This window comes from Podarcis tiliguerta (genome assembly GCF_965153285.1).
Source record: "Podarcis tiliguerta genome assembly, chromosome: 13".
Classification (NCBI taxonomy): Eukaryota; Metazoa; Chordata; class Lepidosauria; order Squamata; family Lacertidae; genus Podarcis; species Podarcis tiliguerta.
Window position 1 is genome coordinate 5,534,578 of NC_139546.1, and position 1,153,433 is coordinate 6,688,010.

At 44.3% G+C, this 1,153,433-nt stretch overlaps 2 protein-coding genes, 1 long non-coding RNA gene and 1 pseudogene across 13 annotated transcripts; 3 read left to right on the forward strand and 1 right to left on the reverse strand.

Annotated features, from left to right (window-relative positions):
- Positions 1-25,882: 25,882 nt before the first annotated feature.
- Positions 25,883-677,235, reverse strand: LOC310661666. The gene is made up of 4 exons (XR_014504023.1): positions 676,625-677,235; positions 674,311-675,828; positions 138,339-138,443; positions 25,883-26,538 (listed from the first exon to the last, which is right to left on the reverse strand). It is a non-coding gene; the product is annotated as an uncharacterized lncRNA (long non-coding RNA).
- EPHA5 (EPH receptor A5) lies at positions 279,397-525,101 on the forward strand. 10 transcript variants are annotated; one of them, XM_083407520.1, is made up of 17 exons: positions 279,397-279,497; positions 302,632-302,696; positions 336,120-336,783; positions 414,893-415,048; positions 426,526-426,861; positions 456,305-456,429; positions 464,830-464,989; positions 472,972-473,077; positions 481,883-481,950; positions 484,977-485,102; positions 486,240-486,425; positions 492,129-492,190; positions 496,002-496,211; positions 497,771-497,920; positions 509,319-509,512; positions 510,419-510,574; positions 523,505-525,101. In XM_083407520.1, exons 1-17 carry the CDS (start codon positions 279,401-279,403, stop codon positions 523,608-523,610), a joined length of 2,967 nt encoding a protein of 988 aa, XP_083263646.1. In that variant the 5' UTR covers positions 279,397-279,400; the 3' UTR covers positions 523,611-525,101. The 10 variants fall into 10 exon arrangements, with proteins under 10 accessions (XP_083263646.1, XP_083263648.1, XP_083263649.1 ...); XM_083407522.1 differs by having other exon boundaries at positions 472,975-473,077; XM_083407523.1 differs by lacking the exon at positions 523,505-525,101 and adding an exon at positions 516,921-518,354.
- Positions 653,041-690,177, forward strand: TECRL (trans-2,3-enoyl-CoA reductase like). The gene is made up of 12 exons (XM_083407925.1): positions 653,041-653,383; positions 654,922-654,973; positions 660,423-660,467; positions 661,845-661,948; positions 669,423-669,538; positions 671,890-671,995; positions 679,686-679,758; positions 682,451-682,494; positions 684,080-684,137; positions 685,761-685,846; positions 688,364-688,409; positions 689,988-690,177. The coding sequence occupies exons 1-12, from the start codon at positions 653,165-653,167 to the stop codon at positions 690,113-690,115; spliced, it is 1,077 nt and encodes a 358-aa protein (XP_083264051.1). The 5' UTR covers positions 653,041-653,164; the 3' UTR covers positions 690,116-690,177.
- Positions 690,178-704,841: 14,664 nt separating this feature from the next.
- On the forward strand, positions 704,842-706,862 carry LOC310661592 (annotated as a pseudogene). Its single transcript, XR_014515500.1, has 3 exons — positions 704,842-705,377; positions 705,564-705,618; positions 705,752-706,862. The product of XR_014515500.1 is annotated as an uncharacterized misc_RNA (transcript).
- Positions 706,863-1,153,433: the final 446,571 nt, after the last annotated feature.

A 1,153,433-nucleotide genomic window follows, 5' to 3' on the forward strand; every position in this document is an offset into this window, starting at 1 on the left:
GCAGAGGCTTGACAACCATATGTCAGGAGTGCTCTGATGTGTTTCCTGCTTGGCAGGGGGTTGGACTCGATGGCCCTTGTGGTCTCTTCCAACTCTATGATTCTATGAAATGAAAGAAGCTCTATGATGTTTGCGTTATTCCTTCAGAGAAGCTGAGTACAGCTGGTTGAAACTGGTTCTCTTATCTCTTTCTGTCAAGGTCATGTTGACTATAATAGTGAGGCTAGAAGGAGCCTGGGTTTCTCTCTCTCTCTTTCTTTCTTTCTTTCTTTCTTTCTTTCTTTCTTTCTTTCTGTATGTGGTGTTAGGTTTTAGACTTATTGTAAGTTTTTATAAGTTTGAGTTAAGTCTGCTGCAATTGGATTTCCTATGGAAAGTGCCAGTACTGAATGTATTGAATTTGTAACCATTTTGCTCCTTATAGTGCCTCGAGGTACCACTGTACTCAAATTGATGTGTCACAAAAACATTGAATAACAGAGTAAACACACCCCTTCCTAGCTGGCTGATATGGTATTGCCCACACTTGTCTTACTTCAGCTTATTGGCTGGTAGCTTCCCTTCTTGATTGGCTCCTCATCCCCATTCTGAAGGAGCCCCCACCCACCCCAGACACCTGCCTCTCGCTGTTTCTGATTGGTAAAATGTTCACTCTTTCATCAGCTATTATTCTGTGGCTGCAGCCTGTTGCCTTTCTGGGCTGGCTCAGAAGGCCTGCCAGTATACTGCAGGGTTCACGTGCCCAATCTTGCAGCGATACTTTGGCTTTTTTTAAATGTATGTGGGCAGCCTAGCAATGTTGGCTTTTCTGGGTGGAATCTACACACCTTTTTTTAAAAAAAAGGTGAGACCAGGGAGAAGAGTTGGTGGAAGAAGATTGGAAGAAATTTAAAGATTATCTACAGAAATATTGTAAAATTAATGAATGTTAGAATGATGTTGGATTGAGGTTAAGGGTTTTTTAGTAATAATATTATGAAGGAATATGAAAAAATGGATTGTTAACAGGTGAAAATTTAAAGTTAAAATATATTAAGACCAAGATAAGGATAAAGGTAAAGAGGGAAAGGATTTGCTGAATAAATAAATTGAACTGGAATACAAAGAGGGGAGGTGTGGGGAGGTCTGGGAAACAAGCAAATACAAGATATGTTATGAAAGATTGAATTGTTTTTAATTGTTTTTTATTTTTTTATTTTTATTTTTTATTTTTTTGATGCTATGGAAAATCTTAATAAAATATTATTTAAAAAAAAAGAAAATGCTTTTTTAAAAAAAGGTTTTGACAAATACTTTGCATTTTGCATAGCTCACTGTCGCCATCTAGTGTCCCATTTGTATATTGCACTTTACAACAAATTGAAAACGTTTTATGTGCAGCTGTATAGCTGAGTCCCTGTGTGCTTTGTGGCACTGGCGTTGTCATCGCTCCCCACAGTTCTCTGGGGCACATACATCCAAGGCAGGGAGGGCAGTGCAAGATGGCTGTGGTGCAAAGAAGGGGCCAAGAAAAGTGCCTGAACTGTGTTCCGGTGGATTCGGCCAGAAAAAAAAGCGCTACTTGCCCCACTCCATAAAAAACTGGCACATCAGAGAGGCGGCTAAACAGTTTGAGTTCATGCATTATTTGAGAAAGTGTAAATTAGGTGTTTTCACCTTTAAATGAGAACTGCATCAAATTTCTCCTCCATCCCTAGTTGATAGAAGTGAAATCAAGGAGGAAAGTAATCGTTGGTTACTGAGCAACCATGTTTGGGGCCCCAGGATTATGATATTTGCTGTGATATCTCACAGCAGATTTGTTATCTACTGGAGAGTGGCTCATAGCTGCTGGCAAATGCTTTACCAGTAATATTTATAAGGACAAATTGAGAAACTCACTCTAGGGAGTTTATCAATGTGGGAGATGCAGCTAGCGAGTAGATGAGCCTTGGCATCTGCCACAGAACCCAGGTGTCCTGTGGAGTTTCATTCTCGATAGATCAACCTTGGTGCTTATGAGTTGGATAAACACAGCACAGCTCCTTTGTCAGTTCAGTAAACCAGAAAATGAGATAAGATCAAAACAATAGTCCGCGCTGGCTTTAAACCAGAGGTAATGGCTGGTGAGGTGGTTTATTTTTTGAAAACCCCCCGAAAAACCTCCAGATAGAAGAATGCAATTATTATCAATGGACAAAGATGATAACATCAATGGCACCTAATATTTGAGAGTGGAAATAATGGGGAAATCTATTTATTTGAAAAGTAGGGCAGCTCTTACGGTGTTGGAATATGGTGTTGCATTTGTCCTCAAATTATCCTTTTAAAATGTCATGAAAGATACTGAAATGTGATTTGTTCTTGCAATAGCATGGGCTTGCTCTCTCAAAATCCCAGGATAAGCATGCATAGTTCCCATTTCGGGGCATCGAGGGGATGGTTGTATCTGCAGGAATCATACTGTAAAGGTTTTGCTAGCAGGTGGAGGAGTCATGTGCCAGCAAAAAAGGACGGTTTAAGTGAAATTCCCCTACAGGAGGAAGTGAGGAGAGCCTAGTCCAGGGGTCTGCAACCTTTAAGACAAAAAGAGCCACTTGGACCCGTTTCCGAAGAAAAAACAACTGGGAGCCGCAAAACTTGTCATTATAAAAATAACTTTTTTGTCACTTTTTTATTATTTCTTTGTTTGACCCCTCAGAATTACTCCTCCTCATAGAAATAAATGTTAAATTAACAAGTTACCTTTGTGTGTGTGTGTGTTCTTCACTCCCCTTCAAAACAGTGACCCGCGTACATGCCCCTTTCAATGCAGTGACCAGCGTACATGCCCTTTACAATGTAGCGGGCGGGCGGGCGGGAAGGTGACGTCGGGACAGTGCGTGACTAACGCACGCACCGCCCCCATGCGACGTCACAGCCAGTACAGCGCCCGCCACAGTGGGGAGTGTCGGGGCGCACAATGCGCCTCCTCCCCTCGTTAGTATCCGCCCCGGAGCCGCGGCAAAGGTGTAAAAGAGCCACATGTGGCTCCGGAGCCGCGGGATGCAGACCCCTGGCCTAGTCCTCAAAACTCAGATCCACACTCACCTGCCATCTCAGTTGGCAAAAGCCCATTCCAGAGGCTCCAGAATGGTGTTTGGAATAGGGATAACTTATGCCCAGGGGCATTGCAAGGGGTGTGTGGGGGTGTGTGGGATACCCTGGGTGTCATGCCTGGGGGATGACAAAATCCCCCTGGGCAGATTGGTGTGGCAGCACTCGCACCCCTGGAGGGTGGATTTTCGCGATTGGTACGATCATCGTTGTGAAAATCCGCCAGCTGATCATGGAAATACACCCAGCAATCAGTCTGGCACCCCCTGGCTGGTGACGTTGACACTCCTCAGCAGGCGGCACTCACATCCCTGGCAGGCGGTTTTATGCAATCGGCAGTCGGACTTTCACAATTGGCAGGCGGTGCTGGCACCCCCGGCTGGCGGCACTTACAGTTCCGGGGTGCAGTTGGTCAGTCAGATTAGCGTGATCTGCAGGAACTTTGGGGTACCCTAAAAAATCTAAACAACTCTGAGCAATGTTCCCCCAAAATTGCAATGTGTGTGTGGGGGGGGGTGACAATTTTTTTTTGTACCAGGTACCACCTGAGTTCAGCCTACACTCATGTAGGTCCCTGGCAGAGACACATGCCCAACTGGTGTGTCCTCTTCCTCCTGGTCGTTCGTTTGGGAGCTTCAAAAGCTTTCTTCAGCCCAAACATCACAGCGACCGATGCCAACCGACAGCGGCACACTTAGGGATCCGCAGAGTTTGCGCAGTTGCGTAACAGAACCCCAGCAACTCAGCATTTTGGCTAATCTACTTTATTTACATATAAACACACACGGAGCACTGAAACATGTCTCTCTCTCTCTCTAGCATCAGACAGCAAAGAGAAAAAGAACAAAGGACAATCGTCCCACTTCACGGAACACAGTAACACAAACACCCTGTCTCCATCACTTCCCACTCTGTGGAGTCAAAACATATACCGTCATGTGAAAGACAACAATCCCATGACTGCAATCGTGGAGCAGGAATTCTAACGCTGACCTTGCTATGCCTCTGCTTATGCCCGGTTACTATAGTTAGGACCGCTCTGTCAGAGACAGACCTATGATTCCTGTTTGGTCTCTGACATGAGCTCACTAGGTAGCTTTCGGAAGGCCATGTGCTCTCACTGCTCCATGTGAGCAAAGGACTTGGGAAGCTCTAATATCTCTGTAAACAGAATCCCTCATTAATATGCTTTTGCATGGAGCTATCTGACTTCCTTTAGGCAACCACAGTGTTAATTTTTTTTTTTAAAAAAAAGAGGTTTGATTTACACATATGGATTTGATTTATTGCCAGCATATGCTTAGTAGCCACTTTCTAAATTATCCTCTTGCTTATTTGAATTATTACAAATAAGAGTGTGTGAAATGTCAATTGATTGTTCAGCTGTAATCAATAGCAAGGAGAGGGGAGCAATTTTTTTGCTGGCTAGCAGCAAATGACTCATTCCACACTCTGGGGGTTCATATCAGTGCCATTGCAGTTAGGGGAAAATGTGTCACTAGTCAGAACCACCACAAAGGTGTCAAGAATTAAAATATAAAGGTAGGAACTCCTTGATTGTGTTCAATTGTGTTATAATAGGGTGTTTCATTTGGAGGAGATTTTTTTGGGGGGGGGCAAATTTCTATAGCAAGGAGTCTTAAAAATATGCTTTGGGGTGTGAAGAATTCAAAGCTGCTATTATTTTTGCGATTGGACAACATTTAGTTTGGTAAGTCTATGTTTGGTGAACAAGCACGAAAACTGCTTTCAGAAAACGAGAGAATTATAATTTTACCTTCTGAAAATGCCAGGTAGTGCTAGATGATGATGATGATGATAATAATAATAATAATAATAATAATAAATAAATAAATAAATAAATAAATAAATAATATTAATATAGAATATAGCTGCAAGTGCTTGGCAATCTATTTTTTTATGATTTCTATGCAATTTTACACACATTTTCTTCCCAAGCAAAACTAAACTATATTAACTTAACCAAAATATGTTTTGAATTCCCAAGTCACTTTCCAACCTTTTAACACCCCTCATTTTGGAAATTTAAAAGTTTAGAAATTCAGCATGAGCTAGAATTATAGCGCCCTGTGAGAAAACTGCTAGCATGTCACAGAAAATAATTAAAGCTCCCCGGCTGCCCAAATCATTTCTCTTTCCAAATCATTTCTCTTGAAGCTGCTGTGGCCTTGCTTCACCCCACTGATCCTCTGCTGGGGAACGGTGATTCTGATGTGTCTGAGTGCCTTGGTCATGAATGGGTCATTCAACCATTCTTGCTGCAGAGACCTACCTGAATTCCCTGCTCACAAAGGATGCTACCCTTTGTGTGTCTCTTCATGAGTTGCTGCTCTGTGTTTGTTGCCTTCTCTCTCTCTTTTTTTAAAAAAATAATTTTTATTAACCGGCCAATCAAATCAAATTAAATCACATCACATAAATTCCGAATTACAAAGCCAAATTTTAAATTTTGTTGGAGGGACCCATATTTCAAGATCCGAAGGGGGATTCTGATCATCTTCTTGCTACTGCGTTAATGTCCAAATCAGTCCAAACAGAGTTCATAATTCTATCCAGTCTTATCTTGCTGTTTCCACATCACATCTTGTTCATATATTTTCTCTTTTTTCTTTATGATCTCTTCTGATAGTCTCCTTAAGCCGATAAACACCAATAATATGCCTGTGTGATTTTTCCGTTCTTCCAATCCTCAAATCGAGATGGTTTCCATATATCATTGCCTTCATATAATTTGGTATCTAATTTGGTATCTGAATGATTGGTATTAGTAATTGTTTTATAATTTGGCATTGTTATAATGAGGTTATTATTGGACTGTGATTGAAAACTAATAAAAATAATTATCCAAAAAATCATTTTCCAATTAATAAAAATCATTATCCAAAAAAAGGGGGGAAAGAGTGAATGTGTGCTCCAAGAGTAATAAAAGTCTATTTTCTGATTATTATTTAGGGACAATTGTCCCCCTATCCACTCAGAGTGGGTCTATCCCCTGCAGACCATTGAATCAACAGTTGGTGGTGCTGTGGCCTAAATCACTGAGCCTCTTGGGCTTGCCAATCAGAAAGTCGGTGGTTCGAATCCCCACGACAGGGTGAGCTCCTGTTGTTTGGTCCCAGCTCCTGCCCACCTAGCAGTTTGAAAGCACGTCAAAGTGCAAGTAGATAAATAGGTACCGCTCAGGCGGGAAGGTAAACGGCATTTCCGTGCACTGCTCTGGTTCACCAGAAGCAGCTTGGTCATGCTGGCCACATGTACCAGAAAAACTGTCTGCGGATAAACACTGGCTCCCTCAGCCTATAGAGCGAGATGAGCGCGCAACCCCAGAATTGTCCGTGACTGGACCTAACGGTCAGGGGTACCTTTACCTTTACCTTTACCTCCAGAATATTCTGAGATAGGCAAAAATGCTTCCAAATTATGATGTGAGGGAGTGACTAGAAACATGAAGATTGAAAATGTGTTTTATGTCAGATAGGGCTACTCTGTCCTGTGTTTCTGACCCTGCGGTCCCACAGCACTCTGAGGAAGAGTAAGGTTCTTAGTGTGGGATGTAAGAATCAGATGCAGTCAAACACAACATTGCTAGAGTAGACATGAAGGTTGTCTCAGTCCTCCAGCCGGAACTTTCTGCTTTCCAGGACTGAGACGAAACTTCCTATGTGTAACTTGAGAAGGCCGTGGCCTCTCCTGAAGTAGAAAGAACCAGAACCACAGGCTGGCAACCACTCTATCGATGTCATCTTAACAACAGCACTACAGTGGTGCCTCGGGTTAAGTACTTACCGTATTTTTCGCTCTATAAGACGCACCAGACCACAAGACGCACCTAGTTTTTGGAGGAGGAAAACAAGAAAAAAAATATTCTGAATCTCAGAAGCCAGAACAGCAAGAGGGATCGCTATGCAGTGAAAGCAGCAATCCCTCTTGCTGTTCTGGCTTCTGTGATAGCTGCACAGCCTGCATTTGCTCCATAAGACGCACACACATTTCCCCTTACTTTTTAGGAGGGAAAAAGTGAGTCTTATAGAGCAAAAAATACGGTAATTCGTTCCGGAGGTCCGTTCTTAACCTGAAACTGTTCTTAACCTGAAGCACCACTTTAGCTAATGGGGCCTCCCGCTGTTGCCGTGCCGCCGGAGCACGATTTCTGTTCTCATCCCTAAGCAAAGTTCTTAACCCAAGGTATTATTTCTGGGTTAGCGGAGTCTATAACCTGAAGCGTATGTAACCTGAAGCATATGTAACCCAAGGTACCACTGTACTAAAATGCACCCTTGGCTCCAGGCCAAGAAAAGAAAAGAAAAGAAAAGAAAAGAAAAGAAAAGAAAAGGAGGCTTTCTCTCATAAGGCGATAGTCACCACATTTAAACTATGTTCTAACCTTTTAAGTCTGCCTTCTGGGAACCTTTGTGTGAACAGATGATTACTTGTGAGTAAACATTTTATACTTTACAGAAGACTGTGTAGCGTCTTATTTTAGGAGGGATTAAACGGGGAAAATACCAGGAAATATTTACAGAGACTCTAACGAGTCTGAGCAAGCTATCTGCTGTGCGTGTGTTTAAAAAGGGGGAATGTTAACTCTGCTGATTTTGTTGAACTTGTAAAGAAAAGTTGAGATAGGATATCTTAAACAATACAGTGGTGCCCCGCAAGACGAACGCCTCGCAAGACGGAAAACCCGCTAGACGAAAGGGTTTTCCGTTTTCAGAGGTGCTTCGCAGGACGAATTTCTCTATGGGCTTGCTTCGCAAGAGGAAAATGTCTTGCGATTCTTGCAATTTTTTTCCGCTCCCTACCCCCTTTTTCTAAGGCACTAAGCTGCTAATAGCCTTTTTGGCAGCTAATCCGCTAATCCCTTAAACCTTTAATAGCCGCTAATAGCCTTTTAGCAGCTAATCCGCTAATCCCTTAAGCCTTTAATAGCCGCTAATAGCCGCTAAACCGCTAATAGCGCTAATAGCGCTAATCCGCTAATAGGGTTGCTTCGCAAGACGAAAAAACCGCTAGATGAAGAGACTCGTGGAACGGATTAATTTCGTCTTGCGAGGCACCACTGTATATCCTTCCCCGCATCCCTAAACATTCCCACACTTAGGACTTATGAGGTATTGGTTTGGGACACTTTCCCCTGGGAAGAACCTTCACTAGCTTATCCTAAGCCTGCCCAGCCAGAGGACATGGTCCTACCATCAGCATTGGACTTTGAGGACAAGTCTTCAGTAGCCTGCCCACTTCCTAGACCTTACAGAAGCAGAAGATCACAGGAAGCTGCCTTATTTTAATCAGACCATTGAGGCATTCCCAGTCCTACCTGAAGATGCTGGGGATCTTCTGCATACAAAGCGAGTGCTCTGTCACTCAGCTATTGCCCTTCCCCAAGGATGTAGAACCAGGCAAGGGTCCTTTAAGGAGCACAGCTGGATTCTTCAAGGAGGCAGGGCTTAATAAGGAGCAGGTATTGTCAGTATAAGGCTTCTCTGGTTCCCTGTTGAGGCAGCATTTCTTTGCAAGGTGCCCAGCAGGACCAGCAGGGAGCTATCCAGGGTGCTGATTTCATCCCAGGCTGGATGAGACAAGCTTGCTTGCTTTCTCTTGCTCAGCCTCCCTGAGAACCACAAACCCCTGAAGAACAAGGTATATATGGGAATGTTCCTCAAACCTATGATTATGAAACTGCCACAAATGGAGTCCAGTCATGAACTCAGTAGCATCTGCCCTATTTAGGAGAGGCTCTCCAAGATTCTTTTAAATTGGAAAATAGATGCTGTGGATTCAACCTGCTAGGACTATTCGCATACAGCTTTAACTGGAAATGCTGGAGATTTGACCAGCATATTGAGGTAGGAGAAGCTTCAACGACTGACTTCCCATCACTCTACCATTTAGCTGTTTGGGTGGGGAGGGGGACCACCACCACCACCACACCACCATCATTTTTAATTTGTATACCGCCTTTCTATCTTACAATACAATGCTCTTCTGGAAGGACGACCCACCCCCCAACTTGCACAGAGACACCGCAAATCACCTTCTCAGAGGGCAGGTCAGTTTGCTACCTCTTTGTGCTCTGTGCATGTAATTGGATCATTCAGTCGCTCTCGGTGCAAAATGATGCAGCCTTGAAAAACATTTCTTATGACTTCAGCCAAATAGCAGATGACAGTGCTGGAATGCTTTATTTCATCATTCATCCCCAACGTGAATCCCCCACCTTAGAATAATTACTTGGTCCGGAGAGTGGAATGACTTGTGAGAATTGGATTTGTTAACTGGACATAAATCAATGGGAGCCTTAACTCAGGTTTATCCATAGGCAAGAAACAATCAATGGTATAGGAAGGTTTGATCCCCAGGAGCAAGTTAAACTATTCTGATAGCAACATCTGTACAAAAGTAAACATTGAAGCTAAGCATTTTTTCTGACTCATTTTACCCTTCTCTCTCTCTCTCTCTCTCTCTCTGGCTATGTACACACCATACATTTGACACACAGGACTTCCCACAAACAACCTTCAGAACTGTAGCTCTGTGAGGGATAAACTACAGTTCCTAGGGTACTATGAGGGAAGACATGTGCTTTAAATGTATGGTGTGTTCTCAGCTCCTCTTCCTCCCTCTCTCCCTCCTGACTCCGCTTATTCCAGTTCTCCAATTCTCTATCCATTTCACCTCCTGCTTTTCACCCATCTATCAGTGGAGGCCTGGTTTGCTTTCTTGCAGAGGCCTCCCCTTCCTTCGTCTGCCTGTTTCAGCTTTCACACTCGTGCTCCCCTCAATCTGCCTCTGGTTCCAGCAGGCATGTCAAAACAAAGTTCATGTTTTTGTATGGCTTTTACGGCTATTTTTATTTTTATTTATTTATGGTTTGTTTTATGGATGCTGCTTAGAAATGCTAATGGTTAAGCAGTATATAAATACCATAAATAAGGGACGTGGGTGGCGCTGTGGTCTAAACCACAGAGCCTAGGACTTGCCGATCAGAAGGTCGGCGGTTCAAATCCCCGCGACGTCTTATTCCATACCCTCCAATATTTCTCCAATGAAAATTGGGATGTTCTGTTGTTACATCTATATTGCAACTTACCCCTGACGAGCTCAATGTGTCATATAGGTTCTCCCCCTCTCCATTCACAACAACTTGTGACTGTAGTCTCCAAATACCTGACGGGCTACAGGCTCCTCATCCCTGCTCTAAAGCAAGGGGACCTTTCCTTTCTTTGCTGCTGCAGGAAGGGCCAACTCACGCACCCAAACTGTCATGTTGCAAATTTGAATGGCGTTGATCCATGCCGTAGTGAAGCAGTCATTTAGCTGCTTAACCACATGCCCACTTTGCAACTTCTGGAATTGCATGCAGCCTAATGGCTCATAGTTAAAGCTCTCTTGGGCCCATCTGCCATCTGGAAACCACGAGAAGGCCCTTCTTTCCGACTCTTGCTCTGCTAATTATCTAACACTGCAGATCCACACTGGGCAGCCCTCGACTCTGCAGTATCTTCAGTTTGTTATTTGTTGGCTCTCCTGCTCTTTTGTTCCAAAACTTTGTCCCCGATAGTTTACTTTTCCTGCCCGCAGTCCCTTGCATTTTTCAAGGCAGAGGTGAGGAAAGGAGGTAAGACAATTGTTGGCATTCATCTGTCTCAAAAGACGATGGAGTGCGCCTCCAAGGGCGAAGTCAAACCGCTGGAGAATCACAGCACCTGCTGTGGCTGTAGGGACCACTAAATTGTAACTGCCGCCTCTCACATTGCTTTTGCTGCATTAACAGCACTGAAGTGACCTTCCCAAGGCGCAAGCCTGGGCAGTGTGTAAGGAGGTTTTGGGCTGCCCAGATGACAAGACCCCGCTCTCAGCTTCGTTGATGTGGTCCAAAGCAAAGCAAAGCAATACATGGGCAGCAGCATGGCTGCAGGAGTTGCGGAAGGAGGCGTACAAAGTGGCATCCAACTCCACTGCAGATTTGTTTGCTCCTTAGCCTTTTCTTTTCCCAAAGATGTCCCACGAGGCAGTGAGTAAGACAATGCAGTTTTCAAAATGGCACCCTACTTGAGTAACAAAAGGACAGACTAGCAGAGGTGCTGTGCTGGGGCCGGGGGTAACCCGAGAAACACGGTCCAGGTCCGGTCCAGGATCCGAAGGTTCTGGTAGGAGTCAGTCTGACAGGGCCAAGGCAGGACACGAGGCAGGAAACCAGGCAAGGACAGGTATATCAGGCAGGATCTGGTATACAGCAATGTTGCTCCCGCAACCTGGGGCGGGGTCCGAAAGACTTTTATCTTTGTTGGGGTAATGGCCGGTCCTGATCCCCTGGCCACTCACCTCCCTGTCTCGCCCGAAGGCGAGCACTCCTCCTGTGAGTACTCAGGTCTCTCTTTCTCTCAGACCTTAGTCTCTGCAGCTCGCAAGACGATGTTGGGTTACTCATAGTGGAGCAGCTGTAAGCGATGGCCCAGCTGAAGGCAATGAGGTCATCCCCGCATCTGGAGCCAGGGCAGGCTCAGGCCCCTGACTCAGCCCAGCTGGTGTTTGTTGCAGGGGAACCTGTGCAGATGGGGACTCTTCAGGATCAGGCCTCAGACTTGGTTCAGATTATGCCTGAGGCAAAGGATCTGGTGCAGCCTGAGACTAGGTTCCGAGCCCGAGCCCGAGTCCCAGGCCATCACAGGTGCCATTTCTTTAAACCACTCTCGCGCCTTTAACCACAACTTAGCACTGCAGAAAAAACATCCGCCACTTTCCCCCTTCACTTTGGCAACTTTGTCCAAATTGGCAGTTCGGTTTTGTCTGGCTTAATCACACTATATTTATCTTGCTATATAACATGCAAGAAAACAGTCGTCATGCTGCAGCTTGTGTGACTGACAGGAGGCAGTCTGGTTGGCACAGTGAGCAAGGAGGCAGGTGATTGGCCCAGGTAAGCAGTGCCATACTCCTTCTGTTGTCACTACTGTCACTCACCTGGACACTTGCTCACTTGTTCGTGCACAAGAGGGTGAGGGACGAGTCTGGGGTTTGAGTGGATAGCTCAGCTGAGTGAGTGAGCAAAGGGGTGGGTGGTCTGGCAGAGTGAGTGACCACTCAGTCAGGTGGGCAGCCCAGGAAGGCCTTCTCATGCCCCATACTGTTGCCCCCACTGCCATGAATTGAACCCTTCTCCCCTTAGTCTGCCGCTACTAGCAGGAAGCATGCATTTAAATTTTGGGGGTAAACTGTGAGGGAGGGGGAGTTTGGAGCAAACTGTGGGGGGAATGAAGATTGGCAATGGGGTGGGTATAGGCAGGAATGGGGGGTTAACAGAACTGTGAAGGGTTGGCATGGGGTTGGTGGGGTTGGCAAGCAATGGGAGCAGGGGTGGTAGCCCCTATTAATAATAAAAACTTCTATTGATTTGTAATTGCTTAAAAAGTAAGCACTTCCTTGAGCACATAAAAATGCAGACCCTGCCCAAGGGGCTTAGGTCTAACAGACTAAATTGGACTGTCTAATTTAGACCAATCCTGTAGAGAATTAACAGGATTAGGAAATCTATTTTTTGACTTGCTATTTCCAAGTGTGTGTAGTTATTGTTGGCAATGGTGTGTTGCTGGCAATGAATAATTTGGAGGTGGTTTGGAGGCATTTTCTTACAGGTAGATCATATGATTCTGACTCGTTCTGGTTCAGATGTCTCTTTCACTCTTCTGAGGCTGTTGGTAAAGGAGCAGAACCACGGTCAATTAAAAAAAAAATGTATCAGCCCTGACAACTGGCTGCAAAGGAAAGTGGAAGTGCTGTAGCTTTAAAAATGGTGTGGTGATAAATTGAGCGGGTGCAGGTTATAATGAGAAAAGGCATGCTTTGTAAAACTTCCCCTTCTACACAACTATTAACGTAGTGGTCCCCAAACTTTTTGTCCCATGGACCACTTTAAAATTGCTAAGAGTCTTGGTGGACCAAATAATAATAATAATAATAATAATAATAATAATAATATTTTTTTATTTATACCCCGCCCTCCCCGGCCAAGACCGGGCTCAGGGTGGCTAACACTGAATATAAATACAGTAAAAATGTTTAAAAAAACACAAAACACAACAAAACCAAACAGTTGATTAACATATAAGTTAGAATACAGGTTAAAATGCAGCTCATTTTAGTGGTAGCCTATAGATCAAAGCCATAAGGGGAGAAAATGTCAAATATTCACCGGAGCCAACTATCCATGCTGGTCCTACATGGGCCAGCAAAAAGAGTCGAGAGAAAATTTATATACAAATCCCATATAAGGGGTTCCATCAAAAAATAAAATAAAATAAAATAAAATAAAATAAAATAAAATAAAATGGGGGGGGGGGTTAGACTGAGTCCAGCCCAAAGTCCAGGTGGAACAGCTCCATCTTACAGGCCCTGTGGAAAGATGTCAAATCCCACAGGGCCCTGATCTCCTGCGGTAGGGCTTTCTATCAGGCTGGGGCCAGAGCTAAAAAGGCCCTGGTCCTGGTTGAGGCCAATCTAACCTCCTTGGGGCTCAGGACTTCCAAAGTGTTGTTATTTATGGACCTTAAGGTCCTCCATGGGGCATAACAGGAGAGGCGGTCCCATAGGTACAAGGTTCAGAAATCAGAATGATTTTTCTGCTTGCTGTGGCAGGTGTAATGCACAATGCTAGATGCTGTAGGGTTCTAAATTATATTTTTTCAGTCAAACAGACCACCAGAATGAAACTTGTGGACCACCAGTGGTCTACCAGTGGTCCACAGACCAGAGTTTGAGAACCCTTGTGTTAAAGTGGCTGGATCCCTGTCCTCCTTGTTGTTTTGACATATTAGGTGAGTTTTATCATATAACTTCAAGTGAATAGAAGCAAAGATTCTTCAAAAGAACAGGCAAACTTTTAGGTTCAAAGTGCTGAGGTTCTGCATATTGAGATGGCTTTTTCTATAGCTGACGATATCTCTACAGTTAGCACAAATAAAATATGCTTGCTTTAGTTGAGATCCCTGCATTGCAGAGGGTTCAACCCTCAGGATTCCTTCCAACCCTACAATTCTATGATTCGATGAAATGATCCTAGCTGGCTACTGGCTACCATGGTGTAGTGGCTAAGAGCAGTGGACTCGTAATCTGGGGAACCGGGTTCGCGTCTCCGCTCCTCCACATGCAGCTGCTGGGTGACCTTGGGCCAGTCACACTTCTCTGAAGTCTCTCAGCCTCACTCACCTCACAGAGTGTTTGTTGTGGGGGAGAAAGGGAAAGGAGATTGTTAGCCCCTTTGAGACTCCTTAAGGGGAGTGAAAAAGTAGAGACATCACCTTGCCAACAAAGGTCCATATAGTAAAAGCTATGGTTTTCCCAGTAGTGATGTATGGAAGTGAGAGCTGGACCATAAAGAAGGCTGATCGCCGAATAATTGATGCTTTTGAATTATGGTGCTGGAGGAGACTCTTGAGAGTCCCATGGACTGCAAGAAGATCAAACCTATCCATTCTGAAGGAAATCAGCCCTGAGTGCTCACTGGAAGGACAGATCGTGAAGCTGAGGCTCCAATACTTTCGCCACCTCATGAGAAGAGAAGACTCCCTGGAAAAGACCCTGCTGTTGGGAAAGATGGAGGGCACAAGGAGAAGGGGATGACAGAAGACGAGATGGTTGGATAGTGTTCTCGAAGCTACAAACATGAGCCTGACCAAACTGTGGGAGGCAGTGGAAGACAGAAGTGCCTGGCGTGCTCTGGTCCATGGGGTCACGAAGAGTCGGACACGACTAAACAACTAAACAACAACAACAAGGGGAGTGAAAGGCGGGATATCAAGTCCAAACTCTTCTCCTTCTCCTTCTCCTTCTTCTTCATCTTCATCGTCACTGGGCTAAGAGTTGGAACATATGAACCAACAATGGAAAGGCCCTGAATTTTTGCAGATGGCTGACAAGGAGGAGCTCAAGGGGAACTGCAAGATTCTGCTCTCAAGTTGAACACTGACTTCAAAGGTGCTTGCCTTTCTGCTTGCTAGTTTGTATATTTATAAACAGCTATTTGAAAAAAATACCCCAAGTCTAGTACAATGGTACCTTGGTTTTCGAACTTAATCCGTTCTGGAAATCCGTTCCAAAAGCAAAGCGTTCCAAAACCAAGGCGCACTTTCCCATAGAAAGTAATGCAAAATGGATTAATTCATTCCAGACTTTTAAAAACAGCAATTTAACATGGATTTTTACTATCTAACGAAACCATTGGATCCACAAAATGAAAGCAATAAACAATGTACTTCAGCCACACAGTCAATCAGTAGCTGAACTGGGTTCCACGCAGTCACAAAAACAAAACAAACCCCCCCACAAAAACAACAAAATAAATAGCAAAAACAGAGCTCAGCATAACACTCAAAACGGAAGAGTAACACTCAAAACGGAGGACGTTTGGCTTCCAAAAAAAGTTTGCAAACCGGAACACTTCCAGGTTTGCCATGTTTGGGTTCTAAGTTGTTTGAGTACCAGGGCGTTTGAGAACCAAGGTAGCACTGTATTTTTTCAAGGAAATTCACCCAGTAAAAAGCTGTCCCTCTAATGTCCCAATGACTTGGACAACATGGGAGGAAATAAAATTTTTGGAGGGCAGGAAGGGAAGCACAGGCTCACGACCCAGTATTTTCTCAGTCGGATGCTTAACAGAAGAAGCCCTGCTCTGGGAATAAAACCTATAAGGCCCATTAGGCACATTACTGTCAACAGATGATCTGCCCCACGCTTGGGCTGGTTGCTGGAGGCAAATATTTATAGGGCATCATTATCCTGATTAGGGAGCTGGTCTGCTCAGGATTGCTGAGAGCTGGAAATGGCTTCATTGAGATGCCACTGGAGCACTAATTGAGGCAGCCTTTTAATTAGCGACGATGCGAGAGCAGGTGGAGAGCAGTCAGCAGCAAATCTGCTTCAGGAAGAATTGAGCGGGTGGCCAGCTGCACCTGCAAGCGGAGGAGAGCAACCGAGGAAGCTCAGGTCACAGTGCAAATGGAGAATTCCCTGGGACCTCTGCTAAAATTTGCCTTCAGCCCTGTTTCATTTAACTTGGAAAGCAGGAGGTGAAACTAGAGATGGGTGGGGTGAAGCCCCTACAGATTGCTTTCTCCCCTTGATCATAGTTAAGGAATTGGATAGCAGCAGCATTTGCTTTTATATGCCTGTTGTCTTCGTCCATGGAGTTTTCTTGGCAGGGATACTGGAGTGGCTTGCCGGTTCCTCCTCCAGGTGGATCACGTTTGGTCAAAACTCTCCACTATGACCTGTTCATCTTGGGTGCCCTGCTCGGCATAGTTCATAGCTTCTCTGAGTTATTTGAGCCCCTTTGCCACGGCAAAGCAGTGATCCATGAAAGGGAGAAAAGCAACGACAAACCTAGACAGCATCTTAAAAAGTAGAGACATCATCTTGCCAACAAAGGTCCGTATAGTAAAAGCTATGGTTTTCCAAGTAGTGATGTATGGAAGTGAGAGCTGGACCATAAAGAAGGCTGATCACCGAAGAATTGATGCTTTTGAATTCTGGTGCTGGAGGAGACTCTTGAGAGTCCCATGGACTGCAAGAAGATCAAACCTATCCATTCTGAAGGAAATCAGCCCTGAGTGCTCACTGGAAGGACAGATCGTGAAGCTGAGGCTCCAATACTTTGGCCACCTCATGAGAAGAGAAGACTCCCCGGAAAAGACCCTGATGTTGGGAAAGATGGAGGGCACAAGGAGAAGGGGACGACAGAGGACGAGATGGTGGGACAGTGTTCTCGAAGCTACCAGGATGAGTTTGACCAAACTGTGGGAGGCAGTGGAAGACAGAAGCGCCTGGCGTGCTCTGGTCCAGGGGGTCACGAAGATTCGGACATGACTAAATGACTAAACAACAACAACAAGCATTTGCTTAGCTATTTTAATTTTCTTGAGTCTCTTCTCCCAACATTCTTTCTGTTCACACTGCCTATTTTTCTGCCTTTATCCTCTGAGCCAGTTCACCCTTGCCCAGCCAGTGACCTTTGGTGCTTTCCCTCTTCATTGGCATTTGATTCTTCTGCCCACCATCTGGGCTTCATGCCTCCTTGTACACATGTTCTTTAGGGCAGGAATGTCTCTCTGGTCCCAGGCAGCTTGCTAGTCCTCAATGCATCTGGGGTTCAAACTCTTGCTTGCTTTTCTCTGGGCAAAGGCTTCTCTAAGGCATGGAAGTCAGCATCTGTAAGCTTGGCCCCCCCCTTCTTTAGCCTTGCCTAGTAATATGGAGGGGACGCGGGTGGCACTGTGGGTTAAACCACAGAGCCTAGGACTTGCTGATCAGAAGGTCGGCGGTTCGAATCCCCGCGACAGGGTGAGCTCCCGTTTCTCAGTCCCTGCTCCTGCCAACCTAGCATTTCGAAAGCACATCGCAGTGCAATTAGATAAATAGGTACCGCTCCAGCAGGAAGGTAAACGGTGTTTCCGTGCACTGCTCCGGTTCGCCAGAAGCGGCTTAGTCCTGCTGGCCACATGACCTGGAAGCTGTACGCCGGTTCCCTTGGCCAATGAAGCGAGATGTGCGCCGCAACCCCAGAGTTGGTCACGACTGGACCTAATGGTCAGGGGTCCCATTTACCCTTTACCTAGTAATATGGAATCTAATAAAAAGGGGGGGGGGTGTTCGCCAAATGCTTTACTGACCTGCTTTGGAAAGTTAATTTTCCCCATTAGTAATGCTTGGCTGTATTCAGAAATGAGCACAATCCCCCCCGAAAAAGTGTCTGATTGTAATCTGAGCCAGTGCAGTTCCTCCCCTGGAGCCTAGAACGTTGCCATGGTAGCATTGTCACATGTCGGAGAGCCTTAGAAACTAAGTTCTCCGGGCTGCCTGAATCCATATTACGGGCATCAAGCACTCTGAAAATTACATGTCCCAGAGCTCCTAGTGCTTGGGGTGCTGAAGAGCATGCCATCAGCAGCAGAGCAAGAGCCGATTGGGCACCTGGGCCTCCTTGGGGACTCCAAGGAGTCTGCCTGCCTCCTCCCATTCAGCTGCCCTACAGCTGAGGGTGGGGGGCGGTGGGTGGACCATTTGGGGCTGTGCGAAGAGTGCGGGTGCCCAAGCCACAGCATCACTCCCAGCAGAGATGCGTGGCTTGGGCACGCTGCAGGCCCCGCGGTGAGTGCCACCTGGCATTTTGCCACCCCCTCAGTTGTGGCACCCAGGTTGGACTGCCCTCACCCCTGCATTAGATGGCAACATTCCAGCGAGCAAGGAGGAGAGACTTCGCAGAAGGGTCCATATTGTTACGATATAGAAACAATGCTGCTGGGAGCTGCTTGCTCGAAAACATCACACGATGTTGGGACTGTCCGTGGGAAACAGAGGGCACCGGAATTAGCTCAGAGTGTAATATGAGCTGTACAGGAAGTGTTTGTTTCTCTCGACTGCTGGAGCTTGAAGAGAGCAGTCATGTTTTTTGTAACGCTGCAAAGACAGAAATAAGGTAAAGGTAAAGGTACCCCTGCCCGTACAGGCCAGTCTCGATAGACTCTAGGGTTGTGCGCCCATCTCACTCAAAGAGGCCAAGGGCCAGCGCTGTCCGAAGACACTTCCGGGTCACGTGGCCAGCGTGACATCGCTGCTCTGGCAAGCCAGAGCCGCACACGGAAACGCCGTTTACCTTCCCGCTAGTAAGCGGTCCCTATTTATCTACTTGCACCCAGGGGTGCTTTCGAACTGCTAGGTTGGCAGGCGCTGGGACCGAACAGCGGGAGCGCACCCCGCCGTGGGGATTCAAACCGCCAACCTTTCGATCGGCAAGCCCTAGGCACTGAGGCTTTAACCCACAGCGCCACCCACGTCCCTTTTAAAGACAGAAATAAAGGCATGTAAATACGTTTCTGTCTATCTCTTTCCCCTGCCGGGGGGGGGGGGCAGGAAAGAGGGGGTGTGTTCTTCTCACACTGAGAAGGATCGCCTATCGCGACCTCTGCCTGGATCTTGCCGGGAAAGCAGACAGGGAGGTCAACAGGAGACCAAGCCGGGTGCCTGGGAGAGTTGCCAGTTTCTCCTGATAAAGGTTTGATTTCTAACACATATCACCTCCATATTGCTGCTGCCAGGAAAACTGGGGAGGAGTAGAAGACTCAGAGGGCACTTTAGGTGGAGATGTGAAGGCCCAGGAAAGGAAAAGAAATTGAGGGGAAACCCTCAGTCACACCCAATTTCCCCCCCTGTCTTTTCCTATGGGTTTTTATATCTCTGGGTTTAGTGCAGGGCTGGGGAAGCTGTGGTCTTCTAGCTGTCATTGGACTACAAATCCCATGAGCCTCAGCCAGTATGGCGCATCCTCAGGGATGATGCGAGTTGCAGTCCAACAGATTCCGGGAGGCCATGGTTCCCCCCATCTTTGGGTTAGGGGGCTGGGAACTGCAGAGGGCTTGGGAGAGGCATTTGGAGCTCCTCATGACATCATGGCATATGAATTCGTGCCCTAAAGAGAAAAGTCCGTCTCTAATTTCTTTCTTTCTTTCTTTCTTTCTTTCTTTCTTTCTTTCTTTCTTTCTTTCTTAAAAAGAGATAACATGGTTTGCTGAACCCAATTCTGAATCAAGTTGAGTGTCGTTTGCCCATCACTCAAATGGCACTAAGTATTACCGTATTATTCGCACCATAGGACAGACTGGACAATAGGACGCACCTTGTTTTATAGGGGGGAGAACAATAAAAAAAATTCTCCCCCTCTCTGCCCAGCGCCCCTTCAGCGAAGCGGCAGGAGGCGCTGCGCAGAGAGGGGGAGAACTTTCCCCCTCTTGTTTTCCAGCTCTAAAACAAGGTGCCATTTAAGGTGCATTCAGATGGCTACCTTGGAAGCCTGGAGAGCGAGAGGGGTCGGTGTGCACTGACCCCTCTCGCTCTCCAGGCTTCAGGTTCCTTTCAACCTGCTCTTTGGGGCTGGCGGGGGGAAGCCCACCACCAGCCCCAAAGAGCAGGTCAGGGAGCAGCGGAAAGGGGCAGCGGAGAGGCTCCTTCCATAGCCGCGCATCACCTCTCCAGCCGGGAGAGGGTCGCGGGGCTATGGCGTCTTCGCTCCATAGGACGCACACACATTTCCCCTTCATTTTTGAAGGAAAAAAAGCGCATCCTATAGAGCAAAAAATACGGTACAATACATTTTTTTTTTGGGGGGGGAGGCTTGGCTTACCGATTCAGGTGATCTTTGGTCTGCTAGCTCAGCACTGGCTCCTACACTGTCAAACAATAGCACTCTAGGGTTTCAGGCAAGAATCTTTCCCAGCTCTACTCAGAGATGCCAGGATTAGACCTGGGCCCCTCTGCCTGCAAGCTGTCCCTGGGCTACAGTCCTTCCCCAAAGTGTTTGCTCCTGGCTGATGGAACTGCCCCTCCCCTTTTAACCACATGGGAGCTCAACCAGTTGTATTAGCATTAGTCTCAGCTGTTTATGGCTTTCAGACAGTGTCGGATTTACGTATAAGCTAAACAAGCTATGGCTTAGGGCCCCACTCTCTTGGGAGGTGCCCCCCAAAAATTTAAAGGGGAGAAAACCTAGATGTACATTTCTAAAATATAAGATTATATACCACTACCGAGAAGGCCCTCTGTCTGGTTCCCTGTAACTTGGCTTCTTGCAGCGAGGGAACCGCCAGAAGGCCCTTGGCACTGGACCTCAGTGTCCAGGCAGAACAATGGGGGTGGAGACACTCCTTCAGGTATACAGGACCAAGGCCGTTTATGGCTTTAAAGGTCAGCACCAACACTTTGAACTATGCTTGGAAATGTACTGGGAGCCAATGTAGGTCTTTCAAGACCAGTGTTATGTGGTCTCGGTGGACGCTCCAAGTCACCAGTCTAGCTGCCGCATTCTGGATTAGTTGTACAGTGGTGCCTCGCAAGACGAAAGGAATCCGTTCTGTGAGTCTCTTCGTCTAGCGGTTTTTTTCGTCTTGCGAAGCAAGCCCATTAGCGGATTAGTGCTATTAGCGGTTTAGCGGCTATTAGCGGCTATTAAAGGCTTAAGGGATTAGCGGATTAGCTGCTAAAAGGCTATTAGCAGCTTAGTGCCTTAGAAAAAGGGGGTGGCGAGCAAAAAAACCCCCCAGGAATCGCAAGACATTTTTGTCTTGCGAAGCAAGCCCATAGAGAAATTCGTCCTGCGAAGCACCTCCAAAACGGAAAACCCTTTCGTCTAGCGGGTTTTCCGTCTTGCGAGGCATTCGTCTTGCGGGGCACCACTGTAGTTCCTGCGTCACCTTCAAAGGTAGCCCCATGTAGAGCACATTGCAGTAGTCCAAGTGAGAGATAACTAGAGCATGCACCACTCTGGCGAGACTGTCCTCGGGCAGATAGTGTCTCAGACCCAACCCCATAGTCGCCTTTGACTGAACTGGACTAGACTGGACTTAACCATCCAGGGGTCCTTTACCTTTTTACCTTTTATATCCTAATAGTAACACCTTGAATTTAGCCCAGTAGCAAATCCACAGAGAAACAGGGAGGTCCATGCCTGGTCCAGCAAGTGTGTGTTTTGCACTACAACAGTTGTTTGACCTGTGGAATATAAGTTGTGTGTATTGTTTTAATATAGTTGCAATTAGTTGACTGTGGTTCTATGCTGCCTCTACAGTTGTGGCAGAGAATGCAGCACAGTATATGAAATTAATAGATAAGTGAATCTACTTAACATAGCGCTTCATAGAATCATAGAATCATAGAATTGGAAGAGACCACAAGGGCCATCGAGTCCAACCTCCTGCCAAGCAGGAAACACCATCAGAGCACTCCTGACATATGGTTGTCAAGCCTCTGCTTAAAGACCTCCAAAGAAGGAGACTCCACCACACTCCTTGGCAGCAAATTCCACTGTCAAACAGCTCTTACTGTCAGGAAGTTCTTCCTAATGTTTAGGTGGAATCTTCTTTCTTGTAGTTTGGATCCATTGCTCCGTGTCTGCTTCTCTGGAGCAGTAGAAAACAACCTTTCTCCCTCCTCTATGTGGCATCCTTTTATATATTTGAACATGGCTATCATATCACCCCTTAACCTCCTCTTCTCCAGGCTAAACATGCCCAGCTCCCTTATAAATTGTGTGTATTGTTTTAATATAGTTGCAATGAGTTGACTGTGGTTCTATGCTGCCTCTACAGTTGTGGCAGAGAAGGCAGCAGAGTATATGAAATTAATAGATAAGTGAATCTACTTAACATAGCGCTTCATATGCATCACCTTGCCATCCAAAACAACCCAGCACGGCAGGCCAGCATTATAAACCTTGTCCTTTCGAGAGAACCTTGTGAGACTTTAACTGGCGAGATTTGCAGCTCCGTTTGGGTCACTCGGCTACCCCAGCTTTTATGTAACGTTACACCTGGGCACATGCGATCCATAACGGTGAAGGCTTTATGGCAAGATGATGCCAGCTTTATTAAGCAGCCTGACCGTTTGCCAGGGAGGGTCAGACACGCTGCTGGAGAATAGATTGGGCCCCCCTGAATTCACAGAAGGTGGCCATCTCTGGGATAGCTGAAATAATAATAAAAGTAGAGAAATTTATGATCGTTCAGAATCAGTGCGACAAAAGCATTAAGTAGAAAGAGCAGTGATATACAGTATGAGGATACAGAGGTATTCTAGGTAAGGATGCGAAGATTCCCCCACTGCCTCTGAAAGCAGCCTCAGAAATTTCAGTTCGTTTTGCCTCCCCCCCCCCATCAGTTTATCCCTGTGCATAAACACTCTCCTTTTAAGACGAGGAATAAATCCCTGTCATGCAGAGCAGCTTGCATTCTGAGAGCAGGCTTTGCACAATTGATAGAACCTTCAATTTGCCATGTGACAGATTATTGCTATCGGGCGACTGCCTGTTTGAGTGCGAAGCCATTGTCGGAGATACTTTTATTTTCCCAAATGCCTTTTTCTTCCTATATTTATACCTACGGGACCGTCTCTCCTGGTGTGCCCCGTGGAGGACCTCAAGGTCCACAAATGACAACACTTTAGGTCCCAAGTCGCAAGGTGGTTAGATTGGTCTCAACTAGGGCTAGGGCCTTTTCAGTACTGGCCCCGACTTGGTGGAACGCTTTGTCACAAGAGACTAGGGCCCTGCGGGACTTGACACCTTTCCGCAGGGCCTGCAAGACAGAGCTGTTCCACTTGGCCTTTGGTTTGGACTCTGACTCTTATGCTTCCCTCCCCTTATGGTTTTGATCTATGGGCTATTATTAAAATGAGGCTGCATTTTAAATGGTATTTTAACCCGTATTTTAAATTGGGTTTTCTTTTCTTTTCTCCCCCACCCCCCATTATGTTTTTATTGTAATTTTACTGGTGTTAGCCTCCCTGAGCCCAGCTCTGGCCAGGGAGGGCAGGGTATAATATTATTATTATTATTATTATTATTATTATTATTATTATTATTATTATTATTATTATTTCAACTTCTCTCCCTCTGTTAGGTGCTGCAGCCAACACAATATAACATACGCTGCCTTGTCACCATTAAAACCTGTGGATAAATAAGTAAATGTCTAAAGGCTGCCACTCATCACGGTGCAAAGTGCAGTTGCTATCATGTTAACTGATCATATTGTTATACGTTTGGGGTGGGAAGACGCCCCACCGAACCAAAAAAATTAAAGGGAAGTCAAAATCTAAATAATGTTTGGGATAGGAAGGGAAAATGCAAGCTACAGAACTGTGCTAGACAAGGAATCCCTGGGGCAGCTTCTGCAAACCAGCCTGGCTGATTAAATGCAAGCCATGATGAAACAGTGAGGTGACAGGAAGAAGTGTCATTCTGCAAGAGGCTTGGGTTTTTGATGACAGGTGGGCAGGAAAGAAGAACAAAAGGCTCCATTAGCTGCTGGGCAGGCCAGAACCATCTTGGCTGGAAGAAGCTTCACTAAGAGACTACACGCATATAAAAAATGCTGCGAAAATGCTTTTTTTAACAAAACGTTTTGAAAAATTCATTAAATTTGGCATAGCTCTCTGTCGCCATCTAGTGTCACATGTGTATATTGCACTTTACAACGCATTAAAAACGTTTCATTTGCAGCTGTGTAGCTGAGTCCTGGGAGCCATGGTGGGATCTAGAAGCGTTTCGGTTTAAAGCACTGTAAATTTAAACAGGGAAAAGAGGTAGAGAAAAATGGGACTCCACATCGCCATCTGGTGGTACAATGTTATATTGCATGTACAACACATATAAATCACTTTTTCTGTACCAGTCTAGCTGAATCCACCAACAGATTGCTGCTTTGGCCCCAAGCTTATGGAAGGAATGATGACAGGGGGAATAATGTTCTGCACTCTCCCCATGTACACTTCCAGGTGTAAATACATGTTAATAAACCATATTTCTTAAATCACTTGTTTCCACTTTGCCTCGATCTTCCCAAAGGAAACAGAACCCTCAGGAGTGTCTAGAACTCCTGGAATCTTGCACCACTCATGGAGATTAGCATTTAACAATAGGGTCGCTGCTTTGCAGTCAGGGCCGCAGATAGGTGACCTGGAGCAAAACATAGTTTTGGTCCCAATTTCTTGCAAACTGCTCCTCCTTCCCTCGCTTTTCAGTAGACAGCATTATGTGTTTGTTGTTGTTGTTTAGTCATTCAGTCGTGTCCGACTCTTCATGACCCCATGGACCAGAGCACGCCAGGCGCTCCTGTCTTCCACTGCCACCCGCAGTTTGGTCAGATTCATGTTGGTAGCTTGGGGAAAACACTGTCCTACCATCTCATCCTCTGTCGTCCCCTTCTCCCTGTGCCCTCCATCTTTCCCAACATCAGGGTCTTTTCCAGGGAGTCTTCTCTTCTCATGAGGTGGCCAAAGTATTGGAGCCTCAGCTTCACGATCTGTCCTTCCAGTGAGCACTCAGGGCTGATTTCCTTCAGAATGGATAGGTTTGATCTTCTTGCAGTCCATGGGACTCTCAAGAGTCTCCTCCAGCACCATAATTCAAAAGCGTCAAGTGTTTAGGTACATGTAATCTTGAGATAACAAATGTATAACATAGTTTAGTCAGTAGGGTATTTAACGATGACAAATTCGTAATTAACCATGAATATGGATTCACAAGATAGGCAAATGGCCTGCCTATTCTGTACAGAATTGGCATTGATGGTTATTAATGAATTTATCTATGTATTTATTTTTACTTTGCTCAAATACAAAAAGGAACATTTTTACAGTCTTGGGAAATTGTAAATCATCATAGAATCATTTATAAACACGGCTTACAAATTACTGAAACGAAGAGCAGAAATTATCACCGGACAATTACCACAAGGCCTCTAATTTGTCATTTTGGGGCAAGTTATTGAAGTGGGCTATGGCCTTGCCGCTCCAGACAATCTTGGATGCTGAATATTTAGATTTATCTTGTTCTGGCTTAAGGCAGGGCTATGGGACAGAAATGGACTTTGTCACCCTGGTGGATAGGTTTATGCCATTCCAGTTAGCGTATCTCAATAATGATGGGAAATCTGGACTCTACATGACAAAGTGAGAAGCCGTGATGGCTTAAGGGTTTTTGTGATGGTCCCAGCAATTTGGGGGCAGTTGGAGACCATGCACCATTATTATGCATCTTCCAATATCAAAGAAGCTGTTGAACCTTTAAGATAGGGGCAAGCTAACTGAGGCTAAATCCAAGCAATGGATCCAAGCGATATATTTGAGATGCATGGTTTTTTTGTTGTTGTTTTCCAAATTTTTTTTATTGGTTTTCCAATTTATAACATACAAAAAAATAAAAAATAAACAAAAAACAGACAGACAGACAGACAGACAGACAGACAAACATTTATCTTTGCTATAATGATTCCACTTTTGTTAACATTGTTGAATGACTTCCTTGAATCCCCCTAGTTGAGTTTCCCTATACTCCATTGTAACGGTTTTCCGAAACTATTTCCCCATAAAGTTTACTTAGTCAATTTACATCTTTCTTTCTTCTCATTTTGACATTATCATAGTGTTTTACAACATCACAAATTTAAATCCTAGGCCTATTTGGTGCTCGCAAGTAATTCTATTTATGTTATCTTAACATATTTAGCTAAATAATCTTTAAATTTCTTTCAATCCTCTTGGTACTCCTCCTCCCTCTGTTCACAGACTCTTCTGGTCAGGTTGGCTAGCTCCCAAAAATCCATCATCTTCATCTGCCATTCCTCCACTGCTGGTACTTCTTGAAGTTGCCAATTTTTGGCCAACAAAATTCTAGTTGCAGTTGTGACATACAAAAACCATCTAACATCTTTCTTGGGCAATTCCAAACCTATTATTCCAAGTAGAAAGTCTTCTGGTTTCTTAATAAATGTATATTTCAACATTTTTTTGCAATTCATTATAAATCTTTTCCCAGAAGTCTTTCACTTTGGGGCAGGTCCACCACATGTGGTAAAAAGTACCTTCTTTTTCTTTGCATTTCCAACATAGATTATGATAAATCTTTGCTAGTTTTACAGGGGTTAAGTACCATCTATACATCATTTTGAGATGCATGTTTTTAGGGCCCACCCAATTTTGTGATTGTAAGTAATTTTTAATATTGTATTTTAAATTATTGTACCCTGCCCTGGGACCATGGGGTGAAGGGTGAGTAAGAAATCAAACTAATAATGATAACATTTAAGGCTGAAGAGAATGCTTGACTGATCATTAAGTATCCCTTATCAAGAATCTGTCAGTGCAGGTGGCTTCGTTATTTTGCTGCTGCCTTCCTTTGTGATTTTGAAGAATTCATTTAATAATTGCCATCATCTCCTTTCCCTTGTTGACTTACACCCAGCTCCATCTAAATCCTTCAAAAACAGAAGCCGTCCATTAGGCTGCAACTTGTAGGTCCCAATGGGTCATGTCTGAGGTTACAGAGTAAAAGCTTTGTAGATTTCACCCTTCAGTCGAAGTTACTTTAAATCATTTGCATCCCTACATTTTTCTTATATGCGACACCCGCAACAAGAATCCTGGTGGCTAAGTATCGGAAAGGGAATCAGTTACCCACTAGGGGAGAGTGGTTATGTAAGCTTTCAGAATACAGTGGTGCCTCGCAAGACGAAATTAATTCGTTCTGCGAGTTTTTTCGTCTTGTGAATTTTTCGTCTTGCGAAGCACGGTTTCCCATACGAAATGCATTGACGGTTTCCCATAGGAATGCATTGACGAATGCTCAAGACGTTTTTGTCTTGCAAAGCAAGCCCATAAGGAAATTTGTCTTGCGAAGCAACTCAAAAAAACAAAAACAAAAACTCTTTCGTCTTGCAAGTTTTTCGTCTTGCGAGGTACCACTGTACTTAGAATTAGCCAAATTGACAGACATAATAAGACAAAAACCAAAAAATGAAGTAAAAAAAGAATGGGAGTGCCTAAATGAATATCTTAAAAGTCAAGGTTCGACGACAGAAATCTGGTTGAGTCTGGAATAACCTTGTGAAGTGAAAGGAAAAGGAAGAGGGATTTATATTTAGGATAGAGATGATAAGGAAAACAGGAAGACACAATGAGAGATAAAGGAGGTGCTGTGGGATTGGTGGAAATCAATGTTTGCTTTTCTTTTTAGTGTTTATATTATTAACTTGTAAGATATGGATTTGTTTTTTGAATGTTGGTTTTTGTGTTTTGTGTATTGTTATTTTTCAATATTTTTCGTGTTGTTGTGTGGAAAATACTAATAAAATTTATATTTTTAAAAAATCATTTGCATCCCACTTTTTTTTCTTTAAAAAAACCCTCCAAAGTGGGTAATTTGAAGATATACTGCTTTGCTCCTCAAAATCATACTGCATGAATTTTGAGAAAGATTATTCTCCAGATAGTCTCTAAATAATCAAATTGCTGCAAAACACAGCACATTTGGCATTGTATGCACTTGATTTCAATATTAGTTATTATACAGTTGGTATTTCACAGTGTTTGATCTCTAACATTCCATGAAAATGTGCTAAGTGATGTACAATATTTAGTATCAGACAGACTTTGGCTGGCATGCAGTGACATTCAGTATCTGACAGCTTCCAGCTAGTTTTTATATCATAAGTCTGCCAGATCAATAAAAAGTTGCCAGCAAGTCTGAAGCAACTGAATCTCAGAGTGTAGAAATTTTATATGCAAAATTTCATTGGCAAAATTGGCAAATGTTGAATATTTGAAAATACCTATCTCAGTGCTATCTCCATATTGTCCTCTAAAATATGGTACAGTGGTTCTCCAACTTAATCCGTTACGAGAGTCTGTTCCAAAACCAAAGCGTTCCAAAACCAAGGCGCGCTTTCCCATAGAAAGTAATGCAAAATAGATTAATCTGTTCTAAACAATGCAGTGCAAAAATAGATTAATCTGCAATAAACAAATGGATTAATCTGCAATTAAAAATGGATTAATCTGCAATAAACAATGTACTGCAGCCACACAATCAATCAGTAGCTGAACTGGGCTCCACACAGTCACAAAAACGAATTAACCGAAAAAGCCTCAAAAACAAAAACACAAAATAAATAGCAAAACCAAAATTGCCAAATACAGTGGTACCTTGGTTCTTGAACTTAATCCATTCCGGAAGTCCGTTTGACTTCCGAAATGTTCAAAAACCAAGGCGCAGCTTCTGATTGGTGCAGGGGCCCCGGAAACAATAGCCGACAGCTGCATTGGACGTTCGGCTTCCGAAAAACGTTTGAAAACTGAAACACTTACTTCTGGGTTTTTGGTGTTTGGGAACCAAGGCGTTTGAGAACCAAGGTACCAATGTACTATGGTACAGTGGTACCTCGGGTTAAGAACTTAATTCATTCTGGGGGTCCGTTCTTAACCTGAAACTGTTCTCCCGCTGCCGCCACACGATTTCTGTTCTCATCCTGAAGCAAAGTTCTTAACCCGAGGTAATATTTCTGGGTTAGTGGAGTCTGTAACCTGAAGCGTCTGTAACCCAAGGTACGACTGTACTATGACCCACTCTTCCCCAAGCTACAGGCCTCTTTTCCATTTCATTCCTGACCTCCTACCACTTGAAGGTTTCCTGACATCCTAAGGAAACTCAGTAGATCTCTCTTGCTGCCTTTTCTAACCCTGCAACCAGTGCTTTTTTTCTGGGGAGACGCAGTGGGATGCATACCCCTAAACATTTTGTGAATCGAAGTTTGGCCTCATTGAGGGGAAGTATTTGAATCCCTGCGATGGGGTGAGCTTCTGTTGCTCTGTTCCAGCTCCTGTCCACCTAGCAGTTCGAAAGCACACTAGTGCAAGTAGATAAACAGGTTCCACTGTGGCGGCAAGGTAAATGGCATTTCAATGCACTCTGGTTTCCGTCACGGTGTCCCGTTGCACCAGAAGCAGTATAGTCATGCTGGCCACATGACCCGGAAAGCTGTCTGTGGACAAATGCTGGCTCCCTTGGCCTGGAAGTGAGATGATCACCACAACCCCATAGTCGCCTTTGACTGGACTTAACCACCCAAGGATCCTTTACCTTTACCTACCTTTATTTCGTGGGACGCAGCTGGCTCTGTGGGTTAAACCACAGAGCCTAGGGCTTGCCGATCGGAAGGTCGGCGGTTCGAATCCCCGCGACGGGGTGCTCGGTCCCTGCTCCTGCCAACCTAACAGTTCGAAAGTACGTCAAAGTGCAAGTAGATAAATAGGTACTGCTCCGGCGGGAAGGTAAACAGCATTTCTGTGCGCTGCCCTGGTTCGCCAGAAGCGGCTTAGTCATGCTGGCCACATGACCCGGAAGCTGTACACTGGCTCCCTCAGCCAATAAAGCGAGATGAGGGCCACAACCCCAGAGTTGTCCGCGACTGGACCTAATGGTCAGGGGTCCCGTTACCATTATCTTTATTTCAGTATGAGTAGGAAAATGAGAGTACCCCTAAACATTTTTTTTTAGAAAAAACGCATGCCTGGAACCTCCTCCTGAACATTTTGCCTCCTTCAAATCTCTCCCCCAAATCTCTAGTTGGCCATAGGTAGCATACGTAGAGCCAGTGTCGTGTAGTGGTTAAGAGCGGTAGACTCGTAATCTGGGGAACCGGGTTCGATTCCCTGCTCCTCCACATGCAGCTGCTGGGTGACCTTGGGCCAGTCACACTTCTCTGAAGTCTCTCAGCCCCACTCACCTCACAGAGTGTTTGTTGTGGAGGAGGAAGGGAAAGGAGAATGTTAGCCGCTTTGAGACTCCTTAAAGGGAGTGAAAGGGGGGATATCAAATCCAAACTCCCCTTCTTCTTCTTCTTCTTCTTCTTCTTCTTCTTCTTCTTCTTCTTCTTCTTCTTCTTTTTCCAGGTTGCCGGCAGGAGTGAGGTCTCGCACCTCACTTCTGGGATACTGACTCGCACCTCACTTCTGGGATACTGACTCATGCATGAACCAACCCCAAGAAGATCTGGCAGTGATCCCTGGAAGAGCTTCCTTTCGAAAGAACTAGCCAGAAGAGCCTGTGTTGTCACACAACACCCAGGCGCTGTGCGAGAGAAGGAGAGAACTAGCACATTCATAATAGGCTTACTATTCCCTTTGGGTTGTTATAAACAAAATCAATCTGCACTAATGACTGCAGCAATAAATTTAATCCTCTGTCATCTGGTAACAATCTGCACTTACCCAGTTGCAGCTCTGACAGAGAATAATAGAATTTGCCCTTTTGAAGTTGTAAATTACTAAGAAAATGCTGAGCCTTACATTCCGGGTTGTTTTTAAGCTGAGGAAATATTGGTAATACTTTCACTAAGCATACTATTAAAATAAATAAACAGTATTTATGGCTGCGGCTGGAGTCGGAAACGCAGGCCGCCTATTTGTCATGCATGACGCATCGCCGCCCCCCACCCGATATCTGCCGAGAGCAAGGAAAGATCATCAGTAGCTCATTTCTTATGTGGTTCCTGTTCATTTTGGGGGGTAGCCGAGAAGAAAATAGATACAAAATAGAGGCTGCCTTCAAAAAGGGCTCAGAAATTTCAACTGGCTCCAAGAGCTGCAGCCAGATTGCTGTCTGGGACTGGCTAGAACAGCTCCTTTGGTTATGGTTGGTTTTTTGTTTTTTTTAAATTCTTTTTATTGAGTTTCTCTTAAGAAAGAAAAAAAAGAAAAAGATCAAAAAGAAAAAGAACAAACAAAACAAATCAACAGATTAATAAGCAATATCCGTACATAACACAGGAATGACATTCATTACCGTTTTTGTCCTTTTCCTTAAAACATTATGTTTTTAAATATTTAAACCTTTTCCTTACACCTCCCTTGACCTCCTACCCTCCCGTTTTCGGGTTTCTTAATAAGAAGTTCTTTCTTTTTTCTGCAGCTATTAATTGTTACTTGTTTGCGCGTCGTAAGACTTATATCAGACCTGCTATAGTTTTTAAGTCTCTGTGGTTACCTTCAATGTATACCATAAATTTGTTCCAATCATTAATAAACTTTGTATTTTTTGGTTTCTAATTTTTTGTGTCATTTTTGCTGACTCAACATACTCATATAATTTTGCTTGCCAATCTCTGATCGTTGGGATATTTGGGCTTTTCCAATTTTGTGCAATTAATATTCTAGCGGCAGCCGTAGCATATTGGAAAAACGTCTTATCTTCTTTTTTGATTTCGTCCCCAATTATTCCTAGTAAGAAGGCCTCTGGCTTTTTAGGGAAGGTGTATTTAAGTATTTTTTTTAACTCATTATAAATAAGTGCCCAAAATTTCTTCATTGTTTCACAGGTCCACCACATATGGTAGAAATTACCTTCTTTGATTTTACACTTCCAGCAAGCCTTGTTTCCTGTTTTGTATATTTTCCCTAGTTTTGCCGGTGTGATGTACCACCTATACATCATCTTTTCCAAATTTTCTCTAAGTAAAAAAAAAATTAAAAAAAATTATGGTTGCTTTCTAAGCATAATTCAAAGTGCTGGCTATGACCTATAAAGCCCGATATGGCTTAGGCCCAAGCAGTCTATATTCCCTCATACAAACTTGCCCACATTTTGAGATCTTCGGGGAAGGCCCTTCTTTTGGTCCCACCACCCTCCCAGTCATGCTTGGTGGGGATGTGGGACAGGGCCTTCTTGGTGGCCGCTCCCAGACTCTGGAACTCCCTTCCAGGCTTTGTGTCCTTCCACTGGCAGGTGAAGGACTTCCTTGTTCCAACAGGCTTTGGGGAACTGACTGCTTTTAATAAGATGGTTGGTGCCATGCTATTTTTTATTGCACTTATCTGTATGCCTTTAATAAATGAGAGAGAATTTTAATTCTATTAATGTTTAATGGGATTTTAAAATGATTTCCCCCCATACGTGTTTCCCCTCTTCTTATTTTTATCTATAAGTCACCTTGAGTGGGGGAAAAGGTGGGGTATATTAGAATAATAATAATAATAATAATAATAATAATAATAGCAACAATAATTCTTCCAGAAGAACTAATAAGCCTAAAATATTACGAACTGCACTCAGGAATCATCAGAAGAAATGTCCTATTTTGCAGAGGACAGTCCTCTGTTTGGAGTACTGTACTTTTCCGTGTATAAGACGAGGTTTCTTTTATTCTAAAATAGGCTTCCTGAAACTTGGCCCTCTAGATGTTTTTGGCCTACGACTCCCATGATCCCTAGCTAGTGGAAGGTGTTATGTACTGAAGTTCTTACCCTGGGCCAGCAGGGGGATACTGTAGATAGTTATGCAAATAAGGGATCGAAAGTGACGTTCAGTGATTGGATAGTTTTAGAAAGTTGTTACAGTAATGTTGTACTGGAGCTCTATATAAGCCGGCTGACTGAACCCTTCAGTTCAGTTCTGTCCTGGCCTGTGAATAAACAAGAGCTGTTTGAAGAATCACTGTGTCGTCTGATATGTTCACCCACAACTTAACAGAAGGGTCTGTTGGTGACTGGCTGTCGCTGTGGGAAGTGGGCAATCAATTGGCGGCTGCTGGCGATAGTCAACGTCAGAACTGTGGGTGAGCAATTTTCGGCGAACAGGGCAGATGTGACCTGACATGGCGGGACAATGTGATAAGCAAGGACGCAAGAGCACTGAGAAATGGACAGCTTCCTGGAACATGTCCTGAAACATCTTTTGGACTTTAGTTCTGACTATGGAGTATGGGCTGACCTGTCGAGAAGGAATAAAGGAACTGTCAAGATGGAGTTCCCCCGGGACCTACTCCTTGGTACCAAAGGAAGGAAACTAAGAACAAGCTCAGCAGAAGATAAAGTAAAATGTACGCATAAATATGAAGAAGACCTGCAGAAGGGACATGGAGAAGAGTTAAGAGCCTCGGATAGAAGATCACCAGGTTGATGGGCTATATAGAACTGATAGAAAGGACTGACAGAATCCGAGACCAAGGAGAAGAGACGGTGGAAGAAGATTGGAAAAAATAAAATAAAAATCTATTTAGAGAAATATTGTAAAATTAATGAATGTTAGGAAATGTTGGAATGAAATTACATGACTTTAGTAGAAATATTATAAGGAGTTAAGTATAAATAAATTTTAAGGTTTTGATGGTAAGATAAGGTTAAAATAAATTAAGATAACTAAATGATAGAAAGCAGTGAAAGATGGAAAGGATTTGCTGATACAGTTAATAACTGGAATACAAAAAAGGGAGGTGTGAGGAGGTCGAGGAAATAAGTTAATGAAAGATATTGGATAATATTGGATGTGTTTTTAATTGTTTTTGTGTTTCTTTGTGTTTTGATGTATTGTGGTTTTTTTTGGTCTCTTTTTATGTAATTTTTTTACTCTTTTTTCTCTTTTCTTTTTTTCCTTTTTTGTGCATTTTTCTGTAATGTTTAAACTTCCAATAAATATTATTTTTAAAAAAGAAAAGAAATGGACATCTTCCTCCCAGCACTAATGAACCCCATGAGACCATAGGATTCAACCAGTAGGATATGGCTGGGCATGGGGCAGGAAGGGATGTGTGCTATGGTTTTTTCCTGGGATTCCATACTTTTCCTGCCACTGTGTTGGGAAGGTAAAGCATGTTCTCCCTCGTGGAGAGCACGAGTTGCGGTTGGGGCTGGCGAGACACCTCACTGTTGCTAGGCAAAAGGTTGGCCATCTTCTAAGCAGGGGCGGGCTGTTACAGGGGAAAGTTATATGTTGCCATTTAGTGATTGACAGCCCTATTTGTTAAATACATTGCACACAGCGGCAAACTTCCTCTTTTCGCTGCTTACTTTGGATCACCCACCCTCCCTTCCCTAATTTTAGACTGTTTGCTTGACCTTGCTATGCCTGTCATGGGGTCATCTGCTTTTGGGACAGGGGCCCGGTAGGAATTTTGTCCATTTGGCTGATTGGCTGGTGCCACTTGGTTTTTGCCTACTGCGTAGCAAATCGTCACAACTTGTAAAGTTGCGGTTAGGCATTGGTTTGGGAATTGGTTGGTGAAGGGTATGGATTTGGCTGTGCCTGCCCCTCCAAAATGCTGCTGCTGCTGCTGCTGCTGCTGCTGCTGCTGCTGCTTCAAGGGTTTTCCATTAAAGGAACCCAGGGGCTCCCCATGCTTTTGTCCGAAACCCCCTGGCAAGGGGCTAGGGCCACGCAAGCCCCTGGGAGCATTCTGGGGAGAGGTGAGGCATGGTTCCCAGTCCTGTCTCTCCCCAGGTGACTTACCCCTCCTGACTTCGCGGGGGGTGCGAATGTCAGAGCTGTCCCCGTGCAGGGTCAGTTAGTGCTACCAATGCCTAAGCAACCACTCCCATTGCTGTAATTTGAATAAAGTTGTGGCCAAAATTATGCCAAAAACCTTAAACAAAAATTAAATGTCATTGTGTTTTTATTTGGCGTGTCTTGGGGACCTCAACGCGCAATGCATAAAGACTTGTATTAATATTTTTCGCATGCCGCTATGTGAGTTTTTCAACCTAAAAAGTAGTCTATGAATATCTAAAATGTATTTATTTTAAATATTTGAATGCTATCCTATACAGTGGTACCTTGGTACTCAAACAACTTGGAACCAAAACACTGCAAACCTGGATGTAAGTGTTCCGGTTTGCGAACTTTTTTCAGAAGCCGAATGTGCTCTGTTTTGAGTGTTACTCTTCCATTTTGAGTGTTATGCTGAGGTCTGTCTGTTTTTGCTATTTATTTTGCTACTGATTGATTGTGCGGCTGCAGTACATTGTTTATTACTTTCATTTTATGGATCAATGGTCTCGTTAGATAGTAAAATTCATGATAAATTGCTGTTTTAGGGGCTGTTTTTAAAATTCTGGAACGGATTAATCCATTTTGCATTACCTTCTATGGGAAAGTGCACCTTGGTTTTGGAATGGACTTCTGGAACAGATTAAGTTTGAGAACCAAGGTACTACTGTAACCATGTTCTAATAAAGCATGTTCTCCCTAAAATGAGAGCGCGTGTTGTGGTGGGGGCTACCAGCCAGCCCTCTGTTGCCAGGCAGGTTAATGGTTATTGCCTGGCGCAGCGATTGGCTAACCGGGTTCCTGGGGCAAACTGTATGTAACAAATTGGGTGGATGGGACCATAGGTTTTAAATATTGGGGCTCACTGCTTCTCCTTTCTCTTTCGCAGTGAGCATCGGTTCACCCGCCCGCCCGCCCTGTGTTCTGGTTGACCTTGCTTTGCCTATCATGGGGTCGTCTGCCTTGGGGCAGGGGCCTAGTAGGAATTTTGCCATTTGGCTGATTGGCTGGTGCCATCTGGTTTTTGCCTACTACTTAGCAATTCGTCACAACTTGTAAGGTTGCAGTTAGGCATTGGTTATAAAAATTGGTGGTGGAGGGGTCAGGATAGGCTGTGCCTGCCCCTCCAATGGTGCTGGAAGGGAATTCAGTTAAAGGAATCCTGGTGCTTGCCACGATTTCGTCCAATCCCAGAAATGGGACCAGGGCCGGCAAGCCTTGGGGAGCAGATTGGGTGAGCGGTGAGGGACTGTCGCTCAGCTCAACTGATCCCCAACATTGTTTCCCCTTCACTGGCGTCCGATGGAGTTCGAATAGTCAGTTCTATCCCAGGCGGGGGGGACAGATAGTCATAACCAATGCCTAAGCAACCACTCACAGATTTTGTATTTTAATAAAATTGTGGCCAAAATAGTGCCAAAAACCTTAAACTAAAATTATGTGTGAGTTGTGAATTATTTTGAGGGGGGTGGCTTGGGGACCTCCACACGCATCAGCAATAATAAAAACCCCGCTTGCATTCTAAGGGGAAATGGACAATTCTGGTCTGTGATCTGCTATTTGTGTGATCTGCTCACAAACTCTCTCTCTGTGTGTGCATTTGTCCTTTCCTTCTTTTAAAAAGCAGTTGTAAAATTTTAAATATGGTTACTGCACTAAATTACATTTTACATAAAGCAATCTGAGTAGCAACTCACAGAGGGGTGCCATATTAGTAAAATTATTTATCTACATCTGTAAGACATGTAATCTTTTTAAAAAATTAATTATACACAGTATAAATGAATGGATACTATTTTGTTTTGTTTTTAAGAGCCTAAAATTATGAAAGGGTCTTTCCCCTTTCCTATAAATCATTAGGTGATTCACACAGTCATTTAAATAATGCTCTAGTTAATATACGGTATCATCTGCAACCCATTAATTCTTTTCTACTCTGAATGTGAAATATATACAGGTTGCTCTTGCGAGTGTTTTAATATTTCTGTGGCTCAGAGTTGCTAATATTCCTCTGCAGTCTGGGTGCATTAGCAAAGTGGCACAAATGTGACCGTGTTCTCCCATGAACCAAGCTTAGAATTATTCATACTCAGGACTGCTTCCTCATGAGATCTGCACCATATGCACTTTTCTTCATAAATAAAAGACTTGCTGCATACAGAGGGGGCAGCGAATTCCAAGGAAAGTAGCTTGAGGATGGAGGCAACTGGACTGAATGGAAAGACACATGAGGAAAGTGGATCTAAGTCACGGGTAGGCAAACGAAGGCCTGGGGCTGGATCCGTCCCAATCGCCTTCTAAATCCGGCCCACAGATGGTCCGGGAATCAGCGTGTTTTTACAGGAGAAGAATGTGTCCTTTTATTTAAAATGCATCTCTGGGTTATTTGTGGGGCATAGGAATTCGTTCATTCCCCACCTTCAAAATATAGTCCAGCCCTGAAATATACTCAGAGTCGAGAGTGGATTTCATGCTCTTTATTCAGCTCATAGTGGTGAAGAGGAATCGAAGTTCCCCCAGAATGTCTGTTTTATATCCATTATTTACACAATGGGCCCCACGTGATTGGCTAATTCTGGGATTCACCTGTAGGCCAATCAGGTTGCGGATTCACTTCCACCTGGAGCTGGATTGGGTGGCTCCTGTGGACCAATCAGACTGCTGAATTCTGGGCCCTATTGTTCTAGGACCAATCAGACTGCTGCATTCTGAATCCTATTGTTCTAGGACCAATCAGACTGCTGTATTCTGAATCCTATTGTTCTAGGACCAATCAGACTGCTGCCTTTTGGATCCTATTCAACTCAGTACATAACAAGCCCCCTCAAGGTCTGAGGGACAGTGGACTGGCTCCCTGCTGAAAAAGTTTGCTGGCCCCTGATTTAAGTGTTTCCAGCGTGAGGCAAGTTACAACCCCAGCTGGAGGGATGCTGCATGTCTCCAGTGGGACAAAATATAGCCGGTTCGGTTCCCTCCCCTCCAGGTAGGGCTTTATTTAGGGTGTTTGGAGCAAACAGAAAATTCCAGCATGAGCGAATGGCCAGTAAAATGACAAATGTAGTTCAGCATAAGCAAGTCAGAGCAAAATAAAATTTTAATTTCACATGTACAGGGTCTGAACTGGTGGTGAACTACCAGGAACGAGACCTTGTGGTTGTAGCTCAGTGACTCTCTCAGTGAAGGCACACACCCAGTGTGCAGCAGTTGTGAAAAAGGCAAATTCAGAGCCAGGGCTCATCCGGAAATGAAATGAAAATAAAACTCCCCATATAATGCCATTGTAGAAATCTGTGATGCAGCTGTGCATGGAATACCGTGTACAGTTCTGGTCCCCTCACCTCAGAAAGGATACTGTAAGGATCATGGCCACTGGTCCCATCACCTCCTGGCAAATAGAAGGAGAAGAAATGGAGGCAGTGAGAGATTTTACTTTCTTGGGCTCCATGATCACTGCAGATGGTGACAACAGTCACGAAATTAAAAGACGCCTGCTTCTTGGGAGAAAAGAGATGACAAATCTAGACAGCATCTTAAAAAGCAGAGACATCACCTTGCTGACAAAGGTCCGTATAGTTAAAGCTATGGTTTTCCCATTAGTGATGTATAGAAGTGAGAGCTGGACCATAAAGAAGGCTGATCGCCGAAGAATTGATGCTTTTGAATTATGGTGCTGGAGGAGACTCTTGAGAGTCCCATGGACTGCAAGAAGATCAAACGTATCCATTCTTAAGGAAATCAGCCCTGAGTGCTCGCTGGAAGGATAGATCATGAAGCTGAGGCTCCAATACTTTGGCCACCTCATGAGAAGAGAGGACTCCCTGGAAAAGACCCTGATGTTGGGAAAGATGGAGGGCACAAGGAGAAGGGGACGACAGAGGACAAGATGGCTGGACAGTGTTATAGAAGCGACCAACATGGATTTGACAAAACTCCTAGAGGCAGTGGAAGACAGGAGTGCCTGGCGTGCTCTGGTCCATGGGATCACAAAGAGTCGGACATGACTACATAACTAAACAACAACAACAAGAAGGATTGGAAAGGTTCAGAAAATGGCAACCAAAAATGATCAAGCAGGGTAGGAAGGACACAACATTTGCAGCTTTTCAGTCTAGGAGAAGGCAAGTGAGGCAGAACATGATAGCATGAAATTATGCATGGTTTGGACAGAACTAATAGGGAGACATTGTTCTCTAAAAACCTTCGAACTTGGGGGCATTTAATGAGGTTGAAATGCTGGAAGCTTCAGCACAGACAAAAGAAAGCATTTCTTCATTCAGCACATCAGTATGAATGGGGAAGTATTTTATCTTGCTTATGCTATGTTGTTCTGCTTAAAGATGCCTTTACCCCTTTCTAATCTGTATTCAAGGCTGCTCCTTAATAAAAGCACCAAACCGCTCTCCACTGCTGCTGTTATTGCCACTGAATCTGAAATAATCCTTGCATTTAGCAAAAAAGTCACAACCAGCGCTGTTTCTATTCTGCTGCACTTTCGCTTCTGCCAAATCCTACTGTATTCATCTTGCTGCTCACTACTTCATGTTAGGTGTGTAACTTGTGTAACTGTTGACATACATCCATTGCAATGTAAAGGACATGCCAAATTATGTGTTTCATTGTGGACTTTAAAAACAGCCGTGATGACACGAGGTGAACACACAAACTGCAGCAATTTCTGCCTCCTTTTCTGCTTCCGTTGGATTTCTGCAGCACCCCCCAATTCCCCCTCAAATAACAAAAATAGTGAGCAAGTGGCCGCCCAGGTTATCATCTACTCCAAGGCAGCCTGGAAAAATTCTGCCTAGGGATGGGCGCAGCATTACATTTCGTAAAACAATAAGATGCATTCATATTCTGATGGAAGCTGCTAGCGAGGCCTCTGTTAATTTCTCTAGTTTATTAGCAAATTCATAACAAAGCATGTTATTTATGCAGGGTGTATTCAAAGATTTATCTTCTCGGTAATATATGAAATTAGAGCAGCAGCATTAGTGATGTAGATAAATGCATTAGCATTTCTCCTCCAGCTCAGGGTCAGGATTATATCACAAAAGAAATTAGTTTTGTGGTCTCATTGCAAGCCCACATTAGGCCCTGCCCTTCACCAACTCACTGTCAATCACAATCGCAAGGAAAGAGTTGTGATTATGCCATTTTGTAGTCTCATTTACATAGAGCTGTTTTAAAAGGGAAGGAAGAAGGGGGAAAAAAACGAGGCCCCAGGAACTTCATTGTTTAGCAGAGTCTATGTAAGAAGCCCTGTTTTCTGTACTGAAATATACAGTGGATTTCATGTTCTTTATTCAGCTCATAGTGGTGAGGGGGAATCGAAGTTCCCTCAGAATGTCTGCTTTATATACATTATTACATCTTTATATACATCTTGCAGGCCCTGTAGAAAGATGTCAAATCCCGCAGGGCCCTGGTCTCTTGCGGGAGAGCATTCCACCAGGCCGGGGCCACGGCCAAAAAGGCCCTGGCTCTAGTCGAGGCCAGTCTAACCTCCTTGAGGCCTGGGATCTTCAAGGTGTTGTTGTTAGCAGACCGTAAGGTCCTCCATGGGGCATAGCAGAAGAGGCGGTCCTGTGGGTACGACATGTAACAGCAATAATATAATAAAGTAATCATGAGACAGTCAGAAGATTGTTCATAAAATTTTCTTCCTCCCCCTCCCCCCTGGATCTCTGTCTTCTTCCTTTCCCTCTTTTCATATTGGGTGATGGAGTTTAGAAACCTTTACTTTAAATGTTATACATTTGGATTGGGTTTTCTCTTCAACGTGTGATTTTTAAAGTCTACAGGACTGCCTATGTGTTGTGGCTTCTCTGCAGTTTCCAGGCTATTGATTGCTATGTGCTCCATGTCAAAAAATCCCCCAGTGACAAATATTCAGCAGTAATGACCTTGTTCTCTAACAGAAACAAGGGGCAGCTGGAGAGAATAATGAGAATCAAAGGCGTCAGATCACCTGAGACTTAACGCAAGACAACATCAGCTGACAGCAACATTCACTTCCACACCAGGCAACCACTGCAATTGACGTTTTGTTCAATTTTGGCAATTTCTTGGCCTGGACGTATACGACGCCTAGATGATCAATATATTCCAGTCTGCATCTCTTAAGAAAGGTTGTTACAACAAGGTCAGCTCCATAGGTGCTGTAAAATCACTAAGCACTGTCAGGCTGTCATCTAATTAATTTGTCTTCAACACTTTGATAAGGATAAATCTGTACTGACATGCAGAATGCAGAAGGGGCAAGATTCAGCGTGAATGACAAGAGACAGAAGGAAGGGGGAGTGCACAAGAATAACTGAAAAGAAAGAACAGCGTGTTTCTTTTACAGAAAATAATAATGGAACAATAATCTCTTGCCTGGAAGGGTGTCACCTACAGGTACATTTCACATATTTTATGCAAAGCCAAGCTTTAGTTTGCTATCATGCAAGCAGTCAACCGGCTTCCAACAATCTGTAAGGCACAGTGGTCTGGTTTGCACAATACAGTAAGATGATGCATGGTGTACTGGGACTGTGTGAACATGTGGGTACCCAGAGAGGATCAGACATTCACAGGGAAACCCAAATGCTTGTTTACAAATCTATTGTACTACCAACCTTGCTGTATGCTTGTGAAACGTGGACCACTTATAAACGCCATCTCCAACTCCTTGAAAGATTCCGTCAATGGTGTCTCCAAAAAATGGTGTCTCCAAAAAAATGTACACATCATTTGGGAAGAACCAATGCCAGTGTGCTGGAAAAAGCAAAGATCACTAATGTCAAAGCAATGATTCTTCAACATCAACTTCGTTGGACTGGCCATGTTGTGTGGATGTCTGATTATCATTTTCCAAAGCAACTACTCTATTCTGAACTTAAAAATGGAAAGTGTAATGCTGGTGGTCAACAAAAGAGGTTTAAAGACTTTCTCAAGGCAAATCTTTAAAAAGGTAGTATAAACATCAACAACTGGGAAACACTGGCCTGCAAGCGCTCCAATTGGAGAACAGCCTTTACCAAAGGTGTCGTGGGTTTGAAGATGCTTGAACTCAGGACAAAAGGGAGAAACGTGCTAAGAGGAAGGCACGCTTGGCAAACCCGCACCATGATCAACTCCTGCCCAGAAACCTATGTCCCCACTGTGGAAGGACGTGTGGATCCAGAATTGGTCTCCACAGTCACTTACGGACTCACTGTTAAGACCATGTTTATGGAAGACAATCTTACTCGGCTACAAGGGATCACCAAAGAAGAATAAGAAGACACTTCACATTAGTATATGGGGTAAATTAGTATTCAGACAAAGATTAAGCTAAGAATGAAAAAACAAAACCAGAGTTTTATTACAGAGACATTGATTAATATGCAGGTTGCTACACAGTTAAAGAAGGTTGGTGAAGAAATTTGAGCTGGGGCATCTGAGGTAGGAAGAGATGGCAGTCTGACATGTGGTAGCTAATTGGTATGAAGATAAACTTAGAAACAAAAAGGAAGAAGGAGAAAGGAAAGCACCAATATTATAGAATCATAGAGTTGGAAGAGACCACAAGGGCCATCGAGTCCAACCCCCTGCCAAGCAGGAAACACCATCAGAGCACTCCTGACATATGGTTGTCAAGCCTCTGCTTAAAGACCTCCAAAGAAGGAGACTCCACCACACTCCTTGGCAGCAAATTCCACTGTCAAACAGCTCTCAGAGCTGTATCTCAGAGCCTGAGAAAACGAGGCAGGGGCTACTCAGAGATCCTCCTTGGTGCCAGACTGTCAAGGCTTGTCTCCTGGGGTTGGTGAGTTTCAGAGGCTGCCCATTAGTTCAGGCTGGCTGAGCCTTCCTGAGATTCCCAAAGCCTGTAGCATCGTGAGGGTTCCTGGAATGGAGCGTGGAAGCGAGGCATGTAGCCGTGTATTCTTTGGGCTTTCCTAACTGAACTTAGTTCAAACCTGTTGAAATCGGGGAAAGGTTGAAAGCAGGGAAGGAAGGGAAGGGAGCCAAAGTTAGCTAAAGAAAAGGTTGCCCCGACATTCGTTTCTTCAAATTAACCACCTCCTAGACCCACAAAATGGGCCCTTGGAGAGTTTGCACAGGACGGAACACAGAGACCTCACGGAAGATTCCTCTTATAGGACCAGCATACCTTGAGGGTTTCCCCCCTACATGGTGAAGGAGAGAAACAGCCGTATGGCCAACCAGGACTGCCATGGTTGTGGAATGAATAGAGAAACTGATGGTGATTCAATGCAACTGGTCACGTAGAGGACCAATCTCGGGGTTTGTTTTCAGATGGTTTGGTTAAGTTGTGGTTCGATGACCCGATTCCCGCTTAGTGGAATGAAAACACAAGGACACGTGAAATAAGGTTAATGGCCAAGAAAAGGCCACAACTTTATTGATTATAATGAAAAGGTATTGGCTTAGGCACTGGATGTCCAAAACAAAGGGGGTTGATTCACCAGTAGGTGGAGCCTGTTGATGCTAATCGAACTATAGGCTCTCCCCTGATGTCACCAAGGGCCGTGCCATGGCCTCCCGCCAAGCAGGCATCGGACAGAATACACGGCCGCCGGATTCCTTTAACGGAATACACAAAATTGAAGGTGCAGGCGATGGCCACACCTAGCCCTTCGACACACCACAACACATTATTCCAATGCCTAACCTACCCACCAATACCCCGAAAGTTGTGACGATTGCTACGAGGTAGGCGAAAAAACCAAAAAGCCTAATGCCAAATGGAAAAATTCCTACCAGGCCCCCCGGACAACCAGGGCGACCAACCTAAGGTCCATAGCAAGGCCAAAAGAAAGCTGAGACCCTGAGCTGTAAGGGAGTGGAGGGTGGGTGACTCGCGACGGGACGACAAAAAGTGAGGCCAGAAGGCTGTTGCCGCAGCAATTTAGGCTGCTAAACACGCCCCCTCGCAGGCACCTGGTTGGGTGCCTGCCCGTGGGCGTGGGCACCAGCCAGGTGAGTGGGAGGCAGGGGGCTAACTTCCCCTGCTTGAGGCGGAGTCCGGCTCCCGACCACAACCACTCCCCTCTCTCCAGGAGGAGAGTCTTTGTGAATCAGATAATGAGAAGCTTGGCACCTGTGTGTCCAGAATTCTCGTGTGATAATGCAAAGCTTCCTTGCCTGGGCTGCCCCTACGCTTCATGTCTGAGTCAGCCTTTCCTAAGCAAAAATCAGAAGAACTACATTTTAGGTGCTTAGAAGCAGAGCGTTCGTGTGGGTGCTTAACCCTTTCCTTGCCCGGCTCCTCTTCCCCTCGATAGCAGAGGTTCGATCCAGAATTTTCTCCTGTAAAAGTGCATTTGGAATACTGCAAGAGAGAAAAGTAGTTTGAGGAGGGGGAAGGTTTCAGATCAGAAAAGCAGGGAGAAGACAAAGGGCAAACCGTCCCTGCTACTTTTCGGTTCCTAATTCTGCCCCCCCCCTATTTCTGCTAACTGCTGCCGGGCAGCTGCATCTCTCTGGCAAGATGGCTGCAAAAAGCGCATAACAGGAAAATTTGTATATGTAGTATGTTACAGAGGGCCATCTAAGGACTCTGTCTGATTTCTGTGGCTGGCATGAGACCCCAGCATCAACCCTACTCTTGGTAGCTTTGATCAATCTCTCTGTGCGGGACAACAATACAGTGGTACCTCGGGTTACAGATGCTTCAGGTTACAGATGCTTCAGGTTACAGACTCTGCTAACCCAGAAATAGTACCTCAGGTTAAGAACTTTGCTTCAGGATGAGAATAGAAATTGTGCGGCGGCAGCGGGAGGTCCCATTAGCTAAAGTGGTGTCTCAGGTTAAGAACAGTTACAGGTTAAGAACGGACCTCTGGAACGAATTAAGTTCTTAACCCGAGGTACAACTGTACTGGGAGTGGCCTGGGCCTACAAACAATGTTAAGGATTTCATAGAATCATAGAATCATAGAGTTGGAATAGACCACAAGGGCCATCGAGTCCAACCCCCTGCCAAGCAGGAAACACCATCAGAGCACTCCTGACATATGGTTGTCAAGCCTCTGCTTAAAGACCTCCAAAGAAGGAGACTCCACCACACTCCTTGGCAGCAAATTCCACTGTTGAACAGCTCTTACTGTCAGGAAGTTCTTCCTAATGTTTAGGTGGAATCTTCTTTCTTGTAGTTTGGATCCATTGCTCTGTGTCCGCTTCTCTGGAGCAGCAGAAAACAACCTTTCTCCCTCCTCTATGTGACATCCTTTCATATATTTGAACATGGCTATCATATCACCCCTTAACCTCCTCTTCTCCAGGCTAAACATGCCCAGCTCCCTTAGCCGTTCCTCATAAGGCATCATTTCCAGGCCTTTGACCATTTTGGTCACCCTCCTCTGGACACGTTCCAGTTTGTCAGTGTCCTTCTTGAACTGTGATGCCCAGAACTGGACACAGTACTCCAGGTGAGGTCTGACCAGAGCAGAATACAGTGGCACTATTACTTCCCTTGATCTAGATGCTATACTGCTATTGATGCAGCCCAGAATTGCATTGGCTTTTTTAGCTGCCGCGTCACACTGTTGGCTCATGTCAAGTTTGTGGTCAACCAAGATTCCTAGATCCTTTTCACATGTACTGCTCTCAAGCCAGGTGTCACCCATCTTGTATTTGTGCCTCTCATTTTTTTTGCCCAAGTGCAATACTTTACATTTCTCCCTGTTAAAGTTCATCTTGTTTGTTTGATTTCTGCCATATGAGCAAAAAAGGCTAACATCATTATCCATTTCACTATGAAATCTGAAAGGTGACACTGGGTAATAGCCCACATATTCTTTCTTTTTTTTTTTTTTTTGCATCTTTTTCGCAGGGATGTTTACTCTCTTCGTTTTGACTGTGATTTGGACATAATGAGAGACCATGGCTTTTGCATGCTTTCCCCTGGCAAAGAGAGTGCCTAATTGAGTCTTATTAGAATGTCGATGGACCTTCAAAATGGATAATCACATCTCAAAAATGCTTGCTGCTGGGCCATGCGGAAGAAAGCAATTCTCTTTCTCTTCCGTATATGTGTAATATGTATGCATGGGTTGAAATATAATCCTTTAATCAGAACCTTTCAAAGCCTGGATGGAAAACAGGCAGGCTCGTGCTATCAACTTCCCCATAAATTATATCCTTCATTGAGCTCAATGGCATGATCAATTTGGTCATTGGGAGTGGATGGATTTCAAATGAGTCGGGTGACAGGAATTCATTCGGTGCCCTGGGAATCACCAAAGAGCTTGCAGCCAAATGTTGACAATGGGGCGAATTTAAACATGGTGGAAGGATGAGGCAGAAATTGTGTAAGGAAACATTGGGGGGGGGGAGGGGGAACAGAGACATGCCAAGGCCTTCAAGCTGTCCTATCAAAACCCACACGTTATAGTTAATTAATCACCTCAGCTGACAGCTGCATATGGCAAACTGCTGTGGAATCGTTGACTTTGTCCGATAGCACGTTTCTCATTGCCTGCATTTTGGTATGAAATGCAGTGCTTCAGGGATCCTCACCTAATTTAGCAATTGTTTTATTTACATAAAATCCATGAATGGCATCTGCGTGGAACATTTTGAATTACCTGCGAAATTGTGCCCAAAGAGGAAAGGTCGAATGAATTTGAAACATTGAAATTTGGGTGAAACATAAAATGAAAAATGAAAAATAGGGAAAGCCAACTGCTCCTGCCAACCTAGCAGTTCGAAAGCACACAGTGCAAGTAGATAAAAAGGTACCACTCCAGCAGGAAGGTAAATGGCGTTTCCGTGTGCTGCTCTGGTTCGCCAGAAGCAGCCTAGTCATGCTGGCCACGTGACCCGGACGTTGTACGCCGGCTCCCTTGGCCAATAAAGCGAGATGAGCGCCGCAACCCCAGAGTCAGCCATGACTGGACCTAATGGTCAGGGGTCCCTTTACCTTTTTAGGCAAAATGAGGCCTGGGGGTCGGATCCTGCCCAATCGCCTTCTAAATCCAGCCCACGGATGGTCCAGGAATCAGCATGTTTTTACATAAGTTGAATGTGTCCTTTTATTTAAAATGCATCTCTGGGTTATTTGTGGGGCATAGGAATTCATTCTTTTCTCTCCCCCCCCCAAAAAAAAATATAGTTCGTCTCCTCACAAGGTCTGAGGGGCAGTGGACCGGCCCCCTGCTGAAAAAGTTTGCTGTCCCCTACATTAGAGCTTGTGATGTTGAAGTCACATATGTGCTTTGTATGGGATGGGGCTGGGTCCTGTCCCAGTTGGCTCCTCCGTGACTGAGTGACATGGGGGCATTCCTGCTGCAACAGATTAATAATAATAATAATAATAATAAAAAAAAAATAAAAAAATACCCCACCCATCTAGCTGGGTTTCTCCAGCCGCTCTGGGCAGCCATCCCTTGAAGGCACCTCTTTAAATTTAACCAACTCCTGGTGATTCTCATTATGCAATGATGTGGTGCAGTGGGTTACCATAGGCAGACACAAAGGTGCATAAGATCCATATTTTAGGGTTACCATACAGAGGTACCTCGGTTGATGAACTTAATCCGTTCCGGAAGTCTGTTCTTAATCCAAAACCGTTCTTTCCCTAACGAGGTGCCCTTCCACCGTTCAGATTCCGTTCTTAGATCGAGGTAAAGTTCGCAAACGGGGACATTATTTCTGGTTTTGCGGAGTTCGTAAACTGAATTGTTCATAGACAGGGCTGTTCTTAAACCAAGGTACCACTGTATCCCCCAAAGTGAAAATCAAGACAGTTGTTGATGATTCAGCATAAATCTGCCCAGAGGCCATTTTGCAGCCCAATTCCCGGATAAGTCTGGGAAAACCCGGAAATATGGAGGCCCTACATATCTAGGAGAATCAAAGAAACAGGAATGGCATGCAAATCAGGTGAAAGGGTGAGAATCCAATCACCTACTAGCAAGTGCAGTTTGCTCCATTATAGTTGATTGGGAGGTCTTGTGTAAGAAACCCACATACCCTAAAGACCAGACTTCCTGAGATGAGGAAAGTGAAGCAGAAATGTACCGGGAAAGTGGAGGTGGGGGTTAACACTTACTATGATGCAACATTGTGTAACCTCCCCAGTAACAACAACAGTTTCTTACTTATACCCCTCCCATCTGGTTGGGTATCCCCCAGAGTCTGGGCGGCTCCCAACAGAATATTAAAAACATGATAGAACATCAAACATTAAAAACTTCCCTAAACAGGGTTGCCTTCAGATGTCTTCTAAAAGTCAGGTAGTTGTTTATTTCCTTGACATCTGATGGGAGGGCGTTCCACAGGGCGGGCGCCAATACTGAGAAGGCCCTCTGCCTGGTTGCCTGTAACCTCACAGTGAGGGAACCTCCAAAAGGCCCTCGGAGCTGGACCTCAGTGTCTGGGCTGAAAGATGGGGGTGGAGATGCTCCTTCGGGTAGACTGGGCCGAGGCCGTTTAGGGCTTTAAAGGTCAGCACCATCACTTTGAATTGTGCTCGGAAACATACTGGGAGCCAATACAGGTCTTTCAGGACCATGGTTATATGGTCTCGGCAGCCACTCCCAGTCACCAGTCTAACTGCTGCATTCTTAATTAATTGTAGTTTCTGGGTCACCTTCAAAGGTAGCCCCACATAGAGCTCATTGCAATAGTCCAAGTGGGAGAGAAAACCAGAATGGATCTTCATTCAATAGCCAAAGGTGTCTGATTAGGCTTTAAAGGTCAGCACCAACACTTTGAATTGTGAATCATTTCTACTGTCGTGGATGCTGGGGGCATCCTATCATTGTGGCACCACTGTTTTTGGAGAGAGCGTCTTCCTGGGCTGAGTGCATACCAAAAATGGCCCCCACTGCCCTGGCAGTATGGTACCACATCCCTCCCACCCACGTATATTTCATGTACTGGGTTTCACTGGCAGTTCAGCACCCATTCCAATAGGTTTCATGAGTGGCCAAGTGCTTACCTGGCTCAGAACAAGGCTCTCACAGAAATTCCTACCATGCCAATTAAAAGGTAAAGGTACCCCTGCCCGTTCGGGCCAGTCTTGCCAGACTCTAGGGTTGTGCGCCCATCTCACTCAAGAGGCCAGGACCCAGCGCTGTCCAAAGACACTTCCGGGTCACGTGGCCAGCATGATGAAGCTACTCTGGCAAGCCAGAGCAGCACATGGAACGCCGTTTACCTTCCCGCTGCTAAGCGGTCCCTATTTATCTACTTGCACCCGAAGGTGCTTTCGAACTGCTAGGTTGGCAGGCGCTGGGACCGAACGACGGGAGCGCACCCCGCCGCGGGGATTTGAACCGCCGACCGTGTGATCGGCAAGTCCTAGGCGCTGAGGTTTTACCCACAGCGCCACCCGCGTCCCTGCGCCACCCGCGTCCCTGCCAACTAACCATGCCAATTAATCCTGCTCAAATTGTGCTGCATTGCTGTACATGCGATCTAAATTAAATGTCTGAAACAGTTCTCTAATCGAGTTTCAATATTCCTCTTGCAATATTGCTTGGAAGTACCACCAACCAGCTTGTGAGGTAAGATATTTATTTGATTCCCCAAAGCGTTCATACTTGGTTTCTTCCCTCCTCCGGACAAAAACTGATAAAAGGCTCTTAGAGAAAGGAAGAATAATGGTGGTGGTGGGGGACATTTTAGCAATGGTAACTGCTTCTCGCCTGTGAGGCTATCCATCAAATTATTTTAAGGTGTCAGTCACAATAAATTGCGCTTTGGTGACACTGTCTTTGGCAGACAGCCACAGACCTCTTCTAAAATTGGCTTGAGGAATACACATTTTTTCCTGCCTTTGGAGAAACAAAGTAATTAAGGAGGTGAACGTCTACCCCCTCTCCAAAAAACCCCCCCACCTCTGATTCCACCCCTGTAGAAATATACACATTTCTTTGATACACATTTACCTGGGATTCTTCTTTCATTCATTTCATGTACAGAAGTGTTATGATTTCTACTGAAATTATTCACTGCAGTAAACTTCTGATGCTTAAAAAGAACTGTACCCATCCGAGACCAGGGAGAAGAGTTGGTGGAAGAAGATTGGAAGAAATTTAAAGATTACCTACAGAAACACTGCAAAATTAATGAATGATAGAATGATGTTGGATTGAGGCTAAGGGGTTTTTAGCAATAATGTTTGAAAGAATATGTAAAAATGGAATGTTAACAGATGGAAAGGTAAAGTTAAAATATATTAAGATCAAATTAAGATAAAGGTAAAGAGGGAAAGGATTTGCTGAACAAACAATCGAATTGGAATACAAAGGGGGGAGGTGTGGGGAAGTCCGAGAAACAAGCAAATGTAAGATATGTTCTGAAAGATGGAATTGTTTTTAATTGTTTCTTATTTTTTGTATTTTTTGTACTTTTTCCTTTTTTTTTGTTTTTTTCTGTTATTTTGTGAAAATCTTAATAAAATATTATAAAAAGATAAATAAAAAGAACTGTACCCAAATATTCTCCAGTTTTAATCAATAGCAACTCACAATTTGGGTGGAACATTTCCCCTAAAGAACAGCTCGCACAAGGTTTCAATTAAACCCCCCCCAAAGAAAACGTATTCAGCGCCATTCCCCCCCAATTACCAGAGGCAGATTTAGGGGAGCACAACTAGGTTGGCCACACTGGGTGTAGAGTGGGGGGGAGGCGCAGGACCCACTGCAACTGTGAGGTAGAATGGGAGGCAGGAAGCGGTGTGGGGAGAACCGAATTTTGGAGTCATTGAGGGTGCCACAGAAGTTTGAGACTCCCAAGGTCCGCCACTAACTGGAACAGTCGCAATGTTGATGCCCTCCTATCAGAAATCACACAATGAAAGGGAAGGTGTCATAATATTATGCAACTGAATGGATTTGGTTGAAACACGGAGAGAAAGAGAATACTGTCACAAGGAGTGCTAAAAAAAAATTGCCGAAGCGCAGAGGTACACTCCTGGGCAGCGCACCCAGAGTTCGTCGCTCTGAGTGAGGCCCCTGCTGGTCCTACCTCAGAGTGAAACAAGGAGGGGAAGATGGAAGGGGCAGCAGAGACCCTCACTGGGTGGGTAGGCAGCCCTGCAAGCAGCAGCAGGACTGGTAGCCAATAATAAGGAGAGCGAGGGATCTGGGGACACACCAGTTAATGACTCCCCACTGCTCCCTGATTGAGACAAAGGTCTCCTTCTCAACCAGGCTGGCTCTGAAAGGAGTGTACTGCTATAATATAATAATTTATTATTTATATCCCGCCCATCTGGCTGAGTTTCCCCAGCTACTCTGGGCAGCTCCCAACCGAGTGTTAAATACAGCATTAAATATTAAAAACTTCCCTAAACATGGCTGCCTTCAGATGTCTTTTAAGAATAAGATAGCTGTTTATTTCCTTGACATCTGATGGGAGGGCGTTCCACAGGGCGGGCGCCACTACTGAGAAGGCCCTCTGCCTGGTTCCCTGTAACCTTACTTCTCGCAGTGAGGGAACCGCCAGAAGGCCCTCGGCGCTGGATCTCAGTGTCCGGGCTGAACGATGGAGGTGGAGATACTCCTTCATATAAGAAAAAATGCATATGATTACAACGTCATACTATATTATTTTCTTATTTTTCTTATTTAGCTTTTGAAGGTTCAAATACTCTACGTACAGAAGTATTAAGAGAGGCAATCTGTTTCGAACAAAGCAGCATCTGAAAGGTTTATCTGGAGGGGGAAGGCAGCAGAGGTGTCTTCGTTGTTTCCCAAAATCATCACGTGATTTGCATCATAGGAAAATTACCGTACTTTCCCGTGTATAAGCTGAGCTTTTTGACTATAAAAGAATGTTCAAAACCGGGGCTCATCTTATACATGGATAGTGCAGAGGGGGAACGGGCGATTGGTTGCAGCCACGAGCAGGAGGTTGCCAGCGGTGATTGGGTGGGTGATTGGTGGCTGCGGCAAGGGCTGCCTTGGACTGGCTGCCGTGGTGGCAATTTGGTTGGCAATTGTTCGATGCGGCAAGGTCTTCTTTGGACTGGGTGCTGCTGCATCCATTGTGTTGTTGATTGGTGGCTGCAGCAAAGGCTGCCGTGGATTGGCTTCCGCTGCGGCAGTTGTGCGTGTGCTGATGGCGATCGAGCAGACACTTTTTTGACCCGTACGATCGACAGCATTTGTCAGTCTGGTGAGTGATTTTTGGCATTCCCCCCCAAAAATGAAGCTCCACAACTATGGGCAATTCCTCCCCCCAAAAAGCTCAACCACTCTGGGCAATCCCCCCAATTTTCTTAAATTGGAGTCCCCCAAAATACATGGGGGGGCATGTTATACACGGAAAAATACAGTAGTCTGCCTGGATTGTGAGCCAAAATAAGGTGAGAGTCCCCAGGCCTTGCAGTTGATTCTACCTAACACCTGAAAAGGTTGGGTGCAATATATCTCCAATTCTATTATTCCCTGACTCTATGAACTCCAAGGCGTTGAGCCCTCATATCTAACCCTGGATTCAGGCAGCCCTATGGAGGCATAGGAATAACGAATATAACCATAGTTTTAATTCCTTTCCAAGTCATGTAATTACAGTGGTACCTCAGGTTAAGAACTTAATTCATTCTGGAGGTCCATTCTTAACCTGAGGTACCACTTTAGCTAATGGGGCTTCCTGCTGCCGCCGCGCCACCGGCGTACGATTTCTTTCCCCTCATTTTTTAAATTAATTTCCAGATTTATAACAAACATAAAAGAAAAACATTACCTTACAATATAAAAAAGAAAAAAGAAAACAAACAAACATTTATCCTAACTGTTAAAATACCATTTTTTTCCCTTGTCATTGTTAGATGACTTCCTCAAATCCCCCTAGCTGAGTTTCCATATAACTCATTGTAGCAGTTTTCCAATACTACTTTCAAATGAGATTAACTTAATCAATTAACATCTGTTCTCATCCTGAAGCAAAGTTCTTAACCCGAGGGTACTACTTCCGGGTTAGCGGAGTCTGTTACCCAAAGTGCTTATAACCTGAAGCGTCTGTAACCTGAGGTACCGCTGTATACTGAAGGCCTCAAGAAGTTCTAGAGACTTCTTAAGGACAGTACAAGCTGAAATGGCTAGAATTTCAGCTGTGTCATAAAACTTGAGTACTCTTAAGGACTGAGGTGGGGCTGGAGTCCCTTTCCAACATTGTGGTTTTATAGCTGTAAGAATCGAGCCTGCAGAGAACCAGGTTTCCTCCCCGTCCCCAGGTCATTCTAGTTCTTTTGTAAAATAGATAGTCTGGCACTAGATTAGGTTGTTGCACAACTAAAGGTTGGGCAAGTGCAGGCGATTTTTTACCATAGGAGCCAATGGCTGGAGACTCTTTTGGGCAGAGGTGATGGTGCATCGGAAAGAGAACAAAAGAGGCTGATGGACTACATGGAAATGGCGGAAATGACCGGCAGAATCCGAGACCAGGGAGAAGAGTCGATGGAAGAAGATTGGAAAAAATTTAAAGTATATTTACAGAAATATTGCAAAATTAATGAATGTTAGAAGAATATTGGAATGAAGTTACATGGTTTTAGCAGAAGTGTTATTAAGAATTATACAAAAATTAATTGTCAACGTGTTAAAGTGGAAAATTTAAAGTTAAACGGTGTTAGGATAAAATTATAGAACAAAAATTGAGAAAGAGGGAAAGGATTTGTTGAACCAGCTAATTTGAACTAGAATACAAAAAAGGGAGGCGCGAGGAAGTCGAGGAAACAAGCATATGAAAGATAAAGAAATGAAATTTGGATGTGTTTTTAAATATTTTAGTTTTTTCTTGTTCTGTGGCATTGTTTTTTCTTTTTCTTTTTGATGTATTGTCTGTTACATTTTTTATTGTTTCTTCTTTTCTTTTTTATTCTTTTTCTTTTTGTAACTATTAAACATTTAATAAATATCATTTTAAAAAGAGAGAGAGAGACTGGCAGCTTGAGGACTGGAGCTGGAAAGAGAGAGTGACCTGGCGATCACACAGGGTCCCCGGACATTTCACTGTCTGTTGATCCCTGTGCCACCACTTTATTTCTCGCTTCCACCACCCAGGCCCTACCTGGTTCAATACTGAGTCCAGTCAGGGTTAAATTGGAACATAAACTTCTGTTTATTTGTTGCAGTTTAACAAGTGTGTGGTTTCATAAACGGTATCGGTCAATTACAATCATGGGTTGCCTATCCAGACCTATAACTTCCGCTACCTGCTCTCACTCACTAAACCACCTCTCAGATATTTACTTGCCCCTAACTGTTCCTGACTCAGCTTATTTCGCTACTCTAACTCAACCTACCCCTAGACTCTATCCCAATTCACTCCCACTCCAATCAACCACCCAGCAAACTCCTCCCTTCGCCCCTCCCAGAGCTGGTTTTATAATAGTCCCTCTGACTCCACCCCCTGGGTTCTGATTGGATAACCTGTTTAACTATTTCACCTCCAGCACTCTCATATGTTAACGTCACACACGTGTCTCCTCTTTTCTTGAAATCTGACGGGGGAGAAGGTTCCATTGGAGTATTAATGCTGTGAGCCTTCCTATTCAGCCTGAATATATGAGTAAAGCCATCAGTCTCCCTTGACCTTCTGTCTCAAGGAAACAAAGCACAAGGATCCACATATCTGAAACCTCTCACGCCTGTGAAATTGGGGTGCAGATAAGGGGATATGGATTCAAAGTCCTCTCATAATGGCTCCCATCCTTCCTTGAGGAAGTGATGATTATTGGTTCTGTAATTAAGAGAAAGCTACTTACAAGAGCCCTATTCGTATCCGTTATGATCTTCCCCTGGGATCATTTAACTGACTGATCTGGACAGCCCAGACAACAAATGAAGACTAGTTCTCCTCTTCTCCTACAACCCTTGTAAACACAATCCCCAATTGATTGGTCTCTAATACTTTAGACCCAAATGAAAAATTAATTAGATTGGCTGCAGCCCCACAGCGAGCACTTTAGCACTCTGTTGTTTTGGCCATTGGATCCTTTGATTTATGGGCAAAGTGCAGGAGATTGGGGGGGGGGGATTAGCACTGGGTGCTCACAGGCTCCAGCTAGTTTGCTAGAAATGAAATGTAAGTGGGGGTGGAGAGGTCTCTGTTAAACATGGGGAGAAAGCTCTAATAAGCTTTTGAGTGATTTTAGTAGTGTTGAGTTGGATATTCTCCAGGTCTGATATTCAACAGTGATGGGATAAAAAAAGACACCCTCCCAAACGCTCAAACTTACCTCCTCCTTGGCTGTTTTCTTCCTCTGTAGCTATTTGTTGGCCATTTCCCCCATTTTGCTACACCTTGAATCATCCCAGGCAACCAGGGATTTGGAGGATAACCGGGCTCATATAACCAACTTGCCTAAGACTAATTAATCTGTGAAGGGGTTAAAACCATAGAGTAAGCTGTCCTGCCAGGCTTAGCTATGTCACTTCCCCTTACTGTGTAGTTAATGTAAGGAATAAAGACTTTGTACATACAGTGGTACCTTGGTTTACGAAGTTAATCTGTTCCAGAAGTCCGTTCTTAAACCAAAGTGTGCTTTCCCATCGCAGCAGGGGACTCAATTTACAAACAGAACACACTCAACAGGAAGTGAAACATGTTCTTATTCCAAGGCAAAGTTCACAAACCAAAACCAAAACAGGAAAGAAGTTATATCGTTTTAGTAGAAATGTTATAAAGAATTAAGCAAAAATTGATTGTTAATGGGCCAAAGTGGAAAATTTAAAGTTAGATTGTGTTAAGATAAACTATAGGACAAAAAATTGAGAAAGATGGAAAGGATTTGCTGAAATAGCTAATTGAACTAGAATACAAAAAAGGGAGGTGTGAGGAGGTCAATGAAACAAGTAAATGAAAGATAAAGATATGGAAATTGGATGCGTTTTTCAATGTTTTTGTTTTTTCTTGTTGTTTTGATGTATTGTTTTTCTGTTTTATTTTTTTATTTTTGATGTATTGTTTGTTAAATTCTTTGTTGTTGTTTTTTCTTTTTTCTGTAACTATTAAACTTTTAATAAATATTATTTAAAACAAAACAAAACAAAACAAAACACCTACTTCCTGGTTTGCAGCATTCTTAATCCAAGTTGTTCATAAACTAAGCTGTTCTTAATCAATGTACCACTGTAGTCGTATATTGTGCTTGCTTACAAGTTTGACTCCAAAAACTCCCACTTTTCATCCTCTTTCAGCCTCAGTTCTCATATGCTGCAGGCTGGTGCCAACAATGAATATAGCACATGCTGAAATGAATGAAATAGAATGCCAATGGAAAAGCATAGCTGCAACAGCAAAGGCATGCATATTCTAATATACAGGGTGGATTTTTAAACAATAAAAACATGCAAACAGTTTCTGCCATAGGAAATATGACTTGCGACTAACCAGAAATTAAAATGGCCTGGCCTGTTTTTGTGCTTTGGTGACAGAGTATTATACTCTGCTAATCTCTGCTATTACTCTGCTATTATACAATGCTAATCTCCATGCCAGGGAAAACATCTTCATCTGATTAAGACTGGATAAAAAGGTGTAGAAACAGGCCAAGCTCTTTTCCCTGGGACAAATCCTATCCATAGTTAACAGCACCAAACAACAGCCTAATATTTCCTATTCAGATGACAGACTAATAAGTGTACAAGCTATGGCTCCATTTTTGAATGTTCATATTCCACTGCAAAGTTAGCCCATATTTAAGACTATTCATTTCAATGGGATTAAAAGTGCAAGACACTCTGTGTTTGGTTGTGGCTGAAGTATGCATTGACCTTGGCAAATTCAAGTATCAGTCTACTGAAACACTGACAGTATTTTTCTTTGCTTGCTATTGCTTTGGTACAAGATGTGCCTGAACTACGTACAAATCCAGCAGATATTGCGATTAGTGAGTTTCGGGAAAGGGAGAGAGAGAATGAAGGACTATGGCAATAATTATTTTTGCATCACTGCCTTGAATAAAGATATTGCCAGGTTACAATTCAATGGCAAGAAGCCATTACTGATCTTATTGACCCTGTAGGACCCTCTGAGTACATTATAGTGGTCCTGTCTCATTAATGCTTTAGAGTTTTTGTCAGCTTTCTCTCTTAATAGGTTTAATTATAGGAAACCAAAGCAGTGCCTATTCCCTTTTCCTCATATAAACTGCTACTTTAAAAAAAATCTTCTGAAAATGTTTGCATGGATTCGGTAGCACATGAGTATCTGGCTCTCTTTGGACAGTTTTGATTTCATTCTGGAGAAAATTAACAATCCTGGAACATGCAGTGTGTATAATTTCTGCCAGGCCTATGTTTTAAGTCATTGTCACAATAAAGCTAGTCAAACATATTACCAGACAAGTTGCAAATTACTGTGATTTGCAACTGACCATTATTTTAGGCTGACAGGTGAAATGATGTTCTGACAGGTGGTGGGTGTTAGGGCCAGAGAAGCTAGTGAACTTCAAAGCCAGCCCAACAGAAGGGCCAGGTTTTGCCACTGGAGACTGGTGTTTTCATTTTGCTTTAATCAAAAGTTATCAACCCTTCTTGTTCTCAACGAACCAGTGCGCTCAGCTACACTTTTACCTCATGACTCAAGAAATTCAAGTACAACTAGGGTGGCAATGATAAAAAGAAAAGGAAGAAGATCAAACTCCTGCGCCTTTAATAGGTGTCAATAAATTTTAAGCAGGTATTTCTTGTCATCTGAGTGCTCGTTTTGCCAATTAACACTGCAGGTTCTTTAGAGGATCTTTGGTAAACAATATAGGAGGGGGGAAATATTTTTATTTGAACGGAATAGGAAAACCTCCTCAAACAGCAACCAAAATGTTAGAATATTTACATCTAGCAAAACTGACGGGAAGAGTTAGAGGAGTCTTGAACCAGAAAATATTTGGAGAATGGAGAATATTTAAGGATTATATAAGATCACATTGTACCAACCACACCATATTAGCAGAACTTGAGTGATACTTGTAAACACAACAAATACCGTTTGTGGAGTAGACGGGAACAATATTAAAAAATCTAAAACTGTGTGAAAAAAGCGATAGTATAAACGGCAAGAATTCTTTTAGCCCCAAAATGGAAACAACAACAAGTACCAACGAAAGAAGAATGGCAGATGAAGATGGTGGACTTTGCAGAATTGGCGAAGCTGACAGGAAAAATCCGAAACCAGAATGATCAAGTATTCCAAAAGGACTGGAGTAAATTTATACGATATCTGAAAGATTCTTGTGAGCAATTAACATCACTAGCAGGGTTATCTGAAGACTTGTAATGAGACATTTTCTACCTTTCTATATTTATTTAAATTTTGAGTTATTTTGTAATGAGTGCAATTAGAAATGGAAAATGCACAAAATGCAATGATATAAAGGTTAATTTTGAAAGCCATGAGGCAGGAGGGAAGTCAATAGGCTCTAAAGAGCCAGGAAGGTAAAGTGGATAATAATGATCTGAATGTATATTATTAAATGGAAAATAAATAAAAATTATATATGTAGAAAACCCCAGGCGCTGCTTACACACTGCAGAGTGGCATTGGGAGATGGCTATTAGCTGTTCCTCTTCACACATAATTTCTCCCCTGCAACTCCCCATCAACTTTCTCCAGGGCTGGGGTTCCAGAAGTGTGTTTGTCATCCCGAAAGTGAAAGGTCATTGTCAGGGAACTGCCATTGGAGCTGGAGGCGGAGAGGAGGCTCCAGAGGGATGGCGGAGAGGGTCCCAGTAGGGAGAGAGGTAGCCCATCCGCTGGGGAAGGAAATCAGCGTAACACCAGTGGAGAAGGGGGGCAGATGGGGGAATCGGAGAGGGGGCTCCAGGACTCCTCGCCGGAGACCAGCGGAGAGGGCACAAGTACTCCGCTGCCCACACCCTCTCTGCGCAGAAGACTTCTGCGCAGGCAGAGTAGGAGGAGACTGGGTGTCAAACAGCTTCTATGCTGGAAGAGGTTCAAGAAACGCCCACTGACGGAGTCTGCCAGCGACTGAGGCAGCCACGAAACTTGAGGCTGTCCGGACAGAAAGGGTTCAACCAGGCAACCTAGCCAGGAGTAACGGCAACTTACGCACGAGCAACCCCTAGAACCATTACAGTCATGTACCTTTAAGAGTTACACAAGAGGTAGAATTTCCCCAAGTACAGCTTTCCCACATCACAATACTGCACAGGCACCTGCACAATACTGCACCTTGTATAATTCTCCCTTCTACGCCACCCTTAAAGAAATAGGAGGCCTTGCAGAATATGAATCTTGCACTTGCATCCTTAAGTAAGATCATGGCCTTCTTGTGGGGACTGTGTCCTATTCCGGGTTCTGTACGGCGCCTATAACTCTGTTGGCATTACAGAAGTTTCACCATTGCAATAATAGTTGTAACCTTTTGCATGCAACACCATTAACCTATGACTCCAGTGCTTGTTAAGCATGAAATACTTTTGCAAGACATTAAAGCACTAAATTTCCTCAAGTCTGGTTGCAAATGAGGCAAAAATGGTAATGCTAGCGAGTGGCCCCAACCGTTTGACTGTAGAGAATTTTAAAATACTGCCATGGAGCTCTTTTTTCTGCAATATTTCATCATTTTGGCCCAACATGGAGATTTTAACATCGCCGTCTCTTGGAACAGGCGGGTGAATTGTGTCTCACTCCATTTTAAGTAGTCCATGGAAATAAATTCTTTCTTGGATCTGGAAAGAAAACTGGAATTCTATGTTGTGCCTCACATCAAAGTTTGAGGAAGTCAATTAAGAACTTGGCATTGAACTGAGAGCTAAACTCCACAGTAGAATCACATCTGTTGCTGGATTGTATTACGTCACACTGTGTGTGGGATATCAGACGCTTGATGACTCCTTGTTATCCAAAACCCCCTCTGCTGTACATACAAGACTAGCATCAGGGCAAAACTAGATGCTACACAGAAGAATCAGAATCAGAACTTTATTAGCAAAGCCAACAGGCCACAGCTATGCAAGAATTAAAAATAAAATAAACTGAGAATAAAAGGAGGATAAGAGCAAACAGAAGGAGGTCCGTCAGATGAACAAGTCTTTCACTCAGATGGTGGCCCTCAATTTCATAGCTCTCTCGATGTACCTCGCGACCTTCTCTGTTGTCTGACTATCCGTATCAGATAAGAGAGAAAACAGTATAATGTCCTGTGAGCGGCCAGGATTGGGGAGAATGAGTGGAGTAATAATCTCATTCCTTAGGTCTTTGTAAAGGGGGCAGGATAGGAGGACGTGGGACACTGTTTCCGTGTTACCATCTCTACATGGGCAGAGTCGTTTTTCAAATGGAGTCTTTTGGTAACGACCTTCGAGTACGGCAGAGGGAAGAACATCCCATCTAGCCAATGTAAAGGCACGTCTGTATTTTGGGATGGTTAATTTAAACAAATATGAAGCTGGAAAGTCAAAATGGGAAGGGTGATAGTAGGTATACCATGGGCACAGTTTCTTTAAGATAGTCAGGTTGTTTTGCCGTTCAATGTCTTTCAGGCGCTGGCCTATTAGACTCTTTGCTTTAATGAGGCCCATTGATAATAGGGATTGCGAATGCAGACCGCATGTAAGGAGTTTTTGATGCACAGTTTTGAACCACATGCTTTTATGAGGGTCTTGCATTACTAGAGGCAGTAGACCAGATGGATTTAAATTAAGACGAAGCCAATAGTTGAGTGTTCTTTGCCAGGTCTGAGTTTCTACAGATGGAAGGCAGGCCTCGAGTCGTAAAGCAGCGTTTGGAACACAGGAGGGGACGCCGAATATCTGCCTTAGGAATTTAGACTGAACAGTTTCAAGACTGGAGCAGTGGTTCCCCGTCCAGATTTGTGCCCCATACAGTAACTGCGCCAGAGGTTTTGCTTGGAAGACTTCAAAGGCTGCTGGGATGTATCTGCCCCCCTTCGTGTAGAAAAAGCGCGACAGCATCTTAATACTTTGAGCTGCTTTTTCTTTGGCATATTTTTGATGGGCATCCCAGGACCCGGTCGACTGGAAAACGATACCCAGATATTTGAAGGCTTTAACCTGTTCAATTATCTGGTCATCCATCCTCCAGCTGTACTGTCTGCATTTCCTTGCAAAAACCATGGTTTTGGTTTTCTGATAATTTATTGCCAGTTGCTCTCTCCTACAGTATGCTGAAAATTCACCTATGAGCCTATTTAAGCCTATTCTTGTTCGAGATAGGAGTATCGCATCATCAGCATACAAAAGCACGGATATTGATTTGTCAGCCAGTTTGGGGGCATGGAAGTCCGGAGATGACAAACAGTTGACCATATCATTGATGTAAAAGTTGAATAGAACTGGGGCCAGGATGCAACCTTGCTTGACCCCCTTGCTGACAGGAACTGGTCCTATAAGGTGGCCGTTTAACGAAGTTCTTACATGCAGCACCGTGTCTTTATATAAACAGCTGATCAGAAATAATAGTCTTTTGTCTATACTTGATGTGCTCAATTTGTCCCAGAGTCTTGCACGTGGAATTGAATCGAAGGCAGCCTTTAGATCAATAAAGGCTGCGTATAGCACCCCACGGGATTTTTTGGCATATTTGTCAATTAAATAGGCTAGGGTGAAGCAATGGTCTATAGTGGATCTGCCCTGCCTGAAACCCGCTTGCTCTTCCGCTAGAATAGCTTCGGTTTCCAGCCAGCTAGTTAGCTTAATATGAAGATGTTTGGCATATAGTTTGCTGGGTATAGGCAGAAGGCTGATTGGTCTATAGCTCGCCGGGTCTGGCATGGGTCCTTTTTTGTAGATTGGAATAACTATTGCCTCTGTCCAACCATCTGGAAGTAGACCCGTTGAGTCAATCCAAGAAAATAAAGAGGCCAGCAGGGGGGCCCACCAGCCCATATTGGACTTCAGAAGTTCGGCAGGGATGTAATCATTCCCTGGGGCCTTATTGTTCTTTAATTGTGCGATTAAGTTCTCAACTTCCTTTACAGTTACTGGTGGCCAATGAGGTAGGTCCTCCAATTGGATGCATAGTTTGTAATGTTGGACTTCCTGGTCATAGAACAAAGATTGAAAATGGCGCAACCACTCCATTGGTTCCACTGTGCAGATGGAATTAGTGCGCTCCTGGTCCAGTAGACCAGATATGGTTCGCCAAAAGCAAGTAGTATCTTTCTCGTGCGATGCCTTAACCAAACTTTGCCATGCGGCTCGTTCAGCTTCCAACTTCTTTCTCCTTAATAATTGTTTGTAGGACCGTCTCAGATAAATATAAGCATTAAGTAGAATGGCAGTCCCTGATTTCCTATATCTCTGGTAGGCTGATCTCGTTTGTCTCCTTGTTTGCCTGCACTCCAAGTCAAACCAGCTAGCTCCGTTCTTTGCCCTCTTTGTAGCGGAGCTATGTATCGCTGTTGTTAAATTGGATTTCAGTCTTTCCATAAGTAATTTAAAGCGTTCCATAATCGCATCTACTGAATTGCCTGTCACAATAGCGGATCGAATAAGCTTTAACTCCGCTGACTGAAGGAGGAGGGTTAGATTTTCATTCAATATTGGGGACCATTTGAGTCTTTTGGGAGCAAGTATACCCAAATTTACAGAGGGTATATATTGTGGCTCGGCAATGGAATAGTCAAAAGGCCGACCTGCAAGCTCTAGGATTAGAGGTAGGTGGTCACTCAGAGTATTGTGGCCTACTTGGAGCTTCCTTACAAAGCTGTGGGCAAATCTTGAAATTAGAATATAATCTATAACGCTTCCCCCTGCCTTGGAAAAATGAGTATATTCCCCGGGACGATCCCCCTCTATGTTGCCGTTTAATATCAGCAGTTCCCTCCGTCTGGCAGCCTGCACTAGGCAGAGACCTGAAAAATTACTTCTGCTATCTTTGGACAGTCGTGTCGCACCAATATCCGTCTGTTCTTCAGGGTCCATAAATAGGTTGAAGTGAGTGTATAGACTGATGTCATCTGTTCCTATACGAGCGTTAAAATCTCCACACACAATAGTCAGGGCAGACGGGTAAGTAGATTCAAGAGGTTCTAAAAACGCCTCTAGTTCAGCCCATGTAGCCTTGACAACGGGTTTTTTTTGGCCTGGGGGAATATAGACATTGACCAGCAAAAAGGTAGTTCTCTTGAGGCTAAGTAGGGCGGCTGTTGCTAAAGAATTGCAGCTGGGTAGGGCTGTTACAGAATGCGCCAGCTCCGTAGAAATAAAGCAAGCTAGGCCGCCACTAGATCTGCCGCCCTTTAGAGATGGAGAGGCAGGCAGGTAGTGGCAGTTATACCCATTGAGAAATATGGGGTCGTTCTGCCATGTCTCCTGAAAGAAGATGATGTCAAATTGCTTAAGGTAGCACATAAATTGTTGGTTATTTTTCTTGGCGTGCCAACCCGCAATGTTCCAAGACAGCACTTTTAGGCCCCGGGCCCTTCGGGGAGCTGGATCTATGTCACCACCACGTCCAGCAGTTCTTTGGTGTCTAAAAAAACACACCCATTGGCTCTTTTCGAGGATGACTGCTTGGAGAGAGTGTATTGATCCTCTCTTCTTGGTGAATTGGGGCTAGATTTTGGAGTTGGGGGGGAAGCTAATTCATTCGGAGACAGTTTAAGGTAGCTGTGCCAGGAGCTTTGAGATTTCACACATTGATTAGGTTTTACTTTATTGTACATCACAGGGGGCTCAGATTGTAATTCCACGTCTACACATTTGAAGGTGCCTCCCACTGTCTTCTTATCCACTAGACATTTGGGAGATATGGGCTGCACATAAGGGTCCTTCATTGTCTCACCTTGGTCATCCTTTTTTACTAGTCTGCTTCTAAGTAAATCAAGTCTTTTCAAGATCTCAGTTTGAGCTGGAGAATGCAGTGACCAGAAACGCTTTATCAGCGAGAGTTCTTCCTCCCAAGCGGAGTCCTCACTGTCACACGTGAGAGGCCAGGCGCCAGTTGGATGTGGGGCTTCCTTTTTTTCATTTGGTTCTGTTTGATGGAGATGATCCTGCTGGAACTTATGCTTTCTATTTTGATGGTTTTGATGGTTGGTTTTTTCCCTTTTGTGAACTTCCATTCCTATGCCCTTGGGCCCCATCAGAGAGGTTAAAGGAGCTCTGTTTTCAAATGTTCTTAATAGGACTATTCTTTCTTTTTTGAATAGGTTTTTAGCTCTAAACATAAAACTGGCCAGATTGTGGTCTAAAAAAGTAATCAATGCTCGTACCGAGCAATCATCTTGATGTAAATACTCTATAGCGGCTATGTCAGTTGCTTTTACTACCCCCGGTAAAATGCCACTTATAATGGACAAGAAATGGTTTATACGGTCCGACCCTACATAAAATCTGGGCGGTTTGGGGTAATTAGCAAAGACGAGCTTTTGAGGGGTTAGGACTAAACTCCATTCTCTTTTGGGACACAACATCTGTCGAACTTGAGAGGAGTGGTTCCCCTTAATAGTTTGGGTCGCCAGCGCACCTCTGTCTGCAGATTCTGTGCTGGCCATAAGAGGACTCTGAGGCGGTATAACTGTAGATGGATTAGGTCCTTTGTCCCAGCTCGGAGTTAATTCTTCAAGACTTGGTTTAGATTCTTTTATGGATGTATTTACTTTACGTGTCTCATTGGTGGCACTCGAGTTAGATTTGTTTGTTCCACTTGTGGAGAGGGATGGGAGAAAGTTAAAGAGCTTCTGCCAATATTTTTTACAAGTACAGTGAGTTGTCTTAGGCCGCCTTAGGTTTTTCATATTTTTGCTTCTCTTCGTCTTACGCTCAGCTTTTTTCCTCCGGGGTTTGGTGGACAATGGTGGATCCGGGCTGGCTAGGGGATTTGTAATCTGGTCTGAAGCGCTCACATGTTGTTTGAAATTATCCACTAGAGTCAGGAGGAGCCCGTTTGTTATTGCTAAAAATTTTTTGACGTTAAGGAGATCCGTAGAGATCTGGCGTATCTGCTCCCGAAGATAATCACCTCGCGTTTCTGTTCCATTGTCATTGGCTTTCAACCAATAGGTTGAAAGGTTACTTCCAAGTTCCCGCGATGGCAAATGCGGATTAGCATCAGGTGTGTTGGCTGTATTAGCCTTTGTAGCATTCTCTGCTATGGCAAGTTCTTGGGCCAGATTTGTTGAATAGTTTGTCCTCTTGTTGTTTGTTTGCAAGTCCTTTAGCTGTGTTGACCAATCCAGCACTGTGGGTGGCAAAGGCATAGCTACATCTAGAATACTCTCCTTCTGAGTTCTCCTACCCGAGTCTTCTTGGGGAAAGTAGCTGATAATTTTACTTTGTCTCTCTCGGCGCTCCATCGGGCTCTGTGGTGAGTTAGGCAAAATTCCTTGGTCCTTGTATTTTTTCCTAGTGAGGACCATAGTGGATATATGAGTATATATGGGTATATGGTAGAGGGTGCTTACTTGTCGGCGATTTATCTTTTGTTCTAAGCTGGAGTAAATAATAGCAGAGATGCCGGTTTGTGGAAGTTACCTCCTAAACCTCTCCAACCTCACCAACTTGCTAATTTCTCCAGCAATTTACATCGGGGCTTGTGAGGTGTCAGTCATTTAAGATGTTAGAAAATATTGCTGGTCCTAGGCTTTCATACTATAACTCCTTTCTTTCTCCCTCATTCAGCAGCCTCACGACGTAACCAGTAAAGTAGCTAGGCAGTATAACAAAGAGAAAAGCCCCCTTGGAATGATTATCGAGTTAAACTTGCCTTATGTTTCTTGGGGTTGTAGCTGCTTCAGTTCCTTCCTTTTTTTTTTTTAGATGAAAAGCTCGGCGTCCTTCCAGAGGAGTAGCTGGCCTCCCCGTCTGTTAATTACCGTCTTGAGTTTTTTCCTTTCCAGTGACGGGGGATCCCTTCACGGCAGGGGAATCAGGCCAGACCTCTTCCCTTCCCCACTCACTCGTTTCAGGAGATTACTCAGCTCCACAGCACCAGATGCACAGCGGGGGGTGCGGCAAGGCAGCAAAGCTGAGGCTCGAATCAGGTGATAAAACAATAAAACAATAAAAGCCCAGAGGGGTTTGAAAACTACTTAAAACTACTTGGAACTTAATCTAAAACAATAAAACAATAAAAGCCCAGAGGGGGTTTTTTTTAAAAAAGACTACTTAAAACTACTTAAAACTTAATCTAAAAACAGACGAAGTTAACTAGGCTACTACCTCCGTCGCCATCTCAGTCCAGGCCACCCTACACAGAAGATATGAACTGAAAACTGCCCAGCAACTGCAGTTAATCCTTAGTCCAGCAGCTCAGCTCTTGACAGTGTCAGTTTACATTTCTTAGTGCAGTAAGTATTGATCTAATGTGTAGAGATCTTTTCTATTCCAATTAATTCAAGAGGGGTCTGGAAGCTTCTCTGTGTGAAAGAAACAAGCAGAAGGTTCATGATGTTTGGGTTATTCCTTCAGAGAAGCTGAGCACAGCTGGCTTAAACTGGTTCTGTTATCTCTTCTGTAAAGTTCATACTGACTATAATAGTAAGGCCAGAAGGAGCCTGGGTTTCACTTTTTCTTTTCCTCCTGGTGTGGTGTTCTGTACATAGTACGCTTAGCGTTAAGGTTTAGACTTACTATAAGTTATTGTAAGTTTAGGTTAAGTCTGTTGCAACTGGATTTCTTATGGACAGTGCCAATCCTGAATGTATTGACCTATTGACAGGTCTTAAATGTACAGTACAATACTTACTTCGGGACACAGGTGGCGCTGTGGGTTAAACCACAGAGCCTAGGACTTGCTGATCGGAAGGTCGGTGGTTCGAATCTCCATGATGGGGTGAGCTCCCATTGCTCAGTCCCTGCTCCTGCCCATACTTACTTAGTCAGAAGTGAGTCGCACTGTGCTCACAGGGGCTTACACATTAATAAATGTGTGTAGGGCTGCAGCCTAAGTTAATGGCTAGCTCATTTCCAAGCAGAGTTGTGGCGCTAACCTTTCAAGCTTTTGAGATCTGGGCACCTGAAGGATTGCTTCGTTTGGCATAAACACACTTGCATGTGATAAGGGTCGAATCTGTCCATTTCAGTTTCTCTGAACCGACAGTCTTACGTTCAGTCTTCACCATGTACATCATTTGTGGACAGCTTTTTTACCAGCTGCAGTTAACTATTATTAAATACTTTTGCACCGTGACCTAATCAGGATTTAAACTCAATTCAGTAAAGGTAAACGATACTGATTGACTTGTTAAGACCACCATCTGTCGATGAAGCAGACCAACTTGTTTTTTGCTAGAGAATCCTTTCCCTTCAGTCTTGTGATAGGAAAGATCTGACTTGGAGGCCAATTCATTCTTCTTACGTAAGCGATGGTTGTTTTTCCTTTTTCCAGCTGGAGGTTAGTTGGTAATAACATCAAATTTTCCAAGGCAGATAAAAGCAGAACGTCATTAACGATGTAGTATTTCAAATTCAGATTTCACATCCCATTCTCCACTGTTGTGCAGCTTTCCAAGGCTGCTTATATAAAGCAGGGAACAAAAGGTGCAGAGATTATTATTAACTGAACAAGAAGAAAAAACTGAAAGTTTCTCTTTTTCCATCAAAGATATAAATCTTGACATACTATAAAGTGCAGATAAAAGAAAAAAATACTTAAAGTGTGTGTGTGTGTATACATAGTATACATGCCTGTATACATACCTGTATACCTGTATACATACATAGTATATATACCTGACTTTTTTTTTTAATTCTCAGTTTCCTTTCCTTTCCTTAATTATCTTGAATAATTAATTCCAGCATGAAAAACATAGCTGTTTAAAAGAAAAGCTCAGGCACTTACAAATTAACTTCTACACAAAAAATAATAATAGAAATTATTAGTAAATGGTTCTGCCTAAATGCCTACATTATGTTACAAATAAATGCTTTATACAACCTTACGTAACTTAAGGTCAATGCATGTCAATGGATTTACTCTAACTAGTTGGCTATCGCCCTTAGAAATGAGTGTGTACTTGTACTTTTCTTTGGTCTTAAAATCTCACTGCTGGGCTCAGGGGATGCACCCAGGTAGATTTTCTATGGATATAGCTTCCCCAATAACTTGCATACAGAATGATTGCCTGTCTGAAATAAGTAACGGACATATTCTTTGTCTACCAGTCTCTGTAAATCAAAATAATTATAATCTCTAATACATCAAACAAAAGAAGTCTAAAATACTCGAGGGAAAAGCCATTCTTTTCACACGGATGCAAATTCTGCAAGTTGCAAAGCATCATTGGGTTCCCATTGCCAGCTCTTCAAAGCAAGAATTCTGACAGCTTGGCAAGGCCTGGAGAATGAAGCCCTATGGCTCGAGGCATGTAGCCCAATGGCTGTGGTTGGATGCTCAAAGAGGCCTGGTAGTTTGGAGGAACCCAGCAGAAAATGCACATCAGTTGCGCACCAAAATATTTTTGTCAGCAAAAACGACCACCACTAACCCAGCTAGGCCATCTTTTTTTTCTGGTCACACAGCAACCTTCATTGTTTTTCCAACTTTCCATCAGGTCCTCATTAAACCACAGCCATGAGAGCTGGAATCTTGCCTTTTCTGATGAAACGTTCATTTCCCCAGGAATATGGGAGCTCACAGCCACACATAAATGCCCTGGGGCTGCTCATTTTTGTTATATCAAGAGAGAGACAAGGAAAACACAACAACTGCTCTTGGGTGAATTTAGCCGGTGGTGAACCATGTCAGATATTCTTCCAGACATGAAATAATTGGGGTTTTCTTTTTTTTTTTGAAGGGACAAATAACAACTTTTGTTTTATATTCTCTTAATGGGCATGCAGCAGAGAGACACCGAGATATTGTGCACACACAAAATGTGTCCAAACACTAAGTGGGAACGTATCAGCCTTGTCTCCTGGACTTTCTTTCCTCTTTCATTTCTAACATGGCTCTTTCTCACCCGAGACAAAATGGCCTCACAGTATTTGTGTGTTCATTGGCCTGTTCTTAGATTATGAATTATAAATCTAAGGAGAGGGAGAGACAGCTTGATGGAACCCAAATTATGTTACAATAGATAGTAATGAATGTCCTCTTTCAGTGGGATAATAGGATTCCTGTTTGCTGGCAGTTGTTCAGCCGTCGCAGTTTCTCCGTTTCTTCCACTGGCCTTGACTCTAATCCAGGGACTGCAAATCCCTGGCTGCTCTTTTCAGCTGTCTCATTAGTGGCACTCCATTGGGCAGCTCCCACAACAGCCGTCCAATGGCATGAAAGTGGCACAGGGCAAAGGACTGTGACTGATTGGCAAGCGTTAAGCTGAATTACAAGGCAGGGCTAGGAAGCAGAAAGGGGAAGGGGTGTTTGGAAAGAGCAGCAACAACTAAGGAGTCTTAAGTGCATGCCTTCGCTTCTGCAGGTCCCACTGTAAGAAAACGCTCGTCTAACACGTGAGCAACCGAAGATACGATCTTTTTACGTCTAAACACTGCATAAAGGAAAACCAATGGGCAATAGCCAACGCTAGTCATACAGTGGTACCTCTGGTTGCGAACGGGATCTGTTCCGGAGGTCCGGCCTTATCCTGAAGTTTTTGCAACTGGAGATGTTAGGATATTTCCGTTCCACCTTAAAAGGGAGCAGGATGTTTGTGTCACAGCCTGCATATTTTCCTGTTTCACAGGATGTTTCTGTTGTGTCTTTGCTTTCGTTTCTCTCCCTCTCTGCCGGAGACATTGAAGCAGGCAGTCATGTTTTTCTTTGTTCTGGTCAACGCAGAAATAAACTTGTAAATAATGCTCTCCTGAGTGCATCTTTCGCTGTGTGCTTTATCTGCTGATAGAGCATGCACGGCTCTGGAATGTGGCAAGCTATTTCTGGAGCTCGTGTCGCTAATTGCTGATACTGCGTGTCTACGGGAGATCGATGGACGTCCGGAGACGACATGGAGTCATGATGGACTTTGTCTCCCTGGCAGTATCCCAACAGGAGAAGCCACTTCTGCGCATCTGAGAGCAGCAAAACACTTCCAGGTTTACTGCTTTCGCAACCCGAAGTTTATGTTACCCGAGGGTAACATAACCCGAGGTTCGACTGTACTTGTAGTGGCCCCATTGCAGAGGGTCTACTCTATGACTAATGTTGAATATCAGCCGATTCAAACACAGATAGATCTGCATCGTTCGACTTTAGAAACCAAATGTAAAGTGGTCAAAAACAAACAGAAAGTGGTTGTTTCCTGTGCTAATGGAGGCTAGTCACTTTTGTGACTAAATTTAATAATAATAATAATAATAATAATAATAATAATGTGCTTTAGAACTCTATGTATAGTTCTAAATCACTTCTACTAGCCTTTATTGGCATAAATTAAAACAGTAAAATAATGAAATCAGTCAAAGTCATCCAAATGCATAAAATAAAAAAGACTAGATAGCTGCCACTGAATAAATCAGGCAACTTTAGCTTTAGCTTTAAAGATCTCGGCTAAGTACCCTGTGACAATCTTGGTAGTATCATCCCTCAACAAATACTGGATTACAGTTCTAAATCATGTGGGGAGGAATGCTCTCCTGCTCCCCACCCCACTTGTTTGCATATAGATAACTATAATGAATGCCTAAATAGCATCAAGACATTTGACTCGGTCAGCTCCCCATTCATGCCAATGGAAGAGCTGCTCCACAACACCCTGAAGGAGAAACATTTGCACACCAGGCCACAGGTGCCGCCTTGGCTCAGCACGAATTGGCTACTATTTCATCCTTTACATTTTAGCCTTTTCTTCTGTTTATGTTGTTTGTCCACCAGTCAAGAATTCTAGGATTTCAAGGCCATGGAATTGTGGCGAGTTTGAGGTGGGTGGGAGCAGGATTTACGTGTCAGTCCTTCTGATTCCTGGATCCAGCACAGATTCAATTGTTGGAACAGCCAGGCTAGCTTCTTGGTAAATGACCAGAGGGCAACTGACTGGCAGTCAGAAGGACAAAATGCAGGCTGTCAGCAAGCACTGAGAGACATACTTGATTTCTGCTTGAATCAAAGGCTGTGGCTATGGGAGAAGCAAGACCTTCTTGGGGGGTTAATGCTGTGAGCCCTCCATCATAGGCCCAGGTTGTATATATGGGTAAATAAGCTATATACCCTAATGGCACCACAGTCTCCATGGTGCTTCATTTCCAAAAGAAAAAATGAACTCTGGGTAAGCACCTTGAACCCTGGAATCTCACACTGCTCAGAGATTAGAGTTAAGCCACTTCCGCCCTGCAGAGGAGGTGGGATTGCGGGTGTCACGGCCCCACCATGCGCGTGGCAGCTGCAGCTCAGCCCTGCGCGATTGGGGGAATCCCCGGCAGCGTCATCCCCTGGCCAGCCAATCGGTAGTCTAATAAAGGATTCCGGGGGGCATGGCCCTGTTCGAAGCCTATGGAGGTGAGGGCCTAAGGCACGCCCCCGAGCAGTGAACCTGGTGGAGTTCCTAGTTGATGTGCATCAGCAGGACTCCCCCTACTGTTGGTTGGCCCTTGTGGTCTCTTCCAACTCTATGATTCTATGATTCTATTTTGGAGGTCTTTAAGCAGAGGCTTGACAACCATATGTCAGGAGTGCTCTGATGGTGTTTCCTGATTGGCAGGTGGTTGGACTCGATGGCCCTTGTGGTCTCTTCCAACTCTATGATTCTATGATTCTAACCCTTCCCAGACTTCAAGCAGGTGGGCTGAAGTCGGATATAGTCAGTTAGGACCAATGCCTAAGCCAATACCGCTCATCACCTGTAACCAATAAAGTTGTGGCCTTATGTAGCCCATGAACCTTAAAAAATGTGTTATGTGTCTTTATTTCCACTTGGGGAGGGGGGCGCAATGTATGCTAGCTGCCCCAAACTCTACACCACAGCCTTAAACTGAATGTTGCTGGACTGCAATTCTCATTAGCTTTCTTAGGGGATGCGGCAAAATCCTGCTTGACAGTTTAGGTTGCAGGAGGCAGCAGCTGACTGGACTACTGGTCCAATACCATATAACACTCTGACTGTTCAAAAATCAGTTTTCAACTTAAGTTTTTGTTGTTACTGCTGAACTTCCAGGGACGCATCCAAGGCTCGCATTTCTGATGATGGTGACAGATAGCCTTTGCATGACTTGCTGCAGGTGTTGCTTCTGCTTTTCAAGGCTGCCTGCTTCTTGGACAAAAAGCAACACGAAGGTTGCATTGGGCCAAAATGTTCTATAAAACAGTTTCCCACTAGACCTTGTTCCTGTGCCTCCAATATAGCAAGTGGAGCTCCATGCCACGCCAACAGAAGTCAGCCCTGCTGCTGCCCTGGATCCTGAAAAGCTACTGAGCAAATCCACAGCTCTAGCACAACTAGGTTGCAAGGGAAGACCACATAGAAGCTCCTCAACAAGAGATGCTGGTGCCAAAGCAGCAAGAGAAGACCATCACCTCCATTCTCTGCTTGTCAGGTGTCCTGTTGGTTGGTGGTTGTGACAATCAAAGATGCTGGAGTGTAGACGGACCTCTTGTGTGATCCAGCAGTCCCCTTCTTTTGTACTCATCAGAGAAGTAGGGGAGCCTGAAAACGTATACAGTACATGAGAAAACACAGCATGTTTGCTGGGTATAAAGGTAAAGGGACCCCTGACCATTAGGTCCAGTCGTGACCAACTCTGGGGTTGCAGCACTCATCTCGCTATATTGGCTGGGGAGCCAGCGTACAGCTTCCGAGTCATGTGGCCAGCATGACTAAGCCGCTTCTGGTGAACCAGAGCAGCGCATGGAAACGCCGTTTACCTTCCCGCCGCAGCAGTACCTATTTATCTACTTGCACTTTGACTTTCGAACTGCTAGGTTGGCAGGAGCAGGGACCGAGCAACAGGAGGTCACCCCGTCGCGGGGATTCAAACCGCCCACCTTCTGATCAGCAAGTCCTAGGCTCTGTGGTTTAACCCACAGCATCACCCACGTCCCAGTTACTGGGTTTAAAGACCTCTAAATACCTATTCCAATTGCAAAGTGATTCATTGTACCAGTTCTGTTTCACGGTTACGTATTGCCCCGCTCACACATGCCCCCCACAATGACTCTCTCAGTAGTCTTTGTTTCTTTACATATGATTCCCTCATCTAGTTGGCTAAGTCCCCACCCCCCGCAATGATCTGCAGCAGACACTATTTCCCCCAATTCATCAGTGACAAACATTTTATCCAACTGCTATGATGTATCATAACTCTGGAGCCTTGCCACATTTATAGCACGCTAATTGACGATGGATAGCACCCAAGTTGAAATCAACAAATGGATATGTTTGTCATGTTGTTAAAATTCAATCTGCCTGACTATGACTGAGAGCTTCAGAACTCACCCCCACCCCCCAAAAATGATAAGCAAACTGTCAAGGTTCTATCTCTCTCTCTCTCTATATATATGTGTGTGTGTGTGTGTGTGTGTGTAATCACACCTTTGATTGAACATATTTTCCTCAAAAAACATTTCTAAAGGAGCAATTGCACTATCCAGTAGCGAATGCATGTGTTTGAAATTGAGAGCGTTTTGAGAGGGATCGTTTAATTCCTTGCCTATGAACAAATCTCAGTCTTTCACTCCTGTTTGTGAACGTCTCTGTTCAGCAATAGAAAAAAAAAGAGAGGAATAGATAGAGAGATGTTCAGACAGATACCTGTGTAAGGAGTAGCAATAAGTGTCCTTTCTTAGGTTTATGAAGATGATGGTAAAACTGTGTGAGATGGAATGGGGGTAGGGGTGGGTGGAACACCAAGATCAAAGTGGAAATTGAAAAGACCTCACACCATTTCAGAGTAATTATGTAATTTGTTTTAACAGAATAAGTTCAAATAGATTCTTTCCTCCTCCCCAGCAGGGCTTTCAAACCTGCATCTGCAACAGACATCAAAGGCACCTGTGCTGCCTCTGGACATCAAAGTGCTAGGGGAGCCACTCAGAGGCTGGACCCCATAGGGCTGACTCCACATGGACCACAGGGAAATGCGATGCGCTCCTTATCCGGCGCTTCCCTTTTGAACTAGATCTGCAGCCACGCTAGACATAGCAGTTGCATTTGTTAATTTTGAGATATTTAACACTAACGATGGGCAAAACCTGCCAGTCACACTTCAGAAAGGGGCCGAGCGGTTTCTAGCGTGCTTGGAGAACTCCCAAAGAAAGGTTCAGAAACAGTCTGCGGACGCATTCATGATTTAAAACACAACAAGGTCATTCCTGCCGCAATATGCATTTGCACATTGGTGTACAGTGGTGCCTCGCAAGACGAAAAGAATCCGTTCCGCGGGTCTTTTCGTCTTGCGTTTTTTTTGTCTTGTGAAGCAAGCCCATTGACTGAGTAGCGCTATTAGCGCTATTGACATTTTAAGGGCTAAAAACGGCTTTTTAAGGGGTGGGGGATTAGCGGTTTTGCTGCTAAAATGCTTTTAGCAGCTTAGCGCTTCAGGAAAAGGGGTTTTGGGGTGGGCGGAAAAAAAATTCAATTTTTTTCGTCATTTTTCGTCTTGCGAAGCAAGCCCATAGGGAAATTCGTCTTGCAAAGCGCCTCTGCAGACGGAAAACCCTTTCGTCTTGCGGGTTTTGCGTCTTGCGAGGCATTCGTCTTGCGGGGCACTACTGTACACATCAGAGAGGTGGGGTGGGAATATATTCACCAGATGCACATTATCCATTTCACTTGCCTGCCCCTGCAATCTCCCATGCTCCCGTTCATGAATCTGTCATCTGTGCATGCGCTGTCATCCGCGCATGTGCAACAACTGTGTCAAATGTCCACACCTCAGCTTCAATGTTAAGTGGATGTGGCTTACGTTTCTAAATCAGATGGAGGCCATTTTGGTGGGGGAAATATTAACATTGAGATCTGTTGCCTCTGTGGATCATGCCGCTTGAGGCAGTCGCCTCACCTTGCCTCATGGGTGGGCTGGCCCCAAGGGCCAGAGTAAATGGAAATGTGTACACAGCCCAAAACGTGGAAAAACCCAGACCAAGAGGGTTTCTCTGTCCCTGCCAGCCCTCACCCAGAGCTCCCTAACCGAGTGGAATAAAGGCGTTCCCTTCAGCAATGGATACATCAACCAAACTCTGAATGTCCTAATGCAGTCAGAAAGCTTAAGAAACTTAGAAAAAGCCCTCAGCTTTTGACAGTTAGGAATTGTGTTGGCTGAGACAAAAAGCGTCAGGCTAGAGAATTTTTCCTTCTTTGTACATTAGACATATTCACCCGGCAGATATGCCATACATTTAACTAAAGAAATTCATGAAGGTATCTCTTTTGGCTTTTTGTTTGCTTGCCAAGGGCTGAGACCTCTGGGTATAGGGCAGTATATAAATTCAATTAATAAAATAATTGTGTAAAGTCAAACCTCGGTTGTCGAACGTAATTCGTTCTGGAAGCCCATTCAATTTCTGAAATGTTCGACAACCGAGGCACAGTTTCCAATTTGCTGCAGGAGCTTCCTACACTCAGTTGGAAGCTGTGTTGGACATTCGGCTTCCGAAAAATGTTCAATAACTGGAACACTTACTTCTGCGTTTTCGGCATTTGGGAGCCAAAATGTATGGTAAAGGAGGCGTTCAAGAACTGAGGTTTGACTGTACACATTATGGTCATAGCATGAAAAGCAGCCTTTCACCATCCATTGCTTCTGCCATTCTTTCCTTATCATTCCTTTAGTGGATTACTTTCCTTTCGAGAAGGGTGCAGCAGAGGGAACGAGCTGGTAAAAGAGAAATATAATTAGCTGGTGAAGGAAAAAATGGCGACAACAATAACTTATTAGTTGCTTGCTGCACAGAAAAGGCCTCCAAGCGACTTACAGCTTTTTAAAGGCCATAAAACACAAGTAATGGAACGCATGAAAATAAAAACAAGCAAATATAGACAACCAATGGAGAAACATGCCCAGAACTGCTACAATCCCTTTTCTATCTGCCTTTGAGGGCCACTTCAGAATTGACTAAAGTCTGAGCCTGGTTTACACAATGGGACAAATCTGCCCCATAGATTGAAAGTACTCTTATACCCCTTCAACAGACACAGTGTCCTCTAAAGACTCGTGGAAACTGTAGTTTGCTATGGGTGCTGGGAAGTGTCGTTCTGTGAGGGGTGTCCTACCAACTCTCTGCACACTTAAACTACAGGTCCCAAGATCCTTTGGGGAAGCCATACATGTATGGTGTGGATTACACCGTGGCTATTTTTGGGGTGACGGGTGGAATGTGTGGTCAGGCTCTCTTCACAAACAGCCTCACTCACCCACCCCCAGGTTCTCATACTTTTTCGTCTCTTTCCCCCTTATCAATGCTTTAGAAGATGTGATAGATTCTCATTTACAAAGTCCTTGCTCAGGTCATTTTAAAATGAATGAGTTGGAAAATATCCATGATGAATAGCCCAAGGGGACGTAACCTCCCTGCTCACCAAGGGTTTCTAGTGAGCTATGAAAATTGAGCAATTACCTCAGGAAATGCTTTGCAAAGCTATGACCTCTGTCCTTTGTAGTATCCATGGAGACCAGCAGTAAAGTAAATCTTATGCACTGGATGGAGATAAGCAGGTTCCGATATAGGAGAAACATCTGCAGAAGTGCCCTTCATGTGCTTTCCCCTTTTTTCTTATTTAATTATTTCCAAAATTTCTCCCCTCCCTTTCTGTGGGACAGTCAAGGTGGCCTTTACACCATGATGAATAAAGAATAGCAATTACTATGCAGATTACCAAACCCAAACAGGCTAAAGGCTGTGAAGGCCCGTTGAACTCAAAGGGACTTACTTCGGAGCGGACATTCAGTGTGCAATAGTCAAGGAAACAGAGTTGGTATGGGGATGTTGTTGTTGTTGTTTAGTCGTTCAGTCGTGTCCGACTCTTCGTGACCCCATGGACCAGAGCACGCCAGGCACTCCTGTCTTCCACTGCCTCCTGCAGTTTGGTCAGATTCATGTTTGTAGCTTCGAGAACACTGTCTAACCATCTCGTCCTCTGTCGTCCCCTTCTCCTTGTGCCCTCCATCTTTCCCAACATCAGGGTCTTTTCCAGGGAGTCTTCTCTTCTCATGAGGTGGCCAAAGTATTGGAGCCTCAGCTTCAGGATCTGTCCTTCCAGTGAGCACTCAGGGCTGATTTCGTTAAGAATGGATGCGTTTGATCTTCTTGCAGTCCATGGGACTCTCAAGAGTCTCCTCCAGCACCATAATTCAAAAGCATCAATTCTTCGGCGATCAGCCTTCTTTATGGTCCAGCTCTCACTTCCATACATCACTACTGGGAAAACCATAGCTTTTACTATACGGACCTTTGTTGGCAAGGTGATGTCTCTACTTTTTAAAATGCTGTCTAGGTTTGCCATTGCTTTCCTCCCAAGAAGCAGGCGTCTCTTAATTTCGTGTCTGCTGTCACCATCTGCAGTGATCATGGAGCCCAAGAAAGTAAAACTCCATGGACAAAGACAACAGGCATGGGGATGTTAGGAATTAATAAATGGTACAATTTAGATTTGTTGGCATCCGTCTGTCTCAAGAGACATTGGGGTGCACCTCTGGGAGGTGACGTCAACCGCTACATTAGCAGAACTGAAGTGATATTTCTGGGGTGCAAGCCTGGGCAGTGTGCATGGAGGTCCTTGGCTGACCAGACAAGAAGACACCCCCTCATCCTTGCTGATGGTGTCCAAGGGAAAGCAGAGTAATATGTCGGGCACAAGCTTGACTGCAGGAATTGCTGGAAGGTGTACAAGGTGCCATCCAACCGTCTTAAGGACTCCACTCTGGATTTGTGTAGACCAGGGGTAGGCCTGTGTCAGGGAACTGCCATCGGAGCCAGAGGGAGAGGGAGGGCTCTAGAGGGATTCCGGAGAGCGTCCCGGGAGGGAGAGAAGCAGCACATCTTCTGGGGAAGGAAATCAGCGTAGCACCAGTGGAGGAGGGGGGCAGAAGGGGGAATCGGCAAGGTGGCTCCAAGACTCTTCGCCGGGGACCAGCGGGGAGAGCACGGGTCCTCCGATGCCCACACCCTCCCTGCGCAGAAGGCTTCCGCGCAGGGAGAGTAGGCGAAGACTAGGCGTCAAAGAACTTTTATGCTGGAAGAAGTTCAAGAAACGCCCACTGACGGATTCTGCCAGCGATTGAGACAGCCACGGGTGAGTGGCCGTCCGGACAGGAAAGGTTCACTCAGGCAACCCAGCCAGGTGTTGGCACCGATTTTACGCACGAGCAACCCCTAGAACCATTACAGCTGGGAATCAGTATGTTTTTACATGAGTAGAATGTGTCCTTTTATTTAAAATGCATCTCTGGGTTATTTGTGGGGCCTGCCTGGTGTTTTTACATGAGTAGAATGTCTGCTTCTATTTAAAATGCATCTCTGGGTTATTTGTGGGGCATTGGAATTCGTTCATATTTTTTTTCCAAAACATAGTCCAGCCCCCCACAAAGTCTGAGGGACGGTGGACCGGCCCACAGCTGGAAAAGGCTACTAACCCCTGGTGTAGACTTTACTCCTTAGTCTTTTCTTCTATTGAAGATATCCTGCAAGGCAGCAGAGATTTAGGATCAGGGTTTCCTTTCGCCTAGATGGGCTACCTTCCATGGTTGATGGATGGTTGATCTGCCCCTCAGGATTTAGATTATATTGGGATACTGAAGGGAAGATATAGGACCACAGCAGTTCCCCTGAACTGTGCCAAACATGGAAATTCCTGGGTTTGGCCTATGCAAACTAGCCTGGTTGGGCTGGTTGAATAGAAGCCATGATGAAACCATGGCCAGGTTTCATATGAAATAAGGTGTTTCAGTTTCTGCAAACAGGGGGTGTCAAGGTGACAGGGAGGGCCCTGATGCCATACAGGAAAATGGAAGAGGTGGGGGCAATGAAACGAAAGGGGAGGTGTTGCATTTGACTAGGTATTCTGGGAAGGAAGAGAAAAAAATGGAGTCCATCTTGTGGGGGCTGCAGGGCTGCAGCCAGTACAGTGGTACCTCGGGTTACATACACTTCAGGTTACAGACTCCGCTAACCCAGAAATAGTACCTCGGTTTAAGAACTTTGCTTCAGGATGAGAACAGCGGTGGCGGCAGTGGGAGGCCCCAATCTTCCAAGAAGATTGGGAAAAAAATTAAAAATCTATTTAGAGAAATATTGTAAAATTAATGAATGTTAGGAAATGTTGGAATGAAATTACATGACTTTAGTAGAAATATTATAAGGAGTTAAGTATAAATAAATTTTAAGGTTTTGATGGTAAGATATTGTTACAATAAATTAAGATAATTAAATGATAGAAAGCAGTGAAAAGAGGGAAAGGATTTGCAGATATAGTTAATAACTGGAATACAAAAAGGGGAGGTGTGAGGAGGTCGAGGAAATAAGTTAATGAAAGGTAAGGATAAATATTGGATGTGTTTTTAATTGTGTTTTTTTGTGTGTGTGTTTTGATGTGTTTTTTGTTCTCTTTTTTCTCCCCCCCCCCTTTTTCTCTCTCTCCTTTTTTGTGCTTTTTTCTCTGTAACTTTTAAACTTCTAATAAATATTATAAAAATAAAATAAAGTGGTGCTTCAGGTTAAGAACAGTTTCAGGTTAAGAACAGAACTCCAGAACGAATTAAGTTCTTAACCTGAGGTACCACTGTATTGCTGACTGGGAAGGAGCAATGAAGGGATGGTGTTTAGGATAGCTCTGTCTGCAATGCTGGGTTGCTATGAAGAATATGCCCTCTTTTTCCAGGACATGAACTCTTTTCCACAGGCAGAGCAATCCATAGTTAAAAGTAGAAGTTGTCAAATGTGTTCTCTTTTTCGCTCTTCAAAATATGACAACCCTAGAGTGACAGTGCTGTAAGCTCTACAGCCCCTTCATCTACACTTAGGTGTAAATATGTGTAATTAAACCATATTTCTCAAAAGACACAGTACAGCCTCTGCCGTGTCTCGATTCTCAATGGAAACACGACTCTTTGTGGTCTTTGATATGGGAGATAACAGGATGCACCATAGGCACTTAGGCCAGTCAAACCACTCTTCGGATGCTCTTTCAGATTTTGATGACCAAACAGCTCCTGCATCAGTATCTAACTGACATGTACCTTAGAAGCAGGGTCTCAGAAATGGAAATGTGATCTTAGGCAGACCATTTTTGAAACAAAGTTGTGCTGCCTATTTTTTTCTTGCTGCTGTATAGAAAAGCACGTGAATCTGACCTTTGAAGAGTTTGTAAGTAAACTTACCAAAAGTGTGCTATCTTTCTATGCTAAGGAAAGCGGGAAATTTTGGAAACGACTTAGAAGGAGATATTTTAAAAGTCTAAAAGGTAAAGGGTAAAGGGACTCCTGACGGTTAGGTCCAGTCGCGGACGACTCTGGGCTTGTGGCGCTCATCTCGCTTTATTGGCCGAGGGAGCCGGCGTACAGCTTCCGGGTCATGTGGCCAGCATGACTAAGCCGCTTCTGGCGAACCAGAGCAGCGCACGGAAATGTCGTTTACCTTCCCGCCGGAGCGGTACTGATTTATCTACTTGCACTTTGACGTGCTTTCGAACTGTTAGGTTGGCAGGACCAGGGACCGAGTAACGGGAGCTCACACTGTCGCAGGGATTCAAACCAACCTTCCGATCGGCAAGTCCTAGGCTCTGTGGTTTAACCCACAGCGCCACCCGCATCCCTATTTTAAAAGTCTAGCAGCCTATATTTCCACGTTTTGCTATATATTTAGTGATTTTAGATCTTTGCTAGGCTCTCTCACGCAAGAGTATTTGCCCCAAACCTTGCTCTAGGCATCCAGGGAATTCTCCTTTTTCCTTTTAACCAAAGTACCAAAACCCCAACAAACCTAGAGCCATACAGCTCTATTTCTTAGTCTTTCTGCTGTGCTACCTCCTCATTCCTACTTGTGATTGTGATTTGCTAATGTGCTCTGATGAAAATTGGTCCCTAAAGATCAACACCACAGGAATCATTTGTTTGGAACAGTTTATCAATACACTCCAGGCACATTCAATATTGCTTCATTTTACAAGGTATTACTAGAAGTTGCCAGCTTCTTTTATCTTGATGTGTTTTCACAGTGCATTAGAGAAATGATATCACTCTCTGCGATATTACTGTTAACTGGTCAAGTTAATCAGTTCACCCTCTTGATAAGGCTAATGCAAACACAACAGATGTTATAGACATTGCTTATGTAAACAGAAAAAAATATTTCCTGTGCTGTTTATTTTCATAATACTCTCAGGACATTATCTGTAATGGTTCTTAACGATAATTTAGCTCCAGGGTAGAGAAAAAGGCATACTGGGCTTACCTTTTGCCTCACTCTTTCCAGACAAAGGCCTGTGATTTAACACTCCATGTCCAAGTGTTGTTTTTTCGGTTTCTTTCTTTGCTTGTTTGTCCTGAGCTTTCTCTGAGAAAACCTGCTCTTTAAAGCTGAATTGGAGCAAAGAGCAATTCCAGTTTCCCATGGATTGGTATTTGCACACCCTCCGACAGTTACCCAATGAAAACTGGGACATCCTATTCTACACCAGAAAGTTTCTCCTGTGTTGGATCTCACCACACACATAGAATTCATAGACACATCTACATTGGTTGCCTTGAGCCAATTACAACCTACCTCGCAGGATTGTTGTAAAGAAAAAATGTGTGAGGGAAGAGATCATGCCCAACACCTTCAACAAATAAATAGAATGAAAGAAAATTTTAGCTGTAAGCTGCCTTGAGTTCCTCTCGGGGAGAAAGGTGGAATACAATAATGGTAATAATGGAAACTGTGAGAATGATCAGGAACATACCAGAGAGTAAATCCTATTGAACGCAGTGGGACTTACTTCTGAGCAAAAATGCTTAAGACTGCAGTGTAAGGCTGTGCAGTCTTTACCCAGTTGCCTGTGAGCAAACTCCATTGAATACAGCGGGACTTACTTCTCAGTAGAGAGTGTAAGGCTCCATTTACAATAAAGGAATAAACATTCAATGTGTTTCCTAAAAAATTGCTGGTGCTGAAGCATTGCAGTTAAATAATTTAAAATGGATTGGTGACATTTCCCTTCAAAATTATAGGAAGGGCTCCACCATTTCCTTCATTTGGCGCAGGAATTTGATTTACAGCATAAACAGGATTCCGCTTTTGCACCTAAACGCACCATTTTCATTGTTCTCTCAGATGTGGTGGTAAGGAAAAGCGAGACATTCCAGGATCAACTCAGAAACCGGGATGGCTTCTGTAATTCCAGGACTGTCTCTGGAAAATAGGTATGCAAAGAGCTCTGACTGAGCTATAAAGAGCAGGTTTCCATGGGAAAATCTCTGGAGAAAAAAGAAGAAGAAAAGGCTCTTGGACATGGAGCTATTAATCATGGACCATGTCTGGAAAAACTGGAGGAAAGGTACTTGTGGATAAGCCCTCTTTCTGCTACTGAGAGCATGTGGTGTTTTCTTTCAGTGCATGAACAATGCTGAAATGTACATTGTTGGAAAAACGCCCGGGAAGGCCACCACCTTCCCAAGACACCAGGGCGTCTCTCTGGTGGTCACGCTCTGGCTGTAAATCTTCCTCAGTCCAGAGAGACCGGTGATAAGTGACCCCTCCCTCCTAGAGGAGCACACTTGTCTTCTGGCATCTCATTGCAGAAGAAAAAGTCAATCAGCATGTGCTGGTCCCGGGCGGGAGGGGTTACCGTGCGGCATGGTCTGAGTCCGGTCCTAGGTCGAGGGCATGGAGGCTGTCTGTCAAGGGCGAAGCAGGGTCCAAGGCAAGGAGCCAGGCGTGGTCAGGAACTCTGGAAGATCAGGATAGGGTGCTGGCAGGAACAGGTTACCAGTGATGTTGCTCCCGCAACCTGGGACTGGGCTGACTGGCCTTTATCTCCTCTGAGGCCTAGGGCGGTCCCAGCCCATAGGTGACCCGCCTCTCCTGGCCTTAAGGTGAGCACTCCTCCTGTGAGAACTTAGTTCCCTCCGCCTCTCTGCCCTGAGCCTCTACAGCTCTGGAGAGGCTAGAGGGTTACTGGACCCAGAGGCAACCTCACCTTCCCCTGACAGGGCTGGGAGAGGAGCACCTGCAGGCAATGGGTCCTCCATCACCTCAGGAGCCAGAGCAGACTCAGCTGATGCCTGCTCCTGAGGATCCGGTACAGGTGACGGCCCTTCAGGTTCAAGCCCCTGCCCCAGCTCAGCTGGCCCTAAAAGCGGGGACTCCTGTGCAGGCTGGGATTCCTCAGGTTCAGCCTCTGAATCAGATTCCCAGGCCATCACACTGTAGCTCTAAAACTACTTTATTTACAGTCTATATACAAAGAATCCATCAGCATGTCTGTGCTCTCTGAGCACCAGTACAGAACCAGCATAACACAGAGAAGTGAAAGTAACTTCTCCAACAGTACAGTGGTACCTCAGGTTACATACGCTTCAGGTTACAGACTCCGCTAACCCAGAAATAGTGCTTCAGGTTAGGAACTTTGCTTCAGGATGAGAACAGAAATCGGGCTCCAGCGGCGCGGGGGCAGCAGAAGGCCCCATTAGCTAAAGTGGTGCTTCAGGTTAAGAACAGTTTCAGGTTAAGTACGGACCTCCGGAACGAATTAAGTACTTAACCTGAGGTACCACTGTACTGAGACTTCCTGTCTCACACTCTCAGACACTCACATGATATAAACAACATAGTGCTACTTGCTTAGCAGCACGGCGGATAAAAATCCTAACATACATATGCACATGAGGTGGAACCCGGGGTGTAGGAAGGGGGGTGCAGGGGAGCAGTCCGCCCTGGGTGTCACCCTGAGGGGGTGTGTGACAAAATGGCGGGTGGCACTCACCGCGGGGCCTGCAGCGCACCCAAGCCACTTGTCTCTGGTGCCTGCAGGCTCTGCGCTGTCCGCCCGCTGCCTCTCCCCAGCTGTAGAGCGGCTGAGGCCCCATGTGTTGCGTTCGCAAAGTAAAGGAAGGATTGGACCCTGATTAAAAGCAAGACACGAGGCTTTGACCAGCAAGGCTCTCGGAGAAAGCGCGTACACCACACCCCTCGCCAGGCCATTTTATTAGCAAAAGAATCTTTTACACAGTGCTCGTAAGAACCAATCATATTTCCTCTGAGCATTTCATCAAACCCCACGTGGGGGAAAAGTTACACTACAACACTAATTAGCATGCATATATTTTGGGGTAAATATGTTGAGAACTACAAAGGGGTAGTAAATAGTTGAGAACTACAAAGAAGAGCGTCTGGCAACCCCGAGGTAATAAACAAGCAGTACATATGATCAGAAGGATGGCCAGGAGGACAGTGACCATTATCCCCCCAATGTGAGATCTGTTTCCTGGCCCTAAGATTAACATCCTACATCAAATAAACTTGCCCACTATCTTTGATGACCCAGGACGCCTGCCTGTCTAAGCAACTGGGCTGTGTACGTGACAAGAGAAATGGGCAGCAGAGGCAAAAGGGCATGGAAAGGACATGAATGTAGAATCTTACGGGATTTAATCAGAAATTATCGTCAATATATCAAACCCAGTCAACACAATGTCTTCATCGTGGACATGATGGCTTGATGTATATTTTATAATTCCTCATGGTAATCCCATCTGATCCCTACACCATGCCACGTCTCGTCTCTATGGGCGGTTCACCCCATCCATGAGGCACCCAAGAGGCTTCCTTCGCCGCTGGGTGGAATAAGGCAAGGAGAAATCTACGAACAGCAAAACTAGGTCCTTTGAACACCTGGATCTACAAGTCTAACCCAGAAGCCTTTAGAGGAGTTATGGTGTTATGTACTGAAGTTCTCAACCTGGGCCAGCAGGGGGATACTGTTGATAGTTTTCACTCAGGTACGCATATGCAAATAAGGAATTGAAAGTGACGTTCAGTGATTGGATAGTTACAGAAAGTTGTTACTGTTGCTTTGTACTTGAGCTCTATATAAGCAGGTTGGCTAAACCCTTCAGTTCAGTTCTGTTCTGGCCTGTGAATAAACAAGAGCTGCCTGAAGAATCGCTGTGTCGTCTGATATGTTCACCCACAACTTAACACATGGAGTATTCGTTGACTTGAGTTAGCTAACTGCTTTAAAAGTTCCTTAGTTGGTGTGGCAGAAGTCTCCCTGCAGGGTCCTTTTTTTACCATGAACTGGGGGTGGGGAGTGGCAACACCCATACTGAATTTTCACCAGACATGCCTCTCGCTGCAGGCTCAAGTCCAGTAACTTTTTCTTTTAATGTATTTTCACAGCGTTTCATTGGATGAGACAAAATCTGTCTTGCAGTGCACCTCTGTGACTAAGCAGTGTTCACCTACTGACATGACTCTGTATAAGCCAACCACAATCTTAGCAGAACGGCCAGTGGCTTGCTTTGTTTTCATAGCTAATGAAGCTGGGCACCCCGTTTTCTTTTTTAGATTTATTTAATCATTTTTCCGATACAAACAGCAACCACAAAAGACACATACAACAAAAACCCTAATGATACTAATAACACAATTTGACAATTCAGAATTGAATACACTGATAATACCTATGACTACACCTTTTAAACAATATTTCCCCATCACTCTCTCCTCCCCCTACTTCCCACCACTATCCTCATTATCGCTTAAATATTCATTCCAGATTTTCTCATATTTATCCATTCTTAATTTGTGTTGACATGCAATTCGTTCGTATGTAGCTAATCTGTCCACATTATCAATCCATGTGCTCAATGGAGTCTTTTTGCGGCTCTTCCAATTCATCAAAACAAATTTTTTTGCTTCTAATATAGCGCAGTAATATAGCACCCCTTTTTCTTTAAATCTCCCAGTGTTCACATCAAAAAGCTTTGCCAAATTCAAGAGTGATTTTCTTAGGGGGAGGTGCGTCCTTGCAAAACCTGCTATGCCATACAAAACCACATGGATGGCATCTTGTTCTTTCGTGGAATCTCTTTTCCACACCATGAAATGGGGTCGGCAAACAGTCTGAGGCAGATGGAGTTAAATGCATTTAGACCTTGCAGCAAATACTGAATTGTATTTAAGAGCAAATCTACCACTTGCAAACTATTGTCTGTTTAACTGTATTTAAACGACAATTAACAAGCTATATCTTGCTCATGTGAGTTAATTAAGGCACTCACAACTATTAAAAATGACTGAAATGTGATAAATAAGAACCTAGTTCAGTGTGTAATTATGGAAATTTGCATAAGATAAACATGGATATTGCCTTTTCCCCATAAAAAAAAGTATTGCATTAAAACAAGGACAGAGCCATTTAATTAGCATTATAGGATAGATAGAGCAAATTAATTATATGTAATTTCCTTTAAATAATTGTAGACCGTACGGGACGCCAAAATGGCTTTTGCGCCCTTTGTCAAGAAGGCTGGTTTGCCTGCCTGCCTTCGGTTAACGCTTTCAATCCAAAGAGCATACAGTGGCTGCTACATCATGGTTTGAATGTGAATCAGAAGTCTGTTGTTTAGTAAAGGGCTATTTTGCTTGCAGTCCTGCATTCCATGTGAGAATTGGTAGTCTGGCAGCAGAACAGTTACACCCATCATGCTATAATCCTCCTATCTTTCTCGGGTTGAAGCAAAACTTCCTTCTTAAAATGAAAAAAAAGAGAAAACTGGATAGCACATGGATTGATTCCAGTGCAACACGTATTTTACATCAGGGCTAAGAGCTGATAGCCAAGAATTCATAAGGCTCCCATGCAGAAAGATAAGCAGAAGAATCTAGCTACCTTTCCTTCTCTATTTGTTGTTGAACAATCTTGTCTCTCCTTTGGTTGCTAGTTGCGTGGCAAGGTCCCAGACCCTCCTGGGAAGTGGAATAAAGACACATGAAACAGTATTTTAGGTTAATGGGCGAAAAAGGCCACAACTTTATTGATTACAGAATGTGAGTGGTATTGGCTTAGGCATTGGAAACAACACGACTATACAGTGGTACCTCGGGTTACATACGCTTCAGGTTACAGACTCTGCTAACCCAGAAATAGTACCTTGGATTAAGAACTTTGCTTCAGGATGAGAACAGAAATCGTGCTCCCGTGGCGCGGCGGCAGCGGGAGGCCCCATTAGATAAAGTGGTGCTTCAGGTTAAGAACAGTTTCAGGTTAAGAACTGATCTCCAGAACAAATTAAGTTCTTAAAACTGTACAGTGGTACCTTGGATTAAGTACTTAATTCGTTCCGCAGGTCCGTTCTTAACCTGAAACTGTTCTTAACCTGAAGCACCACTTTAGCTAATGGGGCCTCCTGCTGTCGCCACACCACCGGAGCACGATTTCTCTTCTCATCCTGAAGCAAAGTTCTTAACCTGAGGTACTATTTCTCGGTTAGCGGAGTCTGTAACCTGAAGCGTCTGTAACCTGAAGCGTCTGTAACCCGAGGTACCACTGTATCTGACTCCTGTCAGTCTGCAGGAGTCTGGGAAGGGTTAACCACCAGAAAGGGGGGGGGGGGGCTGCTGATGCACATCAACTAGGAACTCTCCTGGGGTCACCGCTAGGGGTCGTGCCATGGCCCTAGCCCCCCATGTGGGGCTTTGTACAGAGATCACGTCCCTCAAATTCCTTTAGCGGAATACCCTTGAAATAGGAATGGTAGATGATGGCCACTACCTCCCCTCACCTTCAACCTAATACTCCAATGCCCAACTGCCAAACCTTACTAAGTTGTGACGATTTGCTACGAGATAGGTGAAAAATCAAATGGCCCTTGCCAATTTGCCAAGTGGAAAAAAATTCCTACCGGGCCCCTGTTAAGGAACATGTCCTTGGCTGTGGGCAGTTTAAATAGCCTGCGCCACGCCCTCGGACCATCCGGATTGGACAGTCTTGGAAAGACGTGGCTGAGGACCAACCAATGGCGCAGGTGCTATGCTGCCCCATGCGTGTGGGGAGGGCTTGCTCCCAGCCTGCAAAGTCATCTCCCTTAGGACGGGAAATGGCTTTGTCCCTGCTCCTTTCTCTGATGGCAGCCTGTGAAAATTAACCACTAAAGGGAGATGGATAGAGAAACGTGGACAGGGATTCCTGCTTTTGCTTCAATCAGGATGCACAGGAATGTCTTGGGGGATGCTTCAGAATTCTCAGCAGTGTGAGCCTGCCTTATGATGAATGTCAAAAGCGGGTAACCTGCAGCTCACGCAAGAGTTTGGTTCTGGGGGTCCATGCGCAAATGCAAAGTCATGTAAAGTGTCCCCTCCCCAGCAGAGGGCGGGAGGCTCCTTGTCAACAAGACTTCCATCTTCTGTGGAAGCCGAGGCCTTCTGGTTGATGTCAGAACAAAGTTTTCCTTCACAAGCTGAAGAGCTTGTGACCAGAAGTAACCAGAATAAATATTAATGTGCAGCACTAAACAGAGAGAGAGAAAGAGAGAGAGAGAGAGGATAGCACAAGTATCGGTCACTGTTTGTCGTCATAGAACAAATTGGGCCAATGAAACCAAGTCTTGGAGTGTTCTGACTCAAATATAACTAAATTCAATGCAAATAAAGGCCAGCTAAGTTAAATGTAAACACACATTCAAATATTATGTAATTTTGTAGGACTTGTTGATAACAGGACCCATGCATGCTCATGTGTCTCTGGCACTATTAGTGTTACAGCTAAAACAAATTCCTACATTTCTTCTTTAACTGGTGGCGCTGTGGTGTAAACCACTGAGCCTTGGGCTTGCCGATCGGAAGGTCAGCGGTTCGAATCCCCGCAAGGGGATGAGCTCCCATTGTTCAGTCCCTGCTCCTGCCAACCCAGCAATTCGAAAGCACACCAAAAAGTGCAAGTAGATAAATAGGTACCACTCCGTCGGGAAGGTAATTGGTGTTTCCGTGTGCTGCTCTGGTTTGCCAGAAGCGGCTTAGTCATGCTGGCCACATGACCCAGAAAAGCTGTCTGTGGACAAACGCCGGCTCCTTCGGCCAGTAAAGCGAGATGAGTGCTGCAACCCTAGAGTCGTCCGCAACTGGACTTAAAGGTCAGGAGTCCTTTACACAGGAGTCCTATTCCATTAATAATAACAATAATAATAATAATTATATATATATATATATATATTATACCCTGCTCATCTGACTTGGTTGCCCTAGCCACTCTGGGCAGCTTCCAACATATATAATAAAACATTTAAACATTTTAAAACTTCCCTATATAGGACTGCCTTCAGATGTCTTCTAAAGGCTGTGTATTTACTAATCTCCTTGGCTCGGGGGTCGCATAACTCTATACTCTTCAACATTTCTGCAAAGAAAACAGGGACATTTAAGGAAAAGTGGGACTTTTGGGAATCAAATCAGAAACCAGGACAGCTTCTGTAAATTTTGGACTGTCCCTTGAAAATAGGGACACTTTGAGGGACTGCATTAGAAGCTTAAAACACAACAAGGTTGTTTCCCACCCCACCAGTGTTGTGGGTCCATTCTGGGCAATTGTCCACATGCGGAGGTTAGACAGGCATCCTTCTTGCTGAACTGGCAAAGACTTTCTTATTCCAAAGGGCCTTTTGAGGTACCGTTTTGGTTTTATGATGTCTTTATATTGTTTTATTCTCTGTGTGGTTAACTTGGATGTATACCATTTAGAAATCCTAACGATTAACTGGTATACAAATGCTTTAAATAATATATAATATATGCAACAGTAATAAATCTTTAATAGTCCAAATCCTGTACAGTGCATTATAGCGTAAGCCAAACACATTTTGACACAGAGAGGTCTTCCGCAGCGGCCCAATATAACATCCAAAAACCTATGCTTAGCAAATCAGTAGAAAATAAGTACATTTGAAGGTCGGCACAGCAGCAACCATGTATACAAAACAACAGCCAATATTTCATCAATATAGACTTTGACTCTTGGATATGAAACTTCAAAAGGGAAATGCAAAACAATTACTTCAAATCTCCAGTATAAACAGCCCTCCTGGATAAACTGATAATTTTCAATATCCCTAAGTAAAATAATAGAAAAATCCACCTTCACAAACCCCAAGCCACAAAATTAACCTTCTCAAAGCTTACTGAATTGTTATTTGTCAATACAAACAATCCCAGGCCTATTAGTATTAGCCTACAACTTCCATACAAATTTATCTTCTTTCTGCAGACTCAAAGCCTCTGGTGAGTATACGTGAAGCCCTTCTCTGCTTCAGTCATTATTAAGTTTCTATCAAGGCTGTGTTGTTTTCTTACAACAGCTGTGGACTCAAACCGATTCACTTAACTGCTTCTGTTCCAAATTCAACCAAGGTGTTGCACCTTCAGTAAGTACTAATGCAGGACTAATAACAACAGAATCCAACTGCAATGGCTAAAAACAACAACAACAAACAACAACAACAGAACTTGAAGCAGATGGGCAAATAATCCAAAATCCCACATAGAGAAATCACAATAGAGGAGTTCATTTCAGTTCGTTGTTGAGGCCATCAGGTGATTTCAAGGAACCAATCTCTCTCTCCTTTTAAATTTTGCTCCAGTGATGTTTTCAAGACTCCAGATATTTCTCACTGGTCTGGTTCACGTGTCACAGTAAGTCAAACTATTCCATCCCAGAATGAAGGTTTGTACCATTCTTGAAGTCAAACTATGGTTTCCCAGGACTGCACAAACAGGTCATACCTGCCAACATTTCCCTGATGAAAATAGGGGTGTTCTTAGTAGTAGTAATAATAATAATAATAATAATAATAATAATAATAATAAAATATTAATAATTAGTGAAGACCTTACTTAGAAAATCAATACAACCCAGGTGATTAAGAAAGCCCAACAGAGACTCCATCTCCTCAGAGTATTGTGAAAGAACGATGTCAATCAACATTTTATGCTCACCTTCTACTGGTCCACAATAGAAAGTGTCCTTTCATACTGCATCACGGTGTGGTACGCTGGTTTGACATCAACTGATAGGAAGTGCCTACAGAGGGTGGTGAATACAGCACAAGATATTATGGGCTGTCCCGTGAATCCGCTGGATGAGATCTCGGAAGAACGTTGCCTCAGGAGAGTGAGGAAAATTCTCAGGGATGATTCACACCCTGGCCGGCACTTTCTTGATCTCCTGCCCTCGGACAGAAGATATAGAAGCATGATCAGTCGCACCAACAGGGTAAAGAACAGCTTCTATCTGTGGGCTGTTAGGCTGCTGAAATGATAACAACAAGGCAACTGACTTTCGGGTTTGGTGGGTGTGCGTCAGTAAACGAGGGGAATTAAGACTAGGAGAACTGAGTGGGGGGTGCTTGTGTAATCTCACTGGATACAAGTTGTACAAGTGACAATAAAGTATTTCAATTTCAGTTTCAATAATAATAATAATAATAATAATAATAATAATAATAATAGTACCCCGCCCATCTGGGTTGCCCCAGACACTCTGGGCAGCTTCCAACCTACAGTGGTACCTTGGGTTACATAAGCTTCAGGTTACATACACTTCAGGTTACAGCCTCCGCTAACCCAGAAATAGCACCTTGGGTTAAGAACTTTGCTTCAGGATGAGAACAGAAATTGTGCGGTGGCAGCGCGGTGGCGGCGGGAGACCCCATTAAAGTGGTGCTTCAGGTTAAGAACAGTTTCAGGTTAAGAACAGACCTCCGGAATGAATTAAGTACTTAACCTGAGGTTTACAGTATGTTTACATACTGTCCTCCTTCTGAACGCTTCGGGTAACGAACTCAGCTAACCCGGAAGTAGGTCTCTTGGAAGTGAACTTTGCCTCTGGATGCGAGCGGAAGTTGTGCGCCAGAGGCATGTGTGCAGCGGGAGGCCCCGTTAGCGAAAGCGTGCCTCGTGTTAAGAACGATTTCAGGATAAGAACGGACCTCCAGAACGAATTAAGTTTGTAACTGGAGGTACCACTGTATATAAAAACATAATAAAACATTAAACATTAAAAAAAAATCCCTATACAGGGCTGCCTTCATATGTCTTCCAAAGGTTGTATAGTTACTTATCTCCTTGGCTCAGGGTTGCATAACTCCCTACCCTCCAACATTTCTCTGATGAATATAAGGACGTCCTAAGGAAAAGCTGGACTTTCCGGGATCAAATCAGAAACCGGGATGGCTGCTGTAAATCTGTGACTGTCACTGGAAAACAGGGATATTTGGAGGGTCGGGCATGTGATCTCCTAGGGAAGGAAATTGCAGCTGCCTGGTTTCCACCAGGTCTTTTATATTGTTGGTTTAGCTGAGCTAAACCAAGGTATGGCTTAGAGTGTTGTCCAAACCTGGCTCCCACCTAACTAACGTTGGTCTGCCCGCGAACCTGCTGTTCTCACATGAAACGATACGATATCTTTATTGTCATTGTCCCATACAGAACAATGAAATTGAACTGCAACTCTGAGACAACATATCTCTCAAATCAGAGGCAGAAAAGGGGACCTTTCTTTACACCTAGGAAACAGGGTGGTTTTCGGTTTGTATCAGAAAATGTTCTGATGGAATCCATGCAGCTGCAAGTGATCTAAGTTGGCACTGTATTTTACTTGTATTTAGTCAACCAAGCTTAGAACTTTGAAACTGCCAAGTTTCTCTAGTATTGTATTTGCAACTGACATCCCATTCATTGTTGCTAATGAACTTACTGAATTTACCACAGAACAAAAGAGGATCAGGAAAATTTGCGTGCCACATCACTGCTTGAAATTCCTTACATTAAATGCCAATCCTTCAATATCTTTGGATGTATCCGTTACATCAATCAAATATGAGTAGAACCACAATCCTATTTTCACTTTCCTTATTAACTTGGGATTTTAGAAAAGTTATTCTTTTTTTACCCCTTTGGCTTTTTACATGTGCTCTTTATACAAGGCTAGCTCCAGTAGTCCCTGTTCTGAAGTTGTTTTATCAATATTTTTGATTCTCTGTAAAAATCAAATACCACCACAATTTCCCCTTGGCCTTATCATTTCAGCGTATGGCATTTTTTTCCTTATATGTTTTGGATGGAAGCAGTCACGGGCTGAAAAAGAATTAGCAACTATTGGTTTCCTAAAGACAGCAGTATTGATGCGTTCGTCAATACTACATCATCCAAAAAATGTATTTTACAATTATCCTAACTGATGTTAAACTTAGTAGTATCGTGTTTACTTGTGGATATACTCTCTAAACTCCAATAAAGATTTTTCAGCTACATATTTCTAAGATACATAGCTATCAGGTAAATATTTCTGATAGGTTCCTGTATATTTAAGAAACTCATTGTTCCCATTGATAACATTTATTAGTTCAATCCATAAATAGATTTGACAGCTCTAGATCAAATTTGCAACCTATAGCTGTGCCAGGTATCTGTTGGTGCATTGCATAGCACAGATAACTGCAGTTTTTTCCACCCTGGGCTGATTTGGGAGGGCAGGATAAAAAAATTAATAAATAACATTATAGTTACCAGTCCTGAAATTGAAGCATTTTTCTTTACTGTCACTTCGTCTGGAGACCACATATATTTGGATTTAACAAATCCTGTCTTATTTAATGAATTTTCATATCTCCACAGCCTTTTCTTGAGGTACACTGTTATACAATTATACCACATCCATGGTTACTATATATTTTTTTAAAAACCACCTATATCATTCACAAAGGATTGTTCCTGAAGGATAAATGGTTTTTAAAAAATGGACCACAGATTCTGATATAGGTTCTGAACCACAGTCAGATATATTTGGGACACTTGGCAGTGGAGAGACTCTTTTGTGAATGTTGGTTTAAAAAGACAAAACACTGGTGTTCTTCCCTGAGTCTAATAAGAAAATCGCATGTCTTTCTATTTAGATCTCCTTCTTTCAGTTATCAACATTCTTCCCCTACTTCTGTTTTCACCAGCTGTGATAAATCACCTTAATTCCAAAGATAATGTGTTTTGGTTTCCATTTTCTACCACAGCAAGACTTGTGTCCTAAATAAACCACTCACTCAGTGGCGTAGCGTGGGGGGTGCAGGGGGGGCCGGCCGCACCGGGCGCAACATCTGGGGGTTAGGGTTAGGGGGCGCAAATTACTTGCCTTGCCCCGGGTGCTGACAACCCACGCTACGCCACTGCGCTCACTCCTTTAGTCTGCTGGCTTAAAGACTAGATCTTCTTGCCTCCTCAAACCTGCCTCCTTGACCCTTGCCCATCTTGGATTCTTAGCCGAGGTGGTGGACTTTTGGGGGGGGGGATGGAGGGGGGGCAATGTTGCAGGAGTGATTCATGCATCCCCTGTAATGCCTGAGAAATTTCTACACAACTCTGCATGGCAGCCAGCAGAGGGAGCTCAGTGTGTCCACTGGGGAAGTAGAAAGAATTTCTCCTTTCCTTTGCTAAGATCTGTTGCTAAAGCTGTGGCACACCGCCTCCAATGTTGAATGGCTCTTTCCTCGCCTGCCCTTTTTTATCCCAAAGCTTCCCAGGCAGTCTGTGGCTGAGGAGAGCAAATGAGGAGATGCTCTGGTTGTGCTTGGGCTCAAACGCTTAGCACTAGGAAGTGTGTGTGTGAGGTTTTTAGAAGTTAGCCAGAATTTTAAGAAACGAAAAAGGATGTTCTTTGTTAGCAACTCATGCATAGCTAGTTCCTTACAAGTTTAAAGTTATTCAGAGAAGCAGCAAGGAAGAACAATCTCTACTTTCATCAGGCCTTCTCTGGCTTGGCCTCTTTCAGCTGCTTGAAAAGGAGGCAGGAGTCCTGGTGTGCTTTTTAACGCTGCGTTTTCTAGGAATGTGCTATTTGCTTCACGATTCTCTCACCTGGTGGAGAAAGTTTCAAAGAAGCAGCACTGGGGTGCTGCAATGGGGACAAAATAATAATAACAGAGCACAATCAGGTTCCTGTTGCGTGGACAGGCGGAGTCTCCCCAACCCCAGGAAACCCCCGAGCGGAATAATGACTCAAGACAACGTGCTATGGGATTAAAATTGGCCACAACTTTATTAAGCTTCAGATGTAGGGAGACCTTGGCTCAGGCATTGGGCGTTTATCCTTCCCAGTCCCCAGCCGGGGATCTGGGAGACATCAGGGTTATCCAGAATGTGTGGGGATTGGGCTGGCTCTGGAGAACAGATGTTCAAGCAGAGAGCCCGCCCCCGTTTTGCCGCCATTGGAGGGGAGAGCAATGACAACCTCTTGGCATATGGCCAATGCCTCCCCTCAAGACCCCTTTAACGGGGAATCCTGGGATCACCCCCGCAAGGGGGGCGTGGGTTACCGCTACACACCCACCCCCATTTAGGGAAGATAGACTAAAGGATTCCGCCCAAGGCCTGAAAACGCCAAAGTTGTGATGTTTTGCTACGGGGAAGGCAAAACCTGCCAATGCAGGGAAATTCCTTCCCGGTCCTTTAACAGCAGTTTTGTTAATACTTTCAATTAAGTGACTTACCTTGGTTCAGAAAGGTCACAATCAAAGTCACAGTTTTTAATTTTTATTAATTTTTCATTAATAACAATGCAATATGGGCCACATTAATACAATACCAAATCATAATACAATTAAAAGAGCCAATTATTCCATTCCAAACTAAACATTTTTGGAATGTTTTCAGTGTGGGTTTAGTCACAGTTTTTAGTGTGGGTTCATGCTGAAGAAACTCTACATTACCACTGAATTGCATGGGATCGCACCCTACTAAATATGTACGCATTTGCAGTCTGAATTGGTTTTTCTTAAAGGTGGACCACACACAATTATTAACAAGGGACCCTACAAATTTACAGACCTAAGGAAAAGATTATTCCCCTTCCCCATCTTATTCTCTTTTTTGCATCTCCCTCCGCCCAAGAATGTGAAATAAGGTGGAGGGATATTAAATGGACTAGGATCGGGATATAAATTATGCAGCTAAATGCACAGAGGCATTAATAAAACATGCAGGTTTTTAAAGTGTAATAATACAGATTTGTATTTATTTTCATGTAATGAACACTAATATATATATAAAAGGCCCAGTGTTTTTTGAAACAAAACAGAAATGATTATCCCAAGCACATTTTGAACAGCACACATTAATTTTACTCACGGAATGTTCTTCTCTAGTCTTTCTCTGCAGCTTGGGAACGTTAAGTAAAATGGCATCTATTGTTGGGAAAGGCTCTCCCAGACAAGCTGCCTAGCCTTGGTTGTTTGCAGACCTTCTGAATGATATTTACTCAACTCTAATCAAAAATGTTGATGTGCTATTTATTTACACTTTATTTTCTCCCACAGACATCTCCCCCCCCCCCACCCCTGTAGCTATCTGCTTCCCTCGGCTGCTCAAGTTGTTGCATGTGCTTAATAAATGACTTTCTCATCCATTCCAGATTTTCTTACAAAGGGCAAGGAACCGCTGGGTAAGTCACACAAAGCAAAATGGCCGACATTAGCTGATGGGAACGTTTGTGGAGGGAAGGAGGGCAATTTGTTTAAACCAAAAGAAAAAGAGACAACATTGTCTCTCCAGCCTCTGAAATTTGTTTAGTGCCCTGCCTATCAACTGTGTATTTGAACAGGTTTCATTACCTAAAAAAAAGAGTGCAAAACCCTTGAGCGCTGTTAAAAATATGCTAATCCTTTCTTAAGCAGAAAATGAGGGAAGCTCGTTAACTGTTTTATTCATTTTCCAAGTGGGTGGATGAGCCTTTTGCGGGAACATAAATATAAGGAAACCCACCTTTAACATTAAGCGACGCTAACTTTTCATGCTATCCATAACAATGTTTAACATTTGTCACCTGCACATCCCCAGCATGAGGATTGTTGTTGTTTAGTCATTTAGTCGTGTCCGACTCTTCGTGACCCCCTGGACCAGAGCATGCCAGGCACTCCTGTCTTCCACTGCCTCCCGCAGTTTGGTCAAACTCATGCTGGTAGCTTCAAGAACACTGTCCAACCATCCCGTCCTCTGTCATCCCCTTCTCCTTGTGCCCTCCATCTTTCCCAACATCAGGGTCTTTTCCAGGGAGTCTTCTCTTCTCATGAGGTGACCAAAGTATTGGAGCCTCAGTTTCAGGATCTGTCCTTCCAGTGAGCACTCAGGGCTGATTTCCTTCAGAATGGATAGGTTTGATCTTCTTGCAGTCCATGGGACTCTCAAGAGTCTCCTCCAACACCATAATTCAAAAGCATCAATTCTTTGGTGATCAGCCTTCTTTATGGTCCAGCTCTCACTTCCATACATCACTACTGGGAAAACCATGGCTTTAACTGTATGGACCTTTGTTGGCAAGATGATGTCTCTGCTTTTTAAGATGCTGTCTAGGTTTGTCATTGCTTTTCTAGTATGAGGATACTAAGGAGTAAATTGGTTGAATATGAGATGCAGCTCATATTCTTATCTCATTAAAGCCCACCATGCCAAACTTGGTATACTTGCTACCAAGGTGAGGTTTGGGAACTGCAGGTCACCCTCGAGGAGAGACATCCTTTTGGCTTCAAACACTGGATCACAAAAACAACGGACCTTTGTTCTTTGCTACCCACCTACCCAAGAGATGGGCAGAGGAGGCTCTGTTGCAACCTCAAACCCTGAGCTAATAAACCTTGGAGTTTATAAGGCCATTAGGACCCCAAGGGAATCCCCATGGGGTCTTCTTGGGCTCCATGATCACTGCAGATGGTGATAGCAGTCACAAAATTAAAAAATGCCCGTTTCTTGGGAGAAAAGTGATGACAAACCTAGACAGCATCTTAAAAAGCAGAGACATCACCTTGTCGACAAAGGTCCGTATAGTTAAAGCTATGGTTTTCCCAGTAGTGATGTATGGAAGTGAAAGCTGGACCATAAAGAAGGCTGATCACCAAAGAACTGATGCTTTTGAATTATGACATTTTGAGCAAGACCCACAGTTAAACTTCCTTGCATGCAGCTTGCCTGGTTTTCATAGGCAATACAATGACAATGGCTTATCGGAGCACTGTTTTTTCCCCATTCTTTCACCTTCAGGTGACCCTTCCACATTGGCTTATCAACAGAGGAATCCATGGCCTAAAAAAACCCCCCACCATGCCAAAATCTGTCATGTCAACCGAAAATGAAGGAGCCAGATGAGGAAGTTCAGAAGAAGAGTACTCTTCAGCTGGCTGAGAGAGCCATGGAAATGGAGCAGTGATGTGACAAATGATGCTACTGGGTGAAGAAAATCATAATTGCTAATGCCCTTATAGGATTGCGAGAGGACACTGGGAGTTTTGTCCATTGGTCCTGAGACTCTCATTAGTTCTGGATTAGAACTGCAAATGTACAGTCATACCTCGGGTTGAAGTTGCTTCAGGTTGAGTGCTTTCGGGTGGCGCTGTGCGGCAACCCGGAAGTAACAGAATGCGTTACTTCTGGGTTTCGCTGCTCGCGCATGTGCAGACGGTCAAAATGACATCACGCGCATTCGCAGAAGCAGCAAATCGTGACCCACGCATGTGCAGATGCGCAGATGCGGGTTGTGCATTTGCTTCTGGATGCGAACGGGGCTCCGGAACGGATCCCGTTCATATCCAGAGGTACCACTGTAGTAGGGGAGGGGCAGGAAAAATGCCAGAAAGTGAAGATTGCAGGATTTTCAGAGCCCAGCATAATGAGTGTGGTTTTACTGGTTGTTTGGGCCAGTGCCCCATTCTCGATGCACCCCTTCTCTCTATGGGAAGCTGGAAGTAAAAGGATAACCTCACACCATTAATAAAACACGAGAGATGATCCAATGAGGAACCCTTCGCCTTCACAATATTCTCAGAAGCTGCAGGGATGTTTGCCTTTCATTTCCGTTCTCTCCCCTTGCTTGCTCGCTCCCTCCTTTCGTCCCTTTCTTTCTAGAGAATTCCCCCGCCTGTCTGCCTTCACTTCTCTACAAACGGCTTCGCTGAAGGCACTCGGTTCTCCTTCCAGGCTCCGGTGCGCCTGCATGCTTCCGACCCTTGATCTGTGCTTAATGTATCCTCCCAGAGCCTGGCCACTGGGACCGAATTTCAAGGCATATCCATATTAGATTATTGTGATGTTTTTATCTTTCCGTGATTGGGAACCATTCTCTGCAGCCAAAACAGACACTTCTCCGAGGGTGCTGAGTGAATTTTTAGCTCTCCTCTGAGGAGTTAGCTTCAATAAAACATGAGGCCAGTACCAACGCTGAAGGGCTTGAGTGATGTAACATCTCATGCGGTTCATGCATTTCTCTGTAAGTTTACACTAGTGTGAACATTAGCCTTGCCAGCCTGTGTTGCTTTAAGTGAAGGTTTGCACGCAAACATGGCCTCCACAAAAGCTACCTCAGGCTAAAGCACTCCCGTCATCGACAAAATTAAGTATTACACTGGGTCTCTGGTGGGCAACTCGGTTTGTGATTGGACCGTCTCGCATGTTTTATTAATGGTGCGAGATTGTCCTTTTATTTCCAGGTTCCCACAGCAGGTGAGCTTGTCATATCCACTAAAGAAAAACCAGAGCAGATTGCCAGCCACTTGCGTGCACTGTTTCGACAGTTCTTAATTTCTGTTGAGAGGCACGCAATATAAACAAAGTTTTGCTTAAGTGCTGGAACATTTGTCTAAGGTTTGATACACGCAAAGCTCCACTTCTGCACCATGAAAACAGACAATTTCCCCCCTTCTGTTAACTCAGTGGGTGCTGAAGCTAATTTGGTGCTGGGATAACAAAGCAGGTTCATCTAAAGCAGCAGCAACGTTAACCTAATACCATGCATAGGATGTTCAGGGCAAATGAGGGTAAAAGCGAGCCTGAGCATCAAATCAGGAAGTCCCTGGTTTGAAGCTTCCCTCTTATTGTGAGTTCAGCAGATGACCTTATCCTAGCCACTACCTCTCAGTATAGCCCCCAATCATTAGCATGTTGATAATAATACTAGCGTACCTTACAGGGCTGTTGTAATCCTATTTGAAGTGTTTAAAATGCTTTAAAATGCCATATAAATGCTAACCATTATCATTAAAAAGAGGGGACACGGGTGGTGCTGTGGGTTAAACCACAGAGCCTAGGGCTTGCCGATCAGAAGGTTGGCAGTTCGAATTCCCGTGACAGGGTGAGCTCCCATTGCTCAGTCCCTGCTCCTGCCAACCTAGCAGTTCGAAAGCACGTCAAAGTGCGAGTAGATAAATAGGTACCACTCCAGCGGGAAGGTAAACTGCATTTCCGTGCGCTGCTCTGGTTCACCAGAAGCGGCTTAGTCATGCTGGCCACATGACCCGGAAGCTGTACGCCGGCTTCCTCGGCCTATAAAGCGAGATGAGCGCCGCAAGCCCAGAGTCGGCCACTACTAGACCTAATGGTCAGGGTCCCTTTACCTTTAACTTTAAAGGAAGAAGAGACACATGGACATAAAAAGGGTAAATGATAACAGCATCATAGAACTTTAGAGGTGGAATTGGGCCTGAAATGGAATTTTATGTCTAATCCAACCCTCTGCAATGCAGGAGTCTCTGGGTGGACTCAAACCACCAACCTTCTGGTTAACAGCCAGACCTACTGCACCATCTCACTCTCTGAATATATCACGCTAAGAAGCTATTTTAAAGAAGGCTGAGCATGCCCCGTGGGCACGGAATGCAGAGCGACTGAGTGAGAGGGAAATCAATCAGGTGGGAGGCGGAATGGAATGGAAAATTGTGGCATGGCTGACTGACTGAATAGGAGCATTCAAAGCTGCAACATTTTGTTGCAGGTCCCACTTGCACATCTATTGTTGTTGTCTAGTTGTGTTTGACTCTCTTAGTTGTGTTTGACTCTTTGTGACCCCATGGACAAGAGCACGCCAGGCACTCCTGTCTTCCACTGCCTCCCGCAGTTTGGTCAAACTCATGCTGGTAGCTTCGAGAACACTGTCCAACCATCTCGTCCTCTGTCGTCCCCTTCTCCTTGTGCCCTCCATCTTTCCCAACATCAGGGAGTCTTCTCTTCTCATGAGGTGGCCAAAGTATTGGAGCCTCAGCTTCATGATCTGTCCTTCCAGTGGCTAATTTCCTTAAGAATGGATGTGTTTGATCTTCTTGCAGTCCATGGGACTCTCAAGAGTCTCCTCCAACACCATAATTCAAAAGCATCAATTCTTCGGCGATCAGCCTTTTTTATTGTCCAGCTCTCACTTCCATACATGTATAAACACAATCAAATTACCAGGAAGTCAATCCTTCTATCAGTCTAAGTGGGAAGGTATCAATTGTAGCTAGCATACTGTCATAGGTGACTGTGGTATTATGTGTTATTTGAGTGCGCATATTCATTATTCTGTGTATGAAATGGATGAGTTGGCAGACCTCCCACTGAGTCTTCAGCACACTCATGAACTGACGCTCATGCATAAGTTTGTACTGAATGGATTAGATGACAGGTCTCCTGATGAGTTTTCAGCTTCCATATATTATGATCATGTACATTTGTGTGAATTGATTATATACATCACAAGATTAGATTCTGTAAGTGGTGATAGTGTATTTTATTTTTACAGTTCTTATGACTGCCATTTTCTTCTTATCAAGATTTGATCCTGAGATATTGATTGTGATTTAATGTAGTTATAATCCTAACTATGGGGTGCTTTTTTTTTGGTTCTGTTCTGCGCACGCTGCTTTCATAAAAATACATTGGAAAATGTATTGGAAAATATGAGCTGTGAGATTTCATGTGGCTGTTTTCTAAAAGTGATCTTGATGGACCAATAGTTTCATCATATAAATAAAAAAATAAAAAATAAAAAATTAAGGAGTAGTTTGACAGCACTTTCCCACGGGGCCATTGAGTAAAATTAGCAAACTCAAACCCAGTGACTTTTTCTGTTCAAGAAGTAGTCTCAACGGAATATTAATTGCAATGCTAATTAGGGTGATGCAGCCATAGCAAGTCTAAATGCTACCACTGAAGACATGATGATTGCATCTTGCTAGCAGCCTTCAAAAAGTGACATATTTTAAAATCTTTCTGCCCCCCCCAACAGCTAGAGCTGCCCAACAAGAATAATCAAACTTGGGAATGATAATGAGAGGGTGGGGGAAGGAGAAGATATAAAGCTGTTGCTTTTACAGTCTGAAAACCTATCTACAAGACAAACCAAGCTTCCAGGCTCAATGTCCAGCTAAGCATTTTCAACTCACTGACTTCACTGCGATTCAATGACTTGTAACATCCTAATTTACTGGTCAAATCCCACCAAGTTCTAGTGTGATCAAAAACAGCACCTAGAAGGGTAACAGAAAGCTGGAGTGGCTCCCCTGTGTATTTCTGGAGAGTCAGGTACCCTCCCTTGGCTCCAGCATCCCTTTTGAAGCATCCTTCTCCTTGATGCCTCTGGGTGCCAATCCTTGTCCCCAGCATCTGGTACCCAATGAGATATTGCCTTTGAGAATTGAGGTTCCCCTTAGTTATCAATGGCTGTTGGAGGAATCCTGTGCCTTCCTCCTTGGAAGTAAGTCCCACTATGTTTACAGGGGTTTACTCCCAAGTAAGCACGTGCATGGTTTTCCCAGTAGTGATGTATGGAAGTGAGAGCTGGACCATAAAGAAGGCTGATCGCCGAAGAATTGATGCTTTTGAATTATGGTGCTGGAGGAGACTCTTGAGAGTCCCATGGACTGCAAGAAGATCAAACCTATCCATTCTTAAGGGAATCATCCCTGAGTGCTCACTGGAAGGACAGATCCTGAAGCTGAGGCTCCAATACTTTGGCCACCTCATGAGAAGAGAAGACTCCCTGGAAAAGACCCTGATGCTGGGAAAGATGGAGGGCACAAGGAGAAGGGGACGACAGAGGACGAGATGGTTGGATGGTGTTCTCGAAGCTACCAGCATGAGTTTGACCAAACTGCGGGAGGTAGTGGAAGACAGGAGGGCCTGGCGTGCTCTGGTCCATGGGGTCATGAAGAGTCGGACATGACTAAACGACTAAATGACTAAAGAACAACAACAACAAAGCATGTGCAGGATTGTGCTGCTTTTCTCCATAATTTTGTCTCTTCCATTTATAAACACTTTTCTTTGTACAGTACTAAGGAGGGAAAACATGTACATGTGCCGATCATGGCGAGCACTAGGACATTGCCACCTGTGTAGGGGGAGGACATAGGCCAGTGGTAGAAGCATGTGCTGGGCATGCAGAAGGCCCTAGATTCAACCCCTGGGGAACAGTCCAAATCTGAAACCCTTGCAAGCTGCTCCCAGTTAGTGTGGACAACACTGAGGGGTCCTCCTAACAACCTATTGAGCATTCATACTGATCTGCCTACACAAAGCTTATGCAGAGGTTAGATTGCATCCAGTCTTTATTCAGCATTCATTCTGATTTGTTTGAGGGAAGATTATATGACAAGAAGATGCTATTTTATGATGCTGACTGTAATGGTTCTAGGGGTTGCTTGTGCGTAGGTTGCCGCCACTCCTGGCTAGGTTACCTGGTTGAACCCTTTCTGTCTGGACAGCCTCAAGTTTCGTGGCTGCCTCAGTCGCTGGCAGAATCCGTCAGTGGGCGTTTCTTGAACCTCTTCCAGCATAAAAGCTGTTTGACGCCCAGTCTCTTCCTACTCTCCCTGCGCGGAAGTCTTCTGCACAGGGAGGGTGTGGGCAGCGGAGTACCCGTACTCTCTCCGCTGGTCTCCGGCGAGGAGTCCTGGAGCCACCTCTCCGATTCCCCCATCTGCCCCCCTTCTCCACTGGTGTTACGCTGATTTCCTTCCCCAGCGGATGGGCTGCCTCTCTCCCTACTGGGACCCTCTCCAGCATCCCTCTGGAGCCTTCTCTCCGCTTCCAGCTCCGATGGCAGTTCCCTGACACTGACATTTAGACTTTATAGACATTTCGGGGGTTCTAATCCAGGGTCCTTGTGCACATAAACCATTTTTGCAGTTGCAGCCACATTGCAGCAGCATCAAATTCAGGTTGTGACCAACTACAGCAGGTACGTCCAACAGGTATATTGTGATCTACCGGCAGACCACTGGACGTCTGCGGTAGATCACTGGTAGATCACAAGCTCCCCCAAAGAAGCTCAAGAAGTTTGGTTCTCCTAAAAAAAGCTCAACATTTTTGCCTTTGTTGTTGTTTAGTCGTTTAGTCGTGTCCGACTCTTCGTGACCCCGTGGACCAGAACACGCCAGGTACTCCTGCCTTCATGGATCACTTTTGCCTTGCACCCTCCAAAAATATGGGGCTCCCTAAAACAAAGCTCAATAACTTGAATGTCCATTAAACTTTCATTAGTTTAATGTTAAGTAAACGTCCAGTGCGCTTCCAACGCCATAAATCTTATCTCAACAGAGAATTTCGTGCAGCGGTTGAAGAAGGCAGGAGAGTCAGTACCTTTCAATGAAGAATCCTGGAGCAAGCACTTTGGAACTTAGGAAAAAACTTTATTTACAAAAGAAAAACCCTGGCGATAAAGCACACATGCTTTTATCTCCGGCATAAAGAAAACTTTACTCTAAACTTAACTCATATCAGCAAACACGCCCATGGCCACAAACTGAGTCTGCGAGTCAGGTCAAAAAGAGGGCGGAGAAAAACACATGGGTGAACTGACTATTTATACAAACTAACTCACATTCCTGGATGCTTAATGACTTCCAGCTGCTCAGTGATTACAGCGACTTGTTACCTCTTAACCCTTTAGTACCAACATTGCCAGTTTTTAACACTGAGTAGATCACAGTCTCTTGGGAGTTGTCCACCCCTGAACTACAAGTTTGATCTCCATTTCACGTGTACAACTGTCAAACCAGGACCCCCCCTTCCCATACTTTAATTTTGGGGGGGGCATAAATACAAAACTTTGCATAGGCTGTCCAAGCACATTTTGAGCCATTCTGGCTCCATTGACCTTCACTACATGGTCACAGCACCATCTCACGGACTTCCATGTGACTTTCTCCCAGTTAGGAACAAAGGAAGGATGCTGTATGCTGAGGTAGGCCATTGGCACATTTCGCTCACTATTGTACCATACTACTGTATAAAGATAAGTAAAGAATGTTCGAGGTATATTTTACAGCAAACCTAGGTGGTGTTTTGTTTTGTTTTTAAAGTTGGGCAGCTATTTCTCTCTACACAAGGCAGCATCCTTGGGTTAGCATCCCCTGACCTTACTCAATTTCTCCTTTGGTCCAGTGGCTGAATAAGGGCAATGGAGTTCAAAGCTTTCTGTGTTTCTTGAATCTGGGGTGGGGGGAAACAGGGCAGTGCATTTTGGGCCAAGAAAAGGTTAAAACACACCAGATTGTGGTATAATTATCAAATTACAGCATCTAATTTGTAGTTCTAACTTGCTAATTATGTGTGACAAATGTGTGGCCAAGGGTGAATTGTGAGTGAACAAATCCAGTCTTTTGTCTTTGAAAATTCAATGTGATACTTAAATGGAACAAAAAACAACAACAATCTGTCAAATAATATTGTCTCCCTTTTTATAGATTAAATATGCATTGAAAAAGAACGGCTATTCTTTACCCAGAGAAAAATAAAGTTTTGGAATCATTCTCTCTGGGAAAAATCATAGGCCTCTTTGAGTCCATGTAGCCTGCTCTTTGTATTGTCCCAACCCTCTCTGCTGTGATTGGTTGTTGCACTTTCCTGTTGGAATTCTGGAATCCAAGACCCAAGTCAGGGGCAAGTATTCGTTGGTGAGAGAACCAACACTGGAGATTCAACATGGCAAAACATGCAGCAAAGAAAAGCATGGAAATAGAGGCTGTGAAACCTTAAAAATGTGCCATTCCAGTGAGTCCCAGCATGTCCACTTTTAAAAGCTCTTTCCAAGCTATCTCACTTCCCTAACATAGAGTCAGACCACCCATTCGGTAAGTCATAAAGTGGTTTACTTACAAAGCCCTTCAAAGGTCAAATTCATGCACCTTCCCACACAGCAGTCAGAAAAGATGCTCAGGCATCTTAAAACATTACTTAGTTACAAAAGGTAAAGGTTTCTAAACTCCTGACAGGGAAAAAACCACTAACTTCATACTCTGTTCTGGTCTGAAATAAAAAAGGCTGGTTAAAGCCATGAGGCTGGAGGGACCAGCTCAGAGTTCTCTATATACTGAATCGGTATAGAGAGTGAGAGCTTTCCTCACGGTGCAAAGTGATAGCATAGGCTAAGCCTGGCAGGACAGCTTACTCTATGGTTTAACCCCTTCACGCGCTAATCAGATTCAAACATGCTAGAGTTATATGAGGCTAGAACTCTATAATTTCTCCTTTCTATTAGCAGAATATCAGCAGTCGTAAGTTAGTATTATTTATTTCTTTACTGTAATTTAATTCTGCTTTTCAGACAATTATTTTCTTCCAAAGCAGCTCAAGTACAGTGGTACCTCAGGTTACATACGCTTCAGGTTACAGACTCCGCTAACCCAGAAATAGTACCTTTGTTTCAGGATGAGAACAGAAATTGTGTGGCGGCAGCAGGAGGCCCCATTAGCTAAAGTGGTGCTTCAGGTTAAGAACAGTTTCAGATTAAGAACAGACCTCCAGAACGAATTAAGTTCTTAACCCAAGGTACCACTGTGTATATACATATATATATATTAAGATAGGCCCTTCTATCAGGCTTAGAAACACAGGTAGGCAAGAAAAGGTGAGTGGAGGTGAAAGCTGGAGGGAGATCAGTTCTTCAAGGCCAGAACAAAGTGTTGAACTTAAATGGGGGCATTTATATCCGGTTCAGGCCAAGCTGACCTTTCTTTGCTGGTCCTCTTGTTTTAGTTGCAGTTGGTGACTCTTCTTCCCTTGGCCTACAGATGAGGCAAAAGCCCCAAATACTGTAATGGTTCCACTCTGCTTCTTACCTGCATCATGATCATGTCAATAGGTCATTAGTACTTGGTCTTTTTCTGAAATTGAGCAAGCTGTACCTACTGCCTCTTTTCAGTTTGCTACGTTTATTGAGGTGCCTGATCCTATGCAGAGCTTAGACACACCAATAGAAATTTGTGTGCTCAAACATGTCTAAACTGTAACTTTGGGCTACAACCCTATACATATTTTCTAGGAGGTAGCCCCACTGAACACAGTGGGACTTACTTCTGAGCAAATATGTACAGTGGTTACAGATGTTTCAAGTTACAGACACTTCAGGTTACAGACTCCGCTAACCCAGAAATAGTACCTCGGGCTAAGAACTTTGCTTCAGGATGAGAACAGAAATCGCACGGCGGCAGCAGGAGGCCCCATTAGCTAAAGTGGTACCTCAGGTTAAGAACGGTTTCAGGTTAAGAACGGACCTCCAGAACGAATTAAGTACTTAACCCGAGGTACCACTGTATAGGATTGCACCATGTCAGCATATTAAAATCCCTTGTCTGAAGCCTTGGTATAAAAGAGGGAGGATTTCCTGGCAACTTTCAGAGCCATGCAGTTCAGTCAGCTGGATTTTTCTGTTTTCTAATTTTTCTGTGTGTTTTTTTAATGCGATTAAAAACCTGTTTGGGATCAGAAGAATGGATGGCTTTAATTCTGTTAATTGTAAAATGGAAATTGGAAGAAATCAATCAATTGATCCTACATTCATTGATCTTAAAAGCTGGCAGGGGGAGGATGAGATAATCCTCTTGGTAATTAAACAAATTTTGTTTGAGTTGGGGGTGGCATGAGGGAGGGGAGGTCTTTATGAATACAGCCCCATATTAAAAGGTAAAGGTACCCCTGCCTGTACGGGCCAGTCGTATCCGACTCTAGGGTTGTGCGCCCATCTCACTTAAGAGGCCGGGGGCCAGCGCTGTCCGGAGACACTTCCGGGTCACGTGGCCAGCGTGACATCGCTGCTCTGGCGAGCCAGAGCCACACACGGAAACGCTGTTTACCTTCCCGCTAGTAAGCAGTCCCTATTTATCTACTTGCACCCGGGAGTGCTTTCGAACTGCTAGGTTGGCAGGCGCTGGGACCGAACGACGGGAGCTCACCCCGCCGCGGGGATTCGAACCGCCGAACATATGATCGGCAGGTCCTAGGCACTGAGGTTTTACCCATAGCGCCACCCACATCCCACAGCCCCATATTAAGTATAGGGAAAATAAGGCTATCATTGAACTGTGCGACTGGAGCTGTAGAACCACCTCCTCCTAAACCTCTTCCTTGATTCCACAGGATTTTTTTTAAAAAAGAACAGGATTATTCGATAGGAAAACTTGTCCTTGGTTGAGCATTATGGATAATCCTTGCTCCTTGCAAGTAAGTTTGAGGTTCCTTTTTCAGGTTGTCTAGTGTAGGTAGGAATGAATGGAACTGCTTGTTAAATGGTTGCTTCCTGTCTTAGTTAGAGGTGGGTTTTTAAAAAAACAAACAAAAAACAAACAGAGAGTCACAAGGAGGTTCAACATTCAATCCAGAAAGCTGAACCTTATGGGGAAAAGGAAACCTAAAGATGTAAAGGGGAGGACAGAACTCTGAGAAAGTAACTGTAAATTGAACTTTCCTGCTCTTCCAATTGATCAACAGGATGGGAAAGGAGTAGAAATCATGTAAAGTTAGTACACTCGTACCTTGGTTTCTGAATGCCTTGGTACTTGGACGTTTTGGCTCCTGAACACCGCAAACCCGGAGGTGAGTGTTCCGGTTTGCGAACATTTTTCAGAAGCCAAACGTCCGACATGGCTTCCAATTGAGTTCAGGAAGCTCCTGCAGCCAATAGGAAGCCGCGCCTTAGTTTTTAAATGTTTTGCGAATCGGACGGACACCTGGAACGGATTGAGTTCAACAACCAAGTTACGACTGTAAAGGGAATCAGAGTGCAGATGGAGAAAGAAGAAAGAGCCAAAATCAAAAGGAAGATGTCCGAGAGTTATGGTGGATCTGAACTACTACGAAGAATTGGCTTCGGTATAGTGACAATGTAGACTAGAGGCATGCTTCAACTTTTAACTGAAGCTACCATGCTGAAGGGACGCAGGTGGTGCTGTGGGTTAAACCACAGAGCCTAGGATTTGCTGATCAGAAGGTCGGCGGTTCGAATCCCCATGATGGGGTGAGCTCCCGTTGCTCGGTCGCTGCTCCTGCCCACCTAGCAGTTCAAAAGCATGTCAAAGTGCAAGTAGATAAATAGGTATTGCTCTGGCGGGAAGGTAAACGGCATTTCCGTGCGCTGCTCTGGTTCGCCAGAAGTGGCTTAGTCATGCTGGCCACATGACCTGCAAGCTGTACGCCGGCTCCCTCGGCCAATAAAGCGAGATGAGTGCTGCAACCCCAGTCGGTCACGACTGGACCTAATGGTCAGGGGTCCCTTTACCTTTACCATGCTTAAAGTATGGGAGGAGCCCATAACCCTGTGGGCCCCGGATCATGGGCTGGAGTCTGCTTGCATTCAAGCAAATGCAACTACAAGTCCCTTGCAGCCTTGACCTATGCAACACAGTGGGGTGAAATCTGTGTGGGGAACGTATAGGGCAGGGTTTGCATGTGTCCCCTTATCTCCGCCCACACTTCCAGCATTTCAGTGTCCAAACGCCTTAAGTTTAGCTGGATGTTTTTTCTCGTGTGTTAATTTCATTTTGTTGTTACGGTTAGCCGTTCAAACTGTTGTGAAGTTATGCGGATTCCCCACCCACCCCTATTAAAATGGAAGAGCTGTTTTGGCGGCATTGCATTCTTCTTCCCATCCCAGGCTGCAGCCCATGCTGCTACTGTAGCTTATTTAGCATAACCTGTTTGTTTCTTTTTATGCTATCAATCTGTTTTCCCTCTTGTCGTCTGCAACTCAATGCCAAATCTTAATAAAGCCGTTAATTAGAAGCATTTTCTGCATATCTTTTTTTGACAACCCAAGGATCTGTCTCCATCATGCCATATTGCGGTTTGCAGGCAAAGGACCGTGTCTCAGTGGTGGAGCATCTGCTCTGCATTGCAAAAGGTCCTAGGTTCAATCTGTGGCGTCTCCAGGTAGTGGTAGGAAGGACTCCTGCCTTAAACCCTGGAGAACAGCTGCCAGACAGCATTGAAAACACTCAGGTAGACCGGCATGATAATACAGCTACCTGTGCTTCTGTGCTTTGACCTATGGGAACTAAGGGGGAAAGAGGATGGACTGGCTCAGCTATGACTGCAGAATTTGTGGGTGGTTTCCCCTTCGCAGGCTGAAAATTAGCTTTCAGGAGCTACACTGAATGGAATGGTGGCGGCAGATGTAAGGGGATGTCAGAGGCTGGCAGCGCCTTCAAGGCAGTTGGGCATTTCTCCCAGTGTGGGGCTAACATGAAGTCAGGTTTCAGCATCGTGGCAAGTTGCAAATATGTACAAAAGGGATGATCCGTAGGAAATGTTGATTTAATTCACACAGAAATGAAAAATGCATTTATTAATCAAGTTTTAAAACAGAAAATGGCTAAATGTGTATTGCTAACATTGGTTGTTGTTGTTTTTCCACAGTAGTTTTTCTAAGGGACTCTAAGCTCCCAAATGGGTTAATGATTACCTGTTGATTGCTTTATGTTACTCAGTCTAAACTGTTGTAACCTTAGATCAGGTGACAAAGGTATTGAGCTGCAAATCCACCATCTTGAAAGGGTGGTGGCTGCTAGTCATCTCTCTGATTATACAGAGAGAATGATGCATGTACATGGCTCCAATTCCTGATTGGCTGGGGAGAAATTAATGAAGCAGAAGTAGAATGCCGTTGGGGATCAGTAGCTATCAGAACTTGCAAAGAGCCATGAAAAGGTAGGATTACATTTTGGAGAGGTGGGCAGTGTCGCCAGTGGCACCAGACTCTCTAAAAACATTATATTCAAGATAAAATTTGAACCTAGGGAACATTTGCTTTGCCACTGCCTAATATCTTTTCCAGTTGTTGGCTGGAATGTTGTGCAGGTGCTGAGAGACAACATGATAGCCAAGCAGCACATGGGAACTACTTCCAATGCCCTAGGAAATAAAAGTTCAATCTTAAAAGAGCTCCAATAAAGCAGCAGCCAAACTTTTCAGCGATATGTAAGAGCAGAAAATAGAAAAACTCATCGTGCTGATATCACTTTTGCAGAACAAGGCTGGTCTGCCTTCCTTTTTTCTTTTTTTAAAAAAAGGCCACTTCAAATGTGGAGGCAATTTGCATTAATTAAATTTCAATCTGTAGGCTTTATTTTTTATTTTTTTTAATGAAGCATCAATTTTAGCAACATTTGCCAAAGACAAGCTGGATGGTTTCACACCATATGGGGCAGTGCTAAAGATATATGCTGCTCAAATGGTGTTAATTGCACAAAGCCTCTTGCATCCACTTTCACACCTGGTGAATGAGAGGGAATTTTTATTGAGAGATATGGACAGATCTTGCCAGATCAGAAAAGGCTTTGGAAACAATCCAATCCCATGCAAACAAAAAGTGCCTTCCTAGCTTTACGTAGCTGAAAATGATCAGTGGTAGGATAGGGTGGGACTTTGTACTTGTGAATATAGATACTCAGTGGAGAGAAACCATTGGCCTGTGAAGGATATAAATACTGTGGGTAATTGATGTGCCCAGTAACTGCAGTGGAACAGGCTCAAAGGCCTCAATTATTCATGAAAGATGCATCCCATAATTAAAGATATACAGTTTAATATTCATTAAATGTAATATTTGTCTGGATTGTGTTTAAAAGGCAAAGTATAGACAGTTGCATTAAGCAGGAGGTTTCACTCTGGCAAACGCGGCAGAAAAGGTTGGATGTTTTCGTTCCAGTAAGGTTGATTGATAAATCATCTAAGCAGCAGCAGCAGCAGTAGACACTAAGCTCTGTAATGATGAGCAAGCAAGTTGCTTAAGATCTCTGTCTTTCTAGGACCAGAGAGAAGAAAGTTTATTGAACTGTTTTAAGGACTTGAAGAAGACGAGATTGCATTGCTTGTTAAAAAGCAATGTGTTACTTTGTATCTTGTAATGTTTGTAACTATTCTAAGACTGTTTCCATCTTTGAAACTCATTCTTGTGTTGGAGAGCCTTCGTGTTGGAGAGCCTTCATTTCTACTCTGCACAAGGTCCAGATCAGGGATTTCATTGCAGCAACTCTTAACACCCTTTATATAATCAAACCAGCCATCATGCCCACAGCTGCACAGAGCCCACTATGAATATTCTTGGCCTTGTCTATTTTCAGTTTTATGCTGAAGTGTTATAGAAACAAACATGTTGGTTTTTAGCACCTTTTTTTCCTTTTTTCCTTTTTACTTGAGGGACACATATTCAACTTTGCCTTCTCATAGCTGTTTTCATCGTTCAGTATTGCCTCTAGCATTCTATTCCAGACATGAAACATTTTTGACCACTGGAAATTCTCCTGTTAGCTGCAAAGTGAAGTGAGGTGTGTGTGTGAAGTTTAAAGAAGCCATTTCGGATAACAATTATAATTGTCCGTAAAAAGCCTCACACCACACACTCTCTCTCATAATGTATAGTCCAAAAAAAAGAAGAGCATCTGTGACAGAAATATCCATTTTAATTTTTCTTCATACTGTATAGTTGTAGCTTCCAGACATCCAAGCCACAGTGCATATTGATGCATAAGTAAATCTCACCATGTTAGCATGTCCCGGCAAGTAGGCATAGGATTGTAACCTAACTGGAGTGCACCCTTCTGAAATGTTACAAAATATTTTCTGGGCTTGCAAAAAGAGAGAGAGAGAGAGAAGAAAGAAAGAAAAAAGTCCCAGAATGGGAGGTACCATGTGATGGTGGACTTCTGATCAGTTTCGAGTTGAATGTAATTTTACTTTAATTTGTTTATATTAGAGGCAATGGCCACCCCTGCCTACCTGCCAACCCTATCAATGCACCTCCCTTTAAAAAGGTAAAAAAAGGTAAAGGTAATATTTTGTTGGAAGCCGCTCAGAGTGGCTGGTATAAATAAATAAATTATTATTATTATTATTATTATTATTAATTTCAATTGAAATGTTTTAGATTTCCATTGCTTTCTGCAACCCCAGAACTGGTGGAAGCAGAATTGTCTACATCAAGATTGCCATTCCTGGCAAGAACCTTCCCAAACCACCACCAGATTTAGGGCGGTGTGGTGCTTCTTCTGCAGAGGCCGCCAAGCCAAGGGGCTGGATGGTGATGATGATGATGATGATGCCTATATTTATACTGGTAGCTACTGAGAAGAGCCATAGAAAAAGCAACTGCACCGAAAGGAATTATTGTGAAAATAAGAAATATTGGGGTGAGGGAGCTGCCAAATTTTGTCCTTGCCCAGGGAGCCATATTACCAAAGACTGCACCTGCCCCAAGAGTTACTCTGCTTTGCAGTTTCAACTACATGTTAACTAGTTTTAGCCCAGATTCTCTGCCCAGCACGTTGCTTCTAAACAGATGCTCTCCGAAGCCATGTTTATTCCACATTCTTTTCCCCGTAAGGTCTTTATCAGCACAACAATATGAAATATTCAATAAGAGGTTATTGCAGTGGCTAAATAGATAAAAGATGAAAAGGCCTCCCAACTCTCTGTTGCTAGGGAGGGGAGGGGGCATTATTCAGAAGGCACAGCGTCACTTATTGAGGTGGTCAGATCTCATCGCAGCTTTGCTGGTGCAAAATTCAGCACAGCTTGGTCAGTATCGTATGCATTCCCAGCCACACAGCTGAGGAGAAAACGAGAGCACACGGTGCTCTACCGACTGAGCTATTGTTAGGAGTCCAGTCCCCGGCTTGATAACACAGTGAGTGTGGTTAATTAAAAATGATGTTTTATTGTTAAAACAAACAGATAGCTCCGGACAGCTTTAACATAGCCTCCACCCTCATCCATCAAGATGACCCTTCTGAAGACTGCTTCCGGCGTGGACAGAAGCAACTGAACTTTCGCTTCATACGCCTTTTGTTTTGCTTCCTATCTTGCAGCCTTCCCATTCGCCGAGACCTCAGACTGAGTGGGTCTGCTCCCTCCTCTTCCCCATTCTCTGAGAGGCTGTCTCTTAACTCTTTCCCACCTGTTTGTGCTTCCGGCGAGCTTTGACTGTGTTCTAGCTTGCTCCCCACCATAACCTTATCAGTCAGCATTCCAAGGGGCGGGGGAGTTGGCACTAATCGATGCTCATCCTGCATGGCAGTTAACCCTCTCTGTTCTTGGCTGCTTTTTTCAGTTGGCAGCAACCTTTCCCTGGGAGCTGGCTCATTCATGACAGCTATCCAGTAAGGGAAACTTCTAAGCAATTTCTATGAGATGATGAGCTAGCCTTGCTGTTCCTGCATTTCTCTAAGGTGCTCAAGAGCTGCTTCCTTTTATTTTATTTTCTGCTTCTGTCTCATTTTGTAGTCCTTGGAATCTCCAACAGTCCCAGAGACTTCATTTCCCACCATCTTCTGTTGCCCTGCCTGCCATCTTTCCCATGGTGGGTTCATCTGAGATCAGGTACTTCTAGGAAGTTATTTTGGTGCAAATGCTACTACACAATAAGTGTGGGTGGATGTTAAAGGACATCCACCCCCCAAAAACAACAACCAGAAAATGAAAAATGTGAAATTGGCAAGAGGCTTGTGCATCTTACTGGGCTTCTGGGAGGGCTGGGTCACCAGAGTTTTAGAAGCAGCTCCGCAACTTATCTTAGTTTTTGTTAGTATTTTAATACTTTACAACTTTTGTTTTCAAATGTCTGGGCATGTTACCTGTATGTAGGAGCTAAGGTAAAGGTAAAAAAACCCATGGACTGTTAAGTCCAGTTGAATTCAACTCTGGGCTGCAACGCTCATCTCCAGACACTCATAAAGAATTTGCCATGTAGTTAAGTTACAGTAAAATGATAATTATTTTCATTTTCAGTTTTAGCAATCATATTGCTAACGAGTTTCTGCATTTATACAAAATGACACACAGTAGCGTGTGGTGGTGTTTTCCTTCATTAAAAAAGAGTAAAGTAACCCAGCAAATATTTCTCTCCACATCAGATTTTGATTTGCCTCAAGGAATATATGATCTTCTGGGACAATATTATTTCTTCTTTTTTTTTGGATCAGATTTAATAATGCAAATTGCAAACAGCAACAATACATTTTATTAGATCTCAGCACTTGCTATCTGTCTGTCAAAATGTTATGAAGTCCTGTAATGATTAATAACTTTGCTGTAATATCCACAAGAGGGGTGGCCTTGAATAACTGATTCCCCTTCCATAGGACGGCTGTTTGGCATCCTTGGATCAACTCGGTATGGACCTTGTGCAGATCTATGTGCCAGTAAGCTTCCAGCTGCAAGGACTTATCATGGGGTGGACATGGCTGGAACACTGACCACAGAGCTATGGAATTTAGCATATGTGTCTGTGGAAAGAAGCCAAGAAAATCCAACACAGCCACAGCTAATTTCAAAAGGGAATCTTTGCAACAAGGAGGGGGAAATTTGAATGGGAGAATCAAGGTGTTCAAATCTCTCCAAATGTTTGAAGATTTCTTAAAACTATGATAACAGATGCTTAGCTAGAACATACAGCACTGTCAGGGACTGGATGGACACCAAGGATTGGTGGCAAGATACTGCTGAGTGGTAACTTGAAGAAGGAGGGGTTGGAGACAGACTTGGAAGAAGGGGTCCATGAACTGGGGGAGCCTGTAACAGCCAGGAGACAAGAGTCATAGTGTGATGGCCTGGGATTCGGACTGGGATGCTGAACCTGAGGGATCCCAGCCTGCACAGGATTCCCCGCCTCCAGAACCAGCTGAGCCGGGGCTGGGGCATGAGCCTGAAGGGTCCTCACCTGTGCTGGATCCTCAGGTGCATGCACCAGCTGAGTCTGCTCTGGCTCCTGAGGTGATGGAGGACCCATTGCCTGCAGGTGCTCCACTCTCAGCCCCGTCATAGGAAGCCAAGGTTGCCTCTGGGTCAGGTAACCTTCCAGCCTCTTCTGAGCTGCAGAGGCTCAGGGCAGAGAGGTGGAGGGAACTAAGTTCCCGCAGGAGGAGTGCTCGCCTCCAGGCCAGGAGAGGTGAGTCACCAGAAGATCGGGGTCACCCGATGCCTCGGGGCAGATAAAAGCCAGCCAGCCCCAGTCCCAAGTTGCGGGACCATATAACACCGGTCTTGAAAGACCTACATTGGCTCCCAGTACGTTTCCGAGCACAATTCAAAGTGTTGGTGCTGACCTTGAAAGCCCTAAATGGCCTCGGTCCAGTATATCTGAAGGAGCGTCTCCACCCCCATCGTTCTGCCCGGAGGTCCCGCTCCGAGGGCCTTCTGGCGGTTCCCTCACTGCGAGAGGCCAAGTTACAGGGAACCAGGCAGAGGGCCTTCTCGGTAGTGGCGCCCGCCCTGTGGAACGCCCTCCCATCAGATGCCAAAGCGATAAACAACTACCTGACATTCAGAAGACATCTGAAGGCAGCCCTGTTCAGGGAAGTTTTTAATATGTGACATTTTAGTGTATTTTTCATCTTTGTTTGAAGCCGCCCAGAGTGGCTGGGGAAACCCAGCCAGATGGGCGGGGTACAAATAATAAATTATTATTATTATTATTATTATTATTATTATTATTATTATTATTTGCTAGTTCCTGCCTGAGCTCCTGACCCACCCTGGCTCCCTGCTTGCATGCCTGTTCCTGACTTCACCCAACTCCCTACCCTGCACCCAGCTTCAGCTACTACTGACTGCCTCCACGTTGCGCCTTTGACCACGGACCGGACTTGGACCTCCCCTCTCGGGTAACCCACGAGACCAGCACACATAGGCAGGAGAAGATGCTGGATTGGAAAGTGAAGAACAGCCACATGAGGAGGGATAGAGATATCTACTGTCTCCCTGTACCAGAAAAAAAACATTGCAGCTAGAGGAGCAGATACTTAAACTGAGGGTCGGGATTGGGACCTCTCTACTGCTGCAACTGCTAGTCATCAGGTGTGCACCTAGGAGTAGCTGACAGAGGTAGGGCTGGTGTACATGCCTTTTCCTAACTTGCAAGCATACTTCTGACAATAAAACGTAGATTCCTCACACTGGACATTCCGTGTCTGACACCACAGATTGGAAAGGTGTCAATATGTCTAAGATCAGGGACAAGGAATCTGTCACCTTTCAGATATTATTGCTCTCCAGTTCCCGTCAACCTGGCCATTGGTCATAATGGTTGGGGCTGATGAAAGTTGGAATCCAGTGGCCTCTAGAGGGCTACAGGTACCCTGTCTTTGACCAAGATCAAATGGTTAATAAGCAGAGTCAAGGGAGATATGAAAGATAAGGAAACTTCTGCAAGAAAATGGAAGCCTTGTCCAAATAAGGAGAACACAAAGGAACAGGGACTCGGATGACAGCTACCACCACAACACAGGAAGCTGACAGTAAATGGACACAAAAAGTGTATATAGTAACAAGACTGGAAGAAATTTAAAGACTATTTAAAGACTATTTGAATAAATATTGTAACATTAATAATTAGAAGTTACCTGAAAGTACTAAATAGGCCTAGGATTAAATTAGGATTTAATTAAATAAATGAGATTTAGAATGTTAAGAAATTTGACTATAATTGGAATATTATTTTTGAATAATGATATTGAAAAACTGCTACATTCAGTTACAAGGAAATTCAGATGGGAGGGACTAGAGGAAGTCAAGCAATATGTTTATGTGTGTGTTGTTATATCTTTTGTTGTTACTCATTTTGTTTTATTTCCTTTTTTATTTTTGTTTCTTCTGTTTTACAGTATGTGTTATATTTGTATGAAACTCAATAAATATTATTGTAAAAAAAAAGTGTATATAGTAACAAAAGAATCTGACAACAGAAAAGAAGATGCTATGGAATTGGTTTACCACTATAGTCTTTGTAACAAGGCTTGTAACTGGAACAGAAACCTTCACATTTTCTTCTCTTGTATGGGTTGGTTGCATTGTTTCTGCAATATTTCAAAAAGCAATAAACTGTGGAGTTCTGTCATCGTGCCGGAAGGGCTCTGTGAGTAAAGGGTTCTGTAAAGAGAAAATTTGCATTTGCAGACATGAATAATAAGCAGATGTATCTGTTGTTTTTTTAAAAAAACACACACCAAAAACTCTGGGAGGAATCCACAAGAGGAGACCAACTTTTGAAGCCAACACAGAACAGTGTGCGGCTTAAAAAATGCTGGACCCAAGTATTAGGCCAGCCATATTTCACTAGCTTACAAAGGGGAAATGACCTTTCTGCTTCTTTAAGCAGTGCCTTATTGTTCCTGGACAGTGTGTGGTCCATTGAGGAAGCCAATATTATTATTATTATTATTATTATTATTATTATTATTATTATTATTATTTCTTATTTGCCCTTCACCATAAAGTTCCAGGGCATGTTACAGCAATTTAAAATACAATATTTTAAATCACAATACTTTACATTATTAAATCAGTTTAAAACAAACTGCTTTTGAAGTGGAAGTGAAACCAAATCAGTCCAGGGCAAGACAGAGTAACTAACTCTCCTGGAACTGCTTTCCCCTGAAAACTTCATTAAATGCCTCAGCATCACCTTTTGTTCAGCAGCACAGCTGGAACTCACCATGTTAATTCTTGCTTAGAGGTGTCCCTAGGGCCAGCCCATCCATGAGGCAAGGTGAGGCTACTGCCTCAGGCAGCAGGACCCACAGGGGCAGCAGATCTGGCCTCCAAGGAACACACCACCTGCAAAGTCTACAGAGACACAGGCCTCTCCCCATGCCACCCTGCAAAGCTGAGGTCATCCATGCAATCTTGTGATGTCAGGTAAGAAGTATGGAAAGATCAGCAGAACAACCTTTGAATCCTAAGCAATGAGTTCACAAGTTCAGCAACATGCCCTGTGACTTGGATTGTATTTATGGCTTCAGCAGTTATCTTTCACCATGTCAGTCTCTTTAGTAAAAATCTCTTCATGCTCATGATGATGACTACCAATCCATCCTCCCTAAAAAAAGCTCAACAACCTTGGTCATTCTCCCCTAAAAAAAGCTCTGGGCAAGGCAATGACAATGGGTAGATCACTGCCAGTGTTATTATTTATTATACCGGGAGTAGATCACAGTCTCCAGAGAGTTGGACATGCCTGCCATAGGGGGATGAAACCTGCAAAGACTCTCCTCCTGCAAGAGAGGGGAGTGGTTTTGGCCGGGAGCTGGACTCCGCCTCCCACTCACATGGCTGGTGCCCACGCCCATGGGCAGGCACCCAACCAGGTGCCTGCGAGGGGGCGTGTTTAGCAGCCTAAATTGCTGCGGCGCCAGCCTTCTGGCCTCACTTTTTGTCGTCCCGTTGCGAGTCACCCACCCTCCACTCCCTTAGAGCTCAGGGTCTCAGCTTTCTTTTGGCCTTGCTATGGACCTTAGGTTGGTCGCCCTGGTTGTCCGGGGGGCCTGGTAGGAATTTTTCCATTTGGCATTAGGCTTTTTGGTTTTTTCGCCTACCTCGTAGCAATCGTCACAACTTTCGGGGTATTGGTGGGTAGGTTAGGCATTGGAATAATGTGTTGTGGTGTGTCGAAGGGCTAGGTGTGGCCATCGCCTGCGCCTTCAATTTTGGGTATTCCGTTAAAGGAATCTGGCGGTCGTGTATTCTGTCTGATGCCTGCTTGGCGGGAGGCCATGGCACGACCCTCGGTGACATCAGGGGAGAGCCTATAGTTGGATTAGCATCAACAGGCTCCACCTACTGGTGAATCAACCCCCTTTGTTTTGGACATCCAATGCCTAAGCCAATACCTTTTCACTGCTGTAATCAATAAAGTTGTGGCCTTTTCTTGCCCATTAACCTTATATCACGTGTCCTTGTGTTTTCATTCCACTACGCGGGGATCGGGTCCTCGAACCACAAACATGACATTACTAGCTGTTAGATTATGCATCTTCAAACAGCCAAGTGCTTGTCAACCAGACTTCCATCTTCTGTGGAGGCCGAGGCCTTCTGGTTGATGTCAGAACAAAGTTTTCCTTCACAAGCTGAAGAGCATGTTAAAGTAACCAAAATAAATATTAATGTGCAGCACTAAACAGAGAGAGAGAGAGAGAGAGAGAGAGAGAGAGAGAGAGAGAGAGAAGAACACAAGTGTCGGCAGCTGTTTGTCATCATAGAAGAAATTGGGCCAATGAAACCAAGTCTTGGAATGTTCTGACTCAAATATAACTAAATTCAATGCAAATAAAGCCCAGCTAAGTTAAATGTAATCACACATTCAAATATTATGTAATTTTGTAGGACTTGTCGATAACAGGACCCATGCATGCTCATGTGTCTCTGGCACTATTAGTGTTACAGCTAAAACAAATTCCTACATTTCTTCTTTAACTGGTGGTGCTGTGGTCTAAACCACTGAGCCTAAGGCTTGCTGATTGGAAGGTCAGCGGTTCGAATCCCCGCAACAGGGTGAGCTCCCATTGCTCGGTCCCAGCTCCTGCCAACCTAGCAGTTCGAAAGCACATCAAAGTGCAAGTAGATTAATAGGTACCACTCTGGTGGGAAAGTAAATGGCATCTCCTTGCGCTGCTCTGGTTTTGCCAGAAGCGGCTTAGTCATGCTGGCCACATGACCCAGAAGCTGTCTGCGGACAAACGTCGGCTCCCTCGGCCAGTAAAGCAAGATGAGAGTCTGCAACCCCAGAATCGTTCGTGACTGGACTTAACTGTCAGGGATCCTTTACCTTTATGACCTGGGGCAATGCATCTGGGGAGGAGAAGGAAAGGTACTCAGGAAGTCTTTTCATTCTCTGTTGGAATTGGATGCATCCTTGCACCTTTGACTTAAAATTGCAATCCTATATACATTTGTCTAAGTGTCCGACCGAACTCAGCAGCACTTTTGAATAAGTGACGCTTTGTGGATGTCTGATTTAATCTGCACCTCCATTGCAGCAGCATATAATATTCAGATAATTAATTCTGAATGACCCAGACTCCCCACACTCTTTCTTTTACTTAAAATTCAGCCAGGAACCAACACACCTCCCCAATACACATACACAGACTCCTTGGCTGACTTCCCTAAATTATTTGCTGATCAAGGAGTAAAGCACATGTCTAATTAACGCTCAGCTAGCGTATAAAACAATGTTGGCTCTTTTGAAAACTGCTGTCCTTAATTAGGCTATTTCTTTCTAACTGCTTGAAAATAGTTCAAATTAGAATAGAGAGAACGACTATCATACCCAAAAAGCCATTATTAAAATCTGAAAAAGCCCCATCCATTGCAAAAGATCATTAGACTGAATTGCAGTTCGTTTGCAAAGATGGCACTTTGAGATTGTTCCTTACAAAAGCCATTCTAAACTAGAACAAGGATGCAATCTAATAAAGAGGATTAACAAAGCCTTGAAGAAATGTAGAAATCATCTTGCAGCTCATCAAACAGGAAATTGTTATTCCTTGACATAAAAGAAAGATTACACATTAGGAGCCTGTTGGAGGAGGGGATGTCCTATTGTGTGAGGGCAAGAACGCAGGATTTTTTCATTGATAATGATAATAGCATCCTCTTAGTACATATAACTAGTCTGCAATCCTAGGCACTTACCGGTATGCTTGAGAAGAAACTCCCGTGAGCTGTGTGGTACTTGCTTTCAACTATACAAACATTTGAGTTGGACAATACACTTGGCAGCCACATCAAAGCTTATAATTTTATCTGTTTCAGTTTATACAGCACCTTTGCTCCCATTATGGTTCATATTATAAGATACTGTAAATATAATATTAAAAGTAAAGGGACCCCTGACCATTAGGTCCAGTCACGGACGACTCTGGGGTTGCGGTGCTCATCTCGCTTTATTGGCCGTGGGAGCCAGCGTACAACTTCCGGATCATGTGGCCAGCATGACTAAGCCGCTTCTGGCGAACCAGAGCAGCGCACGGAAACGCCGTTTACCTTCCCGCTGGAGCGGTACCTATTTATCTACTTGCACTTTGTGCTTTCAAACTGCTAGGTTGGCAGGAGCAGGGACTGAGCAATGGGAGCTCACCCCGTCGTGGGGATTTGAACCAACAACCTTCTGATCGGCAAGCCCTAGGCTCTGTGGTTTAACCCACAGTGCCACCCGCGTCCCTCAAATATAGTATTAAAGCAAGTATTAAAACAATAGTGTGACTTGGTGCAACAGATTTATCTGTTAAGGATATCTTAAGGCAGTCATAGGCAAACTCTGGCCCTCCAGCTGTTTGGGACTACAATTCCCATCATACCTAGCTAACAGGACCCGTAGTCAGGGATGATGGGAATTGTAGTCCCAAACATCTGGAGGGCCGGAGTTTGTCTTAAGGTGATAGAATCCTAGCCCCTTTCATTTGTTACTCAAGGGAAGGGCGTCTACATGATGAAAAGTGCCACAACTCCAGGACCCCAGTATCATAAATGATGACTAGACTTTATATGCACAGAAATGGAAAGATAAAGAGACTCTAACTAAGGGAGAATGGCTTATAAAACTGATGGACTATGCAGAAATTGTGAAACTGACTGCTAAAATAAGGGGACAAAATGATGATCTTTTCATCACTGGAGGCCATTGGTGGACTACCTATCAAATTATTATTCTTATATGAAATAATGTGGAGGATTTGAGATATGAGCAATGGAAGAATGTATAGAATGAATTTGGGGGGGGGGGCTTAGAAAATAAATGTAAATGTATTTAATGCAGCTATTAAGGGAAATTTAAAAAACAAAGAACAAAAACACACATCAGGGAAGGATGGACAAGAAGTCCAAAAGAAAATGTGTAACAACCCCCCCCCCCCGATATATATGATGGTGTTATGTAATAATTTGGAAGATTTAATAAAAATCATGGTAAAAAATTACTACCCCCCCCCCCATGTTTATGTGTTAGGCATTGATGTTTGTTGTGGAGAAAACTACATTCCTAGACTTCCAAGTGATGTGGAGAATTCATAGTGTAAGATAAGCAGCAAAGCTCTGTGCTCCTTCTACACATGCAACCCTTTAATGGGATTAATAATAATAATTTATTATTTATACCTTTCCCCAGCCACTCTGGGCAGCTCCCAACAGAATATTAAAAACATGATAAAATATCAAACATTAAAAACTTCCCTAAACAGGGCTGCCTTCAGATGTCTTCTAAAAGTCAAATAGTTGTTTATTTCCTTGACATCTGGTGGGAGGGCGTTCCACAGGGCGGGAGCCACCACCACGAAGCCCCTCTGTCTGGTTCCCTGTAACCTAACATCTTGCAATGAGGAAACCACCAGAAGGCCCTTGGAGCTGGACCTCAGTGTCCGGGCAGAACGATGGGGGTGGAGAAGCTCCTTCAGGTATACGTAAGACAATCCAAGACTCATAGATGGAGCTGTGCCATTAAACATACCAGCACTTAGAATGCTGCCAAGGCCAGTCATGTGGTTAGTCAAAGTCAGTCACCTGCCTCATGTCTCAGTCAGCAGATGATGGGGCCCACAATCATCCCAGCTTCTCTACTTGGCCACCTGCATACTCCAGGCCTTTACTGGTAGCAAATAGCCTTCCTTACCTCCCAGCCCTCTCTGTTTTTATCGTCAGATTTGCAGCCGTGTCCCTGAATTTGCCAATAGCTAGAATTCTGCCTGTTGTCTTTGTCCATGGAGTTTTATTGGCAGGGATACTGGAGTGGCTTGCCAGTTCCTGCTCCAGGTGAATCACGTTTGGTCAAAACTCCCCACTATGACTTGTCCATCTTGGGTGCCCTGCTCGGCATAGTTCATAGCTTCTCTGAGTTATTCAAGCCCCTTCGCCACGGCAAGGCAGTGAAGCTATGGTTTTCCCAATTGTGATGTATGGAAGTGAGAGCTGGACTATAAAGAAGGCTGATCACTGAAGAATTGATGCATTTGAATTATGGTGCTGGAGGAGACTCTTGAGAGTCCCATGGACTGCAAGAAGATCAAACCTATCCATTCAGAAGGAAATCAGCCCTGAGTGCTCGCTGGAAGGACAGATCCTGAAGCTGAGGCTCCAATACTTTGGCCACCTCATGAGAAGAGAAGACTCCCTGGAAAAGACCCTGATGTTGGGAAAGATGGAGGGCACAAGGAGAAGGGGACGGCAGAGGATGAGATGGTTGGACAGTGTTCTCGAAGCTACAAACATGAGTCTGACCAAACTGCGGGTGGCAGTGGAAGACAGGAGTACCTGGCGTGCTCTGGTCCAGGGGGTCACGAAGAGTTGGACACGACTAAACGACTAAACAACAACAACAAGAAGAATTCTGCATTTGTGCCAAGGGGTATTATCTGTCTTAATCATCTATAAAATCTTTGTCGGTTAATTCACTGCATTCAGATTAAGAGCTAAGGCAGTCAAAGACCTGAACTTGCTACTGAAACAAATTCCTATTTGCCTTCACTGGCATGGCACCAGCAGACTCTCTGTTTTACTTTACTTTAAATCTGTTTTCCGAGCACTCGTAGTAAACTAAAAATTAAGTTTAGAATGAATCTAAATGTTTCAGCTAACTTTGCAGAAAGTTCACAGTGCACTTACATATTGCCTAATGTTTCAGAATAAATGTCAGACCTTTTGTTATTTTCTTAGTGCTTTGTTAACCATTCTGTGATAAGGAAAATTAGAGAAGGGTTACATTTTCCTGTCAATGAAAACATGCATTGCCTTTATTGCTTTTTTACCCAGAGAGTGAAAGAATCACTCACACACGCACAAAGTTAATAAATAAAAATAATAAACAAACAAACAAACAAATAAAGCTAATTAGCTATTGCATTCTCTTCCCACACAAATAAAACCCCAATCCTTGTTTCTGTCACACTGGAGTGCAAGGGTAAGAAACAGGTGGACCTCCAGGCATTAATAATAATAATAATAATAATAATAATAATAATAATACTCTGGGCAGCTTCCAACAGAATATTAAAAAAACATGATAAAACATCAAACATTAAAAACTTCCCTAAACAGGGCTGCCTTCAGATGTCTTCTAAAAGTCAGATAGTTGTTCATTTCCTTAACATCTGATGAGAGGGTGTTCCATAGGGTGGGTGCCACTACCAAGAAGGCCCTCTGCCTGGTTCCCTGCAACATCACTTCTCAGAGGGAGGGAACCGCCAGAAGGCCCTTAGAGCTGGACCTCAGGGTCCGGGCTGAACGATGGGGGTGGAGATGCTCCTACTGGACCGAGGCCATTTAGGGCTTTAAAGATCAGCACCAACACTTTGAATTGTGCTCGGAAACGTACTGGGAGCCAATGTAGGTCTTTCAGGACCAGTGTTATATGGTCTCAGCAGCTGCTCCCAGTCACCAGTCTAGTCATCCCTGACTAAGGCTGAGGAGAGGTGGAGTCCACCATCTGGGGGGCCACGCTCTCTTAGCCCCACTCTAGTATGACCAGGTCATGGTGCATTTCTGCCAATGAAGGGGAACTGTGGGTTCTGTGGGGCACAATTCAGATGGGAGGGATCTGTCCCTTCCTAACCCAAGGCCATAAGTTTCATCCTCAACTCCTCAGTTGCACACTCCTTTATTTCTTCTGTGTCGGTGAATGTCTACCCTTTGGGAGAAAGCAAAGCAGCATCCCTGGGGAGAAGATTATGGCGGCCGCAAACCTGCTAAGCACCCCTTATCAGGAAGCTTAGCATCCAGAGAAAGAGACTTCCTAGGTGGTTGGGGGGGGGGAGGGGAGTCCCTGCTATATACATGCCATCTCACCTGTCATAATGACATCCACTTTGCTAATTTAAGCATCCGCAAGCCTGAAAAGAACTTAATGCGTTTGGATTATATTAAAAAAAAACAACACAACCCAAACCCCCCAACAACTAATAAAATAAAGGAGGGAAATCTGCTAATGGCCAATTGCAAAGTACAGAGAGGCATGATTACATTACGGCTAATGCACATAAAGCATCTCCCATTGAAAAAGGTTGGCGGCTTTATATCCTATTAAACATATCAAAGTTGTGCTTCTATCACAAATCCTTTTATACACGGGTTTTAACAAATATGTCCTCTAATGGAGTGTAACAGCTGCTTTCAAAATGCTATGTGCATGTGGTGCAAAACATAAAGGGAAATCGCCAAATATAGAGCAGGAAAGACAATTTTGTCTGGGGCCTGATGGTTGGAGGAATTGATTTCAATATTTGTGTTCCTGAGGCAAGAGTTGACTAGGCATTCATCTGAATAGCTGGAATGTAATAGTATTGCACAAGCTGTAAATGTTAAGAGTATGTTCCCTGACTTGAGGGCTGCAGTTTATTGTACTCTTTGATGTTTCCGAACTCAGTTGTACCTTTTTGACAACATCAGTATAGAAATAAAAAAAGAGCAGCTCCTGCATTCTAGTAAAATCAAAACCCGCAATGCAGAACAATGATACACTGACGAAGGTGCCAGCCAGGGTCGCCATTGGGGGGTGGGGGTGGGGGCAGTGCTCCCCAAAAGATTTTCAAGGAGGGGGCTGGGCCCCCTCAATATTTCATGGAAACTGTGCACATGCCATGCGACTGTCAGGAGCTCATCCTACACTCGAGTAGGACCCTGGCAGAGATACATGCCCAGCTGACATGTCCTTTCCCTCCTGGTCATTCATTCGGGAGTTTCAAAAGCTTTCTTCAGCCCGAACATCACAGCAACTGGTGCCAACAGACACTGGCACACTTAGGGATCCACAGAGACTTTGCAGCTTGAATAACAGACCTCAGCAACTCAGCATTTTGGCTAATCTACTTTATTTACATATAAACACACACGGAGCACTGCAACATGGCTCCCTCTCTCTCTAGCATCAGACAGCAAAAAGAGAAAGAACAAAGGACAATAGTCCCATTTCAAGGAACACGGTAACACAAACATCCTGTCTCCGTCACTTCCCACTCTGTGGAGTCAAAACATACACTATCATGTGATAGACAACAATCTCATGACTGCAGTCACGGAGCAGGAATTCTAACAGCAACATGTGTGCGGTATGTGCATCACACAGCGCATCATGCAGTGTGCGTAAGTGTTGTCAGTGAGCTGAATTTGATACCTATTTGAAAGAGCACCAGTGCGTCTGGTTCCCCTGTGGGGCTGGACTTGAGGGCCATTCCCTTCTCCCACTCGGAGTCCCCAGCCTCATCCCCTGAAGAGCAGGGTCTAAACGCAGGGTCACAACAATCCTAATCACCACCTCCAAAGAAGAAAACAGAAAGGTGTTCTGGAGAAGGTGTTCTGCAACCATGGCACTGCCGCAGATAAGTCTTGCTCTCCAGCTGGCACTCACCTAACCTCTAAAGGCTAGGGATTGGGTGCCTGGATAATGAATTTCAAAGATTTCAATGACTGGGCAGATTTAAGGCTAGGAGTGGTGGGGTTGGCAAGGGGTAGGAATGGGGGCACTGGCAAGGTGTGTGCTGGGTTTTGGTGAGGGGTTTTTGGCGAGGGGGTAGGCATGGTTGGGGAATGAAGGGGTTAGTGGGGGGGATGAGGGTTGTCAAGATGTGAAGCCTTTGGTGAAGAAATAAGATCGTGTTTCCTTAAAAGTGTCCCTTTACCAAACATCCTTAGGAAAAGAGAGGCCGTGAATGGCTGATATTTAAATTACCACCTCTGCCACCTCCTTGTGTTTGATATTTTATGTGAACCACCCTGAGACCTTCGGGTGTAGGGCGGTATAGTAAACAAACAAACAAACAAACAAAATTTGCAGTAAATAAAATGATACATGGTAGAGGTGTCTCAGAGTGGTGGCTAGCCTTTGTAAGGTAAAAGGTACCCCTGCCCGTACGGGCCAGTCGTGTCCGACTCTAGAGTTGTGCGCCCATCTCACTTAAGAGGCCGGAGGCCAGCACTGTCCGGAGACACTTCCGGGTCACGTGGCCAGTGTGACGAAGCTGCTCTGGCGAGCCGGCACCAGCGCAGCACACAGAAACGCTGTTTACCTTCCCGCTATAAAGCGATACCTATTTATCTACTTGCACTTAGGGGTGCTTTCGAACTGCTAGGTGGGCAGGAGCTGGGACCGAAAGACGGGAGCTCACCCCGCCACGGGGATTCGAACCGCCGACCATACGATCGGCAAGTCCTAGGCACTGAGGTTTTATCCACAGCGCCACCCGTGTCCCTACAGCCTTTGTAAAGGATGAGAGAAAAGTGTAAGCATTTTTAAAAGGAGAATCATTATGCTGTTTACATGAAAGGAAGGCTTTGTGACAAAACCTTGATCGCATCTCAAGTGCTTTTCTGTGCCACCCCGCTAAGTTAGTCCTGCCATTAGGCAGAGAGAGGTGCTCTCCCTCATGTGGCAGGTTTTGAGTATGATGAAAGGCCAGTAGCAGCAAATGATCAATGATTCAGTTTTTGGTTATTTTCATACCACCACCGTGGGGGTTGGCACTTGAATTTTCTGCCTAAGGCATCACCGTTCCTCAGGCATCACAATTCCTTCTTTTGCCCCCCCCCCCCTCGCAAAGTCAGAAAGTGCTGGGAATTAACAAAGAGAGCACTTTGTTCCAAGATGAGGGAGAAAAGGCAACTTGAGAAATGTCTTTTGTCTTGATCTCTCATTCTGGAAGGAGATTTACAAAGGGCCTTGCAAAGGACATGTTTAATTTTTCCTTGGGATCTGTTTCTTGTGATTTTTTCCAAAATGCCTCATTCTTTTGCTGTATGGCAGTTCTCAGCATTAAATCAGTCGCAGCAGATGGCTCAATGAATAGTAGATATTATTACCATGTATGATCATAGATTATAATTCTCATCTCATGTAAACATGCACCCATCCAAAATGCAGAGCAGGGGGGGAAAGCCGTCCTTAAGTAGTGCGGGTCCTAATGTTAACTCAGCCAATCTTTAACATCAGCAGATGCAGAGTTCCTGAGTCTGTTCTATATTAGACTGTAGGTCAGTGAACTGCATGTTTGAATGTTTTCCTACATATGTTTCTTCGCCTTTGCCAGCAGGTGTTGTTGATGTGGAGAAGGGATGGGGAAAGGCTAACATAACGATGTAAGTTCATGGAGGTAAATTCAACCAGATGCTATTGAGGAGGGAAGTTTGCAACTAAGCAATAGGCTCCACTCTAGCTGAAAAATGGAAATGTTTTTCCATTTCAGGAGGTTTAGGCTATCTGATGCATCATCCTGGATCATCCTGAATCACCATTCAAGCAAGAACTTGGATATCAGCTTCAGCTTCAAACATCCTGTGCCAGCAGGAAGTTGAAACCTGAAAAGCTCAGCATCTCTGTGCTGTGGGAAGCCAGCAGAGAGACAGTCAGCTCAGCGTGTTTGGAGAAGGAGCTTCTAACATAAGGGAGCCTCTCTCTGGGATCAGAGAAAGGTTCCTGGGTTGTATTAAAGGACTTAAAGGACTGAACCACGTTGCCTGCTACTTGAGTGCAATGTGTTACTTTGTATTTTGCTCTTAGTGATATTCATATGTAACTAATTTTAAGACAGCAGAGACATCACCTTGCCTTGCCGACAAAGGTCCGTATAGTTAAAGCTATGGTTTTCCCAGTAGTGATGTATGGAAGTGAGAGCTGGACCATAAAGAAGGTGATCGTCGAAGAATTGACGCTTTTGAATTATGGTGCTGGAGGAGACTCTTGAGAGTCCCATGGACTGCAAGAAGATCAAACCTATCCATTCTGAAGGAAATCAGCCCTGAGTGCTCACTGGAAGGACAGATCCTGAAGCTGAGGCTCCAATACTTTGACCACCTCATGGGAAGAGAAGACTCACTGGAAAAGACCCTGATGTTGGGAAAGATTGAGGGCACAAGGAGAAGGGGACGACAAAGGACAAGATGGCTGGACAATGTTCTCGAAGCTACCAGCATGAGTTTGACCAAACTGCGGGAAGACAGGAGGGCCTGGCGTGCTCTGGTCCATGGGGTCACGAAAAGCCGGACACAACTAAACAACAACAATTTTAAGACTGGAAAGCTTTAAAACGTATTGTTGGGGTGGAAAGCACATTTATATCCACGCAAGGTCCAGATCAGGGATTCCACTGAACAAATCTATTCTCCTAGTGGCACAGTAATAAATCTGCTAGCACATTTGCAAAACTAAGCAAGGTCCGATATGGCTTTGAATTTGATGGGGGACTGTGAGTTGAGATTCCTGCATTGTAGGGAGTTGGACTAGATTATCCTCAGTGTCGCTTCCAACTCTCCAATTCTATGATCCTATAAGCTTCAACTCTTGTGTTCCAACTTGCCCCATTCAAACTGAGCACCTGAAGAGGGCTAATAGAACAGGGTTATATACTCCACTTCCTGAAATTCTGCCTGTAGAGAGTGCAAAGGAAAGCTCATGGTCTGAATCATAGAATCATAGAGTCCAAGGGCCATCGAGTCCAACCCCCTGCCAAGCAGGAAACACCATCAGAGCACTCCTGACATATGGTTGTCAAGCCTCTGCTTAAAGACCTCCAAAGAAGGAGACTCCACCACACTCCTTGGCAGCAAATTCCACTGTCGAACGGCTCTTACTGTCAGGAAGTTCTTCCTAATGTTTAGGTGGAATCTTCTTTCTTGTAGTTTGGATCCATTGCTCCGTGTCCACTTCTCTGGAGCAGCAGAAAACAACCTTTCTTCCTCCTCTATGTGACATCCTTTTATATATTTGAACATGGCTATCATATCCCTTAACCTCCTCTTCTCCAGGCTAAACATGCCCAGCTCCCTTAGCCGTTCCTCATAAGGCATCGTTTCCAGGCCTTTGACCATTTTGGTTGCCCTCCTCTGGACACGTTCCAGTTTGTCAGTGTCCTTCTTGAACTGAGATTAGTTCAGTCCTGGTTCTAAAAAATGAATCAATGGATGTCTTGAAATTATATCATACTGCAGACATGGACTTCCAGCATGTCTTCACAGATATTTTCTCTCTTTCCCCTTTAACAGAGAGCCTTAGAAGAGTCAGTGATGGAAGTCAAAAAACAAGTCTCTCTCTCTCTGTGTCTCTCTCTCTCCCTCTCTGTCCTAATAAAGAAACACTCTGAAGCCCCTTTTCATATAATGTTTTCTGCCATAAATCCCTGATTCATCAGCCTGGAATCCCTGATTCTTTTTTAAACTCCAGACTTAATTCCATGGGGGGGGGTCCATAACCTATTTCCCCCTTCTTATGCCATTGCAGTAAGAGAACACAACTTGTTCTCTTATTTTATTTGTCTCCAACTTAAAATTTTTTAGAAATTACTGGAAATTACTTCATTGTCTTAAACCTCCCCCTCCCCCAACCCTCCTGAAAATAATTGCCATTTTATTGAAGAGCTGTAGCAGTAAATTAAAGCTAATCTACGTCAGCAGATGTACAGGTTATTGGGTTCACACAACTCACGCAAATTATTTATATAATGGATTGCATGTCATCCTCACAGAATGGTTAATATTTAATACCCTTAAATTAAAATTAAGGCCAAATATAGTATCATTATGGAACTTGCTTGTTTAAATATTACAAATATTTTCGAGAATTTCTACTAAACTCTGCCTCAGTCATAGGATTTTGTACACAAATCTTTTCCTATTTCAACACCCCCTCTCCCTTTTCACTGAGGCTACAAAAGATATGAGAATATCATATTTCTAGTGTGCACAGAAAATTGCAACTGAGTTTTGTACAATTAAAGCTTTTGCATATTACAATGCTAATGTAATAGAAAAACAATGACTCAGATTTGGTTCTATTTTCCTTGACATTTTCTTACTTTAGGGCTGTCCCATGGCTGTCTCCCTTGAAAATTCTCCAGAATTAAACTCCATCTGCTGCATTTGTCCTTTGTGGCCAAAAACAAAACCAACAAACCAACAAGTTGTATATTTCTCTCTGTGTGTGCATGGGGAATAACTTGCAGACAAGTGAGAAGATGCTTTGCAATTTCTACAGCTGCAGCAGCTTTCTGTGATTAGGTGGCCAATTACTTTGAAGTCCACATTTTATACTTTTAACTAAAAAGGAGGACTCAGTCAAATGCTACCCTGAAGTTCACCATTCCATTCGCAGGCTGAGAAGTTGGGTGTTCATTTTGGCAATTGGTATGGAAAGCAAACGGGCAATTATTTTACTCGGCTTAGCGCTTCTGTCTTCACTCTTCCTTCAGTTGTTGCTGATAATTTTCTTAAAAGGAAAAAAAGGCTGGTGACTTCTATCCTGATGCCAAATCAGAGTGACGGCATTATCTGGAAAGAGTGCTTTTTGTTGAGGATATTCTGTGTGTAAGATGGTGAAGCTAGACTTGGGTCTTACCTGGTCTTTGCTTAAAAGAGCTTCTGTTGGACCAGAGTTGATTCAAGTCTGATTCGACTGGTCAGCAACTTAACAACTTTCTGGATCAAAGAACCACTCACTCAAAAAGCCTGCACCTTGCCAGGATTCAGACCCAGTGTACTAAATAATTATTATTATTATTATATATATATATATATATATATATATATAAAATAGTATTATAATATGCCCCCATGCAGCCCGCTACTGTATCCAGTGTCAGGGACTGGGCACAGGAGGAATGGTGGAGACCACCTCCCCAGCCTGACCCTTCCAGAGAAGAAGAAAACAGTTTAGATTTACAACAGGAGTTTGAAGGAGGTCACAGCTCAGAGGCAGATGAGGGGGAAAGCTTGGAAATAATGGGAGAGGAGGAGGAAGAGGAAGTACCAGGGGAATGACAGCTGATGGACACAGTGTCTTTAGATAGCATTCCAAACCCTCCCTCTCCCAGAACCTGGTGAGCCTTGAAAGTAGGAGAGCAAAGAGCTCAAAGACAGAGGGCTCTTCTCAGCACCCATAGAGGAGGTGATGAGGATGACAAATAAGGAAGTGGGAGAGACGGAGGGGGTGGAGATTCACTCGGGACAACATCATTATCCAAGAGGCTGGGTTCTAAAGCCTCTCTCTGTAAATAGTGAATAAAAAGTGGGTGCTAAGAAAATTCCTTGTCTTTGTACATTCCTGGGCAACCAGCCATGGGAGTTGCTGGCAGCATCCTGACACCCAGGACTTTCTCAGCCATTCCTTATTCAGATGTTACAGAGAAATAGAGTTGGGTATCATCAGCATACTTATAACACCTTGCTTCAAAACTCCTGATGACCACTCCCAACAGCTTCAAGTAGATGCAATAGCACCAGAGGCGATATACTGCCCTGCATCACCCCACAGCTTAAGAGCCACGGGGCTGAGAAGCATTCATCCAATGCTATCTTCTGGAATTGTTCCTGGAGATAAAACCAGAACCATTGCAGAACAGTGCCCTCCAATACCCATCTCCCATAGATAGACCAGGAGGACACTATGTCAACGGTAGCAAAAGCTGATGAGAGATCTAGTGAGACCACAGTTGCACTCCCCATCCCTCTCCCAATAGTGTGACCAAGCAGATTCTGTCCCAAACCCAGATCTCAACCCAGAGTGGAATAGGTCTAGATAATCCATTTCCTCCAGGAAGGACTCCTTCAAATACTTTGCCAAAAAAGGATATTTGCAATAGGGTGGTTGTCCAGGGTGGTTTCTTTCAGGAGTGGCCACACTGCCTCTTTAAAGGCAGCCAGGTGGGGGGCATGTCTGAAAGGGTTCAGAGTTTGAATGCATCCAGAGATGCCCTCCTGGCTAACTTTAATTAGTCATGGACAGGAACATCATCAGACTGCAAAAACTGAAACTGACCCCACAAAATATGGCTTGATGTAGCATTGGAAACCTCGCATGCAACCACAGTTCAAGAAGGACACTGACAAACTGGAACGTGTCCAGAGGAGGGCAACCAAAGTGGTCAAAGGCCTGGAAACGATGCCTTATGAGGAACCGCTAAGGGAGCTGGGCATGTTTAGCCTGGAGAAGAGGAGGTTAAGGGGTGATATGATAGCCATGTTCAAATATATCAAAGGATGTCACATAGAGGAGGGAGAAAGGTTGTTTTCTGCTGCTCCAGAGAAGCGGACACGGAGCAATGGATCCAAACTACAAGAAAGAAGATTCCACCTAAACATTAGGAAGAACTTCCTGACAGTAAGAGCTGTTTGACAGTGGAATTTGCTGCCAAGGAGTGTGGTGGGGTCTCCTTCTTTGGAGGTCTTTAAGCAGAGGCTTGACAACCATCTGTCAGGAGTGCTCTGATGGTGTTTCCTGCTTGGCAGGGGGTTGGACTCGATGGCCCTTGTGGTCTCTTCCAACTCTATGATTCTATGATTCCTCAGTCACAGCATCTAGCTTGCTACAGAGACAAACAACTTTGTCCTTTAAGTATCCATCAAGCAACTCACAGAGGGGCTCTGAGGTGTGCCATGCTCCATCCACTCATATAGGCATCAATGGCCTACAGACTGCCCTGAAAAGCTCTGCTGGCCAATTTCTCAAGGACTCAATGGAAGCAGCAAAGGAGACCTTCTTCGCTGCTTCCACAACCATGCAGTAGGCGCAGTTTGCAGCGGGATCTCCCCCACCTGCGCTCTAGCTGTTGCCTGGCCTTTATTTATTAAGGTTAACAGATTCTTACAGATTCATAAAAATGGCAGCAATAATACTTTACAGTGTGAGCTGCAGTTCCGACTGTGGGGACTGGATTCTGCTTGCAGTCACCTGACAAATCCTCACTTTGACCACATGCCTCACAGGCACAATATGCACATGAGCAAAGAGCACAGCCGTTTGGAGTTTTCAAATAGAAAAATGCAAATAAATAAATAAATGCCGCCACTGTGCATTTGAGACTTTAGGTCGGGCCATAGCCATGCCTATGCTTGATGTCACCCAGCCAAAACAGGATGGACAAGAATGAAACCCCATTTGCCCACTGGAGTGATCAGAGCCTTTCAGTATTATAAGAACTGATAAATAGTCCATGTGTCAGACATTTCATTTGCTTAATCAAAATTCCTAGTCTGCTAAATTAATCACCCCCCGGGGCTACAGGAACAGATTTCCAATTTAGCTGCAAAGCATTATTAATAATGAAAAGTTCTGGAAGCACTTCTTGATTCAAGTCTCCTTTTGTTGATCAGGCAGGTTTAATGTGACAGGACCGGAGGGGAGCAGGCGCTGGGTCCCTTTGGACATTGCTAATAAATATAAAATAGTTCTTGATGTCATAGCATTCAGATGTCTCTTTTTATTGAAAATTACAACCCACATATCAGCGGTAGCACCATGTAGTATGCACACATCCCCACGCAGCGTCTGGGCTAGAGATTATTTCCGCTGCCTCCCCTAAAAGTTTCTAATTACAGGCAAGCAGGAATGGAGCGGAAATTATAAAACGGTATGCAGTGTATACATAAGTGGTCAACAGGGATGGGTTATTTGTTCACTCATTTTTTACATTTCTATCCTGGTTTTCAATTAAAAAGTTTGATATGGCAAAGAACGTAGAGAGAGAGAGAGAGAGAGAGAGAGAGAGAGAGAGAGAGAGACAGATGAAAACTATATATCCAGCAAGTCAAAATTCAGAATCCTGCCCGCACAGTAGACTTTGCTCCCTCTCACCAAACATCTAGCTACAATTCTTGCTTTGACTTAGTAAACGGTAAAAGGTAAAGGACCCATGGATGGTTAAGTCCAGTTGCGGAAGACTCTGGGGTTGCGGCGCTCAACTCACTTTCAGGCCAAGGGAGCTGGTGTTTGTCCACAGACAGCTTTCTGGGTCATGTGACCAGCAGGACTAAACCGCTTCTGGTGCAACAGGACACCGTGATGGAAACCAGAGTGCACAGAAACACTATTTACCTTCCCGCCAGAGCGGTACCTATTTATCTACTTGCACTTTGACGTGCTTTTGAACTGCTAGGTTGGCAGTAGCTGGGACAGACCAACGGGAGCTCACCCCGTCGCAGGGATTTGAACCGCTGACCTTCTGATTGGCAAGCCTAAGAGACTCAGTGGTTTAGATCACAGTGCCGCCCGCGGAATGACACCTTATAATGGTCCATCTGCCTCAGCATAGCCAACGCAGACCCATAGTGGCTTCTCAAGGTTTCCAGTTGGGTCCTCTCCCAGTCCTACCTGGAGATGCTGGGGACTGAAACAGGGACCTTCTGCATCCAAAGTAGATGCTCTGCCACTGAGCCAGTGTGGTGTAGTCGTTAAGAGTGGTAGACTCGTAATCTGGGGAACCAGGTTCGCGTCTCCGCTCCTCCACATGCAGCTGCTGGGTGACCTTGGGCTAGTCACACTTCTCTGAAGTCTCTCAGCCCCACTCACCTCACAGAGTGTTTGTTGTGGGGGAGGAAGGGAAAGGAGATTGTTAGCCGCTTTGAGACTCCTTAAGAGGAGTGAAAGGTGGGATATCAAATCCAAATTCTTCTTCTTCTTCTTCTTCTTCTTCTTCTTCTTCTTCTTCTTCTTCTTCTTCTTCTTCTTCCTCCTCCTCTTCTTCTTCTGCCTTTCCCCTTCAATTAGTTTAAGACCACTCTGTACATTAACCCTACTGTATGTTCAATGGCTCCTAAAAGTTCCTTATAAGCAATATAAACTATTTTAGAGGTCTCGGTCTCCATGGACTTACACTGGCAAATACTAGTGTTAACCATGCTTCTGGAAGCATGGGTGCATTTGCATGCGTTCTTGCATTTCTTTTAAAGTGAAGGGGATCTTTGAGCTTGGATTTTGTTTTTAGATAGAGATTGCTTTCTGATCCCAGCCAATTAGGGATCATACAGAGAATGTGTTGATGTTATCTCATCAGGCATTAAGATCCATCTACGTGACGACATCAAGAAGGCAGTACATCCAGTCTTCACTCTGAATAGGCATACATTTTCACGCAGACCCATGACAAACTGACCAACAGAGCTTCCCCTTCTTTTCGCTCAGCTGGAGAAGCAGCTGAATACTTTTTAAAAGCCCGTTAGCTTAGCTTCTTCAACAGAGTCTGTGCTGTCAACTGTTTGCAGCAAAAAATAGCATGGACTCAGTATGCGTGTGAGTAAAAGAAGTGAGACACCTCCCCTGCCGGAAAACAACGGCTCCATCCTTTGCAAATTAATTTTAATAACTGTGGCTAGTTTGCTGTGAGTCAAAGAGTTTTGCATGAACACACACAATTAAATTAATATGCAAATGTCCCGGTTCCTCTGAGAGCACAAAGAGGCATTCTTTGTAACACATGTGATGAGAATTGGGGGTTGGGGGAGAAAAGAAAATACATCTGTTGCCAGACTCTTTCCATTTTGTTCCCGTACTTCCGATCGCCTGTTGGTAGTTGTCAAGAACAGCAAAGGCTACCGGCGGATAACGGTGAGAGGACGCAACTCACCCTGCATTTAAATGGTACAGAGTGCTTCCCCTCTTTCTTTTTTCCTTTCTCCTCCTGTGATGGAACTCCTATTTGGGGACTTCCCTGGCTTTTTTCTGGCCCATGTAGGACCAGTCTGGATAGTTAGCCTTGGTGAAGATTTGACGTTTTCATCCCCCAAAAAGTTTTGATTTGAGTTTCCATTGAAATGAGGCTGCATTTTAATGTTTTAATGTTGTATTTTAATCTTGTTTTTTAGGTTGTATTTCAATCAACTTGTTTTTATATCGGTTGTTAGCTGCCCTGAGTCTTGGCTGGGGAGGGCGGGGTATAAATACATTTATTATTATTATTATTATTATTATTATTATTATTATTATTATTATTTATTATAGGTGCTAGGGGTGCAGGGCACCCGGGCGCCGGACTCTCAGAGGTGCCAGGTCGAGAGTCTGGGGCCCAAGAGTTGAGTCTGGGGAAGAGCCTGCCCATCGGTCGGAGAGCCGTGGTCGGTTCTTCTGCTGCGTGTGGCTCTCTGCCACGAGTTTGGGGGCGACCGAGCCAGCGAGATGCTGAGGCAGCCAGTTGGCTCTGCCCTACTGCACACCTGGGACTGGGCAACCTGGGAGGGGGGGGACCAGACAGATCTTTGCACCCTGGCACCACATATGCTTAAGACAGCCCTAACCATGGAACACCCAGAGGCATGCTAAGCCAATCTCCTCCCCATCCTCTAGCAAACAGGGCCATACTTCAGCTCTCCAGTTGTTAAGGACATTCCAAGTACAGTGGTATCTCGGGTTACACATGCTTAAGGTTACATACGCTTCAGGTTACAAACTCCGCTAACCCAGAAATAGTACCTTGGGTTAAGAACTTTGCTTCAGGATGAGAATGGAAATCACGCAGCCGCAGCATGGCAGCAGCGGGAGGCCCCGTTAGCTAAAGGTTAAGAACAGTTTCAGGTTAAGAACAGACCTCTGGAACGAATTAAGTACTTAACCTGAGGTATCACTGTATGAATATTGTGCAGGAACATTGGGCCCTTGAGCCCTGCACTTGACATTGCATAGTTCAGTCCAGCTTGAACTATCCTTTTGATATAATTTTTATTCAGTTTACAAATAAGACAAATTAATACAATTCATACAATTTTTTAAAACCATTCTCACTTTTTGACTTCCCTCAACTTGGCTGGTACTCCTTCCCTTCTTAATTTCCCACACATTTCTGAAATCTCATCTAATTTGCAAATAAAATCTTGTTTCACTCCAATTTTAATCTTTCTTTTTTACAAAGCTTCATTAAAAGTTACAAGCGTTATTTGTTTTTCACTTAAATTATGCATGTATTCTGAAAATTTTTCCCATTCTTCAGTAAATCTCTCGATTTCGAATTCTCCCTGTCATTCTATCAAGTTCTGCAAAGTCCATCATCTTCATTCTCCATTCTTCCAGTGTTGGTAATTCTTCTTGCTTCCATTTCTGAGCTATCAATATTCTTGCTGCTGTTACTGCGTACAAAAATAGTTTCCTATCTTTCTTATTTATCTCATTCCCTACAATACCAAGTAGGAGTGCTTCTGGTTTCTTAACAAAGGTATATTTAAACATTTTTTTTCAATTCATTATATATCATTTCCCAATATTTTTTTACTTTCTTGCATTCCCACCACATATGGTAAAATGTACCTTCTTTATCTTTGCATTTCCAACATTTGTTACATCCCTTGTACATCTTTGCTAATTTCACAGGTGTTAAATACCATCGATACATCATTTTCATCACATTTTCTTTTATAGTTGTACATGCAGTAAATCTTAAACCTTCTTTCCACAATTTCTCCCAATCCTCCATTTGAATGTTATATCCAAAATCTTTAGCCCAGTCAATCATAACTGATCAGTCCAGCTTGAACTATCCAGATTCTTAATTGCACAAGGAACCTCCACAACCATTGCCCTAGTACACAGGAAAGCCATCTCACATCATGTGGTGACTTGGTGGGGCTAGGTGGTCTTTTCTACTTGTGTTGCACCTTCATTGTTGCAACACCTGAATTGCATTTCTGCTGCTCAGCCATTGGCAATACTAAACAGCCTGTGCACGGTTGTGACTTCTCCAATGGTTCAGCCATCAAGTGTCTGCGACTCCCTTCTCAGGATTTGGCCCTAATGCTTCCACTCCCTGGACAGGTTGCAAGTGAGGAGGCAGGCTGGCTGAGGGCACACAAGATGTTGGTGGGGCAATGCCCCCTTTCCCCTAATGGGCTGGCCTCTACTGGTTTCAAGGTGATGGATGGGTGGAATCAGAGCTGACAGGATGTGCTGTGTGGGGCTGTCTGAAGATGGGGAAGGGAGGTGGACAGGCTAAAGTCCAAGGATACAGGATGAAGCCAATAGTTTCTGCCGGCAGCAAGTTGCTGAAACCAAAGAAGACAGTGGATATGATACTTGCTGGTGGCACCATGTTGGCTGTGCGGTATCTCCTAGCTTCTAGTTGTCCCTGCCTTATGCTTTCATCCCCCTTTGATCTGGCTGCAATTTGATTAGAACAGTGGAAGGGTGCTTAACCTTTTCCCCGGAGGGCTGTTTTTCTTATCAAAACCCATCCTCCTAGGTGCTTTCCCCCCTGTCGAGGACAAGATACAATTTCTGTCCACCTTTTTACACTCAGGGAGAACGGCAGCTTGGTCAGTGTGGTTTTCAGAGAGCAAATCGCCCACAGGAAGAGAGCTACACTCTCCCTTTAATCATAACCAGTTTCTCTACAGTTCTGTTATTTATTTATTTTAAAAAAGCTTTCTTGACTTATGCTTCGTGTGCCCAGTCATGACTCTTTTGGCCCACAAAGTAGCAAATCACAAAGTTTGTCTCTCTGTCATCTTTTGTTCAGGCTGCAGAATGCTCTAAAAACATTGAGGCTGCAGAATTAATAAATTTCAGCAGAAACCATCTGTTTCGCCTTCAACTGCACTGTGACTGCCTCTGGTAAATAATACATAAAGGGCATTAGTCTCTAGAAATGTAGTCCTGGCGGTGGAGAAGGAGGAAGAGGAAGAGGAAGAGGAAGAGGAAGGACTATTTCCTAACTGGGCAATCAATGTAGGGGGGAAAACATAGACCAGCAAAACAAAAGGTTACTGGCTAGAAGGCAGATAGGAATAAGAGAGAGAAAATCTGGGGAGAGTCTCCCCCTCCCCTTTATTTTTGGCAGGGTGTTGAAGACAGTATTTTGACAGAAGCATCATTGCCCATGGTGTATGCACTCATCATAGTGTTGTTAAGAGGCTGCAAAAACTGCTTGAGTGGAAATGACAAAAGATGTGTGCGTCCTCCCAAGGCAATGATGCATCTCTTTCCACTTTCAACTAGGGATGAAATGGATATCTGCAATCCCCCCCCCACACCACCACCAGCAGAAATTGTGTATTTGAATATGCTGGGAATCATTACCAAACAGGCACCGAAGGCTTTACACATCGTTTCATGGATTCATGGAATAGAGCACAAGGTGCCAATAGGTGCTTAGAGATTGTGCGAACTGACGAATAGCTTTGAAAGAGACAGCGACTGAGTTTGATCCTGCATTTTGCTAATAACCAGAAATGACTGTTCCAAAAACTCCAAAGTCCTCCGTGGTCTTAAGTGTCCTGTAGGAATGTTAATGGGATGTGCGTGGTGCTGTGGGTTAAACCACAGAGCCGAGGACTTGCCAATCAGAAGGTTGGCGGTTCAAATCCCCGCGACGGGGTGAGCTCCCGTTGCTCGGTCCCAGCTCTTGCCAACCTAGCAGTTCAAAAGCACGTCAAAGTGCAAGTAGATAAATAGGTACCGCTCAGGTGGGAAGGTAAACGGCATTTCCGTGCGCTGCTCTGGTTTGCCAGAAGCGGCTTAGTCATGCTGGCCACATGACCCAGAAGCTGTATGCCAGCTCCCTCGGCCAATAAAGCAAGATGAGCGCCTCAACCCCAGAGTCGGTCACGACTGGACCTAATGGTCAGGGGTCCCTTTACCTTTTACCTTAGGAATGTTAAGCATTCCCTTTCCAAATACATTACGGTGGTATCTCTGGTTGCGAACGGGATCCGTTCAGGAGGCCCGTTCGCAACCTGAAAGGAACGCAACCCGTGTCTGCACAAGCGCGGGTCGTGATTTGCCGCTTCTGCGCATGCGCGTGACATCATTTTGCGCGTCTGCGCATGCACGAGCAGTGAAACCCGGAAGTAACCCTTTCTGGAACTTCCGGGTCGCCGCGGGACACAACCTGAAAAGACCTGAACTGAACATAACAAGAGGTATGACTGTACTAGCAAGAGGTAGGGTACAGACATATCCTTGAAAACTTTCTATCCATTCATCCTCATATTCCTGCGACTCAGCCATGAAGTTCACTGGGTGACCTGGTGCTGGTCACCATTGCTCAGCCTAGTCTACATTACAGGGTTCAGGTGAAGTAAAACGTTAGGGGAGAACATTAGTTATGCTGCATTCCTTGGAAGAATGGGGGATTAACATGCAATAAACAAAAAACAGAGATTTTCTGTTTCCCAGTGCTGTCTTGGGAGTCTTGGGAGCCTCTTAAGGCTACAAGAAAGGACACTCCAGCTAAACACCAGGAAAAACTTTCTGATGGAAAGAGCTGTTTGACAGTCAAGTGGACTTTTTCAGGAGATGGTGGACTCTCCTTCCCTGGAAGTTTTTAAGCAGAGGTTGGATGGCCATCTGTCATGGATGCTTCAGCTGAGATTCCTGCATTGCAGGGGGTTGGACTAGATGACCCTCAGGGTCCCTTTCAACTCTACAATTCTATGATTCTATGAGAGGGACTGTGAGCAACATCGTGGGACAGGTGCTTCTAAGACTAGGGTGAAACTGTGAAGCTCCCTTGTTATTTTTGCTGCTGGGTGCTGCATGCTGCCTAAGTAATGGTGTTATATTTTTAGTACTGAAGTGTGGCTTTTTGTTGTTAATTTTATTTTTCTGACATTGTTTTTGTAGTACTAGTTTGAAATGCATCCCTGTTTCTTTTTTGCAAGCCGCTTTGAGCTTGGTTTTTGTGTGGAAAAGTGGCAAACAAAAGTGTCCCTTGTCCTCTAGCAGAAATTACCCTGGAAGTTGTATCCTGCAATAATCTTCTATCTAAAACTTTCATGGTGCATAATAGAACTTGGGGGGGGGGGGAGGCAATTTTTGCACCATCCACCATGTTAGTGAAGAATTGCAAGTTGTTTCAGCCCAGTCCAATTAAAAAACTATAGTCTTTCCCCCACCACTGTGTCTGTAACACGATGCAAATGATTAATTTGGGTTGTACACATCTTAGATTTCAATGTTTTACGAGTATGTGACTAAAGAAACATGCTCCTCTTAAATTATCATTCCCCTGTTACCAGGACCGGATTTAGGTTTGATGAGGCCCTGAGCTACTGAAGGTAATGGGGACCTTTATATGTCCAGTTGTCCTTTGTCAACAACAAATTGTCACTGTTTTGGAAATGTACATCCAGGTTTTCTTCCTTTAATTTTTTTTGGGGGGCCCCCAAGAGAGTGGGGCCCTAAGCTATAGCTTGTTTAGCTTATACGTAAATCTGACACTGCCTGTTACCCTGCTCCCAAGTAATCCAGTCTTAAAGCCAACTGTATTTACTAAGAAATCTCATTGATTTCAATGGGTTTTGCATTCAATGAATTTTGTTTAGAGCTTTTCCTCCAATGTGTTGCTTCTTTTGGCTGCAAAAGCCCTCAGATACTATAATTCCCTTTTCTTAACCACTGTCTTCTGCCCCTGCGTTTTCGACTAACGTGTGTGTGTGTGTACATTTGTATTTATTTCGAATAGACCTTAGCCAGAACAGGCTCTCGAAACAGCTATTAAAACTTTTAAAATTCATACATGCAAATTTTCAAGGTACAATAAAACCGGCACTTAAACAAATGAAGTACCAGAAGAGCAAAATGCGACAGAAGCAGTAAAACATGAAACTTGGCTCCAGCAGCACTTTAAAATTAGCATCAGGTACCAGTGTTTAATGAAGATAAACACAATTCTAAAAGTAAAGCTCTTCACCACTGTGAGAAACCTGCTCTGACCAAAGGAACCTCCCATAGAAAGGTATCCCATAGATTGGGTGCCTGTACGGAACTAGGGTACAAGCTAGTTCCCTCCCTATCTATTTGTCCCCAAACCAAACTGAGCGCCACTGTAGTTAGGGATGGGCACATACAGTGGTGCCCCGCAAGACGAATGCCTCGCAAGACGGAAAACCCGCTAGACGAAAGGGTTTTCCGTTTTGGAGGTGCTTCGCAAAACGAATTTGCTATGGGCTTGCTTCGCAAGACGAAAATGTCTTGCGATTCCTGGGTTTCCCCCCCCCCAGCCTTTTTCCCAAGCCCCTAAGCCGCTTAACAGCTGATCTAAGCCGCTTATCAGCTGATCTAAGACGCTAATAGCCTTTTAGCAGCTAATCCGCTAATCCCTTAAACCTTTAATAGCCGCTAATAGCCTTTCAGCAGCTAATCCGCTAATCCCTTAAGCCTTTAATAGCCGCTAATAGCCGCTAAACCGCTAATAGCGCTAATAGCGCTAATACGCTAATGGGCTTGCTTCGCAAGACGAAAAAAGAGACTCGCGGAATGGATTCTTTTCGTCTTGCGAGGCACCACTGTATCCCATTATTTTCTCTCTCTCAGTTTCTCCACATTTCCATATAAGTTTGTGATTTTATTTTTAAAAGAACTTTATTTGAAAAAGATTTGTATGCATTTCAATAATTTTACAAAAAAATTTGAAATGTATACAAATGAAAACTATAAATAAAAATAAAAAGGCTAAAAGCAAAAAAACAAAAACCCAACCTCACAATTATGGATAACAAAGCAGCAGCCGAGGCTTTATACAATATGATCTTCTACAAAAAAATTTCCCAGCTATCCTGGGGTGAACGTGTGTTAGCTGATGAAGAAGATATTTCTTTTGGGAAGGATGTCCAGATCAATTTTGTTAACAATTAATTGTGCTGATGATAAATAGTATCTAAGTGTTTTGCCATAGGGTCATCTTCTAAAAGACAGAACAAAACAGAGTGTGCCTGCTCTGAAGGATGTCCCACGGAGCCCAATGGACATGATCCCAGGTAAACACATATTGGATTCCGGCCTTAAGCTCAATCCTAAAGATATCTTCTCGGACATCTTCCCCATTGAGTTCAATGTGGCTTGCTTCCAGCACAATCCTATACATGTCTTCTCAGAAGTAAATGCCATAAACAGGGCTGGATTTAGGTTTGATGAGGCCCTCAGCTACTGAAGGTAATGGGGCCCTTTATATGTCCAGCTGTCCTTTGTCAACAACAAATTGCCGCTGTTTTTTGTGTTGAATATATGCTATATGGACCATGCAACCAGTCCATGCAGAATGTAGGCACCCTATATACAGAAATGAGCAAACCAGTGATATTTTAGTGAGCAGGCTAGCAGGCGGGGCCCATTACTTACATCACAGGAGCCTACACAACACAAAACATTGTTGCTGTATGTAGGTTTTATTTGTTTCTTATCTTATATTTTGGAAATGTACATCCGGGTTTTTTTCCCTTTAAATTTTTTGGGGGCCCCCAAGAGAGTGGGGCCCTTAGCTGTAGCTTGTTTAGCTTATACATAAATCCGGCACTGGCCATCAAGTTCCACTGTACTTACTCGCAGCTTGAGTGTGCCACTGCCATCAGTTGTTTTGAATTATTTGCCATGACGTGATAAAATAGTTTGGATTTGGATTTGATATACTGAAAGGCAGTATACAAATTAAAAATGATGATGATGATGATGGGCACCCTAGCCACTGCGTCACTCCCAGGAGAGATGTGTGACTCAGGCATGCTGCAGGCCCTGCAGTGAGTGCCGCCCGACATTTTGCCACCCCCCTCAGTGGTGACACCTGGGGCGGACCACCCCTACCACACCCCCTTCCTCCGCCCCTGCTCCTTGCTTCTGCAGCAGCACTGTGCATGATGACAATGAAAGCACCATCCCTTCAGAGTTCACCGCCTGAGGCAGCTGCTTCAGTCCACCTCATGGATGGGCCAGCCCTGACTCTATAACTGTGATGGCCTGGGATTCGGACTCGGATGCTGAACCTGAGGGATCCGAGCCTGCACAGGATTCCCCGCCTCCAGAACCAGCTGAGCCGGTTCTTTAATTTGCGGCCATTGGCCCATATCGAAAACAATACATCAAAACTTATCCATAAACAATACAATTTAAACAGTTCCAAGTTAAAACACCCATATAAAACCAATTTTACTTCAGTTAAGTAAACACTGTACACAATAAGCTCCCTCTATGTAAACCGCAATTCAAATCCATCAGATTTTGGGGGTATGCCCAGATTTTGGGGGTCTTAGTTCTGGCACTTATTGATGGTTCTTAAGTTTAGCTAAGCTGTCAGAGTCATACAGTGATCCATTTCTCCTCTTTTGAAATAAAACATTAATCAGGTATCTAGCGACAGCAAGGGATCTACTTGTATCTTCGTCGTTTAATAAGTATATTATTTGGGCTTCCTGAGGTCCGTCAGCAATTCTCGATAAATATGGGGCCAGAAACTTGGACTGTGAGGCCGAATGTAATGGACAACAGAAGATTATAGCCTTTTAGCAGCTAATCCGCTAATCCCTTAAGCCTTTAATAGCCGCTAATAGCTGCTAAACCGCTAATAACGCTAATCCGCTAATGGGCTTGCTTCGCAAGACGAAAAAACCGCTAGACGAAGAGACTCACGGAATGGATTCTTTTCGTCTTGCGAGGCACCACTGTACATCCTAACCAGTTTTTGTACATTGCCTTTGGAGGGCTTTCCTAGAATGGCATAAACTCTTGCAGCAGGTTAGTGTGTCAGAACATCCGGTCCTCTAAGCCTGCCTACTTAAATGGAGCCCATTGCTATGAAGCAATCAATGTGATCCACAGCTCAGCTAATGGCTGCTATCCTTCCAGCCTCACAGTGACCTGTCTGGACATGCCAACTGTAACCACTGTTTCATTTACTGGCCAGGAGGCAAAGGCGAGTCAATACTTTGCTCCCAAAACATTTTGACATAGCTTTACTGTGCACGCCTATGCATGTTCACTCGGAAATCAGTTCCATTGTGGCCAACAAGGCTAAACTCCCTAGTGAGTAGGTTTAGAACTGTAGCTTCAGAGCACTGCTTTATCTGCTAACTCAGCCTTCACCTATAGACTTTCACGTCAAAACATTTCAGCACGACGCAAAATACAGCTGAGACTAAGCTGTGTGATTTGGGAAGAAATGCATTAGTTTGCGAGCGGAATGCAGTTTCTCTAACTGTATGTTTCCTAGTGAATAACATGTCCCGTTAAAAATGATCATTGGCTGGAAGCAGAAGTCACCATTGATTTGACTGAGCGGGCTAGGAGAAGCCACGAGTTTTCCATTTCAATTAAACGCTTGTTGGGAATGCAGAAAGGCAGACGGATAATCTATCGCTCTGTAGCGGATCAAATGAAGGCAGCATGACATCTCCAAAGTAAGTTTGCAAAGCGGTGCTTATAACCTCTTTAAAGTTTAAATTGTGCCGTCATGTTGTTGTAGTATATCTTATGCTTGCTGCTTTGTGGAGATACGTTCCCAAGAAGGAATCATTTTAAAAATTCAAATAAATAAATAAATATAAACAAATTGCCTGATATTCAAGTCTACAACAAAATTCATGACTAAATTAAACATAACGAAGTCCTCTGAACAACAACAAAAAATCAAGACATAGTCTGCATATGTACTAGATCTTGAAAGCACATTCACAGCACATTTTTCGCTGCGAATTCTGGACACTGGCGTTGGTAAGGGTTGATGAGAATTGTAACTCTGTGAGGGGTAAAATACAGAATTCCCTGAGGGGAAGAATATGCTTTGAATGTACTTTAATGATACAGTGTGTACAGAAGAAGAAGAGTTTGGATTTGATATCCCGCTTTATCACTACCCGAAGGAGTCTCAAAGCGGCTAACATTCTCCTTTCCCTTCCTCCCCCACAACAAACACTCTGTGAGGTGAGTGGGGCTGAGAGACTTCAAAGAAGTGTGACTAGCCCAAGGTCACCCAGCAGCTGCATGTGGAGGAGCAGGGAATCGAACCCGGTTCCCCAGATTGCAAGACTACCACTCTTAACCACTATACCACACTACAAAACCAAAGAGTGCATTCTCATAGACTCACAATTAACCAACCTCTAGATTAGGGTTGCCAACTTTCTTCCCTATTCCCCCTTTTAACTAGCCTGGCCTGTTTCTCTGGTTTCAGTCCGGTTTTGGAGAAGATGCTTTGCTTTTGGTGGAGAAGCTGGTCCCCCTGTCTCTATTTATGTGTTGGCTGGTATGGCAGAGGCAGGCCCAGTGTAAGATACAGGAGTCCATTTGCATACTGCGTGTACCCAGTTTAAGGAGGTTGCTGGGCCCAGTCTGAGGCAGCTAATGGAGTTCCTTGTGATACTGGGCCCACTGTGGCCCCAGCCCATCTCAGCCTATCAGATGCTGAGATATATCAATCACTACCTAAGTCCCAGGAAAGCAGATGGCACTGTGCAATACTGTGACAATGGCCTGCCCTGCCTGCTGAGTAATGATTTCCATACATAAATTCTTTGGCTTGTTACCACTGTGTGACGTTAAAACCTAATTGTCATAGAATCATAGAGTTGGAAGAGACCACAAGGGCCATCGAGTCCAACCCCCTGCCAAGCAGGAAACACCATCAGAGCACTCCTGACATATGGTTGTCAAGCCTCTGCTTAAAGACCTCCAAAGAAGGAGACTCCACCACACTCCTTGGCAGCAAATTCCACTGTCGAACAGCTCTTACTGTCAGGAAGTTCTTCCTAATGTTTAGGTGGAATCTTCTTTCTTGTAGTTTGGATCCATTGCTCTGTGTCCGCTTCTCTGGAGCAGCAGAAAACAACCTTTCTCCCTCCTCTATGTGACATCCTCTTATATATTTGAACATGGCTATCATATCACCCCTTAACCTCCTCTTCTCCAGGCTAAACATGCCCAGCTCCCTTAGCCGTTCCTCATAAGGCATCGTTTCCAGGCCTTTGACCATTTTGGTTGCCCTCCTCTGGACACGTTTCAGTTTGTCAGTGTCCTTCTTGAACTGTGGTGCCCAGAACTGGACACAGTACTCCAGGTGAGGTCTGACCAGAGCAGAATACAGTGGCACTATTACTTCCCTTGATCTAGATGCTATACTCCTATTGATGCAGCTATTGTGTTTGAGGCTTGTTCAGGTACTATGACACTTGAACAGTGGTATTTAATTTCCTATTGTCATTCAAACATATAAATGTCTTTGTATAAATACATATACAAATTTAATTAAATAATAATAATAATAATAATAATAATGGCTACAATTAACAAGATCACATGGAAGAGCTAATCTCTTCACTGGAGGCTTAATTTGGTCTGGTCTGAATGACAGTGGAAGCAGACAGCTTCCTGATTCATGGTCTAATGTTATGTGTTTTGAACATGTTGCACATTTAAGATAAGGTTTTGGTCAACATTATAGATCCTAAAAAATGAGGAAGTCTTTGAGAAGGGGGACAGACTTTAGTAATTTGGAGTTTCCATTTTCTTGTTTCCAAAGCAATAATAGAACATAAAGCAGAAAAATGACGGTTCCTTCTGGATTTTCCTTGCCAGCAGATGCCAAAAATCACATTTTCACTGTTCTGGGTGCATTGAAGTTGATTGGGTTAGCAATCCTGCCAGAAGTTGTCACATTCAGGAAGTTCATAACCTGCCTGCTTGTAATGATACTTTTAATCTTTTCTGATGCTCTTCCAGCCTTCTATCTATTTCTTTGCTACCTCTCCAGTTTGGTCATTTCTTGAGAGGCAACTGATCTGAGCCACAAAGGAAGTGTTGTGATTCACTGGGTGTTGATCCAGGGATGCCTTTTTGAGAACTTGCTATATTGTTTGTAAGGACTTCTAGCCAAGAACCCCAGCCGAGGACTGCAGTGCTAAGAGAGAAGGAGAAAGAATAAGGAAGTTAGAGAACATAATAACAAGCATTTCTATATAGCCTTTGCAAATGTTTAGAGCGCTTCACTTTTTAATTTATTCGAAATTTCACTTCATGCAAAGTCAGATGATAACTCCAGCCAAGGGCAGTAGGAAGGAAATGAGATGGGAAACTGCCCACAAACAGCTACAATTGATACATCTTCATCTTTTGTACTTAATACCTGTAATGGTTCTAGGGGTTGATCGTGCGTAAGTTGTCGCCACTCCTGGCTAGGTTACCTGGTTGAACCCTTTCTGTCTGGACAGCCTCAAGTTTCGTGGCTGCCTCAGTCGCTGGCAGAATCCGTCAGTGGGTGTTTCTTGAACCTTTTCCAGCATAGAAGCTGTTTGACGCCCAGTCTTTTCCTACTCTCCCTGCGCGGAAGTCTTCTGCACAGGGAGGGTGTGGGCAGCGGAGTACTCGTGCCCTCTCCGCTGGTCTCCGGCGAGGAGTCCTGGAGCCACCTCTCCGATTCCCCCATCTGCCCCCCTTCTCCACTGGTGTTACGCTGATTTCCTTCCCCAGCGGATGGGCTGCCTCTCTCCCTACTGGGACCCTCCCCGGCATCCCTCTGGAGCCTCCTCTCCGCCTCCAGCTCCGATGGCAGTTCCCTGACAAAACCCCAACCCCAGCTCCATGTCTAGAGTTGAGTGAATCTGTCAATTTCAGTTTCTCTATGTTCTCCGTTTTTGAATAGAGTTCTCCATATTTCCATATCTGTTTGCTATTTTAAAAAAGTTCTCATGAAAATTCATCAGGGTTTTTTATATTTTTTTGGTAGGAATCCCTCCTAATATAAACATTTTTGCAAAGCAATTCTTCCTAATGCTATGCATTTATATACATTTTTTCACTAATATATGCATTTTTTTGCCAACAGTATATGCAATATATGCATTTGTATTCCAGTATATGTATTTTTGTACAGGTTAATTGACTGAAGAACTGCATTGCAAAATTCAGATGTGTGAATTTCTAAGGGTGACTGGGTTCAGATATTAGATGAATTAGGTAGAGTCACCTCTAATTGTGAACTGAATTGATTTCCCTTCCCCCTTTTCCTGTTCCTGTTACACCACAGGTGCACACACAAAACAAAAGTTCTTTGCTGAGCTTGCATTCTTTACAAATCTTCACAAATCTTTAGTTTCCCCGTAGAATGCTTGCAGGCCTGTAAAAATGAGATATGTGATCTGGCACGATATGGAATAAAGTTTTATTGAGAGTGGCATCTTTAAAATGAAACTAATGTAACCTGAATTGTACAGTGAAGCCTTTATGCAAGTTAAAACCGGGACAAGGGTGACGCTGTGGTCTAAACCACAGAGCCTCTTGGACTTGCCAGTTAGAGGTTGGCAGTTCGAATCCCCATGACGGGGTGAGTTCCCGTTGCTCTGTCCCAGCTCCTGCCAACCTAACAGTTTGGAAGCATGCCAGTGCAAGTAGATAAATAGGTACCACTGAAGCAGGAAGGTGAACAGCGTTTTCGTGCGCTCTGGTTTCTGTCACGGTGTTCCGTTGCACCAGTAGCGGTTTAGTCATGCTGGCTACATGACCGGGTCAGCTGTCTGTGGTCGGCTCCCTCAACCTAAAAGTGAGCGCCGCAACCCCATAGTCACCTTTGACTGACAGGGGTCCTTTACCTTTTACCTTACCTTGCTACAGCACCCCCAAAATAAAAGAATAATTCCAGTTAGATGAAAAGAGAAATGAATTTCTAACAACACAGGCTGTTCTTAGACAGGAGACTTTGGTATTGCATATGTTTGCACATGTATTTAATGTGAAAAATGGGACTGTGCACTTGATTCGGCCAAACCCCAAACCAAATTCAAATGGAATCCAGGAAAACCTGTGGCAGTATGAGCTTTTAAGCTCTCTACGTTACTTACCAGGCAAGGCCCACTCAGCTTGTCGGCTCTGGGATGCTTTCGCTAGATCTCACTGGGCCCTCCCCGGGCTTCCAGAGCTGGTGCGCTGAGAGCGCCAGGCCCAGTAAGCAAAGTGGAAAGCTTGAAAGCTCATTTTGCACCAGGAAAAGACCTTGAGGGTATTTAATTTGTGAAATCGCAACTGGCTGGCCTTCAACCGCACAAGTTTGAAATTGCACAAGTTAAATGCGCATAAAATACGATCACACTCAGTCCCCCAGAAAACATTCAGTGAAATGGTTTTCCCAGTTTCCTCATCTGTAAATTTTGAACACATCTAAAGATCCAGTTGTAGCATTGCTTAATATTATTTTAATATAATTGAAGGAAGCTCCTACCCCTTCTGGTCCTCCTCTCTTAGCTAATTGCTTCCTTCATCCACCAATATGAATTAACAACAGAGTTTCATTCAACATTAACAGTGAAATTCTAAATAAGTCTACTCAGAAGAAAGCTCAATTGACTTCAATGGGGCTTATTCCCAGTGGATATAAGATTGCAGCCTAAGTGAGCTGATTTTTTTTAAAAAAATGCTTATTTTATTGGTTAGCACTTCCTGGGTTATTGGATGAATTCATCTTCTGCTGTAAATATTTGGTGAAATACCTGTCTCTCAATTTTACCACCCACAAACCATATGAAGAATTGTAGGGCATTATTTCAACCCTGGGGTGGAGGGGAAGTTTTAATTTCGGGACTGAGCCTTCCCTTCTCTGCCAGAAGACCTCTTGCGTTCAGAAATATTCAAGGACATAAATCTATTATGGCAGATGGGGAACTCATCAGCTCAGCAATGTACATCTCCTTCTCAGTAATTATGCATGATAAACATCCTGATTTATTATAAGACGTCTCATTCAACGGCATGATCTCTTCACAGGGACACGCTACCAGCTTACTGATCGAACCAGCCTGTTCCCAGCTTTCCGAAGGTACTATTTTCAAAACACACATGCTTCGTTCCCTTCAAGATGCTTGATAGGGCTGTATTTTGAATACTGAGAGCATCATTTACATTCAATTAAAACTTTCAGCCTCTTCCTCTAGATACAAGCTTGAAGCTCCCAGCAAGCACTCATTTTGCATGTAAGATTGGAGAAGTGTCATTAAGTCCCACCATCTTGCCCCAGTGCCAGGATCACAAAGATTATATTTTATTTCATTTGGGATCGTCTCCCCCCCCCATTCTAAAGCTATATTTGATGACTCCTGGCACATAAGGGCCTTCCTTCATGAGACACTCACATCCATTTCTGTAACATTTCATTCAAAGCTAATTGCTGCAGGGCAATAGCATGAAATGCAGATTAAGTTTAAATCATACAAGGAGCATTCAGTAATTCAGGTGAATTATTTTTTAAAAAAATGCCATTCCATGAAAATCTATATTCACACGAATATCGGGAAAGTGGAGCCACAGGGGTGAATCAGAGAAGGGAAATCATTGATTTCCCAGCCTCAGTTGCCCACTCCCAACATGGTGCTTCTATAACCACCACCACCAACAAAAAGGGTCAGGACCCTAGTATGCATTAAGTGATGCCTACAGCCAACCCCCTCTACCATAAGTCACGCCGAGGGCCTTCTGACGGTTCCCTCACTGCGAGAAGCCAAGTTACAGGGAACCAGGCAGAGGGACTTCTCGGTGGTGGCGCCCGCCCTGTGAAATGCCCTCCCACCAGATGTCAAAGAGAACAAATGCCAGACTTTTAGAAGACATCTGAAGGCAGCCATGTTTAGGGAGGCTTTTAATGTTTGATGCATTACTGTATTTAAATATTTTGTTGGAAGCCGCCCAGAGTGGCGGGGGGAAGCCCAGCCAGATGGGCGGAGTATAAATTATATAGTATTATTATTATTAGGATAAAATTCAGAGTTTCCACTAGTTTTCATCTAAAGCGGAACTTGAGGCAAATTTGTAGAATACTGACCAGCAGAACCATATCTAAGAATTTTTTGGGGGGAGGAATAATAACAAATAAAGATCAGGAACGGTTGTTAGGCAAGTGTTACACTTTTCTCGGGGTTCTTAACCATGGGTCTCCTCAGGGGAAAAGGCAGGGTATGACATTAGAAACACATTACAAAGCATGAATGATCAAAACATGCTAAAAAGCATACTGACAGACTGCCTAATAGTAAAACAATCATCATAATAACAGTCTTCTCCCTTGTACTTCTACAGGCTCTCTAGAGAGAGCATTCCACAATAGGGGAGCCACCACTGAAAAGGCCCATTCCCTTTTTGCCACCCTCCGAACCTCTCTGGGAGGGGGGAAATAGAGTTGTCATGGGGAGGGCTTGTAGGCTAATCGGGTCCAACTTGATGCAGGAAATCCAGAGCTAGAGATGTCTACTTAAAGGCCTCCAGGAAGGAGGAGGCCACAAAATGCTTGCAATTGGCTCCATTGTCAAACTGCTCTCACAGTTAAGAAGCGTCTCCTAATGTTCAACCGAAACCTACTCTCATGTAACTTAAGCTGACTATACTGAATTGTGCCTTCTGGGGCAGCCCTTTGCTTTCCAGACTTTGCCCTCCATTCCTGCAACACTTTCGCTATGCATGGGTCTCGCTTGAATCTGACAACTTACCCTGTATCACACTGGAACAAAATTAGCCTTTCTCCAGTAAAGTTGTTGTCCATTAAACTTTAATTAGTTTAATGTTAAGTAAACGTCCAGTGCGCTTCCAACGCCATAAATCTTATCTCAGCAGAGAATTTCGTGCAGCAGTTGAAGAAGGCAGGAGAGTCAGTACCTTTCAATGAAGAATCATGGCGCAAGCACTTTGGAACTCAGGGAAAAAAAACTTTATTTACAAAAGAAAAACCCTGGCGATAAAGCACACATGCTTTTATCTCCGGCATAAAGAAAACTTTACTCTAAACTTAACTCATATCAGCAAACACGCCCATGGCCACAAACTGTCTGCGAGTCAGGTCAAAAAGGGGGCAGAGGAAAACACACGGGTGAACTGACTATTTATACAAAATAACTCACATTCCTGGATGCTTAATGACTTCCAGCTGCTCAGTGATTAGAGCGACTTGTTACCTCTTAACACTTTAGTACCAACAGTTGTTTTATGATTAAATATTTTTGTTCTTGTCAGTTTCCTTTAGTCTATAGCAGGGGTCAGCAAACTTACTGTGCCTCGGGCCGGTGTCTCCAGCGCTGATTGTGCGGCGGGCCGGAGGGCAGAGGAGCACGTGCCCATATGTGTGCACACACTATTTCTGGCGCACTTCCGGGTCGGAGGAACACTGGAAATAGCTTGTGTGCATGTGCACTAGCCTCCTCCGACCCGGATGTGCACCAGAAATAACACTTGCACATGCACAAATAACGCATGCACAAATAACGCATGCGCAAATAACTTGTGCATGCACACAAGTTATTTCCAGTGCTCCTCTGACCTGGAAGTGGGCAGCCACGCACTGCAGTGCCGGTAAGAGCGGGCGGTGGCAGCAGGTGACAGGGGTTGCCACAGGCCGGATAAACAAGTCCCTTGGGCCTTATCTGGCCCGCGGGGCTTAGTTTGGCGACCCTTGGTCTATAGGTTGGTCTCTGGCAATCTCTCACTGTATTCCGGTTAGCAGAACATCGTCATCCTTTTCTTTTGAACTAATGAAGCTGTCTTATCCTGCATGAAATATACTCAGAGTCGCAAAGTGATTTCATGCTCTTTATTCAGCTCATAGTGGTGAGGAGGAATGAATGAATGTCCCCTCAAAGTATCTGCCTTATATACATTATTTACACAATGGGCTGCACATGATTGGCTAATTCCGGAATTCTACTGTAAGCCAATCAGGTTGTGGATTCACTTCTATCTGGAGCATGATTGGGTGGTTCCTGCCAACCAATCATACTGCTGCATTGTTCTAGGACCAATCAGACTGCTGCATTCTGAATCCTATTGTTCTAGGACCAATCAGACTGCTGCATTTGGATCCTATTCAACTCAGTACATAACACTGCATCAGACCATTGGTCCATCTGCCTCTGTTTTTGTCTATGTGCACTGGTGGCAGCTCTCGAGATTCTCTGATAGGGGCAATACCTAGCCCTGTCTGGAGATGCTCAGGATTTAACCTGGCTCCTTTCTATGGGAAAAGCATGTGCTCCTCAGTTTCCTTTATGTAGTTGCATCTAGAGCTTCTTTGGTTTCCTTTCCGTCTACATTTCTGTTCAGTTGCCTCTTCATTTCTTAGTCCTTCAGTTCTTAGAATGTGCTCTGCCGTACCAGATTGCCCATGACAACTCTGGGAGGAATGATTACGTACAAAGAAAAATTGGAGTTTGTATGGTGGGGAATGGAAAATCAATAGCAAGACATCCTTTTGGTATGAATTGGAAGAAGAAAGTTAAGATATAATTCTACTTTACGAGAAAAGTCAACATTGAACATTCTCATTATGCTTGGCCGGGTCAAAGCTCTGCTCCTCACCCTGTGACTCCTTAGTTTAATTTAATAGCTGTTTCTCAGCCAAGGTAGAAAGGGAAATACGCTGGAGGAGGCAAGACAAAAATAACCACGCTGAAAGGTTTCCTAATCTAGATGTATTGGACGAGGGACACAGAGAATTAGCAAAAATCCAATGCGATGGATGCATTTTGGTGTTGATAGCATTGTGCAATTTCTCCTCTCCGCAAGGGCTTAAGAGGAGAGAATTACTGAGTGGGAGGAAGGGAGGGAGGAAACTTGCTGATCACAGCACTTACATTAATCTCATTTAGAGGCTGAATTGCCCTGAACAATATTACAGTGGGCTAAGAAATGGTCATTACAGGAAGGTGAGGGTGGCAGCAAGCACACAAGGAACCTCAACTTCAATTCACTGGAGGAAAGGAATAAAATTAGTCTCGTTATGTATGACTGATCACACACACACACACACACACACACACACACACACACTGTACCAGTGGGGCAGTCTCAAGCCAGATTTCCAGTAGTCGGATCCCAAGAGGTCATCTCCTAGGTCTCCTTTGATTAGCTTTTTTAAAGCCTGGAATACCAAGCTCTGTGGTTCAAGACCGCCATCTAGACTGCAGTACTAGCCTGGAAGGACCTAGGACCAGCCCCTATCTACCTGCCTCAGAGCTTGTTCTCAGTCTGAACAACGCCGTGTCTGGTGTGTGAGGACGCTATCTGGGTTCTTCTCCTTGGTAGTTGCTGTGGGATCTCAACAGCTGCCTAGTTTTGATCTTGCTGTGGCTTCCATCTGATTTTCTGCTGCTTCCAGCTCTTGGCCTTTGTTTGATTTTGACTCTGCCCTGCTCACCTACCCCCCAATCTTTGCTGGCTGCTCTAGAACTCAACTCCTGCCTGTTGGGGTCCATGTACCCACTTGTGGCTGAACTGGGCTGACAACCAACTCGCCTGGGTGCTAGACCCTGATGTCTTGGTGCCCGACCCTTGCTGAGACCTCACTGTCCATGGCATGACTGACTTGTCAAGAAGTAAACATGGCTGAGATGGATGCAGTCACCACTGCGCAGCGGTCCTGAATATGGAACAGTCCTATTTGGAATCACAATGGCTTTTCCAGGACTGAGTGTCAGGGACTGGGCAGAGGAGAAATGGTGGAGACTGCCTGCCCAGCCTGACCCTTCCAGAGAAGAAGAAGACAGTTCAGAATTACAACAGAGGTTTGAGGGAAGTCACAGCTCAGAGGCAGATGAGGGAGAAAGCTGGGAAATAATGGGAGAGGAGGAGGATGAAGAGGAAGTACCAGGAGGGCAACAGCTGATGGACACAGTGTCTTTAGAAAGCATCCAGACCTACCCCTCTCCCAGAACCTGGCGAGCCTTGAAAGTAGTAGAGCAAAGAGCTCAGAAGTGGGAGTTGCTTACTGCCGCTTGACACTGAGCAAGGAGAGATAGTTGAGGTGGAGAGAATTATGTAGGCAGAAGGAGAGATCTACCAGGACCTCAATCACCTGCCTCACAGAAGAGAATCTTGGGTCACCAGTATTTATGGTGACCATGTGTCCTACTACTTAATAAAGGACAGTCCTCTATATAGGGGTGGTCAGTTGGGGTGGGGGTACCATCTCCTCTGTTGCGGCTGCTTACCAGGAAGTAAGTCGGAGTGGTGATGTAATAGCAAAGTCTACATGATGCATGGGCATTTGCACCAGATTAGCTCCACCGATGCCTGCTTGGCGGGAGGCCATGGCACGACCCTCGGTGACATCAGGGGAGAGCCTATAGTTGGATTGGCATCAACAGGCTCCACCTACTGGTGAATAAACCCCCTTTGTTTTAGATATCCAATGCCTAAGCCAATACCTTTTCACTGCTGTAATCAATAAAGTTGTGGCCTTTCCTGCCCATAAACCTTATATCACGTGTCCTTGTGTATTCATTCCACATCGCGGGGGTCGGGTCCTCGAACCCACAACCTGGATAGCTGACTGAGCAGGCACACAGGTTACTTGCTCACAGTCTTCCCTCACTGTGGCAAAAGGTATTGCATTTCTATTTAAATTATAATAATTATTTCCTATTTGCATCACTACATATAAATCAGTGCGTGCAAATTTTATGCAAATCTGTGCCCCCTTTCTTTGATGATGACCAATTCAATTGGGTTAAGAACTAATTCCTGGCAATCTTTTTCTACCGCATCTCTAATATAATCAAACATGAGAATTCTAGGTTTAAGGGATATAGCGTGACTTCTACAACTTCCTCCAGACACCCCACTTTCCTCCCTGAACTTCATTTTTCTTTCGCCTTTATTTCATCCTTCTTGTTTTTCATTCCCACTCACTTCTGCATTGTTGTTTCCCAACTGCCAAGGCTGACAGAAGAGTCCAGAGAAATCCCTGAACATTCCCTCAGGACTGTATCCCCTTGACAATCCAGTCTCCACCAGGTCTGTGAACAATTGCAAACTCCCCACAAACACTCAATGGTGAGTCACCAGCTGACACAAATGGACACACTGAAGATCTGTGCTAATTAGAAGAACTTTCTGAAGAATTTCAGAGAGGGGAGGGAGAGGGGATAATCTCTTTGCTATATATTTGTGCTATCACGTGCTATCACCTCTTCGAATCCCTGTGACAGGGTGAGCTCCCGTTGCTCGGTCCCTGCTCCTGCCAGCCTAGCACATCAAAGTGCAAGTAGATAAATAGGTACCGCTCTGGCGGGAAGGTAAACGGTGTTTCTGCTCTGGTTCGTCAGAAGCGGCGTAGTCATGCTGGCCACATGACCCGGAAGCTGTCTGTGGACAAGCTCCGGCTCCCTCGGCCAGTAAAGCGAGATGAGCACCGCAACCCCAGAGTCATCCGAGACTGGACTTAACGGTCAGAGGTCCCTTTACCTTTATCACCACTAAACAGGTGGCATCAAAATGAAATAGAACCAGGGTGGATTAGTAGTGGTCCTTGTGGTCAGACAGAGCATGACATGGAAGCTCACAGCAGCCTATAGTTTGGCTCATGCACTGGATTAAGAAGTTGGCAAGACCATTGTGGCATGCCAGGATCGCCTCCTCTTTGACCCTTACACTCTTGTGTTGAGAGACCAGGCCACCTGACTCTGGGGTGCAATAGGGTAGAAATTAATAAGGACTGAAGGCCCTTTACTGAAGAGTTTATCAAACCCCCAACAGGCTTCTTTCTGCCAGATACAAATGCCACTGTGGCATAAATTAAATTAGGGATAAGGGCATATCTGAGTGAGCAGAACACTACGTGTTTACTTCAGGTTCCCTGAAAAACCAGAAATCAACATCAAGCACAGCAGATAGTCAAGATAGGACTCTCAAGACACATCTTAAAGGGAATTTCTAACCTTTTTGAATCTTCCTGTCTTCTAAAAGACTCTTACACTTCTTTATTCCCAACTACATCACCATACCTGTCCCTCTTTCCATCCACATCTAGGAGACCACAAATCCTAGACACTGCAACCCCTTCTGCTATCTACTGGACACCACATGTCAAGGAACATCTCAATGCAACATTGGATCAAGATGATTAGTTAAAGAATTCTGTTGCCGCATTGTGATTCAGAACACCTGCTCCTGGCTTCTGGTTTTGACTCTGGCACACCTGCAGAACTTTACTCTCTGTCTACTCTTCTGGCATTTCCACACCAAATGAGTGTGCTTCCACCCTTTTTCTTTTTTCTATTAGTATTAATAGATTTTCCTTTTTAAAGAGGGTGGTTGTTGTTTTTTAAGTGTTTCAGGTTATGAATGTATTATGGTATTAAATATTCTTGTGATTTAATACCTATGTGTTGCACCACATTAATCAATTCAAGATTGAAGCTTTCTTCCACTTTGTGGTAATAAATAAACGCTTCTCTGATTCCACTTGGATTCTTCTTGTGGATGTGAATTTCTGGGTTTAAACTACCTTCTCGGCGCAGCGCAAAGTTGACTTGCATTGAAGATCCCACCTCTCTAGTAAATGCACACACTTGCAGGTTCTTAGAGACACATGTAACAAGAGCCATGGAACCAGAAGTCCAACACCAGTGGCGCTGTATCCTATCTGGAGTAGGACAAAGTAAGGGCTATGTGAATGTACCAAACCTCCTGCTGTGAGGGGAGAGACTCCATCAGGCAAGGTCTCTTTCTACTTGCCTTGCCCCACCCTCTAACCCTCCCTCGAGGTGCGGAGCCCACACCCACTGCCGCTGCCCAGCGAACCCATACCCGGCGTATAAGACGACCCCCGACTTTTTAGAGGATTTTCCGGGATTAAAAAGTCGTCTTATATGCCGGAATCTATGGTACTGTGGCTTGCTGTTGTTTTATTGATTATAGTTTAGAAATAATTTATTGTAACTGTTGAGTGGATTTCTGTTTAACTTTTATATGTTATTATTATTTAATACTATTCAATGATTGTTGAATGTTACTTTTTTGATGTAGGTTGCCTATTTTAAAGTTTTATTATCACATTTTTGTATTGCATTAGATTGTTATAAGATGTCCATCTTTTTGTTTCTTCAGCTTGTAAACCGCCTTGAGTATTGTAAGATAGAAAGATGGTACAGTGGTACCTCGGGTTAAGAACTTAATTCGTTCCGGAGCTCCGTTCTTAACCTGAAACTGTTTTTAACCTGAAGCACCACTTTAGCTAATGGGGCCTCCCACTGCCACTGCGCCACCAGAGCACGATTTCTGTTCTCATCCTGAAGCAAAGTTCTTAAACTGAAGCACTATTTCTGGGTTAGCGGAGTCTGTAACCTGAAGCATTTGTAACCTGAAGCGTATGTAACCCAAACTACCACTGTATACAAATTAAAAAATGATGATGATGATGATGGTATCTTAATACAGCCCTGATCTTTCTATTTTGCCCCATGTAAGTAAGCTGCAGTTGGGAGGGTGGGTCTACCCCACCACGCAGGCCATTACTGGGGTGGATAGTGCAGTCTCCCTCAATCTGGTGCCCTCTAGATATGGACCACATATCTCATCAGCCCTGACTGTTGGCCATGCTGGCTGGGGCTCATCAGAGTTACACTCCAAAATATCTGGAAGTTGCCAGGTTGGGTAAGGCTAGGGTAGAGTCTTGGTCCTAGGTCAGGGAAAAGCTAGAACTGTGTTTTCAGCCATGAAGCCCATTCAGAAGCCTCCAGAATGTTGTACTGTTTAAGTGCAACCTGTGTTACAGCACTGTTGTGACTAATTTAAATCCCATTGATTTAATGGGATTTAAGCACTGTGAGTTTTATCCGAACCGGGGTCAGTTACTAAATCTACCTGACCATGTGTTGCTCAGTCACCAGCTTCAGAACAGAATCATGCATAGAGTGTTGAAGCTGTTGGGATTTGATTAGATGCTAAGAGAGGATATATTTATTAGATCTTATCCTTCCTTCCTCACATTAGTAAGTTCAGCAGAGTGCTTTCCTTTGCATCTTAAAAGGGAGTTGGATAGGCTGCTTTTAGTAATCCAGGATGCTTTTTGGCAGACTGGATTTTCCTGGTATTTCCTTCCTTTTCTCCCACTCAAAATAATACCGTATTGGCCCGAATATAAGCCACACTTTTTTCCAAATTCCAATCGTGGAAAGTTATAGTGCGGCTTATATTTGTGACCTTACGGTGCCTCAAAGTGGTGCAGCTACCCCCCCCCCCAGGTAGTAGCCCAGGAGCATGGGGCAACAGCACCCAGCCTGCCCGCCACTCCCAAGCCACCAGATTTTAAAGGTGCAGCTTATTTGTGGGTGCGGCTTATATTCGGGCCAATATGGTAACTGCACACAAACAGTTTAGTTAGAAAGTAAAAATAACATTTACTCAGTTTACGTCTTCAAGAATAACAGATACAGCAGCATGATGTAGGCAGGTTGAAAATGCTAATTAAGTTACTAAAGTCTAGCTTAAAAATGGAGTCTGAGCTGGAGCTCAGATACAGTGGTACCCCGCAAGACGAATGCCTCGCAAGACAGAAAACCCGCTAGACGAAAGGGTTTTCCGTTTTTCGATGCGCTTCGCAGGACGAATTTCCCTATGGGCTTGCTTTGCAAGACGAAAATGTCTTGCGAGTATTGAGATTTTTTTCCGCTCCCCACCCCCTTTTTCTAAGCCGCTAAACCGCTAATAGCCTTTTAGCAGCTAATCCGCTAATCCCTTAAACCTTTAATAGCCGCTAATAGCCGCTAAACCGCTAATAGCGCTAATCTGCTAATAGGGTTGCTTCGCAAGACGAAAAAACCGCTAGACGAAGAGACTCGCAGAACGGATTAATTTCGTCTTGCGAGGCACCACTGTGTACAGAAGCTCTCACATTGCAGACATGGTGGAAACGAGAGTGTGCCCAGGCAGGGAGGTGCGTATTAAATTATGCCTCTTCCTGTCAGAACACAAAAGGGAAGTGAACTTACAGAGTCCTTTTAATAAGTACCACAGGAAAACCCTATGAGCATCAGCCCCTATTATGTGCCTATCTAGCAACACATGAATTGTTGATTTGACTGCAGCAAATATCCCACGGAAGCTGGAACAGGGAGCGGTATTAGTTCAAATGCCACCTCAGTTCACTGAGGAGCTCGTTGCTCTGATGGCAAAATGAGAAGGGGTGAGTGTGCTGTCTTCAGCACCTTGGAGGAAGGTGGGGAGATAAAAATGGAGTCAGTAATAATACAGTCGTACCTTGGAAGTCGAATGGAATCCGTTCCGGAAGTCCGGTTGACTTCCAAAACGTTCAGAAACCAAAGTGCGGCTTCTGATTGGCTGCAGGAAGCTCCTGTAGCCAATTGGAAGACTCAGAAGCCCTGTTGGACGTTCGGCTTCCAAAAATAGTTCGCAAACCGGAACAGTCACTCCCGGGTGTGCAGCTTTCAGGAGTCAAAACGTCCGAGTACTAAGGTGTTTGGGATTTAAGGTATGACTGTATCTCAGTACATTTTCCAGGTTGGTCTCAGCAATCATAAAAGCCAGAAATCTGTTTTTTAACCAGCAACAACAAAATAAGATGAGTTTCTTAAGTTACCGAATTCTGGGCAAGATTCCAAATTCTATACTTGTATGGTATGGTGTTCTAGATTTACCAACACACCCACTCTGCTTATATCTTAGGACGAAACAACATGTTAAACTGTCTGCAGCGATGCATAATATTGTGTTTATTTAAAGAAAAACCATTGCTTATTATTGGTGATAATAGTAGCAGTATTTTGTTCACGTAACACTTCATTGGCAAAGTGGCTTCTAAGATGGTTACTAAACCAATTAGAAAAAGATACACACCCAAAATTCAAACACACAATAAAGCAATCCAATCAAAATGTTAAAATAAACACCAACAATTAAAAGGTGCAATAACACGAGCCCATTAAAATTCCAATTCAAGCAAGTGGTTTGGGTTGGGAGATCACAGAAATGCTTGTCTAGATAGGTGCTCTTTTGAACACATGCACAACCCCAAAAAGGGTCAGATATACATGGGAATCGAGTAGCTAAGTGTATAAATGGAAGCCATTTATTTGACATATAGCCTGATGACCACTCTCCCATCCCAAAATATCTTCAAGATGGAAAAAAATTTGCAACAATGATGCAGTGGCGGAGAGTATTTGACCCCCCCCCCAGGTTCCAAGTATTTTAATTCTCAACCCCCATAGGTAAGGGGGAGTTTCAGGAGAAAGTGTGTGGCATTAAGCACATTCACGCACGCACACACACACGCAGCTACTTTGCTGAAAATTTACTTCCAAAGGATACTTTGGAATGAAAAAGTGACCAGGAGGATAAAGTTGCAAGTGGCTGCAGTGTACAAAGTAATGGCCAGTGCAAGTAGAGAAATAGGTAAACGGCGTTTCCGTGTGCTGCTCTAGTTTGCCAGAAGCGGCTTAGTCATGCTGGCCACATGACCCGGAAGCTGTATGCCAGCTCCCTCGGCCAATAAAGCGAGATGAGTGCTGCAACCCGAGAGTCGGCCACGACTGGACCTGACAGTCAGGGGTCCCTTTACCTTTACCTTTAATGGCTAGTTATTTGACAGCGGGTGGCGCTGTGGGTAAAAGCCTCAGCGCCTAGGGCTTGCTGATCGAAAGGTCGGCGGTTCAAATCCCCGCGGCGGGGTGCGCTCCCGTTGTTCGGTCCCAGCGCCTGCCAACCTAGCAGTTCGAAAGAACCCCGGGTGCAAGTAGATAAATAGGGACCGCTTACTAGCGGGAAGGTAAACGGCGTTTCCGTGTGCGGCTCTGGCTCGCCAGAGCAGCGATGTCACGCTGGCCACGTAACCCGGAAGTGTCTCCGGACAGCGCTTGCCCCTGGCCTCTTGAGTGAGATGGGCGCACAACCCTAGAGTCTGTCAAGACTGGCCCGTACGGGCAGGGGTACATTTACCTTTACCCTATATGACAGGAGTGCCTGGCGTGCTCTGGTCCATGGGGTCGCAAAGAGTCAGACACTACTAAACAACTAAATAACAACAACAATGGCTAGTTATATAATAAGAGTTAAGGCATAGATAGGCAAACTAAGGCCCAGGGGCTGGATGCGGTCAAATTGCCTTCTAAATCTGGCCCGTGGATGGTCCGGGAATCAGCATGTTTTTACATGAGTAAAATGTGTCCTTTTATTTAAAATGCATCTCTGGGTTATTTGTGGGGCATAGGAATTCGTTCATATATCCCCCCCCCCAAAATATAGTCGTCGTCCCCCCCAAGATCTGAGGGACAGTGGACCGGCCCCCTGCTGAAAAAGTTTGCTGAGCCCTGAGTTAAGGGATAATTTACTTGGAACTAACAGTGGGCCATCTCTAGGATAACACAATGGCAAAATACCTTACTTTCCTTGGAGACAGACACCACCCATATGTTTTGCATACAATGGTACCTCGGTTGTCGAACGTAATACATTCCAGAAGACCATTTGACTTCCAAAACGTTCGACAACCAAGGCACAAAGCGCGGTCGACAAAGTCAACTGAGAATTTTTTTTTTAAATGCAGTGGAAGCCGTTTGACTTCCGAAAAGCATTTGAAAATGGAAGCAATTGCTTCCAGGTTTTTGGTGTTCGAAAATCAAAACGTTCAGCTTCCAAGATGCTCAAAAACTGAGGTACCATTGTATATGTTCTTTCGAACTTGGTTATTATTTTTCAGTACTATTCAATATTACCTGGCACTGCACATCTCTAAAATACTACCTGGCGCAGTCTATTCTTTTTATTTGCATGTATGTTAGATTTTCAATATATATTGTCTTTCTTGCATCAGTTTTACAGTGAAATGTCCTTTTGTATAGCATATTCAAATGACGTGCTCTGCTGGCTTCAGTTGCTCAAGCTCAAAAACCTGATTTAATGTCAGCATTAAAGTCCTTAAAAAGCAGACAGATGTAATGACACAAGCTGGCGTTGGCCCTGCATCTAAATTCCTGCGCCTCTTTTTAAGGGAGACGGATGGGGCTCGCACAATGCAGTAGTGGGAAAATGAGAGGTTTAAGCAAAGGAGCTATTTAGATGAGAAAATTATAGCCGCATGCTAGCACATCTGCACCTTGACAATCAAATACATGAGCGCATGATAATTTTCATGAATTATGCAAAATGCTAATTAAAAAGTCTAATTTACTAATCATCTCTCAGGGTCATAACTGGAACTGAATTTTATTAAGGACAGTTTTGTAAAGGGATCCAACATCATGCATTGCTATTGGGGAAAGGGAGGCAGATGGCTTTCTCAAAGGGCGATGACTTGCTCAGCAGTCCTGAACCAACACTACTGCATGGAGGAGATTTCACAGGTATCTTTGCCCCTCTCAGAATGTACCCACATTTTCAGAGATACATCAGTGGCACTTGTATGGATGAAAAAATGTCCAGGGGGAGACATGCTTCCTCCCCCAGCCTTGTCAAATGTGCTACTGCTCCCTACTGTATCATATAAGAAAAACGTGGCAGCGTAGCACAGTGGTACCTTGGTTCTCAAACTTAATCCGTTCTGGAAGTCCGTTCCAAAACCAAAGTGTTCCAAAACCAAGGCATGCTTTCCCATAGAAAGTAATGCAAAATGGATCAATCCATTCCAGACTTTTAAAAACAATGCCTAAAACAACAATTGAACATGTATTTTACTATCTAACGAGACCATTGATCCATAAAAGGAAAGCAATAAACAATGTACTGCAGTCACACAATCAATCAATCAATAGCTGAACTGGGTTCCCACATAGTCACAAAAGCAAAACAAAAAGAGCCGCAGAAACAAAAACGCAAAATGAATAGCAAAAACAGACAGACCTCAGTGTAACGCTCAAATCGGAAGCGTAAGACTCAAAACAGAAGCATAACACTCAAAACGGAAGTGTGGCACTCAAATCAGAAGCGTAACACTCAAAATGGAGCACTTTCGGCTTCTGAAAAATGTTCACAAACTGGAACACTTACTTATGGGTTTGCAGTGTTTGGGTTCTGAGTTGCTTGAGTGCCAAGGCATTTGAGAACCAAGGTACCACCGTATAGCAAAATGGGAACATCAGCCCAGATGAGCATTTTGATCTGCATCAAAATGCACATGGTATTACATACCTGTGTGCAGGAACATTCCAATGGGCATTCAGGCAAGGTTGTGACAGCAACGGTTTGCCCTCAGTGATGTAACCACATTGCCAACTCTGGATGAGAATTTTGTGCCAGGGCATCAACATGTTTGCTGATTGTTAGGGACTACGTTGTAAAGGAAAAAATAAGCCTGAAAAAACTTGGGGAAAATGGGTTTCATGACAGAAGCAAATCGTGCTGTGAAAAGAAGATGAAACATCTTAGAGAATTCAAATAACATTTCAGCTGTTCAAAATCACATTTTTCATCTCGATATTGGTTTCAGGTGAAAGTTTGGAGCGTCGCTATTGCTTAGACAGGTGACAGCATGTGGATTTCACAAAAAAGGGGATGTACACAAACGTGAGCCATGTCTGCGTGGTCCCCCGATGCATAAAACTTTTAAGTATGAACTATGAAATGTGAGAAGATCCTACTCCCACATCCCAGCAAATCTTTCCCAAGCAGCATGCAACAGAAATATCAAAAGAATAACATATGTTGTAAAAATTAAGTGGGTACAAAAGTCTAAAAAGTGGATCTTAATAGCACTTGAAGATTTCACATGTTGTTGTTGTTGTTTAGTCGTTTAGTCGTGTCCGACTCTTCGTGACCCCATGGACCAGAGCACGCCAGGCACTTCTGTCTTCCACTGCCTCCCACAGTTTGCTCAAACTTATACTGGTAGCTTCGAGAACACTGTCTAACCATCACGTCCTCTGTCGTCCCCTTCTCCTTGTGCCCTCCATCTTTCCCAACATCAGGGTCTTTTCTAGGGAGTCTTCTCTTCTCATGAGGTGGCCAAAGTATTGGAGCCTCAGCTTCAGGATCTGTCCTTCCAGTGAGCCCTCAGGGCTGATTTCCTTAAGAATGGATAGGTTTGATCTTCTTGCAGTCCATGGGACTCTCAAGAGTCTCCTCCAGCACCATAATTCAAAAGCGTCAGTTCTTCGGCGATCAGCCTTCTTTATGGTCCAGCTCTCACTTCCATACATCACTACTGGGAAAACCATAGCTTTTACTATATGGACCTTTGTTGGCAAGGTGATGTCTCTACTTTAAAAAGTAGAGACAAAAGATTTCACATAGTAGACATTATAAAATGGCTGAGTAACTCTTCAGGAAAAGCCTTCTTAAAATGGGTGTGTGTGGAGGTTTTCAATAGTTGCCTTAAAGCAAAATTGCCAGTTCACCAGGAAGCTGATACACAGTGCATGTGTGGCACTTTGAAAGCTACTATATTTATATCTACAGTATATTTATAATAGGGACGTGGGTGGGGCTGTGGGTAAAACCTCAGTGCCTAGGGCTTGCCGATCGCATGGTCGGCTGTTCGAATCCCCGCGGCGGGGTGAGCTCCCGTCTTTCGGTCCCAGCGCCTGCCAACCTAGCAGTTCGAAAGCACCCCTAAGCGCAAGTAGATAAATAGGTACCGCCTTATAGCAGGAAGGTAAACGGCGTTTCCGTGTGCTGCGCTGGTGCTGGCTCGCCAGAGCAGCTTCGTCACGCTGGCCACGTGACCCGGAAGTGTCTCCGGACAGCGCTGGCCCCTGACCTCTTAAGTGAGGTGGGCGCACAACCCTAGAGTCGGACACGACTGGCCCGTACGGGCAGGGGTACCTTTACCTTTTATATTTATAATATTATTACGGATTCTGAACAGAATGGAAAAGCACAAAGGGCTTTGGTATGTATGGGTGTGCTTCTATTGGGCAAGTGTTTCCGTATTACTTAGCTAGCAGATGTTCCCAGAAACAGGTTTGCCCGGATGTGAACTCACCAAGTATACTGAAGAGGTTGTTTTGATGGGGCCAGGCCCCGGACCCCTTGAAGCTTTAATGCAGGGGCATGTTTGAGAAAAGCCAATAATAATAGCAAAATCTCCTATTTACTGGCAGGCTTGATAAGCTTCCTGAGCTGTCAGTATTTTAATTTGAGTTTCTCCTACTGCAGTAGTTCATTGATTATTAGTTACCATGTATTAGTTTGAAGGCAGAAGGTTCCATTATGCCTGTCAAAGGATTTAATGTAAGACTCATCCTGAAACCCAATGACATCTTTCTGCGTCCTGGGGCTGATGGATAAATAAATTGCCTGCTTTCAAGACAGCCGGATGAATGTGAAATAAGGAATGGGAATCTTAAGTTGTCACTAGTCTTAAGTGCAGGACACAGAGGAGCTTGCAAAGTTATGTTCTTTCCGTAACCTTCTGAGATGGAATCCAGCAAAGGAACAAGAGTTCATTGTCTTTCCTCGCAAGCTCTTCAGAAGTGCTTTCTCTAATCAAGGAAAGGGGAAAGAAAAATAATCAAAGTAGATTGTGGCTTGAGAATTCATGAAAACTAAGCAATAATTATTCATTCAAGCAGCCCTACGTTTGTTGCAGGAAGCAGCAGTGTTTTCTGTAACACACTGTAGGTATGGGAGCAAGGTACCTGTGGTATGTGGCCTTTGACACCCATCAGTTGCTGCTTTTCCAGGTGCATTTATGCGCCGCACATAAGATTTAGCTTGTATCTGTATGTTTGGGAAATCTGTATGTTTGGGAGCTGCTCTGCGCCTGTTCCAATTCAGGAACCAAATCAGATGTGTTTAAAATGAGCCTCTGTCCCCAGCCCACCCCAGAATCCACTACAATGGGGGATCTAAACATGGCTATAATGACCAGTGGTTTTTTTCTGGGGGTACTCAAGGAGAGGGTGGTTTTCTGTTTTCTCCCCATGGATTTTTGTGGATACAGTCCCTTCTCCTGGGAAGCTGTGGTTGTGGAAAACAAACACAGTTTTTCATCCATCCCCCAAATCACTGAGATTAAACCTAGACCTGTCTACCAAAATGAGAGACGCCCCCCCACCTCATTCCCGACTTGAGCTCAGGGTGTTTTCCTAATCAGTTTGGTTTCTTTTTTCCCCCTTTGTTAAAAAACAAATGCAGTTGCAGTTGCTGCTTTAAAAATATAGCATTTGTGGGGCATCACAAAGTGAATAATAATAATAATAATAATAATAATAATAATAATAATAATTTATTATTTATTACTTATACCCTGCCCATCTGGTTGAGTTTCCCCAGCCACTCTGTGTGGCTCACAATCGAGTGTTAAAAACAATACAGCATTAAATATTAAAAACTTCCCTAAACAGGGCTGCCTTCAGATGTCTTTTAAAGATAGGATAGCTGCTTATTTCCTTCACATCTGAAGGGAGGGTGTTCCACTGGGCGGGCGCCACTACCAAGAAGGCCCTCTGCCTGGTTCCCTGTAATCTCACTTCTCGTAATGAGGGAACCGCCAGAAGGCCCTTGGTGCTGGATCTGAGTGTCTGGGCTGAACGATGGGGGTGGAGACGCTCCTTCAGGTATACAGGACTGAGGCTGTTTAGGGCTTTAAAGGTCAGCACCAACACTTTGAATTGTGCTCGGAAACGTACTGGGAACCAATGGACCACTGGTGTTATGTGGTCCAGATGGCCACTCCCAGTCACCAGCCTAGATTTAGGATTTTAAGGAGCCCCTGATCTGACTCCTTCTTAACTGGGCAATCTCATTCAGGAGTGTGAAGATCTCATCTGAATCACCCCTATTTGTGGGTTCAAACCCAGAGACCTCCCCCCTAAATAAAGACACACTTGACTCAAATTTTAGTTTTGGTTTTTGGCAGAATTTAGGCCACAACTTGCTTGATTACAGAAGTTGAGTGGTTGCATAGGCTCTGGTTCGACTAGCTCCCTGCACCCTTGCAGGCAGCGCTGAGCCAGGGCACCAGCATAGGTCAGCCAAGGGTGAACACCTGAGGCAGGTGAAAAACCTGGGAACAGACTCTGTTCACTCCCCAGATGCCCCTTGGACTCAGGTATGGACACAACCCTCTCTCAGCGGTTCACCAAACCATCGAGTCCCTGGATTCCTTTAACGCAATACCCTTCACATAGGGTTGGCGAGAGTGTTCTCCCGTCCCTATCACCTAAACCAGAGCCTATCCGCAACCTTACAAGTTGTGACGATTTGCTACGCGGAAGGCGAAACCCAAATGGCAACAGCCAGTCAGCCACGTGGGGAAAATTCTTGCCGTGCCCCTGTCCCAACGACAGACGACACACAACAGCATAGCAAGGTCAAGCGCGAAATGCCCTAAAATTAGGGAGAGGTGGGCAGGTGTTCTGATGCACAAGCCGAAAGAGGAAGCTTTGGGTCACGTGCATGGGCATAAATAGGTCCCTCGATCCATTTAGACTGCACCCCATTGGCCAGATTAAACCCAGCAATGAGGGACCTACCAATTGGGTGTTGTGGCTATCCGATAGACCCACCTACAACCAGGAGGTCAGTCTCCAGGTCTCACCACAACACGTGCCCTTTTTTAGGGAAGCACGCAGAATCACTGCCCCTTTACATGCATATTTTGCTGTTATATACAGTGTTAGCTGCAGAAAACATTGGTATTTTATGTAATAATCATTTGGCGGTTTGCTGCTTTCAGCTCTCTTGGTGGAAATGTAGCCCTCCTAACATGGTAAAGCAGTGAGAGAAAAATAGGTGCACCAGCTCAGAATAAATCAATAGGAGCCTGATTGCTGCTCATGTAAAAGTCAAAGTGGGAGATGGAGGGGAGATGCATGTATCTCTCGACCTTGAGCTCTAGGAGATAGATGTTGGTTCATGGGGGCATCTCTGATCTGAAAAAAAAGGTGTCTATTTTGGCACAGAAAGGGAGTAATTCAACAGGTGCAGTTCGGGAAGAGGAAACAACTTCGCAAGGACGAGCATTGGAGAAGAGGATGGAACAATCAAAACCGGTTCTGTTTTTGCAAGAGAAATTTCATGTGGAAGCCCCAGTAATAGAGCCTCAAATTGATGGATATAAATTTAAGTCTGAGGTTATGGAGGTTGAAGGACAGACTTGGAGAGGCAGTGCCCCACGTGGATTGAGTGAAGCAAGAGGGGTGGTCTATATGTTGGAGGGTGGCACTGCGGGAAAGTTTGGAAAAATGGATTTCCACAACCCCAAAAAGAGAGGGGAGTATGCTTTGGAATATTTTTTGGCCTACAAGTTGAAATATGGAGTTTGGGCAAGCGTGCTGAAGAGGATTAAAGGAGACGTCGGGAAAGAAGTTCTTTGGGACTCAATTTTAGGCTTGGAAAGAAACTTGCACTCAGTCCAGGGAGATGATTTGAGGGCCTCGGATATAAGGGAACCGGGTTGAGGGAATTAATTGGTGACAGGAAAGACTGTTAAAATTTGTAAAAAAGACTGGCAGAATCCGAAACCAGGGGGAAGAGATGGTGGGGAAAATTGGGAATTTTTAAAAATAGTATTTAGCATAATATTGTATGATTAAGAACTTTTGGGAGATGGCGGAATGATTCTATCTGGCTCTAGTAAAAACAACATAAAGATTTGAGATACTAGGATTTAAGGGTATAAGATTTAAGGTTTCTTCTTTTCTTTTTGTTTCTTTTTCTATCTCCATTTAGCTGGTTGGGGTTGGGACAATCTTTTCTTTGTCTTTTTTTAGATGCTGATGGGAGATTAAAGTTTAAATGGATTAAGGTACATAAGTGAATAAGCAATAAGTGGTAAGCAGTGAAAGATGGAAAGAATTTGCTGATTTGATTAATAACTGGAATACAAAAAGGGAGGTGGGAGGAGGCCAAAGAAATAAGTTATTGAAAGATGGAATTTGAAAAATAGAAATTTTTTCTTTTTGAATGTTTTTTCTTTTTTGTTCCTTTTTTGTGTTGGTGGGGTGGAGGGAGGGTGTTTTTTATGTACCTTTGGGTTTTTGCTTTTTTCCCTTCTTCTTTTTTCTATTTTGTGGTATTTTGTCCTTTTTGTCTTTGTAACTTTGTTTTTGGTATTTGTGGAAAATCTAATAAATATTATTTTTTTAAAAAAATATAGATGTTGGTTCATGGGATGGAATGGCACTTCCCTTTAAGAATCAGGGTTGCAGCTTGGAGGATATTCCTAGATCTAGGGTTTCTCCAACATCTTCAGATGGCAGCCGTGAGCCTGAGTGCCTTTCTGCAAGTCCTGATCCTGCCAAAACCGTTACCTTTTTTTCAATTAATTTTCCAAAAAAAATTAAGACAAACAAACAAACATACATCCTAGTTATAATTAAACCAATCTTAATAACATTGTTAAGTGACTTCCTCAACTCCCCCTGGTTGAATTTCATTGTATATCATTTTAACAGTTTTCCAAAATCAATCTTCTCAAAAAATTATCTTGATCACTTAACATCTTTCATTCTTTCTAATTCCTATCCTTACATATTTAAATCCTAAGCCTATCTACTATTTGCAAGCTCTTCCAATTAAGTTATCTTAACATATTTAGCTAAGTAGTCTTTAAATTTTATCCATTCTTCCTGGTACTCCTCCTCCTTCAGGTCGTGGACTCTTCCCGTCAGGTCGGCTAGCTCCGAAAAATCCAATGATCCTGCCAAAAACTTTACTCTCCCGGTATGCCCCACGGAGAGCCTCATGGTCCATAAATAGCAACACCCTAGTGGTCCCGGGCCCTAAGGACGTTAGACTAGCTTCAACCAGAGCCAGGGCCTTCTCAACATTGGCTCCGGCCTGGTGGAACGCTCTGCCTCATGAGGATCTGATTTCTTTCCGCGGGGCCTGTAAGACAGAGTTGTTCCGCCTGGCCTTTGGCTTGGAGCCAATTTGATTCCCTCCCCCTCTTTCTTTTTTTCTTTTTCCTTTCTCCTCCTGTGATTAGGCTGCATTTTAATATTTTAATGTTTCAGTATTTTAATTGCTGTATTTTAATCTTGTTTTTAAGGTGTATTCATTCAACTTGTTTTTATTATTTCTTATTAGCCGCCCTGAGCCCGGCCTTGGCTGGAGAGGGCGGGGTATAAATAAAATTTATTATTATTATTATTATTATTATTATTATTATTGCTAAAATGCAGGTTATAATACTCCATTTTATCATTTTATCCACTCAACACACAACAGCAAGGATTCTTTCTGGGGCCTAGTCCCAATTTCATTTTGTTTGTTTTTTTAAATAATATTTATTAAATATTTAGTAGTTACAAACAGAAAAAAGATAAAAAGAAAAGAAAAAAACAATAAATTTTTTTAACTAACAATACATCAAAAATAGAAAGAAAAAACAGTACAGCAAAACAACAAGAAAAAGAAGAAAAAAGAAAAAACTAAGACATTTTAAAACACATCCAAATTTCATTTCTTTATCTTTCATATGCTTGTTTCCTCGACTTCCTCACGCCTCCCTTTTTTGTATTCCCGTTCAAATTAGCTGGTTCAGCAAATCCTTTCCCTGTTTCTCAATTTTTGTTCTATAATTTATCTTAACACAGTTTAACTTTACATTTTCCATTTTAACCCATTAACTATTATTTTTTATATAATTCTTAATAACACTTCCCAATTTCATTTTGGGTGCAGTTCAAAACTGCTGTTGGAGTCCCCTCTTGGTGATGATGCAGATGAAAGCTTTATCGATTCCAAACTTTTGAGACAAACATGTAGTTGTAAGAAATGCACAGGACTCCATGTCACTGTGGAGATAAGCTGATTTTCCTCGGAGGAGAAATGTTTCCCTCCTATCAAGGCTGTAGCATGACTTACAGCAGCAGAAGACCATGTTTTTTATCATGCAAATATCTCTCGATATATGCAAAATTTAAAATAGGAGGGAGGGGGAATGTAATATTCGGAACAAAAATTATAGCCATTTCTGGGCTTTTCAAGATCTGCACATGTGCAACGCACAAGGGATTTGTCTGTCTTCATGAACATTTCCGCCTCTGTCAGCTAAATCAGAAATTCCAATGCAAAATGTGGTCCTTAGGAAAATTATGTAAGTTTGCAGCACTCCCTGGGGGGCCTTTGGGTCCATAAAGCAATGAATGGCAGATAATGAGACATAAATATAGTACTTTCATCTGTGACAGATAATCTTGCTGCCCTATTCATGCAATGTAAAGAATAACTATGCAGGCTTTCTTCAGCCCAGCAATCTGGATTTTCAAAGGAGGGGGAGCTTGCATGTGCATGAATATGATGAAGTCTCAAAGGGACAATGAGTTTGGCAAAATTTTAGTTCTTGCGGGTGGAGGGATGGGGAATAGATGCCATCATCTTTTGAATACTTTCTCAACCCCATGCGCTCACAAACGCACTGCGAGGAAAGGCGCTTATTCAAAACCAGCAATAGGCTAGAAGTGTTTAGCACAAAATATGTGCTAATTTGAGACAGCCCACTGGTTCACATAAAGGCTGAGAAGAGATAAAGCCAGATTTTTTTAATATATAGAAACCCCTCCAAACCAGAATGTTGGAGTCTAACATCCGTTTTATCTCCTCCACAAGCCATATTGTCTTTTTCAAATTGGTGCTGCATGAACTGAAATACTGTACTAAAGATGGAATACTACTAGAACTGAGCTCATTGTTTGCCCGTTTTGACTTTGATTTTATCTTGCCCAAGGCAACCCCAACAACTGACAACCAACCAACCAACCAACCCATCCTCCCATAGATACATTAAAACCAAGTGGTAGAATGCATTAAAAACTTCCCACCTACAGTGGTGCCCCGCAAGACGAAATTAATTCATTCTGCGAGTTTTTTCGTTCTACGAGTTTTTTTTGTCTTGCGAAGCACCAATGTGTATTGACGGTTTCCCATAGGAATGCATTGGTGGTTAAAAAAAAAAGGCACAAGACGTTTCATCTTGCAAAGCAAGCCCTTGGGGAAATCCGTCTTCTGAAGCAACTCAGAAAATGGAAAACTCTTTCATCTTGCGAGTTTTTCGTCTTCCGAGGCATTCGTCTTGTGGGGCACCACTGTACTTCTAAAAGGCCACAGATAGTTAAAGACCAACAGCCTGGTTACAGAGGAAAGCTTTTGCAGGGCGCATAAAGATGTATAATGATGGTGTCAGGTGAGCCTCCCTTGGAGAGCATTCCACAAATGAGGAGCCACAGCAGAAAAGGCCCAGGTGGGCATTGAGGGTAGTAGAACAGAGAGCTCAGCGACAGCAGGCTCAGATCAGCCGATGCAGGACTGATGTAGAATAGCTCACTCGCTGGATCATCATCTCGTTGTGGTGAGTGGGCTTGCATGTTCTTATGACCCTTGTGAGCGAAGCCATCGGGAATCTCGTACTCCCAGCAGGGTCACCCAAGTCTGGAAATTTAGCCTTGGTGAAAACCTGAGGTTTTTATCCCCCAAACAGTTTTTGATTTGAGTTTCCATTGAAATAAGGCTGTATTTTAATATTTTAATCTTGTATTTTAATCTTGTTTTTAAGTTGTATTTCAATCAATTTGTTTTTATATTGGGTGTTAGCCGCCCTGAGCCTGGTCTTGGCTGGGGAGGGTGGGGCAAAAATAAAAATTATTATTATTATTATTATTATTATTATGGTCAAAGGGAAGGAGCTAGACAAGGAATGATTCAAGAAGTCCTCAACAGCAGAACAGGTGGATTATAACAAGCGGTATGTTACAACGGTTGTGAAGGCGGATGAAGACTGCAGCAGATAGGATCTACTGGTTTGTCATGACTACTCATGCCATCAGAACAGAACCCTACTGCGAAGACTGTGCATTGATCAGCGTGCACTGATCTACACACATAAAACAAATTCACACACAGGCATCTTCCAAAAACCCAACCCAACCCCCCAAAGTTCCATGGCGATCGGCAAATGGTAACGGAGGCAGGACCTTGAAATCTGGAAGCCCCTAGTCATGAACCGGCGCATGGGCGGTGGATACAGATTCAGTCGTTCTGACTCAAGGAATGAGGCAGTTGAGCAGCTCAGCAGCTGTATCCATGACAGAGCAGCCCTTTTTAGGATCCACTCTGCTCACCCTGAAAAGGGGGAGGGGCTAGAAAAGGTGCCCTGAACATAATTTGCCTCCCTTTCCCCCTGACTGGATTACCGCGCCCAGTGGGGTCACCACCTAGCGGTCGTAAAAGACAATTGAACTTTGGAACATGGAATATATGGACTTTGTCCGGTTCCTGTGTTTATGGAAGACAATCTTACTCGGCTATGAGTGATTGCCAAAGAAGGAGAAGGAGAAGGAAAAGCAGAAGCAGAAGGAGAAGCAGAAGGAGGAGGAGGAGGAGAAAAGAAGAAGAAGAAGAAGAAGAACAAGAAGAAGAAGAAGAAGAAGAAGAAGAATAGGGAAGGTGAAGGGAGGTGGGACTTTACTTGGAGCAAGGCCATTTCTAGAGAAATACCACATTCCTTTGTCTCTCACTGTGATTATTGAATAAACTAATTGGTAAGAACGCTTCTTTTTTAATCTGCTTCTCTGCTGCCACTGGGGGAGGGATCTGATTCCCGGAAGCCCGACGGTGTGTGACTGTTGAATTTCCTCTTGGGTTTTAAAAAGTAAAAATTGTTTGTTAGTAGCAGAGCTGACAGCTTGGAAGCTGAATCTACCCATCCCTCCAACACCTGTTTTGCCTCATTCACACACCACTAGCATTGCTTGAGTAAATAAAACACACAGAGGCCCCATCTTCAGATATCTCAAGGGCTGTCGCATGGAAGATGTAGCAAGGCAAGCTTGTTTTCTCCTGCCCAAACCGATGGAGTTTACAAGAAAGGAGATTCCAGCTAAAAATCAAGAAGAACTTTCTGACAGCAAGAGCTGTTTGACAGTGGAACAGTCTCCTTCAGGAGGTTGGGGAATCTCCTTGATTTGATATTTTTAAGCAGAGGTCAGATATCAATCTGTCATGGATGCTTTAGCTGAGATTCTTGCATTGTAGGGGGTGGACAAGATGACCCCCAGGATCCCTTCCAACTCTACAATTCCATGGTTATAAGACACCAACAGACGCGGGTGGTGCTGTGGGTTAAACCACAGAGCCTAGGACTTGCCAATCCGAAGGTCGGCACTTTGAGTCCCCGCGACAGGGTGAGCTCCCGTTGCTCAGTCCCAGCTCCTGCCAACCTAGCAGTTCAAAAGCACATCAAAGTGCAAGTAGATAAATAGGTATCATTCCAGCGGGAAGGTAAACGGTGTTTCCGTGCGCTGCTCTGGTTTTGCCAGAAGCGGCTTAGTCATGCTGGCAACATGACCCAGAAGCTGTACGCCGGCTCCCTCGGCCAATAAAGCAAGATGAGCGCCGCAACCCCAGAGTTGTCTATGACTGGACCTAATGGTCAGGGGTCCCTTTACCTTTACCTAAGACATCAACAGTGTTTTATGGACTCTTCCCCCTAGAATGCTTCGAATGGCATCTGAATGGCATTCACTAGCACTGATCATGCATACTTGGATGGAAACTCTTTTGAAATCAATTTGAGAAGGCCCATAGCTTAGCGGGTAGAGAGCATCTGCCTTGCAAGCTGAAGGTCTCAGGTTCAATCCCCAATGGCATTTCCAGGTAGGGCTGGAAAAGACTTCTGCCTGAAATCCTGCACAGCTGATGCCATCAACCAGTGTAGACAATACTGAGTGACCAATGGCAACCTAGAATCATAGAATTGTAGAGTTGGAAGGGGACCCTTCGACTTCCTATGTTCCTAAAGTGTGGTATTTTCCAGAAAACATGTCTCAGATCGTGGTTTAAGCTGACTGCAGAATGAATACATGCATTAAGAAAGAGAGAGAGAGAGAGAAGGCTGTTCTAGCATTACATGTGTGGTAAACTGCTTGCACAAATGTCCCTCTGTGTTCCCATAGTCCAACAAAAAGTCCTCCTCTATGAGAGCTTGGTCTTAGCAAAGCAGCCAGACCCAAAGATGCTTCAGGCTTGGCTTTAATAAAGCTGTCAAGGTTGACATGCTCAGGATCCATTGCTTCTCTCCCCCTTCCTCCATCAACCCAGTCGGACGGATTATGCAGATGAGCTTTCTCATTGTGTCTGGCTCAGGAATATTGTCCTCCACGCTTGGCGTAGCCTGGGTCCCAGTTTTTTTTTATACCCTTGAATACCCCCCCTCCCCTCAACTGCCTCAAAGGGATAAATACCTTAACAAAGCTGTTGAAGGGACACACTAAATGATCCTGGCAGGCGCAAACATCATCACAAATACGAGGGGGTTCCCCCACCCAGGTTATTCCAACCCCCCTTTCCTTTTCTCCCTTCGTGTCTTTTGAAGTCTGATTCATGCTGCAGACAGAACTTAGGCACTCAACTGAAAGCTCGCAGCCTCTTAAACTGACACTGTCCCTTTCTCTAAGCCACCAATTTCAGAACCTATTATAAAGCCTCTTCTGTTTCCTGGCTGCACAATGAACCATTCAGGTGTTTTCTTTAAGGCTTTGTGCTTGGGAGAGATGCATTTCCTCGCAAGCTCCAGCGTAGTCGATCCATCCGCTTCTTGAGCTACAGTCATTGATGCTCTCACTGCCCCCTCCACCAATCTGTCTTGGTGTGGGGCCTACAGGCCCTGACACACCATCTTTGAGCCTTTGCATCTTAAGTTTGTTAAGGATATAGGGAATTTTAGGGCAGGGAAAGACTACAGTTCCCAGGCTTGCTTTGGAGGGAAATGTGATTTAAATGTATCGCAGGTTTCTTCTTCTGGTCCTAGTTGTTATTAGCTTAGTTTGCAAAATTCAAATGCTCGCCATGTCCTCACCAGACATTTAAAGCACTACTATACTGCTCCAAAGAAGCATAGCTTCCCTCACAAAGAATGCTGGGAACTGTAGCCTGCCGAGAGCTGGCGCTGTGGTCTAAACCACTGAGCCTCTTGGGTTTGCTGATCAGAAGGTCAGTGGTTCGAATCCCCACAATGGGGTGAGCTCCCGTTGTTCAGTCCCAGCTCCTGCCAACCTAGCAGTTGAAAAGCACGTCAAAGTGCAAGTACAGTGGTACCTCGGGTTAAGTACTTAATTTGTTCCGGAGGTCTGTTCTGCTGCTGCCACACCGCCGGAGCATGATTTCTGTTCTCATCCTGAAGCAAAGTTCTTAACCCGAGGTACTATTTCTGGGTTAGCGGAGTCTGTAACCTGAAGCGTATTTAACCTGAAGTACCACTGTAGATAAATAGGTACTGCTCCGGCGGGAAGGTAAAAGGCGTTTCCGTGCGCAGCTCTGGTTTCGCCAGAAGCGGTTTAGTCATGAAACCACATGACCCGGAAAAACTGTCTGCGGACAAATGCCGGCTCCCTTGGCCTGTAAAGCGAGATGAGCACCGCAACCCCAGAGTTGTCTGCAACTGGACTTAACTGTCCAGGAGTCCTTTACCTTTATCTTTATTCCCCTCACAGAGCCTGCTCAGTAGATATATACACCAAATGCCTGGTTCAGAGGAGCAGAAACCTGTCTTTTGCTTATGTTACTCGGTGCACAACATTTGTGGACTTCATCAGGCATGCCAAAGGAACAAGTCCCTTTGTTTGGCTGTGGATTATAACATTTTTTAAAGTATCACATGCTTTTAGAAAACGCTGCCTTTTTGCTTTTTAATCCTGAATATATCCAAGAACAAGCCTTGACACATTGCTGTGAATGCATTTAAAATTGATGCCCCTCTGAACCCAGCCTCTCTCCTGCACCCCACCTTCTTGTGATTTGCATTTTGCAGGGAAGCAAAAGCATTAGCAACAAATATTTGCTAATCTGTGCCAATGTTTACCCGTACAGCTTCTCCTCCCTTGACTCTCAGAATCTATTTTAGATGGTAGCTGGTGTACATCGGCTGCCCCATCGAGCTGGCTGATGATATTAGCAATCTGTCCATTGCTTCTCTGTTCCTGACTAAATGGGCTCAGGGCACAGAGGGGAAGATAGAATGGTTATGACCTTGGCTACAGCGAAGCTGTAATAGATATAGAATTAATTAGGGGGCTGCCATCTGCAAAATGGTGCTTTTTCCACCCTCACCTGCAAAGGCCCCCAGATCTTGCTGTGCAAAAACAGAGTGCTCCAAACTAGTCAGCAGCGAGAGCTCCCACCCCTGTAAATTATATTTTCTCCTCTCTCTGTTGCATATATTTAAATTTAATAAGAATAAAAAATGTAGATGCTGGAGATTTGCGGTTGCTTTTTGGTGCCAGCACTAGCATAGTCCAAATTGACACTGCATCAATGGATTGGGAGTTCACCATCCTCTTGAAGCTCTGCAGATACAGAGCTGTAACAAAATTCTCCTGCAAAAAGACCTGGGGAAATTCATTGCTAGGGGATCTCCTTTATTAGATTCTTGCGCACATTGTATCAGTACCAAAACATTGGCCATTGCGGGAGGCAAGCAAAAGCAGGCATGTTTCAGAAGTACCAGTATACTGCTGGTGTGGGTGGGTGTGTATGTTCTGCTTCCTTGGGGGTCCTTAGGGTTTGGGGAGAAAGTGTGGAGCACACTCAGAGGCACTAAGGCTTCACCGGATTCCTGCCCGTCATCAGTATGCTTCTGCTGAAGTTCCTTTTGATACTGCAGCAAGTGGTTCCCCAGAAAGGGTAGTGCCCACAGCAGGTTCCACCTGTCTGAGTAGCTGTGGTACATCCCATCAAAGGATCCCTTCCCCCCTGCAGGAAATTGTGACATTGGACCCTCCCATGAAGGTCCATTTCTGCTCTGGTCAGACCTCACCTGGAGTACTGTGTCCAGTTCTGGGCACCACAGTTCAAGAAGGACACTGACAAACTGGAACGTGTCCAGAGGAGGGCAACCAAAATGGTCAAAGGCCTGGAAACGATGCCTTATGAGGAACGGCTAAGGGAGCTGGGCATGTTTAGCCTGGAGAAGAGGAGGTTAAGGGGTGATATGATAGCCATGTTCAAATATATAAAAGGATGTCACATAGAGGAGGGAGAAAGGTTGTTTTCTGCTGCTCCAGAGAAGCGGACACGGAGCAATGGATCCAAACTACAAGAAAGAAGATTCCACCTAAACATTAGGAAGAACTTCCTGACAGTAAGAGCTGTTCGACAGTGGAATTTGCTGCCAAGGAGTGTGGTGGAGTCTCCTTCTTTGGAGGTCTTTAAGCAGAGGCTTGACAACCATATATCAGGAGTGCTCCGATGGTGTTTCCTGCTTGGCAGGGGGTTGGACTCGATGGCCCTTGTGGTCTCTTCCAACTCTATGATTCTATGATTCTATGATTTCCTGCAGTGGATGGAGGGGATGCTACACACCCTCACTGATGTGATCCAAAGGAAAGCACAGCAATGCATTTGTCACCAGCTTGGCTGCAGGAGTTGCTGGAAGGAGGCATACAAGGCGCCATCCAACCGTCTTAGGGACTCTGCTCCGTATTTGTCCAGGGTTTACTCCTTAGCCTTTTCTTCTCCCGGAGATATTCTGCAAGGCAGCAGAAGTTTAGGATCAGAGTTTTCCTTCTCCCTTCCCAAGCGGATGAGCCCCATCTGCCCCTCACTTCCCTCTACAGCACATACAGAAACTGCCCTCTTGACCATTGGACCCACTCTTGGTCTTGTCTGCTCAATCCTCCTCACCCCTGGCTTTGCCCCCAAACCCCCTTAGACTTGACAGAGCGTGTCCTCCCTAAAAGAGGGCAAGTGTTGCGGTGAGACCTGGAGACTGACCTCCTGGTTGCAGGTGGGTATATTGGTCAGCCACAACACCCGATTGGTAGGTCCCTCGTTGCTGGGTTTAATATGGCCAATGGGGTGCAGTCTAAATGGATCGAGGGACCTACATATACCCATGCACGTGACCCAAAGCTTCCTCTTCGGCTGGTGCATCAGAACACCCGCCGACCTCTCCCTATATTTAGGGCATTTTGCGCTTGACCTTGCTATGCCGTTGTGTGTCGTCTGTCGTTGGGACAGGGGCACGGCAGGAATTTTCCCCACTTGGTTGATTGGCTGGTGCCATTTGGGTTTTGTCTGCCGCATAGTAAATTGTCAAAACTTGTAAGGTTGCGGATAGGCTCTGGTTCAGGTGATAGGGATGGGAGAACGCTCTCGCCATCCCTATGTGAAGGGTATTCTATTAAAGGCATCCAGGGACTGAACTGGTTTGGTCAACCCCCAAGAGGGGGTTGTGCCCATGCCTGAGTCCAGGGGAGCATCTGGGGAGTGAACAGAGTCTGTTCCCGGGCTTTCAACCCACCTCAGGTGTTCACCCTTGGCTGACCTATGATAGAGCTCTGGGCCAGCACTACCTGCAAGGGTGCAGGGAGCTAGTCAAACCAGAGCCTATGCAACCACTTACGTTCTGTAATCAATAAATTTGTGGCCTAAATTCTGCCAAAAACCAAAACTAAAATTTGAGTCAAATGTGTGTTTATTTAGGGGGGAGGTCTCTGGGTCTGAACACGCAACATTCAAATCCATGCTAAAACCTTCATAGTTTCCCAGCAGAAATGCTGGCTAGCAGCCTCGTGTGTGTTGACATAGCTCCTAGAGGGAAACTCCACATCTCTGCCAGGGCGAAAAGGCACTGAAATACCCAGACGAAAAGTCAATGCATCACTCTGGACAGGCATAAACCTTTGCTGTGGTCTGTCTCTTTTATCTCTCCCTGGTACTCTCAATCAGGAGAGGGAGATGACTGGCGATTCCAGATTGACCATGACATTAATGGAATTGTGAGCTGTGTCAGGAAGCATAAAAATGCCATTTGTTAAGCTTGCCATGTTAATAATTGTAACCATGCCTGGCACTCAGTAGACTGAGAGGCCCTTCCTGCTATCGCAGTGACCATGGGCTCCATTTCCCTTATTTGCCCTGGGAACTCTCGTGATCCTTTTTGTGAAGAGTCAGCATATACAGTGGTACCTCAGGTTACATACGCTTTAGGTTACATACGCTTCAGGTTACAGACTCCGCTAACCCAGAAATAGTGCTTCAGGTTAAGAACTTTGCTTCAGGTTGAGAACAGAAATCGGGCTCCGGTGGCACGGATATGATTTTATCAGATTTTATGTTGTTAATTGCCCCGAGAACCCTTTGGGGTGGGGAGAAGGGGGAATATAAATGTTATTTAGGGACGCAGGTGGCGCTGTGGTCTAAACCACTGAGCCTCTTGGGCTTGCTGATCAGAAGGTCTGCGGTTTGAATCCCCGCAACGGGGTGAGCTCCTGTTGCTCGGTCCCAGCTCCTGCCAACCTAGCAGTTCGAAAGCATGCCAGTGTGAGTAGATAAATAGGTACCACTGCGGCGGGAAGGTAAATGGCATTTCCATGCACTCTGGTTTCTGTCACGGTGTTCCATTGCACCAGAAGCAGTTTAGACATGTTGGCCACATGACCTGGAAAGCTGTCTGTGGACAAATGCTGGCTCCCTTGGCCTGAAAGCGAGATGAGCGCCACAACCCCATCGCTGCCTTTGACAGGACTTAACTGTCCAGGGGTTCTTTACCTTTACCTTTTACCTAAATGTTATTTGAAAAAAGTAAATGTATGCAAGTAGAAGAAGAGTTTGGATTTGATATCCCGCTTTATCACTACCCTGAGGAGTCTCAAAGCGGCTAACATTCTCTTTTCCCTTCCTCCCTCACAACAAACACTCTGTGAGGTGAGTGGGGCTGAGAGACTTCAGAGAAGTGTGACTGGCCCAAGGTCACCCAGCAGCTGCATGTGGAGGAGCGGGGAAGCGAACCCGGTTCACCAGATCACGAGTCCACCGCTCTTAACCACGACACCACACTGGCTCTCTCCAGTGTCTGAGCTACACAATGGTAGTTAATTGAAACTGGTATTTTACTTAATGCAGTATTTTGCTTAATGCAGCATTTTGAAACTCTTTGGTGTCTCTGGCTATATTGGGGTTTTTGGGTCCTGTGCTCCCTGAAACTGACACCTTAATTCATCCAGCAAAACAGAAGGGCTGGATTGTCTCACTGCACTTGAATATTTGAGGCAAAGCTGATCCATCACTGAGATATAAATATATTAAATTAAAGCGGCGTTACTTAACAGCAAGCCAGGCATCTCAGCGTGTTCAATTATGTGCCAAACAGCCCGGCTCTTTTGCCTTGGTGCTTAGAGGATTACTGCAGCTATGTTTCAAGCAGTCACTCATATTTTTTGTGTGGCACTCCAATAACATGTTATGCTTCCCGAAGACAAGAGGCAATAATAGTTTGATTCAGCCGGGCTTGAATGCTTGGTTAATAACTGTGCAATGGGCTTATCTAGTCAGACAAAGTGTCCCCCTTTCATGTCTGTTCAATTAGCGATAATAGTTGAGGGCATTATTCACACTCCTCTGTCCCCCTCCCCTTCCCCACCAAACTTCCCTCGGCTAAAGATACCCTTGCGAAGGACGCAGCCCAGCGCACATCCGACACCATGCGTTGCCATGGCTCTGGCAGGGCTACACTCTGAAAGGCAGGACACAATCAGCACCCAGACAATGGGGGGATTTTCATATTTAATGGGATGGGGGGGTGGGGTAGGGGTGGGTGTTTTTTGGTCTTTTCAAAGTCTGCAGCGGCAAACTCAATGGCTGTGACCCTCGCCCGACCTTGCCCTTGCTACTCCGCTGAAACATGTCGGAAAGGTCTAAATCCCAGGGATACTGACAGGGAGAAATAAGAAACGGAGAAGCCTTTTTGAGCCATTCCAGTCGACAGCAAAACAGTTTACTGTTAGCTATTTATTACTGGGGGGTTTTTTGGGGGGGCAAGGGGCTATTCTAGCCTCTTCCTTCTGGAGGGTTTGAAAGAACAGGATCCTGGCTGATAACAAGAGACTTAATAATAATAATAATAATAATAATAATAATAATAATAATAATAATGCTTCCTAGCCCTTCAGGGACATTTGACCCAGATTGCAGTGAGTAGCAGGGTGTCAGGGAACTGCCATCAGCTTAGAGACGAGAGATGGAAGGACAGTTGTGTTATAGGGAGCCTCCGAAAATCTTGCAAAGCAGTTCCTCTTTCGGAAAGGAGGAAAGCCCCGCCTCCAGTGGAGAAGAAGTGCAGGGGCCAGAGGATGCTAGTGAGAGCCTTAACACTGAGCCTGAGCAAGCCGGAGAGGCGGGAAAGCGCACCCTTGCCAGCGCCCATTCTGCGCAGTAGTCTCTGGCGCAGGGATGGGCAGAAAAGGCTGGGGGTGACACGACTTTTATGCTGGGGGAGGTACAAAAACCGACCACTCCCAGATTCTGCTAGCGATTGAGACAGACATGGACTTACAACGCTCTTCACTGTAAATAGTTTGCACCAAGAATAAAGTCTTGCCTGGTTACTCTTGAGCAACCACCACAGCCACGTGACACAGGGATTGGGCTGGTGTCACTTTTCCTGGTTGGGGGGGGATAACAATGTGAGCTTTGATCCAGGGGATCCCCATTTCAGGGGGGGTCCCTCACCTCTGCAATGAGTCACTAGGTGGGTTTTGGAAAGCCACTATATGGGCATCACATGGCAGGGCAGAGTCTCAAAGATGTGCTCTCCCCGGCATGTTCACACTTCTGTCTCAGCGAAACCTATGCTGGCTTGCTCATGCAGAGTGGAAGATGGCATGATCCCCAAGGATGTACTCTGTGGGGAGCTGGCTTCACACGCCAGGCCTGCTGGCTGACCAACTCTGCAATATAAAGATGTCTGCAAACGTGACATGAATATACAGGCGTCTGGATGCAATTTTGCCCAACACACACATTTTTTGCAAAGCGATCTCCCCGAATGTCTTGCCTGATCTCACTGTGATCAGGCTTAGTTTGGTAGCCGCAAGAGAAGCCACTGGCTGCAGGTACACCAGTCTCAAGGCAAAGCTGTGTGATGGCCTGGGACTCAGGCTCGGACTCGGAACCAGAGGAGTCTCATTTCACACCGGATCCTTTGCCTCAGGTGGGATCTGAACCTAGTCTGGGGCCTGATTCTGAAGAGCCCCAGTCTGCACAGGTTCCCCTGCAACAAGCACCAGCTGAGCCGAGTCAGGGGCCTGAGCCTGCCCTGGCTCCAGATGCAGGGATTACCTTGTTGCCTTCAGCTGGGCCATCACTTACAGCTGCTCCACAACCGGTTTGGTCAGGGGAGGCTGAGGCGGCCCCTGGGTCTAGTAACCCACCGACATCTCCCGAGCTGCAGAGACTAAGGTCCGAGCGAAGGAGAGACCTGAGTACTCACAGGAGGAGTGCTTGGCTTCCGGCGAGACAGGGAGGTGAATCACCGGCCATTACCCCGACGAAGATAAAAGGCTGTCGGACCCCGCCCCAGGATGCGGGAGCAACATTGCTGTTTGCTAAAACCTGCCTGAGGCCCTGTGCCTGACCTTGCCTGGTTTCCTGCCTCGTGTCCTGCCTTGGCCCTGTCGGACTGACTCCTCGCGGAACCCTTGGATTCGGGACCGGACCTGGACCGCGTTGCTCGGGTTAAACCCCCCGGGCCCAGCACAAGCTGTGACATCAATTGTGCCTGTTTCATACCAAGATTTTTAGGAGGAAGCAAGGCTTCTTGTGGCTGTAGGTCCTACCTCAGAATCAGCCATTCATTCCAATTACAGAGCCATGCTGGAAAATTGCATCTTCCTCTTTTCATTTAATGATGCCAATTAATGATCATGCACTGGTCATATATGAATTGTGGTGGGGTGAAAGAGGAGAATATACAGTAATTACTCCATGTTTTGGTAGGAGATGAAAGGGATAATTAGTGCTACCACTGAAACCATTCCAGATATTTGTGGGGGACCGGGGGAAGGAGGTGTGAATGCCTATAGAAAAGACCAAGCCATATCCTTCTCTCTTCCCCTTCCCCTTCCATCATCCCCAGTAAATCTCATCTTGGATGAATGGTCATGTTAAGAACATTTACACTGAAATTTAAAATGTAGCTGAAACAAAATCACATCCGACAAATCACATTGGACAAGGTAGGCAAACATAGATAAGTTGGCACACAACGGGCCAGTCAACATTGATTAGGATTTTGTCCAAACAGATTTACAATGCAGATAAATGGGAGAGTACAGAGGTAAACCGATATGTGCACCTTTGTAGTGCAAGATGCTTCAATTTGGCTGACAACGCCATTCCACAGAAGTAATAGTGAAGTATCTACCGGCTTCGGCTCTTACATCAGGTTGCAATAAATGTGGTGAAAGTACTCAATTTCATGAGCATAGCAGCAAGCTCAAAAAGTTCAGCTGAGCCACATAATCATGTGGCAATTTGTACAAGTGCATTGGGGTGCCATGAGGCAGCCAGTGGCAAAGGCCCAGGAATAGAGTAGATCTCTGATGTCTAGTTGAAAGAAAGAAAGAAAGAAAGAAAGAAAGAAAGAAAGAAAGAAAACAAAAGCTTCCATCACTCACACCCCTTGTGTATGATTGGCATTGTCGTTAACTCGTTCCATTTATGAATCACCACCTAGGAAGCATCGTGAAGTGATTTCGCCATGCAATAAAAACATATATAAAACAGTTGCATAGAGGAAAACAGCTTAGCAAAAATAGCTTCTCGAGTTCAGTGATAGGAAGGGTCTACAAGCAGCAGGGAACTATTTCCACCCACGTACAATTAGCAGCAACTGCATGCTCTGCCCATCCTGGTTGCCATTCATCCCATCCCATTTTTGCTACTAATGTGGCACTTGGAATAGTCATGGCTACCTCCCCCCACCAAAGGATGCTGAGAACTGTCACTTGCTAAGAGTGCTGATAGTGGTTGAAAAGGTAAAGGGACCCCTGACCATTAGGTCCAGTCATAACCGACTCTAGGGTTGCGGCGCTCATCTCGCTTTACGGGACGAGGGAGCCAGTGTAAAGCTTCCCGATCATGTGGCCAGCATGACAAAGCTGCTTCTGGAGAACCAGAGCAGCACACAGAAACTCCGTTTACCTTCCCACTGGAGTGGTACCTATTTATCTACTTGCACTTCGTGCTTTCGAACTGCTAGGTTGGCAGGAGCAGGGACCGAGCAACGGGAGCTCACCCCATCGCGGGGATTCGAACTGCCGACTCTTCATCGGCAAGCCCTAGGCTCTGTGGTTTAACCTATTCCCCTCACAGAGCTACAACTTCTAGAGTGGTTTTACAATCTGTTTCTTTTCTCAGGGAATGCTTGGGATTGTAGCTCTCTGGGAGGAATTAGGGTGTCCTAACGATTCTCAGCACTCTATAACATAGTACAGGGAAGCTTTTAATGTTTAATAGACTATTGTATTTTAATATTCTGTTGGAAGCCGCCCAGAGTAGCTGGGGAAATCCAACCAGATAGGCGGGGTGTAAATAATAAATTATTATTATTATTATTATTATTATTATTATTATTATTATTACTACTACTACTACTACTATAGTTCCTGGGATTCTTTAGGGAAAGCCATGACTATTTAAAGTGGCATGATACTGCTTTGAATGCATAGTGCATGTGAAGTGCTCAGAGCACTTTGAAAGAGCCACACAAATGCTAAGTATGGTTATGATTGCTTTGGTGTTGTCCTAACGAGGCCATACACACATGTTGGGGTTGGCAATGAGTATGAGGAGACCTCACCCTCATTCACACAACCTGCAACGTTCATTGACTCAGCCATGCTTTCCATCATCACTAGCAACTGTGTGTGCATCAGCCAACTCATGTAGCATCATTCATCATTCAATTTGAAACACAAACACTGGCGCTAAACACTTACATGCAGAAAAGCTGCTGGTGGAGGGAAAATGCCATAGATCATCCCTGAAGTCAGGTCATTAGGATAAATGGTTAATTAAGGGGGTAAAGAACAAAACGATCTCAATTCTCATTAAACTTTGAGCTTTGAAAGGTAACAGGATGGGATTTTTCCAACCTTGGTGCTAGCTCTGTTGGATTCTTTATCAAAGAGCCATTCCACATAGTTACACAGAATTCTGGATTTACAACATCTCAGGGTGACAGTGAGGGCTGTATTTTGAATGCATATATATATATATTTGGGTCCTTAGAAAGTTAGTGTTATGATAGCTCAGTCGGCAGAGAATGAGACTCTTAATCTCAGGGTCATGAGTCATGGGCATCAGCCCCACAGGCAAAATATTCCTGCATTGCAGGTGGCCCTCGTGGTCCCTTCCAACTCTGCAATTATATGATTCTAAAGTTTGCTGAGAAAGGAAAGTCTTCAACAGGTAGTGCAAAGGCAACATGGCCAGCATCTATCTGATATGTAATGGGAGGGGATTCCAAAGGGACCACTGCAATAAAGCCCAATTCCAACATTGCGCAAAATGGACCTCCTGATAAGAGGCTATCTGTGAAATCCCCTTTCTTGCAGAGCACACACATCAGTTGGCTCTATAAGGAATGAATTATCATTTAGGTAGAATCATAGAATCATAGAGTTGGAAGAGACCACAAGGGCCATCGAGTCCAACCCCCTGCCAAGCAGGAAACACCATCAGAGCACTCCTGACATATGGTTGTCAAGCCTCTGCTTAAAGACCTCCAAAGAAGGAGACTCCACCACACTCCTTGGCAGCAAATTCCACTGTCAAACAGCTCTTACTGTCAGGAAGTTCTTCCTAATGTTTAGGTGGAATCTTCTTTCTTGTAGTTTCTGGTCCCCTAGGTCCCTTGTAGTTTCTGGTCCCAAGCTAGGTGAGGAGTGGGTGGCCTCTCATCTCCTTCAAATGGTTTGCGTCTCCAAGAGGCAGAGAAGTAAGTCAATGTGATTCCTTCTAGCTGGCCAGGAGTTCGTTTTCCTACAGGGCCTTCTCCTGGCGGTAGGTCTGTGCATGCATACTTCTGCTCTGAACAGGCTGATGTGTCTTCCACTGAACTCTCCTTGGTCCTGAAAGGAGAAGGACAAGTTGGAATTTGAAGTCCCACCCTATCTTCCCCCAAGTTCCTCCCCAGTTTCCATGCCTAGTTCCTGTGGTCACGGCAAGACCTTTCTCCCCTAGGGATGAGCAAGCTTCCCATGTGAGAATTTGTAACGTGCTCATTAATGAATGAATCCCATGGTAGAAGCTTAGACAAAACTTCTGGTTTTTGCTCATGCAAAGCCAAGAGTGAAATTGAACAAGGAGATGAAAGGATGGAGTGGGGTTACTCCTGTTAGTCTCTCCATCTCACTCCTTTTTTTTTAAAAAAAAGTTTTGCCACTACCTCAGTGGCAGTGGCACTGCCAATTCCTCCTCAGAGGGAGACATTTTGGGCGAGGGAAGGGAGAATGCATGCTCTGAGTTTGCTTTTGCCATGGCAACTAGAAATTCTGTTTAAAATTAGTCAAATGTTTGCAGTTACTTTAAATAGATACATTTATTGATCCAGTTAACAGACCTCCCAATAAAGTGTGTTCATTGGCCAGCATCCAAAAATCAGATACAAAATTATTGACTATCTCTGTTAACAAACAGGGAAAGATCCCTTCCTCAGAGTGAGGCATGGGGATACGGCAGGTGGTCTGGAGAGACCTGAAAGAGCCTTGCCAGGTGGGTGGGTGGGTGGGTAGTGGCAACAACAGCAGTGGCTATCAAGCATTGACTGGGCAGGCAGGTATGTGTGCACAGAACCAACATATTAACTGTGAATCATAGTTTGAATTATGGAAATATTTAAGTTTGTTACACAACCAGGCTCTGCACTCATCTGGAAAATTCCTTCCAGATTTGACCTACAAATTACTGTACCTGTTTCTGAACTTTGGTGGCATAACCTGTTCTCCCCTGATTTTGCTACGAAGCTATGGGTCAGATCAATGGAAAACTGTGGAACCTGTGTCAATACAGGCAACTTCCCACTTATGCAGAGGTTATGTTCCAGTCCTCCCCCCCCCCTAAATAAAATCACATAAAGTGAGGAGCACCCTCTAAACACCCTCTCTGCCACTCTCTCTCCAGTCCGTACGAGAAATACTGTCCAAATTGCGTGACAAGGTCCCAAACCTTTCCGGGATGTTGGAATAAAGACACATGAAACAGTATTGTGGGTTAATGGGCGAAAAAGGCCACAACTTTATTGGTTACAGAATGTGAGTGGTATTGGCTTAGGTATTGGAAACCACACAACTATATCTGACTCCTGCTGTCCGCAGGAAGTCTTGGAAGGGTTAACCAGAAGAGGGAGTCCTGCTGATGCACATCAACTAGGAACTCCCCCAGGGACACCGCTAGGGGTCATGCCATGGACCTAGCCCCCTGTCTGGGGCTTCGGACAGAGACCACGCCCCTCAGATTCCTTTAACAGGGTACCCTTGAATTAGGAGGGGTAGATGATGGCCACTACATCCCCTCCCCTTCAACCAAATACTCCAATGCCTAACCGCCAAACCTTACAAAGTTGTGACGATCTGCTACGAGGTAGGCGAAAAACCAAATGGCCGGTGCCAATTTGCCAAGTGGAAAAAATTCCTACCAGGCCCCTTGGACAGGAGACCAACCGAGGGCCATAGCAAGGTCAAGAGATAATGAGCCTAACCTAAGGGAGGGAGGGCAGGAGAAGTGAGTGAGCAGGAATAAAAGGGGACAGTTTAAATAGCCTGTAACAGCAGCGAGAATATTGATAGCTCAGAAATGGAAGCAAGAAGAGTTACCAACACTTGAAGAATGGAGAATGAAGATGATGGACTTTGCAGAACTTGACAGAATGACAGGAAGAATTCGAAATCGACGAGATCAGAGATTTACTGAAGAATGGGAAAAATTTTCAGAATATATGCATAATTTAAGTGAAAAACAAATAACGCTTGTAACCTTTAATGAAGCTTTGTAAATAAGGAAAATTAAAATTTGGGGTGAAACTAGATTTAATTTATACATTAGATGAGATTTCAGAAATGTGTGGGAAAGTAAGACGGGAAGGAGTACCAGCCTAGTTGAGGGAAGTCAAAAAATGAGAATGGTTTTAAAAATTGTATGAATTGTACTAATTTGTTTTATTTGTAAACTGAATAAAAATTATATTTAAAAAATATGGTCGGCCAGGGATGACTCCCCGTGCGCGTGGGTAGGGCTTGCTCCCAGCCCGCAACGTCATTTCCCCGGGAATGGGAAATGGCTTCATCCACAACTAGAACTGAAGCTCTGGGGCTGGCAGGAAAGTGGCTTTTTTCTCTTAGGTGGGGAGGCTGAGCAGTGTAAACAAAGCCCTGCTGCACCTCCAGTCGCTTTGGGGCTTCTTCCACCCTCACTTGACCTCTTTGGGTTCCAGGGACGGTCTCCTCATGACTCTTCAGCTCTCTCCCATCATTTCCACATTTGAATTGTATGATTTAATATTTCCCTGTGCTGCATGTATGCAAGGTTGATTGCATGGGTTGATTGCATGTAAGGGGGGGGGGGGAGGGATGCGGATGGCGCTGTGGGTTAAACCACAGAGCCTAGGACTTGCCCATCAGAAGGTCAGCAGTTCGAATCCCTGTGACAGGGTGAGCTCCCGTTGCTCGGTCCCTGCTCCTGTCAACCGAAAGCACGTCAAAGTGCAAGTAGATAAATAGGTACCGCTCTGGCAAGAAGGTAAACAGCATTTCCATGCTCTGATCTGGTTAGCCAGAAGTGGCTTAGTCAGGCTGGCCACATGACCTGGAAGCTGTACGCCGGCTCCCTTGGCCAATAAAGCGAGATGAGAGCGCAACCCCAGAGTTGGCCACAACTGGACCTAATGGTCAGTGGTCCCTTTACCTTTACCTTTGGGGGGGCAGCTGTATTGTCTTTGACCAGTTAGCTAAGAAGAAGAAGCTTATCTGATTTAGTTGTCAAGGCAAAGCCTGCCATTGGACACAGAGAGATTGACACTGGGGGCACATTCAGACTAGGACTGAGCTGAAATTTCTCAAAAAATATATATTTTTTTAGCTCTTCCTGAATTGTTGGAGAATTGCAGTCATCTCCTGCAGATATTTGGTGAAATGACTTCCCGAGTTTCACCACCTGAGAATAAGGTGGATAAGGTACATTCTTTCACTTTTGGTGGATGTGCCCAGGTATTAAGACATTCTGGGAGATAATTTACAATGAAATGAAAAAGGTATTCAAATATACCTTTCTGAAGAAACCAGAGGCCTTTCTCCTGGGCATGGTCGGCCAATTGGTGTTAAAGAAGGACAGAACTTTCTTTATGTATGCAACAACAGCAGCAATAATACTTATCGCAAAGTATTGGAAGACACAAGATCTACCCACCCGGGAAGAATGGCAGATGAAGCTGATGGACTATATGGAACTGCCGGAAATGACTGGCAGAATCCGAGACGAGGGAGAAGAGTCAGTGGAAGAAGACTGGAAAAAGTTTAAAGATTATTTACAGAAATACTGCAAAATTAATGAATGTTAAAATGTTGGAATGAAGTTATATGGCTTTAGTAGAAATGTTATAAGGATTTAAGTATAAATAGATTAATGGAATTTTAAAGGTAAAATAAGGTTAGAATGTGTTAAGATAATTATATGACAGATAACAGAGGAAGATGGAAAGGAATTGCTGAAACATTTGACAGAAGTGGAATACAAAAAGCGAGGTGTGAGGAGGTCGGTGAAATAAGTGAATGAAAGATAAGATATTGAAATTGTTTGAGTGTTTTAATTTGTTTTTGTTTGGTTTTGTTAGTTTAATGTGTTTAGTGTTATGTAGTGTCTTTATATTGTATTGTATTGTTTTTTGTTTTTTCTGTTTTTGTTTGGTTTTGTAGTGTTTAAATTGTTCAAAAAGCAATAAATATTTTTTTAAAAAAGAAAAAGAGAATAAGGTGGATAATTTTGGATCCAGTTTTTATAATGTTGAATATTATATTCATATTGTTGAAGAAAGGAATGGCCACCCATTCTTTCCAGATCACCCCCATTAGCTGATTGCTTCCTTTAACCCACTACTAGGAACTAACAACAGAGTTTCATTCAACAGTGAACCAAAATTTCTCAGAGGGGAGGTTTTTGAAAAAAAACTGTTGGAGAATTTCACTTCTCCAAGAATATCTGGTGACATTCTTCCCCCAATTTCACCACCCACAAGAAGCATGGAGAATTTTAGGAGTTCATTTTTGCTCAGCCCAAATTAAACACAAGGTCCTCTGCCTGATACAGTCTTGAGTTCTCTTTACAGGACAGTTGCTATAAAACTATCCTGCCAGCATTGCTCATGAATTCTACAAAAATAAAAGGGCATTTCTGAAATGTTCAATCCATGTGTCAAGTGAAAGCCTTGATGCACGAGCCTTTTCAGATCTTAAGTGAAGCCAGAAATGTAGCTTGCATGGAACTTCCCTTCTGTATGTTCCCATTAGATTCAGATAACGAGGAGCACCAAGAAAAACATAAGAGCAATACCTGAAACATGTTTAGGATTGGAGTCCCTGGCAGATTTGGTTTTGACCTTGGCAGTTTGACCTGATCTGTTTGTCCCACTCTCTATTTCCTTCCTTCCTTCCTTCCTTCCTTCCTTCCTTCCTTCCTTCCTTCCTTCCTTCCTTCCTTCCTGTCTTCTCTCTCATTTCTGCATTGTCCTTCTTTATGTTTGCCCTTTGAGATTGTCAATCTCTGGGGTGGGGGTGCTTCCATGTCCTTTTCTTTAAAAAATAATAATTGGACAGCCACTAGTAGCCTCTGGAAATATAATACAGTGGTACCTTGGTTTGCAAACAGTCTGGTTTGCAAACGTTTTGGATTACAAACATGTCAAACCCGGAAGTGCGTGTCCCGGTTTGCAAACTTTTTTTGGATTACAACCCATTTTGGGGGGGATTATGAACAATTTTTTTGGGAGGCCCCACTGGTGAAAGCGCGCTTTGGGTTACAATCTGTTTTGGTTTACAAAGAGACCTCCGGAACGGATTATGGTTGTAAACCAAGGTACCACTGTATTATTTATCTATAATCTATCTATCTATCTATCTATCTATCTATCTATCTATCTATCTGTCTATCTATCTATCATCTATATCTATCATCATCTATCTATCTATCTATCATCTATCTATCTATCTATCTATCTATCTATCTATCATCTATCATCTATCTATATCTATCTTTCATCTGTCTGTCTGTCTATCATCTATCTATTGATCTATCAATCTATCATCTTCTCATTCATTTTTTCCTTGTTAATCCAGGCGCAAATCTGGAGGATTATTTGATGCTGACAGTGTGTTCTTTTAATGAATAGCAATGGGTCTCTCTCTCTCTCTCTCTCTCTCTCTCTCTCTCTCTCTCTCTCTCTCTCTCTCGTGTTCTAATTTAAACCATTAGCATGGCCAGTGGTTAGATGTCATTATGTTGCTAATGGATCTATGGCAGAATATGACACCAGTTATATAATCCGCTGGGACTTCGAGACATATAATACATGTGTTTATTTCAACTCTTATGAGGCTGTACTAATGGCTTCGGTCCTTTTCTGTTAAGTAATCAGTACTTTCCACCACCATCACCACTCACCCCCAGCAAGGAATCAGGATGTAACACAATCCAGGTTTCCCTGAGATAATTGGTCCTTTGGTCCTCAGCAAGACAGTGCTTCTGCAGAGAGGCTATATACAGGAGAGGTGTAATACATCCTGATATACAGTCTGAGCTCCTGGTGGTGAATAGGGTCCAGTTTCTTCAGAACTGATGGTGTTGCAGAATTTTATACTGCAGAGCCATAGTCCAATTTGGCGTGAACCAATGCCCTGTAGATTTGCAACACAGATGCATGCTCTACTCTGTGACGTGAGTTTCAGAGCTCTGTTTCTTTTGCAAGGCTGGGCTTTAAGTGCACCATTGAGAATGCATTTTCAACCAGCCTGAGCATCGAGTCTGCCAGCCCTCAAGAGCCTATATTTATCTACCAGACCCTATAAGCATCTGGCCTCAAAGCTTGCTACAGTCTGTTCAACTTGTCTCTAGTATGATGATAGGACCAAGTGCCCGTTCTTAGATTTTGACTTGCCTCTTTTCTTTAAGGCTTGCTTGAAGTTGCCTTGGATCTTGACCCCTACCTAGGCTTGACTATGCATCTGCTTTTGACACCTTTGATCTTTATTTGTTGCATGGGAACTCTCAGCCCCTGCCTGTTCTGCCCTCAGGAGTGTTCTGATGGTGTTTCCTGCTTGGCAGGGGGTTGGACTCGATGGCCCTTGTGGTCTCTTCCAACTCTATGATTCTATGATTCTATGATTCTATGATTCTCAGCACCTGGTTTTGACCCACTTGGACTGACATTCAGCTGCCCCAGGTCTTGGAACACACCTGCCTGGGCTTTGACCCTGCAGAGACCTGGGAGCAGCCCACATCTTTCCCTTCAGAACTTTCCCCCCTTTTGAATATTGAGTGAATCAGGCTGGACGAGTGCATCTGTGGAACTTCATTTCTTTAGAAAAACAAGCAAATAAAATCCACAGATGCCATTTCCAGGAGGGGAAAGTCTGCTGATGGAAATGTGCAGGATTCACTTTCGGATAAAATAGAGAGGAGAAAGGGGAATAAATTGAAAAGATAATGAAATGAGAAGAGTGCTGATGAGTCTCCTCGCTGCAAAACGAGTTGCTGAGGATGAAGAGCAGCCCCAAAGCTATTGCTTCACAAAGCCATGTGGATCTTTATAATAATAATAATAATCGGAGGCTTCAGATGACCCACACAAACAATGAAAGAATGTGTGAGAGGGGTCACAGGGCAGTGTGGGCTGGCACTTTTTCCTAGAATTGTACAGTGGTACCTTGGGTTAAGAACTTAATTCGTTCCGGAGGTCCGTTCTTATCATGAAACTGTTCTTAACCTGAAGCACCACTTTAGCTAATGGGGACTCCTGCTGCCAGAGCCCGATTTCTGTTCTCATCCTGAAGCAAAGTTCTTAACCCGAGGTACTATTTCTAGGTTAGCGGAGTCTGTAACCTGAAGCGTCTGTAACCTGAGGTACCACTGTAGAGGTGGAAGGGACCCCATTGGCAGGGCCATCTTAAGCATATCCAACATTGTGGTACAAAGATCCCTCCGGCGCCCCTCCCCCTTTCCCAGAGTTGTCGACCTTTTTTTAGGGTTGGAGGGAAACTGTACGTGCAGCTACTCACACAGAGTCAATTAAGGTTTGGCAGACAGCCAGAAGACAATCTGAAGGAGTAAGTCTGCCTGGTGATAACAGAGGCATGGATACAGCTCCATGATTGGTCAAGCTCTTTCAAGGGAGTGATAATTAATGGCCTACTAACTGGAATGTGTTAGTTCAGTATTCAGAGGTTCAGAGTTCTATGTGTCAGGGTAGGAGTTGTGAGTCATGTCAGAGAGAGCTAGCAAAAGATCTGTGTTCTGTTCCTGTAAAATAATCCACCTAAACATTAGGAAGAACTTCCTGACAGTAAGAGCTGTTTAACAGTGGAATTTGCTGCCAAGGAGTGTGGTGGAGTCTCCTTCTTTGGAGGTCTTTAAGCAGAGGCTTGACAACCATATGTCAGGAGTGGTCTGATGGTGGTTCCTGCTTGGCAGGGGGTTGGACTCGATGGCCCTTGTGGTCTCTTCCAACTCTATGATTCTATGATTCTATGATTCTATGTATATTTTAAACACCTAACTACAAGTTCCTGGTTCCTGCTTTGTCTATCCTGTCTGCAGCCAAGTCACCAATTGCTTCCGTGGATTCTGCGTGTACTCTGCTAGGTCTGGCTAAGGTGCTGCAACTAGTCAGAAAGTTGCGAAGCACCAAATAGGTTTTGCCAATAGGCGGCTCCTTGGGTGGGGAAGAGGCAGAGGCTGGACATAGCGCCTCCCAGCTCAGCTGGCCGCTTCATGCCGCGGTGACCACGGCAGGCAGCACACCGAGCGAGCAGGCCTGTGCCGAGCCAGCGTGGGCGCGTGCGCCGTTCCTGCCGAGCATCAGCTCACCCCCGCTTTAGCCTTCTGGCGCCCCACACAATTTGGCACCTGCAGGCTAAAAGGGAAAAAACCGAGCCAATGCTTGGCAGGAGCGGCGCATGCACCCTCACTCACTCAGTGCTCTCGTTCAGTGTTCCCCGGACTCTTGCCTGGCGCCTTCCAGAACTTGGCGCCCTGGCGCCCTTGTGCCACTAGCCTCTGGTTATTTTGTCCAACTTCCGGCAGTGCACCATCCATCCAACAATGCATGCAACAGCCACATCTCCTGCCACCTGCACCTTCAACTAGCATGTGGAAGGGCTCTATGCACATAATGATTGATGGCCATGTGCGTAGGGACTGGGACCATCACATGTGATAGATCTATGTACATACATAAAGTCCCTTCACACATCAGCTGGACATGCAGATAGCAGGTGAGGGGAGTGGTCCCTACACACCTTCTTGACAGGGGTGTGGACACAGCCCCATGATCTCCCCCTGCATCATGATAAAGGTGTGGGAGGGTCATTTCAACATCTCCGATCTCATTCCAATTCCAGTGATCAAATGCAGCAATGAGGGGATGAGGCAGCAGTTACCTTGGGCCTCCCTTCCTCCAAAACTCATATGGTGTGTAAGTCTCTGAGTGTCTTGAATTAGAAATCCTGATGTCTAGCATTTTGTCTCCTACGAAGGTGGCAGGTCTGGAAATACAAGGAATACAGACTGACATGTTATTCAGTACAATGTTCCCTAATATAATGCAGGGGTCAGCAACCTTTTTCAGCCATGGGCCAGTCCACCATCCCTCAGACCATGTGGGGGGCCGGACTATATATTTTTTTTGGGGGGGGGGGGTGAATGAATTCCTATGCCCCACAAATAACCTAGAGATGCATTTTAAAGAAAAGCACACATTCTACTCATGTAAAAACACCAGGAAGGCCCCACAAATACACCCAGAGATGCATTTTAAATAAAAGGACACATTCCACTCATGTAGAAACAACAGGCAGGTCCCACAAATAACCCAGAGATGCATTTTAAATAAAAGGACACATTCTACTCATGTAAAAACACACTGATTCCCAGACCGTCTGGGGGCCGGATTGAGAAGGTGATTGGGCTGGATCCGGCCCCCTGGCCTTAGTTTGCCTATCCCTAATATAACACATTTTAATGTCATCGTCACCTTACTACAGTGGTTCTCAACCTTGTTATTTTTCAAAATAAAAAATTTGCTCATGCCACACCAATTTTTTTATTGATTAAAAATATATATTGGGAAACAAAAAGAAAAAACTTCTAGGAGTGCTTGATTTGTAATATAGAACACAACTACTTCATCATATGAATATGGGACATAAGGACAGCCTGCATGGCTCAGTTAGTTAGAGCATGGTGCTGGTAATGTCGAGGTTTCAGGTTTGAACCACTACCCTAATACATGAATTTTGTACAAATTGCTTGGTTGTAGGACTGCACTGCAAAATTCAGAGAAGTGTGAATTTTGAAGAATGGCTGTCTTCCAGTTCATGTAGTTTTTGAAAGGACAAATCAGGCAGATTTGCTTTTAAATGCAAACTCAATCACAATTCTCCGAATTGCTTCTGTTTTCCACCCGTTTGCCTTAGTTCCCCAGACTCCCTCCAGTGACAGTTAGTTTGGGCACAGGTCCTATATAACTTCCACCATGAAGACAGATGCAGTGAATTCATTCATCTCCTCTACAATCATTGCAACAAGTCTGAATATTACAGAAATTGCTGGAATCTCTGCTTGTTTGGTCCTTCTTTCCACTGCCAATGTATCCTGTCTATTCCAGAATGTTAATCCTAAATTAACTGTGACATGATCTCAGCATCGCTGGCAGATGGCACCGAAAATCCCACAACCAAGCAACTATTGTATATTATGATGTTCGGAGGCAGTGTAATACTACCCTGCTATTAATTAGATCTTAACTGAAGCTATCTAAGTCCGGGGATTTGTAAGGTGAGTATTAATGTCTCTCTGCTAAAATTGCAGAAGTATCCAGGGATCTGAGATAGTCAATTGCTTTACGTTCACAAAATGACCTTATTAGTTCAGCTGAGAGAGAGCGAGAGAGAGAAATCTAAGTTTCTTTGTTACGATGCTTGATCTAATGAATGCCTGACTATCTAATGGAGTGAAAGTATAGACATTTTCCCCGAGAGACAAAAGTATCCCTGGTTATTTTAAAGGGTGTATCAAGTCTACATAGCTATTATTATTTGTGGCAGGGAGGGCTTACTGTTTACTCATTTACTTGTTTGAGGGGACAGGAAACAATAGAAATAATTAGAAAATTAACTTTCAGTTCCATTTTTTTTTTTTTTAATTAAAAGCTACACGGACTCACAGCCCCCATTAAATAGACTACAGAAGGCTCCCAGAAAGCCTCAAATTCTCCATCACAGGTTTCCTTTGCTTGTGTTCAGTCCTGGGTGTTGAATGATAGTCTCCAAGGACCTGCCATTGGATGTCATGTGTTGGACGCCTCATATCTGTAGGTGGCTACCAGTGTGGTGTAGTGGTTAAGAGCAATGGACTCGTAATCTGGTGAACCAGGTTCGCTTCCCCGCTCCTCCACATGCAGCTGCTGGGTGACCTTGGGCTAGTCACATGTCTCTGAAGTCTCTCAGCCTCACTCATCTCACAGAGTGTTTGTTGTGGGGGAGGAAGGGCAAGGAGATTGTTGGCCGCTTTGAGACTCTTTAAGGGGAGTGAAAGGCAGGATATCAAGTCCAAACTCCTCCTCCTCTTCTTCTTCTTCTTCTTCTTCTTGACTTACAATTCTTTGGAATGAAGTGAGGGGCAGATAGGGCTCATCAACCTGGGAAGGTAGCCCATTGAAGAGAATGAAAACTCTGATCCTAAACCTTGCGGAATATATTTGGAAGAAGAAAAGGCTAAGGAGGAAACTCTACACAAATCCAGAGTGGAGTCCCTAAGACGGTTGGATGGCACCCTGTACACCTCCTTCTGGAAACTCCAGTAGCCAAGCTGGTGCCAAAGGTCTTGCTCTGATGTCCTTTGGACCACACCAGTGGTGCCAAGAGGAGGATCTTGTCATCTGGGCAACCCAGGACCTCCATACACGCTCCCCAGGCTTGCGCCCCAGGGAGGTTACTTCTGTGCTGCCAGTGCAGTGGTTTACTTCACCCCCAGAGGCACACTCCATTAGATTGTGAGACAGGAGGATGCCAATCATTTGAGTTGAAGGCTCAGGTTAACCCAGGCATAGGCAAACTCGGCCCTTCATATGTTCTGGGACTCCAACTCCCATCATCCCTAGCTAACAGGACCAATGGTCAGGGATGATGGGAGTTGTAGTCCCAAAACATCTGGAGGGCCAAGTTTGCCTATGCCTGCAGTTAACCCTTTCATGGACAGAAGTGTGAGTCAGTAGCTGTATGTTACAACACAGAGTTGTCGTGAAATTTGGAGGATAAAGGGAGGAGACAGGACAGAAACGTATAGGTCAGAAAGGCATGCTTAAGATATCAAGATTCACAGCAAAGTTCAAGGACCTGTTCTTGGATATATTCAAGGTGCACTCCATTGTCTCTTGATTCAGATGGATGTCAACAACAACTTTTTTTTAATACAACAATAGAGAGTTACTTTACAAGTATTCATTGTGGCTGCTTTCTTTGTTCCTCAAAATAATCAGAATGTGCTTCTTCTTCTTTAATTACTTTTTACTGAGGATTTTCTTGTGTTGCAAAACAAACAAATAAACAAGGGAAAGTACATATACCGTGTCCATATTCAATTCATAGTCTTTTTTTTCACAGTTCGTTTACATTCGGTATGAGACACTATTGTCATAGAGATTGTGTGGCAGGAGGCAGGAGAGATGGGGGGGATAATGATATTACGTTCTATTGCACATTGTTCGTGCAGGGTTTTTGTGTCGGCATCACATGGGTAGGTCCTCTATTTATATATTTATTCATACAAACAAACCACACTTCCACCAAACGAACGCAACCAGCCAAGCTATGGACCCTTAATCTCTCTCAGTGCTAATTCAAAGAAATCAGAATGTGCTTCAGGTAGCCTGAAATGTGGATGTGAGCGGGTGTCCTAACTCTTTCTAGATCATGGGTAGGCAAACTAAGGCCCAGGGGCCGGATGCAGCCCAATCGCCTTCTAAATCTGGCCTGCAGACAGTCCGGTAAACAGTAGAATGTATCCTTTCATTTAAAATGCATCTCTGGGTTATTTGTGGGGCCTGCCTAGTGTTTTTACATGAGTAGAATGTGTCCTTTTATTTAAAATGCATCTCTTGGTGATTTGTGGGGCATAGGAATTCATTCATGTCCCCCCCAAAATAGTCCGGCCCCCCACAAGGTCTGAGGGGCAGTGGACCGGCCCCCTGCTGAAAAAGTTTGCTGACGCCTGTCCTAGATGATGCCCTTTGGGCAATGAATGCAGAATCACACAACATGGAATCTACTGGGTTTTCAGAGCCTGAAAGTGGTAATCAGATGGAGCGGTGTTACTGGTTAAACCATCAAAATCCTGGCTGGTTGGCCGCCCCAGGCAGTATTGCACCTGGGGCTGTGGAAATCTACAGTAAAGGACTGGCTCTGCAACAGGCTTTTACTTCTACCTAGGTCCCTTTCTCCCTCTCTGATGCGTTGACTATCACCAGTCTGCCGGCTGTGCAATGCTCAAGTCCAATAACTCACATGAAAAATGATTCCCACCGGTATCCTTCTCCCCTCCGCTTCTCAGCAAAGATTTAACGGCGAGATACAATGGCGAGGTTTCCTTTGTCACTTTTACAAGATGTACTGGGCCGTAAGAGCGGTATACTGCGCGATATTATGATAAATAATTTAAACGGCATCTGTCAAAATAGAAGAGCTGAGCCTGCAGAGATATACCACCCTTGTTTGTCTGCAGTTTCCTAGCCAATTTACTAATTTGCAGCTTCTAATTACTCACCCGAGGCTTTGGGACCATTACTGTGATTTTTGTGAAATCCTGCAGGCACATTATCCTATCAAAGTTCTCATTGTTTTCTGGCAGATAGACTGATTTTTGTTTATTTCACTGTTGTGCGTGAGAGTTGAGCAGCTTTCCCAGTAAGTAAGGCTGCCAACATACACACACTTAAAAGGTAAAGGTAAAGGGACCCCTGACCATTAGGTTCAGTCGCGGACAACTCTGGGGTTGTGGTGCTCATCTTGCTTTATTGGCTGAGGGAGCCGGTGTACAGCGTACAGCCAGCATGACTAAGCCGCTTCTGGCGAACCAGAGCAGTGCACGGAAACGCCGTTTGCCTTCCTGCTGGATTAGTACCTATTTATCTACTTGCACTTTGATGTGCATTCGAACTGCTAGGTTGGCAGGAGCAGGGACCGAGCAACGGGAGCTCACCCCGTTGAGGGGATTCGAACCACCAACCTTCTGATCGGCAAGCCCTAGGCTCTGTGGTACCACAATGGGACTCACTCTTTTGAGCATGCATGGCTACCATGGATCCTTTCTTCCCACCCAAATAAAAAAACAACCCCTTTACTTTTCCATTTCACTCCTCGATCCCCTTAGTAAGCAGGACCGTGGCCACATCTTTATTGATTCAAATGTCCTAGCACTTGTAAGCTGCAATATACATTTAAAGGTGACTTTTCAAAGGAGCTATGCAATTACTCATGTATTCCAGTCACTCAGACATTGTGAGATAGTGAGCTCAGAGGTATTCAGAAGTCTACTCCTATTTTAGCTCATCAGCTACATGTGGGGAGAAATTCACACATAATTAGGAACGGTGAAAGATCAGATTCCCTGTGGCTTCTTCCTACACCTTTTGGATCACATCTGGATCCAGATGTGAGGGCCACACCAAAATTATATCTGTCCACCAGTCCAATCCTGGTGTTTCCAGCAGTCCCTGAGGTCAGCTGCTGGAGCTGGGGGCAACGGCAAGGATCTCAAATCAAGCAAGGTTACATACCCTTCAACATTTCTCCGGTGAAACTAGGGACGTCCTAATGAAAAGCAGAGCACTCCAGGATCAAATCAGGAACTGGTTAGCTCAGAAATGGAAGCAAGAAGAATTACCAACACTGGAAGAATGGAGAATGAAGATGATGGACTTTGCAGAACTTGATAGACTGACAGGAAGAACCCGAAATCGATGAGATCAGAGATTTACTGAAGAATGGGAAAAGTTTTCAGAATATATGCATAATTTAAGTGAAAAACAAATAACGCTTGTAACTTTTAATGAAGCTTTGTAAAAAAGAAAGATTAGAATTGGAGTGAAATAAAATTTATTTATAAATTATATGAGACTTCAGAAATGTGTAGGAAAGTAAGAAGGGAAGGAGTACCAGCCAAGTTGAGGGAAGTAAAAAAAAAAGAGAATGGATTAAAAAAATTGTATGAATTGTATTAATTTATTTTATTTGTAAACTGAATAAAAATTATATTGAAAAAAAACAACAAATCAGGAACTGGCTTCTGTAAATCTGGGACTGTCCCTGGAAAATAGGGACACTTGGAGGATCTACAAAGATAGAAAGCTAAGCTCCTAATTTTAGTCCAGCTCACAGGTTCCTTGATATTATACTGTATTGGAGAAATTTGCAAAGGTTTTGCTCTAACTGGGGTTCCCCAACAAAATCCCCAAATACAATGGCTTTAGGTGAAAATTTAGGCCTTTATTAATACAAACATACATACGGTCAGTCTCATAAAAATCAGAGACAGGCTGCCTTCTGATGCTGTCTGGCACCATCTTTTATACACATCCAACTACACAGATGATTACCACTACTTAACCAATTAGATGATTACAGCAATCCTTCACACCACAAGGACACAGTTTCTTGTTGTCATACACTGTCATCCTTCTTAAACCACTCCTTTGGCACCTCTGACTTGCCCACCCCAAACTTCTCATTGTAATAGTAAGTGAATACACCTAACCTTCCTTTAATGTCTTTCTTCCTCGTCTTTTGACTAATTGCATATTTGTGGTCTGCCAATGTCTCATTTCAGGGACCCGGGTGGCTCTGTGGGTAAAAGCCTCAGCGCCTAGGACTTGCCGATCGAAAGGTCGCCGGTTCGAATCCCCGCGGCGGGGTGCGCTCCCGTCGTTCGGTCCCAGCACCTGCCAACCTAGCAGTTCGAAAGCACCCTCGGCTGCAAGTAGATAAATAGGGACCGCTTACCAGCGGGAAGGTAAACGGTGTTCCGTGTGCTGCGCTGGCTCGCCAGATGCAGCTTGTCACGCTGGCCACGTGACCCGGAAGTGTCTTCGGACAGCGCTGGCTCCTGGCCTCTAGAGTGAGATGAGCGCACAACCCTAGAGTCTGTCAAGACTGGCCCGTACGGGCAGGGGTACCTTTACCTTTACCTTAATGTCTGATTTCAGTTGTCTGTGCTGATAATTTTGTTCTCTTCTTGAGTGTAACTTCTGTGCTTGGCTGACCTCCTAGTGTTTCACTCTTCATACATTCCATCCCTTCCAGTTGTGCTAGGAACAGAAGGACAACACAGGCTTGTGCATGCTTCTGCTTAAAAAAAAATGGTATTTTTTTCTGTTAGGAAAGGTTGAGTAAAGCTCATACACACTGATGTCAGACTGCAAAGCTCAAACTGTGCAAAATGGATTCGGAGGCGAAACAAAACGGGGAGATTCTCCTTCATGTGTTCCAGCTCTACAATTCTATTATTCTATGATTCTATATCTGAAGAGAGCTTTGAAGCCAGCCTACTCATCCCCTGTACAACATTGCCTTCTCTCTCCTGGATCTTCACCCGCACCCTTTCTCTCTCTAACAGGTCTTGGCTGCTCCTCTTCTTATCCTTTTCTCCCCCACCCCAACTTCTGACTGCTCCATTTTCCCCCTTTCTCTGACCAGCTACCTTTCCTACATGCAACAAGTAGGCACAGCCACACATCTATCGGCATCTCCTCTCTGCAGAGCCCACTGTCCTTCCTGCTGATAAAATCCCATTTGAAGGGCTCTCTCCTCCGGAGGTAGAGTCCAATTAGAACTGCTCTCTCTCTCTCTCTCTCTCTCTCTCTCTCTCTCTCTCTCTCTCTGTCCCTCCCTCCTAATTGGATGCTGCCAGCACAAAGTAGAGGCAGAACAGTTCTAAGTGGACGCTGCCAGCAGAGAGAACTGTGCTCTCTTCTCTTTTCCAAGTCCACTAGCCAACCAGAACAGGAGAGGAATGAAGCAGCTAGTGTGGCGATAAGTGAAGAGAAACCCAGGTGGCTATTTTAATATGGAGTTGAGGGGCCAAGGGAGCCTGGCAGGTGCCCCGGTAGGTTCCCCCCCCCCGAAGGGTGCATGAGTGCCACAGTTCTAGACAGCCCCTTCATGTGTTTGGCACCCAGGGGTATTAACTGTCTGGGGGGAGGGAACGCCTTGCAATAAGTAGAAAATTGAGAAGTGGCTTCCCCCTGCCACTCTTTTTATTAGATCTTTAAACCAGGGTTGGAGAAGCTTTTTAACTCCAAAAGCTACACTCAGGGGTGGAATTTGGTCTTTCAAATTTCAGAAGTGCCCTTTGGGAGGTCAAGATTCAGCAACGCACCACATTGCGCCTTCTATTCTGCTCAAATCACGACATCATAATTGTGACACCCTACAGCGCCCCCTAGACACAGTGCCCGGTGTGGTGGAACCTGTTGTGTTTCCCTGAATCTGCCTCTGGCCACACTCCTCCATGAACCACCTTCTGGAAGTTGCATTTGTCATTGTCCTGGCTCTCACTGGGTGAAGAACTTGGAGTACAGTTCTTGTCAAAATCTTTAATGAACAGGTCAGTAATATACATAGGCAAAGGAAACTCCCAAGGCACATCAGGTGCTAAGGAAGCTAAGAGGTTGATCCAACAACCAAATGGGTCTTGTTATATGGGAATGGGGCAGGCCCTCCTCCCCCTTGAATTATAAGCTTTTTAAATGAATGATTTTTTGTATGCTGTGTATCTGGATGTTGTTGTTTAGTTGTTTATTTGTGTCCGACTCTTCGTGACCCCATGGACCAGAGCACGCCAGGCTCTCCTGTCTTCCACTGCCTCCCACAGTTTAGTCAAACTCATGCTGGTAGCTCTGAGAACACTATCTAATCATCTCGTCCTCTGTCGTCCCCTTCTCCTTGTGCCCTCCATCTTTCCCAAAACCAGGGTCTTTTCCAGGGAGTCTTCTCTTCTCATGAGGTGGCCAAAGTATTGGAGTCTCAGCTTCAGGATCTGTCCTTCCAGTGAGCACTCAGAGCTGTTTTCCTTAATAATGGATAGGTTTGATCTTCTTGCACTCCATGGGACTCTCCAGAGTCTCCTCCAGCACCAGAATTCAAAAGCATCAATTCTTCGGCGATCAGCCTTCCTTATGGTCCAGCTCTCACTTCTATACATCACTACCGGGAAAACCATAGCTTTAACTTTACGGACCTTTGTTGGCAAGGTGATGTCTCTACTTTTTAAGATGCTGTCTAGGTTCGTCATTGCTTTTCTCCCAAGAAGCAGGGGTCTTTTAATTTCGTGGCTGCTGTCACCATCTGCAGTGATCATGGAGCCCAAGAAAGTAAAATCTCTCACTGCCTCCATTTCTACCACATACCAAACTGGCTCTATAATTTGACCTGCGGGAATTCTGTGGGGCATTTTGACAGAAGTCACAAAGGGTTTGATAAGACCGGGAATATTTCTCAGTGAGGTTTCACATACTCCAGCAAATGGCAGTGGCACACGACAGTGGGCTACTTTGGTTTTGCCATATCTCCTTGCTGTGTAAGCAAGGTGTCACATTGATACACCTTTAAATTAGCAACAAACCATTTTATACAGTGTAAATATGCCTTGGAAAATGTGAGCTTCTCAGAATGCAGTCATGACCAGGTGCTTGCTGAACTTTTGAAAGCATGGGCTCTAGCATTTAATTTTCTATTGAAAGCTGAATAGAAACTTCTACACCATGCCTCTGGAGTAATTTCAATTTCACTCTTCATTCATTTCCCATCTGAAAATTTAATTCCCATCTTTGACAATCTTGGACATTTAGCCTCTAAGCTCTTTAAATCGTGGAGTATTTCTTATTCAGTCCATACAACTCATGCCTCAACAGAGCTATGTCCTTGTATCAAAGACTCCTAAGTAACTTTAGAAGTCGTGGAGTAAGAGGATAGATCCATTTATGGATCACTAACTAGTTAAAGAACAGGAAGTGGAGAGGAGGAATAAATTGACAGTTCTCATAATGGAGGGATATAATAGGTCAGAACTGTATTAGGACTGACAATTTTTAACATTTTCTGGTGCTTTTTTAACATGATCTGTAATGAGCAGTGAGATGGCCAGGTTTGCAAGTGATACCAAGTTATTCAGAGTGGTGGAGAAACAATTCTCCCTATTGCCTGAGCAACGAAATGATAAACACAGTTCAGTCTAAGTAAGTGAAGTGATTTGGGCCAAATTTCGTGGCTTCAGGATATGAACTGACTGGGAAAGAGATCTTGGGGTGGTGTAATGAACATTTCAATGGCTGCTGTTTTAAAAAATGGAATTCCGTGCTAGAGGTCATCAAAAGGGTTGAAGACAATGACTTTATACAACTCTGTGCAGCCATACTTGGAAGACTGTATACAGCAGAGCTGCGAAAGGGGAATCCAAATGACCAGAGGTCTGGCGCACCCTACTATGAGAAAAAGGTAGAAACATGATAGAGGCATAGTGAAGATGATGCCGCTGGCTGATCAGAGATTCAGATTCTTTTGTCAAGTACGCTATCATGCGTTGTATAGTTAAACTATGGAGTTTTCTACCATGAGATGTTAAGTGTGAAAGCCACTCGCTTCAATCGCTTTGAAAGGGGCAGAGAGAAATTCCTGATGGGTAGGGCTATCAATGGCTATGTTGGCTATACACATTGTTCGGGATCAGAGACACTTCTGAATACCAGGTGCTCAGTGCTATTTTTCTAGAAATGGAGGTGCCAGAACTCACCGTGAATGCCTCCCTTTTTCTCTTATAATGGCAGCCACCAGAGTGGTGCCGGAACTGAATTCTAGTGAGCTCCAGCTGGAAAAAAAGCCCTGCAAGTGCTGTTAGAATTCCTGCTGTATGATTGCAGTCATGGGATTGTTGTCTTTCACATGACGGTGTATATTTTGACTCCACAAAGTGGGAAGTGACGGAGACAGGGTGTTTGTGTTACTGTATTCCGTGAAGTGGGACTATTGTCCTTTGTTCTCTCTCTTTGCTGTCTGATGCTAGAGAGAGAGGGAGCCATGTTGCAGTGTTCTGTGTGTGTTTATATGTAAATAAAGTAGATTAGCCAAAATGCTGAGTTGCTGAGGTCTGTCACACAAGCTGCGAAGACTCTGCAGATCCCTAAGTGTGCCGATGTCAGTTGGCATCGGTCGCTGTGATGTTCGGGCTGAGGAAAGCTTTTGAAGCTCCCGAACGATCGACCAGGAGGGAGAGAACATGCCAGTCAGGCATGTATCTCTACCAGGGTCCTACTGGAGTGTAGGACGAGCTCCTGACAAGTACTAGGGAATAACAGTAGGAGATGGCTGCTGACCTGATGTCTGGCTTGTTGGCGTCTCCAGAGGCATCTGCTTGGCTAACTTAGGAAACCAGATGACTTGACAGGTCATTGGTCTGAACCTGTAAGGCTCTTCATATTTTCTTAAGATGCCATTTGTGATGGTGAGGAATGGCATCTCTTTTCTCTTCCTTTCCCTTCTCCATCATTGCTCCCCATCCAATGGCGCCAACAATTATTTATTTATTTATTTATTTATTTATTTATTTATTTATTTATTATTTATTTATCACCACCAATAACTTGGCTCTTCTTTTGTGTTCTTGATTTGCATTATGGGCAAATAATTCACTTTTCGTTTTGTTTCAGCGGGTTTATGCTTTGTGAGGTTTAAAGGGACCGGGAACCATTTTGGCTTTTCGATGGGGATGGAAATCAAAGAGAACAAAATGGAATGAGTAATTGCATGGAAAATTAACAGGAAGAAAACCAAATGCACAAGATTAGAGCAATAGTGATTTTAAAAATCTGAGCTGCACTCTAGAGGAATCTGCAGCTGGGCTTTTTCTTTAGCTTTTTGCTACAGCACTTTTCAGTGCTAAGTTGGCATTTATGTGGGGAATTATGGACCTATACATCACTGATGAAACTACAAGGCAATCTGATTTGTGAGCGTTGTGACTGGGAGAGGGGAAGAAATTCAGTTTGCATTTTATTGCAAACCTACCAAATTTGCATTTCCTGAAACAAGACACAAACTGAAACACAAATTTATCCTCCTAAATTTGCATTTCTCTGAATGTTGTGATGCAGCTCTCCAATCCCAAAAATGTGTACAAAAATATGTTTATCAGGGAAATATGCAGATAAAAAATGTTTAGTATAGTTTAAAATAATATAATGCAATGCATTATGCTACAGAAAATTCTTGCAAATGTGTTAATTTGGGCAAATTGCATAAACATTACTATTAATGTTAATATTGTTGTTGTTATTTATGTTGATGAATTATTATTAGTTATTTGGAGGAATATGTCCTAAAACACTGATGCATTTTCATCATGTTTTTTCCCCAAAAAACAAACACAGAAATATGACAAACTGAATTTAAGATGGATAAAATGAGAAACTTAGAACAACCAAACTGAGAGATTCATCGATTCCTAGCTGTGAGCTTGATCTCTCTGATGGTGATCACTCTAATGAAAAACATTTCCGATCTAACATGGAATTTCACAGCTCCTGGATCCACCACAGTTAGCATTTGGCGGATGCTCCACAGAACCAGGAACTGTATTGCAGACCTTTGGAGTGAGAGGTCTTCTTCAACCCACCCAGAGTGACTTGCTTCCCAAAGAAGGTCCACTGGAAAAGTCCTCAATTTCACCACAGTACATAGTTCCATACCAGAGCCTGGCTTCTTTAAATCTCTTTGGGATCACTTGGGTTCACTTGGGAGGTGGGACTCTGGTGGGACTCCTCAGCCCTGGCTTGGGGAGAATACAAAGCCCATTGGGTTTTGGAGATCATCGGAGCTGTTGGGATAGGTCCAGCAGCTGTTGGGAGCTGATCCAGCTCCTGCCGTATCCTCAACTGACCACCCATCCGCTCTCTGCTTCCTGACCGTCACTCCTGCATTCCGTTCCCTGCCACTGACTGCCTCCCCCAGCATCTGACAGGCTCTCCATCCTGCTGGAGCAAGATAGCACGTGAGCGAGCGGCTGTACATACTTGGCAGCGAAAATATTGCACACCGTATAGGCACCACGTCCTATATATTTCCGGCGGGGAGGTGTCGGCTCATCAGAATTCCTAATCAAAGAGATAATTTAGGCAAGGTGCTGCAGCCAGAGCCTAACGGTGGGTAACATTTGATTGCATTTGTATGCCGGTGAATTGTCAGCACTTACGATGGTCTGGACAGAGTGCAGTTTTCAGCACTATTGATCATGAAATTTTAATATCATGCTTGGAAACGTATGCTGGGATTTCAAGAACAGCTTTGGATTGATTTTGTTTTTAGCTGCTCCCTGGAGACGACTCCTTATTGTCTGCGGTGTGCCTCCTTCTCCCCCTCCCCTCCTATGCATGACCATTGACTGTATATGATGCATGGGCCTGAATTTGTTTTCTCAGAATCTATAGCTCAGGCTGACCTTTACATGGTTATCCATTACTGAATTTAGAGCATCCCTAAGCAGCCCTTGGCTGCTGCATATATTTATTCCACTTTTACTTCTTTTAATGCTGCCATCGTGGGGTTTTCCCTTTCTCTTTTAAGCTTCACATGATGCTGGTAAGGGGATATAATTAGGCTCCGTAAAATTATGTGTGTCCATTCTACTGCAGTGCTGAATTTTAGTTAGTGCTGCTTTATTTTTGGTGCAAAACTCCTGCTTTCAAAAGGGGGTCTCCTTTCCAAAATTGCCATGTCTAAAATGCTTGCTCTTGTGGGGGGAGAAATGTCTGCTGCTTTTTTGGAAAGGAGGGGTTACGATTCCTACAGTGCCCTGGGACTCTGCAGCTTGCAATTACTTCCATAAATAACTGCCATGGAGCCTGTAAGGAAACATTATGACATTCCATGTCCATGTATACAGTGGCGTTGCGTGGGTTGTCAGCACCCGGGGCAAGGCAAGTAATTTGCGCCCCCCCCACTGCACTGTCCCTCCCCCAGATAGTCCCTCGCTCTCTCTCCGCACCGCACCGCACGCCTGGCACCCTCCCCTCCACAGTGGGCGGCGACCCGGCGGCTCGGATCGGATTCGCACAGCCAGCACTGCAGTGAGAGAGAGTGAGTGAGCCAGGTAGGGGCAGAGAGCTGCGAGCGCGCCCCCCCCCCCAGATGTTGCGCCCGGTGTGGCCGCCCCCCCTGCACCCCCCACCCTACGCCACTGCATGTATAACATAGTTAGATGACTGATGTGGGGTGGCAAATTCACATGGGCCCGGACGGCAAATTAAGGAACATGGAGGCGCCATCGGCGCTGAGCTCATATGCCCTGATTTCACAGGAGTGTAGAAAGGCCTGAAAATACTTGCAAATCTTCTTTCAGCAAAAATACAAACCACTTTTTGGGAAAGTTTCTGCTCATTGCTGCATGAACACAACTCCATGAATACAAGAAGCTTAAAAAGCTCCAAATATGACAGGTTGTGGCACTCTAGGGTACTGGTTGCATGTTTGATTCTTCACCACAAAAAAACCCCTCAAAATATGAAACAAACAAACAAACAAACTTTCATGTAACTGTTTTTTTTTTCCTGTGTGCAGAGAAAGTAAAAAAAAAAATCCACACAATTTCCTTTGGAATGGGTTGGATCCAGAGTCTCACTTCTGTCAATGGATGGTGCCTTCCATTCATGGAACCGACCGATATCCAGCAGAGGATTCCTGCCTGTGAAAGGAGGAAGAAGGCAATTTTTGCTGATTAATTCTTTCCCCTGCTATTCCATACACCATCTCTTATGCTGCTCTTAAAAAAAGGTTAAACATAAAGGACCCCTGACAGTTAAGTCCAGTCGCAGACGACTCTGGGGTTGCGGCGCTCATCTCACTTTCAGGGCGAGGGAGCCAGCATTTGTCCACAGACAGTTTTTCTGGGCCATGTGGCCAACAGGACTAAACTGCTTCTGGTGCAACGGAACAGCATGACAGAAATCAGAGTGCACAGAAATGCCATTTACCTTCCCACCAGTGGTACCTATTTATCTACTCGCACTGGCGTGCTTTCGAACTGCTAGGTTGGCAGGAGCTGGGCCAGAGCAATGGGAGCTCACCCCGTCAAGGGGATTTGAACTGCTGACCTTTTGATCAGCAAGCCCAAGAGGCTCAGTGGTTTAGGCCACAGCGCCACCCGTGTCCGTATGGTGCTCCTAGGGGTCATAGAATCATAGAATCATAGAATCATAGAGTTGGAAGAGACCACAAGGGTCATCGAGTCCAACCCCCTGCCAAGCAGGAAACACCATCAGAGCACTCCTGACATATGGTTGTCAAGCCTCTGCTTAAAGACCTCCAAAGAAGGAGACTCCACCACACTCCTTGGCAGCAAATTCCACTGTCGAACAGCTCTTACTGTCAGGAAGTTCTTCCTAATGTTTAGGTGGAATCTTCTTTCTTGTAGTTTGGATCCATTGCTCCGTGTCCGCTTCTCTGGAGCAGCAGAAAACAACCTTTCTCCCTCCTCTATGTGACATCCTTTTATATATTTGAACATGGCTATCATATCACCCCTTAACCTCCTCTTCTCCAGGCTAAACATGCCCAGCTCCCTTAGCCGTTCCTCATAAGGCATCGTTTCCAGGCCTTTGACCATTTTGATTGCCCTCCTCTGGACACGTTCCAGTTTGTCAATGTCCTTCTTGAACTGTGGTGCCCAGAACTGGACACAGTACTCCAGGTGAGGTCTGACCAGAGCAGAATACAGTGGCACTATAACTTCCCTTGATCTAGACGCTATACTCCTATTGATGCAGCCCAGAATTGCATTGGCTTTTTTAGCTGCCGCGTCACCCTGTTGACTCATGTCAAGTTTGTGGTCAACCAAGACTCCTAGATCCTTTTCACATGTACTGCTCTCAAGCCAGGTGTCACCCATCTTGTATTTGTGCCTCTCATTTTTTTTGCCCAAGTGCAATACTTTACATTTCTCCCTGTTAAAATTCATCTTGTTTGTTTTGGCCCAGTTCTCTAATCTGTTAAGGTCGTTTTGAAGTGTGATCCTGTGCTCTGGGGTGTTAGCCACCCCTCCCAGTTTGGTGTCATCTGCAAATTTGATCAGGATGCCCTTGAGTCCATCATCCAAGTCGTTGATAAAGATGTTGAAGAAGACCGGGCCCAAGACAGAACCCTGTGGCACCCCACTAGTCACTCTTCTCCAGGATGAAGAGGAACCATTGATGAGCACCCTTTGCGTCCGGTCAGTCAGCCAGTTACAAATCCACTGAGTGGTAGCATAGTCAAGACCGCATTTTACCAGCTTCTTTACAAGAATATCATGGGGCACCTTGTCAAATGCCTTGCTGAAATCAAGGTAGACTACATCCACTGCGTTCCCTTCATCTACCCAATTCTTTTCAGAAACAGAGCAGCACATGGGCAACCCCCATCACCTCTAGTGTTTTTATATTGTAAACTTCCCTCTGAAGGGCAGTATAGAAATGTAGTAGTAGTAGTAGTAGTAAAACAACAACATTGACCATCTTGGATGTGAGTTCTGGGAGACCTGCTCCCTGCCTTGCAGGCCTTTTCCCACCTGGCCTGGGAGGGTGGGGCTCGGACTGACTCCAGCTACAAAAGTTTGAGGGTTAATGTCCTAAGAGAGTCATCTGCCTCCTCTTTGAGTCTGGTAAGGAAATTCTCCTGTCTGTTTGAGTTGCATTGCTATGAGTCTCTGGGCCTAAGCTGTGTTGTACAATACATATTATCAAGTATACAGAGTTCTTCTTTCTTTGCATCTGGCAGATGCCTTTCCTATGAAACAGAGGAGCATCCTTCAAAGCACATCATCTGGCGTAATCTGCCCCCCAGATAGGGAAATCTAATCTGTCAATTTTGGTTTCTCATTTTCCCCATCTTGTCTGCATATATTTGCAATTCTTTAAAAAAAGGGGAAAGGCTGCATGAAAATTCAACAGCATTTTAGTGTACATTTATTCTAATTGCCCTGTTTGTATGCAATGTTGCCAAAATATACATTCGCCCCAATTAGTTTCATGGGAATTACTCTCAGGGAGCCATGCATGCGGTTGCAGCCCTAGAGGTTCCTGATTCGGGTGGGAATAGGCAGTACTTGATGCCATCAAATGATGACAGAGGCGATGACTGCAAGCAGAGCTCTGCCCGTTTGACAGCTGGCATCTTCAGCTAAAGGACAGGGCTCCCTGTGAGGTTCAGGCTATTTGAATTCAAAGCAGCATTGCTGCTACAGTACTGACCTATCTTGGATCTCGTCAGCTCACTCTTCTGAAAATGTACCTGTTGACTTCCTCCCGGATTAATCGTCTTGTTTGTGTTCTGAGTTCTATTGCCATGGCCATTGGCTATATAAGCAATAAAAATCTGACTTACTGGATGATCTGGGATCTTAGAGCTCTTGCAACGCAGTTCTCTAACCAAACAAGCGCATATTAGGGGAAAATGTACGCAAAAGCCCTTACGCATGCCAAATACATGTATAAGAGAAAAATGCATGCATAAATGTGTGTATGTATACCAAAATGCATATTTTATTTATTTTTGTTTTCTTTATTAAATACTGCCCTTCACCCAAGGATCATAGGGCAGTTTACAAAAAGACATGACATAATATCAAGCTAAACAAGACCACTACCCCGTTTAAAAAGCCGCAGATTGTTTACTTAGCCAAAGGCTAATATGAATTTTCAAGCAGAGTGTTTTTTAAAAGGCAAAGTGATGTGAAAATGGGAAGAACTCAAGACAGGAAACATGAGAAACTGAGAGAAACCAAAACTGACAGATTTGTCCATTCCTACTTGTCCATTCCTACTTCTGTCAACCCTGGAGCAGGAACCAGCAAGCCACTCCAGTATCCCTGCCAAGAAAACTGCATGGACAAAGACAGCAGGCATATAAAAGTTATGACGCTGGACGATCAGCCCCTCAGGTGAGAAGGCATCCAACATGCTACTGAGGAAGAGTGGAGGACAAGTACAAGTAGATTCAGAGCTGATAAAGCGGCTGGGCCAAAGCCAAAAGGTCACTCAGTTGTGGATATGCCTGGAAGCGAAAGGAAAGTCCAATGCTGTAAAGAAAAATATTGCACAGGAACCTGGAATGTAAGAACCATGAACCTTTGTAGGTTGGATGTGGTCAAAAATGAAATGGCAAGAATAAATATTGACATCCTGAGCATCAGTGCTTAAGGAAATCAGCCCTGAGTGCTCACTGGAAAGACAGATCCTGAAGCTGAGGCTCCAATATTTTGGCCACCTCATGAGAAGAGAAGACGCCCTGGAAAAGACCCTGATGTTGGGAAAGACGGAGGGCACAAGGAGAAGGGGACAACAGACGACGGGATGGTTGGACAGTGTTCTTGAAGTTACTAACATGAGCTTGACCAAACTGCGGGAGGCAGTGGAAGACAGGAGTGCCTGGCGTGCTCTGGTCCATGGGGTCACGAAGAGTCGGACATGACTAAACGACTAAACAACAACAATTTCTGCCTACATGGGGCCTGAGTGAAGGGCTCAGGGCACTCTTCTCTATCCTTCAGATTCTCTTAAAAAGCCCCAGGGTTTGATGGCAGTCAAGTTGCTGTGCAAAGGGTTCCTGGGGGCAGAGACGTTGTAAGGCACTATCACAGAGGAACACCTGTGCTATTCATAGCTGTCAATGTTTCCCTTTTCTTGCGAGGAATCCTATTCAGAATAAGGGAATTTCCCTTAAAAAAGGGGAAAAGTTGACAGCCATGGTGCGATTTGGATGTTGCTAGCAATGGTAAGGTGGTAAAGTCCAAGAGTTCATTTTGGCAGCCCCCCCATAGCTATGTCCCCAAGAAGAGTCCAAAAATTGAGGCGGCTGACCTCATGATCCATTATCAGTGAACCAAACAATGAATGGCACTTAATTCTGACAGCTTAAATTCAGCTTGAGCCTTTAATGAACTGTCCTCCCTTAGCTGAAATGCAACATTTTAGCTTTTTCTTTTCATTAGAGATACAAACCATTATGCAAGGGAGCATGACCAGCTGCTAGCATAAAGTAGAAACTCAACAAAAAGGAAAAATAATTGTTGTTGTTGTTATTTGTTATTAACTTATGACACAGAAGTCTCCAAACTTGCAATGTATTAAAAAAAAATAATGAACATAAATACTTCATAATACTGACACATTCATACACAACACATGCAATTCATTAAAAAATATACAGAATGTTTTCCCCACTCTCTGACTCCCTCTATCAGATCCTCCAAGTGTCCCTATTTTCCAGAGACTTTCCTAATTTAGATAACCCATCCCGGTTTTGATCCCAGAATGTCCCACTTTTTCTTGGGATGTCCCTGTTTTCATTGGAGAAATGTTGGAGGTATGGAGTTATCTGACCCCTGAGCTGCCTGACGGTAATCCTGTATAGGGAAGGTTTTTTTAAAAAACAACAACAAATGTTCGTTTTATTATGTTTTTATATATGTTGGAAGCTGCCCAGAGTGCTGGGGCAACCCAGTAAGATGTGTGGGGTATAAAAAGTAAAATTATCATTGTGGAATGGGACGTCCCTATTTTCATCGGAGAAATGTTGGAGGGTATGCTCTATGCTCCTCTGCCACAAGCTAACTTGAAAGCATTGTTATCATCCCACTCACTTCCTAGAGCAAGGAAATTGAAACAGCCACCCTGGTTATCTTGCTCTGAAATAGTCCCAGAGCGCCACAGCACTGGAGACCAGGCAGACATTGCTAAGAGGTCTGAGCGAACAAGCAAATAGTGAAGAGTTGCGGGACCACTTAGAGAACACACAGAGGGGTATCTTTCAGATAATCTGCAGCAATTACTTGGAAGATTGCCACTCCATCTTGGCCACAGAGAGGGCAAGACTTCTGCAGGTGGCCTCTTTTCTCCCACAAGGATATGCTTGGAGTGCAAACATGGGAGCAGTCAAATACAACATTCCTTGCAATGCTAGAGAAGACCTGCGAGGGAATGTTTGGTCCAGCTAGTCGGAACTTCCTGTTTCTCCTGGCTGGAGCATCCTTCCTTTTGCATGTGATAGAAGGTGGGCGTGACCTAACCTGTCCAGGTAACAAAAGGATGAGTCACGCCGCAAAACTCTCTCTTCTTGACTTCCTTCTTCATTTGACCAGCTTCTAGCTAGGACTGCTCTGCTAGCCCTCAGCTAGCAGAAGCACTGGGATTATTCCCCCATATGGGGTAGATCCACATGTACATATTTGTAACTAAGTCTGCCTTCAGGGATCCAGCTGTGAACTGATGTGAGTAAACTTCTTTTATTGACTTTGAATAAGATTGTGGCATCTTTATTCTTTTTAAGAGGGATTCAAGGGAATTTACCAGGAATCTACAATTCAACCTGAGACAGATTGAATTGTATACAGCGTCCACTTCATGTTGCATCTTTTCACGTTACGTCCCACGGCAACCCTAAAATACTGGAATGGGTTACTTCTGGATCTCACCGCTCGCGCATGTGCAACAGCACTAAATTGCACTTTGTGCATTTGCAGATGCTCCAAATCAGGCCCAGCGCCTGCACAGAAGCAGCACTTCGAGTTGTGGGCATTTCACGTTACGGGCAGGCCTTTGGAACGGATCCTGTCTGTAACACGAGGTACTACTGTAATAGTGAGAGGCTTACACGAGCCTGCAACCAGCTATCTTCTGTGCTGTGTAAAAGGGAACGCACTCTGCTAAGTAAAGGAACTTGCTAGCGCACGTTAGGAAGGATATCAATAAATAAGTTATCCTCTCCTACCACCCTGAACATTCATACCCATGGCACCAGCCTTTCACAATGGCGCTGCATGAATCCCAGACGATCTGCAGGGTGACCCGGTGCCCGAGGATCTGTGGGCCAAGAGCAACGGAAGCAGCCCTACTGGCTGCCCTGACTGAACGGCTTGGTGAGAATTGTTTCCTGGCTTTCCTGGCCTCTCCATGACCTGGAGGGAAACAGTGCAGTGACTGAATTAATATTCCCTGAGAATGAAATGAAATAAGCTACAGGGGAACTGTATGAAATGAAAATAAAATGAGGGCAATAGGTTGCTGCCTATAACAGAGCTCTGTAAATCACTTAGGTCGTTGAGCTCCTGTGGGCTGCTAAGCTTTGGAAGGATTTATAATACTAAGTGGCGTTTTAAACATACCTACTGCAGAACAACGAGCAAAAGGGAGGCCAGTGCTAGATCAGCTAGGAATTGTTTACTGCCGGCTGCCATCATTTACATTTTTATGGAATCATTTTATTTCCATTCCAGAAATTAACCTCCAATGAAATACATGAAGTTGTTGCAATAAACAGGGTGTGTAAAAGAGCAATTTGGACAGCGTTGATAGGTCTAGTGCTGTCAAGATAGAACCTCCACAGCCAGAGGCACTATACCTTTCAGCAGCAAATGCTGGGAACAAACAACAGTGGCAGACCCTCAGCACAATGCAGGGGCTGTCTAGCCCTGTATGTGCATTTGCCTCTTCCAGTTCCTCTCCAGATCTTTATTTTGTTCCTCCTAGTTTTCCAGGGAGACTTATGATCCTCTACTGCTGATTATCATCTGCATTTCCAGATGGAAAAACCTTTTCTGTCCCACTCCCATGTGTGCAGCTGACAGGCTGTTAAGCACAGCGACAACAGCCACAGCCCTGCCATGGAGAACAGGCTCTCGAAGGCAGCTTACAGTTTAAATCTTAAAAGCAAAACAATGGAATAATTAACATAATAAAAAGAGCATCAGATAAAATCGAACACTATAGCAATGAAATCAGTTAAAGGCTTACAGCATGGGTAGGCAAGCTAAGGCCCGGGGGCCGGATCAGGCCCAATTGCCTTCTAAATCCAGCCCGCAGATGGTCCAGGAATCAGCATGTTTTTACATGAGTAGAATGTGTCCTTTTATTTAAAATGCATCTCTGGGTTATTTGTGGGGCATAGGAATTTGTTCATATTTTTTTTCAAGATATAGTCCGGCCACCCACAAAGTCTGAGGGACAGTGGACCGGCCCCCTGCTGAAAACGTTTTCTGACCCCTGGCTTACACAAAACAACAACAAACGTCTGGTAACGTGAAACATATTCAATAAACACACAAGACGTAACCTGCTGTACGTTTGAAAAAATAATATACAGTGGTACCTCGGGTTACATACGCTTCAGCTTACATAAACTTCAGATTACAGACTCCACTAACTCAGAAATAGTACCTCGGGTTAAGAACTTTGTTTCAGTATGAGAAGAGAAATAGTGCGGCGGTGGTGCAGCGGCAGCGGGAGGCCCTATTAGCTAAAGTGGTGCTTCAGGTTAAGAACAGTTTCAGGTTAAGAACGGACCTCCGGATCGAATTAAGTACTTAACCTGAGGTACTACGGTATACTATTCATTGTATTGAATTGTAGATTTCAACAGAACTAGCTCATAAAGTTCAACGAAAAACGTAGAAGACCCAGTGGATCAGTTCATTCTCTAATCAGTTTATGCATAAGGTCCATATATGTGAAAGTGTCTATTCCACCTGTCTGTTCATAGAGTCCAACAATCCACACGAAAGGTTGTTGCAGTTCCACAGAATCCTTTCAGAGAGTCTAAGACAAGGATTTCTGGAATATTAGCCTTGTTTCGCCATAGTACAAACTCATATACGATATCACAGGACAGTGGATCTTATAGCATAGTAGTAACTGCTGTGTTACTACTATGCTATACAGTTACTACTATGTTATAAGATCTACTGTCCTGTGATATCATATATGAGTTTCCTGTTTAGGAAAGTTTTTAATGTTTGATGTTTTATCACTTTAATATTATTATTAATAATAATATTCTGTTGGGAGCCACCCAGAGTGGCTGGGGAAACCTAGCCAGATGGGCAGGGTATAAAAAAATTTGTAGTACCCATTTATATGACTCACCTGAATTATATTGTCAAGAAATAGAGACCAGTCCTCATCAAAACTGTCCAATTTGGTTTTGCCCCAGATGACACACCAGATGTCCAGATAAAGGAATGTTCCATACATTATTAAGCCAAGCATTGGAACTTTTGATGAACTTACTTGCCTAATATCTGATCCTCTGGAATATTTGATCCTCTGGAAACCCCCATTATGTGATTTCTCTCCCTCTGTGTATGACTGCCTAGAAATATTAATAAAACAGGTGGCAGATGTTTAATTTTATATTTGTGGAAACAGCACAGAGGCAGCCCCAGGGGAGACAACCTCATTCTTAAGCCACTAAGCCCTGATTTATAGATTATATATGAAAAGGCAGCTTCACATAGCAATTCTTAAAACATATTAACTGGGGCTTGCTTTAATAATAGGATTGTCTCGCTGGGACTACCTCTTCAGAATTCTCTCAGATGTAAAGTTAAACACCTGCCATCTTGCTTTATTAAAATTCATAGACGGTAATGTAAAGAGGTTCTGGAGGTCAAAGGAGACCTGCGTTGAACCCTGTACACAAGGACAACCTTTTCCCTCCACAGGAATTACAAATCGAGAACAGAGAAGGACAGTGGCAGGTGGTATTAATGACTGGAGAAAAACAGAACAGCTACAGCCTGCTAGCAACTTAATAATTTGCGATGTGTTTTATGGACTCTCCGCTTTAGAGAATTTTAAAGAGGCACTTCCAAACGGTTGGCAAAATCACTTGGCGGTACCTTGCATCAAACAGTTTTGCCTGTGTCAAGGAGACACATCAATAATACTAAGAGATCTGGTATCTGTCTTCTGAAACACCTGAGAAAGTGGCTCTTTGTCCAGAAATTCAAGTGGTTAACTGATCTGAAGAAAGTGATGGCACCTGTAGGATATCATCTCCACTCTACCTCTGTTTTTCTTCTTCCCTAGTTGACCTACAAGTGCATTTGACCAGGAGAAAGCAGGCTTAAGTGGATTAGGTGTGAAAATGTGCAATGCCTGTCTCAGACTGTGCCTCTGAATGCTGGGACAAAGAAGTACACTGTGGCTGGTCCACCTTTTTGAAAATCTACAATCCAGCAGGTACCTAGATCCATTTCTAGCCTTAAGTCAGTGGTGGTCAAACGTGGCCCTGCAGCTGTTTTGGGACTACAATTCCCATCTTCCCTGACCACTGGTCCTGCTAGCTAGGGATCATGGGAGTTGTAGTCCAAAAACTGCTGGAGGGCCAAGCTTGGCCACCACTGCCTTAAGTGAAACACGCTGTTAGCTCTTTGTTATGTACTGAGCTGAATCCTAGAACAATAGGTTCCAGAATGCAGCAGTCTGATTGGTCAGCAGGAGCCACCCAATCCAGCTCCAGGTGGAAGTGAATCAGTGACCTGATTGGCCTGCAGGAGCAGCCAGTCAGGCTTCTGGAGGAAGTGAATCCGCAACCTGATTGGCCTACAGGAGCAGCTCGGAATTAGCCAATCATGTGGCACCCACTGTGTAAATAATGTATATATAGCTACACATTTTGGGGAAACTTTCATTCGAATAAAGAGCATGAAATTCACACTCGACTCCGAGTATATTTCACTCTTCCTTAGAGCCCTAAACCAGCACGGCAACAGATGTCTCTCACCTGTTCCTTTGGTCCAACAAAGTAAAGGGGAGATCCTTGGAATCAACTGAGGAGCAAATAGAAAGTCCCATTGGAGCTGTAAATTTACTAATGAAAAAAACTGGGACTTAATGCACTCTGAGTCTAATTTCACTTCTATGACAAAGGGAGCTTGCTTAGTGAGTGAACAGCATGACGCCAAATCTTTAGACCTGTTGTTTGTTCCTTCTATTGTGAGTTTGTGAGATAAATTTGATGTAAAGAGGTCGCAACTTTAATTTTGGGAGGACCACATCTTTATCTTTACCGTTCCTGAATCATACAGTTACCTTCAACTTGATCTTCATCCTCTGATCATCTGTTTCCCAGCCTCATTACAGGAGGTTGTTAAACAGTAAACAGACCTTTCTGGCAGACACAAGGATTAGTGCTCTGATCTTTTCTGCAACCGCTGGGGTCAGGATGTTAGCTGTTCTTTTCAGGTCATTTATAAGAAGGGAGGGTCACAGATAGTTCATGCAGGGCATGCCTTTTCTACTCAACTTTTGGCAGCTGCACTAATGTCATGAGCCACAGAAATAAATCATGTTGAAAGTCCAGCACTCATCGTTACAGGGAATTCTCAGCACCCTCACCGAATTGAACACTCTTACCAGGATGTTTTGGAGGGGGGAGACTAAGGAGGTTAAAGAGGTATCCAACTGATGTCAGAGCTGGCCGTGAAGTGAGATGGGAACCAACAATCTGGACCACAAACAAAGGACAATCAGGATCAGAGAACAAGCCAGACTAAAGAGTGACTTGAAACACAGAGGCATGCCAGAGCCAGTGGCGGAACTTCAAGCTCCGGCGGGGGGGGGGGGGAGCGGGGGGGGCATGGTTGGCATGTGTCCCGGGGGCGCTGCGCTCTGCCTGCAGGGGTGTGGCACCCAGTCCGGGGGGGGGGGCAGCCACGATGGCACCCCACCAGAATGGTGCCGCCAGGGGCAGTGCGCTCCCCCCACACTCCTGTTCCTCCACCAGCGGCCAGAGCTCAAATTGACCTGGTTGCTCAAGTAATAATAATAATAATAATAATAATAATTTTTTATTTATACCCCGCCCTCCCCAGCCAAGGCCGGGCTCAGAGCGGCTTACAAGCAATAATAAAAACAAGATGAATGATTACAACTTAAAAACAAAAGTCAAGTACAACATTAAAATAATGGAACATTAAAATATTAAAATGTAGCCTCATCGCAGGAGGAGAAGGAAAAGAAAAAAGAAAGAGAAGGAGGGAATAAAATTGGCTCCAAGCCAAAGGCCAGGCAGAACAACTCTGTCTTACAGGCCCTGCGGAAGGAAATCAGATCCTGCAGGGCCCTGGTCTCATGAGGCAGAGCGTTCCACAAGGCCGGAGCCAGAGCTGAAAAGGCCCTGGCTCTGGTTGAAGCCAATCTAACTTCCTTAGGGCCTGGGACCACTAGGGTGCTGTTATTTATGGACCTTGAGGCTCTCCGTGGGGCATACCAGGAGAGGCGGTCCCGTAGGTATGAGGGTCCTAGGCCGCGAAGTAAAGCTTTAATAAGACAGGAAGCATGCTTTTGCACCATTCCGCCCTGATGATGGCCAGCTTGGGAGCCATCATGGTGTAGTGGTTAAGAGCGGTAGACTCGTAATCTGGTGAACCGGGTTCGCGTCTCCGCTCCTCCACATGCAGCTGCTGGGTGACCTTGGGCTAGTCACACTTCTCTGAAGTCTCTCAGCCTCACTCATCTCACAGAGTGTTTGTTGTGGGGGAGGAAGGAAAAGGAGAATGTTAGCCGCTTTGAGACGCCTTAAGGAGGGGGGGTGAAAGGCGAGATATCAAGTCCAAACTCTTCTTCTTCTTGGCTGGAGTCAGTCATACTAAAGAGCTTCAGTGACACATGACTGCAATAGCCATCTTGGCTGTGAATGCTGGAGGATCTGCTCCCTGCCTCACCCCGTTGCTCGGTCCCTGCTCCTGCCTACCTAGCAGTTTGAAAGAACATCCAAGTGCAAGTAGATAAATAGGTACCACTCCAGCGGGAAGGTAAACAGTGTTTCTGTGCACTGCTCTGGTTCGCCAGAAATGGCTTAGTCATGCTGGCCACATGACCTGGAAGCTGTACACCTGCTCCCTCGGCCTGTAAAGCGAGATGAGTAAAAAGGAAGCAAAGTAGAGGAAAAACATCATCATGTTTTACAAGAACTATTCTATAAGGATTCATTTTTCAGTGCAATTTGTGGGTTTTGTTTCTTTTGCTTCCTGTGTGCCTGCTAACACACTGACACAAAGCTTATACTTTGTCTGAGAGGGATTGGATTGCCTAAGGCCATTTGGTGAGTTTATTACAGACGATGTTTATTAAATTCTCCCCCTCCAGATTTCCTCCAGATTTCTGAGTTCTACATTACCTGATGTGCCGTTCTTTTATATATATATTTAAATTACATGGAATGTGTGCTCAGACTTTGCTGCCTGCACAATTTGCGACAATTTTCAGCTTTTTCGAGGGTAAACCATACACAACACGGGTCTGTCCTTGTGGCTCGTTGGAAGTTGAAACTGCTTCACATGTACTATTACGTTGCCGTCTTTATGAGGATATACGTTTGACTTTTATTACACCTGTTTTGCAAAAGTTTAGGAAAGAATCGGAATACCATAGTCTAAAACTACTGCTAGAGGACAAGAAGCCCAAGATTACATTAAATGTAGCTAAATTCTGTGCGTCTGCAATCAATCGCAGGAAGCAAGTGATATGCCACAATGCCCAATCCCCTAAATGTAAATTACAGGGGGCACGTTAACAATTAATTTTAATTTTTATATTTAATTTCTTGTCATTGTCATATTGTCCCTTGTATTTCTGATATTTTTTATGATTTGTGATATTGTGTGTGCTGAAGCTGGTCTGTGACCGTATTAATAAATTCATTCAATTTTCAGCGTGGGACTTTTCACCTTATGGATTACTGTTGAGCACCAATGCATGCGCACGTTGGTTCAGTCGCATGCAAAACGGAATCGTGAGCTCATAGCACGTGCACATTGGCCATCTGTAAAAAGGAGAAAGATACAAACTGTATTTTAGACATTTTCAGTGTTTAACTGAAAGGCGGTTGGACAGCAAACCCACAGAAGAATGATGGGATGGAACACGCCAGGACTATGGTGACAGAGCCTACATTTTGTGTGCAAAAGATCCTGGGTCCAGTTAATGACATCCTCAGTTAACAGGGTCAGGTGTCAGGTAATGGAAAAGGTCTCTGCTTGAGGCCCGGGAGACCCATTGCCAGAGAGAGTAGACCAGGGATCGCAACGGTTTTCTTCTGTCAAGAGCCACATCCCATCGGGGTAATCTGTCAGGGGCTGCATGGAGGCAAAAAGCAGAGCCATAGCCAATGATGGGCCAAGCCAGAGAAAAAGGTGTTCTGGGTCAGCAAGTGGGAAGAGTGCTGCCTGCAGAGGGTTGCTATTTACACATCGCCTGAAAAGAGGACAAAAAGAGGACACCGATTTGCATAAAATATGCACATGCTAATTTATATGGAGACAATGGGAGGAATTCAAAGTAGCACTAAGGATATTGTTCCATCAGGCAGAGCAATCATCCCTCTCCTCTTCCCAGGCACGGTCCTGGCTGGGGGGGGGGGTCCTCCTGTCCCCACCCCTGACAATTGTTGTGCTGGCAAGGGGGGGGCAACATGATGGCAGGAGGGGGGAGCACATTCTACTACCAAGAATCTTTGCATAATGTCAGCTTCTGCTAGCAGGACTGGTTAGTTGAATCTGGCCCTATAACACAAATATATCTCACTATGTTGGGTTCCCCCATGCTGCATTTCAACTTGCATTTTTTACGTTGTGGTACACACCAGAATTGGGACAGGGATCCCTTTGCCAATGTACATGACCAGGGGTTTCCCCTCCCCCCCCATGCCAAACACCTGTTCAGTGAAACTGTCATGTGCTCGGTCACATCAGCTGTCTGAAATGTATGCCCCTCACCTTAACCCTGGCTTACGTTTCCAAATTGGATGGAAGACAGGGGTGTAGGAAGGGGGAAGGGGGGGTGGTCCGCCCTGGGTGTCACCCTGAGGGGGGGTGACAAAATAGCAGGCGGGCGAGGGTGCGTGTGTGCTGTTGTTATGGGTGCATGTGGCACCCATATTAGCGCCGCACATGCACTGTCCGTATCGGCACCATGCATGTGTCACCGGGCGGTTTACCCCACCCCTGTAGGGAGTTCACCCCACCCCTTGACACCCCACACTGGGTGCCAAAGAGCCTCCCTTTGCCACTGATGGAAGGTAGTTTGAAGGGGACCGCATTAAGAAGTCATGTTTCTTAATAAGTTGCAGGATACCAATGGATTGTAGCTAACATACTCGTATTCAATCACCAGCGGTGGGAGCGCACTGGAGCGCACATGTAAAGGGTAACATGTACACAGACCTAAGCATGAGCTTATGGGATATGCAGACCACAAATCCCAACCCTGAGCAGTGTGAAGGGCATAACTGCAACAAAGAGAAAGTAAAGACAAGCACAATAGAACAGCGGAACATTAGCAACGCTCACTTGGTGTCGAACTCATCTGTTTTTCCGAGATCTTATTACCATACATTATAGGTGATTTCTAATTCTAAATTCCTGCCCAATGGACTATGGCCTGAACGGTGTCCTTCATGGCAAACTCCTCCCCAGAAGGGCTTCAGGGAAGCTCATTTGAGCTGTGGTTGCAGAAAGCTAATTGAAGCCATCATAAACCGACATATATATAACTACTGTAGTTAGTCAACATATATAGCAAAGCAAAGCATTCCCAGTGAGACTGCAACACACTGTTTGGAGCATTAACCTGATGTTACATCTGCCTTGTTATCTTTGTGATTACTTGCTTCCAATCTCACTTGTCGTGAATTCTGGGCATGAGAGGTACTTCAAAACCCACACCTATGTGCCAAGGAAGACATGCAACCCCCCTCTCTTCCTCTCACTCCCTCTTCACACAGCTCTTCACAGGGCCACAGGGAAAAAATCATCCAGATCTGTCCAGGCACCAAACTCTGACTCATTGTTCATGGCAAAGAGACTGTTGCCTTTCCTTTTTGTCTCATCTCCACCTTGGACTCTACACAATTTCTTGATCATGCTCATCAAGCTTCATGAAGTTAAGATGGACCACCGGCCAGGTCCCCATCTACAGCTCCATCTGGCTATTGTTGTCCTGAATATATTCCCCTCTCACTTCCTCTGCTCTCTGGTCCCATTCTAACAGCTCCCACCTATTCTTCCTCCAAGTTTTCTTTGGGTCCTTCAACTTTACTTTCACTTGTACTGTTTAAGGCTGACTTCCCTCCACTCCAGACTTCCTCCTTCTCCACTCTCTGTGCTCTTCCTACCTCAGCTCTCCATCCTCCTGCCTCTCCTCTCTGGTCCTCCCTGCCTGAGCCCCATCCAGGGTTTTGTGGGAATGTTCAAGGTGGCAGGAGAGGATATATTGTTTATTAATACCCTTCCTAACTTGCGCTGGCAAGTTCCTTTATGTAGCAGAGTTACATTCCCCCTTTTATATGCACAGCAGATAGCTGGTTGCAGGCTTGTGTGAGCCTCTCACTATTATACAATTCAATCTGTCTCAGATTGAATTGTACGTTCCTGGTAAGTTCCCTGGAATCCCTCTTAAAAGAATAAAGATGCCACAATCTTATTCAAAGTCAATAAAAGAAGTTTACTTACATCAGTTCACAGTTGGATTCCTGAAGGCAGAATTAGTTACAAATACATACAAATACATACATGTGGATCTACCCCATATGAGAGCTAGCAGAGAAGTCCTATCTAGAAGCTGGTCAAATGAAGAAGGAAGTCAAAAAGAGAGAGGTGTGCTGCATGACTTCTCCTTTTGTTACCTGGACAGGTTAGGTCACTCCCACCTTCTATCACATGCAAAAGGAAGGATGCTCCAGCCAGGAGGAGCAGGAAGTTTACAAGCATTACAAGGAATGTTGTACTTGACTGCCTCTCATGGATCACATCCCACAGGTTTAAATGCTGACCCCATTCTTTTCAGGCTGTTGCACTGTCCCAGTGGTTATTGTTGGCTTCTGAGAGGGCTTGTAGGTTCCTAGCACCTGTGCTAGACATCAGTTGTGGGCATCTGGGTCAACAACTACCCTGATCAGCACCTGTGGCATCAGGAAAGAGGGGCAATGGTGAACCAAAAATCCTGGTCACATCTTACGTCCTCCCCCAAAAGCTGTTGACTTGCTACTTAGCTTCAGTGGCAGGTGAGGAAAAATGCTACACTGTGCTAATAGAGGCAGGTCAGACTGTGCTCTTACAGAGAAATAAAGTCCCCAGTCCCTTAGAAATGCATTCAATCAAAACTGCAGGAGTGGGTGCAAAAGTGTAAGAGAAAGTTCTTAACTTTCCTCCTTATATCAAAGGGGAACAAAGACCCCGCAAGGAACCTCGGCTGTACCTGAGACAGCTCAGTGTGCTCAGTCAAGCAGACAATGACCTTGTTCACACAGCGGTGGAGAGGCACACATAATGCACTGATTCCTCATTAAATAGAAATAATAAAAGATCCCTACACAGAGAGAACAGTGGGCAGGGCAACCACAGAGGAAGGCAGGTGTGGAAATTTGGTGAGGAGAGTTCTGAGGTGGTAAAATGTTTTGCCCTGCTTCAAACTGCAGGTGGGAGCTCACTTTAAAAAGGAGAAAGATCCCCTGTATGAAAAACTGCCTGTGTTCTGGTCTACAACCTCCTGTCACAATGCACTAGCTTGTTTTGTTTAAATCCAAACCTTCCAGCTAGCTTTTACTCATGGGGCAAACATTTAAAATTCATCGTTCCCACCTGTGCTAGCTCTTTTTGACATGCATACAGATCAACCCTATGCTGAGGGGTGAGACAGTGTGCAGAAGCTTCTGGCATGTCTCCAGGGGCCACTGGCATCCTTGACCCTGCAGTGGACATGCCTGCTTGTGGCAAGGCTTAAGCCAGTAAAGGCTGGTCTATCGGGACAAATGCACTGCCCCACTGAATGATAGGTAAAGGGACCCCTGACCGTTAGGTCCAGTTGTGGATGACTCTGGGGTTGCGTGCTCATCTCGCTTTACTGGCGGAGGGAGCCGGCGTACAGCTTCTAGGTCATGTGGCCAGCATGACTAAGCCGCTTCTGGCGGACCAGAGCAGCGCACGGAAACGCCATTTACCTTCCTGCCAGAGTGGTACCTATTTATCTACTTGCACTTTGACGTGCTTTCGAACTGCTAGGTGGGCAGGAGCAGGGACCAAGCAACGGGAGCTCACCCCATTGTGGGGATTCGAACCGCCGACCTTCTGATCGGCAAGCCCTAGGCTCAGTGATAGTCTGCCGTTAAACAGCCTCCACCTGACTGCCTTTTTACCTACATCCAGCCCGGGGGGTGTCGCTGGCAATCAGCTCCCTCCTCCTCAGTCTCAGTGGTGCCATTACAGAACCCAACAGGGAGGAATTTGGGGGCAAAACCAGAAATACTTGTCTCTGCCTATCATTGTCTTTGGCTCCACCTACTGTTGGCCTTTCTGCCTTCTCCACCATCAGTCTCAGTGGGCACCACTGAGTTTAAGACTGCTCCAGGCTGTATTTCAGAGTCCAGGAAGGCTACCAGAATCCACTAGATTCTGCCCTTCTCCTTGGAAGTTTGAGAGCTAGTCTACAAACCACATGTCCTGAATCCCTGCCCTACCTGGCGGCAAGTCCTGCTGGCGTATGGAGCCTATCAAGTCCAAGGTTCAACAGTCAGGACACATGTTCCAGGGGTCATTCCACATTGGCAAAGTCCAACAGTAGGAAACACAGTCCAGAGTCAAGCACGAAACATCATCCTGTAGAGGTTCTGGGGCAAATAATAATAATAATAATAATAATAATAATTTATTATTTATACCCCACCCATCTGGCTGGGTTTCCCCAGCCACTCTGGGCGGCTTCCAACACAGTATTAAAATACAGTAATGCCTCAAAAATTAAAAGCTTCCCTAAACAGGGCTGCCTTCAGATGTCGTCTAAAAGTCTGGTAGTTGTTGTTCTCTTCGGCATCTGGTGGGAGGGTGTTCCACAGGGAGGGCGCCACTACCGAGAAGGCCCTCTGCCTGGTTCCCTGTAACTTGGCTTCTCACAGCGAGGGAACTGCCAGAAGGCCCTCGGCACTGGACCTCAGTGTAGGTAGAACAATGGAGGTGGAGATGCTCCTTCAGATATACTGGACCGAGGACAAGGTCCATCAACATGGGCAGTTGAGCAGACACAGCACTTCAACTCTGCTTCCCTTTTATACCTTGCATGTTGATTGCAGAAAGCCCCACCTGGGCTGTGGACACTTGCCTGCCTCAGTCTCCCAGAGCGTACCTCCCACTGCTCTCTGTGCGCCTAGTTTGTGGAGACGGGGAGCCTCTCTGGTTCTGACGAGCAATCCTGTTCTCCCGGTCCCTGCACACTGACCCCCATCCCCTCGCTGTCCTCTGTCACCCTGTGTGTACTTTCCGCAACCCCACCAATCCCCAGCTTGCCCCAGTGGGTCCCAGTCATGGCTACACACCTTGCCAGAATCCATTTGCTCCATTCACTTTGAAAGCAGCCGCTCCATGAAGACACATGAACCTTCCCCAAAGAGAGGCAGGGCAAGTTGGTGGGATTGTAGGAAAAGAGGAGCTGCTGGATGCCTTTCCTGCTTTGGATCACCTTTTTCTGTCTCTGTTTAGCAGATTATTTCCCCTGCTCCTCTGCCTCCAACCTCCAAAGGGAAGTTGCTAAGGAGGGACGCAATGAAATTGGGAAATTTTGGAGCATAATCCACGAGGAAATAAAGAAAATACTAAGAATATCATATGCAGTGGTACCTCAGGTTACATACGCTTCAGGTTATATATGCTTCAGGTTACATACGCTTCAGGTTACAGACTCCACTAACCCAGAAATATTGCCACGGGTTAAGAACTTTGCTTCGGGATGAGAACAGACATTGTGCTCCGGCGGCGTGGCGGCAGCAGGAGGCCCCATTAGCTAAAGTGGTGCTTAAGAACCAGTTAAGGTTAAGAACAGTTTCAGGTTAAGAACGGACCTCGGGAACGAATTAAGTACTTAACCTGAGGTACCACTGTAGTAAAAGACCAGAGGCATTCCTTTTAGGAATTTTAAATGATGATATTCCAAAAGACAAAACTAATTTTTTTCTATACGCGACGTCTGCAGCAAGAATCCTGGTGGCTAAGTATTGGAAAGGGAATCAGTTACCCACTAGGGAAGAGTGGTTATGTAAGCTTTCAGAATATTTACAATTAGCCAAATTGACAGATATAATAAGACAAAAACCAAAAAGTGAAGTGAAAAAGGAATGGGAGTGTCTAAATGAATACCTTAAAAGCCAAGGTTCGAGGACAGAAATCTGGCTGAGTCAGGAATAACCTTGTGAAGTGAAAGGTTAAGAAAGAGGGATTGATATCTGGATGCTAGGATAGAGATGATAAGGAAAACAGGAAGACACAATGAGAGGTAAAGGGGGTGCTGTAGGATTGGTGGAAGTCAATGTTTGTTTTTCTTTTTAGTATTTATATTATTAACTTGTAAGATATGGATTTGGGTTTTTTTGGTTTTTTGAATGTTTGTTTTTGTGTTTTGTGTATTGTTATTTTTCGAAATTTTTCGTGTTGTATGGAAAATACTAATAATTTTCTTTATAAAAAAAAGGAAGAAGAAGGGACGCAATGGTAGTTAGACTATGTTTGGAGAAAGGCAACTGGCAGTTCCTTGCGTTCTTACTTGCCATCATCATCATCATCATCATCATCATTTATTACGGTCAAAGACCAGCTCCAAAAGCACAACTGGGACATCTTTCACAAGAATAAAATATACATTTAGAACATTGTACAACAACAGCTTAAAGATTAAAATCTGAGATAAACGCATATACACATAAAGACCTAAAATTTGGGCTACCATACAAATTGGCCCTGCCACCATGGAGGCCGACTTCGACTGTTTTCCTAGTGAACTAATTTGTTTCAGGGGGCGATCTGCACGCAGAATCTGGCGACCATCCAGGTCATCTTGCGGTCTTTGCCTAAGAGGAGAAAATTGAGTTTAGACTTATCCGAAAGGTCAGCAGGCCTCTCCAGCTGAGAGTCAATGGTATCTCTGCGTATCTCATCATTAAGGGACATCTAAAAAAATAAATGCTCAGGGCTTCCTATTTCCCCTAATGGGCAGACGCAAAGTCTCTGAGCATGCGGGACTTTTCCAAATGTTCCTTCCAAAACCGGCGAGGGCAAGGCCAAGCTTCTGGCGAGACTAAAGGCCCTTCTTTTGTTTCTTGATGCGAGAAAATAGAGGTATGCTGTTGCTAGTCTCCGGGGCAGTTGAGAATTCTCAACCGCCAGAACCTCCTGCACATTTTTTTTACATTCTTTAAATAAAGCATAGGCAGGGTCTTAGAAGGAAGAATGTTCCACCCATTTCCAGTGACAAGACACTAAGGGATTTTGCCTAATCAAATGGGCATGAGGGTTTTATTTGTTTATTGTTTATTTTATTTTTATTTTTAAAATAATTTTTATTAGATTTTCCACAGTGATAACACAAACCACAAAGCAAAATGATACACAAAAACAGAAAAAGAAAAAGAAGAAAGAAGAAAGAAAGAAAAAAAGGGGGCAATAAACAGATAAACAATAACAACAAACTTAATTCTTCACAAATCCAACCTTTTAAACATCTTGGCTGACTTCCTCAAATCCCTCCCTTCTGAGTTTCCTTGCAATTAAAAGTAACAGCTTTCTAATATCATTATTAAACTAAAACAATTTCCAATTATAGTCCATCTTATCCATTTTTCTTAACATTCTAAATCCCATTTATTTAATTATAATTTAGTTTAATCCTAGGCCTATTTGTTTCTTTCAAGTGATTTCTATTTTTTATATTACAATATTTATTCAAATAGTCCTTGAATTTCCTCCAGTCCTCTTGAAACTCCTCTTCTTTCTGGTCCCGGATTCTTCCAGTCAGGTCAGCTAGCTCCGAAAAGTCCATCATCTATTATTATTTATTTATTTTAGCAGTGTGCACACGAAACTCTGCAAAGAACAGCTGTGACATTCAAATTGAGTGTGTAGCTTTTTTTGGGAGGGCGGAGGGTGAAAGACGGGATTTCCAAATTCACATAACAGAAACTCTGTGCTCAGGCGTATAATTTGTGTGATCATGTCAAGCCTCCGGTTGACCTGCAAGAGACCAGTCTTAACTGCAGCTGTTAAAATCAGCAGGTTGATGCGCTCAGGTACAATGACATACATGACTACCCAAGCGGTGATCAGATTGCTCCACAGCCTGAATAATTTCAACCCAGGCTGCAGGTTGCAGGGCGAAGACAACTTTGGCAAGACTGAAGATGAAGCTAAGCAGCAGTTTCTACACTACTCTAAAAAATCAGGATTCTTTTAATAGCAAAGAACCAGTTCAGAATGAGTGGCAATGATTTGTCTCAAATTTGATAGTAATAATCAGGTGTGTACAGGTGTCAAAACATTGTGTGGCAGAAGGACATGATCACAGATGGTAAAACATTTTGCAGTGATATAAATCTGGCACCTTAGAGACAGAAATGAATTCAAACTAATCACAGCCGTCTGAAGGAGGCATGGGACTTGGATTTATATGTTACAGTATAAGGACTCTAGGCAATTTCAATTATTCTCCATGGATATATGTAACCCTAATCTAGGACCTCTTATACATAGACAAATCAATGATGTTGCCAACCCGCCTGCAAAAGCTCATTCAAGAGCACATGTGATGCTGCCACAGATCAAAGCAGCTATTTGCATATTTTAATAACGTTTCATGCTCTTATCAGCAAGGAGGAAAACATTCTACCAAAAACAACTTTCTAATGAAACTTTTAAGGCATTTTCCTCTGCGTACTTCCTTGGGGAGCAAGTCCCATTGGTTCAAGAGCATTTACTCCTGAGAAAACATGATTAGGATTCCACTTCTAGTCTGCTACAACAATTAGTCATCAATACACTGAAGAAAAATACCTCTAACTCTCTTCTCCGTCTTGTTATCCCAAGGCAGCAATAGCTGAGCAGGTTTCTGACAGGCAGTTTGGTAAATAAAGTATACTGCAAAGCAATATACATATAATGTATGCATGGTTGTTGTTGTTGTCGTCGTCACTGTTTTAAAAAAACTTTCAATGTAGAGATCTAAGTTGCAAAGAATTCATTCCTAGCGTCCATGCCATAATGGTAGAATCAAACAAAAGGGCAGAAAGAAATATGTTTAATAGTTCATTTGCAACAGATGCTCCTTCTTGTCGTTGTTCAAGTTTTTATTTCATTTTATAATGTATATTAAACGAAGAGAACAATTGTAACCGAAAAGAATTAAAAGATGAAAAGCAAAATGGTAAAATAGGTACGTAGAATAAGTAGTTACATGTGAGTTAAAATAACAAAGTAAATAGAGACTACCAATATCATCAGATCGTCAAGTCTAGTTTCAGATTTATCCAGGCTTGTGATGATGGTCGTCTTGAAAATGATGGCTCTACTCTGTATGTCATAAACTAAGGAATGTCAAATCTTATTAAAAGTATCTGGAGGTTCTAGTCCTTGCTGAAATCTCAAATTATGCATGATTTTCACCATTACAGCTGTGTTCCAGGGTAAGTGGTACCAAGTATTCAGTGTAAGATTTTGAGCTGTTTTCCATCGAGTTGCAGTTACTGTTGGTGCTGCCAAGATCATATATAAGACCAATTCTTTTGCCATCAACAGATTCTTCTGTTAGAACTTGCTCTCTAGTCCTGCGCTGGTGAAAGCTACCAGATCTGGGGACTCCATAGACAAGGATTTTTCTTTCGTGTTCCCATATCTGTGGAATGCCCACTCTACGGAAATGGGTGGTCTTTAGAAGAACCTTCAATGCCTTTTTAATCCAGTCTGTATTTCAATGTTTAAACCATTGTTTTATCTGCTGCTGCTGCTATCTTTCCATGTCACATTATAATTTTAATCATTTGGAATTTTAGCGTACATGAAAATGACAGCAAAAGAGTGTAAGGTAGGGGTGCTATATCAGATATTGGGGAATGGGGCAACATTTGAAGGTTCTATATAACCTCTTCCTTTTTTCTTTTTCTTTTGAAAGCCAAGATTCATAGACTCCAATAAATCTGCCCATACAGTCCAGACCATGGTACTCCAAAACAGGCATAAGCAAACTCGGCTCTCTAGATGTTTAGGGACTACAACTCCCATCAACCCTGACCACTGGTCCTGCTAGCTAGGGATCATGAGAGTTGTAGTCCCAAAACATCTGGAGGGCCAAGTTTGCCTATGCCTGCTCAAAAAGAAGGATCTGAGTAACCGATGGAAATAAATAAATTGTGCACTCGGGCAATCAACATTTTTGTACAAGGAAAATTCGAAGTCTCCTCCTGTATATGTAATGCAGATTAAGGGGGGAATTCAAAGTGTTTCCAGTTTGGTTTAATTTATTTTACCATTTGACAGGTTGTTTTTTTTAAAAAAAATCTGCTTCTGCTTAGGATGGGATGTTGAAATTGCAGAATAGCCTCCCCACTTTCAATCATACCTTTGCAGCTTTGTTTCTTTCTCACTCAGTAAAGTCCACATACTTTGCCTTTGCTGTGGGCATTGCAAGACAGCAGTTGCAACTGAGGTAAAAGCACTATATGAGGTGCTGTGTGTAACCACAATTGCATCCCCCCCCCTTAATGTTAGTTACATACAGTGCTTTTTTCTGGGGGGATGCAGGGGTATGCATACCCCTAAACATTTTGTGAATCTAAGTTTGGCTTCATTGAGGGACAGTATTTCAATATGAGTAGGAAAATGAGAGTGCAGTCAAACCTCTAGTTGCCATTGCCTCTTCTTACGGTCGCATGTGCATGGGCGGTGATCACCATATGCACATGCGCAGAAGCGAGCAATCACCGTTTGCACATGCGCAGAAGCAGGCAATCGCCGCCTGCGCACAACAGCGCCTCTCTCAGCGACCCATTTCAGCCTCCGGATGGACCTCCGGAATGGATTATGGTTGCAAATAGAGGTTCTACTGTACCCTTAAACATTTTTTTTTTTAGAAAAAAAGCACTGGTTACATATAAACATTACTAAGAACAAAATACAAAGTAACACATTGCACTCAAGTAACAGGCAATGCAGTGGGACACGGGTGGCACTGTGGGTTAAACCACAGAGCCTAGGACTTGCCGATCACAAGGTCGGCGGTTCGAATCCCCGCGACGGGGTGAGCTCCCGTGCTCTGTTCCTGCTCCTGTCAACCTAGCAATTCGAAAGCACGTCAAAATGCAAGTAGATAAATAAGTACCGCTCCGGCAGGAAGGTAAACGGCATTTCAGTGCACTGCTCTGGATTGCCAGAAGTGACTTAGTGCTGCTGGCCACATGACCCAGAAGCTGTACGCCAGCTCCCTCGGCCAGTAAAGCAAGATGAGCGCCGCAACCCCAGAGTCGGCCACAACTGGACCTAATGGTCAGGGGTCCCTTTACCTTTCACAGGCAATGCTGTTCAGTCCTTTAAAACACTCCAATAACTTTGCTCTCTGATCCCAGAGAGAGGCTCCCTTATGCTAGAAGCTCCCTCTCCAAACATGCTGAGCTGGCTGTCTCTCTGCTTGCTTCCCACAACGCAGAGATGCTGAGCTTCTCAGGTTTCAACTTCTGCTTGGGTTTCCAGGATGACTCATTAGCCTAACCCTCTGAAATGGAAAATCACCAGTTTACCGCTTTCACCTAGAGTGGTGCAAATTTCTCTGCTTTGCGAATGCAAACCTTTACATCAGTTTTGACTTCAATGCATGCAAACATTACATGCTATGCACATTAAACTTTTAATTTTAATAATTCTTTCAGAAGTACCTGAGGTAGGGAGAGAGAGAAGAGTGCTATTCTTGACTGAAGATAAGGGTTTCTCTCTTTCTCGTTCCCCCTCCTTTTTCTGGTGCTCTCAGTATAAGTATGGCTCTCATTTTGTTATTCCAATCTGGCTCTTGCTGATTGCCAAGTTACACTGTAGGCTGAGCACACTTGAAGAAAAGGGGCAATGCTAGCATTCGGGGATAATAATCACTCACACTAACAGCAAACTCAGTTGCTGAGTGCCAGAAGTTAGGGAGCCAAAACAGGGCTATTGAGAAATAAGGCAGAGGTCTCATATATTTCTCAGTTTTCTAGGTCCCACTCCCCTTCATTTCCCAAAAAATTAGGGACAGGGAGCAGGAAAAAAAATTATGTGGTTTCCCCCTCCCCCAGGTCTTCACATCTCTAATCTTAATCCCAATAATCTGAAGTACATCACCTAATCCAAAAAAATACGAGTTACTCCACAATACTGCCACAGAAGCAGGAAGTTGACGTAAACTGTTGTACACTCCCAACATTAGAATTTAGCCATATGACAAAACTTGTTTATCCGAGCCAGTGTAGCAAACCATCTGCAAGCTAATTTCAAGTGGGCTCCTTATAATCTTGATGAGGCAGAGTTTTCTAATGGCATTATGCAAAGCTATCCAGAGGGACTCTGAAATACTTATCCTCAAATTCCTGCACCAGTTGTTCTTATAATGATCTCTGCTTGTGTTTATTTCCAGAAAACATCTGTATACTGGAAAGAGCACTCTTTCTTCATCAATTCCCTTTGGGTAACCACTTTCCCATTTTGTCAAAGTCCACAAATTAAACAAATTCCCTAGAATGGAATATGCAATGCTGTAGATACTGAAACCATGATACCTTTTGATGAAGAAAGACCCACTGTTTAGTTTTCATGAGCAACAGTGAGTCTCCTGATTGAACAACATCAATATATCTATATTAATTAAGCTATTTCCAGCAGGCAAAAACATCTGAATTGAATACAATAGGCTGGCAATAGAGAGATAGGTGACCTGATTTTGCTATCGTCATTTATCCCAAACCTTGAATGGGGAATCTGGGTGTTGGTCTCCAACTCCCATTAACTACAGCCAGCACAAGCAATAGTCATGGATGATGGGACTTGTAGTCTAGCAACATCGGGGCCCCCACAGGTTTGCTTAAGAATTATTTTTGTCCTATCATTTCATCTCTGAAAACTCTTACCAACCCACAGCATATATTTCAGTGGTAATTGGGTGTATTTTTGTTCTAATATGCAGTTCCTATAAAAAGAATCAATTTGCTAACCAGAACAGTTGAGCAGCTTGAGAGTAGAACAGAAGGTTAGAAGCAGGCTGATTCTCCTTTTTCTGAAAGTTTTGCATGCTACTGGCACATTGTTCCATCTTTCCCTGGCCATAGCAAGTCTGTCAGGATTTCTTTGCAAACTCATGTTTTCTCTGTAAGCTACTAGCAATGTGAAGAGTTGCAAAGGGAAACAAAACCCTTTTGTCTTTCTCTCGTGGCTGACCAGTCTAGGCCTCAGTCCTAACTCCACTTTCCTGGAAGTAAACCCCCCTTGATTCAATAGAATATACAGTGGTACCTCGGGTTACATACGCTTCAGGTTACAGACTCCGCTAACCCAGAAATAGTGCTTCAGGTTAAGAACTTTGAATTGTGCTCGGAAATGTACTGGGAGCCAATGCAGATATCTCAGAACCGGTGTTATGTGGTCCCGGCGGCCACTCCCAGTCACCAGTCTAGCTGCCACATTCTGGATTAATTGCACTTTCTGGGTCACCTTCAAAGGTAGCCCCACGTAGAGCGCGTTGCAGTAGTCCAAGCGGGAGATAACTAGAGCATGCACCACTCTGGCGAGACAGTCCGCGGGCAGGTAGGGTCTTAGCCTGTGTACCAGGTGGAGCTGGTAGACAGCTGCCCTGGACACAGAATTAACCTGCGCCTCCATGGACAGCTGTGAGTCCAAAATGACTCCCAGGCTGCGCACCTGGTCCTTCAGGGGCACAGTTACCCTATTCAGGACCAGGGAATCCCCCACACCCACCCGCCCCCTGTCTCCCAAAAACAGTTCTTCTGTCTTGTCAGGATTCAACTTCAATCTGTTAGCCGCCATCCATCCTCCAACCGTGATCTATAGGACATCAATCATGATCTATATGATATCAATGAGTTAGTCCTAGTTTCAAAGACCGATAGAAACACTGGTGCTAATAAACAAACTGAATCATGCTATGCTACAACGTTTCAAATGGAGCAATAAATCCAGGCTTTTCCCCTACCCTTGCTTTTTAGGATAGCAGCGAGCTTACTTGCCACAGATCAGTCTTAGATGCTCTAAACAGATAGCAGAATTTCAGCAGCCAAACTTGAGCCAACGGAGAATTTCTGGGCTCCCATACAACATCAGTCCCAGCACACAGACAGATCAAAACAGCAGCATCCATTATCACCAGAAAGTGTATTTTTCAAACCCATCAATGGCCCATTTGGAAGATATAACCATCTATTGTGATCCCTCTATGCCTGTAATTGCTGTTTATTAGCTTCCTCGATGTATTCAGGGCTATAAATACAAAAGCTGAATGGTCCAGGATTATATCTGAGTAGGTGACTCCTGCTCTCGGGAACATGCCACATCTGTTTCATGCTTAATAATCTAACACAAACCAATTGTGCATCTGACATCCCACCATGAACTGTATTTCCCAAGCGATACAGATGGTTAAAAAAAAATGTGTTCCCCTTCAGAGGAAAAGGCCTGAAGCCAAGCCAAGCAAGCGGGGTGGCAAGAGGAGACAACCATTTTTGGCTCCCACCCTCAAAGCACTTGTCTCATTCAAACAGTATTCATTTCTACTGGCTTATTTTGGCAGAGGATTTGAAATGCCAGGAGCTGTCATTTATTAAGCAAAGACTCGTGATGGATGCCTGGAGGACTAGATAACTTTTAGGGGAAGAGGGAGACATGAAAGCCACAGGATCAAACTCTACACAAGCAAGGGCATTTTCTGCAAGGCACAAATGATACCTGCACTTATCTGACATGTTGTTGTTCAGTCATTTAGTCGTGTCCGACTCTTCATGACCCCATGGACCAGAGCACGCCAGGCACTCTTGTCTTCCACTGCTTCCTGCAGTTTGGTCAAACTCATGCTGGTAGCTTTGAGAACACTGTCCAACCATCTCGTCCTCTGTTGTCCCCTTCTCCTTGTGCCCTCCATCTTTCCCAACATCAGGGTCTTTTCCAGGGAGTCTTCTCTTCTCATGAGGTGACCAAAGTATTGGAGTCTCAGCTTCAGGATCTGTCCTTCCAGTGAGCACTCTGGGCTGATTTCCTTCAGAATGGAGAGGTTTGATCTTCTTGCAGTCCATGGGACTCTCAAGAGTCTCCTCCAGCACCATAATTCAAAAGCATCAATTCTTTGGCGACCAGCCTTCTTTATGGTCCAGCTCTCACTTCCATACATCATTACTGAGAAAACCATAGCTTTAAGTATACGGACCTTTGTTGGCAAGGTGATGTCTCTGCTTTCCCTTTTCTTGCGAGGAATCCTATTCGGAATAAGGGAATTTCCCTTTAAAAAAGGAAAACATTGACAGCTATGAATCTACCTTACTCCAAGGTTGAATAATGGCAGACACTGATGGGGTCTTGTCATCCGGGCAACCCAGCATCTCCATATACATTGCCCAATCTTGCACACCATGGAAGGTCACTCTGGTGCTTCAAACACAGTGCTTTGACTTCACCCCTGGAGGTGCACTCCATTGTCTCTCAAGACAGATGCCAACAACAACAATGGCAGACACGATTCCCTGAAAAATAGCTTGCCCATCACTACTGATTTCCCCTAGAATGTGGAGGAATATTAGGGGTGTTCTGGAGCACACATTCAATACATGTGGGCAACACTAGCCCAGACCCCATGCAGACTGTTTGTCCTAGATCAGGCATCCCCAGCCTCTTGCCCTCCAGAAACCCAACTCATAGAATCATAGAATCATAGTTGGAAGAGACCACAAGGGCCATCGAGTCCAACCCCCTGCCAAGCAGGAAACACCATCAGAGCACTCCTGACATATGGTTGTCAAGCCTCTGCTTGAAGACCTCCAAAGAAGGAGACTCCACCACACTCCTTGGCAGCAAATAGTTGAACAGCTCTTACTGTTGAACAGCTCTTACTGTCAGGAAGTTCTTCCTAATGTTTAGGTGGAATCTTCTTTCTTGTAGTTTGGATCCATTGCTCCGTGTCCGCTTCTCTGGAGCAGCAGAAAACAACCTTTCTCCCTCCTCTATGTGACATCCTTTTATATATTTGAACATGGCTATCATATCACCCCTTAACCTCCTCTTCTCCAGGCTAAACATGCCCAGCTCCCTTAGCCGTTCCTCATAAGGCATCGTTTCCAGGCCTTTGACCATTTTGGTTGCCCTCCTCTGGACACGTTCCAGTTTGTCAGTGTCCTTCTTGAACTGTGGTGCCCAGAACTGGACACAGTACTCCAGGTGAGGTCTGAGCAGAGCAGAATACCGTGGCACTATTACTTCCCTTGATCTAGATGCTATACTCCTATTGATGCAGCCCAGAATTGCATTGGCTTTTTTAGCTGCCGTGTCACACTGTTGGCTCATGTCAAGTTTGTGGTCAACCAAGGCTCCTAGATCCTTTTCACATGTACTGCTCTCAAGCCAGGTGTCACCCATCTTGTATTTGTGCCTCTCATTTTTTTTGCCCAAGTGCAATACTTTACATTTCTCCCTGTTACAATTCATCTTGTTTGTTTTGGCCCAGTTCTCTAATCTGTCAAGGTCGTTTTGAAGTGTGATCCTGTCCTCTGTGGTGTTAGCCACCCCTCCCAGTTTGGTGTCATCTGCAAATTTGATCAGGATGCCCTTGAGTCCATCATCCAAGTCGTTGATAAAGATGACTCCCTTCACTCCCAGCTACCATGTCCACCAGATGGCACCAGATTAGGGAAACCTGCCCTAAAACCTGCCCCAGAGTCGACTGGGGTTCCATGGCAGCTGCACTGGGGTTCCTGAGAAGACAGATCAGTGCCAAAAGGGTTCCCTGAAGGCAGAAGGTTCATCAGAGAGAGACCATATAGATTAGCAATGGTATTTGCAGACTCAAAGTCCCCTTTCCCTGCATCTCAACAAATATGCTACTGTGAGCCAGTTCTGGTGACTTTGGTAATATGTACGTACTGCTGATAAAGGATCTTTGCATTTAAGACTTAGAATTTGATGTATTCAGCTAAAACCTAATGCACTTTGGAAAGTGAGTTTAAAGGCTTTTTAGAACTTAGGGGTTTTTTTGTAATGGAAAGGGCTTGTAAAAAAGGGAGGAAACCTCTTTGTAAACTAAAAGGGTGTTTTAAAATGCTTTCAAGTTCAAAATAAATAGAATGGTGAGGAGGTAAAGTGATTAAACATGCTTCAATATAAAATTAAAAACCACAATAGTATAAAGGCAAGAAGGGGTGGGGAAGAGGGGTTGCTTCATTTTTGTTGTAAACATGCTCTTTGATTGTAGTAAATCCCACTAAATCCCCTTAAATTTATGTATCCCCTGACCTCTACGGTGGACCAACAGATTCCTATTAAGTCTTTGCTTGCCACAAACCACTGGAAATGGTGTCACACTAAGTCTGCCTGGATGAGGCAGTTTCCACACCTTTGATTTTGGCTACAGAAAGGAAATAGTTTCGATGTTTGGAACTGATTAGAAAAACGTTGCTAAGCGGAAAGAAAAACTGCTGAGAGGCAGAAGCATCTTCATAAGATCTCAGGTTGCTAGACTGATATTGCTTTTGGACCTGGAGCAGCTTCTGCACAATAATGTGTCTGTGTCCTGGGCAGCTGTTTATCAGCTCCATCAGGTACGCAGGCTGAGACCCTACCAGTGTGGTGAGCCAGTGTAGTGTAGTGGTTAAGAGCGATAGACTCGTAATCTGGGGAACTCGGTTTGCGTCTCTGCTCCTCCACATGCAGCTGCTGGGTGACCTTGGGCCAGTCACACTTCTTTGAAGTCCCTCAGCCCCACTCACCTCACAGAGTGTTTGTTGTGGGGGCGGAAAGGAAAGGAAGAAGAAGAAGAGTTTGGATTTGATATCCCGCCTTTCACTCCCCTTCAGGAGTCTCAAAGCGGCTAACATTCTCCTTTCCCTTCCTCCCCCACAACAAACACTCTGTGAGGTGAGTGGGGCTGAGAGACTTCAGAGAAGTGTGACTGGCCCAAGGTCACCCAGCAGCTGCAGGTGGAGGAGCGGGGAATCAAACCCGGTTCCCCAGATTACAAGACTACCGCTCTTAACCACTACACCACACTGGCTCTAAGGAGAATGTTAGCTGCTTTGAGACTCCCTAGGGTAGTGATAAAGTGGGGTATCAAATCCAAACTTTTCTTCTTCTTCTTCTTCTTCTTCTTCTTCTTCTTCTTCTTCTTCTTCTTCTACCTGCCCACGGACAGTCTCGCCAGAGTGGTGCATGCTCTGGTTATCTCCCGCTTGGACTACTGCAATGCGCTCTACATGGGGCTACCTTTGAAGGTGACCCGGAAACTACAACTAATCCAGAATGCGGCAGCTAGACTGGTGACTGGGAGCAGCCACCAAGACCATATAACACCGGTCTTGAAAGACCTACATTGGCTCCCAGTTACAGGGAACCAGGCAGAGGGCCTTCTCGGTAGTGGTGCCCGCCCTGTGGAACGCCCTCCCACCAGATGTCAAAGAGAAAAATAACTACCAAAATTTTAGAAGACATCTAAAGGCAGCCCTCTTTAGGGAAGCTTTTAATGTTTAATAGGTTATTACATTTTAGTGTTTTCTTGGAAGCTGCCCAGAGTGGCCGGAGAAACCCAGCCAGATGGACGGGGTATAAATAATAAATTATTATTATTATTATTATTATTATTATTATTATTATTATTATTATACTTTTTCAGCTCCAATTAAATTCAGTGATGGTTGTTCAAAAGATTTTTCCTGGTGGATTGGTCTCATGTTGATTAGTGTTTGTGTAGCATCACTGTGTGGATTTTCTGCCTTAGGCATCCAAGTACCAATGAATTTTCCAGTGTTTTTTCTTTAAAGACTGGACAAGGTTCAGGATATGTCTCCTTGCAGCGGCCATGTTGTCAGACAACAGAGCTCAGGGTCCCTGTCAGATTAGACTTGGAAGCAGCTGTTCATTCATGAGGAGTCCACCATGGACAGCTCCTCTCCTGTCTTCCTGTGAGCTACTTTCCTCCCCAGAAAGTCATGGCCGAGGCGTGGGAACAAATGCATGTTTTGCTACACAAAGCGATCCCATAACAACAACAATAAAATAATAAAAAAATTATTTATATCCTGCCCTCCCCAGCCGAAGCTGGGCTCAGAGCGGCTAACAACAGTAAAATGATGCAACATTCTAAAATCATTTCATTATAAAACCAGCTCAAATCAGATTAATGGGCTAGAGTTCTGTGAGGATTGCCAAAGGAGGGAGTCAGGCTGTGTCCTGGCCAAAGGCCTGGTGGAACAGCTCTGTCTTGCAGGCCCTGAAGAAAGATGTCAAGTCCCACAGGGCCCTAGTATCTTGTGACAGAGCGTTCCACCAGATAGGGGCCACAGCCGAGAGAGCCCTGGCTCTGGTTGAGGCCAGCCTAACCTCCCTGTGGCCCGGGACCTCCAAGATGTTTTTATTTGAAGACCGTAAGGTCCTCCGTGGGACATACCAGGAGAGGCGGTCCTGTAGGTATGAGGGTCCTAGGCTGTATAGGGCTTTAAAGGTTAAAACCAGCACCTTAAACCTGATATTGTACTCCACTGGGAGCCAGTGCAGCTGGTATAGCACTGGGTGAGCTTCGTAATAAAGTAGGCATTTCTTCAGGGATACTACCAGCCACATCCTAAATGCTGAGCTTAGCATCCTTCCATGCAGCTAACAAACATGGAAAAGAAGAAGACCCTCAGCAACCATATTGATGATACCTAAGGAGAACTGATGGGTAGCCGACCTTAGAGAGGCTACTTGCCATACAATTAAACCAATGAGAGCAAAACTGGCAACGGTAGGCTGATACAGGGGACAGGGCCCGGGGGACGAAGGCAGGGAAGGGATTTCACCTTCAAAGGGGCCAACCAGTCTCTGCTTTGGTTGGGCAAGGTAGACCACAGAGATATAAACATACTAGAGTGACACAAAGTCTCAGTTTCTGGTTTCTGTAGCCTCCCCTTTCCTGGGGAAAAAGTAGGAACTGCCCATGGAACTATGATCAGAGAGCAAATCTCCTCCAAGTAAGAAAATATACCAGCTCTTTTTATCTGGAGGCCTATTTCGTGTGAGAAATGAACCTTTAAAAAAAAAAAAATTCAAATCTTGAAAACTGTAACATGCATGCAGCATGAAGCAACTGAATATGACACACTGTTGGCACATGACATATCATAACAGGGTAATAAGAGGAAGTGCAAAAATAGGGTAGATTTGAGATTATCTGGGTGCCCTTCTTGACATTTGAAAACTGGAACAGATGACTAATGTAACCTCTGACGTCTCAAGTTAAACTGTGCAGAGCTTTTATTCATGGTGGGACCTAGAAAACACTCTCTGTGGTGCATAAAAATGGGCAGGTAACAGCACACAGGCCCACTTGTATTGTTTGTTTTTACTTTGGTTGGTCAAATTATAAGCCTGTACTCCACACATTTCATGTACAGTGGTACCTTGGGTTAAGAACTTAATTTGTTCTGGAGGTCCATTCTTAACCTGAAACTGTTCTTAAGCTGAGGTACCACTTTAGCTAATGGGGCCTCCCACTGCAGCCACGCGATTTCTGTTCTCATCCTGAAGCAAAGTTCTTAACCCGAGGTACTATTTCTGGGTTAGTGGAGTCTGTAACCTGAAGCGTCTGTAACCTGAGGTACCACTGTATTATCTTGTTCTGTTCTGTAAGATACAGAATGACCTTTTCTGTGACCTGAGAGGTGGTTTTTTTTCATATTGCAGATTTTTGGTTGATAATGCAAACCAGCCCGAGCCGCACCTCTAATCTGCAATATTGAAAGTGGGCTGCAGCTGCAAAGTGTGTTGCCTCCCTTGCTTCAGCTTAACCCCCAGCCTGCAACAAGGAGATGCACCAACTGTCCAGACCTGCAATTCCTCTAGTACTGAGCAGAACAAGACGATGGAATTGTTGGGTGCTTTTTCTCAACAGGACATGGGTGGCGCTGTGGGTAAAAGCCTCAGCGCCTAGGGCTTGCCAATTGAAAGGTGGGTGGTTCGAATCCCCGCGGCGGGGTGCGCTCCCGTTGTTCGGTCCCAGCGCCTGCCAACCTAGCAGTTCGAAAGCACTCTCGGGTGCAAGTAGATAAATAGGGACCGCTTACTAGCGGGAAGGTAAACGGTGTTTCCGTGTGCGGCTCTGGCTTGCCAGAGCAGCGATTTCACGCTGGCCACGTGACCCGGAAGTGTCTCCGGACAGCGCTGGCCCCCGGCCTCTTGAGTGAGATGGGCGCACAACCCTAGAGTCTGTCAAGACTGGTCTGTACGGGCAGGGGTACCTTTACCTTTACCTTTTTTTCTCAACAGTGGTCGAACCCTGCAATAAGGGTACAAAAAACCCCTTGGAAAAAATTTGCAATTCACATGAAATAAGTTCTAAGTTAGAGCAGAAACTCGTCTTTCCTGACACTTTTTGTTTTGCAGGGGAAATTCTGCATTCTGTGCCACAATCACAGCTATGTAAGATCCTGGATTCCTCCATTGATTTATTTGGCTGTTCTTGCTTCTGCCCCAGGGGAGGTTTAAAAATGGCTTCTCCTTCGAAAACCTGGAAAAACCTTATCCAGATGATATGATGCTGCTGTACTTCTTATATCTCTGTGAGGAAGAAGCCCAGAGGGAAGAAGTGAAAGGCAAGAGATTAACCCTTGCTGGGAAGAGGCAAGCGAACTAAGAAAGAAGGCAAAGGAAGAATAGCCTATGGCTGCTCCATTTCAGACGCAGCCCCTGAAACCCACTGGATTTAGGGCGCTCGCCTACATTCAGTTGAATTTCTTTCCTCTGGTTTACTCCTTATTAAAGGCAGGCGTTTCACCCTCAAAGAACCTTTTAATGAGGGTGAAAGAGGAGAGCGCAAAATATGGTCTGAAGCTCAACATCAAAAAAATGAAGATCATGGCCACTGGTCTCATCACCCCCTGGCAAATAGAAGGGGAAGAAATGGAGGCAGTGAGAGATTTTACTTTCTTGGGCTCCATGATCACTGCAGATGGTGACAGCAGCCACGGAATTAAAAGACACCTGCTTCTTGGGAGAAAAGCAATGACAAACCTAGACTGCATCTTAAAAAGTAGAGACATCACCTTGCCAACAAAGGTCCGTATAGTTAAAGCTATGGTTTTCCCAGTAGTGATGTAGGGAAGTGAGAGCTGGACCATAAAGAAAGCTGGTCGCCAAAGAATTGATGCTTTTGAATTATGGTGCTGGAGGAGACTCTGGTAAGTCCCATGGACTGCAAGAAGATCAAACCTCTCCATTCTTAAGGAAATCAGCACTGAGTGCTCACTGGAAGGACAGATCGAGGCTCCAAGACTTTGGCCACCTCATGAGAAGATAAGACTCCCTGGAAAAGACCCTGATGTTGGGGAAGATGGAGGGCACAAGGAGAAGGGGATGACAAAGGACGAGATGGTTGGATAGGGTTCTCGAAGCTACCAGCATGAGTTTGACCAAACTGTGGGAGGCAGTGGAAGACAGGAGTGCCTGGCGTGATCTGGTCTATGGGGTCACAATGAGTCGGACATGACTAAATGACTAAACAACAACAACAAAGGCAGGCGTCCTTCTGTAGTTAAGAGTTAAAGGCTATGTTATGAGATGGCAGAAGGTAGACTGAAAGCCTGGGCCCCCTTCTAATTCCTGGAATAGCTGAGCTGGCTTCCTGGTGAAGTGATGGGCCATTAAGGGGAACAAAGGAAGTGGCTCTGCGCAAGAAGGCACATGGGTGGGGGGCTCCCTCCTTCAACCCACGGGTACCTGGAAAGGCCAGAGGAGAGAGTTTGAGTGTTGTGAGCTAGAAGCAAAGCAGCAAGCTGGGAACCGAGAGATTCAGAGCAATGTCGGATTTCTGTGTGATGCCAAGTCTGTGGCTATGGGTGAAACAAGGCCCTCTTGTGGTGTTCATACCCCATCATAGGCTCAGAGTGTATATGTGTAAGAAAACCGTATTGCAATAAAGACATTGCAGTCTCTGCTGTACCTCATTCCAAAGGAAACATGAATCCTGTGTAAATGCCTAGAACTTCTGGAACCTCGCACCACTCAGAGATTGGGGTGGCATGCAACAGCTACAGCACATGATTATTGGTGTCTATAATCGTAACAATAATTTTATTATTTGTACCCTGCTCATCTGACTGGGTTGCCCCAGCCACTCTGGGCAGCTTCCAACAAATATAAAAGCATAATAAAACATCAAACATTGAAAAACTTCCCTATAGAAGGCTGCCTTCAGATGTCTTCTAAAGGTTGTATGGTTACTTATCTCATTGGCTCAGGGTTGCATAACTCCATACCCTCCAACGTTTCTCCAATGAAAATAGGGACATCCTAAGGAAAAGTGGGACATTCCGGGATCAAACCAGAAACCGGGATCGCTTCTGTAAATCTATGACTCTTACTGGAAAATATGGATATTTGGAGGGTCTGGCATGTGGCCTCCTAGTGAAGGAAATTGCAGCTGCCTGGCTTCCACCACGTCTTTTAAATTGTTGGTTTAGCTGAGCTAAACCAAGGTATGGCTTAGAGCAGCTTTTCTCAACCTGTGGGTCCCCAGATGTTGTTGAACTACAACTCCCATCACCCTAGCTAGCAAGGCCAGAGCTCAGGGATGATGGGAGTTGTAGTCCAACAACATCTGGGGACCCACAGATTGAGAAGCGCTGGCTTAGAGTGTTGTCCAAACCTGGCTCCCACTTAACTAGCGTCGGTCTACACTGAACCTGCTGTTCTCACATGCAACCCTGAGACAAGCTAAAAAAGCCAATGCAATTCTGGGCTGCATCAATAGGAGTATAGCATCTAGATCAAGGGAAGTTATAGTGCCACTGTATTCTGCTCTGGTCAGACCTCACCTGGAGTACTGTGTCCAGTTCTGGGCACCACAGTTCAAGAAGGACACTGACAAACTGGAACGTGTCCAGAGGGGGGCAACCAAAATGGTCAAAGGCCTGGAAACGATGCCTTATGAGGAACGGCGAAGGGAGCTGGGCATGTTTAGCCTGGAGAAGAGGAGGTTAAGGGGTGATATGATAGCCATGTTCAAATATATAAAAGGATGTCATAGAGGAGGGAGAAAGGTTGTTTTCTGCTGCTCCAGAGAAGCGGACATGGAGCAATGGATCCAAACTACAAGTAAGAAGATTCCACCTAAACATTAGGAAGAACTTCCTGGCAGTAAGAGCTGTTTGACAGTGGAATTTGCTGCCAAGGAGTGTGGTGGAGTCTCCTTCTTTGGAGGTCTTTAAGCAGAGGCTTGCCAACCATATGTCAGGAGTGCTCTGATGGTGTTTCCTGCTTGGCAGGGGGTTGGACTCGATGGCCCTTGTGGTCTCTTCCAACTCTATGATTCTATGATTCTATGACAACATAACTCTCAAATCAGAGGCAGAAAAAAGGACCTTTCTTTACACCTAGGAAATAGGATGGTTTTCAGTTTGTATCAGAAATGTTCTGATGGAATCCATGCAGCTGCAAGTGATCTAAGTTGGCACTGTGTTTTACTTGTATTTAGTCAACGAAGCTTAAAACTTTGAAACTGCCAAGCTTCTCTAATATTGTATCGTTATTTATCTCCTTGACATCTGCTGAGAGGGCTTTCCACATCAGAAAAGACCCTGAATGGATTTGTTCCTACACCGTGTTGGGGGAGGTAGCTACAGACTCTTTTCTGGCTCTCAGAATGGTGGCTGCCCAGCAACAGCATCATCTAGAAGTAAGCCTTCACACTTAATAAACACTTACAAGTCTTCTTCATCCAAGACAAAAAGAGGGTCACATTAGACAAGTCACTGGATGCTGGGCCACTCAGAGGCCACACCAGTCATGATGATGGCTGTATACTCCCTCCAGAATCAGAGGCAGCATGTCTCTGAGTACGAGCCACTGTGAACAACAGCAGGTGATGGCTTCTGCTTCTCTGTCCTGCTTGTAGGCAGAGCTGGCCAGCCCATGAAGCAAGGTGAGGCCACCACCTCAAGCTGTGGCACACTCTTTGGAGGCCAGACCTTCTGACACCTTAGCACCCGCACGCCACTTCCACAGTGGCTTCTCAGTGAATAGGAGGCACAGCTGGTCTCCACCCCTAGGGAGGAAATGGTAGGGGCTGCTTCCTGGGGTTTCCTGAACTCTGCACCCACCCAGTGTGATTCAGAGCAGGCACCTTTCACCTCATGAAGGCCTTTGATGAACAGTTCAACCTTGGAGTAAGGTAGATTCATAGCTGTCAATGTTTCCCTTTTTTAAAGGGAAATTCCCTTATTCCGCATAGGATTCCTCGCAAGAAAAGGGAAAGCAGAGACATCACCTTGCCAACAAAGGTCCGTATACTTAAAGCTATGGTTTTCCCAGTAATGGTGTATGGAAGTGAGAGCTGGACCATAAAGAAGGCTGGTCGCCAAAGAATTGATGCTTTTGAATTATGGTGCTGGAGGAGACTCTTGAGACTGCAAGAAGATCAAACCTATCCATTCTGAAGGAAATCAGCCCTGAGTACTCACTGGAAGGACAGATCGTGAAGCTGAGGCTCCAATACTTTGGTCACCTCATGAGAAGAGAAGACTCCCTGGAAAAGACCCTGATGTTGGGAAAGATGGAGGGCACAAGGAGAAGGGGATGACAGAGGACGAGATGGTTGGACAATGTTCTCGAAGCTACCAGCATGAGTTTGACCAAACTGCGGGAGGCGGTGGAGAACAGAAGTGCCTGGAGTGCTCTGGTCCATGGGGTCACGAAGAGTCGGACACAACAAAACGACTAAACAACAACAACAACAACATGGATAGATTTGCTTCTCTCCATTGTTCCCAATGTAGATCTTCATTCCACTTGTTCCAACTATAACTCCCTCCCCCCCACACACAATTTTTCCTGATGTAGATCTTCCTTCTCCTCTTCTTCCCTGGCTGGGGGGACACCATTTGCTTCAGGTGCCAAAATACCTTGGGCCAACTCTGCCTGTAGCCTTGCCACAGGCATGCAACTGGCCAAGACAGGACACAGGATACAGTAGGCCTGTGGCCTGATCCACTGTTTATTTTCTCACATGTTGCACTCAGCCACAATATTACAGGCAACATGAAACTCTCCACGTGTCACAGGTTGCCGGTTTCAGACATTCACTGTGACATCTGACACGGGTAAAGGAGTACAAAGGCCTTTTGCAAAGGGTTAACAGAGATGCACCTAGCGCCTAGGGCTTGCCGATCGAAAGGTCAGCGGTTCGAATCCCCGTGGCGGGGTGCGCTCCCGTTGTTCGGTCCCAGCGCCTGCCAACCTAGCAGTTCGAAAGCACTCCTGAGTGCAAGTAGATAAATAGGGACCGCTTACTAGCGGGAAGGTAAACGGCGTTTCCGTGTGCGGCTCTGACTTGCCAGAGCAGCGATGTCACACTGGCCACATGACCCGGAAGTGTCTTCGGACAGCGCTGGCCCCCGGCCTCTTGAGTGAGATGGGCGCACAACCCTAGAGTCTGTCAAGACTGGCCCGTATGGGCAGGGGTACCTTTACCTTTACTAACAGAGATGCAAAGGAGCACCCAGGTCATTTGTCTATTTGCACCTTGAAAATTGCATGGCTCCTCCTCTCCCCTCAAATGTGGATTGATATGATTTGGAACCCTGATTTCACGTGAGGAGCAGACAGGGATGGAAAATGGTCCCTGCTTCAGAAGTTATCAGTTATCACATGAGAGAGAGACCGTGTGACCTTTGGAGGTCAGGGGTTAAATGCACAGCCCCACAGCCCCTGTGTATGTTTTGTCCCTTTATACGAGTAACACACAAAGAGAACTTCACACTTGTTTACATGTGGAGTATGTAATCGTGAATATCTGAAACAAATTCTCCAAGTGTTTTCCAGGGATGTCCCTGATTTACAGAAGCTGTCCCAGTTTCTGATTTGATCCCAGAAGGTCCCGCTTTTCCATAGGTTGTCCCCATTTCCATTGGAGAAATGTTGGAGGGTATGGAATTATCCAATCCCTGAGCCATCAGACGGCAATCCTGTATAGAGAAGGGTGTTGTTGTTTTTTTAAAGTTTTATTATGTTTGATATATGTTGGAAGCTGCCCAGAGTGCCTGGGCAACCCAATAAAATGTGTGGTGTATAAATAGTAAAATTATCATTATGGAATGGGTCGTCCCAATTTTCATCATAGAAATGTTGGAGGGCCTGCTGAAATTTGATGAACGTCAACAACTCCAAACAATTTTTTTGTGTGAGTGTCCCAAAATTGAGATCTGGCTGACACATTTTCCTCTACACTTGATGCCTGGCAGTTGAATGTGCAAATTCTTGGTTGAAATATGTTGTATTTCAGGTGATCTGAGGCAATATGACAGTTTTATCTGCGGCGCTATAGCTGCAACAGCCTTCTTCGCACATAGCTATCCTCATGTGCCATTGCTGCTATCAAGCGATGAACTAATGAATGCTTAGTTGCTTCTCGGCATTTGCCAACGCAGTCTGAGAAAGCAGAGGAATATTGGAGCTTGGCAAATAGCAATTACGCAGCTGCAGTTGAGCACCAGCAGCTTACCCAACCCAGGAAAGACTGCACAAGCAGGAAGAGGTGGAGCTGGTGGTAGGAAGGGGCGGGGCATCAACACATCATTTTTTTTGGGACAAGAAGGGAAGGAGTGGGAGACAGAAGATGACAACACTGGAGCAAAGGCCCCTTTATACCAAGTGTGAACTAGAGGCACAAGAAACCTGAGGAGACCAAACCTTTCTAATCACCTGCCTTAAGGCACAGCGATCTCCAGCCACACATCTCTCCCAAGATAACCCCACAACAAGCCTGTCTGTGAGGGAAATGGGAGCCAGAGCTGTTCCTTCCTTTCTTTACCCCATTATAGAGCTTTCTTCTTGAGGCTTTGTGTTCCTTTTCGCCTCCCTTTCCAGGTAAAGGACCAGAAGCAACCAAGTTGGCTGTACATCCTGAAAGATCTGCTCCCTGCCTTGTAGATCTTTCCCCACCTGGACTGACTCCAGCTACAAAAGCTGAGGCTGCTGAACAGACTCTTGGGCCGGCGTGTTGTGGAGGGGTTGTTGTTGGCAGGGGTTGGATTTGGTGGCTGTTGGATTTTTGTATCTATATTTTAGATTTATTTTATTTTAGAGCAGATTCCATCAGGGTCGTCCTCTAGCCTGGCTCTCTCCTGCCTGTTGCCTGAAATAGATACACTGCAGCAATACAGATGATGTTGGACATTCCCAAAATAAATAGGGCATTATCATTATTCACCTGTGAATATAAACTTTTACTCAACATCAAACAGTGGTGGTATTCAATTAAATTTTACTCACAGTAGGCCCACTGAAATTAATGGACCTAATTTCATGATGGTAATTAATTTCTATGGTCTACCCTGAGTAAAACTTAGTTGAATACCACCCATTTACTGTTATACCTGCAAAACCCAAAAGAGAAATTGTAGCATTACGGTGCAGAATAGCTGCTCTTTTACAACTTGGAAACAATTCCCCCCTCAAAAATGAAACTTTTTATTACTCTTCCTTGACTGATAGCATCACCAGGGGGCCATAAAGCAGGTTTGGGGGCTGGATCTGGCCTTAATGCCGCCATTTGGCCCTCCCGGTTTACACAACTGGTAACAGTAATTCACAGACCATGTATTTACGGGCTGTCATGTCGATAAATCACAGATTAAAGGTCCCACTCCTAATGCAATTATTGATGTGATAGTCTGAAGGAGCCATTAGTATTTATTGTGTCAATGATGCTCAGACAACAGAGGACTGGAAAGATTTTAACTGATTTTTTTTTTTGCTTCATGTTACAATGCCATTAGATGGGAGTACAATAAAAAAACACACACAGAGAGAAACATTACTTTGTTTTCAGCAAAGAATTTGATTTTATGTCATTTTGTTATACGGTCCTTGTGTTGTTTTATGAGTGTTTGGATGTCACATCCAACAAAACACACTGCTATCATATAAAAGAGATGTTTTTAACGGGGTCCCATGTTTTTCGTTTTGTTTCTTTGTCTGGGACGGCTGGTAGACTGAATGTGCAGTTAGAAGTTGAATGTTTTTAAAATTTGGTCTTCCAAGTTTCAGACTACTTGCGACACTTCCAGCGGAATCTTATATGAAAACCCCATTGAGTTCAACACGGTATACTCCCAGGTAAATGCCTATAGGATTACAGTCTCAGAGGGATATCCTGTGTAGCACCGAGTAACTTGTTCAATCAATGCAAGGATTTAAGCTCACACAATGGAACTCCCCCCTTTTCCTCCCACCAGATCTGTTCCAGCTTCCACCCACCCCAAACCCTCCATAGCAGATTTGGGGAGGGCACAAGGCACATGCAGGAAAGCAGGTGTTAATTCTGTTGTGCAAGCTTAAATCCAGGTAGAACAATGCATCCATTGACTCTCCTTCTTGGTTATGTCTCTGGCAAGCAGTGACTTATATAATGTAGCTGGGGAAACCCAGTCAGATGGGCTATTATTATTATTATTATTATTACAGTGGTACCTCGGGTTAAGTACTTAATTTGTTCCAGAGGTCCGTTCTTAACCTGAAACTGTTCTTAACGTGAAGCACCACTTTAGCTAATGGGGCCTCCTGCTGCTGCCGTGCCGCCGGAGCAGAGCCATTCCACTGATTAAGCCAAAATTGTGCTCCTCTCCTTCCTGTCCTCTCAGACTTTGGTAAGGAAGGGACTTGTAATTGCTGGCCCCAGTCTAGGTACTCCCCTGTCCTCTTACCTGGTGGATACTGTTGTAGCTGCTTCTCTGGTATTACAAGTAACTTTATTTCCTCCTACTACTTTTGGGTGCCAAAAGTAGGGAGGGATGGAAGGAAGGGGGGGTCTCTCCTTCCCCTCCCTGCTACCTGTAATGCTGCTATTTGCATGGGGTGGGTACCAGAGAGGAAGGGGGGATAAGAAACTGGGAGAGACCACCTTCCCTGCCTGTCACTCCAGCAGCCGCCAGTGAGTGGGAAAGAAGAAATCTTCTGTAGCTTGAATCAAAATCTGAGCCAGAGAAGAACTCATGAGTCACAATGCTCAACACATATTGAGTGTGAGCAATCCAAGTCGCTGAGCTAAGGGCATATAAACTTTAGCCACATCACTATCTAATGTGGATTCTGGCATTTTATTTTATTTTCTGCCACTTTGATAAAATATAGTTATTGGAGCAAATTATCTGCATGACAATGTGTTTGAACAGTCTTCCATTCAATGGAGCCTGGCTGTTTGTTGTGATGGCTAGAAACCATTTGCGCTGCTCAGTGCTCAGTGGAAAGCAAGAACATATGTGGTGATTAGAGATGCATAGTTTGGCTCTGGAAGCATTTTAAGCAAAATTAAGTGCTTCTTATTTTAAGAGATGTTCTATTTGGAAATGTAATACAAAATACCCTGTCCGATAAAACATAAATAGTTAAGATCAATAGCTCCTCAAGTGGATTCGAAATGAGTGAAAGGCTATTAGTACAGCCAGAAAATGTCTATAACCTCCATAGATAGATCTAAAGCAAAATTAATATATGGATTAGTTTTTCATTCCTCTGGTTTCAGCAGCCTGCTGTTTAAAAGACATGCTGCTGGAGAAAATACTGAAGCTTCATGTTATCATGCAGAGAGGAGATAGTATTCTAACTTTCTCCTCCCAAGCTTCAGGAAGAGCTCAGTGAATTTTCAGCTGTTTAATTTGTATCTCACTTTTTCTCCCCTGAGCTCAGAGCACAGACTGAACCACCCAGGTTGGTTGTAGCAGTTAACTTTTGTCAGCATCAGACAATTGTTTTGCAGTAGCATTTGATCAATTTGGAGTTGCTTAACGGATCAGAGCCTGAACAAAGAACTTAATCAGAATGGGGATTCAAAGAGGAGACTGTCTCTAAAATCGCCCCATGTTGTGAAGGTAATCTTGAACTTCCCAAGAAAACCACAAACCGCCAGGGTGGCTGTCGAATCCATAGGTTTTGCTACTTCTCCTGTGCTCAGAGTTTTGTCCATGGGGAGCTATTTCAATATGCAGCAGCCCTCATTGCAGCCAGTTTAGGAAAACCACTCATTTCTGCTGATTGTATAAACTGGCCTTAAACATGGCTGGATGGCAGAATCGGCAGCTTTCTGTTTTGATGCGGAGCCACTGGCAAAGTGCACTGATTTGGTTTCCAAACTGAGAGAGCTCTCCTCGCGATGTTTCCCAACTGCCTTTTTGGCAAATCATTAAAATTTTAGAAGGGTAAATTGATATGGCTGTCCTCATCCATATAACGTAAAATGATGGGATAGAAGATTGAGAGTCATTTTAAATTATTATCCATCACTAACCCCAACATTCAAAAATGGGCAAGGAGCTATAATTGACACTTTAATGAAAAATGTTCTTTTGCCTTTTTCTTTAAAGAACAGTTGAGCTTATGTGAGAACGTTTCTAAAATATTTCATGTGGGGGAACTAGGTTTTTTTTTTAAAAAAATCAATATGAGATATGAGAATTATTTTTTGCTTTAATCTCCTATTGATATTTCAGAAGTTATCTCTTAACTTCAATCCCCCTTTAAAGATTTTTCAGAGTCATCCAATTTTATCTGGATTAATGCTAATACTGGTTTGGTCTCCATGCTAGTTTCACCTTTGTCAAGACCAATTCTCATACTTTCAGTTTACATTAGCATCAACTCTGGGAGAATTATGTGGCATTTTTGTTGCAGTGTGGAAAGCAAAGGGCTCCTTGTAGTTCTCATACAGAAAACCCCTTAGGATGGTGGCAGTGATATAGCCTATGTTTTGCATCTGTGAGCAGTGGGAAGTTCCAAGAGCAGCCTTTGACAGCTGCGGTTAAGTAAAGGTAAAGGGACCCTTGACCATTAGGTCCAGTCATGGATGAGTTGTGGGACTCATCTTGCTTTACTGGCCAAGGGAACCAGCGTACAGCTTCCGGGTCATGTGGCCAGCATGACTAAGCCGCTTCTGGCAAACCAGAGCAGCACACGGAAACACTGATTTGCCTTCCTGCCAGAGTGGTACCTATTTATCTACTTGCACTTTGACGTGCTTTTGAACTGCTAGGCTGGCAGGAGCAGGAACCAAGCAACGGGAGCTCACTCCGTCGCGGGGATTTGAACTGCCAACCTTCTGATCGGTAAGCCCTAGGCTCTGTGGTTTAACCCACAGCGCCACCCGCGTCCCTTACAGCTGCGGTTGCCTTGTGCTAAAGATGCATAGTGCCTTTTGCAATAAATTGTTTCCTTACACATTTACAGGTTGAGCACTAATCCACAAGCAACATTTGTCCAACCCATAATGATCTGCTTTGGCTAGCTAGAGATATCATAGCCACGTTCTCCATCAAACACTCCATGTGTCACAATGTGTGCCAGGGGGGAACCTATATGGCACTGTTTCCAAAAACAAATTGTTCAAATGCTAAGTGTGCATACCCCATAGGATGGGGAACTCTGGACTAAATGAAAATTTGGAGGCAATAGATGATGTTTATATATCTGTAAGTGGGTTTATGTTCAGGAGCAAGGACTTGTGTTCAAGACAAGAAGAGGAAACACCTTTGTTGATGTTACCCTAAATGTCTTTCCAATCACTGAGCCTTTGGAACTACAAATGCCGCTTCAGTCCAGTGGAGAAGACAGCCAACAACTAGAGTCCTGCCAAGCAAAGGAACTAACACAGCATCAACTGCAAATGACAGAAGCCTTGCCATCAACAAGAGTAGCACTCTCATTCTGAGGGCTAAACAGGCGCATAACAAGGTTATGTCAGGTGCAAGTATGGGCAATGAACCATGTAGTACCTTGCTGGGATTAAACAGCAAGGTGCAACAGACAAAAGAAAAAGAGAAAAGCAAGGAGGACCGGATCTCTGTGGATTCAGTACACAACAATGGCAGGTATACTGGAAAATATATCAAGACAGGAGTCTCTGGTTTTCATCTGTGTTGCCAAGAGAAAAGCTTTCACACTGTAGCAGGCCACAATTTGCAGATGCTGCAGACACTATCCACTTGAAAGAACTTCAGTCTCAAAACCAGTCATCCTCAACTCTGGTACATGTTCCAAATAGGTCTATACGCCACATATATCAGTCATCATTTGCCCAGGCAGGCGCATTATGTGACCCATGAGAGCTGCAAAATAACCAGACTATACAACAGCAGCGAGATAAAATTGGGCCAAATCTTTATTGACAACAGCAGGCACTGCAAGGGTTGGCATGGCATTGGGTCGGAGGATCAATTCATCATTCCACAAGCCCCACGTTGATGGAATGCATCCGCTGGGTTTGGATGGCTCCAAACAAAACCCCGTACGATGGGTGTAGTGGGACATGGGTGGTGCTGTGGTCTAAACCACTGAGCCTCTTGGGCTTGCCGATCAGAAGGTCGGTGGTTCGAATCCCCACAATGGGGTGAGCTCCCATTGCTCTGTCCCAGCTCCTGCCAATCTAGCAGTGCAAAAGCATGCCAGTGCGAGTAGATAAATAGGTACCACTGCAGCAGGAAGATAAACGGTGTTTCCATGCGCTCTGGTTTCCATCATGGTGTTCACGCCAGAAGCGGTTTAGTCTTGCTGGCCACATGACCCGGAGAGCTGTCTGCAGACAAACGCCGGCTCCCTCAGCCTGAAAGCGAGATGAGCGCCGCAACCTCAGAGTTGCCTTGGACTAGACTTAACCATCCAGGGATCCATTACCTTACCTTTATGATGGGAGTCAACCAGTGCTTAACCTTGCCATAGTGCAAGTCAAGCAAGCAAGGTTTCACTGGGGGACCATGGCATGGATTCCAACCAGGCAGATACCGAACCCACACTTAGGTTTGCCATGGTCAGTCTTCTCCTCAGTCCCCTTATGCCCCCCCCCCCGGTATACTATGCTGATCCTGACCAATGCCATTTCTGCTGCCTAACAAAGGGAAACCATAATTTCACTGAGGGAAAGGAGGAAATAAACCCTAACCAAGTGCCAATCAGGCCCTGTCAACCAATGACCCAAAATTGCTCAGTGAAGGCTCTAACCTGAGGGTGGGTGGAAAGGAAGCTCTCAAAGTAAAGTGGCTTTGAGCTCTAGGGGTAAAGGTAAAGGTACCCCTGACCATTAGGTCCAGTCGCGGACGACTCTGCAGTTGCATGCTCATCTCGCTCTATAGGCCAAGGGAGCCAACGTTTGTCCGCAGACAGCTTCCAGGTCAAGTGGCCAGCATAAGCTGCTTCTGGCGAACCAGAGCAGCGCACGGAAACGCCGTTTACCTTCCAGCCGGAGCAGTACCTATTTATCTACTTGCACTTTGACATACTTTCGAACTGCTAGGTGGGCAGGAGCTGGGACCGAACAATGGGAGCTCACTCCATCGTGGGGATTCAAACCGCAGACCTTCTGATCAGCATGCCCTAGGCTCAGTGGTTTACACCACTGCACCACCCATGTCCCATACGAGCTCTAGGGGAAACCAACTTATATAGGCTTTCCCCTCCCCTTTTCAGCAAGGACTCATGGGACAGCTTTTTTCCCATGAGCCCATCACACAGAGAAGATACTGGGCAAAACCTTGGCAATCTATGGGCCACGGTGCCATCAGGCAAAGGCGTCCCATGCTTATTGGGCACAGAACAGGGCTTATAACAAATCTTTCAGCTGCTTGTGCAACTGAGCAGCACTGATGAGTAGCATCAAGTCAGCAGGAAAGAGGAAAGACAGGAGGACAGTAGCACAATTGGGATCAATAAATGTTTCCATGTGCAGAAAGATGTAAACAGTGGCATGCAAGAGTTTATTGGTACCATATATCACACATATGAGCCACACAAAGGAGCTTCATGTACAATGAAACAGAGGATCTCCCTTGGCACTGAAAAAATAACTGAGATTCCTAGTTGACTTCTGATCAGGGCAGGTTATTTATAAATCAGTTAATGTGGACAATGCTGAAGAGGTATATACATATTGTGTTCCACACAGCAGAAATCATTTGGAATTATTCTTTTTAAGTGGTTTGGGGTGGGGGAAACCCAGGCTATCACCATGGAAATTCAGCACATGATATCATATCATGAGATAGTCCACAAACTGGTTTTGCTGACTATCACTGCCACAGCACAGGGCATAATGACAAAAGAGTGTGAGTATGAGCAGTGCAGGTACCCAGCCTATTTAACATAGCCCTCCTTCCAAGAGAAGCAAAGGCAGTTATGGCAAACACAACAGGGGTAGAGATACAACACTGCAAAATGGTTACAGCTACAGTTTTCCATTTTTGTGGATCTGATGAAGATACACTGCTACCTTGACTACCCTGGTATCTTGGCACACCATTCTCTGACATCTGCACAATACACAAACCAGGTCTTCAGGTCCTGTTACACATCAGACAGGCACTGTCTCTACTGTATTTTTGGTTCCCATTGAATGCCTTCATTTTTCAGCAAGCCTTTTAAGTGGAGATCTTCATCCCAGCTTGTATCTGTACTGGATACAAAATTGTTTTTGCATCTGGAATTGCTTTTATTTGTTTTTACATATAGAATTCTTACTATTGTTGATGTTTTTACTGTGAACTTGCTTTGAGCTCTTTTATGGCAAGCAATTCATGAGTGGAATTGTAAGAAGGATTCGCAGATTGCCCCTTGAGAGAGGGTGCAACTCAAATGAGAAAACACATAGATTCAAACATAGTAGTTGTCGCATGCAGCCCAAATGTGATGCTAGCAAGAAAAGGTGGGGGCTTTTCTTTTTGGTATGCAAACAAGGTTAGCAAGCAACATTTTTAATGAGTATTCAGTGGCGTAGCGTGGGTTGTCAGCACCCGGGGCAAGGCAAGTAATTTGCGCCCCCTAACCCGGGGCAAGGCAAGTAATTTGCACCCCCACCCCCGCTGCACTGTCCCTCCCCCAGATAGTCCCTCGCTCTCTCTCCGCACCGCATGCCTGGCACCCTCCCCTCCACAGTGGGCGGTGACCTGGCGGCTCGGATCGGATTCGCACAGCCAGCACTGCAGTGAGAGAGAGTGAGTGAGCCAGGTAGGGGCAGAGAGCTGCGAGTGCGAGCGCCCCCCCCCCAGATGTTGCGCCCGGTGCGGCCGGCCCCCCCTGCACCCCCCACGCTACGCCACTGTGAGTATTTGAAATAAACAACCCATTTGGGAGCAAATAGTAGTGGGGGATTTGGGGAAAGGAACTGGAACCAGGCATCAATCAGGATGTTGGGGCACATTCCAGACGGGGGTTCTGCAGCTGCTTTTTCTTCAAAATAAACGTGCTCCATTTAAGCCCATTTGCTGTATTGTTTTTAACACTTGATTGGGAGCCACCCAGAGTGGCTGGGGAAACTCAGCCAGATGGGCGGGGTATAAATAAATTATTATTATTTCTAATATGAACTACACCTTCAAATATCTAAAGGGCTGTCACATGGAAGATGGAGCAAGCTTGTTTTCTCCTGCTCCACATGGTAGGACTCAAACCAATGGCTTCAAGTTACAAGGAAGGAGATTCTGACTAAACATTGGGAAGATGTTTCTGATGGTAAGAGCTGTTCAACCATGGAATGGACTTCCTCTGCAGCTTATGGACTCTCTCCAATGGAGGCATTTAAGCAGCAGTTGGGTGGCCATCTGTCATATATAATATCATTGCCAGTGTGGTATAGTGGTTAAGAGCGGTAGACTCGTAATCTGGGGAACCGGGTTCACGTCTCTGCTCCTCCACTTGCAGCTGCTGGGTGACCTTGGGCTAGTCACACTTCTTTGAAGTCTCTCAGCCCCACTCACCTCACAGAGTGTTTGTTGTGGGGGAGGAAGGGAAAGGAGAATGTTAGCTGCTTTGAGACTCCTTCGGGTAGTGATAAAGCGGGATATCAAATCCAAACTCTTCTTCTTCATCATCATTGAGATTCTTGCATTGCAGGGATCTGGACATGATGACCCTCAACTCTACAATTCTATGCTTGCATGTAGTTTGACCTTCAAGGAATGTGGTATGTGGCATAAGATACTTCGTCCACAGGGAAGTGTCCATGGTCCTGACTTCCAGCTGCCTGATTTGTGCTTTGTCATGCCAGATTTAGCCAGAACATCCCCATGGACTTCAGCCTTCAAAGGAGACCCATAGGGACTTTGCTTTATTTTCCTCTAAACTCCTTTGCCCAATGAAAATTCCACTAGTGAATAGTGAATCTATTCTACAGTAGAATAATCAGGAGACCCACTTCAGACTTCAGCAGGGTTCTCAACAAGATTCCAAGGCCTGCTTTTGGATCTATTCACAACTAAATTACAAAATACATCATATTTTAAGAGCATTGTTATTATCATTCTCCTTGAGGTGCTGAACTAGGCAGTGGGCCAGAGGAACTGGTGCTTCTGTAATCTCAAATATCTTGCTGTTCCTAAAGGTGCCTCTGGATATGACTTGTACAGCTCCAACTCATTTTACAGATGACGTTCCTGTGGTTTGTTGTCTGATACCGTTAAACCTTCTGTGCTTTTAATTCTAATACAGTTTCAGTTCCTTTTTCTTTATCCATCATTTCCATTCTGCACATCCTCTGTTACCTCTAAAAATAGTCAACAAATTATCTTAACAACCTAACAACAGATGTAGTTTGGATTTCAAAGTGCATCCAGTAATGGTCTGTTCTGGTAATTGTTGCCTTGATTCTGTGTTTCCTGTTACAGAATAAAAATCACTGCAGAGATTGATTTGTTATTTACTCCATTTGTGTCCTCCCACAAGGCAGCTTACAGTAAAAATAATACACCATTACTAAAAACAAACAAGAAGGCTAAAACCACAATAAAGCACTAATCAACCAGGATCAAGTAGTCAGAAGCATTAAGAACTTATCCAAAAGTCTTACCAAATAAATATACTTTGGTCCTGTGCCTGACACATCAGTGGGTAGAAGTCTGTTGGACAACCCAAGGTAGGTTGTTCCAAATAACTAGCGCCAGGACTGAGAAAGATATGGTTCCCGTAATCACTCCTCTAGCTTCTTGATGTTCATGGCACTTGGAGCCAAATCTCAGCTGTATTCTGCAGCTTCTGAACAGTCCAATGTGGAATGCATGAATCTACCAACATGATAATATCAACATGAAGCTACCAACATGATGTCCAATACCAAGAGAGAACACAGATGGAGAATCAATTTGAAGCTAGTAAAATATACCCCTGGCTACAGAATGAATGAATCTTTATTTGCATCAGCCATAGCAATAAAACAACAATACAGTATACAAAGAATAGAAATAAAAAGTCAATTATATAAAATACATTTTAGGGTTTTGATTCAATAGTCAAATAGTGGATCTTATTCTAATTGCCTCAGCTAAAAACCTTGCAACCTTTGCTGTCACCTGCTCATCTTGATCTGCCAAGAGAAAGGACACTGTGGCAGTGGTTGGGTGACCTGGAATGGACAATAAAAGAGGGGTGATAACCTCAAGTCATTATAAAGAGTGCAAGCCAGAAGAGCATGCGCCACCGATTTGGTACTGCCATCTCCACAGGGACATAAGCGTTTTTCATGTGCAGTATGTGGACCGAGAACTCCCAGAAGTGCAAGCTGGATTTCGAAGAGGCAGAGGAACCAGAGACCAAATTGCAAACATGCGCTGGATTATGGAGAAAGCTAGAGAGTTCCAGAAAGACATCTACTTCTGCTTCATTGACTATGCAAAAGCCTTTGACTGTGTCGACCACAGCAAACTATAGCAAGTTCTTAAAGAAATGGGAGTGCCTGATCACCTCATCTGTCTCCTGAGAAATCTCTATGTGGGACAAGAAGCTACAGTTCGAACTGGATATGGAACAACTGATTGGTTCAAAATTGGGAAAGGAGTACGACAAGGCTGTATATTGTCTCCCTGCTTATTTAACTTATATGCAGAATTCATCATGCGAAAGTAGCCCACTGTTGTGTGCCACTGCCATTTGCTGGAGTATGTGAAACCTCACTGAGAAATATTCCGGTCTTATCAAACCCTTCGTGACTTCTGTCAAAATGCCCCACAGAATTCCCGCAGGTCAAATTATAGAGCCAGTTTGGTATGTGGTAGAAATGGAGGCAGTGAGAGATTTTACTTTCTTGGGCTCCATGATCACTGTAGGTGGTGACAGCAGCCACGAAATTAAAAGACCCCTGCTTCTTGGGAGAAAAGCAATGACGAACCTAGACAGCATCTTAAAAAGTAGAGACATCACCTTGCCAACAAAGGTCTGTAAAGTTAAGCTATGGTTTTCCCAGTAGTGATGTATGGAAGTGAGAGCTGGACCATAAGGAAGGCTGATCGCCAAAGAATTGATGCTTTTGAATTATGGTGCTGGAGGAGACTCTGGAGAGTCCCATGGACTGCAAGAAGATCAAACGTATCCATTCTTAAGGAAATCAGCCCTGAGTGCTCACTGGAAGGACAGATCGTGAAGCTGAGGCTCCAGTACTTTGGCCACCTCATGAGAAGAGAAAACTCCCTGATGTTGGGAAAGATGGAGGGCACAAGGAGAAGGGGACGACAGAGGATGAGATGGTTGGATGGTGTTCTTGAAGCTACCAGCATGAGTTTGATCAAACTGCGGGAGGCAGTGGAAGACAGAAGTGCCTGGTGTGCTCTGGTCCATGGGGTCACGAAGAGTCGGACATGACTAAACAACTAAATAACAACAACAACAGGTTATGCAGATAGGGTGCCAGAGAGTTGAAATGAGAAGGCGGAAAATAATACCATGGGCAAAAGTTCCTTATTGTGGCCAAGTTGTTCTGATGCTCGATACCATTTAGGTGGTGACAAATTAGGCTGTTTTCTTTACTAAATCCCAAAGTGAGTCACTGTTAATAATAACAATAATTGAATAATTTATTATTTCTACCCCTCCCATCTGGTTGGGTTTCCCACAAGAGTGAAGTTTTTGATAGACAATTTTAGTCCAGGCACTCTTGTGACAATCTTGCAGCATTAGGGATATTAGGGATACTTTGGTTTCTCTTCAGATCGTGTAAATCTTTTCCCCCTGCCTACAGATGCTGCCTAACCAACTAGATGTAACCCTGTGTCCAGAAACACCTGATGACTTCAAGGAGAGGGTGGATATGACTATATATACAGAGCAAGTAATTTATCTGCTCGTAGGTAGGGACACGGGTGGCGCTGTGGGTTATACAACAGAGCCTAGGGCTTGCCAATCAGAAGGTCAGCGGTTTGAATCCCTGTGACGGGGTGAGCTCCCGTTGCTCAGTCCCTGCTCCTGCCAACCTAGCAGTTCGAAAGCACGTCAGAGTGCAAGTAGATAAATAGGTACCACTCCGGCGGGAAGGTAAACGGCGTTTCCGTGTGCTGCTCTGGTTCGCCAGAAGTGGCTTAGTCATGCTGGCCACATGACCCGGAAGCTGTACGCCGGCTCCCTTGGCCAATAAAGCGAGATGAGCGCCGCAACCCCAGAGTCAGTCACGACTGGTCCTAACGGTCAGCGGTCCCTTGACCTTTACCTTTACCTAGGTCAGCTGGTCTATCTACAATCAGTAAATTCATCTTGCCTGCTTTGAGATTGTTTATTTACCCCATCCACCGCCAGCTCTAGACACTGATTTAAGGAGCCCACTGTCACAGCTACATCAGAAGAAAGGGAAAAACCTAGATCAGAAGAAAGGAGAAGTCAAAAGGAGCAAGGAGCACATCCTCCAACAGAGAAAGAACCCTCTCAGTAGAACTCCTAGCATGTGAACAAAGTAATGATGACAAAGGAGATGTTCCTGTTTTGCAGGGGGTTAGACTAGATGACCCTTGAGCGGCTAACAACAGTAAAAATAACACAGTTATATATAACACATAAAATCACAATCAATTAATTAAAATACATTCTAAAATCAATTCATTTTAAAATCAATTCAGAGTCAAATTAATGGCAACCATTGGGCTAGAGTTCTATGAGGATTACAGAAGTAGAGAGGGGGTCAGACTGTGTCTTGGCCAAAGGCCGGGCAGAACAGCTCAGTCTTGCAGGCCCAGCGGAAAGATGTCAAATCCCGCAGGGCCCTAGTCTCTTGTGGTAGAGCATTCCACCAGATCAGGGCCACAGCCGAAAAAGCCCTGGCTCTGGTTGAGGCCAGCCTAACCTCCCATGGCCCGGGATCTCCAAAATGTTTTTATTTGAAGACCGTAAGGTCCTCCGTGGGATATACCAGGAGAGGTGGTCCCGTAATAATAATTTTATTATTTGTACCCCGCCCTCCCTGGCCAGAGGGCAGCTAACATCATAAAACTAACACAGTATACAAAGAACATAAGAACATAAAGCCAGACAATCAATTAATTAAAATGCATCTTAAAATTAGTTCAGAGCAAATTCAAATCTGGACAGATGGCAGTCCACGGGTAAAATTGAGAGTGGTTAAGATTCTCCAGGGCCAACTTATAAAGGACCTGTGAGCTGGCTAGGAGGCCTCTTTAATGCTTGTTCTTATACAGAAAGAAAAGAACCAGACTAAACCCCAACCAAAGGTTTCTTGACTATGAAAATGAAGTGTGTTTTGTACCGTATTCTTTGTGTTATTCGGTTAGTTGTAAATTCCATTCACTTCCTGCCACCACCTTTTAAATTTTCAATATGTGACATAGTTTAGGAGTGACAAGGCATCACTGGTTTTCAACAGAGCAGGAGATAACTGAAGACTCACACAGATGGGAAAGGAACACTCTGGGATTTGTGTGCTGGGATCCATTATTTGTTTGGAAATAATTTCCTTAAAAAGATTTGCCACTGAAAAGTGATCAGCAGCATAAATCTCCATTCAGCGAGCCAGTTAGGAGTTCCTCTTCAACACACGACTGCATTTAGAACTGCCAGGCTGCAACTTGAAGATCTATGCGGTACCTTGAAATCCCCTAATGTGCAGCTTCCCTCAGTTGCTCCCCACCTGTTCTTTTCATCTGCTCTTCTCCTTCACCTGTTTGTGGAACGTTTGAGACAAGTGAGACAGGGAGGGAGATGACAGGGCCCAAGCAGAAACAACCAGGAGAATTTGCAACTGCCTTGTCCCTGTCAGGTGCACAGAGCTAAGGGCTGACAAGTACCTGGTACAGATGGGGATGTGGGCAGGCACAAAGGGAGAGCCAGGAAGCTTCCCATAACAGTGAATTGCACCTGGTTCCTGGCTCATCACAAACATATGTGAGGAGACAGGCCTTCACATAGCCAGGTCCCAAGTCATCTGGGGCATCTAGAGTAAGATGAACCAATGCAGATCAGATTTGACTGAAGTTATTTATGGTATTTCTGTTCTCCCCTTCACCAGCTGGTGAACACCTTGGGGGCTACATTCTGCACCGGTTGAAACTTCTGGACCTCTATTTCTGTTGAAATATAGACTGTAAGACCTTTAAAATATGCCCTTCCCAGCTCCTTCGAAAGTTTTCCTCTTCCTTCGATGTAGGTTAAAATATAGTTTACTTACAAACTCCCCAAAGGCCAGATTCATGTGCTTCAAAAAAGTTGCACAGGCAGTAAAACTTGGCTTTGTTACAAAGTGGTACAAGTTCCTAAATTATTGGTAAAGGTAAAGGGTAAAGGGACCCCAGTCCAGTCGTGGCCGACTCTGGGGTTCCGGCACTCATCTCGCTTTATTGGCTGAGGGAATAGGCGTACAGCTTCCAGGTCATGTGGCCAGCATGACTAAGCCGCTTCTGGTGAACCAGAGCAGCACACGGAAATGCCGTTTACCTTCCCATCAGAGTAGTACCTATTTATCTACTTGCACTTTGATATGCTTTCAAACTGCTAGGTGGACAGGAGCTGGGACCCAACAATGGGAGCTCACCCCGTCACGGGGATTCGAACCGCCGACCTTATGATTGGCAAGCCGTAGGCTCTGTGGTTTAGACCACAGTGCCACCCATGTCCCATAACTGTGTAACAACTGGTTACCAAAGAGGTGTACCCAGATATTTCTGGGTAGCATGCACACAGAGAGAGAGAGACTTGCACTTCGACGTGCTTTCAAATTGCTAGGTTGGCAGGAGCAGGGACCGAGCAACGGGAGCTCACCCCGTCGCGGGGATTTGAACCGCCGACCTTCTGATCAGCAAGTCCTAGGCTCTGTGGTTTAACCCACAGCGCCACCCGCGTCCCAAAACAGGAACTCAATAGTAGCTTGTGACAGCCATGCAGTCTGAGCTGAAGCAACCAGCTCAAACCTCTCCAGACTCTGAAGTTCACAGGTAGACTGGGGAGGAACAATAGGTTTGGTTACCCATTTCCTCCCGAAGGAAAGGGGAAGTGTCCTAGCTAAGCCTGGCAGGACAGCTGACTATATGGTATCAACCACTTCATGCATTAACTTGATTTAACCATGTTGGTTATATGAAGCTGGTTATCCAACCCATGGAATTTTTCATCGCACACTATCACTAAATTTGTAGGTGCCTGAGCAAACAGGCATTTGGGATTCTCCCAGCCCTGCTGTAAGCTGTTTCTATTACTTTGTGTGCTCTGTGAGGTTAACCAAGCTTTTTCTCCAGCTGCCCAATGCCCAATTAGCAGCATTCCCAAGCACGCTATCATTTAATACCAACCACTGCTGAGCAGCTGTTTGTGGAGCATTTCACACTGGTTTCACAGCTATTTCTGCCTCCTCCTCTCCAGCTACATCATCCTGAAGAAACATCTGCACAAGTCATGAAGGAAGAGCTGGCAAGATGGTGTGCTGGGACGCCAGTTAACACTCGTTTCGTGCATTGCAAAACCCTCATAAAACCTCAACAAATATGACTTAGGTCAGGGGTCGGCAACGTAAGGCCCATGGGCCACAAATGGCCCGCGGGGGTCGTTTGACTGGCCCATGAGCCACCCCCAAACCGAGCCCCCCTTTCGGTGAGTCCTCGCCTACTGCGCTAAACCGGCACAGCACAGCACAGGGACTTGCTTCCGCAGTGCCAGAAATCATGTCCATGCAATCTGGCCCACAGAGGGATCTCCACTGGAGTGAACCGGCCCAGGCAAGGTAAACCTTGCTGACCCCTGACTTAGGTGGTGCTATCTCAACCACTACCCACCACTCTAGTCCTTATTGCAGGGAAATGTCAATGGCATGTTTCGTGAGGGAAAGAAGAATTGGCTCGCAGAAACTGCAGCATTAATCAGGAGAGGGTGGAATCCTGATGGGCAATGTTGCAAGTCTCATGAAAATTCTTTTGCTTTGGTAGAAATTCACCAAAGGTTTCACCTGAGGAGGAAACCCCCCCCCCATTTTTTGTTTTGTTTTTTGTTTTATTGGAAATTTTATTTACAACATAACCCACCCCCACCCCCAATACAGAAATCCTCCCTCGTTAAACGCGAACATAACAAACAATAAGCATAACATACAACAATACCAACAACCAAATAAAAGACTTCCTTTATCCTGTATCTGGCCTTCTTATTTACTTCTTATAAGCTGTTTCCTTTATGAATAATTATTATGATTTTTCTAATTATAACTTAAACATCCACAAAGTCTCCGGCAGACATTAATCAAAACAAGTCCAGGTATGTATTTTAGGGCACTGTTTTGTGAAGTATTCTCTGCATTTCCCCCATGCTTTTTGAAATTCTTGTCTATTGTGATCTAGCCAGTTCAATCTACTCTAACAGTTTGTCTTGCCATTTCCTTTTTGTTGGCACAATTTATTTTTTCCAGGTTTTTAGCAATTAGGATCCTTGCCGCTCCTGTGGCATAGAGGAATATTTTCTGATCTTCTCATGCTATACCTGTGTCCGTTATCCCTAGTAGAAAAGCTTCTGTATTTTTTATAAAGTTATACTTAAACATTTTTTTAAGCTCGTCATATACCATGTTCCAGAACCCCCCATTTTGATTAATGTTTTACTGCAAACAAAATTTCAGCGGCAACTCACAAGCTTTAGTTCATTGACCAGCATATTTCTTCCTGGTAGCTAGCTGCCCCGATTAGGATCTGGAGAAGCCCTGAGCCCTCCAATGTGTGGAGTGGCCCCAGACCTGAGACTGGATGAGGGCAATGAGCTGAGGAACGAGGTGCTAAAAACCACCACAGAGGGCTTAAGATAAAAGGAACCAAGCAACAGAGACCTAGTCTATATATTGGCAATTATGAGGAAGCTGATGAGGAAACACCAAGTGAGTATCAGCCGGTGAAGAACCAGGAAATGAGAGGCGGCATTTAAGAGCTATAGGGAGCAGGCCAGAGATTAATCCCTTGGCGCTCATTGGGTGCATGTTCCCCTTCCATGAAAGAAAGAGGGGCAAAGTTGGTTTCCATCTGATCCCCGTCTGAGTGAAAGCCCTGGTCCAAGAATCCCATGTTACTAAGTCCTGCCATGATTTCCCGTCCCACCACATTCTTTGATAGCCAGCTTCCAGAAAGCCCATTCCACCATTCAAGGAACAGTTCAGCGCATTTCTCTGTGACATCAGAAATCCATCAGACTCTACCAATAACCAAAACATCTCCAGCTGGGGACTTTCCCCTTGACTCTACAGTCAAGTTGGCATTTTGCCTCCTTCTTCCCAGGTCAATGGTTGATGTTCCTTTTCAGTGCTCACCTTGAACTGACCCCGGTCCCTCTAAATGTTTGGGGCAGCTTCCATTGATTTCCATGGGGCTTGTGCAACAGAAGAGCCATTTAGATCAGGCATACCCAACCTCAGCCCTCCAGATGTTTTGGGACTACAGTTCCCACCACCCCGACCACTGGTCCTGTTAGCTAGGGATCATGGGAGTTGTAGTCCCCAAACATCTGGAGGGCCAAGGTTGCCTATGCCTGGTTTAGATTGCGCTCCTTTACTCCTATTTCCAAGTTTCAGTGCAAGTCACAGTATTGTCCTGTTGGACCCTCCCCTCCTTCCAGAGCAATGAGAAATTTCAGGGGTATAGCGGTTACCTGGGTTCAAGTTGCTTTGGAAGAAAGTCACAGAAAGCTTATGGCATTTTGTAATATCTCATTATTTGAGTTTATTTCCAAATATACTAGTTGAGCAAAGGTGGGAGCACAGCTTCTACAGAGAAATTCATTACCTGTCATCAGATCTCCAGAACGGAAGCCCTGCAAATATACTCTTCCGTGGAGTTATAAAGTCCCAAAACACCCCCCTATCCCTTTTCATGTGCGCATTAAAAACACTGCAGTCTTCCCCTTTGTTTCCTCCCTCCCATAGCTACATTATATTGTACCTAGCTGGGCAGATTATTTTATTTATATTTATAAAAAGTGTCTCTATACCACCCTCTTACAAAATAACAGGGCAGCGCACAGCAATATAAAAAACTTTAAAGACAACCAAGAATGATCATTGAAATGACTGGCTGCTCAAGAAAATTGTAAACAACTGCATAGACCTGTGGGCGGGGGAGGCTTGCCTTCTTCTTTGAACCATTTCCTTCACCCTCAGCTTTTCGGACTGGTGTGCCAGCGAGGAGCAATTGTGAAAGGTAAAGGGACCCTGACCATTAAGTCCAGTCACAGACGACTCTGGGGTTGCGGCGCTCATCTCACTTTACTGGCCGAGGAAGCCAGTGTACAGCATACGGTGTATGTAGCCAGCATGACTAAGCCACTTCTGGCGAACCAGAGCAGTGCATGGAAATGCCATTTACCTTCCCGCCAGAATGATACCTATTTATCTACTTGCACTTTGACGTGCTTTCAAACTGCTAGGTGGGAAGGAGCTGGGACCGAACAACAGGAGCTCACTCCGTCACGGGGATTCGAACCACCGACCTTCTGATTGGCAAGCCGTAGGCTCTGTGGTTTAGACCACAGTGCCACCCGTTTCCCATAACTGTGTAACAACTGGCTACCAAAGAGGTGTACCCAGATATTTCTGAGTAACACACACACACAGAGAAAGTCCAGTTTCATTGCCCTAATGCTGGTTAGGTTTCAAACATGGTGATGCAGCCCCCACCCCTTTCTATGGGATGTAGAGTTGAGATTCAAGGAAAGATGCAAAGAGCAACAGTAACACAATATATGAAGTGATAGATTTTAGTAGTAAACATTAGCAGATGTACATTGGAGTGTATTAAGAGGAAACTAATCCACAGCAATAAATCCTAAGAAGACACCTGACTGTGCCAAGTGTATATTTTCATGGGTGATAATAAAAGGAGAGGCTGACATTAAAGTTTGCTCTTGAAAGAAGGAGGCAGTACGGTGATGTGATGAGACTTAGATGGCAATGATAAAGAGGCAGCAAAGGAGAAGCTGGTGAAGGAGGATCAAGAGCTTAATCCATTTAGATGTTCAAAACCTGAAACATGCTTTAAATTAAATTAAGGCCTAATGCATTGTTGTCCTACTGTAAGACATTTGCAAGAGCATGCTCAGAAATAGGAGGTCAAATAATGTAATACAAGCACCACCAGAGCTTCCGACCAAAGCTTGGGGGGCATCAAGGCACAATTCAGTAACTGAGAACCTTGAAAGGGTGAATTTATCAAGCACAAGCCACTCGTCTCTTCGTCCTAAGCTCCAACAGCAACAAATATTTATAATAATAATAATAATAGAATAATAATTTATTATTTGTACCCCGCCCATCTGGCTGGGTTTCCCCAGCCACTCTGGGCGGCTTCCAACAAAGATGAAAAATACACTAAAATGTCACACATTAAAAACTTCCCTGAACAGGGCTGCCTTCAGATGTCTTCTGAATGTCAGGTAGTTGTTTATCGCTTTGACATCTGATGGGAGGGCGTTCCACAGGGCGGGCGCCACTACCGAGAAGGCCCTCTGCCTGGTTCCCTGTAACTTGGCCTCTCGCAGTGAGGGAACCGCCAGAAGGCCCTCGGAGCTGGACCTCAGTGTCCGGGTAGAACGATGGGGGTGGAGACGCTCCTTTAGCATTTATACTCATTTGCTCACGATTTCCTTTGCTTCTCCCGTCCTCATGGCGAAAATTTAGGCTGCAGGTTCCTCAGAGAAGCGTTGTCTTTTTAGCTTGTGCCATTCTGTAAAATGCTGCTATGTTCATGATGCAATATAAATAAAAAGTAACACTTAATGTCAGAGACATGGCCAGCAGAGAGGAATCTGCAGATGGGGAGGAAGAGGCAGAGGGAAATAGAAACTTAATTCTTTCACACAACGAAAGGGAGGTAAGCCCTTCTCACTCTGGAATGCTGCCTGTAAGTTTTCGCAGCAGCACAGAGACGAAGGAGCAGGATGCAGGTGGTAGGAGGGAGTAGTAGTAGTAGTAGTAGTAGTAGTAATAATAATAATAATAATAATAATAATAATAATAATAATTTATTTATACCCTGCCCATCTGGCTGGGTTTCCCCAGCCACTCTGGGCAGCTTCCAACAAAATATTAAAATACAATAGTCTATCAAACATTAAAAGCTTCCCTAAACAGGGCAGTCTTCAGATGTCTTCTAAAAGTCTGGTAGTTGTTTATCGCTTTGACATCTGGTGGGAGGGCATTCCACAGGGCGGGTGCAACTACCGAGAAGGCCCTCTGACTGGTTCCCTGTAACTTGGATTCTTGCAGTGAGGGAACCGCCAGAAGTCCAGTCAAAGGCGACTATGGGGTGTGGCGCTCATCTCGCTTTCAGGCCAAGGGAACCAGTGTTTGTCCACAGACAGCTTTCCGGGTCATGTGGCCAGCATGACTAAACCGCTACATAGAGGACCATGATGGAAGCCAGAGCACATGGAAGCACTGTTTACCTTCCCGTCACAATGGTACCTATTTATCTACTTGCACTGGCATGCTTTCAAAATGCTAGGTTGGCAGAAGCTGGGACAGAACAGGAGCTCACTCCATCGCAGGGATTTGAACCACTAACCTTCCAATCAGCAAGCCCAAGAGGCTCAGTGGCTTAGACCACAGTGCCACCTATTCCCTACAGTCCCTAAGACAGTTGGATAGCACCTTGGGCGCCTCCTTCCAGCAACTCCTGAAGCTAAGCTGGTGGCAAATGTAGTGCTCTGCTTTCCTTTGGACCACTTCAGCATACAGTCCTGTGAATGGCACTGGCTGTCAGCTCTTCTGCAGACTGTAGACCTCAACAGGGAAGAAGTTAGGAACAAAGTTAGAAGAAGTTGGTACCACCTGCCATCATTCTCCACCTTTTTGCCTTTTGCAAAACTCTCAAGGGGGGACCAGCTGACACTGGGTTCCTGTTTATGTGGGGTTTGTGTGTGTGTGTGTGTGTGTAACACACATATATTTCAGGCCTGTGTGCTGTTTACTAACTTTGCATGTCAAAGGTGGAAATCATTTTCCTTGAGAGAAGAAAGGAGGGATGCTTGTGTTGATGCATCCAAAGTTAGATATTTCTAAGTCTGATTATTTCAAAGTGAATGCTAAGCATGCGTTTGAATCTTTCCCATTGCAGCGTAACAAAAGTGCTGAATTGTGCCCATTGTAGTTGTGAAATATTACAAAAAAAGGAAATACACAGCACAAATGTTTTTAGAATGGAGCTGCTTTGTTGTTGTTTGTGTTTGAATCCTGCTTCCTGCCTTTGAAAAGTCTTTTCCTTGCCCCCTTATTCACAGTTGAATAGCACACAGTTGTGCAAAAATTTATTACCTGCAGCAGTTCAGACCTTGTCAACAAATGCATTGTAAGCTGAATGGCAATAACTGCTCACTTTACTATACTGGAAGGATGACTGGTTTTGGCACAGCATTCCCAGAAGGACACTGTGGGAGTTCTGGGAATGACAGATATAGGCATAAGGTTGTTGGGTTTTTTTAATCAGGAAAGATGAGACATCAGAGTATACCAGTACTAAGCAAGGCTAAACGATGACTTATTAGAAGATTATAAAACTCTGTAAGTGCCAAGACGAAGTAAATGTCAAAGGCTAAATAAATTTTATTTCAGCACTGTCATCTGTGAGCATTCATCCAATGCAACCCCCATTTTTTCAGCAGAGCGGGTGCCAGTGTGGTATCTACCCAAGAGTTCTTGAAAGAACTCAAATACTAAATTGCTGGTATTCTTTAAAAAAAAAGCAACATCTCTACCAGAGGACTGGAATTCAGGTAACACAATGCCAAGATTTAATAAGAGATGCAGCAGGGATCTGTGGTATCGCAAGGTGTTAGATTAACTTCTGTTCCCAGTAAATTGGTGGATAGCATTATTTAAGATAAAACTATAGAGCGCAGAACAGAAGAGGCCTCGCTGAAGAAGATTCAGCATGACTTCCTCCTCACGAATCATTTTGAGAGCCTCAGCAAAGCATGTGGAGACAAGGCAAGGCAAGCTCCAAGCAAAGTGATCTCTGGTTTCATCTCCTCTGTTGGCAAGCCCCAAAGGACTTATTGGGAAGAGAACAGGAGAAAAGCCCTGCTAGATCAGACTAGAGGCCCATCTAGTCTTGTTCTTCTTCTTTGGCGATCACTTGTAGCTGAGTAAGATTGTCTTCCCTAAACACCGTTTTTAACAGTGGGTCCATAAGTGATTGTGGAGGCCAATTCTGGATCCATACATCCTTCCACAGTGGGGATATAAGTTTCTGGGTGGGAATTAATCATGGTTTGCCAAGCATGCCTTCCTCTTAGCATGTTTCTCCCTTTCGGCCTGAGTTTGGGCGTCTTCAAAGTCCATGACACCTTTGGTGAAGGCTGTTCTCCATTTGGAGCGCTCACAAGCCAGCGTTTTCCAGTTATCGGTGTTTATGCAACTTTTTTTAAAGATTTGCCTTGAGAGAGTCTTAAACCTCTTTTGTTGACCACCCACATTATGCTTACCATTTTAAAGTTCGGAATAGAATAATAATCAGGCACAACATCACCAGTCCAACGAAGTTGATGTTGAAGAATCATTGCTTTGACACTGGTGATCTTTGCTTCTTCCAGTACACTGGCCATAGTTTGCTTGTCTTCCATTTAGCTGACCATCCTGCTTTCACACTAGCCAGCGTGGTATAGTGGTTAAGAGTGGTGGACTCGTAATCTGGTGAACCGGGTTCGTGTCTCCGCTCCTCCACATGCTCCTCCACATGCAACTGCTGGGTGACCTTGGGCTAGTCACACTTCTCTGAAGTCTCTCAGCCCCACTCATCTCACAGAGTGTTTGTTGTGGGGGAGGAAGGGAAAGGAGAATGTTAGCCGCTTTCAGACTCCTTAGGGTAGTGATAAAGCAGGATATCAAATCCAAACTCTTCTTCTTCTTCTTCTTCTTCTTCTTCTTGGCCAAGCCGATCCCTGACAGAACCTGCAAGCAGGACACGAACACAAAAGCTGAGCTCCCAAGCAACATATTGTTACATGCCACCCCAATCTCTAAGTGGTGTGAGATTCCAGGGGTACCAGATGCGCTTACCAGGGTCTGTCAGGGGCAGATTTAGGGCTGTGTGCCCCCACTGGGTGCTGAGAAGGAGATGCGAGGCTCTGGCAAGCTCCTAGGGACCTCCCAGCTCCTTCCCAAAACCTAGTTAGAGCTTTCCCAGCTTTGGGAAGGAAGTGGTAGGGCTCTAGAATCCTGCCAGAGCCCTTGTGCCTCTTTCCCAAAGTCAGAAGCCTCCTTACCCACCTTTAGGAAGGGGTGCCAAATTTTGGGCTCACACAGGGCGCCATTGTACCCAAGTCTGCTCCTGGGTCTGTGTTCCCTTTTTGACAATGAGGCACAGCAGAGTTCTGGGATGTCTTTATGACCATGGTTTATTTACACATATATACAACCTGAATTCAATGGAGGAATCTCCATTGGAAGAGGTTCTGGCCTCTCCCATTGCCACAGTACTAGGTTCAAAAACAGACGTCAGCATCCTGCTTTTTTGATTCTCTCTCCAGCCCACAGCTTGGTAACTCTGTTCCTTAACTTGTAACTGCCATTCTAAACTCTTAGCTCCCCTAAAAACACTGGTCATACCTTTAAAACAAGATGTTATTCTGCCCCCCGCCCCCGCTGTGCGCTGTTGTTTACCCATTCTTGCTATTTATTTCTACTGCTGTATTTTATTACAGTGGTACCTCGGGTTAAGTACTTAATTCATTCCGGAGGTCCGTACTTAACCTGAAACTGTTCTTAACCTGAACCACCACTTTAGCGCCGCCGGAGCACAATTTCTGTTCTCATCCTGAAGCAAAGTTCTTAACCTGAAGCACTATTTCTGGGTTAGTGGAGTCTGTAACCTGAAGCGTATGTAACCTGAAGCGTATGTAACCCAAGGTACCACTGTATTTCTTTTTACGACAACCTTGTTTTAATCAAAAGTTTTGATTTTACAAAAGTTTGTTCATGTCACGTGGGCTGGCTAAGGATGCCTAACACATGGCTTCCACCAACAAAAAAAATCCTGGGAACTTTAGTTTTCTTCTCACACAGCTACAATTCCCCACACCTTTTATCAATCTAGGGTTCCTAGGGTTCTTCATAGGAAGCCCAGTGTTTAAAAGTGTAGTGTGGAACAGGAATGGTATACTACCTCTAGGATCGGGGACAGAAAACAGCAGGCCTTGTGCTTGTGGGCTTCTCAGAAAGGCGTCAGCTTGGCGACGGAGGAGAGAGGACTAGATGATCCTCAGGGTCCCTTCCAGCTCTACAATTCTATGATTCTATCCTTCATGCGGATATTTGAAGATGTCTATCATATATCTCCTCTCAGGCTCCTGTTTTCCAGGCTGAACATACCCAAGTCCTTCAAGCGTTCCTCATAAGGCTTGGTTTCCAAACCCTTAATCATCTTGGTGGGCTTCCTCTGCACACATCCCAGCTTGCAAATATCCTTATTAAATTGTGGCACCCAGCACTGGACACAGTACTCCAAGTGGGGTCTGGCCAGGGCAGAATAAAGGTAAAGGTAAAGGGGCCCCTAACCATTAGGTCCAGTCGTCACCGACTCTGGGGTTGCGGCGCTCATCTCGCTTTATTGGCCGAAGGAGCCGGCGTACAGCTTCCAGGTCATGTGGCCAGCATGACTAAGCCACTTCTGGTGAACCAGAGCAGTGCACGGAAACGCCATTTACCTTCCCGCCGGAGCGGTACCTATTTATCTACTTGCACTTTGATGTGCTTTAGAACTGTTAGGTTGGCAGGAGCAGGGACCAAGCAACGGGAGCTCACCCCGTCACATGGATTCAAACCGCCAACCTTCTGATCAGCAAGTCCTAGGCTCTGTGGTTTAACCCACAGCGCCACCCACATCCCAAATAGAGTGCAGGACTATTACTCCCCTTGACCGGGACACTATACTTCTGCTGACGCAGCCTAGAATAGCATTAGCTTTTTTTGCTGCTGCATCACACTGTTGGCAAGGCGTGCGCTTGCTTTCCACATGTACCACTGGCAAGCCAGGTGACCCCCATCTGACATTTGCGTAGCTATGTGCCAATCCTGCCTACGCGCCGATCGTGACATGGGTCGCTATGTTAATTCGTTTCGTCGGTCTCCTTCAACTTATTCGCATGTCCTTCACGAAGACTGCCTCTGCCATTCAGCCGCCCGCTCGCCCCGGGCAAGCCGCGCTCTCCAGCTCACCGTTTGCGCAGCGCACGGTCAGGACGCCGATCGCCTTTCCAAGGCCGTCGAGAGGGAATCCCAAGCAGCTCATGCGAGAATCCTCGAGGGCCGCTTTCATAAATGCTTTAAGAAAACCAAAAACATTCCTCTTCCTCCCCACTTTGCGCGCAAGCAAGGCGCACCATTTGGTTCCATAGCCGCGCGCTGGCACCCTTGGGAACCAGCTTGGGGGGTCAGAAGAGAGGACCCTCTGGCAGCTCCACCTTTTTGGCGATGCTAGCGAGGGGGAGGGGGGCCCGTCAAGGAAAGGGGAGGAGCCAGGGGCGGGGCTAAGCGCGCCGCCCCTGCCCCCGCCGCCGCGCTGGTGGCTGCGCGCAGCAGCAGCAGCACCAAGGCGAAGCAGGAGCTCGGAGTTTCGGGCGCGCTGCTGGAGACGCGCCGCCGGGGCTTCCCAACACCGTCGCCATCCCCGCTCGCTATCGGGACGGAGGACGAGGAGGAGCGGCTGCAGGGCCAGACGCCGAGCCGAGGAGGTTCCGCAGCGTCTCCGGCGAGGAGGAGAAGGCGAGGAGGTCGACGACGACCCGGCCGAGGCAGCCGCCGCCGCAGCAGCAGCCCGCGCGCGGAGCCCATCCCGGGCGGAGCGAGGATGCTGCGCGCCCGCCCGCCGGCGCCGCCTCTGGCGGTGCTGCTGCCGCTGCTGCTCCTGCCCGGCGGGACGCTCCGGAGCGCGGCCGGCAGCCAAGGTGAGCGCGCCGGGCGAGGGATGGGGAGGGCGCCGGGCGTAGCGGGGCATGGGGGGGGGGCGCGAGCGAGCGAGCGAGTGCTTATCGGGGCGCCCGTGACCCTTTCCTGGCGGCCCGCATCGGGTTTCGCGGGGCTTCGGAGGCGCAGTCCATCCAGCTGCCCGGATGGGAAGGATGAAAATAAAAAAGGCAGCGTTCTCCACGTTGGTTCTTCTCTCCCAGCCCGTCTTCTCAGGGGTGAGGAGAGGGGTTTGGGGCTCGTCCGGCAGAGTTCGTGATGGAATGGGAGAGTTGGAAGGGTCCACGAGGGTCATCTAGTCCAGCCCCCCTGCAATGCAGAAATCTGCCCAACGCGGGGGTCGAACCCACGACCCTGAGATTAAGATTCTCATGCCCTTCCGATCTGGGGATTGTGCCCACGATCTCCGCCGTATCAGACAGGCGCCGGGAGGCAATGCACTCTGCACCTGCTCAAGGGCGCCCTGGCCGTAGGTTTGACACATCTTCCCGGGTTTGTTGCGGATGGGAGGTAGCGGTGCTGGAGATGGGAGCTTGGGCAAAGCACTGGCATGAAGCGAGCTCTTCTTTTTCCATCTCCCCCCTCTCATCTCTAAGATAATTTCAGCAACAGCTTCTCTCGCCTTCGCTTTTCTCTCGCCTCCCCCCGCCGCCGCCCCCAGTTGCCCTCTCATCCTCCCGACTGGTAGGGGCAGTGCTTTTTTCTGGGGGTACGCAGGAGGGTATGCACACTCCATAATATTTTGTGAATCTAAGTTTGGCCTCACTGAGGGGCAGCATTTCAACATGATGAGTAGGGAAATGAGAGTACCCCTAAACATTTTTTTTAGGGGGGGGGAGCTCTGGGTAGAGGGGTGAATAAGAGCAGCACTTTTTGCGGGGGAAAGAACTTGCCTGGCTCCTGTTACATCCACGCAGAAATCTCCCCAGTGAAGGTTTTCCCCATTGCTTTTTTTCCCCAGACCAGGAATATCTTCACCTGCTTTTAATGCCTACATGCTTGGCTTTTGTTGATACTGAAGCAGTGGAGGAAAAAAATAATAAGGTTTTTTAAAAACCTAGAGGTAAACCTATGGGCAATTTTTTCCTGATCTTTCACTGCAAGTGTGCGAGTGAAGATTTGTTTGCATTTTAGTCTAAACAACTTCTGGTTATACATACAATATAAGGGGTGGTAGTTGTTTTGCAGAATACAAGGGCCTTCTGAATACGACTCACACTGATAGCTGATGGTCCAGAAAGAACCATTTTCACAGAATTGCAAGGGATCCCTAAGGGTCATCTAGACCAACCCCCTATGACGCAGGAATCTCAGCTAAATCATACATGATTTCATCATCTTTCCATGATTGTGGTGGCCGCCGCAGGCTTAGAAGACTTTGCTTCAGTGGGCTGTTCAATACCGTTTTTGTCTTATTTGGGCTGGCAGGATCACATAGTGAGGAAGAAGATTCAGTGTGTAGGGCTGTGGAGATGGCTCTTCTGGAGTGCAGGGGATTAGTCTGGGAGAAGTGCTTCCCCATGGATTCTGTGGAGCTAGGATGAGCAAAGAAAAACCCAGCATCCATCAAGCAGGTTTCCTGTCCCTTCCTAAGGCATATGTCTGCGTCGGTGGCAATAGTTGGCAGGTCTTATTCCTAGCGCTTATCAGCTGAACACACCCCCCCTCTATAATTTTTTTAATATAATTTTATAAAATTAAAAATTGGAGGCGCCTTTAGAATTCCTACGTGTGAGTTGGTGGAAGGGTATGGGAACGGCTTGGATAGTATGCGTTTAGATGGAAAAATAACTACAAAGTGACTTATTTGTAGAGCTACTTCATGTGTATGAAAGCCAGTTCATTCTGCTCACTTAACTTGAGCTGTATGAAGTCTGTAGCAAGAGGTGCTTATAAATGACCTCCCCTGTTTTTATAGCATTTCCCCCCTCCAGATTCTAGTATGGCAGGCTTAAGTGGGGGCTATAAGACTCAGATGTCATTTTTTGCATGTGTTGGGTCAAAGGTGTGTGTGGGGGGGGGGGAGCAGAAACTCCTCAGCGAGTGGCGAGGAAACCTGCCGCCAAAGAGAAGTGGGATTTCTTATCTCTTTCAGTTACTTTCATAATTCCTGGGATGATAGCCTTTGCCGTGCAATGAAATCAAGATACAGTGAGATCTGATGGGAGTGTTTGTGTGTGCTGGGAACAGGACAGTAAATGAGCAATTCTGCAACAGGAAAGCCAGATGCCTTTGGAAGATTATTGGCACCTAATAGTTCTTTTATTTTGAAGCCAACGCATAACAAGGTTTGTCGCTGGCTTATATAGATGAGGATTGGTCTTGTTATATTGCGTGGTTTGATAGTCAAAGCCTTACTGGCAATGCCTCTATGTGATGTGAGCTGAGAGAAAGACCATCACCCAGAAGAAAATGATTTGTCAAAACAAAACAAAACCTTCTTTATAGGTGTAATCCCACCCCCCACGGAAAAGCCTAAATTGTGGGGTCTGCAACAAACTGCTGCAGTGTTCCTGTCAGCCATTCTCTCTCAGCAGGACATTTCCTTTCTGTGGCTACTGAGGGTGTTTAGCCTTCACTGCCCCCGGTTTCAAGACTGTCATTTTGCAAACCTCAGGGATATCTCCTCCACCCTACAGTTGCCCTTTTTTGGCTGCAATGCTGTCGGCACCGAACACATGAGTTTGCTGTTAGAATAAGTTATTGTAACACATGAATACTTCTGCATGGGGCGTTAGCCTCAATAATTAGAATAACTGTGGTCTATAGATGTTTGATTGAACTGTTTGATCTGCCCTTCATGGAATAATATTTCTGTGCTGAATGCTATCATCTGGATGACTGAATGGAAGATATTAGGCACTTCTAACACAAAGGGATTTTATCTTGCTCACCTCCCACCCCCCATGATCTGCACTGATATGGTAATGAGAGGCTGGTGGATTTGGGGCTTGGAAAATGTTCACAAGCATCTTACTTAGGAGAATGGTTGTGAAATATGCTGGGAGTCCTTTCTTTGTGGGAGAAATCTCCTAAGCCAGGTCTCCATTGCTGATTATATAGAGAGATGGGATCAGTTTGGAAATAAACCCAAATGGTGGTTTGTGCTAATTACAATTTGCAACCTAAGGCCAAGGGACACGGGTGGCTCTGTGGGTTAAACCACAGAGCCTAGGACTTGCCAATCAGAAGGTTGGTGGTTCGAATCCCTGCAACTGGGTGAGCTCCCGTTGCTCAGTCCCTGCTCCTACCAACCTAGCAGTTCGAAAGCACGTCAAAGTGCAAGTAGATAAATAGGTACCACTCTGGTGGGAAGGTAAACGGCGTTTCCGTGCTTCTCTGGTTCACCAGAAGTGGCTTAGTCATGCTGGCCACATGACCCGGAAGCTGTACGCCAGCTCCCTCGGCCAATAAAGCGAGATGAGCACCACAACCCCAGAGTCGGCCACGACTGGACCTAATGGTCAGGGGTCCTTTAACCTAAGGTCACCATGGTTAGGATCTCCCCTATTTAGCACTCGTCTCTAGACATAGTGACCTAAGGAGATGGATAAGTAGCATGGCTACAGTTTGTCAAAGCATATGTTACACCAAAGTGCATTTAACACATATTGTGGCTTTTTATTTGCTAGATGACCACAAACCACGGTTTGCCAATGCAGTGCCACACCATATCATGGTTTGGCTTCCTCAACCATGGTGTGGCACGATTTCTGAATTAAGTCCTCGACTGACAGTGTTTCCTGATGGGCAATTAGTTGTATTTGTAAATACAATATACTGTATGTGTGTGTTTTCAAAAAGTTGGCACTCCCAGAAAGATGGATTGAGGAAGGCAAAATATACCGTAGCTAGGATGTGATTGTATTTATGCCTTGGCAGAAATCAGTTGATGCTATAACTTTGCTCTGTGCAGCATGTTTTAGTGAGGGGCCTGGGTGTCTTTCTGCTTAGATGGAAAGCATGGGTTTGTTCCCTTAGGAAAACATAGTTTCTGACTGGAAAGTACTCAGTCAAAAAGCCCAGAGTTGTGTGCACAGTGCTGACTGAAAATTTCAGCTCTGGGAGAGAGTCAGAGCTGCTGTAACAGACTGTTTTCCCAGATACATCTTTTTGGGGCAGTGTATCTTTGAAGCTCATAACTTTGAGATGTGTGGGAAGCCTTTTCAGTTATGCCCTCCTAATATTTCATTAGCACGGCAAAATGAAATTAATCCTAGTCACATCCTACAAAGTCAACATACGCGCTGCAGGAACGACTGACTTTGTGGAACTGAGCAGGTTATTGGCTTGAAACTGCACAGCCCAATTTGGAAGAGGGCAGGAGGAACGTTGGAAAATAACCAATGAATTATGTAGTCAGATACAGGACTGTTGCACCTTCTCTACTTGGCTGCCTCTGTTCCTGCCCTTTTACGAGGGGCATGGCATTAGAAGTGAACCATGGTTTATTCGCTAATGGCCAGTTGGTACCATTTGGAAGTTTATTTGTAAACAGGCATTATTTGACAAATGCTTTGCACACCAGGGGGTGGCTTGGCCAATTATGACCAAACAACACTGTCTCTGGAAGTGGCTCGCCTTGCAGAGAGACAGCCACCATTCATTGCGACAATAGTCACTAATGTCCTTTTTCTAGGGTCCTTGGAAGTTCAGCTCCCCGGAGCGTAGCTGTACTCCTTCCAACATGTGGAATAGAACTGAGGATCACTTGAGCTGGTTCTGAAGGCTGATGGAAAAAGCTTAAACTACCCCCCCCTCCACTTTCATAACCAGTGTCAGTTTTTTTTTAAAAAAAGATTATGGGCCCAATCAAGATTTCATTGATTTCAGCGAGTTGGCATATTCTTAACTCTCCGCCATTAAAATGAACGAGTCTTGAAACTATTAAAGAATCTTGCTGTATAATTCAAATAGACTTTTTTTTATTTTTATGAAGTTTAATTTTCCGGCAAAGATCTTTAATCGCTTGGCTTTGTAAGGGCACTGGTCTCCCCCCTCCCACCCCGCTTTTCTTTGAGAGCTAATAATTGGAATTTTCTGTGGCCTTGTAACAAATATTATATCGCTGTTACATCTGAGTGAATGTTAGAGGATTTGGTTCTGGAAAGAGAGATTTCTAAAAGTTAACCTGCCTGCTCTTCAGAATTATGAGTGGATCAGCAGTGATACTTTAAAGCAGCTAAGTTGAAAAGCACTCGTCAAGTTCTCCAGAAAGCAATGCAAGGCTGAAATAGGTTTTTGATTAGCACTCTAATGACATCACTGCTATACTTTACTGGTCAAGACCTAGCTCTTTTTTTTAAAAAAAATGTACTTGCTGCTCAGATGTGCTGCTAAGGCAGGCACCCCAAAACTCGGCCCTCCAGATGTTTTGGAACTACAACTCCCATCATCCTTAGCTAACAGGACCAGTGGTCAGGGATGATGGGAATTGTAGTCCCAGAACATCTGGAGGGCCGAGTTTGGTGATGCCTGTGCTAAGGGTATTACTGTTTGTTTAATTGCATGTATTGTAACTTGTAGGCTACAATCCTGCACTCACTTACTTGGGAGGAAGTCCTTTGGAACTCAGTGAATTCCCCACCCCCGGTAGCCATATATAGGGCTGCACTGTTAGCGTGCCATTTTATGTGCACCAAATAGCATGTACAAGCAGCACTTGAAAGCCATACAGTCGTGAAATATTATAAATAGTAAATAATAAGCACTGTCTCCGATAAGCTGTGTTTCAGGTATTGCTTTGCCAAGTAGTTTTCATTCCCCTTCTTCAAAAAACAAATAATAATAATAAAAAGCAGGTGTGGGGATCAAGCTGCTACTTGAACTTCACATGAAGAATTGTGCTGTAAATGTACATACAGGTGTTTTCATAGTGATGTATCTCAGCGCTCAAGGGAGATGTTGTATCATAGTGGTTCCATTTATGGTTCAGACCGAGCAGTGGTTCTCAAAGGGTGTGGCAAGCATGGCAGGAAGATTCAAAGACAATCAAAGAAACAATAGAAGAAACAGCGTAATATAGTCCAGCGCAGTTTCAAAATAACTTTTGTTTTGACGCACAACCGGAAACAGTATCAATACCTCTCTTCAAGAGCATTGGCTATTCTTCTACAGTTCTCCACAACAAATGGTTGTGAACAGGGATTTTCAACTCTGACAAATATGAAAGATCAGAAAAGAGAAAGGCTTCTTTGTGTTGATGAGGAGAGGAGAGTTTGCTTGCCTCAAATTAGACCCAATATCAATGAGATTGCAGTGGTACCTTGGGTTAAGAACTTAATTCGTTCTGGAGGTCCGTTCTTAACTTGAAACTGTTCTTAACCTGAAGCACCACTTTAGCTAATGGGGCCTCCCACTGCCGCCGTGCCGCTGCCATGCCATCTCTGTTCTCATCCTGAAGCAAAGTTCTTAACCCGAGGTATTATTTCTGGGTTAGCGGAGTCTGTAACCTGAAGCGTCTGTAACCTGATGCGTCTGTAACCCGAGGTACCACTGTACTGGGGGAAAGCAAGCTCACACCACTCATTGAGTTTGTATACATACTTAAAGTACATATGTAAGAGGCTCATTTATCATTATATTTTGGGAATGATTTATGTTCCTATGCAGCTGCATTGTTTTATACTTTCTGATCATATTATAAAGTAGCTCTGTTCTGTGTTATAAATCAAGCATTGCTAGAAGTTTTTTTGTTTTTGTTTTCCAATGTATTTTTTATCAATTTTTTTTAAAAAAAACCTGGTGTGGCGAGAGCAAGTTTTTATTCTGTGTGGCCCAGAGGGAAAAAAGATTAGAGGATCCACTGGTTTAGAGAATCAGAAAAAAACGTGTGTTTGTTGCATCCCATCCCTCCTTCACAGTTTCCCTTCTCTATTTCCTGTTTAGCATTTACCATACTTTATCATGACAACTTTATCCCATGACAAAATGGGACGCGGGTGGCGCTGTGGGTTAAACCACAGAGCCTAGGACTTGCCGATCGAAAGGTCGGCGGTTCGAATCCCCGCTGCGGGGTGAGCTCCCGTTGTTCGGTCCCAGCTCCTGCCCACCTAGCAGTTCGAAAGCACCCCTAAGTGCAAGTAGATAAATAGGGACCGCTTTCTAGCGGGAAGGTAAACGGCGTTTCCGTGTGCAGCATTGGTGCTGGCTTGCCAGATGCAGCTTCGTCACGCTGGCCACGTGACCCGGAAGTGTCTTTGGACAGCGCCGGCTCCCGGCCTCTTGAGCGAGATGAGCACGCAACCCTAGAGTCTGTCAAGACTGGCCCTGATGGGCAGGGGTACCTTTACCTTTTTATCATGACAACTATGGCAGCTTTGGATAGGTGATTTTTCTCAGAACTGACCTGCATGCACACGAAAGCTTATACCCAGAACAAATTTAGTTGGTCTCTAAGGTGCTACTGGACATTTATTTATTTATTTTTAATTTATTTTGACTTGTCAGGGAGAGATAGAGTTAAACATTGTCTCCTCACCTCCAGGATCCTAGAGACCTTTAAGGCTTTTCCATGGTTGCTATTAACATAACAAAAATGTGCACGTTAATTGCATTCCTGCAATTAATGCCCCATCTAGTTTGGCCTTTAGTCAAGGTTGTAAAGTTGCAATTGAACTTGTTCTTGTTTTGTCCTTTTCTAGAAAAGGAAACCATGGAGATGCACAGAGTAAATACAATCCCTACATAGTTTGGATCTTCCTTAGTGCTGTCTTTTAGTCTCCAGTTGACAAAAGGGGGAGCACTAGAATACAAGATTCTATTTTCTTCATGCTTTTCTCTCTAATGAATAGCCAATGTGGAGGCTAAGAAGACTGGGAGACAATAAAATTAAGGGGGGGGGGGGAATGTACTTAACATAGCTTTCCCTATAAGTTTTATTTATCTTTTTTCCACTGTTAGCTATATATATGTAGCATATATATAGCATATACATATATATACAGCAACAAAATAATGTGTTGGTTATTATTTTGAAACTGCCATCTGAGCACAATCACAAGAAAGTAAGCCGTGAAACTCAGTGGAATTCACTTCTCTGTAAATGTGTTTAGGGTTGAGAGTTGCTGTTTTTTTAATAAAAAAAAAAATCTAAGATTGAAATGTATGTTAATCAGGCAACTTGTAGGAGAAATAACTGCTGACACCAGCATCCTTTTAAAAAACTAATAAGTGTGTGAGAAGGAGATAAAAGTGATTCCCAGATATAATTATACAGTGTAAATTTGGAGAAATTAAATCTAAGGCTGATGAACCTAATTGCCTTGATGATTTGAGAAGAGCAGGCGCTCATATTAAGTCACTTGTTCCCGCATTCTTAGGATATGGGTTTTACTTTTTATATGCATGATTTAATGAGAAGGAAGGTGGACAGACCACTAGAGTTTGTGAGATGGGACATCCTGCTGATAATTGACTTGCATGGAGAGTGTGCTGTCATGATAGACACAGCATTATTCCATCAATCATGCATGTTGTTACATCAATGCATTAAATTAATTAGGTGCGTCCATATGCGAAGTCCCTATAAGTAGACTACAAATCTGCTTTAACCTTCTGTCAGTAAGGTCAAATGTATTCTGTTGGCACATCATGCAATTTCTTACAAACTGGATAAACTAACTGTCTTTCTTTCTTTCTTTCTTTCTTTCTTTCTTTCTTTCTTTCTTTTAAAATTGATTACCCCCCCCCATCTTAAATACTGTAATATCTGGAATACTAAGTAATCTGAATATAAGTATGCTAAAACAAATTTTTTTTTTGGAATTTTTGTGCTGGAGGGGACTCTTGAGAGTCCCGTGGAAATCAGCCCTGAGTGCTCACTGGAAGGACAGATCCTGAAGCTGAGACTCCAATACTTTGGCCACCTCATGAGAAGAGAAGACTCCCTGGAAAAGACCCTGATGTTGGGAAAGATGGAGGGCACAAGGAGAAGGGGATGACAGAGGATGAGATGGTAGGACAGTGTTCTCAAAGCTACCAGCATGAGTTTGACCAAACTGCGGGAGGCAGTGGAAGACAGGAGGGCCTGGCGTGCTCTGGTCCATGGGGTCACGAAGAGTCAGACAAGACTAAATGACTAAACAACAACAACAACAAGCATGGCATCTAAATAATGTTTTAGATGGAAGATCCAAGAAGAGAAAGCTTCCTTGTTTGGATGAGGAGAGTCTGTTTGTCTCAAATTAGAGCTAAAATAAATGAGATTGCCCAGCAAAACCAAGCTCACACCTTTTGTTGGGTTTGTGTACAGTGGTGCCTCGCAAGATGAAATTAATTCGTTCTGCGAGTTTTTTCGTAGAGCGAGTTTTTTCGTCTTGCGAAGCACCACGGCAGGGAGGGGTGGGGAGAAGCAGGGCAGCTGCTGCAGCCGGTCCTTGGACTCACCCGCGCCTTGTGGCCACCGCGCGACGTGGCTGCTGGAGCGCGGCGGGGCTCAGGAGCGCGACTCCAGCTGCAACGCTGGCTGCTGGCGGCAACGGCTCTCTCAGAGGAGTGCACGAGGGCGGTGGGCAGCGGCGCGAGGCAGCCGGAAGGTCGGCCATCAGCCGGAAGGTCGGAGGGAGCCGGAGGAGCCGTCAGCAGGAAGGTGGGAGGGAGCCGGAGGAGCGGGGAAGCGAGTGTGCGTGCGTGCAGTGACCGTCGCCATGACAGGAGAGGCAGGGCTGTTTCGTCTAGCGAAGCAAGCCCTTAGGAAAATCCATCTTGCGAAGCACCTCAGAAAACGAAAAACCCTTTCGTCCAGCGAGTTTTTCGTCTTCCGAGGCATTCGTCTTGTGGGGTACCACTGTACCTACTTAAGGTACATGCAGGTGGCAGCCATTTTAGATGGGTCCTTTTGGACCTGGGAGAAGGCAGAGTGGGCAGAATGGGGCAGGGCGTGCTTATACGCTTATACACTGACACATGCAGGGGCTGGGAATGGAACATCCATGCAAAATGATTGCTTCCTGTATGTAAGAGGCTCATTCATCATTAGTGACAATTTCCAGGGTCTGTGGCTGGATTCTTGCAGAATCAGTGTGTAAGACCTTTTCAAAGAAGCACACGCCTTTGTTTTCCCAGGTGACACGATTCCTCAAGAGAAAGAGAAAGGAAACGGTGAGCTTTAGGAAAGTGAACAATTGTTTCCATTGCATGGGTGGAACTTTCAGCATTTTCCACGTGTTGTAATTGTGACTTCTACCAAGGCGTCGTCTCTTGGGGGAAAGGGCTTCTGTAAAGCTTCCTTTTGCTTTGCACAAAGGACCTAATCTGTTCCAGGCAAGAGAGCACCTTGGTTACAAACGGCATGTGCTCATTTTTAAGAGAGAGGGAGCTGAGCCAGTGTGGTGTAGTGGTTAAGAGCGGTGGACTCGTAATCTGGTGAACCCAGTTTGATTCCCCGTTCCTCCACATGCAGCTGCTGGGTGACCTTGGGCCAGTCACACTTCTTTGAAGTCTCTCAGCCCCACTCACCTCACAGAGTGTTTGTTGTGGGGAAGGAAGGGAAAGGAGAATGTTAGCCGCTTTGAGACTCCTTTGGGTAGTGATAAAGTGGGATATCAAATCCAAACTCCTCCTCCTCCTCCTCCTCCTCCTCCTCTTCTTCTTCTTCCCTCCACAAATGCAAGAACAGGTCACTTCACCTAGGGCACAAATTAACTTAAGTGATAACCTTGTTTGCACTTCTGAAATAAAACTTCTGAATTAAGGGAACTGGTATATTTTGGCTTGCATTGTTTGTTTTCAGGGTTTTTATAGTAGCAGGAGTTTTTCTTGGAAGGATGGGTTTTGTACAGAGAAAAGAAGGCTAGGCTTGAAGGTTAGTCTAGTTGGCCAGGGCAGGGCCGGAGGGCGGTGGGTGCGGGTCGCCCCAGGTGTCACCACTGAGGGGGGTGACAAAATGTCGGGCAGCACTCACCGTGGGGCCTGCAGTGTGTCTGGCTGTGTGCAGGCTCTGTGCTGCCCAAACGGTCCACCCCCTGCCTCTCCCCCAGCTGTAGGGCGGCTGAGTGGGAGGAGGCATTCAGACTCTGGAGGCCCTGCGGTGCGCCCTTCCCCTATGGGCGGCTTTGTCCGCTGCTGAACCAGAGTGCTAATTCTGTAGCTTTAGCCCTGAGAGAAGGATGGGGAAATGGCTGAGGAATTGAGGTCTCATCTCACACAAACTATGCATAGCCTTTCTCGGATTTCAGAACCTTATCAGAAGTTCCTAGAATCATAGAATTGCAGGAATGGAAGGGAACGTGAAGGTTGATCTCGTCTAAGTTGTTAATGTACAGTGGTACCTTGGGTTACAGACGCTTCAGGTTACATACGCTTCAGGTTGCAGACTCCGCTAACCCAGAAATAGTACCTCGGGTTAAGAACTTTGCTTCAGGATGAGAACAGAAATCGTGCGGCGGCGGTGCAGTGGCAGCAAAAGGCCCCATTAGCTAAAGTGGTGCTTCAGGTTAAGAACAGTTTCAGGTTAAGAACGGACCTCTGGAACGAGTTCTTAACCTGAGGTACCACTGTACTTTCATTCTTTCCCGTGTCTATGAAATCTAGAATTTTGTTGATTCTTTAGTGGATACTAGTGTGTTCATGAACCGGGAACCTCCAGAGGCGTCTTAAAACTGCATTTCAAAATATCAACCTTACTTTGACCCATTCTCTTCCATTTTATTTTAAAATGCAGGTGTTAATGAAATTAAATGGAAATAAAGGTAAATAATGCAATCGTGGGTACTGATTTTTTTGTTTTGTTTTGTTACATCATCTGCATTACCATGGGTAATTACCATGGGTACTGTAATGGTTCTAGGGGTTGCTCGTGCGTAAGTTGCCGCCACTCCTGGCTAGGTTACCTGATTGAACCCTTTCTGTCTGGACAGCCTCAAGTTTCGTGGCTGCCTCAGTCACTGGCAGAATCCGTCAGTGGGCGTTTCTTGAACCTTTTCCAGCATAAAAGCTGTTTGACGCCCAGTCTTCTCCTACTCTCCCTGCGTGGAAGTCTTCTCCGCAGGGAGGGTGTGGGCAGCGGAGTACCCGTACTCTCTCCGCTGGTCTCCGGCGAGGAGTCCCGAAGCCACCTGTCCGATTCCCCCATCTGCCCCCCTTCTCCACTGGTGTTACGCTGATTTCCTTCCCCAGCGGATGGGCTGCCTCTCTCCCTGCTGGGACCCTCTCCTGCATCCCTCTAGAGCCTTCTCTCCGCCTCCAGCTCCGATGGCAGTTCCCTGACAGGTACCATAGTTAAAAGAATTGCTTTATTCAAGACTGGAAAACAAAGCAAAACATTTGCCCAAATACAGTTCAGATTTTGTACCCTAAAAAGCTGTTCCTTGTTTGCTGGAGCTCTGAAGAGGAACATTTCTGTTGGAACAGGAGAATCTCACCACTGCATATTTTTTTTTGAGGGACCTCACTTGTTAAATTTGAAGGTCTTGCTGAAAGGGTTAAGATAGCTCAAATTTCTTTAACTGAAGCAACAGAAGAATTCAGGCAGTTTTGTTGCCTGTAGTTGAGCTTTTTCTGTGTCACTCTCTGCTCTCCCACCTTATCTAGTTTAATAGTATGCATGACATATTTTGTTAATTGCATTCTTTAAAAAATGCATATCGGGGTATTGGATTACCCAAACTTCTAGCAAAATGCTTTTCTAGTAGAATTGCATCCATTTCAAAATGCAAAGGAGTTCTTTTCTCTCTCCGCCGCCCTCCTTACCCAATTAGGTATTGATTAGTGAGGCTGGGTCAAAGTTGCAAAATGGCACAATGCAGCTTGCTGTCTGTTGCCACCACAGGAAAACTCTTCCTGTTCTATGTGCTTGAGCCTTTGTTCTGGAGGCCTCCTACATGCATAAACAATGTTAGCATCATATCATAAGTGCCTGTTCTTCCTCACGTGGTCTTAAAGGGATAGTGGCTCTTTAAAACAGAAGCTATAGGGCCGAGCCAAAATGCAGGCCTTCTTTCCAGGAAGCCTTTTGCCCTCTGCCCAAATATTCCCAATTTAGCAATTGTGTGTGCGTGTGTGTGTGTGTGCTTAAAGAGGTGAAAATATTGACCTCCTTTTCAAAATGTAGGCAGTTCATAGCCCAAGCCTTCAGTTTTGCTCTAGACCCTGACATGTATCTGGTGACGTCAGGCACACATGAGGCCCTACAAGTCTTTTTGCATCTCCAGTGACAGGGGTGGGTACTTGGAGCAGGTCAGCAATAATTCACACGGCTTCAGTGAAGTTAACAGCCCAGGAGGCCAGGCCTAGAGAGCACAGCAACTCTTCCTGGAAGATCTTGCCCCAAGGAGGCAGCTGTGGGGACTTCAAGGTCCTTGCTTTCCCACAGCTCCCTAAGTCTCCTTCTCCCCATGGTTCCTTCCCAAGCAATCTGATGCTCCACATCATCCTTGCTCCACTGTCTCCATACCTCTTTAGGTTCTTGGGGACCTGAGGAGAGGAACCTGTAGCAGAAGGAGGGGGAAACCCCCTGGCTTCTTCAGCAGCTTACCTCATCTCTGCCTCTTGGCCTCCGCTTCTACCTCTGCCTCTGGAGTTTTGTCTGCCACAGACTCTCCCTGCTCATTCAACCCTGTTGCCTCTTTTGACACCTCCTCCTCCCAGTCTGCTCCCTCTTCTTCCTATGACCACTCATCGTCATCCCACCACCAATCCCCTGGCTCTGAGCCTTTTCAGTTGGGGGTTCCCTAGCTGTTACCTCCCTCCACTCCTCTGCACCCAGCCAGTCCATGGCCAGACGTGAATCTAAGTCCTCATCTGCAGCCATCTTTTGTGTACCAGGTTCCAGTTGGGAAGACCCAGTTCACCTCTGGAGAGGAATCATAGAATCATAGAGTTGGAAGAGACCACAAGGGCTATCGAGTCCAGACTTCGTGGAAGCAGACTTCGTGGAAGCTTGAAGGCTCCCTTGCATGTCTAGCTTGGCTGGGCACCATAGAACTGAACCAGTATCAAGTGAGGTTACAGCTTGGTGCAGAAATAGACTTTGCCCCAGATCTGGGAGGCTTTACACTTTTTCAAACGGAGAGCAGCATCTTTAGCATCCTGCAACTCATGCTTGTTAAAGAAGGAGTATGTCGGTCCCCTCCAAGAGAGAAGTGTGTCTCGTTTCATATTGGGAGCTGATTCCATTGTACACATTTTCTTCTTCTGATGGTGTGTTGAGCATAAAGGCTATTTATAACCAATTTCCTTCCATAGCTGGCTTTCTGCAGCACCTAAATAGATCCATCCTAGTATAAAATCCCCTTTTCTTTCATGCAAATAATTAATAAAGTATTTGCTTCGTACAGTGGCGTTTTGATTTCTTGTGGGGGTTTCACCTGTCTTTTGCGTTTTGATTTCCTAGATCACTGAATCCGTCTCTTGGTTTCAGGAGTGGTTTGGATTTACAGCTTTGCAGAATTACTTAACACAACAGGGAGAACGGCAGGGAAACAAGTAATTGCTGTGGAGCAATGAAATCAATAAGGATTTACGAGGGGAGAAAAGTTTTGACTTCTAATGATGAAGGGGCTTGAACGCTTTGGTAGAGCCGAGAGGTCTGGGCAAGATGGTCTTCTGGGACAGCATTGGAGCTCTGTTGTCACCCTCATCTTGGGCTTCTAGCCAGAGCAGGTACTAGCTGCATGAACACTTCACTGCAGAGGAAGCCAAAATGATTCCTTGCAGATGTTGCTGCAACTCTCAGCATCTCTGACCACTGGCCATGCAGGTGGAGGCTGATGAGAGATGAATGACATCTGGATGACACCACAAAGACTATATCCCAGGCTTTTTCAAACTCAGCCCTCCAGATTTTTTTTGGCCTACAACTCCCATGATCCCTAGCTAGTAGAACCAGTGGTCAGGGATGATGGGAATTGTAGTCTCAAAACATCTGGAGGGCTGAGTTTGAGGAAGCCTGCTATACCCACCCATTACTATGCTGTAATGTGTTCTTCCTTGCTGGCTGAGCCTCGGATTGCCTGCCATGACTGGGAGAGAGGGCAAAGGGTACCTGTTATCTCTGGAAACAGAATATGCCGAGGCTGATGGCTAGATGTGAGTGAGGATGAGTAATAGAATTGTTGCCAGCAGTATGCTGATGGCCATGGCTCTACTTCTCCTTTATATCTGCAGGGATGGCAGTGGATGTGCTGGACCGTTGTCTTGTCTCAGTAATGGACCGGATGAGAGCCAACAAACTTGAAACTCAATCCAGATAAGACAGAGGCACTGTTAGTGAGCTGGGTGGATGGGAGGTGGCCTGCACTTGATGGGGTTACACTGCTTCTGAAGGAGCGTGTACACAGCTTGGGGGTACTTCTGGGTCCATATCTGTCACTTGAGGCTCAGACGGCACAGAGTGCCTTCCATCAGCTTTGGCTGATGGCCCAGCTGTGCCCCTGTCTGGACAGAGATAGCCTGTTCTCTGTGTTCTGGTAATCGCTAGGTTAGATTACTGCAATGCATTATACATAGGTCTGCCTCTGAAGACAGTTTGGAATCTTCAGCTAATGTGGAATTCAGCGGCTGGGTTGCTCATCAGGGCAAGATGGCTTGAGCATATTACACCCTGGCCCTGACTGCACTGGCTGCTGATTAGTTTCTGGATCCAATTCAAAATGCTTGTTTTGACTTGTTAAGCCTTAAATGGCTCAGGACTGCAACACCCCAAGGACCACCTCTCACTATACAAACCCACCTCGACTCTGCAGTCATCATCTGTGCCCTTCTTTGTGAGCCCCGTCCATGAGAGGTCTAGAGGGTGGCAACATGAGAATGGGCCTTTTCAGTGGTGGCTCCCAATTTGTGGAATGCTCTCCCATGAGAGGCTGCTTTTCAACCTGCCTTTCAGCCTTTTCCCATGCTCCATCAGGAGTCAGGAGTCAGTTTTATGTTCTTTCATGATTTTTTAAAATAAAAAATATTCAATGATCACTTCATATTGTTTGTTGCAGAATGATTGTTCCAAGGTACCTGCTTCATGACCCCTTTTCTTTCATACTCAGCAAATCAGTACATTGCAAAACCTGATTTAGAGGTGGTTGTAGCAGAGTCGTCCTTTATTGCTAGCATTCTGTCTTGAGGTCTGGTCCGTTTTGGCTAAATGTGAGAGAATCAAGCCTTCATTGTTATGAATTTGGTGCTCTGTCTGTTTCGTTCTCTAATTTTCTGCAAACATACGCCATTTAGCTATGTTGCAAAACTGAACCTAGTGGTTTTTTTTTAATGTTTTAATTAATGTATGCAAAATAACTTTGTGCTATCAAACATTCCATCTAATTATATTCATTACTTGCTTCTCCAGGACAGGTTTTAATTAGTTATACAACAATGTAGATCAATACTCATCGTGCACCCATTGCAATTTGCAAAACGTATGCACTTTCCTGGATGACTTAATTATTGTAACTGTAGCAGAGAGATTTCCTCTAGCTATGTTGTCTTTTTGCCCAAGTCTTCCTTTGTTCTTAAAAAAAATAAGTAATACCGTCTTTATAAGAATATGCTCAAATATACCCATGTGCCTCTCAATTATCTCATTGTGCGCAAAGACCTTCTGGTGGTTCTTGCTCACTTCTGGGTTCCTGCAACAGTCGTATTGGCCACTTTGTGCCACAGATTTCTTAAGGGCCAAATCTAGAAATGAAAGTTTCTTTCCCATGATCCATTTAAAAGAAGAAGAAGAAGAGTTTGGAATTGATATCCTGCTTTATCACTACCCGAAAGAGTCTCAAAGCGGCTAACATTCTCCTTTCCTTCCCTCCCCCACAACAAACACTCTGTGAGGTGAGTGGGGCTGAGAGACTTCAGAGAAGTGTGACTGGCCCAAGGTCACCCAGCAGCTGCATGTGGAGGAGCGGAGACGTGAACCCGGTTCCCCAGATTACGAGTCTACCGCTCTTAACCACTACACCACACTGGCTCTCAAAATGGAAACACAGCCTTGGAGTCAGCACTGGAAGAGTGGCAGAGAGGGAGACCCTATAGCTCCCTCTACTGTGTGGAGGACTTTTTTTAAAGGAAACAACAAATAAGCAGCCTTGAAGGGTAGCAATTGGAAGCAAGAGAGCAGTGGGAAGGGCCCTTTCCAGACTTTAAGGGTGGTGAAAAATGCCCAACCCCGTAATGCAGAGTTTGGCCCTTGGACCTCTTAGCTTAGTGAAGTGATGCATTATCCATTGCCCTTTGGTTCTTGTTTAACCCCAACCCTGATCACCACCAGCCAGAACTGCCAGGGAGTCATAGTCTAGCAATCTCTTGAGGGCCAAACATAAGTAAAAGGGGAATTTTTTGCATATAAGCTATCACCACCTTCCCCACACCTCCTCCTCTCCTCTTATTTTAAAATTGTTTTGCTGTACATTTGCTCTCTAACCCTTCAGAGCAAGACTTTCTAGGCAGTATATGGGTATATGGCAGGCAAAGGCAAACTCAGCCCTCCAGATGTTTTGGGGCTACAACTCCCACCATCCCTAGCTAACAGAACCAGCGGGCAGGGATGATGGGAATTGTAGTCTCAAAACATCTGGAGGGCGGAGTTTGCCTATGACATATAGACTTCAAAATATTTTTTAAAAAGGAAATTCTATCCGTGAAGGCACTTTCCTGGTCCACTTCAGCCACAATGTCTTGCTCTAAGGAAGGATTCAATTTTTTTTGGGGGGGGGGATTGTTCTAAAGAGCCCCACACCAGTTAGGAGTCTCACCTGGTGGGCGGGCAGCAGCTTATGAGAAGAAAGTAGGGACGCAGGTGGCACTGTGGTCTAAACCACTGAGCCTCTTGGCCTTGTCGATCGGAAGGTCAGCGGTTCAGATCCATGTGACGGAGTCAGCTCCTGTTGCTCTGCCCCAGCTCCTGCCAACCTAGCAGTTTGAAAGCATACCAGTGCGAGTAGATAAACAGGTACCGCTCCAGTGGGAAGGTAAATGGTGTTTCCATGCGCTCTGGCACACATCACAGTGTCCTGTTGCACCAGAAGCAGTTTAGTCCTGTTGGCCGCATGACCCAGAAAGCTGTCTGTGGACAAACTGACATACAAAGGTCTGGTGAGTGTGTGTGTGCCCTCATGTGATGTTAGCGTGTTTTAGGTGCTTCCTGATAAAGATATTGGCTTCTTGCTGCCCTGGTGCCAGAAGGAAAAAATGAGCAGACCTGAACAATGGGCAGCATAGTTGGCTTGTTGCCATTTGCTGAATATTTTTTTGTTTTGTTTTAAAAAAGCAGAACCTCAAATGAACCTACTGAATTTCTTAGAGTAGTGCAGCAAAGTGACTTGCTTGCAGATTGCCTCTTAGTGGGAAGTCTCCCTGAGAAGAACGGTTTCTAATTCTGATTACACCACGGGCAATTTCACTTAGTTTACAGCAGAAGGGTCCAGATTGGGCATGCTTCATAACTCCACAATAACTGGATCTGATTTGGTTTTTTAGTGCGAAGAAGGGCCATAGCTTGTTGATAGAGCATATGCCTTGCATGTGGCAGTTCTCAGCTTCCAGCCTAGGCATCTCCAAGAATGAACAATATAGGCAGCTGCCTAATCCTGGAGAAGAACCGTTGTCAATCACAGTAGACATCACTGAGCTGAGATGGAACAATAGCCTGCCTTGGATTAATGCAGTTCTTATGTAACTTTAATAACAGAATTATCAATAAAGTAAAGATGGGGTTGGTGTAGTTTCAAACAATATCTGCAAAAACTAGTAGGAAATTATGAAAAACAAAAGGCCTCTAAGATGAATTGGAAATGAATTTATTGTCATCTAAGTAACGCCTTCACCCTCTTACAAAATTAGGCTTTGTGTTAGTTTAGCAGGGATGTGGTTTTGTTTTTTTTAACGCTCAACAGACTGTTAACTATAAGCCCAAAATGGAAGCTGCTATAATTTTCTTCAGCTTGCTTAAGTGTGTGCAGATTCGTTTTTTAATTATGCCCTCTCTGTTTGGACTACGGATTTTAGGTAATGCAAGAAAAATGTCATAAGCTTGGGAATAGTTTATTACTATTTAATGCAAAACTGTCTGTTAATTGGCTGGGGCAGAAGCTGCGGATTTCAGCTCAGGCGGACAAAACGGAGTGCAATTCTACCTAGAGCGGAAGGTGCAGTCTGATAATAATAATAATAATAATTTATTATTTATACCCCGCCCATCTGGCTGGGTTTCCCCAGCCACTCTGGGCGGCTTCCAAAAGAATATTAAAATACTGTGATACATCAAACATTAAAAGCTTCCCTAAACAGGGCTGCCTTCAGATGTCTTCTAAAAGTCTGGTAGTTGTTGTTCTCTTTGACATCTGGTGGGAGGGCGTTCCACAGGGAGGGCGCCACTACCGAGAAGGCCCTCTGCCTGGTTCCCTGTAACTTGGCTTCTCGCAGTGAGGGAACCGCCAGAAGGCCCTCGGTGCTGGACCTCAGTGTCCGGGTAGAGCGATGGGGGTGGAGACGCTCCTTCAGGTATACTGGACCGAGGCCGTTTAGGGCTTTAAAGGTCAGCACCAACACTTTGAATTGTGCTCGGAAACGTACTGGGAGCCAATGTAGGTCTTTCAAGACCGGTGTTATATGGTCTCGGCGGCTGCTCCCAGTCACCAGTCTGGCCGCTGCATTCTGGATTAGTTGTAGTTTCCGGGTCACCTTCAAAGGTAGCCCCACGTAGAGCGCATTGCAGTAGTCCAAGCGGGAGATAACCAGAGCATGCACCACTCTGGCAAGGCAGTCCGTGGGCAGATAGGGTCTCAGCCTACGTACCAGATGGAGCTGGTACACAGCTGCCCTGGACACGGATTTAACCTGTGCCTCCATGGACAGCTGTGAGTCCAAAATGACTCCCAGGCTGCGCACCTGGTCCTTCAGGGGCACAGTTACCCCATTCAGGACCAGGGAATCCTCCACACCTGCCCGCCTCCTGTCCCCCAGAAACAGTACTTCTGTCTTGTCAGGATTCAGCCTCAATCTGTTAGCCGCCATCCATCCTCCAACCGCCTCCAGACACTCACACAGGACCGTCACCGCCTTCACTGGTTCTGATTTGAAAGAGAGGTAGAGCTGGGTATCATCCGCATACTGATGAACACCCAGCCCAAACCTCCTGATGATCTCTCCCAGCGGCTGCATATAGATGTTAAAAAGCATGGGGGAGAGGACAGAACCCTGAGGCACTCCACAAGTGAGAGCCCAGGGGTCTGAACACTCATCCCCCACCACAACCTTCTGAACACGGCCCAGGAGGAAGGAGCGGAACCACTGTATGACAGTACCCCCAGCTCCCAGCCCCTCAAGACGGTCCAGAAGGATGTTATGGTCGATGGTATCAAACGCCGCTGAGAGATCCAGCAGAACTAGGAAACAGCTCTCACCTTTGTCCCTAGCCCGCCGGAGATCATCAACCAGTGCGACCAGATCCTCAGTCTGCTGAGGATTGCTGCTTCACCGCCTCCTGAAATCCTAAAATGCAAGATGGGTGCTCCCCACTTGCCACCCAAAGCACTCTCATAAATCTCAGCTCTCTCTTGGATTGTACAGTGCCATAGACTAAGCCTGAAATCAGTTCGTCAACAGATTCGTCTCGGGAGTAAGGTGGTTGGTGCCATCACTCTTGGGCGGACTGTTCCCTTTAGGCCTTCCCTATAGCAGTTCTGGAACGCCATTCCCAAAGTCATGGATTCACTGTTAGAAGCCAAAGGCTACCTGGGGATCAGATCATGTGAAGATAGCCAACTTTGTGCCCTGCAGATGTTGTTGAACTCCAACTGCTATCAGCCCTAATAGCTGTTGGCCAAAGATGGTGATGTTCTCCAGATCTCCTCTGCGACTCCCATTGCAGTGGCTGCCTCTATTTTACTCGCGCTTTGTCTCCCCTGGGACTGGTCGCCCGTTTTTCTTGTAAATGCCATATCTCCTTCTGCGTGGCAGACTTTTGTTTCTGCCACAAAACGGAACCGCTACCAGATTTTAGGGTCTGATCCAAAGATTTGTATATATGTGTGATTGTGGTTGGCTAGCTTCCTTTCCAGGGAAAATGTAAACTCTAGGGAAGGGGACTGAAGAACAAAGGCAGGGCTCTGTTTTCTACTAGACTTGAGAGCTTTTGCTATTTGCTCCCACTATGTTTCATTAAGCTTGACCTTTTCAGCCAGCTGGACAGTTTGGCTTTGCTGTCTTGGACGTGCTAGGTGACATCTTCTGACCCTGCTGAGAAGTACTGGGCTCTGCCTCTACCTCACCAGGCTCCATTCCAGATCCCAGACTGCCTTCTCCTGGGGTCTGAGTCTGGCAACCTTGGCAACAAAACATCAGCTTCCTGCAGCTTCGCTCCTTACTCTGTAGCTACCTGGTCTCGCTTTCACTCTACAAGCCTTGCTGTTTCCATTTCTCTGTCGCTCCTTTTCCACCTGCTTTCTAGAGTTGTCCTCCACTTGCCTCCCTGACCTGCTATTTTTTTGGTCTGATCCTGTTATTCTTCCCCTCTCCTTGAGAGGCTCTTATCCCACGGGGAAGGGAGCACAAGATCCCTACAGTGCATTTTTCGGGCTGTGTTAATCTTGGCAGCTGTAATAATGTTGCAGCCAATTTGCACAGTGCTGCAACCTCCAGCTGAATCATTGAGGACCTTAGATACTCTGCCACTGAGCTATGCCCCAACCCTTCCACTTGCAAATTGACTTTAGGGTATAAACTGTACCGTGCAAGCAGTACATATGCACATAGTCCAGCATGATGATTTGATACAGTAAGCCCACAACTTACACAGGGGTGATGTCCCAGGTTCGGTGCTTGAAACCAAAACTGTGTACAGTGGTACCTTGGTTCTCAAACAGCTTGGTACTTGAACAACTTGGAACCAGAACACTGCAAACCCCTTTGCGAACTTTTTTTGGAAGCTGAACATGCTCCGTTTTGAGTGTTATGCTTCCGTATTGAGTGCCACATTTGCGTTTTGAGTGTTGCGCTGAGGTCTGTCTGTTTTTGCTATTTGTTTTGCGTTTTTGTTTTTGCGGCTTTTTTTGTTTGTTTTTGTGACTGTGTGGAACCCAGTTCAGCTACTGATTGATTGATTGTGTGCCTGCAGTACTGTACATTGTTTATTGCTTTCATTTTATGGATTAATGGTTTTGTTAGATTGTAAAATTCATGTTAAATTGCTGTTTTAGGCGTTGTTTTTAAAAGTCTGGAATGGATTAATCCATTTTGCATTACTTTCTATGGGAAAGCGTGCCTTGGTTTTAGAACGCTTTGGTTTTGGAATGGACTTCTGGAATGGATTACGTTTGAGAACCAAAGTACCACTGTATAGTCAAAACACATTGGGTGCAATGGCGGGTGGGATTGCCAAAGTCTTTCTGCCCAGATGCCTGTCCCCTTTCCACCCCTTTTTTTATTATTTTTATGCCATGTGCGTAAAGCTGAAAGCACAAAAGTTAAATGCATGTAAGGTTTGAGCTTACTGTGCATGCAGTATATAATCCTCTCTCTCCTCTTGCCCTGCCTGGTCGTGCTCAGGAAAATATAGTCCACAATGCTAAGAGTAGGATGCTTTGCTTTTGGATAAAGGCATCTGCTATACTAGAGACTCCCTAGAGGTGCTTCAGAGCCCCACCTGTGCTTGGCTTTAATGGAGGTTGTGAGTGTGTGCTGTGAGCAGTTGTTCTTTTTAGCATTAGAGTAGAATAGAGTAAGTGGGACGTGGGTGGCGCTGTGGGTTAAACCACAGAGCCTAGGACTTACTGATCAGAAGGTCAGTGGTTCGAATCCCCGCGATGGGGTGAGCTCCCGTTGCTCGGTCCCTGCTCCTGCCAACCTAGCAGTTCAAAAGCACGTCAAAGTGCAAGTAGATAAATAGGTACCGCTCTGGCGGGAAGGTAAACAGCGTTTCCGTGCGCTGCTCTGGTTCGCGGGAAGCAGCTTAGTCATGCTGGCCACATGACCCAGAAGCTGTACACCGGCTCCCTAGTCCAATAAAGCGAGATGAGCGCCGCAACCCCAGAGTCGGTCACGACTGGACCTAATGATCAGAGGTCCCTTTACCTTTAGAATAGAATTTTTAAAAAGTAAATGGTCGCTTGTTTCCTGTGGCAACCATGATTATTTACCTCCCCCTGCAACACCCCTAATTCACATTCTTTTTAATTTTTTTTTGTTTTTCAGTGAATTTATTGGACTCTCGATCAGTAATGGGGGATCTTGGATGGATAGCCTACCCGAAGAATGGGGTAAGTTTCTCTTGTGCCATGTGATGTTCTAATGAGAGTTCTCCTTCATGCAAGGTTCTCCAGAGCAGTTTGTTCACCCCTACGCTCAAGGCTGCAACTCAGCTTCCACATAACTCTGCCCAGAATCTCCCAGATCTTGGGGCCAAGCTAGGTGTCATTAGTCACATGTTTAAACAAGTATGTCTGACATGGCTGCTTTTATTTTTGGAGCAAAAACATAAATGGGCACCCATTCTGGATAATATGCTCTGGAACAGGACCCCCTAGGACTGTTTTTGATCCACAATAAATGGGACACTGAACCTTGCTGCTTTTAACCCAGCATGCTTCTGTCATGTCTTCAAATTCACTATACCTTTTGTTGTTCTGACCTCTCCCTTCGGATGGGTGGGTGTGTAATCATTGTCAAGCCTGTAGAGGTTTTGCACTCCAAAATCTTGTCTGCTTATCTCCTTTTCTTATTGGAGGGTCCCATTGAAGACTGTTAAAGCAGTAGTATTCAATATGGTGACCTCCACTTGAGGATGGACTCCAACTTCCATCATCCCTGGCCATTGTCCACGAAGGCCAGAGCTGATGAGAGTTGCTGTCCAACCTCCCCATTAAAGGGTCATCTTGGACTCTTAGCATGCTACCAGCTTGGAAAAAGAAATGGTCAGTCTATAGGTGCAACAACTATGATTGACTAAAATAATGGAGGGTATTTTCTTTTCTTTTTTAAAAAGATTTTTTAAAAAAATCAAGCTGGCCAGACTCTTGACTACTTTCCAGAATTCCCTAGGGCCTTCTGGTGGTTCCCTCACTGTGAGAAGTGAGGTTACAGGGAACCAGGCAGAGGGCCTTCTCAGTAGTGGCACCTGCCCTGTGGAATGCCCTCCCAGCAGATGTCAAGGAAATAAGCAACTATTTGACGTTTAGAAGACATCTGAAGGCAGCGCTGTTTAGGTGTAGGTGGGTTCCCACGAGATAAGACACAGTGATAACAACAAGAACCTTTATTGAACTAACAGAGCTGGACAACAGGGGCAAAGCAACTGCTTATATACATTTCTGAAGGCCTGGGCCAACCCACTCCCAACGTGATTGGTTGTCTAAACTTCCAAGCTGTGAATCATGACTCAGAGTTTAAGGGCCAATGGCAGAAGCCAAAATCCTGAAATGTTCTGTGATTGGATATCATATATCCAATCAGAACACAGGAGCTCAGATTCCTTCATCCAGACTCAAGCTCAGGCAAACACAGACCACTGAATACATAACAGGAAGTTTTAAATGTTTGATGTTTTATCGTGTTTCTAATATTCAGAGTGGATGGGGAAACCCAGTCAGAAGGGTGGGGTATAAACAAATTATTATTATTATTATTATTATTATTATTATTATTATTATTATTGACTTGTGTTCAGTAAACCCACTTCTCTGAGATTTGTGCCCCAATATATTCACAGCCTTTTTTCAGATGTCGGAAATGCTGCTTTATATCTCTACAACTGGCGTGCCATTTGTTTTCTCTCGTTTTCCCTAATATCCCCTTTCTCTCAAGATCTGCTCTATGTAAATATTTAATTCTCAATTCCAGATATAGATTTGAAAAGTGGTTGCTGTAATTAAAATGAAACCGGAGGAGGAGAAGCTTCTGAAGGCTGAACTTCCTTCCCCATATGCTCTGCTGTCAGGACGTCCTTTGAGGGATGCTTAGTGTACTAAAGATTCATCTTCTTGTGGTGCTTTAGCAAGGTTTAGCCAGAAAACAACCCGTCCTTTCAATAGACTGCCTGATTAATGCCTATTACTAATATTGGAGTCTTCATCATTTTAATAGCTTCCCAGTGTTTTGTAGTGATTCAGGGTGATGGTTTGCTTTAAACTAGCAAAATCAAATTACTTTCTGGAAATATTTATGCTTGGTTTGAAGTATGTCATTTTTATAAAATAAAATAAAAATAAAGTAGCTCTGTTAATGGCAGCTGCAAAATATTTCTTGTATTCTAAATCTCAGTCTACAAAAAAACAGCAGATTGCATGGTGGAGGAAATTGCATGATGAGTCCCTCATGTAGAAGCCAAACCACATGTCAGGGGGAGAAGGCAGGGTTAGAGAACTTCATGGCAAACTAGTTCCAAATGTGAAGAGATGCTTTCAAAACGTGGAAGGCCACTCAAAATTTGACTTTTGCTCCTATAATATGTTCACAACTGATGCAGTTGAATTATATAGTCACTCACCTTAAGTGATATGATGACTACTACAACAGCAATTCTTTATTGCGTGTCGAGGTCCCCAGGGCCACCCCAATAACTCACACATCCAACAGAAATTTTGTTTAAGGTTTTTGGCATAGTTTTGGCCACAACTTTATTAAAATACAAAAATGTGAGTGCTTGCTTAGGCATTGGTTGCGACTATATGCCCCCCCCATGGGGGACAGACTGACATTCCGCACACCTGTGAAAGTCAGAAAAGGGGAATACACTTGGGGGTAGCGACCGAGCAGGGAAGCTGCCCTCAGCCCTCCCCAAATGCAACCAGGGGTTCTTGTATGGCCCAAGCCCCTTGACAGGGTGGTCAAAAGCAATAGTGAGCCCCTGTATTCCTTTAACGGAATCCCTTGCAGCAGCATTAGAGGGGCAGGCACAGCCAATTCATGCCCCTCAACCAACCAAACCATAAACCAATGCCTAATCGCAACCTTACAAGTCGTGACGATTTGCTACGCAGTAGGCAAAAACCAAATGGCCCCGGCCAATCAGCTAGATGGACAAAATTCCTACTGGGCCCCTGCTCCAAGAGCAGTCGACCCCATGACAGGTATATCAAAGTCAAAGCGAACAACCCTAAATATAGGAGGGTGGGACGGGCAATCTGATGCACGGGGCGAAAAGTGGAAGCTCTACGCATTGTGCAGGGAGTTTTAGTATTTCTGGCTGTCAATCAACAAATGGCAACATTAACTTCTTCCCAACAACAAGGGAAGCCCCAATCACATCAGTGGCCAAAGATCAATTAGCCCACCCAACAACTTTGGAGTGTCCTCTTGGCCCCCACCGCAACACGTGCTCTCCATGAAGGAGAACACGCTTTGTGGCCCAAAGACCCACCTGATGAAATTCAATGCATATAAAATACATTGAAAGCACACAGACTACTAGGACATATCATAAGACAATGCTAGTTTCTGACTTTTGTCTAATACATATCGATCTCTGATTCTGACCACCAGGGACAGAAACTTGGCAATGGCCAAAGTCACACTGGAAATCTCATCATCTAGTAAGCAACTTGGCATAGAACTGGGCCGATTTACCTGGTAGATTTGCCATTAGTGGATTAATCAGATGTTGTCGGGTCCCAGCATTTGATGACTAAACCAGAGCTCAACCATTAGTAGTAAATTAGTGAGGATTTCCTTCATCCATTTACATGGATGCTCAATATGGCATGCACGCCCCTTTTCTCATTTATTATTGCAAGAACTCAGTGAAGTAGGCTGCTTTGGATTTTTGTAGGTGTGTTTTGTTAGTGGGTCTCAACAAGATGGATCCCTTTTTAAATCATGGTATATCAGAGAAGGCTGGCTAACCTTAACTTCTGAAATAACTTTTAGTACTTCTGCTGTGTAAAATTGCACCCAGCAAGTTTAGTTCTGTTCTTATTCTGTTGCCACTATTTCCCTTAAAGGTAAAGGTAAAGGGACCCCAGACCATTAGGTCCAGTCGTGACCGACTCTGGGGTTGCAGCGCTCATCTCATTTTATTGGTCGAGGGAGCCGGCGTACAGCTTCCGGGTCATGTGGCCAGCATGACTAACCCGCTTCTGGCGAACCAGAGCAGCGCACGGAAACGCCGTATACCTTTCCGCCGGAGCAGTACCTATTTATCTACATGCACTTTGACGTGCTTTCGAACTGCTAGGTTGGCAAGAGCAGGGACCGAGGAACGGGAGCTCACCCTGTCGCAGGGATTCGAACCGCCAACCTTCTGATCAGCAAGTCCTAGGCTCTGTGGTTTAACCCACAGCGCCACCCGCATCCCAAGTACTATTTCCCTTACCTACAGTTAATTCCAGCGCTGACTGTCTCATTTTGGTTTGTAGATTGGAACATTGAATCAGCAATATAAACACAATGTTTCAGAACAGATGCAAACATAGTTCAAAAGCACCTGCATCTTTGACCTGTAGCTTGCTTCTGGCTACATTCAGACAGGGGGCTTATTGCATAAGTTTTCCTGGTTATAATACTAGTGCTTCTGCCTCTTGTTGTGTTGTGTCACGGAACGGTGGGTTTTTGATTGACACACCACCACGTTGCACTAAAATTTTAAATCTCAGATGGTGGGAAGGAATTGTGTACTGGGACACCAATCCAAATTTTGTAATGCAAGCAGTGGTGGCGCTAATTTGAAAACCGCAGGAAAATTACAACACAAATCTCCGAATTAACGGGGTTGCAAATTGCTTTTCCCCCCTGGAAACAATTAACCCAGAAATGTGCACTAAACTTCTATTAGATTTCCAGAAGCGGCTTTTATGTTGTGTGAAAGATCACATAAAACTTGAAAATGAACAGGTAAGGAAATGTTGAAAAGATGGCACAAAGTGCTGCCTGAATACAGCCTCTGTACGCAAAGTAGTATAGTGGTAACTTGGTTCTCAAACGCTTTGGTTCCCAAACACCAAAAACCCGGAAGTAAGTGTTGCGGTTTTCAAACGTTTTTCAGAAGCCGAACATCCGATGCGGCTGTCGGCTATTGTTTCCGGGGCGCCTGCACCAATCAGAAGCCGTGCCTTGGTTTTCAAACATTTTGGAAGTCAAATGGACTTCCGGAATGGATTAAGTTAGAGAACCAAGGTAACACTGTATTTGTTGCTTTTGGTTTTGCTATTTATTTTGTGTATTTGTTTTTGAGGCTTTTTCGGTTAATTTGTTTTTGTGACTGTGTGGAACTCAGTTCAGCTGATTGATTGATTGATTGATTGTGTGACTGCGGATATGGATAAAAGTCTCCCCTCCAAACAATGACTATCATCAGAGAAAGAAAAAATAATAATTTTAATTTTCATCATTTACAATACTATCTTAGTTATTTTATAGTACAGTACATTGATTATTGCTTTCATTTTATGGATCAATGATCTGAATTTTCAAGAGTAAAATTCATGTTAAATTGCTGTTTTCGGGGTTGTTTTTAAAAGTCTGGAAAGGATTAATCCATTTTGCATTACTTTCCATGGAAAAGCACGCCTTGGTTTTGGAACGCTTTGGTTTTGGAACGGACTTCCGGAACGGATTAAGTTTGAGAACCAAGGCACCACTGTATTAGCTAACAGGTTACAGGCAAAGCAAATATTGCATCTTTCTTCCTAAACTGGAAGCTAAGCCGCTGGCTCCTCATTGCTCCCTTGAAAACAGACAGCTTTTTAAATTTTTGTGATATGTAGGGGATTTTTGGAATGCCATGCCTAGCATTCAAGCTTAACTGTATTAGAAATGTACCAGTGACCATAGAGTTGAATAAGATTGGCATAGTAGGGGACTTCCGGAGGCGGCGCGACCGGTAATGGCTGCCTTCTCCGAGTAAGGAGAAGGGAGCTCCGCTGTAAACGGGTCGTCCGCTACGGCGAAGCGGAGACCCATTCAGGAAAACCACAGGTGGCAGAAGCCTGTGGTCTCGGGACCCGGCGGGCGCCAGAAGCAGCCCCCAAAACGTTGAAGGGACCCCGTAAGGGGCTCCGGATCGCGGAGGGGGTAGCGGCGCTGTGGGTCGTTGCGCAAACAGCGAAGTGAAGCCGCGTTGCTGTTGCCGGTCAGCGCTGTCCTTTCTTCCTGCAACTTTTCTGAATTTTGGAAACTACAACCCGTGAGTAAATTTGGACATTGAAAACTTTCTGAAACTTTTGTCAACTTTCTGAAACTTTTTGAGAACTTTCTGAAACTTTTAAAACTTTTTTAAAAAAGTTGAAATTTGGCTGAAAACGGAGTGAGGATAAGCAGGAAGCCCATCTCCCGCTATACTGAACTTTAAGCAAAGAGCAGGAGGAGTGGAGACAAAAAGTTATGCGTTAACTAAATGCTGGCACCCTGTTAAAGCAGTTTTCTGAGTGAAAGACTTTGAGCTATTGACTTTTGCTGGTCATATTGGGAGTGCATTGATACTCTTCTTCTGTGGAACCAGTGGATTACAAAATAAATAAGAATCTCTGGTGCTGGAGCTGCCTGGAAGAGCACCAGTTTGCAACTTTGGATACATTGAATTCAGGTTTTGAAACATTCTGAGTTGGAACTGGATACTTTGAAACTGTTGCAGTCAAGGCACTGTAAGAAACACTGTTTTGCTTTAAGTTTTACTCTGCTAAAAATAATACATTGTGGAGGCGATGGACATGGATTTAAATTTACAAGTTTAACTTGGATTTGATCTTTTCCCTGAAGACGTACTAAGCTCCCTCTAGAGGATTTTGGATTTACAGCAGTGACTTTGTCCTACTTTCCCTTTCCCGGCCTCTGCTTGACTATTGTATCTGGGACTCTGCTTTCTCATGGGAACAACTTGGATTGACCTTGGATTACAGATAACTTTGGAATGAGTGGCGCAAGGAGAAGAGGAAGGACTAAACAAACAACTCTAACTTTATCTGCAGCCTCACAGCGCAGATCTTCTGTGCCGGCCTTGCCTTCCACTTTGCCTCCAGACATAGAGGCGGCCTCCCTAATACAGGCAGGGGAGGGAGAGACAGAGGAGCTGCACCTGGGAGATATGGCTTCAGGGACAAGTAGCTCTGTCTTGGAGAAAATTTTGGAGAAACTGGAGGCTCTGGACAAGAAGGCTGATTTGCATACAGCTAAAATTGAACAGAACACAGAAAGCTTGAATAAGCTGACTGGACAAGTTGCACGGAATGCCCAGTCTATTGGAGAATTAAAGGAGGCTGTAGGTGAAAATCGTAAACTGGCTGAAGATACTAGTCAAAGACTGGAAGAACTTGAGAAAGAAGTAAGACCACTCAGCAAACAAGTTGGAGAACATCAGATTTACTTTTCGATGACAGAACTGCGAAACAGGGAGACCAACTTGAGGATACGGTCAATACCAGAGGTGGAAGAAGATAATTTTATTGAATTTCTAACTAAGGAATTTGCCAAGTTTTGGAAGTTAGAGGAAAAAGACTTCAAAATCGTATCTGCTTTCAGGCTTGGCAGAGTCAGAAGGACAGAGAAGCCCAGAGATTGTTTGATAACACTGAGATCAAAGGAGGAAAGGGACAAGATTTTGGGCCTGCACTACGAAAAGTCACTAGACATTTTGGGCAAGAGAATTGAAATCTACAAGGACATTCCTAAGCAGTTGCTGGACCTTAGATCTAACTACACGGAATTGGCAAGACTGTTGAGAAGCAACGCAATTATCTTCAGGTGGGAGTTCCCACAAGGATTATCCTTTACCTACAGAGGGAGAAAGATCAAAATCAAAACAGTGGAAGATAGAGACAAGTTTTTGGGAGCACACGGAGAAGACCTCCACAAAGGACTTGGATTGCCAGCGCCAGAACTTCCAGGGGAGCCCGCCCCCTCGGATCCTCAAGGACCGGAGAACAAGGTACCACCCCAGAAAGAATAACCAGACCTATCCAGGATGTCTCTGCAGCTTTTGAGCTGGAACATAAATGGCTGTAACAGTCCCGAAAAAAGGTCTAAAATTTTTCATATTTTAAAAAAGGAACAATTGGACATTATATGCTTACAAGAAACACATGTGATTAGGCTCCATAGAAAGGTGTTAATAAATAAAAGGCTTGGTCAAGAATTTATATCATCGGATACAGTTAAAAAGAGAGGTGTGGTGATCTATGCAAAAGAGAGCCTTTCACCAAAATTTCTCTTTAAAGATGAAAGTGGAAGAATCCTCGCAATAGAAGTACAGTATCAAGGAGAAAAAATTTTGATATTAGGAATTTATGCTCCAAATGAAGGAAAATCGGATTTTTATAAGAAGTTGCACGAGATCATGCTGGATTATCTGGATTACAACAACGTCATCATGATGGGGGACATGAACGGGGTAGTATCAACAAATATGGATAAGTCACAGAACCAGAACATTACTAAAGAGGGAAGACTACCTAAGACCTTTTTTGAAATGACTGACAATATGGACTGGGTTGACATCTGGAGAGTTAGAAACCCCTTGGGAAGAGAAGGAACATTCTTTTCTGAAGCTCAATTGACTTGGACACGAATCGACCAAATATGGATAACTAGAAGTCTGGCACCTAAGGTGAGGAAGGTGAAAATCTGCCCTAAAACATGCTCCGACCATAACGCCTTGAGAATGGATATGACATTGATCCCAACCGGCTCCTTTAGATGGAAGATGAATGATGGCCTGTTTAGAGACCAAAGAATTGTAAAGAAGGCCCAAAAAACTTTAAAGGACTATTTTGAGATTAACTTGAACACTACGGTGGAAAAAAGAACTATCTGGGATGCAAGTAAAGCTGTGATGAGAGGGTTCTTGATTCAACAGAATTCTTTAAAGAAAAGACTGCAAAATGAAAAGAAAGATAAAATTCTGGAAAGTATCAAAGAGTTGGAGAAGAAGTTAAGATCTAACCCGAAGTCCCAACCGATTCTGAGAGAAATTAAACTTTATCAGGCACAATATTCCAAACTGATAAATCAGGAAATAGAATGGAAGATTAAAACAATGAAACAAAAAACTTTTGAATCGGCAAATAAATGTGGGAAACTGCTAGCTTGGCAGCTGAAAAGGAGACAAAGATTAAATACAGTAACAAACTTAGAGGTTGAAGGAAGGAACATTCAGAACCCGGGAGAGATTAGAAAGTGCTTCCAGAGGTATTTTAAAAAGCTATACACTCAAGGGCCACAAGATGAAATAGAGATTACACAATTTTTGGAGAGAAATGGATTAGCAAAGCTGTCAGAAGAAAATAGAACAATTTTGAATGGCAAAATAACACGACAAGAGATTGAACAGGCCATCCAGAGTCTGAAACAGGGCAAATCACCAGGGCCAGATGGACTGACCTCTAACTACTATAAGACATTGAAGGATTATTTGATACAACCTTTGTTGGAGGTCAGTAATGAAATAATGGAGGGGAAGAAGGCGCCTGAATCGTGGAAAGAAGCATTTATCACATTGATTCCAAAGTCAGAAACTGAAAAGACACAACTCAAGAACTACCGTCCCATCTCCCTTTTAAATGTGGATTACAAAATATTTGCAGATGTTTTGGCACGAAGATTTAAGAAAGTTTTAAGTGAGATAATCCATAAAGACCAGGCAGGCTTTCTCCCGGGCAGACATATGTTTACTAACACAAGGAACATCATAGACATATTGGAACTTTTACAAACAAACATAAACACTAAAGCAGTTTTAATTTTTATAGACGCGGAGAAAGCCTTCGACAACATATCTTGGAAATTTATGAAGGGGAATTTAAAAGAAATGGGAGTGGGACGGGGGTTTGAGAACGGGATTGAGGCAATATATTCAGAACAAAAGGCTAAACTGATAGTTAACAATGTGGTTACAGAAGAGTTTAAAATTGAAAAAGGTACACGACAAGGCTGCCCGATTTCCCCATTACTGTTTATTTCGGTTCTGGAAGTGCTCCTGAATATGATTAGGGGGGACAGGTTGGTGGAAGGGATTCAGGTCGGAGCGAAACAATATAAACTTAAAGCTTTTGCAGATGACCTAGTTCTGACATTACAGGAGCCGGAGTCTAGTTTGAAAAGAGTACTACAACTGATTCAAAACTTTGGTCGAGTGGCAGGATTTAAGTTAAACAAGCAAAAAACTAAAGTTTTGGGGAAAAACTTGACAGATACTGAGTTGGAACAGCTTCAGAAAGAGACAGAACTAAATGTGGTTAAAAAAGTTAAATACCTAGGGGTAAACATAACAGCAAAAAATCTGAGTTTATTTAAAGATAATTATGAAAAATGTTGGTCAGAGATTAAGAGAGACTTGGATAGTTGGTCAAGACTAAAACTTTCTTTGTTGGGCCGAATAGCTGCCATCAAGATGAATGTATTGCCAAAAATGTTATTTTTGTTTCAGACACTGCAGATTGTAGACAAGACAGAGTGCTTCCGGAAGTGGCAGAAAGATATTTCTAAATTTGTCTGGCAGGGCAAAAAGCCCAGAATCAAATTTAAAATATTAACAGATGCGAAAGAAAGAGGGGGCTTTGCCCTGCCAGATTTAAAGTTGTATTATGAAGCTGCAGCTTTCTGCTGGTTAAAAGATTGGTTACTTCTTGAAGATACGGATGTCTTGGATTTGGAAGGTTTTAATAACGCGTTTGGATGGCATGCATATTTATGGTATGATAAAGCTAAGATAAATAAGGCCTTCAAGAACCATATTGTCAGAAAATCAGTTTTTAATGTCTGGACAAAATATAAAGACTTACTGGAGAATAAAACTCCGAGGTGGCTGTCACCCCTGGAGGCTAAGGCTCGGAAAAGAGCCAATATGGAGGCCAACTGGCCAAAATATTGGGAGATAATAGAAAAGGATGGTGACAACTGGAAATTGCAGAGTTTAGAAAAGATGAGAGACAAAGTGCGAGACTGGTTACAATATGCTCAGATTAAAGAAGTGTTTAAAAATGACAAAAAGCTAGGATTCCAAGTGGAAAAGTCAAAGTTAGAAACTGAACTGTTAGAACCTAAGACTAAGGTACTTTCAAGAATGTATAACTTGCTGCTGAAATGGAACACACATGACGAAATGGTAAAATCAACAATGATAAAATGGGCGCAGGACATTGGGTATAATATTATGTTTGAAGATTGGGAAAGGTTGTGGACCTCTGGGCTGAACTTCACTGCATGTAATGCGTTGAAGGAAAATGTGATGAAAATGATGTATAGATGGTACATGACCCCTGTTAAACTGGCTAAAATATACCATTCGTCTGATAGCAAATGTTGGAAATGTAAGGAAAATGAAGGAACATTTTTTCACCTCTGGTGGACCTGCCCTAGAGTGAAGGCCTTTTGGGAGAAGATATATAATGAATTAAAAAAGGTGTTTAAATACACCTTTACTAAGAAACCAGAGGCCTTTCTCCTGGGTATTGTAGGCCAGAGTGTGTTAAAAAAGGACAGAACATTCTTTATGTACGCAACAACAGCAGCAAGAATATTAATTGCCAAGAATTGGAAAACTCAGGAGCTACCCACTGTGGAAGAATGGCAGATGCAACTGATGGACTATATGCAATTAGCCGAGATGACCGGCAGAATTCGAGACCAGGGAGAAGAAAGGATGGAAGAAGACTGGAGGGAATTTAAGATTTATTTACAAAAATATTGTAATTTGGCTGAGTGTTGAATTGGATGCCAGTGCAGATAATTGTCTACCATTAAATTAGATTTAAGGCTGAATTATATGTCAAACCAAATTAAGATTATTAATTAAGATGAGTTAAATGATAATTTGTTTGAAATAAATTTAATAATGATGTAAGTGTATGCGGGAGGTGTGGGGGAGTCCCATGTAATAATTGAGAGATGTTAAATGGACAATGATAAGTTGTGCTTATCTAATATATGCTTTATTTGAAAACTTCAATAAATATATATTAAAAAAAAAAAAAAAAAAAAAAAAGATTGGCATAGTAGACTTGTTTATGCAGTCGGGGAACTGGTTTTGTGGTATGGTTATATGCGCAATGAATTAATGAGAGGCTAAAATGAGAAGAGTTTGTGGGTCATTTGGGGTTTTTCACTCTGTGCTGTGAAAAAAAAGAAAAAGTAGCAGTGACTTATGAGTTTGGGAATTGAGAGATGTGATTTATGTGAACAGTTTTAGGATTTGCCCAGGGTCCTTGTGGATCCTCATTAGAGGTGGGCACTGAACCCTCACATAATACTAAGTCATTACCTTTTTCTTAATAACTTAGTATTAAGCCCCGGGTTATGTAAGGGTTCAGTGCCCTTTGAGATATTCAACAGTCTCCTTTGAGATAGTCAACAGTTCAGTCATACCTAGGATCTCGAATGGCTTGCGATTCGAACGGTATGGCTCCTGAACGCCGCAAACCCGGAAGTGGGTGTTCTGGTTTGCGAACGTTTTTTGGAAGCCGAACATCCGACGGGGCTTCCGCGGCTTCCGATTGGCTGCAGGAACCTGTACGACAACCAAGGTACGACTCTATGGTTATCAGGGTGGTAGATTAAAAAAAAAAGCCAGATGTCAACTGCTATTGTTGATTTGTGCAACTGTGGCTTGGAAAATGTCCCCAAGAGACTTGGCCACCTCTGCTTCGATAGGCATGCAGAAATTTTGGTGTGGTTGTTATTTGACATTTTCTGCTTTTTAGGACTGGGGCTGAGAAAGTGTGGGAGGTGGGGCTTAATACCCTCAAGCTGTAATCCTGATGAAAATTGCCCTCTCAGCCGCTATCTAAAGCAGTTTGTTCTTGCATGCTTAATTTTTCTATGTTTTTCAAATAAACCACTCTGTGTGTGTATGCAAAAAAGCTTATGGTCACCTGCACTTTGGCCTTGGCTTTGCTCTGTCTGCTTCATTTAGCATACAGTATAAACCACAGAGCCTAGGGCTTGCTGGCAGTTCAAATCCCCATGATGGGATGAGCTCCCGTTGCTCGGTCCCTGCTCCTGCCAACCTAGCATTTCGAAAGCACATCAAAGTGCAAGTAGATAAATAGGAACCGCTCTGGCAGGAAGGTAAATGGCGTTTCCATGCACTGCTCTGGTTTTGCCAGAAGTGGTTTAGTCATGCTGGCCACATGACCCGGAAGCTGTCTGCGGACAAACGCCGGCTCCCTCGGCCAGTAAAGCGAGATGAGCGCTGCACCCCCGGAATCGTCCACGACTGGACTTAATGGTCCGGGGTCCCTTTTATAGTGATGTCCACATCTTGTTCTGAAATCGCTCTGTCCTCCTCTCCCCTGCCCACCCCCAGCCTTTCTGAGAGCTTAATTTTCTTTGTCCTTTTGTCCTGCTTTTTAGCCCCCCCCCCCACTTTCATACAAGAACACAACAACACCTGCCTGCCTTGTGTGTAACTCATCCCTGCTTTCCTCCAGTGATTTCACTGAACTTCCTGTAGCCAGGAACACTTCTCAGTATTCCTCTGAGTATTTCCAGTGTGTTGTGGCTCACTGTTCAATTACGTGCTGCTGCTGTTTGTTTTTCTGTCTGAGCTTCTTTTTTAAAAAAATAAGAAGAAGAAGAAGACAGATGACACCAAAAAAGCCAGAATCATACATGGATCTTTTTCATTGCAGAATATTTTTCTTAAAAGGTTGATTCTTCTATTTCCATCCCCCCCCCCCCGCTACAACCCACCACCAAAGAAACAAGCCAAGTAATTGCTCCTGACGAGGGAGGGGGCATAATTGTGGGCCCGCAGGGAATGCCAGCTAAATATACAAAGCAGATATCTGAGGCCTGTGTGTGATTTGGCGTTTTTGCTTTGTTCCCCCTTGCTACTGTTCTTTCTCTTTTGAAATGCACATTCTCTAAAACTCCGGACTAAATGGGTATGAGTGAGGTGCTGTAGGAACAGTTTCCGTAGCACACTGCTATTATTTATGTGTTTTGTGTACCCTCCTTCAGTCGTACGCACCAGAGCAGTTTACATCAATAAAAATATTTTTTTAAAATACAATAGAATAAAATGCAAGCATAATAAACAGTTCATAGCTCCAACACGTGGAGGGGGGCGGAGCATTAAAGAATTCACCTGTTCCTTAAAAATCCAGTTGTAAAACTGACATCTACCATTGTAGTCTGACAAGTGTGCCTATTGTGGTGATGGAAGCCCATTAGGAAAAATTCAGCCAAAAACTGAGGGGCTCCTGCTGCCTCCCTTCCAGTGGCGTAGCGTGGGGGGTGCAGGGGGGGGGCCGGCCGCACCGGGCGCAACATCTGGGGGTTAGGGTTAGGGGGCGCAAATCCACGGGTTAGGGGGCGCAAATCCACGGGTTAGGGGGTGCAAATTACTTGCCTTGCCCCGGGTGCTGACAACCCACGCTACGCCACTGCTCCCTTCTCTCTCTCAAGTTAGTTTCTGGTCTAGTCAGCTCCAATTAGAACTCACAGCATTTTGTTATTGTCGAATTCCAAATAAAGTTTATAAAATCTATTAAAAAAGAAAGGTCCATACATGTCTAAGTGTCTATTCCACCTGTCTGTTCATAGTTCCACATAGTTCATAGTTAAAGTTTCACAGAATCTTTTCACAGAGTCTAATATAAGGATTTCCAGAATATTAGCCTTGTTTCGCCAGCCTAGGCTTCATCAGTAGAACAGGCTCATATGTAATATTACAGGATAGTGGATCTTATGGCATAGTAGTGGTTGCAGACTCTGTGAAAGGATTCTGTGGAACTGTAACTATGCATGAACTGACTAGAGAATGAACTGATCCAATGGGTCTTCTGCTTTTTTCGCTGAACTTTATGAGACTTCTGTTGAAATCTACAGTTTGATACAATGAATAGTATACCTTATTTATTCAAATGTACAGCCGGTTACATCTTGGGAATCTCAACTAAAGCATCTCTGACAAATGGCCACCCAAACTCTGCTTAAATACCTCCAATGAAGGGGAGTCCACAACCTCCTGAGAGAATTCATTCCACTGTCAAACACCTCAGGTTTAGCCAAAATCTCCTTTCTTGTAACTTCAATCCATTGATTCGGGTCCTACCTTCCAGAGCAGGAGAAAACAAACTTGCTGGATCTTCAATGTGAGAACCCTTCAGATATTTGAAGATGGCTATCATAATAATAAATAATAATAATAATAATAATAATAATAATAATAATAATTTATTATTTGTACCCCGCCCATCTGGCTGGGTTTCCCCAGCCACTCTGGGCGGCTTCCAACAAAGATGAAAAATACACTAAAATGTCACATATTAAAAATTTCCTTGAACAGGGCTGCCTTCAGATGTCTTCTGAATGTCAGGTAGTTGTTTATTGCTTTGACATCTGATGGGAGGGCGTTCCACAGGGCAGGCGCCACTACCAAGAAGGCCCTCTGCCTGGTTCCCTGTAACTTGGCTTCTCGCAGGGAGGGAACCGCCAGAAGGCCCTCGGAGCTGGACCTCAGTGTCCGGGCAGAACGATGGGTGTGGAGACGCTCCTTCAGATATACTGGACCGAGGCCGTTTAGGGCTTTAAAGGTCAGCACCAACACTTTGAATTGTGCTCGGAAACGTACTGGGAGCCAATGTAGGTCTTTCAAGACCGGTGTTATATGGTCTCGGCGGCCGCTCCCAGTAACCAGTCTAGCTGCCGCATTCTGGATTAGTTGTAGTTTCTGGGTCACCTTCAAAGGTAGCCCCATGCAGAGTGCATTGCAGTAGTCCAAGCGGGAGATAACTAGAGCATCCACCACTCTGGCAAGACAGTCTGTGGACAGGTAGTGTCTCTGCCTGCGTACTGTACCAGGTGGAGCTGGTAAACAGCTGCCCTGGATACAGATTTGACCTGTGCCTCCATGGACAGCTGTGAGCTAATCTGTTAGCCGCCATCCATCCTATCACATCTCCTCTCGGTCTCCTCTAGTAACACCGGCGGAGGAATGGGGGGAGTGCACTGCCCCCGGCACCATTGGGGAGGGGGGTACCATTGCCGCCGCCAACACGCACCGCGCACCCTCCCTGTGCCGGGCGCCACACCCCCACGGGTGGCGCACCACGTCTCCAGGATGCATTCCATGCTCCCGTGGGTGTTGCGCAAAGCCCCAGGATGCGCGCCACGCTCCTGCAGGTGGCATGCCACAGCCCCAGGACACATGCCACGCTCCCAGGGATGCACACCATGCCCTTAGGGCACGTGCCAGCCATGCCCCCGCCTGCTCTCAGCCCCCTGTGCTGCAGCATACAGCTTTGCCACTGTCTAGTAATATTTTTATTGCTTCCCATTCCCATTTCAAATTCAATTCCCATTTCAAATTTTGTTCGAGAGAGTGGGGGTCAGTTCTGGATGGGCAAGGAGTAGGGTTCTGTTTTTTAAAAAAGGAGTAATATTATGTGTCTTTGCTATGGGGAAAATTATAATTGGACCGTTAAAGTAGACACACAACCATGTTGTGCTGCTTCTTTCTATCATACTATAGCTGCTGTAATTCTGCAAGTTCCCATCTTGAGAGGCTGCCCAGATTTACTGTAAATGTCCCAAAGGCGGCACAATGCATATAAAAGATTTAACGTCTGCTACAGGGCTGTGCTCACTGTTGCTTTTTGCTCTGCCCTGTCACAAAACTGACTCTTGGGACGATTGCCCTGGTATTGGGAAGAATTATTTGCAGTTGCCCTGAGACAGAAATACTCTTCTATGGAGAATTCAGTTTAAAGTTCTTTTTTTTATAGTTAAAATGAAAACTGCTGCTTTGTGACTGCCTCATATGTCATGTAGGCTCTAGAAGACTTTGAGAAACTAGATATCTGATATAAAGGCTTTTTTATTATTTAAGGAAGGGGGAGGAGCCAAGGTATGTGTGTCTGATTTGTTTTTTAAGTTCATCATTATGTCTCCTTAATAGACTAATCAGATTTTTGGAAAATATGAAGGCATTTTGGAGAAATACTTTCTTTTCTACAAAGAAGAAAGGAATATGTCCCTTGTATTGAGTAGAGGCATTGTGATACTCTGGCACATTTGATTTCCAACAGAAATGCCATAATTTCATTAGTGTGGTCAATTAATCTCCCTTCTGTTTGATTTTTTTTTTTTTTACTTATCTAGGGAAAACATCCGTAGAATAATTTAAAAATGGGGTGCACATCATACAAAATTCAACATGCACTTAATTTATGCTTGCAGTTCCTAACCTCGAGGATCTGCAAGGCACTTAGTGGAGTTTGCATGAATAACTGAGATTGGGATGGAAAAGCAGACTGCTCCATTGTTTTCTTTAATTTATTTCTTTAATTTGTATACCAACTTATACCTGTAGATCTCAGGGCGGTTCACAAAACAAAATCACAATATAAAAACAGAAAATACAAAATCTATGAAAGGGACTTGTTTACCTGGGAAATGTTTGGTCTATATGGAAAGATTTGTAAATTTGTGCCTTTTTTAAAAAAACAAACAAACCCCACTCTGATCAAAGTTCTAAGTGTCTGAGGATGCTGAATTTTATTTCCTTAGGGAAACAGTTGCGGTAGCTTTCAGTTTCTTTATTTGTTTATTGCCCTGCCCAAGTTTGTTTATGGTGGGCCCGCTGTCAAAATGTCCTCACACAATGCAGCTGTGAGTGGCAGGTTATCTGTGGGTTCAGTTGGTGAGCGATAATGATCTGCAAAGAAACCTGGAGCCTGAAGGCATTGGCCTGATCACACATCCCAAAATGCAAGCTTATTCATTGTGTCAAAAATCCTTTTTTGACTGTGCTGCTGAAATAACCACCAGTATTATTCTGTGAGATTAAGCCCATCCGTTGCCTGAATTTATGCATCTGACGAAGGGGGTCTCAGGGCCATGAAAGCTTTTACTGAGATAAATCTGTTAGCCTTTAAGGGTACCACAAGATTTTTGTTTTTTTATTCATTTAGTAGCCATCTTTCCCTAGAGCAGGGATGGGAATGTGTGCCCTCCAGATGTTGTTGAATTGCAACCCCTGTCATCCCTGATGAACACGCACAATGGCCGCTGGAGTTCAACAAGACCTAGAGGCTTACAGCTTCCTCACAGTTATGCCTAGAGATCGGGAGAAGCAGGAACAGTTCATTCTTAAGGGCAGAGAAGGTAACCAGAAAGAGATGGTGGGAGAAATGGATATTGTAGAACTGTCATCGCCCCTCCTCCCCTTTGTCTACCTTGATCTCCTCTTGACTACTCTGCCTGTTTCCAAGAGAGCCTACAGAATTCTCAATATTTTATTTTTATTTATTACATTTTTATGCCACCTTTATATTCCAGTGAGCTGGAGGTGGTGTACATGGCTCTCCTCCTTCCGATTTCATCCTCATAACAACTCTCTGAGGTAGGATAGGCTAAGAGCTTTGCAGCTTCTGAATCCCTTGCCTTGCTTTTATACTTTGCAGTCATGGCTTTTGGACTGTGTGCTTTGCTGCTGAACCTACTATTGCTGTAGGGGAGCGGGTGGTGCTGTGGTCTAAACCATTGAGCCTCTTGGGCTTGCCGACCAGGAGGTCAGTGGTTCAAATCCCTGCAACGGGGTGAGCTCCCGTTGCTCTGTCCCAGCTCCTGCCAACCTAGCAGTCTGAAAGCACACCAGTGCAAGTAGATAAATAGGTACCATTGTGGCGGGAAGGTAAATGGCGTTTCTGTTAGGGCTGTCGTAAACATATGCGGCGCCGGGGTTCAAAGATCCGCCCGGCGGCCCACCCCGGTTGCCCAGGGTTGTCGGCCTTTTTTTAGGGGGGGGACCCCAAAGTTGACCTTTTTTTGAGGGAAGGTTCTCTAGCGTTGTTGGGCACCTGGGGGTTGGGCAACCAACACAAGCTGCAGAGAAGCCCAGTGCAACAAACCAGCCTGAGGCGTTGGCGTCAGCGACTGAGCTAAGCCGGGCGCCTTGTGGTATAAGCAGCATGTGCTGGGCGGGCCTCTCCATGGCCCTATGCCAATCTCAGGCACGCAGGAGGGCGGAGCTGGCCAGCCACCTCAGCATCTCACTGGCTTGGTTGCCCCCGAACTTGCGGCACAGTGCTTCCCGCAGCAGAAAAGTCCGCCGCGGCTCTTCAAACGATGGGCGGGCTCTTCCCCGGACTCAACTCTTGGGCCCTGGACTCTCGGACTGGTGCTCCTGAGAGCCCAGCGCCCGGGTGCCCTGCACCCCTAGCTCCTATGGGTAAGACAGCCCTGGTTTCTGTGCCTCTGGCTTCTGTCATGGTGTCCCGTTGCACCAGAAGCGCCTTAGTCATGCTGGCCACGCCCCGGAAAACCTGTCTGCGGACAAACACTGGCTCTTTGGCCTGAAAGCGAGATGAGCGCCGCAACCCATAGTCACCTTTGAGTGAACTCAACCATCCGGGGGTTCTTTACCTTTACCATTGTCGCTACCTTGAACCACGGGACGCGGGTGGCGCTGTGGGTAAAACCTCAGCGCCTAGGACTTGCCGATCGCATGGTCGGTGGTTCGAATCCCCGCGGCGGGGTGCGCTCCCGTCGTTCGGTCCCAGCTCCTGCCCACCTAGCAGTTCGAAAGCACCTCCGGGTACAAGTAGATAAATAGGGACCGCTTACCAGCGGGAAGGTAAACGGCGTTCCGTGTGATGTGCTGGCTCGCCAGATGCAGCTTGTCACGCTGGCCACGTGACCTGGAAGTGTCTGCGGACAGCACTGGCTCCCGGCCTATAGAGTGAGATGAGCGCACAACCCTAGAGTCTGGCAAGACTGGCCCGTACGGGCAGGGTTACCTTTACCTTTACTTTTTACCTTGAACCACAAGTGAGAACCCCTGTTGTGTTTTGCACAGGAGCAGAACAAGAGATTTCTCTTTACAGAAAGAGTTTATTTTGTACCTCCATAACCATCTTTGTGAAGAGGTTCTCTCCCCCCTCAAAAAAAGAGGCACGAACCTGAATTTCCTTGTTCTGCTTGTTTGCCTCTTCCTGGGCCTATCAGAGTCTGGATAATAATAGCAACAGTAATAAATCAGTGCCCCCCTGCTGTTTTTATAAATGTTAATCAAATCTGTTAAATGCTTGACAAGTTGTTTCCCTACCAAATTATCATTTTAAGTCATTACTTGATTAAAGCAAGAAAATAAATCTTTTTTCATAAAAAGGATGTATTAGAAACAACATGTGGGTATGTTAATCACTTTTTTACCACAGCAGAAAAAAATTACACGTGCATTGGGGGAAAAAAATGCTAATATTAATATTTACAACTGGGGTGGAGGAGTCTTTCTTTGGCGATCGCTCATAGCCGAGTAAGATTGTCTTCCATAAACATGGTTTTAACAATGAGTCCATAATGGACTGTGGAGGCCAATTCTGGATCCACATGTCCTTCCACAGTGGGGACATTGGTTTCCGGGTGGGAGTTGATCACGGTGTGGATTTTCCAATCGTGCCTTCCTCTTAGCACGTTTCTCCCTTGCGTCCTGTGTTCGAGTGTCTTCAAAGATGAGTGCCGCAATCCCAGAGTCGTCCGTGACTGGATCTAATGGTCAGGGGTCCCTTTACCTTTACCTCGGTTTAAGAACAGCCCTGTTTACGAACTATTTGGTATAAGAACTCCGCAAAACCGGGAGTAGTGTCCCGGTTTGTGAACTTTACCTCGGTCTATGAACGGAAGCCGAACGGTGGAAGGGCACAGCCGGCAGGAGTCCTCATTAGGGAAAGTGCGCCTCGGTTTAAGAACGGCTTTGTTTAAGAACAGACTTCTGGAACAGATTAAGTTTGTAAACCTAGGTACCACTGTAATGAGTTAGATATTAGTCTGTAGCTCTTGGACCACACCATCATGCAAAGAGATCCATCTGCATGTTATAATGCAGTCTCAGTAGAAACATTTTTCATTTCTTGTTGAGTACAGTAGGTTTGTTCCTGGCTAAAAGTGAATATATAATTAATGTGAGGCTTTTATAATGTAAATAATATATGGCAATGAATGATCTTTTAATTAATACGCTTTGTGTTTTATTTAAAATGTGCTTTAGAACCATCGGTGTGTAGGGGGGAGGAGCAAGGCCATGTCCTTGGGGTCAAAATGCTCTTTGGTCCTGACCCTCTCCTCAGGCCCCACATGTCATGTGGGGCCTGATCGGCAAGTCCTAGGCTCTATGGTTTAGTCCACAAGCCCTACTGGGCCATAAATCCCTTGAGCCTTGGATCCCTGTGTGACAAATAGCTGTGCATTTGGGGGGTCTCCTCATCTGCTGTATAGTATGCAGCGCAGGCTACGTTCCTGTGCCATTTAATGCAGCTCACGGCATCCAGACAGAGAAGACTTCGCTGTTTATTAGGGGATATATAATCATTTAAGCCTGACTAAGCTTCAAAGCCCTAATGCGGGTGTTTGGCCAACAGAAATGAGATGTAAATTTGCACTGAATAGCCACTGATTACAGAAAGATGATTAATGAAAGATTTGAAATTGATTTATGGCTGCAGTTGTCAAGGCCTTCGCCACGATTGTAATATTATCTGCGTGAAAAGCTCTTGGCAAATTAGAGACAAGGGAGGCAGGGTGAAATAACAGGTTTTCTGTCAAAGGACCGCTGCATTGTGCGGTTTTGTTGTCTGGTCTTGAATGACACAGGGCTGAGACCTTTTGTTTTGTGTGCCAAAAGATTGCAGCATACAGAGAGGCCTGTGTTTTCTAAAGTACTGGGAGAGCTCAAGACCAGTGTTTTGTCACAGCATTTTCCCTTAGTGGGCCTGCAACTAAACTCCCCCCCCCCCATTTTTTGTGGTCTCTCCCAGGCAATATGAGAAACTAACCGACCAGAAGCTGAAGCATGTTTTTCAGGAAACTTTGGGGGAAGAATCTTGGTGTATATTCAGCATCTCTGTGTAATCCCTTTTCAAGAGCACAGATGAGATACCCAAGAGCAATAAATTTTGACTATGAATGTCCTATTCCATAACAATAATAATAGCAATAATTTTATTGTTTATACCTCACCCATCTGATTGGGTTGAACCGGCTACTCTTGGTAGCTTCCAATATATATACAGGGGTACCTCGGGTTACAGACGCTTCAGGTTACAGATGCTTCAGGTTACAGACTCCACTAACCCAGAAATAGTACCTTGGGTTAAGAGCTTTGCTTCAGGATGAGAACAGAAATCGTGCGGCGGCAGCGGGAGGCCCCATCAGCTAAAGTGGTACCTCAGGTTAAGAACAGTTTCAGGTTAAGAATGGACCTCCAGAACGAATTAAGTTCTTAACCTGAGGTACCACTGTATAAACATAATAAAACAGTTAACTTCCCTATACAGGGCTGCCTTCAGATGTCTTCTAAAGGTTGTATAGTTACTTATCTCCTTGGCTTGGGGGGTTGTATAATTCCACACCCTCCAATATTTCTCCAATGAAAATAGGGACGTCCTACTATATCCTTCAGGTCTAAACCACAGAGCCTAGAGCTTGCCAATCAGAAGGTCGGTGGTTCGAATCCCCACAATGGGGTAAGCTCCCGTTGCTCAATCCCTGCTCCTGCCAACCTAGCAGTTCAAAAGCACATCAAAGTGCAAGTAGATGATTAGGTACCACTCCGGCGGGAAGGTAAACAGCGTTTCCGTGCGCTGCTCTGGTTTGCCAGAAGCGGCTTAGTCATGCTGGCCACATGACCCAGAAAAACTGTCTGTAGACAAAGTCCGGCTCCCTCGGCCAGTAAAGCGAGATGAGCGCCGCAACCCCAGAGTCGTCCGCGACTGGACCTTACGGTCAGGGGTCCCTTTACCCTTTACCTTTACTATATCCTTCAGCATTTCTGCAATGAAAATAGGGACAAGTGGGATATCTTGGGATCAGATCAGAAACTGGGACAGCTTCTGTAAATCCGGGACTGTCCCTGGGAAAAGGGACACTTGGAGGGTTTGGGAGAATTGCCCCTGACCTTGGGCTAAGTCTGAGAAATACTGGTGAGGTCAAGGTGGGCTCTATCCAGCTTGGAGCTGAGAAAGGAACCCGGAAAACAAGCCCCTGCCAACACAGCTCTTCAAAGTTGGGCGGGCAGGGCATAAAAGACTTGCTTTGCCTCTGCACCTGACAGGTACTCTGAGCCCGGAATGCTGCTTTAAAAGGAATCACATTCTCTGCCTGCTACTTTGCTACCCTTACGTTGGAAAGGGTCTTTCAGACACACAGCGCAGAGCCATTTCATGCAGTCTCAACGAGCCTCTTCTTTTGAACCGGCGAAGGATGTTCTTTTTCATCAGTTTGCTCTCCAGCATTCAAGGGGAAGGAGGAGTGGGGTGGGGGAAATTCACACAAACGGCGGTGGCAAGAAAGGTGACTATTTGCCAGCTTAATATAGCTATCTGCTCCGCTGCAGACAAGCAGAATCTGAAGGAAGTCTGAAAGGCAGCGCAGCCTCAAAGCTGCACCCTGTTCTCCTCCTTTTTCTAGCCCTTAACTTTCCTCTTGTGGGCGAGCTGTCTGCACACTCACGTGCCTAGCCTCCAAATCAAGTCCCTTCCCCGAAGTACATGAAACGAATGAATTTTGATTGCGTTTAACTGTGACCCTTGCCTAGGAAAGGGTTGATGGGACAGGAGAGCAGGCGAGGCTTGCTACCAATCTGGGTGCCGCTGCGTTGAAAAGTGTGCCCTGTTTCATAAGGGTGGGGGTTGGTGCAGGTCAGAAAGCGGTTTTTAAAAATTGCAGGGAAAAACATCTTCTGCAGCAGTGCTCCCGAGAAATGTGTAAGGATAGCAGGGGAGGTTAATGAGAATCTGAGCCTGGAGGCAAGCTGGAGCATTAGTCAGGCCTCCAACTTAAATGCTAGGTCTGGTCCCTTGATATTCAGTATGTACCTGGCATTCCATGGTATAAATGAGCAAATTCTATTGGGCACTATGATCAGGTCTTATCAGATCTTTTCTTTAAAAAAAAATTGAGAAAACTTAATCCATATTTTAAATATTTATGATTCTGAGCTGTTGCAATATCTTTTTTTTAAAAAAAGTCCCGTATTCCATCTGCTGTTTTTTGCTTAATATTTCATAAGTTTATTAATACGAAGCCCAGTCTAGTTGGGGAAAATATTTTACTTATCATGTGCAGTGTGCTTGTGCCAAATATCCTGACTTTCTGGCTTTGTAGAATTGGTCCCTTTCGCTGTGTTTTTTGGAGCGACATCTGCTCATTTTCAATTGGATTTTCCAGTTAACTCTAATTGGAAGTTGGGGCGCAGTTGGATGCAAGCTGGACCTGAAAATGGGGCTGGCTTTTCAGTGTTGATAAAGGCCAAGGTGAGGCACACACCCACTTTGAGGTGACTCAAAACAAATAAATAAGCAAACCCAGATGACCGATGCCTGGGTGAAGTCCAGATTTGGAGTCTGAAAGCGGGGTTTCCACGCAGCCAAGGTATTGTTAGGAATCTGGGGGTGAAAGACGCCCTAAATTCCAAATTAAGCTAGTGGTAGAATTTATGTGTGGGATGTGGGTGGCACTGTGGGTTAAACTACAGAGCCTAGGGCTTGCCGATCAGAAGGTTGGCAGTTCGAATCCCTGCAATGGGGTAAGCTCCCGTTACTCGGTCCCTGCTCCTGCCAACCTAGCAGTTTGAAAGCATGTCAAAGTGCAAGTAGATAAATAGGTACCACTCTGGTGGGAAGGTAAACAGCGTTTCTGTGTGCTGCTCTGGTTTGCCAGAAGCGGCTTAGTCATGCTGGCCACATGACCCGGAAGCTGTCTGTGGACAAACGCCAGCTCCCTCGGCCAGTAAATCGAGATGAGCGCCGCAACCCCAGAGTTGTCCATGACTGGACTTAACGGTCAGGGGTCCCTTTACCTTTTGGAATTTAGAATCATAGAATCATAGAATCATAGAGTTGGAAGAGACCACAAGGGCCATCGAATCCAACCCCCTGCCAAGCAGGAAACACCATCAGAGCACTCCTGACATATGGTTGTCAAGCCTCTGCTTAAAGACCTCCAAAGAAGGAGACTCCACCACACTCCTTGGCAGCAAATTCCACTCTCGAACAGCTCTTACTGTCAGGAAGTTCTTCCTAATGTTTAGGTGGAATCTTCTTTCTTGTAGTTTGGATCCATTGCTCCGTATCCGCTTCTCTGGAGCCACAGAAAACAACTTTATAGAATCATAGAATCATAGAGTTGGAAGAGACCACAAGGGCCATTTATGTAGGTTTGGCGTATTAAAGCCAGGAAATAGCCAGACTCGTGTATTTAGGATAGACCCAAGTATGTATTTGAGCCATGCTAGACCTTGCCAATCCTTTAATTAAGCCGTGGTAGAGCTGATTAAGCCGGCACTGGCCTGCTGCGGGAGGTGTTAGGTTGGGGTAGTGGGTTATTAGCAATATCACAGAGTCATAGAATCATAGAGTTGGAAGAGACCATGAGGGTCATATAGACCAACCCCCTGCAATGCAGGGATCTTTCACCCAACATGGGGCTTGAACCCATGACCCAGAGATTAAGAAGTCTCTACCAACTGAGCTGGGATGCGGGTGGCGATGTCACGCTGGCCACGTGACCCGGAAGTGTCTCCGGACAGCGCTGGCCCCCGGCCTCTTTGAGTGAGATGGGCGCACAACCCTAGAGTCTGTCAAGACTGGCCCGTACGGGCAGGGGTACCTTTACCCTACCAACTGAGCTATTCAGTACCAGGGATCAAAGAACCTCACCATAGTGGGCAAAATGGTGAAACCCCTTTGACTGGAGAGATAAAAGCCAAGTGCTTAAAGAGAAGTGATGTGGGCAGAAGCTTAGTGCAGAGTGTTGGGAGTTAAGCAGCAGAAGTAGAAGCAGTTAGAAGCAATGGGCTGGGGAGAGGGGGCCAAATAGCAACATTTGACAATGAAGGGGTTGGAGTCTCCTTAAGTGAAATGCTTAAGAGCCAGAGCCTCTTGGGTTCTGTGGACCCCTCCTACATAGGCTCAGCTCAGGGATGTGGGTGGTGCTTAGGTCTAAACCACTGAGCCTCTTGGGCTTGCCGATCTGAAGGTTGGTGGTTCAAATCCCCGCGACGGGGTGAGCTCCTGTTGCTCTGTCCCAGCTCCTGCCAACCTAGCAGTTCGAAAGCACACCAGTGCAAGTAGATAAATAGGTACCGCTGTGGCAAGAAGGTAAACAACATTTCCTTGAGCTCTGGTTTCTGTCACCGTGTTCTGTTGTGCCAGAAGCGGTTTAGTCCTGCTGGCCACATGACCCGGAAAGCTGGACCAACCCCAGCTCCCTTGGCCTGAAAGCAAGATAAGCACCACAACCCCATAGTCGCCTTTGACTGGATTTAACTGTCCAGGGGTCCTTTACCTTTTTACCTTTAAGCTCAGGTTGTATATATGTGTAAATGACCATATATCATAAAGATACCACAGTCTCCACTGTGCCTGATTTTTCTAACAAGAAGCACAGACCCTGGGTCTGTGATTGAAATTGCCTGGAATATCTCACTGGAGCAAATGGGGTGCAGCATGTACTCCTTGGAGACAAAAGTGGGATGTAGATGAAATAAGCTCATCTGCTTACCTGCTTAAGATAGCTGGAGGGGCCAGCCAGAAGCAGATATCAGTTGCCAATGTGGCACCCAGAGATCTCCATGTGGTTGCAGTTTGACCCACACCAGTAACACAGTGCGCCTGGCTAATTTCTATCACTGAGCAGGGCACAAAGGGGTAGGGCGAGCAAAGGCTTTTGGGTGGCACGGAGACTTGTCATCCTAGCTTAAACATGTCAGAAACCCATGATTTGGGTTGCCAATGTGGGTGACTGGGTAAACTGTTTTAGGATACAGAACTGCGACCGGGAGGAGTTCTGATGGACTAGCTTGAAAGAAATGCACTGCTTGTGTATTGGGGTTGGGTCAAAGTGTGTTTGTGTTGTCATCTGTGTTTGCTGATCATCTTCTTTGGGAGGGATACTTTTGTGATTACAGTGGTACCTCGGGTTACATATGCTTCAGGTTACATATGCTTCAGGTTACAGACTCCGCTAACCCAGAAATATTACCTCTGGTTAAGAACTTTGCTTCAGGATGAGAACAGAACGGACCTCTGGAACGAATTACGTACGTAACCTGAGGTACCACTGTACTTAATTCATTCCGGAGGTCCATTATCAACCTGAAACTGTACTTAACCTGAAGCACCACTTTAGCTAATGGGACCTCCTGCTGCCGCCGCGCCGCCAGAACACAATTTCTGTTCTCATCCTGAAGCAAAGTTCTTAACCCCAGGTACTATTTCTGGGTTAGCGGAGTCTGTAACCTGAAGCGTATGTAACCTGAAGCGTATGTAACCTGAAGTGTATGTAACCCGAGGTACTACTGTACACACCTGTGATCAGGTGGCTGTTTCTTGGGGGTGGGTTAGTGTTATGAATCTGGGGATATAATGGCCTGTTGGGCTCATTCAACCAGCCAAGGGTCATTTCATGTTTCTGGTGAGGGGGTGGGGCAGATTCAGGGTTTCCTGATGTATGGACCTGTGTGATGCACACTTTTGCAAACCAAAATGCATTTGTCAGCCAAAAACATAAGGAGAAAATTCTGCACTGCCCCAGTTGCACTGGGTAAATCGGGACACACACACACACACACACACAGAAAATCAGTCTGAATCAGTTGATGTCACCGTTAAACCAAATACAGATGGAAGACAAACCACACTATGAGTCATTAATACTTAATATACTGCTAGTCTGCCCCAGAAAAGGAGAGTACATCCATTTTCTTATTTGGGCAACTCGCTTACCTCCATCACGCGGCAGCAAAATTAGCTACGAATGGTGGGGTGGTGGGCAGGTTCATAGCCTAAATTTGGCTTTTAATAAACTCCTTCAGCCTTGGTAGTTGGGATGTATCTTGTCCTCTAGCAGAATAAGCAGCCAGCCAATTTCCCACCTTTACAAATTGTACCTAGCCATTCAAGCAAGCATTTGCCTCGACAGGAGATGTTTTTGCAGCCAGCATTTTAAAATTAGCACTTGAACCTGAGGCTGGTCTGCCACATGCTGTGTGCCTTGTATTTTTAGTAGTACGTGTGATATCTTGGTCTTTATCACTGTGCATTTATATCTGAAGTGAATAGCGTGGTTGGCAGGGGCTGTGAGCCTCCCTCCCTCCCGTTAACTCGCTCGCTGTTTTTCGCCCCTGAACACTTACGATTCAGAAATAGGCCTTGCTTATATAAATGATTTAACACCAGGTAATTGAAATGCATGTATGTTTTCCTTCTCAGGTTGTTAGAGACTTGGAAGAAACATTTAGCATCAAATTAATGTCACATGTTCTGGGGTTTAATCTCATAGATAGTTAAGTTACGGATCTTGCAGTCATGTGGCGCTCAGACAATTTGAACTGGGTAAAAGCCCTTCAAGTGTGCTGCAGTTTCTTTTTCTGTTATGTGGCGTCCTAGCTGGTTTTTCTTTCAAATCACTTTTCTGATTGTAAACATATGGCACCCCCTGCCATTGGATGGGGAATGTGCTTCTAGTGCAGAGCAATCAATCAATCAATCAATCAATCAGTCAATCAGGGCAGGTCCTATTAATGGCTATTATCCATGGTCGCTAAAGGATCCTCCATATTCAGGGGTCTTAGGTGGAGCAGATGGGGATCGAGAACCTGGGAAGCTAGCCCATCTGCAAAAAGAAAAACTCTGATCCTAAACCTTCTGCCTTGAGGGATATCTTCGGGAAATGAAAAGGTGTAAGGACTGAGTCCTACACAAATCTGGAGTGGAGCCCCTAAGATGGTTGGAGGGCATCTTGTGTGTGCCTCCTTCTCAGGGGCGTAGGAAGAGGGGGCAGGGGGGTGGTATGCCTCGGGTGTCATTTCTGAGAGGGGTGACAAAATCTCCCCATGGCGGATCGCTGTGCTGCCCCCCCGGGCGTTGATCGCCCCCCTGGGTGCCAGTCACCATGCCAATCGCCCCAAATGGCCACCGGCCACTGGCTCCAAGCCGTCCGCCTACTGCCTCCCCCCCCCACAGCTGTAGGGCAGAAGAGGCCCCGCGGTTTGCCCTGCTCCTGTGGGCGGTTTGCCGTGCCCTAGGTCCCTGAGAGGCTTTGAAATATACTCGGAGTCGAGAGTGGATTTCATGCTCTTTCATTCAGCTCATAGTGGTGAGGAGGAGGAATGGAAGTTCCCCCAGAATGTCTGCTTTATATACATTATTTACACAGTGGGCCCCACGTGATTGGCTAATTCCGGGATTCTCCTGTAGGCCAATCAGGTTGCGGATTCACTTCCACCTGCAGCTGGATTGGGTGGTTCCTGTGGACCAATCAGACTGCTGCATTCTGGGTCCTATTGTTCTAGGACCAATCAGACTGCTGCATTCTGAATCCTATTGTTCTAGGACCAATCAGACTGCTGCATTTTGGATCCTATTCAACTCAGTACATAACAGGCTTCCTCCACCGCTGGTCCTTCTGGTAACTCCTGCAGCTTGGTCAAAGCTGGTGCCAAACGTATTGCTCTGTTTTCTTTTGGACCAACTCAGCGAGGCTGAGAGGGGAGTCTTGTCGTCTGGGCAGCCAGGAGCTCCATACACACTGCTCAGGCTTGCATTCAGGGAAGATAATTTTGGTGCAGCACTGGTTTGACTTAACCCCCGGAGGAGCACTCCATTGTCTCTTGGGGCAGATGGAAGCCAACCAGGTGATAAGAACAAGGCTGCTGCCTTCAAGGCCTGCTTGTGGATTTTTTGTGGAAGCCTTTGGAAATGGAATCAGGATTCTGAACGAGAGAGATTTTTAGCCTGAGTAGTGATTCTATTTCATTTCATTTAAAAGCATTCATACGCTGTTTAGTATTTCAAAAATCTCTAAGCAGTGTACAGTCCAAAGACAAACAAATGATATACAGTGGACGCAGCGACATGTCTGCGCATGTGTGGGTTGCAATTTGGCGTTTCTGCGCATGCACAAAGCGCGATTTGGCGCTTCTGCACATGTGCGACTGCCGAAACACAGAAGTAACCCGTTCCGGTACTTCTGGGTTTTGGCGGTCCACAACCTGACAAAACGCAACCTGAAGCGTTTGTAACCCAAGGTATGACTGTATCACTGAAACAAAAACGCAACCTAAAACTAGTATAGCAGCAATGTTAAGCACCTTCTTATTATGTTGAAAAGTTTCATAGCCGTTTGATCAGTTCAATGCCTGGTGATTCCTTCTCTTTATTTCATTTAAAGTGCACTGATGTCTGGCATGTTAAACCTTTTGCAGCGGGTGGGTTGTAATAGAAATCTCGGGAGGTAGCTGTAGTCTTGTTTGTGCTGCAGATATGAATGGCTTGATGGTGGGAGGTAGACTGGAAGTTGCTGTCCTGCGCTGAGATAGGAATCAAGGTACAATAATAGGGAAAGGTCAGGGTGCCTGGATAAGATCTTGACGATCTCCCTTGTGGGTTTGCAGAGATAAGCAGCCTTCACTCACTAGCAGCAGTAGCAGCTGCTTTTTCATCTCGTTTCCTTCTCAAGTAACTTTGTAGCAATTCCAGACGGGAGAGAAAGGGGCAGTTCTTTTCATCTCTGCTGAATATTCTGTTCAGAATGGCTGGTGGCAAGACCTCTGCTCCCCTTTATATATTGTTGCTAGGCAGATCTGAAAATTTGAGACCCCTGTTTTCCTCCCCCTCCAGCTTTTTAAGAAGAGTCCTGCTAGCCCAGGCACCCCCAAACTCGGCCCTCCAGATGTTTGGGGACTACAACTCCCATCATCCCTAGCTAACAGGACCAGTGGTCAGGGATGATAGGAATTGTAGTCCCTAAACATCTGGAGGGCCGAGTTTGGTGATGCCTGGGCTAGCCAGATGAAGGGTCCATCTATTCCAGGGGTGGGGAAGCTTTGGCTCTTCAGACCTTGCAGCTTCCATCATTCCATCCTGAACACAGACTCAGTTGGGTTACAGACTCTGCTAACCGGAAGTAGTACCTCGGGTTAAGAACTTTACCTCAGGATGAGAACAGAAATCGCACAGCAGCGGTGCAGCAGCAGCAGCGGGAGGCACCTTTAACTAAAGTGGTACCTCAGGTTAAGAAAGGTTTCAGGTTAAGAATGGACCAGTGTTTTGTCACAGCATTTTCCCTTAGTGGGCCTGCAACTAACCCCCCCCCCCATATTTTTTTTGGTCTCTCCCAGGCAATATGAGAAACTAACCGACAATAAGCTGAAGCATGTTTTTCAGGAAACTTTTGGGGAAGATTCTTGGTGTATATTCAGCATCTCTGTGTAATCCCTTTTCAAGCCCACAGCTGAGATACCCAAGAGCAATAAATTTTGACTACCCTTACTGACCACTGGTTCTGTTAGCTAGGGATGATGGGAGTTGTAGTCCCAAAACAGCTGGAGGCCCAAGTTTGGCCATCACTGGCTGAATATTTGTCAGCTGGTTCCCCTGCTTTCCCAAAAGAATAGAGAACATATTCTTCAACATTTCTCCGATGAAAATATGGATGTCCTATTCCATAACGGGAACAATAATTTCATTACAGTGGTACCTCGGGTTACAGATGCTTCAGATTACAGACACTTCAGGTTACATACTCTGCTAACCCAGAAATAGTGTTTTAGGTTAAGAACTTTGCTTCAGGTTGAGAACAGAAATCGTGTGGCGGCAGCGCAGCGGAAGCAGGAGGCCCCATTAGCTAAAGTGGTGCTTCAGGTTAAGAACAGTTTCAGGTTAAGAACAGACCTCCAGGACGAATTAAGTTCTTAACCCGAGGTACCACTGTATTCCTTTAGATCAGGCCCCCACATCCGCACACATGCCTCACAGAAATAAATTTCTTGCTGGCCTGACTGGTGCTCAGGAGGCCGTAAATGAGCCCTCACAATGTCTGTAGCCATTTTCACAGCTGCTTCAACCAGATGCGGAGAGTAGCTTTCCGTTGGATGGCAACCTCTTGCCTGCTCAGCCTCTGGCAGCACACTTCTGGCCGCGGCAGAGAGGAGCAAGACAGCTGTAGCAAATATCCCTTGGCCAGAAGCAGACAGGTAGTGCGATGAGTTAGCAGGTGGGCAGACTGCACAGAAGACAGGTGGGAGACTCTTCTCAAGCGGCCGTTACAGAATTTTTTATAATGATGGGGGGTGTTGCAGTACGCAGCGTGTAACACCCCCCCCCACTGTGTTCACACACAATGTCTCCTCAAAGCACCACATCACACACGGCACCACACAATTTCCAACCCTGTTCTGCTCAGGGAAAAGATGGCTACCGAAGGGGGGACTTGGGGAACTGGTGAAAGACAGCTATAATCCCTGAAACCTGGGATCAGGTAGACAACAACCTTTTGCATAAGAGATCATCACTGGCACCCTGGCAAATGGGTGCCAGACAGGTAGTCATCCTGTGGACAATAGCAAACCATCAGGAATGGATTAGGTTCTTGGTCAGGACAAACCAGGAACTTGTAAATATTTTTTTTCAAACTTACTTGATGGGTGTGAGGTGGAGGTCAAGGGAAGGATGGGGGCAAACCTGATGCTCAGGTTTCTGTCACCAGACCCTCCCAATTTGTGATGTATTTGTGATGTATGCATGATGTAATTTTAGGGGTGTTGTGGGTATCTTTGTAAAAATGATAAAAATGGGAGCCATCCTTTGTTCTGGGCTTCTTCTTGCTTCTCCCATGTGGTGGGCAACAGTCCTTTAAAAGAAAGACCAGACCTATTGGCTGCTGTTTTGCTCCTATATTCCTGGCTGGTGTCTTTGTTTGATAATCCAAGTGAGCCTAAGGATTTTCCTATAACATGGCTTTGAGAACTGATAGCTAAAAGTCTCCCAGGTGCTTCTGGCCCTACAAAGTTCTATTTGTGGGCTCCTTTGTGACTAGATCATTGTAAGAGGAGGAACCATTAGTTACCCATTCGTAACGTGTGTGCTTTTATGGATCGCTACCGTGAACTAATAGACATAAGCGCCAAGTACCAAAGTAGAAGTACGCAACTTGAGGATGGAAGGAATCGTTGAGGCTAAGTAGTGCGGCATAAGACAAACCAGTCAGAAAACAATGTGATTCTTCCTTAGTGGAGCTTTTATGAGAACATTGTCGGACACACGGCAGAGGCTGTTTACTTCCTTACGAGCTTCACACGCCACAATAAACAATTTCTTCTCCATTGTCGAGGGAGCATCAAGCTAGAACATATAATGCATTAATTGAACAGTAATGGGGTAGTTCAGCTTTTGGTCTAAGTTTAACACTTCAGTAACTGGGAAAGGAAGAGCTTACTGGCAGTTGCCATAGGCAACTTGAAAAATTGGACCAGGTGACTGGTTCCTGGTTGCTGTAGAAGATAAGAAGCAGATTTCTCCAGCTTTCCATGTTTGCCTCTGTGTGTATGACCTGGGCATTTCCTCTTTTCATCCCCTCTGCAATTACTAACTTAATTTGAAGCGTGTTCTCCCAGGGATTCTCAGAGCAATGTGGTAGAACCTCTTTTCGTGTTACGTCTCAGCTCTGGAATGTATGAAGCAGTGGTAATGATGTGCAAAAGGGGGGAGGTGGTCAGAATGCACCCAAAAAAACAGGATTCTTCTTACTGGCAGAATCAGGTCACATTCTCTCCCTCTCCCTCTCTCCCCCCACCTTCCCAATTTAGCTTTTAGAATATCTGGCAGACACCCAACTTTTGCAAACATACTTCACTTCTGCTTACTGAGGTCTACCGCAGTTATCAACATAGAATTACAGACATTTGCAATCTGTTTTTTAAATGCGTGCTTTCATTTTTCTCCTTTTTCTCTCCTCCCTCCCCACCCCCAAACGTTTAGTGGGAAGAAATTGGCGAGGTGGATGAGAATTATGCGCCGATCCACACATACCAAGTATGCAGAGTCATGGAACAGAGTCAGAACAACTGGCTTCTGACGAGCTGGATCTCCAACAAAGGAGCCTCTCGAATCTTCATTGAGCTGAAATTCACCCTTAGGGACTGCAACAGCCTTCCTGGAGGACTTGGGACTTGCAAAGAGACTTTTAATATGTATTATTTTGAGTCGGATGACGAAGACGGAAGGAACGTAAAAGAAAACCAGTACATCAAAATTGATACCATTGCGGCGGATGAGAGCTTCACAGAGCTAGACCTTGGAGATAGAGTCATGAAGCTGAACACAGAGGTGAGAGATGTTGGGCCTCTTACCAAAAAGGGATTTTACCTTGCTTTCCAAGATGTGGGTGCCTGCATTGCGCTGGTCTCTGTGAGGGTGTACTATAAGAAGTGCCCTGTGGTGGTTCGGAACTTGGCCATCTTCCCTGACACCATCACCGGAGCGGATTCTTCTCAGCTTCTGGAAGTCTTGGGGTCGTGTGTGAACCACTCTGTGACAGACGAACCCCCACGGATGCACTGCAGTGCCGAAGGGGAATGGCTGGTGCCGATTGGGAAATGCATGTGCAAGGCAGGCTACGAAGAGAAGAACAACACTTGTCAGGGTAAGGATTTAATGTTGGGAATAGTTTGGCTGGTATAGCTGGATGATCAGCTGCAATGTCAGAGTGAATAGATACATTCCTTATCATAATGATGGCAGTGTTTTTATTTCACACATGCACATAGCAGCATAGTTGGAACTCGTTCGGTACATCGACACCCTACCTTCTCGGATGCTGGGGGCACTGTGGTCTAAACCACTGAGCCTCTTGGACTTGCCGATCAGAAGGTTGGCGGTTCGATTCCCCGCGACGGAGTGAGTTCCTGTTGCTCTGTCTCAGCTCCTGCCAACCTAGCAGTTCGAAAGCACGCCAGTGCAAGTAGATAAACAGGTACTGCTGTGGTGGGAAGGTAAAAGGCATTTCCATGCACTCTGGTTTCCATCACGGTGTTCCATTGTGCCATAAGTGGTTTAGTCCTGCTGCCCACATGACCCGGGAAGCTGTCTGTGGACAAACGCCGGCTCCCTCTGCCTGAAAGCGAGATGAGCACCACAACCCCATAGTCACCTTTGACTGGACAACTGTCCAGGGGTCCTTTACCTTTTTACCTTTACCTTCTCGGTGAAGGATCTTCATGCACTCAGCCACAAGTTGTCACTTGATAAAGAACAGAGCAATGTGCACGCATGCACAAGTTAGCCCTTAGTTGTCAAACTCTGACTTTCACGATGCCAGAGTTCACACCGAGCCTCCTTAGAAGAACTTCAGATGAGTAGGCAAGTGACATTGTTACTCTGCTTTTCTTAGATGGCTGTAAGCTGGTGGCTGTGGCTGCATTTCAGTAGATGGCCATGGCTGTGTTAAGCTAGAAACAAATGTAGATTTGCCTGTGGCCACGGACAGAGTCAGCCCTAAGGAAATAACTGGATTGCAAAGGTCCAGACACCTTGGTCTTGTTTTATGGGCTTATGAGTACAGCTATGTTTGTGGCAGCAGCCCATGGACAGAGTAAATCATAATCTGGACCCAAATTGCACAGAAAGCAGACAAGGGCACCAAAGGATTGTTGTTATCTGTCTCTTGAGTTATAGTCTGCAATTTATGCTTAGTAAGTGGTTGCTTGTCTGCACCGATGAACTCCAGGTGTGTGGAGACAGGAGTGCCTAGGTATAACGGAAACCCATCCTTTCATGATACAAATGCACTTTGTACAAAAGTGCACTATATTCTTACAAGCATTCTTGCAGTCTTCCATGGCCGCCTCGGACCATCCAATGTGTTCCATCAGCTGCTGCTAATAATACACTTTTTGCCGTTTTGCTTTGACTCATTGTAAATATGGCTTTGGTCTAAGTCTGGCTATATTTGCCGATTGCCCTGGAGGTTGAGTTGCTTGTGCTGTATAGATGGCCGTCCGTCATTGCTTTGGTTGCGGTGTAACAATTTTGTTTTTACACTTGAATTATTATTTCTTGTGGGTTGTCCTGGAAATGTGATCGAAGGGTGGTATAAAATTACTTGTATTTATAAATGAGCAAATGGTTTTTTTAATGACTAAGAAGCAACAGGGTCATTCAGGGAACTTGGTGAGTAGTGTTCTTTTAAATGTGTTGAGGGTTTAGACCAAATAATGCAGTGGTCTTAAGTTTTATGTTGCATAAGATGGCCAGAACCAAGGAAATCTGTGAACGGATGTGTGGGGATGCATCACTTGCTGAATTGGATTGCAGATTTTAATACATTTTTGCTGTTATTTTTTCTGGTCTGTTTATTTATTGATTAAATCAAGCTATGGGTAATTTTATGTGATTGCCAAGTTTCTTGATTTTAAAGAAATGAACCAGAAATGAAAGGACAGCACTGTGTGTGTTATCTGATTCTAAAAGTACTGGGGTATTCTTAATATTTGACTATTCGATGAAAGGAGCGTTGGCTATATTTTACCGCTTGCAAAGCAAATTGGCAGCAGCAGTAGCGCTTTTGACTGATTGGGTCATCCATGTTCAAGTTTGCAAAATGATAGATGATGCTTTATCAAAATGTTCATGTCCATCAGAAAGCCATAAAGCCAAATAAAAGCTGTGTTGGATCAGACCAGAAATCCATTGTCCAGTAAAACAAGAAGGCAGCCAGATATTTTCAGAAAGCCCATATGCAGGGCATATAGGCAACAGTGTAACCCCCCACCCCACAACACAAACACACAACTGGTGTTCAGATGCACACGGCCAAATCCCACATAGGTTGATAAGGACAACCTAGGAGCTCACAGCAGAATGGGGAGGCTGACATAACTAAGAATGCACATTTTAAATGTTTCCTTGGTTGTCAATGGAACAAGGACTTTGGGGAGGGGAATACTGGAATTAAAAGCATTTCAGCATAGCCAATTTGTTTCATTTGCAGTATAAATGAATAACTGTTTGCCAGATTAAGGATGCGAGGTGTTGTAGATGTCTCTGAAATGTACCTGCTAGTCCATGAATAATTTTAATTACTGAAATATTTTTATCATTTAAAAATATCACTTTTATAATTTGGGTGGTGACCCTGTGCTAAACCGGTCACTTCTCCACAATTCACACTATTTTTGCCAGTACAGTGGTACCTCAGGTTAAGAACTTAATTCGTTCTGGAGATCCATTCTTAACCTGAAACTGTTCTTAACCTGAGGTACCACTTTAGCTAATGGGGACTCCTGCTGCCGCTGCTGCACGATTTCTGTTCTCATCCTGAAGCAAAATTTTTAACCTGAGGTACTATTTCTGGGTTAGCGGAGGCTGTAACCTGAAGCGTCTGTAACCTGAAGCGTCTGTAACCCAATGTACCACTGTACAGTGCTGTGTAGAATTGATTTGGGATACCTGGTTTTGGTTTTTTAAAATATATAGAGAGAGAGGTAGAACACTTGGCTACTTGAAACTGTATGGCTCAGACACTGTTTGAAGTGTCACTGAAACTGGCGATTGTTTCTCTAATGGAAGAAATGATTGCCTCAGACAGTTGTGGTCATAACCCCACCTGCGGCTTTCTTCGTTATCATGCTTGATGTTTGGAATGGCTGAATTGGGAGTCCTGGAGCAACTTCATATCCAATTCGGTATATTTTTATTTTTTTTAAAAAATGGAGACAAGAACGAGTACACTTGAGATGAAATTCTGTGACTCTGAATAGTCCATTCATGTGAGTAACAGAAGGAAGATTGCACCCTAAGGTATAGTGGAAAAACAGGTCAAGTTTAGAGGATAAAAAAAACCCTAGCACGCAACATTAATTGTTCTACTGGGAGGTGATTGCGTAGCATGGAAATAAAGCATTGACGGAAAGACTCTGAGCATGGAAAGGGCTGCATTTGGAAACAGCGGAGCCTAAAGGGAACATTTCCCGCCACAAATACCATGGGTGCGTTTTCTTTCCGATGCACACCAAAAATGGGCCGAGACGACAGCGTATTAGTTTCCTATAAATACCATGACCTAAAGTTCCTAATTAACTTTAATTAGGAACTTTCCACAGCATATTTGCTGAATTGTTGGTTTCAGCGGAGCGGTGTATTATTTGCCTGCATATTTATAATTTGGCAATTCGTCCAAAGGTTTTGCTTTGCTTATGCACCAAATTTTCCTATGGAAACTGTGGCAAACGTACTTATGATATCACACACTGCTAATTAATTTGACTGCTAATGTTGTGTCCTTTTGCCACTCCCCTGGATGCCTGTTAAAGTGGGGTGGAAAAGCTTTACAAAGTTGCGTCTTGTCTCTTGGGCTACAATGCGTGTTCTTCTTCATAGAGAGCACATGTTGCAGTGGGAATCCAACACACCCCTCTGTTGCTGGGCGAGTTAGTATGGATGTCCATCCACAGTGATTGGGCAGTTGGGTTACTGGGCAAATTTTGGTGTTGCCATTTAGGGGGACGGACCAAAGGTTATAAACTCAAGTCATTCAGCACTGACTGGGCTCTTTTGCTGCATGCATCGGATCGCCCACCCACCCTCTCTAATTTTACAGCTGTTGCATTTGACCTTGCTATGCCTGTCATGGGGTCCCCTGCTTTTGGGCAGGGGCCTGGTAGGAATTCTGCCATTTGGCAGATTGGCTGGTGCCATTTGGTGTTTGCCTACTGCGTAGCAAATCGTCACAACTTGTAAGGTTGCAGTTAGGCAATGGTTAAAAAAATGTTTGGTGGAGGGGTAAGGATTGGCGGTGCCTGCCCCTCCAATGCTGCTGCGGAAAGGGAATTCCATTAAAGGGATCCAGGGGCTTGCCATTCTTTTGTCTGTACCCCTGAATGGGACTTAGGGCCGCACAAGCCCTCGGGAGAATGCGGGGAGAGGTGAGGGTCTGATGCCGGCTCCATGCTCTCCCCAATATTGTTTTCCCTTACTGGTTTTCGCTGGAATCTGGAAGTCAGTTCTGCCCCTGGGCAAGGACAGATAGTTGGAACCAATGCCTAAGCAACCCCTCACATTTATGTATTTTAATAAAGTTGTGGCCAAAAATATGCCAAAAACCTTAAACAAAAATTATGTGTGAATTATGAATTATTTAGGGGTGGCTTGCGGGACCTCAACACACAAGTGGCTATTGCAAATATTCATGGACTAGTAGCTTTTTAATGATTTGTTGGCAATTCTGGTTTTAGTTCCCTGGTGATCCTCAAGGCTCTCGTCAGTGCTTAGGTTTGCCGTTGAGCTGTTTTGAATGGAAGGAAACTTCCCCAAGTTGCTTCCTGGCATATCCAACCCCTGCATTTCACCACCTCATGTTTCCTCACCTACCCCCTTTGTGGAATTGAACAAGGGCATGTAGATCCTGGAGTATACAGGCAAACTGTCTTAGCACAGCCTCTCTGCCTTTTGGGGGAATGCAAATGAACAGAAAAATTTGAGGCAATAGCCTCATTTGGGGAGGGGGGCATGTGTGTGTTTGTGTATTTGTGTTTTTCCATTTTGTTATTTGCTATCTGCCTATCCTGTGGGACGCAGGTGGCACTGTGGTCTAAACCACAGAGCCCAGGGCTTGCCGATCGGAAGGTCGGCAGTTCGAATCCCCACAATGGGGTGAGCTCCCGTTGCTCGGTCCCTGCTCCTGCCAACCTAGCAGTTCGAAAGCACGTCAAACTGCAAGTAGATAAATAGGTACCACTCCAGTGGGAAGGTAAACGGCGTTTCCATGCGCTGCTCTGGTTCGCCAGAAGCAGCTTAGTCATGCTGGCCACATGACCCGAAAGCTGTCTGCGGACAATCGCCGGCTTCCTCGACCTATAGAGCGAGATGAGCACGCAACCCCAGAGTCGTCCACGACTGGACCTAACGGTCAGTGGTACCTTTATCGCGTGGGACTGAGAAGTCTTTTTGGAAGAAAGATATTGGTGGAGCTTTGTTCTTACCAATGAGGGAAACTTGTGTGGGGTACAGCTGGAAAGCAAATTGGGACTTGCATTGCCATATCAAGTATGCAAACTTCCTTGCACATAAATAACAAAATGTCCAGTAGACATCTTTTTGGATAGCCTGCACCCTAGGACTGTACACAAATGATTTTTTTATTTTTTGTATGGAGGAAAATTCAGTTGTGCGAAGTCTTACCTGCAGTGAGGAATGGTAAAGCCAAGAAACAGATTTGCCAACTTAATAAAAAGTAATTTAGGAATGGAGAACCTGTGCCCCCCCCCCCACGCCAGCCTTGTTAGACGCGATAATGTAAAAAAAAGCAGTTTTCTTCAGCAAAATTTGCTTTCCATACCCAAGTCTACATATTTCGGCTTCTGGTGTTGATAATTCTGCATCTCTTTTGCCTAATGCTTCTCCTTATAGCAGCATTAACGGTAATTAATGTTCTCCTGACGTTTTGCTCATAAGCGATATTTCTTTATGTATTTTATGTTTGCATTTCTAGTTTAATTTATTATGCACAAAAGATATTTTTATGTGCACATTGTCTGTGGAGTATTTTTTTTATTAAGAAAACTATTTAAGTCATATTGCCAGTACTTTAGCCCCAATTGTTTCACATCCACCAAAGCTATCCTTAGTGAAGAATTTGATATTGATTCATGAGAGCAATGCTCTCCAAACAAGGCTGGGGCTTTTACAACTTTTGAATGTGTTTTGGTCTATTCTAAATATATATGTCTGTGTATGGGTAGATAGATGCAGATCATGGCAAAAAATTCAGAGTGGCGTATTTGTTATCTCAGTTGCCAGGATTCTGGACTGAGCAGCATAATACCATCTTACGGTATTTTGTGCAGCTTCATTGAAAGGATGCATAGAAGTCCACACAATGATTTGTATACATATTGTGTCAATGCAGCTTAATGCGTTGTTTGGGCAAGACCTGAAATTTAATGTAAAACATGTGTTGCTTATACGCTGAAACTGCATTGCAAAATCCAGAACGGTGTGTACAGTGGTGCCTCGCAAGACGAAAAGAATCCGTTCCGTGAGTCTCTTCGTCTACCGGTTTTTTCGTCTTGCGAAGCAAGCCCATTAGTGGATTAGCGCTATTAGCGGTTTAGCGGCTATTAAAGGTTTAAGGGATTAGCGGATTAGCTGCTAAAAGGCTATTAGCAGCTTAGTGCCTTAGAAAAAGGGGGTGGGGAGCGGAAAAAAACCCCAGGAATCGCAAGACATTTTCGTCTTGCGAAGCAAGCCCATAGCAAATTCGTTTTGCGAAGCACTTCCAAAACGGAAAACCCTTTCGTCTAGCGGGTTTTCCGTCTTGTGAGGCATTCGTCTTGCGGGGCACCACTGTAATTGTTTTCTGATCCACAAGCAGGTTTGGAAACAGCTGATGGGCTTGGTCCATTGCGAAATGCAAACCACATGATTTCCTTCTGTAGAGGAGACCTAGCCACAGGGAACAGCACATGAACACCTATAGGAGATCCCAGCTTGAAGCCTTGGATGTGATCTCCTTGAGTGGTTGACGTGCCGGAGCCAACCGAAGGGAGCATGGCCTGGGCTCACTGCCTAGTTTTCATATCACACAGGTCATCAATAGCCCATAATAACCACACGTCCCCTCTTCCTTCCTCATTTCCTTGTTTTCTGGGGCCTGTTTGCCATCTCTTCTTCCTTCTCTCCCCCTCTGGGTCAGTTGAGCACCTCTTTTAACACGGCTGCAGGGTCTAGACCAGGCATAGACAATCTCAGCCCTCCAGATGTTTTGGGACTACAACTGATCACTGGTCCTGTTAGCTAGGGATCCATGCAATGTCACCTCCAGGCTTGACTACTGTAATTCGCTCTACGCGGGGCTGCCCTTGAAGCTGTCTCAGAAACTCCAGCGGGTGCAGAATGCTGCAGCGAGGCTCTTCATGGGGTCTCTGCCATGGGAGCATATTCACCCAGTGCTTTTCCAGCTGCACTGGCTCACAGTGAGTACAGGGTCAGATTTAAGGGGCTGGTTTTGACCTTTAAAGTCCTTCACGGGCTAGGACCCTCGCACCTACGGGACCACCTCTCCTGGTATGCCCCATGGAGGACCTTAAGGTCCATAAATAGCAACACCCTAGAGGTCCCGGGCCCTAAGGAAGTTAGATTAGCCTCAGCTAGAGCCAGGGCCTTCTCAACTCTGGCTCTGGCCTGGTGGAACGCTCTCACTTTATTGGCCGAGAGCGCCAGCGTACAGCTTCCGGGTCATGTGGCCAGCATCACTAAGCCGCTTCTGGTGAACCAGAGCAGTGCACGGAAACGTCGTTTACCTTCCCACCAGAACGGTACCTATTTATCTACTTGTACTTTGACGTGCTTTCGAACTGCTAGGTTGGCAGGAGCAGGGACCGAGCAACGGGAGCTCACCCCGTCGTGGGGATTCAAACCGCCAACCTTCTGATCGCCAAGTCCTAGGCTCTGTGGTTTAACCCACAGTGCCACCCACGTCCCTAGCAAGGTCATAATGTACCCTAAATATAGGGAGGGTGAGAGAGTGATCCGATGTACGAGGTGAAAAGAGAAAGCTCAGAGCAACTGAGGGACCTAGATATAGGTCCGTTGGTTGGTGCATGAACATTCCCAATGGCCAGAATTACCCCAGCAACCGAGGGACCACCAATCGGGTTGTTGTGGCTATCCAATCGCTCCCACCCACACAAGCAGTGAGATCAGTTTTGATGATATCACTGCAACACGTGCTCTCTGTGAGGACACGATTTGTGATGCAACACTGCAATGAGGCTTCTGCACTGCCATCTCTTGGGCAAAAAAAACGAGAGGCACAAATACAAGGTGGGTGACAGCTGGCTTGAGAGCAGTACATGTGAAAAGGATCTAGGAGTCTTGGTTGACCACAAACTTGACATGAGCCAACAGTGTGACGCGGCAGCTAAAAAAGCCAATGCAATTCTGGGCTGCATCAATAGGAGTATAGCATCTAGATCAAGGGAAGTAATAGTGCCACTGTATTCTGCTCTGGTCAGAACTCACCTGGAGTACTGTGTCCAGTTCTGGGCCCCACAGTTCAGGAAGGACACTGACAAACTGGAACATGTCCAGAGGAGGGCAACCAAAATGGTCAAAGGCCTGGAAACGATGCCTTATGAGGAACGGCTAAGGGAGCTGGGCATGTTTAGCCTGGAGAAGAGGAGGTTAAGGGGTGATAGGATAGCCATGTTCAAATATATAAAAGGATGTCACATAGAGGAGGGAGAAAGGTTGTTTTCTGCTGCTCCAGAGAAGCGGACATGGAGCAATGGATCCAAACTACAAGAAAGAAGATTCCACCTAAACATTAGGAAGAACTTCCTGACAGTAAGAGCTGTTCGACAGTGGAATTTGCTGCCAAGGAGTGTGGTGGAGTCTCCTTCTTTGGAGGTCTTTAAGCAGAGGCTTGACAACCATATGTCAGGAGTGCTCTGATGGTGTTTCCTGCTGGGCAGGGGGTTGGACTCGATGGCTCTTGTGGTCTCTTCCAACTCTATGATTCTATGATTCTAGATAAGAGCAGGGATATTTTTCTCTGTGGGCTACTACTGAGTGTGCTTGACTTTGTAAGTCTGAACTGCATGGATAAGTTGCACAGAGAATTGTAGAGCCACGAGCTGGGAGCTCATTATAGGCAGAAATGTAGTAAAACAAACTTCTGCTTTTCTGGGGATACTATAGGTCTATACAGTCCTCTCATCTCTTTACACTTTCTTCTTGCGTCCCCTTTCGGACAAGGCCTTCCCTGTCTTTTAGCTCACGACTGGACTGCATTATTCCCCCCCCCCCTTCCACGCTGGTTTTTAGCAGTGCTCTCCCCCTCAGTCCCCCTTCATTATTTTCCGACTCTTGCTGATCGAGCATGATTTCATATGTCAAAACTCGTGTGCTAAACTGGGTTTGATTGTCTTACATACTTGCTCAGAAAGAGGCCAGTCAGATTTCCGAGCATACTGCTGCCCATACGAATGAAGCATTGCAGCATTTGCCACTTGTTCTTGCCTGGTGACAGCCCAGGCTTCCTCTGACAAAGCTGGTGGCAAGGAAATTGGACGTGGTTAATGGCCAGTGATCCATACTGGGTCATTTCAGTGCATTTGTGTAGGTGCTCTTAATGCTTCAGAGGAATAAAATCCAGATATAACCAAATCTACTTGCAAGTAGGGACGAGGGTGGCGCTGTGGGTTAAACCACAGAGCCTAGGACTTGCTGATCAGAAGGTTGGCGGTTCGAATCCTCACGACGGCGTGAGCTCCCGTTGCTCGGTCCCTGCTCCTGCCAACCTAGCAGTTCGAAAGCACATCAAAGTGCAAGTAGATAAATAGGTACCGCTCCGGCGGGAAGGTAAACGGCGTTTCCGTCTGCTGCTCTGGTTCGCCAGAAGCGGCTTAGTCATGCTGGCCACATGACCTGGAAGCTGTACGCCGGCTCCCTTGGCCAATAAAGCGAGATGAGCGTCGCAACCCCAGAGTTGGCCACGACTGGACCTAATGGTCAGGGGTCCCTTTACCTTTACCTTTACTTGCAAGTAAGACCCACAGCAGAAATCAGCAATAAAGCCTTTTCTTTTGTTTCCTGGCATATTGCAAGTGTTGTCTTACAAGTATAAATGCCAAACAAACAAACAAAAACAAACAAACAAACAAACAAACCCCTCCTTGCACATAGAAAGTTAGCATGATTTCCTCCTGAATGTATTCCCCCCCCCCCTTATTTGCATGAAGGTTTCTCGTGGAGCAACATAGAATTCCTGCCGGCATCCTGAAGTGGTACAGTCCATTGCTAGGAATCTGCTGCATGTATCAGTTGAGGTTACAGAGGGGTAGCTGTGCTCATCATTGCAGCAAAAAGAGTCCTGTGGACCAACAGATTTATTGTGGCTCAAGCTTCTGCAGACAGGCATCCACTTCATCAGATTCAAGCTCACTTTAGTCCGTGAAGCTTATGCCATAATAAACTTGCTAATGTTCAAAGTCCCACAAGACTCTTTATTGGGTTCCTAAGTGAGGATATTTAATGCTGCAACAATGTTTGCTCATTCAAGTGCTAAGGAGTGCAGATGAATTCGCCATGCAAGGCTTTTTCCACAAAGGGAGACAAGCTGCAGTCCCCGTGAGGCCTCATTTGTAGGGGTACCCACAATCGTAGCATCTTAAATTTAAATTTGCTTTATTTACTGCATTTTATTTATTCTCCTTTTCACACAACTGTTATCTCTCAAAGTGGCTCCCGTTAATACTAGTAATGAGCAAAAACTGCTTTGCAGGGTGGTTTTGTGTTGTGAGGTGTGTGGGCGGAAAATAATGAGATCCGTCAGACATATGTGTGGGTTAATTAACAAAAGAACCAGCTGGATGCCTGGGTTCAAAATGCTGGGCTTTGCATACTCTCCAGCAGGAGAGAACCCCCAGCAAAGTTTAAAAACAGTCACAAAGTTAAGCAGCCGTATAGTATGGGAATATAGGCCTTCAGACCCCTTTTCATATCCCGTTTGGTCTGCTTACAGCGCTTGCCCTCTCTCCTCCTCTGGCAGTGAGCAGTCCACACACTGTTAAGTAAGCTTAAAATGCTTTACTTACAAAATCCAAAGGTCTGATTCATGCGTTATTCCATGCAGCAGCATGCAGGACACCTTTAGAATACCCTTGGGTACAAAATACAGAAAGTTAGCTTAAAGCATGCATTCTGAGCTTGGAGCAAGCTCAGACATGTCCTTCCTGGGTTATCACATGGTGCGAAGAAAGTGAGAGAAAGGAGGAGGAGAAGCTTCATTTCCTATGACCTAACTGGGTCTAGGTAAACATAATGGTGGTGGAAATAGCACTACAACCTACTTGAGAATCTCGACTCACTTGTTGAAGTCTAATGCTATAGGCCAGTTTTCAGATTCCCCCTCTCCAGCCCTCAAGATTGGCTGTTTATGGGAAGACCCAGTTTCCACAGAGCCAGTTCCTCCGGTCGGAGGAACTCCGCCATTCGCCGATGGCGCTAACCCCGGAAGTCCTATGTTCTTTGTAGTGTTTGATATGGGGGAAATGGCTAACAACAACAACAAATTATTTATATGCCACCCATCTGACTGGGTTGCCCCAGCCACTCTGGGTGGCTTCCAACAAATTAAACATATTAAGTACAGTCAAATATCAAACATTAAACACTTCCCTACTCAGGGCTGTCTTCAGATGTCTTCTGAAAGTCAGATAGCTTTTTAAAAAATAAAATAACCCTATTTTTATTCATATTAAAGCCTGCTTACGTGACAAATTTAGGGAGTAATCGAATCAACAGGATTTTCATCCTTGGCTTACGTGAAACCGTTGCTGGAGTGTGTTCAGATTAGTCAGGTTGCTTCAGAAAATATTGTTTTTCCAAGGTTAATTGAGACCATAGGCAAAATGTGTCGCTTACCACAGCAATTAATCTTGGATTCTGCTAGGCTTTAATCTGACACGCACAGTTTTCACCCCCTGTAACAGACCTTTGATACATTTAATTCTGCTGAGCAATATTGATTACGCTGCTGTGCCGTGTATGCATCCCAAAATTCCACAGGACTTTCTTGGTATTCTCTTACTGGTGATTATTACCTAAAAGCTCAACCACAATGTGGCCACATCTGAATGATCAAATGTGCGAGTTGCATGCAGCCGCACCAGGTTCTTTGCTCCTGCTTGCCTCTCTTGGGTGAGCAGGGAAACCAGCCAGGAAGTTGCAGATAGCCACAGTTTCTTGTTGCATCTGAGTCACAACACTGGCAAATGGCTTCCAAACAACCAGGGCCGTCTTACCTATAGGCACTAGAGGTGCAGGGCATCCGGGCGCTGGGCTCTCAGGGGCGCCAGGCTGAGAGTCCGGGGCCCGAGAGTTGAGTCCAGGGAAGAGGCCGCCCGTCGGTCGGATCGCCGCAACGGGATCTTCTGCTGCGGGTGGCTCTCCACCCCAACCCTCTGCCCTTCTGCCCAGCGTTTGATGGCAGAGTCATCGTCAAAGTCTTAAGGTGCCGCGGCACCAAAGCGAGCAGGCGCACCGGGTCCCCGGATGGGCTTTTACGAGCTGGCTGCAGAGGATTGCCACTTGGGTGCCCGGCAGCCGCCAGCCTTAACTTTCCTCCTTCCCTTTCTCTGCCTCCCAAATTGTAGGTACCTTGCTGGAGACGAAGGATAACATGTGAGCAGGGAGGGCAACACAGGCGACAAAGAAATTGGCTTGGCGGAGTCCCTGGCTATTTTATTTGATTTGTAACTCCCTACCTGAGAGTTACGGGAGACGCGGGTGGCGCTGTGGGTTAAAGCCTCAGCGCCTAGGGCTTGCCGATCGCAAGGTCGGCGGTTCGCATCCCCGTGGTGGGGTGCGCTCCCGCTGTTCGGTCCCAGCGCCTGCCAACCTAGCAGTTCGAAAGCACTCCCGGGTGCAAGTAGATAAATAGGGACCGCTTACTAGCGGGAAGGTAAACGGTGTTTCCGTGTGCGGCTCTGGCTCGCCAGAGCAGCGATGTCACACTGGCCACGTGACCCGGAAGTGTCTTCAGACAGCGCTGGCCCCCGGCCTCTTGAGTGAGACGGGCGCACAACCCTAGAGTCTGTCAAGACTGGCCTGTACGGGCAGGGGTACCTTTACCTTTACCTTTACCTGATTTGTAACCTGCAGCTCCGTCCAGAAGGAGGGTGGGGGACGCTGGGCGGATTTTTGCACCCCGGCACTGCATATGCTTAAGACAGCCCTGCAAACAACGGATTAAAATTAGTCGTTGTGCTCCTTGGCACAGCCCCGTTCATGCAGTGATAGGACACGTGATCACTTTCCCTGGGATCACCTGTAGGAGAATTATTGGGAAGAAGACGATCTAGTAATTACATGGGGGCAGTGGCATGGAAGCAGGAGTGCTCGGCTGGGGAAACAATGGTGCTTAATTGGCATTTCCTCAAGTGTTGATTATAGGTGGAGGAGTAAGCAAATTGTATCTAAAGTATAATTATGGAAATGAGCTGGAATGGTTAGCGTGTCGATGCATTTAGGCGCTTAGAGTCGGCCTGGTTCATGCGCCGTTTTGTTCTACCCTTTTAAGCTATTAAGATAAATGAATGCCTAATAAGTTTTTTTCGGGGGGGGGAGGGGCAGGAAGGCCACTGTAATATCTGGATTTCAAATGTTTTTCTCTACCTGAAGATAGGGAAGCGGGGGGAAGGAACTCTTCACATGCTTTGAGCCATCCAACTCTGGCACATTCTGATCTTAAAGGGATCTTCCTTCGCAGGTGTAGATTTACATCACCCCCGTGCAAAATATATACGTGGAGATGCCTTGCAGTACTCAAAAGGAGTTCATCTTTCAAGGCCATGATCCCAGAAAAGAGGCTGATCCACACTGAATCAGACCACTGGCCCATCAAGATCAGTTTGGTTGGACTTCAACCGCCATCAACTCTTGCCAACATGGCTGGCGGTTATATGTGAGGCCAGCAACATTTGGAACCACCACATTGACTGCCTTTGGTCTGTTCTGACAGCAGCTCTCCAGGGTTTTAGACAGGAATCTTCAACTAGCCTTACCGGGAGATTCCAGTGTTTGAACCAAGGACTTTTTGGAGGGGTGGGGTGTTTTGTTTTATTTTTGCATTCAAAGTACATGCTATACTTCTGAGCCATTGCCCTGTCCCAAACCCTGCTATGTAGAGTTCTGGATTCATTCAGAACTCCTTAGCTGAGGCCTTTAATGATTCCTGATGACTTGAGGAGATGTCATTTTTCAGGCAAACTCTCTGGGCCCCAGTATGTTTTCTCTCATAAATTGTTGGGTTGGGAATGGCATGAGGGGCCTTCCTGTAATCAGTAACCCATGACTTTAAAAAATGAAGTAAGAACCGCCCCCCCCCCAAAAAAAAGAAGAGAAGGTGCTGTAACATTACAGAATTAGGACTGTACTTGGAAAAACCCAAATTATGGGATGTGACCCTATAGTATGGGAAATCCTATAGTCTCTGAAACCTCAGTGCCTGTGTTCAGTTATGTTTTCAGGGATTGGTGGGGTCACTGGGTAGTGTTTTCTGAAAACTGGTAGATGTTGGAGCCTTCAAATTGAAATCTATGTTTTGAGTTCTTGTTAAATTATTGAGAGGTGCCTACATTGGAGACCTCGACTCTGAAAGTTACCAAATTATGCAAAATTAACCACCTTAACCACAGCAAATAAGTATTATTATTTTAATTCTTAAAAATGTAGAGTTTACTTCTTCAATGTCATCCTATCAAGGGCCTTTAGTGTTTGTGTTGAGAACTCAAGAGAATAACATGCTGACGGTATTTTAGTGATTTTAATTATGATCCGGTAACGAGCATTTCTGAACTCCATCTGGACTTTTCAAATGTACAAATTGTATTAATCTGGTGGAATAAGATTTTATCTGCATTAATGGCTCATTTGAAAGTCTTCAAAACCCATTATGGGTACTTAATCATGTTATATCTCTGTTGTTCACATGGTTTCTACAAAATGGCCCCTGAGAGGAAGAAATGCTTCTGTTCCAGGTAGTGCCATTATTGAGGTGCCGATGTTACACCAGCTTCAGTGGATTCCCTTAGTGGTGCCTTTTAGCCTATTAACTATTAGTGGCTCGGAATCTATATATGCAAACAGCCTTACCTGGACATGCCAGGGTCTGCAGCTGGAATGTTCTGCAGGCAGGTGCTGAACCATTGAACGGTGACCCTTCCCCTGAAAGTGCCTCACCAGATGGATCTACCAGATATGGGAAGGGTAGGATGCCAAATAGGTTAGAGTCATAGAATCATAGAATCATACAGTTGGAAGAGACCACAAGGGCCATCGAGTCCAACCCCCTGCCAAGCAGGAAACACCATCAGAGCACTCCTGACATATGGCTGTCAAGCCTCTGCTTAAAGACCTCCAAAGAAGGAGACTCCACCACACTCCTTGGCAGCAAATTCCACTGTCGAGCAGCTCTTACTGTCAGGAAGTTCTTCCTCATGTTTAGGTGGAATCTTCTTTCTTGTAGTTTGGATCCATTGCTCTGTGTCCGCTTCTCTGGAGCAGCAGAAAACAACCTTTCTCCCTCCTCTATGTGACATCCTTTTATATATTTGAACATGGCTATCATATCACCCCTTAACCTCCTCTTCTCCAGGCTAAACATGCCCAGAGTTAATCAGAGTTAAGATCTGTCATGGCATCACAGTTGAAAAGATGCTGTGTACAGCAGGTTGAGTCTGCCTTAAAATGCAGAGCTATCCAAAACAGGCATCCTATTAGAAGTAGTAGCTCTTAATCCATGCTCTGTATTTATCCTGCAGCAGTACTTGTGTTTTGATTGATGCAAACGCCAAGAACCTAGTCTTGCAAAGATAAGAGGCTGGAAATGAAATCAAGATGTTCATTGCCTTGTTGCTCAAGAGGGTGTGTGTGGGCTCTCTCTCCTTCCTCTGATCTGGAACTCAAGCAGAGATATTTTGAAATGCAAGTTTCAGCTCAGAGCTGAAAGAGTACCTCTCTCCTTTGGTGCCAAAGAAGCTTTCTGGCACTTTGGCACTGAATGGATTTCTAATGCAGTCACACACGACAGTATTGATAACTGTAAAATATTTCTGAAAGTTACTTTTTTCAGAGTTAGGAAATTTCTCTGTCTGCAATGTTTCCATGCATTGTTCATTGCTCTCAATAAAATATTTATTTTTGGAAAACACCCGAATTTCTGCAATCTATTTTCAGTTACAATCCAATTTGCCCCCCTGAGGAATGGATTTACTCTGTCACACAAAGAATATGGGAATTAGCCACCTTTAGAGTTTCTCCATGTCATGATCAATGAATAAACGGGCAACCGTAGAGTTTTCGTCCACCAGAACTTTATGTAATTCATCCTGAAATTCATAACGCGTGACAAGACTTTACCTATGGGCAGGCACCGTGACTTGCAACAGAAGAGTAATGTGGTATATTCAGCATCCATTGCTATATAAAATTCAGGACTTGGGCTACAGGCAACTCCCCATTTGTGTGTTTGGCATGCATGTAACCACCAGTGTGCACACAGTTTTCTCTAGTGGTTAAGAGTGGTAGACTCATAATCTGGGGAACCGGGTTCACGTCTCCGCTCCTCCACATGCAGCTGCTGGGTGACCTTGGGCCAGTCACACTTCTCTGAAGCCTCTCAGCCCCACTCACCTCACAGAGTGTTTGTTGTGGGGGAGGAAGGGAAAGGAGAATGTGAGCCGCTTTGAGACTCCTTCAGGTAGTGATAAAGTGGGGTATCAACTCCTGCTTGGCAGGGAGTTGGACTCGATGGCCCTTGTGGTCTCTTCCAACTCTATGATTCTATGATTCTATAAAACCAAACTCCTCCTCCTCTTCTTCTTCTTCTTCTTTTTAAATTTTGCTTTATTAGTTCCAACATAAAAAGACCAAACAGTCAAACAAAAAAACAACAACAAAAACACCTTTAAAACAGGGGTGTCCAAACTTTTTTCAAAGAGGGCATGATTTGATGAAGTGAACATGTGTGAGGGCTGACCAAAGTTGTTGATTTTTTAAGGATTGAAGTTGTTGAGCTTTTTTTTGGATTTTACCCCAGGAAATAGAATGCCACAGGGGCTGTATTAAATTAGGCCCCCCAAAATGGACTTTGGACATGCCTGCTCTAGAGCAATACATCTGAATATAATAGTTTCCTAATATAGATCTTTTATAATGACTTCCCATCACCCCATTGTGATACCTTGTTACTTTTTAGATTGTCGCGCTTATATCTCTCAATACTAATACATATTTATTCTCTTAAGTTTCTATAGTTTCCAGATTTTCTACAGAAGTTACTCCAGGCCTGCCAATGAGTTCAGATTCCCTGAGATACATTCCTTACAGGCCTCATTCCCTTATAAATGTTTGTTCAGTCCAGTCTCTTAATCTTTCTGTCATTTTAGCCATTTCTGCAAATTCGAACAGTTTAGATTGCCGCTCCAATTTTGTCGGTACCACATCTCCTTTCCAGTTTCTCGCTATTAGAATTCTTGCTGCCACCGTGGCATAAATAATTTTTTCCCTTATCTTTTTTGGTATCTCAGTATCTATGATGCCTAAAAGGAAGGCTTCAGGTTTCTTTTTTGCAAAGGTAATCTTGAAATAGGGACGTGGGTGGCGCTGTGGGTTAAACCTCAGCGCCTAGGACTTGCCGATCGCATGGTCGGCGGTTCGAATCCCCGTGGTGGGGTGCACTCCCGTTGCTCGGTCCCAGCGCCTGCCAACCTAGCAGTTCAAAAGCACCCCCGGGTGCAAGTAGATAAATAGGGACCGTTTACCAGCGGGAAGGTAAACGGCGTTCCGTGTGCTGCGCTGGCTCGCCAGATTCAGCTTTGTCACGTTGGCCACATGACCCGGAAGTGTCTGCGGACAGCGTTGGCTCCCGGCCTATAGAGTGAGATGAGCGCACAACCCTAGAGTCTGTCAAGACTGGCCCGTACGGGCAGGGGTACCTTTACCTTTAATCTTGAAAAGTGTGCACATGGTTTTTGGCCCTGGAAGGGTGCGGCACTGGGCAGGTTTTTGCACATCCTAGGTTCCTCTAAATGCAACCCTCACATAAACTGAGAGTTGCCTGTGTCCCGCTTGACAACTGTGACTTATTTTCAGAGATGAAACCAGGAAAGAGACACCCACCTTTACCTGTGATACTACAAAGTACTACGGTAGTACCTCAGGTTAAGAACTTAATTCATTCTGGAGGTCCATTCTTAACCTGAAACTGTTCTTAACCTGAGGTACCACTTTAGCTAATGGGGCCTCCTGTGGCTACCGAGCCACCGCTGCACGATTTCTGCTCTGATCCTGAAGCAAAGTTCTTAACTTGAGGTACCGTATTTTTGCTCTATAAGACTCACTTTTTCCCTCCTAAAAAGTAAGGGGAAATGTGCATGCGTCTTATGGAGCGAATGCAGGCTGCGCAGCTATCCCAGAAGCCAGAACAGCAAGAGGGATCACTGCTTTCTCTGTGCAGCGATCCCTCTTGTTGTTCTGGCTTCTGAGATTCAGAATATTTTTTTCTTGTTTTCCTTCTCCAAAAACTAGGTGCGTCTTATGGTCTGGTGCGTCTTATAGAGCGAAAAATACGGTACTATTTCTGGGTTAGCAGCGCCTGTAACCTGAAGCGTCTGTAACCCGAGGTGCCACTGTAATTCCTTCTGCAAATTAATCCTACCAGCAGAAAAGTCTCTCAAAACTGGGTGAGTCTGGCTAATGTGGTCAGGGTGAGTACAAAGTGAAGCACATGGAGAAAAAGAAAAAATAATAATCCTAATTTCACAGATACTTAGATGTCATCTGAGATGGCAAGGTTTGACCAGGAAAGGGATCCTTAGGTTATGGTGGGTGGTTCAATGAAAAAGGTGACCATTATGTGACAGCTTGTGAAGAAGATACATTCAGTGTTAGAGATCATTTGCAAGAGGATAATTAGTAAGCTGCATGTATCATAATGCGTTTACATAAATCTAGGATGCAGGCTCTGGAGTACCGTGTACAGCTGGTTGTCACAGCTCAAAGGATAGAGTTGGAAAATATGCAGAAAAGGGCAGGAAAAAAATTACCAGGGCTCTGGAGCAACTCTTTTGCGAAGAAATGTTACAGCATTTGGGGCTTTTTAGTTTAGAAAAGTGAGCAAATTAGTGGAGTAAAAGGCACAGTGCTTATTGCCTCACCCACTTGGAGACAGTCTTAAAATAATTACAAATAAACATTGCAAGATACAAAGTAACACATTGCTCTTAAACAAGCAAGCAATGCAGCCCCATCTTCTTTTCATCCTTAATACAGTTCAATAAACTTTTCACTGAATGGTCACAGTGAGAAAGATCTCCTAAGCAACTTGTTTGTATTGAGAAGCCTAGCCACTACAGTAAGAAGTCGACATTCTCAGGTTTCATCTGCTGCTGTGAGAGACTACAGCTTGGGCTTCCTGGATGAGTCATCGGTTAGCCTAAATACTGAACAAGAAACATCCAGACTATTATGCCGCATTTGACAGAGTGAAACCTCTTGTGCCTAACACATACTTCTCTTTGCAAATGCTTTCAAACACAATGCAGCCAAACATTGCGTGTTGTGCTTATCAAATATATATCTTTAACAAGCAGCTGGGGCGAGGGACATAATTTTTTATGATTATTCTTAGTGACAAGCTGTTCAGGCTGAGGAATGGCATAACCATAGTGGTCTTGCTGGGCTGATGAGCTACAGTATCTTTTCCTGGTTACCTAGGAGCCACTGTAGTACAACATATGTCTGCCCAATAACTCACACTGCCTGCGAGGTACCCTGCGGTTGTAGAAGGTAAAATCCTGGCCCCCTGCTGCCAGAATTCATGCCATCTTACAGTCTTCAGAGTCCCACACTTGATGTTCCGCACCATGATTTTGCAGTACAACTGGACTGTATAAACAGTTGAAACAAATGTGGTGCAATTTGCTGGATATACATTGCTAGATCTTCTGCTTCATTAGCAGGTTTGCTGTATTACAGATCCATCAGAAAAAATTCATTTGGGGGAAGGAAAAAAAATGACAATTTAATGCATCCATTTTTCCCCAGCTGAATCAGAACAAGCAACTGTCACCCAGTCAAAGAAAGACAGAGCTGGTTAATCTCTAGATCCAATGCAATTTATTTTTCTCATTAGTACTTTTTGACAGAGATGCTTAAGAACAATTAATCAAATGTCATTTGTGTTGATAACCTGAACACATTGTCAGCTGTGGAGACCTGGTAGAGTGTTGTTGCTTGACAGCACCAGGCAGGCCATGACAACTCAGAAGGGGCACAGAGTCAGTTTTCATACTCAGAGATTCTACAGGACCCCCATGAAGTAGAGCTGGAGCATATATCAAGATTTCAGTAAAAGGGGAGATGATTTTTGTGTTTAGCTTTTTTGTTTCACAATCAGGGTTTTCTGAAAGGATACTTGAAACCCTACATCCTTACACACTTGGATGTTGGGCTGCACAGAAACAATTTTAATGGGGACCCTGCTGGAGGGGAAAACACACTCATTGATTTCTTTGGTCCAGTGTACAATCTTCTCTCCTGGATGAAGCTTGTGGACCGGCTGGGGTTTGTATCTTCCTCGCATTTGGAGAAGATAGATTTGGAGTATTGACTGGCCCTTGTGTCAATCACAAGATCATGTTAATCCTTTCTTGGGTCAGTCTCCAAGAGTTCTAAAAAGTGTGTGTGTGTGTGTAAAGCATTATTGAAACATTTGATCAGGTAAGCATGGATGGTGGGGGTGGAACAGCCTGCCTGCCATTGGCCACAGATCTTGGTGACCTTAGATGACCTTTCACCCTAGCCTCCCTTACAGGGTAGTTGTGAACATGGGCTGGGAGTGGCAGGTAGCTTATTTTGAGGAAGGATAGAATGCAAGTGATTTGGAAGCTGGGTGCCCTTTGAAGATGTCAGAGTTCACTCCACAACAGAAAACACACACACACTCTCTCTGGTTTTGCAGGTATATCTACATGTAGCCTTAAGAACCGATCTATATTTTCTGATTGTACCACTTCAATGTGTATATGTGTGTAATTGCACAATGACGTAATCCTCTGCTGAAAACAAGAAATACTACACTTAGAAAAGTAGTGGCACTAAGGGATATATTTTTCCTTATTTGCAGTGAGGAAACTAGACTGTGTGCTTCCTGCTACCTGTGCAGATCAGTGGCTACAAGGGCCAGTTTTTTGTGTTACAGAGAAGTGGGGAAAACAGGAGCCGGAGTAACATGTTTGGGAGCTTCTGGATCTGCTTGGAATAGACAGGTGTTGCTATAGATGAGATTATTTTTCCTAATACAGTGGTGCCCCGCAAGACAAATGCCTCGCAAGACGAAAAACTCGCTAGACGAAAGAGTTTTCCGTTTTTTGAGTCGTTCCGCAAGACGAATTTCCCTATGGGCTTGCTTCACAAGACAAAACATCTTGCGAGTTTGTTTCCTTTTTCTTAAAGCCGCTAAGCCGCTAAGCCGTTAATAGCCCCTAAGCCGCTAAGCCACTAATAGCCGCTAAGCCGCTAATAGCCGTGCTTCGCAAGATGAAAAAACCGCAAGACGAAGAGACTCGCGGAACGGATTAATTTCGTCTTGCGAGGCACCACTGTACTGGGAAAAAGCAACATTGCCTAATTTTGCTGTTTGTGTGGATTGAATCCTTCATTACTCAAAGCTGCCTTCATGGGCTGCATGCCATCTTCCAGCTGCCTCTCTCCTTTCTTACTCCGCAAAACTCCCTGATTTAATTCATATGTAAGAATGACCTTCTGTGTTTGTGTCTAGAGTAGTCCATGAGCAACAGGTGAGAAAAAGCTAGGAGGATCTTTCCTGGCATTGCTGTTTGCATAGCTTCTGTGCCAGATATCGGCAACCTAAGGCCCATGGGCCGGAAGTGACCCATGAGGGTCACTTAACTGGCCCATGAGCTGCCCCCAGACAGAGCTGCCTGCTCAGTGAGTCCCCGCACACTGCGCTAAACTGGTGCAGCGCAGTTCAGGGACTCTCTTCTGTGGCTCTGGAAATCACTTCTGTGCATGCCCAGATGCTGGAAATCATCTGCGCAGAAATGTTTTTCGACATCTGGGCATGCGCAGAAGCGATTTCCGGCATCATGCTGCGCTGGCCCAGCCCACGGAGGATAATAATAATTAATAATAATAATGATAATAATAATTCTTCATTATTTATACCCCACACATCTGGCTGAGTTTCCCCAGCCACTTTGGGTGGCTTCCAATCAAGTGTTAAAAACAATACAGCATTAAATATCAACAACTTCCCTAAACAGGGCTGCCTTCAGATGTCTTTTAAAAATAAGATAGCTGCTTATTTCCTTGACATCTGGTGGGAGGGTGTTCCACAGGGCGGGCACCACTACCGAGAAGACCCTCTGCCTGGTTCCCTGTAGCCTCACTTCTCACAATGAGGGAACCGCCAGAAGGCCTTCGGTGCTGGATCTCAGTGTCCAGGTTGAACGATGGGGGTGGAGACGCTCCTTCAGATATACTGGACTGAGGCCATTTAGGGCTTTACAGCTCAGCACCAACACTTTGAATCGTGCTCGGAAACATACTGGGAGCCAATGCAGATCTCTCAGGACCGGTGTTATGTGGTCCCGGAGAGCACTCCCAGTCACCAGTCTAGTTGCTGCATTCTGGATTAATTGCAGTTTCTGGGTCACCTTCAAAGGTAGCCCCACGTAGAGCGTGTTGCAGTAGTCCAAGTGGGAGATAACTCTCTGCGGGAGTGATCCGGCCCATGCCCAGTAAGCCTTGCTGACCCCTGTTTTATGCCATACTCTCATTTGAAAAACAAGGCATTTTTCTTGGCAGTCTTGCCTAAATGTAATTCTTGATGTAGATACTACATTCCTATGAGTTGTGCAAAAACTTTCTCATTTTAATCCTGAATCTGTTCAAGAGATTGCTCTTGTTAGACTCTGAAATCCCTTATTGAAAAGTTTATTTTGTTCTTTACTTTGTTATATTTTGTTCCCAAACACTGAGGGCTTATCCACACTTCCCTTTTTTCCGCACTTTAAAGCTTTGTGTCCAAGCTCTCTTCTATTTGCTTTGGGGCTTTCTCAGCGAAAACCCGCTCTTTGCCACTGAATCGGAGCAAACAGCAATCTGTGGAGAACTCAAATTGCTGTTTGTTGCACTTCAGTGGTAGAGATTGGGCTTTCCTGGGGAAAGTGGCGGGGCAAAAATAAAAAATGAAAAGCGCCCGGACGTGGACCAGGAAAATGTGGCCCTTTGCCTGGAAAGCATGGGGAAAGAGTATGGATAAGCTCCGAGACTTGCATGGAATTTAAACGAACGAAATAAATCATAGCTGGTACATATGCTGTCGCTTCCCACTTAACACTGTATATAGCAGAAGGCTGCCTAAAATGCTAAGAACAGATTTGTACACGAATGAGGCCCTGAACGGCAGAAGCGAACCCTCCACGTTGCTCAGTAGGTTTCTAATTTTTCTCCAAGCAGAGACGCTTGACTGTTCTAAAAGCCAGCTCAATAGCTGCATCTTTCATCGCACTTGTTGGCTGAAATTTTCAGGGACGCAGAAGAATCCTTCAGATGCTTGTGTGAATGAGAAGGAGTGACATTTGTCAGAAATGATCCAGAATCTAGGAATTTTGAAAACCAAAACCCATTTGATGTAGAAAAGCTGTTGCCTACTTTGGGTGTTTGAGGGTAAAAAAGGAGTGAAGAACCCCAGTTCCAGTCATCAGGAGACCGTGTAGGTACAGTGGTGCCCCGCAAGACGAATGCCTCGCAAGACAGAAAACCCGCTAGACGAAAGGGTTTTCCGTTTTGGAGGTGCTTTGCAGGACGAATTTGCTATGGGCTTGCTTCGCAAGACGAAAATGCCTTGCGATTCCTGGTTTTTTTTTCCCCTCCCCCCCTTTTCCCCAAGCCCCTAAGCCGCTTAACAGCTGTTCGCTAAGCCGCTTAACAGCTGATCGCTAAGCCGCTTAACAGCTGATCTAAGCCGCTTATCAGCTGATCTAAGCCGCTAATAGCCTTTTAGCAGCTAATCCGCTAATCCCTTAAGCCTTTAATAGCCGCTAATAGCCTTTTAGCAGCTAATCCGCTAATCCCTTAAGCCTTTAATAGCCGCTAATAGCCGCTAAACCGCTAATAGTGCTAATAGCGCTCATCCGCTAATGGGCTTGCTTCGCAAGACGAAAAAAACCGCAAGACGAAGAGACTCGCGGAACGGATTCTTTTTGTCTTGCGAGGCACCACTGTACTAACATTCTGTGTCTGCTGAAATTGGAAATTGGAGGCAAGTCCTCCAATTGGGCTGTCCCCCTCCCCCCCGCCACGTTTTAACAGCTTTCCTCCTAAAGATTCTGCAAATCTCTTGAGTCCCCCCCCCCCCCCAAGTATGCTGACACCTCCCTCTTCTGCATGAGTGGTGTGATTCTGGCTACATAAGCACAAATGTTCAAATCATTGAAACAAAATTTAAAAAATCCTTCCAGTAGCACCTTAGAGACCAACTAAGTTTGTTATTGGTATGAGCTTTCGTGTGCATGCACACTTCTTCAGATATCAAATCCTTGAGAACTGGTATTTGAGATTGGAAAAATGGGGCCCTGCAACAAACTGTTGCCGTGTGGAGTGTTTCTGTTCATGATTCCACTCTTTCCACCCATCCTCCACCCAGTTTCCCAGTTTCCATCAACCAGAAGTCAATCTGCATCCCATGCCCTCCCAGCATGCTCATCTTAATTGCGCCATCAACATCTTGAATTTTTGCGCAAGTTTTTATGGGCAACTGCCACTGCCGAATGCATCTGGAGATACTTTAAAAATAACTTCTTGGTGTGAACCAGGTAATGACATATCCAGATCATGAGATGGTTCCCTCTATTCTTTTTAGAAAAAAATGAACAAAACATATTTGTGTATCCTTCTCTTATATCCTTTTCCCGGCTCATCTTCTGACTCAGTTCTGGTCTATTTTCTGGAGCCTGTAAAAGGTACAGTCATACCTCTTGTTATGTTCGGTTCAGGTTATGTCTTTTCAGGTTGCATCCTGCGGTGACCCAGGAGTAACGGAATGGGTTACTTCTGGGTTTCGCCGCTCGTGCATGTGCAGACGCTCAGAATGATATCACGCGCATGGGCAGAAGTAGCGAATCACGGCACACGTATACACGGGTTGCGTTCTGCTCATGATGTGGATGGGGCTCCGGAACGGATCCCATTCACAACCAGAGGTACCACTGTAAAAGTAAAGGACCCCCGGGTGGTTAAGTCCAGTCAAAGGTGAATATGGGGTTGCGGCGCTCATCTCCCTTTCAGGCCAAGGGAGCTGGCCTTTGTCCACAGACAGCTTTCTGGGTCATGTGGCCAGCATGACTAAACCGCTTCTGATGCAACGGAACACTGTGATGGAAACCAGAGCGCACAGAAACACAGTTTACCTTCCCGCTGCACCTATTTATCTACTTGGACTGGCATCCTTTGGAACTGCTAGGTTGGCAGGAGCTGGGACAGAGCAACAGAAACTCACCCCGTCGTGGGGATTCAAACTGCCAAGCTTCCGATCGGCAAGCCCAAGAGGCTTAGTGGTTTAGACCACAGCGCCACCTGCATCCCTCTTCCGGAGCCTGTAGTTCCCCATTCACTACTTTTCCTGCAACAACTTACCGTAATCACCTGTTGTGTCTGGAAAGCGTGGCCATCTGGTATGTTAACTTCATATGAATGAGGAGCTACCTAAATGAACAGGGTGGCTGTGTAGCCAGGATGAGAGACAACTGCTAGAGGCGCTTCAAGGTTAGGCATCTCCATACTGAGCCTGGCTTGCCGCCCTGATTTACATGTTTGGAGGTCACAGGAAATCTTTGCTGAAGCTGGGCTTGCAAGGGGAGGAGTATGCAAGCTTGTTGATCTTGTCTATGGTTTATTGGAGCAGGAATGATATGTCTGAATGGGCACAGAGCCATTGAGTACACCAGGGAGAAGTTGCTTCTTTCGTATTGTGTGTAGTTCTGATCTTACTGATACTTAACAAATTACTAAGACTTTTCATTCATTTCAAAACCCATGAAATTCCATATCACCACACTGCGTTGCTTTGCAGAGAGAGGTGGTAAAAGTAAGCTGGGCTTTTATCTCTCTACTTACTCAGATGTTTGTATGGCCCTGTAAAAGATTCAGGAGCTTTATTTACAAATCAAATTCTGGTTGTGTTTTTTTAATGTTAAGTGATAAAAAACATTCCCCACATCAAAAGCTTGAAGATATATGTGCCTTAATATCCTGTTGAATAGAAATGCACTCCTATAGTGTCCTTTCTAATTTCCTCCTATCTATAATGCTTAAGAGATGTATTATGCGATTTCATTTTATTTTTATTAGCTTTGCAGTTCCTTTGTGTGCATTTGTTGATTATGATAGGTGCGTGGAGAAAAGCAGGACTTATTCAGATCAAGTACACATGAAACCTTCTAATGTGGAAAATGACATTTCGTGCTATTGATATTCAGTCACGTGGCAGTTGGGATTGGCACAATTATTTGCAATTTGTATTTTAGTTCTGTCTGATTTGCTGAGGAAGGGTCTGGTTGGTGTGAATCTGTGGCTCCCATCTACATGGCCATTCATGCTAATCTTCATTCTGAATACCTGTACTCTTAGGCAAGCAATAAATCATAGAATCATAGAATCATAGAGTTGGAAGAGACCACAAGGGCCATCGAGTCCAACACCCTGCCAAGCAGGAAACACCATCAGAGCACTCCTGACATCTGGTTGTCAAGCCTCTGCTTAAAGACCTCCAAAGAAGGAAACTCCACCACACTCCTTGGCAGCAAATTCCACTGTCGAACAGCTCTTACTGTCAGGAAGTTCTTCCTAATGTTTAGGTGGAATCTTCTTTCTTGTAGTTTGGATCCATTGCTCCGTGTCCGCTTCTCTGGAGCAGCAGAAAACAACCTTTCTCCCTCCTCTATGTGACATCCTTTTATATATTTGAACATGGCTATCATATCACCCCTTAACCTCCTCTTCTCCAGGCTAAACATGCCCAGCTCCCTTAGCCGTTCCTCATAAGGCATCGTTTCCAGGCCTTTGACCATTTTGGTTGCCCTCCTCTGGACACGTTCCAGTTTGTCAGTGTCCTTCTTGAACTGTGGTGCCCAGAACTGGACACAGTACTCCAGGTGAGGTCTGACCAGAGCAGAATACAGTGGCACTATTACTTCCCTTGATCTAGATGCTATACTCCTATTGATGCAGCCCAGAATTGCATTGGCTTTTTTAGCTGCTGCGTCAAATGCTAGGCTTCTTGGTTGCTGAAAGCTAAGAGTATGAGGAAGTTAACCTTTCGGCTTCACATCTCATCACCAATTCATTCTAAGGGAGTTGTCTTCTAACGCGGCCAGCACTGAACAAATGAATTCCTTAAAATAACTATTATTAAACAGTTGGGAATCAGAAACTCTTGCTGATCTACTACAAATCATTCAATGATCTGAGTAGATCAGCAAAGACACTGAAAGACATTAAGCGATCTACCCATCTACTCTGCTCGGTCATTTAGCTAATGGAATTCACTGTTACAAAATAAAGTCGAAGGCAACCTTATATGGCTTTTAAAAGCAGGATTAGATGAATCCATGGAGGCTTGGTCTTCTTTCAGTAACCATTTGCCACCATAGCTAAGTGGATGCTGGCATTGGACCTCTGAAAACCATTTGCTGAGGGAGCAAGCTTGGCGTTTGCTTTTTGTCTCCCGCTTCTTAGATTCTGAAAAGTGTATCTCCTGCTCCTAGTAGGAAATTAGACCATTGGTCTGATTTAACAGTACTTCTTTCTGAATGCTATGCAACAAACACTGGCCAAACTGAAGCGGTATTTGGAGACGGGGTGGTATCATTAACCGATAAGACTCTGAATGGCATTTCACAGGGTTGTGTGTGTCCCACTTCACCATACCAACCATTGACCAACCATTGAAAGCTGCTCTTAAAGCCATTGTCTTTAAATTCTTTTTTTATTAGTAGGAGTATTTCTACCCGTTCGAGCACCCGTTCCGTCGAATGTCCGTGGCAAACCTGGAAGTACCAGAACAGGTTACTTCCAGGTTCGCTGCTCGCACATGCACAGAAGTGATAAATCGCGTTTCGCGCATGCACAGAAGCACAAAATGCTCCGTGTATGTGTGCATACACGGCACTTTGTCCAGCTTCCTTTTCAGCCAGCGACTGAGGCTCCGGAACGAATCCCGGTCGCAAAATGAGGTACTACTGTACTTCAATATTATATCCTTAAATTAAATGCTGTTATATTCTTATCATTTTAACCTCATTTGTATAGCTTTTGTGTTTATGTTATTAACTGTGTTTACTCAAACCCTGCTAGTGAGTCCATTTCTTTACATTGATTCCGTAGATACAGGATAAATGGTTCCCAGTCTTCTTTAAAATCTCTTTTGTCTTTGTCTCTAAGTCTTTCAGTTAACTGCCATTTCGGCATATTCCATCAGTTTTTCTTGCCATTGTTCTTTGGTTCTCAACTGTTAGCTTCAATTTGCTCCAAGCCTTGGTTAAAAGTTAACCTGGCTCGTGTTAAGTGTGGTGTGGTTTGGTGCAGATATATACAACAATGAGATGAGGGAACATGGCTGAGAGGTGGAGCACATGCCTTGCACGCTTGCATGCTGAAGGTCTTGGGTTCAGCTTCTCACTTTTCCAGTTAAGTAGTTTAACTGGCAGGTGTTGTGAAAGACCTCTCTGCCTCTTACCTAGATGGACAAAAGCTGTACATTCCTAATGCTAAAGGTAAAGGACCCCTGACAGTTAAGTCCAGTTGCAAATGACTCTGGGGTTGCGGCGCTTATCTTGCTTTACTGGCTGATGGAGCCTATGTTTGTCTGCAGACAGTTTTCCAGGTCATGTGGCCAGCATGACTAAGCCCCTTCTGGTGAAACCAGAGCAGCACATGGAAATGCCGTTTACTTTCCTGCCAGAGTGGTACCTATTCATCTACTTGCATTTTTTGGTGTGCTTTCAAATTGCTAGGTGGGCAGGAGCAGGTACCGAGCAACGGGAGCTCACCCCGTTGCGGGGATTCGAACCACCGACCTTCCGATCGGCAAGCCCTAGGCTCTGTGGTTTAGGTCACAGCACCACCCTTCCTAATGCTACACTATGGTTAAATCATGTGTGCGAGTGCATGTCACAGGAAGGGAAGGAGGGAGGGAGGATGTGAAGTTCTTAACAGAGGTCAACAGGATTTCTCCCCTAGCAGTTCCAAAACCACCCTACCCCCCGACCACTTAAAAATTGTTGGTGGTCTTGATGGGCCCCTTAATTATTTTTCAGCCTGTCGTCGTAACTGCTACAACAACTGTGCTCTAGACGTGGCATGGTTTTTAATTGAAATTTAATGGCTTCATCGATTTCTTGCATTACAATTTCCATCCCATAGAAATAAAATTGCAATGTGATAAAGTACAATGCAAGAAATGAAAGAAGCAATAAAAATGCAATTAAATATCAGTATGAATGTTTATTGCAGGCATGCCACAGACCACCTGAATGAAGCCTGTGGACCACTGGTGGTTTATGTCAGGGAACTGCCATCAGTGCCGGAGGGAGAGAGCAAAATTCAGAGGGATTCCGGAGAGCGTCCCGGGATTGGGAGAGGCAGCCCATCTTCTGGGGAAGAGAATCAGCGTAGCACCAGTGGAGAAGGGGGGCAGATGGGGGAAGCGGCGAGGCGGTCCCATGACTCCTTGCCGGGGACCAGCGGGGAGAGTAGGGGTCCTCCGTTGCCCACACCCTCCTTGCGCAGAGGGCTTTCGCACAGAGAGAGTAGGAGGAGACTAGGTGTCAAAGAGCTTCTTTGCTGGAAGAAGTTTAAGAAACGCCCACTGACGGATTCTGCCAGCGATTGAGTCAGCCACGGGTGAGTGGCTGTCCGGACAGAAAAGGTTCACTTAGGCAACCCAGCCAGGTGTTTGTACCCAGCCGAGGAGATAAGCACCGGCTTACGCATGAGCAACCCCTAGAACCACTACAGTTTATGAACTACTGGACCACAGTTTGGGAGTATGTCGCTTGGGAACTGCAGCCTACACCTTCATTTAAGACACAAAACTAAACAAAAACAAAAGTCTATTGATGCATTCCTTAAATCTTTATAGAATCGTGTGCTTTTCATTATAGGCTGGTAAAACCAACCTCTTTTAGATGGCGGTGCATTTGTCAGAGGGACTATTCGATGGAATTATTCTAGTGCTGCTGTTCTCTTAAGTTTGTTGCATCTATATAAATACTTTGACTTTTATAGCAACTGAGTTTGGAACGCAGCAATTAAGTGCAGTATCAAGCCAGGATTTGAGTGACATCCCAATAGATGTTTTCCGCAGATTTTTCTCCCTGGAGTGTTTGACATGCTATAATCCATTTTAGTATTTTACTGGGTTTATTTCATTAGCTTGTCACTCTCTGTCCTAAATATAAAGATGCATGCTAAACAAATCGATTGCTGTCACTTGTCAGTATGCTCCAATTACACTGCTGCGTACATGCCTCTAGGAGTAATTGCTCTTATTGGAAAAATGTTTGTGGAATGACCATGCTACCAAGTGGAAGAAGAAGGGTGGCTGTCAGACACTGCGTGGCCAGAGCAGAGGGACAGGCAAGGGTCATCAGGCCATTGTCTAAACATTTGGTGTGCCCACATTTATGATAATGTATAAAGTTCTGTTACTCCGTGCAAAAAAGGATTAGGGATGAGATGAATTTTTGTACAGCTCATATTCCCCACAATGGAATGTGGCTTTTTGGGGAGTGCTTCTCAGACACAACAGCTCTCTTGTTGAGAGTGGGGTGGGGGGAAATCACCATTTGCATTACTTCAAAATTGGGATCCTTCCACCTCTCTTAGAAAAGTACTTACCAGGAGCAGAGCAGCTGTCTTATTGGACATCACACTGTTATCTCTTAAAGTGTCTATTTCAACGATGGTGAACCTTTTAGAGACCGAGTGCCCAAACTGCAACCCCAAAACCACTTATTTATCGCAAAGTGCCAACACGACAATTTAACCTGAATACTGAGGATTTAGTTTAGAAAAAAAACAAAAAGCGACTCATACATTAACATCTGTTGTCTTAAAAAAACACCACAATAACGGAGCTTTCAATGATGCAAACAGCTTTTATTGAAAGGTAAAAGTTTGCATTGTTTGGGAAATCATGAAAAAGGGAATTACTCCCAGACAACATGGCCGTTGGATAATTTCCCTTCAAGAAACTCTTCTTTGGGAGATTTCAAAGCAGAAGCTGAATGGCCACCTGCCATGGATGCTGTAGGGAGGTCGGACTTAGGTGACCCTCAGGTTTCCTTCCAACTCCCCACAATCCTATGAAAAAAACAAAACAGTCTCCTTTGCCCCCCACTGTGTGTCCCACTGTGTGTCCCCATAGCATGGCGGTGCCTCGGTGCAGAATTGCCAGTAAGCCTGGCAGTGGTTTGCTCCCTCCAACCTGAGCAGGCTTTAGACAACAGCCATATGAGAAATATGTAAAATAACAAAGCAAGAAATCACCCCAGAATTGGCCCTACAAAACATCTTCCAAGACAATAATGCCCACTTACACCACAAATAATTCATAATTCACCTACTTTCAGCAGCCAGAAACACCATAACCAGACACTGGATAGACCTGTCAGGAGTAAGCATGGACCAATGGTACCAAATAGTATGGAAAACAGCCTTACTAGAAAAATTAACCAATAAAGAGAAACTGTAAAAGGTAAAAGTAAAGGGACCCCTGACCGTTAGGTCCAGTCACGGACGACTCTGGGGTTGCGATGCTCATCTCGCTTTATTGGCCGAGGGAGCCAGGGTACAGCTTCTGAGTCATGTGGCCAGCATGACCAAGCCGCTTCTGGCAAACCAGAGCAGCACACGGAAACACTGTTTACCTTCCTGTCGGAGAGGTACCTATTTATCTACTTGCACTTCGACGTGCTTTTGAATGGCTAGGTTGGCAGGAGCAGAGACAGAGCAATGGGAGCTCACCGCGTCACAGGGATTTGAGTGCCTCCTCTGGTATGCGTGCCATAGGTTCGCCACCACTGGTCTATAGCAGCAGCCTCTTTCAATAATAATAATAATAATAAGTGTGGTGTAGTGGTTAAGAGTGGTAGACTTGTAATCTGGTGAACCGGGTTCGCGTCTCTGCTCCTCCACATGCAGCTGCTGGGTGACCTTGGGCCAGTCACACTTCTTTGAAGTCTCTCAGCCCCACTCACCTCACAGAGTGTTTGTTGTGGGGGAGGAAGGGAAAGGAGAATGTTAGCCGCTTTGAGATTCCTCAGGGTAGTGATAAAGCGGGATATCAAATCCAAACTCAATAATAATAATAATAATAATAATAATAATAATAATAATAATAATAATATATTTATACCCCGCCCATCTGGTTGGGCTTTTGGACGGCTTTCAACAAAATATTAAAATACAGTAATGCATCAAACATTAAACGCTTCCCTAAGCAGGACTGCCTTCAGATGTCTTCTAAAAGTCTGGTAGTTGTTGTTCTCTTTGACATCTGGTGGGAGGGCGTTCCACAGGGCGGGCGCCACTACCGAGAAGGAGGTACGCTGCATTCTGATATGTCATGTGGCCTTCTCCCCTGAGAAGAGAAGGAGAGGGTACTGCTAAGAGGAGAGGGTACTAAGAGGAGGTGAATCCTCTTGAACCATTTAAATGGTTTTAGATGTTCTTAATTGTTTTAAACGTTCTTATTTGTTTTTATTTTTAGATGTCTTGTTTTCCACCCTGGGCTCCTCTGTTGGGAGGAAGGCTGGGGAAGAAATTAAACAAACAAACAAACAAACAAACAAACAAATAGTACACACAACCCCCACTCTTCACCACCCTTGTTCCTTTTAACATCAAGAAAGAGACTGCATTTAAGAAGAAGCTGAGGCCAGGAGACGGTGGCTTCGTAGCAAAACAGGCTGTGGTGAGATCTAAATGGTGACACCCAGTTTGTGCTGCTAATCTACGCTAGCTCTCTTTGAATGGGTATAAGAATTGCATTTAGCCACTGGTCCCCGTGCGTCCTTGAAGAGAATCCTGCGCCTTTTAAAGGCCAGCCTTATAAAACAATTATTTCAATTTGACCCTAAGCAAACTGAAATAAATGGAAGTGAAAATATTACTCCACGTAGTTAGCCAGGCAGATAAAAGCTTTCCAAAGTATGATGATAAAAAATACCCCCCTTTTAGAACTGTTTCCAGATGAAAACAACAAATGGTGTCAAGATTCACAAAACATTTGTGTGGACTTCCCCCAAAATTCCCATTTCCCCCCCACTTTGGTGGTGTAAATTATGTGACGTGTTGGTATTTCTTCTTCTGTATTTCTTCTTTAGGATTTCTTCCTCCCTCTCCTTTTAAGGGGAGGTCAGGGCTCTGGCCTCTTCTTGAATCCCAAATGAGGGTTTGTCAGTCAGGCATGGCAAAATCTAATCTCATCCACTGCAAAAGAAGAAAGCAGACCAGAAAATGATCTGATTTTCCGATTTCATGGGCAAGGTTACCCTGGGAAGTGCTGAAAGGGGCATTAAAAGCCCGTAACTAAGGTGGCATGCCAAACTAAGCACTAATAATGGAGCAACCGGGCGGAAAGATATTGCTTAACAATTTTACAGTTGCTAAGTGTGAAAATTGTAGTGTGGGCTGGCCTGTGGAATCTGTGGCAATTGGCTCAAAGAACTGGAACTGATGTTTAGAGCCGGAATGGTCTCAGCCCCCATAACTCTCAAGCACTGATGAAGTCAGCCTCTCTGCCTTGGCTGTTCTGACATAAAGTGGAACAGCTTTATCAAGCTTTATGCCCCCCGCTCCACCAGCAAATTGCAAAAAAACGAATTAGTAAGTCTTACTTCCTTAAATTTGTTTTAAGTCACAGCCGTGGCACCGAAAGCTGCCTCCGCATTTGAAGAGGTATGGGCTGCAAGATTAGCAAAAGTTAGAACCCACGACAAATATAAAAGGCTGGTTTTCATTTAAGAAAAAAGTGATGGGGAGAGTTTGTTCAAGAGAATGTGGTTGCTGTATAGAATACATGAACTGAAATACAGTTGTTGAAATAAAATCTAGTTGTTCCTTTTACAACAATTCCAGATTCTCTTGGAGAATCGTCTGGCAAGCTTAGCAGTGAGAAGAGTGAAAGATGGAGTTTGAGCTCCCTGAAAAACATCTTTGCCTTTCAAGAGAAACTGAAGGTCAAACTGATTATAAATCTTAGGGAATAAATAAAATAAGAGGGAATTAATATCCAGGTTTGCTAATGTAAAGGCTGCTTTGTTCCTCTGTACTTCTGAATAACTTCTATTCACGTTTACAAACTGCAGACTTCAGAACAACGTGTTAACTTTCCCGTTCCCTGTCATCTTGTTCTATATTCAACATGATAAAGAGTTCTGGAAAACCCAAAAGTTTGCTCATTATGTGTGAGAATTTGGGTGTGAGAATCTGAAAGTATTAGCAGACCTTTATTCCCAATGGGCCGACTTGGCTACCAGTTCTTGTAAAAGCTGGTGTTGTGTGCTGCCAGTCTCCTTGCTTAGAAGAAGTACTTCCTGCGAAACACAACAAAATAAAAATAATGTAAATAAGAAATTCCCCCTTTCAGTGATAAATCCTCCTTGGTCAGTCTGTCCTGTTTCTTCGCTCCCGATGAAGGAGCTGCCTCTCAGCTCTTCCCTTCTTTTGTGCTGGTTTACATTGTGGTAATTACATCTGCTGCATAGAAGGGCTTTTTTCATTTTGGTCACCAGAGCAGAGAAACCACACAGCTCTGATTCTCCAAGGGAGAGATGTGCTCCGTGTGCCTACATATTTATCTATATTTATGCAACCTGTCAATCTTTCCTGAAGCAGCTACTTCTGCTCTTTGCAATATCATTTCATTTCTTTCAAGAAAGTCGTTCGGGCTTTTGAATTCCCAGTGCTGTACCCTGAAATGGCCCCAAACTGTGAACTTGGTCCTTCCGAGAGAGTGCAATCTATGTAGAAAAGGTTGCGCTTTTAACCTGGGACCAGCATTTAGAATCATAGAATAGGAGGACTGTAGAGTTGGAAGGGACCGCAAGGACCATCTAGTCCAGCCCAGTTGGAAACTTTTGCCCAATGTGGAGTTCAAAAACACGACTCTGAGATTAAGAGTCTCATGCATTACTGACTGGGGTTTTTTTGGGATTGATTTCTAGCTTATTAGTGCACATCCAATTAGTTGCGGCACCCAGGCAACAGTTTGGGGTCTCCACAACCTCCTTGTTGCTAGCTGCAAATAAGAGACAGGCAGGCAGACAGACAGAGCGAGCACTAAATGTCACCAGCATATTCATGGTAAGGTAAAGGGTAAAGGGACCCCTGACCATTAGGTCCAGTCGTGGCCGACTCTGGGGTTGCAGCGCCCATCTCGCTTTACTGGCCAAGGGAGCCGGTGTACAGCTTCCGGGTCATGTGGCCAGCATGACTAAGCCGCTTCTGGCAAACCAGAGCAGCGCACGGAAACGCCGTTTACCTTCCCGCCGGAGCGGTACCTGTTTATCTACTTGCACTTTGACGTGCTTTTGAACTGCTAGGTTGGCAGGAGCTGGGACTGAGCAACGGGAGCTTATCCCATCACAGGGATTTGAACCGCCGACCTTCTAATCGGCAAGTCCTAGGCTCTGTAGTTTAACCCACAGCGCCACCCGTGTCCCTTCATGGTACTCAACTCCAAATGTCAGCTGGCTTTAGCTGTGGTTTTTTCAGGCCTGCTCTCCTGTTCTGCCCTCTAGTTCAGGAGAGGCAAAAACCAAGGCATCTAGTAGAGATGCTGGGGCCTGCATATATAGTCTAATGTGTGGCTCAACTTGTGACACTCTTGCTGAAAACGTTGAATCAAAACGGGAAAGGACGAGGGCTTTTTCCACTTATTAATGGCGACAGAAGCTCAGAACCCACCTACAACATAAGAAGTATCCCTGTTGCATGGTCCTTCATGTTTGAGTAGTTCCTTCAGGCTAGTTTGGTGCAGCGCCTCATGTGAGAGGAGATTATTGTTCCTTTGTGAGGAACGGCTGTGAACACCCACAATGGTACTTTTGCGACAAATTTGATGCTTGCTGAAGAGGGGATGATTTGTGTGTCCTAATGCCAGATTTTCTCTCTCTCTGGCAGCAGATTGATAAGCCGCGTGGTGACAGCTCGGCTCTCTCACTCCTTTTGCCCAGACACATTTTTCCTTGTCATTGTGTTGACGAGATGTCTCTTATGATTTGTGATCATTTGCAAAAAATAGCTCTTATTTGGAAGAGCGGAGAGGAAACAGCTTCTGCTGCCTTTTGACAACCCTCGCACGTCTCTGCCTTTTCCCATCTTGCCTTGTTTATGAAACAGATTTTGTATGCATTGAGCGGCCAATTATAAAGGTTAGGGTCAGAGCTCAAAGTTATAGTTCCATCGCAGTTCCGTTCATTCCGATGAAATTTTTGCAGCGTGACAGCCTCAGCTTCAGGATCTGTCCTTCCAGTGAGCACTCAGGGCTGATTTCCTTAAGAATGGATACGTTTGATCTTCTTGCAGTCCATGGGACTCTCAAGAGTCTCCTCCAGCAAAATAATTCAAAAGCATCAATTCTTCAGCTATCTGCCTTCAATATGGTCCAGCTCTCACTTCCATACATCACTCCTGGGAAAACCATAGCATTAACTATACGGACCTTTGTCGGCAAAGTGATGTCTCTGCTTTTTAACTTGTGTGGTGTCCAGCCATGAGGTGTTTTCGGGGCTCTTCTTTCATCTGAACTTCCAAGCTGTTCTCACCAGCAATTTGCACCCTTTTACGTCCATTAAAAAAATGATTCGGTAAGTTGCACCACAAGCAGACAGAAGTGCTACTTTGATGTCAGAAGTAACTGGTGAAAGGCAAGCAGAGTAGCATGGGAGGCTGCCATGTTCCTTTTCGTTGGTGTCGCTTCAAACAATGGGCATACCACTTCACCAATAACAGCAGGGGGCTGCAGAAGAAATATACCAATTCTGCGGAATGAATGATTGGCTGTGATCACATTGTGCATCTGTGTGGCAATCTGATTTGCCCCAGTTATCTGAAACTGAAAAGTGCACAATTTTGTGAAAAGTTAGATTATGCAGCTGCACTATTTGAGTCTCCCTTCCTTCCTTCCTTCCTTCCTGAGGTCCTAACACAAACCTCACAATCCCCCTGGTAAACAGAATGGCAGTCTGGTCTGTCTGCTAAGCCATATGCATGCTCAGTTGACGCATTGCCAAGTGAGTGTTGAGCATCCCAAAGATGATTACAAATTGGAGTCCTGGCCTCTTGATAACTGTAAATGACATTGTTCAGCTTCAGGAACAAAAAATAAAAATAAAAATATGCATTTGCCTGAACTTTGAGCCCTCTGCCAACCTCTAGTCCCTGTGCGGCTCTTTCTGTGCAAGCATCTGCATATTTTTCTAATTTATACAAAATATTTGACCCTGGGAAAAGGCTGATTATTAAGTTAGGTGACACATTAAGGTCTGGCATTTCTTATTAGCCTCAAGCAATCAGGTGCTAGGGTACAAATCAGAATACTTGTACATTAATAATGTTTTAGATGTTTGGGTACAGACAGTTGTTGCCAAATTGCCCCCAGAGAATAATTTGTAAAATGATTTGTAAAACTGGATTACACTGAGCTTTATTTGCTCTAATGTTATATTTTCGCTAATAAGAAGTCTGCAACTGGCTGTGTGCTTTCTTGGCTACATGAAAAAATCTAGTCTCTTAAGTACTGTCAAACAACCCCTCCTTCCAGATGGATGACTACAGAGAAGTCGCTTCACTCTTTTTATAAAACCCTTTGAAAATAAGTGTCCACGATTCAGCAAATTGCCTTGACTAAGGTATTTGGTGCAAGTGAAACCTGCAGCAAAATTGCAGCGTGGAATGATACGGTTTAGTGCTCCAGTCTGACAGCAACCTCTTCCTCCCAACGTATTCTATTCCATTCCCTTTCTCACCTCGTCTTTCCACTCATGCCCCCCCTGCCCCCCCAAATGGAAAAAAGAGGTCAAGTCAGCACTCTATGGTCATTCAGCATTACTTAGTCGACATCTGTCTGTCTTGGGAGATAATGGAAGAGTGTGCCTTTGAACTGAAATACTTTATTGTCACTTGTACAACTTGTAGCCAGGGAGATTACACGAGCACCCCCACTCAGCTCTCTTAGTCTTAATTCCCCTTGTTTACTGATGCACACCCACCAAACCCGAAAGTCAGTTGCCCTGTTGTTATCTTTTCATTCAGCAGCCTCACAGCCCACAGATAGAAGCTGCTCTTTACCCTGTTGGTGTGACTAATCATGCTTCTATATCTTCTGCCCAAGGGCAGGAGATCAATAAAGTGCCGGCCAGGGTGTGAATCATCCCTGAGAATTTCCCTCACTCTCCTGAGGCAATGTTCTTCCGCTGTTTCATCCAGCGGATTCACAGGACACCCCATAATATCTTGTGCTGTATTCACCACCCTCTGTAGGCAGTTCACTTTGGGGGTGAAGTCAAACTGTTGGAGAGTCACGGCGCCTGCTATAGAGACTGATACAGGAGAGACATGTTTTGTTTCAGCTGGGGGAAGATGAAGGCATCTAGTTTTTCTGCTACAGGTGCATCATATTAGAATTAAGCAAGGTTCAATTGTTGTTGTTTAGTCGTTTAGTCGTGTCCGACTCTTCGTGTCCCCATGAACCAGAGCACGCCAGGCACTCCTGTCTTCCACTGCCTCCCACAGTTTGGTCAAACTCATGCTGGTAGCTTCGAGAACAGTGTCAAACCATCTCATCCTCCGTCGTCCCCTTCTCCTAGTGCCCTCCTTCTTTCCCAACATCAGGGTCTTTTCCAGGGAGTCATCTCTTCTCATGAGGTGGCCAAAGTATTGGAGCCTCAGCTTCACGATCTGTCCTTCCAGTGAGCACTCAGGGCTGATTTCCTTCAGAATGGATAGGTTTGATCTTCTTGCAGTCCACGGGACTCTCAAGAGTCTCCTCCAGCACCATAATTCAAAAGCATCAATTCTTTGGTTATCAGCCTTCTTTATGGTCCAGCTCTCACTTCCTTACATCACTACTGGGAAAACCATGGCTTTAACTTTACGGACCTTTGTTGGCAAGGTGATGTCTCTGCTTTTTAAGATGCTGTCTAGGTTTGTCATTGCTTTTCTCCCAAGAAGCAGGCGTCTTTTAATTTCGTGACTGCTGTCACCATCTACAGTGATCATGGGTTTGCAGTTAGGCGTTTTTAAACCTGGTTGGTGGCGCGGGGGGGGGGGGTCACCTGCCTCCCCTCTTTAAGAGTATTCTGTTAAAGGGATCCGGGGGTGTGTGGATCCTGTGCAAAGCCTGGGTATGGGCTAGGGCCATGCCATGACCCCATCGAGGACCCTGGGGGAGCTCACAGTTAATGTACATCAACAGGGCTCCTCCTACTGGTGGTTGATCCTTATGAGACTCCCTGCATGGCAGGCAGGAGTCAGATATAATTGGTTCAGTTCCAATACTGCTCACATCTGTAACCAATTAAGTTGTGACCTTATTTATCCCACTAACCCAAAATATTGGTGTCCGTGTGTTTCATTATGGCCACAGTGATCCATGCGACGGTCATCTCCAGGCTTGACTACTGTAATTCGCTCTACGCGGGGCTGCCCTTGAAGCTGTCCCAGATACTCCAGCGGGTGCAGAATGCTGCAGCGAGGCTCCTCACGGGGTCTCTGCCATGGGAGCATATTCACCCAGTGCTTTTCCAGCTGCACTGGCTCCCAGTGGAGTACAGGGTCAGATTTAAGGTGCTGCTTTTGACCTTTAAAGCCCTTCACGGCCTAGGACCCTCGTACCTACGGGACCTCCTCTCCCGGTATGCCCCACGGAGAGCCTCAAGGTCCATAAATAACAACACCCTAGTGGTCCCACGCCCTAAGGAAGTTAGATTGGCTTCAACCAGAGCCAGGGCCTTTTCAACTCTGGCTCCGGTATGGTGGAACGCTCTGCCTCATGAGACCAGGGCCCTGCAGGATCTGATTTCTTTCCGCAGGGCCTGTAAGACAGAGTTGTTCCGCCTGGCCTTTGGCTTGGAGCCAATTTGATTCCCTCCCTCCCTCTTTCTTTTTTCTTTTCCTTTCTCCTCCTGCGATGAGGCTACATTTTAATATTTTAATGTTCCATTATTTTAATGTTGTATTTTACTTTTGTTTTTAAGTTGTAATCATTCATCTTGTTTTTATTATTGCTTGTAAGCCGCTCTGAGCCCGTCCTTGGCTGGGGAGGGCGGGGTATAAATAAAAAAATATTATCATTATATATTATATTATATTATCTAGAAATGGGGTGGGCGCAGGGCCTTGCCATGCAAGCGCTTCTGTGGGACCCTCACAAATTTTGAACCAGGCTCTAATCCTTGCAAAAACAGAAATGCAGGGAGGAAACCAGAGCAGTTGTACTAACTGCCAGAGAGAAGCTACCGCCCTGATACACTTCAAATACTTATAAAACGCATTCTCACTAAAAGGTGGGCGGTTGTGTTCTGCACTGGCTGTAACCTTTGAACTGCCTTCTAGATAACCTCCTATTTATAATGCATGATCCAGCAAAGGTAAGGGAGGGAAAATGAGGTTAAATCAGCCGCTTCCCTTTTCTCTGGGTGGGTGGTTGGTGTAACAGACAGCAGAATGACAGTAGAAACTTTTGACGCAGTGTCTGACTCCTTAAGTCATTTGACAGAGTTCAACAAGGCATGCTCGAATTGACAGTGTGCGTGGCAGAGCTGCTGACTAAAAGGCTAGCCAAACTTTATAGCCTTAAAAGCTCTCCATATCAATATTTTCATACAGTCAAGAGCAATGCAGTTGACATAACTTCTTGTTGTTTTTTTCAAAAGAAGCCAGCAGCACACGTACATCGTGCCTTGAATTTAGTTATTTGCGCTCCCAGAGTCTCATCACACCTGTCATTGCATATTCACATTCTTAGGTCTGCTTTTGTGTTCCATTACAAGATCACGGGAGTGTTTTCGGAAGGCGAATGCTGTGCCTTTCTCTGAAGCTAGCGGCACTTTTCACATACCCACCTTAGAGCTTCTCTCAGAAATCAAAAAGGCGCACAGATTCTGTCTCTCTTCACCTGCCCCTCCATTGCATTCTCATCTAGGGAGGTGAGTGACGCTGTGGTCTAAACCACTGAGCCTCTTGGGCTTGCCAATTGGAAGGTCGGCGGTTGAAATCCCTGTGACGGGGTGAGCTCCCGTTGCTCGGTCCCAGCTCCTGCCAACCTAGCACTTCAAAAGTACACCAGTGCAAGTAGATAAATAGGTATCACTGTGGTGGGAAGGTAAACGGTGTTTCCGTGTGCTCTGGTTTCTGTCACGGTGTCCTGTTGTGCCAGAAGCAGTTTAGTCCTGATGGCCACATGACCCGGAAAGCTGTCTGCGGACAAATGCCAGTTCCCTCAACCTGAAAGTGAGATGAGAGCCTCAACACCATAGTCGCCTTTGACTGGAATTAACCGCCATGGGGTCCTTTACCTTTACTTTTTTACTCTCATGTATGTACTCTGCACATTAAAGGTAAAGGTACCCCTGCCCGTACGGGCCAGTCGTGACCGACTCTGGGGTTGCGTGCCCATCTCGCTTAAGAGGCCGGGGGCCAGTGCTGTCCGGAGACACTTCCGGGTCATGTGGCCAGCGTGACGAAGCTGCTCTGGTGAGCCTGCACCAGCGCAGCACACGGAAACGCCGTTTACCTTCCCGCTATAAAGCGGTACCTATTTATCTACTTGCACTTAAGAGTGCTTTCGAACTGCTAGGTGGGCAGGAGCTGGGACCAAACGACGGGAGCTCACCCCGCCACAGGGATTTGAACCGCCGACCATATGATCGGCAAGTCCTAGGCACTGAGGTTTTACCCACAGCGCCACCCGCGTCCCTACTCTGCACATTACCAGGGGCTAAGGGGCTTGTACCCACAGCCCTGAGAATTGGATGCTTCCTACTTCTTTTGATTAATTTTATTAAATTTATATTCCTCCTCCATCTCAGAGGAGCCCAGGGTGGCAAAAAAACCATTAGTAATAAGAAGATAAACATATTTAAAACATTTACAAACTGTTGAAGACATACAAAAGCAATAAAACATCTGAACATCTGAACGTATTTAAAACATTTACAAACTGTTAAAGACATATAGAATCATAGAATCATATAAAAGCAATAAAACATCTGAAGCGGATATAACTAAATCATGTGTCTGGATAGCAAAATTTTCAGCAGGCACCTGGCATACAGTGATGGTGCCTATCTAATATCAATAGGCAGGGATATTAGATATGTGCAGGTGCTGTAGCAACGCAGAACAGACATTGTGTGGCACCAGAGTCATCGAAACCGTAGCACCAAGAACATGACTCTCAGTCTTACTTTGAAGAACCAGCAAATCCATTCTGAGTTGGTTTTCTTATGGCAAAATCTTCCATTATGGATGCATAATACTGAACTGGGTATGTTAAGTGCTTGCTCTAGAGTATAGAGGTGGGCACTTTTGAGAGCTCCAAGCGACCTGGGAATGCCGGCACAATTCTCCCAAGCTGGACTCAGACTTGCTTTGGTGTTTCTGAAAGGTCTGGCTGAAATGAGAGGCTAAGCTCTGAGGACTGTGAGAATGGGTGGGAGAAGGTAGATTTGGTTTATTTTTGACCTCTTGGATAGGCTCAGAGAAATGAATTGTGTCCTTCCAGAAACACTTTTCAGAAGAGATTATTTCCAAATATAAAATCCAAGTTGAGTTTAGGACAGCTTGGTCATCTCTGCTACTCTTTGCTTCAGGCCTGAGAGAAATACTAAGGCTGTCATCCAGCATTCTGTTCAGAAATAAATATATTCTCCATGGGTCAAATGAGGACTCATCTAGCCCAGGCATGAATTGTCTGAGCCTTTTCAGAATAGATTAACTTCGACCTTGTGTTCTCTCTTTAGCCAATGGAATTTCAGTAAACACATCAGGGGTTCTTTTTTGGTTGTGGTTTTTGGGCTTTCGCTTCAACTGTTTAATCCATCTATTGCTTCTGGGACATGAAAATTGTATATTATTAATAAGTGTACCTATAAGATTATAGTAAGTAGATTCCCCTCCACTACAATATAAAGGAGATGTGCCACTGGCAGAGATGCCAACAGGATTTCCTGAGACTGATAAAGTGGATTGGGGCCTTTTTTACATATATTCCATAACCTCTCTACCCTCCCACCTCCACCGCGGGCGACCTATTGGAAAGAACTGCTGCTCATGTACTTTTAGTTTTATTTATAAAATATACCACTGTATCATAATGATATAGAGTGGTACCTTGGGTTACATACGCTTCAGGTTACATATGCTTCAGGTTACAGACTCCGCTAACCCAGAAATATTACCTCGGGTTAAGAACTTTGCTTCAGGATGAGAACAAAAATTGTGCTCCGGCGGTGTGGCGGCAGCAGGAGGCCCCATTAGCTAAAGTGGTGCTTCAGGTTAAGAACAGTTTCAGGTTAAGAATGGACCTCCAGAACGAATTAAGTTCTTAACCCCAGGTACCATTGTAATCTCATTGATATTGGATCTAATTTGAGACAATCAAACTTTCCTCTCCTCATTAACACAAAGAAGCCTTTCTTTTTCTGATCTTTCATATTTGCCAGAGCTTAACAGTTTCAGGTTAAGAACAGACCTCCAGAACCAATTAAGTTCTTAACCTGAGGTACCACTGTATTACTTTGGTTTACAACAATATAAAAACAGAAAGCCAGACAATAAAATAATAAAAAGTTGAAACAGTTAAAAGCAAACAAATTAAGAGCAAACATCAATTAACCATTGTAGGGGGTGTACTCTCTTAGCTGCTCGTAGAACAGAATGGCTTGTTTCCCGTCGCTGTCAAACGAGCCTCACCAACTTGGGGAATGACCTAGGATGCTCCAGAAGATGATCTTAGTGATTGAGCTAGAATATGAGGGTTGAGGCAATCCTTGAGGTATCCTGAACCTGAGTTGTTCATGTATTAACTTAGTCTATCCTACATCACAGGGCCATTAGAAAGATAAAAAGTGGAGGTGGGAGGATAATGCACAGAACCCAGAGGTCTTTGGAGAAAAATCAAGATGCAGAGATAGAATGCTGTTCATGTAAGGGAAAATAAATATGCATCAAGCGAGAAAGGCAGCCCCCCTCGATCTAACTGCAGCATTCCACAGTCCTGATATTTTACAGCAAAATACCAAAACAAAACAAAACGGAAGGGTCACCAACGCTGGAGATGTAAAAATACATATGCCACATATAGTTTATTGTGAAAACCAGTTAGTCATTAGGTGTCATTGCTGTCATTTGACAGGAAACTTTATTTATATCAAATGACAGCAGTGACACCTAACTAAGCCCTGCCTAATTGCTTTCAAAAATAAGCTTGGAGAGAGGGAGAGATCAAAAACACAATCCTCTAATTTGCTCAGAAGTAGGGTTGTCAAATTTCAAAAAAGTGCAATTCCGGACACAAAGGTTGTTGAGCTATTCTTAATGACATTCACCAAAATTTACACTTCTGACATGGCTTGACATATGTCTGGGTTTTCCCAGGCACTGTTTCTGATGGCTGAATCAGAGAAATTCCTGACGTATGGCAAAGTCTTTCGTAAGTAAACCCCAGCACGTTTTGCCCCTCAAGCCCTTCTAAGTCTGGGCTTCAGCGAAGCGAAAGCTATGGTTAGGCAAAGAATTATAGACATCAAGAGACAACAGGACTGCTTAAGGTGCCCCGACTACAAAATTGTAGAAATCGAGAGAGATATATATAGCTGCACCGGCAGCATACCTCTTTTTTCTTGTATCCAAAAATACAAGAAGGGCTTTTACACTTGCCAGAAGCTCGGCTCTGCCCTCACCAGTCTTGGAGGTAAAGGTAAAGGGACCCCTGACCATTAGGTCCAGTCGTGGCCGACTCTGGGGTTGCGGCACTCATCTCGCTTTATTGGCCGAGGGAGCTCGCGTGCAGCTTCCGGGTCATGTGGCCAGCATGACTAAGCCACTTCTGGCAAACCAGAGCAGCGCATGGATGCACCATTTACCTTCCCGCCGGAGCAGTACCTATTTATCTACTTGCACTTTGACGTGCTTTTGAACTGCTAGGTTGGCAGGAGCAGGGACCGAGCAACGGGAGCTCACCCCGTCACGGGGATTTGAACCGCTGACCTTCTGATCGGCAAGTCCTAGGCTCTGTGGTTTAACCCACAGCACCACCCACGTCCTCATCAGTCTTGGAAGGATCCTTTAAAAAAGTCCCATATGCCTAGAGGCTTTGCACCTGCCCACTGGGGGGTATAGGAAGCTGCAAACACGTATTTTTTAGACGCCCCTTTTACGATGATGCACGTAGAGAAACCATTGACCCCCTGCTGGTGAGGCTTGCTGACCTTCCAGTAAAGCAAAAATTCTATCTTCTCCTGTTAGGTAAAGATCACAAGACGACCTGGATGGTCGCCAGATTCTGCGCAAAGATCTGTAGGCGCAGACCATCCCCCGATTCAAACGACCATATTTTTCGCTCTATAAGACGCACCAGACTACAAGACGCACCTAGTTTTTGGAGGAGGAAAACAAGGGAAAAAATATTCTGAATCTCAGAAGCCAGAACAGCAAGAGGGATCGCTGCGCAGTGAAAGCAGCAATCCCTGTTGCTGTTCTGGCTTCTGGGATAGCTGCGCAGCCTGCATTCGCTCCTTAAGATGCACACACATTTCCCCTTACTTTTTAGGACGGAAAAAGTGAGCCTTATAGAGCAAAAAATACGGTAGTTTGTTAAGAAAATTCCCAAACTCAGATCCACAGGCAACTCTGGGTCATTTCTCTATGATAGTCTATCTTAAAGTTTTTATGTGTTTATATGCCTATCACATTTTTAAACTTAAAATCCATTGTTGTATATTGCTTTAAATGTTTGTTTTGCTTTGGGGATTGTAGTTCCATTTGTGTTTCACAAGCTGATCTCTGACCATAATAAAAGATTATTCTTTATTATTAACCCCAGCACAATCCTTACCATGTCTACTCAAAAGTAGCTCCCATTGAATTCAGTGGGGTTTATTTCAGGTGAATGAGATTAGGTTTGCATCTTTACTCTTGGGAAATTTGCATAGGATGCTGGGCAGGACCAGATTCAAATCGGACCAAGAATTAAATGAATAAACTGTAGCCCAGTAAAAATTAATCTTAACCACCAACACATTTAATGGCATCATAAACTGCAGACCCACTTCTATATTCCGCTTCAAAAATTATTTGAGAGATAAAATGTATAATATGCCATTCTCTGCAAATGATAAAGGTTTTTTTGTTAAGCTGTTATGTGCACTTTTATTATCATCATAGTCACTGAAATTGTTTAATGTGCATGCCTATGAAGATCTTGTAGCTGTGCTGCTGCCTTTGATTTGCTGGATTTTGTGCTGGATGTGCAGAGAGAGAAAAAAAGAGAGGGAGGGAGGAGAACAGTTGGTGGGCAGGGACAGGTGCTGTCGCTGAAAGCCATAAACTCCTTAACTCATGTGATGTGTGCGCACATGTACAACGTTACATTGCTATGAGTGGGTGGGCTATTAATCTGTATTCCAGAACCCTCCAACCCCTGGATTCAGCAAGTGTTGAAATCTAACCAAGCCTTCTAGTTCCAGGAATAGCCAAACTTGCTTCCTGGTGAAGTGATGGGGGATTAAGGAGCTCTGTGGAAGATGGCAAATGGGTGGGACAAAGCCTGAGTTGAGAGTTAAAAGTTGTGGTTCGAGGACTCGAGCCCCACAATGTGGAAAGAACACACAAGGAGATGTAATATAAGGTTTATGGGCAAGAAAAGGCCACAACTTTATTGATTACAGCAGTGAAAAGGTATTGGCTTAGGCATTGGATGTTCAAACAAGGGGGTTTATTCACCAGTAGGTGGAGCCTGTTGATGCTGATCCAACTATAGGCTCTCCCCTGATGTCACCGAGGGTCGTGCCATGGCCTCCCGCCAAGCAGGCATCGGACAGAATACACGACCGCCAGATTCCTTTAACAGAATACCCAAAATTGAAGGCATAGGCGATGGCCACACCTAGCCCTTCAACACACCACAACACATTATTCCAATGCCTAACCTACCCACCAATACCACGAAAGTTGTGACGATTGCTACGAGGTAGGCGAAAAAACCAAAAAGCCTAAAGCCAAATGGAAAAATTCCTACCAGGCCCCCCAGACAACCAGGGCGACCAACCTAAGGTCCATAGCAAGGCCAAGTAAACCTAACCCTGAGCTAAAGGGAGTGGAGGGTGGGTGACTCGCGACGGGTCAGCGAAGAGTGAGGGCGAGAAGGGGGCTGGCGCTGCGACATATAGTCTACTGAACACGCCCCCTCAGCGGCACCTGGCTGGGTAGCCGCCGAGGGGCGTGGGCGCCAGCCAGGTGAGGAGGGAGGCAGGGGGCTAACGCCCCCTGCAGAGGCGGTGCTCGGATTCCCGCCCACAACCACTCCCCTCCCTTCCAGGGAGGAGAGTCTTTGCAGTGATGTAACCCAGCAGGGAAGCGGCAAGATGGAAAGCGAGAGAGACAGAGCAATGGTTGATTTCTGTTTCAATCCGAGGCGGTGGATATGGGAGAAACAAGACCCCTTTGGGGTGTTTATGCTGTGAACCCCTCCATCGTAGGCTCAGGTTGTAAGGTAAAGGTAAAGGGACCCCTGACCATTAGGTCCAGTTGTGGCTGATTCTGGGGTTGTGGCACTCATCTCGCTTTATTGGCCGAGGGAGCCGGTGTACAGCTTCCAGCTCATGTGGCCAGCATGACTAAGCCGCTTCTGGCGAACCAGAGCAGCGCACGGAAATGCCATTTACCTTCCCGCCAGAGCGGTACCTATTTATCTACTTGCACTTTGACGTGCTTTCAAACTGCTAGGCTGACAGGAGCTCATCCCGTCATGGGGATTCAAACTGCCGACCTTGTGATCGGCAAGTCCTAGGCTCTGTAGTTTAACCCACAGCGCCACCCGCTTCCCTGGCTCAGGTTGTATCTATGTGTAAATAAGCCATATATCCCAAAAGCAGCAGTCTCTGCTGTCCCTCATTCCCAAAAGGAAACCCGAACCCTGGAACACCACGAACCTTGCACCACTCTGAGATTGGGGTGGCATGCAGCAATATGGAATGTCTGGGCAGCAGCGAGACAGAAGCAGGAAAACTGGCAGTTTCTGAAATGCCTTTTATTATTATTATTATTATTATTATTATTATTATTATTAGTTTTTTAACATAACATTTTCAACAATTATTAAACATACTTTTATATCTTATACACTTTTTTTTACTTCCATCAATCACATCTGAAAATTTTCCAGTCTTATCACTTAATTTACATTTCTTACTTTCACTATTACATTTAAATATTAGAACTAATGTCTCTCTTCTTTCTCTTCTTTGCAATATTTCATATATTTCTCCTTACAAAACTTCTTGTAGTCCTACTAGCGTAATTTGTTGATTACACTTGCTCTTCAAATAGTTCGTATATTTCTTCCAATCTTCTGTAAATCTCTGGTCCCGCAGGTTTCAAATCCTTCCTGTCATTTTATCCAATTCTGCATAGTCCATTAATTTTGTCTGCCATTCTTCTTTCATCGGTATTTCTTCTTCTTTCTGGGCCAACAATACTCTTGCTGCTGTTGTTGCATATAAAAACAATTTAACATCTTGTCTGTTAATAGCCTCACTTATAATACTAAGTAAAAATGCTTCTGTTTTTTTTTTTTAAATATACATACAGTTTCTGAAATTCCTAGCTCTGCCCTCCGCCACCGGGGGGGGGAGGGGCGGCGAGCAGGCGAGGGTGGGGGAGGGGCAGCCGCGATGGCACCCCTCTGGGATCACGCTGCCAGGGGCAGTGCGCTCCCCCGCACTCCTCTTCCTCCGCCAATGGCGCTGCCTAGTGAGGTCTGAAAAGGCGACTTGCCAATCACTGGGGACTACCAGGCAGGCTAACTCATTTCACAGAAATTGGAGGGGAGGGGGGATGTTATGTTCTGAAGTTCTCTCCCTAGGCCAGCAGGGGATACTGTAGATAGTTTTCACTCAGGTCCACATACGCAAATAAGGAATTGAAAGTGACGTTCAGTGATTGGATAGTTACAGAAAGTTGTTACTGTTGCTTTGTAGTTGAGCTCTATATAAGCAGGCTGGCTGAACCCTTCAGTTCAGTTCTGTTCTGGCCTGTGAATAAACAAGAGCTGTCTGAAGAAATGCTGTGTCGTCTGATATGTTCACCCACAACTTAACAGGGGACTTCTTTGTTCGGCTTATGTCTTCTGATGTAATAATAATAATAATAAAATTATTTATACCCAGCCCTCCCCGGCCAGAGCTGGGCTCAGGGCGGCTAACACCAGTAAAATTACAGTAAAAACATAATAGGGGGGGGGGGGGACACACCAATTTAAAATACAGGTTAAAATGCAGTTTAAAATGCAGCCTCATTTTAAAAGTAGCCCATAGATCAAAACCATAAGGGAAGGGAAACAGAAGGGTCAGACTGAGTCCAAACCAAAGGCCAGGCAGAACAGGCCCTGCGGAAAGATGTCAAGTCCCGCAGGGCCCTAGTCTCTTGTGACAGCACGTTCCACCAAGTCGGGGCCAATACTGAAAAGGCCCTGGCCCTAGTTGCGACCAATCTAACCACCTTACAACCTGGGACCTCCAAAGTGTTGTCATTTGTGGACCTTAAGGTCCTCCGTGGGGCATACATGTAGAGCATGTAGGAACTCATTCTTTTTTTACTTGGAAATTACGGGTCTGGGGCAGCCCAAATTTTGATCTTCTCTACCCAATTCTTGGTGGCGATGGGCATGGTACTATCCGACGAATCTCTGCCTGTGGATCCTCTTGCCGGTTGGTGGGAAATATGTGCTGTTTGTTCATGATCACATGCACATTTTTAAAAAAAACTATCTTGGGGGAGGGCTGCTAATCCCTGGGGTTCAGCAAGTGTTATTTCCCTTTCTAAAACCTTGTTAGATATCCTGATTGCCTTGCCACACAGTTACACGCCTGAAGCCTTTTGACGGCTATCATTCAGCCAAGGGAGTGAGGCATTAGATGATAGTGATAAATTGGCTGTCCTGTTCGCTGCGTCTGGGGTTAGAGCAGGGCAATTGTTTGCCTGAAGCAACCTGGAGTAGGCACACATGCACCCTCGCCTCATAATAGGAAATGCACCGTGTTACCCTTTAAAGCACAAGAGAGCTGTAGAGAAAAAGTCTTCCTGGTTGACTGGGAAGTTGTAAAGTGCAGGGGAGGCAAAATTTGCAAAACAGAATGGCGGGGGGATGTTACTTTAAATTAGTGAATTTGGGGGGCTTATTCATAATTCTCTGTTCAAATCATTAAGCCTGTTGGCCTATGGCATCTTTCTCTTCTTTAAAAACATTATTTATACTTTTCGAATTTATACATTTCATTAATTTTACAATCATTTTAACATTTCAAGGTCTGACTTCCTTCCCCCTCTTTCTGTGGTTCGTTATTTTATAATATCTTCTGCATATCCGAATTCATTTAATTTGCTCATTTTATTATCTACTTTAAATATATACTCCTATGAAACTGCAGGTTATTACAATAATCCTGCCAATGCTTTTATCTGTTTGCAATTTATCTGTAAATATTCAATAAATATTCAATAAACCATTTCCATTCTTTTATAAAAAAAGATTGTTATGTTGATTTCTTATTTTTCCGGTATGTTTTGCTATTTCTGCAAATTCCATGAATTTTTGTACCCATTCTTCCTTAACTGGGACTTTTGTTTCTTTCCATTTTGGGGCGAGTAACATTCTTGCTGCTGTAGTTGCATACGTAAATAAATTTCTATATCCTTTAGGTAGTTCTGTCCCAATAAAAGCTTCTGGGTTTGTTTTTTTACAAAGGTTATTTTAAACATCCTTTTCAATTCATTACGTTATATATAATGTCTCTTCTTTCAAATCCTTTCTCAGATTCATAAGAAGAATCTGTTAGATCAGGCCAATAGATCATCTGGCCCATTCCCAAATTCTGAAACCTCTTGCAGGAAACCTTTGGCTTAATTCTAAAATCTCCATTCTCGCCCCTGACAGAAGCCTAAGTACATGTCTTCTTCTCGTAGCCTAGTAAGATTGTCTTCCATAAATGCGGTTTTAACAATGAGTCTCTATGTGACTGTGGAGGCCAATTCTGGATCCAAATGTCCTTCCACAGTGGGGTCGTTGGTTTCCGGGTAGGAGTTGATCACAGTGTGGATTTGCCAAGCGTGCCTTCCTCTTAGCACGTTTCTCCCTTGCGTCCTGAGTTCGAGTGTCTTCAAAGCCCATGAAACCTTTGGTAAAGGCTGTTCTCCAATTACATGTAAGTACAGTGGTACCTCAGGTTAGGTACTTAATTCGTTCCGGAGGTCTGTTCTTAACCTGAAACTGTTCTTAACCTGAAGCACCACTTTAGGTAATGGGGCCTCCTGCTGCCGCTGTGCCGCCGCAGCATGATTTCTGTTCTCATCCTGAAGCATCCTTAACCCGATGCACTATTTCTGGGTTAGCAGAGTCCGTAACCTGAAGCATATGTAACCTGAAGTGTATGTAACCCGAGGTACCACTGTACATGTAACTGTGATTGTGTAAATCCTTGCAGTCATCTTCAGCAACCTTTGCCTCCTTACCCTTGACCTGGCTCAAGTAGAAATTTAGATGAAAACAGTGCCGGATTTATGTATAAGCTAAACAAGCTATAGCTTAGGGCCCTACTCTCTTGGGCCCCCCCCAAAAAAAATTAAAGGAAAAGAACTGGATGTACATTTCCAAAATATAAGATAAAAAGCAAATAAAATAAAACCTACATACAGCAACAGTGTTTTGTGTTGTGTAGGCTCCTATGATGTAAGTAATGGGCCCTGTCTTCAGCCCGCTCCCTAAAATATCACAGGTTTGCTCATTTCTGTATATAGGGTGCCTACATTCTGCATGTGCAAATGACTTTAGATACCTATTAGATCCATAAATGACCATGTAGCATATATTCAACCCAATAAACAGCGGCAATTTGTTGTTGACAAAGGACAGCTGGACATATAAAGGGCCCCATTATCTTCAGCAGCTTAGGGCCAAAATATAATAATAATAATAATAATAATAATAATAATAATAATAATAGCAGCTTTGGGGCCTCAGCCAGATCCCACCACCATGTGAAGGACCTTAATATTTTATGTGAAGCCTACTTTTATTTCCCAAAAGACTTGCTCAAAGAGCACCTGGTGGGTATGAGGCACAAAACCAACAATATCCTTGTCAAAAACCCCACATGAAAGCAACAGATGCATCCATTCATCTGTTTCTGTTAAAGTCAGTGGTAACTAAAAGTGGTTGGGCAGCTTGAAAATCCAATCATGAATTAAAGAAGGGTAGCATTGCCCCTATAACAAATACCCATAGGATTTTCATGCCTGACAGCAGAGTTCCACCTGTACAAGGTTGAAAGCAAGGCATGGAATGAGAAAAAAACATTGGGCAGACAGCCAAACCTGTTGACATAAGCTTACAGGTGTCATTTTTCAAAACGGCCATTTCACCTTTCTGCAGCACGTGGCTCGCAAACCGTGGTACCTACATCCATAAAATTCATGTCCAATTTTGTGTTTCTTTGAGTGCAATAAAAGCATTGGGCAACATCCTTAAAGTTGTATCGAGTGAACATTTTGCAGTGGACTATGGGTTAAACCATAGAGCCTCTTGGGCTTGCCGATCAGAAGGTCAGCGGTTTGAATCCCCGCGATGGGGTGAGCTCCCCTTGCTCAGTCCCAGCTCCTGCCAGCCTAGCAGTTCGAAAGCATGCAGAGAAAGTAGATAAATAGGTACCGCTCCGGTGGGAAGGTAAATGGCGTTTCCGTTCACTGCTCTGGTTCACCAGAAGCAGCTTAGTCATGCTGGCCACATGACCCGGAAGCTGTACGCCGGCTCCCTTGGCCAATAAAGCGAGATGAGCGCCGCAACCTCAGAGTCGTCTGCGACTGGAATTAATGGTCAGGGGTCCCTTTATGTTTACCTCTATTGAATTGTGGGCAAAGGTAACGGAATCTGTATCTTCCCAAGTGGAGGTTTTTGCAACTTATTCTATGTTATACATAACTGTATTTTGCTTTCCTGGTTGTAACCATGTATACTCTCCAAAAGTGACCTTTTTGTGGTCATGGTGGACGAGGGAGCCTTCTGGTCAGATTCTAAAGGAAAGTTTTTTTGAGGAAATTTAGAGATTGAAAAGAGGAAATAGATTCTCTGGAGAGAATCTGAGCTATCAAGACAGGGCATAATATAGCCCCTTTAATAAACCTTCATAGGAATTTCATGCCTGATAGTAATTTTATCTGCATGAGGCAGAATCCTCTTTCTTCTACTGTGATACACATCAGGCATTAAAAAGGATTAGCTTTCTGGGGGATCCAACAGGGACTACACTTAGTAAATCATTGTCTCTGATCAGTAATGGACTGGATAGGAGCCAATAAACTGAAGCTCAGTCTCAATGAGATAGTAAGTAGGTATTTCATCTCTACTGTCAGATGCTGTTCATAGATTCCCTCTGAAAAACCAAATAGGATGTTTGGAGGTGCTCTAAGACCTGGTCTTACCCTTGGAGTCCCCTGTGGCCTCTGTATCTCAAAGCACCTTTCACCAGTTCAACCCTCCTGGGCAGAGATAGCCTTACCATAATTAATCACTGGTAATAACTTGTTTGAGGGACGCGGGTGGCGCTGTGGGTTAAACTACAGAGCCTAGGACTTGCCAATCAGAAGGTCGGTGGTTCAAATCCCCACAACGGGGTGAGCTCCCGTTGCTCGGTCCCTGCTCCTGCCAACCTAGCAGTTCGAAAGCACGTCAAAGTGCAAGTAGATAAATAGGTACCGACCCGGAGGGAAGGTAAACGGTGTTTCCGTGCGCTGCTCTGGTTCGCCAGAAGCATCTTAGTCCTGCTGGCCACATGACCCAGAAGCTGTACGCTGGCTCCCTCGGCCAATAAAGTGAGATGAGTGCCGCAACCCCAGAATCGGCCATGACTGGACCTAATGGTCCCTTTAACTTTAATAACTTGTTTAGACTATGGCCATGGATTGTGCATGGCCCTTCTTCTCAACTTTCCTTGCTCCTAATGAACCCACCAAGATGCTTGGCTGTCAGATTGCAACACCCTTTTCTCTCACATTTACTTCCATGTCTGGCTGCCTAATTCATTCCCAGCCATGCTTCCTACCTCATATAGGTGAAAATTGCCATTGGAGCTAATGAAAGTATTTATTATTATTATTATTATTATTATTATTATTATTATTATTATTTGAAGAAAAAAATATGGAATGCTGCCTTCTCTAAGTGGCAGATGGTTGTTGGAAGGACCTTGAGTGAGAGGCAGGGAAGTGAAGATCTCAGAGAGTGAGAGACTGGGAGGAGAAGAAAAAGATCCCAGGTGAGATCTGGAAGGATCCACCACTTTCTGTGGGGGACGAGTGTTAAGAGCTACTTTTGAGAGAGAACTCTTCCTCCTCCTCCTCCTCCTCTTCTTCTTCTCTTTTTGTTTTTAATTAGTTTTTTTATCTTACTGTATTATGAAAATGCATTAATAAAGTCTTATGGGAGAAGAGAATATTGTCTTCTGCTATGTTATACTGGAATATCACGGGGTGTGCCCATTTATTTTAAAGTAATGCCTAATTTTATTTCTGATGGTGACCAAAGAAGGAATTGCATTTAGAAATGTGGTGTGTGTTTTCCCCTTTTGAGGAGAAACATGGCTGTACCTCTAAACAACCCCCTTTAAATATGGGTTTGTTTCATGGTAGATATGTGACATAACTTTGTAATAATATCCCTTATAAATAAATGTCAGTTTCTGCCACAGGGGTGTGTAAGCATTTCATAAATTACCTACTGAGTGGATCAATCCCTGTGGATTGCGATTGTAATTTGGCATAATCTATATTTTATGAGGTAGCGGCAGCCGCGTATTAATCTGTTGTAAAAATACAATAGCCATAGCTGTTAGCGGCGGGGGGGGGGGGGGAGTTATTTGTGCAGAAATATATTCGTTTCCTTTTTTCTTTAGGAAGTTTTAAGGGCAGAGCATCCATTGAATTTATTGGATGTTTGACCTGAAGGATTTTAAGATGGGAAACACTACAATGGAGCATGCATGTGAATGGATATAACACATAATATGCACATGAATAGATACAGCATCAGGAATTTAATAGTCCACCTGAGTTAATGCAAATATGAATCTTATTGGCACAAAGAGTAGATGAACAGCTTAAAGTTGTGTCTGGACTATATCATTTCAGATTGTAAGTGCTCACACAATTGAATGCTTCTTCATATTAAAAAAGACAAGGAGAATATATATAGTAATAGTAATAGTGCCACTGTATTCTGCTCTGGTCAGACCTCACCTGGAGTACTGTGTCCAGTTCTGGGCACCACAGTTCAAGAAGGACACTGACAAACTGGAACGTGTCCAGAGGAGGGCAACCAAAATGGTCAAAGGCCTGGAAACGATGCCTTATGAGGAATGGCTAAGGGAGCTGGGCATGTTTAGCCTGGAGAAGAGGAGGTTAAGGGGTGATATGATATCCATGTTCAAATATATAAAAGGATGTCACATAGAGGAGGGAGAAAGGTTGTTTTCTGCTGCTCCAGAGAAGCGGACACGGAGCAATGGATCCAAACTACAAGAAAGAAGATTCCACCTAAACATTAGGAAGAACTTCCTGACAGTAAGAGCTGTTTGACAGTGGAATTTGCTGCCAAGGAGTGTGGTGGAGTCTCCTTCTTTGGAGGTCTTTAAGCAGAGGCTTGACAACCATATGTCAGGAGTGCTCTGATGGTGTTTCCTGCTTGGCCGGGGGTTGGACTCGATGGCCCTTGTGGTCTCTTCCAACTCTATGATTCTATGATTCTATGATATATATATATTCTCATATAGAAAACCTGATGTCAGGAAGATGAATTCCAATAAATTCAGCATTAGTTACTTGAAGTAGATCCATTGGAATCAATGGACTAGAGTAGCCTAGTTTCAGTGGGTCTACTCTATAGTTTAGTTGGACATCACCAGCATTTTGCCTTCCATTGGTAAAGGTTAAAAATGCTCTTATTAAATGCTAGAATTGGATGAAGTAGCTGCATGAATGTAATTGCATTGTGCAGATTGGGTATCTTGAACTACACTTTTTGATTGCCTTGTACCGTCCTTCATTTACACATTGATCAACATTATTCACAGTTAATTATGAGAATTGGCCGCCTACTGAGGCTTGTTGTGGTTGTTACTTTTCCAAAAAAAGAATTCAGTTTATTTTTAACAGTGAGAAAACAGATAGGGGTCTTGAAGTACCATGATAGGAAGAATAATGTTGTATTGCTCAAGCAAGATGGAGTTGAGAAATAATGTATTTATAGGAGTGCATTAAGACCAATTTAGAAAAGGTTGATTAGATAAAGCAATTTTCATCCAAGCAAGCCTAAACCATTTCCTTATTTCATTGAATCAGCAACCATGTGCTCGTACAAACACAATAAATATATACTCCGACCAGCTTTTCCTTGAGCTACTTTTAGTGTTCTCTGCTTAGTTGTTAGGATGCGTTGTTAGTGTAAGTTGTTTTTAAGAGTGCCTCCTTCCAGTCATTATGTTTTGCCTGTACACCCAAAGGAAGATCAGAAGATGAAAGCATGACTTGTGTTGAAGACAAAACTCAAACTTATATTTACAATGGAAGGTGAATGTTTTGTTTTGAGTGAAGAGCTTGATACTAACCAATACAGTGGTTAGTACCTTGGTTTACGAACTTAATCCGTTCCAGAAGTCCGTTCTTAAACCAAAACTGTTCTTAAACCGAGGTGTGCTTTCCCTAATGAGGCCTCCTGCCACCAGTGCCCTTACACCGTTCAGATTCCGTTCTTAGACCAAGGTAAAGTTCTCAAACCAAGACACTATTTCTGGTTTTGCGGAGTTTGTAAACCAAATCGTTCTTAAACAGGACTGTTCTTAAACCAAGGTACCACTGTACACGCAAATATTCCCCCCCCCCGATTGCACCATCTGAGCAAACATGTCTCATCTTCCCATGACTCATAACTGAATTAAATGAAAGATGGTGATAGTTTGCCACCAAATTTGTAGCAACCTACAGCATCAAAAACAGCAGGGTACCACTTCTGTGCGCTATCCTAACATGGGGGAGACTGGATAGGAATAGATAGATAGATGATCGATCGATCTATCGATAGATAGATGATAGAGACTTTATTTGCACTAGCCATAACTATAAGATAAAATATATAGGGGATAGAGCTAAATAGTTAGTTATACAAAATACATTCTGGAGATTTACATCAATACAAATAACAGAATTGATAGCCACAGATAAAACAATAGGCATTCTTTTGATTAAAAAACAAAAAGCTGAGGAATGTTAGAGAGCTAATTAAGTAAGAGTTCTTATTCTAATTGCCCCTGCTAATTTTTTTTGCAGTTTTTACTGTCCCCTGGTTATCTTGATCCGCCAGGATAAAAGACACCGTAGCAATGGTTGAGCAACCTGGACAGAAATTGCTTGGCGTTTGAGGAGTGACTGAAATAGTTTTTCTCCATCAGCTTACCACACCTCCAGCCTTTGTGCTTTTGCAAACTTTGTTTGCTGTCCACTCCTTCCTCTGCCGTGCTCACCTCTTCCTTCCAGCTCCCCATAAAAGCAACTTTTGTCCCTGGGCTGGAATTTCCCATGAAAAGCAAGGAAAGCTCCAAACTGTAACAGGTCTGCTTTTTACCTTCCCCAGAAGCATAACAGAGAGGGAAAGGGTAGTCTTCCATGACCTTCTTCTGCCGTTTCCCTATTTTCTCCCCTCTCACTAGATTTTCAGCTAAGGGTGATTGCTCCCTCAACTTAGTCCTTCTTTCATCCACTGGAGGTTTATAGATTTCCTGAATCTCATCCTTCTTTCATCCTTTACTAATCCTTAACACTCCCCACAAGTTATTCTCTAGTCTACACACACACACACACACACACACACACACGTCCCCCGTCCCCTCTGTTTCTGTCTTCACCCAAGCAAAGTTTAGTGAAACTTAACACACCGCCCATTGCTACCTTCCGAGTGTGGCAGGTGCCTGTTTTGTTTTGTTTTCTTGTAGTAGCAGGGGTGCCAAAAGGTGGGTGCGGAGGCATCTTGCAGGGGGGCAACAGAAAACCCTGCATTATGCCTTTTGAAAAAGTGTATAATGCAGAAGTAGCATACAGAAGCAGATCTGCAAGAACAGTGTTTCTCGAATCTGACAAGTGGGATCATCTTTAGAATGGTCCTGGTTGTGGGCAGCCAGGTTCCTCCCCCCACCCTGGAGTGGGTGGAGTAGCGCTTTCATGCCAGGGTGGCATCACGATCACCCCAGGCCTATTGGTTTATTGGCCAAAGGAGTCTTGGTTGACCACAAACTTGACATGAGCCAACAGTGTGACGTGGCAGCTAAAAAAGCCAATGCAATTCTGGGCTGCATCAATAGGAGTATAGCATCTAGATCAAGGGAAGTAATAGTGCCACTGTATTCTGCTCTGGTCAGACCTCACCTGGAGTACTGTGTCCAGTTCTGGGCACCACAGTTCAAGAAGGACACTGACAAACTGGAACGTGCCCAGAGGAGGGCAACCAAAATGGTCAAAGGCCTGGAAACGATGCCTTATGAGGAACGGCTAAGGGAGCTGGGCATGTTTAGCCTGGAGAAGAGGAGGTTAAGGGGTGATATGATAGCCATGTTCAAATATATAAAAGGATGTCACATAGAGGAGGGAGAAAGGTTGTTTTCTGCTGCTCCAGAGAAGCGGGCACGGAGCAATGGATCCAAACTACAAGAAAGAAGATTCCACCTAAACATTAGGAAGAACTTCCTGACAGTAAGAGCTGTTCGACAGTGGAATTTGCTGCCAAGGAGTGTGGTGGAGTGTCCTTCTTTGGAGGTCTTTAAGCAGAGGCTTGACAACCATATGTCAGGAGTGCTCTGATAGTGTTTCCTGCTTGGCAGGGGGTTGGACTCGATGGCCCTTGTGGTCTCTTTCAACTCTATGATTCTATGATCCTATGATTTTTAGTGGGGGGATTGGGGGGGGTTAAAAGCGGCAGTGCGCCGTGGGTCGTGCACCTGCTTCACGCTGCTAAACACCCACCCTGTAATTTTATGTGTTCTCTAGCCTTGCTTTGGACGTTGGTTGGTCACCTGTCTTGGGTCAGGGGCCAGGTAGGAATTTTTCCATTTGGCAAATTGGCACAGGCCACTCGGTTTTCGCCTACCTCTTAGCAATCGTCACAACTTTGTAAGGTTTGGCGGTTAGGCATTGGCTCATTGATTTGTGGGGGAGGGGAGGTCAGCCATCACCTGCCCCTCCATTGACCAAAGATATTCCGTTAAAGGAAGCCAGGGCCTGGTTCCTGTCTGAAGTCCGCTTGAGGGGCTAGGGCCATGCCAGGCCTCTGGGGACACCGAGGAAAGCTACAGATGGGTTCCCCCGATGTGGCTTCCTATTGGAGTGGTTTGCCCTTATTGACTTCCTGCAAAGTGGGCAGGTCTGTTCCAATGCCTAAGCCAATACCACTCACATTTCTGTAATTCAATAAAGTTGTGGCCTAAAATTTGCCAATAACCTTAAACTAAATATTCTGCGTCCGTGTGAATTTATTTTAACAAGGGGCTGGTCTGGGGGCCTTGCCACGCAACTAGTTATTGTGATCTCTGAGCAACTATCTAAATGTTTTCCATAATAAAACAATCTGTTCTGAATTGGTTTAGGCTGTCATCCATCATGTCTAACTATTAATGCTGGATCTGGGATGTCCTTGCGGGCATTGAAGGGTCTGGCTTGCTGACGAATTTACGTATATAATTGCCGACGCACAACATCCTTGCGTGGGATAAAGAAAGCAATGGGGCTTTATCTTCCGGCGTGGCACTCGTGATGTTGCTTAGTCAAGCAGCAATATTTGGCATTCCGTTCACATTCTGCTACTGCCACTAAAGCGGCCTGAAGCAAGAGGCAAAAGGAGCACACTAAATTGAGCACTTAAATCACTAGTTCTTTGGCTCCATGGCAGATTTAACGAGCATCCTGGAACGAATGCCGTGAAATAATATACTGTCAAACCTGACACAGCAGAATGGCTCTGCTTCCAATCACACAATAGTCCAGGTGACCATGCAATTACAATTAACCTCCTGCTTGCTTATACCTAATGAGAAATGATCATATGAATGATAAACCCAGGAAAGTAACGTGGCCACAGGAAAATGATCTTTCAACCTTATGGAGGTGGTGGAGGGTTGGGGTTTTTTTTGGCGTATGTGTTTTGAATAACTTTGGAAAGAGCCAAAGGAATATGAATTTTCATTCTTTTCCTGTCACCCATGGCAAATGGTAGATCACATATACACTGAGCTGTCTGTTAGCAATTTTCCCCCAAACAAAAGTGCTCCTCAAATGCTAAAGGGTACATGAAAGATTTAAAAAAACATTATGGAGAGATTGTCAAGAGATTCCCCCCACCAAAAAAAAAAGCACTATAGTTTTTTGGATTACTCTTTGAAAATGATAACAGTAGGTTTAGTACCAGCAAAGGCAAATTTTTTATTTCACCCCGGACGTTTGACAGTCTATTGATCCCTGTGCCACCACTGTGATTGCTTTCCTGCTGCCACCAACCAGTTTCTCTCGGGTCCACACGGAGTCCAGACAGTTGTTAACATTAACAAATAATCAAGTTTATTTTATAAGCATGAACAAGTTTATGGTTTCGGTTAATTTTTCTTGGCAGTTTCTTAATCTTAGTTCCTTAACTGTCCTATTCGTTCCTAACAACTTCAAACTGATTATCCCAACTATCTATCTGACTCCACTTAACAGTTCCTCTCACTCTCTCACAACACAACTCGACCAACCCACAGACCTAACCTCCCTCTTCCTTCTCCAACTCCCAACTCTCAACTGACTTCCACACAACTCCAGCTCTAACTCTAACTCCTCCCCTCGGGTTCCCACTGGCCAATCACTTCACACTCATTTAACCCTTTCCTTATGACCCACCAAGGAGGCAAACAATGGGTTTCAGTACCCTAAATTGTGGCAATGGTGACCCTGCTGGGCTAGTCAGAACCACAGACTCACAACCACTGTTCACAAGGCTTAACCTGTGGCATCCAAATTGTCAACCCACATTTCTGTCTGCTACTCTACCCCATGTTGCTGTCATGCATCAAAGATGGGGCTCTAGGGTGGGTGGAAAATGAAACCCTCCCTGTGGTTCTCAAGGCTGTTTCCCTAAGCTTTCCCTCTTCCCTGCTCTTTTCAGACCACAGCAGTGCTGAAACAATTTCCTTGCTGCTTCCCAGTGTCATAGCAGTGGAAGTCAAGGATACCCAAAGTCGCCGCATCCCCAATCTTTAATTAATGAGGAGGGAGATTGACGGGCTTCAACAACAGACGGCTACGATCAGCTCATACATCATTGCCCAAACACATCGTTCTCTCCCAAAATTAGGTGGTGTACTTGAAAAAAGATATTTAGATCCACTGTTGTGCACAGCTGACGCCTGAAGCTCCATCTCTGTGTGAAACATGAAAACTACTCTGGACCTTCCTGTAAAAACACCCCTAATATTTTTACGAGTTTTTTGGGGGGGTATAACCCCTTAAAAGTGTTGTGGGTTTGTGCCAGATCATCCCCGTAATTCTTGGATTTAGTAAAAGTTAGAAGTAAGCAAGGTTCAATTGTTGTTGTTTAGTCGTTTAGTCGTGTCCGACTCTTCGTGACCCCATGGACCAGAGCACACCAGCCACTCCTGTCTTCCACTGTCTCCCACAGTTTGGTAAGACTCATGTTTGTAGCTTCGAGAACACTGTCCAACCATCTCGTCCTCTGTCGTCCCCTTCTCCTTGTGCCCTCCATCTTTCCCAGCATCAGGGTCTTTTCCAGGGAGTCTTCTCTTCTCATGAGGTGGCCAAAATATTGGAGCCTCAGTTTCAGGATCTGTCCTTCCAGTTAGCACTCAGGGCTGATTTCCTTAAGAATGGATACGTTTGATCTTCTTGCAGTCCATGGAACTCTCAAGAGTCTCCTCCAGCACCAGAATTCAAAAGCATCAATTCTTCGGCGATCAGCCTTCAATTAACCTTTGCCAAACATGGAAACTTCTTGGATTTAGTTATGGTAAGGAGCCAAGCCAGCTGGGCAGAGCTAGTTGGACAGGCCATTAGCAGGGGACAAAGGCCATCAAGGAAACGGTCAGAGGGCAAGGGACAGTGGGACCCCTTCTTTACTGGGCGATATTGGGCAGAGGCAAATCACAGATTTAGGGGTTCAACTTTGAATGATGTAGGCTGGGGGGGGGAGGTCCTTGGAGTTGCTTAGCAGTGAGAAGGAGGGGCAGAACTCCCTATGAGCTGAGGATGACAGGCTGGAGCAAAGAGAACAGGGGATGGCCTTTTCCTGTTCTTCGAATCCAATGTTGCCCTTAAGGGGAAGCCATACCCTCATACGGGACGCGGGTGGCGCTGTGGGTTAAACCACAGAGCCTAGGACTTGCCGATCAGAAGGTTGGTGGTTCGAATCCCCGCAACAGGGTGAGCTCCCGTTGCTTGGTCCCTCCTCCTGCCAGCCTAGCAGTTCGAAAGCACTTCAAAGTGCAAGTAGATAAATAGGTACCGCTCCGGCGGGAAGGTAAACGGCGTTTCCGTGTGCTGCTCTGGTTCGCCAGAAGCGGTTTAGTCATACTGGCCACATGACCCGGAAGCTATACGCTGGCTCCCTCGGCCAATAAAGCGAGATGAGCGCCGCAACCCCAGAGTTGGTCACGACTGGACCTAATGGTCAGGGGTCCCTTTACCTTTATACCCTCATACGCTGTGAATGCTCCACAATCCTTCCATCTAGGTGCAAGTTGTATATATGTGTAAATAATCTATATATCATAAGGACACCACAGTCTCTTTTGTGCCACATTTCTCCCAAAGGGACTCTGGAAAGCACATCTACAACCCCTGGAACATGGGTTGGCAAACTAAGGTCTGCAGGCCAGAACAGGCCCAATTCCCTTTAGATCCAGCCCACGGACGGTCTGGGAATTGCCATGTGGATCACCCGTGTGTGGATTGCCAGTGCGTGTTGTTTCCCTCTCCCCCCCCTCCACGGCAGCGCTTTTCTCCTCAGGGATGGAACAATCTTGTTCCATGCTGGCGCCATCGATGGCAGGAGTCGGCTTGCCCTCCTGCCCACCTCAGCAGGGCGGCGCTGTGGAGAGGGCGTATGACGCCAGCTGCCGCTATGTTTTCCTCCTGCTCCTCCTCTTTCTCCCTCAGTCTGCCCTTCCTTCCTTCTCCGCGTCCCTTTTTCGCACCGCTTCCTCATGCACTGTCTTCATCGCCACCTGCCTCCCTCCTCCATTCCTCCCATGGTGTTCAGGCGGGTTGTTGCGATGGCTGCGGCCACAGCTTGCAGGTTGGTGGGCGGCTCTGTCTTCTTCTCTGTGCTGCCTCTCAGGAAGCAGCAGCAGCAGGTGGTGGTGGGCAAAAGTTCTGGCGATACCCCGCTTCCCCTACCTCCATCCGCAGTTCTTCCGCCGGGGCTGCTGCCAACGCACACTCCTACCCGCCATGGCGCCTGGCTGGCTGGAGAAGCCCAACTGTGGCTGTTAGGACGACAACTGGGAGAGGTAAAGTGAAGAATCTTCTTTTTTTAAAAAAAATAAATTTTTATTAAGTTTTGCACAAATATCTCCAATCATACAAATTCCCAATTAACATATTTTCACTTTTAGGACTTCCCTCAACTTCTCTGACAATCATCCGTATTTAAAATTTTGTCTACGCATTCCTCAAATTTAGTATCTTAATAGTCTTATTTGCATTTTTGCAATATTCCTTATTTTTTCACAAAGCTTCTTTGAAACCCACTAGCGTTGTTTGCTCATCACATACACTCTTCAAATACTCCGAATAATTTTTCCAGTCCTCAATGAACTTGTGATCTCGTTGGTATCTAATTTTCCCAGTTAACTTATCCAGTTCTGCATAGTCCATTAGCTTCATTCTCCATTCCTCCAGAGTCGGTAGTTCTTCCTTCTTCCATTTTTGGGCTAACGTGAAGCATCTTCAGGCCTCTTTGCTGGTGGGTGAAAATCGTCCATCCCCCCCCAATAATATAGTCCGCCCCCCCACAAGGTCTGAGGGACAGTGGACCAGCCCCCTGCTGAAAACGTTTGCTGACCCCTGCCCTGGAATCTCGAGGGAAGAATGGAGGAGCTCCCCTGAAGCTTGGAGGATGCCCTGCAAATTCCTGGTGGTTATGACATTGCTGCTTCTCCTTCTAATCTCACTGTCATGCAGAGAGGCCGAGCAGCTCTCATTCGATTGTTTCCTCTCAGTTCTTTGTCGTCCTCCAGTTTTGGCTCTGAGACAACCCTCACTCTTGAAGAATCCACACACACACATTAATATTATTGACACATTAGCTAAAACAACAGACTGGTGTGTAACTACTTTCCTGCCACCTACAGATTTTTTTCCAGGTGACCAGACTGGAAACATCACTAAGACTGAAGATTTTTGTGTGTGTTTCTTTTTACTAACCGAGATATATCTGGGCAAGTGGACCAGAAATTGTTATGGACTTATTTACGATGTTGAAAAAGAGTCAGCCATGAACTACTGATTGATTTATTGTGGTTTCTTAATTCGGATGATGGAGTCTTCAGAGTCTTCATTTCCCATTTCAACAATGGTGTGATGATCGCAGGGGATCATTTTATTGTTTCAAATTGTTTAGGATTTCTTAGCTTGAGAATCAATCTTGACTGAACGGGTTCAGCTGAATGCTCTTGGAAATCAAAATAGCCCATTGTATTCCTTGAAAATGAACCCAGATAGAAGTCTTTCTCTGCTCTCCAACTGTTTTTCTTCTGTCTCTCCTCTCCCTCTTCTTTCGCTGAGTCTTTTTCTTTCTCTTAAGTATCTGGGGATCATGATCTAGAAACTGCAAGCCTGAGCTATGGTGCAACACTATTCACTATTCTCCACTATTCACTATTCTTCTTTGGACTTCCAAGTGTCAACCTGATGGCTTGTCGCAGAAGTGCCAACTAGAATAAAATGTTGTGGGGGCCCAGGTAAGCCCCATCCCTCATAATCGATCACATGATGCAACACACACAAACCATTTGAATGGGAATGCTCATCAACTTTGTGGGGGCTCGCCCCCTCAATTATTTTATTGTGGAGACCGAAACCCCCACAGCCCCTAGGAGTTTTTTTTGGGAGGGGGGAAGAAGGATCTCCCAGCTTCCTCAACCGCCCAAGAAGATAGATACCTTGTCAAATTAATACTTGCAAAGGTGGAGTTCTCAGGTGAAGATTCATGATCCTTGTAATGCTATAACAAGCAGAATCAATATGTCAAGCACAGGTATAATGCATTGCAGCGGTTTCCTGTCACAGGAGCGAATATATTGGCAGTGGAATTCTCGCATACTGTTTAGCCACTTATTTTGTTAATGGTCTCCTTATTAAAGTGATTGGGTGACGTTCTCGTGTGATGTTATATTTCTTAACCCCAGCAGTGAAAGAAATGTTGAATGTGCTTGGCTCTGCAAGCCATGAATTTTTTCAGCTCGAAAGTTCAGAAAGGTAGATTGGTGGCTTTTCTGTCTGAAGTATTCAAATATTTAGAGTTGCAATGCTTTGCTGTCTGATTCTGTGCCTGAAAGCTCAAGGTTGATATCTTTTAAAACTAAGATATCTCTGTATGCACCCATGCCCCAGGGGCAAAATAAATTGCGTGTGGCGGGTATTGAATCTTAAATCCTAATGTTGGAACAATCTGCAAATGTTTGATATTGGATCTGCTTGCTATGAATGTGAGGACAGCAAAGCTTTAATTCCTTCAATCATTTGCGCTAAGTCACACCTATTTAAAGTAAACAAGTGTGCATTGGTAGAAAGTTGGTATATACAACACAACTGAATAAAAGTTGTTATTCTGATTTTAAATGAGAGGAAATAATCTGTATAGTTTTCATTTTGTTTTTATCGGGAGAAGAGATGATCTCTGTTTTTTAATGTCTTCTTCTGTGTTCCTTCAATGTCTTCTCTAATGTCCAGGACTTGAGTGAAAAATAATATGGCAGCTCAAACTCCTACCCTTATTTGTGTTCAGCTCATACTTTTGCAATAAATTAGGTTGGCTTTTAGGGCAGCCTTGCAGTTCCAAGACAATTGTAAAGAGGTTGAAAAAGCTAGTTGACTGTGTGGGTGGCAGCAGGGGTGGCCAAAACTCACATATCTCTCTACCACATAATGAACCCAGAATAATGGAAATGATGGTCCCTTGTATTATTCCTACAGGAAAAAAAAAAACATAGTGGAGCATAGTGCTCTGGCTACTACTGTGACCAACGGGAGCCAGTTGACTTTGTCAACTGTGTTCTTGTTGTGTTTTTTTAAATAATTTAATTATTTTTAAAATCTGAGGGATGGGGAAGAGCATAAGCAATATCTTGGTAAGCAAAATCACCCCCTGAGCACAATTTGCTTGGTGTAAACCAGTAATCTGAGGAGGTGCGGAGTTCTCCAGAGCCGCTGTGTTCAAAGAAGTGAGGGATGTAGAGACCCCACTTTTCTCTGAGGTGGTGAGATTGGTGCTCATCTATACCTCCCCACCAAATCCTCTAAGCATGCACAAAGAATATGAGTGGCGGCCAGGCCTCTGAATTAGCAGCCTCGATTACCCACAATCCACCTGGTTGCAGAGAACCTTATCCATGCATGATTAGAGCAGGAGACATCACAGCAGGCCCACTGCAATATACCATTGGTAGCATTTAACACACTAAACAGAATGCACATTTCTGAGGTAGGTAAAAGGTAAAGGACCCCTGGACGGTTATGTCCAGCCAAAGGCAACTATGGGATTGCGGCGCTCATCTTGCTTTCAGGCTGAGGGAGCCGACGTTTGTCCACAGACAGCTTTCCGGGTCATGTGGCCAGCAGGACTAAACCGCTTCTGGTGCAACAGAACACCGTGACAGAAACCAGAGCGCACAGAAATGCCATTTACCTTCCCGCCACAGTGGTACCTATTTATCTACTTGCATGCTTTCAAACTGCTAGGTTGGAAGAAGCTGGCACAGAGCAACGGGAGCTCACTCCGTTGTGGGGATTTGAACCACCAACCTTCTGATCAGGAAGCCCAAGAGGCTCAGTGGTTTAGATCACAGCACCACCCGCTTCACTTCCTGTTTGCCTGCTACCACCATTTGCCAGTGCAAACTCTAGAAACACACAGACACACACACACACACACACACACACAAAATAAAACATTTATTTTGAATTCCATCACTACAGCCATCTACAGAAACCTAGTCGCTTTATTTAGCCTTCTGATCTTGGCGTGTTTTTGCAGAAATGGCAGACCACCAATAACAGAAGCAGCTTTGCAACAGTAGCACCTTCGCTGTTTAAATTAGTTAGCTCTTGTGTCTAAAAATGACTGCTGTTTTGGCAGTGCTTTTATTTTAGGGATCTACCCCCCTCACCTTTGTGGCTGCTAATCAAATGAGTAGATAATTCTGATGTGAGGAACTAAGAAAAGAACAGGTGTCTGTAACAGCTTCAAACTTTTAATTAGACGGAGCGTTGTTTTCTCCTTATCTCACTCTTCCTCACCCCCATCCCCTATTTTGTTCCCAAGGGACTGTTATTAAATTGAGTCACGGTGTCACAATCCCGATAAGTACCTTTTTTATAATGCAGCTGAATAATATTGGTGAATTTTTAAAAAGCGGAATAAAGTGAGAGTTTGTGAGAAATTGAACCCCGCAGGATCTGTGCCATTTGGAGGAAAGTCATTTATGGCAGAGAAGGAGATTTTAAAATGGAATGGACATGCAAGCGCTAATCTTAACCGAAAAATCTCAAGGTGTAGCCAGTGGTGTAGCATGGGTTGTCAGCACCCGGGGCAAGGCAAGTAATTTGCGCCCCCCCCCCCTGCTGCACTGTCCCTCCCCCAGATAGTCCCTTGCGCTCTCTCCGCACCGCACCGCACGCCTGGCACCCTCCCCTCCACAGTGGGCGGCGACCCGGCGGCTCAGATCGGATTCGCACAGCCAGCACTGCAGTGAGAGAGAGTGAGAGAGCCAGGTAGGGGCAGAGAGCTGCGAGTGCGAGTGCCCCCCCCCCGATGTTGCGCCCGGTGCGGCCGCCCCCCCGGCACCCCCCACGCTTCGCCACTGGGTGTAGCTAAATTTATGAATAAAATAATGTTGTCACAAGTATGAATTATGACCTTCCAATCAGAAATCAATATATAGAAATCATTCCAAAGACCACTGTAAGGCAGCAGTAGCCAATGGCTTCAAATTCTGTCTTTAAAAATCTGTTGGGCATTTGCATGGAAGTAAAATGTTCAGTCCAAAAAGCAATTGTCACTTTGCAATCTATGCCTACCTGTTCAGAAGTAACTCCTAATGAGTTTAGTGGGGCTTGCTTTATGATAAACATGCTTAAGATTAAAGCCTTAGCAAGGTTTATTTCTCAACAGCTGCCACCAACATATTATTTATTTCTGCTAGGGATAAATAAACAACCCTGGACATTATTAAAAACATAAAGTGCATTGTAATGGTTCTAGGGGTTGCTCGTGCGTAAATCGGCGCCACACCTGGCTGGGTTGCCTGAGTGAACCCTTTCTGTCTGGACAGCCACTCGCCCGTGGCTGTCTCAGTCGCTGGCAGAATCCATCAGTGGGCGTTTCTTGAACTTCTTCCAGCATAAAAGTTCTTTGACGCCTAGTCGCCGCCTACTCTCCCTGCGCGGAAGCCTTCTGCGCAGGGAGGGTGTGGGCATTGGAGGACCCGTGCTCTCCCCGCTGGTCCCCGGCGAGGAGTCTTGGAGCCACCTCGCCGATTCCCCCATCTGCCCCCCTTCTCCACTGGTGCTACGCTGATTTCCTTCCCCAGAAGATGTGCTGCTTCTCTCCCTCCCGGGACACTCTCCGGAATCCCTCTGGAGCCCTCCCTCTCCTTCTGGCTCCGATGGCAGTTCCCTGACATGTATAATCAATCAATCTAGACCTTGGGTCCCCAGTGTGGCATCTGTGAGTTACTCGCTTTGGTGCCCACCAAATGCCTCTGCCCTTTCCAGAGTTAAATTGTTTTTAAAATGGGGGGGGGTGGCACTTTGGGTTGGGAGCGTCTCCTGTTTGTGGAAGTGTTGGCCAGATTTTTCCCCTGTGTCTTCTTTTTGTGTGTGTTCAGTATAAGTTTTGCCTGGGTTTATTTGGGGGGGGGGGAGAGAGAATTTGAGCACTGTCAGTTTTTTCCTTCTGTGAAATGGGTGTTTTCTGGTGTCCATCAAAGCTGCTTAAATCAGCCAAGTGGGGAAAATTCCTGCCGTGCCCCTGTCCCAACGACAGACGACACACGACGGCATAGCAAGGTCAATCGCAAAATGCCCTAAAAGTAGGGAGAGGTGGACGGTTGTTCCGAATGCAGGAGCCAAAAAAGGACGGTTTGGGTCATGTGCATGGGTTTATATAGGTCCCTTGAACCTTTTGGACTGCGCCCCATTGGTCAGATTGAACCCAACATCGAGGGACCTACCAATCAGGTGTTGTGGCTGACCAATCTTACCCACACACAACACAGGAGGTCAGTCGCCAGGTCTCACCGCAACATGTGCCCTCTTTTAAGGAGGACACAATTTCTCAACCTGAAGATGAATAACAATGGGCAAATTTCCCTGAAAGATCACAATGACTGATTGTTGTCATCAATGTGCAGCCAAAGGGGAATGTTGGATGTAGTCAACATCATGTTAAGGGCATGTTAACCAGTGTGGTGCATGAACTGAATTCATGTCCCAGAATCCTTTGCAACGGGGGATCCTCAGCAGATTGGTCAGTGCAGAAAGGAGTATGTGAAGGCTGGTATCTTAAATACCGCCAAATGGGAAAAACCTTTGCCCATCTTGTATTTCCTTCCGTACGCTAGGTGATGGGAGCAATTTTAATCTTGCTTCTTTCCGATTTTGAAATCTTAGGAGGTATGAACGTGTGTGTTCCTCTTCGAAACCAATTAGGCGGCACACATATCGCACTGTCATCAGCAAATTGCATTGCTTTCTATCAGGATCTATCAAAGAAATCTCGTGTCTGCTCGTTTACACAGAAAAGAAGCCCATCAAACTTTTTGTGCTGTAATGATTTTGTGTCCGTCTTGATGAGGCATAATTGGATAAATTCAAGACCGCTTTGAAGGCTAATTATATCCTGTACATTGTAGACCTGGGCTGCCCTTGTTATATATGAGCTTGTGTCTTCGCTTTTATCTCTTTTCTTCTCTGGGGTTTGCGTGCGAGTGGATTGGGTTGCAGTCTTAGAAGAAATTAAACAGAAGGGACACCCCTCTCGTCTGTCAACCCCCTCCCTCCAGCTCCTGTAGATATTAAAACGCAACATGAAACATCTCTATAGATAGGGCCTTATTTAGAGATAGCCTTGGAGTAAATAATAAAAAAAACAACCAGCGTTTCATGTCAGGAACCATAAAGCACGAGACCCACATTTGAGTAATTTATGAACAGTCCTGCAGAACAAATTCAATTCTGAAAGCACTCTCAGGCTATCTGTAGCTGTGATTTATATTCACTTTAAAGGGCCAGATTTCGGAAGGTATCAGCAGCCAGTCAACAGAGCTCAGCTCCTGCATGGATGGCTCTTCCATTTCCTCTCTTAAAATTGCCCGTATATATCTTTTGCGGGTTTGTTTCTAGAGCACCTGCGATAATTTGATGCTGCATATAAAACAATATGTGAATGCCCCATTCTCATGTACGGGGAAAGGGATAGAAACCCAGCAGGGTAGTTTCACTCCCATATGATTGAGAACTAGCCGCCAAAGAACATTGCACTGAGTATAGGATAGGGTTTCCATCTAGGTACATCGTAAAATCATCACTAGCTAGCTAAGCGGTTGATTCAACAAGCTATTGCTGATTTTACGGTGTAACTGTATGGAAAGCCCATTATATGAGAATGGGGCAGCGACTACTTCAGTGCAGCAAGTCAGCAAGCAAACAGGAACTTCTGCAGCGCTGAGCCTCAGCTGTCTGTTCACCCCAGCACTGGCATCTCCATGGCGGAGGAAGCAACAGTGCCTGATCTGAACCAGACTGCGTGTCTTAATTCCTCCTGGGAGGAAAGGCTAGGGGCAGGTTCTGGAGTGGGTACCAAGATTGGAGGCAAAGTTGGCACAGAAGCTTTGGCTGAAGCAGGTGCAGTCCATGCTGCTGAGTCCAAGCAACTGAGACCTTCTTCAGGAGGTGACTCCTCATTCATAGTTCCCTCCCACTGTCACACACAGCCCATCCCAACCCACTGGGCCCTTCCCAGTGTTGTCAATCAGCAGCTGCTCCATACTGTCCTGATCCGACCAGGCCCTCCGCAATAGCTCTTTGGTACATGACAGATCAGTGTAGAAATGGTTCCAAACCATGATGGAGGCAGCGATGCTTCTGAATAGCAATTTCTGCAAAGAAGAAGAAGAAGAGTTTGGATTTGATATCCCGCTTTATCACTACCCTAAGGAGTCTCAAAGCAGCTAACATTCTCCTTTCCCTTCCTCCCCCATAACAAACACTCTGTGAGGTGAGTGGGGCTGAGCGACTTCAGAGAATTGTGACTGGCCCAAGGTCACCCAGCAGCTGCATGTGGAGGAGCAGGGAATCAAACCCGGTCCACCAGATTACGAATCCATTGCTCTTAACCACTACACCACGCTGGCTCTCTCGTAGGAGGTGAGAGTGCTTTTGCGCTGGTGTCCTGCTTGTGTGATTCCCACACGCATCTGTTTAGCCACTGTGAGAACAGGATGCTGGGCTGTTGCCCTGATCCTTGAGGAAGTTGTCTTCTGTCAGGAGTCCCGGTTCTTGTCTTGATAACACAGCAAGCGTAGTTAATTAAATAGGAAGATTTATTGCAAAAACAAGCAGAGTTCACAGGATGGCTCTAACAAGCCGCCAAACTCATAAGTCATGATGCCCCTTCTGAAAACTGCTTCTTGCGAGACCAGAAGCAGCTGAACTTTTGCTTTTGATGCCTCTTGTTTTGGTTCCTATCTCTGAGACCTCCCATTCACCAAGAACTTGGACTGGGAGGGTTCAGCTCCCGCCTCTTCCCCATTCTCTGAGAGGCTGTCTCTTAGCTCTTTCCTGCCTGATAAACTGCTTCCTTCTCTTTCCACGGCATTTTGCACTTCTGGATAGTGGGTTCCGGCTCATTCTCAGGCATTCTCTTATCAGCTGGCATTCCAAGGGGTGGGAGAGGTGACACTAGCCTTCACTCATCCTGCCTGGCGGTTCACCCTCTCTGCTCCTGACTGGTTCCTTCAGCTGACTGCAAACCTTCCCTGGGGGCTGGCTCATTCGTGACACTTTCAGTTATTAATTTAATTATTCCAGGTTTATGAGAGCCAAAAGGCATGCCAGCCATAGGGCCAAGTAGGAAACAGTAGGGGATGGAGCTGTGGGACAACTGAGGAGGCAGGAGCAACGGAAGAGGAGAGGGAAACAAGGGCAGTATCAAATACAAAAGAGGGGAAAGAGGCAAGTCTCAAAATGTGACTGGAAAATGTAGGAAACTAAGAAAATAGTAAATGGTCTAATATGTATGTTGGTGGAAGTGTTCTCAGCAGAAAATTGTAATTCGAACAACCATGTAAAAAAAATCATAATTCAAATTGTATATTATATATAGGGTCACTAATTGTAAGTGGATGGACCAAGGATTCACTGCGTAAGTTGCTTTAGTTCATGTCAGATGTTCTCCTACAGACTCATAGTTTGGAGGTCCTAGGTATAGCATCTAGATCAAGGGAATAGTGCCACTGTATTCTGCTCTGGTCAGACTTCACCTGGAGTACTGTGTCCAGTTCTGGGCACCACAGTTCAAGAAGGACATTGACAAACTGGAACGTGTCCAGAGGAGGGCAACCAAAATGGTCAAAGGCCTGGAAACGATGCCTTATGAGGAACGGCTAAGGGAGCTGGGCATGTTTAGCCTGGAGAAGAAGAGGTTAAGGGGTGATATGATAGCCATGTTCAAATATATAAAAGGATGTCACATAGAGGAGGGAGAAAGGTTGTTTTCTGCTGCTCCAGAGAAGCGGACACGGAGCAATGGATCCAAACTACAAGAAAGAAGATTCCACCTAAACATTAGGAAGAACTTCCTGACAGTAAGAGCTGTTCGACAGTGGAATTTGCTGCCAAGGAGTGTGGTGGAGTGTCCTTCTTTGGAGGTCTTTAAGCAGAGGCTTGACAACCATATGTCAGGAGTGCTCTGATGGTGTTTCCTGCTTGGCAGGGGGTTGGACTTAATGGCCCCTGTGGTCTATTCCAACTCTATGATTCTATGATTCTAGGTGATTTTAACATCCATGCTAACATGACCTTACAAGCTGCCACTTGGGACTTCATAGAAGGCTTTGTCTCCATGGGGCTGTCTCTGAGTAAGTCTAGCCCTACTCATAGTTGTGGGCATGCCTTAGATCTGGTGTGGATGTGGGCGATCTGACACTAAGTTCCAGTGGAACAAAATAAGTTTCATGGTCAGATCACGTTGTGGTGCAGCTGGACTTCTTCACGACCTTTCCCCTTCTCAAGGAGTTGGGACCAATTCAAATCAGCTTGCCCCGCCACCTAATGGATCCGAATGGCTTCCTGAAAGATCTGCATTAGATGCCAGAAGTTTGGCTCTGCCCTCGCCGGTTCTGGAAGGATCTTTTGAGAAAAGTCCTATACGCCCAGAGACTTTGCCCCTGTCCATTAGAGGAAATAGGAAGCCCTGAACACTTATTTTTTAAGATGTCCTTTTTATGATGAGGCACATAGAGATACCATCAACCCCCATCTGGTGAAGCTTCCTGACCTTCCGGACAAGCCTAACTAAATTTTCTCCTCAATCACAAGATGACCCGGATGGTCGCCAGATTCTGCGCACAGATTTGTAGGCATAGAACACCCCCTGGAATAAATAGACCACTAGGAAAACTGCTGTAGCTGGCCTCCTGGGCATCCCAGGGGCAATCTACATGTTAGTTTAACCTTAGGTCTTTTTGTGTTCATGCAACTATTTTAATTTTAATCTATAAATTAAATGTCTGTTTCATTTTTGTGAAAGCAGTCTCAGTTGTGCTTCTTGGTCTTTGACTGTAATAATAAATTACTGTATTTTTTGCTCCATAGGGCGCACCGGACTATAGGGCGCACCTAATTTTTAGGGGGGGGAATAAAGAAAAAAATTTCCGACCCCTCTCGCTCTCCAGGCTTCAGCAAAAGCAACGCCAAGTCTCTGGAGCGTGGAGGGAGCGTTCCCTCTGTGCTTCAGAGGCTTCCCGTTGCTATCGCTGAAGCCAAGCAGCCTGCATTCGGTCCATAGGACGCACACACATTTCCCCTTCATTTTTGGAGGGGAAATGTGCGTCCTATAGAGTAAAAAATACGGTATTACTATTACAATCTGCATTAGATCCCAGTACATTTCCAAGCACAATTTAAAGTGTTGGTGCTATCCTTTAAAGCCCTAAATGGCCTCGACGCTGTATATCTTAAGGAGAGTCTCTACTCCCATCGTTCAGCCCGGACACTGAAGTCCAGCTCCAAGGGCCTTCTGGCAGTTTCCTCACTGTGAGAAGTGAGGTTACAGGGAACCAGGCAGAGGGCCTTCTCCGTAGTGGTGCCTGCCCTGTGAAATGCCCTCCATCAGATGTCAAACAGATAAGCAACTATACATCTGAAGGCAGCCCTTTATTGGGAAGTTTTTAATGTTTGATATCTGTGTTTTTATATTATGATGGAAGCCACCCAGAGTGGCTGGGGCTGTGTAATCATCATAATCATCATCACTGTAAATAAAATGAACATCAGCTACATCAGATGTTTTTCACCACAGGACTAAGGCTCCAATCATATACATGATTACATGCAGTAAGTCCCATTAAGCTCAGATGGACTAAAAGAAAATGCAGTTGGCAGCAAATACAATCTATAGAACACTCTTCATATGTAGTAAACTAAGGGAGAAGATAAGGGAATTAAAGATTATATTGCTGTAAACTCTTGTTTAGTGCATACAAATTACAACTCATTGAAACACTTAAAAATCCTTTACATTTCCCCAAGAATTCAATTGGGTGAGTTATTCCAAGAAGGCAACATCTCTCAAGAGGCTGTTCTAAAACAGGGCTTTGTATACAACTCAAGCTCAACTCATTTGGTATATCGGCTTTTAACACAGTGGGAACAACATGCTAATTTAGCCATCAAATGTTAAGTTGACTTTTTCATTTGGAATTTACTATGGTGATTATTGCACCAAAGGGATTCTTCAAAGCAATAAATATATTATTGAAGCATCACATGTGGGTTAATTCCGTGTTTTTCTTAACTGCTTGCACCTTGTTATCAATGATGGCTGTGTTGGGTCCTATATGGCAGCTGTATACCATTGTAGTATTCCTAGACATGGGTAGTAGTGAATGTCGTCCGTTCCCTGTAGTCTGCATCTTTCAGTGAGAACATGTTGCTAGTATGCATGCAGATTTAATCAAGTAAACAAGTTTTCTGTCATTTCCCCATGCAAGCCAACTGGTAGACATAAGAAATTCAGGTGCTCAAAGCAAGGTTTTGATTCAGATCAGAAGCATTACAGGTTGAGCCCAAAGCCATCAAAGTTGAACTGGCCCACTTTTAGTAGCTCAAAACATTATTCTGTAAGTTTCTCAGGCATGATGCTAAATCAGCTGCCAAAAAGTTAGTAGAAAGGTCTGGGCTCGTCTCTCTAAGACTATACAATCAAAAACAATGCATGCGGCAGATATTCTCTGCTCTATACCACTGGTAACCCATGAATGCTAAGTGTAGAAAAGTATAATAATGATCCTTTTTTCTTTCCTACTAAAAAGAAGTAAATCTTCCAGTCACTATTGTGCAGGACAAAAAGCATGAGAATAATAGCTCCCCCACACTTTCAGACAACAAGCTCTGTTGTATAGACGTATTAAATCCTGGAGGCATGTATTTTACAGGGGACATGTCTAGCTTGGAGCAAACTTTGAGGAATCTGTCAGATATGTGGTAATTTGAAATTCTTTGCAGGTTTCTGAGGGATGGGAAAACAAAGAGCAATGAGGGTTCCCCCCCCCCCTTTTTAAAAAAGAATTCATTACAGCACTTTCTCTGCAAATATCCCATTTCCTCTCTAGGCCAATGCACTATTTCAATTTTGGCTAAGGCATTTATTTTTAGGAGAAGAGGCTAGATATTAAAAGTGAAAAACACATTCAACCATTTCCCTGAAATGCAGCTTAAAAGCAGCATTCTAATGTTTTCAGTGATTTTTTTATAGGTGCTTGAAGATTTCTTAGCTGTAACACCTGAAGGCAAAAATTAATGATAAAACTATGGGGTTGGTATACAAGGAAAAGAGAAGAAGAAACTACATTTACGCTGACATTTAAATAACTGAGTGTGTGATTTTTTCCCCCAGACTGAGTCTCAGTTGTAGAAAATGTATCTTGATGGGGGTGGGGAATGGTATTAGGTCAGGCTTCCTTAAACTCGGCCCTCCAGATGTTTTTGGCCTACAACTCCCATCATCCCTAGCTAACAGGACCAGTGGTCAGGGATGATGGGAGTTGTAGTCCCAAAACATCTGGAGGGCCGAGTTTGCCTATGCCTGTATTAGATTGTTGGGGGGAAGCCAAATAAAGAACTTATTTATGTAGGCTACAACAGCGGAAAGAGTCTTGATAGCATAAGGATGGAAGAATGAGGAAATCCCAACGAAAGAACAGTGGCAAGAAAAATGGATGAGCTACGCAGAACTGGCTACATGACATACAAACTGCAGTCCAAGGATAACTGTGACTTTAAGGAAGAAGGGGAGCTTTTTACAAATTATCTAAAAAGACAACAAAATGAATTGGACTCCTTGGCAGGGTTTGAATAAAAAATACACAAATTTATTGGTTGATAACATGATAGACAGATAATGTAAGGATATGTACAATTTTATAACATGCAGAGAATAATATGTGCTGAGAAATCAGAGAGTGGAACTGAGGGAAGTCTCTGTGGGGGGGAGGGTTTGATGGGGGTGTGAAAAAAGGAAAAAAATCATAATGAACATGATACATTTTGAAATTTTGAAATCTTATTATGCTGAAATTGTTAATAAAATATTATTTTTATTAATAATATTTTTATTATGGGGTGGGAGGGTGGGTTTTTCTTTTTTGGGGAGGGGGAGGGAAAATGGGGGAAATGAGGATGATGTATTTTTGATAAATTGTTACGTTGGAATTCCTAATACAGTGGTGCCCCGCAAGACGAATGCCTCGCAAGACGGAAAACCCGCTAGACGAAAGGGTTTTCCGTTTTCAGAGGTGCTTCGCAGGACGAATTTCTCTATGGGCTTGCTTCGCAAGACGAAAATGTCTTGCGATTCTTGAGGGGTTTTTTCCGCTCCCCACCCCCTTTTTCTAAGGCGCTAAGCTGCTAATAGCCTTTTAGCAGCTAATCCGCTAATCCCTTAAGCCTTTAATAGCCGCTAATAGCCGCTAAACCGCTAATAGCCACTAAACCGCTAATAGCGCTAATAGCGCTAATCCGCTAATAGGGTTGCTTCGCAAGACGAAAAAACCACTAGACGAAGAGACTCACGGAACGGATTAATTTCGTCTTGCGAGGCACCACTGTACATATATTATTATTATTATTATTTTTTAATGGATTGTTAGGGAAAAGCCCACTCTAGGAGTCACACTCTCTCTGAAGAAACAACTTTGCATCTTCTTCCTTTTGGGTGGGTGGGTGAGGGGCTGGGCTTGGTTGACTCTTGGGCTCCCAGATAGCAGCTATGAACTTAAATGTTGGTTCTTCTCTTGCAGCATGCCGGTCAGGATTCTTTAAAGACTCGCCACAGAGTCAGATGTGCACGAAATGCCCTCCGCACAGCTACACGCGCGAAGAAGCGTCAACTTCCTGTGTTTGTGAAGAGCACTATTTCCGAAAGGACTCGGACCCACCTACGATGGCCTGCACAAGTGAGTCAACTTGCACTTAATCAGTTAAAGTGCTCATTTTACAAGCGACGTGTTAAATGACAATTGTGATAATTGAGAACACAGGTACCCGCTTACACTGAGTCAGACCATTGGTCCATCTGCCCTGAATTGAAATGGAAGTGGTTCCCCAGGATGTCAGATGGAGGTCTAGATAAGGTCAAGGAGTTTGGGCAGCGGAAGGGGCAAAATCAGACCCCCTGTCCCTCCCATTTCTTTTCATGTTCTTCTTTGTTGCCTTACATTTTCCCATAGTTGTGCTTGCAGTCATTACATCATTGTTCTGCAGATGCTGTCAGAGGTCGTTCTGGTGGGTCGGCAGGACAATTCTGGGCCATGCTTTGAATAGTTAGGGTGTTGTGTGTGGAAAGAACACATATGGCAAAAGGAAGCTTCCACACTCCCTTGAGTTATAGGAAATTCATCTGGTCAGTGTTGGTTTCAGTAGGAAGAAAAACTACTGGAGTTCTAGTGTTGTGATAATACCTGATTCTTTACCTACAAAGAAATTGACCACAAGGAAGCAGGCAGACACCATCTGTTCCCCACATGCAAGACACTGCTCATTCCCCATCTCATTTTTTTCCCCAGATAGCTGCAAAACTCAAGATTTCTATCTCCTGCATGCCTTATTCCTATGCTACTAACATGTTCCTTAAAATATATACATACTGTACCTCCGCTCAGAAAGCCACCAGTCATAAAAACCCACCAATGCCTGTTAAACATATTTAGCTATGAAATATACCAAGACTGGAGAATAGATCCCTTCATACTGTGCAGTACAGTAGCATTCCTTTAACAACATATTCATTCAGTTCTCAGTGCCTTCTTTTACCCTTCTAACCAGCTCCTTAGCTCAAGAGAACTGGCTTCCATGGCTCTCAACTGTCAGTTATTTGCAGTACCGCCTGAGTATTAGGGTGAATGCCTTGAGTGCTTTGTGCTCTTGTTTGAGTATAGGGGACAAAGTTAATATAGCTGTTTGGGAAGATGATGGCTCAGAGGAAGGAGATAAGAGAAACGTTTTGAATGCTGGCTACTCAGGAGAGAGTTAGAAGCTGCCTGGTATTCTGCAGCTTGTTGTATTGTAAGGGTTTGTAGCTTTCGGGGAAGTGGGGGAGAGAGAGAAAGAGAGAGAGAGAGAGAGAGAGAGAGAGAGAGAGAGAATAGGTAGGAACAGAAAGCTCCTTTTATGCAAGGCATTCTTTATGCATTGCTCACACAAAGGCTCTACACCAGGGGTTGGCAAACTAAGGTCTGCGGGCCGGATCAGGCCCAATTGCCTTCAGGATCCGGCCCGCGGACTACCTGTGGATTGGTGTGGGGATTCTGTTCGTTCAGGCTGCACCATCCCCCCCCCACGCCATTCCATTCCCCTCCACACACCACGGTGGCGCCTCCTCCCTCCCTCCTCCTGGCTTCTCCTCGCCCTGCCTAGAGGAGGAAGGGGGCTGGGCTGAGCTGGCTGAGCGCCATTTTAAGCAACCCCTCTCCGGAGCCAGTCCTTTCATGTCACTCATCTTCCCTCCGCCGCCCTGGTGCTCCTGTGGGCCAGAGAGCAGACGAGCTCACTCTGCCTACCCAGGAGAAGCAGCGGCGGCAGCGGCAGCCCCTGGGAAGGTGAGCGCAGCAGCTGGGGCTGGCAGTGGGGAGGAGGATTACTTGCCCCCCTTGCCTCTTCTTCCAGCCCCCCCCCCATGCTGCTTCTCTAGCCCACCACAAAGTCTGAGGGGTAGTGGACTGGCCCACGGCTAAAAAAATTTGCCAACCCCTGCTCTACAGTTTGAAGGAGCTCTTTGGACTACTCCCAACAGCCATACCTTGAGTATGGACATCTGCAACAGGGGAACCTGAATGCCTAGACCTCTATACATCCAGAACCCTGCACAGTGGAGGTTCCAGACATCTGTTTATATGCTAAGTTTCCCCACTACATACCTCTATACAGTCATACCTTGGGTTACAGACGCTTCAGGTTGCGTTTTTTCGGGTTACGGACTGCCGGAACCTGGAAGTGCCAGAATGGGTTACTTCTGGGTTTTGGCGGTCGCGCATGTGCAGAAGCGCTAAATTTCACTTTGCAACCTGCTCATGCGTAGACGCACCACTGTGGGTTGTGTACGCTGCGGGTTGCGAATGTGCATCATGTTCACAACCCGAGCATCCACTGTATATTCAGCACATTGCCAGGACTAGTCAGCAAACACAAACTTGCGGGTGGGCTTTGCAGTCCTGCAGTTTCAGGGTGGCTTTTTTTAATAAACTAGCTCCTGGGGGCCCTGCAGTGGCGTAGCGTGGGGGGTGCAGGGGGGCCGGCCGCACCGGGCGCAACATCTGGGGGCCACGCTCGCACTCGCAGCTCTCTGCCCCTACCTGGCTCACTCACTCTCTCTCACTGCAGTGCTGGCTGTGCGAATCCGATCCGAGCCGCCGGGTCGCCGCCCACTGTGGAGGGGAGGGTGCCAGGCGTGCGGTGTGGTGCAGAGAGAGAGCGAGGGACTATCTGGGGGAGGGACAGTGCAGTGGGGGGGGCGCAAATTACTTGCCTTGCCCCGGGTGCTGACAACCCACGCTACGCCACTGGGGCCCTGTGGAAGCTGCCTTATAATAAAACTAAGAAGAGGAGCAACTGCCGCCCTCTCAAATGGCGCATTTTATATCTGTCAGCAGTAAGGGAGCCCTTTCTGTTTGACTTTCTCCTGCAAACATTTATTTTGAAGCTCCGATTTAGAATCTGTCAGGGTCCATTCATGCAGGACAAGGGAATATCTTGAATTTGCCTCTATGCTGCAGAAACCAGGCAAGAAAACTGGGCAGGTGGGGGACACAGTCATCCCAGGGGGAAATGAACTGTGTTCATAGACCATACAATAATATATGACTCATCATAACTAGGAGAGAGATAAACATTGCAGCCAAACCCTTGAATGCAGAAAACTCTTTGTCATTTTCCTGCCTGCTGTTCGCTGACTTAAAAGCATGATGTTTTAAGAAAAAGTTATTTTACTCATTTGTTGGAACCCTGCTGTTCCTTCAAAAGCAGCGTACGGACATGGAACCAGTTTTCAGAGAAAGTGATGGACGTGATGTTGCAAACAGCATCTTAGAATCACAGAATCAGAGAATTGTAGGGACCCTGACTGCAATGCAGGAATCTCAATAATTTTTTTACTTTAAGAGAAATTTGCATTTGTGGACAGGGAGGAGGAGTGGAATAGGTGGGAGAGCATCAGAGAACTCTTTGTTGAAGATGCTTATATGGCGCTGTCATGTATACAAACTTTATTTGTATATTACTTTTCTGCATAAGGGATGCGGGTGGCGCTGTGGGTTAAAGCCTCAGTGCCTAGGGCTTGCCGATCGAAAGGTCAGCGGTTCGAATCCCCGCGGCAGGGTGCGCTCCCGCTGTTCGGTCCCAGCGCCTGCCAACCTAGCAGTTCGAAAGGACCCTCGGGTGCAAGTAGATAAATAGGGACCGCTTACTAGCGGGAAGGTAAACGGCGTTTCCATGTGCGGCTCTGGCTCGCCAGAGCAGCGATGTCATGCTGGCCACGTGACCCGGAAGTGTCTTCGGACAGCGCTGGCCCTCGGCCTCTTTGAGTGAGATGGGTGCACAACCCTAGAGTCTGTCAAGACTAGCCAGTACGGGCAGGGGTACCTTTACCTTTACCTTTTACTTTTCTGCATAGACTGCAATCACAGCAGTTTACAATAAAGCATGACAAATAAACAAACACATTTCCCAATGTTTACGTTCTAATACGTCGCTGCCCGTAATGCTTCCGTAGAAAGGACAACTCAAAGCAGTTTCATAATATCAAACACATAATCAAATAACCTCCATATCAAAACAATTTGTCAATAATTGCTTTTTGCTTTGTCTTGAGCTTTCACTTTTGGTTTTAAGCCTGCATCAGACACTGTGCACACACTTCCAAAAAAAAACATTTCCCCAACCCTGGGGGCTGAAATAATGCTTTGTTTGGCAAAATAAATAAATAAAATGGATCCTTTCTAAAGCCGCATACCATAAAACCTGTGTTAGTACAGTGGTGCCCCGCAAGACGAATGCCTCGCAAGACGGAAAACCCGCTAGACGAAAGGGTTTTCTGTTTTTCAATGCGCTTCGCAGGACAAATTTCTCTATGGGCTTGCTTCGCAAGGCGAAAATGTCTTGCGATTCTTGCGATTTTTTTTCGCTCCCCACCCCCTTTTTCTAAGGCACTAAGCTGCTAATAGCCTTTTAGCAGCTAATCCGCTAATCCCTTAAGCCTTTAATAGCCGCTAATAGCCGCTAAACCGCTAATAGCGCTAATCTGCTAATCCGCTAATAGGGTTGCTTTGCAAGACGAAAAAACCGCTAGATGAAGAGACTCGCGGAACGGATTCTTTTCGTCTTGCGAGGCACCACTGTATTGTGTTAAAATTAGTTTCACTTTGGTTCCAGTGGGACATGTTAGTAATGGCTTATTTAATCCCATTGATTTTAATTGGTCTGTGCTAAATATGACTAAGACTAGATCCATTCTAATCAAAACTAAGTCCAACTATGTCTAGATAAAGCCCATAGTGTCCTCTTTTAAAAAAGCTAAGGAATAAGACATTGGAAGCCTATGTGGAAAAGTAAGAGAAGTTAGTTTAATCGAGATGGTGGTGGTGAGGGGGTAGCCTTAGTGCATTTTAAAAGAGAGAGACAACACAGGGATAGGAGTTTACTAGAGAGCTTCCTTCTTTTTGCAAAAGGTGATACATTATAGAAATGTTGAGAAGAGTGAGGATGTGGCATTAGTATGTGTCTGGTGAGAGAGGGAGAATTGCAAGACAATAATTTCCATGATGCTGATTGTAGGAGTCGTAATGGAAGACAGAAAAGTATATTTTTTTACTCACAGAACTGATTGTGGGGGAAACCGTGATTTATATAATAGGAAATACGTATGGAATTCAATCTTTGTAATGTAATGTAGTTTGAGACTGTTCATAAATACAAATGCTCTAGCTTCTATTTTCACCTCTAAATGATGACAGTGCAGCTGAAGAAAATGCTCACTGAACAATCTACTATTGGTGGCTATTTAGGATAATTTTCCTCCCCTCCAGTTTTTCCCTTCACTGCCCATGGTGTTATTTGCCCACATTGCCATTCAATCTATTTGGCCGTAATGGCCAATTTTATTTATATTTATGGATGTTTGCTACATCAGCTAGAATAATCTGGGGGAGATGGAGGGGGGGGTACCGAGTTAGATTGAGTTGGTGATGAGGGCAAATGAGGGTAAGAACAGTGAGGGCAGAGGAAGAAAGAAGAACATGGTCAAAAGGAGAAACAGTTTTGGTCCATCCCATCCCTAATGTGTAATCTTTGCTCTTCCAGAGGCATTTTACAGATTTTATGTGCATTTCTTATTTGTTTATGTAATGGTTTCCTATTCCAAAACACGAGTGCAGTGGATGGAAAACTTGTGCACTTTCTACAACTCCATTTATAAACCATGATATAGTTTTAATTCTATTGGTGTTTAAATGTTTTTATAAATTATTATGTTTGCTGTGTTTTTAGCTGTTCTTATTTTATCTGTAAGCCGACTTGAGTCCCTATCAAGTAGATAAATAATTCTCCCCACCACCACCACCCCAGGGACAATTTAACACAAATTCATAGGGGGAATCTCTCCCCTCACCCCCAGTGTATAAACGCAATAAAGGAAATTTCACCTGCTGAAGTTCTTCCTATCAAGCAGCTGTTCAATAATTACTTTTGTTAGGTGATTCCTTCTTGTGTGGGGCTGTCAGACCTAAGTCCCTGGGGCTTTATCACGTCCTTTGGTTTCCCTTATGTGATCTGTGCCACCCTGAGTACCTTCCCCAAAATTATTGCATTATCTTCGGGTTAGGGAGCTCATGCCCTTATCTGTTGCAGCATCTGTGTCTCCTATTATTACCTTTCCGCTTGCATCACAGAAGCAGGGAGAGTGGAAGAGAGCTGAGTGCAGGATGTTGGAAAACAGTGAAGTGTGTTGATTTGCTTGTTTGTATGGCCGAGAAGGAGGGACGTGGGTGGCGCTGTGGGTTAAACCACAGAGCCTAGGACTTGCCGATCAGAAGGTCGGCGGTTCGAGTCCCCACGACAAGGTGACCTCCCGTTGCTCGGTCCCAGCTCCTGCCAACCTAGCAGTTCGAAAGCACGTCAAAGGGCAAGTAGATAAATAGGTACCGCTCCAGCGGGAAGGTAAATGGTGTTTCCGTGTGCTGCTCTGGTTCTCCAGAAGTGGCTTAGTCATACTGGCCACATGACCCGGAAACTGTACGCCGGCTCCCTTGGCCAATAAAGCAAGATGAGCACCCCAACCACAGAGTCAGTCACGACTGGACTTAATGGTCAGGGGTCCCTTTACCTTTACTGCTGAGAAGAGTGTGAGAAGAGCAGTGGTGGCTGCCCGTGGCCAGTTCAGGAACGGAATTGTTTAGGCTTGCAGAAAGGTGCAGAAAGTGGACATCATTTGGCATATGACCTCAAGAGCAGGAATGAGAGTGGCTTAGATAGGGGGAGCTGCTCAAGTCCAGCAGAGATGGCAGTGGGATTTGGGGAGGCAAATGATCAGGAACATTTTTAGAAAATAATTTCTTCTTCTATTCTTTCTCCTTTCCCCAATCAAACCCAGCTTCCTATGTCCCCTGGACATCAGCTAGGTACAAAGTTTGGATCCCGCTGCCTTCCAAACACATTTGGATTTTGACACTTTGAGCTAGCCCAGCAGCCGGTCAGATATATCTGGGAGTCCATATGTAGAAATGAAAGTAATAACCACTCCCTGTTCTCACTGGCACATCCTCAAACCCAGCAGCACCTGGTACAGTGGTACCTTGGTTCTCAGACTTAATCCGTTCCAGGAGTCTGTTCAACTCTTGAAACCATTCAAAAACCAAGGCGCTACTTCCAATTGGCTGCAGGAGCTTCCTGCAATCAAGTGGAAGCCACGTCAGACATTCGGCTTCCAAAAAACGTTGCAAACCAGAACACTTACTTCCAGGTTTGCAGCGCTTGGGAGCCGATCTGTTTGGGAGCCAAGCTGTTTGAGAACCAAGATACTACTGTATTCTGTTGCATAATGCTCTGGCATATTGTGGTTCTATTTGGCTGGCCTGATAGCTGTCATGTTAGCTTTGTTCTCCATTAATTTGTCTTCTGTTCTTTAAACAAATACCTATACTAGGGCCACTGCAACATCACCTGGCAGTGAAATCTATGCACTGAAAAAAGTAATACATTTTGTCGCTGCATAACCTACTGCCAGTCAACTTCACTGGGTAAAACGTGTGGACTGAATGTGCAATATGGCAACATCAGGCTGGATTTGTTTGGGTATGTGCACAAACAAGGCACATGCTATTCTGTTGGAAACTGCTCCCAATCTCTGCAGGAATGCCAGGTTTTCTGCAGTCTGAGTGAGAGCCAAACTAGACCCCATCCACAGATTTAGCTAGGGTTTAAAGGCACTCTACTACTTCTAATCCCTGCGGCGGGGTGAGCTCCCGTCTTTCAGTCCCAGCTCCTGCCCACCTAGCAGTTCGAAAGCACCCCTAAGTGCAAGTAAATAAATAGGTACCGCTTTAAAAGCGGGAAGGTAAACGGCGTTTCCGTGTGCTGCGCTGGTGCTGGCTCGCCAGAGCAGCTTCGTCACGCTGGCCACGTGACCTGGAAGTGTCTCCGGACAGCGCTGGCCCCTGGCCTCTTAAGTGAGATGGGCGCACAACCCTAGAGTCGGACACGACTGGCCTGTACGGGCAGGGGTACCTTTAGCTTTACCTTTACTACTTCCACCAGGTTTCAGTTCAAACTAGGGTCTTTGAGCCTGCTTTTTACATGCCCACCCTCTGCCCCTCGCTTGTAGTCCTCAACCACCCATGGAAGGATTCTGTGAAAAATCATGCTATCTATGCCTTCTCTTGTCAGAGGTCAGCTCAGCACCCGGGAGTTTTCTTAAAATACATGCAGCATGCTGCCATTTATGAAGAGCAGGTCTGTTCTGGTTTCTTTGCAATAAGCAACCTTCAGATTGGTAGCACAATCTTTTCCCAGCCCCTGTTTCCATATATGCTTAGTGGCCAAGATCGTGGAAACCTTTTGGCAAAAAGTGTATTTCTGATGTTTGATGCCTCATAACGCCACTTCCTTTTGGAGTAATACCATAATATTATATATCAGTAGAAAGATAATTGAATGAAGAATGTAATGCCACAAAGTATGTTCAGTTAGGTAAAGGGTAAAGGGACTCCTGACCATTAGGTCCAGTCGTGACCGACTCTGGTGTTGCGGCGCTCATCTCGCTTTATTGTTCGAGGGAGCCAGCATACAGCTTCTGGGTCATGTGGCCAGCATGCCTAAGCCGCTTCTGGCGAACCAGAGCAGTGCACGGAAACACCGTTTACCTTCCCGCTGGAGTGGTACCAATTTTCTACTTGCACTTTGACGTGCTTTCAAACTGCTAGGTTGGCAGGAGCAGGGACCAAGCAACGGGAGCTCACCCCGTAGTGGGGATTCGAACCGCCGACCTTCTGATCAGCAAGCCCTAGGCGCTGTGGTTTAACCCACAGCACCACCCGTATTCTATCAAATGTTATAGCCAAATAACAAAAAAAAGGAAGCACAACAGGTTGATATGCAGTAGTTTTCCTTCATTTGAATGTAGCCAATGAGCATGAGTGTTTAGAGAGCCAATCAGGTGTTATGAGCCATCAAACCTCAGAAATACACTTTCCCCAAAAGGTTTCCACAATCTTGGCCACTAGTGTAATTGCAGAGAAGCCTGCCTGCTTAAATATCCCTTAATGGCAGGCAATGCTCTGTCTCTGCCTTTGCCATTTAAGCTCTAGTACTCTATGTGAGCGTGAGTTGGCTGTCAGGGACTTTTCATGCGCCAAAAGTGTGAATGTGATGAGCATCTGGTTGAGGCTGCTTATATCATACAAGGAAATCCTTCAGGGAACTGGCACTGGCATGTGGTTCCCAGCTGAACGTACAGTTAGTGGATACCCCTGGTTTCCTACAACGAAGAGCTTTTATGCACATCTTCTTTACACTTGGACCACTTTCTCTGGGACAGCAAAGTGCCAGAAGCTGTCAGCTGGTCCCCAATGAAGATTAGACAGCTTTTCCTGTCTCTTTTGTGCAAATCAGGTGACAAACTTGACAAGAAGGAGGTAACAAGGTTAGATCAGATTTAACTCTGCTCAATCCAGGGGGTAGGCTAGCAAGGTGTCATCAAAGGCTGTAGGTCATGAACGAGTAGCTATGGCATTGCATTAAATGAATGCTACATACGGACACGGGTGGGCATGTGGTCTAACACACAGAGCCTAGGGCTTGCCAATCAGAAGGTCAGCAGTTTGAATCCCTGCAATGGGGTGAGCTCCCATTTTTCGGTCCCAGCTCCTGCCCACCTAGCAGTTCAAAAGCACGTCAAAGTGCAAGTAGATAAATAGGTACCGCTCTGGCGGGAAGGTAAATGGCGTTTCCATGTGCTGCTCTGGTTCGCCAGAAGCGGCTTAATCATTCTGGCCACATGACCCAGAAGCTGTATGCTGGCTCCCTTGGCCAGAAAAGCAAGATGAGCACCACAACCCCAGTCAGCCACGACTGGACCTAATGGTCAGGGGTCCCTTTACCTTTTTACATTTCAAACAGGATTGACCTGCATGCAGTAGATCTCAAACATGCTATTGACAGAGATTCCACCCTCCCAACATATGTCTAAAGTGAAAGTATGAAGAATTCTAATGTGCTATACCTTGGCTTGCAGCTGTGTGCTATGGAACCATAGGATGACCTCAGTTTGTTCCCGTTGCCCCCCTAACAATAGGCATCACTGACACCATTGTTAAAAAATCTGCTTTTGCTGCCCATCTACTACTGAGCCAGGTTCAAGGTCCCTGCATTAATTTACAAAGCTCAGAACAACTTAGGTCCAGGGCACCTCAGGCACTGCTTAAACCCTTATATTCCAGCTTGATCACTGAGATTATCTGACAACAGTAGTGTTGTCAGTTCCTTGGGTTGGAAAGGCTCCTTTGACGATTGCAAGAAACCGAACTTACAGTGTCAATGGCACAGTCATGTGGAATACTCTGCTGATAGAGATTCTGCAGGCGCCTTCTGTTTCAACATTTATGCACATCCCGAAAACTTTTCTCTTCCACCAGGGTTATTCAGGCAGTGAAGAACACATCTTTCCATCATTGCTAGCTGATTTCAGATTTTAACTTTTTCAATTTTTGGTTAAACGGATGGTTTCATAGATAATTGCTGCATGCTGCTCTGATATTTCTAACAAACAGTGGCAAGAATTAATTATATATTTATTGCAAATATATAAAGCAGGGGTGGGCTGCATTCCAGTGTCAGGCTGCTGACATAGCTCTGCTGCCTGTTGGTTGCGAGGATTCTTCCGGCATGTCACTTGTTTCGTTGAGATAAGCAAGAATCCATTCTCAGGATAACTTAAACACAGTTTGGTTATGGCTTCACCGCTGGGAGAATCTGACTGTGCACTCTTTATTCGAAAATGTAAAGCAGCTTAGTGGAACACCTACCAAGATAATCTTAGGCAAGTCTTCCCCAGTTTTGTACCCTCTAGAAGTTTGTAATTAAGACTCCCATCAGCCCCAGCTAGTTGGCCATGCTGGCTGGGACTGATGGGCAATATAGTCCAAACTACTGGAGAGCATCAGGTTGAAAAAAGCCTGTCTTAGATGGCTGGCTGGCTGATATAACATGGATTTCGTGCTTGTCAACTGAAAAGTCTGAACCAGACAACATCCCGGTTCTGCTTTATGCCCTGAGTGGGGTTTTCATTCTGTGGCCTCTGTGGGATGGAGCCAGGGCCAGTTGAAGACATTTTGGCACCTGAGGCAAGCCACAAAATGGTGACCCCACTCCCTACCCTTCCAGGGAAGAATGGTGGTTGAAGATCTCCATCGGGAACAAGGAGGGAATGATGATCTGCATTGGGAACAAGGAGGAAATGATGATCTGCATTGGGAACAAGGGGGGAGTGAAGGTCTACATTGAAAACAAGGGAGAGAGGACACCAGCAGTGTCTCCTATTTGCCAAGATGTCACCTTAGAGGTGAAGTGAGAGGGACTGCCATAGAGGCAGCAGATCAGGCCCACAATGAGAATGCCACACCTGTTGCTGCTACCACAACACTGGCATTGGAAGATGCAATCCTTGGAGGCTGGATCTGCTGTTCTGTGGAACCTGCCGCCCGAGACAGTCTCCTCTCCTTGCCTCATGGGTGGGCCGGCCTTGGATGGGACCCACCGGCACTTAATGCCTTCCAAAGAGCTGAGTTGGTTAGAATTTTTTTCCAATCCCATAGACAGTATCTAAGCAAATGGGTTGGGAGGGACTTTGAATCTGATTCTTACCATGTGTTTTTCTCACTTTACACGCCAGGACCACCCTCTGCTCCCCGGAGTGCCATCTCAAATGTTAACGAGACTAGTGTCTTTCTGGAATGGATTCCTCCTGCTGATACTGGTGGAAGGAAAGATGTGTCTTATTATATTGCATGCAAGAAGTGCAACTGGCACTCGGGTCTCTGTGAGGAGTGTGGTGGTCATGTCAGGTACCTCCCACAACAAAGCGGCCTGAGAAACACCTCTGTGATGATGGTGGACCTGCTTGCCCACACAAACTATACCTTTGAAATTGAGGCACTGAATGGTGTGTCCGACCAGAGTCCGGCTGCGAGGCAATTTGTGTCTGTCAATGTAACCACAAACCAGGCAGGTAAGTGCAAAGTTTCGCAACGGGATAATTAGGTTCTGTGGGTGGGTTTGCCAGGTGTGGAACACGGTGGTTGAGCGCAGCTTGAAATCGCCAAGCTTGGCTTTTGATAATGAACTTGCGTTTCCTTCATTTTTTGTTTTTCTCTGGTTACATCACATAAATTACTAAGCCACGCAATATAAGAAATGTTTCCTCTCAGGGGCCCGTTTAATAGACCATGGAGTTACTTGTGCAGAGTATTTCTCATTCACTGTCAATTCAGTCATAAATGCAGCCATTTCCCCTCGTCGGTTAAAATCTAGATGTGGCTAAGATGCTTTTCAACAGCCTTTAAAGCAGTAGTTTGCACTTCTAAAAGATTGTTTGAAAAAGAAGGAAAGATAGTGACTTTTTAAAGTGTAGCTTTGGCACCAAGAATACATTTGCAAGCTCCTAGCAGAAGACCAAGCGTGATGGCTTGAGGGCAGCATTTTCTAGAGTGTGGTCTGTGGACCATCAGTGGTCCAAAAGGTTCAGTCAGGTGGTCTTTGGCTTGTCTGTGGATTAGTGGTTGAAGAAAGGAAGATGACACATCCATCACGTTGAATAGTCGTGCTGATTTTTAATGTTATTTTAATGTTTGTTTTATTTCTTATGCAGCCCTTCTATTGTATCACAGTTTGAATTATATGGAATTATGGTTCTGCAACAGGTTGAAAAATAGCTAAGTGCTCCTCCAAGGACATCAGCAATTCTCCATGACAGGGAAAAGACAGGGAAGCACTGCTTTAGGGTTTTTCATTTTTTTTGCTATATTGCTACAGAAATTACATTGATGGGTCACTCCCCCCATTTTTTTTTACTGAAGGCTTGAATCCAGATGTGCTCTTGTGCAAGTGGAGATACTTTTCCTTACAATTCAAGGTTCTTGCATAAGGAAAGGACACCAAAACCCAGCAGACAACTTTTTTTGTGCTAAGTCCATGTTGTGTGACGTCTGCGGCAACAATTTTCAGAACAGCACTGCTGCCAGAAGTTGCTCTGCTGGAGTATCTCTGCATTCAGATTTCGTTATTGAAAACATGATGATAAAAGGGAGTAGGTTGAAAGAAATCCAAATTATGTTTGATAGCTAAGATCATATTTCTGATCAGAGTGCCTCGATATTCAAGGGCTGGTGTGATTTTGTTACAACCAATTTTCAGAACAAGAATGTTGTGGAATGGGGCAACATGGCCCCAAACTGTAGTTTGGTAGTAAAATGTAGTATATTTTATTGAATAAAATAAATAAAAATCTGTTGTTTACTTATGGTTACTTGGACTTCCAGTATGGCCTTTGAACAAATGGCCCAAACTTGTTGGAGAAGATAAAGCTTTGCAGATAAAGTTAGATATACCAATGTGAAGGGTTTCTAAAAAATGGAGGTACTATCAGACAACTTCACCCTTTTGTGTAGAAGCTGGGCGTACCAAGGTTTGGTAGAAGACATTTCTCAGGACAAAGACATCTATTTTATATTGGCAGTGAGAAGTGTTGTGCCTGGAAATTCAGACCATATGCCATGGTATTGGTCTGGCAGACTCATTGGTGTTGACAGAAAATTTGCTAACCAGCACCGCAGATGGGGCACTACTTTACCATGTCAAGCTCAAGAAAATTCTTGTGAATTTCAGAATTTACAAAAGGCTCATGCATTAAGATTCTGGCTGCTCCAGAAGTACATCACAAGTGCAACTTTTGGTATAAATTTGTTTTTGGTTCTTGCAGGAAATATTTCCTGAAAACTTTGCCGTTTCCTCAAATAATTTATGTCTCCCCCTCTTTTTTCTTTTGTATAACTGGCACCCTTAATATGTCTTGCTTTCTTAATTTTCATTTTTGACTGCAAGGGGTATGTGAAGCATCTAGGAACCCAAATTACACTGGAAATTACAACAAGAAAACAACTGGATCGTTTTCCAGACTGAAAAATATAACAATAAGCTGAATCATGTCTTTGAATAGCTAGCAGTAGAAGATCAGATGATAGAATCCATGAACGACTTTATTGTGAAAAGTTGATCAATTTAATGACTAATCTATGGTTCTTTGTACATTATTCAACTTGTTGTGACCGTTTAGTAGCACTGTCAAAAGTAAGACTGGAAAGAGGTGTTCAGAGTCCAATAAATTCATGTGCCAAGAAAACGTGGATTATGCAATTGATGTAACATGTAACGTAAGCAAATCTTTACATATTTCTGCTGAGGGTTTTTCAGTTTATTTAAATACATCATGTACCATCTTTCCTTGAATTATTTTTTATTTATTTCACAAGATTTGGATGCCATGTGATTGTTAAAGCAAAAACCTCAAAGTCAGCTTTAAAAATAATAATCTACTAACACTTTACTCCTGCAACCAAGTGTGAATCCCCATTCTTGCTGACCAATAACCTTTTTCAGCTGCACCTTGGATGCCTGGCATTTCAATGGAGCTTACCCACAAAGTTTAAGCCTATGTTTGCATCCATCAGCTTTAAAAGAAAGAATGGTGATTCTCAGAGAGCTGGCTTCTGCACCTGACACCAATTCCCTGGGCTTGTATGAAATCAGAGAAACAAGCCCTATTCACATACTCATCGAATTGTAGGGTTGGAAGGGACCCAAAGGGTCAATTATCCATGGGCCCCTTGAACACCAGCCCCAGCCCCTCCACCATTATCTTCCCTGTGTTGAGCAGACAGGCAGCCTGAAGGAGAATTGTAAGCACGGATGGCTGGTTGTTGTTGTTTAGTCGTTTAGTCATGTCTGACTCTTCGTGACCCCCTGGACCAGAGCACGCCAGGCACTCCTGTCTTCCACTGCCTCCCACAGTTTGGTCAAACTCATGCTGGTAGCTTCAAGAATACTATCCAACCATTTTGCCCTCTGTCATCCCCTTCTCTTTGTACCCTCAATCTTTCCCAACATCAGGGTCTTTTCCAGAGAGTCATCTCTTCTCATGAGATGGCCAAAGTATTGGAGCCTCAGCTTCAGGATCTGTCCTTCCAGTGAGCACTCCGGGCTGATTTCCTCAAGAATGGATCAGTTTGATCTTCTTGCAGTCCATGGGACTCTCAAGAGTCTCCTCCAGCACCATAATTCAAAAATATCCATTCTTCGGTGATCAGCCTTCTTTATGGTCCAGCTCTCACTTCCATACATCACTACTGGGAAAACCATGGCTTTAACTATACGGACCTTTGTTGGCAAGGTGATGTCTCTGCTTTTTAAGATGCTGTCTTGGTTTGTCATCTCTTTTCTCCCAAGAAGCAGGCTTTTAATTTCGTGACTCCTGTCACCATCTGCAGTGATCATGGAGCCCAAGAAAGTAAAATCTCTCACTTCCCCTTCTATTTGCCAGGAGGTGACGGGCCCAGTGGCCAAGATCTTAGTTTTTTTGATGTTGAGCTTCAGACCATATTTTGCGGTCTCTTCTTTCACCCTCATTAAAAGGTTCTTTAACTCCTCCTCACTTTCTGCCATCAAGGTTGTGTCATCTGCATATCTGAGGTTGTTGATATTTCTTCCGGCAATCTTAATTCCGGCTTGGGATGGATGAACATGGTTACAATCATCCCTGCAACTGGGTTCCTGGTTGTGTAGAGATCAAGCGCAGAGCAAGCAGGACTGGCTCACTCAGTCCTATAGCCCATCCATAGATACAGATTAAGATGTCCTGGTTTGGGTTTTAGTTTCTGTCCATTGTGGCATCCTTCTGAGCCAGAAACGAAGGTTCTGCCATCAGGGGTCACCATTGGCTCAAGTGTTAGTGCCACTGTATTCTGTAATAGAAGTAATAGAAGTAATAGTAATAGTGCCACTGTATTCTGCTCTGGTCAGACCTCACCTGGAGTACTGTGTCCAGTTCTGGGCACCACAGTTCAAGAAGGACACTGACAAACTGGAACGTGTCCAGAGGAGGGCAACCAAAATGGTCAAAGGCCTGGAAACGATGCCTTATGAGGAACGGCTAAGGGAGCTGGGCATGTTTAGCCTGGAGAAGAGGAGGTTAATGGGTGATATGATAGCCATGTTCAAATATATAAAAGGATGTCACATAGAGGAGGGAGAAAGGTTGTTTTCTGCTGCTCCAGAGAAGCGGACACGGAGCAATGGATCCAAACTACAAGAAAGAAGATTCCACCTAAACATTAGGAAGAACTTCCCGACAGTAAGAGCTGTTTGACAGTGGAATTTGCTGCCAAGGAGTGTGGTGGAGTCTCCTTCTTTGGAGGTCTTTAAGCAGAGGCTTGACAACCATATGTCAGGAGTGCTCTGGTGGTGTTTCCTGCTTGGCAGGGGGTTGGACTCGATGGCCCTTGTGGTCTCTTCCAACTCTATGATTCTATGTTGAGCCAGGTACCAGAAGATGATGGAGAATCAACTCAGCTCCCTCAGTGACACACGCTGCACCAGTTTCCCAGTGGCTTCATGGAAAGAACACCCTTCCCATGTGTAAGCCTATTGTACTGGCACACTGAGGCTGGAAGTGGATAATACAAGATGCATGCTGATGCCACATAGCAGCTGCTCATCTCCTCATCCTTTTCCATCAGTTAATGCCATGTGATGTGATGTCGCCATGCTGCGAGTCTCCTCATCCATGCTCTGTTTCACCGGCTTCTGCTAGAAGTGGCAGGAAAACACACTGCGCAGAAGCATCGCATCTTACTTCTTTGATGTTCGTCAGGAGGAGAGGAAGGGCTGGGTGTTGTCTTCCTACGCCAGAAGGTTTGGGACTATGTGCTTCTCTCAGGACACAAAAAGACAGCGCTTTTGTGAAAACAGTATTCCTTTTATTTTTATCAATTTGACAAGCACTACCTTTTGGACGCGGGTGGCGCTGTGGGTTAAACCTCAGCGCCTAGGACTTGCTGATCGCATGGTCAGCGGTTCGAATCCCCGCGGCGGGGTGCGCTCCCGTCGTTCGGTCCCAGCGCCTGCCAACCTAGCAGTTCGAAAGCACCCCCGGGTGCAAGTAGATAAATAGGGACCGCTTACCAGCGGGAAGGTAAACGGCGTTCCGTGTGCTGCGCTGGCTCGCCAGATGCAGCTTGTCACGCTGGCCACGTGACCCGGAAGTGTCTGCGGACAGCGCTGGCTCCTGGCCTATAGAGCGAGATGAGCGTACAACCCTAGAGTCTGGCAAGACTGGCCCGAACGGGCAGGGGTACCTTTACCTTTTGTCAAGTCCCAAACTCTACAGATATATGCAAATATGTATAATGATATTTCAGCGGTCCAATGTAAACAAGAGAGGCAGGGGAAAAAGGTGTCCAACTTGTTGTTTCTTTTCTTAAAATAATCTGCCTGGTGACTCTTCTCCTGTGAGGATTATGATGTGCTGAGTACCCCTTCCTTTGCTGCTTCCTCACTTCCAGTCCCACTCCCTGTAAACAGATTTTCTGGTTTCAGAGACTGTCTGGCTACTCTTACATACATTTGTGATCAATGAATGTGCTTCAATTGTTTTTTTGCAAGTCTGTGATAGCCTTCAACTGCTTCTGAAGAGCAGTGTATAATGTAGAACCAAAGATTTCTGAGATTTTTCTTTTCCCCATCTAAAAATGTAAAAGCTTGCTAACCCACTCCTGTTATTTCCTGCCAACCCAGGTAAATTTTCCTCTACAGATCAAGACCATCATCCTTTCATACACCCCAAAAAACAAATGAACAGGTTTTGTGTCCTGGTTTACAATATTTTTTTGAAAAAATATTGTAAAAATATATATTCAGTTTTACAGTTTTATATTCAACATGATCATCAAAAATGTAAATCCCAATATCTCCCCCCCCCCCCCCGACTTTCCTCAGCCTCCTCTTCTGGTTCTTTAGCTATTTGCTTTTCCTGCTTATTTTATTCTACGTTAATTTTGTAGTCTTTTCATTAACTGTTCTTATATTTTTATCCTTTTTATACCATATCTTTTCAATTACATCTATGTTGTTTTCCCAATAATTGCACCTTCTTTTTTGCTTGTTTTCTTAATTTTAAGTGTTTACTCAAACCCTGCTATTGCATCCACTTCTTTACAATGTTTCTATATATACATCATAAACGATTCCCAATCTTTTTAAAAGTCTCTTTTGTCCTTATTTCTAAGTTTTCTCGTGAGCTTCGCCATTTCAGTGATTCCATCTATTTTGCTTGCCATTCTTCTTTTGTTGGTGTCTTGTCATCTTTCCATTTTGGGGCTACTAATATCATAGCCACTGTTGTGGCATACATAAATAGCTTCTTCCACTCTTTTGGCAAGTCTTGACCTGCTTTACAAATTTATTGTACAAATAAATGAGCATAGACAATCTTTTGAGTCACCTTTCAGTCTTCCATTTGTATATATCTGTGTTCTCATTTCCCCTTTTATCTTTTTTTTTGGGGGGGGGCAAAGGGAGTGTTAAAAAGTTAAAGGTAAAGGACCCCTGACAGTTCAGTCCAGTTGCGAACAACTCTGGGGTGCTCATCTCGCTTTACTGGCCGAGGGAGCAGGCGTACAGCTTCCGGGTCATGTGGCCAGCATGACTAAGCCCCTTTTGGTGAAAGCAGAGCAGTGCATGGAAACGCCATTTACCTTCCCGCTGGGGCGATACCTATTTATCTACTTGCACTTTGATGTGCTTTTGAACTGCTAGGTGGGCAGGAGCTGGGACCGAGCAACGGGAGCTCACCCCGTCACGGGGATTTGAACCGCCGACCTTCTGATCGGCAAGCCCTCCGCGTCCCTAAAGGAGTAATACAATTCCTCATTTTTTGACAGTGTAGGAGTGGCCATCCTCTTTGGCAGCAACTTAGTATTTCAAAGTTGTTCCAAGTGCTCTGTGGAGCCACATGGAGGGCTATAATCTGCTCACCACACAAAAGGACAAAGACACACCTTTCCCTTCTCACTACCACCAGACAGGGAAAAGACCACACCAACAACTGAATTCAACCAGGAAAAGCACCCCTGCTGAAACGCACAGGATATTTTAAAAGTGTAGATGCCTTGCATTGTATAGTGATATATAGTGAGGCTAGGGACGCGGGTGGCGCTGTGGGTTAAAGCCTCAGCGCCTAGGACTTGCCGATCGAAAGGTCAGCGGTTCAAATCCCCGCGGCGGGGTGCGCTCCCGTCGTTCGGTCCCAGTGCCTGCCAACCCAGCAGTTCGAAAGCACCCCCGGGTGCAAGTAGATAAATAGGGACCGCTTTCTAGCGGAAAGGTAAATGCCGTTCCATGTGCTGCGCTGGCTCGCCAGATGCAGCTTGTCACGCTGGCCACGTGACCCGGAAGTGTCTGCGGACAGCGCTGGCTCCCGGCCTATAGAGTGAGATGAGTGGACAACCCTAGAGTCTGGCAAGACTGGCCCAAACGGGCAGGGGTACCTTTACCTTTACCTTTTGTCAAGTCCCAAACTACACAGATCTATGCAAATATGTATAATGATCTTTCAGGGGTCCAATGTAAACAAGAGAGGCAGGGGGAAAAGGTGTCCAACTTGTTGTTTCTTTTCTTAAAATAATCTGCCTGGTGACTCTTCTCCTGTGGGGATTATGATGTGCTGAGTACCCCTTCCTTTGCTTCTTCCTCACTTCCAGTCACACTCCCTGTAAACAGATTTTCTGGTTTCAGAGACTGTCTGGCTACTCTTACATACATTTGTGATCAATGAATGTGCTTCAATTGGTTTTTTGCAAGTCTGTGATAGCCTTCAACTGCTTCTGAAGAGCAGTTTATAATGTAGCACCAAAGATTTCTGAGATTTTTCTTTTCCCCATCTAAAAATGTAAAAGCTTGCTAACCCACTCCTGTTATTTCCTGCCACCCCAGGTAAATTTTCCTCTACAGATCAAGACCATCATCCTTTCATACACCCCCAAAAACAAATGAACAGGTTTTGTGTCCTGGTTTACAATATTTTTTTGGAAAGACATATATATATATATATATTCAGTTTTACAGTTTTATATTCAACATGATCATCAAAAATGTAAAACCCAATATCTCCCCCCCCCATATCTCCCCCCCCCCATGACTTTCCTCAGCCTCCTCTTCTGGTTCTTTAGATATTTGCTTTTCCTGCTTATTTTATTCTACGTTAATTTTGTAGTCTTTTCATTAACTGTTCTTATATTTTTATCCTTTTTATACCATATCTTTTCAATTATATCTATGTTGTTTTCCCAATAATTGCACCTTCTTTTTTGCTTGTTTTCTTAATTTTAAGTGTTTACTCAAACCCTGCTATTGCATCCACTTCTTTACAATGTTTCTATATATACATCATAAACGATTCCCAATCTTTTTTAAAGTCTCTTTTGTCCTTATCTCGTGAGCTTCGCCATTTCAGAGATTCCATCTATTTTGCTTGCCATTCTTCTTTTGTTGGTGTCTTGTCATCTTTCCATTTTGGGGCTACTAATATCATAGCCACTGTTGTGGCATACATAAATAGCTTCTTCCACTCTTTTGGCAAGTCTTGACCTGGTTTACAAATTTATTGTACAAATAAATGAGCATAGACAATCTTTTGAGTCACCTTTCAGTCTTCCATTTGTATATATCTGTGTGGGCAAAGGGAGTGTTAAAAAGTTAAAGGTAAAGGACCCCTGACAGTTCAGTCCAGTTGCGAACAATTCTGGGGTTGCGGTGCTCATCTCGCTTTACTGGCCGAGGGAGCAGGCGTACAGCTTCCGGGTCATGTGGCCAGCATGACAAAGCCGCTTTTGGTGAAAGCAGAGGAGTGCATGGAAACGCCATTTACCTTCCTACTGTGGCGGTACCTATTTACCACTTTGATGTGCTATGTACCACTTTGATGTGCTTTTGAACTGCTAGGTGGGCAGGAGTTGGGACCGAGCAACAGCAGCTCACGCCATCATGGGGATTCGAACCGCCAACCTTCTGATCGGCAAGCCCTCCCCGTCCATAAAGGAGTGATACAATTCCTCATTTTTTGACAGTGTAGGAGTGGCCATCCTCTTTGGCAGCAACTTAGTATTTCAAACTTGTTCCAAGTGCTCTGTGGAGCCACATGGAGGGCTATAATCTGCTCACCACACAAAAGGACAAAGAAACACCTTTCCCTTCTCACTACCACCAGACAGGGAAAAGACCACACCAACAACTGAATTCAACCAGGAAAAGCACCCCTGCTGAAACGCACAGGATATTTTAAAAGTGTAGATGCCTTGCATTATATAGTGATATATAGTGAGGATTGTTGTCTTTGTCCATGGAGTTTTCTTGGCAGGTATACTGGAGTAGCGTGCCGGTTCCTGCTCCAGGTGGATCACTTTTAGTGAAAACTCTCCACTATGACCTGTCCGTCTTGGGTGGCCCTGCATGGCATAGCTCATAGCTTTTCTGAGTTATTCAAGCCCTTTCGCCACAACAAGGCAGTGATCCATGATCACTTGGGTTCCATGTTCACAACAGATGGTGACAGCAGCCATGAAATTAAAAGACGCCTGCTTCTTGGGAGAAAAGCAATGACAAACCTAGACAGCATCTTAAAAAGCAGAGACATCACCTTGCCAACAAAGGTCCGTATAGTTAAAGCCATGGTTTTCCCAGTAGTGATGTATGGAAGTGAGAGCTGGACCATAAAGAAGGCTGATTGCCAAAGAATTGGTGCTTTTGAATTATGGTGCTGGAGGAGACTCTTGAGAGTCCCACGGACTGCAAGAAGATCAAACGTATCCATTCTTGAGGAAATCAGCCCTGAGTGCTCACTGGAAGGACAAATCCTGAAGCTGAGGCTCCAGTACTTTGGCCACCTCATGAGAAGAGAAGACTCCTGGAAAAGACCCTGATGTTGGGAAAGATTGAGGGCACAAGGAGAAGGGGACGACTGAGGACGAGATGGCTGGGCAGTGTTCTCAATGCTACTAACATGAGTTTGATCAAACTGCGGGAGGCAGTGGAAGACAGGAGTGCCTGGCGTGCACTGGTCCATGGAGTTATGAAGAGTCGGACACGACTAAACAACAAAGTAAGGCTTAAGAATGAAAAGAACTAAGTACTGTTTTGTGCCGGCATGTTGCAGCTTTTAATTCTGCGTTGTGTTTTATTACAAGGGAGAACCGGCAGTCAGTGCACCACCTACGGAAGTGTTTTAGTTTCATTTTTTTTGTACATTGCTTGGAACAAACCTTGGAAAGGCCATGAATAAATTTTAAATAGATGCAGATGAAAACATGAGCAGGATTTTAATCTCACTTGTAATGTAACAAATACTATGGACAATATGGATAGATATAAAATATAGATTATGAAATAATATGCAGTTGAAAATGTAGACAATAGGACCCATGGAGGGGATAGGGGAGGGAGTCTCAAGATTCAGAGAAATGTCTTTATATGGATATGTGTGTGGTTTTGTTATACATTTATATCTGTAAAATCAAATAAAAATGATTTTTATAAAGAAATTTAATTAGTCTTGGGGTACCTCAAAGATGCACAAATATATTATGGGATAATAAATAAGCTTCATTTATTCATAAATGGAAAAAAATAAAACTACAAAGGCTAGGATCCAAATATTCAGTTCTACATATCTCTACTAGCTTATATGTTTTCCTTTCATGGTACATGAGATATCTGTGCTGTATCACAAATAGATTTTGGTAAGGGGGCCTCTCAGAACAGTTTGCAGTGGTGCTGCCTGAGAAACACAAACCTAAACCCACCTTCAGGATGTGAAACCAGTTACACTGTTCATAGAATCTTGTCCATAAAGCATAATTTTAAAAGCATCCCAGACAACTGGATAGTTGACTTGGTTGGAGCATGGTGCTGGTCAGGTTGAAGGTTCAGTTCTCATATGAGACAGCTTCATATTCCTGCATTGCTGGGGGTTAGACTAGATAATCCTCAGAGTCCCTTCCAACTCTACAATTCTATGAGATCCCGTAGAATTTTTTGCAAGTGCGCACACCACAGTTTGCGATCATTTCCCTCCTTTTCTTAAATGAAAAATATTGCAGCTTCAAAAACATTTCTATTGTTTATGCGCTTTCCTTTGAAAAGCAAAACTACCAATGGAAAACATGGAAGTTAATCCCACATGCAGCCAATAATGTTTAAAAAAAAAACATCAGAAATAAGATATCACATGAAATCATTTGCAACATCAACACCCATTTTTGCATGTCAAATCTTCATCACAAGCCATCTGACGCTTGAGTTGCAAGTTCATCCCCACTCCAGATGGTAGAATGTCTGTTACCAATGAATTATGGATCAGATGAATACTTTATGGTTTTATTTATAACTCCCTTGTTGGTAATTGGTTTCTCTTAGTTGGTTACCAAGCTTTAAACAATCCTTAGATATCTAGTGATGCACAATATGTATGGGCATTAAATCAAGAGCTTGGAGCCCAGAAAATTTAGCCATGGTTATTCTGTTGTCCAAGTCCCTTTTATACAGTTGGGCAGGTTGATTTAATGGGTTGGATGCAGTCATACTTAGAGTAGACCCACTAAAATCAAAATAAGTTAGTAATGACTCATGCCCCATTAATTTCAGTGGATCACCCTGTGTGTAACTAGGTCTGGATCCAAACCTATGTATTCAGTACTTTTGATCCCTGTTTCCTGTAGAAAGGCGTGATAATTTGACACACGTCATTCTTTTGTATTCTTAGCGCTTTCACCAGCATCAGCAAACCGATCACAAAGTGAGCGCCGTTGGGCTGTAGTGGTTTGAGTGTAAACATAAAAATATAAGAAGCCTGCCAAGCCTGCCAAGATAATTCCTTTTATGTTTTCAGAAGGCTGATTTTGCCAGAAAATCTACCATTTAATTCACCAGTGTTGCAGTGTGTGTGTGTGTGTGTGTGTGTGTGTATATATATATACACAGTGGTACCCCGCAAGACGAATGCCTCACAAGACGAAAAACTCACTAGACGAAAGGGTTTTCCGTTTTCTGAGTTGCTTCGCAAGACGGATTTCCCTATGGGCTTGCTTCGCAAGACGAAACGTCTTGCTCCTTTTTTTAAAAAACTGCCAATGCATTCCTACGGAAAACCGTCAATAGACATTGGTGCTTCGCAAGACGAAAAAACTCGTAGAACGAAGAGACTCGCGGAATGAATTAATTTCGTCTTGCGGGGCACCACTGTGTGTGTGTGTGTGTGTGTGTGTGTGTGTGTATATATATATCCCTGACAGTTTTGGCTTCTCTTGCCTTATTTACTGTAGATCTTTCTCTACTATTGATCCTGGTACTTCTTTTGAGGACATATCATTGTGGCGTCAGCATAGCAGAGCCCTAGGCTTAAAAAGGTGTGAAGCAACTTTTTGGACGATGGTAGCGTGCCAAGTGATTTTCTGGTGGCGATAGCCAAGCCTTTACCTGTGATTGCCTGAGTTGTCCTACTGTTACGAAGGGTGCCCTGGAAGGCAGAGTCACCCCAGCTGACAGTGGGGAGTGCTCATATTTTGGGGTGGGGGCACAACAAAAAGATAGATAGGGTTGAAAGGGGTAGCAATGCTAGACATAGCCAGGGAGCCAGATAATAATAATAATAATAATAATAATAATAATAATAATAATAATAATAAAAAAATTTTATTTATATCCCTCCCTCCCCAGCCGAAGCCGGGCTCAGGGCGGCTAACAACAATAAAACCATACAACAGTACAACACAACACTCTAAAATCATTCATTATAAAATTAATTCAAAACAACCACAGGCAACCATTGGGCCAGAGCTCTGTGAGGATTGCCAAAGGAGGGAGTCAGGCTGTGCCCTGGCCAAAGGCCTGGTGGAACAGCTCTGTCTTGCAGGCCCTGGGGAAAGATGTCAAGTCCCACAGGGCCCTAGTCTCTTGTGACAGAGTGTTCCACCAGATCGGAGCCACAGCCGAAAAAGCCCTGGCTCTAGTTGAGGCCAGCCAACCTCTCTGTGGCCTGGGACCTTCAAGATGTTTTTTATTTGAGGACCGTAAGTTTCTCTGTAGGACATACCAGGAGAGGCGGTCCTGTAGGTACGAGGGTGATAAAGAGCCTTAGGGATCCCGGGGGGGGGGGGGGACTTAGAAGAGGAAGTGGAATGATGATCTATTCCCTTTGTCTAATTCTACATGCCAGTCAACTGAGGGCAGGAGGAGGGGAACTCAATGGGTGATCAAAAGAATAGACAGGGAAGAACGTGCATGCCACTGGGAGGAGCAGGGAAACATTCAAGGCCACATATTGATTTGAGCAACCTAAACTTTGCCATTAAAACATAATTGTAAGACCATCCCCAATCAATAGTCTTCATAAGTACATTAAGATTCCAGTCGTCTGAGAAATTTGTACTGAAGGATGGGCTGCTAAATACCCTTTTGTAAGAAGGAGGAAAACCCTACTTTGCATAGGGGCTGTTTAAACATACATCAAAGATGCCTTATAGTGAGTTTGATTATTGATCCATCTAGTGCAGTATTCACTATTCTGATTCCTGAGCAGTTCTCCTGTGTCTCAGGGAGGGAAGTAATTCCCAACTGAATTCCTTTTGCTGGGACCTTCTGCATGCAAGACAAATGATGTACAAACTTAGCTATTGTTCTATCTCTGCTGTAGATTGCTTAATATTGCTGCCCATTTTCTGAGTCTTCATTGCCTTATGTGCGCTGCCTGATTGTCTTCTAGCATATTTGTCCAGTTAGCCTTGTCTCTGTTTTCCTCTGCATGCAAGATTTCGACGTCCTTGCTCCCCAAGGTATTCTTGAATGAAGCCCTCTTTGCTGCAATGTGGGTCCCCATATTTGACTGTCTGGAAGGCTCAGCTTGCTTCAGTAACCTCAGAATTGAGAAGCAGCTGAGACCTCTTGGTGTGTCTGGCCGCACTGACAGGATGATAGATGTATGTCCCAGTGAATCTGTACCTAGCAATCTTCCCAGCTCTTTGCTTTGCGTTCAACACACAAACAAACTCAGTCGATTGCATTTCATGCCACCTTGTATTTTCTGTTGCTCAGTCAAGTTGAGAACTCCATAATGTTGTTCAGACTTTGTATTCTTTTGTTCCCAGGTGCTCTGAATAGGAAATAAGCCTGGTATGCTCCAGTCCTTTTCTCTGATTGTACATGGCATGTTTGTGCCAAAGGTATTTCAGCAACTGCTAGTTGTGGCTTTTCAATAGTGTTTCAGCCTTCTATGATCACTTGCCATTATGATCTTCCATCATCATAGCATTTTCTAGGATCCTCTATCTATCATCTATCTATATCTATCTGTCTATCTATCTATCATCTATCAATCTATATCTATCTATCTATCTATCATCTATCTATCTATCTATCTATCTATCTATCTATCTATCTATCATCTATCTATCTATCTATCATCTATCTATCGATCTATCTATCTATCTATCTATCTATCTATCTATCATCTATCTATCTATCATCTATCTATCTATCTATCTATCTATCTATCTATCATCTATCTATCTATCATCTATCTATCTATCTATATCTATCATCTATCTATCATCTATCTATCTATCTATCATCATCATCATCTATATCATCTCTATCATCTATCTATCTGTCTATCATCTATCTATCTATCTATCTATCTATCTATCTATCTATCTATCATCTATCTATCTATCTATCATCTATCTATCTATCTATCTATCTATCTATCTATCTATCTATCTATCATCATCTCCATCCATCCATCCATCCATCCATTATTTGGAATGTAAGTTTTAAGACATCCTTCTGGAGTTCCTCATAAACCCTTTTTGCGGAAACAAAAATGTATTTTGCACCTTTCCTTCCTAACTAAAAACAACTGTGGGTGGGCTAAAGCTAGTGTTCAAATTATGTTCTGAGTGTATATACTGAATTTCATTCCAGTGTACCAATATTTAACGGAGAATTGGTTCTGAACAAAGAAATGGAGAGTGTCAAAAATTCACTCCCAGTTAAACCAGCAACCTGATTTAGCTTGGCTAACATGTGCTTTCCCTTCGTAGAATTTCCTAGAATTCTATGCCATAGCTCTAACCAGTTACATGCTTGCCGTGATGGTCTAGTAAACCCTACAGGGTTATCTTTTGTCAGTGAAGAGTGTGATGAATTTTAGTACTGATAGATGAGCCTTCTGCTGTATAGGACAGGAATGGTGGTGTCACAGTCAGCGGTCGCTAATTTTAGTGGGATTGACACAGACTTCCTCTGCCTTTCACATCCTTTGGGAGGGGGGGTTTCAATGTAGCTATCAAATATGAAGTCAATCTGCTGCATATCACAAATATGAGTACCATACTGCCGCACACTTTCAAACGTGTCATTCAAACTTGACGAGATGTCTTGCTTGTTGTCTTCCTAATTGTAGGCATAAAATCAACAATGCATGCTGGAAGCAGAGATGTGTGCTTGTGAATGAGTAGTCAGGCCAGTTCTGATAATAGAATGCATTTAGCTAGAGTGAGAAGGGGGTGTTGTTGGCAACAGAAGAAACTTCAGAAATTGCTAGCAGACATTCTAAAGTTTGATTTACTGCCAGTCAACAGTTTGTTCAACTCTTCTGTTGCAATGTCAGCTATTTTCTGAGCACCTAACACGTGTCTTTTCCTTCTGTTTTGCTTGAAGTTTTATTGATATGCCCATTGAATAATGTGATGTATGAAGTCAAAGTGAGCAGCTTCACTTTCTTGACTTAGTCGATGTGTTGTTGTTGTTGTTGTTGTTGTTGTTGTTGTTGTTAATTTTGTTAGCCACCCTGTCGTTTTCAATGCAAGAACCTGAAAGCTGCAATTGTATGGAGTTCTTGCTTCGTGACAAAACTGTGTGGCTTGGCTACATTCCACACATTGTAAGGATTTCCCCTTTGTGCCTAGGCTGTTATTGGTGTGTATTCCCAGTCATCTCAGAATGTTTCACAGTGGCACTTTTCTGCACTTGTGACTTGTCAAAAGTTGTTGCAGACAGCTGAAGCCTCATGATGGATCAGCTGCTATTGAGAACCATAATTCAATCCATCTTGTTTGTCCAGTTATGGCCTTACTACTCCTCTGGGATCTTCGCTTCAAATTTACGTCAGGAGCAACTGCATTGAAAAGTCCTTGTTCTGCTTCAGAACAAAATGGCCGGCTTGAAACTTTTTGTAAATACCATGGTGATCAGCTTTAAGTTGTCCGATTTTCTCAGTGTACATTTTTTCTCATTGTAACCTTTCATAACTAATGCTGCCGTAATTGTGGACTAATACTTTGCCTTCTCTGAAGGTGACCTTCCCAACCATCTTCCAACAAAATATTAAAATACAATAGTCCTTCAGATATTAAAAGCTTCCCTAAACAGGGCTGCCTTCAGATGTCTCTTAAAAGTCTGGTAGTTGTTTTTTTCCTTTGACATCTGGTGGGAGGGTGTTCCACAAGGCAAGCACCACTACTAAGAAGGCCCTCTGCCTGGTTCCCTGTAACTTCGTTTCTTGCAATGAGGGAACCGCCAGAAGGCCCTCGGAGCTGGATCTCAGTGTTTGGGCAGAACGATGGGGGTGGAGACGCTCCCTCAAGTATACTGGACCGAGGCCTTTTAGGCTTTAAAGGTCAGCACCAACACTTTGAATTGTGCTCGGAAACATACTGGGAGCCAATGTAGGTCTTTCAAGACCGATGTTATGTGGTCTCGGTGGCCGCTCCCAGTCACCAGTCTAGCTGCCGCATTCTGGATAAGTTGTAGTTTCCGGGTCACCTTCAAAGGTAGCCCCCTGTGGAGTGCATTGCAGTTGTCCAAGTGAGAGATAACCAGAGCATGCACAACTCTGGTGAGACAGTCTGCAGGCAGGTAGGGTCTCAGTCTGCATACCAGGTGGAGCTGGTAGACAGCTGCCCTGGACACAGAATTGACCTGCACCTCCATGGACAGCTGCGAGTCCAAAATGATGCGAGACCAAAAGATGGGAGAGCATCTTCATGTTACCCATTGACAGTTAGCACCTAGACAGCATTTGGGTGATACATTTACTCATTTTCAGAGCTGCATGAGTTGGCCGTCCTACTTTTAAGCAGCTCATGACATGAACTACAGGCGTTGGCTCCAGTTTTCCAAATGTTAGAGCACAATCCCATTATCAGTGGATGACTGCAAATAGAACTGCATGAGGATAGGCCTGTTACAGTAGTAGTAGTAGAAGAAGAAGAAGAAGAAGAAGAAGAAGAAGAAGAAGAAGAAGAAGAAGAAGAGTTTGGATTTGATATCCCGCCTTTCATTCCCTTCCTCCCCCACAACAAACACTCTGTGAGGTGACTGGGGCTGAGAGACTTCAAAGAAGTGTGACTGGCCCAAGGTCACCCAGCAGCTGCATGTGGAGGAGCGGAGACGCAAACCCGGTTCCCCAGATTACGAGACTACTGCTCTTAACCACTGCACCATACAAAATGCATGCATTTTTGGTGAATGATCTGATCTCATTTGTGCTGGCAAAGATAATTTGATCAATTGTGTTGGTTTGTTTATGTTGAACTCCATTTCTGGCTCCCCTCCCTCCCTGACCAGTGTCTGGAGAATAGTGCCTATCACTCTGATGTAGATTAAGTACAGAATTTCATATTTTAGGTCATATTACACTGAGCTTTGAAGAGATCTTCATAAAGATTTTAGTATTTGGGTGGGCGGGGGAATAATTCAATTGCTGCCGATGTTTGAGACATTTAATTACATTTTGCAGAGTGATCTCTAATTATAGCAAGATGCCCTGTATATGTATTAAGAGCCCTTGGATAAATCTGCAGCTAAAGTATCTGCTAAACAGTCTTTCTGACCGTAATTGAATCAGCTTCAGTGTCTTCATTTCTCTCTCTCCTTTTTCGTGTGTGTTTATTTCCCACAAGACTGAACTGCTGGTAGGGGTCCGCAATATAATTTGGTCCCTCACCCTCACTCTTTTAGAATGAATTGGAAATTTGCTAGAGCAATTTATGCTGTATAACTAACTAGCCTGTGAAATAGTGCTATGGAAAACGGATTGTATATTATCAAGCTTTCCCCACTGCTTGAACGTTTGGCACAAAAGTACTAACCTTATTCATGTATTTTCTGTTGACTAAAATGCAACAAAACTTGCAAAAATACTAACAGTCATAGAATCATGGAATTGTAGAGTTGAAGGGACCCTTATGGTCATCTGGTCCGACCCCCTGCAAGGCAGAAATCTCAACTAAAGCATCCATGTCAGATAACCACCCAACCTCTGCTTAAAACCCTCCAAGGAAGGAGAGTCCATTACCTTCCAAGGAAGTCTGCTAAGACTCCCTCAATCATTTTCACATTTACTACTGGCAAGCCGGGTGATCCCATTTTTATTTGTGCATCTGATTCTTCCTGCCTAAGAACCTTACATTTGTCCCTATTGAAATTCATTTTGTTAGTTTGGGCCCAGCTGTCCAATCTGTTAAGATCATATTGAATCCCGATTCTATTTTCTGGGGCATTAATAATAATAATAATAATAATAATAATAATAATATATTTATTGTCATTGCCCCCTTCGGGGACAACGAAATTACTTGGCTGCTCCATAAAAACACTAATTAAAAAATATAGTGAAATACAGCAAGGGAGATTAGATGACTTTCAAAGTCCGGGCTTCCCATTCAGGGCCAAGATCACTCTGGAGAAGAAGCTGTTCTTAAGACGGCTCGTTCTTGTCTTCATCGTCCTGTATCTCCGTCCCGACGGCAAGAGCTCGAAGAGACAGTGACCAGGATGCGATGGATCTTTTACTATGTCCAGTGCCTTCCTATGGCACCTTGTGGCATAAATCTGCTCTAAGGTGGAGAGTGGGCAGCCAACAATGCTCTCTGCTGCCTTAACAACCCTGCGCAACCCCATCCTGTCCTGGGTAGTACAGCTTCCGTACCACACACATAAGCCATAAGTGAGCACGCTCTCAATGGCACAGTGATAGAAGGCAAGCAGCAGTTTCTGCGGAAGATGGTTTTTCCTTAGTATTCTCAAAAAATACAGTCTCTGCTGCGCCTTCTTCACAAGCCCCCTTGTGTTGACACTCCAGGACAGATCCTCTTGTGATTCAATGCCCAAAAATCTGAACGTTGTTACCCTCTCCACACAGACCCCATCAATCAAAAGTGGCTGGACATTGCTCTTCTGGACATAGCTACCCCTCCCAGTTTGGTGTTATCTGCAAACTTGATGAGCATCCCCTCAATTCCTCCATCCAAGTTGTTTATAAAGATGTTGAACAGCAGGCCCAGGACAGAACCCTGTGGCACCCCACTTGTCACTTTTTTCCAGGTTGATGAGTAACTATTAGTGAGTACTCTTTGGGTTCAGTCAACCAGCTACAAATCCACCTAACAGCTACCTCATCCAGTCCATCCAGAAGACTATCATGGGGGACTTTGTCAAAAGCCTTACTGAAATCAAGATATAATACATCCACAGCATTCCCCTGATCCACCAAGTTTGCAACTCTATTAAAACAAACAATGAGATTCGTCTGACATGACTTGTTTTTGAGAAGCCCATACTGGGTCTTATGAATCACAGCATCCTTTTTAAGTGCTCACAGACTGACCATTTAATTATCTGTTCTAGTACCTTTCCTGGTATTGACGTCAAGCTGACCAATCAGTGGTCTGTTAACCAGGACCTGAAAATTGGACCATCAGTACCACTTGGAAGGAAAGGGACGTGGGTGGCGCTGTGGGTTAAACCACAGAGCCTAGGATCGATCAGAAGGTCGGCGGTTCGAATCCCTGTGATGGGTTGAGCTCCCATTGTTCGGTCCCTGCTGCTTTCAACCTAGCAGTTCGAAAGCACGTCAAAGTGCAAGTAGATAAATAGGTACCACTCCAGCGGAAAGGTAAGCGGCGTTTCCGTGCGCTGCTCTGGTTCGCCAGAAGTGGCTTAGTCATGCTGGCCACATGACCCAGAAGCTGTACGCCGGCTCCCTCAGCTAATAAAGCAAGATGAGTGCTGCAACCCCAGAGTCGGCCATGACTGAACCTAATGGTCATGGGTCCCTTTACCACTTGGAAGACAATGACCAACCAGGTTTTATCAGACTTTGCTCTAGAAAAGGCAGGGAGGGGGCTTAAAAAGAAGAATTTCTATTTGAGACACTACAACAGTAAAACAGTAGTGGTCATATATCAAAATCTGTATGCCAAAGCAGTAGAAATTTGCCCAGCGGCAAAAAAACAAGTATTCCACATTAGAAATAATGAGAATGGACGATTTCTGCTCTGCAGTTGTTCCAGGATTTTGGTATTCCGTCTGCTGAACTCAGATTAAATGCTGGTCAGAAATCAGATTTTTCCAATCTCAGGATGGAACAGATTTTGTGTGTGCACTGTTCCTATTTTATTAGAATAGGATGCAGTAAAACCTGCATCATTGTACCTATTCACACCAGTCTCCACTTAATTCAGTAGGGGGGAAGACTGGAAACATCAGCCTGCGACAGAGAGCAAAGCTACTGGTGAAGACCCCTGCGGCAAGAATGTCTCCATTGTGGGATGTTTGTTTGAGCACCAACAAAAGCCTCTGAGAGCTGGTCTGGGAAGCTAGTTTGCCTCTTCCCTAGATATCTTGAGCCCACCTGTAGTAAAGAGGAAATCGCTGTCTCCCTCTGGCACCTTAGCAGCATTTAAGTTCCCTTTCGGGGCATGAGGAAGAAATGCAGGGAACAGGAAGTGCAAAGCAGTTGTGTTTCCTATTTCACCTTCTTAGTGTCGTGCTCAGAATGGCTCTCAGCCTATGGCTTCAGCCCTCTCCATCCTTTTGCTCGACTGCTGTTAAATTGAGACCAGCTACATGAGCCAATTTTAAAGTGTGTGGGAAATTTCCTTTGGTGCCAGCGCTGCCTCTTTCCGTGATACACCAATCAATCACTTTGATGAATTCTAATATTAAAGCCAAACTACTGAACACACCATCAAAATCAGAGGCAACAAAATTCACCCCTTGCCTTTCAGCATGAGATATAATTGTTGGAGCAAGTTTGTTTATTAGTAACCTGGGGCGGGGGAGGGGGGGAAGGCTGTTTGGTGTGGGTTTTTTTGCAAAAGAAAAGAAAGGAAAAGAAAGATTTCTTTGAGTGCAATATTGATTCTTTTCTAAAACTGCCCTATTGATCTTAGTGCATTAAGCTTCTCAGGGAGCGAAAAGCAGACGCTGGAACTTATGCAGGGAAGAGACCACACACATCCCAGAACACCCTTCAGAAACTGAGCATAGTTTCCATAACACAGGGTAAAGTAGAATCCGTCCCCAACTACTGAAACACAGTTCAACTAGGAATATTGTTCGCAAGCCACCAAGTCTTCTGTGAAGAATTCATTCAACCGGAAAACTTTGCTGGTCTTCATTTATGTTGCCACACTCAACGCATGACTTCAGTATCCCCTTGAAAAGTCCATTTTTTAGGAAGGATTCGAAACCTGTGGGACCAGAGATGCTCAGAAGACTGGAGTAAATTTACGGGCTATTTGAAAAGTAATTGTGATGAACAGATTACGCTAGTAGGTTTGCAAGAAGTTTTGTAAGGTGAATTATTTGAAATATTGCAAAAAAGACAACGAGGTGAACTATTAGTTAAGGACAATTAAAGGTAATATAAAATTAAGAAATGCATAATAAGTGACATGGAACGGAAAATCATCAGAGGCGTTGACTGAAGTCCAAAAATATTGTATAAGATGAGAAGTTAAGCTGTATGAATGTTGGAATTAATATGTTAAAAAAATTAATTAAAATGTGTATATATGTATATGTGTGTGTGTGTGTGTGTGTGTGTCCAATTTTTAGTACAGTCATACCTTGGTTCTGGAACGCCTTGCGACTCAAACGTTTTGGCTCCTGAACACTGCAAACCCGGAAGTGAGTGTTCTGGTTTGTGAACGTTTTTTGGAAGCCAAACGTCCAACACAGCTTCTGTGGCTTCTGATTGAGTGCAGGAAGCTTCTGCAGCCAATCGGAAGTCGCGCTTTGGTTTTTGAACGTTTTCGGAAGTCAAATGGACTTCCAGAACGGATTCCGTTTCAGAACCAAGGTACGACTGTACATTGAAAGTGTTTATTTATTATGAATTAATTTTTATTGCATTTGGAACATAGGAAGCTGTCTTCTACTGAGCCAGACCCCAGTCCATCCAACTCAGTATTGTCTGCACAGATTGGCAGCTGCTCTCCAAGATTTCAGGCAGGAGGTCTCTATCTGGAGGTGTGCTGGGAACTGAACCTGGGATCTTCTGCTTCCAAGGCAGATGTGCTACCATTGAGCCACGGCCCTTTAAAATAAATATAAATAAAGCAGTTTAAACAATTTTCCATCAGATGGAAAATAAATAAAATCAGTTTGAACAATCAGATGAACAGGGTGGGTACTAAAGTATGTGAATGTGTGTATCGACTGGCCAGATAAACCAGGTGAGGGTAGCTGATGGGTCTCAAACCCTCGGTGAGTTAGGGACTTCTCCTGCATGCAAAGGCTGGCTGTGGCAGATTAAGTGGACGAGACCAATAGTGGGTCCAAAACAGAGGGGTAGCTAGGGGGAGACACTCCACAGGGGTTGGCACTTACCATGGGACCTACAGTGCGCCCGAGCCACACGTCTCTCCACACTGCCCAAAATGGCCGCGCCACCCTACAGCCACCACCAGGGGGAGGTGGTGGGTAGACTCCTTGGAGGCTCTGCGCAGCATGCCCTGTCCTGGCTCGCCCCGCCCCAGACTCAGGGTGCATGCGCTGCCCCAAATGGCTAGCTATGCCACTGGTCCAACAGTTGAGAAGGGAGTTTCTGCACATGCTGTAGAGCAGCGGTTCTCAACCTGTTGGTCCCCAGATGTTGTTGAACTACAACTCCCATCATCCCTGAGCTCTGGCCTTGCTAGCTCGGGGTGATGGGAGTTGTAGTCCAACAACATCTGGGGACCCACAGGTTGAGAAAGGTTGCTGTAGAGGGAAGTGAGGAGCAGATGGGGGTCATCAACATGGGAAAATAGCCCAGGTTGCTGATCCTAAACCTCTACCGCTTTTCTCAATCATGAGAAATGCTTCAGGAGTAAACCTCGAGGAAAAATGCGTACCTGCTGCCTTGTGGGACATTTTTGGGAGAAGAGAAGGCTAAGCAGTAAACCCTGCACAAATCTGGAGTAGAGTCCCTAAGACAGTTGGATGGTGCCTTGTATGCCTCCTCATGGCAACTCCTGCAGCCAAGCTGGTGCCAGATGTATAGCCAGTGTGGTGTAGTGGTTAAGAGCGGTGGACTCGTAATCTGGTGAACCAGGTTTGCGTCCCTGCTCCTCCACATGCAGCTGCTGGGTGATCTTGGGCTAGTCACACTTCTCTGAAGTCTCTCAGTCTCACTCACCTCACATAGTGTTTGTTGTGAGGGAGGAAGGGAAAGGAGATTGTCAGCCCCTTTGAGACTCCATAGGGTAGTGATATCCTGCCAACCTAGCAGTTCGAAAGCACGTCAAAGTACAAGTGGATAAATAGGTACCACTCCGGCAGGAAGATAAATGGTGTTACCGTGTGCTGCTCTGGTTCGCCTCGGCCAATAAAATGAGATGAGCGCCGCAACCCCAGAATCGGTCACGACTGGACCTAATGGTCAGGGGTCCCTTTACCTTAGGGAAGTGATAAAGCGGAATATCAAATCCAAACCCCTCCCCTTCTTCTTCTTCTTCTTCCTCCTCCTCCTCCTCCTCCTCCTCCTCCTCTTCTTCTTCTTCTTCTTCTTCTTTCCTTTGGATCACATCAGCAGAGCCAAGAGGGGTCTTGTCATCTGGGCAACCCAGGACCACCATACGCACTGGCCAGGCTTGCGTCACAGAGAGTTCACAATGATTTAACTTCACCCTTGGAGGCACACTTCAATGTCTCTCGAGACAGACAGATGCCAACAACAACAATAAGCATTTAAAGGTTACAGCGTACTTCTTCAGCTGCAAAAGAGGAATGGGCGGCAACATGTTGTTGTTGTTTAGTCGTGTCCAACTCTTCGTGACCCCCTGGACCAGAGCACGCCAGGCACTCCTGTCTTCCTCTGCCTCCCACAGTTTGTAGCTTCGAGAACACTGTCCAGCCATCTCATTCTCTGTCGTCCCCTTCTCCTTGTGCCCTCCATCTTTCCCAACATCAGGGTCTTTTCCAGGGAGTCTTCTCTTCTCATGAGGTGGCCAAAGTATTGGAGCCTCAGCTTCACGATCTGTCCTTCCAGTGAGCACTCAGGTCTGATTTCTTTAAGAATGGATATGTTTGATCTTCTTGCAGTCCATGGGACTCTCAAGAGTCTCCTCCAGCACCATAATTCAAAAGCATCAATTCTTCAGTGATCAGCCTTCAATGATCAGCCTCAGAGAAGCTATGAACTATGCCGTGCAGGGCCACCCAAGATGGACATGTCATAGTGGAGAGTTTTGACCAAACGTGATCCACCTGGAGCACGAACCGGCAAGCCACTCCAGTATCCCTGCCACGAAAACTCCAAGGGCAAAGGCAACAGGCAGCATGTAGTGCAAGGCATTTAGTGAGACGTTGTCTTGCAATGATACTAATTTTTAGAGGGGCAGTACTGGGAGAGCAAGTGAAATATTTGCTGTCTGGATAATCCATAGTAGTTATTGAAGCCCTGGTTCATGGCACCTATTATTATACACACACCTGTTCTTCCAGCTGTTCCTGAGCAGCCTCTCAGTGCCATGTCCATTTGCCTGCATTATCTCCCCAGAGCTTGGATGGGATAGGTATCCATTATTTCACATTTCTGTTCTTATGCCATCTGAAGGCATCAGTTATTCAGCAAAGAACTGAGACTACAGATGATTAGCTTGGTAGAAGGAAGAGTGAAGTGCCAAGCCGGGCAAGAAAGTCTGAGATTGTTGGTGTGGGTGTGCCTTATTTTTATTTAGTCATTAATGTCCCTAGATGTAAGAAGTTCTGTTTTGATGTCTCAGCTGAACCTTAGAAGATTAAAAGCATTTTGATCGTTGCTTTTTGCAGCCAACATTAAACATTATTGTTCCCATGAAGTCAGAGTGTAGGTGTTTGTGTGTGTGGAGGAGAGTGAAATTAAGAAAAGAGCATTTGGTAAGAGATAAAAACAATGAACATAATCATAAAATTATATAGCTCTTTGCAAACTTCTCTGTACAGGCAGAGTAACATGATCAACCCTCCAACTTGTCTACTTAAGATTAAAACAAGGCAGTGTGATGTTCATTGTGCTTTTCATGCATAATAATAATAATAATAATAATAATAATAATAATAATAATAACAACAACAACAATAATAGTAATAACACCTTTCATTAGGATAAGTCATACATTCTCTTTCATGCAAAGCAGCTATGTGTTCAGAGAATGGCTGTGGGGATAGTCAAAATCTTTCCATGCCAGCATTCATCTGTTCACAATTGTCTGCTTTTCTCCCCACATAGGGTTTTTTTCTCTCTCTTAAAAATAAAACACAATGGATGCCTACCAGCCAGCTAGCTAGCCAGCCAGCCAGGTTTTACCAAAATTTGCCAGTCTCATGAGTGGCAAATAATTGTGGATAAATACATGCAATATTTTGAAGAGAAAAGTTATCCACACCCTGCAAAACTCTTTTAGCTTTTGTAAAAAAATATTTGGGTATTTAACCTTTGGGTGACATTCATATACATTGGATATCTGTCTGTCTGTCTTGTCTATCTGAAATTAGCTTTCGGCAAATTCCACTGACAAGCAGTTCAGGATTTCAAAGGCCTAAGACTTTTGAAGTTGGGCTGTGGTCTAAACCACAGAGCCTAGGACTTGCCGATCAGAAGGTCAGCGGTTTGAATCCCCGCGATGGGGTGAGCTCCCCTTGCTCGGTCCCAGCTCCTGCCAACCTAGCAGTTCGAAAGCATGTCAAAGTGCAAGTAGATAAATAGGTACCGTTTCAGCAGAAAGGTAAATGGAGTTTCCATGTGCTGCTCTGGTTTCTCCAGGAGTGGCTTAGTCATGCTGGCCACATGACCCGGAAAAAAAGGTCTGTCGACAAACGTCGGCTCCCTTGGCCTGTAAAGTGAGATGAGCGCCGCAACCCCAGAGTCGTCTGCGACTGGACTTAACTGACAGGGGTCCTTTACCTTTAGCTTTTAAAAAAGATTTTTGAACTCTTCTCCCTTACCTCAAAGTTCCTCTGCTTTTCCAGCTGAGGTTCACTTCAAATTTGGTTTTACATCAAGCCGTGTGGACAGTTCTATTCATGAGCGAACACCCTGCGTGGAAACTTAAGTTTAGAATAGTTAACATAGGTGTGCAAGTTTCTCTGAACAGTCAGGATTAAAGATGTTCCCTTAGCCTGTCTCTCTTTATAAAAGTAGCAGCATGTTCTTTTCATGACTTTTTGGAAACTGTTTTGCTTCTACTACACTGTTTTTGTACTACTTTAGAGTTTAAATCTTCTCGTTTGAATGTTTTTGTTTGCCGTAATTTTAACTTTTTGTAAACCATCTTGGAAACCTGTTTAAGGGCAGGGTACAAATAAAATAAATCAAATGGTTCACTAATTTGGTTCCCACTTATTCAGAGGATATTGTCCTTGTAGTACCAATGACCTTTAAAATACTGGCTTGTTTTTTGTGTTTTTTTTACAGCAGTCCTTTCCCCCTGTGATCATATTGCATGGTATCTCATTTCCAGCTTTTAAAATAGAATGATTGCAGACTTTGTCTGATTGCAGAGATTGTATTACGTTTTGTTTGACAAAGAAAGCTAAAAGATGCATACCTTCTTCCTTCGCTTCAGAGTTTTGTAATTTAGATGTATGGAGGATGCAAAGTAGCTATGGTTTCGTGCCTGAACCGCAAAGATCGATTGAACACGCTTAATTGGTCCTTATCTTGCAGTTATACTTAACACTTCTTTTGAGGAAGATTCTAAAAGGATACAGTTACGGCCTTTCTAAAGTACTCTAGGTGTAGGGTTACCCATTTCTCTTATCTCTTCCCCTGCCTCCTTCCCCAAAGTTGAGCACAGCATTTTACATAGCAACTAATGAACATGTTAGTGATCGGTGCAGTCGGAAATTCAGGCCTCTGAAAACGCTAACTGCACAAAGGTTAATAGCATTGCAAAGTAGACTCCTTTAAAAAAATAATCACCAAAGTGGGGTTTTAGTGGGTTAACACTCCAGAATAATGCATAAGGAAGAATGGGGGGGGGAATGGGTTGTGGCTGCTATCTGAATAGTTATTTGAGGTGTCCAATGACTTAGACATTTTTAACACAGTTTTATAATTAGTTTGTCATGCAGCACAGAGCCTAGCATTTGAAAGACTCAGCGCACCTTTGGTAGCACAGAACTAGATGTGCTTTTTTTTTTTTTTTTTAATCTGACCACTGTGTAATTGTTGTTTAAAAAGGAGAAGAATATCATTGTGGCTCACTTCAGACATCACACCAAACTATGATTAAGAAAGCTGAACTATGTTATAGTGCGATATATGGATTGGCGAACCCTGATTTGCAATTGGCCAGCAAACCAAATATCAGAAACCATGCTTTGTGCTAACTATGGCTTGGTGTGCTGCCAAAATTGACAGCTTATAGTTTCAAGCGCCATTCTGCTTCCAGAAGCTGCTGGACAGCCATGGAAACAAGAATGGATTTTTAAAGCTAGGCGATTTCTGCTTATGTAGCTGAAAATGAAAATTAGAAGCAGATCTGGACCTTGCCATATTCATTCATTCAATATCCCGCTTTTCAGAGAGAGTTTTGTGGCTTGCCCTGTTGTGCTTTTGGGATCTCTAGTCAACATCAGCAATTCCAGACAGGCTACAATTAGAGCCAATACATTTGAGAATTTTCTCTCTGGACCCATTTCTATCATTTAGTGGGAGTTTGGTTTTTTTCCTCTGGTAGGAGAACGTGTCATCTTAGTTGGTGAAACTTAATTTTGCAAATTTCTTCAGTGAGGGGGTCTTAAAATATGTTTTGGGGTGTGAGGAATTCAATTCTGTTTTTTTTTATTGGACAAAGTTTCACTTGATAAGTCTACGTTTGATGAAGAAGCACAGAAATTGCTTTCGGAAAACCAAATAATTTTAATTTTAACCTTCTGAAAATGTCAGGTAATGCTAAATAATAATACATAAGTAAGTAATGATAATTTTAATATACTATAACTGCAATCATTTTTAATGATTTCTGTGCAATTTTACACACCTTTTACTTACCAAGCAAAAGTAACTTACCGTATTTTTCCGTGTATAACAAACCCCCATGTATAAGACTCCAAATTGAGAAAATGGGGGCAGATTGTATCCATGTATAAGACGACCCACAATTTTGAACATATTTTTAAACAAAACAAAACAAAACCTACCCTTATACATGGAAAAGTATGGCATATCAGTTTAACGAAAATTTATTTCGAGTTCCCAAACCATGTCACAACTTTTTAGCACCCCTCATTTTGGGAATTTGAGAGTTGAAAAATTCAACTCACCGTACTCTGGTAGGCTTTCTTTTCACATGGTCAGTGGCGTAGCGTGGGGGGTGCAGGGGGGGGGGGCGGCCGCACCAGGCGCAACATCTGGGGGCAGCTCTCTGCCCCTACCTGGCTCACTCTCTCTCTCTCACTGCAGTGCTGGCTGTGCGAATCCGATCCGAGCCGCCGGGTCGCCGCCCACTGTGGAGGGGAGGATGCCAGGCGTGCGGTGCGGTGCGGAGAGAGAGCGAGGGACTATCTGGGGGAGGGACAGTGCAGCGGGGGGGGGGCGCAAATTACTTGCCTTGCCCGGGTTGCTGACAACCCACGCTACGCCACTGCACATGGTGATTATTCTTTTAACAAGCAAATGTACTGGAGCTGGCCCGCTCATGGGGGCAGGATAAAGCTCCTGCCTCGGGCTCCACCCACCCAGCCACTTCTGTTGTCACCAACTAGAGCAGTGGTGTCCAAACTTTTTTCAAAGAGGGCCAGATTTGATGAAGTTTCAATTTAGGATTGAAGTTGTGGAGCTCTTTTATGATTTAACCATGAAGTTGTTGAGCTTTATTTAGGGTTGACGTTGTTGAGCTTTTTGGGGGGGTTGAAGTTGTTGAGCTTTTATTAGGATTGAAGTTTTTGACGCTTTTTAAGGATTTTACCCCAGGGAATAAACTGCCACAGGGGCCAGATTAAACTGACCAGCAGACCGGATTAGGCCCCCAAAGGGGACTTCGGACATGCCTTAACATGCTTTATGCTCTGTGGTTAAGAGACTGGGAAATGTTATGTTTGTACGGGAGAAGTTTCTCTACCAGGCGAAAAATGCAGAAATTCTTCTCTTAAACTCTGACTCATTTATCGCTCGGGGATTGATAGACGGCTTACAACAAAGAGCTGTTATCTACTTTGACAAGCTCTAAAGCTGTGCAGCATTAGGGGGAGATTTCTTTTTCTTCATCCAAACTAGTAATTATTCTGACTCTGTTTTGATTTCTTCTCCTGTTCCGCAGCACCATCTCCAATCACAAATGTGAAAAAAGGGAAAGTCGGCAAAAATAGCATCTCACTCTCTTGGCAGGAGCCAGATCGACCCAATGGCATCATCCTGGAGTATGAAATCAAATATTTTGAAAAGGTGTGATTGTCCGATTGCAACACTGTTCTAACTATCTTTGATTTCTGCCTTCCTCTGCTCAGTTAGAATTATCGTATCTGTTCAAAAGAGATGGAGTAATTTTTGTTTGTAACTCCATGTCAAATTAATTATACTGTGACTGATTAGGAAGCCTTGGTGTGTGTGTGTGTGTGTGTGTGTGTGTGTGTGCATACTGTACTTATTTTCCTTAGTGCATTGCTTCTGTTGAACAAATACATTAAGCTTTCTTGTTAGTTCCATGTTCTGGTTTTATTTCACTAAAATTAAGAAACTGACAGTGCAATCCTGTGCATGTCTGCTCAGAGGTAAGCCCCACCAACTTACTCCTAGGTAAGTGTGTACAGGAATGCAGCTTGATTAACTATGATTGAGGGATAGTCGATAGATCGTATTCTTGTAGCTTTTCCAAAATGTCATACAGTTGTTGTTATTATTATTAGACACATTTAAATGTTCAACATCCATCACATAGATGAATTTGTAATATAATCTTAATAAGCTTAGAGTACAAGTAGCTACATCAGAGTGAAGGAACTTCATAGCTCGGTCTCTGAGACACTGTCCTACTGCATACCAGCTCTGCGTTGACATTTGGGTCATAGCTGTCAACTTTTCCCTTTTCTTGCGAGGAATCCTATTTGGAATAAGGGAATTGGCCTTTAAAAAAGGGAAACGTTGACAGCTATGATTTGGGCTCTTCTAGAATTTACTTTGTCCAAATATTTTAGTTTCAAAACACCAAGTCATTTACTTCATACCACTTTCGCTGTTCTCCTTTCCCCTGAAATTAACAAAAAAACCCACAACATGGGAATTGTAGTTTGGTGAAGGTGCTGGGCTGGCCCAAGACATTTTGGCATCTGAGGCAAACCACAAAATGGTGTTTCCCTCCCCGCCAGGGAAGAAGGGGTGAGTGAAGATCTATATCCAGAACAAGGAGGTGAATACAGATCTACATCAGGATCTTCAGTTCCTGTGGATCGTGCCACCTGAGGCAGTTGCTTCACCTTGCCTCATGGGTGGGCCGGCTGCAATGCTGAGACTTCTCTTTTAGAGATCCCTAAGCTGCCTCCTTCGCCACACAGAGCCAGAGCTAGAGTCCCTTGGTTTCCTTTGGGAAGAAAATATTGTTCTCAAACTAGTTTAACTACAAGTGCCTCGGTGTTGAATTGTGGTGCATGAAAATTCAAAACGAGGGTTAGACTAACATGAAATAATAAATGAAGGACTGAGGAGAGATCAAGTGAAACAAGCAGACTCTGCCCCCCAACCCCAGGTAGCTTCAAATGGAGGACAAAAAAGTCAAGAACTCAGCCATGCTATTTAGGAGTTCACCCATTGCTCCACAGCCTGAAATCCTGATAATTCTTGACAGGGAAGTAGTTTCCCATAGATCTGGGGGCTCTGAATTACCCCCTCTTTTTCCTTGAGCATCGCTAGTATGTTAGGAATACTCTTCCGTCTTCTGTTGTTTTCGTTTCTGAACTCTGTTCAGACAGCTAGGAAAAAGCACTAAACAGCATTTGTGTGCAGACAGTGGTGGCTGTCAGAGAAAAAAGGTGGAAGGGACGGGGAGAGTCAGAAATGGGTTCTCTTGGCAGCAGGTGGGGGCAGAAGAGGCTGACAAGCTTGAGGGAACAACATACAGTGGTGCCCCGCAAGACAAATGCCTCGCAAGACGGAAAACCCACTAGACGAAAGGGTTTTCCGTTTTTCAATGCGCTTTGCAGGACGAATTTCTCTATGGGCTTGCTTTGCAAGATGAAAATGTCTTGTGATTCTTGCGATTTTTTTTCACTCCCCACCCCCTTTTTCTAAGGCACTAAGCTGCTAATAGCCTTTTAGCAGCTAATCCGCTAATCCCTTAAGCCTTTAATAGCCTCTAATAGCCGCTAAACCGCTAATAGCGCTAATCCACTAATCCGCTAATGGGCTTGCTTCGCAAGACGAAAAAACCGCTAGACGAAGAGACTCGCGGAACGGATTCTTTTCGTCTTGCGAGGCACCACTGTACAGATAAAATGCATAGGCTAAATCCATTGCAAACACCTGCTAATATTATGATGTGGGCAACTGCCGTTGAGAACGGAAGACTTCACAATTTAAGAACACAAAAGAGCTTGCTGGATCACGCCAATGTCCCATCAAGTTCAGTATTCTGTTGGCAAACCAGATACCTGCAGAAAGCACGCAAGCAGATTTAGGGCTTCAGGATTAATTTCTTTGTTCTTCCGAGGGAAGAGTAAGCCTGTTTTCCTTCATAATAACGTCTTATAAAGCACACTGATAAGAGCTACTGAGCAAACGCTTTGAATAAATTAATATGATCATATACTTGCTCACATACAACGTGCAGAATCAAGATGACGTACTTGAATTGCCTTTTTTGTGAGGGGGGGGGAGGCAAAGCAAAGTCGTTTAAATTTAGTGAAATAAAACCTGCATACTTCATTTTGTTTTTATTACATCCATTAGGCTTGATAGTTAATATAAATGATCTTTCACACACACACAAAACAGCCTACTCAAAACAGCAGTAGGATTGCAGTTCAGTCTTAATTCCTGTTACTGTTCTTGCTGCTTCCTTGTTTTGTGACTTCGTGCTGTTGGGAAGCAGTGAAATATTTAAGGGGGGGGCAGGCAGTTCCCCTGCAGAGGGCATCAAGCTGGGGGAATTTTTGTCCTCACCCTGGGCACCATATTACTGGGTGGATCAGTGCAGAATCTTCCTACATTTCCATTGCTTAGACCCAGCAGGCATGGCCAAACTTGGCCCTCCAGCTGTTTTGGGACTACAGTTCCCATCATCCCTGACCACTGGTCCTGTTAGCTAGGAGTGATGGGAGTTGTAGTCCCAAAACAGCTGGAGGGCCAAGTTTGGCCATGCCTGGTTAGAGGGTGGAAGACACCCACACAATTGGCCTTGTAGCTTTTCACTCAATTGGGTGCATTTAATTTTAGAGCCGCGATAGATACAATACCGGAAAAGGCCTAGATTGGACTTTTTGAAGGAAAGACTCTCGCCGGCAGAAAAGGAAGTCTTGTGCCTTGCCTTGCCTTGCCCTCCCCAGTCTGTTTCTATCCCTTGCCAGTCCTCAAAGCAAGTGAAGTCGGGGATTTCAATCAGTCCCTGCCCAGGTGACTGGCCAGAACAGAGTTTTGTGCTATTTGCAAATGTGCAGTGCATTTATGCCAGTCTGGCAACGCCGGCGTGTATCAAGAGCTGATGAATTTTAGATGCTCAGCGTTGCTGTGCAAGGTCTCTGTTCTCCCACGTTGCTTTACAGGGACCAAACTGAGAGGACATTCATATATGCAGACATGCCAAACCAGGGGTCAGCAAGGTTTATCTTGCCTGAGCCGAATCGGTCCCGCAGAGATCTCTCCGTGGGCCAGATCACGAGCGCCCACGCCTGCGATTTTCGGCATCTGCACAGACGCGATTTTCGGCGCCAAGGAAGCGAGTCCCCGTGACATGCTGCACCGGTTTAGCTCAGCTGCAAGCGGGCAACTTGGTTCAGGGGCGGCTTATCGATCGGTCAGATGACCTCTGCGGGCTGCTTCCGGCCCATAGGCCTTAGGTTGCTGACCCCTATGCCAAATAATGCTCCTTTCTTAACTGCACTACTGCAACGTTGCAAATGGTTGGATGCTCCCCCAGGCAAAAAAAGAGGAGAAAAAGTCAATCAAGGCTTTTAGCCTATGGAAGTGTGTGTGTGTGTGTGTGTGTGTGTGTGTGTGTGTGTTATACATGGGGGAGCACTTAAACATGCCCTCCACCAGCTGCAATGTGAGGATATACTGTCCAGAAAACATTGTGCTAATAAATCCTAAAGTGATTATTTTCTGTGAAGGACAAAATGCACTTCTATTATTTTACTGTGCTGTTAAAATTCAACAACAAGCTTTGATTACACAAAATCCTATTGCAATTGTAACCTCTCAAGTCTCATCAAATTAGCAAAGCAGCCCGTATTATACAAAAGTACAGCTTTAAAACCTAACTAGCTGTATCTAACTCTCACTTCCAATATAAAGACATATAGAAAGGGAGATGATTCCATATTAAAATTAAATTTGACAGACATGTTTCAGCCAAACAATCCCTTTTGACTGCTTAGAAAAGTTTCATAGCTGCAGGTTCTCATTAAATGAGACCCCTATCTATATTTTAAAATACAAATCCTTTCAATAATTTGGCTGCAGCAAAGTGGAAGCGAATAGGATCCAAGTGTCTTAATTCACCAGAGCTTGAACATGAGACAGCTGCTAAAATAGCAAATGCCATTTTAGGCATTACTGGGCACCTAATGTCAACATCATGAGAAGTAATAAGCCCTCTTAAGGTGTTCAGTTTCTGCATGTGATGGCTGAGCTACAGAGGTGCACCCACAAGCCCTGTTCTCAACCTGTGCTCATTCCACCCCGATCTTCATGCACTGTGCAGATGTGTCTGAAGGGGGTTTGCAACCATGTTCCAACTGAACATGCTTAGATGCCTCCCTGTATTGGGGAACCCTGAATTATCACAAGGAGGCTTCTAATCACATTCAGACAACTTCGAGGACCCCAGGGGCAGGTCTGATGTGGAGGTGGTACATTTGAGGACATTGGGGCAGGGCTTAGATGTGTGCCTCTTGTCCTTCCCCTATTTAGCTCTGAGCTCCTCCAGAGGGCTGTAGCTCCATTCTGCCCCACCTAGTTCTGTTATGGCCAGTTCTGGGTGCCACAATTTAAGGAGGGCATGGACAAATTGGAGCATTTCCAGTGGAAGGAGACTAGGGTGATGAAGGATCTTGATGTCAAGTTGAACATGACCCAGCACGAGAAACCAAGAGCCACAAGGAACACTTAAAAGATCTGAGCATATTATAGTGTGGAGAATAGAAAGTTAAGGGGAGATGTGATAGCAGTCTTCAGATATCTGAAGATTTGTCCCACAGAAGGTGGAACACACTTTGTTGCTTCAGAGAAAAGGATCAGAAGCATTGCCAGATTTACATATAAGCTAAACAAGCTATAAAATACATATTTTATTATGTGCAAGTGGTTTTCGATACCTATTAGGTTCATAAATGACCATATAGCATATATTCAACACAAAAAAGCGGCAATTTGTTGTTGACAAAGGACAGCTGGACATATGAAGAGCCCCATTACCTTCAGTAGCTTAGGGCTTCATCAAACCTAAATCTGGCCCTGATCAGAAGCAACTGCAGGGAAGCACATTTCAGCTAAACACAGAAGAAACTTTCCTTTTTAATGGTACAACCTCATTTGGCAAGTGAACAGACTGCCTCACAACGAGGTGGGCTCTCCTTCACTTCAAACTTGACAGCCGCTAGCCAAAGATGCTGTTGCATCTTGCCCTGAATATGAGGTTGCAGTGGCTGACCTTCAAGCCCTCTTCCAACTCTGCCATTCTCACATCTGTTAAATATAAAACTGAGTGTTCCTTTACTCCGCTTCATATATGGAGTGCCACAGGTGTGATGCTCCTAACCTTTTATCCAGAGTTGAGAGATCAAGTGCAGACTCACTTTCTTCATTTCTCCCCTTCCATGGTTTGGGGTTAAATGTGTGCATCAAAGTTCATTCTTGGTTTAAGCTTTTGTGTGCATGCACACTTCTTCATGCACATGAAAGCTTATTGTGTGTCGAGGACCCCCAAGTCACCCCCGAATAAAAACATGGTTCACACATCATCTTTGTTTTGGTTTTTGGCATAATTTTGGCCACAACTTTATTGAATTACAGTATGTGAGTGGTTGCTTAGGCATTGGTTAGCGACTATCTGTTCCCACTTGGAGGTACGAACAGAACTGACAAACACACCCGTGCGGAAGTCAGTAAGGGTAAACATTTTGGGGGAGAGAATAGAGCTGGGCACCAGGCTCTCACCTCTCCCCAAATGTTCCCAGGGGCTCTTGCGTGGCCCTAGCCCCTAGCCAGGGGTTCGGACAAGAGCATGGTGAGCCCTGTATTCCTTTAGCGGAATACCCTTGCAGCAGCAGCATTGGAGGGGCAGGCACAGCCAACCACATCCCCTCCACCAACCAAAAATTAACCAATGCCTGCCCGCAACCTTACAAGTTGTGACAATTTGCTACGAAGTCAGCAAAACCCAAATGGCACCAGCCAATCAGCCAAATGGTAAAATTCCTACCAGGCCCCTGCCGCAAAGCAGACGACCCCATGACAGGCATAGCAAGGTCAGCGCAAACAAACCCTAAATAAAGGGAGGATGGGCGGGTAATCCGATGTGTGCAGCGAAAAGAGGAAACTCAACGCTGCGCACAGGGAACATATATATATATAGCACCCCCATCAATCAAATAAAATTGCAACAATAAACTTTCCCCAGCAACAATGGAAGGTGTCCAATCAAATTTGTGGCCATCCAAACTAACCCGCCCAGCAACAGGGGATGTCATGGTTGCTCCCACCGCGACATGTGCTCTCTATGAAGGAGAAACCGCTTACCGAGAACAAACTTAGTTGGTCTCTAAGGTGCTACTGGACAATTTTTTAATTTTATTTTTATATATATTTTGACTGTGTCAGACCAACACGGCTGCCTACCTGAATCTAGAATCAAGGTTCATGTTAGACTGAATTAATAATAATAATAATAATAATAATAATAATAATAAAGACTCTCCTCCCAGAAGGGAGGGGAGTGGTTGTGGACGGGAGTCCCGACCCCGCCCACGCAGGGGCGGGAGCCCCTGCTTCTTCCGGCTCACCTGGCCGGTGCCTCACGCCCAGGAGGCGGCTCCCACCTGGAGCCGCCCGTAGAGGGGGAGGGCTTGACCTTAGTTTATATGCTGGCGCCGGCCCCCTCCTCAGCCTCTTTCTACGTTGCTGCTTCGAGAGTCACCCACCCTCCACTCCCTCTAGCTCAGGGCTCAAGTTTTCTTCTGGCCTTGCTATGGACCTTAGGTTGGTCGCCCGGTTGTCTGGGGGCCTGGTAGGAGTTTTTCCTGTTGGCATTAGGCCTATAGGTTTTTTTGCCTACCTCGTAGCAATCGTCACAACTTTTGTGGTATTGGTGGGTAGGTTAGGCATTGGATTTGGGTGTTATGCTGTGTGGGAAGGCTAGGTGTGGCCATCGCCTACGCCTTCGATTTGGGTATTCCGTTAAAGGAATCCGGCGGTTGTGTATTCTGTCCGATGCCTGCTTGGCTGGAGGCCATGGCACGACCCCGGTGACATCAGGGGTGAGCCTATAGTTGGATAGGCATCAACTGGCTCCGCCTACCCTACTGATGATTCAACCCCTCTGCTGTGGTCATCCAATGCCTAAGCCAATACCTTTGCATTGCAGTAACCAATAAAGTTGTGGCCTTTTCCATGCCCATAAACCTTATACCACGCGTCCTTGTGTGTTTATTTCCACCTCACGGGGGTTGGGGGTCCTCGAACCACAATAATAATAATAATAACAACAACAACATCTTTATTGTCATTGCCCCCTTCGGGGACAATGAAATTACTTGACTGCTCCATAAAAACACTAATTAAACAATACAGTATAATACAGCAAGGGAGATTAGATGTCTTTCAAAGTCCGGGCTTCCCATTCAGGGCCGAGATCGCTCTGGAGAAGAAGCTGTTCTTAAGACGGCTCGTTCTTGTCTTCATCGTCCTGTATCTCCGTCCCGACGGCAAGAGCTCGAAGAGACAGTGATCAGGATGCGATGGATCTTTTACTATGTCCAGTGCCTTCCTATGGCACCTTGTGGCATAAATCTGCTCTAAGGTGGGGAGTGGGCAGCCAACAATGCTCTCTGCTGCCTTAACAACCCTGCACAGCCCCATCCTGTCCTGGGTAGTACAGCTTCCGTACCACACACATAAGCCATAAGTGAGCACGCTCTCAATGGCACAGTGATAGAAGGCAAGCAGCAGTTTCTGCGGAAGATGGTTTTCCCTTAGTATTCTCAAAAAGTACAGTCTCTGCTGTGCCTTCTTCACAAGCCCCCTTGTATTGACACTCCAGGACAGATCCTCTTGTAATTCAATGCCCAGAAATCTGAAAATTGAATTGATTCTTAACCAAAGAATTGATTCTTAACCAAGGCTTGAAGCTAGATTACAGACTCTGGTGAAAGTACACCAACAAAAGCATAAACCTTTAGCAGATGCGACTTTACACCATGTTTCACACTCAGAGAGCAAGGGAGACAGGGAGCGCGCAGCCTGCTCTCAGTCTTTTAAGTGTGGTTAAGAGATTGCAGACATTGTGTTGACAGCAGCCTAGCGTTTCTGCTGTATAGTAATAGCCACCAAGCTTGTGCCTGCTATTTATAAGATTTCCCTTTCTATGTCTGTGTGTGTGTGCGGGTGTGTGTATTCATGCGTGCGTGCGCCAAAAAGGATCAAGAGACCAGCTACACTATCATCAAATCCAAGGAAACGAAAATTACCGCAGATGGACTGAAACCTGCTTCAGCATATGTCTTCCAGATCCGAGCACGGACCGCAGCAGGGTACGGCAGCTTCAGCCGAAGATTTGAGTTTGAAACCAGCCCAGTGTGTAAGTCATTTTAATTACTGTCTGCCCATGTCTCTGTAATGGTTAATAGGAAAGAGTCAGCAGATCAATATCTTTGCAGGGGACACGTCAGCCTCCATCTCCTCCCTCTTCTCTCCCTGTCTCGCCGGAGCCCTTTGTGGCCTTGGTGTGTTCAGACGCATCATTCATAAGCGTGGTGAGGGAAAGCTCAGCACATATTTCACCGGCTTGTTTCTCCTCCAGAATTTCAAACTTAAATCTTCTCTGAAGTCTGAGTGCTAAAGAACCTCTTTTTTTATCGTCACCCTCTCCCCCAATACAGTGGTACCTTGGGTTACATACGCTTCAGGTTACATATTCTTCAGGTTACAGACTCTGCTAACCCAGAAATAGTGCTTCAGGTTAAGAACTTTGCTTCAGGATGAAAACAGAAATTGTGCTCCAGTGGCATGGCAGCAGCTGGAGACCCCATTAGCTAAAGTGGTGCTTCAGGTTAAGAACAGTTTCAGGTTAAGAATGGACCTCTGGAATGAATTAAGTACTTAACCCGAGGTACCACTGTATATACTGAAATGTAACAATCTTCTCACATATTGTTCAGGTCCTTTAAAAAAAAAACAACCTCTGGAATGGTAATAGGTTGGCTATACATCTGAAGAAAGCAAGTACCATACTGCCACAAGCAGGGCTCCATGCACCCTGTGCTAAAACCATGGTGGACAAACAGAACTTCAAATCTTCCACAGGTCACATGGCAGAAAACCTGAGTCCTCCCGTCTGTCTGATTCATTTGTGCCTATATGATGCATGCATTTTATCTCATTCACACATTATATTTTTAGGGCACATGGTGTTGTCGTTTTTTAAGAAAATGTGCAAATATTTGATGTACATTTGGTGAGGCTATCCTAAAGGGCGATAGCTCACTGGCAGAACAAATGCTTTGCAGACAGAAGGTCCTGGGTTCATTCCTCAGCATCCTAAAGTAGGGCTGGAAAGACTCCTGGCAGGAACCCAAGACAGTTTCTGCCAGTCACTGTAAACCATGGATAGGCAAACTAAGGCCTGGGGGCTGGATGCGGCCCAATCACCTTCTAAATCCAGCCTGCGGACGGTCCGGGAATCCACTTTTTTTACATGAGTAGAATGTGTCCTTTTATTTAAAATGCATCTCTGGGTTATTTGTGGGGCATAGGAATTCTTTCATATATTTTTTCCCAAATATGGTCCGGCCCCCCACAAGGTCTGAGGGACAGTGGACCGGCCCCCTGCTAAAAAAGTTTGCTGACCCCTGCAACAATACAGAGCAAGTTGGTCCAATGGTTGACTCAGTAGGTGGCTACTTCCTGTGTTCCTCAAAGGTTCTTGAATCTGGGTATAATGGTGGCAAGGAAATATACCGGCTGATCTTAGTACTGAGTTGTGGCAAGAGACTAATCTTGGACGTTCCTAAGAGGAACACTTCCAAGTGAACAGCTTTTTAACTGCTCTCCAAATGGGTTTTGTGTGCATGTGTCATTTAAAGGATTGTTATCTTAATTACTCCGTGAACATCTTGCATGGGTAACCAAAAAAGCCACCCACTGAAGACGTTTTTACTACATTGGTCCCTGAATTTACAGCCATTTAAATGTCTGAGAATGTAGGCTGCTTTCTCTAAGATCTACACTACAGACCTTTAGATTAGGTTTTTACCAGCTTAACTGTCATGGCTCCCCCCCCCCAAAAAAAAACAACAACAACAACATTGGAACCTCATTTTGGAACTCCAGGAGTTTACATGTGTTTTTTTCCCCTGGGGGAGAAAAAAATTTCCAGTTTAGATCTGTAATGTAGATATGCTCTGAATCTCTCTGTCTGGTTCCCCCTGTATCCAAGCACTTTAGGTTGTTCAGAGTTACTCTTCAGACCACAACTGATGACCTTTAAATGTTTTGTTCGACTAGAAGAAAAGGGAGATTGAATGGAATCTTTTGTTCTGCAGTTGGATTAAGGAGGAAGGATAGCATGTTACTGTTGACATATCTATTTACTACAAAGGAGGTGTGAAATCTGGGGAAAGGTCTCACCAATGTCTAATGAGCTTGTTTGATTTAGCGAAATAGTTCTGATTTCCAAAACACAGCTGGAGCTTTTGAAAGATGCAAGAGAGATCATGCTCTGCAGCTTTTTCCAAGGAGTTGATGATTTTTCTTTGCTTTCTGCTGGTAAAAAATATTAAATAAATAAAGGCTTCATCCTTCTAGATGAAAATAACGTGTTGTCAAACTGGTTTCTACTCACTCCGATTGTGGCGTATGGCATGTTATGAGAGAATCACAACTCAGTTCAGACCTGGAGACTATGATTCCACTTGTGCAAGCTTGGAATCCAGTTTCTGATGTGAATTGTGTTAAAATGTGTTTTTGGTAGTAATATTTTCAGAAGTGTGAATATGGCCAGAATCCAGAGAACTATGCATCTTATTCCAAAGAGATTTCCAGGCACAGATTTCTCTAGCAGAAGTACCTTCATGACAGAGGGGAAAGCTGCTTTTCAAATTGAGGGGAGTTGCAAAAGCAGTTTGCACTAGACTACTATAGCATTGGGGAAGTAAGAAATACAGTGGTGCCTCGCAAGACGAAAAGAATCCATTCCGCGGGTCTTTTCGTCTTGCAGTTTTTTCGTCTTGCGAAGCAATCCCATTGGCGGATTAGCGCTATTAGCGCTATTGACAGTTTAAGGGCTAAAAACAGCTTTTTAAGGCTTAAGGGATTAGCGGTTTTGCTGCTAAAATGCTTTCAGCAGCTTAGCGCTTCAGGAAAAGGGGTTTTGGAGCGAAAAAACCCCTCAAAATTTTTCGTCAATTTTCGTCTTGCGAAGCAAGCCCATAGGGAAATTTGTCTTGCAAAGCGCCTCTGCAAACGGAAAACCCTTTCGTCTTGCGGGTTTTCCGTCTTGCGAGGCATTCGTCTTGCGGGGCACCACTGTACTTAGAAATTCTGCTTGCTTAGTTCAGTTCAAGCCTCTTGCCTAAGCAACTCTTAGATCCTAGACCACATGCTAGATTTGTTTGCCTGTGTCAATGATAGCCAACGTTTCCAACCATAATTTGACCAGGAACAAATGGCATCATATCTTGTCTTCAAAAGGAGACAAGCAGAAACATACCTATTCCATCCATCTTTGGGGAGTTGATTTATTGTTACTTTATTTGAGTTGTTGGCTGTTGATGCTATTTCTAGCGAGGCTTTATTGGAGAGGCAAAGCTTTTACAGATAGAAAAAAAATCCCAGCTTCAATACTGGGCACTTCCAGTTAAAGTTTTCAAGAAAGACCTCCAACCATAAATGCGATGGACAGCCTTTGCCGTTTAGAGCAACTTGATGAGATGGAGACAATATCTGACTCAGTGTAAGGCAACTTGATATGCTGATATATGTTTCACTTATGTTTGATTCACATATATACCTCAAGAGTTTGAGGTATACAGGTTTTACATATGTGGTATATGATAGGCACAATTAAATTTTTCTGCATTCACATTTCTTATTTTATACTGCTTTGGGTTGTATACAATTTCTGTAAATAAACTAAAGTGTTTCATTGCTGTCCTTCATTAGGGCAGAAAATTACATGTTATAAGGCTGGGCTGCTGCAGAAAACATTGCTATATTGTTGTCGTCGTCCCCCTTCCTATAACAGCTAGTAATAATTCTAATTTCTGTAACATCTAGTAATTCTGACTCACAATTTGTCCAAAAAAAGCGACAACTAAAAGATTCTTCCTCACCCCGCAAGCAAACAGGTTGCTGAAACAAAGTTTTGCAGAAAACCAAGACTGGGTTTTTGTGCTAGACTGAGCATGTGGATACCCTCTTGAGCTAGCATTGGAACTTGCAGTTGGCGCTGTGGTCTAAACAACTGAGCCTCTTGGGTTTGCCAATCAGAAGGTAGATGGTTCAAATCCACACAATGGGGTGAGCTCCTGTTGCTCCGTCCAAGCTCCTGCCAACCTAGCAGTTTGAAAGCACCCCTATGCAAGTAGATAAATAGGTACCACTGTGATGAGAAAGTAAATGGCATTTCCATGCGCTCTGGTTTCCATCATGGTGTTCCGTTGCGCCAGGAGCAGTTTAGTCATACTGGCCACATGACCCGGAAAGCTCCCTCGGCCTGAAAGCAAGATGAGCACCCCAAGATGAGCACCCCAACCCCGTAGCCGCCTTTGACTGGACTTAACCGTCCAGGGGTCCTTTACCTTTATCTTACCTAGTAAATGCGGGTGACACTGGGGTCTGAACCACAGAGCCCAGGGCTTGCCGATCATAAGGTCAGCGGTTCAAATCCCTGTGATGGGGTGAGCTTCCGTTGCTTGGTCCCTGCTCCTGCCAACCTAGCAGTTCAAAAGCACGTCAAAGTGCAAGTAGATAAATAGGTACCGCTCCTGTGGGAAGGTAAACGGCATTTCCATGCGCTGCTCTGGTTTCGGTGTTCTGTTGTGCCAGAAGCAGCTCAGTCATGCTGGCCACATGACCCGGAAGCTGTCTATGGACTAACGCCGGTTCCCTCGGCCAGTAAAGCTAGATGAGTGCCACAACCCCAGAGTCATCCGCAATGGACTTAACGGTCAGGGGTCTCTTAACATTTAGCTACCTAGTAATAATAATTAAGAAGAGTCCTCAAGCCTTAAATCTTCCACTCCTTATTTAGCACATCTTACCCTGTGTCCTGAAGGGACACGGGTGGCGCTATGGGTTAAACCACAGAGCCCAGGGCTTGCCAATCGGATGGTCGGCAGTTTCGAAAGCACGTCAAGTGCAAGTAGATAAATAGGTACCACTCCGGCGGGAAGGTAACGGCATTTCCATGCGCTGCTCTGGTTCGCCAGAAGCGGCTTAGTCATGCTGGCCACATGACCCGGAAGCTGTACGCCAGCTCCCTCGGCCAGTAAAGCGAGATGAGCCCCACAACCTCAGAGTCGGTCACTACTGGACCTAATGGTCAGGGGTCCTTACACTGTGTCCTGAAGACATTCTGGTGTGCATTCCCACCCCACTGACAGCAGCCAGTTAACATGGGGTGGGAGGAATGTTCAGTTTTGGGACCACAAGACCACAGAGTAAGATATACAGAACTGCATCAGGGACAGGCAGACTGAAGACTTGAAGACTTGAAGTCACTATAATGAATAAAAATGTCCACTCTTTAGCCTATTGGCTTGGTTAAATTTCACTCGCCACTAATATTTATGCATTCATGCCTGTTTAAAATTGTACAATTGACATGTTTATTACATTTCCATATAATTTCAATTAAGGAAATATTTAGTGACAGGGAGAAAAATCCCTTCATTTCCCTTTTGAATAGAAATCCACTCTCTCCATTTGTTTTCTCTATTTAAATTCCCCAGCCTTTGATTGTTTGTCTTGAGCCCTTATAATCTGCTCTCTCTCTCTTTTAATGCTGTCAGTTTTCTCGTTTTCATTGCATGTTACCTTTTTAAAATGAAATAGATTTTAAAGGAAAAGGAGGCAAGAGCCATGGAGTCAATGAGCAATCTATTAATAGAGAAAAGAGCTCCATGATGCAAACATTAATGTAATAAAAATGATCTATTTAATGTATTTTATATTGCATTAACCATTAATCATGTCCTATAAGTAGAAACAAAACCTTATTATAATGCCAGATAAATCTCTTATTGCGAATCTTGGATACAGTAGAAAAGTTTCTAATTCAAAGTAATTCAGTAATCGTGTTTCAGGTTATTTATAAATAACCTGCTGGCATTTTGACACCATTGGTCTATTGCCATCCTGACCTTAAACTTCTGAGCAGAAATACCCATAATAATGTTATAAAGGTCTACCATGTAAATCAGAAACATCGCCTAGATTATTTTTTTTTATGGGAACAGCCAATTCTAATGAAATCTGTCTAAAGCTCCAATCCTATAATCACTTACCTGGGAATAAAGCCATTGGAACACAGTGGAACTTATTTCTGAGTAGGCACGCATAGGATTGCCCAGTGAAAATGCCTTTCAGTTATTAATGAACTGCCTTTAGAAAACTCTCAGAAACAAATAAATTCTGTTACAGTTACTAAATTGAATTGCTGCTGGATTTCTCTTCACTGGGAAAGAATTCTAGTTAGAGCAGAATGTTTTCTTGGGTATCAGAGAGAGAAGTAGAATCTGAAGTGGGATTTTTGAGGGTTCCCCATCACAGCGAAACTTGTTGATAACTGCCTCTTCTGTCTCTAAATCTGTAGCACTAATTAGAACTTCAATGGACAGTTTGCAATGTATCTGTGTCCGTCCAATCGTTACGAAAGCATAACTATCGACTAACATTTAGTTCCATGCTGCTCAACTGGTGATTTACTGATCAAATACTGTGTTTCATTTTTCACATCACACTAAGCCAAAGAATGGCTTGCCACAAATGCGTGAGTTCTGGGAGAGGAGATAGTGACTTCTGCGCTACCTGGGGCCAAGTCATAGTTTGGCTGAGGGTGTCTCCCCAAGCCCGGCTCATGGTTTGTCTCACTCCAGACGAACCACAAGTGGCAGACCTTAGTTATAGCTCATGGTTAGTCTGGAGCAAGACAAGCCACAAGCCCAGGTTAGGACAGCATTCTAAGCCAAACCATAGCTTAACTTGGGGTAGTGTGCTAGCAGGAGGATTGGGGGAGGAGCACAGTGGTCTCTTTTCTGGGAACCTCCACATTCACAGAAAACCATGGTTTGGCTTAGTATAAGGTTACCGGATTTTTTTTCAATGAATCCGGGGACACTTTAAATAAATAAATACTACACATTCTGGACGCTGATGCTGCAGCAATGGCGGTGGCAGAGGGGGGGCTGCCGCCTTGACCTCAACCACCACGTTCCCCCTTCCTCCGAGGCTTCTATCTGCTTTCTCCATGAACCTGGGCAGCCCCTGAGTTGTTGGTTCTTCGGTGGTGGTGGTGGTGAAGCGGTGCGCTGTAGGTCAGGCATGGAAGGCAGAGAAGGAGGGCCGAGAGCGGTGGCAAGGCTCAGGCAGCGCAATATGTCCCTTCCCATTGGAGCAGCCCCAATCCCATTCCTACTTGCGTGCAAGCAGGAGGGGGCGGGGATCCCTCAGCTGGGAAGCGAGGCTTCCCGTTGCCTAACTGAGAGATCCCTGCCCTCTCCTGCTTGCACGCAAGCTCTGATAGGCAGTGTGAAGCCTCCCTTCACAGCTGAGAGATCCCTGCCCCGCTCCTGTTTGCACGCAAGTAGGAGTTGGGAGGCTGCTCCCATAGGCAGCATGAAGCCTCCCTTCACATCTTATTTGCTGGGGTCAGGGAAGGTGGAGGCAGCCCGGAAGCTGCCTCTTAGAGCTCCTGCACCACCATCATATGGGGACTTCCAAGCAGCTCCTGAAGCCAGCCAGAGTCAACTGCTCCGGGCTGCTGAGACTGCCACGTTTCCCGGGGACATTAGATGAAATCCGGGGACATTCCGGGGATGTAATTTGACCAGGGACTTATTCGCAAATCCGGGGACTGTCCACAGGAAACGGGGACGTCTGGTAACCCTAGCTTAGTATTACATGCAAATCGGGTCTCTGTGTGAACAAAACTTAAAGTTTGAACAAATGGAGTTTGAACTTTATAGTTTGAACAAATGGAGTTGCCATCAAACTTCATCTGAAGTTCAGTTTCCAGGCAATTTAGGAAGTTGCTGCTTTGAGAGGAAATACAAAGAGCTGTGTTACAAAGTTTCTCCGGGAAGCAAGGCAGCATCCGCACAGCTTCATAACAGGCAAATTACAACTTGCACAAAATCAGTTCCTTGACCTCTGCAGGCTTGCTAAAGCTAAAAACACAGGTTTGTCATTATTTCCTTTCCAAAATAACAAAGTGACAAAAAAACCAGACATGCTAAAGAATTATTTAAGCCACAGCTCCTCTCTATCAGGCTTGAAGCAGGGCCCTTCCTGGAGGTCGATGGCAGTTTTAACCTTAATCTCCCTTTTTGTCTCTTCTCTCAGCAGTAGCTGCATCCAGCGATCAGAGCCAGATCCCTATAATTGCTGTGTCTGTTACAGTGGGAGTGATCCTCTTGGCTGTTGTTATTGGTTTCCTTCTCAGCGGAAGGTAAGAGGCAAAAGCTTGTGTTTTTGTACTTCTCAACACTTTTCCCCTCTGTATTTCCACCCTCCACTGACCTCCCCTTTTACTTCAATCTAGCCAGCTATAATTGGAGCACGTTTCTTCACAAACTAGAGAACATGGAAGCACTGTAGTCTATTAAACATGGGGTGATATGCTCAGGAATGAAGGAAGGGGGTGCGGTGGGGCAGGTCTCCCCGAGTGTCACCACTGAGGGGGGTGACAAAATGTCGGGCGGCACTCACAACGGAGCCTGCAGCACGCCCGAGCCACGCATCTCTCCTGAGAGTGATGTGGTGGCTTGGGTGCCCACAGGCTCCGCGCTGCCCCAAACGGTCCACCCGCTGCCTCCCCCTCTCTGTAGGGCGGCTGAGTGGGAAGAGGCAGGCAGACTCCTTGGAGGCCCTGTGGAGTGTCCTGCCCTGGCTGCCCCCGCCCCACGGGTGGCTGGCCCCGCCCCTGGCACTGGGCACACGCACCACCCCAGACGCCCAATCAGCTTTCTCCACCGCTGGATATTCTCACTGCAAAGACAGCGTCACCTATGCTTCCCTAGGATGCTTGTCTCTAGGGTTCAGAATGCCGCGGCGAGACTCCTTACAGGTCCTTGCCACGGGATCACATTCATCCAGTGCTTTTCCAGCTGCACTGGTTCCCGGTAGAGTACAGGGTCAGGTTTAAGGTGCTAGTTTTGACCTTTAAAGCCCTATGCGGTCTAGGACCCTCGTACCTATGGAACCGCCTCACCTGGTATGCCCCACGGAGGACCTTCAGGTCCATAAATAACAACACTTTGGAAGTCCCGAGCCCCAAGGATTGGCCTCAACCAGGGCCAGGGCCTTTTCAGCTCTGGCCCCGGCCTGGTGGAACGCCCTACCACAGGACATCAGGGCCCTGCGGGATTTGACACCTTTCCACAGGGCCTGCAAGACGGAGCTGTTCCCCCTGGCCTTTGGGCTGGACTCAGTCTAACCCCCCCTCCCTTTATTTTATTTTATTTTTTGATGGAACCCCTTATATGGGATTTGTATATAAATTTTCCCTCGGCTCTTTTGCTGGCCCAAGTAGGACCAGCATGGATAGTTGGCCCTAGTGAATATTTGATGTTTTCTCCCCTTATGGCTTTGATCCATAAGCTTCCACTAAAACGAGACTGCATTTTAAGCTGCATTTTAACCTGTATTCTAACTTATATTTTAATCAACTGGTTGTTTTAAAAAATGTTTTTACTGTATTTATATGTAGTTTTAGCCTCCCTGACCCTATTCTTGGTCGGGGAGGGCAGGGTATAAATAATTTTTTATTGTTATTATTGTTATTATTATACAGAGGTGAGCACTTATTTTACTTTGCCTAGTCAGCAGAATGGCAATCTGCTGTCTGCACTATGGGCAAAATGTGGCCCCGACTCCCCATCGACTCATCAGGATAACCTTACTGTAGGTCTGGATTCATGTAAGGTTGCTATTGCACAGGAAATTCTCATCATATTGAGTTGAGGCATGGGGGACGAGGGAGGGAGATGAGAATCGGAAAAAGACAATAGCTGATCCATCTTCCATTGTGCTGCGGGAGGGCAGAGGGAGGGAGTGGAGCACGAGCCAACAGCTCTCCTTGCGTAGGTGAGAACACGGCAGCCAACACTTTCTGCAGGGTCCTGCTGTGAACCTGTCCTTCTTCTGCTAATTTTGCTCTTCCAGTGAGTGTCTCTACCGTAGTCTGCTCAGGAGTGGATTTTTGGTGATATGGTGCCCTGTGTAAGATCAAAAATGGCCCCCTCCCACACAAAATAGTTCTAACTTTGAGTAGGTGCCCATGTACAGTGGTGCCCCGCAAGACGAATGCCTCGCAAGACGGAAAACCCGCTAGACGAAAGGGTTTTCCGTTTTGGAGGTGCTTCGCAAAACAAATTTCCTATGGGCTTGCTTCGCAAGACGAAAATGTCTTGCGAGTTGCTGCGATTTTTCCCCGCTCCCCACTCCCTTTTTCTAAGGCAATAAGCTGCTAATAGCCTTTTAGCAGCTAATCCGCTAAACCCTTAAGCCATTAATAGCCGCTAAACCGCTAATAGCGCTAATCCGCTAATGGGGTTGCTTCGCAAGACGAAAAAACCGCTAGACAAAGAGACTCACAGAACGGATTCTTTTCGTCTTGCAGGGCACCACTGTAAATACAGGTTGTTGTTGTTATTGTTGTTATCTTGCACCCCCTTGACTTGGTGCCCCGTGCAGGGGAACTGCCCACACCACCCTAAATCCAGCGCTGATCTGCTTCTCCTGAACTGTGATGGGACAGAAAAAAGGAGTTGCACTGCAATGTTGGTTCTTGCTCCACCCACCATCAACTTTGGCTCCACCCACCATTGGCTCTAATCTCACTAACTTTTCCTGTGGGTCACTGGCCCTTCATAGAAAAGTTTCCCCCATATCTGGTTTAAACAAGCCACAGTTCGGTGTGTTTGGACATCACAGGGAAGTGTGGTTTGTTTCAAAGTGACTTCCAATCCAAAAGAATAAGAGGGGAAGCACACATGCTTGGAGCTCACCAAAGCTTGTTCATGTCACAGGAAACCGTGGTTTCGCATGACATCTGAGCCATGCCTTTTTGAGTGACGATGGCTCTGGGATGCTCAAAACTGTTAAGAATCCACATTCACTGTTCCTAAAAAGCCCTTCAGCATTATTTGGCTTCTGCGGTAGCTTTCCTTCATGAATTTCAAAACTTGGCTGGTGCTTTGAGTGGCTCTTCACAATCCAAACTAAAACAGATTTTTTTTTAAAAAAAAACCCAACCTCCCGCTTTTCCAGCTAGCAGCCAATTTGGGAATGAAAGCAAAGGGGAGCTGATTTAAGAGGCAGAAATTATTTTAGCCCTGCTGTGTTTGTCTTGGATATGATTTTGAACGAATTCGTGGAGTGTCTTAACATGCTGTGGCATTACAAGGTGGCTGTGTTTTTTTATGCATTCCAAGCCAAGCTAAAGCCATTTTCTAGATTCTGCTAATCATTTTGTGGGCATATTTTGAGCCCAGACTAGTGCTTAGCAGACATCATGGGGTTCAAGTTCTTTGTAATTATTTCTAGCAAGTATCAACACTTGGCTACAGCATCGCTGGGCTCAAGCACAGCCGCAGCAGGGAGTTGCCGCTCCTTATCTATGAGTTTTTGGTCTGGGCGAGGAAAGACCAATTTGCTAGAAACCCAAGCAGAGGGGTAAATGGCTGTTCCGCTTACTGCATCTTACTATATGGGATGATCTGATTCAGAGTGGAAGCAAACATTGCACACCAATGCATGCAATTAAAACCCTCACAGCTACTTTCTTCCTTTTTGGAAACTGCTTCAGATGGGAGGTAGATTATATTTGGGTGGGGAGCAGGGTTATGAAGTATTCCCAAACACTGGTGGGGGACACAGTGCGCTCTTTCTGGGGCACAATGTCCAGCTTTGGTCCTCACCCTGCACTCAGCTCTCCCCCGTGGCTCCCAGAAATTGTCAGCATGCAACAGTGGCCACACCCTGGGAATGGCTTTGACTGGCTGGCTAAACCAGGTGAGGGTAGCTGAACAGTCTCAAACCTTCAGTTAATTAGGGGCTTCACCTGCATGCAGACACAGGCTTCGACAGATTGAGCAGACAAGACCAAGAGGGGGTCCAATGGTTAAGAAGGCAGTTGTAGTTGAGTAAGATTGTCTTCCATGAACACGGTTTTAACAGTGAGTCCGTAAGTGATTGTGGAGGCCAAGTCTGGATCTACACGTCCTTCTACAGTGGGGACATAGGTTTCTGGGGAGGAGTTGATCACGGTGAGAGTTTGCCAAGCGTGCCTTCCTCTTAGCACGTTTCTCCCTTTCGTCCTGAGTTCGAGCGTCTTCAAAGCCCATGACACCGTTAATAAAGGTTGTTGTCCAATTGGAGCACAGTGTTTCCCAGTTCTCGGTGTTTCTACTACATTTTTAAAGATTTGCCTTGAGAGAGTCTTTAAACCTCTTTTGTTGACCACCAGCATTATGCTTTCCATTTTAAAGTTTGGAATAGAGTAGTTGCTTTGGAAGATGATAATCAGGTATCCACACAACATGACCAGTCCAACGAAGATGATGTTGAAGAATCATTGCTTCTTGTACTTGGTTTTGCCCTCACAGAAAGCAGTACTGGTCTAAACAGACCATTGGCTCAGTATAAGTGTATAAGACTTTGTGGTGGCATAAACCATCCAATGGCTACTCTAAAGTGTTGACACTTCATTCTGTTTGTCAACTACAACTACAATCTTTCTGTTTGTTTTTTCATAAGTGTCACAAATAGCAGGTTGGCATTCTGATGCCCTAGGGTACCATAGGACACCTGAGTCCACTGGCAACAGTCCTCTGCAACCAAAGGTCAGGCAAGCATTAGTCACAGTGGTACTGTGGAAATGCATTAGTTTCTGAAAGTTTATGGATGCCTGGAGAATTTGAAATTAGCCCTGTTTTGTCCCGAACAATCAAGCTGCATTTTAGACCTCATTTTCTTGCATCTGTTCTAAGCTCCCTTATTAAATAACGTGCCTTCTGATCGAGGTCAAATAGCTGTTAAGCAAAATATTGATGGACGCTTTAATCATATGTTCGTTCCTTTTCTAAAAACACAAAACAACATTTTTTTTGCTATCTGAAAAGGAATTATTCTGGAAGATTAAAATAAGAGGTCATTAGAAGGCTTTGGGGTTGCTGTTGTTCTGTGAAACCCGACTGTTTGCTTGTTTTTATTAGACAAGCAGCAATGTTCGCGGCACTTTTGCAAAGTGACATAAAGACACACACAAAAAGAAACAAAAAACACACATGGTCCTTGCTTGATGGAGCTAGCATTTTAATTTCAGTAGCAGAAGGGGAAAACAGGTTGAAAGCGTTGTTAGATAAACAAGAGCAAATGAAATTACCTGTATTTAACCTTTGTTTCCAATGATGTAGAAGTGAGAGGTGCACTTTCGTTACACCTCAACTACAAATCTCAGAGCAATTTAACAGTCAATCCTTCCTCACAGGAAGCTATGGGAATTGGAGAATAGGGGTCTCTTAACAACTATCAGCACCCTTCACAAACTAGAGTTCCCATAATTCTTTGGTAGAAGCCATGACAGTTTAAAGTGGTAGCGCGGTGCTTTAAATGTGTGGCCGTGAAAAGTCTTTCAAACTATCTAGCTCTGAAAATACAGCGTTATACATCTGCTGTGATTTACGGAGCGCCATGTGCGCTTTGTTTCTCACACTCAGGAACAGTAATTGTAAATATTAGTATAGACGGCGCGCAGCCCAACTGCTCAGGGAATGAATCTGTCAGTGGCAGAATGCTTGCAGCCCAGCATCTGCATAGGGAGGGAAACGCATCAAAGCTTAACACAAACCTGGGAACAGGTGAACCTGGGAGAGCGGCTGGTCTGAGAGCTGGAAAACTGAAGGGAAGAGACTTCTGAGAGTCTGGGGCCGAATGCCCCAAGTGAGTTGGGCTGAGGCCAGGGAAGGACATTGGTCCTTCAGGTTTCAGCGAGGCCAAAATTTGGCGTGCATGATCCACCTCTTGCCTTCCATTCTGCTCAGTTCTTTACATCCTAGTTGCTATGCCCTGCAGTTCCCCCTGGGCTCGATGCCCAGTGTGATGGAACAAGCCACGCTGCCCTATATCTGCTTGTGCCGAGACAAGAGAGTAGAGAGGTCAGTGGGCTGAGGCAGCCTGAATTCAGTACAGTGGTACCTCGGGTTACATACGCTTCAGGTTACAGACTCCGCTAACCCAGACATAGTACCTCGGGTTAAGAACTTTGCTTCAGGATGAGAACAGAAATCGTGCAGTGGCAGTGCGGGGGCAGTGGGAGGCCCCATTAGCTAAAGTGGTGCTTCAGGTTTTCAGGTTAAGTTTCAGGTTAAGAACAGTTTCAGATTAAGAACAGACCTCTGGAACAAATTACGTTCTTAACCCAAGAGTTCCCAAGCAAAAGTATAGAGGGCTGAGACATTCTGTGTTCCATTTCAAGAGAGGTTGTCTAAGGGATCTTCAAAATGCATCCTGCCCTGATTTTTTTAGTCATTGCCAGCTAACATTTCCAGAGAAAACTGAGACTTTGACTCAAAGAGATAGTGTGAGGACCCAAAACAGAGGCAGGAACGTACTCTTTTCTTATTTGTGGCATTCCATGACTTGTTTTTCACCGGCAACTGAGTGTGTGACTCTGCCAGCTCCTTTCTTGGCCACATGCCATCACCTGCGCTTTGCCAGAGTTGAGCCCAGGACAATATCGTTTGGCCCAACTCAGCCTATTAAAATATTAAGATGGATGAGACTGCAGTTGTGCTGGTTTCTCTTGCTAAGGAACCAATTCCCAGCTGGTCAACTGCAAATTCAGACCTCACCTCAGCCAAATCAAACCTCACAAACCGATGCTAGGTAGTCCTTACAGATATCAGGGCCCATATAGAGAGATGTTATCCCTCTTAAAAAGGTAAAGGGAACCCTGACCATTAGGTCCAGTCGTGGCCGACTCCGGGGTTGCAGCGCTCATCTCGCTTTATTGGCCAAGGGAGCCGGCGTACAGCTTCCGGGTCATGTGGCCAGCATGACTAAGCCGCTTCTGGCAAACCAAAGCAGCGCATGGAAATGCCATTTACCTTCCCGCCAGAGCGGTACCTATTTATCTACTTGTACTTTGTCGTGCTTTCGAACTGCTAGGTGGGCAGGAGCTGGGACCAAGCAACGGGAGCAAACTCCGTCGCAGGGATTCGAACCGCCGACCTTCCGATCGGCAAGCTCTAGGCTCAGTGGTTTAACCCACAGCGCCACCCGCGTCCCTCGTTCCCCCTCTTACATAATCCTAAACCAGGGTGATCCAATGATGTTGAATATTGGAAGATTCAGGACAGGCAAAATAAAGCACTTCTTCACAAGTTGTGTAGTTAAAATACATGGAATTTCCTTCCACAATATGTAGTGATGGTTGGCAATTGGGAGAATAGACAAATTCATGGAGGATAGAGGCTGTCAGTGGCTACTGGCCACTGTTGTACCGTCAGTATTGTCAGTGCTATGTCTCCAAGACACGTGACTGGGGAACGTGCAGTTGTTTTCAGGACCTTCTTGCAGGCTTCCCAAAGTCCTCTGGCAGGCCATTGTGAGAACAGTATGCTGGTTAAGATGGTCTCTGATCCAGCAGGACTGTTATGCTCTAGCGTGCATTTTCTTTGGACCACAGTCGATGAAATTTGACTTGCATGTAGTAAACCAGCACCTCAGGGTAAGAGGTATGCTAAACCCCTCTCTCTGGTGGGAGTGTTTTTGTTTGTTTTAAGTGTGCAAAGTGTTCAGAAACCTGGGGTGCTGCTGCTGCTGCTGCTGCTGCTTCTTCTTCTTCTTCTTCTTCTTCTTCTTCTTCTTCTTCTTCTTACCGTATTTTTCGCTCTATAAGACGCACCTAGTTTTTGGAGGAGGAAAACAAGAAAAAAAAATATTCTGAATCTCAGAAGCCAGAACAGCAAGAGGGATCGCTGCACAGTGAAAGCAGGAATCCCTCTTGCTGTTCTGGCTTCTGGGATAGCTGCACATTCGCTCCATAAGATGCACACACATTTCCCCTTACTTTTTAGGAGGGGAAAAGTCTTATAGAGCAAAAAATACGGTATACTGCTCTGAACTGGATTCTCGTCTTATAAGCACATCGGTAAACAGCTCACAGCTGCCCAATGCAGGCCCTTATCATCCATTACCGTACTATATGAATCATTTTCTAGTGTAATCTTGTAAAAACCAGTTACGTTGGGTTGTGTGCACGCCTCATGCCATCCCTTCACCAATAAGATTTGTCATTCTCCCATCAGCCCATTTTCTCTCTTATAAATTTGTTAGAGGAACACTTTTACAGCCTCAGTTTTACGATGCATGCCATAAATATTTCACTAGGTGATTGCCAGTGTGAAAGTAGGTTTGTTACCAGATAAAATGCCACAGGAATATTTAGAATGGAAATGCCACTCTTCTGTTTTACATTTATTGAACAACATTGACCTGTGTCCTGGGCTTCATTTTTTCCTTCCAGTATGATGGGAATAAGAGGCATAAATTTTCAGGGGAATAAGTCGTTTCCAAGGTATGGAAAAGATCAACCAGCTACAATGCCACATCTGATGTGTTTTTATCAGCTGAAGAACTCATTCAGTTTATTTTAGATAAACCAAGCCTTAATGCTTGATACGTTCTGCAATGACTGATATAGCACAGTTAAATCTTGGCATTTGGTAATACAGCAATAGGCATAAATGCTCCCTTGTAGGACAATTTTATTTCCTGAAGTGTGCATAAAACAAATAGGAAGGCTTGTCACTATCCTTTAGATTACATTTCTTGCCATTGACAATATAAAGGAATGTCTGTGTTAACAGGCTTCTGCTTGTAAAAAACACTTTAGTAATCAGTTACTAGGATCAAACAGTTTCAAGAATTCTTGGTCCCCTTTAAGGAGGGCTATTGAGACCCCAAATCCTACCAGGATTTTCCTGAATCCTCTTTCTTTTTCCTAATTAAAAGGGGGATGTGGATATCAGATCCCGCAGAACCCCAAGTACAGATGATGCCAATATTTAATCAAGCCCTTTTTTCTTTTCCCCAGACAAGGGTTGAGTAGGGCACGCCTTGTATCCAGTTGAAAAATGTTGGTACAAACAGGGCATCTTTGCATTCCTTATTTGGTAATTTGCCTATTGTGTGATGGTTTCGGTGAAAAGCTTCCTTACATCATGCCATAAATCTTGTTCAATAACAGGAGGTGTGGCTACAGCAAAGCAAAGCAGGACCCTGAAGAAGAAAAGATGCATTTTCATAATGGTCACAGTGAGTAAAGTTCAGATAATATGCTAGAGAAGTGCACTGCTTTCTAGTATTTTTGTCTTGATATGGTATAATACATAGCATTATAGTTACTGTATTTTTCGCTCTATAAGATGCACCAGACCACAAGACACACCTAGTTTTTGGAGGAGGAAAACAAGAAAAAAAAATTATTCTGAATCTCAGAAGCCAGAACAGCAAGAGGGATCGCTGTGCAGTGAAAGCAGCAATCCCTCTTGCTGCTCTGGCTTCTGTGATAGCTGCACAGCCTGCATTCGCTCTATAAGACACACACACATTCCCCCTTACTTTTTAGGAGGGAAAAAAGTGAGTCTTATAGAGCAAAAAATACGGTATATACTGTTTAGCGGCAGGCAGAACCAATGGGCTCACCATCTCTGGCTTTTGGTAGAAAGTGGAAAGGGTTTATTCCACTTTGCCAAAAATAGGTAGAGCATGAGACTCTCAATATCAGGGTTGTGGGTCCGATTCCCACATTGGGCTAAAAGATTCCTGCGTTGAAGGGGGGTTGGACTAGATTATCCTTGTGGTCCCTTACAGCTCTAAAATTCCATGATTCTGCAATTCATTCCAGTTCGGTAAAGAGAAGATGACAGAATCTTACCCCTTGCTAGATCCAGTCCTACAGAGTGTGCGTCTAGCACAGGTGAGAGGGCTGCATTAGCTCCACACTCTTCAAGGCAAGAGTGCAGGGAATAAAACTACACATCTGCATTGTAGGCCTCCTTTTATTTCCAAAGCAGCACTGCTGTTCCAGAAACGCTTCATGCCCAAGCTGTGGATTTTGCTCCAAGTGGAATTCTGCCCCAGCAAATGGGCTAAATATCCTAAATAATTCAATTAATATTTTTACAGTGTTGCAGATATACTGGGAACGGCAGGCATGACCCTTAAGTTTATTTAAAACAAAAACAAAACAAAAAAGGCTAAAATAATTTGATATCGAAAGTGCTTCCTATTAGAAAGCTCCCAGGTGAGAGCTGGGGGGTAGTGTGAGATTTAAGCTTTGAGAGAGGCTAGGTGAGAGCTGGGGGGTAGTGTGAGATTTAAGCTTTGAGAGAGGCCTCTGTGTTTTCTTTGTTCTTTCTCTGTTCCTGTTTTCATTTCAATAAGTTTCTTTAATCTTATTGTATTATGAAAAAGATTTGATAAAATCTTTTCTTTTCTTTTTTAAGTATTTCCTATTAGATGGAAATGGTTAGATATTAAAGAGCAGCTCCGGGATCTGATTAAAAAGCAGCTCCTGTGTCTCTTGTTTTGCTTCTTGAGGCCCCAAGCCAGCCCCCCATGAAATAACTACACACGGACACAGAATTAAGGTTGATGGGTAACATTCAGGCCACAACTTTATTGATTGCAAATTAAATGTGAGTGGTATCGGCATAGGCATTGGCTGAAGACTATAACGGACTACTGCCCCAGTTGACAGAGTCTATGTAGGTAAATCCATCGGGGCAGCAACATCAGGGTTTTGCCCGACAGAAGCTTACCGCGAGGTTCCCGTGATCCCAGCATGGCCCTAGCCCATCAAGAGGACTTCGGACGAGATCCAGGACCCGTAGATTCCTTTAATGGAATACCTTTTGATCATTGAGGGTTGATGGCCACACCTCCCCTCCACACACAAAATTAAGCCAATGCCTAACCGCCAAACCTGGAAAGTTGTGACGATTGCTAAGGGGGGTAGGCAAAAAACCAAGTGGTCAGTGCCAATTTGCCAAATGGATAAAAATTCCTACCCAGCCCCTGTCCCAAGACAGGCGACTCACACATAGCAAGGCTGAAAACCTACACTAAGGGCAGGAGGGCCGGTGTTCAGCAGCACCAATCAAGTGCCTAGGGCACTCTTGCGCTGATGCTTATATAATTCCTTAACCACCCCCCACCCCTTTCCTGATTGGCTGCGACCTGTGATGCCTATTTAGAGAAATGAAACTTAGACCTAGAAACGAAACCTACCATAGATTCTGGTGTATAAGACGACTTTTTAACCCCAGAAAAGAGGTTAAAAAGTCGGGGGTCGTCTTATACGCCGGGTATGGGAGGCACGGAGCGGAGCCCACCTCCCGCTGCTGCAGCAGTGGCTCTGAAGCAGCGGTGGTGGTGGCAGGCTCTGCTCTGTGCCAATTTGGGGGGTCGCCTAATACGCCGGAATCTATGGTACTTCGTCAGGGGTGTGTCCAGGGGCCCAGTTGCAAGAAGGACCGCCTTCTGAGGACGATCCCATTTCCAGCAGTGCTGTTCTTAATTAATTAATTAATTAATTAATTAATAGCAGGAGGCCTGCACTGCAGGTGTGTTGTACCTTGAAGCATGTGAAGCAGGGATCTTGTGCAGACCCCCTTGTAACTATCCAAAATCATATTTTCTGCAACCTTTTTTCAGTAATAGCACCTTTGTGACTTTGAACTTTATATTTAATTTTAAATCCGGTGGGGTTTGATAGCTAGGACTGCAACTCAGTTCGTGACATCTTAATGGGATAATCGTATTAATTTAAGTTGAACTATCCGTTAAGATTGTGTGAATTCGTATAGGGATAAAAACAGTATTTCTGAAGCAAGCAGCATACTTACTTTGTTGCTGTTGTTTATAATGCATACATACATCACAGCAGACATCATCTTAGAGAAAGGGAGCAATGTCTCTTTTAAAATGGCGCTTGCCACCTGCAATTTTTATGAACATTGGTATTAAAAATACAACCCCTTTATTAAAAATATATACACTACCCGATTAATCGTGGTTCCCTTCGGTCTATTAAAAGTTTTTTTAATAAATTAATCAAAGTGAGTAATAGATTAAATATTGCAGCCCTGGTGTGCACCAAATGCTTCTTAAGTAGCTCATAATGGTATCTTTGTGACAATGATATGCAGTGCTCACATACTCCGTTTTGTAATTAGTAAAATACATTTCCCTTTGCACTAGTGTTCCAGCTTGTTCAATTTTCAGTTCTGCTGCTCTCCAGTTCTTTTAACATATTAAACCCTTAATTTTATGCACAGTTAAATTACCAGGAGTGCGGACTTATATCGACCCACACACCTACGAAGACCCAAATCAAGCTGTCCATGAGTTTGCCAAGGAAATAGAAGCCTCGTGTATATCAATTGAAAGAGTTATTGGAGCTGGTAAGATTACCAATATCACCATTTACCCTTCACTCACGCTATTGCTTTAACACCAGGATTCCGTTTTTGCATTGCGCAACTAGGCGGCGACCACCCCAGCTCCCAGGCACCACCAGAAGGGAATAATGACTGGTGACAACATCTTATGGAATTAAAATTTGGCCACAACTTTATTAAACTTCCGAATATAGGAAGACCTTCGCTTAGGCCTTGGGCGTGTATCCCTCCCAGCTGGGGGGAACTGGGGCTCATCAGAGTAAATGGAATATGGGGGTGCTCTGCGAGACGTAAGTGTAGCAGGCAGCCCAGCCTATATCCCCACACGCAGGGTAGTTCACTGATGACCTTTCAGTGTATGGCCAGTGACACCCATATATATTGAACCCCTTTAAGAGGGGGACCCTGGAATCGCCGCCACGGTGGGGGGGTTGAGTCACCACTTCACGCCCCCCATAGTGGGGTTACCAGATGTCCCCGTTTCCCAGGGACAGTCCCCAGATGTGCGAATAAGTCCCCAGACAAATTCCATCCCCAGAATGCCCCCGGATTTCATCTAATGTCCCTGGGAAATGCGGCAGTCTCAGCAGCCCGGAGCAGTTGGCTCTGGCTGGCTCAGGAGCTGCTTGGAAGTCCCCATATGATGGTGGTGCAGGTGCTCTAAGATGCAGCTTCCAGGATGCCTCCACCTCCCCTGACCCCAGCAACTAAGCTGTGAAGGGAGGCTTCATGCTGCCTATCGGAGCAGCCTCCCAACTCCTACTTGCGTGCAAGCAGGAGCAGGGCGGGGATCTCTCAGTTAGGCAACGGGAAGCCTCCCTTCCCAGCTGAGGGATCCCCACCCCCTTCTGCTTGCACACAAGTAAGTATGGGATTGGGGCTGCTCTGATGGGAAGGGAGGCACCGCGCTGCCTGAGAGATCCCTGCCCCCTCCTGCTTGCAAACAAGTAGGAAGTTGGGGTGGGGCTGCTCCTCAACATTTAGTAATTTATTTATTTGTTTGTTTGGGAACAGTGAATTCAAACAATTGGTCGCACTGGGTTAACCAACCTCTTCATTGGTTATGCATTGTGTGATCCTCACACAAGAATGGCCAAACAATAACCGGGAATGCTAACTTGGGGTTTGTTTTGTTCACAGGTGAATTTGGTGAAGTATGCAGCGGGCGATTGAAACCACCGGGAAAGCGTGAGCTACCAGTAGCCATTAAAACCTTGAAAGTGGGCTACACAGAGAAGCAGAGGCGAGATTTCCTAGGAGAAGCCAGCATCATGGGGCAATTTGACCATCCCAATATAATTCACCTAGAAGGTGTCGTCACAAAGAGTATGTACCTGCTGCCAATGAGTTATAATTTGCTTATAAATGTCTTCTTGGCTTATGAAATGCCATTCAAACCGCTATCTTGGTGGCCTCAATGTGCCTACCTGTGGCATCTGTTGGGGACGCCACCAGAGCTATGAAACCATTCGCATGGTCCCCTCGAGCACTTTTCTGAACTCCATTAGCGCCAACGCAAATCTGTGAGACAAAAACTAACCAAACAAGGCTGGAACGCATCCAGACACAATTCATTCTTTGTCCTTCGCTTTTTCTGCTCTGGCAGAGGCTGTGATCCAGGGGCGGAGATTTCGCATGTGGTTCCCTTTTCCAAAGAGCACCCCCATCCCTTAACAACTAAAAGTGACATAGGAAGCTATAAGAAACAGGGTGCCAGCCAAAATGGCCATGCAGTGTTGGGTCTCTCACCTTTACCACAATGCACAATTTCCTCAGTGTTTTGATACTATTATGCAAGACTCTTACTTTGCCCCTGATAACAGCAAGCAATGATGCAATGGTGGTGTCGGGTGGGTGCGTAGCTGTCAAGGCATGAGTGGAATTGTACGAAACATTACCAGGGGCTGCGTACAGTGTTGTTGCTTTCAGCAGCAGGCTGTGTGTTCCGTGCAACATGCGTTCCGCCCTCACGTGTCCCATTTTGTAACACAGCCTTGTCGATTCCGCCACCAGACCTTCATAAGGATGGCAAGGTCGCTGGTTCAGAAAGCCTGCCACTTGCTTTTAATTTTTCTCGTTGAAGCGCCTACTCATTTGTGTCCTCAGTTTTATGTCCCGTAATGCGATGCTAATTTATTCAGCAATTACTCTCAACCTGCAGCACACAGATAATGAAGCATAAGGTCAAAGAAATATGATTTCCTTGTGATTGAAACAGAGGCAGGGAGCCAGAAGCAGCACTCCTAGGGGGTGGTGTCATGACGAGGTGGCATCCTTTTCATAATGCTGCCTTTAAGGGCCCGAGATGAAGGAGCTGCGCTGTACGACTCGCCTGTGATCTGCTATTAAAACCGGGCGCATCATAAATGCCACTGCAGTCTGCAGAGATTTTATGATAAACGAGGAGAAGGCAGAGCCCTTCCCTTAAATTGCTCATTTGTGATGCCTGAGCACATCAAGTTGAAGCAAACCCGTTCCGGTGCAAGGAAGTGCCATGGACTAACATTTCCCCACACTTGCCTATAAAACTACCTTTCCAGGATGGGAAATTTGGGCAACAATGATTGGTTTTAAAGATCTCCATGTAAAAGGCTTGTTGGGAAATTGGAATCACAAAGAATACAGTCAAACCTCAGTTCCCAAATGCCCCAAACCTGGAAGCAAGTGTGCCAGTTTTCGAACGTTTTTTGGAAGCCGAATGTCCAACGCAGCTTCCAGTTGAGTGCAGGACATTAACTTATGGTCTGTGTGTGTGGTTTGGGAGCTGCATGGTCAGGGGAAAAACAATGCTGTCCAGGGTTGTAAAGACTGCGGAGAGAATAATTGGGTATACTCTTCCCACCTTGGATCAAATCTATGCTTCCAGGTGCCATAAGAAAGCTGCAGAGATAGCGCGGGATAGTACGCACCCCGGGAATTATTTCTTTCAGCTTCTGCCTTCTGGAAGAAGGTCCAGGGTTATAAAGACTAGGACTAGCTGCCTGAGAAACAGTTTCTACCCAAATGCGATTTTGGTTTTAAACCCATTGTAATGAGTCTGTATGGGAGTATATTGTATTTAAAAATGGGGTAGCAGAGTTTTTAGGGGGCTAACCAGGTTCGGATAGCTGCGATAGCAGGCTTGTTGGGTTTTGAATGTCTTATGTAGATTTTTCAATTTCGTTGTTCTGTATGGGACAATGACAATAAAGATTATTGTATCATATCGTATCATATCGTATCGTAAGCTGAATGCGCTTCCGGAATGGATTACGTTTGACAACTGAGGTTTGACTATAGAGACTATACCTGTCCTCTATGTTAAGGGAGGTCCAAAGCATAGGTATTGCTACACTACAATCATCATCATCATCATCTGGCTGGGTTTTCCCAGCTACTACAGCCCAGTTCCTACATGATTTGGACAGACCTACTGATGAGTTGATGCCCACCTCGGACCCTCACCGGCAGAACATAGTGATCCGTTTAGTTTATAAAGGGAGAGGCAATTCTTTTATTCATAAGAAACAATCCCCCTGTGTCCTTAGGCAGCCACTCTCACATCCCAGCTTTTTCTCCAGGGTAACTGGGAATAAAATGGGGGAGGAGAGATGTTCGGCTCCTTGAAGAAAGGACAGGATGCGAATGTTCATTTAAAACCCTTTGAAAAGAATCAGCAATTACTTTTCGTCTGCACTTTTGTCTGCTAGGTAATGAAAATTGATTTAAGCAGAAAGCTGTATGTGTTCTACCAGCATTTCATTGAATTTATAAGGTCAGGAGCAAGTCACGCTCATTATTGCTGTGTCACTCGAGCATTTACGTATAAAAACGGAGTGTAGGCTATATATAATTACCTTTAAAACAACTCGGTCATGAAATTAGTCTAATGGGGTTGGAAAAACATTGCTACTGTTGTCAACAATCAGGTAATAAAAATCTTTATTGTGTGTTACCGTGATTGAGCATCTTAACTTTTTTTTATACTTGAGGTGATGATTCACGCAAATGTATTCATGCATTTGCTAGCGATACATATATTCAGCATTACAGAAGGGAATTTGCAAACATCCCGTCCCAGGGTAGGGGAATTAGCCGGGTTCCTAATGTGCAGTGCTAGTGTACAAGCAGGTGCAAATATGTACTAGTACTGAGGTGCTTCAGGCCTCCCTGAATTTTCGGACGTAACTGTAGATGAAGACATGCATCCCCGTTCATCATGCATAGCACACAAGAAGGGCTGTGTACAGGCTATGTCTTTAAAGCACATTTGAAGCACCTTATGCCCACTCAAAGAATTATGGGGCCTGTAATTTGCTGAATTGTAACTTCTTGGGGTGTAAACTACATACCCAGAATTCATTGGGAGGGAGAATGTGATTTGAATGTGTTTTAAAGGTACAATAAGTACACAGCCTAGAGTTTGCTTGGCATCTCTATGAGGAAAAGTAAATCTCCAGCTTACACAAACATACACTGCTTGAGTATGGCGGGAGGACAGAGGGATCTCGAAGCTTATTTTAAAGCTATGTTTTATTATTACATTTTTGTATTGCATTAGATTGTTATATATAAGGTGTAACATTCTTTGTTTTTTCAGCTTGTAAACTGCCTTGAGTATTGTAAGATAGAAAGGTGGCATACAAATTAAAAGTGATGATGAGTGATGAAAGCGGTTTACAAACAAAGATAAGAGAATAAAATCAAGAAAAATCTACAGACATACTTTAAAACAGGCAAAAGTTAAAATACTGAAACAGATTAAATGATCTCCACTTTCTAAGCCTCTTGTCTAAATAAGAACATTTTTAGCAGTTGCCGAAAAGAGTACAGTGAAGATGCTTGCTTGATATCAATAGGCAGAGAGTTTGAAAGTGTAGGCACTGCCACACTAAACAATAGAGTTCTTAAAAATGTTTCGCCTCAGGTAAAGAGGAGGATGACACAGATGCCCAGTTCCTTCTTCTCTTCAGAGACCGCTGGATTCTTCTGTGTCCATGCGGTCACACGGGTCTTCCTTCTTATGTGGGTTCATAATTCAGCCAGCGTTGGTACCGCTTTTATCCACCAGCTCTTCGGTGTTGGAGATATACGTGCAGCTACTTCAATTTGCACGAAAGTGGCAGCTCTGAAAGGTGCACAGCTCCAAAAACCAACACCGGAGAGCTGCCACAATCATGCAAGCTAGGGCAGTCCTTTCTTGTAGACCCCAATGTAGAGGTGCTGAATCGTACAATCTCATCCTGGTGTCCAATTCACCGGGGGCTTAGCTACACCAGAGATAATTGCCTGAGTGAGAACGCCTCCCAAATGCCTGAGCAAGGCCAGTGCTTTGCTGTATCCCAGATACGAACTTTGATCCCATTCATCTTGCTTGATAGCCTTCAGAACACCTAGCCAGCCATTCTCGGGGTGTTTGTCATTGCGTACACCAAATGGCTTCTAGAGTACCTCTGTCCAAATGAGATATTCCTGAGCAGTGCCGGATTTACGTATAAGCTAAACAAGCTATAGCTTAGGGCCCCACTCTCTTGGGGACCTGCAATAAATTTAAAGGGGGGAAAACTGGATGTACCTTTCCAAAATATAAGATAAAATAAAAATGAAATAAAACCTACATACAGCAGCAGTGTTTGTGTTGTGTAGGCTCCTATGATGTAAGTAATGGGCCCCACCTGCTAGCTTGCTCCCTAAAATATCACTGGTTTGCTCATTTCTATATATAGGGTGCCTACATTCTTCATGTGCAAATGGCTTTCGATACCTATTAGGTCCACAAATTACCATATAGCATATATTCAACATAAATAAACTGTGACAATTTGTTGTTGACAAAGGACAGCTGGACATATAAAGGGCCCCATTACCTTCAGGAGCTTGGGGCCTCATCAGACCTAAATCCGGCCCTTTTCCTGAGATCAACCTGTAGAAGAAATCACAAAATAAGGCAGAGTCTTCAGCTAGGGTCTGTGTTGTTTACCAGCAAATTATGACTTGGCACTTCCCATGGCTCAGAGAACAGTGTGTTGCATGTGAGAAACCTCTTTGTTTGTATTTAAAAACGCTGTAACTTTCATTGGATCGCCATGTAGTACTTTGTTGTACATGTTATACTTTGAGATGGAAAATTAAAGGTCCTTGCCAATTTCCCCACCCTACTTAATTACCGTATTTTTCGCTCTATAATACGCACCAGACCATAAGACTCACCTAGTTTTTGGAGGAGGAAAACAAGAAAAAAAATATTCTGAATCTCAGAAGCCAGAACAACAAGAGGGATCACTGCGCAGTGAAAGCAGCGATCCCTCTTGCTGTTCTGGCTTCTGGGATAGCTGCGCAGCCTGCATTCGCTCCATAAGACGCACACACATTCCCCCTTACTTTTTAGGAGGGAAAAAGTGAGTCTTATAGAGCAAAAAATACAGTATGCTGAATTGCATACTCTCCCAGGTGCAGCTTTTATAAGGATTTTATCTCTTCATATTTAAGCATCTAATTTACATTGAAAGCTCATTAAGTCACTAGTTTTCAGCAGCGTGAATAAAGGTGGACTCCACGATTGAAAATGGCCACATAAATTCTCTGAGAATAACCCTTGATCGTGGGAACAAACCTTGGCTATACGTCAGGGTTAGCAAGGAGAGAGCTTAACCACAAGCTCAGATCTAGACGGCACACTAACTGAGCTAAAACTTTGCTTAGTTCAGCACAGCATGTGAATAAGCAAAGAAGCATTTCAATTTAAAGCGTTGTAAATTTAAACAGGGAAAACAGGTAGAGAAAAACAGGGCTCCACTTCGCCATCTGGTGGCACAATGTTATATGGCACATACAACACATATAAATTGCTTTTTCTTTACCAGTCTAGCTGAGTCTCAGAAGTGTACATGTTCGCACAATCCCAGTATGCTTAGTTTTGCTCATTTTGTCATAATATATATAGTGACCGTCCAAAGTTGAAAACTTACTGATTTGTTTGCAAAAACACACAATTTGCTGTAGGATGTCCCATGACTTACAACTTAAAGGGTTTTGATCTTCTTCATCTAGGTAAGCCAGTCATGATTGTAACCGAATACATGGAAAATGGATCTTTGGATACATTTTTAAAGGTAAGACTTAAAATGCGTATCAGCATCAAATCGCCCTCATGCCGCTTTAAGACAATTCTTGTGCTTTGAAGAAAAGTAAGAATGATTTCCTTTTAGAAACAATGCTTGACAGGATGTTGTTGTTGTTGTTTTTAATTCAGTTTATATATCACCCTTTATCTAAAGATCCCAAGGTGGTGTACAACACTAGGAATGTAATTTACACAGCATAATAATAAAAACATAATACGCCGCATAATAATTAAATGTAATCATCTTCAACAAATAAACTTCTATACACCAGAGCCTATTTTATCCTTTGCAAGAACCTGGAGAGAAATTCACTGTGAAGAATATATTCTGCCATGCTTTTTGGATGTTGCTATTCTTGCTCGTATCTTTTCATTCCAGTATTTGCTTCCCAAAATATTTTGGTGGCATTAAATGTCGGTTGCTTGTCCCACACTTGCACATTTTACACGTGAAAAGTCTATTCTTCTTTTCCGGCGGGGTGAGAGAGATAATTTTCAAATGCAAAATGTTGGTTAGCCTTCTTTCTAGCTTTGACAACTATGGCTGTTCTTACTGGTAAGGCCATTGAAAGGTTTCCATTTTCCATTTGCCTCATCCTATAGAAGGTCTTTCATCTCTTTAGGATGGTTTGCATGGAAAGCGGGACAGTGCATCAGAAACCTCAAAACCTCACAGGTCAAAGTTTTTTTGTGCTTGGGCTGTGTACTTCAGATATTGCTGATTTCCTAAGGGAAGTCAATAGGTGTGCTGCATGAGGGTCATAACAAGCAAGGGATGTGGATGGCGCTGTGGTCTATACCACTGAGCCTCTTATGCTTGCTGATCAGAAGGTTGTCAGTTCGAATCCCATGACGGGTGACCTCCCGTTGCTCTGTGCCAGCTTCTTCCAACTTAGCAGTTCAAAAGCATGCCAGTGCAAGTAGATACCGTATTTTTCGCCCTATAGGACGCACTTTTTCCCCTCCAAAAATGAGGTCCCGCAGGGATGTCTAGGCTGCGGATAGCAGTCTGCTTCCCGGAGCGTCGGGCACCCTAAAAGCAGAGCGTCCGGTGCTTCGGGAACACATCCGCAGCCTAGGCAGCCCTGCGGGAGTTCCCCGCAGGGCTCCCCACGCTGCGGATAGCAGCCTGCCGCCTGGTGGGCGGGGCACCCTGAAGCAGAGCGCCCCGTGTGCCGGACAGACATCCGCAGCGTGGGGAGCCCTCCAGGAGTTCCCCGCAGGGCTCCCCATGCTGCAGATAGCAGCCTGCCGCCCGGCGGGTGGGGCGCCCTGAAGCAGAGCGCCCCTCGTGCCGGGCAGACATCGGCCAGCCCCACAAGCTCGGGGGACAGCAGGGAGGCGCAGCGCCACCATCCCGCTGTTCCTCGACCTGGTTAGGTTTTCCCGACCTGCTTTTGGGGGGGAAATAAAGGGATTTTTTCCCCCTTTATTTCCCCCCCAAAAAAACACTAGGTGTGTCCTATGGGACAGAGTGTCCTATGGGACGAAAAATACGGTAAATAGGTTAGGGTTTCTGTCACGATGTCCCATTGCACCAGAAGCGGTTCAGTCATGCCAGCCACGTGGCCCGGAAAGCTGTCTGCGGACAAATGCTGACTCTCTCGACCTGAAAGTGAGATGAGTGCTGCAACCCTATAGCTGCCTTTGACTGGACTTTACCATCCAGGGGTCCTTTAACTTTTTTACCTTGCAATGCAAGCAGTTCTTGCACTCCTGTAAATGACTGTGCATGGCACCAGAATTGCCTTGATAGCCCCTTTGTTGTAAGAGGTACAGGGGAGATTCAAAACTCATGGTTTTCCTGGACCTCTCACCCGTTTTTGATACCATTGACCAGGACATCCTCCTGGACCGCCTAAGGGAGCAGGACGTCGGGGGCTGTACATTGCAGCTGTTCCTCTGAGGGCAGTTTCAATCCCATGTGGAGATGTTGGGGACTGTCACCAGGAGGTTTAGCGCATGAGGACACCAGTGTGCAGTCGACACAAAACTCATATCTCTCTATGCCATCTGAATTAAGAGAGGCAGCGCAGGTGGTAAACTGGTGTTTAGTGGTGGTGTCAGGCTGAATGTGGTCCCACGGGTTGAAACTGAATCCAGACAAGGTGATGGTTCGATGACTGGGCAGTTCTCAGATCTGGGTGTTGGTGGGCATCCTGTTCTAAACAGGGTTGCATTTCCCTTGCCAGGGCTGCCTGTGTATAGCTCCGGCTCCTGCACCAAGTGAAATGCACTAGTTGCCTATTGTTTTCCTGGCTCAATGTCTGAAGCATTAATGTCTGAAGCCCTGGATGACATAAGCTCCAAATATCTGAAAGAATACCAATCTGCCCAATAAGATCTGCAGGGGAAGATCTGCAGGTGATCGCCACACTGAATGAGATTTTCAGGGAGGGCTTTCTCTGTGGTGGCCCCTTGCCTTTTAAATGGTGCAGCTCACCATGACATTGGCAGACACTTGAACCGGACATTTGAATTCCTGCTGCTGCTGCTGGATTTATGTTTGACTTTGGGTTTAGGCTATGTGTTGTTGTTGTTTTCTGGATCTATTTCAATCAGGATCCAGGCCCTGGTTTGGCACAGAAATTGCCTTGGTCACCCTCTACAATGACCTGTGTCAGACATGGGGAGTGTGACCCCGTTGATTCTCCTTGACCTCCCAGCAGTTTTCGATGCCGTTAGCCGCAGTATCCCTCTGGAGTGACTGTCCAAGTTGGGTGAGGGGACTTCCTTTCAGTTCTTTCCTTGCTTGGATCCTGTCTTACCTGGATGACCAGCTCCAGAGGGTGGCTTTTAGGGGATACAGCTCTGCCCTGTAGATTCTCCAGCATGGAATTCTGTGGGGGTCTTCTTTGTCCCCCATGCTGTTTAGCATCTCCGTGAAACTGCTGAGTTGGGGTCATTCAGAGTCTTGGAGTGTGTTGCCCCCAGTTCACGGATGACACGCAGCTCTATTTCTCATTTTCGCCTTCTGCAGGTGAGGTGGTGGATGTGCCTCACAGCCTGGTTGCTGTTATGGACTGGATGAGGGCCAGTAAACTGAAGCTCAGACCAGCTGAGGTGCTTTTGGTGGGTGGTTCTTCCGACTGGATGAGGCCGTTCTAGATGGCTGTTCTACCCTGAAAGAGTAGGCCTGTAGCTTCGGATTTCTCATGGATTCACCTGTGCTTGAAGCACAGGTGGCCTCAGGGTTGTTGAGCCACATCCCCCTTTCTGGACAGGAACAACTTGGCTTCAGTGAACTTCTGGGCTGGGCTATGGTACTGTGTTGTAGGTGGAGCTGCCTTTGAAGCTGGCTTAGATGCTTCAGCTGGTGTGGAATGCCATGACCAGGCTACTCATGGGTTGCAGATGGTCAACACCAGTCTTGATACAACTGCATTGTCTGTCTACCCTATAAATAAAAAAATGATTCAGTATCTAATGAGAGAAATAACACTTTGGTTTACAAATGGTCTAACATTTGTTACTGTCTTTTATATCAACCTTCAGCATCTCTTTTCAGGGTGGTTTAAAGCTCCAATAATAAAACATATTTTTCTAAGATCAATTATAAAAAACCTGTTTCTCTACGTATAATATTTCTTTTAAAGAAGTATTTTATTGCTGTTTTATTATGCGTTATATTTTATTGCATTTTGTTGCTGCTGTTGGCGACTTCAGGTGCCATGTACTGGAAGACTGGGGGTACAAATTTAGGAAATAATTTGGAAAAAAATATTTTCCTTTCTTTTTACAAGATTTAGATGCAGGGATTCAGCCAATTACTTGATGTTCTCATTCTGTTATTTTTACAGAAGAATGACGGGCAGTTCACTGTAATTCAGCTGGTTGGTATGCTGAGAGGGATCGCATCTGGAATGAAATATTTGTCTGACATGGGCTATGTACACAGAGACTTGGCAGCCAGGAATATCCTCATCAACAGTAACTTAGTGTGCAAAGTCTCTGACTTTGGACTTTCCAGAATTCTTGAAGATGACCCAGAAGCTGCCTACACAACAAGGGTAAGTTCCTAGCCAGCAGCAGCAATGAACCACCTGCCAAGCACGTTCTCTTGTCTTGCTCCCTATATAAAGATCTCAGGGACGAGACCATTACGCCGCTCCTATCTGCCATCCCGGGCTGCTCTTGTGAAGCCAAATTGTTCTCACTTCTAGCCGACCAGAACAGCTCGACAACAGAGAAGGTTGCCAAATTTACCGAGAGAGCAATGAGGCTGAGAGCTGTTACCTGAATGACACCAGTGTCGTCACCCGGATTCCTCACCTAGGATCTTATGATGATTATTATCATTATGTTTTATTATTATTATTTTATTACCTCTGCCAAGTTTTAAGTACTGAGATTATTAATTTACCTAGGGTTTTAATAGGTCACAAGATTTTATGGTAACCATATTTGTAATGTATTTTTGTTGGTGTTTGTCCTTTGATGCTATGGCCTGTCGGCTACACAAATAAAGTCTACTCACTCAACCGCCTGCCAAGCTATGAAAAATGGATGGGAAAATGCTAGAGTCTGGGTGGGGGCAGATTATTTGGAGAATGCCCTGAATGGGTTTAGCTAAACTCTGCAACCTTTAGAAGACATCTGAAGGCGGCCTTGTATAGGAAGTTTTTAATGTTTGACGTTTTGTTACGTTTTCGTAAATGTTGCCCCAGGTGGCTGGGGCAACCCAGTCTATCTATTTGATCAGACATAGGCAAACTCGGCCCGTCAGATGTTTAGGGACTACAATTCCCATCATCCCTGACCACTGGTCCTGTTAGCTAGGGATCATGGGAGTTGTAGTCCCAAAATATCTGGAGGGCCGAGTTTGCCTATGCCTGTATTTGATGATGCCACAATGCTGTGCCTGATGTTGTCGTGTTGCTGAATGTCAGTAAATAAAACCCCAAACAATCAAGCGATGACAATCACCTGTTAAATTTTCCCGCTTTTACCATACAATACATATTTCAGAGTCTGCAGCAGAACTCCAGCTGCCTAGCAAGGAGTAATTGAATCAAGCACCAGTATGTCTGTTTCAGAGTGCGAACATGTAGACGGATCATTTTGGTCTTGACCTTTGCCTCCCTCCCGTTTTCCTTACCAATTTGAATTCAGCGCTAGTCTGTCATTAACATCCCAAACCTCAGGATTTACTTGATGTGCAGCCATGACCTGAAAATTGTCAGGTGGTGTTTCTGGTACCCTGGAGTCAGCTTCTCTGGAGTCCACGCTGTGCTGACGATTTGCTTGCTTGCTTGCATTTCTCCCCCACTAGCTACTATGACCTAATTGAGATGTGAATTCTATACATGTCCTGGTGTTCAAATGAAATTTAAACAAGCCTTCAGGACAGGCAATTAGTAGTCAGCCAGCAAGGCACATATAGACTGAGATAATGTGGAAAGAGGCTTTCATGCTCTCAAAACAGATTTACATTAGCAATTCTACATCACTTTCCCACCCCATTCAAGCCAGAAAATGGTCTCCCTTGGCACTCTGAAAACAAAACAAAACCAACAGCCGCATTTTCTCAATCTGTGTTTTTTTTTTTTTTTTTTTTTTGCCTTCCTAGGGAGGGAAAATCCCTATCCGATGGACAGCTCCAGAAGCCATCGCCTTCCGCAAATTCACTTCTGCCAGCGATGTCTGGAGCTACGGGATTGTGATGTGGGAAGTGGTATCTTATGGGGAGAGACCTTACTGGGAGATGACCAACCAAGACGTAAGTATTTCAGTTGTCCTTCCTGTCAGAAAGCTCTTTAGCTGCTGAAACAGAACACGCCGCATGTATTCATGATTCCCAACACGTTTTGCTGTTGCTGATAAGTATCTAAAGCAGGCAGCAGGTCTGGAAATGTTACTGTTGAATCCATGAGTAGGCAGGAGGGTTGGGAAAGAAGCAGTAACTGAATGGGCAGATGAAATGGGCTTCTATTCGAGCTTCTAGGTGATTTCTGTGCATGCTTTCTTTCTGCATGTACTTCTGAACAGTGAATGTGATATGCAATTTAACCCACTTGTTTGCCTGCTAAGACCAGGCTGCAAGCCCAGCCAAGACCTGAAGGAGACTGATCTGCACCATGAATTTGTCACGGAGTCAAAGCCATTTGATGCCCACCCCACAGCTCCTGTGGCTCATTCAGGCTTCAGGAAGGAGGTGCAAGGTTCTTGCAGAGCCCTCCTACCTCCTTCCCAAAGCCCGGTAAGCGCTTGCCTGGCTTTGAGAATCATAGAATCATAGAGTTGGAAGAGACCACAAGGGCCATCGAGTCCAACCCCCTGCCAAGCAGGAAACACCATCGGAGCACTCCTGACATATGGTTGTCAAGCCTCTGCTTAAAGACCTCCAAAGAAGGAGACTCCACCACACTCCTTGGCAGCAAATTCCACTGTCAAACAGCTCTTACTGTCAAGAAGTTCTTCCTAATGTTTAGGTGGAATCTTCTTTCTTGTAGTTTGGATCCATTGCTCCGTGTCCGCTTCTCTGGAGCAGCAGAAAACAACCTTTCTCCCTCCTCTATGTGACATCCTTTTATATATTTGAACATGGCTATCATATCACCCCTTAACCTCCTCTTCTCCAGGCTAAACATGCCCAGCTCCCTTAGCCGTTCCTCATAAGGCATCGTTTCCAGGCCTTTGACCATTTTGGTTGCCCTCCTCTGGACACGAGGAGGAGGAGAGAGGATTCTAGGACCCTGTGAGAGCCCTCACACATCATTCCTGAAGTGGGACAAGTGCTTAGAGGGCTTTGGGTAGATGTGCTCCTCAGCTGCAATCCTGGTGTGACTGCACCACTCTCACTGCCCTAAATCCGCCCCTGGAAAACTTTCACTGAGCTACAACTCCCATCATCCATTGGCCTGGCTTGCTAGGATTGATGGGTGTTGTGGTCCAGCAACATCTGGAGGGCCAAAGGTTCCCCACACCTGATACAACATTGGAGATATTGTGGGAAATGTACCCTGTTTTTCACTCCATAAGACACACCTGACCATAAGACACACCTAGTTTTTAGAGGAGGAAAACAAGAAGAAAAAAAATATTCTGAACGAAACAGTGGATGTATGATTTTTGTGGTTCATGCTAGGGCCACAGACATGTGATCTGATGGTGAATTTGGGGTGACCCAATGCAAAAAACCTGAGGATCCATTTGGCTCCGTGCTTTGTAACCACATTTTTGCACCAATGCGCCCCCACGCAGCATTGGGTGCGTGATTTTTTTGGTGCAGGCTGTAGCCATGGACATGCTATATGATCTGATGGTGAATTTGGGGTGACCCAGGGCAAACATCCTGAGGATCCATGGGCTTTTACCTCCCCCCTCCCAGGCAGCCTCCGCTAGAGTCCCTTATCTCTCTTCAAATCCCACCGATCAGCTGTTTCCTTTCAACACGCCCTTCCCTCTTGTTTGCCTTAGTATCTTTTCCTTAGCTGGGACAGTTTTTTGCTCCTCCTTTTCTTCTAATTTCTCTCCTTATTGCTTTAGTCTTCCTGATTCCCCCCTTTGCAAGTTTGCTGTCTTTACCTCCCCCTTCCCAGGCAGCCTCCTTTATCTCTAGTGTCCCTTATCTCCCTCCCCAATTGGCAAATGATCAGTGGCTTTGTTTCAACACCTACTTCCCCCTTTCAAAAAAAAAGCATGATCTGCTTTTTGCCCCTGGGCAATTCAGCTCCAGGGACCACACATTCGCTCCATAAGACGCACAGACATTTCCCCTTACTTTTTAGGAAGAAAAAAGTGTGTCTTATGGAGCAGAAAATACGGTAAATGAGTCGGTGGAAGAAGATTGGAAAAAATTCAAAGTATATTTACAGAAATACTGCAAAATTAATGAATGTTAGAAGAATGCTGGAATGAAGTTATATGGTTTTAGCAGAAATGTTATAAAGAATTAAGTAAAAACTGATTGTTAATGGGCCAAAGTGGAAAATTTAAAGTTAGATTGTGTTAAGATAAATTATAGAACAAAAAATTGAGAAAGATGGAAAGGATTTGCTGAAATAGCTAATTGAACTAGAATACAAAAAAGGGAGGTGTGAGGAGGTCGATGAAACAAGTAAATGAAAGGTAAAGATATGGAAATATTGGATGTTTTTTTAAATGTTCTTGTTGTTTTGATGTATTGTTTCTTTTTGTTTTTCTCTTTATTTTCGATGTATTGTTTGGTAATTTTTTTATTCCCCCCTTTTTTTTCTGTAACTATTAAATTTCTAATAAATATTAATTTAAAAAAACAAACCAAGAAACAGAAAATACAGTAAATGGTGGCTAGACTTAGCTGTCCAGAACTGCTTTGCCAAAGTTCAACTGTTCAGTATGGCTGAGTTCTGAGTTGCACAAACACACACAACACACACACACACACACACACACACACATGGATATGCATTATGGAACCTCTCCTATTCCCCTTTTTGGGTAAGAGTAGCGGGAACATGATGCCAGTATTCAGGAAGGCAGGCATAGCCATGGAAATCAAAGGGAAGATTTCACACCTCCCTGGCTAGCCAGCCAAGCAGCAGCTGTTTTACAAAAACCTGGGGAAATGCTCCCAGTCTCTCTTTGCAGCCCCTTTCATTGCCAGCCCTTTCTTTCAGTAGCGCAAACACACTTTATTGCAAAGTGAAACAACAAAGCCGGAACAGGTTCTCTTGGCAGAAACATTGTCATCCCGTGAATAGGCCTTAATTCAGCATCCATCAGTATTATTTTTTAAGGATGAAGGGCTGTCATGGGATAAATGCATTTTTATTACTCAATTCAGAAACACTGACAGGCTCGCACAGCTTAATCCTTGAGGGCCATGCATATTGCTAACCAGTGAGATTCCTCTGGGAAAAGAGAGGAGGCTGTGTGGTCTGTTTGGTAGTGTTTGAGCAGGCCTTTGCCCATGAATGAGTATTAGGGAAGTGTGCATTTTCCCTTTTTAACATGCTTCAGTCCCCCTTTTGTACTCCCAATCTGGGCAAGGGAGATTAAATGCAGATAGCAAGCAGTGCGGATTGTACCACACACACACACACACACAGACACACACACACACACACAGAGAGAGAGAGAGAGAGAGAGAGACTCAATAAATGCTAACAAATGGGAAGGGAATTCTAATACGCATTAACAATTGCGATGCACAGTTTCAAGTTCAGCATTCAGGGTTGTCAACAGGATTCCCTGGAACTGGTACACACAATCTACAGTGGTGCCTTGCAAGACGAAATTAATTCGTTCCACGAGTTTTTTTGTTGTACGAGTTTTTTCGTCTTGTGAAGCACCACTGCATTTAAACACTGACAACGGCGGGGAGGGGCGGGGAGAAGCAGGACAGCTGCCGCAGCCGGTACCTCAGACTCACCCGCGCGTTGTGGCCACCGTGCGACGTGGCTGCTGGAGGGCGGTGGGGCTCAGGAGCGCGACTCCAGGGAGAGAGAGGTGCTGGCGGCAACGGCTCTCTGAGGGGAGCGCGCGAGGGGGGTGGGCAGTGCGCGAGGCACTAACCGTCAGCCGGAAGGTGGGAGGGAGCCAGAGGAGCGGGGAAGTGAGCGTGCGTGCGTGCAGTGCGCATCACCATGACACGAGAGGCAGGGCCGTTTCGTCTAGCGAAGCAAGCCCTTAGGAAAATCCGTCTTGCGAAGCACCTCAGAAAACGAAAAACTCTTTCGTCTTGCGAGTTTTTCGTCTTCCGAGGCATTCGTCTTGTGGGGTACCACTGTATTGGCAACAACTCCTTCTTAAACACATACAGCATGTGAATTTACACCGGCCCACCTCACAGGGCTGTTGCAAAGATAAAAAGAGGGGAGGGTAACACAACCTTCAGCTCCTGGGAGGAAAAGATACAAATATATAATGTCATTCATGGAAAGAAAAATAAGAATGGGCAAAGCCACAAAAGCCTTTGATTTGATTGATTCCAAGCTCTGCTTAATAACCTCCAGTGAAGGAGAGTCCGCAACCTCCCGATGGAGTCTGCTCCACTGTCATACAACTCTTAGGGTCAGAAAGTTCTAGTTACAGGTAGGTAGCCATGTTGGTCTGCTGTAGTTGAAACAAAATATAAAAAAATCCTTCCAGTAGCACCTTAGAGACCAACTAAGTTTGCCATTGGTATGAGCTTTTGTGTACATTTCACACTTCTTCAGATACACTGAAACAAAATTCACCAGACCCTTATATATAGTGAGAGGGTGGGGAGGGGTATTACTCCGAAGGGTGGTGGGAATGGGTGATTGGCTGATAGGTGTGATAAACCTGTTGATGACTGTTAATGACTGCAATTGGTCTTACAGGAAAAAGCAAGAGGTGAGATGGCAAAAAAAAAAAAAAAAGCTTTATCATGTATAATGAGATAAGAATTGTGCTGTGATTTACAGCCTGCTTTACTTAAAAGGCTCAGAAAAGGTTTTGTGGCGGCTGTCGCATGCTGACAGCTTCTAGGAGCCGCAGGTGAGAGCTGAGTGCAAGGTGGGGACCAAAGCTGGACAATGTGCCCCAGAAGGAGCACGGCGGGTCCCACACCAGAGGCACTACCATTCCCTAACACCCCATGTGTGGTTGAACCCTAAACTAGGGGCTACTGATACATCTTGACATAATGAATTCCATAAACGCCATTTGTTTATATTTCTTCCAGTAGGGAAGAAGACTGCTTCTGTACACAGCGATTAAATGTGAAAAAACATCTAAAAGTGATTGAGGACTAGGACTACTTACCAAGAACCCAACACTTGTTTTATACATCTTGAAAGCCATTATGATCCTTTCTTGGCAAGTAGTCAGAGGGCACTGGTGTGCTGAGCAAGACCATCTGGATTTTACAGACTATATTTTGTCGCAGAGATATTATGCCACAGAGACATTGTCATTCTGTGGTCATCAGAGGCAGATTGTTTGCTATTTGGTAGTCCTTGTTGTGGTCAAAACTAATTCCTACTGGTCTTGTTGCTAGCTTCTCAGGGTGCCCCAATCCAAGGTCAAGAAAATGCAACACTCTTGCTACATTATGTTTCACATTTTTATCCCTTCCTTCCTCCAAGAAGCACAGAATAGCACATGTGAAGGTAACCCAAATTATCTTGTTACTAATAGATCGTATTTTACTGATATGTCCATAGACCCATTGTAAAATATGACTTGAGTAAGAAATCTCAGATAATATGGAATGTTATTGTCAGGGAACTGCCATCGGCAGGACAGGAGGTGCCAAGACTCTCTGAGGTAGAGAGAGACTTGACACCTGAAGAGGGAACCAGTAGGGGGCGAACAGGAACGTCAAGGGAAGGAGAGTCGGAGGAATGGCTCAGAGATGCTTCCAGTGAAAACAGTGGGGAGGTCTCAGGACCTCCTATAGGAACACCCGTTCCTCGGCGGAAACTGTCACGCAGAGAGTCCAGAAGACGTGTTTCCGTTAAGGAGCTTTTATGTTGGAAACGTTTCCGAAAGCAGCCACTTTCGGATTCTGCTAGCGACTGACGCAGCCATGCTGGAGGGGCTCCGTCACAGGCAGAGGTTTGAGAAGCTGTTCAAACTCTGAGGGATTGCAATTTACACACAAGCAGCTCTTCATCCCATCACAGCAATCCGAAAGTCACCGACAGCTAGCTTGTGCCAGGGAGAGGCATCATGAGCGAACCAGCAGGAACCGGAGGGGCAGCTGGAGGAGGTCCAAGCCTGGAGGAAAGGTATAGGACGTTGGAAATCCAGCTTGCCTTGCAGACGGCGAGGCTGGAAGAAAGGAGGGCTCAGGATGCAGAGAGGGGGAGGGAGAAAGCCACCCCACTCAACAGAAAGATGCCAGGATTGGTGCAGAAATTTGGGGGGGACCCCAGGAACTACCATGCCTTTAGGACAGAGATGCAATATGCTCTCAATCTGCAATTCAATGACTTCCCTGATGAGGAATCGCGAGTGGCTTTTGTAATTAGCCATCTCGAATCAGGGGCGAAGGACTGGGTTAGACCCTTGATGGCAGCAAATAATGAGATCCTAAAGGACGCGATGAAGTTTTTTCGTGCCATGGACCTGATGTTTTCCAGTGACATTGAGCAGGGAGGGGTGCGAAGGCAGTTAATGGCTTGCAAACAGGGAAACAGGACTGTCCGTGAGTACTGGACTGAGTTCACTATGTTGATTCATCGATTGGGGTGGGACTTGTCTTCTGAGCCCATTCAAATGCTTTTTGAAGAAGGTCTGTCTTCGTCCTTGAAAGATGAACTTTCCCGGAACCCCAGAGCAGAGTCTATGGACCAGCTGACTAAAGCCGCGCTAGCCATAGGAGCGCGCCAGGAAGCGAGGGCTTTGGAGAAGCGGGAGGGGAAAGGAGAACGTTGGAGGGAGCTCCGCATTCCAGACATTCCAGAGCAGCCTTTCCCGCCGGCAGAGCCGATGGAAGTGGGAACAGCGCGTGCGCGCACAGTTTCAAACATCGGTGAAGGGCGGAAGAAAGAGGGAAAGGGCGGGAAGAAATGCTATCTCTGCCAACAGCCAGGACACTTTGCCAGAGTCTGTCCACGGAGAAAGGAATGGCAAGGCATGGCAGGAGCTGTTGGGGGAGAGGAGGAGGAAAGCACAGAGCAAGTAAAAGCCAACGCCTGGCTGCCGTCGGGGCACAGCAGCCAGGCTCAAAAGCAGTGAGAGTGCCTGCACCAGAACCTCCCAGACCTGCTCTAGTGATAGAGGTGTTGCTAGAGCTGCCAAATGGACACCCCCTACAGATCAAGGCCCTGCTGGATTCAGGCAGCTCCTGTAATTTCATGAGTAAGGAGTTCGCAGCTGAGCACCAGATACAAACCCTCCCCTTAAGTAAACCCCTGCAGGTAACCACGATTGACGGCAGAGAGCTGTTGGGAGGAGAAGTGAACCAACAGACAGTTCCCATGATAATGAGGGTGGCAAGACACACCGAGAGGATAGCGTTTAATGTGGCCACATTGGGAGGAGCTCCCATAATTTTGGGGATGAGCTGGCTGGCACTACACGATCCTCTAGTGGGCTGGCACCAGAGGGTGGTCTCCTTTGGGTCGGCGCATTGCCTGGAACACTGCAAGCAGGGGAAGGATCCAGGGGGAGCCAAGCTCACCTTAGCTGGGATGGAGGTAATGAAGCAAGGGGAGGTGCCTCCGCAATATGCAGATCTGAGCAACGTATTTAGCGAAAGAGAAGCAGACAAACTGCCGCCGCATAGACCCTTTGACTGTCAAATCAACCTACTCCCGGGGGCTCAACTCCCAGTGGGCAAGCTGTACGCCATGTCAGACAGGGAGATGCAGGAGCTGAGGGAGTTCATTGACAAAAACCTGAAGAGGGGTTTCATCAGAGAGTCCCGAGCGGTGGGGGGCAGCCCAGTGTTTTTTGTGGACAAAAAAAACACAGATAAGCCGAGACTTGTAGTGGATTTCAGGGCCCTAAACGCCGTGTCGGAACCCCTGGCCTTTCCTATGCCCCGAATTGATGACATTCTGACCAGGGTGAGGAAGGGGAAGATTTTTACAAAACTGGACCTGCGGGGGGCGTATAATCTGATACGAATAAGGAAGGGGGATGAATGGAAGACCACCATGTTCACCCCTTTGGGAGCATTTGAATACCTCGTAATGCCCTTCGGTCTCCAAGCCGGCTCCGCATGTTTTCAAAGTTTTATCAACCACGTCCTGGGGCCGTTGCTCTACAAGAATTGTGTGGCCTTTTTGGATGACGTGTTGGTGTATTCGGAAAATGAAGAGCAGCATGTGAGGGACGTGAGAGAAGTGTTGGGCCGGCTGCAAGCCAATCAGCTGTGGGTGAAACTGGAGAAGTGCCAGTTTCATGCCAAGGAGGTGGAATTCCTGGGGTACCGCCTGTCAGACCAAGGATTGGCCATGGATCCAGGCAAGGTCCAGGCGGTGCTGGAATGGAAGACACCGAAAACCAAGAAGGATGTGCAAAGATTCCTGGGGTTTGGGAACTTTTATCGGAAGTTCATCAAGAATTTTGCACACTTGACGGCGCCCATCACCGACTGCCTCAGTAGCAAGAAGAAATTTGTTTGGACGGCGGAGGCGAAGAGAGCTTTTGAAGAACTGAAAAGGGCTTTCGCTTCGGAAGAACAACTTCTGCATGTGGACCTACAGAAGCCCATGAGGGTGGAGACAGACGCGTCAGACAGAGCGGTGGGGGCTGTGCTTCTTCAGCCGGGAAGAAATACGTCGGAGTGGAGACCGTGTGCCTTTTTCTCGAGGAAGCTGAATAAGTCCGAGCGGAACTACACGGTGTATGACAGGGAACTACTTGCCATTCACGAAGCGTTCCGGAGGTGGAGACATTTATTGATTGGGGCACAACACAAGGTGCAAGTGTGCACCGACCACAAGAATTTGGAGTATTGGAGAACAGCTCGAGTACTCAACCAACGACAAGTGAGATGGGCACAGGAATTTTCCAAATTCCACTTCGAGATTTGTTATGTACCAGGCCCAGAGAACGTCAGGGCGGACGCTCTCTCACGCAAACCAGAGTACTTGGAAGGGGAGGGGGCAAGCGAAGAAAGACATGTCATTCCTGAGGACCGCTGGGTGTGTGGGGCGGCGCTGGTGGGGAGACGAGAGCTGGTAGAAGAAACGGAAACTGACGAATATGCCCAAAATAAGCTCAGAGGCCTCAGGGGAGAGGGTGAGAGCCCGGAGGGTTTTGAAGAAAGAAATGGGGCATTGTATTACAAAGGGGCACTGTATATACCAGAAGGTGAATTGAGAGGGAGGGTACTCAAGCAGTTGCATGATAGTCCCACGGCGGGACATTTTGGACAACACAAGACCATGTGGATGGTCACCAGGGAGTTTTGGTGGCCCAAGGTGAGGGAAGATGTAAAGGAGTATGTAAGAGGGTGTGACCAATGCCAGAGGGCCAAGGGGGAAAGAAGGGCGCCGGCAGGGTTATTGGAACCACTACCCACGCCAGAACGGCCTTGGGAGGCGGTATCAATAGATTTTATGACGGATCTGCCCAAATCCAAAGGGAAGACGGCCATCATGGTAGTAGTGGACCTGTTAACTAAGATGTGCCACTTTGTAGCATGTTCACATGCAGTCACAGCGGAAGAAACAGCGAAGTTGTTTGTAGAACACATCTTCCGGCTGCATGGCGCCCCCTTGAGGGTTGTCTCGGACCGCGGGAAACAATTTACTTCCAGGTTCTGGAGGAAGCTCATGAGCTTGCTGCACGTGGAAGTCAATTTTTCGACGGCCCGGCATCCTGAAACCAACGGGCAGGCGGAAAGAGCAAATGGCATCCTCCAACAATATCTGAGGTGTTACGTCAATGACAGAGGGAATGATTGGGTCGAAAAGCTGGCGCTGGCAGAATTTGCCTACAACAATGCGGAGCATGTGTCCACAGGGATGAGCCCCTTTTTGGCCAATTACGGGTGTCACCCCAGGGCATTCCCGGGGGAGGGGGGCGAGAGATGGAGCGTCCCAGCGGCCGAACATTTTGTAGAAGAGATGGAAGCGATCCATCGTCAGCTTCAGCTCAACTTAGAAAGGGCCAAGGCTCAATATAAGAAGCAGGCAGACAAGAACAGGAGGGAAGGTGAAACCATAAGGGTGGGGGATCAGGTGTGGTTGTCCACCCAAGGGTTGCCGTTCAAAGGGGGTTGTAAGAAATTAAGACCCAAGAGATTGGGACCCTTTGAGGTCATTCAGCAGGTCAACCCAGTGGCTTTCAAACTCCGGTTACCCAACCACATGAAATTGCATCCAGTGTTCCACAGGTCATTACTGTCACCGTACAAGGGGGGAGGTGAAGGGGAGCACACCAGGGGACCGGTCTTGGAAGAGAGGGAAAGCAGTAACCATGTAGCGGAAATCCTCGATTCCAGGTGGAAGGGCAATCAGGTGGAGTATTTAGTGGTGTGGGAAGGGGAACCGGAGTCAGAAAACACCTGGGTGACTGCAGAGGAGGTCAATGACGAGGTTTTAACAGAAACGTTCCACCAAAGATTCCCGCGGAAACCACAGCCGGTAGCAAGGTTTAGAAGGGAGTATTTCGGCACCACAGACGAGGAAGAGGAACTGGAAGGATTCGCGGAGTCGGAGTTGGAAGAAGGAACGGACTCAGATGACGAGGAGTACCGAGAGACTAGGAACCACAACAAGTGGAGAAAGGTGTTCGAAACTTCAGACGATGAGGAAGGTTCTTTCCGGGGTTTTACCTCCTCACAACCCGTAGGGGAGGAGACGGGAGGGGGTGAAGGGGGCCCTGGAGGGGAGGTGGATGTCAGGGAACTGCCATCGGCAGGACAGGAGGTGCCAAGGCTCTCTGAGGTAGAGAGAGACTTGACACCTGAAGAGGGAACCAGTAGGGGGCGAACAGGAACGTCAAGGGAAGGAGAGTCGGAGGAATGGCTCAGAGATGCTTCCAGTGAAAACAGTGGGGAGGTCTCAGGACCTCCTATAGGAACACCCGTTCCTCGGCGGAAACTGTCACGCAGAGAGTCCAGAAGACGTGTTTCCGTTAAGGAGCTTTTATGTTGGAAACGTTTCCGAAAGCAGCCACTTTCGGATTCTGCTAGCGACTGACGCAGCCATGCTGGAGGGGCTCCGTCACAGGCAGAGGTTTGAGAAGCTGTTCAAACTCTGAGGGATTGCAATTTACACACAAGCAGCTCTTCATCCCATCACAGTTATACATAGCCTGAAACATAATACAAACAAGACATATACAATTTTGCATCCACGCCAAACTCACTCTGAGATCATCCATGCTGTTATTCTGGTTGCCAAATTTCCTTAACTTTTAAAAGGGGCTACCCTTCTAGTAACATATTTGTCTTCTTCTTACAGAATTCTAAACCAAAACCTTTTAAAATGTTTTAAAGGGGGACAGGTCAAATCATGCTTAACTCCATTACAATATTCACAGTGTGTCGAAAGCTTTTCTGTTGATCAGTCTGCCATTGCTAGTATGAGGTAAAGAACCTTCTCCAATTCCCACAATTATTTTCCAGATTTACAGCTTTTCAGATGTGTGAAATTATCAGAAAACGTTTCGGTGCTTTTCTTTCAAAGACCTTGTTTGCCATCCTGGTTAAAACAATGAGCATTGAGGAAGGATGTTCTGGAATCTGCTTTGACTTCCCTTAGGTGATTAAAGCTGTCGAAGAAGGGTATCGCCTGCCAAGTCCCATGGACTGCCCAGCTGCTCTTTATCAACTTATGCTGGATTGCTGGCAGAAGGAAAGGAACAGTAGGCCCAAGTTTGATGAAATTGTATGCATGTTGGACAAGCTCATCCGGAACCCTAGCAGCTTGAAAACGTTGGTGAATGCATCAAGCAGGTACACAAACCAACCCCAAAAGTCATGCTGTGTCATACTTCTCTCACAGTTTTCTAGGATTATCTCTTCTGTTGTGATCCCTAATTGGATTCGACTACTTGAGGAGGGATGAAATGTAGGAGAAGCATCAACAAGGGGGAATAAGGGGCTATGAACAAAAGCAAAGATCAGGGCTGGCCCAAATATGAGGCAGCAGAATTCAAGGGGCGCCCCTTGCGGCCACCAGAGAAATGAGGGGAAGTGACGGCAGCAGCTTCTGGGTTCTGGCAAGGTCTTGGAAAACACCGCAAAGTCTCATGAGAGCCCCACAAAATCTTCCCAGAACGTGGAAGATGCAGTCTCAGAACCCTGGTAAATGAGGCTTCTGAAGGGGCTGGCGAAGGGAGGCCATGGGACATCTTCCCATAAACAGGACATACTGCCATTGGCAAAGAACCAATAAAAAGGGTATTAAGAGCTGTGGGGTTGGGGAGTTTCAGCCTCCTGAAACCACTATTTCCAAGCTGAGAAGTGAACCTGCAGAATAGTTGGATAAACTGTAAACCCTACAGTGAAATGCTCTTCTGACATTAACATGTGGAGAAGCTAACTTTGGGCACCGCAGGGTCACACTTTCTTATTACAGTGGTACCTCCGGTTGTGGACGGGATCCGTTCCGGAGCTCTGGTCAGATCCCGAGGTTTCTGCAACCGGAGGGACCGCTTCTGCGCATGTGCGTGCGGCAACCCCCCCCCAAAAAAAAATACTTCCAGGTTTGCCGCATTCGCATCCTGAAGGATACGCAAATGGAGCTACCACTGTAATTGCTGCTGTTAACTCCATGCAAAACAAGACCGGAAGTGTAACACCCAAATGAGGTGTTTTTGTTTAGGTTTGTCTTAATCTGTATCTTGATTTCTTTTTTAGAGTTTCAAATTTATTAGGTGAACACAGCCCGCTGGGAAATGGTGTCTACAGATCTGTAGGTGAATGGCTGGAAGCCATCAAAATGGGACGGTATACAGAGATTTTCATGGAAAATGGATACAGTTCAATGGACGCTGTGGCTCAGGTGACCTTGGAGTGAGTAGATTTCCTGATCCTTTTCATTGAAATAAGGGAGAAACCTGTTGGTTTGAAGCCAGTTAGAGAGTAAAGATAGAAAGTGAAGACTGGAAGCATTTAAGGGTTTTTCTTTGTTTTTCTTTTAACACCCATCTGATTCCAAGGAAGTTTCAGCATTCATATCCTATATAAATGATAACAGACCAATGAGATAGCTGGCCTTATGGTTACCGTCAGCTGTTGACAAAGCAGCTCTAATAAAGTAGCACATGAGTTTGGACGTAGCAACAGCATCCCAATTTTGGCACATGACTTGGCTTGTTTCTCATGTGACAAAGGCACTCTTGCCGAGTGCGCCACAGTTAACGGAACTACGGGAGTTTTGAAGACCGTAATCTTCTTTGCAAGCCAGGAAGTCTTGATTCCACAAACACCTTTGAATACCTGTGGGTGCAATGGCGGGAGGGGGAGGGAATCCACCCCCAATGTAATCTGGCCCAGAGCCACAGCTTCTTGTGGTGATGGGAAACCACTCCAGAGCAGCTCCAGAGCCCCTTTCTTTCTGAGAAGTTCTCCTGCAGTCCGGAAATATAGGGATGTCTCCATTTCAAGGGAGGAAAGATGTTCTTAGTATCCTTGGAGATCTTGGCACATGCAAGCCTTTGGGGAAGTGAGAGGAGGAGAACTTCTTTTAATTCTTCCCCACAAAAGCAGAGAAGTGACGCCTTTAGGGGAAGTTTCTGCAGAGAAGGAATCCCATTAGAGGAGAGCAGAAAGCAAAAGGACATACCATGCCTGTATCTGAGACTGTCAGATGCTGGAGAGTCTAGCACAGCCAGGGGACTTACTGTAGATGTCAGGTCCACCTCTGAGATGCAAGAGGAAAGTGTTAAGGAGTGCACCAGCAGAGATGTAATCCCACGAGTGATTTTTAAAACTTGTTTTTAAACCACCCTTACCTACATCTCTAGAGTCTGAAATGCACGGGGAGCGTACCTTATTGATCTGCTTTTTAGGAAAAAATAATAAATTGATTTTCCCCTCTCTGCGGCCTGAGGAAATTTTCCAAGCTCATCCCTTTCATACAGATTCTCCAGGCTCCATATTTTTCAGGAAATCCTTAAGAATTTCACTAATTTGGGGTTTACTTTTAAAAAATGTTAATGTTGCACAAATACCTCTCTTTTTTAAAAAATAAATTTAAAAAATCCACTCTCCTTAAAGCAAACACAATCCCTGCTAGTAGATACCCACGATAGTCTTAGATACAGACAGAGGTGTGAATTATTTTTCAGATTGCCTTCCACCAGAACACTTCTCCACAGTAACAGAGGGAAGGTTAAAGTACAAAGACCAGCTTCCTTCCTTCCTTCCTTCCTTCCTTCCTTCCTTCCTTCCTTCCTTCCTTCCTTCATATCAGATAGGGAGTCTATCACAGTTCCCTGGCTGTGCTAAAACACTTCAGTTTCCTTGCATCTGTATCAGATGGGGAAAGGTGGGGGGTGACTGTAGAGAGAAATATGGAAGCCATCTGAGATTCAAGGATCCACTCCGGCAGAATGAATCAATTCCTCTCTCCAGCAGAGCTCACAAGACTCTGATTCTAAATAATTGGGATGGTTTTCTGATCACAACTCATGAGCAGATACCAGGTTTGCACATCATACTAAGCCAAACCATGGTATAACATAAACATGTGAGTGCACAAACTTCAGGAGAGGACAGTTACTGCTTTGGTCCTCCCAGTTGTTTTGCTGCAGGAGACTAGACTTGGCCTAGCTTGGCATGTCACCCAAGCCTTGCCTGTTGGTTTAATTTTCTTGAAATTAACCACAAGCTGTAACTCAGGTTTGTCCTATGGTTTAGGGCTCATGGTTCATCCAGGAGAGCTAAGACAAGAGACTGAGTTTAGTTCACACACCAGGCTGACCCTTGGTTTAGCTCAGCATAGCAGTGAAATAACCAGTCAAGATCAAAGTGGATGCAATCTCTTCTTCAGGAACCCTTGTGTTTTGGCTAAGCCATTTTTTAGGCTTAGTGTGACATGTGAACCATACTATTGCTTAACAAACATTGGGGCCTGACTTCTCTATTTTGAATTGTGACAAAATGCAAAGGGGCCTTGAGTGAACATTAGACACGGACACTTAAAGTTGTGTATGAAAGTGGATTTATTTTGCTCAGTATTTCTGTTTCTCAATTGCATTTAATTTACCGGGAACTCTCAGATCCTCCTTAGGCTGCAGTTCCAATGACCGGCATGGTCAGCTCTCATATCATATGGCATGGCTGGGAATTTATGGTTGATTTCCAATTCCTGTGGCAGAAATTCAAGAAAGAAAGAAAAGTTTAGATCTCCCTTCTGTAGTTTGACCTTAAAGGATTAAAGGGAAAATGCAAAAGATGTTGTGTGTTCTAAATTCTTACATCATACTTGTTCATTTGGAGTAACCTGATACTGTCTCTTTTGTGTCATGGGTGGACGACTCCACGCAAGTATCTGGAAAATCTCTGCTATTCAGAGCAGGCAATTTGTAATTTGGGTCAGGTGTGTGCTGTATTTATGAATGTACTACTTTGCTCGGTTGGATCTAATCCTGTGGAATATCAAGCACTTTTAAATGGTCTAGCAAATGCTTTTTGCATTTCTCTTAAATAACATGTACATGTAATTGTGCTTGTATTTGACTTTAGCGTTTATTACAGTTCTGACACTTTGATGCTATATTTCACCTCGGGTGACACAGAAGTGACACAAGATACCGAAATCCTGAAATGCAGCCTATAGAATCATAAGCCACCTCCCAGGGGTGCTTTCAAAATCTTAACTTTTCATTGTGTGCAAACAAACACAAAACACAATGTTATCAGCTACAGCCCATTCATATCTATCAAGAGCTATTTTTTAAGTCAATCTACATTTGCCAAAGCTTAATTTATCTTGGAATGTGTCTGTTTCAAGAATGAAGCAGGATTCTCTGTGTTTTCAGTGAAGCTTAACCCTAACCAACCCAGATCTTAAGTCCCTAACTCAGAATGTAGTCCAACTGGTTTCAGAAACTGTAACAATAATTATGCTGCAGTTTATTCTCTAGAATAAGGACTGAATGATCCAAACTGTCAGAGACTAAAGGTGCATTTACACCAGGGGCACAGGGTGGAATCCAAGGCAAGTGAGTTGAACAGTGCTGCCTCAGATAAGTTAGTCATGACATTAGTAAGGTCCCATTGATTTGAAGGTGAACTTATTGCAACTAGCTTAGTCTGGATTCAACCGATAAGCAAGTTTTATAGTCATCCTCTCTCCTTAGGGAACTGAAGTTCTCTTTAAGGGACATGGGATCTTTGGCAGGGTGTTGTTGTTGTTTAAAAAAACAAAAACAAAAAACTACAATTCCCTTGGGAAGAAACACCAATGTGATGTTTATAGTATAGATAGGCCCTAAGGGGAGAATTGCATTGTTATTGCGGTTCACCTTTAATCAACTGGCCTGATTAAAACTGGCTGAAAGACCGTGAACACCACCTCATGGAAGTGGCTAAACACACCTGTGTACAGCTAATTCCTATAATTCCTAGCAGCAACCATGCTGCCAAAGATACCATCTGAACTAGATCTAAATAGTTGCAGGATGAAGATGCCAGTATTCCTCCCCTCTCCATTACACTTGTGCCACCAGTATTTGTGGTAGATTTATTATGAGTTCTGAACCTTAGGTATTCTAGTGCCACACCAGTTTTTCCCTCATCCTCTCTCTCCCTCAACAACCCCCCTCCGCTTTTCTACCTTCTTCTTGTCTACTCAGCCCATAATAATAATAAATAATAATAATAATTTATTTATATCCCACCCTCCCTAGCTGAAGCTGGGCTCAGAGCAACTAACAACAGTAAAAATAACACAGTTTACATAAAATCACAATCAGTTAATTGAAATACATTCTAAAATCAATTCATTCTAAAATCAATTCAGAGTCAAATTAATGGCAACCATTGGGCTAGAGTTCTATGAGGATTACAAAAGGAGGGGGTCAGACTGTGCCTTGGCCAAAGGCCTGGTGGAACAGCTCTGTCTTGCAGGCCCTGCGGAAAAATATCAAATCCTGCAGGGCCCTAGTCTCTTGTGACAGAGCATTCCACCAGATCAGGGCCACGGCCGAAAAAGCCCTGGCTCTGGTTGAGGCCAGCCTAACCTCCGTGGGGCCTGGGATCTCCAAGATGTTTTTATTTGAAGACCATAAGGTCTCTGTGGGACATACCAGGAGGGCGGTCCTGTAGGTACGAGGGTCCTAGGCCATATAGGGCTTCAAAGGTTAAAACCAGCACCTTAAACCTGATCCTGTACTCCATCAGGAGCCAGTACAGCTGGTATAGCACCGGGTGAAGTAATGTAAACACTGTTCATGGACAGACTATAAGGAATCCAAATTTTGCTTTTCCATTTGAAACAAGGGGCTTTGGAACAGCAGCCTGCCTATTAAGCTGTAAGAACCAAGGTCATGGAACCAGGCTAAATTCCTTGGAAGTTCTGGTTCTCACATGGGCAGCAGAAGGAGGTAGAATCCTGGGGTTGGTGTCACTTCAGACTGCTGGAAGAGGATAATACTTTAAAAAAAAATATGTTTCACCAAATCTCTCTGCAAATAGAAAATTAGCACATTGTGGTAAAAGCTTTCCCAGCCACCGTCTAGTTCTGTACTTGTAAGAAGTTCATGAAAGTCACACACACACACATTCCTGCAGCCTAAACTGGTACCGTACTCTGCCATCACATTCTCCTCCATGTTTAAACCAGGCTTCAGCCAGTGTCAGACATAGCCTTTCTTCCAGAAGATGAAGAGAGTGTAATTGTACTCTTGTCCCAGTTGGACTTGTCCAACAGAACTTCCTGGTAGATGTGACACTGACCTTCTGACAGCTCCTCAACTATCAGCCAATTTCCTATACTGAATTGGGCCATGTTCATTTCAGGGGAAATTTTGAACTAGGCAAATTTAGCTGCTTCTCTGGCATTTATTCTTGTCAGCATGAGGAAATCCGGAGAACCTTGAGAGCCAAACCACACATGTATGGAGATAAAAAGACGTGTGGCTCTTAGTTCTCCTTCTGACACATTTGTTGCCTTCAATATATGATATGGGACTCAGTCTTGGTCTGATCTATCTACCTTAGATGACCTCTGGAGTACAGGATCTTAGAACCAGTTTACATTATACATTTTTGTGCTCAGGAATAAATAGCCTTTGGATTTAAATGGTAAGATTCACACGTGACAACATTCATAAATGGTGAATGTGTTTCATGTGCATTAGTCTCACAGGAAACTTTAGGTGAAGTTTCATTTTTATCACAGGGAAGCCAAGCTATGTAAATGCACAGTTCATGTGTTGGAATATTTATTTCACAATTTGAGCCCAATTCTTTTGAGAGTTGTTTGTACATCTTGCCAATGATGTGCTTCTGTTCTTTTTCCTTAATGCTGACTGATTTTGTCCAGATTGTCATTTAATTTTGGTACTTTTATCCGTACAAAATAATGAATCCTATTATATTAATAATTATTTTACATATATAAAAACACCAAAATTAAACTACAGCCTCCACAAAATCAGTCATCATATTTTTTCCTTTTTTTAAAAAAAAAGAATAGAATAGAAGCACATCACTACCAAAACACATGAACATAAAAGCCTAAATTTATACTTGACTTCAGTTAGCTATTTAACTTAAGACAACCATGTCTACACCAATACTTTCCCATTTGGCTCACTCAGTTCATGGGGGAACACCCAACTATAAATTTTGCACCTGAGTTTTAAAAGCACCATTTGGGTTTTATTATTGGCAAGATCCGCAAGGCCCAATTCAAACATAAAAGCAGAAGCAAGAGCCACAGATCACTCATGCATCTTTATTTGTCCCAGTTTGTATATAATTTATAAACTGGGTCTGAGTGCACGCAGTTGTAGATCTTTTCATGTGAAAGGTAGAATTGCTAGACAGTGTGTATGTGTTTTGCTATTACCGCATTTGACCAGATGATCTGCTTTTGACCAAAATTGCAGGTGGCTGAGAAATGAAATCCCTGGACAGTATGTGATTTTTAGGGCATGCCTATAATGCCCTAAAGCACATATTTTCACACTGGGGGGGGATCAAAGTAAATTAGATATTGCTTCATTTGACATAGCTGACCTATGCCAGAAGAAGTTGCAATTTCAAAGTGGAAAGAGTGGGGTTGTGGGGTACTACATGAAAAGTGTCACCACTTTATTGAAACCCTTAGCCTCCCTCAGAATTCCTCAGATTCTTCATATACTGAGAAAGCCCTCCCAAATTCACTTTGAATTTTGTTTGATGGCAGCTCTAGGAAAAAGGCCACACAGTTAAGAACACTGGGCCAGAAACTCCACTGGTATAAATCACCTTCATTCCTTTGAAGCCCTCACAATTCATATCACTTGGCCTGAGAACACAGTTGTTGGGAAAAAGGAGAGCCCCCTCATCTGTTCATATGCCTCTAAAACCATGAAGGACCTTCAGAATTTTCCGGAAAACCACAGACTATGGTTAACAGCTTGTTTGGAAGAGGAAAAACAAAACTATGGAAAACATGTTGGGTTTGAATGTGTTGTTCGGTGGGGACAACTGTTTGTTCTGTTCCAGAGCTGGGACTTGGGGGGATCGAGATGAGAACCAGAATTGAACTGAATTTTCAAACTCCCCTGTTAAACCCTTGTTTAAAATTAATGTGCCAGTACTCCCGATTCCCTAATCTCATATCATGACATTTCAGCCTGCTTAAGAAACAGGTTGGAAAATAACCTAGAAGAGGAGACTGGCCCTACAAAGAACGAAATCAGTCTCTGCGAAAGGCAAATCTATGTGTCTTTCATGCGCTAGAAAAGCGAGTGAGCCAGTATAATACGATGTCATCCACACCAAGATTTTGAAGTGTCTGGTGGTTTGGGGTGCCTCTCAGGGTGAGTGTCCAACTTAAGACGCCTTCAGGGGGCCTTGGTTTGTGCCATTAAGGAAACCGAGCCTTTCGGAGATGTCTTAGCTGTCAGCTCAAAACCTGAGTCACCTGAAACAATTTGAAAATCTTGGTAGCTTCCTTGCAGTAGTCCAGTCAGAATCCCACCTGCCAGCAAGGCCCTGTCAAATGCATGCTCTCAACAAATGCTGCCTTTCAAACAGTAGCAAATTGAAATAATCATAATTATTATGGGCTCCTGTGGCTATTGCCCCAAGTCCTGTGCTCTGTTCAGGCCTCATCCGCAAAGGCCTGATCTTCAATATGTTCCAGCATTTTGCCATGTAGTTCTAATCCTAGCGGAGGAGATGGATATGTCCTGTTTTCCACCTGGATTACCAGACTGTTACCACAGCAGAGAGAACAACTGCTTTCTAAACATGTGGACCATCTCTGGTGGCTTTGAGTATCTCTGGAAGTCTTCCCTTACTCAGCAAGGATAACATGGCCAGAACAACCCTCAAGAATAGCTAGATCATGAGACTGGCCACCTTTAGTCGTATACCTGACTGGACTTAAATGGCTAACAACAAAAAGGTGGACTTCTTCACATCTCCCTTTTGAAAGATAACGTACTCACTGAATCTCAGGACACCTTGTTGCTTGTCATCCGGTGGACAGCTCTGAATATCTGTAACAATATGTGTGTCTGTTGTGTTACATTGTAATTGTTTTTCTTTCTTTTAAAATAAATGTTTATTTATAAAATAAAATAAAATCCCTCACTCAATGGGGGGAAAAAAGAGAGATCTACGTCAAGAATTCACCGACTCTTGCTTTTTATTCCTCACTCTTCATTCTGTAACATGGTAATTATTATCAAGAATTATGATGCCATGCTGCTGCCCGGAAGGGGATAAATAACAAGAGCGGATGAAAACGTTATGCAAAGAATTCTTAAGGATGGGTGAGCCTCAAAACTATTCCTCACTCTGTGGGCAACCTTGCTGATTTGAGGGAGTTGCCCTTCCATGGTTAGGGCTCACCATATTCCACTTTTCTAACTTGCACGTCATGTCAATTGCTAGTTATGGAAACCACACTCAAAGCACTACCAAACCCTTTGTCATGTAAATACAAAACTGATAACAACACAAAACAACATAACAGGCTGTATGTAACTATATACATTATTTTTAAATGTGATTCAACTTATCATATAAACGAAACATGTAAGTCCAGTAGATAGATCAGAAAATACAATCTATTCAGTTCTTATATTGGGAATATCCATGGTGTGGAATTCTTATATCAATCTTATATCAATTATATCAGTCTTGTAGTGTTCCACATGAAGACGCTTTTAAGAATTCTAGAGTTCCTTGTATGCAGGTATCAGACGAAAAACTTGGAAGAATGGCACATGCAGAAAATAAGAAAAGGATTCCAGGATAATTCCTTGTTTTGCCCAGCCAGGCATCGTCAGCCTGCTTACTCTGGATTATATAAACAAAAATAATATGATGTAATTTTATACAAAGCCAAGTACAGTGATACCTCAGGTTCAGTACTTAATTTGTTCTGGAGGTCCGTCCTTAACCTGAAACTGTTCTTAACCTGAGGTACCACTTTAGCTAATGGGAGCCTCCTGCTGCCGTTGCGCTGCCACCACACAATTTCTGTTCTCATCCTGAAGCAAAGTTCTTAACCCGAGGTACTATTTCTGGGTTAGCAGAGTCTGTAACCTGAGGCATCTGTAACCCGAAGCGTATGTAACCCGAGGTACCACTGTAACATAACACGCATACTAAACAATAAATTTACATACCATATTCTTGTATATCAGAGACATGGAACATGGAATCCTTGTCTTATTTTCTGCATGTGCCATTCTTCCAAGTTTTTCGTCTGATACCTGCATACAAGGAACGCTAGAATTCTTTAAAGCGTCTTCACATGGAACACTACAACATTGATATAAGAATTCTACATCGTGGACATTGCCAATATAAGAACTGAATAGATTGAATTTCCTGATCTATCTGCTGGACTTACATGTTTCGTTTATATGATAAGTTGGTCTATAGAACCATATATTTTGATATGATATGTTGAATTACATTTTAAAAGAATTTATATAGTTACATACAGCCTGTTACCTTGTTTGTGCTGTTATCAGTTATGGAAACCAGAGAAGTTGAATTGCTGAGGAAACAGCCAGCGGAATATGGCTCCATATCTGCTAAATACACGTACAGAAGGCTGCTCCTCTCAGGTCTTGAAACCAGTAGCTTGCCTCAGCTTGTAAAGTTTAGCTTTGATGAAGGGTGAGTGGGAAGGTCATACTTCAAACTCAGCTGAGGTACAATTTTGGTGCTTTTCTATGCGCACCTGAGAGTGCACCCCATGGATTTCTATGGAATTTTGTTGGTTTCCTTGAGATGGATAGGTTCAAATTTTATTTCTGCTGTGTATTCGCTGGATGGCCTTAAGCAAGCTACTTGACCACCACTTACCCCCACACCTACAATATGATAAGGATCATTGAGATAACTTATGACTTCTGTTTTCTACTTCAAATCGTTCCTCCCCAATGCTGCTTTAAAGCAAGAACACAGGGTTTTTGTCTCTCTCAGCTTTTGCATGCAACCCTTAATGGCTAAATAAATAAGGCCTAGCTGTATATTTTACAATAAATATTTGAGTCTGGTCCAATCTAGTTGCAGGATACTTTAACATTCCTTTTATCCAAGAAGGTAGCAGAAAGTACACTAGCCCCCAGTTTTTCTAATTCAAGTCTTTGGATTATTTCGTTATCCTTTTTTTTTTTAAGTTTTTGAAGGCACACATGTGGATCACTGCTTGCTCACTTTGTACCACACAGTGGGGTGGAACATAACACGAGGGGTAGGTCTGATGTTGTCCTGGAACATTCGGCTGCCTTCCTTTCCCCTCACCTTATTATGGGACTTCTTCAGCACATTGGACCCCGTGTTGCATGACCATGTTTTATCCAACCCATTGTGCCACTAGAGCAAACACAGAAACTTAATATGTGATATATTTCTCTGTAGCAACCAATAAGATTTTTTTTTCTCCCTACTGTACCAAAACAACCGGTTTCGGTAGTATATATTTTTTAACCAGCTCTAAAGAAATTGGATATTTGGACAATATCTTCTTCCTCTCTGGTGCCCCAAATACAGAAATACACATATCCAAGTGTATATCTTCTCTAAACATGTTGTGGGTATTTTTTGAAACCTCAAAGCAATAAGTGCTTTCATCACTGCACCAACAGATAATTAAAAAGAAGAAGACTTGAAGACAATAATCTGTTCTAACAGAGTAGTAATATGGTGAGAATTGCATAGTTTGAAGGTAACATTTAATTAACAAGAAGCCCCTCTATTTTTAAGCTGTAGGAGTAATAACTTTAAGAACATGAGAAAACAATTCATACTTAGAAGAGCTTCATGTTTCTTAGCCCAATTTTATACAGATCCATTAGAAGTTTGCTAAAAAGGGGGGGGGAGGAAACACATTTTTGGGCAACCTTGTTATCTGGTATATGATGTAACTTTGTACTTGAAGCAAGAAAATATGAAACTGGGGTAATATTGAAGAAACCCCAGGCTCCAATCTCATCATAGCAACAGGAGTGCCACGAGGTAGGTTTTTAATGCAACCTAAAAATTACAAATTTTTGGTACCGTAGTTTCCAGTTTAGCATTTGCCTACTTCCACCCTTCCGTACTCATATAGCACTCGTGGGATGACTCCCCCCAAAGAAGTCCTTAAGAGCAGATGGTTCTAAATTACCTTCTGTTGAGAGGGCAAAGTTTAATGTGGCTGTAGTCACTTGCCCAGCCCATGTACGGTTATCATTTTCTACAAATTTGGGCATTGGGGAATCCAGTCTGGTGCGGAGTTGCCAGAACAATCGCCCAATTTTCAGCTGTAACACACACAGCTTCGCTAAAGTATTATTGGCTGAGCCATTTTCAGAACTCAGTAGAAACTGGAATGAGAATGATCATAGTCATAACAAGTTAGTAGTTAATGTTACTGTAAAACCCCAGCATTCACAGGCATGAAGCTGCCGGTGTTATTTCCTGATGCTCCACTGCACCTTCTTGTATAGAATTCTCTGTACCTGAGGCTTGTGCAAAACCAAAAACTCTACGAAATCCAAACAAAGGGCTTTCCCCAAGCCTACATGTTCTTAGAAGTCAGACAATGAGATTTTAATATGGAGTATTTTGCCTGAGATAAGATTCCTTGTTAGAGTGTTAAAAGTATTCAGCACATCATATGCTTATAATGCAAAGTTCAGAAGCAGCCTGATTATATTACAATTTTATCTATTGTTTACCTCTCTGGCATTTCAAAGGATGCATGTGTCTTCTTGGAAGACCTGAAATAGTCCTCTTGGTGTAGTTTTGTGTCACTGGTTCAGTTACACATTTGCATCCTTGAAGGTTCTTGGGATATCCTGACCATGGAAAACGTGAAGCCAGTTTTTCAGGAACCTGAGGCTGTGGAAAGTCGCAGCCAATCCTTGCGAGATAGATAAGCTGTCTGACCTGAACTGTGGTAGCTTCCTATGTTCAGGCTCTGAAAAGCAAAAGAATGAAGTGGCTGGGAAAAGGGAATTGATCTTTGAGGGAAAGTGTGCATTTCCAAAAAAGAAAAAATGGTGGAATGCACTTCTAGTCTTACTCCCCCAAAGCTAACGAAAGTGGCATGTTCCATAAGTGGCAACCCCATTCTTTAAGATTAGCTAGGAATGGTGCCCATTATTGCTCTCTTGACCTGGGTACATCATCACCCTCCTATTGACACAGAGGCATAGTTATGTGGCCGTCTTCCTGCAGCAGCTGACTTGAAATGGAGCAGACAGAGTCCACCTACTGAATTCAGTGCTCCAGTCCTTGCCTTTCACAACAGCAGAAAAAGAAAAGATGAACCGGGTAACCCCCCTGTGTACACTGCTCCTCTTGCTTGTGCCATAGTCCCATACACAACTCAGTCGCTCTGTTCCCCATTCATGAGGGGAGCAGGCCGAGAAAGCCATGCTCAAAATGGGCAAGCACCCATTCGGCCTCCCTTCCTACAGCTTGAAAGAAAGAAACAAGACTAGTTTATACAATTAGCAGAATCGAGTGGCAAAGCTTTCCCTGGACTGTGCCATTGCGCTTGAATATATACCCACAAAAACTCTACCTAGCAGGGGACAGTCCGTAAAGGAGGCATTTCAGAACAGATCTTCTCCAACATGATAAATGGAGAAAGCTTGTTCCTTTTATCCACAAGCACCATCACCCAATGGGCTATATGGAAACTTTGCCATTTGATCCTATTGGTGGTGTAATATAGCCTGTAATAAGAGCAGGAAGCCTTGTCCTCAGCTACGCTGGACTTTTCTGTTGGAAGGGAAGAGGAGGATTTTCACTCCAAATAATCCTTGGATTTAATGTGAAACACTTTAAATGGTATGGCTTAAAAACAAGTGGATGTAGACAATGAAGATCTATATCTATATGCACCTGGGTAATTGTCAAGAGCAGGACACGGGTGGCGCTGTGGGTTAAGCCACAGAGCCTAGGACTTGCCAATCAGAAGGCCGGTGGTTCAAATCCCCACAACGGGGTGAGCTCCCGTTGCTCGGTCCCTGCTCCTGTCAACCTAGCAGTTTGAAAGCACGTCAAAGTGCAAGTAGATAAATAGGTACCGCTCCGGCGGGAAGGTAAATGGCATTTCCGTGTGCTGCTCTGGTTCGCCAGAAGCGGCTTAGTCATGCTGGCCACATGCTACCTCGGCCAATAAAGTGAGATGAGCGCTGCAACCCCAGAGTCAGCCACGACTGGACCTAATGGTCAGGGGTCCCTTTACCCTTTACTAATTGTCAAGAGCAGCCACCTTCCTGCTGAATCTACCCTTTGGAATCAATGTCTGCTTTCTTCATGCAGGGATTTGAGGAGTCTTGGAGTCACACTTGCTGGGCACCAGAAGAAGATAATGAACAGCCTTCAAGAAATGAAGGTCCAGCTGGTAAATGGGATGGTGCCATTGTAACTTTCTAAAATTATTATTTTTTAGTATGACACTTCTTCAAGTGATCAACCTTGCACTTTGTAAACATAGACCTGACATTTATTTTGACAACAACAAAAACAAAATGAAAGCCAGTGCTTCCTTTAATGCAACAGGAAGACACAGGCCTCAACCACATAATTTATAATCAGTGTTAGAACCTAACTTTCTTTATGAAGTTAATACAACGTGCGAAAAAAGTGGAAATGGGTACTGTATATGTTATATACAAAGTGAACCATTTTCTTCTGCTTTGACAACAACAAAAACCTTTCCAGCACACCTTGTCTGTACATGGAGAATATATCTGAGTACGTATACATTGCACCTTTAAAAAACTGCAAAAGGCAGCCCATGTTAATACTTCCAAGGACTTACTTGAATTGAAACATTTTACAGCCATTTGCGGGCTCCTGAAAGCTGCAGTTCACCGAAGTTTGCTTCAAGTCTTAAGCATCGGCGGAAGAATATTGAAGAGCAATATTAGACTATTTCTTGGCAGAGATTTCTGGTTTTGTACATTTTAAAGGATGATACTGTTGCACAGCAATTAAGCCGTAAAATCATTGTACAAACATTTTCAATGTTCAATGCAATACAGGGTGTGTTTTTCTTCCTCCTTTTCTTAACGGATTTCCTTTTTGTTAGCTGGAAATTTGACCCACAATCACCACGATGTATATAGGTAATGTTGTCCAGTTTACTGCACACCCCAGATATGGGACTTCATCTTTTTCATGCTGTCTATTTGCTTTTGTTTTTACTGCTGTTTGGTTATGATGCAGGTAAGATTTCACCACAGAACAGAAATTGGAACTGGGTCGAGCTTTCGGCTTCCTGAAGAATCTGCTTCCATTTGCTGGGTTGGGGGAGCAGGTTTCTGGCACTTGTGTTGCAGATGTATCCTTGGAAGCTGGAAGCATGTAGACAATTCATTGCGAAATCTCAGAAGCTAGGAAGTGTAGCTACACACAATTTCAGGAAGCGAGGTGGGGTTCAGGTCTCTTCCTAGCTTCTTGCGGCTTCCTGAATCAGAATCCACTGTGCACATTCTGCCGGTGCGCAGCATTTCTAGAGGCTGCTGAATTATAAATACTGGGCACAGAATATTTTAAGCACAGGGCACATACAGCTTCAGTAATACCGGAAAAATTCTGTCCACTGTGGTAGGGAGTATTTATTGTTATATTGCTTTTTAAAAATTGATTTTAAGTGAATACCGGTCAGGCCAAGACCCTTTCCTCCAGTAGTACAATCTGGAAAAATTGCTTTGCCTAGATCTGGGAATTCACTCTGTCTCATGTGGCTCTGGAAAATGTAATGACTTCGTTATGGCCATAATCAGCTGCCAAGAATTGGCCGGTCTTCCTTCTGGATTCCTTGTTGCCTCTTGCAACTGACTGTTACCACCCTGAGCACTTGGGATGGGCCCAAGCGTCGCAGTGCAGCGGTGAAGCAAAAAAGTATTATTGTTGGTAAAGGTCAGAGTAAATAATATATATTGGGTGTATTTCATCTCCCCATACTTAGATCTAGTATATATTCTAACCTGCTGCTGATTACCATATTTTTCGCTCTATAGGACGCACTTTTCCCCCTCCAAAAATGAAGGGGAAATGTGTGTGCATCCTATGGAGCGAATGCAGGCTTTCGCTGAAGCCTGGAGAGCGAGAGGGGTCAGTGAGCACCGACCCCTCTCGCTCTCCAGGCTTCAGGAAGCTATGCGCAAGCCTTCGGAGCACGGCGGGAGTTCCCACCGGGCTCAGAAGGCTTGCGGATAGCAGCAAGCTCCGGGAGCAAAAGTGAGCACCCTATAGAGCGAAAAATACGGTATTTAGGATAAGGGAAATAGTTTTGTTTTTCTCCTGCGAGCTAAGGCAACTGATTCAGCAACATACAAAAATGGGGTTGTACATGGAAGAATTCTTTGCACCTTTGGGAATATATTCTGCCAAAAAGCCAGCCCTGTTTTAGGATACAAAAGGCTGAGAGGGAGAAGCTGTCATGAAGATTGTATCATCCAGGCCCTTTTCCTACCAGAATCTCCTCTGCAATGAAACTGGAGAAGGGATTTGGCTGGCTTTTGTTCTTTAAAGTCTTTGGCCTGTATTCAAAATGGTAGTGGCAAACCCCAGGCTGGCAATAGTAGCAATATCAGTGTCGCCATTTGTATTTATTGATTTGCTTGTTTATTTATTAAGCTTGGGTCCCCTCTGCCTCAAGAAAAGCACTTGGGGAAGCTTGCGTGAAATCATAAAATGCAATCAAATGCCCTTTAATACAGTGGAAATGGCATTCACCAAGCTGGTGCCCTCCTGAAGGTTTTGGACTGTGCTAGCTGCAAGTTGGTGAAAGCTGGACTGAAAATCTTTTTTTTTTTTTTAAAGGCACAAAGAAAGAGAGAGGTGGTCTCCAAGTAGCATTATGAAATGGCAACAGTGACTGCACAAGTTCTGCCAGCAGTTGGGGGGTTGCCATTACTGAGTGCTCTGTAAATGATTAAAAACACTAAAAATAAAAATAAACGACCTGCAAGTTAAAAGAGGGAGGTGGAAGAAGGTACAGAGACCACAGGAGTAGCTTGTCCATCTTCTTCTGCAGCAGGAAAATACATTCTAAGTGGCATCATCCACACTATATTTTTAAAGCACTATCATTCCACTTTAAACAGTCATGGCTCCCCCCCCAGAGACTCCTGGGAACTGTAGTTCGTTAAAGTTGCTGAGAGTTGGTAGGAGAGCACCTATTCCCCTCAGAAAGCTACAATTCAAAGTGTTAAACAACTCCGGAAATTGCATCTCTGCCAGGGGAATACAGTATACATATTTATGAGATCACGGCACTTGTGAGCAAAATTGACACCAAAAACTGTGTGCGTTTGGCACGGAATAGAGTGGTTTAAATAAAGCCAGAAATATCATGAGGTAGAAATTGTCTTGCCTAGAACAGGCCCTGAAAAATCCAGCAACTTCAAAATGGCTGCAACGGCTGTCATATCTTGAGAACGGGAGTGTTCTCCCTAGGTTTGATTTTGCCCCCTGAAACACATTCTTATCCACCCTGAGAACTTGGGGTTGGTTGGACTATAATTGAATAAATAAAACCACAAACAATGCATTACTAAATCCAAAGGAGAGGCCTTCCATTTTGTATGTTTGAGGTAGGCTCTGGTGGAGAAAGTTCTGTGATTCCTAAAGTCACATTCGTGGCAGGCTAGGCATTCAGACGAATTTTGCATGACTTACTGGCACTCTGTTTATTGCTATAAGCCAATGCCATGAACTGTGGGAACAGGCAGGCTTTGTAGTATCTTGATGTATGGGATCATCTGGAGCAATCATGTGTCATGGTCTCCTTCCATGGATATTCCAATCACAGGAATTGCTCCAAGACTCACCCAATGGCCAAACGTGGTAGTGCAGAAAGGAGGTTCCCAGCGGAATACTGTCATGGGAAAGAACCATATTTAGAGTCACAGAATCACAGAGTTGGGAGGGACCATGAGGTCATTTAGTCCAACCCCCGCAATGCAGGAATCTTTTGCCCAATGTGGGGCTAGAGACTCACGGCCCTGAGATTAAGAGTCTAATGCTTTCTTCTTCCTTTTTGAACTCTTAGTTTAGAATAGAATAGAATCATAGAGTTGGAATAGACCACAAGGGCCATCGAGTCCAACCCCCTGCCAAGCAGGAAACACCATCAGAGCACTCCTGACATATGGTTGTCAAGCCTCTGCTTAAAGACCTCCAAAGAAGGAGACTCCACCACACTCCTTGGCAGCAAATTCCACTGTCAAACAGCTCTTACTGTCAGGAAGTTCTTCCTAATGTTTAGGTGGAATCTTCTTTCTTGACAGAGAGTAATAGGATGGAGCTATAGGGGTCAGCAAACTTTTTCAGCAGGGGCCATTCCACTGTCCCTCAGACCTTGTGGGGGGGCTAGACTACATTTTTTTGGGGGGGGATGAATGAATTCCTATGTCCCACAAATAACCCAGAGATGCATTTTAAATAAAAGGGCACATTCTACTCATGTAAAAACACGCTGATTCCCTGACCGTCTGCAGGACAAATGTAGAAGGCGAATGGGCCGGATCCGGCCCCCGGGCCTTAGTTTGCCTACCTATGATATAACAAGCCCCATATCACTTCAATAACACCCTTAATTCACCCATTTTTATGCAATCCTAATCCATATAACTGGGAGTCTCACAGAAATCAGTGTGGCTAGCCTCAAAGTGTGATCCAAATGTGTGCAATTCAGATGTTAATTTTTTTAAAAAAGAATTGATAGATCCTCTCAAATCTGTTGTTTTATTAATTATTTCAGAATAATTACCCATCATTTCTCAAATATTCGGGGTAATCAGATCAATATCCCAGACCTTTCTTGAAGGTGGAGCTGTAGGAAATACCGTGTATTTAGGTCCCTTTGGGTAGTAATGATGTCAACATGATCCACTCATACCCAATCTATACTCTGGATTGGGTATGAGTGAATCATGATGACATCATTACTACCCACAAAACCTAAAGTCATGGTGTTTCCTATAGTTCCAACTGCAGCATTTTATACAATTTATCAGGAAGCTGGGCTGTGGGAGATGTCACTGCAGGGGTTGAAGTTGACGCTGATCGGTTTCTCTGCCTATTTCAGAGCTTGTTAAATCTCTATTATGGAGTAGGGGAGTTAACAGTAATTTGGGATTTTTTGGAATATATGTCTAGATGCATGACTGTCTTTAGCAGATGCAAATATCCACCCAGTGCCCCCAAATTACCACAGAATGGGGGGGGGGGGTGAAGCTGTGCACTGCCAGCCTTTCGGGGGGGGAGGCAAATCTCCCCCATGCCGCTGTGGCAGAGCAATCCCCACAGACGCTTGGGAGGGAAGCTGCATGCCCGCCAGCCATATAGGTGGCGGGGCATAGCTGGGGGGCGTGCAGGGAAAGGGGAGGCTGCCAGAAAAGCCGTGCAGCTCCCCCACTTGCTGGGGCGCCCCTGAGAGGCTGGCGCCCTGGCACGACACACCACTAAGCCCTATGGGAAAGATGGCTCTGTCTAGATTGCACACACTATTACGTTTCTGTTTTCTTTTTGAGCTTGGGATAGAAGACTCCCATCCAAAACATTCCCTTTCAAGAATAGTCAGTGGCTGCTCAGGATGGTTATAGATGGTCGTGGCCAGAAACAGGGGGACCTTGACAGCAAATCAGATGCCTGCAAGAATGGGGAGGGGCCTTCCCTTCTTTCTTCCATCTGCCATTGCTTGGCAAGGTGCCACGCTCATCTATAAACATGAGTAAATGGTCAGGGGAAGGAAGGCAAGGCAACCTATGTGGTCGGCTTTCATGGCAGGCAACGCAGCAAGCAGCGAAAGCCTGACAAATTCTGGCCATGCGGTTTCATGTCTTTCATGTTTAATTCTGTTAGCCGGTGAGCCAGAAAGAGAATTTAGAAACGATGAAACACAGAGACAGAACCATTTTAGCACAAAGCAGATTTTGTAATAAAAAACATTATTGGAGCTGTCACGAGACCTGTTTGGAGATTATTTGTACCTTCTTGCTTGCGGTTGTTTGTAAAATAATTCACAGAAAAGATGTTGCCACTGTTTCTTCTAGATCCTTTTCTTTCTTGGTCCACAAAGCTCTTCCACTTAGAGATGATTTCACTAATACATTGGCGCTTTCCTCTCTGGTCTCTACCAGTATCCTGTTAACTGTTGGAAAGCAATAGGTTAGGTGTGCTTTCACACACAAAAATGTTATACTTTGCTCAATTGCACATTGTTATGATTTTATCCCACTGAAATGTGAGATTTATTTTCCCACTACAAAGGAATGCTTCCTACACATTTTTATCAGCTTTCTGTGGCTAACAAATAGGAAAGGAATAACATCGAAACACTTTGCATCTGTCACTAGAGTGACATGGCTAAATGCTGTTTTCTTCAAACAGTTAAAGTATTTTTATTTTTAAAAAACTACTTTTAAGTAGACACTTCATATCAACAGACAATCAGCATATTCCACCCAAAGTTAAGTACTTTGAGTCTTTTTGAAGATAATGGGAGAGTTACAAAAAGGATTTAAACAAGCTTAACTGTGGCTGCATCACACCCAGTAATTTATGAGAGGATGCATGTTCAAATGATCAGAGATCCATCACAGTGCATGTCTTGTGAATAAGGAACAGCTGCATCAGAAATTATGGCACACATCACATGTCAGAACTTTTCTTGGACTCATAATGCAAGCGGGGGTGGGGTGTTAAATAATGTGCTGCAATCCTATACTCAGTTATCTAGGAATTATCTAGGAGTTAGATTTCTGAGTAATTTGGACTGGCTGCAGTTTTTGAGTATGTGTGTGCATGCATTTTTCTTTTTTTCTGAAAAGTGTTTTCCCCCCCTGAAGTGTTACATTCCAGGAGTAATTTTACAGTAATGATGAGCTCTTTGCCTGTGGTGATAACCATGGAAGGATGAGTATGTTCCACCAGACCACCTTGCTGCAGATATATTTTCTCGGAAGACTTCTCCACAGAACCTGCTTGCCACGTTCAAATTACAAGCTTGAGCATTGTAATTGACTCTGGGAGGCAATCGCATTTATAATCCTGCGGAATTTTCCCTTAAAACACTCTGTACCAAGTCCCGAAAGCACTGTTAAACTTGGTCAAGTTTCAAACACACTTTGGGAATACAATGGTACAGTGGTGCCCCGCAAGACGAATGCCTCAGAAGACGAAAAACTCGCAAGACGAAATAGTTTTTTATTTTCTGAGCTGCTTCACAAGACGGATTTCCCTATGGGCTTGCTTCGCAAGACGAAACGTCTTGCGCCTTTTTTTTAAAACCACCAATGCATTCCTACGGGAAACCGTCAATACACATTGGTGCTTCGCAAGACGAAAAAACTTGTAGAACGAAAAAAACTCGCAGAACGAATTAATTTCGTCTTGCGAGGTACCACTGTACCTTGGTTTTCAAACGTAATCCATTCCAGAAGACTGTTCGAGTTATCAAATGTTCAGAAACCAAAAACCCAGTATGGAAGCCTCAATATGGAAAACTCAATACGGAAGCCACATGGCATGTTTGACTTCTGAGGCGTGTTGGAAAACCAAAGCATTTACATCTGGTTTACAGCATTTGAAAACCAAAATGTTTGTCAACAGAGACGTTTGAAAACCAAGGTAACACTGTTTTTGTGGGGCAGTTTCTGAGGTGAAATATTTGCAGAAGGTGTGGGGGGGGGCAGAGGGGGAGAGAGAGAGAGGGAGGGAGGGAGAGAGAGAGAGAGAGAGAGAGAGAGAGAGAGATACCTGCCCTTTTGGCTGCCTGCACAAACAACTGATTTATTGAGAAATGTGTCCAGATATGATACTTCACAGCCCCTAATTAGTCAGTGGCTCTTTCTCTCTTTTTAGATTCCCTTCACAATAAGGCAAACCCCTCAAACGTTTGCACAAATCAAAATCAAGTTTCATTTTAACAAACTGTCAGCCCATACAATTTAGGTGGCTGAGGAAATAGCACATTTTTCAGAAGGAGCCGGCATCTAAAATCCTGTAGAACATCAAGAGGGTTCAAGAGGCAGCTTCCAAATTGGGGAATCTGTTTAGGAAGCTACTTGTGGATGTAAGGATGATGGTGCTGCTTCACAAATTGGGGCTGGGCCACTGCTCCCCTCACCAAAGCTATCAGACCTGACTGCCCCGTTGGGAAGAGAAGGAGTGGCTGGAATGGCAAAATGGCCTAGTCACGGCCTCATCAAATAGGCTATAGAACAGGCATGTTGTTGTTGTTTAGTCGTTCAGTCGTGTCCGACTCTTCGTGACCCCATGGACCAGAGCACGCCAGGCACTTCTGTCTTCCACTGCCACCCGCAGTTTGGTCAGATTCATGTTTGTAGCTTAGAGAACACTGTCTAACCATCTCGTCCTCTGTCGTCCCCTTCTCCTTGTGCCCTCCATCTTTCCCAACATCAGGGTCTTTTCCAGGGAGTCTTCTCTTCTCATGAGGTGGCCAAAGTATTGGAGCCTCAGCTTCACGATCTGTCCTTCCAGTGAGCACTCAGGGCTGATTTCCTTAAGAATGGATGCGTTTGATCTTCTTGCAGTCCATGGGACTCTCAAGAGTCTCCTCCAGCACCATAATTCAAAAGCGTCAATTCTTCGGCGATCAGCCTTCTTTATGGTCCAGCTCTCACTTCCATACATCACTACTGGGAAAACCATAGCTTTTACTATACGGACCTTTGTTGGCAAGGTGATGTCTCTACTTTTTAAAATGCTGTCTAGGTTTGCCATTGCTTTCCTCCTAAGAAGCAGGCGTCTCTTAATTTCGTGGCTGCTGTCACCATCTGCAGTGATCATGGAGCCCAAGAAAGTAAAATCTCTTACTGCCTCCATTTCCTCCCCTTCTATTTGCCAGGAGGTGATGGGACCAGTGGCCATGATCTTCGTTTTTTTGATGTTGAGCTTCAGACCATATTTTGCGCTCTCCTCTTTCACCCTCAATAAAAGGTTTTTTAATTCCTCCTCACTTTCTGCCATCAAGGTTGTGTCATCCGCATATCTGAACAGGCATAGGCATAGGCAAACTCGGTCCTCCAGATGTTTTGGGACTACAACTCACATCATCCCTAGCTAACAGGACCAGTGGTCAGGATGGTGGAAATTGTATTCTCAAAACATTTGGAGGGCCGAGTTTGCCTATGCCTGCTATAGAAACACTGCATGTATTTTTTCTTGTTTTAGTATTTGGGCATTATTTTTATTGATATTTTTATTGATATGGAAGCCTTGTCCATTGAAGAGAAAGTACCAAGGCAATAATAATAATAATAATAATAATAATAATAATAATAATAATAATGTTCTCTGAGCAATTTACACTATCCCACTATTTCTGTGGAATTTTCCTACTCCATAGTCTAAAATCCAAGGAAGCTCCATGGAGTGTCACAGATACCCTTACTCTTTACAAACTTTTGCCACCAATGCAATGCTGCTCACTGCTTCCAGTGGGATGGATCTCAGATGTGCATTGACCTGTGGGTGCTATGCATTACTTTCCATGTGCACCCCCAGTCAGTCAGTTTTATTGCACATAGCCAAAAGCTGCCGCAATGTACACAGAATCTTTCAACAATTAAAAGAAAATATGCTGGATTAATATAAAAAAAACTTAAAACATTTATATTATCAAGACATTGCCTACAAGCTATAAAGGTACCTTAATATACAGGTCAAGACGTTAAACAATAAAATTTATAGGCTCAAATCACCACATGGCCACTAATATATTAAAAAATAATGTTAATTAATACAATATGCAATTATATTGAGTTTGGTGGTAAAGATAGAATATAGCTTGATGTAGATATGGTCAAATAAATTCATCTCCTTTACAGTTGGTGACTATCTTGACTATATAATTTGCTCTAATTTTCTTAGCGGCAGTTGCAAAGAGTGCTACACATAAGGTCACATACTTGTCTGTGAGGAGATATAAAATCATGTCAGAGGGGTTCTGGCCAGGGGACCTTGTCATTAAAGGTGCTAAAAATCGTTCTTTTGCTTCATTATATAAGGGGCAGCGCAAGATATAATGCATAAGGGCCTCTACTTCAGGACATCCCCTAATGCAAACATGTTCGTTTGTTGGTATGCCTCTGTGGTACCCCCAGTCTCTCCACCAGTTAGTACAGGAATTTAAACACATGATGTTATTGAGGCACCCTCCCCTGCACCCCAGAAGGTATAACAGATGAGGTTCAGGATAACTGTGAGCACCATCAGCAGAACAAGACCCATGTTGGAAATCAGATTGGTCAGACTACTGTGGCATCCCTACCGTGGACCGTTTCCACAGACATGCTTTGAAGGAAACTTTTTTAAGGAGGTTTTTTTGAGGGGGATCCAGATGTTGCTGGACTCCAAATCCCAGCACCCCTGGCTGTTGGCTGTGTTAGCTGGAAAAAAAGAAAGAAAGTTGGAAGTCCCAACAATATCTGGAGGCCCACAGGTCCACTAGCTTCAGACTCTCAACTCTTTGCCATTATTTTCATTAGGAATTGCACATTTACTTCAATTGATCCCATACGAAAATATCTCACGCCCTTGCGATTTTGTTTGATGGGTGATGAGTGTGATGAAAGCACACACCGAGGAACTTACCTGTGGGAATCTCTCTCTTTTTTTGTCTGTTTTCACGAGTAGGATTTTAAACTAATGTAGTTATTAGCCAAGATGAAATATCACTGTGTAGTGAAATGAGAATGGCAGTGCTGCAATCCTATGTGTCATCCTGTTGAACTCAGTTTCACGTGAGCATGGGGAGAGTGGGGCTATAAATATTGTCGACTTTTCTCCAGCAGTGGCCAAGCTTTTCTGGCAAGTGTGCAACAAGTGGTGTCCAAAGTACCGTATAGTGAGCTTACCTGCTTACCTTGAGGTAAGATGGAACAAAGAGCAGAACAGCACTGGAGAGGCAGGTATAGCTGCTCTTCTTCTAGTCTAAGAATTCCACAGAATTGTGCTTCCTGGGGCCATTGGCAGTTCTGAGGCCAAAAGCTAGCCATCTATCTAAGAAACGAAGAATTGCTGGGATTCTGCCTGGCAATGACATTTTTTCCAGAGTTGCCAGAGAACAGGTTTTTTCCATGTGGGACTTGGAAGTTTTGATGTACTCCAGGCAGTTTGTCTTTCTGAAATGCACTAACAGTTCCATACCTGGGTAACTTTCCAAGTAAAGAAGCTCATTTCTCTTCCACCCTCTATGAGTGTTCCATGGATCTTATTTTACAAGATCCTTAAGCATCCTTTGGATATTGTTCTTAAGAGTGACTTTTTAAAACTAAGTTTTATTTATTCTTTCTTTGATGATTAACAATAAGCCAAGGTTACAAAGTAGTAGATATCCTGTAATGAGTATAACTTGTAGCGAGGTCTCATGGTTGAGAAATTTCAAATACATTGACCACTGTGGTTCCAAGTTTATATGTGAAATACGTTAATAATATTCTCAGAATAAAGTTTAAGTTAGTCCTTAACTCGTTGCAAGGCGGGTCAAGAAAGATTCTGCCGTTGGCCCCATATCACACCAAGAATCTATTTCCTCTTTTGGAACTGTAAACAATAGAAAATTTAGCATTACTGTATTTATTTCCTCCTTCCTCTTTGATACTCATTGTGCATTTTGTTTGTGTACATTGTTTTTTGTAGTGTAAAGATACAGAATTTTATATTTTTTCATAAAAATAAAAATCTTTGGATAGCAAATGAAATTTTGTAAATTCCATTATTATTATTATTATTATTATTATTATTATTATTATTATTATTATCATTAAAAACATTTTATTTCTGTGTATCACAATTATCATAATGGTATTTTGCATTTGGATGCTCTTCTTAAATGCTCACAATAATCACTGCCAGTTGTGTGTGCCAGGGTAAAAGATAGGTAAAGGACCCCTGGGCAGTTAAGTCCAGTCAAAGGTGACTATGGGGTTGTGGCGCTCATCTCGCTTTCAGGCCAAAGGAGTTGGTGTTTGTCCACAGACAGCTTTCCGGGTATGTGGGCAGCAGGACTAAACTACCTCTGGTGCAATGGGACACCTTGGTGGAAACCAGAGTGCACAGAAAAGCCATTTACCTTCCCGCCACAGTGATACCTATTTACCTACTTGCACTGGTGTGCTTTTGAACTGCTAGGTTGGCAGGAGCAGGGACTGAGCAACAGAAGCTCACCCCGTCACGCAGATTCGAACCGCCAACCTTCTGATCGGCAAGCCCAAGATGCTCAGTGGTTTAGACCCCTGCGCCACCCGCATCCCATACCACAAGCTGGAACAGTCATATGACTCGCAATGGTGTGCAGACAGTAATTGCACCAAAAAGGATGGAATAAGGTGGCACCGATTTTTGAGACCTGTTAACATTGAGTGTTGCCTGAGAAGACAGTTGGATCTGTCACAAGTTTACCTTTAATTTTAGCTTAGCTTTTTAGACTTACACATCGCCTCACCCCCCCCCCCAAGGAAGTGGCTTAAAAGAGAAAATGACAAGCTCCATCTGTGACAAAAAATATCCATTTAAAACAAAGCAATATACCAAAAATGCTGATCCGCAGTAATCACTTTAGAATGAGAATATCCCCCCCCCCCAACTTAGTACACCAAAAACTAACCATCAAAAAAGCTAGGCCTTAGAAGTCATAGCTCTAGATATTAGGTGGCGAAGGATTCAGCCATGCTGCGTAGAATCTATTCTATTAGAGTTTTGTCTCTGTTTGCATTCACCTGTCCTTTGAAAGGTGATTTTGCTCAACCATCGAAACTCCTTCAGCTGTAAATGAATTAGGACGTGTCTGTGCACCAGAGACTCACAGAAATAATTTGAGTTCCCAGTGATTACATTTTTTTTTTTAGATGATCCATCAGCTGCTTTTAAATAATTGTTCAATTAACCTTGCAACTGGATGCGCAACTGTTTAGAAACAAGCTCCATTCTGCGCAGTGGGACTTACTGTTCAGTAAGCATGCATATGCTGGGACTAGTCATTTTAATAAATGTGCATATTACCAAAAGCAATGGTGCCCTTCTTGAAAGATTAAAGGAAATCTAAGAGGTCTAGCCATTTAATGCATGAAACATCAACGATGAGCAGCCCAGCCGAATGACCAAGAGTCCCACACATCGCATTTCACATCTGCAAGATTTTTCCATTATATTGGGATGGGCGCGGGGCAGGGAGGGGGGACATCTATTTTACCTCCCAATTTTAAAATAACTTAGGAAGCATAAATGAGATCCCTGTCAGGCTCTTCAGTGACAAATGTTCTGATTAGTAGTCAGAAAAGAGTGGCAAGAAAGGATATCCATTTCTCCTCGTTTCATTTCGTCCCCTCTCCCCTTCCCCGATAAAAAAAATAAAATAAGAAACCCACACAGGAAATGGAATCTGCCAAATGATTTTGTCCCTTGGTGCAGAGAGAGGTGAAAAATTAATTTTTGCCTGGTTTCTAAGTCGTTGCTGGAGAAAAAAGCTATTTCCTCTTACTTGTTCGGAAAACTGAAAGGCGAGGGAAGAGAAACTGTTTCCACAACACTCCAATTAAGATTGCCTTTGTTCTCATGATTTTTTTTTTTTATAGAGCATTATATTAACAAATTGATGCAAATGGCTCTAGCAGGTTAAGAAATCTTCCGAAAAAATGGGAATCTGGGTACACCTATTCTGCTTAGGAGGAAACCGTAGTGATTTATGTGGCTTGGTCGGGATGCAATGTAGCCAAAGGATCAGAAAATGCAGATAATAGCCACATTTAGTTTCTGTAAGGACATCCAGGTTTCAGATTCTGTCACTAGCAAGAGGACCAAACACTGATAAGACACCACTATCTCCCCCACCAAAATTTCCTCTAGCTATATAATCTTTAGCTAATATTTAAGAAAGTGTTTTGGGAAAACACTGCTCTATACAGCGTGACCCAGTGGTCTTGCTCCATTTACTTCTCAGGATGCAAATCACATTTTGTTACTGGAAAAATCCGAGGGCTCCCTTGGACAAAAACAAAGACACCAACCAGGATAACTTGGAGCAAATCAGCAGCCTTGGCCTTTATTGTACTGTTGCAGCAGGGTGTTCCCCTCACTCGGAGGAGAGAGGAAGGACACAGAAAATGGTGTGCAAGACCTTATAAAAACTTTTGAAATTCCCATCCTCTAGGTCAAGCCCACCCCCAGAAACATCATGCATACATTACAGAAAGGAGGGGTTGAGGGAGGAGTTGTGGTGGTAACCTGAGTGTCCTGTCACCTGGCTGGTTCCCTTCTTGAAGACAAAAGGTAGTTGCAGTTTCCTGCCCCCTGAGGGAAGATCTGATCATTGTCCTTTGTTCCAGCCTGTGCTGAATCCACTGCCATATGCAAGTTCTTTGTGATCTTGATCGTCTTCTGTCTGGGATCATCAGGGTTGGCATAGCAACAGGGCAGGGCTCCTGTGGATGTGCTGGTATGGTGAAGGGATTATGGTGCCCTTCCCCATTCTGTAGTCTTTCCCTCATGGAGTAAAATAAAAGTGGAACAGTGCAAATCTGATGTATGGTTGATTTTCTATGAATTTATAACAGAAGTGTAGCGTATGTAGTGTGTGAGTGTGAGTGTGTGTGAAGTTTGTACAAACTGAATGTTGGTGGGGGGGGTCCTGCTACAATTTTAAATGCTGAAAAGACAGCACAACCAATAACGGAAGGAAATACCCACATCAGCTCTTAAACTCCCCTTCCTCCTTCTGGGAGGGTTGTTTTGTTCTCAATTTAAGAAACCTATTTTTCCTTTCCCACCTGTCGTCAAAGCTGATATGAGCAGTGCAAGGTGTTAATTAGTAACAGAAGCTTCTTCTCTTTTTTTGTTGAAGAGGTGAGCAATGTATTTCTTAAATCCGTTTTCAAGGTCTTTTCTTTCCAAGAAAGAAAGAAAGAAAATTAAGACCATTTCACTTTTGCAAGTGGCAAATATAAGAACAAGTGGAAAAGGTCTGTTTCAAAATATCCAGCTCACAGATGGACTCATTATTGGCATATGGCGAACAACTCTCGGACTCAGTTCCCTCTTCGTAAAAATGGAGTCTGCTCGACAGATTATCATTGTCTGCTTCACCATGCTGAACTTGTAAAACAAAGGGCTGGGTTTTTTTTAGAAAGACACCACAGAGCACCAATACTCTCTCTTCCTGACAATACTCTCTCTTCCTGATGGCCCTATTAACTGCATACTTCTCTGGGAATTGGGGAATAAGATGTTAAGCATTATATTCATGTTCCTTCTGTAATGAATTTGAAGAAGGGGCATTGTTAGTGGGGAGACTAGGGCAAGTGCCTTTTGTGATGAGCCCCAGATCTCCCTCCTCTTAAAAATGCTTATTGGACTGTCTGGCGCATTGCACACTGTACCACGAGTGTTGTCCCAGCCACTCACCATTTTGATTTCCCAAAGGCATTTATACATATAAATTAGCACATGCAAATAAATGTTTATGACACTAGAAACGCAACCTGGTTTCACGGCTTTAATTACGATATATAAGGAGCCTGAAATAAAGAAGCAATCCTATGGATTTCTACAGCTTGAGACAATTGATAGTGTTGAACTGCAGAAAACAGGCCAGAAAACTGTTTTCCTAAATTGGGGCTAAACCGGAAGGGGGGGGGGGAATCTCTGTGTCACCAAAAAAGTGACAGGTGGCCTTTCCCCTTCTCACCAGAAACCATGCCTTATATATAAATTTTATATTGTTTGATATAAATTGGATATTTTCAATAATCAGAATTTTTTTTGTCTTAGGTCAGTGATGGCCAGACTCGGCCCTCCAGCTGTTTTTGGACTACAGTTCCCATCATCCCTGACCAGTTGTCCTGTTAGCTAGGGATGATGGGAGTTGTAGTCCAAAAACAGCTGGAGGGTCATATTTGACCATCATTGTCTTAGGGCCTTGTGTGACCTATGTATATAACCACCACACTGCTCCCGATATGATGGAGTAGTTTTCAAGCCTGCTAACCTATGTTGCTAATATTGCCTAATAGTTTATAAGGGTCCTAAACATTATTTTTGGGGTGTATGGAAGGTTGTGCCCCATGTACAACATGGTCACAGATGATAGGTGTTAAAGTCCAATGCACATGCTTACTATGTCTGTCCCCCCCCCACCACCATCTGTGTTGCCTCGGGTGCTGACAACCCATGCTATGTCACTGACAGGAGGGAAATAAAGTTTTAAAAAGGCTGAAATCCATGGAAAGAGGAAGAAACAAGGGCATTGTCAGCTTGAAAAAGGAAGCAGACAGAGCAAAATATGAGAAGGGAAGGCACCCCCAAAACATCGGGTTTCTAATGGGTCAGCATGAAGTGTGTTTAGCATCCTCTGCTTGCCTCTGCCTCTTTGCATAACAGTCCAGCTGGTTCCACAGAAACGCCACCATTTCCTCACTCAAATAGATACGATACAGCATGAAAGTTGGCTCACCCTTCACAGGAGGGCCAGTGATGGTTCTTGACTGACTTCTCCTACAATCCTTGAGGCAGCACGATGCCATCATAATATCCTGGGTTTAATTTCTGGCGTGTAGTACTGTTTGCGCAAACCATTATCCTGAACGCCACTTTCAGCAGGGTGGGATGCGGGTAGCGCTGTGGGTTAAACCACTGAGCCACTTGGGCTTGCTGAAAGGTCGTGGTTCGAATCCCTGAGACGAGGTGAGCTCCCGTTGGTTGGTCCCAGCTCCTGCCAACCTAGCAGTTCGAAAGCACATCAGTGCAAGTAGATAAATAGGTACCGCTGTGACGGGAAGGTAAATGGTGTTTCTGTGTGCTGCTCTGGTTTTGCCAGAAGCGGCTTAGTCATGCTGGCCACATGACCTGGAAAAAACTGTCTGCGGAAGTGGACAAATGCCAGCTCCCTCAACCTGTAAAGCGAGATGAGTGCCGCAACCCCAGAGTCGTTCGCGACTGGACTTAATTGTCAGGGGTCCCTTTACCTTTAGGGTGGGGCAACCATCAATGTCTGCAGGGGTCAGCATCATCTTTGCCAGCTGTATCTAAAACAAAGATATCCAAGACATTCTGCAGAGATTCTGTGTTGCATATTGCAGATCACGGAGCAGAAAAGAGTTGGAAGCTACATAGGGCAGGAGGAAGGAGCATGTTTTTACACGACTCTAGTTGAGCCCAAAAGGACGCAGATGACGCTGTGGGTTAAACCACAGAGCCTAGGACTTGCCAATCAGAAGGTTGGCGGTTTGAATCCCCGCCACGGGGTGAGCTCCCGTTGCTCGGTCCCTGCTCCTGCCAACCTAGCAGTTCGAAAGCACATCAAAGTGCAAGTATATAAATAGGTACCGCTCTGGCGGGAAGGTAAATGGCATTTCCATGCGCTGCTCTGGTTCACCAGAAGCGGCTTAGTCATGCTGGCCACATGACCTGGAAGCTGTACGCCGGCTCCCTCGGCCAATAAAGCGAGATGAGCGCCGCAACCCCAGAGTCGGTCACGACTGGACCTAATGGTCAGGGGTCCCTTTACCTTTACTAGTGGAGCCCAAAACTGGTTTTCCTAGCTGTGAAGTTCAAGAATGACCTGGATGGCTCTCAGATGACCAAGGTTTCCTGAAGTTTACACATTTCTGCCATGGTGTGCATGCACATACATCACACACACATGGGTGTGCATCACACACACATATTCAACTTGCACATTTAACTTGTGTGAATTAAGCTTTATGCAGTTGGCCAGAAAACCTAAAAAATTAAAAAGGGGGTGGGCATCTGGTGGAAAGAAATGTATGCAACTGACTCAGCTTGGGAGAGCATTTTGAGGTGCAGGGAGATTGTGTTTTGGCTATACATGGTTTTATCTATGTGTGCCACCCCAGAACACAACCTCCATGACTGTATAGGTGTATATAAAACAGAACAGAACCACCATGTGACTTATTTCCCTTATTCCCCTTTCTTTTGCTACAGAGTCCCTCCCCTTCTTCGCAAACTGCAATGTGGCGGAGGTAATCCGCATTCAAGTGCTGTCGTTGGCATAATGAGGAGGCCAAAAGGCTGACAGCGATAGCTCCGAAGCCAAGGCCTGGGCCCTAAATGTAATGGAGAAATAAATTAAGCCAACTGAGCACGTTCAAATCCAGAATTCAGACACAGCTGGTATTAGGAAAATACCTCCTTCCTCCTGCTAGTTTATCATTCACACTTCAGTGATTTTTATGGAAATCACCAATAAGTCAGGCTGGGCACAAAAAGGCTCACTGAGGGAGTGTTAATACCCATTCTTATCAAATAGAATCACCATGGAACTAAGCTGCTGCAAATTATTTCAGGGAGTTGACATTTTCCATGCACATTAGACTTCCTGGGAAAGGTCTGAATATCTGGCTCTGATTTCCATCAGGTTTCTGCTTGGTCTTTTTAAGGCTTGATGTCTTCTGTATCTCTTCTAGCGCAGAGCGGACAAAAGCCACCTTTAGATGGATCCAGGTGGAGGGAATGAGGAGGGAGGGCAGCTATTGGGTGGACAAGGTGCAGCCCCCCACCTGAAGTGAGGCAATTGCCACACTGGCCACTGTAAGAGCAGGGAAAGGTAGGTAGCCTAGGAGGGGGCAAAGTCTGGGGCAAAGTCCAAGCCACCTGGTGATGTGATCAGTCTGCAATGTCTGGGGAGAAGCTAATCAGTGCCGGATTTACACATAAGCTAAACAAGCTATAGCTTAGGGCCCCACCCTCTTGGGGGCCAATAAATTTAAAGGAAAAAAACCTGGATGCAGTGGTGTAGCATGGGGGGTGCAGGGGGGCCGGCCACACTGGGCGCAACATCTGGGGGTTAGGGTTAGGGGGCACAAATCCACGGGTTAGGGGGCGCAAATTACTTGCCTTGCCCCGGGTGCTGACAACCCACGCTACGCCACTGCCTGGATGTACATTTCCAAAATATAAAATAAAAAGCAAATAAAATAAAACCTACATACAGCAACAGTGTTTTGTGTTGTGTAGGCTCCTATGATGTAAGTAATGGGCCCCGCCTGCTAGCCTGCTTCCTAAAATATCACTGGTTTGCTCATTTCTATATACAGTGGACGCTCAGGTTGCGAACATGATCCTTGCAGGAGGCACGTTCACAACCTGCAGCGTTTGCAACCCACAGTGCCATGTCCATGCATGCGTGGGTTGAGATTCGGCGCTTCTGCACATACACAAAGCGCGATTTAGCACTTCTGGGCATGTGCAATCCCTGAAACCCGGAAGTAACCTGTAACCCAAAAAAACGCAACCTGAAGCATCTGTAACCCGAGGTATGACTATATATAGGGTGCCTACATTCTGCATGGCTTTTGATACCTATTAGGTCAATAAATTACCATATAGCATATATTCAACCCAAAAACAATGACAATTTGTTGTTGACAAAGGACAGCTGGATATATAAAGGGGATGCATTACTTTCAGTTGCTTAGAGCCTCATCAAACCTGAATCCGGCCCTGAGTTGATTGGTTCACTACGAGTTAGCCACCACAACAAGCAGCTTTTGAAGCAATGGGAGAGAGCTTGGGGGTGGGGGAAGTTGATGGAGAGGAAGACCAAAGGCAAACTAGCATACCCTCCAACAATTCTCTGATGAAAACTGGAAAGTCCTAGGGGTTGCTGATTGGAAGGTAGGCAGTTTGAATCCCTGCGACAGGGTGAGCTCCTGTTGCTCGGTCGCAGCTCCTGCCAAGCTAGCAGTTCGAAAGCACGTCAAAGTGCAAGTAGATAAATAGGTACCACTCTGGCAGGAAGGTAAACAGTGTTCCCGTGTGCTGCTCCGGTTCGCCAGAAGCGGCGTAGTCATGCTGGCCACATGACCCAGAAAAACTGTCTGCGGACAAACGCCGGCTCCCTCGGCCAGTAAAGCAAGATGAGTGCCACAACCCCAGAGTCATTTGCGACTGGACTTAACTGTCAGGGGTCCTTTACCTTTTTACTGTACATAATGATGATGATGATGGTGATACCCCGCACATCTGACTGGGTTGCCCCACCGACTCAGGCAGCTTCCAACATTGATAAAAATGTAAGAAAACATGAAACATTAAAAAAACTTCCCTATCCCTGAAGCTGCCTTCAGGTGTCCTATAAAGTTTGCATAGTTATTATCTCCTTGGCTCAGAGGTCACATAACTCCATACCCTCCAATATTTCTCTGATGAAAATAGGGATGCCCTAAGGAAAAGCGAGACATTCCAGGATCAAATCAGAAGCCAGGATGGCTTCTGTAAATCCAGGACTGTCACTGGAAAAGAGGGACGCTTGGAGCATCTACTTTATTGTTGATTATTAGGGAGTGGGTAACGCTGTGGTCTAAACCACTGAGCCTCTTGGGCTTGCTGATCGGAGGTTCAAACTGTGTGGCGGGGTGATCTCCCATTGCTCTGTCCCAGCTTCTGCCAACTTAGCAGTTCAAAAGCATGCCAGTGCAAGTAGATAAATAGGCACTGCTGTGGCAGGAAGCTAAACAACATTTCCATGTGCTCTGGCACTCGTCACAGTGTTCTGTTGCACCAGTAGTGGTTTAGTCGTGCCAGCCACATGGCCTGGAAAGCTCTCTGTGGACAAATGCTGGCTCCCATGGCCTGAAAGTGAGATAAGCGCCACACCCCATAGTTGCCTTTGACTGGACTTAACCGAGTCTGGGTTGGTTTATATGGGGAGAGGCAGTCCGTGAGGAATTGCGGTCCTGAGCCTCTTAAGGGTTTATAGGTCAAAGGGTTACCTCGGATATTATTAAGAGACAGTTTGCTAAGATCCTTGCAAGGATTTTGCCAGCTGCAGCTAATGTGGTCAACAAAAGAGGTTTAAAGACTATTTCAAGGCAATTTTTTTAAAAAAGTAGTATAAATACCAACAATTGGGAAAGACTTGCCTGCGAGTGCTCCAATTGGAGAACAGCCTTTACCAAAGGTATCATGGGCTTTGAAGACATTTGAACTCAAGACACAAGGGAGAAACGTGCTAAGAGGAAGACATGCTTGGCAAATCCACACCGTGATCAACTCCCGCCCGGAAACCAATGTCCCCACTGTGGAAGGACGTGTGGATCCACACGTCACTTACAGACTCATTGTTTATAAGAGAGTCTGTGTACTGGTCCAGTAAGCGCTTCCGCTGCGCCACCAGCAACAGCTTTCTTTGCAGTGCATTAATTAAGTCCAGTGCAGAGATTCTTGTTGCAGTACAAGCTCCAAAGTCTCAGCAGCAAAAAAAATGACACAGGGAAGCCTGTCTTTCCAAAGACAGGTTTATTGCAGAAAGATAACAGAAGCACCTCCGGAGCTTTCACACATTTTGCTTCACGTCCAGCACGCCCCACAGGCAGAGAAAACAAACACTCTTTATATACTGAGCAACTTAACAACTTAACGAGCTTGACTACTTAAAGTCACATGACATTGCTAATTTGCCAGCGTCTTAGGTTTCACACCCTAACACCCCCTCTCGCTGGCAATACAAAAACAAAAAATTACTTCAGACCCATTTCTTCACAAAAGTTTTCATGCCGCTGAAACCCAAGCGGTTTTGTAAAACCATCAGCTTGATTTTCATGACTGGGACAGTAATTTAATTTAACAATTCCTGCTTTTACCGTTTGACAAACATTTTGAAAGCGGATATCCAAATGTTTTGTACGACCTTTAAACTGCCCATTTTGTGCTAACTTAAGACACGGTTGATTATCACCCCATACAGTGATTGGAGTGATGGCCTTTTCATACATCTCTTGTGCCAAGCATTTGTAAAATTCTAGATCTCTACATAACTCAGATAAGGCACAGAACTCAGCTTCTGTTGACGACAAAGCAATCAGGTTCTGTTTCTTGGATCTCCACCCAATCAGAGAGTTACCAAATTTTATTACACAGCCAGACACTGATTTTCTATCTTTTAAATTTCCCCAATCACTATCTGCCCAACAAGTAATCTGTGCTTGTCCTTCCGAAGATAGTTCAAGGCAAAAATCTTTGGTGTATTGTAAATATCTTAACACTCTTTGAATTCCTTTCCATGCATTTACACTAGGTTTTGAAGCTTCTCTGCTGAGTAAGTTAACAGCATAAGCAATATCTGGTCTACTCCATTGCGAAAGATGAAGTAAGCTTCCCAGTGCTGACTGAAAGATTTCAGCACGCTTGAATTCAGCACTATCCTTGAACTCATTGTCTTTTACAAAACCCATTTCCATTGGTGTTCTAACACCTGCACACTCCGTCATGCCAAACTTTTTCAACATTTGCAATATCTTGCCTTTTTGATTCAGTAGAAAACTGCCATTTTTGGTCCTATCTATCTGAACACCAAGATAGACCTTTACATCACCAAGATTCTTAACTTTGAAGTGTTTATTTAACTCTTTGGCTAGTTTTTTTACTTGTTCTTGTGTCTTTGAAGTATAAATCAGGTCATCTACATAAACAAGCAAAGATTCTTGAGCATCTCCTGAACCTCTGAAATATAAGCAATTGTCAGCCTTGCTCCTGCTAAAACCAATGCCTACCAAAACGTCATTCAAACACTCATTCCAATTATGAGCAGATTGCTTGAGTCCATAAATAGATTTATGTAGTTTCCATACCTGATTTGATTTACCAACTTTCAATCCTGGCGGTAGCTCCATATAGAGCTCTTCAGCCAAGTCTGAATGAAGATAAGCTGTAGAGACATCAAATTGATTCACTTTAAACCCTTTCTGAGCTGCAACTGCTAATAGTGCCCGTAGGGTTTCACTCCTTGAAGTGGGTGCATAGACTTCGGAATAATGTAACCCCTTTCTTTGTGTAAAACCTCGAGCTACAAGTCTTGCTTTGTACTCTGGTTTCCCCATCGCTGTTGTCTTTAACCTGTACACCCACCTACAACTTACTGCCTTGGTACCCTCTGGCAGTTTGGTGATGGAAAACACACCCAGTTCTTTCATAGAATTCAACTCCTTTTGCATGGCCTCACGCCACCTACTGGCCTCCTCCTGGGGTAATTGCTCAACCTCCTCAAAACTTTCAGGTTCGCAATTTGCCAAACCAGCCCAAACACTAATAGCTTGGTACCTTTCAGGAGGTTTACCTTTGTTGGCACGCTTGGAACGCCTTAACAGTTCCTGCGATGTTCCTTCAGTTTCCCCCTCTGACTCAGAATCACTAGTCGTCACCTGTTTGTCACTAGTAGTCACCTGTTTGTCACTAGTAGTTGAAGAACTTTCTGATTCTGACTTTACACGTCTCTCTTGCTGTACAGGTGAACTTTTAGAGCTAGAAGATTCTGACTTTACAGACTTGGGTGAACTAGGCGATTTCTCACCCTCGTCCTCGGACTTAAATTCCTCAGCCTGTTCTGGAACTAATACCTCCCCTGGGGCCTGAGTTTCATTGTTACTGTTCACCACATCAAATAGTATGTCAGGATTTCCATGAATTTTATTCCAACCATCCTGTTCGCAAAATTCCGCACTTCTGCTGATTGTGATTTTCGTTTGATTGCCTTCTACATTCACAAATCTCCAACCTTTTGTGTTTGCTTGATAACCACAGAAAACCATTTCTTTAGACCTAGGATCGCCTTTCCTACGTTGTGCCCTAGGCACCAACACATAAGCACGACATCCAAAAACTCTTAGATGATCAATTTTTGGTTTTTTTCCAAATAGCATGAAGTAAGGAGTGTTGCCTACTGTGCTATTGTACACTCTGTTAAAAGTATAATTCGCATACAGTGCAGCCTCAGCCCAAAAACTCTGTGGAAGTCCAGAATCAAACAGCAAAGCAGCAATGGCTTCCTGTAATGTTCGAAATTTTCTTTCGGCAACTGCATTCTCCTGTGGTGAATAGGGATTGGTAAGTCTATGAACTATACCTTTCCTTTTTAACCACGTCTCCAGCGTGTGGTTCACATATTCCCCACCACGATCTGATTGTATTTTACGTACCCTGGTGTCAAATTTACATTCGACTTCTTCAATCCAATCCATCAGGATGGAAGCTGCTTGTGATTTTTCTTTCAGAAAGAAAACCCAACTAGCTCTTGAAAAATCATCCACCAAGATTTGCATAAATCTCGCACCTCCAAGCGATTTGACTGGCATAGGGCCACACACGTCTGTGTGCACAAGTTCAAAAGGTTTCTTGCTTACTCTATCAGATCTAGGATAGTTACATGTCTTAACCTTAGCATGTTTACAAGCACAACAATCCAGAAAATTTGGACAGGGTTTAATGTTACACTCCTCAGCTAAATCTGGCATCTTGCTTACATACTTAAAGCATATATGAGCTAACCTTCTGTGTAGTAGATGTACACAACCTGTATGAGGAGCCTTATTTACACACTTAGCTTGCGCTTCACCTGTTGAACATCTACCTGCTGCTAACTGCTCTTCATCCAAAACAAAAAGCCCATCCTCACAGGGAATTTTAACTAGCTCCTTCCCCTGTTTCGAAATGGTGCACACATCATTTTCAAACTCAACCTTAAAACCACTTTTTACCAGGCATGACACACTCAAAAGTGCATTCTTCATTCCTGGAAGAACAAAAACAGGAAGGTTAGTTTGCAAACAGTTAACATAAATTGTGCCTTTAAGGTTCATTTCTCATTTACTATTGTCTGCTATAGTTACGGTTTTTGCAACTGGCAATGTCTTGCAGTTCATCAAGCTGCCACTAGATGTCGCTGGAACTAAACTGTGACTTGCTCCACTGTCAATTATCCACTTCAAGGTTTGTTGGCTCCTTTTAGGACTCTGTTGTGCTGCCATTGCAGATAGTCCCTTATCAGCACCTGCTCCCCCTCTGGATCGTTGATTCTTGTAGTTCTCACGTCGTCTTCCCCTGTAGCTCTGGAAACTGGCCTTGGACTGTTGAAATTCCTGTTGCTTTTCTGGACACTTTGCTATCAAATGCAACCTGCTGCCACATCGAAAACATGACTTGCTGGCCATAGCAGACACTTGTGAGGCTTCCTTACAGCTCTGCCTGCTAGTTCCCTCACGCTGGGAATTATCTGAACATCCAACCCTTGGGGTATTTGAATTATCAATATGTTTTCGATGATGTTGATATTCTTGCTCACACAATCTACCAGTCACATAATTCATATTCAGCTGGTCCTCTGGCAAAACTTGTAAAGTTAGTACTAAGTTTTCAAACCCTGCATGCAGGCTGCTAAGCAGAGTATAAACTTTAATATTTTCAGGAAAATTCACACCTAGAGATGACAGTCGGTTGAAATACTCAGTCATCTGTGACGTGTGTTCAACCACACTATCCCCTGGCTTCAGTTTCAACTCATACAAAGCACGTATAATGTTCACCTTCTCTCCGGGCGTGGCTCTATGGTGAATTCGCCTAAGAGCTTCCCAAATTTCAAATGCAGACCTTAAATTTTCCACATGAGGTAATTGGGAATCGTCTATCGATACCATCAACATGCATCTAGCTTTAGTGTCCATTTTATCATGTTCCCTGTTCTGAGCATGTGCAGCAGCCTGTTGCTCTGCTGTGGCATCTGCTGCAACAGCCACAAACGGCTTCCGCCTCTGGACATAGTCAGCCCACACTTCTTTGGCTTCCAACCAGACTTGAGCCCTCTTAGACCACTGCACGTAATTAGCAGAGTTCAACTTTGTAAAGGGAACCTGGAAATTTTCCACTGCCATTCTTGGGGTCTGCTGCTACTCCCTCTGTGTGCCCTTGCTTCTCTTTCCCCTTGGGATTTGTTTTACTCACTTTTCAGACGCCTCCAGCCTCTCAGTTCCTTTAAGAGCTGGATTTACGACCAAGCCGGTCTTCTCTCATCCGAAGGCTGCTTTCACTTTCTCTGCACACAATACAGCTGTAGAAACGTAGCAGGATCCATAACCTAAGAGAGTCTGTGTACTGGTCCAGTAAGCGCTTCCGCTGCGCCACCAGCAACAGCTTTCTTTGCAGTGCATTAATTAAGTCCAGTGCAGAGATTCTTGTTGCAGTACAAGCTCCAAAGTCTCAGCAGCAAAAAAAATGACACAGGGAAGCCTGTCTTTCCAAAGACAGGTTTATTGCAGAAAGATAACAGAAGCACCTCCGGAGCTTTCACACATTTTGCTTCACGTCCAGCACGCCCCACAGGCAGAGAAAACAAACACTCTTTATATACTGAGCAACTTAACAACTTAACGAGCTTGACTACTTAAAGTCACATGACATTGCTAATTTGCCAGCGTCTTAGGTTTCACACCCTAACAGTTTAAACTGTGTTTATGGAAGACAACCTTACTTGGCTATGAGTGGTTGCCAAAGAAGAAGATAGGTCAAAACCAGCACTTTGAATTTAGCTCAGAAACTAAATGGCAACCACAGCATTTGGGCCAGGATTGATGTTATATGTTCATACCATTTCGCTCCAATGAGCAACCTAACTGCTGAATACTACACCGGCTGAAATTTCCAAACTGTTGTCATTGGCAGCCCAAGGCCAGGGGTCAGCAAACTTTTTCAGCAGGGGGCCAGTCCACTGTCCCTCAGACCTTTGGGGGGCAGACTATATTTTTTGGGGGAGGGGGGAGATGAACAAATTCCTATGCCCCACAAATAACCCAGAGATGCATTTTAAATAAAAGCACACATTCTACTCATGTAAAAACACGCTGATTCCTGTCTGCAGGCTGGATTTAGAAGGTGATTGGGCTGGATCCAGCCTCTGGGCCTTAGTTTGCCTACTCATGCTTTAATGCATGGCATCAGTGGCGTAGCGTGGGGGGTGCAGGGGGGACCGGCCGCACCGGGCACAACATCAGGGGGGGGGGCGCGCTCGCGCTCGCAGCTCTCTGCCCCTACCTGGCTCGCTCACTCTCTCTCACTGCAGTGCTGGCTGTGCAAATCTGATCCGAGCCGCCGGGTCGCTGCTCACTGTGGGGGGGGGGTGCCAGGCATGCGGTGCGGTGCGGAGAGAGAGCGAGGGACTATCTCGGGGAGGGACAGTGCAGCGGGGGGGGGGCGCAAATTACTTGGCTTGCCCCGGGTTAGGGGGCACAAATTACTTGCCTTGCCCCGGGTGCTGACAACCCACGCAACGCCACTGCATGGCATTCATCTACCCTAGAGTTTACCAGAGCTTAGACAGCAGAAGTTAGCCTATTCTTGTTCAGATAGGGGCCCAGTTTGGCCACCAGCCAAAGCAGATGGAAGGCACTCTGCGCCACCAAGATACTTTGACTAGGCAAGAACTAAACCCAGGGCAATCTAGATATGACACCAGCTGCTTTTAAGCTGCATTTAAAACACACAGCCCTAGAAAATGGCAGCTCCTTGGCTGAGTAACACATTTGACATTGTCTGGGAAGAGTGACAGGGACAGATGAGGCTGTGCATTGGAAGAGGCATGGCCTCCTACTCCCAAGATGTGTGACCTTGACATCTGACTGAGTGGCACAGCTGGCTGCCTGCCTCCTGTATGGAGATGAAGCAAATTGCATCATTAAAGAGGCAAATGTTGATGAGCCTGACATTATTGTCTGCTCAGGCAAACGGCAACCCATTTGCCTCCCCAGTGCAAGGCATGGTGACCTTTCCGCTGATCAAATAAACATGACTGCAAATGGCAGACCCAAAGTGAGGGGGGTGGGTGGACGGAGAAGAGAGAAGATATTTTAGCAAAATATCATTATGGATTAAGTGGCATTACACTATAGGAGAGCTCCAGCAGTGTTTATTTAGGGCACAGATACCAAAGCACTTGAGGCAAAAACAGCATGAGCCTGACATCCTTACAAATCTCTTCTCAAACCCAACTTTCTTTGCATGAAGCTTTCAATTTAAATACTTTGCCCACCCTCCTAACCAAAATGAAACTGATGTTAGCTGCCTTTGCTCACATTCATCCCTCCTTACCATTGCCTTTCTCCTTCCCCCCTTTCCTCACGTTTTGTGGTTTCTCTCCACTACTGAAAGAGATTACCTAGGAGTAGGAACCTGGGAGTCATCTACACAGCTGGGGCTGCCAACCCCATGGAAGGCCTTAATTCATGCCCCCAGGCAAGTGTTAGGATATTTCCATTCCACCTTAAAAGGGAGCAGGCTTTGAGTCACAGAGTCTGCGTATTTTCCTGTTTTCACAGGATGTTTCTGCTGTGTCTTTGCTTTCGTGTTTCTCTCTCTCTCTGCCGGAACTTTCAAGAAGGCAGTCATGTTTTTCTTTGTTCTGATCAACGCTGAATAAACTTGTAAATCATGCTCTCCTGGGTGCATCTTTTGCTGTGTGAACTCTGCTGATAGAGTGTGCAAGAGCTCTGAAATGTGGCAAGCTATTTCTGGAGCTCCTGTCACTAATTGCTGATACTGCGTGTCTACGGGAGATCGATGGACGTCCGGAGACGACGTGGAGTCAAGATGGACTTTATCTCCCTGGCAGTATCCCAACAGCAAGATCCCAGAGTTGGAGCTTCCATGTTGTTGTTTTTTAAAGTAGATCTGAAACCTCCTCATGATAGGTATCTAGCGGACAAATAACAGAATGCAGCAAAAGCAGAAACCCATCGCAAATTCACAGGTAAGCCAAAATGCAGACCCCCCTACTTGGGGATGGGCTGTAGCTCTGTGACATACAGGCAGACATTCTCAGGTTCAATCCCCATCATCTTCAAGTAGAGCTGCAAATGTTCCACCTCTGAAACCCTGGAGCAGGACCAACCCACCCATGAGGCAAGGTGAGGCAACTGCCTCAGGCATCAGGGTCCACAGGGGCAGCAGACCCAACCTCGAAGGAATGCATTGTCTGCTGCCGCAGCTGCCATAATAACAGAGACAGCTGAAACATGCTCCTCGGAGGCCAGATCTGCTGTCTCCTCAGCAGCAGCAGCACCCCATGGCCTCTTTATGAATAGGAGGTGCTGTTGGTCTCCCACCCATAGAGAGGAAATGGTGAGGGGCTGCCCTCTGGTGTCTCCTGGGCTCTGCATCTGTCAGGCATGATTCAGAGTCTTCCTGCCCCCATGATGGCCTTTGATTCCCAATTCAAACTTTAGGTAAGGTTGATCTGATCCCACTCCCTGCCGTGTCTGTCCTGCAGATCTTCTCTCACCCTTCCTACCCTGGTGGCATGCCATTTTGTGGCCAACCCTGCCCTGCAGAGCTACTGCTGATCCTTGTGGATAACACTGAGGTAGATGAAGTTGTGGTGGCTTTCTTTGTTCTATCCTTAGCCATTGTCCCATGATGGGCTGACCCAACAAATCTTGCCACCTGGGATGGAGCAGCACCTTACCCACCAATGGCTGAGTCAAGGTATATAATGCTCAAGGCCAGCCAAGCTAGTTTGAGCCAGGAAATCCCACAAATCGTGTCCTCCTCCCAGAGATCATGTGTTGCAGTGAGATCATCAGGACTGACCTCACTGCTTGTGTGGGTGGGAGCGATTGGATAGCCACAACAACCCAGTTGGCGGCCCCTTGGTTGCTGGGGTAAATCTGGCTAATGGGATCGTTTCATGCATTAACCAAGGGACCCATATCTACCGCTACATGTTGCATTGAACTTCCTCTTTTTTGCCTCGTGCATCAGATCTGCCGCCCACCCTCCCTATATTTAGGGTCTTGCAGGACGCGGGCGGCGCTGTGGGTTAAACCACAGAGCCTAGGACTTGCCGATCGAAAGGTCAGTGGTTCGAATGCCTGTGACGGGATGAGCTCCTGTTGCTTGGTCCCTGCTCCTGCCAACCTAGCAGTTCGAAAGCACGTCAAAGTGCAAGTAGATAAATAGGTACTGCTCTGGCGGGAAGGTAAACGGTGTTTCTGTGCGCTGCTCTGGTTCACCAGAAGTGGCTTAGTCATGCTGGCCACATGACCCGGAAAGCTGTATGCTGCACATAATGGTCAGGGGTTCCTTTACCTTTATGACCTTGCTATGCTGTCATGTTTTTTGGGACAGGGGCCCAGTAGGAATTTTCCCACTTGGCTGATTGGCTGGTGCCACTTGGGTTTCGCCTGCTGTGTAGCAAATCGTCACAACTTTGTAAGGTTTGGCGGTTAGGCATTGATTCAATGTGGATGGGAGGTTGTCACACCTGCCCCTCCAATGCGCGAAAGGGTATTCCGTTAAAGGAATCCAGGGGCTTGCCTTGCTTTTGTATGATCCCCTTCCAGGGGTTAGGGCCACGCCAGGGTCCCTGGGAGCATTTGGGGCGAGCTTGAGTCTGAACCTGGTCCAGTGCTCCCCCAGGATGTTTTCCCTTACTGACCTCTGCTCGAGTCCAGATATCAGTGCTGCCCTGCTAAGGTCAGGTGCAGCTAGTCAGGAACCAATGCCCAAGCAAACCACTCATGATCTGTAATCAATAAAGTTGTGGCCAAAATTATGCCAATAACCTTAAACTAACTTCCGTGTCAATTGTGTCTTTATTTATTGGGGGAGGTCTTGGGAACTTAACACCAAGTTTCTCCCTTGCAGTAAAAGCATGGTGATAAATTAAACAACACTTTCATGTCATCCATTACTTGCTTGCCTGAGGCAGCTGGTCCACTCTACCTAATGGTAGGGTCAGTCTAGATATTGTGAGTTGGAGAGCTCATTCTGGGGAGCTTTGGGGTCCCTCCATTTCCTCCTGCCAAGTGACAAAGAGGATTTTTACCACCCACCAGGTGCAGATACTATACAGCTAGCCACCCAGACAACTGGTTTACCAAGTGGTTGCATACATACTGCATTGATAACTATTTTTGGTCAATGCTCTGCCTTTGCCCATACTCAGAGATGTAATGTTAACTCTGAAATATTCTAGTTACATATGAGTTTAGTCGAAGCAGGACCGTTAATATATAGAAGCTGTAAATGGATTTTGCTGCAGGGTGGCTTGGCAAAGGAGGGGCAGGGAAGCTCTAGTTTTAATCCTTCAAGGCTGGGACATGTTGCAGATTAACTGCAGCAAACATGTGATATTTAGAAACTAGGCAGTCGGTATTCCATATTGAACCATCATTTTGCAGTGTTGAGTTTTGTGCTTTCTCCACACTCGGATGTTTAGGGTATGCCAGTAAAATGCCTTCAGTGCACGAGAGAAAATTGACAGCCCAGACAAGCCATAAAAGTGGATGGCAGAAACAAGATGCTTTCTCAAATCAATACAAAGGCCCTAAGGGCACCGGTGCTCAGAAATATAAATGGTAGATTACAAGGCAATATTTATATGGAAGAGGTACTTTCCCCCCTCTCATGCAAGATGGGTGGGGGGAGAGAAATCACTCCATTGGAAGAGACTCATATCTCATTCTCGTAACATCTAACATGGCAGCATCAAAATGATCACCATTTCACCTTTCAGTTTCTCAAATCTTCACGAGTGCAAAGTTTAAAAAGAAGGGATGTATAAAACTCTCCTAAGAAAGTTCACAGATCTTTATAGGGAAAACATCTGGTGTCTCTCAAAATTCCTGAGCTGGTACAGTGATGGGCTTCACCCCATCTACCTTTCTCACGTGGTGACTTTGAAGGTGACCCGAAAATTACAAATAATCCAGAATATGGCTGCCAGACTGGTGACTGGGAGCAGCCGCTGGGACCATATAACACTGGCCCTAAAAGCTGCATTGGCTCCCAGTACGTTTCCAAGTGCAATTCAGAGTGTTAGTGCTAAACAGCCTTGACCCTAAATACCTGAAGAACGACTCCACCTCCATCATCCAGCCTGGACAATGAGGTCTGGCTCTGAGGGACTTCTGGCAGTTCCCTCACTGTGAGAAGTGAAGTACAGGGAACCAGGCAGAGGGCCTTCTAGGTGGTGGCACCCTCCCTGTGGAATGCCCTCCTCTCAGATATCAGTGAGATAAACAACCATACAACTTTTAGAAGGCGTCTGAAGGCAGCCCTGTACAGTGGTATCTCGGGTTATAGACACTTCAGGTTACAGACGCTTAAGGTTACAGACTCCGCTAATCCAGAAATAGTACCTCGGGTTAAGAACTTTGCTTCAGGATGAGAACAGAAATCGTGCAACGGTGGAGCGGCAGCAGTGGGAGGGCCCATTAGCTAAAGTGGTACCTCAGGTTAAGAATAGTTTCAGGTTAAGAATGGACCTCCAGAACGAATTAACTTCCTACTGTACTGGGAAGTGTTTTTTTAATGTTTGAAGTTTTATTATGTTTTTATATGTATTGGAAGCTGCCCTGAGTGGATGGGACAACCCAGTCAGAATGGTGGGGTACAAATAATAAAATTGTTGTTGTTGTTGTTTGGCAAGGTGAAGTGACTGCCTCCTCAGCATCCACAGGGACAGCAGATCCCAAGGTAGATCTTTAATCTGCCTTGTTCCTGGTGTAGATCATTACTCACTCCTTCTTCCCCTGCAGGGAGGGAGGTACCATTTTGTGGTTCGCCTCAGGCACCAAAACGTATTGGGTCAGCCCTGTCTCCTAGGCATGACTGAAGACAAAATTCAGCAGAGGTGAAATTCCTTCTTACTAATTTGTAATGCAATTTACCAGTCTGGGATTGGAAGACCTTTTGAAACAGTCAAGCTTTAACTGAACCTATAGACTGATGGGCAGAGAAATCCTACACACATCTACTCAGAAGTAAGTTCAGGGTTTTTTTTTCAGCCAGAATTCAGTTCTGGCACTTCTCAGGTGGGCAATATTGCCTTTATAAGAGAGCAAGGGAGGTGTTCATGGCACCTCTTTTTCTATAAAAAATAGCCCTGCATAAGTCCCATTGGGTTCAGTGGGTTTTATTTCCCAGTAAGAGGGTGCAGGATTGTATCCCGAATGAAATGCAGTGCAGTTATAATGGTTTTTTTTTTTATTGGAAGCAAAAAAGGGGATCTCTCCCTCAGACCCACAATGCACCTGACTCTGTCAGTATCATTCCATTTAAATCATAGATGGCAGATGGAGAAATGTGCAAAAGGCACATGCCCAATGTGTCAATTTTATTCATACTGCTGAGACATGTAGAGATAAATGGCTGCAACAGTGGAAATCGAGGTAGATTTCTACTTTGTGAATTTGCTTAAGTGCAGAATGCAAATGTCCATTCTTAATGCTTCCTGCAGAAAATTCCTCAGTTGCCAGTTTTAATGCCCATAATTACCCTCTCACTCTGGAAGTAAGCACAGCATTACTTTCAGATGCTGAATAATATAGACACAAAAAGGCTGAATTTGGTCAAAACCAATTTGCTCTAAATCTTGGGGAAATTTAACAATCTCTTTTTCTCTCTCTGTGCTGGAAATCCTATTGTGCACATAGGCTCATTATCAACAATGCACTTAAATGATAGGGTTTTCAAGGAGCTCTAAGCACTGGACTTCCTAAATTTAGCTCTTTGGTTAAAAAAATAAATCTGTGTCAAGTGCATATTAGAGGAAGAGCATAATGAAGATCATTCCGAAGTGTGCAGCTGGGTAACAAGTAATACCTTTATTAGGACTAACCGAAAAGTCAGGAAAAAAAATATGGCAAGATTTTAGGTTCTCTGGAACTGTTGATCAGGCAAGACGTTACCACAAAGGTGGGTGGATGGGATGAGGAAAAAGGGAGGAAATATACAAAATGTGTGTATGATGTTATAGTCATGAGGTCAGCTTTTGGACACAGTTCCAAGATGGAAATTGAAGGCTGATTGAGTGCGTCCCAGATGGTGCTACAGATGTCTGGTTACAAACCTCGGATTCTGGAAGAAAGAAGCAATTGGCCCTTTAACCAGGGCCATCTTATCCATAGGCATTTGGGGTGCGGGGCACCTGAGTGCCAGGCTCTCAGGGGAACTAGGCCAAGAGTCCGGGGCCAAGATGTAGAGACTGGAGATTGGGAAGAGCCGACAGCTGCTGCCGAGCAGAGCAGAGCCCATCAGAGCGCCACAGCTCTTCTGTTGCAGGTGAGCGAGGCGCTGAGGCAGCTGGCCGGCTCCGCCCTCCTGCACGCCTGGGATTGGCGGGCCGCCAACAGGCCCGCCCAGTGCACGTTGCTCAGATGAGGCGCCTGGCTTCGCTCAGTTGCCACCGCCGCCACCTCGGGCTCGACTGTTGTGCAGGTGCAGTGGCGTAGTGTGGGTTGTCAGCACCCGGGGCAAGGCAAGTAATTTGCGCCCCCCCCCCGCTGCACTGTCCCTCCCCCAGATAGTCCCTCGCTCTCTCTCCGCACCGCACCGCACACCTGGCACCCTCCCCTCCACAGTGGGCGGCGACCCGGAGGCTCGGATCGGATTCGCACAGCCAGCACTGCAGTGAGAGAGAGTGAGTGAGCCAGGTAGGGGCAGAGAGCTGTGAGTGCGAGCGCGCCCCCCCCGATGTTGCGCCCAGTGCGGCCGGCCCCCCCTGCACCCCCAACACTACACCACTGCCCAGGTGCCCAGCCCCGGTCTTGCTCTGCTGCTGCTGCCATTGCCTTGGGCTCTGTTGCAGCTGAGGTGGCCCTAAAAAATGGTAAATAATTTTGGGCTCCCCCCCAAAAAAGGTCAATAACTCTGGGCAACTGGGGAGTGGGCGCCGGGCGGATCTTTGCACCCCAGTGCTGCATATGCTTAAGATGGCCCTGCCTGTAATTTCTGCTCCCTTCCTGCCCATGACCTCGTGCGCCTTGCTTAAGGCATGAGACAAATCTGTGCAAAAAGCCCCTCTCAACCAATGTGGAAAGGAGAAGGGCTTGGCTTTCTATGAGATCTTAAAAAGAATTTTGAACTAACAAGGTAATTCATTCCCTTGCACATTTTAAGATATGTGCAGCATTGTGTAATGGTAGAAAATAAAACTGCTGTTTTTTATTATTCATTCTTTTATTTACTTTTTATACATTTTTTTTAAAAAAATTGACAAAGTAATAATCATAAATAAATAAGAGTAAAAATGTGCACCCCACAACCGAGACCATTCCCTTATAACTGTCCAAACTCCCAAAATTTCAACACCTCTTGCGATGGTTTGACCCCTTTCCATTTTAACAGTACAAATTCTACAAACACCCCCCCCCCCATTTCTCCTCAAAAACCAGTGGGTAGCTGGTTGCAAGCTTGTTTAAGCTTCTCAATATAGATTACTGGTAAGATCCCTTATTTCCCTCTTATAAGAATAAACATGCCACAGTCTTATTGAAAGTATATAAAAGAAGTTTACTCACAGTATCATCAGTTCACAGTTGGATCCCTGAAGGCAGACTTAGTTACAAAATATACACATGTGGGTCTCTCCCATATGAAGATAGTCCTTTGGCCTCTGTTGGCTGAAAGCCAAAAAGCTGCTCCAACGACGAGAGGAAGTCAAAGAGAGGGAGGGTGCTGCGTGCCTTGTGTTTTTGTTACCTGCACAGGTAAGGTCACGCTCACCTCTAGTCACATGCAAAAGGAATGATGCTCCAGCCCAAGAGGAAACAGGAAGTTTGCATGTCCACTCTAGGAAAACAAGGAATGTTGTACTTGACTGCTACTTATGTTTCACATCCCACAGAAAGAAAAGCAGTGAGTGAAGGGAGGGAGGAAGGCAGGCAGGAAGGCAGACAGACAAACTGATAGGGAAGGAGGAGGAGGAGGAGGGGTGGCGGTGGAGCAGAGCAGTCCCGACCCCAATAGCTGTGGAGGAAGTCACTGGCAGGGGGTGAAAGGTGATGAAAAGCAAACTTTCTGAGTTTCTGTCCATGGGCTCTCTTAGCTGCAGAGGCGCCAATACACCTCCTTGCCAAGGGCAAAGGGAAGCCCAAGTATACAACTGGACATAAAGAGTACAAATTATTCTCTTCCCATTCTGTCCATGTCATTCACATCTTTTCACCTGGAAAATATTCAGTGGCAAACATTCAGTAGAGTCCTAAACTAAACAACAGCAACAAAACAACTACAAACAAAATCGTATAGGTGCAATATCCTCCCTCCCCTTGAAAAAGAATCTGGGCGTTCATGAGAGCACTTTCCCATTTGGTAGAGGACATAGCCAAACCGTTTAGTGAAAATAGATGTTTACAAACAGAAAATAATTAGGCCCAACTGTCCTGTAATGCTTCCTTAATTTGGCTACTTTGGTGATTGCAAATTGGTGCAATTTGCAAGACACATGAGGCTAGCCAGGCTATTGCAGAGCTTCTATCTTTGAGCAAATTGTTCAGCATGCCAAAAAACACATGAAAGCAGAGAGGTTCTTTTGAAATACTGCCCATTTTATGTTTTCTCCTAGGATATTCAAGGGCATTTTCTCTTTCCAACTGGAGATATACGATACTGTAATGGTAGGTATACCGCTCTCGCCTTCACAGGGGAAACGTTCTTTTGCAATGCAGGCAAGGCATAAAATTTCATAAAAGGAGCCCCCACCTTTAGGCACCACATCACTTATTCAGAGAAGTGCAAATCCAACTCTGGAAAACACTCAAGCGCAAGATGCTCCAGATAACAAGGACCCGGAAGTCAGAACAGTGAGTCTATTATTCAGTCATTTTTGGTTCACACTCAAATAACTTTCATGGGGCAAAGTACAGAAACGATGGAAATACGACAAATAAGTAGCAGGTTTAGCAATTAAAGGTAAAGGTAAAGGGACCCCTGACCTTTAGGTCCAGTCGTGGCCGACTCTGGGGTTGCAGTGCTCATCTCACTTTATTGACTGAGGGAGCCGGTGTACAGCTTCCGGGTCATGTGGCCAGCATGACTAAGCCACTTCTGGTGAACCAGAGCAGCGCACAGAAACGCCATTTACCTTCCCACTGGAGCAGTACCTATTTATCTACTTGCAATCTGACGTGCTTTCGAATTGCTAGGTTGGCAGAAGCAGGGACCAAGCAACGGGAGCTCACCCCGTCACGGGGATTCGAACCGCCGACCTTCTGATTGGCAAGTCCTAGGCTCTGTGGTTTAACCCACAGTGCCACCCGCATCCCAGGTTTAGCAATTATTATTATGCAATTGCAATAAAAATAAATAAATAAGTGGTGGCTTAACTGCCCATTCTATTGTTCAATAAATCCAATTGCCTTGATGATGTGGGAAAATGACTCCAACGCAGGGGAGCCATTTAGCAAGGAAACCCCCAGCTTCAGGACACAAATTACACCTTTACCTTCACAGTGTATTTTGTTGTTGTTGTTATACATGAATATTTATTGAATTTTATACCAAATAATGATAAGGGACGCGGGTGGCGCTGTGGGTTAAACCACAGAGCCTAGGACTTGGTATATTCTCTGGCAATATTTAGAGGTGGCTTTGAGTTTATGTGACCTATACACCCTAAGTCTGTTGGGCCTCGAAGACATCTAAGGACAAAGTTAAACAGAATGCCTTTCAAGCTCGCTAACCATTATTATCACTGGGGAGGTAAACTAGTATTTGGGCAATATCATAAGACTGCAAGCAGACTCTCACAAGGCCAAATGCTCATTTTTTAAAAACATGCTTTGTACATAAACATCTATCAACTGTTCCAGCTTTGTCTTTTTGCTGACATGCTAGATTTATAGGTGCAGTATTTTTGATATTTTCAACTGTATGAGCAGTTAAATCACAAGAGAACTCATTTATCTACAGTTCTCATTTTTCTAGTCTTCAATTCAGTTCTCCACATTTCCACCACAATTTACAATAATAAAAATGCTTACGAAAATTCATCACATTTTAGTGTGGCTTTCCCACTAATAAACACATTTCTGTATGCAGTTTTGAACTCATTTTTGCAGGTCATTTCCCCTAATATAACACATTTTTGTATGGTATTTTCACTAATATGTGTGTCACTGTTCACAGTCCCCTTCTTAGACATGCATTTTTAACACATTGTACTGTAAAACTGCATTGCAATATTTCGAGAAGCATGAACTTTGCAGGATAGTTGTGTTGCAGTTTTTTTAAAAAAAAAATTAAAAAATAAATATTCATTAATTTCTTATTTGAGAATTTAACAATAAAATTGAAGAAAGGGGACAATCAAATAAAACAAAGGGGAAAGGGTATATAAATTATACTGACAACTGTAATCGGTTCACAATCCAGTTCCCAATCTGAATGCAATGCATGTACCTTAGTTTAAACTTACTGTATAAGTTACTATAAAGCCCTCGAAATGTCCATAGAGGTATCCACACAAAACTGATATGTATACATATACATTAAATGTAGCCAGGGCTGTGAATTCAATTCTGTACAGTCACATTTCATGTTACGTTTGCTTCATGTTACATTCCCTCAGGTTACGTCCTGCGGTGACCCAGAAGTACTAGAAAGGGTTACTTCCGGGTTTCGCCGCTCACGCATGCGCAGAAGCGCAAAATGACATCACAAGCATGCACAGAAGTGGCGAATCGCAACCTGCAAAGGCACAGGCGCGCCACTGCGGGTTGTGCTCTTTTCATGTTGCGAACGGGCCTCCTGAATGGATCCTGTTCGCAACCAGAGGTACCACTGTAATGGTCTGTTTCAGTTTGCAGGTTGGTTCAAGAAGTGAAAATAGAGTGCTTTCTCATTAAAATGAAAACAAAATAGAATTTCTCCTCCATCCCTAGAACCTATAGAGTGAAGTAGGGCAGCCTAGGTATAGATTTACAACCCCGTGAGATTTAGTGCCACAGAGCACAACTTATAACATACCCAATGTTCTCCTGAAACTGTAATGGTATGACACAGGGCGAGTGGACTATTATGGGCATACCATCTTTTCTTCTTCTTTTTAAATAATTTTTATTGAATTTTCAAATTATAACAACAAATTTTCCACAAATTTTAATTGAATAATTTATATATCCATATTTCTTCCCTCCCCCCTCTTTGGCTTCCCCCATATTTCTGTATTGATTTATTAAACAAATTCTATACCCTGCTAATTTTGCCTCTTAGATATTTGTGAAAGTTTAGTCAAAAATTGCCAATGAGTCCAAATCTTTATACTGTCTTTTTATATACTTTATAAATGGTTCCCACTCTTTATTGGCATTGATGTTGTCTCTCTCATGTATCCTCTCTGTCAGCTTAGCCAGTTCCACGCAGTCCATAAGCTTCGCTTGCCATTCTTCCTTTGTTGGTGTTTTCTCTGTTTTCCATACTTGTGCTAATAAAATTCTTGCTGCTGTTGTCACATACATAAAAAATCTCCAATTTCCCTCTCTTACAGTATATCATGATCTAAAATTCCAAGCAGGAAAGATTCTGGTTTTTTAACAAAAGTTTTTGTCAACATTTTTTCCAACTCATTATATATCATTTCCCAATATTCTTTAACCTTCTTACATTCCCACCATACATGAAAAAGTACCATCTTTCTCTTTACATCTCCAACATCTTAAATCCTGCTTTATACATTTTTGCAGTTTTTTCCAGTGTGATATACCATCTATGTATCATTTTCAAATAATTTTCTCTTAATAATATACAATCTGTAAACTTTAATCCCCCCCCATAATCTTCCCCATTCCTCCAACTGTATATTACGCCCAACATCCTGAGCCCATTTTATTTGTGGCGATTTTACCATCTCATCTAAAGTCTCTCCATATAGCAAAATGTTATATGCTTTCTTCAATAATTTGGTATTACCCTCCACAATTTCCTTTTGAAAGTTTGAGATAGTATAGCTGAACCCCCTTTTATTATCTTCTTTAAACTGCTCATTAATTTGTCTGTGATGCAACCAGCTTTGTAAAGTATCTTTCAAATTTTCATAACTTTTTAATTTCAAACCTTTCTCTTCTTCTATTAACAAATCTCTATATATTGGCCAGTTTCCTTTTTTATTAAGGCACACGGTCTTTTCATGAAAAGCTTGCCACTATTACTAAGCAACCTCTGTCCTGAAAACTCCCGGGAGTCCTAGCAACACGGCCTAGAAAGCCACTAGTCCATATGAACTGATATTGTCTGTACATCTTTAGAGGGAGGGAGGTTTCGTAAAGAATGATGAGCACTGGATATCAGATAAGGATAACTCTCTGTGCGGAGCTTTCTCACCTGCTGTCTTGTGATGGATTTGGCTTCAGAGCAATAAGGCGGCAGAAGTCTGTTCTGAGGCTTGGGGACTTTAGCTGGTATGTTTTTTTATGTTCAGCCTCACAGCTGGCACAGGTGGATTTCCAGCTATAATATGAAATAACATCCCCTGTGGAAACATTCAACCATGGTAAAACAGACAGAAATCTATTAAAAATGGGAGCGCAAAGTCAATGTTTACAGAGGGAGGTCAAATAACAGGATTCTGTTTGGTAAATGTCAGGGCTGTATAAGCAGAAAAGATCTGCAGAATTTGCATTGCTATCAAAGTGATACATGCTGAAACTCATAAATACTCAATATGTTTGGCAATTCCATTCCTCCCAAACATTAAAAATATATATTTTATAATAAAAAAAATCCCCATTTGTCGAGATTTGTGTCATTCACTCAAACCCATTTATATGGGGTTCTGTCTCCTTCACAGAAAAAGATGGAGTAAAGGCAATATCATGATTATGCAGAACATTAGGGAGCAGATGGGTTCGCCCTGACGCATAGTAGATTCTCTTTTATTCCTGGCAGCTCAAGAGGATAGGATGATTATGCAATATGTCGAACTAGAGGAGAAATAACCCAGGACAGCTACAGGAGAGCTGGAGATGGTGGATGAAATTTCAAAAGAGGTCCACAGGGGAGATGTGCAGGCATCTTGGTGTACGGCCATTATTATTAATTATTATAATCACCCCACTAAAAGCACACAGAAAGTGGCTTGCAAAGATTAAAATAAACAATGAGCGTTCAAAAGGCAGAAAATATTCAAAACCAATGAAAGCCAACCTTCTAGAACTGGCTGCAGACCAAAGCAGATTTAAAGCAGAAAACAGCAGGGTGGCAGAGGGGCAATTTGAGCCATTCACATGTCTCTTCCCTCCTTGCCCATCCCTGGCAAAATACAATGGGGTCAAGAATGCAATGTGCTATCATTAGGGCTGCAGTGCTTAGCTGATTAATTGGCATCTGGCCCTGACCTACACAGGTGAAGCAGTAGCTGATGAATGTCAAGAAAACTCGCTTGAGTTGTAATGTGTAGTTTTTCCCTCGGAGAGGCACAAACTGGGAATCTTGGCAGTGGCAAAACTTTCGGTGGGGTGAGGGGTCTTATCCATTTTTTGCACCCACAGTTTCACTTCCTCCCTCCCCTCTACTGAGAGCCAGTGTATGAGCGCTAGACTCGTAATCTGGGGAACCAGGTTTGCGTCTCCGCTCCACAGTTCAAGAAGGACACTGGCAAACTGGAACGTGTCAAGAGGAGGGCAACCAAAATGGTCAAAGGCCTGGAAACGATGCCTTATGAGGAACGGCTAAGGGAGCTGGGCATGTTTAGCCTGGAGAAGAGGAGGTTAAGGGGTGATATGATAGCCATGTTCAAATATATAAAAGGATGTCACATAGAGGAGGGAGAAAGGTTGTTTTCTGCTGCTCCAGAGAAGCGGACACGGAGCAATGGATCCAAACGACAAGAAAGAAGATTCCACCTAAACATTAGGAAGAACTTCCTGACAGTAAGGGCTGTTCGACAGTGGAATTTGCTGCCAAGGAGTGTGGTGGAGTCTCCTTCTTTGGAGGTCTTTAAGAAGAGGCTTGACAACCATATGTCAGGAGTGCTGTGATGGTGTTTCCTGCTTGGCAGGGGGTTGGACTCGATGGCCCTTGTGGTCTCTTCCAACTCTATGATTCTATGATTCTATTATTCCTCCACATGCAGCTGCTGCACCCTTGGGCTAGTCACACTTCTCTGAAGTCTCTCAGCCCCACTCACCTCACAGAGTGTTTGTTGTGGGGGAGGAAGGGAAAGGAGAATGTTAACCACTTTGAGACTCCTTCGGGAAGTGATAAAGTGGGATATCAAATCCAAACTCCTCCTCCTCCTCCTCTTCTTCTACCTCAGCATCCAGTTTGCAACTGGAAGATGGGTCTGGAGGATACTTTCAATGGAAAACCAGAAGGCAAGAGAAGGGTCTTCTCATGAACAAATTAGTGGCTACATTTTTTAAGGCACACAAACTCCCATGACTACTTCTGCCCTGATTCAGCCACATTTAAACCGGGGAGTGTGCAGCAAAGTGGGGGCGGGAACTGATTTTTTTTTTTTTTGATGCAACATCATCTGTGGAATTATGTGGAACCACTAATATTAGGCTTTCCCCTGTTTACTGGATAAATAAATAACCCCTGACCAACAGTTTTCAAATTCTTTACCTTCTTCACAAAATGTTTTCTGCATTGACTTGTCTGCTGTAAAAATATCTGCCACAGAACTGGTGAACCTTATTCACCATGTAAATTAGATAACAGAAAATTAGTTTGAAATCTTGATATGCTTCCAAGGAAACTCAAGATTCTCCAGAACATCCATTACAGTAGGTCACATTGTGGCAAACATATGGTGGAATTATAGCACATGAGAAGGGAGTACTGTGATCTATTCTGACCCCAGCAGTAACCCATCCATTTGTATGGCAGTTACACTAATTATGACACTTATAGCTCGGTTGGCTTTAACGTAAACTGTTTTTTTCTCCTCCGCAATTAACTGTCATTTAAGTCTACTGGGGTCTGACATACAGTAAATCTGTGCTATCAGGTAAATTGTTTCGCCTCCCCTATGGATTATAAATTGCAGCTTTTGGAAACACAATAGTTTGCAAATGTTTCTATCAGTCTGCTTCGTTCACATTCGATTCTATTAATAAAAAATGAACCTGCAAAAAAAACCCTTGCTAACATTTATGGGAAAGCAGATCTTTTTATTATTGCGTGCCGCGTCAAATCCTCTCTTTTTGTAACAAATGGATTTTTGTTGAACAAGCTGTTTGGTATATCCATACTATTAGACAACATTAGTTGGTATGATATTATAGCAAAATAATGTGTTTATATTCCTGAGTGTGCAAAAGTTTAATATGACTTTAATATGAGTACTAGCCTTAATTATGATACTGAACATCAAGTTAAACCCTGCCTTGCAGAGGTGGATTAATTTCTTCTCCAATACTCAAGGTTATTTCTTCCCTCAGATCAACTTCTGTTGGAAAATAGAAACTTTTGAACTGGTGTGTGTGGAGGGGATAATATTCTGACAAAGTTTTAACTTAATTTATTTAGAAAGATTTGTTTTTTTTAATATAATATTTATTACTTTTTGAACATTTTAAACATTACAAAACCAAACATAAACAGAAAAATAAAAACCAATACAATACAATATAACACTAAACACATTAAACTAAACAAAACCAAACAGGACAATTTAAAACACTCAAACAATTTCAATATCATATCTTTCATTCACTTCTTTCACTGATCTCCTCACACCTCCCTTTTTGTATTCCACTTCTGTCAAATGTTTCAGCAATTCCTTTCCATCTTCCTCTGTTATCTGTCATATAATTATCTTAACACATTCTAACCTTATTTTACTTTTAAAATTCCATTAATCTATTTATACTTAAATCCTTATAACATTTCTACTAAAGCCATATAACTTCATTCCAACATTTTAACATTCATTAATTTTGCAGTATTTCTGTAGATAATCTTTAAACTTTTTCCAGTCTTCTTCCACCGACTCCTCTCCCTGGTCTCGGATTCTGCCAGTCATTTCTGCCAGCTCCATGTAGTCCATCAACTTCATCTGCCATTCTTCCCGGGTGGGTAGATCTTGTGTCTTCCAATACTTCGCGATGAGTATTCTTGCTGCTCTTGTTGCATACATAAAAAAAGTTCTATCCTTCTTTGGCACCAATTGGCCGACCAATTAGAAAGATTTGTAGGCTATTTAATCATAAAATTATAAGCAGGGTCATAAAGATCACACCAACCCGAATGCATCATCATCATCTACAAACCTGACCCAGCTGCAAACTATTAAAAACACAAGAAAAGCCATACTGGGTCAGATAAAAGCTTACTTGGTCCAGCATCCTGCCCCCCCCCCCCCAAAGTAGCCCATCAGATGCCAATGGGACACTCCAACAGACTGAAGCTCAGGAGGTCACAGTTTTCTCAGGAGACTGCAATGACCTGGGTGGACTGTATCAGAAAAGGAGGTCTCTCTCCGATAATGTGGGAGATAGTTACTTAAGGGTTTATAAACTCAAACCATACACTCAGTCCCCCCCCCCCCCCCAAGGTACAGATTACACCAAGAGAGCCTATATAACAGGTGTGGAACCTAATTTGGCCAGCAAGCTTATCCTTACCTTCCATATCCAAATCTGGCTGGTGGGGTCTTCCCCTGCCAGTCACTTGACATCCTAATGACATCAGGTGATGATTGCCAGGACTTCAGAGCACTTCAGAGCTTGCAATAAGTCTTGCATAAGGCGTTGAAATAGGGTTTCCATACTTCCGGATTTCTAAGGGGGGGATTTCCGAATGGTAGCGCTTTGTCCTTGTCCTGGTTCTTAGGCAAGTCAGTGTTGCTGGGGGTCTTTCTAAAAATAAAGCTCAACAACTTTCAGGGTGTCCTGGTTTTTACTTTTTGAAAAATGGTCTGTCATGATCTATCACAGGGATGAGTTGTGAAATCGAGTTCCCCACGGGACACTGAGCTGATCCAGTCACTTCTGTCCCACACCTGACATCACATGCAACATAAGGCGTGGATCAGGTGAGTATGGGGGAATGACTTCTCAGGCCAAACGGAGGACCTGTGGCACTGGGCCAGATTTTGCCCACGCTCCAGAGGTTCCACCCCTGGTCCACATGCACAATCCCCTATGCAAGGAGGCATGACCCCATTCCCTCTTCCTTGAATTCATATTTGCGTGTGTAGGTCCCCAGGCCACCCCTCAAATAACTTCACACATACACGTAATTTAGTTTTGGTTTTTGGGCACTATTTTGGCCACAACTTTATTAAAATACAAAATCAGTGAGTGGTTGTTTAGACATTGGTTATGACTATCTGTCCCCCCGCCTGGGACAGAACTGACATCCCGAGGTCCGATCGGTAGCCAGTAGAAGGGAAAGTCAAACATGGGGGTCATTTGAGCTAAGCGTCGGACCCACGCCGCTCACCCCAGAAGCTCCCCAAAAGCTTGCCGGCCTGGTCCTATGACAAGGATTCCCATGACAGGGATTGGGCGGCCCTGGTCCCATGACAGGGATTGGACGAAATCATGGCAAGCCCCAGGATTCCTTTAACGAAATTCCCTTCAGCGCAATAGGAGGGGCAGGCATAGCCTGTCCTGACCCCTCCACCACCAGCATATTATAACCAATGCCTAACCGCAACCTTACAAGTTGTGATGAATTGCTGAGTAGTAGGCAAAAACCAAATGGCACAGCCAATCACCAAATGGCAAAATTCCTACTAGGCCCCTGTGCCAAGGCTGACGACCCCATGACAGGCAAAGCAAGGTCAACCAGAAAAGAGGGCGGGCGGGCGGGTGATCCGATGCACTCTGCAAAGAGAAAGAGAAACCAGAGTGCACCAATATTTAAAGACTATGGTCCCACCCACCCAATTTGCAACATAGAATTTGCCCCAGCAACTCGGTTATCCAATCACAATGCCAAGCAACAACTATTAACCTGCCTGGCAACAAGAGGCCTGGCCCGGTGGCCCACACCGCAACACGTGCTCTCATTTATTGGAGAACACGCTATGCACTAAAATACCGTTCGTACAGCGTATGAGAGAAGGGGAGCACCCAGGTTTTAAAAGGATTAAAGTGTTATTGGGAAAGAAGGTAAGTTCAGCCACACCCTCCCTTGGTCTGCTCTGCTCTGTTCTGCTCTACATAGATGTTTTGCATCCTTTTAATACTTGAGGGTCGGGATCAGCTTCAGGACTCGTAAAAATAAGACACAGCCAAACCCCACATTACTAAAAGAAACCACTGGGAGAGTCATTGCAATAAAAGGACTGTATCCTTGTTTGGGTTGTTTCAATGGTTAATTACTCCTGTTGTTAAGAAGTTGTAGTTTATGCCTCGACTCTAGCTTTATTGCCAACTCCCAGGGCTCCTTTCAACCTGGCCCTCCTACATTAGAAGCCGGCATTAAGAGAAAAGGCAATGCTTTTCTGAGTGTTATATTGAACTGTAATAGCTACTTTCCTGGTCATAAAATGAAACCAGCCAAGCCAATGTTCCATTATTACCCTGAACATGAAACATAGCAGAGAAACACTTCTCATCATTTGTATTTTACAGATCAACTCTGCGTAAAAAAACAAACCAAACCAAAAAATAGTGCTGCGGTGACTTTTCAGTCTTCTTCGTTTTAAAAATTGCCCCTTCAAAGGAAGTTTGTTATTATTACTTGGTCAAAAGCATTACTGACTTTCTCCCCTGTTTTCTCACCAAAATACCCTGTTAGTTTCAATAATGTTTGATTTATATTTTGGAGTTTTGAAAGCTAGGCTGCTACTGTTGCTTATGATGACGATTCCATGACTTCCATAAATAAAGATGATACACAGTTCCATACAGCCAGTAGGCTACCACATTCAGAAATGGAGGAATTATATGTGAGAAGCACACCATACATTTAAAGCACTTTAAACAGTCATGGCTTCCCCCAAGAATTCTGGGAGTTGTAGTTTGTGAAGGGTGCTGAGAATTCTTAGGAGAGCCCCTATTCCCCTTCCCAAAGCAACAGTTCTCTGTGAAGAAGGATTGGTTGTTAAACCAGTCTAGGGACTGTTGCAAAAGTAGACTGTCACCAAACAGTAGCACAGTGGTTCCACACCCTTTCCTGCCCTTCAGATCTTCTCTGCTGAAAATCACTCCCACCCTGCTGTTCTGTTATGGCTGTTTGCCCTTTAATGCATTGCTGAGCTATGTGTGTTCATGACCAGGAGATCCCATGTCTCTTAGTAACAGGGAGGAAAGCACATTAGTTAACACAGACAAACAACTTCTATCTCTTTTTGAAGATTAAGCACCTGGGAATGTGTCACTCATGGCGCTTACCTTTTCTGGCTGTTTGATCCACAGTTATCTAAAATGCCACACTCCTCTAAGTTCAATTGAGGAAGCATATAGATTGGCACAGTCTGAATGGGACAAGTTGATGCTCTCAAATTCTGTGGGAGAAGATAGGGATTTGTGGAACTGGGGAGTGAAGTGAATCTGCATTTGATTGTGCTGAAGATTACCATGGCATCTGAAATCAATTAAAAAAAAGATTTTTGAGATTGTGATGGGTTACTTGAAATCTAAAACAGATACAGTGGTGCCTCGGGTTACAAACACCTTGGATTACAAACACTTCAGGTTACAAACTCTGCTAACCCAGAAATAGTACCTCAGGTTAAGAACTTTACCTCAGGATGAGAACTGAAATCGCGCGCTGGTGGTGCAGCAGGCCCCATTAGCTAAAGTGGTACCTCAGGTTAAGAACGGTTTCAGGTTAAGAATGGACCTCTGGAATGAATTAAGTACGTTACCAGAGGTACCACTGTACACTTGAAGAATATATTTGTTCATTTTATTCTAAATGTCCTGGGTCTTTTTGCAGCATGTGGATGCTGAAAGTTGATTGGTAGGCACCCGCCAGTCTCGGGAGGCAATGGAGGTGAAGTCAAATTGTTGGAAGGTTATAGCAACTGCTATGGTTGTAGAGGGGACACAAGTGGCACTGTGGTCCAGTTGTGAACGACTCTGGGGTTGTGGCGCTCATCTCGCTTTACTGGCTGAGGGAGCTGGCGTTTGTCCCAGTTTTTCTGGGTCACCTGGCTGAGGGGGCCGCCCAGTTTTTCTGGGTCACGTGGCCAGCATGACTAAGCTGCTTCTGGCAAAACCAGGGAGCACACCGAAACGCCGTTTACTTTCCCACCGGAGTGGCACCTATTTATCTACTTGCACTTTAATGTGCTTTCGAACTGCTAGGTTGGCAGGAGCAGGGACCGAGCAATGGGAGCTTACCCCACCGACCTTCTGATTGGGAAGCCCAAGAGGCTTAGTGGTTTAGACCACAGTGCCACCCGCATCCCATACGATTTAAAAGGGGGTGATAATAACAGGGAACCATTTTCTATTAAACTGATAATTTCATAAAAGTGTGGCAATTCGTTTTGTTTTTATTTTGATGGGAACACTGATGTGTAGGCCGGTGGTCGTGTGTGGACAACAGAGTCCTCAGATATTTGAATATTTCCACCTGCTTGATTGTTTCACTGTTGATGCAGCATTTACATTAATGTGGTCTTCTACTAATTTTTGAAAGTGCTTCTCTTTTGCTAACAGATTCATGCTTATGTTACGGCTGTCAACCACTTAAAGAATTTTAATGATAAATAAAGCTGCCTGACAGCAAACCCTCAATATAGGTGTCATTCTGGGATCCTCAAGGACAGTTATGTCACTTACAATTTAATAAACGAATGTTGCCAGTTATCATATGAAGAAAGCCTCATCCTTAGTATATGCTTCGCCCCCCCCCACGTCCCCTGTTACATTAATACCCCAGAATAAATCTTTTTTTAAAATATTAATCCAGTGGGCCCTTAATTTGCAGCCCCTCTAATTTAATTTTGTTCTCACCCATTAAGCAACAAAAGATTTACAAGGCAAGTCTACACATGTGCGCTCAAATGCAAGTCCCACAAAATTCAATGGGGCTGACTCTCATTTGTTAAGTGAGTAATGCAGTCTGAAATCTTACTTCAAAACGAAAGATTATATGATAGCAGGATAAAAGCACAATGCTAAAATACCAAACCGTCACAGCAGGAAAATGTAACACAAATACTAAACAATTTACAAAAATGCTTTTGTTGTTGTTTAGTCGTTTAGTGGTATCCGACTCTTTGTGACCCCATGGACCAGAGCATGCCAGGCACTCCTGTCTTCCACTGCCTCCTGCAGTTTGGTCAAACTCATGTTTGTAGCTTCGAGAACACTGTCCAACCATCTCGTCCTCTCTCGTCCCCTTCTCCTTGTGCCCTCCATCTTTCCCAGCATCAGGGTTTTTTCCAGGGAGTCTTCTCTTCTCATGAGGTGGCCAAAGTATTGGAGCCTAAGCTTCAAGATCTGTCCTTCCAGTGAGCACTCAGGGCTGATTTCCTTCAGAATGAATAGGTTGGATCTTCTTGCAGCCCATGGGACTCGCAAGAGTCTCCTCCAGCACCATAATTCAAAAGCATCAATTCTATCAGCCTTCTTTATGGTCCAGCTCTCACTTCCATACATCACTACTGGGAAAAGCATAGCTTTAACTATACGGACCTTTGTCAGCAAAGTGATGTCTCTGCTTTTTAAGATGCTGTCTAGGTTTGTCATCGCTTTTCTCCCAAGAAGGCCCCCACATTTGGAGCCTCATTGTTATTTCCATGTGTGACAACAAAACTATGGGCAAATCCGGACTGCCTTGTATGCCAGATTTATAGGCACAGGTCTGTGCTTTAAAGTTCTGTGTCTGCCCCCCCCCCCCCCCTTGGCACAAAGAGGGACCCCATCTAACTTCTCTAGAAAAGGAGTTCCAAAGTTTGGGAGCAGCCACCAAGAAGGCCCTGGTGACTAAGCCAGGAGGCAGACACAGTCTTACTCACACCACCACACATTTGTCAGGCCTCCCTTTTCTCTTTCGATGTGCATAAGACTCCAAATGAAGATGGCTGGAACCTGCTTAGAGCTCCAAAACCCGTGTTCCAGCCTTGATATGAGATGGAATCCACCTTGCTTATATATCCTCCTGTTAAATTAAACTCCAACTATTTGCATCAACAGCAGTCTATCTAGGTCAGGGGTCAGCAAACTTTTTCAGCACGGTCCACTGTCCTTCAGACCTTGTGGGCTATATTTTGAAAAAAGTAAATGATTGAATTTCTATGCCCCACAAATAACCCAGAGATGCATTTTAAATAAAAGGACACATTCTACTCATGTAAAAACACACTGATTCCCAGACTGTCCACAGGCCAGATTTAGATAGCGATTGGTCTGGATCCGCCCCCCAGGCCTTAGTTTGCCTACCCACGATCTAGTTTGTCACTGCTATGGTCCACAAACCCATAAAGTACGAGACAAGAGACCTGGAGTTCATCCACAGACTATGATGAAGAATTCTTCATAAAGATGGGGAAAGGTGTATTTTTTTGTGTGTGCGAAATTCAAGGTGTCAAAGCACCTATATGGACCTACAAAGCGATCAGGCTGTACCTAACAAATGAGCAGTGCTTTCTGGGACTGATGTTATTGTAAAACAGGTTTCACAGAGGAAATCCTATATAATATAATTGATGATGATGATGATGATCACTATTATTATATAATTAATAATAAGCGCATGAGTCAGGTGGATGAAAGTCTTGGCTGCAGATATTTCTGGTCATCCCTGGCTTTCATCGCATGAGCATCTCATCTTTTCCTCCTTTTATTTGAAAATTACAGCATGCAGTTGGCAATCAGCAATAGGGGTTATTTCCTGCAATTCCCATTAGGGGTTCTTCTTGCGTGTATGCTGCAACTTTTACTTCTCTCTCTCTCTCTCTCTCTCTCTCTCTCTCTCTCTCTCTCTCTCCCCTCTCTCTCTCCTGATGCTAAGGATAATTACACAGGAAGAAAAGAAAAGCACCACAGTGCAAGATGTTCAGATACAATTTCCCTGGGGCTATGGCCAATAAGATTTTAATCTTGAAGAAACTCTGGACCCCCCAAGGTTCCTCTAATTTTGAATTCTTAAATGGAAACTTGAATAAGGATGCATGTAAACATCTTCTAATTTGAAAGGGTTATAGCAGAGTAATCTTAGAAAAAGAAAGTAACAATATATTCGTCTTTCCATCATTATCAAGTAATGTGGATCAGATTGCCTGAAAGGAAGATAGGAAATTCCCAAGCTATGTTTAACAGCCCTTTGAACAAGCGATTCATGTTCAAATGGCTGAGTGGAAGACTTGGGCCAGAAAAATAGCTCACACACAAGCACCTTGTGTGGTGTAGTGGTTAAGAGTGGTAGACTCGTAATCTGGGGAACCAGGTTCGCGTCTCTGCTCCTCCACATGCAGCTGCTGGGTGACCTTGGGCTAGTCACACTTCCCTGAAGTCTCTCAGCCTCACTCACCTCACAGAGTGTTTGTTGTGGGAGAGGAAGGGAAAGGAGAATGTTAGCCGCTTTGAGACTCCTTCGGGAAGTGATAAAGCAGGATATCAAATCCAAACTCTTCTTCTTCACCTGCAAATTCAGTCTTCATAAGACCATAAGCCCTCCTGGACCTCTCTAGCACAGCATCCTCTTGTTTGCTATCACCAGCCATAGAGTCATAGAATTGTAAACTTGGAAGGGGAGTGCCTAAAGGTTGTCTAGTGACTAGTCCAGCTCCCGACAATGCAGGAATCTCAACTAAAGCATCCCTGACAAATGGTCATCCAACCTCTGCTTAGAAACCTCCAAGGAAGGAGAGTCCACAACCTCTCGAGGGAGTCAATTCCACTGTCAAACAGCTCTTGCTGTCAGAAGCTCTTCCTGGTATTTAGTTGGAATCTCTTTTCTTGAAGACACTGAGTCATACCCTCCAGGGCAGACAAAAAAACAAGCTTCCTTCATTCTCCATGTGACAGCCTTTTAGGTATTTGAAGATGGCTATCATATCCCATCTGAATCTAAATGTTTCTGGGAAGCCTACAAGTGCAGCAATGGCTCTCCTGAAGGTTTGCCCTCAGCAGTTGATCTTCAAAGGTAGACAGCCTTGGAACATGGAAGCTCTGAACATGAAGGGTCCATTCTGTTTCACCACCTGAGGTGAAATGGGAAGGTACTGGCCTGCCACTAAGGTTCCCTGCCTCCTCACCGCCAAAGTCTCCTTTGGTCCCGTGTTAGGGCAAGATCTCACAAGGTTTCATGATAGTTCAGTGAAATCTCACCAGAAGCCACCGGTGCTTCTCTGTTGGCAGTGGAGGTGCCCATGGGGACCACATCTCTTGGAGTTCCAGCACCCTAAATGGCTGCCTCAGCACGCCTTCATGAATTTGCCCAATCCCTCTTTAAAGTAACATTATGGTATTTGCCTTGTCTTTGGCGGCTGGTGGATAGATGGTGGCTAACAGATTGAGGTTGAATCCTGAAAAGACAGAAGTCACTAGGGGCCACTAGGGGCGCATCGGAAGATGGCTGACAATAACATCTCTCCGACCCACAGGGGGTAATTAGGAGGCTGTGATGGGAGTAAATAGCCTCCCTACACCCCCCAAGATTGTGGGGGGGGGGGGGCTGCCGTTGCCTGCTGTGCCCTATACCACCCCCGAATTTGTGGGGATGGGGCACTAGGCAGAATGCCCTCCTGTGGATCTTGGTGCTCCTGGACGCTGTCTCTGATCCGCGCCGCTATCTGCAAGAACTTCAAAAGGAACAATTAGGAAGAAGCGAATGCACATATTTCAAGGAAGGAGGGGGAGTAAAGACTGCTAACTGAAGAGTTCTCTGATAAACAAGACGAGTCGGAGGAACAAAAATCAATCATGAGAAGATATGCCAAGATTCGGTATGGCAAAGGGACTGGATGGGGGAGGGGGGGAACTTTCCTTTCTTTCCTCTATGTGATTAAACAAGAATCCCCCCCCCTCACAAGTCAGAAATGCCGCTTTAATGACTTAAGCTGTGGATTTACGTCTGTGTGGAGATAAATTTTCTAACCAAAGCATGTTTTAATAAGAGTGTGGAAGGTTTAAGAGCTCTGGAATGACGCAGTTAAAAATACCGTCGCCATATTGGCAAGCTCTGTCAGAGGACTTGAGTCTGGGAGGAGGAAAAGAGCTGTTTTTATATTAGGGGTGAGACTCCTCAGTGGGACTTAAGAACGACAAATCCTGAGATTAATGATGGAAAGAGCGATGTTATTTATGAAAGTGATGATATATGGAAACCATCTCCATATGAGGATTGGATGAACGGAAAAATCCTCACAGGATATAATTGGTGTTTTTCTGCTTAAGGAGATTATCAGAAGAGATCTTAAAGAAAAAAGAAAAAATATACGAACAAGATGAGATGTGGAAACAGCAAGATAAGATTAGATAGAATTATGAACTTTATTTGGACTGATTTGGATATGAACGCAGTAGCAAGAAGATGATTGGAATCCCCCTTCGGATCTTGAAATATGGGTCCCCTCAACAGAAGTACTGTTTTGGGGGGACAGGAGGCGGGCAGGTGTGGAGGACTCCCTGGTCCTGAATGGGGCAACTGTGCCCCTGAAGGAGCAGGTGTGCAGCCTGGGAGTCATTTTGGACTCACAGCTGTCCATGGAGGCACAGGTCAATTCTGTGTCCAGGGCAGCTGTTTACCAGCTCCATCTGGTATGCAGGCTGAGATCCCACCTGCCTGCAGACTGCCTCGCCAGAGTGGTGCATGCTCTGGTTATCTCCCGCTTGGACTACTGCCATGGCGCTCTACGTGGGGCTACCTTTGAAGGTGACCCAGAAACTACAACTAATCCAGCATGTGGCAGCTAGACTGGTGACTGGGAGCAGCTGCTGAGACCACATAACACCGATCTTGAAAGACCTACATTGGCTCCCAGTACATTTCTGAGCACAATTCAAAGTGTTGGTGCTGACCTTTAAAGCCCTAAATGGCCTCGGCCCCGTATACCTGAAGGAGTGTCTCCACCCCCAGCATTCTGCCCGGACACTGAGATCCAGTGCCGAGGGCCTTCTGGCGGTTCCCTCTCTGCAAGAAGTGAGGTTACAGGGAACCAGGCAGAGGACCTTCTTGGTAGTGGTGCCCGCCTTGTGGAACACCCTCCCACAAGATGGCAAAGGAAAAAACAACTACTAGACTTTTAGGAGACATCTGAAGGCAGCCCTGTTTAGGGAAGCTTTTAATATCGGAAGGACTATTGTATTTTAATATTTTGTTGGAAGCTGCCCAGAGTGGCTGGGGAAACCCAGCCAGATGGGCAGGGTATGTATGTATGTATGAATGAATGAATGAATGAATGAATGATTTGACATCCTGATAGCAACCAAACCTGGTGAGAACAGGGCTGCATGGCTTTAGAATGTGTTTTAAGATTCTAAGGGAAATAACCTTTGAAAACATGACAAAGTGCTGACATTCACCACAAGGGTTGCCCAGTCAAGATACATTACAGAACAAGACGAGAGAAAGGGGGGGCAATTACTGGCTTCCTTTGCCCATGATCACGTTGGGGTGATGGACGTTGGAGTCCCAACCTGGAACCTTCGGCCGAATGGTAGGTAAGAAAACCTAATGACAACATCTGGAGGACCATCCATGTTTGCAGGCTATATTTTATAGCAACCCTCACCCCATGACGGTCATTAACAGGTACATTTCGCAGGCAGGTTTCCCATTACCATTTCCTCAGAAGCCACCTACCATTTTTCCCTTGCTTATCAAGATCCAGCAATGCCTTTTGCAATGAGACAGAAGACAAATGTCTTACAGTTTTGGGTGATGTGTAAGCAGCCACGCTCTCTGCTGGAGGGGCTGCCCTCCTTGCGCCTTCTCTTCATGAATTTAAATCTTTTGGAACCAGCAGTGAGGCGATCTGCATGGTGACATCAGAGTGACAGGTCCCAGGAATACCCTTAGCGCTTTACTAGAAATAATTCAGAGACGGAGTAAAAAAACCAAAATCTTATTGTATGTGGTTTTTGGTTTAATGACCTCTGTTGCCCTTTTTGTTGTTGCCATCTTACTGTTTGTGCTACTTTTAATTTTTATCGACCGCACCTCGCCTTGAGTGCTTTTAGTAGGAATGTGAATAATACATTTGAAAAATAAATAATGATTGCTATAACAAGCTTAGGATGAAATTGGACAACAGGAGCAAATAGTTTGTCTCCAAGTGGCCAGACTGGGTGGGACAAGACACCAAGGAAAAAGCCTTGGTTGTGGAGCATTGTCTATAAGACGAGATGTAGTGAAATTAAGGAGACCCAAGGAATTTAACCTTTGTAAATTATTATATAAAATGACCCGATTTCCACCACTCACATTAATGTGTGGATCAGAACTTTGCTACCACGTGATTTCACACTTCTCAGAATGTTGCATAAATGTGCTTCTTGTCAGTTTAATTGTATCAATATATAAATTTATTTGGAGGGAACATACATATTTAAATACATATTTTGAAAGCCAATGCACATTCAAATATGTATTTTAAGAGACAGTATGCATTTAAATACATATTTTGACAGGATTTTCAGCACTGGGGATAGCAATGTAGGAACAGAATAAATTCTGAGCAAAAACATGTGAAAACAGCACGGACCAGAAATAGATTAAACCAACTCAAAGTGAGTGACTTGTAAGCAGCCTGATTCATAGGCAGTGTTTATATCATGATTTTGTGGGAGCATAATAAAACACAGAATGTGGTAGACAGGAAGAAATCCAGTTTCCTGAAAACCCCATTTTATTGTTTGAAAGGGCATATTTCTAGTTCCTACGGCTATAAATATGTGGCTTGAAAATGTGCAGTCAATGTTTGCTCAAAATGGTGATGCTTCAGTATCCTTCCTCATCCCGCCACTAGGAACCTGATGCTTCTAGGAGTCTAGCCTGATATAACTCTAGCATGTTTGAATTTGCATGAAGGGGCTACACCATAGAGTAAGCTGTCCTGTCAGGTTTAACCTTTGTCATCACTTCCCATCTTGAGAGGAAATCAGCCACCGAGCCTTTTTTTTATCCCTGCCTCCATGTGGACTTCAGTATGTAATGAGCTCTGAACTGGTGCCACATGGCTTTAACCAGCCGTTTTCATTTGTTTGTTTGTTTCAGAACAGAACAGAGTCTGAAACTAGCATTTTTCTTTAACAATAGTTTAGAAACATTTACCCTTTGTAACTAAGCAACAATTTAACGGCCTGTGCATCTCTTTTTGACAGCTGAGTGGAAAAGCATATGAATCTGACCTTTGAAGAGCTTTGTAAGTACAGTAAACCATTTGATGACTTACCCAACAGGTGGTCTATCTCTGTGCTAGGAAACTGGGGTACCTTGGAAATAACTTTTAAAAGGGGACATTTTGGCAGGGGTGTTCTGGGGGGGGGGTGGTCTGCCTCGGGTGCCATTCCAAAGGGGGAGGGTGACAAGATGCCAACCCCTGATCAGCGGCACCCTGGGGCGTGAGCCGCTCACTGCGCACCCCCCCCCAGGATGCGTGCCATGCTTCTGGGGCGCACGCCATGCCCCCTGGGAAGAGCACTGCTCTGGGTACCGGAGCAGGTTGGTTCGCCTCTGCATTTTGGGACTTACTGGAAGGGCACATTTTTAATGTCTTGCAGCCTATATTCCCACACTTTTCTCTGCTGCATGTTTTCTGATGTTAAATCTCTGCTGGGGTTCTCTCACCAAATAGTACTTGCCCTAAACTTGGTTCATGGATTCCAGGATTCCATCAATCCTTGTTGATGTTGTTGTTGTTCAGTCGTGTCCGACTCTTCGTTACCCCATGAACCAGAGCACGGCAGGCACTCCTGTCTTCCACTGCCACCCGCAGTTTGGTGAGATTCATGTTTGTAGCTTCGAGAACCTGTCCAACCATCTCGTCCTCTGTCGTCCCCTTCTCCTTGTGCCCTCCATCTTTCCCAACATCAGGGCCTTTTCCAGGGAGTCTTCTCTTCTCATGAGGTGGCCAAAGTATTGGAGCCTCAGCTTCACGATCTGTCCTTCCAGTGAGCACTCAGGGCTGATTTCCTTCAGAATGGATAGGTTTGATCTTCTTGCAGTCCATGGGACTCTCAAGAGTCTCCTCCAGCACCATAATTCAAAAGCGTCAATTCTTCGGCGATCAGCCTTCTTCATCAATCCTTAGGTTTTGCAAAAGTCAAAGCAGGAAGAGCAGCATATATGGTGTTGCTTGGGCAGGGTAGTGACCGCATGATTCCCCTGACAGGAGCAATCTTGCACTCTCGGTGCTGCATCCACCTAGTCCAGACCTCACTCCCAGCCATCCCCATCCAGCAACATTTATGCACTTCCATTCCACCAAGTGGTGCTGCTGGCAAATTGGTCAAGGTAACAATAACAAAACCACTTCCAAGCTGGAGAGGAGGTGGGGTTGCGGGCCCACGCCCTCCCCATGCATGTGGGGGCTGGCTCACAGCCAGTGAGGGAATCCTTGAGTGCGTCATCGCCCCGGCCAGTCAATTGGAGGCGTGTTGTTGTTGTTTAGTCGTTCAGTCGTGTCCGACTCTTCGTGACCCCATGGACCAGAGCACGCCAGGCACTTCTGTCTTCCACTGCCACCCGCAGTTTGATCAGGTTCATGTTTGTAGCTTCGAGAACACTGTTTAACCATCTCATCCTCTGTCGTCCCCTTCTCCTTGTGCCCTCCATCTTTCCCAACATCAGGGTCTTTTCCAGGGAGTCTTCTCTTCTCATGAGATGGGAGGCGTGGCCTAGAACATTTAAGGCTGGTGCGCCCGAGGACTTTCCTCTCTTCCCCGTTCTAGCTGCTTTGGTTTCCCATCCCACCCTCTCTCTGACCTTGCTATGGACTCCGGTTGGTCGCCTGGTAGGAATTTCTTCCACTTGGCAAATTTGCACCAGCCATTTGGTTTTTCGCCTACCTCGTAGCAAACGTCACAACTTTCCCTGTAATGGCGGTTAGGCATTGGCAGGGGTATTGTTGTGCAAATGAAGGGGGGGAAGGAAGCACCATCACCTTCCCCCAAAGCAAAGGGTAGTCCGGTAAAGGATTCCGGGGGGCATTGCCCTGTCCAAAGCCTCTGGAGGTGTGGGCCTAAGGCACGCCCCCGAGCGGTGACACCCGGGGGATCCTAGTTGGCGTACTTCAGCAGGACTCCCCCTACTGGTGGTTAACCCTTACCGGTCTTCATGCAATTGGGCTGAAGCCAGGTAGTCGATAGGAACAAATGCCTAAGCCAATACCTCTCAATTCCTGTAATCAATAAAGTTGTGGCCTTTTACGCCCATTAACCTTAAATAAAGTGTCCCGTGTCTTTATTTCACAAGGGGGGAGGGGAACTTGCCACGCAATTTCAGCCATGCTATTTTGGCAGGGCTTGGCAATTATTTCAGGCATTTGTTGAACACTCACATGAATTTTACATTCAGGTAGGATTGAGTTGCTAAAAATGGGTGTCAATCCTTGCTAAAGTGGTGCCTCAGGGAAGTTTTTAATCTGTGATATTTTATTGTATTTTTTGTTTCTATGGAAGCCGCCCAGAGTGGCTGGGGAAACCCAGCCAGATGGGCGGGGTACAAATAATAAATTATTATTATTATTATTATTATTATTATTATTATTATTATTATTGCCACAAGTATAGCAGGGGTATCTAGTCTATGGCCTTTGTGGTGGACTACAATTCCCATCATCCCTGACCATTGATCATGACCCTTGAGGCTGATGGAAACTGGAGTCCTGCTCTGGCGTCTTCTGCTGAAGGGCAGGTAATAAAATCTAATAACATCATGGGCCACCCATGTTTGCCACTCATCATATATAGCAAACTGTTACTTTGTGTCTGTCATTAACGAGTACATTTTGCAGGCAGGTTATTGCCCACTACTATTTCCTAAGAGGCCATCCACCATTTTCCCCTTCCTTATCAGGATCCAGCAATGTCTTTTGCAATGGGGCAGAAGACGAATGTCTTGCAAACATCCTGCAGGTACTTCAAAGATAAAATGCATATCTGCACTATTACTTGGGAATATAGATTTCCAACCACCTATAAAACCTGCATTCTAATGCCAAAGTCAATACCGACCGTTGGGTGAGCTGCATTATGGCACTGATTCTGATCAGAGCCAGAAAACAAATGAAGTATAAATCATAGCACAGAGCATACAAATTGGCAAAGTCCAGCCTCAGACAACAAGACAAACAAACCACAACTATGTTGTGCACATGCAAATCAACAGCTTCTCCATCACCACAGAAACCCGAGGTAAGGACAGGCTGCATTCTTTGAAATCTGTTTATTGGCTGCAAGAGCTTTCACTTTATTCAAATGAGCCTCCTGCCCTCCAGGCCCACTAGCTGAGCTGCTGTGATGTCATGGAATATGCATAAGCATTTTATTGTTAAAGAGTAGATCTGAGAATAATGTTCGAAGGCAATTCCTCTCCCATCAGTTGACAATTACGGTTATTATTATTTTTGTTACTATGTTATGCATTTTTGTGTTTTTTAATATTGTGAACCCCAGACGAAGGGTGGTATAGAAAATAAATAACCAAAAAAAAATTGAAATTACCCAAGTCATTTGATTCCCCCCCCCCCTTTAAATGGTGCCTGTTGCCTGAGTGACATAACTTCCTCTATGCATGATCCGAACCATCACTTTTTCTAGGGTACAGTTATCACGTCGGTTTCTATACAAATGGCACCATGTGTGGAGGCTGGGGCATGGCCTACAGGAGCCACCCTGATCTCCCTCTCTGTGCAGTCAGTTTTTTACACAGAATGGTCATCTGCACAGGTAATCTCTCTCAGTTACCTCACATAACTGCTGACGACCCCTCATTCTTCCTGAAAGCACTAGAGAGTTGGGGTCCAGAGTTTTGATTCATCATTTTTCATAGAATCATAGAGTTGGAAGAGACCACAAGGGCCATCGAGTCCAACCCCCTGTCAAGCAGGAAACACCATCAGAGCACTCCTGACATATGGTTGTCAAGCCTCTGCTTAAAGACCTCCAAAGAAGGAGACTCCACCACACTCCTTGGCAGCAAATTCCACTGTCGAACAGCACTTACTGTCAGCAAGTTCTTCCTAATGTTTAGGTGGAATCTTCTTTCTTGTAGTTTGGATGGATGGATAGTTTTTAATGGATGGAAATCTGAGCCCAGTTTTCATTGGGTTTTACCTCAAGATACTGGGGATTGGATTTGGTAACTTCTGAATGCTGTCTTCCAGCTCCACCTGGTATGCAGGCTGAGACCCTACCTGCTTGCAGACTGTCTTGCCAGAGTGGTGCATGCTCTACTTATCTCCCGCTTGGACTACTGCAATGCGCTCTACATGGGGCTACCTTTGAAGGTGACCTGGTAACTGCAATTAATCCAGAATGCGGCAGCTAGACTGGTGACTGGGAGTGGCCACCGGGACCACATAACACCAGTCCTGAGAGATCTGCATTGGCTCCCAGTACATTTCTGAGCACAATTCAAGGTGTTGGTGCTGACCTTTAAAGGCCTAAACAGTAGATGCTCTACTCCTGAGAAGTGAAAGCAAAATTCTAGGATCCGAAAAAACCCTTCCACTTCTATGTCCTTCCCCCAATACACCTCCAGCTACAGGTAAACATACTTCTCATTTCCCTTCCTGTTACTTCCACTGTAGTTACTAATTCACTTACGTTTGTCTTCATTAATTGAGGAGTTTCTTCTCTTAACACCACCAATCATTTTCTCACACAGCTTGTCGTCCAGTATGTTCAAAATGAATAATGTTCCACTGGCCTTCTCCTCATTTCTGCTACCCTCACTGCAACTTATCATCTTATAATGAGACTTGAGGTGTTTGGCAACAGTGGCTGGAACTGGTTTGTAGCAATGCATTGAAGCGGAAGGGTTTTTTCAGGTCCTAAGATTTTGCTTTCACCTCTTAAAAATAACAGGCAGCATATTATGAAGGAGAAAGTAGATTTTAATGTCCATAAGCAGGTATTATTTTGACCTATTCCAGTCTGGGTTCAAGCACAGTCTGGGGGCAGAATTGGACTTGGCAAGAGAGGGGAAGGAAAGTACAAACCTGTTGATTCCCATCTTCTTCTTCTTCTTTGGTGATCCCTCATAGCCGAGTAAGATTGTCTTCCATAAACACGGTTTTAACAGTGAGTCCATAAGTGACCCGTGGAGGCCAATTCTGGATCCACATGTCCTTCCATAGTGGGGACATAGGTTTCCGGGTGAGAGTTGATCACGATGAGGGTTTGCCAAACGTGCTTTCCTCTTAGCACGTTTCTCCCTTTCGTCTTGAGTTCGAGCGTCTTCAAAGCACTGCCTGCCTATTAGCCACTGAGTCAAGTTCAAGGTTTTAATGTAGCAGAAGACTGCTCACCTTTTTCCGGGTAGGTGGCATTGTGGCCAGGTAGCAGGGTCTCAACGGTTTACCAGCCAAAGGGGCGGAGAAACGGCGTCTCTCCCCTGTGTCACGTCGGTCGCTTCATCGTTGCTGGGGTTCTGCCCTCTGTGGAACACCCCCAGCCAATCAGCTGACAGGGTGGGTGTGGCCACAGATGATTTAACTGTGGCACACTCTCTCTAGCCCCATCGCCCTATTGGTGATTTACCCTTAAGTGGTCTCCCTGCAGATGGGCAAGAGTCAAAATGTAGCTTGGCTTCGCCCCAGTGCCTAAGCCAAACCACTCATATCTGTAACCAATAAAGCTGTGGCCTATTTGAACCCATAAACCAAAATACTTTGTGTCAGTGTGTTTTATTCTTCTCCTGGGAACTTTGTGGCTCAGGACCCTTGGCACACAAGATGACTTAGTTCACCCAAGGTAAACTAAGGTGTGGTGGTCAAAATGTTCCCGAGGGGTACTGCTGCTAGGGGCGTAGGTAAAGGTAAAGAGAACCCTGACCATTAGGTCCAGTCGTGACCGACTCTGGGGTTGCGGTGCTCATCTCGCTTTATTGGCCGAGGGAGCCAGCGTACAGCTTCCGGGTCATGTGGCCAGCATGACTAAGCCGCTTCTGGCAAACCAGAGCCTTCCCGCTGGAGCGGTACCTATTTATCTACTTGCACTTTGACGCGCTTTCAAACTTCTAGGTTGGCAGGAGCTGGGACTAAGCAACAGGAGCTCACCCCGTCACAGGGATTCGAACCGCCAACCTTCTGTTCGGCAAGTCCCAGGCTCTGTGGTTTAACCCACAGCGCCACCTGCATAGTTAGTCATATGCAAAACGAGCATATCAAGAAAAAGTGTTCTTTCACCTCAGACAAGAGAGAAGGACATAGATTTCTACAGCCTAGGCCTCAGCTCCATCTCCTTGCAGAGTTATTTATGACTGATTTCAATGTGGCTCTTCTAGTGAGCAACATGAGTAAGGAGTCCTTGTCTGTGGCAGTGTTCCATGTGGCTGCCCTAACAGCCAAAGCTACATAGCCTGCAGAGTGAGGTAAAAGGTAAAGGACCCCTGGACAGTTCAGTCAAAGGCGACTATGGGGTTGCGGCGCTCATCTCGCTTTATTGGCTGAGGGAGCCAGTGTACAGCTTCCGGGTCATGTGGCCAGCAGGTCTAAACCACTTCTGGTGCAATGGAACACCATGACTGAAACCAGAGTGCATGGAAATGCTGTTTACCTTCCCACCACAGCAGTACCTATTTATCTACTTGCACTGGCATGCTTTCAAATTGCTAGGTTGGCAGGAGCTGGGACCAAGCAACGGGAGCTCACCCGTCACAGGGATTCAAACCGCTGATCTTCAGATCGGCAAGCCCAAGAGGCTCAGTGGTTTAGACCACAGCATCACCCGCGTCTTAGAGTGATGTAGACACACATGACCTGTGGGTGAAGACTGCAGTGAATGGCTGACATGTGAAGGGTGCCATAACTCCCAACTGCTACTCAAACACCTTTGCAAAGGCACATATTGCAAATTCTTGCAAAAGAGTCAGGGTTTTTGCACAGTGACCAGGCCTTGGGCATTGTAAGGAGAATTCATGCTAAACAGTCCTTCAATTTTCCAAATGCTTCTTTTAAACACTCTTTTGGTGCTTCCTTTTGCTTAATAAAGACCTCCAATAAGTGGGCGAAAAGACAGTGTGGGTGGTGGGGGGAATGGGGCTTGTGTTTATCTTGCCACAAAAGTGCTTCATGTTTAAAGTTTTGTTCATTCACCTTGGGCAAATCTGACACTGACAAATGGTTCATATATCAGAAAATACCCTGAATGGGAGAGGTTAGGCTATCACACTTTGTATACACAGTGTCCTACAGAGGTGACTGTAATGATGGTAATATATCAAGAGGCGATGCTGCTGCAGAAAACCAGGCGGTTGCAAATTCCACGAACAAAGGTTATTTATTTCTGCAGTTTTGATAGGAACCGCTGGAAACATTTTTTTTTCTTTCTAATGGGCCTAATGTGTCTCTGAAGGCTTTGCTTCTTGTCATATTTCTTATTCCGGCTAAAAATAAAAGTTAGTATTCATGTGGCTATAGAACGCGATAAATAGATTTATCGTGCAGTCAATAAACTACTTTGAAACACTTATTTCTTCCCTGAATAGACTAGCGCATGTGCTAAAATACTGCCAGAGGTTATTCTGAAAGTGCTAGGCTGACCTAATCCTCACTGTCGTGGTCACTCCATATGTCTGGTTAGCACTAGGGTGCAGATCAAAGCTCACGTGTTTAAATACTCCTCTGTACCAAAAATACAGGGATGTGGGTGGCGCTGTGGTCTAAACTACCAAGGCTAGGGCTTGCCGATTGGAAGGTTGGGAGTTCGAATCCCCGCAACGGGGTAAGCTCCCGTTGCTCTGTCCCAGCTCCTGCCAACCTAGCAGTTCGAAAGCACATCAAAGTGCAAGTAGATAAAGAGGTACATTGTGCACACCAGCTTTGGCTCCACAATGGAAGAAAATTAGGATATAAATCTAAGGAAGGAAAAATCTGCTGCCCCTGTGGATTCTGCCGCCCGAGGCAGTTGCCTCACCTTGACTCATGGATGGGCTGGCCCTGGGAGCAGCACCCATGTCCCTCCTCTAACAGTGCACTTGGAAGGGTGCTACATTGCTGTATGACATTCTTCAGTATCAGTGGTGCAGCGTGGGTTGTCAGCACCCGGGGCAAGGCAAGTAATTTGCGCCCCCTAACCCGTGGATTTGTGCCCCCTAACCCTAACCCCCAGATGTTGCGCCCGGTGCAGCCGGCCCCCCCTGCACCCCCCACGCTACGCCACTGTTCAGTATCCACATTTGGGGCATAGCCCAGTATTCAAGCATTAATGTGGCCGCCGTTTCCCCACTATGACAAAAACTTTCCCCCCCCCCAAAAACAAACAAAAAGTTTTTAAAAGAAGAAAACCCTCCCCTGTTTACAACTACAAATTTAAGTCTCCTGCTTCGTTTTCCCCTAATTTATATGTTCTCACCACTCAGTAGTTTCTTCAAGCCTTTTCCACATCTGCACAAAAGTTCTCGAAAAATGTCTCTAGGAACTTTTCAGCACTACTCAGCAAGGAATCTGCCCTGGCTTCTGTTTGATTGTGCAAAAGTTCATCCATAGTTTGAAGGGGGGGGGGAGGAAGGAGATTTTTAAATTATTAGTTCTTCATTCCCTCCCCCCGCAAGTCACGTTGCAGACAAACCACAGCTAAGTGACACCTTCTTGCAAAAGCAAGAAAATGATTTTTTTTTTTGGGGGGGGGGGGTTGGAATTAGCACCTTCTTCTGATTTCTATGCTTGCACCTGGCAGCTAATTTCAGAAGGAATCCATTCCCCTAAGGCAATGCTGAATGGAGGAACAATAGGCTAGATTTGTTAAATAGGCTGAACTTGTAGGGTGTGATAGTATAATTGTCTGTTGCATGCAACAAACCACAATCTACAGTCTCATTTCATCCCATTTTGTTCAAACATAGCTAGCTGTCTTTTCTGTCTTTTTTTTCTTTTTGCAAAGGAAACTACTAGGCAAAGTAATTATGTTTGATTTCTTGATCTGAGTTAAGCACACAGAGTATTAGCATCTATTATTTCAACAAGATGATAGCAGAAAGAAAAGGTGTTCATGATGCATACATATAATTTTTCTTTCCCTTCTCATGTTCAAGTCCTCTCGCCACTATTGATTTGTCTATGTTAGCTATTAACTGCAATACTTTAGCCTTCAGTTTATCTACATTAAAAAATAATAATAATTCTGGGGGGAGAAGACTTGAGGTTCATTTGTACATGAATGTATATAACAATTTTCTTACATTTGTACAGACCCATGAATTACATTACATAAATGGGTTTGGGGAACAGTTTTCTGCTCGAAGCTAAATTCCAATGTAACTTGGGTAGCAAAATGTTCCAAAACCTAATCACATGCGTTATGTCAGAAAGGGGGCCTTTATGATGTTGGATCGAGGCTAAGGGGTTTTTAGCAATAATGTTTGAAAGACTAGGAATACATGGAATGTTAATAGAGGGAAAGGTAAAGTTAAAATATTAAGACCAAAACTAAGATAAAGGCAAAGAGGGAAAGGATTTGCTGAACAAACAATTGAACTGGAATACAAAGGGATGAGGTGTGGGGAAGTCTGAGAAACATGCTAATGTAAGATATGTTCTGAAAGATGGAATTGTTTTTAATTGTTGTTACTTTTTTTGTATTTTTTTCTGGTATTTTTTCTTTTTCTATTTTTCTGTTTGTTTTCTTTGTTACTTTGAAAATCTTAATAAAATATTATATAAAAAAACCCAGAAAGGGGGCCTTTAGGCCTGCTTCCCTGCATCAGTTTTTATTTGACAAATTGTTTTTTAAAAAACAATCCCACTTCATTATAATAGGGTTGAGACAAAAATGGAGCGCAGTGGCAAAACTCAGTAGATTTTTTTAAAGGCTATTTTTTTGTCCCAGCCTCTCGATTTTTCAACAAAAACTATGTATGAGCACTTAAACTGGATCAAGATTTGTTTGTTTGGAATATTTTTGACCCCATCATAGGCTGGGACAAAAAGTGCCCTGCATGTAAAATGTAAACTTTCTTTTTTTTCTGGGATATTTTTTGTCCCATGTGCTTTTTGTGTACAAGCAGCTACCGTTTTGTGTGGCGGTTCTGTTCCTTGCCACCATGCGTGCCAGCAGAGTGGGCATAAGCTAGAGGCTTGTTGAGGCTGCTCAATCCACTGAAAATAATTGAAGTACAGTGGTGCCCCGCAAGACGAATGCCTCGCAAGACGGAAAACCCGCTAGACGAAAGGGTTTTCCGTTTTTCAATGCGCTTCGCAGGACGAATTTCCCTATGGGCTTGCTTCGCAAGACGAAAATGTCTTGTGAGTCTTGAGATTTTTTTCCGCTCCCCACCCCCTTTTTCTAAGCAGCTAAACCACTAATAGCCTTTTAGCAGCTAATCCGCTAATCCCTTAAGACTTTAATAGCCGCTAATAGCCGCTAAACCGCTAATAGCGCTAATCCGCTAATCCGCTAATAGGGTTGCTTTGCAAGACGAAAAAACCGCTAGACGAAGAGACTCGCGGAACGAATTAATTTCGTCTTGCGAAGCACCACTGTATCAGAAGTGATGGGAAAGGTTTGTCTGTGGTTTTTAGCTGTGGTAGTTCTTTCACAGAGGGTTTTAAAGAAAGAACTAGATAAATCAATGGTGGATGGTACATACTCAGCCTGCTTGCAGCTGTGCCCCATTCACACCTAGTTCCAGGTAAGGCAGGTTTGTTGATTTTCCCAGGGTGTCCAGAGTTGGGGAAGGGGGGCCCCTCCACTCAAAGCTCCTCCAGCAGCTTGCTGGAATCATGCTGGGGTCAAATAACAGACAAAGCCCTGCTCAAAATCTTCCCAGAGAGACATGCACTTGGTCATTGCAGGAAGCAAAAATCCTGGACAAGATGGTGCCTTGGTCTGATCCCTCAAAGTTTTTATTATCTTCCTGAGCATCAAATATAATGACCGAATATAACTTTAATGAATATATGTTAAAAGCAGAGACATCACCTTGCCAACAAAGGTCCGTATAGTTAAAGCTATGGTTTTCCCAGTAGTGATGTATAGAAGTGAGAGCTGGACCATAAAGGCGGCTGATTGCCGAAGAACTGATGCTTTTGAATTATGGTGCTGGAGGAGACTCTTGAGAGTCCCATGGACTGCAAGAAGATCAAACCACTCCATTCTGAAGGAAATCAGCCCTGAGTGCTCACTGGAAGGACAGATCCTGAAGCTGGAAAAGATGGAGGGCACAAGGAGAAGGGGACGACAGAGGATGAGATGGTTGGACAGTGTTCTCGAAGCTACCAGAATGAGTTTGACCAAATTGCGGGAGGCAGTGGAAGACAGGAGTGCCTGGCGTGCTATAGTCGGACACAACTAAACGACTAAACAACAACAATAACAACATATGTGTGTGTGTGTATTTTATTTTTTATTTTTCTGGGATAAGAATTCCAGACCACATTTTCATGTCAGTGTTTGAAATCCTCCTTCAGACAGATGTTTTGTCTTGCTCTCTTGTAACCTAACAAAATCAGGTGGCAAAATGCTGAGGTCTGCAAATTTGGAAATGCAAATGATCTTCATTGAAGATAATTACTTTGAAGAGCCAGCTTGAAGTCTGACCTTTTGTCGACCAAGTTTGTCAAGCACACGGCACCAGTAAGTGGGGACAGATTTTTCCAAAACTACTCTATTGGGAATGACTCTTGAGTCATTCATCCATTTTCCATGGCGGGAGGAAAAGGCATTATACTAGTGAGAGGATTGCCTGCCATTACAGATTCTGTAGCACCACCTAATGGTGTCAGCTCTGTCCTATAGCCATGTGCTGTAATTACATGCACATAGTATATCCAAAGTCATTGCATCCAATTCTAGAATGCTTTAAAATGCTTTCGCAAGCCTAGTCCCAGTGAATGAGAATGGGAAAGGCATCCCACTGTTGAAATGGACCACCTCGGAAGAGCACATGTCTATGCTACAGTTTTAAATCGGTTGAATCACTAGGGCAGGGGTCAGCAAACTTTTTCAGCAGGGGGCCGGTCCACTGTCCCTCAAACCTTGTGCAGGGGCCGGACTATATTTTGAAAAAAATAATAGGGAATGAATTCCTATGCCCCACAAATAACCCAGAGATGCATTTTAAATAAAAGCACACACTCTACTCATGTAAAAACACCAGGCAGGCCCCACAAATAACCCAGAGGTGCATTTTAAATAAAAGCACACACTCTACTCATGTAAAAACACCAGGCAGGCCCCACAAATAACCCAGAGGTGCTTTTTAAATAAAAGGACACATTCTACTCATGTAAAAACAAGCTGATTCCTGGACCATCCGCAGGCCGGATTAGAATGCGATTGGGCCGGATCCTGCCCCCGGGACTTAGTTTGCCTACCCATGCACTAGACAGTTCTTCTCCACACAGAACTGAATATCTCCAAGGGGACTTTTTAAGTACCTTACTTAAACCTCTAAGCAAAGAACTGCCCTCTCTTGCCTCCTTAATGGAGTGAAAGTTATGAACTCTTCCATCTGCTTTCAGAAAGCTAATTCCTCCCTCTTCTGGTTTCGGCAGCTGAAAAGCTGCAGTGTTGACAGAGGTGCCAACCTGAATAAAATATTGTTGGGGCACCCCACATAATCGAGCACAATACGTGACAGGCGCACACCATTTGAATGGCAGTGTGCATCAACTTGGGGGCCCCCTGACCCCCTCAAACATGTTATGGGGGGGGGGGAGAGGGCTGAAGGGACCTCAGCCCCTGAGAGTTGGCTCCTATGAGTGTTTATATCCTTTGCATTCTTGTGTGGTACTCAGAGTCGGTCCCATTGAATTCAGTGGGGCTTCTGATTAAACATGCTGTGCCCCAAAGCCCAGGATGGAAAATGGATTGGAGACATGATATGAGGCAATAGCCCTCTCAGCATGCCAACAGAGGCATGGCCACACCTTTGCCAGAAGCTGAGATCACAGGAACATGGTCTTCTTGCTACGTGATGGAAGCCATTTTCATTAGTTCCTTCTACACATTCAGTAGGCATGTGGAGCAGGGAGAAGGGTTGCTTGCATAGCACACACCATCTGTTTATGCCATGCCTTACGTCTGTGCACACAGGGAAGGCTTCTCCAGCTGGTAGCCTACAGATGTTTTGATGGGAGATGCAGTTCAAAGGATCTGGAGGGCACCAGAATGGAGAAGGTTGACATAGGGGCTTCCAGACAATTGGGAACCCTGATGATCACTGCTCCTCATGAAGAAGGCAGCCCTATTGTCAAGCACGGAGAGTCCTCCTCTCCCTTTGGGAACTTCACAGGTAAGAATTAATGAGCAGTTGGTATATTTCTAGTCCTTTTATTACAGCATCATGTTGCAAACACAAATACACAGCTCTCCGCATGCTGGAATGAAGTTATATGGTTTTAGCAGAAATGTTATAAAGAATTAAGCAAAAACTGACTGTTAATGGGCCAAAGTGGAAAATTTAAAGTTAGATTGTGTTAAGATAAATTATAGAACAAAAAATTGAGAAAGATGGAAAGGATTTGATGAAATAGCTAATTGAACTAGAATACAAAAAAGGGAGGTGTGAGGAGGTCGATGAAACAAGTAAATGAAAGGTAAAGATATGGAAATATTGGATGTGTTTTTAAATGTTTTTGTTTTCCTTGTTGTTTTGATGTATTGTATTTTGTTTTTCCTTTTATTTTTGATGTATTGTTTGTTAAATTTTCTATTGTTTCCCCCCTTTTTCCTGTAACTATTAAACTTCTAATAAATATTATTTTTTTAAAAAAAAACAACAACAAATACACAGCTCTCCGCAACGACGGCAGTTGGCTACTCTAAATCCTCTTCCGACTTCTGCAACATTTTAGGTGCCAGCAGGAAGCTCCTCCTTCCCCGCCTCCTTTGCTCTCTGTTACGTTCTGACCTCCAAGTTCATGGTGGTCCCCCATACTCTCAAGTGACGTCATGACAAGCTGCCCCCTCCCTTCTGGTTCCCCTGTCATTATCTCGTAACTGGATAACTCCCCCCATAGCTGTTCAGCCTCTCTCTCTCTCTCTCTCTCTCTCTCTCTCTCTCTCTCTGAACACACTGTGGACGGGGGGAGGGGGCAGGCAACTCTTCTCCCTCTAGCTCTCCATCAGTGAGAAGTTGGTCTGCCATAGAACACATTCCCCAGTCCTCGTCTTCAGACCATTCCCTGACAACTATGCACGCTTCTTTTTTAAGTGTGTAGAGCAGGGGTCAGCAAGGTTTACCTCACCTGGACCGGTTCACTCCCACAGAGATCACTCCACAGGCAGATGCGATTTCTGGTGTCTGCGCAGACAGGATTTCCAGCACCGCAGAAGCGAGTCCCCGCTCCACACTGTGCCGGTTTAGCACAGTGCACAGGGCCTCGCCGATTGGGCGGCTTGATTTGCGGGCAGCTCGTGGGCAGTTCAAATGACCCCTGTGGGCCTCTTGTGCCCCATGGGCCACAGGTTGGTGACCCCTGGTGTAGAGACTACTTTCATGTCAGGCCCCTCCCTCTGTCTACGGCAAGTCCCAAGGGACCCTCTCCATCTCTGCTTCACTTTCTGCTCTTGTTCAGGGAGTGGGGGGAGGGCTGGCAGGCAGTCAACAGATACACTTTCAGGGGGGCTTTGTGGTGAAGCTACTAAGCCTGCCTCCTGTCTGTGCTGGGGCACCTACCTGTTTCTCCCTTTCCCCCATGTTCCATGCTTCCAGTCTCCAGTATCTCCCAGCTCTTTTCCTCCTCTGGGATGTGTCTGGTTGTCCACCAAAATACTGGCTCCAAATCTTTTCCTTCTGTGCTTTCCCCAAGCGGGCTTTTGGTTAGGCAGTTTCTAGCACTCCTCCTCATCTCACCAGTCCCAGACACAGGGCGGGTTGCAATTCAAAATGGAATTACAAAAAAATAGAACCAAAAATCTAATAAAAAGCAACAAAATTCTATGGAGATCTGAGGCTGTGGGCAGAAAACAATGGCGGAAAAAATGAAATGGTTTTGCACAGACCTCTTATCTGCATATGCATGCCAGAATAAGGAGAATAATGTTTTGTGCCTGTTTCCTGAGGTTAGATATAAATATAGCAACATATCCAACTGGGAAAGTGGGTGCCGAACCCATTCAAAATCCCTTTGGAATCTCTGTCCCTTAAATTTGGTAGATAACGAGAAACAAAATGGAGTAACAGCCCTGCTTGAATCAGAACCCATTAATCGGATTCAATTGCTTCCTCAGCCCAAATTAAAACATTATTCAGTATAAAGGACCAGCCTGCTAAATTATACAAATGGGAAAGAATTACAAATAGATTTGCTTGCTAAGCTGGTGATGGTCGTCTTGTTTTATTGTTTTACCAATTAACAAAGGCCAAGAGCCTTTGAAATATCAGCTATGATTAGCTATGTTTGACACAGCACTGTCAGGTTCCATCATTTCCAATGGAAAGTGACAGTCCTGAGATTAAACTATTATTTCTTTATAAAGACGAGAAGTCACATTTACTTATAATTAGTATGCAAGCGTTGAAGGGCCAGGCATTTGTATCGCCATTTCAAATTACCGCCTGAAAATGACTTATTAACTATGAATTAATATTTATGAGTCGAACAGGGAACTGAATTTGGAATTTATGAGATGGGAATTTCATTAGGGAGTGTGTGAATCAACATCTTTCAAGAAAGATGATCTCCTTTTCCATTGTGTACCTTGTGTTAGAACCGGGGGCACATTTGCAAAACAATGTGAAGTCTTTAGTTTTTGTTATTCTCTCTGCTCTGAGCACAGTCTACTGAGAGGAATTCTTCTGCCCCTGTGTAAAAATTCCCCAGGCATGGGACCTGCCCTTTGTTGTTGTTTAGTCGTTCAGTCGTGTCCGACTCTTCGTGACCCCATGGACCAGAGCACGCCAGGCACTCCTGTCTTCCACTGCCACCCGCAGTTTGGTCAGATTCATGTTTGTAGCTTCGAGAACGCTGTCTAACCATCTCATCCTCTGTCGTCCCCTTCTCCTTGCGCCCTCCATCTTTCCCAGCATCAGGGTCTTTTCCAGTGAGTCTTCTCTTCTCATGAGGTGGCCAAAGTATTGGAGCCTCAGCTTCACGATCTGTCCTTCCAGTGAGCACTCAGGGCTGATTTCCTTAAGAATGGATGCGTTTGATCTTCTTGCAGTCCATGGGACTCTCAAGAGTCTCCTCCAGCACCATAATTCAAAAGCGTCAATTCTTCGGCGATCAGCCTTCTTTATGGTCCAGCTCTCACTTCCATACATCACTACTGGGAAAACCATAGCTTTTACTATACGGACCTTTGTTGGCAAGGTGATGTCTCTACTTTTTAGAATGCTATCTAGGTTTGCCATTGCTTTCCTCCCAAGAAGCAGGCGTCTCTTAATTTCGTGGCTGCTGTCACCATCTGCAGTGATCATGGAACCCAAGAAAGTAAAATCTCTCACTGCTTCCATTTCCTCCCCTTCTATTTGCCAGGAGGTGATGGAACCAGTGGCCATGATCTTCGTTTTTTTGATGTTGAGCTTCAGACCATATTTTGCGCTCTCCTCTTTCACCCTCAATAAAAGGTTTTTTAATTCCTCCTCACTTTCTGCCATCAAGGTTGTGTCATCTGCATATCTGAGGTTGTTGATATTTCTTCCAGCAATCTTAATTCCGGCTAGGGATTCATCCAGCCCAGCCTTTCGCATGATGAATTCTGCATATAAGTTAAATAAGCAGGGAGACAAAATACAGCCTTGTCGTACTCCTTTCCCAATTTTGAACCAATCAGTTGTTCCATATCCAGTTCTAACTGTAGCTTCTTGTCCCACATAGAGATTTCTCAGGAGACAGATGAGGTGATCAGGCACTCCCATTTCTTTAAGAACTTGCCATAGTTTGCTGTGATCGACACAGTCAAAGGCTTTTGCATAGTCAATGAAGCAGAAGTAGATGTCTTTCTGGAACTCTCTAGCTTTCTCCATAATCCAGCGCATGTTTGCAATTTGGTCTCTGGTTCCCCTGCCTCTTCTAAATCCAGCTTGCACTTCTGGGAGTTCTCGGTCTACATACTGCTTGAGCCTTCCTTGAAGAATTTTAAGCATAACCTTGCTAGCGTGTGAAATGAGTGCAATTGTGCGGTAGTTGGAGCATTCTTTAGCACTGCCCTTCTTTGGGATTGGGATGTAGACTGACCTTCTCCAATCTTCTGGCCACTGCTGAGTTTTCCAAACTTGCTGGCATATTGAGTTTAGCACCTTAACAGCATCATCTTTTAAAATTTTAAATAGTTCAGCTGGGACCTGCCCTATCATTAGGTAAAGTGAAGCAGCCCCCTCAGACAGCAGGGACTGCGGACGCAGAACAACAGCAAGGCATTGCAAGACAGAGCTGGATGTCTGCTAGCCTGCTGCCCTCAGGTACATAGGATGATGCTGGCCTGTTATCAGTGCTGAAGGAAGATTCAGCTGCCAGTTTGACTGGCTTTTGTATGTGGAATGGGAATGTCCTTTTTCTCAGCCTGAAAGTAGACAACAGCTGGGCTAGAACTTTTCATGCCGCTGTGCCACTGTGCACTAAGCTGGTTTTAACTTGGGAAGGGGGCATCCAGATTATGATCCCAAATCTGAAGCGATACAGTGACGGCTCCCCACATTAAATGGGGGGCGCCCTTTGCGTAGTTGCGCACAGCCCCCGGACCCTATGCAGTACCATTAGCACAGGCTTGGCTTCGCCTTCCCCAGGTGGGATACCTGGAGGTCTCTGCCTGCCTCATCCAGTTGCCCAAGCCCACCTGGGGAGACGTTGCCAAAGTGATCAGGCCAGGTAGGGGGAGGGACCACCTGCCCACACAATAGGGGAAGGATCTTACCTGGGAATTGTCAGTTGGCTTGCAGCCTTGGGTGGAATCCTTTAGTCTATCTTCCCTAAATAGGGGGGTGGGCGTGTAGCAGTGACTCACACCTTTCTTCTCTTTGTGGTGGCAATACCAGGGTTCCCCGTTAAAGGGGTTGTTTTGAGGGGAGGCTTTGGCCATATGCCGAGAGGTTGTCATTGTTCTCCCCTGCAAGGGTGGCGAAACGGGGCCAGGCTCTCTGTGATGGCCTGGGAATCGGATCTGGATGCTGAACCTTTGGGATCCCAGTCTGCACAGGATTCCCCGCCTCCAGAACCAGCTGAGCCGGGGCTGGGGCATGAGCCTGAAGGGTCCTTACCTGTGCTGAATCCTCAGGTGCAGGCACCAGCTGAGTCTGCTCTGGCTCCTGAGGGGATGGAGGACCCATTGCCTGCAGGTGCTCCACCCTCAGCCCCATCTGAGGAAGCTGAGGTTGCCTCTGGGTCCGGTAACCCTCCAGCCTCTCCTGAGCTGCAGAGGCTCAGGGCAGAGAGGCGGAAGAAACTAAGTTCCCGCAGGAGGTGTGCTCGCCTCCAGGCCACGAAAGGCGAGTCACCTGAGGATCGGGGCCACCCTATGCCTCAGGGCAGATAAAAGCCAGCCAGCCCCAGTCCCAAGTTGCGGGAGCAACATCGTTGGTTGTCGGTTCCAGCCTGATCCCTGACCTGCTTCCCTGCCGGAGCTCCTGACCTCACCCGACTACCTGCCCTGCACCCAGCTTCAACTTCTACGGACTGCCTTCATATTGCACCATCAACCTCAGACTGGACTCTGACCTCGCCTCTTGGTTAGCCCCTGCGACCAGCACACTCTCTCTCCTTGAACATATGTTCTCCAGAGCCAACCCCCCCTCCCACTGGATCACCCTGATGTTCCCCAGATCCCCAGCAGGGGACTGGGAGGAATAAACGCCCAATGCCTGAGCCAAGGTTTACCCACATCTGAAACATAATAAAGTTGTGGCCAATTTTAATCCCACAGCACGTTGTCTTGAGTCGTTATTCCACACGGGGGCCACCCAGGGTTTTGGGGGACTCCGCCTGTCAACGCAATACAGTCCACCATGTCAGGACTCTCCCATCACATTCTGCTATTGGTGTATATCTGGCCAGCTTCAGCTTCTTAACAATCAAATCAAGCAGTGAATATATCCAGTTCACATTGGGTGTGTAAGAGCCTACTTTCAAACAAGGGCTCAGTTCAGATATTTCATCTTAATAAACTGAAATGTGTGAGTCTTGTACTATCACACTCCATCCTGGTTCTACCCCTTCCTTCTTCCCTTCTTAGCACACCGCAATTATCCTGAAAATATAGTCTTCCACAATTACCCTGAAACTATAGTTATCTCCCGCTTGGACTACTGCAATGCCCTCTACGTGGGGCTACCTTTGAAGGTGACCCGGAAACTACAACTAATCCAGAATTCAGCAGCTGGACTGGTGACTGGGAGCGGCCGCCAAGACCATATAACACCAGCTTCTGGAAGACTACATATTTGGGAATGATCAAAATTCAGCCTGTTGTATGTTGCATTTCTAATTTGCAGGTAGATGTATATTTTTTGCTTTTTTATTTATTGCAAAGAGTGTACCTTTGAGAACAAGTGAAAACTATTCAGACAGCACACTGTTCATATTATAGCAAGGCCTTTGTTAATTTTCCTAACTCCTGAACCTGCTTAAAATTACCGAAGTGTCAGTTGTCTATTTAAATTACATTGACCATGTCCATTTACTAATAACGCTTGTAGAAATAGGCTTCAAATGAGCACAGGTGGCACTAATTAATTCTTAATTTCTGTCCTTTAACAATACGACCTGGGATGAAGAATTGATATTCGGAATAAAATAATAGCATTAATGTTGTCCTCCCCACCATGCTACACACACATCTAAATTTCATTTTGCTAACCAGATTTAGAAGTTCACCTCAAAAGGAATATGATGGAACTTTTAATTAATAAAACCATGTACATAATAGTTTCCTGCTTAGAAATGTTGGGAAGACATGCATGTTGTGTAAAACTGACAATATTTGGGCTACAGTGGTACCTCGGGTTAAGAACTTAATTTGTTCTGGAGGTCTGTTCTTAACCTGAAACTGTTCTTAACCTGAGGTACAACTTTAGCTAATGAGGCCTCCCGCTGCTGCCATGCTGCCACTGTGTGATTTCTGTTCTCATTGGGTTAGTTCTTAACCCGAGGTACTATTTCTGGGTTAGCAGAATCTGTAACCTGAAGAGTCTGTAACCTGAAGCATCTGTAACCCGAGGTACCACTGTATACACTTTAGCTGTATATTTGTAAGTAAAGCAAATATTACCAAAACCAGCAACCAACCAACCAACCAATGGAAAGTGCTCTCTCCTTTCAAGAGATCAGAACTTGATCAGGACTGTCACTATAACTTCTCTCTCTTTGGGAAAGTGAGGAGCACTCCTTTTTCATTTGCTTATTTGCTTGCACAAATGAAGTGGCTGCTCCAGCAGCAAATGAAGGCCTTGAAGCAGCTCCACACAGGTTTGGCACGCACTGAATACATTGTAATGTAATTCCATTGGCTGCCGCCTCACATGGCACTGATTGAAAAATATCTAACTTAAGGAAAGACCCACAGGAGTGATTCAAAACCAGAAAATAATACAAAAGGATAAGTGTTTACAACTGACACCAAAGACGTCAGATATGGGAATGGATGCTCAGCATCTTGGAAAATTGAGTCATTTATTTAAGATGAAATTTTCAAAAGTACTTAAGTGGCTTAATGGCTCGTGTCTTATGACTTCCAATGGGAAATGTCATACTAAATCATCTGGATACCTGCATACAGGGATCTATCTGACCAAGGTGTGCCTGAAATAAATATTTGTTTGTAATGGGTTCTCCTTAGAGGCAAGAAGCAGCCAAGTGAGAGCCATTCGCAAGACCGATAAACAAATATTTCAAATTTAGAATGAACAGAAATGGTGCAATACTACCAAGGTGACACACTGGGGTAGCCAAATATTTGAATGAGGAGTCGGAGCAAAGAATGCCCTAGGCTGAAATATGGTTGCAGTAAGTATTTGCTGAATAATTTACAATAATGAATAAAAATCTAGCACAGCAATCCAAATGTTTGTGCACAGGGCGGCATAAAACAAATACGACAGGCTGCAAGGTAGACTATATGATTACATGGATCAAATACTTTATTCATTTCAATTCGTACAAAATTATAGGTTATAACTGCTTTCCAGGAGCTTCTCAGGTTGAATGGAATTTGATGATTAGGGCACAAAGAGTGCAATCCTAAAACAAGTATTTAGAGAAGTCCTATTGGAATGCAATGGGACTTACTCCCAGGTAAGTAGGGTAAGAATTGCAGCTTTACTCACAAAAGCATAGCTGATACTTGCTTCCCCATCACTTGTTTTGTTTACTGACGTGGCTGTTTGTTTAATTTGCATCGTGTCTTTCCCCAACACAACAACAATCATACAAATTCAGTAATATATAATACAGTACAATAAGGCAGCAATGCAACATAAAGTCCAAACAAGCAAAGACAGATAAATAAAAGCAGGCAGTTAAAGCCTATTTCAACATATTTATAAATCAGCTTAGGGCTAAAGACCTGGCTAAATAAAATTGTCTTTGCTGGCCAGCAGAGGGTCATCAAAGATCAGGCAAGCTGGCCTCTTTTGTGAAGGTGTTCCAGAGCATAGCTGTCAACGTTTCCCTTTTTTAAAGGGAAATTCCCTTATTCCGAATAGGATTCCTCACAAGAAAAGGGAAAAGTTGACAGCTATGTTCCAGAGGCCGGGAGCAGCTGCTCATCTTCTGGCTCCAATTCATATGTGACTTCTGTGTCGATGGCACTGATCAAAACCAGACAGTGATACAAAAGGAGTAGTGTCAGCACCTGACATGAATGACATGGGACATGGAGGTGTCCCTACCTTCCATTATGCACAGGAAATTGTAGGAATGGATTTTGACATTAGGAGAAGATATATTGTTTAGGTGTTATCCTTCCTTGCTCAAGTGAGTGAGATCAGCAGAGTACCATCCTTTGTAGCTTAAACCTGGAAGCTAAAACAGGATTGATTAAACCTCCTGGAAACAATAATCCAAGATGTTTAAGGCGGATTGGGTTTTCCTGGTATTACCCCTTTTCTCCCCATGAAATTACAATCACATACACATCGTTTTGTAAAGAAATAAAAGCAGCATTTACTTACATTACCTAGGTCTCGAAGCAGCGGTTACAGTAGCAAAATGAAGGAAGGTTTATAACTACTATCAAAGCCACAAAAGTACAAGATGTAAGTTCGAACATGTGGTCAGCTTGGAAGCATGAAGAAAGAGGAGGCTGCCCAGGTAGGCAGGAAGTACAGTGTTACAGCTTCCTGACAAGGAAGACAATGGAAGTGATCTCACAGTGTTCCCTCTAGCAATTTTTTCAGGATTGCTCTGTGAGTCTCAGGCCCTTTATGTGCCCATCTGGCAAAGAATGAATTGCTTTACCAACTATCGAAGAATGGCAGATGAAGATGATGGACTATATGGAACTTGCTGAACTGACCAGGAGACTCCGAGACGAGAGAGAGGAGACGGTGGAAGAAGACTGGAAGAAGTTTAACGAATATTTGAAAAAATATGTTAATATTTAAACCTTAGAACAGCTTTGGAAGTGGATATAGGCTGTAGGGTTAGAAGTAGAAGATAAGGTATTTTAAAAATAGTATTATTTGTAAGTGATAAAATGTGAAGTTATTTTAAGTGTGATTTTTTTAAAAAAAGATGGTTAGAAATTATGATATATGTAAACTGCTAAAGATGAAGTAAAATGAAAATCAGATAGGTGGGACTTGGGGAAGCCCACTTAACAATGTTCAGAAAAGTAAGGATATGACAAGAATTTGTTCATATTGTTTGTCCTTTCTGTTTGTGTTTTTTATTTGTGTTATAAAATGAATAAAAAAATTTTGAGGCGGGGAAAAAGAATGAATTGCTGGTTTGATTGAAATAATGTCCCACAGAAATAATAGGTAATCTGGGTGCCTCAGCAAGGAGACCTCTACACCTGATGTTTTCATTCACACAATCACTTTAAAAAGGAATGCTCCATCCCGAGGTCACCCCTTTTTTTTGAAGGTATTCTGTAGAAGAGAGGAACACACAAGTTTGCAACTAACCAAAGAAAAGTAACTCTTTTAAAGCATGGAGTTCAAGATTTCCAGTGACTGTTTTGGGAAAAGAAGGCGCATCCTTATGGGCTTAGGCTGCCCAGCCTATAGCCGCACAGCCCCTCTGGTCTTCCTTCCTTTCTTCCTTTCTTCCTTCCTTCTAAATCCTATCCTGACTTTCTGATCCTTGCAAACATCTAAGATAGCCAAGAACAGCAACCATCATCACTGCAACAGTCACAATAAATAAATAAACAAGAGGATATAATAAAAAGAAAAGCCTAGGAGCTAGAAACTATTAAAGTCCATAGTAGCTGCTACTCAGGTCTTACTGACAGATCCACATGTCAACCAGTTGTGGATGTGTTTTTAAATTCATTATGTGTTTATTTATTAGTGTGATTTATTTTCTCTGTTGTGCTGTTCTGGAGTCTTGAAGATCACTCTTGAAGAAATTCAAAGTCGATTCCCCAAATCCCCCTTTAGGCCTCCATTTTGATGCACCAGCTGCTATGTTATGGTCTTCTTGGGAGTACTGTGAAATATAAACTGGTGGGGAAATGTTTAATAAAACAGTTTTCATATTATATATGTTTTACAGCTCTCTCTGGAAAACTGCAACATAACAGTTAGCGTAGCATTATGGCGGCCTAAAATAGATTCGGAATTACCTTTCGGGTGATCTTCAAAACTCCACAACTGGAGTTGCATGTGTAGGTCCCCAGGCCACCCCTCAAATAACTTCACACATAACACGTAATTTAGTTTTGGTTTTTGGGCACTATTTTGGCCACAACTTTATTAAAATACAAAATCAGTGAGTGGTTGTTTAGACATTAGTTGTGACTATCTGTCCCCCCGCCTGGGACAGAACTGACATCCCGAGGTCCGATCGGTAGCCAGTAGAAGGGAAAGTCAAACTTGGGGGTCATCTGAGCTAAGCGTCGGACCACGCCACTCACCCCAGCAGCTCCCCGAAAGCTTGCCGGCCCTGGTCCTATGACAAGGATTCCCATGACAGGGATTGGGCGGCCCTGCTCCCATGACAGGGAATGGACAAAATCATGGCAAGCCCCAGGATTCCTTTAACGGAATTCCCTTCAGCGCAATAGGAGGGGCAGGCACAGCCTGTCCTGACCCCTCCACCACCAGCATATTATAACCAATGCCTAACCGCAACCTTACAAGTTGTGATGAATTGCTGAGTAGTAGGCAAAAACCAAATGGCACAGCCAATCACCAAATGGCAAAATTCCTACTAGGCCCCTGCGCCAAGGCAGACGACCCCATGACAGGCAAAGCAAGGTCAACCGGAAAAGAGGGCGGGTGGGCGGGTGATCCGATGCACTCTGCAAAGAGAAAGAGAAACCAGAGTGCACCAATATTTAAAAACTATGGTCCCACCCACCCAATTTGCAACATACAATTTGCCCCAGCAACCCGGTTATCCAATCACAAATGCCAGGCAATAACTATTAACCAGCCTGGCAACAAGAGGCCTGGCCCGGTGGCCCAACCGCAACACGTGCTCTCATTTATTGGAGAACACGCTTTGTGATAAGGGAAACAAAAATAAAAGTCAATACGACAACATAGAATCATAGAATTGTAGAGTCAGGAGGGATCCTGAGAGTCATCTAGTCCAACCCCAGGCAATGCAGGAATCAAAACATGAATATAATAAATAAAAATAAAACAGTCTTTCCCCATAAGCTGAAAAGTTTAGCTAGTCTGCTGCTGTAAAAGTAGTATTCAACTACGTCATATTCAGAGCACACCAAGTGAAATTAATGGACCTAATTTAGTCATGTTCATTAATTTCAGTGGGTCTACTCTGAGTAAAACTTACTGTTCGGGGAAGCTTTTAATGTTTAATAGGTTATGGTATTTCAATATTCTGTTGGAAGCCGCCCAGAGTGGCTGGGGAAACCCAGCCAGATGGGTGGGGTATAAATAATAAATTATTATTAAAGGTAAAGGTAAAGGTAACCCTGCCCGTACGGGCCAGTCTTGACAGACTCTAGGGTTGTGCGCTCATCTCACTCTATAGGCCAGGAGCCAGCGCTGTCCGCAGGCACTTCCGGGTCACGTGGCCAGCGTGACAAGCTGCATCTGGCGAGCCAGCGCAGCACACGGAACGCCGTTTACCTTCCCGCTGGTAAGCGGTCCCTATTTATCTACTTGCACCCGGGGGTGCTTTCGAACTGCTAGGTTGGCAGGCGCTGGGACCGAACGACAGGAGCGCACCCCACCGCAGGGATTCGAATCGCCGACCATGCGATCGGCAAGTCCTAGGCGCTGAGGTTTTACCCACAGCGCCACCCACGTCCCTATAAATTATTATTATTATTATTATTATTATTATTATTATTGAAAGCTTATGCTATTAGGTCAAATGATGTTAATAAATTCAGATAAAGGAGAGCACTACTGCACCATCAGAGTCTCAGCATGTGGTGTAGTGGTTAGAGTGTCGGGCCAAGCCCTGGGAGACCAGAGTTCAAATTCGCACTCAGCCATAAAGCTCACTGCATGGTCATGGGCCGGTCACTGCCTCTCACCTCAGAGTTGTTGTGGTGATTAAATGAGGAGGGGGAGAACTTACATCAACACCTTGAGGTCCTGGGAGAAAAGCTGGGATATAAGTGCAATAAATAAAATAAAGGAATAAAATTGGAGACCTAAGCACTAATTTTGGAGCCGGAGTAAAGGGAAATTACCAGTTGTGTGTGGTAATAAGGTCTCAGAAAAACAGACAAGTTCAACACCAAGTGAGTGTTGGTAATGCTTCGCTATTCTGTTGTGCTTGTCTTTACTATCTGTGTGCTACAGTTATGCTCTTCTGTCAGGCTTTGGGGAATTGGCTTCCTCCCCGCTTGGCAGTAGATAAGCAGAACAAAGGAAAAGGAGTCTCCTTACCAGTTAGAATCTTTAATAACCACAGCGAGAGAACAAAAAACACATCTCCTAGAAATGGCGGTGCTCCCAATTTTGGGACACTCCCTCCTCCATCCCTATTAATCTACATCACTCCTACGTCTTGTGAGCTGAGCTTGTACCCTCTGTGATTTCTGTTCTGACACTTTCTGTGCTCTCCGTGACTTTGGAGAAGGGGTGGTGGTGGATGCTGTCCAGAGACTGTGACTCTGTTAACTCTCTCCTTTCTAGTGTTTCTTCTGCTAGCTGTTTCCCATCTAGTATTTCCCAGCTGCTGCCTTCTGAGCTATGCCCCTCTGCAAACCACTGCTCCAAATCTATGCTGTCCTCCTGATTCTGGGAAGATTCAGGATCAGGGGGAGAGGGTGGCTCCTACCATTCTTCCTCGGTGCAGCCCTCCTCGGTAGGATCCCTGACACCTCCATACTGCTCTGGGTTGGGATTTGTGGTCTGCATATCCCATAACCTCACACTTAGGGCTGTGTACATGTTACTCAGACCGGAATGGAGTCTGAAACAAGTGTTTCCCCCCCTATATCAATAGTTCAGTAACTTTTATATTTTCTAACTAAGCAATGCTTTACTGCCTGTGCACCTTTTCTGACCGCTGTATGGAAAGGCACATGAAATTGGCCTTTGAAGAGCTTTGTAAGTAAACCATTTTATGACTTCCCAAATGTGTGGTCTATCTCTGTGCTAGTGAATTGTGACATGTCTGGGGTTCATTGGAAGGGGACATTTTAAAGGTTTTGCATACGATAGCCCCATGCTTTCCTTTGCTGCATGTTTTGTGATGTTAAATCTCTACAGGGGTTCTCTCACCAAAGAGTACATGCCCCAAATTTGGGCTTCCAGGATTCCAACACAAGTCTGAGTTAAAATTTCTGCTTTTGGTGAAATTCAGTGGCAGTTCTACGGTCTGTACCTAGTGACAGGCCAGCTGGAACCAAGAAATGCACACAATCAGTTGCCCTTATGAACTGAACTCTCTCTGTTTGTGCAGATCAGTAGGATAATTCTATTCCATAGAAGAGCTCCTGCTGAGCATAAACAGACTGATAAGAGCAAAGACTATTTTTGTGATGTCATTTATTATCCTACACTGTTTGATACATTGAAATATATTGTACCAATAAATCAGCTGCAGCAAATTATTTAATGATGCATTAACTGGTGTGTGTGTGTGTGTGTGTGTGTGTGTGTGTATACATACATATATATGATAACAGTAACTGCAGACTCGAGCAGACTCATCCATCACTGGGGCATTCAGAATTTTTGTGTTTTTTCTTTTTATTCTATTAAAGCCCTCAATCTATATGCACACAACACTAGATTAAAATCCCTAAGATTTTTTTTCTAAACAGCATTCTCAGCCTTCAGTAGGGTCGTCTTGCAGAACATGTCCACATTTCTGCTTGTCTCATGCCTAGAAAGCATGAGTTGGAGCGTTTTTCCACTGATCCCACCCTTTCTAGGCACAAATCGGAGTGGTCCCCCCCCCCACTCCTTTCCAAGGGGAAACTCCCTCTTTGGTGCTAAATCAGAGCAAATGGCAATCTGAAGAAAACCCATATCGCCATTTGCTCTGATTGTGCACTAGAGAGCAGTTTTCTCTGGGGCAAAGCAGTGGGACAAGACAAAGTGTGGACAATCCTTCTACCTGCAGCTTTTCATTTTGCAGAAAGAAAAGAAGTCCATCTTGTAACAGGAGAAAAGAGCCAGGGTTGACTCTGAACGTATATGACCTTGTTTCATCTTGAGTCTGACCCTTTAGTAGCTCTATTGTCTCTGAAGTTGCTTTCTGAGTTCTGGAAACAAAACATAGTCTAGTATGCAAAGACACAAGAAGGTGCCTACTGGATCAAGCCCATTTAGCCCAGCCCCTTATTCTCATGGTGGCCAATCAGATGAAAGCAGGATATGAGTACAAAGGTACTCTGCCTATTCATGATTCCCAAAAATTTGCATTCCAGCCATACCGCCTTCAAGAGCGATGGTAAAATACCATCGTTGTAGCTGGTAGCTTTATCTCCCATGAATTTGTCTACTCCTCATTTAAAGCCATCCATGCTCATAGAACATCATTACTGCTTGTGAGAGTGAATGCCACAGTTTGACCATGACCTGGGGTTATTTTTGGCTGTCCTGGCTCTTCCAACAATCAGTTTCATTGCGTGGACCCAAGCTCTGTTATTGCAGGTCCAAGCCCAGACGACTAAAACTGGTTTGGATCAAAACAGGCCATGACTTTATTGAATGCAGATGAAAGAGGTTTGGCTTGGGCATGGGGCAATCGAAATATTTCCAGCCCACCCACCAGAAGTGATGCGTAGGTCAATCCAGGCGGGCGTTCCTAAGACTTACATCAAATAGGGTGACCCCCGCAGGGACTGCTGTTTGGGGGAGTGCCTTTGGCTCTGGCCCCGCCTGGGCACACGGACATGACCACTCCCTCCCCCGGATCCCTTTAACGGGATACACCAGTGTTTGGAGGGGCAACCAGAGACTACAACCTCCCCTCCGTCCAAGACAAAGGATTGCCCCATGAAGGAAAAGGTGAGGGCTGTTTAAATGGCCAGGGAGCGGACTCAAGGGAAGCCTTCCCACTCTGTTGGCTCCGCCCCTGTCCAAGCCTGCATCCCCATTCGCCAAACCGGGATGCAGGCCACCTATCAGGAAGGGGCACTCAGGCCATGATTCCCTCATTGTGGAGCCTCTACCGTCTTGTAACACCGCCCCAAAAGGGTGAGTGGACTTATGAGACGGGGAGAAAATATGTCTCTGCATCCTCTCCCCCCCCACATGATGTACAATTCTATACATCGGTATTCACTTGTTTTCTAAATTAAAATGCTCCATGTGTAACCTAATAATAATAATAATAATAATAATAATAATAATTTATTTGTACCCTGTCCTCTCCAGCCAGAGCCAGGCTCAGGGCAGCTAAAATCATAAAACTAACACATTATACAAAGAACACAAGAACATAAAAACAGGCAATCAGTTAATTAAAATACATCTTAAAATTAGTTCAGAGCAAATTAAAATCTGGACAGATGGCAGTCCACGGGTAAAATTGAGAGTGGTTAATATTCTCCGGGGCCAACTGTTACCACTGGTCTTATAAAGGACATGTGAGCAGGCTAGGAGGCCTCTTTAATGCTTGTTCTTATACAGAAAGAGAAGAATCAGGCTGAACCCCAACGAAAGGCCTGGCGGAACAGCTCCCTCTTGCAGGTCCTGTGGAAAGATGTCAAATCCCGCAGGGCCCTGGTCTCTTGTGAGAGAGCATTCCACCAGGATCTAATGATGTTTTCTTTAAGAGCGGACACACCACTGCCTCCTTCAATTCCCCTGGGAATGTCCCGGTGCCAAGGGACAAATTGATGATGTCACCGGGGGGCCCCGCAACCTTCCCTCTCAGAGGGGTTGCTCCAACTCCTGGATCACCACTGGAACTACAACAGGTGCCACATAATAACTGTGCGGCATTTGTAAGAACTTGATTGTTTTGTGTGGCACATTGCAACTTCCTGCCTATTTAGATCAAGCAGGTGACTTCACTCTCTTTGGCACCTGCTGAAAACATTCTTGTAGACAAGCCTACCCAGGTGCTTGGGATGCAGGTGGCACTGTGGGTTAAACCACAGAGCCTAGGACTTGCCGATCAGAAGGTCGGCGGTTCGAATCCCCACGATGGGGTGAGCTCCCATTGCTCGGTCCCTGCTCCTGCCAACCTAGCAGTTTGAAAGCACGTCAACGTGCAAGTAGATAAATAGGTACCGCTCCGGCCGGAAGGTAAACGGTATTTCAGTGCGGTGCTCTGGTTCGCCAGAAGCGGCTTAGTCATGCTGGCCACATGACCCGGAAGCTGTATGCTGGCTCCCTTGGCCAATAAAGCAAAATGAGCTCCGCAACCCCAGAGTCAGCCATGACTGGACCTAATGGTCAGGGGTCCCTTTACCTTTACCTTTACCCAGGTGCTTAGAAAGTTGAGGCCATTTAAACCCGTATTAGTATTTTAACTGTTGTATGTTTCAATGTAGGGTTGTGAATTTTTCTCAGTTTTATCTTTTTTTGTAAACCACTTGAGTGGTGAATAAATTTATGAAATAAATAAATAATTCCTGGTTGCCCAAACTATTGCTTGCCAGCCAGTAGTAAGGGGTTGATGTTACACACACCATGTTCTTGAGGACAGAACATGGAATAGTCCCCCAGGTCACTCAGTAGACTTATTTATAGCCTCTAAATCTTAGAAAATGGATAGGCAAACTAAGGTCTGGGGACCGGATCCAGCCCATTCGCCTTCTAAATCTGGCCTGTGGATGGTCCAGGAATAAGCGTGTTTTTACATGAGTAGAATATGTCCTTTTATTTAAAATGCATCTCTGGGTTATTTGTGGGGCATAGGAATTCATTCATTTTTTTTTTTCAAAATATGGTCCGGCCCCCGACAAGGTCTGAGGGACAGTGGACCGGCCCCCTGCTGAAAATGTTTGCTGACCCCTGTCTTAGAAGATAGTGCTATGAAAGGGGTTTCTCAAGACTCAGAATTCCGTTAACACAATCTTGCTGAGCACTTTGCAAGACCTGCGTTGGCAAAAAGATCACCTGACATCATTGGGACATCGTGGGGTTGGCCACCAGTCACCCAGTCACCCCCTCTGCCCACCGGTCAGACCTGAATGATCTGGCCTGCTCACCAGTCCCTTCCCTGCTCTAAAGTAATGTTCTCCGTCCACGTTCATGAATCTCTGCCACCCTCCCTTCAGTTCTGCCATGGGAGCAGTGTGCAGTCAGTTTATGTTGTGTGTGGCTTGCAGGGATTGGCTCAATTTATTGAGCGCATCCGATTCCTGAGAAAATATTTCATTTGTGCAAATTCAGAAATGAGTTCATGCCCAACATGTTGAGTCTTGTGCTATCCAATATTTTCTTAAATACAGCTGTCGCTTTGAATCATCACTTTTCATTCTGCATGTGTCTCTGCAGGAAACTCAGCCAGCTTTGCAGAGTTAGGAAGAAAATAAACAAAGCGATGCTTGGATTGGGAAACAGAATTGATTCATTAGGATTATGCAGTAACACAGACTTTTCCATGGATTTCCATGGAAATAGGAGTGGGCAATGAGCTGGATTGCAAGTTTGATCTTCACATCCTTCCTGTTGTTGACAACTGTCATTGACATCACACACTGACACATGTACACACATCTCTTGGTAAGCCCATTTTACCCACAGAAACGTATGAAGAGCCCTGTCAGATCAGACTGAAGGTCCCTCTGGTCCAGCACTGTATTTCTTGTTGTTGCCTGCCAGATGCTCTCAGTAAGCGCGTAAGTAAGGAATGAATGCCAAAGACAATCCCTGGTGCTTATCATTAGCATCTGATCTTGTGATATGTACAGAGCTATACTCAACTTTTGAATTATGGTGCTGGAGGAGACTCTGGAGAGTCCCATGGACTGCAAAAAGATCAAACCTATCCATTCTGAAGGAAATCAGCCCTGAGTGCTCACTGGAAGGACGGATCGTGAAGCTGAGGCTCCAATACTTTGGCCACCTCATAAGAAGAGAAGACTCCCTGGAAAAGGCCCTGATGTTGGGAAAGATGGAGGGCACAAGGAGAAGGGGACGACAGAGGATGAGATGGTTGGGCAGTGTTTTCTCCAAGCTACCAACATGAGTTTGACCAAACTGTGGGAGGCAGTGGAAGACAGGAGTGCCTGGCGTGCTCTGGTCCACGGGGCCACAAAGAGTCGGACACAACTAAACGACTAAACAACAACAAATACTCAACTATTCATTAGAGCTGGGAGATATGTTGATAAATTGTCTGAAACCTGCATGGCGTTCAGGTCGCAATCCCAGTTTCAGACATTTTGAGCTGGCAATATACCATACCATTTCAGATCCACTTTATTCTGGTCATTAGATTTTAATCTTTAATCTGTTGTTGTACAGTGCTTTAAATGTATATTTTATTCTTGTGAAAGCTGTCCCGGTTGCGCTTTTTGATCTGGTCTTTGACCATAATAAATGATGATGATGATGATGATCCACTTCATTTTGTTCCATGAGCAAAAAGAACTGAGTTCAAAGCATTATGAGGAGATGTGAAAGTTCCTTCAATATCACATGCAAGTAATAATAGCTACTTGATGTGACTGTCTTCAAGGAATAAACATTCATGAGCAAACTCACCTGATTGTTCAACGTTTCATGAGCCTTCTGAGCCAAAAGCATCATCCAACTGCCTTGAGAAGCATTCTGGGGTGAGGTGGACGGCGGCTTTTGATGTGTGTTGGCTCATTCATGCATCCCAGTCAACACTTGATGCTGCAGTCATCCCATGGCAAGCATACTGATGTGAAGCACCCTGAGGTGTCATTTGCTTTTAAAGCTGAATGCCATTTGGCTGCAAGTGAAGAAAGTTTCACGTGGATGGTCAGAGCGGAGGCATGCTTGCATTTGTTTGTTTGGTTTGCCATGTTTATTAGTATGAAGGAGAGCTGGGTGACTTGTTCCAAATTCCTTCTTTTCTGTAAGGTGAGGAGTTGATAAGATTCTTGATGCATTTGAGCACCCCCTTGCTGTCAAAGGTAGAAGAGAAAGAAAGAAAGAAAGAAAGAAAGAAAGAAAGAAAGAAAGAAAGAAAGAGGCCATGATGAATATGTATTGAGTAAGTGTCCTTGCTTACCGGAGCACATCGAAGTCCCAGAGTTAGCATTCGCATCTTGATTTATGACTACCGTCACCAAACCTTATCAAGTTCAGCCACTGGAAAGGGGAACCATAACAACCTTGCCTTGCCTCAATGTTTTGAAGTGCTTTCCCTCCCTTTGTTTTGGTGTCTCTCTGCATTCTCAGTAACATTTACTGAAAGCATTTATGTGGTTTCCAAAGCCTAATGGCTGCTCCAGACTGCTTATGCTTCCTCCAGGAGGCTCCTTCCTCGCCACTTGACGTTAAAGTGACCTTAGCTTCATTAGTATTCCGTGAATATCTGAGCTGTGCCTCCCTTCGCTGCCTGGGTGTGGGTGAGCAGGTGGGAAAATGACCAGCAGAAAATGAATTGTTAAGACCGCTACAGAGAAAAGATTGATGCAATTAATTTTTCATTATGTACAGTGTCTGTGGATTGTAATCAGTTTGGATTGTTCCTCCTCTGAGACACAAGTAAAATGCAAATAGGCTTGGAATGAAAGGAAATGGTCTTTTATGATGCATGGTGCTATTTGGGGCTGCGAAAAACAACTTCAAATCAATAGGAATGGTGACAAATACTTTATTAATATATGCAGAGGTGAGGCTGATGTGAATTGCATGTGTATGAGTTATGCTGGACTCCCAGGCCCCAGAGCAAACACCTTAATTAGCAAGCGACCAGGAACAAGCCACAGTGCAAAGTGATAAATCCTGATGAATTTAGGGAGAAGATGGTTTGAGATCAGGAACTCCCTCACCCCATGCAGACCCAGGTTTCCAACCAGTCTTTTTCTTTTTCTTGCACACAGGTAGAATGAATTCTGATCATACTACGTTCAAGTTCCTTTATAAATATGTTAGGAAAGGCTTGTTTGGAAGCTCACATCTCCAGTGACTTGGGTGGTAAAGACAGCAGATCTGAAGCTACTTGCTTCTCTTTGTTTCCCCCCCAAATCCAGATTAACATAATAAATATTAACAAATCTTATTAACATCAAGTGCAAGTACCCTGTGATAAAATAAAAAATAGCCTTTGAAACAAAGGTTCGAATGATAACCTTCATCCTCGCCCACATGGGGTCTTCTTCTTCTCTAGCGACCATTCGTAGCTGAGTAAGATTGTGTTCCATAAACACGGTTTTGAAAGTGAGTCCGTAAGTGACTGTGGAGGCCAATTCTGGATCCACACGTCCTTCCACAGTGAGGACATAGCTTTCTGGGCGGGAGTTGATCATGGTGAGGGTTTTTCAAGCATGCCTTCCTCTTAGCGCGATTCTCCCTTTCGTTTGGGATGGGTTTTTGGAAGACACCTGTGCGTGAATTTGTTTTATGTGTGTAGATCAGTGTACGCTGACCAACGCACAGCCTCACACTACGGCTCTGTTTCGATGGCATGAGTAATCACAATGACCGGTAGATTCTTATCTGCTGCAGCCTCCATCCGCCTTCACAGCCATTGTAACATAGTGCTTGTTATCTTCCGCCTGTTCTTCCATTGAGGACTTCTTTTTTAACCATCTTTATCGAATTAAAATACAAATATATATACATACATAAAGATAAAAAAGAAAAGTTTAACACAAGAAAAGAAAGAGGAAAAAACACACACATACAAAGCAAGAATTTGCATTATTATACAATCGTTCATTGAATTTCTAAATAAAAGACTTCCAATTCTTCTCATGATACATGTATTGTTATTTACGTTTAATGCACAGCCTTCTATTACTCGAATTTGTTTTTGTGTACTCAAACAAATTAACATTTGTACATTGTATTTTACAAGGATCAGTTTAATTCTACAAGGAGATTGTTATTTGGACAATATGTTTTTAGGTAATCTTTGAATATTTTCCATTCTTTGTATACTTTCTGGTTAGAACCACCAAACCAGCCATTGAGGACTTTTTGGATCACTCTTTGGGTAGTTCTACCCCTTTGACCTTACTGCCTTGGGTGACCCTGCTGGGAGTACGAGACTCCCAATGGCTTCGCTCACAAGGGTCATAGGAACATGCAAGCCCACTCACCACGACAAGGTGATGATCACCAGATCAGGTATATCAGCATTGCTGTTGGATTGTTGAAGTAACATCATACGTACACCAATGTCTGTGCTGTATGAAATTTTGATTTCTGGTGCTGCCCACATGATGTAAGATTCAGTGGTATGGGTCATCCTCTCAAGTATCACCTGGTGGCCTCGTTCTGTCTCTTGTATACAGTCCTGTGGGCTATGCTGAACCACTCTGGAAATAATTCATGGAAGCTGTTGAAGACAGCAGCAGCATGCCCCCAAAATAAAATAAAATAAAATAAAATAAAATAAAATAAAATAAAATAAAATCCCCTGTTACTCCTGCAACCCCAGTAATGGTTTGATGAAAACACAGGAAGTGGACCCTTTTAAAAATAAAAACTGAGCCTTTGATGGAGCATTATCGGTGACTTTAAGTGCTAAGATGGCGTCTCCCGCCCTTGTCCGTAAAACAACTCCAAGATAGCTTCTTTGAATTAGTGGAGATTTGAACCCAGGTATAGCCAGTCTCTTCAACACTGTAACCACTACACCACACTATCTGTTGCTAACACATGGCCATGCATGTCATAGCTAAGTGGTACAGCATCAGCTTGGTATAAAGATATTCCCAGGTTCAATTCCCAACACCTCCCGGTAGGGCTGAGAGAAATTCTGGAAACCCTGGAGATCTGATGCTGTTCATTGCAGACAAAACTTACCTAGCTGGACCATTGATCTGATTCAGTATAAAGCAGTTTCTTATTCTCCTATGATCCTAGTTACATCAAGATTAGGTTGCACTATCTACATATAAAGATAAACCAGTTTTGTGGGTTTCTGGTCTGCACCGCGCCCCTTCATATTGACAGAGTCTTGCGTTAAAACAGTACTCAAGTGGGAAAAGTCTGAACTCAGGGGAGCCAAGATGTCTCCCGAAGTCAAGACTGAAAAAATGACAAAATGAGACTTTGAAGGACAAAAGGAGGGCAGCAGAGAAAGGGGGGAAATGCTCAGACGAGGTGAAAGGTGTGCTTTAAAAACATGAAAATCACACCATAAAGAAAAGAGGCTGTTGTAGCACTGATAGACTGATAGCTTTGAAGGGCAGAGGTGAGACTGTTACACTTCACAGCCCTGGGTCGACTTAAATTGCCTAACAGCCTTTCGTCCCAATTTTCCAACCATTAATGATTTCATTTGGTCCAGTGCTGCCCTTATTCTCCTCTGGACACCAATCTCTTCCCATTTCACTGTATCCTGCCAATGGGGTATGAAACCTCTTTCTGAACATATTCTTTGCAATTACGTAGAGTCTCTAGTCATCAGATGCCTTTTCTTCTTCTTCTTCATTCAGATGCTCACACTGATGCAAAGTTGGGTTGAATAGTATACAGTATACCTTTTTCTCCAAAAGGTGACTGTCAGAGCTGGCTCCTGGTCCCAGCTCACCAAGGACCAACGCTAGCCGGTAGTAAAGTATCAAAGTCTTTATTGAAGAATAGTCTCCATTTCCAAGCCTCAGCGTCCCAGCTCTACGTCTGGACTCTAGACCGGCGTAGCTCCGTCTGAGTCTCCGCCCCCTGTGCACCAGTTTAAGACTCTAATCTTACTCCACCTCTTCCTTCTCTCTCTCTTCCTCTGGGTCCTACTACCCCCCGGGGTCTCCTCCCTCCTGGACTCTTCTGACGCAGACGTTGACCCCTCTGACTCCTCCCCCTCTCTTCGGCGGGCTTTAGGACCTGGCTCCCTACCCGGGCTGCCCACCTTGCCGCCCTCCTGTACATTTGAACTTGGTGCGCGCGCGCGTTTAACTTTCCTGATGACCGTTTCCTCGCTCCCTGACGAGGGTGTGGTCACTCCTGCCTCACGTTCTCCCTCTGCCCGCGCGCCACCTGATCCCGATGCCTGGGACTCCTCCCCCCTACTGCACTCTGGGGGGGACGCTGGTCCGGATTTCCAGCTGCTGCTCTCTGAGTCCCCTCTGGCCCCTTCTTCCCGAGGTGCCCCCCTGGGCACTCCCCTTGCCCTGACTATGGGGGCCCCTTTCTGTGAATCCTCCGAGTCACTGGAGAGACTCAGAGACCTCGGACTGCTGTCATCGCTGACATTTCCTTCGGACTCCTCCACCTCGCTCTCCATTTCCTCCCTCTCCTGTGACTCTTCTCCTGAACCCCTGACAGTGACATAGAAATAAACTCTAACAATAGTAAACTCTAATAAGTACTTATTCGGCAATTTTATAAAGCTAAGAATTCTTAAGTAATAATGATTTTTAAGTACAGCACTCATAATCAGTAGATAGTTCTTAAACGGAAACAGTTTCTTATATGCCTGATGGTGATGACGGCCATTTTCATGCTTGGGCATTTTAAAGGCAAAGTTTCATTCACTAATTCCCATTCTAGGACAACTTTTTTCAGATAAATGTAATTTAAAGCTCAGCTTCTGCTTAACCCCAATCTGGGCATACTGGATAATACTGTATTTTCCCATGTATAAGATTAGGTTTCCCCCCTAAAAAAAATAATGTCAAAAATTAGGGGGTGTCTTATACATGGATGCATCTCCCCCCATTTTCTTAAATCCGAGTCCCCAAAAATAGGGAGCGTTTTATACATGGGGGCATCTTATAGACGGAAAAATACGGTAATTTAACAGGCTCAAACTCATTGTTTCTACTGCACCAAAACAAATTTAATCCAGGACTTTCTTTGTTGACTACTTTGAGGTCAGAAGCAGGGTATCGTCGGAGGTTAGAAATTACAATGCTATATATAAATCCAATTTCAGGATGAAAAATGAAGACTATTTGTACATATTAGCGGATATAATGGTTTTGTTTACAGATCACTTTAAGCCAGTGGTTCTCAAAGGGTGTGGTATGCCACACTGGTGTGGCAGGAGAGGATGGCAAATGTGGTGGGAATATTCAAGGACAAAAAAACACACACATTTAAACCTTACAGTGTAGTATGGTATAGTATTGAAATATATGTTTTTAATTAGCAGAATATGGATAGATGTCTTTTCAAAATGAGAGCAAGAGAATCAAGTAATACTGAGAACAATCCTTGTTGTGATCCATACAGTAATTGCCATTACTGTGCTGGACTCGTTCGGTTTAACAATTAACCTAAGTCTCAGTTTCACATAATCTTATTATAAAATAGTTGTGTTCTGTGTTATAAATCAAGAACTGCTAGGAGTTGCTCATTTTTGTTTTCCGATGTACAGTGGTACCAACATTAGGGTCTTTTCCAGGGAGTCTTCTCTTCTCATGAGGTGGCCAAAGTATTGGAGCCTCAGCTTCAGGATCTGTCCTTACAGTGAGCACTCAGGGCTGATTTCCTTCAGAATGGATAGGTTGGATCTTCTTGCAGTCCATGGGACTCTCAAGAGTCTCCTCCAGCACCATAATTCAAAAGCATCAATTCTTTGGCGATCAGCCTTCTTTATGGTCCAGCTCTCACTTCCGTACATCACTACTGGGAAAACCATAGCTTTAACTATATACGGACCTTTGTTGGCAAGGTGATGTCTCTGCTTTTTAAGATGCTGTCTAGGTTTGTCATTGCTTTGTTATCTGAGAAAAATACAAAACATTAAACAAAGCCACAAAGACTTGCAAACTACCCAATCTAAAATGAACTTATAATGTCTGGTTTCAATAGATTTTTCAAATGCTTAACTCAGTCTATTAAATAAGTTCATGAAGATACCAAAAAAGGTAAGTTCGGTGATATTCACAATACCGAGAGATGCTAGTAGAGTTGTAGATAGATGTTAATAAAGTTGTAGACAATGAAGTTGTAGATGGCAGGGTGTCAGCGTTTTGCACCTGTTTCGCCCTGGCAGTCCAAGTAATCAAAGGCCGCTGTTCGCCCCCGATGGGGCCCTTCAACTGGGGCTTGCAGGTAGCACACTCCCAAGATAGTTTTCCGGGCTTCTTCAGTGGTCTAATCTCAAAAGTCTTGATAGGTATATTGATATTCACTGATAATAATTCATCTCATGGCTTGTTTGGAGAGAGATGAACCACAAGCTTAGTTTTGAATGTAGCGCTAGCTTAGCTCCTGGCAGTGCAGCTTTGAACTGTGGCTTAAGGCGAGATGTGAACCAGACCACAATTGAGTCTGGCTCACCTGTGCGCAGTGGATGTGACAGGTAACAAACAACAATGACATCAGCATAATGTTGTTGGTTTATAACAGGGAGGGTAAACCTGTGTCCTTCCCAATATTGTTGGTCTCCAGCTCCCATCAGTCTCAGCCAGCATGGCCAGGGCCCAGGGATTATGAGAGCTGTAGGTCTGTGGGTTAAACCACAGAGTCTAGGGCTTGCCGATCAGAAGGTCGGCTGTTCGAATCCCTGCGACGGGGTGAGCTCCCATTGCTCGGTCCCAGCTCCTTCCAACCTAGCAGTTCGAAAGCACACCAAAAAGTGCAATTAGATAAATAGGTACCACTCTGGTGGGAAGGTAAACGGCGTTTCCGTGCACTGCTCTGGTTCGCCAGAAGTGGCTTAGTCATGCTGGCCACATGACCCGGAAGCTGTACGCTGGCTCCCTCGGCCAATAAAGCGAGATGAGTGCCGCAACCCCAGAGTCGTCCACGACTGGACCTAATGATCAAGGGTCGCTTTACCTTTACCTTTTAAGGTCCGGAGAACCACAGTTCCCCCACTTCTGATTTGTAACCAATGCATGGGTGCTTGTTGCTCTTTGGATGGGTGTGATCCTGCTGCCCCATCACATGTGCAGTATCCTTTATGCAGTGTAAGTGTAAGCAGGTTGGAGCCCTGGAAGCAATGGGAGGCTGGAGGTGCAGGTTCAACCACGGTGTAAGGGAGAAGACACTGGTACTTTATTAGCAAGCAGCCAGGCTGCCATTTGGTCATGTTATGACCTTTCTGTGATTGTTTGTTTCTGTCTGCTGCTTGCACGGCTCGGTTTCTGTGTCACGTAGAAGTCACATAAATAATGTCAAGGCACATCAAATCAAAGAGCACTGCTGCAAAGAATAAGTGCCCTATAAAGTCATTCAGGCTTCAATTAGAACGGCGTGGAACAGTAATAGGTTTAGGGCACTATCAGCAGAATGAGGCTGGCTAGGTAGATTTTCACCCACCCACACCCTTCATGGGAAGATGATAATCTGTCAAGTGCTTCCACGAAGTATAAAGGAAGCAACAGACAACACAAAGTGAATGGGTGCAATTTTAGTGTGTGTCTGTGTCTGTGTGTCTGTGTGTTTTGTAGCTGGAGCACAATGTCATTTTGGGCGGTGGGGATTTGCCTTTGTTCCACGAGCTGAAATTGCTCACATCCCTGGTAAATTTCCACCAGGAGCCATGTTGCTCATGGCTCTTTGGTGATGACGCAGCCTGGCTATTCCAACCAGATGAAAACATAGGTGGTCATGAAGAAATGAAGCAGCATGTACTCAGTGTGCCAGAAATATTCAACCAGTCCCCCCAGGAAGAACAAAGGGGGAGAAGGCAGAAGTGGAGCGATGGCAGCCGAAGGAGCTTACACGGATCAGCACAGCTCCATATCTCCCTCTAAGAAGAGACACATTTTTAAATTTGTAGTTTAATAGTTTTTCAACAGTGTATCTGAGGTTATGCAGAGCAGGTAGTGTGGGTGGCCTGGTTCTTTTAAGAGGCCTGCTTGTTCTATAAAATGAAACTTCTCTGGGTGAGGTTCCCTCTATAGCTCAGTGGGAACCATTTGGAAACTTAGAACCACAGAATCATAGTTGGAAGGGACCCCAAGGTCATCTAGTCCAACCCCGTGCAATACTGGAATCTCAACTAAAGCATTCATGACAGATGACCATCCAACCTCTGCTTAAAAACCTCCAGTAAAGGAGAGTCCTTTCCACTATCAAACAGCTCTTACTGTCATAAAGTTCTTCCTGAAGTTTAGTCAGAATCTCCTTTCTTGCCACTTGAAACCATTGGTTCATATCCTGGAGTGGGCGAAAACAAGCTTGCTCCATCTTCCACGTGACAGCCCTTGAGATGTTTGAAGATGGCTGTTGTATCTCCTCTCAGTCCCCTATTTTCCAGGCTAATCATACTCAGTTCCCTCAACCATTCCTCATAAGGCTTTGATTCCAGACCTTTGATCTTCTTGGTCACCTTCCTCTGCTCATGTTCCAGCTTGTCAATATCTTCCTTAAATTGTGGCACCCTGAACTGAGCACAGTACTCCGGGTGCGGTCTGATCAAGGCAGAATAGAGCGAGACTATCATTTCCCTTGATCTGAAAACTGTGCTTCTCTTGCTGCGTTGTTTCTTGGTGTCAACTCCTAACTGCTATGCTGAGTTGCCGCTCTGTTGTGCATAAACAAGCGCAACAACTCAACTTCTCTTGACTCAAGCTGCTTCCTGCTATTAGGGCAGATCCATTGCAAGGTTTCCGCATATAGTGCCCTTACACAAACCCACAAGATGCTACAGAGCTTATTGCATTAATAGCTGGCCACCAATTTGGCAGCCAATTTGTCCTGTCAAGGGAATCGGCTTCCTGGCCTAGAAAATCATTCAATAATTTGTGTTGGGTTGCTTCAAACAGGATTAGGAACTCCAAAAGTCCAGTAAGACTCTTTTGCCTTATATTTGACGCCTGTTTTATGCCCTGCTTTTTCCTATGCAAAAATCACCAACAGAATTGTTCTCTTGCTCTGCATGTACGTGGTTGACTTAATGAAAGTGGTGTATTCTTACATAGCCTCATCACACCCAAAGATCTTCATAATATATTGAAGGCAAATGGGATCCCATGTCTCCTTTGCCTCTTCCTCAGCCCCTTAATGGATACAGTTCACGCGAATGCTCCTTGACGTTTGCTCATTTACCATTGAACTTGACTTTATTAAAAGCTATGCTTCTGCCAGCTTGTCAAAACAGTTCCTCTTCAACCCTTTGGATGGTGACAAAATTGAACAGCAAATTGGCCCAAGACAAGTGTAAGCATCTCTTGTTCTTCTGCGTTCTGTGATGTGATACGCCGGCAACTTTAGCCATGGTATTTAGCAGGAGGATTTTCATGCTTTTCCCAGTAAAAATATAAAAGGAAGAGGCGCAATAAAAGTAAATCACGGGCATACCCAATTACCTTACTTATTGACTTTTCTCACATCTTGGGCAATTGCTATATTTGCCTTTTCTTAGAAGGATGGCTACAAAGCTTCTTAGTGAAGTGGCATCTCTGGGGATGCAAGAAGAAAAGATGCAACAAGGCAATTTTCATTTCCTGCTAATTTGTAAGTGAGCCAGAAGCACCATTGGTATCTAGAAGAGCTCAGCAGCTGAAAAAAAAATTGCCACATATTGTTACAAATGTCCATCATAGTGTTTGACATAAAGTTGACAGGTGGATGCAAGGAAGGAGGGCACTGCCCACTGCCCACAGGGGGAAAGCCCATGGAGCAGACGAAATGTTATTTGTATGACAGTTTTGAAGGGGAGCAGAATAAGGGTGCCACAAATATCTGTGGGCTACTGGCTATTGTAGCTCTGTGGGGCACCAAAGCAGCGTTCAGCATTTTTGCCTTTCTCTAAAGCTAGGCGTCTAGACAGCATTTTAAAAAGCAGAGACATCACCTTGCCAACAAAGGTCCGTATAGTAAAAGCTATGGTTTTCCCAGTAGGGATGTATGGAAGTGAGAGCTGGACCATAAAGAAGACTGATCGCCGAAGAATTGACGCTTTTGAATTCTGGTGCTGGAGGAGACTCTTGAGAGTCCCATGGACTGCAAGAAGATCAAACGCATCCATTCTTAAGGAAATCAGCCCTGAGTGCTCACTGGAAGGACAGATCCTGAAGCTGAGGCTCCAATACTTTGGCCACCTCATGAGAAGAGAAGACTCCCAGGAAAAGACCCTGGTGTTGGGAAAGATGGAGGGCACAAGGAGAAGGGGACGACAGAGGACGAGATGGTTAGACAGTGTTCTCGAAGTTACAAACATGAGTCTGACCAAACTGCGGGAGGCAGTGGAAGACAGGAGTGCCTGGAGTGCTCTGGTCCATGGGGTCACGAAGAGTCGGACACAACTGAACGACTAAACAACAACAAAGCTAGGCGTGGGCATCCGGTAGCATCAACACTGGAACTGAATAAAAATAAACCAAGCCAGCAACTATTTTATGGGGGCCAAGGTTGGGCAGGACCTCTGGTAATTTAAGCCGCATGGAGGCAGTTCAAAACGGATCTTTGTGATCCTTGCTACTTCCACCCTGTTGGCTAGAAATTATCTTTAAGTCATGATACTTTTCTAGGATAGCCTTTGAGAAAATAAGCAATCACTTTGGGAAGTGGCTAAGTGGCTTGTCTCATCTCTAGCGGGGAAATTAAATTTTTTTGTATTATTTATAAGGCGTTGGGGGGAGATGAAGCATGTGAAAGAGTTTTTGAAGCAATGGCCGGTGGATTCCTCTCTTCCTAGGGATGCAGCAACTATACCAGTTTCTGAACCACTGTCGTTCTGCATGAATTTCCCTTGCGTTCCTCAAAGGGCTTGCAAGAATTCAGAGGGAGGGTGTCCTTTGCTAAGATTCAGTTGAACCCAATACCTCCAGCTCTTTTAGAAGGAGGGGGCAACAATAGGACATATTCTGAGCAGGGTTAGGCCAGCACATTTCGCTGCCTAATGCAAAGGACAAATGAATACCTCTGCCCTGTTTTGCCACCTAAGGTGAAACAGGAAGGTCCCATCTGCTCCCCTGTTGAAGCCTCGCTTACTAGGGTTGTGTAGTGGCAGCTTCTGGCAAGATCTCTTCTGCAATCTGTTGGAAGCAGTCACTGCTTCTTCTCATTTCTCTGGTGATGGCAGGAGGGGTGGGTGGAATGGCCACCAGGTGCCACCTCATGGGATTTCAGTGTCTGAGGTGGCTACCTCAATCCGCCTCCTGGGCCAGCTGGCCCTGCCTCACCATTCCATGTACAGAGGCTGGATGAACTTGGTGGATAACTTGGATCTTATTTCAATATTGGCAATAGAAAAGTAGGTAAAGGTACCCCTGACCGTTAGGTCCAGTTGCGGACGACTCCGGGGTTGCACACTCATCTCGCTCTATAGCCTGAGGGACCCGGCATACAGCTTCCGGGTCATGTGACCAGCATGACTAAGCCACTTCTGGCGAACCAGAGCAGCGCATGGAAACGGCGTTTACCTTCCCTCCAGAGCAGTACCTATTTATCTACTTGCACTGGTATGCTTTCGAACTGCTAGGTTGGCAGGAGCTGGGACTGAACAACGGCAGCTCACCCCGTTGTGGGGATTCGAACTGCCAACCTTCTGATCGGCTCAGTGGTTTAGACCATTGCACCACCCGCATCCCTGCAATCCAGAAGTACCTTTCACCAAATCTGAAGATACACAACTCCAACTAAAGGGTACACCCAGGCAGCTGCTGACCTCCAGCAGCTGTGGCTTGAGGCAGTTGCTTCACCCTGACTAATGGCAGAGCCGGCACTGTTTCTGAGCATATCTCTCCCTGTAGTAGTAAGATCTGGCACACAGTACTGCGTCCTGCCCTTCATCTAATGTCACGAGAGTACAGTATTTGGGTCACATCTTAAGAAGATCTATAAAGAGGTCAGTCTAAGAGAATACAATCTATCTGCTGTGTGGAAAAAAGAGATACACAATTGTGAAGACCACACATTTTCTCACTGATGTTACTGAATTATTATTATTATTTTAAAAAAGGAGAATACTGTTTACTGTCATGGAGATTTCAAGTTTGTCTATATCTTTTACATATCGGTAATTGCATTCTGGTTTCTTGTTCATTTTATTTATGTTAACTCGTGATATCTTTATATAGCTCTGTGCAATCTATTTGGTTTGCAAAGTGTTTTGTAATGGGCTGATGATCAAATAAATAAATCTGAATCTGATGCCGGTTACAAGATAAATTATGAAATGAAATTGATAGGATGGAGTTCAAAAGGTCTGTGCTGTGCTTTCTGTTGCCTGTGCAAATATTGCACTCCAGTGGAATTAAGAGAAATTGCAAGCTCTTTTTTATATACCGAATTCTAACCTTCCATATCTTTATATCTATCTATATCTATCTATATCATTTATCTATATCTATCTATCTATCATCTATCTATCTATCATCTATCTATCTATCTATATCTATCTATCATCTATCATCTATCATCTATCATCTATCATCTATCTATCTATCTATCATCTATCTATCTATCTATCTATCTATCTATATCATCTATCATCTATCTATCTATATCATCTATCATCTATCTATCTATCATCTATCTATCTATCATCTATCTATCATCTATCTATCATCTATCTATCTATCTATCTCTATCTATCTATATCTATCATCTATCTATCATCTATCTATGTATCTAATCTATCATCTATCTATCTATCATCTATCTATCTATCTATCTATCATCTATCTATCTATCATCTATCTATCTATCTATCTATCTATCTATCATCTATCTATCTATCTATCTATCTATCTATCTATCTATCTATCATCTATCTATCTATCATCTATATGCTCTTTGCATTGTTAAATTATATCTAGCATTTTCCTCACCCCACTAATTCACCAGAAATCTGCATCAAAAATAAGTGAAAAGACTGGCAGCTCTATCTTTAAATCCACTTTAAAATACATTTGATGTAAATATTGGCTGGCACTGATGTTGTCATATTGGCATCCTCTTAACTAAGCCCCAAGAAGCTGCTCAGTTTTACTTAAAAGTGTCCTTGTATGAGGCAAGGTAAGTCTGCGATGGATTTTGGGTGGCATTAAGAGTAGCAGAATAGGATAAAGACAGATCTAATCTGTCTGGAAAGTTCCCCCTTCATTCATCAGTACTGTGCTAAATGAGTTGTGCATTTTACCTGGAGAGATGCAATTTCAAGCTGCTGGATCTCAAGATCTTTTACTCCTTATCTTAGTTCCCTCGCTGCTCGCAAACCCATTACTAAGGTTTTGTCAAACAATCATTTTCCTGGAAGGAATTTGCACAGAAATGGGTGCTAAACTTCTGCTTCATTCTGCTGAATTTCCAGAAGATGCTCTTACGTCATGTGAAAGATCATAGAACAAAATGATGAGGTAAAATGGGGAAAATGGAATAAAGAACTGCCTGGATGCAGTCCGGGAATGAGACCTTGGGCTCAAAGTGGGTAGGTCGAAGAGGATATTAACTCTGTGTGTGGCAGGCAGCTGTGAAAAAGGCAGATTCCATGCTAAGAATGAATGGAAAATAAAACTGCTGATATCCTATTATACATGGTGTGAACGCAGTAGATATCAGGATGAAGAAAACTCACCAATACACTCTCTCTCTCTCTCTCTCTCTCTGTGTGTGTGTGTGTGTGTGTGTGTGTCAGAGAGAGAGAGAGAGAGAGAGAAATTAGATGCTGTCCAACCAAATACTAAACTATCATATTGAATTATGGTATTTGCTCATACAAATTCATCCCCAGTGGATAAAACATTCCCAAGAATATTATAAGAATTTAATAAATTGAGGAAAAAATAATTACAGGGGGAAACAGAAATATGGCAGAAAAGAAAGTGTTAGAGTACAAGGCACATCTATTGTTACGGAGAACAAAACAACAACAACCTTAGAACACAGCTTGTTCATTCAAGTTGTCTATGCTAGAAGATGGCTAAACGTTTGGTTTTCTATGTACAGGGACTTGGTGTTTTTAAACAACAGAAAATGAGGGTGCAGTCAGTCATGGGTTTCTCCTACCAGTCTTAGAAACGTCTTAACCCCTTTGTCACTGGTAGAGTCCTCAAACAGGGACTGGGCCTTCTCATATTTCATAAGTTGCTTTTTGGGAAGGACTATTGTGTTTGAAAACCATGCCAGAGAGATGGCCAACATTCAGGCCTTTCTCTTTCTTTCTTTCTTTCTTTCTTTCTTTCTTTCTTTCTTTCTTTCGGCTTTCATACTGATGTAATGTTCACAGCTGGTGCTTAGATATGCAGATTAAAAGAATAAAGTAGCCGTACAGCAGCGAAGACTTTTATCCTGAATTTCTTCCATTGGGTGGATTCAGTTCAGTAGTTCAGCCTTTTCTCTTACAATGTGAAAAATTGGCCTTATTTTATGCCTAATGAGGCTACCCACTAAGCTGGTTCATTGGAACTATTCATTGGAGCTATCTTTCAAAGGAGGAGATCATACTTTTTGTGATCCAAATGCAGGAAACATATGGGGGTGTCTTCAGAAGTTGACTTTTTCCCTCTTCCACTACTGTTCTCTTGGATGTTTGTTTAAAATAGGCAGTTAACCATACTTCCACGATTCAAATTTAGGGTGGAGGGGGTTCAACTTTTTGTCCCACTGTGATCCTGATCATCTCCTTTGCCCCCCACCATGGCTGATATTTACTTAATTCAATGCAGCTGCTAAATGCATGAACGTCAAATCTAGTTCTGCTCTATGGCTAGGATGGAAGGTCTGCTAAGGTCAGCCGGAAAGGTCATAGCATTCAAATATGCAATTCCAAAGCCTGAAATTGACAGGGAAAGTGCATACTGTTGTACCTTGGTTTTCAAATTTAATCTGTTCCGGGAGTCTGTTCGATTCCCAGAACAGTTCAAAAACCAAGGCGTGGCTTCTGATTGGCTGCAGAAGTGTCCTGTAGCCAACCAGAAGCCACTGAAGCCGTGCCGGATGTTTGGCTGCCGAAAAGCATTCGAAAATCGGAAAAATCACTTCCAGTTTTTGATCGTTTGGGAGCCGAAACATTTGAGTTCAAAGGCGTTCGGCTTCTGAGGTTCCACTGTACTAAGTGGTACATCTAGTTACGAACTTAATTTGTTCCAGAGGTCCGTTCTTAACATGAAACTGTTCTTAATTAGCGTGCTTTCCCTTATGGGGCCTCTTGGCAGAAGCCACCGGCAGAAGCCACCGGCACACGATTTTTGTTCTCATCCTGGGGCAAAGTTCTCAACTCGAGGAAACTCTTCCAGGTTAGCGGAATTTGTAACCTGAAGCATTTGTAACCTGAGGCATTTGTAACTCGGGGTACCACTGTAGTTAATTCTTGTGTGCCCTGTGACACTTAATTGCATTCCCCATGTGCTTTAGCCTATTTATATTTATCATTAAGGTACACCAGTCATGCAGGGGACACGGGTGGCGCTGTGGGTTAAACCACAGAGTCTAGGACTTGCCGATCAGAAGGTCGGCGGTTTGAATCCCTGCGACGGGGTGAGCTCCCATTGCTCGGTCCCTGCTCCTGCCAACCTAGCAGTTCGAAAACACGTCAAAGTGCAAGTAGATAAAACGGCGTTTCTGTGAGCTGCTCTGGTTCACCAGAAGCGGCTTAGTCATGCTGGCCACATGACCCGGAAGCTGTACGCCGGCTCCCTCGGCCAATAAAGCGAGATGAGCACCACAACCCCAGAGTCAGTTACGACTGGACCTAATGCTCAGGGGTCCCTTTACCTTTTACACCAGTCATGCACCCTCCTTGACTGCTGGTTGTTGGTGTAGTAATGCTACAGGCATACGAGCCAATGGACGTGGTAGCTGCATTTCAACTTGACGCGGTGGGTTTATAATGCTTGCATTGGCATGCACTTCGCCTGTGGCCCACCTCACATCCATGCATGCCAGCCCTAAGCTCTTGCCCACAAGCAACAGAGATTACTTCGTCTCGGAAGGAATGAAACAGCTGCAGTCAATTGGCAAGGGGCGGTGATGTGCAGGGATGATCCCAAATGATATTCAGATTTTAAATAGGCTTATTTGCCAGATGCTGGGTTGAAGGTGGACCCCACTTAGCGCAGCTGCCATATTGTTCTGTAATCATCGTTCCTGGTGCTCTTTTTCTCCCAGGGTCACATTGTTTGAGAGGAACGATAGAAACATTTCCATACCATGATAATAATTAGCAGATGTTATTAATTTATAGTAAAGACAATAATAAGCCAGCCCGCACCATGAAAGACTTCATTATGAAATTAATTACTCCGATTGGGGTCAACATAAGAGGTGAGGTTTGCACAGCATTTAAGGAACAATTGCTTTTTATGGGTATTCTGCAGCCAAAGACGTGAAATTTGAAGGATGTGTTTTGCATTTATCGGCCCCTGTCTTTGCATTCATATGCTAAGTCCCCTGATAAACACCACTTGTCTCAAAGAAAATTGAAATCACTGAATTGAAGCAGATCTGGATAATGAGGTATTATAGATATATTCGGTAAATGTTCCAATTATTCTTTAGAAATTTCATTGAAATAAACAGCAGCCGCAGGGGGAAGGGTGGGTGTGTGTGTTACAAAGTCAGTTTTAATCTTTCAATGGCTGTTGTTTTTCTCCCCCCACCCACCCTTAATAGACACGAATGGGGTTTGATTATAGTTCTTTTTGTGAATTCAGGGCTGCTCCCTTTGTCTCATTCCTCTTCAGCATTCAGCTCTCTTTCGGAGGTTGCTTCCCCTCTATGTAGCAGACACCTGCTTCCAATTCATTGCCTCTAAATAGATCTTAATGTGGTTTTGTATCACTGTGCCTCCAATGTTTATATATCCTTTTGCAGCAACTGCTGAATTCATAAAAAGGAGGGCAGGGCAGGAGGAAGGCTGCTGTCAGAATTGCTGCCGATGCAGAAGGGGTGTTGCAGATGCCTGAAGGCAAACTTGGCTCCAGCTTTAACTGGGAGAAGAGCCACGCAAGAATCCCCAGACCCTGTGGACACACAAGCATCTTGTGCTACCTAGGCCTAGCGCTCACTAAGACGTCTCCAGGGCCTGGGCTGTTTCCCCTCTCCCTCTTGGTGCCATATGCCCAGGGGGGCAGTAAGGGAGAGAGAAGAAAGAACTTGAATGTGCATAACTTGCTATGTTTGTGTGCATTGCGTGTCGAGGTCCCCAAGCCACCCCCCAAATAACTCACAACGCACACTTAATTTTTGTTTAAGGTTTTTGGCATAATTTTGGCCACAACTCTATTTAAATACAAAACCGTGAGTGGTTGTTTAGGCATTGGTTAAGACTATCTGTCCCCCCGCCTGGGGACAGAACTGACTTCCGGGCACCACCGAAAGACAGTGCGGGGGAAAGCAAGTCGGGCAGAAATGGAGCTGAGTCACAGACCCTCAATTCTCATCCGCATGCTCCCCGAAGGCTTGCCGGCCCTAGTCCCATTCTAGGGATTGGACGAAAAGATGGCAAGCCCCAGGATTCCTTTAACGGAATTCCCTTTCTGCAGCAACCATGGAGGGGCAGGCCCAGCCTATCCTAACCCCTCCTCCACCAATTTATAACCAATGCCTAACCACAACCTTACAAGTTGTGACGATTTGCTACGCAGTAGGCAAAAAACCAAATGGCCCCAGCCAATCAGCCAGATGGACAAAATTCCTACCAGGCCCCTGCTCAAAGGCAGACGACCCCATGACAGGCATAGCAAGGTCAATGCAACAACCCCTTACTCAAGGGCGGGTGGGCGGGTGATCCGTTGCACACAGCAAAGAGAAAGCTCCAGGCTGTGTGCAGAGTATTTAAACATTTTTCCCCTCCCACCAAAATTGCAACATAACTTTTACCCCAGCAACCCAGTGAACCAATCACTGCCCCAGGCCATCTTTAGAGACCCTGCCTGGTAACAGAGGGGTGGCTCAGCAGACCGCACCGCAACACGTGCTCTCCATGAAAGAGAACACGCTTTGTGCATGGAAACTAGTGGAGGTCTGCATTTGCGTGTCGAGGACCCCCAAGATACCCCTGAATAAAAACATGGTTCACACATCATTTTTGTTTTGGTTTTTGGCATAATTTTGGCCACAACTTTATTAAATTACAGTATGTGAGTGGTTGCTTAGGCATTGGTTAGCGACTATCTGTTCCCACTTGGAGGTAGGAACAGAACTGACAACCACACCCGTGCGGAAGTCAATAAGGGTAAACAATTTTGGGGACAGAATAAAGCTGGGAGCCAGGCTCACACCTCTCCCCAAATGCTCCCTGGGGCTCTTGCATGGCCCTAGCCCTTTGTCACGGACACGGACAAAAGCATGACAAGCCCCTGGATTCCTTTAGCGGAATACCCTTGCAGCAGCAGCATTGGAGGGCAGGTACAGGCAACCTAATCCCCTCTACCAACCAAAAAATTAACCAATGCCTAAGCGCAACTTACAAGTTGGACTAGACACTACAGTTCTATGATTCCATGATTTCAATTTACAACAGGCTTTTCGTAATAAGTTAAAGTCAGTTCGCAGTAAATCTATGGAACTCTTTCTTGTGGTGGAAAGCCTATTGATTCATACTCAGCACAAGGCCCAGAACACAGAACAATCTCATACATCACTTCTCAGCACCTCCAATGGGCACCACAACTGTGAACTCCAAGAGATGATGGAGATGAAGGTTGTTGTTGTGAGGTCTCCCTGCTCATCCATATTGAGTGAAATACGCATAAGTGTGACCCTGTTGGTCAATCACAATTTATTTCAGAAAACTGAATTCTGGAAAGTGTTGCACTTTGGACAATGACAAAAAGCAGCATAAACATCACCTTCCCAACAACAACAAACAAACACAACTTTTTTTTTCATATTTGTTAAAGGGATTTAACTAGATAGCGATTTCTCAGGGAAGAGGTCATGAAAAAGATCACAATGGAAAGCTTGTCACAAGTATTGATTTATTGTGCGGCTGCAGACCCGCCCCCCCCCCAAAATATCGGTGTTAGGAATAATTAGGAAAGGGGATCAAACAAACAAGAATCACGATTTGACTTTATAAGCTGCAACTACTTGGGAGAATGAATAGATCTCTCTCTCTCTCTCTCTCTCTCTCTCTCTCCACACACACACACACACACTTATTAATTGGGGTCGCTCAACAATATTGATTGGGAATAGTTCCAAGACAGATGAAAGGAGGTATTTATTCTCATAACACATAATTAACTAGAAAAAATTAATTGCCACAGGATGTAATCTTGACCACTGCCTAAGGGTGCAAATACATGATCACGTTAGACAACGTTGATCAATACTTACCATGCACAGCAGCAGTTGTGTAATTACTTTGGCACACACAAAATATAGTGTTAAATGTGTAAATTGATTTGGACATAAAGTGGGTTAGTCAGGGGTATGCAAGCCAGTCACATTGTGGGTTACGTCTGAGGATACCACACTTTGAAATTGAACTCTAGGGAAAAATTTGAATAAAAATTTCAGAAGTATCGCTATTCAACATACAACCCACACTGGTGTTCTAGCCTCCCAGGAGGAAAAGCAGTCTGTTATTCTTAACTTGAAGCACACTCTTTCCTCTAAAGCTAATGTGGCCAGGCTATCAGATGTTTCTAATGAATGTGAAGTTGAATTTGCATTAGACTATGTAGTGGGGGTTGAAGAGGCTAATCCTATTGGATAATGATGAAGGAGACAGAGCAGAGCAGCCATGTTCCAGTAAGATGTCCCCGACCTCCCATGCTTTGAACAATGAGGTTTCCGAACAAAATCTTGAAGCATATGTGCAATTTTTGCAACATTTTGGGGAGTATTTCATTACCTGCTCCATCATACCACACATAATTATAATTGTCAGCTTGCAAACAAAAGCCCCTTTATGCAGAAGTTGGAACAATAGATTAGATAAATTCATGGACAACAGGTTTGTTACTGGCTATAGCCATAATGCTGTTAAGGTGCTACACTCAATATGCCAGCAAGTTTGGAAAACTCAGCAGCGGCCAGAGGACTGGAGAAGATCATTCTACATCCCAATCCCAAAGAAGGGCAGTGCCAAAGAATGCTCCAGCACTGGAGCTCAAACCCAGCAGATACTATCAATTGGTCAAGCGAAGTGTGACCTTTGGTTTAGCTCACCTGTATGGCATACTTTGATTCTGCCTACCTTTGTGACAAGATATCTCAGTTGAACATGGAGATACCAATGTGAAAATTGGCATTTAAATTCAGGATGCAATTCTGTGTTTCATGTTTAAAGACACCAACTCTTGCATCCATTTTCATGGCAGCCACACAAGATGCAAGTACACTGCATCGCAGTATTACCCTACTGGTGGAGTGATATAAAATATAGTGTAATGTGACATATAGCCCCTTGTGATTTACTAGGATAGATTTGCCCCAGGACTGCAGGAGTAGCCCTGTTTTATATACCTACACACACACACACACACACACACACACACACACACACAGGACTTAAGGATCATCCAATAAAAACCTGGTAGATTTATTATTATGGGTTAGTGACAAGAAAAATCCAGAGAGATTATATAACAGCAGGAAACAAGACAGCTCAATATCTAGGTAATACAAATCAATTGGATGATCAATAGGTGTTCCTGTCCACTAGAGCTTTGAAGCCTCTGCTGTCATGCTTTCTGCCATAATTAGCACTCAATGAACTTGAAATGTTTAATGACTGTGAAATTGCATTTCTACAGAGACAATGCACATCTGGAATGACAGCATGCAATTCAGACGCCTGCAGAGTCTCATGCCGGCAAGCGCACACAAACTTCAAATAGAGTTTTCATAGTCAAAAATTAACTTGCTGCTTTGACATGCTAATACCTTGGACTAGGCTGCGCTTGCACTCCAGACTGACTGGCCTAATAGGAAAACTTCAAAGCACCTAGAAGGAACTTGAAAGGTATGGTAGCATTTGCTCATATCAGGGGGAAGTCTATACTCGTACCAGGAAAGTGGAGCTGGAGACCACCCCTGCCTCACTCATAAGCTCTTTTTTTCATGTTCCGGGAGAGTAGGGAATATTGCTAGAGACCCTCCAAGTAACAGCACCTGAGATCAAATGAAAATTTAGTTTGATTACCCTAATGTTTGAACAAGCAGGCTGCCACAGCAACTGTGTTACATCTATATTAGAGAGTCACAGGAGAGATTAATTTTCTCCTACTGATAAAATGCTTAAATTAGAGTTACGGGACACCGGATTAAACGTTTTATTTTCCCGAGACTGTATTTCATTATTTGTCTTGTATCACGTTCAAGAGAATTCCCCCCTGTCTGCAGGAACGCACTTAAGCCTTGGAGAAAGATTTATAGTCGTATAGAGCAGGAAGGCAACAAAGAGCAAAGAATAATTAAACGGATAACAGCCTTGGTTTGGTTCTTTGGAACACGGCACTATGAATAGTAAAATGCCCCAATCCATAGCTATAGAACATGATCCAAGAACCAGACCCCAATCTGAACATACCATGCCATGACAGCTTGGCTCCTAGATGAACAACGTACATTTCCCTGAATTTTCATATGGGATCTAAACATCCCCCCCCCCCATTGACTGAAATAAATTACCGTATTTTTTGCTCTATAAGACTCACCTTTTCCCTCCTAAAAAGTAAGGGGAAATCTGTGTGCGTCTTATGGAGCGAATGCAGGCTGTGCAGCTATCCCAGAAGCCAGAACAGCAAGAGGGATTGCTGCTTTCGCTGCACAGCGATCCCTCTTGCTGTTCTGGCTTCTGAGATTTAGATTTTTTTTTTTCTTGTTTTCCTCCTCCAAAAACTAGGTGCATCTTATGGTCTGGTGCATCTTATAGAGCGAAAAATACGGTACTTATTTGGATTACAGGACAGTTCTGTCCTACAACAAAGATGTCCACTACTAACACTGGAGTTTACATAGGACCATAGGAAGCTGTTTTCTACCTAGTAAGACCATTGGATCACCCAGTCTGCTACTGTGTAGGCTAACTGAAGTGTCTATCCAAGTGTCCATTCTGGCCCTAACTAGAAATAGCAAGGGTTGAACCTGAGACTTACATCGGTGTCGTTTCCCCAATATCCATGGCATGGAGAAGGTGGCTAGAGAAGAGATTTTCTCTCTCTCTTATAACACCAGAACTCATGGACGTCCAAGGAAGCTAAGCATTGGAAGATTTAGGACAGCAGAGCAACCAACCCCCAGAGCAGGTTGCCAGGAACGAACAAGACAAGGAAAAGTCCTGGAGGTGCTGAAAAGTGCCCTCTACCTTTGAACTCTTTGCTCTCCTACTTTCAAGGCCCGCCGGGTTCTGGGAGAGGGTGGGGTCTGGAATGCTTTCTAAAAACTCCACTGCTGCTTTCTAAAAACTACTCCTCCTCTCTGATTATTTCCCAGCTTTCCCCCTCATCTGCCTCTATGACCTCCCTCAACCCCCTGTTGTAATTCTGATCTGTCTCTTTCTTTTCTGGAAGGGTCAGGCTGGAGAGGCAGTCTCCACCATTCCTCCTCTGCACAATTCCTGACACAGATAAAATAAAGTACTTACTCCCACAGCGCATAGTCAAACCATGGAACTTGCTCCCCCAGATGGCAATGATGGTCACCAACTTTGATTAAACAAAGAGGATTTGAAAAATTCATAGAGGAGAGGGCTGTCAATGGCTACTAGCCAAGATGGCTGAGCTCTACCTCCACAGTTAGGGGCAGCAATTCTTATGAATTCCAGTTGCTGGAAACAGGAGGGAGAGTTTTGCTTCTGTGCTCACGTTCTGGTTTCCTACAGGCTGGTTTCCCACAGGTTGTCCACTCTGGGAACAGGATGCTGGACTAGGTGGGTTATTGGCCTGATCCAGCTCTTCTTATATTCTTCTCCTTCAATATTGTGAAGAGGAGCCAAGTGAGAAGGGCAGCCATCTATCGATGAATCTTGGAACATATGGTTGCACACCACCCCAATATTTGAATGGTGTGAGATTCCAGGGGTTGAGGCACTTACCCAGGGATCTTGTTTCCTTTGGAAATGAGGCACACCAAAAGCTATGATGCCTTTATGATGCATGGTCTATGTTTACTCGTATGTAAAACAGAGGGGCTCCCACACCAGAAGAGGGTTTTGCTTCTTCCATTGCTGCAGCCTCAAAAGCAAACAGAAATCAAACATGCTCCAAAATGTGGCTCCGACCAGCTTGCTGGAACAGGTCTGGGGACAGTGTGCGGCATGAACAGTGAGGGAGGAAGGGCGGGAAGTCCTGTTGCATAAGCGGAGGTCACTGCTATTTTTCTAGATAAAGATGTGCCAGAGCTCACCATGAACTTCTTAGAATCATAGAATCATAGAATCATAGAGTTGGAAGAGACCACAAGGGCCATCGAGTCCAACCCCCTACCAAGCAGGAAACACCATCAGAGCACTCCTGACATATGGTTGTCAAGCCTCTGCTTAAAGACCTCCAAAGAAGGAGACTCCACCACACTCCTTGGCAGCAAATTCCACTGTCGAACAGCTCTTACTGTCAGGAAGTTCTTCCTAATGTTTCTTGTTGTCTTAGAGTGGCAATGGCGCTCACCTGAGAGGTGCTGGAGCTGAGCCCTAGCAGAAGTTATTCTATTCTCACAGTTATTTTGTTGAGTATCATCAAAGTCCCCAAGCATATAGCTTCATGCTGCCTTGAAATAAACACCTTGGGTCAGAGCAGAGCCTGCCGCCCGACCTGTATGTTCTCATTCAGCACGTGGACTGAATATCCTTCTGAGATCGGCTTCAGAAGAACACTCTGGTAAGGGAAGTGTTAGTTCAAAACACTGAAGCAAGAGGTTTAAACATCCCTGATTCCCCCCCCCCCTCTCTTAAGCAGCTATCTAGGGCATTGCCATAATAAACATAAATAGAACTGTATTGTCCTGTAAAATGGTTCAGCCAAACTTAATGTGACCTAGAAACCACACATTCCCCCAATAATCCCAGCAGCCCTAATTAAGCTGGAGAAGCCGAGCATTTCCCCCACATAACCTTCAAATAATCTCTTTGAATTCGCTCTTTGCTTCCAAATCGCCTGGGTTCCCCCAGTGTTTAGCTTGTCTCATTTCATACAGCTAATAATGAAACAACTCAATCAAAAAGCGGTGCTAGTTTTTGTGCGCAAGCTGAGTTTTTGCTTCGATTCCAGGAAGCTTGTATTTCAAACAACTCTTTGCCTTGGAAAGGTTGTGTACAGTTCTCCTCATAGGCTCTGGGCATCCTTTCTTCTTTGGGACGGACCTCCCCCCCCCCCCCCGCTTTCTGCTTAGGGCTGGGATGCAGGAGCACTGCAGAGCTCCTTCAGAGATTGCTTCCCTTTATTTTGCTCTGCGGTTTCATATGCTCCAACATTTCCCAAGAAGAAATTGGGACATCTCCCCCCATCTCACTGCCGCTGCTCACCCATTGTGACGTTAACATATGAGAATGCTGGAGGTGAAATAGTTAAACAAGTTACCCAATCAGAACCCAGGGGGCGGAGTCAGAAGGACTATAAAACCACCTCTGGGAGAGGCAAAGGGGGGAGTTTGTTGGGAGTTGGGTGGTTGGTTGGGGTGGGATGGAATTGGGATAGAGTCTGTGGGTAGGCTGAGTTAGTGAAATATACTCAGAGTCGCAAAGTGATTTCATGCTCTTTATTCAGCTCATAGTGGTGAGGAGGAATGAATGAAGTCCCCTCAAAGTATCTGCTTTATATACATTATTTACACAATGATTGGCTAATTCCGGAATTCTACTGTAAGCCAATCAGGTTGTGGATTCACTTCTATCTGGGGCATGATTGGGTGGTTCCTGCCAACCAATCATACTGCTGCATTGTTCTAGGACCAACCAGACTGCTGCATTCTGAATCCTATTGTTGTAGGACCAATCAGACTGCTGCCTTTTGGATCCTATTGTTCTAGGACCAATCAGACTGCTGCAGTTTGGATCCTATTCAACTCAGTACATAACAGTTAGTGTAGAGAAATAAGCTGAGTCAGGAACAGTTAGGAGCTAGGAAGACAAGTAAACATCTGAGAGGTGGTTTAGTGAGGGAGAGCAGGTAGTGGAAGTTCTAGGTCTGGATAGGCACCCCATGATTGTAATTGACCAATACCGTTTATGAAACCACACACTTGTTAAACTGCAATAAATAAACAAAAGTTTATGTTCCAGTTTAACCCTGACTGGACTCAGTATTGTACCAGGTAGGGCCTGGGTGGTGGCAGCGAGAAATAAAGTGGTGGCACAGGGATCAATAGACGCTGAAACGTCTGGGGACGCTGTGTGATTGCCACACCCATCTGCCCACCACCTTACTGGCTTGTGTCTGTGCCCATCACTGCGTGGCACCGCACACCACTGCCCCTGCCAAACACAAACACTCACACGAGGGCAGTGCTATACTTCAGGAAGCTGTGGTTCTCCTCCTGCATGTGGGGCATGTGGCAGTGGGCCAGAAAGGTGCGGAACACAAAGACGTGTGTGGAACCCAAAGACGTGTGTTTTTTGGTCCCGTGCTCTTTTGGTCCCCCTTGGCTGAAATCCTGGGACATCCTAGCATGGAATCAGAAGCCAGAGGGGGTTCAGTAATTCCAGGATGTGTCAGTAAAAATTAGATAGTTGGAGGGTCTGCATTTTCCTCTTCAGCTTTCCCCTCTTCTCTTCTCTTCTCTTCTCTTCTCTTCTCTTCTCTTCTCTTCTCTTCCCATCCCAACATGGTTTAGGTAGGGGCATGTCAGGATGCTGCCAGCAGCTCCCGGCTGGTTGCCCAGCCTGTGAATTGCACAGTTCCGCTGGAATATGGTGCAAAAACCAATGTCTTGCCATGCAATCCATTCCTAGCCAGGACTGGCCCAAGACATTTTGCTGCCTGAGGGGAACGACAACCTGATGTGCTCCCCTCATTCCATGTACACAGAAGCCAACTTGGAAGATTTGCACCCTGCCTTACTGGCCCTTTCCCATCTGGACTGGGAGAGTGGAGTGCTGACTTACTCCAGCTACAAAAGCTAAGGCTGTTGAACAGATTCTTGGGCTGGAGTATTGTTTATGGGGGTTGAGAGAGCTGCTGCTGATATTGATATTATTGTTGTATCTTTAGTTTTAGATCATGGGTAGGCAAACTAAGGCCCGGGGGCTGGATCCGGCCCAATCGCCTTCTAAATCCGGCCCGCAGACGATCATGGTTTTATATGAGTAGAATGTGTCCTTTTATTTAAAATGCATCTCTGAGTTATTTGTGGGGCCTGCCTGGTGTTTTTACATGAGTAGAATGTGTGCTTTTATCTAAAATGCATCTCTGGATTATTTGTGGGACATAGGAATTCGTTCATCCCCCCCCCCCCAAAAAAAAATAGTCCGGCCCCCCACAAGGTCTGAGGGACAGTGGACTGGTCCCCCGCTGAAAATTTTTGCTGACCCCTGTTTTAGATCTTATGATTTATGTGGGAAATGTTTCCATTATGTTATGTATTTTTTGATGTGTTTTATTTATTGTTTATGACTTCTGTCATGTTTGTGATTATGTAAATCTTGTCACGTTGTAAGCCGTTGTGTCGTTTGCCCTCCTAGGTGTGTGACATCATGGTGGGTTCATAAGGAAAGGGTTAAAGGTAAAGGTAAAGGTACCCCTGCCCGTACGGGCCAGTCTTGACAGACTCTAGGGTTGTGCGCCCATCTCACTCAAGAAGCCGGGGGCCAGCGCTGTCCGGAGACACTTCCGGGTCACGTGGCCAGCGTGACATCGCTGCTCTGGCGAGCCAGAGCCGCACACGGAAACGCCGTTTACCTTCCCGCCAGTAAGCGGTCCCTATTTATCTACTTGCACCCGGAGGTGCTTTCGAACTGCTAGGTTGGCAGGCGCTGGGACCGAACAACGGGAGCGCACCCCGCCGCGGGGATTCGAACCGCCGACCTTTCGATCGGCAAGCCCTAGGAGCTGAGGCTTTTACCCACAGCGCCACCCTGTAAAATGACTAACCAATGGGAACCCAAGGGGAGGAGTTAGGAGTTGTTGAGAAGTCAGTCTGGAGTTAGAGTAGAGACAGAGAGGATAAGTCTGTGGGTTGGACTAGTCTGATGTGAGAGAGTGAGAGAATCTGTTAAGAAGAGGAGTCAGTCAAACAGTTGATATAATCAGTCAGAAGGCATTAGGAAGGTATAGGCTGGTAAAGAAACTAAAGTTAAGCAACTGACAGCAATATTATCTGAGAAACCATAAACTTGTTAATGCTTATAAAATAAACTTGTTTATTTGGTTCAGTTTTAACAACTGTTTTGACTCCATGTTTTACCTGAGATTAACGGGTTGGTGGCAGCGGGGAAGTGAGCCCAGTGGTGGCACCAGGGATCAACAGACCGTTATACGTCCGGGGACCCTGTGTGATCGCCACAGCCGCCTTGAGCATAGTTTCAACTATGGAACGGTGGCATACAAATAAAATTAAGATGATGATGGCCAGCACTTGAATGTTATTTCAGATAATGGAAGAGGAATAAAGTTCAATGGGTAGGGGGATTGTTTCACATTAAGAAGGCATCTCTTTCGCTGGCTGTGGTGATATTTAAACTGTTTCCCACAAGTCAGATTGTTGTCATGTATCAGCATTGCCATCTAGTGATTCCGAAAAGCTTTTGCAACTTCAAGCTGGTTAGTGAGTGGAAGGGAATCATGAGTTTGCCTACTTGGTTCCAGTTTTCCTATTGATTTAATTTTTTTAATATGGCGAAATTGAAAGAGATAATGCATTAAATTAATGTGATTCCTGCTTGTTGCCAGAGGTGTAGCAATAATAATATAAAATAGACCCACTACAGCGGACTAGAGTTTCTCTTGTTCCTGTGTCACCTGTTGTTGGAATAGGGAACTTCAACAGTAATGTAAATTTCCCATATTTTTCCAGGAGGCAGGATAGCAGCATTTCCTTATAAACCTTTTGTTCCAAAGTGATTGCTTTTTTTAAAAAAAAAATCAGGCAGGATGTACTACCTTACTAGTTCTCCGCACACAGCCTTTGCATCAGAATCAACTCATCCACTCATCTCATGTTCTTCTTACATTTTTAGAAATGCCAGATTTTCAGAAAGTATTGACTTGTTCCCTTCTCCCTGGCTCATGCAACAAGATAGCTCAGTCAGTAGAACACGAGAATCTTAATTTGAGGGTTGTAGGTTTGAGCCCCATGTTGGGCGATTTCCTTTTTTAAAAAAATCATTCTTATTTGATAAATACAGTGGTGCCTCGCAAGACGAAAAGAATCCATTCCGCAAGTCTCTTCATCTTGCGGTTTTTTGTCTTGCGAAGCAAGCCCATTAGCGGCTTAGGGGATTAGCGCTATTAGCGGTTTAGCGGCTATTAGCGGCTATTAAAGGTTTAAGGGATTAGCGGATTAGCTGCTAAAAGGCTATTAGCGGCTTAACAGGCTTAGTGGATCAGCTGTTAAGCGGCTTAGCGATCAGCTGTTAAGCGGCTTAGTGGATCAGCTGTTAAGCGGCTTAGCGACCAGCTGTTAAGCGGCTTAGCGATCAGCTTAGCGGCTTGGGAAAAAGGGGGGGGGAGGGGGAAAAACCCCGCAGGAACTCGCATTTTTCGTCTTGCAAAGCAAGCCCATAGCAAATTCGTTTTGCGAAGCACCTCCAAAACGGAAAACCCTTTCGTCTAGCGGGTTTTCCGTCTTGCGAGGCATTCGTCTTGCGGGGCACCACTGTATAAATTTATAACAATCCAAATACATATCCATATATAGAGATTACTCTGAAACTCGAGATTTGCCCCCCCCCCATTCCCTCCATAGGTCCTACTGTCAAACCTTTACAACTTCATATTATTCCATAATCTATATTTTGTATCCATCCATATTAGCCATAGTTTTTGTTACATTACAAGTGGGATTAAAACCCTGCTAATGTTTTCATCTGCTTACAGTGATCTCTTAAATAAATTATAAAGTTTTTGTCATCTTGGTTCCTGAGCTTTCCAGTCAGTTTTGCCATTTCGGCATAGTCCACCAGCGTAGTTTGCCGTTCCTCTCTGGTAGGGACCCCTTCTTCTTTCCAACTCTGGGCTAGTATCATCCGTGCTGCTGTTGTCGCATACATAAAAAGTCATTTCTGCTCCTTTGTAATTCATTACCTATAATTCCTAGTAGAAAAGCTTCTGGTTTTTTTTTTTAAAAAAACCAAAAGTTATCTTAAACATTTTTTTCATTTATTATATATCATCTCCCAGAGAGCTTTTATCACCTTACACAACCACCACATGTGATAAAAGGTACCTTCTCTTTCTTTACATTTCCAGCAGCTATTTGTACTTGTTCTATACATTTTTGCTAACTTAAGGTAAAGGTAAAGGGACCCCTGACCATTAGGTCCAGTCATGGCCGACTCTGGGGTTGCGGCGCTCATCTAGCTTTATTGGCCAAGGGGGCCGGCATACAGCTTCTGGGTCATGTGGCCAGGATGACTAAGCCGCTTCTGGCAAACCAGAGCAGCACACGGAAATGCCGTTTACCTTCCTGCCGGAGCGATACCTATTTATCTACTTGCGCTTTTGACGTGCTTTCGAACTGCTAGGTTGGCAAGATTTTGCTAACTTATCCAGAACGAATACCACCGATCTATCATTTTTGTATAATTTTCTTTCAGCATACAATACGCCTTGAATTTCAGATCTGTTTTCCATAACCTTTCCCAGTCTGCCACCTGGATAATATGTCCCAGATCCTTTGCCCAGCGTATCATTACAGATTAAACCTGTTCATCTCTTGTATGCCATTTATACAATTTATACATTGTATAAATGTATAAATTGTATTTATGCATTGTATAAATGTATAAATTGCAATTTATACATTTTTGACAGTACAGTGGTACCTCGGGTTACAGATGCTTCAGGTTACAGACTCTGCTAACCCAGAAATAGTACCTTGGATTAAGAACTTTGCTTCAGGATGAGAACAGAAATCACGTGGTAGCAGCGGGAGGCCCCATTAGCTAAAGTGGTACCTCAAGTTAAGAACACACCTCCAGAATGAATTAAGTTCTTAACCCGAGGTACCATTGTAATTTAATATTGTTTTCTCACACATCTTTTGAAATCATGTTGGGTTATTTCCTACCCTCTGGTGCACCAGGTAACATTTCATGTGAATCATGTATTGTAAACATGTACTCAAAGTTCCCCCTCTGTTTTGAGGGAACAGAACCTCACAATCTGGAAACTGAGTGTCGATAAACAACTTGACATGAGCCAACAGTGTGACGTGGCAGCTAAAAAAGCCAATGAAATTCTGGGCTGCATCAATAGGAGTATAGCATCTTGATCAAGGGAAGTAATAGTGCCACTGTATTCTGCTCTGGTCAGACCTCACCTCGAGTACTGTGTCCAGTTCTGGGCACCACCGTTCAAGAAGGACACTGACAAACTGGAACGTGTCCAGAGGAGGGCAACCAAAATGGTCAAAGGCCTGGAAACGATGCCTTATGAGGAACGGCTAAGGGAGCTGGGCATGTTTAGCCTGGAGAAGAGGAGGTTAAGGGGTGATATGATAGCCATGTTCAAATATATAAAAGGATGTCATATAGAGGAGGGAGAAAGGTTGTTTTCTGCTGCTCCAGAGAAGCGGACACGGAGCAATGGATCCAAACTACAAGAAAGAAGATTCCACCTAAACATTAGGAAGAACTTCCTGACAGTAAGAGCTGTTCGCCAGTGGAATTTGCTGCCAAGGAGTGTGGTGGAGTCTCCTTCTTTGGAGGTCTTTAAGCAGAGGCTTGACAACCATATGTCAGGAGTGCTCTGATGCTGTTTCCTGCTTTGCAGGCGGTTGGACTTGATGGTCTCTTCCAACTCTATGATTCTATTCTAAGCCAGGGGATTTGTTGAAGAGCTAGCCTAAACCACTGTTGTTTCTTTAGGAGAAACAACATACCAACCTGGGCAGAGGCTATATCACAGTGAGCAATATTTTGGTGTTTTCATCCAGTGGTGTCCAAACTTTTTTCAAAGAGGGCCAGATTTCATGAAGTGAAGGGCCGTGGGGGCCGGCCAAAGGGCTGTTGTTGAGCTTTTACCCCACACAGCTTTTTTTGTGATTGAAGTTGTTGAACTTTTTTTAGGATATTACCCCAAAGTTTATGAACAGGAAATGAACTACCACAGGGGCCAGATTAGGCCCCCAAAATGGACTTTGGATGTGCCTGAAAGCCTGTCAAAATTCCTAAACCCACAGCAGTACTGCATGGAACCTTACTACAGTGGGTTGACTGAGTAAATCTGGAAATTGAAAGTGCATTCAAAACAAAAGTGCTTTTGTACTGAGGAGGAAACTATTATTAGAACTCTTTGGCCAGGGAAAACAATTTTTGAGGAGTCAAAATCTATTTTGTCCCTGTATTTGGCTTTTGTTCAAATTGCACACATGTTTCACCCTTGGCAGTTCACTGTGTGTGAGCGTCCCTCATTCCTTGTCATGCCAAATCATGTAGCTTTAAAAAAGAAAAAAGAAAAAACAGATCTGCATCAGTGGATACGAGAATGAGTTCATGCAGTCCATTCTAAATGTAAACCGGGACTTAAGGTCATGGGCTTCAGAGATTCAATCAGCTGCCTATTCGGCGATATCTTGCAATCAGATAATTTAGTGGAAAGGGGGCACACAAACAGCTTAATTGCTGTCTGACAGCCTGCATGGGATAAGAAAATGACCTCGAGTGCATTAGCATTTCAAAGACCAAAACACAAAATATTATTACATATAAAACCCTCCTAATGCACTAAGTGCAGCACAGCAATAAAATTTGTTCCTGTTTATCAGTATGTGCATGTTTATGCGTAGAATGTGGTTAGCAGACCCCTTAATGCTTGACTGAGCCTTTGTTAACTGCATGTGAACAGGAGCAGCCCTGGATGAAATCAGTACCTTCTGTAATTTTTTCCAAGTTTAATATAGATACAGTGGTACCTTGGTTCTCAAATTTAATCCGTTCTGGAAGTCTGTTCCAAAAGCTGATGAGATGAGAGTTGGTTTGCTGCAAATTGGACCTCATATAAATTAGGCTACCCAGCAAAAGCAAACTCACACCTCTCGTTGAGTTTGCATACATACTTAAGGTACATATGTAAGAAGCTTGTTTCTAATTATATTTTGGGAAAGATTCGTGTTCTTATGTAGCTTCATTGTTTTATACTTTCTGGGTGTCTCCTGATCATATTATAAAGCAGTTGTGTTCTATGGTATAAATCAAGCACTGCTAGGAGTTGCCTGTTTTTGTTTTCCAGTGTATTTCTTATCAATAAGATACTGGTGTACTGGTGTGGCATGAACGAGTTTTTATTCTGAAAGATAAAAAAACGTTTGAGAACCACTGATCTAGGGTCTGGTAGGGTGAACTGGTTTGGTAGGTCTCAAGTTATTTCACATTACTATGTGAGATTTGCCCTTCTCTAGATTCCAAGCTCTGCAGCACCCTGGCCTCCCCCATCCCCACCATAACTTTCCCCTTTTTTTGCGAGGAATCCTATTCGGAATAAAAGAATTTCCCTTTAAAAAATGGAAACGTTGACAGAGCATGTTCTTCTTCATGGAGAGCATGTGTTGCGGTGGAGGCCGACAGGACGCTTCAAAGTTGTGGGGCGGGCTGATTGATCATTGGCCACTGTTGTGATTGGGCTTCCCTTGTTGTTGGGAAGATGTTAATGTTGCCATTTGATGATTGACAGCCAGAAATGTTAAAACTCCCTGCATGAGGAGTAGAGCTTCTTCTTTTTGCTCCGTGCATCGGATTGCCCATCCAACCCTCCCTATATTTAGGGTTGTTCGCTTTGACCTTGCTATGCCTGTCATGGGGTTGTCTGCTCTTGGGGCAGGGGCCCGGTAGGAATTTTGTCCATCTGGCTGATTGGCTGGGGCCATTTGGTTTTTGCCTACTGCGTAGCAAATCGTCACAACTTGTAAGGTTGTGGTTAGGCATTGGTTTATGGTTTGGTTGGTTGAGGGGCATGGATTGGCTGTGCCTGCCCCTCTAATGCTGCTGCTGCAAGGGATTCCTTTAAAGGAATACAGGGGCTCACTATTGCTTTTGTCCACCCTGTCAAGGGGCTCGGGCCATGCAAGAGCCCCTGGTTGCATTTGGGGAAGGCTGAGGGCAGATTCCCTGCTCCGTCGCTACCCCCAAATGTATTCCCCTTTTCTGACTTTCGCAGGTGTGTGGAATGTCAGACTGTCCCCCACTGGGGGGCAGATAGTCGCAACCAATGCCTAAGCAACCACTCACATTTTTTGTATTTTAATCAAGTTGTGGCCAAAATTATGCCAAAAACCTTAAACAAAAATTCTCTGTGTTGTGTGAGTTATTTGGGGTGGCCCTGGGGACCTCGACATGCAACTATGATCCCACTGGCCAACTGCAGACATGTGGCCTTTGTTGAATCTCTTGCAGATTCAGAAGACATCATAAACAAATTCTTCCATGTTCAGTGGAGGGTTACTGCTGCCTTACTCTTGGCACTGTATTTACGAAGAAATAGACAGCTCTGTGTTCCTAGTTTATCGATTCCGCTTGCATAAAATAGCAGCTTTTCTCGCAAAAGCCATCTTCTTTCAGAAATGCAAAGTTACTGGGTGGGTTTGAGCTCTATGGGAGCATAATCACACAGCCTTCCTTTTTTGAGCCCTATTTATTTGGGGAAATGGAACCAACCATCCAGCATTTGTGTTGCTTTGAGACTGCCAAGATCATTCATGCAAAGAAAAGAAGAATCCAAAATGGTTCAATATTCAAACTGTCAGCGCTGTACAGTAATTTTCTGCACGTGATAAACACAAGTTAATGTGGACCATAAAATATTTTGATTCAACAATTATCACAAAAATGTTATAAAATGATGGGAGCAGGACATCCCTGTAATTTGAATGAAGAAAGCAATGAATCCCCCCCCCCCAATGGCAGTGCTATATTGCTGTGTATGGCTGTTCTATTGGCTTTGTTTGTTTAGTGGTTTTATTTTACGATTTTGACACATATTTTAATGCAAATTGTACTTGTTCGAATTGTGACATTCTTGTAACACATTTGGTGAAGCGTGGGCTAGAAGCACAAATAATAAAGGAAATAGATAAGTCGTGCTTAAAAGGTAAAGGTAAAGGTACCCCTGACTGTTAGGTCCAGTTGCGGACGACTCTGGGGTTGCGGTGCTCATCTAGCTTTACTGGGTACAGCTTCCGGGTCATGTGGCCAGCACGACTAAGCCGCTTCTGGCGAACCAGAGCAGTGCACAGAAACGCCATTTACCTTCCCGCCGGAGCAGTACCTATTTATCTACTTGCACTTGATGTGCTTTCAAACTGCTAGGGGGCAGGAGCTGGGACCGAACAACAGGAGCTCACCCCGTCGTGGGGATTTGAACCACCGACCTTCCGATTAGCAACCCCTAGGCTCTGTGGTTTAACCCACAGTGCCACCCGCGTCCCAAGCCATGCAATGGAGCTGCCAGCCCTTGTAATCCAAAATCTATTTTGCTTTCTCTCTTTCTTTTCAAGGGTTGTCATGCAGCAAGTTTGCGCAAATCACGTGGCCGTCTCAAATCCCTTTGAAAGTCATGTGCGTTGCGGGGAGTTCTTCAGTTTCAGTTTTGAGCTCTGGAGGTGGTGAGTGAGTGATAGTCAGCCACCCAAATGTTTAGAGTGATGAGTAGTTTCTATTGGCAGTGTGAAATTGCATCCATGTCCTGCCAAGTTTTCAGTCTCTCCTGCAGCCGTGGTTTGCCTTGCCACGTGCTCACCCGAATCAACTAAGAGAGGCATGTCCAACTCCCAAGAGATTGCAATCTACTCCCAATATAAAAAATACTGGCAGTGATAATAATAATAATACCAAATTGTGAAGCTATACCTTGAGTGGTTTTCTAACTTTCTGAAAGGAACATTCTATTCTTTCGGAGCCACTTTCAGGCAATAAACAACACACCTATGGGAAAACTGAAAATTGCAGTAAACAAAAACTTAACTATTTTAGGCCTAACTGTAAATTTTAAACAAGGAGAATAGCACTTAGCACTTAGGGATTTTTGAAATATTTACTGGTTTATAGATGTTTATAAATAAATACATTTTAATAAAGAAATCACAGAGAGCAGGATCCAAGAAGAAATGTATGTATTCTGGAGGTGTATTAATTGTGGCAGTCCAAAAGTAAAATCAGCAACTCTCTCTTTCGTATGCAAAAATCCCTGAGAAGAACTAGGGGGCCCTTTGCATTCCAGGCAATAAAAAAGAATAAAATCAGAATAAAAAAGTATAGGAGTGCAAAAAACAACAACACTATTCTGAGGACAAGAAAGAAATGATTTTGGTAGAGCAGATTTGATTTCCACTCATGTACATGTCAACAAAAAATTCAACAGAATCACCATGTTTGGGCAATTCAAATAGCTGCCCTATCACTACTAATGTAAATGCTGTCAAACGGTTTCTCCATCTTTTTAATTGTGCAAGATTGATGCTCCAGTCCCATGCTGTGGAACACTCTTCCAGCAGAGATTCAGCAGGTGTTTGTGCTTTTGACTTTCAGGCATCTCTTGTCATTGGAGAGAGGAGGAACATGCATAGGTTGGGGGGATTGCCCAGAGTTGTTGAGCCCAGAGTTGTTGAGTTTTTTGGGGGTAGGATTGCCCAGAGTTCTTCAACTTTTATTTGTTAACTTTCGGTAAACTTTATTTAATCCTACGATTGATAAGGGTCCCACGATATACCAGGATCAGCCGGGGATCTACCGGTAGATCTACTGGTTGGACATGCCTGAACTAGGAGATTCCCTTCTTCTTTATGTGAATGGCCATCTTCTTTGCTAGATGCTTCCTCACTCTTTTCATAACACAGATTGTTTCCGGATCAAAGCTTTGTATCATAGTTGTTCTGCATCCTGTAAACAGATCAAGGAAGCAGGTGGTTGGCAGACAGACATTTGAAAAGGCCACATTTTATATTGTGCTGCCCTGGTTATAATTTCTATATCTTTTAAAATTGCAGTATACAGTTGTACCTTGGTTTTCGAATGTCTCGGAAGTTGAACGTTTCGGTTTTCGAATGCTGAAAACCTGGATATTACTGCTTCAGTTTTCAAACGCTTTCCTGAAATTGAACGTGTCATGTGGCTTCCATATTGAGTTTTCCAGAAGTCAATGCTTTGGTTTTCGAACGTTTTGGAAGTCAAATGGTCTTCCGGAATGGATTACGTTCAAAAACCAAGGTACCACTGTATAGAGCTTATGCTTAAATAGATATAACAGCAGTTTGACTAACTGAATAAAAAATGTTGCTAAGGGATATATTTGCTACATATCTTCACCTATCTCTGTATATAATGTGGGTGAAATGATTACAAAGTCACCTGCTTGGGTTTTTGAAAAGTGAGCATGCCACTTCACAGTGAGATTGCAACATTTGGGCTTAATTGCTCTCTCCTAACCATGCTGGATAGCTCAGTCTGTAAAGCATGAGATAGTTAGGGTCATGGCTTCAAGCCACACATTGGGCAAAAGATCCCTGCATTGCCTAGATAACACTTGTGATCCCTTCCAACTCTAGAATTCTATGATCCTGTGATTCGACACATGCTTCTCACAATGCTGTGCTGAAGAAGTGTTGCAAAGTGACACAACATCTCTGATTTAAGAAGGATTGAAGAGTGCAACACAAACTCTGCGCAACTTGTGTGACCCGCCAGGCCAAAGACAGCCCTACAGTCATGAGTGGCACATAAAGAGGCTGTGGTCGCTGTTTGTCAGGAAAACTGCAAAAACAGGAATGTTGTCAAGGTATTGGCAGCCCACACTACAGCAGCTAATGGGATGCAATAAACTTGGTGGATCAAAAGTTTTCAGGCCTGGTGTAATATTATCATCACATGTAACATAGATATTGCCGGAGGCTGACACTAACTTTTTGGATGTTCAGGAATAACTTAATGCCTTTCCACTTCCCACATGTTTCTCAGTCATAGGATTACAGTGAAGAGATGGGGCATTCAAATATCTGACTCTTTAGAATTCTACAATTACATTGACCTGGATTATTCCCAAACAGAGCCACAGAAAATCTTGCCTCCAAACTCTGGGGACAAAGGTTGTATCCCTACGCACTCTTCCTTAGGCAACGAAACTTAACTTCCAAGTTGGGGTGTAAGAGAATTTCACTTAAGTTTGCATTTAAAAGCAAATCACTTAATTCATGCTTTCTGAAACAGAAAACCAAAGCACAGCCATCCTTCGAAATTCATGCTTTTCCAGTTTTTTCAATGCATCTAAGTAACGTGTCATCACCTTGCCAACAAAGGTCCGTATAGTTAAAGCTATGGTTTTCCCAGTAGTGATGTATGGAAGTGAGAGCTGGACCATAAAGAAGGCTGATCGCCAAAGCGTTGATGCTTTTGAATTACAGTGCTGGAGGAGACTCTTGAGAGTCCCATGGACTGCAAGAAGATCAAACCTTCCCATTCTGAAGGAAATCAGTCCTGAGCGCTCACTGGAAGGACAGATCCTGAAGCTGAGGCTCCAGTACTTTGGCCACCTCATAAGAAGAGAAGACTCCCGGGAAAAGACCCTGATGTTGGGAAAGATGGAGGGCACAAGGAGAAGGGGACGGCAGAGGACGAGATGGTTGGACAGTGTTCTCAAAGTTACCGGCATGAGTTTGACCAAACTGTGGGAGGCAGTGGAAGACAGGAGTGCCTGGTGCGCTCTGGTCCATGGGGTCACGAAGAGTCAAGTCGGACATGACTCAACGACTAAACAACAACAACAAAAAGTAACGTGTAAGGGACTTGGGTGGTACTGTGGTTTATCACTTCAGCGAGAACTGGAGCTTCCAATCGACATCATCATGTCTTGTGATTAAGACATGCCAGAATTTATTGCTCTTAATAATCAACCAAGACATTCACTTTTAGCAAGCCACAATGATAGCCATATCAGCACATAATTTAAAGATCAACGGAAATGCTTCAGTAAGCTTACTCCTACTCATGCCAAAAAACAGATCTGAGGACAAGTGCATGACCCAGCTATTAAAATGCAAGAAGTAAATGAATTTCTCAAAATTATTTACACATTAGAGCTACGCTTGGGGACAACCAGGGGGCTTGGGCATGCCTTGTGTGAATTTTGACTTTCCCCCTTCTAGTGAAAATCTTCCCGATGTTATACATATACCATGGAGAGCTATTGTTTGAGAAAAAAGCACAATCCCCCTTGGGGCACATGGAACCAGTTGTATTGTTACTGAATCCTGCTCATGTCTTTCTTTTTCCATAGGCACAATTTCTATAGCAAACGATTCATCCCAACTGCATGATCAACAGCAGCTGCTTGGGCTCACCACCTCTGAAACTGGACGCCTACTCAGGTGCCTAAATATGTCGCAAAAGTGTTTAACTGTGGACTAATCCACACTTAAACCCTGGATCAGTCATAATAGATCTATTTCCCAGCATGAGAAGGCAGCATTCATTCAGTGATTTCCTCTATCAGAGCTTCTGCACAGTAGGAAGCAATCTGTTTCCAAGAAGGAGCTTGGAATGTGTGGGGTACATAGTGATGTGTGATGTACCATTGACAGGAGCAGTGAATGACAAGGCAAGTCCAAAGTGCCACGGATCAAAAGCAGAACACACATTTCTCCTAAAAAAGGAAAGAGAGAAAGGAATTTACGCTATGCTAAGCTACACAGCAGTAGGCAAAAAGAGACAGTGCTGATTGCTACCCACCCTGAGATTGCTATACAAAGAGGTGTTCGGATATCATTTTCATATGGCACTGAACTTTTTAATGTATTTTCTAGGGTGGAGTGAAAATGGCCTCTCAAACCTATCCATCTGTATTCCTGGTTAACAAAATGGGAAGTGATGGAGTGGAGGGATTTTGCTGACTATTCTTGAGTGGGGTGTGTGGGGAAAAGAAATTCTTAAGGGAAGGGGAGAAAAATTACCATAAAATCAACATAACTCAGAAAGGCCCAACAGAGACTCCATTTCCTCAGGGTCTTGCAGCAGAATAATGTTAAACAACAACTGGTGAACTCCTTTTACTGGTCCAGAATAGAAAGTGAGCTTTCATATTGTATCACAGTGTGGTGTGCTGGCCTGACAGCCACGGACAGAAAGTCTTTACAGAGGGTGGTGAACAGAGCACATGATATCATGGGCTGTCCCTTGAGTCCACTAGATGACATCACAGGGGATCGTTGCCTTAGGAGAGCGAGAAAAATTCTCAGGGATGACTCATACCCCAGCCATCACCTCTTTAATTTTCTACCCTTGTGCAGGAGATATAGAAGTATAATCAGCCGTACCAACAGGCTAAAAAATAGCTTCTATCCATGGGCTGTTAGGCTGCTGAACGAAAAATATCATAGCGAAATTGACTTGCAAGGTGGTGTGTTGTTTGATAAGAGATTGAGTGTTGGGGGGGAGGCTCATTTAATTTCATTGCACACAGGTTGTACAATGACAATAAAGCTATTATTATTATTATTATTATGGACCAAGAAAATTTGGGGTCAATTAATAGTGAAAGAAACTAATTCATTCCTATTTGCTGCAACTGCATTGATGCGACAGTTGGAGTTGGGCGTAGGTCAGCAACGAGACAATACATCACCCAAGGCCAGTGAAGTTAACTCTTTATTCAAGGAAACAATCCACAGCTTGGGCCTAGTGGTCCCAACAAATATTTTTTAGGAGGTCTTGTCCCAATTAGGTGGTTGTCAGGACTGAAGGCTCCCGCCTTCCTGTGCTCATTAGGATTCCTTATCTCCAGGGTCTTTCCCATGCAGTCCCACGTTGTATGTGTCTGCGTATAACCAACCTCTGCACTGCCTGTTCATGTCTCGTTGTGTTCTAGGAGACCAGAGGGAGGGGAGCTGGTCACAGGAGGAGGGGGAGACTCCATGGATTCTTCAGCAGCCAGCCTCTCTGTCTACTGGCCCCACCCCTCTCTAGACCCATTTGCGTGTTCAAACCCAGAGACCTCCCCCCTAAATAAAGACACATTTGACTCAAATTTTAGTTTTGGTTCTTGGCAGAATTTAGGCCACAACCTTATTGATTACAGAAAGTGAGTGCTTGCATAGGCTCTGGTTCGACTAGCTCTCTACACCCTTGCAGGTAGCGCTGACCCAGAGCTCTATCATAGGTCAGCTCTATCATAGGTCAGCCAAGGGTGAACACCTGAGGAAGGTGAAAAGCCTGGGAGCAGACTCTCTCCCCAGATGCTCCCCTGGACTCAGGCATGGGCACAATCCCCTTTCGGGGGTTGACCAAACCAAGTTGAGTCCCTGGATTCCTTTAACAGAATACCCTTCACATAGGGATGGCGAGACCGTTCTCCCATTCCTATCACCTGAACCAGAGCCTATCCACAACCTTACAAGTTGTGATGATTTGCTACACAGCAGGAGAAACCCAAATGGCAACAGCCAATGAGCCATGTGGGGGAAATTCCTGCCATGCCCCTGTCCCAACGACAGACAACACACAACGGCATAGCAAGGTCAACTGCAAAATGCCCTAAAATTAGGGAGAGGTGGGCGGGTGGGCACGAGCTGAAAGCGGAAGCTCTGGGACACGTGCATGGATTTATATAGGTCCCTTGATCCATTTGGACTGCACCCCATTGGCCAGATTAAACCCAGCAACGAGGGACCTACTAATCGGGTGTTGTGGCTATCCAATAGACCCACCCACAACCAGATCTCACCGCAACACTTGCCCTCTTTTAGGGAGGACGTGATTTCTGCCTCAGAGTCTGAACTGTGCTCTGCCACAACCTCTTCCTATTCACTAAACCCCATTACCTCTTCAGCTTCTGACACCTCCTCCTCTCATTCTGCTCCTTCTTCTCCCAATGACCATTCATCGTTGTCCCACCACCAATCCCCTGGCCCTGAGTCTTCTTCCGGGGGTGGGGGGTGGGAGAGGATTCCCTAGGGAATTCCCTGGCTGGTGCCTGGGAACCAGCCAGTCCGGCGATGGAGCTTTCATTTATTTGAATGTGTTCTTAATACTACTAAGGCGCTCAGGTTTGTACTGTGCTTTGGCTCGGGGAACTCTACTCTGAACCATGTGTCAGTTCAGGGCACTGATGCCAGCAGCAAGAAGCAATAATGCCACGTTCTCTCGGTCACGACCAGGTCATTACCCAAGGCCAGGAATGTGACAGCCTCTAGCCTGATGTCTGAACTGGGGTGCTTAATCCTAGGTGAAATGTGTGAGAGCATGCAGGAGTCTGTGTGCAAGTCTGCATCTTGCTTCCTGCAAGGCTGGGAATCAGGAAGCCTTTGCTCCTTCGCTTTTGCTATTGGATGACAGCACGGCGCATTTAAAAATGGAAAGCCACCACCTACACAATCCCTCATGGAACGTTTGGCAGTCGTTTGACAATATTTGACCGGTTAATTGATCGGCATGCCAAGCTTAGTATAGACGTGCTCTGCATTAAGAAACATCTCCCACGCGGATGACATTTGACTTGCATTTTCATAAATGGACCTGTTTACACACCCGGCTTCTATAGATAATGATGACATTCCATTGCATATCACTTCTCGTTCCTTTATAGCTCTGGCTTTTTTTCCTTTAAACGGACTGGCTTGTAATTATTAGCAAATGAAGATAAGGAACTGAACAGGACATGTTGTTTCAAACATTGTGTTTAAAATAAAAAAAAAAGGTAACACAGCACATTACAATAGCCCGCTAAATATAGTCACGGATTAGAGAGCCATTGTTTCCAATCCTGATATATAAAACTAAGACTCTCCAAACGGAATGTCACTTGACCTTTCGTGTTCCACTGGCCTGTGCTTGTATTTAACTGATGCCGGGACAACAGATTTCTCCTCAGAGGTGTCCAGCGTTGACATGACAGGCCTTAGTGTTTTGTCCCCGCCATGTTCAGGAGACATAAGCCCAGCTCTTCGGAGCACAAGAAAGACCTTGGACCTGCACTGCCCCATAATGACATGAGAAGTTTCTTCAGCTTGTCTCAGCTTGTCCTCTCGGCCGGACACCTGAAACCGTCTCCAGTCTTAAGGCACTCCAAAACAACTTACTTTGAAGTGGAGATCCTTGATGCCCACAGCAAAAAGCAGATCTGTGTAGTGGACAAGGTGAGTCGATGTGGTGTGTATGTTTTTTATCACACACTACCTACTCCAGCACGCTGTGGGATGTGTGATCTTGAATGCATGACTTGCCCTGCAAGCCAAACTCCACTGACTTGGGAGTAAGCCCCACTGAATTCAATAGGACTTACTTCTGAGTAGACATGGTTAGGAGTATTCTGAGTCTTGCTTTCCTGCCTATATATATGGCTACATGCAATAATTTTTAACCTCCTTTCTGGCCAAATTGTAAATGCATCTAACTCATTCTACAGTTTGATAGGAAGAATCAAATTGTGTTATTTTTCTGTGATGTTCATATTGGAGCTTATATTTAACTTTCCATAGAAAAGGACAGATTTTCCTTTTGTTTTTTTTTACCCTGTGGCACTGATTAAACCCCTGTAACTTTCAAACAGGGCAGTGAATCAAACAGACCTAAGTGCAGAACTAGGCTTTGGAAGATGGGATGCATTTATCTGTAAATCTCAAATTCTGCTTTTCTGCCTATTCCTCCCACCCTCCACTATAAATGAAGGCTGTTTTAATATTCTAGGCTAGATTTTTTCACAGTATTTGACCCCTACTTAGCAACTGCTATAGATTCTTCTGCAGGAAGACAGAACAAGTTCGCACTCGTAATGTCCTTTACTGCAGATTTCAACATTAAAATAATGCTGAATATTCAGAGTCTTGCTGTTCAGTGCCAGTGTTTGATATCTGATGATATTTAACATTGGATATTATGGTAGCAGATTATATTTGACATGTGATGGTATTTTAATGTTTGATTTTCAGGATGTGCAATCCTATGCATATTTACTCAGAAAGTAAATCAGTAGGACTTAGTCCCAGATAAGCCTGCATACATCTATATCTATCTATATTTGTTATATATCATCTAGATTTACTACTTTGATTTGATAGGAGGTATTCAGTTTCCATAATAGTCTGTGTTTTACATTCTCATTTGAAACCAGTGTTTCTTGGATGCACTCAAGCCATTTTTGTGGTAGAAGGGTAATAATGACATATTTGCACTGTACTTTAGAAGGCGCAAAATTCCTTCCCCTATAATCCTTAGAACAACCCCATATTGTAGCTCGGTATGTTATAAAGGATTGACAGAATTGCTGGCCTAAAGGAATCTTGTGCCTGCATAATAGAGGTGAAATTTGAACTTACTGACTCATAGCTCAGTCATTCAGCCGCTCTGACACCAGCTCATGGGATCACAAGAACTGAACATCTATCTACATGCATGCCTTAATGTGCATGATGTTACATCATTTACATGAGCCTGCATTTGTGAGATGTGTGTCGTTTTTAAAAAATAATAATAATGAGAACAATGGAACTTAAAGTGCTTGACTTTGGTTCAGTTGTGCCCAGGGAGTATGGCACAGTTCCGATTGAAAGGGAAGTGTTTTAAATCTTCTTAAATACCTCTTTGGGGTCTGTTAGAAATACAAAAGCAAAGCAGAGTGAAAAACAAACAAACAGTACAACAAGTACAACATATTTTCTTCCCCTCCAATTTTCAGATACCACCATCATCAACGCTTCTCGATGTAAAACATAAGTTTCACAAAGTATGTAAGTACCTGGCGGCGCCTTTTGCATAGGGAAAAAGCTGTCTCCTATCCTATCACCAAGAACTCAGAATAAACTGTATGTGTGTGTGAAAGAGAGAGACAGGCCCAGATCAAAGGGGTAGGCAAAAGGGGGGTTGTGCCCCAGGTGGCAGACCAAGAGGCAGCAAACAACATACCGTATTTTTCCGTGTATAAGACTGGTTTGTTTCCCTAAAAAATAATGTCAAAAATTAGGGGGCGTCTTATACACAGGGCCATCTCCCCCCCCCATTTTCTTAAATCTGAGTCCCCCAAAATGGGGGCGTCTTATACATGGGGGCGTCTTATAGACGGAAAATATGGTAATTTTTCATACTTGCTACAGCCTGAAGCAATGCAGGAGCAAGCCGTTTTTGACTGGGCTTCTTTACAGTGTTTGTTCTCCACTGGTGGGGATGGAAACAGCCATTTGGGAAATGAAGGCATGGGAGAAGAGATGGGTAGTGAGGGCGAAAATGGTAGGGGAGAACAGCGAAAGGAAGAGCAACCAGCAAGGTAACTGGGTTGGAACTGGTTGAAAAAGCCTGCCATCGTAAGCAGGTCTACTCAGAAGTAAAATGTAAAGGTAAAGGGACCCCTGACCATTAGGTCCAGTCATGACTGACTCTGGGGTTGCGGCGCTCATCTTGCTTTATTGGCCGAGGGAGCCGGTGTACAGCTTCTGGGTCATGTGGCCAGCATGACTAAGCTGCTTCTGGCGAACCAGAGCAGCGCACGGAAACGCCGTTTACCTTCCCGCTGGAACACTACCTATTTATCTAATTGAACTTAGATGTGCTTTTGAACTGCTAGGTTGGCAGGAGCAGGGACCGAGCAACGGGAGCTCACCCCGTCGTGGGGATTCGAACCGCCGACCTTCTGATCGGAAAGCCCTAGGCTCTGTGATTTAACCCACAGCGCCACCCGCATCCCTTACTCAGAAGTACTCCCTATTAAACTCAATGGAGCTTACTGCTAGGTGGATGGAGTTAGTAACAGAGGCATTTGTCTCCTCTTTTTGTGTGGGGGTGGGGAATGGTCTGTAATATGGTGCATAATCTTGCTTCGCCGCATTGTGAGCAATCTCAACGCAAGTTATATGAACTGTTGAAATTTGCTGCAATTTATTATATGTATGTGTCAAGAAGGCACATACCTGTAGGAGATAAATTCTGCCTGATGAGCAACAAGTTTTCCACGAGCTGTAGATATTTAGAGACAGCTGAGTGTCTTCTAGTGCTGGTGTTCATTCTATCTAAAGCTCATCCACATGGGAATTCAGAGACAAAAAAACCCTCATGTGACTTATGAAGATGCAGAATGTTTATTCTCTGAATCAGAAAGTGTTTCTCTTTCCTCCCACTGTAGACTAATCAGTCACAAATACTGGCAAGTTTTTAGAGAAATCCCAGTTGTAAAAGTATTGCATTTAGGGACTTAGTGCTTAATGCAATTGCCTTAAAAAGATCTCTTTTTTAATTTAAGTGTTTAATTATATAGCTGTCAGTTTAATTCTGAAACTGAAAGGAACAATTTTTAAAAGTTTTACATCCAGGGCCAATGAGAAGTGGAACTGGAGATCTTACGTTTGCTTTTTTAAAAAAAGTTAATACAGTGGTGCCTTCAGGTTACATACACTTCAGGTTACAGACTCTGCTAACCCAGAAATAGTACCTCGGGTTAAGAACTTTGCTTCAAGATGAGAACAGAAATCGTGCTCCAGCGGCACAGCGGCAGCAGGAGGCCCCATTAGCTGGTGCTTCAGGTTAAGTGGTGCTTCAAGTTAAGAATAGTTTCAGGTTAAGAACGGACCTCCGGAATTAATTAAGTACTTAACCCGAGGTACCACTGTACCGTCAACAGCAGACCTGAATCAGGTCAGGAGACCCACCCCACTTTCTGCCTCCTTAAAAAAAAAAAGCCAAGCACATAAATCTGAATGTTAAATTCTTGTAAATTGCAGGTCTACTGTATTTGCTAAATCTTAACCAGCCTTTCTTCAAAGGAAGCTTGGGCTAGGTTTCCCTGCAAGCCTCTCATCTATGTATTTGATGCAGACTTGTTTACGGTAATTCCATTAAAAAGGTGTAGGAAAATCCACCCTGATCATGGCTGTTCTTTAAAACTTGTTAAAGTGAATCCAAGCAATGAGTACTGTAAAAGGCTTTCTGTAGGAATCTTTCCTTTGTTTACTTTAAGACTGCAAGCTTCCCGGTTGAAGTTCACAACTGGGGAGAGTGGGGGTAGCAGCAGTGCAGACTCCCTGAAACAGCAGCGCGGGAGAAACACGTTGGCATATTGCTTGAGCACTTTAGGCAAAATGTGCAAATATTGGAACATAAGGACATGTTGGTCCATTCTCCCCATCAGCGGTGATATACTTGCATCAGCATAATCCAGTGTCACACGTTTTATTAATCAGAGAAAAAGTGGCTTAATCAGCTATATGCAATGTTGAAATAGAAATGTGTGCAGCTGCTATCCCAATATTATGGAGGCGGTGCAGATAAAATAGCTTTAATCACCACTCTTTCATACATAAAGCTCAGCCTTGATTGATTCCTGATTTGGTTGATAACTAAGAGGGAGCTAAAAATAAGCCACCGCAATGCTGTGGAAAGGGGTCCTCTTCAGTGTTACAGCCAATCAGCCAAGCCACCTTTCAGGAAGCGCCATTCCCCTGCCCAGGGGTGTAGGAAGGGGGGGTGCGGGGGTGCAGGCTGCCCGGAGCGTCATCCGGGGGGGTGTGACAAAATGTCACACCACAGGGGGGCGGCACCTACTGTGGCGCCTGGCCTGCAGCGCACCCGAGCCACGCATGTCTCCTGGGAGTGACACGGTGACTCGGGACCCCATGCTGTCCGAAACGGCTGTGTGGGGCTTGCGTCCGCCAGGCGGACTCTGTGCGCAGATCACCGCGGCGCCCCCGTGGGCAGATTGACACGGCACCCCCCTGGGCGGATCGCTGCCCCGCCCCCCTGGGCAGATTGCCTCGCCTCTGCCTCTCTGGGTGCCGGAGCAGCTAGCTACGACCCTACCCTCCTGGTTTTCATTTTCCCATCCCCATAACAGACACCCAACATTATTCTGCATATACTGAGCATGCTTAGACTGCATTAGTCTGGAGTGTGTGGTTTAGGGTTGCTTTTTTTTTTGTTCGCTTAGAAAATTTATTCCTTTACAGCGGTACCTCTAGTTATGAACTAAATTCGTTCTGGAGGTCCGTTCTTAACCTGAAACTATTCTTAACTAGAGACATACTTTTGCTAATGGGGCCTCTTGCTGCCGCTGTGCCGCTGGCACACGATTTCCATTCTCATCCAGGGGCAAAGTTCTCAACTCGGGGCAACTCTTCCAGGTTAGCGGAGTTTGTAACCCGAAGCGTTTGTAACCTGAGGCGTTTGTAACTTGAGGTACTACTGTATATATAATAGAGAGAGAGAGAGAGAGAGAGAGAGAGAGAGAGAGAGAGAGAGCGAGAGAGAATTGAAATACTTTATTGTCACTTGTACAACTTGTATACAGTGAGATTACGCAAGCACCCCCCACTCAGCTCTCTTAGTCTTAATTCCCCTCGTTTACTGACTGACACCCACCAAACCCGAAAGTCAGTTGCCCTGTTGTTATCTTTTCATTCAGCAGCCTAACAGCCCACAGATAGAAGCTGTTCTTTACCCTGTTGGTGCGACTAATCATGCTTCTATATCTTCTGCCTGAGGGCAGGAGATCAAGAAAGTGCCGGCCAGGGTGTGAATCATCCCTGAGAATTTTCCTCACTCTCCTGAGGCAACGTTCTTCCACTATTTCATCCAGTGGATTCACGGGACAGCCCATAATATCTTGTGCTGTATTCACCACCCTCTGTAGGCACTTCCTATCAGTTGATGTCAAACCAGCGTACCACACCGTGATGCACTTTATATTGTGGACCAGTAGAAGGAGAGCATCAAATGTTGATTGACATCGTTCTTTTGCAATACTTTGAGGAGATGGAGTATATATTTGTACTTCTTTAAACATTTGGGCTTCCTCAAGCCTGTTGACATCTCGTCTTGTGTTTTGGCTATGTAAGAATTAACACTCAGAGAACCGATGCCACAATTAGGATTATACATGGGGCCTGCAACAAAATGTTACAGCAAGGAGCTTCTTCTGTTCAGGGATTTCAGCTAGTCACTATATCCATCCACACAGCCCTATCCCAGATTCCCTGCCTGAATTCCTTCTTAAATGAGCATGCTTAGTTGGAAGGGGGACTTCCCCTTGGAGAGCTGTTTATTATTATTATTATTGCTAAAGCTCTCTCTCTCTCTCTCTCTCTCTCTCTCTCTCTCTCTCTGTATTTCTGCAAACCTGAGATTTTCCTCTAGCCTGCTGAGAACACCATGTCAGTTGGATCTTCTCTGTTTATATACTTGTTGACATTCTCAAAGAACTCTAAATCTTATGGGAGACAGTACTTACCCTTGCAGAAGCTATGCTGGTTCTGCTTCAGCAAGACTTGTTTTTCTATATGCTTGGTAATTACATATTTAACAAAGCTTTCCACCAGGTTCCATGGGACAGATGTTAAGCTAAACAGCCTGTAATTTTCAGCATCCTCCCACATAGCCAAACCAAAGTAGCCTCAGTATATAAATAGGTGTGTATTTCATCCTTACCCCATCAGTTTAAATTGGTTGAGGTCAATCAACTAATTTTTTAGTTGATTAATCTACCCATTTATAAGCTAGAAATCCTAGCTATTAAAATACTAAATAAATCCATTGTATTCCATTGCAGCGGGGCCAGATAATTTCTGGGGAGAAAACAAAGATGTTTTCCTTTTGCATTCACATCTAAACTCCCTGGTGTATTGTTCGTATTTTTTCATATTTTATAAACTTTTAACAGTGACAGTACTTCAGTTCCTCTACCATGAGCAGATCAAATTTTAACAGGACCGTCCAGCCAAAGTGAAGCAAACTCCCGATATATATATTTATTTTCAGACAGAAAGTCTTCTAGGTGGTATAGCTCCTTTCCAGGAGCGTTTTCCAGTCTGGGGGAGAATGAAACACAGGGTTGTCAAAATGATACCGTTATCTCTCTGCAGTTACACCGAAGTGTTCTTGAGAATTCTCAGACACTTGATTCCCATTCACCTTAAATGACATTTATGATGACCTTTGCTATTTAAGGACAACCTAGACATCAAAATTGATGCATTTCACGTTCACAGAAAATATGTGTCCTGGTTGATATGAAAGACACATAAAGTAGGGGATTTAAATATATTTCTATTAGGTTAGCTGAGGTCTTTAAATCACTGCTCTGTTTTTGCACTGTGCTCTCATTTGTTGCCACACTGTTCTTTCTGAGAGCAACCTTCTTATTCTTTTATTAAAAATGTTTCGGAGTGAAAGGTACATTTTTCACTTATTCGAATGCAGGTCCCCAGTGGTCGCCATCTCGCATAGGCCTGCGACTTGAACGCAGTAAGTACTCGTTTTTCTGCCAAGGTACTCCTGAGCTGGGTTTTCCAAACTTGAGTCTCCAGCTGCTTTTGGACTACAACTCCCATCATCCATAGCTAGCAGGACCAGTGGTCATGGATGATGGGGATTGTAGTCCTCAAACAGCTTTAGACCCACGTTCGAGAAGCCCTGCTCCAGAGCTTGTTTTCTGAATGAATTTCCACATTACCTTTTGTACATGAGAATGAGCTTCTCATTGTTTATAATATGGATAGACAAACCAAGAAATAAATGTTTTGCTATACTGACTGTGCCAGTTTAGATTTCCCCCAATATCTTCACAGATTTGCAAATGTGAAGATTGTCTTATATTTTATGTATGCATTGCCGTCTTCAGTTGCTAGTCTTGCCAGAAGATCTTTGGGAAGTGATGAAGGGGTGGTAGCCCCAAAGGTCAACTTCCTCTCTGACCAGCGTGAACATGGTGTGTGTTGATAGCACTGAACCATCTTTGTTGCTCTGTTTCTTTCATGCTGGCAAGAAAGGAGATTGCTTGGCTGTCCTCCTTACCGACTAGAACAGGGGTTCCCAAACTAAGGCCCGTGAGCTGGATAAGGCCCGAGGGACTCGTTTATCCGGCCCGCAGTTACACCCGCTGCCAATGCCCGCTCTTACCGGTGCTGCACTGTGCAGCTGCCCACTTCTGAGTCGGAGGAGCACCAGAAATAGTTTGTGCGCAAGCATTGTTTGTGCATGCGCAAGCGTTATTTCCGGTACACATCCAGGTCGGAGGAGGCCCATGCACATGCGCACAAGCTATTTCCGGTGTTCCTCCAACCCGGAAGTGCGCCGTAAATAACTTATGCGCACATGTATGGGCACGCGCTCCCCCACCCTCTGGCCTGCCATGTGATCGGCACTGGAGACATAGGCCCGAGGTGCAGTAAGTTTGCTGACCCCTGGGCTAGAAGCGTGAATTTGAGCCATGAGGAACTCACCCTTTGCAAGTCCACCATTTGAGCAACATGAGCAAATAAATAAGACCTGGGACAACGCTCTCATGCTGCATCCTTAAATCAATGTCAAGTATTTCTCTGTGAAGGTATTGCATCAAATGCTGACCACGTAATGTTTGGTCACTGTGGTATATACTCCAGTGACTGCCCTGCAGCTGTTGCAGACTTGGTGTAATCCTGTGTTCCCATTCAAAAGTGATTTGTGGACTGGGCAGGAAGCAAATATGGCATGAGGCCATTTGAACGCTACCTGAACAGATTTGGCATTTCAGTGGCTATGTGTTAGTCGGACATCTCATGGAATTGGGCCAAGCAGGTAACACAGAAGCAGTGTTTGAGTTCAGACTGCATGTCACCTCCTTCTGTTTCTTTGTTATCATAGATGGGTCTTACTTGAGAGACTCCGTCAACATAAAGGCCCTTGCAGCTTCTTCTATCATTACGCTGTATTTCACGGACATGGGTCAGCAAGTCACCTGGACAACAGTAAGTTTAACTTTTGGTAAAATGCACACAGCAGAGTTGTGCATTAGCTTGAGAAGTGCTTCTTGCTTTGTTGGTTTTTATCATTTTCTCTTTTTTATATAATTTTTATTTATTTTCCATTTAATGCTGTACATTCACATCATCATTGTCCACTATACCTGTACCACCCTGGCTCTTTGGCACCTATTGACTTCCTTCCCTCCCGCCTCATGGTTTTCGAAATTAATCTTTATATCATTGCCATTTATACATTTTCCATTTCTAATTAGACTTGTTACAGAATGTCTCAAAAATTAAATAAATATAGAAAGATAGAAAATTTCTCATTACAAGTCATTGGACAACACTGCTAGTGATGTTAATTGCTTACAACAATCTTTCAAATATCGTATAAATTTATTCCAATCCTTTTGGAATACTTGATTGTGCTGGTTTTGGATTTTTCCTGTCAGCTTCGCCAGTTCTGCAAAGTCTATCATCTTCCTCTGCTACTCATCTTTCATTGGTACTTCTTGCTGTTTCCATTTTTGGGGCTAAAAGAATTCTTGTCGTGGTTGTTGCATACATAAACAGTCTTTTGTCTTCCCTTGGTATCTCTTCACCCACTATACCCAGTAAAAAGGCTTCTGGTTTTTTAATAAAAGTATTTTTAAACATTTTCTTTAACTCATTATATACCATTTCCCAGAAAGCCTTTACCTCTTTTACCACATGTGGTAAAAGATACCTTCCCTTTCTTTACATTTCCAGCACTAATTTTAGTTCTTGTCTTGTACATTTTAGCCAATTTAGCTGGTGTTAAATACCATCTGTACATCATTTTCATAACATTTTCTTTAAGTGCACTGCATGCAGCAAAATTAATACCTTCCCTCCACAACCTGTCTTTATCATTTTCTAATGGAACTTCCACAAGTGCTTCCACCATGCTAGGCCTTATTGTACATTCCTGGAGCTCCTTTGGACAGAGGTTTCGGTAGAGTGGAACTAGCTTATCAAAAAAACCCATAATAGCTAAAAGCCTGGCTACAAGTCAAGAAACACCTGTTTCAAATTTCAACTCTGCAATGACCTTACTAGGCAACTCACTTTCCCTCAGAAATATGGGGAGAATTCTACTGCTCTTCCTTATGAGGTTGTTGTGAGGATTACAGCAATACTCTGTTTTCGTGCTGCCTTTTGAATACAGTGGTACCTCTGATTATGTACTTAATTCGTTCCGGAGGTCCGTTCTTAACCTGAAACTGTTCTTAACCTGAAGCACCACTTTAGCTAATGGGGCCTCCTGCTGCTACCATGCCACCGGAGCACGATTTCTGTTCTCATCCTGAAGCAAAGTTCTTAACCCGAGGTACTATTTTTGGGTTAGCGGAGTCTGTAACCTGAAGCGTATGTAACCTGAAGCGTATGTGTCAGAGCTGGCTCCAGGTCCCAGCTCACAGAGGACCAACGCTAGCCGGTAGTAATGTACAAAAGTCTTTATTGAAGTACTGTTTCCATTTTCAAGCCGGAGCGCCCCAGCTCTACGTCTAGGGTTTAGACCGGCGAAGCTCCATCTGAATCTCCGCCCCCTGTACACCAGTTTAAGATTCTAGCCTTACTCCACCTCTTCCGTCTCTCCTTTCTCCTCTGGGTCCTGCTACCCCCCGGGGTCCCTTCCTTCCTGGATTCTTCCGACGCAGACGTTGACCCCCCTGACTCCTCCCGCTCTCTTCGGCGGGCTTTGGGACCTGGCTCCCTATCCGGGCTGCCAACTGCGCCGCCCTCCCGTACATTTGAACTTGGCGCGCGCACCCAGCCTTCAACCTTCCTCTCGACCGTTTCCTCGCTCCCCGATGGAGGCGTGGCCAGTCCTGCCTCATGTCCTCCCGCTGGCAGCGCGCCGCCTGATCCCGATGCCTGGGACTCCTCCCCCCTACTGCACTCTGGTGTGGACGCTGGTCCTGATTTCCAACTGCTGCTCTCTGAGTCCCCTCTGGCCCCTTCTTCCTGGGGTGTCCCCCTAGGCACCCCCCTTGCCCTGACCATGGGAGCCCCTTTCTGTGAATCTTCCGATTCGCTGGAAAGACTCAGAGACCTCGGACCGCTGTCATCGCTGACATTTCCTTCGGACTCCTCCCCCTCGCTCTCCATTTCCTCCCTTTCCTGTGCCTCTGCTCCTGAACCCCTGACATCCGTATGTAACCCAAGGGACCACTGTATACAAAAGTGCTATATAAATACAACTTGTTCCACCTCGTATTCAGTGCATGCAGCACAGTCCCTAGTCTGCTGCAGCTCAGCTGCTGCAAAAAGCTACATGATTCATCTCTGTCCACCATGGTGAAACATTATGTAATTAATTACATTATTCCACACCATTTCAATGCAGAGGAAACATAATGCAAATGGAAAAAGAACATCTTCAATTATGTATCATTGCACATCGTTCTCAGACTGAAAACAACAGCAAATGCCAATCATATTTGCTGGATTAATTCCAATTCCAAATACGGGACAAATAAGTGAGCACCAGCAATTTTCTGCTGCCATTTTCATTGGAATTCTCTGACATCCCTGATCTGAGAAATGCAAATTTGCTCAGTTCATGGAAAAATACAGTTGTACACCCTACAACTTCTCTAGCTACCACCCAGGATGTAAGAATTGGTATATGACACACATGATAAGAAGCTTTCAAACATTACTCCTACCATGTTGTGTAGTAACATGGTGAAATTGTATTTGTTGGTCTGAATGCAGAGCTTTCATGATTAAACTGACAAATGGAAGAAGCCACATTAGCCTTGCTAATGTGCATAGATATTACTAGTTTGTGGGAAAAAAAATTATTGGCCCATTTGTTTCGTTTATCTATGTGGCTCAATAGCCTGGAAGTAAATGAAAAAAGAACTGTTTACAAATGCTTCCTAGCCAGGTCACCCAGACCAGTTGATCAATTTTTTTATAACCAAGTAGCATTTGCAATTTTTTTATATCACCAAGTAGCATTTGCATCACCAAGTAGCAAGAGAAGAGATTCTATAAGAAAGGTGAAGAAAGAGCTATTCTCGATTAGTTACCCAGAACACAGGATGTGCCTTTAATACATGGTGGTGGCTCAGAAACGCTGTGTCACCACCATCACTGTAAGGTGAGTTTCTCAAATTAATGATCTAGGCAGATGATGCTTATGGTCCGAATTGAAAATTCTCTCTGGCATTCATGGAATCAGGAATTAACGGAAACATCCACCCCTTCTCTTCTTCTGCCACATATAAATAGATGACACACAGAAGCATACTAGGCATTCAGTACATTTTGTATCAGTTGGTCTGGACTCTTTTGTGAATACGCATCCTGCTCCAATTTCAGCAGGCAAGAAACTAAAGCCAGCGCTTTAGATAATCTATAGTGCAGCTGCTTTTATCACTGTTGCTACTAATTTCTCCCCTCAATGTACTCTCCTCCTCGCCCAAAGTCAATAAGCAACTTTAATAGTTTTCTGTTCTTGACATCACAGTGCCTCGACTGTGGCAGCTGACTGATGCCAAAGATGCCCAGTGACATTGCCAAGCTCAACTATTTTTTTTAATAATATTTTATTAAGATTTTCCATAACATCACAAAAAGAAGAAAGAAAAAAGAAAGATACAAAAATAAAAAACAATTAAAAACAGTTCAATTTTTCATAACATATCTTGCATTTGCTTGTTTCCCGGACTTCCCCACACCTCCCCTCTTTGTATTCCAGTTCAATTTATTTATCCAGCAAATCCTTTCCCTCTTTACTTTTGTCCTTATCTTGATCTTAATATATTATAACTTTAAATTTTCACCTGTTAACATCCCATTTTTACATATTCCTTCATACCGTTGTTACTAAAAAACCCTTAACCTCAATGCAACATCATTCTAACATTCGTTAATTTTATAATATTTCTGTAGATAGTCTTTAAATTTCTTCCAATCTTCTTCCACCAACTCTTCTCCCTGGTCTCGGATTCTGCCGGTCATTTCCGCCAATTCCATATAGTCCATCACCTTCATCTGCCATTCTTCCAGAGTGGGTAGTTCTTGTGTCTTCCAATACTTCGCGATGAGTATTCTTGCTGCTGTTGTAGCATACATAAAGAAAGTTCTGTTCTTCTTTAACACCAATTGGCCAACCATGCCCAGGAGAAAGGCCTCTGGTTTCTTCGGGATGGTATATTTAAATACCTTTTTCATTTCATTATATATCATCTCCCAAAAAGCCTTAATCCTTGGGCACGTCCACCAAAGGTGAAAGAATGTACCTTCAGTTTCTTTACATTTCCAACATTTATTATCGGGCAAATGATAGATTTTTGCAAGCTTGACTGGTGTCATGTACCACCTGTATATCATTTTCATAATATTCTCTCTTAAGGCATTGCATGCCGTAAACTTCATACCTGTGGTCCATAACTGTTCCCAGTCAGCCATCATAATGTTATGTCCAACATCTTGAGCCCATTTAATCATAGCAGATTTTACCATTTCATCCTGAGTATTCCATTTCAACAGCAGATTATACATTTTTGACAAATTCTTAGTTTTGGAATCTAACAGTTCCGTTTCCAATTTTGATTTTTCCACCTGGAAGCCAATGTTCTTATCCAATTTATATGCCTCCATTATCTGATAATAATGAAGCCAATCTCGCACTTTGTTTTTTAGCTTTTCAAAACTCTGCATTGCCAAGCTCAACTAATTCATGCTTTCGTAGAAAAAGCTAAGGAATAAACCCCACACAAGTCCCTAAGAAGGTTGGATGTCTCCTTCTGGCAACTCCTGCGGCCAACCTGGCGCCAAATGTATGGCTCTGCTTTCCTTTGGACCACACCAGCAAGGCTGAGAAGGGCGTCTTGTTGTCTGGGTAGCCCAGGACCTCCACACACACCACCCAGGCTTGTGCCCCAGAAAGGTCACTTTGGTGCTTCTAATGCAGCAAAAACAACACCGGAGGCAGCAATTACGAGAGTTCGACTTCACCCCCCAAAGGTGTACTCTTCCATTGTATTCCAAGATAGACAGATTCCAACTGCAACAACATGTTCTTATTGAGTATAATAGAGGGTGAAACACCCAAGAAAGGACTCAGTGTCTTTCTCTACGCAACGGCACCAGCCAGAATAATTTATGCTCAAAGGTGGAAGGACTAGGGCCATCTTTACCCGGGGGTGCAAGGAGTGCGAGGCACCTGGGCGCCGAATTCTGGGAGGCGCCCGCCGCTGAAGCTGCCTAAGCTCTTAACTATCTACCTGTTATGAAATAATTAATCATTTTGATCAAGCTAGAAAAACAAAATACATATATACCTAGGTATTACTGAAATGTATACCTACTGTTTTACTAAAGGACTTTCGACTTTGTGTGCTCATTTACCTAAGACTTGTCATTCACAATGGTGGCGCTTGTCAGACTCAACGACGGTGCTTGTCATTCTCAACGGCGCCGTGCATGCGGAATTATCTCTTACATCGAAATATTATGTTATGTATTGTATTGAGGTGCTATGCGGCAGCAGAGTCAGCGGCACCTTTGATACCACTGATGTTTCTCCTAAGAAGGTGCCTAAACAATACTTACAAGTTTAAGTGTGGTGGTGTTGTATACTTAAGTATAAGTGTATTGTAAATAAATGAGCAAATTTTAAAAAAATGTTTCTTTTCCCTCCCTTCTTCCGTAAACATGAGATAAGGCATAAGCGTGGTGTCTGACATAACCATAATAAAAGTTAATTTGGGGGCTAAACTAAATTTGGGGGCGCTGGGCAGATCTTTGCACCCTGGCGGCGCATATGCTAAAGACTACGCTGGGAAGGATCAAAATAGGCCTACAAAAGTAGACTGGCAGAATATGCTAATAGAATATGTGGAATAAACCATGTTGTCTGCATAGATAAAGAAATCAGGATGAGTCTGCTATAGAAGAGGAGTGGGAATACTTTGGAGAATGCTTAAAGAAAGAAATAACCATATAAATTTCCAAGTAGAGCCAGATACATGAACAGCAGGGAAAAACAATCAGAAGGGGGGGGGGGAATCAAGGAGATCCAGCTGAACAAGGGTTAAATAAGATCCCATGGAGGAATGTGTGGAGAAGCCAAAGAGTGTAGGATAAAGGATGATAACTGTATAATGGATGTATTGTTATGTAAAATGCATCAATAAACAAACATGTTCTTACCACAGTATTTATTTTTATTTATATATTTGACAAAATTCAATTACAACTTAATCAGCAAAACCCTGTAAGCAATTTATACATAACACTACTTTTAATATTAATTAAAATAGCAATAAAATAAACTGTTTCAAACTAATTGACATGAAAATAGAAATAAATGCAGTTTTAAAAACAGATATGTGTCAATCCCTGGGATAGCTCAGTCAGTAAAGCATGAGATTCTTAATCTCAGGGTTGTGGGTTTGAGCCCCACATTGGGCAAAAAATTCCAGCACTGCAAGGGGAAGGACTAGATGACCCTCATTGTCCCTTCCAACTTTACAGTCTTATGATTCTATATAATTCCATGTTAAAATTCCATGTTAAAACCATGTCTCTGGGTAGGCTTGCCTAAACAAAAAAGGTTGTTAGCAGGCCCTGAAAACTGGAGAGTTTCAAAGAGCCAAAGCAGAGGACTTATTCCTTGTAAAAATGGAATGGAAGGGACACTATTCATTCTGAATAATGTCAACACAAATTGAAGTGATTGATTGGGTACATAAGGAGTAAGGCAATGAGTAAGGAGTAAGGCCCGCTCACAGGTGCTTATAATATCAGTGGAAACAGTTGGTAACCGCCTTTAATTTTAACCTGATAATTGCCACTTGTCCAGTTTTAATTTTAATTTGTTTGAATTAATTGTGGGATGTATCTTAATTTATTGATCTCTTGATTTTATGCATTGTCTTACTTAATAATAATAATTTTTTATTTATTTATACCCCGCCCTCCCCAGCCAAGGCCGGGCTCAGAGCGGCTTACAAGCAATAATAAAAACAAGATGAATGATTACAACTTAAAAACAAAAAATAAAATACAACATTAAAATAATGGAACATTAAAATATTAAAATGTAGCCTCATCGCAGGAGGCTTGTATGATGTTTGTCACTCTGAGCCCGGCTTGGGAGGCCGGGATATAAATAAAATTATTATTATTATTATTATTATTATTATCTGGTTCAAGGGCTTTATATACTAAGAGCAACATCTTGAATTTACCCAACTATTCCCTATGAAAACTAACGGTAAACTTAAACAGACTTGTTGACTTTGCATGCATGCATACCTTCCAAGGAAAAGAGGGACGTCCCATTCCATAATAATAATAATAATAATAATGGTATTATTTATATCCTAGCCATTTGGCATTTGCCAGATGATATTTAGGCTGCACATGAAAATATCACTCTATGATCCCATTACCTTCAGATGACCTTTTTTCTTTCTTCTTCTTCTTCCAGGTTTTCCTAACCGAATATACCGGGCCTCTTCTAATCTATCTGCTCTTCTACCTTCGCCTCTCAAGTATTTATGATGCAAAGGAGAGCGCAAGAAGTCTACGCCATCCTGTAGTTCAGTGAGTAAGAATGGTCTGTGCTCAAGGATGATATGATGTGATGATGCCCTCTTAGAGCAAAGACAGACAAAAATGTGAGTTAATTAAGTTTAGTGGAGGTGGTCTACCATGGTTGCCTCAATCTGATTCATCCAGTGCTTTTTTTCCTGGGGGTACGCAGGGGTACACATACCCCTCAAGATTATGTGAATCTAACGGGTAAAGGTAAAGGGACCCCTGACCATTAGGTCCAGTCGTGACCGACTCTGGGGTTGCGGCGCTTATCTCGCTTTATTGGCCGAGGGAGCCAGCGTACAGCTTCCGGGTCATGTGGCCAGCATGACTAAGCCGCTTCTGGCAAACCAGAGCAGCACACGGAAACGTCGTTTACCTTCCCGCCGGAGTGGTACCTATTTGTCTACTTGCACTTTGATGTGCTTTTGAACTGCTAGGTGGGCAGGAGCAGGGACTGAGCAACGGGAGCTCACCTTGTCACCGGGATTCAAACTGCCGACCTTCTGATTGGCAAGTCCTAGGCTCTGTGGTTTAACCCACAGTGCCACCCACATCCCTTTTAGGAAATATTTAGGGGGTGCCATATTTTGTCCTTGCTTGGGGTACCAAATTACCAAAGTTCACCCCTGGGTATGGTCACTTGAATTTCTGCCCCAGACAGACAGAATGTTAGGAGGATTATCATAGGTAAACAATTATAAACAAACTACAGACCTGATTGGTTTTGATGGACTAATGCAACATTGATAAAATGATTCCCTTCTGATCGGCAAGTCCTAGGCTCTGTGGTTTAACCCACAGTGCCACCTGGGTCCCGAATCTAACAGGAGAACTTAAAAAATTAAAATTTTAATTTCTTCTCTAGCATGGTGAATCATCAGTTGTGTTGAAGAGCACCATGATTCGTCAGTTCCGTTGCTGCAGCCCCCAATGGCGGCCCCATTTCCTGTCAAGTGTATCCTGAATCTCAGACGGAATGAGAGTACCCCTAAACATTTTTTTAAAAAAAGAAAAAAAGCACTGGATTCATGGATGGGTTAGCCATGTCATTCACAAACACACGCACCCTTCAAATGTGTATTTATTTATGAATTTTATGCTGGGTAATATTTGTAAAGGAAAAGCCTGAGCCCATAAGCTTATGCAGGCTTTTTAGACACACACCCCACTTTTTAAACATAGGCATATAATTACAAGCAAACATCAAGCTAAAAGTAATCACAAAAGCAGTCATAAAAGCAAGAAGAATAAAAACTACAAGATAATGAAAATATATCCCATGGTGGAAAACAAGGTTCACATTTATACCAAACATCAAAGAATCATGAATTTTGGCAAATAAACTCATATTTAGTGGAAATGTGCCAACGATTAGATTGCTGGGTCATTTAAATCCTAAATGTCCCCCAAGCAGAAGCAAAGTCATACATGGCAACATGTATGAATCAGTTTTTTTTGGAAATGGCAATGAACATGACTTTCTATGGATCTACAGAATATCAAGATGCCTTCTACCCTGGAAGGATCACATAAGCCAATATGTTCCTCGTACATGCCTTACAACCCTAACACCGTAAGGTGGAACCAGACTTTACGATACGAGGTTTCTAGTGCATACCTTTTAGAAAGGTTCAAGGAGGGTGAGGTCTGGATTGGTGGGCTTTTTAGATCTTGAGGAATATTTAACCTATACAGTGGTACCTCTGGTTGCGAACGGGATCTGTTCCAGAGGCCCGTTCGCAACCTGAAAGGAACACAACCAGTGTCTGCGCATCTGCACACATGTGGGTCGCGATTCGCCACATCTGCACATGCGTGAGTGGTGAAACCCGGAAGTAACCCTTTCTGGTACTTCTGGGTCGCTGCAGGATGCAACCTGAAAAAACGTATCATGAAGCAAATGTAACAAGAGGTCTGACTGTACCAGGCATGTCCAACAGGTCAGTCGCGATCTACCGGCCGATCGTGGGGCATCAGTGGTAGATCATGGGTCGATCGCAGGACCGTTTGCAAAAGTCCCGCCACCCCCCAAAAAGAAAAACGTCCACAACTGATTTGTCTCTCCTTAAAAAAAGTTCAACAACTTTGGCTGGCAATTGGTAAATCACCGCCAGTATTTTAATACTTTGAGTAGATTGCTGTCTCTTGGGAGTTGGACGTACCTACCTATACAATGCAGATTGTGGATGGCTTCCCTAAGATAACCTATTGAGTTAATGGGAGAAGCAAGCCTCTTAACCAGTTCAGGGTAGTAGGTGAGATTTAAAGATGGCAACATCAAACATTGCAATGAATTTTTTGGTTGTTTTTTGTTTTGTTTTTTAACCTCTACTTCCCTCACTTTCTAATTTCTGCAGCCTGGCCTGCTTCTGTCATTGTTTACACTATACCAGACATCTACTGGAGACACTCTTTGTGCATAAGATTTCGGAAGGGCACACTCCCCTGAAAAATATGATCAAGGTGAATTTCATCTGTAACATATTGTACCGTAGAACTGATTGAGAAAAGCCACTCTGAGAACTTTGTGGCAGAGCAGCCTATACAGTAAATATTGCAGACAAATGAATGAATGAATGAGTGAATATGTGGTACGACTAATGTCAGTCACCTGGTGGTCGGGGCAGGGTAGGAATTTTTCCGCTTGGCAAATTGGCACCAGCCATTTGGTTTTCGACAACCTAGCAGCAATCATCGCAACTTTGTAAGATTAGGCATTGGGTAAGCCTTGTCATGGGAGGGGTATCCCGTTAAAGGGATCCGGGTGTGTGGTTCCTGTCTGAAGGCTGGGCGTGGGCTAGGGCCATGCCATGACCCCAACGGTGACCCTTGGGGTGCTCTTAATTGATGTATATCATCAACCTCGAGACTTCCTGCAGACAGGCAGGAGTCAGGCTATAGTCTTGCTTCACCCAGTTGCCTAAGCCAAACCGCTCACATCTATAACCGATAAAGTTGTGGCCTAATTTATCCCATTAACCCAACATATTCATAGAATCATAGAATCATAGAGTTGGAAGAGACCACAAGGGCCATCGAGTCCAACCCCCTGCCAAGCAGGAAACACCATCAGAGCACTCCTGACATATGGTTGTCAAGCCTCTGCTTAAAGACCTCCAAAGAAGGAGACTCCACCACACTCCTTGGCAGCAAATTCCACTGTCAAACAGCTCTTACTGTCAGGAAGTTCTTCCTAATGTTTAGGTGGAATCTTCTTTCTTGTAGTTTGGATCCATTGCTCCGTGTCCGCTTCTCTGGAGCAGCAGAAAACAACCTTTCTCCCTCCTCTATGTGACATCCTTTTATTTATTTGAACATGGCTATCATATCACCTCTTAACCTCCTCTTCTCCAGGCTAAACATGCCCAGCTCCCTTAGCCGTTCCTCATAAGGCATCGTTTCCAGGCCTTTGACCATTTTGGTTGCCCTCCTCTGGACACGTTCCAGTTTGTCAGTGTCCTTCTTGAACTGTGGTGCTCAGAACTGGACACAGTACTCCAGGTGAGGTCTGACCAGAGCAGAATACAGTGGCACTATTACTTCCCTTGATCTAGATGCTATACTCCTATTCGTGTCTGTGCGTTTGTTTCTGAGGAAACTGCGGGGCCCGGGGCCTTGCTACGCAACTCACCTGCCTGGTGTTGATGCCCTCAGGCCTCTCTCTTCTTTCCCAATCAGTCTGCTGCCACTCCATTGCTTTAGGAACATTATCTCGGTGATGGTTACAACAACCCCAAAAGTCAGGCCACTACTCCTATTCCCATATTACGGTTGGGAGAGATGTGTCTGAAAAAGTTGCCTTTCCTTCACCAGTAACTGCAACCAGTCTCCAGACACTTATAAGAGCAGGGATTCCAGGTTGGGAGATGTTTTTCCTTTTCGGGGGGTGGGGGGTGAGAATCACTAGCTTTCCCCTTTTTTTGGTTGTTGGGTTGAAATAAACAACAGACGAGTGACAAGTGTCATACGGGAGGCATCTCTCGAGCATGTCTCAGAGAGTCCCTTTTATTGACTATTACAGCATTGCCACATATGTGCTTGTTGCTGATTGGTTAACACAAAGACAAAGCAAGGGTTGCATATAGGCATTAATCATCAATAGATTAAAGGTTGGGAAAGGAACACAGAGTTGGACAGGTATGAAAACCTCCTTATTAAACTATTTACTAATGATGGATATACTCCTTTATTAAACTAGCAAAACTTAAAAGGGCATAACCATCGCATTCCTAGATGTGGTCAACCACGCATTAAGAACAGGTCACAGTATGATGTTTCATGAACTTAATATGAACTGAACATTCTAGGGTGGGTGAGCACGGAATGCTTCAGCTCAGAACGGTTTGTCAAACTCATGTGCAGAAGCAAAACTTCCCATCATTTGGTAAATTCAATATCTTTTGTGCTGGGCACCTTTAATTTTAATTTTTTTAAAAAAATAGTTTTTCAGATTTTAAAATTTTGCAATCAATTATCCAACAACCAACATAAAAACATGCTTCCAAAGTATCTCCTAACTTCCCTCCTCCCCTTTGTGGGTCCTTATATTAACCCTTTCCTCCTGCATCTTTTATATCAATCCAAATCTTCTACATCTCCATTATATCCAAAATTCAACATTAATCTACAAATGTTATTCCAATCCTACCAATGATTTTAGTTATTTACAATGGTTTTTAAGGTAAATTATGTATTTTCCCCATTCCTTATTAAAATTTTGAACTTCCAGGTTTCTGATTCTTCCGGTCATTTTTGCCATTTTGGGATAAACCATCAACTCAATCTGCCATTCTTCTTTCCTAGGGACTTTATCTTCTTCCCATCTCTGGGCCAATAATATCCATGCAGCTGTGGTCGCATACATAAATAGTCTTTTCTGCTCCCTTGGGATTTCAGCACCTAGAATCCCTAAAAGAAAAGCTTTGGGTTTTTTTTTAAAAAAGGGGGGGGGAGAGAAAAGGTTATTTTAAACATTTTTTTTTCAGTTCATTGTATATAATTTCCCAATTTTTTTTACTACCTTACATGTCCACCACATATGATAAAAGGTGCCTTCCTTCTCCTTACATTTCCAGCATGTATTTGATCCTGTTTTATACATTTTTGCTAATTTACTAGAAATACCAAAAATGCAATATTTTTATATAAATTTCTTTCAACGTACAGCATGCTGTAAATTTCAAATCTCGATCCCATAGCTTCTCCCTTGCTGTGAATTGTATATTATACCCAAAATCTCTCGCTCATTGTATCATTACTGATTTAACCAGTTCCTCTTTTTTATGCCATTCTAATATTAATTTGTACATTTTTGAAAGCAATTTTGTTTTGTTCTGTAACAGCTCTTTTTCAAATTTAGATGTTTCATACAAAACAATTATTTTTGTCCATCTTAAATATATCATTTAAATGATGGTATTGTAACCAGTCCGTTAATAATTCTCTTATATCCTCATACCTCTTCAATTTTACTTGGTGTTCTACTTCCATTAGCAATTCTTTATACGTTCCCCAGTCATTTCTCATATTGTTTTTTTAAAAAGATATCACTTCCAGCGGGGAGAGCCACCATGGTGTTTTTTGTTCTAATAGACTTTTATATTTTCCCCATACTTCATAAACCAATTTTCTTAGTACATGATTTTAAAAAGCTCTATGTACTTTAACTTTCTCATACCACAAATATGCATGCTAACGACATCTATTATCATGACCTTCAAGGTCTAAAACATCAGTATTTTTTAATAATATCCATTCCCTTAGCCAGCATAGACAGGATGCCTCATAATATAATCTTAAATCCGGTAAGAAGAATCTGCCTCTGTCTTTAGAGTCTATCAGCAATTTATATTTTATTTTTGGCTTCTTTCCCTGCCAGATAAATCTGGTAATATCTTTTTGCCATTCTCTGAAGTGACCTGCATTGCTGATCAAGGGTACAGATTGGAACAAAAACATTTTTGGCAATACATTAATTTTAATTACCGATATCCTTCCCAATAATGATAGTTCATCCTTCCCCACACCTCTATTTTTTTCTTTATTGTATAGTTATCCTTAAAAATATTTCACTAGCTAAATTGATGCAGTGCTTGAGGCTTGTCTGGTACCTTCTTGGGTCCCAGCTGAAGTGCCCTCCGAGAGGATGTTTTCTCCCATTAGGGTTGAGCCAGCAAATGAAAGGAGCTTCAATCCATACTCTGGGGAGTACATAGATGCCTTCATGTCCTCCTCCTGTATATCCTTGCCTTCCAGCCCAGGGAGTTTCCTCCTACAATATAGGATGCACTCTATTACTTTTTTTAAAGATATTTATTGAGGTTTCAACATATTACAAAAATTAGAAAGAATAATAAAAAAAAGGAAATACAAAATAAAAACAGTTAAAAACAAATCAGTCTCTCCATATCTTATCTTTCATTTGCTTATTTCCCTGACCTCCTCAAACCTCCCTTTCTTGTATTCCATTTCAATTGGTTAGTTCAGCAAATCCTTTCCCTCTTTAATTTTATCTTAATCTTTTATCTTAATATATTGTAGTTTGAGATTATCACCCGTTAACAATCCATTTTTACATATTTCTTAACATTACTGTTAGCAAAAACCACTTAACTTCAATCCAACATCATTCTAACATCCATTAATTTTACAGTGTTTCTGTAAGTAGTCTTTAAATTTCTTCCAATCTTATTCCACTCACTCTTCTCCCTGGTCTCGGATTCTGCTGGTCATTTCCACCAATTCCATATAGTCCATTACCTTCATCTGCCATTCTTCCAGAGTGGGTAATTCTTGTGTCTTCCAATACTTCGCAATAAGTATTCTTGCTGCTGTTGTTGCATACATAAAGAATGTTCTATCCTTCTTTAACACCAATTGGCCAACCATGCCCAGGAGAAATGCCTCTGGTTTCTTCAGAAAGGTATATTTAAATACCTTTTTCATTTCATTATAAATCATCTCCCAGAAAGCCTTAATCATTGGGCACGTCCACCAAAGGTGAAAGAATGTGCCTTCAGTTTCTTTCCATTGCCAGCATTTATTATCGGGCAAATGATAGATTTTTGCTAGCTTGACTGATGCACTCTAGACTACGTACCTTCCAAGGCCTCTCCTTTCACTCAGATCTAGGGACCCCTCTCCTTGGATTCTTTGCTCTGCCTTCTGCTCTTCAGCACTTCATCCCCTTTTGAGCCAGCCTGGAAGATGGAGAAAGATGCCGTCTCCATTCCCCACCAAAACGAGGACTGCAAGCATCTCATCCTCAAAAGGTCTGCTGTGCCAGCTGTCATAGCAAGGCTGTTATGGCTTGCAGAAAAGTGACAGGTGACTTGATAAGGAGTGATATAGTGAAAGCCCAGCTCAGTAACAGTGGTAGGAGAAACAGAGTCTTCATTTTCCTCTCATCTGTAAGAGGCATCATCTTGTTCACTTTAAGAGCCTGGCAGGGTTTTGTGGCACAACAGGTGACAGCAGCGTTATCAAAGAGATTGCACATCCAACTGAATAGCTGGGATCAGCAGAGACTGAGTTGGCTGCAAAGCATTATGGCATCACAATGGGGACTGTTTCTCAGCCTCTGCTGTTGCTAGGCAAACTTTAAAAGTGCATTTTCTTGAAAAGGAGAATAGTTACGACAATTCTTGCTCCTCTGTTGAGTATTTTATCTACTTGGCAAAATTTAAATACTACCAGATTATAATAAAACTCCTGAGTGGTTTACAAAAGCACAACATTAAAATTATCAATATGACCGTTAAAAACATGTAAAAACATTAAAAAGATAATTAAAACCAACAGTATATTATTATTATTATTATTATTATTATTATTATTATTATTATTATTATGTTATTTATACCCCACCTTTTCCCCTGACAGGGACTTAAGGCACTTTAAAGATTAAAACAAAAACAGCTAAAAACTTAGGGGGGGGGACCAATGACTAAAAAACAATTAAACATGGATACAATTAAAACTGTATATATGCACAATATATATATATATATATATATATATATATATATATATATATATACTATACAAATAATTATAATAAAAACAGCATGGTGCCTGCCCCTTCATTAAAAGCAGTGAGTTCCTAAAATCCTGGTGGAACAAGAGAGTCTTCATCTCCCATCAGAAAGACAGCAAGGAGAGATCCAGTCTAACTTCTCTAGTGATTGAGTTCCATAGTCTGGGAGCAACCACAGAGAAGGTTCTCTTTCCCCTAAACTAAAAAGCCTAAAAAGATTAAAACACATGCCAACCTTCAACGTGCCTGGGCAGCCTTTTGCTAAACCAAAAGTGTAGGTGCTGCCATACTAAAATATTGATTTCTTACAAGTGCGGAACAAGTATTATGTGGCACATGTAACAGGGCCAATTCTGAAGATCAAAGTGGTCAAGTGGGCATATATGGGGTATGTAACTTAATGGAAATTATGGGACAGACTCTGGAATCTGAGAGTTCAGAGAGCAGCCCATACCGGAGAAGACCCCAGGGGTTTATGTCTGATACTGCTTGAGTGAGCCAAAGAGGAACAGGAAAACCTGAGGGGAATCTATGCAGCAATGTGATGGAGTAGAGGAAAAATTCAGGGAGATTTGGGTTGGTGCCCTCCAGGTGTTGTTGGGCTACAGCTCCCAATTGGCCATTCTGGGTGGTGCTGATGAGATTTGCTGTCCAAAATGTTTGGAGCACTGTAGGTTAGGAAGGGCTGAAACAGTGAATAGGCAGGTGCTAGGAGTGCTCACTGGAAGGACAGATCCTGAAGCTGAGGCTCCAATACTTTGGCCACCTCATGAGAACAGAAGACTCCCTGGAAAAGACCCTGATGTTGGGAAAGATGGAGGGCACAAGGAGAAGGGGACGACAGAGGACGAGATGGCTGGACGGTGTTCTCGAAGCTACTAATGAGTTTGACCAAACTGTGGGAGGCAGTGGAAGACAGGAGTACCTGGCGTGCTCTGGTCCATGGGGTCATGAAGAATCGGACACGACTAAATGATTAAACAACAACAACATCCTTTGCTTTTTCCTGTAGGACTAATTGCAGGCATTAACAGTCATCAGCAGGTTTATCATACCCATTGAGTCAATCACCCATCTCCTACTACCCTTCTGAGAAAAACCTTACCACACCCTCCCACTAAATATAAGGGTCTGTTGACTTCTGTTTCAGTGTATTTGAAGAAGTGTGCATGACCAAACTGCGGGAGGCAGTGGAAAACAGGAGTGCCTGGCATGCTCTGGTCCATGGGGTCACAAAGAGTCGGACATGACTAAATGACTAAACAACGACAAGGAGCCAGGAGAAGCCCTCTCTACTGGAAAGGACTTGTCACAAAGTCAGGGCAGCAGAGTGAGGAGGGACTACCAGTGTCAGGCTTCAGGAACTCTGCTCCCCCTCCCTCATGGCAGGCTGGCAGGAACAGAAAGACAAGAAGCTCTTACCAAGGTCTTTTATTCCATATTCACACAGAGAGACATAGAAATGTCATCTCTTGGCTAATGGCATTACTCCGAGAAATACCCTCCCCCCCTTCCTTTCTCAGTCGTCAACAGCCCCCATCCCCCTTACGGTGTCTGCTTAGGGACAATTGCCTCTGGGCTCTCTGCTCTGCTACTTTCATTGACCACCTGGTTCTGGGAGAAGGGAGGTCTGGAATGCTCTCTAGTGATAGCGTGTCAGCCAGCTGTTCCTACTCTGCTTCTCCCATTATTTCCCAGTTTGCCCAATTTCTATCTCTGAGCTGTGACCCTCAGCAAACCACCATTGTAAATCTATACCAGGCTTCCTCAACCTCGGCCCTCCAGATATTTCTAGACTACAATTCCCATCAACCCTGACCACTGGTCCTGCTAGCTAGGGATCATGGGAGTTGTAGGCCAAAAACATCTGGAGGGCCGTGGTTGAGGAAGCCTGATCTATACTGTCCTCCTCTTCTCAGGAAGATTCGGGGGGGGGGGGCGGTCTCCACAATTCCTCCTCCGATGTCCAGTCCCTGGCAACCAGTTACCAGAGCATCAGCATCCAATAAACAGATGTGTGTATCTGGTCGGGATCTGTTGTCCCCATTGTGCCAACTACTATAGAGACAGTAGTTCATTTTGGTATATCCTTTCATTATCTCTATGTTCTCATTACAGGGTTGCACTTTTTACTGGGGGTTCACATCTTGGCTTGCTTACTACATCAATCACCCACAGTACACTCCTCCATGTAAGTAATGCAAAGGGCACGGGTTGCACTAGAAACTTGCCTCATGCTACAAGAATTGGCCTATAGAGTTTGCGGCCTAGGACCCTTGTACTTACGGGACTGCCTCTCCTGGTATGTCGTGCAGAGGACCCTAAGGTCCATGAATAATAATAGCTTAAAGGTCCTGGGCTCTAAGGAAGCCAGGCTATCCTCTACCAGGGCCAGGGCTTTTTCAGTTGCAGCTCCAACCTGGTGGAATGCTCTGTCCCACGAGACTAGGGCCTTGCAGGATTTGATCTCCTTCCACAGGGCCTGTAAGACAGAGCTATTCCACCTGGCCTTCAGTTTGAATTAGCCTGATCCTCTATTGCCTTTTCCCTTTCCTCTTCTATGAAGAATCCCTTTCTGGGACCCCACATTTAAATTCTTTCCTGGTCTCCTTGCTGGCCCTAGTAGGACTTGGCCAGGTAGCCCTGGTGATCATTTGATGTCTACTGACTGGGTTCTCCCCCCCCAAAAAAAATGACCCCCCTGAATTTTCAAATTTTATTGATATTGATGCTGCATTTTATGTTATATTTTATGATGTTTTATGCTGTTTTTAAGTCGCATTTTAATCAATGCTTTATATTTGCTGTTAGCCACCCTGAGCCCAGTTTTTAAACCAGGAAGGGTGGGGTATAAATAAAATGTACTTTTACTTTTACTTTTACTTTTATCAGGGGCTGTTTTTCCTTTTTTAAAGTCAGGATTTGAGAAATCCACACCAAAACAGGATGGAAATTTCTAGCAAGATTTCAGATATTAGATGGGAAAGGAGGGAAGGAATGCAGAGGTCTAGCTTTAGAATCCAACCCAGTGAAGGGTCAGTGAAAAATACTGTCCCCGTGCTGAGGAGAGAATCGGAGTGGCTTCAATTCCCCACTCTAGAGCATTGACAGAGGATGATTTCAGACCATATTGTAGTTGGGGCGTAACTTTCCCTCATCCCAACAAGCCCCCAAGGGTAAAATTAGTTGTGAATTAGGAGACCTTATACATGGAAATCAATATATTTTCATAAGATGCTGACAGCGCTTTCTGTCCCTTGGAGCAAAACATGCAGGAGCCATGCGGAGACATGGAGAGAGATTGCACTGATGTCCCACAAATTCTGGATTGTACCACTTTATTATAAAAGCGGGAGGCTGTTCATATGCCTTGCATATTATAGTAAACAAATACACAGGGGGGGGGGAGGAGGTTAAACTAGCCCCCTCTCTGACATTCTAGTTAAAACTAATCATATTCTCAGTGAGAATCCAGAGTGGAGCCTCCTAAGATGTACTAAAGACAGAATTTCACCACAGCTTATGAGGAAACTAGAAATGAAGAGAACTCAGCTCTGCTAAAAACTGCATTGAGTGTATACCATTGCATTCAGAGCTTTGTTGTAGCATCTCAGACTTCAGTCTCTGTCATGGAATTGCTTGGACCCCAGTGGTGTAGCGTGGGGGGGTGCAGGGGGGCCCGGCTGCACCGGGCGCAACATCTGGGGGTTAGGTTAGGGGGCGCAAATCCACGGGTTAGGGGGCGCAAATTACTTGCCTTGCCCCGGGTGCTGACAACCCACGCTACGCCACTGTTGGACCCCTCTCCATTTCTTATGTTGCATGATTGAGGAAGGGCAGTTTTGGTGAGGGTTCAAAGGCACCAAAGGTACCAAAGGCACCCCCAGGCCCTGGCATGTTAATAATAATAATAATAATAATAATAATAATAATAATTTATTTATACCCCACCCATCTGGCTGGGTTTCCCCAGCCACTGGGCGACTTCCAACAAAACACTAAAATACAATAACTTATTAAACATTAAAAGCTTCCCTAAACAGGGCTGCCTTCAGATGTCTTCTAAAAGCTTGGTAGTTGTTCTTCTCTTTGACATCTGGTGGGAGGGCGTTCCACAGGGCGGGTGCCACTACCAAGAAGGCCCTCTGCCTTGTTCCCTGTAACTTGGCTTCTCACGGTGAGGGAACCACTAGAAGGCCCTCGGCACTGGACCTCAGTGTCTGGGCAGAATGATGGAGGTGGAGACGCTCCTTCAGGTATACTGGACCGATGCCATCACTATGGGATGCTATAGGGATGCCATCACTATGATTCAGGGTCTGAGGGACTCGATCCAATCTGGAGTCTAATTTAAATTCTGGGGTGACTGTCAGATTTCTAACAAATTAATATTTTTGCTCCAAAATAGTTTTTCTGAAATATGCAATCTGCTTTTGGAAACCTGTGGCAGTATAATAGTCTTCTCTATAAGGTGATGTAGCAATAGAAGTCTCCTAGTTAGGCAACATGTAAAATGAAGTTGGTGCCTGCCTGAGTTTGCGAGGCATTGATTCATAAGGAAAGGCACACATAAAAAAACTCCAGAGATGTCTAAAGATGAGGCTTCTAAGGATAACAAGGCCTATTCAATATATAACAACAACAAAAAAAGGCTTAAGTAGACTTCACATTATAAATAAGACTAAAGTGGAGTCTAGACACATGTAAAAAAATGTTGTGAGAATGCTTTTTTAGAAAACGTTTTGAAAAAGATATTGAATTTGCCATAGGTCACCATCGCCAGCTAGTGCCACATTTGTATAATGCACCTTACAACACACTTGAAATGTTTTAATTGCAGCTGTATCGCTGAGTCCTGATTATGTTTTCATTCTGTTTTCTAGCATTTGGGAACAAGCAAGTTACTATTTCTGCCCTTGTGTTTCTGGTATGTATGGGCAGGAAGTGAGGGAGGGTAAAAAAATTGAATGTGGCACACACACACACACACACACACACACACACACACTTTTGCATATACTCTCCCAAGACAGGCGAACTAAGAAGGGAGACACTTTCATTAATGTCATTACAGATTTAACTTCACACATGCACATACAGTGGTGCCTCGCAAGACGAAAAGAATCCGTTCCGCGAGTCTCTTCGTCTAGCGGTTTTTTCGTCTTGCGAAGCAACCCCATTAGCGGATTAGCGGATTAGCGCTATTAGCGGTTTAGCGGCTATTAGCGGCTATTAAAGGCTTAAGGGATTAGCGGATTAGCTGCTAAAAGGCTATTAGCAGTTTAGTGCCTTAGAAAAAAGGGGTGGGGAGCGGGAAAAAAATCGCAGGAACTCGCAAGACATTTTCGTCTTGCGAAGCAAGCCCATAGGAAATTCGTTCTGCGAAGCACCTCCAAAACGGAGAACCCTTTCGCCTAGCGGGTTTTCCGTCTTGCGAGGCATTCATCTTGCGGGGCACCACTGTACATTATATATATATATATATATAATATATTCTTAAATTAGTTTAACTTATAATGTAAATTTGACTTAATTCCACTTAGATTTCAGCTAAGCTAAAATCATATAACGGTACATAAAATAAAACAAAACAACAACAAACTGAAGTAAAATAAATATAGACTTCCCATCATTTCCCGATATAGTTGACATTTGTGATTTTGAATGTACTTATAATTATTACCTTACATTTAATATACTTTCTAATACTTTCTTACAACCTAGCGTACCGATTTTCCTTTATTTCTTAATATTTTATGTACACAAGGGTACATTCCAAATGAGACAATTGCGAACCTGGGCAGCAAGTCTGCCTGCAAAAAGATGACAAAGCTCTCCGTACCTTCACTATTAAAATACATCTTCCATGATTCCTCTCTGGATCAAGCCTGCACGATGTATGACCATCAAAGCCAAATATAGTCCGCTAGTGATGGATAGCAGTGTATTCAAGACTTCGTAAATCTCTTGGCTCTGCTGCCTGCCTAGGACTGTAAAAATTGTGTATGTGTGTGAAGCATCTGGCAGGGAACAAATATTGGCTGGTGGCTTGTACGTAGGCTGGGTAGTCACACATTCTTGAAAGTAAATGCCACTGATACCTAAGGGTTATACTTCAAAGTAAATTCTCTGAGGACTGGAATATCGATTCAAGAAATGGATGAGGTCATTTGCGCAAGTCACCTTCTTGTTGATGTTACCAGGGCTCTGCGATGTGTGAGCAGTAAATTCTCCTTTTTCGATGCCCATGTTCTTTCAAATCGTGAAAGCTCTGTGTGGGTCCCCCTATCTCTCCCAGTGGGTGTGAATGGAAAATTTGTTGCAATTCTCCCCGGCTGATCTTATTTTATATTTAGCCATTCCTCTAGACTGCCTTTCTTCTCGAGGGATCTCAGAGTGGTGCATAAAGCACCTTCATCTTCCTCATCATTGTGGGGACAAGCTAAATTTATGATTCTACAGTTAAAGCCTGAAAATCTAATGCTTTTTTATTTTTGCAATTTTTTTTCCAGTTGTGTGAAGCTGGGAATCATTTTATCAATGTTGCATTAGTCCATCAAAACCAATCAGGTCTGTAGTTTGATTATAATTGCTTACCTATGATAATCCTCCTAACGTTCCGGCTGTCTGGGTTAGAAATTCAAGTGACCATATTCAGGGGTGAACTTTGGTAATTTGGTATCCCGAGCAAGGACAAAATTTGGCGCCCCCTAAATATTTCCTAAAAGGGACGCGGGTGGCGCTGTGGGTTAAACCACAGAGCCTAGGACTTGCCGATCAGAAGGTCGGTAGTTCGAATCCCCATGACGGGGTGAGCTCCCGTTGCTCGGTCCCTGCTCCTGCCAACCTAGCAGTTCGGAAGCACGTCAAAGTGCAAGTAAATAAATAGGTACCGTTCCAGCGGGAAGGTAAACGCCGTTTCCGTGCGCTGCTCTGGTTCGCCAGAAGCGGCTTAGTCATGCTGGCCACATGACCTGGAAGCTGTACGCCGGCTCCCTCGGCCAATAAAGCGAGACGAGCACCGCAACCCCAGAGTCGGTCACGACCGGACCCAATGGTCAGGGGCCCCTTTACCTTTAAATATTTCCTATTTTTCACAATAATGCATTTGGGGGCAAGTCTGTGAACACTCATCATGTTTCCTTATCTACATATGTATATGATTATATAAGAACACTCAAAGTACGCATATCCCAATACAATGGCCTTTAATCCAGAGTCATAGTTTGGCCCAGTAGAAAATTAAATTTCCAGGAAAGGGAATAGGCAGCAAGCGGACAAGCCAGAGTGTAGGATACTTGGAAACATAATTTATTACAGATGAATGGAGGAGAAATGTGATTCACTACTCATTTAAAACAAAACAGTCAAATTCATACTTTCCAAAATGGTATGTGAACCAAAACACATCTATTCTTTGAAATTTGCACCTGTCTGAATTTGGTTTTGAAGTTCTTTAACCATGCAATGTTTACAAAAAAACATTATATTAGGGAAAATTGCTTGCAAAAAAAGTAACAGCATATTAAAATGTGTTTATTTGGAGAAATTCATGGTTGATTCTTTTTTTTATTGCAAATTGCTGCAAAATATTGACAACAGAATTTAACATTGGGAAACTGAGAAACTGTGAGAGATTTGACAGGTCCCTCTATCCCTGTATTCAACCAAGTTCAGCTCAAAGCAGACCCATTGAAATCAATGGACCTAAGTTAATAGTGTCTATTAATTTCAGTGGGTCTACTCTGATTTAGTATGTCTAAACCCAGAATTCCCGTGTCAGATTTGTCACACTCTTACAGCAGCAATACAGTGTGCTGCTCTTTAGTAGGAAATACGGTATGCTAGAATTATTTTGTGGCCAGTTCCCTATGGTGGGAGTACCGCTGCACTATTGTACATTCTGCATCTACACCATACGGTTTAAAACACTTTGCAATTTGTTTAAAATAGTCCTTGCCCCCACCCACTCAAATCCTGGTAACTAAGATTGTGAATGTGGGAAGAATCCTTTTGTTAGTCCTTTCCAAAACGCTTGTTCTCAGGAATCCTTGGCTCAGAAGTAGTCACAGTTAAAATGTGTTTGAAGCTGATTTTTTCGTCAGTAGACGAAAGAAATTCCTAGGTTGGAATTGACTTCTCATTCCTCAAACTGTTATAATGAAATATTGGTCTTTTTTCTTTTCCTCATAGGCAATAAAGGCTCTTTCCCAAGCCCATCAATCAACCCTTTCACATGGTTGTTTCTGTTTGTTTCCTGCCCAAACTATACATATGAGGTATTATTATTATTATTATTATTATTATTATTATTATTATTTTCCCCTTCTTGCCTTGCATCTGTGCCAGCTAGCTAAGCAAGTACTGTAAGTATTTTAATTCACTTACAGATATCTCACAGTGAGTTCTGCTTTGATCCAGGTCACTGACGGCTTCCACAGGAGCTGTCTTTGAAAAAGGTGTTGGCTTATAAAATGAGCTTGTTTTACAAAAAATAAAAAAGGTTTATAAGCTTTGTCCTGAATCTGTTGGATGATTCAGGACAGATAAAGGAAAGTACTTCTTCACACGGCATATAGGTAAACTATGGAACTCACTTCCCCCAGGGGGCCAAGGATGGCTTTTAATGAGTATTAGACAAATTCATGAAGGAGAAAGCTATCAATGGCTACCAGCCAGGATGGTGTTGGGATTCACAGAATGCTGTGTGAGATGGTAAGTCTGCAGGCTTGAGTTTGCTAGCTGATGCAACTGGCTGATGCAATCAGCCTGCAATACTTTCTATGGAGGTGCTGGGTCAGAATGACTCAGAAGATGTGCTGACAGTTGATTGGCTGTCATCGATTTAAAAGGGAAACCTGTCCAGCAGTAAAGGTGTGGTGTAGAGGAGTGTGGTCACAGAGAGAGAGTTAGAGGTCTTCCTGTTTGCCTTAAGGTGCAGCCAGGTACTCTGTTTTTGACTGTATGAACTGCTTGTGTATTATAGCCTGTAAAGGTACCCCTGCCCGTACGGGCCAGTCTTGACAGACTCTAGGGTTGTGCGTCCATCTCACTCAAGAGGCCGGGGGCCAGCGCTGTCCGGAGACACTTCCGGGACACGTGGCCAGCGTGACATCGCTGCTCTGGCAAGCCAGAGCCGCACACGCAATGCCGTTTACATTCCCGCTAGTAAGCGGTCCCTATTTATCTACTTGCACTCGGGAGCGCTTTCGAACTGCTAGGTTGGCCGGCGCTGGGACCGAGCAATGGGAGCGCACCCCACCGCGGGGATTCGAACCGCCGACCTTTCGATCGGCAAGCCCTAGGCGCTGAGGCTTTTACCCACAGCGCCACCCGCGTCCCATTATAGCCTGTAGATATGTGTATATTATAGCTCACAATAAATATACTGCACTGAAGAACCTGGAACTCTGAGCATTTCTGCTAAAGCACCACGGAAAATTCTATACTCTGCTTCCACAGATGGAGGCAGCAATGCTTCTGGATTCCACTTGCTTTAAACCATAGGAGAGGAAAGTGATCTTGTCTTGGGTCCTGTGTTTTGGTTTCCCACAAGCATTTGGTTGGCTACTGTAAGAACACAATGCTGTATTAGATGGGTCATTGGCCTGATCCAGCCAGCTCTGTTGAAGCTCTTTGGTAATGTGCCTGGTTAGCCTTCATAAGGCCACAGTTGGGATACTGCCAGGGAGACAAAGTCCATCATGACTCCACGTCGTCTCTGGACGTCCATTGATCTCCCGTAGACATGCAGTATCAGCAATTAGCTACAAGAGCTCCAGAAATAGCTTGCCACATTCCAGAGCCGTGCACGCTCTATCAGCAGATAATGCACAGCGAAAGATGCAGTCAGGAGAGCATTATTTACAAATTTATTCAGCGTTGGTCAGAACAAAGAAAAACATGACTGCCTGCTTCAGTGTTCCAGCAGAGAGAGACGAAAACAACAAAAACATCCTGTGAAACAAGAAATACGCAGACTCTGTGACTCACAAAGCCTGCTCCTTTTTAAGGTGGAATGGAAATATCCTAACATATTTGTGGTCCCAGCAAGGATGCTAAGGAGAACCGCAGCCTGGTTTCTTGAGTGAAGCTATGAACTCTGTTTTCACAAACTGGACACTTAACCTTCCTGGCTCTGCCTTTGTAACACTAGTTCTTGTAGAAACCACTTCAGCTCCACTCCAAGTCTCTTCCCATCTGTGGTGCGTATTTTGTCACCTTTGTGTCCACTCACCTACCAGTGATTTGCTACTTGGGGAAATTGCTACTTGGGACGCGGGTGGTGTAGTGGTCTAAACCACAGAGCCTAGGACTTGCTGATCAGAAGGTTGGCAATTTGAATCCCCGTGACCGGGTTAGCTCCCATTGCTGTGTCCCACCTCTTGCCAACCTAGCAATTCGAAAGCACACCAGTGCAAGTAGATAAATAGGTACCACTGCGGCGGGAAGGTAAACGGCATTTCCGTGCGCCTTGGTTTCCATCACGATGTTCCATTGTGCCAGAAGTGGTTTAGTCATGCTGGCCACATGACCTGGAAAGCTGTCTGTGGACAAACGCTGGCTCCCTCGGCCTGAAAGCGAGATGAACGCCACAACCCCATAGTTGCCTTTGACCGGACTTAACCATCCAGGGGTCATTTACCTTTTTACCTTTTTTTTTACTTGGGGGAATTACCTATGTATTCAAAATGGAAGGACTGGCACTGCTGGAGTCAAGGGTTGGCAAGACCTTGTATAAGACAGACAGCTGTTTATCTTTAAGTGAACTGTGATTTTCCCCCCCTTTGAAACAGATTGGCTCTTGGATGAGCTTTACAGTGATGACACAAACACTGCCAGGTAAGAGCAGAAATAGTCTCCAGCTGGGATCTTTGAGTAAGCTTGTTCACCACCACCCAGAAAACATTCTAGATGAGAAAAATGATCAGCATGGCTTAGAATTAACTTCTGCAATTGAAGTAGAAATTATAAATATTACATATCCTAACTGAGTCAAGTATTTGTGGTTGATCATCTTTTCAGTAATGAATTTAAAAATACCTGTATATTATCAATATATGTTTAAGTGTGATGGAAGTGCACTTAGGGGTAGTCAATGTGCTGGCCTCTCATCTTCTCTGACCATTGACCATGTTGACTGAGGCTGATGGGAATTGGAGTCCACATAACATTCAAGGACATTATAGTGGCTACCCTCTGGTGTAAATTAATTTTAGAGATGGGTGGAACCCACATGTTTTGTTCTGCTACATTTTTGGTGGATAGAACAGGATGAACATTTCCTTGGAAGAACTCCATAGCTGACCCCAGCGATCAGCCTTCTCTATGGTTTGATCACCGAAGAATTGATGCTTTTGAATTATGGTGCTGGAGGAGACTCTTGAGAGTCCCATGGACTACAAGAAGATCAAACCTATCTCAGGGTGGTTCACAACATAAAATCAGAGTATAAAGAGCACAAAATACATAATAAATTCATCTAGTGCATCCATAGCAAATGATTGGGGAAGATGCCGCACACTGTTAATGCGGGAGCAATGAGCCACCTCCAGCACCATAATTCAAAAGTATAAGGTAAAGGTACCCCTGCCCATACGGGCCAGTCTTGCCAGACTCTAGGGTTGTGCGCTCATCTCACTCTATAGGCCGGGAGCCAGCGCTGTCTGCAGACACTTCCGGGTCACGTGGCCAGCGTGACAAGCTGCATCTGGCGAGCCAGCGCAGCACACGGAACGCCGTTTACCTTCCCGCTGGTAAGCGGTCCCTATTTATCTACTTGCACCCGGGGGTGCTTTCGAACTGCTAGGTTGGCAGGCACTGGGACCGAATGACGGGAGCGCACCCCGCCGCGGGGATTCGAACAGCCGACCATGCGATCGGCAAGTCCTAGGCGCTGAGGTTTTATCCACAGCGCCACCCGCGTCCCCCATTCAAAAGTATAATAAAACATTAAACATTTTTAAAAATCCCTATACAGGGCTGCCTTCAGATGTCTTCTATCACCCAAGCTGTTCCTTCACATGCCCAGGTTCAGCATTTCCCATAATGTCTCAACCAGGAAGTTGTGGTTAAGGACTCCCCTCAAACTAGGATATGACCTGAATTGAATCCCAGACAGAACAAGGGAGATCATGTCTGGCAGCATGAGTCTTCCTCCCATCTCTATGCCTTACTCATGAGGAAGAAGGAAGATAAGCTGCAGCTGCTGGACTCAATTAAAAAGAAGAAGAAGTTTTACACCCTCTCCAAAAGCTATTCCTGCACAGATAGGGAAGGGCAAGACTTGGTCATATGCTTAAAACAAGTATGTTATGTTTTGTGTCTTCTTCATTATGCGGTTGGGTAGGAAATGATTCTTCTGACATGCCACTGTCGATACCTGGAGATCAGTAGTCTTTTTCTTCCCTCTCTCTTCAGTTGGAGTTTTTGCGTTACTAATGGCTATCCAGATGGCTCAATGGGCCCGAAAGAAGCATCAACTTTACCTGAAGAAGTGTGCGACGTACAGGTGGAGAAAAAGAGCCATGATTCCGTTTATACTGTAAATGCAAGCAGAAACGGCCTGTGAAGATCCAGCCCGAAAAGTAAAACAACAACAGAAATTTGATTTGTTTAGTTATGGAATAGGATGCAGTAGACTTGCTTTCAGACACACCTACATCTAAGTTTTTTGTTTAAGTGAAAGGCAAATATCGGGCCCAGGATCCAAAGCACTATTTTAAGTTAACAGAGAGCACGTGCTAGACATACAAAATGTCACGTGGTTCGACTTGGCCATCTCCAGCTCAAAAGAGTCGTGGGGAGCAGGTTAGACGGTTTCTGCCCCTGGAGCCACTGCTGGTAGGAATTTATAACACTGGACAAAATGTACCAATGGTCTGGCACTGTGGGCTTCTTTGTGTGTCACATTAATTGTAAAAAAAGGACCCTGTTCCCCCTGTGGACCCCCCCCCCCCCCAATCTGCAGGTGCCATGTTGAGAGCCAGTGTGGTGTAGTGGTTAAGAGCGGTAGACTCGTAATCTGGTGAACCGGGTTCGCATCTCCGCTCCTCCACATGCAGCTGCTGGGTGACCTTGGGCTAGTCACACTTCTTTGAAGTCTCTCAGCCCCACTCACCTCACAAAGTGTTTGTTGTGGGGGAGGAAGGGAAAGGAGAATGTTAGCCGCTTTGAGACTCCTTCGGGTAGTGATAAAGCAGGATATCAAATCCAAACTCCACGTTGGACTAATAATAATAATAATAATAATAATAATAGTAATAATAATATACCCTGCCCATTTGGCTGGGTTTCTCCAGCCACTCTGGGCGGCTCCCAACAGATTAAAAACAGAATAAAACATCAAACATTAAAAACTTCCCTAAACAGGGCTGCCTTCAGCTGTCTTCTAAAAGTCAGATTGTTTATTTCCTTGACATCTGATGGGAGGGCGTTCCACAGGGTGGGCGCCACTACCAAGAAGGCCCTCTGCCTGGTTCCCTGTAGCTTCACTTCTCGCAGCGAGGGAACCGCCAGAAGGCCCTTGGAACTGGACCTCAGCATCTGGGCTGAATGATGGGGATGGAGACACTCCTTCAGGTATACTGGGCCGAGGCCGTTTAGGGCTTTAAAGGGCAGCACCAACACTTTGAATTGTTCTTCGAAACGCACTGGAAGCCACTGTAGGTCTTTCAAGTCCGGTGTTATGTGGATAGAATCTCACATGCAGACCAGGTTCTAGTTTTTTGTTTCAAACAAACCATAGGCAAGAATCTAGAAATAAATCAAGAACACAGGCAGATTTGTATGACACACACAAAATCAGGTTTTAGTTCGCTTGTGTAGTGCATGGCACTAGGCCTGCACAGGGCTTTTTGATACCCAGTGTAATAACTCTTCAGCTTAAACCAACAAAGCTAAGGCTAGAATTTGATATCGCCCTGCTTAGGAGATAAATCCCATTGCACTCTCTTGAACTTACTTGTAACATGCTTTGGGTCAGGATACACGTTGCTTTAAAACATAGTCACTGAGCTTCACAGCTGCAAATACATATTTTTTTCATGTTTTAAACACGGCAATGCGTCCATGCAATTATTTTGTTTACTGTCCACCAGAAACAAGCTAAGGTTCATATAAGAATCTTGCTTGAATTGATTACAGACTTCTTATTCTTTCGGGGTTTGGAATTAATTTGCCTCTTCTGATTAGGTAACTCTTGAATGAATGAGCAGATACAAAAGCCATTGTCTGAATTAGTAATTAAATGGTAATTGTGATTAAATATGCTTCTGTTCCTAGGTTATTATGGAATTAGATGACAGGAAATGGATGGATTAAATTAGTTTAAACTTAGCAGACTAAGTAAAACTTTTTATTATCAAATGTATCGAGAATCGATCTAATATAGTTCAATTGTATCAATAACATATTCATTATTTTCTTTATTACAGTACTTATTCTTTAAATTGTACGGGAGTTTTAAATAAAAATGCTATTTTTTGAGAGCTGTGTGCAACATCATATTTTGACATGCATAGAAGACATCCATCAGTATCTGCGTTCCTCTCCCAAAACTGTTACGCATGACCAGTTGTCAAAATGACTTCAACTGGATACAAGTCAATGTGCTTGCTTATGGAAAATGTTATTTCTAGAGTAATAATAATAATAATAATAATAATAATAATAATAATTTATTATTTATACCCTGCCCATCTGGCTGAGTTTTCCCAGCCACTCTGGGTGGCTCCCAATTGAGTGTTAAAAACAATACAGCATTAAATATTAAAAACTTCCCTAAACAGTGACTTCCTAGACTGAATAGCTGAGAAAACAATTGTAGTTATGGAGAGATGTCATACGAATCAAGAGGTTTGGCTTTCAGCACCCGAAAGCAGCGGCAAACGGTTCTCTATGAAGAGAAGAATAGTCTGCAAGCCTCTTAGATCATCCCATTGGAGGGCAGGAGAGATCATGCTGTTCCCAGACCTTCTGAGATCTAGAAATGCTCCTGCTGTCTGAGTTCATTATTTTAATCTGTTCTGCTGTTATTGCACTTTGAAAGAAAGAAAGAAAGAAAGAAAGAAAGAAAGAAAGAAAGAAAGAAAGAAAAGCAAGGTAACAACAGTTTAAAAACCTAAATAACTAACTGCCATTTCAACTGAAAGACAAGTAAGTTAACGGCACCCTCTAGTGGCTAAAATTTATACACTACACACACACACACAGAGAGAGAGAGAGAGAGAGAGAGAGAGAGAGAGAGAGAGAGAGAAACACATTTATTACAATAGATAGGATGAACAAAATCTGTTTACAAAAACTAATTCCTTCCCAACCTTGTGCACAATGTGATTCCACACAGATCTGTATTACATTGCACACCGCCCTAATACAGTAGCACTGATATGCTTTTATAAATAATCATAGAATCATAGAGTTGGAAGAGACCACAAGGGCCATCGAGTCCAACCCCCTGCCAAGCAGGAAACACCATCAGAGCACTCCTGACATATGGTTGTCAAGCCTCTGCTTAAAGACCTCCAAAGAAGGAGACTCCACCACACTCCTTGGCAGCAAATTCCACTGTCGAACAGCTCTTACTGTCAGGAAGTTCTTCCTAATGTTTAGGTGGAATCTTCTTTCTTGTAGTTTGGATCCATTGCTCCGTGTCCGCTTCTCTGGAATCACAATGTGATTCCACACAGATCTGTATTACATTGCACACCGCCCTAATACAGTAGTACTGATATGCTTTTTATAAATAATAAACGAACAGATAACACTGCAACTGATCCACCAATCTGTCTGTCTACCTGCCTCACACCTGACTCTTACACTGTGACATCAGGTGGGTGTGGGTGTGGGGGCAGCTAAGCATGGTTTGTGGAAAACGGCCTCGTGGGCTCAGTTGAAACCGGTGCCAAAGGCCCTGTATATTTCCAGTATAAAATGGCATACAATCTGACATAACATAAGTCTGTTAGTGGTGGATTTGTACTGGATCAGCAGCACGCAGTTTATTTATTAATTAAATCCATCTATTTCATAAAATAAACACACTGCTTGAATGTAAAACAACACCACCACAAAGCAGTTTACATAAGATGCACCTGACTTTCCCCTGCCTACCTTTGTGATAAACCATGTTTACTGAAATATCACAGACATCGTCCTGTTGTCCCCATATTCCTTTCCCTCTTCTGTTATCATCCATACTGTCAGTGACTCTAAGGGAGTCATCCAGACTTGCCAGTGCCCTGCCTGTTTCCCCCGAGGAAACCCAATCTTTACCGTTGAATCGGAGCAAACGTCAGACAGGTTTTCCTTTGGATTGATGTTTGCTCTGATTTATCGCTGAAGAGCGGATTTTCCCAGGGAAAGCAGAGGGGCAAAGACCAGACTGCTTGGAGCCATGGCTACAAATTGAGAGACAAGCGGGAAACCGCTCAGACCTGTGAAGCGCAAGTCTGGGTGAGTTAGTTTAAATATCCCAACCCAACTCTCTCCTTCTAGTGATATACACATATAGAGCAGGGGCAGAGGAAGGGTGTGCGGTGGGGGTGGGCCACCCTGGGTGTCACCACGGAGGGGAGTGTGGTGTAGTGGTTAAGAGTCTTGGACTTGTAATCTGGTGAACTGGGTTCGCTTCCCCGCTCCTCCACATGCAGCTGCTGGGTGACCTTGGGCTAGTCACACTTCTCTGAAGTCTCTCAGCCCCATTCACCTCACAGAGTGTTTGTTGTGGGGGAGGAAGGGAAAGGAGAATGTTAGGCGCTTTGAGACTCCTCAAAGGTAAAGGGACACTTGACCATTAGGTCCAGTCATGGCCGACTTTGGGGTTGCGGCGCTCATCTCGCTTTATTGGCTGAGGGATACAGTGTACAGCTTCTGGGTCATGTGGCCAGCATGACTAAGCCACTTCTGGGGAACCAGAGCAGCGTACGGAAACGCCGTTTACCTTCCTGCCGGAGTGGTACCTCTTTATCTACTTGCACTTTGACGTGCTTTCTAACTGCTAGGTTGGCAGGAGCAGGGACCAAGCAACGGGAGCTCACCCTGTCATGGGGATTCGAACAGCTGACCTTCTGATCGGCAAGTCCTAGGCTCTGTGGTTTAACCCACAGCGCCGCCCATGTCGCTTTTTGAGACTCCTTCGGGTAGTGATAAAGTGGGATATCAAATCCAAACTCTTCTTCTTCTTCTTCCGAGCCACACGACTCTCCTGGGACTGACGTGGTGGCTTGGGCACCCACAGTCTCCACGCTGCCCCAAACGATCTGCCTGCTGCCTCCTCCTCCCACCCCCCCAGCTGTAGGGCGGCTGAGTGGAAGGAGGCAGGCAGACTCCTCGGAAGCCCTGTCGAGCATCCTGCCCCGGCTTGCCCCGCCCCGCCAGTGACTGGCCCCTCCCCAGGGCACATATGCCGCCCCAGGTGCCCAATCAGCTTGCTCCACCTCTGAGATAGACAACAGGGTTGCAGTGCCTTCAACGTTTTTTTAATAGAGCAGGAGTGATCATAGCCTCAAGATGTTCCTATAGAGTGTCCTATTTTCGCTTTGGAAACATTTACTTGGGCTATGTTGCATATTGGGTAACCTTTGGACACTGTTCGAGAACTACATTAACAACTTAGAAAAACAGAAGTCTTTCTATTAGGAATTACAGGTAGCGAGATACCAAAGGACCAGAAAAGATTGTTTATGTATGTGACAACAGCCGCATGGATGCTATTAGCCCAGAGACAGAAGGAAGAAATAACCCGCCAAAGAAGAATGGCAAATCAGGTTGATGGACTGTGCTGAAATGGCAAAATTAACATGGAAGCTCAGAAATCAAGAAGATAAGAACTTTAAAAGAAGATGGGAAAAGTCGATAATTTATTTACAAGACCATTGTAAGCAGCTTAAAACATCAGCAGGATTTTGATCACACTTGTAAAGTAATGGAAAGTTAGTGGAGTCTGTAACCTGAAGCGCCTGTAACCCGAGGTATGCAGTTGTAAATACAGTGGTGCCTCGCAAGACGAAAAGAATCCGTTCCGTGAGTCTTTTCGTCTTGCGGTTTTTTCGTCTTGCGAAGCAAGCCCATTAGCGGATTAGCGCTATTAGCGCTATTGACAGTTTAAGGGCTATTAACGGCTATTAAAGGCTTAAGGGATTAGCGGTTTTGCTGCTAAAAGGCTTTTAGCAGCTTAGCGCTTCAGAAAAAGGGGTTTTGGAGCAAAAAAAAACCCTCGAAAATTTTCGTCAATTTTCGTCTTGCGAAGCAAGCCCATAGGGAAATTCGTCTTGCGAAACACCTCTGAAAACGGAAAACCCTTTCGTCTTGCGGGTTTTCCATCTTGCGAGGCATTCGTCTTGCGGGGCACCACTGTATTATTAGTAGGACCCATAGAAGGGACGGGGGGGAGGAGTCGGGAGATTTACAGTAATCTCGATATTTGGATCTTGAATTGCTTTTTGTTGTATGTTTATATATATTTTAAAAAACAACAAATAAAAAAGGACAAAAACTACATTTAGCTCAAACTACAGCTAGCAGGCTGTTAACTGGGACCAGTCACCAGGAACATCTGCTACCTTCATAACCCTGTATGGCTGGGCACCTGGGTACCTGAAGGAATGCCTATTTCCATTCCAATGTCAGTTCAGGTGAGTTTTGGCATGCCTTCTCCAGGTGCCCTCATCACCTGTGGTGAAGCAGGTAACAACTGCAGGGTGTAGTTTCTTGGCTGTCATGCTGGTTTATGAATACCCTGCTCAGGGAAACTTACCTGGTGCCAGGTGCAGCAGTAAAAATGGCTAACACATTTGCAAAGCTAAGCAGGGTCCAGTATGGTTTCAAACTGGAGGGGGACCCATGTATTGAGATTCCTGCATTGCAGGGGGTTGGACTAGATGGCACTCAGAGTCCCTTCTACAATTCTATGATTCTATGAGGTGGTGCTTGCTCAAGCACGAGATGGAGAACTTTCTTCCTCCTGTTTTTAAAACAATTTTAACCCCTATTGTGTTTTTATGCTGCTATCTGCTGTTTTATTCTCTGTTGTCTAGTTATTATTTTGCTGTTTGGTTTTATTGCTTTATTCCAACGGTCTGGGATATACTGTATTTTTTGCTCTATAAGACTCACTTTTTCCCTCCTAAAAAGTAAGGGGAAATGTGTGTGCGTCTTATGGAGCAAATGCAGGCTGCGCAGCTATCCCAGAAGCCAGAACAGCAAGAGGGATTGCTGCTTTCACTGCGTAGCTGTCAGAGCTGGCTCCGGGTCCCAGCTCACCAAGGACCAACGCTAGCCGGTAGTACAGTATCAAAGTCTTTATTGAAGAATAGTCTCCATTTACAAGTCTCAGCGTCCCAGCTCTACGTCTGAGCTTTAGACCGGCGAAGCTCTATCTGGATCTCCGCCCCCTGTGCACCAGCTTAAAACTCTAATCTTACTCCACCTCCTCCTTCTCTCTCTCTTCCTCTGGGTCTTACTACCCCCCGGGGTCTCTTCCCTCCTGGACTCTTCTGACGCAGAGCTGGACCCCTCTGACTCCTCCCCCTCTCTTCGGCGTGCTTTGGGACCTGGCTCCCTACCCGGGCTGCCCACCTTGCCGCCCTCCTGTACATTTGAACTTGGCGCGCGCGCGCGTTTAACTTTCCTGATGACCGTTTCCTCGCTCCCTGACGAGGGTGTGGCCACTCCTGCCTCACGCTCTCCCTCTGCCTGCGCGCTCCCTGATCCCGATGCCTTGGACTCCTCCCCCCTACTGCACTCTGGGGGGGAAGCTGGTCCGGATTTCCAGCTGTTACTCTCTGAGTCCCCTCTGGCCCCTTCTTCCCGAGGTGTCCCCCTTGCCCTGACCATGGGGGCCCCTTTCTGTGAATCCTCCGAGTCACTGGAGAGACTCAGAGACCTCGGACTACTGTTGTCGCTGACATTTCCTTCCGACTCCTCCCCCTCGCTCTCCGTTTCCTGCCTCTCCTGTGACTCTTCTCCTGAACCCCTGACATCCATCCCCCCCTCGAAGCCCCCCCTTCCCCCCTCCCCTTCCTCCGGCGGGGGTGCCGGGTGCTCCATCGTTGTGGGGGTAAATGGTGGATACAGTTCGTCCCCCGTGGCGTGCATCCAGTTAGATAAATCCGGCTCGTCCTCCGTGTCTTCGCCGACCTCGTTCTCCTCTGCTTCCATCTCTGTGCCGCCATGCTCGAACCCCACGTCCTCCCCCATCACGTCCATGTCCCTCTCACCCTCGTTCCCCTCTGGGTCCGTTGCCCGCCAAGGGCCCCTCAGCCACCTCTCCTCTCCTTCTTCTTGGCTACGAAGAATGCAATGTTCCGCGCAATAGGAGGAACCGAAGGTCAATTGGCGTTGGTACCACGCCAATGCTGGACTGTGCCTGTGCAGCCAACTCATGCCCAAGACTACCGGCGTGCCTGACAGTTTGGTGACGTTGAAGCTGATGACTTCTTGGTGATTTCCAATCCGCATCACCATTGGTTGCGTTTGTTGCACCACCTGCCCCCCTAGCAAGTCCCTGCCATCCACTGTGACAACCTTCAGGGGCAGTGTGGCTGGCAGCAGTGGTATATTGTGCTGCTGAATAAAATCCAGTCCTATAAAGTCGGCGTTGCTGCCGGAGTCAATGGTGATCGGCACTTCCAGAGTGCTTCCGTTGGGCAGTTGGAGAGACGCTGTAAGCTGCACCACTGGTTTGGGTGGGAGGGGGTCTGTGGGCTGCAAAATCTCTGGGGATTGTTTCATTGATTTGTCTGGCTGGACCCCAGTGCCTCTTCCTCCAGCCAGACTCTGTCGTTTCCCTGCTGCGTTGCTTCTGTCACTGTTGCCGATGCTGCAGTGTGCTTGTGGAGCCTCTGGGGACACTCTTTCGCCATGTGTTGAGCACTGTCGCAGATGTAGCACTTCCTGTTCCCTCTAGGAGGCTTCGTCTTGACTGCTCCCGGCGTCAGGGCTCTGGTAGCTGACTGAGCCCTGGCACCTCCGAGCTCCATCGGTTCCTCTCCCCCTCCCTGCGAGGGCGTGGACTGCGCACGCGCTGCTTCTTTGGGATAGAAGGGAGGTGCTCTGGCTGGTGCCCTTCCCCAACGTCCTTCTTCTCTGTTGCAAGGACGTTCCTCCAGATGCACCCCGATCTCCAGAGCCCTCTGGACCACTTCCTGGGTGCTCCTTGGCCTCTCCCCCCTTCCAATCTCGGCTTTTACTTCTGTATTCAAGCCCTCCCAAAAGAGATCTCTCACTGGCGCAGACGCTTTGTCCCATCCCAGTGCATGAACCAGTCCGAAGAAACGCGTATGGTACTGACGCACGCTGGCTTTGCCTTGCTTAAGTCCATGTATGTCTCTCCTGGCAATATCAACGTCTATCTTTGATAAAAAACACGAGTCCATAGCTTTAATGAAAGCCTTCGCGTCTTGGAGCGCCGGATCATTGTCCCTCCATAAATTTCTCAGCCACGTTTTGGCTTCACCATGCAAATGGGATAGGATAAACCCCACTTTCTCTCTTTCATCTCTAAAGTCTTTGTCAAGCAGATCCAGCGCAAACAACAGGTCTGCTCTAAAGTTGGGGTACTGCTGTAAACTCCCGTCAAAATGGGATACAAGGCTGCCTCCCCTCTTTCCCAATCCAATGCCCTCTGCTTTGGATCCAGGTGGCCCCTGTTTGGAAATCACGTCCAATCTTACTTGGAGATCCCGGTAGGCGCTACTCATTTCCTCCTCTCTTTTTCTGGATGCAATTACCTCCGTGCTGAGTCGTGTCACAGCTTCTTGCAGGGCTGATATCTGCTCTTCCGTCGTCATCTTGCCTGAGTTTTGTGAGCTCTGGGAGCACCCCTCCTCTGCCCTCGCTGCGTCAACTCACGTGGCGAGGTTCTTGGTGCCAAAACTTTAAAAATTGAGATAGAGCTTACTGTCAGAGCTGGCTCCGGGTCCCAGCTCACCAAGGACCAACGCTAGCCGGTAGTACAGTATCAAAGTCTTTATTGAAGAATAGTCTCCATTTACAAGTCTCAGCGTCCCAGCTCTACGTCTGAGCTTTAGACCGGCGAAGCTCTATCTGGATCTCCGCCCCCTGTGCACCAGCTTAAAACTCTAATCTTACTCCACCTCCTCCTTCTCTCTCTCTTCCTCTGGGTCTTACTACCCCCCGGGGTCTCTTCCCTCCTGGACTCTTCTGACGCAGAGCTGGACCCCTCTGACTCCTCCCCCTCTCTTCGGCGTGCTTTGGGACCTGGCTCCCTACCCGGGCTGCCCACCTTGCCGCCCTCCTGTACATTTGAACTTGGCGCGCGCGCGCGTTTAACTTTCCTGATGACCGTTTCCTCGCTCCCTGACGAGGGTGTGGCCACTCCTGCCTCACGCTCTCCCTCTGCCTGCGCGCTCCCTGATCCCGATGCCTTGGACTCCTCCCCCCTACTGCACTCTGGGGGGGAAGCTGGTCCGGATTTCCAGCTGTTACTCTCTGAGTCCCCTCTGGCCCCTTCTTCCCGAGGTGTCCCCCTTGCCCTGACCATGGGGGCCCCTTTCTGTGAATCCTCCGAGTCACTGGAGAGACTCAGAGACCTCGGACTACTGTTGTCGCTGACATTTCCTTCCGACTCCTCCCCCTCGCTCTCCGTTTCCTGCCTCTCCTGTGACTCTTCTCCTGAACCCCTGACAGTAGCGATCCCTCTTGCTGTTCTGGCTTCTGAGATTCAGAATATTTTTTTTCTTGTTTTCTTCCTCCAAAAACTAGGTGCGTCTTGTGGTCTGGTGCGTCTTATAGAGCGAAAAATACGGTAGATGGCTTGACAGGTAAGATATAAAAGTGTAAAACACTAAATAATAACTAAATGACAGAATGAAGGTACTATTCCCCCTGGCAAGTCCTATATGTTGCAATTACATGCAATGTTAATGATGACAAACATTTAGCTAGGTTGCCTTGAGAGGAAAATGGATGCATTAAGATGGAACTCAATAAATTAGATCTATGTTTAAGTGTCATAGAAGCTGGCAGCCACTGGATGTCACTCTCTGAACATAGTTGTGGTAGAGGAAAACCTTGCAAGATTTTAAAAGGGGAGGAAGTAACTGATGACATTCCTGCAGAAGTTGTCTCCTGGAAATACTGATGTACAGATCAACGAAGGTACTTATTTATTATGCTAATGCCAAGTAGGCAAAAAAGAAAAAAGTTGGGGTCAGGAGGACAAACTGAAAGAAGATATTTTATTGCAATCGTATAACATCTTCGGGAGTGCATTTAATTTGCTGGTATGTTTTAAGATGGGACGTGGGTGGCGCTGTGGGTTAAACCACAGAGCCTAGGATTTGCCAATCAGAAGTTTAGCGGTTCGAATCCCCGCAACGGGGTGAGCTCCCATTGCTCGGTCCCAGCTCCTGCCAAAAGCACTTCAAAGTACAAATAGATAAATAGGTACCGCTCCAGCGGGAAGGTAAACGGTGTTTCTGTGCGCTGCTCTGGTTTCACTAGAAGCGGCTTAGTCATGCTGGCCACATGACCCGGAAAAACGGTCTGCGGACAAACGTCAGCTCCCTCGGCCAGTAAAGCAAGATGAGCACCACAGCCCCAGAGTCGTTCCGACTGGACTTAACTGTCAGGGGTCCCTTTACCTTTACCTATGTTTTAAGATAAACAGTATAAATATTTGGCAGAACCAAGTACAGTGGTGCCTCGCAAGACGAAATTAATTCGTTCTGCGAGTCTCTTCGTCTAGTGGTTTTTTCGTCTTGCGAAGCAACCCTATTAGCGACTTAGCGGATTAGCGCTATTAGCGGTTTAGTGGCTATTAGCGGCTATAAGCGGCTATTAAAGTCTTAAGGGATTAGCGGATTAGCTGCTAAAAGGCTATTAGCGGCTTAGCAGTTTAGAAAAAGGGGGTGGGGAGCGGAAAAAAATCTCAAGACTCGCAAGACATTTTCGTCTTGCGAAGCAAGCCCATAGGGAAATTCGTCCTGCGAAGCGCATCGAAAAACGGAAAAGCCTTTCATTTAGCGGGTTTTCCATCTTGCGAGGCATTCGTCTTGCGGGGTACCACTGTATCCCCTAAAATTACTTGTAAGCTTTATGTCATGAAGCCATCAGAGGAGGGTTGAACTTGATCTTGTTCAGAACATCGTGGCTGTTGGCATCTGTCTGTCTCAGGAGACAATAGAGGACAGCACGTTTTGGGGGGAAGTCAAACTGTTAGAAGCTTGCAGTGCCGGCTGTGGCTCTAGAGACTGCTACGGGTGAGATGTGTTTGGGGGCAGGTGAAGGCTGCAGATGCAGCATGGCATTTATTCTCTCTGCGTTCCTCCCAACAGTGATTCCTCCTCTGGTCACTGCTATTTCTGCATGACCTGTCTGTGTCTGTCTCCAGGCATTTCAGTCGTCTGCAAGGGATTCCCATACGGCAGGGTAAATGTTGCTAGCCGTCATGTCTCATTAATAATAATAATAATAATAATAATAATAATAATAATAATAATAATATATTTATACCCCGCCCATCTGGCTGGGCTTCCCCAGCCACTCTGGACAGCTTCCAACAAAATATTAAAAATACTGTAATACATCAAACATTAAAATCTTCCCTAAACAGGGCTGCCTTCAGATGTCTTCTAAAAGTCTGGTAGTTGTTGTTCTCTTTGACATCTGGTGGGAGGGCGTTCCACAGGGAGGGTGCCACTACCGAGAAGGCCCTCTGCCTGGTTCCCTGTAACTTGGCTTCTTGCAGTGAGGGAACCGCCAGAAGGCCCTTGGTGCTGGACCTCAGTGTCCAGGCAGAATGATGGGGGTGGAGGTGCTCCTTCAGATATACTGGACCGAGGCCATTTAGGGCTTTAAAGATCAGCACCAACACTTTGAATTGTGCTCGGAAACGTACTGGGAGCCAATGTAGGTCTTTCAAGACCGGTGCTATATGGTCTCGGCGGCCGCTCCCAGTCACCAGTCTAGCTGCCGCATTCTGGATTAGTTGTAGTTTCCGGGTCACCTTCAAAGGTAGCCCCACGTAGAGCGCATTGCAGTAGTCCAAGCGGGAGATAACCAGAGCATGCACCACTCTGGCGAGGCAGTCTGCAGGCAGATAGGGTCTCAGCCTGCATACCAGATGGAGCTGATAAACAGTTGCCCTGGACACAGAATTGACCTGTGCCTCCATGGACAGCTGTGAGTCCAAAATGACTCCCAGGCTGCACACCTGGTCCTTCAGGGGCACAGTTACCCCATTCAGGACCAGGGAATCCTCCACACCTGCCCGCCTCCTGTCCCCCAAAAACAGTACTTCTGTCTTTGAAGGCATCTTTGTAATGCAGAGTTGGTCTGCCAAAGGACCTGGTGCCTGAAGCTAACTTCTTATAGAGCACGTCTGTGGGGATCTTGCCATCTTCCATTCTTTGGACGTGACCAAACCAGTGTAGACATTGCTGAGAATGTCTTGGCACTGCTCTAGCAAAAGCTCTGTCCACTTCAGAAGATCCTTAGGTGAACTTCCAGCTGTCCAGGTAAGCCCATGTGGAGAAGATAACATTTGACATATTCTGGTCCCCGATCATTTAGGGGGCAGAAGTGGCCAACATGGGTCATGTCCAGACTACATGGGACTACAGTTCCCATAATTCCTGAGAGTTGGCCATGTGGCTGGGACTGATGGGACTTGGAGTTCAAATACATCTGGCCAGCATCACAATAGCTATCCTTAATTTAGGGCAGGCAAAGGCAAACTCGCCCTCCAGATGTTTTGGGACTACAATTCCCATCATCCCTGACCACTGGTCCTGTTAGCTAGGGATGATGAGAGTTGTAGTCCCAAAACATCTGGAGGGCCGAGTTTGCCTATGCCTGATTTAGGGCCTTAGAAGTTTTTAAAAAGCAACACTACAGCTTTGAACTGGACCTGGAAACCAAATTAAATAGTTGGTATAACGTTATAATTATATGCTCCAAATATATGGCTGATGGGGCACTGGCTGAGGGCCCATGACTTCAGGAAGACCCACAAGAAATGGTGCAGGAAGGGGGGTGCGGTCCGCCCCAGGTGTCATCACTGAGGGGGGTGACAAAATGGCAAGAATATGTGTTTTTGGGAAAAAAATAACTCCCACACCCACCGCACGCCCCTTCCTATGCCACAGCAGGAGCACTCTCCCCTCATGTGATTTCCAGAAACCAGAAGCATTGTTGTCTCCAACTTTGCAGGCAGAGCACAGCATCTGTGGCTAGTAGCCTTCAACAGCCCTCTAAAGAAGCAGGTAAGTTTTGGCACTTTTAAGTCAGTGGTTTTTATTCACACAATGTTCCCAGTTGTGCCTCAGCTGTGTCATAAAGGTAAAGGTAGAGGTATTCCTGCCGGTACTGGCCAGTCTTGACAGACTCTAGGGTTGTGCGCCCATCTCACTCAAGAGGCCGGGGGCCATCGCTGTCCGGAGACACTTCCGGGTCATGTGGCCAGCGTGACATCGCTGCTCTGGCGAGCCAGAGCCGCACACGGAAACGCTGTTTACCTTCCCGCTAGTAAGCGGTCCCTATTTATCTACTTGCACCCGGGGGTGCTTTCAAACTGCTAGGTTGGCAGGCGCTGGGACCGAACGGCGGGAGTGCACCCCGCCACGGGGATTCGAACCACCGACCATGCGATCGACAAGTCCTAGTCGCTGAGGTTTTACCCACAGCGCCACCCGCGTCCACAGCTGTATCATAGCTACGGGAAACTGCCAAGAATAGACCCACATCCCATGTCATTCTGGCCTCCTTCGGGAGAAAGGGTGCAATATAAATTCAACCAATAAAATAATTATGAGTGAGTCCAACATGGCTTCCTTCTAAGTGCAGGAAGCTCCTGCAGCCAATCGGAAGCCGCCCCCCCTTCTAGAACCCACTGCTCTCAACCAACTCTCAACTGCCTCCCCCCCAACATTCAGACTTGCTCTAATAGCCTGAAAGGACACTGCACTCTTTCTACAACTATGGCTGAGTTTCGCAAAGGTGAGAACCTGGAACTCCATAGGATTATAGAATTGTAGAATTGGAAGGGACCCCGAGGGCCATCTAGTCCAACCCCCTGCAATGCAGGCATCTCAGCTAAAGCATCCATGGCAGCTGGCAGATGGTCATCCCACCTCTGCTGAAAAACCTTCAAGGAAGGAGAGTCTACTGCCTCCTGAGGGATTTCTCCCCACTGTCAAGCAGCTCTTGCTGTCAAAAAGCTTTTCCTGAAGTTGAGTTGGAATCTCCTTTTTCTAGCTTGAAGCCAAGGCTTCAGGTCCTGAGAGCTTCTGGAGCAGGAGAAAACAACATGTTTTGGGAGTCCTAGAAACACTCTCGCCACCTGTGGCTTCCATTCTCATGTGATGTCCTTCTTCCTCCTCAGGGCCAGGCCTCCAGGGATGAGGCTCCAGCGCCGGCTCCCAGGATGAAGAACCGAACAACATCCCGGCTGTTCCCGGCTAACGTCCCTCATGGCGCGTCCCCACTGCCCCTTCTCCGTACGGGCATGGCTCCATCAGGGCCTGGTTTGGCACCGAAGCAGCAGCCAAAGTTTCCTCCCATTAAAACAGCTTCTTGGGTGAGGGAGGAGACTTTGGCTGTTGCTTCTGTGCTAGGCCGGTCGGACGCCCATATGGTGGAGAAGTGGGGAGCCCTGATAAGATCAGGTAGGAGGAAATGCCCCTTCCCAGGTCCCCCACCCTCCTGCCCCGGACTGGGGGTAGCATGGCTGGGAGCCAGGCACCTGATGATGTCTCTGTTTGTTTTGCAGCAAGGGAGAAGTTCAGCCGTGGAACCGCCGCATTCCCGGAGGGACTGGGGCCCAGACAACGGCCTCTCGCCCCTGAGGTAATGGGACAGGAGAGAGGAGGGGGGGCCTTAGGAAACACACAAGGAGGGCCTGCAGGATCAGGCCAAGGGCCCGTCTGGTCCAGCCTCCTCTTCTCCCAGGGGCCACCCAGATGCCACTGTGAAAGCAGCCAACAGGATTCGAGCCCAAGAAGCAGTGCTTCAAAGATCCCTTCTTTCTTGCAGGATCTCGATCGTGCACCGCTGTGGCTGCTGCCCAAGCCTCCCCCCAAAAGACCAGGTAAGAGGAAATGAACCTTTGCATGGGGCGGGGAGAAGGTTGGGGGCCTTCCTACAGGGGTTGCTTCACTACAGCTCCCATTGTCTTTGACCACTGTCCTTTCCCCCCTTCTTTTTTTTATAAAAAAACACAGGTTGAGGCGAATTCCAGAGCGTTTGGATCTCAGCTGAAGGACTGTATTCCGGTTTCTGATTTGTCAGCTGCTGAAGCATTTGAAAGCTGTGATGTGATAAATAGAAGCTTTACAAATGTGAAGAGCGAACTTTTCCCTGTTCATCCTTTGGACACACCGGATAATTTTGTTGTTGTTGTTGCTAAATCAAGATAAGATGAATTTTTCTACTCTGAGAAATATTCTGGAGCTGCATGCACCGCTGAAGCTGCAGATGGAATTCCAAGCAGTGAAGCAGCTCCAGCATCTTCCTTCCTAGTGCTAACTTGTCCCTGGATATCTGGAAAGGCAACTGTGACTGCATTGGTTTTGAGGATATTCTGAATGACCCGGCACAGAGTGAAGGAATGGGAGATCCTCACCTTTTGGTTGAACACAAACTTGGTTTCTTATAATACGCACATCCTCCATCCTTCTCTTCATGGAAATGTTTCTCACCTGTGTCCCTGTGGGTTCAAGTAAGCCATATAAGCAGTAGTTGTACAGCAGTTGTACACACACAATCTCTCACCTACATTGATAAAAACAAGGCACATTAAATGCTTAAATATATTACTTTTGTTCTGTGTTTACTGTCAGTACAAATGTCTTGTAAGTGGGTATTTTTTAAATTAAATTAACCGCAAGGGTTGTTGTTATGGGGGAGCAATGAGCCACATATAGAATCCAACTCCAGACTGGATTATGCATGGAATCACATACTAAACTGGAGCAATCTAGAACACAATGCCCTGCACAGTAACTGTCCATGGAGATGAGTGTCTTAGTTTTGCCACCTTGTCAACTTTCTCATTATCACCCTACGTGGATTGGAGGATATCTCTGAAGGGAGAGGGCCCCTGAACTCCTGGAGGGGGGGGCGTCATTTGTCACAAAGGGCAAATGAAGCCTGTGAAGATCAAGAAAAGGCAACAATATTCGCCCTCCCTTCCCCACAGGTGGGCGGGGTTTGCAGCACTGAGCGGGGCTCACCTGGGCGGGTGCCACCCACCTGCTTGAGCCGGCCTTTGACCCGCCCTCGGCCAGGGAGGACAATGGATGGCCGGCTGGGGGTGGGCCTAAGGCCAAAAGAAAAAAGGATGACTCCGTTGCTCAAGCCTCTTTTGCTGTCCAGGATCACCCGCCCACCCTCCCTCAAATTAATAATTTTTTGCCTCCATAATTTCATCCTAGGTCAGCGGTCTTCAATTTAATGATTCTTTCCTCACAGGCTAATATTTTGCATTCCAGGTCAGCGGGCGCTGCTGCGGTCATAAGATGGTTGCTGTATTCAGAACTGGGAAGGAATTTTCCCTGCATTGGCAGGTTTCGCCTTTCCCGTAGCATTTTGTCACAACTTTGGCAGTTTTTAGGCCTTGGAGCTGAGGCTCCAATACTTTGGCCACCTCATGAGAAGAGAAGACTCCCTGGAAAAGACCCTGATGTTGGGAAAGATGGAGGGCACAAGGAGAAGGGGATGACAGAGGATGAGATGGTTGGATAGTGCTCTTGAAACTACCAGCATGAGTTTGACCAAACTCTGGGAGGCAGTGGAAGACAGGAGTGCCTGGCATGCTCTGGTCCATGGGGTCACAAAGAATCGGACACGACTAAATGACTAATCAACAACAAACATATCCTTTAGTTTAACATCAAGTTGGGGGGGGGGGATGCATTCATGTTCCCTCCCCATGCGGCGGCGCTTGCAGGGCCCGTTAAAAGGCAAAAACCAGGAGTCCCTGGCCCTAGAGCAGCGGCATGTAGGTCAAACTCCTGGATGAGGTCAGTGGAAGGGCATGCTGTGTAAGTTTGCACTTTGCAGTCCTCTCTCACCGGGCCTCATCTGCCTGCATATCCTCAGCCAGGCGGGCTGAGAGGGTTACCTGCCAAGGCCTGTGCCAAGTTTCCCACTTCTGAAGTTCAATAAAGTTGTGGCCAATTTGAACCCATACTCTGGTCTCTTGTCTCATCATTTGAGGTAAAGGGGTAGGCACCACAGACAGGGTTTAGCACGTGTGCCCGCGATGAATATTCAGGCATTGGCAAAGAATCACTGAAAGGGAGAGAACTTTCAGCTCATCTTTAGTTCCTTTTCTTTGACTTCGTAAGAAGTTTGTTGGCACAGTCCTCAACTTCACCCCCAACCCTCCCATGTCTGATCTTCCTTTTAAATCTGCTTGTTGATTGCCAAAGCTGTAACCCCAGACTTTGCTCCTGAAGAGTAGAAGTGTGAATCTGTATCCTTTTTGTTACCTGCTGCGCTTAGCACATCTCCAGACTTAATGATTGCTATTTTTGCTCAATTGCTTTTTGCTTGTGTACTTTGTGGAAATAGTTGCAAAGTGATTTTAAATATTTAAAGAAGCAGAATAGCAGCATGTTGCTCTCAACAAAATTACTGTGTCTGCTGGAACAGCTGCAATTTCATTACACCGGAAACTGCAAACACTGGAGAATCCCATGTTCAGGGGTTGTTGTTTTTTCAAAGCATTTGGAAAGCTTACATTTACATTATAATTAATGGGTTTTTTTCTTTTTCTTTTTAAAACCCCCGGAAGATTAAAAGCAGTATATAATTGGAAAGTGCCGTAGGCTCTGAAAAAAACAAAAAAAAAAACCCTTTAGGTTAGAGATTAAAAGTCAGTTTACAGAAAAGAAGGTAATGAAAGAGAAATTGAAACAACATTAATAAATCAGGGGAAGGCTTGGTAATGAAACAATGAAATATCCCCAGAGAGAAAGCAGAGATCAGAAAGTAAAAGAAAATCAGTAGGTCAAAGCCACAATTCACTTAAAAAAAAAACACAACACAACAAAATAGCATCTTTGGGAGTGCATTAAAGTAACTTAGAATGGAAGAATCATAGTGTTTTAGAATTAGAATTCCAAACCCATGTAATGGGGACATCTACACTAGCCAGGAAAGAAAACCAATTGCAAATGGATTGATTTGGAATCCTCAGTTCATGGTCCTCTCTGAACTCTTGGATTTTGATCTAAAGATGATGAAGAAGACCCAGAGAGTGCTTCTTCTCAACCTGTGGAAGATGAGGAAGGGGTGTGGAAGATGACCACAAGGGCCATCGAGTCCAACCCCCTGCCAAGCAGGAAACACCATCAGAGCACTCCTGGCATAGGGTTGTCAAGCCTCTGCTTAAAGACCACCAAAGAAGGAGACTCCACCACACTCCTTGGCAGCAAAATCCACTGTCGAACAGCTCTTACTGTCAGGAAGTTCTTCCTAATGTTTAGGTGGAATCTTCTTTCTTGTAGTTTGGATCCATTGCCCCGTGTCCGCTTCTCTGGAGCAGCAGAAAACAACCTTTCTCCCTCCTCTACGTGACATCCTTTTATATATTTGAACATGGCTATCATATCACCCCTTAACCTCCTCTTCTCCAGGCTAAACATGCCCAGCTCCCTTAGCCGTTCCTCATAAGGCATCATTTCCAGACCTTTGACCATTTTTGGTTGCCCTCCTCTGGACACGTTCCAGTTTGTCAGTGTCCTTCTTGAACTGTTGTGCCCAGAACTGGACACAGTACTCCAGGTGAGGTCTGACCAGAGCAGAATACAGTGGCACTATTACTTCCCTTCCAGGGAAGGGAGAAGACTTGTCCTCTTTGAAGCAGTGCCAGCCTCTGGGCCACAAATCCTCACGAGAACAGGAAGTTTCATGAGTAGTTGAGCCTTGTCTGAACCCAGCCCCAGAAGAAACTGAAAATGGGGCAAGACTTGGCTTTTCCTAGAAATGGCCACATTTCAAGATGAAACTGGAGAAAAAACATTATTGGCTGCAGCTGCCACATATGCATCCAGGAATAAACCTGGGTCCAGGTACAATTCCAAATTCTTCAGGGAGAATACAGTGGAACCTTGGTTCTCAAACTTAATCCATTCTGGAAGTCCGTTCGACTCCTGAAACCATTCAAAAACCAAGGTGCAGCTTCCGATTGGCTACAGAAGCTTCCTGCACTCAACCAGAAACCACGTTGGATGTTCGGCTACCAAAAAACATTCGAAAACCGGAACAATTACTTCTGGGTTTTTGGCGTTCAGGAGCCAATTTGTTTGTCAACTAAGCCATTTGAGAACCACGCTTGACTGGACAATCCACTGAGAACACGCTGAACACCGCTATTCAGATCTGCCTTCTCTCTTTTCCTCACTACTTCTGTCTTGTCGGGGTGATTCTTCATTTTGTCTTTGCCAACACATTCATCCTCCTGAGTCACTTGACTATGTAAGTTTACCCACGAAAGCAGTCCTCACAGCAGCTTTTTGTCTTTTGAGTTTATAACAAAAAGCACACCCAAGGGGTTAATTCTGTAGTGTTATTGTATCGCAAATTCTCCCAGCAGAATGAACAGATGGTTGCAGAGTTAGGCTTGTCCTTTTATTGTGTCTTTCTAATGTCTCACAATTGATTTGAGTTGGCATTCGATAATGACAACAATGCGTGTGGGAAGGACTTCTTGTGTCTTATCTGTCATGAGACAGAGAAAGCTTGCCAGCCTTTAGTGCCAAAGAAATTTGTGCCAAGATGAATAAGATAAATATGGTGTCCTTCACATCTGTCAGTCTTTACATACATGTAATCATCAAGGGGTAGCATTGAATTCCACCCGGCTGAAATCCATACTGCAGTTCTGGTGCTGTTCATGGAGAAGGTGTTTCAAAAAACCACCCAGAGTAATGTAAGATGCGTGCTTTCATCTTTGTTGTAGCAAAGGCATGCAAGAGCCAGTGTGGTGTAGTGGTTAAGAGCGGTAGTCTCGTAATCTGGGGAACCGGGTTCGCGTCCCCGCTCCTCCACATGCAGCTGCTGGGTGACCTTGGGCCAGTCACACTTCCTTGAAGTCTCTCAGCCCCACTCACCTCACAGAGTGTCTGTTGTGGGGGAGGAAGGGAAAGGAGAATGTTAGCCACTTTGAAACTCCTTAAAGGGAGTGAAAGGCGGGATATCAAATCCAAACTCCTCCTCCTCCTCTTCTTCTTCTTCTTCTTCTTCTTCTTCTTCTTCTTCTTCTTCTTCTTCTTCTTCAAGATTGAGGTCCTTGCATGGCCTGGAAATGTTCCTCAGTCACCAAGGACACGGCCCCACCTTATGAATTAAAATTTCTATACTGCTTGGTTGGGAGGGGGGAAAACACTCTCAAAGTGGTATTCAAATGGAATAAGACAATGAAACTATCAGCAAAAACTGTTAAAAAGAACTATTTAAAAGTTTAAAATAATAACTGAAATCAAGCATAAATGGAAAAAACAACTCGCTGATATTAGGATTTAAGGGCATAAGATTTAAGGTTTTTTCTTCTCTCTTTTTTTCTTTGTTTAAGTAGATTGGAGTTTGGACAATTTTTTAGATGCTGATGGGAGAATAAGGTTTAAATGGATTAAGGCAAATAAGCGAGTAAGCAGTGAAAGATGGAAAGAATTTGCTGATCTAATTAACAACTGGAATACAAAAAGGGAGGCGGGAGGAGGCCGAGGAAATAAGTTAGTGAAAGATGGAATTTGAAAAATGGAAGCGTTTTCTTTTTAAATGTTTTTGTTTTTTGCTTTCTTCTTTTTTTTGTTGGTGGGGTGGAGGGGGGGTGTTTTTATATATTTTTAAATTTTTATTTTTTCCCTTTTTTCCTCTTTCTACTTTATTGTATTTGGTGTGTTTTTTTTTAACTTTATCTTTGTATTTGTGGAAACTCGAATACATATTATTTTTTTAAAAAATGGAAAAAACAACAACACCCAGATTAAAGCACATGACAACAATCCACACATCTGGATAGGCTTGCCCAAACAAAATTGTTTTTTTGCAGGCACTGAAAAGTGTACAGGGAGCGCACTTGTCAGATGTCAATAAGCAGGGAGTTCCAAAGCTGTGGGTGCAACCACATGAAAAGATTGATTTCCTGTGAATGTTCCCAGTGCGTTTCCAAGCACAGTTCAAAGTGTTGGTGCTGACCTTTAAAGCCCTAAACGGCCTTGGTCCAGTATACCTGAAGGAGCATCTCCACCCCCATCGTTCAGCCTGGACACTAAGGTCCAGCTCCAAGGGCCTTCTGGTGGTCCCCTCCTGGCGAAAAGTGAAGCTACAGGGAACAAGGCAGAGGGCCTTCTCGGTAGTGGCGCCCACCATGTGGAGCGCCCTCCCATCAGGGAAATAAGGAAATAAACAACTATCTGACTTTTAGAAGACATCTGAAGGCAGCCCTGTTTAGGGAAGTTTTTAATGTTTTATGTTTTGTTGTGTTTTTAATATTCTGTTGGGAGCCGCCCAGAGTTGCTGGGGAAACCCAGCCAGATGGGTGGGGTATAAATAATGAAATTAGTATTTATTATTATTAATAGTGCACCACCATCTTGGCCTGGTTGCAAATCTACAACCAGTGCAGGCCTCTGAGCAAAGGTGTTATATCATACTCTCCAACATCCCAGTGGTGTAAATCCGGAGGCGACTCGGACCCCCAACACAAAATCACCCTCCCACCAACACTTCCCCACCCCCTGTGCATTCTACCATGTTACCTCTTGCTCACCTCTTCTCCAGACTGAGTTGGCAGTGGCAGCAACAACAGCTTTGTCCCCAGGCTTCCTTCAGCGCCACCCACAGAGTGCATGTTCCATGTGCCTCCAGTTGCAATTGACCAATTTCTCAACTATGGAAACCAATTCACCAACAGTGCTTCCATTTTGCCAGGAACCAAGTTCAGCTTATTCCCCCTGCCCCATTCATCTCATCACTGCATCCAAGCAGTGCTTCGTGGACTGCATGGTCTCTCCCAGTTCAGATGTTATGGAGAAATAGAACTGAGTGCCATCTGCGTACTGATGACAGCTTGCCCCCAAACTCCTGTGTCCAGTTCTGGGCACCACAGTTCAAGAAGGACACTGACAAACTGGAACGTGTCCAGAGGAGGGCAACCAAAATGGTCAAAGGCCTGGAAACGAGGGAGAAAGGTTGTTTTCTGCTGCTCCAGAGGAGCGGACACGGAGCAATGGATCCAAACTACAAGAAAGAAGATTCCACCTAAACATTAGGAAGAACTTCCTGACAGTAAGAGCTGTTCGACAGTGGAATTTGCTGCCAAGGAGTGTGGTGGAGTCTCCTTCTTTGGAGGTCTTTAAGCAGAGGCTTGACAACCATATGTCAGGAGTGCTCTGATGGTGTTTCCTGCTTGGCAGGGGGTTGGACTCGATGGCCCTTGTGGTCTCTTCCAACTCTATGATTCTATGATTCTATGATTCCTAAGTAATGACTGCTCCCAGCGGCTTCATATAGATCAAGGGTCAGCAACCTTTTACAGCTGTGGGCCAGTCCACCGTCCCTCAGACCATGTGATCGGCCAGACTATATTTTGAAATAAAAAATGAACGCATTCCTATGCCTCACAAGTAACCCAGAGATACATTTTAAATAAAAGCACGCATTCTACTCATGTAAAAACACCAGGCAGTAACCCACCACAAGTAACCCAGAGATGCTTTTTGAATAAAAGGACACAGTCTACTCATGTAAAAACATGCTGATTCCCAGGACCATCCATGGGCTGGATTGAGAAGACGATTGGGCCGCATCCTGCCCCCGGGCCTTGGGTTGCCTACCCCTGATATAGATATTAAATGGCTTGGGAGATAAGATAGCACCCTGTATCTCAAAATGTAGCTGCCAGGGGCCCCCAAAGCACTCTGCTAATGCTACTTTGTGGACTTGGTCCTAGATTTAGGACTGAATTTAGGACTGGACAGTGCTCCTGATAGCCATTCTCCGGGGCTGGTCCAGGAGGACAGCATTCTCTCTTTTTTTAATGATACAGAAAGAAAAGAAAAAAGAGAAAACACAAATACCAAATTACACACAGGAATAACAATAGATACTGAATTTTCTTAACAAACAATAAGACATAAATTGGTCTTAACACTAAAAACCCAACCACCTGTCTATTCCATATTTCAATTTCATATAACTTATTGCCATTACACACTTTTATCATTATTAAACTTTTTCTTAATATATCTTAATTCTTATATCTGCCTTGCAACTATTACTGAAGTAATAGTAGCATGAAGTAACATCATTGTCAATGGTATTAAAAGCAATAAACTTTTCTTTCTTTCTTTCTTTCTTTCTTTCTTTCTTTCTTTCTTTCTTTCACCAGGCACTCTTCTGCAACAGCCGTTGCTTCAGAAAAAGAAAATGTGGAATGAAAAGTAGAGCAGAGAATACCTGATCAAAATGTGGACAAATCACTCGCTCTCAAGAATCACAGCACCAGAAGAAAGATATATCAAGAGCTGACAAGCAAAGCTGTACAAGAGACACGGCCAATAGAAAGCGAGTAAGCTAAGGCAGGAGACTTGATGTGCAGTCTATTTTTAAATAAATTAATAAATATACCCAGATTGGATTATTTTTGAGCCTGTAAAGAATGGTGTGTTTTGGGCAGGGCAGGGGTTGTTGCATGTTGCCTGTGAACTACGTTGAGAATATATAGAAGCAGCAAAAATGGCATTCAAAGAACAGGATGCTTCCAGCTGCTAACGGCATAAAAGCTGCTGAGGAGGGTCATTTTAAAAACACATTCAAGTCACCTTAAATGTGAACTCCAAAGAACTGCATTCAGTGGAGAACGGAGGTGCCATGCGAGAAAGGAAGTTTGATGTAAGCACGAAATCTCTTTAAATCACATTTTACGTTAGAATGCGTTGATCCATAATTTTTCTTTGTTGTTTTTCTTTGTCTCAGCACCTCTGTTTCTCATCTGAAACCTAGAGAGCTCATGTGAGAGGGTGATCCAATGGGGAAAACAATCCTAGCTGGGGCCAGGGAAGTTGAGAGCTGGAGGCATATTTCCCCCCTATACCAGTGGTTTAGAACCTTTTACCCTCTGTAACTAAACAACATTTTGACTGCCTCTGCATCTTTTCTGACTGCTGTATGGAAAAGCACATGAATCTGACCTTTGAAGAGTTTTGTAAGTAAACCGTAAGATGTTTCTGTGCTAAGCTTAGAAAGAGCTTTTTAAAAGGGGACATTTTGGGACTCATTCGAAGGACATATTTTACAGGTATTACGACCTATATTTCCATGCTTTTCTTTGCTGCATGTTTTGCAATGTTAAATCTGCTGGGGTGCTCTCACTAAATAAGAATAAGAATAAGAATAAGAATGATTTATTATTTATTATTTATACCCTGCCCATCTGGCTGGGTTTCCCCAGCCACTCTGGGTGGCTTCCAACTGAATATTAAAAACAATACAGCATCAAAAATTAAAAACTTCCCTAAACAAACCCCAGAAAAACTTGCTAAAATGTATAAAAATAGATCATCTATATGTTGGAGATGTAACAGAGAAATTGGATCTTATCTGCATATGTAGTGGAATTGTACAGACATTTGTGTATATGAAGAACTTAAAAAACTATTTAAATTTACATTGAAAAAAAGGCCAGAAATATTCCTATTAAGTATACTGCCAAAAGAAATAGGGAAATCAAAAAGAACATTGTTCATGTCCGGGATAACAGCGGCCAGAATTTTAGTAGCAAGAAATTGGAAAAATACAACAATACCCAATATAGCAGACTGACAAACCCTAATGGTGGAATATCTGCAGCTAGCAAAGACGGATCAGAGGCCAAAAAACCCCAAAAACAAATAGTCTATAAGGAATGGAGAATTTTTAAAGAATACTTTTAAAAACATGGTATAAAAGGAGACCACCTGGCAGAACTAGACTGACCCTTGTATTGTATAAAAAGTAACTGACCAATTCACAGGAATGTAAAAAGAGACTATATGTATGTAACTGTGTGGTATAAGGGAATTAATAGATAAAGTACAGTGAGACTGGGACGCGGGTGGTGCTGTGGGTTAAACCACAGAGCCTAGGACTTGCCGATCAGAAGGTCGGCGGTTCGAATCCCCAAGACGGGGTGAGCTCCCGTTGCTCGGTCCCAGCTCCTGCCAACCTAGCAGTTTGAAAGCACATCAAAGTTCAAGTAGATAAATAGGTACCACTCCGAAGGGAAGGTAAATGACATTTCCATGCACTGCTCTGGTTCGCCAGAAGTGGCTTAGTCATGCTGGCCACACGACCCGGAAGCTGTACGCCGGCCAGTAAAGCGAGATGAGCGCCGCAATCCTAGAGTCAGCCACGACTGGACCTAATGGTCAGGGGTCCCTTTACCTTTACCTTACAGTGAGACTAACTGGAAGTCATTTTTTAACTTTTTGGTTGTTTGGTTTTTCCTTTTCCCCCACAAGATTTATAATTATTTGTATTGTCGGGTGTATAAATGTTCATTATGCTATTATTGTTTTTCTTTCTTTCTTTCTTTCTTTCTTTCTTTCTTTCTTTCTTTCTTTCTTTCTTTCTTTCTATAAATGTATTTATTTTAAAACAATAAAGACATTAAATACAAAAATAATAACTTCCCTAAACAGGACCGCCTTCAGTTGTCTTTTAGAAGTAAAATAGTTCCTTATTTCCTTGACATCTGAAGGGAGGGCGTTCCACAGGGCAGGTGCCACTACTGAGAAGGCCCTCTGCCTGGTTCCGTGTAACCTCACTTCTCACAGCGAGGGAACCACCAGAAGGCCCTCAGCGCTGGACCTCAGTGTCCGGGCAGAACGATGGGGGTGGAGACACTCCTTCAGGTATACAGGACCAATACTAAAGAGTATCTGCCCCAAATATTCCAACACAACCAACTCCCAAATCAAGATCATTGTGGGTTAGGTTTGCAATTTAAATTATGCTGTCTCTTCCAACACTCCATCTTCATGCTGGCACCAATGCAATATGGCACGAACACCAAGCACCTACCACCCAAAATCCCATGTCATTTACCGTACTTAACATCTAGCCTGATGAAGAATTGTGGAGAACTCTGAAGCCTGCGTGGTGTTTTGTGACAATTTGGCTGGTCTTAAAAAGGTCTTGCCCTACCGTGGATTTTGGCGTTTTGTTTTAGTGTGTAATTTTTATTTTTTATTTTTTTATGAATGGTTGAAAAAGTGCCCCTTTGCCTGGTTCAAGTGCCCTTTTGAGTTCATCTCTTCCCCTGCTGGAAATTCCTATTCACACCGGTGCCTTAAAGCTGTTCATAAATGACCAAGAGTTAGAGGTGAGCAGTAAGATGGCCACATTTATGGATAACACAACATAATTCAGAGTGGTAAAAACTGCAGCGTGTGTAGTCTTTGGGGGAAATGACGCTGAATTTATGATTGCCTGAGTGTCAGCTACCCACTTGCTTTTGTATATTTGTAATTAAAAAAACACCCCCCAAAAGACACTGGTCTCGTTTCCCGCAGTTGTAGCTTAGATAGCAGCTGCCCTGGGGCTTCTTAAAGCTTTAGGAAGTAAAGAGCTGTAAAATGCAAAAGGTGTACAATCTTTTGTTTTCTCTAACAGCTGTGTCAGCATTCCCACACGCTTGAGAGCAACATTCAGTTTGATAGCTGTTGCACCCATGCCCAGCTTGCTGGCTTCTCAGAAACATCCGGTTGGCCACTGGAAGAACAGGATGATGGAATCGATCGGCCTTTGGTCTAAACCCTGGGTTCTCCATACACACTTGCATCCTCCTTCAAATTAGAGGCTGAAAAGTTGGCTTTCATAGTGTCCAATTTACCATATAACACGCCTCCATGTATAACCCTCCTTTAAGGGAGGATTGGTCAGAGTTGTTGAGCTTTTTGGGGCGATGTTGTTGAACTTTTTTTAGGGGAGTTCACCAAAATCTCTCACCTGTCTGACCAGCGCTGACACTTGCACACATCAAAAAAGCCACCAATCACCTGCCAGATTGCCGCAGCAGCAGCCAATCAACACCAGCCCTTGCTGCAGAAACCAATAACATGCCCAACAGCTGCTGACAAGCTCCGGGTCGCGGCAGCAATCAATCCCACATCGTCACCCCCCATGGATGACCCCAAATTTTTGACATAATTTTATAATAAAAATACTCATCTTATACATGGGAAAGACACACACATACCCGTTGCCCAAGCTCTGTCATCTGAGGATGGCTAATTTTCTCCATCTCTGCATTGCAAGTGCTTGAATGATTCGCTCACACCCAGTGCAGAGACACTCAAGAAGAAACAGCCTCCCACAAAGGCTGTGGTGATGCCACAGCAGTTAATCATGCTTCTTCTTTTTCTCTTCTTTGGCAATCACTCGTAGCCGAGTAAGATTGTCTTCCATAAACACAGGTTTAACAATGAGTCCGTAAGTGACCGTGGAGGCCAATTCTGGACCCACATGTCCTTCCACAGTGGGGACATTGGTTTCCGGGCGGGAGTTGATCACGGTGTGGACTTGCCAAGCGTGCCTTCCTCTTAGCACGTTTCACCCTTGCGTCCCCAGTTCAAGTGTCTTCATCCCCCCCCCCAAATAATATTTATTAAGTTTCCAACAAATTAAACACAACACTGCAAAAAACCAAAAAAGAAAAAACATACAATACAATACAATACAATACATAATAAAAAAACAAACATAATAAAAGAAACAAAACAAAACAAAACAAGAACCATTTAAAATTTCAATTTCAACATCTTATCTTTCTTTCCCTTATTTCCTCCACCTCCTCACACCTCCCTTTTTGTATTCCACTTCTATTAATTGTTTCAGCAATTTCTTTCCATCTTCCTCTGTTTTCTATCCTATAATTGTCTTAACACATTCTAACCATATTTTTACCTTTAATGCTCAATTAATCTATTTATACTTAATTCCACTTCCTGTCCATCTTCCCCTGTTTTCTATCCTATAATTATCTTAACACATTTTAACCTTATTTTCCTTTAATATTCTATTAATCAATTTATACTTAATTCCCTATAACATTTCTACTGAAGCCATATAACTTCATTCCAACGTTCTTCTGACATTCATTAATTTTACAATATTTCTATAAATATTCTTTAAACTTTTCCCAGTCTTCTTCCACCGACTCTTCTCCCTGGTCTCGGATCTTGCCAATCTTTTCCACCAATTCATCTAGTCCATCAACTTCATCTGCCATTATCCAACACTTCTGTGCTTCCAGGAGACAACTATTCTCTCAGCCAGCAAAAAGCAGATGGTTCACAACAAAATTTAGGGGTCTGATAGGGCAGGTCCACCTCCTTCTTTAGCATCCATCAATATCTTAAGTTTTACTCGAGGCTTCCTGCCAGGAAGCCCAGTTCAAGTGTCTTCAAAGCCCATGACACCTTTGGTAAAGGCTCTTCTCCAACTGGAGCGCTCGGAGGCCAGTGTTTCCCAGTTGTCAGTGTTTATACTACATTTTTAAGATTTGCCTTGTGACAGTCTTTAAGCCTCTTTTGTTGACCACCATCCTTATGCTTTCCATTTTTAAGTTCGGAATAGAGTAGTTCCTTTGGAAGACGATCACCAGGCATCCGCACAACATGACCACTCTAATGAAGTTGATGTTGCTTCAACACTGGTGATCTTTGCTTCATCCAGTACACTGATAGTTCGCCTGTCTTCCCAAGTGATGTGTAAAATTTTCGGAAACACCTGTGATGGAATCTTTCAAGGAGTTGGAGATGGCATTTATAAGTGGTCCATGTTTCACAAGCATATAGTAAGGTTGGTAGTACAATAGCTTTGTAAACAAGCATTTTGGTTTTCCTGCGATTGTCCAAGTCCTCAAACTGCAGGAGCAGGGACCGAGCAACGGGAGCTCACCCTGTCGCGGGGATTCGAACCGCTGACCTTCTGACCGGCAAGTCCTAGGCTCTGTGGTTTAACCCACAGTGTTAGGCTTGTAGAAGCTTGTAATTAGTTTGCACTAGACCAGTGGTGGCGAACCTATGGCATGCATGCCAGAGGGGCACTCAGAGCCTTCTCTGTGGGCACACGTGCTGTCACCCCTTCCAACACCCCACAATCCTATGATATGATGGCTAGCCCACCAGGCTGCATTTCTAAAGCCTGCTCGGGCGAGAAGGAGCAAATTGCTACCAGGCTTACTGACAGTTCTGCACTGAGGCAAACTTTTGAGCTGAACTCTCTCCCATCGCCTTGAGTAAGTGCGAGATTCTCCCTGCTAGGGGACACACAGTGGGGGGCAAAGGAGGCTGGTTTTTTCTCTCTCCATAGGATTGTGGGGAGTTGGAAGGGAATGCAAGGGTCATCTAAGTCCAACCCCCCCCCTGAGATGCAGGGATCACAACCACAGCATCCATGGCAGGTGGCCATTCAGCTTCTGCTTTGAAACCTCCCAAAGAAGAGTTTCTTGAAGGGAAATTATCGAACGGCCATGTTGTCTGGGAGTAATTCCCTTTTTCATGATTTCCCAAACAAGGATAATGCGAACTTTTACCTTTCAATAAAAGTTGTCTGCATCATTGAAAGCTCCGTTATTGTGTTTTTCTTTTAAGACAAAAGATGTTCATAGAATCATAGAATCATAGAATCATAGAGTTGGAAGAGACCACAATGGCCCTCGAGTCCAACCCCCTGCCAAGCAGGAAACACCATCAGAGCACTCCTGACATACGGTTGTCAAGCCTCTGCTTAAAGACCTCCAAAGAAGGAGACTCCACCACACTCCTTGGCAGCAAATTCCACTGTCAAACAGCTCTTACTGTCAGGAAGTTCTTCCTAATGTTTAGGTGGAATCTTCTTTCTTGTAGTTTGGATCCATTGCTCCGTGTCCGCTTCTCTGGAGCAGCAGAAAACAACCTTTCTCCCTCCTCTTATGTGACATCCTTTTATATATTTGAACATGGCTATCATATCACCCCTTAACCTCCTCTTCTCCAGGCTAAACATGCCCAGCTCCCTTAGCCGTTCCTCATAAGGCATCGTTTCCAGGCCTTTGACCATTTTGGTTGCCCTCCTCTGGACACGTTCCAGTTTGTCAGCGTCCTTCTTGAACTGTGGTTAATGTTAATGTATGAGTCATTTTTTTCTAAGCTAAAACCTCAGTATTCAGGTTAAATTGCCATGTTGGCACTTTGCGATAAATAAGTAGGTTTGGGGTTGCAGTTTGGGCACTCGGTCTCTAAACAGTTCACCATCACTGCACTAGACCATCCCTTTATTTCATGCGGCTGGCAAGGAGTGGGAAAATTTAAAATGGCATCCGATGTCAAGCAGCCCAAGGCATGGTTGGAGAGGAACAATTTTGCCTGGTGCCTAAAGATGCTTAAAGAAGTTTCCAACCGAACCTCCACAAACAGGGATCCACTGCAGAAAAGGCCCATTCTCATGTTGCCTCCCTCCAGACCCCATGTGGAGGAGGCACATGAGAAGAGCCTCTGATGATAATCTTATTGAGGCCCCTCCCTCCGGTAACAGGACTCTCATGAAGCGTTCGGCAACAGTCCAGTACCTCAGTGACTCATATCTGCTCATATGAGCACGCAAACAGCAGAGTAAACAAAACCTTGGCTGCGGAAGTATGTAGCATCGCTAATTTTATTGCTGTACATCAAATCAAAGCATAATAAAGAAAGCAACAACAGTGTGAGGAGCAGCTCACACAAACATCCTGTCTGTTTGGGAGACAGAACAAAGAGCCTAAAAACAAAAGCACAGAGAACGGAAGTGCTGTGTCTGAGTTTCCGCTCTCACAGTTTCCAGAAGTGTGGAATGTAAATAAGGATCACATGATCTAGCAATGAGAGGATGAAAATCCTAAGAATTCACAGGGTATGGGTAGACTCGTATGGAGACAGACGGTCCTTGAGGTATTGTGGTCCTGAGCCATTTAAGGCTTTATAGGTCAAAACCAGCACTCTGAGGTGGAAGGAAGAGATAACCCCGACCACAGAAGAATGGCAAACCAAGTTGATGGACTATGCCCCAAAGGGAAAATTAACTGGGAAGCTCAGGAATCAAGAAGATAAGAACTTTAAAAAAGAATGGGAAACGTTTATAATGTATACACAAGATTATTGTAAGCAGGTTAAAACATTGGCACGATTTTAAACACACTTGTAATGTAACTTAGAAAAATTATATATATTTTTTTGTAGAAGTATTAATATGCAGTGGAAAATAGGATCAATAGGGCCCATGGAAGGGATGGGGAGGAAGTCAGGAGATTCAGAGTAATCTCGATATTTGAAATAATTTTTATTAACAGGCCAATCATATCACATTGTTCAAATCACATTAATTCCAGATTATACAGCCAAATTTTAAATTTTTTGGGGGGGTACCCATATATCAAGCTCCGCACGAGTCCAAATTCCAGATGACTCCAGACATCACTTATTTGCTGCTTTTGTTCGACAGTTCCATCCAGTTCGATTCGGATAGACGTTTATTACCTTCTTTCTCTTCTTGTTGTTATCATTTATTCCTTTCTTTGGGATCTCTGATAATTTTCACAAACAGATTGAAAGATTTGGTGTCACTGTGTGGGTTTTGTAGTCTTCCAAACTCATATTATTCAGGAACAGCCTCTGTTAGATACTTCCATAAACAAAATTAATCTTCGGTCTGTCCATTATTATTCCCAGGCTGGCCGGTAAATCAAATAAATTAATTAGGGGGCACTGTCAGGTCAAACTTGCATTCCAGCATTCACACCGTCCTGATACTCCTCCCCCTCATCTTTTTCTCCGGCCGGCCTGTCTTGGCGAGACGCCATTTCTTTTTAACTGCGTCATAGAAATTCCTCCTTCTCACCGTTTGATCTTCTCTTGTTGTATTGTATTTCCTCCCACACAAATCTTAAAGTTCTGTTTATGTGTTGTTAGAACGTGACGATCTTATTTCTTCCTGGGGTGGAGGGTATTATTATCACATCATGTAAGGGAAATCGGAAAGGTTTTTCCCTCCACCCCCCCTTCGTTCCAGCCATACATTCTCTTGGTAGTAATTCAGCAAAAGATTTACTTATCCATCCATCACTCCCGGTCACAGAGATCCATTAGTCAGCAGTCCTTATCTTCGAGTTTCACTTGATATATGTGCCTCAGCTTTTTCCCAAATCTATTATTCTCCAATTAGTTCCAATTATAATTCCAAGCTGAAGCAACCAGCACGCGCTGATTGGAATCGGCGTCGGGAAGATCTGACTCCACCGAGGGCTTGTGCCAAGTGTTCCGCACCCCCATCTCTCAAATCAGGGGGTGCATTGTAAACACCGCTGGCAGAGGCAGACCCCCCCATGCCCTTGGGGGGGGGGGAAGGCTGCCTACTTCCCATAGCAGCCCCTTAATACCTCGTATGGGTCAGAGAGATGTTATTGTCAGCCATCTTCCAACGCGCCACCTAGTGGCCCCCGAGTAATCTCGATATTTGGATTTGGAATTGGTTTTGTTGTACAGTGGTGCCTCGCAAGACGAAATTAATTCGTTCTGCGAGTTTTTTCGTTCTACAAGTTTTTTCGTCTTGCGATGCACCACTGCGTATTGATGGTTTCCCGTAGGAATGCATTGGCGGTTTAAAAAAAAAGGCGCAAGACGTTTCGTCTTGCGAAGCAAGCACATAGGGAAATCCGCCTTGTGAACCAACTCAGAAAATGAAAAACTCTTTCGTCTTGTGAGTTTTTCGTCTTCTGAGGCATTCGTCTTGCGAGGTACCACTGTATGTTTATATTCTTGCGGGGGGGGGGGGATATTTCAAAACAAAAACACCAGCACCTTGAATTGGGCCTGGAAACAAATTGGCAGTCAGTGCAGTTGGGCCAAGATCAGTGTAATATGATCAAACTGTCTTGCCCCAGTGAGCAACTGGATCCTTGACCAATTATTCTCAAGTGAATGTAGTCCTCAATAAAGAAACATTTCATTGGCCCTGCGCTAGACTAGGCACATTAATGCAGTGCAGGAAGATGCAAATAATTTCTCTATTTCCCTTGCACCTTCTCTGATCTCTATTTTCTTTAGACCCCCCCCCCCACCTTTCGTCTCTCAAAGCCAACTACATTCTGACTTTCAGTCAATGGCTTGATTTCAATATAGTCATTTCCTTATTTTTTAATTCAATTGTACTTTAAAAAACAAAACACTTTCCATTTCAGGAGACAATGCAAGAAAATTGTAAAATGGCTGCTGGATCGATCAAGAGGCATCCAAGAGGCCTCCAAAATTATTATTATAGAAAAAGTTTTGCTGTAATTAATACAGATATTGTTAACTTGGAGAAATAATAACTTTGTCCAACTGGAAAAACAATGTAGATGATGAATGTTCTCTTTTCCCTACTTTCTATGGATAACAAGGTTAAGGAGTTCTTTTATTAGAAAATTAAACTTTGGGTGACTAATATAGTCAGAAAGATAAATAATCTGACTGAGTGCAAAATATGGATTTAATAAATTGTACTTAAATAGTTGTACATCATTGTCAAGCACAGGAGGCCTTTGGTGATTAACTGAATGGTGTTTTGCCATGTAGCATCAGCATAATGATTGGTTCTTCATGTCTTCCATTGAATTATTAGTTTTTAAATAAGATTTTTTCCTGTCCAATAGACAGAGCCAGTGGTGCAGAGATCAGAGCACAGATTCTCACCTTCTCTACCGCTTTCTGACATCTTAGCTGGAAGATCACTGAACAATCCCAGCTCGAAGGAGAAGTCCAATAGCTGTTGTATGTTGAGAATGATGAATAGTTTGTAAATTGCCCTGAGACCTTCTCTCAAGGCAAAGCCAGGGATGCAGGCAGCCATACCTGAATCCAGAACTGGTGAAATTCTCCAGTTCACTCTCACAGAGGTCAGTGGCTCAACCTTGAAAATCAGAAGAACAACTGACAAAAGGCATTGTTCTGTTTTGCGTGTTCAGACCCAGCAACCTCCCCACTAAATAAATTCACACATAACTCAAATTTTAGGTTTGGCTTTTGGCAGAATTTAGGCCACAACCTTATTGATTGCAGAAAGTGACTGGTTGCATAGGCTCTGGCTCGACTAGCTCCCTGCTATGCAGGTAGCACTGACCCAGGACACCAGCATAGGTCAGCCAAGGGTGAACACCTGGATAAGCGGAAAGCTGGGAACAGGCTATCTCTGCCACCCAAATGCCCCCCTGGACTCAGGCACGGGCACAACCCCCTCTCAGGGGTTGACCAAACCATCAAGTTCCTGGATTCCTTTAATGGAATACCCTTCTCATAGGGATGGCGAGAGCGTTCCCCCCCCCCATCACCTGAACCAGAGCCTAGCCACAACCTTACAAGTTGTGATGATTTGCTATGTGGCAGGCGAAACCCAAATGGCAACAGCCAATAAGCTAAGTGGGGAAAATTCCTGCCGTGCCCCAGTCCCAACGACAGACGACACACGACGGCATAGCAAGGTCAAGAGCACAGCCCTAAATATAGGAAGAGGTGGGTGGGTGTTCTGATGCAGAAGTGAAAGAGGAAGCTCTGGGTCACGTGCATGGGCATAAATAGGTCCCTCGAACCATTTGGATTGTGTCCCATTGGCCAGATTGTACCCAGCTTTGAGGGACCTACCAATCGGGTGTTGCGGCTTACCAGTCAAACCCACCCACAACACAGGGTGTTGGTTGTCCAGGTCTCACCGCAATACGTTCCCTCTTTAAGGGAGGACTCAATAAAGATGCAAGAGCAGAAGGTTAGGAACTAAATATTTCTGTTAAGCCTGCCCAATATAGAGGCCTTTATTTTGCAGGGGGCTGATGTTGTGCATCCCTATTCCAACATTTTAGCACCAGCCTGGTAGCCATGGTCAACCAGGGATTGCACACAGGCAAATGAGTGGGTGGGCAGAGGGTGGGGCAGCAGTGTGTGTTGTTCTTTCCTTGCTAGAAAACAAGCTGGCTGCTAAATAAGAGAACCCCCTTCCTCTGCACCCACCATAGTAATGTGGCTCTTCATCCCTCCTCTCTGAGTCCCCAGTTAGTGTGTGTGTTTTTTCTTACTCTTTTCGTTATTAGGAGAAAATTGTTGTCCTGACCTAATCTCTGCTGGATTGTTAAATAGTTAACTGTAGGAAGGCAAGGCCAGATTAAGGTGGCTGCAGTTCTTTAGGACCCCAGGGATTCCTATAGCCTGGAGTCGAAATAACTCATTCAGCAATTTCAGTTCTGACTTCTCTTGTTGGCTTAAAACACTGAAAGGTGGGAGCAGTCAGGCTGGCATCCCTCATAGAAATCACTTAGAATAATGCCTGCACCTTTTGCTTCATAACTTTCCTTCTGGTAGGGCTAGAGGCTTGCAATTTTTTAAACGGAAGGTCTGAGTCTGGGCCACCTTGCAGGCCTTATTTGCACCATTATGAACCATTAGGGTTGTTAGAAAATTCAGAACTCTTTGAAGTGAACGCAATCTGCATTCACTGACAATGTTAATGAATTGTATCATCTAAATGTCCAGTTCTGGGCACCACAGTTCAAGAAGAACACTGACAAACTGGAACGTGTCCAGAGGAGGGCAACCAAAATGATCAAAGGCCTGGAAATGATGCCTTATGAGGAACGGCTAAGGGAGCTGGGCATGTTTAGCCTGGAGAAGAGGAGGTTAAAGGGTGATATGATAGCCATGTTCAAATATATAAAAGGATGTCACATAGAGGAGGGAGAAAGGTTGTTTTCTGCTGCTCCAGAGAAGCGGACACGGAGCAATGGATCCAAACTACAAGAAAGAAGATTCCACCTAAACATTAGGAAGAACTTCCTGACAGTAAGAGCAGTTTGACAGTGGAATTTGCTGCCAAGGAGGTCTTTGGAGGTCTTTAAGCAGAGGCTTGACAACCATATGTCAGGAGTGCTCTGATGGTGTTTCCTGCTTGGCAGGGGGTTGGACTCAATGGCCCTTGTGGTCTTTCCAACTCTATGATTCTATGATTCTATTATTCTATGAAATGGGATTATAGAGTTGTACAAGGAGGGATGTTTGGAGAAGGTAGGGAAGATGTTGCCAAGGGTACAAATCCTCACTGCATGGGGAAGAAGTGTCTGTGTCCAGTGATGGGAAAACTTCCAGGTCCTGCCCTCCCCTTCTGACTCTGGTTCCTCCACCATAGCAGTGAGCCATTGCTTCTCTTCTCTTCCCAGGAGGGGAGATGGGAGTCCTGCCTCACCAGCAAGAGCAGCTGGATCCTGGGAAGGGAGTGCCCACCTCCTCCAGCTTCCATTCCTGGTCTCAGACCCTCCCTGTAACCCCTCCCTGGGTCATCTTTCCATCCCCCCTCCTCGGTCTCTGTCTACCAACCCAGTCCTGATCTGGAGATTCCTCAGGACGCATAGAAGGTTGTGTTATTCTGTTGCAGCAAAAGCAACAAAGGGTATTGTGGCACCTTAAAGACTAACAAATTGTTAAGCCTTAAGCTTTCACAGACTGGAGCCCACTTCAATCAGATGCATGAAGCAGATCCTTCAATAGCACATCTGTGTCATATTAAAGGACTTTTATGGCTTTCTTGAGCAGCTGAAATCCCTCCATAGGGACAACTCTGAACTCTGGAAATATTCATGAAGATAGATATCCTTGAACTTGTTTGCATAAAAACTTTTAGAAGTTTTAGTTTTAGGAAACAAGATTGTTATATCTACCTATCAGATTTTATAATGTCTTAATTTGAAATTTGCATATTGTTGGTCTTTTGTAATAATGTTACCAATATGTTTGTTCTTCTTCTCTCTGTGAATAAAGGCTTTACAACTCATTTCCCCCCGAACACTGAATATTTTTACTTCTTTCAATTAATCTACTTTGCACCTTCTAGAATAATTTGTGCGCCAATCATCTGTCAGAGGCCTGACAAATGAGTAACAGAAAGAGCACAACATACCATGTATGGACTTTCTGCTCTATTGAAATCAGGTTAGGGAATTAAATTTGCTAAACCTGCGGCAGAAAATGACAAGCCTTACAAAACTGGTCCATAAATAATGTTATTTTATTAGAAAAGTATTGCACTTTTAATCCGTCTTAATAAATATCCTAGAGCTATGAAGCTCAGCCCAAGGCAATATGTGAAAATTTTATATCAGAGAATGGGATAGAATCGCAATGCATTTCTTCCTGCTGGTTCCTTCATTGTACATATTTTAGGACTACATAAATACGCCATAGCACTAACTTTACAACTATGCAAAGCCATTAGAGATACTTCCAAAATTCTTCTCATCTGAATTCCTAGCTGGTTTGGCTGATTCTTAATTCCCTGGTCTTGTCTCTGAAGTCGAGCTGATGTTTCAGTATTCCTGCTTTGCTTGTTTCATTTCTAAACTTTAGTTTGCCACAGCATCAGTTCCTTCAGTTGATGAGCACCTTTTCTGCCCTTCTACATTAACTGTGTGTTGTTCTTGTTGTTTAGTCATTTAGTCGTGACCGACTCTTCATGGCCCCATGGACCAGAGCACGCCAGGCACTCCTGTCTTCCACTGCCTCCCGCCGTTTGGTCAAACTCATGCTGGTAGCTTCGAGAACACTGTCCAACCATCTCGTCCTCTGTCATCCCCTTCTCCTTGTGCCCTCAATCTTTCCCAACATCAGGGTCTTTTCCAGGGAGTCTTCTCTTCTCATGAGGTGGCCAAAGTCTCAGAGCCTCAGCTTCAGGATCTGTCCTTCCAGTGAGCACTCAGGGCTGATCCCCTTCAGAATGCATAGGTTTGATCTTCTTGCAGTCCATGGGACTCTCAAGAGTCCCCTCCAGCACCATAATTCAAAAGCATCAATTCTTTGGCGATCAGCCTTCTTTATGGTCCAGCTTTCACTTCCCTACATCACTTCTGGGAAAACCATAGCTTTAACTATACGGACCTTTGTCAGCAAGGTGATGTCTCTGCTTTTTAAGATGCTGTCTAGGTTTGTTACTGCTTTTCTCCCAAGAAGCAGGCGTCTTTTAATTTCGTGACTGCTGTCACCATCTGCAGTGATCATGGAGCCCAAGAAAGTAAAATCTCTCTCTGCCTCCATTTCTTCCCCTTCTATTTGCCAGGAGGTGATGGGCCCAGTGGCCATGATCTTCGTTTTTTCATGTTGAGCTTCAGACCATATTTTGCACTCTCCTCTTTCACCCTCATTAAAAAGGTTCTTTAATTCCTCCTCACTTTCTGCCATCAAGGTTGTGTCATCTGCATATCTGTATTCTTGCCACCTCTTCTTGATGTCTTCTGCTTCTGTTAGGTCCTTACCACTTTTGTCCTTTATTATGGTAATCTTTGAATGAAATGTTCCTTTCATATCTCCAATTTTCTTGAACAGATCTCTGGTTTTTCCCATTCTATTGTTTTCCTCTATTTCTTTGCATTGCTCGTTTAAGAAGGCCTTCTTATCTCTCCTTGCTATTCTTTGGAAATCTGCATTCAATTTCCTGTGTCTTTCTCTATCTCCCTTGCATTTTGCTTGCCTTCTCTCCTCCGCTATTTGTAAGGCCTCATTGGACAGCCACTTTTCTTTCTTGCATTTCCTTTTCATTGGGATGGTTTTCGTTGCTGCCTCCTGTATAATGTTGCGAGCCTCCATCCATAGTTCTTCAGGCACTCTGTCCAGCAAATCTAAATCCTTAAACCTGTTCCTCACTTCCACTGTGTATTCATAAGGGATTTGATTTAGATTGTATCTTACCAGCCCAGTGGTTTTTCCTACTTTCTTCAGTTTAAGCTTGAATTTTGCTATAAGAAGCTGATGATCTGAGCCACAGTCAGCTCCAGGTCTTGTTTTTGCTGACTGTACTGAGCTTCTCCATCTTTGGCTGCAGAGAATATAATCAATCTGATTTTGATGCTGCCCATCTGATGATGTCCACGTGTAGAGTCGTCTCTTGTGTTGTTGGAAAAGTGTGTTTGTGATGACCAGCTTGTTCTCTTGACAGAACTCTATTAGCCTTTGCCCTGCTTCATTTTGCTCTCCAAGGCCAAACTTGCCAGTTGTTCCTTTTATCTCTTGATTCCCTATTTTAGCATTCCAATCCCCTATAATGAGAAGAACATCCTTCTTTGGTGTCACTTCTATAAGGTGTTGTAAGTCTTCATAGAATTGGTCAATTTCAGTTTCTTCAGCACCAGTAGTTGGTGCATAAACTTGGATTACTGTGATGTTAAAAGGTCTGCCTTGGATTCGTATCGAGATCATTCTATCATTTTTGAGATTGCATCCCAGTACCGCTTTCACCACCCTTTTGTTGACTATGAGGGCCACTCCATTTCTTTTGCGGGTTTCTTGCCCACAGTAGTAGATATGATGGTCATCTGAACTGAATTCGCCCATTCCCATCCATTTTAGTTCACTGATGCCCATGATGTCAATATTTATTCTTGCCATCTCATTTTTGACCACATCCAACTTACCCAGGTTCATGGTTCTTACATTCCAGGTTCCTATGCAATATTTTTCTTTACAGCATTGGACTTTCCTTCCGCTTCCAGGCATATCGGCAGCTGAACGTCCTTTCGGCTTTAGCCCAGCCACTTCATCAGCTCTGAATCTACTTGTACTTGTCCTCCGCTCTTCCCCAGTAGCATGTTGGACGCCTTCCGACCTGAGGGGCTCATCTTCCAGCGTCATAACTTTTATATGCCTCTTGTCTTTGTCCATGGAGTTTTCTTGGCAGGGATACTGGAGTGGCTTGCCGGTTCCTCCTCCAGGTGGATCACGTTTGGTCAAAACTCTCCACTATGACCTGTTCATCTTGGGTGCCCTGCTCGGCATAGTTCATAGCTTCTCTGAGCTATTCAAGCCCCTTTGCCATGGCAAGGCAGTGATCCATGAAGGGGGTCTGATCTGTTAGGCGTTGGTAAACAACATTTTTATCTTTCTTTGCAATTGATAAAAAATATTCTTCTAGACAACTGCATTCCATAGATTCTGGTGTGACCCCTTTTGGCAACTGGAGTTGTTTAGGATTTTCAACTTGACATGGTTAGTTGTGGTTGACATGCACTTTCACCTTCTTTAGGGTGTGGTTTCTCAGCAGACATGGTCCTAACCTCTGGGTAGTCTTCAGGCTATCTCCCTGTGCTGCACGGGCTGTCTGTCGGAATCTCCGCTCAGCCAAGCTGATAAAGCCTCATCTTCGGGCCGAACCTTTGGAATTGCCTCCGACAAATAATTAACCACCTGAGCCTTTGATGAGGCTCCAAGGCACATTCTCCAGCAGAGTATCCAGCACAGGGAAGAGACGAGAGGTTTGGGCTACATGCTATGCTTTATTTCTAAGCTACGCAGACAGCAAAAGCAAAGCACATCCTTTCTCTTCGAAAGCAGAGAGCAACTGAAACAAAGGAACCAAGGAACAAAGGAAACAGGAAACCACTAACGTCACATCCCGTCTCCTTTCCTGTGAGACTGGAAGGTCTCTGGAATGTAAACAGAGTCCTGTGACTCCAAGCAGCTGCTCAGTGGCAAAACAGAAACTAACACTGTCTACCTCAAATGAGTCTGACAGGCAGCTGAACTCTTGCTGGCTGCCCTCCTTTGTCCGATTCAAACTCCTGTAAGAGGCTGAGACACAGAAACACTCAGTCCCACAAACTTTCCCAGTTCATGTATTTCAACTTCTTTTCTAACTTTCCAATGTTTACTGTGTCCATGGCGCCCCAATCCCAGTCCCCAAAGCACGTTCCGAAGCCATAACATTCAATATGGTTTTGCCATCCTCAGAGCTGCTATATTATGTAACTACATCAATGTGATTTGCTTGAATCCAAGGACAGTCATACCTCATGTTACATTTGCTTCAGGTTGAGCATTTTCAGGTTGCATCCCGCAGTGACCCAGAAGTACTGAATAGGGTTACTTCTGGGTTTCGCCACTCATGCATGCGCAGACACGCAAAATGACGTCACGTGCATGCGCAGAAGCGGTGAATCGTGACTCACGCGTGCAAAGATGCGCAGACGCAGGTTGCGTTCTTTTCAGGTTGTGAACTGGCCTCCGGAACGGATCCTGTTCACAACCAGAGGTACCACTGTAGATCATCCTTCCACAACACATTAGTCTCCAGCACTTGCTATTTCAACGCTTGCGAACAAGCATTGTTAAGAAAAAACTTATACCAGCTGCAACTCAAATCAAAGAGCTGGCCAATGGAGGAAGCAAGAAGATAAAATAAAGGAGATTGTGAATGCCGTCCTATCACCAGCCATAATTTAATTCCCTATTTAAATATATTATTCATTTTCAGCGGCTGCCTTTTCTCTCTAATTTTTAAATCAAAGCTTTTGTATGTGACACTTTAATACATGGTAATTTTCTGCTTCTATCTCTCTCTACTTACATTAACTCTTTTTTTAAAAAAACCACTGAGGAGTTTTTTTCTTCTGAAAAAGAGAGAGATAAAAATACATGGGCCCCAATCCAGCTCCCATCCTGAGTAAAATAACTCTTGGCTCCAGAAAGTATCATCTGGTCTCTGAAGAGTTGTCTCTAACTACTTCAATGGGGCATCTATAAGCATTATGACAGATGACTGTGTGCACCCTGAAAAGTATTGGCAAGCAAACCAATATGAATGCAGATGATGATGATGATGATGATTAATATCCCGCCTATCTGTCTGGGTTTCCCTAGCCACTCTGGGCATCCACTTCTTCATGCATGCACACAAAAGCTTATACCCAGAACAAACTTAACAAAAGGCCTTTTAAAATTTATTTTGACTACGTCAGACCAACATGGCTACTTACCTGATGCAGTTACCTATGTATTTTTATTGAATATGGGTGGGTGGGTGGGAGCTGCCCCCCCCAGCTACGTCCATGAACCAGTGGGCTGGGGAAACCCAGCCAGATGGGCAGGGCATGAATAAATTATCATGTATTATTTATTATTATTTTATTGTAGTGACTTCAAGTTATAAGAAAGGTGATTCAAATCAAATCTCAGGAATAACTTTCTGATGGCAAGAGTCGTTTGACGGTGGACTCCATCGGAAGGTGATAGACTGTCTTTCTTCTTTTTTAAAAAGTTTTTTATTAACAAATTCCACATAACAAATTGTCAAAACATATCATATTCATTATCCCCCCCCCTTTCCCCTCCTTCAAACCCTCCCCCCCTTCCCTCAGCTCCACTCTCTGATTTCTCAGTACATATTCCTCTCTGCATGTTATAAAATTATACATATCCTTACATTATCTATCTACCATGTTATCAACTAATAAATTTCCGTATGTTTATTCAAAACCTGCCAAGGAGTCCAATTCATTTTGTTGTCTTTTCAGATGAATTGTAAAAAGCTCCCATTCTTCCCCAAAGTCACAGTTGTCCTCATCCCGCAATTTGTATGTCAATTTAGCTAACTCTGCGTAGCTCATCAATTTTTCTTGCCACTGTTCTTTTGTTGGGATTTCCTCGTTCTTCCATCCTTGTGCTATCAAGACTCTTGCTGCTGTTGTAGCGTACATAAATAAGTTCTTTGTTTTTCTTGGCAGGTCTTGTCCTACAATCCGTGATGGACTGTCTTTCATTGGAGGTTTGTAAGAAGTGGTTGGATGGCCATCTGCCATGGGTGCTTTAGCTGAGATTCCTGCTTTGCAGGACGTTGGACTTGATGACTCCCAGGGTCCCTCCTAATTCTACAGTTCTATGATTCTATGTTTTTTAGCCATTTGACTTACAGACATCACATTTATGCACCGTGCTGTGTTCACTGCTGCTTTCCATATGCTGGGGAGAATTCAGCCAATAGAAACAAACCAGCTGCTCCAGATTCTGGAGGAATGCTGGAGTAAGAAATGTGACCTGTATCTTTTTGTCCTTTTGCTTCTGCGTTTTCTAGCCGAGCCAAGAACTGATGCTTTAATTTATTGCCTACAGGAGCTCGATGGATCAAAATTATATTGCCTCTGTTTTGAAAAGAGAAGAAGTTGCAATGGAGTGGAAATCCTAAACAACCCCTCTTTTGCTTCCAAGAGTTTTAAATTCACAGGCTGAGAGCTGCCAGCAAACAGGTTGCCTTTCGATAGAACTCGCTTGGTTGGTGCAAAAGCAGATGGATAATCGCTATAGCAACTTAATAACACACCAGGAAAAAAGGCATTCAAACAGATGTCACGATTGGCATTCATTTCCTAAAGTCCTTGCTGTCAATAAGTATTTTCCCCACCCTTCTAATAAAAATTCATTCTGTGGCTGTAATGCTAATTCCAAGAAATATACATATTAATGTGTGGAAAGGAAGGATGCGTTCAGACCAACCTCTTATAGGTTATTGCATTCTGCTGATTACTTCTGTGGATGCCTTGTCTTGCATTCTACTCGCATGTATTTGGATAATTACATGTTGTGACGTGACCTTAACAAAAGGTGTCAATGTCAATTTCTCCCAATTTACTTGCTCATTCATTTTGGTCTTGCGGATGGCACTTTGAATGCAACCATTCATTCTTCTGCAACGGCGCAGGCTTACAAACAAAACATCTGAGGGTGTGATTGAAATCACCACTGATGGATGGGAGACTATATTATGATCACTGTGGTGGTAAGACACTTTTATCTTTTTATACATACTTTTATTTATACGTTTCATTTGTATATATTTCAATAGTTTAACAATTGTTGTAACATTTCAAACCTTGACTTCCTCCCTCCTCTTCCTGCGGTTCCTTAAATTTATTTTTATCATTTCCTGCATATTCTGAATTAACTTATTCCTTTATTCATCTATTTTAGGTATATATTCTTTTGAAACTGCAAGTTATTTCAATGTATGGCAAAAATATATTTCTAAATATAGCTGGCAAGGGAAAAAACTGAGAATGAAATACAAACTATTGATAGATGTGAAAGAGAGAGGAGGCTCTCTATATTATGAGGCATCTTGTCTGTGCTGGTTGAAGGAATGGTTGACATTAAAGAACTCACATGTTTTAGACTTAGAAGATCATGATAACATTTTTGGTTGGCACACTTATTTGTGATATGAAAAGGCAAAGTATATAAAGGATTTACAAACCATATAATTAGGGGGAAATGTATAGAGTATGGAATAAATATATAAAAAGTTATTGGAGACAAAAACACCACTCTGGCTCTCACAATTGGGAGCCATAGCAGCAAAGAAAAAGAATATGATGGAAGTTTGGACAATTTATAGAAATTTATTAAGGGAAGAGGGAGGAGAGTTTAATTTTTTTAAAAAACTGAAGACTTATCAGGAGCGTTAACAACTTGGATGTAATATCGCCATTTGAATGAAGTATCTAAGAAAGACAGGAAGCGAGTGTTTGGTGAACCAATATCACCATTGGAGAGAGACCTGTTAGAATGTAATGTTAAAGTGATGTCTAAAATGTATAGGATATTATTGGAATGGGAGACAAAGGATGAGCAAGTAAAATCTTCAATGATACATTGTGCAATAGATATTGGTCAATAGATATGGAAGCGTGGGAACGACTGTGGAATGTGGACATAAAATTTAAGAGAAAATTACATGAAAATGTTATATGGATGGCACCTGACACCTAGTCGATTGGCAAAAATGTATAAATCGAAGTTGAATAAGTGTTGGAAATACAAAGAGAAAGAAGGTACTTTTTATATGTGGTGGTCTTGTAGTAAGGTTAAAGCTTATTGGGAAATTACAAATAAAGAATTGAAAAAGATGTTTAAGACAACATTTGTAAAACAAACAAACAAACACAAACAAACAAACGCACAAACCAACCAACCAACCAACCTAAACCCCAGAAGCTTTTCTCTTGGGAATTGTAGGTGTAGAATTATCTAAACAGTACGGAAATTTATTTATGTATGCAACTACAGCTGTAAGACTGTTACTTTCCCAAAAATGGAAAGAAGAATAAGATACAAAAACTTACGGACTAGCAGAAATGGCGAAACTTACCAATGTATTACCAAGAATGTTATTTTTGTTCCAATCAATCTGTATTCAAAGTCATATTCATAATGTCTTTTAATGGTTGCATTAGGTAACCTTGTAACTTCTTATAAATCTATTTCTGAAAGTTCATCAGGTCCGGGTGCCTTCCCTGATTTTGCCTGTGAGTTTTGCTTGCTGTAAATCCATCATTGTCACTGGTCCATTCAAAATTATCGATTTGTCTTTTGGTATCTCAGATATTCCACTATCTTCTAACTTTTTCTTTTTCTTTTTGCATTTCTTCTATATTGCCCCATTTAGCTCGATATTGTTCTGTATAAAAGCTCACAAAGACACATTTCTCAGTTCCTCCTCCCCATGTTTTGTTTCTACATAAAGGACAGGGAGTGTCATTTGGGCCATTCTTGGAGAAACGTGCAGCTCGCTATTTAAGCCAGCTCTGACTCTCACTTTGGCTTTCTTCTTCTCTTTCACTGCCCATCCTTGATTTGTTGTTGTTGTTTAGTTGTTTAGTCATGCCCGACTCTTCGTGATCCCATGGACCAGAGCACGCCAGGCACTCCTGTCTTCCACTGCCTCCCACAGTTTGGTCAAACTCATGTTAGTATCTTCTAGAACACTGTCCAACCATCTCATCCTCTGTCTTCCTCTTCTCCTTGTGCCCTCCATCTTTCCCAACATCAGGGCCTTTTCCAGGGAGTCTTCTCTTCTCATGAGGTGGCCAAAGTATTGGAGCCTCAGCTTCAGGATCTGTCCTTCCAGTGAGCACTCAGGGCTCATTTCCTTCAGAATGGATACGTTTGATCTTCTTGCAGTCCATGGGACTCTCCAGAGTCTCCTTCAGCAGCATAATTCAAAAGCATCAATTCTTCGGCGATCAGCCTTCTTTACGGTCCAGCTTTCACTTCCATACATCACTACTGGGCAAACCATAGCTTTAACTATACAGACCTTGATAGTGTCAACCATTTTGGTTTCCTTTTGGGGCGGAAGCATCTTTGATCAACCTTTGGGGCTCCCCCCTTTCTTTGCCTTTTTTGAAATAGCTATGTCACTCCATTTTCCTCTCCCCAGTTTACTCCAGTTTACTCCCCTTCCCCTCCTATTCCTCCACCTTCTGTTCAGCTGCTGAGGTGCCAATCTGAAAAGCCACCCTTCTTCCAATGTCTTCCTTCAACACTTTGTATCGTCTAAATGAGTGGATGGGAGGCAAGTAGTCACCTTCGCCACCTCATGACCCAGGTGCAGGGGTCAGCAAACTTTTTGCACAGGGAGCCGGCCCACTGTCCCTCAGACCTTGTGGGGGGCCGGACTATATATTTTTTTTGGGGGGGGGGGGAATCTCCAGTGGCTGCTTACCTGTGCCTTGCAAACAGCAGGGGCTGGTGGCGGTGGGACGATAAGCAGTGCGAAAGGGCTGGCTCCTCAGAGGGGCTGCTTAAAATGGCACCCGGTCAAGCACTGCTCAACAAAGCTCAGCTCCCTTCCTCCTCTAGGCAGGGCGGAGAGAAGCCAGGAGGAGGGAGGGAGGAGGCACCGCCGTGGTGTGTGTGAGGGAGGGGGAAAATGGAATGGGGGGGAATGGCGCAGCCTGAATGAACAGAATCCCCACACTGATCTACATGGTGATTCCCAGACTATATGCAGGCTGGATCCAGAAGGCAATTGGGCTGGATCTGGCCCCCGAGCCTCAGTCTCCCTACCCATGGTTTAGCGAGTGAAGAGGGAAGGCTGCAGCTTTATTGCCACCCGGTGACGCCCTCAGAAGTGCCATAGTGACAATCCAGGGGTTTGTTAGGGTAATAGTTGAGGGTCCCTGAAGGATACGGTCAGCCACAGATCTCTCTTCTGTGTGGTGGAGTCTTCTTCTGTGTGGTGGAGTCTCCTTCTGTGTGGTGGAGTCTCCTTCTTTGGAGGTCTTTAAGCAGAGGCTTGACAACCATATGTCAGGAGTGCTCTGATGGTGTTTTCTGCTTGGCAGGGGATTGGACTCTATGGCCCTTGTGGTCCCTTCCAACTCTATGATTCTATGATTCTCTCAAGTAACTGCACCACAGCAGAGGGCCTTTCTGTCTAGGCTCATCCCTTCTAGCACAATCATCCTAATGGTTAAACCATGCACCCAAATTATGGGCCTTCCTTTAATGTTGCTCAGTATGTTAAGGTAATTTGTTGAAAATGAAGGCTTCTGCACACTTACCATAGAGCAAATCTTGCTTGATTCAATGGAACTCAGTTTTGAGGGCTACTTTCTAGGACACGCAATCTGTTCATTAGTTTGTGGAGATTTTTCTGTTCGCCTTGACATCATTTTAGCATTTCATCAAACCCTTCTGAGTGCTAGCAACTGTCTGATGGTTATATAAACCAATTATTTTCCCCCACAGAAAGAGCTTCCCATCTGGTAGACTCAGTTGCTAGGCAGGGGTTTGTTGCTTGTAGCAACTCTGCTGAAACCTTAGTCAACATCATTAAGCGCAAACGGAACAATAGGTAAATCAGCTCTAAGCCACGGGTTAATGGAGTGAATCATTGTGCAGTGCAATTGGGGGTGTCTGTGTACATAAATGGAAATGTGCCACTTTCCTCACCTTAGAAAAGAATGTTTGTTGTAAAAGCATAAATGGAATACAACCTGCTTTCAGAAACCCACTGTACAACCTTGTGTACGCTTGTTTTCTTACTGGCGTGACACCTGTGCACTTTCTAAAACTGTCAGAAAACACTTTAATTCTTATAGCACTGAGTTCTGTAGCCTTGGAAGAGACTGCTTTTCAACATTAATCAACCAGTGTGGTTTGTTTAACAAAAAAAGCTTTTACATATTTACATAAAACATTAGAAGCAACATGGCCGAATTTTGCATACAATAGAGAATCCTAGCTCAGATCCACTATTTGTACCTCCATGAATTAGTTACAAAGCCAATAGCAGTAAACCTGTCCTTGCTAAACATATTAATGCAACACTATTATATTGCATTGGAGAATTCTTATTGAAGAATAATATGTGAATGCCCCCCTCTCCCTCAAAAAACAGAGAGTAAGGATAATTAACTTTAGTCATGGGCTGTGTCAGTTCAACGGAAAGTGGATAAAATTGGTCCTTTCTTAGCAACATGGCACTCCCAAGCCTAGAAATGGGTGTCTGTGTGTGTGTAGTTGCTGCTGCTGCTGTTATTTCTTCACTTTGTCTTGCTCAAGGAAATCCAAGGGACTTGCAACCAACCAACCAAGGAACCAGACAGTCTTCTTTTTCTTTGGCAGTCACTCATAGCCGAGTAAGATTGTCTTCCATAAACACGGCTTTAACAATGAGTCCATAAGTGACTGTGGAGGCCAATTTTGGATCCACACGTCCTTCCACAGTGGGGACATTGGTTCCTGGGCAGGAGTTGATCACTGTGTCGATTTGCCAAGCGTGCCTTCCTCCTAGCACGTTTCTTCCTTGCGTCCTGAGTTTGAGTGTCTTCAAAGCCCATGTCCCCATTGGTAAAGGCTGTTCTCCAACTGGAGTGCTCGCAGACCAGTGTTTCCCAGCTGTGTCAGTGTTTATACTACATTTTTTAAGATTTGCCTTGAGACAGTCTTTAAACCTCTTTTGTTGACCACCAGCATTACTCTTTCCATTTTTAAGTTCGGAATAGAGGAGTTGCTTTGGAAGACGATCCCCAGGCATCCGCACAACATGACCAGTCCAATGAAGTTGATGTTGAAGAATCGTTGCTTCAACACTGGTGATCTTTGCTTCATCCATTACACTGATATTAGTTCACCTGTCTTCTCAAGTGATGTGTAAGAACCCCACATAGATACATTAAAACTGGGGGGGGGGGGGAGGAGGAAATACATTAGAAACAGCTTGCCTGCTTCTAAAAGGGCACAGGTAGTTAAAAGCCAAAGGCCTGGCTATAAAAGAAGGTTTTTGCCTGGTGCCTAAAGATATGTAATGAAGGTGCCAGGCGGGCCTCCCTAGGGAGAGTGTTTCACAAATGGGGAGCAAGCACAGAAAAGGCCCCTCCTTATGTTGTCTCCCTCTGGACAGGGCACACAAAAAGTTGACAAACAATTGCTACATGCCACCTCCCAAATCTGGAAGCAGAAACAACCACCTGGGAACAACAGGCAAAACCTGGTAATTGGTAATCTCTCTGGAATGAGGCATCCACTTCCTGCAGTCAGGGCCAGCCCAAGCCATTATGTGCTGCCTAAGGCTGAGTGACAAGGTGGCGCCAGCCTCCTTTCTACAGAAAAACGTCAACAGGAGTGGCAGCTAAGACTTAGTGCTTAGTGCTGTGTACAGGTCAATGTACTCCAGTACAGTAGAGGCTATCCGGCTAGCTGTCTGGAGTGGTGGCCTCAGGGTTTCTTACCCAAGGAATAAGAGTTCCGATTTGGGGAAACAGAGCAAGGCAAAGTCAAGGAGGGCAAGGTCTAGGTCAGTGATGGGGAAGCTCCAGATGTTCTTGAGATGTCAAAGTTGGGGAGACGGGGATTTAAGGACCTGGTCCACTGGCCCACCCATGCTATAGAAGATAGTATGTGACTCAGAAGAACTGTGCTTTGAGGTCTCTGTGTTGCCTTGGCTTTGTTTTGTCCTAGTTTGCTTTTCAGAAATGCATAAGAAAGCATCCCTGGTTAGGTTCAGGGCCCATGTGGGTTGGGTTGATTTTTAGGTGATGAGCGAGCACATTCAAACTGGATATTTTGGAAACTTCCCACGCTGCATAAAAGTATCCAGCTCAAAAAGGAATGCACTGGAGTACAACTATCATTAGAATTTGGACTGTTGTTCAGATTCAAGGCATTCTCTTCAATGGAAGTTTCTTTTGCTTAGCTTGCTCTTTATTACATCTGTCTTTTTCTCCTTGATTTTGAGAACTGAAGTACCTGCCTCCCTCTGGCCTTCCAAGAAACTGAGGCCAGCAGTTTGCTTGTATTTGATTCCCCCACCCAAAGTCCTTTGCTTAGAAAACAGCACTATCCATGGATTTACAAAGGGAAGTTCAATTTTTTAAAAGGCATACAACAGATTGTTAACTCATGCTATTACCCAGACTGAAATGCAGAAAATGCCGCCTTGTTTCTGTTTTGCATTTTCTGTGCTCTGAGGCAGTGATAGAATGACAATAAATTTGCCATTGTGCTAATATCCTGTTATTATTGCTGCAAGTGATTCTACTTCTTTTGAAGTTGGCTTAATAGTTGGCTTAAGTGACAGAGTGAGATGTATTTCCATTATTTTTAAGAACACCTTTAAAAAAAGAGATGCAGAGATTATGACCAGCTCAGAGGCTAATAGACCCAGTCCTCAGATGAAGGGTGTCCAGGAACTAAAGGGTGGTGCCCAGAAAATCAGATCATGGGACCTGGTGGAATGTGGCAGAACTTAGTGGTGGCTGTAGAGCAAGGATAGATGGAGAATTTGAGGCCTCCTACTGCTGTTGGACTCCCATCAGCCCCAGGAAGCACGGCCAGTGGTCAGGGATGATGGAAGTTTGTGGATGTAATCTCAGAGTGTCTGTTTATAATCTTTGAGAATTTGTAATGGACAGGGGAGATCCCTACAGACTGGAGGTGGGCAACTGTCCCTATCTGAGCTCACTGACCATACCCTTCTGTTGGAGAACAGAGCTCTGTGTCATATACCTTGCCCTCCACCATTATAACTGCTATGGGGCAGGATAGTGCCCCATTGCTAGTCCTGAAGAAGGGTTTGTTACAGAGTTGTTGCAAATGGAATCCCTGATCTGGACCTTGTGTGGAATATGCTCTCCACAATAATGAGTTTCAAATTTTTGCTGCAGAACAGAGTTAAAATAATTACAAATAAACATTACCAAACACAAAGTAAGACATTGCTCTGAAACATCAAGCTGCATTTTAGTCCTTAATACAGTGGTATCTCAGGTAGAACTTAATTTGCTCTGGAGGTTCTGAAACTGTTTTTAAGCTGAGGTACCACTTTAGCTAGGGACACGGGTGGCGTTGTGGGTTAAACCACAGAGCCTAGGACTTGCCGATCAGAAGGTCAGCGGTTCGAATCCCCGCGATGGGGTGAGCTCCCGTTGCTCAGTCCCTGCTCCTGCCAACCTAGCAGTTCAAAAGCACATCGAAGTGCAAGTAGATAAATAGGTACCGCTCCGGCGGGAAGATAAACGGTGTTTCCGTGCGCTGCTCTGGTTCGCCAGAAGTAGCTTAGTCATGCTGGCCACATGACCTGGAAGCTGTACGCCGGCTCCCTCGGCCAATAAAGCGAGATGAGCGCCACAACCCCAGAGTCAGTCACGACTGGACCTAATGGTCAGGGGTCCCTTTACCTTTACCTTCTACCACTTTAGCTAATGGGGCCTCCCGCTGCCGCTGCATGATTTCTGTTCTCAACCTGAAGCAAAGTTCTTAACCCGAGGTACTATTTCTGGGTTAGCAGAGCCTGAAACCTGAAGCGTCTGTAACCTGAAGTGTCTGTAACCTGAGGTACCACTATACACTTAAATATCTTGCCTCTCTCTTGTCTTGCTTGTATCATCATGAAGCTTCAACAACTAAGACAATGACTGAGATGCTGAATTCTCAAGTTTCATCTCATGCTGTGAGAGATCACTGCTTGGGTTTCCAGGATGAGTCATCAATTAGTGTCTACACTGAAAATGGAAATCTCCAGTCTATCTTATTGCCTCATTTACCTAGAGTTTAACCCAAAGGTAGGCAAACTAAGGCCCAGGGGCCAGATCCGGCCCAATCGCCTTCTAAATCCGGCCTGCGGACGGTCCAGGAATCAGTGTGTTTTTACATGAGTAGAATGTGTCCTTTTATTTAAAATGCATCTCTGGGTTATTTGTGGGGCCTGCCTGGTGTTCTTACATGAGTAGAATATGTGTTTTTATTTAAAATGCATCTCTGAGTTATTTGTGGGGCATAGGAATTTGTTCATTTTTTTTTTCAAAATACAGTGGTACCTCGGGTTACATACGCTTCAGGTTACATGCGCTTCAGGTTACAGACTCCACTAACCCAGAAATAGTACCTCGGGTTAAGAACTTTGCTTCAGGATGAGAACAGAAATCATGTGGTGGTGGCGGCAGCAGCGGGAGGCCTCATTAGCTAAAGTGGAGCTTCAGGTTAAGAACAGTTTCAGGTTAAGAACGGGTGTCGGGAATGAATTAAGTACTTAACCAGAGGTACCACTGTATAGTGTGGTCCCCCCACAAGGTCTGAGGGACAGTGGACCGGCCCCCTGCTGAAAAAGTTTGCTGACTCCTGGTTTAACCTCTGGCCTAATGCAAACCTCTCTTTGCAAATGCAAATGAAAGAAAAAAACCCTCACTGCATATTGTGATAGGAATTTTATGGTCTTAGATATATGGTAATGTTCATAACTGCACATACATAGATCAGCACAGGAAGACCAACCTGGAACCATTTTGATTCCTAAACTGACCAAATCCTTACTCTGCAAGGTTAAACTGGAAAAGCCTCCCCATTGTCTCTTTCCTCACAAATCCTGTCTCGAGGATATGTCTGTTTGAATAAGGTGTGAGCCTGTGACCTGGCCCAGGAAATAAGTATTTTACCACTACAAAAGAATGGCCAGGCTCCCCAGGAAATCCAATCAAGTAACTTGCCAGACAGGAGATAAACTGTGACAGGAGAAAAACAAAATTTAAATTTCTGTGATGTAAGTGGGATGTATCTGAGGGGTGGTCTTAGGTTACACCCCTTCTGTGATGTATGCATAATGTTTCTGGGGGTGGTCTTGATCTACAGGATGGGAATTTCAAAAGTCTTTATAAGCCCTTGCACAGCAATTTTGGGGGGCCTCTTCCTCTCCTGCGTGTGAGGGGAGTACCCTGTTGCAACAGATCAATAAAGATCAAGCTTACTAGCTGCTTTGCTTCTCAATATTCTCTGGTTGGCCTCTGTTATTTTCTCCTACCAATAGGGAACCTATGTAAGGACTCTATATGGGCCCATAAGGGAAAAGGGCATATTTTTATTTACAACAATATAAACATTACATGTTATGCACATTCAACTTATATCTTTGCTGCTATTTCTGGAATGTGTGTGCATGCACACCATTTTATCCTTTGCCTCAAGCAGCAAAATACCATGCGCTGGCGTTGGCACTCAGTTCTGCTATTTTAAAATCCACCTTCTTCACTAGTTAGTATCACAAGTACTGGAGGAGAAGCTTCTGCAAGACTGGACTACAGATTATACTCAGATTGAAGCATGTAATGATGGGCACCAGTAACTGTCTCGTGGTCCCAGCCACGACAAAAGCCTGTTGCCTTTCTCTGTTTTTCATGCTGTTCAGTATTGTTTTGTCTTCTAAATTCTCCCCAGAACAAGCTTCAGAAATCAAGCTCTTTTTCCCACTGAAGGGAATCCTCAGGAAGCAGGGAGAAGGTATGGGGACAAGGGGGCAAAAAGGGGGAAAGTTAAGAAGCCATCCAACTCACTTGTCTCCTGCTTCCAATTTCAGCCTCTTACAGCCGCTTTTTATTTTTTAAAAAGTCAGAGGGGGAAATAGCAGAACCGGCTTCTGGGTACAGCTTAGCCCACAGTGCTGCCTTCTGCTGAGAGCGCACGGGGCTTAAGAATGGAGAGGAACACATGCTATCTGACAAGCATCGCACATTGTTTTGAGACAATGTCTTCCCAGGGTTGAGATTTCCACACTCGGCTGCCTCTTGCTTTAACAGGCCATTGTTTCCCTTTCTGGGGAGAGGCACAAACATTACAGCTCGAAAGATGGAGCTAGAGATTTTTGCCAAGTTAACAGACTTTTGCCAGGCTGATTAAAACCTCACTGATTAAAAAAAAAGAAAGAAACCTTGATCTCTCTCTCTCCCTCACCCCCACCCAGCTTTTCCTTCCAAAATAATGGATAGACAAGCTGCATATACCCGATTCAGGCTCATCTGTAACTCATTAGTTGCCCACACCGTCATTCAAAACAATTAATTGAAAGTATTGGGTCTTTACAATAACAACCGCAGGACGAAAAAGAGTGCATTAGCTTTTCACAATTTCCTATTAAATGTCTCCAAGGCATTATTGCTCTTCTAAGGTGAGTAACATGAAAAAGTGTTTTGTGTGCAGCCTTTTGTTATTTTACCCTCTCCCACCACCCCGCACTTGATATCTCATTCATTAACTATCTCTTCACTCATTCTTCTTGACTACGCCACTTCTTTTGTTTGTATCCAAGAGAGCAGGAATATGTAACAAGGAGCACATTTAAAAGGGGTGCTTTCTGGCTCTCTGCTAGAATAATGTGTCAGCATTTTGCCACAATTTCTTCAGAAACATTTTATCATACCTCTGAATTTGGAGGAACAGCTCAAACAGGTTGGAGTCCAACAACATCTGGGGCTGATGGGATAGAGTCCAACAACATCTGCAGGGAGCCACAGGTTCCTTAAAGGTAAAGGGTAAAGGGACCCCTGACCATTAGGTCCAGTCGTGACCGACTCTGGAGTTGCGGCGCTCATCTCGCTTTATTGGCAGAGGGAGCCGGCGTACAGCTTCCGGGTCATGTGGCCAGCATGACTAAGCCGCTTCTGGCAAACCAGAGCAGTGCACGGAAACGCCGTTTACCTTCCTGCCAGAGCGGTACCTATTTATCTACTTGCACTTTGACATGCTTTTGAACTGCTAGGTGGGCAGGAGCAGGGACCGAACAACAGGAGCTCACCCTGTCGTGGGGATTCGAACCACCGACCTTCTGATTGGCAAGTCCTAGGCTCTGTGGTTTAACCCACAGTGCCACCCGCATCCACAGGTTCCTTACCACTGGCATAAGAGGAGCTATCTGCTTATTTTCGGGCTTAGGGCAAGTTAAGTAGCTATACAAACATTTTTTGCCCCTGATTTAAATTGACTGCGATACCGTGTTCTGTATATTTTGTTGTTGGTGGCGTGAGCTTCCTGGGCGAAAGCCAGGGGCTCTGGCTGGGTGGTTGCTAGGCAACCCCAACCAAAGTTGAAAGCTTGGCAGGGACAGGGAAAGAAAACCTGTGCGAATGAATGCTATGGGTGAAAGTTAAGTGAGTGTGATAGTTGTGTGAGTGGCCTGTGGGGTTGAGGGGAGGGATGCTCTTTGCACTCCATTGCCTGAGGAACTTTATAATTTAGCACTTTGTGTTATCTGTACGAGTCTTTGGCAATTGCCTTGCATTTGGATCGAACTGCATTAGCAATTCAGGATGCTGCTTCTCAGGGGCTTGAGTTTTTAGCCTTGGGCTTATTGTTTATAGCCACTGTAGTGTGCTGTCTTGCGTAAATGCTCCTCAGTTTGTCTTGGAATCTTAGCTGCCTTGTGTAGGCATTTATCACCATCTTAATTACAGGAGGCATGAAATGGTAGGTCATAGAATCATAGAATCATAGAATCATAGAGTTGGAAGAGACCACAAGGGCCATCGAGTCCAACCCCCTGCCAAGCAAGAAACACCATCAGAGCACTCCTGACATATGGTTGTCAAGCCTCTGCTTAAAGACCTCCAAAGAAGGAGACTCCACCACACTCCTTGGCAGCAAATTCCACTGTCGAACAGCTCTTACTGTCAGGAAGTTCTTCCTAATGTTTAGGTGGAATCTTCTTTCTTGCAGTTTGGATCCATTGCTCCGTGTCCGCTTCTCTGGAGCAGCAGAAAACAACCTTTCTCCCTCCTCTAGGTGACATCCTTTTATATATTTGAACATGGCTATCATATCACCCCTTAACCTCCTCTTCTCCAGGCTAAACATGCCCAGCTCCCTTAGCCGTTCCTCATAAGGCATCATTTCCAGGCCTTTGACCATTTTGGTTGCCCTCCTCTGGACACGTTCCAGTTTGTCAGTGTCCTTCTTGAACTGTGGTGCCCAGAACTGGACACAGTACTCCAGGTGAGGTCTGACCAGAGCAGGTGCTTTGGGTATTGGAATTCGTGATGGAAGGCCCTGGGCGACGTCATGCCTGTGGTGGTTGAGAGAAGGAGGAATGAGTCAGGGAGTGTGGCCTGGAGTTGGGGGGTCAGGCACATTAAGACCGATGCTCCTTTTGCCATGTGCACCTTCAGTGAGCATTTGGTGAAGCCTGTCAACTGACCCCAAGATCTGATGGTCGTGGTGAACACCATGTGGGTCCATCTATCACCCACAAGTTGATTGTGGATGAGAAGACAGACCTTGCATGCGTTACCTGTGTGGATGAGCTGAGGAAACTGGGTTTACCATTTCCCCCAAGGAAACATTTGATTAAGAAATCAATATGTTATTTTTACAAATAATAATTTAAAAAATAAGGGGGTGGGTGGATGAGAGAAACAGTGTGAAAGTGGGCTGGTTGTCACATATTTTGTCTGGGCTTTTATACATCTACCCACCACCACACTACAGCTTTTTTCTCTTTTTCTTTTTCTTGTGTGACTTTCCCAATAACAGGAGGATGCGGTCAGTTAGCTGAATACGGGGATATCTTAACGAAGTATAAAGTAATAGCATAATAATTCGATAATAAATAACAAAGCAAATTGGAATTTGAATTAATCTGTTTAAGATTTAATAGCTAATAAATAAGACGTTTAATTGGCATAAAATTAATCTCTTACTGAATTAATAGCAATAAGTAGGACATTTAATTAACAATTAAATTTATCTCTTAAATAATTAATCTCAACTCAGCATTTGAACCCTTCTCTTTTGTTTGTTTGGTGTGTCACCTTAGTACTTTGGGGTTCAGAATGTTGGTCTTGTCTGGGTGTAATAGAAGCACCGTTATGTGCGCTGCAACATTAAGAAGCATTTGCATCTGGCACTATGTCTAACCCTGAGCAAAAATAGGCTGCAGCCTCCCTTTAGGGATAAACCTCCCCAATGCATAATAATAATAATAATAATAATAATAATAATAATAATAATTTATTATTTGTACCCCGCCCATCTGACTGGGTTTCCGCAGCCACTCTGGGCAGCTTCCAGCAAAGGTGAAAAATACACTAAAATGTCACATATTAAAAACTTCCCTGAACAGGGCTGCCTTCAGATGTCTTCTGAATGTTAGGTAGTTGTTTAATGCTTTGACATCTGATGGGAGGGCATTCCACAGGGAGGGCGTTCCACAGGGCGGGCGCCACTACCGAGAGGGCCCTCTGCCTGGTTCCCTGTAACTTGGTCTCTCGCAGTGAGGGAACCGCCAGAAGGCCCTCAGAGCTGGACCTCAGTGTCCGGGCAGAACGATGGGGGTGGAGACGCTCCTTCAGATATACTGGACCAAGGCCGTTTAGGGCTTTAAAGGTCAGAACCAACACTTTGAATTGTGCTTGGAAAGGTACTGGGAGCCAATGTAGGTCTTTCAAGACCGGTGTTATATGGTCTCGGTGGCCGCTCCCAGTCACCAGTCTAGCTGCTGCATTCTGGATTAGTTGTAGTTTCAGGTTATCAGCATATCAGGTTATCAACTCTGAGCTGCTGGCCTTTGTCATCTGGGCCTGAAACCCACTCTCTTATAGGGGAATGATCCCGGCTGCCCACTTTAGATGGTTTCCTAGGTGCTTAATGGAAAGTTGACTTGCTCCACATACGAAACACTCATGTAGGACATGGCATGAGCTTTTGGCACAGCAACCCTGGGAGTTAAAATCCAAACCAAGCAGGCTGGATTGAACCATCTGCACTGTAGACACTCGCTGTTTGTGAGATTAAATCCTATTCAGTTGGGAACCGTAAGAATGGGCATAAGAAATCACTTAGGACATGGTCAGGGATGGATGGAAGGAAATGCGTTTAAGAAAGATGGAGTTCTCCAAAGGTACTATGATGAATATATGGTGGAATTGTTTAAACATCAAACAATTTTGGGAAATAATATATAACAAAATGAAAAAAATGTTTAGATATTCATTTAGGAAAACACCAGGTTTTCTATTAGGAATAGTACCAGGAAGTCTAAAGGAAGAAGACAAGACATTATATTTATACGCAACAGTAGCCGTAAGGCTATTGATTGTGAAAAATTAGAAAAGTGGTATTATACCAACAAAAACAGAGTGGATTGCCAAATAATTAGAGTATTACAATATATCCAAAACAATGAGTGAAATTGGAAGGATCTCAAAAGAGAAAATAGACAGGGACTGGAAGGTGTTTAAAGGATACTTGCAAAACCATATTGAAAAATCAGAACTCCTGTTAGAACAAACAAGTTCCATTTTAAATACTGAAATACTAAATAAGATGGATAACAATGTGTAATAGAAAAGGGAGCATGAAATTAGGTTAAAGGTGTGTGAAAGAAAGTAATAGAAGTGGAAAGAAATTGCAATTGAGTAGATTGGGAGTCTAACACAAAGGTGGGGTGAGGGGTGGTGGATGGTGATGGGAAAGGGAATTATCTGTGGGATTGTGTGTAGGTATGTTTGAAGATTTTTAAGGATTGTATGAAATGTATGTGTGTATGCTTGTATATTCGCAATATGTGTGTATTAATGCTGAATTATTTCAATAATAAAAAGATGGAGTTTTCCAAACTAATATCTGGACTGACGACAGAGCTACAGTGGTACCTCGCAAGACGAATGCCTTGGAAGACGAAAAACTCGCAAGACAAAAGAGTTTTTCGTTTTCTGAGTTGCTTCGCAAGACAGATTTCCCTATGGGCTTGCTTCGCAAGACGAAACGTCTTGCGCCTTTTTTTTAAAACCGCCAATACATTCCTATGGGAAACCGTCAATACACATTTGTGCTTCGCAAGACGAAAAAACTCATAGAACGAAAAAACTCGCAGAACGAATTAATTTCGTCTTGCGAGGCACCACTGTATATCGATTCACAAAAGAGGCTTCTTCTAGCCCAGGGGTATTTTTGGCTCCCCCCCCCCCCCGTGCCTTGATGAATGCCTTCCGTCTTTGTGTGAAGTACAAGTTTGGAAAGGCTTGCTCTGGGTGTGAAAAGAGGATCCTTGCATTTTTTCCTTTTTGGACTACAACTCCAATCACATCACGTCTCTTAAGCACAGAACTTGAGCAAATAAGTTGTTCGGTTGTGTCTATTTCTGTTTAAAGCAAAGGCTGTGGAAGCTAATCTGCTTTGTGCTAGTGCCCCCTGACTCCCCATTTCTGCCCGTTTGCCTTATACCTGCACAGGTGATCTTGTATGTTGATGTTAAGGTGATGTGCCCCTACGAACTCTTCAATCTCTTTTGTTTCTTTCTGAACAAGCAAGAATGTCTTGTGGCACCTTAAAGATAGCATAAGTGATAGCATAAATGTTGATGAGAGCAGTGTAGATAGTGAGGTCAGAAGGAACTTAAATGCATACGGTATCGACTGTCAACTGCATTGCTAACACTCAGACATCATCCACACTTCTGCTTATCTAGGATTGTCATGTGTCCAGCCGGGATTCAACGATCGGAAACAGTGTCTTGGCAGAAATTGCTGAAATATCCAGGAAAACCCAGGTGTATGGCAACCCATGTCGGACGTGTAGATTTCGGTGAATTTCCTTAAAAAATAGCAGCCAATTTAAATCAGGAAAACTTCATTTTCATTTCTTTCTTTTTTTTGAGATTTTGCAAAAGAAGATCAACAACTTGAGCCAAAAACTTAATTTTGGCAACCCTAGAAAGCATGGAGCCAAGTAGTTTTCCTTTTGTCCCGTTCTTTTTAGGCACAGGTCCAAGCAGTTTTGCCTTTGCCCGCTGCTCTCCACCAGGAAACTGACTCTTTAATGCAAAATCGGAACAAATGGCAATCCGTGGGATAAAGTAAAGGTAAAGGGACCCCTGACCATTAGGTCCACTCGTGGCCGACTCTGGGGTTGCGGCGCTCATCTCGCTTTATTGGCTGAGGGAGCCGGCGTACAGCTTCCGGGTCATGTGGCCAGCATGACTAAGCCGCTTCTGGTGAACCAGAGCAGTGCACGGAAACACCGTTTACCTTCCTGCTGGAGCAGTAACTATTTATCTGCTTGCACTGGCATGCTTTCGAATTACTAGGTTGGCAGGAGCAGGGACCAAGTAACGGGCGCTCACCCCGTTGCGGGGATTTGAACCGCCAACCTTCTGATCGGCAAGTCTTAGGCTCTGTGGTTTAACCCACAGTGCCACCCGCGTCCCTAATCCGTGGGATACTTGATTGCTATTTGTTCCAATTCAGAACTAAACTGTGTGTTTCTCCATGGGAAAGCAGCAAAGGGGAAAGGTAAAGGGAAATGTGGATGAACCCCTAGTACATGTGGAATACTCTGCCAATAGAGATTCATAAGGGCATCCTTTTGGATCAGGCCAATCTGTTCCACCATCCTATTCTCACATTCTCATAGGAAAGCAATGACAAACCTAGACAGCATCTTAAAAAGTAGAGACATCACCTTGCCAACAAAGCTCCGTATAGTAAAAGCTATGGTTTTCCCAGTAGTGATGTATGGAAGTGAGAGCTGGACCATAAAGAAGGCTGATGGCCGAAGAATTGACGCTTTTGAATTATGGTGCTGGAGGAGACTCTTGAGAGTCCCATGGACTGCAAGAAGATCAAACCTCTCCATTCTGAAGGAAATCAGCCCTGTGTGCTCACTGGAAGGACAGATCGTGAAGCTGAGGCTCCAATACTTTGGCCACCTCATGAGAAGAGAAGACTCCCTGGAAAAGACCCTGATGCTGGGAAAGATGGAGGGCACAAGGAGAAAGGGACGACAGAGGATGAGATGGTTAGACAGAGTTCTCAAAGCTACAAACATGAATCTGACCAAACTGCGGGTGGCAGTGGAAGACAGGAGTGCCTGGCGTGCTCTGGTCCATGGGGTCACGAAGAGTCGGACACGACTGAACGACTAAACAACAACATTCTCACAGTGGCCAGCCAGCTGCCTGTGGGAAACCAGGGAGCAGAATATGACCACAAGAGCGAAACTCTCCCCTCCTGAGGTCTCCAGCAACTGGAATTTGGAAGAACTTCTGGCTCCAACTCTGCAGACAGAGCACAGCCATCCTGGCTAGTAGCCATTAACAGCCCTCTCCTCCATGAATTTGTCTAATCTTCTTTTAAAGCCATCCAACCTGGTGGCCATCACTTGGTGCTTCCTGGGGGAGCGAGTTCCATAGTTTGACTATATATTGCATGAAGAAATGCTTTCTTTTACCTGTTCTAAACCTCCCAACATCTTCTTCTTCTTTTAAACGCTTTTTATTGATTTTCCAAAACAAAAATAAATAAAACATATACTGTATTTTTCGCCCTATAGGACGCACTTTCCCCCCTCCAAAAATGAAGGGGAAATGTGTGTGCGTCCTATGGAGCGAATGCAGGCTTTCGCTGAAGCCTGGAGAGCGAGGGGGGTCGGTGCGCACCCACCCCTCTCGCTCTCCAGGCTTCAGGAAGCTTTCCGCAAGCTGTGGGAGAGCTGCGCGACTTCGCTCCCCCATGGCTAGTGGAGAGCTTGCCTGCACCCAGAAGCTTGGGGCGCGCTGAGCTCAGCACGCCCCAGGCTTTGGGCTTTGCGCAGCTCTCCCACGGTTTGCGGATAGCAGCCTGTTCTGGGGACTGGGGTGGGGGGAAGCTCGGGCTTCCCCTGCCCCAGCCCCTCATCTGGGGGGGGATAATTTTTTTTTTATTTCACCCCCAAAAAACTAGGTGCACCCTAAGGGCCGGTGCGCCCTATGGGGCGAAAAATACGGTACTCTTACATTCAACATTTTTGTGTCTTCTTATTTACCATGTGCGCTATCGCACCCGGACTTACATCATTCCCTACACTGGCTTTCACAATTAACATCCACTCTTACAGATTCTTATTTGCACTCTGTTTACGTCACAAGATTTATATTAACCCTGCTACAGTCTTTAAGCTTTTACAGTTAATCCGTATATACTCAACAAATTTATTCCATTCCTCTTCAAACTTTGTTCGGTTCCGAATCTTATAAGTCATTTTCGCCAATTCTACATATTCAAACATTTTCGTCTGCCACTCCATTAAAGTTGGGATTTCCTGGGTTTTCCATTTTTGAGCCACTAGAATCCCAGTGGCAGTCGTGGTGTACATAAATAATTTGTGGTCCTCTTTTCTTAATTCATCCCCTATTATCCCTAGCAAAAAAGCCTCTGGTTTCTTTGGGAAGGTGTATTTAAAAACTTTCTTCATTTCGTTAAACCTCCTAACATCTTCAGTTGATGTCCATGAATTCTAGCATTATGAGAGAGAGTGAAAATATTCTCTCTGTCCACTTTCTCCATGTCGTGCGTAATTTTATAAACTTCTATCATGTCTCCCCCTTACTCGCCTTTTCTCTAAACTAAAAAGTCCCAAACATGACAACTTTTCTTCACAGTCACACCATCCCCCTCAGTTATTTTGGTTGCCCTTTTCTGAACCTTTTCCAACTCTACTGAAATATACTCAGAATCAGGAGTGGATTTCATGCTCTTTATTCAGCTCATAGTGGTGAGGAGGAATGGAAGTTCCCCCAGAATGTCTGCTTTATATACATTATTTATACAATGGGCCCCACGTGATTGGCTAATTCCAGGATTCAGCTGTAGGCCAATCAGGTTGTGGATTCACTTCCACCTGGAGCTGGATTGGGTGGCTCCTGTGGACCAATCAGACTGCTGCATTCTGGACCCTATTGTTCTAGGACCTATCAGACTGCTGCCTTTTGGATCCTATTCAACTCAGCACATAACATCTACAATACCCTTTTTGAGGTCAGGCAACCAGAACTGTACACAGAACTCCAAATGTGGCCAACACACACACACACACACACACACACCCCGGCACTCACTGGGTGTCTTTTGTGCAAACCTTTAGATACTTGTTGAAAACTTTTTTGTTCTGCCAGGCCTGTGCAGGCCATTAAGAGTTCACAGTGGTTCAGTAATGCTTGTTCTTTTTTTTTTTTTTTTTAAAAAAAAGCTATTAAATTGTTTTCAACTTCTTTACAGTTTTATAATATGGTTCTTATCTTTAAACATTGTGTACTGCTTTAATACGTTTTGTGATTTAGCGGTATAGAAATACTTTTATAAATAAGTAGATAATAAATGTGACCATGGCAAGGCTAAGCTGCAAGCTGATTAGCTAAACTCAAGCCTTGTGAAAGACCCAAGATATAACAAGCCAGCCAAAGATCAGGACTCGCTGCTCCAGTCAAAGCCTGTCCAGCAAAATAAGATCAACATATGAACAAAAAGAACCACATGCTGTAGCCAACCTGTGGGAAATATACAGAGGGGTAGAAACCAACATGTATTTGGAAGGAATATATTCATGAAAAACCACAAACTTCCATCTGCCAGTTTCTTGGATTTGCTGATTGTCAAGCTGAGGTTGGGTGGCCATCTGTCATGGATGCTCTAATTGAGATTCCTGAATTGCAGGAGGTTGGACTCGATGGCTCTTGGGGTCCCTTCCAACTCTACAATTCTATGATTTGACGAAAGCCCATCCTGACAGCTGTGGAAGCAGCCTCAATTCTAAATGAATGTGCTCCAAAGACCCCAGCACAACCTTCAAACCCTTCTTAACCCTACCCCAGAACTTGAAACGTGTTGGTGGTATCGGATTCTCATGCTGGAAAAGGGGACCGTCGGCACACTCATATCCTCCTCCTCCTGACCACATCCCAGTTATTTTTCTTCCTCTGTGCTCCTTCCCATCACTAAGCCCTGGAGACATAGGCTAATTGGGGGAGAGGAGAGGAGGGCAGACACCATGGAGAGGCTAGGCAATAATTTGCAGCCAGCTTCTGCCAGGCGGAAGCTTGAAAGCTGCATGCACAGTCTTCTTAATATTCTTTTTAAAAAGGTGCTCTTGCCCTCCTAGAGATTCAATCCTGCCACCTTCCAGTTGGAAGGCAAGCCTGAAGACTCCCAGTCGTCCCTGGAGATTTAGCATCACGACAGGGTGTAGTGCCCATGACTTGGCCAGAAACAGAGATATTTCTGAGGGAGGGCGAATATCCTCCCTGAATAGCACTCTTGGGCACAATCCAGCTAAAATTGATCACTTTTATTGATTTCAATGGGAGCAATTCAAGCGAGTGTTGACCTAATGCATTGTGACCGATGCTATTTCACTATTGTTAGCTTGTGTCCATCTCTTTTTTTTCTTGTTTAGTTTATGGATCTGTGCATTTGCAATGCTTCTATATTTCTTGACCACGTGGGAGTTGAGCAAAAAGCTGTGAGCCCAGCTCACATCCAAACCAGAGTAACCTGGTTGCCCAGGTTGCAAATCATATACCTGTCATTTGCTAGGCAGTGGATTTAATGTCATTTCAGACTTCTGGATTTGCTGAAGATTATATATGACATTTATAGGGCACCATGGTATTCTAGCTGCTTTTCAGTGTTGTTCTTATCAAAGGTGACACACTGGATAACCTGTAGCTTAGAGGCAGGAAGTTCAGACTATTTGCATTGTGGATTAATGAGGAACTTTGATAAATGACCCAGCAATGCAGGCCGGCTGCCTCCAAGGAATGAACACCTGATAGAAAACAGAAAACAAATCATGGAAATCCCGGGGAAAGAGGAGGCTAGACTCCCTGTGGGGAAATGCATGTGCAGTGTTTAGAAGTACACTACCTGATGATGATGATGATGATGATGATGATGAATTTGTATTTATACCCCGCCCTTCCCGGTTTAGAAACCATGCTCAGGGCAGCTAACAGAAAATATAAAACATTGATTAAAATGTGACTTAAAAACAGCCACCTGTCAGGAATCTTGCCATAGTGAATTTTTTTTCATCAACAAAGAGTTGGGTTGGATGACAATTCCAACTCTGGTTCCTTGTTTTGTATTTGTTTTAAAGTGTCAGAATCTGGAATAGTTCTAGCCTAGATTTCGGTTATGGCAGAGTCCTTCTGTTTGCCAAACCTGGCTTGTGACTCAAGCGAAATTCTCATAGGCCTAAATCTGACTTTCTATTTGCACTAAGGTGCAAATTTTCAGTATAACCAGTTGAACACTGGAAACTGCTCAGTAGGCAAGTTGTGTCTTCTCTGACTGGCAGAAGCTCTGATGTCTCTTGAGACATGAGGTGGAAGCCTCTCTTATTCCTGCTGTGTTCAGATTGGGCATTCACTTTAGAACAAGTGGAACAAACAAACAAAAAGGGTGCCCATTTGTTCCATTCATGACTGCAATGAAAACAAAATGTAAATTCTGAATGGACATGTATGTGTTGACATGCAGAGGGGCCGGGAGGCCAGCTGGCAAGCCCCGCTCAGATGTCTCCTTCCATCACCCTGTGCTCTGACGTAAATCAGCAACTTGAACTTTAAAAGCCAGGGCACGCAATTAGCAGAGTGTGGTTCACACACAGAAGTGTGTGAACAGAAGGTGTGAGGCGTAGGCCATGCTACAGCTACAGATTTATTAAACGTAAATCAGAACAAAAGGGACGCGGGTGGCACTGTGGGTAAAACCTCAGCGCCTAGGACTTGCCGATCGCATGGTCGGCGGTTTGAATCCCCGGGGCGGGGTGCGCTCCTGTCGTTCGGTCCCAGCGCCTGCCAACCTAGCAGTTCGAAAGCAACTGCTAGGGTGCAAGTAGATAAATAGGGACAGCTTACCAGCGGGAAGGTAAACGGTGTTCCGTGTGCTGTGTTGGCTCGCCAGATGCAGCTTGTCACACTGGCCACATGACCCGGAAGTGTCTGCGGACAGCGCTGGCTCCCGGCCTCTAGAGTGAGATGAGCGCACAACCCTAGAGTCTGTCAAGACTGGCCCGTACGGGCAGGAGTACCTTTACCTTTACCTTTACCTAAATCAGAACAAACAAACATGTCATCTCTCTCTCATGTCGTCTTGGAGAGAACAGCAAAAGCTATACACAAACGGAAGTTCCCAGCAAGCTGTGCTGGAATGTAAACAGACATGTGACATGCGACAATTCCACACGTCTGTTCCTTAAGGTGGAACGGAATTCTCAACAGTATGTATGTATTTGTTGCTGTTCATTTGTCTCTCTTTTTTGGGGGGAAACAGACTCATAGAATTGTAGAGTTGGAAAGGATCACAGGGGGTAATCTAGCCCAACCCCCTGCAATGCAGGAATCTTTTGCCCAATGTGGGACTCAAACCGATGTCTGAGCTATCCCAGGCTTTTTTTAATTGACTGCAGAGTCCAGATCAGCTTGAGGGTAAAGGGCAAGCAGGGGATGAGGGATGACTGCTGTCTGTTGTAAATTATCCCAAATGTGGCAAAGTTCCTTCAAACATTCCACAGTGTATTTTCCGCTTGTGCTCTATGAGTTATTTTTTAATTTTGGAGAGAGATATACATGGCAATATGGCCTGATCCCTGTAAGCCTCATAAATCTGCATCTTTATAAATAGACCATAGAAAAGGGAGCCTTCCCCTCAGTATATCTGAAATGTGAAATACCTGAGCCTTTGGGAACATAACAAAGTGTCTGAAAATTTCACGCCAATGGGATAAAACACAAAAGTTACAAGCAGCCTAAGACCAAATGGGTCCTCCCTTAAATTCAGTAGGAAACAAAATTGAAGGGGGGAATGATTTACATGCTATGAAATGGATAATGAAGTCACTGTGAATTTAACAAATGAATAATGGAACAAAAGACAATTCAAATACAATGGTTCCTCGCAAGACGAAATTAATTCGTTCTGCGAGTTTTTTCGTCTTGTGAATTTTTTCATCTTGCGAAGCACCACTGTGCATTGACGGTTTCCCATAGGAATGCATTGGCGGTTTTTTAAAAAAGGCGCAAGATGTTTTCGTCTTGCGAAGCAAGCCCATAGGGAAATCCGTCTTGCGAAGCAACTCAGAAAACGAAAAACTCTTTTGTTCTGCAAGTTTTTCGTCTTGCGAGGCATTCGTCTTGTGAGGTACCACTGTAATTAAAATGAATGAACAAATGGTGTGTGTGTTGTTTTTTTACTTGTACACTCCCTCTTCCCAAATGTGTTCTACAGCTAAGCTACATTCCCTTGAAAAATGAAGCTATCTTATATGTACCAAGCCAATCCACCAGCCTACCAGTGACAGTGGCTTCCAAAGGTCTTGTGCAGAGGCCTTTCCCTGACCTGACCACCTTTTAACACAGATCTGGAGCACGATTCATCCAACTTTAAGAAGAAGAAGAAGAGTTTGGATTTGATATCCCGCCTTTCACTCCCCTTCAGGAGTCTCAAAGCGGCTAACATTCTCCTTTCCCTTCCTCCCCCTCAACAAATACTCTGTGAGGTGAGTGGGGCTGAGAGACTTCAGAGAAGTGTGACTAGCCCAAGGTCACCCAGCAGCTGCATGTGGAGGAGCGGGGAATCGAACCCAGTTCACCAGATTACGAGTCCACCGCTCTTAACCACTACACCACACTGGCTCTCCTTTAAGGGATGAGAGGCAGCATAGGTTCTAGAAGCTGGGTTGAACTTAAGGGCATAGTGGTCAGTTAATTCACTGTCCCTGGATACATTTATGCCTGTTCTAATGAAATATTTCATGCACTACAAAAACACAGGACCAGAAGTTCATTATTTGGTGGTGGTGATAATGGTAGGCTACTGAGGAGACTATAAAAACCACTGGAGGAATGACAGTAATATAGAAGTAGAAAGGATTGCCACGTTTTGAATCCCTTCTCAAAAGCAGCATCTGAAAGGAGCTCATGTTGTAAGCCAGTGGGGAGGAAAATCGCACCCCTGTCTTTCCTCAGCAACCCCAGGGAAGGTGTGGGGTAGACTGACCCAACCGTTCTCTCAGGTCTTTGATGATGCTTTTGGTAGCAGTAGGTTGTGTTCTCCTTGGTTTGGGCCTTCTCGCCTCTCCCTTCCCTCAGGACACACACGACTAAGAAAAGGCAATGGAACAGCCTTATGAGAATAAGCAGAGTCAGCAAGGAATTAGCTGATTCAGAACAAAAAAAACCCTGATTGATTGATCACCTCAAGACAGGAACTTCTCTTGAATTGTTTGATACCTCATTCTAGACTCGGCCAATCAAAGTACCCCTGAGAAGTACTTCCAGGAATTTTATTTACCAGCATAAAATGGGGAGTGAAAAAGTGGTGGGGTGGATTTGCTCAGGGTTCTTAACTTAAATAGTAATAAACAACAAGAGCAAGACTATTGACTCACCAAGGCAAATAAACCCCATGAGATTTTTCATACAGGGCAGAATGAACAGTTTGCAATGATTCCCTACTTTCCACTTTCAGCAAATTGGCAAGAAACAGCTGCTCAGTTGTTGTTGCCTCTACAAATTTGTTATTCAAAACTTTTCATCCAGAGGGTTGTACTAGTTTAAGGGTATACATATTTCAGAGCATTTTCATTGACTATTCATTCAATAACTAGATCTGCATCAACATGGAGCCATGTGTCTCGTTAATGAAGTCCCCTGGCGTCCGCCATATTCCCTACTTCCCACACCAAGCTGATCAGTTGCAGTCGCTAAATAAATTGTTTCAGCATCAAACACACGTTAACTAGAGGCACCCAGTTTCTGTGAGTGCATGCATACAGATCTTCGTTCATGCAAATATTTGCAAAGGCCCGCAATCTTGCTTTCCTGTAATGACAATCCATGTTAGGATTGCCCTGCCAAAATCTTGTGCTGCCGGTTCACATTGATCGACAAAGATTTAACTAAATTATAATCGTATGTGTTGGAAAGGTAAAGAGACAGGTGAAGACTTAACGCAGTGGCTTTATGAAACGATACATTTTAGGTTGTAAGCGTTGTTGATGAAATTACAAATGATCCCATTTAGTTAAGATCCCTGTTTGCTGGTTGGATATTTGTAGACTATCATACTTATACAATACATGCTATATGGTGTTTGTTGACAGCCTTAATGGCGTTCAGTGAAAATGTCATACAGTGGTACCTCGGTTTAACAACAGCCCTGTTTATGAACTGTTCAGTTTACAAACTCTGCAAAACCAGAAGTAGTGTCCCAGTTTGCAACATTACCTCAGTCTAAAAACGGAAGCCGAATGGTGGAAGGACACCAGAGGCAGGAGGCCTCATTAGGGAAAGTGGGGGAAAGAGTAGGGTGTCTGGGTTACAGGCAGTTGGAGTCCTGGCTTGGTACATCGGGACCGGGGTAGAGGTTAGGAAGCAGGAATCAGCAGTCCAGGGGTCAGGAAGCCAAGAGCCCATGAATCAGGAAACCAGGAGCCAAGAAGCCGAAGCACAGCTAAGTGGGTAGAATGTCGCTGTGGCAAAGAGCCACAGCTGGTCTTATATACCCCTCCTGGGCCTTGCCACCAGGTGCTACAATAATAATAATAATAATAATAATAATAATAATAATAATAATAATTTATTATTTATACCCCGCCCATCTGGCTGGGCTTCCCCAGCCACTCTGGGTGGCTTCCAACAAAACACTAAAATACAATAACCTATTAAACATTAAAAGCTTCCCTAAACAGGGCTGCCTCCAGATGTCTTCTAAAAGTTTGGTAGTTATTTTTCTCTTTGACATCTGTGTTCCACAGGGCGGGTGCCACTACCGAGAAGGCCCTCTGCCTGGTTCCCTGTAACTTGGCTTCTCGCAGCAAGGGAACCTCCAGAAAGCCCTTGGTGCTGGACCTCAGTGTCTTCTGTCAAGCCTCACCTGTGCGGCCACACCTTTCCCTTCCAGGCCAAACTCAGGAAGGCCCCAGTCCTGCGAAGTCCTACCAGTCACAGGGCCTAGCTCCTGCACACACTCCTGACATAGGGTGTAAATGAACATAGAAGAAGAAATTGCAGTGACCCAAGTTCTCTCAGTTTTAGGTGTAGGTGTACCTGACAGGTACATCCACTCACTGCTCTTCACGTGCAGAAGAGACTTTTGTTTGCAATAATCCTTTCCTTCAGTGGAAAGGAATGCCACAGAAGACTTCATTTCAGAAGTAAGGACTCAATTTCTGTGGGTGCATTTAAATAGTAAGTACTTCTCTCTCCTTTTTTTTTGCTATTTGTTGAATGGAAAAGGATTCAGTTATCTCCAGGTAAGATTACTTTTCAGGCTGTATGACATTCATCACTTCAAGGACGTATTTCAACAAATCTTTAGCCAGGGTGATAGTTTTGTTCATCTGTGAAGGCAGCAATTGAGAAGCGGAAGCATATTTGTGTGTGATGAGAGAAAACCATTTATTTCTCGAAGAATTTCCCGAAGTATAAAAAAGTATGTTGAGCAGAGAAGCCTTTTCCAAATGTCTATTAAATTCCACTCACAGTCCTCCCAAACTATAACTTGCAATTGATGCTCCTTTAAATGTTTTCAGCTTTTGCGTTCAGAAAATCACCCCATGTCAGAGTGGCGCTACAAAATATTGCATACAAGTTTGTATGGAAAAAACCAGAGACACCATTTAAGTTAAGACTTTTTTGTGGGCAAAGAGATTTTGTGGTATGCTGTTGTACTGCAGCCTTCTCCATATGTTTTGGACCACATTTCCCATTGGCCCCAGTCAGCTTGGCCAATGGTCAGGGTTGATGGGAGTTGTAGTTGAGCAGCACCAGATTAAGGACTACTGCAATACGCTCTACGTGGGGCTACCTTTGAAGGTGACCCGGAAACTACAACTAATCCAGAATGCGACAGCTAGACTGGTGACTGGGAGCGGCTGCCGAGACCATATAACACTGGTTCTGGAAGACCTACATTGGCTCCCAGTACATTTCTGAGCACAATTCCAAGTGTTGGTGCTGACCTTTAAAGCCCTAAATGGCCTTGGTATATCTTTCTAAATGGCCTTTCCAGTATATCTGAAGGAGCGTCTCCACCACCATCATTCTACCCGGACACTGAGGTCCAGCACCAAGGGCCTTCTGGGTGTTCTCTCACTGAGAGAAGCCAAGTTACAGGGGACCAGGCAGAGGGTCTTCTCGGTAGTGGCACCCTTCCTGTGGAACGCCCTCCCACCAGATGTCAAAGAGAACAACAACTACCAGACTTTTAGAAGACATCTGAAGGCAGCCCTGTTTAGGGAAGCTTTTAATGTTTGATATATTACAGTATTATTATTTTTTTGGAAGCCACCCAGAGTGGCTGGGGAAGCCCAGCCAGATGGGCGGGGTATAAATAATAAATTATTATTATTATTATTATTATTATTATTATTGCTGTCCGATTATCTACATCTGTCAAAACCATTTTCTCTATGTTTAATATTATGAGAGTCTTTGACTGGCGAAATTAAGTTGCCTGAAACTGGAGAAAATAAAATAGTATAATCAGTGCTATTTTTTTCTAGAAAAAGGCTTGCTGGAACTCACTATGACCTCATGTTCTCTTATAACGGCAATGATACCTATCTTAGAAATTCTGGTGAGTTCCAGCTGAAAAAAGCCCTGGATATAATGAACCTGGCTTTTCTATTTTGCAATATTTAAGGCAGTTGTGAATGCCTTTGAAAGCCTTATTAATAGTGCCAGAGTTCCATATTTGAAGAATCTTTCTGCAGGACCATTCAGACATTTGCCGTATTTTTTGCTCTATAAGACTCACTTTTTCCCTCCTAAAAAGCAAGGGGGAATGTGTGTGCGTCTTATGGAGTGAATGCAGGCTGCGCAGCTATCCCAGAAGCCAGAACAGCAAGAGGGATTGCTGCCTTCACTGCGCAGCGATCCCTCTTGCTGTTCTGGCTTCTGAGATTCAGAATATTTTTTCCTTGTTGTTTTTTTTTTATAATCTTTTATTAAGATTTTCCATAACATCACAAAAAAAGAGAAAAAAATAAAAATAAAAAAATAAAAAACAATTAAAAACAGTTCAATCTTTCATAACATATCTTGCATTTGCTTGTTTCCCGGACCTCCCCACACCTCCCCTCTTTGTATTCCAGTTCAATTTATTTATTCAGCAAATCCTCTCCCTCTTTACTTTTGTCCTTATCTTGATCTTAATATATTGTAACTTTAAATTTTCACCTATTAACATTCCATTTTTGCATATTCCTTCATACCGTTGTTACTAAAAACCCCTTAACCTCAATCCAACATCATTCTAACATTCATTAATTTTACAGTATTTCTGTAGATAGTCTTTAAATTTCTTCCAATCTATTTCTTTTTCTTGTTTTCCTCCTCCAAAAACTAGGTGCATCTTGTGGTCTGGTGCGTCTTATAGAGCTTATCCCATACAAGGAGGTAGGAATGGTGCAGTCCAGCAACAGCTTGACTCTGCTAATAAGCCTTAAATTTAGATAGCGGTAAGTCCAACACTGCTGTTGTATGCTATGGTATATAAAACACTGAAAATAGGAAAATAAAAAAATTCTTCTGTAGTGATTTTGGGTCTCAGTTTACAATACAGTTGAGGTTTTGTCATGGCTTTCTCTTGGACAGTATTACTCATTGTTGCAAATAGATTTTGAATTTCTGGAAAATTTATTGGACTTGAGTCAGTAGCCCTGTTCGCTTCATGCAAATATTGAACGTGAGAAGAGAATGGAATTCTGCCCAGCAACTCTGGGCAAAAACATGAAAGGGGCTTCTATGCACATTCACAAAGACAGATTTCCTCCAGGGAAAATGAGAATAAATGGGCCTTTTTGGTCATATTGTGAAAAGAAGACTTGAAAATCACCTGCACATTGTCTTGTAAGATATAGAGACTTTGGGTATATTTTATAAATAAGCATATTCCATATAGGTAGGATAGGACCCAGCGTAGAATCACTTTAGTTCGATAAGAAGTATTAATCCATTATTTGTCCTTTTGTTCCTTGATATCTCTTCCCTTAGTCTGAGATCTGTTCAGAAATATAGGTCTGTCTGCAGTGTAGCCAGTACAGCTTAATTATAGTAATACATCTCTTTTGACACCACACACAAAAAGTAAAATGGTCAGCAGGCCATTAAATTTCCTTTATTTAATAGAACTGCATATAAATGACAATGAAAAATGTTCTCAGGCAAACCCTTTTTCAGAACAGTAAAGTGTATTGGTTAAACCTCTGGGCTTTGTGATAGACTATTATGAACCAAAGGCAGGCGTATGCCATAAATCAGGGGCGGGCAAGGTGGTACCCACCAGACGTTGGGGACTACAACTCCCATCGTGTCAGCCAACCTGGCCAATGGTCAGGGATGATGGGAACTGTAGTCCAAAATACCTACAGTGGTACCTTGGGTTAAGTACTTAATTCATTCTGGAGGTCCGTACTTAACCTGAAACTGTTCTTAACCTGAAGCACCACTTTAGCTAATGGGGCCTCCTGCTGCCGCCGCGCCGCCAGAGCACGATTTCTGTTCTCATCCTGAAGCAAAGTTCTTAACCTGAAGCACTATTTCTGGGTTAGCGGAGTCTGTAACCTGAAGCGCATGTAACCCGAGGTACCACTGTATAGGGTACCAGATGGGATAGCTCTACCATCCATGGGGTTATTTCCAATTCTACAATTCAATGATCTATGATGTGCAGAATATGAAACTCTCATTTAGCAAACATAAACGGGTTATTTACACTTATTTAGCAAAAGTAAATGGATTATTGAAATGCAGTAGCAGAGAAAGGGGTGCAGTGGGGTGGTCTGCCCCAAGTGTCATTCTGAGGGGGGGGTGACATTCGGTGCACCCCCGCCAATGACTCCCAAGCTGTTGAAATGAAGGGGGAAGGTCGTCGGCAAAGCGGGGCTACTCCCACCTTCCCCCAATGGCTCAGGGTACAGTCCCAAGTAGCTGGGGGAAGGGGAAAGCTGTGCCGCTTTGCCAGCACCCTTCCCTCTTCGTTTTGACAACTCGGGAGTCGGGGGCAGGCGCCGCATCGTTGCCCTGCGCTCCTGGCTGGAGGAGGCCAGCAGGCCAGCAGGGGAGAGGACGGGAAGGAGATAGAATCATAGAATCATAGAATCATAGAATCATAGAATCATAGAATCATAGAATCATAGAATCATAGAGTTGGAAGAGACCACAAGGGCCATCGAGTCCAACCCCCTGCCAAGCAGGAAACACCATCAGAGCACTCCTGACATATGGTTGTCAAGCCTCTGCTTAAAGACCTCCAAAGAAGGAGACTCCACCACACTTCTTGGCAGCAAATTCCACTGTCAAACAGCTCTTACTGTCAGGAAGTTCTTCCTAATGTTTAGGTGGAATCTTCTTTCTTGTAGTTTGGATCCATTGCTCTGTGTCCGCTTCTCTGGAGCAGCAGAAAACAACCTTTCTCCCTCCTCTATGTGACATCCTTTGATATATTTGAACATGGCTATCATATCACCCCTTAACCTCCTCTTCTCCAGGCTAAACATGCCCAGCTCCCTTAGCCGTTCCTCATAAGGCATCGTTTCCAGGCCTTTGACCATTTTGGTTGCCCTCCTCTGGACACATTCCAGTTTGTCAGTGTCCTTCTTGAACTGTGGTGCCCAGAACTGGACACAGTACTCCAGGTGAGGTCTGACCAGAGCAGAATACAGTGGCACAGAATACAGTGGCGAGCAAACAACGGAGGGAATGGACGCCATGTACCCCATCCCGTCCCTATGGGCACCTCACGCCCTGTCCTGTCCCTCCCTGTGGGCACCCCACGTCCCGCCCCACCTCGCCTTGCCCCTATAGGTGGTTCACCCCTCCCCGTGCGCGCCGCCCCAGGTGCTGGAGAGGCTTTCTCCACGACTATTGAAATGCACACTAGATGGGGCTCCCATTGAAGATGGCTCAGAAATTTCAACTGGTCCCAGATACCAGTTGAGACAGGGATGGTTGCTTCAGAACTCAGATACCTCCTCCTTTAAAACAGCTGCATTTGTTACCATTTCATTTCTGGGACAATCCAAGGTGTTCATGCTTGCATTTAAAGCCTTATATGATTTAGGCCACAAATACCTGAAAGACCGCCTCCTTCCTGTTGGGTCATGTCAGGTACGAAGTAGTTCTTCAGAAGCTCAGGGGGGCCTGGTGGCTGAGGAGAGGCAACCTCTTCATTGTGGGACTCCCTCCCTACAGAAGAGCATCTGCCACCTTCTCCATGCATTTTTCATTGTATGCTGAAAACCTTTTTACTTTGCCCTTCGATGCTTGAGATGTATATTTTTATGACCCACTCTAGTTGTGATTACAATTTGGTTTCAATGATTTTTTAATGTATGTCAATGTTTTCAACTATTTTTAATATATTTTAATGTCTTTTTACATTCATGCGACCCACCCTGGAACCTGCTACTGAAGGGAAATAAATTATTATTATTATTATTAATAATAATAATATCTAGGGGGACTCCGATGAGCTTCTCAAATATCCTTGTTTTTATGATCTGTTGGCTTTATGTATAAACTTAAGGCAGCTGGCAAACAAATTAAACAGAGGAATTCATTGTAAGAAATTACAAATAAGGAAAGCAGGTAGAAAGAGACAAAGTAACTAACAACAGGCATCATCTTTCATCTTCAAATCTGTCCTCAAAACTCACTTTTTCCATGAAACCTTTTGAATTATCACTAGCCCCAACCTTACAGTAACTAACCCAAAATACATGTCTCTGAAATAATCCCGCAATCTCGACCTGCCTCTCTTCCTCTGTTGTTTCACTTCTTCTTCTATCTGTTGCATATAAAGAACCTATATTCTTTATAATACAGGATGTATATGGATAGTGCTGTATAAGTTAGAAGTAGCAAACATAACCTCCAACAGCCCTCAGAAAATTGGGACATTCAAAAGCAATATCTAGAAGTACCATGAAGAGTAAACATTTCAGAAATGCCTTCCTGGCACCTGAAAGCATAAGGAGTGTCAGGGCTGAGTGGAAGGTTATTACCATTACAGAATCAATGGACATGCCAGCCCAGAAGAGCCAACCCAATTCTTACCCTTCCTTTTAAGCTAAGATTCCTGTTAGTAGGAGGAAGTTAGGCTAAGAGGACACTCATGTCAAGTACATGTATCTTCCAAGGCCAATTCCTAATCCTCAATTGGGTTATGGGCCAAAGGGAAACAAGTGGCAAAACACTTCGTTCCTCTCAATCTGTCCACCAGCCCAGTTGCCTGTTGGCTTTTTTAGGAGCTCAGCCTACACTCGAGTAGGATCCTGGCAGAGACACATGCCCGACTGGCATGTTCCCTCCCTCTTGGTCGTTCGTTCAGGAGCTTCAAAAGCTTTCTTCAGCCCAAACATCACAGCAACCGATGTCAACAGACACTGGCATACTTAGGGATACACAGAATTTGCACAACTTGCGTAACAGACCTCAGCAACTCAGCATTTTGGCTAATCGACTTTATTTACATATCAACACACACAGAGCACTGCAACATGGCTGCCTCTCTCTCTAGCATCAGGCAGCAAAGAGAAAAAGAACAAAGAACTTCCCAGAACACAGTAACAGAAATATCCTGTTTTCGTCACTTCCCACTCTGGAGTCAAAACATATACCATCATGTGAAAGACAACAATCCCATGACTGCAATCATGGAGTTCACCGATTGGATCTGTGTTGCTCTGGGACAGGAGGAAGGTAGTCAAAATGACACCGAGTTGGTTCAAAGAAAGAGTTTATTCTGCTCTCTGGATAGCAGAAGGCACTTGCGTGATTAGTCCACAGCAAGTCCAAAGAAACGACAAGTTTCATGCAGTATATATATCCTCCAGACACTCCCTCCCCCTTCCCTAGTCATGTCAGCTTGTATACGCAGGTTGACATCACAGATGTTCCTGCTCCGGCACTCTTAACCATAAAAGGGATTTCCTTCCTGCACTCCTGACCATAAAAGGATATTCCTGTTCCTACTCCTACCTTGGAGCAAGAGGTCACTACTTCCGAGAACATGCTCTGGCATTAGTCCCAGACCTGGGTCTCTGCGTCATTTGTGGTCAGGACATAAGATATGTCTGTGTATGTTCTACTGGCAAAGTCAAGGCCAGTCTTGCCGTCAAACTGATAAGGGAGAGAGCTGTGTTCTTGTTTTGCATTTGCTCAATGGCTAAAGTTTATGCATTTTAGCTAAGGAGAAATGAGAATTTTGGTGCAGTTTAAAACTGCCTGCACAGTCAGTTTTGGGTTTGGGAAGCCCATTCCTTCAGTAAGAAATTACAAATAAGGAAAGCAGGTAGAAAGAGACAAAGTAACTAACAACAGGCGCTATCTTTCATCTTCAAATTTGTCCTCAAAACTCACTTTTTCCATGAAACCTTTTGAATTATCCCTAACCCCAACCTTACAGTAACTAACCCAAAGCATATGTCTCTGAATCATACATTCTCATCCTGCCTCCCTTCCTCTCCCTTTCTCTGTTGTTTCACTTCTTCTATCTGTTGGGTATAAAGAACCAATATTCTTTATAATCCAGCATGTATATGGATGGTGCTGTATAAGTTAGAAGTAGCAAACATAACCTCCAACAGCCCTCAGAAAACAGAGACATTCAAAAGAAATATCTAGAAGTACCATGAAGAGTAAATATTTCAGAAATGCCTTCCTGGCACCTGAAAGCATAAGGAGCATCAGGGCTGGGAAGGCCTTCTTTGTGGAAGGTCAGCACCATCACAGAATCAATGGACAAGACAGCCCAGCAGAGCCAACCCAATTCTTACCATTCCTTTTAAGCTTAGATTCCTGTTAGTGGGAGGAAGTTAGGCTAAGAGGACAATCATGTCAAGTACATGCATCTTCCAAGGCCAATTCCTAATCCTCAATTGGGTTATGGGCCAAAGGGAAACAAGTGGCAAAACACTTCCTTCCTCTCAATCTGTCTACCAGCCCAGTTGCCTGTTGGCTTTTTTAGGAGCTCAGCCTACACTCAAGTAGGATCCTGGCAGAGACACATGCCCGACTGGCATGTTCCCTCCCTCTCGGTTGTTCGTTCAGGAGCTTCAAAAGCTTTCTTCAGCCCAAACATCACAGCGACCGATGCCAACAGACACTGGCATACTTAGGGATACACAGAATTTTCACAACTTGCGTAACAGACCTCAGCAACTCAGCATTTTGGCTAATCGACTTTATTTACATATCAACACACACAGAGCACTGCAACATGGCTCCCTCTCTCTCTAGCATCAGACAGCAAAGAGAAAAAGAACAAAGAACTTCACAGAACACAGTAACACAAACATCCTGTTTTCATCACTTCCCACTCTGGAGTCAAAACATATACCATCATGTGAAAGACAACAATCCCATGACTGCAGTCACGGAGCAGGAATTCTAACAGGCTTACACTTGTGTGCTGATTTTTGTTGGTTTTGGATATAACCCCCACCCTCCAACCCAACTTTCCTTGTTAGCTTTCAGTGTCCCTCTGGAAATTCAGGAAGGAACCATCTGTTGTTTTCTCTCTCTCTCTCTGGACCTATCTTTGTGCCCCACCCCCTTAAGCTCAGTGTTTTGTTCAAGTGAGCTGGAAATGACAGGTGTCCGTCAACTGGAGGTGGTTTTTAAGAACAGGAATGTGTGGGCACAGGTCCTGGAGCTGTTCATCTTCATTTCAACATGATTTGGGGTAATTGAGGCGATTTTGCACCCCCTGCACATTTTCTCCATTTGTTGAATTGAATAAAGAATTTGAACATGCTAAGCCTGGAAAGGGGGGGGGGGAGTGTTTATTTTAAAAAGCTCAGCAACCAAACTTCAATAGTAGCAAATGAACCAAGATAATTTCCTTTCAGATTAATCTTTTCTGATTTGCTAGCTGATTGTACAATTTTGCAAAAAACAGCTCTAGGTTGTTGTTTTCTTTAGAATTGCTGTTGTTTTTAAAAGCCCATATGCCCATCTTCTTGTTCTTTAAAGAGGCTTCCACCCCATAAACATTATGTGAATTTCTTGTACTTAAGAGGAATTTTTGCACTTTTCTGTGGCTGTTTCATGAGCTTTGCAGTTTAAAATATTTGCATACATAGGGGAGAAGACCCTAATAGTGCTGCATGGCCAGTGGTCAGGGATGTTGGGAGCTGCATTTTGTTGTTATCTAGAAGGTTAAGAAAATGGTCAAGGTAAAGGACCCCTGGATGGTTAAGTCCAGTCAAAAGCGACTATGGAGTTGTGGCACTCATCTTGCTTTCAGGCAGAGGGAGCCGGAGTTTGTCCACAGACAGCTTTCCGGGTCATGTGGCTAGCATGACTAAACCGCTTCTGGCGCAATGGAACACCGCAACAGAAACCAAAGCATACAGAAACGCTGTTTACTTTCCCACTGCAGCAGTACCTGTTTATCTAATTGCACTGGTGCGCTTTCAAACTGCTAGGTTAGCAGGAGCTGGGACAGAGCAACGGGATCTCACCCCATCACACAGATTCAAACTGCTGACCTTCTGATCAGCAAGCCCAAGAGGTTCAGTGGTTTAGACCACAGTGCCATCCACTCTCAATATGTCATCTAGAAAGTAGCATGTGGACAACCCTGGCTTATAGCTCCCTGTAAGGAGGGTTTTGTCCAGGAAATGCACACCAAAAAGATGGGCTTATCCTTATTTGTATCACCCCATCCAAATCAAGGATGCCACCATTTTTTTTTAAGAATTCTGACCACTATGAAACTACGAGTCTTGAAAGGATTGAAATCAGTCAGCACTTACTTGAGCTTTACTTTGACTCCAAGGATGTTTTAAGCTGTGAAGAGGACAGAGCCCAAAACATCTTAAAATATCCCGGATAGAGTAATAGAGTTAAGGCATGCAGATGGACATTGAAACCTTCATGCCGGTTCATAATTGTGAGGAGAGCCAATTTGCCTTTCCCAATCCCACACGACGGGTGTGCAATGGGGGAAAAGATGGTGTTTTGTTTTTGCTTCAGGTTTTAAAGGCAAACTCATCTGTTTTTCTTTCAGTGGCATTTGTTTTCATTTTAACTTCATTTTCTGTTTTCCATTGGTTGCTTCTGTTCCCTGTAACTTCATTGTTTATCATGCAAATGGCATGAAATGTTTGGGCTTTCTTCTACTCCGCTAGAGAACCAGGCCTGCCAAATTTCAATCAGATTAGCGGAAGTTTCCCCACTGGAGAGGTGATCGTAAAATACACTGTAGAACGGCAGCTGATATTAAAAAAAGCTTTCCAAAGTCAATTTCTGTGCCCACACTTTCTCTGTCATTTCCCCTCTCCCTCTAAACTTTCTGTGACCTGCACAGGCTGCTATAAATAGACCTTTCCATCCAATTTGTCGGTTTTAGATCTCTCCCTTTTACCCCTTGCCAGGGCTTTCTGTGTCTCAGGAAGTATGCAATGCAAAGCAAGCAAAAAATGAAAATAGAGGAGAAAACAGTTTGTTTTCCTGATTTTGTTTTTATATTCATTTTAATGTAAGGTAAAGGTAAAAGTAAAGGACCCCTGGACGGTTAAGTCCAGTCAAAGGTGACTATGGGGTTGACGCACTCATCTCGCTTTCAGGCTGATGGATCTGGTGTTTGTCCACAGACAGCTTTCCAGGTTACGTGGCCAGCATGACTAAACTGCTTCTGGTACACGGAGGACCGTGACAAGTGCCAGAGCACACAGAAACACCATTTACCTTCCCGCCACAGTGGTACCTATTTATCTACTTGCACCAGCGTGCTTTCGAATTGCTAGGCTGGCAGGAGCTGGGACAGAGCAATGGGAGCTTGCTCCGTTGAGTGGATTCAAATCGCCGACCTTCTGATCGGCAAGCCCAAGAGGCTCTGTGGTTTGGACAACAGCACCACCCTATTTTAATGTAACAATGTAATACAAATGTGGGTGCGTTTGTTAAACTTGATCTTAGTCAAAAAGAGCAACATATTCTTGGATTTTTAGAAGACATTTGATGGCAGCCCTGTTTAGGGAAGTTTTTAATGTTTGATATTTTATCATGTTTTTAATATTCTGTTGGGAGCTGCCCAGAGTGGCTGGGCCAGATGGGTGGGGTATAATTATTATTATTATTATCATCATCATCATCATCATCATCATCATCATCATATTGTCTTGTCTTGTTTGCTTTTGGGGATTTATACTCTAATGGTCATTGGCTACAGACAAGACCAAACTTGGTGACCCAATGCCTATTAACAGGACAGTGGCAAGAGAAGAGATTCTGGGGCTTGCATGCAAATATAAAATAAAATAAATAATTGGTGATTTTTAAAAAACTGAGGAAAACCCAAAAGAGCTTAAGGACAGAGGATGTCTCTTGTCCTCCAATCAATGCAGAGGGAAAGTTTAATGCCAGCTGATGAAAAACAAAAAACAAAATGGGGAGGAATGGCCTCCCCAACTATGTAATGCCTTAACTAGCAGTATCCTGAAAGCATGCATGTGAGATATCCCACACCTTCACGCAAAGGATGCTGTGCATTTTTAAGGGCTCTGGCATTTTTGAAGCTACAGAAGAGGGATTTGTTAGAATTTATTAGCAATTCATCTGATCCCAATTAAGCACCATTGCATACAAGGACTCTTCTGAGGGGAGAGGGCAGCAAACCCCAAATAACATAATCAATCAGTCAGTCAATCTTTATTACGGTCCAGAGACCCAACAAATCGTTACAAAGCAATGCACAATTCATACAGCCTACCTCCAGGTTAAACAAGCATTTTGTTCAAAATATAGGGATCATTGGTTCTTGCAACCACCAATAAAAACTTTGCCACTGCTAATGTTCTAGCGTTTGTCCGGTCTTCCAATAGGAACCTGACACAGTGAGCCTCTGATTTTCCCGGGAAAGGTACCAGCAAGGGTAATATCAGTTCAGCCTGGCTTGCTCATATTTTGCACAGTGCAGCAAAATATGCTTTATGGAATCAATGTCTTGAGCACACGTGCAAAGTCTGTCCTGGTAGGGAACTCCTCTCAACCTGCCATCCAACACCTGAGAAGGAAAGACGTTTAGTCTGGCTTCGGTGAAAAGCCTTCCATAATTTGGTACTGTCAGGTTTTTAATATAAGGTGTTAACTTAAAGACATGCCCATATTGTACTCCTACTGCTAGTGGACTACAGACTGCATGTGATCGAGATCACAAGTCACTGTGTGCATTATCCCATAATTCCAAATAACATAAAGTATATTGGGATAGATTCATCACCTTGCCAACAAAGGTCCGTATAGTTAAAGCCATGGTTTTCCCAGCAGTGATGTATGGAAGTGAGAGCTGGACCATAAAGAAGGCTGATCGCCAAAGAATTGATGCTTTTGAATTATGGTGCTGGAGGAGACTCTTGAGAGTCCCATGGATTGCAAGAAGATCAAACACATCCATTCTTAAGGAAATTAGCCCTGAGTGCTCACTGGAAGGACAGATCGTGAAGCTGAGGCTCCAATACTTTGGCCACCTCATGAGAATAGAAGACTCCCTGGAAAAGACCCTGATGTTGGAAAAGATTGAGGGCATAAGGAGAAGGGGACGACAGAGGACGAGATGGTTAGACAGTGTTCTCGAAGCTACAAACATGAGCCTGACCAAACTGCGGGAGGCGGTGGAAGACAGGAGTGCCTGGCATGCTCTGGTCCAGGGGGTCACGAAGAGTCGGACACGACTAAACGACTAAACAACAACAATATTGGGATAGGGGTGAAAATAGGGATAGTGTTTGCATGTGTGTGCTGTGAGAGATGCGTCTTTCTTACCAAGCTTTGGCCCACCCTCCATACAGTTTAAGGAGGTGAGGTTAAAACAGACAAACTCTTCTACATCCTTACCCTGAACCCACAGGCCCCAATCCTCAGCAGCCAGCACTGCCTAGCAGTTGTGTTACAAAATGAGACTGCTCAGATGTTCAGAGCTAGGTGAGCATATAGCATAACAGATTCTATTCTAATGGTGATTTAGCCATTTATTATTCTGCCCTCTCTGATTCCACAGAGACCTCCCACTTGTAAACAACGAATTATCATTTAATGTCAGCTTAGCATCACAAAGTTTTGGAAGAAACTGATGTCTGAATCAACTTCTCTGTCAAACTTTTTTTTTTGTAATTAACTGTAATAACACTAATTTAAATTGCTCCAAATTGATGCAATTCTTTTGATTCTTTGTCAGAATTTACTGTTCCATTTCTTATTAGCATCTTGAAAGATTTTTTTAAAAAATTAAATCCAATGTATTAAAGCTGAAAGGAGAAGAGAAGACAAAGGGAGAAGGGGGTGGCTGCCTTAAAGAGAATGAAACAGGGCAGAATTAGATGTGATGGGAGACATGTCCTTGCATTTATTGTATTCTTTATTTAAAATGCAAATAGGAGTTCTGAGGGGCAGTGCTGATTATTATTAGGCTCATGGCAGACAGAGATGAGGAGTTTAACTCTTTCCTCCTCTGCCACAGTTGTGGCACAAGTCGTTTCTCAGAACCCGCTACTTGAGGTGTTTCCGCCAATGCAGCCGGCAGAAGAGCAGTTTTCATCAGAACTATAAGAAAGGGTTAATCTACCACCTCTCCACATGCTGCAATCTCAATCAGTATCTCAGCAGCTGATACTTGCATTTAAAAAACACAGTCAGTTTTAGAATCATAGAATTCTATCAGTTTGAAGGGATGTACATTTTCTCAAACAAAACCACCTGGAACCTGACTGAAGTTTTTCAGTGAAGGGATGTTGATGATGATAAATATAAAGAAGACAACAACAACAACAACAACAACAACAACACAGGTATTAATGAAAGGAAGAGGAGGATTATTTTCAAAGTCACTATATATACCTGCATTTTCTTCCTCTCGTGAGGCAAAAGGCCAGAGGAGGGCAACCAAAATGGTCAAAGGCCTGGAAATGATGCCTTATGAGGAACGGCTAAGGGAGCTGGGCATGTTTAGCCTGGAGAAGAGGCAGTTAAGGGGTGATATAATAGTCATGTTCAAATATATAAAAGGATGTCACATAGAGGAGGGAGAAAGGTTGTTTTCTGCTGCTCCAGAGAAGCGGACACGGAGCAATGGATCCAAACTACAAGAAAGAAGATTCCACCTAAACATTAGGAAGAACTTCCTGACAGTAAGAGCTGTTCGACAGTGGAATTTGCTGCCAAGGAGTGTGGTGGAGTCTCCTTCTTTGGAGGTCTTTAAGCAGAGGCTTGACAACCATATGTCAGGAGTGCTCTGGTGGTGTTTCCTGCTTGGCAGGGGGTTGGACTCGATGGCCCTTGTGGTCTCTTCCAACTCTATGAGTCTATGATTCTATGAAAAGCAGCCTGCAGGAGATTTTGATGCGCAAAATTGTGTGTGTGTGTGTGTGTAGGGGGTGGGTGTTTAAACTGCTTTTTGTGGCTGCATTTCATTAAAAAAAATGAAACCATGGGGTCCTTAAGTTTGGCTCTTAGGTTTATGTGTCACCTGATGATACAGGACAGAAATGTGATGTGGTAGGAAATGTACCCTTGAATTTATTGTGCACTTTTTAAAAAATTAATGCAAATAGACGTTCCAAGGAGCAATTGATGTGAGCTCACGTAAGAGTGTGCACATGTACATATGTGGACACATACCTCACATTGAGCTGCCTAATTGATATGGGACTGGCTAAGTATGTGATGCTGTTGCAGATATTGGTACAAAAGCAGTGATTTTGGTTCGGCTCCCCGCCCAAGACAGGAGACAGATTCCCATTTATCCAACTGATTAATCTACTTTTCTCCTATCCAAGTATGTTGGGAATTTTTGTGCACCACAGATATTGGTTAATGCTGCATTCACATGAATGCCCCCTGACCAAGAGCCAAGTGATTTCTCTTTCCCCTCCTTCCCCATCAGCATTTCCAAATAAGTTCAGTGTTTCTAAGCGCTGGGTGTTCAAGGATGCACTTTGGTCTGTTAGCAAGATGTTTAGAGGGCAGTTGCTCATTCTCTGTTGTTCTGTGTGCTCTAAGGAGAGGTGAATCCTGTTAGGATATTTCCGTTCCACCTTAAAAGGGAGCAGGATGTTTGTGTCACAGCCTGCGCATTTCCTGTTTCACAGGATGTTTCTGTTGTGTCTTTGCTCTCGTTTCTCTCTCTCTCTCTGCTGGAGACATTGAAGCAGGCAGTCATGTTTTTCTTTGTTCTGACCAACGCTGAATAAACTTGTAAATAATGCTCTCCTGGGTGCATCTTTCGCTGTGCATTATCTGCTGATAAGAGCGTGCATCGGCTCTGGAATGTGGGAAGCTATTTCTGGAGCTCCTGTCCCTAATTGCTGATACTGCGTGTCTACGGGAGATCGATGGACGTCCGGAGACGACGTGGAGTCATGATGGACTTTGTCTCCCTGGCAGTATCCCAACAAATCCACCATTCAAGAAATCTGAGAGGCAGCACAATCTAACCCCAGATCTGGAACTGAAGGAACTCCTTCTGCCAGGGGGCTGTTGGGAGCTCCTTATTTTAACCTTAGCTTCCATCCTGACCAGATAAAATCTGTTAATTATGTGTTCCATTTAGCTAGGATTGGAGGTGCTAGCTGTAGCGCATTGTTTGGAATAAGAAGAAGGTGCTTGGCAAGTTATTCTTCCATGTTGTTTCTATCCTTGCTGACTATGATAGCTTATCTCTGCTTAATCTTTGAGTGGCAAAGTGAATTCATAGTGAGTTTATATAGCTCAGGTAGCGAGAGAGAGATGTGAGCTTTAGAAGACAAATTTATTTTCCAGATTACCTCGTGTACCCACGAATAGATTGACACTGATCAGCTCTGACTTACAATAGTTGGCTGTGTAACCAGAAGCTATTTCCTGAGAGTCAGACTCCACTTCTTAACTGGACGAGGTTCTCAGGGCCAGATCCAGATGTACAAACCAGAAGCTCTTGTGCAAGCAAAAGCTGTTGTGCCAGGACCTCTCTGGCTAGAAGAGGTTTCACTGCCTTCTTCTGATTCCAAGGACTCCAGCCTAGATGCCCGAGCAAAACCACAGTCCTCCCCTTCTCTGGTGGCGTCATTGAGAACTAAAGCATACTGAGTCCCTTTTAGATGGAAAGTGGAACTAGCTACTAAGCTGCAACTCCTGTTTAAAGCTCAGTCTGAGGAGGAATGCTGCTGAAACAACATTTGAGCTCAGCTCTTATGCAGTCTCCAGTCTGAACACCACATGGTGCTGTCCAGGGTGATGAGAGGGCCTTACCTTGCCTCCCTATAGCTGAGGCTCAAAACAGAACAGAAGCTTGTCGAAGCTATCAAGCAGTGACTTTATCCACATGGAATTATCATGAATTACTTTAATGTAAATGAACACATAGTCCTGGATATATTTATTCTCGACGGGGTGAGCTCCCATTGTTCGGTCCCTGCTCCTGCCAACCTACCAGTTCAAAAGCACGAAGTGCAAGTAGATAAATAGGTACGGCATTTCCGTGCACTGCTCTGGTTTTCCAGAAGCGGCTTAGTCACGCTGGCCACATGACCTGGAAGCTGTACGCCGGCTCCCTCAGCCAGTAAAGCGAGATGAGCACCGCAACCCCAGAATCGTCCACGACCGGACCTAATGGTCAGGGCTCCCTTTACCTTTATAGTTCTTCTAAATGCTTCTCTACATCAAAGGCAGCATGGGAAAAGCTTCAGGGCAAGTTCTTCTATCCCTTTGTAGAATCCAGTCAGGAACACATGTGCTCAACATTTTTGCATTAGAGATTAATTTGCTATGATTTGTCTGACTCCTCCTGTTACTGCTTTTTTTAAAAAAAGGGGTGTGTGTGTGTGGAATAAGTTACCTTTTGATATTATTATGGGAGACATTGGCAGATCAACCCCTGCTGCCTGCTGAAATAAAATGCATCCCCCCCCCTCTAGATTTTACTGCACAGAGGCAGCAGCCATCAGTTCCTGGGTAGCAATCTGTCATCATGAGGGGCTGAAGATGACAGGATCTTTGATGAAAATGTCTATCTTCAGGTTTACATGCATTGCAAAGGGAATTTTACAAGGGCTGGTCACTGGAGAAAGAGAACTAATCCATAACAGTGACAAGGAGGAGTCTTAATACACATTACTTCACTTTGAATGGCTCACTGAAGCCCCAAGGGGCACATCTACCCACCTCTCTGATTTATTTGAGTCCCCCCCAGCCTTCCACATTGTTTCTTACCTGACAGGTATCCTTTAGTTTAGTTTTAGTTTTTGCTTTTGTTTTCCGTATTGCTTTGGATATTCCCCTTTTGGAAAAGCAACCTGCATTATTTTATAGTGCAGTGTCTTTCAGCTGTCTGATGCAGCTCCAGGGATTTTCTCTTAATGAAAGACAGACTTACAGATAACACTTGTTAGGTTCATTCGGAAGGCTATACTTGAAGAGAGCTATACTTGAAGATTCAGTGGTAGTGACTGGGGGAGAATGCAGTTTCCCATGTTTCTCACACTAGTTTCAATTCTAGTTTGGCGTAGATAGGAATCAGTACTCAGGTTACGTAGTAAATTCCATGCATAGAGTCATAGAAGTGTAGAGTCAGAAGGGATCATGAATGTGCAGGAACCAAGAAGACAACTCAGACAGTAATGATTAGCAATTATTCTTGTTTGATTAGAAAATATTAAAAGTCTATCCACTATGCATTGCTGGAGGAGACTCTGGAGAGTCCCATGGACTGCAAGAAGATCAAACCTCTCCATTCTTAAGAAAATCAGCCCCGAGTGCTCACTGGAAGGATAGATCGTGAAGCTGAGGCTCCAATACTTTAGCTACCTCATGAGAAGAGAAGACTCCCTGGAAAAGACCCTGATGTTGGGAAAGATGGAGGGCACAAGGAGAAGGGGACGATAGAGGACAAGATGGTTGGACAGTGTTCTCGCAGCTACCAGCATGAGTTTGACCAAACTGCAGGGGGCAGTGGAAGACAGGAGTGCCTGGCGTGCTCTGGTCCATGGGGTCACGAAGAGTTGGACACAACTAAACAACTAAACAACAACCACTATGCATACCTTCTTGCCCAAGCATATTTAAAAGCCTCCCCACTTAGAAGTTGGGAGAATCAGCTTTCCTACTAGTTCAGATGATCTCCGTAGCATCTTCAGGGCTCACTGATTCCTAGGAATTTTCATTCATCCCTTATAGCCAGGACAACAGTGTTCCTGGAAGCCATGTGGTAATTTCTTTTAACTGAAGCAATCATAGAATCATAGAATTGTGGAATTAAAAGGGTCACTGAGGGTCATCTAGCCCAACCCCCCTCTTCCCCGCAATACAGGAATCTCAGCTAGAGCATCCATGACAGACGGCCGTCCAACCTCTGCTTAAAAACCTCCAAGGAAGGAGAATACACTACAGGGGAGGGGAGTTGGAGTCCAAACTTCTGGAGAGCAACAGTTTGAGAACAGCTGCCTTACTAAAAACTTGACATATATATGAATACTTGTTCTCATTAATCGAGAGCAAGATGACAAGGCAATACTCTGGGCATCAAGAACAAGGTTTACTGCCTGCCAAGCACTTAGGTGGATTAACCAGGGAGCATAGCTAGGCCTTTCTTCAGAATTCCTTACCACAATGCAAAGTGTTTATTCTATCTGCTGACATGGAAATAACTACATAATGCATTTCAAATTTCTTTTAGCTCAAAATGCACTTTGAATAAAAATGTGGAGACTGCTGGGTGAGAGGTCACAGGCACGCGAGGAAGTATACATAACTGTTAAAGGTGCCTTAATGGCATTTTAGTGTAGGCAGTGAGCAAACTAGAGTACAAATAAGTCTCCTTTATCCAAAGGGAATGCTCTAACAGTTACTGCAACTGAGGGAGCGTATTGTGTCCTCCTCCGCTCCTGTTATTAGTGTCTCTCTGGGTCCTTATTAGAGCCTGTCTTGGAAAAAACAAGAACCTTTCCTATGTTCCCAGAGTTAGATTATAATATTGGGTGTACAGAACTTCCCTGTTAAATCTCACAAAGGCACAGACTATTAAATCACTGAGAGCTCACCTCAATCCTGTTAAGTATAATAGATTTAATTGACACAGGAATGGAAAATGTATGTGTTTTAATGAAGGTTTAAAATGGAAAATGGCTAAATGTATATTGCTGAAGATTTAGCATGGGGAAATTCTGTTGCTAACATTGGGTTTCTTTTCTGCTGTAGGTTTCTAAAGGACTCTGAGCTGTAACTCAGGTAATGATTACCCACTGATTGTTTTTCTACTCTGTGCTGAGAGTGTACCTTTGATCATGTGATGAAGGTATTGAGTTGCAAATTTGCCATCTTGAAAGGGTAGCAGCTGTTAGCCTTTCTCTGAAGGCAACAGAGAACAAAAGGATGTGATAATGGCCCTCCAAGAAGTTGCATAGCCTTCCAGCTAAGGCAGGAAGGAATGGGGGAGAGAGACACCGATTCCATTTTTTATCTTTTATTTCTAAGGTGCTGAGTCTGTGCTGAACAGCTCAATGCATTGTATGGATGTATCTTTGATATTTATGTTATGTTCTTAAAGAGTTCTGCAAGTCTGAATAATGTTTTCATGGGTCTGGACAATGATTTCTTCCGAAAAGAGTCAATTCTTAGGCATCCAGGCCCTTCAACCTGTGCAATATTGTTATCTGCATAAAATCCTATCTGCTTTCCCCCAAATGCATTTCCCAGTTTGGTCCTGTTCCTTAGGTGGAAAATGGCACTAACAATAACCACATGCTATTATAGTCGCTGGCCTTCAAAAGTACGCTTATTTCAAAAGTTCCAGAAGAGGGATGGAGAGAGAAATCTCTGTGCAGGGTTCCATGTCATTCCTGCCAGAATTACCAACATTCCTTTATCTCTGAGCTTTATAGTGGCTTAGTGCTGTTCTTGCAGATGTCTATGGTTCACGAGGCACACCTATAGAATACAACTGTGTTCTCTAACAATACTAATTGAACAAACTTTGAGAAGGAACATATTGCCTCAAAAGTGAGGATCTCTCTGTTGGACTTTGATGGATGGTCTCCATTACTGAGATTAAACTTTCCGCTTTTGGAAGACAACTGCATTACTTAATAATGTGGAACATTTTACAATGAGAGGGTGTCAGGTAGACAAATGATAGTATTTTAATCAATTAACTTAGCCATGTTATCAAAACCCACATGAAAGGTCTACACACTTAGATAATGTCACATTTTAATGGCTTATAATTAACACAGTAGGGGAAAAGAATTGGATTCATCCCAGCTGAGAAGAACACAGCATCCTATCTTAAATGAAAGAAAATATTTTGAGATATTATGTGATTCTTTCCTGTACTTCAGGGGGGAAAAAACAGTCATTTAAAATTATGAAGTTTCTCAGCTGAATTTGCTCAGAGGTTTACGAACGGCAAGAACACTTTAATAACTAGAAAGTCTTGCCTCTTTCCCCCTTCCTTCTTTCAAAACCTTTTTCCTTTTGTGTCATGACTTTTAGATTACAAACCAGAAGATGGGACTGTATCTTATTATTGACTTTTATAAGTTGTTCTGGGAGTCTTGTTGTTGAATAATGGGGTAAAAATGCTTTTTTAATAGCCTTGCCCAAATGAAGAATATTAGAAAGTGTAAATATATAAACATGGTAGGCCAAAAAGGGAACTGAAGATAAAAAGTGGTGTTTTAATAAGAACTTATTTAAACTATAAGGTGTGACCGGAAAGTTTGGTGAATGGTCACAGTAATTGGATAGCGAGAAATATTCAAATATACAACCTTACAGGCCTTCAGAGTAGGCCCCCTCTGATACAATGCACCATTGACAATGTTCATAGAACTGTTGGAAATTTCTGGAGAAGTCCTTTTTTTGTACTGTTTTCAGTTCAGCAGCTTGAACTTGTGAAATGGGAAATCCGTGCCCTTTCAGTGCAGATTTCAGTTTTGGAAAAAGAAAGAAATCTGGTGGGGCCAGATTGGGAGAATATGGAGGGTGGGACAACTCAGTAACCTCAATAACGCTTTCACATGGAATATTTGATTCTTCCGCCATCATTCGGACGGACAAACGCCAATTCCGCATCAATAGCTCACAACCTCTGTTGACATTTGCCGCCTTTCTGCTCGTCGACAGTCTGCCAGACTGAGGGTCATCTTCAATGGTTTGCTGCGCTTCACAGAAATGCTTAAACCACTCATACACTGTCTTTTGAGTTACAGCTTCATCTCTGTACACAATTGTGAGCATTTCGTGGGTTTCTGATGCTGATTTACCCAATTTGAAACAGTATTTCATATTGACTCTCTGCTCCATTTTCAATCACAATGCACTGCACTGTTAACAGCTACTAAACACTTAACACTTGAAAGTAGGCCTGTCAACAAATGCTGAGACACGTGTGAATATGTTAGCGGAGATACAGACGAATGCCTCCCACGTGTCTCCGCAAATCCAGCAGTTCCCATTATCGCATTCAGGGGAGATTCATCCTACTTCCCAGTCACACCTTGTAGATCAGAAGTTGGAAACCAGAAAGCCACAGAAATAATGGCCAACATTTCATGGGTTCATGGTCCTGTTCTGGCTTGTGCCAACAGAAGGTGATAGTGCTTATCACAACATCACAAAAACCTTGACCTACTATGTCTGGCTAGGGACGCGGGTGGCGCTGTGGGTAAAAGCCTCAGTGCCTAGGGCTTGCCGATCGAAAGGTCGGCGGTTCGAATCCCCGCGGCGGGGTGCGCTCTCCCGTTGTTCGGTCCCAGCGCCTGCCAACCTAGCAGTTCGAAAGCACTCCCGGGTGCAAGTAGATAAATAGGGACCGCTTACTAGCGGGAAGGTAAACGGCGTTTCCATGTGTGGCTCTGGCTCGCCAGAGCAGCGATGTCACGCTGGCCACGTGACCCGGAAGTGTCTGCGGACAGCGCTGGCCCCCGGCCTCTTGAGTGAGATGGGCGCACAACCCTAGAGTCTGTCAAGACTGGCCCGTACGGGCAGGGGTACCTTTACCTTTACTATGTCTGGCACATCAAGGTTTCTGTCACCACCACCAGCACTGGTATAAGCTTTCAGTTATTAAAGGCACAGTGGCAACTCTGGTAAGAATAAGAATAAGAATACTGTTAGCTAGCAACTCTAACAAGGGAGAACATGTGATGTCCATCTGCAACAACCTGAGCAGTGAGTTGACATCTGTCTCTCTCAGGAGTCAATGGAACAGTGTGCCTTTGATGGTGAAGTCAAAACATTGGAGAGTTATACTACCTACTGTGGCTGTAGAGACCAAAATGGAAGAGACAAGATTTACTGCAGTTGGGGCAGATTAAGGTGCCCAGTTTCACTGGTGCAGATGCACCATGTCATTTCTTCTCTCTGTGCTCCTGCCAGTGGTCATTCCTCCTCTGGTCAGTGCTGTGGATATAGGACCTGGGTGGCCATCTCCGGACACTGAGATCACCTGCATGGGATTCCTGCAAGGCAGATTCAGTGTTGTCAGCCTTCACGTTGAGGACTCACAGCTGAATGTGTGAATTGAGTATATTGAACTTTAAGGCAGGGTTCAGCAACCTTATGCCCATGGGCCACAAGCAGCCCATGGGGGTCGTTGAAGCCACCCATGGACCCCCGCGGCACACGAGGGGACCCCTGCTGTCCACTCGATTGGTTCCCGGGCACCACACTAAACCGGCGTGAAGCAGAGCGGGGACCAGCTTCCACAATGCAGTGGCGTAGCGTGGGTTGTCAGCACCCGGGGCAAGGCAAGTAATTTGCACCCCCCCCCCGCTGCACTGTCCCTCCCCCAGATAGTCCCTCGCTCTCTCTCCGCACTGCACCGCACGCCTGGCACCCTCCCCTTCACAGTGGGCGACGACCCAGCGGCTTGGATCGGATTCGCACAGCCAGCACTGCAGTGAGAGAGAGTGAGCGAGCCAGGTAGGGGCAGAGAGCTGCGAGTGCGAGCGCCCCCCCAGATGTTGCGGCCGGTGCGGCCGGCCCCCCCTGCACCCCCTACGCTACGCCACTGCAAGCCACAAAAACTTTGCCAACCCCTTCTTTAAGGTGATATGGAGATTGTGCCAGAAATAAGGCAAGGATACAAACTGGTTTGCTGGAATGTATATTTTTTCTTACTAGATGCCTGCCAATCGTGTCTTGACTAGTAAATGCCATTGCACGTGAGCCATCTAACTGTCTGTTTGCAGACCATAAGAATGAAATATCTCTCCCCTAACATCTTCTTTTGCTCTTTCTCATGCACTCCTTTTTTTCTTGCACATGCATCTTTTGCATATCTCTGTGTACCCAAGTCTCTGTCTCTGTTGTGTCTCTCATCCTTGTCATATGCACTGTTAATGGTGGCTTCACTGCCAAAAGGACACCACAATTTAGACTCCCCCCTCCCCAGAAAGATGATTTGCTACATTTTCCACTTGTATTTTTGAATATCTGATTTATTATCCAAGCTTTTTAGAGGGAAGAAAGCATAATGTTTGGACAGCTTATAGATGCCTTGAATTCATGCATAATTCAGTGCTTGCAAACCTTAAATGACATAGCATTAGGCAATTTGGGGAAAATTGCAGGAGAATAAGAGTGATGTATTATCAGACAAATTTGCTGTTAATCTACAAAGGTTGGTTGTTTGTCAAGCTGTTTGTGAGTTTCCAGATGACCTTTAGAAACTGAGGATGAATCAGACTAATAGCGTGAATAATGAAAGTCTTTCAACAAGTGAGCAGAATATATCTCTGAACCCTGAGAGTACATTAAATTATCAAGGATTGTTTAACAGGGAAAAAACAGGTTAATTAGAGGCGCAGTTAATGTCGAAGCATGGGCTAGTAGTTTGGGGTGCATGTCACAAAATGCAAAGCTCAATGGAGCAGCCCTATTCATGGTTTACTTGCGTGTAGAACCAAAGGGTGCAAAACAAGGAGGGCAGAAGCTTTCCATCCACCTCTGACACCATTTCTGCCCCTTCCCACTAACTATGTGTTGCACATGGTTGTGTGAGCAGAACGCAGAACTTGTGAACTCCTGCTCACATGCAGCCAGGATTATTTGGGTGACCAGATCACACGGATCCACTACGCACAAGTAGGAGCTTGTGGGCTGGACTTTCTGCTCACACAACTGCCATGGGCATAACCAGGATTTTTGTTGGGGGGCAGGCCTGTTTTTAGGGGGGGCAGAACCTCAGTTTGCTATGTATTTTCATTGATTTTTATTTATTGGGGCCAGGTGTCCCTCCCTGCCCTCCCGGCTACGTCCATGACAACTTCAATGGATAGTGGGTGGAAAAGAGAGACACATTGTTGGGAGCAGGGCTAAATGCACAGCTCCTCTCCTTGTTCTACAGCAGGGGTGGCCAGCTCCCAAGAGACTGCAACCTACTCACAGAGTTAAAAACTGGCAGTGATATACCCCCTTTTTGGGGGGTTCAGGTCAAAGTTGTTGAGCTTTTTCACGGAGGAGGTAAAATGTTGAGATTTTTTAGGGGAGCCACAGTTGTTCAGCTTCTTTGGGGAGAGTCAATGATCTACCAGTGATCTACCCCCTACCAAGAGCCAGTTTGGTGTAGTGGTTAAGAGCAGTAGTCACGTAATCTGCGGAACCGGGTTCACGTCTCCACTCCTCCACATGCAGCTGCTGGGTGACCTTGGGCCAGTCACACTTCTCTGAAGTCTCTCAGCCCCACTCACCTCACAGAGTGTTTGTTGTGGGGGAGGAAGGGAAAGGAGATTGTTAGCCACTTTGAGACTCCTGAAGGGGAGTGAAAAGCGGGATATCAAATCCAAACTCTTCTTCTTCTACCACAGACATCCAGTGATCTACTGGTAGATCATGATCTACCTGTTGGACATGCCTGCTCTACAGGATATAATAATAATAATAATAAACCCCCCACACAACTATTATTATTTAAACAACCTCTCCCTTCCCATCCTGTGGTTCTGATAACACACCACCATTTGACCTGTTGAAGCAGGGCAGCGGCTGAAGAAGGAGCCAAAAGGGGTTTCTTGTGTGTGTGATTCTTGTGGCTGATTAGCTGCTTTCCCTGGTCAAAGGTCAGAGGGGGCAGGGTTTCTGTTGAGGCAGGTGATTAGCTGTGGGAGGAGCTTATCAGTGTTTGCAGGGCAGCGGCGCGCGCCTATCGGCGCGCGCAGTTTGAACCATCTTTTAGATTTCGCGGAGCTAGTCTCAAGCCCAACGACACATTCTCAAGATGGAGGGGGAGGGAACAGCTGCAGTCGCCTGCGGTTCCTGCGCAATGTTTGCCATCTTGCCAAAGGTTGCAGGCAGCTTTACGTGCAGCAATTGCATGTTGATTGCCCTCCTAAAAGACAAAGTCCAGCAACTGGAGGAACGTGTAGCTACGCTCCAAAGAATTAGAGAGCTGGAGCTCTTCTTGGAAGCAACAGAGCACACAGTCTCCACCAAGGAGGAAACAGGGGACTCCCCTGAGAAGGAGGCTAGTTCACCAACACAGGAGCCCGATATGTGGAGAAACGTGACTCAAAGAAGTAGGAGGCCCAGGGTTCGCTCTGATTGTCTAGAAATACACAATCGCTTTGAGGTCCTCTCCCCTAGCATGGAAGACGAAGAGCAGACTCCATTTGAGGATCTCTCCCTCATTACAGTCGATCACGTATATGAAGATGAGCAGCAAAGTCAGTCCTCAGGGAATGTGCAGGCGACCTTGGAACGGACCGCTCACGGAAGAACCCTGACCAAACCTAAGAGAAGGCGTGTAGTGGTGATAGGGGATTCCCTACTGAGGGGAACAGAAGCAGTGATCTGTGGGCCTGACAAGATGTCTCGGGAAGTGTGCTGTCTCCCCGGGGCTAAGATCCAAGATGTAACTGAACGACTGCAAGGAATCATAAAACCCACTGACAAATACCCCTTCCTCTTGGTTCATGTGGGAACCAATGACACTGCAAGCAATAGCCTCCAGAAGATCAAAAGAGACTACGAGGCTCTGGGCAGGAAATTGAAGCAATTAAATGCACAAATCGTCATCTCATCTGTCCTCCCAGTTGAACGACGTGGCCCAGGGAGAGAGAGGAAAATAGTGGAAGTAAACAGCTGGCTTCGCAAATGGTGTAAACAGGAACGGTTTGGATTCTTAGATCACGGACTGCAGTTTCTTGAGGATGGACTTCTGGCAAGCGATGGGCTGCACCTCACAACGGTTGGGAGGAATGTTTTTGCCAAAAAACTAAGAAACCTCATCAGGAGGGCTTTAAACTGACTAATGTGGGGGAGGGAGACAGTGCTCCTGAAGGTAGGAGTCTATTAATTGATGAAGATGATCATCCAAATGTCATAGACCAAATGGAGCAAACAGCAAGCAGACCTAGTGGTGGGAGGAAAAAATCCTTAAATAAGAGACACGGGGGAATGACTAATGGACTTCAATGTCTGTACACTAATGCACAAAGCATGGGAAATAAACAAGATGAGCTTGAGCTCTTGGTACAGCAAACTAAATATGACATAATAGGCATCACTGAAACCTGGTGGGATAAGTCCCACGATTGGAATGTAAAAATGGAGGGATACAATCTATTTCAGAGAAACAGACCAGACAAGAAAGGAGGAGGAGTGGCGTTATATGTCAGGGATGTGTATACCTGTGAAGAGATCCAAGATTTAGAACCTCAAAGCCAAAGTGAGAGCATTTGGGTCAAAATTAAGGGAGAGAAGAATAATAGTGACCTCATTGTGGGAGTTTACTATAGATCCCCAAGCCAAACGGAGGACATAGATGATGCCTTCCTGGAACAGATGGCCAAGCATGCAAAAGGAAGGGAGATAGTAGTAATGGGGGACTTCAATTACCCGGATATTTGTTGGAGGTCAAACTCAGCCAAGAGCATAAGGTCAAACAGATTCCTCACTGGCCTTGCAGACAACTTCATTGTCCAGAAAGTGGGAGAAGCAACAAGAGGAACAGCCATTTTAGATCTGGTCCTAACCAATGTCGATGACCTGGTTAATGGGGTAGAAGTGGAAGGATCATTAGGCGCAAGTGATCATGCTCTTCTGAAGTTTACTATACAACGGAAAGGAGCAGCCAAGCATACTAGGACTCAATTTCTTGACTTTAAGAAAGCCGACTTCATAAAACTTAGGGAAGTGCTGGGTGAGATCCCATGGACAGTAATACTAAAAGGAAAGGGAGTTCATGATGGCTGGGAGTTTGTTAAGAGGGAGATAGTAAAAGCACAACTTCAGACAATACCAATGAGACGGAAACATGGAAGGTGCCTAAAGAAGCCAGGGTGGCTATCTAAAGAACTTTTAACTGAGTTAAGATTAAAAAAGGATGTGTACAAAAAATGGAAAAGGGGGGAAACCACCAAAGAGGAATTCAAACAAATAGCCAGCACGTGTAGAAACAAAGTCAGAAAAGCTAAAGCACAGAATGAACTCAGGCTTGCTAGAGAGGTTAAAAGCAACAAAAAAGGCTTCTATGGGTATGTTCGTAGCAAAAGGAAGAACAAAGAAACAGTGGGGTCACTCAGAGGAGAAGATGGTGAAATGCAAACAGGGGACACAGAAAGGGCTGAACTCCTCAATGCCTTCTTTGCCTCAGTCTTCTCCGATAAAGAAAACAATGCCCGACCTGAAGAATTTGGAGGAAATGATTCAGCAGAGGAAACACAGCCCAGAATAACTAAGGAGATAGTACAAGAATACTTGGCTAGTTTAGATGTATTCAAGTCTCCAGGGCCAGATGAACTGCATCCAAGAGTATTAAAAAAACTGGCAGATGTGATCTCAGAACCACTGGCAGTCATCTTTGAGAATTCCTGGAGAACAGGCGAAGTCCCGGCAGACTGGAGGAGGGCAAATGTTGTCCCTATTTTCAAAAAGGGGAAAAGAGAGGACCCAAATAATTACCGCCCAGTCAGTCTAACATCAATACCAGGGAAGATTCTGGAGCAGATCATTAAGCAAACAATCTGTGAGCACCTAGAAAGGAATGCTGTGATCACCAATAGTCAGCATGGATTTCTGAAAAATAAGTCATGTCAGACTAACCTGATCTCATTTTTTGACAGAATTACAAGCCTGGTAGATGAAGGGAACGCAGTGGATGTAGTCTACCTTGATTTCAGCAAGGCATTTGACAAGGTGCCCCATGATATTCTTGTAAAGAAGCTGGTAAAATGCGGTCTTGACTATGCTACCACTCAGTGGATTTGTAACTGGCTGACTGACCGGACCCAAAGGGTGCTCATCAATGGTTCCTCTTCATCCTGGAGAAGAGTGACTAGTGGGGTGCCACAGGGTTCTGTCTTGGGCCCGGTCTTATTCAACATCTTTATCAACGACTTGGATGATGGACTCAAGGGCATCCTGATCAAATTTGCGGATGACACCAAACTGGGAGGGGTTGCTAACACCCCAGAAGACAGGATCACACTTCAAAACGACCTTGACAGATTAGAGAACTGGGCCAAAACAAACAAGATGAATTTTAACAGGGAGAAATGTAAAGTATTGCACTTGGGCAAAAAAAATGAGAGGCACAAATACAAGATGGGTGACACCTGGCTTGAGAGCAGTACATGTGAAAAGGATCTAGGAGTCTTGGTTGACCACAAACTTAACATGAGCCAACAGTGTGACGCGGCAGCTAAAAAAGCCAATGCAATTCTGGGCTGCATCAATAGGAGTATAGCATCTAGATCAAGGGAAGTTATAGTGCCACTGTATTCTGCTCTGGTCAGACCTCACCTGGAGTACTGTGTCCAGTTCTGGGCACCACAGTTCAAGAAAGACACTGACAAACTAGAACGTGTACAGAGGAGGGCAACCAAAATGGTCAAAGGCCTGGAAACGATGCCTTATGAGGAACGGCTAAGGGAGCTGGGCATGTTTAGCCTGGAGAAGAGGAGGTTAAGGGGTGATATGATAGCCATGTTCAAATATATAAAAGGATGTCACATAGAGGAGGGAGAAAGGTTGTTTACTGCTGCTCCAGAGAAGCGGACACGGAGCAATGGATACAAACTACAAGAAAGAAGATTCCACCTAAACATTAGGAAGAACTTCCTGACAGTAAGAGCTGTTCGACAGTGGAATTTGCTGCCAAGGAGTGTGGTGGAGTCTCCTTCTTTGGAGGTCTTTAAGCAGAGGCTTGACAACCATATGTCAGGAGTGCTCTGATGGTGTTTCCTGCTTGGCAGGGGGTTGGACTCGATGACCCTTGTGGTCTCTTCCAACTCTATGATTCTATGATTCTATGATTCTAAGTTGTCATTTGTGGAAGCAAGAAAGCTGCCATTGGCTCTAATGGACAACTCCCCATGAAGCAACCAACAGCATTGGGTGGAAGAGTGGTCTTTTTTAAAAAAAAATTAGGATTGTGGTGCAGGAGGAAAGGGTTTTTAAAAGACAAAGACAGAACCCCACCACACCTGCGTTGTAGTTTTGATCCTGATTGAGCTTGTAAACAGATGCTATTTGATTTTTTTACAATCAATAGGCAGGCCCACGCCGCACATTCAACATGCCGTGCCATTTGGCTCTAAGCCAGCTAGAACCTTAGAAGCCTCTTCAGATGCAGCAGCAAGCTGCAATTCCCCATGTTACACTCAATCCATGACTTCCGGGTGTGAGACCCAGAATTAGCCCAAGACGTTTGGCTGCCTGAGACAAGATGGTACACACACAAACCTGCTGGACTGTTGGTGAAATCTTACCTGAACACTGGCGATGGGACAGCATCCTTCACTGCATTTGAAGGCAGCAGGGTAGCCTAGGGGACACAGCACAGCTCGGTCCTCCAGCGGCTCACCATTACTATCCATCCCCTAGCTTCTGATGCCTAAGGTGGCTGCCTCACATTGTCTAATAGGAGGGCTGGCCTTGGAGAGTCCAGATTAGATACCAAGTAAAATAGGTGTGCAGCAAGATAAACAACAATGTAGGGGCAAGTATTCTCCTGCCTCTTTCAATGAGAACTTTGCAGCTTTGAGGAGGGCTGTTTCTTACGTGTCTTTGACCTCTGCCTACCTGAGATTTTCCTTGGTGTGCTGGTACCTGTAGTTTGTTTGAAGGGAGTACATTTTGTACGCAAAACCATCCGCATGCAGTGACCCGAGTTCAGTACTTGAGGAAAGGCTGATAAAGTAAATTTCATATTCATAACTGTTCCATTGGGATGTTTGTATCATAAAAGGCAAACATAAAATTTACTGTGTTCCTGTGCAACATGTTGCTGTGTATTCATCTTAAGAGTGGGGTGCTTTATTCACATTAATGGGTGGATTATTTTCTTCATTTGTATGGAAAGCTGTGACAAAAAAAACCCAAAACCCATAAAATGTGTATGCCCCCACTTAACGATGTTTATTGTGCAGTAAATGCTTTCCTCCAAAATAGTGCATAAGTCAAAAATTACAACACAGTAAATTCTTAAACCGGAATATCTTAGTTGGTCATTCCCCACAATTGTTGGGGAAATGCCCCCAGGAAGGGTGCCAACTTCCCAAGACACCGGGGCTTCTCTCCGGTGGGCACCCTCTGGCTGGAATCCTCCTCAGTCCAGAGAGACCGGTAATAATAATAATAATAATAATAATAATAATAATAATAATAATAATAATAATAAAATAATAATAATAATAATAATAATAATAATAATAATAATATTTTTTTATTTATACCCCGCCCTCCCCAGCCAAGGCCGGGCTCAGAGCAGCTTACAAGCAAGAATAAAAACAAGATGAATGATTACAACTTAAAAACAAAAGTAAAATGCAACATTAAAATAATGGAACATTAAAATATTAAAATGTAGCCTCATTGCAGGAGGAGAAGGAAAAGAAAAAAGAAAGAGAGGGAGGGAGGGAATCAAATTGGCTCCAAGCCAAAGGCCAGGCGGAACAACTCTGTCTTACAGGCCCTGCGGAAAGAAATCAGATCCTGCAGGGCCCTGGTCTCATGAGACAGAGCGTTCCACCAGGCCGGAGCCAGTGTTGAAAAGGCCCTGGCTCTGGTTGAAGCCAATCTAACTTCCTTAGGGCCTGGGACCACTAGGGTGTTGTTATTTATGGACCTTTAGGCTCTCCGTGGGGCATACCAGGAGAGGCGGTCCCGTAGGTACGAGGGTCCTAGGCCGTGAAGGGCTTTAAAGGTCAAAAGCAGCACCTTGAACCTGACCCTGTAGTCCACCGGGAGCCAGTGCAGCATGAAAAGCACTGGGTGAATATGCTCCCATGGCAGAGACCCCGTGAGGAGCCTTGCTACAGCATTCTGTATCCACTGGAGTTTCTAGGACAGCTTCAAGGGCAGCCCCGCATAGAGCGAATTACAGTAGTCAAGCCTGGAGATGACCGTCACATAATAAGCGACCCCTCCCTCCTGAGAGGAGCACACTCATCTCCTGGCATCCCATCACAGAAGAAAGAGACAGTCCGTAGTCTACTCACTACTTTATCCAGACTGTACAAGCAGCTCTTACTAGAGTGACTGCTCTCCTAAGCAGCAAACATAAGAGTCTACGACTTGACACACACTTCGACTCAGAAGCGAAAGTACCGTATTTTTTGCTCTATAAGACGCACCAGACCACAAGACGCACCTAGTTTTTGGAGGAGGAAAACAATAAAAAAAACATTCTGAATCTCAGAAGCCAGAACAGCAAGAGGGATCGCTGCACAGTGAAAGCACAATCCCTCTTGCTGTTCTGGCTTCTGGGATAGCTGCACAGCCTGCATTTGCTGCATAAGACGCACACACATTTCCCCTTACTTTTTAGGAGGGAAAAAGTGAGTCTTATAGAGCAAAAAATACGGTAACTCTCCGGTTACATGAGAACTGGCAGAGATTTCCTGTCTCACGCTCAGATACATCACATGATGTCAACAATGTAGCTGCTCTTCTGCAGCTGGTGAGATCTGAAACCCCAACAACCATTAGGGGTTTTTGAATGCAGACAATAAGACCGAACCCACCAAAATAAGTCCTAAGTTTTTTAAAGAAATAAATAAATAATACTGTTCCACATTTATATAGCCCACTAGAGTGTTACTAGCAAATCATTATCTTGCAGGCTTTTCAGTCACCCTGGATGATAACCTCCTTCTCCATATTGCAGTTGAGGCAGATGGAGAGAGTAAGAAACCTGACAAAGGTCCAATCTAGATGTGACGTTCAATGCAACCAACAGGCTCTTTTTCGCCATGCAGCTAGCAACCAGGAAGAAGTCTGAGTGGCCTCGTGACTATATGAGTAGAAAGGAGGTTAACTCTTTCTCTCCATGCCATAGTCCCAACAAAAGCACCGTATTTTTCGCTCCATTAGACGCACCGGACCATAAGACGCACCTAGTTTTTAGGGAAGGAAAACAGGAAATAAGAAAGCACGGCAAAGCATCCTGAGCGAAGAGGGACCGTTCCTCCCTCTTCGCTCAGGAGGCTTTGTGGGGCTATCCCTGAAGCCAGGAGAGCAAGTGGGATCGGTGCGCACCTCCTGGCTTTCTCCCCACATCCCACAAGAGCCACACACTCTTTAAAGGGAGCGTGGCTCTTGGGGGCTTTTCTGGGAGGTGGGGGAAGGGACAGAGCCATGCGCTCTGTCCCTTCCGCCACCTCCCGCAAAAGCCAGGGATAGCTGTGTGAAGCCTCCTCAGGGCAGCGGGGTGAAGGCTCCCTGCTGCCCTGCGGAGACTTTGCACAGCTAAGGCAGAAGCTAGAACAGCAAGAGGGAACACTGCACAGCGCTCCCTCTCGCTGTTCTGGCTTCTGGGATAGCCTCTGGCTTGTGGGAGAGCCTCGCAGCCTGCATTCGCTCCATAAGACGCATCACACACATTTCCCCTTACTTTTTAGGAGGAGAAAAGTGTGTCTTATAGAGCGAAAAATACAGTACTCTCTCTGAAGCTGCTATCTGCATTTCCCGGAAAGCCTTCATTGGTACCACTGAGAGCTTCCTTGAAAGATAAATTGCAGCTTCCAGGAGGTGCCTTTCCCTTCCTGTCTTCAGTGCTTCCTCTAAAAGGTAGATGAATAGGAGGAGAGAGAAAGAGCTATAGGGAGGCCCAGTTGATGAAGGATCTCTGCCCCAGCTGACAAAGTGTCAAGGCAAGAAGAACAGCTGAGCTAGGAGAGGCTTAGTAACACACACTTGTGCAATTATTCATTTAAATCAAAGGATTAGACTAATAAGGGTGGAATAAGATCACTGTGTTCTAGGAGCCAAATCCTGAAAATATACATACAGTGGTACCTTGGTTCTCAAACGCCTTAGTACTCAGACAACTTGGAACCCAAACACTGAAAACCTGGAAGTAAGTGTTCCGGTTTGCGAACTTTTTTCAGAAGCCGAACATGCTCCATTTTGAGTGTTATGATTCCAGTTTGAGTGCCACACTTCCGTTTTGAGTGTTATGCTGAGGTCTGTGTGTTTTTGCTATTTCTTTTGCGTTTTTGTTTTTGCGGCTTCTTTGTTTTGTTTTTTGTGACTGTGTGGAACCCAGTTCAACTACTGATTGATTGATTGATTGATTGATTGTGTGACTGCAGTACATTGTTTATTGCTTTCATTTTATAGATCAATGGTTTTGTTAGATAGAGAGCCAGTGTGGTGTAGTGGTTAAGAGCGGTAGTCTCGTAATCTGGTGAACCGGGTTCGCTTCCCCGCTCCTCCACATGCAGCTGCTGGGTAACATTGGGCTAGTCAAACTTCTCTGAAGTCTCTCAGCCTCACTTGCCTCACAGAGTGTTTGTTGGGTGGGGGAAGGGAAAGGGGATTGTTAGCCGCTTTGAGACTCTTTAGGGTAGTGATAAAGCGGGATATCAAATCTAAACTCTTCTTCTTCTTTAGTAAAATTCATGTTAAATTGTTGTTTTAGGGGTTGTTTTTAAAAGTCTGGAACAGATTGATCCATTTTGCATTACTTTCTATGGGAAAGCATGCCTTGGTTTTGGAACACTTTGGTTTTGGAACAGACTTCCAGAACGGATTCAGATTGAGAACCAAGGTACCGCTGTAGCTCAGTAGCTAAATTATCGGGGTAAGAAGCGTTTAGAAACATCATTTTCAGCCCTACAGTAGGAGGGAAGCTTGAGGGGCTACCGTAAACTAAACTCCAATTCTGGAGCAGCAAAAAAGAAAAATTCACAAAAACATAGTTCCTTCCCTATCTATCCACTTCCTTTCAATATGCATCCTTAAACTCCCCATGCCAAGCCTTAAAAACTGGTATTCATTGTTTTTTAGCTTTACAACAGTTGTTGAAGAGGGAGGGAGGGAAGAAATAAGAGGCTTTGTTTGACATCTCTGTATTGTCATTGGGGACAAAGACCTACCATGTGAATAACAAATAGAGCATGTGTTCTGTCGAACTTGCAGCAAGAATGTAACTGTGGCACAAATGTACTTATAAGCAATGTTACTTCTTGCTCGTTTCAAAGCTGGCAATCCATTTCTCCGGGGATTAAGTATTCACGCAGTTATCCAGCTGTAAACATTTGTGCCAATCAATTATTTCTGTGCCTCTTGACACACGACAACATTTCTGCTTTGTAGCTAATGCAAGAATGTGTCAGAAAGGAGTGGCAGTAATTAATAAAGGTGTGCATCAACTCAGTACGCGCCCCAGGTGATGGAGTGAAAGAGCGATTCGGTGAAGGTTCCCAAGTTCTGAGTCAGATCATGAGGTGGATCAGGGACTCGCTAAGCTTCCAAATGCTTCTGAGAGGGGATTGGGAGAGGTTCCGGGAGATATTTCAACTTGTTGGGTAGGTCCCGTTTATAATAACAATGAATTATTTCTCAAAGTCATTTTATTCACAGTGATCAGGGGAAGGGATTAAAAACTGTGCCTATGTACAAATCATACATTTAATTCAACCCCCCCCCCCAAAAAATAAATCCTGGGAACTGTAGTTTATCTCTCACAGCACTATACTTCCTAGCAGCCTTAACAAACAACAGCTCTCATAATGTTTTTTTGGGGGGAGGGTGCTTTAAATTGCATGGTGTGTACACAGAGTATGTTTGCTTTTCATGTAAAGCGTGTTCTCCTTCAGGGAGAGCACGTGTTGCGGTGGGGTCTGCTGAGCCACCCCTCTGTTACCAGGCAGGGTCTCTAAAGATGGCCTGCAGCAGTGATTGGTTCACTGGGTTGCTGGGGTAAAAGTTATGTTGCAATTTTGGTGGGAGGGGTAAAATGTTTAAATACTCTGCACACAGCCTGGAGCTTTCTCTTTGCTGCATGCAACGGATCACCCGCCCACCCACCCTTGAGTAAGGGGTTGTTGCATTGACCTTGCTATGCCTGTCATGGGGTCGTCTGCTCTTGGGGCAGGGGCCTGGTAGGAATTTTGTCCATCTGGCTGATTGGCTGGGCCATTTGGTTTTTGCCTACTGCATAGCAAATCGTCACAACTTGTAATGGTTGCGGTTAGGCATTGGTTATAAATTGGTGGAGGAGGGGTTAGGATAGGCTGTGCCTGCCCCTCCATGGTTGCTGCGGAAAGGGAATTCCGTTAAAGGAATCCTGGGGCTTGCCATCTTTTCGTCCAATCCCTGGAATGGGACTAGGGCCGGCAAGCCTTCGGGGAGCAGGCAGGTGAGAGTTGAGGGTCTGTGTCTCAGCTCCAATTCCTCCCCGACTTGCTTTCCCCCGCACTGTCTTTCGGTGGTGCCCGGAAGTCAGTTCTGTCCCCAGGCGGGGGGACAGATAATCTTAACCAATGCCTAAACAACCACTCACGGTTTTGTATTTAAATAAAGTTGTGGCCAAAATTATACCAAAAACCTTAAACAAAAATTAAGTGTGCATTGTGAGTTATTTGGGGGGTGGCTTGGGGACCTCGACACGCAAATCTATGCTGTTCCCTATGCAATCCAGTGGAGAGAGCCCCATTGTATCTCCAAAAATCCATGGGAAGGTGATAGAAAACCACCTTCACTGATGGCCCTTCAGGAAACAGGGTCCTTGGTGGGAGGTGGCATTTTCCCACCCCCAGCCTTTCCTAGGGATCCCCCTATGCAAATCAATAAAGAGAGAAATTGCTCCCAGGAAAGAAGAAGCTGTATTCCAAATTATTTGTGCTAGTGGGAAGCCGTCACACATACACCCAATGGTGCTTGGGGTAACTGAATCATTGACAATTCCTCGCCCCAGATTTTCCTGGGAATCCATGATATTTTTTTTTCAATACCACCCCTGACTCATATGAGTCTTATACCCATCGCAAAATAGTAGTCTGTCCTTGTGGGAGAACCGCAAACAGCTTTTGTTCTGAAATCTGACAGGCTTTATCCCTTCAGAAATGGCAACCACGCCTGCAAACTCCATGCAGTTCCTCAAAAAAATAAAATAGTTAGACTTCTTATTAAAATAATAATAATCGGACATTGGATTTTTATTATTTTTGTCCCCTGCATTTAACTCCCTGGCTGTATCTTCCTGCTATTTGTCAGGCTTATTCCATCCTTGAGGGCTCCTGTGCCAATAAATTCCATCAACTTTGGCTGAAAGCGTAGAAAAGTATTCGCTGTTTTATATTCACAATTATACTGAATGGAAACACCAAATTTTGTTTTATACAGAGCAACTCAGAGCACATTCTGGAACACAGATTGATGCATTGAGAGCAATGCAGAAATCTACTAGAATTTTAAGAAATGCACAGATGCAAGATGAATCTTTGGGGCCCATGACCACGCCTAGTAATTGCCAGAAAAAGCTAGAAACCTTGTGGGATGAATTGCCTTTTTTTAGCATGCTGCTCTCTTTAGGGTCCCTAAATTTTAGGTGTACCCAAATATTACTCTTATTAGCACCCTGAGGATGGAAATGGGATGTTGTCAGCATGCTATAATGAAGACTTTGTTATCAAATGTGAAATCATACCATATTTTGGATTAGTGCCAAAAGCAACACCTCCATTTCAAGGTCCCCCTTCCCAATGCTGTGGGAGATTTCCTCTTCACGTCATGGCGGCATAAAATAAGATGACTTTAGGGGGGGCGGGGAGCATGATGCAATGACAATATGGCGCATGGCAAATGATCCCCCACATTAAGGGGGAGAACTTGAGACAGGAATGCCATTTCCTCTGGCAGCCCCATGTCGAGTGTAATGTGTTCAGCACAGCCAGTTGTCTTGTGAACTGATCTGAGCCTTTCAAATCCCTTCCTAATATTTTCCATTTACGCTCCACTTCCCATTGTTCAAAGCATTTCAAATAAAGCTAACGGATTTAATCCATGTGTACTAAGGGGGGTGGGATTAAATGTAGGTTTTTCTTTTCAAAGCTTGACGATTATTATAATTATTAAGACCAGGTTGAAATCCCAACCCCTGTTTCCCCGAAAATTTTCTCCTCCTGTGAAAATTGGGGAGGGGGCAATATTCTGCTGTTTCGTTTGGGGATGAAGAGAAATTTCTCAGAAAAATACAGGAGGGATCGCTGCTTTCCTCCCTCATTCTCCTCAGGAAGAGCAGTGAGCAAGAATCTGTAGAAAAGAAGAAGAAGAGTTTGGATTTGTTATATCGTGTCCTTCCTAAAAGAGGGCATGTGTTGTGGTGAGACCTGGAGACTGACCTCCTGGTTGTGGGTAGGTCTATTGGAAAGCCGCAACACCCGATTTGTAGGTCCCTCAATGCTGGGTGTAATCAGGCCAATGGGTGCAGTGTAAATGGATCAAGGGACCTACTGTATTTTTTGCTCTATAAGACTCACTTTTTCCCTCCTAAAAAATAAGGGGAAATGTGTGTGCGTCTTATGGAGCGAATGCAGGCTGCGCAGCTATCCCAGAAGCCAGAACAGCAAGAGGGATTGCTGCTTTCACTGCGCAGCGATCCCTCTTGCTGTTCTGGCTTCTGAGATTCAGAATATTTTTTTTCTTGTTTTCCTCCTCCAAAAACTAGGTGCGTCTTGTGGTCTGGTGCGTCTTATAGAGTGAAAAATATGGTATATAAACTCATGCATGTGTACCAGAGCTTCCTCTTTCGGCTTGTACATTGGAACACCGCCCACCTCTCCCTAAGTTTAGGGCATTTTGCGATTGACCTTGCTATGCCGTCGTGTGTTGTCTGTCGTTGGGACAGGGGCATGGCAGGAATTTTCCACACTTGGCTGATTGGCTGTGGCCATTTGGGTTTCACCTGCCGTGTAGCAAATTGTCACAACTTGTAAGGTTGCGGATAGGCACTGGTTCAGTTGATAGGGATGGGGGAACAGTCTTGCCATCCGTATGTGAAGGGTATTCGTTAAAGGAATCCAGGGACTCAGCTTGGTTTGGACAACCCATGAAAGAGTCTGTTCCCAGGCTTTTCACCTGCCTCAGGTGTTCACCCTTGGCTAACCTATGATAGACCTCTGGGTCAGCGCTACCTGCAAGGGTGTAGGGAGCTAGTCGAACCAGAGCCTATGCAACCACTCACTTTTCTGTAATAAATAAAGTTGTGGCCTAAATTCTGCCAAAAACCAAAACTAAAATTTGAGTAAAATGTGTCTTTATTTAGGGGGCAGGTGTCTGGGTCTGAACACACAACCCGCTTTATCACTACCCCAAGGAGTCTCAAAGCGGCTAACAATCTCCCTTCCCTCCCCCCCCCCCCCAACAAATACTCTGTGAGGTGAGTATGCCTGAGAGACTTCAGCAGCTGCATGTGGAGGAGCGGGGAAGCGAACCCGGTTCACCAGATTACGAGTCCACTGCTCCTAACCACTACACCACGCTGGCTCTCATGTGTGACATGTACTGCTTTCTGGTGACCAGAGTGCATTGGAAGTGATGCAAAGAGATAGGACATGGTACCACCCCAAATCAAGGATGGAGGGGGAAAAATGGCGCCCCAATACACTTTCTCGAAAGCACACTCACTCAAACATCATGCTGGGTTTTCTACAGTTAATTGTGAGCTACAATACTTCCTTTCCTCCTGCCCCTGTTTTGCTGACCATAACAGCAATAGCAACATTTGTTTTTTTGGTACTGTTTGAGCACTTAACGGGCATTTGATGGCCAAGATATCCAGGTTCAAAAATGAAACCTATTTTCTTACATATTTACCATACTGCTGAATGCTGCTTATTTCTGTTCAGTCGGTGTTATACCTTTGCTGAAAACGTTAGTTTAGGTAATTGAATCAGTATGCAGTTATTTCGCTCCCTGCTGCCCTTTTCAGAGGACTGTGTGAGCATTTTGCATCTTTTTTTCTGAAGAAAGCTGCACCTGTTTTTATAACACAGTGGCAGTTTCCCTTACTTGGTAGAGCAGTGTGTGTGTGTGTGTGTGTGTGTGTGTGTGTGTGTGTGAATTGAATTTCAAAGGGGAGGTTGTGCTACATATGCAGGCATCATATGATTGATTGATTAGACTTCTACCCTGTCTTCTCCCAAAGAATCCCTGGGTGGCATGTTAAATCAGGGCATTGCTCATCTAGCACTCTTCCATGTGCTACTCTGTACACAGAGCCGTAGCTAGGTGATCTTGTGCCCCTGGCAGAACCGTCCAGATTGTGCCCCCTAGCCCCTGACAAATTATCTCTTCTTTCCCTCCTCTCCTCCAACCCTCCAACCATTCAATTCACCTTCTATTTAAAACCTTTTCTTATGAGGCAATAATGGATTTATTTATTGACCTTTTTTTAAAGCCAATTTTGCCCTCCCCCTCGTCTGTGTCCCTGGCAGCCTTGGCACCCCCTAGCTATGACCCTGCTGGCACCCCTGCAGTTGCGATGCTTAGTTTTATGCCTCCTCCATTTAAATTTTCCTGTTGGAAGGGGTGTGTGTTATACAGCTGTGCTGCGTAGTTATCTGGAAATGATGCTGAGTAGTCGCCTTTCTGTACATTCCTTTCTCAACCACCCTGGCACCAGCTAGCCTGGAATGTTAAGTGCGTCACCATGCCCTGACCTTCCTATCTATCTGTATACATCCTCTCCTTATCACCCTGGACTGGAATGTTAAGTGCACTCTGTACGTTCTCTGAGTCTCACCATATCAATCACTATGGTGTTGTTTACTAAGGAAGTCTCCATGCCTGTCTAACTCTGTGTTCCCTCTATCTAATGATGATTAATGTCTTATACGTCTTATACGTAACCCTTGTAACCCTTGCATACGCATTCGTGTTAAACCAATCAGCAGCAAGCACATGCGAGGCAATGCTGTAATATTCAATAAAAGAGACTCTCCGAGACATGCTCGAGGAAATGCCTCCCAGATGACACCCACTACTCGTCTGTCGCTTATTTCAATCCAACACAGCTGAATTTCAAACAACTGGCCTCAAAGCTTGGCGTGGGAAAGAAAAGGGGAGCTATGTGTGGCCTCACCTCGACCTGCTTTTGGAATGGATCTGTGATCAGGAAGGGCGACCCTGATCCACCACCCAAACTCTGGGGCACGCAACAGCCCTCCCAGCCACTTTGAGCAAAACTCTTCTACCTCATCGCTCCCCCATCCATTCCCCCCCCCCCATTCATGTGTGCACCATATTAATATTTCTGCAAGGAGGATTGCTCCTTTATGCAACCACATGTGGCATTGATAGAGGGGGCAGTTCAGGAAGTGGAAAAATAATCACATAGCATGGGTTGTTCCATGTCCCTTTCCCACATCTGCACCATCAAGAACAGCACAGAATGCAGGACAGGACTTGCCCATATCTGCGATCCCCCTTGACCTGGGCCTGCTCCATTTGCACATCAATCACATGGGGGCGTTCTTGCCAGGACTACTTCTGATTGGTAGCTGTGTCATGGATTCACGTGATATCATTTCTGAATTAAGTTTTGCTCATCTCTCCTCTCCAGCAGGCATTCTACCAGTGTATCTGTCATTCATTGGCAACATGGCATAAATGCGTGCATAGGATTGCTGTTGGTTAAATGGTAAGGTAAAGGTAAAGGGAAAGGGACCCCTGACCATTAGGTCCAGTCGTGGCCGACTCTGGGGTTGCGGCGCTCATCTCGCTTTATTGGCCTAGGGAGCCGGCGTACAGCTTCCGGGTCATGTGGCCAGCATGACTAAGCCGCTTCTGGCGAACCAGAACAGCACACGGAAACGCCGTTTACCTTCCCACCAGAGCGGTACCTATTTATCTACTTGCACTTTGACGTGCTTTTGAACTGCTAGGTTGGCAGGAGCAGGGACTGAGCAGCGGGAGCTCACCCCGCCGTGGGGATTCGAACTGCCAACCTTCTGATCGGCAAGCCTTAGGCTCTGTGGTTTAACCCACAGCGCCACCCGCATTAAATGGTACATTTCACTATTTTGCAATGGGAAAAAGACCCACGTGCAGAGTTCTTTTTCTAAATCTCAGAGAGGTCAAACCCATTTAGTAAAGTTGTCACCTATGTGCGCACAAGATTTTTTGTAAACACAATGGAATATTCAAAGTTCATTTCTGTAACTTAACAGAAGATCAAAAAGGTGAATCCTATGTTCTTTTTAATCCACTTCAAACATTTGTAATGAATTTAGTTAAGGGTGAAGACTTGGCACTTCTCCTTGCTGTTTGAACTCTATTAAATGTCCAGAGGTCTATTATTATAATTTCACTGTCACTGAAAGAAGTGAAATCTGGCGTCTGGACATTAATATGAACTTCTGCTGCATATTTTTCCTATATAAAAAGCAACTGCTTCATATATTTCATTTTTTAAGAAATGATATTTATTAAAAGTTTTATAATTACAGGAAAAAAAGAAAAATAGAAAAAACACAGTATATATATTTAAAAATAAATAAATAAATAAAGGAATACATCAAAAATAAAAGCAAAAAATAAGACAATACCTCCACACACCTAGAAAGAAAATAAAAACATTTAAAAACACATCAATTTTTCACATCTCTATCCTTCAATGACTTATTTCCTCGACCTCCTCCCACCTCCTTTTTTTGTATTCCAATTAATAATTAAGTCAGCAAATCCTTTCCATCTTTCACTGCTTGCTGTCGTTTAATTATCTTAATCTATCTTAACCTTATCTTCCCATCAAAATCTTAAAATTTATCTATACTTAAATCTATAAAACCTTAAATCTTAAATCCTTAAATCCTAAAATCTTAAATCCTTATCATATTTCTACTAAAGTCATATAAGTTCATTTCACCATCTCCCAACATTCCTTAATTATGCTCTAAATAATATTTTTAAAATTTCCAATCTTCTTCCACCGTCTCTTCTCCCTGGACTCGGATTTTGTCAGTCTTTTCTATCAGTTCCATATAGTTCATCAACCTGGTGCTCTTCTAGCCGAGGCTCTTAACTCTTCTCCCTGTCCTGTCTGCAAGTTTCTTTTAGTGCCAAAAATTAAGTCCCAAAGGGCTTCCTTCTTCATATATTTCATCAACACCACAGCAAAGTTTTTCCCAGAGCTGGATTGGAACCTCTTGTTGGAGGAACTGGACATGGAGGAAGGTGTTAATTTCCTTCAGGGGCACAAATCACCCCAGGTATGACATAAGCTGACAAGTGCCAAGCCACTTGCTATGGCAATAGCCCATCTATATAAGTGACTAAAGCATGTCAGCTCATTAGTCAGTCAGTGAGTCTGTCCATGAGTCGGAGTCTGTGTTATACCTTGAATTTCTGGAGCAACAGAAGTACTTTCTACTTGTACATATCTGTATCTGTATCTGCAAAGCCCACAAGCTGTATGTATAGCTCAACATCCAGAACAGTATTACTGAAGCTTAATCTTCTGCGGCAGTAAAATATTTTGGACCCTAGGCTGCCTCTGTGTGGTGACTGGAACCGGGGACAACTTCTGCTATGTGAGTATCTCACCTCAGATTCCCAACACTTCTGTGTCTGATGTGGTGGACCACTGGTCTTTATAATTGGTGGGTGCAGAGTAGTTATCTAGAGATGCTGCGTCGTTTGTCTTCCTGTACATTCCTTTCTCAACCACCCTGGCACCAGCTAGCCCGGAAGGTTAAGTGTGTCATCATGTCCTGACCTTCCTATCTATCTGTATACATCCTCTCCTTATCACCCTGGACTGGAATGTTAAAGTGCACTCTGTACGTTCTCTGAGTCTCACCATATCAATCACTATAGATTGTTTACTAAGGAAGTTTACATGCCTGTCTAACTCTGTGTTCCCTCTATCTAATGATGATTAATGTCTTATATGCAACCCTTGTATGTCTTATACGTAACCCTTGTAACCCTTCCATACGCATTCGTGTTAAACCAATCAGCAGCAAGCACATGCGAGGCAATGCTGTAATATTCAATAAAAGGGACTCTCTGAGACGTGCTCGAGGAGATGCCTCCCAGATGACACCCACTACTCATCTGTCGTTTATTCCAACAGGTGGGTCAGAATCCATTAGTGGGTTATGGCCTAATCCAAAGAGGGTCACAACAGGAGTACTACCACCATGCAAATATGTGGTAAAATGTTAAGAAATGCATGCTTGGATTAAAAGTGGATCCCTGAACTGAACAAGTTGAAGATACCTGCATTAGATTGTATGAGCAGGGATATTTCTTTTCTTGTTGGGTCTCCTTGCTTGCTGCCCTGCCAGTCCCCAAGGGCACCACCAGCCACCACTGCGTACCCTTCTGGATTGGTTCCACCACCTCATTCATTAGAACAGGCTTAAGTTTCTTCATTGAGAAGAGCATTAATGGCAGACAGGCTTTTCTGAGCAACAACGTCCTTAACACTAGTGAATGAATTTAGAAGGAAGCATTGGTTATGCTTCCCAGTTTGTTTGCAGTGACGTCCGACATGCCTATCCAGCATCACGGGTGAATTGAATGTGCAGCTTACCAAATGCTCCAGAACCTTCAGGAATTCAGCATGGGATTCATGGCAGAGAAGTTGATATAGAACATGTTTTCTGAAGACTAGAAAGTTTGAAGACTACTGATCTGGAGCAGACTGGTGTTCTATATCGCTGTAGGATAAGAATCCCATAAAATGAAACTTCAAGGCATACAATGAAGGCTAAGGGAACAAGAACAAATAAGAAGAGGTCAAATCTGGGAAGGTTCTGCCTTCTGTGCCCAGAATAGAAGAAGAAGAAGAAGAAGAAGAAGAAGAAGAAGAAGAAGAAGAGGAGTTTGGATTTGATATCCCGCCTTTCACTCCCTTTAAGGAGTCTCAAAGCGGCTAACATTCTCCTTTCCCTTCCTCCCCCACAACAAACACTCTGTGGGGTGAGTGGGGCTGAGAGACTTCAAAGAAGTGTGACTGGCCCAAGGTCACCCAGCAGCTGTATGTGGAGGAGTGGAGACGCGAACCCGGTTCCCCAGATTAGGAGTCCACCGCTCTTAACCACTACACCACACTGGCTCTCAATAGTGGACTTAACTGATGCGATATCATGAAAGTGTTCTCTTAACAGCCTCACGACGTAAAGAATTGCTACACTGTATGTTTTAATGTGTTTTATTTATTTAGAATTTCTCTAATGCCATCTGGTCACTACAGGCATGACGAACAAAACATTTAAAATATTAAAATCCAAATTAACATGTATAATTAATAGCAGCTTGGGGGGGGGGAATTGAAGCAAACCTCTGCAATCCAGTACAGGTTCAGAGGCAGTTATAGAAAAACATTTTTAAAAGAAGTATACAGTTTAATAACAATTATTCCCCTTCCACTTGCTTGCAAAGTGCATGTACCGTATTTTTCGCCCTATAAGACACACCAGACCACAAGACGCACCTAGTTTTTGGAGGAGGAAAACCAGAAAGAAAAAAATTCTGAATCTCAGAAGCCAGAACAGCAAGAGGGATCGCTGCGCAGTGAAAGCAGCAATCTCTGTTGCTGTTCTGGCTTCTGTGATAGCCGCGCAGCCTGCATTTGCTCCATAAGACGCTCCATAAGACTTACTTTTTAGGAGGGAAAAAGTGAGTCTTATAGAGCAAAAAATACGGTAGATTGTAAGCTACTTGGGGCAAAGCCCCATTTTGTTTCTTGCTCATATTACTCTGCAGAGCACACTGTACACTGATGCAACTGTATGAGCACATTTGTTTCTACCATGCCAACCTCAACACCGCTCCCCTCTCTACTTCCTCATGAGTAGCACTGGCACAGGGCATCAGGTGAGCTAGCCTGTCTCACCAACCTTTACTGACTAAATCCCTGCAACCTATGTGTTAATTACTGTCTTTCTGTGTTAATGTATATAAAAGCTCTTGGTTTTCTTAACTGGATTTAGTAAACATGGTGTTTTTACCTTTTTTACCTCCACTTCCTATCTTGCTAGTCTATTCTCTTTTTTTGTGTGGTTGGGTTTTCTGTACTGCATTTTTTTTGTGGTTCATTTCAGACAGATTGTTCTCTGCAGTAGATAAAGCAATTAATCTCTATCTTTCCAACCTGATAAAAGAATTAACAGAGATGACTCTCAAATGAGAATTGTAAAATTTATATAACGTGGAACTTTTTTCATAATGAGATTTCCCACTGTAATGCATATTTAGGGACAACAAACTTCACTGAAAAAGCAGCTATATATATATATCAAGTATAGAGAAATGTATCATCTCAGAGAAGACATAGTGGAGAGTACTGAACAGCTAAATTATTATCGAAGCAATGTCTTAACAGTATGAATTGAGTGATTCAATAACTTTGACAAGCTGACAGCGGCAGCTGCCAATTTAAACTGATGATATATTGTTTTCATGAACATCTGTGGGGTGTGTGTTTTTTTAAAAAAGGTTATCAGTCTGAACTATGAAGAAACGGAATACAAAGTAATTTTTTAAGGAGGGCATCAATTAATTATCAAAATGTGCAACCTCTCCCCTCGAAAAATGTTGCGCCGTCTCATCATTTCACCAGTGCGCAGCTGCACCGTTGCACGATTTTAAAATGGAAAGAAGAGGAAAACAGACTATTCTTATCGATTTTTGTTAGGCAGTTTGGGTGTTTCTGCAATTCAGCTTTCCTTCAGAAAAAAAGAGATCTGAAACTCTCTTCCATAATCAAATCAGATTCCAACACAGAGGCACAGGAATCCAACCACCCGATCTGCCGTGCTGGATAAGATAGAGATCTCTGGCTGGATCTGCTTGTTTTTCCTGGTGGGGAGTGCTCCAGATCTCATGCTCAAGCAACCCTACCAGTGAAGCCAGTGGTAAACCCTCAAATGGCATGTGTTGGGACTGGGGAAAGGTGAGGCTGGCTTAGAACAGGACCTCCTGAATTCTGAGCCACTCTACTGCAGGTCCAATCTGGGTCTCTCTGCTGCAAGAGCCTGGGATCTGGAGAGGAGCTGGCATTCCCCCCCCCCTACTTCCCACCTATGGTTTTAGGTAGGGCAAAGATAAAGGACCCCTGGATGGTTAAGTCCAGTCAAAGGTGACTATGGGGTTGCGGCGCTCATCTCGCTTTCAGGTCAAGGGAGCTGGCATTTGTCCACAAACAGCTTTCTGGGTCATGTGGTCAGCACGACTAAACTGCTTCTGGTGCAACGGGACACCGTGATGGAAACCAGAGTGCACGGAAGTACTGTTTACCTTCCTGCTGCAGCGGTACCTATTTATCTACTTGCACTGGTGTGCTTTCAAACTGCTAGGTTGGCAGGAGCTGGGACAGAGCAATGGGAGCTCACCCCGTCACAGGGATTCGAACCGCCCACCTTCTGATCAGCAAGCCCAAGAGGCTCAGTGGTTTAGACCACAGCACCATTACACCCCCTCTCGCACACACATTCTGTTCTGGAGACTATTCCAGAAACTCTTTCTTATATTTAAAATGCTGCAACAACAATGTAGCTTTGGCTTTCATCCTCTGCTTGTGTATCATTTTCCACAGCTAATCTATTAAGAAAATGCAGAGCTCCAGTTTTTCCGGAAAGAATGAACAGCACATAACACCACACATGAAGGCGCCTTAATTGCTTTAATTGGGTTTAATCTTTAATATTGCTGTGTATGTTTAATAAACACATTTGGTGGAAATACTTCAGCTATATTAGGGGCTGTAATTTCACTTTTCTTTTGGAGATACGAAAAATATGGCTGCAATTAGAAGAAGATCATTTTAATTAGCACCCCAGCTTACCCTCTAACCCTTCTTCTTTCAGGCATAGGAGGTTTTGAACAGAACGCAGCTCTTTGGCTTAATTCACTGCACAGCGAGAAGAGAGGGGCACATTGTCTTTGCATGTTTTTAGCTATTCTGCAATGTCTCACATCTCTTGAACAATAGCTGACAGCAGTGGACTCTTAATCTTTCCTTTTAATTGGCACTTCAGAGACTCTAAAAATATGAAGCTCTGGATAAAGGAGCAGGGTATCTTTTATCACAGAGTACCTGTCCAGCACACACAATCTTCCATCATGGCTGACCATCATTCCATTATTGTTCCTGTGTTCAACTCCACCTGCCTTCTAGGTAGGGCAGGTTCTAATTTAAATTTCTTGGAGAATTTCTATAATTTTGGAATTGGTGCGTACAAAATTTGCCACAATTATTAGTCTGTATACTCCCTACCACCACCATTTATGGTTTACCAATGTCTAAGGTCCAGCACCGAGGGCCTTCTGGCGGTTCCCTCACTGCGAGAAGCCAAGTTACAGGGAACCAGGCAGAGGGCCTTCTCGGTAGTGGCGCCCTCCCTGTGGAACACCCTCCCACCAGATGTCAAAGAGAACAACAACTACCAGACTTTTAGAAGACATCTGAAGGCAGCCCTGTTTAGGGAAGATTTTAATGTTTGATGTATCACAGTATTTTAATATTCTTTTGGAAGCCGCCCAGAGTGGCTGGGGAAACCCAGCCAGATGGGCAGGGTATAAATAATAAATTATTATTATTATTATTATTATTATTATTATTATTATTATTATTATTATTATTATTATTATATCAGACCATGTACACATTTATTAAATCACAGCACAAAGCTAAATCTTAGTGCAATCTCAAGTCAAAGCAAGATTCCCTTTTTTGTGCTATGATTTAATCAACGATCAATGTTCTTTTGTACCAGTGAACAACAGTAACCTGGTTTTTGTTTTAAAGAAGTAAACTGCAAATTGCAGCAGTTTGGAGTCCTGGGAATATGACTGAAGTGCAACATACTCTTTTAAAATAAATACTTTTAGAAAAATAAATAAATGCTTAAAATAAATAAAAATAAATACTTTAAAAAACACAACAACAAAACAAGACCTTAGCAATTTGGTGATTTGGAATCTGAGGAGAAACTTGAATGGAGAATATTTCACACGTATTTCTCTCTCCCCACTCCCAGTTATTGTTGGAATAAAGGACCATGATAGGAATGGTGGCATGGGGTCTGGTGAAGGATATATTTTACTCAGTACATAACTGAGTGTAGCCTTAGAAGCTCTGGGTCTTTTGAATTTAAATACCCCTCTTATTGGTACACTATATTTACTCGAATCTAATGTTCACCTTTTATGGTCAAATTAAGTTGTGAAAATTAAGGCGTGTGTTAAATTCAATGGCACATTTACATTCACCAGCAAATACTTTTTTTGGTTTCTTTTTTTATCATAATTTTTATTGAGTTTTCCATATTTCGTTTCAATTCAATACACATATTCACAACTTATATTATTTGCTCAGAGGGAGCATTGACCTCCTTCCCTCCCTCTTTCTGACTTCCCTATAACATTAACATATCTACCGAATTTCCATAATCACTTCTTTACCTTATATCAGCATTTTTTAAAAAAAACCCACTCTCTCATTTGTAAATTAGCATTTTAATTTCACATTACTAAACATTTCATGTTAAAGCTACAAACGTTTTCAAGTAAGTACAGTTTTCTTTCAAATAATAAATAAATTTGCTCCAGTCCTTTTGAAATCTTCCATCGGGTCGATTCCTGATTTTCCCCGTCAACTTTGCCAACTCCGCAAATTCTACCATCTTTATCTGCCAGTCCTCCAATGTGGGGAGATCTTGCTGTTTCCATCTTTGGGCCAGGAGGATTCTTGCTGCTGTTGTGGCGTACATGAATAAATTTACATCTTTTTTATTCACTAATTAGCCCCAGTAAGAATGCCTCTGGTTTTTTACTGAAATTCTATTTTAGTATCTTTTTTAATTCATTGTAAATAATATACCAGAAGGCCTTAACTTTGGTGCAGGTCCACCACATATGTAGGAAGTTTCTTTCCTTCACTCTACATTTCCAACATGATTTATCCTGACACCTATACATTTTGGCAAGCTCTGGATTCTCTTCAGATCGTACAAATCATTGGCCTTTTACTTTTTTTGGTTTCAAGGTTATAAAAACTGAGATGTGCATTAGATTCAGAGAGCCAGTGTGGTGTAGTGGTTAAGAGCGGTAGTCACGTAATCTGGGTAACCGGGTTCACGTCTCCGCTCCTCCACATGCAGCTGCTGGGTGACCTTGGGCCAGTCACACTTCTCTGAAGTCTCTAAGCCCCACTCACCTCACAGAGTGTTTGCTGTGGGGGAGGAAGGGAAAGGAGAATGTTAGCTGCTTTGAGACTCCTTAAAGGGAGTGAAAGGCGGGATATCAAATCCAAACTCTTCTTCTTCTTCTAGATTCAATGGTGCATTAGACTTGCCTAAATATGGTAAACAATCAATCTAACTTTACATGTGTATTGATGAGCTCTGAACGGACATTTACCAGGGATGGGAAAGAAATTCCATTTGGTTCTCATTTAATAATAATAATAATAATAATAGTACCCCGCCCATCTGGCTGGGTTTCCCCAGCCACTCTGGGCGGCTTCCAACAAAGATGAAAAATACACTAAAATGTCACATATTAAAAACTTCCCTGAACAGGGCTGCCTTCAGATGTCTTCTGAATGTCAGGTAGTTGTTTATCGCTTTGACATCTGATGGGAGGGCATTCCACAGGGCGGGTGCCACTACCGAGAGGGCCCTCTGCCTGGTTCCCTGTAACTTGGCCTCTCGCAGTGAGGGAACCGCCAGAAGGCCCTCGGAGCTGGACCTCGGTGTCCGGGCAGAATGATGGAGATGGAGACGCTCCTTCAGATATACTGGACCGAGGCCGTTTAGGGCTTTAAAGGTCAGCACCAACACTTTGAATTGTGCTCAGAAACGTACTGGGAGCCAATGTAGGTCTTTCAAGACCGGTGTTATATGGTCTCGGCGGCCTAACTAATTCACACTTCCTGAAACATTATGAGGACCAAAACACAGCAATCCTTCATAATTCGCACTGCTTTGAATTTTGCAATGCAGTTCCAACCAAATAGCACATAGCCACAAAAAAAAGCCTTGCTGTACCTCATTCTTTTTAGGGGAAATAACACGGTAGTAATGGGTAACCTAGGCAAGATTGCATACAAACATGTGTAGATTAGGCGAAATCTGCATTAAAATGCTAATGGATTTTCATAAGAATTTAAAAATTAAATAAATTTGCGAACTGATGTGGCAATGTAGAGACGTGAACTTAAGATATAAAGAACGAGAAACTGAATTTGAGAAATTTCCCCATCTCTAGCAGTGACTAACCTGGAAAGAGATGTTGGAGTCAATGAAAACATGGTTTTCCTGCCTCTGGGTTGTGAAAAGAAGGTAAAATGCATGCTAGGGATAAACAGAAAATGATGCTGATTCAATGTACTTATTAAAAAACTGTGGTGGAGTGGAGTTGCATTTGGGATGTTGTTCTAGTGCCTCATCTCAAAAAGAATATAATTGTGATTGGAAAGGTGTGGTTGTGTGCAACCAAGATAATCAGGAGGTAGGGGTGCCTTATGAAAAAAATGGATGAAGTGTTTGGGGCTTTCCAGTGTAGGGAAATGACAAAGTTAATAAAAATTATGCACGGTGTGGCGAGAGCAGAGATTTTCTCCTCTCCTGATGCTGATAAAACTTGATAAAAAATATCCAATAAAACTGATTGGCAGGAGCATCGGAGAAGATAAAAGAAAGCACATCTCCCTCCAACACTTGATTTATCTGATAAAATCTGTATACCACTCAATTGTAAAAAAAACCAAAAACACCTCTAAGTGATTTACATAAGACACACTTTAAAATAATCAATAAAAAGCCAGGAATTAAAAGCAAGTAGGTCTTAAAAATTCAAAATGTATATAAAATCAGCAGTTAAAATATACACATAAAAATTCATATATTGCAATGCCTGCCCATTTACAGTTGTACCTTGGTTCTCAAACTTAATCTGTTCTGGAAGTCCGTTCCAAAACCAAGGTGTGCTTTCTCATAGAAAGTAATGGGAAACGAATTAATCCGTTTCAGACTTTTGAAAACAACCCCTAAAACAGCAATTTAACATGGATTCTTACTATCTGATGAGACCATTGATCCATAAAATGAAAGCAATAATCAATGCACTGTACTATAAAATAAATAAGATAGTATTGTAGATGATAAAAATGAAAATTTAATTGTTTTCTTTCCTGCACTGATGATAGTCATTGTTTGGATGGGGGGCTTTTATCCATTTCCACAGTCACGCAATCAATCAATCAATCAATCAGTAGCTGAACTGGGGTCCAAACAGTCACGAAAACGAATTTACTGAAAAAGCCTCGAACACAAAAATGCAAAATAAATAGCAAAAACAAAAGCACCAAACTTAATCCATTCCAGAAGTCTGTTTGACTTCCGAAATGTTCGAAAACCAAGACGTAGCTTCTGATTGGTGCAGGTGACCTGGAAACAATAGCCGACAACCGCATTGGACGTTCGGCTTCTGAAAAACATTAGAAAACCGGAACACTTACTTCCGGGGTTTCGGAGTTTGAGAACCAAAGCATTTGAGAATCAAGGCATTTGAGAACCAAGATACCAATGTATTTGGGTAGGCTTGTCTGAACAAAAACATTTTAAGCAGGTACTGAAAACTATACTTCAAAGGCACCTGCCGGATGTCACTTAGCAGGGAGTTCAAGGGTGAAATGCCGCTGTGAGGAAAGATTGATTTCTTACAAGTGAGGAAGGGCGCTGAGTGGCACTTGTAAAAGTGCCAGTTCTGCAGATCAAGTGTTCAAGTTGGCATACAGCGTTCCATAGTTAATTCACAGTATTCTCCTCAGGACGTTGGTCATTTGCCTGGAACAAAACCCCATAAGGGTTAAAAATGTGTAGACTTATGGGGATTCCCAACAGCACAGAGGCTTCTAATCACATTCAGTCAAACACTCTGGGAGGAACGCGCATAGATGGTGTGGCGTTTGCCCATTCTTTGGGGATACGTTTGTCTTGGGGGAGAGAAAAGGTTAATAGGTTGATCAATAAGAAAGCCCAAATGCAGAGCCTACCTGATTTTGAGGCTCAGCCCAGAGGTTTTGACAGTTAGTTTGGTTGGTTCTTTTTTTGGGGGGGGGGAGAGATAGAGGAGTCAGAGTGAGTTAGAGACAGGGACAAGACTGAGAGGAAATAGACTGACAGCATTTCAAATATATTTTGAAACTTGTTTGTGTTTGAAATAAACTTTTATCTTCATTGTTAACTCTACCTGACTGAGACTCAATGCTTCACTGGAGAAGCCTGGGTCTTTTCCACAAAATTGGTGGCAGCGGAAGAATAAAGTACAGTGGTACCTCGGGTTACATACGCTTCAGGTTACATACGCTTCAGGTTACAGATTCCGCTAACCTAGAAATAGTACCTCGGATTAAGAACTTTGCTACAGGATGAGAACAGAAATTGTGCTCAGTCAGCGCGGCAGGCCCCATTAGCTAAAGTGGTGCTTCAGGTTAAGAACGGACCTCCAGAATGAATTAAGTACTTAACCCGAGGTACCACTGTAGTGGTGTACAGGTCAATAGTCCATGAAACAACGGGGCGCTCTGTACGAAGGCCACACATGGGGATATTGTGGGAGACATTTGCATGTGTGCCCCGTGTAACTTTTAATCCTTGCCATACGAGCCAACTCCTAGGGGTCAAGGTCCCTTTGTCCCCCCAATAAAATATTTGATGGGGCCACCCCCCAAAGTCGATGGACATTGCCATTCAAATGGTGTGCATGTGCCACATCTTGTGATTGATTATGTGGGACGGTGCTTACCTCCCCCCCCAAAAAAATATTTTATTCAAGTTTGCATCCCTGATCCTTACACTGATGCTAAAGAGGACAACTTAAATTACCGTATTTTTTGCTCTATAAGACTCACTTTTTCCCTCCTAATAAGTAAGGGGAAATGTGTGTGCATCTTATGGAGCGAATGCAGGCTGCACAGCTATCCCAGAAGCCAAAACAGCAAGAGGGATTGCTGCTTTCACTGCACAGCGATCCTTCTTGCTGTTCTGGCTTCTGAGATTCAGAATTCTTTTTTTCTTGTTTTCCTCCTCCAAAAACTAGGTGCGTCTTGTGGTCTGGTGCATCTTATAGAGCGAAAAATACGGTACTTCAAAATGGATTGGATAACTTCATGGAGGAGAGGTGTATCAAAGGCTGTGACCTGATGGCTGTCAGGAATGTCCAGATTCAGGGAAAGTACTAACCCCTTGGTGAACACATTTTTATTCTAGCAGGCTTCTGCTTGCTGAGTACCTGGTATTTAATTTTTTTTAAAAAAAGTTGCTCCTTATCTGTGGTCTCTGCCTCTGCCGTATTTCAATTGAATGCATTGTTTTTATTTGATCTGCCATTGCAAAGTGTTGCAAGTTACCTTGAGAAATGCATGGGTACCGAGTGGGTGAGGAAGAACTCTTTAGAGAAATAAATGAAATAAATTGATGCTATTTGCTAGCAAGCAGCAGGAGGAAAGGTGATTGTCTTGGTTACGGCTAGGGAGGCCAGGATTTGCCAGTTTCCCTTCTCTCAGTTCCTCATTTTTCCACTTAAAATTGGTTCATGTTTGTGCAGCAATTTTAAAAAAAAATGAGGCAAAACAAAACCCTCCTGAAACTTATTCAGTGTTTTAGTGCCAATTTCTCCTAATCAACACATTGCTGTATGCCGTTTGGATATATTCCCCTGATATACACATTTTTAAAAACAATGTTTGGCTGGAGAACTAGGTTCCAAAATGGACTGTGTCCATTGCATGTGTTTTGGTTCACATATTGGTTTGGAAAGTGTGGATATGATAGATTCAGCTTGAACCATGAACTGAATCAGATCTCTTTTGCACCCCCAGTGTAATGGTTCTAGGGGTTGCTCGTGCGTAAGTTGCCGTTACTCCTGGCTAGGTTGCCTGGTCGAACCCTTTCTGTCTGAACAGCCTCAAGTTCCGTGGCTGCCTCAGTCGCTGGCAGAATCCGTCAGTGGGCGTTTCTTGAACCTCTTCCAGCATAGAAGCTGTTTGACGCCCAGTCTCCTCCTACTTTGCCTGCGTGGAAGTCTTCTGCGCAAAGTGGGTGTGGGCAGCGGAGTACCCGTGCCCTCTCCGCTGGTCTCCGGTGAAGAGTCCTGGAGCCACCTCTCTGATTCCCCCATCTGCCCCTTTCTCCACTGGTGTTACGCTGATTTCCTTCCCCAGCGGATGGGCTGCCTCTCTCCCTACTGGGACCCTCTCCGCCATCCCTCTGGAGCCTCCTCTCCGCCTCCAGCTCTGATGGCAGTTCCCTGACACCCAGTTATGACTTTCTGGAAGCACTGAGTTTTGGGAAACAAGAATGTTGAAATCCATCGGCTTTTGGTGTGATCCAGCAGGGTTCCTCTTATGCTCTTGGTGTTCGTTGCTGTGTAAAGTAAATACCAGGCATGCCAACTCTCCAGGTCCCTCAATATTTGTTGGAAGGGGGCCTGGCGCACGTGTATGACATCACACATGTCGCAGCTTCAGTGACTGGCTCCCCCAGAGCACTTGGACTCCCTGGATGTTGGGATGTTGCACACGTGATATCACATGCACAAAAATGTACGCTGTGCCCTCTCAATCTTGGGGGCAACCTGGCTCCTCTTGGCTCTTCTATGCACTGCTTTGTGTGTGTGTGCACATTATTTTCTATAAGAGTGCATTTGGCCTGTTTCTGTTGTGGAATAAAACCCGAAGAAGCAAAATTGAAAAAAATGTTTGGAGCCAGCTAGAGCTCGCTAAAGTTTTCCACCGGACTTTCTTCTGTTTACACTAGAAGCTTATTAAATGTTTCACCCCTGAGTCGGCTGGAATCAGGATTAGTCCCACCCTCATAAAACCCCTCTAATTGTCCTCTGTGTAATGGGCATGCATAATATGTAATTAATTGTCATGCATTATTAACCAGCGAACAAAATGCAAATTGGGATAGCTTTGGGGGCAAATAAAGTGCTTACCCATTAAGAAATTTCTGTTTTTCACTGCAATATTTAAAGAAGACAAAACACAGCGTTCGGCAGTCAGCTCCTTTTACATTGCAGGGGTCAAATGTTCTGTTACTTGGAATGGAAAAGTAACCATCTTAATGTATTGATGGTAATAGCTGGCATGAACTGTTTAGTTCTGCACAGTTTAAATACACCTCACCCGTTCTAAGATGTCAAGGCATGGCCTCCTGTTTTTCTTAGGAACTCCAGCCCTTGCCAGGACTAAGCCACTGATATTAACCTCTACCCCTTGTTCCTTATCAGGTTTGCAGCATAGTTGGCTTCTGGAAATATGAATAACTGCATGTGATGGCCTGGGAATCCGATTCAGAGGCTGAACTGGAGGAATCCCAGCCTGCACAGGAGTCCCCGCCTCCAGGGCCGGCTGAACTGGGGCAGGGCCTTGATTCTGAAGCGCCTGCACCTGTGCCGGATCCTCAGGAGCAGGCACCAGGTGAATCCACTCCGGCTCCGGAGTTGGTTGAGGACTCAGTGCCTACAGGTGAGTCTCCCCCTGGGTCCAGTAACCCTTCAGCCTCTCCTGAACTGCAGAGGCTCAGGGCAGAGAGGCGGAGGGAACTGGTTTCTCCCAGGAGGAGTGCTCGCCTTAAGGCCAGGAGAGGCGGGTCTCCTGGGGGCCGGGACTGCCCCTGGCCTCAGAGAAGATAAAGGCCAGTCAGCCTGGTCCCAGGTTGCGGGAACAACGGCGTTGAAGAGCTGTTTCGGCCAGCACCGAGTCCGGTTCCCCCAGAGTTCCTGTCTTTGCCCAACTCCTCACTGTGGACCCCGCTTCACCCGTGGAGGACTGTCTGCCGACCCTCAACTCAGGTCCTAGACCTCGCCCCACGGTAACCTCCCCCCTGGACCAGCACACTGCAGCTGGATTTCCTAGGCAGATTTCATGATGCAACTGCTACTTGGGCCACTAGGCTGTGTTTGTTTCTCTAGGGCCTTCTTCGGGCATTACTAGGGCCAGCCCACCCATGAGGTGGACTGAGGCAACTGCCTTAAGCAGTGGAATCCCATGTGGCAATGCTCCCACAAATGCCCCTGCTGCTGCCACTGAATAAGCAAAGCAAAGTGCTGGCTTCTGGTGAGATATTGCTGGAAACTCCTTCATACCCCTGGTAAATGAAGCTTCGGCAGCAAAATTGGATAGGTTGCCCCCTGTCATGTGAAGTGCCATTTTCGCTGCCCTCCAGAACAGAGAGCAGAGATACCAGAGTGGTGCTCTCCAGAAGTTGTGGACTGTAGCTCCCATTGTGCTTGGCCATTGACCATGCTGGCAGCGGCGGAGGAAGTCTCTGGGGCACCTGGGGCGGTGTGCCCAAGGGCAGAGCAAACTGCCCATAGGGGCGAGGTGCACAGTGCCCATATGGATGGGGTGCGAGGCGCCCATACAGATGGGGCGTGCAGCGCCCATAGGGATGGGGAGTGACAGGATGGGGCCTCAGCCGCCCTACAGCTGGGGAGGAGGCAATGGGTGGACAGCGCTCAGCCTGCAGGTGCCTGAGACGTGTGACTTGGGCAAGCTGGAGCAGGCCCCGCGGTGAGTGCCGCCTGGCATTTTGTCACCCCTGTCTGGGTGACACCTGGGGTGGACCACCTCCCCACCTCCCCCTTCCTACGCCCCTGCATGCTGGCTGAAGCTGATGGGAGGTGTAGTTAAAAATATCTTCAGGGCACCATATTGGCTACCCCTGAGGAAATGGGTAACTTTGGGGACCTTCTGTACCTCATGGAGGTTGTTGGTGTATTTGTAAACAATGGACAACCAGGAGTCCAAAACACATGGGAAGCCTCCATGACAAGATCACTCATTACATCAGGGATAGATGTTTTGAACTGCAACTATCAGCAGCTTCCCACCCGAAAGCTCCTCACTCCACAAGGTCACCTAGAGGGTGATGAGAATGGGAAGAGGGGAGCAGATGGACCACTGCTAACCCATGTGAAAATTCAACCCATTCACTGGTGCCTGAAGAGAACTTGATTCTAGATCCAAATGGGGTTCCACATTCCTATCTGATGGTTGCCTTCGTGCCCCATCTTCCTACTTGTCCAACCCACTGATTATGGCCTCCTGTCCTGGTCTTAACGTGATTTGGGCTCCCCACACCCCACTCCCAATTAGGATTTGCCTTTGGCCTGCAGCTCCATGGGCTGACCCACTAACATTCTTTTAACAATCCCAAGATCCGAAGTTTATTTTGTGCAGATGCCTAATTTGAATATTTCTTAGAAAACCTTGGTATGAGAAGCAAATAAGCATTCTTTATTTCTACTAGAGTGAGTCATATGAAGAAGAGTTTATATGAAAAGAAATAATACAACAGTTCTTTATGGCATTGCAGTCTGTTTTCTTGTTTTTATCAGGCCATAGCAAAATGCAACGAGGGGGGTGAGTGTTGTGGCATGAATGATGAAGGGTGAGAGGCATTCCTAAGTATCACATCTTAGGATTTGTGTTTTGCATATTTATGCAATGTGGGGTTCAGTTTGCTTGATGGGGACAAGGAGTGGTATATCGAACAAAATTAGAGACTGTCTTGGAAGATACTCGGTGGGGACAAAGCAGAAATATATGTAACAGAGCAATCACAGCCGTGTCTTCTCAGTAAGTCATACTGAATTAAGTGGGGCTCACTCCCAGGTAAATTGGGTTAGGATTGCAGCCTAAATCAGACATGTGAATGTAATTTTGCACAATGAAGGGGAATATGTGCCTGTCTGTCACCTCTACTGCAACATCATGTGATGACTGGCATGTGTGAATTACCATCACTGATGGCCTGATTTCAATTGCAACCTTTGTTTCTGTGAGCATCTTCTTATTGGCTTTATCTTCAAGTTGAGCTCCACATACCTGACTAGTCTCATCCTGAATATCCCACCACTATTTCCACAGCCAGTCCAATGCAAATTGTTGACCGCATCATCTGTGCATCTAGTTCGGGCTCTTTGAGGTTTCAGAGAGGTATACTTTGCTTCTCACTCACCACTTTCCTCTTGGTGATTATAATGGAAAGGCTACTCTCGAGCTTTGTCAAATAGCACTGGTGTCCTCTGCCCTGCTATACTGAAATAAAGCAAAATATATGGGCCATCCTGTTATTAACTTTATATTTCTAACTCAAGTGTGATCATATCAGTAATGGAAGCATTTTGGCTTGCTTCCCAGAAACCATTTTCCTTTCCATTTGCAAGCCACCAAAGCATAGCATTAACTTTATAAACTGTTGCACTCCTTGAAAACAACTCAGATGCAGGGGGATATGAAAGTTGAAGCAAATATGCAGAGTTTTAGAAGCTGTCTGCAGCAGAGTGGAAAACGTGGCTCGATGGCTGATCTGGAAGATAATGTGCAGTCTCTCTCCTCCCCTGACTTCTGTCTTTGGAAAGAAATGGAAATGCAGTCTTTTGAATCTGTGCAGAAAAATGAAAAACCTGTCTGAAAAATCCCAGAGGGAAGAGAAAGGGAATTGTATTATATGCAAAAGCATATGGCGGTAGAGATAGAATCCACAAAGCTGCTCGGCAAAGCAGCATGTATGCGCTTCACATGGTGAGGCTGGAATGCAGTACCTTGCAACATTATTGCTGCATTTAGAAGGCTTGAGACTCTTCAGAGCAAGAATACAGACTAGCTTCAATGTTGACTTTAATAGCTCAGTTCCTCCCTGCATATAGCCACAAACAGACTTCTACTCTTCTACTCCCTTCCCCTTCCAGTCTAGCAAAACTCCAGGGACGGATCAGCCATTGGTTAATCCAGGGCAGGAACCCCCAAACCCGGCCCTCCAACTGTTTGGGACTACAACTCCCATCATCCCTAGCTAACAGGACCAGTGGTCAGGGATGATGGGAATTGTAGTCCTGAACAGCTGGAGGGCTGAGTTTGGGGGTGCCAGATGCAGTGCATACTAAAATAAAGGCTTGGATCATGGAATGGATCTATCACAAACATCACATCCTACTTCCGCCCTCAGATATAAACCATAAATTGAAGTATGGTTTATAAATCCACTCGGGCACCTTTTAAAAGTGGATTAGATAATTTCTGGAAGGATAAGGCTTTCAATGACTGTGAGCCACAATGCCTATTTTTCTGCTTTCACTTTCAGCCACAGAATGCGTCTGTATACCAGTTGCTTGGAATCACAAACAGGAAGAGTGCTGCTGCAATCTAGAATGCTAGATTATATTTTGGATTAAATGGATTGCATATAAATCCAATTAGCCCCTTTGTTGCTAATTGTTGGATTTGGTCTGATCTAGTGGGCGGGCTCACCCATGAGGCAAGGTGAGGCAACCACCTCAAGCAACAGAATCCACAGGGGCAGCAGATACCAGATATTTATTGCCCCTTGTTCTGGATGGTAGGGGAGGTCCCATTTTGTGGTTTGCCTCAGGTGCCAAAATGTCTTGGGCCGGCCCTGTGATCCAGCAGGTCTTTTCTTATGTTAAACATGAACTTGAGCAGTAGGAAGACTTCTGCAACTATATTAAAACAGCTTCTGCTGATATTATTAGAGCAAAACTGCACAAATGAAGTATCAGAGAGAACTGGGCAATGCACCCACAGTTCACAACAGCAGCTTTGTTGAGTCCTACAACTAGGAACTAGGAACTAGGAACCAGGAACTACAACTAGGGACGTGGGTGGCACTGTGGGTTAAAGCCTCAGTGCCTAGGGCTTGCCGATCGAAAGGTCGGCGGTTCGAATCCCCGCGGCGGGGTGCGCTCCCGCTGTTCGGTCCCAGCGCCTGCCAACCTAGCAGTTCGAAAGCACCCCTGGGTGCAAGTAGATAAATAGGGACCGCTTACTAGCGGGAAGGTAAACGGCGTTTCCGTGTGCGGCTCTGGCTCGCCAGAGCAGCGATGTCACGCTGGCCACATGATCCGGAAGTGTCTTCGGACAGCACTGGCCCTCGGCCTCTTTGAGTGAGATGGGCGCACAACCCTAGAGTCTGTCAAGACTGGCCCGTATGGGCAGGGGTACCTTTACCTTTACTTTACAACTAGGAATGGGCAAATCTGTCAGTTTGTCTCCCTTTCTCATTTTTGCTATCTTAAATTCAGATCCCTGCATTTCCATATCAGTGTGTGTGTGTGTGTGTGTGTGTGTGTGAGTGACGAAAATTCACCAGCATTTTATTGTGACCTTATCCTAATGTGCTTACAAACATTTTCTCAATATACACATTTTTTAACACACCCCCCCAAGCATCTGCCACTATAAAAGCATGCATTTTTGTATGCCATTTTCACTAATGCTTTCATTCTTACGGGCGTTTTACCCAAGTATGTATATGATTCTGTAAGTTGCATAGCTGGAGAAAGGCACTGCAAAATCCAGACAACTGCAGATTTTGAAGGATAGCTGAGTTTCGGTGCTTGTTTTCTCTCAGAAAGTGTGACTTGGGTAGATTTGCTGAGTTTCAGTGCTTGCTTTCTCTCAGAAAGTGTGACTTGGGTAGATTTGCCTTTAAATGTGTTTGGTGCTGCAGGAGTCGTAGGTGGGACAACATTGTCACTCTGCACATAGTAATCAGCATTGCCCTGGAATTTGAGGTGTGCTGTGAATTGGTTTGATATGAGATACATTTCTATGCAGTGACCATTGTGCTATTATCCCTAGATATGATGCAGGATAGAATGGCATACTGGGCTGTTTCTAGGCTGCAGAATTTTGTTAAGGATCACAGCCTCCCATTTTGCATTGCATTGCTGTGGCTCACTTGCACTGGTCAGCTTTCTGATCCCAGAGCAGAGCACAAAACTTAAGGTAAAACACTACAATACAACACAACTTATAGTACGTATCAACCCATTTAAAACCACCAGGAGAACCTACATAGTAGCAAAACAATAGTATTGTTGCAAGATTTACCCTGTCATCACACCATTACCCTTCAGTGGGGTGCCAATTTGAGGTAATTTTGCCTGTGCCTTCCTGCCAAACATGATAGCTGGTGCTGTGCCTGTAGAACAGTGAGGAATCGTTAGATAACTCCGGAGAAATAATAATAATAATAATCCCTTCATATCTACTCCCTCCGTTGTAGCTATCTATAGGACTTTCTGGATGCCCTCATAAATCTTTCAATGTTGCCATCTGCCTGTGGCCAACAGGTTTGATTTTTCAATGTTTGAGCACAAGGCAGTCTGAAAACGAAGAAAATTGCTAGTGTTTAACAGGTGGCCCATTGACACTTTTCATAGTAAGTGGGTGTGCCCACAAAATGAAAAATAAAAATAAAAATCTCTAAATTGGGGATTACAGCATTTGCTGTAGTAGTGGAGGTGACCATTTCAACCTCTGGATAATGGCTACATCAATATCAACCAAATAACAATCCTAAAATGTCCTCGCTATCTGCAAGATCACAAAAATAGGCAGCAACGTCTACTCACGATGATGGCGGAAGGGGAGAAAGTGGTGAAAAGTGGTTCTGTTTGGCGTAGCTGGAAAGAAGCATACAAGACACCATCCAACTGTCTTAGGGATTCCACTCCGGATTTGTGTAGGGTATATACTGTATATGCTATATACCGTATTTTTTGCTCTATAAGACTCATTTTTCCCTCCTAAAAAGTCGGGGGAAATGTGTGTGCATCTTATGGAGCGAATGCAGCCTGCACAGCTATCCCAGAAGCCAGAACAGCAAGAGGGATTGCTGCTTTCACTGTGTAGTGATCCCTCTTGCTGATCTTGCTTCTGAGATTCAGAATTTTTTTTCTTCTTGTTTTCCTCCTCCAAAAACTAGGTGCGTCTTGTGGTCAAGTGCGTCTTATATAGTGAAAAATACGGTAATTGTTTAACTAGTTATTCTGAAAGGAAGCAGAGATTAATTAAGAGATTCTCAAGGTTATTTCCCTCACTTTTAGCTAAACCCAGTCTTGGATTAGTAACTGAAAATGCAAACTGTGAAGAAAGTTAAGAGATAAGTGTATCACGTCCTCCATCAATGTATTTTATGACCCCAATGATGAGTTGAGTTGTGCATGCATTCATTCAATATGCATTCATTGATTCTATGTCCTAAAAACATTTGTAATATTTCACTAATAAAATAAGAACACTTCTCTGAATGTCACTGTTCTCAAAGTATCTGTTTTGGTATACTGTAATGTGTAATTTTAACCAGCTAATTAACAAATTAATGAATGATGGATTCTAAATGCTTTTTTGCTTGACAGTCTTAGAATATTCTGGGTATGCAGAGTAGATTTGGCTTGAGAGCCCTGGTCTCAAAGGTTAGAAGGTTAACAGCTTTCCTCTAACAAAATTGTAATGGATGGGAGATAATTATGGAAGCGAGGAGCAAGGGATATAGTCCAATTAGTCAATTTCTGTTCCCTATCTGCATAGCTTGGACTATGACAAGGCCAAAAGTGATTATTGCAATTTTTGAAAGATGTTCCATTTCCAAATAATTGTGCCAATATTTCTTTCTGTAAATCACATTTTTCAAATCCTCAGTATCAGAATAATTCCTGTTCAGGTTACTAAGTGGCCTACTTTACACATCACATTGTCTTAGTATGAACGAGCAAATATGCTAGGTACACAGTTAAATAATCATGGTATTTTAATCTTCCCCAGCTCAAGATTGGGAGCTAAGACATAGTTTGGCTTACCATCAAACCTGAACCAGGGCTCATAGTTTGTCTTATTCCAAGCAGATCATAAACTGGAACCAAGGTTTGTTCTTCACTTATCACTCATGGTTTGTTCAGGGGAGAAAAAACACAAGCCTGGGTTAGTTGCAATACCAAAACAAACCATAGATTATTTCCTGGTAGTGTGAAGGCAAGAGGGATGAAAAAGGGGCCTCAGTTTTCTAACTGTGGACCAGCAGGCTTGCTCTTTCCCACTTAGCCAAGGTTTGATTTAGTGCTCAATGCAAATAAGACCAGCATGTTGAGTACCAGAGGGAGTGAAAGCGAAGGGTCGCTTGGATAAATGTGCTAGACCTATCTGGAACATTCCTAGAATAGCTAGGATATATCTCCAACTTGCAGTGGAGCATCTTAACACTTCTTTTTACTGGAGTGTGAAAGGTTTATGCAACTCTGAGCTAAATATGTTCTGATTGCCCAGCTGCACCCCTGTCTGGACAGGGATAGCGTAATTTCTGTCTTCTATGCTCTGCTAATCTCTAGGTGAGATTACTATGACACGTTACACGTAGGGCTGCTTCTGAAGATGGTTTGGAAACTTCAGCTGGTGCAGAATTCAGCAGTCAAGTTGCTCACTAGGACAAGATGGTTTGAGCATACCACACCGATCCTGGCCTGACAGCACTGGCTGCCAATTGCGTGTTCAGACCCAGAAACCTCCCCCCTAAATAAATTCACACTTGACTCAAATTTTGGTCTTGGTTTTTGGCAGAATTTAGGCCACAACTTTATTGATTACAGAAAGTGAGTGGTTGCATAGGCTCTGGTTCGACTAGCTCCCTGCACTCTTGCAGGTAGCACTGACCCAGAGCTCCAGCATAGGTCAGCCAAGGGTGAACACTTGGATAAGCAGAAATCCGGGAACGGGCTAACTCCGCCACCCAAATATCCCCCTGGACTCAGCCACGTGCACAACCCCCTCTCAGGGGTTCACCAGCCATCGAGTCCCTGGATTCCTTTAACGTAATACCCTTCACATAGGGATGGTGAGAGCATTCTCCCATCCCTATCACCTGAACCAGAGCCTATCTGCAACCTTACAAGTTGTGATAATTTGCTACGTGGCAGGCGAAACCCAAATGGCAACAGCCAATCAGCCAAGTGGGGGAAATTCCTGCTGTGCCCCTGTCCCAACGACAGACGACCCATGATGGCATAGCAAGGTCAATCGCAAAGCCCTAAAAGTAGGGAGAGGTGGGCGGGTGTTTCAAATGCACAAGCCGAAAGAGGAAGCTCTGGGTCACGTGCATGGGCATAAATAGGTCCCTTGAACCGTTTGTACTGCGTCCCATTGGCCAGATTGCACCCAGCTACGAGGGACCCATCAATTGGGTGTTGTGGCTGACCAATCATACCCACCCACAACACAGGGTGTCGGTTATCCAGGTCCCACCACAATACGTACCCTCTTTAAGGGAGGACCAAATTTAGCTTCTGCACCCAATTCAAAGTGCTAGTTTTGACCTATAAAGCCTTAAACAGCTCAGGACCACAATACCTTAAGGACTACCTCTTCCAATGTGAGCCGACTCAGACCCTGTGATCACCATCTGAGTCCCTTCTTTGTGTACTTCCTCCATGTGAGGTCCATTACATATCTTAGGCACCAGTTAAACACATTCCTTTTCTCCCCGGCCTTTGGCTAATTAAACAATCTATGGTCTTTTCAACTGTGTGGGGGGTAGGAGATTACAGTTGTTATTAGAGCATGTATTTTTGTGTGTGTGTTTCTATATTGTAAACCATGCTGTGATCTTTGGATGAAGGGTGGTATAGAAATTTAATTAATAAACAACAACAAACCATTATTGTAAAAATGCAAAAGGAAACCCAAGCATGAGAAATTAGTGTATTTATTGTCGAATCAAAGCAGCTGTGTCATGTTCAGAACAGCAAAATTCCATTATAGTAACTTGTTTTAAAAGATTCTCAAAATTAAATGAATGCAGTCAATGATGTACTTGTGAAATTTCTAGCTAAGACTTCTCCTTCTACACTGTATGTATGTAACGGTAGCCAGTAAACCAAATGGGTCTATTACGTTAATTTGTATTTTACTTCTCTCCATAACTCTGAATCTTTTAATGTGTACAATCTTATTTTCTAGATTAATGCTCAATATGAAACTAAATGGTTAGAGGACTTTTTTTCCCAGTGAAATGGCATGATGGTTGGCTGCTAAAATTACAATAATATCTGCTTGGCTGGACTAATTAGCCCAGTACTTTTTAAAAGGATGGCTCCAGGTTGCTTTTTCTGGCATAATTAAGAATTGGATATTACAAATTAGTGAGCCTTTCTCTTTGATGGCATCTGAGTTTTACTTTCTAGGCCTGTTCATCTAAGGGCTAATTACATTTTTTAAAGAGTGAGCAATCTCCACCATCTATTAGCTCCAAACATCCTGTACATAGTCTGAAAAGTTGCCTTTCCAAGGGCTCCACTTGATTGTGCTTTCACAGGCCCAACATACAATATGCTCATAACTCTATCTACATTCGCTTTCATGAGGAGGGGGTAAAATTCCTTTGCGGTAGTCTGTGTGCACCACTTATTGGAGACACTGGATTCTCACACACTGAATAGTGAAGGTCTTTAATGGCTTGAGAAGTTCAATACCTCCCATACAATTTAATCAAAGCTGCTTTCAAATTAATGGAAGTATTTCCAAAAACGACAGAAAGATCACAGAGAATCAAATCAATCCTGTGGCTGGTACCTAGAAACTAGAAAACTGGGACAGGAAGCCCATGGCCCTCCCAGATGTTCTTGGACTCCCATCCCCATCAGCCCCAGCCAGTTTAGCCAATGGTCAGGGATGATGTGAGTTGTAGTCCAGTGACACCTGGAGGGGCAGAAGATCCCCTCCTCCAGACTGTACCATTTGTAACCGATCTACAACACTGTCATAGCTTCACAAACAAGTGAGCCCCTGGAGTATTTCTGCTATAACGCAGATATCATGGAATTCTACTCCAGATTGATCCAGAGTAGATTCCAACATATAGTTAGCAGAGTAAACTTAAACACGTTGCAGGATCCCCCAAAATAGACCAGAGGCAATTAATTTTTTATCCAGCAGAGCTTTTCTGCTACTGAAGGCAAATGAGCATAATGGTCACAAATCCAACACATTCAGGATTGGCACTGTCCAGACGAAATCCAGTTGCAGCAGACTTAACTTAAACTTATAATAACTAAAAGGTAAAGGACCCCTGACAGTTAAGTCCAGTTGCAAATGACTCTGGGGTTGCTGCGCTCATCTCGCTTTACAGGCCAAGGGGGCCGGCCTTTGTCCGTAGACAGTTTTTCTTGGTCATGTGGCCAGCATGACTAAGCTGTTTCTGGCACAACGGAACACCGAAACCAGAGCAGCACACGGAAATGCCATTTACCTTCCCGCTGGAGTGGTACCTATTTATCTACTTGCACTTTTTGGGCATGCTTTTGAACTGCTAGGTTGGGAGGAGCTGGGACCGAAAAATGGGAGCTCACCCCATTGCGGGGATTCGATCCGCCAACCTTCTGATCGGCAAGCCCAAGAGGCTCAGTGGTTTAGACCACAGTGCCACCCGTGTCCCTACAATAACTTATAATAAGGCTAAACCTTAACACTATATACAGAACACCACACCAGAAGGAAAGAGAGATAGAAAGAGAAAGTGAAACTCAGGCTCCTTTTGGCCTTATTATTATAGTCAGCATGACCGTGACAGAAGAGGTATCAGGACCAGTTTAAGCCAGCTGTGCTCAGTTTCTCTGAAGGAATAACCCAAACATTACGAACCTTCTGCTTGTTTCTGTTCTCATCCTGAGGTAAAGTTCTTAACCCGAGGTTCTATTTCTGGATTAGTGGAGTCTGTAACCTGAAGTGTCTGTAACCTGAGGTACCACTGTACCTATTAATTACTTTACAATTCCACCCAATGTGGCAAAACATCCCTTCTTTCTCTTTATACTTCCAACATACAGTGGTACCTCGGGTTAAGAACTTAATTCGTTCAGGAGACCCATTCTTAACCTGAACTGTTCTTAACCTGAGTTACCACTTTAGCTAATGGGGCCTCCCGCTGCCGCCGTGCTGCCGCCATGCAATTTCTGTTCTCATCCTGAAGCAAAGTTCTTAACCCATGGTTCTATTTCTGGGTTAGCGGAGTCTGTAACCTGAAGCGTTTTTAACTCGAGGTACCACTGTATATTAGAACTTGTGAACTCTGTGGGACGTCTGAGTAGCAGGAAGGTCATGTCTACCTTAGGAGAAACAGGAATGTCCCACAGCCTCAGTTTACTTACCTGGCTTGTGCGTCAGTGGCTGCAAAGCACTGACGGGGGTTCTGGTGAGATTTTGTGAGATTTTGGCAAGATCTTGCACCTGCAGGGACACAATCTCTTCTGCTTCTGCCACCCAAGGCACCTGGTTCACCCCACCTCATGGGTGGGCCAGCCCTGCTGAGTAGATATTATAGGATTGCACTGCTCCTAACCAATTTCTAGCTTCTGCAGAAGCAGTTGCTTCAGAGTTAGATCTGATTTAATCGACAGCAAGTTTCAAGAACTGGAACAAAGATATGAACAGCAAGTTCAATGATGAACAGCCATTGCCCAAAGTAGAGGCCACTGCTACTGAAGAAATTCAGAAAGGACAAATAAATCTGAGTGACCAGTTAAATGAGTGCAGACAGATTTAAAAGTATGTGAGTCAGCTGTTTCCAACAGCATCCAAAAACTTATTTTTTTAAAAAAGAAACAACTGGCAGCTTTAGATAACATAAATAGAAGGTGTAATTTAAGTAGTTGGAAGAAGACATGTTGATAGCATATATAGCGGATTTATTTGCAACACTCCTGGGTTCAGAATCAAAATGTTTCTGTAGAAAGAGCTTATTGTATGAACTAAACCTATGCCAAAAAAGCAGATTTTAGATAGAGATATGCCTTGGCTTTTAAAGATCTAAGTTCAAGAGTCCTGGCATTAAAGATAGACAATCCAAATTTCAGATTAGATGGCAATCAGTTTTTACTTCTAATGCCTCATTCACCTATAGCTTCATGAAAAGGGTGTGAATTGTGCTTTGCCACAGGCAGGCTGATAAAGGAAGAGATTCAAGATAAATGGCTCTTTCCCTTTAGATGTGTTTAGATAGATTATAATATAACTCCTTCCTGGAGAATACGGCTGCTGCTAGGACTGGAAGTTGGGACTTTATTACACCAATACTTGAAGAACTACGCTAGCTTCTGATACATTTCTGAACACAACAAAAAGCAATACTCCTCCAGGTGATCCTGCCATCTAAGGAGAAGCAAGTGGTTATCCTGGGAGAAACCATTTTTGTAGTGACACTTTGCTTATGGAACTTGCTCCGTGGGGGATGCTTTCCTGGATCCTACTTTGCTTGATTTGTAGCATCAAGCAAGGACTTTTATTGCTCGTTTTCCAACAACTTTGAAAGTATTTTTCTTAATCCAATCTGAACTGCTGCTTTTAAAATTTTGCTCTGCTGTAATGCATTGCATTGTGAGCTCCACTGGAAGTCATTAAAATGCTCAATGTTTTGGCAGTTTTAGGATTACATCCTGAAGAATTCCTCTATTCAGTTGAAAGGCGTTAGAGATTGATTGCAGAATCCCTTTAAGTATTTTGTATTTCAGAGTATTTCACAAGTGGATTACTATGAACCCAGTTTGCAATTACTTTAGCAGTCTATATTGCTATTGAGTGGTGTAGAGAGCCAGTGTGGTGTAGTGGTTAAGAGCAGTAGTCTTGTAATCTGGGGAACCGGGTTCGCGTCTCCGCTCCTCCACATGCAGCTGCTGGGTGACCTTGGGCTGCTCACACTTCCTTGAAGTCTCTCAGCCCCACTCACCTCACAGAGTGTTTGTTGTGGGGGAGGAAGGAAAAGGAGAATGTTTGCCGCTTTGAGACTCCTGAAGGGGAGTGAAAGGCGGGGTATCAAATCCAAACTCTTCTTCTTCTTGAGTTGATAAACATACTCTAAGTTCTCTTCACATTAATCTCCTCTGCCTTCATGTTTTTACCTTTATCTTAAATAAAGTTATTCCACAGTAAGACATGTATGTAAGTCTGATCCATTTTAGGAAGCATTATGCACAAATGAGCACAGAATTTGCAGTAAACAAAACTACAGATTGCTTTAGAAATAATGTATACATCTATGCATTGAGTGATCTACCTTCTGAGGGAAGGCTGGAATTTCCATTCCTTGAATTACACTGTATTTGATAACATACTGAACAGTCTAACAATTGTTTCTGCTACTCTGTAATTTATTGGTCCTGCTTCTGCAAAAACATGAAGGCATACAGAATAAATCTCCACTTATAACAGATCTTACATTGATTACTTACACTGATGACAAGTCCCAGTCGTTCTCCTCTGATGTGTCTTAATTTCCATCTAAAAGGAACAAGGAAGCAGTTCTGGGATTATCTCTGAAGAGATAACAGTGTTTTTTTCTCTCCCTTCTAAAAGCAAATAAAAAAATAAATTGCGTTCTTTTCTTGCGGTTCTGTTTTATATTTGCCTTCTGTTTGTATTTCTGACAAAGATGAACAAGTTACCTAGTGCCAACATGCCACATTTTTCTTAGAACTGCCAAAAGCTTCCAGTTAACATTAGAATACCCCCCCCGCCCCACTTTTTAGAAGACCCTGAAAATTCCTTTTAAAAATCCCAGACGTAAAATAGGTAATGATTTAGGGATCAAAGTGGGAAGCTCTTGGCCAGACCAACGGACCAACTATGGGCAACTACAAACTTTGGGCACTCAAATGCCTTTCTCTCTCTGCCAGATCTTTGAGCAGAAATGAAGGCGACGGGAGAAATTCAAGCACATTTCTGGGAGGGCTTGAAGCCTGCTGATATACAAGTGTGTGAATTCCTTGCAAACTGTTTTGCAATATGTTCTGGTGGCTGGTGTCTTAAAGGTAAAGGTAAAGGTACCCCTGCCCATACGGGCCAGTCTTGACAGACTCTAGGGTTGTGCGCCCATCTCACTCAAGAGGCCGGGGGCCAGCGCTGTCTGGAGACACTTCCAGGTCACGTGGCCAGCATGACAAAGCTGCATCTGGCGAGCCAGCGCAGCACACAGAAACGCCATTTACCTTCCCGCCAGTAAGCCGTCCCTATTTATCTACTTGCACCCAGGGGTGCTTTCGAACTGCTAGGCTGGCAGGCACTGGGACCGAGCAACGGGAGCGCCGCGGGGATTTGAACCGCCGACCTTTCGATCAGCAAGCCCTAGGTGCTGACGCTTTTAACCACAGCGCCACCCACGTCCCTTGGCTGGTGTCTTAATTTTACTTTTAAAATGAGGCTGTGTTTCAGCAGCAGAGCACAGGACAGCTTCCATACATTTGGGAAATAGGGGCCTGCCAACTCAATGTAACAGATATTCAATGAGGGCAGCATTCCTCCCCCCACAATGACGTGTTCACAGAAAGATCTTTACCCTCTCCCTTCTAGTAGCAGCTCCTCACACCCTTGAAAAGATCCTCTCAAGTGTTGAGGAACCCTTGGAGTGCCCTTTCAGTCACTGCAGGAGGTGCAATCAATTGCAGATATGGAAATGAGCACATGAAGTTTCCTGAGAGCAAGTCAGACCATTGAACCACCTAACCTAGTATATTGTACTCCAACTTGTGGGATGTAGTCCATTGGAACAGTCAAATACAACATTCCTTGTTTCCCTAGAGTGGACACAGGCAGGGGGATGTTAGTCCAGCCAGTATAACTTCCTGTTCCACTGGTCTGGAGCATCCTCCCCCTGTATGTGACCAGGGAGATGGGCGTGGTACCCTGGCTGACTCCATAAAAGAGCCGAGTCACGCAGCTGTCTTTCTCTCTCTTGATGCCATGCTGATCTCCTGCAGCCATTTTGTTCTCTTGATGCTGTTCCCTTAATCTGTTTTGCTGTCTGCTGGTTCTCAGCCAGCAGCACATGGGCTCAATCCCAATATGGGATGAACTCACACTTTATTTTGTAATTACAAGCTAAAGCCTGCCTCCAGGGATCATACTGTGAACTGAATGTGAGTAAATTTCTTGTAACTTTTTAGGAAAGACTTTTGTGCCTTAATTTTTTTTTAATAGGGATAAAAGGGGACACCAGGAATAATTCATCTGGGCAAGCCAGATTGGATTGCTTAACTAAAGAGATTCAAACGAATCGGCAAACTAGCTTTCTGCTGTATTGAGGGTAATCTGCTCTGCTACATGACTCACTAGTCTGAGTGAAGGAAGGATAATATTTAATCAATATATCCTCTCCTACTATCCTTAACCCCCTTCATGGATCACTGCCTTGTTGTGGCGAAGGGGCTTGAATAACTCAGAGAAGCTATGAGCTATGCCGTGCCGGGCCACCCAAGATGGACAGGTCATAGTGGAGAGTTTTGACCAAACGTGATCCACCTGGAGAAGGAACTGGCAAACCACTCCAGTATTTTGCCAAAAAAACTCCATGGACATAAAAAAGGACAAGCTTTGAGAAGGCAGTGAGAGTTTCCAAGGCATGCTCTTATTTTTGGGGTCACGGAGAGTCAAACACGACTAAAATGACTAAACAATAACAACAACTATCCTCATGAAAATAAAAGACGCCTGCTTCTTGGGAGAAAAGCAATGACAAACCTAGACAGCATCTTAAAAAGCAGAGACATCACCTTGCCGACAAAGGTCCGTATTGTTAAAGCTATGGTTTTCCCAGTAGTGATGTATGGAAGTGAGAGCTGGACCATAAAGAAGGCTGATCGCCAAAGAATTGACGCTTTTGAATTATGGTGCTGGAGGAGACTCTTGAGAGTCCCATGGCCTGCAAGAAGATCAAACCTATCCATTCTGAAGGAAATCAGCCCTGAGTGCTCACTGAAAGGGCAGATCCTGAAGCTGAGGCTCCAATACTTTGGCCACCTCATGAGAAGAGAAGACTCCCTGGAAAAGACCCTGATGTTGGGAAAGATGGAGGGCACAAGGAGAAGGGGACAACAGAGGAAAAGATGGTTGGACAGTGTTCTTGAAGCTACGAACATGAGTTTGACCAAACTGCAGGAGGCAGTGGAAGACAGTGCCTGGCGTGCTCTGGTCCAGGGGGTCACGAAGAGTTGGACACGACTAAATGACTAAACAGCAACAAATCCTTAACATTCCCACACAACTGACAAACTTTGATGGGTTTTGGAGAAACGAAGCTGGGAGCCAGTGCCCTACCATGGAGCTACAGTTCTTCCCTGCAAGTATTCCACATTCACATGTTACAGGTGGGAGAGAACCAAACCCAGAAGCAGTACCTGGGTCATGTTTAGAACCAACTGCTGGAAGCTATTCTGAGTCCAATGGGACAGAGTGGAGTGTAAATCTAGCAAATAAGCCATTTCCTCTTGTGCACACCCGGGGGGCTCCTTTTTGGCTTTCTCATTTTAAAGAGCCCTGCTGGGTGCACATATGAGAGCTTTCTGGATTGGGCCCGGCATGCAGAGAGTGAGACCAGAGAGACAGAAAACAAAGATGCAATTTCTCCCTTGGCAGCACTGCTTAACTCCAAGACTTGAGGTTGATTGCTTCCTAATAGAACTGTCAGCCACTTAAAGACCTTACTTGATCAACTACCTTGCTTGCAATTGATTAATTAAAATAAATATTACAGTATATATCTCCTCATCAGGGCTATTTTGAGGCTACTTAATCAAAATAAACAATTCCCTTGATTAAATTAAATGGCAATGCCATGGACTCGTTAGCAAATGGACTTAAAATGCACTGCCTGAAATTAGACTTCACTCCAGGTTTTTCTGAAGCAATGGAATTTCAGCTGTTGGCGGTAGGGCTTTGACACTGTAAAGGGGGGAGAAGGGGAGGCAACTGGCCAGGAGAAGATTCATATGCAAAGCAGTGAATATGGGTTTCAGAATTAAATAAAAACAAGATGTACTTATGCTAGCTAGTTAATGGCTGCCCTTTCTGTTCTCTCTCAGACCAGAAATGGAAGTAGAATCATAGAATCATAGAACCATAGAGTTGGAAGAGACCACAAGGGCCATCGAGTCCAACCCCCTGCCAAGCAGGAAACACCATCAGAGCACTCCTGACATATGGTTGTCAAGCCTCTGCTTAAAGACCTCCAAAGAAGGAGACTCCACCACACTCCTTGGCAGCAAATTCCACTGTCGAACAGCTCTTACTGTCAGGAAGTTCTTCCTAATGTTTAGGTGGAATCTTCTTTCTTGTAGTTTGGATCCATTGCTCCGTGTCCGCTTCTCTGGAGCAGCAGAAAACAACCTTTCTCCCTCCTCTATGTGACATCCTTTTATATATTTGAACATGGCTATCATATCACCCCTTAACCTCCTCTTCTCCAGGCTAAACATGCCCAGCTCCCTTAGCCATTCCTCATAAGGCATCGTTTCCAGGCCTTTGACCATTTTGGTTGCCCTCCTCTGGACACGTTCCAGTTTGTCAGTGTCCTTCTTGAACTGTGGTGCCCAGAACTGGACACAGTACTCCAGGTGAGGTCTGACCAGAGCAGAATACAGTGGCACTATTACTTCCCTTGATCTAGATGCTGTACTCCTATTGATGCAGCCCAGAATTGCATTGGCTTTTTTAGCTGCCGCATCACACTGTTGGCTCATGTCAAGTTTGTGGTCAACCAAGACTCCTAGATCCTTTTCACATGTACTGCTCTCAAGCCAGGTGTCACCCATCTTGTATTTGTGCCTCTCATTTTTTTTTGCCCAAGTGCAATACTTTACATTTCTCCCTGTTAAAATTCATCTTGTTTGTTTTGGCCCAGTTCTCTAATCTGTCAAGGTCGTTTTGAAGTGTGATCCTGTCCTCTGGGGTGTTAGCCACCCCTCCCAGTTTGGTGTCATCTGCAAATTTGATCAGGATGTCAAGCCTCTGCTTAAAGACCTCCAAAGAAGGAGACTCCACCACACTCCTTGGCAGCAAATTCCACTGTCGAACAGCTCTTACTGTCAGGAAGTTCTTCCTAATGTTTAGGTGGAATCTTCTTTCTTGTAGTTTGGTTCCATTGCTCCGTGTCCACTTCTCTGGAGCAGCAGAAAACAACCTTTCTCCCTCCTCTATGTGACATCCTTTTTATAGTATCTCTGCTGGGAAGATGGATTTTAAAATGGTGCCAACACACACACACACACAAGACAGGACAAAACAAAGTGCTTTTTCAAACACCACATAATAAAATTATGGAGTTCACTGCCGTAAGCTGTGGCAATGACCTTACGCTTAAATGCTTCTTAAACGGGTTAGACAAATCTGTAGAGAATAATTCTATCCATGGCTATTAACCGTGATACCTAAGCAAAACCTACAAAGTTCAGAAACTGTGTAGCTCTGAGGACCAGATACCAGGGGTAAGTAATAGGGAGCAGCCATCCCCTTCACCCACTGCTTGTGAATTTCCAGAAACTGTTAGAAACATAAAATTGAATCCAGCAAGACAGTGCAACTTGCCATAGCTTAATCTGTGGTGTTATAGAGGAATGCCTCAATCTAACTTTCATTGTAAATTGCCTTTACAGCTTCAGTGAAATTCAATTTTAGGGCTCACCTTCTTTTCGTGATTGGATATTGTTTTAAACTGCTTTTAATATTGTGTTTTCATGTTGTTTACCCACCCTGGGACCTTAGCGCAAAGGGCAGGTTAACAACAACAACAACAACAACAACAACAACAGTTATTTCAGGCACATTTATAACATATATACAAGATTAATATTTCAAAATGCAGTGCTCTCAGTCCCTTATAGTTTGCAAACTGTATTCTATTGTTTGGATCCAGGGATCCGAGGCTGAAATTCAAAACTTACTTTTTATGAAAAACTCAGCATTTATTGAGCTGTTTTGTGCTTGTGAGCATGTGCACACACAGATGTCCATGCTCACACATGTGCAAGCCATGCCTTCCAATTCTGTATATCCTGACAGATCTAACTTGGATATCAGGTCACTGTATTTGTAGCACAGTTCTTTGAGAAGAGGATCAAACTGGATTTTGTCTAGGTCGTAATATGTTCTCTTTCACTCTTTTCCAAGTCCAGAAAGAGTTTGGTGGAGTTTGTTCAACTTGTTATGCCAGTATCTTACCAAAGATTTACAGAGGGTATACTGTATTCCTATAATTCCAGCATTATGCATGGCCAATGAAGGAGTGTTTGTAATGGAAATCTTACTGTATATTTGCAATGCAGAATTGCATGTCCTTTTCTTTGAATGTTTCAAGTAGCAGCACTTTATAATTTGTATGTTTAAGCTTTTATCATAAATATGTATAAACGTATTAGTTTGCATGTTCAAACCTGGCTGCTGAAAGTTGTGAATTTCTGGTGCGATGAATCTACAGCCAGCAAATATTAGGATGGGCGCTGGTGTTAGCTGTTTATTAAATAGAAATAATCAACAGAGTAAATGTAGGGCACAATCCTATACTGATGATTAGCTGGCTGTGGAAGGGGTGGCTAACCCGTAGCATGTGGGCTGGGTTCAATCCCTCACAGGGTTTTTCTCCCCAACACAACAGTGTTGTGATGGGGAGCAAATTTGTGGCCCTCTAGACACCACTGGACTACTTCTCCCATTGTCCCAGAACCCTGGTCTGAGGCTTATGTGAACTGGAGTTCTGCAATATCTGTAGGGCTGCCGATTAGTAGTTACTCCATATTGGATCAAATTGAGAACAGCAAAAAAAGACATTTAGAGGATGTCCAGTTTAATAATATAATGGTGCCAAGTTTTAAAACTGGGAGCATGGGTGCGTGTGCCTGGAAACGACCCACTCATGTTTCAGAAACAATTACAAGCCAACACCCCTTTGAATATTTGCTTGGTTCATAAATAAGAACGGTCCATTCTGAGCTGCCCTCCCTTCACCTTCCTTTTCCTCAAACCTTTCCTTGTTGTAGCAAAGAACTGGGAGTCCTACAACCCTACTGGGTACTTCCTCTTGGTAAGGATTTTGGGCCTCACAAAGGCTGGAGGAGGATCCCTCCCTCCTGAATCTTGTGGGTCCCCTGCCTATGTTACTGTGACATTAACATACGAGAGTGCTGGAGGTGAAATAGTTAAACAAGTTACCCAATCAGAACCCAGGGGGGTGGAGTCAGAGGGACTATAAAACCAGCTCTGGGAGAGGCAAAGGGGGGAGTTCGTTGGGAGTTGGGTGGTAGGTTGGAGTGGGAGTAAATTGGGATAGAGTCTGTGGGTAGGTTGAGTTAGTGTAGTGAAATAAGCTGAGTCAGGAACAGTTAGGAGCTAGGAAGACAAGTAAATATCTGAGAGGTGTTCTGCGTGGCAAGTCCCCTCCCCCATGTGAAATGAAGACACTGGACACATTATTTAAGGTTAATGGGCATAAAAAGGCCACAACTTTATTGATTACAGAATTGAAAGGTATTGGCCTTAGGCATTGGCTCCTATTGACTACCCGGCATGGAGACCGGGAAGGGTTATCCACAAGCTGTGGGAGTCCTGTTGAAGTACGCCAACTAGGATCCCACACGTGTCACCCCTCAGGGGCGTGCCGGAGGCCCTTACCTCCCTAGGTTTCGGACAAGGCAACGCCCCCCAGAGTCCTCTACTGGACTACCCTTTTCCTTGGGGGAAGGTGATGGTGCTTCCTTCCCCCGCATTCATTTGCATAACAATTAACCCCTGCCAATGCCTAACCGCCAATACCACGGAAGTTGTGACGTTTGCTACGAGGTAGGCAAAAAACCCAAAAGGCTGGAAGTGTGCCAAATTGGAAAAATTCCTACCAGACCCCTTGCGGCGACCAACTGGAGTCCATAGCAAGGTCATAGCTAGCTAAGCCTAAGGGTGGGTGGGATGGGAAAACCGCTCAGGGCCTGGGTGGTGGCAGTGAGAAATAAAGTGGTGGCACAGGGATCAATAGACGGTGAAATGTCAGGGACCCTCTGTGATCACCACACTTACATTCATGCAGATGAAGGTTAATTTGGGGAACAGAGTGGGATCACAAGGCAGGAGAAGAGGGAAGGTTGGGGCCAACAAGGAAGAAGCTGGAGTGGCCTGGACCTTTTACAAGATTCAGGGAAAGTCTGAGTTTTTCACAAGTATCCCCCTAAGCAATTCACAAGAATTCTCTGGGAAAGCTTGGAAACAATTCCATTTTGATTCTGAATTGAGATGTCCATGATCAAGCAAATCTGATTCCCCCCCCCCTGAACAGATCAGGTTGACCTAGCGCTGCTAATGATCAAGAGATCCAAATTTTCCATATGTTTGCTGCATTCATGCAGATGAAGGGCTTTGATACAGAGACAGACAGCTAGTTAATATTTATGGTATGTGAGTCTTTTGCTCACGTCAGACTTAAATGCCTGTGAAATATCAAATATTTTCTGCAGAGGGGCTCAAAGTACAAAATTCAGTGTGACTTTTCAAGGTTTCCCATCTCCAGAGTTTCTTTTTATTCCTTTTCTCTCTTTTTTTGAGCAGAAAACAAATTCAGCTCTTTTTTCTCCAGCTGTTATTTTCCAGGGGCCATGCTTTCCAATATGAAATAAGGTGGTAGAAATATTATTTAGCGGATAAAGTGATTTGAAAGAGAGATTGAAAGTGTGTCTGATGTGACATTTTCCATGCTGCACTATAAAATTTGCAAGGGAAATAAAGCCAGCCAGCCACTCTTTATACCTTAGGCTCTGCACACACCAAATGACTCCCACCCCCTGCGGGCACTGATGACAGCTTTTTGCTCACTGTCAAACTGATTCAAAGGGGTGAAAACCACAACTGTTTTGCCCGTTTCCACTGGAGCTTCCAACTGAGAGTCAAAAGGGCTAGGGAGGCTTATGGTTTGAAATACCATTTTTTTTATTTCCATTCTATTCTGTTTAGCTAACACAGCTCAGATTACCTGGTCTGCGAAGCCCTTTTAAAATGGACTGGGTTCTCAGATAATAGAGAGCATTACTTGCAAGCAACTCTCATAGATTTCGGTGCTGAATAGGGGGAAGACTAGAAACTGTGCATAAGTTTGTGAAAGCATATACACTTGTTGCTCTGAACTTGTGTATGAGACAGTTTACTTACGTATGAACTCTCCACCATTTTTCCTTAGATCAAGCGGGTAGAAATGGAGGCTACTACTGGATTATATAGGCTAAACAGGTTATTTTCTTGCAGACTTCTTCTAAACCTTTAGAGCTGCAAAATAAAGCCCAGAATCCCTGCTCAGAATCTCACAATATACACTTGGAGGCCTCCACAAGCATATCCGGGCAGCCTCCCATTAGCTAAAGAAACCAAATTTTGAGTGACCTCAAAAGCACTATGTAAGCACTGAGCAGCGTGGGCTAATGAAAAATGGTGAGCCTGGGATTCAAGGCTTTAATTGCTTTGCCCATGGAATAAGGATGGGGGGGGGGGGGGAATCTGCCAGACTCAGATTGCAAAGCAGACTCACACAATTCAATCCCAGCAAATTATTACTTGAGTGTACTTAAGAATCTGCAGTCCAATGGATCGCACATTTCTGCAGTAATCCATCAAATAAATTCCCATGGAAATCCATCATTTTGGTGCAACTTTCTCATAAACATATGCAGTTTTAACTGATGTACAAATTGGGGGGGGGGGGTGTATAATAGAGGTGGCAACCATTTTGCACAGGGGCTCTGTTCCTGACCCCTGCATGCATTGGCAGACTGCATATAAAACCACCCTGCTCCATTACACCCTGGTTAGCCCCTAATCCAGGGGCCAGCAAACTTTTTCAGCAGGGGGCCGGTCCACTGTCCCTCAGACCTTGGGGGGGGGGGCAGACTATATTTTGAAAAAAAAAAACACACAAAAATGAATTCCTATGCCCCACAAATAACCCAGAGGTGCATTTTAAATAAAAGGACACATTCTACTCATGTAAAAACACGCTGATTCCCAGACTGCCCGCAGGCCAGATTTAGAAGGCGATTGGGCTGGATCCGGCTCCCGGGCCTTAGTTTGCCTACCCATGCCCTAATCTGTCTTCTTCCATGTCGATCGCCGTGCATCAATTGTCACTGCCTGTACAGTGGTGCCCCGCAAGACGAATGCCTCGCAAGACGGAAAACCCGATAGACGAAAGGGTTTTCCGTTTTGGAGGTGCTTTCGCAGGACGAATTTGCTATGGGCTTGCTTCGCAAGACGAAAATGTCTTGCGATTCCTGGGGGTTTTTTTTGCTCCCCACCCCCTTTTTCTAAGGCACTAAGCTGCTAATAGCCTTTTAGCAGCTAATCCGCTAATCCCTTAAGCCTTTAATAGCCGCTAATAGCCGCTAAACCGCTAATAGCGCTAATCCGCTAATGGGGTTGCTTCGCAAGACGAAAAAACCACTAGACGAAGAGACTCACGGAACGGATTCTTTTCGTCTTGCGAGGCACCACTGCATAATGCATTTTGAATGCTATTTTCACTAATTTTATGCCCATTTTCCCCAGCATTTGTATATTTGCAAATACTGGTTGGTTGGAAGACTGCATCATAAAATTTAGATAAGTGGGAATTTCAAAAAGATGTCTGCATTTCGGATCTCACATTGTTTCAAAAAACATGGATTTGATACATTTGGCTTTAAATTCAAACGGAAATTAATTCTCCCTCCTCATCTCCTTGTGGAATTTTTATGCTGCGAACCACCCTAAGATCTATGGATGAAGGGCGGTGTACAAATTTAATTAACGACAACAATAATGTAAATATGCCACCTATATCCTCCCTGATATATGATATACAAACAGTGCTTTTTCTGGGGGGTATTCAAAGGTATGCAGTACTGGCACCTGTCCCCCCCCCAGGTTAAAATTGCGGCACTTTCTGTAACAACTTCATGGTATGTACCAACACTTTTTCTTTTTTCTTTTTAAAAAGCACCATATACAAGGACGTTGGGACGTGGGTGGCAATGTGGATTAAAGCCTCAGCACCTAGGGCTTGCCGATCGAAAGGTCGGCGGTCTGAATCCCCGCGGCGGGGTGCGCTCCCATTGTTCGGTCCCAGCGCCTGCCAACCTAGCAGTTCGAAAGCACTCCTAGGTGCAAGTAGATAAATAGGGACCGCTTACTAGCGGGAAGGTAAACGGTGTTTCCGTGTGCGGCTCTGGCTCGCCAGAGCAGCGATGTCACGCTGGCCACGTGACCCAGAAGTGTCTGCGGACAGTGCTGGCCCCCAGCCTCTTGAGTGAGATGAGCGCACAACCCTAGAGTCTGTCAAGACTGGCCCGTACGGGCAGGGGTACCTTTACCTTTACCTTTACCTTTACAAGGACAAGGATATAGGATATACCTTTACCTTTACCTTTACAAGGACAAGGATATAGTAGGTCTTTATGATAATGTTATGACCCATTATTTACATTGGCTTCTACCGCATCTAGATACTAAACTAAAATATAAATTTAGTGCTATGTATTTCTTGAAAGATGCCATTTACACAAACTGTCATAGCTCCTTCCTTTATTTGCATCTCCACAGTGCATTAATGATTGATCTTAACAAATATAGTTGGGTCTTGGGACCCCACAAAATTTATGCTTTGCTTTATTTTTAGCCTTGTCAGCACTGCAAGCATGAATGCAGAACTCTTCCAAACAGTAAATACTGAATATTGCACCTTTAACTATTATATCCCCCCTGATTCTATAATAGCATTGAAACGGTTTTGATTCTGATGCACTCAGCAAGTAAACAACTGCAGTTATTCAGAACCACTTTGAATTTAGCAACGAAAATATATTTTCAGCTTCTGAACACTGGAGCAAAGCAGTACAAGAAGTCACCTGTGATAGGAGGTTACTAACCTTTGACAAGCCTCCAGTAGAAGTTGCTGGGGTGTATACATGTCCCACACAAATCTGGAGTGGAGTCCCTAAGGCAGTTAGATGGCTCCTTGTACACCTCCTTATGGCAACTGCTACAGCCAAGCTGGTGCCAAATGTGTTGCTCTGTTTTGCTTTGGAACACATCAGCAAGGCTGCAAGTGGGAGTCTTGTCATCTGGGCAATCCAATACCTCTGTACACACTGCCCAGGCTTGCATGCCAGAGAGGTCACTTTTGCTGATGCAGCAAAAACAATGCTGGAGGCAGCCGTTATGAGATACAGCCTCTACAGCCACAGCAGGTGCTGTGATGCTCCAGTTGTTTGACTTCACCCCTGGAGGTGCACTTCATTGTCTCTCGAGACAGACAGATAATGCCTACCACTAAGTTTCATTCAATCCTCAGTTTGGTGTTTCAGAAAGGAGCCCAGAGCCTGCCTGATTTGGGTTGAGATCTAAGGAAGAGTCTGAGCCTCTTGACTATCCTCCTTTCTTTCTTTTTTTTTAATATATTTTATTAAGTTTTTTACACAAAAAATAAGACAAAAAAAACACAGAAAAAGCAAAAAAAAAAAATTACAAAAACACAAAACAACAAAAAACATCAAAAAGAAAAAGCAATAATAAAAACAATTCCATCTTCATAATATTTCTTGCATTTACTCATTTCTCCGACTTCCCCACACCTCCCTTCACTGTATTCCAAATCATATATTTAATTCGCAAATCCCTTCCCTCTGTCTTGATTGATCTTTGTCTTAATTTTGGTATCTTAATATAACTTAATCTCCTTAATATCTTAAAATTTTAAATCTTTTAGTTTTACAACTTTTTACTATTGACTATCCTCCTTTCACTCCCCCAGCTACAGTGAAGCTGATTTGCATTTGGTCTCCAGGAAGCTGCATGCAAAGGGGCAGCTGGAGGTTTGATTCACCTTTGCTGCCTCTTGCAAACTAGCTACGCCTCCCCTAACAGACCAGGGCCTTAGGCTGCGCTTAAACTACCGTAACTGTTAGGTTCCATGCTGCTGTTAATTCACATCATGGAGGTCTTAGACTTTTGTGTTGCATTACATTACAGGAAAAGCATGAGAAAGTTTTGAAGTTATATATGTTATGTGGAGACCTCCTCCACTCCTTCTTTGTTACTTATTATTGTGTTTGGGGTATGTTGCACTTTAGTTTCTCCTGCTTTGACCTATTACTTATTTTTCTTATCACTTTGTCAGTGCTGCCACCATGTACCATTTCTTTTCTTTCTCTGCATAGTAAGTGTATAAGTGTTGAACAAAATAACACAGAGACCCAACATACAGTAAAAAAAAAGTGATTATATATTCATAGAAACCGATGGTAATGTTTATATGCAAGGTTACTTAATAAAACAGGTGTTTAACTTTCTTACAGTTGCATTAAATAAGACTGTTTGCAATATAGGGTTGTTGTTGTTTAGTCGCTTAGTCATGTCCAACTCTTTGTGACCCCATGGATCAGAGCACACCAGGCACTCCTGTCTTTCACTGCCTCCCACAGTTTGGTCAAACTCATGTTGGTAGCTTTGAGAACACTGTCCAGCCATCTCGTCCTCTGTCGTCCCCTTCTCCTTGTGCCCTCCATCTTTCCCAACATCAGGGTCTTTTCCAGGGAGTCTTCTCTTCTCATGAGGTGGCCAAAGTATAGGGTTACTTTCATCTTAAAATGAAATAGCAAATGCAATTCAATGTTCCTTTCCCTTTGAGATGGTTATTTGAGTGTCTGTTTCTCTCCCTATTCAAAAACTAAATCCATCACATCACTCTTTCCCAGTTAACATGATCAACTCTGCACCAAGGACTATACTTCCAGTCTTCAATCAGCTCTATGACTTCTTCTCTCTAGAGTCTCATGATTCTCACAGGACTTATGCTGCAGTGGTTCAGCAACCACTGTTGCTTCAGCAATCCCACAGACTCTTGGCTGAAGAGCTCTCCTGAAGGCTACCTCTTGAGTCATGCACTCTTCCATTCAGACCTTCTTCCTCAGCTCTAGCCAGTGACCACAGCTCTTGCCTCTTGTCAAGCCTCTCTTTGTGACTTGATGTCCACTGCATGACTCCAACTTCCACTATTTCTACATACCAGACACCCTGGTCTCAGTCTCTGGCCAGAGCCTAGACAATTATTATCACCATAAAGATGTTGGAATTTTGGAATCCAAAACCAATGTGTGGGAGAGAACCCCAGCAGAGATTTAACCTTGCAAAACATACAGCAAAGAAATGCATGGAAATATAAGCTGCAAAACTTTTAAAATGTGCCCTTTTTCAAAGCTCAAAATGTCCAAAAATGTCCCTTTTTCAAAGCTCTTTCTAAGCTATCCCACTTCCCCATAATAAAAATAGACCACATGTTTGGTAAGTCACAAAATGGTTTACTTACAAAACTCTTCAAAGTTCAGATTCATGTGCTTTTCCATACAGCAGTCAGAAAAGATGCACAGGCAGTCAAAAAGGTTGCTTAGTTACCAAAGGTTATAAACTACTGGTAGAGAAATATGCTAGTTTTAGATTCCATTCTGGAAACAAAAGAGGCTGGGTAAAGCCATGAGGTTGGATGAAGCAGCTCAGAGCGCTTTACAGCCTGAAATCCACATGGACAGAGAGAGGTAACAAGGGCTTGGTGACCTATTTCTACTCAAGGTGGGAAGTGATGACAATAGGCTAAGGCTGGCAGGGCAGCTTTCCTCTATGGTTCAACCTCTGCTTAGATGCAAACATACTAGGGTTATAAGAGACTAGGTAAAAGTAAAGGGACCCCTGACCATTAGGTCCAGTCGTGACCGACTCTCGGGTTGCGGCGCTCATCTCGCTTTATTGGCCGAGGGAGCTGGCGTACAGCTTCCGGGTCATGTGGCCAGCATGACTAAGCAGCTTCTGGCGAACCAGAGCAGCGCATGGAAATGCCGTTTACCCTCCTGCTGGAGCGGTACCTATTTATCTACTTGCACTTTGATGTGCTTTCGAACTGCTAGGTTGGCAGGAGCAGGGACTGAGCAACGGGAGCTCACCCCGTTGCGGGGATTCGAACCGCCGAAATTCTGATCGGCAAGTCCTAGTCTCTGTGGTTTAACCCACAGCGCCACCTGCGTCTTTCTCAGCCAATCATTTCAATTTTGGGTAGAAATCTGTCCCCTCATTGGCCTATAACTATAATCTGTTAGGAAGACATAGACTGACCAGTTAGAATTTACTAGTTTCTGATGTCTTGTCTCATCTCTATAGAAACAGAAATCTCACTCTCAGAATGATCCCTGATCCACTGTAAAGAACAACAGTTGAAATGTCGATAGGCCCCCTGTGGATACACTATAGCTCCACAACAGAACTCATGACATTTATCCTCTTTATATTCAACTATGCATAAATCCCTTTATACATTTTTAAAATAAAAACTATACCTCAGAAACTAGATGATTCCTTCACATCTTCAAATAAAGTTTGCCCTGGGAGAGGGGGCCAGGAATACAATGTTTAAAAAGCAACAACTTTTGGACATACGTATTCCAAGGAAAAAAAATATTTCCATAAAGCAGCTTTGCAAACTACAGCATTGTCCAATTTGGACAGAATAAAAACTGAGGTGATCTTTATCACTTTGCGAAGCAGCCCTTTTCATCCTGACACTCTGAATTCAAATGGGAGGTGGGCTGATACTTTCCATATGAAGGTAAGCGTGTAGCCGTTTTACATTGATGATGATTTGTGATGACAGCAGAGCAGATTGCTTGATGATAGGTTTGTCTCCTCTATTCTGTTCTCCACTATTCTTGTTTTACTCTGCTTCCTCTTTTGATCTTTATATTACCTTTGAGAAACACTCATTTAAGGAACAACATTTCTGCTTTATTCTTCCAACTGCTATGACAAGACCAATTCCTCATTACCCAAGGCCCAACAACACATTATGTTAAACAAGAGGTGACATTCATGTGTCTTGATTGTTGTTGTTTTATTGTGGGAAGGGGCGTTCGTGTTAATACCAGGCATGTGGGGCAGGTAGGATTGGGGTGTGTTTGGCGGTTTGCTGGAATTGGACAATCACCCAAGAGGCAAGTATGAAGTGAGCTAAGGACAGTCCCCAAGCTCTTCAGGTTGCTCATTCCAAGGGCTCAACTCAACTATGGTGGTACCTCTGGCTACGAACTCTTCTGGTTACGAACACTTCAGGTTACAAGCTCCACTAACCTAGAAGTAGCTGCTCCTGGTTGCGAACTTTGCCCCAGGATGCCAACGGAAATTGCGCACCAGAGGCACACGCGCAGCGGGACGCCCCATTAGCCAATGCACGCCTCCGGATAAGAACGGTTTCTGATTAAGAATGGACCTCTGAAACTAATTAAGTTCGCAACCAGAGGTACCACTGTATTGTGTTGTCATTCCAAACTCAGTTCCCAGTATTGTATGAACAAGACTTTTAGCTGCCTGAAGCAAAGGACATGATGGCAGTTCTCTGCTCCATGAACAGAACCCAAGTGGACTGGTAACAGAATCTTTTGAATAGAGACAGCATTTCCCTGAAACATTAGCAGAATGTGAGCAGCAGGACATTCAGTTGTAGATATTATTGAGTTAGCTTTCCTGATTATGTATGTATTTAATTTAATTTCTGAAGATCACAGGGTGGTTTACAATATAAAAATGCAAAAAATACATAACATGGTAACAAACAAAAGCAACACACACACACACACTCATTAGAATCATAGAAAATAGAGTTGGAAGAGACCACAAGGGCCATCGAGTCCAACCCCCTGCCAAGCAGGAAACACCTGACATATGGTTGTCAAGCCTCTGCTTAAATACCTCCAAAGAAGGAGACTCCACCACACTTCTTGGCAGCAAATTCCACTGTTGAACAGCTCTTACTGTCAGGAAGTTCTTCCTAATGTTTAGGTGGAATCTTCTTTCTTGTAGTTTGGACCCATTGCTCCGTGTCTGCTTCTCTGGAGCCTCAGAAAACAACCTTTCTCCCTCCTCTATGCGACATCCTTTTATATATTTGTACATGGCTATCATATCACCCCTTAACCTCCTCTTCTCCAGGCTAAACATGCCCAGCTCCCTTAGCTGTTCCTCATAAGGCATCATTTCCAGGCCTTTGACCATTTTGGTTGCCCTCCTCTGGACACGTTCCAGTTTGTCAGTGTCCTTCTAGAACTGTGGTGCCCAGAACTGGACACAGTACTCCAGGTGAGGTCTGACCAGCACTTTTATCCTGGTTTCAATTTTTATTTACACTTTGTTACTTCTGGCATTATGTGGCTTTTTGATCAATATTCTACCACTATGCAACACAAAGTATTATAAGGCAGGACAGAATGGTATGTCTGAATGCCACCTGACATTTCAACACGGGAAATTACAGTGCGAAACTCCCAAGATTCCCGGGGTTTGCAAAAGGAGTTTTCCTGCAAAAGCACAGAAATGAGCAGTAAACCTTTGCTAGTTTTCCAGGTGTCATTTACATCGTGTGAAGGATTGCATACAGTGTGGAAATTATCGAGTAAGAAAACACCAGGGAAATGTAATAAAGTGATGTCTGAATGCAGTCATGGTGAGTCAGCCAGCTAGCCAGGACAGCAACAAACAAGAATCAGTGCCACTGGAGGTCTAGGATAATAATGTAGATTCTGCTTACAGCTAAGTTTGCTAGGTCTTCTGAGGATGAGATCCTGAGATGCGGTGGTGGTGCTGGAGCCTGGTAGCCAAAGATTTACTGCAATGCAGTCTTTGCAGGGGCTGACTTTGAAGATTTATAAGAATTTCAGTTGGTACAAAACAGAGATACTAGGCTATTAAATGGGACTGGCTGAGGGAACATATCTCCACCAGTAAGCTACACGCGCTGCTGGTCTATTTTTGGGCACAAGTCAAAATGCTGGTGGTTTTGTTTAACCCTATGCTTGTAGTCATTTGTAGAAAATACAGCAAGGTATTCCACAATGCCTGCTTCTATCTAGTTCTCTATTCTTCCCCCTTCTCTTTCTCTGCTCCTAATCTGAACTCTTTTTTCACGTTGCAGTGGGTTCTTATAATAAATAATAATAATTTTTTATTTATACCCCACCCTTCCCAGTTCAGAAAACCGGGCTTAGGGCAGCTAACAACAAATTTAAAACACTTAATTGTGATACAACAAAAAAAACACAGCATAAAATACAGTATAAAAGCGTGAATGACAATAAATTCAAAGTTCAAAAATCAATTTAGGAGAAAATCCATCAAATAAACATTAGATGATCAGAAGGGTGGTGGGAATGGGTGATTGGCTGATAGGTGTGGTAAACCTTTTTGATGACTGTTAATGACTGCAATGGTGCTGGAGGAGACTCTTGAGACTCTTGAGAGTCCCATGGACTGCAAGAAGATCAAACACATCCATTCTTAAGGAAATCAGCCCTGAGTGCTCACTGGAAGGACAGATCCTGAAGCTGAGACTCAAATACTTTGGTTACCTCATGAGAAGAGAAGACTCACTGGAAAAGACCCTGATGTTGGGAAAGATGGAGGGCACAAGGAGAAGGGGACGACAGAGGACGAGATGGTTAGACAGTGTTCTCGAAGCTACAAACATGAATCTGACCAAACTGTGGGAGGCAGTGGAAGACAGGAGTGCCTGGCGTGCTCTGGTCTATGGGGTCACGAAGAGTCGGACACGACTGAACGACTAAACAACAACAACAATGACTGCAATTGGTCTTACCAATTGGACTTCAGCAGACCAACCCGCCTACCTACCTGTAACTAGAACGACATTGGATTCTTATCTCATTATACATGATAAAGCTATTTTTAGCCATCTCACCCCTTGCTTTTTTCTGTAAGACCAATTGCAGTTGTTAACAGTCATCAACAGGTTTTCCACACCTATCAGGCAATTCCCACCACCCATTCCCACCCCCCTTCTGAGTAATACCCCTCCCCACCCTCTCACTATATATAAGGGTCTGGTGACGTCTGTTTCAGTATATCTGAAGAAGTGTGCATGCACACGAAAGCTCATACCAATAACTAACTTAGTTGGTCTCTAAGGTGCTACTGGAAGGAATTTATTTATTTATTTTATTTTATTTATTTTATTTGTTTTGTTTTGTTTTAATCATAACACCATTAAGCCTTCTGGCAATCATAAATGGATGATTGCCTGACCTTTTTGAAACCAGCAGTTGAACAGTGTAGGATGCCTGTTGGAAGAAAAAAAGGCATTTTCTTGGTGCTGAAACAATAGTAGACTTGGTGCTTGGTGGATGAGAGTGTGGGGAAAATCCCAGAAATGGGGTGCTCCTGAAAGTTGCCTTCCCAGTCATCTCTTGCCTCACTTTAGGTTCTAAGATTGGACTTACCCAGAAATGAAAGGTAGCACTAAGGAAAGGTGATGATGTTCCATCTCACTAAGTTCTTATTGTTGGGAAAATGCCCTGGGGGTGCCTGCAAGCCCCCGAAACTCTGAGCATCCTTCGGTATGCGCAGCTCTGGAAAATACATCTCCCTTCTCTGGTATATGCACACTAATCTTCTGGTAGAACACAGCAAGAAGCATGAGACCTCGGAGAGCTAATCTACTATTTATTCACACACTAAAAAGGTAAAGGGACCCTTGACCATTAGGTCCAGTCATGGCCGACTCTGGGGTTGTGCGGCGCTCATCTCGCTTTATTGGCCAATGGAGCCAGTGCACAGCTGGCCAGCATGACTAAGCCGCTTCTGGCGAACCAGAGCAGTGCACGGAAACGCTGTTTACCTTCCCGCCAGAGCGGTTCCTAGGTATTTATCTACTTGCACTTTGACGTGCTTTTGAACTGCTAGGTTGGCAGGAGCAGGGACTGAGCAACAGGAGCTAACCCCGTCGCGGGGATTCAAACCGCCGACCTTCTGATCAGGAAGCCCTAGGCTCTGTGGTTTAACCCACAGCGCCACCTGCATCCCATATTCACACACTATGTACAGACAAAAGCATAATGGCATCAGTTCTCTCCAGCTCTGAGAGAACAAACAGAAAGAAATAAAAGCGAAAGTACAGTGTAATAGTATCCACAGTGGAAGAGATAAGACCGTCTTCCTTTCCCAGACTCGTCCCAGACAGGCATGCGATTTACAACAATCTCATCAGCAGCATCGGAGGAGTGAAATTGCTAACCCTTATATCATGTGAAAAAGTGGGTTTTTAGAACATTTAAAAATGCAAACTGGCAGATTCAGACTACGGGAAGGACTCTTTTCGGGGTGGGTAGACAGTAGACTAACATTTGTTGGGACTTGGTGTGTGTTTTGCGTGCTGAGATCCCCCAAACACCCCTAGCCCAATAATTCACACATGATACATAATTCTTGTTTAAGGTTTTTGGCATAATTTTGGCCACAACATTATTCAACATACAAATTGTGAGTGGTTGCTTAGGCATTGGTTATGACTATCTGCCCCCCCCCCCCCCCGCCTTGGGGACAGCACTGACTCCCGGATTCCAGCGGAAGCCAGTGTGGAGGAACAAGATCAGGGATTACTGGAGCTGCAACACAGACCTTCAGCTTCTCCCCGCATGCTCCTAGGGGCTTACGCGGCCCAAACCCTATTCCAGGGGTTTGGACAAAAGGATGGTAAGCCCCTGAATTCCTTTAACGGAATTCCCGTGCAGCAGCAGCATTGGAGGGGCAGGCACAGCCAATCCATACCCCTCCACCAACCAATTTAAACCAATGCCTAACCGCCAACCTTACAAGTTGTGACGATTTGCTACGCAGTAGGCAAAAACCAGATGGCACACACTAATCAGCCAAATGAAAAAATTCCTACCGGGCCCCCGCATCAAAGCGAACGACCCCATGACAGGCATAACAAGGTCAAGGCGCAAGCCCAAACAAGGGAGGGAAAGAGAAAGCAACTTGCTGTGGGCCTTACTTAAATATCCTCTGATCCCACCCCCAAATTGGCAACATACAAATTGCCCCAGCAACAACACATCCAATCCATGCCAGGCCCCTTCCTTCAATTCTGCCTGGCAATTACAGGGTGCTTGTCTGGTCCCAGCCGCAACACGTGCTCTCCTTTAGTGAGAACACGCTTTACATGGGGGATTTTTGGCTGGACCAACCTCAGCCTACAATATTAGCAATGAAATGTAACTTCATGACTGTCATAAGCAACTGCACCTAATTCACCCCAACTTCCCCTGGTCAATCTGTAATATGGCGATGCTGATCATTTTGGATTTCTCTATTGATTTCAGTGGGTAGCACCCACTTCCACCCTGAGAAGAAAACATGTGCAGGTGTGTAGATGAAAGGAGGTAGCTAAACAAACTAAAGAGTCAGAAGCCTGTATGAATCTAGAAATTGGGGTGATCTGGAGGAAGATAAGGCTTCCTGGTTCAGTCGCCTGGGATATCCCAGTCCACACAAAACCTTTGGCTACGTGACGTAGCAGTGGAAAAGAGAAACAAACACAAGGCAATGTAAATAAATAGTCAACAACATTGCTCAAATACTGAAAAAAACCATCAGAACAGGTGGATCCCCCCCCCCCGTTGAAAATCACAAAAAAATATCTGAGCAATTTTAACTCAATCCTGCAAAAGATACAGCGCCAGTGTGTCTAATGACTGCTTTTTAGCCCTTGAAATGTTCCCCCTTCTGTCATTTCATTGTCACAGTGGGAATTGTTTAGCATATGTTCAACTTTTTCATTCTAATAAACGGCATAATAATAGAAAATGCAGAGTTAACGCAAGTACTGTACTGGATGTATAGGAGATGAAAACATTCACTCGATCACGCTAGGAGATAATAAGGCAAGCTGACAGGCTGCATTTGACATTCAAATTCCTCTTTTACAAAAAAAGTTCTTTGTCTATGGGTTTATACAAATTAAAGCATCTAAGCAATTAAATACTTCAAATATTAATTCTAATCAATTTCAAGTCTCATAAGTTTTCTGTTTTTTTGCTGCGCTGAATGTATAATTGATCCATTGCTGCAATTTTAATGATATTGTTTCTAGTGCTCAGTAACGGGGTGGAACAGGGGGGCTCAGACCTCTGACTTTTAGTGTGGGTCTGCAAAGCTACTGTTTTGGGAAGGCTGGTGGGGGCTATGATTTCATTAAAATTAGGGATAATTGTGGGGAGGTGATTTTTGATTCCATTGAGTACCAAAATTGTCTTGCATAATTTCAGCAGTGGTCGCCCCTGTTCGTTTCTGTTCTTATCACTGTGCAGCTGCTTGAAGTCACAGGACTGTGTTTACATTCCAGAGACAGTCCAGGCTATTGGAGGCTCACGGGGTGACGTTAGTGTGGTTTCCTGTTTCCTTTGTTCAGTTGCACTCTGATTTCATAGAGAGAGGATGTCTCTTCTGTTCTGCGTAGTTTAGAAATAAAACTCTTTACAACTTAGCTCATATGACCTCATCCTTCCCTGCTGGGAACTCTACTGATTGAAGAATGTGCTTGGAGCGTTATCAAAGGCTCAGGTCATTAAACATGTCGGGGACGATTCTGAAGGCTCGGTCGACCAGAGCTCCCAACAGCCCCCACCCCAACAGCTATGTTTATTTATTGCTTTTATATCCCACCTTTTCTTTAAAGAGTTCAGACTTGCGCACAATGTTTTCCCCCTCCTCATTTATTCCCCACAACTACCTTGTGAGGTAGGTTACGCTGAGATGGCCATGGTCATCTAATGAGCTTCATAGCTGGGGGGAGGGGTGGTCTTCCAGGTCCTAGTCCAGCATTCTAACCACTACTCTATGCTGTCTGTCTCTTGTGGGCTACAGTCTTCCATCTTATGCATAAGGTGAAGGTAAAGGGACCCCTGACCATTAGGTCCAGTCGTGGCTGACTCTGTGGTTGCGGTGCTCATCTCGCTTTATTGGCCAAGGGAGCCGGCATACAGCTTCCGGGTCATGTGGCCAGCATGACTAAGCCGCTTCTGGCAAACCAGAGCAGCGCACGGAAACGCCGTTTACCTTCCCGCTGGAGCGGTACCTATTTATCTACTTGCACTTTGACTTGCTTTTGAACTGCTAGGTTGGCAGGAGCTGGGACCGAGCAATGGGAGCTCACTCTGTCGCGGGGATTCGAACCACCAACCTTCTGATTGGCAAGTCCTAGGCAACCTTCTGATCGGCAAGTCTTATGCACATAGAGGCATAAAAAGTAATTTCCTAGTATAACCATTTCCTGTTGCCTTTGTGAGCTTGTCAATTCTGAACACATCACAACTCTTTCACACCAATGAGGTCCTTCTATGCCCACCTTAGCACCTGTGGTTCTCCATAACTGGCACACAGACCTTTCCCAGCAGAAGCAAGAACAGAGATAACATGGGAGTGTGAGTACAGGGGTAAATTATGTTTGAGGGCTGTTGGAAAACCCCTTGGGGTGCCCCTGCAGCCCCCGAACTCCTAGCGTCCTCCGGTATGTGCAGCTCTGGAAAAGGCATTTCCCTTCTTCTCCAGTGTGCTTCAGCGACATGTATCAAATAATATATGGAGACTAATCTTCTACCATAACACAGCAAGAAGCGTGAGACATCGTAGAGCTAATCTACGTATTTATTTCCACACTATGTAAAGACAAAGGGTTCATGGCGTCTTCTCTCTCAGTTTTGCCATCCCACCACATATGGGGGAAAAAATTACCTTCTATTGTTTTACATTTCCAACCCTTATTTTCTTTAGTTTTGTACAATTTTGCTAATTTAACCGGAGTTAGATGCCATGTATACATCACTCTAAGGGACACAGGTGGCACTGTGGGTTAAACCACAGAGCCTAGGACTTGCCGATCAGAAGGTTGGTGGTTCAAATCCCCAAGACGGCGTGAGCTCCCGTTGCTCGGTCCCTGTTCCTGCCAACCTAGCAGTTTGAAAGCATGTCAAAGTGCAAGTAGATAAATAGGTACTGCTCCGGTGGGAAGGTAAATGGTGTTTCCGTGTGCTGCTCTGGTTCACCAGAAGCGGCTTAGTCATGCTGGCCACATGACCCAGAAGCTGTACGCCGGCTCCCTCGGCCAATAAAACGAGATGAGCGCTGCAACTCCAGAGTCGGCCATGACTGGACCTAATGGTCAGGGGTCCCTTTACCTTTTTTATACATCACTCTGGGCCACCCAACCCAACCTATCTGTGGCTATCTGTACCCAACTCATTCAAGGCCCTGTGAATATGCCTAATTTGGTTTGGAGACTGGGACTTAGCTATATCTGCTGCATAGCCCTAGTTGCTTTATGAACTGGTGAAATCTATATCTAAATTCTTCTGAGGGGAAAATGTTTTCCAGGGAAGCCATAAAAGACAAAAAATTACAAAGCTATTTGAGTAGCTTCTCTAAGGTTTTATTCTGCTATTAATGTAGAGTAATGGCTTCTGAAATTACGCCAAAAGTACAGTTTCTTTTGAACTCATATTTTCTCAAGAAAGAAAGACAAGCCTAACACTCTGAATTAGTTAATGGCTTTGCAAATAGCACCCAAAGTGTCAGCAAGTCTCTATGTACTTTAAGACACAGTTCCAAATGTACATTTTGCAAGAAGAAAGTGGTTTAAGAATGTGATCTGTCAGCCTGAAGCCCAAGTTCTGATTCAGAGTTAAAATTGACGGTGTTTTCATGAGCAACGTATTCTTGGTTCTGGGCAACTCAGTTTCTAATGAAATCAAGATTAGGGCTCAGCTCAGATACTTGTTCTTTTAGAAAAGTAGATGACAGCCCCGTCTTCATCATAAGCCTGCTTGTAATAGATGCTCCTTCATGACCCATGTACATGCAGGCTTAGTTTGGAGCATTCCATGATATCACAACAGTTCAATCAATGGTTGGGGTGGGTCGCCTTCCCATCAGTATAACTTGTTTTCAAAGCCATATTGCTTGTGTCTAAAAATTAAAGGCTTTTATAGGGAATAAGGGACACGGGTGGCGCTGTGGTTTAAACCACAGAGCCTAGGACTTGCCAATCGGAAGGTCTGCGGTTCGAATCCCTTTGACAGGGTGAGCTCCCGTTGTTCGGTCCTAGCTCCTGCCTACCTAGCAGTTCAAAAACATGTCAAGTGCAAGTAGATAAATAGGTACCACTCCGGCGGGAAGGTAAATGGCGTTTCCATGCGCTGCTCTGGCTTCGCCAGAAGCGGCTTAGTCATGCTGGCCACATGACCCAGAAAAACTGTCTGCGGACAAACATTGGCTCCCTCGGCCAGTAAAGCGAGATGAGTGCTGCAACCTCAGAGTCGTTCGCGACTGGACTTAACTGTCAGGGATCCTTTACCTTTATAGGGAATAAAGAGCATTAGCTCATCCATTCGGGCCTGTTTGGTGCCAGAAGGGATGGAGCCACCTATCCCCATGCCATGTCAGTTTTGCATGTACTAATTCCATTTTTGGGGGGGAATTAAAAAAAAAAGGCGTGAAAAAACTCACCCATTTGTCATCCAGCACAGAGCCTCACTCTCCTTGGGTTTCTTAATGCTCATTACCTTTCTTTGTTTCCTTAATGGCTCATCTCCCAGGTGATCATCTCACAAGGAAGCTGGTCTGATTTATATTTTAACCCTTGCATGATCCAGGGGTTCAGGAGGCTTGAATAAATTCTAACACATACCAGGTCCAGGAATTTAGAAGTATCTAGCACCCTCAAACTCATAACAGTTCTTTAAAAAAATTAAATTGACTAGAAAAAACTATCCCTCTATCTTAGATGGCACGAAGAAAGTGAAGAAGCCCCTTTAGTCACGCATGGTCATGCCATCATCTTATTGGCTCCTGCTAGACTTGGTACTTAACATGTGTTGTGTACTAGTTTCACATGCTGTATGCATTTGAACAGATTTAGGTTTGATGACGCCCTAAGCTACTGAAGGTAATGGGGCCCTTTATATGTCCAGCTGTGCTTTGTCAACAGCAAATTGTTGCTGTTTTTGGTGTTGAATATATGCTATATGGTAATAATAGGTATCTAAAGCCATTTGCACATGCAGAATGTAGGCACCCTATATACAGAAATGATCAAACCAGTGATATTTTAGGGAGCAGGCTAGCAGGCAGCGCCCATTACTTACATCATAGGAGCCTACACAACACAAAACACTGTTGCTGTATGTAGGTTTTATTTTATTTGTTTTTATCTAATATTTTGGAAATGTACATCCAGTTTTTTTCCTTTAAATTTTTTTGGGGCCCCCAAGAGAGTGGGGCCCTAAGGTGTAGCTTGTTTAGCTTATACGTAAATCCAGCACTATATTTGAACAACTAGACGCAGGGTTGGAAGGGACTTTCATTTTTTTGATCCATTTTGACAGAACTCGAGGTGGTCATTTGCAGATAGGTGCCAAAAATCCATTTGCCCCACATAGACGAAAGTTGTTATGTCATGATTTGATAGTTCAGCAGGTTCACCAAATAATAATTCTACCGCATGTCAGCACATCTAACACAGCACATCACTTTCACATAGTAGCTTCAGTGGCCTCACTGAGATGTTATGCAGCTGCTTGTCATTTGCTGCGTGAAATGTTTCGACGGGGTAAATTAATAATGCTAAAGTGCCCATACACGAGCTTCGAGTCAAAATCTGAATTGTGTGACCTGCTACAGTGAAGCGCCCTATTCCTATGGCTCACTCATGACTAGTGTAATCAATTATGTATATAGTATCATATACAGTGCTTTACAAAGTACAGGTCTGGCAGGTCCCTGCCCCAGGGAGTGTACATTCTGAAATAAATAGTAGTGGAAATGTAAACAAATATTTTAAGACATTAATGCTGTCAAAACTTGTTGTTTTTGTTGTTTAGTCGTTTAGTCGGGTCTGACTCTTTGTGACCCCATGGACCAGAGCACGCCAGGCACTCCTGTCTTTCACTGCCTCCCGCAGTTTGGTCAGACTCATGTTTGTAGCTTCTGTCCAACCAACACTGTCCAACCATCTCATCCTCTGCCGTCCCCTTCTCCTTGTGCCCTCCATCTTTCCCAACATCAGGGTCTTTTCCAGGGAGTCTTCTCTTCTCATGAGGTGGCCAAAGTATTGGAGCCTCAGCTTCAGGATCTGTCCTTCCAGTGAGCCCTCAGGGCTGATTTGCTGTCAAAATTAGCACCCCTTAAATAAATATTATTCTTCTCTCCCCCAATCCCCTACATCTTCTTATCCCACAATCACGGGGAACAAAATCCCCTCACAGGTAGGACCTGCGCTCAGCCCTTTATTGGGTCTTCATTATTTCTTCTGCCCAACACAGCCATATTTGATTAGGTTAATGTGCTAAGAGAAATGGCATGAAAACAAAATCCCCATATTTTAATGCAGAGGTTGGTATTTGCAGGGATTCATCTCTGTAGGAAAGAAAATTATAGTTCTTGCATGCATGTTGAAGATCTGGTGTGAAAGACATTACATGATTAACCTATTTCTGTGTGAACTGAGCCATTATAGATCAACTTCCATGTATGTTCTTGACCAAGTAGAGGCAAAACACTTTCTTTCTTAAAAAATATATTATTATTATTATATACAATGCACACACAACATTACAACTACAATCATTCAAATACCGACAATACAAAAATACAAACATAAATGTTACACCTCCGTGACTTCCCTCCACCAGTGTTCGTCATTTCTTATGTTTATTGTATTCTTATTTATATTGCAATTTGTAACTCTCATCTTTAATATTGTTATTTAACTAATATTTTGTTTTCTGAATCAACTTTACAGACTTAATCTAGACATATCAGCATGTTGTCTTTAGAACAGTGTTTGCTCATATATTCTTCTAACCGTTGAGGCAAAACACTTTCTGAGGGAGTCAGTTTCACACATTCATTCTCCAGTCATTAGATATAGAGAAATCAACTGATACGTCAGCATGTGCCGACCTGGTTATGTCCTCCCTTTTCCTGTTCTTTTCAGACATCCATAAATGCAAAGGGAAACCTGGATATTTTTTTTTGCATCTGACTCATTGTTACCTCAGTCAGTGTGTGGTGTAGTGGTTATGGATATCCAGCTAGGACCTGGGAGAGGGTTGTTGCAAGGATAAAATGGAGGGGGAGGAGATCCACACGAACTTGAGCTCCTTGGGAGAAAAGGAGGATATAAAATTCAGTTCAGTTAAACCTTCTATTGCACTAGCCATAGGCCATGGCATCATTCAGAAGGAGAGCAAAAGGAAAGACAACAATAACCATAAAAATAATCAGGCACCACCCTAATAATAATAATAATAATAATAATAATAATTTATTTATACCACACTCACCTGGCTGGGCTTCCCCAGCTACTCTGGGCAGCTTCCAACAAAATATTAAAATACAGTAATGCATCAACCACTAAAAGCTTCCCTAAACAGGGCTGCCTTCAGATGTCTTCTAAAAGTCTGGTAGTTGTTGTTCTCTTTGACATCTGGTGGGAGGGCGTTCCACAGGGCGGGTGCCACCACCGAGAAGGCCCTCTGCCTGGTTCCCTGAACCTCACTTCTCGCAGGGAGGGAACTGCCAGAAGGCCCTTGGCGCTGGACCTCAGTGTCCAGGCAGAACGATGGAGGTGGAGACACTCTTTCAGATATACTGGACTGAGGCCAATAAAACCATGGTCGCGGCTACTAAAATTATTTGTTGCGTTAAATAGAATAGAATAGCAGAAGGTTCTCAGGTAAGATGTGCCAAATTAAATATCCGAATCCCCTTTGCAGTTGACCGCTATTTTTTTCCTAGTTCTTTCCTCCTTCTGATCTTCTTAGCTGCCAACGCATAGAGTGCTACTTTATAAGTAACCAAGTCGTCAGTGTCGCTCGGCAGCCATTTCACCCTTTCCAGCCTATTCAAATGTGTTCCATTCATAAACAGGGGTTTTATAAATCTGTCTCTTGGGTCTATATATATACGGGCACTGCAATAAATAGTGGCACAGGTCCTCCACGCAGGGTTGTCCACACAGGCAAAGTCTCTCTATGTAATGTACTTTGCTGTACCAACCACCCAACACTGCTGAGGGCATCGATTGGAATCCTAGTTCTGCAAAAGCGATTCTTACTGGGAGCTTTGTCAGGTATCTGGTTCGGGCATGCTCTGTTTTGATAAGTGGGAACCATGCTGAGCTCTTGGTAGAAGCAATCATGGTTAGATCCCTGGGCGTAAAGTAATAAATGAATACCTATGCTTTTTGCGTCCCACCAGCTGGCCCCCTCTGACAAGCATTGCTCCTTCTTCCCAAATCTTTTGTGCTTCCACTATTGGTGAATATGCCTCAGAAGAAGAAGAAGAACAAGAAGAGTTTGGATTTGATATCCCGCCTTTCACTCCCTTTAAGGAGTCTCAAAGCGGCTAACATTCTCCTTTCCCTTCCTCCCCCACAACAAACACTCTGTGAGGTGAGTGGGGCTGAGAGACTTCAAAGAAGTGTGACTGGCCCAAGGTCACCCAGCAGATGCATGTGGAGGAGCGGAGACGCGAACCCGGTTCCCCAGATTACGTGACTACCGCTCTTAACCACTACACCACACTGGCTGAGATCAGAAATCAGGTGCCACTCCCACCATTTCATGTTTTATTTTGGCATCCCAATGGATCAACTATCTTGACAGAAGTTGTTTCCATATTTCTGACTCACTGCTTCTGCCTTAGTAGAACCAAGCATGGCCAGATAATGCTGAATGTACAGAGACCCAAAGGTCAGACCGTACACCTATTTATTATGTAAGGTGTGCCAAGCTCCTTCTGTATCATAATTAATCACGTAATTCAATTAAGGTGTTTTAAAATATAATTATGTTGTGCATAGTTAAGGTCATACAATTGTGCGGCGACACCAGCACAGCTATTTGAAATACAAATGACAAATTGTGTCTCTGCTAATAGCTCTGCATTTCTGGGGTGCTATTAACAATGGCTTTATTAAATATAATCCCGGAAAGTAAGTTGTATTTTAAAAGTTTTGTATACCTGTGAGAGATTGCCTGATGTACCAAAGGGCTATGAAAGTATTAACAGCAAATCCTGAAAGTTACTGAATCAAATTAGGTTTTAAAAAAAAAGGTCTCAAAACAGTAGGTGAAATCTCCACCTGGAACATATATCTTCAAGCTGCAAGCAGCAGCTCACGGGATGGAATGATCCTCATTAAATAATAATAGATATTTAAATAATAGAGATATTTCTCCCCACTCTGCTCTGTAATCTGTTCCCTCCAGAGAATGTTTTGGGGCTTCAGGAGGGAGAGAAATCCGTTGCTGCCTGTTTCTGCTACATTGAATCTCACCCATATTATCGACTTCTGCAGCCATCATACTGATGTTGTAGTCACCTTACCAAAATGAAATCCAGCTTAACTTTTGATGGATAACTAGAATGACTGCTATGAATCCTCATGCTTCTCCCATATGTGCCTAATGCAAAACCTGCACCAGATGTAAGTTGCCATTCTGCAGCTGTAGAATATTCAAAACGTGCTCAAAATTGTCATGCAACTACGGATATTTTGGTAATGCATGTTTGAATGCTGGCGACCAAAATATGGAATGAGAAGATGAGTCAGACATTAATTTTCAGCATTATATTCCTTGCAGTCTACTTTGGCCATCTGTTTTCATGAAAACATGCCTTTAAACAAAACAAAACAAAACAAAAAAAGTTTTCAGGGTGAAAGGCTGAAATACAGCCAGACCTATAGCAGACTTCAAGCTGGCGCAAACAAAATATATTTGAAATATCTGCTCAGAAGTGCCCCAAGAGTTCAAATTTTCTCACCATTACTGCTATCTCCATAATATTTCTCAGGATGCAGTGAATGGAAGCAAAATTCATGACTATCAACAGTTGTTGAAAACAATGGGTTCATCCACTGCACAGAAACTGCCACTGCCCTGCCATCGATAGAGCATTTAAAGAATTTAATTTTCTGGTAGGCTGAAGCAGAAAACAGAGGAGGAGTTTAAAAAGGCACCCTGAAATCCATCTTTTCTTTCATTTGAATCCATTACTATATACAGTGATGTGCTTCATGACACTGTTTCTTGTCCAACTTGAAGATTTTCTTCCCTGAGGTGTTCTGAATTTATAAGATTGGCACATGTTAGCCAGTCGTATCTCATTTCTCCACCACTAAAACCTCTGATGATTTACCAACCCTGGTTATGTCAGATTAAATTTAATGTATCAGATCACTAAAGATCAAAATTTTTTCTTACTGACATTGACTTTCTGTGTGCTTAATTCCACCCACACAGTTCCGTTATGGCTTGCTCATTTTACAAAGCCAGTCTCTCGTTTGAACTATCTGTGTATGTGGCAATAACACATATTAAAAATGCATCTAGAGTCTTTACAAGATAAAGCCACACTCTCTCAAAATGACAAAAAGCTGAGTTATACCACCACCTCATCACCAAAGGCACAGGCACATATAGCAACAAGAACACCATAAAAGAGAAGTCCTGTCTTTCTGTACCAGTGGTTCATGGCAGAGAAAAAGATGCTTTTTTTTTTTTTTTTTTTTTAGTCGTTCAGTCGTGTCCGACTCTTCGTGACCCCATGGACCAGAGCACGCCAGGCACTCCTGTCTTCCACTGCCACCCGCAGTTTGGTCAGGTTCATGTTTGTAGCTTCGAGAACACTGTCCCAATTCTTTCTTTTCTAGACTTCCTTCAGCTTTTCCGTAAATCTTTCGTAGTCATTATTAATTTATGCATTTCCTTTGTTCATATTGTCATTATTTGAATCTTTTTCCTCTATTCCCTTTTAACAATACCTCTCACATTTTCACAGTGCTCTTTTAAAACCCTCTAGCGTTATTTGACCCTCTCTTATACTCTCCAGATATTCAACAAATTTTCCCCAGTCCTCTGTGAACTTTTGGTCTCTTAAGTATCTAATCTTCCCAGTCATCTTATCCAACTTGGCATAGTCTAACAGCTTCAATCTCCAGTCTTCCATTGTCGGTATTTCCTGTTGTTTCCATTTCTGAGCCAGCAACACCCTTGCAGCTGTCACTGCATATTGGAAAAACTTACTGTCCTTTCTCTTAATCTCCTTTCCTAAAATACCTAACAGAAAGACTTCTGGCTTCTTTGTAAAAGTATATTTTAAAATCTTTTTCAATTCGTTGTATATCATTTCCCAGAAGCCTTTCACTTTCTTGCATTCCCACCACATGTGGTAGAATGAACCTTCTTTTTCTTTACATTTCCAACACTTATTGCATGTCTTATACATTTTCGCTAGTTTTACCAGTGTTATATACCATCTATAAAACATTTTCATAACATTTTCTTTTAGTGTCATACATGCTGTAAATTTTAGGTTTTCTTTCCATAGTCTTTCCCAATCTTCAAATTGAATATTATAACCAAAGTCTCTGGCCCAATGTATCATTACCGACTTGACTTCCTCGTCTTTCAGATTCCACTCCAATAACAACTTATACATTTTAGACAGAGTTTTAGATTCCTTATTTACTATTTCTGACTGGAATATTGAGTCCTTATCTGCATAACCACATCTTTTACATCTTTCCTGAACATTTCATTTGTTTGATAATAATGTAACCAATCATATACATGTTTTTTAACCTGTTCATATGGTTTCATTTTCCATTTTCCTCCCTCTTTAAATAGCAATTGGCCATATGTGGCCCAATTGCCTCTCATATTAGTTTTCTTTACACTCATGACTTATGAACTTTCCTTTTGTCCCTCCACAAATACGCATGCCATCCAAATCTGTTATCATATCCTTCTAAGTCCAACAGTTCCTTATTGTCTAATTTTATCCATTCTTTCAACCAGCAAAGGCATGATGCCTCATAATATAATTTCAAATCAGGCAGGGCAAAGCCTCCTCTTTCTCTAACATCTGTTAGTAATTTAAATTGAATTCTCGGCTTTTTGCCCTGCCATATGTACCTTGAGATCGCTCTTTGCCATTCTTTAAAAAGTCTGACCCCCTTGATAATAGGGATAGTCTGAAATAGGAATAACATTCTTGGCAACACGTTCATCTTAATTGTAGATATTCCTCCCCAAAATGATAATTTCATTCTTCCCCACACCTCCAGGTCCTTTCTTATTGCATTCCACACCGGTTCATAGTTGTTCTTAAATAGGTCTATATTCTTTGAGGTTAGCCATATTCCTAAATATTTCACCTTTTTAACCGCCTCTATTTCAATTTGCTGTTGCATTATTTCAATTGCACTTTGATCCATATTCTTCACAATCATTTTCGTTTTTTTCTTATTTAATTTGAAACCTGCCACTTCTCCAAACTTGTCCATTTCCTCTATTACTTCCTTAGCAGTAGTTGTTGGTTCTTCAATTGTTACCACCAGATCATCTGCAAATGCTTTAATTTTATATTCATTTTGGCCTATCATCACTCCTTTGATTTTTCCATTTTGTCTTATCGAATTTAGAAGGACTTCTAACACCGTTATAAATAATAGTGGTGAAAGTGGACATCCCTGTCTTGTTCCTTTAGAGATTTTCAGCTCTTCTGTAATAACATTATTTATTATAAGTTTAACTTTTTGTTCTGTATAAATTGCCTTAATTCCATTGAAGAATTCTTTACCAACTTCCATATTTTCTTAGTTTTTCAACATAAAGTCCCATGCTATATTGTCAAATGCCTTTTCTGCATCCACAAACATCAACATGGCTTGTTTCTCAATCCTGACAGACAGATATTCCATAACATTGATTATATTTCTTATGTTGTCCATCTGCCTGCCTGGGAGGAAACCCGCCTGATCCTTATGGATGAATCCTTGTAGTATTCTTTTCAATCTCTTCGCAAGTATCCCTGCGAATATTTTGTAGTCTGTGTTCAACAATGAAATCGGCTTATAATTTTTGACCTGAGTTAGGTCTGAGTCTTGTTTTGGCAGGAACGTAATATATGCTTCTTTCCATGTTTCTGGGATGTCTCTTTCTTTTAAGATGTTATTCATAACTTCCTTCAATGGTGTCAGCACAATAGATTTCATTTCTTTGTAGTAATTTGCGGTGAATCCATCTGGCCCTGGAGCTTTGGTCTCTCTCATCCTGTTCTGTCCCACGGCATCCTTCCGTGTGCCTTTTGTGCGTACCACTTTTTAGGTAAAATAGGGACTGTTCCGTGAAGCTGAGGCTCCAATACTTTGGCCACCTCATGAGAAGAGAAGACTCCCTGGAAAAGACCCTGATGTTGGAAAGATGGAGGCCAAAAGGAGAAGGGGCCGGCAGAGGACGAGATGGTGGGACAGTGTTCTCTTTTTTTAAAAAAAAATATTAACAAACCAATCAAATCACATTAATTCCAAATTACAAAACCGAATTTTAAATTTTTGTTGGGGGTACCCATGCTTCGAGCTCAGAAAGGGATCCAATCATCTTTATTGCTGCTTCTTTGATGTTCACAGTTCTGTTCGATTAGTATTCACAGTTCTGTCCATTCCTCTTTATTGTTTTCCTCATCTCTTCTTGTTGTTATCGTATATTTTTCCTTTCTTTGTAACCTCTGATAGTCTCCACAAGCGAGTTGAAAACAAACGTTGTTATAGTCCTGTGTGTATTTTCGCATTAATCCAAAAATCATATTCACACAGCAGACGCCATTTCAGAAAACAGTCTTAGCGTCTGCTCATTAATCTTCACAGGCTTGTCACTCCCACCTCAATCTTTTCAGGGGGTTCTGCCAGGTTAGACACAGAGTCCAATATGATAACAAAGCCATGGCTTCTTCCCCCTCTTGATCGTCAATCCTGCAACGAAGCCTGCCTATCATGTCGAATCTCTTTTTAAAACTGCGTCATTCCAAAAGCCTTCCATTCCTTTCCAGATCTTCCACAAACAAATCCTTTGGTTAATAATTCATTTCCACACAGTTCATAATCATCCCGCTTATTATCAATTGTTGCAACGGTTCTTCTTGGGGGGGGGGGGATTGTTAGGTAATCACATAGAGAAAAAAAGAAAAGTTCCCCACCTTTCCGCCCCATTCCGGCATACCGACATCTTTGATGTATCTTCTTCTTGATATATTTTCCTGTTGAATCCAGCCCGTCGCTCAGCTTCACAGAGGTCACTTCAATTAGCAGTCTAAACTCCCTTTCTTCACTCGAAACGTGTGCATTTGCTGCTCTCTAATTGTTTATTTTGAGCTCCTGCAACCAGGTCACGCGATCAGAGATGGCGTCCGGGAGAGCGAAAAAAAACCACACGAGTGCTGTGCGCCTAGTGCCCTCACCCCCTCCTTCTTTCAAACTTGGGGGTGATTTATCGGCAACCGCAGGCGAAGGCAGTGTTTTCCCAATTCCCTGGGAAAACTCGGGAGGCTAATTACTCCCATATTAGCCTCTTAATTACCTCGTGTGAGCCGGAGAGATGGTATTGTCGGCCATCTTCCAATGCACCCCTAGCGCGCCCCCCCCCCGGTGGGACAGTGTTCTCGAAGCTACCAGCATGAGTTTGACCAAACTGCTGGAGGCAGTGGAAGACAGGAGTGCCTGGCGTGCTCTGGTCCAGGGGGTCATGAAGAGTCGGACACGACTAAACCACTAAACAACAACAAGGGACTTTTACGTAAAATGCACACTTTTCAATGCATACATTTCAATGAAATGTGCTTTTCAATGCAAATGTTTTCAATGTAAGTATTTTAGTTGGGGGGAAAACACATTATTAAAACTCAGATTTTTATGCACCATCAATCTGCTATGAAAAGCAGACCAAGTGAATGCTGTGTGGCTGCTCCCCCCCCCCCCCAGGGGCAGCCTTATACCTTTTCTGATGTTTAGTTCTGCCCCTGGAGTCGCGATTGAAGAATATACAAGCCTTGGAAGCACATCTCCATACTTTCTTGGCAGTTATCCATAGAATCATACTGTAGAGTTGGAAGTGACCATAGGGACCATTGAGTTCAACCTTCTGCAATGCAGGAATCTTTTGCCCATGATGGGGCTCTAACCCACAACTCTGAGATTAAGAGTCTTGAGCTCTACCAACTGAGCACTATCATTATCCTACTAATGATCTCATGAGTTGCCCTTGAAGAGGCTGTAGAATCACTGCTTGAACTAATACTTGGTAAGAACTGGTAAGAATGTGTGTGTGTGTGTGTGTGTGTGTAATTAAATTTTCTGTTTTACAATTTAGAATATTCATTTAAACAACCTTAAATTATCAGTGACTTCCCTTCTCTTTCCATGGTTCATTCTGCATGACATAAATCCCTGCATATTTTACATAAACTAAACCATTCAATATTTCATTATTACATCCATCAAAACTTATTTACACTGTTGAATTTATCTTAATGCGCCAACATTTTCAAGTGTACACAATTCCCCCTCATATATTCAATAAACATTTTCCAATTTTCTTTAAACGTATGTTCTTCTTGTTCTCTTATTTTATATGTCAGGTCCGCAAGCTGTGTATATTTCACCAGTTTAAGTTGCCATTCTTTTTTAGCTGTGACTTCACTCGATTTCCATTTTTGGGCTAAAAAAACCTGGGCCGCAGTAGCGGCATACATAAAGAGCCTTTTTTTGACACCTGGGAATTTCCATCTGAATTATCCTCTATGAAAATGACTCTGGGTTGTTTTTTTTGGGGGGGGGGAGTACTTTTAATTTTGGCCACAACTTTATTTAAATACGTAACTGTGAGTGGTTGCTTAGGCATTCGTTCCGACTAGAGGTCCCCCCGCCTAGGGACAGAACTGACTTCCGGATTCCAGCGAAAGCCAGTCAGGGAAAACAATATCGGGGAGACATGAAGCTGGGCACCAGACCCTCACCTCTTCCCGCATGCTCCCAGAGGCCTTGCGCGGCCCAAGCCCGATGCCAGGAACTTGGACAAAAGCATGGCAAGCCCCCAGATTCCTTTAATGGAATTCCCTTGCAGTACCGGCATTTGGAGAGGTAGGCACTTACCCCTCCACCAACCAATTTTTTAACCAATGCCTAACCACAAACCTTACAATTTGTGACGATTTGCTACGCAGTAGGCAAAAACCAAATGGCTCCAGCCAATCAGCCAAATGGACAAAATTCCTACCAGGCCCCTGCCCCAAAGCAGACGACCCCATGACAGGCATAGCAAGGTCAAGCGCAAATCCCCATTTCAGGGAGGGTGGGCGGGTGATACAATGCACGCAGCAAAAGAGGATGCTCAAAGCTGCGTGCCCAGTATTTAAAACCTTTTAGCCCAACCCCCAAATTGGCAACATCAAAATCTCCCCAGAAACACACACACCCAATCATAGGCTGTGGCCATGCAACAGATCAGCCCAGCAAGAGTGGGGTAGCCTGGTAGACCCCACTGCAACACGTGCTCTCTACTAGTGAGAAAGCGTGTTCTCCAATAAATGAGAGCACGTGTTGCGGTGTGGGCCACCGGGCCAGGCCTCTTGTTGCCAGGCAGGTTAATAGTTGTTGCCTGGCATTGTGATTGGATAACCGGGTTGCTGGGGCAAATTTTATGTTGCAAATTGGGTGGGTGGGACCATGGTCTTTTAATATTGGTGCACTCTGGTTTCGCTTTCTCTTTGCAGAGTGCATCGGATCACCCACCCGCCCGCCCTCTTTTCCGGTTGACCTTGCTTTGCCTGTCATGGGGTCGTCTGCCTTGGTGCAGGGGCCTAGTAGGAATTTTGCCATTTGGTGATTGGCTGTGCCATTTGGTTTTTGCCTACTACTCAGCAATTCGTCACAACTTGTAAGGTTGTGGTTAGGCATTGGTTATAATTGGTTAGGCATTGGTGGTGGAGGGGTCAGGATAGGCTGTGCCTGCACCTCCTATTGCGCTGAAGGGAATTCCGTTAAAGGAATCCTGGGGCTTGCCATGATTTCGTCCAATCCCCGTCATGGGACTAGGGCCGCCCAATCCCTGTCATGGGAATCCCTGTCATGGGACTAGGGCTGGCAAGCTTTTGGGGAGCTGCTGGGGTGAGCGGCGTGGGTCCGACGCTTAGCTCAAATGACCCCCAAGTTTGACTTTCCCTTCTACTGGCTACCGATCGGACCTCAGGATGTCAGTTCTGTCCCAGGCGGGGGGACAGATAGTCATAACCAATGTCTAAACAACCACTCACTGATTTTGTATTTTAATAAAGTTGTGGCCAAAATAGTGCCCAAAAACCAAAACTAAAATTACGTGTTATGTGTGAAGTTATTTGAGGGGTGGCCTGAGGACCTACACACGCAACACGCTTTACCTTTTACAAGTCCACCACATGCGATAGAATGTACCCTCAGCCTCATTGCATCAGAACCGGTATGAATTTTCTAAATGCAGTTTTATAGTGCTTCAGATAATGCTCTTGGCACTATCCTGCATTTATGAAAGACGCTTGTGGCTTTCAGAATTTTCCATTCCCCCATCCCCACCCACCCCAACTTACAATCTGTGTCATTAGAATCACCAGTGTTTATGAAAGCCAGACTGAAGACATAGGGAATTAATTCTTTGAAAGAAGCATACGGAATAAAAGTCAGGGAGTCGTGGGAAATAATGTCTGTACATCACTGAACTTGGGAAAAATCAAAAGAGACATCAGAAGTATTGAAAGTGCCTCATCATCTTTAAGCACTCCCCCCTTTCAAGTGGGGAGGAGGCGGGCGCTCCTATGGGGGGGGGGCAAAGCAACAGTAATATTGAAAATCAAAACAAGTTTCAAAGCAGCACAATATGTATAAGCATTACAAAAGGAGTATTTTTATTTAAGGAAAAGGAAAAAAAGGAAAATCAGGTCCTTTCCTGACTTTGGAAGCAGAATGCATTCAACTCAAATATAGACAACCGGTTTGATGGCTGAATTGCCCTGATTTCAGTTTGCAAGAGTAGCTCTGTATTTATGCAATTTCTTAAAACAAAGCTGTCTCCTGAGTACACGCATGCATTGTTATATACCTCATCCCCTTTCCAGACGTTTGTGTGCGTGTATGTACACATGGAAAAAGCTAAATACAGTGGTACCTCAGGTTAAGTCCAGTGGTGCCTCGCAAGACGAAAAGAATCCGTTCCGCAAGTCTCTTCGTCTTGCGGTTTTTTTCGTCTTGCGAAGCAAGCCCATTAGCGGCTTAGCGGATTAGCGCTATTAGCGGCTTAGTGGGCTTAGCGGATCAGCTGATAAGCGGCTTAGTGGATCAGCTGTTAAGTGGCTTAGCGGCTTGGGTAAAAGGGGGGGGGAGGGAAAAAAACCCGCAGGAACTCGCAAGACATTTCCGTCTTGCAAAGCAAGCCCATAGGAAATTCGTTTTGCGAAGCACCTCCAAAACGGAAAACCCTTTCGTCTAGCGGGTTTTCCGTCTTGCGAGGCATTCATCTTGTGGGGCACCACTGTACTTAATTCATTCCGGAGGTCCGTTCTTAACTTGAAGCTGTTCTTAACCTGAAGCACCACTTTAGCTAATGGGGCCTCCCACTGCCGCCACTCCGCCAGAACACAATTTCTGTTCTCATCCTGAAGCAAAGTTCTTAACCCGAGGTACTATTTCTTGGTTAGCGGAGTCTGTAACCTGAAGCATAAGTAACCCGAGGTACCACTGTATATACTTGCAATAAATCTCCACATGATTACATTAATTATTACAATTTAAAAGACGCCATATATTAAAACAGGGGTCGGCAAGGCTTACTGGGCATGGGCCAGATCACTCCTATGGAGATCCTCTGTGGGCAGGGCCGGAAATCGAGCCTGCGCATGTCCACAGCACCAGAAATCACTTCTGCGCATGCCCAGACGACAGAAATCGCACCTGTGCAGAAGCGATTCTGGGTGTCTGGGCATGCACAGAAGCGATTTCTGGCACCAGTGCTGCGCTGCTCTGGTTTAGCGCAGTGTGTGGGGACTTGCCAAGCAGGTAGCTCAGTTCGGGGGTGGCTCATGGGCCAGTTAAGCGACCCTCATGGGCCATTTCTGGCCCATAGGCCTTAGGTTGCCAACCTCTGTATTAAAACATCAAGATAAAATTTCATTTTCCCTGTTATAAACGACATTTCTTGCATTGCTTTCTTTTCTTTACTCAATATTTCTTCTCTCCCTATAGGACTGGACAAATGATAAATCTGCCCAGGCTCATAATGCCTTGCCTAAATGTTTTTATGCATCCACAGAACAATCAAAGTATCTAAGATGTGTCATTCTATAATAGTTTTGTTAATTTATGATTGTTTAGTTGTACGTGTCTACAGACAAAGCAACGTCCCTAAGACTGGTGATTTTATGACTACATTCGTTCTGTTAATAAATGCGTATTCAATTTATTGTATGATGTGGTTTTTTTTATAGAAAAGGGCTTGCCATTTATTGGAATTTGCTCATTATTCCATTATTTCTTTCCCGTTCTTGTCTGATCTACTATGCATCATTGTGCAACCATATCATGTTCTCCAACTATTACCTGATTAAATTAGCAATGTTTGTAATTATATTCATAGTACTAATTTGCATGCTAGTTTAGATCCTGGCATTGTTACAGACAACCCCACCCCCTGCCAAAAGGCTACAAAGACATAGCTTGATTGTACATAGTTTCTGACTGAAAAATCTCGCTAAATTATATATTTCCCCACCACCACTTTGGAAAAGAGCACGTGATCTTCCATTCTTTAAATATATTATGTTAGTGTATATCCCTCTGTGTGTGTGCGCGCACACACAAACATATATATACTTACAAAATTCATGCCCTAGTAACCTTTAACTGAAACACTATAGAAGCTGTCCCTCCTTCAGATTGGCTAGATGAGGATTGGATGTTATATGATTATATCATAAAGGTAAAGGTAAAGGGACCCCTGACCATTAGGTCCAGTCGTGACCGACTCTGGGGTTGTGGCACTCATCTCGCTTTATTGGCCGAGGGAGTCAGTGTACAGCGTGGCCAGCATGACTAAGCCGCTTCTGGCAAACCAGAGCAGCACATGGAAACACCATTTACCTTCCTGCTGGAGCAGTACCTATTTATCTACTTGCACTTTGATGTGCTTTCAAACTGCTAGGTTGGCAGGAGCAGGGACCGAGCAACAGGAGCTCACCCCGTCGGGGGATTCAAACCACAAGTCCTAGGCTCTGTGGTTTAACCCACAGTGCCACCCACGTCCATGATTATATCATATTACTGCTAAATAAGCTGTAGTTTCTGGCTGGTTCCTGGGCTCAGTGCAAAATACTGCTTTTGATTTTTAGAGTAAAGGTGTGCACTGACCACAAGATTCAGTTTTCACCCCCGCTTTGGAAAATAGGCACAATTTGGTCACAGTTTTGCATCACAAAATTCAGAGAGGCTTTAATTGAAAGGAGCAGTTTTGTTTCGTTTCGCGTATTGTTTTGCAAAACGCAAATCAGGTATGTTCAGCAGGTTCACTGAAAGCAGTCTTGTCCATCCGAATTTCCAGCTAAGGGAAGACTTGCCATCTTGATACACAAGTAAAGCTTTCTGGGACAGGTAAATGGCCCATCTAATTCACCATGCCTTTCTCACAATGGCCAAACAAACATTTGTGGGAATATTGTGTAAGTGTCTTAGACAACAGTTAAAGGGGTGCTAAGTAAATAAAATCGTGTCTTTTCATCTGTGAAATACAGGAGGGTGTGGAATAGTTAAGGATTTCAGAGGCTGCACTTTTTAAAAGATTTCCCCAAAACACCAAAAACTTTGTTGTTGCGAAATACGCGCAGCAAGCTGTGGCTGTGAACCCTTCCTGAAGTCAAGACATCTCTATTAGGTTACTCTGGATTCCTTGTCCTTTAAATGAAAAACAACAGCAGTATTTCCTTTAATCTTTCCGCACACTTTTCAAGATTCCTCATGAGACTCTCTATCATCTTGTTTGCTTTAAATTGCTGCTTTATCAAAGCTTTATTATTCTTCCTTTTTTAAAACAAAAAATAAAAGTAATAGCAGAGTGCTTTTATCTTCACCTACAAGATTTCAAAGACTAGTAATAGGAATGGGGAGAGAGAGGGGAACACTTCAGGACTGTGAAGCAGAATGTAATTGCGAGTCATGTTTGGCATGAAGACTGACTGCATAAGAATAAATGGAGATGAAGAGGCACTATTGATTCCCCGGCTCCTTCTCATAGCTCACACAGTTGATCTAATGTCTAAGCTAAGGCCTCGAAGGAAGATCCTGATTGCCCTCCTGCCTTTCTGAGAGAAATCATGCAATGGGGTCAGAGAAGGGCTGGCCCAAGGCAAGCAAAGAACAAGATGGCACCCTCTCTGTTACATACTAAGCCTGGATCCTAGAACAATAGGCAAGTAGGATTCTAGAATGCAACAACCGATTGGCCTGCAGGAAAAGACCAATCAGGCTCCAGTAGGGAAGCAGAATCAGCCAATCAGACGAGACTCATTGTGTAAATAATGTATATAAAAGCCTAAGGTTTGGGGGCAATTGAATCACTGCTTTACAAGCCTTAATAAAGAGCATGAAATCGCTACAGGACTCTGAGTGTATTTCACTCTCCAAATCTATGTACAGCGGCTGCCCAGGTTGGCATCTTAATTTAATGCTGGTTACAGGTAGGTGCGTAGGAAGCACATGCAGGGACCCACTATCGGCCTGCTCATCAAGTGAAAGTTCAGTTATCCAAACAAAGAATTATGCCCAAACCTCCCTATACAGATCAAGCGAAGCGGGTGGCACTGTGGTCTGAACAACTGAGCCTCTTGGGCTTGCCGATGGGAAGGTTGGTGGTTCGAATCCCCATGATGGGGTGAGCTGCCATTGCTTTATCCCAGCTCCTGCCAACCTAGCAGTTTGAAAGCACACCAGTGCAAGCAGATAAATAGGTACCACTGCAGCGGGAAGGTAAATGGCATTTCCGTCACGGTGTTCTGTTGCACCAGAAGCGTTTTAGTCATGCTAGCCACATGACCCAGAAAGCTGTCTGTGGACAAACGCCATCACCCTCGGCCTGAAAGCGAGATGAGCGATGCAACCCCATAGTCACCTTTGACTGGACTTAACCATCCAGAGGTCCTTTTTCTTTTTTTAACCTTTTCTACAGACCAAAGATACAGATATCCAAACAGTCAAAATTTGCCCATTTGTGGTTTCCAGTGCCAGCATCCCCTTGGTGACCTTAAGGCATCCAACTCCAGAGCTACAATGTTCTGCTGATGGTCCAAACTATTGGAATAATTTGATGGGCCGTGTGAGCACCACAGTTCAAGAAGGACACTGACAAACTGGAACGTGTCCAGAGGAGGGCAACCAAAATGGTCAAAGGCCTGGAAACGATGCCTTATGAGGAACGGCTAAGGGAGCTGGGCATGTTTAGCCTGGAGAAGAGGAGGTTAAGGGGTGGTATGATAGCCATGTTCAAATATATAAAAGGATGTCACATAGAGGAGGGAGAAAGGTTGTTTTCTGCTGCTCCAGAGAAGTGGACACGGAGCAATGGATCCAAACTACAAGAAAGAAGATTCCACCTAAACATTAGGAAGAACTTCCTGACAGTAAGAGCTGTTCGACAGTGGAATTTGCTGCCAAGGAGTGTGGTGGAGTCTCCTTCTTTGGAGGTCTTTAAGCAGAGGCTTGACAACCATATGTCAGAGGTGCTCTGATGGTGTTTCCTGCTTGGCAGGGGGTTGGACTCAATGGCCCTTGTGGTCTCTTCCAACTCTATGATTCTATGATCTCTGTTCTTTCTTTGCCTAGGAGACAAAATTAAAAACCTTTTTGGGGCAGTCCCAGACATACATTTTTAAAGAATGCTTTCCTAAACATTCTCTAAACAAATGTTATTTTGCTATTGCTATGCTTTCATTGTTCCCGCTGTTTTAATTTACACGTTTGACATACTGATTTTATTGTTTTAATTGTTTGTTATTGCTCTTTGAGCCACCCTGGGAGTAGAAATACGGAATGGTGGCATATCCACTCCTCAGATAAAATAAACAAGGCACCTGATATTCTCACTCTCGTGAAGCTAATGAGGCTATTGAGAGATCAAAATCCCAATTATCAAACACTGAGCTCAAAGGAGGAAAGGAGTTATACAAAGAAATATTTTGCTGTAAGATCTGCATAACCTCTGCAACATACTGAGAAATTTGAGAAGGGAAATGTCTGGTTCTTGTCATGGAATTCTACTCAATATTGATCCAGAGCAGATTCCAGCATATAGTTAGCAGCAGTGCTTTTTTCCTAAAAAATAAAATAAAAAATGTTTAGGGGTACTCTCATTTTGATTCAAGAAAACCACCATTTTATATTTCATATCGGGAAGAATAAATACAGTAAATGGAGAAAAGTACAAAGATTCAGAAAATGTTTAGGCCCCTGCTTCCCCCCAGAAAAAAAGCACTGGTTAGCAGAGTAAAAACTTAAAAACATTGCGGGATTCCCAAAAAATAGACCAGAGGCAATTATATTTCATCCAGCAGAGCTTTACTGCTACCGAAGGCAAATGAGCATAATGGTCACAAATCCAATACATTCAGAATTGGCACTGTCCATAAGAAATCCAGTTGTGGTTCGAGGACCCGACCCCCGCGCCGTGGAAATGAATAGACAAGGACACGTGATATATGGTTTATGGGCATGGAAAGGCCACAACTTTATTGGTTACAGCAGTGAAAAGGTATTGGCTTAGGCATTGGATGTTCACCACAGGGGTTGAATCACCAGTGGGCGGAGCCTGTTGATGATAATACAACTATAGGCTCTCCCCTGACGTCACCGGGGGTCGTGCCATGGCCTCCCGCCAAGCAGGCATCGGACAGAATACACGACCGCCGGATTCCTTTAACGGAATACCCAAAATTGAAGGCGTAGGCGATGGCCACACCTAGCCTTCCAACACACCACAACACCATAATCCAATGCCTAACCTACCCACCAATACCACGAAAGTTGTGACGATTGCTACGAGGTAGGCGAAAAAACCTCATGGCCTACTGCCATGCGGAAAAACTCCTACCAGGCCCCCCGACTAACCAGGGCGACCAACCTAAGGTCCATAGCAAGGCCGAGACCCTAAGCTAAAGGGAGTGGAGGGTGGGTGACTCTCAGCGAGATGAGAAGGAAAGAGGCCGGGGAGAGGGCTGGCGCTTCGATTTAAGGTTAGCTGGACACGGCCCCCCAGCGGCACCCGATTGGGTGCCGGCTGGTGGGCGGGGCGCCAGCCAGGTGAGCTTAGGAAAGCAGTTGGTTTCCAGAAGCCTCTTGAATTATTGGTTACAGCAGTGAAAAGGTATTGGCTTAGGCATTGGATGTTCACCACAGGGGTTGAATCACCAGTGGGTTAAGCTTGCTTCTCCCCCCCCCCCCCGCCAGCCTCCAGACCAGGTCGAGGAATAGCGGGGTGGCGGTGCTGCGCCTCCCCGCTGTCCCCTGAGCTTTTGGGCTGCAGGCTGCTGCCCGCAAGCCTTGCGAGCCCGCGGGACCTGCCGCCGGGCTTGCAAGACTTGTGGATAGCTTCCTGAAGCCTGGAGAGCGAGAGGGATCGGTGTGCATTTTTGGAGGGTGGGAAGTGCGTCCTATAGGGCGAAAAATACGGTATTTTACTAGTCAGCATGACCTTGACAGACAAGATAACTGAACCAGTTTAAGCCAGCTGTACTCAGCTGCTCTGAAGCAATAACCCAAACATCATGAATGAACCTTCTGCTTGTTTCTTTCACACAGAGAAGCTTCCAGAAGCCTCTTGAATTAAGTAGAATAGGGAAGATCTCTACACATCAGATCAATACTTTCTGAACTAAGAAATGCAAACTGGCGACAACAGCAGCGAGAATGTTAATAGCCAATAATTGGAAAGGAAATTATGTTCCAGCCAAAGAAGAATGGCTGAATAAATTATGTGAATACTTGGAATTAGCAAAGCTGACTGATTTGATAAGACAAAAAACAAAAAATATAATCCAGAAATAATGGAAATGTTTAAATGATTATTTATGTAGACAAAGATTAAATGTAAAGTATTGGTTGTGTTTAGAATAGATTACTGAAAGATCTAAAAAACTTATTGATTAGAATGTTTGTGTGAGATTGTATGGGAAAAATACGGAATAACAGATACAATCTTGCTTGAAATGTATATAGGAAGTGCAGTGTAAGTGATGGAAGTCAATCAATGAAATTTTGTTAATATTTTCATATTGAGATATTTGTCGAATAAATTTGGAAGAAATTTTTCCAACTTTTCTTCTTCTTTTTTTTTTCTTTTCTTCTTTTTTCTCTTTTGTTCTTTTTTATATATGTGCGCTTATCTGAAATATGTATGTATGTATATATGTATGTATTTGCAATATTTGGCTTATATTTTGTAATAATTATGTTAAATAAATTAATTATTTTTAAAAATGCAAACTGACAGTTCTCCCTCGTTGTGTAACAAAAGGTTCAAATGCTATCTGAAATGATGAACAATTTCAACCTCTGAAATGTTGACTCTCCAGGTTAAAGTGTGCCCCAGCAGTGGCGGACCTGGGTACTATAGGGCCCTGTGCCATCTCAAAATCCCCCCCACAACCACTGCCTCCAGCCCCCCCCCCACTGCCTTCCCAAAGGTGGGTAAGGAGACATCTGGCTTTGGGAAGGAGGTAGAAGGATTCTGACAGGGTGCTAGAGCCTTCCCACCTTCTTCCCGAAGGTGGGAAATCACTATTATGTATACAGTGGTACCTCAGGTTATGAACTCAATTCGTTCCGGAGATCCGTTCTTAACCTGAAACTGTTCTTAACCTGAAGCACCAATTTAGCTAATGGGACCTCCCGCTGCCGCCGCGCCGCTGCGGCACGATTTCTGTTCTCATTCTGAAGCAATGTTCTTAACCTGAATCACTATTTCTGGGTTAGCTGAGCCTGCAACCTGAAGTGTATGTAACCTGAAGCATATGTAACCTGAGGTACCACTGTATATATAAACATTATATTAACAGAATTTCAATTATAAACTAACATGGAAGACAGAAAATAAAGGCATTTGGAATTTCATTTAAAAAATGAAAACCGGGATTTTCCTTCGCTCTGCTCACTTATCCGAATGTTGTGAGGCAAAGGGTAAACATCCCAATGCGCTGTCAAATTAATCAAAACGGTCCATTATAGCTCAGATTGGTCAATTCAATAATATTCAGTATCTAATTTTTGTTTGTCTTGAACAAAATTTGCTGGAAGCCATTCCTTAATTTGTTTAGCTGGTTGCTGGGTTCTGAGTCTTTTGTTTTCCTTGACATATATCAGATTTCTCCCTCCGCCTATGCACATTTCTTTTTCCTTGTTCCAGAACGTGGCATGCCATCCGTATTGCTTGACAGCTAGCTTCTCCCCCTGGAGAATTCAGGGCTGAAATGTATGAAAAGACCTGACACCTCAAATTCAGTCAAAACCAGATTAAGTTGCAAGGCCATTTGTGTCCGCAGTGTGCAGGGAGGACAAGAGCAGCAATTAAACCAAGACAGTAAATGGCTTTTGAAAGGGCCACAGCTTTTAATGGCTCAAGGCAGCTTACACGGAGCTTGGTGGGGTGTACAGCAAGGATCCTGTCCGCCCAATTGCAGGCGTGAAGGCAAGGCAGCTGACATCAGTCGGACCACTGTTTCTACATAAAATTGCTGTTTGCGAGAAATCCTTGGGAACTTCTTTCTTTCTTTCTTTCTTTCTTTCTTTCTTTCTTTCTTTCTTTCTTCTAATCCAACCCCCTGCAATGCAGGAATCTCAACTAAAGCATCCAGATTTAACCTCTACTTAAAAACCTACAAGGAAGGACAGTCCACAGCCTCCCAAGGGAGACTGTTCCATTGTTGAACAGCTCTTACTATCAGAAAGTTTTTCCGCATGTTTAGTTGGAATCTCCTTTCTTGTAACTTGAAGCCATTGGTTCGAGTCCTACCCTCCAGAGCAGGAGAAACGACAGCCCTTGAGGTATTTGAAGATGGCTTTCATATCTCCTCTCAGTCTCCTCTTTTCCAGGCTAAACATACCCAGCTCCTTCAACCGTTCCTCATAAGGCTTGGCTTCTGGACCTTTGATCATCTTAGTTGCCCTCCTCTGCACACATTACAGCTTGTCAACATCCTTCCTAACCCAGAATTAGTCACAGTACTCTAGGTGTGAGGGACGCGGGTGGCGCTGTGGGTTAAACCACAGAGCCTAGGGCTTGCCAATCAGAAGGTCGGTGGTTTGAATCCCCGCAATGGGGTGAGCTCCCGTTGCTCGGTCCCTGCTCCTGCCAACCTAGCAGTTCAAAAGCACGTCAAAGTGCAAGTAGATAAATAGGTACCGCTCTGGTGGGAAGGTAAATGGTGTTTCCGTGCGCTGCTCTGGTTCTCCAGAAGCGGCTTAGTCATGCTGGCCACATGACCCAGAAGCTGTACACGGGCTCCTTCAGCCAGTAAAGCGAGATGAGCACCGCAACCCCAGAGTCAGCCACGACTGGGGTCCCTTTACCTTTACCTTTACTCTAGGTGTGATCTGACCAAGGCAGAATAGAGTTGTACTATTCCTTCCCTTTATCTCAACACTATACTTATTTTTGCATTTATATCCCACCTTTCCATCAAGGATCCCAAGGTTCTCTTCCCCATATTATCACCACAACAACCCTGTGAAGTAGGTTAGGCTGAGAGTGAGTGAACTGGCTCAATATCACTCATCAAGGTTAATGGCTGTATGGAGATTTGGACCCGAGTCTCCCTCTAACCCAGGATCCATCAACCTCAGCTCTCCAGATGTTTTTGGCCTACAACTCCCATGATCCCTAGCTAGCAGGATCAGTGGTCAGGGATGATGGGAACTGTAGTCTCAAAACATCTGAAGGGCCGAGGTTGAAGAAGCCAAACCACTGTATCACACTGGCTCCTTCCATTAGACTTGCTAATAAAATGTCCTCATACTCAGATAGTTCCATACTCAGATAGTTTTGTGACTTTTCCCTTCTGCAAGCAAACTCAGAAGGAAGTGCCGCTGTGATCAAGGGAACTCAGCACTAAGAGCATAAGGAACTCTTTTACCAGCTTACATGTTACATGTCAGGCTAATGATAAGCTCACAGGAGAGCAGCTGCTAAAGAAAATTCAGCAATCCTGCTGCCACCTTGTAGCCTAGAAAGATACCTTAGGTTGCAGATTCTAGGTGATAAGTAGGTTTGCCACCTCTTCTCTTAATAGGTCTCATGTGCTTTTAAGAGCTTCAGGTGAGACAGTGGAAATCCCACAAAGTTTGAGGGAAGCTTCGCCTATTGGATTTGTTTCTTGTGCAGCCCTTAAAGCTGTAAAAAGCTTGTGAGGAAACCAAGCAACTTCCCTATGTGCACGACAGAACGCTTCTTGGATCCCTAACAGCAGAGTGGTTATAATAGCATTTCATTAAGAAGCTGTAAATAGAGACATTTGCTAGCACCACTCAGGGAGCTGTGAAGAGAGTAGATTAGTATGAGTTTCCTTCTCCACAAGGACCTGTGCCCAAAGTAGCTCACAACATATAAAAAACACATGCCTTCAAACAGTAAAATAATGCGTATCAGAAACACAGTGCCAATGCTCAATAAACATTAGTGAAATAGTTCCATAAAGCCTGAGGTTGAGATGTTTTGAAACTGTAAGACAGTCTTCAACAACATGGTGCCCTTCAGTTGCTTCAAACTACAACTTCCAGCAGCTCCAGCCAGCATGATTAAACTGGTGGGAGTCATAGTCTTAGCACAGGGCACCAGGTAGGGAGAAAATGACCACTCTAAGGGCTCACTCTCTGGAGACAAGCCAGGAATGAGCCAGTCAATCAAGTGAGGCAGGAAGGGAGAGGCCATCTGAAAGTTCGTTATTGTTGTGAGATTGTGGGAGGCAGGCTGTATTGCCCGGCTCCCTTCTAATTCCTGGATCCCACACAATTTTAATTCCTGGAATAGCCAGGCTTGCTTCTTGGTGAGGTAATGGCCCTGTAAGTAGGGACCATAAAAGTAACAAAGGAAGTGGCTCTGTGCCAGATGACAAATGGTTGGGCTCTCCTCCTTTAACTTGCTGGCAGTTAGAAAGACAAAGGCTAGCACTGGGAATTGAGTTGTATGAGCTAGAAGCTAGATGCAGTCTGAGTGATGTGATTTACACATCACTTGGGAAGACAGGTGAACTAATATCAGTGCACTGGAAGAAGCAAAGATCACCAGTGTTGAAGCAATGATTCTTCAACATCAACTTGGTTGGACTGGTCATGTTGTGAGGATGCCTTATCATTGTCTTCCAAAGCAACTACTCTATTCTGAACTTAAAAATGGAAAGCGTAATGCTGTTGGTCAACAAAAGAGGTTTAAAGACTGTCTCAAGGCAAATCTAAAAAAAATGTAGCATAAACACTGACAACTGGGAAACACAGGCCTGCGAGTGCTCCAGTTGGAGAACAGCTTTTACCAAAGGTGTCATGGGCTTTGAAGACACTCGAACTCAGGACGCAAGGGAGAAATGTGCTAAGAGGAAGGCATGCCTGGCAAATCTACACCTTGATCAACTCCCGCCCGGAAACCAATGTCGCCACTGTGGAAGGATGTGTGGATCCAAAATTGGCCTCCACAGTCACTTACGGACTCATTGTTAAAACTGTGTTTATGGAAGACAATCTTACTTGGCTACGAGTGATTGCCAGAGAAGAAGAAGAAGAAGAAGAAGAAGAAGAAGAAGAAGAAGAAGAAGAAGAAGAAGAAGAAAGCAGTCTGGGCAGCTGAGGGACAGAGCCATGTTTGATTTCTGCTGGACTCCAAGGCTACAGAAGAAACAAGACCCTATTGGGATATTACTGCTGTGAGCCCCTCCAAGGTAGGCTCAGGTTTTATAAATATATAAATAAACCATATCACATAAAGACACCTCATTCTGAGGAAACCGAACCGTGGGCAAACTGTTACGATATAGAAACAATGCTGCTGTGAGCTGCTTGCCTGAAAACAACATCACATGATGTTGGGACTGTCTGTGGGAAACAGAGGGCACTGGAATTAGCTCAGAGTGTAATATGAGCTGTACAGGAAGTGTTTGCTCTCTCGACTGCTGGAGTTTGAAGAGAGCAGTCATGTTTTTTGTAACTCTGCAAAGACAGAAATAAAGGCATGTAAATACGTTTCTGTCTATCTCTTTCCCCTGCCGGGGGGCAGGAAATAGGGGGGGGGGGTGTTCTCACGCTGAGAAGGATCGCCTATCGCGACCTCTGCCTGGATCATGCCGGGAAAGCAGACAGGGAGGTCAACAGGAGACCAAGCCGAGTGCCTGGGAGAGTTGCCAGTTTCTCCTGATAAAGGCTTGATTTCCAAGACAAACCTCCTGGAACCCCAGGAATCTTGCACTGCTCAGAGGCCGGGCAAGGTGGAAGGACCAGTAACTGCTGGAGGAAAAATAAGGTTGCTGCAAATTAAGCAAATGTCTAGCTTGGCCCCGAAACATTTTGGCTGCGCTGCTAAAGTCCCTCGTTCGAGGCCTATGACACTTTGCAGAGATCAACTATTCAAACTGCGTTTCTTGTTTGATGTTTCCCTGCTCTCTGACCCTTCATGGCTGTGTCTCCACCTGTTTGTTGTGAACATACCTTGAAAATGCGAGGAATTCCAAGTACACAGAAGGAGCAAGGAAAGGTGGCAGTAAGACTAACTGCCTACGGCGTCCTTGGCAATAAATTCATTGTTGTGTCTGCAATGGTTGGATGAGGCCATCAGAAAGGATCGAGGAAAACATCTTTCTTCTGTTACAAGGAACGAGAGCAATATTGCATTTCAGCTCCGGCTTTAATTTTGAGCTCTTGCCTCCAGCAAGAATAAAACAAGCACACCTTTTACAAAGACAACTGACATCCTGCAGATTTGATGTTATTCTCCATCTGTTGGCTCTTCTCGGTGGCATAAGCTACAGGAGCCCTCCCACACGGAGAGCTTTCGTTGGGCTAAAACACGGCACAATGTCCGCCGTTATTACTTTTCAAAGTTGTGCTTGTTACAGATCTGGCAGCGGGTCCTGAAGAGTTTTCATGTACTCGCACTGAAGAAATCCTATGGCCCAGCAAACTAGCCTTGCGAACAATTAGCTGAGTCAAATATGTACAAAGAGCTTACGGCACAATAATGGTAATAACTTTATTACGAGCAACTAAATAGGTTCTAAAAACAATATTGCCTTGCTGTGGCTTTTAGATTTGTTCCCCTAATGGGCCAACCTAATTATCTATGACTTTAATGGGCTTATGAAGGATTAATGGAATGAATAAATTGGCATCCGCATATATAAACCACAAATTATTATTTATTAAGTTTATGCAGCCTGTCCGCATAGGCATACGTCGGACTCCATCAGACTCAACATCGTGCAAATTTGATTGCATCAAAGCAGCGCAAAATGACAATCAGCATAAAGAACTTATGGTGGCAACTGCCATAAAAATAGATGGGCAGCTCCTCCATCTGTTGCTTGAAGATGATGATGTCTGATCCATGCAGAAGGGATGGGAAGCGGAAGGATGAGTGAGCTGTGCATGGCTCTCCATTTAAAATGCTAGCCAGTCGGATGTCGCTCATGCTAATTCCTGTTCAAAGCCCCCACTGACTCCAGGGCTTGGAAATAAATGCACATTAAAAGCCCCCACTTGCTAGTTCTCATCATCTCCCCCATTCACATCCCTGAGCAGTTTGTCATGACACATCTGAGCAGGGTGCCTCTCAGCAAATGGGAAATACAGGTCATTTCAACTATTTTAACAAAAAAGACCAAAAAGCCTCACCCTCCATTGTTTTTTAAAAAAACAACAGTACATCATGGGGTACATTGACAGTGATGGTTAATGACCATAGCCTTATAAAGTCTTTCTTCTCCACCTTATCAGGTTGCACTCTTCATCCATTGAATAAAACCATACTAGACAACACCCTCAAAATCATTCCCATAGTCCTGTCATTTCAATGGCCAAACTTGCTTGGTTAGCTTATTTGCTACTGCATTATTCCAGATGCACAAGGGACGCGGGTGGCGCTGTGGGTAAAAGCCTCAGCGCCTAGGGCTTGCCGATCGAAAGGTCGGTGGTTCGAATCCCCGTGGCGGGGCGCACTCCCGCCGTTCGGTCCCAGCGCCTGCCAACCTAGCAGTTCGAAAGCACTCCCGGGTGCAAGTAGATAAATAGGTACCGCTTACTAGCGGGAAGGTAAACGGCGTTTCCGTGTGCGGCTCTGGCTCACCAGAGCAGCGATGTCACGCTGGCCACGTGACCCGGAAGTGTCTCCGGACAGCGCTGGCCCCCGGCCTCTTGAGTGAGATGGGCGCACAACCCTAGAGTCTGTCAAGACTGGCCCGTACGGGCAGGGGTACCTTTACCTTTATTCCAGATGCCATTATGCTACTCTGATTATTGGAGGGGCCTGTGCATGCTCCAGACCAAGGGTGCCTTCCAGATTGGCTAAGCTGGTGGGGCTGATGGAAGTGGCAGTCCACAACACCTGGAGGGGGCCAAATTGGCCACCAGCCTTGCTCTAGGCCCTAACAAAATGATCCGGTCATTGTCATTCTGCAGATAATTCCTAATTATTTCTGATCCCACGGAGTTTGTTATGAATGTGGACTGCAATTAACATACAAAAGAATAATCTGTTCACCACAAAGCAGAACCAGCAGGTTCCATATTTCTCTAGAGCGGATTTGATCCTACACCCAGTGTAGCAACGGATTTTGGCCCAGCGGTACCAATATTCTCCTTTCCCTTCCACAGCACGGATTACTTTGGCCATTCTGGAAGGGGCTGGATTTGCCTCCAACTATCAGTGGCAGATCTTGCCCTCTCAAATTCTAGTGGTGCCCTGTGCAATGCTTAAATTTGGCGCCCCCGCCTCTTGCGCTCTGTTCTATGGCATCATTGTGGTGCCCCCTGCAGCAGGGCACCTTAAAAGCACCTCTGCCACTACTGATAGTTCAGTTGATTAGAGTGTGGTGTTATGAGAAGCTATTTTTATATGCAGTAACAGCAGCTAGAATTTTGTTGGCCCAGAAATGGAAACAGGAAGAAGTGCCTACGATTGAAGAGTGGAGAATGAAATTAATGCAGAGCTGGATAAATTAACAGGGAGGATCCAGAACCGACGAAACCAGAGATTCACCAAAGACTTTAACAAATTTACAGCTATGCCTGTGTAGGGGTCGTCTGTTTTTGGAGCAGGGGCCCGGTAGGCTGATTGGCTGGTGCCATTTGGTTTTTGCCTTGTTGTTGTTTAGTCATTTAGTCGTGTCCGACTCTTTGTGACCCCATGGACCAGAGCACGCCAGGCACTCCTGTCTTCCACTGCCTCCCACTGTTTGGTCAAACTCATGCCGGTAGCTTCGAGAACACTATCCAACCATCTTGTTCTCTGTTGCCCCCTTCTCCTTGTGCCCTCCATCTTTCCTAACATCAGGGTCTTTCCCAGGGAGTCTTCTCATGAGGTGGCCAAAGTTCTGGAGCCTCAGCTTCAGGATCTGTCCTTCCAGTGAGCACTCAGGACTGATTTCCTTCAGAGTGGATAGGTTTGATCTTCTTGCAGTCCATGGGACTCTCAAGAGTCTCCTCCAGCACCATAGTTCAAAAGCATCAATTCTTCGGCGATCAGCCTTCTTTATGGTCCAGCTCTCACTTCCATCCCTACCGTGTAGCAAATCATCACAACTTTGTAAGGTTGGCGGTTAGGCATTGGTTCATTCTTTGGTGGAGGGTGTTATGGATTTTGTTGCTGCTGCTAGGGAATTCCATTAAAGGAATCCAGGGGCTCGGTTTGCTCTGTCTGATCCCCTCTCAGGGGTAGGGCCATGCCAGAGTTCCTGGGAGCATCTGGGGTGAACTAAGAGACGGAAATCCACCTCTGTGCTCCCCCAGTATGTTCCCCCTTACTGACCTCTGGAGGTTCCAGTTGTCAGTCCTGTTCCTGCCGGTCAGGTTCAGGTAGTCTGAACCAATGCCTAAGCAACCACTCACATGCTGTAATCAATAAAGTTGTGGCCAAATTAATGCCCAAAATCCTAAACAAATAGAGTGGTACCTCAGGTTAAGTACTTAATTCGTTCTGGAGGTCCATACTTAAGCTGAAACTGTTCTTAACCTGAAGCACCACTTTAGCTAAAATGGCCTCCTGCTGCCACCTCGCCGCCAGAGCACAATTTCTGTTCTCATCCTGAAGCAAAGTTCTTAACCTGAAGCACTATTTCTGGGTTAGTGGAGTCTGTAACCTGAAGTGTATGTAACCTGAAGCATTTGTAACCTGAGATACCATTGTATCCTGTTTCCTGTGATTTATTTTGGAGGGGGCTTGGGGGTTGCAAACAAGATAAGGAGTAAGGCTGTTCCTGCTACCTTAAGGACAGAGTGTTTCCTGATACAATCGGGCAACTTTTTGGTGCAAAGGAGATTAGCTAGAGGTCTTTGCTTCAATAATTCTATGATCCTGCATCCTATAAGGCTCCTCAGCCTAGGCCGAAGCATCAGCACACCTGGATCTTGCAGCAGCTGCTACCACTTGCAAACTGAAAACAGTGTTAACACTTGTGTAGGAAGGCCACTACTTAAACTCAATTTGAACAGATAGCATTAAAACAATTGCTTTTAGACAATTAAGTAACCTGCAGCAAAGTTTGGCAGAATGCAATTAGCAAGTGTTTTCATTTAAGGGACTCATTAGAAATTAAACCCACTCTAGCAGTGTCGCTGAAAGGTAAATGCCAGGGAATTTATTTGATAAAATCCCGTGTTTTTCCAGCTTCCTCTCCAATATAATTTGCAAAGTATTGATAGAGCATTGGGGGTTGTGTGTGCTTTGTAGCATAGTGTTGCCCCAAACATACTTAAAGCTAACAAATCTGTTTTAATGACTGTTCTGTCACACAGCGAGGAGCACTGCTATTGAAAGGGGGTGGTTAGAGGCTGAAACATAGTTGCCATCTCAGAGGGGAGTTTATTTCTTTTTATGAGACTAAAGCAATCAAATAAATATGGGGGCCAAGCTAAGGAGAGCTATGGATAGCTTTGCACAGCATGGGGGCGGGGGGGAGGGGCAAGGAATCTTAACAAGTACCAGTCGTCAGTATCTTCACAGGCAGTCATTGCGCGATGCTTTGCAAATGACGCTATGAAGCATTTCACATGGACGTTCTTATTGAACCTCTTGGGAACTCACATAATAACAGAGAGAGATTATTGTAAACCACTCTGTCATTTTTATGATATTGTGGTATTGTGATATTATTTTTTTAAAAGGAAACCAGATATGTTTGCCAGCCATTGCAACCAGGGCTGGATTTAGGTTTGAGGAGCCCCTAAGCGGGTGGTGCTGTGGGTTAAACCACAGAGCCTAGGGCTTGCCGATCAGAAGGTCGGCGGTTCGAATCCCTGCAACGGGGTGAGCTCCCGTTGCTCGGTCCCTGCTCCTGCCAACCTAGCAGTTCGAAAGCACGTCAAAGTGCAAGTAGATAAATAGGTACCGCTCTGGCGGGAAGGTAAACAGCATTTCCGTGTGCTGCTCTGGTTCGCCTGAAGTGGCTTAGTAATGCTGGCCACATGACCCGGAAGCTGTACGCTGGCTCCCTTGGCCAATAAAGCAAGATGAGCGCCGCAACCCCAGAGTCGGCCACGACTGGACCTAATGGTCAGGGGTCCCTTTACCTTAAGCTACTAAAGCTAATGAGGCCCTTTATATGTCCAGCTGTCCTTTGTCAACAACAAATTGGCACTATTTTTTATGTTCAATATATGCTAAACGGTAATTTATGGACCTAATACTAATAGGTATCTAAAGCCATTTGCACATGCAGAATGTAGGCACCCTATATATAGAAATGAGCAAACCAGTGATATTTTAGGGAGCAGGCTAGCAGGCGTGGCCCATTACTTACATCATAGGAGCCTACACAACACAAAACACTGTTGCTGTATGTAGGTTTTGTTTTATTTGTTTTTTTATCTTATATTTTGGAAATGTACATCCAGTTTTTTTCCTTTAATTTTTTTTGGAGCCCCCAAGAGAGTGGGGCCCAAAGCTGTAGCTTGTTTAGCTTATATGCAAATCTGGCACTGATTGCAACCAAAGTAAAATCTCTTCTTCTTTTTTAAATAATATTTATTAGAAATTTAAAAATTACACAAAAAAGAAAAAAAAAAAGAAAAAAGAGAAGAGAAAAAGAAAAGAATAAAAAATTGCATAGGGAAAAAAAGCAAAAAAACACAATACATCAAAACACAAAAAAAATACATCAAAAAAACACACACAATACATCAGAATCCTTATCTTTCATTAACTTATTTCCTCGACCTCCTCACACCTCCCATTTTTGTATTCCAGTTGTTAATTATATCAGCAAATCCTTTCCGTCTTTCACTGTTTTCTATCTTTTAGTTACCTTAATTTATTTTTACCTTATCTTATCATCAAAACCTTAAAAATTATTTATACTTAACTCCTTATAATATTTCTACTAAAGTCATGTAATTTCATTCCAACATTTCCTAACATTCATTAATTTTACAATATTTCTCTAAATAGATTTTTTTCCCAATCTTCTTCCACCGTCTCTTCTCCCTGGTCTCAGATTCTGTCAGTCCTTTCTATCAGTTCTACATAGCCCATCAGCCTGGTGATCTTCTATCCGAGGCTCTTAACTCTTCTCCATGTCCCTTCTGCAGGTCTTCTTCAAATTTATGCTTACACTTTACTTTCATCTTGACAGTTCCTTTATTCCTTGTCGGCAAGTCAGCCCATACTCCATAGTCAAAACTAAAGTCCAAAAGATGTTTCAGGGCATGCTCCAAAGTCCCTTCGAGGCTAAAGGCCTCCACAACTCCAATCTCCCCCTGGCCCAAATCCGAATCACAAAGTCCAGAGCATCCCTTCATAAGGGAGTCTGTCCAACTTTCCTTCTCCAATCCAAGCAGGGCATCGTCTCTCCAGATCTGGCTTTCAAAATCAATCACGCATGGCAACCAAAGTAAAATCTCAGTCTGGTTACAAATTACGAGCATGCCACAAGGACTATACCTAAAGCCATATTTCCAGACAGATTTGGAGACTCATTTCTCAGGCAGAACATTCAAGGAATTTCAAGAAAAGTTTGCCAATTTTTTTAGGGTCTAACAAAAGATCTCAACAGTCATCAGATTCCATGTAAAGTTATATTTGAAGCGACCGGTATGTTTCTCCTAGGTGATTTCCAAGATGAATCCGAAGAGTTTCTGAGAGGAGCAAAATCTTTCCTCCTTCCTTCCTTCCTTCCTTCCTTCCTTCCTTCCTTCCTTCCACACATCTGCAAAATCATTAAGTCAGTGCAAACCCTCAAATGTGACCTTGTCTAATGGAAGGGCACCTACTTACAGTGGCGTAGCGTGGGGGGTGCAGGGGGGGCCGGCCGCACCGGGCGCAACATCTGGCGGTTAGGGTTAAGAGGCGCAAATCCATGGGTTAGGGGGCGCAAATCCACGGGTTAGGGGGCGCAAATTACTTGCCTTGCCCCGGGTGCTGACAACCCACGCTACGCCACTGCCTACTTATTCCAAAACCTCAACATTTTTTGTTAAAAAAAGAAAAAAAGAACATCCTTCATAGCTCTCATAGTCCAAGATGAATGATGCTGCTTATGACTACATTTGTTCCTTTGATGAATCCTTAAGGATGGCTTGTCAAGCACTTCTGTTTCTAACGAATTAATATAATTGCTTTATTTTTGGTACAGGCCAGCATTTGATGCTGTTGATGGCTGTTGTTTCTATTTGTTTCTTAGTGTTCTATGCATTTCTTAAATTAAAACTGCACACGGAGTTGTTGTTTTTTAAAAGGAGGGGGGACTTCATTTTCCCTTCTCTTAATTTTGCCTCCCTGGCCAAACCTTCTTTTGTTAATATAACCAAAAAATAATAAATCTGCATTGCCCTCTTTTCACTGTCTGCTACAAAGGCACTGATTTCCTTTTTTAAATATGGAACACTTCACGAATTTGCATGTCATCCTTGCATGGGGCCATGCTAATCTTCTCTGTATCGTTCCAATTTTAGTATATGTGCTGCTGAAGCGAGCACAGGACCACTGATTTTCATATTGGCAGAGGCTCTGCACTTCACAGTGTCAAAGGAGCATTCAGAAAACTTTGCACGTGAAATAATTAGATCTTAGCACCTAGAAGGTCAACAGTCCAACCTGCGCATTATGTACTTTTAAATATTTGTGGCATTTTCAGGTTAGTGAGATAATGGTCCAATTTCTGGACAAAGGACTCGTTCATGTTCATGTTTCATTCAACTGTTTTGACGGCAGGGGTGAGAGGGGGGCAGGTCTTCAGGTAGTTATGCTCTGGAGCCTTCCATGCTTGCATAATATGGATTTTAAAGTCTCACCGCACTGTACAATATAAATGGATTATTTGTCAAAAAACCAACATACTCCAAAGAGGATTTTTTTAAAAAAGAAAAAAACCACACACAAATTGCTCACGGAACACTAATTTGTTATTGTTGATTAAAGTTTCAGCCAATTTCTTTTACTAATTTTCTGTTTTTATTGGAACTTGTGCTTTTTAATACCATATAAATATTGATGGGCAGGCACAGGGGGTGCGAGAGGTTTGCCTACACACCTATAAATAAAACATTTCGAGGAGAAAGAGTAGCAGCTCCATTTAACACTCCCTCATCTTTTGCCTTGCTAATTTGGAATAATTTCGCTACGTTTCCAAATGCCTGCGAGCAGTTCTAAACAGTGTGATGAGAAGTAATGCCTCGTAATTTTCATTTAATGGGAAATATTTTTAGACGGAATGTGAATTCCCAACAGTGCTGGCTTCAAACGCTATAATAATGCAGATAGTGTTTTGTCAAATAAACAGACACATAACTCTGGCCGTGCACACATGGAAATCAGGCTGCAATGCAGGTGCCCCAAACCGGATGAGGAATCATCCCTGGTAACTGGTGGCACATGCTCAGTTCCTCTCTGAGACCCAGGTACTGTGAAATGCAAGTCTTTTAAAAGTTCTAATCAAACCTATCAGCTGCTTAGGGAGGAAGGACAGGATTACCCCTCCTTTTTTGATATTACCGTATTTTTTCGCTCTATAAGACACACCAGACCATAAGACGCATCTAGTTTAGGGAGGAGGAAAACAAGAAAAACAATATTCTGAATCTCAGAAGCCAGAACAGCAAGAGGGATCGCTGTGCAGTGAAAGCAGCAATCCCTCTTGCTGTTCTGGCTTCTGGGATAGCGTGTTCTCCTTCAGGGAGAGCACGTGTTGCGGTGGGGTCTACTGAGCCACCCCTCTGTTACCAGGCAAGGTCTCTAAAGATGGCCTGGGGCAGTGATTGGTTCACTGGGTTGCTGGGGTAAAAGTTATGTTGCAATTTTGGTGGGAGGGGTAAAAAGGTTTAAATACTCTGCACGCAGCCTTGTACTTTCTCTTTTGCTGCGTGCAACGGATCACCCGCCCACCCGCCCTAGAGTAAGGGGTTGTTGCGTTGACCTTGCTATTGCCTGTCATGGGGTCGTCTGCCTTTGAGCAGGGGCCTGGTAGGAATTTTTCCACCTGGCAAATTGGCTGGCTGGGTGGTTTTTGCCTACTACGTAGCAAATCGTCACAACTTGTAAGGTTGTGGTTAGGCATTGGTTATAAATCTGGTGGAGGAGGGGTCAGGATAGGCTGTGCCTGCCCCTCCATGGTTGCTGCGGAAAGGGAATTCCGTTGGAGGAGGGGTCAGGATAGGCTGTGCCTGCCCCTCCATGGTTGCTGCGGAAAGGGAATTCCGTTAAAGGAATCCTGGGGCTTGCCATCTTTTCGTCCAATCCCTGGAATGGGACTAGGGCCGGCAAGCCTTCAGGGAGCAGGCGGGTGAGAGTTGAGGGTCTGTGTCTCAGCTCCAATTCCTCCCCGACTTGCTTTCCCCCGCACTGTCTTTCGGTGGTGCCCGGAAGTCAGTTCTGTCCCCAGGCGGGGGGACAGATAGTCTTAACCAATGCCTAAACAACCACTCACGGTTTGTATTTGAATAAAGTTGTGGCCAAAATCATGCCAAAAATCTTAAACAAAAATTACGTGTCTGTTGTGAGTTATTTGGGGGGTGGATTGGGGACCTCGACACGCAAAGCTGCACAGCCTGCATTCGCTCCATAAGATGCACACACATTTTTCCTTACTTTTTAGGAGGGAAAAAGTGAGTCTTATAGAGCAATTTTTTTATTTTTTTTTTATTTTCAATTACAATCCAATAATAGCCTCATTATAACAATGTGAAATTATAATTCAATTACTAATACCATTCTTTTTATTATTATTATTAGTTTTTCCTTTATGGCTCACAAGTAAATCTTTACATCATAACTTTACATCTTACAATTATACATATTCTTGTTTTCAAAGTATGTTCATAATTACTATTATCATAGATCGACAAGTATTACACAACAAAGAAAAAATATGTAATTGTAAAATCATAATATTCCTCATAAATGAATGACTCCCCATCTTTTCCATTTTGTACTAAAAAACTTATTACCTATATTTGTCCATTGTCTTTTTATTTATAATATTTTCTTATCTATCGATTTTCCTTTTAAATTTGTTATAGAAACTACTCAAAGGCCGTTACCGTTTTCCAATTGCAGCAATTACTCTTCAAGTATTCCTTAAAACAATTCCAATTTGAGACAAACTCCTGTTTGGATTGATCTTTGATTCTTTCTGATAAGTAGTCTAACTCTGCATACTGTGTTAGTTTTTGTATCCAGTCAGGTCTGGTGGGTACTAATACCAATCATTCAAATACCGAATTATATCATAGATTTGATGGTTTGATGATTTTATTTATTTCTGCGTTCCAAAATCTTACCAATTTCAATTACATTCCGGTCAAAATAATAAAGCCTTGTACAACAACTGCAATATGAATAACTTCCATTCGTGTCGAGACATTAAATGATTTATAGAACTACAAGGGAGCCACTCAAACTATATCCTTGTTCTTCCTGTGTGTGGCAATTATTCCTGTGTGTGGCAAGTAAATTTTTATTTATACCCCACCCTCCCCAGCCAAGACCAGGCTCAGGGTGGCTAACATCAAATATCAAATACATTAAAACACAATCAAACAATTGATTAAAATACAGCTTAAAAATAAGAATCAGGATAAAATTAAATGACTGCCCATGAATTACAACCATAGAGGTCGGGAACCTCGAGTATTTATCAGGGCCAGCTATCCATGTTGGTCCCGCATGAGCCAATAAAAGGGCCAAAGAGGTAAGTTACAGGTTCCCATAGAGGGGGGTCAAACTGGGCCCACACCGAAGGCCAGGCGGAACAGCTCCATCTTGCAGGCCCTGCAGAAGGATGTCAGGTCCCGCAGGGACACCTGTTGGGGGATGCTCAGTGCCCCCCCCAGCCACACTGGCCTGGTGGGAGGGTCCCATTTGAATGGGCCAATCAGGTGCTAGGTGGAGGGGGCTAAACTGGAGCTGTCCCTGCTGTTTATAAGAGGCTGGCTGCCAGTGGTTTCCCCTCTTTGGGGGCTGGTTGGATCCCCCACCCAGACTGTAAGTGACCAAAGGTGAGTGGACAGATCACTGTATTTGGTTGGCATATTCAGGGCCAGGGAGAATTTTTCCTGCAGACAAATTGGCCAGTTTCACCTCATAACAAAAGTCACAACACTGGGTGGATAAGCCACTGTCAGTTTCGGAGAGTCCTCCCCTCCCTTCGGTAACTTCACAGATAAGAATTAATGATCATCATCATTTTTTATTTGTATACCGTCTTTCTATCTTACAATACTCAAGGTGGTTTGCAAGCGGAAGAAACAAAAAATGTGCATCTTATAACAATCTAATGCAATACAAAAATGTGATAAAGCATAACTTTAAAATAGGCAACCTACATCAAAAAAGTAACATTCAACAGTCATTTGTTGTTGAGTCGTTTAGTCGTGTCCGACTCTTCGTGACCCCATGGACCAGAGCACTCCAGGCACTCCTGTCTTCCACTGCCTCCCGCAGTTTGTTCAAACTCATGCTGGTAGCTTCAAGAACCCTGTCCAACCATCTCGTCAACAATCATTAGAATAGTATAAAATAATATCAACACAGAAAAGTTAAACAGAAATCCACTCAACAGTTACAATAAATAATATCTAAACTATAGTCAATAAAACAATGGCAAGCCACAGTACATAAAACAATACAAAACACATTGAGAAGCAGAGACTAGAGGGTAGAGCAAGGCAGGTGGAAGGAGGCCTGATGGAGTTTCACCCCTCACAGTTTTTCCTTCAGGAACAGCTCCCTTATGATGACTCCTAGGGTCAGAGGGTGGGGCAAGGCAGGTGGAAAGAGGCTTTATAGTCCTTTTATTACAGCTTCATGTTGCGGTCACAAAACACACAGCTCTCCACAAGCAGGGCAGTTGCTTACGCTGAATCCATTTCCCTGCTTCTGCAGCAAGGAGCGCACCAACGGGGAGTTCTTCCCCCTCTCTGCCTCCTTTGTTCCCTGATACATTCGGACCTCTGAGTCCATGGGGAGGGAGGTTTTCCCCCACTCTCAATTGATGTGTCTCCCAACTGCCCCCTCCCTTTGGAATCTCTTGTCATTATCTCGTAGCTAGGTAAAGGTAAAGGGACCTCTGACCATAAGGTCCAGCCGTGGCCGACTCTGGGGTTGCTGTGCTCATCTCGCTTTATCAGCCGAGGGAGCCGGCGTACAGCTTCCGGGTCATGTGGCCAGCATGACTAAGCCGCTTCTGGCAAACCAGAGCAGCGCACTGAAATGCTGTTTACCTTCCCACCAGAGTGGTACCTATTTATCTACTTGCACTTTGACGTGCTTTCGAACTGCTAGGTTGGCAGGAGCAGGGACCGAGCAACGGGAACTCACCCCGTTGCGGGGATTCAAACTGCCGACCTTCTGATCGGCAAGTCCTAGGCTCTGTGGTTTAGACCACAGCGCCACCCGCTCCTCCCTAATCTGTTCCGCTTATGTTTCTGTGTCTGCCTGTCTCTCTGATCTGCCTGCGACTGCATTCCCCCACCATCGGATCCCGACCATTCCCTGCCAGCCATTGAGTTGGATCCTTCAATGATTGGATACCCCTGTTTAGGGGGTCCAGGAGGGGTCTCTCAGTCCCAGAGTCCACACAAGGGCCAATGGGCCATAGCACCTCTCCCAACGGCCTCCTGACTGGAATTGTAACACCTGCTGCTCCCAGCTAAGGACCAATCCCACACTACTACCCTCCAGCAGGTGGGTTGCTTGATACCAGATACATCCACAATGCCTTGACCAAAACCTGCTTACACCTGTAATTGGCTTATTTCAACCCAATACAGGTTTTCTGTGTTATGGTTCACCCCTCACCGTGCTGTGAAGGCAATGTAAGTTTCTCCAGGTGAGTAATGTGAAACATGGCTTTCATATAAATTGCTCCCTTTTTATTAAAAAAGAAAGGAGTTACAGATCAATAGGGCAAGTGCAGCCAAATTAATCACAAGCACGATGATTTCTCCTAGTTGTATAATGTTTAATCTGCCTTTGGATCTCTTCTGAAAGTTTTATTCCTCCTGTTTGTCTCTTGCTCTTCAGATGTATAAGATCCATAGTGATTTGCTTCCTGCACAGCTGCAGATTTTCCATCTCGTGAAGCATATCTCCCTCATCTCAGTTTTGTCTGTTTGTTTCAGCAATCTGCTGCCATATGAGAGCCACTTTATCAAGACAGTCCATGGACTCAGCTATACAGCTGCAAATAAAATGTTTTCAGTGTGTTTCGAGTGCAATTTACAACGTGACTCTAGATGGCAATGGTGAGCCTTATGAGAAATTCAATGTATTTTTAAAAACACTTTAAAAAAGCATTTTCAGAACTTTTTTTTAATATGTGTGTAGATTCCAGACAGATCGTGAAGCTGAGGCTCCAATACTTTGGCCACCTCATGAGAAGAGAAGATTCCCTGGAAAAGACCCAGATTTTGGGAAAGATGGAGGGCACAAGGAGAAGGGGACGGCAGAGGACAAGATGGTTGGATAGTGTTCGCGAAGCTACCAGCATGGGTTTGACCAAACTGCGGGAGTCAGTGGAAGACAGGAGTGCCTGGCGTGCTCTGGTCCATGGGGTCACGAAGAGTCGGACACGACTAAACGACTAAACAACAACAACAGATTCCAGCCATAAGTGTTTCCCATGCATCACTTACCATATCAATTGATATCTACTAGTAGAACACTGTTTGAGAGGCCTTCATTTAGATGCTGGAACACAATGTGGTTTTTAATTAAAAAAAAGAATTCCCCCCATTCCTTGAAAATAGTGGGCAATGTTGCCCTAGTGCCTATGTGCCTGCAATTACGTAAGAGTTACACACCCTGCTACACTGAGATTTAACTTTTAAAAATAAAATAAAATATGTATTAAATTGATACCCCACCCTTCATCCAAAGATCACAGGGTGGCTTACAACACGAAAATACAAAATGAAAACACAAAATACATAACGAAACAATGACAACCCCGCTCCCAACAAACACATTTCAGGGGCCATAGGTTGTTTTATCAGCCAAAGGCCTCATTGAAGAGGAATGTTTTCATCCAGCTCCTAAATAATGAGGGTGCCAGGGGAGCCTCCCTGGGGAGATGATTCCACAAATGGGGAGCCACCTCAGAAAGCACTCACTCTTTTGTTGCCTCCTTCCAGACCTCTCATGGAGGGGGACACATAAAGAAGGTAGGGTTGCCATATCTTGAAGAGCAAAAAAGAGGACTACTAGGGCCACTGCCAACCCGAGCCAGAACATACCCGCACCTAAGCAAAAACAAAAACACCAATCAAATAAATATACACCTGGACATTTCCTTTCAAGTGTGAAAATCACCCCAATGGGCATGTTGCCCCCCCCAAAAAAGAGGACATATCTGGGATTTCCCAGATGTATGAGAACCCTAAAGAAGGGCCTCCGATGATGATTGCAGGGTCTGGGTTGGTTCATGTAAGGAAAAGTGGACCTTGAGGTATTGCAATGCTGATATGTCTAAAGTAAGGTAAAGGTAAAGGTACCCCTGCCCGTACGGGCCAGTCTTGACAGACTCTAGGGTTGTGCGCTCATCTCACTCTAGAGGCCGGGAGCCAGCGCTGTCCGCAGACGCTTCGGGGTCACGTGGCCAGCGTGACATCGCTGCTCTGGCGAACCGGCACCAGAGCAGCACACGGAACGCCGTTTACCTTCCTGCTATAAAGCGGTACCTGTTTATCTACTTGCACTTGAGGGTGCTTTTGTACTGCTAGGTTGGCAGGAGCTGGGACCGAATGACGGGAGCTCACCCCACCGCAGGGATTCGAACCGCCGACCTAGGCGCTGAGGTTTTACCCACAGCCATACATTGGAATTGGGCCTAGAAACTAGGGCCAGGATCAGAGTTGTATGCTCAAATTGTCTTGCCCTGATGAACACGTGGCTGCTGAATTCTGCCGCATCTAAAGTTTCAGAACCATCTCCAGAGGCAGCCCCACGTACAGCACATCACCGTAATCTAACCTAGAGGTTACTGGAGCACAGATGACACTATGCTGCTGGGTCACCAAGTTGATGGAAGGCACTCCACAAAACTGGGGCAACTTAAGCCTCAGGAAGCAGGAGTGGATCCAAAAGGACCCTCAAGTTACATCCCTTCTTCTAGAGAAGAAGAAAAATGCCACAGCTGTCGCTTACAAAATATAAACAAGCATCCCTGGAAGGCAATAATGGGGGGAAATTAGGTACTAGAAAACAGAAGTTCTAAATCCAGTTGGAATATTTTACTTCTTAACAAGCTGAGAATACAAGGTAGTGCCACTTCAGTCCATTGTTGTTGTTTAGTCATTTAGTCGTGTCCAACTGTTCATGACTCCATGGACCAGAGCACGCCAGGCACTCCTGTCTTCCACTGCCTCCCGCAGTTTGGTCAAACTCATGTTGGTAGCTTCGAAAACAACCATCTTATCCTCTGTCATCCCCTTCTGCTTGTGCCCTCCATCTTTCCCAATATCAGGGTCTTTTCCAGTGAGTCTTCTCTTCTCATGAGGTGGCCAAAGTATTGGAGCCCCAGCTTCAGGATCTGTCCTTCCAGTGAGCCCTCAGGGCTGATTTCCTTCAGAATGGATAGGTTTGATCTTCTTGCAGTCCATGGGACTCTCAAGAGCATCAATTCTTTGGTGACCAGCCTTCTTTATGGTCCAGCTCTCACTTCCATACATCACTACTGGGAAAACCATAGCTTTAACTATACGGACTTCAGTAAATATGCCACCCCTTTTCCCTGGAACAATTTAGGATCTAGTCTAGGGACAGGGAACTTAATACATGTCAGATGTTATTGATCTCCCATTCCCATCAGCCCCAACTAGTATGGCTAATGATCCAGGGCAGTGGGAACTCTAGTCCAACAACATCAGGTGGGCATCTCATTGGCTAGTGCCATCCCCAGCCCATGTATCCTATGCAGTAAAATCATTTTCATTCCAAGTCTACTACCAGCATTTTTAGCTGCATTCTGACAAAATGGAGTTTTTTTGCACCAGATGTCTGCGACACTACACACAAAAATGTTAGCAGAATCTCACTCTCCAGCAGCGATAGTTATGCCTGGGCTTTAGAGGCAGATGAATTAATTCTATAAATTTTGGGGGGAGTAGTTGATTGAAAATTTTGAATTAGTTGATTTTTCCTATTAATTTTTGCAATAGATTTTGACCAGTATTGACAGATTTCAACTTTGCATTCAAATAAGCTTTCGCCCCTCTCAAAATTAAATTGGTTGATTGAGATTTTTTTTTTTTTTGTGGTTCCACCAAAGTTAACAGTTAATTTGACATTTAATAAACTGAAAACTAAACAAATGTTTACTATATAAAGCGGCTGGGTTTGTTGGTGCAAGTTGATCAACAGTTTTGTCGGCTGAGCTGTGAGCTAGTACAATGCAATTTATTTCGATGGCATTTCAACCAATCAAATATGTATTACTCTTCGTGACAAATGTCTTTAATTTTAAAACATTTGCCCCGGCTTAATAGAATACCATTATTTCTCTACTGTGCTCATTAATTCTCCCCAATTAAGTTGAACAAAATGGGCAAAATGTAACACGATCAGCTATGTTATCCTGCCTTTCTCAAATGTAATTGGATTTGCTATCTTTGATTGGACTCATTAGGAGTGAGAAGCTAAATAACCTCTGAAAAATATCCACCTCCCCACACTTTGCAATGTGAGTGGAGGTTCTAGTCTATGAACGTGTGCAGCTTATTTTACTCATTTGGACAATTTGGTAAAATTTTCAATGTCTTGATGCTTAATATAAGGCAATGAGGTTGCTGGATTATTAAATGCCCTTTGTATTGACTATGTGTTATTACATATAAAAGAATTAAAAGCTAAGCAGAATCCTTGAATTCCAATTTACACTGACAGCAGTCATAGGTGCCAACTTCTCCAGATGATTGAGGGGGCCCAATTTGACATCATGTGGCGTCCTGATGTTGCACATGTGATGTCGCAAACAGCCAGGGGGTGGAGCAAAATGCCCTCTGAAATTTGAGGGTGCCCGTCCCCCTCAAAAAATACATTGGGGGTGGCAGAAACTGCCTTGGCCCGTAGGAGTCAGTGCCTACGTCAGCAGTAATCAGGGATAGGAAAAAGAGATGGCTATCAAATCTCTCAGTCTCCTCTTATCCAGGCTAAGAAACCCCAACTCCCGCAACCATTCATGATAAGGCTTGGTTTCCAGACCCATGATCATCTTGGTCACCCTCCTCTGCACACATTCCAGGTTGTCAATATCCTTCTTAAATACACACTATTCTAGATGTGATCTGACCAAGGCAGAACAGAGTGGGAATATTACTTCCCTTGATCTGGACACTAGACTTTATGCATTAGCTTTTCTTTGCTTTTCTTTTTTGCTGCTGCATCACATTGTTGACTCATGTTCAGCTTAAAAGTAAAGGTAAAGACTGGACCTGACCATTAGGTCTAGTCGTGAACGACTTTAGGGTTGTGGCGCTCATCTCGCTTTACTGGCCGAGGGAGCCGAAGTTTGTCCTCAGACAGTTTTTCCGGGTCATGTGGCCAGCATGACTAAGCCGCTTCTGGCAAACCAGAGCAGCACAGGGAAACGCCGTTTACCTTCCCACCAGAGCGGTACCTGTTTATCTACTTGCACTTTGACGTGCTATCGAATTGCTAGGTTGGCAGGAGCAGGGACCAAGCAATGGGAGCTCATCCCGTCGCAGGGATTCGAACCGCCGACCTTCTGATTGGCAAGTCCTAAGCTCTGTGGTTTAACCCACAGTGCCACCCGCTTCCCTCATGTTCAGCTTATGGTCTACTAAAACCCTAGATCAGGCTTCCTCAAACTCCGCTCTTCAGATATTTTTGCCCACAACTCCCATGATCCCAAGCTAGCAGGACCAGTGGTCAGGGATGATGGGAACTGTAGTCTCAAAACATCTGGAGGGCCGAGTTTGAGGAAGCCTGCCCTAGATCCTTTTCACATGTGCATCTTATATATGTGCAGCTGGTTCTTCCTGACTGTGGCGCAATGGGTCATTGAGTCTCGCTGTTAACCAGGAAGTTGGTGGTCTGAGCCCATCCAGAGATGGCTGTGGGCAGCATTCCTGCATTTCAGGGGGTTGGATTAGATGACCCCCGTGGTCCCTTCAAACTCTACAGTTCTATGATTTGTCCCTACTGAAATATATTTTGCTACTTTGGGCCCAGTTCTTCAATCTGTTAAGATCCTCTTGAATCTCAGTTTTCTCTTCTGTTGCATTAGCTACCTCTCCCAGTTTGGTGTCATCTGCAAATTTGATGAGCATCCCCTCGATTCCTTCAACCAAGTCATTCATAAAGACATTGTTATTCAAAGACTTTATAAACAACCATCTCATTCCTCATATACCAAATCAGTCACTGCAGATGCCATCTCACGAGGCGGTTTGTTCATATAATGTAGGAATTATACTTTTACTGTGGTGGCAGTTAGTGCCATAGGAACTTATTCCCATTCCTCCCAGGCAATTTCTTTACCATTTTTTTTATACCCACAGAATACATTTCTCTTCCCGTGATTCTTTTAAGTGGAGATTGCTATCCCTATTTGCATTGTTCTAGAAATTGTTTTTATAGCTGTCTTATTGTTGATATATTTTATTGTGAAATCACTGTGAGGTGTACACTCAAAAATGCATTTTAAAAATATGTTGATCCACATTGTGAATCGCTAACATGTTTAATCAAGCAGAATAAATTAAATTCAATCTTCCCCCAGTTTGAAACGCATCTTATTCCACAGAGAAAGTAATGTCAAATCTCATAATGTCAACCCAGGCAAAGGGGTATACGAAGCTGAAACCCTTGCAGCTTTATCTTCTCATTGGTATTGGTAAAATGGTGAATTGAATCACAGTATCTCACAGTTTGTTTCAGTGCGCAGAACCAGTAGGTTTTCCTTCTGTCTTTCATAGCTTGAGATATTTCTTAATCAACTTTAGCTTGCTGAAGCTCCTTTTTTTCAGGTGATGTTCCTGAAGGTGGCAGGGAGGGGACCGAGAGATGGAGAAACATAGTAAAGCAGAGAGTAAATGCTATGAAATACAATGAGAAAAGGGGAGAATGTGGGATTCAGAAATACTGTATTATTCATTCTATAAGACACACTTTCCCAGTGGCGTAGCGTGGGTTGTCAGCACCCGGGGCAAGGCAAGTAATTTGCACCCCCTAACCCGTGGATTTGCGCCCCCTAACCCTAACCCCCAGATGTTGCGCCCGGTGCGGCCGGCCCCCCCTGCACCCCCTACGCTACGCCACTGCACTTTCCCCCTCCTAAAAAGTAAGGGGAAATGTGTGTGTGTGTCTTACGGAGCGAATGCAGGCGGGTTCTGCTCAGCCCTCCCTTTAAAGAGCCCCGTGGAGCTTGTGTCCTTCGCCCTCCTCGGGGAAAGCCCCCAAGAGCTGCACACATGCTCCACGCACTCTTGGGGGAGCCTTCATCCCACTGACTGGGAGAGGCTGCGTGCGGCTATCCCAGAAGCCAGAACAGCAAGAGGCTATCCCAGAAGCCAGATCCCTCTTGCTGTTCTGGCTTCTGGGATTCAGAATATTTTTTTTTTCTTGTTTTCCTCCTCCTCTGGTGCGTCTTATAGAATACAGTACCTGTTAAGGGTTAGGAAAGAAAGATGATGTAGCTGTGAGTTGGAGGCATGAGAAATGCAGGGAGAAGAGAGATGAGAAAGCAAATCAAAGGACAGAATGGCACGCAGAGAGACTGGTGGCCGTGCAAAGGAAGAAAATAGAGAGTGGGCTCAAAAATAGAGCAAAAGGAGGAGGGAAGGATTTCAAGAACTCTGTGGTGGTGCACAGAAAGTGCACAGAAAGAAAAGGGGATGTCAACAGAGAGGGGGTTAAAAATAACATACAGAAACCCAGCCAGATTATTGTTAACTAAAATTCTACTCCAAAATGCTTGGGAGTGCTCAGCGCTCAGTGTTGTGACACAGCGCTCCCAATCTGAGGTCACATAATTCCAATTTTACTCTGATCGCAAAAGCCAGCATGTGACTTCAGAGGTCTGGCTCATAGCCAAAGGAAATAGCTTGCCGCTTCTCTGCTAAGCTCATGCCAGTGGCGTAGCGTGGGGGGTGCAGGGGGGGCGGCTGCACCGGGTGCAACATCTGGGGGGGGCGCTCTCGCACTCGCAGCTCTCTGCCCCTAGCTGGCTCACTCACTCTCTCTCACTGCAGTGCTGGCTGTGCGAATCTGATCCGAGCCGCCGGGTCGCTGCCCACTGTGGAGGGGGGGGGGTGCCAGGCGTGCGGTGCAGTGCGGAGAGAGAGTGAGGGACTATCTGGGGGAGGGACAGTGCAGCGGGGGGGGGGTGTGCAAATTACTTGCCTTGCCCCTGGTTAGGGGGCGCAAATTACTTGCCTTGCCCCGGGTGCTGACAACCCACGCTACGCCACTGGCTCATGCACTAATGATGCCTTTAAGGGAAGCCAATTGCCCCCGTGACTGTACTCTTGCATGCTGTGGTTTTGCTGGAAGCCCAGAACCCTTCCTCTAAACAAGGATGTGTTCAGCAGGTGCTGAAAAAAGTTTAGTGAAGGCTCCTGCTTGATATCAAGAGACAGGGAGTTCCAAAGTCTAGGTGGTGCCACACTAAATGATTGGTTTGTGACTAATGCGGAATGGGTGCTGTGCAGTGCCAATTGCATTGATCAAGTGTTGAGTGGCCACATGTCAGATAAACTGGTAAACTGGTCCCAAGTTGTTAAGGGCTTTATATGCTAATAGTAACACCTTTAACCTGGCCCAGTAGCAAATCGGCAACCTGCACAGATCACTGAGGACAGGTGTTATATGCTGAGAAAACAGTCATCCTACAGCATTCTGCACTAACTGCAGCTTCCAGATAAAGCATGAGGGAAGCCCCACATTGGTCTTGCTAAGATGTATAAGACCAAATCAGATAAGTGTTGGAGATGTAATAAGACTGAGGGTACGTTCTATCATATGTGGTGGCCTGTAAAAAGGTAAAAGACTATTGGTGATAATGAACTTGGAAAAAATGTTTTAAGGTACTTCCCCCCCCCCCCAAAAAAAAAAACAGAGTCGTTTTTGTTGGCAATAACTCAGATGGAAATTCCCATGGTTTGTTAGCCCAAAAAATGAAAAACGAGCAAGGTCGCAACTAAGAAGAATGGCAACTTAAACTGATGAAATATGTGCAGATTGCGGACCTAACGCACAGAATAAAAGAACAAGAAGAACATACATTTAAAGAAGACTGGAAAATGTTTATTGACTATATGAGGGGGGATTGTGTACACTTGAAAATGTTGGCAGCGTTAAGATAAATTCAACAGTGTAAATAAGTTTTGATGGATGTAATAATGGAATACTGAATGGTTTAGTTTATATAAAATATGCAGGGATTTACGTTGTGCAAAATAAACCATGGAAAGAGAAGAAGGAAAGTCATTGATATTTTAAGGTTGTTTAAGTGAATATTCTAAAATGTAAATCAGGGAGGGAGGAAAAATGGGGGGGGGATAAAGATGATGTGTTTCTGGATAATATGTTTTGTTTTCATTTTGAATAAACAAAAGTTAAAAAAGAAAAGAAAAAAGAAACATTTTGGTGTAGGAATAAATAATAGTTTGATTCAAACCATTGCGTATTTCAAGAGCCTACGAACAATGAGATGAAGTGTGAGGGAGCCAGTGGTTAGTCTCTTTGAAATAAATGTGAGGAGAGAGCGATGAAGCCAAAGCAAATCTTCTGCAAGTCCCCTTGAGGCCACGGTGGTCTCCAGGGGACCACATTTCAGAGCCTGAAGAGATCTTTGAACTTATGAAAGTTCCTGTTTATAGCACAAATGGGTAAGTGGTGCAATTTGGAGTGGGTTAATAATTTCCTTTGACCCTAGAAGAAGTGATAGATAAGACTTTGTCTAAGTATGAAGGAGAAGGCATAGAAACTACTTTCCTACAAGTATTGGTCAGATATTCTTACGGAAGAGTAAAATTAGAACATGGAAAACCTTGGTGACCTTGGTTCATTTTGAGCTGGAATTTACCATTTATTCAGAATCAAGTGCTGCATAGACCTATGCCTAAAAAAGATACTTGTGTTCTTGGGTCTTTGCTGTTGCTAAATTTCAGCATGACATAATTTGTTTAAGACTCAGCTTAAGTTATTAGCTGTGTTTCAGTATGTATTTTTAATGTTAATGTTTGAATGCAGTTTTCCATAATACGTATGCACATGTTTATAAAGCCATTTTCACTAATATAATGCAATTCTGTAAGTTATTTTAACTAAGGCACACTTTCCCCTAATATAAGCATTTTTGTAAACATTGCATGGCTTGAGAACTGAATCACAAATATGGATAAGTGTGAGTAATGGAAGATGACTGTGTTTTAGAATTTGGCATTGAATGTGAACCAAATCAGATTTCTCCCCTCATTGCCACTCTACACACATTTTTTTTTCTTTTAGCAAAGGCTTTTAAATGGAACAAACAAGAATAATAGAGACTATGATTTACATCCTAGGAATCTGAATGAACCCAATTATAACTTGGTTTAAAAATAAAGAGATGGGTTTGAAGTTATCTCCAAAATCATTATAAAAATTAATTAGTGAGCTGTGAAAAATAACGAACCATCTTCTTCATCCCATGTTATTTTTGGATTATTTGAAACGAAAGTACAAGATGAAGAATCAGTTAATTATGTGCCAAGCTGTTTCTGGCAACTTTAAGTAATCTAGTTTGCCTTTTCGCATTGCAGTTTCACTGCTCTCCTGCATTGAATTAGGGATATTTCCAAGAAATGCAAGAATAAGATGTGTTGTTATACTCTGGTGCCATAGACATGCCTTATATGCCAACCAGAAAGCTAAAATAAGTTATAATAATAAGACCAAGATTATTTGGCTCTCAATCTCTCTCTCTCTCTCTCTCTCTCTCTCTCTCTCTCTCTCTCTCTCTCACACACACACACACACACAAACACACACACACACAAACACAAACTGTGCTTTTTCCTTAGCTTCTTAGAATGTGTTGTCCTTGGATTTTAAGGCACAGGGATCAGAAGGCCCAACAGACCTGAACTATTTCTTTCCCTTTCTTCCTGGGAATTGTCCTCCCCACCCAGTCAATTGGGGAGAGACCACAACTTAGAGAAAGAACACAGAGTTGGCATGTGCAAGGCCCCCAGAATCGGACCTCTGGAAAATAGTGGCTAGTACTGATAGCAGGATGAGGAAAGGCCTTGGGGAGCTGCTGATAGTTAGATGAATATCTGTGTCTTTGTTTTTATTATTATATATGTGCTCACATATGGTATAATTATTCTTAGGGACATGGGTGGCGCTGTCGTGTAAACCACTGAGCCTCTTGGGCTTGCCAATCAAAAGGTCCGCAGTTCGAATCCCTGCAACGGTGCGAGCTCCCATTGCTCAGTCCCTGCTCCTGCCAACCTAACAGTTTGAAAGCATACCAATGCAAGTAGATAACTAGGTACTGAAGGGAGTGGGTACGTGTCTGATAATATCTTAAGCAGGTTAGGCAAGTTCGGCTGAAGAGCTCCGGCAATGCTTATTTTCTGATAGTATCTTAGGCAAGTCAAACTTGTTAGACAAGAATGGCCACGTAGTGATTATATGAGTAGAATGGACACATAGTAATTCACTAGAGCGCAAGCGTAGGAATGCAAGGCTGCTTTCTCACCCCCATGCTCCAAGAAGGTGGAGTGTGCAGGTGTAAGTAAGTGATTGGTGCAAAGTGGGAGCAGGGGGAGGATTGATAGTGATAAAAGCTGAATGCACGCTTTGTTAGGGGCGCCAGTCTTGGGAAACAATTTCACTGGAGTCCTCTGCGCAGATGCAATAAAAACCTTTCTCTCTGAAGAAATTGGTCCCTGGTGCCTCTTTGTCTCCTCCGAGGGAGGGAGTGCGAGCTAAAGGGGCTCAGGCCCTGGATCCCCTTGGTAAATAAGGCTTCAGTTCCACTGCGGTGGGAAGGTAAATGGCATTTCCGTGCACTCTGGTTTCTGTCATGATGTTCCATTGTGCCAGAAGCAGCTTAGTCATGCTGGCCACATGACCCATAAAGCTGTTTGTGGACAAACGCCAGCCCCTTCAGCCTGAAAGTGAGATGAGCACTGCAACCCCATAGTCGCCTTTGACTGGACTTTACCATCCGGGGTCCTTTATCTTCTTTTTAAAAAATAAAATGATTCTTAGGTGAATCTGCTGAACTACTGAATCATGACATAACAACTTCCATTTATGGGGGGGAGTGGACTTTTGCAGTGATTTTTTTGCGTGTGAAGACCCCCATACCCTGTCACACAGGACACAGAATATTTGTTTAAGAATCTTGGCATTAATTTGGCCACAACTTTATTGATTACAGCATGTGAGTGGTTGCTTAGGCATTGGTTCGGACTACCTGAACCTGCACCGGCAGGAACAGGACTGACAACTGGAACCTTCAGAGGTCAGTAAGGGGGAACATACTGAGGGAGCACAGAGGCGGATTTCTGCCTCTTAGTTCACCCCAGAAGTTCCCAGGAACTCTGGCATGGCCCTAACCCCTGAGAGGGGATTGGACAGAGCAAATCGAGCGCTTGGATTCCTTTAACGGAATTCCCTAGCAGCAACAAAAATGACGGGTAGGCACAGCCAATCCATAATCCCCTTTACCAAAGAATGAACCAATGCCCAACCGCCAACCTTACAAAGTTGTGATGATTTGCTACATGGTAGGCAAAACCCAAATGGCACCAGCCAATCAGCCAAGTGGCAAAATTCCTACCAGGCCCCTGCTCCAAAAACAGATGACCCCTAGATAGGCATAGCAAGGTCAAAAACACAACCTTAAATTACAGGGAGGGAGGGAGGGAGATCCACTGCACGATGTGAAAGAGAAAGTACTTCACCTTGTGCAGCCCCTTAGCTGCCAATCAAACCCCAACCAACAGAAATTTTCCCCAGCAACAAAGGGGCAACCAATGAGGTGCGTAGGACATCCAAATGGGCCCGCCCCTGTGACAAGAAGGCAGTTTAGCAATCTCACTGCAACACGTGGCTCTCCATGATTTGGAGGACACGATTTCTAGAAATATAGGTGCCGGTACTCACCATGAAGCCATTACATTAAGTGCCACACCTTTTCACAACAGCAGCAACAAAAGAGGTGCCAGTATTGCATAGCCTTGAGTACCCCCTGGGAAAAAAGCACTGGACTTTCAGTATCTATCGGCAAAAATGGCATTTTTATCGAAATGAATATAAAAATACAAGTCGCTACAATCCTGCACCCAGTTGTGCATGCTTCAAAGTCACTGACAAGTACATATAGTACAGTCATACCTCTTCTTGCGAACGCTTCATGTTGCATTTTTTCAGGTTAAGAATGCGGCAAACCCAGAAGTGTTTACTTTCGGGTTTTGCTGCGCTCACACATGCAGAAGAGTTCTGCATGGTTTGTATATGTGCAGAAGCGCCGCTCTGGTTATGGACTTTTAGGGGTGCGAACGGCACCCCAGAACAGATCGTGTCCACAACCAGAGATACCACTGTATATGAAACTAGTACACAGCAAATGTTAAGTACCAGGTGGAACGGGAGACACCAAGAAGATGGCATGTCAACAAGTGACTAAAGGGGTTTTTCCACTTGCTTTGTGGGTAATATAATTTTTTCCTGAAAATCTTCAACATACAATACAATTACAATAGAATTACCAGAGCTGACATTTGTTCATAAAATTTATTGCAGAGACATTAACATCAAGCCAATGAATGCAGTTCCGTTTATGAAAGATGTAAGCATAATAACATGAAAACCACACCATAATCTTTGGTAAGAGAAAACATAAGGAACAGAGCATGCAAGAGAAACGTAAAACACAATGATTAAATGTAAAAACTAAATAGAATGTGAAAATGCAATCACAAACTTTAAACTTAACTGTACTAAAATAGAGAAAAAGACTGAAGCATCAAATAAAATGAGTATTATAAGCAATAATTATGGCACGTGAAACTAGCAATGATTTCAACTTCACTGAAACTCCCACCAGACAAAACTGGTTATTTTTTCTTAATGTTTAAGACAAGTTGCTATATAACTGCACTGCAGCAAAGCTTTAACTAAAGCAGAAGTTTAAAGGAACAGTATTTAGAGGAACTTTGAGTCAAATAGTTGTAGTAGTAGCAGCAGTAGTAATAATAATAGAAAAAGCAAGAGTAATTAACTAATACATTTAAATTGCATGCAATAGCTTAAAAGTTAATTAAAAGAATGTTAAATGATACAGTGTTTGGGTATAAAGTAATTCAGCATGTGTTCATTATAGGTGAAAAGTCAGCTTTTAGCTTTCACATTTTGGGCAAATATTTGGGCATGTATTTGGCCATTGGCCTTGGTAAAGCACAGCCATGTAGTGAATATATTGCTGAAGGAAGAGGGGAAGTGATATTGGACAGTGTCGACATTAATCAGATTTATTTATTTACTTACTTAAAATAAAACAAATTCTGTAATGGAAATAGCATACTTCTGAGAAACAACAGATCTGAATCGCAATGCCTTGTTGGGTTCACATACAGTCCTGGGTTGCCCAAATGTCAATTTCAGAGTCTGTGTTTAGGACCTAGAGACTTCCTAGGGTGCAGAAATGTGAAGTGATGGCACTGAAATCATATCTTCTTGTCAGTATGAGGTGAGATACTGGATTGTTCATCCCTTCCCCACACTGAGGAATTTTGTTGATTCTTTTAACCTCTTGAAATCACAACTTGAAATGACCAAAACTATCTGAAGAACTGTACAATTCAGTTCAAAGTCAAATGATTTGGTTTTTTTTTGCAAAGTATTTGAAAGCTAAGCAAGGCACAATTACCCTAATTTCTTGCATTTCAATCATTCTCTTGACTGTATACTGTGCAATGGGTTGTGGGTTTTGGTTTTTTTTTTGCAAGATAAATATAAATGCTGCATATACATCTCTTCTAATTAATCCAAACACAATAGATATGATCAGTTTGAAATTGCATTTCCAGTATGCAATTTCACAACTCCATTTGCTTCTCTGTCTCTCCTAAGATGCCCAAACACAAAAAGAATATGCATCTCCGCAAATCTGGCAGCTGGTTGAGGAACAGGATCAGTCTGCTCAACTTAAGAAACCACACACCCTGAAGACCACCTGCCATTCCTTTTTGCTAAACTGCACTATGAAAATGAGGAATATCTGTTCATAAAGCAAGGATTCTGCTCAAAAATAATGATATCCAGGGCAAACCCTGGACGGCTGCATTTGAATTGCCCACGGGCAAACAATTTCCCTTTAGCCCCACTTTGCATCAGAAAGTCATTTGGACTGGACAAAGAGGCCCTCAAAAAACATTACTGATTCCAAGCAAATGGTTTTGTGAGGGATTAAACCTTGCCAAGCATCAAAGGGAAATGAAGAATTTATGGATGAACTGCTTGGGCAGGCATCAACGCTGTTTATTCACATTATAATTATGTAATTGCTGACTATGGGCACGCCAAGGTTGTTTAGGTAATGATGCTTTGAAATATGCTCCTCTTAATAGAATTTCTACCGTGTGTGAGGTTGGCCCAATTATTGGACAAATGGGAATTTTGTCTGGCTCAGTAGGCTTCCAAGTTAGAATGAAACACACAAAGCACACCTGGATGGCAGTGTTACCTGTTACGCTGTGAGGCCAATTCAGAGAGGCATAAATGATGGAAATGAACAAAGGAACATAGGAAACTACCTTATTCCGAGTGAGACCATTTTGCGTGTTCAGACCCAGAGACCTCCCCCCTAAATGAATTCACACTTGACTTTAGTTTTGGTTTTTGGCAGAATTTAGGCCACAACTTGATTGATTACAGAAGTTGAGTAGTTGCATAGGTTCTGGTTCAACTAGCTCCCTGCACCCGGCAGCGCTGACCCAGGGCACCAGCATAGGTCAGCCAAGGGTGAACACCTGGGTAGGCGATAAGCCGGTAACAGACTATGTTCACCACCCAGATGCCCCCCCTGGACTCAGGCATGGGCACAACCCCCTCTTGGGGGTTGAGCAAACCAGTTGAGTCCCTGGATTCCTTTAACAGAATACCCTTCACATAGGGATGGCGAGACAGTTCTCCCATCCCTATCACCTGAACCAGTGCCTATATGCAACCTTGCAAGTTGTGACGATTTGCTACATGGCAGGCAAAACCCAAAAGGCAACAGCCAATCAGCCAAATGGGGAAATTCCTGTCGTGCCCCTGTCTCAACGACAGACGACACACAATGGCATAGCAAGGTCAATTGCAAAATGCCCTAAAGTAGGGAGAGGTGGGCAGGTGTTCTGATTGCACAAGCTGAAAGAGGAAGCTCTGGGTCACATGCATGGGCATATATAGGTCCCTCGATTTGTTTGGACTGCGCTCCATTGGCCAGATTGAACCCAACATCAGGTGTTGTGGCTAACCAGTCTTACCCACCCAGAACACAGGTGGTCAGTCTCAAGGTCTCACCGCAACACATCCCCTGTTTTAGGGAGGACACGATTTGCCCAATATCATCTACCCTGACTGGTAGTGGTTTTCCAGGATTTCAGGCAGGAGTCTTCTCAATTCTACCTGGACTGAACTTGAAACCTTATGTTTGCAGGGCAGACACTCAACCACTGAATTATGACTTTTACCCTTAGAAGAAGCAGAAATGAACACTCTACTCGTCTTTAGAGTTTGTCAAAGCCTCTATGGCAGCCTGGGCAGTAGATATAGAACACGATATAGATTTGAATCTCTGGGGGAAACTCTCAAAGAGCGATCTGAAGTTTACAGCATGTTATTCCTTGAAGGATAACTACTTGAAAATGATTTACAGATGGTACTTATCTCTGAGTAGGCTTGCTAAGATGTACAAGACAGACTCAGATAAGTGCTGGAGATGCAATGAGGTCGAGGGTACATTTTTTCATATGTGGTGGATCTGGAAAAGGGTAACAGAATATTGGGAAATAATTTATAATGAATTGAAAGAAATGTTTAAAAGTACTTTCCCAGAAAAACCAGAGCCCTTTTTGTTGGGAATAATTCAGATGGAACTTCCTAGGTGTCAAAAAAGGTTATTTATGTATTTCACTACTGCGGCCCGTGTTTTGTTAGCCCCCAAAATGGAAAACGAGCGAGGTACCAACTAAAGAAGAATGGCAACTTAAACTGACGGAATATGTGCAGCTTGTGGATCTAACTTATAGAATAAGAGAACCAGAAGAACATATGCTTAAAGAAGATTGGAAAATGTTTATTGAATATATGGGGGGAAATTGTGAACACCTGAAAACGTTGGCAGCATTAAGATAAATTCAACAGTGTAAATAAGTTTTGATGGATGTAATAATGGAATACTGAATGGTTTAGTTTATGTAAAACATGCAGGGATTTATGTTAGGCTAAATGAACCATGGAAAGAGAAGAAGGGAAGTTTTTGATATTTTAAGGTTGTTTAAATGAATGTTCTAAATTGTAAACCAGGAAATTTAATTTAATAATATATTTTAAAAAGGGGGGGAAATGAACACTCTAGGAAAGAAGCACACTTCGCCACAGAGGGTACGATGCCATGGAGATGGTACTTCTGGGATGGGTGTCCTCCAATATACATTAGTGGCCCCACCAGCAAGGCCTCTTCTACTGGTCCTAAGGCCCAGGCTGGACACTATTGTAGGCTTTGTGACTGACAGCTGTATTTTCTAACCAGGAGCGACTTTTCCAGTGTTCTTGGTTCACATTGCTTTTGAGAGTGCACTGAAATAACCTATCAGAACTTGTTCCAGTATTTTCAGTGCTGTTCTACAAGCCAACTCTCTTAGGAGCAACTGGAAGAGTTTTGGAATTCTTGATGTCTGCATATCACTTTTATGACTTTATAGTCCATTTTTTTCCAGTTCAAACAAATCCTTTCCTAAAATTGAGTCTGTTGCATCCTAATTATTATTTATTCTTAGTGTTGGTTGTTGGTGTCTCTTGCATTGAGTGCTAGTAAGCTTCCTTCACCGCTGCCCTATTCTGGCATGAGCTTTGCTGATCTTTGTTGTGTGTAACACATTGTGCTATAGTGTTATGCAAGTGCTACATTAGTGTACGTATTCACATTTTAATAGTGTGACATCTGCTCAATCAAGCATAAAACAGAAGAGGCAGAGATGGCAAGATTCATTTGCCCTCCAAATCAATTCTGAAGGCATCTAGCACAAAACCTTCTGAACCTGTCTGAAATGAGACAGACATAATATTTTCTAGATGTTTTGATTCTTTGTCATTTTTTTATTATGTTGTATGGCCCCTTTTGAGCTCCTTTCGGAGGAAGGGAGGGATAAAAATTGAATAAATGATAATATCACTCCTTACTCTCCCTATTGCCTGCTTGGCATTTTCCTTTTTCCGGCGAGCTTTGGAAACATTCAGAAATGATCAGCATCAGCATCATCAGCACTTATTTATTAATTGCCTTCTAAACAATCGTCCCAAGCTGATTTACACAGAAGTTTAGTTTGTTAAAAACAAAAAACCAGAAACATAGAACCAGAATTTGTATAAATTGGGTGAAAGCACCTTGTTCACGTGGGTGGCGCTGTGGTGTAAACCATTGAGCCTTGGGCTTGCCGATCGGAAGGTCAACGGTTCAAATCCCCACAATGGGGTGAGCTCCCACTGTTTGGTCCCAGCTCCTGCCAACCTAGCATTTCAAAAGCACGTCAAAGTGCAAGTAGATAAATAGGTACCACTCCGGCGGGAAGGTAAACGGTGTTTCCGTGCGCTGCTCTGGTTCGCCAGAAGTGGCTTAGTCATGCTGGTCTCATGATCTGGAAAAACTGTCTGCTGACAAAAGTTGGCTCCTTCGGCTAGTAAAGTGAGATGAGTGCCGCAACCCCAGAGTCATCTGCAACTGGACTTAACTGTCAGGGGTCCTTTACCTTTACTTTTACCTTGCTGAAGCAGGTCTGAATTTCAGGCAGTAAATGGCAGAGGTCGGTCTCTGCTGCTCTCCTGACTTCTAAGCAGAGGTACAGGGAGCTTGGTGCTATGCCAGGCAACATCATGGAGCCAATGTGCCACTCTTACCATTTCATGCATGCACAGCAGCGAGCTCCCTGTCCCTTGACCCCCCTCCCTCTGGTAAGCACTAGTGAACTGTGTTAAGAAGCTGGGGGAGACGCAGCGTCCCACTGACTGCTGCCAGTTTCAGAAACAGTCTGCTTTGCGTGACCAGGTGCGACAGCCCCAGCCCCCAGGGAATGTGGGAAAGGACACTGACAATGTTATGGAATTAAAATTAGGCCACAACTTTATTAAACTTCCAAATGTAGGAAGATCTTGGCTTAGGCCTTGGGCGGGTATCCCTCCCAGCCCCCCAGCCGGGGAGGAACTGGGGCTCATCAGGGTAAATGGGATATGGGGGTGCTCTGTGAGACGTAAGTGTAGCAGGCAGCCCAGCCCATATCCCCGCATGCAGGGTAGTTCACTGACAACCTTTCAGTGTATGGCCAGTGACACCCATATATATATAACCCCTTTAAGAGGGGGACCCTGGAATCACCACCGCAGGGGGGTGAGTCACCACTACACCCTCCCCATTATAGGGAAGAAAAGACTAAAGGATTCCACCCAAGGCCATAACTGCCAAAGTTGTGACGAATTGCTACGGGGAAGACAAAACCTGCCAATGCAGGAAAATTTCTTCCCGGTCCTTCAACAGCAACCAGTCAAAGACCGCAGCAGCACCCACTAAAGAGGAAGAAAAAGTTAACCTGCAAACAAGAAACATTAAACAAAGGGAGGGTAGAGAGGGTGAATCTCCAGAGCCGTCTGCCTGGCTAATACCGGCTTCTCCCCCTATTTATAATGGGTCTGGTCCCACTTCCCAGGAAATGAAACTTAAAGCTGAGGCTGGGCGTGAACCTCTGAATAATACACTGAGAAGCAGGCCTTCTACTAGCAAGTTCCCTGGGAACTGTAGCACCGCCCGCGATTCCGCAAAAGGCACCCACAATATAGTGTGAGTGCTTATTCCTTTAAGAACATAAGAAGAGCCTGTTGGATCCATCCAGTGGCCCAATTAGTCCAGCATCCTGTTCTCACAGTGGCCGACCAGATGCCTGTGGAAAACCAGCATGCAGGATTAGAGCAGAAGGACAAAACTCTCCCCCTCCTGTGGTTTCCAGCAAATGGTGTTCAGAAGCATTGCTGTCTCTAGTTGTGGAGGGCAGAACACAGCTGTCATGTCCAGAACCCATTGGAGTACTTCAGGCAGAACATGCTTTTTCGTGGCAAGGCCCTGATCCCTCTCCCATTTCTTGGATAATAAAACACACGGACACCAATATTTAGGTCAAAACAGGCCACAGCTGTATTGAATACAGTGGTACCTTGGGTTACATACACTTCAGGTTACAGGCGCTTCAGGTTACAGACTCCGTTAACCCAGAAATAGTACCTCAGGTTAAGAATGTTGCTTCAGGATGAGAACAGAAATCGCATGTTGGCGGCACGGTGGCAGCGGGATGCCCCATTAGCTAAAGTGGTACCTCAGGTTAAAAATAGTTTCAGATTAAGAATGAACCTCCAGAACGAATTAAGTTCTTAACCCCAGGTACCACTGTACAGATGAAAGAGGTTTCGCTTGGGCATGGGGCAATCAAAATATTCCTGGCCCACCTGCTGGAAGTGATGCGTGGTCAAGGCAGGTGGGGGTTCCTAAGACTTACATCCAATAGGGTGACCCCCAGAGTTTTGTTTTGTTTGTACCTACAGGACCGCCTCTCCTGGTATGCCCTGCGGAGAACCTTAAGGTCCATAAATGACAACACTTTGGAGATCCTGAGCCTCAAGGAGGTTAGATTGGTTTCAGCTAGGGCCAGGGCCTTTTCAGCACTGGCCTCAACGTGGTGGAACGCTCTGTCACAAGAGACCTGGGCTCTGCGGGATTTGACATCTTTCCGCAGGGTCTGCAAGATGGAGCTGTTTCGCCTGGCCTTCGGCTTAAATTTGTTGTGTTTGAGGGGAAAATTCAAGAAAAGTGAGCTAACGGGTGATGGCAGTGCCCTGCCAGTGGGAGGGCCAATGCTGTGCGCACCACCTGCCTTTAAAATAGACCCCGAAACCAAGGGAAATATCAGAGTGCACCTGGAAGTCATGCTGAGTGATCAGGAGATCCCGCTAAAGAGATACACCATTATATTCCTTGAGGAATTTGAGCCTCACTGCCAAATTAGCTTTAACTGTCTTACCCAGGCAGAGGATGTAAGAAGAGGGAGCTCCCCGGCCATGCAGCAGTTTAAATAGAGTAAGCCTCATCCCCCAGTCAACCGGATTGGTCGGCCAGGAGGCGTGACTGTCAGGAGCTCGTCCTACACTCGAGTAGGACCCTGGCAGAGACACATGCCCGACTAGCATGTTCTCTCCCTCCTGGTCGATTGTTCAGGAGCTTCAAAAGCTTTCTTCAGCCCAAACATCACAGCAACCGATGCCAACAGACATTGACACACTTAGGGATCAGCAGAGTTTTTGAATTCATGTAACAGAATTCAGTAGCTCAACATTTGGCTGGTCTTTGTTTATTTACATATAAACACACACGGAGCACTGCAACATGGCTCCCTCTCTCTCTAGCATCAGACAGCAAAAAGAGAAAGAACAAAGGACAATAATCCCACTTCACGGAACACAGTAACACAAACATCCTGTCCCCATCACTTCCCAAACTGCGGAGTCAAAACATACGCCATCATATGATAGACAACAATCCCATGACTGCAATCACGGAGCAGGAATTCTAACAGTGACACGGTCGAGACTCCCAGTAACCCCGCTGCTCATAGGGAGTGCACAGGGCCTGCCTGAAACCCTGCCCCTCTGGGAAATGCAGCGGCTTTCTGAATACCTCAAAGCGCCTTGCTTTAGCTCAGTATGCAGTCTTCTTCTGAAGCCAAGCCATAACCCTAATGGCAACTATCACTTCAGCCTGTATAACATCTGACTTGCCCTCCATGGGCAGTGATTTTACTGTGGAGTGGAGGTATATACACAATGCAATTGTGGCTGTGTGCAGAATACAATGATCTGCTGCACCTTCTATGGAACCTGCAAAAATGTCCCCATCACGAGTATGAGCTTTTGGCCAGTGTCAAACATTGCTTCACTTTTGTCACATGTGCTAAAGGAAGACTAGACAGATTCACCAGTCATTGACACCCAGGAGAGAAAGCCTCTTCACAGTTTTCTATCCATTTGTACTTAGAAGAGTCGACAAGACTGTCCACCTGAAATAAAAATGTCCTGTCATGCTTTAGCACTTGCTTGTTCCATCAGGTATCTGTCTCTCAGCCATCTCAGAAGCTGCAGACAAATGGAGAAAATGGGAAAGAAAAAGCCCTTCCTAACTTCAGAAGGTGCCTAATGGAGCATCATATTAGAAAGTCATCTTCCAACACCCCTCATAAATTCAAGCCAATTCAGTTAAAAAGCATGTCAGTCTCATTTTATTCCCACAACATATCATGAAGTCTATTCCAGGTTTTCCAGCCTTTTAACTGTCTAGAACTTTCTTTAAGCTGCAATCCCATGGTCCATGGGAGGGTGTCCAGTGTGTGTGTGTGCCATAGGATGTTTGAGTCTTGCTCTCCAATATGTTCAGTCCCCATGTGGACTTGCTTTGTGGTGCATTTTGTCTTCTGCTTATTACAGTGCATTCTTTGATCATGGATTCAACCTATGTAACTGTACACGTCCCAAAGAGTAATGAAAGGAAATAACTTAATGAGTAGTGTAGTATACACCTTTGGAAGATAAAAGTAAAGGACACCTGACCATTAGGTCCAGTCGCAGATGACTCTGGGGTTGCACGCTCATCTCACTCTATAGGCCGAGGGAGCTGGTGTTTGTCCGCAGACAGTTTTTCCAGGTCATATGGCCAGCATGACTAAGCCGCTTCTGGCAAACCAGAGCAGCACACAGGAACACTGTTTACCTTCCTATTTATCTCCTTGCACTTTGATGTGCTTTCAAATTGCTAGGTGGGCAGGAGCTGGGACCGAACAACAGGAGCTCACCCCCTGTTGCAGGGATTCGAACCGCCGACCTACTGACCAGCAAGCCCTAGGCTGAGTGGTTTAGACCGCAGTGCCACCTGCGTCCCTCTTTGGAAGCTACCACCACTCAAATATTTTTGGGTGGCTTGAGTGTGGAGTTCACACACAGTTTGGGCGTTACATTCATACTGTATTCATACATATACACTGCAGTTGTTACTTCTTCACTTCAGGATAGAAAATCATCAGCTTGACAAGTATCTATTTGCTGTCAAGGATCTTGACAAGCTTCCTGTACAATCAAATTGGATCCCAAATGTGCTCCAAGGACTTATTGCAAGATGCGAGTCTTCAATTATGTTCTCCCGCTGACCTCATTCTTTGTTTACAGACTGGAAATACATTGGAGGGGGGGACATATTCCACAGCTCTGTACAGAAATATGCCAATCTGCTGTCATATCCCCACTAAATTAACTACCATGAGAACTATGAAAATGGATAGATGTTCTGTGCTTGGAGGAAGCTATCCGAGAGGAACAACAGTGGAGGTGAGAAATCAAGACTGAAGGGGAAATGGGACTTCACTGTCAAAGAGCTTAATTCTGTCCCCACCTCCCTAGAGTGGTTTTCAGACTTTATACCTACAATGAACCTTTTCTATGTCAATTTGTCTTGCATGGAATCCTTATGCATTATGCAATATCGTGGTATAGGGTAGAAGCAGCTAAATTCCGGTTTATGACGGGGTCAGATCTATCCTTCAGGCCGGTCATAAATTTTGTTGCATGTTTGGCCCCACTTCACAATAACAATTGTATAATAAAATATAATACAGAATACAAAATTGTATTTCAAAAATGATAAAATAATTATTTTATGAGCACAGTCAGCTGTGGCCTTTGAAGGCCCCTGAGTGCTCACTGGAAGGACAGCTCCTGAAGCTGAGGCTCCAATACTTTGGCCACCTCATGAGTGGAGAAGATTCCCTGGAAAAGACCCTGATGTTGGGAAAGATGGAGGGCACAAGGAGAAGGGGACGACAGAGGACGAGATGGCTGGACAGTGTTATAGAAGCGACCAACATGGATTTGACAAAACTCCTAGAGGCAGTGGAAGACAGGAGTGCCTGGCGTGCTCTGGTCCATGGGGTCACAAAGAATCGGACACGACTAAACGACTAAACAACAATAAAGGAGTCTCAAAGTGGCTAACAATCTCCTTTCCTTTTCTCCCCCACAACAGGGGGTGAGGCTGAGAGACTTCAGAGAATTGTGACTAGCCCAAGGTCACCCAGCAGCTACATGTGGAGGAGCAGGGAATCGAACCCGGTTCACCAGATTACGAGTCTACTGCTCTTAACCACTACACCACACTGACTCTGGAACATGTACCAACCAGAAGGGAAGAATCAGATGCAGAAGAAACGTCTATAGAACTATAAAAGTGACTGTGTTATCTTTGAAAATAGAGTTATCTCTCTGCCATGTGCATTCCTTTGGCTGGGAGGTGCTGTGTACATTGACATTATGCTTTGTTCTGCTATTTCTAGCACACCATAACTTTTAAAAAAATAATAATAAAATCCCACAATGCAAATGTGGCTACAAACCCCCCCCCAAAAAAAAACCCCACAAATTGAATAAGTAGAATACAGAGTCTTCTCTTAAATGTAATTCTTAGCCCTTACCACCCACAGCAGCAGGCAGAAATGTTCCTGCAAATCTCCTCCCTCCTTTCAAGTCAGTTCTCATTCACACACCCTATAATTAAATTAGAATTAAGAGAAAACATAAAGGAAGAATTTTGTCTGCAGTTGAAAATGACGGGAGAAGCACTTTAAAATATTGTAATTAATTGAATTTGTTGACATGGATGGTGCAGCCAATTAAGACCCAGTGCTTTGGCCCCAGGGCTTTCATCTGAAGCATCAATTAGATGAGAATCCATGCAATTACCCTTATCGGGGTGCTCTAAAAGAGATAGGAAAGGCAAATGCCAATTTTGTCGTTTCTCTTTGTGCATAAAGAAGGGAAACTTTTGAGTAAAGGTGCCTAATTAAATGTCTACTAAGAGCTGTGATGATCACAAATGAATGTTTTGATACACTCTGTTTTCATTAGTAAAGGACTTGGAGGGGAATCTACCAGGGTATTCTCCTGCATCAGGAAAATGGCTCAACACAGGTCCCTTCATATATAGATATAGATGATATAGATATAGATATGGATATGGATATGGATATCCATCCCAGAAATTATCAGTTACCTCCCCTAGCTTTCCTCCCTGCAAATATGCGTCTTCAAACAGACACCTAATTGGAAAAAAACATATAGCAAATATTGGCTCAGTAGCTTATAAATTAGTTTATTTAATTAGTTATTTTTTAAAAAACACACAGATGCAATAAACAGATTACCCTTCTAACCCTTTTCTTGGATGCTGAATGGAAATCACCTTGAGCTAGAGAGTGAGGAAATGAATACTAAGGCATGCTGGTTTTATTATGCTGGGCTAAACAGGAGTTGGTTAGGTGTCCGACTTCATGAGGAATGATACTGCCATTTGTCCCCTTCCAGCAAAAGGTTCCAACGCAACTCAAGAGATCATTCAGAAGACCAGGGTTTGCCACCACACATGATCCGTATTTTTATAGGTTAATCCCAAGTTGGACCATTGGATTCCAGATCGATACTGAGGTGGGATATTGGACAATACAACAAAAGATAGATCCGACTGCAAGAGGCAGGCTGGAAATCTAAGCCTAGAGCCCAGCTTTTAAGGTGTTCCTACTGTTCCTACGGGTGGTGCTGTGGGTTAAACCACAGAGCCTAGGACTTGCCAATCAGAAGGTCGGCAGTTCGAATCCCCGTGATGGGGTGAGCTCCCATTGCTCGGTCCCTGCTCCTGCCAACCTAGCAGTTCGAAAGCATGTCAAAGTGCAAGTAGATAAATAGGTACCGCTCCGGTGGGAAGGTAAACGGTGTTTCCGTGTGCTGCTCTAGTTCACCAGAAGCGGCTTAGTCCTGCTGGCCACATGATCTGGAAGCTGTACGCCGGCTCCCTCGGCCAATAGAGCGAGATGAGCACCACAACCCCAAAGTCGGTCACGACTGGACCTAATGGTCAGGGGTCCCTTTACCTTTACCTTTACTGTTCCTACAGTAGACCATCAAAGACTTTGTTCTGCCTTAAAAATACCATTTGCCTAACAGAGTACCCCAGCCCCCAGAATAGTCTGCTTGTGTGTGTTCTGAAGACACGCTGTGAACCATTGGTTTGGAATAAAATGACTGTGTGGAAGCTTCTAGAACAAGCATGTTTATGTCCTGATTCTTCTGCCACCAGAGGAAACCTTCAGAATGCTCACAACTTCTGGACAGTGGTCAAGTTTTTCAAGGTTCAAACCAATAACAAAGTTCAGACAAATAAGACTTAGGAAAGATAAATATTTAGGTATGAGCCTTAAGAATGGCCATGAATGTTCCACATGACATTTAAAGTTGTTTCATTTACCTTTGTATGTTGGTTTAGTGAAGTCAAAACCTGTTTTAACTAATATGAGTGAATCTCTCCCCCCCCTTTTTTTTCCTTTTTTGAAGAGAGAGCAAATTGAAGGAATTAAAGAAAATCTGATGGGATTAGTTTATTTTTATTTTTTTTTAATTCTTTTTATTGAGTTTCTCTTAAGAAAGAAAAAAAAAGAAAAAGATCAAAAAGAAAAAGAAAAAGAAAAAACAAAACTAATCAACAGATTAATAAACAATATCCATACATAACGCAGGAATGACATTCATTACCATTTTTGTCCTTTTCCTTAAAGCATTATATTTTTAAATATTTAAACCTTTTCTCTACACCTCCCTTGACCTCCTACCCTCCCGTTTTCGGGTTTCTTAATAAGAAGTTCTTTCTTTTCTGCAGCTATTAATTGTTACTGGTTTGCGCGTCGTAGGACTTATATCAAACCTGCTATGGTTTTTAAGTCTCTGTAGTTACCTTCAATGTATACCATAAATTTTTTCCAATCATTAACAAACTTTGTATTTTTTTGGTTTCTAATTTTTTGTGTCATTTTTGCTGACTCAACATACTCATATAATTTTGCTTGCCAATCTCTGGTCGTATCTAAATACTTAGATACACCTTTCCTAAAAAGCCAGAGGCCTTCTTACTAGGAATAATTGGGGACGAAATCAAAAAAGAAGATAAGATGTTTTTCCAATATGCTACGGCTGCTGCTAGAATATTAATTGCACAAAATTGGGATTAGTTTAATGAAGGCTGACATTTTCAGCAATGTGGAACACGATAGTTGGCTTCCTTGGATGCTTCTGAGACATAAGCTAAACATCCAACCATTCCTGGCTTACATAAATATTAAAGAATGCTGGCACAGAGGCACTCAGTTATCAAATGGAGTTGTACAGATAGGGAACCAGCAAATATATTCTACTCATCAACAAACTGACATTGGTTAACAAATAACAGTGCAATGCTGTGCATATCGACTCAGGAGTGAGCCCTATTGAGCTCAATGAGACTTACCCCCAAGTCAGTGTGTATAGAAATCAAAGTTGGAAGAAGACATTGGTGCAACCAACTGAAGAACTGGGTCAAAGAGTACCCCCACATTTTATTCAGTGATACCTCAAGCTACAGACGCTTCAGGTTACAGAGTCCGCTAACCCAGAAATAGTACCTTGGTTTAAGAACTTTGTTTCAGGATGAGAACAGAAATTGTGTGGCGGCTGCAGGAAGCCCCATTAACTAAAGTGGTACCTCAGGTTAAGAACAGTTTCAGGTTAAGAACAGACCTTTGTAACGAATTAAGTTCTTAACCCGAGGTACCACTGTACTTACTCTGTTAAGCAGAGTGCAACCTATCCAAATGCGATTACGGCATCAGCCTGTCCTCTGTTGTCTGACAAACACTGAGACTTTTCAGGGATACTGTGCCTTTAATTAAACACTTCCTGTTCCTACATTTTGCCAGCTTTATTTTCCCCCATTAAATGTGGCTGGGGAATTAGTTATGAATTATCCCTCACCCATCTAATAACTTGTTTCCCTATGTTGTTGTTGTTGTTGTTGTTGTTGTTGTTGTTGCTGGTGGTGGTGGTATCTTCTTCTTCCTCCTCTTCTTCTCCTCTATAGTGTAAAATAACACTCCTGCATTAGTATAAAAAAAGAAAGAGCATGTAAGGCAACCAGTAAATTAAAGTGCCCACAGAAACTACTGCTCTGGTCTTTGGGTGGGGCTTGAACCTATCTGGACCTTGAATATCAGCATTTCAGCTCTTTGACAGGAGTCAAAAGAAAGACCTGAAGCACTGTACTGCACAGATCTGAGTCTTTTCTGTTCCCCAAACAAGCTCTGCACAAATCTGGTCCAACTGGTCAGCATCTTGTAGGGGAAAATACAAGAGCATTAGAGAAACCTGGGTACCCTGTTAGGTCAATGACAGTTCTCTGTTCTTTCTGGCATGCAGATTGGCTCTCTTTAACTGAACCTGACTTCTGTCCTATTGATTTTTGTGTATCAGGTTTGGCCAAGCACCAGATCTTCAGGTTTGGCCTTTCAGCTGACTTTGGCTTCCAGCTGGAAGCTTTGCCTTAGATCTCGTAGTGACAGTTGCCCTGTCTCTGCTCAGAGCTCTCACTTGGTCGTTTGGCTTAGCTTTAGCTTCAGATCTCATGATAAGACCTTGGATCATTTCAACATGTCTGTTCTGCCTGAGAGACTGGATATTCTTCAATGATGCCCAGGGTCTATTGGGACTCTGACTAATTAATGGGTAATTAATCAGTAATTAACCAGCTGTTCTGAACCAGAATCAATAAAAGGGAAATAACTTGTAAGAAGGAAAAAGAAACGTGGGTGGGAAAGGGCTGCAGCTTGATGTTCAGGAATTAACTGGTAAAGCTTTTAACAGTATGGAGGTAAACATTGTGAGTTTACAGTTCTCTTTGTTAAAAAATATTTTTTTTATTAATTTTAACATATAAATTATAATACATACCACAAAACTTCACATCTTATACAATCTATTTTTGGACTTCCATCAGCACCTCTGATGATCCACCATTCTTATCCCTTCTTCTGCATTTCTTTCATTCATATTGCCTTTAATTGTCATAACTAACCATCCTCCCCTTTATCCATTTTTGCAATAATTCAAATAATCCACCTCACAAAACTTCTTGCAAACCTCCAAACGTAATCTGATCATCACAATTACTTTTCAAATAGTCCGTAAATTTACTCTAGTCTTCTGTGAATCTCTGGCCCCACAGATTTTGAATTCTTCCGGTTAATTTATCTAATTCTGCATAGTCCATCAATTTCATCCTCCATTCTTCTTTCGTCAGTAATTCTTCTTGCTCCCATTTTTGTGCCAATAGTATTCTTGGTGAGTTTACAGTTCTCACTCATATGGGTATGTGAAAGTCCACTGTGCAAGTTGGACTTAACTCTTTATTTGCAAGAACATGATCTGCACAGATTTGGCGGAGTGTCTGACCTAATGAGCACAGCAGTTCATCCCTGGTAGGTCTTGCCCTATGGATCAGTTGCCAAGAAACGGCAGTCCCTGCCTCTCAACAACTGTCCCTTCCTCTCCAAGGTATTTCCAAAGCAATTTGAGGCTGTGCTTACACAAAGCCTCCACCCTTTTTATGCCTCTTCTGGTTCTGGGAGACCAGAGGAAAGGGGATCTTGTCACAGCAGGAAGTGAAGTCACCCATGACTCTTTAGCAGCCTGACTCATCTCTGCCTCTTGACCTCCCTCCTCCCACTTTCCTGCTTCACCTTCTGAGTCTGGACTTATCTCTGCCACAGACTCTCCCAGATCATTAGGCCCTACCCCTTCAGCTTCCAACACCTACTCTCCCCAGTCTTTTCCCTCTGACAACTCATCATCATCCCACCACCACTTCCTAGGCTCTGAGCCATCTTCTCTTAGGGGTTCTCCAGCTGGTCATCCCCCCCACCGTTTGTCTGCATCCAGCCAGTCCATGACAACAACCATATCTCCACCACCACCACCATCATCTTATCACACCTTATGGCTTCTTAGATGTTGTTGAGCTCCTTCAATCATCCCTGATCATTGGTCATGCAGGCTGGGACTGATGGAAGTTGGAGTCCAATAATATTTAGAGGGCCACGGGTTCCACATCCCTGGTTTATAGCCTAGTCTTCCTCCTGACATACTAGTTTTCTGAGTGCATGCACAGGTTTGTTAAACTATACAAAAGAGTATTCAAACAGGAATTGAGTCTGCTGTCTGAAATTGTCCAGTGCAGAAATAATAATAATAATAATAATAATAATAATAATAATAATTTATTATTTATTCCCCTCCCATCTGGCTGGGCTTCCCCAGACTCTCTGGGCAGCTTCCAGCTGTGTCACACGGTTTTGCCAGTTATGTAGCTCAGAACCAGTTAGTGAAAACTTGCAGAGGGAAGGTTCATAGCCTTCGGGGCATTACAGGCACTGTGTCTGAACAACTTAATGAACTCAAAAGAGAGGGTGTCAGGATGCAAAACACACCATTTCCCAGAACAGCTGGTACAAAACTACTGAAGCCACATGGTGTTATTATAACCTATACCTTGTATAGAACTACAGTAGAACTGTCAACTCTGAAGAGAAACCATCAATCTGCATTCTTTTGAAACAAATATAGATGTCCTAAGCACCAGCACCTCTGGCAGCAATCCAGCTGCATTTCACTTACAGCTTAATTTATTTTGTACATGTACTAATTGCAGTTGCTGCATTTATTGACCCACAAGCTGTACAAAAGGGACAAGACTCGTTATTAACAAAAGAAACACATTAAGTCATAAAAATATCAAGAAGTCTTGAATGTCCCTTTCACAACCTCCCTTGGCTTCTCATTAACAGCCCTCTATAGCTGGGTAAAAATGGTCAATTGGAGTAGAAATGGTTTGCACGGTGTAACAACCCATACAAATTATGAATGGATAGCGACACATGCTAATTGTAAAGTCACTTCATGAAGTCCGCAGGCCATTTATTGCAGAACAAGGGCCCAAGTGTTTCCCTTTGTAATGTATAATAGCTCTTGCTTTTAAGGGGAAGCTTCTTGTTCCATCAAACAGTACATGCTGCTCTGTAAATAATTCAAGCCCACTTTTCTTGGGCAAGGGGAAGGCGAGAAACATTTGCTCACAGCACTGCCTGAGTGCAGTGACCCCAGAGCTGTGCTTCTTTGTTATGTCAGACTTTTAAAATGTGTTTTTGAGCCATGAGTCATTTTCATGCTCATGCATGCTCTTTGAGTTATCCTAAGGAAATCTCTAGGGCACCTTTTAGCATAAAGGCCAGAAACCCTTGACAAAAATGGCAAAAAAGAAAACCCCCATAGCAATTTAATCTCCAAGGGGAAAGTCAAGAAAAATAGAGAGAATGTTGCGTTACATCTGCAGCATTCCTTTACGATGGTGCTGGAGGTGACCTCGCTGGGATTTTCAACCAATTCAGTAACAAAATTGCAAAGCGTGCATCATATAAAATAGGTAAAGGTACCCCTGCCCGTACGGGCCAGTCTTGACAGACTCTAGCATTGTGCGCTCATCTCACTCTAGAGGCCGGGAGCCAGCGCTGTCCGCAGACACTTCCGGGTCACGTGGCCAGCATGATAAGCTGCATCTGGTGAGCCAGCGCAGCACACGGAATGCCGTTTACCTTCCCGCTAGTAAGCGGTCCCTATTTATCTACTTGCACCCAGGGGTTGCTTTCGAACTGCTAGGTTGGCAGGCGCTGGGACCGAGCGACGGGAGAGCACCCCGCTGCGGGGATTCGAACCCCCGACCTTTCGATCGGCAAGTCCTAGGCGCTGAGGCTTTTACCCACAGTGCCACCCGGGTCCCTATCATATAAAATACAGGCAGTGAATTTTTTCTAGAAAAATTGGTGCTGGAGCTCACCACGAACTTCTTCCTTCTTCTCTTAGAACGGCAATAGCGCCCACCTGATAGGTGCTGGAGCTGAGCTCTGGAGACCTGGGGAAAAAAGCCCTGAGTATAGTTACAGGTATGAATGACATGTTTACTAATCCTAGTGTCAGTTACAAGAACTGAAACTTACAGTCCTGTGTCAGGGGAAGAACCTCAGGGAGCTTTTTGAGAGGCAGGGGGGAGCAGCCTTCATTTCATGTTGATCATCTTCTTTCAAGCAAGCTTCCATAACTTTTACTCACAGTGATAGAAGGGAAAATAGAAAGGCAGTATCCTACCAGTTCTTTAATTTTATTTCAAGGCGTTGTGGAGCGCTTCACATTAAAAAGATTACAGAGTGACTTACAGGAAAACTCAGAATCAATAATACAACTATAAAATAGCAGATAAAATTCAGGAAATAACAGAGCAATAATGCAAGGATAAAACATCCTAAAACAATGAGTTTGGAAATGCCCTGATGAAAGAATTTTAAACATTTTAGGGTCCCTGTACTTTCGGCTGTTCTGAAATGATTCTCTCCTTTTTAGAGCCCCTTGCTGAAGAATTTCTGGCTAGGATCCCACACCCCACTGTGTTCTTTTATAGTTAGCTAATTCACATTTTCATATTTATTTAATGGTCTTTTTTTAAATAAAAAAGAGAGGTGAGTTGAAGCATGATTTCCATTAGTGCTCCAAAAAGCAATGAAATTAAAAATGCATCTGTAGGAAGGGCCAAATCCAAAAGGGGTTGGGGAAGTGGCCCTCCCATGGGTTTGCTTAGGTGTTGGGGATTCAGCAAAATTGCCATTGGTCTTGTACTGAGAAATAAGGCAGACACAGCTGTGAGGTGCTTTGAACTACTTTGAATTATGCTAACTATAAAGGTAAAGGTACCCCTGCCCGTACGGGCCAGTCTTGCCAGACTCTAGGGTTGTGCGCCCATCTCACTAAGAGGCCGGGGGCCAGCGCTGTCCGGAGACACTTCTGGGTCACGTGGCCAGTGTGACAAGCTGCATCTGGCGAGCCAGCGCAGCGCACGGAACGCGGTTTTCCTTCCCGCTATAAAGCGGTACCTATTTATCTACTTGCACCCGGGGATGCTTTCGAACTGCTAGGTTGACAGGCGCTGGGACCAAACGATGGGAGCGCACCCTGCCGCGGGGATTCGAACCGCCGACCATGTGATCGGCAAGTCCTAGGTGCTGAGGCTTTTACCCACAGCGCCACCCGCGTCCCTTATGCTAACTACTTATTGATTATCATTATTTAGAGATTTCCCCTTCATTTCCATTTACTATCTGCATTTTAACGGATCAACTTCATTTTGATACTTGATCTTAATGTAGCAAAAATAATACCTGCAAATGGTTTACAGTGGTACCTCTGATTAAGAACTTAATTCATTCTGGAGGTCCGTCCTTAACCTGAAACTGTTCTTAACCTGAGGTACCACTTTAGCTAATGGGGCCTCCCACTGCCGCCGCACCGCCGGAGCACGATTTCTGTTCTCATCCTGAAGCAAAGTTCTTAACCCAAGGTATTATTTCTGGGTTAGTGGAGTCTGTAACCTGAAGCATATGTAACCCGAGGTACCACTGTACTTCTGTCTGGTTCACACACTTGCATTGGGGGGGGGGGGAGAGACCAGCTGCTATGTAATAATATTTCATGGATAAAAGAATTGCTCATTATGAGCCTTTGAATAAATGTAAGGAATTGTGTCCCACCCAGTCATTTCCAAAGGGAAAGGGAAAGGCATTTCATTTTCCAAATCCAGTTGATTAGACAACATTTACGCCTGTTTTGTGTTAAACTATTATTAACTACTGTGCCGTTGAATTTTAGCACATGCTTACACCTATTAGGATGAATAAAGGGCAGTTTATGCTTGTTCATGTCAGTGTCACTACTCGTGAGGTGAAGGAGTGTCCTGGTGTGCCATTAGACACACTTTGAGCTTGACCTCCTTTTTCTGTGGAGGAATTTCACACATCCGGCTTCTGCATTATTGGAGAGCACATGCAGGCCCCTGGACAGTTAAGTCCAGTCAAAGGTGACTATGGGGTTGCAGTGCTCACCTCGCGTTCAGACTGAGGGAGCCAGCGTTTGTCCACAGACAGTTTTCTGGGTCATGTGGCCAGCATGACTAAACCGCTTCTGGTGCAATGGGACACCGTGATGGAAACCAGAGCGGACTGAAATGCTGTTTACCTTCTTGCCACAGTGGTACCTATTTATCTACTCGCACTGGTGTGGTTTTGAACTGCTAGGTTGGCAGGAGCTGGGACAGAGCAACATGAGCTCACTCTGTTGTGGGGATTCCACCCGCTGACCTTCTGATCGGCAAGCCCAAGAGGCTCAGTGGTTTAGACCACAGCACCACCCACCTCCTAACTGTTGTGTTACCCAGGAGGTGTCCTTGTTCTCTCAACACTCAACTCTGGTGTGTGGGGATCCCTTGACCTGTAAGTCAGGGTTTGTATCCAACCATAGCCAGGCCTAATTGAGCTTCTCTTCCAGGTCTTTAGGAGACAAGTAAACAGATTTCTTTTGAAATTCGCATTTGAGGTGTGAGGTACATAACTGCTTTTATTCTCTGAATTAAGTTACCTACAGGTTTGATCTTATATGAAATTTTGAGGCAAAGGAAAAGGTGCAAGCAGTTTCAAGACAAGCCGAAGAAGCAATACTATTTCCCATGGCGCTTTGCATGTCCTTTGATTCAAGTTATTTCAAAAACTTCCCACATATTTTTCAGGAAAATGGACCTCATTGCAATGAGAAACCTTTCAGACTTCATATTTTCTTGTCACTGACAGCATGTCAGGCTACATTTCATTTAGCTTCATTTAACGGGCCTCTATACATATTCATAAACAGACTTACAACATTATACTGGCATCTCAATTATCAAGCTTTCCTTCTTATCCACTTTAGAAACTATAATTTAATATGGTTGATTTCCATACTGATTTATAGAACTATGTACACAGAACGGTGTATACAGTTCAGAATCTGTACTGGGTGAATGAGGGGAAAAAAATTACAAAGCTTGAAGGAAACAATATTTTTAGACTGCTTTTTAGGTCTCAGACAGTTTACACATATAATCAATGTAAAACATGGCAATCAAACCATTATAAAACAGCGGCATGCAAAAATAATGTAATGCACAAACCAGATTAAAACACATTTACCAAACAACAGATTAAACTGCAATAAAAGACAACCTTTTCTATTAGACAACAGCTCAGAGGTTTTTCAGCCAGTAACATTCAAAGGCCTTATGGAATGAAATAAAGGGCTGTCAACCTGGCACAAAATCTGATGTGAATTTAGCTGCTCATCCTCAGGCAAATTTATGAAGAAAATAGTTTTAATAAGGATGGTGAAATGTTTCAAGGCTGTGTTATGTGTCTGTCCATTCCTAAGTTGCCAGCAGGTCTTGCGGAAAGTAAATGTGAAGACAGATAACACATCTAAAGAATTGTAAGGCACACCCAAAAGTTTCCATGAGATTGAAAAACCTTTTCCAAACAGATAGCTCTCACCAGATTTCACCTGAAATGAATTTGCAAGTTTTTCCTCACATGACTTCAAGGGGACCCAAACATTTTGATGAATCTGTTCTGCGGAAAGAAATCAGATCCTGCAGGGCCCTGGTATCATGAGAAAGAGCATTCCACCAGGCTGGAGCCATGGTTGAAAAGGCCCTGGCTCTGGTTGAGGCTAATCTGACTTCCTAAGGGCCCAGGACCTCTAGGGTGTTGCTATTTATGGACCTTAAGGTCCTCCGTGGGGCATACCAAGAGAGGCGGTCCCGTAGGTACAAGGGTCCTAGGCCTTACTTCAGTTGTGTTTAATGTGTCTTTAGAAGGGAGAATAGTGCAGAGAAGGGCATCATGAGTGCCTCACATCACCATTCTGGTCACCTCTGTGCCAGCTCATGGTGGGTGAACTTGAGAAGAAACAATGTTGTAAGTTGTTATAATGTTGTAAGTCCTGCTTGGACTACTGCAATGCGCTCTATGTGGGACTACCTTTGAAGGTGACTCAGAAACTACAATTAATCCAGAATGCGGCAGCTAGACTGGTGACTGGGAGTAACCAATAAGACCATATAACACCAGTTCTGAAAGACCTACATTGGCTCCCAGTATGTTTCCAAGCACAATTGCAAGTGTTGGTGCTGACCTTTAAAGCCCTAAACGGCCTCTGCCCAGTATACCTGAAGGAGCAGCACCTCCCCCATCGTTCTGCCCAGTTACTGAGGTCCAACTCCGAGGGCCTTCTGGAAGTTCTCACACTGCGATAAGCCAAGTTACAGTGAACCAGGCAGAGGGCCTTCTTGGTAGTCGCGCCCACCCTGTGGAACACCCTCCCATCAGATGTCAAGGAAATAAACAACTATCTGACTTTTAGAAGACATCTGAAGGCAGCCCTGTTTAGGGATGTTGTTAATTTTTGATGTTTTATCGTGTTTTTAATATTCTGTTGGGAGCCACCCAGAATGGCTGGGGAAACCCAGCCAGATGGGTGGGGTATAAATAATAAATTATTATTAGTATTATTATCCTTCTCTACTCACAGAGAATATTGTAGGATGACTAGAATGTCTACAGAGGGTGGGGCTAGCAGGCTTGTTTTTGCAGCCCCCTCATGTGTTAATGCAGGTTTCCTCAACCCTGGCCCTCCAGATGTTTTGAGACTACAATTCCCATCATCCCTGACCACTGGTCCTGCTAGCTAGGGATCATGGGAGTTGTAGGCCAAAAAGCATCTGGAGGGCTGAGGCTGAGGAAGCCTGTGTTAATGCACATGAAATACAGTGGTGCCCCGCAAGACAAATGCCTCTGAAGATGAAAAACTCGCAAGACGAAAGAGTTTTCCGTTTTCTGAGTTGCTTCGCAAGATGGATTTCCCTATGGGCTTGCTTCGCAAGACGAAACGTCTTGCGCCTTTTTTTTTAAAACCGCCAATGCATTCCTATGAGAAACCGTCAATACACAGTGGTGCTTCGCAAGACGAAAAAACTCGCAGAACGAAAAAACTCGCAGAACGAATTAATTTCGTCTTGTGGGGCACCACTGTATGCCTGAATGGATCTGTTTTTTGCAGCTATTATTTGGACTTATTTATATACATTGAATGATTAGTAGTTGGGCCCTGCCATTTTCTTTGCTGCTGTTCCACAAAAAGGGAGAGCAAAATGTTCACTTAGACATATATATTTTTTCTGAACCAAAAGTTGTTTCATAAGTTCTCTCTGTCACATTGCATTTCTCTTTCCTATGCTTGTCACATACTTCCTGTCACGCTTCTCCTGTGGAGCATCTTGTGCAATTCTGTGTCAAATCACCATGACACTATGGCCAAACCAAGAAAAAGAAAGCGTATCTCTGCTTTACGTCTTGGGCTTCGGTTGATTTCAGCTATCTGAGCTAAGTGTGAAAGTTCACGATTCAGGCAACGTAGCACAGAGTTCCCAGATTTCTCTCTCCCTCCCCACTGAAAAGTGGGGAGGTTTTGAGTGTGAGCAGAGGAAGTGGTTATTTTAGCCATTTCTTATCCAGTTATTCCCCCCCCCCTTCAAATCAGAATGACCTTCCCTGAACTGCTTTTTCATCTGTAAGAAGGAAAAACAAGAGAACCCCAGATCTTATCCCGTGGCAGTTGTGGGATGATGTTTATTCTGAGATGAAAAATTTTGAGATGACATCTCATAGCATTTCCTCTTTTGCCACCAAGAGGAGGTTGCTTTGGGTTAATATTAATTTTAAAAGTGGATAGTAGCACAATGATCGTATTTATCATGTAAATCAGGGCTGGAGAACCTGGGGCCACTGCAGTTGTTATTGAACTACTACAAGTTAGTTATTTTATATCCTGTTTCTTTGTCTGACAAGTACTCAAGGTGGCCTACAGATAAAATAGGAACAGATAAAAACTCGATATCTGGAAGGTCACTCGTGATATAGGCTGAGCCCAAGTCCCTATCTTACCTGTTTGCTTTTACATGGGTGTCAAGAACGCATTCAACATTTCTCAGGCACACTCCCATCATGCTCAGAAATAAGGGTGGGGGAAAGTGCACATAGGATTAAAGGGACTCCTGACCATTAGGTCCAGTCATGGACGACTCTGAAGTTGAGGCGCTCATCTTGCTTTACTGGCTGAGGGAGCCGACGTACAGCTTCCAGGTCATGTGGCCAGCATGACTAAGCCACTTCTGGTGAACCAGAGCAGTGCACGGAAACACCCTTTACCTTCCCACCAGAGCAGTACCTATTTATCTACTTGCACTTGGACGTGCTTTCGAACTGCTAGGTGGGCAGCAGCAGGGACCGAGCATGGGAGCTCACCCCGTCGTGGGGATACGAACCACCGACCTTCTGATTGGCAAGCCCTAGGCTCTGTGGTTTAACCCACAGTGCCACCTGCATCCCTGCACATAGGATTTCATCCTTACTAATTGCACACAGTTCATACAAACAGAAGGGGCCTGATACAGGGGTCAGCAAACTTTTTCAGCAGGGGGCTGGCCCACTGTCCCTCAGACCTTGTGGGGGGCCAGACTATATTTTGAAAAAAAATAATGAATGAATTCCTATGCCCCACAAATAACCCAGAGATGCATTTAAAATAAAAGGACACATTCTACTCATGTAAAAACACGCTGATTCCCAGACTGTCTGTGGGCTGGATTTAGAAGGCGACTGGGCTGGATCTGGCCCCCAGGCCTTAGTTTGCCTCCCCATGTTATAGACTATGCAAGTCCTTTTTCCTACTCAATGCATGAAATTTAGAGGAAGAGAATCCTCAGCAGGTGGTGATCTGGCTATCAGGACAGCCCCATCTGTACTTAATGCAATACTGTTCCACTTTAAACAGTATTGCCCTTCCTCCAAAACATTCTGGGAACTGTAGTTTGTTAAGGGTGCTGAGCATTGTTAGGAGACCCATATTCCCCTCACATAACTAACATGCCCAGATGGGTGACACCTGGCTTGAGAGCAGTACATGTGAAAAGGATCTAGGAGTCTTGGTTGACCACAAACTTGACATGAGCCAATAGTGTGACACAGCAGCTAAAAAAGCCAATGCAATTCTGGGCTGCATCAATAGGAGTATAGCATCTAGATCAAGGGAAGTAATAGTGCCACTGTATTCTGCTCTGGTCAGACCTCACCTGGAGTACTGTGTCCAGTTCTGGGCACCCCAGTTCAAGAAGGACACTGAGAAACTGGAACGTGTCCAGAGGAGGGCAACCAAAATGGTCAAAGGCCTGGAAACGATGCCTTATGAGGAACGGCTAAGGGAGCTGGGCATGTTTAGCCTGGAGAAGAGGAGGTTAAGGGGGGATATGATAGCCATGTTCAAATATATAAAAGGATGTCACATAGAGGAGGGAGAAAGGTTGTTTTCTGCTGCTCCAGAGAAGCGGACACGGAGCAATGGATCCAAACTACAAGAAAGAAGATTCCACCTAAACATTAGGAAGAACTTCCTGACAGTAAGAGCTGTTCGACAGTGGGATTTGCTGCCAAGGAGTGTGGTGGAGTCTCCTTCTTTGGAGGCCTTTAAGCAGAGGCTTGACAACCATATGTCAGGAGTGCTCTGATGGTGTTTCCTGCTTGGCAGGGGGTTGGACTCGATGGCCCTTGTGGTCTCTTCCAACTCTATGATTCTATGATTCCATTGGAAGAAGGATCGACTGCTTAACCCCTCTGGGAATGGTAGTTCTGTGAGGGGAATAGAGGTCTCCTAACAAGTACCCTTAACAAACCGTAGTTCCCAGAATACTTTGGGGGGAAACCATGACTGTTAAAGTGGAATAATAGTGCTTTAAATGTGTAGTGCAGATGGGGCCCAAGTTCCAGGGTACAATTCATCTGGGTCTGAAGGACTTAAAATCACTTATGGTAGCTAAGTGTTTCTGAACCCAGTCATTAACAGTCTTCAATGCAGCTCTGATCATTCACCATTCACACTGCTTTTTGTGAGGTTGCACATAGTTTCTCTTTGGGGACAAGATGGAGTGCAGCAGTTCTCACCTTCGCTTTGTCCTCCATTAACATTTTATCATCCTTTCTGAGCGGCAGACTCTGCCACTTGCTTCCATTTCCTAAAGCTTTGAATATAGATGAAAAAGCCCTCCTTATTGCTCCTAGCACGCCCTGCCAGCCTCAGTCTGTTCTCAGTTTTAGGTGTCTTGACATTGTCTCCACCATCAGAGTTTCTCATCTGTATTGCTCAGCAGTTAAGCACTGAACTCATGCTTCTTTCCCAAAGAATGAAATTTGGCTCACTTATACCTGGCGCTACTTTTCTGGAAAAAGAGGTGCCAGAACTCACCACAAATGCCTCCCTTGTTCTCTAAGCTGAGGATGGCAATAGCGCCCTCCTAAGAGGTGCCAAAACTGAGTTCTGGCGAGTTCTGGCTGGAAAAAAGCCCTGCTCATACAATACTAAGAGCTTTTAGGTTCCAATAAGCATTTCCCACCAGCAGGCAGGAGATTGACATGTGTGTACTTTTGTCTTTCACTTTTGTGCTTGAGAGCCAGTGTGGTGTAGTGGTTAAGAGCGGTAGATTCGTAATCTGGGGAACCGGGTTCGCGTCTCCGCTCCTTCACATGCAGCTGCTGGGTGACCTTGGGCTAGTCACACTTCTTTGAAGTCTCTCAGCCCCACTCATCTCACAGAGTGTTTGTTGTGGGGGAGGAAGGGAAAGGAGAATGTTAGCCGCTTTGAGACTCCTTAAAGGGAGTGAAAGGCGGGATATCAAATCCAAACTCTTCTTCTTCTTCTTCCTCCAACCTTATGTGAAAAATCATGTCCTCATCACGGAGGGCATGTGTTGTGGTGAGATCCCTAAGACTCACCTTACTTGTTTGTGTGGGTGGGATCATTTGGGTAGCCACAACATCCCGATTGGGTCCCTTGGTTGCTGGGGTAATTCTGGCCAATGGGGTTGAGAGAATTTGCAACCAGGGGACCTATTTATACCGCTGCACACTGCGTTGAGCTTCCTCTTAGCACCTCGTGCATCAGATCACCTGCCCTCCCTCCCTATATTTAGGGTCCATTATGACCTTGCTACTCCTGTCAACCTAGCAGTTCAAAAGCACACCAGTGCAAGTAGATAAATAGATACCGCTCCAGCGGGAAGGTAAACGGCATTTCCATGCACTGCTCTGGTTTCGCCAGAAGCAGCTTGGTCATGCTGGCCACAGGATGTGGAAAAACTGTCTGCTGACAAACGTTGGCTCCTTCGGCTAGTAAAGCGAGATGAGCGCCGCAACCCCAGAGTCATCTGCACTGGACTTAACTGTCGGCCACGACTGGACCTAATGGTCAGGGGTCCCTTTACCTTTACTTATAACCTTGCTATGCTGTCGTGGGTCATCTGTTTAGGGGACAGGGGCCTGGTAGGAATTTTCCCATTTGGCTGATTGGCTGGTGCCACTTGGGTTTCGCCTGCCGTGTAGCAAATCATCACAACTTTGCCCATAGAAAACATAGATGGAGGGGACAATTTCACCAAATTTCTCCAGGGGAAAGGTGGAAGCAACCATCTGCTCACTATGAGTTTTACTCTTCTTTCAGTTGTTGAAAGCTTGGCCACCATATTTCATTCTCCAAGATTCCCTGGACCAAGCATCCATGTTGTTATTTGGAACAGATCTCTTTTTGTTAAGCAGCAATAAAAGCATGTATTCTTGTTAAACCAATGGCAAATGTTTCACCTCTTTATTTCAGGAGTGGCCTCAGGGAGGAGCAATTATTGCTCTGAGGATATGAAGAGCAGGGGAACTCAAAATTAACTGACAGCTACTCATCCTGCAATGTCAGGAGTTAGTCGCAAAAGTTGGTTCCTGTCAGATCAGTACAAGCAGCCAAAGTGTCAGCACTGATTCGGGCAAGAAGTAATGAAGCGCAGAAAAGTGCAGCTCCTGAGGCTATTGTGGCCTCTTGTTAGGAGAAGGCAAAAATCCCAGAGCAGCAAGGATTAGTGCTGGAAGGCTGTCTGCATTGTTGAAAAGCATTTGGGGGGGGGGGGAGGTGTTATATTGGAAACTTGGGAGGTTTATTCCCAAGTCCTAACTTCTCTGAGGTAATAAACTTGTATTTGGGCTGTGCCACTTCAGACTGCAAGCTGAATTGTCCTCCATAGAAAACCTGAGCTAAAAATCCACGCACGTAGAAAACTAGTCTGTCAGAGAGGTGGTTAGATTTCTAGGTCAAGGGGTTTATTTTGGGGGGAGTACTTGAACAAGCGAGTCCCTGCCTGCAGTAGGAAGTGGCACAGATGCACTTTTGCCACCTTAGTGATAACTAGATTTGATTCAATTATTGTTCCTATATAATGGCAGTAGCATTACTGCAGGGGGGCAGTAATGGGGTGCTAGTGCCAAGAAGCAGCTACAAGTTGGATGAGCATTACCACAGGGGTGGGAACCATTTTTGCGCTTCAAGAAGACCATTGCCTTCCGTTAAGAGTTTGGGTGTAATCCTTGACGCCTCCCTTTCCATGGAGGCACAAGTTACAGCAACAGCCAAGGCGACATTTTTCCACCTTCGCTGCATCAAGCAGTTGGTCCCTTACCTTTCCCGCCCCGACCTGGCCACAGTGATCCATGCGACGGTCATCTCCAGGCTTGACTACTGTAATTCGCTCTACGCAGGGCTTCCCTTGAAGCTGTCCCAGAAACTCCAGCGGGTGCAGAATGCTGCAGCGAGGCTCCTCACAGGGTGCTTTTCCAGCTGCACTGGCTCCCGGTGGAGTACAGGGTCAGATTTAAGGTGCTGGTTTTGACCTTTAAAGCCCTTCACGGCCTAGGACCCTCGTACCTATGGGACCGCCTCTCCCGGTATGCCCCACGGAGACCCTCAAGATCCATAAATAGGAACACCCTAGTGGTCCCGGGTCCTAAGGAAGTTAGATTGGCTTCAACCAGAGCCAGGGCCTTTTCAACTCTGGCTCCGGTCTGGTGGAACGCTCTGCCTCATGAGACCAGGGCCCTGTAGGATCTGATTTCTTTCCGCAGGGCCTGTAAGACAGAGTTGTTCTGCCTGGCCTTTGGCTTGGAGCCAATTTGATTCCCTCCCTCCCTCTCTTTCTTTTTTCTTTTCCTTCTCCTCCTGCGATGAGGCTACATTTTAATATTTTAATGTTCCATTATTTTAATGTCGTATTTTACTTTTGTTTTTAAGTTGTAATCTTATTATTATTATTATTATTATTATTATTATTATTATTATTATTAAGACTCCCAAGCCATCCCCAGGAGAATAAAGACACAGGGACACAGAGTTTAGGTTAATGTTAATGGGCAAAATTTAGGCCACAACTTTATTGGTTACAGAATGTGAGCAGTATTGGCTTAGGCATTGGCATCAACAGACTATATCTGACTCCTGCCTGCCTTGCAGGAAGTCTGGAAGGGTAAACCACTAGTAGGGGGAGCCCCGCCGATTCAGATCAACTCAAGCCCCCCTGGGTTCCTGCTGGGGTCATGGTCTTAGCCCCTCCCCAGGTCGAACAAAATCCACACCCCCGGATTCCTGTAATGGAATACCCTTACGCATGGAGGGGCAGGTGATGGCCGCACCTCCCCTCCCCCACACATCGCTATTTCAATGCCTAACCGCCACATGAACCCAAAGCTCACCGCCAATAGCATCACACCTGCAACCAATCTCTTAAGCCTTTGATAACATCGGCCAACCAAACATCATTTCCACCGTCAGAAAGATGAATGGCATCTGCATGGTAAAGGGCCTAATTGTTCTGGGTGGCAAATGACCTAGCCGCTGAGTGCCAACACTTTGCATGACACATCCCGATCCAAGAGTTTCCTGGCTATGTTAGTGGCAGCTGGGCAATGACTATCATGCCAAACGCATCTTTCCAGGAGTTGTGACCGCAAACCACAGGGGTGGGAACCATTTTTCTATGATGATCCAGTGACCAACATTAAAAGTGGATTGAGGGTCAGAGCTGATGTTGGACAGATTTTGGAGCAACACAGAATTTTATTTCGCTCTCTCTTTACCACCCCATTTATCTCCCTCACATACACACATCAGCTCTCGCTCTCGCTCTCTCTCCATTCCTGCCTGGCCTGCTTCCAGGATCTTCACCATCAAAGTGTTATGAGCCTTCAAGAGGTGAGGCCCATTGCAGCAGCACCCCATCAGAAGTGCCTGAGGTGTGTTCTCTGCTAAAAGTTGCTGCAAACAGTATTCACAAAAAGTTTTCAAACACAATGCATACAAACAACACATTTTATGCATATTTTTCTTATACCTTCAGCATGCTCATTGTGAACTTGTTGCTGTTGGTTGTTAGTTGTGCAGTTGTTGCTGGTCAAGCAGAAGAATGTGGTTGATGAGTCCCAAAAGCAACAGTTTACCCTAACATCCCTCCTTCGTAGCTCCTGAGTCATGACCCTTCATCCCTGATTGAGGGCCGGTAGGGATTTGCTCAACAAAAAAGTCTCTATCCCAAGTCCCTGCCATCTGTCAAAGATAGATGGGACACAGAACCAGATAGGCTCATAAGGGGAAAGTATGTATGAACTCCCCACCCTCTCAATCCCTCTGTATAGTCTTGAAGCAGCCCATCAGAATTCACAAATTTCCAACAGTAACAGTTTGGGGAGCTGATTTGATCATTATTCTCTTTGGGCTGAATTAATTATTTCCTTTCCAAAGCACAGAATATATATTTTTGGAAATTTCTGTCAGTTTCTAGGAACGTTTGTGTAAGAAGTTCAGGTGTGTGCCTGTTTCTGCAGACTCAAAGGTTGAATAACGTAAGAGTGAAACAGGGCAGTGATGTCGGTACCCATTAATATGCAGGAAAAGAAACAGCGAAGGAGTGGTCAGTGTACATTATACATGGCTTCTGGTGTCTGTACAAATGCACAGAGTTTAGGAAATAAACAGGATCAATCTCCGTACAGGAAGTGAAATATTTAATAGGTATTACTGAAACCTGATGGGATGGTACATGTGACTAGAATGCAGGGATTGGAGGGTGCAATTTATTCAAAAAGAACAGACAAAATAAGAAGGGAGAAAGAATAGCATTATAGATAAATGATATATACATCTGCAAGGAAATCTGTGAATCGGAGTTTGGATGGTTGGTTGAGAGCACTGATGGCTGGTAGAGACTTATAAAAGGGAAGGGAAATAATAGCACTATCATTGTCTGCTACAGTTTGGAAATCTAATCTAGTCTTCTTGGATGATACTTTACTAGATTAAATTACCGAACTATCGAAAAGGGGAGATACAGTAGTCTTCAGCTACTTTGATTCCTGTTGGAAATTGAAGTCTGCTAAGAATGAAAAAAATCTAATAAATTCCTGACTTGCCTTGCTGACAATTTCATCTCCAAGAGGGTGGGAAAAGAGACAAGGGAATTGGCTGTCTTAGACCAGATTCTCATCACAGAAGAACTGCTTGATGGGATGGGAATCTTGGATGAATGATACTGAAGAAATGGGAAAGTGGCCACAATCAGATATGCAACTTGGACTTTTCATCAAGAACTGCACGAACGAGGTATGGTAGTTTGAAATATTCAAGGAGGGAATTTGGGATAGTTTGGTATTTCTTAAAAGAACAATCACAAACAATTCCGGTGAGGAAGAAACTGAAAGGCATCTAAGGAAATCTGGATGGTTGCATGCATGAGAAGTTTTCAGATGAGCTCAGGTTGAAAAGATGAATGTATAGGAAACAGAAGGAGGGCAGGGGTGGAGAAGCTTTTCCATGCCAGGGGCCACATTTCCTTCTTGTCAACTATCTGAGGGCCGCATGCAAATGATGGGAACGGGCAAGAGGCAAAGTGGGCAGAACAGCAAGTAGGCTAGCTTTACATTCATATACACACCTGCCCTCCATCCAGACAAACAAGAGGAATAACAAAAGTTCAAGGTTGCTTTCTATCCAGGAAGAAAACATGGATTATGAAGGATCATAGAGTCGGAAGGGACTTTGAGGATTACTTTGAGAAGCCCCTTGTGATGCAGGAATATGCAACTGTCCCTTACAGGGATCGAACCTACAACCTTTGCATTCTTAGCTCCACACTGAGGGGTGTGGCCTGAGGAGGGTTTCAAGGGCCAGATAGAGAGGCCTGAACAGCTTCATTTGGCCCTCAGGCCTAAGGTTCTGCAGGCATTTAAAGCTTTGTTTCAGAGGCCGAGAAAAAACAAGGGATTAGTAGGTCCCATGAATATAGAAGAAAGGCAACAGAAGGTGCCTCCAGACTATTTGTGAGTGCATACCAGCAAATTCAGACTGTGCAGTTAAACAGGATTTGAGGCCTTTAACAACAAATTGCTCTTTTTGCAGTAAGGAAAGTGGTGAGAAAATGCACTGAAAAGTTCAGGACAGCAGTTGCTTGAAATTTTCTCATGTAACCTTCAAGCAAACAAATCAGAATGGACGCCCAACAAACAGCCATCATTATATAATCTCTCTGCTTTGTGTAAACCTTGTATAAACAAATTGGCATAGATGTTAAATAAGAAGGTCAACTGGAAGCAACTATGGAGGAGGACAAACCACTCGGCTCCTACTTTGCTTCAGTCTTCTCCCACAAAGGAATCTGCCCAACCTGGGAGAAATAAATCTAGTGATGAAGTGAAGGAGCTGCAGCTCAAGATAAATAAAGAGGTGGTGAAGGAGCAGTTACACACTCTAAATAAATTGAAATCTTCAAGGCTGGGTGGATTGCTTTCTGAGATGCCAAATGAAAATGCTTATGTATTCTTGGTTATCCTTTTTGAAAATTCTTGAAGAACAGGAAATGGGCAAATGTCACCATCTTCAAAAGGTGGGTTGGAGATGAGGATTCAGGAAACTGCTGTCTGGTCAGTTTCCCTTTGATACCTGGAGAACTCTTAGAAAAAAGCCATTAAGCAGTCAAATTGTGAGCATTTGGGGATTAAAAACACTGTGACTCTTTATAAAAGTATTTTTACGGCACCTTTTAGAGTTTAGCTGTCTCAAGGAGGCTTATATAATACAATATATGATGCTTTTGATTTATGGTGCTGGAGGAGACTCTTGAGAGTCCCATGGACTGCAAGCAGATCAAACCTATCCATTCTGAAGGAAATCAGCCCTGAATGCTCACTGGAAGGACAGATCCTGAAGTTGAGGCTCCAATACTTTGGCCACCTCATGAGAAGACAAGACTCCCTGGAAAAGACTCTGATGTTGGGAAAGATTGAGGGCACAAGGAGAAGGGGACGACAGAGGACAAGATGGTTGGACAGTGTTCTCGAAGCTACCAACATGAGTTTGACCAAACTGTGGGAGGCAGTGGAAGACAGGAGTGCCTGGCATGCTCTGGTCCATGGGGTCACAAAGAGCTGGAAACAACTAAACAACTAAACAACAACAACAACAACATAATCCAGAATTGGCCTCCTCAGTCACTTACGGACTCACTGTTAAGACCGTGTTCATGGAAGACAATCTTACTTCACTATGAGTGATCACCAGAGAAGAAGATATAATACATTATAAAATACAATGGTACCTTGGGTTACGGAATCTTTAGGTTACAGACACTTCAGGTTACAGACTCCACTAACCCAGAAATATTACCTCAGGTTAAGAACTTTACTTCAGGATGAGAACAGAAATTGCGCAGCGGCGGCGAGGCAGCAGCAGGAGACCCCTTTAGCTAAAGTGGTACCTCAGGTTAAGAAAAGTTTCAGGTTAAGAACGGACCTCCGGAACGAATTAAGTTCTTAACCCGAGGTACCACTGTACATTAAAAACCACCAAAATATTTCTTAAAACAGTTACAGGAGAAAACAACCAGAAGCTGAAAACATAACCAGGAACATTTCAAAAAGTTAAAACAGGAAGTCAGTCATTTTAAAACAACAAAAAACACAGCAAATAAACCCTTTTAAGAAAAACCAACAGGAAGCAAAGGTTCCTGACAAACAAGTAATGCCAGACTAAACCTGTCTCCTTTTTCTATAGCAGCATTCACTCGGTAAATCAGAGCAATGTAGATTGTCTTGATATCAGCATGGCTTCTTGTTGGCAAGCTGGTGAAATGTGAGCTAAATGATGCAACTGTTAGGCAGTTGACAAATTGTACCCAGAACAATGCTAATCAATGGTGTGTTGTCAACCTAGAGATAAATGGAAGGGAGGCTGCCTCAAGGCTGTGTCCTAGATCCAACGTTAACATCTTTGTAAATGACTTAGACAAAGGATGGTCATCAAATCTACAGGTGGCACCAAACTGGCTGTGGTCGCTAACACCGTAAAAGACAGGAACAGGATTAAGATGCTACTGATAGGAGAGATAACCTAACAAAATGAAAGGATGGATAAAATTAACAAAATGAATTTGAAGTCAGAAGATATTATTTAAATATTTCAAGTTGTTGTTGTTGTTGTTGTTGTTGTTGTTGCTGCTGCTGTTGATATAATACCCTTCACCCAAGGATCACAGGGCAGTTTACAATACAAAAAATACATAAAGTAGTAACAATTAAAAAAGTATTGCCCATCCCACCAGTCTAAAAGTCCAGAAACAGTAGAAAAAAGAATAACTAAATATAGCTTTAAGAATATAAAATCAACACCAAAGGCAGAGACCTTTCCACTCAGCTGGAGAAGCCAGTTTGAAACAACAAAAATGTCTTCTGGAAAATACAGGTAGTTGACACCTGCCGTCTGTCAACAGGATCCATGGATGTTGTTGGTAGCTTTGAGGACCGAGGTCATAGAATCATAGAGTTGGAAGGGACCACAAGGGCCATCGAGTCCAACCCCCTGCCAAGCAGGAAACACCATCAGAGCACTCCTGACATATGGTTGTCAAGCCTCTGCTTAAAGACCTCCAAAGAAGGAGACTCCACCACACTCCTTGGCAGCAAATTCCACTGTCGAACAGCTCTTACTGTCAGGAAGTTCTTCCTAATGTTTAGGTGGAATCTTCTTTCTTGTAGTTTGGATCCATTGCTCCGTGTCTGCATCTCTGGAGCAGCAGAAAACAACCTTTCTCCCTCCTCTATGTGACATCCTTTTATATATTTGAACATGGCTATCATATCACCCCTTAACCTCCTCTTCTCCAGGCTAAACATGCCCAGCTCCCTTAGCCGTTCCTCCTAAGGCATCGTTTCCAGGCCTTTGACCATTTTGGTTGCCCTCCTCTGGACACGTTCCAGTTTGTCAGTGTCCTTCTTGAACTGTGGTGCCCAGAACTGGACACAGTACTCCAGGTGAGGTCTGACCAGAGCAGAATACAGGGCACTATTACTTTCCTTGAAGGTCAAAAAGGGATATAAAACTTCTTAATAAATAAAGCCGCAAATGACAGCTTTGCATGAGCAAGATGTACTCAGGATGGGTAGGCTGCAAATGATTGACTTGGAAGTAATTTTCTTTTTAAAAAAACAACTAAATCAGGAGATGGTTCAGCCCATTTATGAACCAATATGAATTCAACCCCCTCCACACACACATACATAGGCACGTTGCATGTTTTCTGTGTGGGTTTTCGGTGCTCACTTTGGTTCTACTTGGAAAACTTGAGCATGGGTGCTCATATGGTTTAGCATCCCTACTCAAATGCTTGAAGCATACCTAGCTGCTATTGCTAGATAATTGATTTTCCCCCCTTTTGTATTCCAGCCCCCGTCTGCTCATGCAATGCACATGGACAAAATAAGAAAAAGGTGCCCCTTTTACTTGCTTTTTGCAAAACACCCTGGCAAAGGCTGTTTTAGGAAAACAATCCAGCATTGCTTTTCTGCAGGCTCTGTTTTTAAATCTCCATTTCATTTTGCCCATTATTAAGAGTCTTAACTCTTGAAAAGCAAAGGAATAAAATTAATGATCATGGCTTCAAATTATTACAGTTGCTAAAGCTCAGAGATAAAGTTTTTACATTTTAGTTTAAATGCTTCATCAGGAATTTTTATAATGCTATAATTAATCTTGTTAGCTAAATTGTATTTTTTTTTGCCTTTTTGCATTAAACATTAGCATCTAAAACACATTCACAAAAATAGAACCATGCTCTTAAGATACCTGCCAGCTGCAGAGAAAATGAGGTAACTTTTTTCTAAACTAATAATAATAATAATAAACATTAATTGTGTGGCTAGCAGGCTTATCAGGGATTTTTGGGAAGGAGCCAAGATCCTGAGGAAATTCCCCCTGCCCCCAGCACTACACTCTCATTGGTTTAAGGATGGAAACAGCTTTGGGATATGTCTGTGGTTTTCATCATGGCTGTGATGCAGAAGAGGAAAGAGAGCTGCCTTATAGAGACTCAGCACATCGGTTCATCAAGGCCAGTTGTCAGGTTTAGCACTTCTCTCAAACAAGACATGGAACGCTGGCAGTTTTACTAAAGGTAAAGGGTAAAGGGACCCCTGAGTTAAGTCCAGTCGTGAACGACTCTGGGGTTGCAGCACTGATCTCGCTTTACATGCCAAGGGAGCTGGCATTTGTCCGCTCCGCAGACAGTATTTCTGGGTCATGTGGTCAGCATGACTGAGCCACTTCTGGCAAAACCAGAGCAGTGCATGGAAGCGCCGTTTACCTTCCCACCGGAGTGGTACCTATTTATCTACTTGCACTGGCATGCTTTCGAACTGCTATGTTGGCAGGAGCTAGGACCGAGCAATGGGAGCTCACCCCATCGCAGGGATTCCAACCACCGACCTTCTGATAGGCAAGCCGAAGGCTCAGTGGTTTAGATGCCACCCGTGTCCCTAGCAGTTTTACTAGTTGAGATTTATTTATCAATAACAGGCTTTCAGCAATCCGAGCCTTCCACAACTCATTCCTCACTGTCGGAGTCAGTTGACGCAACTGGCTACCTGCCCTTCCCAAGGCCAGATATACCCCAGGCCTGCCCCTGCTTCCTGCTGGTCTTCCTTTGTTCTAATTGCTTGCGCTGCCTCCTACTTCTTGGAGACTCAGGTGCAGCCAATTCCTCCTCCTCTGGAGTTGAATCCAACCCCCTACTACCACCTGCCTCCTGCGTCTCTGTGCCACTGCGAAAACTTACAGGCAGCATTCCAGAGCGAGAAGGGCTTACTTCACTTTCGTTGTGCGAAAGAATCAAGTTCCTGTTTTCTTCAGCTTCTTCCTTCCCTCTCTGCAGACTCCTTTCTACCGGCCATGTCTCTGACACCAGTATTGTCTAGTCTGGCTGGCCCAGAAACTCCAGCAGGTGCAGAATGCCGCAGCAAGACTCCTTACGGGGTCTTCGCTGCGAGATCACACTCATCCGGTGCTATACCAGCTGCACTGGCTCCCGGTGGAGTACAGGATCAGGTTTAAGGTGCTGGTTTTAACCTTCACAGCACTATATGGCCTAGGACCCTCATACCCACGGGACCGCCTCTCCTGGTATGCCCCACAGAGGAACTTACGGTCTTCAAATAAAAACATCTTGAAGGTCCCAGGCCACAGGGAAGTTAGGCTGGCCTCAACTAGAGCCAGGGCTTTTTTGGCTGTGGCTCCAACCTGGTGGAACACTCTGTCACAAGAGACTAGGGCCCTGCAGGACTTGACATCTTTCCGCAGGGCCTGCAAGACAGAGCTGTTCCACCAGGCCTTTGGTCAGGGTGCAGCCTGACTCCCTCCTTTGGCAATCTTTACAAAACTTTAGTTTATGGTTGCCATCAATTTTGATTTTAATTAATTTTTATAATGTTTTTATAATGTTGCACTATTTTAGTGTTGTTAGCCACCCTGAGCCCGGCTTCGGCTGGGGAGGGCGGGATTCAAATAATTTATTATTATTATTATTATTATTATTATTATTATTATTATTATTATTATTATTATTCAGAGTTTCAGACAAGGCCCTTCTCTACCATTTGCCTGGAGACGAAAGAGATTGAGCGTCAGACCTTCTACATGCAAAGCAATGTGTTCTATTTTTCTTTTTCTTTTTTTAAAAAAAATCTTTATTAATTTAAATTACACACATATACAAAGAATTTACAATCTCATACTACAAAAAGAAAATTTAAGAAAAAAGAAAAGAAGAAAATACAGAAAAAAGAAAGAAGAAAAAGCAGATTTTCGTGCGTAAAAAACTTAATCTTCCTAATTAATACTTAAATAAACACTTTAATAAAAAAGACTTCTGACAAAACGAGTCTTCCAATCATTCTCATTGTACTGTTTATACCGTTGTTGCTTCCCCCGCACAGTTTTATATTCTTTAATATTGTTCCCGTCTACTCCACAAACGGTAGCAATGTGTTCTATCACTTTCTATTGCCTTTACTCATATGTCCTGATTATGCTTTCCCCCACCCACTTCTCAGTTGTTTTTTGTTTGTTTGGCTGGTTAGTTTTTATACAAAGGGGAAAGCCACATTAAAAACATTTCCACATTTAATTTTCTGGCGTAGAAAGGGAAGCTACTTCCTGAAAGTTAAGGAGGGGAGGTTGACTCTCAACTGTATCCAGGATAACACTTAGCCCCCACTGAAATCAATGGGACTTTGGTGACTAATTTTTCACATTTCAATGGGTCCTAAGTGCAGCTGACTTAGTTTGGACCCTTATAGTCAGGGAAACTGTAGGCTTTCACCCAGGGCAGTGACTGCACCCTTTACCCAATGGAAATGCTTTTGTCTATTATGTTTTGTTGCTCCAGATACCTTCATCTTGGAGCTGTTTAGATGCCTAGGAAACGGTGAGAAGGAATCTTAACACTAGCTGTCTCATAAATCCACCAGTACATCCTACTGTCCCAACCCTCTGGAGGGAAGAGTCTGGAACCTGGACCATGACATCAGTTGCCAGGGACTGCTAAACACTTCCATGTGCCATTAATGTGTTATACTTTATTTTGGTGGCACAGTGACTTTTCACCGAAGAGTGGAATGCTTATACAGTCATACCTCGTTTTGCGTTAGGTTCATGTTGTGTCTTTTCCACTTGTGAATGCGGCAAACCTGGAAGTGTATACTTCTGGGTTTCGGTGTGTGCACAGAAGCGTTCTGTGCGCTTCGCACATACGCAGAAGCGCTCTATCGTGCGCAGAAGCAGCGCTCTAGTTACGGACTTTTCAGGCTGCAAGCAGCACCCGGAAACAGACTGAGTCTGTAACTAGAGGTGCCACTGTAATAAACAAACAAATGACAAAATAGTCACACAAAATGCCATGTAATTATTACAAAGTTCTTCCCATCTGAATCTCTCCCTGTATTTGAGGGGACTGAATTCTGCACTCTTGTTGCGTGTCGAGGTCCCCAGGTCCATCCCAAATAACTCACACATCACACAGAAATTTTTGTTTAAGATTTTTGGCATAATTTTGGCCACAACTTTATTAAAATACAAATTTGTGAGTGGTTGCGTAGGCATTGGTTGCGACTATCTGCCCCCACCATGGGGGACAGACTGACATTCCGCACGATGCGAAAGTCAGAATGGGGGAATACACTTGGGGGTTACGCGGAGCAGGGAACCTGCCCTCACCCCAAATGCAACCAGGAGCTCATTGCTATGGCCCGAGCCCCCTTGACAGAGTGGACAAGCAATAGTTAGCTCCCAATTCCTTTAACGGAATCCCTTGCAGCAGCAGCATTAGAGGGGCAGGCACAGCCAATCCATGCCCCTCAACCAACCAAACCATAAACCAATGCCTAACCGCGAACCTTACAAGTTGTGACGATTTGCTACGCAGTAGGCAAAAACCAAATGGCCCCAGCCAATCAGCCAGATGGACAAAATTCCTACCAGGCCCCCGCTCCAAAGCAGACAACCCCATGACAGGCATAGCAAGGTCAAAGCGAACAACCCTAATTCTAGGGAGGGGGGATGGACAATCCGATGCACGGGCGAAAAGAGGAAGCCCTAGCCTCGTGCAAGGACTTTTAGTATTTCTGGCTGTTAATCAATAAATGGCAACATTAACTTCTTCCCAACAACAAGGGAAGCCCCAATCGCATCAGTGGCCAACGATCAATTAGCCAGCCCTCCAACTTTGGAGTGTCCTGGAGGCCCCCACCGCAACACGTGCTCTCCATGAAGGAGAACACGCTTTTCCAGAGTGTTACTGATACATTAGTGGTTAACCATAATTCTGTTTCTGATGTCTACACTTTGTTCCAAGCACTGGACATCTGTCACTTGCTACGGTTTTCAGCCTGGTGCTTCTTTTTCCTGATGTGCATGAGTGTAATGGCGCATTGATTAAAACATTAAACAAAAAGCAAATCTTACTCAGATCACATAATCGCTTCAGGATTCCTTTGAGTGCAGTGCATTTAATCGGCGCACACATATGCACATACTGATCTCCCCACCCAGAGGAGTATTATGAACTGTTCCCAATGCAGTACTACAGTCAACAACCACAATTTATTGTTCAAACCGAGGTATGCATTCTGTGTCATGAAACCAAGGCGGAGGTCTAAGAAGCTGAGCTGCAACCAGCATTTTGCGGGGGTGTTCCCCCCCCCCCCCACCAAAAGGAAGGTTGTATCAAGAAAGAACATTCTTGTAAAAAAGAAAATAAATGCCTGTTTTTCACTGCAATGTTGCATTTCCCATTCCTCTCCTTTTGTAACAACATTTGTGAAGAGAGAATTAGGAGAGGGCGAGGGATCACACGGCAGCCATCAGCAGGCAAACATTTCTCCCCCTATTTGTGTTTCCTCCCAAAATATAAGCAGAGCTGAGGGCCATTTTCACAAGGCATTTGTTTTCTTTAGTTGCAAAGAAGGGTCCATCTCTTCTGAAAAGCCAACAAACTTCTGAGGATGCTCATCTCTGCCCACCCCCTGCAGGAACTGCCAGGCTCCATCTATCACCCATGCTAGTTTTGTTCCCTGAGCTGCCAGATTCCAGCAGTAGGAAACTAGTCCTGTCCTGGCTTAGGGGCCCAGTACTGCTGAAATCAATAAATTGGGATGAATCCTTATGTGGGAGGAATGTCAGGAAGGAAAATACAATGCAGGCTGTTCGGCAAGCCCAAAGGGGGGCGGTGGATTGCAGCCAACGATTCTGACACTGGTATACACTTCAAGGTATAGCATATTCCTATTTCCAGCTGTCTGCAAAACACTCAGCACAGCAAGATGTAAATTCCAGCACAATGTCAACCAAAATGCAAAAAGCTTATCTGCATAACGTCTCCCTGATCAATCACAGCGCTGACAACCTGAAATACCGTTATTTCCTCCCTGAATGGGAAGAAAATGCCTTTTCGCCTGCCACTTAAGGTATCTCTCTACTGGCACAGGCAGGGTTTCATCCTGACATCGCCCATGCTAGCATTTTAAGGCCGAGGTGCTAATTAGCAATCAGGCTGATTGCCTGTTTCACCTTCAGAAAAATCTGATTTCTCCTTCTGGAATATAAATCACAGAGGCTGGACTTTAATCTGGCTGCTGTCAGTAGCAGACCTGTATGTGCTTTGCATCCACAAGGACCAGCTGTCTGTCTCCAACATCACCCTTCAGAGGATCTCAGGTGGAAGGGCTGGAGGAGGGACCCTCAAAACCCGAAACTTGGGGAAGTGGGAAGTGTCTGCCATTCATGGGAAACTATCCTGGGGAACTGGGGTCAGGCCAGACTTCATTTATAGTGTAGGGAACTGAGGAACCAGATAGGTTCACACAGTAGTTGATGACAAGACACAGAACCTCTTACCAGCACGGGACAAGCAACTGTTGGGGCAAATGAAGACATGCCCCATGTAGTATACATTTTTCTCTTGTTTTAAAATATTTTTTATTGGTTTTCATTTATTTGACAACGAATACAACAATAGCAGAGGAGGGAAGGGGCACACATTTTCCAACCATGTTAAAAACTATAGTCTACCATTTTTCTCCAGCTCATGTTCTCCAACACACATAGAGAAGCAAAGGTAGCTACATTCATCCAAAAGAAGAAGAAAATTCCCTTCCAAATCTACAGCTGGGCAATGCCTTGATCAAGACCAGTGGAAATGTTGCAAAATAGTAGCAAGCTCTTGAGTTCTGTACACCTCCTCATCAAGAAAATTGTTGCGCAGAGCAAGGAAGTGAAGAGAACTGAAAAGCAAAAACAAATTTCAAAAATAATGTTGGTGTCGTCCAACCATCTAAGGGACTCCAGATTTGTGTAATGTTTACTCCTTAGCCTTTTCTTCTCCTGAAGATATCCCCCAAGGCTGCAGAGGGCTAGCTTCCTAGGCTGAAGAGCCGCACCTGCCCCTCACTTCCCTCTGCAACAAGTGCAGAAACCAGCTTCTTGACCATTGGACCCACTATTCGTCTCATCCACTCAATCTGCTGAGGCCCGTCTTCAAATGCAGGGGAAGTCTCTAACTGACCAAGGGTTTGAGACCCATCGGCTACTCTCACCTGGTTGAGCCTGCTACTCAAAGCTGTTTTCCGAAGGTAGGCTGCTGCCACACACTGATAGCTTCTAAGGGTCACAGGTGACAGCTGACTGCAAAGGTGGACAAACTACACCAGAAGGTACTTTGTTGTTGTTTTTCAGTCATGTAGTCGTATCCAACTCTTCCTGACCCCATGGACCAGAGCACGCCAGGCACTCCTGTCTTCCACTGCCTCCCGCAGTTTGGTGAAACTCATGTTTGTAGCTTCGAGAACACTGTCCAACCATCTCGTCCTCTGTGCCCTCAATCTTCTCCTTGTGCCCTCAATCTTTCCCAACATCAGTGTCTTTTCCAGGGAGTCTTCTCTTCTCATGAGGTGGTCAAAGTCTTGGAGCCTCAGCTTCATGATCTGTCCTTCCAGTGAGCACTCAGGGCTGATTTCCTTCAGAATGGACAGGTTTGATCTTTTTGCAGTCCATGGGACTCTCCAGAGTCTCCTCCAGCAGAGGTACTACCCTTCCCCTAACACCCCAAATGCAGATTGGTGGTCCTACTATTAGTCAGGGTGGGTCAGGCCTCAGGCGGTGGATTCTGGATGTCATGAGAGGACAGAAAATATTCTTTTACCACACAGTTACTTATTTCTTCTATTTTTTATCGTATTTCTATGTAAATTGTCATTTTCCTTTATGTACTACAAGGCTCAGTCTAGGTCTGTATTTAACAGGTAACGTACAATGAGAATGTTTGGAAGCCTTTTTTAAAACCTCAACTACTTTTTCTTCTTCTTTATTTTCCCCGCCTTTTTTCTTTTCTTTTTTCATAAATTGTGGTGTCATGTGTATTGTGAGGTATGCAAAGTATCTGTGCTTCAGTTGCCATAGTTTTCTTTTTTGTTACAAACAAAAATGGAGAGTGTTGTATACATGTTGTATAAATGTATATTTTTAAAAATAATAAAGATTTAATTAAAGAGAGAGAGGGGGGGGACCAGAAAATATTATTGTATTTTTACTGTGTTATGTGTTTGTGCGGTGTTCCAAAAGGACAGCTGGTGTTGGTTACTATGCTCCTTAAATACAGGGAGAGGTATTTGCTTCACTGCTTTAAGCAGCAAACTACAGTGGTGCCTCGCAAGATGAAATTAATTCGTTCCGCGAGTTTTTTCGTTGTGCGAGATTTTTCGTCTTGTGAAGCACCACTGCATTTAAACACTGACAACGGCGGGGAGGGGCGGGGAGAAGCAGGACAGCTGCCGCAGCCGGTACCTCAGACTCACCCGCGCCTTGTGGCCACCATGCGACGCGGCTGCTGGAGGGCGGCGGGGCTCAGGAGCGCGACTCTGGCTGCAACGCTGGCTGCTGGCGGCAACGGCTCTCTGAGGGGAGCGCGCGAGGGGGGTGGGCAGCGGCGCGAGGCACTAACCATCTGCCGGAAGGTGGGAGGGAGCCGGAGGAGCAGGGAAGCGAGCGTGCGTGCGTGCAGTGACCGTCGCCATGACACGAGAGGCAGGGCCGTTTCGTCTAGCGAAGCAAGCCCTTAGGAAAATCCGTCCTGCGAAGCACCTCAGAAAACGAAAAACCCTTTCGTCTTGCGAGTTTTTCGTCTTCCGAGGCATTCGTCTTGCGGGGTACCACTGTATGTTGGGTTGGACTTTCCGAGAAGCCTACATGTGTGCATTGGGAGTTAAGTTAGGATCATGCACTGATTACTCCTTGTTCTGAAGGTGCTTTGTTGGAGATGTAGTGCTGCAGTCACAACTTTCTGGATGGCATTCTAGATTTCATCAGAAAATGTGTTGCACTGTTTAGAATGCACACCAGTTTTTGAAATCATTAGGCTGATTATGCCATTCTAAATCCACATGGCCAGCCTTTCAAGTATTGTTTCATAAATGGAGGGTGATTTTTGATTATGTTCCACACTTCAGGGTGCATCCCTAATGGGAAATGTAAATGAGGAAGGTAATAGCAGCTGGATGTTAGAAAACTGTATAGACAATCTGATTGAGTTGCAGACTTCAGGTGATGGATACCGTACTTGAATATTCACTCCCACCCACCCCAACTCCTGGGAAGCTAGTACATTAAGGAGGTTTAGATAATGTCACACTTCTTCCTGACACGTCTTCTGAAAAGTGCTAAGAATGTATATGTGGAGACATTCCACAATGGGGGCAAGTTCAGCCCAAGAATTCTGGTCTTGACTCTAGACTTCCTTTAACTTGACATGCAAATGGCATAATTAAGATGGCAGTGGATCTCAGAGGGTTTAATGGGACGAAGTGATCTCTACAGCATGTTGGGCCTAAGACATTTAGGGATTGTATAATGAGCACCTTGAATTTTGCTGTAAGAATGATGTTTCTCATTGTACAAATATTCTTTGGTGGAAAGGTTTGGTGTCTGAAGGCAGAATTAGATCACCCACAGTTACATTTAACAATATAGCTATTGAACCATTCACCAATTATGCTCCTTCAATTGTAAAACAATAAATCAACACCATAAGATGCCAACTATAAAAAACACTCCGAAGTAAATTCTGTCAGATAACCAGCAATGTCAACTACTATTTACGTCCACAATCAAAAACTGCTGAACAAATATTATTGCTTTTAAACTATCAAACACGTTCAAGCGTTCAAGCAGCATATATTGAAATTCAGTATTATCAGATGCCAGATTTATTTGAATGGACATTCCCCCATGTTCAAAGAATATTTGACATAATCGCCATAGAAGAGAATTTGGGATAGAACTTTGTTGTGGGCAAGTTCATTCCCCCAGTCATGAAAGTAGTAACAATGGCAGTGGGGCGGGTGATGTGAACTGTGAAATGGATATCTAGAAATATGTAGAATAATTTTTGCAGGGAGGAGGTTCCTTCTGTTAGCCCTAGCTGAAGATGTGAGAGTCTGGGAGAGCCCATGATATTCTAGAACCCATGTGGTACATGTGCTTGGCAGGGGGTTGGACTCGATGGCCCTTGTGGTCTCTTCCAACTCTATGATTCTATGATTCTACAATGGTCAGACTACTGGATTTGGAAGATCTGGGCTCAAATCCTTACTTGACATGCCACTCTCTACCACACAAAGTTGTTCCAAGGGAAAACTGAATAACTCCAAATACCTTCTCACCTTGTACTCCTTTGAAGGAGGAGCAGGGTTTCAAACGTTAATTATAATTCATATTAATTGTGAAAGGCAACCCAAACAAGCTCAGCACTGCTCAATTGTTTGAGGCGAGAATAAAGTTTTGACTCTTGTTTATTCCCTATTCCAACTCACAGCAGAGATTAGCAGGAGAACAAAGGGTTTGGCAAGCTTCCCCCTTCTATCATTGCAGAAGAGGAGAACATGAACATATCCAATTACTGGCTCTGACAAGTGGATTCAACACCCAGCAGGACGAAGTAGGGGCAGGAACTCTACTCTGCCCAAGCAATCATCAGTCAGCAAATTGATTTCTGATGGTACAGAAAGGAGAGAAGAAGGGTGGAGATTAGGGAGAGATAGGCAGAAGTATGAACTTTAAATTCCAGATTTGGACCTGGCTAGAGCTTCTGCAACCAAACACTATCTGATAAAGACAGATAAGTGGCTTCTTGTGTGGGGACAAAAGGGAAATTACAGAAAGCATTTTTCATGTGCAGTAGTGGAGTCGGCAGACAGAAACTCATCAAAGGAATAGGAAATAAGCAGGGGTTTTTTCTTCTTTCTTTCTTTCTTTCTTTCTTTCTTTCTTTCTTTCCTTCCTTCTTTCTTTCTTTTTCAAAGTAACCATCAGATTGACTACCAAGTGGTGGTGGTGTGTGTATAGGATAGCTGTGAAGGCAGATGCTTATTTTCTATGCCAACATTCATTCTTGGTGGTTGCTTCCAGCATGGCAGCCCTGTTCATGTGCTCTGAAATTATGTCTGTGAAGGGGCTGTGGGACCATGCGCTCTGTCCCCTCTCCCCGCAACTTCCCATGTGGAGCAGGAAGCTCTGAAAGGAATTATAAGAGGTCCCAGCTCTCAGGAGGGCTCTGCCCATGTTCAGCCAAACATACCCACAATCCCTTTCCAGATCTTCCCACTCAACATTGGAGAGATGCATGTGGCAGGGTTCTCTGCCCTGTGGTCCCTCCAGAAATGCCATTTCAGAACATCTGAATGTTGTCTTTCCTAAACAGAAGTCATATTGGTTGCTAGTTATGCAAGGAAGACTGTGATAAGGATGAGTTGTGGAGTGATGATGTCTAATGGCACCTAAGGTTGTGGAAAGCATTGCATCATCTTAAGTAGTTCCTAGAGGAAAAGGGCATTTGGGATGCTCTGTCCCAGATTAAAGCTAAAAATTTGTGCATAGTTACTTAGGAATTTTGCCAACTGTTTAATAGACTACTGTATTTTAATATTTTGTTGGAAGCTGCCCAGAGTGGCTGGGGAAACCCAGCTACATGGGCAGGGTATAAATAAATTGTTGTTGTTGTTGCTACAACAACAACAACAACAACAACAACAATAATAATAATAATAATAATAATTTATTTATACCCCGCCCATCTGGCTGAGTTTCCCCAGCCACTCTGGGTGGCTCCCAATCAAGTGTTAAAAACAGTACAGTGTTAAATATTAAAAACTTCCCTGAACAGGGCTACCTTCAGATGTCTTTTAAAGATAGGATAGCTGCTTATTTCCTTCACATCTGAAGGGAGGGTGTTCCACAGGGTGGGCGCCACTACCGAGAAGGCCCTCTGTCTGGTTCCCTGTAACCTCACTTCTCGCAATAAGGGAACTGCCAGAAGGCCCTCGGCGCTGGATCTCAGTGTCCAGGCTGAACGATGGGGGTGGAGACGCTCCTTCAGGTATACAGGACCAAGGCCGTTTAGGGCTTTAAAGGTCAGCACCAACACTTTGAATTGTGCTCAGAAATGTACTGGGAGCCAATGCAGATCTCTCAGAACCGGTGTTATGTGGTCTTGGCGGCCGCTCCCAGTCACCAGTCTAGCTACCGCATTCTGGATTAATTGCAGTTTCCGGGTCACCTTCAAAGGTAGCCCCACTTAGAGCACGTTGCAGTACTACTACTACTGTAAATAGTGTAGAAAGCAGGCAGTCTCCCAGGGGTGTGGCACCCCCTTGGAATAAATACACAAGGCTATGGGCTACAACTTCCTTAATTTCCATGACTGATCTGCAACAGTCTTGCGTGGATGAAGTTAACCTCTGTTACATAGTCTGGGCAACCATCAGCCCCCCTTCCATGATAAAAAGTTTATAGAGGGAGAAGGGGTACTTTATCTGAAGCATCTGAACTTGACATCTATCAAGAGATACCGGGCTCCCGTGACATCTAGTCAAACCTGGGCTAGCTTATGACATGTTCCCACAAGTGACTGGTTAATAAAATTGCCTTCCTTTTCAATCAAAGCTGATACAGTTTAATTTAGATAACAATTCCTTTGCTGCCACAGGGGCTCATGTCAAGCTTAGAAGGCTGAGGCAGCAGGCAATATTAGCATAGATATTAAAACTGCTCATTACATGTGCAACATGATCAAAGGCGGCAAGAGAATGGCACTGCGATGCTCAGTAAAGCCAGGAGGGACCCGAGTTGAGACAGTCACTCAGGAGTACTATGCCTGCATATATTGCCTTCAACAATATATGCCTTCACAAGTGTTGGATGACTGTGTTATGGCAGGACACTGAAATCAACATCTCAAGGTTTCCCTGCATCTCACATGAATGTGAAAGGAACAATGCCACCTTAGAGATTCACTAGTATCAATTAACACAACTCTTTTTTTTAAATAATATTTTATTAAGATTTTCCATAACGTCACAAAAAGGAAAAAGAAAAATACAAAAATAATAAAAAACAATTAAAAACAATTCACTTTTTCATAACATATCTTGCATTTGCTTGTTTCCTGGACCTCCCCACATCTCCTCTCTTTGTATTCCAATTCAATTTGTTTATTCAGCAAATCCTTTCCCTCTTTACTTTATCCTTATCTTGATCTTAATATATTATACCTTTAAGTTTTCACCTGTTAACATTCCGTTTTTACATACTCCTTCATACTGTTGTTACTAAAAACCCCTTAACCTCAATCCAACATCATTCTAACATCCATTAATTTTATAATATTTCAATTAACACAACTCTTTGGTTGTTTCGCTTTGAAGGGAAGCCTCGGAAATCACTTAATTTTGCTCGTAACAACATCTAGTAAACTAGGGATGTAGTGAAAGCCCACCCCCAAGAAATTTTGTTTTGAACCCTTTTAACTCCTCATTTATGTTACCCAATGGGGATTCCCCTAATTTCACTTCAAAGTTCACTGCAGCCAAATTTGGGGACAACACCTTTGAGGATTTTTGCTAGTTATACAAGTCAGAAATGATCCACATCTTTTAAAACCCTGCCATCATCAGAGATTGTGTGTGTGTGTGTGTGTGTGTGTGTGTGTGAGAGAGAGAGAGAGAGAGAGAGAGAGAGAGAGATATTAGTGGCCTAATTCATTTCTCAGGTGCCAACGTACTGTTTTGTAAATACATGTCTATGTTAACATTTGAAGTCCATTCTGGCAATCAAGGGCAATTTTCATTTGAGAAGGTGTTAATAAACACCTGAATGTGCTTCCCTGAATGCCAGCCCTGCAGGTGCAAAATGGGCAGATATGCTCACAACATATCATCTTGTTGTTTACAAACGGAGTAAGAATTTCAGGGCAAGGGAGTTCAGATTCAAAAGAATCAAATATTGTAAGCTGGGGAAATTTGGATTTCAAGCATGTTATTTTTGAACTTTGCTAGCATTGCTAATGAAGCACAGAAGCCAACCATACGAAACCATTTCACACCACAGTGTTAATGTATGAATTTGACAGCAAAATAACATGCAGCAAGAATCTGGAAATAGATTAGAGATGGTGGCATACATTGAACTGGAGAAACATCTGGCTCATGTTGAACCAGATCTGAGAGTCAGGTATAAATTGGTACATCCTGGGTCCCCATAATGCCTTTGTGCTTTGGTGTATCCCAAGTCCCGGAGGCATTCATCCTTGATACGGCATTTCAGTAACAGATGAGACCTTCCCTTCTACCCAGCCACTTGAAATGTGAGGATAAAGGAAGATGTTGTGAAAGGAAGACCAAGACCCTCTCAGCCCTGGCACAAGGTAATGATGTCAACATTGTACACAATGGCGTAGAAACCCAGTCTGGATCTAGTCCTGAGTGAAGATCAGTCTCCAGAGAAAGGAAATACACCTAGAGAAAATCAGTCACACTTTAATCCCATAGGGATACGTTAGTCATGAGTAACATGAATACAGTATGTTTTGCTCTTTAAGACTCACTTTTTCTCTCCTAAAAGGTAAGGGGAAATGTGTGTGCGTCTTATGGAGCGAATGCAGGCTGCGCAGCTATCCCAGAAGCCAGAACAGCAAGAGGGATTGCTGCTTTCACTGCACAGCGATCCCTCTTGCTGTTCTGGCTTCTGAGATTCAGAATATTTTTTTTCTTGTTTCCCTCCTCCAAAAACTAGGTGCGTCTTGTGGTCTGGTGCGTCTTATAGAGCAAAAAATACGGTACTTTTGGTCATATCCAGTACTCTTTTTCCCTGGATGTAATGTCTAGGATATTAATCCAGTTATTGTAGAACATAATTTTTTGCAGGCTGACCCAATGCTAGATGACAATTCTTGAATATACCGTATTTTTCGCTCTATAACACGCACTCGACCAAAAGACACACCTGACCAAAAGGGTTCTCCCCTTCAGCCCCAGAGAGTGGCTTGTCGGGGCTGGTGGGGGAAGCCCAGGGTTTCCCCCTTCAGCCCCAGAGAGCGGCTTGTCAGGGCTGGAGGGGGAACCCCCGAACCACACATTCGCTCCATAAGACGCACAGACATTTCCCCTTAGTTTTTAAGAGGAAAAAAGTGTGTCTTGTGGAGCAAAAAAACCGGTACATCCTTTCTTTAATGAGGAACAATCTATACAATATTGAGCAAATTATTGGATACCCTGTAACTAAAATGTATCCTGGGAATCCCTGTAGGAGGGCAGAGCGCCAGCTGCCAATATGGTTGAGCCATAAAAAATTTCTATAGGCAATCAAGTGGAAGGCATTTTTAAAATTATAAACCATCTGCTGAGGACAGAGATCTATAAGCACAAGGAAAACCAAAAGGATCATTAAAGCAGGGAACATGTGAATTGCAGGGAGTTTTTTAGTCTGCGTTAAAGGGTTTTTCAAATTTACAGCTGTTAAATGGGAAAATAAAAGGCCATTTGCCCACTAAAATGGGTCTTTGAAGTCAAGGGATAATAATCACTGAATATTGAAATCATTCATCTCTCCAACTTGCAGCCCTCCTACTTTTTGCTGCCAGTCTCCTGGAGAATGCTGCTTTCTTGCATGTTTCCACTAACTGGACTTTCTTTCCTCTGATTTTGCCCTTGACTCCCATCCAATCTGCCTTCTGCCCCCACCCAAGTTCCACTGAATCTCCCCTCACCAACATGATGGATCTCCACCATGCCAAATCATTAGCACCAAAGCCCAGATTTTCTCTATCCAGTGCTGTATCGCTTAATTTTGAAAATATGGCTCACTCTTAAAGTCTATTTACAGAAATATTATAAGATAAATGAAGGTTAATATGTCATCGGATTGAATATAAAAGGTTATTAGAATTAAAGTGGTGAAGGAGTACAGAAAATTTAAAGGTTAAAAGCTGTGAAACTAAAAGGCTTTAATTTGTTAAGATATTAAGGAGATTAAGATATATTAAGATACTATTAAGATACTAAGATTAAGCTAAAAATTAGACAAGACAGAGGGAAGGGATTTGCTGATCAAATATATGAACTAGAATACAGTGAAGGGAGGTATGGGGAAGTCTGGGAAATAAGTAAATGCAAGGAATATTATGAAATGGAAATTGTTTTTAACTTTTTTTTGTTTTTCTTCCTTTTTGTGCTGTTTTTTCTGTCTTTTTGTATTTTGGTACTTTTGTATTTTTTCTGTTTTTTTTCCTTTTTATGTAAAATCTTAATAAAAAATATTATATATAAAAAAAATACGGCTCACTCCACACTTTATGCTTAAATATTATGAACAGAAATAAAGTTGTGGGGCATTGCCGCCCTGGTGACTTGACACATGTGTACTCTCCTCCAAAGCCAATCTATCCATTACATTCTTGGAGGATTTACTATTTTGCTTCTGGGATTAAAATTTGTAAAGGCCCGTATGACACTTTCACGAAGATGGTTAAATATACACTATATAACTTTACATTACATTAAGTTATATATGGATGTTATAACCTCTAGTCAAGAGACAAACCAAATAAATTTGTTTCTTTGGCAACAGCAGACTATCTACCACTCATTTTTGCAGTTTTTCCTTTCTGTGGATTACCCTTTAAGGAAGAAAAGGCCCCAAGACATAAAGGCCTGAATTGACTAGATAATAACTTGAATACTTTTGGTCATGTCCAATCTTCTTTCTTTTCCCTGGGCTTCACGAAGTTGGACCTTTGGAAGAAATGTCAGAAATAAACCTTTTGCTTGCAGCCAAAGCCACAAGTGTGAAAATAAATGAGGTTTCGACTTGGCATCCTGCCACTTTTCTAGAGATAAGTCAGAACAAACTGCCTGTTTAAGGATTGTCCCTAAGAGTTCTTGCCATAATATTTATCAGGAACAGAACGTGCAAAATGTGAAACAATTCTTCCTGGGGTAGTTTTATAAAGCCCTCGATATTTCACAGTGCTGTGCCTTAAGCAAACATTGCAATTAAGTCCATTCCTTAGCATCAGCAGGGATTCAAAAATGAAAGTATTGAAGAAACATGAACACATCAAAACAGACACTCACCACCTATGCATTTAGGCCAGGGGCCAATTCAGGCATTATTGTTGCAGCTTGAAGGCATCAGGAGACTCAGGCAGGGAACTCTGGCAACAGGACCAAAACATTTTATACTCTCTTCCACCCAAATGGTTTGCAAGAGGATTGGAGATGCTGCCATTCTATCTGCAGCCATGGTGGGTCAATAGAGGCCGCCATTTTCTGGTGTGGCCAGGGGAGCGGATGGTCACATGGTGGTACCCTCCTCTGACCACAACAGCCTCTCAGGTATGGGCAGGCTGCACATGCAAGGCAAATCAGTGGCAGGGGCTTGGGGGCTGCTTAGGTTGTTGCTAAGGATGTCCCCGGTGGGTCAGCTCAGGCTCAGTGATGAGATTTGGAGTTTCCTCCTCTGTCTGAAACTTTGTCTGGATCGATGCTGAACTTCAGGGTCACGACACTGAGTTTGAGTGAGATGACCTTAAGGTTTAGAAGGGTTTTGCATGGCCTCATAATGCCTGATTCAGAACAGACTCCTCAGTTTCAATAGCTTCTTACTTGGGGAGCTCAGCCAAGCTCTTATCCACTTAGCTAGTTTGTTAACATTATCAGCTCGTCTGCCCTACTACTTGCGTGTTGTCAGGGAACTGCCATCGGAGCAGTAGGAGGTGAGAGGGCTCCCAGATGATGGTGGAGAGGGTCCCAGTAGGAGGAGGGATAGACCATACGCTGGGGAAGGAAATCAGCGTAACACCAGTGGAGAAGGGGAGGAGATAGAGGAAGCAGAGAGGTGGCTCCAGGACTCTTCGCAGGAGACCAGCGGAGAGGGGACTAGTGCTCCTTTGCCCACACCCACCTTGCGCAAAAAGCTTTTGTGCAGGCAATGGGGGAGGAGACTGGGCGTCAAGCAGCTTTTATGTTGGAAGCGGTTTAAGAAACGCCCACTGACGGATTCTGCCAGCGACTGAGGCAGCCACGGAATAGAGGCTGTCCGGTCAGAAAGGGTTCAACCATGCAACCTAGCCAGGAGTAAAGGCAACTTACGCACAAGCAATCCCTAGAACCATTACACGTGTCGAGGTCCCCAAGCCACCCCAAATAAAACACAATTGGCACAGAATTTTTGTTTAAGGTTTTTGGCATAATTTTGGCCACAACTTTATTAGAATACAAAAAATGTGAGTGGTTGATTAGGCACTGGTTGCAACTATCTGACCCTGCATGGGGACAGACTGACATTCACACGCCCGTGAAGTCAGAAAGGGAAAACATTTTGGGGAGAGAGATGGAGCTGGGTACCATGCCCTCACCTCTCCCCAGATGCTCCCAGGGGCTCTTGCATGGCCCTAGCCCCTTGATAGGGGTTCGGACAAAAGCATGGTGAACCCCTGGATTCCTTTAATGGAATACCCTTGCAGCAGCAGCATTAGAGGGGCAGGCACAGCCAATCCATACCCCTCCACCAACCAATTCATAAAACCAATGCCTAACCGCAACCTTACAAGTTGTGACAATTTGCTACGTAGTAGGCAAAAACCAAATGGCACCAGCCAATCAGCCAAATGGACAAAATTCCTACCGGGCCCCTGCCCCCAAAGCAGATGACCCCATGACAGGCATAGCAAGGTCAAGCGAACACCCCTATATATAGGGAGGGTGGGTTGGTGATCCAATGCGCGCAGCGAAAAGATGAAGCTCAATGCTGAGCGCAGGGAATATATAGGCTATGGCTGTCAGTCACAAAATGGCAACATATAAATCTTCCCAACAACAAGAAGAGCCCAATTGAAATGGTGGCCAACACTCCTTTACCTGCCCAGCAACAGTGGGGTGTCTTGTTAGCCCCCACCGCAACACATGCTCTCCATGAAGGTGAACACCCTTTACCACAGGAATGGGGTTGAAGATGAATGCAGGAGCATTAAAGGGTCTGGAGAATACGAGATGACAGTGGCTTTATAAATAGGCAAAAGAGGGAAAGGGTGCTTAGTGGTTGCAGTGTGTCAGGAAGATGCAGGAGGTTGCACAGAAGGATGGGGGGAGGCACAGACATGGGGGTGAAGCTGAAAATGGGTACCAAGTTGGGCAGCAGAAGAGAAGGGAGAATAGACTTCATAATGGAGTTGGGAGCATGAAAAACAAGCTTAGTAACTGCATGGTGTGGGAAGGGGAATCTCTAGGGGATGAATGTGGGGGAATTGCAGGGAAAGTTTGAGAGTGGGTGAGCAGGGATGCAGCCCCTAATAATGGATATATTTTTGTTTGTTTTTCCATTATTCAACTGCTGTTCATTTGTATTTTAGTGCTCCTTTTGATATTTTTGCATATTGACTTTATTGTTGACTGCATGTTTTATTATAGTAGCGGGTTCGTAAGCCACCCTCCCTATCCTTTCGTGGAAAGGGGAGAGCTGTTTTATTTTTTAAAAAAACCCAATTCCTAGGAAGGTGGGTGGATCAAATGGCAGGTGAGCGCCTCCACAAATACCAAACAAGAAAACACAAGTGGGAAGAACACAGTGATTATGTCAACTAAAATACTATGTTTGTTGACCTCAGAATGCAGTTATTTGCAGCTTGCAAATGCACGGCTTCTGCACACAATCCAATCTACTGTTATTACCTCCCCCATATTAACTGCCATCTTTCTGTGCTAAATTCAATTCCTGAAGGGAAAATATAACACATAATGAAATGGCAAGTGGCATCTTTGGTGAGGCATGGAGCAGAGTGCGTTATTGTTACTAGGCTTTTATGACTCCTTGTAAATTCTGCACTTACTAGATTTGTGCTGTAATTTGTTGATCTCCAGGGCAGGCACACTTTCTACCTCCCTGTCGAAGTTTTCATAAAATATGATGAGGCAAAAGCACAATCTTTGGGGATTTCCTGACCCTTCCTGTTTGATTGTCGACCAAAGGCAGTGTAGGAAATTGACTACAGTAGCCAGCTTACCCCTACCACCTCAATATTTGCATTCACAAGACTTTTAGCAAGAAATGTACTTCTTTATGATCAAACTCCACGGACAGCCTTGCATCCAAACCATTATCTCCACCCCAAAACCAGGAGATACTTCATACCTTGGAATCTAACTTCACCCCCTCCCTCTTAGCTCCCAGGGGTGGGACACTGGTTCTGGTACCAATTGCCACACATCTGCCTGACATACCGTATTTTTTGCTCTATAAGACTCACTTTTTCCCTCCTAAAAAGTAAGGGGAAATGTGTGTGCGTCTTATGGAGTGAATGCAGGCTGCACAGCTATCCCAGAAGCCAGAACAGCAAGAGGGATTGCTGCTTTTGCTGCGCAGTGATCCCTCTTGCTGTTCTGGCTTCTGGGATTCAAAATATTTATTCTCTTGTTTTCCTCCTCCAAAAACTAGGTTCGTCTTGTGGTCTGGTGCGTCTTATAGAGCGAAAAATACGGTACTCTGCTGGGAAATTTTCCTGAATTTAAATGAGTCTTCCACTGCACAACTTCCTGGTAGATCGTATTCATTACATTACTTCCTGGTTTCCCATTTCCACAAGGGTTTCTAGTATAAAAACACAAAATGACATTGTAGCATTAGACACAGAATCACAGCTCTGCAAGGCATTCATAAGCCAAAGATGCTGACTATTTCTTTTTCCGTGATACCTTCTGTTGATGGATCTCAACCAAAACTCTCTGCTACCGGCTGCTTAGTCTGTGTAGTCCAGGATGATGACTCAGGAACATAACATGCTGAACAGTAACTTGCTGTTATCATATACAGAGTATAGCACAGCTTTGTACAAGTTACTAGATACACAGACCCGATTCAAACTCTATACACCAACCTCTGAACTCCAACACCAAACTACTGTGTCGTGCTGCTTATAAGGGAAAAACTTGTAGCCAATCATCACCTGTTGCTAGGCTTCCCTATCACGAAGCAGACTTTCTCACGTACTCTTCCTGAACTTGGCTTCTTGCCAACTCACTAATTGTCCACTTCAATAGCTGCAGTTTCTCACAAACCTCAACACCTTCTTCTTCTTTAGCAATGGCTGATATAGGTAGGGATCAAAGGTAAAGGTAAAGGACCCCTGGAGGGTTAAATTCAGCCAAAGGCGACTATGGGATTGCGGCGCTCATCTCGTTTTCATGCCGAGAGAGCCAGCTTTCTGGGTCATGTAGCCAGCATGACTAAACCACTTCTGGTGCAATGGAACACCATGACGGAAACCAGAGCGCACGGAACCGCCATTTACCTTCCCGCTGCAGCAGTACCTATTTATCTACTTGCGCTGGCATGCTTTCAGATTGCTAGGTTGGCAGAAACTGAGATAGTGCAATGGGAGCTCAGCCCGTTGCAGGGATTCGAACCGCTGACCTTCTGATCAGCAAGCCCAAGAGGCTCAGTGGTTTAGACCACAGCGCCACCCTGTCCTCCACCATTGTGGGGTGATTGAGAGGGGAAATGTATTATTGCTGAAAATCATCTGGAGATGACCGTGAGTTGAGTCAGGTTGACTTGCCTAGCACATAGAGGTGTGTGGCTGGTGATGGCTTCTTATGTCAGAGGGTGCTGCTAGCTAGTGAGTGGCAACGGATTCGCAAGATGCTGACTGATCTCCATTGCTTCCACCCACCTTCATCATCCAGCAACACTGCAGATAAATACCTGCTTATGAACCACTTCCTTGACCTTCTCCTCTCCTGCCCAATATTATATCCACACAGTAATTTTTGTGGGTAAAGGGAATGTACCAAAGTGTGTTATGTTATGAAGACTGAGGCTGTAGTTTTATTCTTGCTGGATTTCATGGGCTGTTACCACAACATAAAAGCATAAGCCACTAATCTATATTTCCAATTGTGTTAGGCTCCTGTATGCAGCACTAAAGGGACTGTACATTTTTCTTGAGATAAAAGTATTGACCAAACAATTATACTGTGGAAATGGTGGATCATTACGGGCAATTTTCTTGCAAAACTAGTAATTCAGCTGTTGAAATATGATTGCACTGCAACATCTTTCTTTTCTCCTTGCATGGAATTTTTGGAGGAATTATCCACACAGGAATAGTTTTACTTTAAAAGAGAAAAGGCAACTCAAATAAAGATGTGGTGCGGTTTATTATTAACGAGGGTCTATTTCCAGTGGATATTATGCAGTTATTTCCAGTTGCTTGTGTTCTTCTCATCATTAGTACTCACTGAAAGGAAGATGAAAACCCCATTACTTTCATTGTCATAGCCCCCAATGCTTAACTGGCTAGTGATCACCTGAGGCAAAGTTGACCACTAGCAGCTAAATGCAGATTTAAGTCTATATATGAGAAGTTGGCATCTTCCTATTACACACACATTTCTACTGCCGGGTTAAAATAACAGTGTATCTCACAAGCAAATATGCTCGCTCTGAGAAGATTTCTGACTCCACTCATTACAGCTTCAATTGGTGGTTGCCTTGGTGACATTTTATCTGTGCCAGACTGCATGGTATTCTTGTTAGCTACATGAACACATCCAACAAGGGACCACACAGTTAGTGTTGTGAATTTAGGCTCCCATGAACCTAAGCAGATTTGGGCAGAAAGCACTGGGTGTTTGGAAGTGATCCATGAGGAGGACACATTTGCATCCTTTGTGAACACACACACCTCCAAATCACTCAAAAGGAAAGGACTTGTAGCAGGGATAAAATATTCCTAAACAGTGACGCCCTCATTAGAGGGGAGGAATTGATTCAGCAGAGCTGCTGATGGAGATCAAGAGGGATATTGATGTTATATAACCAACCTCAAGGTAAAAACACAGCTTGGGCAGCCATTCAACTTATTCATAAGTGTAATATTCAACATCTTTACCCCAATTTATGTGTAGTGCTCTCCATTACTCTCACTTTACCTTCAACTGTTGGATCGGATGTTGAAAAGGATAGGTTATCTGTACCCTTCTACATCGCAGAAATGCCTAGCAGGATTAGGACTGATTTCAGCTGAACATAAAACTAGGAGAGGTTTATATTGCGTGACCAGGCGGCGACAGCCCCAGCCCCCAGGGATCATAACGAAGGAATAAAGACTCTGACAACATTATATGGAATTAAAATTAGGCCACAACTTTATTAAACTTCCGAATGTAAGAAGACCTTGGCTTGGGCCTTGGGTGTGTAACCCTCTCAGACCCCCAGTCAGGGGGAACTGGGGCTCATCAGGGTGAATGGGATATGGGGGTGCTCGGCGAGACACAAGTGTAGCAGGCAGTCCAGCCCATATCCCCACACACAGGGAAGTTCACTGACGACCTTTCAGTGTATGGCCACTGACACCCATATATAACCGCTTTAAGAGGGGGACCCTGGAATCACCACCACAGGTGGGTGAGTCACCACTTCACCCCCGCCCCCCGTTATAGGGAAGATAAGGCTAAAGGATTCCACCCAAGGCCATAACTGCCAAAGTTGTGACGAATTGCTACGGGGAGACAAAAATGGGGCTGGCCCCACCTCCCAGCAAGAAACTTGATTACTGAGGCTGGGCGTGAACCTCCCAAAATTAACATTGAGAGGCAAGCCAGCCCCTCTTTTCCAGTAAGCTCCCTGGGAACTGTAGCACCACGTGCAACCCCGCAAAAGGCACCCACAATGTAAAGTGTGAGTGCTCATTACAGTGATTTGACTTGGGACTTTGCTTGCAAGAAGGCTTGAAAGTGTCCGTTTTATTTAATGGGGTACCAAAGAATTGGCTCTTAGATTATTGATATCTATATTATTTATCAGTGACCTGGATTTCACCAAGTCACCTCCTACCATGCTGTCATCAATATGCTTTATTAGGGTTTGTTTATTTGCTTGTTTGACTATCCCTGTTTACATATAAGCATCACATATAGAGGCAACAACTTGTTCCTTTTTGTTGTTGTTTAAGACTTAGTTTCAAACTATACAGATTCCTGCACACATGTGAATTAATAATAAATTGATTTCATTATCAGGATGGTTTCTTCATATAGATACAGTGGTGCCCCACAGGACGAATGCCTCGCAAGACGGAAAACCCGCAAGACGAAAGGGTTTTCCGTCTGCAGAGGCGCTTCGCAAGACAAATTTCCCTATGGGCTTGCTTTGCAAGACGAAAAATGACGAAAAAAAGTGAAAAAAATGACGAAAAAAATTCCGCTCCAAAACCCCTTTTCCTGAAGCGCTAAGCTGCTAAAAGCATTTTAGCAGCAAAACCGCTAATCCCCCAAGCTTTAAAAAGCCGTTTTTAGCCCTTAAATTGTCAATAGCACTAATAGCGCTAATCTGTCAATGGGCTTGCTTTGCAAGACGAAAAAACCGCAAGAAGAAAAGACCTGCGGAACGGATTCTTTTCGTCTTGCGAGGCACCACTGTATCTCAGCCTAGTTTTAAACCCCAGTGCCTGATGTCCATGCCATCCATAGGGTCACACCAGACACCCAATATCCTCCAACTGTCAGGGATGATATGCGGGTGCTGGCTGAGATAACAACACGGGATTCCAGCCAGCTTTTACAAGATTTATTAAGTCCAAAAGCTACGTACAGTATGGAGCTCTTAAAAGCATGTCTTCCTCAGTCGCTATCAGTTGCCGGAAGTGGCTCGTGGCTTTTCCCTTTCCAGCATAGAAACTTCCTGAGCCCCAGCCCCCTTTCCTCCTCTCCCTACGTAAAAACCAAAGTGTTGGAGCCTGTTCCTTTCTCTCTGTTTCCATGTTTCCTGACAGCCCCTCCTCTTCTCTTTCTGACGAAATGCAGCTGCTCATTAAAGGAGGCGGCTCCCTGTACAATTCGATCTCTCCCCCCTTCTCAGCCAACAGATCCCTGACACCAACATTGCCTTCTAGGGCACTCACTGGTAGCATGCCTTAACAGGGCAATGAGGCTCCCCAGAAACATTGACTTTGGGTGGGTTTCTATCAATCACCTCTTTAACATAGATTTCTTTAACATAGCTTGATTCAAAATGGCATCCAGTTGCATCAAAACACAGATGAGAACCTGCTACTTGATCTCAGAAACCATCATGAAAAATGTGGTTATGGTATCTCAAGAGGTGTCCAAATTCTTACTGAACAAACAACTCTCCAAAATACCGTATTTTTCGCTCTATAAGAGGCACCAGACCATAAGACGCAGCTAGTTTTTGGAGGAGGAAAACAAGAAAAAAATATTCTGAATCCCAGAAGCCAGAACAGCAAGAGGAATTGCTGTGCAGTGAAAGCAGCGATCCCTCTTGCTGTTCTGGCTTCTGGGATAGCTGCGCAGCCTGCATTCGCTCCATAAGATGCACACACATTTCCCCTTACTTTTTAGAAGGGAAAAAGTGAGTCTTATAGAGCAAAAAATACGGTATATTGTTGATAAAATTGCATTGCAAACCCACCTCATTCTCATTCCTCATGTCTGACTGAAAAGACCCAGTTCTCTCAAACCTATACCAATCCTCAGGAATCACATGCAAGTCTGTGGATATGAATGCATACAATTTCAATAAAATTAACTTTGTCTTAATATATGTCATAATTAAATTGCCACATTAATACTAGACTCACTTCATCAAAATGCAAATATCAGTCGAAGCCTGTTCATGTTCATAAAAATGGAGGAGTTCAAACAATTATAGGAGAAAGGGAACCAGTTCACCTTTTAATTTTACTTAGATTATCTTTTTAGACCAGATTTGGGAAATGAAGGATTTCCCACCATAATTTTGTTTAAATAAAGATATTGCGAGTTCCCATGTGTTTAAACATGGATGGGGAGGGGGCTGCAAGTTACACTTATACATAGAATAATGGGGAAGAAATGTTTTTATATTAAGAGAAAATGACTCGTGTCATGACACACCTCAATTTGATTCTGTTCTAGAGCATCTAATCCATTAATTCCTGAGCATTTTGGCATCAGGAAGTAAATGCTTTGACTGCAATTTGTTGTAGGTGAAGTTGTGTTCTGAGCCAGATTGACTAGACTATTAGTGGAACATTGACTGCTGAGCTAAATCAGTATCCAGACACCCTTTTATTCTGTAAGTGGCCTTGGGGCAACGGCTTCTGCAAACAAGCCATGGCTTTGTAAACTGGATTAAGTATGAAAAAAGTATGAAAATCATTATGTAAATTCAACAGTTCGTGGCAAGACCATTCCAGAGCTATGATTTAGTGAAAGAATCTAACAGAGTGCAACAGTCCAATCAGAATACCAGCAGGGAAGGGAATTAACTTCTCGGTTGCATCGGGTGTAATAATACAGCCGAGCCCAAATCTGAAGGCCAGGGAAGCAATCAAAGAAAAATCCATAAAATTCAGTTAACAATGGGAGAACTCCGTGAGGATGCACAGTATGGACTGCAATTATCGTAAACCTTCTGAACTTTTGTCCACACTCATGCATTCCTTGACAATCGACTGACACTCAAGTGTAGCACATTTTCACTTTTTTTAACAGATTGCAGCTCCACAGCCTGGTCACCTTGTATAACCAGATTAGGAATATCAGCAGGGGTACCACACAAACCAGAACTACCCTATCTGTCGAAATTTGCACTCCTCTGAATTTTGTGATGCAGTTCTCCAAATACGAATAAGTATACAGTGGTACCTTGGTTCTCGAACGGCTTAGTTGTTGAACAAATTGGCCCCCGAATGCTGCAAACCCGGAAGTAAGTGTTCCAGTTTGCGAACTTTTTTGGAAGCCAAACGTCCAACGCGGCTTCCACTTGAGTGCAGGAAACTCCTGCAGCCAATTGGAAGCTGCGCCTTGGTTTTCGAACGGTTCTGGAAGTCGAACAGACTCCTGGAACGGATTAAGTTTGAGAATCAAGGTTCCACTGTATACTTGGGGAAAGTGTGTGCAGAAATATGCACATATTAGTGGAGTGTGTGTGAAATGCACACACATTGTATTAGGAAAAAGCACTTGCCAGCAAACATACGGTAAGTATTAAGCGAAATGACCTTCAAAAACTTACATATTACGAGATACGCACGTGAAAATGAGTTAGAATTTCCATGTGGACTTTTTAAAAAGCTTGTATAACCTGATGTTGAAATGAGATGGAATAAACTTACTTTTTAAAATTGATTCACCCATCCTTACTACTATGCATGTCTCCTCCTGCAACAGGTTTCAGTTCACACCTGGTTTTCTTCAGGAGTAGCTGTACCTTCAGCCAGTTTATTGGTGCAACATCCCCATATCTATATTTTGTCAACCAGTGATTTTCAAACTATGTTTTGGGGAACATCAGGGTTTCCCAGACGTTTATTAGTGGCTCCCCCATGAGAAAATACACAATACAATTTTCAGTCTTGGAAATATTGGAGACTAGTATTACTTGTCTCAAATATGCTGGTTAACCCAAGCCAGGGAAGAATACTACTGCCAAATACCTTTGCCTCAAAGCTCTCACCCCCATTCCCAGTTAAGTTGGAATACACTTAATTGGCTGCCACTACTATAGGAATTAAATCTTGACATTCTCACAATCAGGGCTCAACTGAACTTTGTTTAGATTGGCTCATATTATATCAGGCTATTTACTAATTTCAAGTCAATACCATTTGAGCCTGGGCCAGCCAGCCTGCCTATGTGTAGGAAGGAAGAATGGCGCACATGGACAACTTAAGTACCACCACTGATAATGAAGCTCAACAGCACTGACCAACAGCCAGATGAACTGAGTGTGTGCCCTAGAAGACATCCTTTGTAAGGTGCAGGAGGCCACGGTAAATGTGAAGTGATTCACCAGCAGATGTTTCCCAGTAGTTAGAAATTTCACTTTGTCTGGTTTAACTGTAGAAACGAAAAGGCATGGGAATATTTTAAAACAGTAAGATGGAAACAAAATATAAAACATGTAGGGTTTGATCCGCACAACTTTCTCCCATTCCGGGAGTTCCCTTCCTCCAACAGACAAAGTAATTCAGTCAGCTGAAGGAGTCCCTCCTTTGGCAAAAGGCTCAGAAGAAGGGGAACTTTGAACTCAACCCATTAAATAGACAATGACCTCAGTCTATTCACATGAGATCTAATTGTTGTACCCACCTAAGTAAAATTGGTTACACACATAGGAGCCAACTTCTAGTGATCAAGGGCCCCCAATAAAATATTTGAGGGGCACCCCCCAAGTTGATGGGCCCAAGTTGATTCAAATGGCGTGCCTTCACCACATTGTGTGATCAATTATGCAGGGTGGGGCTTACTTACCCCCCCCCCCATATTTTATTCATGTTGGCACCATTGGTGCCACAAATAGAAATATTTTCACTTTACTCTTGGAAAACAGTTACAATATTCTCTAAATGCTGAACAAAGCACAATTATGTGTTTTCTCCTCCATGCCTAATAGCAGCTTCATGGTGGGGATTCACACTGGGGAATGGGTGGGTGGGAAAGCAGGTACAGTGGTACCCCGCAAGACGAATGCCTCGGAAGACGAAAAACTCACTAGACGAAAAGGTTTTTCGTTTTCTGAGGTGCTTCGCAAGACGGATTTTCCTAAGGGCTTGCTTCGCTAGACGAAACAGCCTTGCCTCTCCTGTCATGGCGACGGTCACTGCAAGCACGCACGATCGCTTCCCCGCTCGTCCGGCTCCCTCCCACCTTCCGGCTGATGGCCGACCTTCCGGCTGCCTCGCGCCGCTGCCCACCGCCCTCGTGCACTCCTCTGAGAGAGCCGTTGCCGCCAGCAGCCAGCATTGCAGCCAGAGTCGCGCTCCTGAGCCCCGCCGCCCTCCAGCAGCCGCGTCGCGCGGTGGCCACAACGCGCGGGTGAGTCTGAGGTACCGGCTGTGGCAGCTGCCCTGCTTCTCCCCGCCCCTCCCTGCCGTTATCAGTGTTTAACTGCAGTGGTGCTTCGCAAGACGAAAAAACTCGCTCAACGAAAAAACTCGCAGAACCAATTAATTTCGTCTTGCGAGGCACCACTGTATTTTTTCCTTCCCCACCCCACTGCCCCATACCACAGCCCTTATCCAAATGCCAATTCCCCACGGCTGCTTTTAGGAAAACAAAACTATGTTGCGACGCAGGACCTCCCATTCTCTGTGTCATTTGGCCCTTCATTCAGCCAAGACCAATGAACAGTCCTTCAACTCAAAATGATCTTCTCAATGACTTTGTTGTTGATTTCAAAAACCCCACGAGTCCTATCTTTCTTCTGTTTAAATTGGATTCCAGTAGAAGTTTCTTTCTGGGTCGAATATTCAAAACGCAAAGTGCAAACAATGCAGTACAGGTTGCCCCCTCCTCTCCGCACCTTTATTCAGCACCAGCAATGTCAGCCTGTGCTTTATGATTTTATTTGACTTGCCAGAGCACCAAATTTGTTTGCTCTATTTCAGGTGCTGTGGCAGTTTAATCACATTTTGGGATAGATGGGCAGTTTGTACAGTCAGAAGTTGACGAGTGTTGGGAGATAACTCTTTCTGCCGCGAAGGGATTCCCCCTGTGTATCAGTTAATGGACAGAAACTGTGACATGAAGTCAATGAGAATTAATTTTGATATGTAGTTTAAGGAGAAAATGCACAACTCCCGTGACCCTGAATTACTTGAATACCCACAGTAGCATCTCAAAAAATATTTCCCTCAAGCTCAGTTCCTTTTGCCTTCAGCTGCACACAATTGCGGAAGGAGGATGCCAGAGGCAACGGGATTATCTTTTACCTTTGTTTGTTGAACTGTGGAACAAAGTCCCTAAAAATAATAGCCCCCCTCAAATACTTTATTTAGTTAGAAAAGTAGCATGGACAGCAACTTCCTTAAAAGACTCATATTTTTTTTTTTTAAAGGGGGGGAGTTTCCAATGTTACCATCTGCTCCTTTTGGAATGTCTTTTTCCCAGTGCAAGTAGATAAATAGGTACCACTCTGGCGGGAGGGTAAACGGCGTTTCCGTGCGCTGCTCTGGTTTGCCAGAAGTGGCTTAGTCATGCTGGCCACATGACCCGGAAGCTGTACGCCAGCTCCCTCGGCCAATAAAGCGAGATGAGCGCCGCAACCCCAGAGTCGGCCACGACTGGACCTAATGGTCAGGGGTCCCTTTACCTTTACTATGGGGATGTAGTTTTGCATATGTCGGGACCATTTATATTTCCTGGTCTGGGGCTGTCAGCAACCCACAAAGCTGTATCTTTACTGCCCTGCTGAGTTACAGTGCTAATAGTGACAACTCACCTAGAAACAGTCTAGTGCAAGGGTCAGCAAACTTTTTCAGTAGGGGGTCAGTCCACTGTCCCTCAGACCTTGTGGGCGGCTGGGCTATATTTTGAAGGGGGAAAATGAACGAATTCCTATGCCTCACAAATAACCCAGAGATGCATTTTAAATAAAAGGACACATTCTACTCATGTAAAAAACACCCTGATTCCAAGACCATCCGCAGGCCGGATTTAGAAGGCGATCGGGCCACATCTGGCCCCCAGGCCTTAATTTGCCTACCCATGGTCTAGTGGTCTCTAAAGAAATAACTGTCCTGATCCACTGGCCTGAAGGAGGGCTCAAGAGACTGGTTGGGTGCATGGATACAAATGAAGGATGTCCCAGACACCAGAGTGATCCGTTCTAGTGCTTTATATTAAAAACATGGCTCGGAACAGTAACCCCTTACATTGCTACACCTAAGGAAACTTCCAGTACTGCTCATGTTATCTCCATATGTTTCTTGATTGTTTTCACTTACAAATCAGTGAGACAACTAATTGCCCATCAAGTAGCCATCTGCCTGTCTGGGACACAACTGTTAAGCAGATATGAAGGACACAGTTAGTCCTTCCCTCCACTCCCTTCAATTGGTATTATGAAATGTTGCATGTTGAACTGAACAGAACTATTTTTTTCAGTATTTTTCAATGCTGAAACTAAGCACACCAACCTACCTCCCGGTTTGCTGTGTGACAGTCAGAAAGGGACTCCGGAAAGCGGACTCCAACTCCAGCTGAATTGTTCTCAGCAGTGATGTCCTGGCGAACTGTTTTGTTGTGTTTTTATGTAGGGATGCTGTCAGGGAACTGCCATCGGAGGAGGAGGAGGAGCTGAGAAGGCTCCAGGATGATGGCAGAGAAGCCTCCAGCAGAAGGAGGGGTAGCCCGCAAGCTGGGGAAGGAAATCAGCGTAGCACCAGTGGAGAAGGGGAAGAGATAGAGGAAGCGGAGAGGTGGCTCCAAGACTCTGCGCCAGAGACAAGCGGAGAAGGAACCAGTACTCCCTTGCCAGCTCCCACATTGCGAAGGAAGTTGTCACGTAGGGAGAGAGGGAGGAGACTGGGAGTAAAGGAGTTCTTATGTTGGAGAAGGTTTAAGAAACGCCCACTGACGGATTCTGCCAGCGACTGAGGCAGCCACGGAGTAGAGGCTGCTCTGTCAGAAAGGGGTTCAGCCATGCCAGACCACCAGGAGTGAAGGCAATTTACGCACAAGCAATCCCCAGAACCATAGCAGCAATCCGTCAGTCCCTTACGTTGCTTGTGCGCGGCGTGGAGGAGACATAGCATGAGCGTGACCAAGGGAGCCGGAGCCCCAGAGGGCGCAGCTGGAGGACAGAGTCTGCTAGAGAGAAACCGAGACTTGGAACAGCATATAGCTCTCCTAACGGCGAGGCTGGATGAGAGGCGCGCTCAGGATGCACAGGTCAGACCTACTCCCATCGCCAGGAAGGTACCTGGGTTGGTGCAGAAATTTGGGGGGGACCCCCAGGACTATAATGCGTTCAGAACAGAAATAGAATATGCCCTAGATCTGCAGCATGCTGATTTCGCAGACGACTCAGAGAGGGTCGCTTACGTGGTGGGGCACCTTCAGGGCGGGGCTAGAGACTGGATTAGGCCCCTTATGGCCACGCAGAATGCTGCCCTGAAGGATCTCGGGAAGTTCTTCCAAGCCATGGATGCTATGTATTCAAATGAAATAGCACAAAGCGTGACTAGGAGAGAGTTGATGAAATGCAAGCAGGGAAGCCAATCAGTCCGGGAATATTGGTCACGCTTTGCTATGTTAATTCACCGTCTTGGGTGGTCGCTGGAGGCGGAGCCGGTTCAAATGCTGTTTGAGGAGGGCCTCTCGAGCAGCGTCAGGGACGAACTGTCAAGGGCGCCCCGTCCCCAGAACATGGATCAACTAACTAAAGCTGTGCTTGCCATTGGAGTTCGTCAGGAAGCACGCGCTCAGGAGAAGCGCGAGGGAAAGGGAGGGGAACGTTGCCTTGACTACCGCATTCCTGACATACCAGGAGAGTTTTCCCAGCCTGGGGAACCGATGGAAGTGGACGGGGGGAGGGCCAGCAGCATTTTGAAGCCCAGGGAAGGTCGGAAGAGAGATTGGAAGGCGGGAAAAAAATGCTTTCTTTGCCAGCAGCCAGGGCACTTTGCCCGAGTCTGTCCTCAGAGGAAACCATGGCCAGGAATGGCTGGAACTGCTGCCAGTGGGGAGGAACAGCCAGAGCCTGAGCAGACTCCGGGAAACGGGAGAGCCTGGCTGCCCAGCAAAAGAGAGAGCAGCCAGGCAAACGACCAATAAAAGTTCCCCAACCTGAGCCCCCCAGAGCAGGTACTAGAACTCCCAAACGGGTACCCAGTCAAGGTGGAAGGGTTGCTGGATTCAGGCAGCTCCTGCAACTTCTTCAGCAGGGATTTTGCCCTAGAGCACCAACTCCATTTATTACCTTTGGACTTTCCCTTGCAAGTAAGCACCATAGATGGGAGGGAGCTTCTGGGAGGTGAAGTGACACACCAGACCCCCCCAATGCGAATGAGGGTGGGCAAGCACACAGAAACCATTGCCTTCCATGTGGCCACGCTAGCGGGACCTCCAATCATACTGGGAATGAGCTGGCTAGCCCTGCATGACCCAGTAGTGTCTTGGCACCAGCAGTCAGTCACTTTTGGATCTACGTACTGCTTGGAGCACTGTTTGGGGGGAGGAAACCCCCGAATGACGGTGGCCAGGGTGGCTGGGCTGGCAGTGGGAACAAAAGGGGAGGTGCCGAGACAATATGCCGACCTAAGGGAGGTATTCAGCGAGAAAGAGGCGGACAAACTACCCCCCCACCAGCCCTTTGACTGCCAAATCAACCTGGTGCCTGGGGCGCAATTACCAGCGGGAAAATTGTATGCCATGTCTGACAAGGAGATGGAGGAGTTGAGGCAGTTTATTGACAAGAATCTGAAGAGAGGGTTCATAAGAGAATCAAAGGCGGTAGGGGGCAGTCCAGTGTTCTTTGTGGACAAAAAAGAGACACACCAGCCCAGATTGGTCGTGGACTATAGGTCTTTGAACCTGATTTCAGAACCAGTGACCTTCCCCATGCCCAGAATTGACGACATTTTAACGCAAGTGAGGCGGGGAAATTTTTTTACCAAACTGGATCTCCGGGGAGCATACAATCTGATTAGAATAAGGGAAGGGGACGAATGGAAAACCACAATGTTCACCCCCTTGGGGGCCTTTGAGTACCTAGTTATGCCTTTTGGATTACAATCAGGCTCCGCCTGCTTTCAAGCATTTATGCACCACGTGCTGGGTCCCCTGCTGTTCAAGAATTGTGTGGCTTTCCTGGATGACGTTTTAATCTATTCGGACAATGAGGAGCAACATGTCAGGGACGTCCGGGAAGTGCTAAAGAGACTGCATAAGCATCAGCTGTGGGTTAAGCTGGAAAAGTGCCAGTTCCATGCCAGAGAAGTCGAATTTCTGGGGTACCGGTTGTCGGACAAGGGGCTGGCCATGGACCCGAGCAAGGTGCAGGCGGTGCTGGAGTGGAAGGCACCCAAAACCCGGAAAGACGTGCAGAGGTTCCTGGGGTTCAGTAACTTCTACAGGAAGTTCATCAAGAACTTCGCCCACCTGACAGCGCCAATCACCGATTGCCTCAGCAGCAAGAAGAAATTCGTCTGGACAGAAAGCGCCCAGCGGTCCTTTGAAAGGCTGAAGGAGGCATTCACCTCAGAGGAGCAGCTTCTCCATGTGGACCTGACAAAGCCCATGAGGTTGGAAACCGACGCGTCCGACCGAGCCATTGGAGCGGTCCTTCTCTTAAGGGGAGGGGCCGAAGAGGAGTGGAGACCGTGTGCATTTTTCTCAAGGAAGTTGAGCAAATCGGAGCAGAACTATACCGTATATGACCGAGAACTGCTGGCGATCTATGCGGCGTTCCGACGGTGGAGACATCTATTGATAGGGGCGCAACACAAGATTCAGGTCTGCACTGACCACAAGAACTTAGAATACTGGAGGACAGCGCGAGTACTCAACCAGAGACAGATTCGATGGGCGCAGGAATTCTCCAAGTTTTCCTTTGAAATTCGGTATATACCGGGAAAGGAAAACATACGAGCAGATGCGCTCTCCCGTAAGCTGGAGTACATGGACACAGAGGGACCCCCTGAGACACGACATGTCATCCCCGAGGACCGGTGGGTGTGCGGGGGAGCGTTGGTGGGTAAAGGGGAGCTGGAGGAACTCATTCGAAATGACGAGTTCGCCCAAACAAAAATCGGAGAACTCCGAGAAGGAAGGGAGAACCCAGGGGGGGTTGAAGAAAAGGGAGGGTTGTTGTACTACAGGGGGGCAATGTATGTTCCAGGGGAAAACCTAAGGGGAAGGGTACTCAAGCAACTCCATGACAACCCCACGGCGGGTCATTTTGGACAGCACAAGACCATGCTGCTGGTCACCCGGGACTTCTGGTGGCCAAGGGTAAGGGAAGACGTACGGGAATATGTGCGGGGGTGCGACCGCTGTCAAAGGGCCAAGGGAGAGAGGGCGGCTCCGGCGGGGTTACTGGAACCCTTGCCCACACCGGGAAAACCCTGGGAGGTGGTGTCCATTGATTTCATGACGGATTTGCCCAAGTCCAGGGGGAAAACAGCAGTCATGGTGGTAGTCGATCTCCTGACCAAGATGTGCCATTTCATAGCCTGCTCCCACGCAGTAACAGCAGAGGAAACGGCCAAGTTGTTTGTGGAACATGTCTTCAGACTGCATGGCGCTCCCACGAGGGTCATCTCCGATCGCGGGAAACAATTTACTTCCCGGTTCTGGAGGAAGCTCATGAGCTTGTTGCAGGTCGAGGTGGGGTTCTCGACGGCACGACACCCAGAAACCAAGGGGCAGGCAGAAAGAGCAAACGGGATCCTCCAACAATACCTGCGGTGCTACGTAGGGGAAAGGGAGAACGATTGGGTAGAGAAGTTGGCGCTGGCGGAGTTTGCATATAACAACGCCGAGCATGTATCCACAGGTATGAGCCCATTCATGGCCAACTATGGGTGCCACCCCAGGGCCTTCCCAGGGAGGGGGGAGGAAGGATGGAGTGTACCAGCGGCGGAACAGTTCGTAGAAGAAATGGAGGCCTTGCATCAACAACTCAGATGGAATTTGGAGCGGGCGAAGGAGGTGTACAAAAGGCAAGCCGATAAGCACCGCAGGGAAGGCGAAACCATACGGGTGGGAGACAGGGTGTGGTTGTCATCCAGAGGGTTACCCCTAAAGGGAGGATGCAAAAAATTGCAACCAAGGAGACTGGGGCCTTTCGAGGTAACACAGCAGGTGAACCCGGTAGCATTCAAACTCAAACTGCCCAACAGCATGAAAATACACCCTGTGTTCCATAGGTCTCTACTCTCGCTGTACAGGGAGGGGCGGGAGTTTCCAGGGGAGAGGGGAAGGAGCACCAACCACCCGCAGGTGGAGGAAAGGGAACACCAAATGCGAGCTATGGAAATACTCGATTCCAGGTGGAGAGGCCGCCAGGTGGAGTATTTGGTAGCCTGGGAAGGGGAACCCGAGTCAGAGAACACGTGGGTCCCGGCAGAGGCAGTCGAGGATGAGTACCTTGTGGAAGAGTTCCACCACCTGTTCCCGAGGAAACCCAAACCGCCAGTGAGGTTCTGGGAGGAGGAGTTTGGCACCACCGACGACGAGGAGGACTTCGTCGGCTTCCCGGCCTCCGGGGAGGAGGGAGGGGGGGGTGTCCGAAGAAGAAGAAGCTAACTGGGGGGTTCCACCCACAGAGAGGTGCAGAGGTGGGTGGGAAGCAGGGTTTGAATCATCGGGGGATGGCGACGGCTCCTTTTGGGGATTCCCCGCATCGTCGGCCGAGAATAGTGACGAGGGTAGGTCAAAAGGTCGGGACGGGGTTGGAGGGGGTCCTGGGGGGGAGGTGGATGTCAGGGAACTGCCATCGGAGGAGGAGGAGGAGCTGAGAAGGCTCCAGGATGATGGCAGAGAAGCCTCCAGCAGAAGGAGGGGTAGCCCGCAAGCTGGGGAAGGAAATCAGCGTAGCACCAGTGGAGAAGGGGAAGAGATAGAGGAAGCGGAGAGGTGGCTCCAAGACTCTGCGCCAGAGACAAGCGGAGAAGGAACCAGTACTCCCTTGCCAGCTCCCACATTGCGAAGGAAGTTGTCACGTAGGGAGAGAGGGAGGAGACTGGGAGTAAAGGAGTTCTTATGTTGGAGAAGGTTTAAGAAACGCCCACTGACGGATTCTGCCAGCGACTGAGGCAGCCACGGAGTAGAGGCTGCTCTGTCAGAAAGGGGTTCAGCCATGCCAGACCACCAGGAGTGAAGGCAATTTACGCACAAGCAATCCCCAGAACCATAACAGATGCGGTCGGTGCTATGGTCTAAACCACTGAGCCTCTTGGGCTTGCTGATCAGAAGGTTGGCAGTTTGAATCCCTGCGATGGAGTGAGCTCCCGTTCCCTGTCCCAGCTCCTGGCAACCTAGCAGTTCGAAAGCACACCAGTGCAAGTAGATAAATAGGTACCGCTGGGGCTGGAAGGTAAACTGCATTTCTGTGTGCTCTGGCTTCCATCACTGTGTTCCATTGCACCAGAAGCGTTTTAGTCATGCTGGCCACATGACATGGAAAGCTGTCTGGGGACAAATGCTGGCTCCCTCGGTCTGAAAGTGATATGAGTGCCGCAACCCCATAGTCGTCTTTGACTGGACTTAACTGTCCAGAGGTCCTTTACCTTTATCTTTTACCTGTGTTTTTATGATTTTCTGGAATACCTTGTTTAATGTTTGGATTGCAATCCATGCATTTTGCTCTTCTGAAGAAGTTCCTCACCCCTTTCTCAGTGAATGGCAAACTCACTAGTCCTCAAGCATCCAGCAGCCAAGATACATAGACTCACCGAATCATAGAATTGCACAGTTGGAAGAGATCTCAAGGGTGATCAGGTCCAACCCCCTGCAATGCAGTAATATCAGCAACAACCTTACATGACAGCATGACATGCTTCATTTTTTTTAACAAGGTCACAATTTGAGCTTCATGGTTGCATATGCATTTACAGTGGAACCTCTACTTACAACCATAATCTGTTCTGGAGGTCCGGTTATAACTAGAAACGTACATAAATAGAGGCACACTTTTGCATAGAAAGTAATGGATTAGTTGTAGTTTCCGGGTCACCTTCAAAGGTAGCCCCACGTAGAGCGCATTGCAGTAGTCCAAGCGGGAGATAACCAGAGCATGCACCACTCTGGCGAGGCAGTCCGCGGGCAGATAGGGTCTCAGCCTACGTACCAGATGGAGCTGGTACACAGCTGCCCTGGACACGGACATCACAAGTGCCATGGAAGGAAGGAGACCCCCCCCCAATTCTTTTTGAACTGGAGGGACAACCTCCTCTCTGATAAGAAAATATGGGGAAATGGGAAATGCAGTTTATCTCTCATATGGATAAAAGCATAATCGTAAGAAGGGTTGCCATATGTCCTCTTTTCCCAGGATACGTCCTCCTTTTTATGGCACTGTGGTCTAAACCACTGAGTCTTGGGCTTGCCAATCAGAAGGTTGGCAGTTCGAATCCCTGCGGCGGGGTGAGCTCCCGTTGCTCAGTCCCTGCTCCTGCCAACCTAGCAGTTCGAAAGCACGTCAAAGTCCAAGTAGATAAATAGGTATCGCTCCGGCAGGAAAGTAAATGGCATTTCTGTGCACTGCTCTGGTTTGCCAGAAGCGGCTTAGTCATGCTGGCCACATGACCCAGAAGCTGTACGCTGGCTCCCTTGGCCAGTAAAGCAAGATGAGGGCCGCAACCCCAGAGTCGGCCATGACTGGACCTAATGGTCAGGGGTCCCTTTACCTTTACCTTACCCCCCGCCCAAACAGCACAGTAAAAAAGCTCAAGTGCAAAACTGTCTCTCTTCCACTTCCACAGAGTCACCTGATGCTCTAGCTTCCTTCCATCTCTAATTGGGATTGCAAACATCTTTCATAAGTAATAAGAAGATGAAGAAATTAATTTGCACAGGAGAGCTATTCAATGATCTAAAAGGGCCTATGCCAAAATACTAAAACTGAAACTGTTAATACAGTTGAAACCCAAAATCTGCTTTGCGGCCACTTTTGCTAGGAGCTGTCGATGTCATGCAGGGCTGTACTCAATCAATCTTGGTGACCACATGGGGGTTGTTCTTTAGGGTATTTCAACACTGAAATGTTCCTTGTCAATCCACATATCTCGCTGTTTCATTTACAGCTGAATCAATTTTATTTCCTAGTCTAGTATTAACATTTCATTCATTTGATTCATCATATAGGGGAATAATGCAAGAACTGACTGTAGTAAACATGGGTAAATGCTGGGAGACTTTCTGGTTAGTGCATGGAAATAAAAACTACAGTATAGTAAAAAGCCATTTACTTAAAAATAACTCCTTAGTCTCTGCCTTCATCCTTCTGATTTTTATCCAGGTTATTCGCATAAGGACATTTCTGCACAGTGTGTCATTTTCATAGTGTTTTTTTTTAAAAAAACAGAAAACCACATAGAGGGAAGTGGATCTCTTTTAGTTCTTCTCCCAAAATCCATTTTAAATGCACCTAGCACAAAAACCCCCAATCCTTTTTGTCTATAATGTTGCAGGCTTCTTATCAGAAGGTGCAAAGTAAGGCTGTGCAATTCTCCCCTCCCTACAAAAATCTGCTTCAGGGCCCAATTCAGCAATTCAGATTGGGCCCCAGTTTGGTCTGGACCTGATTGGACCCAGCCTGGACCATGGATCCAGAAATCCAGTTTATGGTGGGTGCAAGACTTCTTCTACCTCCCTTGTTCTAATGCAGTGTTCTTAGAATCATAGAATCATAGAGTTGGAAGAGACCACAAGGGCCATCGAGTCCAACCCCCTGCCAAGCAGGAAACACCATCACAGCACTCCTGACATATGGTTGTCAAGCCTCTGCTTAAAGACCTCCAAAGAAGGAGACTCCACCACACTCCTTGGCAGCAAATTCCACTGTCGAACAGCTCTTACTGTCAGGAAGTTCTTCCTAATGTTTAGGTGGAATCTTCTTTCTTGTAGTTTGGATCCATTGCTCTGTGTCCGCCTCTCTTAAGTGATTGGAACAGAGGATAATGACGAAAAATGCTTCCATTGCCTTGCATGGGCTCCAACTCTGCTTCTTAAACGAGAAGGATATTCATCCTTTCACAAACATTTTTACTTGGTATTGTATTGATTTTGAAATCTTATAATGCACAATTAGACAGAGTTTTGAAACAGAAAATTGCTCTCGGCTGCAGTGAGAGGAGTTTGTTCCTCAGTTCATTCCCAGCACTGCCTGCCTCACTGCACAAACTTCATAAATAATTTTATCCTGTAATTAATACACTGATTAATTAACAGCACTGGGTAAACAATTGCCAGTCATAACAGATTTCATTAATTCACTCCCCCCCCCCTTTACTGTTCATGAACCATAAGCCATCTAATAAAATTATGTTCATTTCTGCAGTAGATTATACATCCGTACATATATGTGTGTGGACAGATAGATGATAGATAGATAGATCAGGCATGTCCAAAATCCATTTCGGGGCCTAATCCTGCCCACCTAATCTGGCCCCTGTGGCAGTTTATTTCCTGGGGTAAAATCCTAAGGAAACCTCAACAACTTCAATCCTAAAAAAAGTTAACAACTTTGGTCAGCCCTTTGGTCGGCTCTGATGGCCCTTCACTTCATCAAATCTGGCCATCTTTGAAAAAAGTTTGGACACCACTGAGTATAGATAGATAGAGATAGAGATAGAGATAGAGATAGAGATAGAGATAGAGATAGAGATAGAGATAGATGATAGATAGATAGATAGATGATAGAGATAGATAGATGACCTAGAATTGAAATGCCCTTCTTAAATAAGAGATCACAGATAAGTGTATACAATACAAGGCATGGGGATCTAAGGGAATACTAGGAGTATTGGACTTGTTTATAAATGGATGACTCCTCACAGCTAAATGCCAGCTTTGGTGGCAGTCCTCTGGGTAGTCTGCAAAAGTGGCAAATCCGCACATTTGTGAAGGTGCTGCCAAGTAATGAGATGGGCTTGGCTTGAAGGGAGACACAAAAAAGGCCACTATTGATTGTTTAGTGTCCCATAGTGGGTAATATTCATGGAAGAACAAAATGGATCAACACATCCTGGGCAGCAGACCAAGGAATACTCACATTGACCAAAATGGCAGCCATACAGGATTATGTTGGCAAAGGGCACGTCCACAGTCCCAGTTGCCCTGTGCCTAGAAAGTAGGTATCAGGAACCCAGGCTTGATAACACAGCACACAAGTCGTAATTAGCTTGAAAATTTATTTATTTCAAAACAAACAATCAGCCTCAGACGCGCTATTGGAGCTTCCGTATCTTACGGTTCAGTTGACCCTTCTGAGGAGTACTTCCTGGTTCTGCAGAATATCCTGAACCTATGACCCTTACGTTTCTGGTTTTGTTTCCTGTCTAATACCTTTCCCATAGGGACACAGGTGGTGCTGTGGTCTAAACCACTGAGCCTCTTGGGCTTGCCGAGCATGCTGGTCTGAAGGTCGGCGGTTTGAATCTCCGAAGCGGTGTGAGCTCCTGTTGCTCTGTTCCAGCTTCTGCCAACCTAGCAGTTCGAAAGCATGCCAGTGCAAATAGATAAATAGGTACTGCTGTGATGGGAAGGTAAACAGCGTTTCTGTGTGCTCTGGTTTCCGTCACGGTGTCCTGTTGTGCCAGAAGCAGTTTAGTCATGCTGGCCACATGACATGGAAAGCTGTCTGTGGACAAACGCCAGCTCCCTTGGCCTGAAAGCGAGATGAGCGCCACAACCCTATAGTCACTTAACCATCCAGGGGTCCTTTACCTTTTTGTACCTTTACTCCTTGGACTCCTTGGACCTAGACAGCATTTTAAAAAGTAGAGACATCACCTTGCCAACAAAGGTCTGTATAGTAAAAGCTATGGTTTTCCCAGTAGTGATGTATGGAAGTGAGAGCTGGACCATAAAGAAGGCTGATCGCCGAAGAATTGACGCTTTTGAATTATGGTGCTGGAGGAAACTCTTGAGAGTCCCGTGGACTGCAAGAAGATCAAACGCATCCATTCTTAAGGAAATCAGCCCTGAGTGTTCACTGGAAGGACAGATCGTGAAGTTGAGGCTCCAATACTTTGGCCACCTCATGAGAAGAGAAGACTCCCTGGAAAAGACCCTGATGTTGGGAAAGATGGAGGGCACAAGGAGAAGGAGACAACAGAGGACGAGATGGTTGGACAGTGTTCTCGAAGCTACAAACATGAATCTGACCAAACTGCTGGAGGCAGTGGAAGACAGGAGTGCCTGGTGTGCTCTGGTCCATGGGGTCACGAAGAGTCGGACACGACTGAATGACTAAACAACAACAACCTTGGACTCATAGGATTAATTGCCTCCTCTTCCAGTGAGGAAACGTTTCCCCTCCTGCTTTCTGAGGCTGCCTGTGCTTCCTGAGTGAGTTGGCTTCTTTCCATCCCACTGTCTGCTAGCTTCTTATATGCATTCTTTTCTGTGTCAGGTGGAAGGGGGAATAGACAGCTGACTGCTCTCAGCTGTCTGAGGGAAATGCAAACTTTCCTGCTGCTTCTTAACTCATGCTGTGCCTCTCTACTCAGGGCAGATGTGTTCATGACAGCAAGGGTCCAAACAGTTTTCCACTTTCCCCACACTTTTTAGGCATTGGTCCAAGTGGTTTTGGTTTTGCCATTGACCCACCACCTCCCCCCAGGAAACCCACTCTTTAGCGCTAAGTTGGAGCAAATGGCAATCTGTGAAAAACCTAGCTGCCGTTTGTTCCAACTCAGTGCTAAAGATTGGGTTTCCCAAAGGGAAAGCAGCAGGGCAAATGGAGATATGGATAAGCGAAACATTTTAAAATGTACTTTATCCCCCTGAAGCTTCCTTGGTAAGTGCCTATCTTTCACCTCTTTGTTGAAGAGGGTGTGGTGTTACAAGGTATTGTGCTACACCTATGGTGGTAATGCCCAAGGCTTTAGATCTACCTTGGAGACAGCTTTGGTGTGGCAATCAAGGGACAATCAAGAGTGTCCTACATATAAAGTAGTTGTGTTTCTATTGCTGGTTGTGCAATGTTAGCTCTTGATTTTTGTATGCCAACAACACTACAGGCTTATCCACACTTTCACTTGTCCCGCTGCTTTCCCCTGGAGAAAACTGCTCTTTAGTGTTCAATTGGAGCAAACAGCAATTCAGGTTTTCCCCAGATTGCCATTTGTTCCTATCTTATCGCTAAAGAGTGGGTTTTCCATTGGAAAGGAGCAGGGCAAGGGGGCAACCACTCAGACTCATGCCTAGAATTCCACAGGTCAAGCAGAAAAATGCCCAGACCCATGCTTTCCAGGCATGGCAGAAGCGGAAGTTTGGAAGAGTTCTCAAAGGAGTGTTGGATGTTCCTGAGCTCATATCGTCTCTATTCCTTACAAAGTATACCCAATCAAATGCAACCTATTTACCCTTACTGTGGGCCTGGGGACCTGCATTGTTTTGATATATTGTCCAGGCTGTGCAAACCACTTTAGCAAGATCTTGGAAACCTCACACACATTTACTTAAGGTTAAGCTTCACAAGTGCTGGTTGAGCCCATGTTGGATCTCACCTGAGGTGATCACTGTTCTGTTTTAAGAATTTAGCTTTGTGGTTCGAGGACCCGATCCCCATGTAGTGGAATGAAAACACAAGGACATGTGATATAAGGTTAATGGGCAAGAAAAGGCCACAACTTTATTGACTACAGCAGTGAAAAGGTATTGGCTTAGGCATTGGATGTCCAAAACAAAGGGGGTTTATTCACCAGTAGGTGGAGCCTGTTGATGCTAATCCAACTATAGGCTCTCCCCTGATGTCACCGAGGGTCGTGCCATGGCCACCCTCCAAGCAGGCATCGGACAGAGTACACAACCGCCAGATTCCTTTAACGGAATACCCAAAATTGAAGGTGCAGGCGATGGCCACACCTAGCCCTTCAACACACCACAACGCATTATTCCAATGCCTAACCTACCCACCAATACCACGAAAGTTGTGACGATTGCTACGAGGTAGGCGAAAAAACCAAAAAGCCTAATGCCAAATGGAAAAATTCCTACCAGGCCCCCCAGACAACCAGGGCGACCAACCTAAGGTCCATAGCAAGGCCAAAAGAAAACTGAGACCCTGAGCTCTAAGGGAGTGGAGGGTGGGTGACTTGCGACGGGATGACAAAAAGTGAGGCCAGAAGGCTGTTGCCGCAGCAATTTAGGCTGCTAAACATGCCCCCTCGCAGGCACCTGGTTGGGTGCCTGCCCGTGGGCGTGGGCACCAGCCAGGTGAGTGGGAGGCAGGGGGCTAACGCCCCCTGCTTGAGGCGGAGTCCGGCTCCCGACCACAACCACTCCCCTCTCTTGCAGGACGAGAGTCTTTATTTTTAAATGTTGTACATCTTTGATTACGCTTCCACGTTAGAGTGAATTTAAGCAGAATGCTTGTTTTATCTGGCAAAACATTGCATCTGAGCTTTTGTGGGGGGCAGTGATTATTTCAATTGGTTGCTTTGGCCCCCTGGCAGCTGATGGCATAGCCCAGCTTACAGGCTTGAAGGTGGCTTATATCAACTAATAAAATTTGGAGTGCTTTTATTTCTCTAGCACACAATATATTGGTATTGCGAGCACACGCGCTGAACCCTGTCCGTGGAGCCTAATCCCCACCCCCAAAGAATGAGACAAGAGACCAAAGTATGCGTTCAAATTGGCCACAACTTTATTGAACTTCATTTTTTTAATAATAATATTTTTATTAAGGTTTTTACATAAAAAGAAAAAACAACAGAAAAATACAAAAATACAAAAATACAGAACGACAAAAACAACACAAAAGAGAGAAAAAAAGAAGAACAAATAAAAACAATTCAATTTTCATAGTATTCCTTGCATTTACTTGTTTCCCAGACTTCCCCACACCTCCCCTCACTGTATTCCAGTTCATATATTTGATCAGCAAATCCCTTCCCTCTATCTTAACTAATCTTTATCTTAATCTTAATATCTTAATATATCTTAATCTCCTTAATATCTTAATAAATTAAGCCTTTTAATTTTACACCTTTTAACCTTTGAATTTTCTATACTCCTTCACCACTTTATTGCTAAGAACCTTTTACGTTCAATCCGATGTCATTCTAACATTCATTAATCTTATAATATTTCTGTAAATAGTCTTTAAATTTCTTCCAATCTTATTCCACCGTCTCTTCTCCCTGGTCTCTGATTCTGCCAGTCATTTCTGCCAATTCCATGTAGTCCAACTTTATTGAACTTCAGAATGTGGGAAACTTGGCATAGGCCTTGGCATGCAACCCTCTCAGCCCAACTGGGACTGTGGATGTGCAGGGCAATGAGGTACAGTGGGTGGGGGGGACTGTAAAGCACAAATTTACACACCATGCCCTCCCACCTTACCTCGGCCGGGAGTTTGACCTATATGCCGCCGCTCTAGGGCCAGGGACTCCTGCAATCGACCCTTTAACAGGCCTTGCAAACACCGCTGCGTGGGGCTGGGGGGGTTGCATGAAATGCTCCCCCCCCAACTTGAAGATACACTAAAGGATACCTTGCCAATGCCTAAAAACCACCAAAGTTGCCAGGAAGAATGGGAGCTTTTTACAAATTATCTAAAAGGACAACAAAATGAACTGGACTCCTTGGCAGGTTTTGAATAAACATTCACAAATTTATTGGTTGATAACATGATAGATAGACAAGGCAAGGACTGTTGGCTAATTGCAGTTTAGTAGCGCTGCAGAGAGCTTGCTGGGGAGACCATGCATAACAAGGAACCCAAAAATAACTTTAAGAAGGTTTTAATAACAAAACAAAAACTCCTTTTACACTAAAGATAACAACAACAAACATGACCCAAGACCCAAGCCTGGTAATGAAAGAGCTAGGTGCTGCTCCTTATATACTATGTCCAAATGCTGACACAGCTTAATTAACACAACCTAGCAGCACCTGCTATGTTTCACAGCTGTAAGACTGGGCCTCGTTATTCACCCTGGCCCTTAAAGACATACACAACTTGTGAAACAATAATGAACCTTCACATTTTACAGTGACCATTCAACAAGGCTATGTATAATTTTATAACATGCAGAGAATAATATGTGCAGAGAAATCAGAGAGAGAGGAGCTGAGGGAAGTCTCTGGTGGGGGGGCAGGGATGGAAGGGGGGAAATAATGTATGTGATTATATGGTTTGATAATTTGTTATGTTGAAATTGCTTAATAAAAATATTTAAAAACCAAAAAATACGCCTAAGTTGTGACGATATGCTACGAGGAAGGCGAAACTTGCCAATGCAGGGGAAATTCCTTCCTGGTTCTGAATGCAGCAACCATCTTATGACCAGAGCAGTGCCCGCTGACCTGGAACGCAAAACATTAGGCTGCAATAAAATATTATTAATTTGGGAGGGATGCGTGGGTGAACCTGGAAGAAGTTTGGCCAAAGGGGTCGGCCTCTTTCCCTTGGCCCTCGCCCCCCCCCCCCCCAGCTGGCCATCCATTGTCCTCCCAGGCCAGGACGATAGCCACCCTAACCCAGGTGGGGGGCACCAGACCAGGTAAGCCCTCTCAGTGTCACAAACCCTGCCCACCTGTTGGGAAGGGAGGGCGGAAATTACCTCCATCCCCTGAACTCAAGCAGCTGTGCTGAACATATTGTTTTGTTTCTATTTTTACTGAGCGCTGGGGGGAAAACTCCACTTCGTCATCAGGAAATTCACATTCAGATTTTAGCCATAGGCCATTTAGGGTAATTATGAAGATAGCTTCAGTAGCAGGTGACAGTAGGTTGATCATTAAATTACTGCTTGGCATATCTGAATCACTGCTTTTATGGAAAATGACAAATGTTGGCAACTTCCATTCATCTGCCTGGGCATTAGCCTGCCAATTTTTGAAGGCAGCGTCTCTGAATGCTATTAGAAAATTGAACAAGCGAATTTACAAAAGTCTGCATATTTAATTATGCAAATCCATCATCAACTTCCTTTCTGCAAAAGCAGTGGTGGCAAATGGGTTAAGATAAAGGAGCAAGAAGTCTATCATAAGGCACAAATAGAGCTATTATTCAGTACTACAAAGGAACGGGGGATCTCATCCATAATGGGTTTTGCAGTTAAAAACCTAAATAGCTGTGGTTAGCCAGAAAGTGTGTGTGTGTGTGTGTTACATATCATTTCAAAGGTGTTTGGACAAAAAGCAACAAAATTTAGTTGCAACAAAATCTAATGGAATTGAATGGGACTGAAATTTGCACCCACACCTTAGGTTGAGGGACTTGAAACCTCTTTATCAGACCAGGAACAACAATACAGTGAGATACCTAGGCTACTGATATCCTAAAACACATCCTCAACAAAAAAAAAATCAATATAAAATTCGTATCAAGTGATATTAAATTTATATAAAAGGGGAAGGACTTCCAGTGAAAAGCCCTGCCAGGTTTTTCTGATGAAGCGTGTTCTCCTTCAGGGAGAGCATGTGTTGCGGTGGGGTCTACTGAGCCACCCCTCTGTTACCAGGCAGGGTCTCTAAAGATGGCCTGGGGCAGTGATTGGTTCACTGGGTTGCTGGGGTAAAAGTTATGTTGCAATTTTGGTGGGAGGGGTAAAAGGTTTAAATACTCTGCACGCAGCCTTGTACTTTCTCTTTTGCTGCGTGCAACGGATCACCCGCCCACCCGCCCTAGAGTAAGGGGTTGTTGCATTGACCTTGCTATTGCCTGTCATGGGGTCGTCTGCCTTTGAGCAGGGGCCTGGTAGGAATTTTTCCACCTGGCAAATTGGCTGGCTGGGTGGTTTTTGCCTACTGCATAGCAAATTGTCACAACTTGTAAGGTTGTGGTTAGGCATTGGTTATAAATTGGTGGAGGAGGGGTTAGGATAGGCTGTGCCTGCCCCTCCATGGTTGCTGCGGAAAGGGAATTCCGTTAAAGGAATCCTGGGGCTTGCCATCTTTTCGTCCAATCCCTGGAATGGGACTAGGGCCGGCAAGCCTTCGGGGAGCAGGCGGGTGAGAGTTGAGGGTCTGTGTCTCAGCTCCAATTCCTCCCCGACTTGCTTTCCCCCGCACTGTCTTTCGGTGGTGCCCGGAAGTCAGTTCTGTCCCCAGGCGGGGGGGGGGGGACAGATAGTCTTAACCAATGCCTAAACAACCACTCACGGTTTGTATTTGAATAAAGTTGTGGCCAAAATCATGCCAAAAATCTTAAACAAAAATTACGTGTCTGTTGTGAGTTATTTGGGGGGTGGATTGGGGACCTCGACACGCAACTTGCAGTAGTTCCTATATTCTTCTATCAGCAGCCCACCTGATAGGAAACTAGTTGAACAGTTTTGCCCAACCCAGTGAGCTGCTTCTGTGAAGATTGAAATTCAGCTGCTTGAAAAGTCTGGCTCAGTTCACATTTAGTCCTTCAGACTCTTTCAAGCTAAGCCTGACCTCAGTTGGCTGCCATATCTCACCTCCACAAGAGTCAGTCAATCAACTGAATGGAACACTCAAAATGCACAGTTTATGATTAGCCAGAGAGAACTCTCAGATACTCCGTGAGAAGTTCACCTACTTCACAGGGTTGAGGTGAGGACAAAAGAGGAGCTGGAGAACCCCACACAAAACCTTGAGCTTCTTGGTGGGAAGCAAGAAGATACCTGTAATAAATAGATAGTAAAGGTAAAGGGACCCCTGACCGTTAGGTCCAGTCGCAGATGACTCTTGGGTTGTGGCGCTCATCTAGCTTTATTGGCCAAGGGAGCCGGCGTACAGCTTCTGGGTCATGTGGCCAGCATGACTAAGCCGCTTCTGGCGAACCAGAGCAGTGCACGGAAACGCCATTTACCTTCCTGCCAGAGCAGTACCTATTTATCTACTTGCACTTTGAGATGCTTTCGAACTGCTAGGTTGGCAGGAGCAGGGACCGAGCAACGAGAGCTCACCCCGTTGCAGGGATTCGAACTGCAACCTTCTGATCGGAAAGCCCTAGGCTCAGTGGTTTAACCCACAGCGCCACCCGTGTCCCTTCCAATAAATAGATACCGCCAACCTTTTAACTTGAGCTCCTTTATATGACCTACTTGCCTTTTGGGGGTGGGGGTTGAGATGATTCTGGTTCGTAGAGGGCATAGCATAAGAATTCCTTTCCAAGTACAGTGGTACCTTGGTTTGCAACCGCTTTGGATTACAACTGTTTTGGATTACAACCACATCAAACCCAGAAGTGTGTGTCCCTTTTTTTATTATTACAACCAATTTTTTTTATTACAACGCATATTTGGGGGGGGGGGGAGACCCCATTGTCGAAAGCACGCCTTGGGTTGCAACCAGTTTTGGTTTACAACCAGACCTCCGGAATGGATTATGGTTGTAAACCAAGGTACCACTGTATAGAAATGCCAATTTACAGCCCTACCTGATAGCTGCAATGCCTGACATCAACAGCCAGATCACATACACAGCGCCAGAGCAGGAGGAACCCAAAGATCAACATTACATATTTATTTTCCTCCTTCTTCCTCTCCATTTGAACCTTCCTTCCCCCCCTTTTTTTACTGTCAGATAAAAAGCCTTCATGTATCCAAAGAGCATTGTTCTCATTGCATTAAGAGCAATATGGTTGTGAAAAACAGACTTCCACAGAAGCCACAATGAATTGTGTAGGGTTGATTTAAATTTGATAAGGTCAGCCTTGGTACTCCAAAGAAAGTCAAAAGTAAAACAATAAGAATGAATGAAATGCCATGTTCTTAGACCATCTAATATGCTGCCCAAGTAGTTACAGGAAATCTGGACCAGTTCCAACTTAAGGGCTCTGGCAGTATTGGGATGTGGAGAAAATTTAAATAAAAGGGTTATCCATCAGATCAGCCACATTTCAGCCATATTCACCATAAAGATGAAAGATCACCTAACTAATGATTGGTGGAATCTTTCCCAGTCCACCATATTATGCTTTGGTCTGTGGATGTCCCAGAGTACATACATCCCCTTTTCTGTATGGATGATTTTTAGGACAACAACAATAATAAAAACAACAAAAATGCACCAAATTCAGGGCTAGAGATGTACTGAGGGCTGTTCTGTTTTTTTTTATTATTTATTTACTTGATTTTAACTGTGTAAAGCTATTCCAAAGCACAGCATTTCTGTTGTACTAGATAAAAACCATTTTTTTTTCAAAATGGTACAGGAAGCAGGCTGTCACTACCTGTGTAATTCTGTGCACAAAGGATCATTTTATGTACAGTAATACCTGCACAAATGTCCGTCTTGTCTAGCATCCATTCCGGCAAACATCTGCAGCAAACCCAGAAGTACCGGAATGGGTTACTTCTGGGTTTGCCGCTTGCGCATGCGCAGAAGTGTAAACCACTCTGCACGTGTGCACAGACATGGCACTTTGCTCTGCGTCCTTTGTGGCTAGAGGCTGGGGCTCCGGAACGGATCCCAGCCACAAAACAAGGTACGACTGTACAATGAAATGGCTGCCCCCTATGTTGTACTGCTGGGAGAAGGGTGGAGAGAAAACAAGCACAACTCGGCTTGTCCTCTGTGATGCCCTTGGCTCTGCCAACACCTGTGCCATCAGGTTTGGCCCTTATCATCGGCTACTGGCAACTGCAACATCACAGAGCTTAGAATGCTTGACCTGTGCAGAAGTTTGCGGTGCTGTGGCACTTGCCTGTGCTCGCAGGGACAGGACAGGGCAGCGGGTGGCACCATGGTGGGCATACCTTGCGTGCCCATCCACAGCCTCCCACTCATAAATCTGTGCCTTCCCCCACCAGACTGCTTCGCAAGGCGTCCAATTTTCAATCCAGTTGTATGCACCCATCCTCCTGGTGTCTATGCTGGACCAACTGTTGTGCCATTGGGAGCAGAGGAGCCATGCTGTGTCTTAGTCCATCCAACACTGAGTGCATCCCAGCTTTCCATCTGGACGGAGATCAAGGCACTGTGCCGAGTGCTGGCTGCCTGCCTGCAAGGCCCCACAAGTATGGTGATCAACTTGGCATTTGGGATAGTCAAGTTGCCGTTCTCTGCCTCCATGACAGGGTGCGCGTGTGACCCATTCTCCCATGAAAATGGTGAAAGTTCTGGTCAACTGTGTGGTGCTGAACAATGTCACACCGCAGCTGCAGCTACCCATGGCCACACCTGCAGCAGAGCAGGATCATCTGGGGCCAGGTAAGAGAGACTGTGATGGGAGACCAAGCAGGCTTTCTCCCGGGTAGACACTTATCTGACAATATGAGAAACATAATTGATATTTTGGAACTGTTACAAGAAAATATTAATACAAAGGCAGTTTTGATTTTTGTGGACACGGAGAAAGCATTTGACAATATTTCTTGGAATTTTATGAAGAATCTCCACTGGGTGGGGGTAGGACAAGGGTTTGAAAATGGTATAGGTGCAATCTACTCTGAACAAAAGGCCAAATTAATTGTCAATAATGTTGTGACGGAGGAATTTAGGATAGAAAAAGGAACACGACAAGGCTGCCCTATTCTCCCCATTGCTTTTTATATCGGTCCTGGAGGTCCTTTTGAACATGATCAGAAGGGACCAATTGGTTAAAGGGATACAGGTCGGAGCCAAACAATATAAATTAAGAGCATTTGCAGATGACCTAGTTTTGACTTTACAGGAGCCAGAATCTAGTACAAAAAGAGTTTTAGAACTGATTCAAGAATTTGGTCAAGTTGCAGGATTTAAATTAAATAAGTTGAAATGGAATACTCAGGATGAAATGGTAAAATCTGCTATGATTAAATGGGCACAAGATATTGGACATAACATTATGATGGCTGACTGGGAACAGTTATGGACCACAGGTATGAAGTTTATGGCATGTAATGCCTTAAGAGAGAATATTATGAAAATGATATACAGGTGGTACATGACACCAGTCAAGCTTGCAAAAATCTATCATTTGCCCGATAACAAATGTTGGAAATGTAAAGAAACTGAAGGTACATTCTTTCACCTTTGGTGGATGTGCCCAAAGATTAAGGCATTCTGTGAGATGATCTATAATGAAATGAAAAAGGTATTTAAATATACCTTTCCGAAGAAACCAGAGGCCTTTCTCCTGGGCATGGTTGGCCAATTGGTGTTAAAGAAGGATAGAACTTTCTTTTTGTATGCTACAACAGCAGCAAGAATACTCATCGCGCAGTATTGGAAGACACAAGAACTACCCACTTTGGAAGAATGGCAGATGAAGGTGATGGACTATATGGAATTGGCAGAAATGACCGGCAGAATCCGAAACCAGGGAGAAGAGTTGGTGGAGGAAAATTGGAAGAAGTTTAAAGACTATCTACAGAAATATTATAAAATTAATGAATGTTAGAATGATGTTGGATTGAGGTTAAGGGGCTTTTAGTAACAACGGTATGAAGGAATATGTAAAAATGGAATGTTAACAGGTGAAAACTTAAAGGCATAATATATTAAGACTAAGATAAGGATAAGGTAGAGGGAAAGGATTTGCTGAATAAATAAATTGAATTGGAATACTAAGAGGGGAGGTGTGGGGAGGTCCGAGAAACAAGCAAATGCAAGACATATTATGAAAATTGATTTTTTTTTTACTTTTAACTGTTTTTCTTTATCGTTTTTGTATATATTTTTTTCTTTTCTTTTGTGAAAATCAATAAAATATTATTTTTTAAAAAAGAGAGAGACTGTGATGGGGACAATGGCAGATCACCATGGCATGTGATGCATGTGACCATCTTGCTGTGCTGTTCCTCACCCAGTTCTCATCCGGAACCTCCTGATACCCTGTTCCATTCTCTTGCTGTGATGCCAGCTCTTGCAGATGCACTGGTGTCTGTTATTCCCACCCCCATTGAGCTGCCCGAGGCTCTGCATGCTTACCTTGTCTATGTGTTCCACCATGGTCCCATCCTGCACTGCGCTCATGCTCAGAGCTTCCCTGGCACCCACTGCTATGCACAACCTCATGATCTGAGCACCCTTCCACCCTCCCCCTTGGTGTTGCGCTCCCACCTGTTTGCCTTCTGGCTCCCCTCTCTTGAGTTCCGCTATGTCCTAACTGCAAAATGGGAGTGCAATCCACACCTGTTTGCACGTGGGAACAACAACAGTATTTGCGTGTCGAGGTCCCCAAGCCACCCCAAAATGAATCACAATTCACACAGAATTTTTGTTTTAGGTTTTTGGGCATAATTTTAGCCACAACTTTATTAAGATACATAAATGTGAATGGTTGCTTAGGAATTGGTTACGACTATCTATCCTTGCCCAGGGACAGAACTGACTTCCGGATTCCAGCGGAAGCCAGTAAGGGAAAACAATATTTTATTTATTTATTTATTTTAAATAATGTTTATTGCTTTTTGAACAATTTAAACATTACAAAACCAAACAAAAACAAAAAAAGAACAATACAATACAATATAAAGACACTACATAACACTAAACACATTAAACTAACAAAACCAAACAAAAACAATTTAAAACACTCAATTTTAATATCTTATCTTTCATTCACTTATTTCCCCGACCTCCTCACACCTCCCTTTTTGTATTCCACTTCTGTCAAATGTTTCAGCAATTCCTTTCCATCTTCCTCTGTTATCTGTCCTATAATTATCTTAACACATTCTAACCTTATTTTACCTTGAAAATTCCATTAATCTATTTATACTTAAATCCTCATAACATTTCTAGTAAAGCCATATAAGTTCATTCCGAGAATCTTTTAACATTCATTAATTTTACAATATTTCTGTAAATAATCTTTAAACTTTTTCCAGTCTTCTTCCACCGACTCCTCTCCCTGGTCTCGGATTCTGCCAGTCATTTCCGCCAGTTCCATGTAGTCCAGTAAGGGAAAACAATATTGGGGAGAAAATGAAGCTAGGCACCAGATGTTCACCTCTCCCCACATGCTCCCTGGGGCTTGTGTGGCCCAAGCCCCTTGCCAGGGATTCGGACAAAAGAATGGTGAGCCCCTGGATTCCTTTAATGGAATTCCCTTGCAGCAGCAGCATTGGAGGGGCAGGCACAGCCAACCACATCCCCTCCACCAACCAAAAATTAACCAATGCCTAACCACAACCTTACAAGTTGTGATGATTTGCTACGCAGTAGGCAAAACCCAAATGGCACCAGCCAATCAGGCAAATGGATAAAATTCCTACCAGGCTCCTGCCCTCAAAGCAGACAACCCCATGACAGACATAGCAAGGTCAAGCGCAAAATCTCCAATTCAGGGAGGGTGGGCGGGTGATCCGATGCATGCAGCAAAAGAGGACGCTCAAAGCTGCATGCCCAGTATATATAACCTTGGGCCCATCCCACAACTTGGCCACATCAAAATCTCCCCAGAAACCAAACAGACCAATCACTGCCTGTGGCCATCCAAACAGTTCCGCCCAGCAACAGAGGGGTGGCCTGTTAGACCCCACCACAACACGTGCTCTCTATGAAGGAGAACATGCTTTGTAGCAGAGAACTAAGGCGAAAAGCTTCCACAGCATGAATCTATGAGTCAAAAGAGTGGGCAGAAGGAAATCTGCTGGGCAGTCCGTTTTCTGCAGATTCCTCTGACATTCCTCGCTATGATGACTATAGCATGAATGTTCTTAGGAAAGACCCTGTTTTATCTGTTTCTTGATCCAGTGCATAAAGCTGTCATTTTATGATGACAACATTTCCAATCCTAATTAAAAATCACAGAGGTGGTGGTGTTTTTTTCTGGTGTTTTTTTTTTTTTAAATAACACATTTCTTTATTTTTGAAATCCCATGATGGAGAAAGAACTTAGAGCTTTGCAACTGAAGAAAGGGGAAAGTAAGAATTATCATGCAGCAGGGGGGAGGACATCGGAAACAGAGCCATGGCATATAGGCAGACTTGTTTAAAATGATAAAAGAACAGAGAGCCCCAGGAAACACCAAGCAGCTGTAGTTCTACCTACTGCATTAATTAAAAGGGAATCAACACATAAAGACCTCTAAGTGAAATTGCAGTGCAGCCAGCTGTTAATTTATACTGAATAAAATCCACTTTCATCTTTTCCCCCTTAATGTCTTCTGACATTATTTTGGGGGGAGGGGGAAGGGAGAGGGATGTCTTCAAGTTTTACATTTTTGCCTTGTCTTCCTTCTTAACTTCCAGGACTAATAAATTATGGGAATATAAATGTGGGTGAGAGAAACAAAACAAAACAAAACTAGGCAAATTCAGCCATACGAAGATACACATTTGAGTATAACCCCATATAATCATAAACTCATATAATCAACAGAACTATCATTTGTGAGCTAATATTTATAAAGCTTTTTTGCTGATTTTGTTTCAAATCAAGGCTCAGAACAGCCAGCTTTCAAAGACGCTCTGTTCTGGCAGAAGCCTGCCTTTAGAATTACTTAATTCACTTAATTACTTAATTCACGCTGAATTACTTAATTCACACAGGAGAGCCAGTGTGGTGTAGTGGTTAAGAGTGGTGGACTCATAACCTGGTGAACCAGGTTCGCTTCCCTGCTCCTCCACATGCAGCTGCTGGGTGACCTTGGGCCAGTCACACTTCTCTGAAGTCTCTCAGCCCCACTCACCTCACAGAGTGTTTGTTGTGGGGGAGGAAGGGAAAGGAGAATGTTAGCCACTTTGAGACTCCTTCGGGTAGTGATAAAGCGGGATATCAAAGCCAAACTTAATGAAACAAAGGATCATTCCATACACCATAAACAAAAAAGGTAGGAATAAAAAACCCAAAAAACTTCACTCCATATTTAAGTCAGTTTTTCTTTAGATAACTAGACACTGGAACGGATGAAGGTGGTTATTAGAGGATCTCTTGTAATTCATAATTTGTTCACTGGGTTACAAATCTCAACGGTATAAATTCAGTCAAACGTTCTCCATTAATATGAAAATTTGAAGGCTCTTCAAATTCAGACTTAAAAGTAATGTGAAGTAGGTTTTTAAACAAATTTCTTCTTTTTTATTTTTTCAGATGCACGACATACATTTATTTTTATAAATATATTTTTATTAAGTTTTACATAACAAATTTAAATTCAGACACATCATTCACCTCTTCAATTAAAATTCTCTGAATCCCTTGACTTCCCTCCGCCCTTCCATGGTTACCATTTTCAATCTTTCTATTTTCTTCTGCTTATCTTATTTTCTCTAATTTGTTAAAAAAAAGGTAGTTCCATAGTTTTTTTGTACATTACAAGCATTACTCAAATCCTTCCAAAGTTTTTCATTGTTTACAGTGTTCATTATAAATTTTGCCAAAAGCCACAAAAACGTAACTCGTCCCATATGCTTTCAAAATGGAACTAGAAACAGTGCTATGTGATTATATAAGATGATTCCGGGGGGGGGGGGGGGAGAGATGGCTGCCTTGACTGTGCTGCATGTGACTTGCCATTTCTGCCTTCTTTAACTACCATGGTTGGGGAGTTACATCAGTTGAGTCTGGTCAAATTAATAATAATAATAATAATAATAATAATAATAATACCTTTATTGTAAATGTACAACCTGTGTACAATGAAATTAACTGAGCCTCCCCTAAACACTCAGTCTCATTGCACTCTGTGTGCTTGTCGCACAACACACCAACCCCGAAAGTCAGTTGCACTATAATATTTTCCGTTCAGCAGCCTAACAGCCCACGGATAGAACCTGGTTTTTAGCCTGTTGGTACGACTGATTATACTTCTATATCTCCTGCCCAAGGGTAGAAGATTAAAGAGGAGCTGGCCGGGGTGTGAATCATCCCTGAGAATTTCTCTCGCTCTCCTAAGGCATCGATCCCTTGCAATTTCATCTAGCGGGCTCAGGGGACAGCCCATGATATCATGTGCTGTGTTCACCACCCTCTGTAAAGACTTTCTGTCCGTGGCTGTCAAGCCAACGTACCACACTGTGATACAATATGAGAGGACCGGTAGAGGACCAATAGAGAGGACTTTCTATTGTGGACCGGTAGAAGGAGGTCATCAATTGTTATTTAACATGGTTCTTTCGCAAGACCCTGAGGAAATGGAGTCTCTGTAGGGCCTTCCTAACCACCTAAGTTATATTGCTTTTCCAAGCGAGGTCTTCACTAAGGTGAACTACCAGGAATTTGAAGGAAGAGACTCTCTCCACACAACACCCCCCCCCCGATATACAATGGGGCTAGTTCCCCTCTCTTCCTCTGAAAGTCCAATGCCATCTCCTTTGTCTTGCTGATATTTAGGTGCAAGTTATTCTTTAAGCGCCATGTAGATACTTTTTGAACTCCCCTCCCCAAGCAATTTGGCTGCTTATGCCTTGAGTAGTTGTCCCAACTAGCTGACATCCAACCCCTTCCCCATCTGCTCTGAAAACTGATCCATAGATGTGCCCAGTAGTGGGTGTGAGAGAGATTGAATGATAAGGAGAGAACAGGACCAAGGAGCCGCTCAGCTATCAAGACTTGCTTTTCTCTTCCTTCCAAGCTAGATTAAATTGACAGCAAATAGGGTTACCTGCAGGATTTCCTGGGACCTATTCCTTGTACGAGCATTGGGACCTTTCCAACTCTGAAAAAACATCCGCTCTCACCTATGAAAATTTGTATCCTCTTTAGCCGGCAGGGTGGAGGGCCACCTCAAAATAAGTCAGGCCCACACAGAAGTATTAAGATGTCTGACAGATAGAGTGGAAACCGGTGAAGCTGGCCCATGATTGCAGTTTCTAAAAACTGGGGGCGGGGGGAGGTATCCTGTTGATTTTCTGTTTAACAAACAGCTGTTGAGTGCACGAGAGCCACTGCCCAACCTAAACCACGCCAAGAACTCAAGCTTCATGAGGTGTAAATGCTGGTGTGACTGTATGTCTTCCACCAATTGTTTTTAGGTTGCAATACTACATTCAGTGGGACGTGGGTGGCACTGTGGGTTAAACCACAGAACCTAGGACTTGCCAATCAGAAGGTCAGCAGTTCGAATCCCTGTGACGGGGTGAGCTCCCGTTGCTCGGTCCCTGCTCCTGCCAACCTAGCAATTCAAAAGCACGTCAAAGTGCAGGTAGATAAATAGGGACCGCTCTGGCGGGAAGGTAAACGGCGTTTCTGTGCACTGCTCTGGTTCGCCAGAAGCAGCTTAGTTATGATGGCCACATGACCCGGAAGCTGTACGCCGTCTCCCTCGAAGTATAAAGTATAGAGTCGGCCACGACTGGACCTAATTGTCAGGGGTCCCTTTACCTTTACTACATTCAGTGCAATAACAGGAGTGTTATTTGGGTGGGTGGGTGGGTGGGTATGTTCAAAAGAAATATGAGATGTACAGCAAGCATGTTTCAGAGGATTAATTCATATTAAAATGTTAATATGAACAAGCAGAGTAATCTATACTACTCATAATAACTACAGCAATATTAACAGCACAGGTCAAACAGCTGCCATCCTCTCAAGAGAAGAGAAGAGGATTTCTGCCTTTGACATGAATCTTATTTATTTATACCCAATCTTTTTCCCTGAGGGAGACTCAAGACATTGAGTGTACATGCTGATGACATGATTCTATGTTATGTATTCAAATGCATGCTCAAATTCCACATCTCATTCCACATCATGTTTTCATTGTGAGGTGGGGAGGAAAGTTTTCGTTTTGAACCCACTGCAATGTAACATCTTCCTAGAAATCGGAAATATCACACTGGTACTTTATGTGTACATTCACAGGAAAACAACTTTTGAAGTCTGAAAACCCTCCACCTCGGCTTTGTTTTTTGAGGAAAGATGAAACCTTCATACATGTGAAATGCTTATCTGAAGTGGAGCTTCTCAAACCTAATACTTGAGAGCTAGTGCGTTTGAAGTGGCAGGCCTCAGCTTCTTCTGCCTCAGTAGTGTCAACACTACACTTCAGGAACATGAAAACAGTTCCTGACAGCTCCCTCAGCGCCAGAGCTGGAGCTGGGGGCAACTGTGGCAACAGAAACATGAAGCCTACACCTCTTGAACAACACAGATGGTTGAACTTCCGTCACTCATAATCCTTCTTCTGCCTTGCACAGCCTCCTTTTTCTTCTTATTCTCTGAACCATCTGAAGAATATTTTAACATCCCCCCCCACCGCACCGATGTCAACAGATGCCAGAATCCACATATCTCTGTGAGAGCCAAGGGGAAGCCAAACAGACATGCCAAACAATGGCATCTTAATGCACTGGCTACAGAGCTGCGATCGGTTTATGACCTCTGTCAAAACAGCTTCTCTCGCTCATGTAATATTGTGTAAGTGAACTGATTGCATGGCTAATAAAAGCTGGTTTTTTGGAATATCCCTGATGTGGGAAAGACAAAGAGGCACATTCTTTTTTTCAAAGCTGAGTGAAAGGAACTGGGCACACCGCTCCTCTGTTGTCATCTCAAATTATTCAGAAACAGAATTTTCCGAATTGTCACAGGTGGTGACAATTCAGAGCAAAAGTGGGAGGTGGGCAGGTGGGCTCTGATGATGTAACATCAACAGGGACATGCAGTTGAGGGTAGTTGAACCCTCTCCCATTTCCTGCCTTGCCGTCGAATGTTTGGCCACCCAAACTCTTCTCCCTAGCCTGAAGTGCTTGACAGAGGTAGCCTAGGGAGGTAAGGGGTCACTTCCCCTCCACCTCACATCCCTATTGATCTTATAACCAGATCCCACATCAAAATCAAAATGCAAACTAGGCAGAGATGTGATTAACCAAATGTGGTTGCCACCATCATGTCTAGTTTGACACTTAGCGACTAGTTTTCTTTCTGGTATATACTGGATTTAACTAGAGTTGCCATGCGTAATGGATTAATCAGTTTGATTGGAAACCTGTGAGTAAAAAGGTACTCCTGATTAATTGGACATTTCAGTAAAAATATATGTATTAAGTATTTATACTTAAACATCAGTTGCTGAGGGCAACTCCCTCTTCTCTCACACAAATTTGTTGTTGTTTAGTCGTTTAGTCATGTCCAACTCTTCGTGACCCCATGGACCAGAGCATGCCAGGCACTTCTGTCCGCCACTGACTCCCACAGTTTGGTCTCTCACACAAATACTTGTCCTAAATATTGTCTGTGACTCTTACATAGGTTACACAAATTGTTGAGTGGGGAGAGGGCAGGAGGGCCAAGAGCAACTGGCAATCCCAGCAGGCTATGTGCAAGTCTTCACTTCAGGTGTTTTGTGTCCACCATGACCCCCTTCTTGTGGAGGCTCGGAAGACTTGGTGCCCATCTTGTTTTATGGCCAGAAATGTGCCCCAGACCTTTGAGTCCAGATGCCGGCGGTGGGTAGGTGGGAAATAGCAAAAGGGAAGTTTGTTGCTTGGCACTGACAATTACTGGGTAATTGTGGTTCCCTCAGAATTCTGTGACTATTTTTTTTTTTTAAAAATAATATTTATTACTTTTTGAACAATTTAAACACTACAAAACAAAACAAAACAAAAGAACAATACAATACAATACAATAAAGACACTACATAACACTAACACATTAAACTAACAAAGCCAAACAAAAACAGTTTAAAACACTCAAACAGTTTCAATATCTTGTCTTTCATTCACTTATTTCACCGACCTCCTCACACCTCCCTTTTTGTATTCCACTTCTATCAATTATTTCAGCAATTCCTTTCCATCTTTCTCTGTTTTCTGTCCTATAAATTATCTTAACAAATTCTAACCTTATTTTACCTATAATATTCTATTAATCTATTTATACTTAAATCCTTATAACATTTTTGCTAAAGCCATATAACTTCATTCCACCATTCTTTTAACATTCATTAATTTTGCAGTATTTCTGTAAATAATCTTTAAACTTTTTCCAGTCTTCTTCCACCAACTCTTCTCCCTGGTCTCGGATTCTGCCAGTCATTTCCGCCAGTTCCATGTAGTCCATCAACTTCATTTGCCATTCTTCCCGGGTGGGTAGATCTTGTGTCTTCCAATACTTCGCAATAAGTATTCTTGCTGCTGTTGTTGCATACATAAAAAAAGTTCTATCCTTCTTTAGCATCAATTGGCCGACCATGCCCAGGAGAAAGGCCTCTGGTTTCTTCAGAAAGGTATATTTGAATACCTTTTTCATTTCATTATAAATCATCTCCCAGAATGTCTTAATCCTTGGGCATGTCCACCAAAGGTGAAAGAATGTACCTTCAGTCTCTTTACATTTCCAACATTTGTTGTCGGGCAAATGATAATTTTTTTCAAGCTTGACTGGTGTCATGAACCACCTATAAATCATGTTCATTAAATTTTCTCTTAAGGCATTACATGCCGTGAATTTCATACCTGTGGTCCATAACTGTTCCCAGTCGGCCATCATTACATTATGTCCAACATCTTGTGCCCATTTAATCATAGCTGATTTCACCATTTCATCCTGAGTGTTCCATTTCAACAGCAAGTTATACATTGTTGACAAATTCTTAATCTTTGGATCTAACAATTCGGTTTCCAATTTTGATTTTTCCACCTGGAAACCAACTTTTTTGTCCAAATTGTATGCCTCCATTATTTGATAATAATGGAGCCAATCTCGCACTTTGTTTTTCAATTTTTCAAAGCTCTGCAATTTTATTCTGTCTCCATCCTGTTCCAGAATTTCCCAATATTTCGGCCATTTGGCCTCCATATTGAGTTTTTTTCTGTGCCTTTGCTTCCATTGGTGACAACCATCTTGGGGTTTTCTTTTCTAACAAATCCTTATATCTTATCCAAACATTAAACAATGCTTTTCTGACAATATGATTTTTAAACGCTTTATGTGCTTTTACCTTATCGTACCACAAATATGCATGCCAGCCGAATACATTGTTGAAACCTTCTAGATCCAACACTTCAGTGTTTTCAAGAAGCAGGCATTCTCTCAGCCAACAAAAAGCAGCTGATTCATAATAAAGTTTAAGGTCTGGCAGAGCAAATCCACCTCTTTCTTTAGCATCAGTTAATATCTTAAATTTTATTAAAGGCTTCTTGCCCTGCCAAACAAATCTGGAAATATCTTTCTGCCACTTCTTGAAGCAATCCATCTTATCCAAAATTTGCAATGTTTGAAACAAAAACAACATCCTTGGCAACACATTCATTTTTATCACAGCAATTCGGCCTAACAATGATAACTTCAAATTTGTCCATACTTCTAGATCCTTTTTCACTTCAATCCAGCATTTTTCATAATTATCCTTAAATAAATTCACATTTTTGGCAGTCATATTAACCCCTAAATATTTCACTTTCTTAACCAATGTTAGTCCTGTCTCCTCCTGAAACTTCTCCCTCTCATTCAGAGTTAAATTTTTCTCTAAAACCTTAGTTTTCATCTTATTCAACTTGAAACCTGCTACTTGTCCAACAGAATTCTGTGACTATTTCACTCAAGCAGGAACCTCCACATTTAGGAGAAATACACAGGCAGCTCTGCTTTAGACTACAGTTATACCTCTTCATTTTTATATATTTTCTGTTAAGCAGTCAATAGCACCCAGCTGAGAATCCTCCCTTCTCATCAACTGAAGCTTCAGTGAGATGCTCATTGTTACAAAAGTACAGTACAGCACTGAGAACTCAAAAGGCATGAATGTTTCAGGGAGGGAGTTCAATTCATATTCTTCAAATTGCTCTGGGCAAGAACTGGAATAAGCAGATTTTTGCTGTTGAATTGCACCTTTGAGCTTCTTCCATGGAGACAACCAATTGCCCAAACAAAGCATGTTATCCAATGCATGCAAAGCAATAATTGTGCCACTGTAGTTAGCAAGTTCAGCAGCCCCTTAGCGGAGGACAATGACAGATGCAAACATCTTCTTATTTATGCCTCCCTTTTCTGGGCAATTAGAGTTTATTTTCATATCCTTCTCTGTACGTGCTAATTGGACCATCTTTTTAGTTTGCTTGATAGCAGACATTTCTAGCAAATAAGCAAAATGTTTTTTCCCCATTATCACATTTTACAACATCACAAAAAGTGTACAGTTTGTTTGCTTATAGTTATACGCTGTTCTATCCCAAATCCTCATGGTAGCTGTGGAAAAAGGATTTGCAAACATGGACAGTAAATAAGTGACTCCTTTGTAGCTGGAGGCACCACAAGAGACAATGCTCAGCTGCCTGGGGAGCATGTGATGGAGGCATTTTACAAGCTGCGAAGGTGCTGATTTTCCATGTGTAGTTGGAGTTAACATTCAACGGACCCAATCATGTGGGTGAAGGCTGATTGCATAGGTCTTTCCCATGGAATCTATATCACCCTCTTGTCAGGGTGCCAGTTATGTGGGAATGTTCAGAGAAGCAGGAGAGGATATATTGTTTATTAATATCCTTCCTAACTTGCACTAGCAAGTTCTTTTACTTAGCAGAGTTTTACATTCCCTTTTAAACGCACAGCAGATAGCTGGTGGCAGGCTTGTGTAAGCCTCTCACTATTAGGTTCCTGGTAAGCGGGTGGCGCTGTGGGTCTAAACCACAGAGCCTAGGGCTTGCCAATCAGAAGGTCAGCGGTTTGAATCCCCGCAACGGGGTGAGCTCTCATTGTTCGGTCTCAGCTCCTGCCCACCTAGCAGTTCGAAAGCACATCAAAGTGCGAGTAGAGATATACCGTATTTTTCGCTCTATAAGACGCACCAGACCATATGACGCACCTAGTTTTTGGAGGAAGAAAACAAGAAAAAAAATATTCTGAATTTCAGATGCCAGAACAACAAGAGGGATCACTGCGCAGCGAAAGCAGCAATCCCTCTTGCTGTTCTGGCTTCTGGGATAGCTGCGCAGCCTGCATTCGCTCCATAAGATGCACACACATTTCCCCTTACTTTTTAGGAGGGAAAAAGTGAGTCTTATATAGCAAAAAATACGGTATGTACCACTCTGTGCACTGCTCTGGTTTGCCAGAAGCGGCTTAGTCATTCTGGCCACATGACCCAGAAGCTGTCTGCAGACAAACACTGGCTTACTCGGCCTATAGAGCAAGATGAGCGTCCAACCCCCTATGGGGATAATCCCAGGGTCCTCTGTTGGCTTAAAGCCAACAGAGCATTTCTAGCTAAAAAGCTGGTCCAACGATGGAGAAGTCAAAAGAGAGTGTGTGCTGCATGCCTTGTCCTTTTCTTACCTGAACAGGTAAGGTCACGTCCACATCCAGTCACACACAAAGGAAGGATGTTCCAGCCCAGGAGGAAACAGGAACTTTTCGACTAGCTGGACCAAACATTCCCCTGCATGTCCACTCTAGGAAAACAAGGAATGTTGTACTTGACTGCTTCATATGTATCACATCCCACAAGTTCAGGGTGCACAGCTAGCACCCACCCAGCTAGCTGGATCATTTAAATATTAGCCCAGGCTCACAGGAAACGCTAATGAAAAGGCTCTCAAAATGCTCTGGAGTAGCTTCCTCCCTCCCAAGATTCACTCATACAGGCCTGTTGCTGTTTGTGGCTGCTGTGATGGGCAGGTGGAGCAAGGAAGGATCAATCTAGCTGACTCAGGAGGTTTGTGGTAGCAGCTTCACTTGCCTCCCTGCTTCACAATGTAGTTTTTTTTTGTTCTAATCAGCTTTTGTGGAATCAATTCTTACTCCTGGCAGAGGGATTGGAGCCCCACTACTAGAGGAAAGGGCTAGCCATGCAGAAAGACAGAAAGCTTTCCCATATATCCCGGTTCTTAGGCTTCCTTCTCTAATCTTAGAATGTCATATCAGAAATATCTAAGAGGGTGCCAAGCAAAGCTCATCTTCTTTTAAGCTTCTAGTACTCAGAGTAGCTTCTTACTTCCTTGAGTGTAGACATGAGGGAAATTAGATGGATCTTTGAAGCTGGTCAAGTCAGCCTAATCTTTTCTAAAGCTCAGCTCATCCCTTCTGCTGCTAACAGCTTGTTCGCTGGTGTGTGAGTGCAGGCAATTCTCTTGGAAATGTTGATGGTTTTTGATGAGAAAACCACCAGACTACTTTTGGGGGTCCCATTTGGTGCAGCCAACTCCCTAGCAGAATGCTTCCTCTGCTGCTCTCATAAATAAGAACAGGGGGGAACAGTAAGGCCCAGTGTAGGGTTGCCATACAGTGGTACCTCGGGTTACATATGCTTCAGGTTACAGACGCTTCAGGTTACAGATTCCGCAAACCCAGAAATAGTACCTCGGGTTAAGAACTTTGCTTCAGGATGAGAACAGAAATCGTGCGGTGGTGGCGCAGTGGCAGCAGGAGGCCCCATTAGCTAAAGTGGTACCTCAGGTTAAGAAGGGTTTCAGGTTAAGAACAGACCTCTGGAATGAATTAAGTACATAACCAGAGGTACCACTGTAGTTCAAAAAGTAAAATTCCTGATGCCCACAAAGTTGTTGAGCATTTTGTTGTTGTTGTTGTTGTTGTTGTTGTTGTTGTTGTTGTTGTTGTTGTTGTTTTGAAACCCACCAAAATTGTGGGAACAAACCCAAATTACTGAGCTTTTGGGGGGAAACCTCCCCCCAAAATAGTGATTTTATGCTTTTGGAGCTGTTTCCACTGCTTTTTCCATCGCAATGCCATACATCCAGGTTTTTCCTGACATTTTACTGATTCTGCAAAATTCCCCTGACACCATTTTTACACCTGAAAAGCAGGGAATGTCACGAATTTTCCTGACATATGGCAAGCCTAGCCCAATGTCACATCCACACCATACCTTTAAATCGTGTCCTCCCTAAAAGAGAGCACATGTTGCAGTGAGAGCTGGAGACTGACCTCCTGGTTGTAGGTGGGTCTATTGGACAGTCACAACACCCGATTGGTAAGTCCCTCATTCCTGGGTTTAATCTGGCCAATGAGGTGCAGTGTAAACAGATCAAGGGACCTATTTATACCCATGCATGTGACCCAGAGCTTCCTCTTTCGGCTCGTGCAATCGGAACACCTGCCCACCTCTCCCTAATTTTAGGGCATTTTGTGATTGACCTTGCTATGCCATTGTGTGTTGACTGTCGTTGGGACAGGGGCACAGCAGGAATTTTCCCCACTTGGCGGATTGGCTGTTGCCATTTGGGTTTTGTCTGCCGCGCAGCAAATTGTCACAACTTGTAAGGTTGTGGATAGGCTCTGGTTCAGGTGATAGGGATGGGAGAACGGTCTCACCATCCCTATATGAAGGGCATTCTGTTAAAGTAATCCAGGGACTCAACTTGGTTTGGTCAACCCCTGAGAGGGGGTTGTGCCCGTGCCTGAGTCCAGGGGGACATCTGGGTGGTGGACATAGTGTGTTCCTGGCTTTTCACCTATCCAGGTGTTCACCCTTGGCTGATCTATGCTGGTGCCCTGGGTCAGCGCTGCCTGCAAGGGTGCAGGGAGCTAGTCGAACCAGAGCCTATGCAACCACTCACTTTTCTGTAATCAACAAAGTTGTGGCCTAAATTCTGCCAAAAACCAAAACTAAAATTTGAGGCAAATGTGTGTTTATTTAGGGGGGAGGTCTCTGGGTCTGAACACATAGAATCATAGAATCATAGAGTTGGAAGAGACCACAAGGGCCATCGAGTCCAACCCCCTGCCAAGCAGGAAACACCATCAGAGCACTCCTGACATATGGTTGTCAAGCCTCTGCTTAAAGACCTCCAAAGAAGGTGACTCCACCACACTCCTTGGCAACAAATTCCACTGTCGAACAGCTCTTACTGTCAGGAAGTTCTTCCTAATGTTTAGGTGGAATCTTCTTTCTTGTAGTTTGGATCCATTGCTCCGTGTCCGCTTCTCTGGAGCAGCAGAAAACAACCTTTCACCCTCCTCTATATGACATCCTTTTATATATTTGAACATGGCTATCATTTCACCCCTTAACCTCCTCTTCTCCAGGCTAAACATGCCCAGCTCCCTTAGCCGTTCCTCATAAGGCATCATTTCCAGGCCTTTGACCTGGAAAAAATCTATTACTGTCAGGAAAGCACTCTTATGTCACTTTGAGAGCCATGGTTCCCAACCCGCCAAATAATCCTGGGAAGTATAGATTGTTGAGGGCCTTCTGACAGCTCTCAGCACCCTTAACACACAGAATCCAAGGATTCTCTGGGGGGGGGGGGGTAAGCCATGACTCTTAATGTGATATGAGTGCTTTAAATGTCTGGTGTGGATGTAACCCAGATTAGATGGTCCTCTTGGGAGAACAAAGGAGTCAACTGCTCTGCCTGTCAGTTTCCCCAATGTCTGACGTGATTTTGGGTTTTGCCTTAGGAGAGAAGGATGACTAGAGCTGGTGGTCTCGCACCACTGTGCATTCAGACAGGTAGCTAGAAAAACCAGCAGCATTCACCCCCAGTTATTTCACAGAATTGTTATGAGGATAAAAATAGACTGTACACAATTTTGAGTTCTGGGAGAAAGGGAAAGAGAGAAATGTGATAGACTGACAGGCAGCACTAATGCCACAACGAGGCCTATCAACATGATGCAAATATTAATTAACTGAAAGCAAGGTTATGGGGCAGGAGGAAACTGATATTCCACAGTTGTGACAGATCTCAGACTATCCATAAATAAACCTTTCCCCCAAAAAAATATCTAATTCATGCATTCTATTATTCACCAATTTTTTCAACAATTTATTCTCACAGCAAAGCTCATTCAGATCAAACAAATGAATATGCAAATAGCATTCTGCTATTTTTCAAATTTATGTGACTGTATTTCTATTGCTAATAAAGATAACTAACCCGCAGAGAGTAAACTTTGACAGACATGAATTCATTCTGCTCCTGTTAGTTACAAATGTCATGTATTTGTGGGAGAGAAACAGAATTTGCTGGAGTTATGTGACAGGTCAAGTTGCGCCAAATGCTTTTTTTTTTTTTGTCTGTTCAAGAAGGAATGTGAAGGAAACTGAACATTAATGTTTTATTCAATATTTGCCTTTCCAGAGTGTTTGGGATATCTCAGTACACTTTGATTTTATTTATTTTTGATTTTTTAAAAAAGCACCTAGAGAGCAATCCAAACCCCCAATCATTGCTGGAGGTTAGGACTTAGCAGATGGGACCATCCCCTGACCTCTGCTGCCAAAATTCTGCTGCTGTATAGACCAGGGGTCAGCAAACTTTTTCAGCAGGGGACCGGTCCACTGTTGCTCAGACCTTGTGGGGGGCCGGACTATATTTTGAAAGTAAAGAAAAATGAACGAATTCCTATGCCACACAAATAACCCAGAAATGCATTTTAAATCAAAGCACACATTCTACTCATGTAAAAACACCATTCAGGCCCCACAAATAACCCAGAGATGCATTTTAAATAAAAGGACACATTCTACTCATGTAAAAACATGCTGATAACCCGGCTGGATTGAGAAGGCGAATGGGCTGGATCCGGCCCCTGGGCCTTAGTTTGCCTATCCATGGCATAGATCCTCCATAACACACACACTGAAGCTGCATAGAGTATAGTTGATCAAATGCTACCACAGTTTTGTTCCTGCCAGTGGTAGCCAGCACAAGGTCTCAAAATAGAGGGTTACCTGGCAGAGCAGTTGCAGCCATGGACCGGCTCAATCCTAAGATGCTCCATTACCTTGAGAGGCACCTGGCTGGGCCATGCAAGCTGGAGTTAGTGTAATGAAAAAGAAAGGACCACCGCCATTCTGTTTTGCCAAGTCAGCACAAGCTGTGGCTCTTCTATTCCACCCCACTGATCCCAGTTGGGGGTCAGAACTGCCCTGCCCACAAACAGCTTTCATCCTTCCTTCCCTTCCAAGTTACCTGGAAAAACAGGGACACATGTTTGGCAGAGGACAGAATACATGCCTGGCAGTGGCGTGGGGGGTGCAGGGGGGGGCGGCTGCACCAGGCGCAACATCGGGGGGGGGGCGCACTCGCACTTGCAGCTCTCTGCCCCTACCTGGCTCACTCACTCTCTCTCACTGCAGTGCTGGCTGTGCGAATCCGATCCGAGCCACCGGGTTGCCGCCCACTGTGGAGGGGAGGGTGCCAGGCGTGCGGTGCGGTGCGGAGAGAGAGCAAGGGACTATCTGGGGGAGGGACAGTGCAGCGGGGGGGGACGCAAATTACTTGCCTTGCCCTGGGTTAGGGGGCGCAAATTACTTGCCTTGCCCCGGGTGCTGACAACCCACGCTATGCCACTGATGCCTGGAGGCCTGTATCAATTGAGTGGATTGCAAGCTGTATGGGCCTGAGATGGCCGAAAATCCCATTTTGTGTATGTACGGTAAATCAAGTTTAAATACTGAAAAAAATGCATTCTGTTACAAAAATGGTACAAGGGCCTGACCATCTGCAGCAAGGTGTTGCTGTATTTCCTACATATTTCACTTCTCCCCTCCCTTTTTTCCTAGGCAGGTTGAAATTGGAGTAATCTGTCCATTAGCTTCTCAGGCACAGCCATGCTGCTGGCTTTGATCTCTTCATGCTGGACATGACCTCCCTGCGCATGAGAAATATTAGCACAGTGTTTTTATTTGTAATTGCTTAATCCTGGTTCTGGTAGCGTTTACAATCATGGGGGGGAATGTAGCCAATTTGAGTTCCAAAAATATTTGCAATTGAGAGGTCACCATGAGTTATGGAGACTTTGCAGAACTTTCGCAAGGCTCAGCTGTGATAAAAGGACCACTGAGACAAAAATTGTTCCCTGTGCTGAAGTTTTGTGTTTGGTTTTTTCTTCTTCTCCTCCTGAGTTCGAAGGAGCAGAACGTATGACAGTTCTGTGGCTCTACCAGAATGCATGTTATTTCACAGAAATAATGGCTTGGTTATTTAGTACCCGTGGCAACAAAACAACCTATGTTTTCGGCATTTCTGAAGCCAACCTGCTTGTAGATACCACAACTCCATCTTACTGCATGGAATTAGAAGAGCAACAGAGGAGGAAATATATTCACATCACCTCTCCTTTCCCTTACTTTACCCACCACGGCAAGCCAAGGGCATTTATTTACCTAAGGTGGAAAATCCAAGGGGTGCCCCTCGCCTGCATGAATTAACACAGAGCATAAAGGTAAAGGTAAAGGGACCCCTGACCATTAGGTCCAGTTGTGACCGACTCTGAGGTTGCGGCGCTCATCTCGCTTTATTGGCCGAGGGAGCCAGTGTACAGCATGACTAAGCCGCTTCTGGCAAACCAGAGCAGTGCACGGAGTGCCGTTTACCTTCCCTCTGGAGTGGTACCTATTTATCTACTTGAGTTTGACGTGCTTTCGAACTGCTAGGTTGGCAGGAGCAGGGACTGAGCAATGGGAGCTCACCCTGTCGCCGGGATTTGAACCGCCAACCTTTTGATCGGCAAGTCCTAGGCTCTCTGGTTTAATCCACAGTGCCACGTGTGTCCCTAACACAGAGTATAATGTTGTCTCCTGTTCATTTCACTGGAGTGTGGAAGAGTATATTCTAGTGGACTGTGTCCTCATGGGCCAGATACATTTGTCTCCATTCTGCCACCCTTCGTAGTATCCAGAATCTGCTGTTTTAGTGAGCTGCCTCACCCTACTTCATGGTGAGAAAGACTCCAAGAGGAATCCTGCCATACTAGACCAAGGATCTATCTAGCCAAGTCTAGCATCATGTTTCAACAGTTGACCAAGCAGGGCACCTGGCTGCAGCTCACCAGGCCCTGGAGATTTGTACCTGACTTTTGTCCCTGCAGGGACGCGGGTGGTGCTGTGGGTTAAAGCCTCAGTGCCTAGGGCTTGCCGATCGAAAGGTCGGCGGTTCGAATCCCCGCAGCGGGGTGCGCTCCTGCTGTTCGGTCCCAGCGCCTGCCAACCTAGCAGTTCGAAAGCACCCCTGGGTGCAAGTAGATAAATAGGGACCGCTTACTAGCGGGAAGGTAAACGGCGTTCCGTGTGCTGCGCTGGCTCTCCAGATGCGCTTGTCACGCTGGCCACTTGACCCGGAAGTGTCTTCGGACAGCGCTGGCCCTTGGCCTCTTTGAGTGAGATGGGCGCACAACCCTAGAGTCTGTCAAGACTGGACCGTACGGGCAGGGGTACCTTTACCTTTACCTTTCTCCCTGCAAGTGTTGGCTAGTCATGTACAGTGGACACTCGGGTTGCGAACGTGATCCATGTGGGAGGCACGTTCACAACCCTCGGTGTTCGCAACCCGCAGCGCCACATCTGTGCACACACAGGTTGCAATTCGGCACTTCTGCACATGCACAAAGTCTAATTTACTGCTTCTGCACATGCACGGACACTAAAACCTGGAAGTTACCCGTTCCGGTACTTCTGGGTTTCAGTGTGTCCGTAATCCGAAAGCGCACAACCTGAAGCGTCTGTAACCCTAGGTACGACTGTATATTATTCCTTTGTAATTTCCCCTTTCTTGCATTTCTGTTACATGCCCTTCTTAAATGTCAGCTCATCTGTAAGCTACTTATACAACCACACTGGTTTCTCCAGCTGCCTTCCACTTTTCTTTCTTGTTTGAATTGTCTGCATTTGTGCTTTCAACATTTCACATTTAGGAAACTCCCATCCATCTTGGACTCCATTCTGAGTACAGTGGTGCCTCGCAAGACAAAAAGAATCCATTCCGCGAGTCTCTTCGTCTAGCGGTTTTTTCGTCTTGCGAAGCAACCCCATTAGCGGATTAGCGGATTAGTGCTATTAGCGGTTTAGCGGCTATTAGCGGCTATTAAAGGTTTAAGGGATTAGCGGATTAGCTGCTAAAAGGCTATTAGCAGCTTAGTGCCTTAGAAAAAGGGGGTGGGGAGCGGAAAAAAATTGCAGGAACTCGCAAGACATTTTCATCTTGCGAAGCGAGCCCATAGGAAATTCGTTTTGCGAAGCACCTCCAAAATGGAAAACCCTTTCGTCTAGCGGGTTTTCCGTCTTGCGAGGCATTCGTCTTGCGGGGCACCACTGTATTCTGTGTATGGGATCTCACCTGGTAGTTCCTTAAGCTTTTTGAAACCAGCCTTCTTAAAGTCCAGAGTGCACGTCCAACTATACTCAGCCGTCCCTTGACTTTGTATCATGAAACCCAAGAGGACATGTTCGCTTCCTCCCAAGGTTCCCTGTAGTCTCTTTGTTACTTCCCGTTGCGCAGACCTGCTCTCTGCTTGTTTAGTTTTTCATGAGTTTCCTTTTAACATTCAGTATTTTTGCTATTGTTGGGCACTGTGGCAATTGGGCTGGTTTATGGGGATAGAATGAAACACCAACTTTCAATTCCTAACTCCGTGCAGTGATGTGGGATATCTTGGCACCTCTACCAAGTTTTCACTATACAAGGAATGCTTGCAGGCATTGAAAAGTAAAAGGAACCCTGAGCTGAATTCTAACTTGAACCTCCTGGAGTTAAAATGCATACCTCTGTCAAGAAAATAATTTAACTCATACTTCCATTTGTTTATGAACAACACACAGTACAGCTCAGGGATTAGAATCACCACCTTAATTTTAGATTCAGCATTTTCTATTTCAGTTTTTTTCCCCATCGAAATGTGCCTCTGAAATCTTTCAAGGAAATAAAGAAAGGATTTTTTCCCCCTAGAGATTGAAACCATAGCATATTTACGGGAAGGGGTTGCTGATGTTAGACTTCTTAAATTACAGTAATTCTGTTACAATGATATCATGTACATATTGCTTTTCCTAAGGAAGGGGCAAAACTACAACATTTAGCATGTCGTGCTGATTCTTTGCCTGGAAACTGTTACGTTATATACCTTCTTTTAATAAATAAATGGGGGGATTCATTGCTTTCATAAAGCTTACTGCATGGAATTCGTTTTGGCAGGCATAACGACAGCCCAACTGTGAAATGCCACACATACAAAATCATATTAGCCACAACCCACAAAATCACTGATTGGTTTCATTCAGGAATGAAACAGAAAGGTACAGCAAATAGATTTCCCAGTAGTGTTTAAGCTCCCCCCCCCCTTTTTTAAAAAAAAGTAGGCTCCCATGTCACCAGTAAACAATCTTGAATCTCTGCAGAATTTCAAAGGCAGTTTGCAACATGGCAACTGCTGCAAAAAGTAAGAAGACTTTGAGTAATGTTAATTTATATAAACATCAGTGGTCCCCTGATTAGCCCATTGATTTAAAGCTTTTGGCGGGCAGTCCCATGCTGCACTGCGGCTGGCTGGATGTATTACCAATGGCCGGCCAAGCCCAGCTGCCAGAGATGGCAGCCAATCCGCAAGGAGCTGCAACTGCTGCCTACCTGGGAAAGTGGGCAGACACATGCTAAGGAACTTTATTGCAAGGTTAGGTCTCCTCCAGATGTTTTGAGCTACAGTTCTCATCGTTCCTGACCATTGGCCATGCTGCCAATGTCTTCTTCCTCTGGAAGGATTCAAAGGGGTTCGAACATTCAACCGTAGCAACAGCAACCTGCTGTTTTTACCCAATTCCAAATCATGACAGCAGGTAGAAACAGGTAAGCTGAGACAATATGGCCAATGGGCTATGTCCATCAGTACTAACGCCCAGATTCTAGAATGAGACCTTTGAATCAGATGCCACCTTTCTGGGTTCTTGTCTTTAATGATGAAATGCTCCAGTTTTATAACTCTCTGGGTATCTTCCATACAGTCTGTATGCTTTGTGAAGGTAGTGTAGCCTGCATTTTTTATTTTACATTTTATAAGCCATGTGGGTATCTTTTGGGAGCAGGAAGCTTGGTTTGTGCTAAGCCATGACACTCACAGCAGCTATTAATCATCACTCTGATGTTCTACATATATGGAAGACAGGGGAGCCAAAGGAGCTGGGACCCTAGGCATCTGGCTGCTTTTACTGTTGCAGAGAAATGAAAAGGGTAGAAAACTACATAAGGCATGAATAAAGCTAGCTTTGCCCTAGCCAGGGAGTTGATTAATGTCCCAATTATCTGAAGGCAGCATGCTTCTTGAAGGTTCTCCCTCCTACTGCTATATGACTTTCAAGAAGCACCGCCACTTGGAGCAGGGATTTAGAATCTTCCTATTTTTATGGTGAAAATTGTGTTGAAGGCTGAAAATGTAGGTGGAGATACATGAGGCATGCAATAGAATGATGAAACTGTCTCTCAACAGTTAGTCCTACGTGGCAATTGATGGCTCTGTCACAGTCTCTTGGAATTTTGGGAAGGAAACCCGTAATATCTGTGTTTAAAAATCAAAGCAAAAACCTTTCTTCTTCTTATTTTTTTAAAAATCATGCTGAAGTTATGTTAATCAGGGCAGGGCTCCAACGGAGGAATAGTGCAAGCCTCGGTGTCTAAAGCAGGAATGTTTTCGTAAAGCAAATTGATTTAGGGTTTGCCTGGGGAAATATCAAATGGGACGGTTCAGTGACTAGTTGAAGAACAGGCAGACAAGCATCTAAAGGGCCAGAGCAAAGTCTTGTTGTGCCTGATTAAGAAAGATTAATCCACATAAGAGACATGGGACTATACCATGTCTATCCCAATGTCTGCATGGGGTCCCACCTTCCCTATTCCCAACCTTCCCATGTTGAGCAGGGAAAGGCTAAAGAGGATAATAATAATTAATAATAATAATAATAATAATAATAATAATAATAATAATAATTTATACACCACCCATCTGGCTAGGTTTCCCCAGCCACTCTGGGCGTTTTCCAAAAAATATTAAAATACAATAGTCCGTCAAACATCCCTGAAGAGTGCTTCCTTCAGATGTCTTCTAAAAGTCTGGCAGTTGTTTTTCTTTTTGACATCTGGAGGGAGGGTGTTCCACAGGGCAGGTGCCACTACTGAGAAGGTCCTCTGCCTGGTTCCCTGTAACCTTGCTTCTCACAGCCAGAAGGCCCTCGGCACTGGACCTCAGTGTCCGGGCAGAATGATGGGGGTGGAGAAGCTCCTTCAGGTATACAGGGCCAAGGCCATTTAGGTCAGCCCCAACACTTTGAACTCTGCTCGGAAACATACTGGGAGCCAATGTAGGTCTTTCAAGACCGGTGTTATGTGGTCGACTATATACCTACATACCCATTATTGATAAAGCAAGGTTCCCAATCATGCATGGGCTTCTATTCATGCTGAGTGAACATGGGTATGAGCCCCCTTCATCTATTTCTCATACAAAGAAGGAAGGGAAGGGAAGGGACTGGGCAGATGGGAATGAGGATGAATATCTAAGTCTAAAACAGGCATTAGTTGACTGCAGCCTCTTGACTCATTAATTTGTAGCCATTCACTTGCATTTTGGTGTAGTTCTACTGGTCAAATGCACAGTTCTAGTGCTCCCAACAGACCTTTAGTATCGCAAGGAGGCACACAATAAGGAAGGAGATTAGTCGTGCTGATAGGAAAAGGATATGGTGATTTAGCAGTGTCTGCAAAATCTGAGATGTGCTAAATGTTGTGTGCATATGTATGTGTTGACATGTGTTGTACTTTCTATTTGTGTTGATTTTCATCAAACCGTCTATAATACCTGTGATGATTTAAATGTGTACACACAATGTATACCCCCCCAACTCTTCTGTATTTTCTACATCCCTCTGGTGAGAGATAAATGTTCCTGTGCTTTAATTAGGCAGAGGAAAACTAGGAGGATGCCTTCATTTGGCTTTTAGCTGTTTACATTTCATCAGTAAAATCCATACACTTTCACTGAGATTCAGCTATAATTAAAAGTGTTATTGAACTAAAAAAAACCCAAACACTTCCCAGTGCTTATCTCACAATGGAATACAGCCAGAACCAAATGGAATACTGCCAGCACCAAAAGTTAAGTAAAATCAAAGTATATCTAATAATACTAACGAGCTAAACCAGTGTAACCTTAGAGATTTAAGCAGGTTGAACTAATATCACTGCCTTTCTTAGTGGTATTAGTGAAGATTCCATATGCAGTTGTCCTCTGCATCAGTGTTTGCAGGGCAGCGGCTGAAGAAGGAGCCAAAAGGGGTTTCTTGTGTGTGTGATTCTTGTGGCTGATTAGCTGCTTTCCCTGGTCAAAGGTCAGAGGGGGCAGGGTTTCTGTTGAGGCAGGTGATTAGCTGTGGGAGGAGCTTATCAGTGTTTGCAGGGCAGCGGCGCGCGCCTATCGGCGCGCGCAGTTTGAACCATCTTTTAGATTTAGGGGAGCTAGTCTCAAGCCCAACAACACATTCTCAAGATGGAGGGGGAGGGAACAGCTGCAGTCGCCTGCGGTTCCTGCGCAATGTTTGCCATCTTGCCAAAGGTTGCAGGCAGCTTTACGTGCAGCAATTGCATGTTGATTGCCCTCCTAAAAGACAAAGTCCAGCAACTGGAGGAACGTGTAGCTACGCTCCAAAGAATTAGAGAGCTGGAGCTCTTCTTGGAAGCAACAGAGCACACCGTCTCCACCAAGGAGGAGACAGGGGACTCCCCTGAGAAGGAGGCTACTTCACCAACACAGGAGCCCGATATGTGGAGAAACGTGACTCAAAGAAGTAGGAGGCCCAGGGTTCGCTCTGATTGTCTAGAAATACACAATCGCTTTGAGGTCCTCTCCCCTAGCATGGAAGACGAAGAGCAGACTCCATTTGAGGATCTCTCCCTCATTACAGTCGATCACGTATATGAAGATGAGCAGCAAAGACAGTCCTCAGGGAATGTGCAGGCGACCTTGGAACGGACCGCTCACGGAAGAACCCTGACCAAACCTAAGAGAAGGCGTGTAGTGGTGATAGGGGATTCCCTACTGAGGGGAACAGAAGCAGTGATCTGTGGGCCTGACAAGATGTCTCGGGAAGTGTGCTGTCTCCCCGGGGCTAAGATCCAAGATGTAACTGAACGACTGCAAGGAATCATAAAACCCACTGACAAATACCCCTTCCTCTTGGTTCATGTGGGAACCAATGACACTGCAAGCAATAGCCTCCAGAAGATCAAAAGAGACTACGAGGCTCTGGGCAGGAAATTGAAGCAATTAAATGCACAAATCGTCATCTCATCTGTCCTCCCAGTTGAACGACGTGGCCCAGGGAGAGAGAGGAAAATAGTGGAAGTAAACAGCTGGCTTCGCAAATGGTGTAAACAGGAACGGTTTGGATTCTTAGATCACGGACTGCAGTTTCTTGAGGATGGACTTCTGGCAAGCGATGGGCTGCACCTCACAACGGTTGGGAGGAATGTTTTTGCCAAAAAACTAAGAAACCTCATCAGGAGGGCTTTAAACTGACTAATGTGGGGGAGGGAGACAGTGCTCCTGAAGGTAGGAGTCTATTAATTGATGAAGATGATCATCCAAATGTCATAGACCAAATTGAGCAAACAGCAAGCAGACCTAGTGGTGGGAGGAAAAAATCCTTAAATAAGAGACACGGGGGAATGACTAATGGACTTCAATGTCTGTACACTAATGCACAAAGCATGGGAAATAAACAAGATGAGCTTGAGCTCTTGATACAGCAAACTAAATATGACATAATAGGCATCACTGAAACCTGGTGGGATAAGTCCCACGATTGGAATGTAAAAATGGAGGGATACAATCTATTTCAGAGAAACAGACCAGACAAGAAAGGAGGAGGAGTGGCGTTATATGTCAGGGATGTGTATACCTGTGAAGAGATCCAAGATTTAGAACCTCAAAGCCAAAGTGAGAGCATTTGGGTCAAAATTAAGGGAGAGAAGAATAATAGTGACCTCATTGTGGGAGTTTACTATAGATCCCCAAGCCAAACGGAGGACATAGATGATGCCTTCCTGGAACAGATGGCCAAGCATGCAAAAGGAAGGGAGATAGTAGTAATGGGGGACTTCAATTATCCAGATATTTGTTGGATGTCAAACTCAGCCAAGAGCATAAGGTCAAACAGATTCCTCACTGGCCTTGCAGACAACTTCATTGTCCAGAAAGTGGGAGAAGCAACAAGAGGAACAGCCATTTTAGATCTGGTCCTAACCAATGTCGATGACCTGGTTAATGGGGTAGAAGTGGAAGGATCATTAGGCGCAAGTGATCATGCTCTTCTGAAGTTTACTATACAACGGAAAGGAGCAGCCAAGCATACTAGGACTCAATTTCTTGACTTTAAGAAAGCCGACTTCATAAAACTTAGGGAAGTGCTGGGTGAGATCCCATGGACAGTAATACTAAAAGGAAAGGGAGTTCATGATGGCTGGGAGTTTGTTAAGAGGGAGATAGTAAAAGCACAACTTCAGGCAATACCAATGAGACGGAAACATGGAAGGTGCCTAAAGAAGCCAGGGTGGCTATCTAAAGAACTTTTAACTGAGTTAAGATTAAAAAAGGATGTGTACAAAAAATGGAAAAGGGGGGAAACCACCAAAGAGGAATTCAAACAAATAGCCAGCACGTGTAGACACAAAGTCAGAAAAGCTAAAGCACAGAATGAACTCAGGCTTGCTAGAGAGGTTAAAAGCAACAAAAAAGGCTTCTATGGGTATGTTCGTAGCAAAAGGAAGAACAAAGAAACAGTGGGGTCACTCAGAGGAGAAGATGGTGAAATGCAAACAGGGGACACAGAAAGGGCTGAACTCCTCAATGCCTTCTTTGCCTCAGTCTTCTCCGATAAAGAAAACAATGCCCGACCTGAAGAATTTGGAGGAAATGATTCAGCAGAGGAAACACAGCCCAGAATAACTAAGGAGATAGTACAAGAATACTTGGCTAGTTTAGATGTATTCAAGTCTCCAGGGCCAGATGAACTGCATCCAAGAGTATTAAAAGAACTGGCAGATGTGATCTCAGAACCACTGGCAATCATCTTTGAGAATTCCTGGAGAACAGGCGAAGTCCCGGCAGACTGGAGGAGGGCAAATGTTGTCCCTATTTTCAAAAAGGGGAAAAGAGAGGACCCAAATAATTACCGCCCAGTCAGTCTAACATCAATACCAGGGAAGATTCTGGAGCAGATCATTAAGCAAACAATCTGTGAGCACCTAGAAAGGAATGCTGTGATCACCAATAGTCAGCATGGATTTCTGAAAAATAAGTCATGTCAGACTAACCTGATCTCATTTTTTGACAGAATTACAAGCCTGGTAGATGAAGGGAACGCAGTGGATGTAGTCTACCTTGATTTCAGCAAGGCATTTGACAAGGTGCCCCATGATATTCTTGTAAAGAAGCTGGTAAAATGCGGTCTTGACTATGCTACCACTCAGTGGATTTGTAACTGGCTGACTGACCGGACCCAAAGGGTGCTCATCAATGGTTCCTCTTCATCCTGGAGAAGAGTGACTAGCGGGGTGCCACAGGGTTCTGTCTTGGGCCCGGTCTTATTCAACATCTTTATCAACGACTTGGAGGATGGACTCAAGGGCATCCTGATCAAATTTGCAGATGACACCAAACTGGGAGGGGTGGCTAACACCCCAGAAGACAGGATCACACTTCAAAACGACCTTGACAGATTAGAGAACTGGGCCAAAACAAACAAGATGAATTTTAACATGGAGAAATGTAAAGTATTGCACTTGGGCAAAAAAAATGAGAGGCACAAATACAAGATGGGTGACACCTGGCTTGAGAGCAGTACATGTGAAAAGGATCTAGGAGTCTTGGTTGACCACAAACTTAACATGAGCCAACAGTGTGACGCGGCAGCTAAAAAGGCCAATGCAATTCTGGGCTGCATCAATAGGAGTATAGCATCTAGATCAAGGGAAGTTATAGTGCCACTGTATTCTGCTCTGGTCAGACCTCACCTGGAGTACTGTGTCCAGTTCTGGGCACCACAGTTCAAGAAGGACACTGACAAACTAGAACGTGTACAGAGGAGGGCAACCAAAATGGTCAAAGGCCTGGAAACAATGCCTTATGAGGATCGGCTAAGGGAGCTGGGCATGTTTAGCCTGGAGAAGAGGAGGTTAAGGGGTGATATGATAGCCATGTTCAAATATATAAAAGGATGTCACATAGAGGAGGGAGAAAGGTTGTTTTCTGCTGCTCCAGAGAAGCGGACACGGAGCAATGGATACAAACTACAAGAAAGAAGATTCCACCTAAACATTAGGAAGAACTTCCTGACAGTAAGAGCTGTTCGACAGTGGAATTTGCTGCCAAGGAGTGTGGTGGAGTCTCCTTCTTTGGAGGTCTTTAAGCAGAGGCTTGACAACCATATGTCAGGAGTGCTCTGATGGTGTTTCCTGCTTGGCAGGGGGTTGGACTCGATGACCCTTGTGGTCTCTTCCAACTCTATGATTCTATTCTATGATTCTAAGTATCCTTCTGACATGTCTGTGCTTTCTGCCTTCTTTAAAGCAGAACAGGAAGAAATCCTTGCACACAGTCATGTTGGTGCAGCTTGCTTCTGTGTGCACAAAGCTATGGTTTGGGCTACAAACTCCAAACTGGCACCCTTCTGAAACTACACCCAGGAAAGCATAACCAAAACAAACAATTGCCCTTCTCAAACCAGACTGGGGAGCTGGTGCAAATGAGAGAGAAGTCTCCCCCAGAAATCCCATGTGAAGCAAACCAGATCTTTTGCTATTATTTATTTACAAGCGTGACCTAAAAACTCAAGATGACCCCTGCTAAATCATATCAATTGTTGTTGTTGTTGTTCGGTCATTTAGTCGTGTCCGACTATTCGTGACCCAATGGACCAGAGCACGCCAGGCACTCCTGTCTTCCACTGCCTCCCACAGTTTGGTCAAACTCATGTTCATAGCTTCGAGAACACTGTCCAACCATCTCGTCCTCTGTTGTCCCCTTCTCCTTGTGCCCTCAATCTTTCCCAACATCAGGATCTTTTCCAAGGAGTCTTCTCTTCTCAAGAAGTAGCCGAAGTATTGGAGCCTCAGCTTCAGGATCTGTCCTTCCAGTGAGCACTCAGGGCTGATTTCCCTAAGAATGGATAGGTTTGATCTTCTTGCAGTCCATGGGACTCTCAAGAGTCTCCTCCAGCACCATAATTCAAAAGCATCAATTCTTCGATGATCAGCCTTCTTTTTGGTCCAGCTATCATATCAAAATCATATCAAAAAGTTCTCTAATTACCATATAGTCTCCTTTCTGGTGAGTCATTGACAGATCTGATCCCATCAGTGTATATGGGAAGTGATCATTTTTTGCCCCAACATCCATCCCCTCTTATCCACCTGCATTCCTCCAGATTTGCTCCAGAGAAGGCATTTTAAAGCCTGGTTTATTTCTTGGGTAAGCTGTGTTTCCTTTTGCGAGCAAGCAAAGCAGCAGTACCGCCAGTGGGCACAGATGTTGCCCCTGTGTCATAGATTATATGCACCTATGTGTCTTATATTTGGCAGGCTAATCCCCTCTGAAGGGACTGCCCAATAGAATATACAGGTATATGGTTTTCCTCCCATTTTAGTCAACAAGAGAAGACATCCAGCTTCAGAGCTGAGGCAGTTCTCCAACCGTGCCAATGAGGAGGGTTTTGAGGCAAATATTTTCCCCCATATAGAGCCAGTGTGGTGTAGTGGTTAAGAGCGGTAGTCTCGTAAGTCTGGGGAACTGGGTTCGCGTCTCCGCTCCTCCACAAGCAGCTGCTGGGTGACCTTGGGCCAGTCACACTTCTTTGAAGTCTCTCAGCCCCACTCACCTCACAGAGTGTTGTGGGGGAGGAAGGGAAAGGAGAATGTTAGCCACTTTGAGACTCCTTAAAGGGAGTGAAAGGCGGGATATCAAATCCAAACTCTTCTTCTTCTTCTTCTTCTTCTTCTTCTTCTTCTTCTTCTTCTTCTTCTTCTTCTCCTTCTTCGGTTTGATAGAATGATATTAATAAAAGGTTTTTTAAAAACACACGTACAAAACCTTAGGTGTCACCTGCTTTCATTTCACCCATGGCGTACTTAATTAGGAGTACATGGCTGAGCTTCCTTTGGAGTAAATATTAATCTTAAAAACTATGGAACTCTGTGAAACTCACTCTTTGTGTAGGAACAACTAACTTTCAGGTTCCTGACTGAGATCACAGCTCGGCAATCAATTCTAATTTCAATGTGTAAATTACATGGATTTTCATCAGTCACCAAAACATAATCAACATTTATTCCTATTGATAATTTTTAATGACTATTTCAAGGAGGAGAATCTGTCTCTCCCCGTCTCTCTTCCCTCCTCACAAATTCCAATTAACACTTTAAATCTGCTGTGTAACTTGAATAATCCCTACCCAGTGTAAAGTGCCAATTAAGAACACTGGGAAACAAAAATTTTGTTGCATTGACACCTGCAGTTGTTCTAACCTAATTTCGACGTGCTGACTTCATATCTGAAGTTGGTTTTGTTCGGTAAGATCTAGGTTTTTTTTGCAATTCACGTTTTTCACGAAACAATTTTTTTCCATTTTCTGTTGCACGAGATTTTTCAAATGTTCTTATATGTTCTTTCAATGCTGATTTCAAATCTGAAATTAATTTTTGTGCACATGCCATGTATACCTTTCAATTTCCAACTTTTGCTGATATGTCATATTTACACTGGGGATAAGTGGACACTGACACGTCGATCTACCCTAAAAACATGGTAATTGTTGTTTTGCAAACTTAATTTTTCTTTATTTTTATAGTTTTGTAACCTAAATATTTGTATTTTTCAGATCGGACCATGAAAAAAAAATTGTTCCCCTGTGGAATCAGTCTTCTCCCTTATTCCCATGAAACATATATATTTAAGATATTTCACAAGTGATTTATTTAACTTTATTACTAGAAAAGCATGAATAGCCATGACAGGCAGGAATTGCGGAGAAAGTACCTACCTGTGTATTGCCAAGGCTCTTGGGATTGTGTGCAAAGTCAATTTTATAACCAAGCAATGCATCTGAAGCTCCCCCTGAGTCTGGGGATTGCAAATTAGTTTAATGTTCTTTTTTTTTAATATATTGCATTCCTGCGAGGCTATCCAAAATGGATTAAAGAAACCGTGTGCGTGTCACAAAAATCAAAGCAAGGTTAAAAACAGTTATGACAGATCCATGAACCATAGAATCCACAATAAGCACAAAAATTCTAATTTAGCAGACGGTGATAAAAGCTGAAAAGGATAACAGCAGCAAATTAACATTGATATGAAATTCTACAAACTGTATCACAATAATCTTATCCTCTTGTAGGTTTATGTCATCTGAGCCGCATTCAGAGCAGACCCATTGAAATCAATAGACTGAGGTGATTGTTATTTTTTCCTAGCGGAAATCTAACCGGGATTTTACTTCTTATCATGCATAAGCCTTGAGCATCCTGTGCAAAGGTTAGAATAAATGGTCTAAATGCATCTCCTTGCATAGAATGCATTCTGTTTCTTGGGCACACAACACCTTGTTTAATGGTCACTCTAGAAAACAAGGATCAGCAAATCTATTTAATGATGGAAATTGCATTCATTTTAAAAATACAAAAACATGATGGTAGATAATATTAAAAACTGTTCTCTATCCTTCTATCTGTCCCAGTGGAGGTCTGCCTGCCTTAAGCCTTGGGCTTGGCTTCTTCAAAGTTAAAATGGAGTCTCCCTTAATAGAACAATCACCCACCCAATATTATCCTAAAACTCACATGAGTAGAACAGAATCCACAAAGAAGATTTTACATATAAATACTCCCCCCCCATCTAGGATACATATGGTTCATATTATGGTTTACATTCTGATGATATATATATATATATATATATATATATATATATATGCAGGTTTTGGTGTCCTCGGGTGTCTTCCCGTGTAAAAGTTGGGGTGTCTAGGCGACGTTTCGACGAGGTCTCACTCGTCATCTTCAGGCTGGTGCTTTCGGCTTCTTGTTACTGGAACAGAGCAGGATCTCAGTGTTTGAGTTCCTATAAATACTGTTGAGGAGGTGTGGTGTATAGCCTCCAATGTTCTGGGCAGAGAGGAGGTTCCCAGGCTAGTGTGCCTTTTCTTCTTTTGTTCCTTAATTACTTGAGGGATATCTTGAGTGATTTCTTGAGTGATTTCCTGAATCCCACTTAGGTGGGTCATTAGGTGTGGATTAGTTGCTAAAGCCTTCGTGTCTTGAACTCTTGAACTTTGTGAAGAGTTTTTCTGAGAAGATGGCTGTACTGCACTTGGTTGTGCTCTGGCTTGGCTTCGTGTATAGGGGCGAGCTGTGGTTTTGTGGCCTGTGCCAGCCAGATCTGTGTAGGGATTGCAGGGGGGTGCAGCATCCGGAGGTGCCACCCTGGTTTGGCTACTGGATGGTGTCTGTAATTTATCTGTGGAGAGGGTCTGGGTTTGGGTCTGGTGTGGTTGATTGGTGATGGCGTTCTGTGTGCCTCTGGATCTGGTGTCAGATTTTGTGGGGAGGGCTAATTTCCAGATGTCTGGCAAGCGGGATGTGTCGTCACGCTTGTTCATGTTGTGAGGGTGTTTCTCTATCTCGATGGCTTCCATGATTATTCTCTTGTGGTGATGTTCCATGTTAAAGAGCAATTTGGAATCTGCAAAATTAATTTCGTGTCCTGTTTCTTTCATGTGTTGGTAAAGAGAGGAAGTTTTTTCTTCTTTTTTGACGGCATTCTTGTGTTCTGCGATCCGTGCATTTATTCGTCTGTTTGTTTGTCCAATGTACGTGGCTGGGCAGACTTTGCAGGGTATTTCATAGACAGCCTACACCCCAAAATACAATTCACTATGGAAATAGAAGCCAACAACCAACTTCCCTTCCTTGACGTCCTAATCTACAAAAAACCTGATGGCTCCCTAGGACACACTATCTACCGGAAAAAAACACACACCAACCGCTACTTACATGCACAATCACACCACCACCCTGCACAAATAAACTCCGTAGCCAAGACTCTCATCTCCAGAACCAAACGCCTGGCTGACGAAGACCACTTGACAACTGAGTTACAGAATCTCTCAAATGTGTTAATTGCCAATGGATACCAGCAAAACAAGGTTACGAAGCTAATCCAAAAAGAAACACCCCCCAAAAACCAAGACACAGAAGAAAACAATGGCATAGCCCTCCTTCCTTATATCAAGGGCACTACAGATAAAATTAGCAAAATCCTCCATAAACACAATATCAAAACAGCCTTTTGCACCAACCAAAAAATAGCCAATATCCTCAGAAACCCCAAGGATAAAATTCAGTTGGAAAACCAAGGGGTCTATGAAATACCCTGCAAAGTCTGCCCAGCCACGTACATTGGACAAACAAACAGACGAATAAATGCACGGATCGCAGAACACAAGAATGCCGTCAAAAAAGAAGAAAAAACTTCCTCTCTTTACCAACACATGAAAGAAACAGGACACGAAATTAATTTTGCAGATTCCAAATTGCTCTTTAACATGGAACATCACCACAAGAGAATAATCATGGAAGCCATCGAGATAGAGAAACACCCTCACAACATGAACAAGCGTGACGACACATCCCGCTTGCCAGACATCTGGAAATTAGCCCTCCCCACAAAATCTGACACCAGATCCAGAGGCACACAGAACGCCATCACCAATCAACCACACCAGACCCAAACCCAGACCCTCTCCACAGATAAATTACAGACACCATCCAGTAGCCAAACCAGGGTGGCACCTCCGGATGCTGCACCCCCCTGCAATCCCTACACAGATCTGGCTGGCACAGGCCACAAAACCACAGCTCGCCCCTATACACGAAGCCAAGCCAGAGCACAACCAAGTGCAGTACAGCCATCTTCTCAGAAAAACTCTTCACAAAGTTCAAGAGTTCAAGACACGAAGGCTTTAGCAACTAATCCACACCTAATGACCCACCTAAGTGGGATTCAGGAAATCACTCAAGAAATCACTCAAGATATCCCTCAAGTAATTAAGGAACAAAAGAAGAAAAGGCACACTAGCCTGGGAACCTCCTCTCTGCCCAGAACATTGGAGGCTATACACCACACCTCCTCAACAGTATTTATAGGAACTCAAACACTGAGATCCTGCTCTGTTCCAGTAACAAGAAGCCGAAAGCACCAGCCTGAAGATGACGAGTGAGACCTCGTCGAAACGTCGCCTAGACACCCCAACTTTTACACGGGAAGACACCCGAGGACACCAAAACCTGCATTCCTGTACCCGTGAAAATCTACGAAAGCATATATATATATATATATATATATATATGTAAAAGGTAAAAGGACCCCTGACCATTAGGTCCATTCGTGACCGACTCTGGGGTTGCGGCGCTCTTCTCGCTCTATAGGCAATGGGAGCCGGCGTTTGTCTGCAGACAGCTTCCAGGTCATGTGGCCAGCATGACTAAGCTGCTTCTGGAGAACCAGGGCAGCGCACGGAAACGCCGTTTACCTTCCCGCCGGAGCGGTACCTATTTATCTTCCTGCACTTTGATGTGCTTTCGAACTGCTAGGTTGGCAGGAGCAGCGACCGAGCAACGGGAGCTCACCCCGTTGCGGGGATTCGAACCACCAACCTTCTGATCAGCAAGTCCTAGGCTCTGTGGTTTAACCCACAGCGCCACCCGCGTCCCTTCATTCATATATATATATAATAATTGTAACAATTTCAACATAACAAAATATCAAAACAAATCATCTTCATTATTTTTCCCCTTCCCCCACCTCCCCAATGAACCCTCCCCCCCCAAGACTTCCCTCAGCTCCTCTTTCTGATTTCTCAACTCATATTGTTCTCTGCATACTGTGAAATTGTATAAATCGTTATATTATCTATCTACTTTATTAACCATCAATAAATTTGTGTATGTTTATTCAAAACCTGCCAAGGAGTCCAGTTCATTTTGTTGTCTTTTTAAAGAATTTGTTAAAAGTTCCCATTCTTCTTTGAAGTCACAGTTGTCCTTATCTCGCAATTTGCGTGCTGAGGTCCCCCAAAACACCCTAACCCCAATAACTCACACATCACACATCATTTTTGTTTTAAGGTTTTTGGCATAATTTTGGCCACAACTTTATTATCATACAAATTGTGAGTGGTTGCTTAGGTATTGGTTATGACTAGCTGTCCCCCCCCCCCCCCGCCTTGGGGGACAGCACTGACTCCCGGATTCCAGCGGGAGCCAGTGTGGAGGAACAGGACCCAGGGATAACTGGAGCTGTGCCACAGACCCTCAGCTTCTCCCTGCCTGCTCCCAGGAGCTTACGCGGCCCGCACCCTGCACCAAGGGTTTGGACGAGGGGGATGGTAAGCCCCTGAATTCCTTTAACGGAATTCCCGTGCAGCAGCAGCATTGGAGGGGTAGGCACAGCCAATCCACACCCCTCCACCAACCAATTTTAACCAATGCCTAACTGCCAACCTTACAAGTTGTGACGATTTGCTACGAAGTAGGCAAAACCCGAATGGCACACACTAATCAGTCAAAAGGAAAAATTCCTACCAGGCCCCCGCACCAATGCGGATGACCTCATGACAGGCATAGCAAGGTCAAAGCGCAAGCCCAATCAAGGGAGGGCGGGCGGGTGATCCGGTGCCCACAGCGAAAGAGAAAGGAAAATGCTGTGCACCTTGTTTAAATAACCTCTGTCCCCACCCCTAAATTGGCAACATCAAATTTACCCCAGTAACACCAACCACCAATCCAATTCCATCCCCTTGGAACTAGCCTGCCTGGCAACCATGGGGTGCTTTGTTTGGCCCCATCCGCAACACGTGCTCTCCTTTAATGAGAACACGCTTTGTATGTCAGTTTAGCCAGTTCTGCATGGTTCATCATTTTCTCTTGCCGCTGTTCTTTTGTCGGGGTTTCCTCATTCTTACATCCTTATGCTATCAAGACTCTTGCTGCTGTTGTAGCATGCATAAATAAATTCTTTATTTCTGATAAAATTAAATATAGATGTGATTTAATTATATTGCAGATAGATTTACCAATCCATTCTATCGCTCAAAAGGTCAAAGCAACTTTCCAATGAAGAAAGGTTGCAATAGGTGGAGCTCTGTTGTTCAGGGAGAAAAGGGTGAGGGTGAGCACATGATAGAAGCACATGAAATTATATCTATGGCATGAGAAAGCTAGTGAGGGAAGCTTGTTTCTTTTTCACAATGCTAGAACCTGGGGTCATTCAATGAAGCTAACTGCTGAAAGATTCAGGGCAGACAAAAAAAAGCTAGTTGGGTGTGTAGGTCCCCAAGCCACCCCTCAAAATATTTACACACATCACACATAATTTTAGTTTAAGGTTTTTGGCATAAAAATTTTGGGCCACAACTTTATTAAAATTACAATTTCTGTGAGTGGTTGCTTACAAATTCTGTGAGTGGTTGCCAAACTCACTCGGAAGCCAGTGAAGGGATAACAATATTTGGGATCAGTTGAGCTGAGCGTCAGTCCCTCACCGCTCACCCAAGCCGCTCCCCAAGGCTTGCGAGCCCTGGTCCCATTTCAGGGATTGGACAAAATCGTGGCAAGCCCCAGGATTCCTTTAACGGAATTCCCTTCCACCATCATTGGAGGGGCAGGCCCAGCCTATCCTGACCCCTCCACCACCAATTTTTATAACCAATGCCTAACCGCAACCTTACAAGTTGTGACGAATTGCTAAGTAGTAGGCAAAAACCAGATGGCACCAGCCAATCAGCCAAATGGCAAAATTCCTACTAGGTCCCTGCCCCAAGGCAGACGACCCCATGACAGGCAAAGCAAGATCAACCAGAACACAGGGTGGGTGGGTGGACCCCATGACAGGCAAAGCAAGATCAACCAGAACACAGGGTGGGTGGGTGATCGGATGCACGCAGCGAAAGAGGAAGGAAAAGGCTAATTGCTCCAATATTTAAAACCTTTAGTCCCACCCACCCAAATTGCAACATACAATTTGCCCCAGCAACCCGATCAACCAATCGTTGCTTCAGGCACTAACCATTTAATCTGCCTGGCAACAGAGGTTTGGCCTGGTAGACCCCACTGCAACCCATGCTCTCGTTTAGGGGACAACATGCTTTATTCACACAGTGCATAGTTAAATTTAATTCGCTCACTCATAGAATTCTGACTGATCATATCATTGTAATTGCTGAAAGTGAACACAACCAAGGCAGATCACTGGAAATGTTTTTATGGCACTTAGAGTTCAAAATGAAATACAGTAAGCATTAGCATTGAGTGACACTTGTTTTTTGAACAGTGCACAGGTGTGAGCTTATATTGTAAATGGAGTATGGGAAGAGGTCATCATTTTCGTCTCCTCACAGTTTGACTTCCATGATGCACAAAATATGAGTTTATTTGTTTGAGGTCCTCACCATTTATTCTTCATACTCTTTATACTCCCAGTTTTCTGAAAACTCTTAAAGGTCATATTCAGTCAAACTTTTAAAGTACACCTTCAAATATTCCAGCGCTATCTTCTCACAAATCAATACCGTGGCTTTCCTTGGGATGTAACGTTGACAGCTTCTGGAGCTGGTTTGACTTCATCATAAATTGGCAGTGAGTTTATTTCCCCCCAAATGCTATTGTTAACATTTTGTTTAAAGAGTGCTTGAGGAATTCAGTTTTAATTTTGCTTCTGGAACCTGCAGCAAATTTGCCGCGTGAGCTTTCTAAGGGAGGGCAAGTGAGATGCTTAATTATGTGCCAAGTTCTTGCAAAACAACTTTCAAGGCTCAGGTAAGGGAGTTGGAAAACAGAACTGTTGTGGGCTCCTTGGCTCTATTCAGAGCCATTCTTGCAGGCTGTACATGTCTTGTTCCAATTACTTGCTTCACCTCAGGGTAAACTCTGGCTGGAAATGATATTTTAGTTTTCTTTAATCTACCTGTATGAAATGCAGAGCATATATTTCCAACATTAATCGGCTGCACAGTGCAGTTAGCAACCAATGGGCCATAGGAATCCAGAAGGCGACATGCTTGTTCTCCCTACACCTGCACGTCTCTGCTCCCTTTGGCATGGAGTGCTTTTGCTGCGCAAGGCTGATTGCAGATCAGAGGGTGAGCTTTTATATGGGTACTTTTCAGGCTTCAGCAAACAAAAGCCCACCAGATAATAGAGTGGAGGAAAGTTATACTGCCAAAGAAGGGAAATGACTCTTGATTCCGAAACTTCAGTAAATGTTCTCAGTGATTAATACTGCATGGCTACTACACTTGATTTGTACAGCTCCAAACACACACACACACACAGAGAGAGAGAGAGAGAGAGATGAAATGGAAAGTGCAATAACAGTTGAGTACATCTATTGTAGAAAGGCAGCATCTTAAAAAGCAGAGACATCACCTTGCCAACAAAGGTCCGTATAGTAAAAGCTATGGTTTTCCCAGTAGTGATGTATGGAAGTGAGAGCTGGACCATAAAGAAGGCTGATCACTGAAGAATGGATGCTCTTGAATTATGGTGCTGGAGGAGACTCTTGAGAGTCCCATGGACTGCAAGAAGATCAAACCTATCCATTCTGAAGGAAATCAGCTCTGATTGCTCACCGGAAGGACACATCATGAAGCTGAGGCTCCAATACTTTGGCCACCTCATGAGAAGAGAAGACTCCCTGGAAAAGACGATGATGTTGGGAAAGATGGAGGGCACAAGGAGAAGGGGACAACAGAGGACAAGATGGTTGGACAGTGTTCTCGAAGCTACCAGCATGAGTTTGAACAAACTGCGGGAGGCAGTGGAAGACAGGAGTGCCTGGCGTGTGCTGGTCCATGGGGTCACGAAGAGTCGGACACAACTAAACAACAACAAATTGTAGAAAGAAATTGGGATTATCAAAAGGACCGAATCTGAACTTGCTTTAGGAGTATATATTGTGTCCATAACTGAGGTGCGAGTGAAAATTCCTCCTGAGGAATGGTTCCCTTCCCAACCATAACAAAGTGTTTCTAATTACTATATAGAAGAAGAAGAGTTTGGATTTGATATCCCGCTTTATCACTACCCGAAGGAGTCTCAAAGCGGCTAACATTCTCCTTTCCCTTCCTCCCCCACAACAAACACTCTGTGAGGTGAGTGGGGCTGAGAGACTTCAGAGAAGTGTGACTAGCCCAAGGTCACCCAGCAGCTGCATGTGGAGGAGTGGGATATCAAACCCGATTCCCCAGATTACAAGACGACTGCTCTTAACCACTACTAGCTCTGTGATAGTAGCTGGGATAGATCTACAGTATTGACACACTTTCAGTTTCAATTTTTTGAAGGTAAATTTATACAGTATAGAGACTTCAGTGCATGAATTGGCCTTGGCCTGTATAGGCAATCAAATAAACACAAAGAGCCTACTGGTTGAGCAAACCTTTCCATTAGATAGACTATTGTTAGATAAGGTAATAAAAAGTCATGATTTGTCATACAGATTGCTACAAAGCCGGAGCCTTCATGTCTTCATGTGACCACCAGGACCACAGGGAATCATAGTTTGATAAGCCAGTCCACAGTCTACTGATTCCTCTTTTTAGCTATTTTTATTCTTTTCATTTTATTCTACCTGTTAATGTGGTACCAAGTTGCAGGAGTCCTGGAAGGCTACATATATAGAAACACTGATTACATAAATTAACTCTAGTCTCTTTTCCTGTATGGGTTATTTTCTGCTGTTTTCACTTGATAATGCTGATTGGGCAGTGAACCTATCTCAAACTGAGTTATTGGTAGATTATATAACGATGACTGGTCCTAAGAATAACAAGATCATGACATGTCACATCTGGAAACATTTCCCAATGTGAATTAAGACAGCAAAAGAGGAGGAGGAGGAGGAGGATAAACCTAAGTATAAAGAAATTTTGACAAGGCCCTAACCCACCGGCTTAGAACTGAGTAATGTAAGAAGACAGAGAAATGAGAAAGAGGCAACTTGGTAGATACTGCAACATTTGTAAAGGAATTGCCAATTATCAACTACCTCAAGTGATGTCAGACTCATTATACTTTCAAAACGAAGGGAGAGCGTGAGTGCCAAAGTATTCCAAAGGTATGCTGTGGCAGCAGAAAGAGGCCAAATTTGTTTAAGAAAATTCATACTAAGCTATTTAGAAAGAAGGATAGAACTCAGCTAATGCACAGAACAGAACATAATGGTTTTTGCATTCAGGAATTAGTTCCCGTATCTCGTGGCCTTCATATATGTTCAGGGCCAGATTTAGGTTTGATGAGGCCCTAAGCTCCTGAAGGTAATGGGGCCCTTTATATGTCCAGCTGTCCTTTGTCAACAACAAATTGTCACTGTTTTTTGAGTTGAATATATGCTATATGGTCATTTATGGACCTAATAGGTATCTAACAAAATATGTATTTTATCGAAGTAATTGTTGAACTGAAACACAATTAAGAAGAAGTATATTAATAGTGAAATACAGATAAAAAGAAGAAGTATATTTTTGGGTGGTCCCCAAGAGAGTGGGGTTGTTTAGCTTGTTTAGCTTATACGTAAATCCGGCACTGTATATGTTGCAGCATTCACATGACTGAACGCCATACCAAAGCAACATCAACTCATGCTGACTTTGGAATGTAACCAAAACATCAGAAATGTCTGTATTAATGTCAGTTAACAATTAACAGCCCATTCATTCTCTGAAGTTTGTATACAGAGGAAATGCATGATGTTCCCTTATTCTTATCTATAACCTACCCCCCCCCCCCAAAAAAAACCCCGACTCTACCGAACCTGACTACCAGAGGAGAAAAAGAGATGAATATATGAATATACATGAGAAGGGGAACAATTCTTCTTCCAAACCATATTCGACTCTCAGCCAATTGTTTTTACACAAATATTGGTGGGAAATTTCCCTGAGAGAAATCCCCACCACTCATCTTTTTTTGCAGACTAGTGAACATTGTACTAGTTCTCCTTTTAATTATATTGTTATTCAGTTATGCTGCAGTCCCGAGGAAGGGGCTTCTTCTGAAGCTGGTATTTGCTTTGGAGTGTGTGTGTGTGTGTGTGTGTGTGTGTGAAATCTCCCAATGGCACCAAAATAAACGATGCCACACAAATTCAATTTTAGCAAAGTACACATTCAATGGGTAACTTACAATGGAGAATTACTAATGGTGGATCATCATCCATAAAGCGTAGGCTTTTATATTGGCCCTGTAGGGATTGTTTCTTACTTAGGCGAATGGTATTCTCTGTTCATGTTAATGAACTGAAAGAAGAAATAAAATCAATGCCGATAGTTTGTAGACTATAGAAAAGTTGTTGGAATAGTAAATTGTGAGAATGATGGCTGCAATTAAGAACCATCCACATTCCTCCTAAGTGCAGAACAGCCAATGCAAAGATCATGCATCTTGGAATAAAAACATGGAGAGCTGTGTGTCCTCCAAAAATGTTGAACAGAATGGTTGTGCTGCCTTGGGGTGATGGGAATTGTAGTCCAAAACATCTGGATAGCACCATGGTTGTGAAGGATAATGTAGAATAAAGAGTATTAGGATGATTAAATCTATTCAAATAAGGTTTGCAAGCTACGTATTCTACTGTTTTATTTCTTTTGGGGGGCATTAATTCCTCCCATGTTTCTTTTAAGCTTTTAATCTGTTTTATTTATTTTCCACATTCTTCATTATAAATTAGAATCTATGTTTTTATTATAAATGTATGAGAATGAAAATACAAAGTAAAAATAAACTCTATTCTAGAGTTGGAAGGGAGCATCTAGTCCAAACCCCTGCGATGCAAGAATCTTTTGCCCAAAATGGGGCTCAAACCCACAATTCTAAGATTGTCTCAGTTGCCAAAATGTATTGGGCTGGCCCCGCACAAAGGCTTCCAATGGTGACCTGGGCCGGTGCCCCAGACTCTGAGCTTTTATTCTCTTTTAAAGTAAGTCTTTTGCCCTTCTAGAAAGTAAGTTGTTTTCCTGTCACTTGGGATGACAATCCTATCAGAGCCCCATTTGACCTCTGGAATGGGGAAATAGCCCAGGCAGTTGACATTATTAGTTCAGACTCTCCTCTCCTACTTTCACAGAGCTAAATGAGCTCCTTCGTAGCCTAAGGAGTTGACCGCAATGAAGTCGCAATGGTAACTATGGCAGGGGCAAATCCAATCGAATGTGGTCCAGAGCTTATCTCAGAGTCTGCTCTCTTGAAGACAAATCACACTTTCCCGTCACTGCTGCATCCAGTCAAGAGTTAGCTAGCAGAGCTTTTCAGAGTAGCCAGAGGGTTTCTACATTTTGAACCTCAGGAGAGCACCGCTCAGCAGCCTGCCAGGACCAGTTTGCTAGACAATTTGCAGATAATGTCACTGATGTCCATTCTAACTGAGACGGTGCCGTTAAAGCAGGGCCAGCAGATGTACCTTTGGCAGTTGCTGCTCCAGCTATGTTGGACACTGTTTAATTTGTGTAGCCCAAAGATATGGACAGCATTTTTACAGAGGTGAGAGAATAAGTCCATCTACACTTGACTATGGCTCATTGTGCATAATAAGAGCTGCCGCAGGAGGAGAAGGACTTGTCAGGTGGGTGGTGGTGGTAGGTGAATGCCTTGTTGCAGGAAGACGTGCCTTCTGGGCAAATCTGAAAGAGACAGTGGTGAAAGTTCTGTTGGAAAAACAATACTCTCCCTCCATTCCACTATTCTGGATATTTTCTGATCAGTCGCTAATTTCTAGACAATGTGGTCAACTTGCTTGTTGGCTCCAGGTTTTTCTAGGTTACACAGATTGTGTTGATCCATTTAAATCCAGTTTCAGGCCTGGTTTTAGGGCAGAAATGGCCTTAGTCACCCTGATACATGATCTATGCTAGGAACTGGACAGAAGGGGCAGTCCTCTGACAGTTCTGCTGGACCTCTAAGTTGCCATCATTACCACTGACTACAGAACCCTCTTTATTTTTTATTTATTCAATTTACACACTGCCCTATACTTGGAGGTCTCAGGGCGGTTCACAAACAAGACCACAACAGATAAAATCAAACCACAAACAATAACTCAGCTGTTTAACTGTCAGGCATGGAGGATCCTATCCTCCCCCAGTACCATCAAAGGCAAGAAGAACAAACAAGTTCATATTTATGGTCTTTATTCAGTCAACAGGGTGCAAGACAAAGAATCCATGTCTCCACACAAAGGAGACATTGCCTACTCTGAGTCCCCCCTCTTCTGTCCTCAACAACACCCTGAGTACCTATGGGGAGTCCCAGGAGTCACACTGCTCTGCATTTCTCTGTTCTTGAATGTGGAGTGGTCAACAAGCCGTTGAAGAAGGAGGATCTCCCAGACCAGGCTTCCTCAACCTCGGCCCTCCAGATGTTTTGAGACTACAATTCCCAGCATCCCTGCCACTGGTCCTGCTAGCTAGGGATCATGGGAGTTGTAGGCCAAAAACATCTGGAGGGCCAAGGTTGAGGAAGCCTGTTCCAGACTCTCCAGGGAGGTCTCTGCTGGCTGCTCTCTCACTCCCCCTTCCTCCTCCACTATCTCGTAACTAGGCAGTTCTTAATTCAACTATGATTCAGCCCTGTCTCCTTCTCCTCTTGAAACCTCTGGAGACAAGGGAGGTGAACCTTCCCACTCCCCCTCCTCTTCCGAGAGGAGCCAAACAGACCGAGGGGACACTCCCCAGTCTTCCTGTTCAGCCCAGTCCCTGACCTCAACCTTGTGGATATGGTGTAACTTTGGGTGTTAGGGTGGCTCCAGTCCTTCTGAATGGGTGGTTCTAGCCAATGAAACCAATTTACCAGCCTGCCTGCTCACATCTACCCGTGCTACTCATGAAAGCGTCAACAAAACCCAAACTAAAAACTTGTAATGTCTTCTCACTGTTCACTTGGAGAAGAGTCTTACTTAAATGGCTGTTTACAATAGCTATAGCAATGTAATCAACATGGTTCAAATGCTTTTCTTCGCATTTCCCCCCTTTATGTTAAGCTAAGGAATGGGTCTTTAGTACACAGTCCATTTAATTGTTTTTAACAGTGGGGACTAAGAGCATTTCTGGTCTAGGTAGAGACATGGGTGGTACTAAAGAATAATTATGTGTGGTCCAAAACCCCAGGTGGGGATGGCTGTTCTACTTGCCCTCCTTTAATTGTTTTTACTTGCCCTCCTTTAATTGTTTTTTGACCCTGTTTGTGTATTTGGATCTGGAGATAAAAGAAGAAAATGGCTATTTCACTCCAGAAATCTTTACAAATTTCTTCACATCCCTAAAAAGAAAATTAAACCAAAGGGTAGAAACAGCAATAAAATTGGATGTTGAAGGCTGATTATAATCTACATGTCAACGTGAACTACCTCATAGTCTGTAATATTGGACTTTGCACTGTCAATTTTCACTTTATGAGTCTTATAAAAATATAATTTTTATTCTTCTGGGATTACTATCATCTGTCTCAAAGGGGATTTACCTTGCAGTCTATACTATGTTACCTTCATTCAAATATTGCTTTTTACTTAGTGCTATTCTATTATTCTAAACCTGTGCTAAAGAAATTAATTTTGTCTCGTATTGATCCAGCTGTAATTACATTTCATGCTGCCATTCACTTAAATCATGATCTGGGTTAATAGCAATCAAAGTACAAAATAGAGGTTGATTGGTGAGAATTTAATTCCAAAGCTGAACCTCAAGCAATGATTCTTTCCCCTAGGACTCTTTTGCTGCTTTTAAAGCACTTTTTGCAGTGTCCGCACTAATAATAATAATAATAATAATAATAATAATAATAATAATAATAATTTATTTGTACCCCGCCCATCTGGCTAGGTTTCCCCAGCCACTCTGGGCGGCTTCCACAGAAACCAAAAATACACTAAAATCACACATTAAAAGTTTCCCTGAACAGGGCTGCCTTAAGATGTCTTCTGAATGTCAGGTAATTGTTGATCGCTTTGACATCTGATGGGAGGGTGTTCCACAGGGTGGGCGCCACTACCAAGAAGACCCTCTGCCTGGTTCCCTGTAGCTTTGCTTCTTGCAATGAGGGAACTGCCAGAAGGCTCTCGGCGCTGGACCTCAGTGTACGGGCAGAACAATGGGGGTGGAGACGCTCCTTCAGGTATACTGGGCCGAGGCCGTTTAGGGCTTTAAAGGTCAGCACCAACACTTTGAATTGTGCTCGGAAACGTACTGGGAGCCAATGTAGGTCTTTTAAGACTGGTGTTATGTGGTCTCGGCAGCCGCTGACCAGGTCCAAGGCATGTCCGTTATCTATGGGTTGGGCCAGACTTATTCAGGGACAGCCCCATGGAGGCCACGGCCTCCCTCTCTGAATATTTTTGGTATTTTTGCAAAGGTGTCCACTCATTTGCCCTTGCTTGACATCACCCTCAGTGACCCTTATTTACGCTAAGTGATGTACATCTGGCATTAACCCTTTCACTATACAAGCAGCAAAGGGAGACAAATACCGGTATACTTGAGAGTGTTGAAGGACTTGATTGATCCCTCAGTCCTCTCTGGGGGGAAATTCTAGTCAGTCAAAATCACATCTTAAAAATCAAAATGACTAGGAGTATCTGCAGCCCAAATACAGCAAATCTCCCTCAGAATGGAGTTCTATAGTGTTGCAGCTGGAATGGAAAAGGCCCTGCTTTTAATAGGGAACAAGCTAGTCTCCCCATAAGATTAAGACTGAAGCAGAGCCCTGTCTGCAGATTTTATTTCCCCAATGGTTGGTTCATCATATTAAGGATATTACACCTATGATACATCTATATTCAAGCACCATATTACACACAAAACCCAGGTATTTATGTCTCACCTGCATAAATCTATATTTAAAGCAATATCATCCCACTTCAGACAACCATCTCTAAATAATCATGGGAACTGAAGTTTATTAAAGGTGCTGAGAGTTGCTAGGAGACCCCTATTACCTTCTCAGAGCTACAATTCCCGTAGTTTCTTGGGAAGAGGGATTGATTGTTCACCCATTGTGGGAATTGTAGCTGCACAGGGAAAATAAGGGCCTTCTCTCAGCACCCCTAACAACCTGTAGGTCGCAGGATTCTTCTGGGGGAAGCCACAACTGTTTAAAGTCGCATGATATTGCATTAAGAGTATCCTGCAGATGGGGCCATAATATTAAAGTTTGAGATGTATCTCTCACACAACTTTTTAAAAAACAATTTCATTTTCCTTATAACTGGGCAAATGTTTTATGACACCTTGATTAAAATCTAAGGCTGGTGGGAGGCCAGATAAAATTGCTTTGTGAGCTGGATCTGGTCCACGGGCTGCCAGCTGGCCATCCCTGGCTGAGAGCAGCCCATTAAAAAGCTAAATGATTTGTTGTGCCACAATACCTTGTACACTGAAAGCAATTAATTGAGGGAGCAAGTGGTCCCTGGTGCAAAGGTATCAGGTTAATTCCATTAGACTTCTTTTTTAATAGCCTCGTGGAATAAAAAGAATTCTGTTGCCTGTCTGTTTCTAAATAGCATAATAGTAATTAACTCCACTATTCAGCCTGGGCTTGGCAGTCAATGTTTTACAGCAATAAAAAACAAAAGTGTGCTTGCACATTTTTAATACCAACCATCGTGCTTCTTTTCTCACACACAGGGTTCCCCAGCCTGTAGGTGTATAGCCCAGGGGTTGGCAACCTAAGGCCCATGGGCCAGTAGCGGCCCACGAGGCTTGTCTGACCGGCCCATGGCGACCCCTACCACCCCCACCCCCCCGCTCTTACCAGTGTGGTGCGGGAACCGATTTCCGGGTTGATGGCGCCTGTGCGCATGTGCAAGGGTGCTCCTCCGACCCGGATGTGTGCCAGATATAGCGTGTGTTCGCATGTGCGGGGTGGAGAAGCAGTGTGCGCATGCACACACGCTATTTCCGGTCCACTTCCAAGTCGGAGGAGCACTGGAAATAGCATGTGCACATGCACACGAGTGCTCCTCCGACCTGGAAGAGCACACGTGGGTGACACCTGGCTTGAGAGCAGTACATGTGAAAAGGATCTAGGAGTCTTGGTTGACCACAAACTTGACATGAGCCAACAGTGTGACGCGGCAGCTAAAAAAGCCAATGCAATGCTGGGCTGCATCAATAGGAGTATAGCATCTAGATCAAGGGAAGGAATAGTGCCACTGTATTCTGCTCTGGTCAGACCTCACCTGGAGTACTGTGTGCAGTTCTGGGCACCACAGTTCAAGAAGGACACTGACAAACTGGAACGTGTCCAGAGGAGGGCAACCAAAATGGTCAAAGGCCTGGAAACGATGCCTTATGAGGAACGGCTAAGGGAGCTGGGCATGTTTAGCCTGGAGAAAAGGAGGTTAAGGGGTGATATGATAGCCATGTTCAAATATATAAAAGGATGTCACATAGAGGAGGGAGAAAGGTTGCTTTCTGCTGCTCCAGAGAAGCGGACACGGAGCAATGGATCCAAACTACAAGAAAGAAGATTCCACATAAACATTAGGAAGAACTTCTGACAGTAAGAGCTGTTTGACAGTGGAATTTGCTGCCAAGGAGTGTGGTGGAGTCTCCTTCTTTGGAGGTCTTTAAGCAGAGGCTTGACAACCATATGTCAGGAGTGCTCTGATGGTGTTTCCTGCTTGGCAGGGGGTTGGACTCGATGGCCCTTGTGGTCTCTTCCAACTCTATGATTCTATGATTCTACGTGCACACATGCTCCGGACCATCCTCCAACAGACAGAGCGTCGACCGGCCCATCCTTGGATAAGGTTGCCGACCTCTGCTCTAGCCTTTTTTAAATATACATTTAGGATGTGAATTAATAACAGTCCTGCAGTCTAAAGAATCCTTGCCATTTTGCAACCCAGCTTAGCTGACAATACTGAGTGTTCTGTTTGTTTTTCTGACCATTTGGGCAGGTACCACTTCACCCATCAAACACCCTGTTTTTACGCATGAGGCAAAGTGAAGAAGGTGCCTCCTCCCTGCCCAGGTCTTGCTAACTTGGGCTGCACAGCAGCAGTGGCTTCCAGTGAGAAGCCATCGCTGCTGCCATGCAACCCCAGGGGTCTGGGAGGGGGGCACTGGAGGGGGGCTGCTGCCCAAAATTTGACCTTGTACTTTTGAAAGCAATTCCCCTGGCCACTGTCCGGACCTGATCTGTGCATAGAGCTTCCATTTCTGCTTCGTGTATGTCTTACCATGGACTAACTATGCCTGATGCCCCCTGCTTTCTGGATTTATCCTTTCATTGAGGATTCCTGATTCTCCATTTGTTCCTTAAGAATAAGGATAGGAAACAAGCCCTGCCTTTTCTCTACCTTCCTTGTTTCTTCCTTGTCTGTTGGCTCATTTCCTTTCTTTTTTCTCTCTCTATTTTTCTCTCTCCACACTTTTCATTTTGGCAGAGTCTTTAACCTGTTGTGGTGACACCACTCAGCTACACTGCTGGTCCTATCTCTAGGAAGCTAATGAAGGGCTCTGATTGGCTTAATGGAGGTGGGGCCTAGGAGAGGACTGGCAGGAAGACTTCTTCCCTCATGTCCGTTCCAATGATATGAATGCAGACCAACCCAGAGGCATCTAGCAGTTTGCCCTGTGCCATGCCAGACAAAGGCTTACCCAACCACCCTACCTCTTAGATTGCCCATTTTCTGCATGCTTGCTATGTGAAAATTCACTTATCCGAACATGATGTATTAGTTCCTGAATCTCACTATACACTCCACAGATTCAGATATCCAGACAGAGAGCTTTTTCCCCCCTTGTGTTTTTACTTCATTGTTTGTCTTTTGCTGGTTAGCTGAGGAACTGTAGTGATCTGTACTTTAAGAAGGTTTCAGGGTCCCCCCTGTTTTTTGTTTTGTATGGGGGGCTCAAAATTTTGTGGTCAGGAACACATTAGAAATTTCCCCATAGGAGCCTATGTAAATCACTGACTTGTTATATACCTAACAAATTATTTCCAGGGAACATATTATATTCAGAAAGTGAGACCTGTCTGTAATATTTTTGGTGTGTGTGTGTGTGTTGAGGTACAGTGCTACAGCTGCTAACTAGCCACTGTGTAATAGGGCTGGGAATAAAATTTACCAACAGGCACAACTGGGAAAGGCTTTGTGTGGAGTTTGCCTTCCAAAAACCAGTATCAGAGATTATAGGGGATTAATTTCTACCTGTCCCAACTTTACTCTAATAGGAGAGCACCTGCTTCCCCTGAGGGTGAATCCCCTTAAAGGATCTTGCAGTAGTGCTTTATGCCCACATCCCCATTTCTGGGGCTGCTGGATGGCAGAACTCCCCAGCTTGCCTCACTCCACTGGAGTGAACATGCAATCAGGCCAACTCAGCTGGGACTTAGACACACTGGCCCCCAAGTCAGACTGCTTGATGGCTGGATCCTTGCCCTGTGCCATGCCAGACTTGGTGCCCTGTAACCAATAAAGTTGTGGCCTTAAAACAGCCACAGTACCTCGGTAACCTCGGGGCTTGATTACTGTAGCACACTTTATGTAGAGTTGCCCTTGTATCTCATCTGGAAACTGCAACTGGTAGATGATAGATAGATAGATAGATAGATAGATAGATAGATGATAGATGATAGATAGATGATAGATAGATGATAGATGATAGATGATAGATGATAGATAGATAGATAGATAGATAGATAGATAGATGATGATAGATAGATAGATAGATAGATAGATGATAGATATAGATAGATATAGATAGATAGATAGATAGATAGATAGATAGATAGATGATGATAGATAGATAGATAGATAGATAGATATAGATAGATATAGATAGATTAGATAGATAATTTATTACAGTCAAAGACCAGCTCACATAACACAATAAAAACAGCGTTCATAAAGACAAAATATACAACCAGAGCAGATTGCAGCAATAGCTCATGAGTTAAAATTGAAATATATACGGTACATACACCTGTACAACTGAGATTTGGGCTACCATAAAAATTGACCCTGAGGCACCCCAAAGGGTGACTTCAGCATTTCCCTAGTAAGCTATTTTATTCTAGAGGATGATCTGTGCCTACAAATCTGGGCCAGAATCTGGCTACCAGCCAGGTCATCTTGTGATCTTTGCCTACGAGGAGAGAATTTAGTTTAGACTTGTCTGAAAGACTGGCGAGCCTCTTCAGCAAAGGATCAATTGTATCTCTATGAATCTCAACATAAAAAGGCCTCCAAAAAAATGTATGTTCGGGGCTTCCTATTTCCCCTAATGGACAGGCGCAAAGAACTGCAACTAGTATTGGACAGACAAGAGCAGATTACTGGCAACATCCACCACTGAGAGCTTCACTGGTTGCCATTTTGCTAGCGGGTCAGGTTCTTGTGTCAATTCACAAAGCCCTGAACAACTTGAGCCCAAAGTACCCTAAGACCCATCTGATCCTTTCTACACCTCAATCACTTAAGTCCTCCAGTGGGGCTCTTTTAGCGGTTTCCCATGTTCTCAAGGTTCAGTTGGCTTTCACTAGGGACCAAGCCTTTAGTTTGGCAGGCCCTGCTACATGGAACTTCCTACCAGTAGAGGTTCAGCAGCAACCACCCTGCCTCCTCTCAAAAGTACAGTTTTCAAAATATATTTATCTTTTGAAAACTGTACTTTTTAGACAGGTCTGCACTACAGTGGTACCTCGGGTTAAGTACTTAATTCGTTCCGGAGGTCCGTTCTTAACCTGAAACTCTTCTTAACCTGAAGCACTACTTTAGCTAATGGGGCCCCCGCTGCTGCCGCGCCACTGGAGCATGATTTCTGTTCTCATCCTGAAGCAAAGTTCTTAACCCGAGGTACTATTTCTAGGTTAGTGGAGTTTGTAACCTGAAGCGTATGTAACCCGAGGTACCACTGTATATGAATTTCTCTTTTTAGCCAATCAATGTTTGATTTGATGTTTTAAATTGGGTTTTTTACATGCCCATGGATTGCTTTTATAGTGTTTTAAGTTGTAAGCCACCTTGATATATTTTATGGAAGTGTGGATTCTAAATATTCAAATAAATAAATACACAGAAGTCTCCGAGTCATTCTTTGTTCCTGTACCCACACCTTAGATGCATGTACAGTAGGTGTTCAATAAAAAAAATCTACAAATCAGAGGTAGGTATAATTTTAGAGGAAGGATAAGTCACTGTAGAATGATGCCAGGTAGAGGGGGAAATAATTGAATTGTTAAAGCAGCAGAAGGTAGAACTTATCATGGGGATGCAATCTCAGTGGCATCTTTCAATTGGCAAATATTTGTTCTCACTCTGAGAAACCCCAAGACGTGTATTTTCCTCACCAGAACACATATCAGATATGCACGCCGTTATTAAGTTGGAAAATACATTTAAAAAGCCAAAATGTATAGCTACAATGTAAAGAAGACATATTCTATGTTAACCCTAATACTACTGGAAGGCTATGAGCTGGCATGTCACACTTCTAATTTAAGATGTGTTTTCGTGATGGATTGATCTTCCAATCGAAGATGCCAATTACAAGCATGCTGAGCTTAACAAGCTGTGTTAGATAATATATGCCCCAGGGAGCTCTGTGTTGGTGTATCTGTCTCATAAATACGTCAATGTAACATTGATGCCCAACCTTGAGTGAGGAATAGCTTTGGAGAACAAAGAGATATTAATGATCAGAGCTCACAAACATAGAAGAAGAAGAAGAAGAGTTTGGATTTGATATCCCGCTTTATCACTACCCGAAGGAGTCTCAAAGCGGCTAACATTCTCCTTTCCCTTCTTTCCCCACAACAAACACTCTGTGAGGTGAGTGGGGCCGAGAGACTTCAAGGAAGTGTGACTGGCCCAAGGTCACCCAGCAGCTGCATGTGGAGGAGCGGAGACGCGAACCCGGTTCCCCAGATTACAAGACTACCGCTCTCAACCACTACACCACACTGGCTCTCAAGAAGGTAGGAAGATAGGTGCAGCACAGTATTAACAGCACAACCCTATACATGTCCTGGTTGGCAACCATTTGTCTTGGAAGACAGTGGGGAGTGTGCCTTTGTGCGTGATGTCAAACTGTTGGAAGGTTACAGTGCCTGCCGTGGCTGTAGAGAGTGATATGAGAGAGAGATGTTTTGTTGCAGCTAGGGCAGATCAAGGTGTCTAGTTGTGCTGTTGCAGATGCACCATGGAGATTCTTCTCTCTGCCCTCCTCCCAGTGGTCATTCCTCCTCTGGTTGTTGCTATGGATACACAACCTGACTGTCTGTCTCCAGGCACTGCAGTCACATGGTGGGGTTGATGTTGCCAGACTTCATGTCATGTTTGCAGACTAATAATAATAATAATAATAATTTATAATTTATACCCCGCCTATCTGGCTGAGTTTCCCCAGTCACTCTGGGCAGCTCCCAATTGAATGTTAAAAACAATACAGCATTAAATATTAAAAAACTTCCCTAAACAGGGATGCCTTCAGATGTCTCTTAAAAGTCTGGTAGTTGTTTTTTCCTTTTTTAAAAAAATAATATTTATTAGATATTTTATAATTATAAAAGGAAAGACAATAAAGAAAAACAATACATAGGTTCAACAAACAATACGTCAACAATAAAAAAAAAATACAATACCACAATACAACATCAAGAAAAAAACCCCACAAACATTTAGACACACATCCAATTTTCATATCAATATCTTTCATTTGCTTATTTCCTCGACTCCCTCACACCTCCCTTTTTTGTATTCTAATTCAAATTTGCTAATTCAACAAATCCTTTTCCTCTTCTTCAATTTTGTTCTGTAATTTGTTCTGTTTTTTCCTTTGACATCTAGTTTCCTGTAACTTTGCTTCTTGCAGTGAGGGAACTGCCAGAAGGCCCTCAGAGCTGGACCTCAGTGTCTGGGCAGGATGGTGGGGGTGGAGACGTTCCTTCAGGTATACAGGACTGAGGCCGTTTAGGGCTTTAAAGGTCAACACCAACACTTGGAATTGTGCTCGGAAATGTACTGGAAACATCTTTGTAATGAAGAGTTGGTCTGCCAAGGGCATGGTGCCTGAAGCCAACTCCCCATAGAGCACATCTTTGGGGATCCTACCATCTTTCATTCTGTGGACATGACCAAGCCAGCATAGACATCACTGATACAACATACCAGTGTCAACATACTGGTCCATGGGGTCACGAAGAGTCGGACACGACTAAAAGACTAAACAACAACAGTTAATGAAGCAATTTCTAAAAGTGCCTATGTGCAGGTGTTTCACTGAACACTGTCCAAGGTACCACTCCAAACACTTTGCCAAGGGAATAGTCATTTTATCCTTTAGGAGAGGGATGCTGTTGTTGGTTTTAAAAAGTTGGATTGTAGGGATCACATCAGGGGATTTTTCCAATTTAATAATAGATATGTTCCCTCTTCCTGATTCTCATCAGGTCTGTAAAGAGGTTTAGCACTTCCCAGACAAGATCTTGACAAAAATATCTCCTGTGATAATTAGTTTTAGGGAAACAATTGATGCTGGTGAATTACCCCACTCCCAAAGCTAATTGCCATGGGGGAGATTTTAATCAGGAATGTATCTAGAGCAAAAAGGGTTAAACCTCTCCCCACCATGCATAGATTATTTTTTTTTAAAAAAGAAAATATCCTGATGTGGTTGCTACCCATATAATTAATCCAATGCCTCTTTATTTCTGCTTTCATTCTCTCTCTTTTTTTTTTTTTTTGGCCAAAAAAGTGACATATCAGCAACTAGTGGAACCCCCCCCCCCAAAAAAAAAAAAATTTCAATGGCATCTCTATGATCCACAAATTAGCATTGCCACTTTGAACAAATTACAACTTGAAATCAGATGGGAAGGATTATTAGCATCAATTTGGGGTATTTGAATGAGCCCAAGGATATACGAATGCACATACACACATATTTATATTCTGGCTGTTGATTCCAAACAGCTGAGATAAAATCAAGGCAGCTTGATAATAGCCACTTGGTAGAAATCAACGTGTCTTTACTAGCTCACTGATAATAATCTACAGAATAATGCTAGATCGTACTGACCCTTATTAGAAATGCCTGCTGATTAATGGCCACAATGAATGTCTCCGTGCTTCTTCAGAACTGCTGGGAAAGGCTATGCTTTCTAAATTATAGCCATCATTAATTATATAATCTCCAGTATATTTCTTTCAGCTTTACTCCCCCCCCCCCGCACATTCTGTAATATTTTTAAAGAAACAACCTCATTGTTGTAACCAAGCGAGGGATGTTGCTTGACATTTTCTGATTCTGAGAATTAACATCATATTCTAAAGGCTCTCTGGTCTCATCGGCTGCTGTTTGCAATTACATTTTAATTTCAGATGGTTGGTTTTCCATTTAATCTTTGTCTGCATATATATTGCCAGCTTGCTTGGATATTTAGCACAATAGAGATACATAGACATAAAAGTATATGATAGAAGTATATGATATGATGTTGTTGTTGTTTAGTCGTTCAGTCGTGTCTGACTCTTCGTGACCCCATGCACCAGAGCACGCCAGGCACTCCTGCCTTCCACTGCCACCCGCAGTTTGGTCAGATTCATGTTTGTGGCTTCGAGAACACTGTCTAACCATCTCGTCCTCTGCCGTCCCCTTCTCCTTGTGCCCTCCATCTTTCCCAACATCAGGGTCTTTTCCAGGGAGTCTTCTCTTCTCATGAGGTGGCCAAAGTAGTGGAGCCTCAGATTCACGATCTGTCCTTCCAGTGAGCACTCAGGGCTAATTTCCTTAAGAATAGATGCGTTTGATCTTCTTGCAGTCCATGGGACTCTCAAGAGTCTCCTCCAGCACCATAATTCAAAAGCATCAATTCTTCGGCGATCAGCCTTCTTTATGGTCCAGTTCTCACTTCCATACATCACTACTGGGAAAACCATAGCTTTTACTATACAGACCTTTGTTGGCAAGGTGATGTCTCTGATGTCTCTTATGATATGATAGCCATCTTCAAATATCTTAAGGGCTGCCGCATGGAGGATGGAGAATCCTTGTTTTCTCTTGCTCCGGAGGGTAGGACTCGAACCATTTTGAAAAACTTTCTGACAGTGAGAGTTGTTCAGCAATGGAACAGATTCCCATGAGCGGTGGTGGACTCCTTCCTTGGAGGTTTTAAACAGAGGTTGGATGGTCATCTGTCATGGATGCTTTAGCTGATATTGGGTACCTTTCAACTCTAAGATTCTATTATTGCTCTCCTATGTTAGTCCACAAGGGACGCGGGTGGCTCTGTTGGTTAAACCACAGAGCCTAGGACTTCCCGATCAGAAGGTTGGTGGTTCAAATCCCCACAACGGGGTGAGCTCCCATTGCTCAGTCCCTGCTCCTGCCAACCTAGCAGTTTGAAAGAATACCAGTGCAAGCAGATAAATGGGTACCGCTCTGGTGGGAAGGTAAACGGTGTTACCGTGTACTGCTCTGGTTTGCCAGAAGCGGCTTAGTCATGCTGGCCACATGACCCGGACGTTGTATGCCGGCTCCATTGGCCAATAAAGCGAGATGAGTGCCGCAACCCCAAAGTCGGTCACGACTGGACCTAATGGTCAGGGGTCCCTTTACCTTTACCATTGTAGAAAAACACTTGTAGAGAGAATACCTTATGTGCAATGAAAGCACCACGGGCATTCGAACCGCCAACCTTCTGATCAGCAAGTCCTAGGCTCTGTGGTTTAACCCACAGCGTCACCCGCGTCCCTTTTCTACAATGGTTGTGTTGTTGTTTAGTCGTTCAGTCGTGTCCGACTCTTCGTGACCCCATGGACCAGAGCACGCCAGGCACTCCTGTCTTCCACTGCCACCCGCAGTTTGGTCAGATTCATGTTTGTAGCTTCGAGAACACTGTCTAACCATCTCGTCCTCTGTCGTCCCCTTCTCCTTGTGCCCTCCATCTTTCCCACCATCAGGGTCTTTTCCAGTGAGTCTTCTCTTCTCATGAGGTGGCCAAAGTATTGGAGCCTCAGCTTCCCGATCTGTCCTTCCAGTGAGCACTCAGGGCTGATTTCCTTAAGAATGGATGCGTTTGATCTTCTTGCAGTCCATGGGACTCTCAAGAGTCTCCTCCAGCACCATAGTTCAAAAGCGTCAATTCTTCGGCGATCAGCCTTCTTTATGGTCCAGCTCTCACTTCCATACATCACTACTGGGAAAACCATAGCTTTTACTATACGGACCTTTGTTGGCAAGGTGATGTCTCTACTTTTTAAAATGCTGTCTAAGTTTGTCATTGCTTTCCTCCCAAGAAGCAGGCGGTACTACACAACAAATAGAAGAATTCCAGGCAATCATGAACACTCACTGTGTAATTATTTATGTAGTTATTTATGTGTTCAAAACATTCATATACAGCTTAACACCACAGTCTTTATGAAGTCTAGTAAAAGGTAAAGGTACCCCTGACCGTTAGTTCCAATCGCAGACGACTCTGGGGTTGCAGCACTCATCTTGCTCTGTAGCCCAAGGGAGCCGGCGTTTGTCTAAATTGATTGATTGATTGATTGATTGTCTAAAGTGTTTGACAATAAAGTCTAAAAGATACAATAAAGAAAAAAAAATCAGAAAAATCAGAAAACTCAATTAAAATACTTGCTTCTTTTCTGTATAAAGAAGTGTTCAAACAAACAAACCCAGAAATTCTTACTGTAAACTCACTGATAAACTTAGCTTCACAATTATTTATTTCCTCTTGTCTCACGAATACAATCTGTTATATTGTCAATCCTGGTCTGTGTCTCATGGAATTGATGCTTTAATGGCTTGAAACGCCATCCCAAAGCAAAGAGGCAGCAGCTTCCTATTTTCCAGTGACATTTCCAGTAGTATTTCAAAATGGCAGCCAGTTGTTTATGTTTCTCACAGATACAAACACTCTATGCAACTAAAATCGGCACCGATAAACAGACAATATTGAATAATTTAAACAGAGGCATTAGCATCCGAGACAAAGTACAAATTTGCTGCAGAAGCCTTGCAGGAGGCTGTCCATGCTCTGGGAGAAATAATAACATATATGTGGGAAACTCCCCCCCCCCCAGCTGTTCCAACTATCCCAATAAAAATGCTAATCTGCTTATTAAGAAGGGAATGAGATTTGAAATGAAACCCAGAACAATAAATGTAGCTTGCACAAGCAACAGAAGCCCAGTTATTAAAAGAAATAGAAGAAAGATAGCAATACTCAGTTGTTTTACCCTAAAGAGGCCACAGTGAAGTAAATGTCACTGCTTCAGAATAGGAATGGCAGCCGCAGCAGCAGCAGTGAGGATTCACACTTCTCAGAACAATTCGCAACACAAAATTCACACTTCCCCGAAATCAGCAGTGTAGTTCTCCTACCATAAAAAATTGCAGTGGTGCCTCGCAAGACTAAATTAATCCGTTCCGTGAGTCTCTTTGTCTAGCGGTTTTTTCGTCTTGCGAAGCAACCCTATTAGCGGATTAGCGCTATTAGCGGTTTAGCGGCTATTAGCAGCTATTAGCGGCTATTAAAGGCTTAAGGGATTAGCGGATTAGCTGCTAAAAGGCTATTAGCAGCTTAGTGCCTTAGAAAAAGGGGGTGGGGAGCGGAAAAAACCCCCGGGAATCGCAAGACATTTTCGTCTTGCGAAGCAAGCCCATAGAGAAATTCGTCCTGCGAAGCACCTCTGAAAACGGAAAACCCTTTCGTCTAGCGGGTTTTCCGTCTTGCGAGGCATTCGTCTTGCAGGGCACCACTGTATATATATGGGAAAGTATGCATAAAATGCATATTTGAGTGAAAATAATATACAAAAATGCATTATATTATGGAAAATTCATTGTAAAAATGTGCATATTGGGATAAACACTTAATAAAATGCTGAAAATTTTCATGAGGACTTTTAAAAAAGAAAACACATGGAAATGTGGCAAACTGAATTTAAGTTTGGAGAAATGAGAAACAGAGAGAACCCAAAAACGGCAGTTTTGCTTTCAGACTTTTACAATCGGCTCCTCTCAGAGTCAGAAAGTAGTTCACACAAAAGATGCAAATTTACACTGGCAGACAGAGCATCTCTCAAAGTTATGAATTTCAGGTATTGTTAGAGAATGGGAGGCTTGCAGACCCTATTTGTCAATTAGGGCTCTTACGTGGCTTTTGGGTATCATGTTGCTTCTTTGCTCTTAAGTCGCTCAGCCTCATCTGGGTTCCCAGGAACTGACAGCTTCTCAATCTCCTGATTTAGGCAGAGAATCAGAGGTTAATCCCTGTTCACTCTTCTATCTAGAGTGAATTTCAAGAGCCAAGATTTATGTCTTGGCTCTCATCAGTCACCACGAAATTATCACTCTTGTTGAGCTGTGGACAGAAGATGGTCAGTCCACCATGAGGTACTACCCCCCCTAACATCCCATACACCCCATTGTTATAGAAGCAACCAGTAACTTCTAATATTTTAGCAGGAGAACCACCTCAGTTTCTTATGCATCAATGGAGCTATTATCTCCAGTTCATCCAAACCTACTAATCATATGGTTGTGTGGGCAAGAGTCTGGCATTTGAGACCCTTCTCAGGCCACAACCTCTCCCCAAACCACATCTCTCATTGACCTGCTCTGGGCTGTCTTGTGTGCTTTTGCCTGGCTCAGTGGTGTCCTTGAACTGTGGTGGTGTCAGGAATGAGCCAGCTCTAAGTGAAGGTTTACAGTCAACTGCAGAAAGCAGCCAGGCACAGCAAGACTTTGATGTTAGTCAGACAGGGGAGAGCTGACAGCTGCAGACTTTGGCTCTGCCTGACCTTGATGGGCCGGCTGAGGAGGCAGGGACTGAGAGCAGGCTGGAACACAACCAAAGCTCTCCGGAGGAGCAATTAGGCGTGAACAGGCACAGAGAGAGTTTTTCGGAAACAGAAGGAGTTGGAGATGATCCAATCAGTCCAAGGAGCCAGAGAATGAGAGGGCTTCTAGACAGGAAGCAGAACAAAAGACGTAAGGTGCAAAAGTTCAATATATTCTGTAGACACGGGAAGCAGTCTTCAGAAGGGTCATCTTGAGTAATGATGCCAGAGGCTTTGGTCGAGCCGTCCGGAGCTATCTGTTTGTTTTTGCAATAAATCCTCCTTTTTAATTAGCTATGCTTATTGTGTTATCAAGCTGGGAACCTGGACTCCTGTCATGTAATGGTTGCCTGGATTGAAAGATTTGGAAAGGGTGGTACTTGGAGGAGCCTCTGACCTTTGTATGGCTAGAATGTAGCCTACTGCATTCTTGCTCCACCCACTTTTGCCTCTGGCCCCGCCTACCACTGACTTGTAGAACCTGAAAGCTTCCTCACAAATGCCTTTGGCTCTTGAACTGAAAAATGTTCTCTACACACAATGAGATGACTTTTTAAGGGAATCCATCCTTCCTTTGTCAATTTTTCTCTTCCCTGAAACCTGGAAAAAGTAGAGTCAGTTGACATCTCCTTGATCCATGTTGGACTGGCTGTGAAAAGAAGATGAGCTACTTCCCCTGTGATTTGAGGCTTTGACCAAAATGCTACTCCAAATTTGACCAAACCTCTGAAGTGACATAAAAAGAAACTTTCCTAGTTAGCAATATGCAGTTGGTACGTGGACCTAAACTCTTTTTGTGCTTGGCTCTCAGAGAACAACTGTTTTATTCACTATACTAAAACTAGTTGGCGGGAACAAATCAACAATATAAATTGTGGATTGTTTCCCTTGATTTGGAATGCCTATGGTCTCCAGTTTACCTACGGCATTGGTCAAAATAGGCCCAGGGATTATAGCTCAACCATCAAAGCTTTCCTCCTGGTTTTCTTAGACCCAGACAACTGTCACTGACTTCAGATCTGCCCATTTTTCTTCCATGGCCTATTTTGGACAGACAATTATTAAGTGTTCAATGTGATTGAATGTTCTTGTGGCTGCTAGAACAGCAGATGCTCCGAGATGCTCCTGTGATTATCTGGGTGGGGTGGGTGTGGAGCAAGGCAGCCACAGAAACTCTCTGGAAACACTGTTAACCACAACATTTATCTTTGGCTGCCTGTCTGGCTGCAACTTGCCCTTGGCCTAGATCAAGCTCATTGATTCCATGCTATCATGATGCAGCAACTAATTTCTGCCTAGCGGCATTATGCTTATAAACTGCTCTTACTTGGTAGTGCTGCAGTGAGACTGTGCCATAAACATTACTGCTGGGGGGGAAACAAAAAGGAAGATACGAGAGCTATAAGCTGCTTTATCTACAACAACCGAATTTTTTCCCCAACCTTCTCTTTTGGCTCATATCCTGAGCATGGCAGTGTAAATAGGAATAAGAGCAAACAAGAAAAGATAAGAAGAGCTTGACAACTCAGTCGGTAGAGCATGAGACTCTTAATCTTAGGGTCATGTTGGGCAAAAGATTCCCACATTGCAGAGAGTTGGACTAGATGACTCTAACAGTCCCTTCCAACCCTACAGTTCTATGAGTTGGTATTTATACTGGTCTGTGACTGGTTAATGTACCAGACAATGAGATAGTAACTATCTGAACACTCATGTTCCACTTCTGCCACCCCAAACTTAGCTGACTTGTCTCATGTCCTGATGCTCCCAATTAATAAAGAATAGCAATGTTGTATTTCATTGTTAGCTTAATCAAAACCTGGCAAAAACCCTTTAAAATGCATTCAAATGGAACCCTTGAGTTGGCAGTTGGGGGTAACTGAGTAACAGCTTTACCTTAGCACACAGAGCCCCGAGATATGTGAAAGCAATGATATTTATTCAGCTAACAAATAACAGTGGATCAACTGGAGATTAGCAATACTGTGGTGCCTCGCAAGACGAAATTAATTCGTTCTGCAAGTTTTTTCGTCTTGTGAATTTTTCGTCTTGCGAAGCACGGTTGTAGCTCAGTAGTAGAGCATCAGCTTTGCATCTAAAGTGTCCAGTCCTCAGTGTCTCCAAAACAGGCTCTTGTCTGAAATGCTGGAGAACTTCTTCCAGTCAATGTCAACGATGCTGAGATAGATGGACCAATGGCCCTATGTAAGTTAGTGTTCCTATGTACAGGCATGAAGACAGATCTCTGCCCTGGAGAGCTTGCAATATAAACATAAGGAAAGGGGATCGAGGGAGGGAAGGAAGACGGAAGGAAGGGTAAGCATGCCTCAGATGAATTTGGAGGGTCCCATTCAGGAGAAACATCCAATCAATTTTTCAGGAGAGAAAGACACTTCTGAGCCAGAGAGGAGGTGGAGTTGTGGGCTTCACGCCACCTCCATGTGCGCAGGGGCTGGCCCTCAGCCTCCGTGCAATTGAGGGAATTCCCAGCCGTGTCATCCCCTGGCCAGCCAATTAGCTGGCCCGGGGGGAATGGCCTGGGCTATTTAGCCCCAGCGCAGCCGGGGATCTCCCTCTTTCACTGCGGCAGCTTCTTCGGTTTCCCACCCTCGCACTGTGATGGGATGAAGAGCTGCTCTTGCGTAAACTGCAAGTCCCTCAGAGTTTGATCAAGTTCTCAAACCTCTGCCTGTGACGGAGCCCCTCCAGCATGGCTGCGTCAATCGCTAGCAGAATCCGAAAGTGGTTGCTTTCGGAAACGTTTCCAACATAAAAGTTCCTTAACGGAAACACGTCTTCTGGACTCTCGGCGTGACAGTTTCCGGTGAGGAATGGGTGTCCCTATAGGAGGTCCTGAGACCTCCCCGCTGTTTTCGCTGGAAGCGTCTCTGAGCCATTCCTCCGACTCTCCTTCCCTTGACGTTCCTGCTCTCCCCCTACTGGTTCCCTCTTCAGCTGCTGCGTCTCTCTCAACCTCAGAGAGCCTTTGCACCTCCTGTCCTGCCGATGGCAGTTCCCTGACATCCACCTCCCCTCCAGGGCCCCCTTCACCCCCTCCCGACTCCTCCCCTACGGGTTGTGAGGAGGTAAAACCCCGGAAAGAACCTTCCTCATCGTCCGAAGTTTCGAACACCTTCCTCCACTTGTTGCTGTTCCTGGTCTCTCGGTACTCCTCGTCATCGGAGTCCGTTCCCTCTTCCAACTCTGACTCCGCGAATCCTTCCAGTTCCTCTTCCTCGTCTGTGGTGCCGAAATACTCCCTCCTAAACCTTGCTACCGGCTGTGGTTTCCTCGGGAATCTTTGGTGGAACATTTCTGTTAAAACCTCGTCATTGACCTCCTCTGCAGTCACCCAGGTGTTTTCTGACTCCGGTTCCCCTTCCCACGCCACCAAATACTCCACCTGATTACCCTTCCACCTGGAATCGAGGATTTCCGCTACATGGTTACTGCTTTCCCTCTCTTCCAAGACTGGTCCCCTGGTGTACTCCCCTTCACGTCCCCCCTTGTACGGTGACAGTAACGACCTGTGGAACACTGGGTGCAATTTCATGTGGCTGGGTAACCGGAGTTTGAAAGCCACTGGGTTGACCTGCTGAATGACCTCAAAGGGTCCCAATCTCTTGGGCCTTAATTTTTTACAACCCCCTTTGAACGGCAACCCTTGGGTTGACAGCCACACCTGATCCCCCACCCTTATTGTTTCACCTTCCCTTCTGTTCTTGTCTGCCTGCTTCTTATATTGTGCCTTGGCCCTTTCTAAGTTGAGCTGGAGCTGACGATGGATCGCTTCCATCTCTTCTACAAAATGTTCGGCTGCTGGGACACTCCATCTCTCGCCTCCCTCCCCTGGGAATGCCCTGGGGTGACACTCGTAATTAGCCAAAAAGGGGCTCATCCCTGTGGACACATTCTCCGCATTGTTGTAGGCAAATTCTGCCAGCGCCAGCTTTTCGACCCAATCGTTCTCTCTGTCATTGACATAACACCTCAGATATTGTTGGAGGATGCCATTTGCTCTTTCCGCCTGCCCGTTGGTTTCAGGGTGCCGGGCAGTCGAAAAATTGACTTCCACGTGCAGCAAGCTCATGAGCTTCCTCCAGAACCTGGAAGTAAATTGTTTGCCGCGGTCTGAGATCACCCTCAAGGGGGCGCCGTGCAGCCTGAAGATGTGTTCTACAAACAACTTCGCCGTTTCTTCCGCTGTGACTGCATGTGAGCATGCTACAAAGTGGCACATCTTAGTTAACAGGTCTACTACTACCATGATGGCCGTTTTCCCCTTGGATTTGGGCAGATCCGTCATAAAATCTATTGATACCGCCTCCCAAGGCCGCTCTGGTGTGGGTAATGGTTCTAATAACCCTGCCGGCACCCTTCTTTCCCCCTTGGCCCTCTGACATTGGTCACACCCTCTTACATACTCCTTTACATCTTCCCTCACCTTGGGCCACCAAAATTCCCTGGTGACCATCCACATGGTCTTGTGTTGTCCAAAATGTCCCGCCGTGGGACTATCGTGCAACTGCTTGAGTACTCTTCCCCTCAATTCACCTTCTGGTATATACAGTGCCCCTTTGTAATACAATGCCCCGTTTCTTTCCTCAAAACCCTCGGGGCTCTCACCCTCTCCCCTGAGACCTCTGAGCTTATTCTGGGCATACTCGTCATTTTCCGTTTCCTCTACCAGTTCTCGTCTCCCCACCAGCGCCGCCCCACACACCCAGCGGTCCTCAGGGATGACATGTCTTTCTTCGATTGCCTCCTCCCCCTCCAAATACTCTGGTTTGCGTGAGAGAGCGTCCGCCCTGACGTTCTCTGGGCCTGGCACATAACAAATCTCAAAGTGGAATTTGGAGAATTCCTGTGCCCATCTCACTTGTCGTTGGTTGAGTACTCGAGCTGTTCTCCAATACTCCAAATTCTTGTGGTCGGTGCACACTTGCACCTTGTGTTGTGCCCCAATTAATAAATGTCTCCACCTCCGGAACGCTTTGTGGATGGCGAGTAGTTCCCTGTCATACACCGTGTAGTTCCGCTCGGACTTATTCAGCTTCCTCGAGAAGAAGGCACACGGTCTCCACTCCGACGTATTCCTTCCCGGCTGAAGAAGTACAGCCCCTACCGCCCGGTCTGACGCGTCTGTTTCCACTCTCATGGGTTTCCGTAAGTCCACATGCAGAAGTTGTTCTTCCGAGGCGAAAGCCCTTTTCAGTTCTTCAAAAGCTCGCTCCGCCTCCGCCGTCCAAACAAATTTCTTCTTGCTACTGAGGCAGTCGGTGATGGGCGCCGTCAAGTGTGCAAAGTTCTTGATGAACTTCCGATAAAAGTTCCCAAACCCCAGGAATCTTTGCACATCCTTCTCGGTCTTCGGTGTCTTCCATTCCAGTACCGCTTGGACCTTGCCTGGATCCATGGCCAATCCTTTGTCTGACAAGCGGTACCCCAGGAATTCCACCTCCTTGGTATGAAACTGGCACTTCTCCAGTTTCACCCACAGCTGATTGGCTTGCAGCCGGCCCAACACTTCTCGCACGTCCCTCACATGCTGCTCTTCATCTTCCGAATACACCAACACGTCATCTAAAAAGGCCACACAATTCTTGTAGAGCAAAGGTCCCAAGACGTGGTTCATAAAACTTTGAAAACATGCGGAGCCTGCTTGGAGACCGAAGGGCATGACGAGGTATTCAAATGCTCCCAAAGGGGTGAACATGGTGGTCTTCCATTCATCCCCCTTCCTTATGCGTATCAGATTGTACGCCCCCCGCAGGTCCAGTTTTGTAAAAATCTTCCCCTTCCTCACCCTGGTCAGAATGTCATCAATTCGGGGCATAGGAAAAGCCAGGGGTTCCGACACGGCATTTAGGGCCCTGAAGTCTACTACAAGTCTCGGCTTATCTGTGTTCTTTTTGTCCACAAAAAACACTGGGCTGCCCCCCACCGCTCGGGACTCTCTGATGAAACCTCGCTTCAGGTTTTTGTCAATGAACTCCCTCAGCTCCTGCATCTCCCTGTCTGACATGGCGTACAGCTTGCCCACTGGGAGTTGAGCCCCAGGGAGTAGGTTGATTTGACAGTCAAAGGGTCTATGCGGCGGCAGTTTGTCCGCTTCCCTTTCGCTAAATACGTTGCTCAGATCTGCATATTGCGGAGGCACCTTCCCTTTATTCATTACCTCCATCCCGGCTAGGGTGAGTCTGGCTCCTCCTGGATCCTTCCCCTGCTTGCAGTGTTCTAGGCAATGCGCTGACCCAAAGGAGACCACCCTCTGATGCCAGCCCACTAGAGGATCGTGTAGTGCCAGCCAGCTCATCCCCAAAATGATGGGAGCTCCTCCCAAGGTGGCCACATTAAACGCTATCCTCTCGGTGTGCCTTGCCACCCTCATTATCATAGGGACTGTCTGTTGGTTCACTTCTCCTCCCAACAGCTCTCTGCCGTCAATCGTGGTCACCTGCAGGGGGTTACTTAAGGGGATGGTCTGTATCTGGTGCTCAGCTGCAAACTCCTTACTCATGAAATTACAGGAGCTGCCTGAATCCAAAAGCGCCTTGATCTGTAGGGGGTGTCCATTTGGCAGCTCTAGCAACACCTCTATCACTAGAGCAGGTCTGGGAGGTTCTGGCGTGGGCACTTTCACTGCTTTTTGGCCTGGCTGCTGTGCCCCGACGGTGGCAGCCAGGCGTTGGCTTTTACTTGCTCCTTGCTTTCCTCCTCTTCTCCCCCAACAGCTCCTGCCATCCCTTGCCATTCCTTTCTCTGTGGACAGACTCTGGCAAAGTGTCCTGGCTGTTGGCAGAGATAACATTTCTTGGCGCTCTTTCCCTCCTTCTTCCGCCCTTCACTGAGGTTTGAAACTGCGCGCGCCCACGCTGTTCCAACTTCCATCGGCTCTGCCGGCGGGAAAGGCTGCTCTGGAATGTCTGGAATGCGGAGCTCCCTCCAACGTTCTCCTTTCCCTTCCCGCCTCTCCAAAGCCCTCGCTTCCTGGCGCGCTCCTATGGCCAGCGCGGATTTAGTCAGCTGGTCCATAGACTCCGCTCTGGGGGCCCGGGAAAGTTCATCTTTAAGGGACGAAGAGAGCCCCTCTTCGAAAAGCATCTGAATGGGCTCCGCCGATAGGTCCCACCCCAATCTATGAATCAACATAGTAAACTCAGTCCAGTACTCACGGACAGACCGGTTCCCCTGTTTGCAAGCCATTAACTGCCTTCGCACTACTCCTTGCTCAATGTCGCTGGAAAACATCAGGTCCATGGCACGAAAAAACTTCATCGTGTCCTTTAGGATCTCATTATTCGCTGCCATCAGGGGTCTAACCCAGTCCTTCGCCCCTGATTCGAGATGGCTAATTACAAAAGCCACTCGCGATTCCTCATCGGGGAAGTCATCAAACTGCAGATTGAGAGCGTATTGCATCTCTGTTCTAAAGGCATGATAGTTTCTGGGGTCCCCCCCGAATTTCTGCACCAATCCTGGCATCTTTCTGGTGAGCGGGGTGGTTTTCTCCTTCCCCTTTTCTGCATCCTGAGCCCTCCTCTCCTCCAGCCTCGCCGTTTGCAAGGCAAGCTGGATCTCCAACGCTCTGTACCTTTCCTCCAGGCTTGGACCCCCTCCAGCTGCTCCTGCTCCTCCGGTTCCGGCTGGTTCGCTCATGATGCCTCTCCCTGGCACAAGCTAGCTTTCGGTGACTTTCGGATTGCTGTGATGGGATGAAGAGCTGCTCATGCGTAAACTGCAAGTCCCTCAGAGTTTGATCAAGTTCTCAAACCTCTGCCTGTGACGGAGCCCCTCCAGCATGGCTGCGTCAATCGCTAGCAGAATCCGAAAGTGGTTGCTTTCGGAAACGTTTCCAACATAAAAGTTCCTTAACGGAAACACGTCTTCTGGACTCTCGGCGTGACAGTTTCCGGCGAGGAATGGGTGTCCCTATAGGAGGTCCTGAGACCTCCCCGCTGTTTTCGCTGGAAGCGTCTCTGAGCCATTCCTCCGACTCTCCTTCCCTTGACGTTCCTGCTCTCCCCCTACTGGTTCCCTCTTCAGCTGCTGCGTCTCTCTCAACCTCAGAGAGCCTTTGCACCTCCTGTCCTGCCGATGGCAGTTCCCTGACACGCACCCTTTAAGATTTTCGTTCCTTGACCTTGCTATGGACCTTGGCTAGTTGCCATTAAAGGGCCCGATAGGAATTTTTTTTTCACTTGGCAAATTGGCACCAGCCACTTGGTTTTTCACCTACCTCGTAGCAAATCGTCACAACTTCCTCGGATTGGTGGTTAGGCATTGGTATGGGTATTGTTATGTATATGAAGGGGGGAGGAAGCACTATCACCTCCCCGGATTTCGAAGGGTAGTCTGATAAAGGATTCTGGGGGGCGTTGCCCTGTCCGAAGCCTATGGAGGTGAGGGCATAAGGCACGCCCCCCAAGGGAGTTCCTAGTTGATGTGCATCAGCAGGACTCCCTCTACTGGTGGTTAACCCTTCCCGGACTTCAAGCAATCAGGCTGAAGCCGGATAGTCGGTTAGGACCGATGCCTAAGCCAATACCGCTCATCACCTGTAACCAATAGAGTTGTGGCCAATCTTTGCCCATTAACCTAAAATAACTGTGCCATGTGTCATTATTTCCACTGGGGGAAGGCAGGAACTTGTCACACAACAAATAATTTTGCTAAGTCTAGTAAGATTTCTCAGATTTCCACTTCTGATAAAAACAGTATCTAAAATCTTTCCACCTGTCATTTGCAAGGTATGCAGCGTTTCTGCTTGCAAAGTGCCTCATGTGCACAATCACATTTTAGTGGAGAACCTTGAGGTCTATTTTTCCCCATTAAAATATGCTATCGCCCTTCCTTTTGTGGTATACTGCCAATGGACCTTTATTAACATTTCTGACAACGGTAAGTGATCTACGAGTCCAAGAACTGGGGGCCTGCTCTGCCACGGTGTGTGTCAGAAGCTTCTGAGAAAGGGATTTTTATAGTACATAATATAATGTGTGCGCATAGTTTAATTAATGTGTTAATCTCAAAGCAATTAATCTCAGGGTGTGTAAAGCTGGTAGAGACTTTAAAGGGGAAAGAAGCCCTGCCTAAACTCCTGTCTCTCCCCACCCCATCAACAATGATACGTAATAGGCAGTTCATTTTCTAACGAGGCTGGTTCAATTAATACCATCACCTCCATTTAACTAAAATACAGGAGTCATGAGGACATAAAATATTACGAGGCTAATTCAAAACCTCTGGATCTCCCTCCCAACTACTCAAGCTTAAATGTCCTGAATTCATCAAGAGTAATTGTCCCAAATTAAATTTAAGGCCTTGGAACACTCTTATTTGAGACAAAGTCATTGAGAACAGGTTAAGTCAAAGATTTAAAGGTAGCTCTATATCAAGGAGATTGCAGGGTGAAAAACAGAGCTGAGCAATTTATATTCAATGCTCTCAATAAATCAACACATCCTGCAGAGGGGCAGGGGGTATGAGATTATGTAAATAGAACTCCATGACTTCTGGTCTCCAAGGATGTTATCCATGCTGTTGAAAGCAGCAGGTTTCCTCTTAAAAATCAAAGGTGTGTGTGTAGAGGTGGGGCGAGAGAGCTGATAAGTCGGCCAAGTTTTCTTGGTTTCAACAGCAGAGCTATGTTGTTGTTTAGTCGTTTAGTCTGTCCGACTCTTCGTGACCCCATGGACCAGAGCACGCCAGACACTCCTGTCTTCCACTGCCTCCCGCAGTTTGGTCAAACTGATGCTGGTAGCTTCGAGAACACTGTCCAACCATCTCTTCCTCTGTCGTCCCCTTCTCCTTGTGCCCTCCATCTTTCCCAACATCAGGGTCTTTTCCAGGGAGTCTTCTCTTCTCATGAGGTGGCCAAAGTATTGGAGCCTCAGCTTCACGATCTGTCCTTCCAGTGAGCACTCAGGGCTGATTTCCTCCAGAATGGATAGGTTTGATCTTCTTGCAGTCCATGGGACTCTCAAGAGTCTCCTCCAGCACCATAATTCAAAAGTATCCATTCTTCGGCGATCAGCCTTCTTTATGGTCCAGCTCTCACTTCCATACATCACTACTGGGAAAACCATAGCTTTAACTATGCGGACCTTTGTTGGCAAGGTGATGTCTCTACTTTTTAAGATGCTGTCTAGGTTTGTCATTGCTTTCCTCCCAAGAAGCAGGTGTCTTTTAATTTCGTGGCTGCTGTCACCATCTGCAGGGATCATGGAGCCCAAGAAAGTAAAATCTCTCACTGCCTCCATTTCTTCCCCTTCTATTTGCCAGGAGGTGATGGGACCAGTGAGCAGAGCTATGCACACGCTTAATTCACAGCAGAGTTGTTTAAGGAATTCATTATTTGAAAATTCCTATGTAAAACGAGCTGATGATGATGATGATTAAATTTGGGTATTGTTTTTAGGATGGTTTCTAAGAAATTTTAACAAGCAGAAAATGAAGATGAGCAGTAACCAAGAGGAGGATCAGCATTGGCCTGACATCTAAGAGTAAACATGAGGTTGAGAGTTTTAGCTGTTCAGTTGGTTTTCTACTTGTCGAAACTAGGAGACACAATTCTTAGGCATTTAAATACAAAAGTACATATATCCATATGAATGGATTTTGGATTTTGAGGGGGGGGGGGAGGCCAGGGCTGTGTATTTGACTCAGATGAGGAATGAGTTTGGGATGAAAATCCTCACCTTGAAGATATTGGGACTGTCTTGGAGTCTGAGGTGGCCCGAGGCAAGGCCAGCTGGCTCAATTCTCCTGGAACCTTGGCAGGGTGTGGGGCTTCTAAAATATTTGCTGCATTTTTGTACAGTGGTACCTCGGTTTACGAACTTAATCCATTATGGAAGTCTGTTCTTAAACCAAAACTGTTCTGAAACCGAGGCGTGCTTTCCCTAATGAGGCCTCCGGCCTCTGGTGCCTTTCCACCATTCGGATTCCATTCTTAGACCAAGGTAAAGTTTGCAAACCGGGACACTACTTCTGGTTTTGTGGAGTTCATAAACCGAATAGTTTGTAAACAGGGCTATTCGTAAACCGAGGTACCACTGTAATTTCCTCCAAGCTCCCCATAGATTGAAAACACCTGGGGTGGGGAGGCACAGGAGGAAGTGGGGTTCTGTGACTGACAACTCTAGCTTTCAATCTGGGATTGGTTTCTCCAGATGATCATTTGATCAGTTATCTGTTGTGGAAATCACAGACTGACCATATGCTCAACCACGATGATGATTTTTATACAGAGCAGAGAGATGGATGAGTCAGTTATATTTGTATGAATCATGGACTTTTATCCATCCTAGCTTACTTTCGACCTTTCTGATCTATCTTGTCTTATGAATATACAAAAGACCCCCTTAAAGAACTCTTCCAGTGATTTCTGTGCCCTTTGCTAATTTACTGTTAGCAGCAGTGCCTAAGTGATTTTGGAGTTTGTATTTGTCCTTTCTTTGCTTTCAGAAGTTTGGCTGACCTTTGCTTCTGTTCCTTCCTTCCTTATTCCAGATCATAAAGGTAAAGGTACCCCTGCCCGTACGGGCCAGTCTTGACAGACTCTAGGGTTGTGCGCCCATCTCACTCAAGAGGCCGGGGGCCAGCGCTGTCCGGAGACACTTCCGGGTCACGTGGCCAGTGTGACATCGCTGCTCTGGCGAGCCAGAGCCGCACACGGAAATGCCGTTTGCCTTCCCACTAGTAAGCGGTCCCTATTTATCTACTTGCACCTGGGGGTGCTTTCGAACTGCTAGGTTGGCAGGCGCTGGGACCGAACAACAGGAGCGCACCCCGCCGCGGGGATTCAAACCGCCGACCTTTCGATCGGCAAGCCCTAGGCACTGAGGCTTTAACCCACAGCACCACCCACGTCCCATTCCAGATCATACCTCTTCTCAAATCCAAACATTTGCATCCTGATTCCCCCCCCCCTTGCTGTTTGTGCCTGGCTAGGAGACTCTTGAGAGTCCCATGGGCTGCAAGAAGATCAAACCTATCCATTATGAAGGAATGCCTTGTATAATGCATTTTTGTATACGATTTTCACCAACAGGCACATATATTTTGGTGCACATTACTTGGCTGGAGAACTGCCTTGCAATTTTTTTTAAAAAAGTGGCAGATAGCTGTGCTTCCTGTATTGCTTCAGAAAGTGTGAATTTGGTAGGCTCACCCATAAATGTGAAGTGAATCAAAATTATCCATCACCCCCTACCTATAGAACTGAATTGCAGAGCCCAGAAGAGTGCAAAAACTGATGTTCGGATACATGTTAGTCTGGGAAGTGTGAATCAGGTTGGTTCACAAATGTGGGCCAAATGAAATCCTCACACATCTCTGCACTGATTGGCTTCCAGCTTCCAGCACAGGTGATGTCTGTTGTCACCCTCCAGGTCTGCTAGCTAGTCAGCACCCATATGCCTGCATAGTGCTGAGTGAAGCCATGTTGGTAAGAATGGGCTGCCTCATCTCAGAAGCAAAGCAACCCAATGATTGCAAGTGTTCTCCATTTATTCAATTGTAGTTTGTTTGCTTTTTAAAAAGAGATATATATACTACATGGAGAAAAATATGGACATATTCTTAAAAATATGAAGGGCTGTTCCAGGGTTGCAGGGATAAGCAGAATCATTGCACGTGGCTCCCTGATGAAAATGTTGGCTGGCTTGTTGTTCTTCCAGACACCTTGTCCTGTTCTTACTACGGCCAGACATGTTTCGCCTCCAAAACACTTATTAGTCTGCTGTTGCATTTAGCGTCTCAGCATAACAGCCCTAATCCAACTAGGGGCACTACATGCATGGAAGCAGAGCAAGGGGTTAAAATCTTTGTGATTAGAAATTACATTTATAAAAAACGTAACTTTCTTCTGTGGCATATATGCCATATCAGAACAGCCTTCCACTGGAGAAGCTATCTGGTCCATTGACTGATAAATTAACTGTTCATATTATGCTTATCTACTGTATTAGCTTTATTAAAATTTTATTTTTTAAAAAGCACATTTTAATTCCATCCTTAAGGCAACTGCATAGGATTTTACCATTTTTTCACACAATTGCTTCATTGGACTGAAGATCACCATTCCAAGATGGTGGTGCGTTCATACACTGCAGCTCTGAGCTCCCAATACTTCACCTACTCATGCACAAAACTGGTATCTTACTTGGAAAATAAATACAACCCAGGTGGTTAAGAAAGCCCAACAGAGACTCCATCTCCTCATAGTATTGCAGAAGAATGATGTCAATCAACATCTGATGATCTCCTTCTACCGGTTAACAATAGAAAGTGTCATTTCATACTGCATCACGGTACACTGGTTTGACATCATCTGATAGGAAGTGCCTACAGAGGGTGATGAATACAGCACAAAATATTATGGGCTGTCCCGTGAATCCACTGGATGAAATAGCGGAAGAACTTTGCCTCAGGAGAGTGGGGAAAATTCTCAGGGATGATTCACACCCTGGCCGGCACTTTCTTGATCTCCTGCCCTCGGACAGAAGATATAGATGCATTATTAGTCACACCAACAGGGTAAAGAACAGCTTCTATCTGTGGGCTGTTAGGCTGATGAATGAAAAGATAACAACAGGGCAACTGACTTTTGGGTTTGGTGGGTGTGCGTCAATAAACAAGGGGAATTAAGACTAAGAGAGTTGAGTGGGGGATGCTCATGTAATCTCACTGTATACAAGTTGTACAAGTGACAATAAAGTTTTTCAATTTCAAAGTCCAAACTACATGGGAAGTTAGCTGAGGCCAACCCCCCCCCCAAAAAAAAAAAACCCAACGCTTTCACAAATTGCCAGTGCAGGCAGATCTATATCCGATCCAATGACACACAGAGAAACAGACACACAGAGAGGCAAACTATGATCTCAGTCCAGATCAGGGTCCCTTTGCCTGCAAATCTGAATGTGAGAGAAGCTCCCATTGGCTATTATTGCAGTGTTTGTGTGTGTCTGTCTGTGTGTGTGTGTGTGTGTGTGTATGTGTGTAGTATTCTACACCAGGCTTATCATGGTGGCATAAACTTTTACTGATTTTCGAGGAAAGGCCGTTTAAACGAAAATGGAGTTCAACTGAGAATTATTTTTTATATCCTCCAGCTATTTTTGGTACTCAAATATAGTGGGACTGCAGCCATCGAAGGATGAGAAACGATTTGCCCCTTCATTTTCTTCCAAGCCACTCATATTCTGAGCTTCAAGCATCTGCTTCGGTTTTCCATGGCAGGGGTTCTTTTGTTGTTGTTTCACATAATAAGTACGTATTCAGGCTGCTTATTATCCACAAAGAGGAATTTGCACCTTGCAGCTTGTACTTTGCTTGACATAGTCTCTGCAGGACACTTCAGAAGCTTGCATTTATAATCCTTTCTTGCTTACACTCCCCTAGCATCTTAAGCACCTTAAGTCTTAAGATGAAGAGGAAAAGGAAAAAGAAGTTGCTTGTTGGTTGTGTTGAAGAAGGGCAGGGTGAGCAGCTTCTCTCTGAGTACAAGCGGCTCAAAATGAGGTTGTGGGGGGGAAGAGCTGCAGGAATTCAAATTTTGCACAGGCTTTCAGGTGCCAGCCTAGCTTCCTGGAACACATCTTCAGTAGAGAAGCAGCACAGAGGATTAGCTCTACCTGTGATGGGAGGTCTTAGACGTTGTCTGAAAAGGAGATCCTTAGCATAGACAAGCAGGCAACAAAACTCCTTTCCATCCTTTCACAGTTGGGGCTGAGTTCATTTAGGGGAAGAGAGTGCATTTCATGCAAATTCCCAGCAGCACTGAAAAACGTCCTCCCTTGCCACATTTTTCCAGTGATTGCTAGAAGAGGGTTCAAAAGTGACGCTTGTTTAGATGATACAGCAGTGCTATAGTTGCTACCTTCATGAGTCTCTTCCACAGCACTGCTGTAATGTTTATGACCAGCCATCACATGGTTGGGTCTCTTATCAGTGCAGCAGTACTGTGGGCTCAGCCGACTAAAACAGGCTTCCATATATCTGCTGTAGCATTTAAAGGACAGCAATTCTAGAAGCATGGCCCTTACTCTGAATCGGGGTGTGTACACACTGCACAATAATGTGCATTCAGTGTTGGATGCTGTTGTAGGCTATGTGCTATTCCTACTTTCTTGTTATCATTGTGAAAAACTTGTTATCATGGTGCCATGACTTTGGGCCAGGATCTTAGGAAACACACTGTGTTTGGATATTCATTGTGCAAAGAGTGTATACACGACTGAGGACACATGTTGATTCATCTAATCTTATTTTAAAAGTCATCTAGGCTCGAGGTAATCATCACCACATCTTGAGGTGGTGAGTTTCAAAGTTAATTATCTGTACAGTCGTGCGTTGGTTGATGAACGTCTTGCCAGTCGAATGTTTTGGCTTCCGAATGCCGGAAACCCGGAAGTGAGTGTTCTGGTTTGAGAACGTCTGACACAGCTTCCACAGCTTCTGATTGGCTGCAGGAGTTTCCTGCAGCTAATCAAAAGCCGCGCCTTGGTTTCTGAATGTTTTTGAAGTCAAACAGACTTCCGGAATGGATTCCGTTCAACTTCCGAGGTACCACTGTAGTATGGAAAAGTTCCTCCTTTTGTCATTCTTTAGGCTGTGGCCAATCAACTTCACTGGGCACTCTAGAGTTGAAGAATTATGTGAGAAGCTCTCATAGTTTCTAAACTTAGACTGTAAACTGCTCACCGCAGCAACTTGTCTATTGACTATGTTAGCCTATAAAACAAGATGATGATAAAGTAGCCACTCTGCACATCAGCCCTGAACACCTGGCTGGGGAAAGCTTACGTTTGGAATGCTCTGCCATATCTCGTGCTGCATATTTATTCATTAAAGTAGCAAATTATCCACAGGTGGATAGAAAAAGAGGAATATTCCCCATATTTTTTATATAAAAAAAAAGTTTTGAAAGGTATTAGGTCATGCTGTGAATCAATTTTATGCCCATCAAAAAACATTTTATGGGGCATCCTGGTGTGAACTGACTCAGACTCCAAAAGAGCAGCCAGACTACCTGAAATAATTTGAGCAGCCAACGATCCATAGCATGTGACCTTTGCCTGCTCGCTCTGTTAATTGCTCAGATTTTGGATGGAATCTTTCCTGCTTAAAGAAGAAGTCAGAACTAATTGCTTTCAAGTATTTGAAACCTGTTTTGACATTCTCCATTATGGAAGGTTTCTAGCACACCTGAAATCTTCTGTATTTCCATTATTCTTATTCTGCAATGGTGCAGTGACAGGTGAGCTAAAAAAAAAAGGTGGATATGCTAGGTGCTTTACGAAAGGCAATTGAATCAGAATTGCTCTTTATTCGTTTGTTTTATTTATTTTAAATCAGGCTGGTTATTCAGACTATTTGCAGAGGTTTCCAATGCAGCCCCAGGGGCCATGCAAGACAGCCCTACAGGGGCTTACTAGACCTCTGGCTTCCTCTGCCTATCTGGAAATAAATATATTCAGGATTGAGAGAGGTGCTCACGGGTAAGAGTTATGGACTGGATGGGGCTTCAGGTTTAAACTGTTGGCAATACTGTCATAGTTCCTATCAGAAAAGAAAGTACAATCATCTCATGGTATAGGGTTCTTCAAGTTGCCTTACATATGGACAGGGTTATCTCTTATGGAAATAAATAAATAGGTGGACAGAAACAGGCTCATGACTTTCAAATAAAGCTTTTATTCCAAGGGACTTTGTCACGCAACAGGATGCATAGCAAGCTTGCTGATAACTTTGTTGCGCAATAGATTGTGCGATCAGTTGCACCACAAGTTTCCACCTGCACGGCTGCTGTGCTGGATTCTTCTGCATCCCAAGATTAAAACTCACCCAGCTGCTAGTGCAAGAGCCCACGCACTAGTGTACAGAGAGCACTGGATACAACCCAAGGAGAATGAAAGCTCCTGTCATCCCTGACCATTGGCCATGCTGACTTGGACTGAAGCGAGTTTGAGTTCATAGATTAAGAGAATCATGGAATCGTAGACTTGGAAGTGACCTTAAGGGTCACCTAGTTCAACCTTCTGCAATGTAAGTATCTCAGCTAAAGCATCCATGTCAGCCATCCAACCTCTGTCTATGCTTTTTATTATGTTTTTATCTTTGGTGTTCTGTAATGTGTTTCTGGGGACGCGGGTGGTGCTGTGGGCTAAAGCCTCAGCGCCTAGGGCTTGCCGATCGAAAGGTCGGCGGTTCGAATCCCCGCGGCGGGGTGCGCTCCCGCTGCTCGGTCCCAGCGCCTGCCAACCTAGCAGTTCGAAAGCACTCTTGGGTGCAAGTAGATAAATAGGGACCGCTTACTAGCGGGAAGGTAAACGGTGTTTCCGTGTGCGGCTCTGGCTTGCCAGAGCAGCGATGTCACGCTGGCCACGTGACCCGGAAGTGTCTTCGGACAGCACTGGCCCTCGGCCTCTTTGAGTGAGATGGGCGCACAACCCTAGAGTCTGTCAAGACTGGCCCGTATGGGCAGGGGTACCTTTACCTTTACCTTTAATGTGTTTCTAATTTTGTACTGGGATCTTCTGATAAAAGGCAATATATAAATTGAATTAATCATCATCATCATCATCATCATCATCTCCAAGCAATGAGAGTCCGCCAACAGCTCCTACTGTCAGAAAGTTTTTCTGTACGTTTAGTCGGAATCTCCTTTCTTTCTTTTTAATAAAATTTATTAGATATTTTATACTTATAAAAAGAAAATCAATAAAAGAAAAACAATACATAAATTCAACAAACAATACATCAACAATAAAAAGAAGAAAAAGAAGAAAATACAATACAACAATACAACATAAGAAAAAAGAACAAAAACACAAATCCAAATTTTTATATCCAAATCTTTCGTTAGCTTATTTCCTCGACTTCCTCGCACCTCCCTTTTTTGCATTCTAGTTCAAATTATCTAGTTCAACAAATCCTTTCCCTCTTCTTCAATTTGGTCTATAATTTATCATAACACGATTTAGCTTTCAATTTCCCAATTTAACACTTAATGTTCATATAATTCTTAATAATCCTTCTGCTTAAACCATATAACTTCATTCCAATATACTTCTAACATTCATTAATTTTGCAATATTTCTGTAAATATACTTTAATTTTTTTCCAATCTTCTTCCATCCCTGGTCTCGGATTCTGCCGGTCATTTCCGCCATTTCCATGTAGTCCATCAATTTCATCTGCCATTCTTCCCGAGTGGGTAGCTCTTGTGTCTTCCAATACTTTGCGATGAGTATTCTTGCTGCTGTTGTGGCGTACATAAAAAAAGTTCTTTCTTTCTTTAACACCAATTGGCCGACCATGCCCAGGAGAAAGGCCTCTGGTTTCTTCAGAAAGGTATATTTAAATACCTTTTTCATTTCGTTATATATCACCAATGGAAGCGAAAGCATTGAAAAAACTCAATATGGAGGCCAAGTGGCCAGAATCTCCTTTCTTGTAACTTGAATCCATTGGTATGGGTCCTACCCTCTGGAGCCGGAGAAAACCAGATTGCTCCATCCTCCATGTCACAGCCCTTGAGATATTTGAAGATGGCTCATATCTCCTCTTCTCCAGGCTAAGCATACCCAGCTCCTTCCATCCTTCCTCATAAGGCTTGCTTTCCAGACTCTTGATCACATTGGTTGCACGCATCCCAGCTTGATGCTCTTGCTTGATAAGCATCTTCAGAAAGAAAGATATGCACCCCATGTTTACCAAATGAAGTTAAACGAGTTCAAAAGCCCAATGGTAGTATCCCTGAAAGCAAACTATGTTCCCAGTTTAAATCAAGCTTTAATTTTAACATGTATAAGGGAAAGCGGTCTAGTTATCTTGGGCCATTTAGGGTCATAGACCTGTAATTTTTCTGGAAGCAGGGCTCTCGCTGGATCAGCATCCCAGCTCCCAAAATGTAATTATATCCATTGACATGCCTTCAGGAGCTGCCATGTTCTGGTGTAAATTACCCTCTAAGCCAGCCTTTCTCAACCTGTGGTTCCCCAGATGTTGTTGAACTACAACTCCCATCACCCCTAGCTAGCAAGGCCAGAGCTCAGGGATGATGGAAGTTGTAGTCCAACAACATCTGGGGACCCACATGTTGAGAACTGCTGCTATAAGCAGTTAAAGAATGAACCTAATAGGTCATCATCTGCACCACCAGAATTTCCCCCCTCAGAGTTTTGCAATTTCTTGCCATAACATCCATTACAAAGGATGCTCAGGTATATATATATATATATATATATATATATATATATATATATTATGCTCCTTCCATCCCTCCCGATGCCTCCATTCTCTGGAGAAGTGCTTGAAGTGGGCTTCATTTGAACGAAAATTGCTGTTACTTTAGTAAGGCTTCTTTACTTATTTTTAACATATTTTGGAATATGACCCTGGAAAAGACCCTGATGTTGGGAAAGATGGAGGGCACAAGGAGAAGGGGACGACAGAGGACGAGATGGTTGGACAGTGTTCTCGAAGCTACCAGCATGAGTTTGAACAAACTGCAGGAGGCAGTGGAAGATAGGAGTGCCTGGCGTGCTCTGGTACATGGGGTCACGAAGAGTCGGACACGACTACATGACTAAACAACAAAACATATTTTTATTGAGGATTTCTTGGTTTACAATAGTATTGTGATGTCTCTTTTTTCAAGTTGCAGTTTCTACAGATCAGTTTAATTTGTTGAGACATTAGTGATACATTAGGAAGAAAAGGGGGGACGAGGTGGAGGGGGCCATGGTGAATAGGCATGGGGTTGGGTGGCGATGCTTCTATTCTACTTGGTGTATGTGTGAGGTTTTGTGTCAGTGTCACTGTGCAAATTCTCCTTACTATTCACTTTTGTTCCTTTGGTGGTGAGAGAAATTGGGGTTGGCCTAGGGTGTGGTTGTTTGTTTGTGATTGGCTGTGGTGAACTTTGTTTTCAAGTGTGAGCGGGGTGGGTGGGTGTTTTTGAATCAGGTTAGCCAGATTGTTGGCGGATTCTTGTCGTTGTCTTGTTGGGCTGTGTATGTGGTATTTTGAAATGTGGGGCTTTTCATTTCAGTTCCGCATGTTGATGTCTCTACCCCACAACTCTCTCTTTTTTTAAAAAAAAAGTCACCAAACTATTGAAATTTTTGAAAGCTGCTTTACTTTACTCTGCAAAACAATAACAACACACTTTTATTTTAGCTCTCTCTCTCTCGTGTGTGTGTGTGTGTGTGAGAGAGAGAGAGAGAGAGAGAGAGATTAGCTCTCTCTCAGCTGAACGTAACTCTCTAAAATAAACTCAAAAACCTCACTTTTGCTCTTTCTTTCTTTCATTGTATTCTTTCTGAACCTCAAAAAGACATGCCCTCATCTTGAGTTCATCACTCAACAGAACTCCAATCAAAGCAAGAGACAGAAAGCTCATTTTTATTGTATAGTATTACAAGGGGCCATGGATGTGAGGGGCTTTGGTGTAGTTATCATGAAGGGACCCTGTACTTCTGAATTTGCCACTACACTACTGCATTTGATATAACTCTACCTCCAATATCCTTTAAGCACTTTCTGAAAGGTAAAACCAGATGCTCGAGACTTTAGATCAGATTCAGGTTGGCTGCCAAGAGTTAACAGATGTTGACTATCACGTTTAAGATGAATGCATGTAGGATGTAAATCCATATCCTCACTCCACAGTTCTAAGCACACTTAGCTACCTAATACTTACACTGTCACAAGCCAATAATAGTACTGAAAGCTGCTGTCTGTCAGATATTCAACATGTCAATTACTAAATATAATTCTATTTGCAATATTAGCTACTCTCAAATGTCAATTGCAAACTATCAATATTAATGGAGAATATATATAAATATGGTTAGATGCTTTTTATTGACAAGGAATCAATTCTGGTGGAAGCAAATTCACTGCAGCTTTCAAAATATCCCAGCTCAATATTAAGCTGAGGGAACCATGTGTATTTTGAATTATCCTCCTGTGATTGTTTCTTTAAAGCACTGTGTAATATAGACACCAACATTGCCCTTTGATTCATTTCCTTTTTTCTGTCCGCATGATCATGCTACACAAAATAATGTTCCTTTCTCATAGCATCAATCAACTGAGGAACCTCAAGCGACTTTCTTCTCCTTTGGGTGTTATTACAAGAAGCCATCAGAGACTGCTATTATACAGGTGTCACCAGTTCTCACCGAAGAACCTCAGCATTATTTTGGGATAGTATAGCAATCGTATTTATTTGACTTTCACCTCAACTGAAAGACTAGTCAAGCAGGAAAGCTTGATTTAAATCCAGTTTATCCCACTGACAAGGGTGAGTAGATTTCAATCTTAAATTCTCCTGAAATGAACAAGAAACATGTTTTCAGACAACAACTATTTATTTCATTTTTATTTATTTTAACATTTTTATTGCATTTTTGAAAGTTACAGAGAAAAAGTATAAATTAAAAGTTACACCTGAATACACAAAAAGAATAATAAAAAAGAAAAAAAGAATTAAAAAGATAGACACAAGTGTTCAAAGGATACAAACCAAAATTTGAATATTCTATACAGAAAGAAATTACATTAATATTTCTTCTTTTCTTTCTTTCTTTACAATCACTTTATTTCTGTTCCACCAAACTTGTTTGAATCCCTGATATGTTAATTGACTTCCCTCTATCCCTTTGAGGCTTCAACACTTCTCATTAGCTACCAATAATCTGTACTCCTTTATTTAAATATTTTTTCCATTATATCTGTGAAATTAGTCTAAGCACAACCAACTATTATTTTTGGAACCATCCTTAGTCACGTAGTTTTTGAAGCAAACCAGTTCCTTTTTTACCTTGTCGCTTGAGTGGTTTCTTATTAGTTCTGTCATTTTGGCTAGTTTGAGGTACTGACACAACTTCAATTGCCACTCATCTTTTGTTGGTATTAACTCACTTTTCCAGTATTTTGCTATTTCAGTGGTGCTTGCATAAGGAAATGTCTGTGGACTGTCTCCCATCCCAATCCTAAAGTCTGTTAGGTATATGCTTTGGAAAAGCTAAATAAAGCTGCTAAGCTCACCACACAAAACAGTCGTTAGCAGAGTTGTCTTTACTAGGCTAACACCAACATATACATGCACACACTATTTATGGACGTCACAAGTAGTCTTCCCTCTCTGAGCCCAGAGAGGGTTCTCTGCTTCAAAGTTCTTGTTGTCTTAAGTCCGCAGCCAAGTTCAGTTGCTTTCAAAGTCCTGTAACTGATAGAGCTCTCTGAGTTCTGAAGTCTGGCAGTTCTCCAACTTCTTCTCAGACAATCTATCCAAAAAGTATTCACTCAAATTCACAGTTCCAACAGCTAGCCTTCAGCTGTTCATGCAATCTCCTACTGCAAGCCACACAGTATGCTGCAACCTGAGCCCTTATATACACAAAGTTACATGCTAAATCAGCTCAGTAACACTGATAAGACAGTCACAATATGCCTGCAGGCGCATGTGGAGAATGAGTCATCTCTGCTGACTCATGGAGAATTAACCCATTAACTGCATCCCTTAACAAGGGCACCACTCCTTCTTACGCACTTTTATCATTTTCTTCTCAGCTAGACAAAAGACAGAGAGAAAAGATCCTCCACATCTCAAAGTGAACTGTCACAGAGGTCCTACCAGAATACTTCCCAGTTGTACATTAGCTATTCCCTTTCACAAGAGAGATCCATGACAAACCCACTTGAGAGCAAGTAGTTGAGAAAAGTAATGCGGCTGGACTCTGTCAAAGCTCATGCTGTTCTTCACACAGAAAGGGAAGGTGAAAGCAACTCTATACAGAAGCAAAAATTGTTGATATCCGCATATTTTCCCCAAGTCTGCAACAAAAAGCAAATATATTAGGATTTGCTGATGTTGCTTCTTTAACTTAACAAGAAATATATAATTGACTACATTCCCCCTCCCAGACAAATAATAGGGTTGGGTGGAAGACCAACTGCAGTGGAACAGAAACAGTGCTGTGTGTGCCAAATACAAGGGCAGAATGGAAATAATGTCTTCTTACATTCCTGTCTTAACATCCATGAAGCCAAACACAATGCAGCAGCCATCTATGGTGGCCCATAGAGTCTCTGAAGCTTCCTCATTGCCTGGTGTTAAACCAGGCTGGATTTGTATCATGGTGCCATTAGGATACTGATGAAATGCAACTCTGTTTCTCTGTGACATCTGAATCAGGTGTGACTGTGCAGATCCTGGACCAGTATATAGACTCAGTTGTGATTTGGATGAGGGCTAATAAACTGAAGTTGAACCCTGATGAGATTGTGGGTGAATGGTCAAGGGCAGGGGTCAGCAAAATTTTCCAGCAAGGGGCCACTCCACTGTCCCTCAGACCTTGTGGGGGGCTGGACTATATTTTGGAGAGAGAGAAAATGAACCAATTCCTATGCCCCACAAATAACCCAGAGATGCATTTTAAATAAAAGGACACATTCTACTCATGCAAAAACATGCTGATTCCCGGACCGTCCATGGGCCGGATTTAGAAAGTGATTGGGCCAGATCCAGCCCCCGGGTCTTAGTTTGCCTACCCATGGTCAAGGGCTTAGGGCAGTGGTTCTCAACCTGTGGGTCCCCATATGTTGTTGGACTACAACTCCCATCATTCCTAGCCAGCATGACCAGTGGTCAGGGATGATGGGAGTTGTAGTCCAACAACATCTGGGGACCCACAGGTTGAGAATCACTGGCTTAGGGCATGTAGCATCACAAATGTAGAAGATAATTGTGATCACAATTGACCTTGTCTAATGCCCCCATTCACAAACCTGAACTTAGCATGGCCTGCTATTTGTAAACTCTCCTTGCAGGAGTTAATGTGATTTCCTTGTGCTCAGCATTTATTCAGTAGGAATTATTGGAACGCCACATGGCTGGTAAAGTATGAGCGTGCACTAATTAGCTTTCACAGATAAGCCAATACAGTTTCTCACACTGTCACTTTCACTTGCAAGGCCATGAGAACACAGCTGTTTGCTACGTGCATTAGCATTTCCTTTTCTCCCAGGAATGCACAATCAATATTGTGGCCAGCGACATATAACTCACATGTTACTGTTAGAATTCCTGCTCCGTGGTTGCAGTCATGGGATTGTTGTCTTTCACATGACGGTATATGTTTTTACTCCACAGAGTGGGAAGTGATGGAGACAGGATGTTTGTGTTACTGTGTTCTGTGAAGTGGGACTGTTGTCCTTTGTTCTCTCTCTTTGCTGTCTGATGCTAGAGAGATAGGGAGCCATGTTGCAGTGCTCCATGTGTTGTTTATATGTAAATAAAGTAGATTAGCCAAAATGCTGAGTTGCTGAGTTCTGTTACGCAAACTGTGAACACTCTGCAGATCCCCAAGTGTGCTAATGTCTGTTGGCATCGGTCACTGTGATGTTCGGGCAAAAGAAAGCTTTTGAAGCTCCCGAACGAATGACCAGGAGGGAGAGAAAATGCCAGTCGGGCATGTGTCTCTGCCAGGGTCCTACTCGAGTGTAGGATGAGCTCCTGACAGTTACATAATCCAAAAGTCCCTAATGACCACTTCCAGTGGCTTCATATAGATGTTAAATTGCTCTGGGGGACAAGATGATACCCTGTGGCATCCCACAACATAAATGCCAGAGAGCCAAAATATCGTCACCCAATGTCTCTGGAACTGGGACTGAAGATAGGAGGCAAACTACCATAACACAGTGCCATCCACTCACAGCTTCAGAGCCATTCCAGGAGGGCAACATGGTCAAAGGTATCAAAAGCCTCTGGGAATCATGGAAGACTAACAGGGGTGCACATCAAGTTTGTCTATCAAGGCCAATTCAGCTCCCAAATCAGGCCTGAACCCAGATTGGAATTGGCCCAGAATGTTTGATAAATATTATGACACATTTGCTTTTGGTTGGCATTTATTTTTATAGACATATGTTTGTTTTCAATATACTTATGTCTAGGGAGATGATTTTGATGCTGCTTATTTCAGACTCCATAAAGCTGATGAATAACGATGACAAATGTAGAAGGAAAATGTCAGAATCTGTTTAACACATGTTTCCACAATATTTTGTTCACAGTTGAACTTGGCAGCCCCTCACACTTGGATTAGTGATTCCATGAAGATTTGGGGTTGCGGGCCTGGGTTGAAGATGCAAAACAACAAACAAACAAACAAACAAACAAACAACTGCAACCCAAAGCCTTGTCAGAAAAAGGAACCAACATCCTAGATGCAGGGCTGCTACCCATAAGAGAAGCCCTGTGTTGAATTCTCCCCTCTCAAACCACAATGCACAATTCATATAATCGCATGCCCTGATGCCATTAAGCTAAACATTTTTCCACCCCTGCTTCACAACACTGGCACACCGCTTCATGATACCTGAACCACCAGATGTTGTTAAGCAGACTATTAGAAGTTATGGAGATATAAACTGATTTTGTGGCGGGACCTGTCTGTCTGTCTCTTTCTCTGTCTCTGTCGCTGTCTCTGTCTCTGTCTCTCTCCTTTTGGTAATACCTGTGTTTGAGAATTCAGGGGGACCTTGTCAAAGCCCACACTACAGGAACAATGCATTTAAGTGGGTGCATGAGGATGAAGGTAGAGGACCAAGTGGAGAAGGAAGTAATCACTCTGCCATGGAGGCAACCAGCGTCTTGACCTATGAGTACATAAGGAATGACCTGCTCACAAGTTAAGGGCTAGTCGTAGTTACTTTATTTGCCTATCAGCTTCCCGTGTACATTATGCTTAAAGCAGCTTACAGTGTGGCAAGATCAGCTAGTGCAAAATGCAGAGGCTCAACTTTTCACTGCAGCCGACTATTGCTGTCATGTCATGCTGTTGCTGAAAGCATTGCACGGGCTGCCAATTAGCTACTAGGCTAAGCTCTGATGTTAAAAGCCCTATAGAGCTTGGGACCAGGATACTCAGGGTCCGTGAGGCAGGCCGAAGCAGCCACCTCGGGTGGTGGGTGATGTAAGATCACACATGCTGTTGGGCACCCATAATCTGGGACCCAAGTCAGCATCCTGTTTTGACAGTGGCCAAACAGATGTTTGTGGTAAACCCACAAGCAGGATTTGAGCACAAGAGAACTCTCCCCTCCTGTGGTTTCCAGCAACTGGTCTTCAGAAGCATTGCTTTCTCCAACTGTGGAGGCAGAACATAGCCATTATGGCTAGTAGCCATCAATAGCCCTCTCCTACTTTTTTGTCCTACATGGGTGACGCTGTGGGTTAAACCACAGAGCCTAGGACTTGCCAATCAGAAGGTCAGTGGTTCGAATCCCCGCAAAGGGATGAGCTCCCGTTGCTCGGTCCCAGTTCCTGCAAACCTAGCAGTTTGAAAGCAGTTTGAAGTGCAAGTAGATAAATAGGTACCGCTCCAGCGGGAAGGTAAACGGCGTTTCCAAGCGCTACTCTGGTCTGCCAGAAGCAGCTTAGTCATGCTGGCCACATAACCTGGAAGCTGTACGCCGGCTCCCTCAGCCAATAAAGCGAGATGAGCACTGCAACCCCAGAGTCGTCCATGACTGGACCTAATGGTCAGGGGTCCCTTTACCTTTACGTTTACAGCTTTACAGCTCCATGTCTGAGTGCCCCCCCCTCTCTCTCTCTCCCTACAAAAACCTGCTCTTTGAAGCTGAATTGGAGCAAATGGCAATTTGGCTTTTCCATAGATTGCTGTTTACTCCGATTCAGCTTTAAAGAGTGGGGTTTCTTTTGTTGGAAAAGCTCAAGAGCAAAAAAAGAAAAGGTGCTCGGATATGCACAGTACTTGGAAACTGCGGAGGAAACGGTAAGTGTGGCTCAGCCCTACGTCAGCCTTACGAGCTGCCCAGGATCTCCCCTGACCTTTTCTGCATTTTTAAAAAAGTGTTGTGCTTGCATGTTGCACCTGTGAGGTTCTCGGTAGCCATTTCCTCCTCTTAAAAAAGAAAGAAAGAAAATCCTTGAGGCTTACTATAACTGCCCAGCCCTGCTGCATTTGATAGAATTTAATTTCTGTGTCTATTCTAGGAAATGTGGCACATGAAAGCCATGAGCTTTTTGAAAACAAAAGCTACAGAGAAAGGAGGAAAACCCTTTGGCCAACTCATAAAGTTAACCAAAGGCCAAGGCGGGGGTGAGGAGGGAGAAAGTTCAGCCATGAAAGCAACTACGAATTTTGGGGGCAGGGGCTGCTCTGATTGAAACAAGCTCTGTCCTCGGTGGAGCAGCTACAACAAAGTGCACATTTCAGAAGTGTTGCAGAGCGAGGTGAAACCAGTCCTCAGTGCCAACTTGTTAGCGGGAACATGGTGAAGAATCTTCATACCTGCATTCTAAGATGCCAGCAGGAAGCAAAGCTCTCTTCTCTAGTTTTGCTGGTTCTACTTATGACGCTATTGACGCTTTTGAATTATGGTGCTGGAGGAGACTCTTGAGAGTCCCATGGACTGCAAGAAGATCAAACACATCCATTCTTAAGGAAATCAGCCCTGAGTGCTCACTGGAAGGACAGATCCTGAAGCTGAGGCTCCAATACTTTGGCCACATCATGAGAAGAGAAGACTCCCTGGAAAGATGGAGGGCACAAGGAGAAGGGGACGACAGAAGACGAGATGGTTAGATAGTGTTCTCGAAGCTACAAACATGAGTCTGACCAAACTGCGAGTGGCAGTGGAAGACAGGAGTGCCTGGCGTGCTCTGGTCCATGGGGTCACGAAGAGTCGGACACGACTGAACGACTAAACAACAACAACAACAACACTTATGAGGGATGAAAGGGAACTAGGCAATGCACATTCTGCAGATGCTTATATAACGGGAACATCAGGGGTGATGGGTAACTTCCTAGTCAGAAAGGGAGGAAGGAGGAAAAACGGGTGACATTATACTCTTATCCGATTCCTACTGGCTAAGGCTGCAGGGAGCTGAGGTTTGCCTCATTCCTTCTTTCTCCCCACCCTCCACAAATGCTTCCCAAATCAGTTGCAAAATATTAAAATCTTCAATTTAAACTAATAATATGAAACACTGTGTCCTAAAATCATAAAACAACACAATTCTTTCCCACTGTGTTACAAGTACTTTAAGGCTGTGTCATAATGTGCTTAAGGAGATACGATTCAGGCATAAAAATGTACCAGGAGGATTAATATGAGGGAAGGGAAAATCGCCATATAAGCTAAAGTAGAATATAGGTAGCCTGTAAGTTAGGTAATGAATGAGAGTGCCTTGGTCATAAATAGCATTTGGCAGAAAATACGACGGCTTTGATCTCAGAAGGAAGAATTTGAATGCTCTCTAAAGAATCTGACTAGTTTCAAGATGAAGGTTGGAAAATTTATTATTGATATCACGGGAGGGTCTCTCTTCAGATATTTCAGTTGTGGCTTGCTCATTAATGGGGAGCTTTAAAAAGGTGAAAGGAAGGGGACAGAAAAAGAGCAGAATAAATAAAAAATACTCTCACAGTCACTTCTGTTAGTATTTCATGCTTCTGATGCTGCAGATGTGATTGACATAATTCACATGCCTCTCTGGGAGAGTGTGGGAACGGAAGACAGTCTTTTCTCTTCCGCTGTGTGTACTGTTACACTGTACTTTTGTTTTTGCTTTTGTCCTGTCTGTCCTCTCAGAGCTGGAGAGAATCATAGAATCATAGAGTTGGAAGAGACCACAACGGCCATCGAGTCCAAACCCCTGCCAATCAGGAAACACCATCAGAGCACTCCAGACATATGGTTGTCAAGCCTCTGCTTAAAGACCTCCAAAGAAGGAGACTCCACCACACTCCTTGGCAGCAAATTCCACTGTCAAACAGCTCTTACTGTCAGGAAGTTCTTCCTAATGTTTAGGTGGAATCTTCTTTCTTGTAGTTTGGATCCATTGCTCCATGTCCGCTTCTCTGGTCGAATGGTCGCAATGATTCCTTTGTCTGTATGTAGTGTGTAAATAAATGCGTAGATTAGCTCTACAATGTCTCATTCTCCTTGCTGTGTTACGCCAGAAGATTAGTGTGCATATACCTGTTGGTATATATCACTGAAGCACACTGGAGAAGAAGGGGAATGCCTTTTCCAGAACTGTGCATACCGGAGGATGCACGGAGTTAGGGGGCGGCAGGGGCACCCCAGGGCGTTTCCCCAACAACCTCCCCCTCTCTCACACACACATACACGGCATGCACCACGCACAATGCCTCACATATACCATGCAGAAAGACTTCACTCTGCTGCCCCTTAAAAGGTAAAGGTACCCCTGACTGTTAGGTCCAGTCGCAGACGACTCTGGGGTTGTGCGCTCATCTCGCTTTACTGGCCGAGGGAGCCGGCGTTTGTCTGCAGACAGCTTCCGGGTCATGTGGCCAGCATGACTAAGCCGCTTCTGGCAAACCAGAGCAGCACACGGAAACGCCGTTTGCTTTCCCACTGGAGCGGTACCTATTTATCTACTTGCACTTGACATGCTTTCAAAGTGGTAGGTGGGCAGAGCAGGGACCAAACAACAGGAGCTCACCCCGTTGTGGGGATTCGAACCACCAACCTTCTTACTGGGAAGCCCAAGGCTCAGTGGTTTAGACCACAGCGCCACCCGCGTCCCTCTGCTGCCCCTTAGATAGGCTCAAAAAAGCATTGTGAATTTTTTTTCAAGCCTAATTGCTTGGTTTGGGTAGGTGGTTTTCACAGAGATTCTGGATGGGGAAGAGAGTTTTTTTAACCCTTCCAGACATACAATAAAATGTGTCCATTTTTAAGGGGGCATATTGTGTTCGCTTTGGCAGCACATATTCTAAAATTGGAACGATACAGAGAAGATTAGAAAAGATTCCAATTTTATTAAATTTGGAGAAGCTAATCCTTTGTAAACAAGAACTGAGCAAGCAAGGTCTCTCATATATTGTTGATTTTTGAGAGGATGTTTACCTAGACCTTTCACATGAACCATAGCAGGTTCTGGTGGGCACACGAATGCCTGTGGGCACCCACCTGGAAGGCATATATTACTGTCACCATATCTTTTCATCTAAAAATATGCTGTGATTTGTATACTTTGTGGACTAATTGGCAATGATATTGTCAAACTGGATTTAGGATATTTTAAAGGTCTTAATTAAAACTTACATCAATCATTAGAATTTCGATATTTCAGATCACCTAACTGACTAATTTTTTGGGGGGGGAGCCTTTGGAAATTCCCCTCCCTCCTTAGAAGGTTTCTTGAGAAAGGGGACAGAGGACTGAGACCTCAATCCTTACTCATACAAAGTAAAAGGTAAAAGGTAAAGGACCCCTGGACGGTTAAGTCCAACCAAAGGCAAGTATGGGGTTGTGGCGCTCATCTAGCTTTTCAGGCTGAGGGAGCAGGCATTTGTCCATAGACAGCTTTCTGGGTCATGTGACTAGAGATGAGAAGGCCTAGGGGGGACAGAGAAAGCCATTTTCCCCAGAAAAAAATGGAAAAATAGTTTATTTCCCCCAGGAAAAAAACAGGGAAAAAACTTTTTTTTCCTCATGGCTTCAAAATTTCTGGAAATTTTACATCTCTACATGTGACCAGCATGACTAACCAGCTTCTGGTGCAACGGAACGCCGTGTTGAGTGCCAGAGCATACGGAAACACTGTTTACCTTCCTGCTGCAATGATATCTATTTATCTGCTTGCACTGGTGTGCTTTTGAACTGCTAGGTTGGCAGGAGCTGGGACAGAGCAACGGGAGCTTACTCTGTCGTGGGGATTCGAACTGCTAACCTTCTGATTGGCAAGCTCAAGAGGCTCCGTGGTTTAGACCACAGCACCACCCTCGTACCTCATACAAAGTAGACTGCTGGGAAGTCTTTTTGCCACAAACAGTACATTACTTCTCCCACACCCCAATTTTGGCTCTGAGTTGGTAATTAGTCCCCGAAAGACCACTTGCCCATCACTAGCAACCTTCTTTTGAAACATGGAACTGCAGGAGACCATTGTATGTTCTCAGATATACATAGTTCACTTGGGGTGATGACCACTGATTTTCGGCCCTGTTGCTAGTGGTTGCTGAAGAAACCAAAAGCATGTAGGGCACTCCACAGACCAGCAAAACCAAGAGAGAAGAGTTCTCAGGTGTGCCCCAAACAATTTATTTAAAATTCCAACACATTTTGGAGAAATTCCTTCATCAAGGGCATATTTCAGTGGGAGGATGATGAGATTAGATTCATTTGTAATGGTGCCTCTGATGAAGCAATTTCTCCAAAATGCTTTGTGGTGCTCCTGAGAATTATTCTCCCTTGGTTTTGCTGGTTGCTGAATCCCATTTCAGGCAACATATTGAGAGATTTAGTCACACAATTACCACATACACACAAACAGGCACCTTCTGATTTTAGAAGCAAATGTGTTTCGCTGGGCATGTTTCACATGCAGAGTAACACCAACACAGTGCTTAATTTTTTACGATGAGCTGAAGAATATGTGAAAGCAACAGGAGCCGTGTCTTAAAGGCAACACTTTCCTTGTCAAGGTGTGTTATTGCAACGGTTCGTGGCCTGAAAAGGCAGGTTTCTGTCAAGCCACGTTGCATTTCACAGCCCTTGGTGCTCACTTTGTTCATGCTTGGCAAGGCAGGAAGCTAAGTGTGGCATCAGAGCTAATGGGTAATCTTCTGTTAAATTCGCCAACATATTGACATGACAGCTATGCAGAGAGCACAACATTAGGTTCATTAATAAGACTGCTTCATTCCACAAAAAGAGTGAAATCAGAATACATACATGAGGTTTGTCTTGGAATGGTGGGGGAAAATAGAGACAGAGCCATGTAGCCAGAATTATTTAGTGGAAAATTATTCCATCCCAAAACATGATGAGGGGGATAATCTACTGACACCTCAGTAGTTTATTACAAAACTGCTCAGTCATGCATATTTGAATAAACAATTAGATGACTCACATTTTTTAGCATTCAACATATTTTTAACAGATGCAGTGGATAATCCGGTTTCATATGCAGGAGCTGTTGCCATGGTGCATTTGCAGCCTTCATCTGCCCCAGCTGCAACTAAACATGTCTCTTCTGCATGGGACTCTACAGCCACAGCAGACAATGTAACTCTCCAATGGTTAGACTTCAGCACCCAAGATGTACTCCTCCATTGTCCTCCCGAGACAGATGCCAACTTGCTTGCTGCAAGTTTTGGAGCAAAGGTTGGGAACCTTTCGTTCTCCAGATGTTGCTGAACTACAACTCCCACCAAGTATGGCCAGTGGCCAGGGATGATGGGAGTTGTAGTTCAGCAACACCTTGAGAACAAAAGCTTTGTTGAGGAAGTACAGTGGTTGTTGTTTAGTTGCGTCCGACTCTTCATCCTCCCATGGACTAGAGCACATCAGGCACTCCTTAGTAGCTTTGAGAACACTGTCCAGCCATCTCATCCTCTGTTGTCCCCTTCTCCTTGTGCCATTAATCTTTCCCAACATCAGGGTCTTTTCCAGGGAGTTTTCTCTTCTCATGATGTGGCCAAAGTATTGGAGCCTCAGCTTCAGGATCTGTCCTTCCAGTGAGCCCTCAGGGCTGATTTCCTTCAGAATGGGTGGTTTGATCCTCTTGCAGTCCATGGGACTCTCAAGAGTCTCCTCCAGCACCATAATTCAAAAGTACAGTGGTATCTTGGTTTAAGAGCAGTCCTGTTTAAGGACAAATAGGTTTATGAACTCCACAAAACCAGAAATAGTGTCTTGGTTTGAAAAATTTACCTCGGTCTAAGAATTGAATCTGAATGGTGGAATGGCACCAGTGGCCGGGAGGCCTCATTAGGGAAAACGTGCCTTGGTTTAAGAATGGTTTTGTTTTAAGAATGGACTGCCGGAATGGATTAAGTTAGTAAACCGAGGTACCACTCTACTAGGATTTCTCCTAACTTTCCCCCCTCACTTGCACACAGTGATCTGATGCAAGTAAGCATGGGGGAGAGGCAGTGGCGTAGCGTGGGTTGTCAGCACCCGGGGCAAGGCAAGTAATTTGCACCCCCCCCCCGCTGCACTGTCCCTCCCCCAGATAGTCCCTCGCTCTCTCTCCGCCTCGCACCGCACGCCTGGCACCCTCCCCTCCACAGTGGACGGCGACCCGGCGGCTCGGATCAGATTCGCACAGCCAGCACTGCAGTGAGAGAGAGTGAGTGAGCCAGGTAGGGGCAGAGAGCTGCGAGTGCGAGCGCGCCCCCCCCAGATGTTGCGCCCGGTGCGGCCGCCCCCCCCTGCACCCCCCACGCTACGCCACTGGAGAGAGGGATGGAGGCCTCAGTCCAACTGTCTCTCTGCAGCAGGGCTAGCCTACAGAACCTAACATTCAGTCGCATCGCACTTTGCACTGGTCATCTGGGTGTATCTCAGAACAACAACTCTTATGCTGTGTTGAGCATAAGAGCCTGCAGCTAATAATAATAATAATAATAATAATTTATTTATACCCCGCCCTTCTGGCTGGGCCACCCTAGCCACTTCTTTGCGGCTTCCAACAAAATATTAAAATACAGTAATTTGGGAACTTCTCAAGGCTTTTTCATTAAGAAAATCCACAGTGGTTGGAGATTTCCTTGGAAGACAAGCTTTCTCATCAGGGCTGATCTTCCCTTGCTACACTGAGCTGTAGCAGTGGGTTGAGGGTTCTTAATTCACATGGGCTGATGGTGACTTTCTAGAGCGCTCCTGCATAGACAGAAACCTTTGCAACATGCATAGATTAAGTAATAGATGGATGCAGGTATTTAACAGAGCTCAAAATGATGTGGCAAGGTAATTGCCTCAAGGCAAAAAGTTTGGAGACCTCTTGCTCTAAAAAAAGAGTGGCGTTCAACTGTTTATGCAGTAACATTACTCCCACTAGAGGGAGATGTTGCACCAACATAATGGAAATGGCTGTCAGATGCTTCATGCTGCGGCTTTCTTTGGGATCTTTCCTCGCTGCAGAATCTTGGACTGGGATCTGCAGAGCGTGTTATGCTGAGAAAGATGCTTGCCTTTTATGTTACTGTAAAATGATTGATCTTGCAGGATAACAAAGACACTTCTAATTTGGACTCGCTCCACTGTAATTCAGCATCTTTTTGACGTGTCTCCTTGCAATATTTATTTGGATTCTGTTGTTTTCCATCTCAGCTCATGATTTGGTAATGCATTTAGTAATGCGTGGGATGAAAATGAAATACAGGCATTTGGGGTTGTGCGTGTCTTTTTTTTAAAAAAGTGATTTATGAAGAATGCCAGTGGAGGGATGTGAGATTATATGATTTAGTTAAAGTTGAAATATATCTCGAACAAATGCCTGAGCATTACAACAACCACTTGTCTTTATGGGATACAGAAGCAAGTTGCAGTTCTGTTACCATCAGACATCATTTGTAAATAAAGAAAAAGGAGTGGAAGTCAAGCAGAGAGACAACAAAGACGCACACACAATTACACTTCAAATAACATTCCCCAGTGTTGCTAGATGAGCTGGACCTCATAGGCAGAGCACATATTCTCTATGCATGCCGGGACCGCACCCAAACATCTCTGCTTAACAGACCTCTAGGAGCAGGACTGAGAAATGCCTCTGCCTCAGAACATGGAGAGTCATTACCAATCAGGAGGAAAAGGAGAACTGAGCTGAAATCGGGTGTGGGGAGGGAGGAGAGAAAGAGAGCAAAGATTATCTGAAAATGCTCTTCATGGACAGAATCTCACCACTATCACTTCAGGTGAAGTCAAGGAAGGAGCTGCACACTGCCCACCACATTCAGCATTTTTGTGTGTGGGTGGCGCTGTGGGTTAAACCACCGAGCCTAGGACTTGCCGATCAGAAGGTCGGTGGTTCGAATCCCCATGACGGGGTGAGCTCCTGTTGCTCAGTCCCAGCTCCTGCCAACCTAGCAGTTCTAAAACATGTCAAAGTGCAAGTAGATAAATAGGTACTGCTCCGGCGGAAAGGTAAACACCGTTTCCGTGCGATGCTCTGCTTCACCAGAAGTGGCTTAGTCATGATGGCCACATGACCCAGAAGCTGTACGCTGGCTCCCTTGGCCAATAAAACGAGATGAGCGCCGCAACCCCAGAGTCGGTCATGACTGGACCTAATGGTCAGGGGTCCCTTTACCTTACATTCCCACACCACCACCACCAGCTTCACTTCATATATATATATGGTGGTGATGGGACATCCTATTTGTTTCTAGAAAGAATGGCACTGTTTTGTTTTATTTTATTTTGTGTGGGGGTTTTTTTGTGTGTATATATATATATATATATATATACACACATATATATATACACACAAAAAAAAACCCCCACACAAAATAAAATAAAACAAAACAGTGCCATTCTTTCTAGAAACAAATAGGATGTCCCATCACCACCCAGGCCCTAAGTAATGTCAGTCAGGGCAAAAGAGGAAGAAGCTTGTGGATAATGCCTGCCACAGCTTTATTTGCCGGAAATGATGCCACCCATTCACATCTGACTGCTGACACAGTGGCCCCAATTTAAATAGTAAACCTGCTACCATTTTTCATGTTCCTAAAGGCTGCAGAGAGAGCTGAACAGAGGCCATCATTTATTTACAGTGGTACCTCGGGTTACAAACACCTCGGGTTACAAACACTCCGTTACAGACTCCGTTAACCCGGAAGTACTACCTTGGGTTAAGAACTTTACCTCAGGATGAGAACAGAAATTGTGTGCCGGCGGCATGGCAGCAGGGGAAGGCCCCATTAGCTAAAGTGGTACCTCAGGTTAAGAACGGTTTCAGGTTAAGAACGGACCTCCAGAACGGATTAAGTTCATAATTAGAGGTACCACTATATTTATGATTTTTGAATCCCACTCTCCCTCTAAGAAGGTTAAGATTGCATCTATACGGTGGTTGTGTTTTGCCCCCCTTTAAACTCTGTGATGCGAGTTAATCTGACATATGCAGACCAAGGGCTCCCTAATCCAAGCGCAATGTGGTATCCACAGTGTGCACCAGTATATTCCTTGAAAAACCACCTAAGTGAATCGTGCAAAATCCTCCCATCCGCCATGCTCCTTCTTCACTTCCCTGGCTGACACTTGTGGACACGGTATTTGGATTCTCAGCAGGATTATACCCAAAGGCTGTATTCCAAAAGTCGCTTTGCAGCTTGATCATAGAATGTGTTACAAGGGGCAGAACAAAGCAGCTGAAGCAGAGCTCTCAGGATCACAGCTAAGTGTAAGCTAAGATGCTGTCCCAAACCTGGCTGAGCTCTTCTTCATTTGAAGTGCAGGGCATGCACAGTCATTTGGGAACACAGAATCACAGAGTTGGAAGGGGCCCTGAGTATCATGTCGTCATTGCCCTGACCTAAGCAAGAGGGAAACCTAGATAGCATTTTAAAAAGTAGAGACATCACCTTGCCAACAAAGGTCCGTATAGTAAAAGCTATGCTTTTCCCAGTAGTGATGTATGGAAGTGAGAGCTGGACCATAAAGACGGCTGATCGCCGAAGAATTGACGCTTTTGAATTATGGTGCTGGAGGAGACTCTTGAGAGTCCCATGGACTGCAAGAAGATCAAACGCATCCATTCTTAAGGAAATCAGCCCTGAGTGCTCACTGGAAGGACAGATCGTGAAGCTGAGGCTCCAATACTTTGGCCACCTCATGAGAAGAGAAGACTCACTGGAAAAGACCCTGATGTTGGGAAAGATGGCGGGCACAAGGAGAAGGGGACGACAGAGGACGAGATGGTTAGACAGTGTTCTCGAAGCTACAAACATGAATCTGACCAAACTGCGGGTGGCAGTGGAAGACAGAAGTGCCTGGCGTGCTCTGGTCCATGGGGTCACGAAGAGTCGGACACGATTGAACGACTAAACAACAACAGCAAAGCAAGAGGGCACTTCTGCAAGTAAGCTGGTCTGCTCATGCTGGCTCAATGGACATTGCATCCTTGGAGACAGAGTTGACATGGCCAACGTACTGTCCAGCCAAGGTTCTAGCACCTTCCCAGAATCTGGAGGTAATTCATTAACAGGAGGTAGGGCCAAGATCTAATTGTAATGATCTCTGGCAGGCAATCAAGCCCCAATAAGAAGTAATGGCTCTCCTGCAATTTTATGCATGTTTATTTACAAAGGACACACACAGAATCCGGCTTCTTGCCTGCTCACATTTACGTTTGTTGGTCAGTCTGAAGTTTCACCCCTCCCACAGCTGGAAGGACGCCAGATTCCTGCCTTTCCCCTCTTGCCCTTCCATTGCCTTCTGGTTTTATCCAAATGCCTAGAACAGAGAGAAAGAGGCTGAGCTTCTTCCTCCTCACCACTCGGACTCGACCCAGACTCAGACCTCTGCTTATCTGCTAGTTGCCTAGCAACATTCTGACTGCCTTCCAACTCTCCCTCTGTTTGAGCTAATAGAGTCTTCTCTGGAAGGGGTGTGTGTCAGGCTGATCTCTCTTGATTCTGTCAGCCAGTTCTCACCTGCAGAGTCAGACCCTCGTTCACTTAGTTCAATCTCTGAGTCTAGCCCATCCCCTGCACTCTGGGGTGTGGCCACATTCCTGACACTAATCATACATCTCCCCCTCAGCGCTTGGGATGTGAATTGCTACTGAGGCATAGCTTTCTCTTGACAACCTGCTTCGTCCCTCATCTCATTCCTCATTCCCCTTCAACCAACCCTGTCAAGAGATCTCTGCGGGGCTCATGCAATTTATTTATCTATTTATCTATTTCATGAAAGCCATACCTCACTTGACTGTAGAAGGAAAAGCTTTACAAAATGATAAAACCTTTACAAAAACAAGAAGCAAATCTAGAGAGAAAAAAATGCAGCCATACCTTAAAACCCACAAAAAGTTAAAATACTAAAAAGGATTAAAATTCTTATCAACTGAGTTGCATCTACTGGAGGTGGCGTTTCCAACACAGAAGTACCAATTGACTCTTGCATAAGCACAACATCCTCAGCTAATCTTTCCCTAAATCTGAACTGGCCTCTAACAGAACTTCTCCAGCATGGCTTTGATTTCATGAGGTGAAGATGAGAGAGAGAGAGAGAGATAAACTGCATCGCATTGCCATTGTTTTCACATAGCCAAGGTTTGTGAGAAAGAATGTATAGTTTGAAGGAATAGCATACAAAATATCTTTTGCAATCTATTATGCTTCAGCCTAGACATAGGTTTAAGATCACTGAGAAATGGGCATGTTCCTGTGAAAGCTGGAAATCAGAATTCCAAAGGTATCTTTGAGCCCTAGTCATTTTTCTTTCTATCCTTCCAGAGTTAAAGGAACAAGAGAGAATTCTTACCCTCTTCACCACACAAAAGCTTGATAGCAAATGTTATTTTTGTCCGTGTTTTACTACTATTTCTTACAGTTATTTTAACAATCACTTCAGAAGAGAAAAAGAGGAATTCTTTAGCATGTGCTCACTGGAGGAGCAAAAAAAAAATGTGCCAGGGAAATATGTTCAGAAAACGCTTAGCTATCAGGACTCTTCTCTCAGACACCTAAATTGCCTCCAGGTCTCATACCCTGATTTTCAATAACACAACTTGCATTTGATTGCGAACAGCACACTGAGGACTGACATCTTTCCTAGCCATCAGTAGAAGGATGCTCAAAGGTGTGATTCATGTTTATTGCAGGATAGGGAGGCACTTCTAACGTACAGTGCCAAAGGGAGCAGTACTGGGCGCCATATGTTAACTAAATAGCAAGTGTGAATCACCTAATGGAGTTGCATTTGTAGGCTGCCTGCTTTGGTGTAATTTAATGGTAGATGGGCCTTTGATTTAGGGGAAGGAAAGAAACATGGATATTTAATTGGTGGATAATTTATCACAACTAAAACAAAGCCTTCCTCGTTCCTCTTGTCTCTAATATTGTGGCCAATGTAAAAAGGGGTAATGTGTTGCTTTCACTGTGCTATCTCTGCGGTTGCCAATCACTCAACCAAGTTAACAACGTATTATGACAGGTGATGGATAGTTTGATACAATTTTGGGAAGTGCTTGCTCACCATAGCCTTTTCTGGCTGTTGATGCTAGCCCCTGTAGAATTTTATTCTTCTATCGATTGCTTGATTTTTTGCACCGTATTTTATGATACTACAAGACCCTGCCTCGGAATAGTCACATAAGAGAGATAAATAACTCTCAATGAAGAAATAAATATGAAGGCTCTGAAAACGATTAAACCACTAATGGCTCAACAATGAATTTTGTTCGTACGAAGCCTAAATTTGCACTTGCCAAATTTTTCCATGCTTCGCCTTGGAGTTTCCAGAGTTTTCATTGGTTCCAGTCCTGGCACCACCAAATCATGATCTGAAGTTAAGAAGGATGTTGAGCAGCTGGAAAGTGTGCAGAGGAGGGCAATCAAGATGATCAAGGGTGCAGAAGTCAAGCCTTATGAGGAACGGTTGAAGGAGCGGAGTATGTTTATACTGGAAAGAAGGAGACTGAGATAAGATATGATAGCCATCTTCAAATATCTTAAGGGCTGTCACATGGAGGAGGAAGCAAGCTTGTTTTCTCCTGCTCTGGGGTAGGACTCAAGCCAATGGCTTCAAGTTTCAAGAAAGGAGATTCTGACTAAACTTTCATGGGGAAACTTTCTTTCTTTTCTTTTTTTTAAATTGAGTCCCCCCCCCCCCCAAACAAATCATACATACAACTTTGGAAAATAGATATGACATTCACAGCATGTGTGGGACTCCGAGAGAATATGGAAAAAATGATGTATCGTTGGTACATCACTCCCGTAAAATTGGAAAAAATGTATAAGACCGGGGACAAGAAATGCTGGAAATGTAAAACAAAGGAGGGTGATTTCTACCATATGTGGTGGACATGTGAAGAAGTGAAAAGGTTTTGGGGACTTATCTATGAGGAGCTAAAAAAGATCTTGAAATACACTTTTCCCAAGAAACCTGAGGCCTTCTTGCTAGGCATAGTCGGTGAGGAAATTAAAAAAGAAGACAAAACAATGTTTCAATACGCAACGGTAGCAGCCAGAATATTGTTAGTGCAGAACTGGAAAACCCCCAACATTCCAACGGTCAAAGAATGGCAAATTAAATTATTTGAATACATAGAATTAGCCAAGATGACACAAAGAATCAGGCATCAAAAAAGTAAAAAAAATATTAATGATTGGAACAAATTCATAAAATATACAGAAACAAACCTAGGTAATATTAAAATCACAGTAGGTGAGATATAAAATCTGTGAAGTAGAGATATAGAGTGAAAATAGAGACCGCGGAAAGGTAGGATGATTATATAACCCAAACCAAGATGAAGGGAAGTAACCCAATGTATTCTTTTTTTCTTTTTTCTTGGTATCAACTGATTACTTGTATGCTATGTTTTTTCTTTGGATTTTTATGTCATGGGGAAACTTTCTGACAGTAAGAGCTGTTCAGCAATGGAACAGACTCCCTCAAGAGGTGGTGGACTCTCCTTCCTTGGAGGTTTCAGATGGTTGGATGGCCATCTGTCATGGATGCTTTAGTTGAGATTCCTGCATTGCAGGGGGTTGGACTAAATGAACCTCAGAGTCCCTTTTAACTCTATGATTCTATGATTCTACTAGATGGACCCTTCTCCACTGTCAGCAAAGTCGCAATCAAGATAAAGGTTTTTCAAAAGACCTTTTAAAATACCCAAATACCTCATTGCAATGTGAGAATCTGCAGCCTAATTGCCACCAGTTTATAGAGGTTGGGTTTTTTCCCTCCCTTCCTAAGCTTTTCATTAAAAAGTTTTGTCTGTCACCCAGAAGCTGATCTGCACTGATCTTGCTCAGTAAGTTTAACTAGGAACAATGAGCTGTTAAAAGCCATTAATGCCTATTATATTTGCTTACCTTGTTCCTTCTTCATGAAGTGCCTGATCCTGCAAAGTGCTGAAGAACATCTTCCAATCCAGCCCAACCCAGTCACCTAAGCATTTCAATGGCTCCAATACTCACAGAGGGCTAACATTTCCAAACATCATATAGCCAATAGAATGCTTTGTGACCTCATACATCTTGGTGCTTCACGATCACTGCAGATGGTGACAGCAGCCACAAAATTAAAAGACGCCTGCTTCTTGGGAGGAAAGCAATGACAAACCTAGACAGCATCTTAAAAAGCAGAGACATCTCCTTGCTAACAAAGGTCCGTATAGTTAAAGCTATGGTTTTCCCAGTAGTGATGTATGGAAGTGAGAGCTGGACCATACAGAAGGCTGATTGCCAAAGAATTGATGCTCTTGGATTATGGTGCTGGAGGAGACTCTTGAGAGTCCCATGGACTGCAAGAAGATCAAACCTCTCCATTCCTAAGGAAATCAGCCCTGAGTGCTCACTGGAAGGACAGATCCTGAAGCTGAGGCTCCAATACTTTGGCCACCTCATGAGAAGAGAAGACTCCCTGGAAAAGACCCTGTTGTTGGGAAAGATGGAAGGCACAAGGAGAAGGGGACAACAGAGGACAAGATGGTGGGACAGTGTTCTCGAAGCTACCAACATGAATTTGACCAAACTGCGGGAGGCAGTGGAAGACAGGAGTGCCTGGCGTGCTATGGACCATGGGGTCACGAAGAGTCGGACATGACTAAACGACTAAGCAACTAAACAACTAAACAACATCAACAACAACATATCTTGGTGCATCTGGTGATACAATTTTTTGGTTTATTTGTTTCGGCATGGCTAGTTCTCCATTTCCTTTCTTTCTACCTCACTGGGTACTTGTACTGCATATTCTCCAGACTTCACATACCACCATGACCCTAAATTGGGATAAACAGGGGTGGTCAGTCTTGAACCCAGGAGTCCTGTAAGCTACCTGATATTACCCTGAACCCTGCATCACCTGGCTGGTACTTGGTTCACGCTAGACAAAAGGAGTCATTTCTTCACACAATATAGAAATGCAGGGCTAGCCCTACACATTTTGTCACCTGAGGCAAACCACAAAATGGCCCCTTCCCCCTAGGGAAGAAGGAGTGCCAGGGCTGCAGTCACACACAGGTCAGCATGAAAGATGCAGGGCTGTGCTGTCAGTGAGTCTAACTCTTTATTCAAGGAAACCTTCCCAGGGTATACGCCTGGGCAGTGTGTATGGAGGTCCTGGGCAGCCCAGATGACAAGACCCCACTCTCAGCTTCACTTACCGGTATGTAGTTCAAAGGAAAGCAAAACAGTACATTTGGTACCACTCCAAATGTGTGTAGGGTTTACTCTTCAGTCTTTTCTTCTGAAGATGCAAGGCATTGCATTTTCCTCAGGGTGAATCATAGAATTTCATGAGTTGGAACGGCCATTAGTCCAACCCCTATGATTCAGGAAATATCCCAGTTGATACTGAGGCAAAGCTGAGGTAGATGGGTCCCTGGGTCAAACTTTATATAAAGCGTTTTCCTGCCTTTCTTTTGCCCACACTCCACTGGAAACTGCAGTTTCATGATGGTGACTTCAGGTTGCCATACCCCTCAAACATAGAGTCATAGAATTGTAGAGCTGGACTGGACCCCAAGGTCCCCCCAGACTGTCTCGCCAGAGTGGTGCATGCTCTAGTTATCTCCTGCTTGGACTACAGCAATGCGCTCTATGTGGGGCTACCTTTGATGGTGACCTGGAAACCGCAACAAGTCCAGCATGCGGCAACTAGACTGGTGACTAGGAGTGGCCACCAAGACAATATAACACCGGTTCTAAAGGATCTTCACTGGCTCCCAGTACATTTTGCAGCACAATTCAAAGTGTTGGTGCTGACCTTTAAAGCCTAAACAGCCTTGGCCCAGTATACTTGAAGGAGCGTCTCCACCCCCATCGTTCAGCCCGGACGCTGAGATCCAGCACCGAGGGCCTTCTGATGGTTCCTTCACTGCAAGTAGTGAGATTACAGGGAACCAGGCAGAGTGCCTTCTCGGTAGTGGTGCCCACCCTGTGGAATGCACTCCCATCAGATGTCAAGGAAATAAACAACAATCTGACTTTTAGAAGACATCTGAAGGCAGCCCTGTTTAGGGAAGTTTTTAATGTTTGATGTTTTATCGTGTTTTTCATATTTTGTTGGGAGCCACCCAGAATGGCTGGGAAAACCCAGCCACATGGGAGGGGTATAAATAACAAATTATTATTATTATTATTATTATTATTATTATTATTATTATTATTATTACCATCCAACTCCCAGTAATGCACACATGGGATGGGGAAGGTTCTCCACTGGGAAGTCACAGAGATAAGGAAGAGCAACCAGGGGGAAATAACCACACACCTCACAATATATAAAACCAGATCAAATCTTCCCCAAACTCAAAGCTCCAGTTTTTATTTACCACTGCATGTATCTCCTAAACTGGCACAAGATCAAGACCACCACCTCTCCTGTGCCAAAAGCATCTCAGTATGTGAATCCCACACCTTTCATCCTCTTTATTTTCTGAAATCAGAGGTAGCCTTTCTAATTTGTCTGAACAGCTGGACAAAATAAGGTTAGAGTCTTTCCCTGTTTCATAAATCACTGCTGAAGCTTATTAATGAAACCCACTGGGGCAGAAATTCATCTCTGATGTAAAAACACAATGCAGCCCTTGCAATGGAGAAAGTGTAGAAGAGTTTACTTTTGAACACATCAAGTGAGACTGGAGTGAAGGGATTTCAGCAAGCCTCCTACAGGAATGGATTCTAGATAGACACGAAAAGTAAGTAGCAGAAGGTGCTTTGTAGGAGCATCGCAATTCTCTTATGTCATTAGACCAAGACTCGCTGCTTGTTGCTTTTGTGAAACTTATCATGCCTTACACAACCAAAAATCAGATGCTCAGCATGCTTAGAGAATTCAAAATGTGTTACATGATAAAACAATTATCTGAACCTTTCATATATACCCAGATCACTGTTCAGCACGTCATGGTCATCACCACCAGAAGATGCAATTTGCTTTCCAAGCAGTGGGGATAAATATGTATGAAAATGTGGTCCTAAATATCAGGTATCCAAGGGTAGTGATATTAAATCTGGTTGTAGATGTCCATAAGAATTGACTGTTTAAGGACCTACAAATCTTTTTCATGTCTGCAGCAGGAACTATAGCAATACAGAGGGTCTAACAAAAATACTAACAAAGCATCTTAGAGTGGTCAGGAACACAAGACCAAATATGAATTTGAAACTGTATGGTACATGCTTATTCCGTACACTGGAACAAACAATTTTGTCCCTTCAGCACCAGCTACCCATGACTCACTCTGGGATAATTTTTTAAGATAGGGAGTAGAAGCACCTAACATTCTAAAATATTTACAGACTTAATGTTTTGACGGTATTATTTATATTGTGTATCAATGGAGTGTTGGGTGGAATAGGGGTATATGTGGGATTTTTGTTAAATGCATCATTACAAAAGTTGGGTGCCTCCCCTTCTCTCTGCTGAGTGGTAGCAAAAGCCCATGGGGTTCCAGGCACTCACCCAGGGTCTGTGTTCCTTTGGAGAGACACAGCGGAGACTCTTGTACCTTTAAGAAATGTGGTTTATACACCTATTTACACCTTCAGTCTGCATGGAGGGAGTCCAGATCCTACAACATGGTTTCAAGAGGGGCTTGCCCCCCATAGCAGTGCAGCCAGCCTGCAGCCAGCCTGCCCAAGATGGATCCCAGTCTTTTTTCTTCCTTTTCTTCCCAGAACACCTTTGCTAAACAACCCTATTGTCCTGTCACGTTACAGCCAGTTACCCTGGCAACTTTCCAATTCCCAGTTCACATACAGGGCAAGCAGGAAGGATGGCCCTGAAAGACCCTGTATTGTTTCTTAATGGCCCTAGCTTAGCTGGGTCTTTTTGCAAAGGCTAGCTGGAGGAGACTCTTGAGAGTCCCATGGACTGCAAGAAGATCAAACCTATCCACTCTGAAGGAAATCAGCCCTGAGTGCTCACTGGAAGGACAGATCCTGAAGCTGAGGCTCCGATACTTTGGCCACCTCATGAGAAGAGAAGACTCCCTGGAAAAGACCCTGATGCTGGGAAAGATTAAGGGCACAAGGAGAAGGGGACGACAGAGGACGAGATGGTTGGACAGTGTTCTCGAAGCTACAAACATGAGTCTGACCAAACTGTGGGAGGCAGTGGAAGACAGGAGGGCCTGGCGTGCTCTGGTCTATGGGGTCACGAAGAGTCAGACACGACTAAACAACTAAACAACAACAAGCTTAGGAATTCCTCTGCAGCTTGTATGGATCCCACCAAGACCATATAACGCCAGTCCTGAAAGATCTTCATTGGCTCCCAGTATGCTTCTGAGCACAATTCAAAGTGTTGGTGCTGACCTTTAAAGCCCTAAACTGCCTTGGTCCTGTATACCTGAAGGAGCATCTCCACCCCCATCGTCCAGCCCAGACACTGAGGTCCAGTGCCGAGGGCCTTCTGGCAGTTCCCTCTCTGTGAGAAGTGAGGTTACAGGGAACCAGGCAGAAGTCCTTCTCGGTAGTGGCACCCGCCCTGTGGAATGCCCTCCCAGCAGATGTCAAGGCAATAAGTAACTATTTTACTTTTAAAAAAACAACTGTTTAGGGAAGTTTTTAATGTTTGATGCTGTATTGTTTTCAATATTCGGTTGAAAGCCACCCAGAGTGGCTAGGGAAACCCAGCCAGATGGGCGGGGTATAAATAAATTATTATTATTATTATTATTATTATTATTATTATTCACACTCCAAATAATCAAAATCCTGCCATTTATTAATTTCCCTACCCCTTTCCCACAGGTTGCACCTCTTCAGGTGTTGACGAAGGCCGTTCTGAGTCACTTTGCCCAGGCCCACAACTCTGAGTGATGCGTGTAAGCCCTAAATTTGCCCCAGTTAGACAGACTGGCTAGGTTTTCCTGGCATCAACAGCTGTGATATCCAAAATCTCCCCTACCCTTCCAAGAGAGTCAGGCTACATATTATGCTGCTCATCAGGCAAGCCCTGCTCTTTCTGGAACACTGAAGGCTCCCTCCATAATTTCCTCCTTGAGGCAGAAAGTGAGGTGTGAAGATATCCTTGTGTAGCCATAATCAGACTCACTATTCATCAGACTCAAAGCCATTGTTTGCTGGAGGTAAGAAGCTGTTGGCTTGCTGGGCTTTCTCCTCCTGTTGGTATGCTTTGTGGCTAATCTATTGTGCTTCCCTCCTTTCCAAACTGCCAAGGCAGAGTAGCTGCATGGCATAGCAATGAGAGAAGAAAGCAACAGCTGCCCAGCACCACCTTCCCCCTAGCAAAGAGTGGCTTTTGTTTTTCAAGGGGGAAAGTGCAAACAGCTCTCTCCTCAAGAGTGCAGAGATGGTGTGGGGTCAGCAAGTTGTTCATATATTTCCTTCCTTCCCTGCTTGTCTGTAGGAAGAGCTGCTGGTAGGAGCTTTCAATGTTTCAGCACAAGAAAGGCCAAATTGCTTGCTGCATGAGGAGTGTAACATGTTGCCTGGCTTTGCGCTCCTTCTGCATGCCTATAGCGTCTGCAGTGCACAGTTGGAAGAGTCTCTTCCCCTACTTTCTGAATCGTAAACATTGGGCAGCCTCCTGGAATGATGCCCAATAGGCTGTTCTCTGATTTTCCAATGGGGAGCCGTGTGAAACTGCTTGGTCAATGCTTTGACACACAGAACTGCACATTCATAATATGTGAAACAATGGGACACAGCAGCAATTTCAGAAGCACAAAAATCTTACTGTGCAAATCTTTCATATCCAATGTTATCCATTTACTTATTTCACCCTAAATGAGAGTTCCAAACTGTTAAATGTTTTAAAACAATATAAATACCGTAACCTTTGAGTAAAAGGTTATTTGAGTAAAGATTAAGAGCAAAGAGAGAAGGGTGGAATTTCAGCTTCAATATTACGTTAAAACACTGCTGAAAACCAGGATGAAACAAATGTTTTTACTGGCCATTTAAACCAGTCTGCCTTCTTTCAGGAGGGAAATCCCTAACTGAGGTGCTGTCACAGAGAAGGCCTTGTCTCAAGTGAGTTCCTGCCAATCTAAACTTTTCAGGTCATGGTAGGGAAAGCAGAGCCTTCCATATTCATACAGGTTCATATGGAAAGAGGATGTCCTTTGAATATCCTGGTCCTATATTTTAGGAAGTAAGAACCAGCACCTTGAACTGAGCCCAGAAATGAATGGAAAGCCAGAGTGGCTGGGGAGAACCAGGCAGATGGGCGGGGTATAAATAATAGAATTATTATTATTATTATTATTATTATTATTATTATTATTATTACACAATTGATGAGAGGCACGTATAATAGAGTCTGAAAAGGTCTCAACAGAAAGCATTCTGACACGTGTGATTTGTTACAGTTGCCTTTGCCAAATGCTCTCCAAAGAACTTAAAGCCATGCTGGCTGTGCTTCAGCAAGGCTTGTTCTTCTATATGCTTGGTTACTTAATCTTTCACAATACTAAAACAATACGTGTGGTGGCCTGGTGTGAGAGAGCATAAGCACATAAATCCTATGAGTCAAGCAAGCAAATGAAATGTTGTACTAATACGGGCACTGCTGCTGATGGGTAGAGCTGAACATTTTGGAATGAATGCAGAACAAATCCTGAAAACAGCCAGTTTTGGGCAATAGTGAAAACCATTTTTTGCCCAAGCCTCAGCTGCAAAGTACTCATTAGCTTGGCTAAAGATTTGAAACAGGAGCATCAAACAATGGTAAAACTGTGATTACAAGAGCTCTTTATCATTAACATTTTCCAGAGATTAAAGTACTTTCTCTTTCTTTGTCAGTTTCTCTCTCGATTAAATTACCTACCTACCCTTTCTTATTTTAAGATGGTGAGCAAAGAAAATTCTTTGTTTCAAGGAACTAGCTTTCTTCCTCCTGGGATCAAAGAACAGAATTGCTCCGCTAAAGAAAGCTTTAAAGAATTGCAGGTATGCTCTGGATATGGTTCTCTCTGCTACCTTGAAAACATCCTACATAAAATTCAGAGCTGTGTCAAACTTCTCAACCCAGCTTCCCACCCCCCTTGCTATTTAATTTGGGAGAGGGGCAAAAAGACACCACCTTGAGAACTGGGGCAAACATCAGGGAGTTGCTTCTTAGCAGTATGTAACATTACTAAGTGGTGGAGAGGTGCAGGTATGGGTCCTAAACATTAGGAAGAACTTCCTGACAGTAAGAGCTGTTCGACAGTGGAATTTGCTGCCAAGGAGTGTGGTGGAGTCTCCTTCTTTGGAGGTCTTTAAGCAGAGGCTTGACAACCATATGTCAGGAGTGCTCTGATGGTGTTTCCTGCTTGGCAGGGGGTTGGACTCGATGGCCCCGGTAGTCTCTTCCAACTCTATGATTCTATGATTCCTTCCAAAAGTATAAAAAATAATTCTCATGCACAGCTCCCACACTTCAAAAGTAGGGATCATACCCATGACAGAGGAAACGTGATTCTCGCTTTCCAAGACTCTCCCTGCTGAGGTGGGAAAGAGCAGAGCCCTGCCCACCTGATGATGAAAAATAAATGCACAATGAGAGCTCTCTGGTCCCAGAGAGCCTTTGAAAGTGTGGGTCGTGCTGCCTGTCACTGGCATGATCCAGGCTTTCAAAGGAAGGGAGCTGTACGCAGCGACTGTTTTTCTGAGTTTAAGAAAATAACACCCACTCCTCTTGGTCACCTCATGAAGTCACATATGAGCAAGCACTCATCCCCACCCCCTGAAATTCATCCTACCCACCATGAAAGAGGTGGGGAAATGCCTTCCTCTATCACAGGGAATGAAGAGCTTTGTGAAAACTGGAGATGACGCAGCACCAGTAAAAGCTGAAAGGTGGGTTGTTCTAATTTCCTTTAAGACTCTCCAACTATTCAAAAGTCCTCTGCTCTCTTAAAAGGCTCTCCCTTTCCTCCTTTTCTTCTCTTTATGCTTGGAACTCCTTCCAGGAAAAGGGAGTACATAGGGCCACTGCCCTCTCTTCCTGCAAACTCTCCTCAAAGCCCACCTTTCCCTTCAGGCTTTTGGCTTAACTTGGTTACAGTTGGGAGGATGAAGATAAAAACTGGGTGAGGTGGGGTGGTGCATTTGCTCACATTAACCGCTTCCTCCTTTTTTCTCTACCTCCCTTTCTGCATTGTTTTCAGTTCTTGGTTGTAGGTCCCTTGGGGCTAAGAGATTTTGGTTATAAAACTCCAGAGCACTATCAACAGAACTGCAGAAATTAATTAGGAGATTGGGAGGAATACAAGCTAATTGCTCTATGGGAGGGGTGAAGAGTTGTCTTTAAGTGCTTTTGTGTTTTATTTGATGAAAAAGTGGGTCTTCTCTAAATGAGTAGAGCATAGCTGTCAACTTAAAGATTTGAAAATAAGGGACCAGCAGCCTCGAAAATAAGGGATCAGCAGCCAAAATAAGGGATTTTAGTCAACCAGCAGCCAAATGGTGGTTCCCACAGCGCAGCAACCTGGCAAAGGGGATGCAGCAAGGAAACCCACTGTCATGTTTCCGCTGGGAAGCGCTGAGCAAAGGCGAGTCCCCAGGCAATGCGGCCGATTTGATTGGCACAAGGCATGCAAGCTCCACCCCCTAGTCGTCCTTATTGGGTGAGCAATGCAGCCAAGCAACACAGTTGGAGCCTCCCTCCTCCCTGGCCGGCAGGGAGGGAAGGAGAGGAGCTGCTTCCTTTGAAACCTGGGAAATTTAAGAGACATCATCAATAAGGGACAGCAGCGGGACACAGCACTGGGATAAGGGAGTTTCCCACCAAATAAGGGACGGTTGACAGCTATGGACTAGAGACCAATGTCATTGGAGTTTGATTAGACCAGCGGTGGGGAACGTGCAGTCATTCACCTGTTATTGGTCTTCAACTCCTATCAGTTGCAGCTCAGCCAACATGATCAGGGATGATGGGGAGTATAGTCCAGGAGCATTGCAAGGTTCCTTCCACTGGTTTAGACAAAAAGCACAAGAAGCACAAGCCCTATGAACAATAAAATAAATTCAACAAACTCTGAAACAATTAAAACATTCTATACAATCTCTAAAAACATCAAATATGAAATCAATCTTCCATTAATGACTGTGTCAGGCCTCACAGAAAGCCTTCCTAAACAAAAATGTCTTCAACAGTCACCTAAAGATTATCACACAAGATGCCTGTCTGATTTCAACTGGTAGATGATTCTAGGGAGCTGGAGCTGCAACACTAAAATTAATGAGGGTGAAAGAGGAGAGCGCAAAATATGGTCTGAAGCTCAACATCAAAAAAACGAAGATCATGGCCACTGGTCCCATCACCTCCTGGCAAATAGAAGGGGAAGAAATGGAGGCAGTGAGAAATTTTACTTTCTTGGGCTCCATGATCACCGCAGGTGGTGACAGCAGCCACGAAATTAAAAGACACCTGCTTCTTGGGAGGAAAGCAATGACAAACCTAGACAGCATCTTAAAAGCAGAGACATCACCTTGCCAACAAAGATCCGTATAGTTAAAGCTATGGTTTTCCCAGTATTGATGTATGGAAGCGAGAGCTGGACCATAAAGAAGGCTGATCGCCAAAGAATTGATGCTTTTGAATTATGGTGCTGGAGGAGACTCTTGAGAGTCCCATGGATGGCAAGAAGATCCAACCTCTCCATTCTTAAGGAAATCAGCCCTGAGTGCTCACTGGAAGGACAGATCCTGAAGCTGAGGCTCCAATACTTTGGCCACCTCATGAGAAGAGAAGACTCCCTGGAAAAGACCCTGATGTTGGGAAAGATGGAGGGCACAAGGAGAAGGGGACAACAGAGGACGAGATGGTTGGATAGTGTTTTCGAAGCTACCAGCATGAGTTTGACCAAACTGCGGGAGGCAGTGGAAGACAGGAGTGCCTGGCGTGCTCTGTTCTATGGGGTCACGAAGAGTCGTACATGACGAAACAACTAAACAACAACATTCCTTGGGTGCACATGTGTAGCAATATACATATGTCTACAAAGACAGTGTACGGAACATAATTCCCCTGCCCCTGCCCCAAAAGTTTATTCTGCATCTCAGAATGGAAAAATCACTGAACACAGGCATCTAGGAGGATCTCAAGGGATGAATTCTCCCTTGTTAAATATAGGCTCAGATTGTGTGACACCAAAGTAGAAAAACAGAAGAAAAAGGAAATTTCATAGTCACGATCCCTTCATTAAATTTAATGGAATATTTTCTTGTTGTAGTTTTTCACAAGTACTCCAATACCTTGAATCTGAGTGATTTTTCATGCAACCCATAGTTTTGAACATTCAGTTGATATACATATTAATTCATACACATGAAACAGGCAGAAGGTGAACATCAAATTCTGTTCCATGATGAAAAAAGAACACTGAACTGTTGCATTTGACAAAAAGCAGAAATGAATTCGTACTGCGATTGTTGCAGGAAATAGTTTAGTGTGACAACTGGATCACACACACACCCATCTAGAAAATGGCAACATTGCCCCAGACAAGTTGATGTCTGAAATAATCAGTATTTGGGGGAGAAGAGAGACGAATTGCCTGCCCCGATTCATCAGATTCTATGGTCTGTTTGCATTATTCTTTGCTCGTTCTGCCCCATGGTCTCTTCCTGCTGCTTCACCCCCAGTATTCAAGAACTACATATTCAACTGTGCTTGGCTGTTGACTAGCTACAAGACTAATCAGAAGCAAGGATGGACCCAGTGACCCTGACCTGCTGCTCTCACCAAGCCCCTAAGGAAGCAAATAGATGCAGGTCACACCATCGAAACACAATGCATTCTCAGGAAATTTGTAAGGCAAGCGCTCACATAATGAAGCAATGATTTCCATTGATTCCCATGAGAAGATTTCTGATATATTCCCGACCATAGAATTTTGATCCCAATATGATGGAAAAACCCAGGAAAACTCAAGAAGACCCTGTGAAATCTTGCAAAAAGCAAACAAGGAATGAGAAAGGTTCTCTTATTTGTCCAATCTCTACCCCTTTCTCCCCCCCCCCTCTTCCTCCCTCCTTCCCTCTCACCATGGTCTCTGGCGAAATGGCCGCCACAGACCAGCAAAACACAGAAACTAAGGCTTGTTTAAGGCTTCTTATTTGTTTAGAGTACTACATGTAGGTCAGGCTGTTAGGATATCCAAATCTGCAGCGTGAATAGCGAGGTTTGGGTCCTAATTCCATGTGTTTTGGATAAGTGAATTTTTGTATAACAAGTGTTTGGATAACAGGACCTGCATGTATGTGGCATTTTATTTGAAAACATATATAATTTGAAAACATTTATTATTTATATTGAAAAGGAAGTATCTAAGCATCATTTAACAGCATATTTCATTACCTTTGGTGACTATTTTCTGCTCCATCTGAGTATTGCCCCTCCCTAAGTTTGTTTGTTTTTTGGGACGTGGGTGGTGCTGTGGGTAAAACCTCAGTGCCTAGGACTTACTGATCGTAAGGTCGGCAGTTCGAATCCCCACGGCTTGGTGAGCTCCCATCATTCGGTCCCAGCACCTGCCCACCTAGCACTTCGAAAGCACCCCTAAGTGCAAGTAGATATATAGGTACCGCTTTCTAGCGGGAAGGTAAACGGCGTTTCCATGTGCTGCACTGGTGCTGGCTCGCCAGCTGCAGCTTCGTCATGCTGGCCACGTGACCCGGAAGTGTCCTCGGACGGCGCCGGCTCTCGGCCTCTTTTTTTTTCCAGGTTCATAAATCCAATCTTCACCCAATTTATCTTCACAGTCCTGGCTTTTTCTTGTTTCTTTTAAAGAATGGCAAACTGCCACATGCAGCGCCTGACTTGGAAGTGTCTGGAGTCTTGGAAGCTTGACTACCCTACGTTCTCCTACAAGTGGACCTTGAGGTTGTCTGGAGGTTCTAGCAGGGGAGCGCAGCTATGTATACCCTTGTATACCCTTGACCGCAGAACGGTACACTCCTTCTATCTGGGATGGTCGTACTCTTCCACTGAGTGTGCAGCTTCGGGAGGGACGCACATGGAGTGGTGAGGGAAGAAGGGGACATCTGCCTAGCCAGCCAGATCTGCCGAATCAACCCTGGCGATCAATGGGGTGACAGATGTCGCAGCCAGATCGCCCTCACATTCACCCCTCCCTAGTGACAATGCTAGACAGTCGAGTTGACATTAGCTAGCATTTCTTTATGACCATCCTTCAGCATTATTAGCCTGGTACCTCATAAAAGGGATGAGTGGAACTACCTGATTGGTTCTGTTCCACGGCAAAGAGAGGAGTGAAATAACTCTCTTCTGCCAGAATCTCAGTCTGGATTGAGGAGTGGGTTCTGCCATTCTTTTCACTATTAGGGTCAGTGTTTTGCTGGATTGGAAAGGTTTCAGGATGTGAAGAAGAGATCTAGTGGTAGAGGAAGAGGAAGAGGAAGAGGAAGAGGAAGAGGAAGAGGAAGAAGAAGAAGAAGAAGAAGAAGAAGAAGAAGAAGAAGAAGAAGAAGAAAAGTTATTTATACCCCACCCGTCTGGCTGGGTTTCTCCAGCCACTCCAGGTGGCTTCCAACGAAAAATTAAAAATACATTAAAACGAATTCCTTACATTTATATCCCTTTTCCTCCAAGCAGCTCAAGGTTGTGTACATGGTTTTCCCCCTTCTCATTTAATCCTTTCAACAACTCTGTGAGGTACGTTATGCTGATAGGCATAACTGGGCCAAGGTCACCCAGTGAGGGATTTGAACCATGGTCTTTCAGGTCCTAGTTCGACACTTGAAGTGCTACACCACGCTGCCTCCTGACATAGTACGGAACTGGTGTTTTTACCACCCCTTCGGTGCATAACAAACTTCACCTCCTGTGATACCTCTTCACTGCCAGGAGACTTGTTTTAGCCAAGGGTGGGTGAAAATGACACAACACACATCTCTCTTGGATGGATTGGGGCATTGGGATGAAGGGATGATGGGTTGTGCATATCTGGTCATTAGGTCAGCCCTAGTTTCTGGTGGGCACAGGGCTCCAGCCCTACTGAATAAAGTTCATCCATTTCTCAATGGTCTCTAAACCCTGTTGAGGAAATATTAAAATATTCTGCCTGAGAATTCAAAAGCGTGTTCCTATCTTGTGTGTGTGCTAACGGCTTCTCAGATACATTTGCACATCTATATCTGGCAGGTTTAAAAATAACGTTAATAGCCGTGAGAGTGAGCTTTCTCTAATTATTCTTGTAGATTTCAGAACCATCCAACTTACTCCACTGTCAATCATACATTTCATTTAAGAGCTTGCTGGTAGCTTCTCCCTGTCTCCGTATTGCCCCTACTAATTAGTGCTCTCTCTCACAGAGAGACATTTTCACAGTGTTTAGCAGAGCTTTGTAATAATATGTAGTTATGAAATTAGGAAAGTACTGCAGATGTTTTTATTGGGGTTTTACAATCATAATTAAAATCAGCTTAGCGCAGGTGCTTGACAAAGATCCATTACACAGCCTTATTGTACTTACATCTGTATGGCAGTTGCTGAATGCCCTGGATAAATGGAAGGCAGCCAGAAGCAGGAAGGCAAGGCTCTATTCATGAGCAAAACCTTTTAGCACTAATTCAGGTGTCCCTTGCCTATTAGGTACTTAGGGTTCACTCCTACTCAAAAAACGGTGTGGGTGTTGAGAAGCTGGAAGATATATTCACGAGCTTAATGATGGTGGGAGGAACAGAAAGAAGGGAAGAAGTAATACAAAGAGAGTTTCAGAGTGCTGGGCTGCAAGGAGCCCTAGATATGGGTGCACTGTACAAATAGGAGGCAGAAATCCTCCACTCCTGGGTAAAGGCCACCTGGGCAAACACAGGTGGAAGTAACAAGGTCATGTTGTCCAGAAACTGGGCATAGTTTGACTTGGAAGTCTCTATAGTGGAGGTGGAAAACCTGTGAGTGTGATGGCCTGGGATTCGGACTCGGAGGCTGAACCTGAGGAATCCCAGCCTGCACAGGAGTCCCCGCCTTCAGAACCAGCTGAGCCGGGGCTGGGGCTTGAGCCTGAAGCGTCCTCACCTGTGCTGGATCCTCAGGTGCAGGCACCAGCTGAGTCTGCTCGGGCTCCTGAGGTGACAGAGGACCCATTGCCTGCAGGTGCTCCACTCTCAGCCCCGTCAGGGGAAGCTGAGGTTGCCTCTGGGTCTGGTAACCCTCTAGCCTCTCCTGAGCTGCAGAGGCTCAGGGCAGAGAGGCGGAGGGAACTAAGTTTCCACAGGAGGAGTGCTCGCCTCCAGGCCAGGAGAGGCGAGTCACCCGAGGATTGGGGCTGCTCTATGCCTCGGGGCAGATAAAAGCCGGCCAGCCCCAGTCCCAAGCTGCAGGAGCAACATTGTTGGAAGCCAGTTCCTGCCTGAACTCTGTCCTGCTTTCCTGCTGCTGCTCCTGACCTTGCCCGACTCCCTGCCCTGCACTCAGCTTTAATGGACTGCCTCCTTCTTGCACCTTCGACTTTGGACTGAATTCGGACCTCGCCTAATGGTTAACCCACAGGACCAGCACAGTCTCCATCCTGCACCTTTGACCTCGGACAGGACTCGGACCTCGCCGCACGGTTAACCCTCGGGACCAGCACAGTGGGCTTCCAGACATTGCTGGAGTACAATTCCTATTGTCTCTGGCCTTTGGCTATGCTAGCTGTGGCTGCTGGGAAATGGAGTCCCAACAGCATCCCAAGGGTCACATGTTGGCCATTCTTCTGTTAAGTCTGGAATAGCGAATTGGCTGCACGATGGGCATCACCTAAACAGAGAAAGTTCTAACCTATATCCTTCCCACGGCTCAGCAAATGGGACAGCAGAGAACATGTCATTCTATCCTGTCTCAAGTCCAGAGCTGGCCCTATCCATGGGGCAAGGTGAGGTGACCTCCTTGGACAGCAGGATCTACAGGGGCAGCAGAGCCAGTCTCCAAGGTATGCATTACCTGCTACTGCTGCCACCATGGTAGCAGCAACAGCTGTGGTGTACTCCTTCGAGACTGGATTTGCTGCCCTGTGTGGTTCCTTAGGCTCTGCACCCATCCAGCGTGATTCAGAGCAGACCCCTTTCCCCGCTCCTACAACAGCCTTTGATACCCACTTCAAACCATCCTGGAGTGTCAACACAAGGGGGCTTGTGAAGAAGGCGCAGCAGAGACTGTACTTTTTGAGAATACTAAGGAAAAACCATCTTCCGCAGAAACTGCTGCTTGCCTTCTATCACTGTGCCATTGAGAGCGTGCTCACTTATGGCTTATGTGTGTGGTACGGAAGCTGTACTACTCAGGACAGGATGGGGTTGCGCAGGGTTGTTAAGGCAGCAGAGAGCATTGTTGGCTGCCCACTCTCCACCTTAGAGCAGGTGCCATAGGAAGGCACTGGACATAGTAAAAGATCCATTGCATCCTGGTCACTGTCTCTTCGAGCTTTTGCCGTCGGGACGGAGATACAGGACGATGACGACAAGAATGAGCCGTCTTAAACCCAGACTTTGAAAGTCATCTAATCTCCCTTGCTGTATTTTACTATATTGTTTAATTAGTGTTTTTATGGAGCAGCCAAGTAATTTCGTTGTCCCTGAAGGGGGCAATGACAATAAAGATATTATTATTATTATTATTATTATTAAGTTTGGTTTTATTCCCCTGCCCACCTACCCCCATTCACAATGGGGATCTTACCTCAACCCTTGTGGTCTCCACACATCATGGTTACCGTAATTTTATCGCCTTATTTCCCATTCCTTTCTTTTTGCCCTTTCAAAGATCCCTTCCTCCACATGTTCCTTCCACCTTTGTCTTAAAATGCAACCACTGCTGTTCTGACAGCAATGCTTGAAAAATATTTACACCCAAGACTGATAGACAAGTTTTTCATTCAACCATGACCTCCAATTGACACACTTTTGACTGGTTTACTGGCTATTTAATTCTGGTGGGGGGGGGGCAGCATTGACCCTTGGAGAATTGTCTGTGTTGTTGAGAGAAACCCCCCTCCCACTAGTTTTTCTAGACAGAACATTTTGTGCTAGAGCTGCTCAGAAAAGAAAACCTCTCAGTTAAAAAGAATTTCCTGCTGTGCTGAAAACATTTCCCATATTTTCCCATCACTTTTTATCAACTAACGAGAAAAGAAATTGTGTTCAAAAATTATCAAAGGGGGGATTTGGGGGGTGAGGTTGTCATGGGTGGGGTGCATGGTTGCTATTGTTTTCTGAGTGAATGATGGAGTGCTTCTCAGCATCTTAACCAGTGCTGGATTAAACCCTGTGGAGGCCCCTAGGCAGTAAAAATCTTGGGGGGTCCCTCACAAATTATCTAGAGTCGGCAGGAACTCAGAACATGCTAACTCGCAGAAAGCTTTGTATCTGGAGGTTTCTCATGTGTGTGCTGTAGTGGGATAACATTGAGGTAAGAACAGTTGATTGTAATTTTCATTGTTGCAGGGACACTAAAAGGCATAGGGCCTACTCTGCCTATTCGGGATTGATCCTGACTTTCATTATACAAATCATCTTACTGGTGCCATGGTCCGCACCCTGTACCCATCCCTGTTATGACCAGGGTTCTGAGCTCTTCTTGGGATGAGGGGGAGAAATTCAATTCAATTCACATGTAAAGACAAAACTATCAAATTGGCTTTCCCCCCTGAGAACAGAAACACAACCATCCTTTGAAAGTCGCACTTCTTTGAATTTTGTAATGCAGTTCTCCAACCTAAGAATGTTTACAAAAATGCATTGACCAGGGAAAGTGTGTGTAAAAATGTCATTTGGCTCTGTGAAGCTGTACCCTTTAACCATTCTAGCCAGCGCCCCTCAGACATTCAGACCCACTGTGTTTCTTCAACCCCACTCCAAACACACTCCCATTGGGGAGGAGTAAACTTATCCCAAGTCACAGTCCTTAGCCCAGTGTTGCCCATTTTCATTGCTGATGGCTCTTTGAGATTTCAGGAAGCACCTCTCCTGCTGATGGATATTTTAGCTAGAGGTTCCGGGGATTGAACCATGAACTTTTTTCATGCAAAGGAGGTGCTTGACCAGGAAGTCATAATTCCCTTGCCCAGTGTCTTTTCCTTGCTAGAGGGTTAGACACACTTTCACCCTCAACCCACAATTCACGGGCCATTTTATAAGACAGGCATTTTTTAAAAAAGTGTTTTGTACGTATGGCTTTATTCTTTTATATGCAGCTCTGCACAAAGTGGGTGAAGTTGGTTTATGTTACAAATTAAATATGTATGTGTCAGATGCGGGTGTGGTTGCTAAAGAGTAAACGAAGATCATGGCCACTGGTCCGATCACCTCCTGGCAGATAGAAGGGGAAGAAATGGAGGCAGTGGAGATTTTACTTTCTTGGGCTTCATGATCACTGCAGATGGTGACAGCAGCCATGAAATTAAAAGACACCTGCTTCTTGGGAGAAAAGCAGTGACAAACCTAGACAGCATCTTAAAAAGCAGAGACATCACCTTGCCAACAAAGGTCCATACAGTTAAAGCTATGGCTTTCCCAGTAGTGATGTATGGAAGTGAGAGCTGGACCAGCAAGAAGGCTGATCAACAAAGAATTGATGCTTTTGAATTATGGTGCTGGAGGAGACTCTTGAGAGTCCCATGGATTGCAAGAAGATCAAATCTATCCATTCTGAAGCAAATCAGCCCTGAGTGCTCACTGGAAGGACAGATCCTGAAGCCAAGGCTCTAATACTTTGGCCACCTCATGAGAAGAGAAGACCCCCTGGAAAAGACCCTGATGTTGGGAAAGATGGAGGGCACAAGGAGAAGGGGACGACAGAGGACGAGATGGTTGGACAGTGTTCTTGAAGCTACCAGCATGAGTTTGACCAAACTGCGGGAGGCCGTGGAAGACAGGAGTGCCTGGCGTGCTCTGGTCCATGGGGTCACGAAGAGTCGGACACGACTAAATGACTAAACAACAAAACAGGCAAGACTCCAACCTCTCTTTTCCAGGCTTTATTCTTGGTGCAAACTATTTACAGTGAAGAGCATCGTAAGTTCATGTCTGGCCCAATTGCTAGCAGAATCTGGGGGTGGTTGGTCTTTGTACCTCCCCCAGCATAAAAGTTGCGTCACCCCCAGCCTTTTCCTTCCCTCCCTGCGCCAAAGCTTACTGCGCAAAATGGGCGCTGGCAAGGGCGAGCTTCCCGCCTCTCTGGCTTGCTCAGGCTCGGTGTTGAGGCTCTCCCTAGCATCCCCTGGCACCTCCTCCCCACTGGAGGTGGGGCTTTCCTCCTCGCCGGAGGAGGAACTGCTTCACAAGATTTTTGGAGGCTCCCTATAACACAACTGCTCTTCCATCTCTCGCCTCTGAGCTGATGGCAGTTCCCTGACAGTATGCAATAAAGAGATGGCTGCCAAGCCTGTGTAGTGGTGTTTCTTTGTTGCTCTGAAATGGTTGAGAAGAGAGGACCACATGGTGGGTGGATGATGCCTTAACACCCCTCACCCATCCCAGTGTTGTCCCTCCTATGGCCGGGAGACAATTCTACTGGTGATGGATGGGATAGGACAGTATGGAACTGAAAATGCAACACTGATTGCCACTCATAGTAGAGAAGAAAGATAATCGTTAACCCTTAGTCTTCCACATGTTGGGGTTTCTACCACTCTTTCTACCAGAGGATTCTATAGGCACTGAGCTGTTCGCAAATTGTGCCAAAGTGGCTGACAATGGCAAACAAATCCTTATAAAGGCATTGTTACAACTCACTTTTGAGAATACTAACCTTTTGAATGCATTATAAAGCTGGCAAGCATTAAAACACATCAATCACTAAAACACATATAAATTGATAGTATACATGGTGGACTGTATAAGCCAGTTTGTTACCTTACAATGATGTTTCTAGCTTCCTGTGAAGGAGATGGAAATGCAACCTATTTTTAATAGCAACCTTTTAATCAAAAGCAGCACTCTCCTTTATACTCTCTAGCATCACACCATAATCACCTGCACTCTTTCAATGAAGTTTGAATGAACACTTATCCTTGAGTATGGCAGAGCTGTCCCAGTGAAATACTCTTGGTACGCTTAACATTTCCAGATAATTTCTTGTCAAATCTGTTATGAAGATGAGACGCAAGCCTGCCTTTCTCAATGGCATTTTTCTTTGTGAAATGAAAAAAATACACATATTTGTAGCAGTAAATACGCTCATAAGAAGAAAATGCTTTGGTTGGACAGCATGGAAATTGAGATAAGGGTGTAAAGCAAAATACCTCCCTCTCCAACAACACCGTTGTCAAGAGTATTGCTGAACAGTGTGTGCATACCAAATGACACTCATCTGCTTCCTGATTCTGCTTGAAGCACCTTAATCCTGGGTCAAGGGCAGAGCCAAACAAAATTTGCAGAGTGGGAAAGTGTTTGAGAGTCCTGTGAGGACAATGAGAGTGGCATTGCAGGCAAGATGGCTTCTTCCCTGTTTACGTCTGACAGATTATATATGTTAAAATGACATCCTAGAAACAATGAGCTGGAAAAGTATCCCGCCCCCCAACCTATAATAAGTAGAACAGTCAATCTGCAAATCAGGTTGATGTTTAATGGATAAGACCTGTCCAGGTTTTGGAAATAAAAACCACCATGTCCATTCAGCTGCATATAATGTTTTCTGTGATGCTGGAGGCAGTATTTGGGGACAGACTGAAACATGAGGTAACAGACCTCAAACCCACACTCCCTGCTGTTCCTTTGCAAACCTCTTTATCCAAATATAATCCATTTTTGCATGTTATTAGCATCATATCCTCCAGCATGTCGCAGGGCAAAACAGGGCTGCATGTCTTCCTGGCTGCACTCCTGTGCAAGTCACATGACCCATGCAAGAGCATGGCGCCCTCAAACATATCTTTTTGGGTGCTGTGCTCTGACACAATCTTGCATATATTGGATGGCTCTGCTGCCCTCATGCGAGAGCACAGCCTCACAAAACAGGATGTCCCAATGTTGAGGGGATAGTCGAAGCATATGTAACATATGCATTTTAATACACACTTTGCGTCAGCATGTGACTTTTCACACACATTACTTGGCTGGGGAACTGCATTGCAAAGTTTAGAGAAGTATGACTTTAGAAAGATGGCTGTGCTTCAGTCCTTGTATTGTTTTGGAAAGCGTGCATATGGTATGGCTCTGTGGACCATGTAAGGACAGAAGGTCAGGCTCCAAGCACTTACACCAAGCTAGGCCAGCCTAGAAACCCCAATGCCAGCTGGTCACAGGCTCTGAGACAGCACTTGCCTTTTCCTTAAAAAAGTGCCTCTGAGGCCAGCACAAAATGCTTCCAAGAAATTCACTAGATTATGCCCCAGCTACATCTCACATGGTTCACTGTTCAAATCCCCAGTCATTAGTTTCTCTAGTGCAGGTTTCCTAAAATTGGATCTCTGGCTGTTTTTGGACTACAGTTCCCATCATCCTTGACCACTGGTCCTGCTAGCTAGGGATGATGGGAGTTGTAGTCCAAATATAGCTGGTGACCCAAGTCTAAGAAACCCTGCCCTGGTACATTCAATCCCTTCTACATCATTAAGAACCATTGATCATCATGTTAAAATGAACTGATATTAACTTCCGCAATGCTCTATATTATTATTCTCATTGTGACTTTCTAACGGATGCATCCAAGTCGATCAGCAGTTATGTCACTCCCTAAGCAGATCCATCATTTTAGCAAATTTTGCCTGCCACACTAAAGTTGACTAATTATTGACAAAGATGAATTACCAAAAGTTAGTTACAATAAAACTGGCAACACTTCCACATGTATCATCTCTGTCTCTGTCTCTCTGTCTCTTTCTCTCTCATGTATGCGCACACATCCTCCATCAAGCATCTTTTTATAATGCAAAATCAACAAAATGGCTCTGCTGTGTTCTCCTCTGTTTCCGGTAACACGAAACAAGAATATTCACCCACTCAATTCCACACTATTACAATATGCTTTGTGATGACAATTGCTCCCTGAGTAAAATGATTTTATGCCCGTAAATAAAAGGGATGTGAATTTCTATTTATGAATGCATGTGCTACACAGAAACTCAATAATGTAGGCCATTATCCACTTGGGTTTGTATCCATGAAGGGCAGGGTGCAGAAGCTTTCATGCATGCAACAACATGATGCTTCAACAAGCCAGATGTGTTTGCTACTGTCAATAATATCCAGATCTCCACCACAGCCATACCAGCTATTCTACTGGAGCTCCTGTCCTGATCCCAGGTGAGTAAGGATTTGGGAGCCATGGATTTGGGAGCCATGATTGCATTTCATGTTAAAGATGGAGGAAACAGTCTACAGTATTTTTTGCTCCATAAGACTCACTTTTCCCCTTCTAAAAAGTAAGGGGAAATGTGTGTGCATCTTATGAAGTGAATGCAGGCTGTGCAGCTATCACAGAAGCCAGAACAGCAAGAGGGATTGCTGCTTTCACTGCGCAGCGATCCCTCTTGCTGTTCTGGCTTCTGAGATTTTTCTTCTTTTCCTCCTCCAAAAACTAGGTGCATCTTGTGGTCTGGTGTGTCTTATAGAGCGAAAAATACGGTATTTCAGGTCCATCACTTTTCCATGTCCTTACGCATATGCCATGCTCTTCCATTTCCACATTGATCTGCCTTCCGCAGGAAAATAAACACTTAAATACATACATTTGAGTCATTTTCTCTTGAAATAATGCATTTCTAAACATATTTTTTTTTTGTGAAAAACAATGCCAGGACATTCAGGGAGTGAAAAGCCTAGCAGATAATTGAGCTGCGATCCGCACATTAGTCAAGGAGTTGTGGATCAGTCAGTTCATATTCAAGTTTGCAACGATCAAATCCCTCAAACCCAGATAACTCCTGGAAAGAGATCAGATGATGTGCCACAAGATTGGAAAGAGACCTATTTTAAAATCTCCAGAAATGTGGGAAAGAAGGAACCAAGAAACCACAGATGGGTCAGCCAGGCTTCAATTCAAGGGAAGATAGTAGAACAGATAATAAAGCCATCAGACTGTAAGCAACTTAATAACTGCAATGATTAGGGGGAGGCAGCAGGGATTTGTCAAGAATAAATCTTACAGTACTCATCTTCTCTCTTTTGCTCATTGGGCTACAGGTTATTAGAATGTGGGAATACCGTGCATGTCATTTATCTTGATTTCAATATGTGATTTATTTATTTTTATTCAGCAAAGCATCCCCTCTCCAAATGAAGACAGAAAGCAGTAAGTTGGTTAAGAGCTACAACTTTATTAACCACAACCAATGGGAATCTGCAACAAGCAGAAACAATAGTTGCGGGGAATGTTGGGAGAGCCCCCTGCTGGGTGCTAACACCCTGTGGATCAACTGACTTGTGGATCTGTACTTTTCCTGGCTCATGCAGCATGTAGGTAAACCTAGAGCGTTCCTGTCTGTTCCACCTCATCCCTGCTGGCCAGTGTTTGATGCCTCCAGGGGTCAATGGCCACCACTTTCCACTTCTCTCAAATCAGCTTGCAAATGAGTGGTATGTGCAGCAGCAAATTGCCTTTCACCCTCTAGCTGCCTCAGGGTGCTCACCAAGGTATCCTAACTGGCCTCAGCTGTCCCCTCTACCTGCCAGTTGTGACCAAATAAGTGAAATCAACCTGCCAAATCGCTTACCGCATCTCAGATGCTGGGACAGTAATGGGTAAGCAGAAAAAAAGGCACACCTGAACCCCTCCCTAAAATTCCTACTTGACCCTTAAAGGGCACTTTGTTGACTCCATATTGCTGCACTGTAAGTGGGGTGAGATCCTGTGATGTTCTGCCAAAAGCTCTCTGGTAGGCCAGGTTGCCTTATAAAGGTTTGTGTCCCACCCTGCCTCATTGACCAAGCACCCAATATGTTGGGGTTTTGACATGCTGGCCCCATGCCTTCAGCCTCAAAGGGATGGGGGAAACGACCCCATCCAGGGGGTCAAGTGAGCACCATTGAAAAGTACTCTTCTCAGAATATCCATAGCCATTCATTACCTGATAACAGCTGCCTCAAGCAATGACTTCCACATGTGAATGGGTCATCACAAACTACCCCATATAAAAATGTCAATATCATTTGGAGTGCAATGCATTTGTGCAATGGAGTCGCCTCACAATCTCACATGCTAGTCACCAGGTGTACAGAAACCAGTAGCAGATGGTATGGATGGGCAGTACTGCTCACCTGACCTCTGGTCAGTCATGCCACTGCTGCTTGCTGGGAGGTAAAGGGGGGAGACAAGGTGATGGTGAGATCAGTGAAATACAAACTCACTAGAGGAACCAACCTGGTGTTCCTGCTGGCGTGTTTGCTCTGCACCCAACTCCCGGGTACCTCCACTTTTACATCCCAGGACATAGTGACAATGTGACTGATGTAAGGAGAGGTCATCATGTTGACAGCTACTGACAGTAATCAATGCATGTATGACCTTAAGGAAACAACATGCATCTAATTTCTTAGGATGGCTGCTTTGCAAGAAGAATTGGGAAAGTTTGCTATCAGACCATGGGACCAAAGCAGCAGTTGGGAGGAGTTGCAGGTCATGTTAATAATACATTAAGAATGTCACTCTCTAATGTTCAGCAGACAATCAAGTTTCATAAATGCCTCACTGTCTCCAGGAGACATTTAGATGGCATTTGCTTAATTGAAAGACTGATCCCCAAAGACAGTTGTCAGCTGCAACAGTAACAGAACTATGACAAGATGTAGTGAGGATTAATTCAGTGGTATTTCTCTCCTGCTCATCAGTGTGATGGGTCTGACAAGGCACTGCTGTTTACAGAATGTTTTCAAGCTTGTAGACTAGAAGATGTTCAACATATGAGATAGTATCAACTGCTTTGCTAAGAGATGCCAGAACAGGGTACATACAATAACAAACCCTTCTCTCTTATTCCTAGGGACATAAAGCGGTGCAAAGCGGTGACCTTCTCCCTTCAGTGCCACTCGGAATGGCAGAAATGGCTTGGATGAACCACGGAAGCCGTCCTTGAGTTGTTCAGAGCAGGCTCTTGCAATCATGCACACAAAAATGTGATAGTGGCGCCATACTCTACGATCTCTCCTCTCAGTCTGTCACTTTTCATTCCACAATATCATATATGCCTTTGGCCAATCAGTCACTGAGGGAGTTGTGTGAATTGAGAAACAACCCAGGCCTTGACTAGACGCCCTCTCCCAGGGCGATAGTCTGCAGATGCACTCCAACCGTGCCTTTAGGGCTCTAATTTCAAATATATATGTGTCTTTTGAGAAAGCAATAAAATATATAGTAAAAATGTAGGCAGCGGGTTAACTGTGCTGTCCACAGTTAAAGGATCGGTAAATTAAAAAATACAGACTTTCGAGACAATGGATAAGATGAAGCAATCCAGACTCTCCCTTTGCAACCCATAGGGAAATTGCTCGATGCTTCCTCTATCATGTTTCCATGTGGTTTCACTGCTTTTATTGGAGTTCAGAGGCATTGCAGCTGTAATTTTTTTTCATGATTATTAGGATCTAGTGGATGTGTGTAATACTTCCCAAATGTTTTAAAATTGGAAAATGGGCAAATAAATTAATGGACTCCTGACAAGATCAACACAAAGAGTTCTTTCAGAACTTGATAGCCTATGACTTTATTGCCAGCTTGGGCTTTCCTTAACTAATGGATCATTGACTCTCAGCTGCCTGTATTATTGACAAAGGGGACCAGAAAGCCATTACTATATATCATCAATATGTTGGTATATTGGCTTTATTTGCTATTTGCTTGGAGCTCTTGAAACTTTAGTTTCACAGATTGTGTGTGCACAAGAAATGATCTTAAATCTATGTTACAGAAAGCTTCCTGAAAGGGGGATATTATTAAGAATATTAAACTTTCAACTAAACCAACTTTAAAAGAGAATTTCTAATGAAATAGTGCAGCAGTTTTGAGGGCAACCAAGGGGATAAACCAAATAACCGAGGTTTCTCAGCAACGTTCCGTTGCCCCAGTGTTGCTAGTAGTTTCTTCCTCAATAGAAATTCAAAGTGAATTTGAAGGATTGCGGCTTTAACTCTGCATAATGGATTCCAGTGGATGAAATATCCTTTATGCAGAGTTAAAACCACAATCCTTCAAATTAGCTTTGGGAAATTATCGTCTTAACAATGACAGCTGTTTCATGAAGGCAAATTTGAGTGCTGAGAAATCTGTTTTGTGTAGTGCTGCTGAGCTAAAAAGAGAGCTGAGTCCATTCCCCTCCTCCCCCTGCGCTTCATGAAAAGCTTCATCAGATAGTCATTGTTCAGGTAAGCTTCATTGCAAGAAGGCTGAGAAGCTGCATTTACTAGCGCAATCTCTGATTGGATAGAATCACGCATGTGCAGGAGTGCAACCTTGAATAAATTAAGCCACAGCCGGCATAACTGATCACAAGGTGCAGCACGCACACACTCCATTTGAATGGCAATGCTCATCAACTTGGGGGGGCTGGCCCCCTCAAATATTTTATTGGGGGGGCCGAAGGGGCCTCGACCCTAGGAGTTGGCATTATACTTTTCTACCGAGAGCTGGACCATAAAGAAGGCTGATCGCCGAAGAATTGATGCTTTTGAATTATGGTGCTGGAGGAGACTCTGGGGAGTCCCATGGACTGCAAGAAGATCAAACCGATCCATTCTGATGGAAATCAGCCCTGAGTGCTCACTGGAAGGACAGATCCTGAAGCTGAGGCTCCAATACTTTGGCCACCTCATGAGAAGAGAAGATTCCCTGGAAAAGACCCTGATGTTGGGAAAGATTGAGGGCACAAGGAGAAGGGGATGAGAGAGGGAAAGATGGCTGGACAATGTTCTCAAACTACCAACATGAATCTGACGAAACTGTGGGAGGCAGTGGAAGACAGGAGTGCCTGGTGTGCTCTGGTCCATGGGGCCACAAAGAGTTGGACATGACTAAATGACTAAACAACAACAACAACAACTGAGATGAGCACTTTGTCCTTATTGTTGTCAGCTAAATTTGGCTACACAGTGTTCTTATGTGACTACATCAAATGCATGGTCTTTGACTGACTGTATTGGGGCAATGTAAGGACAAAAGGAATAGAGTCAGGATGCCACTGAAACAGCAGCAAGGCAAGATAACAGCGAGAAACAAAAGTTAAAAGTTGTGAACAGCCATGAATAAACAGGAGCACCAGGCTGGGTGGTACTTGCACAGGATCATGGGGTTGTAAAATCACCCCAATTTACTTCGTTAACTATTTACCTTCCCTAAGGTTACCTGTTTTGAGTTGAAAATTGAACTTGGAGGACAGTTGATGGCCCTTCTGTGACCCTCTCTTAAAAATAAGATCGGCACTTGTGCAATAGTTTTCTTCTTTGGTACTCTTGAGTTGTCCTATCCAGGATCTGGCAAGGATAAAGAGTGTCTATTGCTCTCCCAAGCGTCATTCAAGAAGACTTGGTTCATTCAGATTAATCTGAGCTGTCAGGGTAGACAGAGCTGCTTTCTCAGTCCTTTGATGTCAGCTCGAGTCAGTTCAACCTTCATTGTTGTCCTCCTTTATGTTTCTTTACAATTAAGGAACAGCCAGTCCACACATCCAATAATATTGCTCGACTTACTGATGAATATGAATTTGTGAACCTACTCCATTTGGAAAGTTTGAAAGTCACACAGGAAACCGCACATTTTAGGATGTAGAAACATAACGTAAAAATGGACAGCTTTTGACAAATTTCAGGTTGAAAGACATTTGAGAATATCCTTCCCCTTTTTGAAGTGAAAAATACCTGCCTCCATCCTCTCCCCAGAGCCTTTATTGTTAGTGATGAATCATTGTTGTCTTAGTCCTAAACCCAACCAAGACTGTCCTTTGTCTGAAATGGTGTTGTCAAAGTTAACTAATGGTACATTGCTGAAGAGCTGACCTAACCTCTTTTCTGACAGCATCTTCACTAGTTGGTTTATCTAAGAAGGAAGACACTTCTGATATAATTACTCAAGGAGGTGTGGTGTAGAATCCTGCTAGCTGAAGACTTGCTTCATACGTGCATAGACACTTGAAAATGCAGCTGCCTTTAGGCTGCTCCCTATGGCAAGGTGGTTTAGTACAGTTAATTAAGCTAAATTCTACCTACCGCCCCCCCCTCCATGACAGCAATGTGTAATAATGTTCTGTACTCATGAGGAGGGTGCATAGCTTTGCATATACAAGGTCCCAGTAAATAATAACATTGATTATAGGATGCAGTGGTAAGGCCACTCCTTAAAAATCTCCCACTCAGTTCAGAAAATCAAAGTAATTACCAGCTGGTCACTAATCTCCCCTTACTGGGTAAGGTTCTTGAGTGGGTGGCCATGGGCTAGATCTAGGCTCTCTTGGTTGAAACTGATTTGCTAAAGCCACTTCAATTCGACTTTAGGCTCAGTTTTGGCATGGAAATTGTTTTGGTCATTCTGTTTGATGACCTCTGTTAGGAGAGAGACAAGGCATGTGTGTCTCTGTTAATTCTCCTTGTTCTCTCAGTGGCTCTGTCTCTACCACAGTATCCTTCTGGAGTAGCAGTCTGAGCTGAGGGTGGGTGGTACCAGTTCAACTTAGATTGTTGTTTTCAGAAAATGGTGCTTGGGAAATGTTGGTCGGCCCCATGCGGCCTTCAGTGTGGGCCTCTGCAGGGTTTGATTTTATCCCCTATGTTGTTTAATATCTATATGAAACTGGTGAGTAGGATCATCCAGAGTTTTGGAGTCCATTTTCAGCATTATGTTGACAATACACAGCTGTGCTTCTTTACATTTTCAGGTACAGCAGTAGATGTACTATCTTAATGTCTTGTCTTGGAAATGGACTTGATGAGAGCCATTAAGTAAAGCTTAATCCAGACAAGATTACAGCAGTGTTTGGTGGGTGACTCCCTAGAATGGATAGATGGGAGGGGGGTTGTTCTTGATAAGGCCACAATCTCTCTGAAGGAGCAGGTACATAACTTGGGGATATATCTAGACACATTAAGGTCACTTGAGCTTTGGCTGGTGGCCCAGCTTTGCCCCTATATAGACAGGGATAGCCCAACTTCCATTGTCTTTGCTCTGGTAACCTCTAGGCTAAATTACCCCAATATGTTATACACGGGACTGCTTTTGAAGGCGATTCAGAAGCTGCAGCTGGTACAGAATTTGGTGACCAGGTTGCTCAGAAGGATAAGATGGTTTGAGTGCATAGCACCAATCTGGATATGAGGAGGGTAAGTTGTAAGGAAACATAATTTGTAATAGTGCATGGCATTGTTGGTGTTCATGGGGCATGCCTATTAATGCATCAACCTTAGCTTCCAATTTCCTGGCTTTGTGGAGCTTGAGGCAAAATGAAATAGAATTAACTCTGAACTTAAACCAGCATATTTTTTAAATCACTGAGATGATAGATAGATAGTAGATAGATAGATAGATAGATAGATAGATAGATAGATATACATAGATTAGATAGATAGATGATAGATATAGATAGATAGATAGATAGATAGATGATAGATAGATAGATATAGATAGATGGATAGATGATAGATAGAAGATAGATAGATAGATAGATAGATAGATAGATAGATAGATGATAGATAGATAGATACACACATATTGCATTGGCCCAGTCTGCAAATAAATAAATGCCTATAATGAATTCAAAATAGCAGAAAACTCTGTGCATTATGCTTTAGCCTACATTTTTAGATTTGTGCCCTTGATTGCACCCATCACATTAGCAGCCATGAATGAGAGATTTCCAAACAGTCTGCAAATAAATGAGACATTTACAAACCTAACCATGTCCCCATTGCAAGTCACTGTCTCTGACTTTTTCTAACATGAATGGAGACTTTTGAACCTAATTATAAGTTGGACTTTTCTCTCTCCAAGCTTTTAGTACTGAATGATGTCATCCAAGGGCAAGGCAATTTGCCTCATTACAGAAATAACATAAACTATGGCTAAATGAGATAATGTACCATAAAAGGTCAGTAAAAGTGTGCTTAAAAAGCAGCATTTTTGATGTGTGGTCGTAATAATAGTTTAAAGCTGCAATTCCATACCTGGGAGTAAATCCCAATGAGCTGTGTAGGAACTACTTCAAATTAGACATGTAAAGTGCTGTTAGTAAGCTATGTGGATCACAGCTTGACTTCTACATTTTCCTAAGACAGTTGAAAAACCTGCATTTTCCTCACATATATAATCTAGACCAGTGGTGGAGAACCTGCGGCCGATGGACCAAATTAGACTCACCAGGCCTCTTCAGATATGGGGCAGGAAAAGTGGTGGCTGGGTTGAAAGGTGGTTTGCAGGCATAGCTGGTTGGCTAATCACTGATGCTTTCAGAATTCAAACTGTGCAAATTCAAACTGATGGAAAAGGAAAATGGGTCACCTAAGATCATTGTGGCATCAAGTGACTCACAGCAGGTGGGAGAGATCAGGGTCCAGCCTGCTGGTCAGATACAGCTCACCACCCCTGCCCTAGACATCTTGGAATGAAATATTAGGGGATATCCTTGGCTGCTGATGAAAAGAACAGAGAAACTTGCAAAGAACGTGCAAGGGCATAAATTGTATAGGGGGTGTGGGAAGCACATATAAACCGCCTCCTGTGTCGAAGAAACACCATTGTGCATCTTCAGCAGGCTCCTTCCTTCGTTCCTTGGATTGTTGCCAAAATCTCCAGCACTAGTTCTTCTGTGATTTTGTTTTTTGGGGGAAAGGGTTCCCTGGGGTTTTTCCTATGCATTGAGTATCATTACAAACATATCTTTCATGGCTATTATTGACCTCCCACCCCCACCCCCTTCTAAATCCTATCACTGAAATAAGATTAAATCCCCACCAGAGTGTTTCTTGGAGAGAGATATTTGAAGAGGTATCAATTAAAATTGACCCTGAACCCTGAGGATTTGCTTTGTGCTTCTATAGAATTCAAGGACAATGAGGCCAAGAAGCTGACAAGAAGCCCTGAATCCACCAGCAGTTTCTCAAAGGGCTCCGTATAATTGAGAAATTACATATTGATGGGATGCTGAAAGAATTACAACTTTATTGAGCTGACTTGTTACCCGGAGAAGTATATTACACAGATTTAAAACAACCATTAGGTCTTTTATTAGCAGTGCCAAAAAAAGAGAGAGAAGGTCAGGAGAAAACAGAAAATGACTATTTAGTGAGTTGTTCCAATCAGAAAACTAAGCTAATTGATCAGACGGATTCTTGCTACCTGAGCAGACTGCCAAATGCTGAGCTTCTTGTCAACACCCTGGAATCATTAGGAAGAGGATGTGGGGATTGCTCTTCCTTGTATTGTATGAGATCTCCTGTAGTGGCTGAGATTCTGAGCTACTAACCTGGCAGACCCAGGTTCAAATCTCATCTACACCGCAAGCTCACAAGATGTCCTAAGGCAAAGCACTGTTGTTCAGCATCTTCAGTAAAGGAGGTTTTTCTTAAAGGGTTATTGAGAGTAGAAGGTAACTTGTATGTTGTTGTTTAGTCGTTTAGTCATGTCCAACTCTTTGTGACCCCCTGGACCAGAGCACGCCAGGTACTCCTGTCTTCCACTGCCTCCCGCAGTTTGGTCAAACTCATGCTGGTAGCTTTGAGAACACTGTCCAACCATATTGTCCTCTGTCGTCCCCTTCTCCTTGTGCCCTCCATCTTTCCCAACATCAGGGTCTTTTCCAGGGACTTTTCTAGGGAGTATAATTTACATTAAATAGCAGACAGCAGGGTGAATAGTGTATTTGGCGGCAGCCATGACAGCACTGTGATGGATACGGGTCAGAATGAAACTGCTGTGTTCTTACATCTAAACCACACTCCTCTTGCACAACTGATGGTGGGGGGATAATGCTGTCTTCATCCACAGCAGGGGTCTACTTTCTTCACAACTGTCTTCTGCCTGGTCCTCTCTATTCTACTCCCCCCCCCCCCATGCTCAACTGGCAAATGTATTCTAGACCTATCTAATGGAGAGTGAATAGGTTAAAAAGAAGGTAAAGGATCCCTGGACAGTTAAGTCCAGTCAAAGGTAACTATGGGGTTGCAGTGCTTATCTAGCTTTCAGGCCAAGGGAGCCGGCATTTGTCCACAGACAACTTTCTGGGTCATGTTGCTAGCATGACAAAACTGCTTCCAGTGCAACAGAACACCGTGGCAGAAAGCAGAGTGCACGGAAACGTTGTTTACCTACGGGACCGCCTCTCCCGGTATGCCCCACGGAGGACCTTGAGGTCCATAAATAGCAACACCCTAGACGTCCTGGGCCCTAAGGAAGTTAGATTGTCCTCAGCCAGAGCCAGGGCCTTTTCAACACTGGCTCCGGCCTGGTGGAGCGCTCTGTCTCATGAGACCAGGGCCCTGCGGGATCTGATTTCTTTCCGCAGGGGCTGTAATACAGAGTTGTTCTGCGTGGCCTTTGTCTTAGAATCAATTTGATTCCCTCCCCCTCTTCCTTTTTTCCTTTTTTCCTCCTCCTGCGAAGACGCTGCATGTTAATGTTTTAATGTTGTATTTTAATCTTGTTTTTAAGTTGAATTTTAATCAACTTGTATTTATTATTGGTTGTTAGCCACCCTGAGCCCAGTCTTAGCTGGGGAGGGTGGGGTATAAATAAATTATTATTATTATTATTATTATTATTATTATTATTATTATTACCACCTTCCTGCCACAGCAGTAGCTATTTATCTACTTGCACTGGCATGCTTTCAAACTGCTAAGTTGGCTGGAGCTGGGACAGAGCAATGGGAGTTCACTCCGTTGTGGGGATTCGAACCGCCGATCTTCCGATTGGCAAGCCAAGAGGCTCAGTGGTTTAGACCACAGCACCACCCGCCTCCGAATCCAGTGCAACTTGCTTCCTATTACGTATTACTATATTCAGACTTTAATCTGTGTCCATGTCATATGTTCACATTGGCTTACTCTTAACACTTGTGTTTCAGGATGAAAGTACTTACTGAACATGATGTTCAGTTTTGTCATATCCCTGAAAGGCTGAGTCCCAAAAAGTAATTGCGAAGACACTCAGAAAGTACCTGAGAGACGTACATTTTCCAGGGCATGTCTAGACACATCAGGAATGATTGCTTAAGTCCTGTGTGCGATATCTTAGTAGGGTTCATTTTATATTCACCAAAGGCAGCCTGACATTCAGCAGAGGCCCCTAAGAAGAAGAATCTCAGTGTCTGGACCACAGATGGTTTGTATATAGGCAAACAAGAACACCCTGAGATAAGTTTGCTGCATGTAATATAAATGAAGGGTTGGTCTTACAAGGCTCAGCAGAAAAAGAGAAAGCTGAAACTCTCCTACAGGTAATTTATGAGAGAGATATTATGATGAATTAGAAGAAATCACTAACAAACCAAAGCCATCCTTGTCATTAGATGCCATATATGTCTCTAAAGAAATATTTTTAAAAATATCTGAACATGATAAGCAATGGACAGAGAAAAGCGTAGTTCAAAATTAAGGTGGATCTTGGAGCCTGCTCTAGATGTCATTAGACTCCAGTTTCCCCCAGCCAGCTTTGCCAATGGTTAAAGATGATGGGAGTTGTCATTGATCAGCTTCCAGAGCGTCTACCCTAACTCTAGTTTAAGGTTGTCACGGTCCGGTTCATGGGCGATCAAAGTCCCAGCTGGGGACGTCGGGACCAGGGGCAAGATGGCGGGGTGGGAGCAGGAATGGGAGTCCAGAAGCCAGGAGTCAGAAAACCAAGAGTCCGAGGGTCAGAGAGCTGGGAGTCAAGAAGCCAAGGGTTTGAGGGTCAGAGAGCTGGGAGTCCAGAAGCCAAGGGCCCGAGGGTCAGGAAGCGAGGAGTCATGAAATCAGGGGTCCGAGGATCAAGAAGCAAGGAGTCAAATGCAGGAAGGCAGGGAATGTGTTGCTGTGGCAAAGAGCCAAAGTGAAAAAACCTTATACAGTGGTGCCCCGCAAGACGAATGCCTCGCAAGACGGAAAACCCGCTAGACGAAAGGGTTTTCCATTTTGGAGGTGCTTCGCAGGACGAATTTCTCTATGGGCTTGCTTTGCAAGACGAAAATGTCTTGCGATTCCTGGGTTTTTTCCCCCGCTCCCCACCCTCTTTTTCTAAGGCACTAAGCTGCTAATAGCCTTTTAGCAGCTAATCCGCTAATCCCTTAAGCCTTTAATAGTCGCTAAGAGCCGCTAAACCGCTAATAGTGCTAATCCGCTAATGGGCTTGCTTCGCAAGATGAAAAAACCGCTAGACGAAGAGACTCACGGAACGGATTCTTTTCGTCTTGCGAGGCACCACTGTATATCTTCCCGGCTCTTGCCACCAGCTGCTGTGAGTTACCAATCAGCCTCACCTGTGTGGCTGTGCCTTGCCTCTTCAGAACAAACTTAGGAAGGCCCCAGTCCTGCAGAGTCCTATTGGTCACAGGGCCTGGCTCCTACACGCGCACCTGACAAAGGCTTCCCAACTTGGTGATTCATCAAGGAGCATTTTCTTCTGCATTAAATCTGCCATCACACTTAACTCTTTTAGGATGTTTGGGATGTTAGAGTGTGTAAAGGCAGGGATCCTCTCCCTCCTTCCATGTGTTCCCACAAGAGTCATTGAACTGGGTGAGTGTTCCCCATCACTGGAAAGAAGCAAGCCCCTGCGAATGACTCATCCAGAGATGCAAGAGGCAGCTTCCTGTGCAGGGGAGGGTGGAATTCCTCTGCCCTGGGAGTGATTGAATGATCTGATGCAGAGATATGGCAGTGATTGATGGGAAGCAAGGCCAGAGCAATAAATCATGCAAAGATGCAGGGGGCAGCCTCTTCTGTAAGTGTGTGCTTTGGGCTGACAGGAGTCTTTCACAATTTAATGAATGAATGTCTTGCACAGCACACTGGCAGTTCTCTCATGGCACATTAGTGCATCACAGCACACTGTTTGGGAATTACTGACGATCTGGAATGCTGATGTTCTGTTTCTAAAGTTTTGCACGCTTCTGGATCAGAACGAGGAAATTAGCCTCAGGAATATTTGTCATTAATGTATTTGTGGATATGGCATTAGTTGAAGGACACTTGATTTTTTCCCTCATTGGGGCACTGCATGCTTGAACCAGGAGTCTATTAACAGCTTCCACTGCTGGTTGAACTGCTTCAGGCATTTCAAGATAGTATGCCCCCACCCCAACCCCATGGACCTAGATGCAAGAAGGCAGTGATTCCTGTTCTGCTCTGTATTCATTACATGCAGTACCGTTTCTGTTCTCCTGCAGGTTGTCTTCTGCCCAAAGCTGTGTTATTCATAGAATCATAGAATCATAGAATCATAGAATCATAGAGTTGGAAGAGATCACAAGGGCCATCGAGTCCAACCCCCTGCCAAGCAGGAAACACCATCAGAGCACTCCTGACATATGGTTGTCAAGCCTCTGCTTAAAGACCTCCAAAGAAGGAGACTCCACCACACTCCTTGGCAGCAAATTCCACTGTCGAACAGCTCTTACTGTCAGGAAGTTCTTCCTAATGTTTAGGTGGAATCTTCTTTCTTGTAGTTTGGATCCATTGCTCCGTGTCCGCTTCTCTGGAGCAGCAGAAAACAACCTTTCTCCCTCCTCTATGTGACATCCTTTTATATATTTGAACATGGCTATCATATCACCCCTTAACCTCCTCTTCTCCAGGCTAAACATGCCCAGCTCCCTTAGCCGTTCCTCATAAGGCATTGTTTCCAGGCCTTTGACCATTTTGGTTGCCCTCCTCTGTACACGTTCTAGTTTGTCAGTGTCCTTCTTGAACTGTGGTGCCCAGAACTGGACACAGTACTCCAGGTGAGGTCTGACCAGAGCAGAATACAGTGGCACTATAACTTCCCTTGATCTAGATGCTATACTCCTATTGATGCAGCCCAGAATTGCATTGGCTTTTTTAGCTGCCGCGTCACACTGTTGGCTCATGTTAAGTTTGTGGTCAACCAAGACTCCTAGATCCTTTTCACATGTACTGCTCTCAAGCCAGGTGTCACCCATCTTGTATTTGTGCCTCTCATTTTTTTTGCCCAAGTGCAATACTTTACATTTCTCCCTGTTAAAATTCATCTTGTTTGTTTTGGCCCAGTTCTCTAATCTGTCAAGGTCGTTTTGAAGTGTGATCCTGTCTTCTGGGGTGTTAGCCACCCCTCCCAGTTTGGTGTCATCTGCAAATTTGATCAGGATGCCCTTGAGTCCATCATCCAAGTCGTTGATAAAGATGTTGAATAAGACCGGGCCCAAGACAGAACCCTGTGGCACCCCACTAGTCACTCTTCTCCAGGATGAAGAGGAACCATTGATGAGCACCCTTTGGGTTCGGTCAGTCAGCCAGTTACAAATCCACTGAGTGGTAGCATAGTCAAGACCGCATTTTACCAGCTTCTTTACAAGAATATCATGGGGCACCTTGTCAAATGCCTTGCTGAAATCAAGGTAGACTACATCCACTGCGTTCCCTTCATCTACCAGGCTTGTAATTCTGTCAAAAAATGAGATCAGGTTAGTCTGACATGACTTATTTTTCAGAAATCCATGCTGACTATTGGTGATCACAGCATTCCTTTCTAGGTGCTCACAGATTGTTTGCTTAATGATCTGCTCCAGAATCTTCCCTGGTATTGATGTTAGACTGACTGGGCGGTAATTATTTGGGTCCTCTCTTTTCCCCTTTTTGAAAATAGGGACAACATTTGCCCTCCTCCAGTCTGCCGGGACTTCGCCTGTTCTCCAGGAATTCTCAAAGATGACTGCCAGTGGTTCTGAGATCACATCTGCCAGTTCTTTTAATACTCTTGGATGCAGTTCATCTGGCCCTGGAGACTTGAATACATCTAAACTAGCCAAGTATTCTTGTACTATCTCCTTAGTTATTCTGGGCTGTGTTTCCTCTGCTGAATCATTTCCTCCAAATTCTTCAGGTCGGGCATTGTTTTCTTTATCGGAGAAGACTGAGGCAAAGAAGGCATTGAGGAGTTCAGCCCTTTCTATGTCCCCTGTTTGCATTTCACCATCTTCTCCTCTGAGTGACCCCACTGTTTCTTTGTTCTTCCTTTTGCTACGAACATACCCATAGAAGCCTTTTTTGTTGCTTTTAACCTCTCTAGCAAGCCTGAGTTCATTCTGTGCTTTAGCTTTTCTGACTTTGTGTCTACACGTGCTGGCTATTTGTTTGAATTCCTCTTTGGTGGTTTCCCCCCTTTTCCATTTTTTGTACACATCCTTTTTTAATCTTAACTCAGTTAAAAGTTCTTTAGATAGCCACCCTGGCTTCTTTAGGCACCTTCCATGTTTCCGTCTCATTGGTATTGCCTGAAGTTGTGCTTTTACTATCTCCCTCTTAACAAACTCCCAGCCATCATGAACTCCCTTTCCTTTTAGTATTACTGTCCATGGGATCTCACCCAGCACTTCCCTAAGTTTTATGAAGTCGGCTTTCTTAAAGTCAAGAAATTGAGTCCTAGTATGCTTGGCTGCTCCTTTCCGTTGTATAGTAAACTTCAGAAGAGCATGATCACTTGCGCCTAATGATCCTTCCACTTCTACCCCATTAACCAGGTCATCGACATTGGTTAGGACCAGATCTAAAATGGCTGTTCCTCTTGTTGCTTCTCCCACTTTCTGGACAATGAAGTTGTCTGCAAGGCCAGTGAGGAATCTGTTTGACCTTATGCTCTTGGCTGAGTTTGACATCCAACAAATATCTGGGTAATTGAAGTCCCCCATTACTACTATCTCCCTTCCTTTTGCATGCTTGGCCATCTGTTCCAGGAAGGCATCATCTATGTCCTCCGTTTGGCTTGGGGATCTATAGTAAACTCCCACAATGAGGTCACTATTATTCTTCTCTCCCTTAATTTTGACCCAAATGCTCTCACTTTGGCTTTGAGGTTCTAAATCTTGGATCTCTTCACAGGTATACACATCCCTGACATATAACGCCACTCCTCCTCCTTTCTTGTCTGGTCTGTTTCTCTGAAATAGATTGTATCCCTCCATTTTTACATTCCAATCGTGGGACTTATCCCACCAGGTTTCAGTGATGCCTATTATGTCATATTTAGTTTGCTGTACCAAGAGCTCAAGCTCATCTTGTTTATTTCCCATGCTTTGTGCATTAGTGTACAGACATTGAAGTCCATTAGTCATTCCCCTGTGTCTCTTATTTAAGGGTTTTTTCCTCCCACCACTAGGTCTGCTTGCTGTTTGCTCCATTTGGTCTATGACATTTGGATGATCATCTTCATCAATTAATAGACTCCTACCTTCAGGAGCACTGTCTCCCTCCCCCACATTAGTCAGTTTAAAGCCCTCCTGATGAGGTTTCATCTTGCTGTCCACTATGGCAAAATTGCATAGCTTACCTAATTTTCTTTGTCGTTACGTTATTCCACTCTGTTCACTTCAATGCAAAGGAAACACAATGCAAATTGGAGGGACATAAATCAGTTTCATATTGTTTACAGACTGAAAGCAGCAGCAGCAAATACTGAATGTATTCACTGGGTTGATTTTCATTCTGGCCGTGGGATTAATAAGCAAACCTTCACAATTTCAACTTCTGTTTCCACTGGCATTCTCTGACATATCTCCCTGGAAGTGAGTGTGATATGTATGTGTCATACTCAGTGCTGTATAGCAGACATGGCCAAACTTGGCCCTCCAGAGGTTTTGGGACTACAACTCCCACCATCCCTAGCCAACAGGACCAGTGGTCAGGGATGATGGGAACTGTAGTGCCAAAAGATTTGGAAGGCCAAGTTTGGCCATGCCTGTTGTATAGCTATAAAGTCCACTGCACTCTCTCACGTCTGGTCAACTTATTGCTTTAAGCTGTCCCTTTGCCCTTCCTTGCAATACCATTGACAGCCTATCTGTTGAACAACAACAACAACAACAACAACAACAACAAATTTTTAATTGTAACCCAGGCTCAGAGCGGCTAACATCATAACTCAACACCACTAGCAATAAGAGCCCCCTGTGACAATGAAGTTGCTCACTTTTTAGGTGCGAAAGGACCCTTGCACATTTCACACATATATGGGTATTATCCATGTACTTTTAATTTCAGTAGTGGAGATTTAAGCACACCCTCACCGATGGGATTTAACTTTGGTTTGATGCTGCCAGTATGTTTTCGAAAAATGTGGAAAATATGACATGCCGCTCAAGCAGGTTGTCCCAAACACATGGAGAATGTGCTAAAAAAAGAATCCTTTTCAAAATTTGGGACATCACCTTTTGGCAACTTATAATTAGCTTTGCATTATTTACAGCATGTGATTAGATACCAAGAGATTTTTCAAATGTAACATAAAAAGTTACATTGAAGGTGATAATAATTCATTTGGAGTGATATGCCTTTGTTCAGTTTAGCATCCTCATAAATGTTTAAAGAATATAAATTAGGCTTCCAAGCCAATTAATTTGTCTGTTTCTCATCTCCTGTGATGTATTTTAATTATACTTCCAGGCCTTTAAGCTTGGAAGGGAAGATGCTACATAATGATCATGAAAACTTAAACCTGTAAATGTGCAGAAATGAAGCAAACAAGCAAATTTCAATCCTTCACCCCACCCTCAACTCCAAGCCTGATCATGGTTTCATTGGGAAAATAAGGCGGAATAATAAGGTGGGGACCAGATTATTTTAAAACTATAAACCAGTATAATTAGGTGAAGCCTTCAAATATTACATTTTAATTGGAGCTAAAGTCACAGGCAAGCTGTGTTACATTTGCTGTGTGGTGCTTCAGTACAGGTTCAAAACTCCATAAGCGTCATCTCAGTAATTCTTCCGAGTAAATCAGGAAGGCTTACATTGGCAGATAGGGAGTTGGTTTGCCACTGACTGTATTTTGTCACACAACCCCACAACCCCGGGCGACCCCCCGAGCAGAATAATGACTCAAGACAACATGCTATGGGATTAAAATTGGCCATAACTTTATTAAGTTTCAGATGTAGGGAGACCTTGGCTCAGGCATTGGGCGTTTATCCTTCCCAGTCCCCAGCCAGGGATCTGGAAGACATCAGGGTTATCCAGAATGTGTGAGGACTGGGCTGGCTCTGGAGAACAGATGTTCAAGCAGAGAGGGCCCCCCCCCCATTTCATCGCCATTGCAGGGGAGAGCAATGACAACCTCTTGGCGTATGGCCAATGACTCCCCTCAAGACCCCTTTCATGGGGAACCCTGGGATCACCGCTGCAAGGGGGGTGTGGGTCACTACTTCATGCCCCGCCCCCACATTTAGGAAGATAGACTAAAGATGCTGCCCAAGGCCTGAAACCACCCAAGTTGTGATGTTTTGTTACGGGAAAGGCAAAACCTGCCAATGCAGGAAAACTCATTTCCAGCCCTTCAACAGTGACCATGACGTAGCAGCACCCGCGTACCTGTAGAGAAGAGGTTAACCTGCAAAAGAAGTCTTAACTGAGGGAGGGCAGGGTGGGAGAAGCTCTGGAGCCAACTGACACTTCGCAGGTAAGCTTCACCTTCTGTTGTGTGGGCAGGACGGTCCCTCCCCTTACCTAGCCAATCCTCTGGCAACGCTTCCGCAGGTGGGATTGGGCGATTGGCTGAGGTAGGCGGAGCCCTCCAGGTATCCAGCCTGGGGAGGGCAAAGCCTGTCTGTACTACCAGGAGCCACACTGGAATCCGGGGGCTGCATGTGACCACGCAAAAGGCGCCCCCATTTGATGTGGGGAGCGGCCATTTTTGCCACTGCAAAGCAATGGGTAGGTGGGTGAGGGGAAAACAAGCCTTTATCTGAAGTTAGCTTTGAAGTGTGTGTGTGGGGGGGGGAGTCTCATTCAGGATTGCACAAATACTCAGTTGCTGCCTGGCTAAAAGCCCCTAATGTGATGGTGGGTAGCTGACATCATTAGTTTTTGCACTGTGATGACTCTGTCGCCTCCTGTCTCTACAATTTCTTCCCAATGGTTGCCATAGTTTTCCTCCCCACCCCTCAATTGTCCTGCAGCAAGAGCAAATAAATTGCTCCATCGCCTTCTAATAAAGACAGGTCAATACTTATCAACCCAAAGCAGAAGAGGCTTCCCCTGCCCCACACCTTAGCATGATTTATTGTTCTGGCCTTGCTTCCCATCCATCATTGCTACGTTTCCACATCAGATGTGACTGGATCATTCCATCAGTCCTGATGCAGAGGAACTCCATCTTCCCCTTCATAGGAGGCTACCTCCTGCATCGCTGGGTGAGTCATTAGCCTAGACTTTGCTTCTTTCCAACACCCAGTTCACTGAACACCCAGTTCAGTGACTCCTGTAGAAATGCATGGAAGAAGGGGGAGAATCTCTGCTCTTCCATGCCCTAAACTTAATAATAATAATTTTATTATTTATACCCCGCCCACCCAGCTGGGTTTCCCCAGCCACTCTGGGCAGCTCCCAACAGAATATTAAAAACACGATAAAACAGCAAACATTAAAAACTTCCCTAAGCAGGGCAGCCTTCAGTTGTCTTTTAAAAGTAAGATAGTTGCTTATTTCCTTGACATCTGATGGGAGGGTGTTCCACAGGGCAGGTGCCACTACTGAGAAGGCCCTCTAACTGGTTCCCTTCTTGCAGTGAGGGAAGCACCAGAAGGCCCTCGGAGCTGGACCTCAGTATCCGGGCTAAATGATGGGGGTGGAGATGCTCTTTCAGGTATACTGGGCCGAGGCCATTTAGGACTTTAAAGGTCAGCACCAGCACTTTGAATTGTGCTCGGAAATGTACTGGGAGCCAATGTAGGTCTTTCAGGACCAGTGTTATATGGTCTCGGCGGCCACTCCCAGTCACTTAACACTTGGGGTATGTTAACAGGAAAATACAACTCCAATTTTAATGTAGGAAATGTGCCCCAAGATGCATCAGCAACTTTAGGAAGCATTACTCTGGAGCCAGAGTGCGGAATCTTCAGAAGTTCATAGAATCATAGAATCATAGAGTTGGAAGAGACCACAAGGGCCATCGAGCCCAACACCCTTCCAAGCAGGAAACACCATCAGAGCACTCCTGACATATAGTTGTCAAGCCTCTGCTTAAAGACCTCCAAAGAAGGAGACTCCACCACTCTCCTTGGCAGCAAATTCCACTGTCGAACAGCTCTTACTGTCAGGAAGTAGTTTGGATCCATTGCTCCGTGTCCGCTTCTCTGGAGCAGCAGAAAACAACATTTCTCCCTCCTCTATGTGACATCCTTTTATATATTTGAACATGGCTATCATATCACCCCTTAACCTCCTCTTCTCCAGGCTAAACATGCCCAGCTCCCTTAGCCGTTCCTCATAAGGCATCGTTTCCAGGCCTTTGACCATTTTGGTTGCCCTCCTCTGGACACGTTCCAGTTTGTCAGTGTCCTTCTTGAACTGTGGTGCCCAGAACTGGACACAGTAAGTTGCTGAATTACAACTCCCATCATCCATAATCTTAGCCGTGCTGGCTAGGGATGGTGAAAGTTGGGAGCCCCCAGTCATCTAGAGGGCCCTAGGAACCTCACCCCTATCATAGACCAAGTCTGCAAAATATGTGATCCACAACATGAAATCCTATACATATTTACTCAGAAGGAAATGTCACCGCTTTCAGTGAAGCTTACTCCCGGGGTTAAGTATTTGTGGGTTTGCTGCCCCAGCTTGCAAGCATTGGATAAGCCTCTTGCTTTTGCTCATCTGGAACTTCAAAAAGTGTGTGTGTTATTTGGCCATTGGGCCTCCAGGTCAGAAGCTATTCAAGCTTTCCCTGGGAAGAGAAGAAAAGTGGATATATGTGATTAAAAACTTAAAAGTGGGTCCCATGTTGGGGGGAGGGGAAGGTCAGCAAACTTTTTCAGCAGGGGGCCAGTCCACTGTCCCTCAGATCTTGTGGGGGGCTGGACTATATTTTGGAAAGAAAGAAAAAATGAACCCAGAGATGCATTTTAAATAAAAGGACACATTCTACTCATGTAAAAACACGCTGATTCCCGGACCATCCGCGGGCTGGATTTAGAAGGTGATTAGGCTGGATCTGGGTGCGGGCCCTGGGCCTTAGTTTGCCTACCCATTGGTTAAAGGTTACAGGATCTGAAAAACACTGAAGACCAGTAACTTTTTATTCTAAGACAGACCACCAAGTTTCCAACCAGTTATTGAACATATCCATGAACCTGTGAACTTTGACATTCAGCTTGTGTGCAGAAAACACTAATTTAGCTATGTTTTGTAATCTGTAAACTTCACACTTTTGAGTTTCACTGCCAGTTAACTGGCACCTCCAATAGTTGTTGTTTTTCCTAGTTGTTGCTAAGAGGTTACCTAGATGACGTAAGGTTCAGCAAGTCTGTCTCAAGCTGCTTTGAGCCACTGCACAATTCATGGAAAAAATAAGGTCCATTATGAATCCATTCCTCAGATTAATTTTCTTGACAAGAGCATGCCTGCTGGTAAATATTGATAAAACATATTCTGAAATAGCCGATAAAGAAATGTGAGCCAACCTTCAATTTTGACCCACAATGTTTATTTATCAAATATTTTCCTGCCTCCCCCCCCCTTTTTAAAAAAATCTGTGCACTCTTTGCATATTTTATTCACTTTCTTGTGAAGAAATAAAAGCAAATCCCCACAGAGTTATCTGTACAAATACTACAGAGCAAGTAAATTGAAACAGTCAATTACGAATGGAAAATTACTCATTACTGCTGTTGTCATGGAGTCTCCTTCAGCACAATGAAATTCTTTACAAGGGACAGTCTTGGGCCTCTTGTCATTGCGGAAGCAAACCCATGTGTCTCTCTGGACTGTACCGCTTTAGTTTCCGGATGGATGGGGCTCACATGGCTGAATTCTCTTCCATACAGAACAATTCCCTCCGCACAGAAAACGAGGTGTTAGAGGGGAAATACTAGCCTTGCCTTATTTCTGACATCTGGATTTCTATTTTCAGCTAGTTGGTGTAGTGGAGTGTTCAGCCATTTGCATTCTGAGCCACCCCAACCCAAGGTTGGCCTACTGGGAGTGCTGCTGTCACTGCATGACCATGGTTTCTCTTCTTGTCTGTTCTTTCCCCTCATATATAATTCCTCCATCAGTGGATCTTGACTGAGGGCAAGCTAGGTCCTATGTTGCATGGCTTTTCCTTCATTCCCTTTATGATCACAAATGGTGCTTGCAGACAATTTGGGAGACGGTGGGAATTTGAGTCTGTATGCAGAGATGCCTGGGAACTTACTGCCTGTGCCACAGGATGTCTTGCAGTGGGGGCACTATGGCATCATGTGTGCTGTGCTGAGTTGTGCCTCATTGGCTCCCACCATGTGTGGGTGGCATGTAGACATCATTGCATCCCCAAACCCTAAGGGCTGCAGATGCTTCCTTGGATACTAGAGATGAAGTGGCCATGGTTTCTTGAGTTGAGTTCTTCCTACCTAGGTTGACTGAATACAAGATTCAGTGGCAATTGCACAGATATACAGTAGGCAATAAGGGATGTGGGTGGCGCTGTGGGTTAAACCACAGAGCCTAGGACTAGAAGGTCGGCGGTTCGAATCCCCGCAATGGGGTGAGCTCCTGTTGCTAGGTCCTGCTCCTGCCAACCTAGCAGTTCGAAAGCATGTCAAAGTGCAAGTAGATAAATAGGTACTGCTCCTGCGGGAAGGTAAATGGCTTTTCCGTGTGCTGCTCTGGTTCGCCAGAAGCGGCTTAGTCATGCTGGCCACATGACCCGGACGCTGTATGCCGGCTCCCTCGGCCAATAAAGCGAGATGAGTGCCGCAACCCCAGAGTCGGTCATGACTGGACCTAATGGTCAGGGGTCCCCTTTACCTTTACCTTTACCTTTACAGTAGGCAACAGCTATCTGTGATGGCTAAAAATATGGCTATGGTCTTTTCTGGACCTAGCTTTGGTGATGCATGCCCTGGTAACCTCATGAGTGGACTATTGCAATGCACTCAGTGTGAGGCTGCCCTTGAAATGCTCTACAGGGGTGCCCAAACGTTTTTCAAAGAGGGCCGGATTTGATGACGTGAGCATGCGTGAGGAGGACCAACCAAAGTTGTTGAGCTTTTACCCCAGGGCATATACTGCCATGGGGTCCAGATTAAATTGACCGGTGGGCTGGATTAGGCCCCCAAAACAGACTTTAGACATGCCTGGTCTACAAGCTGCAGCTAGTGCAGAATCCAGCTGCATAGCTGTTAAGCAGGTCAATGAAATCAGGCTCCCCGAGCACTGATCCTGAAGCTACCAGACTCATTTTAAAGTATTGTAAATAGTATTTAAGGTCTTGAGTGGTTTGGGGCCCTATTATTTGTAGCAGAGTGTTGCTTGTAAGGCATGCTGCTTCATAGCTTTTGCTTTCACTGTAATCCTTCCTTACTTTCAATCATCTGATGCATCCAAAAATAGTTTTTCTTTCGCCTGCCTGCTTCTCTGTGACGTACTTGGCTGTTTTGAGTCTCTCCCCTGCCCCCCCCCCCAGTTATTCTTTTGTGTATGTCTTGTTGTCAGGTGGATTAATATTCCTTCTCAACCTGCTATTAGCCTTGGTGGCTAGCCACACCCCAAGCCAAAAATATTTTGACAAGAGTACAGACATTTCTCAGGCGGCAGCAGCATCCCACACAACCTTAATTTGGCACTGTCACCTAAAGCAAAATACAGAGAAAGTTGTCGTTGTTGCCACATTGTGAGGATCTTGAGGCAAGATAGGGGAGTTTTGATGAAATGAGTGAACATTTCTCGGGGGGTTTAAACACACTTGCACCATGCACAGCCCTCTGTTAATTTCTGCAAGAGCTTGCAAGGGAAGTAGGCTGTGTCCAGACAAAGGCAGAAAGCACACAGGACCTTGGCCAGCTCCAAGGATCTCTGTTAAACTATCTGAGATAGTTGACCCTGAATATGTAGTATGGGCTTATCCTCACTTACTTTTTGCCCTAATATTTCTGTATCTGAGCATTATTGGGGGTGGGGGTGTTGCCCTGAGCTTTCCCCATGAAAACCTACTTTTTAAAGCTGAATCATAGCAAGCACCAATTTGGGTTTCCTGCAGTTTGACCTTTGCACCAATGGAGCTTCAAAGAGCAAGTTTTCGCAGGGGAAGCTCCAGATCAAAATAATAATAATAATAATAATAATAATAATAATAATAATAATAATAGCTCAGACAAGGAGCTTTAAATGATGAACCATGCCTTAAAAGAGCAGAAGAAGGGTAGGCGTGGATAAGCCTTAAGTTTTACAAATCCTGAAGTGTGGTAGGCCCTTGCCTCATTCTGAAGTTTTTGATTTTTGTGATGCTGGAGAAGTAAAGGTACTGCAGGAAGATTCATCCTCTGGGTCATCTATTTCAATGTGCAGTCAAACAGACTGAAACAGACTTCCCATCATCCCTGAGCATTGGCCACAATGATTGGGTTTCATGGGAGTGAAGTTCAACAACACCTGAAGGCCCACTAGTTTTCCATCCCTGGTTTAGACGGATCCTGATTTTGAAACAGGGAGAGATTTCACTGAAATGGAAAGGAAAACAATTTATCGGACTCATGGGGTATTTTTTCCAGGTGTTGCTGGACAGATTTGCAATCGAGCTTCAGAGACACAGCTGTATCTCTGTTCTAGTAAATGAATAGATCAGTCCTTATTATCGTTCAACCAAGGGTGTTATTGTTCTCCACACACAAGCCACCTATCACAACATTTGCCTACCTTCCAGATTTTATCCCATTAATCACAACTTCCTTGCCTCTCGGTCAAAGGAGCATTGCTCTTCATACAAACTTAGGTGAGAAATAAATGTTTTACTCAAGACGTGTTGGAAAACACATAGTTCAGTAGCACAGGACATGTTTTGCACTAGGTTCAGTGCCTGGCATCTCCATACTCAATTTCAATTTCTAGTGTGGAAATTGTTGTTCTGCATCCCCTACTCACGTTGTGCCTGATTCAGTTGGATTTATTTTCCATCAAAGAAAAAAAAAGATGATTGGTGGCTGGATGTTCAGATCCTTGCAACTGATTAAGAACTGGGATGAAAGCAAAGGACAGAATTCACTTTTGGGTGGGCATCCCATTGTATGTCCTCCAGATGTTGCTGGACTACCATCATCGCAGACCATTAACCATGTTGGATGGGCCTGATGACAGCTGCAGTCCAAAGCATCTGGAAGACATTATGTTGGCTTCCCTTGATTTGCACCACAGTTTCCAAAAAACAAGACCTCCAAGAAATTCCATGGAATTTCCATAGGAATCCAAAATCATGGGTGAAACAGTCCAAGCCAAAGCAAATGCTCCATAGGAAAAGAAGAAGAAGAAAATGGATGAATTTTGAACATATCTGAAAAACAACAGTCCTGGGCCTATTTCTGAAACCCTGTGGAATTAGACAAATACTGGGCTGAAGGTGCAGGTTGGAATGAGGTAGCTTCATTTGATCAGGGCCACTGAGAGAAACCAAAACAACATTTAACTGAAAAAAATGAATTGCATTTTTAAAGCTATAATTTGGAACAACCCACACCCCAATAAATCTGCCAACTTTGTAGTTTATAAGTTCACATATATCAATAATTCAGAATGCATTGTTGCTGATTAGAAGAAACACTTGCATGCTAGAACATTTCAATTTCGCAAAATATTTACTCATACTCAAAGATCTGCATACTGCTCACAAAGGTGAACCTCTAGTGATATGGATATTTCCCAGTAAATAAAGCCACTAAGTGGCATTGTACTATATAACCTGAAACAAATTGCAGAGCTATATTCTTCCTAGGAAGTTTGATCATTATAGCCAGGTTCTGGTTGGGATGAGTTGAGCTGAGTTGAGTTGAGTTGGGTTAGGACTGTTGGAAAATTCCAATGGGAGTAGGAATTGTTGAGGTTGTTTAAAAAGATACTACTGCTTTAGTAGCTTCATTTTTAGCCACAATTTTACCCGAAAGGGTTCCCAACGAACTATCCTTTCAGGAAATAGACAGGGCATAGCAGAATATCCAAATGCACATGACCATAGTGTGACCTTATAACCCTTGATACCTTCACCCTTGTCATTTTAATTATTCCAGTTACATGAAACATTTTATACTGTGATGCCAATAAAGGTATTTCATGGATTGATAATAATTAATTATGTAACATTCAGCCACATCAGAAAGCAAGACCAATAGTGTACATCTGTCGGAAGTTGAACCGCAGCAGAACAGAAACAGTGATGTGATGGACATTTGTCCTAATGGAAATCAATGCCTTCTGACATCCCTAGCTTGGGTCCAGTTGCTCCAAATCACTTAGTTCTAACCTGGATGCAGCACCTCCTGGGATTTTATTTCTTTTTGAGAGCTACAAGAGCAGTTAAGACTTTTGCTCATCACAATCTCCCTTCCTTGCCAACTCTTTCCTGGCTTGCTCTGTTATCAAGCTGTTCCAGTTTTGTCCAAGGCCTCTGAATGACCCGAGTTTCCACATGGTTCATCAAGGATGCTATGGGAAGGATGAAATGGGGGGTAGTGTCTTCAGTGTCTTCTTCCTTTTTCTTATTCTCATATCTATTTTGTGATTTATTTATTTTCTGTATTTTATCTGGTTATATTCTTTTCTATTTGGGGGTGTTTGTTGTTGTTACGTTATGCATTTTGTGGTTTTCTGTTGTAAATTGCCTTGTGATCTTCAGGTGAAGCAGAGCTATTTAATATATAAATAGATAAAATAAAATAAAACTATATTTTTTAACATCCCAGACTGGGCACCAATTCTTTCCTCCTTCCTAAAAAGAAAAGGTCAGAGGAATTTCCCTATGTGAAGTTCACCCCAATCTTAGATAGTTTGGCAGGCAGAAGGAGATAGAGATGGGTTGTTTTGAAATCCATGCAGTGGCCATTTCTTCATTTTGGACTTTGGATTGGAAATTATTGATAACCACCTCCAAAAGGAGACATTTCAGAAGTACCCCGCATAATTCAATTCATTTACTTCAGAGGGCAGTATGAACAATACTGAAATATAGGAAACATATATAATTTTTTCCTCTTCCAGAAATATGTGTTGTGCATACCTACAACATTCCCAGCTTGCAATGAAAATGGAGATGCATAAATACAATAATGAATAACAGTGCAAGAACATTTTTCAGGGTGGCAAAGCTCAGAAGAGCTAAATGGAATTATTGAATCTCAACAATTTAAAATTAGAAGAGCAAATATTTGATGGTTGGAGACCTTCTTGGCTGTGAAACCTGGAAAACCTGCTCCCTTTTTCCCAGGCCTTTTCCCACCACTCTGACTGACTCCAGCTACAAAAACTGAGGCTGTTGAAGAGGCTAGAGACCACTTTGGCTGTCTCTCGGTGCAGACTCAAGTCAACAAGCTTGAACATCCACAGTCATTGCCCACCATGAACCAGAATGGGCAGGATTGGCAGCAACAGCAACCGGTATATTCTAATATTTCATTCTCTTGCGAATTATGCTGTTTAAAATGTGTATTTGATTTCCTTTAATATTTTTTTTCTTTTGAAATGTTTAAGATGATTCTTTTTTTTGTTTACTTTGTTGTGTTCAATCTGCATTCTGCAGCGACCTCCTTTGTAATGTTTTATTCTGAAATCTTTCAGATAATATTTTAGTTTCCTGTTAATTATGTTGCTTTGAACATACACTTTATATTCAACTTTCTTCTGTAATGTTTTATTCCGGAATATTTTATTTGTTGTTTTAACGTAGGTTGTAAACCGCTTTGAAATTTTGTTCCTAAAAATAGCAATGAGAAGAAGAAGAAGAAGAAGAAGAAGAAGAAGAAGAAGAAGAAGATACTAGCCAAAGACATCTTCATAAAGACTTTTGTGGGTGATTGACACCCTGCTGTAGATCATCTGCAAGCCACATATTTAACAGGTGGCTCCTGTCCCAAGTGTTGTTGAACTACATTATCTAACAGGACTAGCATGGAAGGCAGAGCCATGATTGTGACAAAACTGCAAAATCAGCTCTGAACTGCTGCAGTAGATGATAATGTGATGCAGAACTTTGCAACTGTGATAGTCCCATCTTCTGTTTTGAACCTTCTAGACCTCTTTAATGAAGTACTTCCTCATTAAATTCCTCATTTAATTCATTCGGCGCAGTCCTTCATTTAATGAAGTATTTTATTTGCTTCATTTAATGAGGTGCATCCTGTTGGGCTTCCTGTTTTCTCACTATCATTGCTGAGGAGGGCAAGTTGCGGAAACTCGTATGTTCTTGCACAGCTCCTGTCCGTTTCAACGAGGCTTGCGTAAAACTGTCCAGTGGACTTTACCTGTAGCAGTGCATAGAAAGCTCCATGGTGTGCCTAATTTATCTTCAAGGCTAGCTTCTAAAGGTAGATATCTATACAAATAGGCTGTCTCTAGCAGAAAGTGGTGGCGCAAAGAGGTTTTAGGGGAAGATTCAGCACGGAGAACCCCAAAAGTGGAAATAATGAATGGGTTTTGAAATGCAGGGCCTGGTTGTGTGAGAGGTGTTACTCAGAAAATGGACCTATAACACAAAAGTATTAATCTCTTTATCCTGCAGTTTTGTACATTTTCACAAACCTGGCCACTCTCCTTTCACTGCTCAGAAGAACTTGGCTGGCTGAGCTGCAGGTATGCATGGAATGGTCATAGAATTATTATTATTATTATTATTATTATTATTATTATTTTGTGCACGCCCCACTTAACATGTATCTGAGAATTCTGACAGAAATGAGAGTGGAAATTGTCAATGTCCACTTATATGGCCTGTGTCCAGAACAGAAATGAATCCAGTGGGTGTTCACTGTTGATGCTGCTTTCGATTTTAAAACAATATATAAATCGACAGCATCTTAAAAAGTAGAGACATCACCTTGCCAACAAAGGTCCGTATAATAAAAGCTACGGTTTTCCCAGTAGTGATGTATGGAAGTGAGAGCTGGACCATAAAGAAGGCTGATCGCCGAAGAATTGATGCTTTTGAATTATGGTGCTGGAGGAGACTCTTGAGAGTCCCATGGACTGCAAGAAGATCAAACCTATCAATTCTTAAGGAAATTAGCCCTGAGTGCTCACTGGAAGGACAGATCCTGAAGCTGAGGCTCCAATACTTTGACCACCTCATGAGAAGAGAAGACTCCCTTGAAAAGACCCTGATGTTGGGAAAGATGGAGGGCACAAGGAGAAGGGGATGACAGAGGACGAGATGGTTGGCTAGTGTTCTCGAAACTACCAGCATGGGTTTGACCAAACTGTGGGAGGCAGTGGAAGACAGGAGTGCCTGGCGTGCTCTGGTCCATTGGGTCATGAAGAGTTGGACACAACTAAACAACTAAACAACAACAACATAATCGATAATGGGCTCTGGCCCCATCTGATGTCAGGGGCTTGTTGGACACAGAGGAATGCTGGGAGGATGAAGGCTCAGAACCCAGGGATTGGTGGTGGGAAGACAAAGAGTGGTCAGAAGGAGAAGGGGGAGAAGACTGAGAGGAGGAGGTGTCAGAAGCTTAAGAGGCAATAGGGCGTAGTGAGCAGGGAGAGTCAGTGGCAGAGAGAGTCCAGAATCAGAAGCTGAAGTAGGAGAGTGGGATGAGGGAGGCCAAGAAGCAGAGATGAGTCAGACTGTTGAAGAGGCAGGGTGTCCCCCCCTCCTGCTGTGACAAGCTCCCCTCTTCCCTGGTCTCCCAGAACCAGGAGAAGCATGAAGAGAGTGGAGAAGTTAGCTTTATGCAGCTTCATTCTCAGGTTGCTTGGGGAAAATCCTGGAGTGGAAGGGATGTAAGCAGCTCTAGGAAGGAAGAGATTTTCAGTCTCTGCGACTGCTTCAAGGGGTCAAGACCTACTGAAGAAAAGTTGCTGTGCTCATTAGGCCTGACACTCCTGGGCAGATTCTGTTCCTTTTTTCTAATAAAGATTTAATTCCACTTACTCCCTGTGATTTACTGCTGACTTGCTCCTGTCATCTGCATTGTGTTTCTTTTGAACTGGAAGTTCAACGGTGGAATAATGTGATGGCAATCTAATTAATTACATAAATTATGCAAGTTACGTAATTTGCGTCTGTGGACAGCAGGATGAGTACCATAGGTTTGGGCAAAAGCTGAACTGTAGCAGAACAGAAACAGTGTTGCACGTGACAAATGCCGGGCAGGGCAGAAAGCCAACTCCTTCTTAGCATCCCTAGTCCCACTTCCCAGGAAGGTGAGACATTTAAGAGAAAATCCTTACATAGGTTTGGTTCCCCTTGTAGGAAGAACTGACTAGAGACAATGTGTTTCTGTAATATCAACATTTGCAGTAGTACTGGTTACAAACTTAATTTGTTCCGGAGGTACGTTCTTAACCTGAAACAGTTCTTAACCTGAGGTACCACTTTAGCTAATGGGGCCTCCCACTGCCGCGCGATTTCTGTTTTCATCCTGAGGTAAAGTTCTTAACCCGAGGTACTACTTCCATGTTAGTGGAGTCTATAACCCAAAGTGTTTGTAACCCGAGGTGTTTGTAACCTGAGGTACCACTGTATTTACAAATATATGTATTGAGCATAGATGGAGGCCATTTGAAATTCCTAACACCGCAGTTCCACTGTCTAACATCGGCTTTCCCAGAGAGTCTGGCACCACATCAAGGTAGAGTGCATAAGAGATCAGCAAGGGTGGAAAGGCCAGAAACTGGAGGCAGAGTCAAAAGTCTGGTGAGTGTATTCAGGAGGCAAGAAAAGGCACTCCATGAGGGTTTCTCACATAAGGTAGAGCTCGCATTGCCCACTCATTCTTTCTAGGTGCCTACCCCCATCCCAAGCTGTAGCTCAGTCTCTCCTCTTTACCCCTCACTCACATACAGAACATTGTCCATCTTCTATGCTGGCCAATCACAGCCAATTACAAGAATCACTAAGTCCCATCTATCTCCATGAATAAAAAAAAAAAAAAAGAGGGGAGACTTTCAATAATAAAACTCTTCCAGTACAGATAGCTTAAGTGGGCACAACCCCCTTTGATCTTCCATTTATCCCTTTGATTATACCCTTGATAGTCATGATACAATGGGGATACAATGAAACTTCAGTAGGACTGGGGCAGAATTATAAACGGCCTCCCCAACCAATCAGATGCATGAATTTGCAATCTGTGCCTATTGCTCCTTTCTGAGATACTGCTGACTGTTCCTTCAATTTTGCAAGCAGGAGGCTGAAACACAATCCTTTCTTCAGCCATCAATATCTGTGAGTTTCTAGTGACCTACGTCTAATAGCCTACTTGGCCCCAATGCTAATTGGCTGCCCTTTCAGGTCCAGTTGTCACTGGTCACCACAGTCTGCATGATGGTTCTTAGATGTGCTTTGCTTGGACTAATGAGCTACTTTGGCCTACGTGCTTTTATGCGACTTAGAGTATGCTCTCATTTTTCACTAAGAAAAGGTGTGCATAGCATGTTTGGCTTCTGGCCATTATGGAACTTTCAGTAGTTGTACTGCCAACCTAGCAGTTTGAAAGCATGCCAAAAGTGCAAGTAGATAATTAGGTACCACTCCAGTGGGAAGGTAAATGGCGTTTCTGTGTGCTGCTCTGGTTTCGGTGTTCTGTTGCTCCAGAAGCAGCTTAGTCATGCTGGCCACATGACCTGGAAAAACCGTCTGCGGACAAATGCCATCTCCCTCGGCCTGTAAAGAGAGATGAGCACCGCAACCCCAGAGTTGTCTGCGACTGGACTTAACTGTCAGAGGTCCATTCCCTTTCCCTTTTTACTGGCTTCCTACACCCTTTCTTGCCCAAACCACCAAAGTCACAAATATCATGTCTCCTTTATTATAATATAGCAATTATTGTGGGTGGGGGAGAGCTATTTAATTCAAGGAGAGGGGGAGAGCAAGTTAAAGGGCCTGTTGGTTTTTTCTCCCTTGTTCCATAAATCGTGAGTTAATCATGTCAGGTTTATCTTAATACATTCCAGTACTGGATTGTCTATATATGTCTCTTACTGTGCTGGTAATTTTTCTCCACTTGTCAAAGTCAAATGAGCTTTTTGGAATTGTGGTTGCTGAATTTCCCTGCCGTTTAATGCTGTCAGCAGCAATAAACCTGCAAGATCCTCTCCTTCGTGGAATACAGAACAGTAGGCGGTCTTCATATTCAAGAAGACGTTGTTTTCATGCCACTGCAGCTTGCAGGGGGATACTGGTTGCATTATACATTATACAAGAGAGAGAGAGAATGCAGGTTTGCATTTACCAATATGCTAAGCATATTGCTGGCTGGTGACAAGCTACACATTTCCACCATGGGGGGAAAAATGAAAACACAAGTTATCTTTAATAGTATGGGAATAGAATGGGATTTTTTTTTTCTCCAATTCCCAGAGTGGTTGTAAACAATCAATTCTTATTCCCAGAGAACGCTGGGGACTGTGTCTCTGAAAGGAAATAGGGTATCCTAAAATCTCTAAAAACCCTTAACAAACTACAGTTCCCAGGATTATTTGGGGGAAACTATGACGGCTATAGTGGTATGATAGTGCTTTAAATGTATGGTGCAGAAGCCCGTGCAAGCAATAAAACTGGGAAGAGTGTTCCAATTGTTTATTGAAAGATATTGCCTGTTTACCTGAACACTGGCATTTGCATGTATGGGACACATATTGTAGATTCACAGATATGTATTTCTTACAATTCTCTGAAAGGCTGATTCACATCGCTAGTACTCATGTCAGGTGAAATAGATGAAATTGCTCATGGAGCCCCTATTCAAGACACACACGAGTCTATTGTGCATTGCCCTTGGCCATTGCTATTCAAAGCATACACCTGGCTCTTACTCCCGGGCTATTGCTCACCTTCTCCCATTCAAAGCAGGGACAGGCAGAGTTCTTTAGCATCAATAAGTTCCTTAGTCCAATGGCAGATCCTTCTGTCTTCCCTCTCTTGCTGGAGTCTGGACCCAGGATAACTTCACCAACTGTCAGAGGTCTGGAAAAACTGGCTGCCACATACAAGGCATCTCTAATTACGGTACCCTGTATTCCTGCACGGATTTCCACCAATTTGGGATACAATGTGCACTGAAAGGTCATATCACAAATAGATGGGCTATTTAACAATGGGCTGGATTCAGCTAACCCTGGTGCACTAGCAGAAGCCAGTGCAAGGACTCCCACAGTGCAAATGGGCTCCCTCCATCTCCTCCTTGCACATGCCCCTTGTGCTTCCCCAAAATCCACTCTGGAGCACCAGGAGAATCTCCAGAACAGGAAGAGAGAGGAGATCATTCTGTTGGCTTGCAAAAATGCCTTGCACTGACGGGACAATCATTTCAGAATGATGTTGAATTTCACCCAGTGTAAAAATGCACACTAGAAAGAGCTGTGGTTTTTAATATTGGAGACGGAATTAACAGTGTACTAAATCCACACCACACAAGGGTCGGCCTAAGATTTTTTTCTGGTTGAGATGAAGGATAAGGTGAAACTTCACATATCCGAGTAGACAGGTAGTTGACTCTTCGGTCAAAGTCAGTGACTGGCCACCACATCCAAGGGCATCAGACTAGCTTAGGGGTTGCAGGGCACATTTACCTCTTACCTGGTATACTTAACTGTGTTCCCCAACACATTGCCCCCTCTTCCTGAATTCTGTTGCCTGAGGTTGCTATACCATTTTGCCTAATGGTAGGGCCGGTTCTGTGAGTTTTCCTGTGCCATCTCATTTTTTAATACTTTCCTTTAGTGCATTTCGACACATGAACCTCTATATATGTCAGGTTGGTTAGGACGATCTTATTGTTTAAAGTTAGCCTGAGAGGGGTGAGGGAAGAGGGACATATACAGGCTACTGGTTAGCATCACCCAGCAACTTTTCCCGCTTCTGTAATCATTGCTCTCTGGTCATTCATTTAACCTCTGCTACAAGATGCCCAGCTTCACTCTGGGAGCTAATCATTGTGGGAGATGGAGCTGCACGTATCCCAAGGAAAATGGGATAAAGGCAGTAGCGAGTGCATCTTCGATTTCACCTGCCTGATGAAACGGTAACCCTTAAGGCAATCATTATTTACATCAGACTATACAGGTGATAGGTGAGAATCTGAATCTTGAAATGATTGCAGCTTCTCTCCCTCCCCGCCGCCACCCGTTCTACAATCAGGCTATCAGTTACCAAACTGGACTGAGTACGTAGGAACTATCAGCATTGTTTCTTCTGTCAAGTCTAAAGTAGCACCTAACACGGTTTGAAATGAAGCACGGATAATTTGGGATCTGCTTTAACACCATGTTCCATGACAGTTCTCATTACTGCCGAGAATTCTCACCTTCAAAGTTAAGAACAAAAACTCCCCTGATTGCCTGAACCATCTTTCTTTCGGTGCCGTTATACTGATGTCAAAGTTTTCATCTGAAGAACACGCAGGAAAACACCGTAAGGTTTTAAAGCGGTGATTGTACTCACACCCAGCGTCAAGAAGCGAGACACATGCATTGCAAAAACTAGGGGCAAAATGTAATTCACACGAAGGAGCTTGCGATGCCTTGAATTTTTATTATGGTATAAGCTTTGGTGGAATAGAAAATCCCTCCCTCCACCCACCTAAAAATTAAAAAAGCAGGAAGAGCAGACATCCCCCAGCTTCCTCGAGGGGGAATGGACCTCTGATTATCAAAAGGGATGTTGGTGATTTCTTCATCGATGGTGCCTGGGATGTTGACCAAAGTTGACATCCACTGGTGGTAGACCCCAGACCCCCACCATCTTGATGATAGCCCACTGCCCGAGGACCCCATCCAGCACAGCATCTGACTGAGCTGGCTGGACAATGGACATTGTGTGTATTTCATGTGTATTCTAATGAATTGAACAGAGTGATAAATGAGGACATGGAGAGATGTGTATTAACTTAACAGTGCTTGGCTTATTATTATTTTTAATTGCTAAGCTATTGGGACACTTGGAGGGCATGTAGAAGGTGTGCTGTACCACTGAATTTAGGACCTCTCTTTCTCACAGTTTTTCCCCCCAAATTTTTTTTTATTCATTTTATAACACAAATAAAAAACACAAACACAAGAAGACAAACAATATGAACAAATTCTTGTCATATCCTTATTTTTCTAAACATTCCTAAGTGGGCTTCCCCAAGTCCCACCTCTCTGATTTTCATTTTACTTCATCTTTAGCAGTTTACATATATCATAATTTCTAACCATTTTTTTTTTAATCACACTTAAAATAACTTCACATTTTATCACTTACAAATAATACTATTTTAAAATACCCTATCTTCTACTTCTACCCCTACAGCCTATATCCCCTTCCAAAGCTATTCTAAGGTTTAAATATTAACATATTTTTTCAAATATTCCTTAAACTTCTTCCAGTCTTCTTCCACCGTCTCTTCTCTCTGGTCTCGGAGTATTCTGGTTTCAGTACATCTGGCTCACAGTACATCTGGCTTTCTGTTGCATTGTGGCTTTTGTCTATGACGCTGAATTGCACAATGCAAACACTGAATAACCTGTTCCCTATAAATACTACCAGTGTTCTGCTTTTCTTCTCTTCCTTCTTTTTCTTGCCTTTGAGATCATATCCCTGTCAAGTTCTAATATATTCCGAAGTAATTCTACCCCACAAAAAGCATTCGCACAACAATGCTGCATGTTGTTGTTGTTCAACCCAATCTCCCTAAGGCATGGTTGGTTTTCAAGTGATCCATAGCAGATGACAGGTTTTGTATTATACTGCCTTCCCTTTGATTGAATGCCATTGCAAAGGGCCCAGTAAGTAGAATTCTGTCAAAAGGAATATTCTTTCTGGCAGTCGATATTTGAAGTCTGTCCAGTACAAGTTGAGCGAGGTCAATTTGCCAGTACAGTATTGTCAAGCTCAGGTCTTGCCAATATATTCCCCCCCCACACACACACATTCTTACTTCCCACACTGCCTTACATGTATCATATTCAAGCAGGCTTGAGATGGAAACACAGTGGAATAAAGTAATACCATGCTTTTTGCTACTCCAGAGCGAAATAGTTGTCAGTCCTTGCTCTCAGTGGCATAGCGTGGGGGGTGCAGGGGGGGCCGGCCGCACCGGGCGCAACATCTGGGGGTTAGGGTTAGGGGCGCAAATCTACGGGTTAGGGGGTGCAAATTACTTGCCTTGCTCCGGGTGCTGACAATGCACGCTACGCCACTGCTTGCTCTGCAAATGTTTGTGCACAGGTTCAGCTCTATGACACTTCTCATGGTTCCCCATTTTTAAAATAATAATAAAAGTAAAGGTAAAGGTACCCCTGACTGTTGTTTTTGTCAGATGGAGGGCACAAGGAGAAGTTGACAACAGAGGACGAGATGGTTGGATAGTGTTCTCGAAGCTACCAGCATGAATTTGACCAAACTGCAGGAGGCAGTGGAAGACAGAAGTGCCTGGTGTGCTCTGGTCCAGGGGGTCACAAAGAGTTGGACACGACTAAATGACTAAACAACAACCCCTGACCGTTAGGTCCAGTCATGGACAACTCTTGGGTTGCGGCACTCATCTCGCTCTATAGGCCAAGGAGCTGGCGTTTGTCCGCAGACAGCTTCTGGGTCATGTGGCTAGCATGATAATTATGATGATGATAATAATAATTTTTAAAAAATTATATACTACTTATTTGCCAAAATGGCTACTAAGCATTTCACACAATCTGTTGTAAAACACTGCATTTCATTTTCCTTTGCTTGCACAATACTCTTGCATAAAGTGTAAAAGAGCCCCCAAGCAGAAGTTTCTCTCTGTTTGCAGAAGGCCACCTTTAGATCCAACCCTATTTGTGTGTGCTTTTCACAGCACTGTGGCTGATGTTACACCGTAGTGCTTATCAAGCTCTATTCTGAAGGAACTACAAGAGACAAGAATGGAAATGGAAATGCTTCCACAACTCAGATGGTCTTATTCTCTGCGGATTTATTCTGCTTCGACTTTAATCTTCTGGTCTAACGGGGGGAAAATAAACAATGATTTCAATAACAATCAGAACATTAATAGCAATGGCAGAAAATCAAATGAAATTGCCCGCAAGTGTTCAGCACTCATTAGTATGAGTCGCGTTCCTTTCCCAAAGCTGCTCCCCTCACTCAATAGATTAAATACAGGGGAGAAAATGAACACTATTCCCATCAGTCAAATTATGTGACAGTCATTCCTATGCAACATGAATCAGTCCATTTAAATGATAAAGTGAAATGAAGATGCAAGAAGCCACGATAATGTTGGGCCACTGGTGATCAGAAAGATCTGTAAAAAGGATTTTGTATTTTTTTTTAATAATATTTTTATTAAGATTTTTACATAGAAAAAAAAAGAAAAATACAAAAATACAAAAACAAAGAGAAAAACAAATAAAAACAATTCCATTTTCATAATATTCCTTGCATTTACTTATCTCCCAGACTTCCCCACACCTCCCCTCACTGTATTCCAGTTCAAATATTTAATCAGCAAATCCCTTCCCTCTATCTTAAATCTTAATATCTTAATATATTAAACCTTTAATTTTACATCTTTTGACCTTCAAATTTTCCATACTCCTTCACTGCATTGTTGCTAATAACCTTTTAACCTCCATCCGATGTCATTCTAACATTCATTAATCTTATAATATTTCTGTAAATAATCTTAAAATTTCTTCCAATCTTCTTCCACCGTCTCTTCTCCCTGGTCTCTGATTCTGCCGGTCATTTTTGCCAATTCCATGTAGTCCATCACCTTCATCTGCCAGTCTTCCAGAGTGGGTAGTTCTTGTGTCTTCCAATACTGCACGATAAGTATTCTTGCTGCGGTTGTAGCATACATAAAGAAAGTTCTGACTTTCTTTAACACCAAATGGCCAACCATGCCCAGGAGAAAGGCCTCTGGTTTCTTCGGGAAGGTGTATTTAAACACCTTTTTCATTTCATTATATTTTTTGTATCTTCCATGCTGCCTGTTCAGCATCGCAAGAAAGCACCCAAGGGAGGCCAAAGGGCACCAGGATCAAGTAGCAGCAGCAAGGGTGAGCAAGTCAGCTCAGACTTCTTCAGGAGTGTGGCCATGGTGCTAGTATCATGGCTAGTATCATTCCTATTAAGAAATCTGTTCCTCCTGCCCCCTCTTTTGGAGTAATTATTATTTTTTTATTTCCATGCTTATTATATACAAAAAAGGAAACAATACTGAAAAGGGGGTGCAACTTAAGAGGGGAGGGGAAAAGAAAGAAAATTAAATTTACACAATCTGTTATTAAGATAAAAATTATGACAAAAAATTATGATTACAATTTCATCTTACAATAAAAGTAAAAGTCTCATTATCTTTTATACCCGACTTCCCATTTATTCCTTAATTCTTTTTACATAAGTTTACTGCAATATCAAAATACTATTTTTTATGTTAATATTTTCACAATTTATAAAGGTTTATATTTATATAAGCAATTAATAAAAACTGCTGGGATCACTCAAAAGCTGCTACAGATTTTAACATGGTATAATTTTGTTTAAGATATGTTCTGATGGCCTCCCATTTTGATACAAATTCAATTCTTGGTTTATTTTTTATTTTTTCAGATAAACTATCTAATTCAGCATATTCAGTCGATTTTTGTATCCACTCTTGTCTAGAAGGAATTATGTCACTCCTTTACCTTGTAGCTATAACAACTCTCGCTGCCACTGTTGCATACAAAAAAATATCTTTAATTTTTTAAGGAATATCTGAGTCTGTAATGCCTAACAGATATGCTTCTGGTTTCCTAATAAATGAGATTCTTAACAGTTTTTCTAGTTCAAAGTGGATTTCCTCCCAACATTTCTTTATTTTGCTACTTTTCCACCATATATGGTAGAGTGAGCCTGTTTGATCTCCACATCTCCAACAATTACTTTTGCCTCCTGCTCCCCTCTCAAAGTGAGATGGGTCAAAAAAGACCCATCTCTTACATGCACATATCTTATACGCAGGAGCCTCAAATTCAGTCCCCAGGAACTTTGCCCGAGGCATTGGAGAATGGCTAGCTTTATGACTGGACATGACTGGGCTCTCTACCTTAGAGACAAGTGAATGTTCCTCACTCTAACCTCTGCTACAGTCCCCCAAAATTCCAGCTTAGCTAAGGTTACCAGACATCCCCGTTTCCTTGGGGACAGTCCCCGGATTTACAATTCAGTCCCCTGACAAAATCCATCTATTTAGTAGGAAGTTGAAAAGTGTCCCCGGATTCATTGAAAAAAAATCTGGTAACCTTAAGCTTAACTGAATTTCTAAAACGAATTCCAGAACTGGAATTCATTGCTGGTTTCAGCTTCCAGATTGTTCATGTATTTCCCAGGACCCATCCTGTATTAGCAACGTAGATGTAAAACACTGCAGAAAGAGTAGTCAGTGTGATAGCATGCAACATCAATATTGTTGTTCTGTGACATGTTGTGGATGTGCTCATATGCCCCTCCACAGTGACCTACTGTTAAAACCGTGTTTATGGAAGACAATCTTACTCAGCCAAGAACAGGGCCGGATTTAGGTTTGATGAGGCCCTAAGTTACTGAAGGTAATGGGGCCCTTTATATGTCCAGCTGTCCATTGTCAACAACAAATTGTCACTTTTTTGTTTTGTTTTTTGTTTTGGTTGAATATATGCTATATGGTAATTTATGGACCTATGTGCCATTTGCACATAACAAAATATGTATTTATGAAAGTAATTGTTGAACTGAAATACAATTAAGAAGAAGTGTATTAATGGTGAGATTTTTTTTGGGGGGGGACAAGAGAGTGGGGCCCTAAGCTATAGCTTGTTTTGTTGTTGTTGTTGTTGTTGTTTAGTCGTTTAGTTGTGTCCGACTCTTCGTGACCCCATGGA

What these genes read in the sequence shown, in the direction of transcription:
- TECRL (XM_083407925.1), top strand. Translation starts at nt 653,165, where the DNA reads ATGTTCAGGAGACATAAGCCCAGCTCTTCGGAGCACAAGAAAGACCTT. An exon ending in ACATAAGTTTCACAAAGTAT is followed by an intron (nt 654,974 to 660,422) that starts GTAAGTACCTGG and finishes ATTCGAATGCAG; the next exon opens with GTCCCCAGTGGTCGCCATCT. An exon ending in CTACGCCATCCTGTAGTTCA is followed by an intron (nt 669,539 to 671,889) that starts GTGAGTAAGAAT and finishes TAATTTCTGCAG; the next exon opens with CCTGGCCTGCTTCTGTCATT.
- EPHA5 (XM_083407520.1), top strand. Translation starts at nt 279,401, where the DNA reads ATGCTGCGCGCCCGCCCGCCGGCGCCGCCTCTGGCGGTGCTGCTGCCG. An exon ending in GAAGAACAACACTTGTCAGG is followed by an intron (nt 336,784 to 414,892) that starts GTAAGGATTTAA and finishes CTTCTCTTGCAG; the next exon opens with CATGCCGGTCAGGATTCTTT. An exon ending in TTGGTGAATGCATCAAGCAG is followed by an intron (nt 509,513 to 510,418) that starts GTACACAAACCA and finishes TTTCTTTTTTAG; the next exon opens with AGTTTCAAATTTATTAGGTG.